The 1039666-nt window shown below is 42.1% G+C and overlaps 13 protein-coding genes, 3 long non-coding RNA genes, 1 other non-coding gene and 3 pseudogenes across 73 annotated transcripts; 11 read left to right on the top strand and 9 right to left on the bottom strand.

The window, feature by feature from the left end:
* Nucleotides 1–11746: 11746 nt before the first annotated feature.
* SPTB (spectrin beta, erythrocytic) lies at nt 11747–126180 on the top strand. Of its 6 annotated transcripts, none has more exons than XM_070593719.1 (37): nt 11801–12023; nt 61244–61438; nt 63956–64154; nt 76704–76855; nt 78051–78224; nt 79501–79592; nt 79988–80068; nt 80350–80465; nt 80883–80995; nt 81815–82002; nt 83641–83758; nt 84425–84583; nt 85510–85812; nt 86534–86684; nt 87274–88144; nt 89230–89367; nt 93236–93992; nt 94452–94654; nt 94765–94855; nt 96120–96266; nt 97517–97780; nt 98147–98353; nt 98810–98899; nt 102214–102492; nt 103032–103162; nt 104082–104286; nt 104556–104930; nt 106384–106628; nt 107774–107912; nt 108369–108453; nt 109245–109441; nt 109747–109796; nt 110280–110358; nt 119811–120106; nt 122627–122800; nt 123060–123102; nt 123247–126180. In XM_070593719.1, the coding sequence occupies exons 3-37, from the start codon at nt 64007–64009 to the stop codon at nt 123412–123414; spliced, it is 7029 nt and encodes a 2342-aa protein (XP_070449820.1). In that variant the 5' UTR covers nt 11801–12023; nt 61244–61438; nt 63956–64006; the 3' UTR covers nt 123415–126180. The 6 variants fall into 6 exon arrangements, with proteins under 6 accessions (XP_070449823.1, XP_070449819.1, XP_070449820.1 ...); XM_070593723.1 differs by lacking the exon at nt 61244–61438 and adding an exon at nt 26228–26317 and having other exon boundaries at nt 11908–12023; nt 119844–120106; XM_070593720.1 differs by lacking the exon at nt 61244–61438 and adding an exon at nt 26228–26317 and having other exon boundaries at nt 11908–12023.
* On the bottom strand, nt 72651–72772 carry LOC139079463 (U2 spliceosomal RNA; annotated as a pseudogene).
* Nucleotides 126181–127843: 1663 nt separating the features above from the next.
* PLEKHG3 (pleckstrin homology and RhoGEF domain containing G3) lies at nt 127844–190058 on the bottom strand. Of its 16 annotated transcripts, XM_070593724.1 has the most exons (21): nt 189611–190058; nt 185813–185967; nt 175406–175486; nt 175070–175216; nt 142599–142985; nt 141419–141516; nt 140164–140233; nt 139804–139850; nt 139549–139699; nt 139324–139455; nt 138875–139057; nt 138565–138657; nt 138214–138300; nt 137953–137986; nt 137521–137619; nt 134763–134801; nt 134293–134312; nt 133529–133795; nt 132829–132942; nt 129703–131080; nt 127844–129221 (listed from the first exon to the last, which is right to left on the bottom strand). In XM_070593724.1, exons 1-21 carry the CDS (start codon nt 189618–189620, stop codon nt 128485–128487), a joined length of 4329 nt encoding a protein of 1442 aa, XP_070449825.1. In that variant the 5' UTR covers nt 189621–190058; the 3' UTR covers nt 127844–128484. The 16 variants fall into 16 exon arrangements, with proteins under 16 accessions (XP_070449825.1, XP_070449827.1, XP_070449831.1 ...); XM_070593726.1 differs by lacking the exons at nt 185813–185967; nt 189611–190058 and adding an exon at nt 181601–181722; XM_070593730.1 differs by lacking the exons at nt 175406–175486; nt 185813–185967; nt 189611–190058 and adding an exon at nt 181601–181727 and having other exon boundaries at nt 133442–133795.
* LOC139079350 (uncharacterized) lies at nt 167377–170975 on the top strand. Of its 2 annotated transcripts, none has more exons than XR_011532922.1 (2): nt 167377–167822; nt 170068–170975. It is a non-coding gene; the product is annotated as an uncharacterized lncRNA (long non-coding RNA). The 2 variants fall into 2 exon arrangements; XR_011532921.1 differs by lacking the exon at nt 167377–167822 and adding an exon at nt 168786–169939 and having other exon boundaries at nt 170068–170377.
* Nucleotides 190059–206867: 16809 nt separating the features above from the next.
* Nucleotides 206868–207442, top strand: LOC103559588 (large ribosomal subunit protein uL23-like; annotated as a pseudogene).
* Nucleotides 207443–215733: 8291 nt separating this feature from the next.
* Nucleotides 215734–223530, bottom strand: LOC139079349 (uncharacterized). Its single transcript, XR_011532920.1, has 3 exons — nt 221811–223530; nt 218741–218873; nt 215734–216444 (listed from the first exon to the last, which is right to left on the bottom strand). It is a non-coding gene; the product is annotated as an uncharacterized lncRNA (long non-coding RNA).
* Nucleotides 223531–259155: 35625 nt separating this feature from the next.
* PPP1R36 (protein phosphatase 1 regulatory subunit 36) lies at nt 259156–297921 on the bottom strand. Of its 6 annotated transcripts, none has more exons than XM_070592974.1 (11): nt 297670–297921; nt 296745–296809; nt 284763–284846; nt 284144–284241; nt 283978–284044; nt 281943–282041; nt 277736–277870; nt 260833–260875; nt 260335–260513; nt 260057–260248; nt 259156–259515 (listed from the first exon to the last, which is right to left on the bottom strand). In XM_070592974.1, exons 1-11 carry the CDS (start codon nt 297736–297738, stop codon nt 259302–259304), a joined length of 1245 nt encoding a protein of 414 aa, XP_070449075.1. In that variant the 5' UTR covers nt 297739–297921; the 3' UTR covers nt 259156–259301. The 6 variants fall into 6 exon arrangements, with proteins under 6 accessions (XP_070449075.1, XP_070449071.1, XP_070449070.1 ...); XM_070592970.1 differs by lacking the exon at nt 297670–297921 and adding an exon at nt 297428–297660; XM_070592969.1 differs by lacking the exon at nt 297670–297921 and adding an exon at nt 297354–297645.
* LOC139079240 (uncharacterized) lies at nt 259416–265648 on the top strand. Its single transcript, XR_011532664.1, has 6 exons — nt 259416–259565; nt 260298–260819; nt 261669–261850; nt 262647–262823; nt 263216–263382; nt 264280–265648. It is a non-coding gene; the product is annotated as an uncharacterized lncRNA (long non-coding RNA).
* A 4891-nt stretch (nt 297922–302812) lies between the features above and the next one.
* Nucleotides 302813–309398, bottom strand: HSPA2 (heat shock protein family A (Hsp70) member 2). Its single transcript, XM_008533236.2, has one exon. It carries the CDS (start codon nt 305203–305205, stop codon nt 303295–303297), a length of 1911 nt encoding a protein of 636 aa, XP_008531458.2. The 5' UTR covers nt 305206–309398; the 3' UTR covers nt 302813–303294.
* Nucleotides 309222–309290, top strand: LOC139079488 (small nucleolar RNA SNORD2). Its single transcript, XR_011533182.1, has one exon. It is a non-coding gene; the product is annotated as a small nucleolar RNA SNORD2 (small nucleolar RNA).
* A 127-nt stretch (nt 309399–309525) lies between the features above and the next one.
* ZBTB1 (zinc finger and BTB domain containing 1) lies at nt 309526–334599 on the bottom strand. 4 transcript variants are annotated; one of them, XM_070592954.1, is made up of 3 exons: nt 334480–334584; nt 318448–320363; nt 309526–311418 (listed from the first exon to the last, which is right to left on the bottom strand). In XM_070592954.1, exons 2-3 carry the CDS (start codon nt 320343–320345, stop codon nt 311382–311384), a joined length of 1935 nt encoding a protein of 644 aa, XP_070449055.1. In that variant the 5' UTR covers nt 320346–320363; nt 334480–334584; the 3' UTR covers nt 309526–311381. The 4 variants fall into 4 exon arrangements, with proteins under 4 accessions (XP_070449055.1, XP_070449054.1, XP_070449053.1 ...); XM_070592953.1 differs by lacking the exon at nt 334480–334584 and adding an exon at nt 333838–333976; XM_070592952.1 differs by lacking the exon at nt 309526–311418 and having other exon boundaries at nt 317162–320363; nt 334480–334599.
* Nucleotides 334600–334982: 383 nt separating this feature from the next.
* ZBTB25 (zinc finger and BTB domain containing 25) lies at nt 334983–377571 on the top strand. Of its 12 annotated transcripts, none has more exons than XM_070592959.1 (5): nt 334983–335116; nt 345981–346160; nt 349510–350453; nt 355139–355171; nt 376793–377571. In XM_070592959.1, exons 2-4 carry the CDS (start codon nt 345988–345990, stop codon nt 355168–355170), a joined length of 1149 nt encoding a protein of 382 aa, XP_070449060.1. In that variant the 5' UTR covers nt 334983–335116; nt 345981–345987; the 3' UTR covers nt 355171; nt 376793–377571. The 12 variants fall into 12 exon arrangements, with proteins under 12 accessions (XP_070449060.1, XP_070449063.1, XP_070449061.1 ...); XM_070592962.1 differs by lacking the exon at nt 376793–377571 and adding an exon at nt 368779–368908; XM_070592960.1 differs by lacking the exon at nt 376793–377571 and adding an exon at nt 368241–368648.
* Nucleotides 360657–369749, bottom strand: AKAP5 (A-kinase anchoring protein 5). 4 transcript variants are annotated; one of them, XM_070592967.1, is made up of 3 exons: nt 369273–369675; nt 368502–368553; nt 360657–366713 (listed from the first exon to the last, which is right to left on the bottom strand). In XM_070592967.1, exon 3 carries the CDS (start codon nt 366453–366455, stop codon nt 365166–365168), a length of 1290 nt encoding a protein of 429 aa, XP_070449068.1. In that variant the 5' UTR covers nt 366456–366713; nt 368502–368553; nt 369273–369675; the 3' UTR covers nt 360657–365165. The 4 variants fall into 4 exon arrangements, with proteins under 4 accessions (XP_070449068.1, XP_008531462.1, XP_070449069.1 ...); XM_008533240.2 differs by lacking the exon at nt 368502–368553 and having other exon boundaries at nt 369273–369749; XM_070592968.1 differs by lacking the exon at nt 369273–369675 and having other exon boundaries at nt 368502–368996.
* On the bottom strand, nt 374254–435675 carry MTHFD1 (methylenetetrahydrofolate dehydrogenase, cyclohydrolase and formyltetrahydrofolate synthetase 1). Of its 2 annotated transcripts, XR_011532662.1 has the most exons (29): nt 435212–435533; nt 423727–423811; nt 416940–416999; nt 416483–416536; nt 415230–415366; nt 414985–415085; nt 406531–406667; nt 405529–405640; nt 401129–401256; nt 400547–400644; nt 399881–400054; nt 398915–399051; nt 397388–397434; nt 396374–396481; nt 396159–396233; nt 393494–393596; nt 391535–391611; nt 390774–390914; nt 389483–389551; nt 389079–389190; nt 388839–388978; nt 386387–386428; nt 383654–383754; nt 382628–382805; nt 380139–380246; nt 379456–379608; nt 376634–376727; nt 375601–375647; nt 374254–374584 (listed from the first exon to the last, which is right to left on the bottom strand). XR_011532662.1 is itself a non-coding variant. In XM_008533239.2 (28 exons), exons 1-27 carry the CDS (start codon nt 435250–435252, stop codon nt 376638–376640), a joined length of 2808 nt encoding a protein of 935 aa, XP_008531461.1. In that variant the 5' UTR covers nt 435253–435675; the 3' UTR covers nt 374254–374584; nt 376634–376637. The 2 variants fall into 2 exon arrangements, 1 of the variants encoding a protein (XP_008531461.1); XM_008533239.2 differs by lacking the exon at nt 375601–375647 and having other exon boundaries at nt 435212–435675.
* A 3105-nt stretch (nt 435676–438780) lies between these two features.
* On the top strand, nt 438781–479112 carry LOC103559586 (coiled-coil domain-containing protein 170-like). The gene is made up of 9 exons (XM_008533253.2): nt 438781–438897; nt 448516–448644; nt 457851–458107; nt 462945–463080; nt 464712–465026; nt 466001–466201; nt 474925–475149; nt 476515–476733; nt 478856–479112. Exons 1-9 carry the CDS (start codon nt 438895–438897, stop codon nt 479015–479017), a joined length of 1647 nt encoding a protein of 548 aa, XP_008531475.2. The 5' UTR covers nt 438781–438894; the 3' UTR covers nt 479018–479112.
* Nucleotides 479113–482606: 3494 nt separating this feature from the next.
* Nucleotides 482607–617956, top strand: ESR2 (estrogen receptor 2). 2 transcript variants are annotated; one of them, XM_070592948.1, is made up of 19 exons: nt 482607–484246; nt 500667–500797; nt 502412–502498; nt 503910–504062; nt 519651–520203; nt 520372–520530; nt 541280–541400; nt 542903–543122; nt 543852–544012; nt 551804–552047; nt 553333–553599; nt 564622–565080; nt 567120–567292; nt 575981–576097; nt 584418–584717; nt 587544–587682; nt 599247–599380; nt 615319–615499; nt 617230–617956. In XM_070592948.1, exons 12-19 carry the CDS (start codon nt 564659–564661, stop codon nt 617414–617416), a joined length of 1653 nt encoding a protein of 550 aa, XP_070449049.1. In that variant the 5' UTR covers nt 482607–484246; nt 500667–500797; nt 502412–502498; nt 503910–504062; nt 519651–520203; nt 520372–520530; nt 541280–541400; nt 542903–543122; nt 543852–544012; nt 551804–552047; nt 553333–553599; nt 564622–564658; the 3' UTR covers nt 617417–617956. The 2 variants fall into 2 exon arrangements, with proteins under 2 accessions (XP_070449049.1, XP_070449050.1); XM_070592949.1 differs by lacking the exon at nt 541280–541400 and having other exon boundaries at nt 503910–504112; nt 553281–553599.
* A 6175-nt stretch (nt 617957–624131) lies between these two features.
* On the bottom strand, nt 624132–920922 carry SYNE2 (spectrin repeat containing nuclear envelope protein 2). 11 transcript variants are annotated; one of them, XM_070592938.1, is made up of 116 exons: nt 920654–920922; nt 875110–875239; nt 851180–851241; nt 850150–850245; nt 849984–850061; nt 849803–849895; nt 844697–844878; nt 842494–842690; nt 836979–837079; nt 835134–835235; nt 832758–832895; nt 827249–827413; nt 826510–826622; nt 825483–825645; nt 823772–823850; nt 823330–823517; nt 821817–821981; nt 820784–820933; nt 819415–819588; nt 816879–817037; nt 816413–816586; nt 813768–813902; nt 812208–812366; nt 809264–809475; nt 809057–809147; nt 808098–808216; nt 807746–807872; nt 805794–805951; nt 804790–804937; nt 803510–804120; nt 800070–800249; nt 798278–798428; nt 791144–791302; nt 790336–790497; nt 788145–788246; nt 786990–787190; nt 786239–786410; nt 785602–785714; nt 784270–784472; nt 783696–783815; nt 783306–783597; nt 781915–782066; nt 780683–780992; nt 779253–779417; nt 776690–777031; nt 765016–765171; nt 763904–764169; nt 760944–763041; nt 758968–759290; nt 756375–756519; nt 755317–755535; nt 749161–749426; nt 747844–748012; nt 744731–744886; nt 742247–742387; nt 740497–740679; nt 739565–739702; nt 733707–733892; nt 731970–732092; nt 730548–730730; nt 727870–728001; nt 724185–724382; nt 723504–723578; nt 721886–721996; nt 718491–718607; nt 714943–715173; nt 711189–711371; nt 710023–710151; nt 709451–709572; nt 709160–709301; nt 707615–707746; nt 706109–706261; nt 705774–705983; nt 704503–704604; nt 703449–703568; nt 703093–703293; nt 701502–701675; nt 700064–700195; nt 697228–697424; nt 695879–696011; nt 694938–695120; nt 694376–694522; nt 692509–692685; nt 690784–690939; nt 689264–689416; nt 683302–683472; nt 682730–682860; nt 680539–680743; nt 679387–679566; nt 678557–678685; nt 676439–676593; nt 676185–676329; nt 675124–675218; nt 673650–673884; nt 670199–670393; nt 668144–668269; nt 662316–662471; nt 659791–659949; nt 658752–658918; nt 646403–646565; nt 641008–641195; nt 640346–640496; nt 639814–639996; nt 638271–638408; nt 636887–637081; nt 635259–635541; nt 634661–634729; nt 633610–633749; nt 631649–631763; nt 630731–630933; nt 629488–629688; nt 628433–628561; nt 627037–627228; nt 626104–626190; nt 625543–625592; nt 624132–625212 (listed from the first exon to the last, which is right to left on the bottom strand). In XM_070592938.1, exons 2-116 carry the CDS (start codon nt 875186–875188, stop codon nt 625005–625007), a joined length of 20748 nt encoding a protein of 6915 aa, XP_070449039.1. In that variant the 5' UTR covers nt 875189–875239; nt 920654–920922; the 3' UTR covers nt 624132–625004. The 11 variants fall into 11 exon arrangements, with proteins under 11 accessions (XP_070449039.1, XP_070449040.1, XP_070449041.1 ...); XM_070592939.1 differs by having other exon boundaries at nt 625543–625589; XM_070592940.1 differs by lacking the exon at nt 634661–634729.
* LOC139079239 (SLC35A4 upstream open reading frame protein-like) lies at nt 771072–773294 on the top strand. Its single transcript, XM_070592950.1, has one exon. It carries the CDS (start codon nt 772807–772809, stop codon nt 773116–773118), a length of 312 nt encoding a protein of 103 aa, XP_070449051.1. The 5' UTR covers nt 771072–772806; the 3' UTR covers nt 773119–773294.
* On the top strand, nt 773429–774501 carry LOC103554329 (probable UDP-sugar transporter protein SLC35A4; annotated as a pseudogene).
* A 74238-nt stretch (nt 920923–995160) lies between the features above and the next one.
* On the top strand, nt 995161–1039069 carry SGPP1 (sphingosine-1-phosphate phosphatase 1). 2 transcript variants are annotated; one of them, XM_008525341.2, is made up of 3 exons: nt 995161–996055; nt 1024701–1024790; nt 1036623–1039069. In XM_008525341.2, the coding sequence occupies exons 1-3, from the start codon at nt 995366–995368 to the stop codon at nt 1037172–1037174; spliced, it is 1332 nt and encodes a 443-aa protein (XP_008523563.2). In that variant the 5' UTR covers nt 995161–995365; the 3' UTR covers nt 1037175–1039069. The 2 variants fall into 2 exon arrangements, with proteins under 2 accessions (XP_008523563.2, XP_070449038.1); XM_070592937.1 differs by lacking the exon at nt 1024701–1024790 and having other exon boundaries at nt 995213–996055.
* The last annotated feature ends 597 nt before the right edge of the window (nt 1039070–1039666 follow it).

Raw genomic sequence — 1039666 nt, 5'->3', positions numbered from 1 at the left:
ATTTTTCAATATAGCAACTGCATGTCCTTTACATGGCTATAATGACATTATATGTTGGATTATAAGTAGCTAGAAGACAGGAACTTTGTATTATTTTACCTAGTGTCTATGTAATGCTCAATTTAAAGATTTGTGTACATAAGTTCTTAATAAATGTTTTATAATAATTTAAGGATAAATCCATTTGCAGAAGGTTATTTTATAAATCAAGGGTTCTGTTTTTTTTACTGAGGTATAATTGACATAACATTATATTAGTTTCAGGTGTACAGCATAATGATTCGATATTTGTATATATTGCAAATGATTTCCACAGTAGGGTCTAGTTAACATCCATCATCATACATAGTTAGAACACTTTTTTTCTTGTGATGAGAACTTTTAAGATCTACTCTCTTAGCAGCTTTCAAATATGCAATATAGTATTATTAACCATAGTCACCATGCTGTACACTACATCCCCATGAGTTATTTATTTTATAACTGGAAGTTTGTATGTTTTGATCCTCTGCACCCATTTCGTGCCCCTACCTCCCACCTCTGACAACCACCAATCTGTTCTCTGTATCTATGAGCTTGGCTTTGTTTTTCAGATTCCACATATAAGTGAGATCATATGGTATTTGTCTTTCTCTGTCTGACTTATTTTATTTAGCATAATGCCCTCAAGGGCATTGATTTCACCACATACTCACAGGGGTGTGTTACCCAGAAAAGAGTAAGAACGATTCTTATGAATCAATACATCTATGGAAATGTTTTTACTTTGTCTCCATTCATTTCTTGCAAAGGAATTTTAAGAAGTATCAGTAGTTGTTCCACAGACAATAGAGCCGGCACAGATAGAATCATTTAGAATAATTCCTGATGCTGCTTCCCAACCTCTACTCTGTCTCCCCTTATGCGAAGGACTGAAGAACTGAATAATGCAGTTCCAGAAGTGGCATGTAAGGACCTCACCATCTGTCACACACATCTTCCTCTCCATCTTTTTAGTATGAGTAGTCCTCTGCTATTCTCACAGGGATTTTTACCTTGATGCTCAATATCAGAATCCCCAAGTGACTCCTTCTTTCTTGTATTGTAAATGTATTGATTCATAAGAATCGTTCTTACTCTTTTCTGGGTAACAGACCCCTGTGAGTATGTGGTGAAATCAATGCCCTTGAGGGCATTATGCTAAATAAAATAAGTCAGACAGAGAAAGACAAATACCAAGACATATGCCAACACTTCTGGCTGATCCCACAGTTTTGGTTAAGAGTTTGTTTTAAGAAGAATAAAATCTCTTCTAACAGGGCCAGTCTCAGACACTAGATCCATTAGTTTTTCCTAGTGAACTTTAGAAAAAGGGAGTGGGAACTAAAGTTTTGGCTTATTATTAAAAACCTGCCTCTTGGTTAATTTCCTGCAAAAGCGTCTCTCTCTTGATGATTATTAATGATTTTTTTTGTATCTTTCTCCTTTCTCTCTTATTCCCTTTGGGATTCTCTTCCCCCCAGTGACTTAATTTAGTTAATGTTCTAATTAGTGCGACTTCTATTCCAGCAGATTTCCTGGGCTTTCACATCAGTGCTTTTCCATATAATAAACTTCATTAACAAGTCTCAGAACATTCAGGAAAAAGGAAGCAGTCATTTAATGCAATGGGCTCCACCTCATTTGCCCCCATCTTTTCTGGTCCAACTTTCTCTGCTATATTGGAGCTTGTTTAGCACATAATTCCAACAACAGAGAATTAGGGCTGAGCTGTGGCATCAAAGCTGATGGCTGAACAGACTCATTTCCTAGTAGGTATGTCTGTGTCATCACTATAAGTTAAAAAATATTTTTATGCCCAAGGAAGCACCATCCCTTAGAATGGTTTTTTTAAATGCCGTTTTCCCAGCAATGACGTAGATTTGTCCTGAGGCACTCATCTTTTCCCTCCAATCTCCAAGCCTTCTTCAGATATGTTAGGAGTATAGTATAATTTGGGCCGTGGAATCAAAAACTAAATAAACCACGACAGTCTATTTGATCTGACATTCTAAGCAGTGGTTCTCAACCTCTACCATACATTGGTAGCAACTAACGAGCTTTAAAAAAATTGACACTTGGGTCTCATCCCCAGAGATTCTGATTTAATTGGTCGGGGGTGTGGCATAGGTAGTGGGGATTTTTCAAAAGCTAGTATAGGTTTTATACTATAGTAGCATAGTATAGGTAAAGCAGGCAAGGTTGAAGACCAGCCTTCTACAGTAATCAACAAGACTATTAGAATCAGCTTCAGTCAATGAAGCCAAAAAGCAGTGTTCTCTTCATGATGTCATAATACTGTCATAAGACAGTAGAGGGCAGAGCTGACTTAAGTTTATATAAAGATAAGCTGTCTTAGGAAATAGCAAGTAGTTAATAATGTAATCTTTACTTTGTACTTTGTGGTTGTCTTTTGCCACAAAACTTTCATTTACTGCTAAAGCCAAAGACTTTTCGTAGATCGGAATTTACTGGGAAGTCTGATCGATAGGGTCATTATATAGTTTGTACATTTTTGAGAGTGCAAGGGAAGACTATTAATTCTACCAGGACAGCATGTGTAAACCAGGATTGTCTTAGGTAAACTGGGACATGTGGTCACCCTAAGGTCACCTGTCTTCTCTGGGATCTGGGAGAAGAGCTGGAATCTGTAACATGGCTTTATTGATTAAAGCAACAAGTAGTAACTAAGTGTTTATGCTGATTACCAAAGTCTTCAGTATTATTTTTATGTATGCCCACTTGTCATTGTTTACCATTATACCAGGTACCTTGGGCAATAGAAAAGAAACTGAAGACATGCTTTTAAGTATCAGGCATTATACAATCTAGTTGGGAAGGGAAGATTATTAATACATGAAGCTGATCTGGTAAATAAAATATAAGAACCTCCTCAAAAGTCCTTTCAGGTGACAGAATATGATAAAATAAATAATAAGTGCATTCATAAAAAAATACTACCCTTAGTTAAATATAGGCTGTCCTTGACTTAAAGTGATTCACTTGCAGTTTCCCACCGTAGTCCTTATGTACCTCCAGCACTTCCAGTAGGCAAAGACCAGTTGACTTCCTGAGCTGCTCTGGGTCTGAACCTTAGAAATTCTCTTCCTTGTGAGCATAGCTCCTCTCTCAGGTGCCCTCTCTAGCTCCTGGATAGTTAAACCTATATAGCCATTGACCCCCCAAATTGAATCAAGGAATTTAATTTTAGCATGGAAGGCATGATACGATTGGTGACAAGGAAATGATATGGATCTAATAATTGAAGTTGGCAACAGAAGGATCCCTTAAGTAGAGTGCCTCAGAAGCTTAGCTGGCTTGGAATCATAGATCTCCCACCTCACACTGAGATCCTCCCATTGGGTGTTGCAGCCACACCCCATGCTTTTTGATTGACATCGACTACAGTGTTGACCTGTATTTAGTTTATGATCTCCCTTGCAACTTTGTTTTCCTACCAATTTTCAACTTGGGTCAAAACTGTCATTCACATTTTGTATTTAGGAGGCTTATTTTTCCTCCTTTGCTGACTTATCATGTATGAATCCCTATTTGATTAATAATTAGTTCTACATCTTTTCAAATTTGTTTTGAGTGATAAGTGTACTTATCAAGATTGATTAGCAACCTTAGGAAACTCAAATAATTAAAGCTTGGTGGTAGAGAAAACAAAGTTCTGGGATTAATCCTGTCATAAAATGGCTAGCCTTGGATTGGATCCAGTGGGCAGTCTGATGGCATGACAAATCTTCCCATTGTTCATGGGATGGACTGGTGTGGAAGTAGGCACAGCTCAGGCAAATTCATCTCCCACACTGGTGATGGTACCCTGAGAAAAACAGATCAGCTGTGCCCAGTTTGTGTAACAAGAACAGTTCTTTACCTTCATGGCACATATTTATTTCATTTTCTGAGTTACTGATGAAAATATTTAGACATCGTTTTCCTTTAGTTCACTGCTGTTTTGTTCTTGCCCTGACCCTATTCTCTATCAAAACTTGCTCACAGGAAAGGATCTAATATTTGCTATTTATGTTTTACTATATTTTTCCCAAATTGAAAATCACTTTGTTGCTTACTATGAAAATATTCTATGCTTATAAAATACCCAAACATTATAGAAAAATAGAGAAGGAAATAAGAATTACTCTAAATCCCACCATCTAGAAATAGCAAGATTTTTATGAGTAGACTTCCTAATATAAAATATTTTATTTCCTCATCAAGTAGAAATTATTTGAAGCCTACTTTAAAAAAAGTCAACAGTGTGTCATGACATCTTTTCTTATCCATAGCTATAAAACTATAGAATGGCTACATAGAATTTGTATGTATATATATGTGTGTGTGTATACACACAGACTTGGTTTAACAAATTCCACTTTAATGGACATTGAAGTGATTTCCAGTTTTTCATTTTACTGCACATTATTTTTTTTTAAAGATTTTATTTTTTCCTTTTTCTCCCCAAAGGCCCCAGGTACATAGTTGTATATTTTTAGTTGTGGGTCCTTCTAGTTGTGGCATGTGGGACAGCACCTCAGCGTGGCTTGACGAGTGGTGCCATGTCTGCACCCAGCATCCAAACCGGCGAATTCCTGGGTGGCCCAAGCAGAGAGCGCAAATTTAACAACTCGGCCACGGGTTGACCACTTATTGCACATTGTTATAATGAACATCTGATATGTTCTTACTATTAGTGTAAAATATAGAAAGCTGGAGCTGAAAGAGTCCTTAGAAACTAACCGGCTCAATGCCATCATTTTGCAGAAGAAAAACTGAGGCATAGAGAGGTTAAGGGGAGTAGAATCCAGGTCTTTTGACTCTATGTCTACCAATCTTTCCAGTCCAGCCTGCTACCCTCTTTTTAAAAAATTGCTTGGCTATTAAAATGCCACTAAGCGGCACTGACTTTTTCTTACTCCTGTAGCCAAAAGGGTCTACCAAAAAAGCTAACTCCTCCCAGGGTCATTTGCATTTTAAGGTTTGTTTTAGTTGTAAGTTAGCAGATTCCTATATAATCTCCAGAATGGGGGCAGGGAATATCTCAAGTACTTTCAATGATATGGGGCAGTCTCCTACTTATCAATTTCTGGCACTAATTGGTAGAGGCGAGGGGTGGAAGATGAGAAATAGATTTAGGCGGTGACTGGGGTCAGAGATGGAATACTGATGCTCATCATAGCTTTGAAACTGTTCCAAAAGAAGGGTTTATAGCTTTCACTTGTTTCAGTTTCTGCTCTGGCAGGTCTAGAGCTGGATGCTTAAGTGTATTTTGATGATTGAGATGATGATAGACCAGAACAAGCAGCACAGAGTTGTTACCTTGCATATGCTCAGCATGATTTGGGCCTTAATTCTTGACTTAAAATATTAGGCTATAACATAGATTATCTACATTAAATATCATGGGAATCTGTTAATTAAAAAACCATGAGACACTGCTTCCGGGTTAAAAAAAACTAATAAACCAGGGATTTGGAGTTCTATGCGATTTTTGGAAAATTACTTGAACTCTTAGTTTCTTGGTTTCTTTATGTAGCAATAAGGATAATGATAGCAATTTACTTCAAGAAATTGAATAAAAATGATTATATGTCATTTGACAGAAAGAAAATGATAAATAATCTTTTAAAAATAGAATTTGCCATTTGCAAAGGAAAATGAGGAAAAATGATGTTTTTGATAAGAACTGGTTACTCTACAAAACAAATCATGTTTGAGTTGAATTACAGTTTCTTGTAGACTTTAAAGCATTGAAGAAATACTCAGAAGAAGTCGAGCAGCTGCAGAAATATCCCACAGAATAGAAAATGAGATGAATTTGCAGAGGTAATGGAGTCTTTTATTGCAGTATTTTCCTAAACTTTATTGAAAATTTCCCAAAGGTTTTGGTTAATATTATGAAAAAAAAATATTTGTGAATTTGCTAACTGCTCACTAACAAATAAAAGCAATTAACAAGACCATTTATGCTGGTAATAATTATCATGTAAACACAAAATTGTTTAATTGGTTGATTGTAATAACTCTAGCTGTCATTCCTTGTTAACAACTCGATTTTAAAACTATACTTTCTCCCCTTGATTTGAGTTCCTGGCTTGATAAATACTCATAAAGGAAGAGAACAAAGCTTTTAGGTTTAGGTACTCTCGATTGCCCAAATACAGATTATCCACTTTGTAGAGTACTCAAGATAGAGTGGTAATGTCAAAACAACATCCAGTCACTGCTTGTAATGCTTTTTGATCCACCTTCCTACCTTCTTAATCCTGTGTGCTCAAGGCTTTGGCACAGGGGAGCCTGGGGATTGGAGCAGGGCCACTGCCAAGGATGAGGTCTGAAAATGGCACTGCGAGGCAGAACAAATCGAGACAGAAGTCCACCTAGCTGAACCATTACTATTGTATTTGCTGTGCTTTGTTATGAATGAGACATTGGAAGATACTAGGCTCCTGCTCCCATTGGTGAACTTGGAAGTAGGTGTGAAGAAAAAAGCTCCTTAACTGACCCCATTTTTCACCCACAGACAGTAAGTTAAGTATGAATGTGCCAAGGTGGCTGAGGAGCTGGTGAAATTCAGGCACAAATACTGCCAATTGTGTCTCAGGGAATGTAAATTCGTTTAAATAACCTTACTCAAACATAAGTAGGAAGTGAATCTCCTGAGAGAAATCACAAATCTGTATTTTTAAGTCAAACAGAAATGACTTTGAATTATCTACTTCTTTGGTTGATCTCCAAAATTGTAACCCTCCTTTAGTTTATGTGATTTTTTGTTCATTAATTCATTTATTCACCCATTCAGTCATCAGGCCTTTATTAAGTATATCCTGTGTGTCAAGTACTGTGCTAAGTACTGGGAAACTTAACACTCTATCCTGAGAGCACTGGGGAGCCACTGGATGATTTAAAGTAGCAGAGTGACGTGATCAGATTTCCTTTTTAGAAAGCATGCTTTGGCTACTCTGTGGATGAACTGAAGGAGAGTGAACTGGAGAATGGGAGAGCAGGCAGAGGCTTACGGAAGCAACTCATGTGAGAAAAGATGAGGCCTGAGTTATGGGCGTAATTGCGTTCCCCCCAAATTCGTGTCAAAATCCTAACCCCAGTTCCTCAGAAAGGGACCGTATTTGGAGGTAGGGCCTTTGAAGAGGTAATTAATGTAAATGAGGTCATATGGATGGGCCTCATCCAATATGACTGGTGTCCTTATAAGAAGAGGAGATTAGAACACGGACACACAGAGGAAAGACCAGGTGAAGAGAGAGGGAGAAGATGGCCAGCTACAAGCCAGGGAGGGAGGCCTTAGAAGAAGCAACCCTGCCGACACCTTGACTTAGACTTCTAGCTTCTAGAATTGTGGGAAAATAAATTTCTGTCGTTTAAGCACCCCAGTCTGTGGTATTTGTTATGGGAGCCATAGCAAACTAATACAGGCGGAATGAGGCAACTGCAGAGCATGAGCACGTTGAGGCCCCAGTGCATTAGCACCCCAGTGTAAGCCTGCTCTTACACCCGCACAAGCTCCCTCCCATCCCAGAGAATCTAATCCTGAAAGGGGAGGAGAAGCTCAGGAACAGCCGTAGAAGGAGAGATGCTCATCCTTCCACAGGCTGGTTAGTGCTTCTGTGGACTAGTGGATGACAGGATGCAAGCCTTGCTCTTCTGCTCCTTTCCGTTGTTGGTGGAGGGACATTTGAAATTGGGGTCACCTCTCCTTCAGAGGGTGGTCAGTTTGGTAATTGCACACTTGCTGCAGGCTTTTAGATTCCTTCCCATGACCATTCTGTTTGAGGCATCCGAAGGGGAAGTCTGGTCCTTCGTTCTCAGCGCCTCTATACGGTAAACGGTGGGCTTTTCCAATTGGTCCTGCTGCTGCTCTGTCTTTGGGAGTTGTGTAAGCTGTGCTTCCCCTAGATGTTTTCAGAAATGGAATGGAAATTTCAGCTTAGCTTCATGAAATGTATCTCTTGGTGAAAGGGTAAAGAAGAAGGAAACTAACGTTTTTTGAGCTCTAGGCACTATTTTTTGAAGTTTTCTGTACATTACCATGAGTTCTTGTTTCCCCCATTGTTGTTAGCAGGGATTTGAGTTAATGGAACATCAAGTAGGCTCAGGTTTATTTGGTTTTGAATTTCTGTTTTTAAGTAGCTTCCTGATATATATGTTTATTTCTAATTCAAAGTCTTTTTAAAATTCATTTCAAACAAATAAATTTGATTCTGTGAGTCAGTAAAAATAATTTTTTAGGATTAATTTAATTCAGGGCACACCAAGTTAGTCTAGTTTATTATAGTTTTTGGTTTATGATTTGATTTTATTGAAGTTCTTGGATTTTATAAATAAAATTATGAACTTTAAACTTTATATGACACTGTAAACTATATTTAAAAATCTGCATTCTTCTCTAAAGTCTGCAGGATTTTATAATCTGAAAATTCATATTTTTCTTCAATTCTGAGACATTTATTCTACTTTCTCCTTATTAGGTCCTTCATTCTCTCTTTTCTTTCCTGTTGTAATTTTTATTAGATAGTGGACCTTGAGGGTCTCACCTCCATGGCCTTCAACCATTCTCACAAAATTTCCATCTCCCTGTCTTTTGCCCTGTGTTTAGGGAGAATATCCACCTCCACTAACCTACTCTTCAACATGGTCTGTTCCGCTTATCAGCTGATGAATTTTCAATTTCAGAAATTTGCTTTTTAATTATCTATGTTTTCTCTCTGATTATTTGTCATGGATGCATATCCTTTCAAATCTTGCTGAATAAAATTTAAATTCCTTTTAAATTTATCTTCTGTTTCCTTTATCAACTTAGTTTCCTCTGATATTACTTCTTTCTGTTAGTTGAGTTTGGTGCTTCTCTTTCATAGTATTGAACCTATTTTCATTTTCTCTGATTTTGTTTCTCTCTAAATCAGATCCTGCCTCTTTCTTCAGGATTTCCTGAAAGTTGATCAGCTTTTTTCTTATTTCTCCATGCTAGTAGATTCCTATTCTTTTAAGATATATCCTTTTATGAGATTTGGGATGCAAGAGAAGGTAAATATGTGTGCTCAATCCACCATCTTGATCCAATCTCTACCTAATGTTTTATTGTCTCTATTATTGTCAACTAATACCAGGTCAATGTGGAAAATTCTGAGAATACAGAAATAGATATAAAGTGAAAGTTCCTTCTTGTGTTAGCTTCCTCCAGTATCTCAACTTACCTCCTCTAGGCCTCACCTATGGATGTTGGCTGGAGGGCGAAAGACAGTTCTGTGAGGGCTTCTCCTCACTTCCTGGCTGACAGCATCTAGTCTCAAAGGCACACCTTGCCGTCTGGCCCCAGAACTCTTCCAAAGCTACAGATGGCCTGTGGGAAACTTGCCTGGCAGCTTGGAGGTGTAGGGTGTCAACATGGGTGGAGGGCTGGAGGGGGCAGCCCCTTGACCACCCAGGATGAGAGCCAATCTCCCATCCTTCAGACAGACAATTCTGGGAGGCATTCTATACACTTCTCAGGAATTCCCTGCAGAATTAATCCCTGCTGTCCACAGCAGTGACCTCAATTATGAACCCTTATATCAGCTCTTCCTTCTTCCCTGTTTCATTCTCCCACTCCCTGGGATCTGCTGGTGTTTTTTTTTTTCTCCTTATTTGACAATGCCCTTTTCCTCTGTACTTCTAAACTTCCACTCTCCCTCTGTTCTGATTTATCATTTCACTGTAACTCTATTAGCTGTGAAGCATTTGGGGATGCTGTCAGGATAACAGGCTCTGTAGCAAATGAGGTTGTATTGAATTATTTAGCTTTCAGCTAAAGCAGAGATAAGTAAAGCAGCTGAGCTGGTTTGTAAAATCCTGGGGTAATCTGTCCACTGATTTGGTGCTTTTATCATATTAATTTTTTCTTGTGGTTGAAAATTATAAATGTTGAGGCTACAAAGAAATATATGTGTGCAACTTTTCAGTTCAGCGGCACAAACCTGTAGCTAAGGAATTACCTGTTTCATGTAGTGTATAATTATGTAGCTGCAGAGCTGCAATTCTAGGGATCATGAATTTTTAAAATAAGTTTATTCACATAAGGCTTTAAAAAACATAAATAGATAATTTCTCCTCATTTTTTTTATTTCAAAAATAGATCAAGAATTTCTGCTTGAGATATATGATAGTCTCAGCTTTTGAAGTTGGCCTGTTTTTCTTGAGCTTTCCTTGCCAGAATTCGTTTCCTAAATAATTTTTCAAATGAAAAAGACATTTCTGTGTCTAACTCAGTAATAAACAAATGGATTCTTAAGTGTTATCAGAAAGCGGGGCGGATCATTGCTAGTCTAATGGATGACCACGAATACTCTTCCGTCATCTTCCCTATATTGCTAGTGTCTCTTGGGAAATTGAGCTTAATGAGGGCCCAGACAACGGAGGGGTGGGGTGGAGAGATCTGTGGCTTTGTAATATCTGTGGAGCTTGCCCCACTTAGCACATCTCAGTGTCTAAATGCCCACTCAAGAATGCGGCTGCAGCAGAAAGTGAAATATCTTTGCGTATGTTCAATACATAAACTAAGCACGCACATCTGGCAATTAAACACCCTTTTCGTGGTGAATCCTGGAAAACGGCATAATTATACTCCCAAGCAAATAACTCGGGAGTAAGACTGTTCCGTTGTTAAGAATACCAGGCAGCATCAAAGTTAAAACTCTTTTCCACATCTTTGCGCTTTTAATCTCCGCTGCCATCGTCATAATACCTGAGATTACCTACGCTGATAACTGGTGAGCAACCGTCTGCGGCACGGTTGGTGGGGAAAACAGATGACACTTACAGCTAGGGGTACCACCAAGCCTTATTGAACAATGACCTTGTATTGTAAGAAAGTCAAGAAAATGAACAGCCTTGCCAACTACGCATGTTCTTTTGTGAGTCTCCCTCCAGGTGCCTCGGAGATGCCTTGTCTGTCCTCTCTGGCACCATTGGTTCTAGTGTTTTCTCTGGCCTACTGAAGCCCACCCCACCCAGGCTTGCAGTGAGGAAGCCCCCCCGCTCGCCTGGAAAGCCGGGCCGGCCAGGAGGTGCCGGTGGGCAGGTGGGGCAGCTTGCCTGTTGATTACAATTACAATTACAGTCCCGGCAATGTGCAAGCGCCGCGGGACTGCGGACTGCGCCCTGCCAGCACTGCCGGTCCGCCCCGACCACGCCGGTTTGCAGACAGAAACAGACGCACCGAGCCCGCGGGCTCGGGGCGGGGGCCTCCGGCCGAGTGCCCACCCCTACTCTCCCAGCGTCTGCCGCTTCCGCCAGCAGGGAGAAGTCCGCCCCGGAGCGCGCTTTCTAACGCCAGCCCCCGGGAGCAATCTGTCCTTACCAAACTCGCTGCAGCGGGGGCGCACTGCCGGGACGCCCGCCTCGCCCACCCTAAGGCTTAAGCGTGTCTTTTAATATATTTTATAACCTGACGGTATACAGTGGGCATGCAGGGCGGGAAAGGCTGGAGGGCTCATTTTCAAGGCCAGGCTCGCAGCTCCGGGCGCATGAATTAGGCCCAAGCTGCAGTCAAACCCTTTTCCCGCTGCAGGGGGCTCAAGGCAGCGCGCGGTTAGGGGAGGTGAGCGACGATGGGGACGCAGCAGGCGGCTCAGGCTTCCGATGTCCCGGGCCCAGGCGGCGGCCGGGAGGCGGAGGCTGGGCAGGTGCCCCGGGGCGCGGAGGCTGATTGGCAGGTGCGGGAGTGGGTGGGGAAGGCTGGGGCTGGGCCTGGCGCTGCGGGAGGCTGCGGCCCCGCCTCCCCGCCCCCGCCGCGGGACTATCTGGTCCCGGCAGCAGCGATGTCCCCCGGCAGGAATGTCCCTCCTCAGATAATGTTATTTATATCTCTGGGCGGGTCTGCGGCTCGGCAGCACCAGGCGCCCGGCGGCCGCTGTGCCAGGAGCCCCGCGCTGCCCTCCTCCCCCTGCGCCGCCGCCACTGCGGCCCCCGGGCTCGGGGTGGCCGCCCTTACAGCCCCAGCGCAGGTGAGTCCCGGGAGGGTCCGGCAGCCTGAGGAGGCTGGGTGCGGGTGCGGATGCGCGAGGCTGAGGCGCGCGGCGCGAGGGCAGAGGAGGCGCTGGGCCCAGGGGGCGCGTGACGCGCGGGGCCCAGGGGACTGGGTGGGGGCCCAGCCCCGAGTGCCGGGCGTGGGGACCGGGAGGCCCTGGCGGCTGCGGCAGCGAACACCCCGGGGCGCGGGAATCCGCGTGGGCTTCGGAGGCGCTTGGCGAGCTGGGCGCTTGCTTTGGAGAGCCGGCTCCTGGAGCGTCGCCCGGGGGCGCTGGCAGGGCGGTGAGGGGGTGCGTGTTCTGGTTCGGGGCTGCCTCTTGCAGGACCCCGGCGTGGAGGCGGAGGGGGTTTTGCTTCTAGCCTGTCCGACCTCCGCGCCTCCCGGTTTCTCAGCCGTGGGGCTGCTCAGATTCTCTTCTGGGGAACTTGTCTGCGCGCTCCCCGGGCAGCCCAGCTCCCAGGCAGGGAGGACAGGGCAGGGCAGCCGAGGGCGCGGCCGCCGGGCGCCGGCGACGACGCGGACAGTGGCCGGGGGCGGATGCAAGGAGGAAAAGATCAGGGTGCCCCAAGCCGTACTCCGAGGACGCCACCCCTTTTCCCCTCCCGAAGAGTTCTGCTCCTCCAAGCCGCTGCGGTCCGCTCTCCTCTCCCCCGCCTCACCAGTTCCTCTTTTCCCAACAACTTGGCCCTGAGACAGAGCAGAAAGTGGGAGAAATAACCGGAGCTTTAAAACAATTCCCAACTCCCACCAACTCGCGCAGACTTTCCAGGCTGGGGAAGTAGTTGAGGACTTGAGTACTGTTTCCGTGACAACGAGCCCCAGGTAGGGCCTTGCTTTACAGCCTATTAATATCCAAACCACCGTTTTCACCGAGCAATTAGAGGCGCCAGGAGTTAATAATAACACGCTTAACTCACTGAAAGAAAATGCCAAGAAGCCACTTTTCTTTCTTTCTTTTCTTTTACTTTTTTTTTTTTTTACATTTTAGATGCATCAGATGGGGCAAGGGGCAAAATAGTGACAGTATTTTTGTACTGAGAGCTCCTGTGAGGAGTGGCTAGGCTGTCACCTCCAGGTAGGAGGCAGCCATGCAAAATCCACAGCCTTGAGGTAGTCACGCTGCACTCGGCGTCTAAGGAGAGTGATTCAGGTGGCTCCCGAGTGAAAAGAGTCTGCACTTCAGGAGTTTTAGGCACCTCTGTACTATCCATTAACCTCTCAGCCTCACAGATGGTTGTGACTTTTATTCTAGAATTCCCTCTTTGAGTACCCTCTGACCCTATGACCCAGGCAGGTCACTTCCTACTCCAGGGTTGGACTTTTACTCTTTTGCTGGGGTCCCTGCGTTCCAGAATATCTTTGAAAACTCTTTTCTGTAAGTGCAGAATCTTATGTGTACTGATTGCCCGGCACCCGACATTGCTAGGCTTGTACTTTCCCAGAGGCCGTGGGCTGGTTGGGAAAAGGAGTATTAGGCTCACATTGAGAAAGAGCCCACCAGTCTCGAAACCAGCTGGCTCCTCAGAGGTGGGTCATTTTTGCAGAACATGATCAAATCTAGAGTAAAGCACGGCTGAAAGATGTCAACCCAACTTTATGAAAACGTGGCCTATAGACCCCTTAGCTGTTGCTCTTAGCTTTATCAGTGGCCCAGTCACAATGATGGGGGATGAGCCAGTCCTGTTAATCCTGAGTTCTCAGAAGACTCAGAGTCCACTCGTGGAATTGAAAGCACCCGAAAACTCCCAGGCATCCTGGCGGGCCATGTAGCAAGGCAGATCAAGTTTTCCTGAGTGGCTTGCCCAGCTGAGAGCTGGGACACCATCTTTTGCTCCAGTCTTTGCTTCTCCTGAGAGTTCTGAAGGTGTCCCCTAGCAGATGACCTGCTTCATGATCAGCTTTGGGGTAGACAAAGGTATGGCGGGAGGCAGACTCCCACCTGGGGTCATATCTGACAAACTAAAAATGACTACTTTAGGCAAATTAAGTGTGAATGAAAATTTTGAATTAAAGTCAAAATCTGATGGTTCTGCCACTTCTGAAAACAGACTGTCTTTGATATATAAAAATAAGCATGGGGTCCCAGCCTGGTTGCCTAATGGTTAGGTTCATCCGCTCTGCTTTGGCAGCCCAGGATTCACAGGTTCAGATCCCGGGCATGGACCTGTGTACCACTCATCAAGCCATGCTGTGGTGGTGTCCTGCATACAAAATAGAGGGAGATTGGCACAGATGTTAGCTCAGGGACCATCTTCCTCAAGCAAAAAGAGGAAGATTGGCAGCAGACATTAGCTCAGGGCCAATCTTCCTCAAAAAAAAAAAGTCATTGGGGCTGGGCTGGTGGCACAGTGGTTAAGTTTGCTTGCTCCACTTAGGCAGCCTAGGGTTTGTGGGTTCAGATCCTGGGCACAGACCTACACACCACTCATCAAGCCATGCTGTGGCACTTCCCACATACAAAATAGAGGAAGACTGGCACGGTTGTTAGGTCAGGGACAATCTTCCTCAAGCAAAAAGAGGAAGATTGGCAACAGATGTTAGCTCAGGGCCAATCTTCCTCAGGAAAAAAAAAATTGTAGCTTTCCTTTTTTTTGGTCTTCTATGTACCAGTGCCTAGCTTGCTTCTTGGCTCGTCGTGGACACTCAGTTAATCTTTGTTGAATGAATGAGAGAGTGAGTAAATGAATACTCAGAGTTTTCTTTATATTGTGCTACTTAATTGTCACAGTAACTCTGCAAGATAGCTCATATTATCAGCCTTTTACAAGTGAGGAAAGAGGTTCAAGATTAAATAATTTGCCCCATGTCACACAGCTGTTGAGAAGTAGGGCCAGGATTCAAACTCAGCTGTTTGGTTCCACTCTTTTTAAGGTTAGACATTCAGTGGGGCATATAGAAGAACATGTTGAAAAGATTTAGTTATAGGATTGCTATTAGCTTCACAATCTTTCGCTCTCAAGACCTCGGGTAATATTTCTGCATATGTCAGAGAAGCTTTAAAAATCCTGCCTGAAGACGGTATTGGACACTTATTTGCCTGGAGGTGTTCAGCCTTGCTCTTGGTGTTCAGGTCATTGTTTCAAGGCCAGAACTGTAATTTTGGCAGTCGTCAAAGCATGGATTTTTTGAGAACAGATTTTCCTTTCAGTCCTGGAAGTGGCCAGGAGGGCTTGATGATGCATGGGGACAGTATGACAGGACAGAGGATGACTATAAAAAATTCATGAGGCGACCGCTCTCAGAGTGGGAAGGGACCTTAGAGGGCATTGAGTCCAGCCTTCTGTGGGTGCAGCTGCTTGCTTACAGGTGAGAGCTGTCTGCAGTGGACTCGGTCGTTTGTGAGCAGCTATGGGACGTGCCTGCCATGCTGCTCATCATTCTAGCCCGTTTCTGTCTGGTCTCTCTCTCAAGGCCAATATTGGGTTTATTTCCTGCAGTTCTGCCTAATCAAACCATTCAAGTTTTCTTTTCCTTGGAGGGAGATTTTGAGAGGATATATTTTAATATCCAATACTTTCATCTTAGTGAAATCTTAAAAGAAAAAGTATTGGAGATAGGTGGGAGAGAAGACACTAGCAAACATTAAGCTCTAAACTGTTCCATAATCTTCCCATTGCCTGTTAGGTGTACAGATATATACATTTTTACACAATAGGTGTGTGCATCACTATCTCAAGACAGTACAAATTTTAAGACAATTGCGTAGCCTTTCTTGGGCAGTGAGGAAGGAAAGGACTTTAGGGAATTATTGGGACTGTCAGATACCTATTTTAATCTAAACTCATCTAATCTAATCACCAAATTGCTCTTGAAGTGTGTTATTTCAAATTTCAAAATCAAAGGCGAAATTATACTCCATGTCCAAGATCTGAAAAGGTAGGAAACGTGACCAGCAGGAGGTTTAAAGTGATACAAAGTACATTTCTTCATTATCCATTGTGGCTTTTATAACCTCAGACCTGCAGGTTAACATTTGTCAATTGACCATGGGAGGATGAAGAATGAAAATTACTATGTGGGCTGATGAGAAATTTGATTTTATAATGAGGACTGGCAGGGAAGTTCGTGGATACTGGGTTCTGAAACTGTATAGATATTACTAGCTGAAAGTTACCGTGGAAAGCAGTATTTTATCTTAAAAGTAATTTGCATTGACTCTGTTGTTCTTTACGGACAGCCCTTTGGTTACTCCTTGACTTTAGATAGGAAGTCCGGGGAGGAAGAGTAAATGCCGTGGTCTGTGTGCCAGACTCATCACAGAGCACTTGCTGGGTTTATCACAGAGATGCTTCTTTCCTTTGACAACTCCAAGAGGTAAAGGTCGCCTGGTTTTGGAGATGGAGATGGTGATTGAGGAGGTGTAGGAGGCAGTCAGGAGAATTCACTGTCAGATCTGGCCCACTCACTGAATTGACAACTCCCCTTGGTAAATATTTAGAAAATGCCATAGCGTGTTTCCCTTTGTTACTGTGCTTGTTTCTTCATTCACAGCCGAGTGATCCAAGTTCTTCCTTTTCAGCCAGCCTTAGCTGAATATCAAACCGCGGGGGATCGCCAGCCTTACAGCTCGCACAGTCTCAGATGCCGTCATAGACAGACAGTGCGTCCTCAGTGGAGTGCTGGGTAGCTGATGACATTCCCAGACCCCATTCCATTTTTCTCTTTCCTTCTCCTGGTGGCAGGAAGTATTACAAAGCCATCACCTTCCTACCTCAGCAAGGCCTTTTCAGGCTGTGCCATAATGTTTAATTTCTACACGACACCTGTGCAGACCCAGCCAAGGGTATAATTACAAGGGTAATTAAAATCCAGACATATATCATATTATCAGTGGGAGCAAAAGAGGGGCTTCTTTTCTTCCTTTCATTTGAATACTATAAATTTAGCAAGTGAAAAGGCACAGGCCTAGAAAAAAATAGACTTTGCATTGCGCTGGGCTCAGATCATCCAGGATATTTATGAAAAGAATAACAGGGCACCTTGACAACTAAAGAACAATAATTGCTTTGAATTATAGTCAATTCAGGAGTTTCTACTATCATGAAAAGGAGCAGAAACTTGGATCATCCTGAAAATGAATAAGTTGAAAATCATTTCCATTTGCACCTGACTTAAGTATTGGTGCATCTCGTTTGAGAGTTCATAGCACTTCAAATAAAACAAAGCATATTTGAAAGACATCACTTACAAGGACTGGAAAGAGGTCCCTGACCTCGTTCTCTGCCTCTGCTCAGTGCCTGCCTGTTTCCTGAGGCTCCAGGAGTGGTCAGTCAGCTTCACCTTCCAGCGTATTCCCTCCGGTTGGGAAGTAAGAAAAGCCCTTTTATGTTTCTGACTCTAAGACATCAGTCATAGAGAGCTAGAGCTGGAAAGGCCTGAGAGAGCCATTTGAGAAATATTCAAAAAGAGCCAACATTGGGTACTAACTGTGCATTACACTCTTATGTGCTGGGGACACCAAAAGGGATCAGATGGAGACCTGCTGGTCGGATGGGGAAATGGACTTTTAAATAAGCGATTCAACAGGATACCTGAGAGGAAGGATGTTCTGAGAGAAAGCCCACAGGAGGAAGCCCTGGTTCAGATTAGGGGTGCATAGGATTTCCCTAGTAGAAGAAGGGAGGATGGCAGGGATGGGGGCCTAGGCATTTACCCTGGCACAAAGGTGCAGTAGAGCTTGATTAGATTAGGGAATGAGGAGTAGTTCTGTGTGGCTGTGTAGGGTACAGCCCAGGAATGGGCTGGAGATGTGACCTGAAAGATGGTTTGGGTTCAGTTTGTGAAGAACATGGAAGGTTCAAGTTGAAATCAGTGAAGCTTTTTGAGCAGGGGAGGGACCTGATCAGATCCTTGTTTAGACAAAGCTCCCTAGTGACAGTGACGGGAATGTGAACTGGAGATCATTTAGTCCAAGATGGCGATCACCCAGATGATGTATGGTGCACGCAGTTTTCAGGAGGCCATTTTGTATCTGCTTCATCTTATTTTATTTTACAATGACCACTTGAAGAAGCAGGGAAGATCTCACCATTTCTGCTTTACAGTCAAGAAAACAGGATTAGAAACATACAATGACTTGCCTAGGGTCCTTCTAATGGATTGTGGCAGAACCTGACTTTGACCCAGTTTCCTAGTTCCAAGGTCTTTTCCTCAGTGGAGTAATTGAATATTCTGGACCTTCTGGTTGAGACAGTAATCGCTTGCTTTCTTCAGCATAACTTTGCCTAAGTTCATTGGTTCTGGAGAGAGGAAGGAGGAAACTTGTTACAGTATTTACTCTTCAGCCACAAAACTTCAAGAACCACCTTTCAGAACGTACACAGATGATGTCGCAAAGCATGAGTTAATGTCGAGCGTGCATGTGGATTACTAGCATGCCATAGATAGATGATGTGTTTATATGCCTGTCAATCGATGTTTTGGCGTTTTCATTCCCTTACCCCAAATTTACTGGGCGTTCTTGTGTTTATGCCTCATTTTGTGCTTCAAAAACCTCTTTTTGTCCAGTGATCTTGAGTGCCTTGATTTGTACTTCAATCTTCAACAGATATTTATTGAGCTCTCATTTATTTGCCAGACATGTTGTAGGCCCACGGGATATAGCAGTGAACGTGGCATAAAAAAAGTCTGATGTCATGGAGCACACATTCTAGTTGGATTCTAGTTAACAACAAACAGACGAGTATGTATCGTGATTTCCGGTGATATAAAGAAGAAATAAAGCAGTGTGAAGGGAAAGAGAGGCGGATGTATTATCTGAGGTAGGGCGGTCAGGAAAGGCCTCTCTGATGAGTTTTCATTTGAGCAGAGACCTAAATAAAGCAAGGGAGGGAACGGGGATGTTTAGGGGGAGAGATTCAGGTTGAGTGTGGAGGCCCCAAGGTGGGGTCACTGCTGTGTCCAAGGAGTGGGCAGGAAACCAGGGGGACGGGAGTGGGGGGAGCAAGAGGAGAGTGTACGATGTGATGTTTGGGAGGAAATGGTGTCTGGATTATGAAGGCTTTGTGGCCATGCCAGGACTTTGGGTTTTAGCCATGTGACAGGAAGCCACTGGAAGTTGTGGGCAGGGGAGTGACTTGTTCAGATTTGTGCTTTAGGAGGCTCTTTGTGGCTGTCCTGTGGAAGATTGATTGTAGGAAATAGGAGTGGAATGAAAGCATCATGTCCAGGTTAGACGTGATGGACTAGGGTAAAGGTGGTGGGGTGGTGCAGTGCGGTTGGTTTCTTGATAGATTTTGAAGACAGAGTCAATGGGATTTGGATATAGACAATGAGAGAAAAAGAATAAGTCAAGAATGACTCAATTCGTTTTGGCCTGAGCAACTGGAAAAGTGAAAAAGCCATTTGCTGAGATGGGGATATATTTTGTCAAATGTACCGTGGACTATTATTTTTGACATTTTTTTCATTGAGGAGTTGATTTGGAATAGACGCAGGCAGACTTTTCACTTAAGTACACCAAAAAGGAGGTGTTTTATTATGAGTGACTCATGACATCTATTTGTTTTGAAGTAAAGGCTTAGGTGTGCAATTAGTTCTGTATACTTTGTATTATTACATTTAGATCGTTCTTACAACATCTCCACTGTGTGATACAGATTTAGATATGGTACAAACGAGATGAAATATATTTCACTTTATAATTAGAAATGTTTTGAATTTGCTGGTTAGAGCCCAAACATTTTTTATTACTTTCTGGTTGTCATATTAAAAACAAGTTTTTGGGGGGCCAGCCTGGTGGTGTAGTGGTTAAGTTCGTGTGCTCTGCTTTGGTGGCCCAGGGTTCAGTGGTTTGGATCCTGGGCACGGACCTAGCATCGTTCATCAAGCCACGTTGTGGCAGTGTCCCACATGCAAAATAGAGGAAGATGGCAACAGATGTTAGCTCAGGGCCAATCTCCCTCACCAAAAGAAAAATTTTTTAAAATTGTAAAGTGAATTAATACACATGGTTATAAGTGTGTCCACATTGTACAAGGGTATACCTGGAAAAGTAAAAGTCTTCCTCCCTACCTTTAGTCCTGTTCCTAGGAGTTACCAGTGTCAACAGTGTCCTGTGTATCCTTCAAGAAAAATTCACTGCATATATAAACATATGGCCTGACGTCTTTTAAAGTCATAGCTTTAACCGAGTAAAAGCACACATTTGTTTTCATTTTTGATAACTTAATAGCCCTCAGGTGTATACTTCAGTGGCCTTCAGAGTCCACCTTTCTATCACTTGAGGCTCTCTCTCTCCAAACCCCTCCCGCACTGAAACACTGTGTTCATCAGATAATACCTCGTCTCAAAAACCTCCACGGGTTCCCTTCTGGGTAGAGGTCGAAATCCAAATTCATAAAGTTGACTTTTATGAGCCGTTGTTGTCTGGCTCCAATCTCTTTTTCTACCCTTCTCTCTTACGTCTTCCCCTGGCAAACCATCTGCTTGAACCAGGTTTCTCTATCTCTACTTACTGAGTCCTGAACACTTCTCCCAGATTTGGAGTGGTTTCCACCAGTCATCCTGGAACACTCCAGCCTACGGTAATCTCTCCCGTGTCCAAATTTGTTGAAAGGCTAGTTTTATGCACTACTTAATTGAACATAGTCATAGAGTTCTTTTATTATTATTATTATTTAACTTTTCTTGTGTCCATCTATTATTTGTTCAACTACACAGGAAGCACTTAAGAACGAGAACTGATTTATGAATTAGAGTCGTCGGTTTTACATAAAAGCCCTGTCTAGTGCTTCTGCCCATAGAAGTTCAATTAGTAGTTTTTGGAACGTGCACTTTGATGATCATCCCCTAAAGGGGTGGTGCTGGTGCATGGGGATTATATTAATTAAGAATTATCAGATGATGATCACTAACAAAGCCACCTTCTTAGTGGGTTATGAAGGTGTCCATTCCCAGGGAATGGTAACTGCACGCTGCTCCTTTGGATAAAGAACTTTCTAATGTGCCTGATCTCATGCTCTCATCCTCTCTTCACATGACATTGCATCTAAATGTCAGAAACAAGGTGTTTTCATTTGCCCCTAAATGATGAAGAAGTTATTTAATGGGCATGGCAACCAAGCACTTTTTAAATTTATTTTTTAAAATTATGATAAATACATATAACACAAAATTTACCATTTTGACTATTTTTAAGTGTTCAGTGGCATAAGTACATGCACATTGTTGTGCAGCCACCATCACTATCCATCTCCAGAAGTTTTTTCGTCTTTCCAAACTCAAACTTTGTACCCATTAAACACTAGCTCTCCATTCCATCCCCCCACCCAACATCTGGCAACCACCACTCTATTTTTTATCTCTGTGCATTTGACTACTTTAGGTACCTCATATAAGTGGAATCATACCATATTTGTCCTTGTATGACTGGCATATTCCACTTAGCATAATGTTTTCAAGGTTCATCCATGTTGTAGTGTATGTGAGAATTTCCTTCCTTTTTAAAGGCTGAATAATATTCCATTGTATGGATTATCCACATTTGTTTATCTGTTGATGGACGCTTGGGTTGTTTTCACCCCTTGGCTATTGCCAATAACATGGGTATGAACATGGGTATACAAATGTCTCTTTGAGAGCCTGCTTTCACTTCTTTTGGGTATATACTCAGAAGTATATACTCCAGTATATTGCTGGATCATATGGTAATTCTATTTTTAATTTTTTGAGGAACCAAACTGTGTAGATTTAATATTTCCCCCTGGTATTCGATGTCTTCAAAGGGAAGGGCAAAATTTATTAACATCCTCACCTTTGGAACTAAGCTGAACTTGAGAAGTGTTTATTTGAGAACACTATCTTTGGGAGATCGTTTGTCATCAAAGGTCTTGAATTTGTTCATATATTAGCTTGCCTATTTTTAGATTGTAGACTTTTAGAGGACAGACAGGAGATGTTTAATTTGCCTTGTAGAGCATGTAGCCCAAACTCAGGTGGGGAAGGGTGTAAATATTATGTGATGATGTATTTCAGCCAAAATGTCTCCTTGAGGTGGATGACAAGAGTTTGGGTTGTTTCCAGCCACATTTCTCTTGCTGTGCCCTTGGGCAAAGAACTTCCTCTTTCTCTGACATTTTTTTCAAGGTTTTGTGTGTTGAGATGGTGCCTTAATATTTATTATTATCCTTAAAATTTTTCTTGTGGATTTCCTTGTAATGCCTAAGTGTTGCCTCATCTCCATAGCCTCGCCTGACAACCCCTCTCCCTCACCAGGTTCTGGGGCAGCACTGAGTGCTTCCTCCTTTGTATTTTTGCAACGTCTTTCTCATTCCTTTGGTACAGGACATCTCATCTTGTTTTGTAACTGTCAACCTGCCTTCTATACCATCAGACCATGCTTTCTATGATGGGGAATTGGGTCTTACTCTGTTTTTTTTGTTTGTTTGTTTAATTCTCAGCACCTAGAGCCATGCTTGGTACACAGAGGGGAGTGGCTCAAAAATATTTATTGGGCAAAAAATTAAAGAATGAATGTTTGCAATTATATATAACTGAGTTTATATATATCTTAACTTGGAAATGAAGCATTATTATAATGAGTCAACATTTATTATGTGCTAGGCACTATGCTGAGAGCTTTATGTGTATTTGTTATTTCTGTTGTTATCCTAATTTGGCAGATGAAAAAAATCAGGCTTAGAGAAGTTTACTTACCCAAGATTACACATTGAGAAGGTCAAAGCTGCACTTGAACCCAGGCGTATTTATTGTAGAGTGCTTGCTTGGAATCACTGTGCCTGCCGTATTTGGGGGGAGGGTAACCTTCTGTGGCTCTTAATTCTAAGAGCTTCTTTTATCCTGAATCTTTAATGGTCTGAAATTAGGGAGATAATTAGTTGTATACCTTCATATGTTGCTTGATATTTGTAATGATTTAACCTTAATACGCTTGAATTCCCTTATTCGCTTTTAATAAATAATTAATGTTCTGAATCCTACTTCTGACTTAGTTCTTTGACGTCTGAGGATGTAGCTGCTGATTAGTACTGCACAGTATACCCACTGTCGTAAGGCGGCTCTCCCTACCGCGGTGCTAAACCTGCTTTAGAAGAGTTCTGGTGTCGTCAAATGAGATGGCCTCCTCCCAGACCCGAGTCCCAACTTCTCTGCAATATTTGACTTTGTTAATCACTCTTCCTGTGGAACCAAGCCCTCCCTTGGCTTCTGGGACCCAGGCTCTCCTTTTTCTCCTCCTACCTTGCTTACCATCACTTCCTTCTTGTTTGTTTTTTTTTTTGTTTGTTTGTTTGTTATTGTTGTTCCTTCCTCTCTCCAGCTTTTAATTGTTGAAGTTACCAATGTGTCTAAATCCTTGTCTCTAGCCCCGACTTCCCCTGTCACCTCCAGATCTGCTTACAGCGGTCTGCTAGCTGTCTTCCTTTGGTTGTAGCAAGGTGTCTCAAACCCACCGTGTAGCAATAGGACGTCTCGTCTCTCTCCTTCACTCCTAAACCTGCTCTTCTGCCTGTTTTTGTAGTTCATTTTGTAGGTTTGTGTAGTCACTGCCACCCCAAGTAAGAACGTCAGCAACATTTTTGGTTTTTCTTCTTTTTACACTTCCACATCCAGTTGGCTGCCAATCCCTGTGCATTTTTACTCTAAAATTTTCAAATTAGTTCCTTTCTTTCAATTTCTACTGTCCCTATTCTTATCTTATTTTGAGTAATTGGCCTTCAGTCTCTGCCTTTCTAACTCATCTTACTCCCTGACCTCAGAATTATTTTTAAAAACATGAGTTTGACTGAGTCATTCAACTGCTTTAAAACCCTCAATTGTTCCCTGTTGCCCCCACATAAAGTTTAAACCGCCAGGCAGGGACTTTCACAATCTGTTCCAACCTCTCTGCCCAGCTTCATGCCCTCTCCATTTACCCCACATTGGATGCTTGCGACTATTTCAGCTCGAGGTGCATTTTCGTGCCTCCATGACTTTGCTTCTGCTCTGTTCTGTGCCTAGAATGTCTTTCTCCCTTTCCTCAGCTGTGACCTCTTACATACATATATCCCTTAAGGCCCCACTCACACATAACCCCTTCCATGCTTCCTCTCTTCCCTATCCCAGGAAGATACCACTCTCAACTCTGAGTTCTCAAGCTGTCACTTTTCACTTTGTACCTTGGTTGGTCCTGTACAGGTCTGACTCTCCTCTAGATCCTTCAAGAAAGGACTTGTCTGGTGTCCATGGGAGACTGGTGCCTAACTCAGTGTCTGGCTCACGTGCGGTACTCAAGGAATGCTGGTTGAATTGGGTGATAGGGGAAGTTTCAAGAACATTCAGCACTGTAGATAATCCCCCAAATTTTGATCGGTAGAAGATTATGAAGAGCGGTGATGGAAGACGCTCGCTATTGATGGGGTGGGAGAGGAATGCTTCAGACCTGAGCGGAGGCTATCGTCCCACCTCTGCATTCCCCAGTTGCTTTCCATTTATTGAAGGGAAAAGTGACAACTGATTTTTAACTTACATCATCAGAATATGTCTATTGCTAGAAAAATTTCGTTATTCACCCAGCATAGTCACTCCCACCTCATTTTTCAGTGAATGTTTGAGGCTAACCCTCAGAATGCAGCTATGAAAGGCTCTTTGAGTGGGTGTTTCAGACCAATATACACAAGTTTTCTTTTATAATTGTGAAGAGTTAAGAAAAATATTGCAGAAAAAAGACCAAAAATTCCTGTACAGAAGTTTTCTTTTTCTCTGGATACGTTTAACCTCTTTTGTTTGTTTGTCCTTAAGACATGTCAAAGTAGAAACGACCTTGTAAAATATTACAGTGTTTCTTAGTTGGTTTGTTCTGCCCTGGTTTTTGCCTGCCCCGGACAAAAAGTGAGTTTCACACGTGTCTGGACCCACCAAAATGCTGCTTGCTCAGGCCTCTGAGCGTGTTTTGTTTGTTTCAACAAAACTCTCTGTCGTGGACACACTCCTACTGCAGTCCAACCGCTCTCTTCCTTTGCTGCCTTCTGTACCTGGTGATCCATAGGAGCTGGTTTTTAGCTTCCAGAGGTGATGAGGCCTTTATAAATATGTGGAGGGTGTCTAAGATGAGCTGATAAGTGGAAAGCCCTCAAAAGGTCTTGGAAAGATGTACCCAGGGATAAAGAAGGGCAGAGGACAAAGTCAGGCCTTGTGCAGGGGACCTGGCAGTAGAGAGACAAGGAAGGGACTCAGCCAAGATGACTGAAGGCCCCAGTGAGTTCTAAGGGGCACAGTGAGGCCAGTGATAAGCAGACAACAGTCAGCAAACTTGATCCAGAGGTGACAGTGAAAGTGAGGTCAACCAGTAGCAGCTTCTAGAAGCTCTAGAATCCCATGGATGCCAGGGATCATTATCCTGTCTCAAGGATTACCAGGCACCATAGTAAAAGTTACCAGTAGGCTGACTGCTGGTTAGTGGCCTGGCTGCATGCTTTTTGAGTGAACAGTCCTTTTCATTTACAGGGATGGTTTGCTATATAGTGTTTTAGCCAGGCTCTGGGCTTAGTTTTTCTTATCTAGGCTCCTGCTTCTGAGGTTGGTGGAACAGGCTCTACTTTTTTCTGCAAGGTGGATATGTGCATTCTGTGTGCGCTTTCTGCAACTATTGGGAAATCTTGGTGCCAAGACATTCAACTTCGAGTCTGAAGCAGGAGGGTCCCTCACTGTGGGAAGTTTCCAGAAGAACAGAGGTGTTTACAGGCATAGAGAGTGAGATAACAATGGTAGAATCAGAGCCAATTGCTCTGAGTAGGAAGTACCCTTGGTGAGGCGAGACCCATACCTGTGAGGACAAACCAGGTTGTTTACATTCAAAGCCCTGTGAAGTCACTTTGCCCGGGAGACTAGAAAAATATTGGTGGGCTTTTCTCACCGCATGACTGGGTGAGCTGGGGAGTGTGTAATAGAGCTGTACCTCAGAACTGTGCCCTCAATGTAGCAACTCCAGCAGCAGCCTCGGTTTAAGTGCTCTCTCTGCTTCTGACCCAGAAAACACTCAGAAAATGACTGCAGCGAAACGCGTCTTCAAGGTGAAGCTTTCAGTCCAGGTGGGGGAGGGATGCGGCGTTGATCCCAAGGGTTCAATGCTTACTTCCTAAATGCGCTGGGAGGGAGCTCTGTTTATGCTCTGACCCAGAGGAAGTCACTTTACATCTCGCTGTTTCCACCAGTAAAGAGTGCCTTCTGCTTGTTTTGCAGAAGCCTTGTGTCATCTCTGCGGAAGAGGCGCGGAATGCACTGGGAGCTATAAGACTCCTGGTGTCATAATTCTTTGCAAACAGCAGTCTGGTGAGCAGTGTATTTGGTTGGCAAGTGATCATTACAGTCTATACTTGGTTTCTCTGTCTGTAAGATGGTGGCAGTGCTTTTTCATTGAAATGTGAAGGGAGTCGAAAGGAAATAGTGTACATATTTTCCTTTTTAAAAACCTGACTCTTAAAGCATCAAACCATCTCAAAGAGAGATAAAGTGTACTCAGAGCGCCTTGCAGCCGTCATCTGATAACCTAGAAATCATCCCGGAAGAGCAGAGGGGAGACTCACGGAGGGGAGGGGATTTGCCTGACGTCGCAAAGTTAGTTAGTTGCAGGACTCTAAGTGGAGCCCAGGGCTCTTGATCCGTGGCCTAGTCCTTCCTCCCTTCCCGTCTCCCCTCCTCCTTCTTCTTTTTCTCCTACAGCTTTTTAAAAAATTATAACATGAGCGTGTACCCATGGTACAAATAACGCAAGCATACAGAAGAGTATAAATGGCACTCCTAGACCCATTGCCAGAGGTAGCCGCTGTTAGCAATTTCCCCTCTGTCCCTCTAGGCACATACAGACATACACCCGTAGATACAGATACGTAAATGTTTGTGTAGGTAAGTGAATGTGCATGTGTGTATATGTACATACACATATACACACATATGTACATATGCACATTTATATGAGAGTATATGTTGTGGTAGTTTATTTTTCATACTGTACAGCAACTTGCCCTTTTCACTTACTGATGAAACACCTTGGACATCTTTCTCTATCAGGATATAGAGATTGATCTCTTTCATTCTTAACAGTTGCATAATAGGCTATGCTCCTTCTGTTTCTCCATAATGACTTTCAGAATTATAAGCAGCACCATGGAATTTGAGTCTGAATTGATGAGGCTGATGTAAGAGTCTCTATTTTATATGAGCATCCAGGCAGAGGAGTGACTTCTGACAAGGTCACATTGCTCACATGGTTTGAGAAATCTGAGACCCTGCTTCTATTTCCTGCTGCTACTTGCTTAGGGGCCCCTGTCATATGCCAGGTGTCATGCCAGGGACTTTAAATGCCTTAACTCACTTACTTCTCGCAGCAGTCCAGTGAGTTAGATAAAATTCCCATTTTGCTGATGAGGAGGCTGAGGTTAGTCAAGCTGTGTTTGCTTAAGGTCACACAGCCATTAAGTGCCAGACTCCAGAGTTGGACCCAGATCTACTTGACGCCAAAGCCTATGCTCTTTCTCACTGTCTGGAATCTAGGACACTAGGAAGAATGGTTATGGTGGGTTTGAAGCTAAGTGTTTTCCACAGCTTCCGAGTTGTGTTGGTTTAGATCTAACTAAGGGTCCACTACACACATGGCAGTGACGTGGAGGACCAAGTAGCAGTGGGGCATAGACACATTGGTGCGGGGAGGAGGGACAGGAGGTGGCTGCCCTTCAGGATGCATTATCGTCTGTTACATGCTAGGCTGTGTGGGAAACAGAGGTGATTGACTAAGACAAGCTCTCTGTTCTTGAGAGGCTATGGTTTCACAGTGGGGCAGACACAAGAGAGACTGAGTGTAACCCAAGGCGGAGGGAGGCAAGCGCCACTGTGGGGCTGCAAACTGCTCCAGGGTCTCTAGGAAGCCAAGAGTGGTTTGGGCTAGGGATCTTAGGAAGGCAGCCTTCACTGAGGAGCAGCCATCTGAACTGATCTTTGAACCAGTGCAAATTTTCTACTGGCCAAGTAGGGGAGAAGGTATTGGATGAGGTAAATAGGGGCATGTGGGACATGGCGAATCTGGTGTGGTGGCTGCAGCAGAGGGTGAGTGGGAGGATGGAGTGACAGAGGGACCCAAGACGTAGGTTGGGGCTAGACTGTAGCAGGTATTGAATGCCATATAAAGAGCTTGTAATTTCTATTTCAGGTCCTGGGTACACTATTGAAATTTTTGGACAGGGAAGTGATGTGCTGTCAGCTGTGTTTTAGGACACCCTGCAGAAATATAATGAAGGGCTCAAGAGGGTCTAAACCAGGGCGGTGGGAATGGAAGGGAGGAAGTGAATCTGAGATTCCAAGAAGTCAAAGTATCCAGACTGTGTGTGAGGTACGACCCATTGTTGATCTTTATGGGCCCCACCATATAAAGGACCAAACATATTAAAAATAATGTCAAAAATTATTTCAAGGGATTTTGGAATTCTTTTTTTTTTTTAAAGATTTTATTTTTCCTTTTTCTCCCCAAAGCCCACCAGTACATAGTTGTATATTTTTAGTTGTGGGTCCTTCTAGTTGTGCTATGTGGGGCGCAGCCCCAGCGTGGTCTGACGAGCGGTGCCATGTCCGCATCCAGGATCCAAACCTGGGAAACCCTGGGCTGCAGAAGCTGAGCACGTGAACTTAACCACTCCACCACAGGGCCGGCCCCTGGAATTATTCTTAATTTTGATTTTAAAGTCTTAATTTTACGCTTTGGTTCCAGTCACTTTTTTCCAAGTCTTAAAGCATTTTTACAGGTCCTTAAAATTTGCTTGTAGGTGCATTGTGCCTAATGGCACTGGGATGAGGGGGAGAGAGCTGTTTAATATGACTTAGAGCTCTCTAGCTCAGGTATCTTGGAGATTGGTGTTACTAACTCACTGAAATTTAAGTCTTAAAAGACGGAGCAGCTCTGGGAGTGGGGAGGGGGTCAGAGAGGTCAGCGTTGACCATGTTAAGTGGGAGGTACAGCAGCATGTGTCGGTGGAGCTACTGAGCAAATCTGGAGCCCAGGAGGGGCCGAGCCTGCAGGTGTCCGTCTCACAGTCCTCAGTCAACACAGAAAGGGGAGAGGATTCTGTGAGGGGAGAAAACAGATGTCTTCACTTTGGGTAATGCCTACAGTTCAGGGATGGGTCGGGGAAGAGGATTTAGAGAATGTGATTGCCGTGTCACAACGTACTGAGGATGAAGAACCAAGGGAATCCAAAGCCATGGAAATTCAGCTTCAAGAAAAGGATGGTTAATAGTGTCTAGCGCAGGAGAGGGACCACATGGGAAAGGGATGGGAGGAGGCCCTTAGCCTTGTAAGAGGCTCAAGTGACGCTCAAGAAAGCAGCTGTAGTGGAGGGTCAAAACTCAATTATCAGGAATTAGAGTGAAGCCATGGTGAGGAGGAAAATGCAGTGAATGCAGACTGCTTTTCTGAGAACTTGATGGGAAGAGGATGGTTTGAGACAGGTCAAGGAGGTTTTCTGTGATGGAGAACACAATTTGGGGCTGAGAGGGTACAGAGCATACATGGACAGTGTAAGCTCGTAAGCGGTTGTTGAGCCCTACCACATACAAGGCACCATGATAGGTGGACAGGTGGCCTCCCACACTTCTAGGAGGCTGTGAGGTGACGCTAGACCTCTGAAGGGTAGGGACTTTGTGTTTACTGTTTGTTTTCCATGCCTTCAGTCATGCCTGGCACAGAGGATGATGCGTCAGCGCATATTTGTCAACACACTGGCGGACTTACTACACCTGTCCTACGACGTCCTGAGGGAGGCTCCATCCCTCTCTTCTTTTTTACTGTTCTGTTTTGGGACATATGATGTGTGTGACATACGTGTCTGTTGGAAGCATAGTTATAAAGCAAACATTCTCACATTCACGCTTTTGTACCTACCTGCATGCCCCTCCCCTTTTCTCAGTCCCCTGCCACCTCAGGTCCTGTTTCTCTTGAAAATGTGCACAAGGAAGTTTTTACTGGGGCTCCTCCTGTGCCTCACAGTGCCAAATTCTGGGGCACCTGGACTTGCTGTCGAAGCAGGGAAAGAATATATGGTGATCCTTTAGGGGAAACAAAGGGGCTCATTCAATGAGTTGGTGAAAGATGAGTCTCCTTGTTGATGGTGATAAGAGGGGATCTTGTTTCCTGAAAGCTCTCTGGGTGTGAATGCACTTTCTTTGCTTGGTTCATGTCACTGGGGGATTTCCTTCATGCCCGATGAACAAGCTAGGAAGTCCAGCTCCTGCCATCCCAAACTCTATTTATAGGAAGGGCAGAAGCCCAAAGATCAGGCCATATTTGCTGTAATTCTGTTAGATTCTAGGAGTATGAAGTATTTTATTCAGTGGGAAGTATCAGACTTAAGCTTTGGCAAATTTACCTTTGGTCGTTGAGATGAGATGGAAGACTAACCTTTTTTACTCATGCTCTTTTCAGGGACACATATACTTTTTCTTCTTCTCTATTTACAAATGTAATATAAAGTTTTACTAATGTAAAATATTGCAGGAATACAGACAATAGACAATGCAAGTTCCTCATCATCCACCTTCCTTCTCCCCTAAATAATCATTTGCTATAGTTTGATGCATATTCCTCCAACATTTTTATACATATACTAATAAAATAGATGATGGCTATTTATTTTTACAGAAAAATATTTATATGATGTATATTGTTTAACAGTTTACATTGTTTTACTCATCAGTGCCCTGGGTCATCTTTCCACACATACATACCTATAGCTTTGCCTCTTTCAAAATGGTTGCATTGTGTAGAAGAACCATACTTTACTTAACCAATTTTTAAGTGATGCCAAATTAGTTTGCTTTTATTTTGTGTGTTTTTGTTTTGTTTTTGCTCTAACCAGTAGTATGGAGCTAGTTTTAAACTACTAGAGCTAGTGATCTGTTTAAGGTGAGGGGCTGATAAAATGAGGCCAGGTTTGTTGGAGAAGTGGAAGGCTGGTCTCCATGACTCCTTCCATTCCTTCCTAACAGACAGAATAGGGGTAGACTCTCCTGTAGGCCAGGGGAGTCACCTGCCCCTTCTCTCAGGCTGGGCCTAGGAGAAGCATACATAGACCAAATGATATTGCCATTTTGCTTTCCTTTTTCCCCTTTCCTTCCTTCCTTCCTCCCTCCCTCCCTCCCTCTTACTAACTTGGTGTCCCGTTGCACCTTGCCCTCTAGTTCTCTCTCTTCCAGTCTCCCTGAGTGTTGGGCTGCACACTTTCCTCTCCCTCAGCGGGGCCTCCCACTGCGCCTGACTTTGATCTCATTTTATCCCCTGCTCGTGTTTCCAGTTTCTCTAGATGGTGCCCTTGTTAGTATCTTCTGGTTTCCACTGTAGTCTCTTCTGCAAAGTATATTAAATCTACTGCTTCCCTAAGTCACTTGCCCTACCCTTCAAAGGATTTAAATATGAAGCAAGCTTAATACTGCGGCCCCTTTGCCTGCTGTCGCCCGGTACTGATCCTCAACCTCTGTTCCCTGTGCTGTGAATAGTAAATTTCCATTCCTTGCGAGGCGACTTCATTTCTGTTGGAAACTCCTGCCCTGCGGTGTGGCAGAGAGAGTACATGCTTTGGCTACCGTCTGACCTGGCTTTGAATCCAGATTCCAACACTTACTAGCTCTGTAGCCTCCGCAGGTAATTTAATCTTTTTGGTCTTCATTTTCCTCTTCAGGAAAATGGAGACTTAATGATACCTACCTTGCAGATAGGATTGTGCTACGGACTGGATAAAAATGTGTGTCAGATGGTAGGTGAGCAAAAATGATAGCTACTGTTGTCATTATAGTTTGGTTTCTCTTTAGCAAATCTGGTAATTTTCAGCTGATCTCATTAAGTGTTATAAGGGGTCAAAGAATCAATACATCCATTGTCCTATTAGAAATGGATCCTATGATGATGTAAAAGTTTGAACATAAATATTTTTGCCAACTAATGGTTTTCCTATTCCTGGCAATAGTAAATAAAATAATAAAACAAAAATTTAGGACAAGAATTTAGATGTCTCTTTGAAGTCTCTTGTGCTAGAAATAATTTGTATTTTCCAAAGAATAGCTGTTCCCATTTGCCCCAAATGGTTTCTAGAATCTGGATCCTTTTTCTGTCTGAGATCCAGAAACTGAGTTGAGGAATGCTTTTTGTAGTTTGATCATTGTCACAAATGTGCACCCAAAAAGTTTCTAGGCAAAGGCTTCCCCAGGTCGTTTGAGAGTTTGTCATAGGTTAAAATGGCGGTAGTTTTCTGATACCCTCACTATCAAATCTGCATACACTGGTTGCTTGCAGAAGCCGTGCTGTGTTTTTGGGTTTCGTACTCAGCATTCTGGAGTTACTTAGTTTGAGTCCAGTCTTTGTTTACTGGTTTCCGGTGCTAATCCCTCAAGGTGATGTATGGACCATATGGACAAATGATAAGGAAAGTCAAAGGTGGACCCAGGTTTTCTTCAAGTCCCCAAAGAAAGCTAAGAACTTTGTTTGCTGCACACAGAGGAGGTGAACTTGTCCAAGGTCCCAGAACGTGTCAACAATAGCTACAGCTTGCTTTTTATCTCTTGTGCCAGCGATCCTTGTGGCCTCTCAACAGCGGCTCCCCGACACTTGGGGCTGAGTTGTCCCTCCTCTGATGCCCACCAGGGAATGAGTTCTTGAGAGCTCCTGCCCTTCAGGCACAGCCCATCTCTTTTGAGGTGTTTTGAACACCTGTATGGTCAGGCATTCCGTAGACCCTGGGAATCTCATCATCCTGGATGGAGGGGTTAGAAAACTCAAGGCATTCTCTTTGTGAAGTTTGTTCCTGCTAATTCTTTTGGGGCAGGTTGGGTGGTATGATCTCTTCCTTTTCAAGTGGAAGAATGCTTCGTGAGTGAGAGAAATGACTTGTCTAGAGCATCCCAGAGTTATTAGCAGGAATGAATTTTCTCTTCAAAACCTGGCAACTCTTGCCCCCCTACTGAACTTGGCTAAGCCTCTTGAGGGGCATCATGCTGAGCTTGCTTAGCAGATGGCTCAGGGGCAGGTCAATGGTGCTAAGAAAGTTGGATGGTCTGATGCTGAGGGAAAAGAAGTTGGTGGTGGAGGCCCCTCCCTCCTGCCAGATATTCCCTCTCAGGTGGCAGCTGTGGAGATTCAGGGCTGGTGAGGAGGTTCAGGGAAGGCTCCTGGCCCGACCTTGTAACATGAGCTTCAGGAAGCTCCTCTCTCAGGAGGTGAGCTGCCTTGTAAAACAACAGCAGTCCTGTCTGCTCCTGAAGCAAGATGACTGGAGACACTGCCACCTGGCCTCTACTGCCTTTTGCCTGCTTGAGCCAGTGGGAGCCACAGACCCCAGCACTAGCACATTGCTTCCTTTTCTTCCCTCCCCTGAACGAGGCAAGGAGGCTGTGAGGCCAGCTGGACTGTGTGTGTCCTTGCCATCTGCCAAGCCTCACTCCTTGGGCCGGAGCCTGGGCTTCAGCCAGTGCTTCCACAGGTCTGCCCGGTGCCCCAGCCCTGCGAGCCTTTTGGTGGCACTGCACAGGTGTCCCACCAGGGTCCTGCTGCAGCCCTACACAGCAGTGTTGCTGAGAGAAGACAGGAAGGGGTGGGGCTCGAGCGAGTTCCCTCAGAGGCAGTCATGGTAGTGAAGGAGCCATTGCATTTCCTCCCAGGCTGGCACGCTCAGATACCCCAGTCCCCTGGTTCTTGCTTTGTTGTGCTTGTTTTTCATGAGTTTCGTGGACCCGGTGGCTGCAAGAGGAATTGTGTGGGAAATCTAACTTTGGAGGCCACTTACTAAGAAGAGTTCACATTTCTCTTCAGCCAATTACATTGTATTAGAAGACAAGAGGTGATGATATCTTGTGATAGAAATAGTCTGTCTAATACAATCTCTCCAAACAATAAAGAATAACTTTTTAGAGTGCTGTTTTCCTGTTTCATAAAGAATAGTGTCTAGAATGAGTTCCCCTCTGGTGATGGTCCAGGGTCTCTATGTTGGTGCACCCCTGTTCAACCACCCAGACTTTTCTTCTTATAGGCCCCTCATTGACTGTCTCTCTCATACGTTCTCTGCCTCTCTTTTTGCTTTTTCCAAGCTGTTGCTGCTGCTGCTTTTGTGTTTTATTTGTCTCTCCTCAAAGTGTTCTGCTGGTTGGGAAGCCCTTTGTCTGGTTAGTGGAGCATCAGAGCTGCCCTTCTTTTCCACTGAGCCAATGGTTCCAGGTGTCTCTGCTGTCATTTGACCACAGAGTGGTTGTGAGAGGTGCCTGCTTTCTGGCGAGTAGCTGTAAATTAAGGGCAAGGGCCCCAAGGATGATCTCATTCAGGCGCCACTTCCTGAAAGGGGTGCCCACGGAGCCAGGCCCATCTGAGGGGCATCAGCAGCCAGTGTCTCTCTTGCACAGAGAACTCATTTGTAGGAAAGTTTCTGGGGTGAGGTGGCACTATTATTTTGTTCACCAGGAAATAATACCAAGCTTCTCAGTTTTCCTCCTAATGAAGGGCAAGGCCTTGGCCTGGAGCAGGATTGAGTCTCCTAGCATCCTAGAGGATGGGATGGGGGGTAATTTGAGGAGGTTTCCTCTCACCCCTGGGGCTTTCTGGGCCTGGCCCAGCTAGTGGAAATTCTGCAAGACCAGCTGAGGCATCACTGATTTAGGGAGTCCAGAGTTGGACCCTCTGGTAGAGGGAGAAAGAGCCATACCCAGTCAAGGGTCTGAAAAGCTATTGAATGTTTTTTTTTACCCAATGGTAAGTGTTAAATTTTGTTAAACTCCCCCTGTGTGTGAGATCTCAAGCTCTTCTGAATCTTCAGTCCTTCCCTCTATCTTGCTATTTTCCTGTAGCCTATAGACAAGCTCAGGTTTCTCCCATTGGATACAGTTTACCTTTGGCCCTGCATCTCTGTCTACCTACCCTCAAAGCCCTATACCCTGTCCCACCAAACATTTTGAAGGAACGAGCTACACGTTATTTTGCTCTCATTTATTCCACTCCCCACTTCCATCAGTCTTCTGTCCCCATGACTTTACAGAAACTGTTCTCCTTGTGGTCACCACTTGTCAATAACTAAAGCTCTCTGGGGTGTGGCATGCTGTTGTTCACTCCCTGCTTCTGGTAACTTTCTCCTCCGAGGCTTCCAGGTGTGGCTTTTTCCGGACTCACCTTGTTCTTTGCTGGCTCCTCTTCCTCAGTATACTCCCAGACAAGCATTCCCCATGGTCGATCCTCAGCTTCCATTCTGGACACCCTGTACCCTCTTTTGGGATAATCTTGCCCACTTTCAGTACTTCTGCTGCCACCTGTTTTTTGCTGATGACTCTAAATATCTCCAAGACTTGCATGCCTCACCTCAGGCTAAGCATTTCCACCTTGATATCCCACAGGGTGTCTGGGACTCCTGTGCTGGCCTTACACATGCTCTTTCCCCATTTTGTGCCTAAGTCTTATTTGTCCTATAGGTATCAGTTTAAAGGATACTTCCTCAGGGAAGCCTTCCTGTCGCACCAGGCTAGGTTAGGCCGCCCTGTTAACATTTGCCTACTACTCTGTTCTTCTCCTCTGCAGCCCTCTGTAATTTATAAATTATAAATTATTTGTAATAATTCACTGGCTATTTGTCTTCCCCACTGGCTGAAAGCATTGTGAGAGCAGAGAGCCACTCTCTTTTTCTTCATTATCACTTACCCAACACCTGACACAACAGCCAGCACAGAGTATGGGCTTGGTGCATATTCCTGACCCACCCAAATTCCTTCCTTCTCCCAAACTTCCTCCTTCTCTTGTAATCGCCATCCTGGATGATAGAACCACCATCTGCATAGTCACCCAAGGTGGAGAAGTCGTTCTTGATTCTTCCCTTCCTTTAACTTGCCATTTCCACTGCCCACCAATATCCTAAATAGTTTTGTCACCTGATCTCTCCTCACCCTCTTGACTACCAAAACCCTAGTTCATGCCTACGTCATCTCTTGTCCCTGTACGCTTCTACGGTGCTCCCATAAAGCCCTGAGAATTCCTCTCTCTCCACATTGTATTAGGACCTAGCCTGTTTCTATGACTGTCTCTAGTACTCAATTGCCAGCTCCTGAGGGCAGGGACCAGGTTTTAATCATCTTTGTAACCCTCATGCCTGGCAAAGTGCCTGGCACATATGCTTTTTAAAGGAAAGAATGAATGAGCTCAAAACAATGGGATTGAGGGGCAGACTTATACTACTACTACTGATATTAATAGATAATTTTTGTACCCTTTCTAGGTGCTGGGTGTTCTAGGTGTTTTACATATACGAAGTTTTTAACCTTCACAGCCGCCTCATAAAGTAGAGACTATTAGAATCCTCTTTTTATAGATGAAGAAACCAGGGCACAGGGAGGTTGTTTTGTCCAAGGTTACACAGCTAATAAGTGGCAGAGCTGGGATTTGAACCGTAGCAGTCTGCTCCAGAGATCTGGTTCTTAGTCCCATCTACTGCCTTTCCACCAGCAGAGATAACATGCCTGGACTTCTAAAAACTATGCACCTAACTCCTTGGGCTGCTTGGTGAGTCTGATAGGGATCTCTGTCCTTGGAGGGGAAAAAAATCCAAAATTGGCCAACAGGGCAAGCAGTGTGTCTCTCTGGACATTTCTTTTTTCTTCCTTCCTTTCTTTTTTTTTTTGAGGAAGACTGGCCCTGAGCTAACATCCGTGCCCATATTCCTCTTCTTTATATATGGGATGTCTACCACAGCGTGGCTTGCCAAGCGGTGCCATGTCCGTACCTGAGATCCAAACCGGCAAACCCCAGGCCACCAAAACAGAACATGTGCACTTAACCACTGTGCCACCGGGCGGCCCCTGGGCATTTCTATGCGAAGTAGGTTATTATGGGAAATTGTGTCAGGTTCATGAAGAATATGACCTGTAGGTAGACAGAAAGATGACCAGATGGGGCCAGCTTAGTCCTGTGTTTAATTCCTCTTCTATCTCCAGTGTCTCAAAAGACCACATTTAATCCTCTGGTCCTCTGACTGTCACCCTGTTGAAAGAGGGTGGGAACACATTAAACTCTGGCCATCATTAATCCTCAGAACAGAATTTGATAGGAGGAAAGGAAAGAGAGAGAGAGCAGAAAGAACTATGGCGTCATTGGGAAAGGAGGCCCTTGAGAAGAAGGGAAGGCTGGGGTCCCCATACTTCACAGTTTTCACACAGACGAGTAACCCAAAGAAGGAGGAGAAAGTGTGAAGTGCTGGCGTTCCACCTGTTTGGCTTCACCCAATAATTGGAACCTTCATTTAAGGGAGGGGGCACGTCTATGGTGGCAGCTCATGTCTGGACTCTGAAAGCAGCCTGTTTTGTGAGTGGGTCCTGGGCGAGGGGCCTGAACCCTGAAGATGTTTGCTAACGTGTCTGAATTGATGTGATAGGGACAAAGGTACTGTAAGGCAAAGTGGGCTGTTTTTAAAACCAATCCGAGGTTGAATCAATTAGTTCTGAAATCCTGCTGGAGAGTTCCAAGGTGAGATTCTAAAGAAACCATCCACAGGTTTGTGTGGACGGGGTCTGGGGAGGCCCCTATCCTGCCACCGTAAGTGGTCAAGCACGGCGTCTCATGCTTAGTGGCATTCAAACATTTCTCTCTTCCCAGGTGAGAAAGCAGGAGTCGGTGAACTTTTCCTGTAAATATTTTTGACTTTGCGGGCCACATACAGTCTCTGTCACATATTCTTGTTTGTTTTACAGTCCTTTAAAAATGTAGAATCTACTCTTAGCTCATGGACTGTACAAAAACAGGCTGGGGGCTGTCGCTTGACTTCTCCTGGTCTACAGTAATAACCCAACCATAGCTTCAGGCTCTGTCCTGTGCAGTGAGTGCTCCAAAGACCCCAGCTTGTGCTAAACTCTCTTTGAGGAGCAGAGCCCTTGTGGCATGAGATGGTAAATACCGTAGACCTGGGGTCTGCAAACCATGGTGCCGCGGGTCAAACCTGGAACTCAGTTAGGGGCTTCCTGTTCCTGCTGAAGGTGGGAAGCCCCGCTCTCAGGCCTCCTGGTTACAATGGCAACAAAGGTGAGCTTTGGTTCACGAAAACAGCAAATGTCCTAATTCACTCTGAGGATGACTTCAGACTAGGAATGGCTCTAATCTTAGTGACCAAGATGGGAATCCCTGACGTTGGAGCTGGAGAAGGACCTGAAATGAATAAGATTCCATTTAGTAGGTGAAAATGCAAAGTTCTGCTCTTAGAGAGATGCCCAAATATTGCTTTGTCTGGATTATGTTAGGTTCAGGTATCCAAGTCTTAATAAAATTGGGCCAAAGTTTCCAATTGTGGCCATTGTCCCTGTCTTTTTTAAAGGAAGTAAGTTCATTTAAATATTTCTGTGACACTCATTTGTCACTTATAGAGTAGATTTTTAGAATTATTGAGAACGAAGGGCTAACCCACCTTGTGCCTAATCCCTCACTCAATGGATGAGGTAGCTTTGGCTTGTGTTGTTTCCTCTTTCATGTTAATTTTCGGGTCCATGGTCAACTTGTTTGAAGCCAGTAGGGGATGTGTGCTTGGAGTTTAGAATTTTTTAGATTTAGAAACATTGTACAGTGTTTGGGACAGCATCCTATAATCAAACATGTTATTTTTGCAGCAAAACATACTTACACAGAGGATAAATAAAGAATATAAATTGGCCTAACCTCAGTTCGGGCAGATTTTGCCACCAAATGAATTACAAATTCTTTCTGCTTTCAGAGCTTTCTGAATTTCAGAATTGTTGTAGATAAGGGATAATAATCCATATTATGTCTCTTACGTTAGACTGGAAGTGCTGTGAGTGTAGGGGATGTATCCTCCCAACGTCTAACATGGTGCATGTACGCAGTAGCTGCTCATTAAAAGTTATGATTTTTTTTATTAACGTAAATATGATGTAAGCCAAGAGTGTTATGTAGATATTAAACACCTAGCTGTTATTTATTTTTCCATTTTTCTAATTTCAAAATGTATTTTTGAAAATGGTGGAATTCCCTTATGAGCTATAATTACACCAAAAGCTGCCTTGATGCATCATAGATTGGAAAGTGCAAAATAAAATAAAAGCAGTTGGACTCTGTGTGTTGCTGGGTGAGTAGGTGAGGGACTGGCTAATTTGTGGAAGTGTCTTGTGGTTTCGTAATTGAGTGACTATAATATGCACAATAGTTCACTTATTAACAATATTGATGAAAACTGAATATCAGAGAAGCTTTATTGTGCCATAGTCTTAACTGTTTATTTAAACCATGAACCAAAATAACAGTGGTGTACGAACGATACTGAAAATGTTAGCAGCAGCAGGAGGGGAGTGATGAGGTCCTCCTCTCGGAGCGTCTGGACAGCTCTCCACATAGGGCCGAGTCTTGTTCGGGAGCCCCTAGACAGAAAGGAGGGAATTGGAAGGAGCTGTTAACGAGAGCAAAGAAAATAAATATGATCCACCATAAAAGGCTGAAGGGGTTTGGATTGATGTCTGAGAACAGGAGGAGTGAGAGGGACTTCTTCAAGTGCCTGTGATCAGATTGCTACCTTTGTATTGAAAGTTAAACAGAAGGAACCGTCATTTATTGTTATAAAAAAAAGTAGGTTTAAATGACAGTAAAAGAATGCAAGCAAAATAAAACTTGTGATGTTACGAGTCACCAGAAGAGATGATCAAAAAGAGTCTTGGATGCCTCTATTCTCTGAAGGTATTTGAGGTTGACGTTAAATATCTTATCTTGATATTGGCATAAATATGAGGACACGGATGAGAGGAACGCAAGCCCTTTAAAGGGGAAGGCTGCATGCGGTCACCGGGTCAGAGACTGGGGGGGGGAAGAGGAGGGGTGAGGTCGATGATGTGGGGGGGCCTCCCTTTGCCTCACCATGAGAGGGTTGCATCAACGGAAACAAGGCACACTTCTTTTCAAGAGCTGGTCTGTGCTGGCTGACGCCACAGCAAAGGGTGGGATGCCCCCTAGGCATGAACTCTGCATTGAGTTTCAAGTGGCTTATTTAGAATGTGGAAGGGAATATAACAGGTCGGCATTTCTCACCAGCTGGCTCGGTGTCTCAAGGAAGAAAATGCTCTCACGGCAGACTTTCTTGAGTCCTGCTTGCTTTTTTGACTTAGGAATTTGCTAGTTCCTCTCAGCCCCGGATTTCCACTTTTGAGTTAATGTTGTGATACAAAGCCAGTGTGGCCTGAAGGAGCAATAGACAACCTGGCAAGGTACCTGAAGGATAGATGAATAGGCTCTTCCCCACACATCCTCCCACACCCCCCACCCAAGGCCCACTGGACACAGCTTGGAAAAATCTCCCCTGGATGCCCATATTAGGGTCCTCGTAGCAAGGCTCTGTACTGTACTTGGGAGAGGGTAGTCTGCATCAGTGTCCTGCCATTCTTCTTTGTGTGGATGGAAGACACTTTCTCATGTGGCCAGGATTTGGGCCTTTGCCATTTTTTAGGAGAAGACTAGCCAAGTTGGGCTCTCTTCACAGGCTTGTTGGATCACTGTTTCCTAGTGAAATTCTGTTTTAATTTTCTGGGGCTTTGAGGACTGGATTCCTGTCCAAAAACTGGCTAGGCTTGAGGCTGCAAAGTTTGTAAAAATCACACATTCAGTGATTCTATGTATAGACAAGTGGCTTTTATGGCTGTTAGGAAATACAAGGATGGAGGTGCTACTGGTAGGTGATTGGTTCCTGATAGCTGAATGAGCTGGCTGCAGACCACCCTGAATCTTGATATCCATGCTTTTGGCGAGTGCTTCTACGCACATGTGCCCCCAGCTCCTCTACTCTGAGGCTGGGGCCAGAGCTCCAGATGTCCCCTTTCACCTTGTCAGCAAAACTCTAGAGCAGATTGGAATCTGATTTTATTTTTCTTAAAGATTGGCACCTGAGCTAACAACTGTTGCCAATCTTTTTTTTTTTTTTTTTCTCCTTCTTCTTCTTCTCCCCAAAGCCCCCCAGTACATAGTTGTGTATTCTAGCTGTGAGTGCCTCTGGTTGTGCTGTGTGGGACACCACCTCAGCATGGCCTGATGAGTGGTGCCATGTCTGCGGCCTGGATCTGAACCATCGAAGCAGAGCACGTGAACTTAACCACTCGGCCACAGGGCCGGCCCCTGGACTCTGATTGTTGAGTTGACTACTTTCTTGTGATCAGCATCCGAGAATGTGTAGGATCAGTGAGACAAAGACCATTTCTGACATATGTTTAGACCCAATTTAAATAAGCCATGCATGGTTATGGTTCCTACAGTACCTGAATATACTCAGTTATATCACCTTCCTGTTAATTGTCTTTTTGTCTGAGATCGTGAGTTCCTTGAAGGCAGAAGATACTGTCTTTCCCCACAATATGCTGCCATGAGCCCTGCGGGTGCTCAATAAATATTAATTGAATTAATCAGCTGCCACAACACAGGTGCACACATTTATCTGCCTTGTGCTTTCCTCCAGCTACAGATACAACCTGAGCATTCTACTGCCCTCGCAGGAGCGTGGTCCCCCCACCTCTGTACCTGCACAGGCTTTCTGCAGCTGTGCGTTCTCTAGCCCCATTTTGCCAAACATGCTCTGCAAGGTATGAGGCCGCACTAGCCCTTGTACACACAGCCTCTGTAACCCATACACCCAGCTTTGAGGGTCTTCACAACTTCCCCTTTCTCTTCCACCCCTAGTGTTTCCTGACCTTTCCAAAAGTTCAAGGAGAACGAGGTCTGCTCCCACTCCGTTTCTGGGGCCAAGTTTTTGATCACCTGTAGGCTTTGTTCTGTTGTTGATATCAGGGTTCTCTGTGTAGGGAGAAGGGAATCCCAGTCATCCTGATGCATTACAATCAAGTTACTTACCAGAGTCAGGAGTAACAGTTCTCTGCTTTCATTCTGATCACAGCAGGTGATACAGGAATGCAGCATCTCGAATTTCGCTGGGTGCCTTAGGTTGTGGTGGCAACATTGCTTTACGGTGGTGGTTTTCAATCTTCTAAGAACCATGGAGCCGTAAAATTTTATCTCGACTCTGTGGTCTATCTACTTTATGCATAAAATGTAGAGAGTATTTTTAAAAAATCAGTATTGGCCCCAAATGCCTGACCACAAAATATATTTAACAAATAACACACACGCATTAAAAACCAAAATGGTATACTTTAAAAAGAGTCAAAAATAATTTGACTCAAAAATGAAGAGAGTAGATGAGCCTGTTGCAGAGGCCATCATTTCACAACATTGGATACACACATGGGAAGCTCTGATCCCTAAAAAAATGATAATTTGATGCTGTCAAAGGCTGTTACATCTTGGCAAGTCTGCAAGATGGGTGGTTCTGCTGTCTCCTAATACTAGTGTCACAGAAGGACTAGAGGACAACTTTTTCCTTTTCATCTCGAGAATCCTATAGTTTGTAAAACTTTAAGAGCACAGCACAGCACGCACTCAGAAAATATTTGTGGAAGAAAGAAGTATTCACAGAGCAGTAGATTTTGTCCTCATTTTCTAGTTGACAGGAACGAGGGGAGTGGCAGGTATTTTAGTTGAAGGGCTAAGACCACAGCTTGTAAATAGGTTGGCAGTCCCCAAAGACACATGCCATTTGTGCTCTGCAGTCAGTGTCTGTTCTGTATTCGTGAGCCTCATGTATGTGTTCGTAATATAGGTACCAATCAGCATACACAGAGTTATCAACCTTTGGCGGGCTAAACAGCTACTTCTGTTCAAAGGCAGACATTTGTTAAGTGGATATTTTCTGATAAGGATGTCCACATGCAGTGGGTGTAACAAACTGTGTGGGGCACAAAGAGAGATAGATAAGAGGAGTAGGCCAGATCTGCCTTGCCCAGATAGTGGGTGGGGGCTTAGGAGGAGCTCTTTTCATTCAGGCAGTCCCAGGCTGGTATGGTTATGGATACTTTGGATCTTTTATTTCCCAGCATTTTGCTTGTTTTCCATGTTTGTCTGTCTGTCTGTCTCTTTAACAAGGGAGTAGTATATGTCGAGAGAGCAACAGCTCAAGGACTCTGGTTGTGTTAAGTGACGTGAAATGGAAATGCTAAGGCCTGGTAGCCGTGGTCACAAAGGGAACACAGAAGCCAGACAGCGTTCTAAACACCGAGGTCTTAGATTAGGTGGGATCCCTGGAATGTGGTTTGGATGTATTTTATGAAGTGTTTGGCTATTTTTGGTAGAAATTGGTTGGGGAGTGGGAGAGAAGAATAGTAAATCTGACTTTTGCAAGTGGGAGGTATTTATGGGGAACCTGAGCGTCGTCTTCATTCTTTTCAGTTGAAGCCCGGCTAAATGTTAATGTGAACTACTGGGCTGCTAACAAAGTTGAGATTTATCATTAGCAGCAATTTCATCCACAAGTCACGCTGTCAGACCAGTGTTGGGTGGGCGTCCGTCACTCTTCACCCCTTGCTTCTCATGGTTGCGTGATCCGGGGCCAGTTCCTTCCCTTCTGTAAGCTTCAATTTCTTCATTTATAAAGTGGAGAAAGTGAAAATCACTCAGAAGAGTGTATTGGTAATGAAACGAGCCATACATTCTGGGCATTTAGCATCGAGCCTCCCATGTACTAAGTCCTTGCTAAATGTGATTGCTACTGTTTTTGCTCTTGTTGTTTTCTGTGATGATGGTCTACAAACGTCTGTTGTTGGAGATACAAATTCCTGTTCTGTGTTGGGACCTGATCCCTTCACACATGAGTAGCCAGTGGTCCGACTGTCTAGAATCTGGGGAGAGGCTTTGGATGGGAATAGCTGTGGATAATTAACACTGAGGGCATTCATTCACTGGTAATCCAGAGTAACTGTAAAAATAAAGCACAGTTGGCCTTTCTAGCCCATCATTTTTACACTGAGACTTCCACTAAACAACTCTTGGCGAGCACAAATGTCACATATAGACATCAGGATTCTCTGCTCAGCTTGGATGCGCCATTTTGAGGATGAGTAGACTTTGATTTTCTAAAGGCCTAGCATACACCACTTTTATAATTAAAACAATTGAATAAAACGTATTAGGTTGGCTGAAAGGAAATACACCAAATTAATAGTGGTCCTGTCTGGGCTAAAGCACAGCTCTGTTCTGGGATGGGAGGCTGGTGGGGTGGTGGTGGAATGGTTCAGGTCAAGGCACATGAGCTAATGCTAAGAGAAGAAGGTGACTGTTGATATTCTCTGAGCCTGCTGACTGACCGTGAAGGGTAAGCTGTTGAGGAGAGCCAGGCAGCATTCCCGTCTCTGCAAACCCACTCTTCTCTCAGAGCCCGGCTCCTCAGGTTGGCTTGACAGCTGATGGCCTTTATCCAGAGAAGGCAGCCACTAGAGCCAGCCTGGAACCTGTACCGATTCTCCACAGAATGTCACTCCCATCCCTTTTTCTCTTGCGTGAGAAGCCAGGGGTTGTAATGGGGCTGTGACAAATAGAAATGAGAAAGTAAGGAAGTTACTGCCTTGTTTGTTGTGAAGAATGGTGGCAAACATTCGGATACTGATTTGTTTTTTCCTCCAGTGGAATACAGACGTCTTTTTCCCTTCACTGGAGAGAAAGAAGCAGGAGAGGTCACATGGCACATCTTGAGTGGCAGCAGTGTGCCTCCTCTGCCTCCTTCCCCTGAGCGTCTCTTCTAGAGATGTGTCTTGGACATCATGGGAGATGGCAGCTCCCTCCTGTCTGCTCCTGGCACCATGAACGCCTGGAGAAGCGCAAAAGTATAGATGGCTTGTTTCAATCAGAAATGTGTCGCCCAACATTTGGAGGATCTACACACATGCCCCAAAAGGGCTGGATGGCCAGTACCTGTGTAGATGCCATGTAAACACTGATGATTTCTGATGATTAAAAACCCTCAACTTCTACATATCCCCAGCTTTTAAGTGCCACAAGCAGAGGGAGGAATAGTTGCTGTTTTATTACTGAAGAAACTGAGGCACAAAGAGGAGCTGACAGCTCATTCTTGTGCGTTGTATAAGCCGCAACAGACCTGGCACAGTGTTAGTGGCCCACACGTCTTCAGGGCTGCACTCCGTGCCAGGTGCTCTGTGAAGGACTCGAAATACGTTCTCGCACTTGATCCAAACAGCAGTATTGTGAGGTGATGACTATTATTCACTCCACTTTATAGGTAAGGAAGCAGAGTCTTAAAGAGTTTAAGTAAGTGGCCTCAGGCCACACAGCTGGTGAGTAGCTAAGTTCAGAGTCCCTTCTACCTCCAGATTCCCCTAACCACCATGTAACACTGCCTGGTTCACTTCCCCAGATCAGAGTCACCTTAGTCTACTATTTCTGGCACTAAATCCTCTGTGTGCTGCCCTCTGTTTGTTTCTGGAAGTTGGCTCAAGCCCTTGCTGAATGGACGAGTACGTTGAGGTGTGGCAAGCTTTTTGGAGTTGCTTGCAGACTATTTTAGCAATGGCCACTCACTTCCCCGCACCTTTCAGATGACCTACCCTGGCTTGTGTGTCCACCGCCCTGGCCGTGCACACATGCCTCCCCAGGAGCGGCAGGCGCTCGGCCACTCCTGCCACCCCTTGCTCCAGCCAAACTCTGGGGTCAGGCCTCTTGAAGAGGGCAAAGTGGGAGCAGTTACTTCACAAGCAGCTCCGCCTGATTACAGGGTGAGGTGCTGCCTGCTATGGGGCTGGGAGCTTCTGGGTAGGCCATTGACAATGCTCAGAACTGGGGTACCCTTGCCCTGGGTGCTTTGAGATGATAACATTTGCCGCGCTCTGTAACAGTTACGAGGAGAGTGTTATCAAACTGCAGCACCTTGGAAAGCCTTCTGCAAGAAGCCCTCTTCTAGTTCCACACTTGGGGTTTCCCTTCTTCTATAAATAGGTAGATGTGTGCTGTGTTAAAGAGGGACCCTAAAAATAGAGTGGGACTAAAGAGGGAGCTGGGGATTAGACACAAATATTTCCCTTCTGACTCTGCCACTCGTTTGTCCTGGGAGAGATCCCCCTCTTGCTTTCCTGTCTTCTCTGTGTCCATGACAGTGTGGAGGAAAGATGCTTGGGGGTCGTCAGAGGAAATGTGGGTCCGATGCGGGCTGGATGTGTTTGTGCTCTGCAGTGGCAGGGTGTGGATTAACTGTGACCCTAGAGGGCCTCTCTGGCCTCCGATGTGGATCATCTTTCTTTCCTGTTGCCTATCTGGATGTTCTTGTTGCCTGGTGTGGAAGAATTTGTCTCAGATGATTTAAAGACTGTTTATTAGCAGCCTGCTCCTTTGATCTCCACATTCCTTCCTGCAGAGGGCTCGGGTCAGGCAGGCCTGTGATCACAGTGGTTAGGGCAGGGGTTCTGAGCTGGATGGCCTGGGTTTGAATCCTGGCTCCGGTGCTTACTGGTTGATGGACTGGGGCAAATCCCTGGCCCCTCTGAGCCTTAGTTTCCTCACCTATAATATGGGGAGTGGCTGCCTCACAGGGTGGTTCTGAGGATTCGACGTGATGGTGTTTGTAAAGTCCAGTGCCTGGCATTGGGTAAGCGCTCAATAAATATTTGATGATAGCACCTTAATAGCTGGAGAAATTCACTCCCTGTTATCCAGGTAAGAAAACTGGAGCACAGAAAGGAGAAAGCAGTTTCTCCAGTTGTTTAAATTACCTGCCTGACGGAAAGCTCCTCGAGGACAAGGACCATCTCATTATGAGCACATGTATAGTATCCATTTAGGAAATATTTGGTTAATTAAATTGATGTTCATAACAGCACTATTTCATTGTTTTTTAAGTTAGCAATGGGCAAAAAGGATGGAGATAGCAGAAAACATAGAGGCCACATATATCTCCCTGGTAACGTGTTTCTTCCCTAGAGAAAGGTGATTAAACCCAGTGGTTAGCACGTAGACAGACCCCAAAGCAAGAGCTCAGCAAGTGTGTGCCAGATGAACTCCCAGACGTGTGAAGGAATGACGGAGAAAGGGCTCTGTGGGTCACTGCTCGGCCAGGCGAGGTGTGTGAACAAGTGTTCTCCTTCAGGTCACAAGGAGGCTTCTTGGAATAGCCTCAGAGTTCTTTTGGGGAGCTGATCCCCTCTAAGACTGAGTGCAGCTTTCCTAATTTGCCCTACAAGATCCGAGGGTGCATCTTAAACAATGTCAGGGTTGTGTATATGAATGTGCATTTGAGGCAGTCAACATTATCCTTGTAACTCTCAAGGCTTTTGCTTTTTTAATGTTTATAAAAGATGCTTTGAGACCTTAATCTGTGAGTTTAAACAAATGCCACAAAAAAATTTCTGCTGGCTCTCATTCCATATGTGGGAAAGACTCAAGCCTGTTGTCCTTTTGGGGTCTTCTCAATGGCCAGAAATGCTAGAAGTAGCCCATTCTCTTGAAGAGATCCTAAGGTGGAAATGGGCCATCAACAGTCTCTCTCTGTCTTATGAGAAAGAAGAGCTTTTCTTCTGGATGGGTGTACCATGGAGCGGAGCATGGACCGAACTCTGAGACGAGAGTTCAAACTTTGGCTTTGCCGCCCACGTGTTGGGCAAGGAACTTGATTGCTAAATCTTAGTTTGTTTAACTGAAACTGAGCTTGATGTACCTCCCTCACCTGTCTCACAGGGTTGTTAGGAGGATCAACGAGAAGCTGCATGAGAAAAATCTCTGATAAACATCGTTTACATGGACAATGAAATCACCACTCCCTATCATCAGCACCCAACTCAAATGTCATCTCTTCCATGAAGACTTCTCTGGTTTCTCCAGCTTTCAGTATTCTCTCCTGCCTATGAAATCCCATGGCATTTTCTTTATGCCTCTCTTTTGACACTTACATAATTCTGTCTTGTTGTGTCATTACTTATATCCGTGTCTTAGGCAACCTGAGGGCAGAATCCATGTCTATACCATATTTATATCCTCCATTATAATACCTTGCTCCAGAAAACCCTCTCATTATTTTAAAATAAATTGTAATAATTCTACATCATTATTATCAGAGTAGTTCATAACAATGGCCCTGCCACATACTAAGTGCTCAATAAATATTTGGTTTTAGTCTTTTTGTTTATGTTCCTAGTTCTAATGTTTTGTTTTCAGATGTAGTGAGGTATAATTTACATACAGTAAGATTCACTCTTTTCAGTGTACATTTCTTTTTTTCCTTTTTTTTTTTTAAGATTTTATTTCTCCTTTTTCTTCCCAAAGTGCCCTGGTACATAGTTGTATATTTTTAGTTGTGGGTCCTTCTAGTTGTGGCATGTGGGATGCCTCCTCAGCATGGCCTGATGAGCAGTGCTATGTCCGCGCCCCGCATCTGAACTGGTGAAACCCTGGGCCGCTGCAGCGGAGCGCGCGAACTTAACCACTTGGCCACGGGGCTTGTCCTTCAGTATACATTTCTATAGGTTTTGACAAATGCATGTAGTGTATAACTACCACCACAGTCACCCCCAATGATTCCCTCAGGCCCCTTTGTTGTCAGCCTCTTTTCCCAGCCCTAACCCCTGGCAGCCACTGATTTGTTTTCTGTCCTTATAGTTTTGCCTTTTCCAGAATGTCGCATCAATTGAATCACGCAGTATAAGCCTTTTGAGCCCAACTTCTTTCACTTTGCCTAGTGTGTCTGTGACTCATTCGTGTTGAGTGTATAACAGTCCTTTCTTTTTTTTATCACTGAGTAGTATTCCATTGTGTGGATGTACCGTGGTTGGTTTATCTATTCACCAGCTGTTTCCAGTTTTGGGTCATTATGAATAACGCTGCTATAAACATTTGCACAGAGGTTTCTGTGTGAATCTAAGTTTCCGTTTCTCTAGGGTAAAAACACTTAGGAGTAGGATTACTGGGTCCTATGGTAAGTGTGCATTTAATTTTATGAGAAACTGCCAAACTTTTTTCCAAAGTGGCTGTGCTATTTTGGATTCCCACCAACAACGTTTGAGACTTCTGGTTGCTCTGCATCCTGACCAACACTTGTTATTTTCAGGTTTTCTAAAAAGCCATTCTAATAGGTGTGTAGTGGTATTTCATTGTGTTTTTAATTTGCATTTCTTTAATGACAAAAGAAATAGAGCATCTTTTCATGTGTTTATTTGCCATACATATGTCTTTTTTTTTGATGAAACGTCTGTACAAATCTTTTTTTTTTAAAGATTGGCACCTGAGCTAACAATTGTTCCCAGTCTTCTTTTTAATTTTTTTTCTGCATTTTCTCCCCAAAACCCCCTAGTACATAGTTGTATATTTTAGTTGTGGGTCTTTCTAGTTGTGGTATGTGGGACGCCACCTCAGCATGGCCTAACCAGTGGTGCCATGTCTGCACCCAGGATCTGAACCAGAGAAACCCTGGGTGGCCGAAGTGGAGCATGCGACCTTAACCACTCAGCCGTGGTGCCGGCCCGTGTACAAATCTTTTGCTCAGTTTTAATTGAGGTTTTGTTTTCTTGTTAATGAGTTTCGAGAGTTCTTTATGTATCCTGTATACAAGTCCTTTATCAGATAATGTGTTTTGCAAACATTTTCTTCCAGTCTGCGTCTTGTATTTTCATTCTCTTAATGTCTTTTGAAGAGCAGAAATTTTTACTCTTGGTGGTTAAATTTATAAAATTTTTCTCTTGTAATACCTGATCTTTTATGGATCATACTTTTGATGTTGTATCTAAAATATTTTGCTTAACCCAACTTCACAAAGATTTTCTCCTATTTTTTTCCTAGAAGTTTTACAGTTTCAGATTTTACCTTTAGGTCTATAATCCATTTCTAGTTGATTTCTGTATATGGTGTGAGGTATGGGTCAAGGTTCATTTTCTTTTTCATGTGACGTCCAGTTGTTCAGCACTGTTTGTTGAAGGGACTATTCTTTCTCAATCAAGTTGTTTTTGCAACTTTGTCGAAAATCAATTGACCATATATATATGTCAGTCTATTTCTGGACTTCATTCTGTTCTGTTGATAAATATGTCCAACCTTTTGCCATATGAGGCTATCTTGATGACTGTAACTTTATGGTAAATCTTGAAATCAGGTAATGTTAGTCCTTCATTTTGTTCTTCTTTTCCAAATAGTTTTGCTGTTCTATTTTCTCTGCCTTAACCATATAAATTTTAAAATCAGCTTGTTGATTTCTAAAAAAACATTCTGTGCGGATTTTGGTTGGCATTGCAGTAAGCTTATAGATCAGTTTGAGGAAAACTGACATCTTAACAATACTGAATCTTCCAATCCATGGGCATGGTATATCTTTCCATTTATTTAGATCTTTAATTTCTTTCATCAGTGTTTTGTAGTTTTTGGCCTGTGGTTTTTGCGCATATTTTATTCTACTTATACCTAAGTATTTCATGGATTTTTGGGGTGTTATTGTTCAATAAAAATTTGTTGAATTAATTAATTAACAGTGCCAACCTCCTTGTGAATACTTGTCTTGATTCTGTCATCAAATACAAGATGCTAGAACAGGGTTGGCAGATTCATCAAAGACCTTGGTTATGGCTAGGCCAGCAGTGAGGCTAAGAGGTCTGAGCATAACTCTAGAAGGCAGGAAATGTGGGCTTCATTCTGACACCCTTTTCACCATGTTCTTTAACCTTGGACAGCTCCTCCTCCCTGACCAGGTTGGCCTTCTAGCTCAAGTTGTATGTTAAGTCTACACTTTTCAGGGACTCTCTAGGCACAACTTGCTTTCTCTGTAGGTGAAAAGAGGTTGCCTCCCTTGCATGATTTTAACATGCCCGAGTAGCCTGTCTCACCAACCACTTCTCACCCGTTGGCCTGGTTTGGCTCCTAAACTGCCTCTTTCATATCCCTCCTTTGAGTAAGATATTATATTTCCATAAGGCCCTTATTAAGATTTGTTCCCTAGGAGAGAGACTCTGGCTCCTTGGGAAGGTAGGTGCATCGGTTTCATCCAATTAACATGTACCAATTGAGGACTTACCAGTGTGAGGACCTCCGAAGTGACAATGGCCTCCTTCCCTTTAAGGAGTTTACAGTCATAGGGAATTAGGTTGTTGAAGTCAATTTTGTTTGGAAGTAGGGCTGGCACGGTAGGTCTGAAGAAGGAGTGGTGCTTGGGTCATTCAGACCAACAGGGGAAGCTGGCATCAGGGGAGGTCGGGAGAGCGTGGCTGCCTGAGGCGGGGTGAAAGGGAAAGAGAGTTGCAGAGGGCAGTAGGGTAATGACAGGGGACTCCACCTACTGTACACTGTCGTTTTTACTGTGAGAACTTGCATATTGAGCAGAACCACGAACTTCATACTGAGAGATACTGTATATTATCTGTGAATAACAATATCTTGGGACTGTATGGTACTGTACAGTTTATACATCATTTTCGTATAACTTCATTTAGTCTGTACAACAGCTTTATGTGGTAAGTGGTGGGTATGTTAATTAGGGTACCTTAGCTGCTCTAATAAAGAAGTTGAAAATCTGATTTTATTTCTCGCTCACATCACAGATGAGTAAATGGGTGTAAATGGAGGGCGAGGCTTTGCTCCCCACACTTATCCAGGAAATCAGCTTCCTTCCATCTTGCGGCCTCGTCCTCTGGGTTATAGGAGTTTTAGGGGAAGGAATAAGAGAATTATGGGGAAGATTTTAATGACTAAGACCTTGAAGTGGTGCTCGTCACTTTTGCTCATTCAGTCACACAGCTACACCTGCCCACAGGGTGACTGGAAGTGTCTCCAAGCTCTGCGTGTAGAAAGAGTAGAATTCAGACACTGTTAAGCCCAAGCAGTCACTGCCATGGAAACACAGGGTGTTTCCCTTGTTTTACAGATGGGGAAACTGAGGTACAGAGTGGTTGAGTGACTTATAGAAGAACACAAGGCTATTAAGTACAGAAGTTAGGATTTCAACCCAGGTCTTCTGTTTTGACAGAATGGGAACAGTGATGATAATAACAACAGTAATAACAATAACATCTAACAGCTTATGAATGTGGTTTATGTATTAAATGGGGCAAGATACATAAAGGTCTTAGTAAATTCCAGGTTCCCTTCCTAGCCTTGGGTTTGGCCACACAGTCCTATAAAGAGCCAAGTATTTTTCCTGAGGACTCTGGGCAGCAGAGTGACTGCATGAGCCAGCAGCATTAGCGAAGCCCGGGGAAGGGGCTGAATAGACTCCAGCGGCTGAGAGGTGCTCTCTCTGCAGGCCTGGGAGGTTGTGCACGGCAGGAACTGGCTCTGCCAGGCCTGAAGAGGCTCTACTTGCTATTGTTGCGAGACTGGAGCTGCCCTTGCAGGCAACTTTGTGTCTGTCTCCAGAGGACGGCCCCATTGTGCCAGGCTTGTGCCCTGGCCCAGGATGGGAAAATCCTCCAGCCAGCACCTGTTCCCTCAGGAGTCATTATGGGCCCAAGCAACTTTTAAAAGATTAATTTTAATTTAATTATTTTAAAAGCTCTGACATGAATGAATAACTAAATTGGCACCCATAACTTATATATTATTTATAGGTTCAACTTTTAAAATAGCTCTTTTCGTTTGTGTGCAGAGATGTATGGAGAGAAACAATTCCATGACTGACATTTCTGTGACACAAGAAAGAAACTGTAAAAGACTTTTCAGCTGAGTGGGGTGGGACTTCCCTGTCTAGAAGAGTTCTGGGTGAGAAGCTGCTGCTTTCATCAGTGTTTTGGGTGAGGAAATTGAGGCATGGATTGAAACATAGCAACTCTGAGAAGTTTCGAGATTGTAGACATTCGTAGGAGCTTGGGCCCTGTTGTCACTGCCCATCCCTTATGCCACCACAGTCCAGCCAAAGAGGAAGAGGCGGCAGGAAAGTGTGGTTGAGACAGCAGGGGCAACAGTGATAATGTCAGGCACCAGTGCCCAGTCTGAACCCATGGCCCTACACACACCATGTTTCCAGCTCCCTCACTACCTTGACCTCCAAATTGGCCTCCAAATAGTGTGTCCCCTGCAGGAGCTGCTCTTATACTCTGAAGGAGCAGTGCTCTGCATTTCTCACTCTTCACCCATTTGTTCAACATTTTGTAGCCCCATTTCATGCACCTGGCATTTATGCTGGGCAAGTGGGACAAAAAGAATGAATAAGGATGTCCCTGGCTTCAAGCAGCTTATAGTTTATTGGGAAAGAGAGAGAAATCGATGATTATCCTATAATGTGGCTAAGTGCTTTGATGAAAATGAGCACTGCGTGTGACAGGAACCTGAAAGAAACCCTCTCACCTCCCACTGCTGCAGGGGATGGTGAGGAGATGGGGAGGTTTCTCGAAGGAAGTGAAGGCTAAGCTGAGTTCTGAAGGACAAGAAATTATTCTGAAAGAGAGGGAGGGTTCTCTGGGTGGAGGGAAGAACATGTGCAAAGATCATGTCCAGAGAGAGCCAGGGATCCGAATAGAGTTCATTATGACTGGAATGTGGCTTTGGGGAAGTAGGAAGGGTTGGATGGAAATGGTGTTCATCTAGGAGATAGAGTAGAAAGGGCTTTGATTAGGCTCTGTTTTGGGTTTCCACTTTTTTTCTGAGATAGAGAAGAGCTCTTCAAGTATGGAAGTGAGGGCCAGCCCCAAGGCCGAGTGGTTAAGTTTGCGCACTCCGCTTTGGCAGCCCAGGGTTTCACTGGTTCGGATCCTGGGCGTGGACATGGCGCCCCTCATCGGGCCACATTGAGGCAGCGTCCCACATGCCACAACTAAAGAAGGACCCATAACTGGAATATACAGCTGTATACTGGGGGGATGTGGGGAGAAAAAAGCAGAAAGAAAAAGATTGGCAACAGTCGTAAGCTCAGGTGCTAATCTTAAAAAAAAAAAAAGTATGGAAGTGACATTACCATATTTTTATTCTAAGATGACCTTTCTGGCTACGGTATAGAGATGGGTTGAGATGGTGGGCAAAGGACAAATAGGATACAAAGAAATCAGCAGGAAACCACTAGACTTGAGATAATGATGGCCAGAAGTGATGGGGAGCAGTGGAGACATAGAAAAATAGAGACTTGAGAGACACTGAGGGGACTGAACTGATGAAAGACTAGGAGAGGAGAGGGGTAGGGCACAACCCCAGATTTCGGTTGCGGCCATTGGGATATTGGTGGACAGGGAACATGACAAGAAGTACTGGGACAGGGAAGGTGATAGATTCACTTGGGGGTCATGTTGAATATGACGGGCCTGTGGGCCTTCCAGTAGATGTTCAGAAGGCAGTTGGGTGGGAGTTGAGGAGATAGATTTGGAAGCCATTAGCATGAGATGGTAATTCAAGTCATGGGAGTGAGGGAGATAGCCTAAGAAGAGTGTGTAGACAGAGGAGGAAGTGGAGGAGGCCCAGGAGAGAACTCTGGGGAACATCACTGTTCAAAGGACAGAGAAAGGGAGAGTAGCCCACAGAGCAGGCCAAGGAGGAAGGGCCAGAGAGTTGAGAGAGGAGCATGTCCTGGAAGACAGAGGAAGTGATTTCAGGAAATTTTGGAATGGCCAACAGAGCTTAATGCTGCCGAGAAGTCAAGATGAGACCTGAAAAACATCAGTTGTTTTAAGCAACAAGGAAAGGAGGTGTCAGTGACTTTTGACGAGAAGAGTTTCATGAAGTGATGGGCAAAGCCTGATTTCAGTGAATTGAGGAGTGAGTTGGGTATGGGATGAGGAAAGTCTCATCAATATAGATAAATATACTGTATCTTTTTGTCTTAGGAGCAGAGGGCTGAGGTCATCATACTTCTCAGTTCATTGTCATCATTTTCTAGACAAGGCCACTCTCCTGATTGGTTGGTTGATGGATTTCCTTTTGTCTCTATTTTCCTTTTCCATTCCCCTCGTTCCACCTAGAGGCAACCATTTTCATATGTTTAAGAGTTAAATTCCTTTTGTTTGTATATGTTCTTATGTATATTGTTTTATATGCAGATATTTAAAAATTGTGTCAGTGATGCATTATAGAGCTCATTCTATTTCTTAACTATTTTATCAAGCACTATGTTCTTAAGATCTTCCAGTGCTGCCATGTGTCCTCCATGTGTACATTCCCTACATTTTACTGTCCATCCCCAGGCATGGACACACAGGTTATCTCCACCTCCCACCACCACAGTCCATGCTGCACTGAACATCCTTGCATATGTCCCCTTTTAGACCTGTGTGAGAATTTCTTTGGTCTCTCTGCCCAGGAGTGGAGTTGCAGATACATAACCTGCCTGAGTACTGGGCAGGCTGCCCTCCAGAACAACTGGGCCAGTACGCACTCCCACCAGCAGAGCATGAGGTTCCTGCTTGCACATCGCTAACTACACCTTGCATTACTCAGCTTGATAATGTTGGCCTGTGGTGTCCCCTTGTTTTGATCTGCATTTCTTGGGTAACTAATGAGGCCGAGTATCTCTTCATAGGGTTTTAGCCTTTTCAGTTTCCTCTTCTGTAAATCACCTCTTCATATCCTTGGCAACTTTGTCAAGAAGTTTGGCTCTGAAAGGGAAGAGTGAAAGGATGACTAGGAGGAGTTTTATATTTAGGATAAGAAAGACTTGAGCATGTTAAAATGAAGATGGGAGGGAGAAAAAGCTGAAGAGTCATCTTCCTCCCAGGATTTGAGGGATGGGCATAAGGAAGGGCGGTGAGGATCTGGCCTCACCCGGCAAGGCAGCGAGACTGAGGGAAGGGAGTGGGGCTGAGAAGGGAGTCAGTGCACGGATCATCACCAGCCTTCCCTGAGCCCGTCTCACTGCCCTCCACTTGGGCATAGAGGTGGTAGAGGATCCATGAGGTTAGATAGGAGGGGAGAGCTGGCCTCGTTCAGATTCTAGGGAAATGTTATGTTTTGTGTTTTGTTTTGTTTTTTTTCTTTTGAAGAGAACGTTTAAGATTTACTCCATTACCAACTTTCAAATATACAGCACAGTATTATTAACTATAGTCACCAAGCTGTACATTACATTCCAGGACTTATTTATTTTATTTTATTTATTTATTTTTATTTTCTTTTTTGGGGGGTTTTATTATTTTCGGATAAACATCATATTTTGAATTCTGTGTACATTACATCATGTTCACCACCCGAAAACTAATTATAGTCCATCCCCTCACATGTGAGCCTAATCACCCCTTTTGCCCTCCCCCCTCCCCCTATGGTAACCACCAATCCAATCTCCAATGCTATATGTTTTTTTGTCGTTGTTTTTGTGTTTCTAAATGTTTAAAAATTGTATTAAATTGCAAGGAGAGAGGAAAGATGCCAAAATTTCAGTATATGGGATGTGGCAGAAATAAAGCTGTAGAGGTACATGACACAATGATGGGGGTGGGGGACGTGGACCCTCCTGGTTGGAGCAGAGTTAGCACATGACAGTATGAACTCAGCACTAAATGGTGTAGGGCTGGAGTGGACTGTGTGTGAGAGAGAGTTACTGAAAGCTCCCGCAGTAGAGGTGTGTCATTGTGAGGGGGCTGTGCAGGATGGATTGAAGAGGCCGAGCACGGACAGACCGACAGACCGTCACACACATCCAGGTGGGAAATGGTAAGGGCCTGAAGGGAAGCTTTAGCACATAAAAGAATGATGAATGACAGACACTTTACACAGGTATGTGACTGGCCTTGGTGATGAGTAAATACTGAATAGGCACTCGATACACATAAGTGGCATAACTGAGTGAGTAGTATGGGGATCAAGGAATATGGTGGGATCGACAGGTTTATAGAGGCTCCAGAGTTAGGCCTCTGAGAGGTGGATAATATTTATTGAGCACCTATATGTCCCAGGCACAGTAGTAGGCACTGGAATACAATTATGAATAAAACAGACATGGCTGCTGCCTGCAAGGAGCCCACGGTCTAAGCAGGGAGAGGCAAAAACAAAAGTAAACCAATAGATGTATGAATAATTAGAATTATAGTGAGTGCTATGAAGGGATCAAGTAGGGTGCCCCGAGTGAGGATGACAAAGGAGGGACCCATCTTAGATAGGGTGCTCAGGGAAAACTTTGAGCCCCGTGTATAGGAGAGTGATATCTCAGGAGACCTGAGGAATGAGAAGGAGGCAGACAGGCGAGATGCTCCAGGAAGTGTCCTGGGCAGAGGGCACAGCGTGCACAACAGTCTGAGCTGGGGAGGAAATGGCTAGTTGCAAAACTGGAAGGAGGCTCACAGATTACATGTAGCAAGTGTGGGGAGGCAGAAGCCAGAGCATGCCAAGCAGTAGGGCCATGGTAAGGGGTTGATTTCTATTCTGAGTTCTAGCTGTCCTCAGAGCATATGGCTATTTTTTATGAAATTGATAAAACTTAACTGTAATAACAAATTAGCATTTTTATTGTACAAATTTCAAACATATACAAAAAAATACGTAAAAAATATATTTAAAAATTTTCAAACATATGCAAAAGTAGACTAGTATCATGAGCCTCCCATGTGTGGATCACCCCAAGTCAACTGTTGTTAGGGGTTCCCCACTTGCTTCACTGCTCCCCACTTTGCTGAAGCAAATCCCAGATAACATGTCATGTCCCCCTACTACATTCTTCAGCATCTCTAAAAAATATGTTCATTTTCTTACATAACCACAATGTCATTAGCAGAGCTAACATAATTCACTATAATTCCTGGTTATCATCCAATATTGAGTCTATAACTCAGATATCCCTGGTTGTCTCAAAAATGTGTTTTGATAGTTGTTTGATTCAAGATCCAAACAGGGTACACTTTACATTTCAGTTATTACATCTCCTAAGTCTCTTTTGATCTACACCAGTCCCTAGTCTTTGCTCCTTTTTTTTGTCTGTTTGTGTTAATGCATTGACTTGTTAAAATGGAGTCAGTCATCTGCAGATTCCTCATATTGTCATTTAACTTGTTTCTCGATCTCCTATAATTTCTGTCAATAGGAAATTAGCCATAAAGACTTGATCAGATTGAGGTTCAGTTTTTTTGGCAAGAATGCCATTGGTCATGCTGTCCATCATTTTGCATCATGTTAGGTGAAACACAGTATCTGGTTGTCCTGTTCGTAGTGATGCTAAGATTCATCTCTGCATTCAGGTGTTGGGAAATTGATACCATTGTATAGTTCCCCATCTATGTTTTATTTAATGTTTTTATTTTTTTGATGATCTTTTCTGAATCAATTACTTCGTTAGAAATATCTCAACAATTATTTCAAATCAGTTATACCAACCTTTTCTTGACTACTTCCAATATTGAGACCTCACTTTCTCCCTGGGCAGTTTTCATCAGAGAAAAGAGAGGTCACTGTGGGTGTTCTGGAAAAGTCTTCATGGAACAAGAGAAATTGGGCATTCAACTTTTCAATTTAACTACCACATATTATTACTTATTCTGGGAGAGGAGACCAGTGGCTATCTTGGAAAAGGTGAGTTGGGAGAGGTAAGAAGTAGGACTGAGTTATAATACCTTTCTGGAAATGTAGATATTGAGCCCAAGAATCCCAATGGAGGATAATCTTCGAAAATTACATATATTAAGAGTATGATCCCTCCTGTCTCCTTTAATCATTCCTAGTGGACAGTTGCCTCTGTGTAGGACGATAGATGCTGGGAAGACAGAGGGCTAGTGGGGCAATCACTATGGCAGAGCTGAGCAGCACCTGTTCCCCAACCAAATCCCTGTAAGAGCTGTTGGGGCTGTGACCTCTCCCCCCATTCCAACAGCTGCAGCATAACTGGAGCCAGTTCTTAGTAGGAGATTTTTCCATGATGAGGGTGGACAAGTTGTGACATGTGGGCCTAAAGTCCCTGGCCGGTGACAAAAACTGGAGCAGAAGGATCTAGCTAAGGCCTCACCAAAAAGCAGTGGACTACAATGACTAGAATATTGCAAATGTGTGGGGATCCTTGATGGTGGCAACCATGGACAGGAATCTTGAGACTTTAAGAACCCCAAACCACACCCTGCCACTGATGGACTGGTGGCCAGGCCAGTTGAGATGGAAACTGCAGTGTGGGAAAGCAGAGTGTGCTCTGGGGAGGGGAAGCTACTTGGTCCAGGCACTGTGCTGCTGTCCATCTGCTGGAAAGGTCCCCCACAGGTGGTGTGCTTGCCTGGGCCTCACCGGTCACCCCATGGTCCTGAAACTCTCCTGTTCTCCTGCCCTGGGAGCCGTGTGCTCCATCTTAGTCATACTGAGACTGAACTGTACTTTCTAGGTGGAGATGTCTGGTAGACAAATGAAGGTGCCAGACTAGAGCTTGGAGGCGGGAAGGATGTTAGGACTGGAGATAGATTTAGAGTACTCTGCTCGGGGCGTCTCATTGGTTCTCGTGCTGTTTTAGTGTGTATGTGTGTTTCTGTATTTGACTGTTCTTTAAGGTGTCTGTGAATGTGCAATGAGATTATGATTGGAGGGAGTCGAAGGATATTCCCTTTTGGTAAATGCATTGGTGGAAAAGTTACCAGGGAAACTTTAGGATGTAATCTCCTGACTGGGTTGCCATAGTACCAAAATATGTTAAAAGCGGAGTGGGAGTAGCATAAGGGGGAAGCACAAAATAGAAAGCACCCTGTGGCACAGTGGTTAAAGTTTTGCATACTCCACTTCTCTGGCCTGGGTTCATGGCTTTGGATCCCAGGTGCGGACTTACTCTACTCATCAGCCATGCTGTGGTGGTGTCTCACATATAAAGGGAGGAAGATGGCACAGATGTTAGCTCAGGGCTAATCTTCCTCAAGCAAAAATAGAGGAAGATTGGCAATAGATGTTAGCTCAGGGTGAATTTTCCTCACCAAAAAAAAAAAAAAAAAGGATGAAAGCAGGCGAGGGGTCAAACCTCACAGCTAGAGAGAAAATAAAGGTAGAGTGGGTCTAAATTCCCTGTTTAAGGAAGCCCATATCTAAGCTGTTGTAACACTCACACCTGGGACCCTGTATTTCCCCATTTCCCCCTCCACAGTAGACCTTTGGGCTTTGTTGCTTCTCGCATTCCTGTGGCCCAGGGAAGAGGAGATGGGGTGGGGAGAAGAAGAAAAGAGCATCCATCCTCTTCTGCTCAGCACTACAGGGAGGGCTGGGGGTGGTTCTAGCCGGGGCTCCGGCAGCACCCTGCAGGCGAGAGAGGAGCTGTCACTGCAGCCACTTCTTGGGTTCCTAACTGCCCAGGGAGTAACTGGACATAGCACATGAGGCTGAGATTCCAGGGCCTACCACCTGGTCTCAGAAGCATGTGGGTTCCTTGGCACACGTGGGCAGGGTGGAACTGGGGGTTGTGTCAGTGATATTGTGAAATCCACTTACCAAGCAGGTGCTCCGTCTGCTCGTCTGTGCCCAGGGCGGTCAGATGAGCTCCCAGTACTGAGCTGTGGGCAGGTCTTCTAGGGACCCATCCTGCTCAGAGTATAACCTGGGGTCTGGGGGTGGCAGAAGCTCACCGGGTGAAGGTGAGCCTCTGGGCTGTGCATTTGAAGATGGGCCCGCTCAGCTGCTGGATAGGCAGGCAGATGGAGAGGGAAGGTGGGCTTTCCTGGACGTGGAGTTGCACACACCAGAGAAGAGCCACCCACACTTTGACAAGGGTCTTGGGGGTTACAAGAAGGACTTCTTGGGAGCTTGAGGGTGAATTGGGGAGTGGAGGCTCAAGGAACTATTTCTTACGCCTTTTTCCTGAGTTTGCTGGCAGGGGCGCAAGGTGCAGTTTAGGGTCTAACATTAGCCATGTGCTCGCTGTCTTCCATGCTCATGGAGGGCCACTCTGGATGCATAGATGACCTACATCCTTAAAAACGTGACTGGAGCACCTCCTCTCCAAGTTCCCCTCAGGTATCCACTTAAACGTCATTTCCGTGACTCCCCATTTGGTTAGGTGGCCCCACTGTAAGCCCTCAACAGATGATATTCTTTTCAGTCATGGTAGTTTCTTTATGGCCAGGCCTTCGAAGGGACGTTATGACCGTAGTGGAAATAGACACGGGTGACGTTGGGAAAGCACTGGGTTGAATTTAGTTTTAGGCTTTGTTGGGGTTTTTTGTTTTGTTTTCCTGGAGTAACCATCTGTAGCTTTCCTGTTTTCTTTTCTTCTCTGCTGCCTCTCATACCCAGTTCTCCAAGATTCTCCCCTTGCTGCTGAGCACACTGGCCCGCCCCCCACCCCTTGGCTCTGATGGAGCGCCATCTGGGCAGGCTGCTGGGGTGGGCACAGCTGGGGACAGGAGAAAGAGGGCCTTTCTTTAGTTTCTGAATCTTCTTTCCTTGGTGTTTGTCTTCAGGAACCTGACCCTTCTAAAAACAAACAAACAAACAAAAAACCCTAGAATTGTGTATTTAGACACACTTATGTGTTTTTTTCACGTTCCTGGCAGAGCCGCTGCCTGGCTGCTGCCTCCTCTGAGCTGCGGTCGCAGGAGACATGGTGTTTTTAAGCAGGATGAATTGCTGTCGAGTGGCTGCTCTTCTGCACCCGGAGCCATCAATCTTGTCTTGAACGCCGGGCCTGCTTGTCTGCCTGCTCAGGCTCATCTTTCTGGGGCAGACCTATTTACGGAGCCATGGCAAAGGTAATCTCACTCCCCCGGCCCCAGGCCTGGGCCTCTCTCGGCCACTCTTAAAAATAGCCCAAGTCAAGAAGGAGAGCCAGGGTCTGGTTACCTCCCGCACGCAGGATCTGATCTCACTTCGCCTCCTGCGTCTGGCAACGGCCTGCAGTCCAGCAGGAGGTGGTCAGCCTGGCAGTCCCTCTCCCGCTCAGAGCCCAGAGCCAGTGGTAGCCGCTTCAGGGAAGTGGGGAAAGGCCTGGGGAGTGGGGAGTCCTTCCCCAGCCAGTGAAGTGGGAGATCTCAGCCCTGGAAGCAGCGTGTCCATTTGTGAAAGGCGACAGGCTGTCCAAAGGGATGAGGGTGTTCTTGGGCACAGACTGGCAATCGTGGGGCGTTTGGGGTGATGACTGCCTTCCCCACCTTCACTTCCCTTCCCCTGAGTAGCAAACACCCTTGCCAGACCCTGGAGGCTGGGGAATGTGCTCCCTGTGCCATGTTCTCTCCCCACTGCTTCCCTAAAATCTGCCTGGTCAAGGGGGACAAACTGGGCTGCAGCCACGGCCGTAATTCCCTCCATGACCTTGGGAGGCCTGCCCGACAGTAGGTCTTGGTTTTCTCCCTTGAGACATCAGGGCGAATAATTCTGGCTCCTGTCTTACTTCAAAGGGATGTGGTGGGATTGATTCATAGACTGGGAAAAGAGTCTGAAGTGATTCTGTCTGAGAAATAAGGGCTAGAGCACTGCAGCTACGCTTGGATTGTGAGCTGCTTCATTTCTTCTTTAAGCGCTTGCCGCTTGGGTGGGCGAGTGTGCGTGTGTGTTAGGGTGTGTGTATGTATTGGATGTGTTGGAGTGTGTGTGTTTGTTGGATGTGAATGCACGTGTGTGTGAATGTGTGGGGGGTATGTGTGAATTGGCTGTGTGTATTGGAGCATGTCTGTGTTAGATGTGAGGGGGCGTGTGTGGCGTGTGTGTGCACACGCTCGTGGAGGGAGTGGTTTTCCTCACAGCTCATTAGTTGCCCTTGTCATTTGTCTGCCTCACAGCCTCCCCCCGCCTTTGCTCTCTTGGAGTGAAATTTATGGGCTCCCTTTTCCCTCTCACAGACTTGATCTTGGAGTCCCTTAAGCTCCCTGGGAGATGACTGAATGGCAGGTGCAGGTGAGGAAGTTAAGGCTGAAGGGAAGCTCATCTTTTTCCAGAGGTCCAGGACATTCAGGACCTAGCCCGGCGTCCCTAGCCTCCTGCCCCACTTTTCTCCCCAGCCCTGCCCTCACCCTCCAGTTACATCATAAGGTTCCTGAATCTTGCCACGTCCTTTCTCACCTTCAGAACTTTGTACCTGCTCTTTATTCCCTTTGTTTAGACTCGTCCCTTTCCATCTGTTCCTTCGCAGGATGTCTCCAAGCTTCCTTTAGGAATCAGCTTAACCTTCCCTCCCCCTGATACCCAGCCACTGCGGGGAGTCCCCCACCTTCCCCATTCCTTCCCAGTGGTGGCACACGTCACGCTGTATTGTAATTGCATATTTCATCATCTGTTCTGCTGCCAGAGTATAAGCTCCGTAAGGACAGGGACCTTCCTGCCTTACCCGTAATCGCCTAGCACCATGCCTGCCACCTTGCTGGTTCTTAGTACATACTTGGATTAATAGTGAATGGATGAATGAATGAATGAGCAAACATAATAAATGATGGGTGATTGAGGACCCAGTGCTTCTGATGCCCGTGTGCACTGCATCGGTGAACACACACAGCCCACCATCTGTGGGATCCCCTCACCAGCACCGCCCCACCGTCATGCTGACAGCCTTGATGGGCCAGCAGGCTTGTCTGGGCTCCTTGGTCTGTCCTGGGATTCAACAGGAGACCTTGTCCAAGCACCTGGTCACACTTCAAAGAAGGCAAAACCAACCAAGAGGGCAGCTTTCTGAACATTAGCTGCTGGGAAAGAACTCGGAGGGCTCCTGGGCAGCCTCTGGGAGGAGTGAACTTCCCTCCGTGCAGCGTCAAGGCACCAGTGGCATTTTGAAGCTCACATTCATCCCTCTCCCCACTGATTCGTGTTGAGTTGGACTCAGCCACCTCCAGCTTCTCCCCTCTCCTTCTGTATTCCCACCGCCTGCCCAGGTTGGGTCCTGGCCCCAGTCCACAGGGTGCGGCTGCTCCTCCCTGCCAGCTCGTCCCCGCCAGCCTCTGGCTCTCAGGAGAGCCGCCCCTCTTGGTGCTCCTGTGGTGGCAGCAGTTTGGAGGAAGCGGGCTTGCTGCGACTGACGTCTCCACCTGCTGGCCGTCCCGACCCTTGCTGCATGCAGCTCTCTGTCCCCGCCACCGCTGCCGCCGTTACTGTTGCTGCTGCTGCAATATTTTATAACCAACGACCCCAAGACCCCGGGTAGGAAGCATGGCCAGGCAGGTGGCACTGCGTGCTGCTCCCGCAAGGATCTACTCCTGTCGGATGCTCCGAATAAGTTTCCCCTGAGAAAAAGTCCAAGGGGGTGGGAGCTAACCCTCTGACTGTATTGCTGTCCCCCCTAGGGACCCTTCCATGAAGACTGAGGCAGGCGTAGCTGCTGAGAGCCTGCTGACATGACATCGGCCACGGAGGTTGAAAATTTGGGCAACCAGCCACCATACAGCCGGATCAATGCCCGCTGGGATGCCCCGGACGATGAGCTGGATAATGACAACAGCTCAGCCAGGCTCTTTGAGAGGTCCCGGATCAAGGCCTTGGCAGGTACCGTTTGGGGCTGTGGGGGTTAAGGGAGCTGTTCTCATAATCCTGAGGTCTACTCCCCTCCCCGCCTGTGGTGAGTGCTCTGTGTGTGTTGGCGTGAGCCCTGGCAAGGCGGCGATGGAGATTTGGCTGCATGGCTTAGGCTGGGCCCCTGGGGACAGAGTCCTGGCTCAGGTAGCCTCTGCTCTCACATGTCCCCCACTTCCTCCCAGGCAGGAGGTGGTGCCAGGTGGGCCCTGCCCTCTGCCTCTGTCCTGAGTGACCTGTGGCCAAAGTCAGAAGTTAGAGAAAGTCTGGGCAAAGGAGTGTCGAGGGGCTGGACGGCTGGGCAGAGGTGCGTGGGGCCTCATCACGTACCTCGGTCTCCTGCCTGGTCCTGGATAGAAGAATTGTTATCGTCCTGTTTGTGGCCCCAAAAGGAAAGAACGATTTGATAGGAAATAGAGAACAGATAACATCCTCCCCACACCACCTCAGAAAGGAGGATTTTCTGGACTAAACCTCTTATCCTTAAACTGGAGTTAGATTTTTACTTAGCAGGTTCATAATAGATTTCTGTGTGTGTGTGCATGAGAGAAAGAGAGAGAGAAGGAGATCATAAATCTCCAGTGGAAATGGCTTCTCCTCCCCCTGCTGGTTGAGATCTGATTCTTGGGATTTTCTTTTACCACCAACCCCTGTGATCATTGCCTCCCTGGAGCCTGGCCCAGGGTAGCTAGCTATGTTCTGACCCTAAGTCCTTGGCCAATAAAGAAAGTTGGAGTGTGGGTGGTATGCATGGAGGCAGGTGGGTCCCTTCACCTGCTCCACCAGTGATCGGCCCGAATCAGACTTAGCAGTGATTGTTGCCATCTTCTTCGTTGTAAGAAGGGCCCAGCATTTCCTGTGAGCCCTTTCTGGAGTGCTTCTCCCACCACCCGCATCGCTCGTGGGCCTGTCTGAAGTTCATGGCTGTACCCTCCACTTCCCTCCCTCCACTCTGCTCCCAGATGCCTTGGTCTCCAGCTTGAGGCATGAGCAGGGCCCTGGGTCTCTCTGAGACCACAGTGGCCTCTCACCACAACAGTGTCTGGGCTTCCATCCTTGTAAAAGGAATGCAGTGTCTCATTCCCTTGTCAACGGGGGGCATCCACTCAGGCCTCAGCCGTCACCCTTTGTGTCCGTGTTCTTTGCTGGAAATTCCCTTTCTTCTCCTTCATTTCCTCCTGGCTACCGCCTGCCCCACAAATCCTTCCCTGGTTTTCCTTGGGGATGTGTAATAGCACCAACCCCTTGCTTTTGCTTATGTAATTTTAACCTCTGTAAATCTCCAAACTTGAAACCTTTGTCTTTGCCAGTCTGGCTTTACCTTCTTTCTACCTTGTGCTGGCTGGATCCAGCCACGGTGACCCTGGTGATGCAGCTGGAGGGAGAAGGGAACCATACTCCATGAGCTTTCCCAAACGACAGTGTGAGAAGTGGGACTGTCTTTTATGCAGGGATCCTTGGATCTGTTCCACAGATACCCTGGTTTTTAAGACACCAAGGTAGTTTCCATTCTGACAGTTCTCTCTTATACCCCTACTATGTGTAAAGTTAAACCCCTGGCCAGACATGAAAGTGGAGGGGGAGCCGCAGAGATGAATTCAACGTAACACCTGTCTCTAAGGAGTTTATCATCTATTAGGGAAAATGAGTGATGTTCATAATTAATTAGCACGCATAGAACTGGAGAAGAACTGTAGGAAAGGCACATAGCTAAATAGTGACGAGAGAGCAGAGGAGGAGAGGCAGGGAGAATCAGGACTCGCTTGTGGAGGAGGAGGCCCTGGGCTGGAGATAGAAGGGTGTGTGTGATTCTGACGGGCCGCTGGGCCCAGAGTTTGTCCAGGTGGCGTATTTGTATGGTGGTCAAGTCTGATGAACAGCCTGGAAGCTTGTGGGAATGGGTTATCGGGTTCATCAGGAAAGAGCCTCTGCCAGCCTTGCCTGTTCCTCACTAAGAGTGTGCATCTTATCTACCAAAGAACCTGATTGCCCCCCGGGAGAGGGGAACACAGAGTGTGGAGTTGCATGACCAGATCTTAACGATTCAGAACATCTGGCTAACAAGTGAACATGGAAGTTTGGGGTCCATTCTGGATTTTTTTAAATAAACAAAAACCTAAGCAATTTACTGACTTTCCTCTTCTGAGAGTCTACTCTGAGTGACCTGTGGGAGAAGCTAAAGCTTTGAGAAGGTCCAAAGTGGAGTGGTGGCTGGACCCATGCTGGTGGGTAGGCAGAGAGGAGAAAAGGAGCGTCAGTCTTCCCCAGTTTAACTTCCTGACATTTTCCTCTTCAGCACGGTCTCTGGGGCTGCCTTGGCAGTCTAGGTGGGGGTCAGGCTTTCTGAAGATGCTTAGGAAGCAGAAGCTCCCTTTGGTCCCCGTTGTTTCAGCATGCTCCACAGCCACTCCCCAGCTCCTAAGAGTATTCAAGCAAGGAAGGCGTTCAGTCCTGTGTTTCTTACAAGGTGGTGGTAATCTGCTGTGTGGCTGTGTGGCAAGGTTGGAGAGATTGGCCGGGCATTTTCTTTCTGAAATTTAAGGTCCTGGAGTGAGGAGGAAAATGTCACAAGACCCAGATTTCAGTCCTGGTTCCACCTCGAATGCTGCTTCTGTGGAGGTCAAATCAATTTCCTGTTTTGTAAAATGGGGACTGTAGTACTTTCCCAAGGTTATTGTGAAGATCAAGTAAGATGAAGTTTATGAAAACTTTTTATTAATAATAAAATGCTAGGTAAATATTAGTATTTATAAGAGATTTTCTTGGTAATAGTAATATTTCTATCCTTTCTGTTCTCTCAGCCTGTTCTGGGCCCCGTTTCTTCCTTCTTAACCCCACCCTCCTTTGTCTTAAAAGGCCTAGGTTGGAAGAAAGAGCCAGGAACCAGGGAAACTTGGCTAATGCTTGTGCTTGGAGCTCTTGGCTTGGTCCGAGAGACCTAATGCCCCTGGGGATGAAGCCCTAGGCTGTGTAGATCTTTCTCCTTAAGGCCATCCAGCCAGGATCCCAGCTGTGTCTCTGCCATCCTGCTGGGTGACCTGGGAAACCAAAGAAACCAAAGGACCCTGAGGCCTTGTTAGATGCTCTTCCTGGTGTGGCAGCTCTTAGGGTCCTTCTTCAGTTAGTGACCCATGGTTAGAAGACGTGCATTTGGTTAACTGGACTCCATCTTTTCTGCCTCTTAAGTCAGCTTCCTCTCAGCTCCAGAGGAAGTATTCCCTGTTCTGCCTTTAAAACTGTTCCAGCTCTTTCTCCCTGGGCCGAAATAAACAAGCCATCTGGTTATTCTGCATGGAAACTGCCACGTTGGTATACAAATACGTGACCTCTCTCCAGAATGAATTACTTTGGATTTGAAACGGCAGATCAGCCTGTCTAAAGTGAAGGGGGAGGTGGATAAGAGAAGGCTACAGAAGGCTCCTGGAAGGGAGTGGATTTGACCTTGGCAATGCCACGGGGAGGGCTGGGGGCCCAGCAGGAATATTTGCCCAGTAGGTCCCTGGGCAGATGTTAGCTCTCAATGTCAGTCTCCAAAGCTGGCTGCGCTTCATGAGGTTAAGAAGCCTGAGGCTTCTTCCTGAACAAGGAGCCCTTCTCTGCTTTGATGACTGCCTCTGGCACTTTCCTACTTTGGGGATCTGCTTTGAAGGATTAGAGGACGGGGAGAAGCTGAAAAGCCCAAGTTCTTTCCCTTCAAGAGGTTCCAGCCTTTGTGTTTCAGTAAGAAGGCTCCCAGTGTCTCCTTAGAGCCACCTCGTTGTCGCTCACACCCCATTGCCTGTCCTTCCCCTTTTCGTACTGGGAACCATTGGGTAAACATTTGTGGCTGTCTGGATGAGGGATGAAGCCCTGCAGGCTGCAGGGAATGTACCAGCCAGAATGCCCGCCCTCTGTGCTCTTGCCCCTCCTCCCACAGGAGGCCTCTCGCTGCCTGTGCACCCCCTAGCACCAGGTTGTGTACCCCAGTGATTTGGGTGAGGGTGCTGCCTCAGGGCAGATGTGGCCCAGCTGGGAGAGAAGGGCAAGGATGAATGCAAGGGAGAGATGCCCTGAAAAGAGAACGCCTGTGCATTAGCTTCCTTCCCACCCCCTGCCTTACGCACGCACACAGCTCGGCATCCCAGCATCCCGAGTGCCGCCCGCTGCGTGATTTCCAGCTTCTTGCATCTGGCAGGTTTCAGTGCAGAGAGCAATCCAGGGCCTCCTGAGAAGGCCTGTGAGAAGGAGAGGGCCTGACATGTCCTTTATCTTCTTTGGCTTGTTGAATAATTGCTAAGGGATAGACTACACAGAGCTCCCTTTTAAAAACAAAGTGCACAAAATTGTGTAGCCCACTCTGGTTTTGGCTTTAAATCACAATCCAAGTGATGTTTCAAACTAGGGATGCACTTCCTTCCTGTGTTCTCGCTTTGTAGCCTTCTTACTGGAGGTGAGACGAGGCTGAGTGGTGAGGTTGGTTGAGGACAGTTCAGGGGACGCAACAGAGCAGGAGCTGCGCTGCGGGCTGCGTCCCTGTGCTCTGGAGCACTTCATTGCTGCCACTTTGAACCTTGAACGTCCTCCAGACCCTCTGTGCCCAGGCCCCAAGCTTGAGTTCTGTGACCGGCAGGTATTCCATCAGAGCCTTAGGACAGTGGCCCTCAGACGCCGCTGCCTGCCGTCCCCAACCTTGGCTCCCTGGGAACTCCCCAGAGAGGGTGGCCCGGGCACCTTCCTGACTTTGGTGGCAGGTGATGCTTGGCCTCTCCCTGGGCTTCTTTCCCCACCTGCACCACGATGACGCTGAGCCCAGGTGCCCCGGTTTCACCATGAGGGTGGGGTGAGGGTTAGCAGCTTCTCGGCAGCCTAAGTCCACAAATTCAGATGCAGCTGCTGGAGACCAAGGCGTCAGGTGTTGATGGTCTGAATGTCTTCTTAAGCTACTGTGAGAACAAAGATGGTGTCATTAGTGAGAGGTTTTTACAATGTTTTCTTCTCAGGTTTCAAAACATGAAATGAACTTCTATTTAAAGACTATATATTGGAAAGATGTACTATTCGTGAAAATATCTGTAATCATCAGTAATCATTTTAATGTACTGTCAGAAGAAAAAAAAAATTGGCTCAGCAGCTTTCTCTTGGATGTGAGCCATTGTGAGTTTCCCCGCCCTCCCCCAAGACAGGCCACAGCGCTGACAACTCTGCCGCTTACCTGTGGAGACAGACCTATGAGAGAGGCCAGCGTGCCACATGCACTGTGTGGTCCAGGGCACTTTCCCCTGACCAGGACACAACACCTTCTCCCATTGTCCCCTCTCCCCTCTTGATCAAAGCTGCTCTTCCTCCTTGAGAACACTTTGCAGAACCAAGGCTGTTCCCCTTCTCTGGTGACTGCTATCTATCATTGTGAAGATGCTTTATCAAATATTAATACATGGAGGTTAATAATAACCCTCCCCGTGCGGTGCAGTCTGAGTGAGCCATGTTAATAGTCTCCTCCATCTTTGGGACATTTCTGTGGGCTGTCAGCTTTGTTCCCAAGGGCAGGCTCTGACACCAGGCCTTGACCGTGCTTATGGCTCCTGGGAGCAGCAGCCACTCCGCCACCCTCCACTGCGCCCCCCTGTGTGCTGCTTGGCTGAAGAGGTGCCTAGGGTGTTGTTTTCAGAGCATCTGTAGCAGTTGTTCAGGTTCCCATTTTGTCATGTCACTGAGAGAGAATGACAGGGAGGCTGCTAGCAGCCCAGGCTCTGGGAGAAACTAGATCAACCAGGGAATCTCATTTTACAGTCTGGTGAGATGAGGTAGATAAAATAATCACACGTGTGTCTATATACATATAGACATGTGCATAATGACAGATTGCAGTAAATGCTATAAAGATTTACTGAGAACTGTAAGAGTTTATAACATAACCTGCAGCTTACATCTCATCCAAGGCTGAGTAGGCACTTGTCCTGTGAGAGCATGAGGGGAATGGTGGGTGGATATGCAGCTGCAGGCAGGAGCCGCATCACAGAGGGCCTTAGGCCATGGGTATCTTCAGGGGCCTGGCAGGAACCAGCAGGAAACTCAGAAGGGGTGGCTGAGGAGTTTAACGAGGGGATTAGTTGCAAGGGAGTGGCAGGGTTGAAGGTCAAAGGGTGGGAGCCTTTAGCAGGGAGAGCTGTAGGCTCTTAGGACTGGGAGTTGCAGCCTTCAGTAGAGGGCCAGAAGGATGGAGCCACTCCCAACCCATCGAGTGCTGTTCACAGGGAAGCGACATGGTTAGGTTTGGGTTTTTAAAGGTCACTCTGCCCTCACTGGGGAGAACAGGTTGTGGGGAGGCTGTGCAAAGTCCGGGAAGGAGAAGGTGGCAGCATGAGCCAGCTTGGTGGCCACAGGTGAGGGGAAAGTGGTCCACCCGGTGATACCATTCTTCTGTCCTGCTGCTATCAAGGGCTTTCCCTAGGTAGGTGACCTTGGCCAAGGCACTTTTCTGCTCCTCAGGTCCTCAGTTTCCTTACCTGTCAAACAAGGGCCTTGACCCAAATGATGCGCAAGGCCTTTCCAGCTCTGGCGACCTGGGAAGAAGCCCCTTGTGGAGCGGTGCTGACCGCGTGCCAGTTTACCCAGAACCCCGGAGCTGTGCTTCCTGGCTTGGGCAAAGGGAATTGATCCTTTTTAGCAAATCAGTGGATTCTCCAGAAATTCTCTCTGTTCATTGAAGTCTAGTCTGAGGCTGAGTCCTAGACCATCCTGACCTCTGGCCTCATGTTCTCAGCCAGCGTGCTCTCTCCATGCAGCCACCACCTGCATGAATGGTAACGGTGATTGGTGTCTGTGTGGCTGCTTAGTGTTCTGGGTGCTTTTTATCTAGATGATCTTGTTGACCCTTCAACCACTCTAAAGTAGGCAGGGGCTAGCTGTTACGATTCCCCTGTAGAGATGAGGAAGGTCACACCGCAGGAAGTGCCGAGACAGGACTAGAAGCCCAGGGTTTTAAAATCATCCCAGTGCTGTTTGGGCTACCGCACCTGGGCCCTCTTGAATGTCCTTCAGACCTGCATTATCTCCTCCTTCGCGCCTACCCGGGAAGCCCCTTCCCGTATTTCCTTCCACCGCCAGCCTCTTGAGCCTCTTTGATCAAACCCTCGAATTCATTTTTACTTTTGTCTTATAGCCTCTAAATACTATCACCTGCCAGGGCCAGCTGATCCTGGTCCTGCACTGTTGTCCAGATCAGATCCTGTCATGTCATTTCCATAGTTCACATGTCAGTGGTGTCATGCGGAGACTTCTGCAGCCACCTCAGAGCTGGTTTCCCTGGCTCTGGCCTCACACTTGTCCAATCCCATTTACATGGGGCAGTTAGAATCATTGTCCTCCAACAAATTTTTAATGACGTATTGCTTTACTTAAGAACCTCCAGGCTCTTCTTTACTAGAGTATAAAGTTCAGATTCCCTATACTGTCTTTCGACTTCTTGGCTCTGGGTGAGTTAACTGCTCCTCACCTTCAGCCCTCAGACACGCACACTGTATACACAGTCACACACACGCACACCTGCCGGTTTCCACCACAGGGGCTTTGAACAAGACCCGCCTGCCTTCTCTGCTGTTCTACAACTATTATGGTCTTCAAACTTCAGGTCAAAACTAACTTTCAAAAAAAATTAATTTTTTAAAATTTAATCTAGTCTGTGATAACTTGTTTTCTTTCCCTATAACATATAAAGACCCTATTTTATTTAAAAAAACAGTAGGATGATTGCTTTTATATCTTTAAGTATTTTTATTACACAAAAATATATATTTAGTCTTGATAAGATTAGAAAAGCAGAGAAAACTAGAGACATTGTTAGTGTCCCATACAGATATTTCAATGCCTATAAATATATGACTGTGTATATATATGTGTAAATTTTAAAATGTCTTTATTATTATAGTCCCAGAACCTTTTTCACTTACCATACATTTTGAATATTTTTTCATGATGTCAGTAAATGTGCAGATTATTATTTTAATGATTGTACAGTCTTCCTTTGTATTAATGTACCCCAATCTAGTTAACCAGCATCTTAGTGTTCAACTCCAGTCACTTTTAAAGTCAGTTTTATGTGCTTTATTCTTGCATTTGCAGGTCTATAATAAGCATCCTAAAGTTCTCTTTTAGAATCAGCCCTAGGTAGACTTTAAATCCTTAAGGGCAGGGGAACCGTTAAGTGCCTATATGTGCTGGGGACTATTTTTGTTCCATTAATGTCTGTCTATTCTTGTGCTCGTACCACACAGTTTCATTATTATAACTTTATACTGTGCTTTAATGTTTCAGAGAAAAAAACACCTGGAAAGCTTGGTCACCGTTTATTAATCTTCTTTTTTGTAATTTTCCTAGCTATTTTTGTTTATCTTTCCAATGAATTTTCTAATCATTTGTCTCATTCCCCCAATTAACTATGTAATTGTATATTTATCATATATATTATAGGCAATTATATAATTAAATCATGTAATTTAAATATATTTAAAATAATATTAAGTATATAGATTAATTCAGGGTACATGGACATCTTTATTAAACTGATAAGAACATATATTACACTTGATCTTAGCCAAAGGCTGAGAAGCGATAAAACTGGCATCTTCGTGGTGCTGTTTTCCTATTTGAGAACTGGGAGTGCCTTTCCATTGGTTCAGATCTTTGGTGTGTCTTGGACGCCTTTTAAACTTTCTTTATATAGATTTTGCACACTTCTGTTTACATTTAAGCTGAAACACACGGTTGTCGTCTTATCAGTGGGGGCCTTACAAGTTAGTATTTCAGGAAATGATCCTGCTACACCTTCCGTGCTTCCTTTTCCTCTAGAATTAAATCTAAGCTTCTTAGCCTTTCACTCGAGGCTTTCACATCCAGTTTAAAACCTCCTTCCACGCGTTTTCTTCCCACCTGTAGCTCCACAGCAGCCCCTCAGCAAGCTCGGTCCTCCGGCCTCTCTGCTGGGTGCCTCCAGTCTCCTGCCCTCCTCCTCTGCCACCCAAAGTGGTTTTCTTCACCAGGCCCCTTGACTACTCCAACTAGAAATGACCTCTGTCCTCTTTGACCCCTGGCCATTTATTGTGTGTGTCATTTATCTGGTAGTTAATCCAATCTGACCGTGTGACAGATTTTGCATTGTTAAAATGAGCTGCCCTTTCTCCCTTGTGCAGCTGCGAGTTAGCTGCTTGTAGGTTTGTGTCTTGTTTCCTCAGCTAGACTCTGAAGCCCTTGGGGACAGCGAGCCTGCCTGTGCTTCCCTGTGTGTTGTGGTGGTAGTCATAGTGACAGTAACAGTGATAGTAACATTTACGGCCAGCTTTCGGTGTGCCAGGTACTGTTTTAAGCACTTTCCACGTATGAACTCACTGATTAATGGATAAATATTTGAGAGTTTTGCTATTGTGGCTTTATTTGACCTCAAACTAAACCTTTGAAGGGGAATGTAAAAGAAAGGTCACCTGGCTACCTAGACAGTAATTCTCGGTAGTAGTTGTGGTCAGAAAGGAAGGTGAGTTTTCTGGGGGAAGCCCTAACATGTAGGGAGGAGTGAGGATGGCCACAGCATGGGAAGGAGGTGGAGAGGAACTGACAGGAATGGAGAGGCCCTGGGCTTGTTGGCGCAGAGGCACGGGTGTTTTCTGAGGTTCTGGAGGCTTTGAGTCAGGCCCTGCTGGTAGACTTGCCTCGTTTCCTGCACTGGACAGGCTAGGGCTCTGGAAATAAAGCCTGGCCCCTGGCAGGGCCTTGCTGAGGCCTCTTTTCCACAGGGGGTCCCTGCAGGATGGCCCAGGTCCTCTGGTGACAGCAGGACCAATGCACAGCCGCCTCCCCAGCCTGTCTGTGCACCCACCTCTGGGCCACCCACCTCTCCTGCACTTGGAAGACTCCTGATGGGCGACTGGGGCATGCTGGGAATGAATGTGCTGAGCGTGCCAATGTGGAGCAGCCGGAGTGAACAAGCTAATGGAGTTAGTCCCCACCCCCGGGCCTTTTCTGTCCTTAGGATCATTATTGGCCTCACGGTATCTTTCCCACCTCTTAACACTGCAGGTGTTTCAGGGTCCTGGGGATTCTGGGCAGTTTCACCCCAGCCTTCACGTAAAAGGAGGCTGCTCGCCTAGGCTCTGAACCTGCAGCTCTAACATTCTGAGGTCTCGGAGGCGGCCTTGGTGTGTTGAAAACTGGGGAGATCTAAGGGTGATTTATGTGCACTGGTACATGGGCCGGCCCAGCATCCTAGAATGAAATTCCACATCCCCAGCTAAAATCACCTCCTTACCCTTTGCCAATCACAAATAAATGGGTCTCAGCACCCATGCCCTGAAATTTGGGGATTCTTAAAGACAAGAAAATAAGAAAGGGCTTTACTTTTTTGAGACACTTACCTCTAAAGGGGCTCAAAATTTCAGCCACCGCCGATTGGAAGGGTGAGCCTCTTCAAGAACAGATCTGATGGGGCTGGCTCTGTGGAACCCAAACATGCCCCAGAATAAATGCGATCGCTTTCCATCCACTATATCATCAACACTTTAGTTACAATTTGCTGAAGCTGTCCTTGGAATCAGGAAAGTGGTTACATTTGCAGCTGACACCAGAGTAAGGGAGCTTCCCCTTGAAACTTTGCCCAGAGGCCCAGAATGAATGAATGCCTTCCTAATTTTATATTTACTTAAGATTTGTATAGTCAACAGTAGTATTTTTCCTCTTCCTTGGAAGTCTTATTTAGATGTCTGTCATAGAATTCTTTCTATGTGACGCCAGCACTCCTATTTATTATACAGTATGTCTGCCTCAAGGAGAGGCAATATGTCTGCCTATCCCCTCCTTGAATTCCCCGCCTCCACCCAGAGCCCAGCACCTAACGGTTATACAGTAAACATTTGCTGAATGAATGAATAAGTGAGTAAAGGCCCTAAGTTCCTAGCACTAAAATAGCCACGCAGTATGAGAGAATTGGATGCTGTGAGCCTGAGGAACCGCCAGCTTTATACCCTTGAGGCCGTACTGGCTGGGCAGCTCTTTTTGTTGTTGTTAAATTAGATATTTAATAATTTACGAAGCCAGCCCTTCCACAGTTTGGGCTCAGTTGAGCACACGTAGCCCGCTCCCACGGTGCAGACTCCTACTGGCTGGGCTGCTCTGAGTCTGCCCTGGCCCCGACAGACCCCCACGCTTGCTCCCCAGGGATCCTCCCTGGCCAGAGGCTCAGCTGACTCTCCCGGGTCAGCTCCTGCCTGGAATCCTCAAGCAAAGTGCCCTGAAGCCAGTTGCCACAGACTGTTCACTAAACCCACAGGACAGGGTCACTCCTCTTCCTTTCTTCTCCCCCTTCGTCTCTGTCTTTTCTGCCACTCTCTTTCTTTCTTTATTTTTCATGCCTCCCTCTTTATTTCTGTTATCCCAGCCATCTGTCCTCTCCCCAGCATGTTCAAGCTTCCCAGCCCTAACTGGACAGGTTACAGCCTTTATTTGCACAGAAGTGCTAAGCGGGACCCCACCTGAGCTGGTACAGAAGCCTGGTTTGGGCTGATGCCGATTTGGGGTGGGGGGTGTCATGTCATGTCAACTTCTCAGGTCTGAAGATGGAGAACCCTGCCTGTCATCCTGGGGGTGAGAAAGATAGCATAATCCATGGACAGCCCCCAGCCAAGCCTCCATGGTCCCTAACCCCGTGTGGGTCGTCCACTCCCATAGTCTCACTCTTTCCTTGCTCATCATCTCCTCTACCTACCAGGAGCTCCTTGAGGACAGGCAGTTTATCTTACTTCATGTATCATCAGGCTAGCACAGGCCTGCCACCAATAGGAGCCGAATAAATGTCTGTGCCGTCAGCTACACTACAGCTCTGGAGCACCTACTGTGTGCCAGGCTCCAGGCCTTGGGGATATAGAGTGAACAAGACAGACAGACTTCCCTGGGCTAAAGGAGCCCAGGCTTGCAGGAGAGACAGACAGACTTCCAAGTAATACGAGTGTGAAGTGAGACAGAAATGAGAAATGCAGACGGAGGGGTCTGGGCACACAGGGGAGACCTGACCCAGGCTAGGGGTCAGGAAAAGCTTTCTGGAGAAGCACTGTTTACACTGACTCCTAAGGGATGATGAGGAGTTGGGTGTAGGGAGTAGGGTGGGGTGGAGGGGCCAAGAGAAACCATTCTGGGCAGAGGGAGTATTGGGTGGATGGGTGAACCTGGCATTGGAATCTGAGCTCACTGGCACAGTGGTAAAGAGCATTCTGACGGGCACAGGGAAACAGATGGCTGAATTAGGGGTGTCTTGATACTGTGCATAGAATGTGGTTGTGGCATTACCTCTTCATTGCCCCACTCATGGCACGTGGACCCCATGTAGCCAGAAGGTAACACCCTGATCACAAACACTCCCAGGAAGGGGGTGGAATAGATCCATCAACCTCTCTGCCAGGGATGAGGGGACTTGGGATTAAGGTAAAACCCTTTGGCCCCATGTTATTGTACATTGACCTTGCCAACCTTGGGTACCTGACCCAGGACTCTTTCCCCCCACAGATGAGCGGGAAGTTGTTCAGAAGAAGACCTTCACGAAATGGGTGAACTCGCACCTGGCTCGTGTGCCCTGCCGCATCACGGACCTCTACAGGGACCTGCGGGATGGGCGGATGCTCATCAGGCTGCTGGAGGTGCTCTCTGGAGAGACGCTGGTAAAGCCCCTTTCTGTGCTGTGGCTCCTTTCCTGGGGTTCTGGACTGGTGCTATGTCCCCTCTTTAGGAAAGACATGGTCTGGGGGTATCTCCAGTTCTCACGGCCTTCCCAAGCTTTCTCTCTATTCTTCTGGAAGGTTTCAATACTTAATGAGGCAAGGTGTCCACTTGGCTGACTGGGTTCTTTGACCTCTTCTCAGAATTTCTTGCCTCCTCCTGGCCACTCCCACCCCTTCATGCTTCTCCCAAAAGCCGTGCTAAGCTCTTGACTTTCTCCACCTGGGGTCTGGGCATCTGTGGCTGCCCTGCAGTGGGCCCACCCTCAGCCTCCTCACACACACTAAGTTGGATTCCATTACCTAGCTGGAGAAATTTGCATGCTTGGAACCAAGAGGAAAGCATTAGAAGATATTTTCCTATATGTTCTATCACTCTTACAAGTGGAAATTTATTACAGGCCCCTCAGTTGTAACCTACCTGGCAGTAATGTTGCACCTGAGGAAGAACTAGATTAAGGTTCATGTTTTGCTCAGATATTTCTATTGTGACCTTGGGCCTATCACGCAGGACCTTCTTTGCCTCATTTCCCCCACGTGTAAAATGGGGGAAAAGATACCTGTAACTGATGAAGTACTCTAAGATCCTTGGTGTTTGAATGAAAGGTCCTACCTTTTTCTGTTGCATTTTCAACTCCAAACTGAAGTCCTGCCTCTTACCTTGCATTGAAAGCCCACTAGAGAGAGTGACCACTGGAACCCTTCAGATCATGTGATTACTCATCAATGGTGGTCCCCTTGAGTTTTGGCTGGGGTCATTTGGGGATGGAGAGAAAGGATTATGGTATGGACTTATTATCAATCACCAAACTAAAAGCCACTCTTATCACCAACTAGCAGTAAATAGTTCTTAGAACTGTGCCTGGCACACAGTACGTGCTCAGTTAACCATCTGTTGTGTCATTGTGTTTGAATGCCATCTGTCAGCCCTCAGAAGGCTTTGCTCAGGCCCGGGTGTGGTACCTATGTGGACTGGTTGCAGAAAGAATGGGGTTGAAAAGTGTCAAGGAATGAGCGTAGGAGTCAGGGTTTGGGCAGGAGGGTGGAAGGTGGATGCTGATGACAGGAGCTATGTCCAGCCTGTAACTACCTTTGGGGTGACCACTCCACACCCGCGGGGGCCAATGCTGTCTCTCAGCCAAGGCCCACAAAGGGGAAGATGCGCATCCACTGCCTGGAGAATGTGGACAAGGCCCTGCAGTTCCTCAAGGAGCAGCGTGTGCACCTGGAGAACATGGGCTCCCACGACATCGTGGATGGCAACCACCGCCTGGTCCTGGGCCTCATCTGGACCATCATCCTACGCTTCCAGGTGGGTTCTGGGGGTGAGGAGGCAGAGGGAGTGGAGGGAGCCTCTCTGGGCTGGACAAGGCTTGGGAATCTTACAAAATGCTGAAAAAGTGTGAGCATTTGTGCACGTTCTGGAAGGCTAGAAACCTGTCCAGTGGGACGATGCTTGTAGGAAGGAGTGACCATCTTCAGCATCGCGAATCACAGAAGCTCAGGGTGAGCCGTTCTATCAGTAGTGTAGTCTTTTGAGGGAGAGGATAGAAATTAGTGGCTGGGCTGAGATCTGCCTGAAAGATCTACTTTTTTTCTCTCTCTTTTTTTAAATTGAGGTCATAATAGTTTATAACATTGTGAAATTTCAGTTGTACATTATTATCTGTCAGTCACCTTATAAATGCGCCCCTTTACCCCTTATGTCCATCCCCCAGCTCCCTTCCCCTCTGGTGACCACTAATCTGTTCTCTTTGTCCGTGTGTTAGTTTCTTCGCCGTATGAGTGAAATCCTACGGTGTTTGTCTTTGTCTGGCTTATTTCGCTTAACCTAATACCCTCAAGGTCCATCCTTGTAACACAAGGTCCAGGCATAACTTTTTGGTTTTTGAAATAGTTTTATTGAGAAGGTGCAAAAACAGTGCAGAAGATCTGCTTTTACGTGTTTCAGTCAGAAACTTTTCTCTTCCCGCCCTGAAATTTAAGGTTCAGATTGTTGGTAAGGAAATTAGAAGGTGCGAGAGAAGGAGAGCAGGGTTTTCCACCTGCTGGTTCAGGGACAGAAAGAACCCAGTGGGAGGAGGGAAGGGCAGGGAGGAGGAGGAGAGCACACAATTTGCAGACTGAAGATCTCATCTAAGTGGTCTTGGGTGTCCAGTCTCACTCTGTGTGGATACATACAATTAAAGAGTAATAACAGCAGAATTGAGAAGAATGGAAAGGCGGGAGGTGCTACTAATCAAAATATAATACCTTCCAATGTCTGTGTTGTTCATGGCCTTGCGGGGCATCATATCTCCCGAGGAGGAATCAAGGTGTCTTGTCATTTATTCTCAGCACCCTGTTAGAGTTATCAAGGTAGAGCTGTCTCCTCTGGCAGAGGATGCTGTCCCTGTACCGTTGCAGCTGACTAAGGCAGGGAAAGAGGCCCTGGGAGGCAGGGCCTCAGGGTGTGGTGTTGCTGCAGGGCTGGCCATGCAGATGGGATGGCTGTGGAAGAGGAAAAGAGGGAGCCTTCCAGGGAGAGCAGCAAGGCACTGAGCCACATGCAAATCTAATTCCTCTCCCTCTTGTTCCTGCACCCCCAGATTCAGGACATTGTTGTCCAAACTCAAGAAGGTCGTGAGACGCGCTCAGCCAAGGATGCGTTGCTGTTATGGTGTCAGATGAAGACGGCAGAGTATGCCCTGGGAACCAGCCACTACCATGTCCCTCCCCCCTTGCTCCCTGCAAGCATTGTCGTCCCCAAGGGACATAGACATCATCACCCAGAACTATAGCAGCTTCCACGTAACTGATGCAGAGTCTATCCTGACCTGATTCTTTGAGGCCTGGAATACAGGATTCCTTTCCAGCATTGCCTGGGTCAGACGTAGGGTCTATTGGGTGTGAGTCTCTTGAGCCCACCTTATGGGGGAGCCTCTTTGTCTGGCTTAACTGCTGCCCTCATGTTGAAGCAGCTTGAGAAGGGATGGGTCCATTCCTTTCCTGGTATATTGGCCCCTCACTTCATATACTTGTTTGGGACCCCAAAAGAATTGATTTCTTAGGTCTTAATGTTTCTCTTGGCTGCAGCTATCCCCAAGTCAAGGTCACTGACTTCACCACCAGCTGGAAAGATGGCCTGGCCTTTAATGCCCTGATCCACAAACACCGGTAAGAGGGAGGAGGGGGCTGTGGGAGTGAGGCAGAATCCCTGGGGGTATTTCGACACGTTGCGCTCAACCTATAGATTACAGTTCAAGCTTCTAGTCATGCCCACTGTCCCCTCCCCACATGCTGACGCTCACAGCTGCCCCCTGCTCTGCTCCCATCTCCTCCTTCTACTTCTCCTGCCGAGCTGCCTGCATCTGCCAGTGTCTTTGCTTCATGCCAGGCTGCCCTGTTGGTGGGGGTGCTGTGGCCATTTTCTTCTAATAGTCTGGCTTCATCCCCAGGCCCGACCTGATTGACTTTGATAAGCTGAAGGACTCCAATGCCCGACACAACCTAGAGCATGCGTTTGACGTGGCTGAGCATCAGCTGGGCATCATCCCGCTCCTGGACCCTGAAGGTGAGCTGCCACCCATTCCTTTACTGTGACAGTGGGAGATGGTGCCCACTGTGCTAGAGGGAGTGCCAGACTGTCTAGGCCAAGTGCAAGGCGAGCTGTGGGCACAGCGAGGGGATGGTGGCAGGGCCTGGGCTCCACCCGAGGCCTGCTCTTCAGGTCTAAGTTGGTTCCTGACACTTTGCTTGGCCCAGGAAAAGTGTAGTAGTCTTTGGATCTTTCTTTTTTCTTCTTGTGGTCCTAATATGGATTTCATCCTCTCGCTAAAATCACAGACCCATTACTCTTCCATTCTTGCCCACTGGTTGTCACTTGTTGCCTATAGTTGAATTTCGTGCAGAGGAATGGGAGATAAACCGTCTGAGCTCTGCATTTCTGACTTCCATTTTGGTCCTGAGAGCACACCCTTTTCCCTTGCAGATGTCTTCACAGAAAACCCTGATGAGAAATCCATTATTACCTACGTGGTAGCATTTTACCACTACTTCTCCAAAATGAAGGTGCTGGCGGTGGAGGGCAAGCGCGTCGGCAAGGTACCCAGCTGTTCCGTAACCAGACTGTCACCTCTGTTCCCTGTTTGCCACACCCAGGCCCTGAGTGAGATGTTCCCTTTCCATCCTGAGAGCTTCATGTCTGGTCCCAGCTGTGGTGGGGTTTGTGGATCACCCCCGCCAACTTCCTCTGAAGCCGGGCATTGCCAAGTTCCTGTTTCCCAAGCTGAGTTCCAAAGCAAGTTGATGGTCTGTCCTAAAAGTTGTCATAGCCTGCAGCTCTGAGCCTGTTTTCCACCCTCAGACCCAAGTCTCATGAACATTTCCACAGGAACAAAATGGGCTTTTATCTTCTGATTTATGGTGGATTCAGGCCCCTTAGGTGCCCATGGTATACCAGGCATCCACCCCACTGGACAGGCCCTCAGGCCAGATTCCTTTCCCCTCTGGGTCCTTAGCTCCTTGAGCACAGGAACCATTTCTCATTCATCTTTGTGCACCTGGTGTTTAGCAAAGATGGTGCCTGGAAGCCCTTAATTTCTAATATGCATTTTAAAATAAGCAAGACCTTGGCCCCTCTAGGGGCTGATGTCCTAGCACAGTGATCTTACCAATCTCTTGCAGGGTTAAGGGAAGCGGGGAGCTGCTCCTGAGCTCCAAGCAGGACCAGCTCCCTGCTGATGTTGCCAGTGCATGAGGAGGACTTCACCCACTGCCAGTCCACTCCTTCCGCCTTAGCCACAGTCTTGGGCTCAGGGAACAAACCCAACATAGAATGCTCCAGGGCCTGAGAGAGGGAGCCCACCTTGATTGTGGTCCCCACTGTCCTTCTGATGACTGAGTAACAAGGTGATTTCCTAGGTAATTGACCATGCCATGGACACTGAGAAGATGATTGAAAAGTACAGCGGGCTGGCCTCAGACCTGCTCACCTGGATCGAGCAGACCATCACTGTCCTGAACAGCCGCAAGTTTGCCAACTCCCTGGCTGGCGTCCAGCAGCAGCTGCAGGCCTTCAGCACCTATCGTACCACAGAGAAGCCGCCCAAGTAAGGCCCTGGCACTCGGGAGGGTAGTCAACCGTGGCTGAGAAACCAACTGCCAAAAGGTAGAGCCAGGCTCTGGGCCTTGAGAAGTGTATCTGGGAGGCGTATCCTAGAGGTTAGGGAGCTTCACCTCTGTCGCCTAGTTCATCCCTTCCTTGCCCCCCTGCTCCTGAGCCGTCAGCCTATAGGAAATGGGCATCGATGAATAACCCCCAACTCATAGCCAAAGAAAGTCCTTTCCCAGATCCCTGAAGGGGAATAGGAGTGAAATCCCAGGCTTCCGAGTCTCTTAAAGAACCAGTGCTAGAAAGTTCCTCTCTTGTCTGTGCACTGAGCCACAGGTTTGTTTTCTGGTAATGACCTCTATTCTCAGCCCCAGAGCCCTCAGTGTGGGGGCTTTTTGATCATCAAGTACATGCTTGTTTTTCTCTCCCCTCTGTCACTGCTCATCAGTAGAGCACTTAGCTTGCCTCTTGGGAGGCTGCTTCACTCCAGTGTGTGCAGGGCCTGCACACGTGCACACACAATGCACATGTGCTCACACACACACACATACACATCAGGCATTCCAGCTCGCCTACTTTTAGCTTGTTCAGCTCTCCTGAAACCTATTTCTAGCTCCTCACTGGTACCTTCTGCCTTGTTCCTCCCCCGCTCATCTTCCACACTCTTCATTCATGACTCTCAAACAGGGAAAGGTGAGACACAGAGTCTAGAATGCACTATAAACAAGTAGCTGATTTCTGGTCTGACACTAACCCATTTTTAAAGTCCTAAATTCATGACAGATAACATCCTCTGTGCGTCTACTAGGCACTACACACAGGGGTGATATCTCTTGGCTATGTAGGTTGCACCCAGGGCCACAACTCTCTTGAAGTGCCTGTGAGCAGTCAGATCTATTAGGCTGGCCTCAGGGTGGGGACCCTGCTTACACCCGATCCTCACCTGCCATGTGGAGGATGTAGAAGTGGGTAAATACCTGCATTCATGCAGAAATGTGAAAGTGCCCAGTCACCTGGAGCTTGGACCCCAAGTTCCAGGCATCCATCCTGCTGCCAGTTCTCATCTCCTACACCTGAAGTCTTCCCGGAGCCCAGCCTTTCCGCCTCCCTGGGAAGGATTTGGCCTTCAGGGCTTGTCAGGAGAGCTGGCTCATTAGTACTCAGATGAAAGTTGCTTTCAGTGCAATATGTTCCTATGCGGATAACGCTGCTTTTAAGCTTTTACTGACTCACTCAATAAAAAACTGACAGAAGTGCATCAGAAGCCTTCATCATTTGCAGAACAGGGGAGAGTTTCTTTCTATCGACTGGTAAAACTTGATATCTACAGGAATTACCAGAATACTGCAGTTAGCCATTCCCCTGTGGAAGCAAATGATAAGCAAATGCTGTGGTGGCTGCTGTGTTTGCTCTGCTTTGTACTGTAAAGACTCACCCCCATTAGGTCTCTGTTGGCGCGGATGATAGATGCTTTAGAAGGGAAGTAGACCTATAGACCCCTTTACTTTTCTTGTTTTTAAGGGAAATACGCTTTGCTATCCAAGCTCCAAGATTCCAGGGTTCCATGCTGACTTTGGCAAAAAAATTAGCTCTTAGGATCTTGACACAAATCGCCTTTCCTCTGCTTTGTTGACAGGTTTCAGGAGAAGGGGAATCTGGAGGTCCTACTTTTTACCATCCAGTCCCGGATGAGAGCCAACAATCAGAAAGTGTACACGCCACATGATGGGAAACTAGTGTCTGACATCAACCGGGTATGGCAGCATTTTCCATTACATGTTCCAGTGGGTTGGCTGAGTTCCTGATAAGGGCAGAGGGAGTGGTCACTGGACAGGGTTAAACCAAGCCACTTTCTTTGGTGTTATTAATGGCACCTGCTGGCTATTTGAGGGCACTGTCTGAACCTAGTTCTGAGAAGTCCAACTCCACCACCATCCATCAATTCAGCCCCCTATTCAGATGCCCAGAATCCATGTTTTTAGAGCCAAGTGTATAGCCTATTCTCTATAGAACCTTGAGTATCTTGGAGTATGGAATATTAACTACCCATAACAGAAAGGAAATGCCTTATGCCATTTCAAAGGTGTGAAGGCTTAACACCCCACCTGGAAGTTCAAATAGAATAGAGATAGCCATTCAGTCAGTAAGAATGTACTGAGCACCCACAGAGGAAACTAACATTATATTAGGCCAAGAATCTGAGGCAGGTGTAGGGGAAGAGGGAACTGGGAGGTCATGACCAGTGCTCCTCGACCTTTGATCGTCCAGACATGAAGGGCAGAAGGCTGCTCTGAACTTGAATCTGCCACCACCTCTCCCGGGAGCATGATTTCTGAAATCACTCAGTGTCAGGCGAGAGGTGGAACCCCCAAACCCAGGTGTTCCTCTTGTGCCCCAGGAATTCTCTGTCCCTCCTGCAGGCCTGGGAAAGCCTGGAGGAAGCTGAATATCGGCGAGAGCTGGCCCTGAGAAATGAGCTCATTCGGCAGGAGAAGCTGGAGCAGCTGGCCCGGCGCTTTGACCGAAAGGCCGCGATGAGAGAGACGTGGCTCAATGAAAACCAGCGCCTTGTGGCTCAGGTGGAGGGGCGGGAGGTGGTCTGGGGATGGCAGGAGAGGGGAGGCTTTCCAGAGCCGCTAGCAGTCAGCTGGGCTGCAGTCCAGGCTGGCTCTCAGCAGCAGCAGGATAAGCCTCTCGCAGGCCTTGCAGCCCTGCTCCCCGTGACTGGGGGGGGACCAAGATTCACATCAGGGGAAGAACTCTCCAGGATTTACTAAGTCTCATTTTTAGGAACAAGCATCACAATCCAAAAATGACCCTGAGGTTGTCTTCTGTGAGCCAGGGGCATCAACTAAAGCCAGGGATCGAGTTGACATTGAACACTGGTCCTCAGGGGACATGATGAACACAGAGTGCGCCTCGTGTGTGTCAGACATGCCTTCTGGACTCTGACCTCTAGGACAGTGTCATATTTCACTAGCTAAAAATTGGCCCCAGGGCTGATTCTCCATGAGAGCACCTGTTCCTTCCCACTTGGAGCTTGGAATCAAATTAAATTCCATCTAGAAAGGGGAAAGCGAGTGTTCTGAGAGAATTGGAGGGTGTGCGTGCACCCTAGATAGCGTGGGGGCAGGCCATCTGTTTACAGCTGCGTGGAGTCCTGGGGAGAAGCCCCTTCCTGCCCAGAAGCAGGCAGGTCCACTCGAGGCAGGGTGGTGAGTGCCAGCGGGCCTCAAAAGGGCTCAGTTGGTAACAACACACAGCATTCCCACACGTGTGGCACAGTGAGCAAAATCTTGAGCTTCTTTTAAAGGTTCTTGTGAGACATTTAGTTTCCAGAACTTAGCTCTGATAAGATTGGCTGAAAAAGACGGCAGGACTAACTCCTTGGGAATGGGCTGGCTTTCCCAGGTAGCAGTTGTTCTGAAGGGACCTGCCGTGTCTCTGCAACTGGGATGAGCCAAGGGGAGCCTGTCTGAGCTGCCTGTTTTCTTCCTGTGGGCAGGACAACTTTGGGTATGACCTGGCAGCTGTGGAGGCCGCGAAGAAGAAGCACGAGGCCATCGAGACGGACACAGCCGCCTACGAGGAGCGAGTGAGGGCCCTGGAGGACCTGGCCCAGGAGCTGGAGAAGGAGAATTACCACGACCAGAAGCGCATCACGGCCCGCAAGGACAATATCCTGCGCCTGTGGAACTACCTGCAGGAGCTGCTGCAGTCCCGGCGCCAGAGACTCGAGACGACCCTGGCGCTGCAGAAGCTCTTCCAGGATATGCTGCACAGCATTGACTGGATGGATGACATCAAGGTGGGCCCTGGGACCCATCCCCCATGCCCCTGGTTCCCCTCTGGCCTCAATGCTGGCCCTGCACTTAGGGTATGCCTCCTTAGATGCCCCTCCAGCCAATCATGTCTGAGTCAGAATGGACAAACAGGCAGCACGGTGTCTGGCTGCATCTGCCTGTTGACTTCTTGGCTCACTGGGCTCCAGACAAGTCACCAGCCCAGGTCCCCTGTCTCCCCAGTGATCAAGAAATCTGGGGTTCGTAGTAGGACAGGTGCCAACCTGCAGGACCCAGAAGAGATAGACATTAATCAGGAGTGTGGAGACTCAGGCCCCGAGTAATCACAATTTGACTGGTTAGAATCCAGACCTCCCCCGATAGGGGCAGCCAGGAAGTCTGAATCTCCTCTCCCTCTACCACCGTGGCTCTTAACTGAGGACGCACATCAGAGTGACCATGGAACTTTCTAAAAATACACATGCCCAGGCCCAAACCTAGGGCAGATGCAGGAGATCAAGTATGGGGCCTGAGCTGTAAGAGGATCCATGAATGATTCTGATGGGCACCCCTAGTAGGAGCTCCTGCTCTGTAGCTTCTTCCATATTGAACAGCAGCCATTTTCCAGCTGCCTCTGACTCACCCTGGCCCTGAGACCATGGATACTCCATTTGGACGGGTCTCTTCTAGCGTGTAGGTCTCTTCACCTCTCCTCGATCCCTCTACCCTGTCTGTCCTCTTTGCCAGGCTCACCTCTTGTCTGCCGAGTTTGGGAAACACTTGTTGGAGGTCGAGGACTTGCTACAGAAGCACAAGTTGATGGAGGCTGACATCGCCATCCAAGGGGACAAAGTGAAGGCCATCATCGCGGCTACCCGGCAGTTCACTGAGGGGAACGGTGAGACCGCAATATCTCCCTGTTGAGGCCTCTAGCTCAGTGCTCCAGCACCCCGGCTTGGATAAATCTAGCTTTAGAATTCTGCTTCTTTCATCAACTAATGGTGCAAGAAAGAAGCTTGAGGGATAGCAAAACTCTCCAGCGAGCAGGCCACTGCTTTGGTGATCTATAATCAGAAGGTGTTAATAAGCACCAATAAGGCATTGTTCATCTTTCATTCTCTTTGCTGGTTCAAGTTCCAGCAGAGACAATATAGGTTTATAGCTTTGGGTCTTAAATAGGAGACCCTGCTGCCTCCTTGAAGAATCATCTTGAAATTTGTGTCTGGGCTTTTAAAAAAAGTAATTTCGCATTGTACATTTCTAGTGAGAGCTGACTCAACTTTTAACCTCCCTTATTCCTGAAGTTCTAGTGGGAATTAATTATAAAGAAGGTGGCCTGCCCTCTGAGCAGCTGGGAACCCCTGCCTCCAATCCTAAAGCCCCACTGAGAAGGCTGGTTGTGTGGTTCTAGCCTGACGGCTGGTCTGAAGCTTGCCCATCGATGAAACTCTTACCCCTTTTGTCCTCCCTGCTCCAATTCCTCCCAGGGTACCAGCCTTGTGACCCCCAGGTCATCCAGGACCGTGTCAGCCACCTGGAGCAGTGCTTTGCAGAGCTGAGCAACATGGCAGCGGGGCGGAAGGCCCAGCTGGAGCAGTCCAAGCGGCTCTGGAAGTTCTTCTGGGAAATGGATGAGGCTGAGAGCTGGATCAAGGAGAAGGAGCAGATTTACTCCTCCCTGGACTACGGCAAGGACCTGACCAGCGTGCTCAGCTTGCAACGCAAGCACAAGGCCTTTGAGGATGAGCTCCGTGGGCTGGACGCCCACCTGGGGCAGATCTTTCAGGAAGCTGAAGGCATGGTCACTCGCAAGCAGTTTGGGTACCCACAGATCGAGGCCCGAATCAAGGAGGTGGCCACCCAGTGGGACCAGCTGAAGGAGCTGGCTGCCTTTCGTAAGAAGAACCTCCAGGATGCTGAGAACTTCTTCCAGTTCCAGGGCGATGCGGATGAACTGAAGGCCTGGCTGCAGGATGCCCACCGGCTGCTCTCGGGCGAAGACGTGGGGCAGGATGAAGGGGCCACGCGGGCCCTGAGGAAAAAGCACAAGGACTTCCTGGAGGAGCTGGAGGAGAGCCATGAGGTGATGAAGCACCTGGAGCAGCAGGCCCAGGAGTTCCCACAAGAGTTTCGGGATTCCCCAGATGTGACCAATCGGCTGCAGGCCCTCCAGGAGCTCTACCAGCAGGTGGTGGCTCAGGCGGACCTACGTCAGCGGAGGCTGCAGGACGCCCTAGACCTGTATACAGTGTTTGGGGAGACAGATGCCTGTCAGCTGTGGATGGGTGAGAAGGAGAAGTGGCTGGACCAGATGGATATCCCAGACACGCTGGAGGACCTGGAGGTCGTGCAGCACAGGTCAGAGCTGACCCTTCTCTTCCTTGCCGCCGCGAACAACAGCTGCAGTCCCCCTCTCCCTAGCGTGGGAACAACCTCTGGGTCAACAAGGGTCTCTGAGAGGTCATAGGATGCCCAGGTACCAGGAGTCATGAGTTCTAATCTGACTCTGTGGCTTTGGGTACTTCATCCCCTGGGGCCTTCCTCAAAATAAAACCAAGGGGCTCTTTCCAGTCCAAGTATTTGACTACTTTCAGCTATAGCAGCCTTTGTTCAAATGAACTGTATCAAGAATTCTGACATATAACACAGAGGAAAGGGGAGCTGACCTGGTTAATGGGGAGGAGAGAGGCTGGAACCCCACAAGCTCTAGCTTTTTGTGGCAGCCACTAAGCCACAGAACCCTGAGGGCCGCAGACCGGTGTGCAAACCACCAGTCTTCAAGGCCATCCTCATTTCTGCTGTTTCGGTGCCATCCACACTCCAGCATGGGAAGGCATTCCCCCAGTTTGTGTGGCACTCTAGCATTCTAAGTACAGAATCCGGAGAGTCGAGGAGAAGAGCACATTCCTGGGAGCATGCTGAGGTGGTCTCACACTGATGCTGGATAGACCTGGGCTCCTATCCCAGAAGGGTCAGTTTTTATAACCACACAGTGCCCCTCCCCACAGCAGCTCTCCCTTCTCCTGCTCAGGGACAGAGCACCTGCCTGGGGAGGGTATCCTTCAGGTCAAGATGTCAGGGCAGTGGAATTAGGGTCTCAGAGCAGCAGCTGGTAGGCATGCCAGGTAGTCTCTGTGGCGATTAGCCCCCCACACACACCTCTTTGTTCCCCAACACCTCTCTCTTGAGCCAGTGGCCCATGTAGTAAGTAACCAGCTCTCTCCTAGCCTGATCCAGGAAATGCTAAACCATGAAACTGGACCCATGAACCAGAAAATAGGGTGTGTCAGCATATCTTTCTCCTCTCTTCTCCCTTACCTGGTCAAATTATTTAGGAGGTGGAGGGAGAAAGCAGGAGCTACATGTTCTGGAGACTGGGTGGCCACTGGCAATGAAGTGCCTGCTGCTGCCTCTCCAGTCCTCATTTTCTCTGTCCATATCAGGTTTGACATTCTGGACCAGGAGATGAAGTCGTTGATGGCTCAGATTGAAGGCGTGAACTCTGCTGCCAACAGCCTGGTAGAGAGTGGCCACCCACGCAGTGGGGAAGTGAAGAAGTACCAAGACAACCTGAACACCAGGTGGGGTGTCGGTAGGGTTAGGGGCTGGGGGCATCTCCTCTTGGCACATGACACACCCCCAGGGATGTGGCCTAGAAGTCAGGACGCATCCTATGCACTCCCAGGTTTGAGCCCTCAGAGCTCCTGTCTTTCTCAGCCACGGTCTCCTTCTGACGCTGGAGCTGCAGCAGCAAGGAGGAGGGACCTGGGTGGTGATTGTCCCAGGGAGGGAGAGAGAGATGTGTTCACAGAGCTGCAAATGCTATGCCTTTGGTGGGGGGTGGGTATCCTGTGTGAAAGAGGAGACATTCTGAGTGTGCCCGTAGAATCAGGCCATATGGTACTCATGCCACATTGCCCCGGACATTCTTAGGCAGGGAAAATTGCTTTCTGACAGCTCTTAAGTACTGTCCACAAAAGAAAGCTCCTGTCTGCGCCAAATTGCAGTCTCGATCATGAGGCTGGCTTGAGTGAAGAAGAGAATTAGCAGGAAGCCTTGAGCACGCTGTGTAGCCAGAACAAAAAACAGGCCCAGAGGAGCTCTCAGTACAGGGCCTAACTGCCCAGGGCTTCCTCGGGATCTCTGAGGACAGCACACGTGTGTTCCCTGGGGCCCCACACACACAATGCTGCATGGTCACCACCTCCCCATGGCCTGCCCCTTTCCCTACACTGTGCCCAAGCCCTGCTCGGCCTCAGGCAGTCTGAGATGGAGTGAGGGAAGAAAAGGGTCAGCATGGTGGAGACTCTGGAGGGGCCTACTGGGAGGCAGGGGGCGACTGGGACACTTCAGAGCCACTAGAACGAGGCCGACTGTCTCAGCCTCCAAAGATGGGAATGTAGGGGATGTAGTTCAGGGATTCCTTTGTAACTGTGAGGTTTCTGCAGAGGAGGAGAACGCCTCTTTGCTCTTTAGGTTTGGCGGTAACGGGGGTGCGTGTGCAAGAGTGTGCACATATGCGAGACACAGGAAGAAGTTGTCAGCTATACATCAGTTGCCTTAATGAGCTGTAGTCAGAGAATGTTGATCTTTAAAGACCCTAAGCCATGCACCTTCCTAAGTGAAATGCATAAGGAACTTGCCATCCTCAGGTGAGAGAGAACCTAAGGGATGGACTGGGAAGATGGCTTTCCGTTAAATCTGAGAGTTGAAAGGTGCCTGAGAAGTCATCTAGTCTAGCGACGTGCCCACACAGCCTGTGCCCCTGCACAGACATTTCCAGGGATGGGGAGCTCACCCCCTCACCATGCAACCAATCCAATTTGGGACAACTCCTTTCACTTAGAAAGTGTGATCTCAGATTGAAGTGAAATTTGTACTCACTGGTTCTGGCTCTGCCCTTTAGAGAGATCAAAACTTATTCTGATTCTTCTTTCATGCAATAGCTCTTCAGATATTTTTTAAACAACTATCGTTCTTCGCCTCCACTAGCAGTCTTGCCTCCATGCCCGCGCTGTGCTCTCTCCCAGAGTGTGTCCTCCTCCAACTACATACTTCCAGTCCTGTCCGTCCTTTAGGCCAGGCCACATTCCTCTCCTGCCCAGAGTCCCAGATGAAAATCTATCTTTCCCTCCTCTTACTGGCTTTGAGCTTCACATTCTGCTTTGTTTTATAATTACTTTGGTCCTGAAGAACTTTCCTACCAGACTACAAGCAAATGAAGAGCTATATCTTCGTGTATTGCGCACCAGGCACATTATTGTCTGAGGTTCTCTCTGTCTGCAATGTTCTTTTCCCAGATATCCACTTGGCTTACTCCCTTACTTTATTTAGATGGCAGCTCACATGTCAGCTTATTGGAGCAGTCCTCACTGACCACTCAATTGAAATATTAAATTCCTCCCTCCCTCTCAGCCCCTCTGCTTCTATCCTATTACCTTTATTTTTTCTTTGTACTTGTCAGCACCTGATGGGTTGTAGACTCATTGATTTGTCTCTGCCCTACTCCAATGAGAGCAAGCCCTTTACTTGGCTCATCGCTGTATCCCAGAGCTTAGAACAGTGCCTGGCACAAGGCACGTGATGGCTGCGTGATAAATGCTTAGTGAATGAGTGAACAGGACAAAACTGAAATATCTTCTGCCAAGCTTGGCACATATGAGTCATTCAAACACTTATTGAATGCATGATCACCTTCCACAGTACGCATTCCACTTGACCATTTTTGTAATAATCTTGGGCCCAGGACCAAACCTGGATTCCCAGCATGGCCTGGCCAGTGCTGACTCGAGCGGCTTTGTCAACTTCCTCCCTCTTGGAGATGGTGCAATAGAGGGTTTGGGAGGCAGACTAGACCCAAACCCCAAGGTGTCCCCTGTGTGGCCTCTGCTTGGCGGCTCCAGTGAGGTCACACCAGGAAAAGCCTGGGAAGTCACCATGGGGCCTCTTGCCTGGGGCACAGCCAGACCCTCTCCCGTGGCTTCTGGATGGGGCCAGGAGATCTCACAGCCCTGGAGCACCTCACTATCGCCTCCTGGTGGTTTCAGACCAACTTGGAGAAAATCTTCAGCTCCTTTCCTTTGACTTCCCAGCCTCAGCACCATCTGCATGCCAGGCACAGAATTCTTTACAGTGTAGGAGGGGAGCTGAGCAATCTTTGGGCTCTTGCTCCTCTCTCTCCTGATAGTCTCGATCCTTCCCAGCCTATCTCCCACTTCTCTTTGCAGACCTGTCTTTCAATCCGGACAGCAGCTGTTGTCACACCTTGGAAATGCCCACAGCGTACTCTATCCAGTCCCTCTGCCAAGTCCCTCCACCCCAAGCCCCTAGATCCTGGGGATGCAAAGATGAGAGAGGTACTCAGGGCCCCACCTTATTGATCACTCCAGTGGAGGCTCTAGAGATCTGGTCACTGAGATACAGCTCAGAAGACCATCACACAACCTGCCACCATCACCCCATTGCTCCTACAGCTCCCTTAGTCCCCTTTGCCTGGTATGTGCTGTGTACGTAGTACTGTACTTATTTTGTGAGCTTATTTTGAGAGCTCTTACTTTCTCTCTAAATTGTACAGTCCATAAGGCAAAGTCTGGCTATGTCTATATTATCCTAAAGGCTAACGTAATGGTTAAACCTTGGGGGTATTCAAGAGAGATGGGTTTGATTCGTGAATGGGCATTCAGCATACTCTCGTGTGCTTATGTGGTACAGTAATGTAGAATGAGTAAACCCAGGCCCAAGGCAGGTGTTCCTGGTGGTCTGGGCCCAGGCTGATGGGCAGCTCTTTAGAAGAGGCTTATTGTGGTCTGCAGACCAACCTCAGGCCCCTAGCACATCTGCCAGAACTTTGCACGTTTCCCAGTTTCATTCCAGCACTGCGCTTGAAGGTTAAGATCATGTCATCTATTTTAATTATAATCCCAGCTTCTCCCCTCCCTACTTCCTCTTCCTCCTCCTTTTCTTCATCAGGCCTCTTGTCTCTTAGAGCCAGGGTGACTTTTTCTGGCCCTGGGCATGTTGAACATGGTCTTAGGCATTTTCGTAGTTCCCCCAGGGCAGCTGGGACCCTTTGTCCTGAAGCGTTCTTGAAGTTCATAATGTGGGCTTTCTAATTATTTTCAGTATTTCACAAAATCTGGGGAGGTCATATATTTGCCTGAAATTTAACTACATTAAAGAGCCTACCTAAGCGTCATGTTCCTTTACTTATGGTTGGAATCACATCACTGCTCGCCTCCGGCTGATGGAAAGATCATATTGGTCATATATATCTTGGGTAAAACTGGATAAATGAATTTTACTCACCACAGTTTTTTGGGTAGATGATTTTTTTCGGCATGCGAGATCTGTGGGGAGAGACTCTGGTGGGAAATCTGGGAAGGGATGCCCTGTGGAAAGAGTTAAGGAAGATGGTGTCTCTATGTGCCCCCGCTGTGTCCCCCTTGGCAGGTGGCATGCATTCCAGGCCATGGTGGCAGAACGGCGGGGAAAAGTAGACTCAGCTCTCCGGGTGCACAACTACTGCGTGGATTGCGAGGAGACCAGCAAGTGGATCATGGACAAAACGAAGGTAGTGGAGTCCACAAAGGACCTCAGCCGAGACCTGGCAGGCGTCATTGCCATCCAGCGGAAGTTGTCAGGGCTGGAGCACGATGTGACTGCCATCAAGGCCCGCACGGGTGCCCTGGAGCGTGAGTCGCTGCAGCTGATGGAGTCACACCCTGAGCAGAGAGATGACATTGGCCAGCGGCAGAAGTATGTGGAGGAGCTGTGGCAGGGCCTGCAGCGAGCCCTGGAGGGCCAGGAGGCCTCACTGGGTGAAGCCAGCCAGCTACAGGCCTTCTTGCAGGATCTGGATAACTTCCAGTCCTGGCTGTCCGTGACCCAGAAGGCTGTGGCCTCCGAGGACACACCCGAGTCCCTCCCGGAGGCCGAGCAGCTCCTGCAGCAGCATGCGGCCATCAAGGACGACATTGACAGGCATCAAGAGAACTTCCATCACATCAAGGCCTCTGGAGAGAAGGTGATCCATGGCCAGACAGACCCAGAGTACCTGCTCCTGGGCCAGCGGCTGGAAGGCCTGTATAGTGGCTGGGATGCCCTGCATCGGATGTGGGATAGCCGCGGCCGCTCCCTTGCCCAGTGCCTCGGCTTCCAGGAGTTCCAGAAGGATGCCAAGCAGGCTGAAGCCATCCTCAGCAACCAGGTAGAGAGAGGCATTCAGGGCTGGGGGCAGAGAGGGGGGGCTGCCCTGGGTAATAGCACAGGTGAGTCTTCGAATGTGCTACAGGACTCAGGGACCAAATTATGCTTTTCTTGGACTCTCTAGCCACTAATTAGGGGGACAGTCCTCTTTGTTCCTTATCATGTGCCTTTTCCAGCCTTGTGTCCCAAACTGTGCCTTGTTTTTGGGTCAGTTAGAGGCTAGAGAAGCGACTTTTCGCTTGGGTAGTTACCCTTCCCTGTGGCTCTAGGCACACTGTTCATCAGGTGCCCTTGGGTGGGGGTGGGGTGACAAGGCCTGAAAGCTTCTTCCTTGTACAACTCCAGGGGGCGCCATTCACGCTGTAGCCTGTATGGCTGCACATGGACCTCCTGCCTGGCAGGTGCCCTCACCACCTCCTGAGCTTGTCTTCATGCCTTGTCTGGAAACTTGCTTCAACAGGAATATACTCTGGCTCACTTGGAGCCCCCAGACTCCCTAGAAGCTGCAGAGGCGGGGATCCGGAAGTTTGAGGATTTCTTGGCATCTATGGAGAACAACCGGGATAAGGTCTTGAGTCCTGTGGACTCTGGAAACATTCTGGTAGCTGAGGGAAACCTCTACTCAGACAAGATCAAGGAGAAGGTGCAGCTTATTGAGGACAGGTACTCTCCGCTCCCCGGGTCACAGGGCAGGAGCCAGGTAGGGCTGGGATGCTGTGCAAGGACCCCAGGCTCAGCACTGTTGTGACTACAGCTTCTGGCTTCCCTTCTAGGCACAAGAAGAACAATGAGAAGGCCCAGGAGGCCTCAGATCTTCTGAGAGACAACCTGGCGCTCCAGAACTTTCTCCAGAACTGCCAGGAGGTGAGGCTCCAGCAAGGCAGGCCCCTTTGCAGGAGATTCCTTTCAAGGAGCAAAGTGCCCTAGAGGTGGGAAGTCCGCAGGGATCCTTTCTAACTCAGGAGTCTGGGATCCCATGAGTGGAGAACTCTGGGTACTTGGCAGCTTAGGTCATCTTCTAGAATCTTAGGTTCTACAATTATTTTTTTCAAATCTTTAAAGGTATCTTTTAATTTGTCAAGTCTAGGACAAGGTTTCTCAAAGAGTGACCTGAGGACTATCTACGTTAGAGTCACCTAGAGCCCTAGTCAGAGCTGGCTTCAAGGACATGCGACCTGTGCATTCACACAGGGCCCAGTGCTTAGAAAGGCCCCATGTTTAGTTTAGTGCTCGGCTGTTGCCATCTTGAAATTCTTAATAATTTTGAACATTTCCATTTTGTACTGGGCCCTGGAAATTATGGAGCCAGTCCTGGCCCTAGTGAAATTGAGACTCCTGGGCCCCACATGGGCCCAGATGAATCAGAATCTTAATGAGTGAGAGAGAGAAAGCAGCATTTTCAACCAGCCTCCCAGTTGGAGAACGGCTGACTCAGAAGGTTCTTGTTCAGCCTGGGCTGAGCTACACAGGGTAGGGCTTTAACCTGTACTCCCAGTCCCTCTGTTGACAGTACTTCCACGTGGAATGGGGCTTTCCATGACCTCTTTCCTGCTCCCATCTTCATGCCCCTTTCCACTCAGCCCAAATGACTTTGTTTTTGTCTCCTTCTGCCCTTGGCACAAACCTGCCTTGGTATAGTGCCAGGACATCTTGGAAACATTGGATACTCATCACAGTCCATCCCTCATTGTTAATTATAGGATCTGCCCTTGGCTTCTTCCTCCACTAATATTTTCCCTGTGTTTATTGATGATTTCTCACCCTACTGCCAAAAGGTGGATTTATCTATCCATTCAGTAAACACACGTTGAGTTCCTGTAATGGGTCAGGCCTTGTCCTAGGTCCTGGAACTATGGAGAGAAGAATAAACATCCCTGGTGTCACAGCACACACTCTGGTGGGGGAGACCACCAGTGCACATCTTTTAGCCCTGAGACAATATGGGTTAAGTTGCCTGTGCTGGGAGTTAGGGATCCAAGTGGAGAGTAGTACCCTTACCCTGCTGTGTTCGTACTTCCTCCCCTCGGCCTTCTCTGTCTGCAGCCAGAGGTGGGCAGCAGGTCCTGCCCTGAGCCCCTGGCCAAAGAGGTGCATCAGGGACCCTTGGACTCACTCTTTCTACCCACAGCTGACTCTCTGGATCAATGACAAGCTGCTGACATCTCCGGATGTCTCCTATGATGAAGCGAGAAACCTTCATAACAAATGGCTGAAGCACCAGGCGTTTGCGGCAGAGCTGGCTTCCCACCAAGGGTGGCTGGAGAACATCGACGCAGTAAGTAAAGCGAGTGGTGGAGGCTCTCTGCTCAGCTAGACTTACTTGAATGGGCTTCACCCAGGGCATAGACACTGTCCTGAAGCTTGCTGGACAGTATAGGACTTAGAAGTAAAAAACCTCTCTGAATAGTAGTTAAACTTTCAGATCTCCTGATAGTGTAGTCCTGTTAAGCCTGGTCAGAATTGGTGCCTCCTCTGGGTGACCTGAGTCTGGGGACAGTCCTGGACACTGAGGACACCCTAGTTAGAGCTTCAGCTTCCCCAGTGCCAGGAAGGCATTTACCTCTGTTTGCCTTCCATCATCCTCACCAGGGCCCCACACTGTTCTGCCCAGGCACAGGGCAATATGTGAGATGAGCCAAGAGGTCCAGGGGGCCACTGACCTTCACCGTTTGGATGGGCACAACCCCCAGGGAGTGGTCATTCACCCCCGCTTGTAGATGGGGAACCAAGAGTCCACTTGGTAATGAGCTTGCCCAGGGGCCCAAGTCAAAATGCGCCTGGAGTCAGATCTGGGGATGAGGTACCCTTGCTTCTCCCTGCTGTGACTGTCTGGGAAGAATCAGGCCTGCGGTCCACATGAGGCCATTCCACGGTGGTACAGGGTGCAGGCTCTAAGCCAGGCACTCTGACTCCTCCACCTCCCTGTGCCTGAGAGTCTTCATCTGTCAAATGAAGATGCTAACAGACCTCCCCCAGGGGGTTGTGAGCATAAAGCACTTAGAATAGTGCTTGGCATCCTTAGGCACTCCGTAAGGATTGACTGTTATTAGCACTATGTATTCCTGGGCCCAAGTCAGAGCATACTGCACCCACCCAAAAGAGGTCCGTTTATGCAGGTGAAAAACAGATGGACAAACCCAGTAACTGAAAGATATCACCAAAGGTTAGTGCACAGCCTCTGGGAAGATGAGCTCGAGAGAGTGCAGTTCACACGGAGGTTTCCAGGCTGGTTGTGACTGCATGGATCTTGGATTTTTTTTTTTTTTAATCTAAAAAAATTTGAGTACCCGCTGACCCTTGTCTGCAGCTCCCCATACTGCAGTCTCCCAACCACATCTCCCCCTGTCCCACCTTCCACGGCAGATGACTCTGGGTATGCATAGTCTTTTAGCTGAGCCTTGCCTGAGTTCCAGGCAGATTCTGCCTCACTGACCTCCCCTCGGTTAGCCCCTTGCACCCACCTGGAGCAGGGCTGCTCCAAGGCTGCCCAGCTCAGAGGGTGAGCTCTCCTTCTTCCTCACACAGGAAGGGAAGGAGCTGATGGAGGAGAAGCCCCAGTTTGCAGCTCTGGTGTCCCAGAAGCTGGAAGCCTTGCACCAGCTCTGGGATGAGCTTCAGACCACCACGCAGGAGAAGGCCCAACACCTCTTAGCTGCCAGGAGCTCCGACCTGCGCTCGCAGACTCACGCAGACCTCAACAAGTGGATCAGCGCCATGGAGGACCAGCTGCGGTCGGATGACCCGGGCAAGGACCTGACCAGCGTCAACCGGATGTTGGCTAAGCTGAAGGCACGTAAGCACACTGGAATAGAGGGGATCTTGGGGAGCAAATCTGAAACCTGAAAGAGAGTACTCCATCCATTCCTCTTAGCTGGGTCTGCTTTATAGGGCAAAAATGTCTCCTGGTTCACAACCCATTTCCTACCCCTTGGCAATGGGTAAGACAGGGGTCCCAACAGGTTAATAAATGCACACGTGAGAAGAATGGGACAGACGCTCCGTGGAGGAGAAGATGAGGGGGTGTCCAGGGAGACTTCCTGGGGAGGCTGAGCTCAAACCAGGCCTGTGAGGATGGGTAGGATACAGATGACGAAGAGGAGGGAGGGGCTGCCCAGGGGCCGAGACTGGTGCTGACACCGTCCCCTTGCATCTCAGCGTGTGGAGGACCAAGTGAACGTGCGGAAGGAGGAGCTGGGGGAGCTGTTTGCCCAGGTGCCCTCACAAGGAGAGGAGGTGGGGGACATGGACTTGAGCATCGAGAAGCAGTTCCTGAACCTCCTGGAGCCCCTGGGGAGGAGGAAGAAGCAGCTGGAATCATCCAGAGCCAAGCTGCAGATCAGCCGGGATATAGAGGATGAGACGGTGCGTTGGCTGCAGCCCCCTCACCGCTGCCCCAAGCAGCTGAGCCGGCAGCTGCCGTCAGGATAACTGGCTGCCACCCAGGACGATCCTTGGCAGCAGATGTCTGGTCCTCTCACCCTCTTATCTCATAGGGTTGTTGTGATGATTACATTATACATAAAATTAAATCCAGTGCTTTTTGAACGGTAACTCACTCATTGACCTTAGGGCCAGACAGACTTGGGTTTGAGATCCAGCTACATTACCTGTCCCCTGTGTGACCAGGAGCAAGTGATCTGAAACCCCAATTCAAAATTTCGAAATGTCCCCATCTGTAAAATGGGAGCAAAACCTTATGGGGTGTTGGGAAGAACCAGGGAGACACAGCAGGCAGAACTCTGCCTGGCCCATGGTGAGTGGTTGGGAAGGAGTGGCCATGATTGTCATCGGCTGTCCCCTGCCTTCTGGTCTCCACAGCTCTGGGTGGAGGAGAGGCTGCCTCTGGCCCAGTCGGTTGACTATGGCACTAATCTGCAAACTGTGCAGCTGTTCATGAAGAAGAACCAGGTGAGTCTGCCTCACCTCGTCAGTCCCACCTGCCCCACCCCCACCCCGTCCCCGCCCAGGGAGGGAGAGCCAGCCCCGACCTGCAGAAGGCCAGTGACAGCAGATTACAGATTATTGTTCTTCTCGGTAGCTATGGGGTGCCCAGTCTGTATTTGTAGTCTTGTAGCAGAAAGAGCAGCTTCAGTGATGGCAGAGAGAATTCTGGGAGGACCACAGAGGAGGGAGGGTCCAGGTGCTTTGGGATTTGGGGCCATTCAGACCCATCAGGGCACAGGTGAGCACAGGACCTGGAGGCCTGGCTAGGGTTTAATGTGCTGTACAGCTTCTGTTTCCATGGCCTCCCTGAGAGGCCACATAGCTCCTGGTTTCTCTCCAATGCTGCCTTGCCTCTTCCAGGGCTGAGTTTGGCCTGTTGGGTGTCCTCGGGGTAAGCAGGCCCCATTTCTCTGGACACATGAGGATACTTGTGGAACTCAAACCCCACTAGGAAGTCACTAAACTTGGACTCTGAACCATTGGAGCTAACATCTGTCGGCTCTTCTGCTCTCACTTAGGCCTGATTGGGAACGTCTGGGGCCCTGGTCAGAATCCTAGAAGGGAGCACACACACTTCCTCTTGTATCAGTGTTGCAGGGGAAGCCTGCATCCTCCACAAAGGCCAGCTACCTAGGGTGGCAGTGCCTCTGTGCTTGGCCAGGAGCTGGCCTACTCTGGGGCAGAGAGTCCCTCCTGCCTGGTCTGCTGTCTGGGTCGGGTCAGGAAGTGGCAGCTGCAGCCACGAGCAAGGAGAGTCTGGAACTTATCCCAGAGAAGAGTGGTGTGTCCCCAAGTACCAGTCTGTATTGCAGCTCCTTGGGGAAGGAAGGTCATGTTAGACAGTACCTCCTTCCCCAGAATATCAGCTCACAGAACCCAGCAACTGTGCAAGGGCCTGAATGGTTTATGTCCAAAGAGGTTTCTTAAAAGCTCCTTCGGCCCTTTGCTTCCACTTGACGTGATCTGGTCACTAAGGTTCAGGCAGCCACACGCAGGGACCTCAGCTGGAAGGTGGTGGCGGGGGTCGGGGGTTCAGTTAACACCACAACCTCCAGATAAAGGAGGGAGGTGGTAGAAGACAGTATCCTCAGGGCCTCAGTTTCCTCAACTGTAAAATGAGCCAACTCTGGTCTTTCCCACACTGAAGATTTTGACTCTCTCTAGCTTCAATAAGTGTTATTGCCAAGCGATTTTGAGCTCCACTGGCTGAAGGTTGCTATTTCAGGAAAAGGGCAAGACAAATATGGATGGGATTCCCCTAATCAGGAAGGGGAATATAATTTCTTGGGAGAGCGTGGCTGCCCTAGCAAAGACTATGTTAGGCTAGCCCAGCTAAAGCCGAAATCCCGTTTCATCATTCCCTTTATTGCAGTGGTTCTCAAACTTTGGTGTGTCAGACTCACCCAGAGGGCTTGTTAAAGTGCAGTTGACCGGGCTCCACCCCAATCTACTGAATCAAATGCTGGGAGTAGAGCCTGGTAATTTGCATTTCTATCAAGATCCTCAGTGATCTTGATGCTGCTGGCCTGGGACCCCACTTTGAGAACCACTGCTCTAATGGCTGTTCATTGCGGCAAGAACAAATCCTGCAAGGTGCCACCCGAATGGTTCTCCATTCGGGCTGCATTTAGAATCACCAGGCCCCACCTTGGTTCAATTAATTAGGATCTCTGGGGCTGAGGGCCTGGCTGTGTCTGTATTCCCAGATTATTCAGTGTGCAACCAGGGTTAAGAACCACTGTCCTGTCTGATCCAGCCTCCGTCTGCCTCTAACTCCCCTCTCTTCTCACTTTTGCCTTCCTTCACAGTGTTCAGCTCTTCTGGCCCTCTCCTTGGCCTTCAGACAGTCCAGGCTTGCATCCACTCCAGGGAACCCATTATCTACGTTCATTCACTTATTTACACGCTTACTGTCTCTTTCCTCTAGTAGAGCGTAAACTTTATGAGGGCAAGGGTTTTGTTTATATTGTTTCTGTATTGTCCCTAGAATCTAGAACCGGGCCTGGTACCTAGAAAATAATTTAGTAAATACGTGTTGAATGAATGAAGTCAGGGAAGGAGACATCCTAAGTAAGCACACTGCACAGGAGCCTAGGCAGGAACCACTTACAAAGAGAGAGGGAAATGCCTTGAGAGGTCATAAGATCTCAGGGGAAGTAAAGAGGCAAGTGGGGCTGACACCATGGGCTGCTTGACTATAATTGCACAGACCATGGGAAATTGTTGGAATCGAGACTCTGGGCATAAAGTGTAAAAATGCATTTCAGGGGCCGGCTCCGTGGCTGAGTGGTTAAGTTCGCGTGCTCTGCTGCGGCGGCCCAGGGTTCAGATCCTGGGCGCGGACATGGCACCGCTCATCAGGCCACGTTGAGATGGCGTCCCACATCCCACAACTAGAAGGACATGCAACTAAGATATACAACTGTGTACAGGGGGGTTTGGGGAGATAAAGCAGGAAAAAAAAAAAAAGATTGGCAACAGTTGTTAGCCCAGGTGCCAATCTTTGAAAAAATAAAAATGCATTTCAGGAAGTTAGGGGACTTGTGGATGTTTCTATCTCTATATATTTTAAATGCTGATGTCACTGTACTGCCCATGTGTACTGCTCTTGGCCCCGCCCTCCAGATGGTTTCAAAGGCCGTGGGGAAATTCTAGAAAGGGAGGAGATGAGGGGTAAGGAGCCAAGAGCCCACATGCAAGAAGCAGCTAGCCTCGGCCTGTAGGACCCAGAAAGTGAGTAACGCGTGGGCCTCCTGAAGAAAAAAGTGACCCAGTCACCAGAGTGGGAGGAAAATGCCATTTTGGTGACCAGAGGCTCAAATGGGAAATAATACAAAGCTCACAAAAGATTTGAGAAATAGAAATGGAGAAAAACAAAGCAAAATCCTAGTCTGAACAGGGAGTAACTGTTGACTATTGTTTTATGTGGAATGAAAGCTGCTAAAATAAGGTATCAAAAGGCCATTTAAAAATTGTTTTCCTTTTGCCCACCTTGTACAACTGAGAAATCAAGCTCTGAAACAGAAAGAACAGGGACTGTCAATAGCAGGGGCTCTGGGATCCCGGACAGCCCGGCTCTGCCGCCCCTGCCTCCGCTGATTGGCAGCTCTGTGCCCGTTTCTGAGCTTGTCTCAGGAGACCCGGGAGGGTGAGGAGGACACGTGAAGGGCCAGGCCCAGGGGCAGTTTTGGCCACCGCTTGCTGGGCCCTAGCTCCCTGATCAGGAGGGCGAGGTACGCCCGGGGAGGCGGCCCCTGAGCCCTTGCTGTTGGCCGCAGACACTGCAGAACGAGATCCTGGGCCATGCGCCACGCGTCGAGGACGTGCTGCAGCGGGGGCAGCAGCTGGTGGAGGCGGCGGAGATCGACTGCCAGGACGTTGCCGAGCGCCTGCAGCAGCTGCAGGGCTCCTGGGAGACACTGCAGGAGGCGGCGGCCGGGCGGCTGCGGCGCCTACGGGAGGCCAGCGAGGCGCAGCAGTACTACCTGGACGCGGGTGAGGCCGAAGCCTGGATCAGCGAGCAGGAGCTCTACGTCCTATCCGAGGAGAGCCCCGAGGTGGGCTCAGCTGGGGTGCCAGGCAGGGGCCCGAGGCCAGAGCAGGAGCTGAGGCACAGTCACATCCCTTGTGGGAGCCTGGGGAGGGGGTCCGAGGAGCCCTCCTGCACGGGGACCCCCCCACCTCTTGAGAAGACCCTGCTGCAGCGAACCACAGCTGCCGCCCTGTGTGCCAGCTGAGATTTGCTCTAACCCAAGGGTCCTTCACCTTTTTTGTGCCATGGATTCTGTGTCAATGACCTACGGTGGGAGGGGGTGAGAGGTGAGGTGGGGGGGGGGTCTCTAAAAGCTGGAATGATATAGGAAGCTTTCAGGGGATAGAAGGTTGGAGCTGGGCCTGGAAGCGCAGATATCAGACCTGGGGAGTCGAGAGGAAGGCAGGTGCGGGCGTTGCCGGAAACGAGGGTAGCAGGAAGGCGTGGTGTGCGGTTCTCCTGTGGGTGTCCTGTGAGCATGGCTCCCCGCACCTTGGGCACCTCCAGGAGCTGGGCTGCACCCTGGGCCTGGCCGAGCTTGCACTGACAGTCGCTGCCTCCTAGGATGAAGAGGGTGCCATCGTGATGCTGAAGCGGCACCTGCGGCAGCAGCGGGCTGTGGAGGAGTACGGGAGGAACATCAAGCAGCTGGCCGGCCGGGCCCAGAGCCTACTGTCCGCAGGCCACCCCGAGGGGTGCGTGTGCCTCCCAGGGCATCAGGCCAGGGGCCCCACCAACAGGATCCCTTCAGGTCCAAGTGGGAAAACAGAAACAGTTTTCCCAAAAGCTATGGGTTTGAGAACTTCTTTCTAGACTGCTGACCCGTCCCGTTCCCTTTTATGTCGTGGTTTTTTTGTGAGTAACTTCAAACAGGGCTGACTAAGGCCTGGTTTGCAAAAAGATCAGAAAATGGAATAGCAAAACTACCCTCTTGGTGATCCGAGAGCTCCAATCTTTTGAAGAGTTAGACTCTGCTAAGAGACACTGAAGACTAACTTTGCGTTTGTTTTCATGGTCCAGAAGGTACTTCACGGTCTCACAGTGTCTCAGCAAAATCATCACATGGGAGTGAAGGTAGAAAGCCTGTATCCCTCTAGGCACATCAGTTGTGTGGGTTCTGCCTAAACGGGAGCCCATTGGGCCAGACACCTCAGGCTGCCCTCACATGTGGCCCTGTCCTCAGTTGCCTTTAGGGTGTCCACAGCTGTGGGTCCTCAGCAGCACCCTAGCATCTCCCAAGGAGCCCAAGGACTGAACCCCTGGTATGGCATGTCCCTGAGGAGCCGAGCAGGGCCTGCTACTACTGGAGCCCCGCTCAGACAGCGCTGCTCCATCAGCCTCCTTGGAAGAATAATGGAGAAGTTCCTCCTTTGTGTCGCTGGAACCACCTCCAGGGAGGACATGTTTCTGTCATCTCCTGAGGCTTCATGGGCTAAGAGATGGTTCCTTCTGTCTCCAGCTCTTCCCCGGTAGAAGTCGCTGCCATGTCTCCTGTGCTTCGCTTCCCCGCCTCTCCCTGCAGCCGGGCTGGGCAGGAGGAGGTTGGCTCCTCTGAGCTGGCTGCTCTGGGTCCTCTGTCACCGTCTCTGAGAGCTTTCTTGGTTTGAATTCCAGGGAACAGATCATCAGACTTCAGGGGCAAGTGGACAAGCAGTATGCGGGGCTGAAGGACTTGGCAGAGGAACGCAAGCGGAAGCTGGAGAACATGTACCACCTGTTCCAGCTAAAGAGGGAGGCAGATGGCCTGGAGCAGTGGATTACAGAAAAGGAGCTCGTGGCCTCTTCCTCCGAAATGGGGCAAGACTTTGACCACGTTACTGTGAGTACTCACAGCGATCGCTTGCTTTGTCTTCCCTGAATGCAGTAGACGCAGGAGCCGTCATTTCAGACACACACAATGTGGCTGCCGGTTGCCAAGCGCTGCATAGAGATGCAGACACACCCGTGTGAGCTCAGGCCGCCCTGGGGAGGGTGTGAGAGCACAGCTCCAGGTGTTTGTCATTGCTGCCCGGGTGGGTCTGCAGCTAGTGTGACGATAGCACCCTGCCTGTGAGCCCTGCTAACCACGTCTCTCTACCCCATGTCCAGCTGCTCCGGGACAAGTTCCGGGACTTTGCACGGGAGACTGGGGCGATTGGCCAGGAGCGGGTGGACAACATGAATGCCTTCATTGAGCGACTCATCGACGCGGGCCACAGCGAGGCAGCCACCATTGCTGAGTGGAAGGACGGGCTGAACGAGATGTGGGCGGACCTGCTGGAGCTCATCGACACACGCATGCAGCTGCTGGCCGCCTCCTACGACCTGCACCGCTACTTCTACACGGGCGCCGAGATCCTGGGCCTCATCGACGAGAAGCACCGTGAGCTGCCCGAGGACGTGGGGCTGGACGCCAGCACTGCCGAGTCCTTCCACCGCGTGCACACGGCCTTCGAGCGGGAGCTCCACTTGCTGGGCGTGCAGGTGCCTTCTGCCCCTCACGGCCCACCCACAGGTTCCAGAGACCTGCCTTCCACATCTTCCCCACGACCAACTTCCTGGGGGGCCTCCTGGCTTCCAGAGGAGAAACCTCTAGAACAAGCACCAGGAGATTTCGCCTCCTTAGAGAGGCAACAGCTCAGGGCAGGAGGGCAGGGAGCAGTGGCTTTCAGTCATTCTTTAGCTCCAAACTAGTTCTTTAAGCTGAGTCTTCACAAAACCCAAAGCATGAAATACTTTACAATGCAATTTCTCTGGTTATGCAACAGCATTATTAGCAGACGTGTGTGGTGCTCATGCAGCACCGGGTACTGTTCTGAGCAATATACGTAGTCACCTCACAGCTTCGCTCTGAGTAGGGTCCTCATATTATCTGCGTCTTTGAGAGGATGGAAGCAGAGCAGAGAGAGGGTAAAGACACTGCCCGGGAACTTGCAGATAAGCAGTGGAGCCAGATTCGGATCCTGCAGTCTGGCTGTAGCCTCCGTGCCCTCAGCCACCGGGCTGTTCAGCCTTTCTACATGGGAGCTGGAGGGGCCCCAAGATCCGCTTAGAACCCCTCCTCCTGTCACTGGGGTGCCCCGAGGCACCACTGCAGGGTTATAGGGTTCCACAGAGCTGCGTATGATAGAAAGGGTGAGGGCGAGGGGCCCCAGCTGCTGGGAGCTCATGGGGCTTCCAGTGGAGCAGGGAGAGGTGGGCTGGCTGTGCACCTGCACCAACCCAGCAGGCTCAGGGATGGAACACCGAGGAAGATTGGGCCCCTGCTTCAACCAGAAGGGGACCTCTGAGGGATTTGTCCTCCAGCTGGAGGTGGGGCCTGGCATGTGACTCTTGTGCCTTGGGGGTACCAGAGCCCCTGAGGCAGGGATAGCCCCACTGAGGTCTCAGGAAGGAGGTTTCATTGCCCTGCCCCCCAAACAGGGGGTCTGGGACAGCCCCCTCCTTGGAGAGGCAGCGTGCACAGTGATTGAGGACAGGCACTCAGTGCAGGGTTCCAGTCGCAGCTGCGCCCCTCTACTAGTGTGAGCGACCATGGCCAGTCACTGGGTCTCTTGTGCCTCAGTTTCCTCATCTCAAAAACAGGGGTAATAGTAGTACCTCTTTCGTGGAATTGTTGTAAAGAGGGAGAGAGCTAATAAATAGAAAGTGTTCACAACAGTGTCTGGTACGTAGCTACACTTAACTGTCATACTTCTGAGGAGATCAAAGAGCACAGAGTCCTTCTCACTCCCAAATCCACTTCAAGGCCCCAGGGGTGCCTTGGGTCAGCAGAGGTGCCAAAGCAAGGCACCTTGTCCCTCAGCACCACTGGGTGGGAGTCTGAAGATCCACTAGTGCCCTGGGTGGGAGAGGCCAGGAGGAGATAGACTCCTCACCCATCAGAGGCCCAAGACATGTCTGCCTGGGAACAACGTCCAGTTTTACCCCACCACAGGTACAGCAGTTCCAGGACGTGGCCACCCACCTGCAGACAGCCTATGCTGGGGAGAAGGCAGACGCCATCCAGTACAAGGAGCAGGAAGTGTCTGCCGCGTGGCAGGCACTGCTCGAGGCCTGTGCCGGGCGCCGCACCCAGCTGGTGGACACTGCGGACAAATTCCGCTTCTTCAGCATGGTCCGAGACCTCTTCTCCTGGATGGAGAGCATCATCCGGCAGATCGAGACCCAGGAGAGGCCCAGGTGAGGGGGACATCCTCAAGGCAGCAACATTCAGCCACATTGTCCCTGAGGCTGGCAGACCAGGGTGCTGCACTGGGGCTCCGCCCTGGAGGGACAGTCCTGGACTGTGGGTGCACAGGAATCCCTGGGGGGCACCAGAGGCTGGGTCCAGGCAGAAACTGAGTGGCTCAGCTTCTGATGGGAGGACCAACCATTTCAGAGTGAAGGGAGTCCTGAGCATGGCGAGAAAGACATCTGTCATTCAGATTCTACAGTGGGAGCAATGACCATGGTTGTCAGTGAAAATAAGCAGTTCACACATCCAGAACTGGGCAGGTCTGAGACTGATCACTCTTCCCCCAGCACTGGGATGTAGGGGGCATTCCCCCAAAACTCAAGAAGGAGCTCATTGTCCATGAGAGGTGGGGACAGCCTCGGCAAGAGCCAGAGCTCTCTACGCACTTTGCATCATCTTAGCAATTATTGCTGGCCCATCTCTGTCTCTCTGCCCTGAGGGTGCCTGTCCTGATGGCCAAGCTTTATATTCAACATCTTTATGGAAATATAATTCACAACCATACAAGTCAGCCGTTTAAAATGGACCATCCAGTGGGTTTTCGTATATTCAATTGTAGAGCCATTACCACAATCTAAGTTTAGAAGATTTTCATCAGCCTAGAAAGAAACCCTGTACCCCTTAGCTGTCATCATCCCCATCCCCGCCCCTCTCCCAGCCCCTGGCAACCACTAATCTGTTTTTCATCTCTCTAGATTTGCCTATTCTGGACTTTTCATTTGAATAGCATCATGTAATACGTGCTCTTTTGTGACTGGCTTCTTTCGCTTGGCATAATCTTTTCAGGGCTCATCCATGTTGTAGCATGGACCAGTACTTCCTTCCTTTGTATTGCCAAATAACATTCCCAGGCCTCTTTTGGAGTCCCTGCACCCCCTGTCCATGCCCTGGCCACTGACCAATGGAAGACACTGGGGCATCAGTGTTGTTGCTGGGTCAGGGCCGGCAGAGGACTCCCTGGCTGGCCAGAGAGGAGGGCATGGGGTCAGACTCCAGGCAGGTGGGGGTGGGCCCCTCTGATCAGGACGTGGCATCTAGCAGGCCAGAGTGACCCAGAGTTTCCTCCTTCCCCAAACTCCCTCCCCGCCAGGGACGTTTCCTCAGTGGAACTGCTCAAGAAGTACCATGAGGGCATCAAGGCAGAGATCGAAACCCGGAGCAAGAACTTCAGCGCCTGCCTGGAGCTCGGAGAGTCCCTGTTGCAGCGGCAGCACCAGGCCTCGGACGAGGTGAGGGGACGGCAGGACAGAGGCCAGCCTCCTCCAGGTGCTTGCCCCTCTGGCCAGGCCAGACGGCTTCCTGGAAGGGAGCTGTGGTTTCTCCGAGGGCGCTCACCTGTCCTTCGCTCGTGGACTGTGTGCAGGCCTGAGAATTAGAGCTCCACCAACGCCCCCCGCAAGGAGCTGCCCGCTTAGTGGGGAGAGCAGACTCATAGCCTGTCTAACGCCCACACGTGTGCGTGCTTTGGAGCTGGCCAAATCCACTTCCAGGTGAGGCACACGTGCCTCAGAGAGGTTAAATGATTTGCCTAAGGCTACACAGGTGGCAAGTGGCAGGGCCAAGCCTTGAAAGTTAGGTCTGTGTGACCGAGCCCAGCCTTTGCAGGACCCCCGTGCCCACCACCTCAGACGGCGGGGGGGGGGGGGGGGTACCAAAACCTGAGATTTCCCCCTTCCTCCCCGCAGATCAGAGAGAAGAGGCAGCAGGTGGTGTCCAGGAGGGAGGAGATGATGGAGAAGTGGAAGGCCCGCTGGGAGCGGCTCTGCCTGTGTGAGTGCAGCCTGGAAGCTGGGGAACCTGGGGGCAGGGCTGGACCCCTGCTGGGGGTGGGGTGATGTCCCAAGGTGGTGGATTTTCACCGCTGCCTGGAGAAGAGCCCCCGCGCACTGGTCAGCAGAGCTTGGGGGCCCAGGGCCTCAGGGTCCGCACACACACTGCTGAAAGCCCACCTCTAACCAGCCAGCGCACCTGCGCCCTGCCCGCCTTCCATCCTTCTGCTCCCCCCCGCCGATGAAGGGCTGGCATCCCTGTAGAGCTGCAGCCTGAGGAGGGGTCAGGGGCATCCCAGATGTTTGGTCTGAGGTGTGTCAGGTGGAAGGAGCTCTCTGCTCTGCAGCTGGAGGCCCAGGAGAGGTGGAGGAAATCCCACCACTCAGGTTGGAGCTCCGAGCCACGAAGGCAGGGGCTGGCGCCATGGCTGCTCACACACAATTATGAGAGATAGCCAAGGGCTGAGGAGAAAGCTCTCCTCAAAGGCGTACATCTAAACTGCATTTTGTTTTCAGAATAGCGTTTGTTCTAATTAGCATGTTTTTAAACTATATCTCTTGGAGAACATGAGGTAGGGCCCACTTGGTGATGGAGGGGCCTCAGGCAGCAGGTCACCACTGAGCAGGGTGTCCACATGATTCAGGGACACCTGTGCGGGCCTCTTCCCTAACCGCCAGCTCTGTGTCTGTCTGCTGAGTGGCCCCTGAGGTCCCAGCAGGAGCTGCTGTTAGCTCCGGGTGCTAACAGACCCCTGGGCCTTTGGGTGGGTCTGTGGCTTGTTCTCTTGGCAGTGCTGGAAGTGTGCCAGTTCTCGAGGGACGCCTCTGTGGCTGAAGCGTGGCTCATCGCCCAGGAGCCCTACCTGGCCAGCCGGGACTTTGGACACACGGTGGACAGTGTGGAGAAGCTCATCAGGAGGCATGAGGCTTTTGAGAAGTCCACAGCCAGCTGGGCGGAGCGCTTTGCGGCCCTGGAGAAGCCCACCACGGTGAGCTGGGGCTCAGGGCGGCGGCAGCCTCGCCTTGGGGGTCTCTCAAGTCCAGAACTCTCAGCCCATTATTTGGCACCTACGGATGGACGGGGTAAAAGGCTTGGCAAAGGGGGAGAGAGGGAAGGAAATAGGAGAGAGAGAAAGTACTGACCTTCAAATGCAAAAAGGAGACAAAAGGAGGTAATTCCAAAAGGAACAAACACCAGGGTACGTCAGGTGCTGGGAGCCATCTAGAGAAAGCTTGTCTGAGAGCAGGCTCCCCTCGTGGCCACTCTGAGCCCCTTGGCCTTTTCCTCCTCTAGCTTGAGCTAAAAGAACGCCAGACCCCACCGAGACCTGCGGAGGAGACTGGGTGAGTGTGGGAGTGCCAGGCGGTGGCTTCGCGGGAGCACTCTGCCAAGGCGGGGAGTGGGGGGCAGGCGGAGGAGGGTGCCCATACTCAGAAACAGGCCCCCTGATGTTTGAACAATACACAGGTGACCTCTCACACTGGGCCACTAGTCAGAGAAATCCAGTGTCTGGAGCTTGAGGGCGGAGAGGGGCTTCTATTTCCCACACATCCACTGCTGCAGAATCGTCTCCCGCTCTGGGCACCGCCTGAACACGTGCCCCAGAGGCCGTTCTGCATGGAGCCATGTCCCTTTCTGAAGCTTCTGCCTTAACTTCTCAGATTGAGGCAGATTAAGCGGCTCCTTGCTAAATTCCTGCCAGGCTGGCGGGAGGCCTGGGCAGGAGGTCCGTGCTCCCCTGGGGTGAGAGGGGGAAGCCGGGCCTTGGAGATGGGCACTGGCCTCGGGAGGTGCTTGTTTTTCTAAAGGCACCCTGTCTTCCATAGGCCTCAAGAGGAGGAAGGCGAGACAGCAGGGGAGGCTCCCCGAGGTCCCCATCATGCGGCCACTGAGAGAACGTCCCCGGTCAGTTTCATGTCCCATTTGTCTAGTTCCTTGGGTTCGCTGCTGCCAGAGTAGTCTCATCCCGACTAGGCTCAACCAGGGCGGAAGGCCAGGACGGACACGTGCCGTCCCGCCCCCCAGACTCCTTCCCATCCGTCTTCCTTTTTACTTAGGTTTTCCTAACTCCAAGAGTAATTCCTCTCCCCCTTCCACCCAGAAGAAACTAACAGGCCCGCCCAGTGACGTGACTCTCTTAGTTTGGTTTTATCTAGTCTAATAAGTTTTATTGTATAAAGACATCACCCTCCACGTCAGGGGAAGCAGTTTATATAGGGCTGATTCGTTGTATACACTGTCCCTTTTCCCACCTTCCCTCTCACTCCGTCCTTAACACAGTACCCCCTACACACACACTCGCACCCTCACAAATAGACCGTCCCCTCGCCTGCCCCCGCTTCAGGCGTTTAGGGCAGTGAAGTGGGGACAGCCCCCCTCCAGCAGATCCGTGCCTCCTGTGCAGAGCCCCTCCTCTTCGCCTCGTCCCGGCCTGATGCCTGTGGGGCAGTGAGTTTGGATATGCAGCTGGTGCTGAGGCAAGAACAGACTTGAAGTAGCCCCGCACGAGTCAGGGAGAGCCCAGGGCTTCTGTCACAGGGTCAGTCCCCCCAGCTTGTAGAAAAGGAGGGTGTGGCAGAGTCCTGGCTGAGGGGAGGGGAGGGAGGGACCCAACACAGACCAGCTGCCAGAGGCCTGGGGTCTATGGCTTCATGTGGTCCCTTAGTTAAAAGGACCCAGGGGGTCTGTGCAGGGGGCCTGGGAGGCTGTAACCCAGGTATTTGGGAAATGCCCAGGGGAGTTGCTGACTGAGAAGACAGCAAGAATTCAGCATGTGCCTTGCATGGCTTCATCCTGCATGTGCCTCACCTCTCCAGGGGCCCAGGCAAGCTCACCTGAACCTTTGGGTGTTTAGGGAGGTTGTATACACTAGGAGGAAATTTCTGGTACACCAACCACCCCAGAAAAATGTGCATACAGTGAGCATTTCCTGTGCAGAATCCCTGTCAGGTTCAGATTTCAGCCCTTCTGACACTTCTGAGAGTGACACGCATGCACACTCACACCACACTCCCACACACTCTGAGCCCTCTCTGCCACCTCGAGCCTGGCCAGAGCCTCCCTTTCTGAGCTGCACCAGCCCTTCATGTCCAGCAGAGGGCAGTCCTGGGCTCCACTGGACCATCTCTCCCAGAAGTTCCCTCTGAAGCTCTCATCGTCACATGTAGGGGTCTCTGGTGGACTTTGTCCCAGCCCCTTTTCCCCAGCAACAGCCCCCGCCGGAAGGAGAGACAGCTCTGGGGGCTGGCATGGACTGCGGACACTGGGGCTGGGACCATCCCTGCCTCCCGCCCCCACCTGTGCTTCGGCTGTGCATCCTGTGTGTCTGCGTGCAGTGGTGTCCCGGGTCTGCGGGCTCCTTTGTGACCACCTGAGCAATTCCATCCATTGTTTGTGTCATTGTCATGTATGTCTGTCAAATGTAATTACGTGTGCATCAGAGCCGCCTCCATCCAACACCTGAATGTCACTGGGTTTGGGGGGAATAAAATTTGATTGGACCTGAGTATCTGCCTGAAAGGAGGGAGTGAGCCCCGCTTTGAGACCCTTCCCAGGGAGCCAGCCACTCCACCAGATGGGAAAACTGGCCTGTGCCTGGTACCAGGAAGAAACCAGATGGCGAATCGGATGCCCACCAGGCCCATGGCCTCGTGGAAACAGGTTCCTGCTGCTGCTCCTTTCTGAGCCCTTTGTTGAGTTTTCATGAGGATCCACAAAACTCCAAGGGAGGGTATGATACCCGCTTGGTCTTTGATACGAATGGGTCCCATGCAGGCTGGGAAACCTTTACAGAAACCACAGGCCTCCCCCAGGAAGGGCCGGCTGGCTGCTGCGCCTCCTCCCGGGGTAGGGCTGGATTACTGACGGTGGCTCTCCTGCTGTCCCACGTGTGTGGTCTGGTGTCGGTGCCCCGTAGCATAGACCCATGCAGTGCTGCTTCCTGTGAAACCCATCACTACTGCATGCCGGCTTCCTGCTTGGGGAACAGACGGGAGTGGACCAGACACCCAGACCCCCGTCTAGACTGCACACCACTGGGGGCCACCCTGCAGGCCCTGCCCATCCTCCTGGCCCGGTGTGTGCATGCTCACGTGGGTACACGCAGGGACTGGAGCGCTGTTCCCTGCACTGGCCTTCTCCCCAAGCACATCATTGTGTAATTCGTTGCCTCCCTCACCTCTGACCTTTCCACATTAGAGCATGTTCTGGTAGAAACTAACCCATTCATGCAGGTAAGTGCCTGTGAGGCCAAGCAGAAGAAATGAGGTATTACAAAAGGCAGATGTGGGAGTCAGGACACTGAGTTCTAGTCCTTAATTCTGCCGGAACCTTCCTCCATGATTTTAGATAAACCACCTGATCCTCCTCAGTCTCCTTGTCCTTATAAAACCCTCTCTGCAGGATTACAGAAAGTCCAGAACGTTCCTGCATGTCAACAATCTCCCTGAATCAAGGGAGGGGTGGGAGGGGTGGTTATCCCTCTCATCTCATCCTGAGTCCTTAGCTCAAAGAAACCTGGCTCGTTTGTCAGGTGCCAGCTGCTGTGAGGCTGCAGATGGGGAAGAAGAGGCAGAGGGCTGGGTGTTCGTCCTGTTTGGGGAAGAGAGACAGGGGTGGGCCACGGCTCCTGCCAAGGTCAGGGCCCTGAAGGTGGCCCCCTGGTACTGGAAGGGGCCTGGCAGCAGGCGGAGCCATTCTCCTTCCTCTCAGTGCCTGGGGCATCCTTACCCCAACGTCCTCCGCCTTATGTGTCTCCCCTCTATCCTGGTGTGGCTCTGGGAAGGGCTTGGCGGTCCTGCCATGCGTCCCCATCTTCCAGGCTCTGGGTGCCTCAGAACCCCCAGTGTCGCATTTGTCATGAGATGTTGAGGTTGACTTCGCAGAGAAGAAACGTGTTGCAGAGGATGCAAGTCACCCCCGCCTTCAGGGTCCCCAGCGGGCAGACCTGGGCTGTCTTCTGTGCACTGTGTCTAGTTCCTGGCTTCCGGGTGGGAAGTGGGGCCAGCTCTAGGAATTCTCCCGGCAGGGCTGCTGTGACAACTAGAGTGACATTCTTGAAACGGATTGGTGCTCTTAGGGGCTATGACAACAAGAGTCTGTCTTCAGGGTTGGTGGTTGGGGGCAATCACGCCCTGTCTGCCTCCAGGCCTCAAGGCTAGATCCAGTCTGTGGTGCAGGGGGGACCCTGGGGTGCGAGGCCACTCCAGAAAGCAGCTGCCTGGGTGCCATTCATCATCAGATTGTCAGGGCAAACTCTTACCTAAGCCCCACGCTCAGACATCACTCTCACCGTGACCCCCCAAGACTGCCTGCACCTGGCTCCCCGGAGAGAGGACTGGATGCCTCACTGGGGATGCACATGAGGAGTCAAGACTCCCAGGTCCCTTGCCTCTCCGTTCTATAGTCTTAGAGGTTGCTGTGGCTTTGGGGAGGTAACCAGCACTGGCGAATGTAAGGGAGGGTGCCCCAGGGGCTAAGCGGGCCCTGAGCTTGCAGACAGCTGCTGTCATCTTCTTGGCAACCTGGGTAACTCCCGCCAGCAGCAGCCTTGCTGGCAGACGGGAGCTTTAATCAGCATCCAGCGGCAGGGCTCTGACGTCCCTGGATGGAAGGGATGTGGGTGTGGAGGCAGCAGCTGTGTTTCTTCTTGCCTGAGCAAGCTGGCCCCGTCCTTCCTCCCTCCTCCTGGGAGGCTGAGCTGGGCTGCTGTCTCAGGCGTTTTGCAGCAAATGCAAATCGTGTATTTGTTCGTAATGAGCAGACCTGGCCTGGAAAGAACGTCAGTTTTCCCCTTAACCTGGGCGTGTCCCTGTCTCTGCAGGATGCCTGAGTCAGCGCGGCAGGGGCGGGTCTGCCTGCAGTCTGGCCCCCGTGCCCTGGTACTGCAGGCTCTCCAGGGAAACGCGCTCTAGGCTCTTTGTGGACATCTGTCCACTGCTGGGTGTGCCCAGCTCTCTTTGCTGTGGTCAGATGTGGTCTTCCTGGCCCACTGCTCCAAAGGCTTCTCCTAAGTTCCTTCTTCCAAGCTGTGTTTCAGAGCATCCCAGTTACTGATGGAGTCAGGATGGGACTCAGTTAACATTGGAGGCATTGCGGAGCTGCCAACTTGACCATTTGGTAGTGGATCTGGATGGGCGAGTCAGTGTTTTCTAACTATTTTTAGTCCTTCTAATGATGAGTGGCTGGCTCAGGGTCAGCAAGGGATCCAGCAGCCACAAGCTCCTCCAGGACAGGGACCTGAAGAGCCCACACCAGTGGTGGGAATGGTGAAGATGGCTCCCAAGGAAGCCTCGTTCTCCTCTCCCCTGTGATGGCGGTGGACCAGATCTCCTCCTCCCTGTTGGAGGGGACCCCCCCCACACACTCCCCCTCATTCACCTTACCTGGTGGCCTTCTGCTCTGTGTCCCCTCCCATTGTGTTCACTGGTTCCCCAGTTGTCATCGCAGACAGCTGCCCCCTGGGGTACAGTGTTGAGCCACCGTGCTTCCCCATCTCACTTCTTGTGAGAGCCCCTCACCCTGCCTGCCACCAACCCTAGGGACCCCTCACTGCCTGCTCCAGACACAGCTCCTCCCATGCTCTTCCTCTTGTTGGGCAACAGCTGCTCCCTTCTCTCTTCAGGCATTTGTCTCTGCTCCCTCTAAGTTGCCATCTCTTCATCTCTTTGGCAACTCTCAGCTCAACAAACCATCTCTTTTTCTTCTCTTGCAAATACTTGTCTTCTGAACAGCCTTCCCAAGCCATCTGCTCACAGCCCCCTCACCTCTCACCCAGAGAACCAGAGCCCAGACATCAGATGCCAGGGGAGGGTAGATGTTCTTGGCTGCAAAAGTGGCCAGCTTCCCCCACCCGAGTCTCTCAGTGCTGTTTGGTTGCCTAAGGTGTCTAGCAGTAGATCTTGTCTGGCCCCAAGCCCCAATTCCAGCCCCTTCCGGTGTGGCTCTGACATAATCATGCTGCCTCAGCCAGTCGGCCATGTGTCTTACACAAGCCGGGCTCGTCTCAGACCATGAGCCCCATCGGATGGGTACCTTCCTCTGGAGCAATAGTACCCACCCACTGGCAGCATCCTCAACCTTCCACTCACTAGACTGTGGTAAGTTACTCATTCTCCCTGACACCCCGCTTCCCTCATCTGTAAAATAGGGGCAGTGATGATACCCACCTCACAGAGAGGGTGTGAGGACTGCAAGGGAGAATGGAGGTGGAACGTCTGGCACCTAGTAGGTGCTTACTTGTCTTCGTTTTCCCCTTCATTTCTCCATCCCTCACCGCAGTGCTTCATCTCTTAAAAGCAACATCCTCCGTATGGATTTTAACATCCGTGGCCAAAGTCTCCCAAACCAAGCTTCCTGCAGTGCCCCTCCCTGGAGATCCCTGCACACACACTCGGGCTCGCGCCTTGCTGTGAGATAGGTGGGCAAGACTACCACACAGCTAAGGTACAACAGTCTCTTTCTGGGACACATCCTCATGCCTTGGTTCTCACTTATGGACATTTCCTTTAGGGAGGAGCCCCTCGCTTGTGTTTCCTTGCTTGTTAATGTATCTGTGTTCACGGAGCATCTTCTAGAACCTCCAAAAGACCCTTTGGTCACCCGCCGGGTTATTTTTCTCTGGGAGCTGGAGAGTTAGCTCTGTGTTTCGTCCCCTCCACCACCTGCTGGTTGGGCCTGGAAGTACACCTTCAACACCAGAGAAGAAATGTATGGACCCCATCCCTTCCCTCCCCTTTTTGAACCTCCTCTGTGGAGGAGACCCTCAAACCCTCTGCCTTATTCTCCCGCCCAAGCCAGCTTCCTAGCAAGGCAGGACCCTGCAAAGACTCCAACGTGGCCATCCTCCGCTTCTGGAGCTGGGGCCTCTCCCTGTTTGACTGTAATTCTGGGAGGTCTTAAAGGCTCTCCTGTCTGTGCCCTTTCCTCCCAATGTCCCCCCAAAAAACCACCAGTGCTGCTTGTCCCCTGCCCTCCTCTGACATCATGATCCCAGCAGCCAGCGTACACAACCTCCTCTCAGACGCCCCCACCCACCCACCTGTTCCCCAAGCCAGGGAACCTGGCCCCACGCTGCAGGTGAGCCTCCCCTTACTCCAGCCCCCCAGGCTGGGCCATGCTCTCTCATCTCTCACTCCCACTTATGGATTAGACTCCCCAGCCACCCAGCCTGGCATCCATAATTTCCTCCAGGTAGCTTGACTGTCCCCTTCAGAGTGCTCCCAGCTCCTCTGAGTGATGACTCTAGGCTGGGTACCCCTAGCAGTGCAGGTGTAACCTGCGCCTCTTCCCAATGACCTGAGTGCTAAAGCAGCAGGCCCTCTGCCTTAGGCATGGAGGGTAGGAGGGGCTCGTAGATCATCTCATCCATCCAAGGCCTTTTGGCAGAACCTGCCTGCCCCCACAGCATCACGAGCAGCCGGTGCCTTCCTGGCCCTCTGCTGTCCACAAATCCCTCCACCTGTTGGCCACTCAGAATCTCCGTATCAGAGCACGGCACGGTTCCAGGGCGGAACCCAGCTCTAGCCCTCTCTTCCCCAGCTCTCCCTCAGAAGACAGCACAAAGCATATTTACCCCTGGGGCCTGGGAAAGGAGGGCCCTCCTGCCCAAAGCACGCCCCCATCTTCTCATCTGTGTCCCCTCCCCCAGCCCAGGGAGGAAGAGAAGTCCTGACCCCTGAGCCTGGGAAGGGGCAGCCGCCACCAAACTCCTCCACTCCCACCCCCATTCTTGACCCCTCCTCCTCAGGCCTTGGCCTTCAGGGTAGAGGGGACAGGGGGCATTTTAAATTGTCCCCCTGTGAACAATCAAGGGCACAGAAGAAATCTTTGCATACACTGGAAACCTCCCATTTTCCAAAGCCAACCCACGGTGTAGCCATATAACTTTCAGTCATGCTGGCCGTGGCCTTTGAATGGCCCTGCCAGGGAATGTGGGTCAGGTACCCATCAGGAGGAAGCCGATGAAAGGTGACGTTAAGTTGGGGGGCAATCCTGGCAGAACTCATCTTTATTTTCAGAGGACAGTTCTCGAAAGGAAGGAAAATGGAAGTGAAAGTATAGGAAGAAAATGTGGGCACCAGGTCTCTAGTAAAACCAGTCCCGCGAGGGTGGAGGCTGGGTGAAAGGAGCAGACATGGCTGTGAGGGTCTGCAGGGCTTCCCTGCCCCTGTCTGCCACTGCCCCTTCCCTGAGACCCCAGGGCAAGGCAGGGGCAGGGACTCTGGCCCATCAGCGGGAGAAGCAGCCAGCCGGCTGGGAGGTGGCGGGTGGGAAGAGGCTTCACTTTCTGCATTAACAATCCACCTCCATGACCTTTATCCCCAAGCCAGAGGGTTGGCCTGCTTGGGTCCACTGGCTCCCAGTCCCATTCCTGGCATGCCTGCCCTTCCTCCCTCCTAGAGGATAATCCAGGCAGGGTTTGGGGGCCTCTAGATCCTTGTGGCCAATGCTGGCTCATTGCAGACACTCAAAGATACAAACACTGCAAGAGGCATAAAGATGAGTGTGGCCCAGCCACAATCTCAAGGGGCTCTAGGCAGGAGAAGATCAGAACCCTAAAGATGTGATAAAAACTCAGCTCTGTCCAATTCTGGAATGCATGCTCTTAATTGCCTCCTATACCCATTGGCTGTGTGACCTTGGGTAAGTCACTTAACCTCTCTGAGTATCGGTTTTCTCAGAGATTGAAGGTGTTAGACTAGGGTAGTGGTTTTCAACTTTACCAGCTACATTATCCTTTCTTTTAATGAGATCTTACTGGAACCCCAACTTATAACCTATTTACTGAACAGTCCTAATTTGATGGGCTACAAATATGAGCATCTATCTTTCTTCCAACCCCTGTCTCCACTGAGCCTTGCTTCCCATTCCTTAATGCCATCTCGGGCAGACTGAAAGTCTACACAGTCTGTTTCAGTTGAAAGCGTTAATCTGATGTCCAGTATGGTACCTGCATCCTCCACGTCTCTACTTGAGGTCTGACCCGTGGTCTGAAGGACCCACAATGGCGAGCACATGGTCTCTTTTGACCCTCCCCGGCATTCTTCTGGGCCTCCATCTTCAGTTGTTGGGGCAGGGAGTAGGGAGTAGAAAAAGGGGCAGTGTCTCTTTACTGGCTGAGGTGGCTCTGGTCCTCCTGAGCTGTCGATGCCTTTGGTCCTTCAGGCATCCAGGTGTGACCTGCCTGGGGGTCTACAGGACCCCTCCCACTGATGCTGTAAGGTCCCCAGCAGTCAGGCCTTTGGGGCAGGGTTCTGGCCAGATGGTTATACACTTATCCCTTCCTGACCCACCTAGCGGTGGGAGGCTGGCTGCCTGGATCGGTCCTCTCTTTCTTCTGCTGCATTAGACACAAGGGCAGATCAGCATGGTGTCTGCATAGGAGGTGCCCAGCCGGGGAAGGGGAGGTCTGCTTCCTTTCTTGTGGGCTCCTGACATACCATGCATGGCTCGACTGTAGGCCCCTCACTTGCCTTGGGCGGGGCCAGGAGCACGTGCCCTCCACAGGAAGGTGCAGGGAGACAAAGCCACAGTCTTCCCCCGGGGTGCTGACTCCCTACGTGGGGAGTCTCCACCTCTGCCGCAGGTTAGGGGGCTTGAAAAGCTTGTTAAGAATATACCGGTGTGCTGACCCCACTCCAGGCCTGTTGATTCAGCATCTTGAGGGTGGGTCCTGGGCATATCTTGTTGAAGCTCCCGGGGTGACTGGAAAAGGCAGCGGGGGTGAGGAACCACTGCCCCACTCCCACAAATTCTCGTCAAGTGCGGGAGCAGGACCAGTCGGTCCCGCCCAGTGCCCTGGGAGGGTCTGGGTCTCCCTTTATAAGGTGGTGGGGCAGACTTAGGGCCTGGTCTCCTTAGCTTGCACAGCCCTAGCTTGAACAGGGGCTTTAAACACAATTGGAAGGTGACAGAAGAGTTCCCATTCAACACCCTAGCACAAGTGTGTTTTCAATCTGTCTTAGCAGCAGAACCTTTCTTCATATGAAAGCCTGCCAGAGCCCACGTGTAACTCAATTGGAGTTGGAGCATCTGGCTGAAGCAGAGCTGGGGCCTGGAGCCGTTCAGGGTTCTGCCAGGGCTCTGCCAGCAGCATTTGAACCTGCCACCCCAGGAGATCTCACTGGGGCCCCTTCAGCTCACTCTCAGAACCTTCTGTTGCTGTGTTAGATTGGAGGGGGAGGTGGGAATGGAGCAGAGATACGGGCAGAGTCCAGGGAAGCGGGCAAGTTGAGCAAGAGCCAGGGTGGGCCACGAGGCGCGTGGCAGAAGGGAACCAGGCTCTGGGCGGGGGGGGGGGGGTGGCCTGCTGACTTCCCAGTTCTGCTGAGCAGCCATCCCTGGGTCTGAACCCTCAGCAAGGTGTGCTCCTCCCATATGCCCCTGAGCAGGGGAAAGAAGAGAGGCAGTGGCCTCAGGACCTGCAGCCGCCACCCCCGCCAGGGCAGCAGGAGGAAGGGCAGGAGGAGAAATCCGGTGGGGATGAGAGGCCCGCCACTGAGCCCCTCTTTAAGGTCCTGGACACACCTCTGAGCGAGGGCGACGAACCTACGACGCTGCCAGCCCAACGGGACCACGGGCACAGCGTGCAGATGGAGGGCTACCTGGGCCGCAAGCATGACCTGGAGGGGCCCAACAAGAAGGCATCCAACAGGTGTGTGGGCGAGGGGCCCCAGTTGGGAGGGGTGGGCGGTCCTAGGGGCTTCTCCACCAACAGAGCCTAGGCAACATGGCTCTGTGCGGGGGAGGGTGCCCTCTGCCTCTGGTCTGGGCCAGCCCAGGGCTACTTGGCGTGATGGGAAAAGCCTAGCTTCACTTCTGGTCCTGAGTTCAAATCCCATGACCTGTACAAGTGACTCAGCCTAAGTTGGTTTCTCGATTTGTGAAATGGGGATGATAAGAGCCCCTTCAGTACAGACAGCATGCCCAGGGCGGAGCAGGAACTAGTGAAGTTGTTATTATCCAGGGCTGGGTAACAGACAGGTAGGTCTCAGCACTAACAACACATCCTTAATCAACTCTCACTTTGTAACCAACCTGGGCCTCAGGTTCCCCAGCTGTAAAATAGGAGAGGAGGGGCTCCTGTAGATGCCTTCTGGAAGCCCCTCCCAGAGCTGTCATAGGTGACTCTATGACCCTGAGGAATTCGTTCAGAAGCTGTGTCCTTCCCTGACCCTGAGACAGTCATGTCCTTGGGTTCAGTCCACCCAGGGATGCCTCAGGCAGCAGTCCAGGGTCCCAGGAAAACAGGGCAGCCATATTCCCAGGCCAACTGGCAGCACACAGAGCCTGTCCTGGGGGACACAACAAAGCTATCTGAAATTCCAAAAATGAATTCAGGGGCCCAACACCCCAAAGGGATTTATTACTTATAAGGAGACTCTACCAGGAAAGGGAAACCAGCATTTACTGAGCACCTGCTATAGGCCAGGCATTGTTAGGACTCATACAGTCTTCACAACCACCCCGTGATATTGAGGTTCCATTTTGCAGATGGGGAAATAGACTCTCAGAGAGGTTAAGTCATTTGTCCAAGGCAGGATTTTAACTCCAAGACCTGCTCCTTCTTAGCAACCACCTTACTTGAGCTCAAAGAAGGTGGTGAGGGCTGGAGGAAGGACCCCGAGCTGGGCTTTGTAAAATGGCTCTGCAGCTGGCTTTGTAGGGTCATGTTCTCTGTTGACCTTCCAGTCCTCCTCCCTGTGTGCCCTACTGGTTCTCAACCTGCCTGCCCTCAAAAGGGAGGGAGGGAGAAGGGAGACGGAGGAGGAAGAGAAGTTTAATGGTCCTCAGCGTTCATTACTGTGAAAGCGCAATGTGCTTCCCATTTGCCAGTGAAGGAGTCACGTCAGCGCACATCAGCTTATGAGCTTCTTGTTCTCCCCAAACGTAGCAGTTGAGATGAGCCGTGATTTGCACAAATGTGTTTCTTTAAAAAGTGCTAGTACAGGGGCCAGCTCTGTGGCCCAGTGGTGAAGTTCAAGAGCTCCACTTTGGCGGCCTGGGGTTTCACTGGTTCGGATCCTGGGCGCGGACATGGCACTGTTCATCAGGCCATGCTGAGGCAGTGTCCCACATGCCACCACTAGAAGGACCCACAACTAAAAATACACAACTATGTATCGGGGGTCTTTGGCAGGGAGAAGAAAAAAAAGAAAGATTGGCAACAGATGTTAGCTCAGGTGCCAATCTTTAAAAAAATAAATAAATAAATAAATAAAGTGCTAGTACAGTACACAGGGCATATAGCAGCAACAGAACAAAAAACAACCACCAAAACAAAACCCTGCTCCATTCACTTCACAGCTCTGTAGTGAGAATCTAATATGCTAATGCTGTGGAAATCTTTGACAAGTAAGTTTACACTGTTGGTCTTAGACTCAATAATTCTACTTCTAGAAATGGATCTCAAGGTAAGATCAGAATTATAGGCAAATTTATGCACAAGAATGTTTATCACATAGCTATTTAAATTGTGGGTAGGGGCTGGCCCCATGGCCGAGTGGTTAAGTTCATACGTTCCACTTCAGCGACCCAGGATTTTGCCAGTTTGGATCCTGGGTAATACGGACCTAGCACCATTCATCAAGCCTTGGAGTGGTGGCATCCCACATAGCAGAGCTAGAAGGACCTACAACTAGAATATACAACTACATACTGGGGGGCTTTGGGGAGAAGAAGGAAAAAAAAAAAACACACTGGCAACAGATGTTAGCTCAGGGCCAATCTTTCTTTAAAAAAAAAAATTGTGGATAAATTTTCCAGTATTATAAGGTCCACCAATAAAGGGAGTACGTATGTATATGATAGGATACCATATAGCTATTCAAAATTATTTTCAAGAAATATTTGAGGATATCAGGATACTCATGATATGGTATTGAGCTTAAAAGCAAGACAAAAATGGATTATATAGTGTAATCCAATTTTAGCTATAAATGTGAATATGTGAATAGAAAAGAGACTAGAAATACATAAAATGTTAATAATAGTTAACTTTTGGTAGTGAAATTACATGCAGATGATTTTAATTTCCAATTTTTTTTTACAGTAAAATGTGTTACTATTTATCAGGCAAAAATATTGGAATAGAAAAAATGGAAAAGCTATAGGAATTGATTACAGAGATGCTGTATCAGGACTGTGGGTGACCTGCCTGTCTGCATCTTCGCAGGTCCTGGAACAACCTGTACTGCGTGCTCAGGAACAGCGAACTGACCTTCTACAAGGATGCCAAGAACCTGGCCCTGGGGGTGCCCTACCATGGGGAGGAGCCCCTGGCCCTGAGACATGCCATCTGTGAGATTGCTGCCAACTACAAGAAGAAGAAGCACGTCTTCAAGCTGAGGTGAGGCCCCTCCTGTGCACCGCCCCTTCCCTGGGGGCTGGATTTGGCATTAGTGGCCCATTACAAAGAACCAGCTCCAGGCCTGGGTTTCCCCTCAGGGATTTTTCAAATCAAACAGGCCAATGGTCCAGATTTTTACCTTTCTCAGAAGGTGCTGGGCTTCTGGGGGCTTAGGAGGCTGTGGGATCAGAGCCAGCCCTGTGTTCAGGCAGAGGGCTCCAGAGGTGGCCACATGACAGGAGACCCTTTGTCCCCCTAGGCTGAGCAATGGCAGCGAGTGGCTCTTCCATGGCAAGGATGAGGTAAGTGTAAGAGTCCGAACCCAGACCCCACCAACAAAGGGGCCGGTGGAGGATACCCAAGCCACCTGATCTCAAGGCTCCCCCAGAACAGGCAGTCCCAGGGGTCCCCATCCTTTGAGGGGCCCTGACCTTCCCGCCCTGCAGGAGGAGATGCTGTCCTGGCTGCAGGGTGTGAGCACAGCCATCAACGAGTCGCAGAGCATCCGCGTCAAGGCACAGAGCCTGCCCCTGCCCTCCCTCGCCGGTCCTGACGCCAGCCTTGGCAAGAAGGACAAGGAGAAGAGATTCAGCTTCTTCCCCAAAAAGAAGTAGCTCCTCGCGGCGCCCACGGGGGGCGGGGCGCAGGCATGTGGAGGCAGCTCGGCTTCCTGTGCCCCTCCGCTCCCCACAGAGGCCAGGCCCAGGGACGGAGCAGGAAAGGTCTCGGGACACATGCCCTCCTCTCCCCCGCCCCACTTCCCGAGCCGAGGGCGTGCCAGTCCGAGACCCCCTAAAGGCTGGAGGAAAAGATGGGGTTCCTCAGACGCTGTCCACTCCCAAAGCGAGTCTTGCTTGGGGTCACCTTCCTCTTGGCCGCAGCCAGGGAAAGGGAAAGGGAAGAGGACACTGGAAATGCCTGACCTGCCGCTTAGGGGCATGAGGAAGGAGCCTTCAGGTGGGCCCACAGATACCTAGCTCTGGGCCAGGGGCTGCCGGGGACTGAGGGGACACAACAGGCCTCCTCTCCACTGGGCTTCCTTAGAACTGGGGCTCTCACCTCAGGGGCCACCACGTCCTTTCCTCCCTCCTCCACTCACCAAAAAAATGGGAGGGGAGGTGCACCGTCCACCATCAGTGGGTCCTAACTGCAAGGGGCCTCTGGCACCACTTTGCTCCCACCACAGGTGGTAGAAGGATCAGTAAGCTCTCAGCCACCTCTTTTAAAACTACCATCAGAGCTCAGGGCCCAGACCTGAAGGAGGTAGCAGGTCACACTGCCCAAGGCTCTGCCTCTCCACTCTGGGACCCTCCCCTACTCCCAAGAGCAGCCAAACCAGCAATAGCCGACTTGGACCCAGGACCCCTTAGGGAGACAGTGGATCCCTAGATGCGAGATGGATACCCCAGCACCTGGAGTAAAACCTCCCAAAGCCAAATGCCAAAGGCATCCTGTCTGCAGCTGGTACCATCTGAGGGTACTGGCTGGACAAATAGCAAAGTTTATGACCTGCCACCTTGGAGCGGCAAACGTGGCCACATCTAGCTATTGCCACCCATGTAACACAACTCCTGGACAGCTGGAACAATGCCGGGGCCAGAGCCATGAAGGTGTGGCACCCCTTGATCAGCTTCTCCTGAAGGTCTTGGCCTTGGGTATGGGGGAGGAGGGGTGCGGATCACATGGGTACAGAGGTCTTCAGACACGTACCACCCCCCAGCCCCAAGCACATCCAAAAGGGGCCCTGCAACCTCTATCCCCAGGGACAGGCTTCCCCATGCTACTGCAGCCAGAATTCTGGAGGGAAGCGACCATTTGTTCCACAAGGATCTTCCCCCACCACTCTGAATGCAATACAGCTCCAGCTCAGCATCTTAACTGGGGTTAGGTCCAAAAGGGGTCAAGTTGGGGTGGCAGACATTTTCCCCTGGGGAGACCATAAAGGTCCCTGAGGCGTGCAGTTGCTCTTCCCGTCACCTTCCCATGAGAGGGAGCCGTAGGCACACTGAGGTGATTCCTCGGGAAGTGGTGAGGCTCCAAAAGAAACCACAGCGGTAGGCATCCAGAGTTACTAGGCCTTCCAAGGAGCCCTTAGCGCAGGCTCAGCTCGGAGGTCAACCCACGTCAAGGTGAAGCCAACTCCTGGAGACGAGCACCATTTTTCTCCAATGGAGCCTGACATCCCCAGATCAGGTGGTCCCACCTCTGGAGCCAGGGTCTTCATTTAGCCTCTGCATCTAACCCTACGGCCCTCTTTGCACCTACAGGGAATGTAGTGTATACTATTCACCAGCCTCTTTCTAGACCTGGGGAAACCAAAGGGGCAGTGAGGTGACTGTCCTCACCAGGCAATAAAGAAGGCCTTTGGTGCATCCGAGGGCATGTCCTGCTCCAGGGTAGATAGCACGGTCCTCGCTGAAGAGCAAACGGTCGCAGGTGTCTCCCTCAACCGTTCCGCTGGGCCAGGCTTTAGGGAGCCAAGGGACAAGGGGCCACCCTCTCCCCTCCATGTGTGCCAAAGTTGCACCTGAAGTGAGGACTTTCCAGCAACTCCACAGACCCAAGAATGAAAGGGCCCAAAGGAAGAGTTAGGATTTCCCCAAGCCAGGGCCCTGGGCTGGGCAAGGGCAGCCAGCTGCATGTGACCCACTACCTGTTGCCAGCTCCCCATGCATCCCCCCGCCCCCCCATCACACAGGCCCCAAGACGCTCAACCAACCGGACTGAGACTGCAGGCGCCCAACGTGGGGAGACTCTGTGCCACACGGGGGCTAAGTGCTCTGCCAAAGTTTCTCTTTGTCCTCCTTACATTTTCTATTTTGCAGTCTTCAGCAGTATTCCCAAACAGGCCGACACAGCTCCAGTCCACACCAGCATACCAGACTTCCTCCCCAGGGCAGTTTAGAGGAAGCTCCTTCTGGGCATGGTCAGGCAGTCCTTCCCTCTCCCCTTCCCCTTTGTCCCCTGGCCTCAACTCACTCTGGCTGAGGTGGGTGTGGAGGGTCCATGGGCTTCCCACCGCCTCCAGCACCCATAACAGGCAGCCTGTGGAAGGCTCTGCTTCCCCACCCCGCCACTCCTCCTTCCTGCCTATTGGAGGGCAACTGGGGTCCCCGAGGCTGGTCCTGGCTCTCCCACCTCCCTTCAGTGGAGGGAGCAGAGATCCAGAGGACCACAGGGCTCAGTCCCTTGGACAAGCAAGCTCAGGGAGGATGCAAGGGAGGAGGTGGCTGCAGAGGACTGCAACTCTGTAGGGCACAGACCATGCAATCTGGGGCTGGCCCTGGGGCCGGCCGGGCCTGTCCTCCACCTGCTCAAATGTGCTTCCACCAACCAGAGGAAACCCAGTTACTAGTTTTTCTAATAAATCAATAACGCTACATATTTCTCTCAGTTTCTTATTCCACTAGCCTTGTTTCCCTTTGAACTAGGCCAAGGAAGGCTAGTTGAGCGAGCAAGGAGGGAATCTGTGCTCACAGGACCACCACAGAGACAGAAGGCCAGCCAGACTCTCTGGCTTGTCCCCAGGAGTCTCACAGGACCCGTCGGCCAGCACCCAGGCCCCACGTCTCAGCTGAGACCCTGGGAAAGCTTGCTCTTTCATGTAGTTAGCCATCTTGAAGGCCTGCCGCAGGCCTTTTCCCACGGAGCTCAGGACGGAGAGCTCGGGCCTCAGTGGACATCAGAATCCCCAGAATCCCCACGCCTGGGATTCATCTCCCGAGGGGCGATGTCAGTTGGTCGTGCTGGATAGAATCTAAGCATCGCCATTTTTTTGAAAGGTTCCCTTGAGGCCCTGATGATTCTTTCTAACGGGCAGTCAGTGAGAACCACTGAGCTGGTCCAAGGTTCTCAGACACACCTAGGTGGTTGTGTAAGGATCACCCAGGGGAGGTGTTCACTGCCACTTCCCAGGCCCCACCCCCCAAAGAGTCTGAGTCAAGCAGTTTGAGAAGCAGTGACTCATCCATCTCCTTCAATTTATAGATGAGGACAAAGCAAGCGTTTAGGTGACCCAGCTAGTTAATGGCAGGGCTAGGACCAGAAGCTGGGTCTCTGGACTCTCACTCCAGTGCGTTTGTGGTTCCTCAGTGTTGTAACTCGAGACGTGCCTGGGAGCCAGCTCTCTCCTCAGGGACTCTGGACATGGCCACAGAACATTCAGGGCAGCTGGCGGAACAGAGGCTGGCTCTGCTGTCTCCTTCTGCTCAGAAGAGGCCTCCACGTGCCTCCAATCCTCCCTTGACCTCACCAGACTCAGTGGACCTATCTTCAGGTTGAGTCCGTGCCCCCAGGTCAGAAGACTCGCATGGCCCTGACCCAGCAGACATGTGGGTCCACCTGTAGGACAGCTCTGCCACCTAGTCCCGCAGCTGCACTCCTCCAGGCCCCAGCCAGAAGAGACGGGGTGAAACAAGGCTGGTCCACCCAGGAGAAAGAGCAGAAAACCCAAACAAACAAAAAGAGAGGTATTCCTACCCCCTATGAATCAAAGACACTATTGAGAATGGGATGAAAACTGAGGATCCGTCCCAGAAAAAATGCACCTGTACTCCTCACTCAATATTGCAGCCACCTTAAGACATTTCTAGACTCCAAGTTTAGAATCCTTGCCTCCTGACGTCTCCTGGGAACTAGAGAGGGAGAGAAGAGTAAAAGGCACCAGACACTGGAGACTTCTGCCTATTAGAAAAATGTTCCATTCACCCTTCCCCCTTTTTTTCAGTCCAACTTTGGCCCTTGGGGAAAAGAGCTAAAGGCTGGCATGGAGCTCCCCCCACCCCATCCCAGACAGGACACCAGGCTGAGGGTAGAGAAGTCCCTGGGAGTAGAAATAGCAGAGAACAAGTTCCCTCCCACACCTCCTGATGCCCCAGCCTCCCCCACGAGCACCTGGGTGCCTTAGGCTTCGTGAGCACAGACGACAAATGAGTAAATGTGGAAGCAACAGCAGCCATGTCCTGCCTTCCCTAAGACATCCCTGGACACGGTCAACTCTCCCCAGCCCTGCCAGACCCCAGGAAGGAGGCCACACACAGGGCGGTTGGTCAGCAGTGGTTATTGCACCATTGGCAAGTAATGAAATGTGTGTACATTAGCGACAACCACAAGGTCAGCAAGACAACCCAAAAAAGTACCTAAACTGAGTCTATTACATTCTTCCCGGGAGGGGTATCAACAACAGAAGCACACATACGCACATGCGCACACTAACATACCACAGAATGGAAAGCAATAAATTATACGCCTCATTCCTCCTGGATCCGAAGAGGCACAGTCAGGGAGCAAAGCCTCCCCAGGCCCCCTCCTGCGTCCCCGCTGGGTGGGGACCTCGGTCTGGCAGTGGTCGGGAGACGCCGGAGGCCTGAGCAAGGCCTTCTCTCCCTGGGAAGAGGCGAGCTTAAATATTTGGCTTCTTACAAGAGAAAAACTATATACAGGGGAAGTGGCCACACTGGCCTCAGAGGAAGGGAGGGCTCGCCTGGGCCTGTGGAAAGTCGCCGGGAGCCCAGGGCGGTGCCCAGGCACTCACAGACAGCAGGGAAGACACGCCGAGCACACCGGCACATCCCTCCAAGGAGAGCAGGGCGAACAGCCTCCAAGGGCTGGTGGGCGCCCGGGTGGGAAGCATGCCAGGTCCTCCCTGTCCCCGGCACGGCTCCTCTGTCCCCCAGGACTCAGAGTCAACCTACGGAGTTCAAGGCCTGGAATTTCTCCCGCAGGTTTCTCACTCTCCCCTGCTGGCTGGGGTCCGCTGGGTCCCTGGGACCCTCTTCCTTTGGCCGATACTCTGCAGACTCCTGGAAATCCTGGCCCTGCCCCACCCTGGCCGCTGGCAGGCTTGGTCCGTGCCCACCGCCGTCCTCCAGCCCCACAGGGGGCTGGGGCAGGGGCCCCTTCTCCATGACAATCACCCGCCGGTTGTTGTCCAGGGTGAGGTCTGCGGTCACGTACAGGGCCCCCTCTGCGGCCGGCCCGCCTGGGGGCAGCGCCCCAGGAGGCTGCAGCTGGGCGGCCTCCAGGCCTGCGCGGGCCCTCTGGGAGCTCAGGCTGCTGCAGCGGCCCGCCCTGCCCGGCAGAGGCGGCTCCACTATGCTCTCGGGCACCGAGCGGCTGCGGTAGACGGGCGGGCCGCGGGGCCGGCTGCCCTCAGCCTGGAGTGACTCGTCGTAGGAGGCGTACTTGGAGCAGAGCTCCCGCACGTCAGGCCAGTGGAAGGTCTCAGTATTGAAGGGGCTGAGGGGGCTTCTCGAGGAGGGCCGGACACCAGAGGAGGGGGTCCTTGGGCTGGCAGCAGAGGGGCTGCAGGAGAAGCGCCGTGGCGACGTCTCCCCGGCAGAGCAGGGCTTGGGCGGGCTGGGCTCCTGGCCTGTCGTCGGCTGCTCGGGGTTGAGGAGGGACAGCACCGGCTTTCTCCTACCTGTGAGGAGAGAGAGCGGCCTGAATCACTGGGCGGGAGCGGGGCGGGCTCGACCGTCTCCGACTCACTTTCCAGGCAAGGTGGTGGGTGGGATTTGGGGTGTGACGGAAGAGAAATCTCATTGACCATCCACGGCCCCGTTTATCAAAAGGAAACAGGAAGAATGAAGAAAAGGCGGGGGACAAAGGGAGACAATGGGAGTCAAAGGAAGAGATGAGAGCTTCTGCTATCCTGGAAAAGAGGGGCACATGGCCACGCTTCCTCCGAGGCCTCTGCTCCACAAGAAGGGCTCAGCCAGGCTGCACGCTCGGCCTTGGGGCATTAGACCAGCTGCCAGGGCACACCCCCGCCCTCAGTGTGGGGTCCAGCCCTCTCTTTGGTTTCTTAGGGGTCACTTTCCCACAGGAGCCAACTGGCTCCTAAAAGGCTCTTCTGCCCCAGATTTGAGGGAAGGGCCCACCCCCTGCCCCCATCACTGTACCTGAGCCACCTGACGGTGCTCCAGCCTCCTCCTGCAGGCGGGGAACGGTGGCAGCCGCCTTCTCCCACTGCAGTGGCGGTCTGGCCGTCACTGACTTGCTCTTGATCCGGAGACTGTACTGGCGGGCCAGCTGGTAGACTTTGTTCTTGACTCGCTCGCTCACGCGGCTGTCCATCACGTGGGAGAGCTGCACAATGCGGGGGTGCAATGGGGCCACCAGCTCCCCCTGGGTGCCATTGCTCAGCTCCTTCACCAGCTCCTTCAGCTCCCGCGCCAGGTGGGCCGGGCTGGGCCGCTCAGTCGGGGAGACACTCTCCGGTGAGGCAGTGGCTGACTCCTCGGTGATGGCCCCCAGCTCATGCTCCTCCAGGATGAAGAGTGGCTCGTGCAGGTCAAAGCCATTGGCCTGGCCTTGGCCTGGCCCCTTCCGAGGGCTCCCCCCAGAAGACTCCATTCCCTCCCAGATCTTAACAATTTCTGAAGATGGGCGGAACTCAGCATCTGTGATAGGAGCTGGCTCCCCAGCGCCCGCCTCGCCTGGTCCTGGGAGGTCAAACAGGGCCCACGAAGCCGGCCGGGAGCCTGCCTGTCTCTTGTGGCCCAGCGGAGCCACTGGCTCCGGGTCCGGCTTGGGAAGGCTGTTGAACCTGGAGACAGAGTTTCTCACCAGCCCTTTGGGGATGTAGGAAAGGCTCTCCCGGCGCCGGATGCTAAAACCCGCATCATGATGCTCTGCGTTTTCGTAGTAGCTCTTGATTTTGTCCAGCAACAGCCGGTCTCGGGTGGAGAGCATAGATTCCTTCTTCTTGCAGGAAGACTTGTCTGGCTCCACTGGGCAGCCTGGGCTTGGGGGCTGTGTCCCATTGACAGAAGGGCCGCTCTCCATGGCCGCCCCCACAGTAGTGTCGACTTCCTGGGGGAGCTGAGAGCCGAGGGGGTCTGAGGTGCTACCACCTCGGGCCAGGCCCTTCTCGCTGCCCTCTAGGCTGAGCACACTGCTGCTCCGGCTGGTGAGTCTCGGGGTCCCGAAGCCACTTGACTTGCTGTCCTCCAGCGCCAGGCTGCTCCGCCGAGAGAAGCTGCTGACGAACCGCTCAGCAATGACACTGGCCTGGTCCAACACAGAGGGGGGCAGGAGGCTCTCGGGCTCCTCCTCCTCCTCCTCACTGCTCAGGGCCTTAAGGTCCTCAGTGCTCTCAGCCACCACGAAGTCCACTATGCCACCTGGGTGGTCCAGCCCCAGCAGCTCCTGATGGACGTCAAGCTGTGCATCCAGGACTTCTGGAGACTCTGAGTCTGAGGGCATCTCCTCGGTGCTGGGACCTTCCACAGTGGCAAACACCTCCTGCTCTGTCCCAGACTCAGGGTCTGGCTCAACCTGGGACAGCACAGACAGCTCATGAGCCAAAAACCTCCCTCATGATGGATGAGGGGATGAGGGGCAGCACAGCCTGCTCAAAGTCTAGTGAGAGGGCTGTGGTTTAGGACCGAATGCAACCAATGAGCTCAACTCAAGAGTGGGCAACAGGAGCTCAGGGAGAAGAGCGTGATGATGTCCCTGAGTCACCCTGCAGCTGGGGTGCTGGGCCCATGTCCTCAAACCCAAGGAAAATACTAGGATGGAGTAGAGTAGTGGCACCTGTCAATGGCAGCCTGGGAGCTATAGGGACAAGGTGGGAACATACACACCAGGCACAGGTGTGGCACCAGGACTCCCCTGCCTGATGGAGTGGCAGCTCCCTAAAGCCCTAGAGGCTTCCCACATGGGGGTTGTTCTGGGTTCAAACCCAGGCCTGAGCAACATGAGAGGCCACTCCAACTTCCTGGAGGGGCCAGGGCCTCCTGCGTGGATCAGGGTCCAGAGGGCGATGGGACCACATGCTAGAATCCTATCAGGGCAAAGTTGGGGATTTGGCTCCTACCAGCCAGCCTCCGGCCCTGTGCACGACTCTGCATGTGCCCAGGAGTTGGGCGAGGAAGGAAGCAAATCTGAGAACTCCCTCTTGACCACCTTGAAGGTCATTTAACCCATAAAACTGGCCAGTATAGGCAACTTTCCAGAGGGGTCTTTAGAGAGAAGACAAGAGCCAACCCTCCGTGCTCTGAGGAGTCAGAGCTGACTCTGAGTATTCTAGTCTAGAATGTGCAGAGCAGGACCCACGACCTCGGCCTGCACTGTCCAACACAGTAGCCACCACCACATGTGGCTTCCAAGCACCTGAAAAGTGGCTAGTCCAACTGAGAACAGTTGTAAGGGTAAAATGCACACCAGACTGCAAAAACCTCATTAGAAAAAAGTATAAAACATCTCATTAGTAGCTTTTTATATTGATCACATGTTGAAATGATAATAGTTTAGATATACTGGGTTAAATAATTTTTTAACATGGCTACTAGAAAATTCAAAGTTGCACATGTAGCTCACATTCTATTATCATTGGACGTCAGACTCTTATCCAATGTCATCAGGTTTCTCAGTCTTGTCCTGGCTGCGAGGCCCACCCTGTGGTCTAGGCCTCATGAACTTTCTCTTGTACCTTTGAGAAAGCAAAGGACTCTGTTCCACACGACCCACAGGCAGTGTCGGGTGGCAGGAAGAGGAAGGTGGGCGTCTGAGTCACAGACCCAAGTGTGAACTCAGCTCTGCCCCTCAGGAGCTGCCTGATGTCAGGCATATTCTCCCTGGTAAAGCCATTGCAGGGAATGGAAGGAAGAAATAAACCATCAGACATGTAGGAGGCGTCCAGTAGACATCACCACCCTGCCCCTTTGCTCAGGCGGGCACAGGCATGATCTGAAAGTCTGGCGTGCTGGCAGGGGCAGGGCCTTATGCCTCCACAAGGCAGCAAGGGGATCTAAAATCTGGCCACTGCCACTAACTGTGCCCCTTGGCAAGGGAGACTACGCAAAGGGAGGGGACCTTCTTCTAATCCACAGAAAGGGCCGTCTGCTCCGATGTGCCCATAGGCCAGACAGGCCTCCTGAAGGAACGAGAGTCCTTGGGAGCGGGGAATTCCTGTCCCCACAGGCCCAACGGGAGAGCTCATGCCTGAAAGCCCCACCTGCAGACCTGAAGATCTGCTCCCGGCACCTCTGCACCATCCCCTTCCACTGCTGGCCACTCACCTCTGGCAAGGAGGAGGCCGACTCAAAGCTCATGCGCTTCTCAGCACGGGTTGGAGAGCGACCGCTGGGGCTTCTGCAGCTCTTGGAGCCTTCAGACTCCCTGCGCCCCTTTGCCTGCAGCAAGCAGAAGGCAGTCGTCAGCTCCGGGGACGACTGGGAGCTGGTCCCTTCTGCATCCCACATGGGCAGCACCTCCTGAGCCCCAAGGGGGCTGGGCTGCACTAAGAGCTAGCCCTGGATGTGAGCCACTCCAGAGTCAACCTGAACTGCCAGGTGTGGGGACACAGAAATCCCTGCCAGGCATGCAGCCTTGGAAAAGTAAACTTGCTAGACCCTTCCAGCCCCTCTGTGTGCTGGCTTCCCACCTTCTCCACCACTCCCACTCCATTAGTCATGCTGATCGAGTAGTATACTGGTTAGAGTCCAGTACTGGAACAGCGCATGCCAGGGGCTCACCAGGGTGTGACAGTGAGCAACGGATTAAGAAGTGCTGGTTGTAGGAGTAAAGGAACAAGGACAGAGGAGAGGGGAGGGCAGCGGAGGGGACAATTGGATGGGCATGCACATGCCAGGGAACATGCAAGGAGGAGGGGAGATCAAAGAGACACCTCACCATAGCGCCCCGGGAGAAAAGTAAAGCGTTGGCCCGATAGTGCCAGCAGTGGAGGGCGGCCAGCAGGGAGCTGGCAAAGTCGGCTACCTGCTCCGCCACTGCCAGGCTCTCCTCCTCCTCCTCCTCCGAGCCTGGGGGCTCCGGCCTGGCCCCCTTCTCGCTGCCTTCATGCCCTGCCAGGTCCTCCAGAGAGACCTGAAAGGCCTGCTCCTCCTCCTCCTCCTCCTCCTCCTCCACCACCTCCTCCTCCTCTTCCTCCTGCTCCTCCTGGGCAGCCCCTTCAGCCTCCGGCTGCAGGCCCCGAGGATGGGCGGGCTGCCCAAAGTCCAGGAGAGTGCCGGCACTGCCCGCATGCTGTTCAGAGCACAAGATCCCCTCGTGACTGGCCTCTGGGCAACCCCCGTCTCCTCCTGCCAGCGGTTGGGGGTGGGAGGCTTCACAGAGAAAGCCACATCTAGACACCAACCCCTGGTCTCCACTGGGGCCCAGTGAGGACGGGGGTTCTCAAGGTGGGAAGCTGGGACCTGGGAAAGCCGGGACTGGTGCCTGGTCAGGAACCCAGACCCAGGGAGGCCTGCCTGCCCCAGAGAGCGGGAGAAATGAGGGAGGATCCAGGCCGGGCAGGCCACCACCATGGTGGTGTTCCGGGAAAAGGGTACAGAAGGGTCCCTGGGGCAAGGGCCACAGCTTATTCAACTCTGTGACCCTGATGACAGAATCCAGTACACAGTAGGCACTTGATAACTATTTGTTAAATGAATGAAAAGACAATGGGGGCTGAAGGGGCAGGGGTCTGACCAGGCAGTCCCACCCACCTTGTCCAGCCAATCCCCTCCATCCACTGGCCTTACCTTCATTCCCGCTGCTCTGGCTGCAGCCACCACCACCAGGTCCCAGCACATGGGCGAGAGGAAGGGGAAGAGAGATCAGTAAGCAGGAGGAGGAGCCTCTTTACAGACGCCTGAGGCCCAGAGCCCCCCGGAAAAGGCCTCACGGGGGCTCCTACTCCTAGAACCCTCACCCAGTCTCCCGGGCTTTTAAAGGAATGACTGACAGAACAGGGGCCGGGAAGCAGAACAGCACAGGCCTGTGCCTGTCACTCACTCCTGCTGTTAGCCAAGGACAGGGTGTGAGGCATGTGTGTTGGGGAGGGTTCAAGCCCCCTCCCCATTTAGCAAGGGGTGAGGCCCAGTTCCAGGGACGAATAGAGGCAGAGTCCCCTCTAAAGTGTCCTCGACACCTCCACCCGAGGGTTACTGTTTTCCCTTCCTGCCTGCACTCTAGAGCTCCCCGGGAACAGCTGTCCAGCCCTCCCACTCACCTTTCTCACTGAGTTGCCTGAGCAGGTGTCTGGTTGGCTCTGAGGGGGAAAAAGAGAATGGGCAGAGTCAGCGCAGGCCATTCCTGGCCCTGATCCCACGCTCAAAGCACCACCAGCCCATCACCAGCTCAAAGTCCACTCCGGCGTGGCCCCTGCAGCCCTAGGGCCTCAGTGAGGCTGCCCTAGCATCTACCCCACAGGGCCCAGGCCACTCCCGCCAGCCCCTGCCGGCCATCCCCCAGGAGCAGCACTGCCCGCCATCCCCGCATTAGCACACGGTACCCAGGGCCCTCGATTCTGCAGCCAGAGCCCCATGCTGCCCCCTTGAGACCAACTAGCCACGTCTCTGGTCTCTGGAGGTCCCTGGTGCCACCTCAAGCCCCACCCTCGCCACAAGAGCACATCAGCACATTAGCTACACCTAACACCAAGCCCCCTGACAGCACCGGGCTGGAAAGCAGAGGTCGCACCCGACTTTCTGCGGCCCTTAAGGCCTGGCACTACGAGGCCTCGCTGCCTGCTGGGGAGTGTTGCCCGGCTGTACGGGGGCTGATGAGGCTCTGGGGACAGGATACAAAACACATCCATTAGGCTGATGGTGTCACCAGCTTGTACCCCAGCCTTTCTGGGGACAGGCCTGAGACAGGGAGGCAAGGATACGAGGATATTGTCTCAAGAGCCCTCTCTACAGAGCCTGGGCCTTAGCCCATACTGCCCTTGACCAACTGGCATTAAGTGGGAGGCCCACTATAGACATGGAGCCAGAAAGAAAGTCTATTGAGGTCTCTTAGCTGTTCCCGGGCAGAGGAGCATAGTGAAGAACTATTTTCTACTAAGACGCGCGTGTACACGTACGCACGCGTGCGCACACACACACACACACACACACACACTCTCTCTCTCTATCTGCATCAGTATAAGTAAACATCCAATTGTTTTTAAAGTGAGAAATATAAAATGCTCTACTCCTTCATTTTAAAACTGGTAATCAAGAATATTTAGTCAGTGACAAATAACGACAGGAGCACTGACTTAGCCATTTAGCGCACTAGCGGCCCATCAGCTCTCTGGAAACAGAAGCAGGAAAGCCCAGAGGCAGAGTAGACGGCTGAGAGCGCACACTCACGCGCCTGTAGGGGGCTGCGTCCTCCCTCTCAGCAACTTCCTGGCCTGCTTTTACACACATTTCTCACAAGTTCAGTCAACTGATCTCTCACAGATAGAAGGGGGAAGAAAGGCGACCAGGCAAGCACGTCAAGACCAATGAGAACCAACACTCTTCAGGAAAGACAGACACAACACCTCAAAGGCAGCTGTCTCTATGGCAACCCCCACCCCCTCCTCCCCCAGGTCACACGGCACAGGGATGCGATGTACCGACGCTAGAAGAGGACAAGTTCAGCTGTGGTCAGCATCCTCTATTTTAAAAGGCTCAGGAGTATGAAGCACATTTTAGAAAGATGTCTGTTTCGTAATGGTTAAAACTAAAACATGAAAACAAAACCCAACTCTTCTAGTGTTTCCGTGCTAAAATCGTAGCCATGTGGAAACTTTAGCTCTAAGATGGCCCATTTCCCGAGCTCTCTGACAGCTGTGGCTGAGCTGCTGCTGTTAGCACAGGTGGTCCTGCTATTACCACTTCCACCACCGTCACTGACTGGATGCTTCCCCAGGCCAGGAGTTTCCAACTCAAAGCTATGGCAAATTAAGGGGGAATGTTAGAGAGAGAAGAGGAGAATTCGAGGAGAAGAAAGGAAACGAAGGGAAACAAAGAGGGCTGGAGACTTACCAAGTAACACCCCCAATCTGGGCCTTTTAACACATGGCACTGTAAAACTTGAGCGACCATGGCAAGTTGGCCTGGGGTTCAAGAGCAACACCAAACAAAACAAAACACAGACGCTTTCCAGAGACCGCTCTGCTCCATATTCCAGAAGACCAAAGCCCACAGGTCAATCCACACTGTCGTTTTGGGGACCCGTGGGTCAGGGCCAACCAAAGACCAACACACTGTGGAGACCCAAGCAAGGGCACTGTTCCCGGTCACTCTACAACCTTTCTCTCCAGGGGACTCTCAGGCAGTTCTCACCCCAACTCCCATCCCGCGAATTTGGCAGGTACCCAGCTGAAGCTAAATCTGTCCCTGGGCCTCAGACGAAGGGCAGAGTGAAAACACACACATTTGTCACCACGGGAGAGAAGAATAAAAGCAAGGTTTTCTCTTTTTCAATAGACGATTCATTCCAATAAATCCAAGTACGTGGTAGCAGGCCCAGGCATGGACAAAAACCCAGAAGAGGAAAATGGAACTCTTTCCTGAGACCCAAAGTAAATATTTCCCGTCTGGATTTGGTGCCACTTGACGTCTAACTCGTTTTCCCCATGTCCTGCCTCTTCTCTATTCCAGAACTGGGCTGGGGACCATCCACGATGTCTGAGCATCACTCCTGGCTGACTCCCAGTATTCCGAGTGGCTAAGGAGGAAGGTTTTGATCACAGGGGAGCCAAGAAGGGGTGCCAAGGCCTGAGCAAACAAGCACCCCTAGGGTCCCTGGTGGGCAATAAGGGCCAGAGGTGGCTGGTGGAGGCAGCAGGAGCACAGAGACAGGATGGCCCGCACACGCCCATCAATCTCCCTCCTGCCCTTTCCCAGGATTTCTGGAAAGGTGAGGGCAGCCCAGATGCTGGCTCTAGATGATCTCCTGCCTGGTCAAGAGTCCTGTGAAGAGACCTCCTGCCCACAGAGCCCTGCCCTTACCTGACTGCCGGCGGCCCTGCTGCATGTGGGTAGACACCTCATCCTGGGAGGACCAAGCCTTCTTCAGCCGCTCTGGGCTATGCCGGTACCGATTGGGATCTGCACCCAGAAGAGACAATCAGGCCTTTGGGGTAACCACCAGCCTTGGCCTAGACACTGCCCACTGCTGACCGCACCTCTCCCACAACCCCAGCTCCAGGGGCCAGAAGCCTCCAGAGCTCCCTCCTCTTCCATCAGAGCTTCAGGCACAGAGTCCCACTGTGCAGCATCATGCCCCTAGTCTTGCAGTAGACCCCCAGCCCTTGACAACAGGAGCCTCTCCATCCTCCCTGCTCCCCAGAATATAAGTATCAGGCAAAGCTTCCCCAGAAGGCAGCCTGATGCAGAGATGTGCACAATTATGGACAAAGCAGGCAGAAAGGCTCCACTTACAGTAGGAATCCATTTCCAGGATGGCTTCCTTGGCCTGGAAGGAAAGGAAACCCACCTAGTTACTATGGGACTCACTCTTGCTGCACTGGGACACCCCACAGAGCTGCACTGAGGCCCATGGCATCCTCTGAACTGACCCCTGCTGTCCAGTGGATCCAAGGTCCAGAAGGTGAGGCCCCAGTGGACCCCTGGAGCTGCCTCTGAGGGACACCGGCTCCCTGCACCCCATCAGGAGCCCGGCCGTGGCACCCTGGCACTCACCTTCTGGGGGATGGTGGTATGGTGATTCTCCAGGATGAGCCTCTTGATGTGGTGAGTCCAGCTCCGTTTCTCCTCCACTGTTTTGGCCTGGAAGGACCCAAGAGAGAGGGAGCCAGGGTTACAATCACAGGCCCGAAGCAATCCGGGGGGACCATGCTTCCGCCAAGATGGGCAGAGGGGGAAGGAGGGGCTGTGCTGGAGCCCTGTGAGGACACCTTGACTCCTTAGCACAAGCCTAAAGGGATGTCCATCAGGATCCCGACCTTCCAGAGAGAGACCTGAGGTTCACACAGCTAAGCAAGTGGAGGAGGAGGTTCTGTCCCCAGCCCAAGCATCCCACCTGCTCCTCACCTGGATGCTGTACTGCTGCTTGCTGTGCTTGTAGTGGGTGACGGTGAAGCACAGGGAATCTCTGGTGCTTTCAATCAGCATTAGGGAGGAGCACTGGGGCAGAGGGGGAGAGCAGTCAAGACTGGGCGGTACCCAGGGCAGGGGTTCCAGCCCTTGAGACCATCTGGGGTGGCAGGGAGAGTACTCTCGAAGGATGGAGCTGCATCCACATTGACCGGGGGCCGATGAAGAGGGCCAGGAGAGGGGCCTGGGCCACTGGGAGGGAGGGACAGAGGGAAGAGGGCAGAGGAGACGGCAGCAGCCTGGTTACCGGGATGTGACCCTTGTAGACAAAGTGATCGCCCCGCTTCTTGGTGATAAGCAGCGCTTTGTCAAAGAGGAAGAAGGTCCTCTCGTTGCGCACGCGGTGCACACGGAACGTGCCCTCCAGGACGAGCTCCCCATAGATGGTCAGGTCTGGCCCCTTCCAGTTGATAAGCAGCGACTGAATCTCCTGCAGCAGAGAAGTCCCGACCCCCAGGGTCAGGCTGCTCATGACCCTACAGGGACCGCATGGGGCCTCAGGAGGTTCCTGTAGACCCAGCCACCACCTAGGTCCCCCAGGGACATGCTGTCACAAGGGTCCCTCCAGAGAAGCCCACCCCACACAGCCACCACCCCTGAGCTCAACACAGCAAGGCAGCCACACTCCCTCTCCCAAGCCCCATGGCCCCTGCCGACCACCCCTGTGTGTCCCTCCAGCCACCAGCCCCGGAGCACCTGGAGCCGGACTGCATGCTCGTGCCTCCTCTTCATGTCGTTGATGTACCAGGCCACACAGGTCATGGTGTCAATGGCATCCTCTACCACCTCAAAGCCATCCTCTTCTTCATCAAAATGTTTTGCAATTTCCTGTGTGGGATACAGGCATAGGGAACCCAGGCTCAAGGGCCCTGAACACCCCCCCCCCAGCCACCTACATACTCGGGAGGCCCCCTGGGCTACCTGGAGCAGCAGGTGGTACTTGAGGATGCGCTGCACAGGCTTCAGCAGGTAGGAGCCCAAGGGCAGTGAGTGCTGCAGCAGCTCCTGCCGGTCCCGGAAGAACTTGGCCTGCTGCTTGTCCCGCATGCACTCCGTCAGGGCTGCCACCGAGCTGCGGGCGGAAGGGGCTGTCACTGACTAGGGAGGCCTGGATGGGGCGATGGGTTCTCCAGACTCACCAATGGCTCTGCCACCCCTCTCCACCCAATTACTCACTTGGGGTAGTTGTTGCAGTACTGGGTGTAGATATCAAACTCCTGGCTCTGAGAAGAGACCAAAAATAGTGACTTCAGTTGACTGGGTTGTACCAAAGACAGGCTCCTGGCCCCCGGAGCACACTCTGCCCCTCTCCCCCGAGTGTCTGCAGCTGCATCTTTGTGCCCACCTGTGTAGGACATCCCATCTCCCCAGCAGCCCCTGGCTCCACCCCAGAACGCCCTTCTCATTTGAAGCAGGGTGCTTGGCACTTCCCCTGGAAAGGGGTCCCCAGCACTCAGATGTCCTCTTAAGCTGGGAGTTTCTGTCCCTCTGAGCCAGCAAGGCAGGACAAGGGGGCAAGGACCCAGCCCTTCTTACCCTTTCCACAAAGCAGCTGGCCACAGCCACGGGGTCACTATTGCAGCTGTCCAGGTCTCTGAGTAGCTGGCTGGGTGAGGGGAGAGTGCTCATCAGACCCCAGATGACTCAGCCTCTATGGCCAGCAACACACCCCCTCCCCAAGCTCCTGGTGCCCAGACACACAGCCAGCCCTGGTGTCACGCCAAAGAGTGGGGCTTCCACCCTCAGGGTGAGCCCTGCCATGTCAGCAACCACATGCTGTGCTCAGCAAGGGGAGAGGGAGAGAAACACCAGTACCCACCTCGGGAGGGCACACAGCTCCTCTGCAGGCAGGAGTCAAACACACAAAAGCAGAGATTAAAGGGCGAAGAGGAGGGAGAGGGGATTCACAAAGGAACCAAAGCCCCAGTTCAGAAGGATGAGGGAAAGGGTGAGAGACAGGGTAAGTCCTGCACCCTTGTTCATAGACGGGGGCACTACAGAAACCCCTAGAAGTGGTGCTTCCCCCTGCCTCCTCTTTTCTCAACCCCCACCATCAGCCTAAGTCTCGCCTGGCCTGGCCTGCCCTCCCGGACTTCTCTGGCTCGCACAGCAGGAGGTTCCTCTGCCTTGTTGAAAGGCCTGGGGTAAGGTTCTTCCTATCAATGATATCCCCTCAAACTCTGTTCCTTCCAACCAGTGCCCTTTCCCTGGGGAGTCTGTGGGCCTAGGCAGCACACCCGGGCCCTGGAGGAGCCCCTCCACCCTGAGGCAGCCCCTCGCCAGGCCTTGCTCAGTCTCCCTCATTGCGTCTTGCCTGGTTTGTACTACCCCTAACGGGTCACATCATCTCCAAGGAGCCCTGACTTCCCATGGGGTCAGTGGAAAGGTGGAGAAGAAATTAAGAGAGATGCAAGTGGAGGATGAAGATGACAGGAACAAAGGGGCCACCCAGAGGGAAGTACATCACGTGCAAGGTCCAGCGGTCCCCTGAGAGGGTGCTGGCCCAGGCTGGACCCAACACACACATGGCCTCAAGCACATGGCCTCAAATTATCTCCCCCATCTGACAGGAAGCACATGTGCCCCAGGGCACGTGGACCCAACTGGTGCCCTCTCCTGCAAGTGCTAACTATACGGTTGTACAGGGAGGAACCGCCTCTCTGCACCCTCAGAGATCAGGCCCTGGGCCCACATGTCACAGCCTCTAAGACCAGGGACATTCAGGGCTCCCCCGGCCCCCAAGATGGACTTCACAGGCAGAACATGGCACATGTCAGGCCCACTTACACACCTGTTCAGTGCGTAGATGTTTTCTATGTTCCCAAAGAGGGCACTGACTTGTTCTGGCTTCAGCAGCCCGGGCGTGTCGATGATCTTCAAGAGGTAGTCCTGCACGGAGAGAGGTGGTCAGAGCCTGGCCCCACCTGGCGCCATCCTACGCCCCTGCCCACCTCCCTGACCACATCTCGTTTTGTACCGCATTTCACAGCTATGACATGATTTCACAGACATTATCTACTGTACTGGCTTAGATAGTACCCCCTCCGAAATTAACGTCCACTCAGAACCTCAGAATGTGACCTTATTTGCAAATAGGGTCCTTGCAGGTATAACTAGTTAAGGATATCGAGATGATATCCAATGTGACTGGTGTCTTTATAAGAGGAGAGGACACAGAGAAGACATGTGAAGGTGGAGGCAGAGATTGGGGTGATGCAGCTATAGACCAAGGAACACCAAAGACTGTGGGAAACCACCAGAAGCTGAGAGACGGGCATGGAACGCATTCTCCCTCAGAGCTTCCAGAAGGAACCAACCCTGTCAACACTTAACTTCAGACTTCTGGCCTCCTAAACTGAGAGAAGAAATTTGTGTGTCTTAAGCCATGCAGTTTTGTAATTTGTTAGGGCAGCCCTAGAAAAGGCAGGCATCTCCATTGCAGTGGGGCAGAGGGCTCCCTCAGTGCGTGCCCGTGTGCCCTGCACAGCGTGAAACACGTCACCCACCCCGCCCTGGGAGATAGGTGCATCACTTTACAGATGAGGATCCTGAGGCTCAGAGGCTTACCCACCTACCCGAGGCCCCACAGCCAAAAGCAACAGAGCAGGGATCTGGGCGCAGCCGGGCGGGGTCCAGTGTTCAGTCTGCGCTGAGCACAGTAGTCCCATCCCTTCCCTATCCAGGGCACCTACTCCCCGGCGATCTGCAGGAAGTTCTGCTGGCCCAAGCTGCAGATGTGACCCGAAGTCCTCAGGCCGTGTGAGCAGCCAGCAGTTCCCCAGGGCAGGAGACCTGAGACCTCCCCACTACTCCAGGGGAAGCAGACCTTCCGAGACAGACGTCTGGGAGAACTCTCCTCCAGGGTGGAAGTAGGTTTATGCGCGAGAGCTGGGCCACTTGACGCCAGCGACCAGCCCCTCGCAAGCTCAGCCCTGCAGCCCCGCAGTGGCAGTAGGGACAGCGGGCCTCACCTCAACGATGCTGCGCAGGTCCTGCACGTACATGCGCTCCGTTTCCACGATCTCCCGCACCACTCGGCCCAGGTAGCTGAGCTTGTGCGCAGGCGCTGCGGCCGCCCGGCTGTTGAACGGGGACAGGGGCCCCCTCCTGTTCAGCCAGCCGCTGGAGTTGTTGTTGCTGTTGGGGGGATGCCGGCCGCGTGGGGAGCCCGCCCCGTTCTCGGCTGCAGCCTCGGAGGCATTGGGCTCCTCCATGGCGCCGCGGCTGTCACGGGAGGAGCCCGACGAGGAGGTGCTGGAGCTCAGGCTCACCGGCCGCTCCTGGCTGCCATCCTGGCGGAGGGAGGCAGAGACGGGCATCCTGGCATCGCTGCCTGGCTCGGGCACCCCGGTGAGATTCTGGGCAGGAGAGAGAAGGGGTCAAACCTCACAGAAAGTAAAAGGGGGGGGTTGTCAGGGGCTGGGCAAGGAGGGAATTGGGAGTTACTGTTAAATAACACAGAGTTTGAGTTTTGCAGATAATTAAAATTCTGTGGATGGATACACAACGGCGAATGGACTTAATGCCACTGAACTGGACACTTAAAAATGGTTAAAATTTAAGTTGTATGTTATGTGTATTTCACCACAATTAAATAAAACAACTCTGAGATCCCTTCCCTGAGACGCTGTGAGCGTCAACAAGGATACCCAAGTAACACTCCTTCCTGACTTCCGCAGCTCCGCCTCCATCTTTCCCAGGGTGGAGGGAAGTAGATCACATCCTGAAATCATAAAGGGCTCAGAAACCCAAGACCCTAGAAGAGCCTAGAGGACAGCTCCGCCAGCCCGGGGTCAGGGGCGCCTTCTGATGCAATCCCAAGCCCAGCCTCCCTGCACCCGCGAAGAACAATGCCTCTCAGGGCCTCCGCTCCCCACCATCCACTGCAGGGCTGTGTCCTCCAGGAGGCAGCCACCTGCTGCAGGGACGGCTCTGAGCATAGTGCCTGCCACAGGGCAAGGGCTCCACGAACCATCAGAACAATGATGAGAATGGTAGCTGTCAAAAGCACTTCCCAAGTGCCCATCTGTCAGGACCTGTGCGGGAGTCACCAGACAAGGACAGGCAGACATCTGCCTCTTATGATCTTGAACAACACACATGCCAGAGACTAAGATTCTCCCCAGGAATTGCAAAATCTCTTGAGCATAAGTGGCTTCACCAGGAACCGGACACCTGGCTACTGACAGGGAAGGCAGAGGAGATGGTACAAAGGCTGAGCCGTATTAGCCCTGCCCCACCCCGGCATCTGGTACAGGCCCCTGACTCAGCCCGGCTCCTAGGGCACAGGAAATTCCCCAGGGCTGAGCCACCGGTGAGTGTCCCTAAGCTCCCCTCAGCACGACAAGCAGGAAACTGCTCCCAGGTGAGGCAAACACAGCCTCAGGTGGACTTTATTCCCTGAGCAGATGGTGCGGCTCACAGGTAGGGCCGCCTGGAGCAACAAGTCAGGGAAGGACAGGGACACTCCACCCCCACACAGAGGACCAGAACTCACCAACACCACTTTCCAGAATGTACATCTGATTGCTGTTTCCACAGGAAAAACAGTTCCAGAGCAACCCTCTCACCTCCACTGACCCAAAGCCTTCCCTCTAGTTCCAGAGCTCAGAAGCTACTGGACCACAGGCTAGAGCTATGAGAAAGATCTAGAAGGTGCCATCACTCCATAGCCTTGAATCTGCCCCCTGGTTTTCTGTGCCTCTGCCCCAACCTGGCACCAGTGCCCCTACCTGTGCCAGCACCCCTGGGCTCTGGCTTTGCAAATGTTTTCTCTGCCTGGATGTTGTTTCCTCCCCACTCACCCCATGCCATACCACCCCAACCTATGTCACTTTTGCCCAACTCTCGGGTCTTAGATTAGAACATACTCCTGTTCTAGAAACCTCCCTGAAAACTGTACCTAGGGGGTCCCTTCTATGTACACATAGCACCCCAGGGCTACCCCTGTTGTAGCACTCATTGTGTGAGACTGGCGAGTTTGAGAGCCCTTGCCCTAGACTGTAAGTTAGTCAAGGGTGATCTGGCAAATGGATACTGATGGTGACCAGCTGATGCTTCTACTGAGCTCCAAGTCAGAAGCAGAGAGCTATTTACCAATCCAAGCTAACCCAGCGAGGACTCTCTCAAGCACAGCTCTGTCACTGCGGGTCCCAGCTGGGGGGTCACCTCCACAGTGCTCTACATGAGCCTCTCAGTTTGCAGGTGAGGACACAGTGGCAGCACTGGGGCCAGTCCTGTGTTCTCCCTCCTTCCCTCCCTCCCAGGCAAAACACAAGGAGAATTAATTAACAGAATCATCGTGAAACTCTGAGCATCTGAGAGGAGAGCCCCTGGGAAGCACAGCACAGTTCTTCCTCCCTCCTGGGAATAGGCTTTACAATTAATCAGCTACGCCGTTCTACAGAACAGCCACCAGGAGGGCACCATGTCATTACAGCACGGGGAGAAACAAAGACCCAGACTAGACCCCAGCCCTCAACCCCCAGCCCTGGGGGACTCTGGTGTCCCTTAATGCACATGGTACAGTCAGGCACTCCTCCCCTGCCTACCCGTCCCCACTCCTTGCCTGTCAGCCCCAGCTGGAACAATGGGGCAGGGACTTACGGCCTTTCCCAGATCAGACCGGGGTTCAGTCAGCCCCTCTGGGGACGCTAAATGGAAAAGGCCCAAGTCCCAAATGGATTTCACAGCTGGCCAGGTCACAGCCTTGAAGTAAAGGATTAGTCACAGCCCCCCCCCCCACCCCCCCACCCCCCCTCAGGGAGATTTATCTCTAAAGGGTACCTCTGGTCACTCTTTGGGGACCCCATTGCCATAGGGTGGCAACATAAGCACACTTTGAGCCCAGAAATTAAAGCATCTTTTCTACCTGGAGAAATTTTCTCTAGTTGAACATAGCCATCTGCCCGCAAACCAAGCTCACATTTTCAAAGTAGTGCCCATGCCCAAATCCTCCTGGGGCTAAAACAAAGCGTAATAGCCAACAGCTAAAATCTCCTAAGTGCTATAGACAGAACAAGCCACTTCTATCTCAGAACAGCTCTATGAGGTGGGAACTACGACTATCCCCATTTCACAGGTGCAGAAACTGAGGCTACAGGAGCAGCACATGGTAGAGCCTGGATCTGAATTCAGGCACTGAGGCTCCAGTGTCCACGCTCCCCTGCCCTTGCCTCCCTAATGGATTTCACACCAGCCAGGGCCACAGGCAAAGGATTAGTCACGGCCCTGGATGCCATGGGTTTGCCTCAGCATAAGCCATAGGGGACATATTAAGACTTGAAAGATTAGAGCTTTTAGCATGACACTTCATTTACCCAACGAAGGCCAAAGGAGGAAAAGGACTGAGACTTAAGATTCCTTAACAGCTATTTCTAGACCTGCTACTATGTGACCTTTGACCATTTACCCTCCTGTTGGAACAAAATGGTAAAATGTAAATTCCAGGTCAAAAGATCACAGGTCAGAGAGAAGGAAAAGGCATGAAGTCACTGGTTTTGGACTGTCATTCCTCAGTGACCAGGAGAGCAGGATCACAAGGTTCTTTCTCCCAGGAAGGAGGACTCACCGGAAAAGAACGGAGAGACCCAGAAAAGGAAGGACAAAGAGCAAACAGACAGAGTACACATGGGTCTGTGAGCAGACACCATGTGACAGTGACGGAAAGGAGACACCACACCCACTCTGAGTGCATTCTGGTCCTAAAAGCCTGATCCCAACCATTGCTGTGTATGTAGTTCAGACTCTCACAGAGACAGCTCAAGTACCCGCCCACACACCCCTGGGTAGAGGCAACCTTTCCTTCCTCTCCACTGAGCCTCACCCCAAAGCCAAGGTAGAACTCAGGTCTTCAAACTCATCTTGGAAGACACCATCTGCTGGGGAAGTGGGAGCACAGAGAAGGAGGTTACACATAGGAAGGCCAACATCCTCAAGCCATGTCCACCCCATCCTACCACACCCCATCTCCAGCTCCCAAGTATCCCCCAGCCATGACCTCTTCCATCTTTGACCATGGATCAATCCAGTCAATCATCAATCAGTGAATCAGTCTTCTAGAAAACTCTATATCTCAAGTCCCACACCTATGAAGCCCTCTTTGACAAGGTCCCCCAAAAGACTCTTCTTTTTGAAGGGCCCAAGAAGCTGCTGAGACATACACCTTTAAGGGTCCAGGAGATAGAAGAAGAAGGGAAATCAATTTCTTTTTTAAAAAACTTTCTGCAAAGTTAAATATACTCCACACCTTTCCTCCAGCCACACCTCTCCAGGTCACCTGGCCCCACCTCCTAGGACCTTCCCCGAATATCCCCAGGTGGGAGGCAGGCAGGCTGCAGCAGGCCCCCTACATTCCCAGCTCAGCTCACTGGGGCCAAGGCCCATGTCCTTCTCCTGCCCACTAGGCCTCAGCACCATGCCCTCAATGTGACACGTACCCCTGCCTCCAAAAGAAAAAAATGACACCGCCCCAAATCCCCAGTAGCCCCCATGTTCTGTCCTCAGGCCTCTTGCCACTGAGGCAGTAGGACGCTGCTTCACCTCCCAGCCACAAATTCAGAAAGGATGGTGCCACAGGGGCACTCACCTGGAACCTTCTGCACAACCTCTGCTTCTCTGGTCCAGGGGGATCCCCAGGACTCAGCAACACTCCCTTCTGGCCCTCTCTCCCCAGCCAGTGGGCTGAGGAGGCACGAGAGGGCAAGGGGTCCCCTGGCCTGAGTTGGCGCCCTGGAGGCTCCCCAGAAGACATGTCAGCTCAGGGAGGCTGGGGGCAGGTACGGAGGTGGCTGATGTCATCTCCTCACCTCCGGCCCGAGAAGCGGAAGCCCAACACACTACACCTGCTCTGGGCCGGGCAGGAGAGGAGTGAGGGGCTTCACCACAGGCGCTGCTCCAAAGTCCACCAGCCCCAGCGGGGAGCGGACGGACTCGCCAGTGCCTGCCTGTGGCCAACCCCCTCCTCAGGGACAGCAGGCTGCATGGCCGTCCCTTCCCGGCCGGCTTTCACCCCTCAGCAACAAACACCTCCTAGACATTCCAAAAGCTCCCCAAACCAGGGCAGCCAAATGGCCTTTGACCTTCCTCAGAACGATCCCCAACTCCACTGTCAGCATCTCCTCAGAGAGGGTACCAGAAGGAAGCATAGAGAAAAGCCAGAACTTTTCTGCCTTTTCCAAGGCAGGAGCAACGTGAACTTCCAGAGACCTCAGGAGAGGTCCTGAGCCACCAGCTGGGCTCTAGCCTGCAGCTCAGCACTGCCCCACCCCATGTGGTCCCCAGCTCTGTCCCCAACAGAAGCCTGCTGTCCCTACTGCTCCACCTCAGGCCCTTCTCCCCGTGAGCACACCCTGGGCCAGCAGAGAACACCTTTCACCACAGCCCCAGAGGCTTTCCTGAGCACGGGAGGAGCCCTGAGAGGGTCTGGCTCTGGGCCCCTTTCCTGAGCGGTTTCCTCACTCTGATCCCTCCCATCTCTCCCCGGAGACACAGGGGCCTTAAGCACCCTAAGAAAGGACAAGGGAAGGCTCCCCGGGGAGTGACTGTGTTCAATGTGAGCAACGTGACTGTCACAGAGGCTGTGCGAACAGTGTGACCAGGGTTTCTGGGCCACCCAAGCCCAGGCCAGCTGGCTCAAGTTCATTTTCCCTCATGAATTCATTTTCCCTCATGAATTCATTTTTCTGCCACCCAAGAACAGCAGAGGGCCACCAAGTGTGGCTGAGTCTTTGAAACAGGACTTCAGCTGCTGGGAAGGAAAAGGCTTGTGCTGCCAAAGGAGACCTGCCACCTGAATTCCGGGAAAAAGTCTGGGCCTACAGACTGAAATCCAGAAAATTCCCGCAGCCTGGCCGTGAAGGGGAAGGAAAGCCCCTGGATCTTCTTTCAGTGGGAGGATCTCTCCGTCACACAAACCATTCCCATCACCTCACAACCCCAACATTTGCTCACATTGCTTCTCAAACCTGGAATGTGTCCAAGACATTCTCTCCCTACACAAATTTGGTCAAATCACCTCCTTCAAAAAGGCTTCCTCAATCATTTCCAACCCATCCAACACATACACTATTGTAGACTGAATAACGCCCCTCCTACCCGGCCCCAAGAATATCCACATCCTAATCTCTGGAAATAAGGAATCTATGAATGCTACCCTACATGGCGAAAGAGACTTTGCAGATGTGATCAAGTTGAGATTATCCTAGATTATCTGGGTAGGTCCAATGTAATCACAAGGGTCCTTATAAGAGGAAGGCAGCAGGAGTCAGAAGTTGATGTGACCACAAAAGCAGAGGGACCAGAGAAAGAGATTGGAAAGTGCAGGCTGCTGGCTTTGCAGATGGAGGAAAGAGACCACAAGTCAAAGGATCTAGGCAGCCTCAGGAAGCTAGAAAAGGACAAGGAAACAAATTCTCCCCTGGAACCTCCAGAAAAAAAACAGCCCTGCAGACCCAGATTGACTTCTGACCTCCAGAACTGTAAGATAATCACTGTGTGTTGTTTTCAGCCACTGAGTTTGCGGAGTTTGTTACAGCAGCCATCAGACACTGATACACACATGCTCCTTTGAACTATAATGATCCTGAATATTGCTTAAAGCGCTGGTCCTTGGGGGTTCATATGTGCAAGCTTGTCTTCTGGGCTAGACAATAAAACCCAGTGGGCTGGGCCCTCTTTCCCATACACTTCCTTTACCCCCAGAGGGCAACGCACACACTAGGTGCTCAATAAATGCCTGCTGGAAGGACTGCAGGATTGCGCCTAGAGCGACTCTCACCACTCCCACAGTCAGGTGAAAGATAAACAGTGGTCGAAGTCAAGACCTGAGCCGGTTCCTCCTAGACTAATGAGTTTCCACCTTAGTCACGGCCAGCAAGTTTCCCATTGGCCAAGAGGCACCCAGGAGTTGTGACTGCTCATTCACTCCAGCAGTCCTATCACACCTGGCCCCAAAGAAGGGACTAGAGCAGGGGGATAGCTGCCCGGCCATGCCACATGGTAAGTGACCAGCCACAAAAAACTGGGAGGAAGGCAAAAGTGGCCAAGGGACCACTTAGGAGTTTGGAGAAGGGACAGCAGTAAGGTCCACCTATAAATATCCTAGGAAAAGCAGTCCACCAGGAGGTTCCACATAAACACACACTAAAGGCAAACGAAAGCAATTCCTGTTCATTAGAAATTGCAATTGCTCATAGCCAGGGTAGGTCAATTTGGCTCCCAGAACAATTTGTCACTAAGCAGGGAAATGACACAATGTCCCCAGAAGATGGAGCAGCTAAAGATCGCGCTAGAAATCAGACAAACCCAATGTTCCCAGAGGCCCCACCTATCTCATCTCTAGGTCAAAGAGGCTCAAAGGACCACCGCTCCTTATCAGCAAAATTCAGGGACCCCGCCCTGAAAATTAACCATCTTGTTGCCCCCCCCATCCTCAGTGTAGGGACTGCTTGTTTTGAGCTAGGCTGGGGTTAGCAAGGGGAGAGAACAGGCACCACACCTTCCAGAGTTGCAGCATGTACTACTTCATCAGACTCAAAGGCAGTGGAGAATCTCAGCAGGAACCAAGTGGGAACAGAGGGGCCCCATTAGGTCTCTCTGAGTTCTCAGCAAAGGAGGAGAGAATACACAAGCAAGCAGGTGTGTACACGGGAGGCCACAGAGCAGAAGTTAAATGCACCAAATTGATCCACGGGCTTTGATATCAAGTCGACCTGGTTTGAACCCCAGCTCTTCCACTTTACTGGGGCAAGTCACTTGATGTCACCAAGCTTCAAGTTCCTTATCTGCAAAATGAGCACAACAGTACCAACCTCACTGGTCTCCAATATTGAGATGGTACAAGTAGAGCATTTGTACAACATCTGACACACAGGAAACCCATCATAAATGGTAGAAATGATGAAGATGGATAAATTATTATTTGTTCCACAAGCACCAGGACGAGAGATTTTTTTCTGATTTGTGTCTCAAATTCCGATCCATATCTCAAAATAAAGAAACATGTTAAACCTGGTGAACCAGTATGATCTAACCCACTCCCACCAACCATCCGTCATCTATGATCCCAACATGGATTTGGACCATGATCTGATAAGGGAAATATGAAGCAATTCAGCTGGAAAGGAAAAACAGTCTGACATCCATGCCCAACAGAAGGTCAAACTGGAAGATGAAGTATAAATGAGTCAGAGCCCTTTGCTATAGCAGGCAGGGCGCATTCCTCAGGGTTCCACAGAGGGAGGCGGCATAGGCTGCTAGGAGCTGGAGAGGAACAGCATGGGGGACAACAGGCCTGAGCAGGAACAGAATTTAAGGCAACGTGAGGCAGCAAAAACGCAAATAAGTGATTAATAAAACCCATTCTTGACACTGGTCCTTGGGTTTTAAAGAAAAAACAAAATCCAGCTTCAGGATGGACATGTGGGAGAGCCAAAACATAAGACAACGATGCGAGGAAAAGCCCTGGTGTTCACCCATGTCCTAGTCACAGGGAGCATCACAGAGGGGGAGCAGCAGAATGTGTCTGAATGAGCCCAGGGACTCCAGCCAGCACTGTTCCAAACCAGCCCTAGCTCTGCTCCCAACTCGCTAGAGGATAAGGAGCAAGGCAGTGACAAATTAGTGCCGCGTTGTCTACCTCTCATTTAGGGATAACGCTACTTGCCCTTCCTAAGCTGCGAGCTTCAGAATTCACTGGACAAACATTTCCAAGCACTCAGTTTGCACAAAGACGTGGTGGCCTTGTGGGAGATACAAAGATGCCCCACACACAGAGCCCGCTCCCAAGAGCTGATATTCTACCAGGAGAGACAAGTGCAACAGTAATAAGAGGAGGCGGAGAGCGGTGTGGTGAGCGGCATAGGAGTTCAAGATTGCCTCCAGTTTGGGAATTCGTTCAACACTTCTGAGGATGATGCTAGGCCCTGGGGATACTGAAATGAATAAGACATTGTCCCTGTCTTTGAGGAACTGAATTCTGGAAGGAAAAACAGCCATGTAAACAGATTATGCACAAAGCAACGCCTTGAGTGATGCTACAGAAGTAGGAATACATGAACTGTGCTAGCAGGAGAGGGTGTAGCTAGTGCTGCCAGGGGCACTGGGGCAGCTTTAAAGCAGGTGACATTGTAGCTGAGTCTTTAATGATGAGTAACGTTTTGCCAGGTGAAGAAGAGATCTGAGGGCATTTGATGCAAAGGCAGCAGCATGGGAAAGTTGAGTCCCGAAAGGGCCTGGACCACCCAAGGACCTGAGGCATCTGGCAGCATGAGGCCAGGCAGGAAGGCAAGCCAAGGACAGACTGAAGGAATGTGCAATGGGTTTGTTGGAAAGGGCACTCCCAAGCCAGGCCTGGAAGAACAACTCAAGAGACAGGTAGAGACAGGGCTCTATGAGATGAGGTATGAGAATGTGCCCTAAAAAGGTACAAACTGCTATGTGGGCTATGGCCACAGGTGTCCACATAGCCAAAGAGTGTTCAGGAAGAACCCAGAGGCCTAGTCAGGTGTAACTGTTCATAGAGAGCTTCAAGGAGGACAAAGAGAGACCTAGGGAGCATCTGCTAGAAAGAAGAATGAGACCTATTCCAACCACACGAAGGGGGAAGAAATAAGGCCCCAAATAAACATGAAGATACGAAGCCATGCATAAATTAAATGCTTCTAAAAGCAGGAAGAGAACATCTACTCTAGAAAACTGAGATGCCAGGGCTTATCGGGAAGGGACTCTCTCATTGGGATTCCAGAACAGTAGCTCCCAAAGGGGCTGGGGGAGGGGTCAGTGTACATCTTACCTCCCGAGGGTTTTTCCCTTCCCACAATTCCCACTTTCTGTCCCCAAGCAATTTGGAATCAGGGGGCAAGGCTGCCAGCAGGGTGGCTCCCCCAAACACAACTTCCTCTCCAATTCCACACATGAGCATCCAGACTCAGTAAAGTGTATAAATGCGAGCAGCTCCCTTTTGTGAACTGCTGCAATCAGTCCAACCAGCCCGGCCTTCCTCATCCCTCAGGCACTACAGCAAGAGAAGAGCTCCAACCAACACCCCCTCTTTGCCCTGGACGCTGACCTTGGGCCTGGCACCGGACCCAGAAAAGTTAGGAAAGTAGATTTTCCAAGGCAGACCTTACAGCCTCACACAAGGTCAATTCTCCAAGGCAGGCAGCCAGCCCTTCAGATAGCAGGGCCTCACGCACTTCCCCTCACGGATCCCTATCCCACAGCGCCTCGGGCGGGGGCAGGGGGAGGGGGGGCCTCTCCACCCCACGCACCTGCCCCCACCCCAGCCCCCACCCCAGCTCGCTGCCTTCCCTTCTGAGGAGCCTCAATCAGGGAGGCCCAAGAAACTCATCCAACCAGTTCCCACGTGGGAGGAGAGGAGCTTTCTCCCTCAGCTGAGAGCTTATATGGACCAGCATGCAGACAGGAGGGGCAGCTGTCACCAAACCCCAGATTCTGGGGTGAGGGGTGCACATGGCATAGAGTGGCACACCCCAGGCAGCAGAGTCCCACTCCTGGAAAAGCAAGGCCTTGATTCAAGGTTGAGAGACAGTCACGTCCGGGTGGCAGTCTGCCCTTGACCTGAGCCCAGAACTCTGAAGTGGTGGGCACTGCCCCTGCCTGGCTGCGTCCATCAGGCACAAGACAGGGTGGGGTCGACTTCCTTTCACATCATCCACCTGCCACTACCTGATTTTATCGAAAATAACCACCCTCTGTGAATTCGGGGAAAAGGAAACTTTAGGAAGAAGTGGGAGATTAGCCCTGCTTTTCCCAACATGTGTGCGCTGGGCCCCTTCTTGAACCACCCAACTCTGAATGCTCAGCGATCAGATGACCCCCCTAGCAGAACCATTTGTGGTCACTTCCAAAAGGAGCATAGGATTGTCTTGCTCTTACCGAGCCACGACAGACAAACCCACCAGAAGAAGCCAGCGCGGCATAAAAAGGACCAGCCCTCCTACACCTGCACCTGCGTGATTCTCAGTTTCTGAACCTCCAAGGGAAAAACCCACCTTTTGCCCCAAAGCCTGTGGCTGGCCTGGTTCAGAGGGGACTTTGGCAAGACTTGAGGCCTGGAGTTGAGGGTCCTGGGCACACCCCACTCTCATCCCCTGGCCTGGCCCCAGCCAGGTACCTACCACTTTCCTCAAGAGGGCTCCCATCCCAGCACCGAGAGGGCGGCGTGGGGCCGGGGAGCGGCATCCTCCCCAGCACGGCGCCGCCGGCAGCCTAGCAGTTAACAGGCCCAGCGAGCAGAGCAGCGGGCTGCCACCAACAGCTTCGGGAATTAAAGCGCCCGCCGCCTCCTGCAGAACCTCTTCAATAAACGTCCTATTCAGAACCAGTTCCGCGTGTGGGTCATACTTTCTGCATTGCTTTCATTCCTGAATTCTGCGGGGCCCCTAACAGAGGAAATGCAGCTTCCCACCCCGATTCAGCAGGTCCCCTTAGGTGAGGACCCAGGCCACAGCCCCACGGGTGACTGCCACACTGCCCAGGACATGCAAATATCTCCAGCAATTAAGCACAGGGGACACGAACTGCAGGAAGTCAAATACTGAAGACACGAACAAAGCCAGATCTTTCACCAGCACAACAATACTCCATTTATGCGCTCCTCCCCCAGCCCAGGCCCTCAACGCCTGAGGATATTAACCCTTCGGCCCTTACAACAGCCAGGGGCAGAGGGGAGGGACATGGGGGGACTCAGATATTATTATCCCTGTTTTTACACATCAGGAAGTGAGGTACAAGTGGCTCCCGAGATGCCAGACTGGAATAATAGAAACTCACATTTCATTAGGGAGCACCAGGCATTGTGCTAATCACATCTGTATGTGATCTCCTCACAACAACCCAAGGATCCAGAGCCACTGACCCACTTACCCAGGGCTGCACAGCAAGGTGAGAGGGAAAGCCAGGGCTTGCGGGAACCCACGCTGCCTGCGTTCATCACCACTCTCCAGGACCAGCTCCACGGGGCCCAGGAGATGGAGCCAAAGATGGAAGGGAAAGGTACCATCCCTCAGCCCACCTCGTGGGAATGCCCTCAGGCACTTTTTGCCCTTTTACAAGCAACACTTCACTCAGAACAAGTTCCTACACTGCAGCACAACCTCAGAAAGAGGCCAAAATAGAGTCACTTGGGAATTCCTAACTCGTCCGTAGATGCCTCCAGAAACCGCTTATGTGACCACAGAAGATGACCCAGGACCAGAACACAGGCTACCCCGCCTCACCCACAGGCTCTCACCGTGCAATGTAGTGGGTACTAGCCTGCATGGTGGCAGCTCAGAGTCACAAGTATGGGAAACTAAGCAGTAAGTATCCTAAACTGTTTTCTGTGAGTGCTTTGTCCTCTTAATTACAGCCTCCTAAAGGTAAGGCCCAGATCTTCCTGGGGTTTTGTGCTCTTTTTCCCCCCAGGTCTTCTGGCACTCAATTCCCTACTCCCGATTTGGCAGCTGTGGAGACACATGCCAGAAGAAGTCTAAACACACAGGATGGATGGTATTTTCTGGGTTTTTATGAAGGGAGAGAAAGGCGCCCCCTGTGGAGGCACAGGAAAAGGTTTGGGAATGGGAAGCCAATCTATCTATTCACCTCTTCTCTGCTGCCCAGTCAGACCCAGCCCAGCTGAAAGCTGCAAAATCAGGGCTCAGATGACTTCCTGTCTGAAAAGAGGACTACTCAAACTCCTATTTATTGGCAGTATAAACCATATGCCAGGTTCTGGGGACACAGGAATGAATAAGACAAATCCTTGCTCTCATAGAGCTTACATTCCAGTGGGGAAGAAGGCCATAAAGGCAGACATATAGCTAATATAGTCCTGGAAAGTGATTAAGTGTTATGAGAAAGACAAAGCAGGGAAAAGAAAGTGGGACTGGGGGAGGGGGGCCCCATTAGGTAGGGCGCCCTGGGAAGGCTCTGAGGAGACGTCTCTTGAGCAGAGACTTGTATAAGCAGCAGCAGCCAGACATGCAGAGCTCTGGGGGAGGAGCCTTCCAACAATCTTTTCCTCTACCCCACCTCAGCCACCCACCCACACATCCGATATGCCCTAGACCTCATCATCACCAATAAGGGCAGACTCCCAAAATATCTTGCTTTTAAGCACCCCACTCTCTGCAACCGCTAAAGAGGAGCTCAGTATAAAAATTACAAACCACACAAGGAAACAAGCCATCACAAGGGAGCCAGAAGATGGAACAAAGTGATACTCCAAGAGCTGGAAATAAAAGTCTGCAAAAGACTTTGAAAAAATACTAAATGGAAATGAAATATATGATATTGAAATTTAAAACTCAATAGGTAGGTCAAGCAGGAAATTTACCATCACTAAAGAGAGAATTAGTGAAATGGGGAAAAACAAACTGAGGAAATTGTCCTGAATTCAGGGCAAAGAGATAAGATAGAAAATAGGAACATTAAGAGACACAGAGCTCCACAGATTTCCAAAAAAGAAAAAAGAACGGGGGAGTGGCAATTTTCAAAGATAGAATGTACATGAATTTTCCAGACCTGAAGATAGACATTCATCCTCAGTTTGAAGACACACACCAAGTTAAATTTAAAACAGGTCAACATTTTGGGCCCAGCTCCATGGCTGAGTGGTTAAAGTACCACACACTCTGCTTCAGCGGCCTGGGTTCATGAGTTTGGATCCTGGGCACAGATCTATTCCACTCACCATCCATGCTGTGGTGGAATCCCACATACAAAATAGAGGTCAAGTGGCACTGATGTTAGCTCAGGGTTAGTCTTCCTCAAGTAAAAAAAAGAGGAGGATTGGAAGCAGATGTTAGCTCAGGGCAAATCTTCCTCAGTAAAATAAAATAAATAAATAAATAAAACAAAATAAGCCCACATTTAACCACATCATACATAGTATAAATGCAGAACACCAAAGACAAAAAAGAATATATTAAAGGATTATAAGGAAATACCATGAACTATATGCCAATGAATTAGATAACTGAGATGAAATAGACAAATTCCTAGAAGGACACAAACCAATGAATGACTCAGGAAGAAACAGAAAATCTGAAGAGACCTGTTAACAAGTAAAGAGACTGAATTAATCATTTTAAAACTTCCAGTAAAGAAAAGCCCAGGACTAAATGGCTTCACTGGTGAATTCTATCAAACATTTAAAGAAGAATTAACACCAATTCTTTAAACTCTTCCAAAAAAATGGAAGAGGAAGGAACACTTCCCGACTCATCCTATGAGGCCGCATTACCCCCATATCAAGACCAAACAAGACATCACAAGAAAACTACAGTCCAATACCCCTTATAAATATACATGCAAAAATTCTCAACAAAATGCTAACAAATTGAATCCAGCAACATATAAAAAGAAGTATACCCTATGACCATGGGTATTTATCCCATGATAAAATTTATCCCATCATGGGGATTTATCCCAGAAATACAAGATTGAGTTAACATGGGAAAATCAGTTAATATAATCCTAGATAGTAATAAAATACAAAAACCACGTGATCATCTCAGTAGATCCAGAAAAAAACATTTGACAAAATCTAACACCCTTCCATCATAAAAACACCACATAAACTAGGAATAGAAGGGAACATCCCCAACCTCATAAAGAACACCTACAAAAAAATCCACAGGTACTTCACACTTAATGGAGAAAGACTAGATGCTTTTTGCCTAAGGTTAGGAACAAGACAAGGATATGCCTTCTTGACACTTCTATTCAACATTGTACTAGAGTTCTAGCCAAGGCAATCAGGCAAGAAAAAGAAATAAAAGACATCCAGAATAAAAAGGAAGAAGCAAAACTATCTCTACTCATATACAGAAAAATCCTAGAGAATCCACTACAAAAGTATTAGAACTAATAAAAGAGTTCAGCAAGATGGAAGAATACACGAGGATCAGTTCTATTCTTGTACACTAGCAATGAACAATCCAAGAATGAAATTAAGAAACAAAACAATCTGATTTATAATAGTAGCAAAACGTATAAAACAGTTTGAAACATATTTAACAAAAGAAGTGCAAGACTTATATACGGAAAGCCACAAAATGCTGTTGAAAGAAATTAAAGACAACCTGAATAAATGGAAAGACATCTCACGTTCATGGATCAGAATACTTAACATTCTTAAGTTGGCAGTACTCACCAAATTGATCTATAGACTCAATCCAATCTCTATCAAAATTCCAGCTGGGATTTTTGTAGAAATTCACAGGCTGATTCTAAAATTCATACAGAAAATCAAAGAACTCAGAATAGCCAAAACTATCTTGAAAAAAAACAAAGTTGGAAGACTCACAGCTCCAAGTTCAAAACTGACTACAAAGCTATAATTATCAAGACTGTGCTGTACTAGTATAAAGATACACATATAGATTAACGGAATAGAATTGAGAGTACAGAAATAAAACCTCACATATACAGTCAACTGATTTCCACCAAGTGTACCAAGACAATTCCACAGGGAAAGAATAGTCTTTTCAACAAATGGTGCTAGGACAACTGGATAGTCACATGCAAAAGAATGAATTTGGACATCTAGTTCACACCAGACACAAAAATTAAGTCAAAATGAATCACAGACCTAAATGTAAGAGCTAAAACTACAAAACTCTTCGAAGAAAATATAAGAGTAAATCTTTATGAACTTCACTGAGCAACACAACACCAAAAGCACAAGCAACAATTGGACTTCATCAAAATTAAAAACTTCTGTTTCAAAGGATACTAACAAGAAAATGAAAAGACAAATCACAGAATGGGAGAAAATATTTGTAAATCAGACATTTGATAATGGACTTGTATCCAGAATATGTAAAGAATCATTACAACTCAACAGTAAAGAAACAAATAACCCTATTTAAAACTTGGCAAAAGAGAGGCCTGCCCAGTGGCGTAGTGGTTAAGTTTGCGCACTCCACTTTGGCAGCCCAGGGGTTGCCAGTTCGGATCCTGGGCACAGACCTAGCACCACTCATCAAGCCATGCTGTGGCAGGTGTCCCACATATAAAGTAGAGGAAGATGGGCACGGATGTTAGCTCAGGGCCAATCTTCCTCAGCAAAAGGAGGATTGGTGGCAGATGTTAGCTCAGGGCTAATATTCCTCAAAAAACCTAAATAAATAAATAAAATAATAAAATAAACATGGACAAAGATTTGAATAGACATTTCTCCAAAGAAGATATGCAAATGGCCAAGGAGCACATGAAAAGATGCTCAACATCATTAGTCATTAAGGAAATGCAAATCAAAACCATAATTGATACCAGTTCATACCCACTAGGATGGCTAAAATCAAAATAATGTTCAATAACAAGTGTTGGTAAGGATGTGGAAAAATTAGAACCCTGTGCACTGCTGGTAAAATGTATGTAAAATAGTACAGCCTATTTGGAAAATAATTTAGCAATTCCTCAAAAAGTTAAACAGAGTTACCATATGACTTCACAATTCTACTCCTGCTAAATTCCTATTAAGTGAACTGAAAACACATGTCCACACAAAAAACTGTACACAACTGTTCATAGCAGCATTATTCATAATAGTCAAAAAGTGGAAACAGCTCAAATGTCCTGCAACTGATGAATGGATAAACAAAACGTAGTATACCCATACAATGGAATATTATTTGGCAATAAAAAAAAGAATGAAGAACTAATAATGTGACACAACATGGATGATCCTTGAAAACACTATGCTAGGTGAAAGAAGCTAGTCATAACAGACTACATATTGTATAAACTCATTTATGTGAAATATCCAAAATAGTTAAATCCATAGAGATAGAAAATAGGTTAGTGGTTACCTGGGGATGGGGGATATGGGAAATGACTGCTAAGGGGTACAGGGTTTCTTTTGGTGGTGATAAAAATGTTTGAAGATTAGATAGTGATGGTGGTTGCACAACTCCGTGAATATACTAAACACCACTTTACATGGGTGAATTTTTTTTTTCCTTTTTCTCCCCAAAGCCCCCCAGTATATAAGTGTATATTCTTAGTTGTGGGTCCTTCTAGTTGTGGCATGTGGGACGCCACCTCAGCATGGCTCGATGAGCAGTGCCATGTCCGCGCCCAGGATTCGAACCAATGAAACACTGGGCCGCCTGCAGCGGAGCGTGCAAACTTAACCACTCGGCCACGGGGCCAGCCCCTACATGGGTGAATTTTAAGACATGTGAAATATATTTCAATAAAATTATCAATCATCAATCAACCAAATTTTAAAAGTAACAAGTCAGCAGGAAAACTATAGACTTCAATAACTAGTACAGGAAAAATTGGCTATTCTTCTGGAAAAAATAAAATCAGTTCCACCTTACACGGTTGAGTGGTTCTCAACCCTGGCTGGACATGAAAGTCACCTGGGGCATTTCATAACCATGCCTGAACCCCACCCCAAGAAACTGTAATTTTATTGGTCTGATCTGAGGTGAGGCTCAGACATCAGTCCCCATTTTTAAAGCTTCTCGTGAGGCTTTAATGTGTAGCCAGGGTTGAGAACTACTGTCATATAAAGAAGATGCATTCCAGGTAAACTTAAAACATAAGTGTGGGAAGCAAAACTTCAGTTTAAAAGAACATATATATTTACATAAAATCAGAGTAAGAAACATTTTCTTGAACACAGAAAGTACAACAAAAGATTGTAAATCTGACATTAAAATTAAAACTTCCAGGGCCAGCCCTGTGGCTGAGTGGTTAAGTTCTCATGCTCCGCTTCGGCAGCCCAGGGTTTCACTGGTTCGGATCCTGGGCGCGGACACGGCACCGCTCGTCAAGCCATGCTGAGGCGGCATCCCACATGCCACAACTAGAAGGACCCACAACTAAAAATGCACAACTATGTACCGGGGGGCTTTGGGAGAAAAAGGAAAAATAAAATCTTTAAAAAATAATCATTAAAACTTCCCTATGAAAAATGACATTATTAATAAAGTTAAGACAATCCAGAGCTATATGTAATGAATAGAACCTACAAAAGATTATTTAACATATTTTTTTAATTTCTAAAAATCAACAAGAAAAAGACAATGGCAATTAAAACTGAAAAAGTACACAAGAACCTCTAACACATGGCAGAGAGGCTGAGCTCGGGACAGAGGTGAGAGGCTTTTACTGTACTCCATTTCGGGGTTTGAATCAAGTGGATGGATTACCTAGTGAAAAAAACCCCTTTTTTAATGTAAAGGGCAGAGACTCACAGAATAATCAACATGACTGGCCAATAAACATGGAAAGTGCTCATCTCCACCTGTAATCAACGTGCTAATTTCAAAACCCAATTTATAAAATAATTTAAAAATACCATTTCATATCTACCAGATTGAAAGACACAATCCAACCATTGGTGAAATACGAGCTCCCGTATTTCTGGTAAGAATATAAAACTGGTTACAAATCATTTGAGGGATTTATTTGGCAGTATCTTGAAAAGCACAACTTACAAGAAGCTTGGCACGTGGATGTTCAATACAGTGTTATTTATAGTGGTGAGAAAATGGAATAACCTAAATGCCCATCAGTCAGGGTACTGTGATATAATTATACAATAGACACCATAAAACAGTTCAATGAATAAACTAGATTTGAACGTATCAACACAAATAAAACTAGACAACAATGTTGGATTAAAAATGCAAGTTCAAGAAGAACACATTCAACATGATATATGTCAATTAAAACAACATGATATTATAAATTACAGATTACAGTAAAAAATATAAAAATATGCACAGGAATGATAAACAACATACTCAGGAGAATGTTACTACTGGGGAGGGAGGGAAGAGAAAAGGATTAGGGAGAAAAACAAAGGAAGCTTCAGTTGTACCTCTAACATTCTGTCTCTATAATAAATGAGAAGTAGATATGATAAAATCATCACTTGCCAGATCTGGACAGTGGGAACACGGGGACTGGGGTTCCTATGCAGGGGCGGCCCCACCGCCCTGGAGACCGACTGGAACAACCAGCACCAAGACTGCACAGCACAGCATCTTCCAGCAGCATCCAGAACCAAAACAAAGGAACAAAGCTCCTGATGGAAACAGGCCTGGAATTTTTTTAACTGCAGCTCCTCCCTGTCATTTTCTGGCCTCAGAAAGTGCTGTGTGGCACCCAGGTAGGTGATTAAAACGTAAATATATCGAAAGCATTCTTGTTTCCACTGAAGCAAGTGCTCTGTGGGTAACTGGCAGTCTGCTTGGGTAGAGCTGAATTAAGTTTGGGCCCATCCTGGCTCTGCTGTAACACAGTAAAACCTTGACTAGCTGGACCCCCTGCCCAGAGAGCTGTCCAAAAAGTTACATTTTCGAGAGAAGTGCCGAGCTTCGAGTTTTTCCAAGCAGTCTGGGGTAGAGCTAAGAGCATGCACTCCGGAGTCGTTCAGAATTTCAAACCTCATTGCTGCCAAGTCTTCACCAAGTGATCCTGGACAAGTCACCAACCTAGTGCAGACTCAGTTTCCTTCTCTAAGGTGGAGATAACACCACTCATCTTGTCTTGTTGAGAGCATTAGTGATATTACCACCTAAGTATCAACACTTAAAAATTTGTTAATCTGATCGGGAATCTTTTAAAAACATGTTAAACACTTCCTTCTTGCCTTCCTAAACAGTCAAGGGAATATAACCTTTTCTTGATGACTCAGGGTCACAATTACCAGCAAAGCATCAATTATCAAAATGATGATCTCCACATGGGCCAAGGTGTGTCAGGCCATCCCCCGAAATAAATGACAGCCAGCTCTTACACCAATACCAGCTTTACACGATGTTTAGATCTCCACCCATCTGTCAACTCTCAGTGCACTGTGGTCATTTCTCCTCTCCATGCCAGTCTCTTTACACTCTTCCCTTTGCTGCTTCCTTTCGGTTGGGGGCTTGGAAATGGGATGACAAAGCTTATATATAAAAGCTAAACAGGGCCTGAGGAGGCTAGTGTGAAAAAAATGTAGGAACTTGAGTCCTGGCTAATGTGAGGCCTTCTTTGCTCCATAGAGAGAAGCAAGGCTGCGGGTGACCAAGTCCTGAATAGGGCAGGAGAGGTGTTATGGAATATTATGTGGGACACATTATGGGACGAACTATATTTGAGACTATAAGCACACCCTACTGTCCACTTTGGGCCCAACTTGCATGGTGGCAAACTCTGCAGTAGGCCTGGGAGCACTGGTCCCAAAGACCCCAGGCATCCTTTTGCTTTTCCAGGCTGCAGGAAGACAGGGCTGCCTAGCCCTCTGCCAGTGCAGCTGACCACAGGTTAACTTCTCAGTATCTTATAACCTAGACACTTTCAGGCAGGAATAGAACATTTGTGAAGAGGGTGAAAATTTCTTTAATTCCTAAGGTTTCATCACACAATAGGGCTTTACTCATGCAACAAACATTTTTTCGCATGCAGCAAGCACTGGAGATGTAGAAATGCAGAGGGCAGATAGAGGCTGCAAGAACACTGGTTCCCTTCTCCTTTCAATAAACATTTGCCACCTATTGCTCAAGAACCTCTGAGAGTGACACATACACACAGAGTCTTGCAGCCTGGGGAGTAAAGGATATGAGTTTTTAAGAGCTTCCAGTATGTATAGAACCCATCTCTCCTCTCAGGATCCTGTTGCCACAGTAAAACAGACTTCACTCCTCACTGCTCTTGCCTCCCTCCCTGCCTTCTCAACCAGACTCCCGCAGCAATCAAAGTGACTTCAAGGACCCTCAAACTGCGCTTCCCAAAGGCTGCACGGACAGCCACCACTGTACCCATTGGAACCTTGTTCTGGTCCTGTGTTCAGCCCTAGAGTCTGCTCACCATGAAACAGTTTGAATGCTTAACAATCTATTCTCTGAGCTTAAACAAGGCTGCCTCCCCAAAAGCCAGCCAAGAGAACTGTAAATAGCCCCACTCTCCCTTTGCTTGCATTGCCAGAGGGCAACAGCCCACCAGGGCTGGGCTTGCCCCCACCCCATGGCCTTCTTCCCCCTAACTCCATGGGACAAAAGCTGGAGCAGATGAGATCACCAGGCCCCAGTTATTCTCAGGATGGGACCCCAGTGCAAGCCCATCACGCCCAGTTGGTGACACTCTCTACTGTTCTGGATGCTATGTGGGAACAACGATGAGTCAAGCAGAGATCCTGCCTTCAGAGAGCTTCTGATCAAAATAAGAAGAGAGACCCAGTTAATAAGGCCAGCCTTTACCCCAGACAGCTAACACCAGAGGGGCTGCCAGTGTCTCTAAATGCACCTGCCTAGGATCACAGGTTAGTTGACCTGCCCAGTTTCTTTCTCCTCTGACTTGAGGTCGCCCCACATCACAAACATGCCCCAGCTCTTCAGAGCCCTATTTGCCACTTCCTCTGAGGCCAGATTATATCTAGCTTTACTGGGTCTCCAGGCACCAACAGGCAGGCCTGGAAAGTGCCTTCACCACAGGGCCTGCCTGGCTGTCCTGCATGTGCAGCGGGGCCCTCAGGGGGAGTGGTCTGGCTGATGACCACTTCCCTGGGCCTCACCCTCCACTGCCCATCCCTGCTTCCTGAGCCAGGGCAGGGTCCCCAGGAAACCACTCACCACAGCTTTTGACAGCAGTCTTTCAGATCAGGCCCCTCCCTTTGAGGTCTGTGGTTCCAGCTGAGAGGGGAAGAGACTCCTAGATTGGCTGGTGGAAGCAGCGCAGAGCTGAGCAGTCCAAGTCCAGCCAGACCCGGAGATCTCTTAGTGTCTGTGCATTCTACTACTCTAAATTCTGGTCCACTGCAGCTTCTTCCAGGGCTGCCTCTGAGCCTCCATCAGAATCCTCTCACCACCTCTGCAGGCCTCCTAGAACACCTCCACTCACCATCTGCCCAGCTCTCTCGAGCCCCTCCCTCATTTTCCCCACCTCTTCATCCCCCTTGGGAGCATAACTTCTCTACAGGACACTGGGGGAGGGGCGGAGAGCCTTCCAGCTGTGAGGCAGAGTGGAGAGGCCAGGGATGAAGGTGTGATTCATCAGGGCTGGTTAAGAAGCAGGGGGAATTCCAGAGCAAGGGAGGGTCAAGGCTGCCCCCAGCTCACCCTGTCCCCCCCAGGGGAAGCAGCACACACCTGGGCGCCCTGCATCCTCAACCATCAGAAATCTGGGGTAGGAGAGAAAGTCTTACTAACTAGAAAGTCTGCATGAACCAGAGTTTCTATTTTCATCTCCCTCTAATTCTCCACTCCTGCCTAATGAAATGAAAAGCTTTCATCTAGAGTCCTTAGCAAAGCCATTAAATATCTTGAGGCACCCCTGCAGAACTTGGTTAGAGAAACAATAAAAGAGGATCATTTATTGAACATCTCTGTGGGCTTTGCTAAGCACTTAATATATGTTATCTCATTGTTCATTCTCACAATACCATATGTGGTAGGTATGATGACTAACTCCATTTTACAGGTGAGAAACACAGGCTCAAAGGAGTTGAGCACCACAGGGTTAGCAAGCTGTCAGGCTGGGATCTGAACCCAGGTGCGTCCAACTGCAAACCCAGCTCCTCAAGGCCACAGTGTGTTGCTTGAACTGTGTTTCAAGAAAGGGATATCAGAGATGAAGGGAAATACCTCCTCCAGGCATGACCTCAATGGTCCTTTCCTGGAGACACTTCCCAGGCCACCCCATCTAAACGCCATCTCACCCCTTCTAAGACAATTCACATCCACCTTCCCCATCATATTTTTCTGCTTATGACTAACATGTTTTCTATTCCAATTATCCGTCTTGCTTATTGTCCACTTCCCCACTAGAAGTCAGCTCCATGAGGTCCATGATGGCTATATATTTTGCATATGCTGTGCCCCTGCATCTGGCCAGCTCTATTCATATACAGTAAGTGCCAAATAAATAACTGTTGAATGAATGAATGAATACTTTAAAATAGAACTAAGAGGCAAGTGTGTAGGAAGAAAACAAAGATGATCCATCCATTCAGGGGAAGCAAGAAGAGATAAGAAAAGTCAGTGAGAGAATCTGGCCGGGGCAAGTCGGGGGCCTCTGGAAATGAGGATCCTTCCTGCTGGCAGTAGTGATTTCCAGCTTCCAGGTCCCAGCTTGAGGGCTCCTGCCAGGGAAGCAGGGCGGGCTTACAGCCCTGGGACAAAGGCCTTTGGACACGCAGCTGGCCAGAGAGGCGGGACAGAGCCGGAGCAGCGGCCTGGGATGGGGGAGGGAGACAAATGAGGAGCTGAAGACAGTCCTCAGTGCAGCTGCAAAAGCAACACCCTCCCAACACCAGAGTGCCCTCAATCTCCAACACAACAGAGAATGGCTCTCGATAGCTTCACAATCAACTCTCCAAGGTCAGCGCCAGAGCTTTCACAAGGGTCTGAGAGGGCAGGTGGAGGTGAAGGGGCAAGCCACACATCTGGAACACAGTCCCTTCTCCCCTCAGCCCTGGTCATCCCTCACACCACGGCCTTTGGCCTCCCCCAGTGTAAACACAGTGACCCTGGGATAGCTGGGGATTTGGTAAGGCAAATGTTTACTCAGGAGCTGAGATATTACAGGCCAGGGGTGTAGACTTCCACCATTGGCTCCTGGTATCTATTATGTCCTTATGGCACACGTGGGACATATCCAGTAAATCGTAAAGCTCTTGAGAGCCACTCTCAGCCACAGTGAGCCCTTTATTTTGTCTAAGAGTTTATGGAGCACTTTCCCCACAGTCCTTAACCACAGCCTCTATGAGAAAGGGCAGGCAAGTACTCCACTTTACTTCGAGAGGAAACTGAATCAGAAAAGATCCGTGACTTGCCCAGGTGATTAGGGGAAAAGCATGGATTAGACAGAGCCAGGAAGTCTGAGTTCTGGTCCCTATTTGGCCTACGGGGACCAAGCTCAATCCCCTCACATCTCGGGCTCTGCTGCCTTCATGTGTAAAAGGAGTAGGCTAATCTCAGGTGCCTTCCAGCCCAGCGACTCTATCAACCTTTGAGGCCATGCAGCAGAGCCAGGACTAAAACCCAGGCAAAAATGCTGTGCTGGACTCCCAGACCAGTGCTCTTCCCACTCTCCCTGATGCCACTTCTAATAAAAGGCAGTAGAAAAGCCCCCCAAAACAGCTCTTAAACAATCCACTCTCTCTGCTTCTAGGACTTGGTTTACGCCATGCCAACTCCCTGCCCCTTCCCAGAGCAAGATGCCCAGGGAGCCGAGGAGTTGGAAGGGAGTGGGGGCAGCACGAGTGTGAACAGCAGGCACAGAAGGAGGAGTTGAGGCGTCCCCGGAGCCCAGGGAAGGGGCGAGTAACAAACAGAAGGGGTACACCTTTTTATTCTCACTCCCGAGGTTTTCTGCAGGGAATAGCTGGGGTGAAGTCATTCCCACCTAAATCACTCAGGATTCCACTCCCAGGCCAGGCAGGGGGGGCTGGAAAGGCATTTTCCTGAAGCGAGGCAGGTGACGTTCTCAGTGGGAGCCCGCTCCGGGCTGTCATTACTCTCCCAGCTTATTATTTCTCGAGCAAGGTGGGTGTGACTGGGCTGCATGCAGAGACAGGACAGGAGAGACTCTGACAAGCCCCAGTCCAGGGTTCCCTGTAGGGTGATGCAGTCTGGGTCCCTCCTGGGGGCCCCAGACCAGAGGACAGGTCCCTTCACCTGACAACAGCTTAGCGAGTGACCTCAAGGATGAAACTCTTCAGGCGGCCACTAACACCGCCCTCCGCCAGGCCACACCTCTCCAGCCTCCCACCATTACATTTCCCACTCCGTTCTTTCTTTTGTTTCCAAAAGCAGCTCCAAAGAATAAAAGTTGCTACCTAAAAACGTCTTGAAAATTTCAAGTTTACATGCCTTATCCTGGCTTTCCAAACCAAAGGGCTGAAGATGGGGAGCAAATTAACCAAACCGATTTCAGGAGTGGGCGAGGTCGAGGTGCACTGTGGCAGCCAGTGATCTCTGCGCTTTCGGCTCCCCGACACCCCATTTCCGGCACCCACTCTACTCCCTCCAGCACAGGAGCTGAGATTCCCAAGACCGAGCGCCGTGTGGCACCAACCCGGAACAGGCTGCGGGCTCCTCTTGGGCTCCCGGGACCAGAGGCTCGGGTCCTTCCCCAGAAGAGTCCACCCTGCCCAGGCCCACAGTCCGAGGCTGCGACCAGCCCGCGGGCAACCGAGCGCGCAGCGGGAGCGGGTGGGCGCACCTCGCGGCCTTCCCGGTTTCAAAGTGAGTCTCCCGGAGCCACCCGGCGCGCTGGCTCCTTTTGTTTCCGGGGTGGGGGCGAAAGGACAGAAAACTTCTCCTTCACAAGCCTCCCGCGCCCCAGCCCTCTGCGGGAAGGGTCGCCCTGGAGGAGCCCGCGCAGCCCTGGCCCGCCTCGGCCGCCCCGAGTCCTCACCCCGCAGAGGGCTGGGGCGGGTGCCCCGGGAGGGTGGGGGCCTCGGAGGGATCCGGGCACCCCCCACCTCGCCGGTTGCACTGGCGGAGGGAGAGGGGAGAACCGAGGGACACTCACCGAGCGGTCGCCGCCCTGGCGGGTCGGGCACGCAGAACGCGAGGCTGCCCAGGTGCCGCGGCGACGCGGGCGCGAGTTTGAAAGTCGCTCTCGGAAGGGGCTGAGGCTGCCGGCCGCGCCCGCCCACGGCCAGCCCCTCGGCGGCCAGGGACGCGGCCAGCTGCGCGCGCGGCCCCCGGGGACCCCAGCGCGGGGCAGGAAGGAGGAGCCAGGCCGGAGCCGGCGCGAGGGGAGGAGGGCGGGAGGGGCGGACCAGGAATTTTTCCAGTGGGTGGAGACTCGGGTCCGCGCTGGAATCCGGCGACTGGCTCCGCCGGGGCCCCGGGAAACTTCGCGGCGCTGCAGGCCCGAGCCCGGGGTGCGGCGGCGGCGGCGGTGGCTGCGGCGGCGGGGCCCGCGTGCGGCTGGTGATGCGCGCCCGCAGGTGGGGCGAGCGCGCGGCCCGCGCCGTGGGTCCTGCCCGACGCGCGCCGCTCCCGGGCAGCCCAGACGCTCTGAGATACAAAGACGCACGTGGTGGAGGTCACCTGGTGTGACAGACCTGATATCACCGCCTCCCGAGAGGGCACCCGACAACCAAAAGCTCCCCCATCGTAGAGACAGGAAAGGGGGCTTTCAAGTGAGTCATTAGATGGAGTTGCATCTGGGGATCCTGATCCTCCCAGAGCGGGTCACCTCTGCTCTTCTGAGCCAGAAGGGCACGTCTTGAATTCCTCAGCGAAACTCGGTCCCCGTGACCCTTTACGAATATAAATCCAAACCTCAAAGAAGCTGACAAGAGATTGAAGCCGATAACTTGAAGGGAGCTCCACCGAGAGACTGTTAGGTGGGAAAAAGCAAGATGGGAAACCTGTGTACTAGAAAACCACATTTTTGTAAAACGAAGACAGATAACCTCTTTGTTTTTATGTCTGTTTGTAATCATACGGGCGTGGAAAGGTACACACCTGGAAAGTAGGGGGGAGGGGACAGGGACGTTCATAAGGACAGGCTGGATTTTGAGCAAGAACATAATTTTTTAAACCAGAAATAATTCATCAATAAAGGCCATGAAAGAAAGATGCTGTCCCAGCACAAGGCAGGAGGAGAGCAGCCCAGGATGGGACCCAGAAAGAGGCTCCATTGGTCAGGCGTTATCGCCAGCTCCTAGGGAGAAGGAATGGGACAGTGGTATCAGAACCACTGGGTATATTTGATATCCGGGTGTAGACAAGTGTGTCTGGCAAACAGCTCACAGAGTTCTCCTTAAAAACAAAAAACAAAAAGACTGCTCCAGGCAAACGCAAGCTCCAGGTGATTTACTGGGAGTGGAGGGGAGGGGAGGGGCGGGGCGGGCGCGGGAGGAAATGGCTTTCAGGTGACTTTGAAACAGGATCCCAGCGGAGGGTGGGGTGAAGACAGCGGGTCTGCTCGCTCCAGACTGCGGGGGAAGAGGTAGGCGCTTGCCTGGCGGCCCAGGAAGCGGGACCCACATTCCTCAGCGGGGAGGGTCTGCTCCAGCCCTGCTCCCGCCGACAGGGAAGGTCCCAGCCGCGATTGCGGAAGGGGGTCGGAGGTGAACAGCCTCTGCGCTCCCAGGTACAGCCGGCCAGGCTGCGGACTGGAGGAAAAAGCGAGAAGCCCCAGTCCCTTCCTGCCGTCTCGAGGGCAGTCCATCCTCGGGCTTCCGCCTTTCTTTGATCCCGCCTCCTCTGATAGATCACTGCATCTATCAGTCCTTCCTGACTACCTCCAACTCCAGCTTCCAAAGGCGGCCGCTGACTTCACTAAGCCGTTGTGGAGCACACCCCTCAGTCCTCCGCCAGCGCTGGTAACGGTGCTCGTGACGGTAATTATACCTCCTTAGTGAACGCTGACTGTTTGCACGGCCTGTGCTATGCCATTTACAAATATTGTTTCCCTCCATTCTCACAGCCACCTTCTAAGCTAGTAAGTGTCCTTATCCCTATTTTACAGAAAGAATAACTGAGGATGGCACCGGCACCGATCTAGCAACTTAGCCAAGATTACATAACCAGCAAAAGCAGAGCCTGACAAGAGCCCAGATCCAGCCAACTGCTGAGTGCTTACTATGTGCCAGCCATTATTCTAAGCCCTTTATAGGAACGATTGCAGTCACAGAAGAAAGAAACTGAGGCACAGCTAGTGTGTGGTAGACCTGGGATTTGTAACGGGAACGCTGCTCTTCACCACCTATTCTGTTTTCTTTTTGACACTTGTTATATTTAGTTCAACACTTGATTATAATGTCTGGCGTTGTTTCTAATTGTTTTAATCTATATAGCTTATTTCCAATAAAGATCGCCATCTTTCCTTAGGGCAGAAGTCACAGGATGCACTCAGTAAAGCCATGGCGAATTCAGGTGAGATAACCCAAACAGTTTGTGAGAAATCACACCCTCTCACGTCTAAGACTCCACACCTCTGTCTGGGCCCAGGCGCTCTAGGACCCACAGCCTCTTCACAGCTCAGAGCCTCTTTTCTTCCTGCCCCTGTGGATTCTTGCTTTAGTGGCCTCACCTTCCCTGCTCTTAAATCATTTATTGTTATAATAATACCCTGTGCCCCGGTAATGCCTTTAATCCAAGATCTCAAAGTGTTCTAACCAATACAGATGAATTCATCCTCACAGTACCCGCACTGAGCTGGGGAGATGGAGGTATTCTCCCCCATTTTATGGGTGAGAAAACCGAGACAACACAGAGTCGGAATGACTCACCATGGAAATCAATGGCAGGGTTTCTTCTCCCAGTCCTTCCCCTCCTCCTTCCTAACTCTTCGCTGCCAACATTTGCATCAAAATTTCAAATCCCAGAGACAAAGGCCATTGAGTTTTCACAATAAAGGACATTTCCAAACTGTCATTTCAGCTGCTCTATTGTGGTAGACCTCAGGAAAGGGAGGAGATGTCAACACAGTGAAGGGCCCCCGGCCTCTATGCTTGCAGCCCGGAGAAGGAGCCAGGGCTGGCTGGGATGGGGAATGAAATCCCAAACTTGGAGGAAATCCCTGTCAAAGACGACCTACAAACTTTGTGGTCTCAAAGCTTCTAGAGTTTCAAGTGGCATTTTAGCAATGTTTCTCAAATTGTAAGCCACAAGCAACAAAAGAAAAAACAGATAAATTGTACATCATCAAAATTTAAAACTTTTATGCCTCAAAGGACATCAAGAAACTGAAAAGACAACCCAAAGAAGGGAAGAAAATTTTTGCGAATCACACATCTATAAGAGACTTGATCTAAAATATGTAAAGAACTCCTATAGCGCAATAATGAAAAGGTAAATAACCCAACTTAAAAACGGGCAAAGGCTCTAAGTAGATATTTCTCCAAAGAAGATATACAAATAGCCAACAAGCACATGAAAAGATACTCAACATCATTAGCCACCGTGGAAATGCAAATCAAAAAAAGTGAAATATATCTTCATACTCATTAGGATGGGTAAAATCATAAACATATAATACTAAGTGTTAACGAGGATGTGGAGAAATTAGAACTCTTGTACACTGCTGGTGAATGTAGAATGGTGCAACCACTTTGGAAAAAGTGGCAGGTCCTCAAAAGGTTAAACGTAGAGTTACCATGTGACCCAGCAATTCCACTCCTAGATATATACCCAAGAGGAATGAAAATGTCTGTCCACACAAAACCTTGTAGCTGAATGTTCACAGCAGCATTATTCATAATAGCCAAAAGGTATAAACAATCCAAATGTCCATCAGCTGATGAATGGATAGACAAAATGTATATTCATACCATGGAATATTGTTCAGTCATAAAAAGGGAATGAAGTACTGATTCACGCTACAACGTAGATGAACTTTGAAAAGATTGTGTTAAGTGAAAGAAGCCAGTCACGAAGGACCGCATATGTATAATTCCATTTGTGTGAACTGTCCAGAATAGGTAAATCTATATAAACAGAAAGTAGATTAGTGGTTGCCTTAGAGCTGGGGGACGAAGGGGTTTGGAGGAAATGGGGAGTGATTGCTAACAGGTTCAGGGTTTCTTTTAGGCGTGGTACAAATACTAAAAGTATTGAAATACTAAAAAAACCATTGACTTGTATACTTTAAATGGGTGAATTATGTGGTATGTGAAATATATCTCAATAATCTGTTATTTAAAAAAAAGTGTGAGCCACTTTCACCTGTTCTGGAGTTACGCAGGCTGCCTCTAATCAGAATCTTTCAGAATCCTGTTAGAATCTTTGGTGGGCAAGACCCAACTCTGCATTTCCCTGGAGCATGCTGAATGAAGCTCAGTGTAATACAATGCCTTACAAGACAGTGATTCAGAGCCTTGTGGCCCCCAGGCTTCCTGAAATGAGTAAAATGGAAGGTCTGTAACTAACTCTGAGAGGACAGTGGCCTGGGCAGGGGAAGGGGGGTCCCCCTTCTTTATCAGTAGCTTCTTTCCCCCAGTCCGGACTCCGCGTCAGAAAAGTCTGACATCAGAAAGAGGAAGAAGGTGTGGGGAAGGGAGAGGAAGACTTCCCCCTCCTTGCTCGGTCCAGGCTCGCAGCCACAGCTCTTGAAGGAAATGAGCTGTTTGTTTGAATTAGTGTCTACAGTAGAAACATTTGCCAATCACTTGTGGTTTTTCAAGAACCTGGGAGCTGTGTGTGAACCATTTCTGGAGATCACTTCTGTTCACCTTTGTTATCAGTAGATAAGGGGGCCCTAAGTCAGCATTTGCAACACCTGAGCCCAGGGAGTTAGAACCAAGACGTCAGCCTTTGGTGATCTAGAGGTTGGTTTATACACAAACATGCTCCTCCTTCTCTGACCTTCTGGCCCAAAAGGGCCAGACGTTTTTCTATTTGCATCACCACCTGTAGATGGATGAAGGGGAATGGTCAAGCTTTACCTAGGCTAAATGCTAAAGTGAAAGATTTTCTGGGATGGGTTTAGAAATGATTGGCTGAAATGGTGTTTTGAGTTGTCTGTGTACTTCCTTTATCAGTGTCTTTAAAATCCCTGAAGACTTTCTGCTTCTCCCTGAGATTTTCAGACCTGGGTGTTTGTAAGAATCACGTGGGAAGTTTCAGACTCAAGACTGAAGCAGACTCCAGGAATTTGCATTTTTATTTGTTTTTATTTTTTTGCTGGGAAAGTTCCATCCTGAGCTAAGGTCTGTTGCCAATCTTCCTCCCTTTTTTTTTCCTCCCCAAAGCCCCAGTACGTAGTTGTATATTCTAGTTGTAAGTCCTAATTCTTCTATGTGAGCCACCACCACAGCATGGCTACTGACAGATGAGTGGTATGGTTCCGCGACCAGGAACTGAACCTGGGCTGCTGAGGTGGAGTGCACCAAACTTTTAACTGCTAGGCCATCAGGGCTGGCCCAGGAATCTGCATTTTTAATAGGCACGTGATTCAGATGCAAGAGAGATCCATAGTCCACACTTTGAAAAACACTGGTCTGAATTCTGCCTTGTGTCTTTTCCCCTCCTGGTGCTTCCTCTTCCTTCCCTGTAACACAGGACTCAAAATGAAAACCCTGCAACCCCTCCCAGTGCTCCAAAGATAAAAGGGCATGGCTTTTAAGACCTCATGATGTTGGAATAAATCAGACTATTATATTTAATCAGATAGAAGAGTTCCACCTTGATTGATGTGAAATGCTTAATCTTCAACACCTTAGTGACAAGCAGGGTGGGGTGCACCTACCAAGTACTGTACTATCACCCTCAGAAAACAGATTAATGAGAGCTTAATTAGGAGGTAATTGCCCAGTTACTTGCAGATGGAGGCAGTTCTTCCCAACTGTAATTTTGGTTGTTGATGTTTTCTTCTTAGGGGCCTATGGGTTCCCAGCCCTGGTTTCTCCATCTTTCCCAGAGGACAGAGCAGCCATGCCAAGGAACCAGCGGGGCCCAGCTCTGCATACCCTTCCTTTGGTTTCTCTGCCAGACCATACGGGAAACATGGGTTGGTTATAACTAGATTACGGCAACGAGGACCTGGTCCATCCAGTTTCCTATGTCTCCAGCATCTCCTCCGGGGGAAAGGAGGAACTGACCCTCTGGTGGACGGGGTAACTTTTTTTCTCCACCTGAGGAGCAACCAGGCTCACGGAGCCCACACAGTCCTGTCCTATTTTTAGCCGCCAGGCACTCCCGTCAAAACCTCAAATCCTTCATAAGTGGTGCTTCGTGGAGGTCACTCTGGCCCGTCTTCTTTCTCACTCTCCTGCTACAGAGCTGCCTTCTTTTCAGTCAGAGGATTTCCAGGGTCTCTTTCAATCCTGAAAATCTTGGCTTTTACCACCTTAAGGAACCCTGACTGGATCTTTCAACTAGAACAAGCTCTTTCCTCTTCACTTCCACCCTTGTCTAGGGAGAAAAGCCTGGCTTCATAATCCCTGATTCTCTGATCCCAATACGCTTATCCTGGACGTGTGGTTGTCCTTGTCCTGCTGGGAAGATTATGGGGATAACCTTGTGCCTGGAGCAGTGCTAAGTGCTCCATAAGCATTCTCGTTCCATCCTCCCAGCAATCCTTTGAGGCAGGTAATGTTCTTTCCCATTTTACAGATGAGAACTTTGAGGCTCAGAGAGGTTAAGCCACATGTCCCTGGTCATGTGGCCCTTAATGGCAGACCTGGGACATGTACCCAGGCCCCCTTCGCAGCCTAAACTTATGCTCTTAACCACTCTTATCCTGCTACCGAAATACCCCACCAGAGCTCCCAAAGAGCCGCTAGACCTGAGCAGAGGAGGTGGGAACAACTTAAGCAAATTAAACCCAAGAAAAGAACCACCACCACCCTGTTCTGCCCAATCAAACCAGTGTGAACTGCCTTACAATTCACCAGAGAGCATTCTAGGCTCACGGGTGAGTAACAGACTTGTTCCAGGGGCTGATAAATTGAGTGATGGGAAGAAAAATAAGAATGTGTTCAGGGTTATAAAGCTGATGAGATGGGGGGAAAAGGCAAGTCTCTAAATACTTGCGACATCTCAAGCGAGACGGCGGTGAAAGGTAAGGCGAGGCCTTTGCCCCACAACCAGGCTTCAGCCCTAATCACGGCTCTGCTGCGCGTTCTGAGGGATGGTGCTGCTGCTGGAACTCGGAGAACATCCTGTCCTGCCTGCCCCTGGAAGAGACAGAGGGAGCGAAGCCGAGGTTTACCAAGTGCTGCTGAAGGGAATGGGAGTTAGAGACCCCTCTGGAATTGTTTCCAGAACACTCCTCAGCCCCAGCTGGCCTGCATGCCACCCGTCCTCGCAGTAAATCTCCCTGTTCCTATGACAATGCTCTCCCTCTCCCTCCCTCTCCAGCTCACCTGCACCCCTATGGCCCCGTGGAAAGGCACCTTCTCCAGCATCCAGACCATGGTAAAGGGCTTTGCAGTCCCTCTGGAAGCCTGGTGGTTAAAAGCACAGACTTGGAGTCAACAGAGCTGAATGCCAGCTCTGTTTCTTAGGCAAGCTACTTAACCTCTCTGTGCCTTCATTTCCTCATCTGAAAATGGAGTGTCTAGTAGTACCTATCTCATAGGGTGTTATTCAGGAATTAGTGAGAAAATATTTGTAAGGCACTTAGCACAGTTCTCAGTCCACAGAAGGAGGTGACCAATAATGCTGTTTTTATTTCTGCTTCTAGGTGTTAGGTTCTCAAGCCCCACCTCAATATCCTAGTTTCCCTAATGTCATATCACGTCAAAGAATCTTGTAACAGGAAGAGACCCTAGAAGTCACCTAATAAGAGAATTTTTTCCTCTATGTAATTCTCACACATGTATATCTCTAAGAATGAGATTATATCAGTAATGTACTTAGCACATGCCTGGGATATAGTAAATGCTTGGTAAATGTCAGGGTTTGTGGTGGTTAATTTTGTGTGTCAACTTGACTGGGCTAAGAGATGCCCAGATAGGTGGTAAAACATTATTTCTGGGTGTGTATGTGAGGATGTTTCCAGAAGAGATTAGCATTTGAATGGCAGACTGAGTAAAGTGGACTGCCCTCTCCAGTGTGGGTGGGCATCATTCAATCCATTGAGGGCCTGCATAGAATAAAAAGGTGGAGGAAGGTTGAATTTGCTCTCTGCCTGACTGTGAGCCAGGACATTGATCTCCTCCTGCCCTCAGCATTCCTGGTTCTCAGGCCTTCACACCCGGACTGGAATCTACGTTGGCTCTCTGGCTCTCGGGCCTTCAAACTATATCACCGACTTTCTTGGGTCTCCACCTTGCAGATAGCAGATCATGGGACTTCTCAGGCTCCATAATCAAATGAGCCAATTCCTTATGACAAATCTCTTCATATATATGTATATTTACATATTTATATTAACATATTTATGTATTTTATATTAATTATATTTATATGCTTATATTAAATAAATAAATATATTTATTATATTTATATATGGAGAGAGAGAGAGAACCCTGACTAGTACAAATTTTCTTGCTGTTGTTTGGGTAGGTATTTACCGAGTGTTTATTCATCCATCTATCCGTCCATCCAATCGTCACTCATTGAGTGTCCTGGTTGCTGGGAGACGTACTCTTAGTATAAGACATGGCATTGCCCCAGGAGGCAAATGCATAAGCAAATGAAAAAGAGAAGAGCCAGAAAACAATGAGAGAACAGGTGAGGGCCTAACTGTGTGGTATTTTCTGTGCTGTCCAATGTGATTAGCACACCTGGAGGGAGGAAAGAGATTCCCTTTTTATGAATGACTCAGAATGCACATTATTCAAATAGTGTCAGCTTTCAAAGAATCAGGGTATGTGCTTATGTCAAAGATCTTCTCATCACTCAAAAAGCCTTTAAATTATATGTTAACTTCAATATTGGCAAATCCTGGTCTTTAAAGGTTGGGGTAGGATGTTTGGGAAATAGCCAAATGTCATTTGGACCCATTGTCTGGTGGAAAATGTAATTTCCAGCTGCATTAAAATGGATGCAGAATGAGCAGTGGAGTGAGGACACTAGTTTCTCCTACGTGTCTCCTGAGCCAGCTCTGAAGGCGTTTCCACAGAGGAGCGGATTCAGACCTGTGCCTTTCCGTGCCACATGCCCACCCTCCTGGTCTGCACTCCTCCCCAGGGTTTCAGAGATGTCTGAGGCACAGAATCACTTCCCTTCTCCACTACACCAGTGACCTAGGAAGCTTCCCTGGAAGGTCTCAGCCATCAAGCAAGGATCTCCATTCTCACCTCTTCTCCATTCTCCTCCTCTGCTCCTCTGCCTCCTCCATCCTCACTCCCTGATGTGAAAGAGTCCTCTGGTGAGAGACCAGACAGCTTTCCTGGAGGATGTAACCCACTCACCCTGGACACTTACATGGATACAGACTGGACTCCTGTTGCTCTCACACTTGTTTCCCCAAGTTTCTTTCTTTTTTTTTTTTTTTTAAAGATTGGCACCTGAGCTAACATCTGTTGCCAATCTTCTTTTCCCCAAAACCCCCCAGTACAAGGTTGTATATTCTAGTTGTAAGTCCCTCTGGTTGTGCTATGTGAGACGCCACCTCAGCGTGGCCTGATAAGCGGTGCCATGTCTGCACCCAGGATCCGAACCTGCAAAACCCTGGTTGCCGAATCAGAGCATGAGAACTTAACCACTCAGTCACGGGGCTGGCCCCTCCACAAGTTTCTAATCCATAAACATTCACTGAGGATCTGATATGTGCCAGGCATTATGCTGGCTCCTGTCAGGGACACAAAAGCATCAGACCCCATCTCTGACTTTAACCAGGTGGAAGAAGGTGACAAACTCTAAACACGTAACAACAAAATCTTTAAAGACCCATTCTAGACAGTGAAAGCAGACATCGCTATAAGATAGTTCACAATTCTGTGGTAATTATAATTGGTACTAGCAGCCAGAGGATAGAGGCTGGATGCTCAGAGACGGCTTCTTGGAGCAGGTGGATTCTAACACGGTCTTGAGAGGTAGGGAGGATTTGGGGGAGCTGAAGGGGAGAGGAAATGTCAAGAGCAGAAGACGGTGCTGGGAAGGCAAAGCTACATCACGACTGGTCTGTGTGTGACCACCTCTGGATCATTTGTTATTTCAGTCCGGTCATTCCATGCAGGTATCTTGGCAAGGACCTGAAGTTGGTCTTCAAGCAGAGTCTTCTTCCTCCCAACTATTCAGACCTGATGACTCTGTAGTAGTTAGGATTCTTTGGTTGCAAGTGACAAAGACTGAATACAAACTAAAGCAGAAAAGGCTTTAATTGTCTCATAACTGGAAGGTCTGGGTCTGGAGGTCCATTAGCTTTCACAGTACTAAGGCACAGCGGCCTCTAATAAGACTGCAGGGCTCTGTTCTCTCTCCTTTTCCTGCTTCACTGAGATCCACATTACCTCCCTGCTCTCCTTGTGAGGCAAGGAAGCCAGCAGCTGACAACCCTAGATTCGTGTTCTCTGAGCTTACCAACCCCAGTGGAAAAAGAGGACGTTTCCCCCCTAGCTGTCTTCTTGGCCCCTTGTCGGGATCCCTGACAAAGTAGGTTTCTCTGATGCAGCCCCAAAGTTGGCTGTCGTGTGGGGAATACCTGGTGCTGTGCGGTGGACCCAAAAGACTAAAAGGGCAGCCTTGGACTGATCTAGGGAAGAAGGAAAGGCTGTGCTGCATTATTCTGGAAAACTTCATCCCGTATTACAGACTTCCCAGATAAATACATGTCCCCACCTCCTCCCAGCCCTAATGGCCAGACTCTTTTCACAGGGCAATAAATGTTTAATTGCTGAGAGAGCTTGCATAAGGACAACAGCTATCTAACACAGGACACTAAAGCAGGGTTAGCAACTGGATAAACACCCAAGGAGATGTGGCGTTTTAGGAAAGGGACCCAGACCAGAAGACTGGGTTAGGCCAGTGTATCCTCACACCCTGGAAAATTCATGAAATAGATTTGCTAGTGAACAGAACAGAATTCCTGTTGCAGGCCAGAACCCACTTAAGTGGCAGCTTCAGAGCTATAGGTGTCACTCTCAGGAAGAGCAAGATTTCAGAGCCTGAGGCTGCCGTGGACTCAGTATTGATGAGGACTGAAGGCCTTTCCGCCCTGCTTGAATTCTCAATAGGCAGCACACTCTGGGGGCCCCCGCCTAAAGGAGCAGCAACTTCCAATCACTCCAGATAGGAAGCATAGAGGAGAAAAGAGAGGAGGCTCAGAGCAGTGCTGTCCCACAGACCTTCCTGTGATGATGAAGGTGTTCGGTATCTGCAATGTCCCTTACGATAGCCAATGCACATGTGGCTATCGAGCACTTGCAATGTGGCCAGTGCAACTGACGAACTGAATTTTTAATTCTACCTAATAGAAATTTCAATAGCCACATGTGGTTAGTGGCTATGTATTAGACACTAAGCCTTAGAGGACATCCTTCCTCTACCCACCTGCAAGGCTTGGAAGGGAAAAGGCAGGATAAATTGGAACGGAACTTCCCAATCAACCATCTACGTCAGAAAAGGCAGATGGTGTAGAATGGGAAATGGGGAAGACCCTGGTGTCAACCTCCTTCCCAGATACGGACATCAGCTGCCTGAACTCTGGCAACTGTCACCTAGCCTCTCTCTCTGAGAGCCACCACCTCTGAAAAAGACCTCACAAAAGGTCATCTGAGGCTACCAGGTGGCCCCAAAGCCACAGTCCAGTGAGGAAGGAAATAACTTCATGCCTCCCGATAGCCCCATAGGGAACACCCTCCCCTGCCCCCCATGGTTTTGGAGACCCCACATCCCACACTCTTCTCCCACTGTGGAAAGTATCTCACGCTGTGCCTGAGGACCCAGCTCACACATCTGTTAATGGCCAGGTCTCTGCAGGATTTCAGTTCCACATGTGTTGACTGAGTGCTTCCCAGATCATCAGAGGAAAAGCTGAACTTAAATAATTTCCTGTCCAAGAACAATCTGTCACCTAACACAATGGGAAACCATCCAAGCTAGCCCGTAGGAGTGACACGGCTCCACCCACAGCCTCCAGCCTAGAAAGAGATCTGCTCTATCAGGACAGGCAGGGACTAGGTGAACAGGTCCTGATAACCCACGAGAGACCTAAACCAGCCCTGCAAATTAACACCGAGGCACAGGCCCAAGCCTAAAGGAAAAAAGTGAGCTTGTGAGAAAGTAAGATAGTCAAATGCCTTTGCACTCAGATCACAGCTGTTCCCTGGCACCAGATGCCAGACCAGGGCACTGGGTAGATATGGGCAGAGCTAGGAGAACACTGACAGTGGGAAATACGGTGGAGGAAGATGGATGGCAAAGAGGACCATGTGCCAGGCTGATGCCAACTTGGCTTCTTTCAGTGCACCTTCCACACTATTCCATGACTCCGTATCATGCTTCCTCCAGCTTCCAGACCATCCCAACAGGTTGGGCCTTGACAAACTCTCCAGCTGTCAGGAGATTGAAGGGAGGAGCCCAAGAGGTCATGCCCTGGGCTTGCTCTGGTCCAGAAGGGACTTAAGTTCTGGGCCTTCTCTGACCATAGTTTCTGCATCTATTTGGGGTCTTGTTTTTTAAAAACAAATTAAGCTTGCACACCCGTATTCACTGCAGCATTATTTGCAGTAGTCAAGAGGTGGAAGCGACTCAAGTGTCTATCCACAGATGAATGGGTAAAGAAAATGTGACATAGATATACAGTGGAATATTATTCAGCCTTAAAAAGGAAGGAAATCTTGTCACATACTACAACGTGGATGAAACTTGAGGATATTGTGCTAAGTGAAATAAGCCAAATATTATATGATTCCACTTCTATAAGGTATCTAAAGTAGTCAAATTTACAGAAACAGAAAGTAGAATAGTGGTTGCCAGGGGCTGGGGGAGGGGGAAATGGGAAGTTGTTCAATAATCACAGACTTTCAGTTTCACAAGATGAAAATTTGTAGAGATCCGTTGCACAACACTGTGAATGTAGTCAACCTTACTGAACTGGAAACTGAAAAATGGTTAGGATGGTAAACTTTGTCATATGTTTTTACCACAATTTAAAAATTTTTAATAAATAAATTAAGCTTTTCATGTCTCCTTTTATCATATATTATCACTATCCTATATGCCCATTATAGAGAATGTGGAAAACCGAGAAAGAATTTCTTGTAAGTTTTGTGAAAATATAACCCGTCCATAATTTAAATGTGATACAACAGGGATTACAGAGAAAAGCAACAGTGCCCTGCCTGACTCTGGCCCTCCTTTCCAGAGAACCAGCTCTACCCCTTTCTGCTTTTAGATGGTCATCACTGCAACACTAAGTAATTCACTGCTACGTGTTTATTTACCAGCTTCGGACATCTCTGACTCCTTCCTAAGAAACAAGGATTCAGCTCGCTAACCCAAGCCCCTTCTGCCTCCCCAATCCTCTCATTTTTAGTCATTACACTTTTCAGTTATTCTATTGGTTATCTTTGTCACTTTAAACAATGTCCTTAAAACTTGCTTGATCTGGTTAGGATCATTTTCAATAGCCTCCTTGCCCAGGAAAATGAGTTAATTAGGACCCTTACCTGTCTTTCCACCAAGATGTCCCCTTCTACCTCCAAATTTCTGTCAGTTTTACTTCTCCATTTATGTCATTCTGGTGGATAACATCTAATTTAATCTCTCCCTTTCACAATAGATTGATTCTAGAAGTTGAAAACCAACCCACCATGCTTACATAATGTGACTTTGTGGGTGTGGTTCCCTCAGTGTGGCAACACTGCGTTTCCTGCTCCGTGGTGCTTCATGATCACAACAGAGATGCCCTTTCAGAAGGCGTGTTTGGTGAATATGAGGGGCTTTCATGTTTAAGAAAACATTTCATTTCTACAGATTCCTCACAGTTAAAACAACAATAAAATCAGGGCAGAGATTATGGAGAACATCATCCTAACTGAGGTAAACTGTTGTCAATACCGGAAGGTCCCCTATGATCCTCCCAAATAAAATCTTCCCACCAGCAGGCCTGGTTGGCCTCTATAATTAGCAATTCACTCCTTTGCATTGAGCAAAGCCCTCAATGTGGTATCATCTAACATGCAAATAGTCCTGGGAGGGCCACCACATTAAGTGGCTGACACCAAGGAGGAACCCAGTTTTATCAGATCACTGGTTTCCTGTGTTTCAGGACGGGTGAGCCGGCTTTGGCCCTGATAAGCAGAGGCCCCAAGCAGCCACAGAGGCCTGGCCAGCCCTCCTGGGAAGGGGAGTGGGTGACAGCCAAGGTTTCTTCACTTTCTAGCTCCCACTCTCGCCAGTGACCAAAGCCGTTCTCCAAGGCCAGTGAGGCTGCTCCTGGGCAGCATTGGAGAGGCCTGAGGTGTCATGTGCTTCCAGCCTCAGGGACAACATCTACCCACCCAACCTAGCCCACAGCCCCTGCCTACTCAGAGCCCTGAGGGAAATGGTGTGACAGTTAGAAGGATAACCAGGGAAGAAGGCTGAGACTCTGGGAAGGCTCTAGGGAAAACCTGAAGGGGCTTCAGAAAAGAAGAGTCAAGGGGGGGCCCCTGCCTGTCTCTGAATTCTGGGGTTGACCTAAGCTGAGGAATGTTCTTTCCACTCCCTGCTTTTCCGTCATGTCTCATATCATCTGTGAATTATTTGCCTTGTGTTTGTCTCCACCATATGACTACAGGCTCCGTGACAGCAGAGCCTGCCCTGCCTTATCTCATCCCCAGCACAGTGAGTGGTGGGTTGCGTGTGTCCGGTGAAGATGTGCTGACTAAATGAAGCAATAGGCAAATGCAGGCGCTCTTGGCTCTTTGGCTTGCAAATACCCTTCTCAGCAGATCTATAACTTATTCCTTACTGTCCTCCCACATCCTGGTAGTGTTAGCTTGTTACACATGGAATGAATCCAACTGAAATACTAAGAGTCAAAAGGAAAGGGTTGTCTCTTCAGCCAAATCAAGGGTCTTTGGGGTTGGTTTATGGCACTGGGAAAACCCAGTGTCCTCCGGTGTGTGGAGTATTGCCCATCACACTTCTTGGTTGTAAAACTGAGTGCCGGTGAAAGAGGAGGCGGGACCCATGGGCCAGAAAAAGTGGCTTTTGGTGCCCATTTTACAATATTTACAGTATTTATTCACCTGTGGGTGAAATGATGTCTGTACAAGATTTTTCACTGCGGCTTTGTTTGAAATAGCAAAAGATTGGAAACAATCTAAATGTCCCATCCCCTGAGAATGGGTTAAATAAACGATGGTACTTCCATATAATGGAATTCAATGCAGCCATAAAATAGTGAGGAAGCCCTTTATGTTCTGATATGGAACATTCTCCTAGATATGCTGTTAAGCGAGGAAACTAAGGTGCAGACCAGTGGTCGTGGCTGTGGGCCGGAAGTATGTTGTTTGGGAGCAGCTTGGGGAGACTTTACTACGTGCCCTTTTCTGCCTTTTGAACCACGTGATGGTTACTTATTTTAAAATGTAACTACAATAGAATTTTGAAATAAATAATAACAAATGTCTCTTTTATGCCAAGCTATATCTTTCAAATTCATTTTTTGGTTTTGGCACAACTCTGTGAAATGAGTAACATTACCCCATTTTCCAAACAAGAAAATTGAGACTCGGAGAAATAAGGCAAGTGTCTCAGCTCACACATCCACAAAATGGTGGAGCTGGGACTTAAGTCTGCAGGCTTCTATGTTTGATCTGAGGGATGAACCCCTCTTTCTACCTGAGTTTTCTTTCTACCAGCAAGACCCATGGGTGCTTTATCCCAGGAGACTCATTTATAAACAGCCACTAAGGAGCCAACTCAAGGAAGCCCCTGCTCAGGCACAGACAAGCCCCAAGCAGGGAGGTCCTGGGAGCGTGTGTGAGGCTGTGTGTATGTGAGTGTGTGTGTTGTCAATGAAAATACTCCATAATCAATCTATACATGAAAATTTGGGGTGAGTTTATTCTGAGCCAGATGTGAGGATCATATAGCCCAGGGCCTTCCTTCCCCAAGGAAAGAAGGGCACCAAAGAAGTGGGGTGTATAGAGTGGTTGCATACCCTCAAAGAGCATGTTTCACACGTGATTGAAATGCCCTTTTTACAGCAGTCACAAGACTGCTCTGTCAGCCCAGCTATTCACACAGCAGGTAGCAGGTCTGCTGTCTTGGTGGACACAGCAGGAAGCAGGTCTGTTGTCTCCAGTGGGATGGTCACAGGTGAGCACAGCAGTCAGTTCCAGACTCGGGAGAAATGCTTATCCTTAAGGAAATGCCAATGTGGGGGAAGTTGCATCCTTATCCTAACGCCATTTGTTCTTGTCTTTGGGACATAGGAAATACTTAAAGCAGATATACAATGCGTGCTCAACTGCCACATCAGGCCCTTTTGGAAAAACAAAGTCAGGCCTAATTAGGTGTGCACCAAATGGCTTCCTCACATACTCCAATATATCCTATTGCTTGCCATTTATTTGTAAGTGTGAATGTGTATGAACATGTGCGTGAGAGAGTATGTACAGGTGTGTGTGAGTGTGTGGGCATATGTGAATGTATGCACATGTATGAGCGTGCAAGCCTGTGTGAGAGCAAGTGAGCAAGTGAGCATATGTGAGTGTGTGATTGTGTGTGACTGTGTGAACGTGTGTGAGCCTATGTGGCTATGTAATGTGTGTGTTGTATGTGAAAGTGTGTGTGAGCATTTGTGGGTGTGTGACTGTATGTGAATGTGTGTGAGCATGTGTGGGTGTGTGGCTATGTAAGTGTGTGTAGTTGTGTGTGAATGTGTGAATGTGTGTGTGAGCATGCGTGGATATGCAACTGTGAACATGTGTGAGCATGTGCAAGTGTGTGTGAGCATGTGTGTAATTATGTAAAGCATGTATGAGTGTGTGCACTAAGGCCTGGGAGGTCTGACATGGAGGAAACCAACCATGGAGTCTGGCGAGAGGCCAAGGAGACAGAAAGTTAACCAGGAGCCTCCACTGGAAGTGGGAGGAGGAAGTGGGTGGAGGCTGGGGCAGACCTGGGGTGGAGCTGAGGGGAGGAGCTGGGAGAGAAGGCCCAGTGGGCTGGAAGAGCACCACCGTGCCTGGGGTCCAAGAGACCTCACGGCCAGAACCCCTCATGCCAGGGGCCCAGGGAGCAACATTCTTACCCCCAGCTGAGGTCTCCCCTGGTCCCACCTACACCAGATGAGTAGGGGCTGGTTAATTGAGACCCAGCAGGAGTGGTAACTAACTAGGAGGGAAAATTTGGGTGTAGCTGGAGGTACAGATGGAAGAGTTCATGTCACAACTGGCAAGCTGCCTCCCTCTGCCCTCGATGCTCCGTAAATAATCACTCTTGCGCCAAATGCTAGTGCTGCAGAGACAGGCCCCCTGCCTCTGCCCGACTTGGAGGAGAGGGAGAGCTCGAGGCTAAGGGAAGGGGGAGATGAATCTGGGAGGGTAGAGGGATAGGAGAGGAAGTGGGGGATGTTTTTTGGGTTTTTTCCAATTATTTTATTGAGATCATAATGGTTTATAACACTTTATAATTTCAGCTGTACATTATTATTTACTAGTTTCTGTATAGACTGCACCGTGCCCACCACCAATAGTCTAGATTTTAGCCATCACCATACATATGTGCCCCTATACCCCTTTTGCCCACCCTCCATCCCCTTCCCCTCTGGTAACCACTAATCTATTCTCTTTGTCCATGTGTTTGTTTATCTTCCACATATGAGTGAAATCATGCAGTATTTGTCTTTCTCTGTCTAGCTTATTTTATGAGGCTTAACATCATACCTTCAGGGTCCATCCATGTGGTTGCAAATGAGACAGTTTCGTCTTTTTTATGGCTGAGTAGTATTCCATTGTATATATATACCACATCTTCTTTATCTCTCCATCCATAGAAGGGCACTTGGGTTGCTTCCATGTCTTGGCTATTGTGAATAATGCTGCAGTGAACACAGGGGTGCATAAATCTCTTTGGATTGTTGATGTCAAATTCTTTGGATAACTACCCAGCAGTGGGATAGCGGAATCGTATGATATTTCTGTTTTTAATTGTTTTGAGAAATCTCCACACTGTTTTCCATAGTGGATGCACCAGTTTGCATTCCCACCAGAAGTGTATGAGGGTTCAAAATGTGGGATATTTTAAGAACAGATCTGGTGTGGCCTCATACACACTGCCTGCTCTGGGGGCTGAGTGCCTGCACGGCTGGCTGTTTCCTATCCATCCCACTGGGGCACCTGGCACCCTCCATGCCTCGCCTTGGCCAGCTGTGCCACTATCTCCGTGGGGTCTAGATGTTGATGTGGCAATCCAGCCTCCGTCCTGACAATTGCCATCTCTGTGTGTGTGTGTGTGTATACACTGTGTAAGCAAGTGAAAGGGGTCCTGGAAGGAGGCTCACCTTGCCCTTGGACCTGAGGGAAGCATCACCTCCTCTTAATGCTCCTGAGAAAGCCTGGGTCACCAGGCTCCTGTGCCAGGAAGGGCGCTGTTACAGGTTGAATTGTGCCCTCCCCAAAAGATATTGAAATCCTAATCCCCAGTACCTGTGAATGTGCCTTTATTTGGAAATGAGGTCTTTGCGGATGATCAAATTAAAATGAGGTCATTAGGGCAGGCCCAAATCTAACACAGCTGGTGTCTTAACAGTAAGGGGAAATATGGACACAGAGACATGCACACAGGAAGGCCACCACATGAAGATGAAGGCAGACGTCGGGGTGATGCAGCTACAAGCCAAGTAGCACCAAAGATTGCCAGCAAACCATCAGAAGCTGGGAGAGAGGCATGGAACAGATTCTGCCTCACAGCCCTCGGAAGGAACCAACCCTATCGATGCCTTGATCTCAGACTTCCAGCCTCCAGAACCGTGAGACAATAAGTGCCTGTTCTAGGCCACCGAGTTTGTGGTACTTTATGACGGCAGCCCTGGGAAACTAACACAGATGCTATAACACAGGGGTCAAACACGTGAACTTGAACTCAGGAGTGAGTTTGACTCTCAGCTGTACCACTCATTGGCTCTGCCACCTCAGGCAAGCCCCTCAAGAGCTCCCAGCCTCTGGTTCTTACACTTCACGTGGGACTAGAATGAGCACAGCCCTCCCAAGGCCGTCGTGAGGAGACGGGCTTGGCCCGATGCCCAGCACATGCTGAGGATTCGGTAAACCGTGGCTGTTAGTGCTACTAAGAACACATTTGTTTTCAGGGTCTCGGTCAAAATTCCTGATGACAAAATTGTCCCCAATCTGCAAAGAGTCCAAATGTGAGAAGCCAGAGAAAGAAACCAGAAGAGAAAGTCACTTTGGGGAGGGCCTGTTGTGTCAGGCTCAGTGCTGTGTGCTTCCCGGAATAATTTAAATCAGAGCACTCAAGGCTCAGGAGTGTGTGCGCTGGGTCTGGGGGAGGACCCACAGGAGGCGGCGGATGGTGAGGGGGCAAGTCTGACGTGGGAGGTGGGAGGCATGGCAGGAGCCTCCAGAGGAAGGGACCCCCAGGCCTGAGCGCCCGCACCCCGTCCCCGCCGAGCTCTGGTCAGTCTGCTGGCCTGGGGAGGCCCCGAGTGGGGGATGTGCAGACTGCAAACATCACCCCAGCCGAGCCCGAGTCACCCGACTGACAGCAATAATGTGCCTTTCTGCCCTGGCAGACACAGAGGCCACTGTGAGTGCCGGCTGTGCCGTGAGACTGGAGGCACCGTGCGCCCCTCAGAAAGGCAGGATTGTCTTGGGCAACCTCCGTGGCGGGGGCTGCCACCCTGCACGTCACAACAAACCCGGAGGAGGCGAAGGGACAGCCACTCTCCCAGGACAGGGAGCCTTTGAGACTCCGGGCTTCGAGACCCAAAGAGCAGGGATAGAGAGGGGAAGCCGGAGCTTTCGGACAAACTGATCTTTCAGAGCTGAGGGATCCTTTCGAAGGCCCTGGGAGGAGCCTCACAAAACCAACGTCCCATCCAGAATGTCTGTCAGGACCCTCAGTGTTTAAGAGCAGGGGGTGTGGGGTCGGAGTGTCTGGGTTCAAATCCCAACTGCGACATTTCCTGGCTGAGTGACTTGGGGCAAAATTACAGATGGTCCACAGTTTCCCTCACCCCATAGACAGGGGGTTTGTGAGGATTAAATGAGCTGATGTCTGGTCCCTTGGTGGGCACTCAAGAACTATCAGTTATCATAATGATTGTTAATCTTATATTGTCCCAAATGAGATCAGAAATGCCAAACGCTTAGCACGGAGCCTGGTACCTCTAACTGCTTAATTAACGTCAGCCTGTGCTCTGCACCCCTGACTTCTGTCTGAAAAGCCCTAGTTTTCAGGGGCCTGCAGAGTGGCCTCTCTCTCTTAGAGACATCTTTTCTCCAGCAGCGAAATGTGTTCAGGGAACCTTCTTGGAATTGCTCTAGGCAAATGATCCTGTTCCATTTCCTCCTGGGGCTGGGCCCCAGGCAGCCTGCGGGGAGCTTCTGTTTGCAGGTGGGGCTGGCGGCCAGGTGCAGACAGGGGGCCTCCTTCGCCTGCCTCCGCTTGCTTTGCCTCCTTGTGAGTCCACATCTCGTGTTCTGCCTGAGCCCCGACCCGGCCCAGTTCTTGGGAGATTATCTTTCCTCTACCTCACGTCTGGAAGAGCCAACACCCTCACCACAGTCAGTGACCAAATGAGCTTCCAGAAGCTCCAGCCAGCCAGGCACGGCCCTCTCCGCCTCACGGCTCAGGACCCTGCAGGAATCGGGAGAGAATGTGCCTCCTGGGCCAGTGCCCAGTTCTGACTGAGGGCCCCTCCTCGTCCCTCCCCCACAGACACACAGGGCTTTATAGTCAGATTATGCCATGGAAACTATGCACACGGTCTGCCCTGTTCACATGGCCTCGGCAGAAAAAATAACAGAGCCTTCTCTTTCTGCCAAGACCCACAGTCCTCGCAGGCCGAACTACCAAGGCAGGCCCCTTATGTGAAACAGGTCCCCGCAAAAATCTCAGGAAGACTTGTCTGGGGGCACCCTGAAGTCACTCCCCCTCCTCCGGCCCACAGCCATCTGCCTCTCTCTCCTTGGAGATCTGGAGAGCTCAGCTGGCTGGGAATATGTGGCCTTATATGGTAGTTTCATTTTGGGAACAAATCTCATTTCCCTCTCCAGTATCTTTCTGAGACCTGGGAGCCCCACTCTGATCCTCCTCCAGTCGGTCCCTTCCCCATGGGATGAAGTCCACAGGACATGTCCATTCAGAGTCCCTCACCACCCCCACTTTCTAAACCTATGCTACCTAATATGATAGCCACTAGCCACATGTGACAATTTAAATTTACGTGATACTTAATTAAAATTTTTTAAATTAAAAATTCAGTTCCTCATGTGCACTAGCCACATTTCAAGTGCTCATTGCCACCTGTTGCTAGTGACTACCATATTGGACAGCGCGCATATGGAGCATTTCCAATCTCATGGAATATTCTGTTGTACAGCACTGCTCTTGACCATGCTCTGGGATTCCCTGGTCAAAAGGCCCCCAGCCCACTTGGCCTGTGATGGTGTCTTCCCTGGGTCCGGCCTCCCAAGGGCAGATCCCGCCACCAGTGTGCATACCTTTAGCCATAAGGGCAGCCAAGGGGAGGCTGTGGTTGGAACTGGAACGTGTGAGCTGAAGAGCCCACTGGCATGCTCCTGAGGCCTCTCAAGGTGCAGGTCAGAGCTGAGATGGGAAGACGGGGCAGGGGGAGGTGTGAGTGCCAGACCAGCTCTCCCTGCGCTGCCACATTCCCGTGCAGAACTCCAAGGACTCTGATGACTCCGACCTCAAACCTGGCCTTCTGGGTCCTTAGGAAGGAGTACTTTCAAGGTCAGAAGATGGACCTCTTCTGGCTTTGTTTTCAACTTCTGGGCAGCAGCAGGATTCAGGCTCCTCCTCTTCTCAGGTCAGGGTCTGGCCCCTGGCCCACCGGCCTCCCTCCACCTGCTCCAGGGCTGTGACTGGGGGCTGGGGCTGAGCGCTCCTCTCAGAGCCTGGGGCTGTGTCCGAATGGGGAAGGTGACTGGGTTGGCATGCAGAGTTGAGAGTCTAGCAAGTGAGCTGAGACTAATAAACCCAAGAAACAACAGGTCCAAACAGGCCTCAGGGAAGTTTCGGGAGCCAGGGCCCAGGCCACAGAACTGAACAAAGCACCTTGAGTCAACACAGACAGGAGACCACACTGCCCTGGACTGGGAGCAGGGGCCATGGCCCAGGACTGGGCTTGCTTTTATTATCCCTGACGTGCAGACATGGGGGTGCGGGAGAGCAGGCCCCTTATATGGGGTCAGCGGTGGGTCAACAGGTGGTGACTCCAGTGACCAGGAGAGTTTACTTGTCACTGGCTCAACAGAGAAAAGGGAGGGTTTCTCCAGATTTGTCGTGAGCTGTTACAGGGTGGGCTGAAGGGCATGAGCCAAGGTCCTGAGCATGACCAGATGGATGCACAGACTGGGCTCCCTCTGTGAGGAGGAAGAGAAAGGAACTCCCATGTATTGAGTGCCTGGCACCATGCTCAGTGTTTTTACTAGCTGGGCACTGTCCGAGTGCCACCCAGACACTAGCAGCCCTGTGAAGAGAGAAAACTGAGTCGCAGAGGGGATAAGTAGCGTGTCTGAAGTCACACACCTTACAAGGGGTGGAGCTAGAATTTGAACCCAGGCATTCTGGCACCAGGGCCAGGCTTTACCCACTCTGCTGGCTGCTTCTCTAGTGCCTTATTCTCATCCCCATGACAACGGCGGGGTATACTAGCGTGACCTCTATTTTTACAGATGTGAAAGCTGAGGCACGGAACCGTTAAGTGACTTGCCCTACGTCGTGCTGTAAGTAAGCCGCAGACCCAAGATTGAACCTGTGCCTGTGACCACAAATCCCATGCTCTTCCTATCACCCCACACTGAGTCTCCAGGAGGGAACAAAGTGAGGGCTTAGCCAGTATGGTTACTTTTTGAAAATCATAAAATATAAATTTTGTTCTTAAAGAAATAAAGCAATGACATCCCTGCAATGATGGTAGTGTAATTAGCCTAGATCAACTCTCTGGGCCTCAAACTCCCAGCAGTGGACAAGCGAGCTTGCTATTGAAACTTCTTCCACAGTATTGCTATTGTGACTTCAGGTGCCAGCTGCTCATGCTGACATTGTGTACATCACTCCATCTGCACAGGTGAGAGGGTTTTACAAAAACCCTTTGTGGGGTGGACCTATTTTCCTGCTTGAGAATAAGTTATACCAGGCCCTGAGCTATTTTTGCCTCTGGTGTCTTCTCACTGACCCCTACCCACAGCCTGGCCCCACCTCTAAGCCCCTCCCCTCAAGGTCTAGAGGCCTTGAGAGTAGTAGAAAGAGCTCTGTGCCACAGTTAAAGGACCAGGTCTAGTTATGAAATCAATTAGCTGTGTGCGGTCAACTCAGTGACTTAACTTCTCTGAGACTTATCTGGAAAATGCAAACATTGAACCCAGTGACCTTCAAGCTCTCTTCCCACTCCAGGGCTGATGCTCATCATTATTCACTCATTCAACTGGCTTGGGCTGGACACTGTGCTACATGGTGGGGAAACGGAGATTACTACAGCCCATCACTGGCCCCAAGGAGCCTAGCACTGCAATGCAATTCTGTGTGGCAAGTGTCTTAATAGAGGCAAGCTGGTATCATGATAACTCAAAGCATAGAGTTCCTGCTTGGAGCAACAAGAAAGGCTTCAAAGAGAAGAAAATCTCTGAGCTAAATGCTGCATGATAAGAAAGTGAGGAGGGACATTCTAGCCAGAGGGAACAGCATGTGCAAAGGCACAGAGGTGGGGTCCAGCCCAGCACAGCCAGTCCTATGATGTGGCTGGAGCTTGTTTGAGGAGATGAACCTTGAGAGATGGGCAGGGGCCATGTCATGGAGGCATGGGGACCCTATAGAAGAGTTTTTAGGAGAGGAATGACACAGTCTGATATGTGTTTGGAAAGATCATGCCAGCGGCAAGGATGAGTAGAGGAAAGTCAGTAACAAGTCTAGGGGTAGAAAGATGAGTCATAAAACCATTCCAACAACCCAGGTGAGACATACAAGGGCCTGAACTAGGGCTGCAGCAGTGGAGATGAGAGAGAGGACAGAGAAAAGAATTCTTCCAGTCTAAGGAAAGACTAAGGGCAGGCTGGACATAAAGAACTAGTCTAGGAGGCGTCTCAATTTCCTGCTTGGGTGCCTGGGTAGACTAGAAACACAGGAGGACCAGCTTGGGGGAAAAGATAATGAGATGACTTGGGGAAAGATGATGAAGTGTGTGTTGTGTATGCAAGTGGATGAGACTCCCACCATTTTTAGAAAACTTGTATCTTTTTTTTCCTGAGGAAGATTCACCCTGAGCTAACACCCATTGCCAATCTTCCTCTTTTTGCTTGAGAAAGAGTGGCCCTGAGCTAACATCTGCACTAGTCTTCCTCTATTTTGTATGTGGGTTGCTGCCATGGCATGGCCACCAACAGGTGGTGTAGGTCCGGACCCAGGAACCAAACCTGGCCTGCCAAAATGGAACATGCCGAATTTAACCATTTGGCCATGGGGCCAGCCCCAGAAAACTTGTATCATTTTAAAGCCAGTCCCTTAACATGCCAGCAAAAATACTCCCTTGGAAATGACTACCTCATTCCTAAAATCCTACAGTAATGGAGATACTGTTTTGGAAACACTTTCCAAGACATTTTCACTATCAGTGAGCTACATTCTCTTACTGAACCATGGGACTTATTGTCCTATGGAAGGAGAAAGGTGGATACCATCTAGAACAAAATTCACAGGGCAGGGAAGAAGGAAGATATGACTAAGGAAGTCTGTGAAAAACAGAAAGAGGAAGTACAAACCCTTCTGGTGTTGGAGGGAGAGAGGGAGTGGGTAGAAGGCCAGAAGCCAGTGCTCTCCCACCATGTTAAACCTGACCCCAGTGTGGAGAGTAGTAGAAAACCTCCGCAGAGGTTGAGAGCTCGCCAGAAACAAAAAGGATTGTGTCCCACTCCTTGATTGGAGCCCTGGAGCAGTCCCCATCACAGTGTGTCCCTTGTCTACCTGGGGCAGCTGCAGCAAAGTAGAGACGACTGCATGACATGTTCAGTACGGTGGGGGGGGACTTTAGATGTCCCTCCACCCCACCCTGCCGCACCCCAATTCCCTTTGGCTTGAATGTGGCCCAGGAGAAACCCAGAAGTTTCTAGAGCCACTAGGGAATACAGAAGGGCCTTGAGAGTTGAGAGCCTGTGGACCTGCCTTGGGAAATGGAAAACATGTGGAGACATGGAACAGGTGCAAGTTTGTACCTGAACCAGCACAGCTGAGACACGACCAATGAGCCAGGTGAGCCATCAGGCCACACCAGCCAGGACCTCAGCCATGGATGCCAGCAGGCCAGGTGGGTGAAGGACAGCTCTGCAGAGGCCACTGAGGACCAGAGGACAGCGCAGGGTTCAGCATCCAGACCACCCATCTTCCCCCATTGCCCCAGAGTTATACACAGGATGGGGGAGGGGGGAGGGGGGAGGAGGACACCCTGAGAGCAGCTAACAGTCCAGGCAGGGATTGGACTGACCATTCATCCCAAAGAAGCTGATCTACTTTAATAAAACTATTTTACAGTGGAACAGACTGGTTTTCCTTTAATTGGCAAGTTTAAATTCTCCCACCTAATATTAACGGGAATGAGAAGTGAAGAAGAAGCTTGGTTCTAAAAAATAAAGAGACTAAATTTTTCTCTTTTTCTCTGCAGCTGAGCTGTAGTATGTAATTCTCGACACCTCCTTCAGCTTGTTTTCCAGTCAGGTTCACCCTTTTAAAGTGTACATTTCAATGAGTTTTGACAAGTTGTGCGATCATCACCTCAATGAAGATACAGAACGGTTCTGTCACCCCAAAAAAGTTCCCTCGCACCCCTTTGCAGTCAGTCACTTCCCCCGACCCCTGGCCTCTGGCAACCACTGATCTGTTTTCTGTCTCAATGATTTTGCGTTTTCCAGAATGTTGTATAAATGAAATCATAGACTGTGTTGCCTTTTGTGCTAAACTTTCAAACATATCTCCTTAACTACCTCAGCTTTCTCCTCTTCTCCACTCCGCCTCCTCTGCAAATTGCTTTATATGGACAAATCTGGACAGGCAGCAGTCTCGCAGTCTCCTCACCCCTCGCCCCCCGCCCCCCCACAACCTTTGTGTGACAACGGCCCCCGTGCAGGCTTCCCCCACACCCCAGGGTCAGCAGGTCTGGATATTTAACATTCTAATCCTGTTGGTTCTCTGGAAAGTTCCCTTTTCTTTTGAATGTGTTTCTTTTACCTCTTGGGATACAGATCCCTCTCTTCGAATCCCTCCCTGCCTCCTGGCCCTCTGGGCACGCTGGCCTCACTCTCTTTGAGCTTCAAGCGCCCTCTTCTCCTCAAGCTTTCTCCTCTCCTTCTCCTCCTGTGTCCTTGGTCATCTTGGCTTCTGTGCCCAGATAACTTACCATCTTACTTGCCACAAAGGCACCCCTGCTGCCCAGCAACCTCCCAGCATCATTTGGTTGATTGGTTCGGGGTTTGTTGACAGGTGGGGTCTTTCTCTCAGTAAGGAAGAAGCAAGGGACCTCAACACTGCAATTTCCTTCTCACCTCACAGCCACGGCGACAGATTCTGAGTCTCCAGGGCAGGGACGGTGTCTTTACATGCCCTCTGGAGGGTTGCCTTCACAGGTGAAGAAATAGGGAGGTGAAAAGGTAAGACAAGAAGGAACAGCATTTGCGCTTAGGGCAGGGCCCAATTTGTCTGACAAGGGAGGACCTTTCTCTTCCTGCCTGTGCCAGAGATTTGCAAGCTGACTGCGCCTCAAAGGAGCTCCACACCCTTCAACTGTCTCCTGTGGCTCAAGCAGGGAGGGAACTTGCTGGGGAGAGGAGGGCTGCAGCATGTAGGAAAGAGAGTAAGTGCTGGAAGGGAGCATGGCTGTGGGGTGCTGGCTCTCTCCCTATGTGTCAACTCTTCCCTGATGTCGCTGACACCTTGACCTGACTCAGGGACTGGCCAGAATAAGCCCAGGCTGTAGTCAGACTTTTTGATGAAATGGGTGTTATCAAAGACCTTAGGCGTTATCAATGCTCCAAGGGAAAGGACGGGTGGGAAGGAAGCGTCCCTGTTTATTCTCCTAGCCAAGTGATCTGGAATTCAGTTCTGGAGTCAGATTGCCCAGTTCTGCTCCTAAACTCCTTCACTGACTACCCATGAGGCTTTGAGCAAGTTACCTAACCTCTCAGTGCCTCAGTTTCTCCACCTGTCAAATGAGGGTGGTCATAGGAACTACCCCACTGGATAGTAGCAGAGATGGAATGAGAACCCACACGCACTAGGCACATAAGAAGGGCTCAAAAAGTGGTAGCTGCTGTGGTGGTTATTATCATTATTTCCAGTTAAGAACTAAGGATCTTGACATCTCAAGCTATTCCAGGTGAAGCCAAAAAGAAGAGAATCCTCAAGTCTCAGGGTAAAGACACTCACTGACACCCTCCATAAAATCAAACCCAGGTCCTCCAACGTTGGCGGTGAAGACGAAATTCTCACGGGGGTAGGGATGGGGTGCAGCTGTCCTTACCCATGGCGGCACCGGTGAGGTTAGGGGGAGGTCTCCAGGGGAGGGTGAGTCTCGGGTGACAGAGCCAAGAGATCCAGCCACCCTGCTCATGTGGAGATCCCCCTGCAGCCGGCCGACGCTGGAGGACGCAGATTTGGTTTTATTAAGGAAGCCGACACATTTCCTTCTGTCCAGTGGGCCTCTGTGCTTCATATTATTGGTTTCCAGGATGTGAAATGTCATCCTAGGCCAGAGCCTGGAAAAGAATGGGCTGGATGCCTCTTTCAAGAGCTCTAGCCAACTATTGAAGAAAGTGGAGTCTACCTTCCCTCCAGACTTAACAGTCATGTTGTTTAGAGAGCGGCAGTAATAGCTGAGGTAAGAATAACAGTAAACATTTTTTTTCCCACAATTGCAATATAAGGATCACATTGATCTTGTCTACCTAGTATTATTATTCCCATTTTACAGAACAAGAAGCTGAGGCTTAATGAATTTAAATAGCCTGCTGGGGGGCCAGCCTGGTGGCATAGTGGTTGAGTTCACAAGATCCACTCTGGTGGCCTGTGGTTTGTGGGTTCAGATCCCTGGTGCAGACCTACACATGCTCGTCAAGCCATGCTGTGTCAGTGTCCCACATACAAAATAGAGGAAGACTGGCACAGATGTTAGCTCAGCAACAATCTTCCTCAAGCAAAAAGAGGAAGATTGGCAACAGATGTTGGTTCAGGGCCAATCTTCCTCACCAACAAAGTAAAAACTATAAAAATAAGAAAATAAATAAGTAGGCTGCTGGGGTCACAAAGACAGTAGATGACTGACTCTGGATGTAAACTTGGGTCTGTTTTCTTGTTTTATTTTTTTTCTAGCTTTATTGATATATAACTGACATTGAGATATAATTGACAAATAGCATTGTGGAATTTTAAGATGAACAACATGATGATTTAATATACATATATTTTGTGAAATGATAACCACAATAAGTTAATGCATCCGTCACCTCACATAGTTACCTTGTGCATGTGTGTGTGTGCATGTCTGTGTGTGTGTGGTGAGAACATTTAAGATAGACTCTCTCAGGAAATTTCAAGTATACAATATGGTGTTGTGAACTATAGTCACCATGCTGTAGATTAGATCCATAAACTTGGGTCTGTTTGAATTCAAGTTTCCTACCAATATTCTGTCTCTTAGAGGATTCTAGATCATATCTCAATCTAAGGAGAAAAGCATATGTAAGATCTACTTCCTTTCCAACCACCTTTGGCTATTTATTTTCTCATTGAAGTTCTGGGGAAGTCTGAAGGCTCAGCTCCAAAGAAGGAACAAGTGGCTCGTTTCTGCCCCCTAGAGGATGCAGCCTGCACCACTGAAATAAAGGCAGGAAGGCCACCAGTGAAAAAGTGTGCTCAAAATCCGGGCAAAATCCAGGCAGGTCCAGGCCTGCAAGAAATAGATCTAAAAAGAACACCTTTCAGTTCATGAAAAGTTGGTGATAACAAGTTGGGGATTTTCTGGACCAGGAGTGAGAACAGAATAGCAAGGGCAGCATCCATAGTCAGACTGGAGCTCTCATTTTAACACGTGCCCCCAGATGATTCTTATGCTCAGGCAAGCTTGGAAAACATGGATGCCTATGATTCATTCATCCTACAAGGGTTTGAAGAACACCTCCCATCCATGGCCTGCTGCTGCCTCAGCATGAGGCGGACCCCCAGGGAGTCGAGTCTAGGTCCCTGTCCATGGTCAGTTACATCACCTCTCAGGGCCTTGGCTTCCTAATTTAGAAAGTGGCCCATTTCTGACTGATGTGGGAGCCAGGAGACCTAGGTTATGCTTGCAGACAGGGTGTGCTTTACTCAATCTCCCAGACTCAGTTTCCCTGTCTGTAACACGAGAGGGTGAACTCCTTCCTGCTCCGAGATTCCCAAGTCTCTTTCTGTCTCTGTTGGACCCCAAGCCCCTGATGAGAGGCTACAGGGAATCGTTGGGTGACCTGTTTGGGAGGCTGGTCTCACAAGGGCTCAGACCTACCTCCTGCCACTCTGCTCTCTTGGTTCAGAGCTTTGCGCGTCCCCATGGTTTGCATACACAGCCACATTGTTGGAGCCTTCTTTTCACTGCTGTGTGGAATGTGAAGTGGACTTTCTGTTCACACAAGGGCCTTGGGGAAAGTAAAGTTGGGTTGGAAAAGGAAAGTTCTCTAGAAACCCAGAAATAGGGCTTCTGAGATCCTGAACTCTGGAATCAGATGGACCAGACTTCAAATCCTAGCTTTGCTAATCATTAGCTGTGTGATTTTGGGCAGGTACTTACACATTCTACACTTGGTTTCCTCATCTGTAAAATGGGCATAAGAATAGTAGCTCTCTCACTGGGTTGTGGTGAAGATGAAATGAGATGATGCCATGAAAAGTGCTTAGATTAATACCTGGTACATGATAGATGTTCTGGAATGTTCCCTGACTGCTACAATTGGGAGATGGCAAGGCAGTTCAAAATTGGTGTCCCACACAGAGACGTAGTATCCAAGGACTCCTTCAGGGAACTCCAGCTTGACCTCTGCAATGATCTGAAATGCCATGTGTCCCGTCACTCTTGTTTAAAAGTGTTCTAAAGAAGCCAAACCCTCCTTTCCCAGATTTCTCAAGGTCAGTCCTTAGTGGGTCCTCGGGCTCACAGTTCCACTACCAAGTCACCTGAGGGTGTGGCCATCTGGGTTTGAGGCTACGGGAAAAGAGATGCATGAGGGGCCCCGGGCAGGCCAAGGCCTCACAGACGCCCTTTCACAGGAGCCAGCCCAACCCGCAAGACTTCGGAAGGCTGAAGTGTGAGCCTGCTTGACACTTTGGTTGTTTGCAGCTGGGGAATGAATAATTACCGCCTTTTCTCTTTTAATGAGCTACTGCTTTTGACTAAAATTAAACAAAAACAAAATCCACAAAAACACCCAGGCATTTCAGGGCAGCAGCAAACAAGCATGTGGATTGGCCAGAAAGAGTGCTAAGGTCTTAAGAGCAAACTGCTTATTGACTGAAGAGAAAGGTCCCTATAAGAATTGGCATCAGCACAAAAACACGGCTTTGAGACTGCACCGTCTCGCCCCAACCCTGGGAACAGCAGCAGCTGCCTCGGCCTCTGGGGCCTATTTAGGGCTGAGGGTGGCGTAGACAGGGGCGCTGGGCTCTGGTCTCACAGTGCACAAAGGGCTCCACACTCTGTCTTTCGAGATTATCTCCAGATGCAGGATTGAAAGAAGGTGACGTTCAGGATAGAACTCAAAATTCGTGTTCCGTCACTGCCGATAGGGCACCGCATGTAATATATTTAAAGTACGTCCTGGGATTATGTTGTAAAAGCAGTTACTTTTACTGTATTTTTCTGTGGTAACAGTATTAACCTGTTAAATGTAAACATTTAAAATATGCCGCTGTTCTCAACAACTGTTTTTGGGGTTGGGGGAGCCATTTCTTCACATTTTAATATTCAGTACTAGGAGCCTTAAAACATGCACGTGACAGCGGGTCAGGCCTGACCTCCAGGAGGCCCTGGCCGGGACCCGGTGCAGCTCCAGGTGTGACTGTGTCTCTCCTGCAAAAGTGGTTTCACTCTTTTCCAAATTGTTTTTTCTCAGAATCTCTTTGCTTCTCAAGAGGAAGAGATAACCTGGTAAAGGATCAGCTTTCCCTGCTCGTTCAGAGGAGCCATATCTTCGAGGACAAACCTTGAAAATGCCCCTTGTTCAACCAAACTGACAAGGGCCCCTGAGAATATTCACGTGAGGAGGGTCCCCCGTCCCTACACATGTCCTGCTGGGGTCTGAACTACAGGCATGGCGCATCTCCTGGACTCATGGCAGCTCTAAGCCACGGCTCCAGATAGCTCCAACCGGTTTTCTTTCACCTCTTCTGTAAACTTCCAAAGCCTAGAATACAAGACATCAAAATTCTACCTTGAGTATTTGCCACCTGCCCCCGTCCCCATGTGATTGAGATGATGTACTTGGCCTCCATATCTAGGGCGTATTTGTGGATCTGACACACCTCGGGAAATCAGTTTTAAGAAAAAAGGGTGGAAGCCTCCCTTTCCTGTTTCCTCTCTTGAAGGTAATAAAACTGCTGGTGACGGACCATATCCAGCAGGAGTGCCGGCAGCCAGCCCACAGCCACGGATAAGGCACGGCCACATCTTTTCCACACAGAGTGCCAACATCTCACCCTGCAGGGGCCAACTATTCCTCCCAACCATAGCTAACAGGAAAATCCAGAAAGGCCTGGACTTGAGCCAGAGCCCCCAAATTTGCATCATTTTCAGTGATGAATTGTCCACTCAATCAATATATATATTTTATGGCGGTATTTTTTTTTTTACATTGGGATGTAATTCACGTAACATAAAATTCACTACTTTAAGGTTTACAAGTCAAGGTTTTTTAGTATATTTCCTATGTTATGCAACCATTGCTACTCTCTAATTCCAAAGCATTTCCATCACGACAAAAAGAAACCCCATCAGCAGTCGTTTCCTGTCACCTCCTCCTCCCCCCAGCCCCTAGCAACCACTAATCTACTTTCTATCCTTCTGGATTTGCTTATTTGGGACATTTCATATAAGTGAAATCACACAATACTTGACCTTTTGTGTCCAGCTTGTTTTCCTTAGCATAACGTTTCCAAGGTTCATGTGTGTTGTAGCACATATCAGAACTTCATTCCTCGTTATGACTGAATAATATTCCATTGCATGGATACAGCATAGCTGATTCACCCATGCATGAATTGATGGATGTTTGGCTTGTTTCCACTTTTTGTCTATTATGAATAATGCTGGTACAAACATTCACATACAAGTTTAGTGTGTGGACACATGTTTTCAATTCTCTTGGGTATATACCTCAGAGTGGAATTGCTGGGTCATATGGTAACCCGATGTTTAGCTTTTTGAGGATCTTCCAGACTATTTTTCCACTCAGTAGTTATTAACTGACACCTATGTTGCTGCTCTGCCGGGAACCACCTGCACGGTGGCGGACCAGACGGGCCTGGCACCTGCCCTCATGGAGCATACAGTTCAGCAGAAGAAGGCATGAAACAGAGCATTAAAAAACAGACTTTTAAGCACACTCATACAAACGCCAAAAAGGGAAGTTCAGGCAGCTATTCAACTGTAATGCAGGGAGCCCAACCTGGGGACTGAACCGGGCGACAGGACCAGAACACAGACGCTCTTGAGACATCAAATCCAGAGCCTGCGAGACCAAAAGAGCCTCCCAATAAACTAAAGTGAAGCAGTTCTCGTGATTCAGTTTCTGAAAGTCCTCACCATCTGGGTGCAGAGAAACTCCATACAGGGGTAGTGTCTGGAATGATTTATGGGGATGCTTAGACATGGAAATGTGGGCAGGGAACAGGTCATAACGTTTGAGGATGACAGTTCTTGACAACTCCCTTGACGTTGTCGAAGAAACTCTCACATTGGCTTCCTCCTCCTCAAGAGGGATTCGGGGCCATGCCTCTGTCAGGCCCAAGAGGATTCACTCCCTTCCTCACCTGCCCCCTGCCTTTGCAGCTTCCCTTCCCTGCAGCTGTTCCCAGCATTCGTTTAAACAAAATCAATGTCCTACTATTTAAAATGAAAGTTAACTCTTCAGCCTCTAGCAGGAAGAAGAAAAGCTCTGAAAATGTTGCCAATTAATTCCCAGTGATGTGAAAGTTTAGTTTGACCTCAGGATGTTAAAATCATCATATGTCAAGTGGTAGAATTTATAAAGTTTCATTCCTGTTGAATTAATCGAAAATACTTGTACTTTGATCAAAGCCCTGGGCTAGGTGCTGTGGGGAGGTACAAAGGAAAATAGGCATCAGTCTCTGTCCTTAAGAAAGCACCTAGTGAGAGAGAAGAGCCTAATAAAAGATAGATGCAGCACCTGAGGGTCCCATGAATGTTCCCGCCATAAGAGACAGAGTTATGTTGAGGAGGAAGAGAATTCTCTTGGCTGGGCTGAGAACTCCAGACTTCATGAAGGAAACCGGACTGAGGATGGACAGGCTCTACACAGGTTTTCAGTGGAAGAGATGGCATTCCAACAGGGCAGAGGATGGGTGCAAAGACCCAGGGGTAGGAATTTAAAAGACACAGAGAAGTTGCTGAATGAAGCTTTGTTTAAAAAGAAAACAGAGAGCCCCTCGAAGTTTCTAGTTCTTATCAAACAGTCCCAGTAAGGCCTAAGATTTGTCTTTCATCCTTAACCAAGGAAAGGCCCAAGTATTGGGGTGCAATGATCAAAAAGAACACAGTATGATCCTCCAGTTGCTCTTTCTCATGCTTCACCCTCAGTGTGGGAAACATCCTACAAGCTTAGGGTCCCTCCATGCAGATGACAGTGGACCTGTAGAAAAGGGCTCTCCTCTGGCTGATCCTGGCCGGTGCTGGTGCTGGAGGAGCAGCCTGGGGCCTCCCTCGGGTCTCTGGGGTGGACCAGACCCTCCAATCCCCCGTACATGTGGTGGTCCCACCTATCAGATGTGGCATGGGACTTTTTGCCTTCCATCTTCCATTTTGTCACTGGTTGGTTCATTTCTATACTCCCCAGACCTTCTCCCTGTTTTCTCCACAGGCATCTGCAGAATGTCTCTGTTCCCTTCCTTTACAGCGCTTGTTCTCAATGCGGGTGCTACTGCCCTCCAGGAGGTGTTTCAGAAATTTTGGGGGGCTTCTTTTTGGTTGTCTCAGTGCTGCGGAGGGCACTACTGGCTCTTAACAGGGAGAGGTCAGGCAGGCCAGGAGTCCTCCTGCAATGCACTGGAAAGTTCTGCAGGAATTGTCCTGTAGCTCATGCGATGTTTGAATGTCCCACGAGAATTTCTATGGAGAAAACAATCTATAGTGTTTTGAGCCTTGAAACCTAACTCCACTTTACACATAAACACAATGTGTTTTTTTCATAGTTTCATATGCCCAGATTTCCCACCCCACTCCCAGGAATGCAACTACCATGTAAACAGAGGGAGAATTGTACTTTGTCTTATGCCAAATTTTACAGTATTCACTATTTTGGAAAGTCACACCACCCACAGCAACTCCACTTGTGTTTTTTGAGTTTCCCACACAACACGCCTGTAGAGGCTGCACCTGCAGTGCTCACATTCAAAGCAATGCTGTGTACAGGTGCAGGACATCAGACTTCTCTGCTGGAACTTCTGGTGCAGCCACACCTGGGAAGTTATATTTTGAAAGATGTAATATTTTATTATAAATTGGTTCCCTTTTCCCTTATATTACAGTTGGGCATTTGTGACATTCTATTTTCCAAAGATGCCACACCAATAGATACCGCATTCCAGACACTCTTCTTATGACCTGACACTGACATTCTTCCACTGAGTTGGGGGGGTTCTATGTTCCTTTCCCTTGTACTTGGGTGGACCTTTGTAACTGCCTTGACCAATAGAATGTGGTAGAAGTAGTGCTGTGTGACTTCTGAAACTAGGTGTGACGGTTAATTTTAGGTGTCAACTTGGCTGGGCCACAGTGCCCAGATATTTGGTCAAACATTATTCTGGATGTTTCTGTGAGGGTGTTTTTGGAAGAGATTAACATTCAAGTCTGCAGACTTTGAGTAAAGGAGATTGCCCTCCATAATGTAGGTGGGCGTCATCCAATTAGTCGAAGGATTGAATAGAACAAAAGACTGACCTCCTGCAAGTGAGGGGGAATTCTGCAGCAGATGGCCTTTGGTCTTGAACTGCAGCATTGGCTCCTCTCTGGGTCTCCAGCCTGCTGGCCTGCTTTGCAGATTTTGGACTTGCAAGGCTTCATAATCACGTGAACCAATTCCTAAAAATAAATCACATATATACATATTCATCCTGTTGGTTCTATTTCTCTCAAGAACTCTGACTAATACACTAGGTCATAAAAGGCAATACAGCCTTCACCTTGCTCTCTTTTTCTCTGGGTACTTGCCTTTAGAAAGAAGCCACCATGTTGTGAGGAAGCACAGGCCACATGAAGAAGCCATGTGTGTATTTCCTGCCAGCAGCCCCAGTGAGGCCCCTGCTGGCAGCCAGCATCAATCACCAGACATGCGGGGGAGGCAGCCTTAGAATGACACCAGCCCCCAGCCTGCATCAACGCCTGCCATCTGAAGCTCCAGACAGCATGGAGCAGAGAATAGCCATCCTTACTGCGTTTGGTCTGAACTCCTAACCAACAGAGATCTTGAGATAACAAATGGTTAAATAATTTTGCTTCAAGACCTAGTTCAAAACTTTTTTATCTAGGTGATTCGATACTTGAAAGACCAAGTTGCATAGGTCTCTAAAGAGAGTGAAGATTAAAATTGCAATGAAAGCTTTGCTACCAAATCTGTGAAAATTGAGCACACCTTCCCTAATCTAGGGACACACTCTCCTTTGGGGACTTGCTAAACAGGTGCTTTAGACGATGAGGCAGAGGAGGCCCCAAACCACATGCTCTAATGTCTGGCCTGGAGAAAAGCCACTTCCCCTCCCAGCGGCTACACACCCGGACCCTCAGGGGTCTGGCCTCCCACATGCATCTCCAATCCAGCCTGCCTACATTTAAGGGAAACTGATGGCCAGCTTTGAGGCAGAAGCAACTGGCCAAGAGTAATTGACTGCTTTCCAGAGTTTCTGAAACGAGGAGATTTAGATGGACCACCTCCAGATCCAGAGTCACGCCCTCCAGAGGCCAAGAGGAAATTCAATCAAGCCCCAGGCTGTTCAGGAAGAGACAGAAGTGAGCCCCGGCATGCCGCCACAAGGAACAGGAAGCCAGACTGCGAAGCAGGGGCTCAGTGCTGGAGCTTTCCTTCAGACGTCAATGCTTGAACTTGGGAACTTGAATTCAGGCCAAAGAAAATAATTTTGACCAGTGGCTGGTCCCAAAGACAACAATGCCCATGATTACGGTGACACGTTCTCGAAGCACAGCCACTAAGCTGGAAAGCCAGTGTTTAGTACAATAAAAGTTGTTCATCCCGTTGAAACACGTGCAGGCAATAAAGACAGCTAGAGTTCGTGGAGGGCTTGGTATGTGCTAGGCACCAGGTTCAGCTCTTTACAAACAGTATCTCATCGAATTCTTAAAATACCCTCGGAAGTAGGTCTAGTGTGAGCTCCACTCTACAGGTGAGGGCACTGAGACGTGGCCTGCGATGCGAGTCAGGCGTGTTGGATTTCAAAGCGGGTAAGAGTCCTCTTACCCACTTCGCTGTCGTCCTGCATCCAAAGGCAGAGAGACTGTTTCCCACTTAACACTTGAGAGTGTATTTCCCAAGTACAAGGACATGCTCCTACAAAACCACCATTCAACCATGACAATCAGGAAATTGTCGCTGATTCAGTAATACCATCTAATCACAGGCCCCATTCAAGATTCGCTGACTGTCTCAGTCACATCACAAGAGGTCCAGCATCCACATCGGGATCATGTTGCATTCAGTTGTCATGTCCCTTTTGTCTCTTTCATTCTAAAACAGGCGCTCAGGCTTTCCTCATCTTTCGTGACCTTGAAATTTCTGAAGAGCACAGGCCAGTTGCATTACAGCATGCCCCTCAATTTGGGTTTGTCTGATGCTTCCTCATGATTTCAGTGTTTGGGGCAGAATACCACAAAAATGATGCTGTGCTCTTTTTAGGGCATCATATTAGGAGGTGCACGACATCAATTTGTCCATTCCTGGTAAACACAGAGGGACTTTTAACCAAAGACCTGGAGTAATATCCTGAGAAGGAAGATTACAAGAGCCTGGAATTCTGCCCCATTCGACAAACCCTTTGATACACTTTGACCAGTGGGCCAGCAGGGCAGAGGCCAGATCTGGTATACAAGGGACCAACAATATCCCTGGAAAAGTGTTAGGACACAACTGGTTGTGTCTGCCAGGATTCCTCCTAGGGAGAGAATGTGAGCGGTTGGAGGGAATTCTTCAACAAGCCATTTGGAGAGGAGGGTGAGACCCCACAAGGGCATTCTAGAATGTCTGGGAGAGCAGCACGCTGGACGCTGGGAAGAAAAAAATGAAGCTGATAGAGGAGAGGGGAGGAAAGCTTGAGGCAAGAAAAAGTGGGTGGGAGGAGACAGCATCAACCAGGGGCTCAAAGTATTTGCTTCATGTACCTTCATAGGTGTTTAAAAAATAAGTTTATTTTTTAAAGGTTTTATTTTTCCTTTTTCTCCCCAAAGCGCCCCGGTAAATAGTTGTGTATTTTTAGTTGTGAGTCCTTCTAGTTGTGGCATGTGGAGCACTGCCTTAGCATGGCCTGATGAGCGGTGCCACGTCCGCACCCAGGATCCGAACAGGCAAAACCCTGGGCCGCCAGAGCGGAGCGCACGAACTTAACCACTAGGCCACGGGGCCGGCCCCTTATTTTGATGTACTTCTTATTCAGTGGAGTTGGAGCCAAACAACCTGTGTTAATCCCGGGTCACTGGGCAAATTACTCAGTCTTGCTGAGACTCAGTTTTCTCCTCTGTAAAATGAGGAGAAAAATAGCTCACAGTGTTGCTCTGGGGGCTAAATGAGACAGCGGCTCGTCACATAGTCAGGCAAAGTTGATTGTGCGTCTGCCGCATGGCCCCATGGTTCCTTGTGCTGGGAAAACAGCAGAGGACAGACAGATAGGAATCCTTGGCCCCACAGAGCTGACATCTGGGGCGCAGCCTACCAGAGTGTTCTCCAAATTGTCGAGCACTGTGCACGTTTAAGGATTTACTGCTATTCAAAGGTAATAGTGAGTGTGACCTGTGTATTACGGACAGGGACCCCAAGTCACAGAGGTTGTGTAAGCAACGGTAGCTCTAAGAAGAGAGGGGAGGTCACCTCCCAATTCTGTTCAGAGTCTGTTATCTGTGGAAGAAATGTTCCCATTTGGAAACCTCCCATGGTGAAGAGGAGCAGAAAAGCTCTGGAAGGATGGCCACCAGACGTTCCTGGGAGGAGGATGAAGGACAGACTTTGACTCGGCCACAGCTGCTGAGTCAGGAGCAAGCTGGGCTCTGTGATTCTGGGATCTGGAGACAGCGATCCTGTCAGGGGAGGAGCTGCTCTGTGGTTCAGTCTTTGGCTCCCTCTTGCCTTTCTGACTTTCTCTGCCCTTTCTCAGATCCACGTCCTCCTCACATCCTCCCAAACCCACACAAACACATACACAGCCTGACGTTTCAGTCATCGCGATTTCCAGGCAGATTTCACAATGGAGCAGCTGCCTCCCCGTTCATTTCCTCTCCTTTCCCTTGCACTTTACAGAGACCCAATTGACACACACAAAAAAAGTTTTTAACAGAAGCACAAACAGCAGCTCATTTTAAAAAACTGTTTTTACGCTTTCACACGGATGGTGCTGCAAGCAAAGAAGGAAGCCCCTGCACCTCCCAAAGTGGAAGCCACAGCAAAGGCCTTGAAGGCCAAGAAAGCAGGGCTGAAAGGCACTCACAGCCACACAGAAAAGAGAATATCTGCACGTCACCCACCTTCCGACTGCCCAAGATTCTGAGCCTCCAAAGGCAGCCCGAATACCCCCGGAAGAGTGCCCCCAGGAGAACCAGCTTGACCACTACCTCATCATCATGTTCCCCCCCCCACCAAGTCAGCTGTGAAGAAGATAAAAGACAGCAACACACTGTGCTCACTGTAGATGTCAAGTCCCAGAAACGCTGATCGAACAGGCTGTGAAGACGCTCCATGACGTTGACGCGGCCAAGGTCCACACCCCAATCCGGCCGGACGGAGAGAAGGTATACGTGCCACTGGCCTGACTCTGATGCTCTGGATGTTGCCAACAGAGCTGGGATCCTCTGAACTGAGTCCAGCTGACCAATTCCAAATATAACTTTTTCACCATAAAAAACTATTTTTATTGTGGTAAAATATATATAACACAATATTTATCATTTTAACCCTTCATAAGTGTACAATTCAGTGGCATTAAACACATTCCCAAAGTTATGTAACCATCGTCACTATCTACACGCAAAACTTTTTCATCATCTCCAACAAAAACTCTCTGTCTGTTAAATGATAACCCCTTCTTCTCCCTTCCCCCAGCCCCTGGTAACCTCTATTCCACTTTCTGTCTCTATGAATTGGCCTATTCTTGGTACCTCCTATGAATGGAATCATACAATATTTCCCCTTCTGTGTCTGGCTTATTGCTGGCATAATGTTTTCAAGGTCCTTCCAAGTTTTAGCATGTTTCAAAATTTCATTCCTTTTTACGTCTGAATAGTATACTACAGTGTGTGTATCACATTTTGTTTATCATTCATCTGTTGATGGACGCTTGGGTTGTTTCCACATTTTGGCCATCGTGAATGATGCTGCTTTGAACATGGGTGTACCAAAATCTGTTCGAGTCTCTGCTTTCAATTCTTTGGCGTGTATGCCCAGAAGTGGCATCGCTAGGTCATATGGTAGTTCTATGGTAGTTTGAAGCAACTCACTTTTCAGGATTTTTTTAAAAATGAACACATTTATATCCTAACTTTATTCCATAAAAGGATTTGAGGTGTTTAGAAAAATATGCACAATAAAGAGAGAGAACGAGTTCAAGGAACTGGGGCAAAGGGAAAATTAGTTAGTGCTCCTTCAGGGCGGATCTGCCCTCAGAAACGAGCTCACGCCTTCCTTCCTCTTGGGACAACAGGCTGGGAGCACTTTCGAAGGCTGCTTCCTTTGCGGATGACTGCATTGCCCCCAGTTGTCAGAGCTGCTTCTCCAAACAGAACACTTCTCATGGGCTTCACTGTGCACACGAACCGTGTGGAAGCTGGCGCCACAACCTTAACCCGCACCACGTTTCTCCTGGCTTCAGACCTCTGGCTGGCCGGGTCCTTGAGGATTAGCCAGGGCAACCCTCTCAACTTCCAGGTGAGGAACGTAAGACTCATGTTAAGTGCCCTGTGGAAAGACATAGAGTGTGTAAGTAGCAGAACTGAAATTCAAACCTACGTGTCCCGACGCCAGCCCAGTTGCACCCTGGTGCACCACCGCCTCTCATTACCATAACTCTGCTTTCTTTTGCTTCAGCAGTGCAAACTCTTTTCTTTATATATTTGGGAAATCACTATATCCTCATTCTTTTTAAAATTCTCCAATAATTGTGCAGTTTCAAAATTCGGAAGGCTACAAGTATACTATTATGTGGTACGAAATGAGGTGGACATTAGCTGTGTAACATGGGAGAGAGCCACAAATCCCATTGCTGAAGCATAAGCTGTGTTACTTATTTTATAAAACTTTCCATTAGTTAGTTCCCCAAATAGGAGTGTTGCTTCCTGGTTTCCATGGTAATTTAAAAAATTTCACTGAGACATTAACAGCCAGATGAGACTGAACACGAATCCAACATACCAGAGTTTAGTGATGACCAGAGCTATAGAACTTGTGATGGGCCCAGCATCAGCTGAATGTTCACCCGGCTCTTGGTCACGCAGGCAAGGGGGACAGGTGGAAAGGCTCCTGCTCCAGCTGGGTTTCTGTTTTGACACTAATGTGAACACAGCTGCTTGGCTTTATTTGTGTTCATTGATTTTTTTTTCTGCTGATAATGTTTTTTTAACTTTATTTTTTTAGAGCAGTTTTAGATTCCACAGCAAAATTAAGAGGAAGGTACAGAGATTTCCCATAACCCCCTGCCCCCACACGTGCATAGCCTCCCTCATTATCAACATTCCTGCCCCAGAATGGTACATTTGTTACAAGTGATGAACCTACACTGACACACCATTATCACCCAAAGTCCACGGTTTGCTTAGGGTTCACTCTGGGCACGTACCTTCTATGGGTGTGGGCAAATGTATAAGGACATGTAACTACCATTATAGTATCATACAGAGTATTTTCACTGCCCTAAAAACCATCTGTGTGTTCACTGATTTTCCAGACATAGTTCATCCTTCTCGAAACCAACTGCCCTCAGGGGCATTGTGACTTCCTCCCTGCTCTCCATGAGTCACCTTAAGGCACACTGGCAGTTTCCAGGACTTCCTCAGTATTTTCCTAGATGTGTCCGGTGTAAATTTACAGGCTTTCCCTGGAAGAGGTCTGACAGATCCCCTCACTCAACTTTAATTCAATTCCACAAACCCTGGAGACTTGGTGGAGACAGTGGTTGCACACTCTAGAACGAGACTGCCCTGTTCCAAATCCCAGCTCTTGCTTTGTGCTCTCCAGCCAGTTACCCAACCCCTTTGTGCCTTATTTTCTCATCTGGCAAACAGACATGATAATAATATAACCCACTTCATTGGGTTACTATGAGAATTAAGTGAGTTAATATATGTATGGGCCCTGGAGAACACATTGTAAGGATTCAATAAATTACTGACAAAACTCTTGCCTACCCTAAGGCAGGCACTGCCAGGCTTTGAGGATATAATGATGAATAAAACACAGATCTGGGGCTGGCCCCGTGGCATAGTGGTTAAGTTTGCATGCTCCACTTTGGTGGCCCAGGGTTTGAGAGTTCAGATCCTGGATGCAGACCTACATACCATTCATCAAGTCACGCTGTGGTGGCGTCCCACATAAAATAGGGGAAGATTGGCATAGATGTTAGCTCACTGACAATCTTCCTCAGGCAAAAACAGGAAGATTGGCCACAGATGTTAGCTCAGGGCTGATCTTCCTCACCAAAAAAAGAACAAAAAAACAAAGAAACCACCACAGATCCTGCTTTCAAGAGGCTTATTCCGAGGACAACACAAAAACTACATACACAGAAAAGTAGCAACGTTACCTGTCCTTATCATGCACATTTTTAAACAAGATACTACCATGTCACGTTTGTGTTCCATTACCTTGTTGCTATGTATTATCAATGAATACCAGCATTTTCATTTTGAATTTCCTATTTGTTAAATGCTACTATCTATTAATTCACCAACACTTATTGAGTACCTACTAGATTCTAGGCTCTTAGGCCATAAATCTGATACAGGCACAAAATGTGAGCATACCATTCTTCCCAGCCTCCCCTCATTCCCACTCCCGGTGCCCTGCTCGAGCGTCTGTGGCTGCCTACCTGGTTCCTGGGGCGTCAAGGCAAAGAAGAGAGTTGAGAATCGAGAGAGGTTGACGATCTACATAACTGAGGTGGGGAGGGAGTGACAGGAGAGATGTGAAGATTTGAGTAAGTTTGGAAGAGAGATTTTGGAGAGCACTTGAGTGATGAGTGGGACTTGGGGAAATAGACGAGTGCAGAGGAACTTTAGAACTTTTGCTGGGCACGCTGCAATGTAATTGCTCCTTCTGGAGACTTCAGTACAGACTCTAGTTGCTTTTCAGTGCTTTTGGATGTGAAACAGGTGCTTCTTTTGAATATGGTACCATGCTGAGACTGGCTGTAGCAGTCCGCTTCCAAGAAGGCCACAACGAGCCTTGCCTCCTAGTGCCATCCCCCCACACTGCATAGCGATGAACTGTGTAACAGTGGAATATTGCAGAAAGGAAAGAGTGGAACATCTGAGGCTATATCCTAAAAGACACTGCAGCTTCCACCTTGCTCTGTTGGACGACTTGCTCTCAAGGAAGTCTGCGGCCGTGTTGTGAAGATACTTGAGCAGTCCTGTGGAGGAGTCCACGTGGGCAAGAACCAAGGCCCCCACCAACAGCCAACGTAATTTTCCAGCCATATGAGTGAGCTTTCTTAGAAGTGGATCCTCTGGCCCCAGTCAAGAAGTGGGTCCTACACAACCCTGGCCAACAGCTTGCTGCGACCTCACTGGTGATTCTCAACCCAGAACCACTCAGCTAAGCCACTCCCAAATTCCTGAGCTGTGTGAGATAATAAACATTTACTGTTATTTTAGAATCTCTGAGTCTTAGAGTAATTCGTTGTGCAGCAATAGATAACTCAAACAATGGCTATAAGGTGGCCCAGCTTTACTAAGGTCACCCAGATGTAACCTGAGTTTCCCAGGCCACCTCAGCCCATGAATACAAAAGGGGACACAGGGAGAGTAATATGTGCATTTCATTGCTCTTGCCATTCCTGCTGAAGCAAGACCTGGAATCTTCTGTAAATTAACCATTCCCTCCCCCATAGGAAAATAGAAGCATGTTTGTGAATTGGGAGAAGAGGAATAGGTCTCACGCAGGTATGACTCTCCCTGGGTGCTGTTTTGCTGTCTCTCCTTGGCTACTGCTAATGGTTTTCGAGATATCACTGTTTCCTGCCAGGCACCACTGTTGCCACCAGGGGTCAGTGCTCCTGGCCAAGCACCAAAGTCTCCCGCCGGGCGCTGGTATTGCCTCTGAAGAACTCACTGGACCAAAGCTGGGAGCTGCTCTGTGAAGAAGTGGCAAAAAGATGCTTCTCTCCTCTCCAGTGTGCTGCCCTCGCCTTCCAGTTTTACGGCGATTTTACTGAAATAATTCATTTTCACTCACAGCCTCTTTCTTTAGTTCTCATACTTGTGTCCATGGGTTGGGTGGGGACGGAACCGAGTGACCTTATGTTGTTATCAGGATTCACTATCCTTCGGCGATGAGACTGTTACTGAGCCAGGTTCAACATGGCTATAGGCAGCTCGTGGCTCACATCATGCCAGTCTGGCAACACTACAGAAGAGAACTTCCTGCTTTAGAAGACAGAACACCCAGGAAGGGCTCTGAGTGGCTGGGCCTGAGTTTCAGGCCCATCCCTTGGGCTGTAGTGAGAGGAAGGCAGGGGACTGTGATAGGTGCCTCACCAAGACCACATGGAGCTCCTCAAAGGAACGAGGCACAGCCTACCCTCAGAGCAGAGGGGCTGGGGGGTGGCGGGGGATGGTAGAGGATCAAAACAACAGCTTGCACTGCCGTCCAGTTTCCAGACCTGCCTAGGCATCCCAGTCTGACCTCCAGCAGGGGACCCAGACGTTCAAGGTCATGGTCCCTGCCTCTGAGCAAGGAGCTTTCTGTCTCCAGAGTGGGGTTCATCTGCACCACTTTCTCTGACTGTGTGCTCCTTCCTCAGAATTTGGTTCAAGGGTCAGTCTCGTGGCTTTTGCACCTTATTTGTCATCTTCCTTCTAACCTTCCCGGAACATTCCCCTTGTGTTGCCTGCCTCTCCCTGCATCCTGATGCCTGCCCTTACTCTCCCAAAGTCACTCCCACATAACTGACTAAGAAAGTACGCAAGGATTCACAACCTCAAGCCTCTTGCCCAGCTTTGTGGGTCTAGCTGTGAGAATTTTAGGACAAGACACTCTGGGGTCCGGGTGTTATAACTTTACATGATGCAGGTATGGCAGCCTCTCTCCTGCCTATCTCATCCCTTGTAACTTTGAGGTGAGCAATCAGAAAATTGCTCTTCTGGTATTCAGGAGAATCTTCTCTGCTGACAGCAGCCCCATGGGTCCATCTGCTGCTGCCCATAACCTCTGATGCCTGGGTCTGGGAACTAGCCCATCCTTGCGGGCTGTGGCTCTTCGCCAGTGTCCCGGCAGGACACCTGATGGTGTCACCTGCGTGCAAACCGCCTTGCTGTCTTCCTCGGGCTGCCAAGGAGATGTGCATCCATCTTCTGTGGATGGTCAGGTGGTTCTGAGAAGAACAGTACACCATGGGAGGAGCAGAGGTTCTAACTATACAATGTTGGCACCTTCTCAAACAACACAAGGGAAAAGTGTGGCGGCATCAGTTTCCCGGAGCTGTGAGAACAAAGCACCACCAACTGGGTGCCTTAGAACAACAGATATTTGTTGTGTCCCAGTGCTGGAGGCTGCAAGCCGAAGCCAAGGTGTCTGCAGGCCCAGCCCCTGAAGGCTGTAGGGAAGGCTGTCTTCCTGCTTCTTGGCCGCAGCAGCATAACTACAGCTGTCACGTGCTGTTCTTGTGTACGTGTCTCAAGCTTCCCCTTTTGATAAGACACCAGTCATATTGGATTAGGGCCCACTCTAATGACCTTACCTTATCTTGATTACCTCTGTAAAGGCCCCGTGTCCCAGTAAGGTCATATTCTGAGGTGCTAGGGGTTAGGACTCCAACATGTCTTTGAGTGGGGGCACAATTCGACCCATAACAGTTGCAGACCTAGGCCTTCAAAGGAAGGTCATCCTGTGGGGTGGCTTTCTCAACTTCTCTTTCTGTTCCCCGATTTCCCCTTTCCAGGCAGCTGCATTTTCCACATGCCCTGATCCAGGGCTCCTTATCCTCCCCTCAGGAAACTCTGCCACTGCCCATAGGAGGAGGCCTCTTCTGGGTTCTTGTCGCCTGCTAGTGAAGGCTGCTCAGCTAAGCCATTGTGACTCTAGAGGGACAGGTGGCCGCACAGTGGGGGATCCCACTTCACTTCAGTCTCCTCACCAGCCAGAGGTGTGACAGATCTGCTCACCACTTTTCCCAAAAAAACTACCAAATCACTCCAAAACAAGCATTGGCTTTTCTTGGCAACCATATAGCCTAGTCTCCTTTAAGGAGAAGACCCCCTCCCGGATGGTCTATTTGTTTGATGCAGAGTCGTCACTCCTCCTCTCCAGTTCCAGGCGACCCACCATCGAGGGTCAGTGCCCTACCTCCTCCCCTCCTGCTTGGCCTTTCCTCTTCCTCAAACGGCCTCTCCCTTCCCTGCCTCCTCCCCAAAGGCATTCCCTCAAGGGTTCGCTGTAGGTCCTTGAAGAGGCTTGGGTCCTTGTCCCATAGGTAGGGGTGTTTTGATTTGTTTTGTACTTTTAATTTTTATAAAGGGTGTGTCGCTGTCAATAGCATTGTTTCTTACTTTGATTACTCTACTGGCGTTCCTCACGTTAATACTATTTTATTCTAACCCTTGTGCAACATAAGTTCAGACATGGTTGAGTTAAGGAGCACTGGACCCTTCCTGGGGCTGGCTTACATTACGAGAGCCTTACAGGTAGCTGTAACCGACGCTCTCCTCGCCATCCTGGAGGGGCAATCCCGGGTCTGAATAGACTGATTTCTCATTCCGCATCTCTCCACACACCTCCCACGGAAAGGGCAATGGAGGTTCCCCATGTCACTGCACATAGCCGAGACACAAAAGTGCACTGGGGTCATGTTAAATGATGCAGTGAGGATGCAACCAGCCGCATCCAGACTGCGGTGATCCTATACAATGAATGATCTGGTTTCTTCAACAGACACATGTCACCAAAAGAAGGCAGTGAGGGGGAGGGAGGGAGGTAAGGGAGAAAAACAATGGATTAAGAGACACTTCAGAGACATATTAACCAAAGGCAATGTGTGAACCTGTTTAGATCATGATGTGAAAGAGACAACTGTAAAAAGACAGTTTTTTAAGTAATAGGGAAATTGTAAACACAGATTGGGTATTAGATGAGACTGAGGAGTTATTAATTTTGCTAGATATAATAATTCTATTATAGATATGGCTTTAATAAAGCTCTTATTGTTACCACACAAAATTGAGGTTCTCTGCCCGATGCACATAAACAAGCCAATTAATTATGGCATCAACCTTTGGGGGAGAAATCAGCTTTATTCTGCGAGATCAATCTGCAGGGAGACAGGGGGCGTGGGCCCTCAGATCTTTCTCCCCGATTCAGGACTTGGGGGGATATTTAAGAGGTTAGAGAGAACAGGCTGGCACAGGGAAACACTGGGGGGATAGGTTTTGATTGGTGGGCTTCAAGCATGTATGGTGAGGTTTTAAATATTTATGACAGTGTGGGGAAGGAACTTTAACACCAGATCTTCCTGAATGAGGGACCACTCACTTCTGAGAAGAGTCTGACTTTCAAGTTCCAGTCATATCCTGGTCCTTGGGTTCCATGGGAAGGAGGATCTTTGGTTCTGAAGTCGTTTCAGGTCACGATTTCTTCTTTTGCACGTGCCCTGGCTATGTGACTTTGCACACTTTCTGAAAGGCAGTTCTTAATCACTCTGGTGGTAAGAGACGAGGTCAGTTGCACTGGTCCTGGAGGCCCACAGTTACATTATCTGCTAGAGACTCATATTGAAACATTTATGAGTGAAATGGTATGATGCCCAGTATAAGCTTTTTCTCTAAAAGTTCACATAGAAATATTTTAGGCTTCCTGGGCTATACAATGTCTGTCCAACTACTCAGCCTTGCTGGTGTGATGTGAAAGCAGGTGTGGATAACACATAAAGGAATAGTTGCGGCTGTGTTCCAATAAAACTTTATTTACAAAAACAGGAGGCAAGCTGGATTTGGCCCAGTGAGTGCTAGTTTGCCAATTCCCAGTTCTAGAGCAAAAAAAAGGAGAGGAGCAGATAGGTAAAAAAGATTGACAAAATGTTGATAGTTGTTGAAGTTGGATGATGGGTACGTGGTGGTTCACTACACTATTTTCTCTATTTTTGTGTATGTTTGAATATTTCCATAATAAAAAAAATTCAAGTGCACCGAAGAAATCTTTATGCACCGAGAGAGAACTATTTGCCTGTGACCTCTCTCCTTATCTCCCTCACTCCCTTTACTTTTGCCTGCCTTTTTCTCAGATCTGTTTCACACACCCACTCACACACACTTACATGTAGCTATATTTTAATCAAAGTGAACTTCCTAGACAGTCTGTCCCGCTGAGGAATGCAGCAGAATTCTGCGGCAAATCCTTATGGCGGGGGCCCATGTTCTTTCCCAGAAGACTCACAGGCCCGCTTCCTTTCAGAGCTTTATACCCTTGTAAACACTTTCCCTAAAATGGAGATCCCAGGGCCCAGGGCTGAAGCAGACCACCCTTAGGGAAGCATTGTTGTTTTCTTATTTCTCAGCAGGAAACAGGAATGTCCCAGGCAGGATTAGAAAATTACCAGACAGCCCTCGAGAAGGGCTGGGAACGTCCAACTGGAAGTTGGAATTTGGTCAGAACATCTGGAAATTCAAAGAAAGAAATGTTAAGCTATTCATCAGGCTCCATAAATTCTCCTAAAAGTAGACAATTATGAAACAGAGAGAGGACAACAGAGCATGTTGTCAGAGGAAAGGAATTACATACATCTCACTTGAAACTGCCCTGAATGTGTAAGCTGAGCAGATCTGTCATTTCAAATTGTGGGTCACAGATCTACAGAGGAAAGAATAGTCATGGACCCTTCTTTTCCCAGATCCTTCAGCAGATGACAGGGGCACCTGCAGAAACTGGCCCCAACCTCTCTTCCACCTGCAGGAACGCCATGCTCTCCATTTGTCCTCCATCGGCATCAGGTCCCAAACCACTGCGTCTACCTGGAAGAATTTCTCCTGTAACTTATCCAAGCCCCATTCTCCATTTGACTTCCAGCTTTTGTATATGGGAAAAGGCCTTTCCTGACAACACCAGCTCCTGGTGGCCTCTCCTTCTTATGAGCTTCTCCAGCACATTCTGATGGTACCACCTGTTCTCACTTAACTATACATTGCCCTGTTTACCACTGAGGGTAAGAAATGGTGGCTGCTGAAACAGATTAACCCCAGATTTTGTGACTTAACACAAAAAGTCATTTTCACTGACGTCACAGCACAAAGGGGGTGTTCCTGGCCACATGATCATTCAGGGGCCCCCAAGCTCTATTTTGCTGCTCAACCCTCTTCTAGATCCTCGGAGTCCTTGTCATTTTAGTTGGCAGGTGAGGAAAGAGAGCATAGGGAAGGTACACACACTTGTTTCATACAATATTACATCTGTGAGATTCATCTATATTGTAGCTTGAAGCAGCAATTAATTCTCTTTCATTGCTGTATAAGACTCCATTGCATGAATATACCACAGTTTATCCATTCTACTGCTGGCAGGCATTTGGATTGTCTTCAGTTTGGACTATTATCAGTAAAGCTGTTATGAATGTGTCTTTTGCTGCACATATCTATAAATTTCTGTTGTGTATGTACCGAGCAGTAGAATTGCTGGGTCACAGAGCGTGCATACATAAAACTTTAGTAGATGTTGCCAAATAGTTTTCCAAAGTAGTTCTGCAAATTTACATGCCCAACTTTAGCATTGCATGAGGCTGCCAGTTGCTCCATATCCTTGCTAGCACTTGGTATTGTCTGTCTTTCTCATGTGGCCATTCTGGTGTGAGTGCTGTGGTATCTTATTGTGTTTTTAATTTGCATTTTCCTAATGACTCATGTTATTGAGCACCTTTTTAAAGCCTCGTTGGACACTTTAGTATTCTTTTTTGAGAATTTCCTGTTTAAATCTTTGGCTGATTTTTCTTTTAGATAGTCTCTCTTTTTCTTATTGATTTGAAGAAGTTCTTTATATATTCTGGATATGAATTCTTTGTCAATTATACGGATTGCAATTATATTTTCACACTCTGTGGCTTACCTTTTCACTCCCTTCATTTTTTTTAAATAAACAAAAGTTTTAAATTTTAATGAAATACTGGGTATCAATCTTTTCTTTTATGAGTAGTATGTTTTGCGTCCTTTTAAAGAAATCTTTGCCTATCCCAAGGTCATGAAGATGTTCTGTGTTTCCTCTGCTATCTTTTGAAAGCTTTGCTGTTTTCCTTTCACATTTTGGTCTATGATTTCTCTGTAATTTATTTATGTCTTTGGCATGATGTAGGGGTCAAGGTGTTTCCCATTTGAATATTCAATGGATCGGCACCATTTACTGAAAAGATCTTCCTTTCTCCGCTGTGTGGCACTGTACCTTTGCTGCAAATCAGGTTGATTATATATGTGTGGGTTGAGTTGGGGAACTCTATTTTACTGTTTTGGCCCATTTGTCTATCCTTTCACTGATACCACATAGTTTTAATTATAGTAGCTTGAAAATCAGTGATTTACATCCTCTACTTGGTTTTTCCTCAAGACTGTTTTCTGTTCTTGACACTTTGCATTTCACGATTTGCTTGTTGGTTTTTACACACAAAAACTCATGTGGGGATTTTGCTTGGGATTGAACTGAATCCCCTAAATAAAATTGGGGAGATTTATCAGATTTACAGTATTCTTTCAATGTATGAACAAGGTATGTAACTCCTTTTTTCCCCTGCTTCTTTAATTTCTCTTGGTAGTGTTTTATAGTTTTCTGATAGAGGTCTTGCACATCTTTTATTATATTTATTCCTGGGGGTTCGTTTTTGGTGTTATTGATAATGGAACTGTTTTTTGAAATTTCACTTTCAAATTATTTGTTGCTAGTGTAAAGAAATACAATTGATTTTTGTATACTGACCTTGTACCCAGTGATGTTGACTCGTTTCTAACTAGTGAGTGGCCTCTCCCACTCACACTTCATTGGCCAGAACTCAGTCGCACAGCCACCCCTAAATGCAGTCAAGGTGGGGAAACTGAGTCTTTCCGGGGGTCTGGGAAGAAAAGGAAAGGAGTTTTGGGGAACACAGCAGATTCTTCCACTCTGCATTGAGATATAACGTCTCTGGGGTTACTCTGTCACTGCACTATGCTGCAAGGAGCTCTAAAGCTCTCCAAGTCTTAGCAGTGTTTAGCTAATTTATAACTTGAGGAGTCCTTCAGAATGTTCTAGTTGGAAAAAGACTACATTAACAGTTACTCTCTGTTACTTTGGATAATCATATGGCCCCAAGGGGATCGTAGATCACATGCAAAATGTTGCCTTGAAATCGCATGGTGGAATCCTGCTCCACAGTTTTCCAAATTATGCTTATGTTTCTATGGTTTTAGATTGGCTTAGAAATCAAGCACATGCCACCCACCCCCTAATGAACTTGCAGACTGTACTCCCACCCACCCCTCATTTTTATTGTAACTACCCAAAGCTGAAGTTACACATCAGCAAGTTGCTCTATTTTTTTTTTTCCCTGAGGAAGATTCCCCCTGAGCTAACATCTGTTGACAATCTTCCTCTTTTTTTGCTTAAGGAAGATCAGCCCTGAGCTAACATCTGTGCCAGTCCTCCTTCACTTTACATGTGGGTCATCACCACAGCATGGCTGACGAGTGGTTTGGGTCCATGCCCAGGATCTGAACCCATGAACCTGGACCACTGAATTGGAGCACATTGAACTTAACCGCTACACCATGGGGCCAGCCCCAACAAGTTGCTTCATATTTTGAAGGACTGGTTCAAACTTTTTGCTCTCACAATGTTGTGATCTCACATTTTGTCTAATTGCTGTGACCAAACACAAATGACTTACTTTCTCAATTAATCTAATTTGCTCATGAACTGACACAGTGCCTAAGCCCACAATGCAGTCACTGAACTCTGACGGCCCATGTTGGGCACTGCTGAGTCCTGGCTGGCTGAATTTGAGGGTGGTCTTTAGTCTGTCAGCAATGAATACAAGACAGTTAACTGCTTTTGCAGGAATCAGAAGTGCCCTTGTTTTATATTTCCACAGAACACAATTTCATTGGTTCTGAGTACACATCTGATAATGTTTAGGTCAACGGATTCCAAAGCTGGGATGCTCCAAACATAATGTCTCCCCCGAGACCACAGCTGGAAAGCCAGGCACAAAACTACTGCATGTTTTGTGCAGATTATTCCTCTGCGAACAAAAGAGAAATGAGTGTGAATGGAGTGCTGCCTGTTCTCACACAGGCCAGGAGAGTGTTTGATGACGTCTGTCACGGTCTGAGGCTCAGGCATAGTCCTGCAAGGCTTTGAACCTCCAAAGAGCAATCATAGGCCTGAGTTTCCCTTCCAGAGGAGCTGCATCTGGTGACATTTCACGCCCCCACCCCAAGTCTAGCACAGAGAGGGAGGGTAGGAAGCGTGCGTGGAATGAAGAATGGGCTCACGAGGTCATCTCCCGGCTCTAGTGAACTTTATTTGCACTTCCTCTCCACTTCTCTCTCCCCACTCCTCTGTTTTCTCCCACTCCCTTAGCAAATGTTTAGCTGTTCCCTAAGGCAGCTGTCTCACCTCTCACGGCCCCTCCCCGGTGCTCCACCCCCACCTCCGGCACAGAGGCTTTTCCCTTAGATGGCCTTTTTGTTTTTTATTTTGTTTTGATTCAATGTATTTCTAAGATTTTTTTCCCCATGCGCTGCTGAATCATATATGGGCTTCAATCAGTGGCTTAGATTAAAATTCTAAGGCCAGAAATAGGTGATGGAGGTGCCAAAGGCAAAGTGGGCTCCAAAAGCCCGCCCAAAAATCCTCATAACCTTTCTCCTCCCCCATGGTGTCCACTGCAGCTCTTCTGGGCACATTCCGGTCAGAATTGTTGGTGTGCGTGTGTGTTGGGGAGTGTGTTTTGTTTTTTTCAGGAAAACCAAGATGGCGCAGTAGGGTGACCTCGGAACAGCAGAGGGTAGGGCTGGGACAGAAGATTCCTATGATCTACGTCTCACTTAGGACTGGACCCCAACAGAAGAGCACAAAGAGGGTTCTCTAAAAAACGTTCTTGGAAGAAGTATTGGGTTAATAATGGGTTAACATGTTACCACTTTTCCAAGCTTCATAGAATTTTAGAACCAAATTAAGCATAAGAGCCACCATTTATTGAGCATTTACTAAGTGCTAGATTTTTTAATCCTTATAACAACCCTATAGTGTAGATATGGAACAGAGGCTCCCCTCATGTGTCATAGGTGGTAAGGGGGAAGCTAGGCAAAAGGACAGTTTTGCTCATATAATCCAACGCTATTTTGTTTGTTTTCATTTTTATGGAGGTAATATAATTGTAGGACAAATTAAATCATTTCAGAAGGCAAGTATTAGAATTTTAATTTAATACACTTCTCTTAAAGGTTAAGAACAAGGTCGAATTGATTATCTCTATTTTCTGGTCGGTTGAGTAATTCCTCCCTGGGGCCACTGGGAAAGGCAGCCACAGCTCTTGGATGCTGTGCGCCTCTGCTTTGGTGGCCCAGTTTGCTGACACACAGGTTGCTGGGAAAGTGGGCCTCGGTTTGACTAGCAGGGTCTGCTGACAGTCTCCAAATGCCCAGCAGGTGGCAGTGTTTCCCACACGGGGAGAGCCCATCAGGGTCTGCCTGGAGACCCCTGGAGGAGACTTAAATTTGTAGGGGCAGAAAGACCATAACACCTTCCTGTATTAAACTTGTTAAAAAATTTTGCTTTTCCCACATTTTATTTTTGAAACATTTTAGTAAACATAAGCAAGGTAGGCTTTCGTGAAAATGGCAGAAGTGAGAGCAGCTGCCTCCCTTCTCCCCATGTCACCAGTTGCCCTTGACTCCCAAGCCCGTCGCTGTGATGCCCCCCACAGATCTGTCCTTCCACTAACACCGAGGGAAGATTCTTCCCAATCCTCGACTTCACGCACCTGTCCCACCACACCATCACCTACCTGCCAGTTTGCTGCCCCACTTCCTTGAAAGCAAGCTGTGTGCGAAGCTGGTGAGCCAGGTGCAACCGTCCAGCTGTCATTCTCAGCTGCGATTCTCCCGGGAGAGCCAAGCGCACTTTGGAGGAGATCGTGAAGGAGGCTGGCTGAGAAAAATCGTGGTCCCCAAGGAGTAACTAAAGGTGGCGGCTGTTTGCTGTGAGGAAGACACGTCAGGACTCATGGAGGCTTCGCCACGTTGTGCCTGCGTGTCCAACAGGCAGCAACACAAGTTCACCTACGGCAACAGTGAGCGTGTCTGCCCTCCCAGCCACAGCCTTCGTGTAAATATTTCTTTCTACCATCTGTCACACAGCCTGAGTCTCACTGTTGGAGGTACACTTCCTTTGAGTTTTAAAATGGCCAAGCTTTCAAGAGTTTCCTACTAAAAATGTGAATGTAGTGGGAGGGGCATCAAACTGGGGTATAAATAATACAGAAGTGAGGAGGGGCTGGTGCAGGGAAATTGGTGAGGTGACAGTACAGATAAACATGGTAGGAAACTCTGGTAATTTTCCTAATGACAATGTAAAATTTTTATATGCAGAAATTGAATTAATTGTAAAGTGAATTAGAAAGCTAAACAGTCCTAGAAATTTTGCTTTTAAATAACAGGCCACTTTATTTTTTATTTTATTTTTTTAATTTTTTCCTTTTTCTCCCCAAAGCCCCCCAGTACATAGTTGTATGTTCTTAGTTGTGGGTCCCTCTAGTTGTGGGTCCCTCTAGTTGTGGCATGTGGGACGCTGCCTCAATGTGGCTCGACGAGCAGTGCCATGTCCGCGCCCAGGATTCGCACCAACGAAACACTGGGCCGCCTGCAGCGGAGCATGCGAACTTAACCACTCAGCCACGGGCCGGCCCCAACAGACCACTTTAAATAATGCCTCCGAGTTTGGGTTGAAGGGACAGGCATCAGGCAGGCAGGAGATGCTAGGAAATTTGGGGGGGAGAACTTTTTTCTTTTTTGTAGTTAAAGATTGGCACCTGTGCTAACATCTGTTGCCAATCTTCTTTTTTTTTCCCATTCTTCTCCCCAAAGCCCCCCAGCACACAGTTGTAGATTCTAGTTGTGAGCCCCTCTGGTTGTGGCATGTGGGACGCCGCCTCAGCACGGGCTGACGAGCAGTGCTAGGTCTGCGCCCAGGATCGGAACCAGCCAAACCCTGGGCCGCTGAATCGGAGCGCGTGAACTTAACCACTCGGCCACGGGGTCAGCCCCCAGGGGAGAACTTTTAATAAGTCTAGGCTTTACCTGTATCAGCTAACTTTAGCAGGATTGTTAAATGCCTACTGTGTGCCATGTGGTGTCAGAAACACTTTGTAGACATTATTTCGTTTGGTATTGGGCATTCTATGGATAGGGAACCGAGGCAAAGGTAACTTGCCCAAGGTCACCATCTTATAAGCACTAGCCAGGAGTCAAACCGGAATCAAGCACGGATTCAAGCACTTCCTGCCCTTTCCACTTGACCACACCACAGTTATGCCAGAGTAAACCAACACCACGGACCTTGGTAAGTGATCAGCTACTGGAAATCTCCAGAAGTCCCCATAGTATTTGTCCCAGGTCTTTATTAAAATGCAGGGACAGATTCTTGTAACCCATTCCCCTGACTGCCGGGGTTCTCAAATGCTCCCATATGAGAAATGCTTTAGAAGGATTTTATGTTTCTGTCCTTATAATCAGGACTCATATTCTGACTTGGGGACTTCAGCACAATGTGATACACTATTCAAAAGGGGGATTGGGCAGCCTGTGGGACACACAGCCGTCGCAGCTAAGCCCTGATTCAGAGTCCACATCCTTTTTTATTCCCGGCACATGAATTTAGCATTCCCTGCCTTGTTCCATGCCCACCTCCTGGTGCCTCCCACCCCCTGACACATACGTGCAGGTTTGACACCCACATGCTTCTCTCCCCGATGGGCACCCTAGCTGTCCCGTCGCTCCAGGGAGGGGATGACAGCAACATTAACCAGTCAGTCTTCAAGTGATGACAAAGGAAATGTTGTGCAGGACAAAGAGGCAGCTTGTCTTGCTCTCAGGCCTTGGAGGTCAGGGCCAGCCCATGGCATGGTTCCCCTGTAATAGGGATGACACTGCTGAATATATATTAAACTGCTGTGTTTTTCTTTCTGCTTAAATCATCATGCTCTGTGGCTCTCCACCCATTTAATCAACAGGTTTCCATGCTTCGGGGAAAAGGAGATGCCAATGAGAACAGCGGGGTCATTGCTCAGCTATAACTGCCAAATTCTTTCTTTTTAATCCCTCGCAAGACAGCAGTAGTGAACAGTGGCATCCAAAGTGGGGTGTGCCCAAGACAATACACTGGGGTGCAGGAGGACAAGATTAGCAATATTAGCATTTCTATTTTCATTTTTATCTTGTCCTTTAATTTGTCTACTTTTGGTTGTATGTTTTATAAAGCACGTAACATATTGGTACAGTATTAAATTATATAATTCTAAGATGTATATATATGATGTATATATATATATCAAATGTATATATGAACGTATTCAAATTTTTTTGCTGCTAGGGATGCATGATCAAAAAATTGAGGCCACTAACTTTGAAAACCAGGATTTGTTTTAGGAGAGAATTTTTTTCCTAAATTCCAAAAGCTCCCTGTAACTATCAAAAGTATTGCTTAGAGTTCTCTACACTGACTTTTACTACCAGCCATGGGGAGAGATAACTTAAGCACCCACTCATTTAGGGAAAAAGTAGATAGCACCTCCAGTGTGGGAAAGTGGGGAAGGGAGGAGGAGAGGCAAATAGCGTGTGTCGGGGAGACATGTCCCACCCCCCACTTGGGCTAGAAACCCTATTGGGCAAGGTTAGGAGACTCCTAGAACGGTGAGCCTGTTCCTTCCTTCCTTTCCTTCCTCATCCAGTGTAGGAAAGGTCCACGTCCAACACGGGCCTCCCAGGCTGACAATGGTGAAGAGGTGGGTGGGCTGTAAGGTGGTCTCACAGAGCCCTGAGCACTGCAGTGGGAAGACAGTGGCAGCCAAGAGTCCTAGTCTCCCAAAGGGTTGACAGAACCAGTAGATTACAGAAAGTTGAGAGAGAATGAGAGGCCACAAAGTGTGAAAACCAAATGACTACGGACGCCGGGGTCAAAAGAGCCAGGTGAGACCAGCTTCACCTGAGCAAGCACTTGGCAGGTGTCGGATGTTCAGAAACCAGAGCAAACCAGCCACACTATAGTGGAGACCAAGAAGGACATGGAAGACAGCTCCCAGACCCTCCACCCTCAGGGGGACACGTGCATATCCCTTTCCACTCAGACACTTCTACAGACAAACTTCATTTGCTATGGGTTGAATTGTGTCCCCCCACCCCCGCCAAAATTCGTATGTTGAATTCCTAACCCCTAGTACCTTAGAATGTGACCTTATTTGGAAATAGGGTGGTTGCAGATATAATTAGTTAAGATGAGGTCATACTGGAATAGGGTTAGCCTCTAGTCCATATAACTTACATCCTAACAAAAACGGAAATTTGGAGAAGATGCATCCAGGGCGAACACCGTGAAAGAGACCCAGGGAGAGATGCCCTCTACCAGCCAAGGAGAAAGGCCTGGAACAGATTGTCCCCTCCCAGCCCTGGGAAGAAACCAGCCGTGCTGACGCTTTGACCTCAGACTTCCAGCCTCCACAACTGTGAGACGATAAATTTCTGTTGCTGAAGCCCCCAGTCTGTGGTAGTTTGTTCTGACAGCCCTCGCAGGCTGGTATACCATCCTTGCTAAAGGAGCGAGGTGCGAGGGGAGAAACCTGAGACTCAATCTTTATTCAAGAGGGGCGGAGAGACCTGGGAGAGGCTGTTCCAAGCTAGAAGAAAATGGTTTCCCTTAAGTTGCCTTTCACAGACAAGTGGGAGCCCTCTGCCCCCACCAGAGGAAATGGAGGCCTTAGAGAAGACAAGAACAGTCACAGACGAAGAACGCTGGCCTTTTCTTGCACATCTGGGTCTATAGAATATAAGTTCAGCCCAGCTCTACTCAAATCTCTCAGAGATTTGGGCCCGCCCTGGCCTGCTGTCTCAGGGTAACCAGAGCCCACCCTTCTGGATATTTTAGGTTTCCAGGCTGGTCATTTATGATATTATAGTCTTATAATAGATCCCCGCCTCCTCGCTACTTGCTTTAGGCCAGGTAGCCGGTTGCTAAATTGCACGAGGAGCAGGGGCATGCTGGAGCTGGTTTGTACTAGCTCATGAGAGCCGGCTGTTGAATTTGCAGGAATTTTGTGAGTCAGTCATTAGACACGGCCATTATTAAAAATTAAATTATAAAAGCTTACAGTCAAACCAATTATATAGTTTTACAGTAATAAATACTCAAAAGTCATCACTTCCTAATTATTTTACTGTTACTGTGCTTTTGAAGTTATTTCTATCTATTATGACTATATGGTGCAAATACTCATAATGAATTGCTACAGTGCATCTCTTCCTGATTCCATGCTCAGTGAAGTCACGTTGGTGGCACCAAATCGACCTTGGGGTGGGAGCATGTACACCATGGAAGTTGGCAAATGCCACCCCGACCCTGAGGGAAGCCAGTCGTTAAGCATTTACTAACACACCGTTAGTGCTGATATGGGCCTTGGGCTCTTTATTCCGATAAAGCAGTAGATCAACCACAAAAGCTGGAGCTACAATTAGTACCCGGTGTGCCCAGGTCTGGTTTGGGACTTAAACCATCAGAGAGCGATGAGAACAAACCCAGTCTCCCACAGTTCCATAGAGGGAGACCCCACATAAGGATGACACCAGAGAGACCACCCATGTGTCCCCAGATTTGGGGAAGGACACTAAACAAATAGCTACTGACCTCAAGACCTTTGTGCACTTTTGTCACGATTGAATAACAGTGAGCTGCCGTCTACCTAACCCTTCCTATTACTGAAAAATACCCTGGACTAACTCTTCTAATCCTGCTTTCCTGCAGCAAGAGAATGAGGGGACTCAAAAGGGCCCCAGGCTTCCAGGACTGACTCACAGAACTCTGCAATCCGCTCTGAAGACACCCTTCCTCCACTAGCTGACATGGTGTTTTAACCAGCCAACAGAGCGAGTCCTTGGAGAGCCTACTCTCTTTGCATAGCAACAGGGATAAAAATAGCAGGTGACCCCACTTCAGTGATAGGTGCCAGGCAAAAGTATTCTGGGACCAGAGCAGTCATAGCCAGGCTTGTCCCCAGCTCCCCCACTTATCAACTGTGTGGCCTTGAGCAAGCCAGGGTCTTTCCAAGCCTCTATTTTCTCATCTGTAAAGTAGGGAAACGAGAGATTGTCAAGAGTTGAATGAGGAAGAGACAGAGACTCAAGACTATATTTTTCAAAGTTACAACATTAACCAATATAATAGGGGGAAAAATAGTAATTTAACTATAAAGAAATAGAAGGGATGTCATGGGGTGGTGACGTAACCTAAATCCTTGTCTGTGAGAGTAGAACAGGGAAGTCAAGCCAATTATTTAGAGATGTGGAGGTAGCTCCCAGAAGCAGTAAAAAGAGAGCAAGTAAAAGTAGCTACCTTTAGGGTTTGGGACTCAAGGTGGGGAGAGATGCAGCTGTTGCTTTTCATTGCTGGACTTTCCAAATTTTTTACTTTTTAATCCTGTTCATTTATTACCTTGATTCAATTTTTTAAGAAGAAAATAGCTGTGGGGCTGGCCCCGTGGCCGAGTGGTTGGGTCTGTGCGCTCCGCTGCAGGCGGCCCAGTGTTTCGTTGGTTCGAATCCTGGGCGCGTACATGGCACTGCTCATCAATCCACGCTGAGGCAGCGTCCCGCATGCTACAGCTAGAAGGACCCACAACAAAGAATATACAACTATGTACTTGGGGGGCTTTGGGGAGAAAAAGGAAAAAATAAAATCTTAAAAAAAAAAAAAAAAAAAAAAAAAAAAAGAAAATAGCTGTGTGTTATGTTAGCTAGATTTGTCATCTTGAAAAGTCGATCTCATTTGTTCTTTTCTCTGGAGTTGAGTTTACATGCCTCGCTATGGGGACATTGGAAATTGTTTATTTTTATTGCTCCCGGGTCTCTGTAAGTTTCTGTAACTCCTTTAAGTCTGTTTTGTATGTCTCTTGATTTATAGTAGGTTGGTGAATCATTCCAAATAAAGCCTTCTTTTCTTGCAAAAATATGTAAAGAAACAGCAATGGATGATTCAGCGTTTGAAGGGAACGCTTTCATCTCCGAAGCACTAAGCTGGGCGGCCAGCCGTTGTGGCGGCCTGCGTGCAGAGCGCCCTCGCGCAGCTGAGCCTGGGTCTCAGAACCAGTCTGTCCCTGCTTGGTCCCGTCCAGCAGACCCTCCTCCTGCACCCACACTCCCTCTCCAGGCCAAACTGGAAATCTTAACCTCAAGTGCACAGGCCTGTAATGGGTCTATGGATAGGTTTCAGGGGACCACAAACCCCTAGAATTACACTTGCATTCGTGTGGTTTTCTGGGAAGAGTGTCCAGACAGTCTTCAGATTTTCAAAGTCTCCAGGCATAGAAGTGAAAGGGTTTAGCTGTATGTAGGTCTCCAGTACTCTCGACAAAGCTACATAACAGGTAAAGGCCACGGTTCTCTACCTGTTCTGTCGTTTCTAACGCAGAGTGGTGGCGAGAGCTCCAGCTCTGGACCAGACTGCCCGGGTTTGAAGCCTTATTAACCTCTCTGTGCCCCTGTCTTTTCAATTATAGAATGGGGCAAATAACAGCACCTACCTCGTTGGCTTGTTGTGAGGGTTATACGAATTAATGTGGGTAAAGGGCTTAGATCAGAGCCTGTCACCAAGGCACTCTTAGGTGGTCTTTAGCCCCACCTTCATGCAGACTGACAACTCACAAGTAGTCACCCCCAGTTAAACTGTTGGCCATCTTCTGTGTGCTTGGGGAGGTGGCAGAAGCACATCCTGGGGCTCAGCGCAGGGCCTTGGAGGGCCCTAAATGCAGAGACGACACTATAGAGATTCCCTGGAGAAGAGCAGAAGCTTCCAGTGCTTGTGCGTGTGTTGGGGGGCGGTGGGTGATGCTGGCAGCTCCTGCATTCAGCACTCCCTCCATGGCCTCCTGGGGCCCTGTCAGCTGCTGGGCCTAGACGGACTGCATAGCATTCTCATCATCATCATTCCATTACTATCCTCTGGTTACAGATAAGGAAATTTAGGTTTAGAGAAGCTTGTAAAACTTAATCTCTCTGAGGCCGTGACTCATGTTTTTATCCACTTCTCTAGACTCTCACTGATTCTGCCCAACGCCAGAGGCATTTTTTAGCTTGTAATTTGTTTAAAGTCACTTGTGACCGTCTAGAAGACAGAGATCATGTCTGAATCATTTCCGCATCTCATATATCTATCACTATGCCTAGCATACAGTAGATGCTCAATAAACGGATGGATGGATCTTGAACTCAGGCTCTCCCAAATTTCTGCCCTAGCTCTCCCCAGGTTGCAACCTTTTAAAAAGGCTTCCAGCCTCCATCAGTTGATTTTTAAATGCTTCATTCATTCATTCATTCAGTGAACAAGCATTTATTTAGCACCTCTGTGACAAGCACCAAGGATACAGCAATAAACAAAACAGCAAAACCTCTTGCCCTTGTAAAGCTTATGCTCTCTCTTCATTGAAGAAACCTTTGTGGGGACCCGCTCCTGGCAGTGCCATCGGACGCCTCCTGCTGGGAAGATAGTGGTGAAGAGCACAGGCCTGCCCTCTTAGAGTCACAATCCTGATGAACCAATGCTTGGATATCAGTCAAAAGCAACTCCCACACTCAAACCAAAATTCTGCCAGCTCCCAGGTAGGCTGACAGCCCCGGGGCTCCTAACTCAGGCCCAGGAGTCCCCCTGGCATCCTCCTCTGGGTTCACTGTTCTCACACGCCGGCTGCTGCCTTCTCCTCCTCCCTGGGCCTGACGCAGGGCAGAGCCTGGGCAGGCCCGGGAAGCGCCTGTCTTGCCTGGGCTGTTGTTAGCATGGGCATCAAGGAGAGAAAGTGCAGCCAGGGAGTGCTAGAGCGTGAGCTGGCTCTGGGTTGACAGCAACTGGGACACCCAAGGTGAAGTGCAGGGAAATACTGCAGAGGCTCTGAGGCTGACCAGGGAGCCAAGGTCACAGAGCCCACCACACATGTCCTCCCTGTTTTTTCCCTCCGTGAACAAATTGATTATGAAATCCCTTGTAGCTGTGGAAGGGAGGGAAAATTTTGTTATTGGATTACAAGGCTCCAGCAGACCCCAGCAGCTGGGTCAAAACTTTCCTTCCAGTTGCCTCTCTACCCACACCTACAAGGCAAACAGAGTTGTCTGTCTGTCTGATCTCCACACACCGCACAACACAGTCTGGGCATTGACCTTCGGCAGCTCTTTCTGGGGTCTCCCCAACTCTGCCATCTCCCACCCCGACTAGCCCTGAGCACCCAGCGGTGTCTCCCTCTGTCTGACCCCCTCCTCCCACACCACCTCAGCTTCGATCATGCACTATTTGTACTTCAGTGACTATATGTGTACCCCAGGCTACTTGGGGTGGGCGTAGGATTTAGGGGCTTCTTCACCTTCAGGGGTCCAGATCATCTCTTGATTTAAGGGCGGGCCTGCAGCCTCGGTTACACCTGGTGAAGGAAGTCTGGAAGAAGTTCAAAGTAAAGGAGGCGCCACAGCATGGGTCCCTGGAAACGCTGGGGTCACCCTCACTTTTATGAGGTGTGGAGCACCTTTATTTTCTTTCCTCCGTCTCCACCTAATCATTCTTCCTTGATTTTTAAGATTCAGTTCAAATAGCTCCTCTTCTAGGTCACCTCCCCGGAGCCCTCCAGTCCCCAGTGACCTCAAGCTGCTCAGCGTCTGCAGGGCTGTCACTGCACAGGCAACAAATTCACCCACATGTTGCCGTTGTGTCCTCTCCTGGGTTGAGAACTGGACCTGTTCGTTATCAGGCACGTGGGGCTGTGTGGAGAGTACGTTTGAGTGCAGTCTCCGTGGCGAACCCTTCGGGGCAGAGGGCATGCCTCGACCTCTGGGAAGCTCCCTCGCCCTGTGGCTTCCCAACAGCGCGTGGTAGGTGTGTACTTCCTTGCTGACGGATGGCTGATTAAGATGGAAACTTGCTCGGTTGCTTGATTTCACTTCTGATAAGCCAGGGAGGTAGCTGGCACTTTGGAGAGGGGCCCACACCTTGTCTATTCTTTGCCTCATGTGCTGTTTCAGCAAAAACTGAGGCCGAATAGAAATCTAAAGGAGTGGAAATTACAGGGAAGGCTGTGTTTGTCTAGGCCCATGTTCCAAAGTGATGATAAAACATCCAAGTACTCTTCCATTCCAAGCTCAGAAACCACAACAGATGGAAGCAAGTGTGGGCAGTAATTAGAGGCCAAGGTGAGGGAACAGAGTCATCCATCAGGCCCTGGAAAACCTCATCAAAGGAAGTCAGCACAGAGAATAAAGGCTTCCTGGGTTTGTTTTGGAAGAAAGGATGGGGGATTATGTCCTGGCTCCTACAAATACAAGAGACCTGGCACTGGCTTGGACCATGCAAATATTAAACCAGTAATTATGTGTTGTGGGCAGGGCCAGCCTGGTTTCTCAGTGCCACATCCATTTCCCGTGGTGGGTGGCAGGTCTATGAGGCACAGTGATGCCAAGTTTCCTCAGTTTTCTTCCCAGCGTGGAGAAGTTAGAAAAAGGCCAAAGAGCATGGTCTGGAAACACACAGTGAGCCACTGTGAGGATCCTTTGAGTAAGATGGGCCAGATTTCAACCAGAATGGCTAGTTCTTTAGGAACAGAAGCCAAACCATGGAGCATGTTCTGGTGGGGGAACCAGTCTGGTGGAAAATGGATCTCCTGGAGGAAGAGGCATCAATGGCAGGAATAGGGTGAGGAAGGGCTTCTCTGATCTGGGCCAACTTCATTATCTTTCCCAAGGACTGCACAGAAGCATCCCGGGATCTCTGAACCCTGTGAGAGGGTTAGGGTCATAGTCCCTTTTGGCCCTGGTGTTGGCACCCTCTGTTAAGGGAGATGGCTCCTCTCCCTTCACCCCACCAAATCAACTAAATAAAAATGACCTAATTTGGTAAAAAAACAGTCATTGAGTACCTTCACGTCTAGGAGCTACGGGAGTGGGAGGTACCCAAGAGGAAGAAATTGTGGTCCGCACCATTTTGGAGCTCAAAGAGGGAGATGGCCATCGGGGATGCCAGCTTTGAAGGGATCCTCCCAAAAAAGGAGTCCTTCCCAGTGTTATGCACCCCATGGAGCAACACTCCAGGGTGTCTGTCCCCTTATGTTTGTTTGACTGGGTGGCACATGCCCTGGGGTGAGGACAACCCACAGAGCCCCTTTGAGGTCAAGGTCCCCGAAGGACCAAGCCAAAAGTCCCATTGGCTCCACCTTCTTCAAGGTGGTGGAATAGGGCCTTGTCCACAGTGCGTGCTCAATGATCTCAGTAGGAGATTTGTGCAAAATCTGCTTACCTCACACAAACCTTCTCAGTTTCTCGGAGGCGCCAGCTACTGAGCTGTGTTGCTCAGCTTTGTGGGGTTACTTTCTCACATGTTCTGCTTGGCACGCAGTCCACTGCCTTGGTAAAGAGAGGCAGCCAGTGAGCTGGAGAACACCCTCCCGCTGCCTCATTTTTTACCTCTCTATGGACGTGTGTCACCAAAAAGTCCTTAATTTTTTTTGCAGCTTTATTGAGACATAATTGAATTTTTTTAAAGATGCAAAAAGATTTTTAGCAATTAATTTAACAAATAATAATTGAATTATTTTAAGGTTCTATTTGCTAATATTTATATTATGTTCATGGGAGAAAAATCTAGAAAAAACCAGAAAATTATTAAAATAACTTTTAATTTCTTGTAACCGCACAGAGTTAGCCACTGCTACCTTTCTGTAAATATGCTTCCAGTGTTCTTTCTCTGCCCCCCCTTTTTATTTTTAAAATTGAGATCCTATGGTATATGTACGTATATACATATATATATGTATATCTTTTATTTAGTCACATTGTAAATAGTGGTGACATATATTTCTGGAATCAATACCACAATCAAGATACAGAATATTTCCATTACCTCAAAAAGTTCTCTGTGACCTTTCCTAGTCAAGTCCCTCAATCTCCAGCTTGATGCGATTGCTGACCAGCTATCTGTCATCATAGATTAGATTTGTTTTTCTGGTGTTTCATATAAATGGAATCATACAGCATGTATTCTTTCGTGTCTGGCTTTTTTCACTCAGCATAGCGTTTTGGAGGTTCATCTACATTGTTTCAGGTAAGTGATTCGTCCCTCTTGATTACCAAGTAGTATTCCATCGCACAGAGACGCCATGGTCTATCTACTCACCTGTGGATCGACATGTGGATTGTTTCCAGTGGGGGCTACTATGAATAAAGGGACTGACTACCTACAGGTCTTTGTGTGGACATATGTCTTCATTTCTCTTGAATAAATATCTGGGAGTAGAGTTGCTGGATCATAAGTAGGTATCTGCTTAAATTTATATATTAAATTTATGTGTTGAAAAGAGTCAAAGTGTTTTTCAAAGTATTTGTACTATTTTATAGTCCCACCAGTTGTGTATGATGGTTCCAGTTCCTCCACCTCCTCACCAGTGCTGGGTATGGTCAATCTTTTCAACTTTACCCATTCTATTGGGTCTGTCATTATACATAGTGTTTTTATTTAACACTATATTGTGAGTGTTCCCCGTGATATTGAACATTCTTTGGAAACATCCTTTTTGTGGATGCATTACATATCGTTATACAGGTGAACCATACTTAGTTAAGTAACTCCCCATTGGTGAACATTTAGGTTGTTTGCAGTTTTCTCTGTAAATAATGCTGTTGAAACATCTTTGTCAGAGTAAGTGGTTGTTTTATTTGGAGAAATTACTCAAGTAATTCTTCCTTATGGTAGAAAAATTATAAAAATACAGATAAGCAAAAGGAAAAAATCATCTATAATTTTACCACTTTGAGAAGACCATCTTTAATGATTTGGGGTATATTCTTTCAACCAACTAGCTAACCAGCTAGCCATCTACGTGCTTAAGAGTCCATTTTCTTGTTCACTGTGCTAAATTGTATCTCAAAAGAAGGCCAATTTTAAAAGCTATCTCCAGGGCCGGCCCGGTGGTGCAGCGGTTAAGTGCACACGTTCCACTTCTGCGGCCCAGGGTTCGCCGGTTCGGATCCTGGGTGCGGACAAGGCACCACTTGTCAAGCCATGCTGTGGCAGGCGTCCCACATATAAAGTAGAGGAAAATGGGCACGGATGTTAGCTCAGGGCCCGTCTTCCTCAGCAAAAAGAGGAGGATTGGCAGCAGATTTTAGCTCAGGGCTAATCTTCCTCAAAAAAATAAAATAAATAAAAGCTATCTCCATTTAAAAACATAATAAAAGATCATAGAGCAGAATGAACTTTTCTAGGGCTCTTGGTACATATTGCCAAGAGCTCATTTCTGGCATTTTAGTGCAAGGAGAAGGGGGCATTTCAATCTGTCCAATGGGCAGCTTGTGATGCTTCCAACAGAAGGGACCCAAACCTTGAGAGTAATTCCCTACAGCTCTCATGGCAGACTCTAGAGATGCTCTCTCTAAAAATCTCACATGAAGCCCTAACCCCCTCTTGAAGAAGCTGAGTGTACAAACCAGGAAGCAAAAACACAAGCTCCTTCTTTCAAGCACCCTTGTCCTCTCTGCCAAACGTAGCTCTGCATCTTCTAGGAAGCATTTGGAGGGAATCCTCCCATTTCTGAACTCCGGAAATAACGCACTGCTAGACACACCCTCTCTGGACCCAGGGAGGAATCTCCTAAATGCTGGGTGTGTATGAAAAGCAAAGAAAGGCTCTGAGCTGGACTGTGGGGACAGGCCCTGGCAGGCAGATGTCTCAAAGCCCTAGGCTGGTGAGTACGTGGAGAAGACGCCAGGCAGAAACCACCGCTCTCAAGGGGGTAAAGAAGGGAAGAGAGAAACTTAGTTTCTTTTTTCATCAGAGTTTGTAGTTATAGGAGTGTGCACTCAAGCAATTATTTTCTGGGCAGACTCAAGAAACAACTCTTAGAAAACGTGTGCCATCGTTCCCTTTGCATTTCTATGGGCCAGCCACAAGATTAAGTGCCTTCTGTGCACTAGCCCTAATAGTTAATATTCACAGTGACTCCATGAGGTTGTTAGTATTATTATCCTAATTTTTTAGACAAGGAAATAGAGAGGTTATGTAACTTGCTCGAGGTCACACAGCTCATATGTGTGACCCACATAGCCCAGTAATTCCCAGTGCCTTCCCTCTCCCTCATACCAAGCAGATCTCAGAACTGTGTCCCAGCTATACCACCTCTGCTCTGTTCATTACATCCATCCTTGAATCTGCAGCTGCTCACACTGGTGCTTCGGAAAGGAAAATGATTCTCCTGAAGCACCAGGTGAGGAAGGCAGCATTGTGTGGAGCAAAGGGCACTGGCCTGGGGATTAGAAGGGCTGAGTCCTAGCTTGAGATCTGGCCTCACCAGCCTCATGACCATGGGTAAGTCATTTAACCTCTCTGGGTCTGTTAGTTCATCTGTGCAGGTAATGGCATGCCTCCAACATCCATTTCCCCATTTGATTATACGGCCTCCCTCAGGGGTCCTTGTGAGGACTAATTGAGACCATGTATTTCAGTATGGCTCTCGAGCCACCCAGTCGCCAGCCAGACTGCCTGGATGGGATCCCAGCTCTGTCACTTGCTGCTTGTGGGGCCCTAAGAATTTATTTAACTCACCATGGTTCCATCTCTCCTCTGCAAAATGGTCTTACCCCTTGGGTTACTGTGGGTTTACAGAGAGAGTAACTGGGACATAAGCAGTACATAAATGTTACGATTACTATTAAGAACATGTAATCTGGGGGCCGGCCCTGTGGCCGAGTGGTCAAGTTTGCATGCTCCGCTTCGGCAGCCTAGGGTTTCGCTGGTTTGGATCCTGGGCGCAGACATGGCACCGCTCATCAGGCCATGCTGAGGCGGCGTCCCACATAGCACAACCAGAGGCACTCACAACTAGAATATACAACTATGTGCTAGGGGGCTTTGGGGAGAAGAAGAAGAAGAAAAAAAAGAACTTGTAATCTATACATCCTCATAGCTAGCTTGGTCTTTCCTGTTGTCTAAGCCTTGTACTAGCTGTCTCACCCATGATGATGGAATGAATTTCACGCAGGCCTCTGGCTCTCTTCAGAAGTTTGCAACAGGGCAAGACACGTGGTTGGTGCTGTTATTAGAAGGTGTTTAAATCCAGAGCCAGTAAGACAGCTGACTCCTGCTCATTGAGGAGACAGCCTCCCGCCTCTTGGTTCCCTGCATGGTGGTTGTTATCGTGGGCAAGATGCTCTCCCAGAAATGCTCAACACTAGTTTGGCACCTGGAGTGAAATTTCCACTGTGTGTGTGTTCACTTGGGATCTGAACCTGGGGCAGAGCCAGGGATGCAGGAAGAAGGGGAGCAGGAGGGGAGGGCTCCCGCAGACTTTACCCATCTGCTCCTCATTTTGGAGACTGATGAGAGCACAGTGTCCTTGCTCCTGTATTTTAATAAAACTGCCCCGATGGCACAGTGCCTTATAACCTGCAGACAAACCACACTAATTCAGACCAGGTGGACTTTGTAAAATGTCAGCATTTTAGACTATTTCATCCAATTCAAAATATTTTCTAATTTCCCTTGTGATCTCTTCTTTAACCCATGAATATTTATAAGTGTGTTGTTTAATTTCCAAATATTAAGGGATTTTCTGGGTCTCTTTCTTTTATTGATTTCCAGTTTAATTTGCTGTGGTTAGCAAACATACTTTGATTTCAATTCTTTGAAATTTGCTAAAGTTTGTCTTGTGGCCCAGATTATAGTGGAGCATAATTCATGTGCTCTTGAAAAGAATGGGTATCTACTCTTGGGTGGAATGTCCAATGTCAATTAGGTAAACTTGGTTGATAGTGTTGTTGAGGTCCTCTCTGTCCTCACTGTTTTTCTGTCTGCTTTATCTACTTGTTCTTTCTTGTTACTGAAAGAAGAGTGTTGAACTCTCCAATGATAATTATGGATTTCTCTATTTCTTCTTTCATTTTTATCAGTTTTTATGTTAGATATTTTCAAACTCTTATCGTTACGTATACATTTAGAATTTTTATATCTTCTTCATAAAGTTATTCTTTTTTTTTTTTTGAAGATTTATTTTTTTCCTTTTTCTCCCCAAAGCCCCTCGGTACATAGTTGTATATTCTTCATTGTGGGTCCTTCTAGTTGTGGTATGTGGGACGCTGCCTCAGCATGGCTTGATGAGCAGTGCCATGTCTGCACCCAGGATTCGAACTGATGAAACACCGGCTGCCTGCAGCGGAGCACACGAACTCAACCACTCGGCCATGGGGCCAGCCCCCATAAAGTTATTCTTTTATCGTTATGTAATGTACCTCTCTATCCATGCTAACATTCCTTGTTTTCTTTTTTGTTTTTTTGAGGAAGATTAGCCTGGAGCTAACTGCTGCCCATCCTCCTCTTTTTGCTGAGGAAGACTGGCCCTGAGCTAACGTGCATGCCCATCTTCCTCTACTTTATATGTGGGATGCCTACCACAGCATGGCTTGCCAAGTAGTGCCATGTCGGCACCCAGGATCTGAACTGGTGGACCCCAGGGGGGGCCGCTGACGCGAAACATGCAAACTTAACCGCTGTGCCACTGGGCTGGCCCCACATTCCTTGTTTATGAGGTCCACTCTAGCATACTTTTGATTACTGTGGCCATGAGTTATCCATCTCTATCCTTTGACTTTCAATCTATTTGTGTCTTTATATTTAAAGTCTATTTCTTATCGGCGGTACATAGTTGGATCTAGCTTTTTTTATTCAATCTGATAATCTCCACCTTTTCCTAGAGGTGGTTTAGACTGCAGTCATGCATCACTTAATGATGGGGATACGTTCTAAGAAACGCGGCTTTAGGCAATTTCATCATTGTGTGGACATCAAGGAGTGTACTTATACAAACCTGGATGGTATAGCCTACTACACATCTGGGCTGTATGTACTAATCTTATGGGACTGCCATGGTGTATGCGATCCATCATTGACCAAAACTTTATGTGGCGCATGACTGTATTTACATTTAATGTAATTATTGACGTGTCGGACTTAAATCTGCCATCTTGCTAGTTGTTTTCCATTTGTTACATCTTTTCTTTGTTCCTTTTCTCTCTTTTCCTGTCCTCTTTTGAATCAATTTAATGTTTTTAAATTATTCCATTTTACCTCCACTCAAGCTATTTTAACTGAAAGTGTTCCCATACGTACTGCAATCTCGTAACGTACTGATTCTTTTAACGTATTGTCAACCAGCAGCCCTTTTTATTTTACTCAAGAGAGTGTGGACTTTGGAGTCAACCAAACCTGCATCTGAAACCTGGTTCTGCCACTAACTGGCTGTGTGGCCTCTGTCAGCTTGACCTCTATAGGAATCAATTTCTCCACTTGTAAAATTGGGATGATCATTATTACTTTTCAGGATACAATGAGAATCAAATGAAAAAAATTAATTATAGTATCTAGCATAGGCCTAGAACATAATAAATGCTTAATTTATGTTACTGGCTTTCTTTTTTTTGTTGTTTTCTACACCGCACTGTTTCTAAAAGAGATTTGAACACTATTAAGGAAGCAAATACCTGGCCTATTGGTGACCACTCCTGTATCTTCCTTCCTGAGCCTAGAGCAGACATTGCTAATCAATCACAGCACTGTTTTAAATCAACCCAGGTATAGTCTTTCTTTTCTTTCCTTCCTTCATTTTTTTTTAATGCATAGTCTTTCTCAACGTTGCGCCAGTCAGTTGGAGATGGGCCGAAACATAAAATCTATCTACCACCATCAACCCTACTTAAAGTCTTTTTAATACATTTATTATCTTTTTTTTTTAAGATCTTATTTTTTTTCCTTTTTTTCCCCAAAGCCCCCCAGTACATAGTTGTGTATTTTTAGTTGTGGGTCCTTCCAGCTGTGGCATGTGGGATGCCGCCTCAGCATGGCTTGACAAGCAGTGCCACGTCCTTGCCCAGGATTCGAACCAGTGAAACCCTGGGCCACCAAAGCGGAGTGCACGAACTTAACCACTCAGCCATGGGGACGGCCCCACATTTATTATCTTAATTGGGTTAAATCTCCTCTTCCTCTAACAACTTTTTACCTTTTTCGTTTATTTATCAAACCCTTCACTAATGGTATTCCAAAGGAAAACTTCAGTTTGTTCAGCTCCAATGATTCCAAATGCTGAATCAATGAGGTTTTTATTTGGCATCTGTGAAACCAGACACCAAAGAAGGGAAGAGGATGAAAGTAGAGTTGTTGGCCGGAGGTCAGGGGCAGGGACGCGGGCCTGGTTCATCAGGTCTCATTTTAGAGTCTGACACAAGCATGTGATGAGGGTGTGGCGTCTCGTGATGGGCACCAACTATTTCTCCTGGGGCCTCGGGTGTCACTTAGCTGCAGATGGACAAAGGACGATCTGTCGTTTGCTCTGAAAAAAGCCTTGACCTTGTACCATAGGAAAACACTGAATACTCCTTGTTCAGCTGCCTCTCTCCAGCCCAGCCCTGAAAATAAAGACTTCCTGTTACTGGTGCTGGGGCCGGTTGCCATGTCCAGAGACTAGCTGGTGCCCGGGAACATACATGCAGCTTTGTCCCCTCAGGATCCTGAGCCTGTGGGGCAGGGATTGGCGGGTCAGTGGCGCCATCACTGCCCTCTTTGTAACCCCAGGAGGGGCTGATTTATAACAGGTTTTGTGTCTTATTATTTAGGAAAACATCAGCAAGAGAACAACCCTGCTGCTTGAAGAGAGATTAGAAGAGATTCTCTAACCCCTCTCGGCCTGAGCCTGCAGAGACACCTGGGTCTCCTCCGCCAGCCTCCTCATTCTCTCTTCCTACCGTTTCTTCCTATCATTGCTGTAGTGGAAAATTCGTAATAACTTGCAGGGGTACGGAATTTCTTGAATTTTCCCACATTACTTGTAGAATGTCCTATACCGTCACCAATTTGGAACACAGGAATAACCTGGGCCGAGTGCCCACTTCTCACATTCTTCTGTGATTTGGGCTGATATTGCTAGAAGCCCTGGTAACAGGGTTCGAGGAAAGAGTTCCCTCTACTCCATTAACCACAGGCAGGACACAAGCTCTGGCATTTACTGCTTTCTATTTAGAAAACAGTCTTGGTCCAAATATTTGAGAATGGTTAACAATAAATAAGTAGGAAAAACCACACACACTCCCCAGGATTCTGACGGAGCTGCCAGTGGTGCTTTTGAAATGTTTCTGTAAGGGGGAGGTGCCTTTTTAACACATGGCCTCTGAGTTCTTGTTGTCTCAAATACTGCTTCATGTTTATCTAGAAATGTCATAGATCTATGCCAACACCACTTAAGCAAAATATTAGTGGTAACAGTAACAGAAATCCCTCAAGTGTCAGTGGAGCATCTGCTTTAAGCTGGCTGCGTTCAAATGCAGCCTCTCGTCTCATCCTTACCAGGGTCCTCTGAGCTGGGCTTATTGAGTCCTTGTTCAGAAGACTTGAGTGCCAACGAACAGCCTACGCAGAGTCACACAGCTAATAAGTGGCAGAAATGGAATTTGAACCCAGGCCTAGAACCTGACTCTAAATCCAGCGCTTGTCCAACTCTTCCTGATGTATAAAGAGGCACATTATCTCTCTTAGACCACAGTGATGAAATGTGGATTTTTTTTCTCCATTAGGGAGGTGGAGTCCCTATAACTTACAGGAGTTTCTTCCCAACACAGAGGGCAGGGGAGGAACTGGGAGATGACCTAGTGCATTCCCACGATTGCTTCCTGATGGACACCAAGGCAGAGTAGGGCTCTAACAGAGCCAGGAAGTGTCGCTCAATGCTATCAGCCCCTGGAACCAATGTCCCCTGTCCCCTCAGTGTGCTTCCTCTTCCCTGCACCAGCATGCCCCTCACTCCACCATAATGAATGCCAGTCCCTGGACCCAGCAGCAGCTGTCCCACCATAGACCTCTTCTTAGCTTCACCTTGAGAAATGCACTCCCCTCCCCACTTTCTTCAAGGTTCAGTTAAGTGTCTGGGCTTCTGTGAGCCTTTGGTGGTTCCCAGGCAAAAATCATCATCAGGGCTCTATGCTCATATGGAAATTTGCGACTGAAATGTGCCATCTATTACATGCTGTTAAATGGACTGCAGTTGGACCTCGGTACCCACGGGTTCCGCATGTGTGGATTCAACCAACCGACAGGGGCGGGAGGGGAATGGCATCAAAAGGCCTATGAAGGGACTTTTTTCTTGTAATTATTCCCTAAACAATACAACATAACAATTATTTACATAGCATTTACGTTGCGTTAGGTTTTATAAACAATTTAGAGATTATTTAAAGTATATGATGTGCGTACGTTATACGCAAACGCTAAGCCATTTTATATAAGGGACTTGAGCATCCTCAGGATTTTGGTACCTGCAGGGGTCCTGGAACCAAACCCCCTCGACAGGCGGGACGACTGTACTTTTGTTTCTTCCTTTTCTTATTAGACTGTGAGGTCTCTAAAGGCAAAGAACAAGAGTTTATTTGTCTTTCTCAGGGCCTAGCACAGGTCCTCAATAATGGTTAGCTCAACTGAATGGAATTAATTTGAAGTGAATTAAACTGACTCATTAACACAAAATTCAGGCATGAATATGTCCCATGGTATGCTATAAAGATTATTTGATGATTTCTCTGCAATATCAAAAGGCCAAGGAGCAAATATTTTCATGAGCCATGTCCAGGCTCGCAATCCATGTGACTGAATACGTCTTTTGCGTGCAGGCCAGCCACAGCTGGATACACAAGATTTATAGCTTTGTGATATACGAATGTGATAGAATGAGACAATTTTTGAAATTATGACTAAAATGTTGTGAGAGATGTTTAACGTAGACACGACGTGTTGTTCACAGAGTTGACTTGAATTAGAACTACAGATTTAACCACAGGTTTGAGACAGTCTTTTAAATGTCTAGGAATAGACTCAAGGATCCCCTCCAGGAGCCCATTCTAGAAGTTTTACATCCTTAGCGACCAGCCAATAGTCACACACTTCTCGGGGCTTTGAAGACATCGTCTCATACTATCCTCCCCACGACCTCATGAGGCAGACACTAGTGACCTCCCCACTTCTTATATGGGAAAACTGAGGCAGCTTGAGGGTAAGGAACCTACTCAGGGCCTGGCAGGGAGTAGGTGGCGGAGCTGGGATCTGAACCCAGGCAGGCAGTCTGGCTCCAGAGTCATGCTGTGTACACCTCAGGTCCTGTACACTAAGTTACCCAGTACACCAATCTGCCTCCAGCAATCGCATCCTTAGCTCCAGCTTAATCCAAATTATTATGTATTTACCTCTCGATTTCCAGTTGTATCGTCCGTGGAAGAGAGAAAAAGATAGTCAACACTCTCTTGATAATCATACCACGAACATTTGAAGACAGTTTTAAAGTTGTTTCTGAGTTTTCTTTCTGCAGTTTAAATAGTTCCACTTAGCCTAAATTTCTCCCAGAGACTCCTCCTCATCTCATAAGTCACCAACGATTTCAGGGCACACAGTTTCTTAGCTAGACTTCCCAAAGGATGAAGGTCCCAGCCGGATGGGAGTGCCCTTCAGGTAAGGCCTGACCAAGGCCACAGGTGGGACGAGTATTCAGTTCTGCTTCTCTCTTCCTCGCTAACATTCCCGCCTCAAGCTCTTTTGTTTTCCCAGTGGTTTTTCTATTGCTGACTAATTTTGTTCTTGTGACACAGTTGCTAACTATGAAAACATCATAACTTTTTTTTCACTATAGCTCTTGTGAGCCATTTCTCATCTCGTGTTTATGGTATGGATCCTTCTTTAAAAGTCCGTTAAGGCCAATCTAAAAAGGTCATATTGAGTTTGGTTCTCACTGTTTGGGTTGTGAGCAGCTCCACCTAATTTGGTATCATCCACCAAGGACAAGAAGCTTATTCTCAACTCTATCATGCGGGTCACTGAAGAAAGTATTTATACAAACCGCTTTCCCATAAATATACTTTTCTGGCTTCCAGAGAGCCTGGGAGTGGTGAACTGAGTTCACATTGTAATCCTTTCCAAGAACTGCAGTTGGTTATCTGAGCTTTAGGCTGACTTATGAAGAAACAATCAAGATTCATTTCCAAATCTGAAGAAATACTGCTGCTTGGCCACCGCTCAGTTCCTGGAGGACAACCAAAGTTGAATTTATTCTAAATACAGGACGGACAGCAATGTTCTTTGGAAGCCAAAGCTTGGCCTGGATATCTGGAACTTACTGAGAGGGCTCTGCCCCTCATCTTGCTTCTAGGCTGGCATTCCTATTAGTTATGGCTAAACAGAGAAAAATTACAATCTGGTAGCCAGCCAGGGCAACTATAAACTGAAGTATTGGAAGTCTTTAAATGCAAGTTTTTGTATTATTTATTTTATATCTTGTGTCCTAGAAAGGAGAAGACAAGCCTTTTTTAAAAAAGGAAGTTTAGTGGCTTCTTGTTTTCATATTTATAGGGCAAACTGATGCATTGCTTATGCCAATAAATCCCTGAGCTGGCTGATGATCAGAACCACCTGAGAGTCTGGAACATTTGTATGGTCAACTCCTCCCTGGACGTCCTGAATCTCCATCTTGTAGGTAGTTTTAAGATGTGGGTGCAGGGCATCTTTATTTTTATTTTCTATTTTTTCTTTCTGCTTTATCTTCCCAACCCTCCCCCGGCGCCCGCCCTCCCCCAACCCCGTACCTAGTTGTATATCTTAGTTGCAGGTCCTTCTAGTTGTGGGATGTGGGATGCCGCCTCAACGTGGCCTGACGAGCGGTGCCATGTCCGTGCCCAGGATCCGAACCCTGGGCCGCCACAGCAGAGCACATGAACTTAACCATTTGGCCACGGAGCCAGCCCCTATTTTTTAAAACCTCCCCAAATTGACTGAATCCTTTATGGTTAAATCCATGTAATGGAACACCAAAAAGCCATTTGAAAATGGAAGTGAATCTCCACGTGCTGATATGGAAAGATCTCACATTAGTCATACAGAATGTGTAGTAAGTTCCCATTTGAGATTAATTTGTGATGAATATATAGCCACTTATATATACTAACATACATGCACTTTTTAAAAACTTTTTTTATTGTTTTCTTTTTTTTTTTGAGGAAGATTAGCCCTGACCTAACATTTGCTCCCAATCTTCCTTTTTTTTTGCTGAGGAAGACTGGCCCTGAGCTAACATCTGCACCCAGCTTCCTCTATTTTATATGTGGGATGCTGCCACGGCATGGCTTGATAAGCAGTGCATACGTCCACACCCAGGATTCGAACCAGTGAACCCCCTGCCTCCAAAGCAGTGCATGCGAACTTACCCAGTATGCCACCGAGCCGGCCGCCATACATCCACTTATATATGTATTCTGTATACATTTAGATGCATCACCAGAGGCACCTGTCAATCAGAAAGAATGCCACCTGTAGTTCCAAAGCACTTGAGCCTGGTGTAACCCCTGGAGATGGTGGATTTTAGGGGAGAGGGTCTGAGGGGAGGGTCCAGGGAGGATGGGGTCTCAGGGGGCTAGGGGCAGTGTCTATTTACCAACTGATATGGAAGTATTTCAACATTTTCGTGACTGGGTGAGGCTAGTCCTGCATTTACATGCATAAAACAATGCTAGAAGGTTTCCTAAGAACCTGAAACTAGTGGCCTATCAATCAACACTGGCTGATTTAAGCAGAAAGAGAATTTACCGGGAGCATATTGGGCAGAATCACCAGGAAGGCTTGGGAAACAGACAAGAATAAAGGGAGAGTGGACAACAAGCCATAACCACAGACAAGGTCACACTGCCGAACCAGTCCAGTGAACCCCCTCCTGCCACCTGGAGGGTGCCACCCTGGAGGCCGCTGCTGGCACCACTGCCACTTGCAGACTGGAATAGCACTTAGCACACCGTCTCATGACGATTTAGACATTTATTTGCCTCTCCCACTGGACTGCGAGCCCCTCAAGCATAAGAACAGCATCTTATTAATCTCCCAGTTTCTGGCTCCCACCCCAGTCCCTGGCACTGAATGAGCAAAATGCTGAATGAAATAAATGAGCAAATAGAATTTAATTGCTAGATATTATACTAATTCAGCAGAGAGAGTGACAGCTGTATTTAGCTGTATGTGCCACTTTAGAACCTTGAAAACAAACAGGTGCACACGCTTTCTCATCCTCCATTCCTCGATTGGTGGTTTGTCAGATGTGGCTTCAACAGAAACATATGCCTTGGGTTTCATGGTGGATTCATTGTCTCTTTCTCTGAACTGAGCATTCTCTTGTAGCAGACATTTGTATAAAGCCATGCTTTCATGCAGTGATTATCTTAATTTCAAATGTTACATCCAGATGAAGTGGTCTAAGGGTCAACTGTACTTGCATCTCTATTAGGACTTTTGTTTTAATTGCCTACACACATGAAAGAACACCCAACCACATCTCTGAGGCTTTCCTAAGCAAGCAACTTGAAATCAAACACGGTTCATATAGACCAGGATTCTGGAGAGAAGAAGCAAAAACAAACTCTGTCTTAAGAATTGCAGTGGTTTCATAATAGCCACATAAAAGCCAGGAGTTGAGAACATATATCAGAATTCAGGCTCCACTGGACCCGCAAACAAACTATGTAACTCTTCCAAGTTTCATGTGCCTTTCTGCAAGCCACAAGAGGAGTTAGAGCCTGGGAGGCTTTGAAGAAGGATAATAGGGCGCTACTAACAATCACAGTGCAAAGAGAATCAATGGTCTTTATTTGTGATTGTATATGATCCACTCACAGAAGAAGACCTCAGACAATTCACTATAAAAGGTCACAGAAATGAAAACTTATGCTCACACAAAAACCTGTATATGAATGTTTGTATCAGCTTTATTGATAATAGCCTCAAATTGGAAACAACCCAAATGTCCTTCAAAGGGCGGATTAAACAAACTATGATATATCCACGTCATGGAATACTACTCTGCAATGAAAAGGAACAAATTATTGATATAGGCAACAACCTGGATGAATTTCCAGAAAATTATGTTGAGTGAAAGAAGCCAATGCCAAAAAGTTACATACTGTATGATTCTATGTATATAACATTCTTGAAAGACAAAATTATAGAAGTGGAAGACAGATTAGTAGTTGCCAGGGGTTTCAGTGTGTGGCTATAAAAGGGCAGTATGAGGGATTCTTGTGGTGATGGAATGTTCTGTATCTTGACTGGATCAATATCAGTATCCTGGTTGTGAAATTATGCTATAATTTTGCAAGATAGAATCATTGGGAGAAACTTAGGAATGGCTCTGCAGGATCTCTCCCTCTGCATTATTTCTTACAACTGTATGTGAATTTGCCATTATCTCAAAATAAAAAGTTTAATTGAAAAAGAAACAAACAAGAAAAGATATAAGCAACACAAAGTTGTAAAAACAGAAATCTGAGTGACGAAAACCCTAAGCTCTTATGATTAAGCATCAAATTTATTTCCCTGTTTCCTTGCAGCAAAAGAAAAAGAGGAAACTGTGATAGGTTGTATATTCTTGTTCTCTGATGAAGGTAAGCTGAGTAAATTTTTAGGAGAGAAATCTTTCCCCTGGCAGTGGCTCTAAAAGAGAAATGAACTCAGTCTTAAAATACAACCCACAGAGCACAAAATAAGATCAACAGAGGCTAAACAAGCTCAGAGCTCTGGTGTTAATTTGAATGCTTGATGATCCATGACTTGGTTAAGGGATGCTAGTGGAAGAAGTGATAAATTTTCACAGCTGGTCTTATACATAAGTGGAGTGGATAATCAACCAAAAACTGTGGCTTCAGGAAAACCAAAAAGACACTTCACAGTCCAGCTATGTCTTTCCTATGCGGTGTCTGAAGGTCCACCATTAGGGTTGTACTTCTCGGGCTAAGAATTTTTGCTATCTGGAATTCTTCTATTAAAAATTCAGAGACTGGGGCCGGCCCGGTGGTGCAGTGGTTAAGTTTGCACGTTCCGCTTCTCGGCGGCCCTGGGTTCGCCGGTTCAGATCCTGGTGTGGACAATGCACCGCTTGGCATGCCATGCTGTGGTAGGCAACCCACATATAAAGTAGAGGAAGATGGGCACGATGTTAGCTCAGGGCCAGGCTTCCTCAGCAAAAAGAGGAGGACTGGCAGTAGTTAGCTCAGGGCTAATCTTCCTCGAAAAAAAAAAAAATTCAGAGACTGAGGCCGGCCCGGTGGCATAGTGGTTAAGTTTGCACGCTCTACTTAGGTGGCCTGGGGTTCACAGGTTTGGATCCCACTTGCAGACCTACACACCGCTCACCAAGCCATGTTGTGGTGGTGCCCTACATACGAAATAGAGGAAGACTGGCACAGATGTTGGCTCAGGGCCAATCTTCCTCACCCAAAAAAAAAAAATTAAATAAATATTTTTAAAAAATATTCAGAGACTGGGCCTTGCTCACACAGACGGGGCCTCTGGGCATCTAAGAGACTCAGAAGAACTTGGAGAAAGTCACTGCAGGTATTTCTTCCTCCCCATCAAGGGCAACCCCCAACCTGTTCTTCCAGTCCCAGCTCTCAAGGTCTCAGCTCCTACGAGTATTCCCTCTCTCTGCTGAACTGGTTAGTTTTACCCTTCCATGAAATCATTTGTATCAGCATACAAACACGTTCTAGTATCTCCTATCTCTAAAAAGCTAAAAACCATAACAACCCCAAAATAAAACTACACTTCCTTGACCCTACCTCACCCCCTAGCTACTGCACCGTTTCTTTCCTCCCCTTGCATTGTCCATAGTCTCAGTCTCCACTTTGTCACTGACTTTCTCTACTCAGCCCATTTCAAGGGGGCTCCACACCTCCAAGTCTGCACAGTTGACCCCTATGCTCCCAGATCTGCTGGTCACCTCTGTTCTCATCTTACTCGTTCTCTCTGCAGCATTTCTACCCAGCCGCCCACTCCCTACTTGTGTCACACGTTTTTCTCTTGTCGTCCATGACTTCTCTCTCTCCTGGTTTTCCTCTTACCTTGCTGGCTGGTGGTTCTGAAGTTGAGTTGTTGGAGCTTGTAAGGGATTTGCTGCATTTTGCTTGCTCCTCCTCTGCCCCCTCTAACATCTAGAGTGTCCTACATCTGGTCCCGTGCCTTCCCTATCTTCACTCTCTCCTTAGGTAATCTTATCCCATCCCATAGCCAGTTACTTCTACATCTATATTTCCAGCTCTCATCTCTCCCCAGAACTCCGGATCTCTATATCCAAAGGCTGACTCATCCCTACTTGGGTGACTAGTTGGCATCCCTCAACCTTAACAGTCCAAAACAGAACTCAAGATTTTCTCTCTCAACCTGCTCCTCATCCACTCTCCCCTATGGAAACCCTGAACACCCAGTTGCTTAGGCCAAAAAGTTGAGAATGATCCTTGCTTTCTCTTTTCCCATCCCCAACAGCCAATCCGTCAGAAAATCCTGTCAACTCTACCTTGTCCAGAATCCATTCCTAGTCCAACTCACCATCTTCCCTCTCCTGGGCCACCTTTATAGCCTCTAACTGGTCTCCTAGCCTCCATTTTCCACTCCCGACTCCTGCCCCCAGCCCATTTTCCACACGCAGCCAGAGTAATCCTTTCAGACATAAATTGGATCATGTCACTCTTTTGACTAAAACCCTCTATTTGTTTCCCATCCCATTTAGATGAAATCCCAGCATCTTGCCACAACCTGGTCCCTGCTAACTCCCTTGCATTCCACCCTCTGCCAGGAGGGGCTCCAGGCATGTGGAAGGGCACAAACCATGTCTGACTTGTCTTGGGGGGTATTCTCAGGGCCTCGTGCAGTGGTGCATAATAAATGTTTGTTTGTGAATCACTAAACCAATGATTTACTAAGACAAATTTACAATTCTAGCCTGATGACAGCAGCTCTGTACCTCAGGGTCCTCATTTGAAAAGCCAGCAACTATAACCACCATTCTTCCTGGTTTGCTGTGAGAGCTAATGGAAAAATCTAGTTCTAAAAATCCACCCAATTGTTCTTTAATGGGTACATGCTACAGCTTGAGTCCTGTGATGACACTTAGAGCTCCGCCTCACTTTATTCTTTGTGTGCAATGACATAAGCCTCTTGAGTCCTCCAGCAGATGCTCCCTTCGTGCCTTTAGGTCTGCATCAGCGTGTGATTATCAGCGCGTGATGAGGGATGCGTGTGAAGGGAAAAGGGTGAGTGTGGGGGAGGAGGCAATTATTCTGACGGTAAGCAACAGTGTTTGGGAGGAACCAGCACATTTATCCATAGTCAGTGGGCTCAGAGTGCCTCACAAAAGAACACACTCCCCTGAAGTAGGAAATGAGCTATAAATCCGCTATGGACCCACATGAGGCCTGGCAGCCTGCTGCTGGCACAGCCTGAAGTCGATTCCAGTTGTCTGACATGCAGGGGATCTGCAATTTGTTATTGTTTTCTTTTTCTTGAGGGTATGTTTTGTCTGTTTCTCATTCATGCTTCGGTCTGCTTGCTGCAAAGGAAAAGACTGCAAGAGGCTGTGATACTCACCAGAAAACCTGCAACCACATCCGGGAGTTTCCAGCGAGTTGATAACTACTCATTTTTTCTCATCTTCCTTCCCGTTGCCTGACTTTTTTTTCATTCTGTAAATATTTAAGTTTGTGCCTCTAAAAAACCAGGGGTACTTACAAAAACACAATAAGATTAGTACGCCTAATAAATTTACCAGTAATTTCTTAATATTAAATATCCCCTTAGTGGTAAATTTCCCTGATTATATCATATACATCTATATATCTCTCCAGATAGATCTTAAAATAACTGGTTTGCTCAAATCAGGATCCTAGTAAGATCCCCGCATTGCATTTGACTGACGGTTTTCTAAGTTTCTTTTTTATTTTTATTTATTTAAATTTTTTAAAATTTAATTTTATTTATTTATGTTTTTTTGAGGAAGATCAGCCCTGAGCTAACATCTGCTGCCAGTCCTCCTCTTTTTGCTGAGGAAGACTGGCCCTGAGCTAACATCCATGCCCATCTTCCTCTACTTTATATGTGGGACACCTATTGCAGCACGGCGTGCCAAGCGGTGCCATGTCCGCACCCGGGATCCGAACCGGCGAACCCTGGGCCGCCGAAGCGGAACGTGTGCACCTAAGTTTCTTTTTTAATCTAAAGATTCCCCTTCCCTCTTTTCTTCCCCCTTGTTATTTGGTGAAGAATAGGGTAAGTTTTTCTGTAGAGTTCCCTCCATTTTGAATTTTTATGATGGAATCCCTGTAGTATTAACATGTTTCTCCTCCCCTGAACTTCCTATAATCATATGTTAGATTTAGAGGCTCAATCTGATTTGGGTTTTATTATTTGCCAGGAACACTTCCTAGGTGATGTTGTCTATTCTCATCTGGGGGCACATGATGAATAGATGTCTCTTGTGATGTTAGCTGCCACCAGTAATCATTGCCTAGACCCATTATCCCGTTAAGGTTTTGCAAGATGGTAATATACCAACTCTATCATTCCTTCTACGTTTATTACCTGGAATATTTCTACACAGAGAAATTTTCCCTCAACAACTATTTGAGTTGCCCTGAGGAACACTTTGAAAGAGAAATCACTGCATGGTGGGGAAAACAGGCAAGCTCAGAGGCACCAGCTCTGCTACTTGATAAGAGTTCCTGAGACACCAGTGCAGGAAGAGCATGGAGCGAACGGGGGAAATGCGGGGTGAGCTCCTCCCATGTGGGGCCCTCCTGACTTCTGCATGGGTGGTTCTGAGCTGGCTGATGGCTGCGCCCTTGGTCTCCACTTCACAATATAGTCTTACCTGCGTGCTCTAGCATTCTGCTGTGCTTTGTCCTGGCTCCGCAGTTCAGCTCTGAGGGCAGGAACTCCACCTTATACTTCTTCAGTCCCTCATAGACCTAGCATGGCACTGAGCACTGAGTAGGCTATCAATAAATGACTGATGACTGCTTGTAAATCCAAGATGATAAATTATTTATTTTATCACTATCATAATCATCCTCAAAAGCACTTCTGAAATGTCTATCTGGTCAGAGGGCTCGATGGAATGACAGAATCCACCCCTCAATAAGTCTTAAACCAATAATGAGCCACATGAAGGAGCCAGATATTTGAACCAGCCCTAAAGGAATACACAAAACACACAAATATGTTCAAAAGGTAATATATTACTGCCCAATTGCCTTCCAGAAGGTTCACACCAGAGCACACTCGGCCATCAGGGTGTAAGAATGCCACTTTCCACCCATTTGCCAACATTAGACATTATCATTTCTTGGAATCTTTGCCAATTCTATAGGTGAAAACGGAATCGTATGTTCTAATTTATACTTCCAACTAGTAGTGAGAATGAATTCCTCTTCAAATTGGCCATTTGTGTCTCTCCTTTGTGGCTAATTATCTATTCATATCTTTGCTCATGGGGATTGAGTCCCTGTGTCTTGCCTGATGGGGGCGGGTGCTACGTGTCACCACCATGCGAGAAATCAGGGACACTTTAAAATATACATATATTGTAAAAAAATAGAAAATACATGTGAGCCAAGAATGTTTAAAGAAAAATCATTCATAATCCTACTTCTCAGAGAAAATTGTTGTTAATAATTTAGTTATTTCCTTCCAGACTTTCTACACATATAAGTACATATGTTTTTTACACACATGGATCTTCCTATATTCGGCCTTTCTGTAACCTGTTTTCCTCATAGGAACCTTTGCAATTTCTTCAAAGAATGACAAATCAATAAAAGAATATAGAGTCCATTAATAGGAAAACAAGCAAAGGATATGAGCAAGTGACTATTCATGAAAGGAGAACACAGATGACCAACACAATGAGGTGTTATCCTTACCACTGATTGGAAGTAAAAATTAGAACAAACATATGATTCCATTTTTCACTACTATAGAATTGGCAAAGATTCAAAGAAATGATAATGCCCGGGTGAGGAGGGGAGCATTCTCATACATGGATGGAGACAGTGTGCTCTGGCGCTGGCCTTCTGGGAGGAAATTTGGCACTGACAAGGTCTTGAGAACGAGTGTGCTCTCTGAAGCTGCTATGTCACATGCAGGGCTTCATCCTAAGGAAATGACCAGCAGTTTGAGCGACAATGTGTGCGTAAAAGAAAGTAGGGGATTGAGCAAGGACACTGTGACGTATTCATACCATAGAACATCACAGGGCCGTTCAAACCACGTTTTAGTTGAGCAGTGGCTGACTAGGAGAATGCTCAGGATGCATTACCACGTGAAGGAGGGAGGTTGCGACAAGGGTGCATGGCATGACCCCATTTTTTTGGTATGTATATACACACAAATGCCTGAAGGGACATTCACAAACATTGACAATGATGAGTTATCCTGGGGGAGATTATGAGTGCTTCTTCTTTTCTTTGTGCTTTTCTAAGATTTTTGTGTTTCTCTGTGTTTTCTAAGGTTTTTTTTACACTGAATAGGATTACTTGTGTAAATTTGGGGAATGATTTCGTTAAAAATTATTTCTAAGAGAAGTATGGGTTGATAAGGGAGCAACCACAAACAGACTTAGGACTTCGAATCTATTTAGCTCCCACGTTCTGACACTGGCCAGCAGGGGAGGGAAAGGTGACTCCTGAGAAGGTCCCAGGTTTGGGTGGCCACTCTTGTGCCAGGTTTCGGTGTGGCCTGACTTCTCAACGTGAGGGCTGAGGCATTCTTCTTTTGCTCTGCTTCAGCCTCTGGGTTAGAGGTAGGAGAAGTAAAGAAAACGAGAACAAATCATTCTGTACAAGGAGGAGGGGGGCCAAGGTGCAGAGGAAGTAGTCTTGGACACCAAGCCGCTTGGCATCGCTCACCTAGACTGCCTCAGGCATCACCCCACAGAGAGAAAGCCACCAGCGTGCGCCCAGACTCAGAGACAGAGAACAAGCTTACGAACCCGCTGCCAGACACAGACTGCTCTGGAGACGTTGTGCAAATTCAACCAGAGGACAGTTCTCCTTGTGCTCTCAGTCCCGTGAAACTGCTTGCTTTCTGCAACCTGAAACATGTTCAGAGAGGAGGGCTGAATGGTAATGGGCCTGGGGGAGTCAAATTTATTTTTCTTTCTTGGTATAAAAATTAGCTGAGAGATCAGAATGCCATATGCCAAGTCAAAATAGGATGATTTGTCTCTCTGACGGAACTGAAGCTCAAAGCAGATGTAAAGATGGAAACGATGACATATTGGGCAGGCTGATGGTTCAAACGTTATAGGACCCTGGAAGGGGCAGCCTTAAAACAAAGACCAAATAAAAAAACACTTCTGCATCCGCCTGCAAAAGGTCAGGCAGGAAGACCCCATCTTTCCTGGCAAAGGAGAAGTCCTCGCTACTCCCATGACCACCCCAAGTCCAGCTCAACTGCACAAGGCCTCATCGCCACCCCGTTTTCAGGTCTGAACCCTGTGAGCACCCGGAGAAGCATTCCCTGGTACCCGCACTCCATCTCTGCCAATCCAGGCTCCTTCCATCTTCAAGAGCCATCTCTACACTCACCTCTCAAGCTCCCGACCTGATACGCTCTCTCCTGTAAGCCCTATTGCACTGTTTTTCTTGATTTCTGACTCCTAGCCTCTTTTTTTGAGCATGTTCATGTCTTATCTTTCCCTTTCTGCCCAGAGAGCAGCATGAATGAAGAACTGCGTGTTGTCCACCTCTATAGCCACGTGATCAGCTACTATACATAAGTAATAGCTGAACATTTTTTTAAAATCAAATTTTTATTTTAAAAGTTTTAGATTTAAAGAAAAATTGCAAGGATAGTATAGAGAATTCTTGTACACCTCACACCGAATTCCCCCTATTATGAACATCTTATATTCGTATTGTACATTTGCCACAATTAAGGAACCAATATTGATACGTTATTATTAATTACAACCATTCTTTATTGGGATTTCCTTAATTTCTTCCCAGTGTCCTTTTTCTGTTTCAGTATCCCATCCAGGATATTACACTATATTTAGTTATCATGTGGTGGTTTCTCAGACTTTCCTGTTTTTTAAATTTATAATTCCCTTATTGGAGTGAATTTAAAGTGTACCATTTAGAGATTGTGTATTCATGAAGTTCTGTAACCACTAGCACTATCTAATCCCAGGACATTTTCATCACCCCAAGAAGAAACCCTGTACCTCTTAGCAGTCACTCCCCATTCCCTCCTCCCCTCAGCCTCTGGCAACTACTAATCTACCTTGTCTTTATGGATTTCCCTACTCTGGACATTTCATATCATTGGAATCATAGAATATGGGGCCTTTTGTGTCTGGCTTCTTTCAGTTTGCATGATGTTTTAAAGCTTCATTCACATTGTAGCATGAATTAGTACTTCATTCCTTTATATGGCTGCATAATATTCCATTGCATGGATATACCAAATTTTATCCATTCATCAATTGTTGGACATTTGGGTTGTTCCACTTTTTGCCTATTAGGAATAATGCCTCTGTGACCATTTGTGTGCAAGTTGTTGTGTAAACATATGTCTTCAATTCTCTTGGGTATATAGCTAAGAGTGGAATTGCTAGGTCATATGGTAACTCTATGCTTAACATTTTGAGGAAGTGACAGTTTTCCAAAGTGGCTGCGTCATTTTACACTCCCACCAGCAATGCTGTGAAAGTTCTGATTTCTCCACATCCTCATCAACACTTGTTTTGTCTGTCTTTGCTCATAGCCATCTTAGTGGGTGTGAAATGGCATTTCATTGTGGTTTTGATTTGCGCTTCCCTAATTGAGTGTTGAGTATTTCTTCATGTGCTTCTTGGCCATTTGTATATCTTCTTTGTATTCAAATCCTTCACCCATTTTAAAATTGGCTTATTTTTTTTTATTGTGGAGTCTATTACTTATTCTGAATACTAGATCCTTATCACATATATGATTTGTAATATTTTCTCCCATTCTGTGGATTGTGTTTTCACTTTTTTCTTTATAACAGCTTTATTGAGATACAATTCACATGTCATACAATTTACCATTAAAATGTACAATTTTTTTAGTATAGTGAAAGAGTTATACAACCATCACCCTCATTTTTTTGATAGTGTCCTTTGAAACACAAAAGTTATTAATTTTGATGAAGTCCAATTTATCAGTTTTTTCTTTGGTTGCTTGTGTTTTGGTGTCATTCATATTTAAGAAACCATTGACTAACCCAAGATCATGAAGATTTACTCCTACGTTTTCTTCTAAGAGTTTTCTAGTTTTAACTCTTTTTTTTTTTTTTTAAAGATTTTTTTTATTTTTTCCTTTTTCTCCCCAAAGCCCCCCAGTACATAGTTGTGTATTCTTCGTTGTGGGTTCTTCTAGTTGTGGCATGTGGGACGCTGCCTCAGCGTGGTCTGATGAGCAGTGCCATGTCCGCGCCCAGGATTCGAACTAACGAAACACTGGGCCGCCTGCTGCGGAGCGCGCGAACTTAACCACTCGGCCACAGGGCCAGCCCCTCTAGTTTTAACTCTTACATTTAGATCTATGATCCATTTTTTTTTTTTTAAAGATTGGCACCTGAGCTAACATCTGTTGCCAATCCTTTTTTTTTCTTCTCCTCCCCATAGAACCCCCCTCCCCCAAATACATAGTTGTATATTCTAGTTGTGCTATGTGGGATGCCGCCTCAGCACGGCTTGATGAGCGGTGCCATGTCTGCACCCAGGATCTGAACCAGGAAAACCCTGGGCCACTGAAGCGGAGCATGTGAACATAACCACTCTGCCACAGGGACAGCCCCTGTGATCCATTTTGAGCTAACTTTTATATATGGTGTAAGGTAGGGATCCAACTTCATTCTTTTGCATGGGAATATCCAGTTGTCCCAGCACCATTTGTTGAAAAGACTATTCTTTCCCCATTTAATTGTCCCGGCACCCTTGTCAAAAATCAATTGACTATAAATGTATAGGTTTATTTCTGGATTCTTGATTCTATTCCATTGATCTAAATGTCTATTTTTATACCAGTAAGACACAGGGTTGATTTCTGTAGGTTTGTACTAAGTTTTGAAATCAGAACATGTTAGTCTTCCAACTTAGTTCTTTTTTTCCAAGATTGGTTTGGCTACCTGGGTCCCTTACATTTTCCTATGAATGTTAAGAAACTTAAAGAAACCTCCAAATTGTCTTCTACGGTGGCTGCACCATTTTGATTTCCACCAGCAATGAATAAGAGTCCTGTTGCTCTGCATCCTCATCAACATTTGGCATTGTCAGTTTTTTTGGATTTCAGCCATTCTGATAAGTGTGTAGTGGTATCTCATTGCTTTTTTACCTTGCATTCCCTAATGACAAATGGTGTCAAACATCTCTTCACATGCTTATTTGTCAAGTGCATCTTTCCTTTGGTAAGGTGTCTCTGTTCATATCTTTTGCCCACTTTTTCATTGGCTTGTTTTTTTTCTTCTTGTTGAGTTTTAAGACTGCTTTATATATTTTGCATACAAGTGCTCTCTCAGATATGTGTTTGCAAATTTTTCTCTGAGCCTGTGGCTTATCTTCTCATTCTCTTAATTGCTGAATATTTCATATAAAAAAACCCTCTGGGTAAGCTTTAACAATGCACCTGCTTAGAAACCATCAAAGATTCAAGGCTGCTTTTTTGTGAATTACAAAAAGGGATTCCCTCTGGAAAGATCCAGAACACAGTAAAGAAGTGTATTTGGATTTCAGCCCCCATCCACCCCATTCGCGAGTGCCTTTGTGCAAGCTGCACAGCTGCATTGCAAGAACCCACATTGATCTTAAGTGTATCCTTAATACACTCACAGAACCTTTCATGATAGGGCTTCTGCCTGTTCTCCAGCTACATATCTCATCCTTCTACCCTTCCTCTCTAGACCCACAAAAACCTTATTTCAGCAACTTCAAGAGCTTTGCTTCCAGCCTCAAGACTTTCATGTTTCCTCTGCCAGAGTGGCAGGCTGACTTTTAAGATGGTCCCCAATGATCCTCACCTCCTGGTATTCACGGCCTTGTGTGGTCCCCTCCCCTTGAGAGTGGGCTGGACCTTGTGACTTACTTTTAATTAATAGAATAGAGCAAAAGTGATGGAATATCAGTTCCAACATTAGCTTGTAAGAGACTGTAACTTCTGTCTTGCTTGCACTCTCTTACTCTCTTACTTGTTTACTCTGATGAAGCTGTTTATGGAGAGGCTCATGTGGTAAAGAATTAGGGAGGCATTGAGCCAACAGCTTACAAGGAGCTGAGTCCTCAGTCCAACAGCCTACAAGAGACAACCCTGCCAACAACCACTTGGGTCATATTGGGAGCAGATCAACCCCCAGTTGAACCTTTAGATGACTTCAGCCCTAGTTGATGCTTTGATTGAAATGTTTTGAGAGACTGAGAGTCAGAGGATTCAGTTAAACTGCACCCGCATGCCTGACCCACAGAAACTCTAAGAGAATAAATGTTACTGTTTTAAGCCACCAGGTTTTGCAGTAATTTGTTACACAGCAATAGATAGCTGATACACACAGGAATAGTCCCCTCCTTACTTCCCACCTCTCTAACTCCTATATGTCTTCAAGTCTCAGATTTAAATGTCACTTCCTTAGGGATGATTTCCCCTTCTCCTGTCTGTCTTCCCCGAGACTGTCAGTGCCAAGTCAGAGCAGACTATATTTTTTCCACACTGAATTCCCAGCATCATGTGGTGCCCAGCACAGGGTGGGAATACAGTAATGTACAGAATGAAAAAATGAATAAATAAATGAACAAATTAATAAATGAAGTACACCAAAGCTTCACAGTCCAGAGAAGAACAGAGCAAAGCCCAGCGCTCTAGCCAAGACAGTTGCAGAAGTCTGACAATTCCCAGGCTTTATTTTTTTAAATACCAAAAAACAAAAACAAAAATAAAAATAAAACCATGTCAACATATTCTAGATAAAAATTTGTAACAACAGAGTGGGTTATAACAAAATTTTCTACATAAATAAAAAGTCCAACAAAGGTTAGCTCTTAGTCCAGGATTTTCATAAAAACTTGGCAGCTATAACAGGAATTGACCTGGATACTAAAGAATGAGCGAATGAAGGCAGGGCATGTATCACAGAATTTGCTCCACATTATCACTCGGCTGGAGCTGGTGTTCCTCTGCTCTTGATATTAAATCTGGGAAAGTATCCAGTTTTTTCTGAAATGAATGAATTTTTAGCTAAATGCTAAAAGGAGGATTTTGAAGTTTGAGGATAAAACTGTGGCCACAGAAAGATAAATTCAGTCCAGTTGTTTTAATTGGCTAAACTCCTACAGGACTTTTTAAATAATAAACTTCTATGATCAGCACCTCAGTACAGTATTCCACCTGGTTTCATTAGTGATTCCTGATCTTCACTGCCTCCAGATAGCATCCAACACATGCCCTAGAGGGACATCCAGGGCTTAGCTGGCTTTTCCAGCTCGCTCTGCTAATGCACCCTATGGCACGCATGCACCCTGCTCTTACCATTTCTCAGTCACCAGGCACACTTTTTCATCTCTGTGCCTTTGCATGTGTTCTTGCTCTGACTCAAGTCCCCCTTCAGTGCCACCTTACCCCTGAGAAGCCACATTCAAGTCAGAACACTCCAGGGCCCCCTGGAAGTGACAGCTCTTCCGCCCTGTCCTCTCAGGGCCCTTGGTCTTTAGCTCACTTGTGGCCTCTCACATGTCAGCACTGTATTGTGAGCAGGTGTGTATTTGATTTGTCTTCTCTACCACCCAGACCTGGAGGATACGGTCTCTGTCTTGACGATCATTTTTCCCTTCATAACCCAGCACATAGCTTGAAGGGAGCAGGGGCTTAATATGCATTTGTTGTTAAATGAACAAATGAAAGAATGAATGAAGCATATATGCTAAAAAGGCTTTTAAATAAGTCAGATACACTTTATATCCCAGTGCCAACAATAATATAGCCATAGAAAGAGATTTAATGTTAAAAACATTCTAATTTGCCTCTTTATGAAATTTTGTTTTCAAATGTGGCAAAGATACTCTCTCATAAAGCAAAAATGAACTTAGAAATGAATAAACAGAATGTTTTTTCACTAGTGCACTAGAACATTGGCTAAAAGTTTTAATACATTACTGTAAATAGTCACAGAGAAGCCCAGGAAGTAAGTAAAGAGCAAAGCAAACTATTAAATACAGGAAAATGAGCTTTTCAAGAGATTTCTGGAATTCTTTAATAGTCTATTGTTGAACTTTTAGCAAAGTGATTTCAACAATTTTAAAAGTTTAATAACAACAAATATTAGTCCTACATAAAGTGATTAAGTCAAAGTAGTTTACTTCAAACACAGAGACTTAGTTCCAGAAATGGAATGTGCCAGATTGTTTCGGGAATGTTGTTTGAAAGGATAGTGCTCTCATGACTAAGTCCAGTGTATCCTGAATCTTCATGTTATTTCTTTCTACCAGGGAAGGATGTCTCCCAGATGGTTTCATGTTTTCTTCTGGTTCAAGGGGGAGAAGAGTATGGGGATTGAACAGACATCGAGGCTCCCCCAGGATGCCAACTCTGTGAAAAGAATTATCGGCAGAGCTGAAGCAGTGAGGCCAAAGACTAAGGTGAATGATTGTGTGTATGTGTGTGTGTGTGTGTACTAAAGCTAAGACTCACAAACACACACACACACCTATTTTTATTTTATTTCTTTGAACATTCCCCTGTTTCTACGAACGACCACTATGCTCTTAATTATGGGTTCAAAACCTCAGCCCATAGCAAGATTTTGTATTGCCCCTTCCCACATTTCCCAAAGATGATTCTTCTAATGGAAAAACATCAGCCTTATAAAGTCTGCTACTCACTCCTCCAAATTAGAACTATTTGAAGTCTAGCATAACTTTCTAGTAATTTTTTCTAGTCTAGATGGGTGCACCAAGAGCTGCCCTGGAAAGGAAACAGGTGGAGAGGAGCAGGGGGTGGGGAGAAAGGCTGTGCTTCCATCTGTGTGCACCCGTCTGGCAGAGGCGTGGAATGTGAGCCCCTGCCCCTCCCAGGCCCAACCTGGGCAGCGACGCTCAGGCTCCCCTTTCCCTCTCCTCGGGCCACTTACACTGGCATGGGCACAGAGTCCAGACTGTCCATGTGCTCCTGCATCTGGGCTGGGAGTTTGATGCTTCCTTGATGATACTTTTTCTCAAAGATACTCTGAGCTTTTTCTCTGAGAGATGGCAGCAGAGTTGACATGACTGGAGAGCGCATGTTAATGGCTTTTTTAATCGCTGGGCGCTTTGCCATCATTCTCCTGTGGGGAAAGAAAGGTGACATTTGGATCACATCATCTTGTTTTCTAGAAATGTCCTTGAGCTCCGGAAAGTCAAAAGATCATACCTGAATTGTACAAAGGTCATGCGTTTCTTTTCCCCTCCTGATTCTTCTTCCTCTCGCTTCCTTCGAGGGATGTTGAACATACTGGTACGAAAGAGCCTCCCTATTTCTTCCTCAATCTCTACGAAGTGCTGACGTCGGAAGACAATCCAAGCTACATATGTACAGAAAGTGAAAAAGGACTACAACAGAAAAGAGACAAGAATCACAACCCACAGCCAGATGAAAAGCTCCCACCTGTCTTTAGAACACTGCTAAGTAGACGTAAACCCAGAGGACCCAATTTCTCAAAGTTCCTGAAAAGCTGTGGAAAATTACACATGTACTCACCTTTGCAGGAGTAAAATCAGGCCAAAAATTTAAGGTGTGGCATGCAGCTTGTTAGCATCCTTTTTAGAAAGAATATTCACTAAAAATAAGTGCCTGACAAACAGCTATTGGTTATTGCTATACGTCATGTTTCACACCAAAGAGAGAAGCCCCCAAACGTAAGTGACTTACCTCAAAGAACTTCCAGTCTTTTTGCGTATCTGATATTTTCTCCCTGCAACACAACAAATCACAACCATTGGTTGAGAGGGAGGCACAATTTTTCAGGGATCCAGGTAATAAGCCCTTATCTTCAAAAGGCCAAGACTATTTAGCCACATAAATACGATCAAAAGTCATTGATGATGAGCCCCAATATCTTTTCCTTCAACTTCTTAGGTTACCCAGATCAAAACCCCTAGAGTGTTTGGTCAAAACTTAATCAATATAAATTCAAGATAAGCAAGCGAGGAAATGTATTTTTCCAAATGCTTCTGGTGATCTGAGTGTTGGGCAGGTGAGGGGAGTGGAAAGGTGGTGAAGTGGTAAGACGAGGTATGGAAGTAAAGAACTAGAGGGTAAGTCTAAAGTGAAGAAAAAGAAAAAATCTTGAATAATGGTTATGGCTATGGAGTGCAAAAAGAAACAGAAACAAAACGGACAAAGGTCTATGCCATGCAATTGACTGGGACAGTAGTGAGCTCTCCCTTCTGAATGAGGTATGTAGACTGAGCCTTGTCTCTTAAAGGCAGGCATTGGCCCAAGAGTTCTTGCAACACAAATTCAATGCTAAGGATACTGTACTGGCATGGGCATGCTTAGTGGCTCTGGCCTCCCCTCCCCAACACGGGCCATTCTGATTCTGATTCCCAGCCTTAGGAAAGCAGGCATGGCCTAGGGAGGACTTGAGAGTTGATGAGTTGATGGCGAGGGCTGTGCACCTGCAGTCACGGGATCAGTCTTGGGGACCAAGGTTGCACCCAGGGCACTCCAAGGTTGACCCTGGGTTTGCTTCTGCTTTTGCTTAGGCCTTCCTCAGAGTAACTGACTCCTAGAATTGGCCTCGGTATCAAACGCTCCAGAACTGCCCTGAACTCCCAGGGTCTGGGAAACACGACTCAAAATCCTCAGGACCTCCAGCCTTCTCACAGAGACTTCATGGTCCGTATGGGCCCAAACTATCCCTCTATTTGGGGGAACCATTGAAGAGGTGGGTCAGCTTTTACTGGAGTAGGTCCCTCCCTTCCTGCAGACTCTTCATTTACACACTCGTGTGCAAGTCAACAAAGAATTAAGGCAATAGTTATTACAGTGAGCATTTACTAAGTGTGGACTATGCGCCCAGTACTATGCTAAGCTCTTTGCATTGATTATGTTTAGTTCTCATAAGATCCCTATGATGTAGTCAGTATTGTTATTCCCACTTTACAGTTGAGGAAACTGAGGTTGAGACTGAAGTTCAAAGACATATTTAATTAGGTGCAGAGTCTGTACTAAAACTCGGGCCTGTCAGATCTCCACATTTATTTTCATAACCAGAACACTAGGGAAACAAGCTTTTCCTTTAGCATATTTTGCAGATAAAAACATTAAGCCACAGAGCCCATCAGAAACTTTTCAGGACAAGCCTGAGTCCTTCTGTGCCACCTGAAGCCTCAACCTGACAGGGTGCACATGTGGAATTTCCGCTCTTCCATGGCCTCTGCCAGCTGAAACCAGAGACCAGGCAGACCTGCCAAGCTGAAGCAGACACCACCAGACTCTGTTTTTGGAATACCAAGTCAGCTTGCATTCTGGGAGGTTCAGAGCAGCGCTTACATTGGCACAACCTAAAGCAACACCATCTTAGCAAGGTTTTGTGAAACGACAGAATGATTGCCCAGGAAACCCACACTTTCTCTCCTTCTCTTTTCTTTCGCTCTTTTTTTAAACATTAGAAGGTACCATGAACCTCCTCCCCTTTTCCTCAAGTTGCCATAAAACTAGGACTTCTTTCTCTCTTCCAGCCCAAAGCAAACCGGCACAGGCGCACTGCAGAAATGAAACACAGAGGGTGGCGGGTTTCTTCGTCCCACTCGGATTTGGCTCTGCATATGAAACGGAAATGAGGCCAGGAAACGGAGGCAGAGAATGAGGACATTTGGGGACCTCACAGTTTAAATCTGCAAATTCATATCTTGATGGTAGATTTTGAGCCATTTTTTTTTCTTCCTTCCTTTTTTTATCTTATAATTCTTATATTAAGTACACCATAATTATAAATCGATCATAAATTTAGAAGTTTACTGAGTATAAATAACAAATTTAAGCCCCCCAAATCCTCTACGAATTGAAACAGGATTTATAACAGCACAACAGCACAATAGAAATATAATGCAAGCCACAAATATAATTTAAAATTTTCTAGTAGCCACAGTAAAAAGAAACAGGTAAAATTAATTTTAATAATATATTTATTGTATCCAAACCCCCAAAATATTATCATTTCAATATGTAATCAACATTTTAAAATTATTAATGAGATATTTTATTCATTTTAAAACTTTTTTGTATAGTGTATATTTTACACTTACAGCACATTTCAGTATGGACCAGCACATTCCAAGTGCTCAATAGCCAACGTGGCAAACGGCTACCGTGCTGGTCAGCAGAGACGCTGTGCATTCCACCTGTGAGGGCAGAATCTGAAGGAAAGAGGGAAAAGCCAGCCTGGTGGTGAATCCAGAGATCTTCTGTGGCCTGGTATGATGCTTTCTTATTCCTTCTTACTACATAAGACACTTAGCTCTAAACCAAAATGAGGAAAGTATAGCACATTTTTAGTCTTTCCTGAAGGCATGCAAAGCCTAGGCCAAGCCCATGCGGTTCTGGGCTGGGGAGAAAAAAAGCTGTGCTCCCATTTGCTCCTTGCAGCTTTAAGTGAAATCAGGTTTAAATCAGAGTCAAAGCATGCTCTGCAGAGGGGAAGAGAAATTTCAAAGGAATGTGCTTGGGGGAGGGGAAAGAGGCCTTGGTGCCCGTGACTGGGGGTGAGGTGGGGAACGGGGTAAGGATGATTTACACACCTGAGCTTCAGAGACCCCTTTCCCCCCATCTTCACCCGCACCGCCAGCCTCTTTGGTCCGCCGTCAGGTGACAGCTACACTGACAGCGGAAGAGGAGGGTATGAGTCCTAAAGCAGAGGTGGGAGTGGAGCCAGAATTGGCCATAACCAAAGGCCAGATCTAACTCTAGGGCATGCACCATGAGGAGGTTTTCTTATCTATCCTGGAAACACAGAGAGCTTTCACCGAACATGTTCATCAAAATTTTGCCAAAGCTTTGTGATATCAGGGCGTCACAGATGTAGTCAGAAGAAAAAGGCACGTCCTCCTACTTCTCACGAAACATGAAAGCACGAAATGAACAGCCCCTAATTGCTGTTTCTACTGAATCCTTAATTTAACTCCAGAGTTAAATGGCATAAGGTGTTCTAGTCCAATTTTAAGTGTGCATGTATTAGAGAGAAAAGTCAGAAAATACACACGAAAATGTTCTCATGAGAATATTCACATTTCGAGGGAGGAAGTAAAATAATACTATGTTAAAATCAGTCAATAACTCATAACTGGCAAAAACATTGTCCTCATCTTCTCCTAGACAGAAACAACCAAAAGAACATTAAGAGCTCCATTCAAGAACATAATCAACACCCGTGGTCAGTTAAGAACTTTTACAGGAGAAACATGCTGTAGTCTGTTTTCCTCGATATCCTCTGTTCAGCTCTTTGACCTGCACGGAATTTGCTGTGTGAATGGTGGGTGGAGAGCTCCACACTGATTCTTTTCCACACTGCCATCCAACAGGCAGGTGGAAAGCAGGCGATGTTGCGTCCAATGGCCCAAAGACAACATCTCCTGGAAATGAGCTGGTGCGAAACTGAAGCAATCACTTACTTTCAAACACCATGAGTTCCTTTAAAATTTGCATAAAAATTACATTGTAATGAAAATGTACTGGTAAAAGTATAATAACTTAAGTGGAGGTTCTATACCCAGGGAACTAAAAGATACAATAATGTCTCTAATTATGATATAATTATTAATAGTTTGATCTTTTTATCCTAAAATTAGTTTGCAATATATATGTTTTTAAAGATTAAACGTTAAGGGGGTCAGCCTGGTGGTGTAGCAGTTAAGTTCGCACGCTCCACTTCAGCAGCCCAGGATTTGCAGTTCAGATCCCGGTCATGGACCTAGCTCTGCTCGTCAAGCCACGCTGTGGCGGCATCCCACATAAAATAGAGGAAGATTGGCACGGATGTTAGCTCAGTGACAATCTTCCTCACAAAAAAAAAGATTAAACATTAAGTATGGGCAATAAAATTTTTTTTTTGAGTAGTTGTTTTTTTAACCTTGTAATGGACCGAATGTCTGTGTCCTCTGACCCCAAATTCGTATGTGGAGGTCCTAACAACTCCCAGTGTGATGGTATTTGGAGGTGTGGCCTTTGGGAGGTCATTAGGTTTGATGAGATCATGAGGGTAGGGTCCTCATGATGGGATTTGTTCCTTTTAAGAAGAGGGAGAGAGGGGCCGGCCTGTGGCCAAGTGGTTAAGTTCACGTACTGGGCTTCAGTGGCCCATGGTTTCACTGGTTCGAATCCTGGGCGCGGACATGGCACCGCTCATTAGGCCATGCTGAGGTGGCATCCCACATGCTGCAATGAGAAGGACCTACAATTCGAATATACAACTATGTAGTGGGGGGCTTTGGGGAGAAAAAGCAATTTAAAAAAAAAAAGAAGATTGGCAAAAGTTGTTAGCTCAGGTGCCAATCTTTAAAAAAAAAAAGAAGAAGGAAGAGAGATTAGGGCTCTATCTCTACCACAGAGGCCCCAGCGAGAAGGCAGCTGTCTGCACGCCAGGAGGAGGGCCCTCCCCAGAACCTGACCATGTTGGTATCTTGATCTCCGACTTGCAGCCTTCAGCTGGGGAACTATGAGAAAATAAATTCCAGTGGTTTAAGCCATCTAGTCTGTGGTAATTTGTTACGGTAGCCCAAGCTGACAAATACAAACCTCAAATTCCAGTTTTCTCAATTTGAAGTGACACTTTGAAGACAAAAGAGATTAGAGTTAATGTTGAGAAAAGGTGATTTTACAAGTGATTGAATAGAAAATTGTGAAGCAGACTCTAATTTTCTTCTAATAGCTTTCTTGAAAATTTTGTCAAGAGAAAATATCCCTTTTCCTAAATAGCGGGGTCTGTAACAAGCTGACGTCCTACCAACAGCTCCAGGGACCTGCAAAGGCCTCCTATATTTGGACCACAGGAATTTTTTTTTTTTATTGAGGTTATGATAGTTTACAACCTTGTGAAATTTCAATTATACATTATTATAGGTGCACATATTATAGGTGCACAACTTCACCCTTTGTGCCTACCCCCTGACCCCCTTTCCCCTGGTAACCACTAATCTGTTCTCTTTGTCCACGTGTTTGTTTATCCTCCACATATGAGTGGAGTCATAGAGAGATTGTCTTTCTCTGTCTGGCTTATTTCCCTTAACATAATACCCTCAAGGTCCATCCATGTTGTTGCGAATGGGACCATTTTATCCTTTTTTATGGCTGACTAGTATTCCAGTGTATGTGTATATGTTATATATATATATAAAAATAATATATATATATACCATATCCTCTTTATCCAACCATCAGTCGATGGGCACTTAGGTTGCTTCCACGTCTTGGCTATTATGAATAATGCTGCCATGAAGACAGGGGTGCATGGGTCTCTTTGAATTGCTGATTTCAAGTTCTTTGGATACATACCCAGTAGTGGGATGGCTGGATCATATGGTATTTCTATTTTTAATTTTTTGAGAAATCTCCATACTGTTTTTCATAGTGGCTGCACCAGTTTGCATTCCTACCAGCAGTGGATGTGGGTTCCTTTTTCTCCACAACCTCTCCAGCATTTGTTACTTTTTGTTTTGGTTATTTTAGCCATTCTAACGGGGGTAAGGTGATATCTTAGTGTAATTTTGATTTGCATTTCCCTGATGATCAGTGATGATGAGCATCTTTTCATGTGCCTATTGGCCATCCATATATCTTCTTTGGAGAAATGTCTGTTCATGTCCCCTGCCCATTTTTTGATTGCGTTGTTTGATTTTTTTTGTTGTTGAGTTGTGTGAGTTCTTTATATATTATGGGATTAAGCCTTTGTTGGATATATGATTTGCAAATATTTTTTCCTAATTGGTGGGTTGCTTTTTGGTTCAATCCTGTTCTCCCTTGCCTTGAAGAAGCTCTTTAGTCTGATGAAGTTGCATCTGTTTATTCTTTCTACTGTTTCCCTTGTCTGAGAAGACATGGTATCTGAAAAGATCCTTTTGATACTGATGTCAAAGAGTGTACTACCTATATTTTCTTCTAGAAGTCTTATGGTTTCCGGTTTTACCTTTAAGTCTTTGGTCCATTTTGAGTTTATTTTTGCAAATGGTGAAAAAGAATGGTCAATTTTCATTCTTTTATATGTGGCTGCCCAGTTTTCCCAACACCATTTGTTGAAGAGACTTTCTTTTCATTATTGTATGTTCTCAGCTCCTTCATTGAAGATTAGCTGTCCATAGATGTGTGATTTTATTGCTGGGCTTTCAATTCTGTTCCATTGATCTGTGTGCCTATTTTTATACCAGTACCATGCTGTTTTGATTACTGTAGCTTTGTAGTATGTTTTGAAGTCAGGGATTGTGATGCCTCCAGCTTTGTTCTTTTTCCTCAGGATTGCTTTAGGCATTCGGGGTCTTTTGCTGACTCATATGAATTTTAGCATTCTTTGTTCTATTCCTGTGAAGAATGTCATTGGGATTCTGATTGGGATTGCATTGAATCTGTAGATTGCTTTAGGTAGTATGGACATTTTAACAATGTTTATTCTTCCAATCCATGCGCATGGAATGTCTTTCCATCTCTTTATGTCATCATCAATTTCTTTCAGGAAGGTCTTGTAGTTTTCATTGTATAGGTCTTTCACTTCCTTGGTTAAATTTACCCCAAGGTATTCGATTCTTTTTGTTGTGATTGTGAATGGGATTGTGTTCTTGAATTCTTTTTCTGTTAGTTTGTCATTAGAGTATAGAAATGCTACTGATTTATGTATGCTAATTTTATACCCTGCAACTTTGCTGTAGCTGTTGATTATTTCTAATAGTTTTCCTATGGATTCTTTGGGTTTTTCTATATATAAGATCATGTCGTCTGCAAACAGTGAGAGTTTCACTTCTTCATTGCCTATCTGGATTCCTTTTATTTCTTTTTCTCGCCTAATTGCTCTGGCCAAAACCTCCAGGACCATGTTGAATAAGAGCGGAGAGAGTGGACACCCTTGTCTCATTCCTGTTGTCAGAGGGATGGCTTTCAGTTTTTGCCTATTGAGTATGATGTTGGCTGTGGGTTTGTCATATATGGCCTTTATTATGTTGAGGTACTTTCCTTCTATATCCATATTATTGAGAGTTTTTATTATAAATGGATGTTGGATCTTGTCAAATGCTTTCTCTGTGTCTATTGAGATGATCACGTGGTTTTTGTTTCTCATTTTGTTAATGTGGTACATCGCATTGACTGACTTGCAGATGTTAAACTATCCCTGTGTTCCTGGTATAAATCCCACTTCATCATGGTGTATGATCTTTTTAATGTATTGCTGTATTCAGTTTGCCCAAATTTTGTTGAGGATTTTTGCATCTATGTTCATCAGTGACATTGGCCCGTAGTTCTCCTTCTTTGTGTAGTCCTTGTCTGGTTTTGGGATCAGGGTGATGTTGGGCTCATAGAAAGTGTTAGGAAGTGCTCCTTCTTCCTCAATTTTATGGAATAGTTTGAGAAGGATAGGTATTAAATCTTCTTTGAATGTTTGGTAGAATTCTCCAGAGAAGCCATCTGGTCCTGGACTTTTATCTTTTGGGAGGTTTCTGATTACTGTTTCAATCTCTTTACTTACGATTAGTCTATTTGGGTTCTCTATTTCTTCCTGATTCAGTTTTAGGAGGTTGTAAGAGTCTAAGAATTTATCCATTTCTTCTAGGTTGGCCAATTTGTTGGCATACAGTTTTTCATAGTATTGTCTTATAATCTTTGTATTTCTGTGGTATCCATTGTGATTTCTCCTCTTTCATTTCTGATTTTATTTATTTGAGTCTTCCCTCTTTTTTTTCTTAGTGAGCCTGGCTAAGGGTTTGTCAGTTTTGTTTATTTCTCAAAGAACCAGCTCTTTGTTTCACTGACCCTTTCTACTGTCTTTTTTGTTTCGATTTCATTTATTTCTGCTCTAATTTTTATTTCCCTCCTTCCACTGACTTTGGGCTTTGTTTGTTCTTCTTTTTCTAATTCTGTTAGGTGTAGTTTGAGATTGCCTATTTGAGATTTTTCTTGTTTATTGAGGTGAGCTTGTGTTGTGATGAATTTCCCTCTTACGATCACTTTTGCTGCATCCCAAATGAGTTGGTACGGTGTGTTTTCATTTTCATTTGTCTCCAGATTATATCTGATTTCTCCTTTAATTTCTTCAATGATCCATTTGTCCTTCAGTAGCATGTTGTTTAATCTCCACATCTTTGCCCCTTTCCCAGCTTTATTCTTGTAATTTATTTCCAGTTTCATAGCATACGGTCAGAAAAGATGCTTGATATTATTTCAATACTCTTAAATTTGTTGAGGCTTGCTTTGTTTCCCAACATATGGTCTATCCTTGAGAATGTTCCATGAGCACTTGAGAAGAATGTGTAACCTGCTGTTTTTGGATGGAGTGTTCTATATATATCTGTAAAGTCCATCTGGTCTAGTTTTTCATTTAATTCTACAATTTCCTTGTTGATTTTCTGTCTGGATGATCTATCCATTGGTGTTAGTGGGGTGTTGAGGTCCCCTACTATTATCATATTGTTGTTGATATCTCCTTTTAGTTTCATTAATAGCTCCTTTATGTACTTTGGTGCTCCTGTGTTGGGTGCATATATATTTATAAGTGTTACGTCTTCTTGATGGAGTGTCCCTTTTATCATTATAAGCTGCCCCTCTTTATCTCTCTTTACCTGTTTTGCCTTGAAGTCTACTTTGTCTGATATAAGTATGGCAACACTTGCTTTCTTGTGTTCACTATTCTTGTGTTCACACTTGGAGTATCATCTTCCATCCCTTCACTCTGAGTCTGTGTTTGTCTTTGGGACTGAGGTGTGTTTCCTGGAGGCAGCATATTGTTGGGTCTTCTTCTTTAATCCATCCTGCCACTCTGTGTCTTTTGATTGGAGAATTCAGCCCATTTACATTTAAAGTGATTATTGAAATGTGGGGGCCTAATGCTGCCATTTTATTGCTCATTTTCCAGTTCTCCTGCATTTCCTTTGTTTCTTGTCCCGTGAATTTCGGACTACCAATTCAGTTAGGTAGCTTTCTATGTTGGTGTTCTTCTTATTTGTAATTTGTGTCTCTGTTCTAATTATTTATTTAGTGGTTATGTATAAAACATCTCATAGATGAGACAGTCCATTTTCTGATGGCCTCTTCTTTCCCTAGACTAAGTTGGTTCTATCCCTGTCCTCTTTCCCTTCTAGGTTGTTATTGTCACGTCTTTTTTTCTTCTCGTGTTGTGAGTTAGTGGTTAAAATGACAAGATTATATTTATTCTTGGTGTTTCCCTTCCCTTTATCTTTAATGTTATACTTAAGCATTTGCTAACCTGTTCTGATGGAGAGCTGCAATGTTCTGATTTTGTCTTTCTACTTATCTCCTTTGTTCAGATTTTGCAACCCCTTTTCTTTCTTTCTTTCTTTTTTTTTCAGGTATGAGGGCCTTCCTGAGCATTTCTTGTAGGGGGGGAATCTTGTGGCAATGAACTCACAGGAATGTTTTTTGATGCTGAAATTTCAATCCTCAATTTTAAATATCTCTCTATTGCATCTACTGCTAGAGGTACTAAATGAAATAATTCCATAATGTTATACATATTCTTGCCCTTTGCAGAGAGACACGCTTGGCGCACTTAATGCCCATGAGCACCTGACTCTAGCTAAAGATTCTCCACAGATGCTCAGTGGTTCTAGATTTGAATTAACAATGCTATAAGAAGCAGAATTCCCCATTTTCCACTTTCACTGTCTAAAATAAAGGGAAAATTCAATAATATATACAAATGGTCCTCCAAATTAACACAGCTGCCTAAATTGAACTGTTGGCTGACAGGGAATGCCATTATCTCACAGCTTCAAAAGTTTAACCAAAAGCATTCTCATGAAAACATAAGGTGTAGAAAGGATGCTTTAAGGTAGTGGCTTCCAAACGTTTTTGACCGTAACACAGAACAAGAAACATATTTAACATTGACATCCCAGTACACACACACTGAAACAAAAGTCTCCTTAAACAATACTTAGCCTCACTTTATATGATGTGCTCTGATTTTTTTTTATTCTATTCTATTCTCTCCAGGACTTACTGAGTTAATTGCAAGATCTAATCAGGTGTTGTGACCTGTAGTTTGAAAAACACTGATTTAGGAGCATTATTATAAGAAGGAACAGGTTGTAGGAAGCTAAATGCATAAAAAGATGAGGATACACTATACTTTTAAAAGATACAAAATAAAATAATGACTGCAAAAAAATGCTACAATGTTGGATATGTTAGCTCAGGTTTTCTGAGAAGCAGATGCCAAGATGGGATTAGACATATAAGAGATGTATTGGAGAAAACAACTGTGACAGGAAATGAGGAGAGACTGGAGAAGGCAAGAAGAGCTGTCACACTGGGATGCAGGTCTGACTCTGGTGAAGGAAAGAGGAAAGGCGGGACAGATGGGGTAGGAAGAGTCTCAGACTGCAGTGCAGCACTAGGAAAGTTTTGACCAGGCCAAAGGGAAGTCCTCAGGCAAAAGGCATCCACCAGAGGAGTCCCATGTTTGGTAGAAATGGGCCTACTTTAGCATCCCTACTGCACTCAGACATTGGCTGGAGACAGTCCCCCGGAAGTGTGGCCTCCGTGCATGCCTGGTGGTAGATGGAGAGCGCAGCAACTGGGCAATTATGCCCCCCATCGTAGCAGAACTGAGTGGCACGTTTTTGTGGCTGCCATGCTGGAAGATAGTGCTAAACTTGTCAACTCCATAAAAGAGCTGCACACAGCAGCAAAATCTCTGAAGAGCAGAATTGATGTAAAATAAAGAACGAATGTTGCTGGAGATGCATTAAGAGGGCGTTCCCAAATCATGGGAAATCACACAAAGTGAATCAGAGACGACGGACGTGGGAAGTGGATCAAGTGTGTCTACCACCATGGACAAGAAGGGTGAAGGGAAGAGAAATGGCCAACAAGGCCAAAATATAACCAAAAAACAAATAAAATGAGGCTGAACTGAAAATATATCAATATAAATATCAATAAACATCAAGTCCCATTTGAGAGAAACCTCATATACATTTTTGTTTTTAAACTTTACAGACCAACGTAGGTCCTTACAAACAGCCAAGGAGAAATGAGAGAATATATGCCTGCCCCTTAGACCCTGGAGAAGCTTGGAGAAAATCTACTCCAACTAAAGAAGGAAGTTATTAACCCAATACTGTCTCTGTCCAACCTGACTTTTTTTTCGTAGGTAGCAGAAAAAGGATTCAAGACTCAGAAAAACTGAAGAAAACATTTTTAACTACATGCAATAGTTGTAGAATTCACGATGTGGAAGGGTAGAAATCCAAGCTCACATGAAAGACATCAAAAGGCAGATAAAGTAAAAGGTTTTGTAAGGGATAGGGTAAGGATAAAAAATAAAGTAAAAGAAACTGGAAAAATAGGATGAGAAAGCAAAGTATAAATACAGAATTCATTAAGGTTTTTAGGTTCTTAGATTGTAACAAAGAAATGGGGACAAATCAAAGAGCCTCAAGTGAGAACTAGAAAACAGTAAATATCATTTTCTATACCTCAAAAGATCCAATAACTTTTTGATAATGCAAGGCATTTTAAAAATCACTCATACTCCCTTCACTCTAACAAATTACCGGTTTTTCCATTTATTTTCTTGTCCATAGTAATACCTGTTCTTGGGGCCGGCCCGGTGGCACAGTGGTCAAATGCACACATTCCGCTTCAGCGGCCCGGGGTTTGCCGGCTGGGATCCCGAGTGCGGACATAGCACCACCTGGCAAGCCATGCTGTGGCAGGCATCCCACATATAAAAAGTAGAGGAAGGTGGGCACAGATGTTAGCTCAGGGCCAGTCTCCCTCAGCAAAAAGAGGAGGATTGGCAGCAGATGTTAGCTCAGGGCTAAATGTCCTCAAAAAAAAAAAAAAGCTTAAAGAAAAAAAAAAAAGTAATACCTGTTCTTGAATAAGACTTTTAAAATTTAAACATAATGTGTCATATTTAAACATGCATCCTCTTTGGCCCAGGAATTCTACTGTAAGGAATTTAGGACAATCTAGACAAGTACATAAAATACAGGTATAAGAAAGATCATAGTGTTGTTCATAATATTTAAAAAGGAAACATTTCAACTGTTCATCAATAAGTAAAATACTTTTGGAATACCAGAAGCCTTTAAAGAGGATGTTGTGGAGCTATATTTACTGTAGACAATTAGTAGTAATAACAATAAAAATGAAATAATAATAGCTAACATACACTGAGAGCATACTACATGCCAGGGAGGGTTCTAAGTGTTTTAGGTGTATTGTATGATTTAATTTTCAAAATCAGTCTATAAAGTAGGTATATTATTATATATATCTTATAGATGGAATGTTATAGAAGAATAAAATTCTATCTATGTAAAATTGTGTGTGAGTGTGTATACAGAGATTTCTGGAAAGATAATAAAGAAAATGTTGACAAGTTATTTTGGTGATGGTATTTCAACAGATTTACCTTTGCCTTTTTCTGTATTGTTTAATTTTTTCCATGACTACGGATCAATTTTATAAACAGAAAGAACAAAACTATATTTGAACATATAGGGGAACACTGAATTGTTTTCCTGACATGATAGTTCACTGTTTAAACAAAGGGTCAACATAATAAATAAATAGCATGTGCTATTCTCTTTTAAAACAGAAAAAGGTAAGGTTGACTTCAGTCACTTCTTTAATGGAATTAGTTACAAGAAATGCTACTACCTATGGCTAATTAAAAAATTAAAAATATGGCTCTAGGAAAAAAATTAAATCTAAAAACCACATTTATGGATGATATGATTATATAACTAGAAAATTCAAAGAAATAAACTCTAATTTTATATAGGTAAGAAATGTGTTTAACATATGTGTCACAGGTTATAATATAAATTGATAAAGCCAAATGCATTCTTATATATTTTTATCATCAAAAATATATTACCAAACATGAACCAACAGCGGAACTGATAATCAGTTAATTATAATAAATCCAAAATATCCATAATTTAAGAACCATTCCATTCTTGCAAAGAATCTGGTAGATCTATGTGTACGGATATTCAAAGATATCCAAAATTGGTAGGGGAAAAAACCACGTTTCAGAATGACACATACCGCCTTATCGTACTACACATATTAACAATAACAACGAGGAAAGTGCAACTGTATGACTGGATAGGAAGCCAGAAGGACACAGACCACACCAGAAGCAACAGTACTTCTGGGAGGGGAGTGAGAGGACGAGGGGGAGGGCGTCCGAGACTTTCATCTTTAACTCTGTCTACCAACTAACTATAAACCAACTAAATACAGGACTATTGTTTGAACTTTTTACCCTCGTGATATGCTCATGAAGAATTTGTCTAATTAAAAATAAATAAATAGGGGCCGCCCCGTGGTGGAGTGGTCAAGTTTGCACGCTTTGCTTCAGCCGCCCAGGGTTTCGCTGGTTTGAATCCTGGGCGCGGACATGGCACCGCTCATCAGGCCATGCTGAGGCGGCATCCCACATGCCACAACTAGAGGAACCCACAACTAAAAATACACAACTCTGTATTGGGGGGGCTTTGGGGAGAAAAAGGAAAAATAAAATCTTTAAAAATAATAATAATAAATAAATAAACCAAAACTCCACATAGGTATAAAAAATTAAATACGTGAGTGCTTATCTAACTTAGGACCACATAAACTTCTTCAAAGATTATTATGTAAAACTTTAATGGACAAAATAAAGAACGACACAAATAAATAGAGAATACACCTTACAGCTTTTTGAGAGGATTCAGCATAGTAAAGACGCCACTACTTCCTAAGCTAATGTACAGATTTTAATATAATATACAGGGAAAGGTTCTCGGCAGATATGACTAATAGTGAAATTTACCTCAAACAGGTAAGCTCACCAAATGCAAGGTCTCTGAAGGTAAGAGGAGTGAGGTCCTGGTTTCGGCTGTTGAAGCTCCTCCGTCGCAGCCCTGCTCACTGCCTGCGCTCCACAGAGAGTCTCCCTGGGGTTCACCGTGGGGGGGGGGGGGGGCGGCGGTGGGCGCCGTCTCTGTCTAAACCTCCATCGTGCCTGTGCCCAGTCACCTGACGACTCCACTAGACTGTAGCTCCTGGAGGGCAGAGAGTGCTTTCTCTGCACGCAGCACTCAGCACAACTACCAAGAGCAGGCATGCAATCATGTGTTGAATAAAGCAAAGCAAAATACTAACCATATAGTTCTGTGTTTAAAACCAAAAAACTGATCAATAAAACTCAATAAGAATTCCCCAAAGGGTTAAAATAGTAGAAAAATTCAACACTAATAAGCAAGAAATGTTACAGTAGAAAAAAAATCACCAGTAAATATTATTGGAAAGCTGGATATTAGCAAAGAAAAAATTTCTTAGATTCACTGCTCATCAGATCTGATAAACAAATTTCAAATGGATCAAAGACTTTAATATTTTTTAACCATCCTCTTTTTTTTTTGGTGAGGAAGATTGGCCCTGAGCTAACATCTGTTGCCAACCTTCCTCTTCTTTTTGCTTGAGGAAGATGTTCCCTGAGCCAACATCCATGCCAATCCTCCTCTACCCTGTATATGGGACACCCCATGAGCGGGGTGCAGGTCTGTGCCTGGGATTCAAACCAGCAAACCTGGGGCTGACAAAGCTGAGTGTGCAAAGTAAACCACTACACCACAGCACCGGCCCGTTTTAAAGCCTATTTTTAAAAACTAAGAAAGAAAGGCAAAGCGTTTAACCCAGGAGTGAACAGACTGAGCCCAGGAATTAGCTTGTATGACCATCAAATAGCATCAGAAACAAGATGGAAATGTTCAAATAAATAAAACACTTTCATAATGTGTAAAAACATAAATAGCAAAAGGAAAGCAACAAAGTAGAAAAACAAATGGCCAATGCCTGCTATATGAAACCTAAATTATGTATACAAATTCCAAGTTCCCACTTGATAAATGGTTAAAACTAAATGAGGACCAGGCAAATTATTTTACACAGAAAAACAGCACAGACTCCACAGTCCCGAATGATATGCAAAGTCAAATAAAATATCTTTAAGTTTTTTATATGCCTTTAAGTGATCAAAAATATTAAGGCACCGGCCCCGTGGCCGAGTGGTACGGTGGCCCAGGGTTTCTCTGGTTCCATCCTGGGCGTGGACATGGCACCGCTCATCAGGCCACGTTGAGGCGGCATCCCACATACTACAACTAGAAGGACTCACAACTGTTGGGGAGAAAAAGCAGAAAAAAAAAAAAAGAAGACTGGCAACAGTTGTTAGCTCAGGTGCCAATCTTTTTTTTAAAAAAAAAAAATTAAAGTTGGGGCTGACCTAGTGACATAGCAGCTAAGTCCGTGCATTCCTCTTTGGCAGCCCAGGTTCGCAGTTTCAGATCCTGGGCGTGCACCTAGCACTGCTCCTCAAGCCACGCTGTGGGGCAGCATCCCACACAAAGTGAAGGAAGATTGGCATAGATGTTAGTTCAGCAACAATCTTCCTCAAGAAAAAGAGGAGGATTGACAACAGATGTTAGCTCAGGGCCAATCTTCCTCACATACACACACAAAGAATTAAACTAATAAAACTAGGTATGCTTATTGCTGATGGTAATATGAAATATTTTAACCCTTTTGGAGAACAATTTGGCAATATGTAACAAGAGCTATAAAACTGTTCATGCGTTCTAGGTAGTACACTGGGTAATAAGCCATAAGGAAATAGCCCAAATGAACACAGTAATTTATATAAAGATATTCAATGCAGAAATATTATAAGGGGAAAAATTGAAACCACACAAAAGGAATGGTTAATCAAACTGGTATATTACACAACAGGATAACTGTAGTTGCTATTCAAAGTGGAAGGTGAAACTATGTAAGCAGAATAATAGAAGAAGATACATAGAAAACGTACAACATAAAAAAGCACATACAATATCTATGCTTTGAAAATGTAGGGAAGGTGGAGAAAGAGAAGTCACGTATTGGGTTCTTTTCCTCTAAAGTTAAAAACAAAAGTGCTGGCCCTGACCACCGTGTGGATCTTGAGCCTGTTGTGAAACTCAGAGAAGGAGATTTTGGGTTAAAGATCGGAGCTTTCACTACTGTGATCCCAAACTCTCCTGTGATGAGACAATTTTAAATTTTAATTCCAGTAGTGTATAAACTGTCATCCTAAGGTAAAAATGATCTTCCCACAAACGAAGTCATTTTATAACCCCTACCTTACAAGCCTGTACCCACAACTGTTGTTGCCAACAAAACAGGCAGAGAAAGGAGAGGGGACACACCCAACATGCCCGTCAACACCAGCTCATCACCAGGCCTCCCGCCCTAGGCAGCGGAGCGGCCCTTGCCTGGCAGCAGGAAGCCTTCCTGGCTGAGAGCAAGGTTCCACTGAGCTGCCGTCTCCTGAGAGAAAAGTTCCAACCCAGGCAGCGGAGGGTTGGTGAAGTATCAGCTGAGATTCCGGATTTCCCCATCCTCCCTGTCCCTCTCAAACGAGACATCCTATGTGTCCGGGACAGAGTCTCACCCAAGCCCAGTTATTCTGTACAATAAAAAAGGAAACTTTCTCACAGGCCCCCAGAGCCACATTTAAGGGTCTCAGGAGGTGGCTGTACAAAGAGAAGATCTGGTGAAACGGGGGCGCGCTTACTTCCCGCAGCACATGTGGTGCTTGTCCGGCATGCCCAGGCCCAGGACGAGGACGCAGTACTTCTCCGCCAAGTATTTCTGTGCTGCCTCCAACTTCCTTAGAACCAATTCCATCTCTTTTTTCTCCACAAGGCCCCTGAAAAGAAAAACGAGAATTTGGATTAATTTGGGCAAATGCCTCTATTAATTAGCAAAAAGTCAGAAGTATAAACTATTTTGAAAGAAATATGAGTCAACATATCTCACTTATCTTTTCATTATTTTATTCAAGCTGCGGCAGAGGGAGGTCCTCACAGGCCTTGGATGCTTATCATTGTAATCAGCATCTTTTGTATAGATTCTTTACAGTTTATGCTACGTATCCTTAATTTTATACACAGGCAGTCCTAATTTATACAGAACACCTTGACTAACAAATTCCCTACCCTGGTTTCTGAGGCAGCTTTCAGCCCCCTTTCCTGCTATTTTGCTAAAATAGCCATGGAGACTCTTTCCCACCTCAGCTCCCTGGGCTCCTGACGTTCCTACTAAGTTTGGGGGCTCGGTGTCTGCCTCAGCTCTGTGTTTGCTGAGGAGGCATCTGTGGACTACGACTCTGGGAACTTTGGCATCAATTATAACAACTTTGCTTCCCTGTGAAAACACAGCCCCAGTTCCAACTGAATTGCAAATGAACTTTCTGAAAGAAAATCTGTTCGTAGGCTACAGCATGTCCGAAGGCTAATTTTAGAAGTTTTTGCAGCGAACACGGCAGGAAACAATATTGCTGACAAGGCATTCCAATGATTGCTATTGAAAAGTGAAGTGTCACTAGGTTTTTTTCTGCCTTTTAATTTTCAGAAAGATTTAAACCAAATGAAATACACTCTAAACAACAGGGACAAATTACTGCTCCTTCGGATGTTAACCACTGGACTGGCCACATGAGCATTTGCTGTGGGGGAAGGGAGTGGGTTTAGGATAATATAGATACCTCCAAGCACAAAATGTCATCACATGATGACAAGGCTTGTGAGTCACTGGGATAAAATGAGTTTCTGGAATAGATAAAGTGGGTTCTAATTTAAATACCCAAATTTCATGTAACCCAACACCCCCCCACACCCCCCAGTGGCCATCACTGTGCCTGCCTCCCTGTTTCTTTGAGTGGCCCCGACCCCCACCCTTCACCCCTACTTTGCCAGAGCTGCCAGTACCAATGCTCTTCTTTTGCTGTAGAAAACAAACCAAACCAAACAACAACAATCAAGAAATGCCTTGAAACTTTTCAGCCAATGGTTCTCAAGTCATAACATATGTAAGAATTGACTGCGGTACTTGCTAAAAGTGCAGATTCCCAATGCCACTCTCTCCAGGATGCCCGGTCAGTAGCTCTGGGTAGAGACTGGCATTTAAAGCAAGCCCAGGTATAATCTTTTGGAAAAAAAATTGATAATAATTTCAAGTGTCATACAATTGGTCATAAACTTTGACCCAATCATCTCTCCTGGAAATTTATTCTTTTAAAAAAATTATTCAAAATTAGGGAAGAAATCTAATGCATGAAGATATTCAATGCAATTCTGGTTTATCTATTTCTCTGTCAGAAAAACTGAAACCTCCCAAAATATATAAAATAGAGGGATAAAAGGAGTAGTAATCCAGCCAGGTACTGTTTAAGGACTCGACATTTATTAACCTAACCCATGAGTCCCTGTGGGATTTAAGCCAGGCACCAAAGTCTGTACCCTTAACCACTACACTATACTGCCTCTTAATAGGTAAGTCAGTAAGTCGACAACATACACTGGCTTGATGGAAAGTTACGCCACCATTTAAAACTGTTATTATGAAGATTGTAAGAACCTGAAAAATACTTATGATATGATGTTTAAAACTACATGCATAATTGTGCCTTTGTTCAGCAGCTATACATCCTATTTACAAATGGATAAACTCTGGACAAGAGAGCACAGGTGATTGGCAGGGGGTGTGGGCACACTGCACGGTGGTTTAGGTACAGGCTTTGGACTTCTGGACAGACCTGGGTTCTAATCTCAGCTCCACCACTAACTAAGCATGTAATCTCCAACCAGCTATTTAACCTCTCTGAGCAGTAGCTTCCTCATCTGTGAAATGGGGTAGGGCTTCTTTTTTCTGGAATTAGGGCTTTTAGTCATCTAAGACCATCAAAGTGTATCTCTGATAAACTTCTACAACCCTTCTGCTCTCCTCTCACGGGCTGTAGGCTTTCCTCGCAAGTGCCAACCACCAGGCTGAGATAATATGCATTATGTCATCTAATCTGGATGATAACTCTGTAAAGGAGATACTATTATTATCTCTGGTATACCTCACTAGTTCGACTAAAATCAATTTTTTTCTTAAAGTTATGTATGTCCAGATATCTCAACACAATCCATATTTATTTCTAATATAATAGTTAAACTAACTGACTACTGGAAGCCTGAAAATGAAAAGTTATTATAATTTTTTTAGAAGCACACCACAGGACCAATAACGTTAAGGCTTGGATTTTTCTTTGTCATACTATAAGCAATTCCTTCAAAGAAAGTCTACCTTAGACCACTGTGTTCTAGGAAGTTTTAGCGTATTTTTAAAACAACTAAGAAATCTTCCTTACTTAGAAGCACCTGGGGTGGTACCTGGGATTGAGCAGGGGTGAGGCAGGGTCTAGAGGACTTCCCTGGGCCCCTAGTGAACCAGGATCCCTGGCTCAGAGAAAGCAATGCAATTTTTCCTTTTCAAACTCTGAACCCACTCCCTATAAAGTGGCTCATCGTTTTCTGAATCTGTTTGTAATTGTCACCCTTGTTTCCATATTAGACTTAAAACCCCATCTGTATTTCAGGGGGAAAAAAAAGAAACCTTTTTCCTCTGTTATCTATTCCTGTAAATTAAGAAATGAAATAAATGTCTCTGATAGATTAGCAATAACCCTCAGAATCAGAAGACATCATAGAAAATATAACCTAACATGCCACCAAAGTCGAATCAGTTTCTTTTGGGGGATAGTAAGACAACTCTAATCTTTTGAGCCCACAGCTGGCTGGAGCCCTTTTGCTTGCTACATAGAAACACTTCATGATCTCTGGCTGCTCTGCTGTGAAATGCAACCCTGAAATAACACGGATGTTGCATATTATGATGGCTTTATGGAGCAGGAGGGTTTGAATTATTTATTTGGTTCTTTACAAAACTGCTGTCCAAATACATTTATCTCTCCATAAAATGTTTCTCAAGCTGCTTGGTTGTACACAAGGATTTCGCATTTTGAAAACATGCTACAGCAACAAATTGCTGACTCTACCCGCATTCCTAACAGCTAAATCACTGGGTTGGTTCCGCATGTACTGGGCAGGGCAGCTGGGGCACTTGGAAAGTTCCATCTAGGGCTTGCAAAAGGTCACCCAGCCTGAGAGGCATTGTTCTGTTCTGGACTCTGAGTTCTCAGATTCTTGCCCTGTGTAACTCTGAGCCACCTCTGCCTACAGCAGTTACATTGTTCATTTGTCGCCTACAAGATCTTATTTTCTTCTGTGATATGGAATATCATTTTGATCATATTTGTTAATTTTTTAAATTCTTAGGTTTTTTATTAGATGCTTACAAATGCTTTGGCAAGAACTTTGTAAGTATAAAAATCATAGAAACAATATCTATATCTGCACTGTCCAATATGGTAGCCATGAGCTACACGTGGCTATTGAGCACTTACTGTGGCTAGTCTGAATTGAGTTATACTGTAAGCGTAAAATAGACACCGAATTTCAAAGACTTACTACCAAAAAAAGTAAACCATTTCATCAATAACTTCCTATTATTGACTACATGTTGCAATGAGAATATTTTTGAGTCATTGGGTTAAATAAAATATATTATTAAAATTAATTTCATCTGTATCTTTTTACATTTTTATAATATGGCTACTGGAAAATTTTAAATTACATATGTGGCTCTCATTTTATTTCTATTAGACAGCCAGCACTATTTATTTTCACTATCTATATTATTTGGAATATTTTGTTACCAAAATACCCATCTGAATTATTCAGTGAGCTTTAAAAATTGGTGGACTCCTCCCACATAAAATGTTTTAGTATACTCCAAAGATTTAAAATTTTCCATCATTTCTTTACTCTAGACAAAAGTTAGTTTTAATACTGGCAGTGATAAAACTTTAAGGTGCACTACAAAATCCTACTTACACCATATAACTTTTGGGTTTCTTTTCCAGTGAGTTTTTTTCCAAGTAATGAGATAAATAGTACAATAATGCCATGAGGAAATTGTCAAGATTCTTATTCCTATGGGGAGATTTTTTAAAAAGGAAATTAATGCTAACATATTTCAAACATAAACCTTCTCATAAAAAATATACAGGCAGACAACATAAGAATAAGTAGAAATACATGTTATCACACGACTAGTTTAACATTTAAAATTCTATCTACTATCCTCTTGAAGATGTAAGAAATCTGATTTTTGTAGACAAAACTTTTGGCGAGGTCACATACTAAATTATAGTTTTGCTTAAGAATTAGTTTCCACTTTTACAAAGTTTTTATTGTACAAGCAATATGTTTCCATCGTTTAACAAAATGTACACAAATGCAGCAAGTAAAAGTTCTCTCCTCTCATTTCTTTGTCACTATCCTACTCCCGAGTGGTAGCCACTGTGAAGAGTTTGGCATGAATCCTTTCTAAACTTTCTAAGGCATAGACAAGTATATATAATGTCCTCCCCCACCAACACACGTATATAAGCATGGATATATGCCTTAAATTACTTTTGGTAACAAATGGGATAATGCTGTATACACAAGTCTTTGCAACTTGCTTTTGTCACATCCCTGTGTAGCATGGACCTCTCCCCATGACAGTATGTATAGATTTTCCTCATTCTTTTAAACAGCTGAATAAGTATTCTATATTTCACAATTTAGTCCTCTATTGATAGATATTTAAGTCTTCTAAAAATATTATAGCCATTGTGCCATAATTATCCTTATAGCCATATCTTTGAGTAACTTGCTAGAAGTGAAATTGCTGGGATGCAGTATATATGCATATTAAATTGCATAAGAATTGCTCTCCCAAAAGATTGCACTGATTTACAAGCCTATCTCATTTGTTTTAAAACTAGAAGCCGTTGTTTTCTTTCTAAATATTCTTACAAGATTTTTGCTGCTTTCTTTCTAGCCCCAAATGGAAATTCTTTCTTTGGCATGCTTTCCTCACCTATACCGTGAGAGCAGGATGAAGGTGAGCATTGCAGATTTTTTTCATGATATTAACAACTACCTGTCCTAGGCTGGGTTCTCCCAGAAACAGACCCGGAGACAAAGACTTGAGAGTAAGCAGTTTGCTTGGGAAGTGATCTCAGGAAACATCAGCGGGGGAGCGGGGAAGTGAGACAGCAAAGAGAAGGAAGTCAACAAAGAGGGTGGTAACAAGTTTGTTATCACTGTCGACAAATGTCTTTCAGGCTGGGGGACTCTGGGAGACATCACAGAGACTTCTCAGAGTTATCCCGACAGATGGAAGCTGGGATATTTATCTATCAGCTCCCCCTTCGGCACAGCCCTGACTGAAGGCTGCTTTTGGGTGCTGACTCCCTGGTGCTCCTAGCTTGCTCTGTAGTCAGGCTGAGGGTGCTCCGGCCACGGAATGAAGATTCAGGCGGAGAAGGTGTTCACCATAAGCAGGCTTCACTGAATTCGGAGGGATGTGGCAGGGCTGCCAGTAGCCACAGGTACCCAGCTCTCACTGAGCACTCACAAGTGCAGGAGCCCTGTGAGGCACCCTCCCCACACAGCCATATGAAGTCACCATTAGGAGGCACCAATTTTATATCTGAGGAAACTGAGGCTTAGAAAGGTCAGAGGCTCACCTAGAGTCACACACCTAGTGCGTGTTGGGGCTGCCACACGTGACTAGTGGAGAAGACTGATCTCCCATAAATCGGTATATCTTTAATAGTCTATAAACACAGTGCAGTCTTTGTGGGACTCTGACAACCTGCTCTCCACACTCCTTGCCCTGGGATTTTATTTGGGGCTTCTGTGACTTCTGGCTTCCTCTCTTTGGTCTCAGTCTTTGAGACTGAGTCCTGAGAGGATGGCTTGCCTAGAGCCAGTCCCATGCCCTTTCTCCAAAAGTCAGATTTGTGATCATTTCTCAGAAGGAATTCCTTCAAAATAAAGGATAAAAGTTCTAAAGTGTCTCACAAGCATCCCATACCTCATAAACGTTGTAAAAGAACAGATCCTCTGCATCTCAGTATCTTGTAGCAAAAGCAAAGCAACAACTGAAAGGAGAGAAGATGGACAATTGAAAGAGGGACAGAGAGCTGCCTCAGAGGTTTGCACCACATCCCAGACATAAGGAAGAGGAAACACTTACTCACATTTAGCATCATGCAGTGTAACGTTGCCTTGCTGACCTCGTTTCTCTAAGGCTTTAGGTGATTTATCGTCTCTTGAAGCAAGCCTTTTATCTGTCAACCTGTTTTCGAATATGACAGTCTCTGGTAGTTCTTTGAAAGGTTTTAATTGTATTTACTCTATCTTGAGGTGTATGAAGCTTTTACTATAACCTAATGAGAGTCTGAGTGTCATGCATGTGTTTCTTTAATGTAGGATCATTTTGGAATTCACTTTATTAAACATTATATTTAGTGTGCTAGGGTAGGAGGAATACAGACTGCCTGACATAAAATGTAAATACCACCCATCCAAAATAGATCATTTAAATCAACTACTTATGCTGTATGTACCATTTTCAGATTTTAAAAAAAGTATAAAAAGCTGAAAATTTGCTAATAGCCAAATTATTAGAGGGATACATTTGTCGGGATTATTGTAACTCCCACCACAATTGTGAAATAGTGCATGTTCTTTCCTTGATAGGTATTTGCATTTCAACCTAGGATGACAGGATGGTATTTTCTCAGAATTTGTAAAGGCTTAGGCCATTCTGCTGAGAGGAGCTATGAGCAGCACCTCCCTGCTGGGAAGGTAAGCTACCTGTCTGAAGCTGGACCATCAATTTCAGCAAAGTGAACTGTTTTGCCTCTTCCTCTTTCCCTGAGATCTACTGCAGATGAAAAACTGTAAGAGAAATAAGAAAATTAGGAACTTAACCCTTTCCCAGAGGAAAACTAATCATGTCATGACTACAGCTCATGGAATCTTAGGATAAGCATATACTACGAGTGGAGCTTGAAGCGAATTTGAGGTACAGTGGTACTCAACTCACGCATTTACAGATAAAACAATCATCTAGAAAAAAGATTAACATTTCAGACTTTATATTCAGCCTCTATGTATCAGTAGCCTGCAGAATACTACCCCAGACAAAACAGTTCCAGCTGGTAAGGTTGCAGTAACTTCACAAGAAACAGAAAGCTCATGATCGGTTTGGAAGGATTTTTTTATTTACTGATTTTTTGATTACTTTTAAGCACCATCTCATTCGATCCTTACAGCAACTCTATGAGGAAAATATTACCATTATTGCAATTTTTGCATATAAGAAAAGTCAAAGCTTATAAAGAGATTAAGTAACTTGACCAAGATACTTAGCAAGTGCCAAAGCCAGGATTGGGGCCCAGCTTCTCCAGCCACAGAGCCATGTGCCTCCCCACCAGGCAATCCTGCCTCCAGAGCAGGCATCTCAGTTGTCACTGCTGTGAACTCTTCTAAAGGCCTTGACTATCTCTAGTCAAGTCATGGGGCAGAGACCTGGGATGGTAAGGAAGAAATCTATCTTCCACATCCGTATACCTCTGTATTATTTTTTTTAATAACAAGAATGTATCAATTTACTACCTGCATAACTAAAAAAGGAATTTGATAGAGAGATACAGGAAGAAATACTATGTTGTTCTATTCCATTCATAGCCCTTAACAAAATACTCAAACGTCCCAAAGAGTCAGACATTTTCTAATGGCTCTTTGAAGTTCATTCTGCTTGCTAGACGTCAGTGTGCAGACTAGTACCTCTTTCCTTAATATAATCATCCTAAACAAGATTACAAAGTTGTTTCCACGTTTTTCCTTGGATCATCACAGTGTTTTGGCCACTTACAAGCCATTGGCTAGAGAACTCTCACTTCACCAGCCCTCCCCAGGGTTTCTCTTCTCTAGAAGACAAGAGAAGACAGAAACACCCAATCTCAATTAACGTCAAACGAAATTGCCGTCTCCTACTCTTTTCCCAGTCCTAACCCTATAACTCAAAGTTCCTTGCCTAATTAGTTTGCTTGAAATGATTTCAGCTGAGAGAAACTTAAAATAAGAAATTTGAAAGGATATATTTGAGACTATCTTGTAGATCAGGTCTATGAACTAATTCAATGAACTTGGAATTATAAAATCATAAGATGATAGAATTTTGGGGTTAGAGAACACCTAAAAGATCATCTAGTACATGGCTGTCATTTTGCTGATGGAGAACTAAGGCTCAGAGAGTCTGATCCACACCCCAGTGTTTGAAACTTGTGGCAGGCAGTGCCTGCCCTTAGCCAATGGTCTGGCATTTACTGCTAAACCTCTAATCCTTATTCTCTGACCTTTGGTCATGCCTTCCCTACTCCACACTTGTCTGAGTGGCTTTTCACTTGACTGAAGTCATCCTCTAGCTCAATTTTTGAGATGGGTTCTCTTTCCCACTGACTTGCCATAGCTCTAAAGGCAGCCTACGCTCAAGTGCATTTGGAATCAGTAAGAAGCATCACTAGTAATAACTGAAAACTGTCCTTTGAATTACACCTGGGATCGGCTCCCAAACCACAGTCTGAGCTGGTCGTGTACCTTCCTGCAGTCTCCAGTCTCCCCCTCAATCTGGCAACCCACTTAGAATCTGGTCCTTTCACAGACCACATTTCGTTTATGTGCCTTCCTAATATCACAACATGATTATGTTGTTTCTCTTTGCCCTGAAATAAATAAGAAAAAAAAATCATATTTTCCCTCTAGAACCCGTCACTATAATGCAGAGGGCTGGACCACTTTGACTTCCACACAAGTCAGAGCTCTTCGGTGGTTATCAGAGTCTTCTCTTAGGCCATGATGAAAAACAAGAGAAGTTTGGGGCTTCTGGAGATGTAGCGTTTCCTCGGCTGTATGTTCTCAGGGGAGTCAATGGCCTTGGCAAAGATTTCTACAGGCTGCTGGTTCTCTCCCAGCTGGGAGTAGGGGCACTTGAAACAAGAAGGTATAGGACTTCTGACACTGTGTAAAGTGTAGAGTGGCATGCTTCATGGGCCAACCCAGATGTGGCCTGTGAACAAAGGTATTCTCTGACAGATAGAGAAACAAGCATGCATGCTGATGAATTATGCAACACCCTCATTTATTCCTCATGAGGCATTATTATTTCATTTTATTGGTAAGGGAACTGATAGTGAGGTTAAGTAACTTGACAAATGATGACCACCTAGTAAGTGGCAGAGCTAGGATTTGAACCCAGGTCTCCCTCCAAACCACTCTCCATTGTCTCTTCCTTAACTGCCTGTTAAGAAATAATGACCACCCCTTCCCCGCCAGTCGCTGTGTGTCCATATCTTGCATGGAGGTTGCAGGTGTCCTGCTGTATTCTGACACAGCTATCTTTCCCAGAGTATAATCTATACAACTAAGGTAAGACCTGCCTGTGAATAGGGAGCTAGGTCTTCTCTGAAGGGGAAGATTTCCAGTGTCATTCATCCACGAAAGATGCCAGGAACTGCAAGGCAGGGGAGAGGAAAGCAATTGTCTTCTCTCCACCTGAACTTGAGAATACCCAGAAGTCTGTGAACTCTGGTTGGCTAGTGGGTGTAAAAGGTGGCCTACCCTTTGTGGAGGGAGATCAGCACCCTGCAAGAGATTGCCAGGGTGTTAAATTGATGGGATAGACCTTGATCAGCCCTGAGGTCAAGCTGTTGCTTTGCAAAGCAGATTATCTGGATTCACGACACTCCAAACTCCCTTCCCCACCCCTCATCTGTAGCTGCTCTTTCTTAGTCTCCTTCAAAAGCTTCTTTTCCTGGGCATGCTCCTTAAATGAGGGCCTTTCTCAGGATTCCACCTGCTTACTCTTCTCACTTTCTCTGAGTAATTTCATCTACTTCACTAACACTGATAACTCATAAATTTATATTTAAGGTTCAGATCCTTCTGTAGCCTTATAAACGGATACATCTGCCTATTGGACACCTTCGCTTAGGCATCCTACAGACACCTGAAACTCAGTATGTCCCAAACTGAGCTCATTCCTCTTTAACCTGTATTTCCTACTCCTGTTTCCCCCATCTCAGCAAATGGGTACCAAGATCCACCAGGTGTCCAGGCCAGAAAATGGTGTCATCCTTGATTCCTCCATCACCCTCAGCCTTCTCTGCCCACTAATCACTTAATTCTTTAATATATCTTGAATTTGCCTACCTCTCTCTCTCCCATGCCACCATCCTAAATTTAGCCACCATCATTTGTCAACTGAATTTCTGCAATTGTTTCTTCCTTGATCTCCCTGCCTTCAGTCTTGCCTCCTTCCAAACTATTTATCATGCACGTGGTTCTAATCAATCTCTTAATACCCGCCTGTAACTCTATACCCAACCTATGGAACTGCCCGCAGTCTCAAATACATCCCATGCCCTCTCAGGTCTGGGCCTTTACACATGCTGTTCCTTCTGCCTAGAATGCTCTCTCCTCCTCCCCAACCTAATCTCCCTTTGCCTTCTCAACTCCTACTCCTCCTCAGGTCTTGGCTTGGATATCACGTCCCCTGGGAAGACTTCCCTGGCTCCCTTGTCCCCTGGGCTTCAGGAAATGGCCCAATTTGGGTACTGGGTCAGGGTACTTGGGTGAATGTGGTTTTCCTCAGCCCTGGCCCCAGCCCAGTGTGGCAGTGGTTGCAGTTACTGATGAGTGAACCCCAAGGACAGCAGCAGTCTCAGGGGAAAGAGTTAGGGTCAACAGCACTGCTACCAAAAGATTCTCCTCCCAGTAGCAGCCTGGAAGGGTCTGGCCTATTTTCAGTAAGGAGAGCAGCACAGCTTCCAATTCCCAAGCTTTCCCGTCTGTATTACTTCCTTCCCACCACAGTCAGTGGAAAAGCTGCTTCTATCTTTCCAAGCTAATCTGTGCTCTTGATCCCATTCCCATCCTCCTTCCTTCCAATCCATCTCTTTTTTCTCCCAAGACAAACAAACTTGAGATGTTCCTACCATTAAAACAAACCAGGGGTCGGCTCCGTGGCCAAGTGGTTAAGTTCGCGCTCTCCGCTTCAGCCGCCTGGGGTTTTGCCAGTTTGGATCCGGGGTGTGGACACGGCACTGCTCATCAGGCCATGTTGAGGCGGCGTCCCACATGCCACAACTAGAAGGACCCACAACTAAAAAAATATATACAACTGTGTACTGGGGAGCTTTGGGGAGGAAAAAAAAAATCCCCTTCCCTTGGCACCGGATCTCCTAAAGGCTACCCTCTCTCTTTCCTTCTTCACTGGTAAACTTCCTGATAAGAGTACCCTCTCTGCTAGTTTCTCCTATTTATCTCAGATTCACTCAAACTGCTATTATCTGATTTCCATCCTACTGCCCTCCTGAAACTGCTCCTCATCTAGGTCCCCTGCGATCCCTAACTTGTTAAATCAATCCAAGGCTTCTTCTCAGTATCTGCTCCACCCTGAGCTCTGACCACTCCCTACTCCAATCCCATTTCTTTTTCTTTTTTTCCTTTTTAAAGATTTTATTTCTCCTTCTTCTACCCAAAGCCCTCCAGTACATGGTTGTATATTTTAGTTTTGGGTCCTTCTAGTTGTGGCATGTGGGATGCCGCCTCAGCATGGCCTGATGAGCAGTGCTAAGTCGACGCCCAGGATCAGCACTGGTGAAACCCTGGGCCCGCCAAGCAGAGCACGTGAACTTAACCCCTCGGCCATGGGGCCAGCCCCTCCAATCCCATTTCTTAGAAAACGTTCTTTTGACTCGGAAGGCTTTGTGTCTCAGGGTTTTTCCAGGTTTTTCCTCTGACCTGTCTAATCACTCTTTCTCTTTGGGTAGCTCCTCTTTCTTTGCCTGTCCGCTATTCCTGAGAGCCATGTGAAGATACCTATCAAAACCTTAAGGGGCTGGCTGGTGGCGCAGCGGTTAAGTGCACACGTTCTGCTTTGGCAGCCCAGGGTTCGCCGGTTCGGATCCCCGGTGCAGACATGGTACCACTTGGCATACCATGCTGTCTGTGGTAGGCGTCCCACATATAAAGTAGAGGAAGATGGGCACAAATGTTAACTCAGGGCCAGTCTTCCTCAGCAAAAAAAAAAAAAAAAAAAAAAAGAGGAGGACTGGTAGCAGTTAGCCCAGGGCTAATCTTCCTCAAAAACAAACAAACAAACAAAAAACCTTAAGACATGCACACTGACTAAGAGACATATCAGACCAATTGTAATGTACGGAAATTACCTGTATCCTGATAGGAACAACTTAAAAAATATTAGACAATAGGAGATATCTGAATAAAACTGAATACGTGATGATGTTAAGAAACTATCATTTATATTTTTAGGTGTGTAAATAGTAATTTAGTTACATTTTTTAAGAGAGTATTTATTTTTTTGAGATACATACTGAAACATTTATAGATGAAATGATATGATTCCTGGGATTTGCTTCAAAATAATCAAGGGGAGGAATAGATGGGGGTACATGGTATGAAGCTGACCTTAATTTGGTGGTTGTTGATGCAGTTTTATGGGTACACTGGGGTTCATTATACCATTCTCCCTACTTTTGTCTATGTTTGAAATCTTCTAGTATAAAAAGTTTAGGGGGCCAGCCCCGTGGCTGAGTGGTTAAGTTCACGCGCTCTGCTTTGGCAGCCCAGGGCTTTGCTGGTTCAAATCCTGGACAGGGACATGGCACTGCTCATCAAGCCATGCTGAGGCGGGATCCTACATGCCGCAACTGGAAGGACCCACAACTGAAAATACACAACTATGTACCAGGGGGCTTTGGGAGAAAAACAAAATCTTTAAAAATAAATAAAAAGTTTAAAACGTTTATATTTATAAACATTTAAAAAATAATGCTGTAAGAAAAAAAAATGGCAACAAAATCAAACGTGCCGATTTCAGATATTGGAATTATTGGCCACAGGCTGTAAAATAAACGTAACCAGTACGGTGAACACAAAAAAATAAAAATAAGGTGGTAAGCCTTAACATTGGTGCACTGGTGGTCTTTGGGGGTAGAAGTGTGGTAGAATCTTCACTTTCTACTTTGCACATTTATGTATTTGTTTTTCAGTACATATGTACAAGTTTGTGATGAGAAAAAAGAAATGGAAATCCAGAATGTAGTAAATTTTAAAATGTGTGTGTAGGTATACACACATATAGAAGAAGATTTGGGAAGCTATTTAATAAGATGTTAACATACTAACAGTTACTCTTGCTGGGCAGGTATAAAGGAAAAACTCAGGATTTTTCCTTCCTTTTTTTTAGGAAGATTAGGCTTGAGCTAACTGCTGCTAGTCCTCCTCCTTTTTCCTGAGGGAGCCTGGCCCTGAGCTAACATCTGTGCCCATCTTCCTCTACTTCATATGTGGGACACCTACCACAGCATGGCTTGACAAGTGGTGTCATGTCTGCACCCGGGATCCGAACCTGCGAACCCCCGGCCACCGAGAAGCGGAACATTCGAACTTAACTGCTGCACCACCAGGCCGGCCCCAAATATTGATCATATGCTATTTTCTTTTCTTCCTTTTTTTTTTTTTGGAGGAAGATTAGCCCTGAGCTAACTACTACCAGTCCTCCTCTTTTTTTACTGAGGAAGACTGGCCCTGAGCTAACATCCGTGTCCACCTTCCTCTACCTTATATGTGGGACGCCTGCCACAGCACGGTGTGCCAAGCAGTGCCATGTCTGCACCTGGGGCCGACAAGAAGCGGAACGTGCGAACTTAACCGCTGTGTCACCAGGCCGGCCCCTTTTCCTTCCTGAGTAGGGGAAAAACCCAGTTCTCCCCTGGCTCTCTTCCCTGGGAGTCTCCTTTGCTGCTCACATAAAACACTTCATTTCTGACACTTCTGGTCACCAAATGTGCAGACAGTTTTCCCCACACCAACAAGCAATTCTTGGATACCAACATGTTGTTCGAGAACTCAACTAAATTCTGACATGATCTACCCAGAAAGAGCATCAGATTCCACAGGTTGAGAACTCAGTCCCACAAGACCACCTCCCCCCGCCAACCCACTTCAGATGCCAGTGGCAAGCCCAGTCTCAGCCTTGCTTCTGACGGCCCAGCTACAGATCAGAGATTCCAATGACCCCCTCTGGCTAGAGCTGCTCACAGCACTCAGGGAAACACATACTTATGTTTACCAGTTTATTAAAGGACATGATAAAGGACACAGATGAACAGCCAGATGAAGAGATACACAGGGCAAGGTCTGGGAGGGTCCCGAGTGCAGGAGCTTCTTTCCCTGTGGGGTCGGGGTGTGTCAACCTCCTGGTGTGGACGTGTTCCCCAACCTGGAAGCTCTCTGAACTCCTGTACTACTGGGGTTTTATGGCGGCTTCCTCACGGAGGCACGGTCAGTTATTACCTCCATTTCCAGCCCCTCTCCTGTCTCTGGAGGATGGGGGTAGGGCTGAAAATTCCAAGCTTCTCACCCTGGCTTGATCTTTCTGGGGACCAGCCCCCATCCAGAAGCCATCCAGGAGCCCACTAAGAGTCACCTCACCTAGAACAAGAAATGCTCCTACTGCTCCTATCACTTAGGAAATTGCAAGGGTTTTAGGAGCTCTGTGCCAGGAACAGGAGGTAGAGACCAACAGATATATTTTCTATTATCTCATTATAAAGTTTTCCTGTTTTTGCTTACTCATATTTTCTGATTTTTTAAATAATTTAAAAAATTTTTTTCATAATTCTTTAAAGTAGGTATTTCCTAAGCTCCTGGCCTCAATCATTTCACTTCCTACTCTAATTGTGCACCGGCCTCTCTCGTGAGGGCCAAACTCCTGCTTACTGAACTCTTGACCTGAGGGTCTCACAGGCAGGTACGTCAAATTCTCCAAGTCTAAAAATGTAAACATGTTACCTTTCACCCGCTCCACAAACGTACCAGCTCTCCCACCTTCCTTATCTCAATGGACAATATCATCATGCACTCTGACCCAGACATTCTTGCCTCCTCCCTTTGTCTTACAGTTGGTCTTACCAGCTACTTCCTCCTGCACATGAGGCCTTTTACCTCCAGCTGCCTCTAGAATGAGTCTTTGATTCTCCACCCTCCCGCCAGCCTTCACCTGGGTCCTAGTCACCCCTCCCTGGGATTGCTGCATAACGGTCTTGTCTCCCCAGTTCTAATCTTGCCCCTCCATGCCACCGTGGAAGGAGGTTTTCTGGAGCACAGACGCAATCCCATCATGTATGCTCAGTAAAGGTCTGTGGAGCGATTCCGAACAGAACTAGGTACAAGAGCAGTGACTCCACAGGCCTTCTGTCTCCGCAGCTCCCATCCCACCACTGTCTTCTCCCAACCTCCTCTGCCTCTGCGCTGTCTCATCACCATGAACGGGGGTGACATGAGTCTCTGCAGTACTGTCTCTAAAAAAAAGAACATGTTCCAGCCCACGAGTCCTCTCTGACTTCAAACCTGCATTTTAATTTGTGATAGGATATGCTTAGACTTTAAAGGGGAATCAGTACCAATATTTCCATCAAATGCAAACACTACGTCTGTCCTAAAACCTACAAAGGTCTGCTTTGCTCTTCCTGGCACTGTCCCAAGCAGCTGGACTCCCAAGGTGATCCTGGTACTCAGGGGTCTCCCACAGACTTGCTTAGACACAAAGCAGCTTCACCATAAAAAGCCTGCTCCCCGTCTATTCTTCATGGTATTCCTTTCCCCATCTCTCCTAACTGCCCGCAATTTGTGTACACTGTCTGGAGTTTGGGTTTGCTTTTCTTTTACTTTTTAAATTGAGGAATAACTTATGTGAAGTAAAGTGCATAAGTCTTAAGTGGACAGCTGGATGGATTTTTTACTATATATATACCCATGTAACCACCACCCAGATCAATACATAGGCCATTTCCAGCACCTGCGAAGGTTCTCTTGTGCCTTTTCCCATCCGCTGTGAGTTAATAACGCCCCAAAGGTAACCACTATTCTGACCTCTATCATCACAGTTCTGTTTTGCCTCTTATTTTAAATTTTTATATAAACGGAATCATATAGTATTTACAATTTTATATCTGGCTATTTTTGCTCAACAATGTCATACATTCTACCTTTTAAATCATACCATCTCACATATATTCTCCAAAATTAGTGGAAATAAAATCAAGCCATTTTTAAAAGAATAATTTGCTAACAAACCAAAAGAAATTTTAGTTTATGAATATGACTATTTTATGAATAAGAAAGTCAGTGTGAAACTACTTGTGAATTTATCAGTAGGCTCATACAGGAAATAGTGCCACGTGGGGTGGGTTATTATCAGATTAGCACTGAAAATTAGTTTGAAAAATACTACAAACTAACTTCATTTACAAATAAGGTCAATAAGTAAAAAGTGTGGTCCAATTTTCATGATATGAAGAGAGGATTGAGATGGCCTTTAAATACATACATGAAGACTGAGAAAAGAAAACGTTGGCACTTAAAATTTATAACTGCATTTTCTTGTGCTTTAACATGTACTTTGACTCCCATGATTATCTTTCTGTCTAATCCCAAAGCTATCTTGCTGTCCTTCTCCCTGTCTGTGTCACATTCAGCGAGTGTGATGTTTCAGGAGCTGCTCTGTGGCACATCTATCTGAGAGCAAAAACTGAAATCACTCCTCTGGAGAGGACAGATTATTCAGAAATACTGAAATAAATATTCTACGAAACACAAACTTTAGATTTTGACTCTAATATAACATTTAGACTTTATCTATGTTTAATTGATGTTAAATGTCATTATATTTATAATGGAACTATAAATTTCACGTGCTTAGCCAACTGCATTCCTGACCTCCAGCCCCATTTGTCCCACAGCCTGAAAGACGTATCCGTGTGAATCTGTCACAGCAACCTCAAACACATCACCAGTTTTGCCTCTTTTATTCTGTATACGAGTGAAGGGCAATCCCAGCCAAGCCAGACACTTGGGAGTCAACCTAAGCACCTACCTCTCCCTCCACCTTCACATCCAGGTACCACATCTTGTCAATTCCATCTCTTAACTATTTTTCAGTCCTGTACCCTTCTCTCTATTCCTACCAACGTGGACTTAGTTCTGACTCTCACAGTTTCTTACCTGCATAACTATCTCTAATCTTCCTACAACTAGCTAATTGGTCCCCTGCCTCTTGTCTTCCTCTGCTTGAATCTAGTTCTATTGAACAGGTTCAATAAACATCTGGTAAGTGCCTGCTTTGTGAAGTTCTGTAGATAGCTCCAGGGACATGCAGATGAGTAAGACGGTTCCTGCCACTGAGGGGCTTACAGTGTAGTCGAGGGAGACAGAGTATGTGGCAGAAAGGGCCTTGGTGTCAGACAAATCTTGGTTCAAAATGTCAGTTCTGCTACTTACTGGCTGTGTGACTTTGGCTCAATTGCTTAATCTCCCTGACCTTGTTTCTTCACCTATAAAATGGGGATATTAACACTCACCTTCCATGGCTGTTGCAAAAATCAGAAAAATATGCAAATATTCAGGTCATAATAGGTGTACAGTAGACAGTGTCTTGTATTGTTAGTTTAGCTATACACTTTTAATAGAGTCAGCATTTTCTCAATGGAGATTAAAATTAGTTTTTTCTAATCTAATAATTTTACCTTGTAAAATTTACCATCTATTGCAGCAGGTGTAATATGTTCCCATTAACGTAAAACTCTATTTCTATAACTCAAAAAGGCAATTTTATAAAGTGGTTAAGAATGTGGGCCTGGAGCCAAACAGTCCTAGATTTAAATCATCTTAAACACCTTTGAGCTGTGTGATTTGGCCAAGTCACTTAGTTTTCCTCAAACAGCTTAACACTTTGACATCAGTTTGTTCATCTGTAAAACTGGATTAACATGCAGGTGTTTCAAAGGGTTGGTAAACTGACTATCACAGTGTCTGGTACACAGGAAGTAGCTGATAAATGTTATTAGAAAGTGATAATCCGGAAAGCTGCTCAAAAAAAGGCAGGGGACCAATTAGCTGGTTGTAGGAGGATTACAGATAGTTATACAGGTAAGAAACTGTGAGAGTCAGAACTAAGTCTGTGTTGGTAAGAATAGAGAGAAGGGTGCAGGACTGAAAAATAATTAAGAGACGGAAGTGACAGGATGTTTGGATGGAATTGACAAGATGTGGTACCTGGATGTGAAGGTGGAGGGAGAGGTAGGTGCTTAGGTTGACTCCCAAGTGTCTGGCTTGGGTGGTTAACTGATGGCTGGGATTGCCCTTCACTCATATACAGGATAAAAGAGGCAAAACAGGTGATGTGTTTGAGGTTGCTGTGACAGATTCACACGGATACGTCTTTCAGGCTGTGGGACAAATGGGGCTGGAGGTCAGGAATGCAGTTGGCTAAGCACGTGAAATTTATAGTTCCATTATAAATATAATGACATTTAACATCAATTAAACATAGATAAAGTCTAAATGTTATATTAGAGTCAAAATCTAAAGTTTGTGTTTCGTAGAATATTTATTTCAGTATTTCTGAATAATCTGTCCTCTCCAGAGCAGTGATTTCAGTTTTTCCTCTCAGATAGATGTGCCACAGAGCAGCTCCTGAAACATCACACTCGCTGAATGTGACACAGACAGGGAGAACGCTTGTAACACCAAATGTTACCAGAAAGTGCTATCTGGAAAGCTGCTCGTCATCTAGTTATCTCCCGTGGTAGGATTTCAGCAGATATTTCTTTTATTCTCTATACTCTACTGTATTGCTTGAATTATTTTTTTTACCCCAAGCACATGTAAATTTTATAAACGCTATAATAAAGTTTTGTTAAAATTTACCTTCTGAATTCAAGACTTCTGGTTTCATCTTTCCAGTACCACATCCCTAATCGTAATCCCAATTGCTGTAAAATGAAATGATTGCAGCAAAAATAATTAAAAGTTCAATTTGGAATCCACATGTCACAATGAACTTTCAATAATAATTCCCACTAGTCGCCCTTTAACTCTATTCAATGAAGATGTAGGATCTTAAAGTGTTCTCTTTTCTTAATCTGAAGCTAGGATTTTATCCTTTTCTTAATTGCTTTTAGGTGTAGTTTCAGTAGAAAGGAATAATGGAAGGGAGAAAGAGAAGGAAGAAAACTTCACTTAGCCCGCACTAGCTCAGGGCTCATCATAGCAATTTAGCGATTAATTGGGACTCAGACCACAATAAACTGACGCCCAGAGCAGCCTCAACCTTCTAGAGGCGTCAGACACCCCCTAATAGGAGGAGCCTGTTTAACACGGAGCCCGCCCTTCAGAGGACGTCCGCAAAGAAAAAGTTTACCCTTTTCACCGAGCGGCGGCTACAACCCACCAGCATTCCCCCGCCCCGCCACCAGGGGATCCCACCCACAGCAGGACGGCGTCGTCCCCAGTAGGGCTATTTATATTGCAACCAACCAATTAGAGGTGGCGAGGTGGGACTTTCATAACTATCTAAATATCCGCGTAGGGAGCCAGAATTCAATTCTGACCGTTTCCCGGGTACACGTTCATAGTTCTGCTTTTGCAGGCAAATATGCCCGTAGCTCTTTGAGTACCGCTCGCCCCGGGGCTCAGGCGGCAACCCGCCCGTGGAGGAGGGCGGGGCCGCGGCGGAAGGAGTCCGGGCGGCCCGGCCCCGCCACCCAGCCGTCTCGGGCGCCGCGGGCCGGGAGGGGGCGGCGGGCCGGCCGTCACCGGCCGCCGGCGTGGGGGCGGCCGAGGCGGCACTTACATCCCGCCGCATCGCGGCCTGGCCGTCCAGCCGCTTCCTCCGCGAGTAAAACTCCGGCACCCGGTGCATGGCCTCGCCGGGGCCGCCTCCCGGCACTGCGGAGGCAACCGCCCGCGGGCGCCGGACCCCGCGGCCTGAGGGCGAACCGGGGCGGGGACGTGCTTCCGCCGCGGCGGGCGGGCGACCTGGAGCGGAGGCACCTTGGCGCCGGCGTGGCTCCGTCTGCGCTCTCGCCTCCTGTGCGGCGCTGGCTGATTGGCGTAGCCATAGCAAAGCTGCCCAGGTGATGCTTCTCAAAGGGTCAGCGCTGCATGGCCTTCCAACCGTGAAGTCAACCACTTTACTGTTTCCTTTTTAATTGGAGTAACTAGATTCAGTTCTATAGGGAAGATCCTTTTGTTCCAAACTTGGTTAGCACTAGATTAAGTTCAAATCCAGACTGGGACTAGGTTGATTGGGGGGGGGGGGGGAGGGTTGAGGGGAGGAAGCGTGGAAATAAGGTTTTCAGAACTTGGTTCTGCTGCATAACTAGATGTGGGACCAAGAGCAAGACAACACTGATTTTGCTTCTGAAGATACCCTAGTCAGGGGTTATGAGGATTTTTGAGGAATAAAGTGTGTAAAGCGCTACCCTTAATAAGTACGCAAAATTAGTGCTGCCCAACGTAAAGAAACTTGCTTTGTGTCAATGGACGTTCAACTGATATTTTTACATTTACGCTTTTCAAATCATGTGTCTTGTAACTGAGTTGATAGGCAGATTCTGATTATTTTTTTCCTTCCAACACTGATGTAAGCAATGCTGGATGGCACTACATGATTGGCAATGCTTAATATATTCTGCTTTTGTTTTATCCCCACAGCTTAATAAACGTTAAGAGATGCTCAGTAAATAGCTGGTGATTGTGTACTCCCATAAACTTCAAAAATATGGCAATAGACATTCCCCCACCCTGGCCCTCCCAGTCTCATGACTTGGCCACACACCAACACTGGTTATAGTGGTATAAAATTGTAATCACCTAGATTCACGTTCCACTCGCTTGAGTCCATTCCTGGCAGCTGATCCAGTTGGCTCGGATATATGGAAACCCACCTGTACACTGGCAGTGCTGCTTTGAGGCTATGGCCTCAAGGCTGGTTTTTTGAAGACGACTCACTTGAAGAGGAATAAGAACACGGAAGTCACGGAGAGTTTTTCACTAAGCACTGTATATAACCAGGGGTGGCGAGGACAGGGAGAAATAATGAGCTGAAACTCCAGAAAGGCCTGAGAAAGGCAGAGAGCTCTGGATGGAGTCCATTCACCCCACCACTATCAAGAAGACCACTCTTAAATTTCACAAGATTGTAACCTATCATTAACTCAATAAAAATTTTAAAAAGGCCACTCTTCAGTTAACCTCTTCAGTTTATCCAATGAGCGAAGAAATGCTAGTAGAAAACCAAAGATCTTTTATACTTCACCACAGTTTAACTTCAGGCTGTCTAAAGTACAAAACTAAGGTAAAACTCAGAGTTGAGAACCCAAAACATGACCTATATAAAAGTTACATGACAAGTTATTCCAAATGTGCTAGAGGGACATAGTATTTCAAAGAAACCTTTGATAACTCTGAAGGGACCATCTCATAATTCTGTATTACTAGACCCTAACAAAAGGGAATAAAAGATTATTTTTATGGCTCTAAATCATTATTTAAAAAGTGACCTACTCATTTCTTAGGTTAGATTTTTCACCAATTTTGTCTTTTTTTGAATGACATTAGAAGCTCACAACCTAAAATGGAAATACTATAATTTTCCCTTTAGAAACAAACCATCCATGATGTTATAAAGTAGGGATAAAGGTATCATCTAAATATTTAATAATTCCAAGTGTTCTGTGAGGGAAAGATTTTTTTTTTTTTTGCCTAAGAGAAACTTCTCAAGGTCATAAAACATAGAACTAAATTGCTAATTTCAGGTTTTAGGCCCAAGACATTAACTGAATATAATGCATGCTTATACTATGAAAAAGTCATAATGGACAAGTTTTCATAGTGTTATAGTTCTGCCTTTAAAAAATTAACACATCAGAAAAAACAAAATTAACATGTCAGAAAACAGCAATGCCAGTATTTGAAACAGCAACTCCATTTTTGGTTGCTTATTTCCCTGATCTTGAATTCACAAACAACCTAATCTATACTGAAAGGGGCAGAGGAAGGAGCCTATGGCTTCTTTATTTGATCTAAAGACATTTCAACATTAAGTATCACTGTATTAAAGTTCAGAAATGCATATACCCTAAAATATTTCCATTTCAAGAGCTATATCTAGAATAAATACCTGGCTTTTTTTCCGAAAGAGCCATACTTTTTCTTCAAGATATGAAATTCTGTATCTAATTTTAATGCTTAAGGATAGTCCTCCGAAACAGTCTTCTCATACCTATTTATAAATTAAATATACGGAAGCAATTGAACATTCCTGTTGTTCTTTAACCTAAACATATACAGTCCCTTAGCAATTGTCTTGTCAGGCATGGATTTCAGATTCTTTAAAACTTCAATTTAATTCCAGTGTTCAAAAGCAAGAGGAACATGCCTCACAACACAACTTTTATAAACTACATTCAATTTAAAATAGGTGAATGCCTCATCATGGGCCTAGTATTTGAGCTTCATAAAAAGAAATCTTTTGATTTGATCTAGATAGCAAGGTTGTATTCCTGTTTAAGATTACAGACAGGATAAAGAAATTCTCATTAAGTCTCCTTGACATATTGAATAGATGATTCATTAAATATCCTATTATGCATAAGTTCAAATATGTACATGGAATTAATGTCTCCTAATGTACAAGTCAAGTTTTAATTTCAATGATAAATATAAAATTAATACAACAAAAAATTTAGAGTGAGCTTGTTTTGAAATTTCACACGTCTCAAATACTGTAAACAACCTGTTGTGTCTTATTTCAGTAAGTGTCTAGTTTTATTACTTCAAAACAAGGACAATGCATTAATCAGAAACTCGGGTAAGAATTTAAGTGCCTGTACTGAGAAGCGTATTTTGGCAATCCCTTAGTATCCTATATGCATTGCATTTGCTTTAGTCATGACCACTAGTCCCTAGTATAAGTCATTACTTTCAAGTTCAAGTGATGCTAATTATTCCTTAAACTGTAATTTAGCCTCATCCTAACATCAAGTACTTTTTCCAATGTTATCTGACTATGGCTGATCTAACATCTTCTAAGGAGTTCCCAAGAGTTACCCAGTTTCAAGTGACCCCTGGAAACACGGCTGCTTTGGTGGCTTTATCTTAGTAATATTCATATTTAGGTAAATTTGAGAAGACAGAATTAAATTAAAAACCCTCCCAAAGGCTAGGGGTTTTACAAATTACTTTTCAAAATAACCAAAAATAAAGTATCTACATAAATATATATTAGTGTTATAACAAGTTACCAGAGGCCAGGCCACAGGATCAGAGAGACTACCACTGGTCACTGTTTTGATACTTTAGAAACGAATCCCTTCTAAAGTGAGGTCTAAAATGAGTCATATTAATACCATATTGCACTTACAGAAAGACCTCATTATATTTTGAGGCTAGAGCAAGGGATAAACACTTTCAACAAATAAAGGACTAATAAAAGGTTAATAGAATGGGTACTATCTTGGTAAAATTCACATTAAATGTCACTCTAAGGCTACTATTCACCTGATTCTGTTAGTACCAAGGTAGTTTGTCAAATATTTATGTGATGCTATCTGTAGTCAATGAAACACCCTTAATGCCTCCTGCTGAAAAGTTTCCAGCGTGGCATCAGCACTGAAAAACCTGAGTTATTTTCAGCTTTTCAGAGTGTTAACAGCAATTACCTTTAAAAATTGTTTTAAGCTTATTTTGAAGCAATTTCACAATTGCCTTATCTCCTCCCCCCCACCCAAGTGAGACTTCCCAAAAGAAGAAAACAACTTATATGTACGTAAGAGTCAGCTCTTGTGTGACGGGGTCATTACCAAAGTCCAATATTTTTAGGCTAATTTGTTCTCTAGTTGTTCTATTACTTCAAAAATTAATCTCTCTGCATGATATTTAAGAGTCCACTACTAAGTTAAAAATACAACTTCCATAATTCACTATCTTATGAACAACATGAAGCAAATCTACATCACCTGGAAAGAGATAGCAAAGTGTCTACATGAGGTGAAAACATTAGGTTAGATATGTATTTTTCAATCAGCTTTACTGAATTTATCCCAAGTTCCCCTTGAAGAAGAGGAAAAATCGAAACAAAGCAGAAAGGTCATTCCACTAAAAAATAAACAGGAACCCCCTTCTCCCACGGAAGTGGATTAAAGCTTAAGCCCAGGATAGTGGGTCCCAAAGGGGTACAATATTCCTATCTGTAACAATCTCAAGTCACATATATAGGAAAATGGACAAGCTGCATATTAACAAAATACAGGACTATGTTGCAGTTTGTCTTTTAAAAAAAGAAATGTATTCTAGCGATTTAAGGCAGGTATTGTAAAAGCATTATGATTCTAAAATCAGAAAATAAAATCTGTATTCTCTCTCCCTATCCCCCAAGAAATTTTAACTACTGGAAACATATCCTTATGGAATTTGTCATGAGCTCAGAAGTTGAGCTCTTTTGCTAGAAAATTAAAGTTAAAACAAGTTTGACTAAATTTGGTCACACTATTAAAGTTTGCCTGCTGTCTCTTGCTTCAGGCATCTATGTCACAGAAAGCAACTTGTTTCACACTACCTTGGGCTATTATGAGAAGGTAACTCCTGCCCCAGCTTTTGCTTGTTTAGAGAAAGAATCATTTTATACGTGACCCCAGAGTTTAGCTTGTATTTTGCTGGAATATTCAGGAGGATTTTCACTTGAACATTTAAGCCAAGCCTTGGGAATCTGGGTACACTGGAAGACACTAGTCTGGTTTCTGTATTAAAAAAGGGAAAAAAGTTTACCCAGATCTTCTCCCCTTAAATTGCTGGTAATTCAAAGCAGGAATCTCATCTGAGAATTGAACAAGATAAGGTTAGATAAATTTCACCTGGTACCAACAGCTTGCTTAGTTAAAGACCAACATAGATAAAACAGTAAGGAGGGAAAATTGAAAACTCCAAGACAGTAATTTTGAGATCAAGTTCAGCTTTACTTTAAATTTGTATTTATGCATGTATTTGCAAAAAGAATGCCTGTCCTTAACATTACTGCAATATTTTTAGTCTTAAAGTAGTACATAAAAATAAACAATTCAAGCTTCTATATATTTTATTGTTACCAAGCTCCCACAGAGCACGTGAGCAAACTTCAAGTTTCCCATCTCAAATAAATCTCTATGCACTAACTAAGCTAACCAAAAATGCTCAAGTCAGCAAACACGCAAAATGCATTAAAGAGAAACCTCGAATAATGTTTTTAAAAATCAAACTTTAGAATTAACCTTTTATAATTAAACTAAGTTGTTGCACCTTTCCTTTCGTATGCATACACCGGGCTAAAGACTTCCAACAACAGATCTCATACTTGGCACAAGGACTTTTCAAAGAACCAAAAACAAAAGAAAAAAAATAGAGAAAGGAAAAGAGGTTTTACGCTGACTCGAGTGCAAGCTTAGTCCACCTCCTCGATAGTCGGTCCCCCGGAGGCTCCAGAACCGCCGCCGCCGCCAGGGCCGCCTTGGTAAAGTTTGCTGATGATGGGGTTGCACACTCTTTCAAGCTCTTTCTGCTTGTGTTCATACTCATCTTTCTCTGCCATCTGGTTTCGGTCGAGCCAGTTGATCACCTCCTGACACTTGTCGAGGATCTTGTTTTTGTCCTGGTCGCTAATCTTGCCCCTCAGTTTCTCGTCTTCCACCGTCTGCTTGATGTTGTAGGTATAGGACTCCACGGCGTTTTTGGCCGCGACCCGGTCGCGATTGGCCTCATCTTCCGACTTGTACCGCTCCGCCTCCTGCACCATCCGGTCAATGTCGTCCTTGCTCAGACGACCCTTATCGTTGGTGATGGTGATTTTGTTTTCTTTACCGGTGCTCTTGTCGGCGGCGGTGACGTTGAGGATGCCGTTGGCGTCGATGTCGAAGGTGACCTCGATCTGGGGGACGCCGCGGGGCGCCGGGGGAATCCCGGTCAGGTCGAACTTGCCCAGCAGGTTATTGTCCTTGGTCATGGCCCGTTCGCCCTCGTACACCTGCACCAGCACGCTGCTCTGGTTGTCTGAGTAAGTGGTGAAGGTCTGCGTCTGCTTGGTGGGGATCGTGGTGTTCCTCTTGATGAGTGGGGTCATGACGCCGCCAGCCGTCTCGATGCCCAGGGACAACGGGGTCACGTCGAGTAGCAGCAGGTCCTGCACGTTCTCTGACTTGTCCCCGATGAGGATGGCTGCCTGTACCGCGGCTCCGTAGGCCACCGCCTCGTCGGGGTTGATGCTCTTGTTCAGCTCCTTGCCATTGAAGAAATCCTGCAGCAGCTTCTGAATCTTGGGGATGCGGGTAGAGCCGCCCACCAGCACGATCTCCTGGATCTGGCCCTTGTCCAGCTTGGCGTCGCGCAGCGCCTTCTCCACCGGCTCCAGGGTCCCGCGGAACAGGTCGGCGTTGAGCTCCTCGAAGCGGGCGCGGGTGATGGACGTGTAGAAGTCCACGCCCTCGTAGAGCGAGTCGATCTCGATGCTCGCCTGCGTGGACGAGCTCAGGGTGCGCTTAGCGCGCTCGCAGGCCGTGCGCAGCCGCCGCACCGCGCGCTTGTTGGGCGCGATGTCCTTCTTGTGCTTGCGCTTGAACTCCTCCGCCAGATGGCTCACCATGCGGTTGTCAAAGTCCTCGCCGCCCAGGTGGGTGTCGCCGGCCGTGGACTTCACCTCGAAGATGCCGTCCTCGATGGTCAGGATGGACACGTCGAAGGTGCCGCCGCCCAGGTCAAAGATGAGCACGTTCTTCTCGCCGCCCGTGCAGCCCTTCTTGTCCAGGCCGTAGGCGATGGCCGCCGCCGTGGGCTCGTTGATGATGCGCAGCACGTTGAGGCCGGTGATGGTGCCCGCGTCCTTGGTGGCCTGGCGCTGCGAGTCGTTGAAATAGGCCGGGACGGTGATGACCGCGCTCTGCACTTTGCCCCCCAGGTAGGCTTCGGCGATCTCCTTCATCTTAGTGAGGACCATGGAGGAGATCTCCTCCGGGAAGAAGGTCTTGATCTCTCCCTTGTACTCCACCTGCACTTTGGGCTTCCCGCCCTCGCTCACCACCCGGAACGGCCAGTGTTTCATGTCCGATTGCACCGTGGCGTCCTCGAACTTGCGTCCGATCAGTCTCTTGGCGTCAAAGATGGTGTTGGTGGGGTTCATGGCCACCTGGTTCTTGGCGGCGTCGCCGATGAGGCGCTCGGTGTCGGTGAAGGCCACGTAGCTGGGGGTGGTCCGGTTGCCCTGGTCGTTGGCGATGATCTCCACCTTGCCATGTTGGAAGACCCCCACGCACGAGTAGGTGGTGCCCAGGTCGATGCCGATGGCTGGGCCGCGGGCAGACATCCTGACGGAAAGACAGGCAAGCGACGTTAGGCGAGAGCACCCGGCAGAGAAAGTCCCCGGCGTCAACCAACGGTCGCTTCGCGCCACACGCCGCGAGCGCAATCAGCGTCTCCCGCTCCCTTCACTCGGCTCCTCGCTCTTATAGCCGCCTCCCTGCCGCCTTCTGGAAACGCCCGGAGCCAATCGGCTCCCAGGACCGCCCGCCCCAGGCTTGCCTGGGTCGGAGTGACCCGCCCCTGGCCCAACAGATTTCCAGTTGGGTGAGGGGCCGGACCCCGGTCCCCGCGGGTAGGCGAGGGGCGGCCGTTATGCAAATAAGGCCCCTCCCACGTCTCCCAGCAGCCCGGGCCGCCGGCAGCTTGGGGGCGTTAGGCTCGCGCTCCCCCCGGGCCAGGTGTAAGCTTTTTAGCGATCTTTGTCTTTCCTAGGGTGGGATTCGTCGACGTTCACAGGATTGGCAGGGAGCGCGGCCAATGAGCAGCGCGGACTCCCAATTGGGTGGGGAAGGAAAGATTGGGGCGTGGCCGGGGAGGTGCGAGAGGGGAGCTGCGTGGGCTGTTCGCTGGCTCCTAGGGTCCTAAGGCCGGTCGGGCCCGGTGTCCCGACTGCAGTAGGGTGCAGGGGCGGGCCAATTCGTTCGCACTTGGTGCGCTGAACAAATTGGGCCGAGCCGGCTCTTTCCCTCCGCGCGCGCCCTTTAAACTCAGGGGCCGGGGCGTTGGCGCGGCCTGGGCGTGAAGGCGGCTCCCCCGCGCGGGGACGAAAGGCTGACTCGGCCGAGCCCTGGCCGGCCGTCGGCCCCTGGAGCCTGCCGTCGCGTGCCCCGTGTCCAGAGGGGACAGTGTGTTGGCGAGGGCTTTCTGGAGGAGGTGACGTGCCTGAGCCAGGCTCTGGAGCTGGCCAGCTGAGAGGAGAGCAGAGGCGTTCTTCGTGTGGGTTGTAGCAGGGGCAGAGATGGGACAGTGCGCGGGGCAACTGCGAGTTCCACACAGCTTGGCGCCACGAGAGGGGAGCGACTCGAGAAACAAGGAGCCTCTTCAGGGGGGCGGGGCCTTCCGTGCCGGCCTTTTTCCTGAGGCTGTGGGAGGGGACACCGTCCTGGGAAGCAGGCTGGTAATATAGGGCCTGAATCAAAGTTGTGTGAAACTGGTGGAGAACGTTTCTGCCTGAGAAACACAAAAGTTACCTGTGACCAAAAAGTAATGTTGACAGAATCCCATAAAGTCAGTCAACGAACATTTAAGTTTCTTTTATCTAGTTCTATATGTAATTTACAATCTTTAAAAAACACATTTGCTATTAATTTTTTAATCTCATTGGTTAAATAGTACAATTGGTAGCTACGATTCCCATCTCTTTTTCCATGAAAGAAGTTAGGGAAATTTTGAACTACAAAACCTTTTAAAGAATGTATTAGGAAAACAAAGATAAAATGTTTCCATTGAAGCTACCTTGAATTATGAGTACATATCTCTTGATTTGCTTCTTGGCAATTCTTGTCTTTTATGTAGTTAAAAAAAAGAGAGGGACTTAGTGAGCTGGAGAGCAATCCAAGTTCTTTGCAGAACTGATGATATGAATGTGATTTAGAGACGGGGGCCCAGCTCCAACTGAAGGCAGAAGGAACTGGGAGAAACACAGCCTCTTCAGATCTGGCATTCAGACAGCCCTCACACACTTAGCTCGAGTAAAGCCAGACTGCAAAAAGGCAGACGTGCCAGTCCTCACACACAAACTAAAATGAGAGCTTCGCAAGGGACAGGTTCTTTTTCAAGGCAGCTATGTACTATCTCTATGCACAGTTATTGCAAGCAAATCTTGCAATCTAACCACCACGTTCATCTTTAACACAGTTTTCTGAAACCGCAGTAGCAATTTTATGTACATTTTCATTAGCTATATTTATTTTTTCTGCTGTATCTTTTCACCTAGTAAACTAATATTTCATAAGTTTCATACTTTAAATGGCATTCTGAGCTTTTCCCCCAAAAGACACAGGATTTGCATTTTGATTTTGTATGAAATTTTTGCATTCCAAGAACATGATCATATACTCACCACTCTTGGAATTTTTACATTGTTCCATATTTATATTGATTTTTAAAAAATCTTGATCTACTGTCTTTGATGAGTGTGGCTCAGAATTCATTAAAAACATAGCCTATTAAAAATGATCAAATTAGCAAATTTATGGTCAAATAATATTCATCAGTGCCAGCTATGGTGCAGCAAAACAGGTAAACCCTGCTGGTGGGAATGTCAATTAGTACAGTCTTTCTGGAGGGCAGTGTGACTATTTTTTCTTTACTTTAAAGATGATCATACCCTTCATTTAGCATTACTTGTTGTAGGATGCATCCTAAGGAAATAATAAAATAGGCAGGTAGTATTATTTATGATAACAGCATTCAAAAGGAAATGGCTTAAATATCTGACAATAAGAAAATGATTACATAAACTGTAGTACATCCATATGATGAATTATTATGTAGACATAAAAATTGCTTACAAGAATTGTAATGACACAGGAAAAAGTTGTTGATTTAAGTGGAAAAATAAGACACAAAGCTTTTGTGTCTTCTTTATCCTATGTACAGGATAATCATGTATATGAAAACTGCACCAAAATTGGTTATCTCTAGATGGTAGGATTATCAGTAATTTTTCTCAATTTCCTTATTATACTTTACAATTGATTTTTAAAACTTCACTATTAACATTTCATTGAAACAAAGTTCACTAATCCTACTACTTACTTAGAAATTATTACTGATTTTCAAAGAGTGAAATCTGTTTGGCAGATTATACATACTAGGGTGTTTCAAAGTATTTTTAAAATCCAATGACTGAGGTTCCACACAGTCTGGAAAAAAACAAGAGCTTTAACTTCTGTCAAACCCTCTCTAATTTATCCCCGGCACCCAGAAGAGTGCCTGGAACACAGTAGGGAGTCACTTGCTCAATGTTTGTTAAAAATGACCAAAGGTACATTATTTGACCAAAAAATGTGAAATAATAACTTCATTTTTTCTCTGTATAAGAAGAAGGTTCTCTGCCTACCTTGTATGTTTCTGTACTAAATAATACTGCAGAGATCAAAAGTTGAAACTAATTCCCATTGGAAAATATTTATACTAAAGATAGAGAGATGCCTGGGATGCGGTCTAAAAGTCTGCGTGGGTAGTCAGGCCTACCCTAGGGAGACTAACTGAGCAAGAATAAATTTTTCTGGAATTACTAGGAAAAAATATTTATGGATTTTCTGGAACCCTCTCAATCTCTACTCAGGCACAACCGTCAAAAAGTTTGTGAGGGGCTGGCCTGGTGGCCTTGTGGTTAAGTTCACACACTCTGCTTCACGGGCCAGGTTTACCGGTTCAGATCCTGGCGTGGTCTTACATTACGCACGGCTTACCAAGCCATGCTGTGGCAGCATCCCACATATAAAGCAGAGGAAGATGGGCACAGCTGTTAGCTCAGGGCTAATCTTCCTCAAAAAGAAGGTTCTGGGTTGTTTTGAGGAGGTAATGTTGGCCTGAAGAGAAGGTAGAGTGAGTAGCAGCTTATAATTTGAGGACCTATGAGCAAACTGAAGTCAAACTAGTTATTATATTTAAGATCTCTATAAATACTGCCATTTTATAATTCTTTGGAAGTACCTGTCCCAAAATATTTCTCCAGTCACCTGTCACTATAGGAAAAATTTCACCATTTGTTTCGAGTCTTGAAAAACTCAGTCTTTAAAAGTTACAATTAAATTGTAGATACAGAGTAGTGTTGGGTAGGACACTGCCAGGTCTGGCATGGAAGGCTGTGAGACCCAAACCTGGACGAGAGGCCATCCTAGAAGAGAGGTGAATCTGTGAGAAGTTGTACCTATTTCAGTTTTGTAGAGAATGCTAACTTCGAGGATAGACTCTCTTGGAACCTGAAACAATCTGAAAGAAGTGAGGCTGCTGTCTTACACAAGGAGAATCAGATTCAATATGCCATTATTGTCAATACTTATGAAATTCTTATGAAATTCTGGCAATCATCTTTCAAGACAGCCCTCAAATGAAGAGAATACTCATTGCTGATCACTTGGAGGAAAAAAACACAACTTAAACTCTTAAACTGAAAAAAAACAAGATGAATTATACTGGTAAGGAAGTTATTTCTCTGAATAAATTGTTTGTTAGCTGCTCAGGAACACTATAATTATATCTGTACTTTATTATTTTGGTATTAGAGAAGGGAGGGAGTTGAGGATAAATTCTCAAATAACTTTTTAATAGAGCCAGGTTGAAAAAGTACAGGGTAAATAAAATATACAGACAGTTTAACTTCTGAACATAGAGAAGGAAATTTTATTAGGTAAAAGCAATGGATTATAAAATGTAACAAAAATTCTCTATGTAACCCAATAACTCCATTTTTTGCTAATATACAGAAAATAATCACATTATAGAATGCATTTATATCACTCAATTATTGTAATTTATTACATTTGTAATTTAGTACAGTCAAAATTTAAGCCATATTTCTTTTGTAAATCGAATTCCACCACCAGTCAATCAAAAATTATGTGTTGAGTCTCTACTATATTATCTGGAACCTTTAATTATTGATAATATTCTTTTATCTTTTCTGTTTCCTATTTGTTAGAAGTCTGCAGTCCTATAGGCTTCCTCATGCTTCCAAAAGAAATTACCTATAGTTCTTTTTTAGAGTTTAACACTTCTCTAGGCTAGTTTTATTTCTCTTAAAGCAGTTGAATTCATATGAAGTCTTTAGTGGATTTCTCTTCTCCCTTCTCACCCCTATACCTACTATCACATTCTAATGAACTCTTTCTCTGATTTTTTTTGTTAGTCTAATTATTTGAATATTCAAGTTATCATCCTGCTTTATAGCTAAACTTTAAATGACTTAACTTCTGCATATACTATTATAAAGTATACTCTTAAGTTAGATCTCTTTGTGCAAATCCTTATTAAAACATTTGAAGAAATAGGCATAAAAACAAAATAAGCATTTCTGAAAATATATAACATCTTGATATTGCACAAGAAACAATAATAAGGAATTGGGTACACACTTAACCAAAAGTAAAACTACAAGTATATTCACAATAAGGAAATAATAAGGCTGTAAGGTCCATATGGTTAAGAATGTGTGTATGAGCATATATGTATGTATATATAAAAAAAAGTATTTGTAGCTAGGTTAAAAGCTCACCAAACATTCCATTTCCCCATGAAAGGTTTTAAAACATGTTAACCATTGTTTCATTCAATACTTAGTTGAATTTTATCTTGAAATTTGAAAGCTGAGAAGCATGGTATTTTACATTAATATCAAGAATAAATGTTTAGCGGAAACTCATTCTGCCTTAGTAGGTTATATTGCTAACTTAAGAAAATAATCTGTCTTAAGATACATTCTTTTTGGTTGCCTGTGATTTGTGAAAATGTACCACTATTAAAGTAATACCACTTCTGTTTTTCCTTCAAGTTAACAGACTTAAAAGCGATCTTCATTAATATTAATAATCAAGTTCGTGACTGGTATACACAGTGAAAAAGGAGGAAGGGCAAATGTTACATAACAGTGAGTAATAACTAGATTATCTTTTCTTGTTAAAATGTTAGTCTTGCATTTTTTTTCTCTGTACCCACATCTCTTATTTATACTCCTAAACTACAGATTTTGGGGTGTAATTTTTTAAATTGTCTAACTACATTTCATATATGTAAACTGTAATTCAGATTATTTTAAGTTTAGAATTATATGTGTTTACACAGATATGTGACTATCTCTCTTTAAATATATTTATAGTAGCCTAGCAAGCCCTTTTATTTTAGAAGGGACCCTTGACGATAATTAGGATATAAAGTTTCATTTTAGTGTAGCTTTAACCACTGATGTCGTATGAATATTCTAGTTACTTTTCTTTAGCAGATTTTCCACAAATACTAGGAGAGTCACCATGAATCAATTTTGTCACAAAGTGATTCCAAAGTGGTCTTTACTGAGTTTTCTTGGATCCTTGTAACTGGAACTTTTGGGGTTGATGAGGTTTGTCAGGAAGACAGAAAAGATGGTGTCACTTCAGATCTGATATTCCTGGGTCTGGACTTAAAGATTATCTGCTGAAGATTGATTCTTCCCCATGTCCTCTCCAAATTCAGATCTCACTTCTCCAGAAGTTTAGAAGGCCCTATTTCACCACTGCCACACAGAAAAAAACAAAACTCAAGAAAAATAATATTACAAGTTGACTGCTCTACAAGATACAACATAATTCTTAGGTCAGAATTTCATGGCTTTTGGCACCAGGCCAGCACACTGTTAACAGAACAAAGAATGGGAACAAAAGCATAGTTCCTAGAACTTAAATTTATTTAATTTCTTCTCCAGTGTAACTCATTGTACCCTTCAAATATAAGATGTCTTATTACTAATATAATTCTCCAGCTGTAGGGACACCTTTTTTTTTTTTCTTGCATGACCTAAGCTGGAATGAGTAGGGCACATAAATAAGTAACATAAAGACAATAGGTCAGCCAGGTAGAGGAAAATAAGAAGGAAGGAAGGAGTTAAGAAGTGTTTTCCTTGAAATAAAATAATTTTACACTGTACTTTAACTTGTTAATGGCAAATCTCTGATTGAAAAATAGTTCAAATTTAAAAGCTCATGTTCTTTTTTACTGAGTGACTTCAGTCATCAAGCTAACATTTTCTTCAAATATTAAGTGTTGTATTTTCTGCAAATGAAAATAAAGTTCACACATGCGTGCACACCCATACATGGAGGAGGAGTTTTCCTCGAATTCCTAAGTTCATAAGTCTCTTAACCTGCCCCAGTGATTCTGGGTAGAATTATATTTTTTGCAGCATTGCTTTGCCCTAATTTTTTAAAAGAGAGATTGCCTCCTCTAAAATATTTTTTCCCCACATCAGGGAACACATAAGCATTTGAAAGAAAAGATGACTTTCATAATCTGGATGCTTAGAATTATGTTTCTGTCGTCTAAAAATGAGCTCTGCTGAGTTCTAATTGGTATAAGCAGTTGGTTTAAGGAGGATAAAAACAACGCAGCAGCTTTTTAAACAAAGCTCAACTGGAGGCTTCATAGGCTGTCTACCTAATTCTCTTCCTTTCTCGAATAGGTAATACACAGTTATGCAAATTTTCACATAAAATTATTAATATTCCTGACTCTGAAATGAAATCATGTCTTTTACATCTTTGTCGTCCTTTGGCCCTAGAGTTTCCTGTGACCTGTACTTATTACAGTGGTGATTAGTACATTGATAATTCAATTCAGAGCCAAGTACTGAATTGTAATGTTCACACCATCTTTTTTGTCAGCAAATGAGTAAGATAATGAGAAATTATAATGAGTTCCTGCCCCCTAGTGATCTGCGGTGGTTTTGATAGAAAGGATGAACAATTCTGTCAAAACTAATGGACCTCAATGATTTTGTTCTCTTGAATATATTAAGGGAACAACATAATGGGATTTAAACTTCTTAGTACTAAAGTCAACTAAGCATGTGTATATAATTATGTAAGTAGTATTAACTTGGTTCAAAATTAGCATGAATTTACAAGCTGCTGTTGTCATTTAGTTAATATTTACATTTATCAATACTCACAGACACAAACATTCCAAATCTTTGCATTTTTGCCTCTTGCTAGGGTATACGTTTCTAAGTAGCTAAATTTCATCTGGTTTTAGTATGAGACTACCCATGTTACCAAATAATATGTCCTTGAGTTTGATAGAAGGCAATGGAAGTGGGCCACCCAAGTGATAATATAGACATTTTCCATGGAATCTCACCATCTTATTCTTCTATTCTCACTTAAAAAATAACATTTGCAGATGGCAGAGAGATCGTTAAAGTAGTAGATTTAACATAATTTTAGAAATCAGGCAATAGATGCATAAAGTTAAAATCAGATTAGATTGGGAGGAGAATTTTTTCACTTAAACCATTAAATGAAGTATTCATTTTTTTAAAGTTTGCTGTTAGGTTAGGGTGGATATACAGCTGTCATGTCCTGAAATTATCTTTCATTTCTTTTACAAGCAAGACTGTCTTTATAAGTTTACACTAGAAATCCATATATGTTTTTGGTAAATTGAATTATAGATGGCTAGAAGAACCAACTTTTGTTTTAGGCAGACTTAGATTGCTCTATAAACTTTAATTGAATCAATCACAATATGATAATTAGCGATTTTGTTTTGTTTGTTTAGCCAAAGAAAGGGAAAATTTCTTATCCACGTCATCTGTTAAGGCAAAAAGAGGAAACGGGCTATTCTGGGGTCCTGGATTTTCTTGGGACTATTTTCAAATGATCTAAGTTATTCAACTTATCAGTCTGATAACCAATAAAAGGAAATGGTGATTGGTGGGAGAGATTAAAACATAAAGGTCAGGAATAGGGAAAACAGATGGGGAAAAAGTCACAGAGGTAGAAATATGGAAGTTGAATTCAAATGAATTTTTAACTGAGCACCTATAAAGGGCCCCAAAAAGTGGCTGACGATACCACTAAATGTTTTAAGTTTAAACAAATGAAATTAAAACATCAGTATTTAGTATTTATTTCTAAAACATCATTCTGAATAACCCATTCAAATAAGTTTTGTTTTCGACTGATATATTTTCACATTATTCAACATGTTCATTAGGGACCCACTGTTACCAGCCACCTTACCAGGCACAGCAGATGACAGATGATGAACAAAGAGCACAGAGTCTCACAGGAACTTTATCACATGTGTTCCTGGGATGCAAAGGCCCTTCTTTGTACTTCTTGGTAGGTGAAGTATGTAGCTTAGTGGTTAAGTACAGAATGTAGAAACCAGGTAGGTCTAGGTTCAAATTCCAACTCTAGTATTTAGCTTCTGTATGTTCTTAGGTAAAATACTCAGTCTCTCTGAACCTCAGTCCCCCATCTGGAAAATTATAATGATACTTACCTCATAAGGCTGTGAGGATTAATTAAAACTACCTATGTACAGCACTTAGCAGAGCATAAAGAGTGCTAACTAAATGGATGCTGGGATTATTGAGAGTCCTAGATGTATGGATGATGGGTTTCCAAATCTGGGGTGCAGCTTCAAGGTCTTAACACCAAATATAACTCTATTTGCTTCAGCTCCTTGGCGTTCATCCTGTCACTCCCAGTCTACTGCATTTCAGGGATCAAGGAGATGGGAGACATTCCACAAGGATATGTTCCCAAAAGCTTTTTGGTACCCCAGAATCCTAGGCATTGTTAATGCTAGGGTTCCTGCAGAACACTGGCATTTATCACAAGAAGCATCTGTTACAGAGGTGGGGGTGGTGAGGAAAGAAGAGGAACTGATCAAAGTAGATTAATGGCAAAAAAATAAAAAAGAATTTTAACTCATGCAACCCGTTTAAAATTAAGAAATATGCCGAATTTCTTTATTCTCAACTATAAGTGTACATACACATTTGGGTTTTTTCTTTGGGTTGGTACTGATTTAGCTTTTTATTAACAATGGCAAGTTTTATGTTTAATTTAACTGTTACATTGATTCTTTGGGGAGTTTTCCAGAGATCTATTAAGTATGGAAGTTCCTTAACTAGTGATATAGAGGAACAAATATTATTTAACTGGGGGGAAAGTTGCCAACCACTACCAGACTCTCTTCCCACTTTTTTAGAATATAAAAGTTGGTATATTATCTCAAGTATTTAGGGATATCTTTGGCATGTTCTTAACAATTATTCATTAGGCATTCTATAGCTCTAATTGAATTATTTAAATCTATTCAAATTACTTCAATCTCTACTCCTCTCACCTAGAAAATTTCAAATTTTTTTTATTCAACTTTTATATCTTGTTCATATTTTTGTTCTCAACTACAGTACTTAAATATGATTTTTTATGTCAGTCTATTATTTTTCCTTTTAATTGGTCCTCTGACTCCCCCAGGAAACTCTGTCCTTATTTTAATTCTTTTCCTTTTATAACTAGCCCCTGGAGTCCTTATATTCTTTCTTCTAATTTTTGTTCTTACTCAAACTTCCCACATTAAACATTAGCCGTATACCATTTTACTCATATGAGTCATTTCTCTGAATATTTTTACTTTAAAAATATGGGAGAGATTAAGACAAACTTCTGAGTCCTAATCCACTGCCGCCTTGGTTGTGCTTTATTAATCTCTGAGATCCTTAGTCCTGTTTACTAAAGAAAAATAAACATTTGAGTTGCGTTGCACTGTAATTGGTGGCAAGCTTGTTAGGCACTGACTCCGTTCTTCTAGAATTTCTTGCTGGAGAAAAGGCCCTTTAAGCAAGACTGTTTGGGAGACAGAAAGAGAAACAAGATTCCACATATATCTATCTAGATTTTCCTTTCATTTTTAGATTTGGAGTCTAATCACATAAGTTATAAAGGCAGGAGGAGCAGGCAGCTTCCACAACCTTGATTCACTGCCTTCACAGCACTGGAGGGCATGAGGCAAGAATAAGGGCTTACAGCTCTGTAGCTGCACCCCAGCAGCGGGGGGTGGGGAGAGGGGAATGGGAGGATACTTGGCTGGAGAGAGGTGTTGCCTATTTTTCATTCCCCCTACTTCTAAAAATCAAGTAGCCTTTAAAAGAACTCTTTGCCTTAATAACGAAAATTGCACATTATACTTAAAGCCTGTGCTGCCCTGTAGCTAGTTCCAAAACAAAACAAAGGTGTGTGTCCTGTGTAACGTGAAACTGGGAGAAAACATCATCATGAGGTGTAGTTTGTGAAACTATAAACATCTCAGTTATGTAAAATTAGATTATGTTTAATGTTTATATATTTGCTTGCTAACTGTTGGCTGTTACTACGTGTCAAAACACTAAAGTAAACCCCCTTTCCTAACAGAATAGACAACCCTTTTTTGCAGAGTGGTAGTATTTAGAAAGAACCCTGTTCTTTACGGTGGGAAAGCCATTGGAATAGATTTTGATGAAACTCATGGAAAAAAGTGATCCCACAGAAAATTATGTCCACTAAGATACTATGTAAACAGTTTAGAAATCTGGTTTGAGTTTCTCGCTTTACACTACTCTCTGACAGTCTCTAGGCTTGTTACAGAACTTTTATCAGGTTCCTATCAGTAATGATATACCATGTTTCATTTTAAGTTGCATTTCAGATTTAATTACTTTATAAGCTATTGTATCCAAGACTAAGATGAATCATTTTCCCTGCTTTTTCTGCTATGTGGCTTTTAAAAAAATTCCTGATTTCTCATTTATCTTCTTGTGTATTTCCCCCATCTCTACTTCCCATTATTTTAATACTGCCTGACTTCCATACTATTCCTATTCTTACTTGACACCTCAATGTATCCCCACAAATCTCTGAGCTCATACCATGCTCTAATACTTCTCTTTCAACTAAGTCTGTGCTAGTCAATATGTCTCTCAATTCTCTTGGCAACCTGTTCTTTTATGCAAATTGTATACAAAAATATGACTTGCATATCTTAAAAATCTGATGTAAACAAAAAGAGCAATGCTGTTAAATTACTGTTCATATCACAAAATTATACTTTTAAATATAGGAGTTATTTAAAATCCCTTTCATTATGAGAAGGGTATTACAATGCAAGTAATTCACGTTAAAAGGCATTCTATTCAATAGACGTGTTTATTGGTGAGCCAGTTTTGCCAGTGTTTTAATTCACATGTAATTCATGTAGACCCTGTATCAGCAACAACTAATACTACTTTAACTAAAAAATGATAAATTATTTCCATTTATATCCTCTGTGATTATTTTATAGTCCTCAAATTTTGCAGTCCTTTACAGAAAAAAATAATAAAGCATGGTGATAAACTGCAATTTGCCATAACACATTTTCTCCAAATCTTAGATAGTATAAAACACAAAGACTTTTTTTTGCACACTCTGCTTTTATAGAACAACCAGATCTGTAATTGATTTCTTTATTTTATTAGATTTATCAATATACATGGCAGCTTTCTCAAATCTCAAGTTCCAAAAGTATGTAATTTTAAAGGTGAAAAATCATTTTCCTTTAGATGTCATATTCCTAGAGAGCTATTAAAGTCTATTTATAAACAAAAATAATTGATAAACTAACACACTTTAGAAATCAGAATATTTTAAATTATTTTAAATGAATACAAGATATGTCTTTTTAATTAACTATCATAGTTAAATTTAATATCACAAAACAAAATGACTTGTCCCCACTAACTTCTCAAGTGAGGTAAAGTCATTGGGTTTTACACTTAATATAAGTTTTAAATGTGATTATTAAATGATAATATTTTATCAATTATAGGAAATATTCATTTATAGGAATTTCCTTAGGTCCATCAATCTTTTTAGGCCAAGTTTGAGCCCATGTCAACCTTCAAGGTTAGATTCAGTACATCTAACCTACCTAATAAACTTGTCGATTGAAGAATATGAATTTCATTGATAAGAAGGGGGAATAAACAGTGTTTATTAAATCACTGTTCAATGTACAAAAAGAAAAAAAGCTGAAAGTGAATGGGATAGTTTCCAATAACTAACTACTTGATTTTTTTTTTTCAATTTAAACAGGAATGGCCAATGATGCTGGGTTTAAAATTTCACAGAATAACTTTAAAAAAAAAAAAACACATAGAAATAGTGACGTCATCACCTTATTGATAAAAAACTAAAGTTTAATAGTCATTGAAGGGGTAACAACCACTTATAGTCTACATTTAAAAGTAATTTTAATCATAGCTAAAACAAACTAAAAACAAAGAATTCTATTAAGAAATAACAAAAATGATAAACATTTAATAACACCTAAATTGTAGATACTTAAGATCCTAAACAAAAATATTAAAGATAAAAGGGCCTTGAAATTTTTTTCCAACAATTCATCTTATAAAATCAATTTCTAAATAGCTCATATCCTTTGCTTTGGTGTTTTGTCTGCTATCAACTAAACATTAGTACAGTAGAAAATCACTTAGGTTCTTTTCAAATGCTTGGCATTATAATGTGATCTCATATCTTTCCTCAAATTAAATTTTGCTCCACATATTCCACATGTATACAGATGAACATCCATGTGCTGTTCCAACTGTTCATTATTTGGGAATATCTGAAAGCAGACCTGGCATATAGTCTCACCAGCAGATAAATGAGAAATCATATGCCGTACATGGTCATGTTTTCTGAAGTTGCCTTGATCACAAATGGAACAGACATACCTGGCCATGCCTTTGTGCATATCATTGTGCAGTCGCAACTGACGTTCTCTTAAAAACTGCTTTCCGCATGTCTGACAAACAAACTGTTTTTCCTTAGTATGAACAGTATAGTGTTCTCTTAAGTGACACCGCTGATAAAATCCTTTTCCACACAGATTACAAAAATGCTTTCGTCTGTGATCTCTTTCATTTTCTTCCAAGATGGCACTCTTAAACATATCTTGGTCTAAGCAGCTAGACATGTGTTCAACCACTAGATTTTCAGTTTCAAAACGCTGGCCACAATTAGGACATCGAAAAGGACAGGCAGAATGTTTAAATAACTGCTTTTTTTGGATACTGTTTATCTGGAAATGACTGTCCCTAAAATCGTCCAACATTTCAACAAACATATCTCTTATTTCAGACTGCTCATCAGGATTCTCTTCCATGTCCATTTTCTCTTCAGTATTTCCTAAGCCATTCATCGTCAGATCTTGGGGTTCTCCACATCTCTGAGCATGTTCCTGAAGTTGTCTCCCCTTAACAAGTATTTGTCCACATTTACCACATGCACAGATATTTTCAATATGTTTGGCTAAGTAATGAGATGACAGGTCCTCCTCAGTTATTGTGAGTCCACACAGCTCACAAGATGCATTTTCAGTATCCTCTTGCACTGGACTGCTGTTGTTAGGGGGCCTCAGGTTTTCTAAACCACCTCTCTCATCAGCATTTATCGACATCCGAGGTTTTAGAGTTTTCCTACCACTTTTTTTAATACTGACATCTTCTTCAACATAGTATCTGTAAAACGGCTCTTCAGGCTCATCTTCTAACTCATCGTTGTCAGTGGAGTCATTGCAGTCTTTATCCGTAACTTTAATAATGTTGAAGTCTTTCAGCTCATCTGTAGGGATATCTTCTGGCTCCATCTTGATAATGATTCTCTTCCTCTCAGCAGCTCTGCTTTTTTCCTCACTGGCCAGCTCAGACTCCACCGTGCTACTTTTTCGGCTTCCAGTGGTAGAAGTTGAATCATCAGCAGCCTGGCTTGTGTCTCCTCTGTATTTGTCCGTCTGTGCAGAAAATGTTTTAGAAGAATCCTTTTCACCAAATTCAGCTTTGATATTACTGTCTTTTCCATCTCTAATATCTACTATTCTGTGATAGGACCTTGTGTTTTGGTATGAATGTCTGTTAGTACAGGTTAGCACATGCTCATCTAATAATTTTTCACAGCTAAAGCCAAATCCACAACTATCACAGGTAAAACTCCGTCCAAAGCGTCGTGATACACGTTCTTTTGGAGTAGACAATTTGGACACAGAACTTTTTTTACATACATCAAATAGTGGTTCAGGAAAATTACCTAATTGTAAAGACTCTTCATCAGGCTCTCTATTATGTGGTGTATTTACTGTTGAACTTGGTTCTGCACACCACCTATTAGCTTCATTACCATTTCTAGCCACAGTGTCTTCATACATTCTTACCCCAAATATCATTTTGCTGTTCTGTTTGCTAGAAGCAGAAGATGAACACTTCGAACTAGAACAGTCTGCATCCTGTATGTCCTCTAAGCAGTCGGGAACATTGTACAGCTGCAGGTAGTTCATTGCCACTTTAAACTGCTCAAAACTGGAGGGAGCTGTCATAATTTTTCCTAAATACATAAATTGCAAAATGAGATCAAAACACTCAGCACTAATTTTCATGTTGCTGAGATTCAGTTGTGCAGTACTGTGCTGATGGTTCATGAAAAACATTCTAAAATAGGAGCTACAAGCAGCTAAAACTGCTTTGTGTGCTTGAAAGTAAATGTCATCAATTGCAATACAACAGTCACAGAGAAAACCCCACTCCCTTTGGTTGTTTAGCTGCTGAAGGACGTAGCTGCTGTGGCTGGGCTTTGCCATCTTCTATTAATTAGAGACCTATGTAAAACAAAAATATTAAAGTCAGACAAGATATCAGAAAAGCACTTGAAAAAAAGAATAATTTTGATCATGATTTGTGACTATTGTGATTTTGCTATTACAATCAAGGTATGAGGAGCTTTTCATTCTAACGTAGCAAAACTCAGTAATATATACTTGAGTCATTTTTTAAATTTGAAGATGAAGACACCCAGCCATTTAAACTTCTCATTTGATTTTAAGAAATACAAGCAAAAACCATCATTTTGGTTTCATTACAACTCTAGGGGGAAAAATGTATACTAAATTTGAAAGAAAAAAAGACACTAGTTTAAAAGTGCAAGAAGGATACAAACAGTGAAAGTAAATAAAATAGCAACCTAAATTGAAAGTTAGTAACTAGATTGCAGAGTATTAAAAACTTCTTAGATGACTGATATAAAGGAATTTTTTTCATTTAAGTGTGCTGAAGGTATTTTGGTTGTGTTAAAAAAGAGTTCTTATTTTTAGATATACGTACTGACATATTTATAAGATGAAATGATATACCTAAGATATGCTTGAAAATAATCCAGTGTGATGGGTGTGGGAGCTATAGATTGGCCATGTGTTGATAGCTATTGAACCTGAGAGGCAGGTACAGTTCAATTTTTGAATATTTCCATAGAAAAAATTCTATTTAAAAACCTTATTAGATTATATGGAAATGGCACCAAGCAAATAGGTTTGATCAATGCTTTCTCTTTTCTTGATGATCGGAGCAGTAATTCTGTCGAGTCAGAATATCTGTCTTATGTCGCTCGGCATGCACTATGGGTGTAAAGGAGCAGCAGGTCTATTTGACAAGGAGGTATCTAGCCTTAGACTGCGAATTTTCCTTCATTTTTTGTTTAAGAAAAGTATACAAAATAACACATGCTCATTGCAAAAAATTCCAACATAAAAGTACACAGAATAAAAACACACCTTAGGTCACATACCTCTTCTGAGAGGTAACCTCTGCAAACAGTCGGGATTTTCTATCTTCAGATCTGTTTCTATGTATACATACAGAGTCAACAGATACTGAGTACCTGCTATGCGCCAGGCATGTAGTTTTGCTTTTGTTGTGTGTGTGTGTGTTTTTTTTTTTTTTTTTTTACCTAAATGGTATCATACTATATATACCTTTTTGCAACTAGTTGTCTTCACTTAACAACATATGGTAGACACCATAAGTATTTTTAAAGTAGGGAGTTGAGTTTGGATAAAGGAGAATGGAGAGGAAAATATTAAAAGCAGCAGAAGTCCTATCTATTATATTACGTAGCAAAACTACGATCCAATTTTTGCCTCAGTTTTTAATCTGTATACATAAAACTTCAGAATCTATCTTCTACTTAAAAACAAGCCCCTACACAATTTGAACATAAAAAGAACATTTAACAAGCTGTTCAGAGGAATAAAATGTTCACTCTTCAGTCCCCAAACCCTTCAATCCCTGTAGTAGTAATTAAGAGAGGATCTAAATTTATTTACTGCCACTTGTTTTTTCTCTCTTCACCACAAATCACGTGCGGATCACATACCCTTTTCCCCCACTACCTAAAGACCCATCCTGCCTCCTCTTCCTGCCTAACGACAAAGAGCTGCATAGCCAGGAGTGTGTGTCTGGTGAAATGAAGGTGGCTTATAATGAGACCTACTGCCTTCTTAAAATTGCAACCACTGTACCTTTTCTGTAAGCCAGATCAAGTACTTCAAGTAGGTACAATATGTCAACCTTTTGTAACTCAGATATCTGTTCCAAAACTGTGAGGAATCATGTTCAGTACGTACCTAAATACAAAAAGCAATGTATGCACCAAGATGCTCATGTGTTATTTATAGTTTGAAATGCCTGGTAATAAGGGAGTTGTAAGTAAACCAAGGTAAATCCACTCCCTAAAATTCACTGTCATGTGGCCTTTAAAAATTATACTTATGAATGAAGACTATAGAAGAAAATGAGAAAAGTTTCAGGATGGAAATCCGCAAACAGAAGATATAAAATTGTTACATTTACAATTATATAAAACAAATCCAAACAACAACAAAAGCGTATTCAAAGGGTTGAAAAAAGAAAAAAACACCCCAAACCCACACAAGCCCTTTTTATATAGGATGAGATTTCTAGGCCTATCATCATACTATAGGATTCAGAGAATAAAAAGAGGCAAAGGGATAGATATTATCTCAAACAATTTTTTCTAGCAATAAGAGTTGTTCAAAAGTGAAACAAACTCATTCAGAGGATAATGAACGCCCTGTATGGAGGCAGGGATGAAACGTTGTGAGTACAGCATAGCACAGGGAAAAGGGCGCAGGCTCTGGGTCAGGCGACCTGAGTTCCAATCTAGCTCTGCCACCTTCGGTAACTTGTTTATCCTCATTGACCCCAAGTTTCCTGAACTGTCAAAGTGTTCAAACATGAGGATTCACAGATGCAATGTGTAAAATGTATATAGGGCTTGGCATGTGACAATTAACGGAAGTAAAAGTGGCAGTTGCAGTGCTGGTGATGCTTTTTTTTTTTCTTTTTTTTTCTTTTTCTTTTTGAGGAAGATTAGCTCTGAGCTAACTGCTGCCAATACTCCTCTTTTCGCTGAGGAACACTGGCCCTGAGCTAACATCCATGCCCATCTTCCTCTACTTTCTATGTAGGACGCCTACCACAACATGGCTTGCCAAGTGGTGCCATGTCTGCACCCGGGATCCGAACCAGCGAACCCCGGGCCGCCTAAGCGGAAGGTGCACACTTAACCGCTGCGTCACCGGGCTGGCCCCTGGTGATGCTTATTTAAGCATCAGGAGGTAAGTTTGATTAGATAACCTTAAAGTTTCCTTCCAAATAGGAGCCCAACAGTATGAAAGCCAGCCGTTAATCTGTAAAAACATTCAGGTTTTAAATATCCTGTGCTTGAAATAATGACATAAAGAGACTAAAAGTTCCAAGGACCCTTCTAATCTAAATGAAAAGTAGTTTTATGGTCAGCAACCAAAATTAACGCAACTACACAGAAGACCCACATGATAAGCACCTCTGTAGCTATAGTCACAATTCAATTAAATTAGTGAAAACGTATACATTCTGTGTTAACACAAACAAAACACTAAAACAAATAAGAGCATCAATAGCATTTTAATGCACACTTATTAATTCAACAAATATTTATCAAGTATTTGGTGTACCAGGCATTGTATAAAGTACAGAGAATCAGCAACAGCACAGGTGTTCTGTGATCTCAAGGATATATGGTTGAGGAGAATTTTGACTTGTACTCTGTCTAAAATTAATGCTAACACTACAGCTTCCAGGCTGACCTAGATCTTTGGTTTCATCAGTATTATTATGCAAATGTCCGAGTTGTGAGTAAAACTGAATTTAGCCAGAGGAACTTTTAACAGCAATCATTCACACGTTAGAATCAGCAACTTTGTTCTTGTTACACCTCATTCAGAAAAGCTTTAAGAAGGCTTAAAAATACCAAAAGAAAAAGGGCAGAAAGTGGAGTCAGGGGTGAGGGCTCTAAATCCCTGTGAGATTTTTAGGTTGTTATCTCTTGAGAATAAATGTGTGTGTGTGTGTGTGTGTGTGTGTGTGTGTGTGTGTGTGTAGGATGGTTGGTCCTGAACTAACATCTGTTGCCAATCTTACTCTTTTTGCTGGAGGAAGGTTGTCGCTGAGCTAACATCTGTGACAATCTTCCTCTATTTGATGTGGGATGCCTCCACAGCATGGCTTGACTAGTGGTGCTAGGTCTGCTCCTGGGATCTGAACCTGCAAACCCCGGGGCCGCTGAAGTAGAGTGCACAAACTTAACCACTACACCACCAGGCCGGCCCGAGAATAATTTTTGCATTAAAATTTTTATAATTAATTTCATTTTTATTAAACAATAATTTCACCCAAATTCCAAAAGAAGTTTCCAATTTTTCAATATCCTTAATGTACTCAAAAAACTTAGTGAACTTTGTTATAGCAAAGCTTGTAAAGAATTTTACATAAAAGGATTGCTGTATTTCAACTGTCCTTGTTTTTATACCTGAAACCTGTGATTGCTCTTGTTGGTGTCACTAGATGCATCACTGGCAGAGCAAGTTTATTACAGCTGGAAGTCAAGGGTGGGGCTGAGAGCAGAAACTTCAAGTGTGAGCCAAAGCCCAGGGTTCTCCTGAGGCTGGAAGGACAGCCAGTGTGCATGTGGCTCTCTAGCAAGAACATGCAGTTAGGTGATGCAAAAAATTCTACACTGGATTTTTTAAATTTTAGTTTGAAAGTTTACCAGCTCATCTCAAATTCAAAAGCAGCCACCAAGCACCTTAAGCATATTAAGTAATTTAGATATTCATCAACTTTTAGAGCTTAGAGAGATCTAATCTAGTCCAACATTCTTATTTATAGAAGAAAGGCAAAGATCTAGGGCTGCTAACAACGTATCAAGGGTATAGTTAACTGTGGTAGAGTAGGTACTAAGACTCCTGACCACAGACAGGTATTAACAACTTGGTACTACACCGTGTGCCCTTCTACAAAGAACACTCAACAAGGACTGGGCCTGGGTCCTTAATATCGAAAGGGTTTCCTGGCAGGCACTCTCGCACAAGTGACCACTCCTACCTGCACTCTCTGTAATGTGCTTGTATCTGTATATGTGCATCTAGTCTTACTCAGTAGACATGCTCCCTAAATTGTGCTGTGTAAGCTATTTCAGTAAATTTCTCACTGACATAGTAAGATTTCAGAAATACTTCTCCTTCATTACGAAATCTCTTAAGTTGGAAAAAACAGTTTTGCTGGAAGTTTCTTTTGCCCTAGTCCCAGTCAAATGATAATTTAAGGGTCTATAAATAAGCATATAAAGTGAATGAAGAAGTAACTTAAAGGAATTTTCAAGTGACTTCTGTAAGGCAAATAACCACCCTCTAATTTTTGTCATAGACTTGCATTACCACCCAGGCCCCTGAGGACGATTTGCATGGTCTCAGTGAGTCTGCAGCAGAGCCTAGCATTACACTGTCAATTCAGCATCCCAATCTCTGAACTACTAACAATTACCTCTGGATCCCAAAGGACATATAAGTGTATATATATATTTATTTCCTCATACCTATTTCTATGTCTTTTATGATTGAATCGATGTATATGGATTTGAGGGTTATAAACTATCTCTTTTTTTTTTTGGTGAGGGAGATTGGCCCTGAGCTAACATCTGTGCCAATCTTCCTCTATTTCGTATGTGGGACACCAGCACAGCATGGCTTGATGAGTGGCGTGTAGGTCTGTGCCTGGGATCTGAACCCATGAACCCCAGGCTGCCAAAGTGGAACGTGTAAACTTAACTGCTATGCCACCGGGCCAGCCCCTAGACTATCTTTTTAAGAGCGTGAAATGTAAGGAAAAGATTCTCTCCTGTTTATAAATCAGAGTATCATAATGTATTGAATACCTACATGTTCCTGACACCACATCAAGTATTAAGGGAGGGTAGAGAAGGATGGTATACAGTAGAGCTAATTACATATGAGGGGTTAAATTTTAAGCCAAGAAACAATTTGAGAATAATTAAGTACTAAATTTTATTGAATAAAGTTCAGCAAGAGTTTAGAAAAAAGAAAAGCATGAATTGTACTAGAACTGTAGGCTTTAGGAAGGAGGTAGGATTTGAGTGAAGCATCGATGAATGAATAGGATAAAGAAAAAGCAAGGGGAAAGGCATTTCAGGTATCTGTATAGGTATGTGTGTAAACAATTGGGGAGGGGCACATAGCAGCATAAACAAAAGCTTGGGAAGGTAATGGGAGGAAAGGTAGATTTGCTTTACTGGGTTGGGAATGAAGGTAAGGCAAATGACAGCTGTAATATGAACAACAATGATATGAATAGCTACCATTTGTTAAGCCTTACTTTCAATGTGCCAGGCTCTAGTCTAATATCTCACATATGTATTATATATACACACACATATGTATACGTGTAAATATGTGTATCATTTTATCATTTAATCCTCATAGCAAGCCCTACAAAGTAGGTACTGGATGTTAAGTACCTTAACATTTAAAAGACCCATTTTCCAGATACTAAAACAGAGGCACAGGGTGTTGTATAAACTTCCTAAGGCCACAGAGGACTTGGTGGGATTAGAACACAAGCAATATGACTCCAGAGCCTGAGATCACGACCTTAATGATTTTGCCACCTATAAAAATAAGGTAACCTTGGCAACCTTCCTTCCTAGAATACTATTTCCCAGGGTATACGGTCCAATTTCTAAATTTAATTAAATTCTTTGGGTTTTCTCCTTGAAATTTCCAGAAAGAACCAGTTATAGAGGCTCCTAAAGATAAAAGTTTTTACTTCAAGGCACTTAATGACAGACATGATCAAGTTTAGAAAATTTTATTCACTTTTTAGAACAGGCATTCTGGCTAGTTATTAGACTGCAAATTCAGCACTTAGTACAGGAAGTTCTGAAATTATAATTAGGTTATGTTCCAAAACTTTATTTTTAAGTTAGTTATTTGGAACTTGAAACACATATTCCCATAGAAACAATGCTATAAATGGTGGCTCACACCCTAAAGTCTGTAAAAACCCTCTTGGAGCTGTACAAGGTCCTCACAGTGCTCTAGTATCACTTGTGTCATCAGCACTAACAGAGCTACTGTGCAGCAATGCCTGCTACACTGAACTCAAGGTCAGGGACGAGGCTTAATGGCCTTGGTGTTCCCTGTGCCTAGCACACTCTTCCCACGTAGTTGGCACTTAATGCATGCTTATTAAATCCAAGTGTTAAAGAGAAGACAGATCTGACTACCAGCTCTACCACTTATTTGGCTACTAGGAAACTTCCTTACCTCAGCCTGCCTTTCTCTTCTGCAAAATAGAGAAAATCATACTCCTCATAGGACTCTCATATAGAGATGATGAATGTTCCTCTGTCTTTTAATCTGAACACAACATTTCTTAAATATTGTCATCATTGTGAACATAATTCATAGAATTTTACTAAGTGGTCAAGTTCAACCTGATGATTTATAGACGAGAAAACAAACTGAGGCCCTGAGAAGTTAAGTGATATGCTCAAGGTCACATTTAGTTTTAGTGGCTGACAGTCTCCTCAATCCTGGTCCAGGGCTCCTGCCACTATTCTAACTGCAGCCCCCAGGGCTGGCTACTTTCTCCTCTGCATCAGTTGTTTTGCTGAAATATAGGAGCTGTTCATATTAGCAAGGGTTGTTTGCACCTACACAATATGGCCTGAGACTGTTAGGCTTCTGGAGATTGTGGTTTGTCAGTTGGTTAGTACTCTTCTGTCTCCTTGCTTGTCAGGCCAACAGCTGTCACTTCTGAAAGGTGTACTGATCTCCTGTTGCCCACCATTTCAATGTTACGGGTTATGAAATTAAACAACTCATCAAAACTGAATCTATATAAATAATTTCCTGTGAGGACCTAGGGATGTGTTCTATGAGTAGGGTAAGGTTTTAATTCTTGCACTGTTTCATTTATTTTAATTGTTTATAGGCAACAAATTGTCTTACTCTTTTGCGTTAGCCCAGGGCACTGGATAGCTGAGGTTGCCAACCAAATAACTTCTGAATAAGTGAGGTCGGTCTGTAGTTCAGTTGCATTATGGGTCTAGGAAACGAATTCATCCACACAGAAGGCAAAGGGAACATAGTGGCTTCTGAAATATTCCTCTGTCCCTCTGGGAGTAGAGGAGGAAAAGTATTTAATCCAACGTCTCTACATCTTGATGTGTTTCTCCTAGAGGCAACAATGGCATCTTCTGACCACCAGAGGGCACTGTGTGAACAGCAGGCTTATCGGCAAAACCCAGCTTCACCAGGAAGTCCCTTTTTGCACGTGGCATTCGCTTTCTTAGGGTTCATTTTGTGGAACTTCTATCTATTCCAAAGTACTCACTCTCTGACTTTGTCTGGGACCCACCTAAAGCTCTTCCTCCCCCTGTATTCTGGCACTGCCATTTGCTATCACCCAGGCTACTTGGGAGGCACCTGGGACTTCTCCCCCATAATTAACTATCAAGTCTTGTTAATTTTCTCACTGCATGTGTCTCAAATCTGTCTCTCTATTCCATCCCTACTTTTCCTGCCCCACCCCCTGGCCTCTATCATTCACTCCCGAGTTATTAAAACAGGCTCCTTGACTGGTCCCTCAAATCCATCCTTCATCCTCAGACAATTCATAAAGAACAAAAATCAGACCATGTCATTCTCCCACTTAAATCCTTCTGTGGTTCCGCTCACATATCCTCAGGCTAAAGGACAAACTCCTTAGCAAGGCATACAAAGCCCTCCGTGCCCACCCATCTAGTCTTATGTTTGGCTACTTCCTGCTTTAGACTTCACGTTCAAGAACGTAAAACTCCTCACTACTCCCTGCCCCGTTATACTTCATGTATTTCTTAGTCATGATGACTGGTTCTTCTGTCTGAACCTCTTACATATCATTTAAGAATCAGTTTATCACCTCCTCCAGAAAGCTTTCTGTAACACCTTCCTCTCCCGCTATTTTAGGTTTTGATATTACTCTATCATCTTATTTTGCACTTATTACACTATATTTTAATCATCAAGAACAGCAAGAGAGAGTAGGTGTTAAAGCACAGACTAAGCAGACCACCTGGGTTCAGATTCTGTCTCTGCCACTTATTAGACATGTGACCTTGATTAACCAGGTTGCTTACCCAATCTGTGCCTCAATTCTCTCATTTGAGAATGGGGATGGTAATCCTTCTGGCATTTAGGGTTATTGTAAGGCAGTGTCTGTCAGGAAGTAAGTGTTAAATAAGAATCAGCTACCACAGTTATCCACGTGTTGGTCTCCCCACTAGATTATGAGCAACTTGAAGACAAGGACTTTGGCTTGTTCGTTTCTCTGCAACATAATCAGTATTCAGGGGCCGACCCCGTGGCCGAGTGGTTAAGTTCACACGCTCCGCTGTGGCGGCCCAGGGTTTCACCAGTTCAGATCCTGGGCGCCGACATGGCACTGCTCATCAGGCCCATGCTAAGCACAACCAGAAGGACTACAATATACAACTATGTACTGGGGGGCTTTGGGAAGAAGGAAAAAAAAAAAAGATTGGCAACAGATGTTAGCTCAGGTGCCAATCTTTAAAAAAAATCAGTATTTAGTAAATGCTGCCGAATGAATAATTGGTGAGGCAGCTCTCTCTGATGATGGGAGGCACTACCCAGTTCCCTTCTTTCAGCAGATCCACACATATTTTAATTGTATTGTTTCCAATTTTGTAGCTCCAAGTTTTGATGTTTAATTCTAACCAAAATCCTGAAAACTTCACACTCTTATCTAATTAAGTCAATGAAACCAATAAAATGAGTATCATAAAAAGTGTGTTCATTCTAATAAGCTTAACTCCATTTTTAAGCCTTAAATCTATTTAACATTCTCCCTCATCCCAAAGCACCCAACCCAGCAAAAGCCTTCTTGCTTTCATATATGCTATTCCCTTCACTTAGAACCTCTTTGATGTCCAGCTCACTCTCCTCGGGGAGTTTTTTCTGATCCCAGGGTGAGGCAGATGCCTCTCTTCTGCACTTCCAAAACAGCCTATACCTACGACTCTCTGGTGACAAATAACATATGATGCAAACTGGGTTGCTCTCTCTCACGGCACTCTCGGCAGGGATTATAATTACGTGGCTCCCCTGCTCTGCTGTAAGCTCCGTGAGATCAGGGCATGGTCTTAGTCATCAGTGTATCCCCTGAGCCTCTAATAGTTCCTGACATTTAGTTGACATATGATCAGTTTTTGAATGAATAAATGTCAAGGTAGGTAAGTTTTATTTTGCTTATCAATTTTTTGCATTATTTCAATCATGGCAATTTTTATACACATAGTGGTAAAAAACTTACAAAGCAATTTCCCATACACATACAAATGATACCTTGAGGTAGGTATGTGTATTATCCTCATTTTGTGAATGAGGAAACAGGTTTAGTGGTTGACACTCCAATGCTCATCATGTAAGTAGAAGATGGGACTCACACGCTGACTCTTGATTCAGAACCCTGAGTTTCAGTTTTCAGACACCAGACAACACTCTTTCTGGCAATGACTATTAACTGAAGTGTCCCTTTGGGACATTCTAAGCCTCCCAGAGTCACCCCATTTTCATACAGGCCCACTTTGCAGGCAGAATGCCCCAGCCCCTTCCTCATCTCCTCTTCCACCTGCTGACACCGGCTGCCATCAGAGCAAGTCCGCCCCCAATACTAAAGATTTAAAGTGAGGATGGAGCTCTTCTGTTATCTCTAACAAGGATTATGTGCATCTCCCGTAGACAACGAACGGAAAATCTAGTTAGTGATTTAATTCTCCTTCATTTTCTAATTTTACTTCAAAAATGATTTTAAACTCATAGCAGAGGAGTATAAAAAACACCCATGTCCCAACACCCTCAAATCACCAATGTTGTGATTAAACTTCCATGTACTATTTTGGGGCTTTGTTTTCAGAACATCAACTACATCACAGCTCAGTATTCTCGAATATTCCAGCTAAAGAATAAGAGTTTCTCAACTTTGACTAAGATCTCTTGTAGTTACTATACAAATGACTACACATGCCACAATATACTTACAAATCTATCTTAAGTATGTACCATCGCCTTCTATGCCACATCTGAAAACTACAGTCATTAATCCCCTTCTTTCTTCTAATTTCCTTTCCTTGATGTTTGGCATGCTACCTCTGGACATGAATCAAGAGGAGCCCCTCATCCCATATCAGCACAGGGATATCGTGGCAGTGGTCTTCATGGCAAGCATATCGACTCCTTCCCAATTATAAATTATGAAACTTTTGTTTTAATGAGTTTGGTCAGTATAAATCAACCCATCAGAGGCTGGACTAATACATTAAAAAAGTGTGAGAACTGGCCCACCAAGCTACAGTAAGTACTTCATAAGGACAAATCGAGAACAGCAGCCCTGTTCAACTCTCCCGTCTGTTACTTAATCATAGAGTTTTCAATCAGCCCAGTGCAAAACATTCCCTTTCCCTCTGCCCTGTACCCATCCTCACCGACCAGAGCGGTGCACAGAGGCCACGGGCCGCGAATCACCGCAGGCCGTCCCCAGGCAGGGTGAGGCACACACAGCAGCACAGTTAGGATCAAATGTTGCCTTCTCGCGTTTTCAACAAGGAATTGACTGTTAACAGTGATTATCTCTGGGGAGTGGGAGTCAGAGTGACTTTCATTTTTGTACTTTATGTACTTCGGTATAGGGTGAACTTTTACAAAGAGCATGGGTTTCATAATAAAGTATTTCCATTGTGAGAAAAAACAGACATGAATCACTTTTAATTTGGTTTACATGAGAGTATAAAAATAAATAATTTCAGTATTTTATGGTAAGAGATACTATCACAAGAATAGGAGAAAACATCCTATAGAGACCAAAGTGACCTCAAGCCGCTGTTTTTCAAATATACCTTGATTTTTTTGGGAAGACGACACATTGCAGCTTAAAAATAAAAATCTATGGAAATTTTTCTGCATTTTTATCCCAAGTGGTTTCCTCCTCTTTGGGCCAGAAGGTTAACAGCAGAGAGTTAGCACCTTTCCTGGCTGGAGGAGGAGAGGCCTGAAAGCAGGCCCTTCTTTTCTCCTGCACATTAGAATGGGAAATGGTGCTACAAGGAACACAAAGACACCCTTAAACAGCTCGATGAACTGTACCTTCCCCAGAGCCTGGCAAAAGAGGAAAAGGAGAAAACAGTACAAAAATTTAGCAGTGTTAAAGCGAAATCAAAACACAAGGTCAAGAGTGAGGGGCCGAGGCTCTGCTCGTGCCCTGCTAAGGTCCTCGTTAAATATAGTTTCTCTTTTCTCTGACAATGATGCACCAGAAGTAGGCCATCAGAGTGGGATGGGAAGAACAGAAAGGCTTCAGGAAAGACTGCTCAATCTGAGTTATTCTACACCGTGAAAATTTCGTCATAATGGAGAAATCTGCTTTTAAAATGAATCTAAGAGGTTAACTGAAGGCTCTATTGCAGACGATCTTTATTAATCTTTGGAAAAGCATTTCACCTCCATTATGCTTCAGTTTTCTCTGTTTAAGATGAGGAAGCCCCCATGTAGCTCCCAATAACTCCCTAGTTATTATTGAGACTTTTAGATATCCATCAAGTAATTCAAAAGGAAAGTTTCGAAGTTCTGATGGTCAGCCATCATTCAAGTGTCATCTTTTTGTATCCTAATTCTCCCCACTTCTCCCCATCATATCCATTTGCACTGACAAAATTTTATAGACTCTAATTTCTCCGTTTCAAAGGAGAAGGTGGTGATTGCTTTGAAGTTATCACGAGAACTGCATCCTTCACCAAATCTACTCCAGACTGCCTTGAACTTCAGCTCAAGAAACTGATTCTAAGTCGCCTTCAAAATGCCTGGAACCACTCCTTGGGTTCGAATGTCTAGGGGAAAATTGTTCCTGAAATAGTTTTCCTGCCGTGATACGCACTGTATGGAAATACACTTAAGCCAACGGAGAATCTGCACGAACCTACCACGCTGAAGCTCGATTTAGGAATATTATACTTACACACATACAAATGCCCTACTGTCCCCAGAAAACATCAAGGACTTTGATCAACATTTCCCTGACGCTCCCAATTTGGAAAATGTCATGTCAACCTTTCAGATCAGGCAGACGCGTTGCTTAGGTAGAAAGGCAGACTTGGAGGGTGGCTGAGCTCAGAACCAAGCCTACATATTTTAGCGGTAATGACGCCCGATCTACGTCCAACACATTTATCGACCACTAACAGAACTCCTAGTAAGCGCCCACCGCTGGAAGCGAAAGCACTTTCTTCCCAGGAAACAGAAGATCTTTTCCACTGAAAATTCCCAAACCCGAGACCCACCACTTTTTAATGAACAAAAAGCGTGTGTGCCGGCAAGAGGGGGTGGGAAAGAGCGTGGCAAGAATTTGCACGGCTCTTACGCCTCCTCCCTCGGAGCGCGCCCAAGTCTGCGGCCTCGGGCTCCGGGACACTTCCCCTCCCACCCGCCCAGGAGCCGCAGCTGTAAGTTGAGAGAAGCGGGCTCTGGGCACGTCAATCAACCGGGTCCTCCCGCCTCCCGTCTACACCTCCCCTCCCCCCTCAAAAAAATAAAGGCAGAGAAAGAAAGGGAAAAGAAGGTAACTAATTTGGGAACTAGTCTCCGCCGGGGCTTCGCCTCCGACCCAGGGAGGCCGCACGTCCCGGACCAGGCGCGCCGGCGGGCGGTGGGGTCGAGCGGGCGGCCCGGCAGCTGCCCGCCGCCGGGTCCTCGCAGCGCGTCCGCCGCGCTCCGGCTCCCCGCACGGGTCGGCGCCGCTCCGGCTCCGCACTCCGCCAGGCCCGCGGTCCGGCGCCCTCCGGCCCGGGCCAAAGTTGCGCAAATAGCCCCACAACTGGCAAATACTCACCGGCCGCAGCAGGAACCGGGGCTGCGGAGATTTTAGGGAGTTTAAGGCAAATCAGCCGCGGGAAAGGCGGGCGGAGGCGAAGGGGCCGCGAACTGCAGTGGCGGCGGCGCGCGGCGCTCGGGCTGGGCTGCGCGGAGAGGTTCTGGCTCTGCCAGGGACTGTGCTGCAACAAAGGACTTCCGCTGCCGCACAGCCGCGCCTGCCGCACCGCACTGAGCCGGCCCCGCTTACGCGGCGACTCCGGGTCTGCCCACCAGTTCGCTGCGGCGTCCGCCAGCCTTCCCCTCCCTTTCGCCCGCCCACCCACTCCGCCGCTGGCTGCTAGGGGCACCCGCGGTCGCCTGTTTGTTGCAACAAGTTTCTGCGTCGGGCTCCGAGGAGGCTGGCGCAACCCGCACCGCGGGGGCCGGCGCGGCGGCGACCTGACCACCCCTCTCGCCCCTCTCCCAAGGGTAGGCTTGGGACCTCCTCCTCCTCCTGTTTGCACAGCTGGTTAGGACTGGGCTCCTCCCGACTCCCCAAGGGCAGGATGCTGCTTTCCCACTCCGTCCAGATGTCAGACCCCTGCCCCGTAGGACCCAGCAGCTGGGCCCTCCCTCGCAGTGTACGTCCCTGGCGTTCTGGGGGCACCGGCACCCTCACCCTGTCCCGTGCGCGGCCGGTTCGTCCACGGTTGCCCATTCCCCGCGCTCCCCCCACTCTGCCTTCCATGGGCCTGTCCGCCTCTGGCCTTGAGTCACTTCCCCCGCCATGCCCCACCCCACCCAGCCCGCCTCCCCTCCCAGACTCCCGCGGCTCAGCTTCCTTGGCCCCGCGCCCTCAGCCCTCTCCCCGCGAACACGCGGGCGCATCCTTCCCTGCCCCCACCCCCGAACTGAGGGGGTGCCCATGCTTCTGCACACCCTGGGGAAAGTCCCCAAGTCACGCGGTTGTGCGTGGGGAGCCTGTGACGCTCAGGCTTGTCTCCACGCTTCCGCCTACAGAGTCACGACTGGGGACCGCGACGGAGGCGCCTCGAGCGCACGCCAACCCCTGCCTGACCACTCGAGCGGGCGGGCAGGCGCGCACGTACGCACGCACGCACACTTCGGCCCCGCGCCCCTCGTTCTTCGGCTACCAGGCGCGCGATCACATGGGCCCATCGCGCGGCGGCCGGCGCGGGAAGCCGCGCGAGAGCGGGCAGCGGGGTGCGTGTGCCGGCGCCGCCGCGTGACGTACACGGCGCGGGAGCCGCCCCTCCCGCACGGAGGAGCCGGCTGGCCGCCGCGGCGGCGTCTGGGTAAGCGACGCGGCCCGGCCCCTGTGGGTTGCTCCGGGTTCAGTCCCTCCCGCCGCGAGCCGCCCAGGGCGGCGGCCTGCAGCTGCGCCGGTCGCGGGACAGATGCAAGTAGCTGGGGAGAGGGGTGTTTTTGGTCCATTTGAGATGTCAATCAGGGCAAAGGAGGAAAATAGCAACCGCGTGTGAGCGCTGGGCCGAGGATGCACGGAGTCGCCCTTCGCTGCCCGCGCGAGGCGCTGCCGGGGCCTGACTCAGGCCGGGACGGCGCGCGGGGCGCCGCAAAGGCATGGCGCCCTCTGCGCCGCGGGCCTGGGTGCGAGCCGGCGCGGGAAGCCCCGGCGGGCCCACGGCTTTCCCCTCGCGGCCGCGCCGGCCTCGCAAGTGGGCGGGTCTCCAGGTGCAGCCTGTGAGACGCTGCGGCCGCTGCCCTCCTTCTCCCTTCCCCACCCCCGTTTGTTTTTACCCGTTTGTAGAGCAGGAAGTCCCCCCTATAATTCATTACTATCCTTTTTCAGATTATATTAATCTCATTTTAAGCAAATCCAGTTTTTCTCTTTAAAGCTTCCCCCATTCATCACTGCCTTCCGTGGCACTCATTATTTGGAGAAATCAAGCTGCTTAGGCAGCGTCTAGCGCTGTACCTGGAACTTGACAGCAGCCAACGTGTTTCATAAATTAACGCTCGTTTTTCCCCAAGGTATTAAATTTGGCATTCATTCTCTGGAGACTTAAATCTTTTTGGTAAAGCTGTTGATTCTCATAGGATTCTGTCAAGTGTGTAAAGTACACTTTGGAATCACAAAGCTGAAAGGGGTCTTGTAGAAAATCCAGTTCATCCTTCTCATTTTACAGATGAGGACACCAGGCCTAAAGAGCGTGTAGCTTGATGAGGTCCCACACTTGGGTAACTGGCCTCCAGGGCTCCAGACGCCTTGGTCCTTGCACTCTCCACCACATCAGGAGTCCAGTGCTGGTTTAACCCACTCACAGAGGTGATTATAATTAGTTTGATTCAGGTTATGGAGAAATCAAGCTTGTCCAGTGTGTGATGGCTGTGGTATTTTAAGGAATGGGGTTGGCACTTTTTCTAGGTGCAGTAGACTGCCTGCGATGTACTCTGGAGCTCAAAGCTTGTCCCCCCACAAAACAACATTTGCAGCATTGGTTGCTTCCTTAAGTTAAGGCATCAAAGTCCTCTTTAGCAATCTGGATGCGTTTTAATTAAGGATAAACTGTTAATGCGTTATCAGATGTCAGCTCCTTAATAGGGAACAAAACACTGATGGGATAGTACATGGAATAGATTAGTTCTTAGGGCTCGGAGGTTATCAGGAAGCAGTGGAGCATCACAGGGGTGGTCAGCAAGAAAGAAGGGAGGACCTCACAGGACTTGCTGTACCTTTTTGCCCAGCCCTGCCCTGAATGTCTTATTTTGAGGTAGTGGAGATGGACTCTACTCAGGTTTGGTCGCTGTTTACTGAGTACCTGCAGTGGCTAGCTGCTCTCATAGATGAATTTCGATTACTTACCAAAAAGGAGGTAGCATTATCGCCATGTTACAAATGAGGAGACAGGTTCAGGGAGATTTACCTGGCTTCATTTGCAGTAGAATTCAAGCCTAGATCACTTATCTCCCCAGTCCAGTCAGTGCTCTTTTGCATTATGTCTTGCTACCACTTCAAGCCAGGAAGGGGATGAGAGAATCGCCTGTGGCTGATTTATTGGCGCCTGTGGTTGCCCAGAGAGGCCGAGCAGGACTTTCAGCTGCCCTTTCTGCCTTAGAAAGTGGAGCTGTGTGCTTCCACCCTATCTCCTGAGGGGAATGCGAAGGAGCCAGGCTGTCTAGCTGGGGAGGAGGGGCCCAAGTGCCGAGGCCGTAAAATATCCTGGCGAGGGCTATGCTGGGAAGTGTTGCGTAATGCCCTCCCCGCCGCTGAACCAAGTGATTTATTTACTATGGTTTGTAGGTGGTGCTTGACCATCTTGTTAAAGAAAAACATGTCCATTTTAGTAATAACAGGGCCAGAAAAGAGTTGGGGGTTTTATATTATTGCGGGCCTTTTTCTTGTCTTAAAAAAGCAGTGCAGGTGCTCTTATCTTGATCAATTATGAAGTACTTCTACACCACTTCCTGTGCCCCCTTTCTGCTTATTTATTCCAAATTGCATGTGAACTTCAGTCTTTTGAAAGAAGAATGCTAAGAGAAATACTGCTCCAGTTTATAGTTACCTGCACGGGTTATGGAGTCAGACCTAGCTTTTGAGCCCCACTTTATACTATTTGCTAGTTGCGTGTCCTAAGTGTAGGGGTTTTTTTTGTCTGTAAAATGGAAATAAAAATAGCACGTATAGGCACAGTGAGGATTAAAGGAAATAATGTACATAGAACATTTAGCACAAGGCCTTTTGTGTAGTATTTACTCATAATAGTAGCTATTGATAATAACTAGAACAGTATTATTCCCTCTAGGATAGGAAAGAATATTACTACTTGAGTTTGCTTCCGGTGAGTGGAGGAAGAGGAAAGAAAGTGTTTGAAGCAAACATCGGTTTTAGGATTATTGATTGAATTTATTAACGCTTCTCCTTTCCCTTTGCTAGCAGGATTTTTTTCTTTTTAACCTTATCTGGAGAAAAAGTGTTTATAGTGTTAAGTTGGTTATTTTTGAAATTTTTCTAATTCATTTCTTCCCTGGTTACAAATTAATTATGCAGTGACTTTTTGTTCCTCCTGAAAAACTCTAGGCACTTTAAGCAAAGGGTTTCATTAGCCCATGTGGATAACGTGTCAGTGGGATGTTCGGTGGCAGAGGAAGTCCTGGCACACCTACGTTCAGAAGTTACCGTCGTTCTTGTTTGTACTGTATTCTAGGTCTGTACTAGGGCTGTCATTTTCCAACTTTCTTCTGTCCTTTGAGTACCTTTTTTTTTTTCAGAAATGCAGTCTTTATTTTTTTAGTGGACTACGAAGAATCTTTTTCTTTACTTCACGGGATTCTGATTTTTTTAAGGTCCACTAGCAATTTGCACTCACTGGTGTTAGCGTTTTGTTTGCCTGGTGCTGCGGTTTTTATCAGGCATCCCACATGTTGGTTAGATGGGGCTAGAGATGTAGCAGGCTGGCTGTGTCTGCCAACAGGCAGGAGGCCCCAAACTAACGTCTCCCTGTTCCGTTAAAGGTTTTTAGAGCATAACTGCTCTTCCTGTGTCATCTACCACGTCTGCTGCTTACCCTCTCCTCTTATATTCTCACGGCTTTTCTTAAGCAGATGCCTAGAATTACCACAGATTGTACCTCAAACAATATTTTCAGATTTGGAATTTCCATATCACTTTTAGATGTTATGAAAATGGCTGTAATGGCCTTCGGGAGTAAATACCTCTTTTTCCTAAATACTTTTTAAAAAGAAGTCTGAAAATTGTGTGTTCCTCCTCTGCCTCCAAGGTGCATCCTACTAGTTTGGGAGCACTTTTGCTTCTTAATCTGGCTAATTTTTTAGTTTAAAATACAATTAGAATTACAATTGTTGATTTTTGTTCATTTAATGTAATTGGTATATTTCCCACATTTGAGCATTTCTTGTGAAAGTGCTTCTTTTTTCCTGTAATTTTAGAGTGTGAAATATTTTCTTGGGTTTCCTTAGTCACCTCTTCTAACGCAGTGGTTCTTAACTGAGGCATCATATTAGAATCACCTGAGGAGCTTTTTTGAAAAGACTGTGTGTCGGGCGGGTGAGGGGCCCCTGGTCCCATAGTGGTTAAGCTCACACACTCTGCTTTGGCAGCCCCGGGTTCACAGGTTCAGATCCCAGGCATGGACGTACACACTGCTCATTAAGCCATACTGTGGTGGCATCCCACATACAAAACAGAGGAAGATTGGCATAGATGTTAGCTCAGGGACACTCTTCCTCAAGCAAAAAGAGGAAGACTGCCACAGATGTTAGCCCAGGGCAAGTCTTCCTCGAGCAAAAGGAGGAAGATTGGCAACAGATGTTAGCTCAGGGCCAATCTTCCTCACCAGAAAAAAAAAAAAAGGCTCTGTACCTCACCCTCAGCAATTCTGTGTGGGTTAGCTTGGCATAGGACCCAGGCATCAGTGCCGCTCTACATGGGAGGTTTTACAGTACAGTCAGCAATAAGGGCCACTATTCAAGCATAACATGACTTCTGGGTTATAGAATGTTACACCTCCACAATCAGAAAGTACCACTAAAAGTTGAAATCAGTGTATAAACTCTTTTATCATGTGGCACTTTGAATATTTCTGCTTTTACCTTTGTGTTTATAGCCATGAGTAAATATCTCAAAAAAGCTGTACACATTCCTCTGCCAACTTTCCTGACTCCTTGTCTTAATGATCATTCATAAGAAAGTCACAATGGTAGTAACCACAGAGAAGATATCTGAGGCTGCTTGTTTTCTACAGAAACAGATGTCTTACTCGTTTTGTTCTTTTTTTTTATTAAAGATTCTTACAGCCTAAGAGAATGAAAAGCTGTGTATTCCAGGACATCGTTCTGGCTGCCATAGATCTGAGAGTCCAGTCTGACCAATACAATAGATTTTTTAAGTGAATAAAAATCAAAGATGTTGAATAGCAAGCTAACTTTGAATTGAACAAACATAGATACTGGTATAAAGCTGTTCTAGTTTATGTAGTTTAAGCAAATCCAGAGTCACTGCAATCTATTAAGTAAACAAGATTTTTGTAGTCTTTCTTAAATATCATTGCTAACCCCATTATAATGTAAATACAACTTCGATAACAGATAAAGCATTTTAAGATGTAGCACTCTTACATTTTGGCTCTAGTATTTGTAAATATAATACAATGATAATTATTTTTCTGCAACCTCTCTCACATCTTAACATTTTCACCAAAAATTCTCAAATGTAACTTCTAAGATCTTTCTGTAAGCATAGGAAACTTTGGCTGTTCCACATGTAAGAGAAAATAAAATTGATGGTCAAAGAAATGATGAGCAAAAGCTATATAAAAAGCCAGCTAATAATTTGCAAAGTAGAATGTGTTGGAAAATGTCCTTAACTTTGATGGATTGACTGTTTATATGGGGTAAAAATCTGTGTTGCCTTAAAACATCAAAGGTATATTATTATGCAAAGAAGTTTGAATGCACTTATTATATATTTAAGGCTTATTTTTTTTTTAACAGATCTGAATTTGTTTCATTTTATAAACTTGGAAAATTTACCCCCTTATTTGGTTCAATATAGTCACAAAATCTGCCATCAATATATATGTTGAAAGTTCTAGATTGGGGTTTTGAAGAAAGGGCACTGAGTTTAAAGTCCAACTTGAAGTACTACCAGTGCCATTTTATAGCTAGTTGTCTGACTTTGGGTACCTTTCCTGCCTTCTCTGAGCCAATGGTTCCTCAACTATAAAATGGAACTAATGTAGTACCTACTCTACTACCTTATAGGATCAAAAAAAAGATAGTGTAGGGCAGAGGTTCTCAAAGTGTGGACCAAGGACCCCCCTGGAAGTTCTGGAAACCCTTTCAGTGGGTCTACAAGAATCTCCCTTTTTTTTTTTTTTTTAAAAGATTTTATTTTTCCTTTTTCTCCCCAAAGCCCCCGGTACATAATTGTATATTTTTAGTCATGGGTCCTTCTAGTTGTGACATGTGGGATGCCACCTCAGCATGGCTTGATGAGCAGTGCCATGTCCATGCCCAGGATCCAAACCGGTGAAACCATGGGCCCCGGAAGCACGAGAACTTAACCACTCAGCCACGGGGCCGGCCCCCGTGAATCTCCCTTTTGTAGGGCCAAATTCTCTTAATATGTTTGAACCAGAACAACATGTGGCAACAGATTAAATGCAGAAGCAAATAAAAGAACTGGGTATATTTTTTAAAGCCAGGTATTAAAGAAGATAGCAAAATATAAAGCAATGCCATAACAATGCCTTTTTTTTAAGGAAAAAATGTATTATTTATGTTAATAAGTAATGAACTTGTTATTTTAAATAAATATTTAAGAGTTTCTCAGTTTTAAGTTCTACCATGGTACATATTGATAAATATAACCCACATAAACAACAGCTCTCTGTTGACCCTAATACTTTTCTTTAGAGTATAAATGGATCTTGAGACCAGAACTTTTTAAAACTGCTAATGAAGGGTCATGGCTGAGTAGTACCTTTGGGGGCAATTCTGCAGATAAAAACTGTAAACTTTAGGAGCTGGCCCAGTGGTGTAGTGGTTAAGTTCGCACACTCTACTTCAGCAGCCCAGGGTTCACTGGTTCAGATCCCCGGCACAGACCTATGCACCACTCATCAAGCCTTGCTGTGGCAGCATCCCACATAGAAAATGGAAGAGGATTGCCACAAATGTTAGCTCAACAACAACCTTCCTCAAGCAAAAAGAGGAAGATTGGTACAGATGTTAGCTCAGGGCCAATCTTCCTCACCAAAACAAAAAATTAAACTATAAACTTGAAAAAGTTTTAAAAACTACCAGATGGCATTCAAGAATGACAAAAAGCAGGCAGAAACTGGAATGAGGTCTACACTTGGAAGAAGGGACCAACAGTGCATACCTTTCCATTTTTATGGCTTTTAGCCTCAGAGAAGGCCCCAGTTGGTGACATGATGGGATGGCTAAAACTGGGATAACCTGTAATCTTACTTGCTTGAAGAAAAGAGGACAAAGTTCAGAGTGATCACACAGCTGGAAAGTAAGGAGCAAAATCCTAGAAAAGATGTCAGTGGTGGTGGGGGCGGGGGGGACGACCTTAAATACTGTGTATAAACTCAGCTTGAATCTCTTGCCAACCCCTAAACTTATACATGTGTTGAGCAGCCTCAAGACAGCACATCTAACACTAAGAAAACTGAACCATAGGGGAGTTAGAACTTGGAGTTTAAGTCCAGCCAAGTTAATTGTCTGCAAAACAAAACAAAAACATTAACTCCTAGGAAGAATATTACAGAATCTGGGGTCTTTACTATAGCAATCACAATGTCTAGGATATTATCCAAAGTGACCAGACATATGAGGAAACAGGAAACTATCACCCTGATTGGAGGATGACCCCAAGGTGAAACTTCTCTCTTACCAAGCCAGTTTCTGTGCCTCTTCTCCAGTGTTCTAGGACCCAGCCTTTTTATCAACACCTAGCACATGGCAGTTACTCTGCACATATGACCTGAAGAAGTGAATGAATTCTTCCAGTTATCCAAACTGGAATTCCGAGACTCACCTTTGGCTTGATCATTGTGGCTGACCACATCCAGTCTGCTGCCAAGGCAAATCTGGTGTGTCTTGTATTCCTTCCTTCATTTCCACTGCCTTTGGAGTTGGAGTAGGCTCTTTGCGCTTCTTTCTTTCTCCATGCCTTTCCCTTGCTAATCTTTTTTTTATATTGCTGCTAGAGCAGTCTTGACTCCTAGGCCTAATGATAGTGATAACTGGTGTTTATTGAACACTTACGATGGGCCTCACTATTTCTAAGTGCTCACATGCGTTATCTTACTAAATCTATATAACAACCTGTGAGGTAGATACTGCAGTTGTCCATATTTTATAAGTGAAACTGAAGCCCAGAGAGTTGAGTCTCCTGTCTAGATCACACAGGTAAATGGCAGAGCTAGGATTTTAATCCATACTTTTGGATTCTAGAGTCCAAGCTTTAACTACTCTGCCAGTTTCCCTCCCACAGAAAATGTCCTAACATAGTTCATTGCAAACACAGCTGGAGTACCTTTTAACTGTGTGCCCGCTGTGAGCTGACCCCATCTCTTGTTATTCACTTACTTTTGTTTGTTCTATGCCAAACTGAATTCTTCAGTTATCTATATATTTGTACCCCTCCCTGTCATTTTACTCATTCCATTTTTTCTGCCTGGAATGCTGTGTTCACCTTCTGCCTGTTTATCCAAATCCAGTTCCCATGGCTTATTTTCCATTGAGTCTCCTGTTATTTATCTCCCCCTCACACCATGTTCTCCAAACTGCTCTTATGGCATTTAACACTTTTACTTCATGTTGCAATTACTAGGTTTTGTGTTTTGTTTCCCCTGTTAGCCTGTAATCTTGATTGCAGCATCTATGTAATTTTTTTTCCATCCCCATGCTTTGTTCAATGGATGTTTTCAAATGTTTATTAAATTTCTCTTCAAAAAATATTTGTTCAATAACTGAAGAATGTAACTGTTATTCATAGATCATTAACCGCAACATTTTTCTATATTTGGTTTTTTAGCGTGCCATTTCTCATTTCCATATGTTTCAAGAGTTTATTATACTAATGTATAATATGTATATAGAAAAAAACTGGTAAAAATGTTTATGATCTGCTGAGGGAGGTTGAGACAATTTGTAAGGGTATTTTAAGGTACTTCAATTTGAACCATTTCATTGAATCTAAGACATGTTTTTCAAATACTAACATCTCCAACATAGAATTTTATTTTGGTTTTTTAATCTCGCTATAAACTGATGGTGCTTTAGAATCAAGGAAATGTGGTAAATACAATAAATAGTAACTTTTGACTAAATGCCCTTTTGGAACAATACCCACAATTTGGATCTTGTTAGAGGATAGGCTCGAGTCTGTAGGTTGTCTTATTATTTCTTGTTTCATTGCTGCTTAAAGGCTTTTAACATGAGATGGTAAAGGATATGAGTTTTTTTTTAGATTGGGGAAACTATTATGTTTGAATAAGTAGGGTTTTTAAAAGTAATGTGTGAATGTTGACTTAAAAGAAGCAAGTTGCAGGATCCCTAAAGTACAATTTTATTTATATAAAATTTTGAAACATGCAAAACACTACCTTGTTAAGTGATATATGCATTTGCAGTAAGAATGTGACGGCGTACAAGAGAGTCGTAAACACCAAGTGCAGGATGGTGGGTACTTTGTGGGGAGGGGGATAGAATGAGGGAGAGATGCCAGGGGTCTCTCACGGGGTTTACTTTCTGTGCTCAGGGGTTGGTGGGTGTTTGTTACATTCTTGTCTGGACCTACTTTTCTATCTGAAATATTTCATAATTTTAAAAAATGAGAGAAAAAGGAATATATTTAGTATGTATTTATGATACTAAACGTCAATAAAAGGTTTTTTTAAGTTCCAACAGTACAGTTCCCTCCACTCTTAACTCCTTGCTCCCTAGTTTCCCTCCTAGAAATGAACATGTTACTTGTTTCTTTGAAACTTTCCAGAGATGTGTACATAAACAAGAATATATTTATGTATAAGTTCCTCTGCCACCTATAAAAATAACCACCCCACCTCATAGTAGTGCTCTCTATACAGTTTTATACTTTGCTTTTTTTACGTACTGTATCTTGGAGGTTATTCCCTATCAGTACATTAAATATGTAGTTTTAATAAAAATAAGTTTAGCCTTTTATCAGTAATAATTACCTTTGCCTTTACCAGTTATAGTCTAGACTTTATCCACTAGAAAGAATAAATATTTGTGTTGCTATGTCACATTTGCATAAGCAGCAGGAAATCTGAGTTTCTCCCTGATTCCTCTTTCGATATATTCCTGAGGCTTCCCGAGGTGCCTTGATGTGTAACCAGACTGTTCCCGAGGCTCCTCCAGTCTATGTGCTCTCTGGGAGGTGGAGAGGGAGGACGTTTGGGCTCTGGAGCCCAGTGCCTGGGTTTGAGTCCCCTCTTCTGCCGCTGACTAGCGTGTGACCTTGGCTAAGTTAACTCTCTGTGCTGGTTCGGTTCTTCACTATAAGATGCATTGAGTATTCCCTTTGTCGTAGAGTTGTACTGAAAATTGAGTGAGTGGAAAGTGCCTGACTCATAGAACGCACTATAAAGTGTTAGCAATTTTTCCTATATTATCGGTCACTCCGCTGTCTGCTGCCCAAGCCACTGCCAATCTCCAGACAGCTAACCCCACACTCATCACTGACCTTAGACCTTGTTCTCTCTGGCTAGTGAGGAAACTTCATTCTCTTTGTAGGATCTGCTCTTTTAGAGGATGTTCTCCCAGCCCCCTGGTGACACACTTTATACCACAGCTGCCATCTCCCTAAAGCACTAGGGTGCTCTGCACAGTTGGGTGGAGAAGGTGGTGAAGCACAGCCTCCAACCTGCCCGGAACCACAGTGCCCTTGAATGTCCTTGCTGCTCACACTACTCTTCTCCGCCAGAATTCTTTTGCATGTTCTTCCTCATGCATGATTTTCACCGTGGGACTAGTGGTGCATTTTGCTTCCTTCGGGAACCTCCGTGTTTATATGTGTCTGAATCCAGTTTAGATCAGGGTTTAGGTTCCTTCCCATGGGGCTCCAGGGCCCCATGTAAATCGGGGGATGTGTCTTGACATCTATTTTAAGGGCTCCTGAACATACTGTGACTGATAAGCTTCACAAACATTGTATGATAGTTAGGAGGCCGGTGTCCCCTAAGTTCACAAAGGATCTGTAAGGAGCAGTGACAGCTGTAGCCCAGCCAGGACACACTTCTGTGTGAATAGCAGTTTCCATCAGAAGGTGCTTTTCACATAACTCCCTTCATTTAGCTCTGAGGTGGGGAGGGATCAGTATCTCATGCCCATTTTTCCAGTGAGGAAACAGGACTAGAAACATGTGGTCACATAGATAAAAAAGGATAGGCTTTCCTTTTGCTCCTGTGTCACTCATACCAAGCTACCTTCTTACCAGATGAAAAAAAGCCATATTTTACAGTTTCAGCAGCGTTGACATTGATTGTCATATGGGGAGATTTAATGTTAGCTAGGTTTGGGGTGAAAGGGACAGTATGGAGAGCTGTTGGATAATTTCATTTAAATTTAGTGCTCCTTGTACTCTGTAGGTCTGCATAAACTGTAGCCAGTTTCATAAGAAAAAATTGTCCTTTTTCTCAGAGCCACAATGGACACAGCCAGCCATAGCCTTGTCCTCCTGCAGCAGCTGAACATGCAACGAGAATTTGGTTTTCTGTGTGATTGCACTGTTGCTATTGGAGATGTTTACTTCAAAGCCCACAGAGCAGTGCTTGCTGCTTTTTCTAACTATTTCAAGATGATATTTATTCACCAAACAAGGTAAGGGTGTGCTTTTGTAAATCAGAAGAATTTTTAATATTGTGATATATCTAGGCCTTATTATAACATCATTTTGGGGGTTTTTGTTATGGGGTCACCTTAATAAAAAAAAATTTATAATAATTTTTTTCTACACATCAGTAATTAAACTCAGAGTATAGGATCCATGGTGGAAAATAAGAATGAAAACAGTAATAGCTAAAATTTATTGAAGGCTTATCCCATACCTAAGCACTAAGTATTTACCTAAGGTAAATTCTACTGTAACCCCTATTTTAAAGAAAAGGAAACTGAGACTGAGTTAAGTAACGTGTCCATTTATGATTATATAGTTAATACGTTAGACTCAGATGCAAATCTGTGCTCTTAAAGGTCTTTGCTCTAATCACAAAGTTGTTGATTTCTATTCCATAACACTTTCATAGCAAGGTTTCAGTGTCATAATTCTACTCACCGTATATTCCATATTACAATTCAAAGGTCATTTGTTTCAAAAACTTTTCAAAAAGTTTTCTTGAATTTAGGTTACCCCAACATGATAGGTATGTAGAGAGAGGGCTGGAAAGTGACATTCAGCTTCTGAGTTCTTTCTAAAGAATAGCTTTAATTCATCCTAGATTGAAAGTGATAGAACACTCTTTATGTTTTTTTAGTAGATGTTATATGAAATATTTAGGAGTCCAGCCTCAATTATACATTTTTTTTTTTTGAGGAAGATTAGCCCTGAGCTAACATCTGCTGCCAATCCTCCTCTTTTTTGCTGAGGAAGAGTGGGCCTGAGGTAACATCTGTGCCTATCTCCCTCCACTTTATATGTGGGATGCCTGCTACAACGTGGCTTGATAAGTGGTGCATAGGTCCACGCTCGGGATCTGAACCGGTGAACCCCAGGCCACTGAAGCAGGTTGTGTGAACTTAACTGCTATGCCACTGGGCTGGCCCCTCAATTATACATTTTTAATTGATCATTCATTCAACTATTTATTGAGTATTTACATGTAAGGCACTGTTCTAGACCCCAGTAACAGGTAAGTTACACTCCCTGCCCTCAAGAGATCTGTAGTCTCATAGGTAATGCATGTAAAGAAAATAACTGCAGTGTAATTTATCCCTCTGTGCCCTGGTTTCCTTCTCTGTGAAACACTAGACTAGTATACCTACCCCAGGCTGTTGAGAAAATTAAATGGATTAATAATATTAAAATATTTAGAACAGAGCTTAGCGCTGTTAGCTGCTATTATTAATACTTAATGTGATAAGTCTGTAATGGAAGTGTTGTACAAGGTAGAATGGAGTGTCAGCAGCCCTATTTTGAGAATGTTGGAACAGGTTGGAACAAGATCCTGAAGGATCTTGAAGGATCAGGAGGAGTTTTCAGATGTTGTAGAGGAATGCAAGAAGGTACATTGTAAGCAGAGGGAAAAAATGCATGAAAACACACAGATATGAGCCAGCCTAGCACACTCAGAAAACAGAGTAGATCAGAATGATCAGAATGTATGGCACAAAGAGGAGAGGAGCTTAGAGTGGGGGACAGGTTCTGGGTAGCCTTTTCTGCCACACCAAAGAGTTTCCTCTCTGACCTAAGCGGCAATGTAGAAACTAGATTAGAAACACTACCTTCACATCAGTCTCGTCTGAGAAGCTGTGAGTTGGTTCAGCCCTCAAAGCGGTCGTTGTGTACCAGGCATCAGGCTCCAGTAAATGCAGGAGATACTGAAGTGGCAGGCCTGCTGGTGGTGTCTCTGTGGAGCAGCTGACAATCCTCAGTTAACAGAGCTCTGTGCTGATGTGAAAAAAACCTTGCCACAGACCATGGCAGTGGGTGGGTCAGAGCCAAGAGTGAAACCCAAGAGGGAATCCTGAGAATCAGGACTGAAGAAATGGGTTGCCAGCATGCTGACACCCAGTGCTTTCTGGAGCATTGACACACGCTTCTGCTTCCGGGAAGGTGAGTTCAGTGACTGATCCCAATGTTCCTTGACGTCCAGCACTTCTCCCAGGTTGTCTTCACCATCCATTTTGCAGGGTGTTTCCTGATTTCTTCTTACACAGATATTTCCATCTATTATCTGAATTCTAGATTCCTATGTAAAAATTTGGCTTGGGGTTATTTTAAAGCTTTTCAAAGTCATGCCTGTATTCACTTGTGATTTAAAGAGTAGATATATTAATATAGTTGGGAAGCCAAAATAAGGCTAGTGTAATTTAAATTCTAAATATTACCGATTTTAATAGACCTTTTTAAGAATTTTGAATATTTTTTATTGTGGTAAAGTATGTATAACAAAATTTGTCATTTTAACTATTTTTAATTGTATAATTCAGTGGCATAAATTACAGTCACAATGTTGTGCACTGTTGTAGACCCCAGTGCAAGGTAAATTACACTCCCTGCCCTCAAGAAATTTATAATCTAATAGAGAGGTAATGCATGTAAAGAAAATAATTGCAGTGTAATTGATCTCTCTGTGCCTTGGTTTCCTTCTCTGTGAAACACTAGACTAGTATACCCACCCCAGGGTGTTAAGAAAATTAAATGGATTAATAATATTAAAATGCTTAAAACAGAGCTTCTCATCGTCACCACTATCTATTTCTGAAACTTTTCATCACCCCAAACATAAACTGTGCCCATTAACTCTCCCCCTCCAAGCTCCTGGTAACCTCTAATATACTTTCTGTCTCTATGAATTTTCCTATTCTAGGTATTTCCTATAAGTGGCATCATACAAAATTTGTCCTGTTCTGTCTGATTTCACTTAGCATAATGTTTTCAAGGTTCATCCTTGTTATAGCAAAATCAGAACTTCATTCCTTTTTATGGTTGAATAATATTCCATTGTATGTATATGACACATTTTGTTTATCCATTCATCTGTTGATGGACACTTGGGTTGTTTCCATCTCTTGGCTAATGTGAATAATGTAATAAACATCTGTGTAGAGGTATCTGTTTGAGTCCCTGTTTTCAGTTTTTTTTAGTTATATACTCAGTAGACTTTTAAGTTCCCTAAGAGGAGGGTAGCTATTTTATTCATCATTTTTATAACCCATGGCACCAGTATAGTGCATGTTACTTAGGAGCCACTAAGTTAATGTTGAATTACTCAGAATATCTGTCGTGTTTCCTAACTTTAGGAAATAAATTGAATACATGAAGATTTGTTGCTAGGCCATGAAACTGGTATACAATGAAAGTTTAAGCTTTTATTGCCGTCTTCCATCAAGGCAGATTGCTAAGTTTGAACTTCTTAAGAGGAACTTGCTTTAGGTTAAGACTGTATCCTGTTAACTAAAAGGCCAACTGGGTGTTTCATTGTGTGGGTCTGTTTTTCGTTTTTAACAGTGAATGCATAAAAATACAACCAACTGACATCCAGCCTGACATATTCAGCTATTTGTTGCACATCATGTACACGGGGAAAGGGCCAAAACAGATTGTGGATCACAGTCGTTTGGAGGAAGGGATTCGATTTCTTCATGCCGACTACCTTTCTCATATTGCGACCGAAATGAATCAAGTGTTCTCACCAGAGACTGTGCAGTCCTCAAATTTATATGGCATTCAGATCTCAACGACCCAAAAAACAGCTGTCAAACAAGGGCTGGAGGTCAAAGAAGCTCCTTCCAATAACAGTGGAAACAGAGCTGCTGTCCAGGGTGACCACCCCCAGTTGCAGCTCTCTCTTGCTATTGGGCTGGATGATGGCACTGCAGACCAGCAGAGGGCCCACCCTGCCGCCCAGGCCTTGGAGGAGCACCAGAAGCCCCCAGTGTCCATCAAGCAGGAGAGATGTGACCCAGAATCTGTGATTTCTCAGAGCCATCCCTCACCCTCGTCAGAGGTGACAGGCCCCACTTTCACAGAAAGCAGTATCAAAATACACTTATGCCATTACTGTGGTGAACGTTTTGATTCCCGTAGTAATCTAAGGCAACATCTCCACACCCATGTGTCTGGATCCCTCCCGTTTGGTGTCCCTGCTTCCATTCTGGAAAGTAATGACCTTGGTGAAGTGCATCCACTTAATGAAACTAGCGAGGCTCTTGAATGCCGCAGGCTCAGCTCCTTCATTGTCAAGGAGAACGAGCAGCAGCCTGACCACTCGAACCGGGGTACCACAGAGCCTTTGCAGATCAGTCAAGTGTCTTTGATCTCCAAAGACACAGAGCCAGTAGAATTAAACTGTAATTTTTCTTTTTCAAGGAAAAGAAAAATCACCTGTACCATCTGTGGTCATAAATTTCTCCGAAAGAGCCAATTGCTGGAACACATGTACACACACAAAGGTAAATCTTACAGATATAACCGATGCCAAAGATTTGGTAATGCATTAGCCCAGAGATTTCAGCTGTTCTGTGACAGCTGGTCTGATGTCCCCCTGAAAAGTTCTCGCTTGTCGCAAGAACCGTTAGACTCATCTTGTGCCTTAGAGTCAGAGCTCACACAAGAGAATGTGGACACTATCCTAGTTGAGTAGCAGTTTCTCCTTCAGAATTTTTATATCAATTTTGAAAAAAATTAACGTGGATTTTTTTATTCATGAATTATTTTCCTCCTAAAGTTCTATTGACTTTTTTTCTTTGCCATTTATCTATAGTTTTAAGGTTGTATATATTAGGTCTTCTTATTGTAAGATATATTAATACATGACTACTAAAATGTAACCTTCAATTAGGGCTGTGAACTTTTCATAAATCGCAGTTTAGAAATCAGTGTAGAAATATGGAACTTTAGAGTGAATATTTATAGAATTTCTAAGTTACTCTAGATTGTAGAATCAGTAAAAGCAAATTGAATATGAAGTAAGTGAAATCTTTTTAAAAGGATATTCTAGACTATCACTTTTGGCTAATGTTTTATATGAATTAAGCGCCTATGAGGATTATTTTAAAATATTTTCTGCCATATAGAAAGTTACTAGTTATTTTAACGCATAACTATATAACGTAAAAATTTGCTTTAAGGCATAGCTATACCAAATCATGAATAGTTTTAAAATTACTTTTTACTTACTAGCTCTGCAACATCTTACGTGGTTTTTATTTATTTTTTAACATTGAGCATATCTCATTTTCAATAAAAAATATTTTAGGTAAAAGAGAGGGAGAAGAGTGAGACGTCAAAAAAAGCTTAAAGAGAGAAACAGTCAGCTACATACACACAGATGAGTGTGGAAGCCCCAGAGTCAGAGACAGAGAAGAGATTCAGGTAGATCTGTGTTGACTAACACCCCAGTGTTGTCACCTGAACCTAGAGTGTTTTCTTAAAGACCCTAAGAGCAATTTGAGATTTTTATGACCAGGGGTTTACATGAGTTTAAAGAGGAAAATGATAAAATACAAATTATCTTTCTACCCTCAGTGTCAGGAGATTTTCTAGGCTGCCTGAGTTTATGTTAATTTTCTAACAATTGCTTGAAAAAGTAATTTTTCAGTGGCATGGTTTTCACTTTTTTCTGGTCTATAAAACTAGCAGAGTAGATAAAGTCAGTGTCCTGGAACTATGTTTAAAATCCACGATAGCTTTCCCTCTGTGAATAAACTTAACTCCCTTTTATAGTGGTGAAACTTACAAAGCTAAAACTCCAGAAAAATTAAGATTGATGGACTAATGATAGATTCTCCTGCTCTATGTAGCTGGGAAATAGCCGGTCAAACTTCACCACAAAAGATAGATCTAAATTGTTTCTGAAACGTTTAAATTTCAAATACTGTATAGTTAAGAACAATAAAAGAGAGAAGCTTCAAAACAGCCTCATCTTTTTTGTATGCTACCTGTTAAATTCTAAGCCTTTAGATTTTAATAATATCTAACCAATTTGGTTTGTGAAGCTTAGAATTCAACTGCGTACAAAAACTCTTTGAGCTCCTCCCTGACTGCACACTTTTGACGACATTTGCTGACAACATGAGAGTTCCTCAACAGAACGAGTTCAGTGAGGAGGGAGCTCAAAGGGAAATCCAGCTCATTCTGAGGGCACGAAGGTTTTCTGTGGGTAGACAGCAAGTTTAGGTGAATTATGAAATGATAAGTTTTTCTTAAGGCCTGAATAAAGAAAACCAATGGGCATTGTGTAAGGCAGTTGAGTTTCTGCTTTAGACAAGAGAATAAAATCTCCTGAGACTAAGATTCATATGTGTTGGGGGGCCGGCCCCGTGGCTGAGTGGTTAGGTTCCCGAGCTCTGCTTCAGCGGCCCAGGGTTTCGCCAGTTCGGATCCTGGGCGCGGACATGGCAACACTCATCAAGCCACGCTGAGGTGGTGTCCCACATGCCACAGCTAGAAAGACCCACAACTAAAAATACACCACTATGTACCGGGGGGCTTTGGGGAGAAAAAGGAGAAATATAATCTTCAAAAAAAAATAGATTCCTATGTGTTGAGAGCATAATCTAACTAGCTGTTGATAGAGGGTGAGTCGTATTGGGAGGAGTTAAACGCATTGTTCTTTGGGGTCAGACCTTCATCTAATCTTAAACCTAAATCGTTTAAGCAATTATTCAAACTCATAGTGCCCTCACAGATTTCACACAAATATTAACATTGATATCAGGTGTGTTAGGCTATTCAGGATATATTCCCTAGCCTTCTTCAAGGAAAATTCTTTTTTTTCTCCTTCAGGTAACAGTTTTACTGTTTTTTTCCCTTCTATATTCTTTCCTACTTGCTCAGTCATTAGTCCTTGACACAAGAATGGTTGTAGCTAAAGGGTGGGATTGGGGTGCCTAGGAGTTGTGGGGTAGGTAGCATTTCGGGGCCGAGTGAGAGTTTGCTGCGGCTGACTGGCTGTGGTAGACAACATTAATTTAAACCGGAAATATATCCACCTTTGTTGGGTGTTAAGAAAATAGTGGTTAATTGTATTCTTATTCCTATTCCTATAGTTCCTTTTAATATTAGGAATTCAAAGCAAATGTTCTTTCCTTAGTCTTCATAATATCCTCTCTGTTTTAGGGAGTGGAAAAACGTTAACTCCATTTTGAAGAAAAAAAATCCCAAAAACTGGGTTGCCGAGAGCCAGTGAATACTGTTGTGTGACTGGCCCCAGGTTTTTTTTTTTTTCATTCACTCAACAGGCATATTTTTAAAGTAACTGTTATATGATTAACACTGTGCTCTGGGTGTATTTTTTAAAGACATGATTCCTCACTAAGAAAAGCTACTTTGTATAGAAAAGTTCTTCCAGATAAACCTTTTAGTTTTGACTACATCATCTGCAAAATGGAGCTATAATCTTAGTCATATATTATGGCTTACATAATGATTACCAAGCTCTTAAAACTGCCAATGTTATACATACCTTAATCAATGTATCAGGCAAATACTAAACTGACATTTTCCCCTTGGATCAGCTTAGAATTTTCCCTTCTTTCTGGATCCTACATAGTTGTTTTCTGAAGAAAAACAGACTGTTTCAGTATTTGTCCTTATTAGCATATTGTCAGAACTCAGTATCTGATAAGTGAGGTCCACCTTGTAAGAAAACCAAGATTTCTTTGTATATATCTCTTGAGAGTATTATTTCTTGCTCTGATTTTCTGATTTCCCATCCGTAAAGTGGATATAAACAATCCCTACCTCACAGGGGTGTTGTGAGGATTCGTGTTAAAATTGTATTAAGTTCTCTCAGCATTATTGATAAAAACCAACAATATAAAGAAAACTACATTTATTCTGTAGCTAAACTTACTAACTTCACTATTCTAACCCATAAATTCTAGTACATCTGAGGAGCAGTCATATACTATTTAATGCTCAATAATTAATTGACAAAATTCTATTTTTATTTTTTACAAATACTGTAGAAACAGCAGTGTTGCTACAATTCCTCTTCCACCGTAGTTTAATCATCAGTGTTTCTCTTAGCGTTTAGCAAGGAGGATGTTTGTTCTTTGGCATTATTGGGAATAAAACCTTGCCAATTCCAGTTTACTGAAAGTTACCCCCAACGTGTTGTCTACACATAAGAAAAGGAACAAAAGCAATGGAGAGAATGACATTTTGTTTCTTTGATGCAGGTCATCCGAAAACTAGATGGGGACAAGAAATGGAGTGGGGTTAACATAGTAATTCATTATGTTCTATTCAGATAGTATTGGAAAAGGCCTCACTTAAACCTGAAGGAAATACATATTAATCATGGAAAAAGATAGTCTGGAAAATGTATAATTCCATTAACGTTTATTTGCATTGGCAAATTCTTGATGATATAACTCAGATCCTTGAGAAGTATGCTTTTTTTGTAGTAATTAACGTAAAATAGGCCATGTGAGGAGTTTTCATAATGTAAACTGTGTCTTTGTATGTTTTAAACTAAATATAGCTCTATGGTATTTTATTATAATTAATTTTTAAATTGCTAAGAGTGAAATCTGTACCTGATTATTCTCTGCTGTACTTCTGTGTTTGTATCGTTGGACTTTTTGAAAACTGGTGAGATTACACAGTCCCAAGCCTGAATGTCTTATATACCAGGAATCAGAAACTGTGACTTTTGTCTTCAAGACCTGGAAGAATCTTTGTGTTTCAGTCTGTATCTGTGCCACACTTGGTGACCTAGTAGCTTATTGCTCTGATGCAATTGACATTAACTGTCATCAGCTCTTCTGTTTTGTGCCAAATAGTCATTTAGTCAGATCAGATCAAATATCAACTTAAAATACTTTAAAAGAAACTTGGATTTTAAAAACTTCTACAATAAAAAAGGCCCACTGAAGAAATTTTCAAAATACAAGTTACACATAGAAAATACAGGAGCCTGAAATCAATGAGAGATTGCGTGGTTAGACTCTTCCACCTAAAGTACTGTGAGTTTGCTTCAGAAATACTCTTTTAGAAAGTTCTGTATCCTCTATATGGAATGAAAACAGTGGATTTCCTGTATTTTATCACGACAAATAAATTAATGTGACTTGGTCGTAAACAAAACCTTTTATTAGCTCAGCTTATAGAATGTGTTCTTGTTTTACAGCAGTGTCTCCCAAATGTGTCGTCCTAGTGTGAGGTAAGTGGTCTCTGCCAGGTAACATTTTGGAGGTATGATGCAGTGAGCCCAATTCTTGTCAACCCTGATCTGTGTTAGCAGAAAATTGGTGTCCTAGTCAAGTGCTTTCCAACTCCCATCCCTGGAGAGAAAGGTAATGTCTAGTCATTCCCCAGCCATGTCTTGCTTTGCTCCTTTCTTTCTTCCCTATTTACTCTCTACTATATCTCCTCCAGTACCATAATCTACAACAGTGGTTCTCAACCAGGATGTATTAGAGGAACAGAAGCAACAGGATGTGTGTGTATGTGTGTGTATGTGTGTGTATGTGTATACACAGTATGTGTGTTCATATACATAGTATATACAGAGAGACTGATTAGAAGGAGTTGGCTCACACAATTACAGAGGCTGAGAAGTCCCAAGATCTACAGTTGGCAGGCTGGAGACCCAGGAGACCCGATGGTATAGTTCCATTCCAAAAGCCAGCAGGTTCGAGACCCACAAAGGCAGGAAAACACCAGTTCCCAGCTCAATAGTCAGGTGGGAGAAGCTCCTCTTCCTCTCAGAAGGGTCAGCTCTTTTGTTCATTTGTAGCCCTTCAACTGATTGCCACATTAGGGAGGACAGTCTGCTCTCCTCAGTCTGCCGATTCAAATGTTCATCTCATCTGAAACACCCTCACAGACACACCCAGAACAACGTTTGAGCAAATATCTGGGCACCCTGTGGCTCAGTCAAGTTGACACATAAAGTTAACCAGCACACAGGGTGATCCCTGTCATCCTGGGGACATTTGGTTATGTGGAGCTGTTTTTGGTTGTCACACTGAGTGGCGTAAGGGGCAGGTTGCTACTGGCATCTAGTGAGTAGAGGCCAGGGATGCTGCTAAACATTTCACAATGCAGTTTATCTGGGCCAAATGTCCGCAGTGCTGAGGTTGACTAAAAGCTTAAAGTGAGTTTTGCAATGGTTGTCAATAGCTAAAGAATGCAAAGAAAGTTAAATTTGGGGATTTATGCCCTAGTTATCCTTGAAGTTAATAATGTTCTTATGGAGTATGAGATGTGTTAGCTCTGAATTAAGTTCTATTTTTATTATCCTTTATGGAAGCTTTTAAAAAATAAAAAGTGTGATTATTAAAAATCAGAGATGTATTAAGCAGCAAGACAGTTTTAAATCTATTAATATAATGTTTGAAATAATTGTGTGTCTAAGAAGGTCTCTTTGTGAAATTAAAATGTCATCGTAGGTTGTAATTTGTGTAAATTTTTAATCTTGCCAAAAGGTGGCAGCAGTATACCTTTTGAAAATCTATTCCACGTTAAGCTCAAATTTGGCGTCACTACTTAATTCACTATTTAGTAGTTAGCTACTGCCAGATCTTACTTTACTTTATAGAGTCATGACTAATGAGCATTTTTCTAGAATTCCATAATATGTTAGGTGCTGAAATATCTTGACATCCCTCTTTGATCAAGATATTTCTAATTTACATGTAAATCTATTATAGCAGCAGCAAACTTTTTAAAATATCACATTTACTGTGATTGTTATATTCAGCATTTCTGAGGATTCTTGTAAGTCTTTAACAGTAAGGCTTAGAATTTCAGTCCCAATCACATTTGCTCTTCTAATCAGGCATCAGACTCAGTTTTTGGTGTTCTGCCTGGTCAAGAGATAAATCAGAGACATTTGAGTAAACACTCCTTGTTTCTTGCCTCTTGTTTCTTTTCTTCACATCCACAACCTGTGAGGTTGGCCTGTATATTATTTCCTGGAATTAATTTTCTCTTTCAACTATGGTTCAACAACTGACTTTGTAACTTGGTGTTCTTTATTCCTTTCTCCCCTCACCTCCATTCTCTGAGCAAGTTGAGACCTTCTGAATCTTGAATAGAGTTCTTTCACCTTCAGCTCTTCTTGCCTTCCAATAGTGAATACAGTCTGCCCTCTTTTTTCTCCCATCATTTCTGCTTGCAACATTATTATTAATATTATCCTAGGACTTTGCAGCTCATCATCAAATGCTTGTCTTAAATTTATTTTACAGCTGATTAGCCAGCTTAAAGAATGAACCCACTTCCTCTAAAATAAATTCTCTTCCAGTGTCTATACAATGTTGAAACTTTTTTCATTGAAACAACATGGTGATACTGTATCAAAATAATGAAAATAAAGTATTTTCCCTTAAGCTGTTAGAAAACCATGGCGTCCTTTCTTGTCAGAAGTCTGCGGGAACAGCACTGTCCTGGGAGGGGTTCTCTGCACAACTGGACTGGTCCTGCTCTCCTAGGAACTGGGGGAGAAGCTTGTGCAGGAAGGAAGCTTGAGAAGGAGGCCCTTATCAGCTGTAGTTGTCACCCCTTGGTGGTCTATATGTTATACTCAATTTCAGGAAGTACAAGTGTACAAATGATTGAATTTCAGGAAGGTCCATGTTAGATTTTTGTGGACCAAACAGGCTTTTGAGGGGTGAGATCTTGTGAATTTACTGCTGCCACATTTTTCTGTAGTGGAAGGTATGTGGTGCTTAGTCCAAACCATATGTAGGTAAGTATCTAATTAGAAAATTTTTTTTGGTAACTGGTATTTGTAATAACTGCCTTGTAGGGAGGAAAATCTAAGAACCTGTGCTGGTTCTTTACAAAAAGGATATAACATTTGCAAATATAAGGGGAAAGGTTTTAAAATGCAGACCAAAGATTCCAGTGGAGTGAGTCTCAAAAGTTTTTTTGCTGGACCAGTTCTCATTTCCCAACATTGCCCTTCTTACACATATATGCAAAGTCTGGTGCTATGAGCTCAGAGGTTACTGTCCTCTTTCTAGCACAGTATTTTAAAGTGTGGGAGGGCAGGCGTATAAACAGAAGACTCCTCTTTTTATTTTAACCATCTCCTGTTTTGCAGATCTCTCAGACTGTAGGCTACATTCAGAGCCACCACGTATGACCGTGCAGATTGTGCACAATAAATGCTCGGGGGCGCCACTCACCAAATCAGTGCTGCTCCTGGAGAGGGGCTATGCACAGTTTGCACAGCTGTGCATGGCAGCCCTGACTTTCCCTACCCTGGCTTAAAGGTTGGGTGTAAGAAGCCCTGATTTTGAATTTCTGCAGCAAGTAGCAGTTTTCACTGATGCAGCCAGGAAATTATATTAAACTAAAATACACAGGTGATAAAAAGAACAATGAAATCAGAATAAGGGAAAAACAGTACTCCCGAGGTGACACAACTTTATATGTTTGTCAAAATTTGGAGGACTGAACTAAAAAGGGTGAATTTTACTGTATTTAAATTATACCTTCATGGAAAAAAAATATTAAAATCACCCAGATGAATATAGATAAGCCTTAGAGTTTAATGAACCATAATGATTGTCATTCAGTATTAACCCTTCACAGATCAGAAAAACATCAGCCAGACATTAAGGGTATGTAGGAAACTCATAAAACTAAAAAGGTAATTCTAAGCAAATTCAGTCTGAAATCAGTGAAATTACTGATAAGGCCGTTTGTGGCACATCTGGATAAAAGATCAGAAAATTAGGTTGACTTTTTTCACCTGAATTGAGTAGTGACCAGTTGTTTCAGCATTCAGTATATCTCAACTTTACACAGAGCACAAGGACGGTTCTAACTAGTTCCGATCAGGAGGATGGACACACTCTGGTGCTAGATGACCTGTTTAAAAAAGAGCAGTGATATTCTAAGGTTTTTTGCCACAAATGGCTGTTCCACATGGAACCTCTGCATTGTAGTTTATATATGAGGATATCTGATTGATTTGAGCATGCATGTCTCTAGCTGCGTTAGTTGTGACTGATTGATCACAGATGTGGTCCAGAGACCCACTGACCAGACCTTCTTATAAGTAGGAATTTGGGAATAAAAAGTTCGAGTACAAGTGTACAAATGATTACATCTGCTTTTGTGTCACCCTGTGTTCCCCATCTCCCAGGAGTGCAGGGGTGGGAGGCCTGGATTTACGGTCACAGGTATAGCTGTGAACAGTGTATGAAAGGCTTAATCACTTCCCCCTAATTGCACTGTCATAAAGATCAAGATAAGGCTAAGGTTCTATTCGAGTTTAGCTGCAAAGCACATGGTGGGCAAAGTGCATCAGTCTTGCTAATGTGCAGAAACTGCTGGACCCTGCTGCCACTGCTGTTATGGTAGGTTGGAATTTTCAGACAATTTTTAGTTTGGAAGTTTTCCAGGCTAGGGGGCGCTGCACCATCCTCCCCTCACCTAGATTCTCCTGAATTGTTCACGGTGCCTTTGCCCAGCTTTGCTGAGGATTTTCTGCAGATGTGTAGTATGTTCATGTACACACACACATATACTCACTCTCTTTCCTAAGCTCAGGAACTTAGCCCCTAGTGATCACAAGCTTTCAGGGAGAAAGGGAAAAGTAGTTACTCACATAGGGGTTGGGGACTCCAGACTTCAGCTTTAATGGGAGTTCTAAAAAGGGGTTAGCAGAATTGCAGGAGAGGACAAGTTTGCAAAAAGTAGTGTATCTTTCTTTTACATTAGAAAGATGTGATTTAATATAAATTTTAAAATTCTACAAATATGAAATATTAAGTACCTTATGTACAGTGTTTGTACGTTAATAAGACATTTTGCTTTGGAACAAGGTTTAGTTTTAGGACTTTTTTTTTTTTTTAAAGATTTTATTTTATTTTATTTTTTCTCCCCAAAGCCCCCAGTACATAGTTGTATATTCTTTGTTGTGGGTCCCTCTAGTTGTGGTATGTGGGACGCTGCCTCAGCGTGGTTTTGATGAGCAGTGCCATGTCCGCGCCCCAGGATTCGAACCAACGAAACACTGGGTCGCCTGCAGCGGAGCGCGCGAACTTAACCACTCGGCCACGGGGCCAGCCCCTAGTTTTAGGACTTTTAAGGCACTGTCAACTTTAAATTGGTCCCAAGATTGGAAAGTCCACTCTTTCGTCGAGCCCAGTGATTATCATTGGGTGGTGCTTCAGAGAAAACAGAGTTGACTGTCAACATTAGGGGAATAAAATCAGTGTTTTAGTAAACACAGAACTTTCAAAACACCCAGCTTTAACCAGGCACCATCTGAATCATTTACATTTTTCACATCAAGATTGTTTAGTTATTTGGAAAATCATAAAGATTATTAATTCATAGTTTAATGTAGAAAAGACAACTGAGTACAGCAAGAGATAGAACAAGTGCACTTCTGTCAGATTCATAGATGGCATCAAAATCAGAATTGCCCTTTAGATGGAGAGAGGTTAATGAAACAATTTGAGTTCTAGGTGTCTGTGCTTCTCTTTGCTGGAGGCAGCTCTTTAGGCATATGTCGTTGTGAAGTCTATCCCACACCCCATCAGCAGATAGCTACTAGAATGTTCGGTAGTGCTAACTCAGTAGTTCCATCAGTGTGATCTTTATATTTTTAGGAAATGAAGATCATATACCACGTTTCTCTTAAAAGATTTGGATAAATTAAATAAACATGAGCCAATACAACATTTATTCTGTATTAATAGTATATGTATTAATTCAGGTTGAAATCTTTTTTTTACAGAGTATTATTTCTTTAATATTAGCATCTGATCCACAATAATATAGTACTAATTTAAATGAGAAATACAAAATGGAACTTTTACTTTCATAATAGCTCATCCACTTAACATTTTTATAGACAAAGAACTACTATAAATATGTAACATTACGCAGGTCTTTTTTTGCACCTGTTCACAAGTCAGAATGAATACACTGTTTAACTACTGAGAGACTGAATGCTTTCAAACTGCTCCTGTATTTATATGACCACTTCCCCACATCAGACAGAGTTTATCCCTTTCTCTCTGTTCTCCCCTCTCTGGCACTCACGATGCTGCATTACCTGTGGCTCTTGGCCTCAGCCCGTCCCAGTTACACTGCTGCTGCTCCCTAGGTTGAGCTCTGAGAGGACAGGGAGCCTGTCCCCTTTATCAAACAGTGTTTGGCATGTGTTATACCCAACACATGTTGAATCAAGTTGAATTTAATCAGGACATCTAAGTTTTATGTAGCTTCCTTCTGTTAAATCTTTGTAACTAAATAAGGATCATTACAAAAAATTCTTTTCAAAAGTGTACCATAAAATGTACCATATATTGAAAATTTGAATTCTGTATAATAAGAAACTTCATGTTACACAATAAAACATCATAGGAATTTGAACCTAAAGAACTCTAAACCTTAAATGAAGATTTTTAAAAATGCAGAAATGGCAGGCAGAAAAGTCAACCCCTGAAATATTGAATATCAGGAATTAGAAAGTAGACTTTACATATTTAAGTAGAGAATCTTTTCAAACAATGGGATTCTAAAGCCTAACAATTATTTTAAAAATTGTGCTTTAAATCCCCCCAAAATTAATTCTTAACTATAAAAAATAAGGCAACTTGAAGTTAGAAATTTACTGGTGAAGTTAACTGGATTGCATGCGGCAGCCAGATTTGACTGGGACCCTCTCCTGACCCACGTCTCTCAAAGCCTCTAGCAGCAAGGCCATTCACACACACTAGTGAAATAACATAATCTCTCAGAAGTAAATCAGAGGGTTTCTAAGGCTCCACTCAATGGTAGATCAATTAAGATCATCACAGACTTCATGCTGTCAAATAGATTACCTTGAAAGAAAATTATGCAGACGGCTTTTCTGAACTCCATTTGTGCCACATGCTTCTTATTCTTTGAGGTGGAGGAGGTGGCAGAGAGCATAATTTCTGTTTGAAAGTTCTTTTGTTTTCTGCTACTTTTACTCAAATGTTATCGGCTACTATTTTTATATCCTACAAAGTACTTTAAGAAAATGTAAGTGAATAGTGCTCCATGAAATAGAGGAGGATTTTCATATTCACTGTGTTGTAAAGCACAGTGAATAATACTTGACTTTTAAAAGGGGGAAGATGATATGCTGAAAAAATTAAAAAGCATCTAATAAACCAACCAGCCTTGTAAAATTCTGAGTTCAAAGAGAAAGTGAATCCCAGCTAATTATTGTTCACTAAAAGCAGCATTTATAGCACAGCAAATTTAAATGAAAATTAATATAGTGTTATTAAATTGCCTTTTAAACAATCATTTACATATTGTCAAATAGATGTGAATTGAATAAGAATCTATTTCATTTAATGTCTTGCATATAAGGTCAAATTGCGTAAAATAAATGCCATTATAATAAAAAATATTTTATGGAAGACCTCCAAGTCATCTGATTCTTAATTATTTCTATAACAAAACAATTTGGGTCACTTTAGAATTCACTGTAGTAGCATTTGACCAGTTAGATTCCAGATTCCTTTTTCAAACTGGAATCCTTATTTAATTCACCAGATAGTCTCAATAGAAAAGATTGAGGAGAGAGGCCAGCCCAGTGGTGCAGCGGTTAAGTGGGCACGTTCTGATTTGGCGGCCCGGGGTTTGCCGGTTCGGATCCCGGGTGCGGACATGGCACCCCTCATCAAGCCATGCTGTGGCGGGCGTCCTACATATAAAGTAGAGGAAGATGGGCACGGATGTTAGCTCACGGCCAGTCTTCCTCAGCAAAAAGAGGAGGATTGGCAGATGTTAGCTCAGGGCTAATCTTCCCCGGGGGGCGGGGGGGAAAAGACTGAGGAGAAAACAACCATTTAAGAATGAATGCAAGTAGAGTACATATTTCATCACAAAAATCAGTCAGTTATAGTATATTCTAACCAAAAATATATATCAAACTACAATGAAAAAAAATAGAAACCTAGGTCTCGTTAGATAAAATGTTATTTCTTAACAAAAAAAATTCATTACATGTATTTACCTCGTTTCTCTTTTTAAAACTCCCAAATAAATTGCCTAAACTTTTCAAAATATTTTCAATAACTGATAAGAGCTGTACTTTTTGCTCAGGCATGAGAGATTACTAAAAACTTAAAATGCAAGTATATTGGCTTGAGCCATCCTTGCAGTAAATAAAGGCAGGATTCTTCAAAACACTGTAAAATGCACCAACTTTAATCAGGTTTTTAAAATTGTTCATTTTTAAATATGGTATGATATTTGCTGGTAGCTGTCCAAGTCTGTTAGCACCACATAGAGTGACTTAAAAAGAGTATTTTTAGGAAGGATGACTTAGCAGTCTTTTTTTAAAAAAAAGTTTAAAAGTTATATAATCAAAATTTCTTAAATGAATTTCTTGGGTCATGTGTTTTGAAAGATCCACTTTTCATCTTGCTAAATTGGAGGCGTTTAGTGGGCCCCCCTCCCCAAAGTTTATAAGCATGAAGGTAGGAAAAGCTGGGGGAATACTTTTGCGCTTCAGCAAAGAACCTTTCTCATAATATCCATTATTTGCTTCATTTCCAAATTCAGATAAGGTTCTTCTGCCAGAGGTCTCAATATGTACTTACAGAAAGAAACAAGATTCTATAGGACAAATTAGCACGTACTTTCCATATGCAATCCACAAATAATGCAGTAAGTCACCAGCTCATTTAAAATCATCTAAGGTACATTTTTTTCTCCAAGGATGTACAAATACTTTTTAACAAACACCTTATACCTCGAGTGAAAGCTTTCCATGACGTCATCTACTTTCCGAGTAACACTGTCACTCAGTTTAGACAGTGGGGGACTGCACAGCATGAACCCTAGTCTCTGAGGCAGGGAGCTTGTTGTAGTAGTGTGGTCATTTTACACAAGAAACAATTGAAATAGAGTGACTTTTTCAAAAAAAAGGCAATCATTGATGAGATTGATGATTTAAATAACTAAATAAAATGCAAATAAGCCCTTCTCATTGTTATATTAAGTTCACTATTTTGTAAGGGATTAGCTGGACTAAAATATGGATGAAAAAGTTAATTTTCAATCTCCATGTAAAATGTTTTTTACTGGTGTCTCAACAGACAGGCACAATGAAAGAATACTGACATTTAAAGTATAATGTGCTTTGGCAATAACTTTTCACTTTCTGTTCAACCGTGTACTTGGCTCATTCTAGGTCAAGAATGAATAACATTTTCACTAAATTATTGTGATTTCCTAGGAGTTTTACTGCCAGGCTGGCTTTGAATTCCCTTTCCCCTTCTCTTTGAGAGGCTGATGAGTATGGCTCTAGAGAAGTCATCCTGACAGATGAATCCTGTTATCTGCAATATTTGTTACTTGGGGAGTTTGCCTTCTCCTGGATGGAAAAGAATGTTCCACTCCTGTTGTTTTTCTTCTTGCTGTTGTTTTAGTTTTTGTTGCTAACTTTTCAGCAGATGATCCCATGCAGAAACGGATTTATACAGGTCTCTTTGAGGCAGAAGAAAGATGGAGAGGGAAAATGCACTCCCTGCTTCCACACCTTGGCACTTGGTAATTATTTGCCTGTTTGAAGCAATTTGTGAATGGCTTTTGTAAGGGACATGAGAAAGACCGGAAAACCACTCATGTTTAATTCAAATATGCATATTCTGCTGAAACTGGGAAAATGCAATATTTTTTTGAGGTGAGACTACTGCCTAGGAGTGTAACAACTCTGAATCACACATTCACAAAAATAGCTCACCTTATTCACTGTTTCAAACAACATAAAAGTGCACTGTAAAAAAAAGTTTTTGGAAAACTGAATGGGATGTTAACCAATACAGAGGGTTGAACTATCACAAGGAAACCAGGCTTTGTGACGTCAGAGGATATCAAAGAGCTTATGGCATACTGTAAGAGCTCCATAAATACATCTTCTTCCCAGCATCTCAATCACCACAGGTGATTTTAGCAGCTCCGTCTGTGTCTCCTTGCATCGTAGTCTGTACTGACTTCCTCCAACCCAGAAGTGACTGCATTTCAGTGTTAGGGAGAGTTTTATTAACTTGATTAATTCTTTAGCACTTCTGGGCTGGAATTATACCTTTAAATTCCACAGATGATAAATCTCTCATTTGTTACTGAGTAAGAAATGCCACAAACATGTAAAATAATTCATCATTAAGCTTTTTTTTCCCTCCCATGATCTGGAAATTAAGTCACTGTAGAAGGTTGTTTATTTTCTTGTCATCAGAGGCCATTTCATTGACGAGCTGTTCTATAGACAACTGGATAGCATTCTTGACAAGAGAAGAGGCTGTTTCTATTAAAAGTGTTTCATATTGTTCTGAAGTTCTACCTTCAAAACCACTGTCATTAGCAAAAACTCCTACTTGCTCATTTTCCATTGACATTAAGAATTGCTTAGGGACATTTTTAGATTTCTTAACATCAAATTCACTGATTTCAGTGTCTGTAATAATAATAGCAATTGGCTCCATTCTTTTGCTTTCTTCTGGTTTGGGTTTCTCTGCATTGATCTCATTTTCTTTAAAGCCTGATTCCTGGCTCAATTCAGTGTCTTTTGGCTTACTCTCTTCAGCTACAATCTCTCTACTTTCATAGTCTTTCCAATCTGGTCCACTTTCTAGGATACTGTTTCTGGCTTCTTCCACAATTTGTTGATCTGGGATTGCAGGTGAGGGCGAAACATCAGAAACCACTGGTAGCAGGTGTTCTGTTTCTGAAATTTCAAGTGGGCTTGCCTGCTGGGGTTGAACACTTTGCTTTTCCTCAGTCATCTCAATATCTTTTTCAAGAATTAGAGTTCCTGTTTGAATAGCAGAAGGCCCCATATCTAACCCAACTTCTACTGAAATCACTGTCTCTCCAGGAGAAATTATGCTGTTGCTCACATTGAATTCACAGACCTCATCAGTCCCTTTCTGAGAGACATCTTCACTTACATCCTGGGTGACCTTGGTCTTTGTGGCCTGGTCATCTGATTGGGTCAGAGTTTTTGTATCCAAACTTTCAGCTTCTCCCTGGACTCTGATGCTGCAGTCTGAGTCTTCAATAATTTTGGAATGATTACTTCTTTTCTCCCCTTTGGAGAATTTTATGCAGGGAATCTTAAGTCTGGATTTTGCCTTTTTCTTAGAAGGATCAGCATCTTCAGCATTGATTTCAGGTTGCACTTTAGCCTCAAAGAGCTTCTGCTGCTTTGAAGAATCTGACCTTTTCCTGCGTGTTACAAGACGTTTGATTGAGGCCCAGGCCCCCACTTGGGGTTGTGGCTGATCAGAAGCGCCTGCTTCTAGGGGACACTTCCTTGCCACACCAGCAGCGTCAGAGCCGACTCTGGGCTTCACCGCTTTGGCTGGTTTCTTTCTTCTCTTGAAGCAAAGCATCGATGCCTCTTCTTCCTGCCTCTTATCCTGAGGACTAACTTCTGCTGGTCTCTTCTCATCCTTGCTTTCTACTTGAATTTCAGAAACTGTGGTCTCCATTTTTACATTACACTCTCTTTCTCCAGAAAACTGTATTCCTTCTTCCTTAGCAGCCTTTTATGACAAAAAGGTGGGCAAAAACATCATACTAAGTAAAATTTCTTCCAGGTGTATCCACTCTTTTCGTCTTACTCCATATAGTTGTTAAGGAGGTTTCTCCAGTATACAAATGCCTAGTTTCTCTATTGTAATTTCTCTCTTTAATTTCTTCACGAAAGCCCTTTACTGGGTAGATTTTTGTTTTATTTAACGATCAACCTGATGAGAGAAAAGAGAGTGGTGTTTTATTTCACCATCAGCCTATTGTTTTCTACAGAAACTATTTCAGTTGAATGTATATGATTCTACTAGGCATGTTTCCCATATAATAACTTACTGAAATGAGTAGAGAATAAAAATTGAGATTTACTTTACCCCTATCAAAAAGATTTCAATGTGAATCTATTTTGCTCTGTTCTCTTTGTTAAAACTTCATTTTTGATTACTCTGAAAATCTGATATTATTTTATCAATTCTTTAGTTGGGCTGTCTTTATGAATTGTTTATGACTCTGAATTGCAAGTTAACAAACAAAAAAACCGGTGAAGGGCAGGATGATAAGCAAGCTAGTATAATTTTTACTACATGCAATAAAGAATTCTGAAGCTGCAAAGGATCTTAGAGATTACTCAAGATTATTCAGGTCCAGCCAGATGGAGAAACTGAGCTCCAGAGTGGGCAGTTGGCCTGCTGAAAGCCATACAGCTAGATAAGGTCATAGCCAGAGTTAGAACTGAAGACTTTGACTCCCCACTGTTCTTCCCATTATACCATAAGGCTTCTGTTCTAAAAATGTATGTTCCATCAAGGAGGTGCTACTTTTCATACATACTCTTGGGAAATTTAACATTACTGTCATTTTCTACTCTCAAATTTAGTTATATAATTTTGACATTTTTCCCCCCAAGTATCTGCTGTTCAGACATTTTCCATAATGAGCACACAGTTGAAGGTCAGTAAGAGTGAATGATAATAATAGCTGACATTTATTGAGCAACTCCTGTGTATCAGGAAGTGCTAAGCACTTTTACTTACATCTCTATTCCTCCCCACAACATCCCAAAGTCAGTGGGTGGTGGCATCACCATCTGCAGATGAAGAAATGGGGCTGGAGAGGTTAAGCAACTTGCCCGAGATTACGCAGGTAGTGGGTAACAGAGCTCAGGGTCACCCCAAAACTGCCTGTTTCTGAAGCCTATGCTCTGAAACGGCTTTAAGAATTTCATCAGAAAAGGGAATTGTTTGCAGAATCCCATCTGCTCTAGATTCACTAGTCAAAAATTTATGAAATGGTTTAATGGTCATTTAACCATAATGCAAGCCCATCAACTCATAATTAAACCAAGATTAGACTACATTCTTGCTATCTGAAAATCGAGCTTTTGAAATTCTTTATATTTTGTTTTCTTGGTTCTGGAACTAATTTGAAAGCCAAATATAAGTTGATAAGCTATGCAATTGGCAAACTGACTAGTTATATATAAATATAAAGGTATGTTTTAAAATTAATCCACAGAATGGTGTGATGGTACCGATGAACAGAGATGTGAGGTGATCATCTAACAACATTCCTAAGAATTTAGTTGATGGATGTCCTAAAATAAGCAAAGAGACTCCTTCCTTGTACTGTTTTTATGTAAATCCTTCATTGTTGAAAGTTTATTTCAGTAGCTCCTGATTTTGTGAACCACAAAAGGAACTAGAACTCTGAAAATCAGTTTATGATCTAAGTAAATATTCCCTTAGGTTGGGTGGTACATACTCCATGCCTCTGACAGAAAGACAGTCATCCTAAACAACACTGGAACGAAGATACGAACATTTTACTGCGTCTCTCCTCATATAATGCTTCCGTCAGCACTAGAACCACACAGCTGGTTATAGCTCTTTGTCTTCTCACCTCTTGTGAGTTCTCAGCGCCTGAGAGTTTTTGTTAACCAGAGGATGTATAACTAATAGAAATATTGACATTAGATCACGTTTAGGAATGTATCATTTGAAACTAACCTGGATTGCCCGAAGACAACTGTTTGAGAAGCTCACTTGAACATCTATCACACTGTAGAAATAAAACAAATACTCAAACAAAAACCTAACTGAAATCGGGAAAATGCAGTCTGTAGACAACAAAACTTTGCAGAATGTTAGATTGCAAACGATTCGTCTTTAACCTGCAAGGATAGTTTTATCGCCTCAGGAATCTTAAAGTCTCTATTCTCATTTCCCGATAGAATCATAAGTCCAATGCCACAGAAAATGCCCCTTCTCTTTTTCCCTTGAGCAGAGAAGCACGGAGGCGAAGGGCAGCGACTGCCTGAGAAAAGCAGCGACTCTCCCCCAGCGCCAGACGCGGACGAAGCTTCCTCCCGGAGGAAGGCGTCTCTCCTGGCTCGACGCGCTGTGGCAGGAGCTAGCGCGCAGCAGAAAGTACTCAAAAAGGAAAGTGCCGGGGGCGTGGAGCAGATAACCCAGCTTCAAGCTATCCGCAGAATTATAATGACCAGGAACCCCAAATCACATTTCCCCCAAAAAAGGAGAAAGAAGGAAAAAGCTAAAGGCAACTCATGCTTCTAGGACGGGCTGTCACGCGAAGAGGGTAGGTGGGCAGAACTGAGCAGGGTCGCGCTGGCTGAGACGCCTGGGACAAACGACCTTCCCGGTTCTCACCTCGGCCATCTCGGGGGCCCGGGTTCCCGGTGTCCAGCGGCACCTCTCGCCTACCCTGCCGCCCAGGCGGTCAGCGGACCGGACCCTGCAACCTCCTCGCCCTCCACTTACCGAAGACGCCGGGGTCCCTGTCCGACTCTGCTGCCGAGGTCGGGGGGCGCTCGCGGGGCCAGGCGCCCAGGCAGCCGGGAAGCCACGGTCGCACCTGGAGCAAGCAGCCCTCTGCAGAGGGACCGCAGCCCTGCGGCGCCCCCTCCCCAGAGCGCGGGGACCGACAGCCAGCGGCACCAATGCGTGCGGAGCGGGCGGGCGGGCGCGGGGCGGGGCCCGGGCGGCGGGCGCGGGGCGATTGGAGGTCACCTGCCAGCAGCGTGCCCCCCCGCGGGAGCAGCCCTTGGCGCCCCTAGCCCGGGCGCGAATCCCCGCAGCGCGACCTCATCCGGGCCACGGCAGCCACAGCGAGAGAGAGCCGGCAGATGGGGAGGGGACCAGGGTAGTGAGCCCCACATTTTCTGAGACGCGAAGTAGAAAATCTGGTTTTAAATAATAGGCACTCCCATTGGAACCCACCCCCTACAACGAATATTTGGACATAGCAGATACCACATTTTAAAAGTAGGATTCAAAACTGTGCCGTGTGAAGTCTCATTTGGAGAGAAAATTAAATATATGAATTGAAACAGAAAAAAGCAAAACTTTCCCAGGAGTGCGTTTGGGTGTAATGAGACCACGGTTCATTCCCAGACTCAAAGGCCCGAGACCAGACCCTTGTCTCCCTGGTCTCGGGGGCAGGTAGAGATGATGCAACCTATGCGCAGCCGAGGCCAGAAGGGCACAGGAACCCAGCTCCACCCATCTTCCATACCTTTTATATTTCCAAAAATAAGTTCAGGTAGATGCGGGTTACCCCTTCAGGATATTCCTGGATGTCTACTTAACCTTGTCCCTCTCACTTAAGCGGGGGTGGAAAGCGGGAGATGGCTTTCTTCACAATTCCAGTTCCAGTCAGAGCAAAGGCCACAGGCAACATCTACTCTCCTGCCTGACTGGCTAGCTTGTGTATTTTCATACATTTCTGAGACTTTATCTAAACAAGTTACTACCCATACTGAAAAGCATCACAAGCATTTATCTGTGCACATACGCATTAATGTATACCCAAGGTGTTGCTACGATTGCTTAGGGTGACTGTCTTTGGGTTTACCATTACCAACAAGGGCATTCCTTGGAGCTCCAGCTGTGAGGCCCTGCAAGATGCAGAATTCCTGCCTCCCCCTGGTGTCTGTACACCACCCAGATGAAGGTGGAGAGGACTACCGGAGAGCAGCTGTCTCCCTCCCCTTTCTTCAATAGGATCATCATCTTTGGGAGCGTAAATCTGTTATCCATTTTTGGATGTTTTTCCAGGAATACATTTTACCCTTGTAAGATCCTATAGCTTCCACTGAGATTTATTAAGGGAAGAACTATTAGCACACAATAGCAAAGCAGAATCTAAGTTGTCAAGATCTTAAATCTACTGATAAAAGTTAGAGACAAGAGCTGCAAAACAGGAAAATCTATAGGCATCTAGTTTAGTTGTATTAAGAATTCAATTTATCTTTGTTCATTCAGCAAACACCAGTCTGTGAAAATGTCCTTTATGTCCCCAGATAAGCTGCTAACCCCGCCTACTGTCAGTTTTCAACTTTAAAGAAGCCAAAAGAAATCCAAGAACTCACAATCAATTGAGATCCAAGTTTTCTCAAATCCAGCAGATCAGGGAGTTTGCAACAAGTTCAGACAAAAATAAAATGAGCTTATGTAGATGAAGACAGGGTAGAACGTGGTCTTATTAGGAAGTAGTTGGAAATGAAACAAGGGACGGTTAAAACAATAAGGGTCACCGTAATGACTTGTAGATCTTATTTCACTTGCTTTTCTTAAAAAAAAAAAAAAATAGTGAAAGGGAGCTGAAGGGCAGTTTGAGCTAAGAGGTGAATTGCTCTTGTATCTGAAAGGCAGGTTTCTTTAAGGTATATGACAACTCATCCCCAGCCTCCAGCGCGCGCACACACTCACGCAGAGTATAGTGCTATAAATAAAATACTGCACTGTGGTTTTTCTTTAGGACATGACTAGAACCTGATGCCATATCTGAGTTGAAAAAAATGTACCCAGTACCTCATGCATGAAAGAAATCTGTCATTCCTGAACTCACTTAAGTGACAGTGAGACTGTTTAAGCTATTACCCATATCATTGTCTGTGACTCCATTAGTAGCTTTTCATTATATAATGAGAAACAGGCTATAAATATATCTCTCCAATTAGATGAAAAATTATCCTACCTACTGCTTGTTAACATCACCAGATACCAATAAAATAGCTTGCATATGTATCTGAACGCATTTATCTGCTCTCTGTTGATCATACCGTTTCTCCCATCCTGGTCCTTATCTACCCATGCCTGGGCCTGTAGCTACCAAAAATGGTTGACAACTCCTTTGTAATGTTTCTTACATTTTAGAGACCTTCTGGGAATAAGCCCGCCATCCCCCTTCCCTGGTACACCATTAAATGAACCTGTGGCCCCAGTTCTCAGGAGGTTTGATCTGTTCCTGGGCACCATCAGGGCTGCAACAGCCAACAGAAACTCAACAGTAATTCTGTTAGAATCAGCTTTACTTGGCAGCACATAAATGCTGTCTCTTTCGTAAGAGTGTATCTACATCTTCAATGCACAGCAATAGCCTCTGAGGTGCAGCTCTGAGAAGGAGCAATCTTATTATCAGTGATATTACAAATATGGGGAGGGAAGGCATTAGCAGCCAGAGAAGGGTAAGGATGGGACAGGGAAGCCAGCGATCAGGAAGGACTCCTAGCCCCAAGGTAAAGGCACTGGACCGTCTCTGGCAACACATACTAATACATACCCCACACACTAATGCTTCTGTAGGTCTTGAATTCAGGACTTCAGTTAGCCTACAGTTATTGTTTGTGCTTCATGCCTTCTCTTTATCACACATCTTCTTTATCACAGATTGAAGAATCATTCCACAAAACCCATGCTCTCAATATTGCTCAGCAGCCTTCCTCACCTCTTTATCTCTTCCCTTTGCTCTCCACCTTTTATCATCCCTCCCTTCTGAAGGGATGTGAAATGGGCACGGCTTTCCACCTGTCACAAATGGGTGTCCATTTCTGTACAACCTGGCAGGGGCTGCCTTTAGGAGGAGCTCTGAAAGGCAGAATATAGTGAAGAGCAGAGGCTCTGGGGTCAGACAACCTAACAAGTTCATCTGGCAGGCAGTAGCAGTGCACTTTTCAAGTTTGCCTTTCTGTAAAATGGAGAGATAAACCTAACTTACAGATTTCTTCTGTTTATCTCTACTCATTTCCAGCCAAAGGTCAGCTCCCATTTTGAAGCTAGAGGTCACTCATTGGGCAATTCTATTGCTAGGAATTTATCCTGTAGATGGTTCTACACAAGTTGCAAAGACAGATATGACAGGGGGCCAGCCCGGTGGCATAGTGGCTAAGTTCCTGTGTTCTGCTTCGGCGGCCTGGAATTTGCAGGTATGGATCCTGGGCACAGACCTACGGACCTATCATCAAGCCATGCTGAGGCAGCATCCCACATAAAATAGAAGATTGGCCAATCATCTTCAGACACACACACACGAAAGGTAGATATGACATGGGACTATTCACTGCTAGATCAATGGCAAAAACCATGAAGCAATGGTAAGTGCCTATTGACAGAGGACTATTTAAATACTACACAGCCATAAGAAACAAGATGAATGTCAAAGTGCTGACATGGTAAGATCTCCAAGACATACTGCCAAGTGGAAACAGCAAGTTGTACCATCTGAATTTTTACTCAAGGCATATTTTACTTCTACTTAGGAAAATTCTTGCATTAGTGACCAGTCCATTCATTCCAAGCAACAGCTGATAAAAACAATTTGGGTTATTTATTATTAGGGTTTTGTTTACAATCTTTGGCTTATAAACCTCCACTCACCCTCTCCCCCCAATTGTGTTCATTATTTCTATCAATATTAGGGATTTAAACCATGTGGTGACATGAGAAAACCTAAATCCTTTAAGATGATCTTTAAGGCAGCACATCTGACAATAGACTGCTTTCTTCCCTTGTTTACAAACTGAAATCCCAGCCAGTCCCATTCCAGGTGAGGTTTTATAGGACATTAAAAAAAAATCAGGAACAGTGAACTCTGTGCAGACAGGGCTTGAATCATGCTCTGGAACGGACGCTGACAACATCACTGAGGGCGTACGCTGTGCCAGGCACAGCACAAAGCATGGTCAAGCTGGGCCTCTGCACTCAGGACCCCTTTGCGACACGCCCCCAAAGCACTGCCATCTTTTCTTTGGGCTGCAAAACTGACTGTATTACAACACTGATGTGAACCTGCGGGGTTAAAAATAATAAACCAAGGACACCAGGAAAACACTGCTCTGCCAACACGAGCACCGTTTCCCATTGTCACTAGGGGCATGCAACATCTTCCAGAAGGATCCAGTGCAGGGAAGACAAGGGGGAAAATGGAGGAAAAAGTGGGAGAGAAAGAACAGAGATAGAAGACAAAGAAGGGAAAACATTCTGTAGGGTGGAGTAGAGCCCACAAACAGTAGAAACTCAATAAATACTTGCATTTACCAATGGAACAGAAAGCTAACCTACAGTTAGTGCTATATGACCATCCTTCCGGAGGACGTTAAAAATAAATGGTGATAAAGCTGTGACAGAAATGGGAATTCCAAGGAAGTTCAGGACAAAAACCTGTATAAGCAATACTTTCTCAGGGTAAAAAAAAAAATGGAACCATATAGGAAGATATATGATAAAAAGGCCTGAACTCCATACCCTACTTCACCCCAATCCACTCAGGTCTCCTGATTATGTGTCCTCCCAGAAATACGAAGCGTGCACCGTCTTCCCCTTACACACCACAGTATCATAAAGTACATATTGCAACTTGCTTCTTCAGGCCTGGGGTCTGCCTGGCAAACAGGCTCACACAGGATGGCAGAGATACTGCAGCACGGTCTGTTAATGCTACAAATTATATTTAAACAACAGATAGCAAAATTATTCCCTTTTATTCTGTGGAACAGACATCACAATGAATTAGCCATCCCTAGACACATCCAGTTGAAAATTCAAAAACATCAAAGATGAAACCCCTTTCATCTCAGTAAAGTAAATAGACATGTGCATGATTTGTGTTAATTTATACGTGATGATGGGAATTAAGACTGAAGAAAGGCTGCTGGGGAAATGCCCACTATTTAGTTCAGAAGATCTTCGGGGCAGGGGCTGACTTCTCTCCATTTCCCCACACTTGCCAACTGACAGTAGGCCTGAATAGACACAGACCAAACTTTCAAAGTAGCTTCCTGAAGATGGACAATCTGGAAGGAAAAAGAAACAAGAAATAAATGTTTTCTCTAAACACTGAAATGTTTCCTCTTCCCTTCCACATGGCACCATTACCCTCTCGCTCTCTCAGAGCTGTTAACATTTACAACCTTTCCCACAACCACCTCTTCTGGGGTCTGTCCATAGACTTGAAAACAGTGCAGGCATTTGCAGATGGCTCTATGAATCCTGCTCGTGGCCAGCATTCCCAGTGCCCCACGTGCCCTCTGGAAGAGCAGTGCTCCCCTGCCATCAAGCGCACGGCCCCTCTTCTCAGCCACCATCCTCACAGTTGCTTAGATGACGACTATGGTCTGCTTCCACCTGAACCTTTACTTTCTGAAACACTGTGGGAGCTTTTGTTTTGCTTTATTACCCTTTGATATCCTTGTCTTTTCTAGTTCTTTCTAGTCTTTCTCAATTCCTCCCTCCTCCTGTTCCATGTTAGATCTGTAACTCTAGGTCACTTGCAGTTGTCAGGACTCCCCTTGATTACTGTCCAGATCAAGACTTGGTTTCCTGAAAACCATGTCTTCCTATCTCTCGGTTTATTCCTCATTTTGCTGGAGTACATTGCTAAATACCCTCCTAGGAAGAGACGTGGGGGTAGCAAACCTGCAATTGTCTGAAAATATCTGGATAGATTTGGCAGGACGTAAATACATGTGGAAAGTCATCTTTGCCTGTGAACATGGAGGGAATTCCTCCATTGTCAAAATCCTCTTATTGCTCATAAGAAGAAAAGTGTTCACTCTAATTCTCATTTTTCTGTAGGTAGGCCATTTTTCCTTCTCTAGAGAAGGATTTTTAAGATTTTCATCTTTGATCTTTTTGAAATTTCAACCGGACGTGTCTAGGGATTGCTCATTCCCTGTGATCGATACCTGGGGGCCTTTCACTTAAGTCCCCAAGAACTCCTGGACTGATCCTCTTCCTTCTCTTCTACTTTTGGGGACATTTACTCAAGTCTTGCCTGCTAACTATTCAGAGTATCGTAGTCCCCACTTACCCAGTTTCCACTTTCTGCGGTTTCAGTTACCCACAGTCAACTGTGGTCTGAAAATATTAAATGGGACACTCCAGAAATAAACAATTCAGGAGGTTTAAATTGCACACCATTCTGAGTAGCATGATGAAATCTCATGCTGTCCTGCTCCATCCCACCCAGGATCTGAATCATCCCAGTGTCCAGCGTATCCACGTTATATACACTTCCTGCCTATTAGTCACTTAGTAGCCATCTTGATTATCAGATACGCTGTCGCAGTATCACATGCTCGTATTCAGGTAACCCTTATTTTACTTAATAACGGCCCCAAAGTGCAACAGCACTGATGCTGGCAATTCTGATATGTCAAAGAGAAGCTGTAAAGTGCTTCCTTTAAGTGAAAAGGTGAAAGTTCTCAATAGGGAAGGAACAAAAATCATATGCTGAGGTTGCTAAGATCTACAGTAACTTTTATTACAGTATATTGTTACAATTGTTCTATTTTATTATTAGTTATTGTTAATTTCTTACTGTGCCTAATTTATAAATTAAACTTTATCATAAGTATGTACATATAGGAAAAAACAGTATATATAGGGTTCGGGACTATCTGTGATTTCAGGCATCCACTGGGGGCTCATGGAACGTATCATATCCCCAGTGAATAAGGGGGGACTAGTGTATACAGACCTTCAGCTGCTCCTGCCCTCCAATGTGCCATCCACTGAGAACGCAGAGCCTCCTGGGGCTCCAGCAGAGGAGGTCTAACCTCCATGGCAGTCCCTCCCTAGTGCATTAGATGGTGGCTTTATCCCCTACACTGCCAACCTGTGACAAGCTGTGCTCTTCTTCCAAAAATGTGTTAAAATATAAATATTTCATTCATTGGTTACTGCCAACTCTCATGACTGCCCCCTCTCCCCTTCAGTGATGTCTGGAAAGAACTGTTTTGAAAGCATTAGAATTTGCATTTTCATAGCTTTAGTTGGAGTCTTATAATTTATAAATATGCCGCATAAGGAAAAAACCAGAACTCTCACCAGTAGCAACTTACCTGTTTAGAACAGCCCATTGACCTGCTCAGTTTCAGGGTCCAGATCAATATCATAGAAACAGGGCCGGGTAGGGAGTCCAGGCATTGTGCTCATCTAGGAGACGTGAAATAGCATTAAAAATAAACTGAAAGTGATCTTTTTTTCCACTTTTTCCTCAGATAGAAAGCCCAACGCACAAAGACAGAATATTATTTTGGAGTTGTCAAGTGGCACTCTTCTTGTTATAATTAAAAATCAAGCCACTGATCCTGCTATGACCTCAAAGAGAAACCCTCAAGTCCTTCAGCAAACCAAATGCCAGGCTGCACTATCGTCTCCAGACTGATGGCCGCAACGAGACGCAGCAGGCGGCGCTTCCACCTTCATCCTGCAGGGCCGGTGCTGGGGAGGCTGAGGAGGCAGCGCCTTTCCTGCTCAGTTCTCACATCACAAGACCCAAAGGAGGAACACGGCTTGTCTGCTTTTTAATTTTGTTTTAACGTGTCTTTCATAGATGCCATATTATTTTTGCTTCAGCAACAATTATTACAACATCAGGAATTAAACTACATTAGGAATCAGTACCCTTTAACTTGGGCCAAGACATTTCTGTACATAATCTTGATGGTTTTATAATCACTGTTCTTACTGGTCCAATTTGGCCCTCTAAAACTGAACTTGTAATGCTTAGGGATTATAATTCCACTTGCTTCTTTTCTAAAGACTTGGCTTTGTCAAATATATCTACTTAGATGCAAATTGGTAAGTTTTATAAGTGAAAACTCAGTATATTTTTATCTGTAACAATGTCCTGTATAATGAATACACACATGTTCCAAATCAAATCCAGACAGGAAAAGAGTTTAAGCTGAATTTCTACAATTTAACTATAAAAAATGTCAGAGAATAGGATGAGTCACCTCTGTAATAAAAAACATCTATACTTTAGAAAACCTAATTCTGACATCTGAGTGCCAATCAATACTCCCCAGAACAAACTACAGGGATCTGATGTCGGTCTCTCTTCTCAAATTCTGTAAGAGAGAAGCAATTCCTGGGTGTGGGGAAAAGTAGGGAACGGGAAGGAACTGGTTCCCAAACCTAGCAGAAAAGCCTGAAGATGACACTATAAAGGACATGTGCCCATCGATGCAGACATGCATGTGCATGTCGGAAGAAAACTCGAACGATGATCCCCCAAACAGTGATTAATAGGATTTTCAACATTTTTACTCTTTCCCAGAGAAAACTTTCCCCCTAAACATTGGTCATGTTGACAATCAGAAAATTTTAAAAAATGAAAAGGTTATGTGTACATACACATAGGAACTTGGATATAAAACTCTGAAAGAAGCCACCATGCCTTGAATTAATACATAAAACACTCAAATCCTCTGAGCCCTGTTCAGACCTCAACAGCAATTAGAAGGCATTAAAAATAGTGATTGTTACACCGTCTCAATTAAGTATGGAAATGTCTTGGTCCAAGTTGGCTTCTGATGCAAGAGTTTGTTCTGGACAAGAAAGTCTTGGGCTGGGCAGGCTGTGTTTCCTTCAAGCTACAGGCACATTCTCATGGCCTGACCACTTTCAGCTTTGCTTCCATCTCCACGGTCAGCCCTCTGCACACACACAACAAAGGTGACGATACAGACTATAGCTACTGCCCTTCCAGCTGGCAGCTGCTGACAACTTCTCCAGAAAGAACAACACAAGTGTTTCTGCAGTAGTCAAGGTGCTGGTAAATGGCTTAACATTCCTATTAAAAGGGAATTTCTACAAATCCCAAGGACTGATGATCATAACAGGCTAAACCTCCTGCTCTCTGGAGGGGCTGAGGGGCACCGGTCTGCAGGCACCTGTCTGACCACCGTTGGTATGTGATGATACCGCCCCTCACTGAGGGCTGACAGGAACAGGGCTCGCATCTTCATAAGCTGCCCTAGGCCAACACCAGCAGGGATGAAAACTGGATTCGACATTCATCTTACGTACTCTTGACTCTATAATGCCACCTCCTACCACTTCCTACTGTACTAAAAGAATAACCTAGCTCCAAAAGCAGATCTATTGGTTCCCTTTCCACTGTGTACAGGCTGAGTTTAATATTTCAATCTTGGATTGCAGGTAAGTACAATCTGCAGCTGTGGGACAGTGGGCGGGCCTCAGGGGGAAGCTGGGCACAGGATCAATGTTAACCCTAGGACAAAACTGTCCAAACTGCGATTGTGGCCCAGAAGCACTGATCTACCTCCCTACTGCCAACTGTCCTCCTTTAATATGCACAAAATCTCTAAGATAAGAAAGTGTCTGATTATGAATTCATCCTGAAGTGTAAATAAGCAACCTCCCCCTTCGGATCTGCAGGGTTCATTTGCATTTTAAGGGGGAAGTCGTTCACTCAAAAACAATGAATTTCCTGAATTTCGAGCAAGAGCTCTGGGCCTGTCAAGATGAGGGAGGTGCAGAGCCTCCGTGCCGGCTCCCAGGGCTGCTGGGAGGACGAGCTCATCTGTGAAAGGTACCCCATAAACGTCCACTGTGGTTACACAGAAGCACCACCACAGCCTATCAACCCGTCACCACAGCCCATCCTGGATCCAGGCAAGGTCACAGTGCCCCTGGGAAACAGAATTGTTATTCTGTACAAGCAGTCATGGCATCATCCTTGAAGTGACACCAAGATGGTCCACAGCAGACGATTAATCATCCAGGCCTGACGCCAGCTTTCTCCTCAGCAATGAACTCTGCTCAGCTGGCACTTGCTGATGCCTTCAGTAATCAATTTAGGACGAGAAGCCCAGAGGAATAAATGCCCTCTCTGCCTGCTGCCCCCACTTACCGTTCCGACCAGGGGGTACAGAAAACCCGCCCCAACGCTGGCACGGATGTCGCGAATGGGCAGGACGAAGCCTGTAGGCACGCCTTTTTGCTCTGGATTGTGAGACAAGGACAAGTGTGTTTTGGCCATGCAGATGGGCAGATCCCCGAAGCCCTGGGGAGAGAAGGGAGCAGAAGTGGGACAGATGAAACGCTGGCAACATAACAAACAACATCTGGGCTTTCTGATGATCCTGCTTCTGCAAGGTGTTTGAAACATCTAACTCCCTTTATATCCAGCTTTACCTCACAGATCAATAATAATAACAATAACAATAATCTCTGTTGGGTGAGGGAGGGAAGTGCTCACAGCTGTATTCTACAAGTGACTATCTTATTTTCATCTATATAAGCAATTAAAAATGCCAGTTTGGAGCAGACATGAGGATACAACTGAAGGCAGGCTCTCAAGATTTTCTAAGACTCCATATTTGCTCATGGCTTTTCCTCACATCATACAGCATCTACCGGTAGATAAAGAACTTGGGACGGGACCACCTAATCCAAACTCAGTTTTTCAGGGGAGAAAAGGCTGACGCCAGAGAAGTGAAGCAGGGGGTGCCTGGCAGGGCTGAGAACTCAGGGACTCCGCCTCCAAGCCCTGCTTTATCAAGAGCTGAAAGAACAAACCAACCCAGCATCTACCTGCTTTGTGTAGACTTCAGCTTTGTGCTGAGCTTCAGGCAGCAATTCAATGTCGTCTGCCCCGTAGATCTTCTGCGCAATGATCCTGATCTTATCCTCAACTGGGAGCTAACAGACAGGGAAGAGAGGGGAGACCATGACTGGACACATGAGGATGCTTAACTGGGACCTGGCCACATTCCAGGTCAGAGTGCCCACGAGGGCCAGAAGATGTTTTTATACACATATACAGACATGCCAATAGCCCGAGTTTTATCAGGTTAGAAACATTTTCTTTTAATACAAAGCCCCAGATATTATAAGAGGAAAATGTCCCACAGAGGTAAAGTTACTGTGTATGTGTATATGTATGTGTGTCTGTGTGTGCGCGAGCACATGTGTGCACGAGCACGTGCATGTGCATTTAGGACCTCATGAGGTATATCACAAACAATATTGCTGACTACCCCACAATAATTACTTCTTCATAAATAAAAACTAATGCTCTAACACTGGAGATCAGTGTCCTATGAAACCAGACCTGGGATACTGTTTATGAAATAAGACAACCAATATCCATCCACACAATCCCTGGTTTGTATATGAGAGGCAGATGGCTATCTTTAACACAACATATTGATTGATAATTGCTGTTACTGAGAAATAGTAATAAAAGCAAAATCATCTACACATTAAAAAAACCACCCAGTGACTTATCTGATCAACATGCATTGATAATAGTGTTAAAGGACGTGCCTTCCATGGCACCTGGAGCAGAGGGTGGCGCATGGAGGCCAACAGTGTAGTGAGGGCTCCGCCCCACAGTGCTGTTTCCCCCAGGGCAAAGCTGTCAAATGGGGCCTGGCTTCCAAAATGCTGCTGCAGCCTAGTTTAGGGCACTAGGATTCAGCGGAAATAGGGAGAAACTGCCTAAAGGAAATGGGAAGGAAAGCTACTCACAGGTACCTTGGATGAGTAAATTACTGAAATTAGGTAATACATCTGACTCTGTATGCCCTAGCAACTAAGGCCAAGAGAACACACTGGGTGAGTTGTTTTTTGAAAGGAATAATCATCTATCTATAAAAATAAAAATTCCCCTCTGAACTAAAAAGTGATAATTTACGAAGGGGCTTTGTATAATGGATATGAATAAAGTGACTATTCAGTTATGGCTTCATAAAGATGCAACAGAGATTGCTTTCATATGCATCTTATAATTGGAGCTCTACAAATGCCAAGGCACATTGAGAACTTCTGCAGCAAAAGGACTTGTGTTGAGGGATGATTTAAGACCAACAGATGCTGAATAAGAGGAAAAGTGGCAGCCTCCTGTTAGTCAGAACAGAGGAAAGTTCCAAGTAGAAATGGGTTATCAAGTTCTCACTACGCTGCTTCTTCCAGGTTTCCTTCTCGTTCGCCGTTAAGTACTGGGCTTCCTAACTCAGGCACTGCGGATGGGCGGTCAGAGAAGGTGCCTATAAACACTGTGGATTTGTGTGCAAATTTTTGTTAATGGCATTTCCTAAAAAAGATGATTGGCTGAACAGATTTTTAAATAAGTAGATGAAATGAAAGTGCAACAGGAAAATGTGGATGTCAACAGAAGAATGTTAATTAACTGTCAGTGTATTATAGCTGCACGGGGCAAAGAAAATAAGAGTGTTAAAATTCAGGACTAACAGGGTTTCTTCCTTGTACCTTTTTATGGCTGTTTTTGAAAGTCTATGATTATCTTTTAAAAAACCAAGCCAAGAACCAGCCTAGAGAATATGAGCAGAATTAGCTACAACATCCATCGCATGTTCCTCACGAAGTTTCCAGCTGTTGGGGGCAGAGTAAAGTCCAATCACATCCTGAAGTGCACGGGGAGAGAACTGAAAACAAACACAGCCTCTAAGAACCACCTTTCTCGGCACTGACGTTATTGTATCACCGGACATTAGTGCTCTGCTTGGGCCGGACGAAATCTAAGTGACTCAGTGATGGGGAGAATGCCGACGCCTGCCAGGGTGCTTTGGTTTTGCACCTGAGGGCGTCTCTGAACTTGAGGCAGCCGTACCAGGCGGTGAGCTTAGGAGCACACTGCTTTCCCCTGTTCCCGGGAAGCAGCCAGAAAACGTTTCCGAGCATGATGTAGCCCCCTGCCAACCTGCCATAATGTGGCTGGTGCCCTGGGTTAAAGGCTGCAGTGAATTACACTCCTGGTTCCCTATGTAACCCTTTGTCCTGCCAGCAAAGTGACTGTATTGGGAGCCTTTTCAAAAGTTAGGATGTGAGCCAACCTCCTGGAGCATTCTGCCTGGACCCCCTACTCTGCCAAGTAGCAGCAACATGCGTTGATAAGAAAGATGTGTGGAGTTAAGAGTCTAGGCTGTGATCACGTGCCTCACCTTCGTGGGAATCAAACCCACAGGCGTGAAGCTGCTAAACACAGGCTCTAAACAGAGGCAGCCACACAGAAACCTCACTGTGCGTTTCGTTGTTTTTGCCTACAGCAAGTAACCCACCTTGAGGTCATAAAGAAGCTGGAAGCTGCTGGGTGCCTCAGCTGCTCTCTGGACGGCCTGAGCCAGGGCCAGGGCCCCCCTGCCCCCTTCTGCCCAGTGAGTGCACTTCACAGCGTCGAAAGCCCCATGCGCTTTGGCAAGGTGGCTGATGAGGTCCAGCTCGGCCTCCGTATCTGTCCTGTAAAGGCAGCGCTTCATGTTAAAGCATTGACGATGGCTGGAGAGGACAGAATCTTTCTTGTTTTTCCCATTAAAACCCATGCAAACTAACCACTGAAAAATGAACACTAACCAGGTAATACTGCCTGGGTTTGAGTCCCAGCTCCACAAGTCACTAGCTGGGTGACTTTCGGCCGCTTACTTAAGCTTTATGTGCCTTAATTTCCACGCAGGTAAATGGGAATAATCATAGCACTTATTTCATTAGGATATCACGAGGCTTAGATGGTAAATATATGCAAAGTACTTAGAACCTTCCAGGCACATCATAAGAATCAATAAAATACTAGCTTTTTAAAAATTGTGCTTCCCATTCTGCTGTGATCAGACCATTAGAACAAGACCAAAACCAGCATTACAATACCTAAACTACCCACACAAGTCCCCTCTTGCATGAACACTTCCAGCTCAAGACATTCAACTCTTCATCAAGATAACCTCCCACTGGACCTACGGAAATAATGCAACTCTGTAGGGCTGTGACTTTCTGTCAGCACAAAAGGCCTCTAGAGACCAAAAAAGAACCTTTAACCTCAGGCCTGTGTGTGATCCACTTCACCCAGTGGAGAAGAAGAGACCCACGGGAGATGTGACCCTGGGCCCTCAGTGGGTGAGGTGACGAGTTTGCTGTGCACTATGCCTGTCATGTCACAGCTCTCAACAATGGCTCCTAAGGCACAGGCTTAATGACCAACAGCAGTCACTGAAGAACAAAATAAAGTGAGCATCCGTGCTATAAAATCAGCTCCAGGAGATGTTTTCTGACATTTCCCACAGTCCCTCCTGACTCTCAGACTTTGTACTCACCTGAATGCATTCACGGCCACTACTACTGGAACTCCAAACATTCTGGCATTTTCAATTTGTTTCCTCAAGTTACTGAAGCCTTTTTCAACCAGCTCCAGGTTCTGTAAGAACAATAGTGAAAGGTCTGTGAAGTCAGACAGCAGAACTGAAGACAGCTGTAAGTTCTTCTTAAAAGGGAACCAGGCTCCTTGAGCCAGAAGCACTAACTGTCAGGACAAGCCAAGGAGAGGCCACTGACATGTGCTGTGGGACCTAAGACACTGTGCCGGGCTGTGACGCTGGAGCGGAGCTGTGCTCATTCTCTGGCTGTCCTGAAAACACGAGAGCTGGTGTATCTGCTGTCATCACACCATATCTTTTTGGGTTTTTTTTTTTTTAAGATTTTATTTTTCCTTTTTCTCCCCAAAGCCCCTCAGTACACAGTTGTATATATTTTTTTTAGTTGTGGGTCCTTCTAGTTGTGGCATGTGGGATGCCGCCTCAGCATGGCTTGATGAGCAGTGCCATGTCCATGCCCAGGACTGGAACCGGGGAAACCCTGGGCCACCGAAACGGAACATGCGAATTTAACCACCCAGCCACGGGGCCGGCCCCTCACACCATATCTTAACAGCTTCTTTGCTGTTTGAAGGGAATCAGTTGCCCTTAAGTAAGTTATATTGCAACTCTGTGTTTATAAATTTTATGTACTCATACAGCACAATGGTACACACAGACTTGACTCAGCATCACACAGACCCTTCCATCCCAAGAGAGCCCAGCACAGTGGCTGGAGTTCATTATATGGTTGCCATAAGTACTGTCAGAAAATAGGAGGTAATCAGTGATACTTTCAAAGGTTTTAAGGAACTCAACCATGAACCTGTACCAGGGACAACAGAAAAGAAGATGAATGCCATCTCTAAGAACCAAAAACTATGAAATTTAAAGGAAAGTAATTGACAAAACATACGTCTAAATATGTTCACTGCAGCACTGCTTGCAGCATTGGAAAACTGCACACAGCACAAACCTCCTTTGATAGGGGACTGGGCCAGTGAATTACGATATACACACTCAATAATATTTATCATGCAGATGTCATGAAAAGCAAGATAATTTGTGTTAATAGGGAACCTCACAGAGATGTACTAAAGTTGCAACACGATGGACAGCTTAACTGCATTTTTGGACAAATACAAAAATCATGTGTATATTCATTAAGTTTTTTTAAATGCTGAGAGATATGCACCAAACTAAGGGGACTCAAATCATATATATTATATTCTTGTATTGCTTAATTTTTTTTACAAGGGGTATGTTATTATTATAAGCTTAAAAATATATTAAATATTTAAAAAATAAAAATATAATAGTCATATAAAAACATATGCACTGGATCATGAGCAAACCCCAGCAGTAATAGCAAATTCCATAAAACAGCAAAGAAAGGGGTAAGTTAAAGGTAAAAAACAACTGAGATCGTCATACATACGACTTATGCTTTTTTCCCTTTAATAATTGAAAACAGAGATTAGGATTTAGTTGCTATTTTAAAGAGCACTGCTAATTCTTTACCTCTAGTCACATGAAAACGAATTAATATGAAAGACTGATTGAGAACAGCTTTAAATAAGTAGAATTTCTTAAATGAAGACACCAGCTGGGCCGGTTAGGGGCAGTGACTCTAATTAGACACAGGAAAGGCTGCGGGGACGCAGGAGGGCCAGAACTGTGAATTCCCCTCCCACGCGTGAATCAGACAAATGACCATAAAAGGCAAATGGTAACCCAGAAGACAGCAGACTCAAGGCACCAACAATTCTTTTCTAGCTGCTTCTGAAATACTTCATCTGCGGCCTGAGCAGTGACCCTGTATTGGCTGACAATTTAAAAGCCTCCTAAAAAGGCAGAAAAATGGAATTAACAGTGATAGCGGCTGACCTCACCAACTCATCTAAGAGCCTCTGTCTCATAGAACCACCCTAAACAGGCGCTAGAGATGCTTCTGTGATGGCAAATGATACAAATATAAAAAGGTTGGAGCTCACAATTCTTCTCTGAGCCCTTGCTTGATGCTATAAACCAAATCAACTCATGGAAGCTTTGCCTAGAAAAATAACCAGGATCCTGACCTGGTAAAGGACCATACTGGCCCTTTAATATGGATTTAAATCTGCAAAGGAAAAGGCTTTTCAAAAAAGGTCCCTACTTGCTTTTAATTGGAATGGCATTTGGGAATCAACCAGTCAACGCAGGAAAGACAATGGGAGGAAGCTTCTAGTGGGCTAGCGCAGGGTTTCTCAACCTCAGCACTACTGACATTTGGGGCCAAATAATTCTTTCTTGCAGGGGCTGTCCTGTGCACTGTAGGATGTTTAGCAGCATCCCTGGCCTCTACTCACTAGATGCCAGGAGCACTCTCCACCTTGAATCGCAGGCATCAAAAATGTCTCTAGACATTGCTAAACGTCCCCTGGGGGCAAAACTGCTTCCGGTTGCCGGGAGTCTAGGGCAGTGGTTGTACTGACATCACATGTGGGGAGTTCCGTCTAAAACAGTGGCCCTTCTTTCCTACTTCACTTAAGACAGTTCTTGAGCACAATGCAGGCCTTTCAGCACCCCTTGCTCCCAGGAACGATCCTGGGTCATGGGTCAGGAACGACCCTCACTCATTTCCAAATGGACCAGGTGAGAAACGCTGACTTGGGGTGGTACTTTCTAGGACAAGGAGTTAGCAATGATGGAAGTTACCTCCTCTATGTAAGCCTTGGGAAGAGGCAGCCCAGCAGTGACCTGGAAGGAAAGGAAGCAAAGTCAGAGGCATCTTCTATTCACAATTAGATTTTAGCTTAAAATGGTGCTTGCCACACGTTAAAGCCCAGAGGGTGTGCGCTCGGGGATGTCCACAGTATAATGTGCTTTCCTGCCTTAAGGACTTAGGGCATGTGACCCATCCTACAACACAGAACAAAAATGAGGCCTGGAGCGGGAATCACCCAGCTAAGCCACCCCCAAATTCCTGACTCACGAAAACAGATAATCAATGGCTACGGTCTTGAGCCACTAAAAGAAAAAAAAAAAAAAAATGATGCTTTGAGCAGAGCAGAAGACCTTTGTGGCCTGAGTTAAGGAGGTGGGACAGGATGGACCTGTGCAGGCGGGGGAGGGCTTTGTTCTGGGCAGGGGCAATAACCTCAATGAGTGAAGCACACAGCAGTCGGGTGGAAGTAAAGGTGAGTGGGGGGAGGAGGCAGCTGTCAGTCCTGCAAAGGCCACTTGAAATGTCCACCAAGGGAGGCTATGACGGGTCATGGGCGGGTCCCCAGAGCCAACCCACACCTTTCAGGAGCTGAACTGGGGTGCATGAGCAAGGGAAACAAGAGGGAAAAACCACACAGGATCATCTTCCTCTATCAGAGGATATTTAAAGGTGTCACAATACTTAAGCAGTGAGCTCGTTGTCCTGGAGGTGCCTGGTGGCTCCATCCAGCTGCATCCACAGGGATGAGTGCAGGGGTGGAGGTGCCAATTCCAAGGACCCCGCTGTGGGCAATGGACAATGATTAAAAAGCCCTCAGCTTTTCAGCTTGGTGCGCTCCTATTTCTCAGAGACACTACGGTGCTCCAACTCCAAAAGGGGGCATGGAAAAGCAGGGCAGGAAGCAGGGACCTGAGCTGCCATGTTCTGGGCCTTACACGTAGCTCCACAAGCAATGTGAGCAGTGGGCCTGGGCCCTTGACAGAGCTGTGCCTGTGAAGCCCCCGTCTCAGTGCTGCCCAGGTGAAGCGCCCAGCATTTTTCAGACCATGAGATCAGGAGGAGAGAAGGGAGGGAGGTACGATGGTGTGAGAGGGCGTAAGAGAGAGAAATGCTCATTACGATCGGGAAGCAAAGGGAGTCATCCTGCGCTGCTGGCAGAAGAGGGTTCTTGAGTTAGGACTACTTTTGCTAACTCGGGGACAAGCAAGACTGCAGAGGGTGCTGGGGTTGTGTTATGGCTTGATTCTCACAGCGTGGTCTGGGGACCTATCCTCCCACGGGGTCTATGCGGTCAAGACTATCCCCATAACAATACTAAGATACTGTGGCCCTTTTCGCTCTCATTCTCTCGCTCAATGTACCACAGACTTCCCCAAAGCCCATGTGACATGTGCTATGACAACAGCTCCAATGCAGAAGGTGGGGAGCCGGCAGTCTTTAATTAAGCCAGATCCTGAGGAGACCTGAGAAATGCACGATGCCTAAATTTTGTTCTGGAAAAGACAGTAACTTTTCATTTAAAAAAATGTTATTTATGTTAATATGTAACTCAGTTTAAATTCCTAATACAGTAAATACCAATAGCTATAGCCCACCTAAACAAAAGTTCTTTCAGGCCCCCAATGGTTAGAAGTTCTGAGACCAAAATGCTTGAGAACTGCTAGACTAGGAGAAACTCTGATCACTACACTACGAAACACTGATTTGATCCTGTAGGTGAGAGGGGTCTTACTTCTCAAGGTCCCAGACCAGCTCCTAGAGGAGAGCAATTTAACACTTCTGCCAAAATTTCTGAAAACTAGCACATCTTCACAAGTAGGTGCTGAAGAAAAAGTGTCAAAATAATAGGATAAAAAGTGTAATTTCTAACCAGTAGGAACTCAGGAAAACACAAAGTTCAGGGTAGAGGTGAAGATAAACCCCTCCTGACCTCTGTTTCTCTCTGGCACCCAGAGCCAGTCTGAGCACATCTACTGTTCTCGTTCCCCCTCTTGCTCCAGACTGCGGGTGGCCCCAGCAGCACGCACCTCTCAAGCAGGGGCTGACCTCTGTCTCAGCTAAATGGGTTGGTTGGCTGGCAGCCAGCGTCGCTGTTTAGAGGGAAAATGGGACTCAGATTTAAAAAGAACAGTCTGAACACAAAGGAGGTTTTTGTGGGCATAGCCAAGTGCCTGTCCTTGGAGGCTTTCGATATCATCGGGCTTTCCTCAGAAAGGTAGGCCATGATGCCAACTTTGGCCCAGTGAAAATGCCAAGAGCTGGTAGTGCCCACGAGTGAGAAGGCGGCCAGCACAGGAACTATCTGCACACCCCTTGCTTTCAGCCCCCTACTAATCATGAGGACAACAGCAGCTTAATGAAGAAACAGGTGCAAGCCACCCAGCTTCCCGTAGCCTTCAGAACATTCTTGAGAATCAGTCTCTTCCAACTCTCAGTCCTCACCGTGGGGCCGCCTCCGTGCATTTTAAGGGCCCTGACAGTGGCAACAAGCACCACCACGTGAGGACGGAGACCAGAATACCGGCACTTGATGTTAAAAAACTTTTCCATTCCGATGTCTGCTCCAAATCCTGCTTCAGTCACTGTAAGTTAGGAGAAAAGCAACTGTAAAAATGCCATCCCAACTCCTTTGATGTTAAAAGAAAAACACAGTCTATTCCCTGATTTTGCAAAAATACTCACCTACAAACCCTTCGGGGCCAACAAGCTTGAGTGCAATCCGGTCTGCAATGATGGAGGAATTCCCATGCGCGATGTTGGCAAACGGTCCCGCGTGAACAAACACTGGAGTGCCCTGTGGAAATCAAGACATCAGGAACGAAGCTGCCCGTCCTGCTTCAAAAGGAATTACACAGTCAACAGACGAAAGTGAGCTGGAGTCCAAAAGAAAACAACTTCCCAGAGGGGAAACACAAAGCCGCCTCTTTTATATTTTAGTAATGTCCTAGTCACAACTATGAGAAAGAATGGGAAGAAAGAGATGAGCAGCCAGAGAAGGTCTCTGGCTCTCCAAGCAAAGTGAGCTTCACATCCACTCCACTGCGAGCATGGAAACCAGCTCAGGAAGGCAAGAGTCCCAGGCTCACCTCCAGCGTCTGCATGAGATTGGGCTTGATTGCATCCTTCATGAGCACCGTCAGCGCGCCGCTCACTCCCTACAAAACAAAGGCACCAGCGTAGGTACGGCACAAAGGCCAGCCTCTTGAAACCAAAATTTAAAATTCTTAGGTCTCCCGTTTTTAGCCATCTTGGACCAATTAGTACTTTCACCTGAACGAGATGATCCATGTATGTCTTTCTTTCTTCTGGATATGCTATGAAGTTACCAGTTATTTTAAGCAGGGAGAACAGATAGAAGGAAAATGATATTCACATGTAATTTCTGGAAACAAGCATCTCAATCAAGCTCTGCTGCTGACTGATGAGAGGAAGCCATTTTAGACTAGTTTACTGCATGGAAATCTAGTTCTTAGAGTAATGAATTATTTGTACCTTTAGTATCTGGTCAGAAATGGCTATAAACCAACTTCACTGTGTTTCCCAAAGCTGAAACAGAAAATTTACCTAGGAGTTCAATACCAACTCTTAAATATCAGGTCCCTCTTGTAAGCCACTGTGGTTGCACAGCCGACCCAACTGATGACAAAGTAAGATAAAGCTATGGATCCTACTTATATTCAGTTTTAATGAGTTTCTAAGTTTCTGGTCTGGGCAGAAAAAATTTAAAACAATTTTCTTTCTTACACATATTAACTGTGAAAAGAGGAAATTAATGTTTGCCCCCTTTTCTGAATTCATCTGACTGTGATATCGCTAATCACAGGCCAACCATTTTGGGGTATGTCAACACAGGCTTTTAAAAAATTAATCTATGAGATTATCTCCTTTCAAACCTCATATACCATGCAGACAGTTCAGAATAACCCTGAAGTGGAGAACTAGCCTAAAAGGACCATCAGATGAACTGGATAATGAGTTGTTCCTAAGTGGTCACTGGCCTCTGTTCAGAGAGGCCTCCTGCGGGGAGGGGCCGGGGTGCCACTCCAAGCTCTGCTACCAGGGGCCTCACCTGGACTCTTGATGTTCATTCTCTGCAAGTTGAAGTCATACATTGGCTCTTGGAAATACTGACACGTTGAAGATGTTGCTTAAACCACCTGAAACCTGGGTCTATTACCGGAGCGTACCACCTATCATTCACTATGAAGTACTTTTTATAAATTTCATAATTATCTTGTAAGTAGCAAAATCATATTGAATTGATTTGTTAATTGCAGCATTTGAAGTAGAGCGTAATTTGTGTTATTGGTAACTGCTGAGAGAGCCCAGGACAAGGCCACAGGTGCACTACCAGGTCCCCAGCGCCTGGGTACTCACCAGATCTTCAGTAGTGATGGGTTCCCCTTTCTTACTGGATGCCACCACCATTTTGCTCAGTCTGTCTCTCATGTCTTCTAGAGAACTGGTGAGAGCCAAGACAGCCATGATTTCACTGGCCACAGAGATATCAAACTGGGCCTGTTGGCAGGGAAAAGACAGAACAGGGAAAACCGTGTGAAACCAGATGTGTGAACTACAAAAGCCATCCTTGTTTGCATCCGAGGCTTAAACGAATAGCTGAGAAGAATTAACAGAGTAGAACACAAAGAATTGAATGAAAATAATCCTCCAATAGCAAAAATTTGTAATTAATTATCCCAAGACCTTGAGTAGTCAATTTTTAAAAATAAATGTGCTAGCAGGACCAACGATCCGTGTGAAGGCAGCCTGTAATCATGTGGTCATGGTTCCCTAACACAAGGGAACAACACGGATGCTGTGAAACCGAAGAGACATACTGCAAAATGGCCACAAAAAAGAAGCAATTTTCAACAATTTATGTGCAAGGCTATTCGCTTGGGGCACTCCACCTCCAGGAAAAAATGCTGGGGGAAAAACACACAGGTGACACATGGGCTTTATTGCAAAAGCTGTCAGGAGCGCTCAATACCACACACCTACTCACTTCCATTTTAAAAGGGAGAAGGCAGAGCAACACCTGGCAGTATCAGTCGTAGGGGAGAGGATGGAGGAGGAGGGGGGAAGCAGCAAGAATCTAGTTCACATGAACCAATTTACTTAGAAAGGAACAGAGTTACCGTCCGTGTGTGCCCTTTCTCCGTTGAAGCCTGTCCAATTGTGATCTTCCTCAGGAACCTATCATTGGTATCCAACACTACAGTAGAAAGGAAGATACAGAACCATTTTTAGTAAATGGACCACAAAGTTAAAGGAATCTGCAGAGTTTAGAAGCAACAAGTCTAACTTAATGACTATTGATATTTGATTTCAAAATTGATGGCAAAGCTAGAATATGGGTTAAAGTTAAGAAATGATGTTCACATACCATAAATATACAGGAATTATTTTTAAAGAAAGGAATGTGGAGTGGCTTGGATTTGTTCTGTTTAGAGAATTCAACCTATTAACTAGGAATCTGGAATCTATTTTAAAGTATATTCCATATGACAAGAAAAACAGAGCAGACCACAGTTTTTCAAAAGGCTGAGGTTTGTGTTGCTGTTCTGTGGGATGACTCACTGACCTTACACCATCCTGAGAAACACAAGAGGCATCAACTCAGGGCCAGGGCAAATGCCTTTTGAAGCATGCTGGGTAACTGACCTCCTGCCTTTAGCACACATAGAAGAAATAATTTCTGTTCTGATGATACAATATCTATCCAACTGTATACACTTGGAAAACATGGCAAAGATCAACCAACTAACTAATCTTAATTCTACATCCCAGGACTAACTACCATTAACATTTTAGTGTACTCCCAATTTTGCTTTTTGTATAACATGCCAAATAATAACAACAAAACACAAAATGAACAACATACCAGTTCATACTCTAAATCGGTCAAAGAGGAAGGGTGTTTTTAAGGCACTTGATAACATGCCAAATTATTTTCCATAAAGACTAATAATTTAAACACCAAAAGCAGTGTCTTATACAGCACCCAGAGACACAGACACCCAGACACAGACATGCACCCCCCTCACTTGGTAAGAGGACATAATGTGTTGTTGGAGCCTATCCTTATTTTTCAAAAAATATACTGTCAAGTTCCTTGTATCTAACTTCTCTGTATAAAATAGCCAGTCAATAGGTATGACCTATGCTTTTCCTTGTCTGCTTCTACTTTCTTGGAAAGCATGAATTAGACATAAAATAAAGGAAAAGTGAATGAGATGTTACATTTTTAAGATGGATCTTTAGGTTATTCCTCATCAAACATTATACCATCTGTATAAAAATACTGAAGCAATGGAAGAGAAATATCAGTGTGGTTTTTTACACATTAAGAGAGTCATCTTAAAATGCCATTAGCTACCAACAGTTACTAAGCCAACGAAAATCACAAAAACAGTCAATAAATTTGCCATTAGCTGCATTCCGCACAACTGGATAAAAATTCCTTCTCTGCAGTGATACGGGATAGATGGATGCACCGTTGGTACAGAATAAAACTCTAAGCCGTGACAGCTGTCCATGGAGAAAAGCAGCACATGGCAGTGAAACCAGGCAACTCACTCACTGAATTGCCAAGTGTTTGAACCCTGAAGGCTACCTACTTTGTTACAAGAGAGTTTAATAAAATGAGGCAAAATGAGTAGGCAAGCTAGAGAACTACAAGAAAAATCAAGTCGTTTATGCCAGGCAAGAGTTCTGAGAATAAAGGGCAACGTGATTCAAGAAGTGATTAAACATAATTTCTCTACTTTATGACACTAAGACTTTTTGCATAAAATGAAACTCGCAAAATGTTATTTTTGGTTTATGCATGAACTTCCTTAAAACCACCCTCACTCCAATCAACACTGAATAGCTAACCAAATGTCCAACTACCCCAACAAAAGGAGGTTTGATTACAGCTAATAAAGCTACTGATGGAGGTGACCAGAAAAACGAGTAAGTCACCACCTCAGTCAAGCTTTAAGCATGAAAACACAGACACTCAAGCTTCTGCACCTCACATCTGAACAACGCTCATGGAGGGCATGGGGTTTGCAGTATACCCACAGCAAATGGGGTGCATCCCACTCTGGTACCTCTTTGCCAAGTTATCGTTTCTGGATCAATATCCAATCTTGCAAATCTGTTTATCTCTTCATCTGTCAGTGTGGTGGGGTCAGTCTTTTCAATGCCTAGTTTCTGAAGAGGCAGGAAAATTAAAACATAAAATAAGACAAAACAAACAGAAGCATAATAAAGGAAAAAAAAATTAATCTCTATCTCCAGACAGGGTCCCCTCTAGGAAATAGAAACCATGTTAAATTCAGAGGGAGAACTAGGAGCCCTTTGGCTACACCTTTTTTTCCTACTCCCACATGTACAAAGGTGGTACAACATGCTTGTCCCTGTAACTGAGCACCAGAGCATGCCCTAAATCTAGCCCTAAAGACGCTGAGTGACCAAGAAGCGCAGTACTAACTCAGCAAGCCCAAACATGGTGAAAGGAAAAAGCAATGGGTGAAGCTTTTTCAATCAGACAACGGGGAACCCCAATTCAAATGAAGTACCTGAAGGGCAAAATTAACTATCAATCAATAACAATCAACGTAAATCACTTTCACATGCTTTTCAGGTAGCACTGTACTTTCACCCCCTCCTTACTGGTCCAAAAGGCACAAAAAGTGTGCCTTTTCCTTCTTACAGCACTTGGAAGTTTTAGTTATTTACAACGTGTACCCGAGTCACATCCCGAAATGGAAAATGCATATAAAATGTTTCTCCTTTCTTCTAACTCCTGGTAGATCCGAGTGGGGGGCTCCAGCAAGCCCTCTCTTCCCACAGTTCCTTTCCTGTGCTAAGGGGCCTTGGTTTTAAAACCTCAGAGGTCTTTTCAGAGCAGGCGCTCACTGGCCTGTCAAAGAGCCTCACGAGCCCACAACATGACAGTTTACAGAAGGCAGCAAACCCCTCAGTTGCTGGAATGAGAACCTGCTGTTGACAGCCCCTTCTCAGTGGAGCACCCAGGGGGCAGACTGCGACAACACTGAGCAGCAGAGGACGCCCGGGGACCCAGGGAACAGAAGACCAAGCATCTAGTCCCAACCTGGCCGGGGAAGGGTGGCCTTGGACAAGTTCCTTGATTTTAAATCCCAGAGCTTTTTTAAAGGATCATTTAAACACCTAGTCCAGCCCTTGCCAACATCTGCAGAAAGTTCCATCAGCAGAGGTAGGGCTAGAAGTTGTCTGCTCTTTCCATGGTACTTTCATGCCTGGCAGAACAGAACTCATTTATAAAACAGGGCAATAGTTGACTCACCTTATGCTTATGATTGGTGGGGGGAGTGAAAACAAAATAAGCTAAGGAATATCAAACTGTAGAAAAGTCACTCTTCCTCAAGTTCAGGAAAAAATGCATATATATAAATCCTGACAGAATTGTAAAACAAGTAAACAAATGCAAACAGTTAATGCATCTGGGTAAAGGGGAGCTATTCTCACAGCATCAAAATACAAAGTTCAAAAAATTAAAAATAAAGTGAGTATAACTATTACTGATAATAAGCAGCATATACCATTTACTGAATGTGCACACGTGCCAGGCTGTCTGAAGAATACATATATACAATTTCTTTCCTGTGTAAAAGTAACATAGGAATATATTTTTGCATTTTAGTTTTAAAACTCTCTTGTGCTATCCCTTTATAGTCACATCCTCCCTTGCCCCCTAACCCCTGGCACCCATTGATCTGTTCTCCATCACTAGAGCTTTGCCTTTTTGAGAAAGTCACAGAAATGGAAACATACAGTATGCAACCTTTTGACACTGGCTTCTTCCCCCCAACATAATGCCTTGAAGACTCATCCAGGTTGTTGTGTTTATCAAGAGTTCATTTCTTTTTACTGCATGGCTGTACCGGTTTGGTTATCCCTTCATCCACTATAGGACATTTGGGTTGTTTCTAGATTTTGGAGATTATTAACGGAGCTGCCAAAAACATTCACGTTTTTGTATGAACACAAGTTTGCATTTCTCTTGGGTAATTACCTAGGAGTGGGCTTTCTGGGTCATACGGTACAGAGCATGTTTAATGACTATGTATTTGTTATAGAAATGCAAGTAAAATATAGAAGTAACCACTCTTGCTTAAGGTCCCAATGCTGAAAAGGCCAAGATTCAAACTCTAAAAGCTGCTATGCTGCCATGATGGCATCCTGATTCCCATCCACGCTGTACAGGAAATGTCACTCTTCTTCTAAGCTGAGGGCAGGCCATCAGTGCTCTATTTATTTCAAGACTAACCACTTATAATTTATAGATAAACAAGAAATAACATCTACCACCAATCTTTGCTATGTATATCATGACCTTGTGACTATGGTTATGGATGTAACTTGATCCAAAATAAGCTACTCTATGGAGATTTTTACCTCCTTATCAGTCACTCAATTTCACACAATATCAAAAATGAAGAAGGAAGGGGCCAGCCTGGTGGCGGAGTGGTTAAGTTCGCACATTCCGCTTCGGCGGCCCGGGGTTCACCAGTTCAGATCTCGGGTGCTGACCTACGCACTGCTTGTCAAGCCATGCTGTGGCAGGCGTCCCACATATAAAGTAGAGGAAGATGGGCAAAGATGTTAGCTCAGGGCCAGTCTTCCTCAGCAAGAGGAGGATTGGCAGGGAATGTTAGCTCAGGGCTAATCTTCCAAAAAAAAAAAAAAAATTTAAAAATAAAAAAATGAAGAAGGAAGAAGAAAGCTTACCTGTAACCTTCGGATTTGGATATCAGAGAACTTTTTCACTCCATTTACTGATGGTACCAAACGATTAAAGAGAGCCTTAAAAAAAAGAGGAAAAGGGCTTTTAAATGAGCAGAACCCCACTGCCTTGCTATTTGCATCATCAGCACCCAAGGGACCAACATTAATTCAGGTGCTTCAACCCTTTCAAAAGTGCCCATGGTGCCACAGCAGCCTACCTTGTCTGTCTGGGTCAGTTCATGGAACATCCGGGCATCGATGGCTGCGGCAACAAGGTTATTAGCTGCAGTGATGGCATGGATGTCACCAGTGAGGTGGAGATTAAACTACAAAAGAGCAGAAGCCACATTAGTCTTCCAACTTCTCTGCAAATTTCCAACATTCATTCTATTGCAACCAAATCATCCCTATGGTAAAGCCAATGGAAAACTTAACGGCAGCACAGCTAGTGGACGAACACCCAAGATAGGGCACTCTTGCAAACATCAATTCCTGACTGTCTTCAGAAGAAATGTGCTTTCCCCAAGTGACATGCTCAGTAACCACAAGTGCCACACCACCGGGATCAACAGCAACACCGGATTGCTGAGGACACACTCATGTCCTTTAAACAGTCAGCAAGAAGACTACACTGGAGCAGCCCAACTCTACGCCTATACATTGTTCCCATTTCTGTAGTTACTACCCTGAATTCACTTAGTGTTGGTTCTTCCCAATCTCATGCTTCATTTGATCACCTGCTTAAGGTTATTATTCCCCCTGAAAACCAGACTTTTAAGTCCTTGTCATGTCAAAAAACTAAGCTGTCTTATAAGTCTGCAAATTAAGATGTTTTTCCTTTAAGTGTTGCTTCTGCTGAGAAACAAGTGATTTGTCCACTAACAGCTCTACAATAAAGGTTAATCTCTAGAAGGAAAAAGCATAACAAGGAGTCTGATTCAACCAAATCCTGAGCAGCCCTGATGACCTTAGTGGTTAAAGTTCAGTGCACTCTGCTTCGGCGGCCCAAGTTCTGTTCCCGGGCAAGGAACCACACCATTCATTTGTCAGTATGCATCCCATGGCAGTGGCACACAAAGAAGAACTAGAAGGACCTACAGCTAGAATATACAACTATGTACCAGGGCTTTGGGGAGGAAAATAAAGAGAGGAAGATTGGCAACAGATGATAGCTCAGGGCAAATCTTTCCCAGCAAAAAAACCCAAAAAACCCAAGTCCCAGAATACTTTACCTCTTCCATTGGAATGACCTGTGAGTAGCCACCTCCTGCAGCGCCACCTGGAGGATAGGTCAAGGGTGAGGACTCATGTTAAGCCTGCTTCTCCATAATGTGGAAATCAAATAAAAGCAAAGAGGTTTTGGTAACTGGTACGCATATTATTTATTTACTTTTTACAACCATTTGGACAGATTTGATCAAGTGTTTTCTAATTTTATTAAGCTAAAATATCTGATCTTGTTCATGCTGAATAGTCTCTCAGTTGAAATCTGAGTCTAAATGACAAAATCATGAACATGTACATCCCTACTCATTATCTTTAGAAAGAGCTTTCCCATGATTCCTAACATTTGTTAAAAGACCCAGCCTACGGTTACATAAAGGCAAATCTGTTCAATTTCCTACTCTCATAAACATTACTCTGGCATTTTAAAAAGGGAATATTTAAAATGCACCAAACTCAGAGACTGCAATTCTTCCTAAATAGGACACATATGTTATAAAACAGCTTAACTGCTAGATTTTTGCTGCCTGTTTGGATTATTAATGAAAGGTCAGTCAAAAATGTCCAGGTTATCAGTGAGATAAATGTCAATCTAAGGTACAGATTTTGTGTTTTTTTGTGAGGCAGAGACCACACAATGAAAATGGGGCAATTCATAACAAAAGGAAAAGAATATTGGGGTCAATAAGCAGAACAAGAGAAAGGCTCATTCTGGAGTTGAAAGGAGGCTGATAAGCTCAAAAGCAGAACTAGGTCAGCACATCTATAAAATACATCAACACAACAGGCAGACGGGCCAAGGCGGACCCTATCTCACACTGCAGTCATCGTGAGAACAAGCAGAGTATGTGATACTCATCACCAGGCAAATGAGAAAGCTACCTCTAAGAACTTATTACAATTAACAAAAATAATTTTAATTAAAAGAGCATGTTTGCAGTACTGCAGCTGTCAAAAACTGAAGGTGAAGTATGATTACTAAAGGTTATGTTTTCATCCAATCAGAAGAAACACTCTTGTTGATGGTATCGTTTCAGGTCTACTCCGGTACCCAACAACAGCACCTTTGACCAAGTTATCTCTGAAGTCCCAGCGTGGCTATTGTAAAATGGTGATAATACTACGTTATATTAGAACATAAAATAATACACACAAACTGCTTAGCACAAAACCACGCACAAAGCACATACTCAGTAACGGTAGTCTTTTCTTATTCCATATGGGTGGGACATCTGTAGGGCTTCTCCTTGTCTCCCAGAAGTCAGCATGGTGATCAGTGGCCATGACTACCTTTACTGTTACTGTGACAGTTGACTATTAGTCATATAAAGCACCCCTGCCTACAGATTACTCACCCAGGGAAGCCCTGTGCAGTCTCAAATAGTGACAGCAGGGGTTGGGGTAATGCGATGAAAGCCTTTCCCAAAAGGACCATGATTCAGGGTGAGGAGGACATTCCTGGTGTCTAAGCCCTTAAGGGTCGAGCAGGCCAGGGAGGACCGAAGGAGAGGCAGCCAAGGTCTAGCCCCCCATACCTTTTATTCCAAAGGTGGGGCCCTGAGAAGGCTGCCGCACACACGCAAAGACGTTCTGATGAAGGTGGGCGCCAAGGGCTTGCACCAGCCCGATTGTGGTTGTGCTTTTCCCTTCTCCCAGGGGCGTTGGAGTTATTCTTCAAGATGAAAGCAAAAGAGGAAAATTAAGTTTATGTGAATCACTAAGCCAGACCTAACAGACCACAGAGAATGACTCTTAATTTGAATAGTAAGACAAAGAACTGAAGAAATCTCTTCCAAGAGTCTTAGTTATAATTTCCCCTAATTTTAAATTACTTTTTTTGGTGAGGAAGACTGGCCCTGAGCTAACATATCTGTGTCAATCTTCCTCTATTTTGTATGTGGTATGCCTGCCACAGCACAGCTTGATGAATGCTATGTGGGTTCACCCGGGATCCAAACCTGCAAACCCTGGGCCGCCGCAGTGGAGTGCGCAAACTTAACCACTACGCCACCAGGCCGGCCCCCCACCCCCGCCCAATTTTGAATTAAAAAAAGACTACTGCATGTTAGCTGTTCTCACTGTAAGGGACAAACATACTTTGGAGAGACACTGCTATAATGTAATTTCTCAATTTAGTCTCAAAAACTAGCTTTTATATGTAACTTAATGAGCAATAAAAATTAATGCTCCATACATCTACTGAATTGATGAATTGGGGGTTAAAAAAAAGGTGATTCCATCTGAAGGCTAGGTTTTAAGACCTAACTCTTCGCCCTACTGGATGGATAACCTTGACAAATTTTCTCATCTCTGAAGGGTGGTAATCTACTCTTACCTCACAGGGTTGCCGTAAGAAACAAATGACACAAAATACATGTGAAAAATGCTAAAACAAAATTAAAGGAACCTCCACATATATATGCTAAGTGCAAATGCAACCCCTGGGAATAATAATCAGGATTAATATTAAGAATCAACTGGCAAATGAATAAAAACCATACCCAGTCACCACCACATATTTTCCATCAGGCTGGTGCTTCAGGCGTTCCAGTGTAGACAGCAGAATTTTGGCCTTTGTTTCACCGTACAATTCCACCTCTTCAGACAGCAGACCAATTTCTCGAGCCAGGTTACCAATGGGCTTTGGCTTGCAAGATCGTGATACTTGAATGTCACTTAAAAGAAATACAGAAAATATATATCAATCTTTATTCACTGGGATTAATTAATCCCATCCCAGTAATGACCCAACCCAACCACTGATGGTGCTTTCAGAGAGGGCATACACGTAGCTATGGTATCCATCAGCTAAAAACTGATGATCCATAGTTTTAGACTAGTAAAAATTTTTTTTAAAGGACTCTAAACCTATTAGGGTTTTTTTCCCTAAGATTGGCCCTGAGCTAACATCTGTTGCCAATCTTCCTCTTTTTTTATTTTTCTTCTTCTTCTTCCCAAAGGCCCCCAGCACATATTTATATATTCTAGTTGTAGGTCCTTCTGGTTGTGTTCTGTGGGACGTCACCTCGTCGTGGCCTGATGAGCAGTGCCATGTCCGTGCCCAGGATCCGAACCAGGAAAACCCTGGGCTGCCAAAGTGGAGCTCACAAGCTTAACCACTCGGCCATGGGGCCGGCCCCCCTAAACTAGTAAAATTTTATTTTTACCTCGGAACAGGCGTCTTGAGGTCAAGGTTGTTATACGCAATCATCCACTTTCCTGGCTTAAATTTCTCCAGGAAACGCTTTGCGCTCTCTACTGTGCTCTAAACAAAATGTCATAAATGGAACTTAGAAGAGATAATTGTTTTACCCCCCACATCAATTCCAAATCCTGGGTCATTCCTGTTCACAAACAGCTTCTTGATCCACCTATTAACACGCTTCAATTCTAAGCCAGAGTCTACAGGGACCTAAAATGCCCTTGGCTCCTTGCCTCTCTTCACATCAGTTGGTGTGTGTTAAGACGGGCAAGCAAGCCAAAATACACCTAGCAAAGTCAGTGTGTTTGCACTTTCCTTTTTCTGGAGTTACACTCCAAAGTAAGTTAAACTGTGCCGTCTCTACTTTACTCTACAAATATGACTGGTTCTATTTCTCTGTTCTTCCATTCCTTTCTCTCTGCAACAGATTCACATCCTTACTTAGCTTCTGAGTAGGTTTTATGACATTTCTACTTGGGGAGAAAGGCTGTAACTTGAATTCTATCAGTTTCTTAGAACTATTACAGGAACTTTTGTTCATACACACCTGCATCAGCATTGCCACCGTCATGGGCCCAACACCCCCAGGAACAGGAGTGATGAAGCCCGCCCTCTCTTTGGCCTCGCTGTATGCCACATCACCCACAACTTTTCTCCCATTTGGTTTTGTGTCATCTGGTCAAGGGGGAAAAAAATCAAAGTCTCAGAATTGCAATCCTGGTGTTTATTTCTAAGTTAAGTGCTCAATTATGACAGCTTGTTCCAAAAACTAAGTCAAGTTTAGAGTGTGTAGTCCCCTCTGGCACCAGTGCCCACTTTACTTAAAAGCTACAGGATGACAGGTGTTTGCTATTTCCTAGGGAGAAACCTATTTTACCTGCAAAAATTCACAAGATGTTTGAGTGGTTTTTCAGAACCAGGAGAATCCTTTCGTTGTCTGTCAGGTGGCAAATAAAATACCAACTGTTTTTTAATTCTTAAAGCCAACTACCCAGCATGTAATGAGCACCTTTTAAAATGACAATTTGCCAAGGCCTACAAAGGAATTTTTTGGGTGCACAAAGCTCCAACTATGTCACAGCTGCCAGATACCGTTTCTACAGCAACTGTCAGCATTCTGTAAGCTCCACGCGTGAGCTGGAGGAACAATTCAACATCCAATTCCAAAGACGAGCAGCTACTTAAATGTATGCAAAAGGCAGAGAATAGAATTACGCTTCCCTTAAAGGAAACAAGAACAAATACAAATCTTACCAGCAAAGAATAGCTATTGGAGAGAACAAAGCCCAATGATGCATCGCTGCTCACTCACACAAGGTGCTTCCTACACTCGGTGGCGGTGCACTCTCAGGAGGGGGTGGGGTCAGCCAGACCCGGCAGCTCTAAGGCTCCCGAGGCAGCGTCTGGTGGGATCTTAGCCATTTCACTACTTCTCTTTGAAGTAGTTTCAGAGAGGGCATACACGTAGTCATGGTATCCATCAGCCAAAAAGTGATAATCCACAAAGTTTTAGACTGGTAAAATTTTTTTTAAAGGACTCTAAACCTATCAGGTTCTTTTCCCCTAAGATTGGCCCTGAGCTGACATCTGTCTCTGTCACCAATCTTCCTCTTTTTATTTTTCTTCTTCTCCCCAAAGCTCCCCAAGTACATAGTTGTATATTCTAGTTGTGCCATGTGGGACGCCGCCTCAGCATGGCTTGATGAGCAGTGCTAGGTCTGTGCCCAGGATCTGAACTGGTGAAACCCTGGGCTTGTCACAACCGAGAGACAGGAAGCTTCAGGGTCAGCCAAAATGCCAGAATTAAGAGACGTGGGCTCTAGGATAAGCTCTTCTGCTAACTGCTAGTCCTCAGCCCCTGTGTGCTCCTTACTGATCAGCAGCCCAAAGATGCAAAGAAGGATTAGCACTGCCCACGTCACAAGCTTGCTGAGAATCAAGTGAGAAATTGTGCACGTTCTTGAAATTGAAAAGCAATCTCCAAACATAAGGGTTTCTCTTCCCTTCCTAGATACATGAGATATTTTCTATATGCACACAACTGGTGAACACAACTCCTTGGGATATTTCAGATTTCTAGATGATTATAAAGCAGCAAGCTACGGCAGAACATTTCCTCTCACAACCACTAAAAGCGTTTCAAAATGCCAAGAAATACAGTTAAGCATTTGCCCTGTGCACAGGTTTCAAGAGTCCAACACTGAAGTCAGTTTCAACTATTTTCAAATACCCCGCCCCTCTTTCTATTTGTTAATGGTAACCACTTTCGCCCTATGTTTCTCCATATATAGGAGATATATTAATTCCTGGACAACTAAATGCTGCAGTGGATGAGCTGTTTTGCTCCTTAACCAAACACTATCAGGTTGACCCGAGTGCCCGCTGATGCACAGTGTTTCATGGAAAGTACGATGCGGTCAGTGGAAAAAGTGACCATTTCTCAGTCTAAGCGTATGGCTTCAGTAACCAACAAAGGTTCTGGTTATCTATCTCAGCCCTAGAATATCTCTTTCACTGGGAATTATATGTACAAAATTCAGCTTACAATCCAGCTGAGCCTTGACTCCTTCGCATTTAATGTGGGGATGCCCAAGAAGAGAGTCCAGTATGGAAGTCACTACACTGGATAAGTTGAGACTGGATTGGGTCACAGTGGGGAATCTGTTCCCTCTTTTTATAAATCTTGCAAATAAAACACTTACCACTAATCCAGCCCTTCTCAAATTATCTTTAGTAACCCCAGTGGGAAGAATACTTTTATGTGTTTCTCTGGCCAATAGTTTCTGCTCTGCAATTGAATCTTAAAAAATATTCCCTTTTTGGAAAAAAAAGAGTATATACCTTAATTCATTCTTAATTTGGCAAGTGATTTATGATGTTATCTCTGACAGGACCATGCAAATGACTTACATAAGCAAAATACGAATCAACAAATGGCCCAGTCGTAGAACACGGGGCTTCAAAAATGAACACTGCAAAGAACAGTCTTTAGGACCTCCAGCCCACCCACTGGTCTGTAACTCAGCAATTCTGCTGTGCTTGCAGAACAATAAAATCCAGCCTCACAGATACTTATTCAACTATGTACCCAGGATCAGTAAAAACAGGTGACCAGGAGGGAAGGTACTGCTTTGATCTTATCCACATTTTACCATCTACGTGAGGAATACACGTGAACAGGATGGTAAGTTTCATGTTTAAGTCAACCTTTCATACCTATCAGCAAGACTCCAGATCCCCACCCAGGTGTTTCTTCTGTCTCTCAAATCTAATCGAAAAAAATGCCCAAAGCAGAAATATGATAGAGAAGATGCAAGGTTTTAAACAGACTGAGCTTGAATGTCACATTGCAAGTACTCAAAGTGAGGAGTTGTAGGAGAGCAATTTCTTTATCACTCATTAGATAATTACACTACAAGACAATGAGTGATCAATTATGAGCTACTGTCTTAAAAGCATGGTAGGGAGAGTGGGAGGGAGGTTAAAAACAGTGAAGGCTTGACAGTGACTAATGTTCCTGGCAGCTTTGTGTCTGTATTTCAAACTTGAGATGGAAAAAGAGAAAGAATACTCTTGCTATAACTCCCGTCAACAGATATGAGTTAGAAGCTGTCAGAAGGCATAAAGCTGGACCTGGCACCACACAGACCACTGCCCTGAGGAGCTGACTATCTAATGGAGGAGAGCACAGGACATCAAGTCCTACGAGAGGGGAGGAGGGAAAGAAGGATTTTCAAAAGAAGGAGAGATCACCCCTTGCTGCAGGGGAATCAGACAAGGATTGGAAGGAAGCACGGCCATCTCAGAGGGCAGGTGGGGAGGAAGTGGTTGAAAGTGAGGCTCACGGCTGAGCTTTACTCAGTTATGTAGCCCAAGGCCTGGGGGCGGGGCTGCCTGTGCACAGAAACAGCCATTCGATTAAAGATTGTTCCTTTCTTGAATCTACGAGGTATATACCCAAGTAGTCACTTTATTGTCCTTTCAAATTTTACGTCTGGAAACTTCATGATGAAAGAACACCCTGCTGCACTAGAGATACAGCCACATAGCTGCACAGGACAAAAAGACAGGTGCAGGGGGGGCACTCGGTCTATCTTACAACTGTTTAAGACAGGCATTCACAAGCGTGTGTGAGAAAAATGGCCGCTGAAACCATGGGGGTGGCTAAAACCAGTATGCGGCTAAGGAGTCTGACAAGTGATGCGGGAGGAAAGGGCTTATGGTCCACGTCAAGACCGTGCATACGGCAGGAGCACACAGATGGATGAGAGGGAGTCAGCTGGCGGTGGGAGACCAGGGAGAAAGTCACAGCAGTGCATCCAGCTGAGAGGGTGACACTCAGTAGTGACACAGAACAGAGAAGACAGGAAAAAAATTCCTAACACTTAAAAACGGATCTGTATATGGAATGATTGGGAGGGAAACTAAAAGATTTCAGACTCGTGAGAAGGAAGAATGGTGATGTCATTAACCAAACAGGGGAGCGAGGAGTAAGTTAGGGCTGAGGATGCCAAGTACAGTTATGGACATAAGTATAAGGCTGGCTTTATCCTCTCTGCCTCGAGACGGCCCAGGTCCAATGCCTTCTACGTAAAGCCCTCCTAGAGGACTCTTGGCAGACTGAATCCCTCTCCTGGAGTCTCACAGCACTCTGCAAAGATTACCCTGTCTTTTAAATCCATCCATCCTGGACGTTGTCATCTCCCAAACCACAAAGCCCAATGGCTGAAACCACGGGCTCTGCCATCAGGCAAACCTGCTAGCCAGGGACGACTCTGCCATCTACTAAATGTGCACCCGTGGGCAGGCCAATCGCTCTGAGCCCTGGCACTTCAAGCCTAAAAAAACAGGACAAGGGTTCTCACTTAGGCTTCATACGATGACCCGGACATCCTCCTCTGCCCAGCCCTCCAGCAGAAACCACCTTCCCCCTCCAGTAACACTCACCTGGGATGTAATTGATCCCACAGTCGATGACTACTGCCCCAGGTTTGATCCACTCCCCTTTCACCATTTCAGGCTGACCAGCTGCAACCACGAGGATGTCACCTTTATTTACCTAGGGAAAGACGGTTCTGACTTCAGGAATTAAACAGTGAAACACAAAAAAATCCAGAAGTGGAAAAAGACATCCCTAAACTTTGTATCAACTTCCTCATTGCCATCAGCTATACTATGCAGGCCACACACCGTCTCTGACAGCTCCCCATACGCCATGCTTATTCCTACACACACCACGAAGCTCCCCTTTCACTCAGTAGTTCATTGAACGGGGAACTTGATGAGAACCTGCAAGGCAGGGAAGAGCACAGACTGGGAGCCAGAGGCCTAGGACAATGTCCCTGATTATATACTATCCAGAGACTGTTCCCTGTCCTATGGAACGTGGGGACCACCACCTTATGCACAGCATTGCTTGGGGAGGATTAAAAGAGAAGGTGCTGGGCCTTTCTCCTGCTCTCTCCCCACATCTAAGAGATTCAACAGGGATGTGTACATGTGAGAATTCTTGTGCTCACAAATCAGAGGCAGGGGTCAAGAACAACCTGCAACAGATGTCACAGGACCACTGTCCACACCCCTCTCTGGAGCACTTCCACCTCTGAGGCCACCACTTTTACAAATCTGGGATCTGGCTGCCAAGGGTCAATTCCAGCTCCTACACTGCAAATCCCCATCTACGACGAGGTGGACTGGTGTAGACAGAACAAAATCTGTATAAACTTGGGCAAGTTTTTAATTTGAATTTGTTTCCTCTTCTTGTAAAATGAAACAAGAATCAGAGAATTGTTATAGGGGTTAAATGAGATAATGAGGTAAAGTACATGGCAGTTTCTGACACTCAAATGTTACCTATTCCCGTAATGTGAGAACACCCCACCGCACACCTGTCCACGCACACACACACGCACATACACGCACCCACACAGAACATGTTCTACCCCCTACCTCCTCGTCTAGCTTGGCAGTCTTGGAGTGGCAGGTGGTCACTGTGGCATGGTTCCACAGAAGCAAGTCATGCATCGGGGCACCAACTATTTTGCTGCGCCCAACCACCACCGCATGCCTTCCAGCAATCTGCACCCCTGAAAGAAAAGCCAATGTGCATCGGAGAATTGGGGGAAGCTGCCTTCCTTCACATGCCGCCTAACTGGGAAAATTCAGAACAACTGCACAAAACAGGTTCTTAGCATCAAAAAGAAATCTTCCTAAAAACATTCCTTCTTCGGTAGTATATATTCTCAGCTCTAGGGTTTTAGCTACAAAGTGGCACTTGTACATGTGTCCTTCTTGCTGTGGGTTTTTAAGAGCAGCTTAAGCAAAGATCCATTCATTGACTCATAGGAGAGTGGGAAGAAAACCTACACTCAAATGAAAAAGAAACCCAGACATACAGCTAACCAGCCATATGGAAAAGACATCAGATTAAACACATGGGAAAAGCAGGTATAACAAATAGGGTGCATGAAACGGGGTGGAGGGAAACAAAGTAAATTAGATTAGTACCAGCAATTCTTTCCAACTTTTGTAAGTTTACTTATGCAGTTCCTCATCCAGATTTCTCTTCTGGCTTAGGGTCTGAGCCATAGGGTTATTTGCAGGGAAGTAATAAAGGGGAACTTTGCAGTAGAAAGCTTTCTTTTTGCTTCCTCAGCATACTCTCTGACACTATTCTAACGTCCTTTTCAGGACAGACATACTCTACTCACTAGAGACGGTTTGGGTGAGCACCCCATAGTGGACAAGTGACAACACTTCATGCCCTGGACAATGAGATCAAATCCCGTGACTGTCAGGCACAAGGACAGAACAAGGCTAGAGCCAGCTGGGGCCACCCAGAAGAAACCAGAGATAAGGTCTTGAGGACTCTGCCTGGGCCCCTCTGCCCAGTCAAGCTGAAGGAGATTCATGCTTAAGGCAGTCGGTATTTAAATTCTGCTTCTTGCATGAGATTAATTTTATCCAAAAAAGATAAGCCTTGATATAATGCAAACATCATAAACATCTAGTGAAGCCCTCAGAGTCTGAAGTGTTTAAAAGGTAACTAACTACACTTTTTTTAGGATTTAGCAAAGGACCTGAAGCTATATTAGGGCAAATGGTAGCTTCAGTATCAGTAAGTGGAGGTGGGAAGCCTACAGCTGCTGTGGCTCATAGGATTTGTTTTTTATCAAGTTGTAACTCACTATTTACTAAATATGCCGTAGAATATAAACTTAGTTGTAGGACTGAACAGTAATAGCTGTCCCCAGGCTTATAGCTTGACCTTTTCTAGCCAACCACAGAAAATTTTTTTACATTGGCCAATACTTTCCACTTGAAACTTCTGATCCACTTCCCTTAAACAGGGCATACTTCCTTGTAAAAAAATAACTTCTGTTGAGGATGACGTCAGCATCATGGTGGAGAAAGCTCACCTCTTCGACTCTCTCCTCTAAGATACAATGACAAGGACATTCATATACCAACAGAGGACATTCACACAACACAAAAGACGTGTGAGAGACCCACACAGCCATATATCTGAAGATGGAGGTGCTGGAACCCCCAGAGGAAGTGGAAGGAAGTAAGGGGAATCCTCTCTTCCTCCCAAAAGGCAGCAACCCCGGGACTGCACAAAGCTGTAAGAGGAGAGGGGGGAGGGGCAGTCCTCTACAGGAACACCATCACTCTCCAATTTCCCTCACAGCTCGTAAGAAAGCCCCACACAGAGGTGAATAAGCCATAGCAGGGGTATCTTCATCAAGCTAGCATCCCAGGAGATCATACAGTGAGGGCGGAATGAGAATGCTCCCGGGATCAGGCAGGGGAAAGAAAGTACCCCTCCCCCTGCCTGGCGCTCCAGCTCAGCCAGTTGGCCAGAGCACCACACAGACAGAAAAGCAGCCAGTGGCTAGAGCGAGTGAGCAGCAGATCACAGTGGGCTCAGAAAATACAGGTCTTGACCCCCACCCAGTGGCAACAGGTGGAAGCTGCGACCAGATACTATCACTATGCAGAGGCAGAAATCCACACTATCAAGCAGTATGAAAGAATATATTAAATCTGCAGACCAGAAGGAAAATGATGAGTACCGAGAAATCAATCCTGAAGGCACAGAAACTTATAATCTAAACGACAGAGAATTCAAAATAGCTATCATAAAAAAAACTCAACAAGTTACAAGAAAATACAGATAGACAGCTCAATGAAATCAGGAACTTCTTCACAAAAGAGACTGAAACTATAAGAAGACCCAAGCAGAAATGTTGGAGATGAAAAACACAATGGATGAGATAAAGAAAACTCTGGACTCCCTGAACAACAGGGCTGATATTATGGAGGGACAAATCAGCAATTTTTAGGATAGAAATACAGAAATGCTCAGATGGAGGAGGAGAGAGAACTAAGACAAAAGAGAAATGAAGAAATTCTCCAAGAAATATCTGACTCAATTAGGAAACGCAACCTAAGGATTATAGGTATTCCAGTCGCGAAGAGGAGAATGGAGTAGACAGCTTCTTCAAAGAAATAATAGCTGACAACTTCACAAACCTGAGGAAGGAGCTGGAAATACAAGTGAAATAGGCCAATAGATCTCCTAACTATTTCAATGTAAAAAGACCTTCTCCAAAGCATATTGTAGTAAAGCTGGCAAAAGTCAAAAACAAAAAAAAATATTAAGGGCAGAAAGGCAGAAGACAATAACTTACAAAGGAACCCCAATCTGGTTTCAGTGGCTTTATCAGCAGTAACCCCTTATAGGCTAGGAGAGAGTAGAATGATATATTCAAAATTCTGAAAGACAAAAACTTTCAGCCAAGAAAACTCTATCCAGGGGCCAGCTCCGTGGCCAAGTGGTTAAGTTTGCGTGCTCCACTTCAGTGGCCCAGGGATTCAGTGGTTTGGATCCTGGGTGCAGACATGGCACCACTCATCAGGCCACGTTGAGGCAGCGTCCCACATGCCACAACTAGAAGGACCCACAACTAAAAATATACAACTATGTGCTGGGGGGATTTGGGGAAATAAGCAGGAAAAAAAGAAGAAAAAGAATACCCTATCCAGTGAAAATATCCTTCAGATATGATGGAGAAATAAAAACATTCCGAGGTAAACAAAAGCTAAGGGAGTTCATTGCCACAGGACCCCCCCCCCTTACAAGAAATCCTAAAGAAGCCCCTCACACCTCAAAAGAAAAAAGAAATGGATTACAAAGTCATGAGCAAGGAGATAAATAGGTAGGCAAAATCAGAAAATTGCAGCTCTCTATAAGAACAGATTAGCAAACAATTATAACATCAAAGTTAAATGGAAGGATAACACCTAAAATAAATATAATCTTATCATTTTAACCACAAACTCACAACACAAGATGGAATAAGATGTGACAAAAAATTACTTAGGAGAAAAGGAAAGGGATGGCATCAGCTTAGTCTAAGGAAATGAGAGGATGAGAGGCTATCAGAAAATGAACTATCTCATCTACAAGATCTTTTTTATACAAACCTAATGGTAACCACTGAACAAATAATTAGAACAGAAACACAAATAATAAATAAGGAGAAAATTAAGAAAACTATCATAGAAAACTACCTAACTGAACTGGTAGTCCAAAATACACAGGACAAGAAACAAAGGAAATGCAGAAGAACTGGAAAAGGAGCAATAAAATGGCAGCATTAAGCCCTCATATATCAATAATCACTCTAAATGTAAATGGATTGACTTCTCTAATCAAAAGACAAAGAGTGGCTGGATGGATTAAAGAACAAGATCTAACAATGTGCTGCCTCCAGGAAACACATCTCAGCTCCAAAGACAAACACAGGCTCAGAGTGAAGGAATGGAAGGTGATACTCCAAGCCAATGGCAAACAAAAGAAACCAGATGTTGCCATACTTATATCAGACAAAGCAGATTTCAAGCTAAAAGAGGTAAAGAGAGACAAAGAGAGGTAGTATATAATGATAAAAGGGACACTCCAACCAAGAAGACATAACACATAAATATTTATGCATCCAATACAGGAGCACCAAAGTACATAAAGCAACTATTAATAAGCCTAAAAGGAGATAGTAACAACAACACAATAGTAGCAGGGGACCTCAACACCCCACTTACATCAATGGATAGATCATCCAGACAGAAAGTCAAGAAAGAAACAGTGGAATTAAACAAACCAATAGACCAGATGGACTTTATAGATATATATAGAACACTCCATCCAACAATAGCAGAATCCATATTCTTCTCAAGTACACATGGAACATTCTCAAGGATAGACCATATGCTGGGAAACAAGGCAAGCCTCAATAAATTTAGGAAGATCCACATCATATCAAGCATCTTCTCTGATGATAATGCTATGAAACTAGAAATCAACTACAAGAAAAAAGCTGGGAAAAAGACAAAGATGTGGAAGCTAAACAACATGCTACTGAACAACCAATGGATCATTGAAGAAATTAAAGGAGAAATAAAAAAATATCTGGAAACAAACGAAAATGAAAACATGCCATTCCAACTCATATGGATGCAACAAAAGCAGTCCAAAGAGGGAAATTCATATGCAGTACAAGCCCACTTTAACAAACAAGAGAAGTCTCAAATAAGCAATCTTAAACTACACCTAACAGAATTAGAAAAAGAATGAACAAAGCCCAAAGTCAGCACAAGAAGGAAAATAATAAAAACTAGAGCAGAAATAAATGAAATTCAAACAAAAAAGACACTAGAAAGGATCAATGAAACTAAGAGCTGGTTCTTCGAGAAGATAAACAAAATTGACAAACACTTAGCCAGACTAAGGACAAAAACAGAGAAGGCTCAAATGAATAAAATTAGAAATGAAAGAGGAGAAATTACAATGGATGCCACAGAAATACAAGGATTATAAGAGAATGCTATGAAAAACTATATGCCAACAAATTGGACAATTTAGAAGAAATGGATAAATTCTTAGACTCTTACAACCTCCCAAAACTGAGCAAAGAAAGAGAGAATCTGAATAGACCAATCACAAGTAAAGAGAGAGAAACAGTAATCAAAACCTCCCAAAAAATAAAAGTCCAGGACCAGATTGCTTCTCTGCAGAATTCTACCAAACATTCAACAATTTATAACCTATCCTTCTCAAACTATTCCAAAAAACTGAGGAAGATGGAACACTTCCTAAACCATTCTATGAGGCCAGAGGCCAAGATCACCCTGACACCAAAGCCTGACAAGGACAACACAAAGAAGGAAAATTACAGGCCAATATCGCTGATGAACATAGATGCAAACATCCTCAAAAAAATACTGGCAATCCAAATACAGCAATACATTAAAAAAAATCATATACCATGATCAAGTGGGATTTATACTGGGGACACTGGGATGGTTCAACATCTGCAAATCAATCAATGTGATACACTATATTAACAAAAATGAGGAATGAAAACCACATGATCATCTCAATAGACACAGAGAAAGCATTTGACAAGATCCAATATCCATTTATGATAAAAACTCAATAAAATGGGTACAGAAGGAAAGTACCTCAACATAATAAAGGCCATATATGGCAAACCCACAGCCAACATCAAACCCCATGGGGAAAAACAGAAAGCCATCCCTCTGAGAATAGGAACAAGACAAGGGTGCCCAATCTCACCACTCTTATTCAACATAGTACTGGAGGTTTTGGCCAGAGCAATTTCTCAAGAAAAAGACATAAGAAGAATCCAAATAGGCAATGAAGTGAAACTCTTGCTGTTTGCAGACGATATGATTGTATATATAGAAAACCCTAAAGAATCCATCAGAAAACTATTAGAAATAATCAACAATTACAGCAAAGTTGCAGGGTACAAAATCAACTTACAAAAATCAGATGCATTTCTATACTCTAATAACAAACTAACAGACAGAGAACTCAATAATACAATCCATTTACACTCACAACAAAAAGAAAAAAAAATCTAGGAATTAATTTAACCAAGGAGGTGAAAGACCTATACAATGAAAACTATAAGACATTACTGAAAGAAATAGATGATGCCATAAAGAAATGGAAGGGTAGACATTCCATGCACATGGAGAGGAAGAATAAACATAGTTAAAACGTCCATACAACCTAAAGCAATCTACAGATTCAATGCAATGTCAATCAGAATTCCAGTGACATTCTTCACCGAAATGGAACAAAGAATTCTAAAATTCATATGTGGCAACAAAAGATTTCAAATAACTAAAGCAATCCTGAGAAAAAAGAACAAAGCTGGAGGCATCACAATCCCTGACTTGAAAAGATACTACAAAGCTACAGTAATCAAAACAGCATGGTACTGGTACAAAAACAGGCACACAGATCAATGGAACAGAATTGAAAGCCTAGAAATAAAACCACACATCTACCAACAGCTAATCTTCAACAAAGGAGCTAAGAACATACATTGGAGAAAGGAAAGTCTCTTCAATAAATGATGTTAGGAAAACTGGACAGACACATGCAAAAGAATGAAAGTAGACCGTTATCTTTCACCATACACAAAAATTAACTCAAAATAGATCAAAGACTTGAAGATAAGACCTGTAACTAGAAAACTTCTAGAAAAAAATATAGGCAGTACTCTCTTTGACATCAGTCTTAAAAGGATCTTTTCAAATACCATGTCTAGTCGGACAAAGGAAACAAAAGAGAAAATAAACAAGTGGGACTTCATCAGACTAAAGAGCTTCTGCAAGGCAAAGGAAATCAGGAACAAAACAAAAAGACAACCCACCAACTGGGAGAAAATATTTGCAAATCATATATCCAAGAAGTGGTTAATCTCCATAATATATAAAGAACTCACACAATTGAGCAACAAAAAACAAAACAAACAACTCAATCAAAAAATGGGCAGAGGACATGAAGAGACATTTTTCCAAAGAAGATATATAGATGGCCAATAGGCACATGAAAAGATGTTCAACATCACTAATCATCAGGGAAATGCAAATCAAAACTACATTTAGATATCACCTAACACCCATTGGAATGGCCATATCACCAAGACAAAAAACAACAAGTGTTGGAGAGGATGTGGAGAAAAGGAAAGCCTCATACAATGCTGGTGGGAATGCAAACTGGTGCAGCCACTATGGAAAACAGTATGGAGATTCCTCAAAAACTTAAAAATAGAAATAACATATGACCCAGCCATCCCCCAACTGGGTATTTATCCAAAGAACTTGAAATCTACAAATCACAATGCACCCCTTTGTTCACTGCAGCATTATTCACAATTGACAAGACGTAGAAGCAACCCAAGTGCCCATCAAGCAATGATCAGATAAAGAAGATGTGGCATATATAAACAATGGAATACTATTCAGCCATTAAAAAAAAAAGACAAAATCGCCCCATTTGCAACAACATGGATGGACTTTGAGGGTATTATGTTAAGCAAAATAAGCCAGACAGAGAAAGACAAACAGTATATGATTTCACTCATATGTAGAAGATAAACAAACACAAGGACGAAGACAATAGTTTAGCGGTTACTAGGGGGAAGGGGTTTGGGGGTGGGCACAAAGGGTGAAGGGGTACATTTATATAGTTACTGGCAAATAATAACGTACAAGTGAAATTTCAGAATGTTATAACCTATCATGACCTTAAAATATAATATAAAAAATAACCTGTGTTAAAAGTATTCATAACAAGGAGCCAGCCCAGTGACATAGCAGTTAAGTTCGCACCCTCTGCTTTGGTGGCCCAGGGTAGGCCCATTCAGATCCCGGGCGCGGACCTATGCACCACTTATCAAGCCATGCTGTGGCAGGTGTCCCATATATAAAGTGGAGGAAGATGGGCACGGATGTTAGTTAAGGGCCAGTCTTCCTCAGCAAAAACAGGAGGATTGGTGGCAGATGTTAGCTCATAGCTAATCTTCCTCAAAAACAAAAAGTATTCATAATGAAATTAAAATCCCAAGCTGCTGACTAGCTAACAGGGTAATACAGCCAACTGTTCAAGAGATCTGCTTCCAGCCATCCTCTAGTCTTAGAACCACTATGGAGACTCAGTGCCCATTTTGGGGGTGGGTGCTCTGCACTTTTACCCTTACAAACTCTCTGAATTCTTATTACTGTATAAGTTACTTTTTCACAAAAAATAACTTGCTTTGAACCCAAATAAGCCTGAGTTCAAATCTTGGTTCTGCTACCTCTTGGACAAGTTACTCAATTTCTCTGAGCCTCTTTTCTCAGCTGTTGAACAGTAACAGTCCCTACTTCATAGGGTTGTTGCAAAAATTGTGAATTTAGTTAAAGCCCCTAACAGACAGGTCCCTGTGCCAATCAGGTCCCTTTACTTAGGGCCCACAGTGGACCTCCTCTAGTCTTCCACATGGCTCCAAGAAATGTGCTTTATTTTTGCTTGTTTGTTTTTACCTGTCTCTTTGATGAGTTCCAAGCATCCTTTAGGTGTACAAGGGATGAAACAGTCATTCAAGTCCCCTCTAGCAAGTTTTCCAGCATTGATGCTAGTCAATCTACAACAATGAAAGTGATAAAGGGGCACATAAAGGTAATTAAGCGTCATACTCTTCAGAAACAAATATGGTGTATTTCCCAAACAGAAATACGTAACTGTAATTGGAATCATGCAATGCCAAATAGAAGGCCAAGCCACTCACCCATCCACGTCCTTTTCGGGTGCAATAGCATTGACCACTGCTTCAGTGTTAATGGGATTCTCTGAATCTAAAGGCAGCTGCACTATGAACCCATGGACAGTGGAGTCTTCATTCAAAGATGTAACGTACTTCAACACCTGAAAGTAATATAGCACATAATTTGTATACCACATGGAAATCAAAATGGTGGAGAAACACTTTCCCAGTCAAAAGTCAGGTTGGGGCCAGCCCAGTGGCATGGTGGCTAAGCTTGCAGGCTTTGCTTCAGCAGCCTGGCATTCACAGGTTCTGATCCTGGGTGCAGACCTAGCATCACTCATCAAGCCATGCTGTGGTCGCATCCCACATAAAATAGAGGAAGATTGACACAGATGTTGGCTCAGCAACAATCTTCCTCAAGCAAAAAGAGGAAGATTGGCAAAAGATGTTGGCCCTGAGCTCTCATTATCCAAAAAAAAAAAAAAAAACAAGTCAGGTTGTCCCATTTCCCCCCAAGAGTTTAACTGCGTTCCTCTCAGAAGTACTTCCCCTTGAATGCTGGGGGCAACTCTACTTTAACACAGGAAGTAATCTTCAGGTGTGTGGTAAGAAACCCATCAAATAAAAGAGCTCAGAACTTTAATGACTTATTACTGCAACAGTACTCTCCACGCTACCATCAACCAAATCAAGATTTCTCTGATGACAGGAATGTTCTCTAATTTGTAGCTGACATACAATAGTGGCCACTGAATACTTGAAATGTGGCTAGTACAAATTTTTTTATTTATTTCATTTTAATTAAATGGCCACAAGGGGCTAGAGTCCCCTATCAGACAGTGCAGATGTATAACATTCCCATGACCTCAGAAAGTTCTTGTTAATCCCCCTACCTACAGGCAACCACAGTTCTAACTTTAGTGAGCAATGATTTGTTCTGCTTATTGTTGAACATCATATAAACGGAACACACATTTTGTTCTTAAAATGCAGATAACTACAGCCAACGATCAGTGTGTAATGAACATCGCAGGTGATCTGGAAGCAAATGATGCTGCAGTCATACTCTGAGTACCACACATTCATACCCTAGGACTGCACCATTTACTCTTTGGGTATTTTTCCAAGATTGTCAGGAGGCAGAGTCTGTGAAGAAACAACTACCTGCAGGTCTTTCATAAGCTGAGTCTATCAGGCCCTAAAGTTGCACGAAACCAGAAACCAGAGGAAAGCACTTCAGCTGCCCTCTTAACAATCAGTTCACAACAGCTCACCTCAGATTCTGTGGCCGTTCTCGGTAACTTAATGTGAGTGGCTTTGATCCCAATCTGCAAAAATGAACATTTAAAACAGGTGTATGGCAAGAGAACTTGAGACATGGACTCATTTCTTTTACTGATATGACTAAAACCAGGTGGTGTTAGTCATCATTTCACCCTCCTATGTTCTGAGGAATTAGTCTCCCATTTTGACCCCCTCATCATTGACTTGTTCATTGTCACCACTGCACTTTAGCAATTCCTGCTCTTTGGGAAGCAAGCAGATCACTGATTAGAAAACATTCAAGGGCAAAATAGAGGCTGCAGATCTAAGTCAGCCATATCTGACTTGCAAAATAGATAAACTGAAGTCTGCGGTGGGCAATAAAAGTTTTTATGGGGAGGCACCAAGTGCAAGGGGTAACTGACAGGACTGGGGGTGGGGTGAGGGCACCCCTGTGCGGGGCTTTACCTCTTCAGCAGCCTTCAGCTTCACGTTTATATAAAGATTAGAATCATCTCTGTTGCCAACCTAGAATAATAAATACATGCAAATCAGATGGTTAGCAAAAGGCAAAGCATACAGAAAAGCTTCTAGAATTTTAGTTTTGATAAAAGGAATGTTTACTCATGAGACTCTTGTTGCAGAGCACTTTAACAGGAGAATCAGGAGAACAGAAGTGCAGGATAGAGATGTGAACACAGGTAGTAGTCCCGAGCCCTCCTCAAACAAGGCCCACAGGAAGGAAAGGAAAGAAAAATGAGGGGACTTCTGCATCTGCCTTGAAAACTAAGCCAGGGTGCTACAGGCCTGCCTGAACCATGTGGAATTTCGGCTTGTCATGGAGCTGACACACCAGAACAACAGGGCACGGAGCACTGAGGAACTGTCATCAGGCAAGAAAAACACCACAGCTCTAAGAGGCCAGGAACACACAGAGGACACATTCTACACCCTCTACCCGCCAGGGGCATGGAAAGCTCTCACACCCAGCCACACGGCTAGGGTGGACCTAATTCCAGCCTACACAGAACACACACCTGTGCAAGGCAAAGGGCAGTCCACTGGCCTCAAGACAGAGAGGAAAGTGTGGTGCAGAAGCCAAATCCTTTGAACCACCACACCAGGTCGCCGATTCTTTAACCACAAACATATTTACAGTTTTTCATTGTAACCATTTCTCTGTAAAATTTTATTTTACTAATATTTTTCCATGTTCCAGTGGTTGACATTTGTCCTTTTCATGGTTGAAATAGTTTCTCAGGGTGATATGCCACAATAAACTTGATTTCTCCTAAATCTGCAGAGGGAAAAATGGTAAAGTCCCTTGATACTAAAGATAACTGATGCGTGGCTCCTTTTAACAGGACAACCGCAGAGAAAGAAGCTGGCCTTAACAGAGTATTTCCAGTCCTTGTCACGTTGATGCTGTTACTGGAAGCTCCCCTCAGGCTCCCGGAACTGAACTCGGCCTTACTCTTAGCTTCAGCAGTCCTTTACAGAGTTCTCAGTTTTGCTAGTGTTAATTTGAATTTCAAGACAGCCAGATGAGTCCTTTGAGGGGAAATTGATTTTTCTATGGGTTATTTGCACCTGAGTGCATTAGTTGCTTCCTGTAGGGGCCTCCCTAGAATTTTAGTGCCTCTCACGCTCCTTCTTTGGTTATTTTCTATATATGTTCTTTGCCCCATCATCCAACTCTCATTGATTCAGTTACCAGATTTAACACACTCTGGGATTTTTAGATCGACGTAGGAAAGGAAGTGGTTCTAAATACAAGAATATTGTTTCTTACATTTTCATTAATATTTATACCTGCAATTAGTTGTTTAGACTGAGATTAAATGATCTTATCACTCACCGCCAGTCCGTTTTAAACTACAGCTTCTCTGTTCTACGGGTTTATCTTCATTCGTCTCTCAGGTAGCTGAAATGCAACTGCCAGTCACTTTTCCAGGAAAGCTATGTGGGCATTTTTCTGAGTCTACGTGTATCGGAAAATATTTTCCGCTATCTTTGCATATGAAGGACTCAGCTGCACATGGAGACACGATATTTTCGTTCAGAGATGTTGTCTTCAGCATCTAGAGTCACAGAAGTCTAAGTCTTTCTTTGTTCCGTTATAGGGAACTGTTTTCATCTGAGTGTTTCTGAAGGAATTTTTCTAAAACTCCAACGCTGCCACCAGTTTTACAATGAAAGCTTAATAGTCATGGTTACGAGCATACTTCAAAGTTTTACTGTAATCCTAACGCAAAGGAAAAGACCTCTTAGGAGCCAATTGAAAGACTCACTCTCAGTCTAGGCATTTTACAGGGAAAATGGTTACACAATCATCGATAGCCTGGAGGCAAAAAGAATGTTCAGTTAAGAACAGCAGACTCTTGACTGACAGTCAAACGGGTGGGTGGACGACTGGCTTCCCAGAACAAATCTTAATCCCACTACAGTTTATCAAGAAAATCACTTAAGCATTTTATCAGCAATGCTAATTTCTTTCTTGAAGGAGGTGAATTAGACCATCCAAAAACGATCCTATCCCAGAACAAGTTAGGGATAATTTTTTTTTTTCACATGAGGCATCTGCAAACTGTTTCTGTAAGGAGCCAGACAGTATATATTTTAGGTTTCTTAGACCACATACTATGTCACATAGTCTCTTTTTTAACCCTTTACATCTTGGGCAGCATTTGGACAGGGGCCACAGTTTACCGATCCCTGTCTTATACCGTAAAATATCTTGGATGTTGGTCTACTCATTAATTTTTTTTCCTGCTTCAAGAGGCTTTTGTAGATATTCAGGCCAGTTGAGTTTATTAATTTTATCGTTTTGTCCATCTCTTTTGTGAGGACTGAATGAGTTACTCTATGTAAAGTGCTTTCAATAGTTCCTGGTAAAAAGCAAGTATTAGTTATTATATTATTAACAAAGTATTTTATGTACTAAGGCAATGGAAATACAGCCTAATGTATATCTCTCATAATGAAAAGTCAAGTCTTAATTTCCTTTAAATATTGTTATTTTGAAAGTTACCAGTCCACTGTTTTAAAAAAATTCCAACTTTTAGGTAGATATACCTGGGCCATATCGTGAATATCCTTAAATGCAATGCTAAGGAATTAGAAAAACAGAAGGGAAAAGCAAATGGGTTTGGGAGATAGACAGACCTGGTTCATATCCCAGACTCAGTCCCTTTGTGATTGTAGCTTTGGGGAGACTACCCAAGATCTCTGAGCATCAGTTATTGTGAGTAGAAGGAGGCAACCACCACCTTGTAGGGGCAGAATAAAAATTAGAACAACTAGAAATATATACAAATCATTTGAACTATATTAGACACTCTACATAAGCAGTACTGCCATTCCTTCTGTAAAGGATGTAGAGTGGGTACAGCTGGATTGATTGTGATCCAATTTGCATTTTGACAAGGGCTGCAATTGCAGTTAAAAGGATAGACTGGAAGTGTCCAGATCAGAAGCCTAAAGTCTGTGCACAGAAGACTGTGATGGCACCAGGGGGTGGGAGCAGTCGAAATTGAAATGAAAAGGAGGGAAGATGGGGCTGGTCTGGTGGTGCAGCAGTTAAGTGCACATGCCCCACTTTGGCAGCCCGGGGTTCACCCAGTTTGGATCCTGGGTGCAGACATGGCACTGCTTGGCAAGCCATGCTGTGGTAGGCATCCCACATATAAAGTAGAGGAAGATGGGCATGGATGTTAGCTCAGGGCCAGTCTTCCTCAGCAAAAAGAGGAGGATTGGCAGCAGTTAGCTCAGGGATAATCTTCCTCAAAAAAAAAACACAAAAAAAGGAGGGAACAGATCCCAGGAGCTTATGAGAGGCAGAATCAATAGCACGATAGTCCCTAAAGGGACGTGGAGAGTGAGGGAGAGAGATCCTGAAGAGATGATCTCAGGTTCCTGGCTTGAGTATGTGGGAAGATGGTGCTGCCAGACACCAGGAAGGAAAAAACAAGAGGTCGGAGGTAGCAGAAATGTGATTACAACATAATATGTAAGCCTTGCATCACAGAAAGATGTTGACTCTCGTGCTAAAGTGTAAGATTAAAATATTCTACCACTGTTTTTTTGGCAAGAACATAGAAGACAAGCTGCAGTACAGTGTTTATATAACAAAGACATTTGCAATCAATAAATTTAGAATACAAGTTTGGAAGTCAATCTTAAAAATACGAAGAAAAAGATCCCAATATTGCTAAGGAAAGATTTACAGAAACAGATTTCTTGCCTATGACATTTACTTTTTCTACAACAAACAATTCACAAAAATAAGCCAAGAAATAAGTGGTCCCTCAAATGTACCAAGTGTACACCCACAACATATACCTTTGATTCTTAGTAATTTGCAAAAAAAGGAAAACCCACCACAGCAGAGAACACACCAGGCAGAACAACAGGCCTTCTGTGCTTTTCTTCTCAGCTAAGGCCTCTTAGATAATGAACAGCAGTGGGGGAAACATTTAAGTACTATTCATTCTGCAGTCCTTGAGGAACATGGGACATGATCAAGGCTGCCCCAGGGAGAGAAGGCCTAGGGGTCCTGGCCTACATGCCGATCTGTATCATCCTCCAGGAAATACAGGATGACCTGACCTGATCCGACCTGATTCATATCCAAAGTTATAGGACCACCTGATAACCAGACCCCACCTGCACTGATACCATTTTAATGACTTTTTTACATAATCTTTCCTTTGTCTTGTAAACAAATAACTCACATACCTATGCCTTATAAATTTAGCCCTACCCTCAATCCATGTTAGCAGCTCTTTACTGCCCATGGGTCCTTTCCCCACGCTACTCCATGCTATTCTCTGAATAAAGGAGCACTACTACCAGACCGTGAGAGTCCCAGAAAGCTTTCTTTCAACTCCTTGGCTCAGCAAGCCCGCACCAGGACAGAAAGTTAGCAAAGGATTAAATGATGCATGTGGAGACATATATACAGAGAGAAAAGCGAGGTGAGGAAGCAGGTGTTTCTGAAGGGAATTTCTAATGAAAGCTATCAGTTGCTTGTCATCCAAATCAACACTTCAAACATTCATCTGTACATCTGTCCACGTGACAGTTATTTATTGAATGCCTCCTACCAATTTATTGAAGGCTTCCTACTGGATGAATCTGGAGCTCAGAGAAGAAACCCTGGACAGAGGCCTAAAGGAGGAGGGAGAATACCTCCTCCAGTTATGGGACTGCGTGAGCTCACTCAGGGAAAGAATAAGGTGGAAGAGGGCTTGAGGCCTTAGACCTGAGGCATTCAAACAGTTTAGGTGTCAAGAAAAGGAACAAGCAGAGGAGATTAGAGAAGGAAGGGAAATGAATGGTGTCCTAGAAACAAAGAATGTGGAACTCAGAAGAGATTCAGGTTTAGAAGTTGCTGACCTCCAGCTGATTCGTGGGGCCAGAAGAAATTGCCTAGGGCAATGCTTCTCAAAGCGTGGGTCACACACTCCCCTTTCAGAAGATCTGTGAATGCCAAGCTACTTTTCTAATAATACTAGGATGTCGTTTGCCTCTTCACTGTCTTGATATCTGTATGGAGGCTGCAAAACTAATGGTGGGTAAGACCACTGGTGACTTAGCACAAATCAAGACAATGGCACCAAACTATACTAGTCATGAGGACATCCTTCACTGCCACATACCCTCAGTAAAAACAGATGCCAACTTTACTTAGAAGTGCTCTTGATGAAGCGGTAAAAATTATTAATTTCATTAACCTTGACCCTTGAGGACAGGTCTTTTTAACATCTGTGTAAGGAACTGGGAAGCCTTCCGAAAGCACTTCTGCCGTGTGCCGAAGGCGTGTCACCAGGGAAAGCACTTGTGCTGTTGCCTTGCAAGCTGAACTAGCTGCACTTTTAATGGAATACCATCTTTACTTGAAAGAACTGACAAATAATGATTATTCAGGCTTTAGTACTGGCAAACATTTTCTCAAAATTGGACAAAGTGAGCTTGCTACTTCAAGGAAAATAACTAATAGTATTTGTTGCCAGTGATAAAATTCAAGGTTTCAAGAGAATATTAGATTTTTTTAACCACTCTTGTGAGCTTGACAACTTCTCAAGATTTAAAGACTTTTCTGATGAGTTTGTAGGCAATACTAACGATTGTGATTTTTTTTATATTGCATAATGGAATGTGTTAACATTTGGAAGATCTGCATAATTCAGTGAACCGTTATTTTCCAAATGAGGAATAAGCGACGTAAGAAAACCACACATGGGTAAATATCGACTCAAACAGCAACATAAAACAGTAGATTTAGGGGCCAGCCCCATGGCATAGTGGTTAAGCTCAGCATGCTCTGCTTCCATGGCCCAGGTTCACAGATTCCAATCCCAGGCACAGACCTAAACCACTCATCAGCCATGCTGTGGCAGCAACCCACATACAAAGTGGAGGAAGACTGGCACAGAAGTTAGCTCAGGGCTAAACTTCCTCAAGCAAAAAGAAAAAAAGTGGATTTTGACGTAACGAAGCTTGAAAGTTCACTGATACAGTTTCAGATGCCACATTGCAACTAACCTTTAAAAACTCTACTTATTGAGTCCTGGCATAGTATCAAAGAAAAATGTCCACAATTATCTGGGAAGATTATTTTTAAAGTTCTTCCCTTTTACAACTGTATGTGTGTATGCAGCCAGATTTTCTCTACATATTGAATCAAACTAGCATATAGCAAGAGATTGGATGCAGAAGTGGATGAGAATCCATCTGTCTTCTATTAAGCCAGACAATAAAGGGTTTTACAAAAACATAAAATAATGCCCCTCTTCTCACTAACTTTTGTTTTCTAAAAGTTATTTTTTCATTAAAATGTTATTTATGCTAATATATAATGAGCTTACTACTGGCATTTTTAAATGTATAAATATCTTTAAACTTGTTAGTTTTAATTTCTAACACAGTAATTATCAATGGATAAATCCATATAAACAAAAGCTCCGTAAGGTCTTAGATTCTTAAGAGTGTAAAGGGGTCTTGAAACCAAAGTCCAAGACACAGTGGACTAGGGAAAGAAAGGGTCCCTCCCCACAGAGGACAGCAGACGGCCAGGATACACCGACAGCTAGAAGTTGAGCTGAAGAGGTGGAGCCTGCAAAGAGAAACTGAAAAGGTATGAGGTTTCACAGAAGCAAAAAGGAGGAGGGAGGGGTCTGAAGTGTGTGTTGTCTTAAGTGCTATTGAGAGATTGAGAAAGGAAGATATGAGCGGAAATCCACTATCACAATACCTGTAAAATTGCCAGGCACGGTGTGAAACCCGGTACTTGTTCCTTCATCTGAGTGACCTGGTTCTTCAGTCTCTGCTTAATTTGCCTAGAGAAAAAGGGAAGGTTGGAGTTAACACAATGTTTCAAGCACAAATAAGTGATGTGGATTATTAGATGTATTTCTCTTTTAAATTAAAAACACCTTCACTGAAAAGACATCATCTGGTATAATATGTACCATAAACTTCTCATCAATTTTCCAGGCCTCAAGTAGACTTGAATCTTTTCTAACTCCTACTGACACTGGCTGGGCCATGGGCTATGAGGACAGTTAGTTTAAAACATATCAGTTGAGAGGCCAGCCCCGTGGCCAAGTGGTTAAGTTCACATGCTCTGCTTTGGTGGCCCAGGGTTTCACCAGTTCGGATCTCGGGCATGGGCATGGCACTGCTCATCAGGCCATGCTGAGGTGGTGTCCCACATAGCACAGCCAGAAGGACCTACAACTAGAATACACAACTATGTACTGGGAGGCTTTGGGGAGAAAAAGAAAAAAAAAGAAGACTGGCATCAGATGTTAGCTCAGGTGCCAATCTTTTAAAAAAAAGATTAGCTGATGGCATTCGAAATCCTACAGAGAACAAAAAACTTGGACCAACACTTCTGGAAGGCTGCTAATCCTCATCTTTTCAGCATTTCCACTGTCCAGGTGCTCTACAAAAAAGTTTTGCAGAAAAAGAACTCGAGCTTACACCTTCTGCTCAACCTACCCTAGTAAGATGATCACAGGGTATCCACATAAGGCTGGATGATAATCAACAAATCCCACTCCAAATTCAATGTGAATTTATAAATTATATTCTAATTCACAAAAGAATTTTCCTTACACAAGAATTCAACAAAAGGTTAAAAGTATAGCCTCTTGTGAAACAAAGATAAACTAATTTACCAATAGATAACTTCTCAGTGATACAACAGGGCATCAAGTACATAAAACCACATCCATAAATAAATATTCAAGATAGTCCAACTTCGCCCAGTTATGATACAGTCATGAACTTCAACAGGATCTCTCTCTCTTGAAAGGCCAGTTTTGTCATTTGCCTTTCTTCATCTTAACCACACTTGACATACAAATATACATGGACATTAGCAAGCATCTCTTCTCTCATTCTAATTTGGTTACTCCCAGCTCCAATTCTCCACACTTTATAAGTAACTGACAAACAGGCACAGGAGTCACAAGAAATAGATTATTTGGATTAGCCTAGTAAACGGCAAGAATGTTGAATCATACAAGAAGTCATGCCTAAGACTTCAAGATTTTATTTCTAGCTAGTGACCTTGTTTTTCCAAATCAATATTCTACACAGTAATATAGTTCAAAAGAAGAACAGACTGTTGAGATTTCTTTTACTGTAATTTGACCTGAACAGAGGCCACAGTTCTGCTCTGAGGCAAGAGAATTAGGCAACAGTGGAGCTGCCAAGTTTTCACTAGGCTGCTGCTCAGACCTCCCCCTGCCCCCCAGCAATTACAGCCTCAGCTGCTTCCCCTGCAGGACAATCAGACGTGGCTCCTGGGTAGCCCCACAAGGCACCTCCCAGGGACCAAGTTTCCAGACTCCGCTCTGCCTTTCCCCTCCCTTCCTTCCAACCATTATATTAACACAAAGGGCTAGGCAAAGATTTTTACTGGTTCTCCTTAACTCTTCCAAGACCCAAACAAATCTTATGGGGAACAAAGAAACACAAAACAACCATTCCTAGCACAATATAAGACAATGACAAAACCAACAGGGAAAACAGATGAACACATCTGAGGCTCTCAATAACCTTGTGAGGTAAGCAAGGGAGGAGAACCTTTCTTATTTCCATTCACAGATGAAGACACAGGTTCCCAGCAGTCATGTGGCCTCCTGAGGGCCAAGGAGCAGAAGGAACAAGTACAAAGGCCCTGAGGTCCAAGGAGAAGCAGTCACCAGATCAGGTGGACTGTCTTTTACTCTGAATGTGATGGGAAGCCAACAGGGCTGACATGATGGGACTTAACATTTTTAAAGGATTATTCTAGCTGCTGAATTGGGAAGAGATTGAAGGGGGAAAGGTGAGAATCAGGAGCACCAGCAAGAAGTTATTACAATTGCAAAAATCCACCAGGCCAGGGAGATGGTGGCTTGGATTACAGTATCAGTGGTCGGCTGGCAAGAAGTGGTTGGATTCTAGATACATTAACATGAAACACAGAGAAAATGTCAGGGCTACAGATGACTTTGAGGGTTTTGGCGTTGTGAAATGGAGCTGAAAAGACTGACAACTACAAATATTTTAAGGCACAGAGCGGATTTCAACTGACACATTGAATTTATTTACCAAATCCTATAAGAATTCTAGAATAAGTGTGCATCTGAGTCTTGATGAACAGAGCCTAGGGACAAATAAAAATAATACTTATACCCAGCAGGTAGCAAGCAACGGGAACCCAGTGCGAAAAGGAGGTGGAAAATGTTTCAGCCCAGTCGGTTAAGAGCAAAGAACAAAATGTTCTGTATTTTCTATGCTACAATTTAAATGGGTCTAAGTTTGCAATTTTTTTCTAAAAAAAGATTATAGCTTGAGATCAGTTCCACTAACTCCGTTAAACTTTCCTAAGAAGCAGAATTGTTTTTGAAGTTGCATTAGCAGGGATATTGTCTAACTAGAAAGATTTGTTTAAAAGCTAGCATTTAGGCCTCTTTATGAGGCATAACCAAAACAGCAATTTTAAACATTTTAAAATGCACATGAACCACAATCAGCAAGAACTGGAAAGCCCAGAACACCAACACAACAGGTGGAAAGTTTTCTGCTCTGGTAAGAAAAAAAATCAAGACGGTTGTAATGAGGTCTCCATAAGTCTGTTAAAAATTTCTCCCTGCCTTAGTTTCCTGAGTTGGCCACTACCTGAACAACCCTAAAATCAAAAGTGGAATAACTAAAGCCAAGTGTCAGGTATGCCTGAAGTTAAACTGTGGAGAAAAAAGTCAACACCCCCTCTCTGTCTTTATTTTAGGGCCGTGAAGCTGTGATGAATTAAATGGTGGGAAGCCCTTTAATTTTTATAGCTCAGTATTTCCAGAAAGTTGAAATGCTGTAATAGAACACCTTCTGAATCACTGAAACCATCTAAATCAACAGAAACTTCCTTGAGTTGCAGATGCCTCACATTTCTAACCATGCTCATGAGTTATACCAATGTGGTAAAGATTCCAGGGCAACTATATAGGCACCTCGAGAAGCACCCCTGACCCCTGAGTAGTAGATCTACATATGCCAGTCTCACCGTGCTGCATCAACATTCTCTAAAACCTGAGGGAAGACCTATCTCCATCTCACTGGGAGAAATCAGTACTAGTGTGCCAGTGAATACAGTAAGACAAGCTAGCAGTAAATCATCAAAGTCTCTCTGGTCCTGATGGATAGATACTAGTAAAATCAACAGAGCCAATTAGATATGAACAGACACAGATATAGTTTTAACTAACTTGCTACTGGCATCTAGTGGGTAGAGGCCAGCAATGCAACTAAATATGCTACAATGCATAGGACAGCCCCTCACAATAAAGAATCATCCAGCCCAAATGTGAACAGTGCACAAGGTTGAGAAACTGCTATTGCCCAATAAAATGCAACGTTTGAGGCTATCTTCCCTTTATACGCGTCAAAAATCAAGGTGGAAATTATTTACGTCTCAACCCATCTAAATCTGTTTGAACCTGTAGGACAAGAGTCACTTGCATTACTGTTAGTTTTCTCTAAGTTAACCTCTCCCACATACAGTTGTAAAGGAGTCTAGTCAACAGAAGTCAAAGGTGCACATCCCCACAGAATCGTACTAGCCCTGGTGAGTCCTAGTCAGAGCCTCGTACCCCTACACAGCCACCCAGATCTCTTTTGCCCAAAGTTTTGTACAATTATTCCTGGAAAAGGCCATTACAAATTCCAACTCATTCTGTTTAACATGATGGCTCATTTTCAAATTCTGGGCATTTTATGACAGAGATAAAAGCTTTGCCACAATACAACCTAAAAAGGACATTTCAGCAGAAGCTATAGGTAGGAAAAAGAGGCAGTAAAGGATGTTTAGCTACATGGCTAAGAAATCTACATGATGAAAATAAAGCTATCTGAATCAACACACTGAAATGTAGCACAAGCTTAGAGTAATTCTCAAAAGATCCACAGAATATGCTTTGAGTAACTGATCAGAGAAGAAGCAAGAACATCTGTCTTCAACATGTAGTGCATTTCTAAACAAGGACATAAATTTCTCTTTTTTTGCCCCCCAAGGAGTAGACCATTTGTTGTAAGATTTGAACAATGCAATACAATACAAATATTTTATTTCATTTGTTTTATTTTCATTTTGTTCATTTGTTCAATAAGACTTTTATACTGCTTAAAAATACTTCAAGGGGCTGACCCCATGGCCAAGTGGTTGAAGTTCTGCATGCTCCACTTCAGCAGCCCAGGTTCAGCGGTTTGGACCACAGGCGTGGACCTACTCCACTCATCAGCCATGCTATGGCAGCCACCCACATACAAAATAGAGGAAGACTGGCACAGATGTCAGCTCAGGACTTATCTTCCTCAAGCCAAAAAAAAAAAAAGGGGAAGACTGGCAACAGATGTTAGCTCAGGGCAAATCTTCCTCACCAAAAAGAAAAAACAAAACTTCAAATTTTTTGTAAAACTTAACATGCAGTTCCTTGTAAAAACTATTGTGATTGTGAGGCCACCTACTGTTCCAAGAAATAGATACATTTCAAATTCCTAGTTTGTTAAGTCAAATTAAAAGACTAAATTACCTTCTTGTTGAAAATGATCATTTTCACTGATACTAGCAAAAACGACATTATATCAGTATATAGAACAATCAACTAATATCAGCATTTGCCTTTATTATGTTTAAGAATAAAATATTTAAAATAAGAATTATTATAATTTAATGAAATCTTTACTAAACTTGACAGGTACCTCAAATATATATTTGAAAGCTTAATGTGAATCTATTTTATGCTCCAATGAAAATTCATAATGTAAAATTATTACATCCAATTCTCTCAAACTCTCTCCAAGACCTAGGAAGGGAAAGGTAAATTGCCTGACATTTATGACACGACAATAGCTAAATGGTGGAAAATTCTAACGAACCCTCTAACTCCCAGTGAGTGCAAAGGCCATCATTAATCCATATACACGATGATACAAAAACTGTTTATTTTACGTTTCTAGATCGGGGTTTATCAATCTCAACACCACTGACATTTGGGCCAAGAACCCATGGCTGTGGGGCCGTCCTGTGCTCTGGAGGATGCAGGCAGCAGCCCTGGCTTCCACTTCTAGATGCCAGCGGCACACAGCCACACCCCATCTGACATCCAAAAATGTCTCCAAAGCCATGTCCAAAAGAGCCTGGGGTGGAGGAAGGGCAAAACTGCCCCACTTGAGAACCGCTGATCTAGAGGGAAAAAACGGATCTGGAAAACTAGGTTGAATTGGTTGAGAAAGGCTTTATAAAAAGCAGGATTTTAAAGGTGGATTAAAAGTGCATTTGAGAAAAGTCATAGCGAAAAGGACGTCAGAGTCCAGGTGCAACAAACAGATGTGGCAGGATTCCTGAACCATGCGGTCCCACCCCCTCCCTCCTCACATAGGGGTGGGAGCAGCCTCCACTCAGATCCAACGAATCAGAATCAGTGACATTACGAACAGAGAGCACAGTCCTGCTAAGCTTTCCACTTCCTTTCAAGAAGTCAGGCATCTGGATTTTTATGTGTAATTACACACATATATGTGTTGGGAAGTAATCCAATCTTTAAAAATAACTGTAAGCCCAACAAAATATATTAACTACGTTTGGCCTCCAAGTCACCATTCTGCAACCTTCAGCCAGTAGCAAAAGTTATATGAGACATGACAGAGTGGCCCCAAGTCTGAGGATCTGTAAGCGAGCACCCGACACCCAAAGTTGGTCTCACTACGTCAGGACTCTCTGATCTGCCGTCAGAGCTGATTCTGGCCCCGAGTCCCAAGCAGGCCTCTGGACCGTCATCCGAGGGGCATGTGGAAGACTGGGAAAGGAAGAGCAGGCCGAGAGCTCCTATCTGAGCAAAGCCTCACAAAGCCCTGGCCTTTCTGCTTTTAGAGAAGACTAAAGGAAAGTCTCAGGTAGAAAGGGCTTAGATCTAAAAATCTGCTTGCTAAATGAGCAGGGACTAGAACTGAGGCACCAAAATCAAACGGAAGATCCTTTATCATGTTAAGTCACACAAGTCACTGAAAATAAATTCCTGACAGGCTCTGGCAAAATCTTTTACGGAAATAATCCTTATTTCCTGATATTCATCAAGCACCAGCACACAAAGCCGCATTTCACCTACCCAGGTTTCAGGGGAAGAACTTTTCATCAAGGGAAAAAAAACACTTAGCTAACAAAGCAAGGTGTGACTTGTCTCCACCCAGTCAAAACTGGACCGTAACCTTGAAAATGACTTTCTGGGGGCTGGCCCGGTGGCTGAGTGGTTGAGTTCACACGCTCCGCTTCAGCAGCCCGGGGTTTCACTGGTTCGGATCCTTGGTGTGGACATGGCACCACTCATCAGGCCATGCTGAGGCGGCGTCCCACATGCCACAACCAGAGGAACCTACAACTAGAATCTACAACTAGGTACTGGGAGGGTTTTGGAGAGAAGAATAAAAAAAAGAAGAAGAAGAAGATTGGCAACAGTTGTTAGCTCAGGTGCCACTGTTTAAAAAAAAAAGAAAGAAAATGACTTTCTGAAGAGACTCAGTTTGGGTACCTCCCCAGAAGATTAACTGGTTCATAGGAGATCCTAACAGGGAGAGCCAAATCCAATGGATAGCAGTTTGCAGTTCCTTTAGCAAGCAAGTGACAAGCCCTTGGTAAGGGAGGAAAATACAGTCTCTGCCAGTAGCCTTGTAATTCTTGGTCAAGTCAGTCACATCTGGCTAAAGTTTCATAAACCATAAAATAGAGGGCAGGGTGGCCTGCGTGGCTGAGGAACGCTTGCTCAGGCACGTTAGCTACCTACTCCTTCAAGGTCAAAGACTCACCTGGTGCCAGGCATCACCTTACGGGAAATTATCAAGGGGAGCAAACTGCACAGTACAAGGCTGCTAGGGCCTTTCTGCACTATGGATGGGATTTCAGAGGACACAGTCGTAACCACAGTAGCACACAGGCTTGTTCTGAGAGCCTTACACACTCTTTTCACCTTCTCGGCAACCTCAGGAGGTAAACACTATCATCCATCCCCAATGTACTGTACAGAAGAGGAAGTTCTCTGCCCAGGGCCACACAAGGCCTTAACCTCTACCCTAACCGGCCTCTCCCAGAGCCAAGTGGAGGAGAGGACAGCCTTTTTTTTCTGTCACCTCCAGGGACCTGCCTCCACGCTGGGCCAGGCTGATATCCCTTCTTCCAGAGGATTCTTCTGCATATGGGGATAGGGGACCACACAGCCCTACTCAAAGCCCCACTGTCCCAATCCCAAACTGCCTGATCCCAACCCTCCTGACAGACAAGGACAGACACTATTCTCAGACCGCAGCCCCAGTCAGGATTTTCGCTGGTGCCATGGCCAGAGTAGTTGGCTGCTAGCTCCAGACCCTGCCACAGTCCAGCTCCCACACTCCCGGCTGCCTGCTGAGTGGTCTATTTAAGACCTAGCAGAGGGAACTCTCGGGAATTCCCACTTGCTCTCCTGCCCAGCCTCCCAGTCGAGCCAGCTTTGACATTCAAGGTTCCATGTACCGCACTTTGGAGCTCATTACAGGCAAATCTTTCTTTCTTTTTTTTGAGGAAGATTAGCCCTGAGCTAACTACTGCCAATCCTCCTCTTTTTGCTGAGGAAGACTGGCCCTGAGCTAACATCCATACCCATCTTTCTCTACTTTTTATACGTGGGACACCTGCCACAGCATGGCTTTTGCCAAGTGGTGCCATGTCCAAACCCGGGATCCGGACTAGGGAACCCTGGGCCACCGAGAAGCAGAACATGCGAACTTAACCTCTGCGCCACTAGGCCGACCCCTACAGACAAATCTTTCTAAGCACAAAAGTGCCTAGAGGTATTTTATCCACAGGACAAAAACAAAAAGCTTATCAACTTCACTGTGGTGAGCAAATTCTTTTTACAGAAATAATTCTTCCAGCCCTGTAGCTAAAAGTATAGCCATGGTTCCATTTTCATCTTTGATCAGTAGGATAAATTCTAATTTCAAGGCTTAAGATTATAAGCCAGCTACCAAAGATATAGTTTGGATAAACACAAACACGACTTGTTTATTCAACAGGTACCTTCTGAGCACCAATTTTTAAAACTTACTATATGCCAGGGACGACTCTAAATGCTTTACAAGTAATGACTCATTTAATTTTAACAACATTGTGAATTAGGTGCCATTACTACCCCAACATACAGATGCGGAAACTAAGGTACAAAGAGGTAAACAAGTTACCCAGTGATCACAGAGGAGGGAGCAGCACTGTCTGGCTCTTGGGACACCATCCACAGGGAGCCTACAAATATATCCAACTGCTCTGGGCAACCCATAAAAGCTGGGAGTACCTTCTCTCAGTGGCCGGAGTGGCGCACTGTCTGTTTCTTCACAACCAGTCTTTCTAGAAAAAACACTTGATCAAGAAAAATGCCACCAATGGAGGGAGCGGCTAAAGTATAGCAACGAGGAGGGAAGGTCACATAAATTGTACAAAATTTAGGGGACCCCACTTTGAAAAGCACAGATGTAAGAACTGTGGTTTCTAGTCTAGAAACCAAATGAGAGTGGTTTATCCCCCACTGTCTAATTTCCACGCGGTTGTACAATCTCTTTGAGGACCCCTCCCATAAGCCAGGGTGGGCTCTCACCACCAGTGCCAGTGCACTTCACTCAGCTCCTCCACCCACAGTCAGCCTCTCTGGGGCCACCACTGTTGACCCCAAGGCCGTCATTTAGTAACTGGCAAGGTCAAAGGTCCATGGCACAGGCTGTGTTTCTGGTCAGGAGCCTTCTCCCCATAACATTGGCAGGCTCACGGCCCCACCTCCTTCAAACCTTTGCCCATAAGTCACTTTTACAATCAGTATGGGCTTAACGCCCATATTCAAAATTGCAATCTCTGCCCTTCCTCCCTGTTCTGGTTCTCTCTTTGGCACTTCTCACCACCTCACATTCTGTTTTACCTATTTCATCATCTCTCTCTACGCATCAGGACGCAAACTCCACCAGGGTAGGGATTTGGGCTGTTTAGTTCATGGTTATAGTCTCGTGACCCTGAAAAGTACCTGGCATAGAGGAAGTACATAAATATTGGCTGAATAAGTGAATAAATATCAAAGAAGATACACAGTTGTTCTCTAACCCTCAGATCAACCCCAACCAAATTCAGGCTGCAACCTTGGAACACCCCTTAAGGGAGAAATGGGGGTGTTCCTTTCAAAGGGAGATAATTTGGCAATAAGACCCAGATTTCCCACAGGGTAGCACAGGCAGAGAAGGAATCTGGAATGATGAACTTGGCCCAGTCCTGGCTACCAGGAACGTATAAAGGTAGAATACTAAAGATAAACAAAGGCAGAGTGGGAAGCACGGCATGAGAGGGAGAAAAAAGATTCGTTTATGAAATTCCTTTTAGCAAAGTAGTAAGCGCCTGACAGAGTGGAAAACACCATGCTCTAGGTGAAGATCGTGGTGCCAGCTGAGCCTCTGCCATTAACGGGCCTAGTGAACTTTGGCCAAGTCATATTACTTTTCTTGCCTCAACTATTTCCTCACCTGCAGGAAGGACGTAGGGAGTGGACTAGATTTTGGAAAAATTCTGACTGTGAACTCATTACCTGCCCTACCCTTTCTTCCCCCAAGGAAGAGATTTTACAATTCAAACACCCCTTCAGGGAAGAAACCACCCAGGACATTTGAAGGCTTGCAAATTCATCTCCAGAGAGACCCAACAGTTGGTGGTAATCAAGGAAGCTGACCTGCAAACTTGAGGAGTGAGGGATCCTTTCCCCAGACTCCAGGATCCCTGGCTGCAACGTAGGAAGTTCTCTTACCTTTCCTCTCAAGAGTGCCCTTGGCCTAGCAACAGAGGAAAGGTGGGGACACCCTCCCCAGAGCCATCACCTACAGCCCAACCTGCTCAAGCTCTAAGAACCACTTCTCAGCAGCCGGCCAAGATGCAAACCTAAATAATTTGTTCACAACCAGTCTTTCTAAAAGGAAGATTTTACCAAGCAAAAGCCACTGGTAGAGGGAGTAGGTTTGAATACATACAAGAAAACAAAAAACAAAGGTTAAACAGAAACAATACAGTTTACTAAACCACAGTTGAAAAGCACTCAGATGTAAGTGTTGTGACTTCCAGTCTAAAAGTCCGGGGTTCCTTCTCAGCAAGGTGAAAGATTCATCACAATCTAATTTACATCTCACTTCTTTGTCCACCATCTCTACCTTCCAGGAAACAATCATTTTGCCCCAAGGTGGGTTTCACCACCAAGGACTCTATAATTCACTCAAAAACCTCTACTCACAAAATTAGGGGTTCACAGGACAGTTACTGTTGCCAGCTGCAGCAATTACTAAATAACTGGTGAGGTCCAAGGTCCCAAGAGCAACCTCCAGCATCACACAAAAAATATGCTTCCCTCTTCTACTCTCATCTTTCCCCACTAGTCACCTCCTAGACAAAAAGCAGTGGGGCATTACTTCCCCGGAGTAAGTCTGGCAATCACATCCACTGGTTAAGCGTTCAGATTTCCTGTAGGGCTAGAAAACGCAGAGGTCAAATGGAATACGGAACACTGTCAGGACTCAAGAGCCAAACCGGAAAGTAACTCCAGGGCCAGGACGCGGACATGGCTGTTAGAGGAGCATGAAACTGAAGGGAAAAGAAAAGTTTATTAGGTTCCGCTTAGCAAATAATGACTGTAGTGAGGTGGGAAAAGCTATGAGCTGGAAGAAGACCCTCTGGCACTAATCAGCCTTGTAACCTTGCCAGGTCTTGTCTCCTCACTAATCTCAGTTTCCAAGCCTCCAAATTATAGGGGAAGGGGGTAAACTGGATTTCTGAGTTCTGACTGTGGTGCTGCAGGTAGAACAAACTACTCTCTCTTCTGGCAGAAAGTTGTCAGCAGCTGCACTTTCGGGAGCATAGTCTGGCCGAGTAAGGGTACCTGTCCCAGCAGCACAGGAGCCAGCGGCCACAGCCATTAGGCAGCCCATCTGCAAACCCAGGCTATGCCCTGGGCTCCTTTCTTCGGCTGCAGGGAACCGGCCTTGAAGAGTGAAGGGCTCAAAACAACGTCCTCCCTCCCCACCCGGCTGGCCTGACTCTTGAGCTATAAATCTCCCTCCCGCAAAAAATGGGTCCATGGGGACCTGCACACTCCGCTCAGAGCCCTCGCCTGCAGCCCAACAGGTCCTAACAAACGACAGGTGCTTACGCGGAGACCACCTTCCCGTTCAGGATTTCCGCCGGCGCCATGACCCTTATTAGTCCGCTGCCCACGATGGACGCCGCCAAAACCAAGGTACGACACCCTCCACTGCGGCGTGGGCCAGCCCAACCCACGTGCTCAGCGACCGCTCAGGGAGATTACGCAACTGCGCCTGCGTACCACCCTCTCTCCACCCCCCCCCCCACCCCGCCCCGGGACGCGGATGCGCGTGCGCAGTCTGGAAGGACGCAGGCCCCTTAAACCGCGGGTGGCGGAGGGGTAGCGGGTCTGAAATGCCGCGGGAAGATGAAGGAACTCGGTGACGACTGGAGGGCGAAAATGATTGGCTGGTGGAAGGGGCGAGCCGGATAGCGTCTGCTTGTGGGGCGGGGCACCCGTGAGGAGGCGTCGGGCCGCGACTGCAGGCCCTCGCTGGCGGGGCAGGGGGCGGGGCCGAGAGGGGCGGTCTCGCGGGAACAGTTTCGCGGGCGCGGGAGACAGGCGTGTCTCTGGGACCCGCCCGGTGGAGGGCGCGCGTCGCCGGGGCTGAGGGCGCGGCGCTCCCGCGAGCAGTTCAGGCCTGACTCCCGCGCGGGGACTTGGTGGCCGCCGGGCCGGCCCACGGAGGTTAAACCTGCAGCGCGTGGGGCGGCTTCCGGCATTCTCGACCGGCGCCGTCAGGCTGGTGTCGGGGACCCCACCCCGATTCCGAGCTGGAGGGTCTGAGTGGCGCCCGTAACTGGTTTTAAAACCTCAGGTGACCCTGAAGCTCGGCCAGGGTTGAAGCCCAGCCCGCCGAGGTGGGGCGCCGCGTGTCTCCCCCAGAGCCCGGGGTCACCCCGGGGTCGGCCAGTGCGGGCAGGGAAGGGTCGTCGGCCCTGCAAGTCGTTGTGGGGTCCCGCACGCAGATGTGGGGTTGGAGAGCGGACGCGGACCTGACATGCACGAGATGCCAGGTGTCCGACGAGGGCGGACACTGCTCCCCTGGGCGTCCGCTCTGGAGGAGAAGTGAGACGGGGCGTCTGCTGGGGGGGCAGGACCGGAGGATGGAGGCCGCTGGGACGCTTGTGAGAAGTGGTCCTGCCGGTTTCCGAGTCGGATGAGTTAGGTTACAGTCATCCAATATAGTTCTGGAGATAAATTGTTCAGGTCACTTTATTTTTTCCCCAGCTTTATTGAGATATTGTTGACGTGTAACATATGTGAGTTTAAGATGTACAACGTGGTGATTCGATACATGTCTATATTTCGAAATGATTACCACCATAAGGTTAATTAACACTTCCATCCCCTCACATAATTACCTTTTTTGTGTGTGTGGTGATAATATTTAAGATGTACTGTAACTTTCAAGTATATAATACAGCATTATTAATTATGTCACCAGCTGTACATTAGATCCCCAGAATTTATTCATCTTATGGCTGGAAGTTTGTACCCTTTGACTAACATCTCCCCATTTCCCCACCTCCTAGCCCCTGGCAACCACAGTGCTCCTCTATGAGTTCGGTATTTTCAGATTCCACGTATAAGTAATATCTTACAATAGTTGTCCTTCTCCAACTTCACTTAGCATAATGTCCTCAAGGTCCATCCATGTTGTCCTAAAAGGCAGGACTTCCTTCTTTATGGCTGAATAATATGTGTCTGTGTGTGTGTGTATGTATGGTGCGTGTCACATTTCTTTGTCCATTCATCCATGGATGGACGCTTAAGTTGTTTCCATGGCTCGGCTATTGTGAATAACGCTGCAGTGACCCTGGGGGTGCAAATATCTCTTTGAGAGAGTAATTTTGTTCAGGTCACTTTGGACATGACCAAACATCTGGGTTTCTTTTTCTTTTTTTCTTTGTTTTTTTGAGAAAGATTAGCCCTGAGCTAACTGCTGCCAATCCTCCTCTTTTTGCTGAGGAAAACTGGCCCTGAGCTAACATCCATGCCCATCTTCCTCTACTTTTTATATGTGGGACGCCTACCACAGCATGGCTTGCCAAGTGGTGCCATGTCTGCACCTGGGATCCAAACTGGTGAACCCCGGGCCGCCAAAGTGGAATGTGTGAACTTAACCGCTGCGCCACCTGGCCGGCCCCTGGCTTTCTTTTATAAACCATTTCTTAGGATGGTGTGTTGGAAGTAAGGGCAGAGCTCATCTATTGAACTGGATTCATTTTTTAAATATGTGGGCTTTTGGTAAGTGGCTTTTGCCTTATTCCTAAATTCTAAGAATATTTTACAGTAGCCCCATATATGAAATTAGTCTTTTTTGTTTTATTAGCAATTTTATTGAGGTATAATTTACATAATATAAAATTCAACCAGCTTAAGTGTACCAGTCAATGATATTTAGTATGGTTACAGAGTTGTGCAACCATCACCATAATAGAGAATCTTTGGTGAGTTTTTTTCTTTTACTTGCTTTTACTTTACTAATCTTAAAGTTTCCACAAGTGGACACATTAGAGATACAACTTAGTAACATATAGTAACTTGATAATATAAGGACCTCTGAATACATAACTTCACATTATGTTATCCCTGAACAAGTGACATTAAGAGGAAAATTGAAGCAAATGTTCCTGGTAAATTGTGATTGTGAAACTTTTGTGGCTTATAATACCAAATAGATATTGACTACTTCACCTGTCTTGTATTTTGTGAGGAAGATTTGTCCTAAGCTAACGTCCATTGCCCATCCTCCTCTTTTTTTTTTTTCTCTCTTTTGCTTGAGGCAGATTAGCCCTGAGCTAACATCTGCGCCAGTCTTCCTCTATTTTGTATGTGGGAGGGCTCCACAGCACGGCTGATGAGTGGTGCTGGGTCCACGCCAGGGATCCGAACCTGTAAACCTGGGCTGCCGAAGTGGAGCATGCGGAACTTTAACCACTCAGCCATGGGGCCGGCCCCCTCCCTGTCTCATTTTTATCATATATAATTGGAGATAGTGGGACAGTGATTCTTAACCATAAAGTCACATTAGAATTACCTGTGCAGCTTTTAAAAATTATTTATGCCTAAGCTCCACCGTTGACCAGTTAGGTCAGAACTTGGGGTAGGGTCACGGTATCAATATTTTTTGAAGTTTTCTTTAAGATCTAATGTGCAGGCAAGGTTGAGAACCACTGGATTAGACGATATTTGAAGTATAATCCTAGTGCTTCTGGTATCAGGGATACACAATAGGGACATACTTCCTCTGGTGTAAAAGTATTTCCTTAGAATAACAGTTTTTCAGATAAATCATCTTTTGCTTTAGGAATGGTAGATGGAATCATTATTTTTTTCCTCTTCTCAAAGTACTTCTTCCTTGATGAGGCGTAGGTATTGGAGTACAAAAATTTGACCTAATCCAAGAATTTCACAAAAGAAAGACCCAAAATATGAGTTTCACGTTTGCTGGAGTGTTTACTTTTGATGGGATCACTTTCTTAAGATTTCTTAAGTTCACTAATGCTTGATGCAACCACTTTGTTTTCACTTCATCAATTAGGGAAAGACCCGCAGGTCTTGCTGTATCACCTTAGGAGGTCCCTTTCCCTTCCTTGGGCCTCTGTGATGCGCTCACCTAGCAACAGCTCCTTTCATGCGCAGACATTCTACTGGCAAACTGTGCAGGGCAGCCACTCATACTGGTTGATTCAGATTTCTTCTGGGAATTGACCTTGGTTTGGGAATTTTCTCTTGTGCCCGATATGGTAAAAATTTATGGTTTTTACTTTCTACTAAATGAAGCATGGCATACTGTATCTAATTTGAAGCATTGATAAATCTTATGAGTGTGTTAAAAATAGAATAGTCATGTACAAACCTAAAATCAAAGAATAGTTGTGTCATATTGCTGTATTTGTTTATTTTTACTTTAGACTCCTAATACATTTTTATTGTATCTTTTAAAGGTTAGTTTGGGAGAACAGTCCTATCATCTATATAAGTTAACTTTGTATGAACAGTTTGTTCATTTTGGGTTTTTTTTTCCTTTTGGGTTCTTTAGTTGTTCAATCTGTATTTTTTGTGCCTAGTATGGGATGATAGAGATAAACCAGGAATAGATCCTGCTCTTAGGTAGCTTTAATGTAGTAGAAGAGAGAAGATTTTTACATAATATAATATTGAGTGAGATAACAATCAAAAGAAAATAGAGATCATATACTTTCAGAGTTAGGAGGAGAGAGAGTGTCCTCACCTTGCAGGGAGCAGGAAGGAGGTGCAACTTGAGCTGATACTGCAGGATTTGTATCTTCATGCTTCTGGGGATGTACTTTGGCCCATGCCACAGCTTGTTTCTTAGAGGCAATATGAGTGAAATTCATTAAGTTTTTGATAGAGCACAAGATTCATAAAATGGTAAGGAAATTAAAATAAAAGGAAAGGAAAGGATTCTTAAGAAGAGCTTTGTCCCCGGTATCATTTTTGTTCCAGGACTGAGGAGCAGTTTATCTTCCCTTTTCATTCAGCAAAACTTAAGTTGTTCTTTGCGTATCTTCTTTGGTTCTTAGAAAAGGAACTGATATAGAAATTATTTTAGGTATCAAACAATGAAAATGAGGAAGAGACTAAAGTCTCATTAGAGATGTTTTTAATAATTGCCTTCAATATCAATAAATCAAAAATGAATTAATTGAGGAATTTCAAAATGGATTTCAGGGTTAGCAAAGAAAACTAGGCCTCCATGCTTTCTCTTCCATGTTCTTCAAATGACACTATCCTGGTGGGGTTTTTTCCCCCTCCTCTTATGAAAATCCTTCTCATTCTGGGACTGTTCCATCTTCTGGGAGATACTACCCAGCAAAGGAAACACATACCCCACTTACATGCAGCCCCTCTGGTGCACAGTTTCTAAATACTGCTTTTTCTCTCCCCAGAATATATTCCCTGATCTTAAAAGAGAAATCTTCATCTTATGGCTTGATAAAACATATGGGCATTAATTGGGAAGAGTCTTTCCTCTATTTCTTTTATTTTCACTTTAGAAAAGAAAGATTACACATAGAATTGAACAGGGCAGGGAAATGGATTTAAGGCAGTACTGAAGTTCTTGGGAAATTGAATTTATAAAAATTATAATGTGAGGTTACATTTTATGTTCCTCTGGGGCAGAAAAAGCACTATGGAGCACACGCTACATTATTAACTCATGTTAGACTTTTTATCTTTTGGCTGAATCTTGAGGGATACAGTAAACATTTCTGATAGACTTTGAAATTGACAATGAAGAAAATTTGCAGCTCAGGTGTCTAAAGATATAATTCACAAGTAGCATTTAAGTATGATACTGAGTGCATATATGTATATTGCAGGCTGTTTCAACCAGTTACAATTTAAAAGGTGTTTTGATACTATCTTTAGAAACTAGATCTGCCTTGTCTCCAAGCAACAGGTTCAGCAGGCAGCTCCTTCTGAGGTCTGGCTCAACTGTGAGAATCTGAAGTGGAACCTCCCGAAGACATTGCTGTTGATGCTAGGCACCATCATCCTCTCTTCCTGACTGCTCTATGCAAACTCCCCTTGGAAGCACCTTGGTTCACCATTACTAGATCTGCTTCATGCATTTTTTATCTCCAGCATGGCGGGTCCTCTCCAGTTTTTAATGGATTCCACTCAGATCCAGGAAGGCTTGCTACTGGCCAAAGCAAAGGGTGCCAGAAGGCTAAGCCATTAGAAGTCAGGCATCTATCAGTTCATACATCTCAAAAAAATACCCTAGTGGTGAGTTGTACTCTGGCATTTATTTTTCTCCATTCTCAGAAGGTAGAGGTAAAACCACCTCCTGCACAGTTAAGAGTTGGAAGAAAGGAAAGTCCAGTTGTTGGCCCACTTGCCTGTGCTAGCACTGAATGTCTTTGCTAGTGAATGGTGCAAGACGACGTCAAATCCTCTCCCACTTCTTTTGATTCCTGGATTGACTCTAGAACAAGGAGCAGTGAAACATCTAAATCTAATGGAACCTCAAAGTGGATTTTACTTATTTTTATCTTTTTGGTGGTTCTGACATTTCACTGAGGCCCACAATCCCAAAACAAATAAAAATAGACTCTAAAGGGCCTCTGAGTTAATTTGATCCAACCCCACAGTTAGCTTGAGAGAAAAGAGAAAAAGATTTTCTTAAACCTGAAAAAAACGAAACACTAAAAAATAAGCAATATTTCAAATGAAAATTTATAAAAATTATAGTCATCATCAGTTCATTTAATTTTATGTAACTAACTCTTGATCTTTTTTGTTAGACTGGCACCTGAGCTAACAACTGTTGCCAATCTTTTTTTTTTTTTTCCTGCTTTTTTTCTCCCTAAATCCCCCCAGTCCGTAGTTGTATATTTTAGTTGTGAGGCCTTCTAGTTTTGGCATGTGGGACACCACCACAGCACGGCCTAATGAGTGGTGCTATGTCTGCACCCAGGATCCAAACTGGCAAAACCCTGGGACACTGAAGCAGAGCGTGAGAACCACTTGGCCATGGGGCCGGCCCCAACTCTTGATCTTCTGTTGGCGGTTTTATGAGGCCATCAGTTTTTCAGTTACAGTTCTGTAATTTCTTACCCACTTTAGTTTCATAATCTAAAAGTTTATCAAAAATCTGTACTCTAGAGTAAGTGTCAGAGTCCTTTTCATGAATTTTTCTAAAGATGAAACACATCTGCAAAAACATTAGAGTAAGACAATAATTGTCTGTAAATAACAAAACATTTAAAATGGCAATTAACAAAGACACTTGACCATTTTTGTGATGTATAACACTTTGAGATAACCAGAATTATGACTGATAACCAAGACAGATCAGAATTTTAGGAATGTTATATAATTTTTAAAACATTTATATTAATAACATTTACCCATATAATACCACCCAAGAAGGTTTATTATCACTTATTTGATAATGTTTTCCATGTAACTTAACGTACCAAATGAATCTAATAAGTTTAGTATCTTCCTCCTTATAGGAAGAGAGACCAAACCTCTCTGAGAAGTCTCAAGGGCCCTCTGAAAATCCCCAGAGAAACTTTGTTGCCTCTTCCAGGTCAAAAGAAAACCTTTATTCAGGATTTGAATATTTTTAGGGGGGAGGAAGCTTGTCAAAAATATCAAAAGGTTTTAAAACACTTGGTCAAATAGGAAACAACGTTCACTTATCCGTTCAAAGTGACAGCAAAAACAGTCAAGGGCAAACAGTTAAAATAGTCCATGGGGCCAGCCTGGTGGCACAGCAGTTAAGTGTGCACGTTCCACTTTGGTGGCTCAGCGTTTGCTGGTTTGGATCCCATGGACATGGCACTACTTGGCATGCCATGCTGTGGTAGGTGTCCCACATATAAAGTAGAGGAAGATGGTCATGATGTTAGCTCAGGGCCAGTTTTCCTCAGCAAAAAGAGGAGGATTGGCAGCAGTTAGCTCAGGGCTAATGTTCCTCAAAAATTAAAAAATATAATAGTCCAAAAAAAAAACCTTAAGAGAGAGACCTGAGTCTTTTTGAACATAGGAAATTACTTCAATAAAATATAGATCTTCTGTTTAGCTAAACTTATTTAAAGATTTAAAAAAAAAGACCTTTTATAACCTCTTTATTAAGAACAGACTAAAATTTCAGGAAAATTATCCTTTTAAGAGAGAGAGAAACAAATTTTAACTTTTACACCAGCTTATTTTGACATTAAAACTCCTCTACTTAATTGAATTTATGTAGATTTCAGCCAACTTGACTATGTACACAATTCCTCAGTGTTTTACTTCCACAAATCTTCTGTCACTTTTACATTCAGAATCTGTCCCATGTCTTATTCCTTTTTTTCCTAGTACTTTAGGGTAAATTTATCTTTTTTAACAAAACAAACAAAAATCTTTCCATTTTTTATACCTTTTTTCATTGAAAACATACATTTTACTTTCCTTGTATATAAACTTTTAGAAATATGTGCATTCTCATAGAAAATTTCTCAGCCTGGATAAAACGTGTATCAATAAACTTAAGTATCTTTCCATTTCTTTGAGATAAGAAACCAAAGGCAGATAAACTTATGCCCAGTAATCAATTTTTAGTATTTTATCTTATGTGGAAATGACCTAGGTACTCAGTAAATTTCTATCATTTAACTTAATTTAGTAAAATTCTAAAGTTTTAAGTTACCAAAAAAGATTTTGGAAGCTGTTTTTCAAGCGTATATGCCATAAAACATAATTATTGCACACAAAAACTCTTATCCACTTTCATCTAAATCATTTGTTCCCAACAATCATGTTTAAATTACTCTCAAAAACTTCACGTGACATTAAAACAGTTAGCCACCATCTTAAGTTGTTTTAAGTACATACACCATAACACATAATTTATTGTTAAAAAGTTTCTCCAGGGGCCAGTCTTGTGGCCAAGTGGTTGAGTTAGTGTGTTCCGCTTCGGCAGCCCAGGGTTTTGCCCGTTTGGATCCTGGGCATGTACATGGCGCTGCTCATCAGGCCATGCTGAGGCAGCATCCCACATAGCACAACCAGAAGGACCTACAAATAGAATATACAACTATGTGCTGAGGGGGTGGTTTGGAGAGAAGAAGAGGAAAAAAAAGATTGGCAACAGATGTTAGCTCAGGTGCCAATTTTTTTTTTAAAGTTTCTCCAAGAACTTTTATCCTTTTTTAATATCTATTTAGTTTACTTGTCCTTAACAATTATATTTAGGTCATCTTACAAAAACCTCATGAGACATCAAAAAAAATAAGCTATTATTTTAAGTTGTTACTTTTGCTGACAAATTTTGTAACAAAGATAACATGTCTGCATCATAACCAGTGTTGATAACTCTGAAAACATATTTATTTTAATCAAACCAACAAATTTAAACAGGCTTTCACTTACCAAAGATTATTTTATATCATGTTAAATAACTTTGTCTTTTAGAAGTTTCTGTATATTAATCAAAGACTGTATTACATTATGAGAGATTTTGAATCCTCTCTTTTAAGAGTGACACTTAATGTGGACTCATCTGAAACAGAGGTTCCCCGAAGGGCCATTTGTTTTTTTTGTCATTGGCTTATAACTATAGGTCAACCAATCAGCCAAAGTTTTTCCCAAGGGGCTCTTAGGTGGAATAGATGTGGCACCTCCCATGTTGGCACTTTTTTCTTTAAAAAAGAAAAATGAACAAACACCAACCAAACATCAAACAAGCATGCTTTCCCCAAAACCCTCAGCCAGCAAATGGAAGCCAGAACAAAGAAACCAAAACCAGAAATGCTTCTAGTCCCACTTAGTCCATGTCCTACGCTCAGTGGCACCCAACAAATGAAGATATGCCTCACAGATCTTCCCAAATGAGCAAGGACAAAGGGACCTTGGTGAGCACACTGGGGAACTTACCCAGTCTGGCTGGGGTGTCATGACTTATACACAGAGGTGGACAGACACACAGATCCAGACACATAAAAACCAGACACCAGTGAACCAGTTCCCAGATTTAGGGTAGAAAGTTCTACAATTGTTCCCATTCCAAATGCATGCCCAGATGGCCGCTCCACAAACAGAGAGGGACCCCAGACAGCCCTGCCATAAATGGAAGGACCCCAGATGGAGGGGAAGGGAATTCATGGGCATCCCTGAGGCAGCTTACCCTATTCCAGATTGAGTTCATCAACTCACCAGAAGCAAAAACAAACAAACAAATAAATCTAGAACCTGTTTCCTTGCCATAAGAAAATGTGCTTAGGGCCAGCAGTGCTGGGTCAGACAGAAAGTACTGGGGGCAGTCCCTAGGGCAAATCCCCCAGGCAGCTGCTGGACAGCTTCCCAGGAAATCCCAGTCAGCCTAGGGTTGCGGAGCCACAGGCAAGAGCCTCCTGGCTGGCTCGCCAAATTGTTACTGGCTTCAAACATAGGTTCTTTACCCATCACACAAGAGGGGCCAAATAAAAACTGGAATGCCAGGCATATGGCAAGGAAAGTGTTTTTATTTCAGGTGACATCAGCTGGGAAATGAGAGTGAGCCCTAAAATTCATCTCATCTCCCTGAAAGATGGGAGGCAAGGGGTTTTAAAGGTTGTGAGGAATGTGGCTGCTTGTAGGGAGGGTGAGCCTATGGCCTTGCTAGTTGGTGCTTTCCCACCAGTCTGCCTTTGGCCTTATGAGGCTACTTGCAGGGAGGGGGATGGCAAGATAAGGGAATCTGCAGGTGGATGCCCTTGGTTGTCTGTCTCCATGGTGGATGGTGGTTTCTGGTGCCAGAACCTGAGGAGTAAGCAGGAAAAGGGGATGGGTGCTTTTGGTTTTAACCCCACATATGCTGGATTTAATGTAGGGGAACTGATACCGGCAGGGCCAGTATCACCACCACCCAGTTTCATAGAATGTTACCAGTACCTTAGAAGCTTCCTGTGTGCTCCTTCCTGATGGAATCCCTTTCCTCCCACTTAAACTTTAAAATAGTAGATATTTTAAATTTCGTATCAATCATTTCCTTGCTTCTCTTCCTAGTTTTATCATGTATATATTTATCCCTAATCAGTATTAATTTTATCTTTTAAAAGTTTATATGAATGAAATTATACTGTTTTTATTATTTTGTGATCTGCTTCTTTTGCTTAGTGAGATTTATGTTGATGTACGTGCAATTATTCAGTAATTTCCATCATTTTGTAGTACTCTATTGTATGAATGTACCATAAGTTATTTATCCATTAAACTCTTATTTGACATATGGGCTGTTTTCAGTTTTTTGCTTTTTTGAATAATATTCATAATCTTTGCTTTTAACTGGAAAGTTTAGTACATTTACATTTACTGATATTACTGATTATTTGCATATATTTCTACCATCTTATTATGTTTATTCTATTTGTCTCATTTTTTTTTCTGTTTTCTTTTACCCTCTTCTATTATGCCAAAAACTGATATGTTTTTGTTTTGTTGTGTTGTATTTGTTTTCTTTTTTCTCATTCCATTTTTTCCTTTCCTATTAATTCTGAAGTTATATGCTACATGGCTATTGTTTTAGTGGTTATAGTAGGTATTTTAACATATGTACTTAACAAAGTTAACTGAAATCTTTATGTTACTCCTGAGAAACCTGAAGATTTTATAGTGCTTTAAGCTATTTTTCTGTTTTCTTTTTTCTTTTTTTTTTTTGAGGAATATTAGCCCTGAGCTAATTGCTGCCAAACCTCCTCTTTTTGCTGAGGAAGACTGGCCCTGAGCTAACATCCATGCCCATCTTCCTCTACTTTCTATGTGGGACGCCTACCACAGCATGGCTTGCCAAGCGGTGCCATGTCTGCACCCCAGATCCAAACTGGTGAACCCCGGGCCACTGAAGCAGAGTGTGTGCACTTAACCGCTGCACCACTGGGCCGTCCCCTAAACTATTTTTCTGTTCTCAGTGTATATGCATTTTTTTGTCCTGTGTTGGTTCTCTCCTTTATTTTCAACCCCATAAATCAGATTTTTAAAATTAATTAATGCTTAAATAATAATGCTTACTTAAATATACCCACTTATTTACTACTTTTTAAATTCTATATTCTTTCTTGCACCTCAGATTTTGTAAGTGCATTTTCTTTCTATGTGAAATGCATCCTTTAGAATTTTAAGTGTAAGCCTATTGGTGGTAAATTTCATTTTTGTTTGTCTAAAGTGTCTTGATTCTACTCTTAATATTAAAACATCATTTCATTCAGTATAAAATTCCAGATAGCAGTTACCGTATTTCCTTGATTTGAAGAAATGCTACTATTTTATTCACCATTATGAAATTTAAAAGTATGTTTCCAGCTAAACTGTCCACCAAGTGAAGTGGCATCAACTTTAAGTTGCACTCCAACTGCAGAAATGTGAAAATTTGTGCCCCTTAGAATCAATGAAGGATGTTTTCGTTATACATTACAGACATCATTCTGCTGTTTTCTAGCTTCTGTGTTACTGTTGGGAAGTCACACAGTGTAATTGCTATTTCTTTGTAATTATCTGTCTTTTCCATTCGCTGCTTTTTAGATCTCTTTCTTTGATTTCTGCAGCTTCATTATGAGTGTGTAGGTAAAGATTCTTTTTATTGACTCTTCTTGGGATTTGCTAGACCACTTAGGATCTTTCAATAATTCTGTAAAATTCTCAGACATTATTCCTTCAAATAATGCTTCTTCCCCATTCTACCTTTGAAGAAATTCCTCATTCCCCTTTATACCCTTCTTGGACTCCAATTAGACATATTATCGATAGACCTTCTCATTTTTTCCTCTCTGTCTTTAAACTCTTTTTCACATTTACCGTTTATTTTTTCCTATATGCTGTCTTCTTGATAATTCATTCATATTTATATTTAAGTTCACTCATTCTTCAACTAGGTCTAATCTGCTTTTTAGTGTGTCCATTCAATTTTAAAATTAAAATTATTATAGTTTTCATTTCTAGAAGTCTTATTTGGTTGTTTTCCCGATATGATTATTCTTTGTAGTCTCTTGCAACATCCATATTTTGAAAGTTCTCTATTTCCTTAAACATTATACATAGCTATTTTGTATTTTCTTGTGCATCTTTGCTCTTAGTATCTTGGTAAGTATAAAATTTTTAAACTTCATAACTTTAGAAAAATATATATTTAGTTCTTTTAGTACATTAAGCTGCATGTGATACATTTATATACTTTTTAGAGATTTAGTTTAATAGATTTTTCTTGATTTTATTTGAATCATATAAACTTTGTTCTTATTGAAAGTTTATACTGATTACAATTTAGAACATCACACAACCTTTTGACGATAGGAGGAGTTATTGTAATACAGGTAAATACTCCCTAATTTTTGCCGTCAATATAGGTGTGGAAGAAATACAAAGTTGATGTTGATTTTTTGAAATCAGATTTTTAAAAAAATCAGTTTGTGTGAGGAATTGATTTGTAACCAAAAATAAAACAAACACTGGTAAATCCTTCATTGATGACCTTCTGTTAATAGTTCAAGTTTTTATAAAGATTTTATTAAATTTCTTCAGACATTTACGAATTAAAATTTCCCCAGACATTTTCTATCTGTTTTTTTGATTCCTGTACACTCAGTAATAATATCTATTTAGATGTACTTCATTTACTTATGGCTGGTGTTATAAATAAGTTGTCAGGTAAGAACTCATAGAAAAATGTAAAGTAGCCTTTTAGATCAACACATAACTTGCTATTTTCCTGAGATCTCTTGTATTTGTTAGAGTAGCACCTCAAAATGGATATTGTAAAGTTGTATTCTATTTAGAGCTACTTATTTTAGTTTGTATGGGCCAGAGAACACTGTGGATTTTCACAGATAGGGTACATATTTGATTAATTAATTTGCAATTTCTCTTTGTAGGCTTGTTTTGATCCACCTCTTGAAGTGGTTCCCACCAAGAACCCAATCATGCACAACAAGAAGGCAGGTGACCCAGTCCGGCCTGACCTTGCTAGTTTGTTGGTGAAAAACAAGAATCTTTTGGCTGAGGTATATGGATTATCTGAAAATAAAATACTACAGGAAATTATATCCTCTGTAAAAGTATGGAGAGAAAGATTCTGATAAAGGGCTCAAAAGTGTTATCTTAACTCAGTTTTGCTTTTTTCTCAATGCTGAATTCTCTCATCACTGAGGAGCACTAGTTTAGACCCAAATCTGTCTTTGCCAGAGAAATCCCCTTGAAGATGGTACATAGTTAAGAGCTTTTGAGTTGACTATTGAATGCTGTAGTGTTAGAACATTGCTTAAGAACTGCCATGCTCAAAATTTATGTAATCATAAAAATAGTTACATGGATTAAACTTTTTTTTTTCTGCTTTTTCTCCCCACGTCCCCCCAGTCCATAGTTGTATATTTTAGTTGTGGGTCTTCTGGTTGTGGCATGTGGGACACCGCCTCAGCGTGGCCTCACAAGCGGTGCCATGTCCGTGTCCAGGATCCGAACCAGTGAAACCCTGGGCTGCCAAAGCGGAGGGAGCGAACTTAACCACTAGGCCACAGGGCCGGCCCCAGATTAAGCATTTTTTAACGGAAAGGATGAGTTCCATTTTCAATATAACACCAAGTGGCAAATATCCACTAATCTTATTTAAGACTTGAAACATCTGAATAACAAAACAGATGAAAAGAAAGAAACCCAGTTTGTAGGAAATGCCTGACTTTTACTGCCTGTGATGAACTAGATGTTACCGAACCTGAAGTGAGTTCGCTCACCCGTTGCGCTGCAAGCCAATCTCTGACACGGGGTGTGGTGGAAGAAAGCAGGAATTTTATTTTTGCACAGCGCTGAGCAAGAAGAGAGGGCAGCTAGAGCTGAAATCCCAAACTCCCTGAAAAGCTAAAAGGAAGGGTTTTTATTTGGGGTTTTAGGTAGGGGAGGGGGAGCATATGGCCTTGCTGGTCGGAGCTTTCCCACCAGCCTGTCTTTGGCCTTGAGAAACTTGCAGAGAGGAGGGAGCTCATGACCTTGCTGGTCAGCAGCTTTCCCACCAGCCTGTATCTCTATGCGGGAGGAGATAGTCCAGGTGCTTGTCCTTGACGGTGTCTGTCTCCATGGAGGATAGTGGATTTGGGAGCCAGGAAGCCAGAGAGTAAGCAGGGAACGAGTGTTTTGGTTTTAACCCCATATATGCTGGGTTTAATGTGGGGAAACTGATATCAGGGTTGATATCATAGAGAGTACTTGTAGGAATGCCTTAGTTGAACCCAAGTACCCTCAGTATATTTGCTGCAAGAGATGGTCTTATAGGTAACCTTGGCTGGAAGCCCAAAGGCCATTGTCATTGTTAATGGTACTATGATGTGGCTGTTTGTGTCTGTACTACTTCTATGGTTACCTTTAGGTAAAATGCTCTGAATGCTTATATTCTGGGACACTGACCAGCCCTCTGAATAAGTAACTATCTGTGGTGTCTATATCAGTTTGTGTTATTTTGCTGGGGCCGCTGTAACAAAATACCACAGACTGGATGGCCTAAACAACAGAAATTTATCTTCTCAGGGGCTGGCCCCGTGGCCGAGTGGTTAAGTTCGGGCACTCCGCTTTGGCAGCCCAGATTTTCACCAGTTCAGATCCTGGGGACAGATCTAACACCACTCATCAAGCCATGCTGAGGCAATGTCCCACATGCCACAACTAGAAGGATCCACAACCAAAATATACAACTATCTACTAGGAGGCTTTGCGGGGAAGGAAAAATAAAAAATAAAATAAATAAAATCTTTAAAAGTGAAAAAAAAAAAAAAAAGAAATTTATCTTCTCACAGTTCTGGAGGCTAGAAGTCCAGGACGAGGTATTGTGTCAGCAGGGTTAGTTTCTTCTGCTTTTGTTTTAAAAAATTTTTTTCCTGCTTTATTGCCACATAATTGATATATTGTGTAAGCGTATGGTGTACAATTTGATATACATATATATTGTGAAATGATTAGCACAGTAAGGTTAATTAATACCTCATCCCCTTACGTAATTACCTTTTTGCGTGTGTGGTGAGAAGGTTGGTTTCTTCTGAGGCCTCTCTCCTTGTTTGTAGATGGCCGTCTGTTGTCTGTGTTTTTCACATGGTCTTCCCTCTAACTGTCTGTGTCCAGATTTCCTCCTCTTATAAGAACATCAGCCATATTGGGTTATGGTCCATCCTAAAGATCTCGTTTTAACTTAATTCCCTCTTTAAAGACCCTATCCTCAAATACAGTCACATTCTGAGGTCTTGGGGGTTAGGAATTCAACACAGGAAGTGTGAGGGGACACAACTAGAGTTGCCTTATTCCTTGGGGCCTCTTTTCTGCCCAGTGCCTCATTAAAGTTCTTTTCTGCTATTTCATCTATCAATAGCCCGATTACAGTTTTCATTTAACATGTATAAATATAGTTATAGATATGTAGATAAATATATATATTTCTGGAAATTTTATTTATGCTAATATTTTTTCTCTTTTAGCATAGAGAGGTAAATAGAGGTTAAATTTAAATGACGTTTACGTAGATACAATAAATCTTATGACACTTTGGAGAGATTTCTTAATTTGTCTTTCCTTTCAAAAAAAATGTGATGCCAATCCCTGAAAACTGTACAACTTTACTATGGATAGTAAAGTTCTTCTCCACAGCAAAATTTACTACTAATACTTCCAAAGTTTGGAATTTTTGGTAAATCAGATTTGGATTAGATTAAGGTTTATGTCTATGCCTAATTCATAAAAAACCTTTTAAACCAAATTGTCAAAAAAGATAGCTTTTAAATCTTGTTTAAAGAAAATACGTAAGCTATTTTAAAGAATTTCAAAGTGCTTTTTAAAAGCAATTCTCTACATGTCCATAGATCTTTTGGTAACTGTAAATATTTTTAATCTACTTGTCAAACCAGATATCTGAAAGGCTCTGCAAGGTCTCATTTTGACTTGGTTTTAGATGCTCTATGTATTAAAAGTATGCCATGGCTCATATTGGCATTCTCTGAATTTATAACACTTAGTGACTGTTACTGCATGGTTTCCCTGGGTTGAAGTTACTTTTTAAAAAAAGTCTAGCGATTTCAACAGAATACCTTCAGCATGAGTCATCTTTCACTTTTCCAGTAACCTATTATCTAATCCCACACAAGCACAATTGTCTTGATAAGATGGTCTTTCTCTTCACTGCATGCATTTAAAATTTTTTGTTATAATTAACTTTATCTCTTTGTGGGACATACAGAAATAATTATCATGTGTTTCTGCCCAATAATGGAGAAACAGGTGCAGGAGAGCTATATTTAGGAAAAGCCAGATATAGAAAGGATAAATATTAAAGTATTCAGTTGGTGATTGTGTTGTCTAGTTTAGGCAATATGATATTGAACTAAAACTCTTGCATAGTGCTAAGATGGGTTACTATAGAAATAAACATGAGTTAAACAACTTGTAAAAAACTGTTACTGATAATATGTATAATAAGGCCTGGTGTCTTAAATTTAAGATAAATTTAACATGTCTTGCCAGTACTGTTTGATTTGTTATTTGTGAGGGCAATATGACTGTTTTTGCCGATAAGATGTTTTTCTTCCCTTAGCATAGTAATAAGGCAAATAGTAGAAACCTGGTAGCTGCAGCCAGCTCTGGAGGGGGCGAATAGAGGCAATATAAATTTTGCAGCTAAAGAAAAATATATCAGAACCAATTATTATTAATTTAATTGAAATTTTCATTGAGATAATTGCAGATTCACTTTCACTTTTAAGAAATAACAGAGAGATCCATCATACACTTTGCCCAGTTTCTCCCAAAAGTCAAGTTTTGCAAAACTATGGTGTAACGTAACAGCCTAAATATTGATATTGATACAATACAATCCACCAATTTTATTCAGATTTCCCCAGTTTTACTTGTACTCATTTGTGTGTTTGTGTGTACTAAGTTCTAAACAATTAGTCAAGATACTGAACAGTTAGTTTCAATACCACAAAGATCCTTTCTGTTGCCATTTCGTATCCACACCCACTTCCTTCCCACCCTCAACCCCTGGTGACCACTAATCTCTCCTCCATTTCTAAAATGCTATCATATCAAAAATTTTATATACTCAAAAAGCTAAACATAAGACTTACCATATGACCCAGCAATCCCACTTCTGTGTAGATATACAAGAGAATTGAAAATATATATTCAATAAAAACTTGTAAATGAAGATTCATAGCAGCCTTATTCATAAAGCCAAAAAGTAGACACAACCCACATGTCCATCAGCTGATGAGTGGATAGGCAAAATGTGGTAATCCATACAGTAGAATATTATTCAGCCATAAAAAGGAATGTAGTACTGATTCATGCTACAACATTGATGAACCTTGAAAACATGCTCAGTGAAAAGAAACCAGTCCACAAGAGGCAACATACTGTATGATTCCATTCATATGAAATGTCTAGAATTGGTTAATCTATAGAAACAGAGAGTAGATTAGTGGTTATCAGGGGCTGAGAGAGGAGGGGAGAATGTGGAGTGACTGCTAATTGTTATAGGGTTATTTTAGGGGATAATGAAAATGTTCTGGAATTAGATCATGGTGATGATCAAAATTTGGGTTTCTTTGCCATAAAAAATAATGCAGGAGTATTTTAAAATATTAGAGTTTGCATATCACTGTTCAAATGGAGGAATTAAAAAGCTGGAACTGGCAAGTCCTCTGGAAGACTAATGGACAAAGTTTGGTCATTAAGAGGAAAATTAAACTAGATATAGAAATCAATATTGTGTGAGTCTGAGATGTATGCTACCTTAGGTATTTTTCAAGAAACATTATCTTAACAATATCCTAACAATAGGGTAACTAAAACTGAGATCTTAAAACATAGTTCTTATATCAGAGTACGGGGCAATGGCGCCACTGCCTCACACAGCTCCAGGGGATATTTGTTATTTTTATGGGATCTTAGGTGAATGGTAACCACTGCAGTCCAGAGAACGCCTCGGCTTACTGGTTAAAATAATGAAGGACTTTTTAAAATTATTGCGATTTTCAGAAGTTGGGATCCTTTGGATAGAATGGAGTTTCAATTCAACATTTGTTGAGGTTCTGCCATGTGAAAAGTACTGAAATAAGGTACTTGGGAGGTGAGGACAGAAAAATAAATGAACCGTGATTCTCATCCACAAGAAAATTAGAAAGTGGGGAAAGAGAGACATAAACAATGAAGGGAAATACCAGGTAAGCTCCATGAGCATGGGCTTCTTGGAGATAGTGGCAGCTACGGGGAAACTCGAAGGACATAAAGGATTTTACAGAGGTTGAAAATAGGGGTGTAGAATTGCACACATGGGTTGGAGTCAATGAAAGAAGCTCCAATAACATGAATAACATGCTTTATAAGTTTGAGATCAATGGGGATTTGATGAGGAGTGATATTACATGATGTGAAATGACAACTGAGAGCAAAGTAGTTATCCTTTGCTTCTGTCCTTGGAAGAATTTGTCCATACCACTATTATTGTACCTGTTAAGGTATATTCTAATTCATTTGTTTTCAAATTGGTCTCCCTTGTGAGCTGAGAACATTTTGAGAGCTTTTCATCTTCTTAGGATCCCCAGAGCAATGCCTGGAACATAGAAGACACTAAAGTCTTGCTGATCAAATGAATAGTGGCTCAGAGAGGGGCTAGTCTCTGATCGGAGGCAAGACCACCAAGTAGGAGGTCTTGTAACAAAAAGTGCGTGAGATGGACAATGAGGCCCTGAGACAAGACAGAGGCAGCAGGCATAGGGAGAAAGGGGTAGATATGAGAGACATATTAGCGGAAAAATTAACAGATTTAGTGACTTGAGGGGGAGGATAAAAAAAAGGTGAATCAAAAAATGACTCTGACCTAATTAACATGTTTTTACAAAAATATAAATGAATTTTAAAGTTTCCAGTTTTAAAACATTTGATCTTGTTATTAAAATGTATTTTCTAAATGGATCTTTCATAGAATATTTAACCCATTATTTTAAGTAAATTAATTTATGGTTAAATTACTAGGTCTGAAATAGGATCTGATTTGCAATACGCAGACTGAGGGATGAAGCAAATCACATATTTTGATAATAAGTAGAAATCCACAATGAATGTCTGGAGGGGAGGAGTGGACATGCTCACAAAATGCTATGACAGAATAGCACCTTTACAACTGCTAACACAAGGAGTCAAAGTTTCACTTGTGTGAAAAGTAAGAAGGGGGAAAATGTCTGACTGACCCTAGAGTTTAGCACAAGTTTAAAAAATTGAAAGCATTTTATTATCAACTAGTGACAGTGAGTCCTCTTAACTTATCACGCCTTTTCTCTAGGGAGAATTTGTTAAATTTATTATATCACTAATGGTTGTATTCCATTCTTAGAAGTTTTAGGTTAATGATGCCGTAATTGTTTTTTTTAAGGATTCCATCCTCACTACTTCAGACTGCAAAACTGATTCTCTTAAGAATTTTGTCAGAATGTTCTAAAAAGCCCAACTTCAGACTATAAGCCATTTACCATTTCCATTTCCTCTATAGTAGGAAGGCTGTAATTATCCTATTAGAATTGCTTGAGGGTCAAGACTATAGAGCAGCTTTTAATATGCATATTTTGGGGGAAATGGAGCAATTTTTTAAAAAGAAGATTGGTCTGTGCTGGAAATGGAATAAAAAGCACTCTAAATGATGAAGTCACTGCAACCCTGCAGACTTATGGGGCTGGCCAAGAAGTGTTCACTGAATTCTGAAGACTCTTCTTCACCCTGGGAAGTTTCATCTGGCTTCCAAACTGTAAGATACATTGTTTTTCAAAACCACATTTACATCTGTTATGGTCATTTAAAGAAAAAACCCTCACAATATAGGATTTGTCATATCTAGTTTAGCTCTGTTCCTTAATACCGGCACTGGGAAAGCCACCACGCAAGAGAAAAAGAATCTTAGTGGAAGACTGGAAAGAAGTAATCAGGAATGGAGAGAAAAAGGAGACTCAGTTCCATGAAAGCCAAGGAGGGAAAGTTGTGAAGGAGTGGATCAGTCCTGGAGTCACTGCAGAAGGCAGAAACCACTCTAAGTATTTCAAACAGAAGAGAATTAAGTATATACAAAATGATTGGGAGGTCTGGGTGTGGGGGTCGGGGCCAGCATTGGATGAATGAGTTCAAGGGCACCATTTAGATGAGATCCTAAGGTCAGGAAGTTGCTGCTACTGGCCTTGAGCCTTTATTGCACAGCCAAGGCTGCCTCTCAACCTCCATAAAGCTGGTAACCAGGTAATGATATGTTTTTTCTGGCCCCCTCTTTGACCTTGCTTACTAGCAGAAATAGCAGTGGGAAGATGGCTTCTTCTCTAGTCTAAATTTCATGGGAATGCATCTCTTTGATGCCCCCCAATTTGCATATAGCCTGGCTCTCAAAGTGTAGCTCCCCAGACCAGCAATATGAACATCACCTGGAAACTTGGTAGAAATACAGATTCTCAGGCCCCACGTCAAACTACAAACTCTGGGGGTCGATCCAGCAATCTGTTTTGTTGTTTTGTGTGTGTGAGGAAGATTGGGCCTGAGCTAACATCTGTCGCCAATCTTCCTTTTTGCCTGAGGAAGATTGTCGCTGAAGTAACATCTGTGCCAATCTTCCTCTATTTTGTATGTGGGATGTCACCACAGCATGGCTGGATGAGCAGTGCTAGGTCCAATCCTGGGATCCGAACCTGCGAACCCAGGGTGCCAAAGCAGAGCTTGCAAACTTAAGCATTACACCACCAGGCCAGCCCCCAACAATCTGTTTTTTTAACAAGCCCCCCGGTGATTCTCATGCATTCTACCGTTTAAGAAACCCTGGCCTAGAGAATTCCAGCCTACAAAAAGGGAGTCTGGAAAATAAGTTTTATTTCTAGTTCTGCGGAACAAGAAGACATCACAGGGGTAGGAATGGATACCAAGTGCCAATGATCGTATCTGGCAAAAGGTATGCCATTTGCCTATGACTAGATGAGCAGTGTATAGGTCTGTGCCTAGGATCTAAACCTGTGGACTCCAGGCTGCCAAAGCGGAGCACATGAACTTAACCACTATGCCACCTGGAGACCCCGGAGTGTGTGTTTTTAATAGCAAGGTAATAAAAAAAAATACATAAAGGTATATGTTGAGAACAGGTAAAATTCATTTCATTGTTTTAATTTCACAGAATTTTTTAGACATAGGAAAAAAACACCTTATACACATACTGGCCTAGAAATTTAGTTTAAAATGCTTGGTCTTCATAGTGCCTTTGCTGCTAGGAATTACAGCATTTCTAAGTAATGCAAATTTTTTCAACAGCAAAATATTCCTGACCTTTTTCTGGTTAAAAGCTAATGATCTTTTATAATGTCAAATCAAATTTGCCCTTTTTTCCCTACTCTCTTACTAGATCATCAGGCTCATAAACAGCCTGTTAAGAAATTTGAACAAATTAGACTAAAAGTTAAAAGTTAATTGACTCCTGAATGTTAGCAATACCTCAATTTTATTCATCTAGTGAACTTTCTTCACTTATCAGGCAGAAGAGAAGAGATTTTTTTAAATGCTACCCAAAGATAAATAAATCACTCACCTCATGGCAGCTGTGCCCCTTGTCTCTCCAATCCTTTTGTCTTTTCCTCCAACAGCAGCCTGCTGGCTCTCTTGTGTGGCTCCCCTCTCACAAGCCATCACTCTTGCTTCTCTTCATAACTTTATGATCTCTTCTTTCCTTTATTTGCCTTAAAAATATTTATAATCAGTTTAAGCCTCACTCTTTCTCCTGACTCTCCTCTCCACCGATTTCTCTAACTAGCACAGATAAGCACAGGAACCACCAGGTGGCATAAACATAGGCCGCTCTTTAGAAGAGAGGCCTGTGAACACACTCCCCTCAACAACACATCGTAAAGCAAAACATCTATGGCCAAAGCATCAAGCACTTCTTTTCTAGAATACATTATTGATATAATTTACTCCGGTAACAAGATTTAAACCATTTTAATGTTGATGAGAATAAATCACTTATTCCAAACTCTGCGTGTCAATTTGATATGATTTTTAAAATGTATTTAACATTGGAATATACTGTTAGGTGAGTGGAAAGGCTGCATTTTATTGTGTAATAATGTATAACTTAATTACCTATAATCACTTAGAATCATGAATTTTCTAAAACCAAAATTATAAATGATTTTAAGTAACACTTTCCCTTTCTCATTAGCTAAGAAATCTTCAAAACAAACTTTTCATAAAAGAAACTTCATTGCAAGAGTTGAAGAGTGAACTAGAAAGTTATAAAGAAAATAATGTGCAACAGTCATTCCAGATAATGTCCCTGAAAGATGATATCAAGGACCTACATGAACTTATTGCTTCTCTAACCAGAATTAAATCTTTGAAAAACACCAATATTCAGAATCTTGAAAGAGGCAACTGGGATCTAATTGAAAGAATTTTAGAACTAGAAAACCATCTAAGGTGGGAAATTTTCTAGTTTTTTTAAATGTGTCGTTTGTCATAGGCTTGCAAATAGTACATGAACTCCATATGCCTGATTGATCACAGAATTTACATCTAGTAGAATTTCACATAATACCTGACTCAAAATTATTATATTTTTTAAAAACACTTTTATTGAGATATAATTCACATACCATTAAAATTCACCCCAGTAAAGTGTACAATTTTGTAGTTTTTAGTGTATTCACAAAGTTGTGCAGTCATCACCACTATCTAATTCCAGGACATTTTCATCATCCCCTAAAGAAACCACGTGCCCATTAGCAGTTACTCCCTATTCCACTCTCTCCAGTCTCTGATAATCACCAATCCACTCTTCTTTCACTACAGACTTGCCTTTTCTGGACATTTCATATGAATGCAATCAAACAATACATGGCCTCTGTGTCTGACTTTTTTCATTTAGCACAATATTTTCAAGATTCATCCATGTTGTAGCATGAATTGGTACTTCATTCTTTTTTATGGCTGAATAATATTCCATTATATGCACTTACCACATTTTGTTTATCAATTGATGGACTTTGGGTTGTTTCCTTTTTTGGAGGGGGGTCTTTAGGAATAATGTTGCTATCAACATTCTTGTATGAGCTTTTATATGACTGTATGTTTCACTTCTCTTAGGTATATGCCTTAGGAGTAGAATTGCTGGGTCATAAAGTAACTCTGTGTTTAACCTTTTGAGATTACTTTTGAGGAATTTCTAGGCTGTTTTCCAAGGCAGTTGTACCATTTTACATTCCCACCAGCACTGTATGAGAATTCCAATTTCTCCACATCCTCACCAACACTTGTTGTTGTTCATCTTTTTTATTTTAGCCATTCTAGTGGATATGAAATGGTACCTCACTGTGATTTTAATTTGCTTTTCCATAACGACTAAAGATGTTGAGCATCTTTTCATGTGCTCAGTGGCCATTTGTATATCTTTGTAGAAATATCTATTCAAATCTGTTGTCTGTTTTTAAATTGGGTTTTTTTATTTTTTATTGATTTTTTAATTATTATTTAAGTGTTCTTTATATATTCTGGATACTAGACCCTTATCAGATATGATTTGCCAATATTTTCTCCCATCTGTGGGGTTGTCTTTTCACTTTCTTAATGGTGTCCTTTGAAGCACAAAATTTTTAAACTTTGATGAAGTTTTTGTCTTTTTTGTCATGTGTCTTTGGTGTTATATTTAAGAAACCTTTGCCTAATCCAAGGTCACAATGATTTACATGCATTTTTTAAAAAAGAGTTACAGTTTTAGCACCTAAGTTTATGTCTTTGATTCATTTTAACTACTTTTTGTATATGTTGTGAGTTAGGGGTCCAAATTCATTCTTTTTCATATGAAGACTCACTAGTCATCCCAGCACCTCTTGCTGAAAAGACAATTCTTTCTCCCATTGAGTTGTCTTGGCAATCTTGCAAAAAAAATCAATTGACCATAAATGTATAGGTTTAATTCCGGACTCTCAATTCTATTCCATGGGTCAGTATGTCTGTCCTTAGGCCAGTACCACACCATCTTGATTATTGAAGCTTTATAGTCAGCTTTGAAGTGTGAGTCCTCCAACTTTTTCTTCTTTTTCAAGATTGTTTTAGCTATTCTGGGTCCCTTGCCTTTCCATATAAATTTTAAGATCAGCTTATCAATTTCTGTAAAAAAAGGCAGCTGGGATTTTGATAGGGATTGTGTTGAGTTTGTAGATCAGTTTGGGGAGTATTGCCACCTTATATTAAATCTTCCAATTCATGAACATGGCATGTCTTTCCACTCATTTAGGTCATCTTTGATTTCTTTCAACAATATTTAGTTTTCAGTATACAAGTACTACATTTCTTTTGTTAAATTTATTTCTAAGTATTTTTTTAGTGCATTGGAAATGGAACTGTTACCTTAATTTCACTTTGGATTGTTCATTTTTAGGGAATAAAAATATGATTGATCTTTGTATATCGATCTTGCATCCTGCAGACTTGCTGAACTTGTTTATTAGCTCTAATAGTTCTTTGTGGAGTCCTAAGGATTTTCTCTATAGAAGACCATGTCATCTGAGAAGAGATTTACTTTTCCTTTCTAATCTGGAAGCTTTTAATTTATTTTTCTTGCCTAATTGCCTTGGTTCAAACCTCCAGTACAATGCTGAATGGAAGTGGTAAGAAACCAACATCCTTGTTTCGTTCTTGATCTTAGGGAGAAAGCTTTCAGTCTTTCATCATTAAGTATGATGTTAGCTATGGGTTTTTTGTAGAAGCCCTTTATCAGTTGAGGAAATTCCCTTCTATTCCTAGTTTGTCAAGTGTTTTTATCACGAAGGTGTATTGAATTTTGTCAAATACCTTTTCCCGCACCTATTGGGGTGATGATGTGGTTTTGTCCTTTCTACAATTTGTTATTCTTAGATTTGTGGTTACTTAGTTGTTATGCAGAGAGAGGAGATATTTGATCATGTGGCCTTGGTTGAGAGGAGGAGAAACAAAGTCATTTAATTTTCCCTCTTATAATATTAATATTTAAGAAAGTCACACAATATGAAAAGCTATTGTATTCAGAGTTGAATATTGGTGTAGCCTGTTTCTATTCTATAGTGGTTAGTGTATATCATCTCAGTTGATAGGTTGAAATTTCTTCTGGGGCTTGTGTTTCCCAAATCGCTTTTAAAAAGAAAACATATAGGAGCTTGAAACTAAGTAATAAAGCAAAGCTCTAGTCAGATTCAGAAATTAGTTAAAACAAAAGACCAGCAAGAGGGAGAGTAGGATTTCTTTTTTTTCTGGTTGTGCAGTGTCTGAAGAAAGAAGACTGACCAAGTTCAAGTGAAGCACTGATTAAAAGCAATTCATCATCCAAATAAATATCTTCTCTGGGATAAGCTGCCTCCTGAAGTTGGTCTATAGTTTGACCCGTAACAGCTGACCGTGCATTGCAGACTCCTCAACACAGTTTTGAATACAGCTGCAGAGTGAGCCACTATGGACTTTTCGCTTTTGTTTTGTCTTTGGTGCCAATGAGAAAGGTGCTTAAATGGCATGCCATGCATTTTTTTTCGTCTTTCTGTTAGTGTTGAAGGGGGAGAGAAGGACTGGAAGCAGCTCCTATGGAGCAGGCTCTGGAGGAGACGCTGGACAAGGATTGTTCTTGGGCAATATCTGGACCCCGGCCCCCTTTAGCTGCCTTCTCTTTGCGGTCAGTGCAGTTGGGAATAAAGTTTCAGGCCCAGCACTTTTTCCTTTTGTTCTGTTGGTTACTGAAAGAGGCTTTTTTAAATCTCTAATTAAGATTGCGGATTTGTGTTTCTCACTTTTAGTTCAGCTGTTGCTTTAAATATTGTGGAACTATTTGCATTCTAATTTAGCATTTTTATACTTTCTGTTGAATTGTCACTTTTATTATTATGAAATGCCCCTCTTATTTTAAGATTTTATTTTTCCTTTTTCTCCCTAAAGCCTCCCAGTACATAGTTGTGTATGTTTAGTTCTGAGTCCTTCTAGTTCTAGTTGTGGCATGTGGGATGCCATCTCAGCATGGCTTGATAAGCAGTGCCATGTCCGTGCCCAGGATTTGAAACAGCAAAACCCTGGGCCGCCGAAGCAGAGTGCATGAACTTAACCTCTCGGCCAATGGGCCAGCCCTGAAATGTCCCTCTTTATATACTTGTTTCTTTAATGTCTACTTTGATTTTAACATAGCTACACCGTTAACATTTTTTTCACTCATGATGTATCTTTTCTGTTAGTTTACGTTTCTGTGTCCTTATGTTTAAAGTATATCTCTTGCAAAATGCTTAGTATTAGCTTTTATTTTTTTAAATCCAATCTGATAGTCTTCTCTTTTAATTGAAAGATTTAGACCATGTATCTCTAATTACTGAAACTGTTGGATTTAAGTCTACCATATTGTTACTTATAATCTGATTATGATGTGTCTTGGTGTGGCTTTCTTTGTATCTATCCTGCTTAGGATTTGCAGAAATTATCGAGTCTATCAACTGATGTCTTTTATCAGGTTTGGATAATTCTTGGGAATTAGTTTGTCAAATATTGCTTCTATCCCATTCTGTCTCTACTCTCATTCTACGGTTACAATTACAGGTATCTATGAGCTTTGGATTGTGTCCTACATGCCTCAAATATAATTTTTTGAATTAAATTTTCTCTTTAGATGATTCAGATAATTTCTTTTGACTTGACTCAAATTCACTAATTCTGTAGATGCAATTCTTAGACAGAAAAGAACATAAAACACTTGGCAGATGGACTGAAACTTTAACCTAGCTTCAAGGTAGAAAATATTACCAATACCTAGCAATTGGTAATCAAAACAAGAACCAAATAACTAGCTGTTTGTATATTTGATAATAAAACAAGTTTTTACATATGCTATTCTCTGTGACTGTATCATTATTTCTAATTCCTTTTCCCTTCATTGACTCCCAGTTGAAGAGCCCAGTCAAGTGGGAGTGCTGGTATCCATGTGGAACCTCCTGATCATCACAATAATACCACAGTGGCAAACAGATAGTCATACTCAAATTTCCCCTTGGAAAGGATGGTTTCAAAATTGACCTTCCTCAGGGGAACTACTACAGGACTTCACACTGGATTATTTTTCTCTCCATTTATCTGCCAGTTCTAGTCTCTCCCTAAAAATAGTTGGGTAACTGCACAGCTCTTTTCAAAAGAAATGCATTTTTATTTGATAAACATATTTAGTATATTTTAAATGCGGGATGCTTCTTTTCGTCTTTTAATTGAAGTTTGAAAATTGATTCATGATATTGTTACCTACTGATATTTTACACAGAGTACATCTGGTTGAAAGAGAAAAGGCAGAGCGAAAAGCAGACCTTTTGGAGAAAAAGTTAGCAAATGCTAACAGATTCACCCCTTGTATGAACATAAAAGGACAAGGAAATTCCTTGGATAGTTTCACGATGAAGGTGAGAATAAATTTTGATTGATTTTTGAAGAAACGAGATTTTTATTAGCTTGTGTTACTCCAGGAGATAACTGGCAAATGTGGTTTGTTGGCCCTCTTCTTATGGAGGATCAAAGGAAGGAGCACAGCGTGGTTGGCTGGAAACCTTTCTGACGTGTGGAGAGAAAGTGCAAGGAGGATCTGAAGGTCTCTGTCATACTGAAGAAAATGTTAGAGGGAAATGGAGCTGTAAGAGAGGCAGGAGGAGAGGTGATGGTGAGAGAGTGAAATCTGGGAGTTTTGAATTTCTGGTGTGGGTTAGTTCCTGCCGCTGACAAAATCTGGGTTTTGGATCTGCGTGTAAGGATTGAAGTGGGGAGTAGATGAAAGTCAGTGAAACTGAAGCACAGGAATCGCAAAGCTAAATTGATGGATCATCTACATTGGACATTGAAATCTAGAATTATGGCATGAGTTGGGTTTAGAAGGAAGAGGTGAGCCTGGTCCCTAGTAGGTAGCAATTCACAGAATGAGTAGAGGTTTTATAGAGGAATATTGGAGGAGGATAGGAGACAGACCATTATCAAGGACATGGTGAAAGTTTAGTTTGAAATCCTTAGACTATAGCTGTTCATTATATAATCTGAATGTAAAACAAGGTCCATCATGATCCAATTAATGTGAGGGGTTCCATTTTTTAAAATCCAGCAAGTACTTTCAAAGTCGTTTAAAGTAATTCCAATTGTTAATTGCCTCTCTCAAGTAATTCACAGTAACATTTCCACTTTTTTTCACTTCTCTCACCAATCTGTCACATCTCTGAAAAACTCTCTCACACCAGAGTCCATGCAGCTCTGACATTTTCTTCCATTGCTCTCTTATTCTGCCTCTTCTTTCTAGGCTTTTAGTGATGCAGACCCATAGATCCCCTTCTATTTCCCAGTTTCACACAACATAAAGCCTAGAAACTGAATTTTCTACTCAGCTCCCAGAGTTGAAGGTGGCAAGAAGAGGGAAAGAAGGCAAATCTTCCTGTGGGAGGCGGGGGGAAGGGGAAGTACAAGCATTATCTTTTATTTTTTTCCTGTTTACAATGGAAGCAGGATGATTACAGGAACACAAGGGAAAGACATGTGACTTCTTTCATTATACTTTTACATTATCTAAGTTGTTGTTAGTAAATGATGTTCTATAACCATAATTAAGCCTTTATGAAAATATCCGTTTTCCTGCCAACTTTTCACTTGCCTTAGCATTTAGTGATGATCCTTGCCTGATCAGTTATTTCACTAGGAGATGCAAAATGCTGATTTTTAAATTTCTATGATTCCTCTCACATTTATTAGTTCAAAATTTTCTGTAGAGTTCCTCCATAAACTGGGGTGGTCTGGTTAGCTGCTTCTCTAAGCTAAATTTCCTATCTTCTCAAAACAGTTTCTCCATACCATCATTTAAATACCACTTGATATTCTAGTATGCTCTTTTGAGTATGTCTTTGTCTGTCTTATGACTCTATAACTCTTAATTTCTATTGAAAGCCTTTTCTCTTAAAGTTTTGTATTATGACTATATTTATATTTCAAAAGATGGGCAGTAGATGTCTCAATATTAAATTCCAAAAGGGAAGTTTAACACATGTGTTGGCATATTTAGGATAAGGGTGAAGCTATCCTGGCCAAGAATTTTGAGAGAGACAACATTTCTCACTCTGAAGGACCAAAAGATGGACAGAAAAATTGGGATAAATGTGAACATGATTTGATCCATAAGGAAAAACAAAAGTATGAGTTAGACCGACATCCATATTTATTCAGCTGGGAAAGTAAAACTGTGCAATCCCACTATCAGAAATTCCTCAGTCAGCTCGCTACTCTTCTGAGCAACAGTGTCGTCCCCATACCAGCCGCGGAGGAAGCTGTGAAACAGAGGATTCAGGAAATTGGTGCCAATGAGCAATCTTGGAAGTCTGTAAGTGTGTTTACAGAAAAGTTATTCTTTCAAATTTGCTTCTTTTAAGATGTGGATTTTGATATTAGTCGATTTAGTAAACTGTGGCTCTGAATTTTCATTTTGATTTTATTTTTATTACCGCAGTGATAAAAGGGAAGAGGATGTCCATTATTACAGCAGAGGTAGTATAGTGTGTTTGTTCAGAGCAGAGAGCCCCGGCATGAATCCCAGCTCTGCCATTGCCAGCTGTGTGGTCTTGGGCAGGTTACTTATCCTCTCTGTGCCTCGGTTTCATTTGTAAAATTTGGCAGGAGTCAGGGCAAGGTGGGGGTTGGGGAGGCATAGTTCCTATCGCACAGACTAGTTGTAAAGATTAAGTGGATTAATACGTGATAAATGCTTAGTGCAGTTCAGTGTACACTCAATGAATGCTAGCTTAAAAATAGTGGTATGGTAAAGATGATGTTTCCGTCTGAGCAAACACTACTCAGTTCAGTCAGTGCAGGAAAATAAATTGTCGAATCAGTTATTTGTTTGAATTTACTGGTCAAGTCTATCAAAACATTGAACCAGCAAGTTTAAGTGGATATATCTTCTCGTGTCCAAACCATTTTAGTAAAATTTTATGACTCTTCACCCTAAAATTCAAATGAAGATACATATCGCTTAAATTCAATATATTAGTAAGTCCTGCTACACAGTGGTTTGTTTCTTGTAGAGTTCCATTTTTTTTACACTTTGCTCTCTTAAAAGTCATTATACAGATTTATTTCTCAGTGCTTACTAACAATGTCTTATTTTTGTATATCAAATCTATTTCTTTTTTTTAAAACCAGCTTAAACATGTCAAATCTTCTCTAAAAACTTCCCTATTCATCTATGTAGTAATTTAATGTCACTACAATGTCAGTGTAAGTAGAACTTGCTCATAGTTTTGAAAGGAAATAGAAATCATCACAAGCAGGACGTTTTATCTATTTTTTTCCCTACAGAGAACTGAGGGCCTTCAGCAGGAAATTCAGATGCTCACTAAGTGGCTGGAGCACCTGCATCAGCATGGTAAAGCCGCTGCCCAAGAATCCCCCCACACTGAGGAAAAGCGTAGGGAACAAAAAAGACCCTTGAAATGCCTGGAAGGAAAAATTGATCTTAATGACTTTTTTCAAGGGAGATTTGACTTGGACAGGAATAAAGTAAGAATATCCTGAAGTATGAGGCATTTCTTTGACAATGAAAATAATCATATTTTATTGTAGTATCTAATGTTTAAAGCTGTTAATACTATTTATACTTTTCTTAATATTAGAAAAGGGAGGAAAATGTGCTACAAACCTTTAAACCTGATTTTATCAAAAAGCCTCTCCTTGGGGCTGGTCCCGTGGCCGATTGGTTAAGTTCGCACGCTCCGCTGCAGGCGGCCCAGTGTTTCGTTGGTTCGAATCCTGGGAGCGGACATGGCACTGCTCATCAAACCACGCTGAGGCAGCATCCCACATGCCACAACTAGAAGGACCCACAACTAAAATATACAACTATGTACCGGGGGGCTTTGGGGAGAAAAAGGAAAAAATATAATCTTTTAAAAAAAAAAAAAGCCTCTCCTTACTTCGTATCTCCCATTTCTCTATTGTACACATATTTGGTATTTATTGTGAAGGCATTTGTTAACATATTTCTTAGTGTACTGTAAAAAGAAGATTGGAAGAAAAGGAGCTCAAGGAGTGACTCTCTAAAGGTAGAATTTCAGACACTGTCAGCCAGATATGATGGGTGTTGGGAAGGGGCCATTGATGATGTTCCTCAATGATTACTATACAATATACCATTACCTTCTCTACTTTCTGCCTCTCTCAATCAGTAAGGAAAAAGTCAATCCTAAGAGTGGGATGGAAGTAGGTAGGATGCAATATAATTTATTTTCAGGAGATTTTGATTCTGTTTTACTACCTCTTCATAGAATTGCTTGTCACACTCAAACCTATGTTATACTATTTGTATAATTGCTATGGCCCAAAGCATAATCTCACTCACTTGCTCACCACTCACTCATTTAGTGTCTCCTTCCATTCATTCACTCATCCACTATGTATTGAGCGCTCAGTTTTAAAAAGTTCCAGCACTTAGTGAAATGGTATCGATGATGTCCTCTACAGAGTCCAAAGACGAATCCAGCTTCTACCTCTGCTCTTGAATATGTGATTGATGATGATCATTTCCATGCAAAATTTTTAAAAATGCTATATTAAAATTTAAGAATATACAAATAACACATGCTTTCCACAATACCTGAAACCATGTTAAAAGGTTTGAAGAAAACAATAATAATCTTTTCCAACCCTCTTTCTGCCTTTTTCACCTCAGTAACCAATGTGTATATATCTTCTACAAGTATTGCCATGGTTATGGAAATATGCAAGCACATATATGTGGGTGGTGGTATTTTTATAAAACTGGGACTATACTAGTCAAGATATTCTTCTTACTTTAAGAAGGAAGTACCTCATGGTCTTAGGTCAAAAGATTTAGATTTAACTCATTCCTTTAATAGCTGCATAGTATTCCATAGTGTGTATATAACTTATTTATTTGACCAGTTCCCTGTTGATGGCTTATCAGATTATTTCCATGTTTTATGCCACTGCAAGTAATGCTGCAATACGTATGTTTATACATATTTCTTTCCACACTGGTGCTGTCTTCCCCTTGGGATTGAGTTTTAAATGTGGAATTACAGCATCACAGTATATGAGCATTTAAAATTTTCATAACCATTGCCAGAATACTACCTTCCAAAAGGCAGAAGGAGTTCACTTTCCAGCTAATAATATATAAGAATGCCTGTTTCCTTTTCAGACCCTAGCCAGCAGTGGATACTGTCATTCTTTTAGAGTGTGTGTGTGTGTGTGTCTGTCTGTGTCTGTGTAAGTTGGGTTAAAATAGTACATTTCTTATATTTACTTGACTACTAGTAAAGTTGACCATCTTTTTTTTTAAATGCTGTTGACCACTTGGATCCCCTTACCTTCCTACTCCTCACAATTTGGACCTCAGATGCAGAAGGCTGAGTTAATCAAACTCCATGGTTCATAACATTATCTTGGGCCATGGAAGGTCCCTCTCTTATTTATTTATTCCTTTTTAGCTCCTTTTCCCATTCCGTCCCCCAAAGGAAATCAATCTAACATGTTTAATGTGTATCTTTTTGTTTACAGATGTTCTTTTAAAATGCAATTTTTGTGCATATATATATATTTGTTTTTTTCTTTTTGCTTGAGGAAGATTGGCCCTGAGCTAACATCTCTGCCAGTCTTCCTCTATTTTGTATGTGGGATGCTGCCACAGCATGGCTTGATGAGCGGTGTGTAGGTGCACACTTGGGATTTGAACCTGTGAACCCTGGGCTGCCAAAGCAGAGCACACGAACTTAACTATTCTGCCACCAGGCTGGCCCCTGTGCATATATTTTAAATTTGCATAAATGGATTGTATTAAAAATCTCATTCTATTAATCAGCATTATATTTTTAAGATGCACTTCATATTGCTATTTGTTCATCTAGTTGATTGCTTCTGTCTACGGCATGGAGTTCTACAGTGTACATATCTGCCATGCTTTGCCTGTCCACTCCTCTAGTGATGAATACTCCAGTTACCTCTGTCTTTCTGCCACCACAAACAACATTGCTACGAGCATCTTCATACAAGTCCCCTTAAGGACCCATGAGTGAATTTCTTAGGGATGTTTACTCAGGATTGGAATTGATGGCTTATAGGATATGCATACACTTAATTTGACTAAATACTGCTAGACAGTTCTCATAGAACAATCGTCCCACCACAGATACACGAGGGTTCTTGAATCTCCACATTCTTGACATTAACCAGCTTCCTAACTTTTGTCATTCTGTTAGGTATAAAGTGATTGCTAATTTAATTTGCCTTTTTCTAATAATGCGTTGGTGCATTTCCTTTGTTTTTTAGTCTTTTGGCTTTTTAGTCTTTGCTGGTTTCCTTTACCCATTTTGCTGTTTGGGTTCCTGTCTTGTTCTTGTTGATTTCCAGAAGTGTGTGCACGTCTTCCTGGCCCGTTCAGGCTCTAACACTCCATGACAGGTCACCTCTCCACATGGGCTCTTGCCTCACCCTGCTCAGGCTCCGAGTCCCTCTGTAGGGCCCCCTCTGCGGACACTTGTCTTCCTGGTTGGGCCCCGTAGGCCTGCTCTGGGCCACGGCATTTCCCTTCTCATTCTGGGGAGGATGCCTACCTTGTTCTGCCCCCTAATTCGAGCTTTTGGACTAAATTGTTCAGAAAGGAAAAGAAGAAGAATAGGAAGAGGAAGAGGAAGAGCAACTGGTTTACAGTTACCCTTTCAAGCATCCTGATAAATGCACTTATTTAAACTATGATTTTTCTGTCAAGAACTACTTTAGCTTTGTTCCACAAATACACAGGTACTGTTTTCCTTATCTTTAATTTTAAATATAGGAATACATTTTTAAGTTTCCAAACATATGGCATTTTTTTAAAATTAGTATTTTATTGCAACATTGTAGAAGTATGCTAGGATCCTTGAGAATTTATTGAGGCTTCCTACATAGGGTAATACTTGGTCTATTTTAGTCACTGTTCCATCTGTGCTTATAAAGAATGTGTTCTCTGCTTGTTGGGTGTAAAGTTCCATAGATAGCTAATGCTCAAGCATATTATTCATATGGTTCAGATTGTCAGTATTTCTGATTATTTTTGTTTGCTTGATTCTGAAAAAGGTATGCTAAATTCTCCAAGTATAATTTTTGATTCATCCATTTGTCCTTGCAGTTCTGTCAGTTTTTGCTTTATAGATTACTGGAGCATATGCACTTACGATGATTTTTGCTGTCTTGCTCTTTTAAGCACTATAAAACATTCTTTTTCTGTCCTTTATAAAATTTTGCCTTAAATTCTCATTTTTAGAAATTACAGTTACTAAAACAATTTTCTTTTGGCTCATGTTTGCCTGATATATCTCTTATCTGTTTTCTTTTACTGGATGCTAATTTTTTTTAGACAATCACTAAACTTGACCAAAATATTTGATGACCCTTAGTTGCATATCTCTTGAAGCATGCTCCTGGGTTTTTCTCCTTGTTTGAGTATTCCTACAAGAGAATTTTCAAAAACTGGATCTTCGTGGAGCCCGCCCAGTAGCATAGTGGTTAAGTTTGCGTGCTCCACTTCGGCAGCCTATGCTTCACAGGTTCAGATCTTGGGCACAGACCTACGCACTGCTCATCAAGCCATGCTGTGACGGCATCCCACATATAAAATAGAGGAAGATTGGCATAGATGTTAGCTCAGGGACAATCTTCCTCAAACAAAAAGAGGAAGACTGGCAACAGATGATAGCTTAGGGCTAGTCTTCCTCACCAAAAAGAATAAAAATAAAAAAATTAGATCTTTGTGTGGCAAACTTTCTGACACCACATGTGAGTGATAGCATTTTTATTATGCCCTCACATTTGAATGACAATTTGGCTGGATATAAACTTCTAGGTTCAAAGTGCCTTCATTAACTTCTTTAAAAATATCTCCTTGCATCCCTTGTTACTGTTGAGAAGTCTGATATCAATGTGATTGTTATTTCTTTGTAGGTGATCTGCTCTTTCTCTCAAGAAGCTTTTAGAATTTTCTCATTTGCTTTGATGTTCTTAAATTTCACTATAAGGGGCTTAGATGTATTGTTTTTCTTTACCTCTCTTGTTTGGCATTTTATGAACTTTTCAATCTAAATCTTTTATCTGTCAGTTTATCCTTATTATTTCAACGTTTTCCCCTCTCCATTTATTTTCTTTTGATTTCTTTTTTCTTTTCTTTTCTTTTTTTCTTTTTTCTTTTTTTTGCTCTTCTCTTCTTTTTCTACTCTCTCCTTCTATGACTCATCTGAAGGCTGGAAATTTTATTTGTCAACTTGGCTAGGCTACAGTGATATTTGGTTAAACATTAGTCCAGATGTTGCATTTTAGATGTGATTAGTACTTAAATCAGAAGACTTTGAGTAAAGCAGATGACCCTCCATAATGTGGGTGGGCCTCATCCAATCAGTTGAAGGCCTTAAGAGGAAAGACGGAGGTCCTCTGAGGAAGAGGGAATTCTGCCTCCAGACTGCCTTTGGACTCAGCTGCAACATCAACTCTTCCCTGGGTCTTCAGCCTGCTGGGCTGCCCTCAAATTTCAAAATTGCTAGTGCCAACAACTGTGTTACCCAAATCTCTTTCTCTCTTTACACACACACACACACACACCCTATTGGTACTGTGTCTCTGGAGAACCCTAATACACTTTGCTTTTTTTCCCCAATAGTTTATATCTTATCCTTCGCTGCTGCCTTCTTGGAAAGTTTCTCAATCTGATTTTCCTACTTACTCAATTTGTTCTGCAGCTTTTCCCTGCTATTTATCTCATCTATTGTGTTGTTCATTTCAACTATTATATTTTCATATCGAATATTTCTACTTGGTTGTTTTTACTTTATCATTTCTTGACCTGCTAATGTCATCCCTTGTCTCTTGAGTAGCCATAACTTTGAGTAAAGCTGAGGTTATAATTTTTACATTAAACTGAAAGTGATCAGGGAAGTCCTAAATTTAATTTAGTGGCAAATGAAGAATTAGTCCCACAGGATACATTTAAAGGAACAACAGAGAATTTTATGTCAAAGTAGCAGCTGGTAAATACTGTTTAAAATTTACTCAGTCAGCTTTGTAATAATATCATTCTTGACAAATTAAAAATTTTTTGAATTCTCAGTATTTCCAAATGTGTGTTTAAAATGAGATTATTGACATACAAATATCCCACTTTTCAGATATCTATAATTTAAGTATTTATAATTTTAGTGATTGATAATTTCTGATAACCTGGCACATGTCCTCTTTCCCTTTAGCAGATCTTCTTTATGTATTCCAATAGGATTTTATAATGTTCTTCAGATAAATCCTCTACATCTTTCATATAAGTCTTTCTTGTAAAATGTATTCCTAGGTCTTTTATAGATTTCCTGCGCATTGTGAATAATATATTTTCCCCATTTCTATTTGAAATGGTTATCATTAATATAGACAAAAGCCTTTTATATTTTTATTAATTATCTACCACCTTATTGAATTCACTTATTAAGTCCAGCAGTTTGCTTTACTAGAGTTCTTTGGTTTTCTGGACACAATTGTATACAGCTGTGTTTTTCAAGAAATAATGTATTTCCTTTTAGATGGTCAACTTATTGTCACTGAGTTACAAAATAGTCTTTTACACTTATTTTAATCTTTTCTATATCTATGTATTCTGTATGTTTCTCCTTCCTAACATTGTGTGTTTTTACTTTCTCTCTTTCCTCTTTAACCAGGCTTGCCTGGGACATCTATTTTATCTTTCCAAAGAACCAGTGGTTCTTTCTTTATATACATTTTAGTAATTTATTTTTGATGTACATATAATGAAAATATATGGTATCTTTATTAAATGTATACCCCTACTTTCTCTTTTCCGATATGTTAGTATGCCTTTTTTTTGTTCTTTGTTTTAAATCAGAAAAGCAGTAGAGCTATAAATATTCCTCTGTAGCTTGTCCACTATATTTTAATGTGAAGTTTTCTTTCACTATGTTTTATATATGTTTATAATTTTACTGTTGACTTCCATTTCTTCTTTAAGCTGAAGTTATTTTTATTTATTTATTTATTTTTTGAGGAAGATTAGCCCTGAGCTAACTGCTGCCAATTCTCCTCTTTTTGCTGAGGAAGGCTGGCCCTGAGCTAACATCCGTGCCCATCTTCCTCTACTTTATATGTGGGAAGCCTACCACAGCATGGCCTGCCAAGCGGTGCCATGTCCGCACCAGGAATCTGAACCGCAAACCCCGGGCCACCGAAGTGGAACAAGCGAACTTAACCACTGCGCCACCGGCCGGCCCCCATAAGCTGAAGTTATTTAAGAGAACTCTTTTTACCTTTTACATTTATATATATAATATATGTGTACGTTTTTAAAAATTAAATATACCAAGACTCTTCCACTGAAAAGCAGCAGCCCACTTCTGTACCTCTATATGCTATTTCCCAGAGGTAACTACTTCCAATGCTTTTAGCTGTTGCTTCTGGTAGTAAATTCCATTTCCCTCAGCAATTTGCTTATATTGCTATATCATGAGTTATTTATTTTAGACGTTATCTGCTGACTTCCTGTTATATGATAGATGAAAGTTTGTCTTATACCACTTTCCTACCTCCGCTTCCATCTTCTCAATATAGGTATATCAGTATTTTTAGCTAAATCCCTAATCAGCATTTACTTCATTATGACACTAAATAATGTTTACAAAATGCCAGGTACTATACTCTTGGTACATTCCCTTTCTTGTATTGCATTTTATTTTTCCTAGAGTTAATACTTTTCTTGTGTTTTCATATGTATAATTTTCAACATTCATTTATTAATTTTTTCCACAATACTACATCAGATGATCTTCTAATCTATAAAAATCTCCCATTCTTTCTCACCCAAAGTCCTTTATTGTCTTGCTTCTGTCCGGATTGTTTGTTCTGTGGGCCTGGGCACAGCTATGATCTTGTGACGTTTTTTTCCTCCCATCTTCTAGTTAGATTGCACTGTTTCCAGAATGTCATGTCTTCCTCTTTTTTGGTTTACTTTCTTATTTTGCTGGAGTACCGCCTCTAATAAATTCCTAAGAAATGGTGTCTTGGAAAGAGACATTTTTTTTTGAATCCTTGCATGAATGACAAAGTCTTTTTTTTTTTTTTTTTTTACCCCTTTCACTCAGTTGATAGCTGGGTCTAAACTTTATTTTCACACAGAGATTTGAAGGCATTACTCCATTGTCTTCTAATTTCCAATGTTATTGAGAAAAATGTTGCCATTCTGATTCTTGTTCCTTAATATATGACTTATTTTATTTCTTTTAATGGATTAGAACATTTGTAACAACATTTCAAATAACTGTTTTTTTCTCATAATAAAATTAATTTACGTACATTAGTTCTATACATTTCTCCTTCCTAATATTGTGTATTTTCACTTTTTCTTTCCTCTTTAACCAGGTTTGCCTGGGGCATCTATTTTATTTTTCCAAAGAACCAGTGGTTCTTTTTTTATATACATTTTACTAGTTTTTAGTTTATATGTAATGAAAATAGATGGTATCTAAATCTTCACCCCTTCTTTCTCTCTCTCTTTTGTTTTTCTGGTAGCAACTTTATAAGGTACAGAATAGTAGAAAGAATACAATTAAAATCATCAGTAATTCTACCACTTTGAGATAGCCAGTATTAACATATAGGTATATTTCCTTCTGATTATTTTCCATGAATATTTTAACATAACGGAGATAGGCATAGTTTTTCTTCATCCTGCTTCTTTCATTTAATTATCTCATTAGTATTTTCTCTTGGTAAATATTTTTGAAAACTTGATTTCTAGGGAACATATAACCAATCACATGTAATTTATGTAATTATTCTCTTTTTTGACATTTGCATTGTTTTTATTTTCTCATGTTATGAATAATGTTGTAAGGAATATCTTTGTGCTTCAATCCTTATCCAAATATTTGATTATTTCCTTATAATACATTCCTAGAAAAGTTGAACTAATCTGTGCTACCACCAGCATTTATAAAAGTATCTACTTAACTGTAACCTTGTTAGCATTAAATCGTCACTTTTATTGTTATATTTTATTTTCTGGATTATTTTAATGATGCATATTTATGGTGAAAAAATATTTTACTTATGTCAGTATTATGAAGTCTACAATTTATCGGTCTAGAGTGCTAGTATGTCTAGTATGCTACTCTAGTATGCTAGTGTGGAATGCCATCTTAAAGCGTAACTTCCTTATTTCGATATTGTTGATTTCTGCAAAGGAAAACTCCAGGAACAAGTATTCCCAGACAGATGAACATGGCAAGATGGTCAAAGAGCTAGAGAAAGACAAGCAACAAACATTACTGAATATTCAGCAGAATTTGCAGATTGCTACAACTCAAAGATTAGAGGAGAAAATTCAGAAACTTCAGAAACAGCTCAGTGATTTGAAGTTGTCAAATAAAAATATGAAAACTCAACTGACAAGAGTAAATGTCTTTAAGGTAGGTAAATTAAATGAGACTTTCAAAAATTCACTTAAGCATTGGTCTGTTACTATTTTAGCTGCATGTTTCTCATTGAACTTAAAAGAAAAATTAGCATTAAGGTTATTTTACATACATACAAAAGAAAATATATAATATTAAAGCATGTAGAATAATAAAATCGGATGCCTGCAAATCTGCCTTTTTCATCTTAAGAAACAGAGTATTGTCGACACAAATAAACCATAATCAACCTATAAATCAAAATTGGGGTGAGTTTATTATGAGCCGGGTCTTAGGACTATAGCCCAGGGCCTTCCTTCCTCAAGGAAGGAAGGTCACCAAAGAAGTAGGGTGTACAGACTGGTTATATACTGTCTTGGAACAAAGAGTACACATCACATATGACAGGAATATCTCTTTTACTACTGTCATGAGATGCTTAGCTGACCCAGCAGATTGGTGGTCAACAGGTCAGTGGTCACAAGGTGAGCACAGCAGGTCAGTGGTTAATCCTTAGTTTCCAGAAAGAGATGATTATCCTTAAGGAAATGCCAGTATGGGGGGAAGCTACATCCCTCTCTTCAAGGGCATCATTCTTGGCTTTGGGACATAGTAAATGTTTAAAGCAGATGTACAACACATGTTCAACAGACCGCATCAGGCCCTTTTGGAAAAGCAAGGTCAGACCGAATTAGTTTTAAATCAAATGGCGTCGTCATGTAGTCCAATATATCCTATTGCTTTTCATTTATTTATCAGTATCATCAATTCCCCTGAAGCCCCCTTGTATTCTCCTACCTGATCCTCTCAGGCAACTAGTACGCTAAATGTTGGGATTCTGGATCTCTTGCTTTTTGTTTTAGTTTTGTTTTTCTTATTGGGGTAATAGTTAAAAGTTTTAGTCATTGTTTGGGCTCCTCTTTGGACCTTCTCCATATCAAGCTTCAGTTGTAGTATTTCAAACATACATTTTATGCCTTAAGCCAAAGATGCACTAAATACTTATTGATCAACTTTTTTTTTCTTTTTTTGCCATTTTATCAGCAATATTTCTCTGGAGAAACAGTTATTTTCTCTATTTGATTAGCACAGACTGTAAGATTTTGAGGACATGGAACATGTGTTAAACCTCTTTAAATCCTAGGTGCCTGGTTTATAAAACTGCTCAGTGAATGCTGGTTATTGATGAATATGATGGTGGAGAAACGTCCTCTTAATTCATAAATTGTGAAACTTTCTTTCTTTTCCATGTATCTAGTTCTAAAAAAAAAAAGAGTAGGAAAAGAAGCAGGCATTATCATGCATCAGGCCTGTCTGTTATTTAGACGAGATCTAACCACAGCCATTGCCTCCCCTTCCCCCAACCCTATACTCTCACAGGACAAAACAATTGAAAAGCTCAGGCAATCTTTAACAAAAGTTGAAGCAATGAAAGGGAAGGCAGTTAGGAAAACAGACAACTTGAAAACGACATCAGACTCTGCTGAGCAAGAGGCAAGATGGGACAAGGAGCGGGCCCATCAGATGTTAGATTCTGCCCCTCCTGAAGTCTGCACGGCGAAGAGCACACTTGAAGAAGTATCAGGACAGCAACAAGAGGTTAGGTTTGTAATTACCATATTAAGATTCTTTTAAGTTGAAGTGATAAACACCCACCTCAACTGAGCCTCTACCTAACTTAGATAAAAGGGAATTTATTGGCTTATGGAATCCAAGCTAAGTGAAACAACCAGAACTCTGGGAGGGCAGAGATGCACCTGGGCCCCTGGATCAGCAGTGGAACCTCTAAGGCTTTTCTCATCATCTCTTCTTGGCGTCTCTCTGTGAGTCAGCTTGTCTGTCTGACTGACAGCCATGGAGTTTTATGTGTAGAGTTTCCATGACAAGAGAGGGAATCCAAGAAAGGGTCTTATAAGCCCAGCTTAGGTCAAATGCCTATTCCTGGTGAACCCACAGTGGTGAGGGATGGGACATATGATTATCTTAGCTTAGGTTTGTGTACAATCCCCTGACTAACCAATGACAAGGAGGCTAGGGATGCGAGAGAATGGAAGTTCAGGGGAAACCGTGTGTTTGGGGCTGAGTCACTTTCTAGGACAAGATGGTACTGCTTCTAAAGTTGCTTAGGTTTTCACTATATTTATAAAGCAGATATTTTAAGAGAATTTTTAAAAGGTTAACTGATAATTTGGGGCCATTAGGGAATTATATACCACACCTCCTATTAGCTGCTTAACAAATATATAACTTTAACCAATTACCTTAAGAGAGTCTTGAAACATAAAGTCATGGCATTATTACTTTTTTCTCTTTTTTAAACTTACGCATATTCATATTCTTGATTGTTTTTATTCTTCTCCTCAGTGTCCCTTCTTCTATTTTCAGTCAGATCTCCTGTCCTTTGGGCTCTCTGTAGCTGACTCTTCATTTCTGACATGATTTTGTCTTTTTCTTTTCTGAGCTCGATCATCACATCTTCCTTATCCATGAGGCATCTTGGACATCTTTTTTGTCCATTGCTATTCTGAATTATTACATCTTTGACTCAAAAGAAAGTTTTTTGTTCCCCCATGTCTGCCAGTCCTTGCTGAATTGATATTTAACTCATATCAGGTGTTGTGTCAAACCCATTTCCTTTGACTTCACAGCTGTCTTCTCGGGAGGAGCCTGACAGTTTGGATGATATTCCCTTTCTATTTTCTTCTTAAAGTAACTTTGTATGCGCATTATTTCCCATTTATCCAGTCACTTTAAAATTCCGTGAATTGCCCTGCCCTCTCAGTTTCAGGTGTTTCTACTTTAGGGTTGTTATGGGGTGGCGTTTACTTACTAGGTTTCTTAACTCAACACCACCCTCTTCTGTTGGCACAGCGAGTGCAGTTTCTAAAGTTCACTACATCAAACCTTTTATGTCGGAGTGGGGTTTATGTGATGTCTGAGTCTGCAATACTCTTATTTATAGAAGTCCCTTATTTTCCACCATTTGCTTTTTTCTTTTCCTCTATCACCAAGCCTCCAAGGAACACCTCACCCTTCCAAGTACCTCCCCTCCCTCAGAAACCCTGCCCTCTGGAACTGCCATTCTTGTCTCATGTGCTTCTGAGCCCCTTTCCTTTCCTTCCTCACTTGCCCGTGTTCTGATACACCAGGTCTCAGCCTTGTTCTTACTATTTTCCCATCTATGCACTGTCCTGTCTCTGGGACACCAGTGGAAACCAGCTGCATCCTCCAGTGTGGGCTCTGAGGCTGCCTCTACTGGTTTAGGATATTGATTTCCCCACCTAGATGCATACCGAAGTCTGTGGTATTCTCTACTTATGCTTTAGGCATGATTTACGGGTGATGTTATCTGCTTTCCTTGTTGATCACTATGGTTTTTGGAAGACGTGTAGAGAGATATATATTTTAGGGGACTACTATTACCATACAGCAAATCAGAACTCCAAAAAGGAATTACCCTATGGATGAAAAACTATCAGCAATAAAATTAGGTTTAATCTATAAAAGTGTAAAAATAAGAAAAAATCTTAAAAGGAAATTTTTAAAAGTTCTTGTAATAGAAGAGACCATTTTTCTAGCTTTAAAAACCTATTTGAATGTAGAATGTTATATTTCATAAATGTTTGATAAGACTAAATTTCTGACACCAATTTCATTGCACACAGTAAGCAGGCGACCAAAACTAATGACGTGTCTTGGTTTTTGGGGTGGTTCTTTGTAGTTTGTTGACTTTCGAGAAACTATTATGAAGATGTTGGGATTTAACATGAAAACATCAGACAAGACAATCATCAATCACCTAAGGCTTATTGTACAAGTTTACGAAGCATCTAACAAATCAAAGCCTGCTTCTAATTGTGAGACTGGACAGGATAATGAATAAAAAAGTTCTGCCTTTTCATTGCTGCCGAGAAGATACGGACATTTCCTCCAGCATCTTGAATATGGCTATGCTATGAATAAAATGCATTCAAAGAATTTCATTTGAATCTGTTCTCCTTTGATGTTTGGCATTTAACTTTTCTTTGTCATCATCTTGTTCTTGTATTTATTTATGGTCTAGTCTGGATTATTACTTATATACTATTATCTAATTATATTTATTGTTAACCATATTTTAAGCAGGATATTAACCAGATCATGTGTTCTTAGCTGGACTATTTATAGTTAGCCTGTTTCTAGAATGAACAATTTATTGGGTATACTCTCCTTACGAATCCAGGTAAAGTTGTATTCTATAATTTGAATCTAATCTATTCAATTAACTGAGAGTGTGAAAATCAGATATGAAATGTTGAAAGGGTAAGAAAGGCATTAGAATTCTTACAAATGTGCAATACACTGTATTTTGTAGTTTTAATTTTTTTAGTATTTAATTTTTTTAGTATTTAGTATACTATTAAGTGTCTGCCAGTGTTTTCCTTATGGTAGGCCAATCTTTAAGTTAACAGGCTACTTTTTAAACAGTATAATTTCTTATGTATTTCATTTAAAATAGGAAACTGCTCTTCTTCCAAGTTAATTTTAGATTTATCCAAGCCTATGGAGACTCAATACCTACTGTGGTCATTTAAACAGATCTCCTGTGGGGCTGTTACAGAGGGATTTGCAGAGTGGAAGGAGTCAGGTTACACAGGACCCTACTGAAGTAGCACTTGGAAGAAAATGATTATCTCGAATACTCATTCAAGGCAAAAAATGAGAATCACTCATTTTCTAAATGGTCACAGCCATGCTTCTCAAACTGCATGCCAAGGCACTCAGGTGCATGGCAGGGATCTCAGCATGCCGCAGATTATTTCAAATTTTAAAGAGAAATAGTGATACTTGACATTTGTCAAGGAAATACTTAAATTATTAGCTCCAAGTAGTTTATAGTTTCAACACTGGATAGCTCTTCCTTTTATTTTTATTTTTTTGCTGGAGGAAGATTGTCCCTGAGCTAACATCTGTGCCAATCTTCTCTACTTTTCTATGTGGGTTGCCACCACAGTGTGGCTGATTAGTGGTGCAGGTCCATGCCCAGGATCTGAACACTCGAACTCAGGCCACCAAAGTGGAATGCACCGAACTTAACCACTACACCAGGCGGCCAGACCTAGGTCTTCAATCCTTTTGATGACATATCTTTGTGATGGAAACTGCCCAGGGCTTCTTAAGACTTGTAAATTTGTTGTCAAGTGGGGCCCAGCAGTTGCTGGTACCACTACCAAGGAAGTTAACTCCAGGAACCCTGGCTGCAATATAAGAAACTCACTTACCTTTCCTCTTAACACTATCCTTGGCCTAGCAACAGAGGAAAGGTAGGAACACCCTGCCCAGAACCTCCAACCTGCTCAAAGTGTAACTCTTCAACCTTCTTGTTCAGGATTCCCCCAGGGCCACGGCCAAAGGTCAACTGGCTTCTGCAGCCTCAGCACAAGGAGCTGGGGGACTGCACTACCCCACAAGCCAGGCAGGCTGTCCCCCTTTCCAGAGCTGCTCTCCATGAAGGTCAAGGTGCCAAGGTGTGGCAGTCTCTGAAAGAGCGACTTTATAAGCATCTTAAAGAAAAATCTTCTGTAAGTACAATAAGGCCTTAGTCTTAATGCTCCTTCATGAATTGTGTTCGTAGGAACTGATTGTTCAACCACGGAGCACTGCAAAAGGTTAGCCATGTTAGCTCTGAGCAGATAAGGGAGAAGGACCCTTCCAATACCTGGAACAACAGTCTTTTCTGGAACTGCTTTCAATCCTGTGGCCAAATCACTGCCACATTGTTTTTCAATGATGAGAACTGGGATTTAGAGTTAAAGGTTTCGGATAAGTAGTTCTTAACCTTTAAGATGCATTAGAATTACTTAATTAAGACCTTTTTTTCTGGAGCTACCCGGAGATTCCCGTTCAGCTAGTGTGGTATGATGCTTAAGTATGGATCTTTTTTCAAATTTCCCTAAGTGTTTGAATTGATAAAATTACTTTGAAAAACTGTTTGGCAGTATATTAGTTTCTTGTTGCCGCTGTAATAAATTATCACAAACTTTGTGGCTGAAACACATATTTATTATCTTACATTTTTGGAGGTCTCAGCGGTGTTGGCAGCGCTATGTTCCTTCTGGAGAGGGGAGAATCCATTTCCTTGCCTTTTCCAATGTCTAGAAGATGCCGATATTCTTGGCTCACAGCCTCCTTCTTCCATCTTTGAAGCCAGGGTCATGAGGTCTGCCCAGTCTCACTTGGGTTATCATTTCTCTTGTTCTCTTCCTCCTGCCTTCCTCTGCTACTTTTAAAGAACCTTGTGATTACACCAGGCCCACCTGGATGATCCAGAATAATCTCCCTATTTTAAGGTCAGCTGATTAGCAATCTTAATTCTCTTTTGCCCTGAAGCCTAATATACATACAGGTTCCATCAGGGCATGGACATCTTGGGGGAGCCATTATTCTGCCTATCTGCCTACCACAGTTCATAGCTACTAAATTTGAACACATGCATGACTTATGAACTGGCAATTCCATTCCCTACAATATATACCTACCAGAATGTATATACATATTCTACCTAAGGACACAAAATTACTTATCACAGCATTGTTCATAACTGCCCCAAACTGGAAACTACTCAAATGGCCAAAAGTAGATTAAGTATGACAACCAGATCCACTAGTTAAGCAATCGTATCTCCTTCAGGTGTGGGACAAGGAGAGTAAACTGGAACGCTGAATTTTCTCAGGGGCCAAACTAGAAAGTGACTCTAGGTCCAAGACTGGGGAGACGGCAATTAGAGAAGAGCATGAGTTTGAGTAAAAATGGCAAATTTATGGGGCTCAACTTAGCACGTGGTAAGACAACACAGTGGGAAAAAGCAATGCCTATAAGGAGACTTTAGTTCTTGTTGAATATCTGTCACTAACCAGCCGTGTAACCCTTGGTGAAGTCCTGGGTTGAATTCAAATTTTCTTTATCTCAAAATTACAGAGGAAATGTGGCCTGGACTTCTGCCTTCTGACTCTGGGGTTCCAGGCAGCCCCAGCTACCCTGACAGAAACGTTTTTGGGTCAGATTAATGGAGCCTGTAGCCACAGGACAGGAGTCAGCAGGCGCAGCCACTAGGCACTTTCTGCCAGGGGATCATTTTCTCAGCTGCAAAGCGCCTGTCCCTAGGCGCGAAAGGATGAGATCAATCTCCTCCCTCCCCACCTAACAGACTCTGCCCTTCCCCCACGCGCGTCCCTTCCGCAAAGAGGGACGATTAGGACCTGCACACCCTCCTCTGACGCCTCGCCTGCGGTCTAAAACACCCTAGAGACACATGGAGCTGCTTCTACGGAGACCGCCTTCCTGTGTGGGACTCCTAGTCAGGACTTCACTGCGCACGCAGCTAATACTGAGAAGAGACTCCCTCCACCGAAGTGCGCGCAGGACAGACCAGAACCCCTGCTCACCGACAGCTCAGCGGGGCCGCGTTTCTGCGCCTGCGCACCGCCTAACGTGGCTGCGCGTGCGCGGCCCTGCGGGAAAGAGACCCGGAGACTCTCAACTGCGGGGGCGGGGGCGCTGTGCGTCGCTGCAGGCGGAAGCTGGCGAAGAAAACGCCGAGGAACTGGGTTTGGATGGCTGGCGGAGCTGATTGGCTGGTGGAACAGTCCAGATCGCGCCTTCCTGTGGGGTGGGGCACCCGTGAGGAGGCGTCGAGCAGCTACTGCAGGCCCTCGCTGGCGGGGCAGGGGGCGGGGCCGGAAGGGGCGGTCTCGCGGGAACGGTTTCGCGGGCGCGGGAGGCAGGCGCGTCTCTGGGACCCGCCCGGTGGAGGGCGCGCGTCGCCGGGGCTGAGGGCGCGGCGCTCCCGCGCGCAGTTCAGGCCTGACTCCCGCGCGGGGACTTGGTGGGCGCCGGGCGGCCTGCAGAGGTTAAACCTGCAGCGCGTGGGGCGGCTTCCGGCATTCTCGACCGGCGCCGTCAGGCTGGTGTCGGGGACCCCACCCCGATTCCGAGCCGGAGGGTCTGAGTGGCGCCCGTAACTGGTTTCAAAACCTCAGGTGACCCTGATGCTCGGCCAGGGTTGAAGCCTAGCCCGCCGAGGTGGGGCGCCGCGTGGCTCCCCCAGAGCCCGGGGTCACCCCGGGGTCGGCCAGTGCGGGCAGGGAAGGGTCGTCGGCCCTGCAAGTCGTTGTGGGGTCCCGCACGCAGATGTGGGGTTGGAGAGCGGACGCGGGCCTGACATGCACGAGATGCCAGGTGTCCGACGAGGGCGGACAGTGCTCCCCTGGGCGTCCGCTCTGGAGGAGAAGTGAGACGGGGGGCATTTGCTGGGGGGGCAGGACCGGAGGATGGAGGCTGCTGGGACGCTTGTGAGAAGTGGTCCTGCCGGTTTCCGAGTCGGATGAGTTTGCTTTCTCTTCTGAGAACCTAGCTGGTTCTTAACACGCACGGATTACGCTACTGTTCTGAAAATAAGTTGTTCAGGTCACTTTGGACTTGACCAAACATCTGGGTTCTTTTGTAAACGGTTTTTTAGGATGGTCTTATTGATGGCAGAGCTCATGTATTGAACTTGATTCATTTTTTATTTTTGGGTTTTGGGAGATGGCTTTTACCTTATTTCTAAATTCTGGTGATATTTTACAGGAGCCTCATATATGGAATTAGAGACTTTTTTATTAATAGTTTTACTGAGATGTAATTTATATACCACAGAATTTACCTGTTTTAAGTGTACAATTCAGTGATTTTTAGCTCATTGACAGAGTTGTGCAAACATCACCTTAATGGAATTGAGATTCTTTGGTGACTTCTTTTTCCTGGTAATAGCCTTTATTCTCAAGTTTTGCACAAGTGGACATTTTAGAGATGCAATGTAACATAAGGGCCTTTGAAAATGTACACCCAAATTGTGTTATACATGAGCAGGTGAAGTTAAGAGAGTTGAAGCAGATGTTCCTCGAAGTTTCAGGTAGTGAGACTTTTGTGTATTGCAATACCAAATAGATATTGATCATTTCAACTGTCTTGTTTGCCGAGGAGTATGGCATAAACTCCATTTTCCAGATGAGGAAATCGACTTTGAAGGATAAATTGCCTAAAAGCTTCATGGCTGTGCCTAGGCTGGGCCCCAACCCTGGATGCTTTGTCTGTAAGTTTATTGCCTTTCCCGCCTCCTCAGCCTGGTTTTCAATGATCTGTGTATAACCTGTACAACTCATTCATTTATTGAGCAAATAACTATTGAGTGGCTACTAAGCCAACAGCAACAATTAACACTACTCTAGATGCTAGAGATACTACCGTGAAGCAGCTAAGTTCCCACCCCAGTCAATGTTCTGGTGGGAGGACAATGATCAATTAAAGAACTGTATACTGTAATTTTTTTTTTAAGGCAAAGTAAGAGTATAGGGAATGGTGGTAGGAGATAGACTCTGACGAGCAGAAATCTGAAGAGAGGAAGTTGGATTGTAAGAAAAAAAGCAAAGATTTGTTTTGAGCAACTGGGAAGATGGAGTTGCCATTGACTTAGTTGAAATAAGGTAACACTGTGGAAGGACCAGGTTTTGAATTTTAATTCAGCCGTAGATGCTTTTAGATGCCTCTTAGACCTCCAAGTGGACATACGGTATTTAAATCCATGAAGTTGAATGTGATCTGGCCAAGGGAATGGGTGTAGGCAGGGAGAGGACCAGGGACTGATCTGTAAGACACTTCATGTTTAGACTTCAAGGAGATGAGGAGGAACCAGGAAGGAAGATTGACAAGGAGAGTCCAGTGTGTGATGAGGAAAACCACAAAAGCCTGCAGCTTTCGAACAATAGTGAGGAAAATGTTTTATAGAAGGAGGGTTAATTAACTGTGTTAAATATTACAGATCGAATAAAATGAAGACTGAGAATGGCCTATTTATAAGAGACTAGAAATACATAAAATCTTTGGATACAAATGTTTGTACTGGCAATTACTACAGAAGCAGTGTTTCTTCCTTTTTGAGGAGATGTACATTTTTAAAACCTTTTCAAAGGGCAGTTTGATATTATCTAAAGTTTAAATGTATGCCTACTTTGACCAAGTAATTTCACTTGTAGGAGTTTATCCTACAGAAATATTTATACATGTACACAAAGATATATATGTAAAGGTGTTTGTCACAGCATTGTTTACAACTGTAAGAAAATACAGTTTTGCATCAAGATGGATGTAGCTTTATTTTTTTTAGCAGCCAACCAATATATATGTATATTTTTAAAGATTGGCATCTGAGCTAACATCTGTTGCCAATCTTCTTTTTTTTTTTCTTTTTCTCTTCCCCAAAGCCCCCAAGTCCATAGTTGTATATTCTAGTTGTGAGTGCCTCTTGTGCTATGTGGGATGCCACCTCAGCATGGCCTGATGAGCAGTGCCATGTCTGCACCAAGGATCCGAACTGGCAAAACTCTGGGCCGCTGAAGCGGAGCGTGAACTTAATCACTCAGCCACAGGGCCAGCCCCTAGATGTAGTTCTTATTATTTTTTTTTTTTTAAAGATTTTATTTTTTCCTTTTTCTCCCCAAAGCCCCCCGGTACATAGTTGTGTATTCTTCGTTGTGGGTTCCTCTAGTTGTGGCATGTGGGACGCTGCCTCAGCATGGTCTGACGAGCAGTGCCATGTCCGCGCCCAGGATTCGAACCGACGAAACACTGGGCCGCCTGCAGCGGAGCGCGCGAACTTAACCACTCGGCCACGGGGCCAGCCCCTCTTATTTTTTTTTTTTTAAGGTTTTTTTTGTTTTTCCTTTTTCTTCCCAAAGCCCCCTGGTACATAGTTGAATATCTTAGTTGTGGGTCCTTCCAGTTGGGGCATGTGGGATGCTGCCTCAACATGGCCTGATGAACGGTGCCCTGTGTGTGCCCAGGATCGGAACCAGCGAAACCCTGGGCCACCGCAGCAGAGTGCGCAAACTTAACCACTCGGCCACGGGCCGGCCCCTGGATGCAGTTTTAAAGGAAAGATGTAAATGTATTGACATGAAAGATAGCTGCTATAGACTGGATTTTGTCCCCGCTAAGTTCACGTGTTGAAGCCCTAACCCTCAATGTGATGGTGTTTGAAGGTGGAGCCTTTGGGAGGTAATTAGGTTCAGGTTAGGTCATCAACAGGGGGCCTCCATGATGGGATTAGTTTTCTTGTAAGAAGAAGAAGAAAGACCTTGTGAGAACACTACAAGCCGGGAAGTGGGTGTTCACAGGAAGTGGGGACTGAACTGGCTGGCACCTTGCTCTTAGACTTCCCAACCTCCAGAACTGTGGGAAATAAATGTCTTGTTTAAGCCACCCAGTCTACGGTATTGTGTTACAGCAACCCTGGTTAAGACCGGTAGCTTTGTCAAATGATGAAGTTAGGTTATTAATAGAATGTATAGTGTGGTCTTGTTTATCTTGATATGTCCATAGGAGGCCTATCTAATCACACTATCAAAAATTACACCCTCACTTACCTTCCCTGATCACTGTTACGTTACCTTTTTCTGTCTACAGCACTTATCACTATCTGACAGTATTTTATTTTTCTATTTACTGTCTTTCTTGTCATAGTAGAAGGTAAGGTAATAAGATTTTTGCCTCAGTTACTTACCTTTCTATCCCCACTGCTGGGGTATATAATATTTATGAACACTGTTTTAGGGAAAAAGCCGAAACAGACAGTATTCCTGTGGCAGTTTTAAAGTAAGACCACAGGAACTGGCTGTGTGGTGTAGTGGTTAAGTTCACACACTCTGCTTAGGTGGCCCAGGGTTCACGGGTTCTGATCCCGGGTGTGGACTTACACACTGCTCATCAAGCTATGCTGTGGTGGCATCCCACATACAAAATAGAGGAAGACTGGCACAGATGTTCCCTCAGGGACAATCTTCCTCACCAAAAAAAGAAAAAAATAAAACCACAAATTCTTTGATACTCTTTCCTTCAAAGAGTGGTGGCTAATTCCCCTCCTCTTGAGTCTAGGCTGGACTTAGTAACTAGCTTTTAGTGAGTAGAATATGGTAGAAGTGGTGGTATGTCAGTAGGTCATAAAAGGCATCATGACTTCCTCCTTGCTCCTTCTCTTGGATCATTCATTTGAGCAAACCAGCTTCCCTGTCATGAGGACATATCAGGCAGTGCTATGGAGAGGCCCATGTGGCAAGAAATGAGGCTGACTCCAAACAGCCAGGGGGAACAGGACGAACAGGCCTGCCAACAGTCGTGTGAGTGAGCCACCTTAGAACAGTTCCTTTCAGCCCCAGTCAAACCTTCAGATGACTGCAACTCCAGGTGACACTTGACAGCAATGTCACGCAAGACCCTGAGCCAGATCACTCACGTAAGCCACTGGAAATCATGTTAGATAATACATGTTTGCTGTTTTAAGTTGCTGTGTTTTGGGGGTAATATCATAAGCAGCAAGAAATGATACAAGTATTTGTAAGTATTACATTCTGTTGTTTTAGTTAATAATTATTAGTCTCATTCTTGAGAAAATCACTTAATTTCTCCCTGTCTTAGTTTTATCATATATAAAATAGTTGGACAGTGCTTGTCAACTCCATCTTCATGTTAGAATTATGTGGGCAGCTTTTTAAAAAATGTATGCCTAGTGCCTACACTAGATCAGTTAAAATCGATCAGAACTCAGGGTAGGGTCCAGGCATGTGTATTTTTTAAACTCTGAGATTCTAATATGCAGGCTGGGTTGAGAACTTCTAGATGACCTGTGAACTTTCTTCCTAGTGATTCTGTCATGACCGATACATAATTGGGACATATTTTCACTGCTGTAAAAGCATTTCCCTGGAATTAGTATCCCAGTTTTCAAGATAACTAATCTTTGCTTTAGGACTAGACAATGGAATTCTTATTTGTACTTCTTCTCTGAAGGGGTAAGTATATATTGAAGAACAAAAATTTGACCTATTTTAGGAATTTCACAGCAGAATTAACCAAAATATGATGTTCACATTTGCTGGGGGTTTTGCTTTCGGTGGGATCATTTTCTTAATGTTTTTCTTGTACTTGAGGAAATCTGCTGTGTTGTTTTCATTTTATTAATCAGGAAAGTAAACAGCTGCAGTTCTTATTGGATCATTTTAAAAGTCCTCACACCCTCTTTTTGAACCTTTATGATGTGTTCACCTAGCATCAGTTGCTGCTTCTCCGTCCTCTTTTTTCTTTTTCTTTTTTGCAACAGCTTCTTTGATGTGCAAGCAGTCTGCCACTCAGTGCAGACATTCATTTTATAGACACCGTGTTTCTCCTGGGATTTATCTTGGATTTGGGATTTTGTCCTGTACCTGATATGGTAAAACGTTGTGGATTTTGCTTTCTACGAGGTGAAGCATAACATATTATATCCTTTTTTTTTTTTTTAAATATTGGCACCTGAGCTAACATCTGTTACAAATCTTTTTTTTTTCCCTTCTCCCCAAAGCCCCCCCAGCACATAGTTGTATATTCTTCTGGTTGTGCTATGTGGGATGCTGCCTCTGCATGGCCTGATGAGTGGTGCTGTGTCCATGCCCAGGATCCAAACTGATGAAACGCTGGGCCACCAAAGCAGAGTGCATGAACTTAACCACTCAGCCATGGGGCAAGCTGCTACTATATCCTTCTGATTTAAAGTTTTGATAATTCCTATGGGTGTATAGAAGTGGGAGTAGGAGTCACATATGAACCTAAAACCACAGTAGAATAATTGAATTACACTACTGTTTTTCCATTTTACTTCAAGGTGCCAAATAATTTTCATTTTATTTTTATCAAGTTTGTTTGGGAGAAGAGTGCTATCATCATCTATATAAATGACAAGCTGATTCATATACAAATGCAAAGGACCTAGAACAGCCAAAACATCTTTGAAAAAGAGTAGCAAAGTTGAAGGATTAATACTACCTGATTTTAAGATTTGTTTAAGGCTATAATAATCAATATGTGTGATACTGGCATAAAGATAAATAAAAGGATCAATGAAATGGAATAGAAAATCCAGAGATGTCCACATATATATAGACATCTGAGTTTTTAAATGTAAAGGTAGAAGGACAATTCAGTGGAGAAAGGGTAGTTTTTCCAACAGATGATTCTGGAGCAGTTGGACCCATATGCCCCGCCCACCCAAAAAAAGAGAGAGAGCACTTTGATCCACATCTTGTATGATATAAAAAAGTGAACTAAAAATGAATCATAGACTTAAATATAAGAGCTGAAACTACAAAAGTTAACTATAGAGAAAATATTTGTGATCTTGGGTTAAAGACTTCTTAGATGTGACACCAGAAGCATGATCCTTAAAAGGGAAAACTTGATCAATTGCACTTCATCAAATTAAAAACATTTGTCCCACACATTTATGGACAGCTAATTCTCGACAAGGGAGCCAAGAACATACAATGGAGAAAGGAAAGTCTCTTTAATAAATGGTGTTGGAAAAACTGCACAGCCACATGCAAAAGAATAAAAGTAGACCATTATCTTAAACCATACACAAAAGTTAACTCAAAATGGATTAAAGACTTGAATGTAAGACCTGGAATGATGAAATTTCTAGAAGAGCACATAGGCGGTATGCTCTTTGATATTGGTCTTAGCAGCATATTTTCAAGTACCATGTCTGATGGTACAAGGAAAACAATAGAAAAAATAAACAAATGGGACTACATCAAACTAAAAAGCTTCTGCACAGCAAAGGAAACCAAGTGAAACCAATCAGTAAAATGAGAAGACAGCCTAACAATTGGGAGAAGATATTTGCAAACCATATATCTGATAAGGGATTAATATCCAAAGTATACAAAGAACTCATACATCTCAACAACAGAAAAACTACAACTCAATTACAAAATTGGTAAAAGATCTGAACAAACATTTCTCCAAAGAAGATATACAGATGGCCAACAGGCACATGAAAAGATGTTCAACATCATTAACTATCAGGGAAATGCAAATCAGAACTACAATGAGATATCACCTCACTCCCATCAGAAAGGCTGTAATTAACAAGACAGGAAACGATAAGTGTTGGAGAGGATGTGGAGAGAAAGGAACCCTCATACAGTGTTGGTGGGAGTGCAAACTGGTACAGCCACTATGGAAAACAGTATGGAGATTCCTCAAAAATTTAAGAGTGGAACTCCCAATGATTCAACTGTTCCACTGCTGGGTATTTATCCAAAGAATATGAAAACATGAATGTGTAATGTTACATGCACCCCTATGTTCATTGAAGCATTATTCACAATAGCCAAGACTTGGAAGCAACCTAGGTACCCATCAAGGGATGAATGGATAAAGAAGATATAGTATATATACACAATGGAATACTACTCAGCCATAAGGAAACTGTGAAATCCAGCCATTTGTGACAACATAGATGGACCTTGAGGGTATTATGCTAAGTGAAATAAGTCAGAGGGAGAAAGTCAAATACCATATTATCTCAGTCATAAGTAGAAGATAAAAACAACAACAAATAAACACATAGAAACAGAGATTGGATTGGTGGTTACCAGAGGGGAAGAGGGGAGGCAGGAGGGCAAAAGGGGTGATGAGGCACATGTGTGTGGTGATGGATTGTAATTAGTCTTTGGGTGGTGAACGTGATGTAATCTACACAGAAGTAGAAATATAATGATATACACCTGAAATTTATATAATGTTATAAACCAATGTTACCACAATAACAAATAAATTAATTAAAAAAATAAAAAACAAAGAGCAAAGAGATCTGCTCTTTGAAAAACAACTTTAAGAAAATGAAAAGACAAGCCACAGACTGAGAGAAAGTATTTGTAAATCACATCTGATAAAGGACTAGTATATAGAACATGTAAAGAACTCTCAAAACTCATAGCATGGAAACAAACAAGTCAACTAAAAAGTGGGAAAAAGATATGAATTGACATCTTTCCAAGGAAGTTATACAAATGCCAAATAAACACATGAAAAGATGCTCAACATCATTAGCCATTAGGGAAATGCAAATTAAAACCACAATGAGATATCATTACACACCTATTAGAATGGCTAAAATTAAAAAGAGCACACTAAATGTTGGCATGGATGTGGAAGAACTGGAACTCTTATCCTGCTGGCAGAAATGTAAAATTGGTACGTCCACCTTGGGAAATGGTATGGCAGTTTCTTAAAATGTTAAACACACCTGCCATGTAATCCAGCCACTCCACTCCTAGATTTTACTGAAGAGAAATGAAAGCATATGCCCACTCAAGAATTTGTACATGAATGTTCAAACAACTTTATTTGTAGTAGCCAAAACCAAGAAACAACCCAAATAACTCATAAATGGATGAATCGAACAAATTGTGGTATATCCACAATGAAATACTACTCAGCAATAAAAGGAAATGAATTATTGATATGTGCAATATTGTAGATGAGCCTCAAAATAACTATTGGATTTGTTATTTTGTATACATATTGTATCATTCCTTTTATATAAAATTCTAGAAAAATGCAAATTAATATATGGTGACAGAAAGCAGATCAGTTATTGACTGGACATGGGGTGAGGTGGGGTGGGGGGCAAACAACAAGAGAGAGGGACTACACTACAAAGGGGCATGAGGAAACTTGGGGATGAGATGATCCTGATTGTGGTGGTGGTTTCATGGGTGTATATGTCAGAACTTATCAAATTGTATACTATTATATATGCAGTTTATAGTATGCCAATTATACTTCAATATAGCTATTTTTTAAAACTACATTGAGACATTTATCCTGTTTGCGATCATTGTCATTTGCCTGTATGCAGAAGGGTCCTATTTAATCTTCTCATTTCTGTACACTTAGTTGCAAAGAAATAAACTTTCTGAATATTAGCTATTTACTGATGCTGCTTTGCTGGTGACTTTTCAGTGTCAATGGTGGTGAAATTGTTTACTAACTTTTGAAAGAGTCCCAAATTAAACTTGCCTGAGAAAATTTTGGAACACTAGAGAAAGAAAAATATTACAAGTAAAGAAGTCTAACCGTTCTTAGGGATTCAGAATATGGACTGAAAAAAGAAATGGTTCTTGCCCTCAATAAACTGTGTGGAAGAGACAGACTAATATAGTCTTACTAATTATACTACAATATGCAAAGTGCTTTACTAGTAAGATTAACTAGCTGAAAAAGCTCTGAGCAAGTTATTGAACCTCTTGGTGTTTCATCTAAAGTGAGGATAATACCACCTAGAATTGTTGGGAGGACTAACTGAAGTAGGGTATATAAATGCTTAACACATCGTCTCACATGTAGCAATTTCTCAGTAAATGTTAGCTATTATTTTATTGATAATATTTCTCATTGGGGAGAAGTAACTCCCAACATTGTGGAAGCTAGATTAGAGGGGAATGAGGTTAGGGACTGAGACATAAACTAGGAGAGAATTGTAATCGTTTTGGTGAGAGAGGGTGAGGGTTTAAATTGTAGCTGTAGCAGTGTGCATAATGATAAGAAGGCTGAACTGTGGAGATGCAGTTCACTAGAGGTGAAGGGAGCTGGTAACCAACTGGATGTGGTGGGTGACAGAGAAGACTCCAGATCTTCTTAAAAGTAGTTCCTTTTGGAGGCTCTGCTTTTAATTTTACGATGCTTCTGTTGCGCAAAATATTTTTGGAACGCTTTTCTTTAAGAACCTGAGGTACAATTTTGTGAACATCCTTAATCATGATATATTAAATAGTTTAGGATTGGTTGTGGTTGAGAGAAAACCCCAAATAACAATGGCTTAATAAAGATAGAAGTTTATTTTTCTCCTACATATGAGTTTGAGTAGGCTTGTCAAGAGCCAGTAGAGCTCTCCATGGTGGCAGGGAACTAGGTATTTGGACTTCGTGGTCCAAGAGGGATCCTAGGCAACAGAATGAAGTGGGAGATAAAGGAGAGAGAAAGTGCATCTCCTAGCTCCATTTCTTAAGGAAGAGTACTGGAAGCTGCCACATAACACTTCTGCCTACATCCTATTTGCCAGTAAGACTAAGACAGGATGGGGAAATTTAATTGTCATCCTGAGTGCCTATGTTACCATAAAAATTCTAATACTGTGGATGAAGGGAAGAAGAGGCGTTGTTTTACAGTCTCTTTCTCATACACAGGCTGCATATCTTTATATATTATGGATGGTTCTGAATTTTAGAAACAACTGAAAGCTATCTAGAGTAAATCTGATTTTAAAAAGTAGGTTGTTAAACTTTGACAAATTCTGTTTTGATTGTTCCATGACAGGTTACAGTTCATACTAGCTAATATACCTGCATAAAATAGTATTTTTCATTTCTTATTCCATTGTACTCAACAGTTGTTTCATTATTTAGGTGTATAAAGTAGATGGGAGCCAGACAATGGAGGAGCTGGAATAATGTGCTATCTGAGTTCCTACTCAATGGGGAATCATCACAGATTTTTAAGGAGGCATGATGTAAAAAGATCTGAGACAACAACTGAAGGCATAATAGATATCCTTTGCTTGTGTTCTTGGAGCGTTCTGTTCATACTACTATCATTGTACTTGTTATGGTGCAATTATTTGTTTGTCTAATTATTAGTTTTCAAATTGATCTCCTGGGTGAGCTAGGAAAATCTTGTGAGTTCTCAATCTTCTTTGGCTCTCCAGAGCCTAGCACATGCTTAGAACATAGACGGCACTAAAGGCTTGTTTGTGGAATGAATGAAAAGGTGGCTCAGAGAGATGCCAGCTTGGAGGCAGGGAGATCAGGGAGGAGGTTGTGGAGCAGTGCATGAGACAGGCAGTGGGAGCCTGAAGCGGCACAGAGGCGGCAGGGATGGATATGAGAGAGCAGAGATGAAATTAACAGACTCAGTGACTTCAAGGGGAGCACAACAAAAATGACTGATTTAATTAATATTTTAAAATTAAAAATATAAATAAATTGTAAACTTTACATTTATAAAACATTTGATCTAGTTTTTAAAAAAGGTATTTTTAAATAAATCTTTAATAAAATATTTAAATTATTATTTTAAGTTAATAAGCAGGTCTTAGGATCTCATTTGTAATACATGGCGTTAGGAATGAAGCAAATCACATTTTTGATAATAGAAACTGACAAATGAATGCCTGAAGGAAAGAATTAGAATTGCTCAAGAAGTGCTTCTTTTTTTTTTTTTATTGAGTTATTGATAGGTTACAATCTTGTGAAATTTCAATTGTATATTAATGTTTGTCAGTCATGTTGTAGGTGCACCACTTCACCCTTTGTGCCCACCCCCCACCCCACCTTTCCCCTGGTATCCACTAAACTGTTCTTGGTCCATAGTTTTAAATTCTTCATATGAGTGGAGTCATACACAGATTATCTTTCTCTTGCTGGCTTATTTCACTTAACATAATTCTCTCAAGGTCCATCCATGTTATTGCAAATGGAATGATTTTGTTCTGTTTTGCAGCTGAGTAGTATTCCATTGTATATAGGTACCACATCTTCTTTATCCATTTGTCTGTTGATGGGCACTTAGGTTGCTTCCATGTCTTGGCTATTGTAAACAGTGCTGCAATAAACATTGGGGTGCACAGGACTTTTGGGATTGCTGACTTCAGGCTCTTTGGATAAATACCCAGTAGTGGGATGGCTGGATCGTATGGTAGTTCCATTTTTAGTTTTTTGAGGAATCTCCATCCTGTTTTCCATAGTGGCTGCACCAGTTTGCATTCCCACCAGCAGTGTATGAGGGTTCCTTTTTCTCCGCAACCTCTCCAACATTTGTTGCTATTAGTTTTAGATATTTTTGTCATTCTAACGGGTGTAAGGTGATATCTTAGTGTAGTTTTGATTTGCATTTCCCTGATGATCAGCGATGATGAGCATCTTTTCATGTGCCTATTGGCCATCAGTATATCTTCTTTGGAGAAATGTCTGTTCATGTCTCCAGCCCATTTTTTGATTGGGTTGTTTGATGTTTTGTGATTGAGTTGCGAGAGTTCTTTATATATTAAGGATATTCAGCCTTTGTCAGATATATGACTTGCAAATATTTTTTCCCAGATAGTGGGTTGTTTTTTTGTTTCAATCCTGTTTTCACTTGCCTTGAAAAAGCTCTTTAATCTGATGAAGTCCCATTTGTTTATTCTTTCTATTGTTTCCCTTCTCTGAGAAGGCATGGTGTCCGAAAAGATCCTTTTAATACTGATGTCAAAGAGTGTACTTCCTACGTTTTCTTCCAGAAGCCTTATGGTTTCAGGTCTCACCTTTAGGTCTTTGATCCATTTTGAGTTTATTTTGGTGAATGGTGAAAAGGAATGGTCAATTTTCATTCTTTTACATGTGGCTTTCCAGTTTTCCCAGCACCATTTGTTGAAAAGACTTTCTTTTCTCCATTGTATGCCCTCAGCTCCTTTGTCAAAGATAAGCTGTCCATAGATGTGTGGTTTTATTTCTGGGCTTTCAATTCTGTTCCATTGATCTGTGCACCTGTTTTTGTACCAGTACCATGCTGTTTTGATTACTGTAGCTTTGTAGTATGTTTTGAAGGCAGGGATTGTGATGCCTCCCGTTTTGTTCTTTTTTCTCAGGATTGCTTTAGAAATTTGGGGCCTTACAAGGCCTTTCTGAGAGAATTGGATGACGACATAAGGAGATGGAAAGACATTCCATGTACATGGATTGGAAGAATAAACATAGTTAAAATGTCCATTCTACCTAAAGCAATCTACAGGTTCAACGCCATCCCAATCAGAATCCCAATGACATTCTTTACAGAATTAGAACAAAGAATCCTAAAATTCATATGGGGCAACAAAAGACCCCGAATTGCTAAAGAAGTGCTTCTTTTTTTTAAAAAAACTACTCCTTTAGAATTTCTAAGTGAAAAGTTTCTTTCATGTAAGGAAGTAGGAAGAGGAGAGAATCTAATCCTGGAGTGTAGCACAAAATAAAACATTTCAAATCATTTCATTATCAACTGATGAGTTCTTTTAACTAGTTACTTCACTGCTTTTCTTTAGAGAGAATTCGCTAATTAATATTACAACTAAATAGCTGTAGTTGATTCTAAGCAGTTTTAGTTTAATAATGCTGCAATTTTTTTAAGGACCTCTCTCCACACTACTCAGACTGAGCAACTGATTTCTCTTTAGAGTTTTTTGGAACTGCCTCAACAAACCCAGTGTCAGACTGCCCGGTATTTAGCAATTCCTGTCCTCCACGGTGGGAAGATGGCAATCATCCTATTAGAATTGTTTAGGTTGAAAATTATGTAACAACTTTAGCAAGCGTGTTTTTTTGGGAAATGGAACAATATTTTAAAGAATAGAGTGTTCACGTGTAGGAAATGCACATCCTCTACTGAGTTCTCTTGCAGAGTCAGCAACAGGGGGAAAATGCATCATATAAAATTTCTGGATTTCTGGAAAATCCTTTTACCCATCTTTTCTTCAAAGTCTTCAAACTACCTCACAGTAGTTGCACATACCCCTCCCCTACCCCCACTCTCATTTTTCGTCTTTTCCCTAAATCCCGGCCTGTGCTGGCTCTCCTGTGTTGCTTACCCCTTCCAAAAGTCATCCCTCTTGCCCTCCTATCTCTTCTTTGCTTTATTTGCCATTAGAAAAAAATAATCAGTTTAAGCCTTGTTCTTTCTGCTGACTTTCCTCTCTACCCATTTTTCTGATCAGCACAAGTAAGGCCAGGAACCAAGGAATAAACCCAGTCTCCTCTCTAGATGAGACGACTGAACACACTCCCTTATAGGACACATTGTAAAGCAAAATGCGTGTGGCCCAAAGCAAGCAGATATTAATGTTCTTTTCTGCTAGGAATTATAGAGTTCATTCGTGGTACTATTATTCTTTTTAAAAAGTTAAATGATTTTAATGTTGAGAATAAAATCACATATTCCAAGCCATCTGTGCTAATTTGATTTTGTTTTTAAGATGTATTGAACACTGGAATACACAGATTTCAAAGGGTTGACTTTAATATATAATTATATATAAATACCCATCATGATTTTAAATCATGAATTTTTAAAAATCCATAATTATAAATGATTTTAAAAACACTTTCCCTTTCTCTTTAGATGAGGAATCTTCAAAACAAACTTCTCATAAAAATAATTGCATCGTAAGAGTTGAAGTCTTACCTAGAAAGCTGCAAAGAAAAGTATGCCCAATAGTCATCTCTGATAATGTCCCTGAAATATGATATCAAGGACCCAGAGGAACATATTGCGTCTCTAACCAGAATTGTCTTTAAAAACACCAGTCAACATTCAAAGTCTTGAAAAAGGCAAATAGGATTTAATGGCATGAATTATAGAACCCAGGGAATTTTCTAATTTCAAACATGTCTCTTGTCATAGACTTGCAAATAACATGTGAACTCCATACTCTTGAATGATTCACAGAGTTTAAATCTTACAGAATTTCAATTACTGCTTAATCTAACATTGCTACAATTTTTCATTCTAAGACTTGTCATTATTTTGTCAGTGTATATAGGGAGGAGATGTTTGATCATATGCTTTTGTTGACAGCAGGGGAAAACATACTCATTAATTTTCCCTTTTATAATAAAGGTAATATTTAAGAAGGTCACAAAATAGGAAAAGCTTTTCTATTGGGATTTAAGTTCTGGTGTAGAACATTTCTATTCTGTGGTCTGTATGTTTACTATACGTTAGTCCAACCGATAGCTTTCATTTTCTTCTGGGGTTTGCGTTTCCTAAGTCACTTTCAAAAAGAAAACATATAGGGACCTGAAACTGAAGCAGGAGACAAAGTTTTACGAAACTACATGTTTAAACTCAATGGCTGGCAACAAGAGATCAATGTGTGTGTGTGTGTGTGTGTGTATTTGTTTTCCAGTTGTGCAGACACTATCTGACTTAAGATGGCTGAAAAGTTCAAGTGAAGAAGTAATTAAAAGCAATTCATTAACCATCGCCACAGCTGCTTGTATAACAGCTGACGAGGCACAGCAAACTCTTCAGCACAATTCTGATTAAGGCTACAGAGTGAGGCACTAGGGACCTGTGGTTTTTGTCCTTAGAGCTAAAGAGATGGGTGGCTGTGTAGTACACCATTATTTTTTTTCCTCACTATTTCATCATTCTACCAGTGTTGAAAGAGATGAGAGAAAGACTGGAAGGAGGTCCTGTGGAGTGGACTTGAGGAGACTCTGTACAAAGATTCTTTTGAGGCCGTGTGTGGCTTCCAGCCCCTTTAGCTGTCCTCTCCTTGCAGTGAGGGCTAATTTGACTGAGATTCTTAGGCCCAAGACTTCTTGTTCTGTAAGTTACTGAAAAAAGTGTGTTAAAATCCCCACTTACATTTATGGATTTTTCGATGTGTTTATTTGGTTCTGTCAACGTTTACTTTTTAATTTTGAAGCAATTTGCATACAAAATTAGGATTTTTTCTATTGAATTGCCCCCCTTATCATTATGAAATCTCACCCTTTATTTCATGTAATACTTCTTGCCTTACAGTTTACTTTGTCTGATATTAACATAGCTAAACCATATTTCTTTCAGTTGGTGTTTGCATGGTATATCTTTTTCCATTCATTATTTTCAACCTTTCTGTGTCATTATAGTTAAGCATACCTTTTATAAATAGCATATAGTTGAGTTTTTTTAATCCAATCTTACAATATTTGTCTTTTAATTGGAGTATTTAGGCTATTTACATTTAAAGTGAATTCTGATATAGTTGGATATAAGTCTACTAGACTGCTATTTGTTGTCTATTTTTCCCATTTTGTTCCTGTGATGGTTAATTTTATGGGTTAACTTAGCTGGGCGACAGTGCCCAAATATTTAGTCAAACATTATTCTGGATGTTTCTGTGAGGGTGTTTTTGGATGAGATTAACATTGATGAACTCTGAGTAAAGCAGACTGCCCTCCATAGTATAGGTGGGCCTTATCCAATCAGTTTAAGGCCTGAGTAGAACAAAAAACTGACCTCCCTTGAGGAAGATGGAATTCTACCAGACACCCTTTGGACTTGAACTGCAACACTGGTTCTTCCCTGGATCTCCAGCCTGCTGGTCCACCCTGCAGATTTTAGACTTGCCAGTTTCCATAATCAAGAGCCAATTTCTTAAAATAAATCTCTTTCTACATATATTCACACTTCGTATTGATTCTCTTTCTCTGGAGAACTCTAATCAAGTTCCTTAATTTTTCCCTTATCACTTTCTTTGAATTAATATTTTCGTTATTGTAATTTTCTTCTTCTGTATATTTTAATAATATACGTTTATTATCTTTAATGATTACCCTAGATCTAGAGTTAAAGAAATGCATGCTTGATTTATGATTGTTTACTTAAAATTAATGCTTTTATAGTTTCTCCCCCAAATTAAGAATCTTATGATAGTTTAACTCCATTTAACTACTCCACACTCACTGTACTATTTTTCTCATGTACTTACTTTTATGTATGTTATAAATCCCACCAGTCTTTATTATTATAGTAGTTATTAACTGATGGTACTTATTTCTGTTTCCCCATACACTTGCCTATTCCTATTCTGGTGCTTTTTATTCCTACCATTCTGTGCTTCTAAATGGGATCATTTTCCATCAACCTCAAGAATTTCAGAGCATTAAAGATGTCATTCTGTTATTTTCTGACTGTTTTAGTTTCTGTTGAAAAGTCAGCCATCAGTCTTATTGTTGTTTCTTTGAAGGTAATGTGTCTTTTTTTTCCTGTGGCTGCTTATAACTTTTCTCTTTCTTTAATTATAAACAATTTGACTATGATGTGCCTTGATATGGCTTTGTTTATACTTATCATGCTTGAGATTTGCAGAGTTTATTTAATCTGTGGATTGATGTCTGTCATCAGATTTGGCAAATTTTTAGTCATCATTTCATCAATTTTGTTGTCTTTCTCTTCTTAGTCTTGGTCTCTAATTACAAATATGTTAGATCTTTTGAGTGTGTACCACTTATCTCTAATGCAGTTTTTCAAATTCTTTTTTTGTGTCTGTGCTTCAGCTTGGGTTATTTATTTTGACTTGACTTCAAGTTAACTAGTCTTGGTGGCTGTAATTCTAAGGCAGAGGAGGCCATAGAAAACATGGAAATAGGGCTACAACTGTAAACTAACTTTAGAATAAAGAGATATTACCATTCTCTAGAAATTGGTATTCAAAGCAATATTCAAACATATAATTAGCTATTTGTGTATCTAAGCTGTTTGTATATATGATGACAAAACAAGTTTTCACATATTCTTTATCGCTATATAATTATTTCCAATCCCTTTTTCCTTCCTCAAATCCCAATTAAAGAATCCCATTCAGAAATTGTTGTCATAGAAGTACTTCAGTCCATGTGTAATGCCTTGATCATCACAATATCATCCTGGTACCCAGGCAGATATTTCTATCCAAATATCTGTTGAGAGGGTGGTTTCTGAAATGACATCCTTCATGGGACTATTTAGCTGACTGAACACCTGTTTTCATTAGAAATCCATTTTTACTATGTGTGTGTCTGTATTTTTTCAAGGGGCTATTTCTTTTTATTATTTTAACTGACATTTGAAAGTTGTTTTAATTCTTTTGTATGTTGATACAGGATACATCTAGTTGAAAGAGAAAAGGCAGAACAAAAAGAAATATTTCTAGACCTGTTGGCAGATGCCAACAGGTTCACCCTCTATATGAACTGAAAGAAAAAGAAGATGCTGTGAACATTTTCAGATGAAGGTGAGAACAAATTTTGATCAATTTTTGAAGAAACAAGATTTTTGTAACCTTGTGTTACTTCACGAGATAATTGGTAAATGTTAAGTAGTTTGTTGGTCCTCTTCTTAATGGAAGCAGTACAGCACAGTTGCTGGAAGCCTTTCTGCCTTTCCAGAGTACAGAGAGAACATGCAAATAGAGCCTGAAGGTCTCTGTGATACTGAAGAGAAGGTATAGGGGTATAGGGCTGTGAGAGAGCTGAGAGTTGAGGTGATGGTTAGAGAATGACATACTGGAGTTTTAAATTTCTGGGGTGGAGCAATTCCTGCTGATGACAAAATCTAAGGTTGTTTCTGAATCTGAGTATGAGTGGTCAAAGTAGGGTAGAAGCAATCATGTGCTGGTAAACTGGTCCTCAAAAAAAGTGCCCCAATTTGTAGCATTTGTTGATTTTTGTGGTATAAATACTCCTACCATGGATGACTTCAAGCTACCAACATAATGTCATAGTGTGTGGAATTGGAAAGAGGTATGAACAATCAGCTCTCAGGAGCTGGAAAGAACTGGCTTCAATAACACATCACTGAATATAGGTGAAGCTCATTGGAATTAAATAGGCGAGTGAATCACAAAGATACTTTGGCTGTTGAAATCTAGGATTATGGCATGTGTCAAGTACAGAAGAAGAACGTGAGCCATGTCCCCAGATTTTCATTGGGTGAAGAAGAGTTGGGGAGTGGTCAGTAGATTCATAAGAATTCATAAGAAGAGTAGGTTTTAGAGAAGCCTATTGGTAGGGAGGAATATTGTCAGGGAAGTAATAGAAATGTTCCTCAAATGTTTTCAACTATAATAGCTTGTTTATGTAATCTCTATGTAAATCTACATGATCCAATGTATGTGTGGGGTTCTGTTTATAAAGGAATAATTCAGTACTCAAAAGTACTTGATAGTAATTCCAATCTTAGTTTGCCCCTTTCAAGCAACAAAGAGATCCAATATCCATAATTCACAGTAATACCTTCCATTTTCTTCACTTTTCTTACTATATCTCTCACATTCTAAAACCTTTTTCTCTCCTGTTAAAAGAAATTTTTCCACAGACATTTTATTCATCTAGTAGACTTTTATTCAGCCATTCACTAATCAGACAGCAGCCAGTCCAGCAGATATAAAGGAGCTCTGAGGAGCTGTACAAAATGAAAGACTTTTATAAGCAGAGGGAGCATGAACAGGGAAGATGTGCCAGGAAAAAGTGGATTGGTTATTGCAAAGTTACTTTCTCTATATGGAGCAAATGGAAGTCTTGAGCTGGGTCAGGTAACTTGTACTGAGCAGGCAAGTACTGATTAGTTGACCTAGACTTTTCTTTTCTGGGTGAGCCTAACATAGAAATTTAGTTAAGTTTTGGGTTGTGGACATTGGGTTTAGCATAAGTGACTCCATCTTGGGCCTAATCTGGTTACTTTAACACTCTTTCACCTTACTCTCAAGTCTCTTCAGAAACTCCCAGATCCAGAGCCTATACAGCCCAGAGCATTTCTTCCTCTTCTCTTTTTTTCTGCCTCTTTTCTCTAGATTCTTTATGATGCAAATTTCTTTTCTTTAATAATTTTCTCTCCTCTTATTTCACAGTTTTACTTGACTGAAGTCCAGAAACTGAACTTGCTTACTCAGAACCCAGAGTTTAATAAAAGGACAAGAGATCTTGGATGATGTGAGGTGGGAACAGAAGATACTGTTTTCTTTTGTTAAGTAACTGAGGATTTCATAGGTGGTTAAAAGTGATTTGTCAAGAGTAGACAAAGAATCAGAATTCTCATACATGGCTAGTAAGAGGTTAAATTGGTACAACTAGTTTGAAAATGTATTTGGCAGTGTTTTCTAAAACCAAATAGACACATACCTTATGACTGAGTGATTCCAATCCATTAAGAGTAGCATGGATAGATTATGGCATATTCATTCAATGGGACACTGTCAGCAATGAGAATGAATGAACTATTGCTACACATACAACACAGATGAGTCTTACATATATAGTATTTGACACAAGAAGCAAGTTTCAAAAAGTTGCAATTTCATTTATGAAGCTGAAAAACTAGCAAAACTCAACTACAGTTTTGAAGTTAGGAGAATGATTTCCTTTGGGGGAGGTAGTGAAAGTGGTAAAGAGAAGAACTTCTTGGGTGCTGGTACTTGTTCTGGGTACTAGTTACATGAGTATATATACCCTGTGAAAATCCATCCAGCTGTAGAGTTATGATTTGTGTACTTTTCTTTATGTATGATATAATTCAATACAAAGTTTTTAAAAAGTGGACTTCATGTTTATAGTAATGGAAATCTAGATTATTGCACAAGCTCTTTTGCTAAAAAGATCTACATAGAAAAAGATAGATAAAATGGTAAAAGTCTCTTCTTAAAAGCATCAACGAAATGACAAAGCAGTAAGGAATTACCAGGTCAAAAATGAGGAGAAAATCTAGACAGGCTTTCTAGCTGAAAGCCATTTTTAAGCTCCTTTGCCTAGAAAGAATTTGCCTAGCCTAGACAAAAAGACGCTTAATTGACTTATGGGATAAAAGTGGCAAAAAAGAAGGCTCAGAACCTGTATAAGATGGAGTTTTTACCAAAAGACTTTCCCCAAATTCAGCTTGGTTGACCCAGAAGTAGATCAATGCTTATCTAGGATGCAATGTCAGCCCAGGTTCTAATGAAGAGTGCAGGATCATGTGCAGGGGTTTCTACTCCTAAGTGCAGGGCAGAGGTGGGAGATAGGGCTCCACCCACGGTGGGAAGTGAGAGGGGAGTCACTTTTTTGAGATGTTTGTCTTGAGTAGGGAAGCTTTGGTAAAAATACTTCTGTTCTTTTGAGATGCTTTTCCCCCCAGTCTTTTGGCTGAAGAAAGTGAGCTTTCCTTGGAGCTTTTTGGTCTGTGCCCATTGGTGTTTCCAGATTGAGTGACTCTCCTGTGCCCAGGTCCAGATATACTAGAGGCAAACAAAACCCCAGGAAACTCACCGCCCAAGGTTACTAACCAGTCTACCTTCTTTTCTTCATCTTTAGGGCTTCTGTGAGTTGCCTTATAAATTTCGTCCAGATTTGTTTGTTTGTTTGTCTTATAATTAGCAGGAAGAATGAAGTGGAGAGTGATGTCAGCATCATGGTGGAGTGAGCTGTTCCCTTGGTCTCTCCCTGCTAAGATACAACAAAAAGGACATTCATTAACCAACAGAGGATACCCACACAGAGCAATAGGATGTCTGAGAGATCCATGCAGCCGTAAGTCTGAAGTTTGGGGGTACTGCATCGATGGGAAGCAGTGGAAGGAGGTGAGCAGATATCCTCCCCCTCCCCAGTGGCAGCAATCTAGGTTGTGAGTCCATGTGCAGTGGCCAGTGTGTGACCCTTAAGTGGCGGCAGCAGGGCAGGGGACAGGCAGGCCTTCACATGAATGCTTTCACTTTATGACCTGCATCCCAGCATGTGGGGAACACTCCACACCAAGGTGGCTCAGCCACCACGTGGGCACCCCTACAAAGCCCAGCAGCTCAGGTGAGCCACCAGTGAGTGTGGAGCAGTCTTGCACATGTGAAAGAAAGCACTCCCACCTGCCTGGTGCACCAACTTGGCCAGTTGGCTGGGGCAGTGGATCCACACCAGAGTGCCTGAGCCTGTGTGTGTGACCCACCAGGCAGGGGCAGCCAGCAGTCAGATGCAGATGAGCCCTATCAGCACAGCTTCCAGTGGATGGGCACAACTTGCAGTGGACACAGCAGGTTGAGAACAGACAGCTCCTGCCCCTACCCCCCAAGTGTTGGCAGGTGGAATCTGTGACCAGAAACTACCATTATGTGCTGGCAAAGGTCCACTACATCAAACACCATGAAGAAATACATTAATACTCCAGATCAGAAGGAAAATGACAATCTCCAGAAACCAAGCCTAAAGTCACAGAAATTTACAATCTAAATGACAGAGAATTCAAAAGAGTTATAAAGAAACTCAATGAGTTACAAGAAAATTCAGAAAGACAATTCAGTGAACTCAGGAATAAAATTAATAAGCAGAAAGAATTCTCCACAAAAGAGATCAAAACTCTAAAAAAACCCAAACAGAAATGCCAGAGATGAAGAACACAATGAATGAGATGCAATACAATACAATCTAGAAACCTTCAAAAACAGAACTGACATTATAGAGGACAAAATTAGTACTTTGGAGGACAGAAATATAGAAAGGCTTCAGGTGGAGGAGGAGAGAGAACTAAGACTTAAAAAAAATGAAAAAATTATCTGAGAAATATCTGACTCAATTAGGAAATGCAACATAAGGATTATAGGTATTCAAGAGGGAGAAGAAAGGGAGAAAGGAGCAGAGAACTTGTTCAAAGAAATAATAGCTGAGAACTTCCCAAATCTATGGAAGGGACTGGAATTACAGTAAACAAAGCCAGTATAACTCCTAATTAAATCAATGCACAAAGACCTTCTCCAAGGCATATAGTAGTAAAACTGGAAAACGTAAATGACAAAGCAAACATATTAAGGGCAGCAAGGCAGAAGAGAATAATCTACAAAGGAACCCCTATGAGGCTTTCAGCAGGTTTCTCAGTGGAAACCTTATAGGTTAGGAGAGAGTGGAATGATATATTCAAAATACTGAAAGACAAAAACTTTCAGCCAAGAATACTCTATCCAGTGAAACTATCCTTCAGATATGATGGAGAAATAAAGACTTTCCCAGATAAACAGAAGCTGAGGGAGTTCATCACCACAAGACCCCCCACCCCTATAAGAAATGATCAAGAATGCCCTCACACCTGAAATGAAAAGGAAACGGTTTACAAAGCCTTGAGCAAGGAGATAGACAGACAAAATCAGAAAATTGCAGCTCTATCAGAACAGGTTAGCAAACACTTAATTGTAACATTAAAGACAAAGGGAAGGAAAGCATCAAAAATAACTATAAACACTTCATTTTAACCACAGACTCACAACACAAAATGTAATAATTTGTGACAAAAATATCTTAGATGGGGAAGAGGAAAGAGGTGGAACTTGCTTAGGCTAATGGAGATAAGAGACTATCAGAAAATGGACTGTCTCATCTATGAGAGCTTTTATACAAAACCCATGGTAAACGCTAAAGAAAAAATCAGAACAGAGACACAAATGGTAAATAAGGAGAAAACTGAAAACCATCACAGAAAACCACCAAACTGAAATGGCAGTCAGAAATACATGGGAGGAGAAACAAAGGAAATGTGGAACAACTGGAAAACAAAAGATAAAGTGGCAATATTAAGCCCTCATATGTCAATAAGCACTCTAAATGTAAATGGATTGAATTCTCCAATCAAAAGACATAGAGTGGTGGGATGGATTAAGAAACAAGACCCAACAATATGCTGCCTCCAGGAGACACATCTCAGTTCTAAAGACAAACACAGGCTTAGGGTGAATGGATGGAAGACAATACTACAAGCAAATGGCACACAAAAGAAAGAAGGTGTTGCCATACTTATATCAGACAAACCAGACTTCAAGATAAAAAAAGACAATGAGAGACAAAGGGGCAGTATATAATGATAAAAGGGACTTTCCACCAGGAGGACATAGCACTTATGAATACATATGCACCTAAAACAGGAGCACCAAATACATAAAGCAACTATTAGCAGACCAAAAAGGAGATCTTAACAGCAACACAATAATAGTAGGAGACCTCAATAACCCACTTACATCAATGGATAGATCACCCAACAAAAAGTCAACAAGGAAACAGTGGAATTAAATGAAAAACTAGAGCAGATGGACTTAATAGATAGATAAAAAGAACACTCCATCAAAAAACAGCAGAACACAGGAGGGGGCGGAGCAAAATGGTGGGGTGAGCTGACCTGGGATTCTCTCCCCTCCAAAATACAACAAAAGATTGGAAGAACTGAATTTCAGAGAATAAACATAATGCCAGCTTGTTAGAGACCTACAATACCAAGAAGGCAGAGATCATAAACCTAGCTTTACACCTTCGGAGGCACTGGAACGGTAGGAGAGAACATTGCTCCCTCCCCTAGAGTCTGCGATCGCTGCGGCGCCGGTCAGGAAGGAGCGGGGGAGGGGCCGCGCAACGGGGGGATCATCCAGGACTCCTGCTGCTGATTCAGTGGAGACCTGCTGACGGGGGGGGGGGGGGGGGGCGGGGGGGGGCGGGGAGAAGCTTCCGTCCTCAGGGACCCCATAAATCAAGGGCCTTGGGAGACCAGAGAACAGAACTGATCTGAACCCAGACCGCTGCGTGTGAGTAACAGCCCCTCCCCCCCAGCAAAGCCAGGGGGCGCCGCCATCTTGCCCCAAGGCGGAGAGCTCATAACACGTGGCTCTTTACCCCCATCTAGTGGCGACAGGCTGTAACTGCAACTGAATTCTGCCACCATGAGGAAAAAACACTCCTCTACCAACCAGCAATTTATGAAAGCCCCAGACCAGAGGGAAAACAATAAAAACACAGAATTAAGTCCTGAGGACTTGGAATTAGGTAAACTAAGTGATAATGAATTCAGAGCAGCTATAATCAAAAAACTCAATGAGACAGAGAGAAAGATAGAGAAACAAGCTGAGTTCTGGAGTTACTTCACAAAAGAGATTGAAATCATAAAGAAGAATCAAACAGAATTACTTGAGATGAAAAACACAATGGACCGGATAAAACAGAATACGGATTCCCTGAATGCCCGTGTAGACAACATAGAGGAGAAAATTAGCATAATCGAAGATAGACAGGCTGAATGGTGCCAGACAGAGAAAGAAAGAGAACTAAGAATTTTAAAAAATGAGGAAAATCTCCGAGAGATAATGGATTCAATGAGGAGTAAGAACATAAGGATCATAGGAATTCCCGAGAATATGGAAAAGGAAAATGGAGCAGAAAGTGTGCTTAACGAAATTATTGAAGAGAACTTCCCAAATCTAGGGATCAACGGAGAAATGTGTGTAGAGGAGGGTTTTAGATCTCCTAGATTTGTCAGTGTAAAAAGACCTACTGCAAGGCACATAGTAGTAAAGTTGGCAAATAGGAAAGATAAGGAGAGAATACTCAGGGAAGTAAGGAAAAAAAAGAGAATAACCTATAAAGGAGCCCCAATCAGACTGTCAGCGGATTTCTCTACAGAAACCCTACAAGCTAGGAGAGAATGGAGTGATATATTCAAAGCTTTAAAGGATAAAAATCTTCAGCCAAGAATACTCTATCCAGCAAGAATTTCCTTCAGATATGAGGAGAAATTAAATCTTTTCCAGACAAACAAAAGTTAAGGGAATTTGTAACTAAAAGCCCTCCATTACAAGAAATCCTCAAGAACGCTCTCATACCTGAAAAAAGAAAAAAGGGAGAAAGGGGACACAATCCACAGACTAGGGAGACCGATGGATAGAACCAGAACAGGATAGCAAATATTCAATTATAGCATTAGGGTAAAGGTAAGGAAACTACCAAAACAAGGACGATCTTAGCACTCTAACTACAAATTAATAAGACAAGTTGGAATAAAAAATGAAAATAATTATTTAGGAGGGAAAGAGCAAAGCGTCTAAATCAGTATTGGTCAAGTAGGTAAGAGACCACCAGAGAATAGACTATATTATACACAAGATTCTAAATACAAACTTCAAGGTAGACACTAAAATAAAGTACAGAACAGAGTCACAAATCATAAATAAGGAAAAATCTAAGAAACCCAGCATAAGAAATTGCAGTATTAAATGGGTAGTCTAAAGCAAACAGGAAAAGAAACACAGGAAAACAAGATAATGAGCTACAGATTAACAGCATTAAGTCCACATGCATCAATAATCACTCTCAATGTGAATGGATTGAACTCTCCAATAAAAAGACACAGAGTGGCAAAATGGATTAAAGAACATGATCCAACAATTTCTTGCCTCCAGGAAACACACCTCAGCCCCAAGGACAAACACAGACTCAGGGTGAAGGGGTGGAGGACAATACTTCAAGCAAATAGCAAGGAAAAAAAGGCAGGTGTTGCAATTCTCATATCAGACCAAGTGGATTTCAAAATAAGACAGGTAAAGAGAGACACAGAGGGACAATATATAATGATGAAAGGGATACTTCATCAAGAAGAAATAACGCTTATAAATATCTATGCACCCAACACAGGAGCACCAAGATTCATAAAGCAACTATTAACAGACCTAAAGGAAGATGTTAAAAACAACACAATAATAGTAGGGAACCTCAACACCCCACTCACATCAATGGACAGATCATCCAGACAGAAAATCAACAAGGAAATAGTGGAGCTAAATGAAAAACTAAAACAATTGGACTTAATAGACATATATAGATCACTCCACCCTGAAAGAGCTGAATACACATTCTTCTCAAGTGCACATGGAACATTCTCTAGGATAGACCATATGTTGGGAAACAAGGCAAACCTCTACAAATTTAAAAAAATTGAAACAATAACAAGCATCTTCTCAGATCATAGTGCTATAAGGCTAGAAATTAATTACAAGAAAAAAGCTGAGAAAGGCACAAAGATGTGGAGACTAAACAACACACTACTGAACAAGCAATGGATCATTGAAGAAATTAAAGAAGAAATAAAAAAATACCTGGAAACAAATGAAAATGATAGCATGCCATACCAACTCATATGGGATACAGCAAAAGCTGTATTAAGAGGAAAATTCATCGCAATACAGGCACATCTTAACAAACAAGAAAAATCCCAAATAAGCAACCTTAAAGCACACCTAACTGAACTAGAGAAAAAAGAACAAATGAAGCCCAAAGTCAGCAGGAGAGAAATAATAAAAATCAGAGCAGAAATAAATACTGTTGAAACGAAAAAGGCAGTAGAAAGGATCAATGAGACAAAGAGCTGGTTTTTTGAGAAGATAAATAAAATTGACAAACCACTAGCCGGACTTAGAAAGAAAAAAAGGGAGAAAGCTCAAATAAACAAAATCAGAAATGAGCGAGGAGAAATAACCACAGACTCTGAAGAAATACAACAGATTATAAGAGAATACTACAAAAAACTATATGCCAACAGAATGGATAACCTAGAGGAAATGGATAAATTCTTGGACTCCTACAATCTCCCAAAGCTCACTCAAGAAGAGGCAGACAATTTGAACAGACCAATCACAAGGAAAGAGATTGAAACAGCAATTGAAAACATCCCAAAGAATAAAACCCCAGGACCAGATGGCTTTCCTGGGGAATTCTACCAAACTTTCAGAGAGGATTTAATACCTATCCTTTTCAAGCTATTCCAAAAAATTAGGGAAGATGGAACACTTCCTAACACATTCTATGAGGCCAACATCACGCTGATACCAAAACCTGACAAGGACACCACGAAAAAAGAGAACTACAGGCCAATATCACTGATGAACATAGATGCAAAAATTCTAAACAAAATTTTGGCAACCAGAATTCAGCAATTCATCATACATCATGATCAGGTGGGATTCATACCAGGGACACAGGGATGGTTCGACATCCACAAATCAATCAACGTGATACACCACATCAACAAACTGAGGAATAAAAACCACATGATCATCTCAATAGATGCAGAGAAGGCATTTGACAAGATCCAACAGCCATTTACGATAAAAACTCTGAACAAAATGGGCATAGAAGGAAACTACCTAAACATAATAAAGGCCATAGATGACAAACTCATAGCCAACATCAGACTCAATGGGCAAAAACTGAACGCCATCCCCCTGAAAACAGGAACAAGATAAGGATGCCCTCTATCACCACTCTTATTTAACATAGTACTGGAGGTCCTGGCCAGAGCAATCAGGCAAGAAAAAGGAATAGAAGGAACCCAAATAGGGAGGGAAGAAGTGAAACTCTCGCTGTTTGCAGACGACATGATCTTATATATAGAAAACCCCAAAGAATCCATTGGAAAACTGTTAGAAGTAATCAACAACTACAGCAAAGTTGCAGGGTATAAAATCAATTTGCATAAATCAGTAGCATTTGTATACTCCAGTAATGAACCAACAGAAAAAGAACTCAAGAATACAATACCATTCACAATTGCAACAAAAAGAATAAAATACCTTGGGGTAAATTTAACTAAGGAAGTGAAGGACCTATATAATGAAAATTACAAGGCCTTTCTGAGAGAATTGGATGACAACATAAGGAGATGGAAAGACATTCCATGTACATGGATTGGAAGAGTAAACATAGTTAAAATGTCCGTTCTACCTAAAGCAATCTACAGATTCAATGCCATCCCAATCAGAATCCCAATGACATTCTTTACAGAATTAGAACAAAGAATCCTAAAATTCATATGGGGCAACAAAAGACCCCAAATTTCTAAAGCAATCCTGAGAAAAAAGAACAAAACCGGGAGGCATCACAATCCCTGCCTTCAAAACATACTACAAAGCTACAGTAATCAAAACAGCATGGTACAGGTACAAAAACAGGTGCACAGATCAATGGAACAGAATTGAAAGCCCAGAAATAAAACCACACATCTATGGACAGCTAATCTTTGACAAAGGAGCTGAGGGCATACAATGGAGAAAAGAAAGTCTTTTCAACAAATGGTGCTGGGAAAACTGGAAAGCCACATGTAAAAGAATGAAAATTGACCATTCCTTTTCACCATTCACCAAAATAAACTCAAAATGGATCAAAGACCTAAAGGTGAGACCTGAAACCATAAGGCTTCTGGAAGAAAACGTAGGCAGTACACTCTTTGACATCAGTATTAAAAGGATCTTTTCGGACACCATGCCTTCTCAGAGAAGGGAAACAATAGAAAGAACAAACAAATGGGACTTCATCAGATTAAAGAGCTTCTTCAAGGCAAGTGAAAACAGGATTGAAACAAAAAAACAACCCACTATCTGGGAAAAAATATTTGCAAGTCATATATCTGACAAAGGCTGAATATCCTTAATATATAAAGAACTCTCACAACTCAACCACAAAACATCAAACAACCCAATCAAAAAATGGGCTGGAGACATGAACAGACATTTCTCCAAAGAAGATATACTGATGGCCAATAGGCACATGAAAAGATGCTCATCATCACTGATCATCAGGGGAATGCAAATCAAAACTACACTAAGATATCACCTTACACCCGTTAGAATGACAAAAATATCTAAAACTAATAGCAACAAATGTTGGAGAGGTTGCAGAGAAAAAGGAACCCTCACACACTGCTGGTGGGAATGCAAACTGGTGCAGCCACTATGGAAAACAGGATGGAGATTCCTCAAAAAATTAAAAATAGAACTACCATACGATCCAGCCATCCCACTACTGGGTATTTATCCAAAGAGCTTGAAGTCAGCAATCCCAAAAGTCCTGTGCACCCCAATGTTTATTGCAGCACTGTTTACAATAGCCAAGACGTGGAAGCAACCTAAGTGTCCAGCAACAGACAAATGGATAAAGAAGATGTGGTACCTATATACAATGGAATACTACTCAGCTGCAAAACAGAACAAAATCATTCCATTTGCAATAACATGGATGGACCTTGAGAGAATTATGTTAAGTGAAATAAGCCAGCGAGAGAAGGATAATTTGTGTATGACTCCACTCATATGAGGAATTTAAAATTATGGACTAAGAACAGTTTAGTGGATACCAGGGGAAAGGTGGGGTGGGGGGTGGGCACAAAGGGTGAAGTGATGCACCTGCAACATGACTGACAAACATTAATGTACAACTGAAATTTCACAAGATTGTAACCTATCAATAACTCAATAAAAAAAAAGGAAAAAAACCCCCAGCAGAATATGCATTATTCTCAAATGCACATGGAAAATTCTCAAAGATAGACCATATTGTGGGAAAGAAGGCAAATCTCAATAAATTTAAGAAGATTGAAATAATATCAAGCATCTTTTCTGACAATAATGGTATGAAACTAGGAATCAACTGTAAGGAAAAAGCTGGGAAAGTCACAAATATATGGACAAACAACATGCTACTGAACAACCATTGGATCAGTGAAGAAATCAAAAGAAATAAAAAAAAATCTGGAGACAAATGAAAATGAAAATACTTCATATCTTGGGGCCGGCCTGGTGGTGCAGCAGTTAAGTGTGCACATTCCGCTTTGGGGGCCCGGGGTTCACCGGTTCAGATCCTGGGTGTGGACATGGCACTGCTTGGCAAAAAGCCATGCTGTGGTAGGCATCCCACGTATAAAGTAGAAGAAGATGGGCATGGATGTTAGCTCTCGGCCAGTCTTCCTCAGCAAGAAGAGGAGGATTGGCAGCAGATGTTAGCTCAGGACTAATCTTCCTAAAAAAAAAATACATCATATCAACTCCCATGAGATACAGCAAAAGCAATTCTAAGAGGGAAATTCATAGCAATACAGGCCCGCCTCAACAAACAAGAAAAATCTCAAATAAGTAATCTTAAACTACACCCAACAAAACTAGAAAAAGAAGAACAAAGCCCAAAGTTAGCAGACTGAAGGAAATAACAAAAATTAGAAGAGAAATAAATGAAATAGAAACCAAAAAGACAGTAGAAAGGATCAATGAAAGTAAGAGCTGAGTCTTTGAAAAGATAAACAAAATTGACAAACCCTTAGCCAGGCTAAGAAAAAAAGAGTTAAGTTTCAAATAAATAAACTAAGAAATAAAAGGGGAGAAATTACAATGGATACCACAGAAATAGAAAGGATTATAGGAGAATACTATGAAAAACTATATGCCAACAAATTGGATAACCTAGATGAAATGGATAAATTCTTAGACGCATACAACCTCCCAAAACTGCATCAAGAAGAAATAGAGAACCTGAATAGACCAAGCACAAGTAAAGAGATTGAAACAGTAATCAAAAACCTCCCCAAAAATAAAATTCCAGAGCTAAATGGCTTCTCTGGAGAATTCTACCAAACATTCAAAGAAGATTTAATACCTATCCTTCTCAAACTATTCCAAAAATTGAAGAAGGCGGGACACTTCCCAACTCATTCTATGAGGTCAACATCACCTGATCCCAATACCGGACAAGGACAACACAAAGAAGGAAAATTACAGGCCAATATCACTGATGAACATAGATGCAAAAGTCCTCAACAAAATATTGGCAAACCGAATACAGCAATACATTAAAAAGATCATACACCATGATCAAGTGGGATTTACACCAGGGACACAGGGATGGTTCAACATCTGCAAATCAATCAACATGAGTCACCACGTTAAAAAAATGGGGAATAAAAATCACATGATCATACAATATGCAGAGAAAGCATTTGACAAGATCCAATATCCATTTATGATAAAAACTCTCAGTAAAGTGGGTTAAAAGGAAAGTATCTCAACATAATAAAGGCCATATATGATAAACCCACAGCCAACATCATACTCAATGGGGAAAAACTGAAAGTCATCCCTCTGAGAACATGAACGAGACAAGGGTGCCCACTCTCACCACTCTTATTCAACATAGTACTGGCAGTTTTGGCCAGAGCAATTAGGCAAGAAAAAGAAATAAAAGGTATCCAAATTGGAAAGGAAGAAGTGAAACTCTTACTGTTTGCAGATGACATGATTCTATATATAGAAAACCCTAAAGAATCCATCAGAAAACTACTAGAAACAATCAACAACTACAGCAAAGTTGCAGGGTACAAAATCAACTTGCAAAAGTCAGTTGCATTTCTATACTCTAGTAATGAACTAGCAAAAAGAGAACTCAAGAACACAATCCCATTTACAATTGCAAAAAAAGAATAAAATATCTAAGAATAAATTTAACCAAGGAGGTGAAAGACCTATACAATGAAGACTATAAGACGTTATTGAAAGAAATCAAAGATGACATAAAGAAATGGAAAGATATTCCATGCACATGGATTAGAAGAATAAACGTAGTTAAATGTCCATATTACCTAAAGAAATCTATAGATTCAATGCAATTCCAATCAGAATCCCAATGACATTCTTAACAGCAATAGAACAAAGAATCCTAAAATTTATAGGGAACAACAAAAGACCTCGAGTAGCTAATGAAATCTTGAGAAAAAGAACAAAACTGGAGGCATCACAATCCCTGACTTCAAAATATACTACAAAGCTATAGTAATCAAAACAGCATGGAACTGGCATGAAAACAGACACACAGATCAATGGAATAGAATCGAAAACCCAGAAATAAAACCACACTTCTATGGACAGTTGATCTTCAACAAAGGAGCTAAGAACATATGATGGAGAATGGAAAGTCTCTTCAATAAATGGTATTGGGAAAACTGGACAGCCACAGGCAAAAGAGTGAAAATAGAACATTTTCTTGCACCATACACAAAAGTAACTCAAGATGGATTAAAGACTTACATGGAAGACCTGAAACCATAAAACTTCTAAAAGAAAATATAGGCAATACACTCTTTGACATCGGTTTCAGCATCTTTTTGAATACCATGTCTACTCAGGCAAGGGACACAAAAGAAAAAAATTAACAAATGGGACTACATCAGAGTAAAAACCTTCTGCAAGGCAAAGGAAACCATGAACAAAATGAAAATACAACCCACCAACTGGGAGAAAATATTTGCAAATCATATGTGCAACAAAGTGTTAATTTCCAAAATATATAAAGAGATCATACAGCTCAACAACAAGAAAACAATGCAATCAAAAAATGGGCACAGGATATGTACAGATGTTTTTCCGAAGAAGATATACAGATGACCGACAGACACATGAAAAGATGTTCAACATCACTAATTGTTAGGGAAATGCAAATCAAAACTACATTGCATATCACCTTACACCTGTCATAGTGGCTAAAATTACCAAGACAAAAAGTAAATGTTGGAGAGGATGTGGCGAAAGGGATGCACTGCTGGTGGGAATGCAAACTGGTTCAGCTGTTATGGAAAGCAGTATGGAGATTCCTCAAACAATTAAAAATAGAAATACCACACAACCCAGCTGTCTCACTACTAGGTATTTATCCGAAGAACTTGAAATCAACAATTCAAAGAGACTTATGCACCCTTGTGTTCATTGCAGCATTATTCATAATAGCCAAGACCTGGAAACAACCCAAGTGCCCATCCACTGATGAATGGATAAAGAAGATGTGGTATATATATACAATGGAATACTACTCAGCCAGAAAAACATAAAATCATCCCATTTGCAACAACATACACAGAACCTGAGGGTGTTATGTTAAGCAAAATAAGCCAGACAGAGAAAGACAAACAGTATATGATTTCACTCATATGTGGAAGATAAGCAAACACAATGACAAAGAGAACAGATTAGTGGTTACCAGAGGAGAAGGGGGTTGGGTGGTGGGTGAAAGTGGTAAAGGGGTGCATATGTATGGTGACGGATAAAAATTGGACAATTGGTGGTTAGCATGATGCAGTCTATACAGAAAATGGTAAATAATATACACCTGAAATCACACAATGTTTATGTTTAATGGTTTATAACCATTATAACCTCAATAAAATAATTTTTTAAAAAAGAATAGGGTGGAATATTCTTATTTCATCTTGTCTGAACTACAAACAATTCAATAAATTTTATATTGATTCCATATTCCAATTTTATCAGTTTATAACATTATTTTGTTTCTGGTACAGGATCCGGTCCAGGATCATGAATTGCATTTAGTTTCCATGTCTCTGTAGTCTTCTTCCATTTGTAATAATTTCTCTGCTTTTCCTTTGTCTTTAAAGATATTGAAACTTTTGAAAAGTAAAGGCTAATTGATTTTTAGAGTGTCCTTTGAGTTTATCTGATATTGTTTCCTCATGATTAGATTCAGGTTATGCATTTTTGACTAGAATACTACATGACCAATAGTTTGTCTTTCTCAGGCTATCATATCTAGAGGCACATAATATCTGTTTGCCCTTTATTGCTCATGCTAACTTTGATGACTTGCTTAGGGTGTTGTTACTTTTCTCCAGTGTATAGTTATTGTTTTTCCTTTTGTGATTAATGAGTAAATTGTGGAGAGAAACTAATATTGAGTAAAATTCTGTCTCTCATCAAACTTTCCCCCTATGTATTTAGCATCCATTGATGATTCTTGCCTGAATCAAATTTTATTATGATGGGTGAAAAATGGGGATTTCCTAACTCCATCGTTACTTCTATATTATTGGCATTCTGTCACAAGGAAGAGCTTTCCCCTTTCTGAATTCAGCTTGAGAAATTAACTCCTGACTTCCAGCTATGGCAGAAGATGTAGATAACTCATACTAGTTCTTCATCTCTTTTCCCCCACCTTCCTAGTACAATTATATGATTTTTAGTGCCTCCAATGGTTATCTTTGTGACTTAATATCTGACATTTTTTTCTTATTCTCTCAACTATGACATCTCTTGATCTTTTGTTTAGTAAAATGATGATTTTGTTGTCCTTGCCCTTTCCTTTAGTTCTCTACTGTATTCTACTTACAGACTTCTGTCATTTAAACTTCTACTTTTACATTATTGAGGTTGTTATTTACGCAATCTTTTATAGCCATTATTAAGTCACTATGAGATTATCCAGTTTGCCATCAATTTTCCACTTAATGGCTTTAGCATTCATTGATGATCCTTGCCTGAATTAACTATTTCATTAGGAGTGGCAAAATGCTGGTATTTGAAATTGTAGTATTTGTTCTGCATTTATTAGCTGCCGGGCTCTATTATTCCAATTATCCTAATTGTTGTGAAGTACAGCTTCCATGTTTTCACTCACACTTTTTATGGCTTCCCACTGCCCCACAAATTAAGTTTCAATGCTTCAGTGTTATATCTAGGCCTTTCTTGTTATGTTTCCCACCCTATTCATCTCCCTCACTCCTCTAGATCCTCTGTGATCCTGGAAAGTGTTCTTGTGCTCCTCATAATTTCCCCACTCACCCCTGCTTCTCCATCAGAAGTTCCCCACCCACCTTTGCTTTTCCATCGGTGTTCTTCCTTTTGCCTCTATGTAGACTTCTACCACTCCTGTGGAAATTTTAATCCAAAGGACTCCAATTTCCTTACAATGGCCTTGGAGTGGCCTACACGGTTTCACACGTTAAGGTTCCTGTCTCCTCGGACCTCGTCTACTGTCCTTTCTCTCTCATTCTCATCATACCCTTCTTCAGAGACACCTTTCACACCTCCGTGTCATGCCTTGCATTTGCTATTCCTCTTCCTACAGCTCTCCCTCCAGACATCTGCACGATGCAGTCCTCACCAGCTCCTTCCAGTGTTTGCTCAAATGTCACTTTCTTGCTGAGGCCTTCTCTTACCACTCTCTTTGAAATTACACTTCCCTCACCCTCCCTACACTCACTGTCCCCCTTTCCTATTTTATTTTTCTCCAAAGTTCTTATCTCTGTTGAATATATACTATATGACATCAATTTAATTTATTTTCTCTCCCAACCTAACCCCTGCTAGATATAAGTTCCATGAGGACAGAGATTTCTATCTATTTTGTTCACTGCTGAATACTTACAGCTAGAACAATGTTTGAAATTTAGCAGACATTGAATAAATATGTCTAAAATATTTAAATAAATTTGTGGAATGAATGACCAAACCGACATTGAGGTAAATTTGTTGATTGTTGAATGAATGAATCCATTTTTCAAGAACCATTTCAAATACATCTCTTTTTGGAAACTTTTTTCTGGTCCCTTAGGTCATCTCTATCCCAGATGACCTCTTTATTCTCCAATTCTCATGGAAAATGTTTATATTTGTTGTGGCACATATTTTATCTTATGATTATACTTATTAATGTTGTGAGTAGACAATATCTAATTTGTATTCTCAGGAATATTAGCACTACATTATATATACAGAGTGTACGAAATAAATACATATTGAATTGAAATAAAATGATAAACTCATTTCTTTGTTTTGTTAATTCTTATTCTTTGGACTTTTCCTCTCCTTTTTTTTTTTTGTTAGGTAGTGTTTTTTTAATGAGAAGAAAATATGTCTCCATTCCTTAGCAAATGACAAACCTGAATCTGGTTAATATGGTCTACTCAATCGTTACCTTTTTTTTTTATTGCAGTAACACTGGATTATAACATTATATAGCTTTCAGATGTACATCATAATATATTTCAAATTCTGTGTAGATTACATCATGTTCACCACCCAAAAGCTAAGTATAGTCCATCACCACAACTGTGAGCCTAATCATCCCTTTTGCTCTCCCCCCTCTCCCGTTCCCCTCTGGTAACCACCAGTCCAGTCTCTGTTGCTATGTGTTTGTTTGTTGTTGTTGTTATCTTCTACTTATGAGTAAGATCATATGGTATCTGACTTTCTCCCTCTGACTTACTTCATTTAGCATGGACTTTTCCTTTTCTACCCTGTTCTTGCCTTTGAAAATGTTTATTCTCCTCTCACTTATTCACTTAACATAGGACTCAAAGACTCTTTTGCTTCTTTGGCATACTTTTTCTAAACTACACAACGTTCATCTAACTCTGATTCAGAGCATTATGTTGGGATTTAGAAGTCTCGTATTCTAATTCTCAACTCTATCATGAACTCTGATTGTGACCCTGAACTTGTATTTTTTTCATCTGTAACATAGAAATATAAAATCTTAGGAGTGGGTGCAGTATTAAAGTTCATATACCAATTTCTCAGTCAACATTCTTTACAGGTATTTATCTACTTCTATTGAAATGTTTCCAATGACAAGGAACTTACTACCCTCCCTCCTAAAAAAAGCCATTATATTTTCAAACAGCTCTAATTATAAAAAAGTTCTTATTTTTATTGAGCTAAAACCTACTGTTTTCTAACTTTTATCTTATTAACCTCCTTTAAAATTTTCCTTCTCCAGGCTCAGTTACTGAATTCTGGAAAAGACTTCCAAGTACCATCATTTCAACACCTGCTACCAATACAGTTTGCTCTTTTGGAGTATGCCCTGGTGCCAGTTGTATGACTCAATAACTCTTTCTTTTCACATGGGGTTTTCTGTCCTGAGGCTTCATGCTATGACTATATTTATATTTCAAAAGAAGGGAAATAGATGTTTCATATTAAATTCCAAATGGGAAGTTTAATGTGTGCGTTGGCATATTTAGGATAAGGATGAAGCTATCCTGGCCAAAAAATTTGAGAAAGACAACACTTTTCACTCTGAAGGACCAAAAGATGGGTAGAAAATTTGGGATAAATGTGAACAAGATTTGATCCATAAGGAAAAACAAATAGTTAGACCTCCATATTCATTCAGCTGGGAAACTAAAACTGTGCAATCCCACTATCAGAAATTCCTCAGTCAGCTCGCTACTCTTCTGAGCAACAGTGTCATCCCCATACCAACCGCAGAGAAAGCTGTGAAAGAGAGAATTCAGGAAACCGGTGCAAATGAGCAATCTTGGAAGTCTGTAAGTGTACTGACAGAAAAGTTATTCTTGCAAATTTGTTTCTTTTTTAAGATGTAGATTTTAATATTAGCCAATTGGGTAAACTCAGTGGCTTTGAATTTTAATTTTGATTTTGTCACCATAAACATAACTGATAACTATCAAGAAGTTTTTTTTCTGTTACTATAGAGAATGGAAAGTCTTCAGTGGGAAATTCAGATGCTTACTCAGCAAATGGAGCAGCTGTACCATCCTTATGAAGAAAATGTTTGTGAATCATCCCAAGATGAAGAAACTATAGGGAACAAAGAAGACTCTTGAAATATCCGGAAGGAAAAATTGCTTTCAGTGAGTTTTTTCAAGAAATATTTGACTTAGATAGAAAAAAAGACTTTCCTGAATTATGGATGTTAATTTGGGCAATGAAAATGATCATATATTATTGTAATATTAGTAAATTTAATTTTACATATTGTAGAAAGCTGATTAAACTATTTCTATTTCACTTAAGATTGGAAAAGTGAGGGAAAACAGTTGTAAATATTTAAAGTAATGCTTCTACTTTTAGCAAAAAGCCTTTCCTTTTTTATATCTCTCACTTTTTCATTGTACACATATTTGGTATTTTTTGTGAGAGCATTTTTATGAAATTTTTAACATATTTATAAAGAGGATTATAGGAAAAGGGACTCAAAGGAATGGCCCTCTAATAGTGGAATTTCAAGCATTGTGGGACCTAGGTATGATGGGTCTTGGGAGGGGCCATTAATAATGACTATGTAGATCGTTGTCTTTCTATTTTTTCTTTCCTTGCATTTGTCAAGACAAAGTCATTGCTAAAACAGGATGCAAAGTAAGATATGGTATTATTTATTTTCAGGAGATCCTGATACTCTTTCACTACCTCCTTAGAAAACTGCATGTCTTACCCTGATCTATGTTCTATTGTTTTGATGATTGCTGTGCTGTCTTATTTCACATTCACTCACTCATTTGCTCTCTATATTATCTATTGCTGCATAACAAATTATCCCCAAACCTAGTAGTGTAAAACAACAAACATTTATTATCTCATACAATTTCTAGGGTCAGGAATTCAGGAGCAGCTTAGTTGAGCTGGATGCTTCTGTCTGAGATTTTCTTGTGAGGTTGCAGTCAAGATGTTGGCTGGGGCTGTAGTCATCTGAAGCCTTGACTGGCTGGAGAACCTACCTTTAAGCTCACTCACCCGGCTGTTGTGAGGAGGCCTCAGTTCCTCATCACATAGGCCTCTCCATAGGGCTGCTCCCACCATGACAGATCAAGCAATCAGCAAAAGATAGCTAAATAGTAGGTAGATAGCACCATCAACATAATATGGAAACTCTATTGTCTTTTAGATCTAATCTTTAATTTATATGCTATCACTTCTGCCACATTCTATTAGTCACACCAACCAACTTGGTATAATGTAGGAGGAAACTACATAAAGGTACCAGGAGGTGCAGATCATTGGTGGCCATCTTGAAGGCTGTTTACCACACCCATTTGTTTTACTCACTCACTGACTGATCTAGCCATTCATTCACTCATTCATATTTATTGAGCAACCACAATTTTAAAAAATTTATGGCACTTTCCTTGTGAAAGACAAGGATGTCCACTTTCGCCACTTCTATTCAACATAATACCAGAAGTTCTTCTAGCCAGACCAATTAGGCAAGAGAAAGATATTTTAAAAATAAATAAAAGGCATCCAAATTTTAAAGAAGTAAAATTATCTATGTTCACAGATGATATGATTGTATATGTAGAAAACCCTAAAGATTCTCCCCAAAAACCTATTAGAACTAATGAATTCAGCAAAGTAGCAGAATATAAAGTCAGCTTCCAAAAATCAGTTGCATTTCTATACACTAACAACAAACAATCTGAAAAGGAAATTATGAAAACAATTCCATTTACAAAGCATCAAAAAAGAATAATATACTTGGGAATTAACCAAAGAAACAAAAGACTTGTACAATTAACACTACAAAATGTTGCTGAAAGAAATTAGAGAAGACATAACAAATGGAAACACATACCAAGCTCATGGATTGGAAGACAATATTGTTAAGATATCAGTACTACCCAAAGTGATCTCTAGATTCAATGCAATTCCTATCAAAATGCCAGTGATATTTTTTTTGCAGAAATAGAAAAATAAATCCTAAAATTCATATGGAATCTCAAGAATCCCTGAATAGCTAAAACCATCTTGAAAAAGAACAAAACTGAAGGACTCACACTTGCTGATTTCAAAACTTACTACAAAGCTACAGTAATCAAAACAGTGTGGTACTGACATACAGACAGACATATAGACCAATTGAAGAGAATAGAGAGCCCAGAAATAAACTCTCAAATATATGGTCAAATTATTTTTGACAAGGATAACAAGACCTTTCAATGGGGTCTTTTTGTTTGTTTGTTTGCTGAGGAAGATTTGCACTGAGCTAACATCTGTGCCAGTCTTCCTCTATTTTATACGTGGGTCACTGCCACACCATGGCTGCTGAGAAGCGGTATAGGTCCACACCTGGGCCACTGAAGTGGGGCATACTGAACTTAACCACTAGGCCATGGGGCCAGCCCCTAAAAGGACAGTCTTTTTAACAAATGATGTTGGCAAAACTGGATATCCACATGCAAGAAAATAAAGTTGGACTCTTACCTAACACCACATATAAACATTAACTCAACATAGATCAAAGACCTAAATGTAAGACCTAAAACTATAAAACTCTTGGAAGAAAACGTAGGGCATGACAATGATTTCTTGGATATAACACCAAAGGCACAGGAAACAAAAGAATAATAGACAAATTGGACATCATGAAAATTGTTAAATTTTGTGTATCAGGCATTATGCTAAGTGAAATAGGTCAGATGGGGAAAGCCAAATACTGTACGATTTCATTCATCTGTGGAAGATAAACAACAACAAGCACAGATATAGAGAATAGATTAGTGGTTATCAGGGGAAGGAGGGAGTGGGGAGAGTGAAGGGCACATGTGTATGGTGATAGGTGATGAGTAGACTTTAGATGGTGAGCACGATATAGTCTACACAGAAATATAAACAATGATGTACACCTGAAATTTACATAATGCTCTGTAAACCAATGTTACCTCAATTAAAAAAGTTGTGTTTTGAAGAGTATCCACAGAGTAAGGAGGCAACCCACAGAAAGGGAGAAAATATTTACAAATCTTCTATCTGACAAGGGATTAATATCCAGAACATATATAGAACTCTTAAAACTCAACAACAAAAAACAAACAGCCTGATTCAAAACTTGGCAAAAGACTTGAATAGACATTCCTCCCAAGAAGATATACAAATGGCCAGCAGGCACAAGAAAATATGCTCCACATCACTAATCCTTAGGGAAATGCAAATCAAAACTACAATGAGATATCCATTAAGCTGGCTATTATCAAGAAAACAGAAATAACAAGTGGTGGTGAGGATGTGGAGAAATTGGAATCCTTGTGCATGACTGGTGGTAATGTAAAATGGTACAGCTCCTGTGGGAAACAGCATATACCCAAAAGATGAAGGCAGGGTCTCAAAGAGATATTTGTACACCCGTATTCGTAGCAGCACTATTCACAATAGCTAAAACTGGGAAGCAGCCCAAGTGTCCATCAACAGATGAGTGGATAAGCAAGGTGTGGTATATACATACCGTGGAATATTATTCAGTCTTAAAAGACAAGGAAATTCTGACATGTGCTACAACATGGATGAGCCTTGAGGACATTGTGCCAAGTGAAATAAGCCAGTCACAAAAACACAAATACTGTATGATTCCACTTATATGAGGTACGTAAAGTAGTCAAAATCACAGAGACAGAAAGTAGTCAAAATCACAGAGACAGTTGTGGTTGCCAGGGAGGGGGAAATGAGTATAGAGTTTCAGTTTCACAAGATGAAAAGAGTTATGGAGATGGATAGTGGTAATCATTGTACAACATTGTGAATGTATTTAATACCACTGACCTGTTTATTTTTAAATGGTTGAGATGGTAAATTTTATGTTATGTGTATTTTACCACAATAAAGAAATGAGAAAAAAATTAACAGCAGTTAATTGAGGTCAACAATATATCCTGTGGAGTTGAAAGATTTATGCAGTCTCATCCAGTCTCTACCTCTGCGCTAGTATATGTGTATGGAAATGATGCACTGAATGGTTTGTCCGTGCAAATAAAAAACATCCTTTATTAAGCTTTCTTAAGAATGTGCAAAAGTAACAGATTACCACCATCCTTAAAATTATGCTAAAGGGGTGAAGAAAACAGTAATAATCTTCCCCAACACTCTCTCTGCCTATCTCAACTCAGTAACCAATGTTACCATCGCCATGGTTATGGGAATGTTCAAGCACAGATATACAGGTAGAGTTTTTAAAAATTTTTTTAGAATGGCGCCTGAGCTAATATAACTGTTATATTGTTAATATAACTGTTAATATAACAATAACTGTTGCCAATCTTCTTCTTCTTCTTTTTTTTTTTGCCTTCTTCTTCTCCTCCCCACAGTCCCCCAGGTCATAGTTCTATATTCTAGTTATGAGTGCCTCTGGCTGTGTCATGTGGGATGCCACCTCAGCATGGCCTGATGAGCGGTGCCATGTCCACACCCAGGATCCTAACTGGGGAAACCCCAGGCTGCTGAAGCAGAGCACTCAAACTTAACCACTCAGCCATGGAGCCGGCCCCAGTAGTAGTGTTTTTACAAAACTAGGATCATTCTAGTAAAAATACTCCACAACTTCCTCTTTTTACTTAATAATGTCTCATGGTTATACCTATGTAAAGGATATAGATATAATATTCTTTTAATAACTACGTAACTGTTCTATGGTATGTATGTATCTTAACTTGTTCAATCATTCCCCTACTGATGTACAATAGAACTCTTTCTTTTATTTTTGTCACTACAAATAATGTCAAAATAAATATCATTCTACATATATCCTACCACAGTGGTGCTTTTGTTTCTGCAGGATTAAAAATGTGAGATGATAGGGTCACAGTGTATGAGTATTTAAAATTTTAGTAGCCATTGCCAGGTTACTACCTTCAAGAAGGTGGAAGCTGATCATTTGAGAGTGACTCACTCCCTTTCTCATCCTAGCCAGAACTGAATCCTGTCACTCTTTTGGTTTTTGTTAATTGCATTAAAAGTTGTTACTTTCAGGGCCGGCTCCGTGGCCGAGTGGTTAAGTTGGTGCTCCGCTGCGGTGGCCCAGGGTTCAGATCCTGGGCGCGGACATGGCACCGCTCGTCAGGCCACTTTGAGGCGGCGTCCCACATCCCACAACTAGAAGGATCTGCAACTAAGATATACAACTGTGTACAGGGGGGATTTGGGGAGATAAAGCCGAAAACAAAAAAAAGATTGGCAACAGTTGTTAGCCCAGGTGCTAATCTTTAAAAAAAAAAAGTTGTTACTTTCATCTACAGTTTCCTGACTACTAGTGAGAGTAAACATCTTTTTATATGCGTTTTCACCACTTGGTTTCCTCTTCTGTGGATTGCCTCCTTGCTTTCCATAATTTGGAACTTAGGTGCAGAAGTTTGAGTTAAACTCTTTAGTTCATGTCTCATCATTTGGGGCCACGAAAGGCCCATCTCTTATTTCATTTGTTTACTCTTTTTTGGCCTCATTCTCCACACCCATAGGTAACCAGCTGAATGTGTTTAATGGCTAACCTTTTGTTTATATATAAATTTTTTTAAATAGCTCTACTGAGATATAATTTACATCCCATAATATTCACTCATTTAAAAATGCACAATTCAATGCTTTTTAGCAATTTGTGGAGTTGTGCAAATACCACAATCTACTTCTACATTTCCAACATCCAGAAAGGTCCCTTTTACCGATATGCATTCAGCGTCCCCTCCCACCACTAGTGCCAGGCAGCCACCAGTCTGCTTTCTGTCTGTATACATTTGCCTTTTCCAGACATTTCATAGAAACAAATGACTGCAATGCCTTTTGCATCTGGTTTCTTTTACTTAGGGTTATGTTTTTGAAGTTCATCCGTGTTGTAGCATGCATTAGTATTTTGTTCTTTTTGTTACTTAATAGTATTCCATTGTATGGATATACCACATTTAAAAAAAATTAATAGACTTTATTTTCGGAGCAGTTTTCGGTTTATAGAAAGATTGACTATAAAGTACAGTGAGTTTCCATATACTCTTCCCCCCACCCCCACAGTGTCCCTCATTATTAACCTCTTGCTTTAGTGTGGTATATATGTTACAACTGATGAGTCAGTTTTGATTCATTAGTAATTAACGAAAATTCATAGTTTGTTTTCTTATTGCAGTAACATTGGTTTGTAACATTATATAATTTTCAAGTGTACATCATTATATTTTGATTTCTGTGTAGATTACATTGTGTTCACCACCCAAAGACTAATTACAATCCATGACCACACACATGTGCCTAATCACTGCTTTCACCCTTCTCCCTGCCCCCCTTCCCCTCTGGTAACCACCAATCCAATCTCAGTCTCTATGTGTTTGTTTGTTGTTGTTTTTATCTTCTACTTATGAATGAGATCATATAGTATTTGACTTTCTCCCTCTGACTTATTTCACTTAGCCTAATACCCTCAAGGTCCATCCGTGTTGTCACAAATGGCAAGATTTCATCTTTTTTATGGCTGAGTAGTATTCCATTGTGTATCTATACCACATCTTCTTTATCCATTCATCACTTGATGGGCACCTAGGTTGCTTCCAAGTCTTGGCTATTGTGAATAATGCTGCAATGAACATAGAAGTGCATATATCTTTACGCATTCATGTTTTCATGTTCTTTGGATAAATACCCAGCAGTGGGTTTTTTTTGTGGAATGTCCATTCTGTTTTCCATAGCGGCTGCACCAGTTTGCAACTCCCACCGGCTGTGTATGAGCATTCCCATTTCCCCATATCCTCTCAAAAGTTTATAGTTTACATTAAGGTTCATTCTTTGTGTTATACATTTATGGGTTTTGACAAATGTATAATGACATGTAGCCACCATTACAGTATCATACAGAATAGTTTTACTGCCCTAAAAAATGGTCTGTGTTCCATCTGTTTGTTCTTCCCTACCTCCTAAACCTCTGGCAACCAGTGATCTTTTCACCATCTCCGTAATTTTGCCTTTTACAGAATGTCATATATTTGGAATCATTTAGCATGTTGCTTTTTCACACTTGTTTCGTTTACTGAGCAATATGCATTTAAAGTTACCCTGTGTCTTTTTGTAGCTTGATAGCTCTTTGCTTTTCGTCACTGAGTAAGCTATTGTATCGATGTGCTGTTTGGTTATCCATTCACCCATTGGTGAATCTTGGTTGCTTTTAATTTTTGGCAATTATGAATAAGCTGCTATAAACATTTATGTGCAGGTTTTTGTGTGGATATAAATTTTCAGCTCATTTTGGTAAATACCAAGGAGTGCAATTGCTAGATCATATGATAAGGATATTTTTAGTTTTGTATGAAACTGCCAAAATGTTTTCCAAAGTGATTTTGTATTCCCACCAGCAATGATGGAGAGTTCCGATTTCTCCACATCCTTGCCAGCATTTGGTTCTCAGTGTTTTGGATTTTAGCCATTCTAATAGGTGTGTAGTGGTATCTCATTGTTTTAATTGCAATTCTCTAATGACATATGATGTTGAGCATCTTATACGCTCGTTTGCAATCTGTATATGTTTTCTGGTCAGGTATCTGTTCAGAACTTTTGCCCATTTTTAACTTGAGTTTGACTATTCTGGGTCTTTTGCCTTTCAATATAACCTTCTGAATCAGTTTGCTGATATCCACAAAAATAACTTGCTGGAATTTTGATTGGGATTGTGTTGAAACCATAGATCAAATTGGGGAGAATTGACATCTTAACAATATTGAATGAGTCTTCCTATCCATGAACGTTGAGTATCTCTCCATTTATTTAGACCTTCCTTTCTTTCTTTTTTTTTCTTTTTAAATTTTTTTTAGAGTGGCACCTGAGCTAAAATTTGTTGCCAATCTTTTTCTTCTTCTTCGCCCCAAAACCTCCCAGTACATAGTTGTGTATTCTAATCATAGGTCCTTCTGGTTGTGCTATGTGGGACACTGCCTCAGCATGGCCTGATGAGCGGTGCTAGGTCTGCACCCAGGATCTGAACTGGCAAAAACCTGGGCTGCTGAAGGAGCATGCAACCTTAACCACTGGGCCACAGGGCCAGCCCCCTTCCTTGATTTCATTCATCCATGGTTTTCAGTTTTCAGTACAAGATATAGATTTGTACATATTTTGATAGATTTATATCTAAGTATTTCACTTTGGTGCTGATTTAAAGGGTATTATGCTTCTAATTTCAATTTCCAATTGTTCATTACTGGTGTATAGAAAAGCAATTGATTTTTATATATTAACGTTGCATCCTGCAACCCTGCTATAATTGCTTATTAATTCCAGGAGTTTTTTTTTTTTTATTGATTCTTTGGGATTCTCGGTATAGACAATTATGTCATCTGTGAACAAAAACAGTTTTATTTCTTCCTTTCCAATTTGTATTCATTTTATTTCCTTTTCTTGCTTTATTGCACTGGCTGGATCTTTCAGCACTATGTTGAATAAGAATGATGAGCACAGACTTCCTTCTTCCAATCTTAGAAGGAAAGTATTCAGTGTTTCACCATTAAATATAATATTAGATGTAGATTTTTGGTAGATACTTTTTATCTGCTTTTTATCTTTCTCTATTGAGGAAGTTCTATATTACTATTTTTCTGAGTTTTTATCACAAGTGGGTATTGATTTTGTCAAGTGCTTTTTCTGTGTCTATTGATACGATTTTTCTTTTTTAGCCTGTTAATACAGTGAGTTACACTGATTTTTGAACGTTGAACCAGGCTTGCATCCCTGGAATTAACCCCACTTAGTCATGGTATATAATTCTTTTATGTGTTGCTAAATTTGATTGGCTAATATTTTGTTAAGGATTTTTGTGTATATTTAGAAGGCATATTGGTCTTTAGTTTTCTTTTTTTATGTTGTTTTGTCTAGTTTTGGTATCAGGATAATACTAGCTTCATGCAATGAATTGGGTTAAATCATTTGTTGTACTCCTAAAACAATGGCACATGTCAATTATATCTCAATTTTTTTAAAATATTGAAAAATACTAAAAAAATGAATTATGAAGTGTTTCCTCCTTTTCTGTTTTTTGTAAGATATTGTTTGGAATTGGTGTTAACTCTTCTTTAAACCTTTGGTAAAATTGTCCAGTGAAGTCATCTGGAGCTGGAGATTTTTTATTGTGTGTGGGGCGGGGGGGAGTTTTTAAGTTATAAATTCAATTTCCTTAATAGTTATAGGGCAATTAAGATTATCTATTTAATATTAGAGGAGTTGTGGTAGTTTCTGTTTTTCAAAGAATTGGTCCATTTCATCTAAGCTGTCAAGTTTATGTATGTGGAGTTGCTCATAATTGCTATAGTCTGAATGTTTGCATTCCCCACAAAATCATATGTTGAAACCCTAATGCTCAATGGGATGCTGTTCAGGGAGGTGGGGCCTTTGGAGGTGATTAGGTCATGAGGGAAGAGTCCTCATGAATGGGATTATTGCCCTTATAAAAGAGGCTCCAGAGAGATACCTCACCCCCTTCTACCACGTGAGAACATAGCCTGGATTTCCCAGTCTCCAGAACTCTGAGAAATAAATTTATGTTGCTACCCAGAATGTGGTATTTTGTTGTAGTAACCCTAATGGGTTAAGACAGTAATATTTTCTTCTTATATTTTAGACATGGATGTTTCTGGGCACCTGACTTCTGTTCCAAGTCTGGGATATATGAGGCATAAAAGAAAACCCAGGCAACTAACCACCATGGTGTTCCTCAGAGCCCAAGGTCACTGGCTGGCCTGCTTTCTTCTCTCTGCCTTTCAGAGTCTTATGTTTGTTTTAGATACAATGTCCAGGGTTTTAAGTTGTACTTAAGTAGCAGTAGGAATAGGGAAAAGTATATCTACTCTATGTTCCCAGAGCACAAGTCCCATCTTCAGTTATTGATGTTACTGTGTTGTTTATGTCTTGCTAAGGTATTGTGGCCAAATCATTTTCAACAAGATAAAGTGTTGCTATTATTGTAAGACCATTGTTGTACATTTGGCAAATCTTAATCACATTCAGTGGCCTGAGATGCTTGGTGAATACAACTTTTTAATATGTGGAAATATTTTAGGTATTGGCTTAGAACAGACTACTTCTATAATAGCAAAAGATTTGTCTTAATTTCACTTGTGAGTAGATATTTGTACATAACAGTTTAGTTGACAAATAAAATATGGTAGTTTAATTCTTCAAAGGCAGTTTACAGACTTGCTCTTGATTAATTACAAATATTTCAACCCTGTATTTGATTTAACAGACAAATGAATAGGTGGAAGAGAAACATTGCAAACAAGGAGTATAAATGTGTATTCAAATAACAACTTTAATAATTAAATTATGCCTTCCATTTTTTCTGACAAGAATGTCACATCTATCCCTCACAGATAAACTGATTGTTCTAGTAATCTGAAATAAATGGTCTGAGATTGTGAGTTACATTTTGAAGTCCTTTCAGTTTAGTCAGAAGGAGTGACTGTATCATACACCCACTTCTAAGGAATAAATATGGCTATTCTGCCCAGGAAAAAGTCTATGTTCTAGTTTTTCCTAATAATTTTCCCCTCTTGTTCACATAGCTTTATAGCAGTGTTTTCATAAACAATGCATTGTTCTACGCCTAGAATTGCTATATGTTCACAGCACAGGGGTGAGACTTCTTGAAGTCTCCAATGTTCATCATCATTGACTATATCACTGAGCAATAGCCAGTAGAGAATGTAGCTTGGAAAAAATGTAGGCTTTTAAAATGCAAAGCAAAATCATTCTACTAGCTGGGAAACAAACAGCAGGTTTTGAAATCTCAAGAGGCCCAAATATGAATTTAAGTTAGAGTTTTAGAAGGTAACGTAAGTTCTCCTCTTAATGCTTCTTAATATAATTTTCTTTGGTATTCCTTAACACTCTCTAAGCCAATAGTGCTCCACAATTATTTTAAAATCAATCCCTAAGTCAATATCCTTTCTCTGTAATTTTAGCATCTTCTAGTCTCCTAAGCACAGCTGCAAGTTGAAACGATTTTGAACTGTGGGCAAAAATCTAATACAAAAAAAAAGTGGCTTCATTTTGCAGGGAAGAGAGTACTAGGTAATTGACAGAGAATGACCAGGAACATGAACATAGGAGTAGGTCAGACAGATTGAATTGTTAAGTATTTTGAATGCACCATAAATGAGATTTTGAACTCAATATGCCATTTTTGTTGCATCTAATAAGGATTTTTAAGGATAGAGGCAAGATGGAAAAATGTACCACTGCTTTGCTTAGCCCTGCTAAAGCAAATGGAAGTGCTCTGTGTGAAAATTCCCAAGAATCTTTTGCAAAAGACAAACTACACTCATGTAATTTTGCTTTTAGAACAGGGTGTTTATAATTGTATTTGAAATAATTGTATATTAAATACTATTGCAATACATGTGATGCTAATTTTCGCCTTGGAACATCTTACTGTCTTTTTATTGTTGTTTCGGGATTTCAGTGAGTTTTCCACGAAAGCTCTTGTCTGGACACAAACTTACTGAGGTTACTCCCTCCTTTATTATACTGCATTCAAATACAGGAATTCTAAGCAGCCCTAGTTAGATCTCAAGGAATTGGTATCCTAAGTGTAGCAGATACTTTTGGTTCCTTACCCAACAGCCATTTCCTTTTTCTTTGCTGCTGGGGCCCCATATTCGTAAGGTTCCACTCTTTCTTTGCAGTCCTGTGCTCAGAGAAGAGAGAAATCCTGGTAGGTACAAGGTAGTCAAAGTGGGCCTTTCCCTTAGTTATTGACTAGTTTAGAGGTGTGAGTATCAACCAGTTGGGCCAAAGAGACATGAGAAATATGCTGAAGAACTTCTGGGAAAGTTTTCCTTGCTCTCAAAAAAAAAAATCATCTCGGAGAGGAGATAAGCCTCTTTTCTACTGAATATCATTCCTGAATGTAACCTCTGAACTGCTACCACTGTCTAGAATCATGGATGAGCTGACTTGAGGACAACAGGGCAGAAGATGGAAAGAACAGACTGGATGACAATGTTCCAGCTTCTGAATTTGGAATGCAATTTGAAGCTGCCCTACACCCAGACTTGTTAAGTGAGACATTGTATTTCCCTCTGTCTGGGCCACTTGAGTCAAGATTCTCTATTACTTGCAACTGAAAAAGTCCTGTTATAATAATATTATACCACAGTACCCTTGGCTTATGTAGCATCTTCCACTCAGATAGCATACTCTTTTAAGCAGCAATGGATATCAATCATGGGGGCTCTCTTTGCATTCTTTAGGGATTCTAGAAAGGCCAGATAATTCCACTTTTACACCATTGTGGTGATAGAAAGAAGAATTTGGCTATAATAGTTACCATTTACTGAACACCTACTGTATGTCGAGCACTGTGCCAAATGCTTTAGGTATATTATCTCACTGAATTCTCACAAAATGCCTAGGTACTATTTCCCCTGGTTTTCGTTTTTGTTTTTGTTTTACAAATAAGGAGACTAAGGCTCAAAAAGTTTAAACCGCTTGCCCAATATGAAAAACTTGTAGGAGGTAGAAAAGGACTGAACAGAACTCTCTTATAAGAAAACTTGAGCTCCTAACTTTACTTTTATCGAGTATGACATGCTAGTCATTAAGGATAAGTAGAGATAAAGTCAAAATTGCTTCGTAGCTTTGGAGAATCCTCCGGACTTTCCACCCAGGAGAAAAAGTCCACACCGAAGGACTGTAGAAATCAGGCTTCCAAAGATGTGGTTGCTGTTGTCCTCAAATGATGTCTGATGGTGAGAAGGAGAGGTGACCATGATGGGAGAAGTCACACAGGATGATGGTTAAAGAGCCCAAGCTCTGGGCCAGCCTGCCCGGGTTTGCATCGCTAAGTGCTTTTACAATGTGTAATGGCCCATATATTGGAGAACCAGGAGTCCAAGGTATCATGCTCTTGCTGTGGGTGAACTTTTTAAGGATAAAAAGTAAGTTAGCAGAGAATCATATAGAGAAGACTTCTAAATTGAATTTTCTCAAAATAAAGCAAAACTTTACCCAGGGTGGTGGGGTAAGACAGAGGTATATAATTTAGTGTAATATTCTGGTTTTAGATGAAATTGAACCCATGACAGGCTTTATGGCAGTATATGTTTAGGCCCTAGGGACCATCTAGCCAACACTTCCATTGAGGAATCTTTCTAAGAGTGAAATAGACTCCCTCAGACTATGAATTCCACAAAGTAGACTCATTAATTCTCTCTTCAGTGTCTCTCTGGATGACCATGTCAAGCACCCTAATTCCTTTCAGGTTTCTGAACCAAATACTGGACCATGATATACAAGAAATAGCTGAACATTAATGTATGTTTCATAATGTTGCCGTTTTCCATCTTTATCTCTGAAAAATATACCAGCCATGGAATTAGACTTGGAGATTCTAGCAATAGTGCCAAAAGGCCAGAAGGATCAGAAACAGATCGGAAAAGAGCTGAAAGTGAAGTAAACTGACCAGGGAGAAAAGTGGCCCTCATGGTCCCTACTATCTTCCCCAAGAAGTGGTCAGAAGTAGCTTGTTCCACTATTAGTTTGACATTTTTTCTTATCAAGTGAGGATACAGTATAACCTCTGTGAGTGTGTGTGTGTGTGTGTGTGTGTGCATTGATGTTAAGCAGGAGATTATTCTAGATCATCTTGGTGGGCCTGATCCAATCATTTGAAAGGTTTTAAGAGCAGAGCTGAGGCTTCCTGGAAAAAGATTAAATTCCACCTGTGGACAGCTGCTTCAGCTTGTGCCTGAGTTCCAGTGCTCTTCCTGATGGCCTGCCCTGTGGATTTCAGACTTGCCTAGCCAGCCCCCACAATTGCATAAGCCAATTCCTTGCAATAAATAAATCTCTTAATCTATAACTCCTACTGGTTCAGATTCTCTGCTTGAACCTTGATTGATACATAGTGATAAAGAGAGACTTTTTTTTTCTCTAAAGATTGGCACGTGGGCTAACAACTGTTGCCAATCTTTTTTTTTTTTTTTCCTGCTTTATCTCCCCAAACCCCCGCTGTACACAGTTGTATATCTTAGTTGCAGGTCTTTCTAGTTGTGGGTTGTTGTGGGAGCTGCCTCAACGTGGCCTGACGAGTGGTGCCATGTCTGCTCCCAGGATCCGAACCCTGGGCCTCCGCAGCGGAGCGCGCGAACTTAACCACTTGGCCATGGAGCCGACCCCCAAAGAGAGACTCTTGAAAGCAGCCAGAAAAGAAAAAAACATTATGCACAGAGAAATCAAGAATGACAGCAGATTTCTCATTAAACATGCAAGTGAGAAGATAATGGAGCAATATCTTTAAGGTACCAAACAAAATCTGTCAACCTAGAAATTATATAACCAGTACAAATATCTTTCAAAAATGAAGGCAAACCAAATATTTTCCAGACAAACAAAAGCCGAAAGAGTTAAGCAGCAGCACATCTTCACTATAAGAAATATAAGTGAGTTTTTTTTAACAGATTTCAATTTTTAGAGTAGTTTTAGGTTTGCAGAAAATACAGAGAGGTCCCTTTTACCTTCTCCCCTACCCTACAGTTTCTCCTATTATTGACATCTTGCATCAGTGTGGTATATTCATTATAATTGATCAACCTCGCTATTTTTTTTAAATGAGATAACATTGGTTTATAACATTATATAAATTTCAGGTGTGTATCATTGTATTTTGATTTCTATGTAGACTACATCATGTTTACCACCAAAGTCTAATTACCGTCTGTTACCATACACATGTGCCCTATCACCCCTTTCGCCCTCCTCCGTCCCCCATTCCCTTCTGATAACCACCAATCGAATATCTGTATCTATGTGTTTGTTTGTTTGTTGTTGTTGTTTTTATCTTCCACTTATGAGTGACATCATATGGTGTTTGACCTTCTCCATCTGACTTATTTTGCTCAGCAAAATACCCTCAAGGTCCATCCATGTTATTGTGAATGGCAAGATTTCATCTTTTTATGGCTGAGTAGTATTCCATTGTGTATATATACCACATCTTCGTTATCCATTCATCCATTGATGGGCACTTAGGTTGTTTCCAAGCCTTGGCTATTGTGAATAATGCTGCAATGAACATAGGGGTGCAAATATCTTTTTGCATTTGTGTTTTCAGTTTGTTTGGATAAATATCCAAAAGTGGAATAGCTGGATCATATGGTAGTTCTATTCTTAATTTTTTGAGGCATCTCCGTCTCCATACTGTTTTCCATAGTGGCTACACTGGTTACGTTTCCAGTAGTGGTGTATGAGAGTTCCCTTTTCTCCATATCCTCTCTAACACTTATTATTTCCTGTCTTGTTAATTGTAGCCATCCTGACAGGCGTGAGGTGATATCTTATTGTAGTTTTGATTTGCATATCCCAAATAATTACTGATGTTGAACATCTTTTCAAGTGCCTGTTGGCCATCTGTATATCTTCTTTGGAGAAATGTCTGTTCAGATCCTTTCTCATTTTTCAATTGGGTTGTTTTTTTGTTGTTGAGTTGTATGAGTTCTTTATATTTTTTGGATATTAACCCTTTATCAGATATATGATTTGCAAATATCTTCTCCCAGTTGGTAGGTTGTCTTTTTGTTTTGATGGTTTCCTTTGCTGTGCAGAAGGTTTTTAGTTTGTTGTAGTCCCATTTGTTTATTTTTCTTTTGTTTCCCTTGCCTGGTGAGATGCGGTATTCAAAGAGATTCTATTAAGATTAATGTCAAAGAGCATACTACCCGTTTTCTTATAGAAGTTTTATGATTTCAGGTCTTACATTCTAGTCTTTAATCCATTTTGAGTTAATTTTTGTGTATAGTATAAGATCATAGTCTACTTTCATTTTTTTGCTTGTGGCTGTCCAGTCTTCCCAACACCATTTATTGAAGAGACTTTCCCTTCTCCGTTGTATATTCTTGGCTCTCTTGTTAAAAATTAGCCATCCGTAGATGTGTGGGTTTATTTCTGGGCTCTTGATTCTGTTCTGTTCAACTGTATGTCTGTTTTTGTGCCAGTACCATGCTGTTTTGGTTACTATAACTTTGTGGTATATTTTGAAATCAGGGAGTGTGATACCTCTAGCTTTGTTCTTTTTTCTCAGGATTCCTTTGACCATTCAGGGTCTTTTGTTCTTCCATATAAGTTTTAAGATTCTTTGTTCTATTTCCATGAAAAATGTCTTTGGAACTTTGATAGAGATTGCATTGAATCTGTAGATTGTTTTAGGAAACATGGACATTTTAACTATGTTAATTCTTTCAATCCATGAGCACAGAATATCTTTCCATTTCTTTGTGTCGTCTTCAATTTCTTTCAGCAATGTTTTATAGTTTTCAGTGTACAAGTCTTTCACTTCTTAGGTTAAATACATTCCTGGGTATTTTATTCCTTTTTTTTTTGAGGAATATTAGCCCTGAGCTAACTACTGCCAGTCCTCCTCTTTTTTCTGAGGAAGCCTGGCCCTGAGCTAACATCCGTGCCCACCTTCCTCTACTTTATATGTGGGACACCTGCCACAGCATGGCATGCCAGGCAGTGCCATGTCCACACCCAGGACCGAACCAGCGAACCCCGGGCCGCCAAGAAGCAGAACTTGCGAATTTAACCGCTGCACCACCGGGCCGGCCCCTATTTTACTCTTTTTGCTGAGATTATAAATGGGATTGTAGTCTTAGTTTCTCTTTCTGCTGTTTTGTTGTTAGTATATAGAAATGCAACTGATTTTTGTATGTTGATATTGTACCCTACAGCTTTACTGTATTCATTTATTATTTCCAAAAGTTTTTTGGTGGATCCTTTAGGCTTTTCTTTATATAAAATCATGTCATCTGCAAATAGTGACAGTTGTACTTCCTCCTTTCCAATTTGGATCCCTTTTATTTCTTTTTCTTGCCTGATTTGTCTGGCGAGGACTTCCAATACCATGTTAAATAAGAGTGGTGAAGTGGGCATCCTTATCTTGTTCCTGTTCTCAGAGGGATGACTTTCAGTTTTTCACCATCAAGTATGATGTTAGGTGTGGATTTGTCACATTTGGCCTTTATTATATTGAGGTACTTTCCTTCTATACTCACTTTATTCAAAGTTTTCATCATGGATAAATGGATGGATGGATGTTGCATCTTGTTGAATGCTTTCTCTGCATCTGTTAAGATGGTCATATGGGGGCCGGCCCCGTGGCTGAGTGGTTAAGTTCGAGCACTCCGCTTTGGCGGCCCAGGGTTTTGCCGGTTTGGATCCTGGGCGCAGACATGGCACCGCTCATCAAGCCATGCTGAGGTGGCATCCCACATGCCACAACTAGAAGGATCTAGAACTAAAAGTACACAGCTAGGTACCGGGGAGCTTTGGAGACAAAAAGGAAAAATAAAATCTTTAAAAAAAAAAAAAGATGATCATGTGATTTTTAGTCTTCATTTTGTTAATGTGGTGTATCATGTTGATTGATCTGTAGATGTAGAACCATCCCTGCATCCCCGGATACATCCCACTTGATCATGGTATGTGATCTTTTTAATGTATCATATTCAATTTGCTAGTATTTTGTTGAGGATTTTTGCATCTATGTTCGTCTGTGATTTTGGCCTGTAATTTTCTTTTTTTGTGTTGTCCTTGTCTGATTTTGGTATCAGGGTAATGCTAGCCTTGTAGAATGAGTTAGGAAACATCCTCTCCTCTTCAATTTTTTGGAAGAGTTTAAGAATTGATAAGTGTTAAGGTTTCTTTGAATATTTGGTAGAATTCACTGAGGGAGCCATCTGGGCCTGGACTTTTGTTTTTTGAGTGATTTTTTTATTACTGTTTCGGTCTCCTTACTAGTGATTGGTCTATTCAGAATCTCCATTTCTTCTTGATTCAGTTTTGGGAGGTTGTATGTTTCTAAGAATTTATCTATTTCTTCTAGATTATCCAATTTGTTGGTGTGTAGCTTTTCATAGTATTCTCTTATAATCTTTTGTATTTCTGTGGTGTCCATTGTAATTTCTCCCTTTTATTTCTGATTTTCTTTATTTGAACCTTCTCTCCTTTTTTCTTGGTGAGTCTGGTAAAGCTATATTGATACACTATTTACTAAAGTCCATAGTTTACACTAGAGGTTACTCTTTGTGTTGTACAGTTCTATGGGTTGTAACAAAAGCATAGCCATGTATCCACTATTATAGAATAGTTTCACTGCTCTAAAAATGCTCTGTGCTCCCCTACCTCTCCTTGAACCCTGGCCACTATTGATCTTTTTACTTTCTCCACAGTTTTGCCTTTTCCAGAATGTTGTATAGTTGGAAATGTACAGTATGTGGAGTTTTCACAGACTGGTTTCTTTTACTTAGAAATATACATTTAACATTCCTCCATGTCTTTTGGGGGCTTGATAGCTCATTTCTTTGAAATGTAAGTTTTTCAGGCAGAAGTAAAATGATACCAGCTGGAAATCTTTATTTACACAAAGGAATCTATATCTATAACAGAAATCATAACAATGTGAATAAATATATAAGATTTTAAAATTTAAGTATCTTCAAAAGATAATTGACCTTAAACACAAACAAACAAACAAGCAAACAAAGTGTGGTATGGATTTCATAACATAAAATAATAAAAATAATCCTAAAGAACACAAAAGAAAAGGGAAAAAAATCCCAAAGAACTCGTAGGGCAAATGGAAAACAAAGAGCAAGTTAGTAGATTAAATTTAACCATATTAATGATCACATTTAATGCAAATTGTTTAAACACCATAATTTAAAACAGAGATTGTCAGATTGTGTAAAAACATTGCCTGTAAGAAACCCGCTTTAAATATAAACACATAAATAGATTAAAGTAAAAGAATGGAAAATGACATATTAGGAATGATCAAAAGAAAGCTAGTGTATATACATTGATATCAGACAAAGTAAATTTCATTGCAGAGAATATTACCAGGGTTAAATAAGGCTATTCCATATTGATTAACTGAATCAGTTTGTCAGAAGTATATCACAATCTTTAACGATTACGTACCCGAAAACAGAGTTTTGAAATCCATAAACAAGAACTGATAGTACTGTAAGGATAAATAAGAAATTTATTACAATACTTGGGGATTTCAATACCTCTCTCTCAATAATGGGTAGAACATGTGGAAAATATCAGTAAGGACTCAGAAGACGTTAATAACATTTTCAACTAACGTCTTCTAATTGACATTTATAGAACACTCTACCCAACAACAGCAGAATATACATTTTTAATGTATACACAGAGCATTTATCAAAATAGACAGTATTTTTCTCAATAAATTTAAAATTATTCAAGTCATATAAAATATGTTTTCTGACCACAATGGAATTAAATTAGAAACCAATAAAAAAAAGGTATCTGGAAAATCCAAATGTTTCCTAAAGCTTCTAAATTACCCATTGGTCAAAAAAAAAAAAAAAAAAACAAAGAGAAATTAGAAAGTATTTTGAACTATTTGAAAATACTTTTCAGACAACAAGGTAAAAAAACTTGTGGGATGCCACTAACACAGTACCTAGAGGGAGGTTTATAGTGTGAAATGCCTGGATTATGAAAGAAGGAAGGTTTCAAATGAGTGACCTCAGCTTCCACCTTAAGAAATTAGAAAAGGAAGAGCAAGTTAAACACAGAATAAAGAAAATAAATAATAAAAGATTAGAGCAGAAATATATGAAATGGCAAACAGAAAAATAATAGAGAAAATCAGTGAAACCCAAAGTTGGTTCTTTGAGAAGGTCAATAAAATTGGTAAACCTCTAGCCAGACTGATCAGAGAAATAAAAAAAAGGAGAGGGAGAAGACATAAATTACAAATATCAGGAATGAGAGAGGTGATGTCACTATAGATTCCACAGATATTAAAAGAATAATAAGGAATATTATGAATAGCTTTATACCAAAAAACTCTACAATGTAGATGAAATGGACAAATTCTTTGAAAACCACAAATGACCAAAAGTTGTGCAAGAAGAAAGAGATGACCTGAATATTACTGTTTCCATTAAAGAAATTGAATTTGCAGTTTAAAACTTTCCCACAAGGAAAACCCCAGGTCTTGGAGACGGCTTTGGTGGTAAATTCTGCCGAATGTTTAAGGAGAAATAGCATCGGTTCTACACAATCTCTTTCAGAAAACTCAAGAGTGGGGAATTCTTCCCACCTCATTCTAGGATGACACCAAAATCTGACAAAGACATTCCAGGAAAAGAAAACTATAGATCAAATTTTTCAGGAACACAGATGCAAAAATTCGCAAGAAAAATTTAGCAAATCAAATCTGACAATACATAAAAATAATAGTACATTATAATCAGCTAGGGTTTATCACAGGAATATAAGACTTCTTTTTAAAAATGAGGCTTATATAATCAATATAATTTACCACGTTAACAAATAAGAAATAAGAACAATTTGATTATCTCAACAGATGCTGTTTTAGTCTATTCAGGCTGCTATAACAAAATGCCACAGACTAGGTGGCTTATAAACAATAGAAATTTATTTCTCACAGTTCTGAAGTCTGAGAAGTTCAAGATCAAGGTATCAGCAGATTCGCTGTGGTGGCTGGTAAGGGCCCATTTCCTGGTTGATAGCCAATACTTTCTTGCTGTGCCCTCATTTGGAGGAAGGGACTAAGGATCTCTCTGGAGTCCCTGTTATAAGGGCACTAGTCCCATTCATAAGGGCTCCACCCTCATGACCTAATTAACTCCCAAAGGCCCTACCTCCTAATATCATCACCTTTGGGGGTTAAGATTTCCACATATGAACTATGGGGGGACGCAAACATTCAGACCATAGCAGATACACAAAGAGCATTTGACAAAATCCAGTGTCCACTCCTGATAAAAACTCTCAAAAAACTAGGAACAGAAGGGCCTTTTATGTGTCTTTTTCTAGGCCTTGAATCCTTGAAACAGATCCAGCTGTGTCCAAATGCCGTGAAGATTTGCATTGCTGCCAATGGCAGAGGATGGACATTGCTTTGAAGGACAGGCCAGAGTTGAGCAGAAGCACCTAGGTAAGAAGACTAGTGAGCCTAATTCTCCTCAAAGAGCCAAAAAGCAATTGTTTCTTGCTTAATGAAGTATCATTTTTCTGTAGTCCCATTTTCTTCTCTTCATGTTCTAATGCATGGTTCTGGAGCTATGCAGGAATTAGCACAGTATTTGCAACAGCTGTACAGCAGCTGAGGGTCATTCTGCAAATTAAACACTTCATATGAACTCTTAAATTTGTATCTAGGTCGGTCTACACATAATATGCATGCTTCTTTACTGCATCAACCAGATAGATATTAAATGCTAGAGTACTAATTTTGTTTTTATAAAATATTTCATATAATCAATTTTTTAAAAAATTAAAGTTTAAATAATTTTTATTTAAAATCTTGATATTTTTTAATTGACTTGTATTTTGCCTATTAATTTTCATAAGTAGCTTTTAATATTTCGGAAGAAAATAGCTCTTTTGAAAACATTAAAAGGCAATTTTACCTTGTTTTTTTAAATACTTTAATTTGGATTTTTTGGTAAATATATATCCATATTTGTTCACTTTGAAATTACAATCTGAAAAGCAATTACATTTTATTTTTTATTCTTTAGATAATAGAACATAAATTATATAAAAATTCAATTATAACAGATCAATTGGTGAATTTCTAAAACAAGGCAAGAGATATAACTGCTATGGTCTGAATGTTTGTGTCTCCACAAAATTCGTATGTTGAAACCTAATCCCCAAGGTGATGGTGTTAGGAGGCGGGGCCTTTGGGAGGTGATTAGGTCATGAGGGTGGAGCCCTTATGAATGGGATTAGTGCCCTTCTAAAAGGGACTCCAGAGAGCTTGCTCACCCCTTCCACCATGTGAAGACATAGTAAGAAGTCAGCAGTCTGCAAAGAGAAGAGAGCTTTCACCAGAACCAGGCCATGCTGGCACCCTGATCTTGGATTTCCAGCCTCTAGAACTGTGAGAATAAATTTCTGTTATTTTTAAGCTACCCAGTCTGTAGTATTTTGCTATAGCAGCCAGAATAGACTAAAACAATAACTTTTAGGCAATAATTGTGAGTTATGCATGTTTTTCACGTTATGTCTCATTCAAATGTTATTATTTATCCAAACATTGTTGTCCTATCCACAAAACCCACACATGCACAATAATAATTAAATTCAGCCATCTTTGATATTTTCCCAGCTTTCAGTCCTAGCAAACCATAGCTTTACATACACTTTTCAATTTTGTCATTTCAAAGGTATATTTGAAAAATATGTTTGTACAATAAAATATATTTTAACAATTTGTTAGCTTATTTATCATGTTTAAAAATTTAAACACACGGCATGTGAGTCTTCATTTGTACCCCTGCCTGAGGCCCCAGAAATCTTCAGGACAGCCTGAAGGCGGGACTCTCAGGTCTTGAGGCTGCTCTGGTAGTCTGGTGTGGAAACTCGCGTGATCATGAGCCATCCCTGGCTGATTTCCTCTCCTTCATTTCCTCTGTCATGTTTTTGTTGTAGAAAACTGAGCATGGGGGACAAAGAATCTCCTGGAGATCAGCTTATACACTTTCCCTTTCCGAGAAAGACTCAAAGGGGTAGAGGAACCTCTGGAGTGGCCAAAGTGCCTGAGACCTTCCTGTATGCATGGCCCTGCAAGGGGACTGGCTGACTTCCCAGCCCCGACCCAGTTCTCCTCAATGCTGCAGGATGCCCGACATTCCACCCTTAGAACTTTATCGTAAGATTTCAATACTTCTCTATCTATGTGTTGGTACTTCCTGAGAATAGATTTGATTTTGGGAAAAGAGCAGGGAAGACCTGAGTCTCCAGTGCAACAGGGAGGAAGAACCATGAATCATTGGGGAACTGAGACAGAGATGAGGGGAGCTGGGATGGAGATGAGGGGAGCTGGGATGGAAATGAGGGGAGCTGAAATAGAGATGAGGGGAGCTGGGATGGAGATGAGGGGAGCTGGATGGAGATGAGGGGAGCTGAGATAGAGAATGTGGGAGCTGGGATGGAGATGAGGGGAACTGGGATGGAGATGGGGTGGTGATGGAATGGAGATGAGAGGAGCTGGGATGGAGATGAGGGGAGCTGAGATAGAGATGAAGAAAGCTGGGATGAAGATGAAGGGAGCTGGGATGGAGATGATGGGAACTGGGATTGAGATGAGGGGAACTGGGATAGAGTTGAGGAGAGCTGGGATGGAGATGATGGGAACTGGGACTGAGATGAGATGAGCTGTGACAGAGTTGGGAGAGGTGATAAGAAGGAGAAAGTTCAACTGCCCTTTCTACTGTTTGTCTAGGGCTGGTTGGAAGGAAGAAGATTTTATTTCATTTCATTTTATTTTTTTTAAAGATTGGCACCTGGGCTAACAACTGTTGCCAATCCTTTTTTTTTTTTTCTGCTTTATTTCCCAAAGCCCCTCCCCGCAACCCCGGTACATAGTTGTATACCTTAGTTGCAGGTCCTTCTAGTTGTGGGATGCGGGACGCCGCCTCAACGTGGCCTGACGAGTGGTGCCATGTCCGCGCCCAGGATCCGAACCCTGTGCCGCCGCAGCGGAGTGCCTGAACTTAACCACTCGGCCACAGAGCCGGCCCAGGAAGAAGATTTTAGAAGGTAGGTTTGGCAATGAGAGGAAGGTAGGCTTTCTGTTAAACAGCTTACAGGGGGACACAGTGTGTGCTGATCCTTGAAAACATGCACTTTGGATTCAGACAGATGGGCTCAAATCCATCTGACAGTTTAGTGCTCTCTGACCCTCAATAAGTTGATTAATCTACTTGAATCTCAGTCTTCTCATCTGTAAAATTTAGCAGAATAATAGGACCTATTTTACAGGATTATTGTGAGGACTAATGAGGTGTCATTGGATAAGTACTTCCTAGTATGCCTAGCATACTGTAAGTAAATTACAGTTCTTGGATAATTTCCTCTCCACACCAAGAACAAATCATCTGAATAAAGACTCCATACATAGTCTTTAACCTAAACTCAACCAAGCCTGTTTCTGTTCTTACCCTGAGGCATTCTGACTCTAGATAACAGGACTTTGAGGCAGGAAAATTTCTGAAAAGGGGTCTGACTCTACCTTGCTCTAGTCTAGACCTTCTTGAATCTTCCCCCTCCACTGCCTCCAGAATGACCCTTTACAAGGTGAATTTGTTTCTTACTTTCTACTTGTTGCCTACAGAATAAAGCAAAAGCTCTTTAGCTTGGCATAGAAGGTCCTCCTTGTCCCGGCCTCTGATGACCTTTCCTGCTTCTATGCCCTCTCCCCACCCGGCTGGCTGGGTGCCTCTTCCCAGCGCTCGCTAGCACACTGTGCTTACTTCTAATTCAGTACTGATCATACGGTATTGTATGTGTATGTGAATTTCCTCCTGTGTAGCTGAATGTAGGACCTGCCTCATTCATTTCTGCTGTATTACTTTTCAGTGTTTGTTTATTTTTTGTTAGTAAATATCTTCACATGGTTTGCAATTGAAAAAATATAAAAGGAATAGTGAAAATTCTCTCCTACCTCTATTTCCCAAATATTCTGTTCCCATTCTAGAAGGAAACCAACTAATGTTAATAGTTTGGGGGGTGGGGGGATTTGTATCTTTCCAGAGATATTTTATGTGAATGTGTGTGTGTGTGTGTTCTTTCTTCCTCCTTTATAAACAAATGGTAGCATATTATTCATACCATCCTATACTGGTTTTTTTCCCTTAATAAGTCTTGGCAATCTTTCCATCTCAGTACATAGCAAGTTTTCTCATTCTTTTTTGCCATTGCATGGTGTTATTCATATCTTTATACCTCAACATCTGACACATAGTTAAATAAATGAATGAATGAAAACAAAAGGACGCTTTTGTGCTGCTCTTGGAAATTAGCTGAATAAGCGACTATATATTGTTCCCTCACATGTTACACATAATGTAGATAAATCATACAAAGCCCTCTGACTTCACAACAAAAAGAAATCTGACTTGTCTTATTCTTTCCCATCCATTAGAGGGAGACATGAACCTGTTGTGTAAAGCCAACACTTAGATTCTCTCACTAGAAAATCTGAACCAACTCTATAGCTGGTGGTCCTTTGTAGGATTTGGGCCCTTAATAAATATACCCAGGCCTGCAGGTTTGAGGGATGATAAGGGAAGGTAACTGCAGGAGGAGAAAGCACCTAGACTAGGAATGAGGGCACAGGTGAACTCTGCTCAGTTACTAACAGCAAGACAAATTAATTACCTTTGCTCAGTGGTATGCTAGTAAGCCAGCTCTTTAAAAAAAAAGGAGTCCTACCATAGAGAAGTTGAAATATAATGATGTCCACCTGAAATTTATATGATGTTATAAACCAGGGTTACCTCAATAAAAAAAAAAAAAAAGTCCTGCTTTGTAGGTAGTGTTTATGGATTCCCTAGAGAAGAAGATAATATACAGAGTGAGCTATGCCACAAACCAGAGAGCAGCCGAGAGATGGTCACGTCAGTCAATGCCCTGTGTCTGAAGGAAGCCGACCTGAGCACCCCTGAGCTCCCCTCTGGCCAGGAGAAATCTGTAGTGTAACTACTCACATGGCCAATTCAAAGCTACCATTGTTTTAACGACTGAATTGTAAATTCCTTGGATATTTGACAACCAGCTCTCCTGAGCCAGTGTGAGCAGGCTCCTGCACACTGCTGAGCCTTGCTGGGCCTTACTTATCTTTCCTGTAAAATGGGGAAGAAAAGTCACCCATTGTGCAGCTTCCATTACATAGTGGACACATAAGCAGTTTGAACAGTTTAAAGCAATGTTTCCCAAACTTCCCTGATGGTAAAATCACCCAGTGGCTTGCAGAAAATGCACATTTCCAGGACCTGCCCCAGAGCTACTGGTTCAGAGCCTGCTGGGGAGAAGAGGCCTGGGAATCTGTATTTTAAACAAGTGCCTCAGGTGACTCTGATGCTCCAGGAGTGTGGGGAGACACTCAGGCTTACAAATGGGTCATATGTCAGAGAGTCTTTCTCTAACTCCCTCCACATTGGGCCTGCCTCAGGAGATGCACGCAGTTCTAGGACCAACTCCAGGCAAGGCGTTTACTTTCTCTACTACCTCCTCCACCCTCAAAGCCCAGACAGCCCCAGTCAGGAAACCTGCCCCTTGCCCTCTCCCAGGCAAGTCTTCCCTGCATCCACGAAGCCCTTTGTTCCAAGGACTGCTGGGTTGTTTGAAAGCTATCATTTATTGAGAATTTACCAGGTGTCAGGCAAATTACCACTCATCCTCACAGCGATCCTAAGAAGTAGACGCTTGTGCTCTTGCCATTTTACAAAGGAAGATCAAAGAGGTCAGGAAAGTGTTCAAGGGCATACAACAGCTAAATGCTTGGGCTGACAACCCAACCCAGGCCCCACTGACTCCAAGCCTGGGCTCCATCTGGGCTCCTCTGGCCTGCCTGCACCAGTGCCTTTGTGCTCTCTTCCTGTCTGCAGAAGTCTGTATACCCCTATTGCAGCTTCCAGAGGCAGAGTGGAGAATGAGGGATTCCAAAGGAGGGATGCAGTGCTGGGCCTGGGTACCTGTAGAACTCAGAGGAGAGCCCGAGGAGATCAGAATCCTCATGTCTGAAATTCGGTCAGCTCAGGTAAAGAGCTCGAGCTTGGGGGTTAATATAAATTGCTCTCTAAGGGGAACCCAAACATGCAGGGAAACGACTTCTCATCCTCTGAATGTCCACAAAACTCCTGATCTCCACCATTCCTTAATCACTTATCGTTTGTAACAGGTATTGTAGGTCATTTCTTAGGCATTTGTCTGCTCTGCTCAACCAGAGTATAGAGCCTTAGGGAGGTCAGTGGTTCAGAGAGAACGGGTGTTAGAGTGGAACAGGTCTGGTTGGAACCCTGTGCTCTTACTAGCTGTGTGATACTGGGCAAGTTACTTAAACTTTTTCTAAGCCTTAGTCTTCTCATTTGTTACATGGGAACATACATAGTACCTACCTGGCAAGAATGTTTTGAGGATTAAGTAAAATAGTGCAGATAAAGAGTTTACAAGCAATAGCTGAATGAACGGCGCTCATCTCCACCTCCTCCTCATCAACTGAGAACAGACACCTTCACCTTCTCTTGTGTCTCAGGTAGGTACTTACAGCATTATTGTTTTTCAGCACTAAGGGGGCATTCTTACAGAGATAAATGCATGAGGGCAAGAAGCATTCTCAAAAAGAGTGTTTTATGAGAGAATAATGTAATGTCGAGTGTCAGAATAATTTTAAGGTGAAAATAGCTAAAGAAGCTGTCAATAATTTTCTCCCTTGAGTGGTATTTCAGACTGAGATAGGGTGGGAAAGGTGGAGGGAAGGGATGGGGCCAGCTGACTCAAGCCCGTGGATACTAGCAGTAGCAGTGGCGGACATTAGGAGACCCCAGTGCTGGGAACACAGGAAATGAATGTCCCTCAGGAAGGCAGGTATGGATCTACATAATGAGTCAGATGACCTGGGTTCCTGTAGGTGTAAATCTGGAGAACTCACTTAAATTTCCTTATCTGCAAAATAGGGATAAAATCAATGTCACAGAGTTGATGTGAAAATGAAGCATGGCATGGCCATGTGCGTGCTTGGTTAACTGTAAAAGCCAATGTCATCCTCGGGTGGCAGTTCTCTTAGTAAGTTGTGGCTGGCGGCTGGGAGATTATGTGGGAACAGACTGAGGAAGCATCTGGCCTGAAGTTGGGCAGAACCATGAAGGAGAGATTAGTGAGCAAAACTGCCTGGACTGATAGAGAAAAAATATGTGAAGATGTAAAAAGAAGAGGCAAAAGGGGAGAATGCAGAGATCCTAGGACGTTGGACAACCCCGGTGATCTCTCCGAAGCTGTGAGCTACTTGGAGAAGTCCATTTTCTGGCTGTAGTTCCCGGCAAAGGAGGGGATTGCATAGTGGGGAAGACGGTTCCTTTCTCTGGTTAGGCTCATCAGATCAAGCAATAACGTGTGAAAGAAGCACCTTCTCTCTGTGCACAAAAAGATGGGGTCCGTATTTTTATAAAAGCCATTAATGCAATGTGCATCACTGGAGTGTTAATTGATATGGGTCTAAAGGAAAATATGAGACATTTCTAGTAATTTTCCATGATATGAATGAAGAACTTGAAATCATCAAATACGTTTGGAGGGGTTTTTTGAATTCTAAACTCTATGGAATCAGACAGTCTTATTAGAATCTGTGGCCTCTTAAGCCGTGTCTGTCTATACCCTATCTCCTTGCTGACCTTATTTCTGGGAATAGTCCACTGTCTGACCTGTTAGTAATATTATCTTATTCTGTGATAGAAGAGGTAAGGAAGCTGCATTTCCAGAATTGCATCTGAGTCATTTGTGAAATTGCATATTACAATTTGCCACCATTTCTAACAGTTCTTTAACATTTTCTTTCTCAACTGGGTGTTCACACTCATGCAGTGACCTCCAGGGGCTAGTTTCTTTTCTAGCTCAAGAGAGAATTGCTTCAATCAGAGTTGGGACTGAGGATAGGAATATATATTCTTCATGTTGTTTGATTTCAGATGAATGGAAAATTAGAAACTCAAAGTATGCAAGAGGTTTGTGTAGAATTTAAGTACCTTCGAGGAGCGGTAGACAGGACAAAAGTTATTTTACCTGTATGTTTGCAAATGTCAGAGACCAAGACTGAGACAAACAAGGATGACTTATAAGGAGTTGGCTGCACAAGCTGCCTGCCCGGGTGGTTCATTTGCATGGCAGGTCAGAGTAACCTTGTCCTGTGGTCTGAGCACCCTAGTATCAGGTTAAGTCTACCTTACTGCTTATGTCCTTGGTCACCTTACTAACGGCTCAAATCAAACACACGTCAGTAAAGAACAAAGTTATGTAAATATGCACACAGGTGGTCATGCCTAGACAAGAACTTGGCAAAATTTCATTCAGCAATATCCGGGCTCTACAGGACAAATATGCCTCAGTTTACACAGCAAACAAGAAAAGCATCACAGGGTAACAGTGGAGAAAGCCGGGGACTAGCAGGTAGGTAGACAACATTGGGTTGGAACTTTCACTCTGCCACATGCACACGAGTGACCTTACAAAAGAAACGTCATCTCTCTGAGCCTCAGTTTCCCCATCTAGAAAGCAGGGACAGCCACAGGGGAGTTATGAGGATTAAATGAAATAAAAATGAGCCAACCTGTGCAAGCCTGCCTACTGTGGCACCCGGACTGGAAAGATGCATACAAGTTAGGTTCATTTTTTATTTCCACGAAAGACATGGCCCTAAAGAGCTCTACCCAAATTCAACTTTCAAATATCAAGTTCTGGTTTACGAACCCTAGTTTATGAGCAGCTGAGATAACCTCTGACCTATCGCCTTAGTAATCCCGCCTGTCCAATTCGGCACCACCAAATAAAGGTTTTATTGAAGGAGCAACAAGTCTTTCCTTCTCTTTTACTAATTCTGTAAGTTTAGGGCTTCATCTCTCAGATCCTCTTAAAACAGACCAATTTATACCCACATAATATGAAGAACGAGCCTGATGCTGTTACACACCAGAGCAGGTGAGAGCACCCCAGGACCTCAATACTCCACATGGCCTCAGGCTCAGAAGAGAAATAATGACAATCCAAAGCCATCCTGTAGCATGACACTCTTCTAGTCATTGTAGGATCCTCCCTCCTCTCCACTTTTCAGCATCGGCTTTTGCTTTCTTGCCTTCTACAGGGTTTTATTTGCTTCTTCTGCCTCTTGGTAGTTTCTTTGCTACAGAAAATCCTCCCCTTGCCCTCTGATCTTCCCAAGTTGAAGCCTCCAGCAGGTACCTGTTGAACGCCTGGGTTGTACGAGGTGGATGCGATGGGTACTACGCTACCGTAGGGGATGCTTGAGATACAAGACGGGCACTGCACAATCCCAGCGCAGGCAGTGTGGACAGGTAGGATGAGGGCTGTGCGGGAGGCAGTGTGTACGTTCCGCTGGGCTGTCACGGTGTTCACTTTACTCAGGCTTATGACTTTGGAAGGGGTAAGACTTCACTAGACAGAGAAGGGGCAGGATGAGAGGATGAGGAGGGTGCACCCTGATGGAGAGGCCTGCCTTCCTCCTACAGCACAATGTACCTGTCCGACACCGACTTCCTTTGCTTTCCCAGGTGACATTTAGCTCATCTTGCAAGCTCATCTTATTAATGTAATCATAAATGCTAGTAAATTAATTAATATTACCCATCATATATAACATCATTGAATTGTAACAATCCAATGCTTTAACCCCAAAGGATGACTGAGTGGCGAGGACTTCAGGCCCTGTTGCAGGGTATTTTGGGGGAAGGAAGGCCTTTTGATGTCACACCATGTGGGTGCTTCCTTAAGCAGGTCATGAGTGAGGTGGAAACGAGACTGGGACCCTGCTGAGCAGAGGCACGGCCCTCAGCACTAGATTTCAGGGTGCTTTTTGGTCTAGCCATGGTATTACCCGTCTCAAGAATCCCTTCTTAGTTTTGAGTATGGTTCAGGTAGAGCTGGAGTAATCCCCCTCCCCACTCACTGCATTAAACGGGGTGAAGGTTCTATCCCTAAGGTACCGTTATCTTTCCCCATCCACAGGGTGAGTCAGAAGGAAATGGACTCACTCCCGTTCATTCTCTTTGCTTACTATTTCCTGCATTGAGGTTTCCTTGTGTAACAAACAGCCTCTGTGGGTGTCTGAGGGTCTTTAAAAAGAGAACATGGTGAGAACACGACGTGAGTGGAACGTCTTCTGAAGGAAGCTTCGTGGCAAACGCGCCACTCTGGTTCCGGCCGAGCGCAGCTTTCCTCACGGGCAACAGGAGGCTTTGAGGGGAGCTCATCTGTAGGGGATGGAGGGGCCTGACATTTAAGCCCTCTTCACTTCCAATCGATTGCAGTCATGGTATGGAAGAAAGCAGAGTCTTGGGCTCTGGCCTGGGTTCAAGTCGTTCTCAGCCACTGCCTGGCCATTTTCTCAACCATAAAATGGGGATAATTAATCACAGAATTTTTCTCATAGGCGTGTGTATAAAATGAGATAATATGTAGAAAGTGGAGCATGGCTAAGTGCCCAGTGAGTGGTAGCTGTTTACAAAGCCATTTTTGCTATTGGGTTTCTGTCTTACTATGTGTGGCTTCTGGTAACTGATACAAGTTCTGTGAGCCTCAGTTTCCTCATCTGAAAAGTAGGGTCAATCTTCCCTGTGCGAGCCTTAGCACGCTCTCTGGAACGATGTGGATACTTGATAGACGTCAGTTTCCTTCACCCTCACATCATCTTTGTCTGCCTGTTGGCTGATGACTGTAATTCCTTCATTATAATTTCCTTGCCAGAGCTATCTTGTTAACAAGTAAGTACCACCAAATGGAACTGATTTTTTTTTAACCATCATTTAAAATGTTCTCCTTCAGGTGGAAAGAAGGAAGGAGTACGTGAGTACTGGCTACCTGGAGAGACACCCAGGAGAGGGAACAGGCAATCTGAGACTGTCAAAGATAAACATCTTGTCCTCCACAGTGCTTCACTGGGTGGATCTGGTCAGCTACACACCCTCCTGTCCAAACTCACTTCTCTGCCTCAAGGATCACGAAACTCTCCCTTACAACTTGAGAGAATCTAGGAGTCTCAGCTTTAATGAAAAATCGGGAGGAGGGAGTAAGTATTTTTGATAACCATTGTTTGTAAAGTTGAGCCTGTCTCCAGCACCTGTGGACCTTGCTCTTATAAACCCACAGCACACTAGAGTCCCTCTAGGCTATTTTTGGCTAAACCCCAACACCTGAGGCTGGCATTGTAAAAGTTTCCCTCTAAATGCCCCTTTGGTCTTCCTCTACCAGAGACCTAGAGTCACAACCAGGTCAAGAACCATGTCCCTTATGCCATGTGTATGGATAGTTTAATGATTGATTAGGCACAAACGTGGCACTGGGGTCTCACAATGGCTTATGGGACATCTGCTACTTTCCTTTTGATTTTCACCATCATTGGCTGCCCTAAAGCCCACTGCTTCTTAGCGACTGTCATATGGTCCTAACTCACACTGTGGGCTTTTGCGGCGGGTGGGGGGCCGGGGAGATGAGAGCTTGGGGACCCTGCAGAGCCGGATGAACTGCAGCTGCCACCAGGGGGCGCTCGCCAGTGGCGTGAGCTCGACCAAGCGCCCGAGGCGGGCGGGCGAGGGGAGAACCGCCACAGCAGAGGCACAGATTTTCCCCCGGGTGCTTCCTGGCCGTAGGTGAGTTTGAGGAGGTCCCTGGCATCTTTGCTCTAACACGAAAGGCCTTCCTAGTCAGCTCCTGAGAGCTGAGAACACACGCCCTCCACCTCGAGCCAGGGCAGTGTGGCTTTGCCTCTCTAGGAGACGAGGTTGTGCTCACTGCTGGTGATTGGGCGAATCCAGAGTCTCTAGTTTCACCACTAGATTCTTAAAAGTCAGACTTCTATATTTAATGACGCCGAAGCATCCAGCCCCTCTCAGACCCACGTGGGTCAGGGTCTAGGGACGCGATCCTCAAAGTGTGGTCCCGAGCCCGGCAGCATCAGTTTCAGCATCACTCCGGACCTGGTTAGAAATGCACATTCTCAGGCCCCGCACCAAACCTAAATGCGAGACGGGGTCGGGGGCGAGGAGGCGGGTAAAGGGCGCCGTCTGTGCTGTGCTACCCCTGAGGGTGACTGTGAGGGGCTCGAGGGTGACAGCCCTACCCTGGGGCTTCCCCCTTCGCCCAGGTGCGTGTGGATCACGAGGCAGGGAGTCCAGGTCCTCCGAGATCTCCGTGCCGCTGGCTCGGTGGTCACGTGTGCTCTTGGATGTTTTCCCCCCACCCCCCTCCTGGGTCTTTAAAAGGAAGAAGAGGCTCTTCCTTAAGTCGTTTGTGATCTTCGCAGTGTCTCCAGAGACTGGCCGTTTTGACAACCACTCCCTCGCTTCTGCTGCTAGGCCGCTGGAAGCGCCGAGGCTTCGAGAACCGCCTGTGGAAATTTGCAGGGTGGAGAGGAGGCGCAGGAGCCCGGCCAGAGGGGGGCCATCCTGGGCTGCGACTGGCATCTCATGCTGCGGGTGAGGGCCGGCGATCCGGGTCCGGGCTGCGCGAGGCGCGCTCTCTCTCCGTGGCTGGTGGCCGCGGGCCGGGTGAGGGGAACAGAACTACCCCAGGAAAAGCACGTGTGCCTTTTAGAGATTGCTAGGCCAGTGTTTACCTGCAAGGTAAGTGACCCTTCGCTCAAGGTGTGATTTAATTCTCTGATTTTCTGTTTGAAATCTCTGGGATGATTGTGCTAACATACATGTCTTTTTAAAAGGAAAAACTCCTCTGGGTTTTCTCTCTGGATTTCCTGACAGTGGGGGAAATGTGACAGTGGGAAAGTTGGACGAGGCCCTTCATTCTTGAGTTTTGTAGGCCTGGGAAGATGTATCAGGCAGGTGACCAGTGCTTTAAAATGCATTAACTGGCATTCCTAAGTCATATCAAAAAGTACAGCTACTTCTTTCCTGGGCAGACTGAGCAAAATTAAGATCTGGTCTGGGTTTTTTGCTGAAGAGGAAGCCACCTGCTGCTCTCTTAACCCTTCGTGTTATCTTTCATGCCAGTTCATATTGAAAGTATAGAATTGAGTTATGGGAATAGTATTTTTGTGAAAAACAAAACTTTGGATGAGTGGATTTCTTAGGTAAGGTTGACTCAATTTTACTAGCTTTTCAAAAGCAACTTGGTGCTTCAGTGTGGTACACAACACTTCAGAGGAAAGCGTTTGCCTTATTTTGTTAGATTTCTAGTATTTACATGAACATTCCATTACGAATTTTTACTTTTGTTGTAAGTTTCGAAACTCACAGTGGCTATTTTCCTTTAGGTCTGGGGAAAGATGTTTGTTATTTAAAAAGTGAACATATGTACTCGCTTCAGCAGCCCATATGCTAAAATTGGAACAATACAGAGAAGATTAGCATGGTACAACTAGGATATACAGCTATATACTGGGGCTGTGGGGATAAAAAAAAAGTGAAACGAAACGTTTGTGCCACGAGTATTGTAAGAAGTAAATACGCCATGACTATGAAAAAAAATGACTCTCTGACTCCTGTGTTTTCTGCAGAAAATCTGTATGTTTCTGCATACGTTCGAGAAGAAGGAAAGTGTAAGACTCTGTTCATCAATAGGTGTTAAAGCGTAAACCTTAGGGTTCCATTTTACATTCAAGCCTTGTTTTTTCAGTTGACTTACTGAAACATTCTTATTTCAAAAACAGCCAGTCTCCTGTAACACTTAAGACCTGTAAGTCTCTGCAATCAATTAAAAACACATTTAGTACACATTTCATAGTGGTTCTGAGGGACTTGAATGAATCTAATCACTTTTTACATTTCTCAATTCATTTATAATATGGAACAGGTAAAAGTAGTAAATTCAATGCTTAAAAATCCAATTAGCACTTAATAGATATTGATATGTCCATTTTTAAGAATGACTGCAATTTTCTATGGGTATCCAACAGGTAATGATTCAAAATACATCTTGTAATAATTTTAGTTCATATTTTGAGTCATTTTATATAATATCTATAAATAATAAAATAGTTATATAAAAGACTGAAGGCTTGAGTCATTTACTGACAAGTTTTTTGATAATTACATTTAAAACCCTTGAGACATGTATACTTGATGTTAGGCTGCATAATTCAGTGCCTAGCATTAATTTTAGACATCATGCTGTTAGTTTTAGACATAATAGCATTTTTGAAAAGTCAAACTTATTGCAGTATAAAATCTAGCCTCTTCAGGTGAGGCACTCTGTGAATTCTGACAGTTGCACACAGTTGAGTAATCCCTTCAGTCGTCAAGATATAGAGCAGTTCCACCACTCCCAATAGCCCCTCTGTGCCTTTGGAGTCAACCCTCTCGGCCCATCCCCAAACCCTGGAAATCACTGATCTCTTCACTGATTTTATAGGTTTGCTCTTCAGTATGTTTTTACCTAGAAATAATTATCTTGCTTTGCTTTTCTCAAAAGAAGACCCCAGTTCCCCCTTTTTGTTGGAGTGAGTCAGGTTGTGGTATTTTTGTTTTAAGCCTATATACTTTGGGATAAATTGAGGCAAGAGAAAGCTATTTTGCAAGTGGGAAACTAGAGACTTAGACTGTGTTAAATTCATATTGGGCTAATAGTTTTCATTCCTAGCAAATTTGTATCCCATTCTTGTTTAAGCCTTTGGTTATGGTGTGCATCATGAGTTATCCCAAACTGAAATACAAGGTTGTTTAAAAAATATTTATTTATATTGTATTAACAGAATGTATTGTTCCTTTATAATCTTGGCATTTAAAAAATACTTTTATTATACTTGAGATTAAGAAACTTCCCTGAAAATTACATATTATCCAATAGTGAAGAACAAAAGAATGATTGAAAATGACAATTTCAAGACATTTCCAGTAAAATATAGAGTGATTGTAACTGCTTAAGTTAAAATACTCTCCTTAATAGGAACTAAGGTCTATGCCCAATTTATTTGTAGATGTCAGGGTTTTTTCATTTCTGTGCTTTGAAATCTAGATTTTCTTGTGGGACACAGATTCACCATCTTTCGTAAACTAATATTCTTTACTGTTTGATATATTGTTCAATTTAGTAAACGGGAGCTTGTTATTGTTAGGCACTCCTAATAAAGATATGTCAGATGATGTCTTTTTTCCTTTGTGCTATGAAAAACAAGAACCTGTATTTTAAATACTCAGTTTACCTTTCAGAGATCTATGTGGCAGTTACTAGGCTGTGCAGAGTGGCAAGTTTATGAGGCACAAGCAAACCAGATGCTTGGTGTTCCCAGCTGGAGCTGTTATGGCTCTTTGTAATTAAGGGCTTTTAGCGGGGAATCTTTGTGTGGGTGTAGAGTGAGGGTCACCTGGAAAGAAAGATTACTGGACTTGTGTATGTTTCCTCAAAGCAGGACTGCAACCTTTTGTTGGTAAATGTTTTGTGTTCAACTGTCAAACCCAGGACTGGCGGGGAGTTGAGCATATTCAGTTTAACTTCTGCACTGGTCAGATCCTCTTGAATCTCTTCACCCACCGCTCTCCCCAACGCTGCCCCAAATGCATCTTTGAATATGGTTCCATTTCCTAAGAGTGGAGCGTTGTCTCTGACTGTTGGTGTCAGGAAGGAGCAGAGACTGGCTGGTATAACAGAAGATTCCCGCCTTAGCATGTGAGACCCCTGGGGCTGATGCTCTGTCCCCTTCTATTCAAGCCCTTAGAATTCTGCTTCCTATCCAGCTCAGTGAGCGCCAGTGGGCTACCAGGGGAACTAGGGTTTTCTCATTTCAGAAGATAGCTGTAACATGTTCTTAAGAGTTGCATGTGAATCAATTATTAATGATCAGTTCTATGGTGATTTTGGAGTGTTTTTTCCTTATTCCTAATAAATATTAAGTTGACTGAAAGCATTAATATTTTGTTTTAGAAAAGGTACATTTAAGGCCAATGATTGGCAAACAGGCATTTATACACCTCAAGGATGCTTGATACTTAAGAAATATTTATCTTTTCCACAAAATTCCTTCTAGTGTCTGCTTTGTGTGCGTGATGGACTTCTGTGGGACACATAAATGTGGGGTGTTGAACTGAATGCTTGGGGAAGTGTGATGGGCAGGCTTGAGAATACAGAATAAGGAGAATGTGGCATTTTGTGCTCCATACAGTGCTAACAGGCTACCAGCAGCCCAACTATTTGGACTGGTGGTGAGGGACTGTCAAATGGAAGTTAAGAAAGTAAAATTAAGAGGCAAAAGTCTTCAGGGTGGCCATAAAGATATTTCAACTTAAATTGTCTAGAAATTTTGCCCAACACTAAAGGTGTGTTCATCAGCATGCCAATAGACTGACTTCATCCTCTTGGATATGAAATAATACCTTACAAGATGCATTCACATACATCATTTCACTTCATCCTCCAAGCATGTGAAAGACTGCGGCTCATGTTAGGTACTGTCTCTACTGAGGAAGATGTGGAGGCTCGGGGGTTTACGTGATTTGTCTAAGATCACCTGGCTTCAGGCAGAGCTGGGACTAGGACTCCATGTCCTGCTCTGTCCACTGGGCCAGAATATACTGAAAGCAGGCCTGCCAGGGACTGCCCTCCTAGTCTTTAACTGGACGTGATCGGTACTTTGATAAAATCAGTCTACTCTTTCTAGAATGTATTTTTGCCATTTCTAGAGCTGCCTTCTTCTTCTTCAAGGAATCACTGTCAATATTTGCAGTTTTATAAACCATTTTTTCTAAGAGCCATAATGTGTTCCCCAGCCAATCTGTTAGAACACTGTGTATAATCAATGTGTACAAAAAGCTTTCCCGCTGAACACAGACGTGACTGGACAGGGTTCAACACAGCTGTGTGTGCTGGGGGTGGGAAAGGAGAGAAGTCTCTGGACAGAGACAAGGGCAATTCATCACGAAGGATATGGGCCAACTATTGTAGGCTACGGTGACTAATTAAAGAAAATTGACATGCAGAGAAATGATTAATTCTCAGAATCAGGATGTCCGGGTGCATGTTGTTTTGTTGGCCAGGTGCAATTCCATGCCTGCCAGGCCCAACAATTAAACTGTGTGGAGACTCCGTTTCCTTGTTGTACCAGATATTGTGGTCACTGATGCTTGGGTGTTCAAATGAATGTGTTGAGAAAATCTTGTCCTACTATGTTGAAGAAGTTTGCTCTTTTGGGGATTCTTTCCTTCAACCAGTTTATATTCCTGTTTTAGAGGAGGACTACTCAAGTAACCAGAACAGGTCCGTTTTTCACTTTTATAGACCTCCAGTGGAGAAGACCTCCCCTTTACTACCTGCTCACCCGTCTCCCATGTCTACTGTGATGATTTAAGTTCATCACCCCTTGTTGCGTCTTTGCTTAAGAAGAAAAACCCTTTCCATCGGCTACAAGTTACCAATTATCTAAGATGCCACTGAGAAATAGTTGTCACATAAATCTGGATACATCTAAAGGATATCCAACCAAAAAGCAGCATAGCCTTTGAATCACTGTCCAGCCACTAGTTCTCCCACATTAATTGTTACTGTACTGGGGATGTACTGTGGAAATTCTAGAGACGTTGATTGGTGTATATCTGCAAAAATCCGTATTTTCTAAGCAAAGTCACTGTGGCACCTGACTGTTGCCTGGATGAATCCTGGCGTTTGCCATTTGGTGGTGTGTGTCTGACAGGTCATTTCAGCATTTCTGGGCTGAGAATGAGCATTTCAGTTGCAGGTGAAAATGAGTGAAGGAGTTGATTCTCTGCTCCTGAGAGAGATGTCATATCCATTTTAAATTGTGGGTTCCTTTTCCAGTTGGATAAGTCGGAAGCACTGTCTCAAGTTCATGAATTTCCATGCTACGTTCATCACTTTGTTCCAGTAGGACGCTTTATGTCTTCAAGAGGGCTAATGAAGGGAAAAGACAGCAGTGACTTCTGATAGTTTGGTGTATTGGCTTTGCTGAGCTACTTATGCTAACATGCTAAATACGTTTCTTTTGGGCAATGTAAATTCGGAAGAACATGAAATTCAGTAAAGTCTTGATTGACCAAAATGTTCAGAGAATGATTTTTTGTTTAAACATTTTATTTGATTTTTCCATTAATTGGGTATTAGATTGAAGCCTCTTGTTCAAATTCCTATTCTAATATTCACTGCTTTCCTGCTTCCTAATTTCCTGAATATAATTTAATCTTCATTTGATGGCTGAGAGTGTTGAATTTATCCTGATTTAAGTTTACTTTGAACAGTACTCTGCATAAGAAAGTTGGTGTCCTCACCACAGTGACCACACTCACCTTTGGATATGCTTTTTATGTATTAAGTTGGGTAAACCATCTAGTTGCCTTATGCTTTTTTTTTTAAGTTCAAGAAATGTAAAATGTAATTATTACCTCCAGGTTACATTTTGTTATGCATAAATATAGCTCCTTATGCGTGTTAGGGTAAGAATTTTACTTTCAGTTGTTATAATGTATACTGTTTGAGTTATGCTGTTAAAGTACTTTAAAGGTCTTTTGATGACACATTTGTCTACATAAGATAGGCTCAGATCATATAGTAAAACAATGCACTAAAATACAGTTGCCAAGGTACAATATTGAAGACACAAACACAGTGAGCAGGTGTATGTATAGGTGGATTGAACAGGAGAGATGGTTTCAGGACAACTTGAGGGATAAATGCTTCCTAACAATACTCAGTCCTGGAGCTGCCATCTAAAGGTTACTGATGACCTAATTACCAACTCCTGTGATCTCTCCTACATTCAACCACTCGCTCTAACCTGGGTCATTTCCATGGTTCTGTAAATGTTTTCAAGCAACTCTGTTTAAAACCTTTCCTTGATAGACAAAATGTGGTGTATAGATACGATGTAATATTATTCAGTCTTAAAAAGGAAGGAAATTCTGACATAAGCGACAATGTGGATGAACCTTGAGGATATTATGGTAAATGAAATAAGCCAGTCATGAGAAGACAGATACTGTATGATTCCACTCATATGAGGTACTGAGTATCAAATCCATAAAGACCGGAGAATGGTGGTTGCTAGGGGTTGGGGTTGGGGGAGCTGTTGTTAACAGGTATAGAGTTTTAGCTTTGCATGATAAACATAATTCTGAAGATGGGTTGCAGAACAGTGTGAATGTACTTAACACTACTGCCTGTACACTTAGAAATGGTTAAGATGGTAAATTTTATGCTATGTGTATTTTACCACAATTAAAAAGTTTGGAAATTGCTATTTTTGACAATAGTTAACACTATATGCTTTATACTGCATATTTTCTATTAGGAGTCAGCAGTTGTATATATTGATTGGGAATCTAAGTAATTGAAATATGAAATTCTGTACTCATGATTAATAAGAGTGCATAGATATTTTTTAAAAACCCAAACTTCCTTGATCCTATATTCTCCTCCAGCTGCCATTCTCTCTCCTGTTCCTTGTGGTCAATCCATGTTCATTAGAAGTGGTAGCAACTCTGTATTAGTTCCTTATTCTACCCGCTCCATCCTGCCTCCCTGACCAGGCACAGGAGCCACACTTTTCCTCATATTCTCTCCTTACAGCAAATATTTATTGAGTTGTAGTGGAAGGTGAATAAAATATAATGTGTCTTCAAGGAGCTTAAAATCTAATTGTACTTACTTCTTCCTTGACCACCCCACCTCAACCATTTCCAAGAAGGATTCAATGTAGTTCTAATCTAAGAAAAAGGAGTAAGTTTATATGTAAGTAACTACAGGGGTGCCAAGAGTGAAAAAAGTGCTGAGGCGTACAATGCCCTCCACTTCACAGCGCACTTTCCATGTTTCTTAGGGATGCGGCAGGTTTTCTGTGGGAAAATAGCAGGAGATTAGAGTGGAGTGATGGGTTGGGGCAGCGGAGTGGAATGGGGCAGCATCGAATGCTAGAAGAGCATGGCTTATTACAGAGGCTAGTGGGAAGCAGAGGACTGATCAGAACTGAGTTTTAAGATGTTCGTCTGGCAGCTCTATGGATCTGGAGAAGGAGCTCACTAGGGACGAGGAGCAGTAAGCAGCCTGTTACAGATGAACAACTGAGAAGTAATGAGAGCTTGCTCAGGTGATGGCAAAAGACAGAACAAAGGAAAGGCACTGTGGAGAAAACAACAGTGTACCTTGGTGATTAAAGGTAACTAGATGAAGGGGAGAAGTCACAGCTAACTGTAATGGGCTTTGTTATTAACACAAATAAGGAATAAGGAGTGGTTTGGGGGAGGAAAATGATGAATCTTACCTTGGATATTGTGTTAATTATATATTGCTGTGTAACAAATTATCATAGAATTTAGCTGTTTAAAGCAGCAAGCATATATTATCTCATACAGTTTCTGAGAGTCAGGAATCCAGGAGCAGCTTAGCTGGAAGGTTTCAGTTTCAGTCTTCTCATGAGGTTGCAGTCAAGATGTTGGCCAGGGCTACAGTCATCTGAAGGCTTGACTGGGCCTGGAAGAATCTGGTTCCAAAATATCTCACTCACATAGTTTGGCTGGAGGCTGTAGGTCTTTGCTGGCCATTGGCAGGAGGCCTCCAATAAGGCTGCTTGAGTGTCCTCACAATATGGCAGCTACTTTCCCTAGAGTGAGTGATCCAAGAGAGCAAGCCAGGATGAGGCTGCACTGACTTTTATGGCCTACCATCCCTTCTGCCATAATTTATTCATTAGACGTGAGTCACTAAATCTAGCCCATACGCAAGGGGGAGGTTAGGCTCCACCCTTTGAATGGAGGGGTGTTGAAGAATTTGTGGAGATATTTGTAAACCACCACAGATATATCATGTTTTGAGGATGAACAGACTGAACATTCCAATGAAAATGTCAGGAGGAAGGAATTGGGGGCTTTAGAGAGCCAAGTTGCTACATATGGAAGTAGGTGACAGCTGGAGCTGAAAATACTGAAGATGGCAGGTTTCTTTACCTAATGATCTCAGTCAACCAGTCTCATTATTAATGGTCATTGTTCTCTTTTCCAGATTATATTATCCCAGTTATGCTAACCTTTTTTTTTTTTAAAGGTTTACATTTTTAATTTCTTGTCTTATTTTGTGTTTTTTCTCCAAAGCTTCTTATCATGAAAAAATTCAAACTTACAGAAGAGTTGAAAGAGTGGTATAGTGAATGTCCATATGTGCACCATCTAGATTCAGTAAATGTTAACATTTGGACTTATTTGCTCTATCTTTTTAGCTATCTATGTATCTATCTAATCCATCCAATTTTTTTTCCTGAACTATTTATTAGGTGGCATTCTTTTGTAAAGAAGGGTTTCCCCTCGACCTTGGGACAAACTACAGATCCTCTTAAAAAGGCAGGGTACAGGTTTAATTCTTTTGCCTTAATTACTAATTTTCAGAACAAGGAACTGATGTAACAATCACTTACAATGGTACTAAATGATTCTCTTTTTCTTTTTCTCCTTTTCTCTATCACTATGGACTCATAGTCCAAAGGGTAAAAGCATATGTCATTTTGCTATACATTGCTGAATATCCATAGAGGTTGTGCCATTCTGCTCTCCCACCAGCAGTGTAGGAAAGAGTCCCTGTTTTTCCACAGTCTCACCAACAGAGTCAAATATTTGAATTTTTTCCAAACATGATAAGTGATAAATGGTATCTTGGTGTAGTTTTAATTTGTATCTCTATTGTGAACGAGATTGAACATCTTTTTAAGTGTTTTAAGAGCCATTTGCTTTCCTTTTTCTGTCTGTCTGTGTCTTTTGCCAATTTTTCCCATGAAGTTTTGGTCTTTTTAAATCTTAATTTATGAGTTCTCTCTATATACTAGGGAGATTAGCCTCTTATTTCTAATATAAATTCAGATTATTTTTTTTCCAATTTGTCATTAGTCTTTTGACTTTGCTTATGGTATTTTTATGATATGCAAAGATTTATGTACTGAATTTACTGGTCATCTTTTTATTGAGCCATAGTTAAGAAGGTTTTCCCCACACTCATGTTACAAAGAGATTTGCCTGTGTTTCCTTCTAGTACCTGTGCAGTCCCCTCCCTCCCCCACCCCTCCCTGTGCCTTTTCTCTCCCTCTCCTACCCTGCCTCCCCTCTCCCTCCCTCTCCCTCCTCCTTCCATTTCTCCTTTAACATTTGGATCTGTGAACCATGTGGTGTTTATTCTGGTGTATGTTCCTTTTCCACTGGCAATTCTGTTGTCCAACGTTTTCCCACTGATTTGAGATACTACCCTTATCATGTACCACATTTCCAAAAACTTTTGAATTTGCTGTTTTGGGATTTTCTATTCTGTTATGTAGAGTCTAGGTCCAGTCAGGAGACAGAACTACACAGTAGGTTAAACAGGGCAAGTTATTTTTTGTTTTTTAAAGATTTTACTTTTCCAGTACATAGTTGTATATTTTTCTTTTTAGTTGTGGGTCCTTCTAGTTGTGGCATGTGGGACGCTGCCTCAGCATAGCTTGATGAGTGGTGTCCATGTCCACGCCCAGGATCCGAACCAGTGAAACCCTGCACCGCTGAAGCAGAGCGCATGAACTTAACCACTCGGCCACGGGGCCAGCCCCAGGGCAAGTTTAATATAAAGCACTACTAACTATGATAAGAGATTAAGTATAGACTATAAGGAAACTATATGGCACCCTAGAGCTGAGAGAGTGTGCCCAAGGAAGGACAAATTGGAAGGAGTTCAGAGGTCATTGGAGAAGGTGGTTTGGCCCCAACTAACAGAGATGTTTGCTGGTTTAGTCGGGCCGGGGCTGGTCTGGAGTTGCAGTGGGGAGCGGGCAATCAGCAACTGGTGGTGTGGGCATGCCCTCAGAATACAGATGCCTGCGGGGGCAGAAGGCCTTTATAGCTGCAGGAGGCTTGCACAAGGGACAACTTCTCTGCGACTCCTCAGGCCACAGTCTGGACAGGTGGCTGCAGAAAGGTTCTCGCTGAGTCAAGGTTGCAAGGCTGCAGTCGGACTTCATTCTGGACTCGTGGCTGGGGCAGGTGCCACTGGATGTTCTCCACCCACAGGGCCAACCCCTGCTGGCACCGGAAATCACGGCAACCTCTTCCTCCTGCACGGTCCTTGCAGCGCCCTGTACTGAGAAAAAGCTCAGCATTGTGCTCACTTTAAAAGCTTCAAGGAATTCTGTTATCATAGGGCATATATTAAAGGACTTATTTGAAGCTGAGAGGCAATCTGTGGTAATTGACACAGTTACATTGGCTTGTTTATTCCTTGTTTTTTATTCTTGGCAATTCATAGTCTATTTGAATATCTGTTAAGGCTAGCCCTGCTCATTGATCTACTCTTTCAGATTTTTCCAGGTTATTCTGGCTTACTTTTTCAGTAAGAACTTTAAAGTAAACCTATCTTGTCCCAGAGAAAGAAAGTTGACGTTTTTATTTAATCTTGTGTTTTTTAATTTTAAAAAGCATTTTGTAATAAATTCTCATGGTAAAAAATATTCCTGTGGTTAACAACAACACTGAAAGCAATAAAGAAGTGAATGATGTAGGAAATGAGAGTTCATGCCTCACATCCTCCCCAACCCCTGAGGTTAATATTTTCATGCATATCTTTCAGGATCTATTTCTAAGCTCATACAAGTGTGTGTGTGTTTAATAAAAATGTTTGAACAGTTTTAACAGTTATGGCTGTAGCTCTAACTTAGAAATGTCTTTTGTTTTTCTTTATAGCCATTATACCTGCCCATGAGACTTTGAGAACATTATAATGTCCCTTTGTGCCTCTTCTCACAAGGAGTTTTCTCAACTTGTCTTACCTAGTCAAGACATGGATATCAAAAACTCACCATCTAGCCTTAACTCTCCTGCCTCCTACAACTGCAGTCAGTCCATCCTACCCCTGGAGCACCGCCCCATCTGTATACCTTCTTCCTATGTAGAGAGCCACCATGAATATTCGGCTATGACATTCTACAGCCCTGCTGTGATGAATTACAGTATTCCCAGCAGTGCCAATAGCTCCGAAGGTGGGCCTGGTCAACAGACCACAAGCCCAAATGTGTTGTGGCCAACTCCTGGACACCTCTCTCCTGTGGCGATCCGTCACCCATCGTCACTTCTGTATACAGAAACTCAGAAGAGTCCTTGGTGTGAAGCAAGATCGCTAGAACATGCCTTATCTGTAAACAGGTAAATCCAGCCTTCATTATGAATTGTAGTTCATGAGCATTATTCAAATCACGTTATGATTTAGTGAGAAGAAAGATATGCATAATCCAAGGTCTTTATTAGTCATTGATTACTTGGAGCACCTAAAACATGATATTCTGAATTCCAGAATATCTATTCTGATATTCAAGTCCTCATTAAAAAGGTTGAGCTTATAGAGCTGTGTTGTGGGGAGAATTCACTCTCATGACTACTATCTTCAGACAATAAAGATTGAGCTTAAATCGCTTTTCTCTTGATGAAGTGATTTGGGTTTGAAAAAGAAATGTTTACCTTCAAATGAGATCCTTCTTATCTTGTAGTGAAATCACAGTTTAGTGTTCACGACAAATGGTGTCCAGGATGAGAGTAACTGGCAGTATTACAACTTAAATGAAATACTAGACATGTGAAGCCTGAAAAGACAGCAATTGGTAGAAGCTTTTTAACAATGAACTAAAATAATAACATTTTATAAAGATCGATGGGAACCTATTTAAATGTAGACTTAGCTGAAATTTATTGAAGTTAAAAAGAATATCTGTACTCTTTAAGTGCAAAGTAACATGATGGATTATTTCCATTCAATTTGTAATGTTTTTAATGATAATTATGGCTTTGGAGGGCAGAGGTGGTGTACGGAGAAGGGGGTGGGGGAGATAAATTTCTAAAACAACCAAAGTACTAAGTTACAGCATATTGGATATTGAAATTCATTACTTTCAAATGCTATCATAAAACTTTGGGAAAGCCATATTATACAGTAATTTTATTTTTCTTTTTAAAAAATGTTTGTTGGTCAAGGAGAATATAAAAATTATGGATAATTTTTTTAAAGTAATGTTTTTTGTTCAGCCCTCAAGAAAGAAATATTTTGGTTTTGAGCATCAGCTCTGATCTGAGTTCCACTAGTATTTGTGTAATGAAACCATAGTATAATTACCTTCATTTATAAACCAGTCATGCATCTACCATCTCTTTCTGAGAAAAACATGCCCTAGCAAAATAGGGAACCAGCCAGATGTGTTTTGGTGTCTTCCAGCGCTCCCTTGATGGGCTCTCCTTTCCTCCCTGAGGCCCTTGCCGGTCAGCCCAGCCTTGAGTGCCTGCTTCCTTCAGCCTGCTCTAAGGACAGACATGTGTTCTCTCTCCTCCCCCTTCTGTCTGCTCCTTTCTTTCTCCCCTTTTCTTCTCCTTTCCATACCGCTCCCTTCCTTTGCCACCCCTACCATCCCTTCTACCTTTTCCCTCCCCTTCCCTTCTCTTACTCCCCCTCTCCTTCCCTTCCCTACACTTCCCTTCTCTTTTCTTCACTACCCTTCCCTACCCTTCCCTTCCTATCCCTTTCCTTTCCCTCCCTTCTCTTTCTCTCCCTCCCTTTTCCTCCCTTTCTCTACCCTACCTTCCCTCTCCTTCCCTTCCCTTCCATACCCTTCCCTTCTGTTTCCTTCCCTCTAAAGCCAGAATATAGTATTCACCTTAATATAACTTAAAGTCCACTTGTTACTCCTCTTAAAGTTGTTTTCATTCTAGACCTTTATCTTAAATTGCAGAATGAAAGATTTTGTCCGCCATTTAAATGGGGACTCTGAAGGGCTATTTAGCGACACTGTTTGGAATGACTGATACTTGGAAATGGTTGGGCGAGTTTAGGCCCATCCGCGCAGTGTTGATGAACTCCAGTAACTATGGTAGGTCACTGCACACCTGCTTGTGGTTCAGACCTGTGGGTAAGTCTCCATCTGGTCACTTACTACACTCAGAGATATGCGCCCCGATGGCTACACCAGCCACTTTCCTAACCACTTTCAAACCTCCGTCATTCCCAACAGTGTGACTCTTCATAGATCTGTTATCAGCAACAAAGGTTTTGCTTGATTACAGTTCCTGGGATATGTTTATCATGAACCTGGGAGGGCAAAGACATAAATTAGGCAATGTTCATGCTGGCTTTTTTTCTAGAAAGTCCTTCTTTCCCCCCCTTAATGCTCTTTTACAGTGAATGTTTTCTTTGCCCCCAGAGAGTCCCTGAAAAGGAAGGTTAGTGGGAGCAGTTGTGCCAGCCCTGTTACTAGTCCAACTTCAAAGAGGGATGCCCACTTCTGTGCTGTCTGCAGTGATTACGCATCGGGATATCACTATGGAGTCTGGTCATGCGAAGGATGTAAGGCCTTTTTTAAAAGAAGCATTCAAGGTACAAGAGTATTATTAGTTGCTTCTTTAGTTTTCCGCTTTTGCTTTCAAATAATTTTGCAGCTGGCCTGGCAGAAATTCACCATTGGCCTGTTTGGAACACAAAGTACTTGATGAGCAGTTTGGAGGGTCATGTGTGTTTGGGGGTGGGGTGGATTGTTTCAAGTGTAGAGAACTTTATCTTTAATTGCAGATCTCTAGCCCCAAACTCCAGAACTTGAATGGGTCTTGCCCCACCATCACCCATCACCGTCTTCTTGTGAGAAGATGTCAAGTTACAACCCTTATGAAAATAAAGCTTGAAAAAATGTGCACTCCTTAGGAATTGTAAAGATCATTTCTTCCTTTGACTTATGTTTAATATCTGGTATGCGTAACAGTCATGATAGTGAGCTGGCTCCTGTTAGAATCCAGAGGGCAGTGAGGCGTAGAACGTTGGTAGATAAAGAGTCACCTTCCAGTGGATCCCCTGAAATTCACCCCATATTGATGACTATCTATTTGTCCTGGACCCTCCACTTAGTCACTCTCTAACTTTCCTCCCGGCTCATTTCCTCCTTTGTGAAATGGAGATACTCACAGAGTTGTTTGAAAAATGCAGTGAGGTTTATTCATTTGGGTAGTTTCCAGTTTTGTGCTATTTTGAATAAAAACTGTGAACATTCATGCATCTCTTTCTCTGTAGACGTGTTTTTTTTTTCTCTTGGGTAAATACCTAGGAGTAAAATTGCTGGTTGAAGATAGATGCAGAGAAAGCATTTGACAAGATCCAACACCCATTTATGATAAAAACCCTCAATAAAATGGGTATAGAAGGAAAGTACCTCAACATAATAAAGGCCATATATGACAGACCCACAGCCAACATCATACTCAATGGACAAAAACTGAAAGCCATCCCTCTGAGGACAGGAACAAGACAAGGGTGCCCACTTTCACCACTCCTATTCAACATAGTACTGGAGGTGTTGGCCAGAGCAATTCGGCAGGAAAAAGAAATAAAAGGAATCCACATAGGTAATGAAGAAGTAAAACTCTCGCTGTTTGCAGACGACATGATCTTATATATAGAAAACCCCAAAGAATCCATAGAAAAACTATTAGAAATAATCAACAACTACAGCAAAGTAGCAGGGTATAAAATCAACATACATAAATCAGTAGCATTTCTATACACTAACAATGAACTAACAGAAAAAGAACTCAAGAACTCAATCCCATTCACAATCGCAACGAAAAGAATAAAATACCTTGGGATAAACTTAACCAAGGAAGTGAAGGATCTATACAATGAAAACTACAAGACTTTCTTGAAAGAAATTGATGATGACATAAAGAGATGGAAAGACATTCCTTGCACATGGATTGGAAGAATAAACATAGTTAAAATGTCCATACTACCTAAAGCAATCTACAGATTCAATGCTATCCCAATCAGAATCCCAAGAACATTCTTCACAGAAATTGAACAAAGAATCCTAAAATTCATATGGGGCAACAAAAGACCGCGAATTGCTAAAGCAATCCTGAGCAAGAAAAACAAAGCCGGCGGAATCACAATCCCCGATTTCAAAACATACTACAAAGCTACAGTGATCAAAACAGCATGGTACTGGTACAAAAACAGGTCCACAGATCAATGGAACAGAATTGAAAGCCCGGAGATAAAACCACACATCTATGGACAGCTGATCTTCGACAAAGGAGCAGAGGGCCTACAATGGAGAAAAGAAACTCTCTTCAACAAATGGTGCTGGGAAAACTGGACAGCCGCATGCAAAAGATTGAAAATTGACCATTCTTTTTCACCACACACCAAAATAAACTCAAAGTGGATCAAAGACCTAAAGATTAGGCCTGAAACAATAAGTCTTCTGGAAGAGAATATAGGCAGTACACTCTTTGACATCAGTTTCAAAAGAATCTTTTCAGACACTATAACTCCTCAGTTGAGGGAAACAATAGAAAGAATAAACAAATGGGACTTCATCAGACTAAAGAGCTTCTTTAAGGCAAGGGAAAACAGGATTGAAACAAAAAAACAGCTCACTAATTGGGAAAAAATATTTACAAGCCACTTATCCGACAAAGGGTTAATCTCCATAATATACAAAGAACTCACACGGCTTAACAACAAAAAAACAAACAACCCGATCAAAAAATGGGCAGAGGACATGAACAGACATTTCTCAAAAGAAGATATGAATATGGCCAATAGACACATGAAAAGATGTTCATCATCGCTAATCATCAGGGAAATGCAAATCAAAACTACACTAAGATATCACCTTACACCCATTAGATTGGCAAAAACATCCAAAACCAAGAGCGACAAATGTTGGAGAGGTTGTGGAGAAAAAGGAACCCTCATACACTGTTGCTGGGAATGCAAACTGGTACAGCCACTATGGAAAACAGTATGGAGATTTCTCAAAAAGTTAAAAATAGAAGTACCCTATGACCCAGCCATCCCATTACTGGGTATCTATCCTAAGAACCTGAAATCAGAAATCCCAAGAGTCCCTTGCACCCCTATGTTCATTGCAGCATTATTTACAATAGCCAAGACGTGGAACCAACCTACATGCCCAGAAACTGATGATTGGATAAAGAAGATATGGTATATATACACAATGGAATACTACTCAGCCATAAAAAAAGACAAAATTGGCCCATTCACAGCAACGTGGATGGACCTCGAGGGTATTATGTTAAGCGAAATAAGCCAGTCAGAGAAAGACGAACTCTATACGACTCCACTCATAGGTGGAAGTTAGTATATTGACAAGGAGATCTGATGGGTGGTTACCAGGGAAAAGGGGGGGTGGGGGGAGGGCACAAAGGGGGAAGTGGTGTACCCACAACATGACTAACAAAAATGTACAACTGAAATCTCACAAGGTTGTAATCTATCATAACATTAATAAAAAAAAAAATTGCTGGTTGAAGAATAAGCGTATGTTTAACTTTCTAAGAAACTGACAAACTATTTTCCAAACTGGTTGAACAATTGTGCATTCTCAACAGCAATGTGTGAGAGTTCCAGTTACTCTATATCCTTGTCAAAACTTGATATTGCCAGTTTTTAAAATTTTAGCCGTTCTATTGGGTATATAGCTGTATCTCGTTATGGTTTTAATTTGCGTTTCCCTGAATACTGATGATTTTGAGCATCTTTTCATGTGTTCATTGATTTTTTTCTCTCTCTAGATGATATGTTAAATTCTTATATATACTAGTGTTTTATTCTGACTGTTCTCTTGATCTGTCTCTTAATTCTTGTATAAGTACCCCATTATTTTAGCTGTTATAATTTTATAATGCATCTTAATGCATGCCAGTGTAAATACCTCCTATTTTAAAAATATCCTGCCTATTTTCTCTTGTTTATTTGTCCATAGGAACATTAGAATAATTTTATTAAGTGGCCTCCCATCTTTAATGTTAAGAAAAGTGAACGTTTTGTTAAACCTAAGAATTATTTTAGAAGGAATCTTTGTAATAGTCTTCATATCAAGAAACATGTTATGTCTGCATTTATTTAGGTCTTTTATATCTCTTATAATATTTTGTTAGTTTTTTTAATATGTATCTGGCACATTTCTCGATGGTATTTCCACAAATTTCATTCCTTTGGCTATTTATTTTATATCCATATAAAATAGCAATTATTATTTTGTATTCTACTATTCACTTTCATTTTGGTATTCATTATAATCTTTTTTCATTGTCCTTTGAAAGTTAAAATCTATATGCTGCTCATGAATCTTCAGCTCTTCATTTCTTAAGACTTTAGAGGCTGAGCTGTAAGTGGGAAGTTCCAACAGCCCATAGGTCACATAAAACATTCTTACCTGGAAGGCATACATTCCGTTACCTGCATGTCTTATTTGGTCTTGAACTCAGGAAGCGTGTCCTGAGGGAACAAAACACAAAGTGGAGGCCTGCTCTTGAGGATAAGTGCCAGGGAGGATGTGGATGATAAATGTTGCTCTACTTTTAAAATAAGAAAACTGGAGGCCAGCCTGATGGCCCAGTGGTTAACTTCGCACGTTCTGCTTTGGTGGCCCGGGGTTCGCCAATTCGGATCCCGGGTGCAGACATGGCACTGCTTGGCAAGCCATGCTGTGGTAGGCGTCCCACGTGTAAAGTAGAGGAAGATGGGCATGGATGTTAGCTCAGGGCCAGTCTTCCTCAGCAAAAAAAGAGGACAGTGGCAGATGTTAGCTCAGGGCTAATCTTCCTCAAAAGAAATAAAATAAAATAAAAATGAAAAAAAACCCCAGAAAACTGGAAGTCTGAGCTGACATTAAACTTAGATGTGATTCCAAGTCCAATACTGTCTCTTCCCTCCATTCAGTTGCATATGAATGATAATAGGTATTCAGACACGCTCAATAATTTTGCAGAGAGACCAAAGATATTCTATGTCTTATATTATAAAAAGTATATTTTCCTATAATGTTGTACATTTTAACCAAAAGAATTAGCAGCTTATTTGTTTTGGACTTTTCTTTCAGTTCTGTTAGTACAGAGTAGCATGCTTCTCAGATTGTTGCACGGAACAAGAAAACCATTTTAATACATGAGGTAGTTGGTGCAGTTTGAGGAGGATTTTTTTCTTTTTGCCAGAAGTGGAGTGAATTACCATGACCTTCTTGCATAAGACATTTTCTGGGCTATTGAGTGTGTTCATATTATTGTGCTTTCTGATCCTTTTTTAAAAATAAAATGATCTTTTTAAAATAAACTCTGAGAAAAAAATGAAAGTAAATCTCTAGTTGTTCCTTAAGTGCTTATGCGATAAACCTCTTTATGAAACTAATAAGGATGCCATCATGTGTAGTTCCTAGAATTTTTAGAAAGTACTTAGAAGATTCCCACTGCTATGGAAAGTCCTGTGGGATTACATTTATCTTCTAACTATAAAGCATGATGTTCTGAAGTACAATAGAAATTTCCAATTATAAATATATTTTGGCTTTTACAAATATAATTTATTTTTGAATATTATCAATGAGGATAAAAGCAATTACAAGATAATTATCTGTTCCTTAAAATGTATATATAACATACTTTATGTTACCCCTTTCTCCTGAGTGTGTGAGGAACCTGTAAATAGGATGAGAGAGTCGCTTCCTTTGTTAGATTACAATATATATCAAATGGTGATGGGTTAGTCTCTCATGACTATGCTATGATTATGTAAGACTCCATCACACAAGACTGGAGAGAGACTGGAAGTCAGAGAGATGCGCTCCTCCTGGCCTGGAAGAAAGCAAACATTGTTTTGTGAACTGCCTCTGGCAAGGAACTACAGGCACTTCTAGGGACTGAGAGTAATGTCCAGCCGATAGCCAGCAAGAAGATGGGAACCTCAGTCCTACAACTGCAAGGAAATGATTCTGTCAACAACTTGAATAAGCTTGGGAGAGGACCCTGGGCTTCAGATGAGACCACAGCCCAGCCAACACCTTGATTGCGGTTTTGTGAGACCCTGAGCAGAGCGTCCAGCTAAGCTGTGTCCGGACTGTTGACTCGTGGAAACTATGAGATAATAAATCTGTTTGGTTTTAAGCTTAAAATTCGGTAGAAATTTATTACACAGCATAGAAAACTAAAACAATAACCTTCAGGAGATTATTAAACTGAGCTTAAGTTTTTTCATTTGTAAAATGGGGATCATAGCTCTTTATAGAGAAATTATAGGATTAAATGAAATGTTGATGAAACGTACCTGGAAATCAGTAGGTAGGCAGAAGTGTTGGAGTGTCAAGCTGGGTAGGCATTGCTTGCTGTGCGTGACCACTGTGGAGGTCACCTGAGAGTGGTTTTTGCATCTCTGGAGGGAGGTGTCTTACTAGCCCAGAACTGTGTAGTCTACACCTTTGGGGATACCCCAGACCAACTCGGCATGGTGGTAAAACCACAAACAACTGAATTTCAGTTTGTGTTTTGTTGAAAAAATCCTATTGGAATTTATCTAAAGTGGAAGAGAATTATAAATTTTGATTATGATCCAGTCGTGGAACCATGTCTTTTTGGGACTATTCTTTAAAATATAGTGAGTTGGAAAAAGGAAAGTTAATTTCAGGACTTTAAACGATAACATTTGAGATATAGATTAATTTCAATTTTTCTGTATTTGAGTATTTGTCTATATCTATATTTGTGTGAAATAATAGTTTATTGTTTGAGAAGCTAATGGAAGCATTTCTTTTATTAAGTCTCAAACTTACAGAAAATGTGCATATATAATATAAAGAACCTTTTTCCTGGAATATGAGTTGCCAAGATTATGCCCCATCACCCCCAGATACTTTAACATGCGTGTCCTGTATAGTCACAACACATTAGTCAAAACCGGGAAATTAGCATAGATACATTACTCCCATCTAATCCTCAGGCTCATTAAAGTTTTGCCGGTTGTCCCAACAGTGGCCTCTACAGCAAAGACGCCAGTTCAGGATCACACTGCATTTAGGTCTTATGTCTTTTGCCCTCCCTCTGTCTGTCCAGCACAGTTCCTCAGTCTTTCCTTGGTTTTCATGATTAGATTCTCGTTGGCTCCTTTCATGTGGGGCCTGATTTCAGCTTGTCCCATTACTGGTGATGTGCACTTTGATTATTTGGTTAAAGTGAAGTCTGCCAGGTTTCTACTCTTTCTTTTTTCCTTTGTAATTAATGAATATTTTTTGTTGAGAGATTCTTTGAGACTATGTAAATATCCCATTCCTCCTTAAAACTTCAATTAATTTATGTCAGTGCAACTTATGGTTTCCTATTTTCTACAATTGGTTACTGTCCATTGCTATCGCTATTTATCTGGATGTCCAAATTATCCCAGATTTGGCCGGTAGGATCCCCTTAAACTACCTTCTGTGTCTTTTTCGACATATACTCATAATTCTTTGGGTCCTTCTTTACTTCCTGGCACAACAAGATGTTTCAGGCTCAACTTAAACTTTCTCTGCCCCCGTCCTGGCATAAGCTGTTTCTCTAAAGAACCCTGATTCCTTTTGATTTCTAGACTAAGATCTGGGTGCTAGATTGCTCATTGCTCTTGGTTTGTCCCTGTTCCCAGGCTCTCTCCGACATATATATATATGTATAATTTAAAGAATAATTTTAAGGTTTGAAATGATTTAAAGAGTAATTTATAAAGATTAATTATGAAGCAAACCCCTGTGTAACTAGTGCTCAGGCCGTGAACTAGGATGTCTCCAGAGCCCTAGCATCCCTCTGAGAGGTGCTTCGGGTCACAGAGGTGACACAGTCCTGACTTCTGCCTTCCTTGCCGTGGTTTCACCCCTGGAGCATGCATCCCTAAACAAGTCTGTTTTCTCTACTTTTGAACTTTACACAAATGAAATCTTCTCCTTTATATTCTTTTATGAGTTGCTCACATACTTTATCGTTAAGATTCATCCATTTGCCACCTTGAAATTCTGACCCATTATAGACTTAATGTAAGAAATTCAGGCCATATTATTTATGAGAAAGACACAATTAATAGAAACAAAGGCACCAAAGTCCCCTATTCACTTTCACTTTTCATCCGTTTTATTATAATTTCTCTTTCCTGAATCTCTGAGATCCATGGAGCTCTCTTCATCCTCCATACTGTTAGCCGATCCTGACAGCCTCATCTCTGGTTTGCATGACTACTGCAGGTTCCTACCTGGTCTCCTGGCCTCCATTCTCCATAAAGCATCTGAAATAATTTTTGAAATGGAAATTTTCTCATCTCTTCCTTACATAAAAGAATTAAAAGAGGTACCACTGTCTTAGAGATTGCTAGAGAGCTAGTGTCTTACTACAATGGGCATTAATTTTCTTGGTTATGGGTCCACGCATTGGTTAAGGTGGCTCTACTTCACGAGGCTGGCGCTGGGCCTTGGGTTGAGTTCAGATCTGCTCCACGTGGCTCCACATTCTCTTTGGAACAGCAACTGCATGAGGCATCTTCTCACGGGTTTTCAAGAGGCCAAACCAAACTGTTGGAGTATTATGTCTACTAACACATCATTGGCTAAAGCAAGTCCCGTGGCCAACCCCAACATCAGTTGGTGGGGAGTATGCTCTGCCCACTTTACGATACTTCCAAGGTCACAAGACTGAGGGACGGAGTGAAGAATTGAGGACAATAATCGAATCACCACCACCATTGTCAAGTAGCAGTTCTTTCTGTTCTTGCTTAGTTTGCTAATTTCTTTATTTGTTCTCTTATTGACTAGTTTAGTTCTCTTACTTGACTATGATTTCCCATAAAAACATCACATTAAATCCCCAAAAAAGATATATGTAAAAGAATATAAGTAGTCAAATTTGGTGACCTGATACACAAATACTACTCTTGAGAAGTTCTGTGAATTGGAGCAAATCAATTTTCAGGTGACTGTCTCATTTTTCATGTTCAAAGGAGAATATTTCTAAATGTATCTCTTGAGAATTCTAAGAGCATGCAGAGAATGTTATTAGTCAAAAAATAGGATATTGAAATATTCCTAAGTTTCCTTTACTCACCAACTAGGCACTGATAAGGCTGAACTTTGGCCCTTGCACCATGACCTGTTGGTAAGAAGACATCCCTATCTCTCAGCAGGGTAGCATTATCAGTGCTGTTGACCAGGAAGATATTTAGCCAAAATATTGTAACAGTGAACTTCCTTTTTTTGCTCTGCTGTAGGACATAATGATTATATTTGTCCAGCCACAAATCAGTGCACAATAGATAAGCACCGGCGCAAAAGCTGCCAGGCCTGCCGGCTTCGGAAGTGCCATGAAGTCGGAATGGTCAAGTGTGGTGAGTGTTCGCTTCCCCTTTTATTGGATGTGGGACATGCTGAAAGCTTTTCAACTGAGGCCCATTCGAGGAACTGGGGACACATAGTCTGGATGAGTGGAGATTTAGGACTTGGTAGTTATCTTCAAGTACTTGTATGCTGTCACATTGGAGGAGACATTGACCTATTCCCCCTAGCTGCAGAGGACAGAGCTGGGGTGAATGGGAGCAAGTTACAGGAGGCAGATTCTGGCCCAATATAGGGAAGAACTTTCTATAATACAAGTGGTCTGACAGCAGAATAGGCTGCTGCATGAATCAGGGAACTGTAGCCACTGGAGTGTTCAAACCAGCTGGATGACCATCTGCCTGAGGCCTTGAAAAGTCTAAGGATGACGTTCTGGTAAATGTTCACAGTTAAAGCTATGATAAGAAAGTAGAATATTTTGGGAGTTCCTTGGGTGGCTATGGGGAAGACTCATGCCTCTCCCTCCATTAGCTTTCTAGAAGTAGAAAAAATGCATATAGGAGTCAGAAACATGAGAGAACTATGGAAAGCACGAGGAGCATAGATTTTGTTCTATGACAATAGGCATGTGTGCATATATGTGTATAAATATATATGTGTGCACACACATGAAAAAATAAAGGACAATGAGCATGTTAGTACAACAACTGACAACGATGCCTCCACCCTGCTCTCTCAACCTGAGGATTTTTGATTCACTTGTCTATATGCACTTGCTTGTTTATGTACGCTCATATCAGCTCTGCCTGTACTTTTCTTATTCTTCTGCTCGCTGATATTTTGCCTGTGGTTAGTTGTAATTTCTCTCTTTGTAACTATTTGAAAAATTTAAATAGAATTACAGCAGAATTTCTCTGAATTTGATCACAGTTCTCTGGCTTCCTAGCATCACTGATGTTCTCCATTTCCTCTGTGAAACATTCTGCTGTGCCCAGGACCTCCCAATGTGTGTTGGTTACTCTCCAACACACTTGGACATTTCTGCTCCCACCACTTCAGTAATGCGGTGGGAAAAATCCACCACATTTGGGGGAAAAATCATAAACCTAGAAAGATTCTGAATTCAATTGCTTTATGAGTGCCTAAGTTCTTTCTCTTTTTAAAAAGCTGAAACTGAAAATCCAGAGACAATGTATCATGGGTGTGTTTTATGCAGGAAAGTAACTTGTGGTTTAGTGGCAGAGTTACTTAAAGAGAAAGACTTGGCCCTCTGACAAAGGATTGCAAATAAATGTCTCATGTTTTAATTTAAACAATATTTTTAGGTGAGTGTGTATTTTTTTAAAAAACGATTTTCAATTTAGTCTTAGGTTAGGAATGCTTTCATTGAACGTACTAGGATGTTGGACAGCTGTAGCGCTCGTGGTTCAGGACAAGGGCAGCTGCAGATGTACGCTCTGCCTGTAGGGGGCAGTGTATGCGGCGGGAAGAACGAGGGCAAGACTCCCATAGACAGAAGCTCATGTTTTGTCTCATCACTTCATGCTAACTGTGACTATGCTCAAACAACACAACCTTTCTGGCACTCGGTTTTCTTTCCTCCAAAATGGAGATATCTGCTTCATTGAGTTTTGTGAGCAATACGTATGAAAATATATAAAGACCTAGCACAGTGTCTGGCACTAAATTTTAATTTTCCTTACTTTCTCTCCCCCTTATTGAAAATCTCATATAAGTTACGAGTTTTGATACAATACAGACTCATGAGGTAGAGTACAGAGATGTAGTTAAAAAAATCTTTCATGGGGGCTGGCCCCGTGGCCGAGTGGTTGAGTTCGCGCGCTCCGCTGCAGGCGGCCCAGTGTTTCGTTGGTTCGAGTCCTGGGCGCGGACATGGCACTGCTCATCGGACCACGCTGGGGCGGCGTCCCACATGCCACAACTAGAAGAACCCACAACGAAGAATACACAGCTATGTACCGGGGGGCTTTGGGGAGAAAAAGGAAAAAATAAAATCTTTAAAAAAAAAATCTTCCATGGAAAAGGGAATGAGAGAAAAGGTAATTGAATTTGGTCAAAAAGTTACTGGGTAGGGCTAAGAAAAAACATTTTATCATCTTTGGAGATTACAGAAGAAATGAGATAGGTTGATGTGCAAACAGTTGGATGTTTAGCCCTTTGCTGACCACGGAGAAAGACCATTAGAAGTGAATTTTCTTAACCATGCCACCCTCCTTGCCCAGCACTCTTCTCATCTGCCCTCCCCAAACTCTCCCCACACTCTTCCTTCTGTCCAGTCTCGGAGGATTATGGGTTCTACCTGCATTCTGGATCTTCCTGCACCATTTAACTTCCACCTTTTATTCAGAAATCATGGTTCTTTGGTTATCACCTTTTTCTTCAGCATTTCCGATCATGTCTTTTCTACTGAGGTATTAATATGATTATTTAAATGGTAGGAAAATACCCACCCAGACTAACTTCAGGGATACAGCTTCATCATAAGGATACACTGAAATGTAAATAACCAGGAAAACAATCTGCATAGCCATATAGTTGGTCATATCCCTGTCTCTCAGATGCCATCTCTTTATTCACCTGCTGTGTATACACATGAAAGGGAATTGATAGGGAGGTGATATAAAAGCTCCAGCTCTGGATGCAGACTACTGATGGGGTTTAGATCTGCTTCTGTTATTTGCTAGCTTTTCTGTCTTGGGCAAGTTATTAGCTCTCTCGTGCTGGGTTCGTCATCTGTACCTTGGAAATAGTAATAGTACCTGTCCTCTGGGGCTTTTGTCAGAATGGGATAATCTATGTACAATACACAATGTCTGACACATAGAAGCTTCTGGAAGATGTTAGCTGCCATTATTATCAGTTACCATTATCGTTGTTGTCATCGTCATCATCTTTTTGCTGGGACTCTTTCTAATATGGAGCACTCCTGTTTGGTAGAGTCCCATTAAGCTCGCTCAGAGGCACACTGAGTGACTTACGACTCAGCCTGGATCACAGTGCCAAAGCCAGGACGCTAGAAATGTCCTTAGTAGAAAAATGTGAGTTCCTTGTCAAGGGTTTTATTTTATTGATCCTAGAATCCCCAGAACTCAGTGCAGGGCCTAACACAAGACTTTGTCAGTGAAAGTTGGTTAAATAAATTTGAATGTGATTCAAAACTTTTCACTTTGTATATAAACCTATTTTGTAGACTCCTTATCTTCATACACTCTACAAAAGAGAAATGTATGATCAGAAAGGTTCTTTCTTAAACCATACATTTTTTTCCATTTTATTTTGGGGGCATAATCGATCTTATATAGCATCTATAACACTCTGATTACTAATAAAATGAATTATATTGTAGGCTTTTACTTCTTTTAGTAAAAATTTTGATTCAGTTATCCCTGGATGGATAGAAACCTTCCTTCTACAGCAATTAGCCAAGGATAAGGTGAGATTGAGATAAATTTTCTAGGGAGCAAATAATTTAAATTTGCTCATTCCTCCTAACTAATGTTTCCTTTTAAAAATGCTGACAATTGAATTTTTGTGTGTGTGTGGTAACATTGGTTTATAACATTATATAAATTTCAGGTGTACATCATTATATTTTGATTTCTGTGTAGATTACATCATGCTCACCACCCAAAGACTTATTACAATTCATCACCACACACATGTGCCCTATCACTCCTTTCACCTTCCTTCCTCCATCCTTCCCCTCTGGTAACCACCAATCCAATCTCTGTCTCTATGTGTTTGTTATTGTTTTTATCTTCTATTTATGAGTGAGATCATATGGTATTTTACTTTCTCCCTCTGACTTATATGCTCTCATAATGCTCTCATAGGTCCATTCATGTTGTCACAAATGGCCAGATTTCATCCTTTTTTATGGCTGAGTAGTATTCCATTGTGTATATATACCGCATCTTCTTTCTCCATTTGTCCCTAATAAGCACGTGGGTTGCTTGCTAGTCTTGGCTATTATAAATAATGCTGCAGTGAACATAGGGGTGCATATATCTTTACACATTTGTGTTTTCATGTTCTTTGGATAAATACCCAGCAATGAAATAACTGGATCGTATGGTAGTTCTATTCTTAATTTTTTGAGAAATCTCCATCTGTTTTCCATAGTGGCTGCACCAGTTTGCACTCCCACCAGCAGTGTAAGAGAGTTCCCTTCTCTCCACATCCTCTCTGACACTTGTTATTTCCTGGCTTATTAATTATAGCCATTCTGGCTGGAGTGAGGTGATATTTCATTGTAGTTTTGATTTGCATTTCTCTGGATAATTAGTGACATTGAACATCTTTTCATGTGCCTGTTGGCCATCTGTATATCTTCTTTGGTGAAATATCTGTTCGGATCTTTTGCCCATTCTTTAACTGGGTTGTTAGTTTTTTGTTGTTGAGACGTATGAGTTCTTTATATACTTTGGATATTAACCCCTTATCAGATATATGGTTTGCAAATATCCTCTCCCAATTGTTAGGTTGTCTTTTCATTTTGTTGATGGTTTCCTTGGCTGTGCAGAAGCTTTTGAGTTTGATGTAGTCTCATTTGTTTATTTTTTCTATTGTTTCCCTTGCCCGGTCAGACATGGGACTTGAAAATATGCTGCTAAGACCGATGTTGAAGAGCGTACTGCCTATGTTTTTCTTCTAGAAGTTTCATAGTTTCAGGTCTTACATTCAAGTCTTTAATCCATTTTGAGCAGACAATTGAATTTAGTGAACAAACATAATGGTGGGAGTATCGAAACTAGGCATTTTGCTGATTTTAACTTTTAGAGAAAATTAATATAAAAGTTATACCCATGCTAATGACATCCTGACTTACAACATGTCTTTCTTAATTTCCATTTTACATCTTTGTCTTTAACCAATGGATATTTAGAAGTATTTTTGTGCTCAAATTTATAGGGGTTTGGGTGTTTTATATATATATATATATATATATATATATATATATTTTTTTTTTTTTTTTTTTCTGTGAGGAAGATTGGCCCTGAGCTAACAACTGTTGCCAATCCTCCTCTTTTTGCTTGAGGAAGATTCTCACTGAGCTAACATCTGTGCCCATCTTCCTGTACTTTATGTGGGATGCTGCCACATCATGGCTTGACAAGCGGTGCTAGGACCACGCCCAGGATTGGAACCTGAGAACCCCAGGCCACTGAATGCAAACTTAACCACTGCATCACTAGGCCGGCCCCTGGAAGTTATATTTTCATTATTGATGTATTTTTTATTTTATTGTGGTCAGAAAATATTATCTATACAATATCAGCTTTAGTTAAAATTTTATTCAATACCTAGTGTATGATCATGTTTTCAAATTTTATGAGTTTTTATAGCACAAGCTTGTTAATTGTGTAGTTCAAATGTTCTGTATTCTGACTTTTCCCGCACCTGTTTGCTCTCTGAGTTGCTGAGAGAGATACGTTAAAATATCCTCTTATGATAGTATATTTGTCAGTAGCCCTTTTTCTTTCAATCACTTTTTGGTGTTATTTGTATACTGTGTTTTCTTGTTGTTTTGCTGTTTTGATGTATATGAGTTTAGAATTATTTATCTTCCATTTATAATCTATTGATGAGGCCTTAATAATGATTTTTGCCTTAAAGTTTATATTGTTTGATATTGATAGAGTAATTCCAATTTATTTTGTTAATTTTTGGCTGTTATATCTTTTCCTATCCCATTACTTTCAGTTTTTCTGTATGTTAGATGTATCTCTGACAACCAGTCTATGTCTAGATTTAAAAATATGTGTGATCTCAGAGTTGCTCTTAATTGATGAATTTAGTCTGTGTTTATTGTGATCTCTGACATTTGGATTCATTTCTATTATCTTATTTTGTGCTTTTAAAAAATATGTGTATTTTCTATGTTTTTCATTTTTGGAGTTGATCACCAGAAAGTTTTCATTTTCCTCTTCTGCTAGTTTGGAAGTCATACATTCTGTTTCAATTCTTTTAGACAACATTTCTATTTTTAGCATGCATTCGTGGATTAATTTGAGAATTCAAGCCCCTCTCTCTAATAGATATCTCTCTTCCCTAACAAAGAATCTTAGAAAGCTCTAGACAAAATTATTCTTCTTTCATCTTATATGTTATTGTCTGGTATTTTGTTTCCACCTTGTTTCTGTACCGCCAAAAATTAATTATTATTATTTTATTCATTCAATGCTTTTCGGATTTACTCACGTATTTACCAGTTTATTTTCTTACCATTACTTCTTGACGTTCATTGTTTCTTCAGGCTTATTCTTCTCCATCCCAAAGAACACAGTAGTATTTCAAAGGGGCTATGAATGATATATCTTCTCAATCTTTGTTTAACTGAAAATGTCTTTAATTTCCTCACTCTTGAATGATAGTTTGGGAATATAAATCTAAATTGAAACTTTCTCCCCCGACTCCCATCTTAAAGACATTATCCCATTGTGTTGTGGTCCATAAACCTACAGTAACCGAAACATTTTGGTACCAGCGCAGGAATAGAAAAATAGATGTATGAAACAGAGTAGAAAATCTGAAAGAAGTTACTTTTATATAAATTCTTTATTAAATGACAAGGCATTTTATATTATATAATATATAGTATATATTTTTTTATATATAGTATATACATAAATATATATTTATATTATATATTTTTTCCAATGGGAAAGGCTTATTCAGTAAATGGTATTGGGAAAACTGTACATCCATTTGGAAAAACATAACATGAAATATCCTTATGACATGATACAAACATAAAATTCCAAATAGATTTGAACCACAAAAGTGCTTCAAAAAGTGAAGATATAGGAGAATATTGTGTAATCTTGATGTGAAGCAAAAGACAGATTTTTTTTTTCTTTTTGCTTTTTCTGTCCAAATCCCCCCATACATAGTTGTATATTTTAGTTGTGGGTCCTTCTAGTTGTGGCATGTGGGACGCCGCCTCAGTGTGGCCTGACGAGTGGTGCCATGTCTGTGCCCAGGACCCGAACCAGTGAAACCCTGGGCCGCCGCAGCAGAGTGCCGAACTTAACCCCTCGGCAATGGGGCCAACCCCAAAAGACAGATTTGACTATGTATTAAAATCTTCTTATGAGAAAAGACACCGTGAACAAAGTTAAGAGATATATAACAAACAAGACAAATATTGCATATAACAAAAGTTATATATTGTTACTATATAAAGAGATTTTATAGGGTATTGGGGGGAAATGGGGTGAAAGAAACAAACAGGCAATATAAAAGAAAAAGAAATACAAAGGGAAAACATATTAGTCAACCTTGCTAGTAATTAAAAAAATACGAAGATTGTTTAGTCACCTGTCAGATTAGCAAAGATTAAAAATGATTTTTGATGCCCCTGGTGTTATGAGAAAATAGCCCTTAAAGTATTGTTTAGAGTATACATTTTAAAATACTTTTGGAGGCTGATCTATTACTATGTATCAAAATTTTAAATGTGTATATGCCTTGGTTCAGGATTGGATGTCTGAATTTGTTGTAAGGAAGTGATTAGATACATGTACAAAGATGCATTTCATTGTAATATGTATACTAGCAAAGAAATTAGAACCAACTTAGATTTCCAACCACTGGGGACACTTTAAATAAGTGAGGCTATACTCATGAACAGAATGCTATAAAAATTTTAAAATTGTTGTAAAATGACATATTTTTAATAAAAAGGCAGGTTATAAAATAGTATATACACTATAATCCTAATTTTGTATATAATATTAGGAAAAATATAAAAGCATTAAAAAACCTGAAAGAATTTATACCAAAATTTGTGCTCTTCTGTATTTTCCAGATATTTTCAATTAATTTATTATTTGAAACATACTTATTTGTGTAAGTATATAAAAAGAATATATTATGTAATACATATGCATGCATGTAAACATTTTAAGAATGCATTATAAAAGTGTATTATTTGATGACTATTTGGAAATATCAATGTTCACTTCCTAACTTTCCTCTATCTTCTGCCTGAAGAAAATTCCAAATTACATGGTTTGGAAACTGAGGTATGTCAGCACTCTTAAAAAGAGAAATGGATTTTGTATCCATAGGTGACCTGAAATGGAGACCTTCAGATAATTTGGGCTATTGTCCCTAGCAAGTCATGTTACTGGTTTTGCCATATACAGTTACAACTGTAATAGTCATTGGTATATGCCCCCAGGGTCCAGAAGATAAAAGTCAGGCTTCTGTTCTAAGACATTCTGAAACTAGACTCAGGTCTTATAATGATAGCATTGCTTCATTTTTACCCTGGCGACTCGGGGAACTTGAATGCTGGGTCGGGGAAGGATGGGAAAGCCCTGTGTTATCATCTGCTCTCCGCCTTAGGCTCCCGGAGAGAAAGGTGTGGGTACCGCGTAGTGCGGAGGCAGAGAAATTCCAGTGAGCAGCTGCACTGCCTGAGCAAAGCCAAGAAAAGCTGTGGACACGTGAGCCGAGTGAAGGAGCTGCTGCTGAGCACCCTGAGCCCCGAGCAGCTGGTGCTCACGCTCCTCGAGGCGGAGCCGCCCAACGTGCTCGTGAGCCGCCCCAGCACGCCCTTCACCGAGTCCTCCATGATGATGTCCCTGACCAAGCTGGCCGACATGGAGCTGGTGCACATGATCGGCTGGGCCAAGAAAATTCCGGGTAGGGCTTTCTGGGTCTTAGCTTTGCATTGGTTTGTAGAAAGGCCTGTCCCTAACAGTTACGGGGCAAGAGTGCAAAATGGAGGTCCATAAACCATGTCTCCATATTTAACGGTTTGGCAGCTTGACTTATAACCTTTACATGAACTATATTCTTTCTTCCTATCTTGACGCACTATATACCTGCAGCATGTCCTGGAAGGCCAGGTTCCATTTTAGAATTCTTGGACTCCTCTGAGTTCTGTGCCAGACATGGCAGTACAAGAAGAGTTGTGCATGGCTGCGCCCCTTCTGTTCCCAGCTCTCTTCTTTTCCCACCCACACATCCATCTCACACAACCTTGCACATGCTCCATCCTACATGTCACACCTCCTACAGGCAATAGCCTTTGGTCACTTCTCATGTCTGGTCTGGGAGGATGGACCGGGGAAGAGACACACCCAGGCTCTGGAAATGGGCTTGGGGCATTTGGGCAGGAAATTCTAGGGCCCTGGGACCTGAAACATGGTCTAAAAGGAAGGGATCTAGACTTCACATTGACCTGTTTCCTGGCTGTGGACTCCTTACCTCGAAAGAAGGGGTATAGTGAGGTGAAGGTGGGGTGGAGTGCAATATAACCAGTATGGAAGTGGAAGGTTTGTCAGATGCTCAATATGAATTTGTAAAATATTGTTCCAATAGAGAAAGAACCAGTAGTAGGTACATAAATGAATGTATCTGGACAAGTAGAGAAAATTAGCAGCTGAAGTGACATCAATCATCAATAAACCTAGAATGCCACCAAGTTGAAAATAGGTTTGATTATTCAAGATGGTTATTTGGAACCAGCATTTTCCGTCCTATGACGTGGTGACTTCCCCAGGCCAGTTTGTAATATAAACATGAAGTATTGCATTGTGCTGAAATTACCATCTAATTACCATCTAAATTGGTGTTTCTGTGAAAGAGGGAATCTAGGATTCTAACAGAGAATGGCAGCACCCGTCCTCCCCCTGGAAGGGCTTCTCCATGCACGTCTTTCCCAGCATCTAAGAAGTGAGGTCTCTCTCCAGATTCTAAGCTGCTAGGGACGATTCCCAAGGCCTGGGGGCAGCAACTGCATTAGGGAAACTGTGAAGATGGGGAGAGCTGAGAAGCCGGGTGAAGAGCAGTTGGGAATAAAGAGCAGTGGGAATCAAGACCGAGGGTCATAGGATCTCTTGGGGTCATTTGTTGGCTTCTGAGCTTCCTCAGGATTTTCTAGTTTCCAGTTCTGTTTTGATAATCTAGCATCTCCACCTTTTCCAGGACTATATTGTTTTATCTTCTCTGCTCTTTCCCAGAGGAGACGATACTGATGCACTTCCCTCTGGCTTTCACTCTCCAAGTATTCCAAACACTACTTTTCAGAACCCCACCTGGAGAGTGGTGGTGAAATTGATTACTGCTGAGATCTGCACAGCTTCTCTGTGCCGTAACAAAACTGAACACTAAAGCTGCATTAGTCCCTCTTTAAGCTTGGTATTTTAAAAATTTTTCAGAAAACTTAGGCATAATCTGGAGGGGTGATTTTTTTCCCCTATGTCAGCTGATATAGTCATTGTCCAAACCAAAAAATTATTAAAATATCACCTAGACTTGATCTTGTTGAATATCTACAAGTGTAAAATGCTTGCTCTCCCTTGGGTCAGCTTATTGTCTACAACTATGGGTGAGATTGGAACATGTGCACATTTTAGGAACCTGAACTGAGCGTAGGATGTGGCTTTGGAAAGGATTTATCTATCCTTCCATTCATTGCTCCATTAAATTCTCCTTTGTGCAGATTTGCATTTTAATTGTTCAAAGATTTGAACCACGTGCGTCTCTGTGCCATAGTTTCCTCATATGTAAAATGAGGATGATGAGAGATCCTACCTGTAGGAAATTCTCAGAGGTAGGCGTTATTACCCCTATTTTTCTATAAGAACACAAAGACTTAAAAGGAGATTAGTAACTAACTAGGAAGAGGCTGAGCTGGGATTTTACCCAGAGTCCATTGCACTCTGAAGCTGTGCATTTGGCAACTGTTTTTGTATTACGCTGCCTCCTGCTTTTCTCGTGGCTTGTGCAGGAAGCACCAGTGATCTCTGCTTTGCTTTTGAAGCACTCACCTCCCTAGAGACTACCTGTTTCCTCCCAGTTCCTTGACCAATGCATGCTATTCAGCTATCAGGCTCTGGGAACCGGCTTCAGTTGTCAGATTTGCTTTTCCCGTTAGAAGAGCCTGGAGATAGCGCTCCTGCTCAGAAGAGTGACTCTAACACTGGATGGGAAATTTTAGGCAATTGGAGAAGTCCTTTCGGTTGAAGCCTTGACTTTCTACAGGGGCTGGCCCTGCTCTCTCTGCATGCCCTCCACTCCCCACCCCACCTACCACATCCGCTCACTCCTCCCCGCCCCAATCATGCACTGGGCCAGTCAAGGCACCCCCTCTGGCCAGCAGTAGAGCGTTATCTTCCTCAGCAGTGCGAGGAGTGATTAGGATCTAACGAACAAAGATCTGTCCCAGCTTTCTGTTCTTCCCTAGCATCTGTCTGGGGAGCTGTACCAGCCCAGGTAACAGGTCCTTTATAAATTCTAAATGAAGTATTTGTCCTAGAAGGAGTCCAAGACTGGAAATAGTGAGATGCACACCTTAAGTTCAAAATTTTCTTCCTTAGGTCAGGATTTAACCACATCTTTGTAATATTGTTTCCCCGTGTTGTTTGTGTTTCCTTAGCTTTTTAAAACTTGCTGTTCTGTCTCTACAGAAACAGGGAGCTGAGGAAAGGGCGGGGGTGTCTCACGGCCTCTTGCTTTCCCCAGGCTTTGTGGAGCTCAGCCTGTTCGACCAAGTGCGGCTCTTGGAGAGCTGCTGGCTGGAGGTGCTGATGGTGGGTCTGATATGGCGCTCAATCGACCACCCCGGCAAGCTCATCTTTGCTCCAGACCTCGTTCTGGACAGGTAAGAAAAAGGGCTTTGTGTTTCTTCTCCGAGTTGTTTGAGTGAGGCGCTGAGTGAGTGGGAACACGGTCCTGGGTGCTGCAGTTAAAATCTCGCACCTGAAGGGGCAATTAGAGGATGATAAGGTCATGAGCTCCTTCGCTGGCTTAGGAACCTGAGAAGGGGAACACAGGGACCAGGATTCAGTGTCCTGTGACTCCTCTTACTGCAGTGGGGCAGCATTCACAGGCCAGGCCATTATAGGGGTCTGTGTCCTGCAGGGTATGTGGCCACCAGGTGTATCAACTTAGATTTTTCTGCTTAAAAATTCCATTTTTGGGTTAAGTTGTCCTGCTGTTCTTTCCACCTATAGGGACCAATTACATCGCCAGCTATCTGGACAGGTAATAAAATTGTTACAAATCTGCTAAGTTTATTTTGACATACTTTAACTCACTCTAATTGCATGTACCATATAGCATTTTTGGCAATAGTGGTGGAAGGAGTGATTATTAAAATCAGACGAAAGTTAATGGGAATTGGGGAATGTTAGTGATGATGCCATAACCTGGTTGCATGTAGTTTTCTTTTAACGAGGGCACAGAAAAGGAACCAATTTTTAATTGACTTAGGTGAACTGTTTATGGAGGGAAAGCTGGAATACACAGCACTCAAGCTTTTTAGTAGGAAAAATCGAACACTTTCTTGGTTTAGATTTAAGGAGTTTGAAACTCTCCATGGAAATTGATTTCCACATACCTTATTTTGAAAAAGTTCTGGTGTGGAACGCTCAGTCGCGTTTGATTCTGTGCACAGAGAAGGGTGCCTAGTGCTATGAGCGGAAAGCATCTGCCTCCAGCTCTTGGTATAACCTCTTCAGAGCATCCGAATCTCCCTATGCACATGTTACAGACATGAAAACCCCCAAAGGATTAGCACTCGTTCTGCCTGTTGTCATGGATGCTAACATGGACAAGGAGCTCTGTTCTGTAATGGAGGTGTTTTGGTGGAGAGCAGAGCCCTTGGGAAGAGCTGGAGCATGGGATGTGGCTCCAGCAGAAACAAACGTAGGTGGTAAACCACAGAGGGAGGTTCTGGAAGCCTAGGACAGGTAGAACCCTTCAGTAACGATCAAAATAGCTAACTTATTGGCATGTATGTACCAGGCACCATCTTCAGCACTTGATGTGTGTTAACTCACTTCATCTTCACAACAGCCCTTTATGGGTAAGCACCATTATTATCCCTGTCCTTCAGATATGGGAACGGGAAGTTAGGTAACTTGCCTATAGTTAGAGTAGTAAGTGGTGGACATGGACTTAGGGGGCTGGCTGTGAAGTCCACACTCTTTACTACAACAGTACATGCCTCTCAGCAGGATACAGAACTGGAAGGGGGAATAGGAAGAGGCTAAAAGGCAAACTTTCTACTTTATTCTTTTGTCTTGGAACAACTCTATTCTACCTTCTGCCCACTTCAGAAGCCTACTCCTGCTGTCAGCTCATGCTACCATGTTTCAAGGCGGCCTGAAAGACTGAGCACCCAGTCAAGCCATCGCTCTCATTCATTCATTCATTCATTCACTCATTGAATTTGACGTGGTGTTTCAATAAAGCCACATATGTACCTCCTCTCTCTCACATGCACACACACACACACACACACATACATAAATATACACATATAATTCTCCTAGAAGTTAGTGCTAGGAAGAAGTTCCATCCCTTGATGAACCAATAAATTTGCAGACATTCGGATTGCGTTATTTTACTTTTTGTCTTAATTTCTAACTTAATGCCATATTTAGTGTTTATTTTCAGTGACTATTTCATTCCTAGTTTTTGGTACAATTAAAGGATTCTTTAACTCCTGTAAGTATGTGTATAAGTTACTATAAATTGACACAAATCCCAGGTAAATTTTAGGCCTACCTTTTGGTTAAGTAACAGAAGAAGAAAAAAAGAAAGAAGTCATTTTTTTTACAAACTATTTTTAATAGACTCACATTACTCTTTATAAATATTTGAAAGCACTATATTTTACAACATGTAAATCTAGTTTATATGGTTGAGCATGGAAGAGGAGTTCTTGGGAATTGTAAATGCATTCACATTGAGCAGGCATTTTTTTGGAGTGCTTATTGGTGGATATTTTTTGTTGCAGTTGCTACTATTGTTTTTAACACATGAACTCTGTGACATCTAGAATTTCAAGTCCAAGATAGTTCAGTTTCTTAGTGTATCTATTATACAAGTAAATACACTTTCATGTAATGAGTATGTTTCTGGAGGAGTTGCTTATTAAAAAATGTTTAAAATATTACTTATTCAAAAAGTCAGGGATCGTACACCATAAAGAAGTTCTATTTTGAATCTTTTTGCAGTGTAAATAAATAATTTTCACACTACTTGAAAATAACTGTCTTTTGGTGGATCATCCTATCAGAGTTCCTTCAAGTGCTGGTATGACCATATGAGCAACGAATACAACTAAATTAGCCCATTTGTGGAGACTGAGACTATGATTTCTGTTTCCCTTTATTCTTTTTTTTCTTTATGGATCAAGATTTTTTAAATTATTTTTTAATTGCAGTAATATTGGATTATAACAATATATAGCTTTCAGATGTACATCGTAATATATGTCGAATTCTGTGTGGATTACATCATGTTCACCATCCAAAAACTAATTATAGTCCATCCCCTCACATGTGAGCTTAATGACCCCTTTTGCCCTCTCCCCCACTTCTCCTCTGGTAACCACCAATCCTAAATCTCCGTTGCTATGTGTTTGTTTGTCGTTGTTTTTATCTTCTGCTTATGAGTGAGATCATATGATATTTAACTTTCTCCCTCTGAGTTATTTTACTTGGCACAATACCCTCAAGGACCATCCATGTTGTCACAAATGACCAGATTTCATCATTTCTCATGGCTGAGTAGTATTCCATTGTGTATATATATCACATCTTCTTTATCCATTTGTCCCTTGATGGGCACCTAGGTTGCTTCCAAGTTTTGGCTATTGTGTATAATGCTACAATGAACATAGGGGTGTAAGTATCTTTATACCTTTACATTTTCAAGTTCTTTGGATAAATACCCAGCAGTGGGATTGCTGGATCATATGGTAGATCTATCCTTAATTTTCTGAGGATACTCCATACTGCTTTCCATAGTGGCTGTACCAGTGTGCACTCCCACCAGCAGTGTGTGAGGGTTCCCTTCTCTCCACATCCTCTCCAACACTTATTTCCCGTCTTGTTAATTATAGCCAAATGACCGGAGTGAGGTGATTGTAGTTTTGATTTGCATTTCCCTGATAGCTAATGATGTTGAGCATCTTTTCATATGCCTATTAGCCATCCACATATCTTCTTTGGAGAAATCTCTGTTCAGATCTTTTGCCTATTTTTCAATTGTGTTGTTGGTTTTCTTGTTGTTGAGATGTATGAGGTCTTTGTATATTTTGGATATTAACCCCTTATCTGATATATGGTTTACAAATATCTTCTCCCAATTGTTAGGTTATCTTTTCGTTTTGTTGATGGTTTCCTTTGCTGTACAGATGCTCTTTAGTTTGATGTAGTCCCATTTATTCATTTTTTCTTTTCTTTCCCTTGCTCGGTCAGACATGGTACTTGAAAATATGCTGCTAAGACCAATGTCATAGAGCGCACTGCCTATGTTTTCTTCTAGAAGTTTCATGATTTTGGGTCTTACACTCAAGTCTTTAATCCATTTTGAGTTAATTTTTGTGTATGGTGTAAGAAAATGGTCAACTTTCATTCTTTTGCATCTGGCTGTCCAGTTCTCCCAACGCCATTTATTGAAGAGACTCTCCTTTCTCCGTTGTATGCTCTTGGCTCCCTTGTCGAATATTAGCTGTCCATAAATGTGTGGGTTTGTTTCTGGGTTCTCAATTCTGTTCCATTGATCTGTGTGTCTGTTTTTGTGCCAGTACCATGCTGTTTTGGTTATTATGGCTTTGTAGTATATTTTGAAATCAGGGAGTATGATACCTCAGGCTTTGTTCTTTTTTCTCAGGAATCCTTTGGCTATTCGGGGTCTTTTGTTGTTCCATATAAATTTTAGGATTCTTTGTTCTATTTCTGTGAAAAATGTTGTTGGAATTTTGATAGGTATTGTGTTGAATCTATAGATTGCTTTGGAAGTATGGACATTTTAACGATGTTAATTCTTCCACTCCAAGAGCACGGAATATCTTTCCATTTCTTTGCATCATCTTCAATTTCTTTCAACAATGTTTTATAGTTTTCAGTGTACAGATCTTTCACCTCTTTGGTTAAGTTTATTCCTGGGTATTTTATTCTTTTTGTTGCAATTGTAAATGGGATTGTATTCTTAATTTCTCTTTCTGCTACTTTGCTGTTAGTGTATGCAGTTTGCAACTGATTTTTGTATGTTGATTTTGTATCCCGTGACTTGACTGTATTCATTTATTGTTTCTAAAAGTTTTTTAGTGGATTCTTTAGGGTTTTCTATATATAAAATCATGTCGTCTGCAAAGAGTGACAGTTTCACTTCTTCTTTTCCAACATGGATCCCTTTTATTTCTCATTCTTGCCTGATTTCTCTGGCTAGGACTTGCAATACTATGTTAAATGAGTGGTGACAGTGGGCATCCTTGTCTGGTTCCTATTCTTAGAGGGATAGCTTTCAGGTTTTCTCCATTGAGAATGATATTTGCTGTGGGTTTGTCATATATGGCCTTTATTATGTTGAGGTATTTTCCTTCTATACCCCTTTTATTTAGAGTTTTTATCATAAATGGATGCTGTATCTTGTCAAATGCTTTCTCTGCATCTATTGAGATGATCATGTGATTTTTATCCTTCATTTTGTTAATGTGGTGTATCACGTTGATAGATTTGCAGGTGTTGAACCATCCCTGCATCCCCGGAATGAAACCCACTTGATCATGATGTATGATCTTTTTAATGTATTGTTGTATTTGATTTGCTAGTATTTTGTTGAGGATTTTTGCATCGATGTTCATCAGTGCTATTGGCCTGTAATTTTCTTTTTTTGTGTTGTCCTTGTCTGGTTTTGGTGTCGGGATAATGTTGGCTTCATAGAAGGAGTTAGGAAGCCTCCCCTCCTCTTCAATTTTTTGGAAGAGTTTGAGAAGGATAGGTATTAAGTCTTTGAATGTTTGGTAGAATTCACCAGGGAAGCCATCTGGTCCTGGACTTTTATTTTTTGGGAGGTTTTTGATTGCTGTTTCGATCTCCTTACTGGTGATTCGTCTATTCAAATTCTCTACTTCTTGGTCCGGTTTTGCAAGGTTGTATGTTTCTAAGAATTTATCCATTTCTTTTAGATTATCCAATTTGTTGGCGTATAGCTTTTCATAGTATTCTCTTATTATCTTTTGTATTTCTAAGGTGTCTGTCGTAATCTCTCCTTTTTCATTTCTGATTTTATTTATTTGACCCTTCTCTCCTTTTTTCTTGGTGAGTCTAACTAAGGGTTTGTCAATTTTGTTTATCTTTTCAAAGAACCAGCTCTTGGTTTCATTAATTTTTTCTACTATTTTTTTAGTCTCTATTTCGTTTATCTCTGCTCTGATTTTTATTATTTCCTTCCTTCTGCTGATTTTGGGCTTTGTTTGTTCTTCTTTTTCCAGTACCTTTAGATGCACTTTTAGATTGTTTATTTGGGATTTTTCTTCTTTGTTGAGGTAGGCCTGAATTGCTATAAACTTCCCTCTTAGAAGTGCTTTTGCTGTATCCCACAGATTTTGGCATGTCATATTTTCATTTTCATTTGTCTCCAGGAATTTTTTAATTTCTCCTTTGGTTTCTTTGTTAACCCAATCGTTGTTCAGTAGCATTTTGTTTAATCTCAACATTTTTGTGGTTTTCTGGTTTTCTTCCTGTAGTTGATTTCTAGTTTCATACCTTTGTGGTCAGAAAAGATGCATGGTATTATTTTGATCTTCTTAAATTTACTGAGACTTGTTTTGTGGCCTAATATGTGGTCAATCCTGGAGAATGTTCCATGTGCATTTGAAAAGAATGTGTATTCTGTGGTTTTTGGATGGAATCTTCTATATATACCTACTAAGTCCATCTGGTCTAATGTGTCCTTTGAGGCCAGTGTTTCCTTATTGATCTTCTGTTTGGATGATCTATCCATTGGTGTAAGTGTCCCTTTATTCTTGTTGAGGCTTCTGCAGAGAGGAAACTTGAACCTACGGAGGAGGAGAGGAAAGTCCAGCTATCTCAGCTGATTTCTAACAAGGTGGTTCTTCCCTTAGTAACCACGAGATTCACAAGTCCACATGAAGCTCTACCACAGAATCTGAGCTTCTGCTTCTTGAAAAATCATATCTCCTAAGACATTTTGTGTCCTTAGCATCAGCAGGAAACTGTCTAATGTTAAATGTTAATTAAAAGGCAGAGAACTTTAGATCTGGGCTTGGACCTGTTGTGGATGTTTGTGGAATTCCATGGAATCATATAATTGTGAATGTATGAGTTTGCATTCACATTAGTTATTTCTTTTTTTTTTTTTTTTTAAAGATTTTATTTTTTCCTTTTTCTCCCCAAAGCCCCCCGGTACATAGTTGTGTATTCTTCGTTGTGGGTTCTTCTAGTTGTGGCATGTGGGACGCTGCCTCAGCGTGGTCTGATGAGCAGTGCCATGTCCACGCCCAGGATTCGAACTAACGAAACACTGGGCCGCCTGCAGCGGAGCGCGCGAACTTAACCACTCGGCCACGGGGCCAGCCCCAGTTATTTCTTTTTTTTAAAGATTGGCACCTGAGCTAACAATTGTTGCCAATCTTTTTTTTTTTTTTTTTTGTATGCTTTATCTCCCCAAATCCCCTCTGGTACATAGATGTATACCTTAGTTGCAGGTCCTTCTAGTTGTGGCATGTGGGACGCTGCCTCAATGTCGCCTGACGAGCGGTGCCATGTCCATGCCCAGGATCCAAACCAGCGAAACCCTGTGCCATCACAGCGGAGCACGCGAACTTAACCACTTGGCCATGGGGCTGGCCCCCACATTAGTTATTTCTATATCGAATTTTCTTCAAGATATCCACAGAATTTTCACTTATAAATTTTCATTTCCCTTTTGTATTCAGATAATTTTCACCTGAGTTCAATATTTAAGTCCTTTTCATGTGCTAAGTCTTGAGCCCTCCCCCCGACGGCCGCCCACACAGAGGTAAACTGTGGTCTGTAGCCACATGTCTGTGCCAGCAGATACTTACGCAGGTGCAAAATAATGTACCCTAAAGCAAGGCCCACTCATTCAACACTTTGCCCTTGGTATCAAACAGAATATTTTCCTTTTATGAAGGAGTGATTATCAAATAATAAGATATTCCACATGTAACGACTAATTTTATTTTTACTTAGCACTAGTTTATGGACAAATGGTGTGCAAAAGTGAATTTCCATGAGTAGCTTGGTTTGACTGATATATTGTTTCAATATTTTAACATTCAAATCATATACCTTCTAGATTTAATTTAAATCTGTTAATCCAGTCCTAATTCCTTCCTCGGAATTCAGTGTCAATCTATAGATACAAAATAAATGAAATACATCTCATTAATTTGTCATTTTAAAGTCTTTTCTTATTCTGTTCGGTATAACTCATTTTAAAGCATAGCTTTATTAGGGTGTCATTTATGGAGTATTGTACCTTTTTTTTTAAATTTTTATTTTTTTCGGATGTACATCATATTTCAAATTCTGGATACCTTACATCATGTTCACCACCCGAACACTAATTATAGTGCATCCCCTCACATGTGGCCCTAATCACCCCTTCTGCCCTCCCCCCTCCCCCCTTCCCCACCAGTCCAATCTCCAATGCTATGTGTTTTTTTTTTTTTTTGTCGTTTTTATCTTCTACTTATGAGTGAGATCATATGGTATTTGACTTTCTCCCTCTGACTTATTTCACTCAGCATAATACCCTAGGTCCATTCATGTTGTCACAAATGGCTGGATTTCATCATTTCTTATGGCTGAGTAGTAGTCCATCATGTATAAATACCACATCTTCTTTATCCATTCGTCCCTTGATGGGCACCTAGGTTGCTTCCAAGTCTTGGCTATTGTGTATAATGCCGCAATGAACATAAGGGTGTAAGTATCTTTATGCCTTTGTGTTTTCAAGTTCTTTGGATAAATACCCAGCAGTGGAATAGCTGGATCATATGGTAGATCTATCCTTAATCTTCTGAGGATACTCCAAACTGCTTTCCATAGTGGCTGCACCAGTTTGCACTGCCCCCAGCAGTGAACAAGGGTTCCCTTCTCTCCACACCCTCTCCAACATTTGTTGTTTCCTGTCTTGTTAATTATAGCCATTCTGACTGGAGTGAGGTGATACCTCATTGTAGTTTTGATTTGCATTTCCCTGATAGCTAATGATGTTGAGCATCTTTTCATATGCCTATTGGCCATCTGTATTTCTTCTTTGGAGAAATCTCTGTTCAGAGCTTTTGCCCATTTTCTAATTGGATTGTTGGTTTTTTTGTTGTTGAGCTGTATGAGTTCTTTGTATATTTTGGATATTAACCCCTTATCTGATATGTGGTTTGCAAATATCTTCTCCCAATTGTTAGGTTGTCTTTTCATTTTGTTGAAGGTTTCCTTTGCTGTGCAGAAACTTTTTAGTTTGATGTAGTCCCATTTGTTCACTTTTTCTTTTGTTTCCCTTGCCCGGTCAGACATGGGACTTGAAAATATGCTGCTCAGACCAATGTCATAGAGCGCACTGCCTATGTTTTCTTCTAGAAGTCTCATGGTTTCGGGTCTTACATTCAAGTCTTTAATCCATTTTGAGCTGATTTTTGTGCATGGTGTAAGGGAATGGTCTACTTTCATTCTTTTGCATGTGGCTTTCCAGTTTTCCCAACACCATTTATTGAAGAGACTCTCCTTTCTCCATCGTATGCTCTTGGCTTCCTTGTCGAATATTAGCTGTCCATAAACGTGTGGGTTTACTTCTGGGCTCTCAATTTTGTTCCATTGATCTGTGTGCCTGTTTTTGTGCCAGTACCATGCTGTTTTGGTTACTATGGCTTTGTAGTATAATTTGAAATCGGGGAGTGTGATCCCTCCGGCTTTGTTCTTTTTTCTCAGGAGTCCTTTGGCTATTCGGGGTCTTTTGTTGTTCCATTGGAGTGTTGCACCTTATTGTTCCTATATTTCCCACTTATTTTCTAGAAATGTACAGTCATGCGTTGCTTAACAACAGGGCTATGTTCTGAGAAATGCGTCGTTAGGTGATTTCATTGTTGTGCAAACATCATAGAGTGCCCTTGCACAAACCTAGATAGTATAGCCTACTATACACGTAGCCTATATGGCACTAATCTTATGGGACCAGTATTGTATATGCAGTCCATTGTTGACCAAAATGTCGTTATGCGACATGTGACAGTATTTGGTTTCTACAGCCTGTGAAGCGAATAAAAATGTTCTAACTTTGCGATCTCTTGAATGAAAATGATTGGCTCTCACATCTGGTAGAGCAAGCAATCAGACCTAGTTCTATAGACGTTGTTTAGAAATTCATTTTTTGCACGAGGTATGCATGTTCTGATTACTGTGAGTTACATCATTTATTAGGGCTTAAGATGCCCTAGAATGAAAACTCTCTCTCCACTTTTGAAATATGATTTTGCATTAAAAATGGCATGTATGTAAATGAGGAAATGGCACTAATTTCAATATTTAGGGAACTGTACTTTGGCACAGGTGGCAACTTCTGCAAAATAGAATTGATTTCAGATGAGTCCCCTTATCATACTACTTGGGAGGGGTGTGTGTGTGTGTGTGTGCATATGCATGTGTGCACGTGTGCACCCAGTGTACATGATCCCCCCTCTGACTGAGCCTCTCAGAAGAGTAAATGGCCAAACTATTAAACCAGCAATGAAGGACCTGGTGGATTTTTTGTTTTTACCCCCAGAGATACTTTAACACTAGTTTTTCTCGGTATCAAGTGTCCTCAAGCCCAACAATTACAACTTCCGGTAATTAATTGTCCCCAGGCAGAGGGATTTGATGATGTGGCATGAGGGGCACTCAGTGAACAAATACATCTTGTGCATCTGCTACGTGCAGGGCAGGTGTCATCCTTGCTGGGAAAGCCAGAGCAGGGGAGGTGGGAGGATGGGGCATGGGGACGGTTGTAGGTTTCTGACAGGTTTTGGCATCTTTTGCCCAGACCTCGGAGTCTCCAAGGTGGCCTTTCTCTAAGAGTGACTTCTGGGGGGCACTGGTGTTTTATCTCTTAACGTGTGCACTTTCAGCAAGCCTCAGCTGGTTGCAGAAGTTATGGGTTTGCATGCTTGTAGCTTTGTGTAGGTGAGTTTGCAGGGGTGCAAATGCAGTGGCATGCAGGATCCTGGTGAGTGACCATCCTTGCACAGCACAGAATGGGGAAGGCTTCACCGCGATTGGCGGTGCCTCTGGGGTCAGTTCATTTGAAATCTACAGAGGCCTTCCCACCAACCACCACCATCACTGGAAATGTCCTGGCTCTGGGTTGGGGGAGAGAGGAGGGGAGCAGCCAGTTCTTGGAAGATCTCAGGTCCCCTCCAGGCTGCTACAGAGACTCAAAAAGAATCCTTCTGCCACCACAGCTGCCCTTCACTGTGCGCTGCGGCTTTTAGAAAGTTTCATGGCAAAATCGTCTAACTCCTTGTCAAGGGCTTTCAATAACTCTCTGACTGATGATAAGAGAAGTTTTTTGGGAGCAGTGAGGTGAAAGAATGTGTGTCTGACCGGAGTCAATAGAAGCTGGTATTTTCTAGATACAGTTCAAGTAACTTACTTCAAATGTATACTTAAAAATTAATTGCTATAAGGAGTTCTCAAAAGAATTTTGATTATATGGTTGAAAGTTTGTCTAAACCATTTGCTTAAAAATAGTCTTTGTTAAGTCAAAAATCTCCACGTCTGCATTTCTACCTTCCTTTCCTGATTCTAATCTATCTTCTCTAATTGTGATTTCTTTGTATGTCATATTAGCTTTTTTCAAATTGCATTTAAATGTCTCTCAGTTGCCTCACTAGTTTCTAAATGACCACTAGGAAGTGAGAGTTAAGCCCTGCGTGTGAAAGATTATTTCTTCGTGGGATATTTGCTTCTGTAACATTGTCTTCCTCATGAACGCTTCAGGTTTCTTCCGAGGGGAACATGGCATATCCCCTTTTAGTAATATGTGTCATATCTAGAGCTGGTTGGCTAAAATGGTTTAGATTTAAAATAATCAACAGAAATGGCGTTCCTTTAAGAAAACATTTGGTGAACCGTTAGAAGGAAAATGTAGTTCCAGTGCACACTTTTGCTTAAATAGTGTTTATTCAAATGCTTGCTTTAGAGATTTATAGGAAATGCCCTGTCCTCTTTATATGAAGATAATTCTATCTTCATATAAAGATCATATCGTTGGGTCTGGTCTCATGACCACATAGTTAAAGGATGTACAAGATGAAATTTGAGATTAAAAGGAAAATACTCCTTATTGCTTTTGATGGTTGCCTGGAGCTGTATGTTCCTTAAATTTCCAAATGAACTTTTGTAGGGAAGAGGGAAAATGCGTAGAAGGAATTCTGGAAATCTTTGACATGCTCCTGGCAACGACTTCAAGGTTTCGAGAGTTAAAACTCCAACACAAAGAGTATCTCTGTGTCAAGGCCATGATCCTCCTCAACTCCAGTAAGTAACCACACAGCTGGGCCGTGTTCTGTAGGGGGAGAGACGCTGCTTCTAGACCTGGCATGGCTAAGGAGTACTGAACTTGTTTTATTTGAAAATGGGAAAACAGCTGTCTTTTTCACTTCTCTGTTTCATTTTATAGGGATTTAAACTGTAGTTAACTTTGATAATTTTTATATAAATTATTCATGAGGTGAATTACTAGTAGTAATTTAAAAAGTAGCTGAAGACACTTTGCTGGAAAAGAAAAAAATGAACTTTAAAATGTTTACTGTTTACCTTTTTATCTTTTTTTTACATTTTAATTTATTTGTTTTATTGAAATATAACTGACATATAACATTATATTCGTTTCAGATGTAGCATATAATGATTTAATATTTACGTATATTAAGAAATGATCACCACAGTAAGTTTAGTCAACATCTATCCCCATGCATAGTTACAAAATTCTTTTTCTTGTGATGAGAAATTTTAAGATCTACTATCTTAGCAACTTTCGAATATACTGTAAGTATTAACTACAGTCACCACGCTGTATATTATCACATCCCTATGACTTACTTATTTTATAATTGTACTTTCAACTTGTTTTCAATGCTTATAGAGACCTTTTACGTGGTTGACATGCATTTATATTTATTGTTTTGGGTTTGCTTTTACAGATTCATTTAATCATTCATCTCATTCATTCATTGGGTAAAGACATTGAGGATACCATACTCCCCTCAAATAGCTCATAGTGTAGGGAGGGAGAGAGAGAAAAATTCATTAAAAAGAATGATCTCAGTGCTGTAACAAAGGATGTACAGGGTGCTTTGGGAAAACAGAAGAAGAGACGAGGGAGTGGTTGCAGAAGGGAATGAAGTTTGAATATCGAATGAGTAGCTGGGCAAATGGAAGGACAGACATGGAAGAATGAAAGAACATGGGTGAGCCAGGAGCTGCAAGTCAGGCAGTGGAAGAGCAGAGGGAGACGGGCAAGGTTGTAAAATGTAGCACTGAAGACTACAGCGTACAGTGCGGGTTGAGAGCTGCTCCCGGGGGCACTGAGTGGCCCTAGGAGAGGCTCCGGCAGGGGAGTGTCATGGACAGGTAGGCATTCTTTTGTTTTTTCCTTAACATTGGCCCTGAGCTAACATCTGTTGCCAACCTTTTTTTCTCTTCTTCTCCCCAAAGCCCCCCAGTACGTAGTCGTATATTCTAGTTGTGGTCCTTCTAGTTCTGCTTTGTGGGATGCCGCCTCAGCGTGGCTTGATGAGCGGTGCTAGGTCCGCTCCCAGGATCTGAACTGGCGAACCCCGGGCTACCAAAGTGGAGTGTGCGAACTTAACCTCTCGACCACGGGCCAGCCCCTGGATAGGCATTCTTGAAAGGTCACTCTGGCTTCCATGTGGAGAACTGACTGGAGAGGGGAGAGACCAAGGCAGGGGACCCAATAGGGGTTGTTAGGGACAACGAGAGCCTGAACTGGCTTGATGTGGAGGGGCCAGGGAGGAAGGGACCTGACTTGAGGGAAATAGAGTGGTTAGAGTTGGGAAGATGAGGAAGGTGTCTAAGATATGTGTTTGTCGTAGCTTTGCTGTTTTTTCTTATTATGTAAATAATACCTGGTTATTGTAAACATTCTAAAAAAAGAAAAACATAGAAGGAAGAAAATGAAAATCACTAGGAATCCTGACTCCCTCCCCTAAGATAACCACCGTAACTTTGGTGCCCATTGTTTGACAGCTCTCTCTTTAGCTAGGTAGGTAGACAGACAGATATAGACATACAGATATGTAAATATATCTATAGAGAGAAATATACATTCACATGTATGCTGGCATATATAATTTTACGTAAACAGCATAGCATCTTATAGTATAAGTTACAGATCCTTTGAAAGAGGCTTGCTTTGATCCTTCCACCCCACACCAAGTAGCTAATCTTAACACCCAGAAGGTAGGCTTTATACCTTCTTCCATCCTCTAATAATCGTTTAAAGTAATACCTCACCTCCAACATGCCCACAGATAGGCTTTTTCCTCCCATTTTAAAAAAATTGGGACACTGTATACAAACACTTCTCTGCATCTTGCTTTTTTACTTTTCAAAATGCTGTGAAATCCCTCCAGGTCAACTAGGAGAGATCTAACTAATCTTTGAAGCTGGGGCATTGCTAAATTGTTCAGCCATTTCTCTGTTGATGGGCCTTTACTTAGTATGCAGTTCCCTTTTCTTCTTTACCATTATAAACATTGCTGCAATAAATAGAGTGTATTATTTTGTACACGTTTTCTAAGTTTCCGTGTAGTTTTCATAGTGTTCAGTTTATTATCTACCCGGGTATTTGATCCAGCTGCTATACCAGGTATTCATTGCTTTGCTTAGGTATTTACTCTGGTTGGGCCTTTAGGTTATTATTATTTTTTCTTTCTCAAATAATAGGTATGTCCAGGTTTTAATCCTCAACAGACAATTTACAGGTACCTTCATCTGGTCATCATTTAGGGCTTTATTACATAGATTTTATCCAATCTCAGACCTTAATGTTTGAAACAACAGGAGTCTGTGAGATCATATTATGCTACTTTATTTTAAATCAGCCCAAGCAGCAGTTCCTGAAGCCAAAACTCAGTGCAGAACCTGTGGCTGCCTGGGTGCTAGGCGCCTCCTGACCTGGGCCAGCTGACCTCTCCCTCTCCAGCAAACGCTCATCTCCTCCCTAACACCCCCGCATACTCCACATTGGCCCTAGTTTCGATGAAGGGGGGAAACATACCAGAGCAATGTTTCTCAAACTCGCTGTGGTGAAGGACCTTCCTTTTCTTTTTAAGTTTCCGAATTGTTATAGACAGTTACTTTTGTAAAATATAATAAAAATAAATTGCTAGAAAAATGAAAGGAAAGTGCAAAATCCAAGCCCTAGTTTTTTTGTTATTGTGTTCAACTGCTTTAAAATTCCTCTGTCAATTGCCATGAGTTTCCAAATGCTTACCCTCATTTTCTACTTATCTCTTTGTGGACTGGTAACAGACCACACCTTAAGTACCCTTGGTATAGCGCATAGGGTGCTGCCCAGGAAATGATGGATTGAGGGGGGTGGTTAGGTCCTGAAGGAGGGAGGAGAGGGGGAACAGAGAAGGAATCTGAAGGTCACGTGCGGTGCAGAGACCCTGAAGAAACCTTTGGGTACTTCCAAGTTGGGTCTCGATCTGGCCCTACTTGCCCTACAGGACATTTCCCCTGTACCCAAAACACTCCTTACCCCAGTTCTGAAAAGCAAACAGTTTGTGAGTAGAAATGGTAAATTGTTAGACAAATGAAAATTGTAGGAAAAGCCAAGAAAACTCTTAAATACTTTGGGGCTTCTGGTACCTTCTTGGCATTTATTGTTACCATTTACCTTTTACAACATACTATGAGGACCCAGCTTATATCAGCAATTAAGTTGATGTGCATTTAGGAAATATCCAGCTGGGACATTTGAAATTGATCATGGAAGAAAATCAACTCTTCCGATCTTCTCTTTGAACCCCCCTACAGACATTACCTCACATACGTGCTGCCATTTCTGTCTTTGTTACTGGGAAGATTTGCTTGAAAAGTATATCCCGACCTTGGCACAGGAGGATCATCCAATGCTAGATCATGGGGCTTCTCTAACTTGCAGAAATAACTTAGGACTCTTCTCTGTGCAGCAAAGTGCTTCTTGGAAAGCGGTTTGCTTCTTGTTACGACACTTTGCATTATAAAGCCTTCTGTTTGGCAAGGCTCCTTACAATCATTTTAGCCTCCAAGACATCATATTGTGTTGTTGTAAAAGCTGGAAGCATCATCTGTGCAAATGGGAAAGACTAAGGCTAGGGTGTTCCTCCTGCAGCATTTGACAGAACTGCCGTATTAAGAGAAGTACAGAGAGTGAGGCAGCCGTGTGATGTAATTACCCCTTGTGATGGGGTAGAGGAGTAGAATTAGTTTACAGTTAAATCTGAATTTAAGAAATCTTCCTTTAAGAAAGTTTCTTTCTTGCTTGGTAATCATAACAGTTGTCAATCAATTTATTCTGTTCAGCATTGCTGTTAAGAAAATGCGATTCTATTTCTACTGGAAAATTTCCACTATCAGGAGAGCTGGGTCTTTTCTATGCTAGATTTTAAGCATTTAAAGGTACTAGGTTTTTTTCTTCTGGATTATTCGTAGCATTAAATTAAAAGCAAAATCAAGGACAGAATCTACTTTCCCACCTTAAATTTTAAAAACTCTGGCAGAATATATAAAACGGACATTGGACATTGGACAATAGGCCACACAGGCCGCACAGGAAAGTGATCCCCAAGAGCAGGGACACAAACAAAGTGAGCCCTTTGATTACCCAGTTTACTGCCTGAAGCTGGTTCCCAGGTTGCAACGTAGGGAGAGGTAACCCTAGTAGACACCAGTGTCTCCTGGAACTGAGGAGACAGAGTTGTGAATTTGGGGAGGCTGAGGCAGCTAGGATTTGCAGGGGAGAGTACTGGAGAGCAGAGAACTGCACACAGAGGCTTTAGAAATCTGCAAAGCGTCCCCTTCAAGTCTTCAGCTGAGCACTAATTTGCTCATGCTTGTGAGGATACTAACCATGGACAGGGAAAGAACCCCCAGAAAGGAGTAGGCAGAGCAATCCCTGGAGTTCACACAGGGCCAGGAGTAGTTTATGTTGTCACCAGCCAGAGGGGAAAACCTTGTGTATGTTGGACATTGGGTGTAGTGCTCAGAAAGGTATTGCCTCAGCAGTGGAGTGAATTAGCCCTAGACTAAAGGCTGCTCTGGTCCTACCAGACAGAACGTAAAAGGAAGCCTGAAGGATCAAGCCAAATAACTCAACTGCATCCCAGAACAAAGCTCAAGAATATTTAAAGGAATACAAGAACATCCAACACCCAGCTAGGTAAAACTCACCAGGTCTGGTAACCAATCAAAAGTTAGCAAGCATGCAAATAAGCAGAAAATATGACCTATAGTGAGAAGAAAACCAGTCAATTGGAAAAGACCCCAAAATGACACAGACGATGGAATTAGTAGACAAGGACTACTAATTAAAACACAGTTACTGTAACTGTATTCAATATATCCAAGAAGTAGAGGAAAACGTGAACAGGTTAAGTAGAAACATGGAAAATATGACAGACATGCAAATTGAACTCCTAAATGTGAAAACTGTGTCTATGTGGGATTTACATCTGATTAGGCATACAGAAGAAAAAAGTAGTGGATATGAAGTCATAGTGATAGAAACTATCAAAAACAAACGGAAAGAAAAAAAGAGTTAAAAAAATGGACATAGGGGCCAGCCCCGTGGCCGAGAGATTAAGTTCGTGCGCTCCACTTCAGCAGCCCAGGGTTTTGCTGGTTCGGATGCTGGGCGTGGACATGGCACCACTCCTCAGGCCACACTGAGGCGGCATCCCACATGCCACAACTAGAAGGACCCACAACTAAAATATACAGCTGTGAACTGGGGGGATTTGGGGAGAGAAAGCAGGAAAAGAAAAGAAGATTGGCAACAGTTGTTAGCTCACGTGCCAATCTTTAAAAAAAAAATCAACAGAGTATTAGGGAGGTATGGGACAACTATAGTTGTTAAATACCTGAATTTGGAGTCTCAGAAAGGGGGGTAGAAAAATACTTGAAGAAACAATGGCTGAAAATTTTCCGAATTTAGTGAAAACTATAAACACAAAGATCCAAGAAGCTCAATGAATCCCAAGCACAAAAAACCATGAAAAAAACCACACCAACATACATCATAATTGAGTTGCTTAAGACCAATGATTAAGAAAAAAATCTTAAAAGCAGTCAGAGAATAAAGATATTTATAGACAAAGGAACAAAGACAAGGATGACAACAATTTCTATTCTGATGCAAGCCAAGGAGACAAAGGAACAGAATCTTTAAAGTACTTTAAGAAAAACGTGTTAATGAAGAATTCCTTACACCATGAAAATATCTTTCAAAAATGAAGCCCCCCAAAAAATTTTCAGACTTAAAAATGGAAAGAATTCATCGCTTCCAGACCTACACAATAAGAAATGTTAATGGAAGTCTTTCAAGCACAAGGAAAGTGATGTCAGATGGAAACATGGATCCACACAAACGAGTAAAGAGGACCTGCAAATGGTAACAACGTGGGTAAATATAATGTTTTTTTCTTATTTAAAACTCTTTATTTATCTTTAAAAGATAATCTAGTGTTTAAAGAAAAAATAATAGCAATATATTGTGGGTTTATGTAGAAGTAAAATATGACAAGAGCACAAAGGCTGAGAAAGGACAAATGGAAGTATACAGTTCTTATTTTGTATGAAAGTTTACTTGAAGTATTACTTGAAGATAAACTGCAATAAATTAAATACATATATCATAAACCCAAATGCATCTACTAAAATAACTCAAGACATTTAGAGCTAATATACCAACAAAGGAGATGATAGGAGATAAAATGGAACCATAAAAAATAGTCAATCCAAAAGAAGGCAAAAAAAAAAAAAAAAGCAAACAAAGTATAGACAGGACAAATAGAAAACAGCAACTTGAGCTAATTGACATTTATAGAACCCTCCACCCAACAACAGCAGAATATACATTCTTTTCAAGTGTTCATGGAATATGTACCAGGATAGACCATATTCTGGTCATAAAGTAAGTCTCAATACATTTAAAAGGATTTAAGTTATACAAAGTATTTTCTTTGACACAGTGAAACTAAATTAGAAACCAATAATAAAAAGATCTTGGAGGGGCCGGCCTGGTGGCGCAGTGGTTAAGTGCACATGTTCTGCTTCAGTGGCCCGGGGTTCGCTGGTTCGAATCCTGGGGTGCGGACGTTGCACCACTTGGCAAGCTGTGCTGTAGCAGGTGTCCCACATATGAAATAGAGGAAGATGGGTGAGAATGTTAGCTCAGGGCCAGTCTTCCTCAGCAAAAAGAGGAGGATTGGCAGCAGATGTTAGCTCAGGGCTAATCTTCCTCAAAAAAAAAAAAGATCTTGGAAAATTCAAAACATTTGGAAACCAAATAACATACATCTAAATAACCTATGTATCACAGAAAAAACAAAGTAAAATTAGACAATATTTTGAACTCACTTAAAATGAGAGTACAACATAGCAAAATTTGTGGGTTGCAGCTAAAGTAATAGTTTGAGGGAAATTTATAGCACTTAAGGCCTTATTAGAATACAGGAAAGGTTTCAAATTAATTTGAGAAGATCAATAAAATTGATAAGCCTCTAAGTAGACTGATTGGGATAAAGGAAAGAAGACACAATATCACGAGTGAGAGAGGTGACACTGCTATTCTGCGGATATTAAAAAGAATAATGAGGTAATAGTATGAACAACTTTATGCCAATACATTTCAATACATAGATGAAATGGACAAATTCCTTGAAGGACACAAATTACTGAAAGACACATCAAGAAGAAATGTAAAAATCTTGAATAGCCGTATATCTATTAAAGAAATTGAATTTGTAGTTAAAAACTTTCCCACAAAGAAAACTCCAGGCCCAGATGACTTTTCTGGTAGAATTCTACTGAACATTTAAGGAATAAATAATACCAAGTTTACACACATTCTTGCAGAAAATTGAGGAGCAGGGAATACTTTCCAACTCATTCTATGAGGCCAACATAACTCTGATAGGAAACCCAGACCAACATATTGGAAGAAAAGAAGACAACAGGCCAGTATCTCTCATGCACATGGATGCTAACATTTTTTTTTTTTTTAAAGATTTTATTTTTTCCTTTTTCTCCCCAAAGCCCCCCGGTACATAGTTGTGTATTCTTCGTTGTGGGTTCCTCTAGTTGTGGCATGTGGGACGCTGCCTCAGCGTGGTCTGACGAGCAGTGCCATGTCCGCGCCCAGGATTCGAACCGACGAAACAGTGGGCCACCTGCAGCGGAGCTCGCGAACTTAACCACTCGGCCACGGGGCCAGCCCCTGGATGCTAACATTTTTTATAGAATTTTTGCATCTCTAAAAAATTTTAGTGAACAGAATCCAATAGTATATTATGAACTAGTGGAATTTCCCCAGGAATATAAGATTTCTTTAACATTTGAGAATCAATCAACATAATTCACTGTATTAACAGAATAATAATGAAAAAACCATACAATTATCTCAATAGATGCAGAGAAAACATGTGACAATATCTAATACCCATTCCCGCTAAAAAAACCTCTCAACAAACTATGAATAGAAGGAAACTTCCTCAACCTAATAAAGGGCATTTATGAAAAACCTACATTAGGTTTTATACTTAGTATTATACTTAATCATGATCAGGAACAAGGTAAGTATGTCCACTCTCATTAATTCTATTCAAGATTTTACTAGAAGTTCTAGCCAGTGTAGTAAGGCAAGAGAAGAGATAAAAGGCATCCAGATTGGAAAGGTAGAAGTGAAATTCTTTATTTGAAAACATGATAATATGTAAAAAATCCCAAGGAATCTACAAGAAGCTGAGTTTGGTAAGGTTATAGGATATAAAGATAATATATAAAAATCAATTTTATTTCTTTATAGTAGTGATGAACAATTGGTGATTGAAATTAAAAGTCCATACCATTTATAATAGCATGAAAAATTATGAAAACTTTGGGATAAATTTGATAAAAGATATGAAACTACCTACTGAAATCTCAAAACATTGCTGAAAAAATTAAAGTAATCCTAAATAAATGGACAGATGTGTTATGTTAATGAGTTAGAGGATTCAGTATTGTTAAGAAGTCAGTCCTCCCCAAATAATCTATAGATTCAACGTGATCTCAACAAAAAGCTCAGCAGGCTTTTTTGGTAGAAATTGACAAACAGATTTGTAAATTCATATGAAAATGCAATGGACCTACAATAGCCAAAACAACTTTGAAAAAGAACTAAGTTGGAGGACTTATACTACCGGACTTCACAATTTATTATAAAGCCACAGTAATCAAAACAATATGTGTTGACATCAAGATCAACAAATAGATCAATGGAACAGAATAGAGAGTTCAGAAATAGACCTAATCAACAATTGATTTTCAACAAAGATGTCAAGGTAATGGGGAAAGAACGAAAGAATTGATAATGGATAGATACAGGCAAAAACTGAACCTTGAGCAGATCTCATTCTATATTACAAAAATTAACTCAAAATGGATCATAGACCTAAATGTAAAGACTAAAATTATAAAACCATTAAAATGTAGGAAAAAATCTTGTTCACCTTGGGTTTGGCAAAGATTTCTCTAATAGGACTCAAATAATGCAAACTTTTAAAAAATTCATAAATTGGGCTTCATTATAATTAAAACCTTTTGCTTTTCGAAAGGTGCTCTTGTGAAAATGAAAAGGTAAGCCACAGACCAGGAGAAAAGCTTTGCAAAACATGTATTCAACCAATGACTTATATCTAAATGTGTAAAGAACTGCTTCAACTCAATAGTAATAAGAAAAACAGTCCACTTAAAAAATAGCCAAATGTTTGAACAGACACTTCATCAAAGAAGATATACTGATGTCAAAAAATTACATGAAATGATGCTAAAATTATTGATTAGAGAAATGCAAATTAAAATCAGAATAAGGAACTACTACATACCCAATAGGATGACTAAAGTTAAAAACACTGAACATATCAAGTGTTTGTGAGGATGTGGAATAATGCGAACTCTCATACTCTGCTGGTGGGAATGTAAATTGGTACAACCACTTTGAAAACCTGTTCAGCCTTTTCTTAAAAAGTTAAGCGTGTACCTACCAGGTAACCCAGTCATTCCACTCCGTAGTATTTACTGAAGAGAGATGGAAGCATATGCTCATGCAAAAACTTGTACACAAATGTTCATAGCAACTGTATTTGTAATAGCCAAAAACTAGTAACAACCCAAATGCCCACCACTAGGTGAAAGGATGAGCAAACTATGGTATATCCACGCAGTAGAATGCTACTCAGCATTAAAAAGGATTGGACTACTGACAGATACATGCAGCATTATGAATATCAAAATAATGGAACTGAAAGAAGACAGACACAAAGGCATACATACTGTAAGACCTCGTTTATATAAGATTTCAGAAAATGCAAGCTAATCTATACAACAGATCCGTAGTTGCCAGGGGATGGATGGGGGTTGGGAGAGAGGGAGGGAAAAACAGAAAATAAAACAAAACAAAAAAGATGAGAGCAAAGACTGCAGCCTGAGTGGAAAAGACACAGCCAAGCAGGGAACTGAATCCAGTACTAGGTGGAGGCCGGGAAGGATGAGGGTCAGGAGAGGAGAAATGGAGTACGTTTCTTAAAGTCAAAAGACTGTGGATACTCTCTGTCCCATATTAGAACAGCAGAGTCTCCAAGGGCTGCTGCTTGGCTGCTGCTTGGCTGCTGCTAGCTTGCCTTGTCGTGTTAGGTAAGCCTTGGGCTCTCTGGAGATGGTCTTCTGTATAAGTTGGCCTCCTGTTTCCCTGCATATATGACAAGCTCAAAGTGGGATTATGTCACTCAATCAGGTCCGCACTGGTATCAGCATGCTAGGTGGCCGGGTCAGGATTTGTCAGTAGTTGTGTATGTGTATGTGTGTGTATGTGTGTGTGTGTGTGTTTACAGCCAAGACAGTGTTTTTATTTTTAGCAGAACTAGGAGGTATAATTAACATACAATAAACTGCACATGTTTAAAGCACACAATTTTATGCCTTTGGGCATTTATATATGCCTCTGAAAGTATCACCGCGATCAAGATAATTAACATATCCATCACACTCAAAAGTTTCCTTGTGCCCCTTCATAATTCCTCTCTCCCTCATTCCCTCCCCCCTCCAGTCCCAGGCAACTGCTGATGTAATTCCTGTCACTATAGATTAGTCGGCATTTTATAAAATTTTAGTTAGACGTAATTTAGGGTGACCAACCATTCAGATTTGCCTGGGACTGAGGAGTTTCCCAGGAGGCAGGATTCTCAGTCATGCTAACAGGTGTGTAATGGTATATTATTGTGGTTTATTTGGCATTTTCCTAATGACTAATGATGGCTATTTTTTCATATGGTTGTTTGTGATCTGTATATCTTCTTTGGTGAAGTATCTGTTGAAATAGCCCATTTTTAATGAGATGTTTGTTTTCTTTCTTTTTCAATTGAGGTATAATTGACATACTGTATTATATTAGTTTCTAGTGTAAGTAGTTATGTTTTAAATAGCTGCATACTTCTGGGTTATTTATCTCTTCTAAGAATGGATATAGTATGGAATGAAAATTAACCTTATTATCCAATTAAATTTCAATTCAGTAAATATTTATTGAGTTCCTGGTATGTGTCAATGACTTCTAAATACTAAAAATGTCAAAATGAACTAGATACAGTGCTTTGGGTCTGGAATAGGGATGTACACTCAAACAGTTGATCAGGGGTCTGAGCCTTGCTGGGCTTGAGAAGTGCATCTTCCTCTCTATGGGGAGAGATGGGAAAAGGATGCCACCATTCTAGCTTCTCTCTCAGCAAACCCTCCTCTGCCAAACATAGATGGGATGTGGGGGTACCTGGAATTACTGTATTATACTCAGCCTTCCATGTGGCTCCTGAAACTCAGAGACAACAGAAAATGTTGCCTTTAACAACCTGTTGCAATGTTTGTTAGAAAGTCAAAGGTGTTATGCAAGTGTGGTAGTTAACATAATGACATATCTAAGGTAAGAGTGGTGGGACCAGCCATCTTGTCACCCAGACACCTGAAGACTAGATAAGTCTTTCCTTGGATAGAATTAGAGGCTACAGATTCTAGGAAATAGAGCAGAATCAATCTGCAAATAATTAGTCTTTAAAAATATTTAAAATTAGGAATAGGTCTATTTATCTAAATGATTTTAAGATTTAAAAAGGATGAAATTTTTCATTAAATGAAAGAAATAGAGAGTTAGAACCCAGTGATCATATTTTACATTAAGAAAATTATCAAGCCGTCACCTCCAGGCCCCGGTTCCCTGTGAGTTTAGGGGATTTTTCCCATGAAGGGGTGAGTGGAGGAGGCAAAGGCACAGAAGGAGGCTGAAGAGGCAGACAGGTCCTTTCCTGCTCATCAAGAATGTGGGTGCAAAGCACTGTGGACATCAGCCTGCTGGTTTCACATCAAAGGCACCTTTTGAACACCGGTCGGTTCTCCTGGTGCTGGGATAGGAGGTGGTGACAAAGGAGATGGTCGCAGCTAGAGCTCCCTTTCCTCAAAGCAAACAGGCAAACAGACACACACCACTACACCTTCCAAAAGCCAGAACATTTTCCTTTGGTTAGTATTCTGGGATTTTTATTACATTTGAGATCTTCTGATTTATTTGCCTTCAGTCAAGGAAAGCTTGTGTCTTCATCCTTTGAACGCTTAGGATGTGGCAAATCTTGGGGGGATTGCCATCTCCCCCATGTCCTCATGGAATGTCATCAGGTGGGCTAGTGAGAGGAACACACAGCTGTTCCCAGGCAATAAAGAGGAGAGAAGATTATGTCCTTTATTTTATTTTATTTTCTTTGGTATCTGTGGGGCATGGTGCCAAGATCTTGCTTTTTTTACTGTATTCCTTTAGTTTCATGGAAAGTAATTTAATTTGATTCCAAAATGAATCCTAATCGATGTTTTTACTTTTGGAGTTGGAGGGAGTCAATTTTTGTTGTTTCCTATGTCTTGGCAATGAGGGACCTGCGGGTGGGGGCTTTGGGTCTTGTCGCTTGCCCCCTCTCAGAGCCTGCCACTTAGCAATTACCCTGTACAACATGTTCGGTGAGCAGAGGGCGCGTGGATGCTCAAGTGCAGGCGCGGCACTGCTGACTGAAGGGAGAGGCAGGCAGCCTCCTGTTCCTCCTGATGTTCTTCAGCCCGCTTCATTCCCAGGATGATGTTATGTAGGTTCATCTTTTTGCATATAAAATCTTTTGGCATATATAAAATTAATATAGCATATGCCTTTCCAAAACTGCAGTGACTGCCATCCACAAGCACCTTGTCAATGATTGACGATGATGGTCCTGCTGGAGCTGGCTGCCCCCATAGCCTATAGAAGACCCTTGCCCTTGGCAGTGACTATTCATTTATGAAGAGGGTGACCCACCAGCCAACACACATTATCTGAGGGGGGCCTCGATCAGACAGAGGGACACCCCCAGGGGCTTTTATGTTACTGTAATTTTGGTTATGAGGATTTATTTTATTAGGTTTTAATGACAGCCTTATTGTGATGTAATTCATATACCAAACAATTCACCCATTTAAAGTATGCAATCCAGTGGCTTTTAGTATATTCATAGACTTATGCAACCATCATTGCAACCAATTTTAGAACATTTTCATCACCCCAAAAGAAGCCCTGAACTCCTTAGCGATCACTCCCCAGTCTGTCCCACCCTCACTCCTAGGCAACCACTAATCCACTTTCTCTCTGGATAGATTTGCCTGTTCTTGACAGTTCGTATAAATGGAATCATACAAAATGTGGTCCTTTGTGCTTGGGTTCTCTCACTTAGCGTAATGTTTTCAAGGTTCATCCATGTTGTAGCATGAATCAGTACTTCATTCCTTTTTATGGCTGAATAATATTCCATTGTGTGGCTATACCACATTTTATTTCTTAGTTGATGGGAATTTGGTTTGTTTCTACTTCTAGGCTGTTATAAGTAATGTTACCATGAACATTTGTATACTAACTGAGGATTTATTTTTATATTTTCAATCTTTGTCATTTTGAACTGACACATGTACAAGGATACAATTTTGACTCCTTTTAGAATCCAAAGACATAAGATTTGTTTACAGCAGTGGAAATCCATGGAGCACGTGTCATGTAGCAGAACAGACTAAAGGGTAGTTAAAAGAAGGCGCTTGTTAATGCAGTTGGGATTTTAGGGAAAGTAAGAGTAAAATAATTTTCTCCATACTTTCATTTGACTGATAATTTTCTGTGTGTACCTAAAATATGCACTAATGTGCATATTTATCATTTCACTTATGATGGTGTGATTGGCTAAAAAAATGCAAAAATCTGAACCTCTGTGAATTCAGTCTAATTCTTCCATTTGTGAATATTTACTCCATGCTGGTCAGTGTACTAGGTGATATGGATAGAACGACAAACAGGCAGGGTCTGTGCTCTCAAAGCACTTATGTCCAGTTTCTCTGGGGGTGTCCATGAGGCATGTACGAGGACATCCAGGATGTGGGACAACATGGTGCCCTCTGCTGGGGGCGCACAGGGCACTGTTAGAGCTTCAAAGGAGAACTCAAACCAGACTTAAGGTGGGATGGTAGGGAGGTCAGGGAAGCTTCCAGAAGGAAGTTCATAACCAGGCTGGGATCTAAAGGAGGAATGGATATAGATAAGCAAGGGAAGGGAGGGTGGAGAGGAGGAGAGGGAGAAGGAGTGTGAGAGTGAGTTCCTAAGCAGAAAGGGCAGCGTGTTCGGTGCATCTCCTGTTCAAGGAATTGACAGTAGAGTTCAAGGTGGGGTGTGGCGGGAACTGAGGATGAAAGAACAGAGAGTGGCCTGGTACTGTTGAGAGCTGCGCCAGGTGGTTTGGACTCTGCCCCGAGAGCTGGGAAGTCATTAAAGAGAGCCACATGCGCAGATCTGCATTTTGGCCACTCAAAGCGGGCACGTTGGGTCCAGGGTGAGGGCTTGTTGCCTCTCTCGTAGGAGGGCAGGTCATCAGCTGGGGGTTCAGTGGGAGGTTTGAGGACGATGATTCAGGGGATTCAGGAAGAGTCACTGTGGAGAGTGAGGTGAGCAGGTGTGTTAGAGGCAGTTCTAGGCTATTGTAAAAGATGAATATTTTAAATCTGCTTCATCAGACCTCATGGAGGGTCGTGCCCCCAGGGACGTGGCAAAGCACCACACTTGCATAATTGTGGTTTAATCTGACCCTTGCCTTAATTGAACTGTTGAACTTAGTTGAACTGAAAATGCCAATAAAAATAGAGAACAAAAATTGCCAAAACAAATTCTGTGGATGATGGAGTGCCAGCCATTCTTCATTCTCATTAGAGTCAAAAGTTGGCAGCTCCTCTGTTGATTTCACATATTTGCTATTTATTCTTATTTTGCAATCAAAAGCCTGGAAGAGAAGCTAATTATTTCCCTGCTTCCAGGAATCAAGGAATCGGGGTTGGTGATGGGGGATGGGGGCAAGGAGATTTACCTGAGCTGTTGTTTTGCAACCATTGGGGGCCACAGTATCTCAGAGCCTAGAGTCAGAGGGGAATTAAGCACAGGGCAGGGCAGGATGGGGGAAGCAACCCACCTCATGGCGGGTCGTGAGGACCTCAGGAGACGTGTGCCTGTCAGCTCAGCTCAATGAGGAGTGCAGGCTGGAGGAGCTGGGTACCTGGTCTGGAATCTGAGAGCTAGAGATGCTGGATATCAAGTAGGTCTGTCTGACTCCAAAGTGGTGGTCTACCTGCCTCAGCAGGTGCCACCAGAGGTGGGATGCTGAGGGCCTGGACAGAGGTGGCAGTGGGCCTACGCTGACTGTCTGCACCTGGCACACACGAGGGGGTGGGCAGGGGAGAGGCTGCATGGCAATGGTCATTAGGTTATGTGTATTAAATTCCCCTTAGATGAGCAGCCCTCCTAGAAGTGAAGAGTAGAATTCATCTCACTTTCTCACCATCTCTAGATGTGTATTTGTTGCTGTAGCTGAGACATCATGTAATCATTTCAGGCAACTAGATACATTTACTGCTATGGCAAGCCCACAGTTCTGGGCCAGGTGGCACTTTGAGAGGCCATTTAGTCTGCCCACATTCAGCTACGCTTTCTCTTCCAGCTCAGCGATGGGGCTGGCTCTTGGGAGGGGTGGGGTTGGGAAGGACACCACGGGCAGGTGAAGCCCTGCTTTTAAGATTGTCCCACACACGTAGACTCGTGGCTTCTCTTCTTTGTCCAGGTATGTACCCTGTAGCTGCAGCCCCTCAGGAGGCCGAGAGCAGCCGGAAGCTGACTCACATCCTGAATGCTGTGACCGACGCTCTGGTCTGGGTGATCTCCAGGAGCGGCATCCCCCCCCAGCAGCAGTCCATGCGCCTGGCCAACCTCCTGATGCTCCTTTCTCACGTCAGGCACGCCAGGTACCATTCCTGCGGGCCCGCACCACCCAGTGTGTGTGTGTGTGTGTGGGGTGGGGGACATGCTCAGACGAGGGTGAAGAGCTTTGGGGAAAAGGCTTGCAAGTTTGAGACAGATAAGGTCGAATTGTCACCTTTAGAGAAAAATGAACCTCTGAAAGAGAATGGGGGGCTTCATCAGTGCACACACCTGTAACCAAGATGGGCACATAGGGGGCACCAAATGGATGTCACGTGGCACCTTATTGGATATTGATGGCATCCCTTATCTGTTTTCTAGTTGCTGCAGATTTTAGCTTGTTTATGGAATTGTAAAATGGGCAATTTCTCCCCTAAAGTGAACTGCCACCCCTCCTTGCACCACCTTCAGCTGGGGCCCTGAGGTCATTTCCTTGAAGAGGCTAAACCCACCCTCTCTAGATCAACTTGTGAGGCTGGTGATTTGGGGAACTACACACAGCTTTCCCCAAAAGTTATTCTTTTCTTGCAATAGCATCAGGATATTAAGAATGAATGAGACCTAAGGGAATGGGTGAGCCCAACAGGTTTAGGAGGGCAGGGCTGCGGGGAGTGTACTCAGGAAGTGTAAATGGATGTGCTGATGAAGGGGGACGTGTCCACAATGCTGCTCAGTGCTTGGTGGCACCCAGGATGAGGGGAGCCCTGCCCTGGGGCTGGAAGAAGGAAGCCATGGATGGAAGGTAATTGCTCACTTGAGGAGGAGGACAGTCTTGGGGCTGTGCGGAAGGACAACATACACCCGAAGGATTTTAACAAGGGGAGGAAATGAAAACGACCTCTGCCTCCGTTTCCTCTTCAATGATTATTCACACAACCATTTGCAGAACAGACACAGTCAATCCTTATTATTCGCAGGGTCCATATTTGCAAATTTACCTATTTGCTAAAATTTATTTGTAACTAAAAACCAATACTCATGGCTTTTTTGCGGTCATTTGAGGATGTGCACAGAGTGCTAAAATATTTGAGTCGCCCACGCTTACATTCCCAGCTGGGGTCAAACAAGGTGACACTCGCCCTCTTGTTTCAGCTCTTACTGTAAACAGATGTCCTTTACGTGGTCTCTGAAGTGCCATGTTTTTGCATTTTTGTTTTGTTGGAAATTTCACTGTCTGAAAACGGTCCCCAGGCACAGTGCTGGAGCGCTGTCCAGTGCTCCTCCACGCAGGAAGGCTGCGAGGTGCCTGTGGGGAAAAGATGCGTGTTAGAGAAGCTTGTTCAGGCATGAACGGTAGTGCTGTAGGCCCTGAGTCCAATGTGAATGAATCAACAATTTATGTTAAATAAAGTGTCTTTACACAAAAGCACAGATAAAACAACGTTATGTGTTAATCAGCTGAGGAAAATGTCGAGACCAGAGGCTTTCCAGAACCTAACCCTCTTTCCCCCAGGAGCGGTGGGTCGGTATCCACTAATTCAGGGTTTCTGGTGACTGTGTAGAACATAGCTACTGTGAACAATGAGAATCCACTGCAGAGAGCCAGGCGCTATCAGGTCATTGTGGGTGGGCAGTGGGACACTAAGGTCCACAGGACACTGTCCTTGTCCTTAAGTGCAGATGTGGAAGGAGCCAGATGCAAGAACCATAGGACGAAGGGCTGGGGGACGTGCTGGGGAGGGGACGGACTCCTCTGATGGGGAAAGTTGGGGAGATTTCAGAGTTCCTATGGCGGCCTCACAGGAGGAATCTCAGCACCTTTCTGTCCCCATAGTAACAAGGGCATGGAACACCTGCTCAACATGAAGTGCAAAAATGTGGTCCCAGTCTACGACCTGCTGCTGGAGATGCTGAATGCCCACACGCTTCACGGGTTCAAGTCCTCAGTCAGAGGATTGGAGTGCAGCCTAGCAGAGGAGAGTGAGAGCAAAGACGGCTCCCAGAACCCGCAGTCCCAGTGAAGCCCAGCTCTGAGAGGACAGGCCGCAGAGGTCAGAGGCTGAAGCATGAACTCCAGCACAAATCGTGAGCCCCATCGGGAGTGGGCAGGCTTCATCGTCTTTCTACTGTGTGGTCCCTCATTTGCTCATGGCAAGCTTGTCTTGTACCATCCTTTCCCCAACCTCCCCACTTCCCGGGCATCAGGGTGAGAAAACCACAGTTTTGCTTGTTATCAGGGGGTACATTTGAATGCAGAGTTTACATCTTGCTCAGCCTTATGGGATCTCAACGTGGTCCCATTCTTACTTTCCATCTCCCTTCCATCCCTTTGGAAGACATCTTAAAGGTTGTGGAATGAGTGGTGGAAATCTGACTTGGAAGGGCTATAAAATAGGAAGGGGAGAGAATGTGGTACCCTGACAGGAAGTGGACTAACCTTTGGTGTGCAACCCGAGCTGTCCTTAGATTGGAACTTTGTATGCTCTCTTCTGGACCACTCGATTGTAGGATTGCAAACTGTGATGACAATCAATTAACTAGTTTCACATACCTACCTCGAGGGCCTGTGAGGACTGAAGTCACGTATTGCTATTACTCTGTTGAAGGCCAGAGGGAATGTGATCTAGGGAGCCAGTGGTCAAGCTAGGGTGCAAGCCATGTTCTTCCCCCAAGACCTTGCTGCCATCTTCACACAGATCCATCACTCGATTTGCATCCACAGAGCCTGCGAATTATTTGGGGGGCAGGGGGTGGCGTGTATGATCACGGTCATGGAGGAGTGTGATTTAACTCTCCTGCCCGCCCCCCCCCACCTTAGAACTCTGTTGTCCCAAGGGGCCTGGCGCGTGCTTGAGAAATGTCCAGTGTTTATGGGAATGGGGCTGTTTCCTGTGGGACGGAGGTCACAGCCACAACACTTCCCTGGGGCAGCCACAACTGCCACATCAGTCATCCAGAGGAGACAGGGACACTTCAGGCTGTGTGTGTGCGCAAGGCACACTGTTCCCTGGAAGGGTGAAGGGCTATACACGTGCCAGCGGGTCAGGTTCAGGGCTAAACTGTGTAGATTTGATGAGCACATCACTCGAACAAGACCTGGTTTGTGAATTCTACTTAAAAAAGAGAAATATTGAGGGTAATTATTTATAGTAAGAAAGAATTCTTTATACCCTAGAGGTCTTTTAAAATATTTTCTTATCAGAATATTTATGTGGTGGGTTGGGTGAGATAGAAACTTAGTAGGAGATTCTTATTCCAGATGGAACATAAATAGGACATGATGATAAAGCACCTCTGAAATTACAATTTTAACCTTTTAAAAATTGAAATTTTTGTACAAATTTTCAGGAACATAGTGAATGCATAAGATGAGTTACATCTATCTTTGGGAAATGAGCAACTAAATAAGCATGTTCCATTTTTTTGATCATGTTTTAAAAAATTACCTTGTAATAGGCGATTAAAACACATTTTCTGTTTGAAAATAGGTTTACTTTGGTTAGCGCATTCTGTATCTACTAAGTCATTAGGAAGATTACATTCAATGAGATAAAGCTTGGTTTCTGCTAGTGAGACCTTGTATAATTCTTAATTTTGATATTGGTGCAGTGTTACTAAAAGTTGAACAAAGCTGTTTCAGAAACACTTGGACGTAAACCTAGAGAACACACCATTGTCTGTGTTCTGAGGTGGTTTGAAATTATTCTTAGTGACTCAGTGTTTCAGCCTTGGTGAGATTCAGTACAGAAAACATGAGCTTGATTTTATAGGCATCGGGGAACCGTGTTATCCAGAAGGTCAATTTTCTTTCTTTCGGGCCAGCTTAGAATCCCCCACGACAAACAGAAGGAATGCGAGGCTAGAGAGTGGGAAGTGGGAGGCAGAGAAGGCAGCCTTCAACAATTATTTGCTGATGAAATTCTATTAATTGTATTTATTAAGAAGAATACTAGGTTGAGAAAAAACAAAAATAAAAAAACAAAGAACAAAAAAACCCAGAATGAGGTCCAAGCCACTGCCACATTAGTATGTAGTAGAGTGAAGTTTAGGTTCACTAAACTCGATTTTGGATTTTGATGCCCAAAGTAGGCACCAGATTGGATGCAGGCGTCCAGGCACCCTTTTGTGCCAAATCCTGTGTGTGCTCTTATGAAAGCACTAGTGCCCATTACTCCTTTTTCACAGATTTTCCTGCCTGCTTCTTGAGGCTGCTTGTGTTACTGCTTGTGAATTTAGCCCATGAGGAGGATGTTACCCTTTTGGTAATTTCTTCCTGGCTCAGGTCTCACCTGCCTGTGTGCTTGGGGATGCAGGTTAATTAGGTCAACCCCAGAGGCCTCTTTGGTGCAGGGCTGTTTCTTAGACTGGGGTCTGGGCCAAGGAGTAGTTGAGACAACATGGTTTATAGTTTAAAGGTCTTCTCTTGTTTTGAATATTCTTAGGTACTTTCCCCCTTTCAGGTGAAGTGTTTTGAATCTCTCTGCCCCCCTGCTCCAACCATGTCCTCCAAGGATGACACCAGTGTGCAAAGTCAGGCTGCCATTTTTATGTGTTTTCCTTAAACCCTCAATGTCCATTTTAAAGATTAGCCGTTTCTCTTTAATAGTGCTTTCTTTTAAATGTCTTCTTTTGGGAGGGTATCCACCCCGCAAAGTGGTCCATGGGCAACTTTAAATTCTCCTGTAGCTAGGCAAGATTTCAGTGTTTTCAAGTTCAGTTTTGAAAAGGAATTAACTAGGGGGAATAGGACCTGACAACTCTAAACAGAAATTAAACTGAGTATTGAAAAAAGAAAAACCTACCCAACTGCATTGCATGTATTATGGAACGCGATCCTCAGCTTTGCCTCAGCCTCCTTTCCTACATTTTGATTTGTAAGTGATCATTTGATAAGAGAAATCTGTTTGTGGGAGAGGAGTGAGATTTGGGCTTAATTCCAAACACGTGAGTGTCTAATATGGGGTCATATAGACAAATTTTAATTAAAAAATTAACATGGAATATTCTTAATACAGAGAACACGAGAACAGAGTGTTCCCTCAGGTTCTTGGGAGACAACTGTCAGTTCCTAGAAGGACCTGTGAGGGCGACGTGGGGGAGGCAGCACAGGGCGTTTCCACACGTCGTTCTAACTCCCGCTGCCCTCACGTGCCCCCCGTCTGGCCTCAGGTCTGTCACATGCCCACTGTCCACCAGGACTAACTACAGAAGATTCAACCCTAAAATAATTCTGGATTTTTCTGGAAAAATTGAGGTGGAAACAGAAGATTAAGTTCTCAGCCTAATAACAAACCTGGAGGGTCTTAACTGTAATGAAAGAAAAACAAGGCAAAATCAACAAAAGCTCCACAGTGAGCGTTTTTATCTGGCTACTCCGCCTGCTAACTCAGCTGGAAGGGCAATTATTTTAGATTTCAGGAAAAAAAAATAATCAGTTACCAATTCTTGGCAGAGCTACGTTGTATATTCATATATATATAAACTAAGTTGAAGCAATTCTAGAATTTTCTAGCATGTGAAAACAGAGAGTTTGATTGTTATTTAAATCTGCTAAGGGGCTTGCATATATTGATACCTTTTCAAATTCAAGGTGAACCTTCAGTTTCTAGGTCTATTTTGAAATAAAACATTTTTATTTAATAAGATTTGACACATTTCTTTAAGCTGCTAAAAATCTTAAAAAAACCAATAAAGGTTATGTGAAGGAAATGATAAAAATACATTGTTTAGTACCTAAAAATAATATTGTGGAACACTTACTACATGCCAGCCATGGTTCTCAGTGCCTCATATATTCACATGTAATCCTCATAATAATTACTGTCAGCCTGTTTTTCTGGCTGTGGAAATCAGAATAAGCAACTCGTCCCAGCTTTCTCAGGGAGTAAGTGACAGACACTGGTAGTCCAAGTCCAGGGCTAGAGGCAATCATGCAGTTTAGTTAAAAAAAAACAAAAGAATATTTTTTAGACCACAGAATCCATTCATCAAATGTAATCTGACACGTATGGCTGCTGTGGTCTAGCCGGGGCCCGCTGTGGCACTCTCACCCTCTCAAGTTCCAGAACACCCCTGTAGACAGAGAAGTTTAGTCCCATCTTTTAACATGTGTACAATAAAGCCCAGAGGGGCAAACTGACCACTCAAGGTCATAAAACTACTTACGGCAAAGCTTGGACCAGAATTCAAGTCTTCTGCCTACGTAGCCAGCACTGTTCCTGCCGCAGGCCTTGCTTCTGTCAGTCTGCTGCTGGAGCCGAATCTCTGCGTGACGGAGATGGTTATGGTCGCCCTACGCTACCTGTAGCTCCTTCCTTCTCAGCTTAGATGGCATCTGCATGAACCTTCACAGAACAGCGGCAATGACAGATGGAAAAAATAGGATGAATTATTTTATTCCTGCCTTCCCGTCCTGGGCTCATAGCTGGTGGGTAGTATTGCTGTCACCTCCTTACTACTGTTGCTTCCCCAGAGGCAGTGCCGTGCAGTACGCTCCTTGGAAATTTACCAGTGTAAAATGCTCACACCTTTTAGGCACTGATGCTTCCCTGTGGACTCTGGTATACTGTAGTGTGAAACACGTGCCATTTATTCTGTACAGCTCTCAGAGTTGCTGGAACCTTGGCTCCAGTGGGCAGCTCTAAGACGTGCCCTGTCTCGGCCATGTACGATCCTCTTATAACTCTTTTTGTTGCTTTGGAGTCAAGGATCCTTTTTTTTTGAATTCCAAGGGTCCTCTTCACTTGTGGGGCTGGTCACTGTTACGTGATGGTGGGTTTCCTTTACAGGAAGGGCAGAGGTTTGACGATACCAGCCCAGACCAGCTCCCGTTGATTGCATAAGCTATGCTGCTGCATTTGCTTTTCTGTGTTGGGTGTCTAAATGCTGTGACTGTTGGTCAGAGAACTTCAGTGGTCTGGTGTACCTCAGTGCCTGCTGGCTGGCTATCGTGTCATTTTTTTAGATGAATGCCTTGTACCATTAAGCAGACTTTTAAATTTGGGCCTTTTTACAAATGAATGTTTGCTGTTGTGGGAAAGCAAATTGTGAGATCTGCTTTCCATTCCTCCAGGTACTACTTTTCCTTTGCCGTGTCTTTTAATGTCTGTGGAACTGTTGCAAAAAGAAGTTTAATGTGACATAAGCTAAATAAAGTGTTTTTGTAATTTTGGTGTTAAAAATGAATTTGTTGGGAGTTGAGTAAAAGAACTTTCAGTAATCAGGCTAAGTAGTCAGTGTTCCCCTTCTATTCTGAATTCTATTATATTTTAGGTTTGCCTTTAAGAATTTGATGAAAACCATGGACAATCTTCCTGGAAAAAGGTACATAAATGCAAATGCTTGCATACAATTTCCAGAGAGTTAAAAATCTCTGACTTAAAGTTGTGGAAGACTCTAAACATTAGCAGCAATTTAATCTAGAGTCAGCTAATCTCACACTTGTGGTTTATGACCACAGGCACTGTGTGCTCAAGGACAATGCAATCCACCAATATACAAGTCCTGGTATCAGTGCATCAATTATTTGGGTAGATTTTCTGTAAGTACCCCATCTGAGTCAAATAGTATTATACCCTTCTAGGGATGGGGAGAGAAGTCATTCATTCATACCTAAGCTATCTTAATGCCAAGAGTCATTTGAAAATTTCCCTTGCACAAGGGGAATGAAAGATGCAAAACCTCCTGAAGGTGTAAAACACTATCTCATAACATGCATTTGGGAATACCCTGAGCTGTGAGTGACAGAAGGACTCCTGGGGGCAAGGGAAGGGGGGAGAAGCCTAGAGTACACACTCAAGACTCAAGGGCCTTTATCCTGAGGATTGACATTCATAATTACGCTTTAAAATGCAATCAACACTTTCCCTTCACCACAACTCTGACTTGTCCCTGAGTCCCTCTTAAGGGCAGAAATGGTCTCTAGGACGTTACTCCTTTGGACTGGAAGGGAGAGAACCTACCTTTGCCTTTTGTGAAACTGGAGCAGACACCCTTCTAACCAACTCTGTGGCTTACACAAAAAGTCTGGATACCATTTTCGCTTAAATTTCCCTCTGGGATTATTGTAATCCATGAAAAAAGATGAATTATTTTAAAGAGTTAAAACACTTTGAAGCTTTGTGGTAAAAAGTACCTTTCTCTCCACATCACCTCCAACAGTGTGGAGACAATGTCCTTGGCTTCCCCCAAGGTTTGTGCTTTGCATAGAAGGAGAGAGGGGACTGAGATTGCTGTGAAGTCAGTGGTGTCTCCCAAGTGTCAAGAGATGCGGGTCAGGAGCAGTTGACCAAGGGACTAGTTCAGTAGCATCTAATCACCCTCTCTGTTTAGGTGGGACACAGACAGTGGGAATTGTGTGGAAAGCAGGTGGCTTTGCCTGTAACATTTGTTACACATTATCTGTTAATTCGCTCTGGAGAGAGCTGGGAATAGAAAAATCTGGGTGAAATGATCCTTTCCCTTGTGTCCAGCTTCCATGCCATGCTGCCCACATTGCTCCTTACAGCACTGGAAGGTCACACGCTGGGCAGTTTCCACATGTACAGGCTGTAGATTTCTAGATCTCGTAAGTGACTGTGTACAAAGTTAAATAAGCAGAATATAAAGCATAGCTTAGAATTAAAACCAAGAACCGCCCCCCCCGCATGATACTTTAAAAATAATTTTTGTTCTATGGCAAATTACAAATACCATTTGACTGCTTTGTAATATAATCCAGAACAACAAAAGTATGGCTATTTTTTTGTTTTGTTTTAATGAGAAACATCTAAGTTGTACATACCACAAACAGCTTCAAGTTTCTGTACCAACCCCCCATGGCCCAGCAGTTAAACAAAACCCGAAGCATCACTTTAAATGTGAAAAGTCTTATAAAATTAACTTACAAAAAGGTCCCTACAAAGTCTGTAGTTTGGCATTTACTGTACATTAGTCAAAAGCTCAAGCTAAAATCTGATTTTTAAAAAAAATCAATGTTTACATTATTCATACAGATTCAGCATTGTTAAAAAATATGCACAAATAACCACATCCATGCAATATAATTTCTTTAAAAATTTAAAGCAATATAAAAGAGCAGACCTAAGTACTGAACAGAAAGTTTTGGTTTATAACTTGTAGCTCAAGATGGCTAGCTGACTGGAGTAAAATTAACTCTGAACATTTTAAATATGATTGTTCCAATCAATCAGCCAAGGGTGCATGGGAATTTCTGAACCATTGCTAAGGCGGAATCTGCTTGCTTATTTCTAGAATATATATTATGTGGTGAACACTACTGTTCATTGACCATATTAGCTACAGTTTAAAAATGTTGTTTTACAAATAAATCAGAATTCACAAAGTGCTTGGCTCTTCAGGAAATTGCAGTTTCCAGAGATCCTGAAACCAATCAATTAGCATTGCCAAACTGCCCAGGGCAGCTGCTGCCCAGGTTCCCTGCCCTGGGTCCCGAGAGAGCCCTCTCTGGCCAAGTCCAGAAGGAGGTGTCCACAGCAGGTCCCTGGACTGTGCCAACGCTCAGAGTCACTCACAGGCTGGTCTGCGGCCGTGAGTTGGGCGCCTGAGTAAACAGGCTGGTGGTGGGGCGCTGCAGGCCGGCTGAGCCCTCTAGGTGGGGGGTGGCCCGTTGGTGTACCTCAGCATGGGGTAGAAGGACCTCGCAAAGTTGTTGGCCTGTGTGCAGCTGTAGTCCTCCTCGGAGGAGGGCAGCAGGCAGGTCAGGAGCAGGAGAAGCAGGAGCAGCAGCTGCAGGGGCAGCGCCGCCCTGAGCACGCGGCAGAGGAAGGAGCGCTGAGGCCGCGAGCCACGGGGCACCCTGTCAAGAGAGGCGGTGGAGAGCTGATCAGGAGGTTCCAGGAGCAAAACCCGCTCATGTTACCCGACCCCCTGCTTACGTAAGACATCCAGGACCTGAGATTAAAATGGGGCTAACCGCTGGGGTTCCGTTTTGTAAGAGAAGCCCAGCCCTTTCCAGATGAAAGAAAATGAGAAAATCAGGTTTCTACAAAGACCTTGATGGCGGCATTGGCAAGACTGGTGTGGTGGGAGTGTGGAACTGGGGAGGGGGGGGCGGGGGGAGGGGGGCGCTACAGACACGAACAGGACGGGACAACGACTCATTGCTGTGACTGCAGAGCCCCGTTACCTGCTGTCTGTCTTGTTCTTGACTTTTGTAGTTCTCTCTGCTCCGAACTGCTGGATAAAAATAATCCAGTTAATGAGCTGAAGATAGTTTAGTCCTGTCCCTGATAAAACATCCTTCATTCTTAAATCACACACCTTCCTTAGGTCAGCTTCCTGACCAGCTTTTGAGCCTAGGGTAATACATTTGCGATTACACTCTAGGAGGAGAAATGATTGGGTTTGTTAAATGATCGAGATTTTCGTGTTCCAGTTTGTTGACCTGTTGTTAATGGAGAGATCAGGAAGCCCCTTCAACACCGCTAGAAGGGCTCTCAGCTTTCACAACCTACTAGAATCCCAGTGAAGAGCAGGGACTAGAAGACAGCTTTTGAGTTAGGTCTTTAAAAAGGGTACTGCAATTTTTTTTTAATCTTTGGAGTAAAGCTCCCTTCTGCCCAGCAGAGGCTGAAGCAGATCTGTGCTATCGTGAAATGTTGAGTGAGGCCTCGGAGTCCCAAGTTCCTGTCATCTCAGTAACTTAAAAATAACCAGTGTGGTTCTCACAGGAGAAAGGGGCTCTCACCTTTGCTTGGAGAGCTGGCACGGACGCTGCTGGAGGCTGGTCTCCAGAGTCTGCCTCGTCCAAGCCAGGCAGAGACGAGTCTGGGTTCTGGAATCCACATGCCAAGTGTTCAGTTCAGGGAAACAGAAGCTTCTAAACAGTCTCAAGGCCCCAAAATGTGCTTCCCGCAGACTCTCCTTTGCACTGCTCACCACTGCCCCCCAGCTCAAATCTTTCCTGAAGAGGGGGCTCTTCCTCTGCTCTCACCACTCCCACCCTCCACCCACTTTAACAGGGACTTTTTTCAGACAAAAGGGAATGTAAACACCACAAGGCCAACCATTTGCATGGAAACCCAGAGCACACACTGGGCGAGATGAGTTTAGCAGCAGCAAGAAAGAGAGACAGTTTCAGTTGACAGTGAGCTCACAGCAAGTGTCGACGTGATCACGTGGCCATCAAGACACTATAGTCTTGGCTGCACAGGAGGAACTACATACTCTAGAATGGAGGGGACAGGCCTGCCCGAAGTCTGGTGAGGCCACGGTTTGAGTATTCCCTTTGTTCTGAGTTGGATCACATTTTAAAGAGAAAAAAGTAGACAGATGAGAGGATGGTCAGAAGACAGTGACCAGGACAATGAAAAGGACTTGAAACTGTCACGTGAGGAGAGTGAAGGCTGGAGTCTGTTGGGCATGAAGGCAAGGGAGAAATGCTAGAGGGATCAGACTTGTTTTTCATAGCCCAGCCATGCTAATAGGTACTCTTGTTATCGCCCTTCTACAAAGGACAGACAGCTTCAAAGAGCTTATGTGACTTTTTGAGGCCACGCAGCCAGAGGGGGCACGACTCAAGGCTCCACTCAGACCACTCCACTTGCTCACGGCCTCCCTCTGCTTTCCTGTTTGCATCGAATGTGACATCTTTATAGTTAAACACCACAAGTGGACTCACCTGGTGTCCCTGCAAGGACATTAAGTCTTGGGACACTTGCTCGAGTAACTGTTTGAGTTTCTTCTCAATAACATGCACCTTCTCTTCAGCCTCAATATAGTCTTCTCCATGCCCCTTAATAAGAAGGCTGTTCGAGATCTCTTGTAAGGAGTTTACTTGAGGTTGACGTTCCACTAGCTCCTTTTCTAGTTGCTAAAAATAAAAAAGCGTGTGAAACAGTTGCTTACCCAAAGGGAAGCTAGTGTGGCCGCATGAGGCTTTCTCAGCACCAGGAAGGTCCCAGGATGAATGATGGGTGGCATTCCACTTCAGAACCTTCTACTTCTCGTATCTGCCTGTCTCTGTCCTTAAGCCTAACGTCATTTAGGGAGCAACTTGGTGACACCCTACTCCTATTTTTTATTCCTTCTCATTCTGGAGACCGCTGTGATGCTGGAGGAGTTAGAGGAAAAGTGAGGGGGTGGTGTGAGAGACCAGGCCCTCACCCACCATGGCAGGACATCAAAGTCAGGGCAGATCTAAAGTGGATAAACTGGAACAGCAGCCTGAGCATACTATTCAGAAATACAGAGGTATCTGGTGAATCTGCTCGTATTGTCGAGGGTGGTTATCCTGCTCATTGTCCAATACAGTAGCCACCAGACAACACTGGCTGTTTAAATAAATTAAAAGAAAAAGCTCCGTTTCAGTTACAATAGCCACATTTCAGTGCTCAGTAGCTACCTGCGGCCAGCAGCTATATGGACAGCACAGACACAGAACATTTCCACCACTGCAGAAAGGTCTACTGAACAGTGCTGCTCCAGAGAGTGGGGCTTTACAAAGATTTTAGCATACAAACATATGTTTTAAGAACAACGACCAGCACTTTAAATTTAAAATACTTAAAATCGAGCCACATACAAATTTATGGATAAATATGTCATCTTGAGTTGATGTGAGAAGATATAGGCCTCATCTTGGCTTCCTAGTGAAATAAATATAGGGAAAACCAACTACCCTCCAAGAAGTCAGACTGTTCCATAGTGGATATGGAAAACTCATACAACTCATCATGGCCACGGAGCAATGAGCACCGTATTTTCCTCCAACTGAGCCGCATTCAAAGGGAAAAAACATTTCAAATGGACGTAAGTTTCTCCGGATACTGCTAAACACTTTTGTCTCGAATTCCTGGGAGCCTTGAGGACTTTCTGCTCTTGGCCATGGCTCTTCATCCCTGGAAATCATTCTGCTTCAAAACTACAAAGGGATGCTCAGTAGACACCAACTGGAACAGGAGGGCAGAACAGCACACTGGCATTGTTGTTCCCAGAAACACCAGGTGAGGCTACCTGAGTACTGACTTCCTGGCAGGGGCCAGCGGTAGTGCAGAACTCCTTAGGAGGAAACTTACCATCAGTTGTTCCTGACACTCCAGGACAGCCTGGGGGTCTGCCTTTGGATCAGTGACATGAGCCTTCTGCCTCTGGCTTTCGGCACTCGCTAACCACAGTAGCAGATTTTGACTCAACTGGTGGAAGTCCTTAAAAAACAACACACATCACAGCATTGCCCTTTCTCCGAACTAAGAAGGAAGGTGTGCTGGGAAGGAGCTTGCTATTTCTAGTCCATCATAGCCACTTGCTCTTCTAGTCTTACCCAGTGAATAAAAGGGCCAGATTTAAACTAAATGCCAGGGCCCCAAAAACAGGGAAAGGGGAAGGAGAGCGCATTTGGCACAGCCCCAGGAGGCATGCTGAATTTAGCCAAGGGAAAAGTGCTGGCAGAAAGGTGGGGCTTCAGAAGGCCCCACCGATATTTCACAGGGAGACCACACAAATTACTCGACAAATCTGTCCGATTCAATGGTTCGGGAGACAGCCCAACAGGACAGGCTGTGGCCTGGGGACAGGGCTGCATGTGGCCTCGCAGCTGGGCTCAGAGGCAGACAGTGGTGTGGAGCTCACGTGTGCTGGGCATTTATTTTGTGTCAGGTGCTGGCCTGAGATCACACGCGCGTAGTCCTACAAAGAACCCTGTGAGGTAGGTAGGCACTCAAATGATTCCCACTTTTCCCATGAAGAAACTGAGGTCTGGAAGGTTCAATGATTTGCCCAAGTCACACAGTTAAGCTGTAGAGCTGGGTTAAAGTGCTCTTTGTTCCAGGGCCACGTCTCTTAATCACTCTGCTGTACAGCCTCCCTGGCAAAAGGACCGAGATGGGGTACGGTTGGGGTGGCGTCCCTGACCTACTGGAATGTTTGCTGGAACCCTTATACTAGGAGTGGGCCTGGGCGACCGTCAGGGCTCTGAGACAGCAGGCGGGCCTCTTTGGAAACAAATGGTAAAGCCCACATTTCCTAACACAAGCCATATTTGGCTGTGCCAAAGCAGCCTGAGGATGATAAAAATATCTGCTTCTCCCACCCACGTGGGCCTGGGCCTCGGGCACCAGCTGCGGCGGCGTACCTGGCACTGCATGAGCGACTGCCGTAAGCTGTCTCTCCAGCTCTCCACCGCGCCCTGTGCCGCGTCCCACTGCAGCCTCAGCTGGCCGACTCTCCCCTGGAGCTCTTTGGATTCGGTGCTCTCGGTTTGCAGAAATTCCTTGCTGTTCACATTGACAGACACCACTAAAGCCTTGCAGGTCTCAAAGGCTTTTAATATCTCCTACCGCAGAGGAAGAGACTGGGTTAGGCATTCTGAAAACAGAGATGTGGGGCTCATTTTGAACCTCGGGGGGAAATGGATCTTCCAGACACTTCTCCGAGCTGTGGCCACAGAAACAAGAGCAACGTCGCCTGTGACTGGCTGAGAAGCATCAAGTGAGGGAGCTGCCTGCCTTACAAGGTCAGTAAACTTGGCCAGCTGGCCAACCAGGCCTGAGAGCAAAGGCCTGTCTCCTGGCTGGCCACCTCAACCGGAGGCATGAATAGACCCTGCTGACCTCTGCTTGGCTTAATAACATTTCTGGACCAAATTAAAGCCTTCTAGATAAAGTATAGGTAGTTATCTGGCATTTGCCCCTAGACATCACAGAAGTGTTACTCCTTAAGATGAATGGTAACTCCTTATATATGAGTGCACACAGTAAAATGACAATAGAAAGATGAAGAGAGCCTGGATACCCCGAAACCCCTGCCCTGGGTCCTCTCGGGAGCTCAGGCTCATGCTTAGGGCACCCCCAAAGTGCAGGGCTCAAACTGCCCCTCCCCTGCTCCCTGGACCATTCCAGTGGGGCAAGGGCTGATTGTGTGGGTGACAATTCCTCACTGTGTAGGGGGTGACCAGATCAGACCACCGAGTTCATCACTGGGTGACCTGGTCCTCCCCACCCCCAACACTCCAGCACCAGTCTTGGCTGAGACTGTGGCACACAGTTTGGAAAGGTGGTTTCAAGCTGCCTGATAGTGGCCACTAACACCCTCATAAGAGTCCAGAGGTGCCTCAGAAGCCAGGTCTTTCCAGTGCTGGGGATCTGAGCCACAACTCCCCAGTGCTGCTCTGGGCTTTGGGATCATTTGTAGGTAGTCTTCTGTAGGATAACAAAAATCTGAATCTGGGTCCTTGCCAGTGACAGAAGTGAAATGGAAGAGACTGACCTCTACCACACACAGTCTGCAAAGTTGCCACCAACACCACTAACAGATGTGACCCACTTGATTTGTATGCACGTTCTGAATTCCTCTTGCCCTCCACGCCTCCAGCTCACCTTCAGTTTCTTCACTCTGGGCTCCATTTCCTGCATATCCTTGGGAGGCTTTGCCATCTTTAATGTTTCTAGCTCTGCTTCAGTTTTTTTCAGACAAATGGAGATGTTACTGATATCAGAGTTAAGCTGCTGCAAGTTTTGTTTTATTCTGAGTTTATTGTGAAGTTCTTGTGCTTGAATCAGCTCCCATCGGTCAAAAGCACCTGGAATCAAAAGCCACCAATAAAAAGAAGCGACAATGCAAACAGACTTCTCTGCCTCCAGCTGGTTCAGTGTCGGGCTGATAAGCCCTGTAGGCAATGCCCCTTGCGAGAGGCTCAGGGTGTGGGCGTTATCATCTTCCCTGGGCTGTGGAATAGCTCATCTCCCCTGCTCTGGTTCAAGGCCCGTGCCACTCCACTCCCACAACGGCTGGAATGAGGTGGGGCAGGGTAGGAGACCCAGCATGTTGCCAGCATGTGCTGTGGTCCCAGTTCAGCCTTTCAGTTCTTGCTGTTATCAGGGCGCTTTCTCCTTTGGTCTATGAATGATGAGCTTGACTTTAGACTCAGCTGAGTAACTACTTTTATAATCATGGAACTGGCCTAATGGGGAGACACTTGACACAACTTTTTGATCACCATCCTCATGTCTGATACTTATATACAAGTGAAGTCATTAAAACACATACTTCAGCATATGAGGCTCATTTTGTCAATAGGATTTAAAAGTGAAAGTTTTGAAAGTAAACAGCCTCAGAATCTGTTTATAAACACAAGTCAGCTGATTCTGAGATCACACTGGCTGCCGTAGGGTCAGTGCAGCAGTCTGGGTCAATCCCTAATTAGTGTCCCCTCCAGCAATGACTTACAGTAAATGCCTAATCACCCCCAGTACCAGACTCCAGCTCCCTCCCCAACCGCCTAATTTTAAGCCTACCTGACTGCTGCCCGGGTCGACCAGCCAGTCCCTCGTCTTCCTGCTGGGGGCTGCCATTCAAGGCTTGTGGGCCTTCTTTGTCACCATCAGTGCCTGGAGATAAGAGCAGCTTTACCTAGAATGAGCCAATTTTTACGTTACCATCTAGAAATTTTAAAGGCTGTCTGCAGAGTATGTTGGTTCATATTAACAGGTCAGAATGAAGACACGGGGCCCTTTCTTTCGAGGAGTAACTTGCTCATGACACAGGGGGGCCTTAGTGTATTGGTTGCATTATAAGCAAGCAGAGTTAACAGAAATAACACCTCAGCAGAGGCCCAGGGAGGGGAAAGCAGGGGGGCGTCAATATTGGGAATAAAACGGCCTGACTGAATTTGCAGGCTTCCCAATGCTCCTCAAACAACCGCGTAAAGAGTTAAAAACAGTTGTTGGGCTTACTAGACTGTTATTGTGTTAGCTCCTTCCAATTGGCACATTTGTGTTTTACAAAATTTTAGTCATCCCCCCCAGTCACTCCGTGGTGCTGGTGGCATTATCACTAGGAATCGGAAACACAGAGGACGAATCCGCCTCCCAGGGTCATTCGTACCAAGTGTTTATCTCTCACTGCACATATTGACTCTTCTGTTATCGCTGAGCTGATTGGGCTATTATCTCAGGCCCTTCTAAAAATAAATGTATCGTTTCTAGAAAAGCCATGCTGTCTTTGGAGTGTGTCCATATGGCCTATTTGTGTGGAATGAAAAAAATAAAAAACGCTTTGGATCTGTGGTGACATGCCTGGTTTCAGACACAAAAAAAAGGGTTGAGCTTTTGAAACCAGCCAGGTGAGGGACACAAGCATAGTCACTGAGGAGGCCAAACCACACGACCCTGGAGGTATGGCAAAGGTGGCGTGCTGGGGTCCGCCCACCCATATTGTCAAGTCTTATTCCAGATCACAGAGGGACAGATTAAAGATGACAACTGCTTGCTGAGCAAGAGGAAGAGAGTCTGAATTGGGCATGGACAACCTATTATCAAATGACTCGGGTCTGACCATGAACAGGCAGAATCTTCTCTAATTATCTGGCAATAGTCACTCCTAGACACATGGCGCACTTTGAGGAGTAATCCATGATGCTTACACTGCTTCTGGTTTCTCTAAAAGATGACACTAAAATTGCTTGAGACATTGTAATTTCAACTTGCTCGTCACTAATTCTCTGTACTGAGAATGATCTGTGGCCAACATTTAATCCTAGGTTGGCTTGCCCCCCAACAGCTGCATAGTCAGAGTATGCCAAGGACTCATGTTGCCTGAGGAAAACGTAACTAAGAAGGAAGAGTCACTGTTACAAACAACAACAACACGCCGTATCCAGCAGTGATAATAATAATGACGATCACCACTTCTGAGGGCCTTCTTTATACCCATTAAGTCCTAAGAACAATTATGTGAGGTAGGTTCCTCAGCTGAAGAAGGCTTACAGAGGCAAGGCGAAGTTTCTGTGGCCCCAGACCAGTTTACAGTAGGGCTAGGAATCAAACGCACATCTCCCACAGCACACTGTCAGATCATTCTGAAGATGAAGTCAGACTTTTCTGAATAGGATGTGTGGTCGAAAGGTAAACAGAACAAAGGTTTAGGGAGCTCAGGGGCAGCTCAGGAAAGCCAGCACTTCACTGCTCCACCGTTTGCACGGATGACTGACTCACCAGTAGTAACCACTGTCACATCACGTCAATACACACAAAGATGGTTTTTGGCCCCAAACTTATCTTTAACTCTAGTCAGTTTTGCCAGGGTTCTAATGAAGTAGGGACAGCTCGGCAAAGATATTGTCACTGTGGGAAAACCAACTCAAAATGTGACCGAGGAGTGAGCACATGCAATATACACCAAAATCTCTCTCTCTTGAAAACTTCTGATTATGACGGACACACTTGGGTTATATACTCCCAGTGGGGTCAAGACTTACATAGGCTGGTTTGTAAGGAGTGCTGGAATCGGAGGGGGTGGGTTGTACATTCCTATCACCTCCCATTTGTTTGTAGTGATGCTTGGGACAGGATGGACTGTCAGGAACATGCCATGAGTGGCCCTCAGAAATGGATTTACCTGAAACAAAAAATAGCAAGTGACAGTCCATTCTCTCCAACCAAAGGATTCATAGTCAGTTACACAAAAAAGGTCATGGGTAACATGGCGTCAGGTTATAGTATAACATGAGTTCTGCAGCTTTCCTTGCAAAGCATGCACATTTGCAAAATGTCAGTATGTCCCCGAAGGGAATGAAATGAGAGTCATGCAACTGAGCAGCACTGGGCCTTCACTAGATGGGTTCACGATGGAGCACAACAAACATATGATTTGCTGCGGGATGAATGACATTTTGGAACTAGGGTCTCTAGTGGTGGGGACACTGGCAGCAAGGCTGGGTCTGGGGGCCAAGAGGACTGAAGGCCTGTCAGGAGTGAGGGGAAGTGTGAACATCAGGATGGACTTGGGGACCAAAGGGCCACTCGTGGTTCTACCCACCACTGCAGATGGGGACGGGCAGGGAGTAAAGATTAGAGCTGCGAGTCAAGGAAAGGAAGGTTTCTTCTCCTACAGCAAATGCAACAGCACCTCTACCCCCACCCACCCCTCCTCTTCCCAGGAAATCACCGTAAGCAAGGAAGTAGTTCCAAACCAAGCCACCATGAAGAAAGCTTGGCCCATGCCAAAGGACTCGAGTTAGATGGAGCGGGAATAAAACTAAAAAAAGGCACCATGAACAATTCCCTTCTGCACAGGCCTGAGGGGGAGGCGAGGGTTGGCGTCGAGACTGCTCTGGTCTGGGCGGGGCTTGGTAAGGAGCACGCGGGTATGTGTGAGTACGGCAGTGTAAATACACCATGACACGAGGACCAAGGCGCATGGTGTCCACAGAAGGCAGAGGTCAGACATGACATGGGAGCGAGGTTTAGGATGCAGTGTGCGCCACAGGGTGCTGCCATGTTGAGACACATGCACGGGCAAGGGCCTACCAGAAGACGCTTTCAAAGTTTTTGTGGTCATTTTAAGATATGCCTCAGGATTTTCAGGGATTTCTACATCTGAAAAAGAATAATGTCATTTTCCTCACTGCAGGCGTCTGGAGATGAATGGCCAAGTATTAAGTTAAAACAGTAGAAACATTGTCAGCTGGAAGGAGAAAAGTACCCTTTATCTGTTTTATTAAAAAGCTTTAAAAAACCAGATGGATTTTTTCAGCCAACTCCTCACTGTCGGAAGCAGTGGTGGGGAAGGGGAGGTGCACAGAGAGAACCAAGACACTCCATTTACTGATGCTCTGAAAACTCAACCGAAAGCCCACTGAGGAGCCTTCCAAACAGCCACAGCATCAGGCAATAGCCTTAACGTCCCAATGGGACTTTCGTTTCTTTTTCCTTTCATTCTGCCTGTAATAGGAGTGAGTCAACTCTCAGGAGTCAAAAGTGGGCAAGACAGCACACAGGAGGCCACAGGAAGTCTGGGTCAGCCGCAAGTTGGACTTATGACCAGTGAGAGTTGGCCAGGTTGCTAAGGTGCTAAAAATACAGCCAAATGGGTCAATTTCAAGGGCTCTGGAAACCCGGCCGTTACCTGACAGCGCACTGTAGTATGGACCCTCCTCGTCTTCTTCGTGAGAGGACGAGCCCCCTACGTCGCCTGTGTGATCCCACTCCAGAGGGATGGAGTCCACACTGACAGGGGTCTCACAGCCAGACCGCTCAGGCCCTGGTGCTGGGGGCACCAGATGACAAAGAGACTGAGGAGAGGAGGGCTCCTCGCTCACTCCCCTTTTACGCCAAGAGTCAGTCTGGATCTCTCTGGGGTCTTCCATGTCCGTTTCATTCTCAGAGGCCTCCTTTTCGTCTTCCAGGCCCTAAAGCGGGAGGATCCAGTTTTCAGAATTAACCAAATCCCAGGCTATTGCAGTTACTAGCAGCGTGAGAAGGCGGCCCGTCCAGCAGTTCCTGAAATGGCCACTGTCAGCATTTCTGAGGCAGCTTTAAGCAGAATCAGCTCCCCAGGCCTGTCTGTGTTATTCCAGTTTACACTATCTAGCGTGGGGCCTAGAATCTGTATTTCCCAAAATTTCCACCTTCTTTCTTAGAAAAGATCTGAAATTTGATAATCTAAGTTACACCTTAGAAGATAAGGAAATGGAGGCCAAAGTTTCATTGATGGTTAATGGTAGCTTCCTCCAAGATTCAGGAGATTAAAATTAAAAAAAATTTTTTAAGGCCATTAGAGTATTCTGGATAAGATTCACAACTTCAAGGGCCACATGTACCAGGTTCTTTCTTTCTTATCCCCCAATCTTATTGTTCAGAATACAGAATCTCACTCACCCTGTGTTATAATGATTCTAACAAAAATGACTAAACTGCTCTATTAAAAATGAGAGAATTGTAAGGTAATTTTTGAGGTTATGTCTGATAAAGAATTATGTTTGAAGTTGGCCAGTTGGAGACACAAAAGAAGAAAAGGTGGCCAGTTGTGTTGGTCAATGGTCATCATTAAAGCTTCTGTCACAAAGGCAGTAAGTGACTTTGAATAATGGCCTTAACTCCACCTGAACATCCCAAAAGATCCCTCTGCCAAGGGAAACATTTTGGCATGTCAACAGTGAGACCAAAGCACCAGAAAGGCACAAATATTAAAAGCTTGCAGACACTGAGGCAAAGGCCAGTAGAGTCCCAAGTTGCTACTGTTAGCAAACTGGAACAGTTATCCTCACAGGGAAAACAGGTAAGAGAAGCAAGAACTTTCAGAAGTGCCACGCTTTCCACTGGGAAATGGGAGCTTGTAAGTAATTGTGGCTCTATATTAAAAGGAGTGGAAATAAAATTTTTCAACATAGTTTTTTTTTTTTTTTTGAGGAAGATTAGCCCTGAGCCAGCATCTGCCACCAATCCTCCACTTTTGGCTGAGGAAGACTGGCCCTGAGCTAACATCTGTGACCATCTTCCTCTACTTTATATGTGGGACGCCTGCCACAGCATGGCTTGACAAGCAGTGCGTAGGTCCACATCAGGATGTGAACCAGTGAACCCCGTGTGAACTTAACTGCTGCGCCACTGGGCGAGCCCATCAACGTAGCTTTTTTACCATAAAATAAAATCATGGTTAGCCATTACACAATAAGTTTCCCAATTCCTTAAAAATTTGCCCAGACGTCAGCTTTGAGTGGCCCAGAAGCCCTCTGTTGGGGGCAGTGCCCTTACCGGAGCGTGGGAGGTCAGCCGCCGGTGGAAGCGGGAGACTCGGCCGAACACCTCCTGACAGTACCGGTGGAGCTCCTCCACCTCGTCTTCGATCAGCACGGCGTCCAGGGGCTCACTCTTCTGAATGAGCTGCTCCCCAAAAACAATGAGCTGATCAATCTTGTTGGTATTCAACGTGATTTCCTGTTGGAAACCCTATTTAGAATATGAGAAAGAAAAGATTTCAAAGAAAGAAAAATTCTGCGAGGACCCAGTGTCTGTCTCTTTGAACAGGGCCACAGAAAAAGCATCAGAACGTCATTACTGTTTTGTTCCTTCACTGAGTACTCCAGCTTCATCAATTTTTAACAAAGTGACAATAAAGATTTAATAATTTAAAACAAGTGTACCTATTTTTTCCTCCCCCTTTGAGGCACTGACTTTTCCAATTAAATTAATTCTAAAAGTTTGACATGGATGGACCTTTACTGTTACTGGGTCTGAGGGAGAGACCTTGTCTTACTGACGCTTGGTGGAAACAGAAAATCGCCCATAAGTCACCAACGGGCATTTGCTTCTGCTGACGCAATAATAGTGTGCATTGGTGCCATTCTATTAGGGAAGGCGCATTTCTATTTTTCAACATCTTGTAAGACCTAGCCAAGGAGGGGAACAATAGTGAGACTAACGTGTAATACGGGCAGACCTCGCTTGATCGCACTCCACAGATGCTAGGTTTTTTACAAGACCCTCCACCAGCAAAACGATTATGATTCGCTGGCCGCTCAGATGATGGTTAGCATTTTTTAGCAATAAAGTAGTTTTCAATTAAGGTATGTACATTGTTTTTTAGACATATGCTATTGCACCCTTAACAGACTACAGTATAGTGTAAAGGTTAAGTTTTATAGATACTAGGAAACCGAAAAATTCATGTGACTCGCTTTATCGCTACATTCGCTTTATTGCAGTGGTCTGGAACCGAACCCACAATATCTCTGAGGTATGCCTGCACAGATAGTTGTAACAGTGGGAGAGCAGAAGATATCTGTTCTTGGGCCCACTCTTGATACAGGTTCTCCTCCTGTTACACCCCACATGTTGCACTCAGACTCAAGTGCTGGAGAAGCAGCATCTTTGGAAGTTCTGTATGGAACCCAAAGGGCGTTCTCCCCGTAGATGATTATAAATGACAAAGAGAATAAAGGGCCTCATTCCAATGACCCCTGGCCATAAGGAAGAGTATCCTGGCTTGTGATAACTCAGCAGTACTCAGGTGGATGCAGTCTGGCTGCTGTAACAATTCTGGAACCTGCTCTCAAGGTATCAGGTGACATTTGTACTTGGCCAGCTCTCCTCTGCAAAGGTGCACTCTTTTAAGAGCAGCTAAGGAAGCAGGCCTCACGTTCAGCTGGCGCATCTTGTCGTCGGCGTCGCTCTCCGAGAAGTGCTCCACGTTGGTCAGCTGCAGGTCCATCTCCGTGAGCCACACCAGAATGCTCTCCCTGGTCCCCTCGAATTCTTCCCTTTGGTTGGTGAAATGCTGTGACAGGAGAAGAACATCACATGTTTGTGTTGATGGCAGAATGAGAGTTCACTTAGGCAGCAAGGAAAGGGTGCCGGGTGTACTCAGAGAAACCTGCCTCTGGGTACCCGGGGGGCCCACAAGGCCTTCAGGGGGCCAGTGTGGGGTCAGGAGCCTGGGTCTGGTCCTGGCTGTGCGATATCAAACGAGCCCCCCACCTTCTCCCAGCCTCAGCACCTTCACTGGCAAATGAGGGTGTGGGAATGTTGACTACGATCAGCATTTGCAATTTCATAATTCTCTAAGCTTGTGATTTTCCCCAACCTATCCTTTGAGGAGCCCCTCCAAGTCCAGGCCAGGCACCTTGCCTGTTTTTACCTGTCAGCCTCTGGGGGTTGACAGAAGGATTTACAAGCCTCATGCTGGAAAAGTACTGCTCTGAGGGCTGAGCCTGGACTCATGCCCCATTAGCCTTCACTGACGTAACCCTGAGTGTGTCTCCTCAGAGAAAGAAGACCCAGATTTACCACCTCCAACTAAGGATGCCTCTCGGGTTACCGCCTCATAGATGGGCAGCCGATGCTCACACAGAGCCTTCAGTGCCCAATGATGGCTTAGACTGGTCAGAGTCACATCAGCGGGAGATAAAGAAGTCAGTGCAAGAGGGGTGTCTGAAAAGTTAGCCAATTTCTTCCCGAGAGGGTTAAAAAAAAAGTCTAGATTCTCATCTTCTTAGAATGGTTTCAAGAGCATTCTGCTCTGAGAACAGAAACAGGGATTAAAATTACTTCCTGCAGCCACAGCCCACACCGGTCTCGTCAGTTACACCTGGACTCACAAAGGATGACATACCACGCCTTCTGAATTACAGAAATTTAAGGGGAATGTTTACATTCAAAAATTGAATCTAACTTTTGAGGTTAGTCAGCGTGCCCCGAAATTCAGAGGATAATCACTCTCCCCAACCCCCACAATGCAGAGGGGGCTCTGTCCGCATCCCTCAGAGTGTAAGAACCCATGGGACACACAGAAGCGGGCAGATGGGCGAAGCGGGCCTCTCTCCAGGCTGAGAGGGGCCTTCGCCAGACCCATGGATGGCAGCGCCCCAGACTCTGGGGACAGTCTGTGAGCCAGCGTGCACACTGTCAGGGGTTACAGGAGCGGAAAGAAGAGGCGTGTTGGATAACACAAATCACATAAACAGGCTCTGCCTAAGAAGCCTGTTCTTCAGCAAATAACCTCTTTAAGGAAGTGAACGCTGGCAGCTTTGGGCTTAAACAAGGGGAGACTGTGTTGGAAGGATGTTAAAACAGCTTAGGCCTTAAACGAAATCTTCTGCCTGTTGCTTTGTTACAAGCCTGATGTGGCAGATCGCTTCCCCCTGAAAATCTACAAACAACCCGAGTGCCGTGGAGAAGGTTACTCTGAGTCTCCGCAGCACAGCCGTGACCCGCTTCTGGAGGTTGTCCCAGCGCTGGTTGCCCTCATGGACCATCTGCTTCAGTTTGCTGGCCGTGTCGGTGCGGTTCTCCCGGGCCAGCCGCCGGTACTGCTTGTTGATGAGCTCCAGCTGAGTGAGCCGCTCGTGGATCTGCCGCTGGAAGGCCTGTGTCACAGAGGAGCCCATCCGTGCCAAAGCACAGAAAGTGCCGGGACACCCCGCTCCAGACCCCAGATGACCTGACTCATAGTGGTTAATCCCCAAACTGAAAAGGCATCAGAGGGCATACTTCACTGTTCTGATGCTAAAGCTAAAGGCTTCCAAGTTCAGTGCATGGCAGCTGCATAATCGGCAATGTCTTGCAAAGCTGCCCAAGTAGCTGATGGTGGGTTATGGATTGGGTGGCCCAGGCCAGTAAGGGGGGAAGCCCGCCACTTAGAGGAGTCATTTTAGCCGCTCCTGACCCCGCCGCGGGCTTGGTTATCAGGAGCCCTGGGCTGGAGGGGGTCATTACCTCAAACCTCTTCAGCTCTTCTTTGGCATTTGTGTACAGCACCTCTGAGGAATTCGGGTAGGCCGCTGTCCTCTCGGCCGGCTTGAGCCAGTCCTCAAAGCGGGAGTAATCATCTAAAAACTTCTGCCACAGGCGCCACGTCTCCTCAATTCTGACAGGAGGAAAGCAACGAAATACAAGCCACCCGTTTCCACCATGAGCTTTCACACCTCCTTTCTCACTTAACCGGTCCTGTTCCCAACTCCCCTTGCACCGTCCCTGTTCGAGGTCAGAGACTCCACTAGACTTCGAGCAAATAACCAGCAACGTCACTTCTTGCTCAGGACACCTTCTGTCTGGGAGCGCCAGCGCCTCAGAGCTCCTGCCTCACAGAGACAAACAGGAGACAGGGCTTCCTCTGTGACTTTACAGCTGGGGACAGAGTACAGTCGCCAGCCATGGTTACAGCCCAAGACACAGGCGAGCTGAGGAAAGACATGACCCAGTTAGATTGTTCTGGAATCATTCACTTAATAAGCACCAGTCACACTTACTGAGCCTTCCCTGCTAAGACCCGGCACATTTCAAAGTGAAGGGAACAGAACACAGTTACTGTACTTTCGGTCAGAAGGGTGCACTGAGTTGGCCACATTTAAAATGTTTAGGGGCAGCTCAGTTCTTACTTCATTCGCCGCTCCATTGACATGGCGCAAATGTTCCTCCAGCGTCTGTCCAGGCTTCTGGTAGTCTGCTGGATGGAGTCACACTCGGTCTCGTTGGCACAGGCATCGGAGTCGTGCAGTAGGACATCACAGATGTTAAACACGGACTCCACCCCCGCACTGTGTTGCTCAATGTCTCGCTGCAGGTCCTACAACAGAGTAGGAAGCACCTTAAGATAGTGGTCAAAGGATCTCTACCCACACCCTCATCTTCCAGCCCAGGGGGCACAGTCCTGGGTGGATTTCCACCTTGGAAGCAGAAACACAAACCGGTTCCCTCTCATCTTTGTGCAGCCATTGCACTGGAGCAGCTGACACAAAGCCTAACAAGTCAGGCAACAGCTGGGATTTCTTTGTCACACTGACTATGTGAGGAGTGGGAGTAGTGGGGGATACCCTCCCCTGAGATCCCACCGCCCCACAGATGGAGGGGAGGCATCGGATCCACTCCACACCACTCGACCCCAAGGGCCTCCAATTTAGACTTGGCTTTGGGGAGGTCTTCCGTGGAAAACTGACTGAGTCTCTTCAGTAGGACCGAAGACTTCAGCAGCAGCAGATTTCACCTTTTATGGGTCATAGAATTCTTAAATCTACTAAGACTTTTGTGCTACCTTTACCGCCCCCCCCGCCCCAAATAATGCGTGCGGCTGTATGCTCCACAGCCTCCCCGTGAGCCCATCCTGGGGCTCAACAGGCCCAAGGGGAGAATTTGGGGGTAGAGACTCTGCTCCCCCCATCTGATGGGGTCCAGCCAAGGCTTAGCTCTGAGAGGGGAACCTTGTTCTCTGATGGCGACAGTGATGCAGTTCCCTGATTCAGGAGGAAGAACATTCATGAAGAGAAAATGCATGGAGAATAACCATGGCACTGCCCGTTATCACCCAGATCCTTCTGCCCACCACGCGTGGGCCGGGAGGGAGAGGCGAGGAGGCTGCATGGCACTGCGGACGAGCTAGGCTTCTCCTGATATCTGAATTCTGAGGAAGGTGACATGAGACTGCCTCCACTAATCTTAGCATCCGAGTTACTTTGTGAGATAGCAAAGACGAAGCCCAGTTCTAAGTTAAATACGGCACTGTTAACTATATTAAAGTTCCCTGGCTTTCACAAAGTTCAGTTTATAGGAGGGACAATTTTATACACAGTCCCTGCCGCTGTCTACAGGAAGGCAGCATGAAGTTCATCACGGGTCACCTCAATATTTAATAATTTTGGACATTACTATTGTATTACTAGATAAGACTAATATTTTCTTTCTCTTCTCCTGATGAATGCACGGTCCGGATCATTCTGTGTCCGAGTGGATATGAAAGAATAAAATGCTAACACTCCAACTGAATTTTAAATCAGGCAGTTCTTAACATAGATCCTAACTGATAAAAAAGAGCACCTCAAAGTTATATTCAGAAGAAAGGTGTTTCCCACTTGCCACCTTGTGTGCCCTGTGAAAAGAGATGTGCAGGGTGACTTTGTAAGCTCTTCAGTTGAGGACAAATGCCTGAAATGCTGCCGTGGGGGACGCCTCCCTAGGGTTAATGTGAGGACTAGCTTTACAATTATTAGGTTTAAATAGAATTCCAGTTTTAAAAATTCTTAATGGTTCACAGAATTGCCATGGGCTTTCCTAAAACTTACTGGCATTGATAAATATCCCTTTTAACTTTGTTAACAAATAAGGAATTCTAACACTGGTGCTAAATGAGTAACACTGACCATTTTCACTGATAAATGGTACCTGCCCCTGACCTCACACGGTGGGGTTGGGTGGGATCTGGTTGAAAAGCACGGAGGAAGTCTTGTCTATGGATAAACATGAATGCCATGCATTTTAACAGACTCTCTGCAGTCACTTTACATTATTGATTCAGCTTATAGTGAGTGAAACGGCTACAGAAAACTGATTAATACGCAGGGTGAATGGTGGCAGCGAATGAGCTCCATGATAGTTTATAAGAGACGACCGACATCTTGGGAAAAAAGAAGTCCCAACATTTTCACAATTTCCAAAACAAATTTCTAAAGCACCACAGAATGGCCTACTGATATTGTAGTGTGAACCAGTTAGTTACCTTGTAAAATATCAAATAAAGTGGTAGACCTACTCGAAAATGCAAACCATTTAAATGCTAGACAGGTGACACTTTGCAAACTGAAATAATCCTGCCACAGGTCTCCACTGAGGCCCGAGTTTGTACAATAATTAGATTTCAAGAACTGTCCAAATGCAGAGAAGAACTAGACTTAAGAAACAACATAGAACAATGTGGAGACGTCTGCCGACAGCTCTGGAAATGGGCTCCTGTCCGTTTCATTTTTCTGGTCCTGCATGGGGGACACAGAGCACTGAAGCTGAGTAAGAGCTGGGGTGGGGAGCGAGAGGAGACGGGGGTGACATGAAACTAGAGCTAAGAAGGCAGCCAGGAGGAATGACAATACAGAACGAGCTAGAAGAATAAGGTAAAGGGGGGAAGGAGAAAACCAGGCAGAGGGCAGAAAATTGCACGTGGTGGGGCGCCGGTGGTGGCTCCAGAATGTCTCTGTGGGAGGGGTTGGGGGTGACAAGTCTGGGTGGTCTTGGGGAGTGATTTAGGGGGGCTGGCATGAAGCTGAGTTGGGCCACTGGGGAGGGGACTATTGGTAATTACAGAACCACCTCCCCACACCACCACCTGGCACCCCACAGGGAACCAGGAAACCAAAGAAAACAGGAGCAAGGTGCTGAAGACTCACGGAAAGTGGTTCACAGTGTAAAATGTCACAAAGGTTGCTACCACTTCCTTTGCATTTTGAAGATGATATATTCTCCAGAAATCACAATACACCCTTATCATCTAAGGAGTTTCACATAAAAGAGAAACAAAAAAGGAGTCTTCTAAGGTCTGACCTCTGCCCCACGGCCCCAGGGACATCACAGTGAGGATCCAGGCACATTGCGGCTCTTTACCCCTCTTGGGGGCTGAGGGCTTTTGCAGGAAGCAATACTAGCCCAAGCTTTCAGGTCTTATTTCCAGAAGTAATCACGTAATTTACTATATTTAACTAGTGATAGAAACACGGGTAAGGTTTTTTGAAATGGCCCATACATAATTCTCTTTTGTGACACATTCCTGTTTTTGATGGAGCATTTAAGGTCTAGGCCTAGTATGATTTTTTAAAACAAAATGCTAAAAGTTTCCTTTTAGTGTATCTGTGGTAGACAGAATATTGGCCCCTCCAAAGATCTCCATGTCCTTATTCCCAAAACCTGTGAATACATTAGGTTACACGGCAAAGGAGAATTAGGATTGCTAACCAGCTGACCTGAAAACAGGAAGATTATCCTGGACCATCTGAGCGAGCCCAATGTAATCCCAAGGGTCCTTAAAAGTGGAAGAGGGGTGGGACCAGCCCGGTGGCACAGCAGTTAAGTGTGCATGTTCTGCTTCGGCAGCCCGAGGTTCGCCGGTTCGGATCCCGGGTGTGGACATGGCACCACTTGGCAGGCCATGCTGTGGTAGGCGTCCCACATATAAAGTGGAGGAAGATGGGCATGGATGTGAGCTCAGGGCCAGTCTTCCTCAGCAAAAAGAGGAGGATTGGCAGCAGATGTTAGTTCAGGGCTAATCTTCCTCAAAAAAAAAAACAAAAAACAAAGAATTCCATGATGGTGATTCTGAATTCTATAAAGAGGGAAGCTGCAAATGAACCAGACTGAAATGCTGCACCATTTCAGTACAGGAAGAAACAAGGCCAAGGGGATGGCAGCTGCTCCAAATTGTACACTTTTGAGAATAAACTGTCTACAATTTAATGATGTTTTGTCACCCTTCAGGTTTATAAAATGTTAATACACATTATTATCCCCTGCCAAATTGAGCCAGTTATTCTTTAAGAAGAAAAATATTGTCAGCTTCTGTATTATTTACCTGAAAAAACTCACCACTCAGGGTAAATGGTTATTTGCAAGGCCTTGTCTATAAAGAGACTATTCAAGAAATTCACCCTAGTGGATCAAACTTGTAAATAAAGCTGATAATGTTCAGTAGCTGTGAGTCCACTGAGAAGGGCATTACAATCTCTGCAGTGTCCATTAACATGGTACTTATATCGATATTCATTTCTCCACAAAGCAAAGACAGAATTTAGATGACCTCAATGAAAAAGACATACTTAAATTTCTGAGGCTAAGTGGAAAAACCAGTATTTTTACCTAACAGCATTGCTAAATCATACCAATTTGAAAATAAGAGAATAGGCATCGTTTAAACAGTAATTGTAATAGATTGAATAAAGATCTAAGTCAAGAGTACTATCAGCTACTTAGCTCTATTTCATGGTAGCATGCAATGTCACTTGTTACCATTAAAGGGAATGACCTGAACTCAAGAGAATTTATCATCAAGGGGTGGCCTTGATGATAATCTCATGGAAAAGGTTCAGCCCCGGATTCTGTCTCCAAGCAGCTGTGATACGTGGGCAAATCTCTGCAGTGTGTCAACAGACAGCAAACACCAAGGCTTTGGAGGAAATGCGAAGAAAACAGACACAAGTCTAAGAACCTGATGGCAACAGTATTGCTTAAATGGTCAAAACAGAATCTGCTCACAGGTCTGAGGAAAACAGAGGTGATGGAAAGCTCCTGAAAGAGTAACATAAACATAATATTTTAGAAATAAAGACAAGTTTAGGCACTGCATTTGAGAATGAGCACGTGAATGTGAGCCCACAGAGGGCAGGAAAGTGGATTTGGTAAGTCAGTGATATCAAAGAGCATGCCCACGTCAGTGCAGTGATAAACACTGGCGGGACTCAGTGGTCTGCAAATGGCGGAATTCCCAGGTTGGCTCAGAGGGTGCATAACCGGTGACAGAAATGCCCAGAGCATTGCAGGAGAAACTTCCTAAGCTATCAGTCCAAGCACGCTCCTATTATACCTTGTTTTAATTTTTTTAAAGCTCTATCAGACACACCGAGTATTGTCCCATGAAAACCTTCCTTGGTTAGAAAAACTATTTTTCTTTCAATTTATTGCCTTCTAAAACTCTATCAACAAAAACAACAAAACAAAGATCCAAGTTAAAAAAATAACAAATAAGAAAACCTCATTTAACACTAAGATTAAGGTCTGCATCTTAACCATTGTTCAAGGTATTTCACAAAGAGCTATGTGAATGGTGGCGGAGGTGGGTACTCAAAAGACGGAGACCTCACACACGCAAGAACACGGACCGGTGATCAGCTTTCTCTGGAAAAAACAAGCCCGTATTATGAAATGTGAGCACACTTAAATTCACAGCCAATACAGGGAAGGTTCGACTTAGCAGGTATTGTAGACACCTACACCCTTACAAAAGCTCATCGCCCATTCCCCCACCTGCTGCTCGGCGAGCCTCTTCTGGATCTCTTGATCATCACAGACGTCATAAACCACGGGCTTAGAGAGCTCAGACTCAATCCGAGCCAACCAGGTGCGAAGGTTGCTCATGTTTTTGTCTAACTGCTGAATAAAAGCAAAGGTCTCCTTCAGCTTCTTCACCCTAAACATATTTGTAGGAAAAAAAGAGGTGGAAAACAAAAGCACAATGTTTAGTGGGGAGAAGAATGCACGGACGAGGGTGTCGGAGGGTGAAAAGGAATCCACATCGGTTATTGATTTTACAGCAGAACAACACTCACATTACCAGATAGTTTTCACAGAATTATGTGACACTTTCCAAAACTGCTGTTCCAGCTGATTTTCAAATCGACTGAGTTAACCCACCCATGCAAATATGAAGTCCTACTATTCCCAGAGTGAGACCCCTGAGACCCAGTCCATCTTACTGGGGCTGCAGAGGAGACGGGAGGTGCTTTCTCTCTTTCTAGGTTAACTTCCGTCCATCTTCTGTCTTGGGGATGCCCAATGATCAAAGCAGCCAGGACCTTCCCTGACGGGTTAAGATCACACACCTGCTTCACTTGGTGGTATCTGGCCCATGCTGCCTCTCATGGGACCCTCCTCTTGAGCAAGCAGAGAATGTGTGTCAAACCCACCCCGTCCAGTCCGAGGGGTTGAGGGTGCCGCACGCAGAGAACCAGCCCATTACGGGGCAGCTGTGTCAGCCAAAAAGGGAGGGGGCTCAGAGAGAGGCTGCAAGCACAGTTCTGACTCCACCTCCCTCACCGACCGGCCAGACTCGGCGGGAGTCACTGTATTTCGTGAGCTGGCTGGCACGTCCACGTAGTTGAGGGGAAATGACGCAGCTGCTGAGGGAAAACGATCTTCTGATAGATCCTGAAGTAAAATGCTTTCATAAACTGCTTCCACAAAAGTCCTAAAGTAGAGCTTGTTCCAGTGATCTGTGGGACTTTTAGTGAATCCCAGAGATATGAAGTGATGGCTACAATGGAAAGTTCCCATTTATCAAAACTCATGTTGCAAGGTGCCGTCAGAACTGCATCCCACGGCGCTAGCAAGAGAAATCAGGGCACTGACCCTAACTCGGAGGATGCGCACTCCTCGCCACCGTCATCTCTTCCGTGACTGCCTGTGAACAGCTTCCTACCGTCGGCCATGCCCTCCTGTCTGCCTTTGGTTCTATAGCCAAAGCGTACATTCCAGGCGGCAAGACTGATCCACGTTCAAACCCTTCCACAGTCCTCACTCCGCCCTGACGTACTGGTTTAACCTCTGACCTTACAGGTCCTCAAGAGGACAGTGGCCTCTCCGCCTCCACCCCTGCACTCTGCAAAGTAGCTCCTCCTCCCTTTTCCTGGGGCTTCTTCCACTGCTCACTGAGGCACCAGGGGCCCCTTGCCCACGTGCTCCTGTGGCACCCAGGCCAACCCCTCATTCACTGTGCATCTATCACGACAGAGCCCACACTGGCCAGGCTGCACAGGGCTGCTCCCTCTGTACGTACGGCACCTCCCACACTGCCTGGGGGGCAGGAGGTATCAACAAACATTGGTTGAATGAATAAATGTGTATAAGACTTCCACTACAAGCTATTATTTAAGTAGACCACAGAGTTGTGTGTGCTTTTTTTACTTTTTAAATTTCTTTTTGCATCCTACAGTAGATCAAATCAACTCTGGGGACTGACTTCTAGTTTTAGCTCTATTACCAGCTAGTTTTATGATTTAGGGAAAGTCCTTTTCCCTTAGCCCCCTCATCTCTAGTAGGCCTCTGAGGTCCCTCAAGCTTCAGGGGCGTGGTAGCATCTGGGCGACATTCAGGTCAGAGCTCTGGATGCAGGCAGACTGCGTCTAAGCCCCATTGCACCATCCCCTCAAGGAACCTAACCTTCCTACGTCCCTGTTTCCTCATTATCTGCCAAATTATTATCCACCTTGCAGGTGGCCGTGAGACTGAAACAAGAGGATGCATGTAAGACCTTTGTCAGATAGTAAGTGCTCAATATAATCCTAGGTCTTATGACTGCTGACTGGGACTACACGAGGCCGCAACGACGCCTCATTTATACGGCACTGGACCTCAGGAAGTCCTTTTACAAATATTGTATTCTCAACAGCGCCATGAGGTAGGCAAGCCTGGAGGGAGGCTGTGGAGGCTGGCGGTGGAGAGCACCGACTCTGCGGTCAGGGCCTGGGTCTGAATCCCAGCTCTGTCGAATCTCAGCTGTAAAACGCTATCAGAAGCAGTCTCTTCCTTCACCTGGTGGCTGAGAGGATCCGGTGAGATATAAACCCATCAAAGGCCTTCAGCACAGTGCCTGATAGAGATAAATCCCCAGAAACTGTGGTCAGGATGACTTTCAAGGTGTGTTTTCCATATTGCATTCTTATTGCAAACATCATAAGGAAAAGCTCCCTTCAAAGCTACAGGATGATTTATTAAACAGGAAGTAACAGAATCCGAGGCCAGGCCTGGATGCAGTTGTAACCTAGATCCCTCCTTTGTTCCTGTGGCTTTGAGGTACACTCTCCTCACCCCAATGTCTTGTCACCCTGATTGCCCAGGGACCAGACAGAATACTCCAGACAACGCCAGAGCAGCCAGGAACCCCAGGCCCCATGGGACAAGGAGTCTTTCATGCAGTTTGCAAGGGGCTACCCTCCTGTAAGGCTGTGGCTGGAGAAGCAGCCTGGGCCTGAGAGCTGCCATAGATGGGGAGAGGAGCTCAGGCCCAGCAGCCTCTGCACAGCTCTCGTGCCTCCCCCTCCTCCCAGGACCTCAGCCCCCACTGTCTTATCCAGCACCTGGATGCAGAGACGCTGTGATCTTGAATCATGTTAATCCCAGGGCGAGGTGTGCAGTGAACACATGGGGGAGTATGGAGAAGGCGGAGGAATGATTTAGTTTTCTTCCCCAGGACTATGGTACTCCAGGCCAGTGGTGGCCGAAACGGGGTGCTCAAGACTCAAGACAAACCACTGGGGTGTGGGAATAATATATTAGACTTGCTATTATTAACCCACTTAAAAAAATTTCTACATTGGATATGCCTTATAATTCACAAGCTTTATTACTGAAATGGAACATCCACAGAGCATGCTGACATCTGCACGTGCCAAGCCTGTTGTGTTTTACGTGTCAGCAACTCACTTAATCGTCACAACAATGCTATGTGATCGGTACTGTTAGTATCCCCACTGGACAGATGAGGTAACTGAGGCACAGAGATGAAATAACTCGCTCTAGTGACACGGTCATTAAATGGCAGAGGCAGGATTCCAATCTGGGCAGTCTGGCCTGGAGCCGCTGTTCTTAAGCATCTCTTACAAACCTGCCTATGCTAATGTGCACTTACTGGAGGTACGAGATGTTTTTCTTGCTGTCAGGGAACGTGATCAGAAGTCTAGACTCATGGGGTCAAGGATACACGGGTGGGGGCGGGGCAGGGGTAAGTGCATTTTGGGTGCCCGTCTTTGACCCTCCACGATTTCCTTTCTATAAACATTTAACCATTTTTGTCTTAGGTCCTACACAGATCCTGAGGACTCAAAGATAACTGAAACATCGGTCTTATTCCTAAAGAGCTAGTGGTCTAATTTAGACATTTATAATATAACATCGGAGGCAGTCAATAAATTTCTTCTGAATGAGTAAATGATGTTCACTCATACCTTCGAATGTGTCTTTTTCGTAAGAGGTGGCCATGTTATATTTTAAAGAAAAGATGTAAAGATCAGAGTACCTCTGAGCCATCTTTCCACAAAACAATTTCCTGCCACTATGAGCCACGCATGCTCCTAAAACTTGGTTCCACATTAGGCACGTGAAGCACTGAGAAACACACACGTAAATCACATGCATACTTAGGGCAAATTAATGGGGAAGGCAAGGTGGGAGGGAAAGAAAAGAAGGAAGTTGTCAAGAAGCTACAAAATATCCATCCAGTCAGGATTTAACCTGCTCTATGTCCCAACCTCTGACCAAAGGCATGATAACCCAGAATGCGCGGTGATATAAATCAATACTGTTCCTCAGATAATCATGTTACAACTTACTCTAGACACTATCCAACATCCTGTTGAGTTTGCATGGTTCCGTTCTGTACAGACTGCATCTAATGATCACCTTTTCCAGGTCAGGAAGTACGTGTCATTTGCCAACCCAGACAACCGATCTCCACGTTAGGCCTTGTTAATATCGCTCTTAGAAAAATTTAAATCTCGAGTTAATATTGGGAAACAAGGAAACTCATTCAGAGACCAGACCGCTGGCACAGGGAAGCAGCCCCAATACTACATTACATCAACCGCCAAGGTGTTCTGTTCTCTGCACTGGCCTGTTTCACCCAGGTGCACTCGACTAACGCTGCTCTCACATACATTTCCAGAAATCATATTTCTCCAGAAAAAACAGCATGATTTCCTGAGTTGAATTCTAATTCTGAGGATTGGGAAAACAATTTTTAGGTGCAAAAGGAAAGTTTTTCACCTGTGTAGATTATTGGAAGCCTTGAATAAAACTAAAATATTTTTATATGAAATCAAACAAAATCAGAATTTTGCCTAAGAAGAACTACAAATTAGAAGATCTTTTGCAGGGATTATGGGTAGAAATGCAGAAAATCATAAAGTGAATAAAGTTTTTCTTTTATTTTAATAGTGATGGATCAGAATATAACATTTATGAACCCTGCTCTCCCTCCAAACCAAACAAAATCTAGGCAGGTTAGTATCATCCTATGTATCAAGCCCAAGTCTGACAATGTGTGATGGAGGCTTCAGATATCAAATTCATGTGGAGGGAATAATACACATTTCAGTCCTATTCTCTATATGCTAAAGGGTCTACAGTTAAATTACAAAGGCCCTAGATCAGCGTAAGTTAAAAAAATTCCTATGCCAATGTGGACAGCATAACAAAAAATAATAACGAAAACTGAGATGGTCAAAGTATCTGAATTTGCACTAAAACAGACAGAAGCTCAGACCTGTGGACAGCTGTCAGTTGCTAAAATTGTACAAATTCTGTACAACTGCATCTTTTTGAGTGAGTAAACATCTTTATAGCAATACAATCAATTACCTTGAGATCCTGAAGACCTGATTTAGGGGCACAGACGTTACAATGCATTTGAGCTCATCGCCTCTTTGAAGCATTTATGTTGCTGGAGGACTTCCATTTTCCACCCAGCACAATCACTTCTCTCCCCGGCTCGTCAGAGGCTGACTGCAGACACCACACGCACGCTGACACTGAGAAAGAACCCATCCCCCGATGGCTGAGCACACAGACTCCGCGGCCACCATCTCATCAGTAATTTCTATTGTAACCAAAACGAGAGAGTGAGAGAGCAAGATACACAGAGACAGCAACCACCCCTCGGCCATATGCAGAGCTAATGACTGAAATGGCACTTACTGTTGACGAGAAAAAAATCATTCCTTATGTTGATTGAAAGCTCCAAGTTCCGAGCTGCCCCTGCATCTCCACCTCCGGAGGACGAGGCAGCCCCTCCCCCGCCTGGTGGGCCTCTCCATTCACTGGTTCAGCATCTTCCCCAGGCCGCCCTCCCGCAGGCTCCCGTGGGCACGGCTTGCTCGCTGCCACAAAGCGATGCCCGCAGGAAAGGCAGAGAGCTGCTTCTCGGCTAACTGCAATTTTTAATCTCAGTTTTCTCCTTTCCAATAAACAAATATCTCCAGCTCTTTTCTCTCTCTTTCACACACACACACACACACACACACACACACACACGCGCGCGCGCACACACACATACAAACACACAGTCTTTGTTCTGACGTTCAGGATTGCAATACTGGGGGAAGAAAGTCACAGTGTTATCTTGGCTATGGGTTATTTATGAAGTGTTATAAACCAAGAGAAGAAACATTTAGATTTAGGGCACAGAAAAGAGGACTTCTGTTCTCGTCAAATTAAATCTTCTCTGATTAGGTTTAAAAGAAATGGTGAAATCTGAAGCCCCTGAGTCCGACAGGAGTGCCTCCCTCCTGTCCCCCTAAAGAAGAAACTTCCCCAGGGGGTTCTGCCCTGCCTTTTTAAGTCCTGTGTATCCTGGCTCAGGAGGGGCAGAGAGTTCAGTTAGTCCATTCCTCTACTTTTTGCAGAAAAAAAAAAATCTATCTCACAGCACAAATGGAGTTCAAGACTCTGCAGAGGAGGAAATTGTGCAGTTCTTGTCGCTAGCTCCTCCTAGGGTTTACCATAATGTGAGTATCTGAAAATTCCTCTGCACGCCAACCACAGTTCTCGATGCAAGCCGAAGCGGCTCTGCTTACGGAGCACCCTTGCTTTGCGTCCAGCCCCTTCGAGGCTCAGCCCCAGCCTTATTTTGAGACTTGACAATATGAATCATTTCTCATGGGTCCCTCCAGCCCAACATTTAGTCATTATTACATCCCCACCTTGAAACACCGCAAGCACATTCTAGATCAGTCAGATTACGAGTGTGGATTTGGAAACAGTTCTCCCCAAATGCTGCATTTGACTAGCTTGTGCTCACATTCTTGGCTGTCCTTGGGACCTGCTACATATGACCCCCCAAGGCTCATACACTGGACCTGCCTGATGCTGGACACCAGGCTACTGATTGCTCATTGACCCAATGATGGCTGCTGTCCCTTGGGGAAGCTCCCCAACTCTCAAGAAGCCATTTCTGCAGGGCTTGGGAGCAGCAGTCACCTGCTCCAGAGGAGGAATGATGGGGCTGAGGGGAAGGAAAAATGAAAGGGGAGAGGTCGACCTCACATCTGGCTCTCCCTGTGCTAAATTTCTAAATCCTTCCAAGCCCACTGGACGAGGCAACTTGTTAAGACCAGAGCAAGTCAACTGTATGACTAGCAGCATTGTTTGGTCTTCCAAAAGAACCTTGAGACAACACAGATAAAAAGAGAGCAATGAAAAACTTTATCAGTTTAAAAAGGCACATAACTCCCTGCTCATTCTGCAAGGGATGGAAAAACAATCTCAACACACAGTTGCCATGGCAGTAACTGCTGAGTTTAAATGACAACATTTTAATTGCTACTATTATAAAGTAGGGGGGTTTTTCATGTTGGTAGGTGAAATGTGAAAATTATGCTTAAAGTTTTTTCATGGACTTGATCCTTCTGATGGCGAGAGAGAGCTATCTAGTCTAAACAGGAATGGACCATATGGTAGTATGTCTGAGTAAGTTCCCCCTTCATAACATTGGCTTAAGGATGCCAAGTCTATTAATGATGCTACCATCAAAGAGAAATTAGGAGAAAGCTAACAATATTCCTGACATTTAAGGTCCCCATGTTCCTTTTCCATAATAAACATTTGGAAAATACAGATAAGCAAAATTCTTTTGGAAAACTAAAATCACCAATGATGCCAACGCCAACAGATAAGCAACGTGAACGTATGTCTTTCTGCTTAGCTGTCTTGTCTGTCTCCTGCATTGAAAGCTTTCACCAGATCCTTCTCACGTGCTGCTAGAAAGAGTCTTTAAAAAGAGCCACCCTTCCACCCATGTTTCTGAATAGGCTCTGCCAATACAAACGACCAGCAGGGTGACTCCCTAAGGACACACGGCTTGTGCTTTATAGGACACAGCTGAGGCTCTGACTAATGAAATGGGGAAGGGGTTGTGGGAAACAAAAGTAGATGGATTTTTAAAGAGTTCAACTACTAGAATTTTGAAATCAAGGGTAGCAAAGGTGAGATTATGTGTGGAGCTGAGTCTTTCTCTGGCATGAGTCCCACTGAAGGGAGGATGGCCGGGGACCCTCTTTTCAGAGCTTTGGTCTGTGCTGGCTGAAGCAAGTCAGCTTTGCATCTTTTTGTCCATCACTCAACATCCTGTGCCTAAGCTGTTCTTATTAACAGGTAGCCTAGCTTCCTCCAAAACAGAGGATCGCACATATTGGTAGTTCTGAAAAACAACTTCTCTAATTTACTCCTCTCTCCTCCATTCAGGTTTTGCTGGGTCACTTTTTAAAGATGTCTGAGAAAACATGAGGAAGAGGAGGAGCTAATAGCTACAATTAAAAAAAAATTCACTCTTCATTTAATCTGTCAAATGAGCATAGTAGGATATAATTAATATTTCTTGTCATCAAATCAGACTGGGTTCTAGAATAATCATACCATTCACTAAAAAATATATAGTGCTTCCAATGGCCTTTCTGTTGATAAAATTAATAATGTGTTTTATAAGAGTATAGATGTCACAAATGTAGGAAGCTGCCCAGGGGCCCACGAGGACTGCTTAAATCTCCTGCAGCAACTCTGAAGGAGAGCCAGTTCCCTGGATTTTAATGCCCACCTCAGGGCCTCTGTGACCTTATGTGAGGTCTTTACAAGCAGAGGAAAAGCAGTGGTTTGGGCCTAAGCCCCCTCCCCTTGCTCCTCTATGCGGCCACACTGAGCTGCACCAGAGGCTAGCAGTGAGTGCGTATGGACGGACCTAAGGGTCCCGGGTTCTTGTGCCGAGTTTATCAACAAGGAAACAGGCTCACAGAGGCCACAAGACGTGTTCAGAGAAAGTGGCGAATCCAGAATTTCTGCCTCTTGGTGCAGCACATGTCACGTCATCCTGCTGCTGGCTCTAGCTGTGTTCCCCAGACCAGCACCACTAGCAACACCTGGGCACTTGTTAGAAATGCACATTCTCAGCCCCACCCACACCTACAGAGTCAGAAGCCCTGGGGGTGGGGGTCCAGCAACCCACGTTTTCATGAGCCCGCCAGCGATTCTGACCCACGTTAATTTAAGTCTGAGAACACTGCTCTAGAGTAAACAGTAAATTCTACACCGAGTTCTAGGTTTTAGAAAAATTCTGATAAACTACCTTTAAAAGTCAAGGTCTCAAAGGAGCCAAGTGCTCTTCCAACATATGGTGCAGGCAGACGGACAGATCCCGGGTCCGCCCCTGCCCTGTGCAGAAACGCTTCTGCTCGGGGCCAGTTATTCGCCCTCTCGGAGCTGCAGCGTCCCTCTCTGGAGGGACAACCGACCTTGCGGGTTGTTGCAAGAATGAAATGAAATAACATATTTGAGGAGCCTGGTGCTTAAAAAATTAACAATGGTTTCTTCCCCTATCCAGCCCATAATGGAGCCTACTACTTGAAATGATCAGACATTTTACATGCATTTAAGTAACCCTGTCTTTCATTTTTAGCAATTCTTTTGAAATTTACATTTTGCTGAGAATGAACCCAAAACAACAGACCTCTTTTGGGTGAATTAAACCTGATTTGTTGAGGTCTTGAACTTCTGAACACCCTTCCAAACTTTGAAGTTAAAGGCTTATAGTTAAAATCTTGAAGACCTGAGGCTGGGTACCTGTGTAGGATCTCCCTTCCAAATCTTACCTAACATTTTTAAGAAGAGATGTTGCCCCCTGCCCCAGGAGTGAAGCAGCAGAACACTGAGCAGGACAGAAAAGGTTAACCAGTGGCCAGAATTCTTTGGGCAAATGAGGCCACAAGTGTACCCTGCAGGGCTGCAGGTTCTGGTGGGCAGTGTTCAAACCTAAATTCTGCAGCCTGTGCCCCGCCCTTCCTTGATAGTGTGATACGATCAGCGTCAGAGATCAGACAAGGAGCTGATTCTATGTGAGGTCTATTTATGGCAGGTCCAAGCTTGCTGCCTCAACCCACAGATTCCCCTGAAGGGTAAACGCCAACTAAGACTTTCCTAGACTCTCAGCCATCTGTCTCAGCTCAGCACTTGCTTTAAGGTAAGATAAATTATTCCCTCCCTAGTCCCTCAACTTTGAGGGGATTAGGTTCTCAATACAGTCTACTCATTTCAGCGTAACAAACTAGAAGGGTCTGGGGCAGAGGAGAAGCAACACAACTGCTTGAGTTGAAATCCTGATTGCCTCACGTGTTGGTGATGTCATTGTGCACAAATGACTTAACTTCAGTGCCTCAGTTTCTTCATCTGTAAAATGGGATAACAGTATCTACCTTTCAGGATACAATGAAGATTAAGTGAAAATATACCTAAAAAGCACATTTTTAAGAATATAGCTGGCAGCCAATATATTTGCTACTACTTCAACTCCTTATTTTGCCAATTGCTCCTTCCAAAAACACCCCACTGCAATTTCACCTGCTGTTTTTTCCCTTTCCCACGAAGGAATTGGCTAAAGACAGGCAACCAGAGAGGAGAGAGGAAAATAGCCTATTAAACTCTGAAGTGCTATAACCAAAGCATGAATGACTCCAAATGGACTGTCAGTCTAGTCTTCACGAAGCATAATCTAGATCTCACTCCTGAATGATCTGTGAACAAGCACAATGTCATAATACCCTTGATTAATGCCAGGCCCAAGAAGACTGGGGATATATAGACAATGGTGACAAAGACATGCTAGCCACAATTTACCTAATAGAAATGATCTTATTCTTAGGTACTATGACATTCATTCATTTCAACAAATATCTGAAGCACTGTTTCAGGTGCTGGAAAGAAGTCAAAGAGATTGGTCTCATGGAGGAAAGACCTCTCACCATTAGACATAATGGAGGGAATCCTCTTCTACTCAACAAACATGCCACTTAGTCTTGGAGTCTTAAGGAAAAACAATGATAATAACCACCCATAGACGCTGGCTCCCATGTGCTGGTCCTGTGCCAAATGCCAGGCACATGTCATTCATCCCCACAGAGGCCTCTGATGTGAGCGGTGCTGTTAGACACATTTTGCAGATTTGGAAACTAAGGCTTAGGAAGGTGAAATCACTACTCAAGTTTCCAAGGTGAGTAAGTGTTAAAGTCAGGCCTGGCTCAAAATCTCTGCTCTTAATCCTCACTTGGGTCACCGCCATGGATTTCTATTGATTTTTTTTTCAACTGGCAGTAGAGAGAAGTTGAATTCAGCCCAGCTTATACTGCTAGCCAAATCACCCTAATATTTGTCTTTAGCAGACGCTGTTAAAAACCATGAATGACCCAAACTTTATTTAGAAGGCCAAGTCTTTTGTTGAGATTTAAGACTTGGCCCCAACCTACCTTTCTAGCTTCATCTCCCACACTGGAGCCAGCGGAGCTTCTTGTCATTTCCTAAACAGCTTCTACACTGCTCTACCCTGCACCTTTTGTCCCCAAAATGTGTTTCTCCTTCCCTGCCACCAGTAACACTTCAGAATCCTAACCCCTTATTCAGGACCATCTGGGAACACCACTCTTCTGTAAGGCTCTTCCTAATCCCCACTCCCGGTCCACGAAGATGAGAACTGAGCTCTCACACCATTTTGCTCTACAGCGGCTCTGACGTCTGCTCCCATTAATGTAATGGGCTCATCTTAACGTCCCGCCTGTCACTCTCACAGCACTTAGCCTGGTGCCTTGGCTGAGTGAATCAGGTTCGCTTACGGTTTACAATAAACAAAGAGATAATGGAAATACCATATTATTATGAGTATCTTATTTTCAGTACTCCCCAATTCTTCATTAACCTTACAGGTTTCTCCTGTATATTGCACATTATATATGTGTTCAAAACGTCTGAGCGCACTGTTGTGTAAAAGACTCGCTCAGCCAGTGGAAGCACGAAGCTGCATGAGTGGTCCCAAAGCCGAGCGATTGTTTTTGTACGTCATGTTGCAACTGAAAAACACTTTGGCTGGGGTGTCTTTGGAGAGAGACTTTGAAGACAGAAGACATTTAAAAGCTTTGAGAGGCATCATCCTCGTTATTTGCGGGGGGGGAGATAAAATGATCAGTCTTGTTTCTGATGAGGTTGCGCTGGAGAACACAGCTTTGATGTATAGTCACAGCCTCGCCTCCCAGGTCCGCACCTTCGGACCAGATGTGCACTGGGGACCTGGTGTGTGCATGCCCAGCACACACTTCCAAAGGGTCCCTGCCTTGCGTGTGCTGAACCCCTGTGGCGGGGGCAGTCAGGGACCTCCAGAAGCAGCATCTAGAAACCCGTGCCCTGACTGACTTGCATCTGCCACGCACGAGAGGGACAGGCAGGAATGATTTCATCCAGGGGACAGCAATCCTAAAGCAGAGTTAGAATTTCGAAATAACACCTCCCCAAGGATCTCTTTTCAAATTCAGTTTCCAACTCTCATTTAAACCTAATCTAACTCATGTAAAATTTTAAGCTAAATAAAAAAATACATTAAAGTGGCATATACTAAAATATAACCTTCCTATAATGCTGAAATAAGAATTTCCACTCATTTTTACCGAACTTTACATTTCTCTTTAAGTTTACAGATCTGCCGGATTACCTGAGAGGAGGACTGGGCTCAGTTTCTAGATCTGTGAAGTGACCCCTGTACCTCGGGAGTAGGAATCATTTTTAGGCAGTTTCTTACCTTGATCCAATGACATCAAAAAGATGTTGCCAGCGGTCATTAATTTTGCTAAGCTTGTCATCGATCTCAGCTGCTCTCGTCTGGTTGCTGGCCTTGATCAACTGGTCACCCATTTGCTTTAACTGTAACTTGTTTTCACTAAACAAGTTTATTTCTTCCATGCAGTCCTGGCAGGAAAACAAACCCTGAAGTACTACCAAAAAGTCATTTCTTCGCCAGCCATAAATACAGTTTGCCTTTTGAAATTTTTTTTTCCACAATTTTCACCATCTTTATTCATTAATTTTTGTCAGATGGTTTAGTGGAGCATGTGGGAGAGAGATGGGCAGGAGCCGCCCCCCGACCCCCAAAATTGTTTAAAAAGTAAAAAACTTCTCACATCTGTTAATTCTTCAGTATTAGCTAAAAAAGTCAAAGGACCCACTCAGCACATGTATAATATATAAGGCAGTAGTTCCTTTCTTAATTCAATAGGCCTGGTTTCCCCTCACAGCTTTCTTCTAAGCCAACCTACCTGGGAGCTGAGGACAAGTGAATACAACCAAACTAGCCTAATATATCAATAAGAGTTTTGCTGAGGTTTAACTGAGTGGCATTTTGGGTGACTGCAGCAAAAACGCTCTTTCTCCCTTTTCGTGGGAATTAGTGACCATCTCAGACTTATGAGCCCCATGGCTGTCAGCCTCTTCCCTTTGGCAAGGGGAGCTCCTTAACGATAACCAGAGAAGCCATAACTTCCTTAGGGTGTGAAGCGATGCTTAAGGAGATGAGAGTGCCTTCTCTGGCCAGGCCCCCTAACCGAGGGAAAGCAACCCCCCTCAGTACATACCATCATGCCCACCCAGAACAGTCCCACATTTCCCATCTCTCTGGAATCCTCACTCACCAGTTCTTCTCTGAGAAGAAACAGAAAGTCCCTTCAAATTTCTAAAATGTTATTGGAAACATACCTACAACATTATACGGCTCTGAGGTGGGGAGTGGAGGGCAGAGGATACAGCAGTATCCTAGCTGCACCCACCTGGGGACTCCTGCTCACCTTCTGTAACTTTTCAATCATCTCTTCAATGCTAATATCTGCTGTCTGGAGAACTTTGTTTTCCATCTGTACCAGCCATGCACATAACTCTTTATTTTTTTCATTGAACACAATCCATGAATTGAGTCTGTCTTCAATCTCCTGTTTTCGTATAGCCACCTGGAAATGAAAACGCATTTGGCAGCTGAATATAGGCAGGAAGGAAAGTGTTTTTCTTCCCTTCCTCCCACCAAAAGGACTATGAATTTCATTCATTTTAATCAGTGGCCCTCTAGATTTAAATCATTATGTTTTTGCCTCTTAAACACTTAGGGTTCAACATCAACAAAAGTTTTATACTTTTGATAAATACCATAAAAGGCATCTAAAAGATTAAAGTGTAACTGACCGAGAGGATTCAGTTTTATCCAATACAAATGTATTATCAGGTTATATTAAAAATTAGAAACAGGAAAGGTTAGACGAATGCATTAAGCATCACCCAAATTTCTTCTGTTCCTCATTCTTTCAATATACATTTATTGACTGCTTGCTACACGCTAATTTATAACTCTATGACACCAATCGTTTTGTCTTTTTAAAAATGACAACTCCCGGGGCCGGCCCTGAGGCCGAGTGGTTAAGTTCTCATGCTCCACTTCGGTGGCCCAGGGTTTCACCAATTCAGATCCTGGGTGCGGACTTGGCACCACTCCTCAGGCCATGCTGAGGTGGTGTCCCACATGCCACAACTAGAAGGACCCACAACTAAAAATATACAACTATGTACCAGGGGCTTTGGGGAGAAGAAGAAGAAAAACAGATTGGCAACAGATGTTAGCTTAGGTGCCAATCTTAGAAAAAATAAAAATAAAATGAAAAGAAGATCAATTCTTTATTCCTACTTAAGGCCAATGCCCTGCCTTTAAATCTAGATCACAATATAAATCTAACATTTGTAATGCAAAAGGAGCACAAAAATTAAAGTCATTTCCATGTTTTAATGATATATTTCAAAAACAAAGCAAAATAAAATAAAAAACAATGCACACCACTCATTCAATCCACCTTCCCGTTATACACTATGGCTTTGGATGGAAACCATGAAAATGGAACCAAATACTGGTCTGCAGTAAACAGGCTGACCCCAAAACACCCAATGCTCGATTACGCATGAGCAACACGTAAGCTGAAATCAGCAAAGGGTCTTCCTCCTCACAGGGTTCAAATTTATTACTTAAACAAACACAGATTTAAAGAATGCAAATCAGCCTTTCTAAATGTACAAAAGTATTCCCAGGTCTTAAAAGTCTTTAGAATCTCAGAGTTGAAAGGCATAGCTAAAAGTTCTTTTGGTCAAGTTTTAACATCCCACTTTAAAGATGGGGAAACTGAGGTTGAACTCCCAGAAATTTTCCTGCTATGCACAAAAAAACCTCTGCTCTTTTCAGAATGAGGCAAAATAACTGATGCTTGTACATCCACCCGGTGAAATGTATTAAGAAGGCTCAAAAAACTATCCCTAAAAAAACAAGTTTTGTGTTTCCATTCCTCAGGGCATCTATTTATTTAGCTTTTTAAAATCCTGGCACTTTGTACAGCATCACTTTGATTGGTTTCATAATGGTAACAATTAGGAACATCTGGGCCCCAGTCTGTGCTTCTTAACTTTTAGGATAATTTTCATGTATTCTAAATATTTCCTTTTATATAAAATGTGAAAAAAATTCTAAAAGGACATTTAAAATTAGGATACACTGTGACTATCAGAGAAAAACATTTTACTTTATTAAAATACATTCAAAAGGGCCTGAATTTCAACTTTTAAATACCTCTCCTTAATTCACAAAAATGAGATTAAGGAATTTATTTTTCTTAGAATTATGTGTTCTTAAAACAAAACCCTATTTGAACACCCTTTAATGCCATCCTGATCCTGTCACAAGTACATACTGTATAACATCCTAACCGCAACCCGATTCTTTCTATGTAGAAGTGAACTGCTGAGATACTAGTGTAGCAGCTGATCATTTCATTAGCTTCAAAAACCAGCTGCTTGAAATAAGCATCGGACTTCATGTGAAGGCAGACTCTTAGATAACAAGCCCCTGTGCCGGGCACTAAGTATGACTCCTGCTGTTCGCTGGGCCCAGAGAAGAGCTACTGCAGCGATGCTGACCGCTCCAAGACCACCCGGGACCTTGCTGAAGTCCTGATTCGAATACACTGATTGGTACCTGTCATTGGTACAGGACAGAGAGCAGTGTGTGCACGGCGGCCCAAAATTACAACTTTCTCCCTGACTTAAGGTGATTCTTAAAGAAGCTCATTAAAAGCATGCAAAGTTCCAGCACTGAGGGCTGGAGAAACAAAGGGTCAAATCTGTTAAACCGTGTTGCTGCCTTCTAAAGAACAGCGTCTGGCCCAGGCTCCAACTGAAAAGGGTCTCGGGCTCAATGAAATTAAGCTCCTTTCTACTCGGTCAGGCCTTCGGAGACATTTCAATAAACGCCAGAAGAGCCGTGCCCTGCAGTTAACTGACTTACCCTTAAGCAGAGGTCCTCCCATTGTCTGTGCAAATGCTCTATTTGCTCCTTCAAAACCATCACGTCCTCCACAAGAATGTGCTGGGTTAAGTCAGTCTTCATAGTGGGAAGTTCTTTCAAGTTCTGAGTCCAGTTAGCCAAAGACTTCTCTAGTTCCTGCATTTAAACACAAGAAGGAAAGAAAAAAAGAAAAAAAAAAACCCTTCAACTCAAGCTGCTGTTGTTTCCAAACCTGTAGGCTAATCCTTTGATTGGACTCTGGGGGAGGGGAGAACAGGGGAGGGGGCGGGACCTACAGAATGAGAAACAGCCCCGGGCGAGCGTCTGCAGTTGTGGTTGGCCAATTCCTCACCATCTATTTTCTCAAAGGAAACTCGTTTCTACCTTTGTTTTCATTTCTTCAGGTAGTTCAGACTTTTATATAATTAATTCTATTTTAAAGTCGTGTAAGTCTTTACCTTTACTCAAAGGAAAGTATTTTTGGAGTCTAGCAACAATCTCTCTTTCTCACACACACACTTTTAATCCTGAAACTATTACAGAAATGTTGTATAAAGTGTGATGTCCCATTTTTTAAAACATGTAAGAAATGCATTGTTGCTGCTGTGGCAATCACATAACAGCTTTGGTTCAAAGGGAATTATTTTGGTTAACTTTTGAAAAGAATGAGTATAACTGAAGAAAAAATAAATCATTCCCTAATTATTGGCAGATTGGTTAGCAGAAAATTTCCTCTGGCTCTGCAGACATTTACTTCTTAAAATGAAGTGTGTGTCAAAAGAAAACTTTTGTATGCTAGTACTTAATCAAGAAAATTGCTTTCACAACAGGGGCGGTACAAGGAAACAGCCCACCGGTGAGTCCTCCAGATTTTTCCTGTGCTTAGAATTCTTCCTACTTAGGCATATTTTAATGGTCTCCATTCATACCTGTCTATTGGAATCTGAAAGAAAAGACTACTTCATTTACATCAGAAATAAGTCTGAGGAGTGGCAACAATACAAATGTGTTAACTCTGATTGATTTTCAGAGTTCTAAAAGCTACACTGGCATGATTTCGCAACTTGCCAAGAAGAATTTACGTTTAATAAAATGGTCCAGAGAATTCTTTTCATTTATTTATTTTTGTGAGGAAGATTCACCCTGAGCTAACATCTGTTGCCAATCCTCCTCTTTTTTTTTGCTTGAGGAAGATTGTCCCTGAGCTCACATCTGCACCAGTCTTCCTCTACTTTGTACGTGGGATGCAGCCACAGCATGGCTGATGAGTGGAGTAGGTCCACACCGGGATCTGAACCTGTGAACCTGAGGCTGCAGAAGCCAGAGTTCACGGAACTTTAACTACTTGACGGCAGGGGCCACCCCCAGAGAATTCTTTTTAAAGGTTGCATGGAGATCAAGAACTAACATCTTTATGAGAAGACAAATCATTCTTTTAAATTTTTGTTACCCAGTTTTACCCTCACGGTTCTACTAGGGGGGATGAGAGCAGATCCCGCGGTGGAACACTTCTACTAGCCATACAGCATGAAGGGGCGACTCGAAAGGGGAGGGGTACCATTCACTGACTCATACTCAAAGGCAGCTCAGATGCTTGCACACGGGGCAGTTATCCACAGCCACGTTTAAATCAATTTGGCTTAGATACTTGGTTTCCTCCTACAATTTGAAAGGATAATTAATAGATGTAGAACTTTTGAATAAGGACATTTTATAGTTCTTAAATGCTGCCAAATTGTGTCCTCAAAGAAATGACTTTCTCCACATACTTTGTGGTGGCAAGTTCTATGTATTTTTTTGGCAAATTGAATATGTGTAATGATTCCTAGTTATTGTTTAAATTTGTATTTCTTAAATTACTAGCCTGAAATGCTATCCACTCCTTCACTCTGATGCTTCCACAGACATATTTAGTTAATTCCTGACATTTTCAGATCTCAGACACAAAGGTCATTGCTCACAGGAGCCTTCTCTGGGTCACTGGACAAGGTTGGGACCCCTGTTTTATGCTCTTTTAGCCCCCTGTCCTTTTCCCCTCTGATACTCACCATGCTGACAATTATTCACACACACGTACGTATGTATATAGGGGACTCTGGTTAACATGTGCGTCTCCAGCAGTCCAGACTATCAGCTCCCTGCTGGCTGGGGCCATGACAACAGTGCTCGCCGATGCATGGCCCACTCAGCCCGTACCACATGCCTGGTGTAGAGTAAGTCCTCACACATCAAAATGTATGCTTGAAAGGAAAGCAATGTGGCAGGATGTCTCAAGAGCTTTAACATGTTCATAAGTCTTAAGTGAAAAAAGCAAGGAATCAAACAAGCTATAGAGTGAGGACTACTGTGGAAGTTTATTACGGCTGATGCTCACTGTTTGCATAAACATTTCAAAAATCATGCGTCCGGGGCTTGCCTGTGGCTGAGTGCTTAAGTTTGCGTGATCTGCGTTGGCCACCCAGGGTTTCACGGGCGCAGACCTAGCACCACTCATCAAGCCATGCTGAGGTGGCGTCCCATGTAGCAGAGCCAGAAGGACCTACAACTAGAATACATAACTATGTACTGAGGGGCTTTGGGGAAAAGAAGGGGAAAAAAAAAAGATTGGCAATGGATGTTAGCTCAGGGCCAATCTTTTTTCCAAAAAAAAAGTTTCTGCCTTAAAATACTCCAGATTTGTCACCAAACTAATTGCCAAAGAGAACACGTCAGTCAGATAAGTTTCTCTATTTTAATTTAACCAGATAAATTGTCTGTATTGCAAAAACTACCTATAAAATTCCAATTGCCCATATAACACGTGATGTAAAACTTGAAGTTGTTTGACCATGTAAAGTGGTGTGTCGCATAGGCCTTGGCTGGACTCTCTAATGTCCCTAGGCACAACAGCATTTAAGCCTTTGTCCGTGAACTCAGTTACTGTTGGGATTGTCAAGTCCCATTTCTCTACACTACCATTTGGGTAAAAAGAGGAGCAAAAAATAAATGTGCATCTCTATAAATATTGGCCTGTGTATGCACAGAATATCTTTGGAAGAATGCACAACAAATCTCTAACACTGACTGCTTCTGTGGAGAGGGAGTGAAGGGAGAAAAAATTTTCATGCATATCTTTTGTACCTTCTGAATTTTGAACCGTGTGACTATATTACTTATTCAGTAAATATTTTAAAGTTCAAACTGTCCTAAGATTCAATTGACAAGTTTTATGAACACAGATGTCTACTATAGCAATTGTCATAATAGTGAAAAGTTAGTATATAAAATATAAAGAAATTACATATATGTATATTACATATATTACACACCCCCACACACATATAAACATGTAAAGCAATTTTTCCATACATCAACTTGGCTGTAATGGGAATGCAATTTTTCAAGGAGGAGAGTAAAGCTCAGACTGGTCAAGAGGCTAGCATATCTCCCCAAGCGACTCAGGGATGATAAACATTGTCCTAGACAGGCTTCAGATTACTGGGGATCTTTCTGGAATATGATCATAGGTTGAATGAATTCAATGCTCTTGGCCTCTCTCCCTGATTCTTCCCACTGAGAAATAGAATGCTGAGGCCAAGGAAGCTGAAAGGATCCTACTGGAAATTGAGGAGTGTGATACTTGGGAAAAGCATGCCTATGCGTGGGTTTATGGTTTGTATTCTGCACAAGTGTCTAGACTTTATGGAAGTAAACTCTATGTATCAACTAAGGGAGTGACTCCAGATTCTTTCATTTGTTACTAAAGTCTAGATCTAAACCTAAAGATGTAAAGATGGTAAAAATTTTGAAGATTAGGGATAGATAGGAACCTTCTCAACCTAAGAAACTCATCTACTAACACATCGCCAGCAAATATCATACCAACAGTGAAATCTTAGACTCATTTTCTTTAAAATCAGGAATGACACATAGGAGCCAGTAAGCAATACTTCTACTCAACATTGTTCTGGAGGTACTGACCAGTGCAGAAAGAACAGGAAAAAAAGTATAAGAATTATAAGGAAGAAACAAAAAAGTCATTATTCACAGATAGTGATTGTCTACATAGACACTCAATAGAATAGATAGACAAATTATTGGAATTAACAAAGAGTTTAGCAAGATGGTTGAATGTAACATCAATATACAAAAAGTAGTTAAATTTCTAGGCACCAGTGATACATAGTTAGAAAATATAATTAGAAAAACGCAGTATTTTCAATGGCTTCAAAAATAACACACCAAAAAATAAATCTAACAAAAGATATGCAACATAAAGAAATTATAAAACATTACTGAACATGGCTAAAAGGAGAAATAGGCCATATTCAGCAACGAGAGTACTCAATGTCAAAAAGATGTTAATTTTTCCCAAATTAATCCATAAATTCAATACAATTTCATTAAAACTCTTATCAGGACTTTTCACAGTTTGACAAACTGCTTCTAAAATTTGTGGAAGGTCAAAGAACCAAGGACATCCACACTAATGTGGGAGAACAAGGTATGGGTACACATTCCACCTGAAATGAAGATTTGTCATAATAAACACAGTACGCCAGATAATTTGATATAAAAGCTGATATAAGCAGACCAAAGAAATAGAGAACCAAGAGACAAATCATACATATAGGAAAACTTGATATTTGACAGTGGACTATTCAATAAAAGGGCATCAGGACAATGGTCATTGTCCATAAGAATAAAATAAAAATTTGATCTTTACCTCAAAACATATGCAAAAATCAATTCTTCAATGAATAAAGATGTAAATATAAAAAGCAAAATTTGAAAACTTCAGTAGGAAACGTAGGAGCGTATCTTTATGACTTTAGCGTGGAGTGATGGTACTGCTTATATAGAGTTTAAAAACAAAAGTAATACCTCTATACTTCATTGAGAGCTACATATATATGTGGTATAACTATAAAGAAATGCAGAAGGATGATAAAACACCAAATTCAGCGCTGCGGCTCCCACTGGAGACCATGCGGGCACGTGCACTGCATGTATAATGTTTCATTTTTCTGCCGAGTGGTGGTTTTATGACAGTTTGCCACACCATTTAATGTGTTAGAAACTTTTTGCATGTTAGAAATTTTCACAGTGAAGAAAAAAGACACAGGGAGGAGACACTAATGTCCAGCACAGCTCAAAGTAAGAAACTACTCATTTCTTTCTAATTTTTTCAATTTGATCCCTGAAGTCAAGGAACGAAGAAAAAATTTAAAAAACATTCCATTAGGCCCTTGATGTCTTTTAAACATCAAACCTGCAGATAGGGAAGAGACACAGGAGATCCTGCCCTGGGAATTTTACTGGTGCAAATCCCTATCCATAAGTTTGCCTTGTTGTCTGTAAAGGCCTAAAATATCCAGGAATTTTTGCTAGTGTGGTATCAACTAGGCAGAATATAGTTTGGAAGGTTTTATAAAAATGTTGTATTTGAGCAAAAACCCCAACCCATGGGCTTCTTTAAAATGAATTCTTTAGTTATACTTCACTCTTATTACAAAGTCATTTGCTAAGGGAACAGCTTTCAATGTGATCTCAGAGACCACATCTTCTATTACACAGGAGAAACAGAGAGAAAGAGGACCTGAAGGAGAAAACCCCAAATGCTAAGAAGAATTTCTGCAAAAGTCTTTCTCATCTTCACACATGGATCTCAAAAGGCATCGACTCTAACTGCTTTAGAGACCAGGGTGTGATGTTAGAGCAGACAGGAAAAATGTTTTCCGACTGGACACGGACACAATTTCACACAGAAAGTGAAAGGCAAGCAAACACTTCAACTTCTCAGCAAACAGCTCCGTGATGATCTTCAACAAGCCTTCAGATTTCAATACCTTAATCAGCTCCTTTTCTTTAAGGAGGTCCTCGTGAAGTTCTGGAAGAGGATCTTTGCTTTGTGCCTTTAAAACTTGCAGCCTGCTTTCCAACTTCTTGATTTTCTTTTCGCACTGGTCCCAGGTCTATTTGAAAACAGTGTTAAAATTGGTAAGTACTTTGCTATTTAAGGAGGAATTGTAGAAATAGAATAGCTCATTTAATCCCTGTACTCACTCTATCAAATGTGACTTTTTAAATCACACAGAAACACCATTTCCTTGTCTTGAGCAGACGGTGGTCCACGAGGGCAGATGGGAGCCCCGTGTGGTTCGATGCCTCTTTGTGGCTTTACGTGTGGCTCATCTCAACCATCGGGTTGGCTTTGCTTTGAGATACTTCTTCCTCCCTCTTCATATCCCTGATCTATCTAACTTATTTCCATTTTAATTTTGGAAAAGTTCACATCTAAAGGCTACTCCAAGAACTAATATTTACCCTTTACAGTGTTGGGCCTACGCTATCACAGCACTGTAAAGCAGAATGCTCACCCGCTTTGCTTGTCTTCTTTTCTACTTTCAACCCTCTGCTTTCTCTTCCCCTTTCTAGAAATAGCTTGTCTTTAGGGACCCTTTCACAGTCAAGCTTCACTCTCCATTTCTCACCCCTGCTCTGACTGCTGTCTTCTGCTTAAAGCACGTTATAGTTTGCAAAGCATTTTCAACTTCATTTATCTCACTGCAATCATAATAACCTTAGGAGACAGACAGGGCAAGTGTTATTATCACATTTAAAATGGGAAAACTGAGGCTCAGCAAAAAACCGACTGGCCCAAGCATATGCGGCTGAAAGCAGCCTAGTCAAGAATGGAGCTAAGGCTGCAGTTTCCCCTGCCAATGCCATTCTTTTGAAGCATCTCTTTTCCTTAAACCTGACATTACTAAGCAAATAGTTGCCTGTATTTTCAAGATCAGGATGTTCACAACTGATTCATTAGGATAAATTTCTACTCCTGAGGTTACTAAAATCAGGCAAACAGAGTCAAACACTATTCTATTCCTCTACCTAAATATACTTGGGTTGGCCCATTTCTGTGGTAACACCTCACTAAAGGAGAGGCCACTTGTCTAGCAACATCAACTCTCTGGAACACAACCAAGAAGAAAGTGAAGAGAGAAACAAAACCATGAGTCCTAACTCTTCCACCAAACTGTTAAATTGCATTTACCATCATGCTTTGCAAACACGGCAGGTGTTCAACAAATATTTGCTGGTTCATGTATTTCACATAGTCTGTATACCAAATAAAATTCAGATACTTTGTTCACAGGAGAGATGTTCAGGCCCTAACTCACATATATTTACTCTTTATTCAGAAAAACATCTCTGACAAGCTTGGTTATCTGGTTTTGGTACACACACAACAGATCTGAGAGGAGAATGGGCCCCAAGAAGTAGGTGTGCTCAGAGAAATAAAGTAAAAATAGACAGCTAACATTAACTAGACAGAAACAAAAACCAGAAAAACCACATAAGAGCACAGAAGTGCAAGGCCTAAGTTCAAAGCAGCTCAGAGTCCTTGAGAGCAACTTGGTATATTTTGGCATAATAAAATGTTAATGATTTTCCTCATAATGACTCAAAATAAAACATCTTGGTTCTTAAAGGTATAATCATTAATTATCTGGGAAATTCACTTTTATGGAAAAGTGCATTCTTTGATGATAATAGGAAGATGAAGTATCACTGTGTTTATTTTCATATACTACGCCCCCAAATAGACCCTATTTGGAACATTAGCTCTATGTATATTGAATACGAATAAATTTCCTGTTTCATAAAAGTAAATATAAAATAAACCTCAAGTATTTGTACTTAACATTGACTTTTTCAATGCTATATTATTATTTTACATTAAGTAACTGTCATGATTCATGGATTAGTAGGACTCAAGTTCCCATAGAAAAATCACAATATTGTGATTTTCTAAAATCATTTCCATCTTCACACAGTAAACAAAAATTCTATGCACTGCATTTCAGCATCATGAATGGAAGAGTAGAAGGCGAGTTTACCTCTGCAATGCTCTGGAACTGTTTAATCATCTCTCCTACTTGGAGCTTTGTGTCCTTCCAGTTGTCCTGAAGTTGACTGATTCTCTTGTCAATTGACTCTTTGGTTTCCAGGTTAGTTATGTTCAGTAACTTTTCCCCAGCTTCCAAGGTTAGTGCATAGGTAGGCTGCCATCTCTGAAAATGAATTTCTCTGTTCTAAAAGAAGAAAGAAAAGGGATTTGCTTAAGCCTCTGATGCAACCAAAATGTGACTCGTTGTGTATGTTTGTGTATATTTCCTTCAGAGATTTTCCTCTATGTTAAATTAGATATAAACTAGACAAATCTGGTTAGAAGGTACACACACACACACTCACTCACTCATTCACATCAAAGGCTAACGTTTTTACATTGAGTAGACAGCATACTACCAAATGATGTGTTCTTAAAATAATTTCCAAGGGCTGGTAAGAGATAAGATTCTTAGTGTAATGATTAGAAGTATAGAGAAATGAAAAATATACTTCACAGAATAAAAGCCTACAAGATAAATCGATGTAAGAACATTAAGAAAATGATTAGAGTATTAGACCTGAAACTAAGAGCAAATACCCATTAGCATCAGGGTCCCAGAGTCAGCTTACTCCTAACCCACAAGAGTTGAATGTGCACATTATGCTAAACAAATTTAAAAGACGGAGAGAACAAATAAAAAAGGTAAAATACAAAAGTATGCACTCAAGCTTATTATGGGCACATAACTATGTACATCAATATTACATATGTACAACATATACTTAAAGATGTACAGCAATAAGGGATTAAAAAATTCTATTTGAATATGATGTAGGCTTTTCTTCAAAGGGGACTGAAATGAGCGATTTACAACACAAAAATTAAGTAAAAACTTTTTTTTTAAATTTTTTTTTTAAGATTTTATTTTTTTCCTTTTTCTCCCCAAAGCCCCCCGGTACATAGTTGTATATTCTTTGTTGTGGGTCCTTCTAGTTGTGGCATGTGGGACGCTGCCTCAGCGTGGTTTGATGAGCAGTGCCATGTCCGCGCCCAGGATTCGAACCAACGAAACACTGGGCCGCCTGCAGCGGAGTGCGCGAACTTAACCACTCGGCCACGGGGCAAGCCCCTAAGTAAAAAACTTTTTAATTCATAATTCCAAAAGCATTGGTTTTCAGAAGAAAAAAATTAGTTCTAATTTTTGTTGTAAATATGATTTCCTTCATTTTCAAATTTCTCAAGGGAGACATAATGTAGGCATTTTCCAAAATGGCAGCTGATATAAAAAAAAAAATCAACAGAGCATTGATTTACAAAGGTATATCTGAGAGTACTTAAAACAACCCAGTGCAAAGGAGGAAAGCAAACAATACTCTCAGAAGCAGACATAAGAAAGAAAAACTGCAACTCAAATGAGTATACTGCCACTCCACACTCACCTCTCCAATATGCAGCACTGCTCGACACAGCCACTATGCTAGACGCCTAGCAGCCATTTCAAACTTAACTTATTAAAAGATCTGCTCCCCCTCCTGTCTTCCCTGACTTGGTCAACAGCACACTATTAACCAAGATGCTCAACCCAAAAACCTAGAATCATCTTGATTTAGATTTGTATTTACCTGCCGCATCCAAACCATAAAGAAGTCCTGTAAACTCTACCCACAGACATATCCTTATTTATCTTCACTGTCATCACCCTTGTCTTAATCATCTTAACTATCCAAGACTATTGAAATAGACTAACTGGTGACGGAAGACTGTATTTTTCACAAAATGGCCACAGCAATATTACCAGTCCTGCACGCTCTTCCAGAACCTTGCCACTCCCCATCAAGTGGTGCTGCCTCTGTCCCCTCCTCTTGAACCTGTGTGGGCATGTATGATGGCCCTGACTAATGGAGAATGCTGCAAGTGAGTGACTTCCAAGGCCAGGTCTAAAAAGGCAATACAGCCTCCCCCTGGATCTCTCTTTCTTGGGACGCGCACCTTTGAAGGCATGAGCCGTCCTGTAAGAAGTCTGGCTACTGGAAGCCTCCAGGTGGAGGGAGCACAGGGAATGATGCCCAAGGAGCCCCAGCTGGTCCAGTTCCTAGCTATCTGAGTCTTTCCAGCTTAAGTGCTAGACACGAGAGTGAGGAACCCTTTGGATGAGTCCTGACCCAGTCACCATCTGACTGAAACTGCCTAAGAGACCCTAAGCAAGAGCCACCTGACTGAGCCCTGTCAACCTCCAGAACTGTGAGAGATAATACTAAACGTTTGCTGCTATGCAGCAATGAGATTCCTGCTTCTCCTCTGGCTCCCCAACAATCTATCCTTCTCAGAGCAGCCAGATGATCTTTAAAAATACAGACTGTATTGTATCATGCTGCCCCCTCTTCCAACTGAAACTCTTCAAAGGCTTCCCATAACATCGAGACTGTAAACCAGGGACCACATCTCACCTACAAAATGCTCCTCCCTCACTGCGTCTAAATGCGTTTTCTATCACTGCTGTCTCACTGGCTGTACTCCAGTCAGTCGTACTATTTGATCTCATCTTGGGGACTTTGGGAAAGCTGCTCCCTCTGTCTGAAAGGCTCTTTCCCCAGATCTTTGCATGGCTCGCTCCTTCTTGCCATTTAAGTTCCAGTTTAAACGTCACATTCCCAGAGATTACCCAAAAGTTCCTAAAGTATCACCCAGGCCCCCCATTACTGGCCCTGTTTTAATTATCTACATATGCCTTGTTGCAATCAGATATTATTTATTATTTTGTCTGATTCCCCTCACCAGTCAGACAAATTAGTATTTTCTTGTCTGTTTATTAATTTGTCTGATTCCCCCTACAAGAGCAGAGGCTTTCTCTTAGTCCACACCATACGCCCAGCACTTAGAATAGAGACCAGATAAGAGCAGGTACTCAATATTTGATGACTAGATAACTGAATGAGGAAAGCACAGGATTTCAGAGCGGTACCTCTAGAGAGAAAAGTGGTTCTACCGCTCAATGGAACATGCCCTGGGAACTGCCAACTCATTACTCTAGTCCTGTGCTCAGCAAGCAACTTTCTGATTAAGAACTTTGTTGCCTAAATGAATCTGCCCTTCAAGAGTAAGCAGGAGTCCCACTGGAAGTTACCACACTGGTCGTCATTTCTGCATTTGTCAGTGCCTAATCAGCTAGGGTGAGTCTGTCACCCTAAACTTCCCCCCCTCTGCCCACCCATCTCCAGTCCACGCCTACTGCCACAGCCCAAGAGAGCCTCACCATTTCTGGGTGAATGGGGAAGACTGGGTTTCTGACCCCACAAGGCTAGGGACAAGGCTTGGTAGGGTCCCCATGACCCTACCCAGCTGGCCTCCCCATTGCAAAGAACCATGACATCACAGAAAACGTAAAACCTGAGGCGAATGAACACCTTCCAAAGAGTGGCCACTCTGTAGTTCTCACACTGCTCCTGTGCACACAGTACCTTCAGCTCATGGATCAGGCTTCGAGTTTGGTAGAGGCTGTAGCAATCCTGGCTCTTCACTGCAGACAGCAGGTGGGTGGTGTCAGTGAGGAAGCGGAGCAGGTCCTCCTCGGAGGTGGTGAAGGACTGCCACTGCCTCACCAGCCCACTGATGTCACTCTTCCTCTGCCGAACGCTCTGGACAGCACTCTGCCACCGGTCTCTCAGCCTCGTGAAGTTTAAAACAAATTCAGGTCTTGGGAAAAATAGATCGTTAGAGAATTCTGACATCAACATGTAGGAAAAATAACTATAAATACATAACAGGAACTCGGATTTGCTATTTATATGCACAATTTAGATGGGAAAAAACTCTTAACACCTGAGCACCATTCAACTTAAAGATGATGGGGAACTTGGGGCTGGGGCGTGTGTTTTGATGAAAGGCATTTAGCAGAAGGTGTCTGCACATGACCTGGTTTTTTGCCAGCATGCATGACAACCATTCCCTTAAACAAACTGAAGCTGTTTTAACATACATTATGCCAAATGCTGTATGGAAAACTAAACATTGGGTCAACGGGAAACGGATGAACCGGTAGGTACCATGTAATGTTCTTTATTACTTGAGGGTTGCACTTTAAGTAATTTCAGCAATAAAGAACAAGCTTTCTGCAACTACTCAACTAGTTATTTCCCAGATCAATTACACTCTTCACATGATTGATAAGGCCTTTTATTTATTATGGGAAAAGTCATGCTTTGCTATACTGATCAAATCAAAACCAGTTTATCATTTTGGAATTGGCTTGAATTTATTTCTTCAGAGCCAGGAAGAAATGGGCATTATATTTCTTAGTTATGCTGAACGATGATTCAGAGGTATATGGGTGGTGATGGGGGGCGGGGTGGAAATAATACCTATCAGGAGATTTAGAGAAGTCTTTAAGAGGCCAGGCCGCCTCCAGACTGTCTGCATGTGGACCAGCTGTGCGGGCAGGTTCAGTCACTGTCACCGGGCTGGCCTCAGGCGCTCTGCTCAGCCCAACTGGCACTGCCCAGGGACCTCAACCCCATGTACAGCAGAGAGAGAAATCCCTTCTTTCACACATGTGACAGAGCTACCTGCTGGGAACAGCAGCACTTTAAAATTTATTTTTTACAGAGCAAAACATCATGAAGCTGAAGGTAGAGAGGAAAAGAGACTACAGAAGAATCTCTGGGGTAAAAACTTAGTTAACCGTATTTGGTGAGTGGGTATTTGCAAAGCGTCTGGTCTGCCAACTCCACCCACCCATCATAGGAAAGAGTGCCACCAAAGTTTTTACGGCTAGATTTCATCCTAATATACAGGCAAAAGACTGGCCCCGTGGTGGTCTATCAACTGACACGGCCACAGGGGACTGACACAGTCAAGATCCATGTGGTGGAAGGGTGGCCCCAAATGCACCACCTTCCCCGCACCCACAGCCATCACAAGCCCCAGACAGCTTACTTCTTCTCCACTTCTGTTGTGTCCAGGAGTTGTAAGGACTGGGTGATGTAGGAATCAGCAATTGTCTGGTTTATAGAAACTTCAGCTTCTAACATCTATATATGAGTTAAAATATAAAATAGCAGCTAGTAGAATTCATTTTATGAATCTGGAACTCATAGTGCCTATTAAAACCAAAGCTCAGAGGGGATATGTGAGATGATTCATTTGCAAATCATCTGAGCCTAACTACAAAAAATGCTCAACCATCACATCAACATCACCTGTGGATATAATCCTAGAAGCAAATACATCTAATAATAACTATATCTAATGCCCATTTATTGGGCGTTTACTATTTGCTAGGCACTGTATAAAACATACATTGTCTCACTTATTCCTCAACCTTAGGACTTAAGTAATATTATTAGATCCATCTGAGAGGAGGAAACTAAGAGGGAAGGAAGTTCAGTAACTGATTCAAGGTCACCCAGCTTTTTGGCTGGACAGATTTCATTTTCATTGGATGATCTTGATGTAACGATGCAGACGTAAATCAGTTACATTAAAAAGTTACAATGAACTCATCATGCACACTTTTGAAATGCAGGGTCTGGCTATAACCACCAGCAGAATTTTCAAATAAACATCAACACAAGCCTGGGGAAACTCCTCTGTGAAATTATTAATGCTACAATTATGATTATACCAAGTGCTTCAATATTTTAGAGAATTACTTAGTGAAAATGCAAAGACGAATTGAAGTACTTTTACATATTCTTGGTAAATTAGTTGTATAATGTTTGCATTCTGTGAAAGCAAAGTTTGCGCTAGAAGCTTCCACCTACTGCAGAAAATCTAGGAGTTCTGTCATTAATAAAACAGAGCAGTAAAACAAAACGTTGAATTTTATGAAATGTGTGAGGATTTTACAAATGATCAACTGACAACGGAGTTTGCTTAAAGACTTACATTCCGTGTTTAGAGAGTGATGGGTACTCTCTGTATTTTCTTTAAATCTGTCTTTCCCAGATGCCTGCCCCACGGTCAGGGGTACTAGGTGGCAGAGAACACATGTTTACCTCATATGTTTTCTGCTGTTCCAGGAGAGCTGGAAGGCTGTCAGTGATATTTGCTTTGAGTGTCTCCTCTATCTTCTCCAAAAGCTGGACCCATTTTTCACAGCAAGAAAGAAACTTTTCACTCAATCCAGTTCCCTGAAGCTCACTACAAAGGTTAAAAACAAACATAACAGAGCCATGTAACAGTGACATTCCTGAGCTCAAGCCGTTAATTTTACCCTAATGGAAAATGGTAAGAGATGGGCTCTGCTGACCTGCAGCGCTCCAGCCCTGTCGCCGTGGCCCGAATCCACCGCCGGTTCAAGTTCTGTAATGTCTTTACAGCTATGTCACTCAGCGGGAGCCTGAGGCTGACTTCATTCAAACGTTCAACCTCAGGTGACTGGGCTGTCAGTGCCAGCACGTGATTCTACGAAAACAATTAAATTCCTGATTTTTTGGATGCCAATGATATATCTAGAGGATGCAAAGGCCTCAGAAATCCTGTCGACCATCCTTAGTTCAAAGATAAGGGAAAAATAGGTAAATGACCTGCCCACAGTCAAACAGCTAGCTAGTGTTGGAACTGGACCTGAACCCAGACCTCTCAATCCTGTGGCTTTTCTAGGACAACAAGCTGCACACACGGCCAGAACCTAACCAGCCCAGGAAGTAGAAAGTCATCTCAGATTTTGTCTTTGAGGAATATTGAACTGAGCTTTCTTTTTTAAAAGACCCATTCTGGACCTTCAAGTACCTTTTAGTCTGCCAACAACTTGACTTTCAATAGATCATGCAGTTTACCTACAAATCAAATGAAAATTCGATCCTTAAAACAACCCTAGCAAAGCACAGGACTTCAACATCCATATTTTGGTAGAATATGAAATCACAAGAAAGCAAACTCATCAAAATTTTATTTTTAAGATGATATTCCAGGGACAGCCTCTTGGTCAACAATATGTTAAGCAAACATCCTTCGCAATATCCATGTTGCCACTATGGAACTCTGCTGTGATGTTCTGGGTCAGGGTCAGCAAATTTTTTCTGTAAAGGGTTCGGTCATGAACATTTCAGACTTTTATGGGTCATATTGATGAGGATTATTTTAGGCTGGTTACTTTTAAAACTGCAGATGAGAAGGGGGCTGGTTACTTTTAATAAAAGCAACTCTGAGGAGTAGAGTTTGCTTGCCCTTTGTTGGGAAACATTTCCATTTGTAAGGAAAATCTCCACCTGTAAAGATGCCCTCCTCTCTATGCCAGGAAGAAGGGGGATGAACTTATCTCTAGAAACTCTTTAATCAGTGCCAAAGGCAAGAACTTAAATTGTTTACTGTCTGGCAACCTCATGTAACTGACCCCCCCCAACATCCTCCTTTGTCTTTAGCTGAAGATAATATTTAAGGGGTGACTTCTGCCATTTACTCAATCCAGTTTGATTCTTATCTAAAAGTTATAGGACCACCCAATAACCAGAACCCTACGGGCACTGACACCATTTTAACCACTCTTTTTACACATTCTTTCCTTTGTCTTGTAAAGAGATAACTCACATACCTATGCCTTAAGTTTAGCCTTACTCTCCACCCATGTTTGCAGCAGCAGCAGTGGCAGCAGCAGTGGCAGCAGCAGTGGCAGCAGCAGCTCCTCCTGCCTGTGGGTCCTGTCCCCATGCTATTCCACACTATTCTATAAATAAAAGAGCACTACTGCCAGATCTTGAGAGTCCAAGAAATCTTTCTCTCGACTCCTTGGCTCACTGACCCCACATCAATATGATCTCTGTTGCAACGATTCAACTCTGCCGTTGTAGCATGAAAACTCCCATAAACAATATCTAAATAGAAGGGAATGACTTTGTGACAATAACACTTAATTTACAAAAACAAGTGGTGGACTGGATTTGGACAGTGTGCCACAGCTTGCTGACTCCTGATCTAGGTTATGAATATTGGTCCTTCAGAGTTTGCACGATCCAGAATCCTTTAATTTTTCCATTCACTCATGTTAACTATACTAAACTCACTAAGGTAATAAAGAAGGAAAAAATATATAAATAATTTTACACGATATTTTACTTTTGATCTCGATTAACCAGAAAAATTCAATTAATCACAACAGCCAATTCCTAGATTATTCTAGTTCACGGAAGCTAATTAGTAAAGATAGCAAAATTTAAAAATCTACTAAAATTACTGTGGCACATTACTAAAACAGATCCCTATGTTGTCACACTTTTCCACACCTTAGGGAAAACAGGGCAAGAACGAATGGTGCATAACTGACTGTTCTGAAGAGTTTAGACACAGATTCTATAAGACGACAGTAACCAGCTTATTTTTCATCCTGTGGTGAATTTAAGCCCTTAGGAAGGACAAATATTGGCAATACCAGGAATAAGTCAGGATTTTCTTCTTTTTCTTGCTGGTAGAGTTTATCTAAGTTTTCCTCTTCATGCATAATAAGACCTTTTAAAGATTCCAACTGGTCCCCAAAATCCTTGAACTGTGAGAGAACCACCTAGAATGAGAGAAATTTCTGTTAGAAACAATTTTCACGTGTGTGTATAACAGAATTAAGCATAGCCTCCGGGGGCTGATAAAAGTTCAAGTTGTTTTCAACCCCTAGCAGCTCATTATTATCTTGAATATTCAGAAGGTGTCTGATTTTCACTCTGTGCCTTTGGCAAAGCACTGAGCCTTCAGGAAGCGCCTGCCTCAGAGGGGCACGCAGAGGAGGGTTAGTGAGTATTCTGCTCCCTCAGTCCTGCTGGTTAAATGTTTTTTTCCTGATGGTACTGAGGTGTGACCATGGTCTTCCTTGCAGCTTTTTGACAGCTCATGCACTAAGGGCTTTTCAAAAAGTGAATGAAGAATATAACAAATGGCCATGCTTTGAGCAGCTACTTCTATGACTCCATCACCCTACTTAGAGATCCAAATAACTATGAGATCTGAACAGTGTACGAAATCCAGCACTTCTTTAACATGTTCAATAAAGAAGAAACAATTGCTGAGATCTGCCCATTGCCCGTGGGATTGGAGAATCACCTGACTGAAGAATCATGTCAAATGGCGGATGTGTTTGGCGTAGCTTTATTTTGCAGCTGCCCTAAGGAGTAGTCTGCAAAGCTCTAACAACTATGACTTCATAGGATACGAGGAGTTGAGGAGAGTGTGCGAATGCCAAGACTACAACTTAAATGGAAAAACAAGATGAACCTCAAATCCGTTTGCTTTCACAAGCAGCATCTTTTCCAAGTAAGAGGCCCTCTGGAGGAGGTGCAGCTGACCAGAGAGGAGCACGTTGGTACTGGACTCTGTGGGCTGTGGGAGTCGATCCAGGAGAGTGGAATTTTGGAGAAAGTCTTCTTTTGTCTTCTGTACATCATGCTGCAGCTCCTGGAGAAGAAAAAGTGGTCACAAAACATTTCCTTCTTCTTTCACAACAGAAATCCCCATCCCCTGCCACTCCATTAACATCTAGGAGAATTCCTGCCCGGAAATTGTGGGCATGTTTTTCTGTTATGGTTTATTTTAACAAGTTAAAAAAGCTAAACATTCTTTATATGATGCACAACTCTAGTGCTGTTCTAAAATTTGTCAGTTCAGAGCTAAACCTGACCACTGATCAATAGATTTGGGGCTTCTAGTGTTCAGAAACTGAAGACCACTTGAGTAGAGTCCTGTGTTTTATATTTCTAATCATCAAACACTCTAGGGATCTGTCTTAATGCCATTGTAAGAATCAACACAGCCCTGTTTTCTGCCTGAGACTTTTTGACATAAGTGGATTGATTTGCAGAGAATGTAGAATCCCCTTAGAAGATACAAAATGCATCTAGTCACCCACTTTAAAACTAGAATGTATTCACTTTCTGAGCATTCATCAACATGATAGGATAATTCACTCGGTGTGATCATCTAAGAATAGTACACGTTGAATCTCTTGCTTTAGAAATACTCTGAAATATAGTAGTCTAAAAAGCGTTATACCCACAAGATTATTTCTAAAGCAAGAGATTCAACCTGTACTATTCTTAGATGATCACAATGAGTTAAGAGACTTGTGCTTTCATTTGAGACTTTGTATGAGGCTTCTGCTTTAGATTTACCTGCTGGAGTGAAAGAGGAGACTTGGAAAAGGTGGTGTCAGGTGCCCCTGTCCCAGCTACCTGCTGCCTAGACCTCCCCCTGGGCCGCCACCTGTCGCTCCCAACCACACACCTCCCGGCCTTGCCCAGGTCCTACACAGCGTGCTCATGTACCTGCTCTGATGCCCTCTCTGTCCCTGTGGTCTGCCCAGTCCCTGAGTCACGGCCCCGTCTGCTGGGCTATCGTGACCTTGGTTTTCCCAGTGGGCTCTGCACTCACCTTTAAGTCCCGCAGGGCCGGCGTCAGGATCTCTGCCAGGTTGTTTCCAGACATGTTGATGTTTGCGAGCTGTCGGTACTTTGCTTCCTGCTGCTCCAGCCTTGCTGCAGCTTCAGTGTGAGCGCTGTTATAGGCCTTCCAGAGCTGGAGCAGACTCTGGGCCTTCTGCAGCTGGTCTGCGATGTCTTGATTGACCTGGGTCCACCTGTCAGCGCAACATGAACAACAGGACCCTCATTCCATCCTTTCTCTTGCAGCAAAAGCACAATGCACACCTTCTACCAGTAAGTTAATAGCAGATGGATTGTTAAGAAGAGACTGTTAAATGCCTTTTCTATTAATGGCATCACCATTACATAAACAGAAGTCCAAATTAGGATATTTAATTGACTTTATAATTCTCAACAAAAACTGCAAAATTTGTGATTGGCAAGAAATATCTATTATATTATGAATGTCTCTTAGGCAAAGGTGAAGAAAACACTGAACTGTGTTCCTGATGAAACTTTCTCCACATGGGAAGGACTCCTATTTTATGGGGGGGAGGGGGTGTCTTTAAATAGGCCTCATTTAAATTGTGTTTATATAAAATTATCTTCCAATTACAAAAGCAACGTATTCCTTGTATAAAAGTGCAAATAAAGGAAATTATTCTTATTCCATATATAAACTGTAGTATCTTGCCTTTCTTTCCCATTTAACTTTTTACAAAATATTTTCCCCATGTTATTAATAAAAAATTTTAAGCCTAATTTTAAAGGGCTGTATGTAATGATCTGCAAATCGCCTGTTTTTGGTTTAGTTACAATAACCAAATTCCTGTTTAGTATGGATATTGAAGTATTTTTTCAATTTTTGCTTTCCTTTATAATGCTCAGATACAACTTTGTTCAAAAGTTTTTCTCTATACTCCAAGATATTAGTCTTAGACTAGATTTCTGAGAAAATTAGTGGGTCAAAGAATATACATATGTAAATATTTTTAAGATTATGGGTATATATGATCAAACTGTTTTCTGAAAGCATTGTAATATCTACATTCTCACCTGAAGCACATGAGAATAAGTGTTTCACAACATCCTCAACCTGGCTAAACGTGTGAAAAATGGCACAATTGCTATACTTTTATGTATTTCAAAAATCTTAACAGAATAATGTGTTTTTACAAGACTTTCCCCAATTATAAATACAACATATGTTCTTTGTAAAATAAAAAGACAACAAAACCCACAAAACATGTATGTTTATGTCTATCTTTATCTCTAAATCTAAATTACCTACCTATCTACCTATCTATGAAAGAGAAAGTAAAAAATCCCCTGACATCTCATTAATCTAGTGATAGGTACTATTAGCATTGTGGTGATATTTTCTTTTGTCTTTTTCAACATGCCTTCCAAGATATTCTTGTGCCAACATCTGAACATGTAGGTGCAGTGGTGACAACTGAATCCCTTTAATAGCAAACTACACCACCATACATTTTGAGGGTGGCCCCCGATACCGTATGTAGAGTCAGATGCATTTCTGTGTTCCTCCTTGCCCTCCCACCCTCCCCTCTTCCAATAAGGAATGGATCAAGAGCTGACCACACTACTGCAGGGTATGTAAATTTGGTGTCCTTTGTTCAAAGTTGATTTACAGGAGAGGCTGAATCTACATGGAGGAAGGGTGGAGATGGACACTGAGGGTAGCTTAACCTCTTCAATACTGTCTGGAGCAAATGATCTTTAGGCCAACTTTCATAGCCCATTCAACAGAGCGGGTCATCAAAGAATTCCTTCCAACCCCAAATATCACCTCCCTGAGAGGTATCCTAACATCCCCTTTCCTCCATCTTAGAATGTTTCCAGTGACACAGATTGTCCATCTGACACCCCTTAGTCTGTTTCTGCCTGTGATTTTGGTGTCCCTGAGGATCACACTGGGCATTTAGTCTATGCCCTCTGAAAGTGGCTACCCTGGGGCTGTAATTAGGGTGTTTCTAGACTGATTATACCCAATACTTGTACAAAGCAGGTAATAGCCTTCACAACATCAAATCTTACATGAACTAGATCCTTTAAAGCAGAAGAGAGCAGAATCCAGTCACCTCAGATGATTTAAGAAGACTCAAATGGCACTTCATTTGCCTCATGTCATTATGATGACGATATCTGATCTATTATTCAAACTGTATCTTAATACGTACCTTGTGTGAGTATCTTGGCATTTCTCTTCAATTATTTCAGCAACTGAGGGGCAGTAATCTTTGAGTTTTCCAGTAACCTCCTGGAGTTTCTTCCAACTCCCTTCACTACTCTCAGCTTCATCTTGAAGAGACTAAGAGAACAGAGCAGGGAGGTTAGTTCCAGAATGGCCTGGCTACTTCCAAAGAAGGCAGCAGCTTTTCAGCACTTGTTGCTATTTCCCAACAATAACAACACTCAAACCTTAACAGGACTGGGATAAATGATTAGAAAGGTGAAGAAGAGAACAACTGAGAAGGCATTCTTTCATTTGAGACTAAAACTTTAAAAAGCATACACACACAAAAAAGCCCACCCAAACCCTTTAAGTTGAGAAATAATATGGACAGGAAAAATGAAGAAAAATTCAATGTATACTTTTACAAAGTTTTGCTCATTTGGCTCATGTGAGTCATTTTGGAATTTCAAGTTATACTTATGATGCTGCTGTTTAAAATGTTTTGTGGGGAGTGCAAAAGCAAACACTGGAGATTTTCTGCCAATAATGCACTGTACAAAAATCTGGTTAATTTACCTGAAGGTTCTGCACCTGGCATGTCAAGGCCTCCAATGATAAAACCACAGGCTTGCTGTGTTCCATGCAGTACCAGAATCGGATTGTCATCGTACTCACTTCATCATAGAGTTTATCATAAATCTTCCACTCCTGTAAAACGGACTGCATGGAGGTTTTGAGCTCATTGACCTATATGAAAAGAGAAAACATATTTAGAAAATGAGTGAGAAGAGGCTCTCTCATCATTTTTTTTTCCCTAAGGACTCTACCATTGCATCCACCTTAGGCATTTCAAGTTGAGAGTACTGATGGAGCTTTAGTGATTAATTGAAGGTGGGAAGGGAAGGTCAATGAACAAAAAATATCAGAGAAGGCTAAGTTCTAGAACAGGTAATGGAAAAGAGCCCTGAGACCAGAAGGATCTGCAGGGAGAGAGTTTGGCCAAGAGAGTGACAGCCAGTGAAAGAACACTAAGAGAGGAATCAGAATTTGTGAGTGCACGTTCCAGGGACACCCTATTAGCTTTCTGACCTTGGGGAACTTATTTAACCTTGAGTCTGTTTCCTCATCATCAACAAAGAGATAATAGACAAAAACATAAATAGTGTCTATGAAAATGCTCTGAAAACTGAAAAGCATTATAAATGTAAAATGTTACCTGTGCTACCTGGCACTTGAGTCTGATTACTACTAGCAAGCAAGCATAAATTGAAACAAAACATACCTGGCCAAAACAATGGGCAAGTGCAAACTAGGAAGAAATGCAACAGTGAGCATATTTTATCTGTTAGTATGCTTCAATAATCATGAAAGGATGGAAGCTGAAGCACTTAAAGGATATCAGATACAACTGAGAATATATAAATATATATTTATATATATATTATATAAAGAACACTTATAACTCAAGAAAAAAAGGAAAAATAACCAAACTAAAAAGTGGACAAAGGATTGAATAGACATCTCTCTAAATATATACAAATGGGCAACTATACACTTAAAAAGATGCTCAATATTCACAGTCATTAAAGAAATGTAAACCAAGACCACAATGAGACATGATTTCATATCCACTAGGATGGCTATAAGCAAAGCGGATAATAACAAGTGTTGGCAAGAGAGTGGAAAAACTGGACCCCTCATACTTTGCTGGTGGGAATGTAAAATGGTGCAGCCACTAAAGAAAACAGTTTGGCAGTTCCTCAAAAAGTTAAATATAGTTACCATGCAACCCACCAATTCTATTCTTAGGTATATACCTAAGAGAATTAAAAGCATATGTTCACACAAAAACCTGTATACAAACGTTCACAGCAGCATGACTCATAATAGCCTAAAAGGGGAAACAACTCAAATGTCTATCAACAGATAACCTAAATGTGGTATATCCACACAATGGAATATTGTTCATCCATAAAAAGAAATGAAGTTCTGATACATGCTGTAATATTGATAATCTTGAAAACATGCTAAGTGAAAGAAGACAGACAGAAAAGACTACTTATTGTATGATTCCATTTATAGTTATGCATCGCTTAATGACAGAGCTAAGTTCTGAGAAATGCATCATTAGGCGATTTCATCATTGTACAAACATCATAGTGTCCTTAAACAAACCTGGATGGTATAGCCTACTACACACCTAGGCTATATGGTACTAATCTTATGGGACCACTGTTTTATATGTGGTCAGTTGTTGACCAAAACATTGCTATGTGGCGCATGACTGTATATGAAATGTCCAGAATAGGCAAATTCATAGATAGAAAGTAGATGAGTGGTTTCCAGGGACTAAGGGAAGGGAGAAATGGGGAGTGATTGCTAATGGGTATGGGGGTTTCTTTGTGAGGTGATGAGAATGTTCTGGAATTGGATAGTAGTGATGGTTGTTTATCTCTGTGAATATACTAAAAACCACTGAATTGTACACTCAAAAGGTGAGTTTTATGGTATGTGAATTATATCTCAATTTAAAATGAAGATCTGAGTAGAAATGGAGTGTGCTCACTACGTTGGCCAAACTGGACATCTTAGTTTGTAGGGTGATGTCGAGTTTTGGATGTAATTACACAGGCCTGCATTCAGGCCCTCTGTTCTCTGCTTAACAACTACAGAGGGCACTGCACATCCACCGTGATAGGGAGGCTTCCCCAAACCCCGCCCGAAACAGGGACAGAGGAAAAACAACCTGGGAGGCTAAAACGCTAGTCTCACATTGGCAATTATGGGGGCCAAATGTCTTTATAAGGACTGGATGGCTCAGAAAAAGAGCCAGAGTCATTAAGAAAGAATAAAAGAAAGGAAGGAAAAAAGGGAGGCAGGAAGGGCACTCCTCACAGATGTACCTCTCAGAAGCTTGGACCTATCTGGGTGGCAGGGATGATTCTGGTACAAAAGGGCCTACAGGCACACTGCTACACAAGGCATTGCCACGGTTCAGGCCGTATGGGCCTTCGTGGCTTCCACATATAAAGTTGGTGCAACTCCCGGTGCTCTTAAGGGTAGCCCCTTAGAATATTATAGCTCCACGAAAAGAAATGGGACATGTGGTTTGAGGGAGAGGATAAGAAACCCATTAAGTAAAATTCACAATGCTAGCGACAAGAAGAAAGAACATTCTCAAAATGTTAGAAATGGGATCCGCCAGTAGGGGAGCATTCACTGAGTGCAGTATATGCACTGCCACCAAGGTAGAAAGGAATGAGTAGGTATCACCATGCCTATTTTATAGATCAGGAAATTGAGGCTTAGAGAGGTTAAGTACCTGCCATGGGACAAAGTTAGAAAATGGTACTGTCAGGACCTTTATCTAGGTAGAGACTCAAAGCCCTTGTTCTTAAACACTAGGCTATGTTGACTTTGGAGAGCTTATGGATGCATGATCTAGGTCGTATCCCTCTGCATTAAAAAAAAAAAACAAAAAAAGCTTTATTGAGATATAATTCACATTCCACACATCTCACCTATTTAAAGTGTACAATCATTATAATCAGTTTTAGACCATTTTCATCACTCCAAAAAGAAAGCCCATACTGATTAGCCACCACTCCTCATTCTTCCCCAGTCATTAATCTACTTTTTGTCTCTAGAGATTTGCCTATTCTGGACATTTCACATAAATGGAACCATACAATATATGGTCTTTTGTGACTGGCTTCTTTGACTTAGCATAATGTTTTCAAGGCCATCAATGTTGTAGCATCTATGGGCACTTCATTCCTTTTTATGCCTGACTAATATCCCATTATATGGATATGCCAGTTTTATTTATCCCTTTGTAAATTGATGGACATTTGGGTTGTTTTTACTTTTTGGCTATTATGAATCATGCTGCTATGAACATTCATGTTCAAGGTTTTAATGTAGACATATGTTTTCATTCCTCTTGGGTAGACACCTAGGAGTAGAATTGCTGAGTTATATGGCAACTCTGTTTAACCATTCAAGGACCCGTCAGACTGTTTTCCAAAGAAGCTGCACCATTTTTCATTCACCAGTGGTGTGTGAGGGTTTCAATGTCTCCATATCCTTGCTAACACTACTGTCTATCCTTTTATTACAGCTATCATAATGAGTGTGAAGTGGTATGTCATTATGATTAATGATATCGAGCATCTTTTCATGTGCTCATTGGCCATTGTTTATCTTCTTGAGAAATGTCTGTTCAGATCATTTGCTCATTTTTTCTTTGGTTATTTGTTCTTTTATTACTGAGTTGTAGAAATTCTTTATCTATTCTACACGCAAGTCCCTTAAATATGCAAATATTTTCTTCCATTCTGTGGTTTATCATTTCACTTTTTTGTGTCCTTTGAAACAAAGTGTTTAATTTTGATGAAGTCCAATTTATCTATTTTTTCTTTGGTTGCTTGTGCTTTTGGCGTCACATCTAGGAAACCATTACCTAATCCAAAGTCATGAAGATTTACGCCTATGTTTTCTTCTAAGACGTTTGTAGTTTTAGCTCTTTATATCTTTGATCTATTTTGAGTTAATTTTTGTATATGGTGTGAATGTAGAGGTCTAACTTCATTCTTTTGAATGTGGATATCCAGTTGTTCCAATACCATTTTTGAAAAAGACTATCCCCCCACCAGCCCCGATTGAATTGTCTTGGTATCCTTGTCAAAAATCAATTGACCATAATGTGAGGATTTATTTCTGGACTCTCAATTCTATTCCATTTATCTATATGTCTATCTTTATGCTAGTGCAGATCTTCTTGACTTATGATGGTGTTATATCCCAATAAACCTGTCATAAGTTGAAAATATCACTGTCAAAAATACAGTTAGGGGGCCAGCCCAGTGGCGCAGTGGTTAAGTTCACACACTGTGCTTTGGCAGCCCGGGGTTTGCTGGTTTGGATCCCAGGTGTGGACCTTTGCACTGCTTATCAAGCCATGCTGTGGCAGGTGTCCCACATATAAAGTAGAGGAAGATGGGCAGAGACATTAGCTCAGGGCTAATCTTCCTCAAAAAAAAAAAAAAATGCAGTTAATAAACCTAACCCACCAAAGATTATAGCTTAGCCTAGCCTACTTTAAATGTGCTCAGAACACTTACATTAGCCTACAGTTGGGCAAAATCATCAAACACAAAGCCTACTTTATAATAGTGTTGAATATCTCATGTAATTATTGACTACTGTACTGAAAGTGAGAAACAGAATGGCTGTATAGGTGCAGAATGGTGGTAAGTCTAACGGGTGTTCACCCTCATGACTGCATGGCTGCTTGGGAGCTGCGACTTGCTGCGGCTGCCCAGCATCATAAGAGAGAAACCTACGGCATATCGTTAGCCTGGGAAAAGATCACAATTCAAAATTTGAAGTTCAGTTTCTACTGAATGCATATTGCTTTTTCACCATCGTAAAGTAAAAAAATTATAAGTCGAATCATTGTAAGTCAGGGATGGTCTCTACTGTCTGCATATTTTTTACATGCATTATCTCATTTAATCCTTTTTCCCCTCTACGTTTTTATTATATTGTAATTAATTGTGTTGCAATGATCTGTTCAAGTGTCTTTCCTTCAGTAGCCTGTGAACTCTTTGAGGGTAGGACTCATTTACTGTCTTGTTGATCTATGTACCCTCAGCAGTGGGCATGGTGTCTCACAAAAGATATGTTTAACAAACGACTCAGACAAGATACATTAAGCTTATCTCTATTTTCCTGCCTGAGTTCTGGGGGAAGAATGAGGCTGAGGGTCGCCTATGGATTTCATTCACCGAGGTTATTCTCAATTCCCTCTTGGAACAAACGGTTGAAAGTAGATTTTACTAGATGACAAATAATCCACAGTAAGGACTCTCTAGGAAACATGGAGACACCTATAATTGGTTAGTATTTACAGTTTTCTCTCTTCCTTTGTGGGGAAACATCAAGATTGCAACGTCTACAGATGCCTGTTCTTTCTCTTTTGATGCTCTCCTCCTGGAAGGGGTAAACGCAGACTTCGACATGCCTTTCATAAAATCATCCACACTCTTCCTCTGTACTTTCTCCTGGCCACATGCTATGTTTCTCCCCATCTCTGGACTTCTCCCTACGCTGACTATGCTTCCAGCTTAACAGAGGCTACAGGAGGCAGGATCACTCCGTCCCTGAGGGCCCTCTCTGCATGGGGGGAGTTGAGCCGTTTCTCTGTAGCTGCTCCTGTACATGTGGCCAGGACACCATGCCAGATACTCTGCTGGGTTTGGTAGGTGGAGACATTTTTGTCTGTATGAGTACATTAGACAAAACAAAGATAACCAAGTGGATTTCTAGCCCGCCAATGATGCTGAACCCGGGCTTTGCCTCTGATTATCCAGTGCAGAAAACCAAGATTTGAAATGCTTTTCTCTACTTCACTTCAGGATTCTTCTTAGCAACTGTTCAGTTTTTGGTCTGGAGTGAGTCTCCATGATTAAATAACAAATAAGATAAACAAAGGATACGTGAAGAGAAATAGTACAGTTCAGATGAATTCTAGTACCTGGTTGATAACACTGCTCCTCTTTTGAAATAATCCATCAATTCTGGATGCTGTATCTGCCAACAATGGCATTGTCCCACTCTCTGAAGTCAGGCAACTTTGTCTCAGCTCAGCCAGTGCTTTAGATTTAATTGCAAGTTGATTTTCTATATCCTGAAAGGGCAAGAGCCAAAGGTTTTCATATGCACAATATTATAAAACAATTAATAAGTTGTAAGAAACAAGAGTTAGCTCTTTTCAAGTAAAAATGCCATTAAGTATAAAATTAAATAAAACTATACTGAAGATATTTTAATAGTAAACTCAATTCCATTTTGACAATGATTTATTACAATGACTTTACAATATTAGAATATGAATTTTTACAATAATTCCAATTATTACATGGCTCTAGATTTTAGAAGAATCTAGGTAACAAGTCCTTATCACACACTACAGTAGAAAGAGTCCCAGAGACTTAGTCCCCATTCCACGTCCACCCTTTACAGGCGGTTTGACCAGGGATTAAGTCATCAAACCCCCAAGTTTGCCTTTTCTCCTCTGGAAAACAGTGACGATATCCTACGACATGCATGACTTAGCACTCAAGGGAAACCAGGGTGGCCTGCTGGGGGTGGTGTGGTACTGAGCTATGCAATATAGGCTTCCAGTCAGGAGGTATGCTGAATCCAAGGCGGCTGTGAGAATTCTTGAGTGGAAACGGCTAGTAGGTAGTTAGAATATGACCATTGGAAAAGATCTCTTATGGTGATGCTGCTGCTCACATATTATGCCCAGTATTATTCTGTGGCCTTCTAAGCAGAATTGGGGTCTGAGCTGACTTTCCACCCCCGACAATGAGTAGTGCCATGCCTTCTGGAGTAGGTGCAAAAGCAGCACAACCTGTGCCATCTGCAGCTACGGGGACAACTGAAATGTTTTCAATAGGGAGCGACATAATCAGGGCAGGGCTTAAGGGGGATTAATCTACATTTGGGTGAGGGCACCTCAAAGACTAAGTGACCTCACAAGTGACAACTGAACAAAAAAAGGGCACGGTCAACAGCCTCAAGCCAAAATGTGACTTAGACAATGGTGCCAAGGGACAGGTGGCCCTCTTAGAACACATCACAAAGTAGGTAAAAGAAAATCATTTTCTTCTGAAGAAACAGAATGAAAGACTAAAAATAATGAAAACTTAGAGTAATTTTGTAAATATTGGGTAAATTAATGAAAAACACAAAAGTTGGAAAACATCTAAATCAAAATTCCCTTGGAATATTTTTTTCTCAGGAGTAACACTCAAGTCTCTTAAGAACAACAATAAGCATGAAAAGACCTTCTGTTTATCATAAAAAACAGCGTTTTGCAATTTTGTAAAGCCCATGGATGATTGTCTGTTTTACATAAGAAAGTAAGTACATAGGGGTTTGGAGGAGAACCCAAAGAAACTACAGCAGCTTGCCCCATTCCTTGGGGCACGAGTGGTGACTAAGCAGCATGATCAAGCCGCGTGGGACAGGTGCTGTGTGCCTTCTCACCTGACAGTCCAGGAGCATCTTCTGCACTGAGATCACATTTTCAGGTTTTTGTAAAGTTTTCAGTCTCTCCTCTTGTACCTCCAGCCAGTTGTTCAAAATCTGTATTTTATTTTCATTCTCTGTGATACTCTCCAAAAGTTGTTCTAAATGTTGCAGCTACAAGTTGTAAATAAGAAAATAAAATTCTTACTTTAAACCACATGCTTTAAAATGTAAACGTCATGATGTGTCATTTTTAATAGGATAATTTTGTTTCATCTCAGATTTCTAATATTTTGCATAACATTTCCCAATAACTTTGGGAATAAACAGTCATAAATCAGGAAATAGAATTAAAATCCCCTTTAAAAAAATCTAACATTTGATATAACAGTTAGCATGCTAAGAAAGCTGGCTGTTTTGGAGTTCCATAATATCTGTACAAAATAAAATCATGTTGCTAACATTCAATATTTTTTCATTGCATTACCTATTGATCTATGTGAAGCTTAAGAAAATTTTCTTTCCCCAGACTCTCTTTATTAGAGTCACTTTAAAATTAAGTCAATATCAAAAATCACAAAAACGTCATCAATTTAATAATTATTGCTTGTAATGTCTGATTCTTCTCATTTCTAATGCTTACAATTTTTATCAGGTTACAATCATAGCATACATAAAGTTTTACACTCTTTTCCCAATGTCATAGGCACTTGCTGTGTCATGACATATGCCTTATATTAATTTAAAAGGCTGCCCAATATTTCATCAAATGGACACAGTATAATTTGATTAACTATTCCTATGTAGTTGGAAATTAAGGCATTCTACATTTTTCACCAGTATAAAAATGCTGAATTGAACGGTTTATGTGCAAATCTTTTCCTTTTTGGAGGACCATCTACAAAGATAAAGGTGTAAGAGGTGGAGCGCTGGCTTAAGAGATAAGGTGATTATCATGGTTCTGGAAATTTTCCCAATGTTTCCCAAAAGGGTATGTAGCCATTATCTGTAACGTATGAATGCGATGGCTTTAGGTTTTATGTTTATCTTACTGAATGAGAAAAATTTAATAAGGACAATGTTACATTAATGTTTATTTCAAACGTTTGATAACTGAAGTTGTAATCTTTCCATGTTTACTGGTTAACGATAATTCTCTCCTTTGTGAATTATCTGTTCATGTTCTCTGTCCATTCACGTACTTGAATCTCAATTGTATAACCCATTTGGATGCATCCTCTACACAGCAGAAATCAACCTATTGTCATTACCAATAATATATAAATATTAAATATTTTTCCAAGAATGAGTTTTCTTAATCTTTTCAGAGTCATGGAATGAAAAATCTACCACAAGGCCACATCTATTTTTCTTCCTTTTTATAATCTTTTCAAAGCTGAAATAGCTTTGCTGCCTTTGAACATCTACTTTCACAGAAAATGTCAAAATCTCTGGTCATTTCGTAGCCTCTCAGAATACTTGACATCTTAAATAAAATTTCTCCTCTTCACTTGCCTAACTCAATTTCCCACTAAGAAATCTCAAAAAAATATAAGAACTATTTTCATACTCTCTTATACGTACCAATAGGAATGCTGAAACATAGGACTTAGAAAAGGTCTCTAACTGAGACGATTATTAGGCATAACTGGAAATTAACTATATGAATGTCTTTTCAAACTTTTCAGAAAGTTGTATTTTGCAAAAACCAATCATACATCAAACCATCACACATGAGCACACCTTTCTGTTTAGTGTTCCGTGTACCCGGTGCCATTGACGGTTCATCTCTCCCAGGTGCTCTGCAAACTCTGTTCTCTCATAGCGCTTACTTTCTACATCGCAGGTGCTTAACTGAAGTAATGACTGGTTAACAAAGTCAACTATCCATTGTTTAAAGTCCATTTCCATTCTAAACTCCTAAAACAAACAAACAAAACAAAATCAACCAACCAAAGCCTGGACTGAAGTAGGTTAGATGATCTGGAGTGCCTTTGGTGCACTCTAGGGGGCGCCAAGCCCCCATACATCAATCAAGGGGCACCTGTCTGTGCTGTGTTAACTCTACCCCGCAATCCTACCAGGTGTGTGCGCTATTTGAGTGGAGTGTCTTTTTGGGAATTCCACATGCTGGGGAACAGAGAGACTTACTGCTTTCAGACCGAAGTCGACGGCAGCACCATGTATGGTATAATAGCTGCATCAGCTGAAACAAAATAAGGACCAGAGACTGACAGAGGGTTCCCATGAGAGGCTCAGAGAGCTACTGGAACTGAGAGCCATCCTGCAGGCTCATGGAAACGAAAGGAGGCGAAATCTGAAGTTAAGACTCTCCCAGAAAACCCAGGACACCTTTAAGGAACTTTGCCAGTTCAGGCAGCTTCTGTTCCTCTGGGGACAGTGTAGGCCTCCCAGTTTGGAGGACTTTAAGTTCTACAGCAATTCTAAACCCCTCAGGGCCAACACGTTTCTGTCAAGCCTCTCAAACCTTGTTGGGTTTCTCCTGGTGAGTTTTAGCAGCTCCTTTGGAGACATCTGGGGGGAAAACCCCGGGGTATGTCTAGGTTACTAGAGCCTGCAAGAATACGTACATGTGGACCCTCTAAAGATTCTACTACTCACTGAAGCTAGGATGTGATAGTATATAAAAATGAAATTCTCGCTAACGTGCTTTGTGATGAAGCCATTCATCTTCTGCCTACCAGAGGTTAGATCCATCAGCCCGTGAGATCTTTGAAAACAATGACCCGGGTCTTCATTCATCTCTGTGTTCCTAGTGGTGAACACATTGCTTGGCACACAATCAATGTTTGTGTGTGAGTTGTTAAACGTTAATTAAAACTGCTTGAAATCAAATATGATGGAGCAGGCCACATTCATATCTGTTTGTAGGATGTCGATTTATCCGTATGCACTCTCTTACTCAAAGAACATTTACTTAACACCTATTGGATGCCAGGTATCAGGCTAGATGTGCTGTTTCAGGGAGGTGAAGGATAGCCCGTGTTCTCAAGAAGCTAAATCAAGGTGAAGAGACAGGCAAGCAAGCAAATAATTATAATACCGTGTGACAGGACCTATTGATGGCACCCTGGAGACACCGAATCCCAAAAGTAAACTGGTCTAGCTGGGAGGGTCAGGGGTAGATTTTCAAATGAGGACATACTTGAGCTGATGCTTGAAGGATGACCAAGAGGATTTCTACGACTAAAGCGGGGCACTGGAATTCCAGGCCGAAGGTGCAGCATGTACAAAACCATGAGCGGGGAGAGCAGCAGAGGCGGCTGAAGGACTGCAAATCATTTGGTTCTGGCAGAGACCACAGTTTACATGGGGGAATGAAAATACGGGGCTAGAGAGGTAAAGAGGGGCGAGAGCCAATTAAAATCTTGGATTCTGTCCTGTGGTGACGGGAATCACCGAAGGAATCTAGGCAGAATATGAGCAAGTATACTAACTGCTCTCTCTAGAATCATCCATCACCCCATCCCTCACCCCTAGGATTAGTTTTTCAAAATTATATCCTACATGTCTCTGTTTAGTATTCCCCCTCTTACTGACTTGCCTTCTTATTTAATGAAAAGGTTTCCGGCTCTTTTTCTATGATTACCTTGTACTTCCGAAGAAGACTCTTAACTTGAGATGCAGAACTCAGTGAGTGCTCAGCATCTTCATCTGCAGTCTGACGTTCCACATTGTTCATCCAGCTAATCATTTCCGTGATTGCTTTACGAGACGGCAATTTCTCCATCTGAAGCTGCAAGGACAAAATGATTTCCATTTAATTACCTGCAGTTAACAAAACGATTCAGGGCATCATTAAAGATGATGCCTGATTTGATAAAAGGTCTTGCTACATAATTACGTAGGTTACTTACAAAAACAAACCCAGTACTCGAGCTTAGAATAAGTGACCCCAAAACAATGACAATGACCTTCACATAAACTAACACAGTGGTGCAGATAAATTGAGAAATAAAGTAATTAAGCCTGATTTCTCTCTTAAGAAAGATCCCATTGGAGGAGAGTCCAGTAATTAAGACCTATATTCAGTCACGCCAGAGAAAAATAGGTAGTGTCAATGAAAATTACTGAGTCAGAGAAATAATTTTAAAGGAGTTGTGAGCTAACAAGTGAATGCTAATTCAAACGCTGGATCTTTAAATACTGACCTGGTGAAGTTTTTCCTGAATGTCTGGAAGTTGAGTTATGAGCATTGTCCATTTTTGTTCAAACTGTGCTAAGGAAGCTCTCAGTGTAGCCGTGTCAGCTTCTTTCAGGTGAAGAAGTTGGTTCCCAGTACTTACAACTGCAGTCTTCAAGGAGGACTTCTCATCAAGTTCCTTTGAAAACTCCTAAAGGAAACAGTTTTAAAATTAAGCAACTTTCAAAATTTAAATCTAGCCAGAGTAACTAAGAGTCAGAATAACTGGTTAGAGTCTAAACTAAATAACTGAAGTCAACTCAAATAATAAATATTTGTATGTGTATTTGTAAATGTGCTCTTGCACATGTGTGCACACACACACACATTTTTCCTACTAAGTGTCAGGCACTGTTCCAGGCATCATATCTATGTATGGTGGGGAACAAGAGATGGAATTCCTACCCCTTGAGCAGTCTATAATCTAGTGAGTTAATATTTAAAAAAATAGACAAATCATCATTTCAACTTTAAAAAGAAACTAAAAAACACAAAGTTCACATTAAATGAACTAAATGCAACAAATTTTTAACGAAAATATCTAAATCTTTCCCGTGTACTTAGAGGTTTTTTCCAAGTATATTTTTAACTTTAACCTTTATGAATTAATAATCCTGTGAGGCTTTTGGGGTGGGCAACGGAGTTATTTTCTGCATTTGTGAAACATGCCCCATGTCATATCAAGTTTTAAATTTATATATATTTTATAGGGTCAATTAAAAATATACTTTATCATCATTATAAGTGTATAAACGAAGAGAATAAACAAATAGTTTTACACTTCAAGAACACAGCTGTTGTTAGCCTAAGTCTTATCCCTTATTCACAAATGATTATGGAAACTATCACACCAACCCTGATATTTATTTCTGACTGGTGATTACAGGAGTGTATTCTGTTGCAACTTACCAAAAAATCGTTTATGTTGCTTCTGATTGTACCCAAGTCCTGAGACACACTGAGGGACTGCTCCTTCCAGTACTGCAGAGTTTGCTGAGAAGATTCCAGCCACTTGGTTAACTGACCGGAATCTCTGTTATAACTAATAGGAGCAAAGTGAGAGGAAGGAAATTAGAAACGCACTCCATTGATGATGCGCGTCATTGGCATAGTTTCTGCTTACTTTACTGCGTGTTCTCCTGTGTTGAGCAGCCCTATTACTCAGAGAATCATGATGTTTTTAAGGATTATACTGTTTTATCCCATGCCCCAAATCTGATGCTCCTGGTATTTTCTATGACTCTAGTATGACTAATCAAGAATAAAGAGACATTTTAAAGCCTAAAACATCTTTTTTAAAATTTCCTATTACTCCACATAAAAGTAAACCCATGGGCAAAGACAGAGATTATTTCTATTCAGCAAATGTCCTCTACAGATTTATTTATAGTAAAAATATCACCAGCATTTATATAAGTTGTATAATAGCAAACTGCTATTGGCTGGATGCCAACATATCTATCTGATATGATGAAAATATCCAAGCAAAATGCTGTCCCTCTTGTAACTTTAAACTTCTAGGTTAAGACAGCCCCGAGAGGCGAGGATGAAAACAAGGTTTAAACATTCTGTTTTCTACCTTCCTCAAGGGGTTCATGATTAGATCAACTGAACAAAAATAATCCTCTGAAGAACTCCAGAGCCTTTTTCAAACTATTCTGTTAGCTAAAATTATTTAACTTTTTTAAATTTTAAAACTTTTGGGGACCGGCCCCCTGGCCGAGTGGCTCAAGTTCCCTGCACTCCACTTCAGTGGCCCAAGGTTTAGGGGTTCGGATCCCAGGCACAGGCCTGCTCCACTCATCAGCCATGCTGTGGAGGCATCCCACATCAAAAATAGAGGAAGATCGGCACAGATGTTAGCTCAGGGCTAATCTTCCCCAAGTGAAAAAAGAGGAGGATTAGCCACGGATATTAGCTCAGGGCAAATCTTCCTCACCAAAAAAAACAAAAAACAAAAAACACACTTTTGGAAGAGGGTAGGAAAGAGCAACATCATGGTATAAAGGTTACATGCACAATTTTATAACATAATTCCTAGTTTCCATAGAACTGACTATATATTATCCTGAGTCTAGCAAACCAACATCAGAGACTCCAGACCCCATTTAGCCCAGAAGAGGGACCTAACTGCTTCAGATCGTCCAAGAAGAACCATATAGACGGGGACGACATGTAAAATCGGGTGAGTGCAGAGTCCCTCTGTGGTCTTTCTCCACAACAAAATCTGACACCGATCAATCTCTGAGAAAACACACCTGAGCAGATGCTTGAGAAGCGTTTGTAGTCTGTGCAGTTCATGGTCAATTTTTTTGTTCAGGGACAACCACTGCTCTTCTAGCTTTGCCATCTGGCCCTCCAGCTCAGGACAGTTCACAGACGCCACCAGCTGTTTGCCTTCATTCAGAGTCTGATAAAGCCGAGCCTGCTTTTCATCGATGTTTCTTTTTATTTGCTAATAAAAGTCAAGTCATAGAATGAATTATTAAAAATGAAACCAGCCAATCCACTCCCAAATACTTCATTAACGAGCTACAGTAGAGGCTACTGAAGAAACGTGAACAGCTTCCTAATGCTCAAGACTCCACGGTCTCGCTGGACAAACAGGATGAACAGTTGACTGATCACCTCTCATGATGAGAGCATCTGACTAATGCATTTCCACGGCACAGATTCAGTGCTACAGACTTACATACGCCAACAAAACCCCAAAATTCACAGATTTAGATCTGATAGTTAATTCCTCCATCTAAAAACAAAAACCAAATTGGCAGTTTATGGGGCGCATTCAGCTTGCAGACAGGTTTCACGTGACCTGAAGATTATTCTGAAAACCAGGAAATTTTACACAGAAAGCAGCATTTCCTGTGACTCTGGGTAGAGTAGAAGAGCCAGCAACCTGGGTCAGCATTCTCACGTGGCAAAGACGTGAAGCAAGGAGCAGTGGCCTCCTTTAGAAGGGCCTGCTCTCTCTCCTCCTCCTCCTCCTCCACCGCAGTCCCTGCCACCCCTCCGACTGGAGACCCAGGCATTTCCACTCTCCTGCCCGGCCCCTGCAAGCATTTTATGTTGTGACCTAGGTATGAAGGGGATAAACAGGCAAATATTTCTTTATGATATTTTAGACCCAAATAGTAGGGGAAAAACTCATTTCTAGAGTCTTCTGAACGTAAGGATTCAGCAGGGGGAAAGGAAGAGGACTTTAGAAGAATAGATGAAAACAGCACATCACTAATCCAACTTTGTGAAAAGAAAAATAAAATTCTTCAAAACTGTGAATACAATGACCCCCTATAGAGAATTCTGCCTAAAGGCAGTTGTCTTCCATTTGGGTTCGACTAATGACACTTACCCTGACAGCTATTTAAATTTCATCTCAAAAAATAAATTATGATCCAAATAGAACTTTTGCTATTTTCCAATTAACTTAAGCTTTTTAAAGAACTACTAAAAAATTCTATTTCCAATGCCCTTTCCACCACGCCAATTTGTAACCCCTACTCCTGCCCGAGCCTGCAGGCTAAGCTAGAATAAAATGTTCAACATTAGTTAAAAAAAAAAAAAGGTTCTAATTTTCTAAGCCTTCAGTGTGAGACACTTCGCCTTTACAGTGTCTCTGAGAAGTTTTAATTTCCCCATTTTATATACAGGAGTCAGACTACATTGGTCACTCAGCCCACGAGGTGACAAGCCAGCATTTAAACAGGGTTTGTTCAACTCCAGAGGCCACATGACCAAGGCCTAAGGTCCTCAGAAGTCCCCGCTCAAGATACACACTAACTTCTCTGTGGCACGGGAGGCTGAGAACGACCTGAAGGGGTCTGTACACGAGATGGGCTTTACAAGATATTTGTCTTCTTTTAGTCAAATGGCAAATTTATTTCAAAGTCTTAGAATAATTATTTCATTTTTTAAAATATTTCAAATTTAACAGAATCACAGGTCACATTTTAAGTATGGATACGGTCACTTTTGGGGAAATAATCAGGCTTATATCAGATTGGCTAACATGAACTGTTTCTTAATATAATGAGATTTAAAATGCTATGTTTTCAACTGCGTTCTTTCAGCCATTCAGATGGTACCTTCCGCATCTGTAGGCTAACAAAGAATTTAATAGCAGCTTCCCGCCCCCAGAGGATTCAGATTTATCTTCGAGTTAGGCTCAACATAATAAGAGGGCAGAGGTCAACTGCAGCTGTCCAGGCATCTAGAGAGCATCGCCTCAGCATTCCAGCCTCTGGAAATGTTCCTTGTAGCTCAAATGCCTCTGGAGTGGCGTGGCCCTGGCAAGTATTTCACGCTTTCAATTTCTACCCAGTCTGTTCAGGCAACATACTTTTGAAGTTTTAAAGTTGGTGTTGGATGACTACCTCTAGCTGAGCAGCTCAGATTCTGACCACATATTTTCTAAAGTGAAAACTAAGTATTTTAAGTTTCTGTTGAGAAGATTTAAAACTTGCTTTTGTCTTGCTGGTCATGTTCTCAATGTCATCGAAAATCATTTTAAGGTTTTATCTTTTCTATAGCCCAAAATTTGAGACACAGAGACTTTGATTATAACAGTACTAAATGTTACACAAGAAAAATTTTAACGTTTGAAGTCTTTTTATAAAGCTGGTGACGGGTAACAGATTATTGCCTGTCTCATAGGCTATGTCGAATCAGGCCTTCGCTGTAATAATAAAACTAAACATATGTTAGAGGCCCATGGTTTACAAGGTTCTTTCCATACTTCAGCTCATTTCCATACACACTGACATCCACCTCCTGAGACGGGCAGAACTCTCTGGATTCTAGACATTCTCTAGATAAAGAAACGGAGGCTTAGGGACAGAAAGGTAACAAAGTGATAAGTGAGAGCCAGGACTCAAGCCAAGGACCTCGACCCCATGCCAGACATGGGGTTATGCTGAGGAGCTCACAGCCAATCTGCAGTTTCCCTGAATATACGTAACAGTGAGTTATGTGACGAACAATATTTCATTTCAATTCAAATCATTCACCTTCAGAGTCAAGCAATTTGATTGGAAAGAAAAACCACATAAAGTTCTACAGATCACGCCTTTGATGTCTTAAAGGGAGGCAAAATACCTGGTAAAATGAAATCCTTTCTGCTAATCTTTCCTCTGTCTCCTCCACCAAACTCACAGAGGGCAACGTAGATACAAGCATTTCCAGGTCCTTTTCAAGAGATGCATAGTTTTCATCAAATTCTTCCCATTTCTAGAGAATCAAGAACATAAAATCACTGGGGCCCCTTTTCTAGATTAGTTCCAGACCATGACAAAATTAATCAGAAACAGAAATGAGCTCTGAGACCACACAAAATGGAAGTGCAGATTTCTAGGGCTTCTGTGAGGTACAACCCCGCCTGGTAACAGCTCAGTGTCTAATGGGAAACAATTCCATTGCCATTGTGGAGAAGGTTTTAAGAAACCCACTGGGCATTAGTGTTTTATGCTTGCCTCGTCATATCGAGTAGGGACTAACAGGATCAAGTTAAAGTGATACGCTTAGCATGCACCTCTGTGGAGGCCTCAGAGCCGTAGGAGAGCCCTTCTCTCATCCGGAAAGGAAGGGCCAACTCTTAAAGCCTTTCTCAACAGAAGCACCTGTCAGGCTGCTTCCGCCCTCCCTACCCCAATGCCCCGTCCACTGAAAATCACTCTACCAGGCTGCACGCACACGATTCCACTGTTTGAGGAGTGTGGGCTCACACTTCATCGGGGGAGTGCTGCTGCCTTGGCCTGAGCCTTGCCTCATCCTAGCTCTCCGTTTCCACAGAAGCCCATGGCGAGGGTCTCAGCACAGGACAGAGCTGACTTGCGGACACAGAAATACTACGGCGGGAAAATAACCACCTTACTGATTCTCATAACTACTGAAATAGTGGGTCACCTGGCTATTAGGGGCACTCACCGGGCTCAAGGAGTCTTTTTTTATTTCAATACCATGAAATAGTACTATAAATATCAATTTGACACACTAACTAGGAAATTAATTTTATTAGCTAAAAAAACCCATTTCATATTATCACATTATAAAGTTGAATATTTCCTTCACGGGCTAACATTCGCTGTGATAAAAAGTTAAAGGGGGAAACCTTAACACTGAGAAAGAGCTTTACACAAATTTAATGTTTTTTCTTTGAACTGGGACAAGACTGTCATGAATCTACTTCAACATCATCATGTGGACCTGTCTCCTTTGGGAAGTACCATTTCTGAACCACTATTTTATCCAAGCGATCTCATTCAAGGTCTCAAAGTGCTTTCCATTTTGTTTATTTGTACACAAACCCAGAAAGTAGAAAGATGCTGTGCCATCCGTAATTTTCATAGAAGTCTCAGCTGCTACTTCATTCAGGGAATAGCAGTCAGAACTAGAACAGGGTTCCACATTCTGCTCATTGTTAGCTCCTTGTGCCTACTGCTTAACGATAACTAGATACTTCTTTTTGACACCTGGAGGTGGTGGCTGAAAATTTGGAATTCCCAGCTTAAGTACAAAGTTTGTACTAGCCAAATACCTGTAACAAACTCTGCAGCTTTATCCCATATTGGTGTGACTTTTCTTCTAGCAATTTAACTTCTTTTACTTGTTCTGCCCAAGATGTCTCTTTCTTTTGCAATAAAGAAGGAAGCATTTTGTTGGAGTATGTCTGGATCAACAGCATGTCAGCAACAAGCTTCCGGAAAAAAAGCTGTAAAATGGAGAAGGTTTTAATATTTATTTTTACATTGTGAAAATCTTAAAAACCAACTTACTTCAACGTTTTATACTGTTATATCTGTTTTTTTATCCAAAATCCAAAAGCACAGCCATGTATAGTCAAATATATGAGAAAACAAAAATTTCCAGTGAGATCTCCCTAAATCAGTTATTCTGAGTTTTAAGAAACTTTACAAAAAGGTAGATACTGACGTGGCCGAGGAATTTCAAGACACTAAGTTGGGTGGATAGATGTGTGAGCCAAGAAGCCACGCATCCAGTAGCTGGGGGTTCCTAAACCCTGGCTCTAACTTCTACTCAATACAAAGGCTAAATAAAGGGAATTTATTGACGAGGTCTATTGGGATCCTGGTACGTAAAAACTCCCAGAATAGCACTTTAAGAACCTTTAAAGAGGAAGGCTTTCCTTCATACATTCTTCTCCATTTAGAGTCAGCTGCCCCCAGTAGTTATCTGGAGGAACTTCTTATGTGAGTCTCTTCTCCTATTCCTTGAAAAGGATAGAAGGGTTTATAGAAGCATTTAGCATAGGGCTTGACACACTGTAAGTTTCAATTAATATATTTTATCCTCTTCTCCATTCTTTATACAGTATTTACGTTTGAATTTCTTAGGAGAAGGTCCACTTATCAAAGGCCTAGACTTAGCTTGTTGAAGGTAGGAACTCTGTCTTATACAGTTTTTATCATCAGCACTTAAATTACTGCATATCTTTAGTTGATGATCATGAGGTTTTTGTTTAATGAAATAATGGGAAACTAAAGGATTTACTGAGGCATTACACTAGATATACATTTATATATTTAAATAGGTATTTCCTTTGATTTCCATTCTCAGGAAAGCCTTTCCCAACTTACTGAATTCAATTTCCTCTATTAAATGCTCTGAAAGCATGTATCTTAATTTTAATTTTAAATTTGTTTAAATGACTCCTTGATAAATATGTCTTCTCTATCGGCTGAAAGCTCCATAAATGTAAGGAACTGTGTCTGTTTTCACTCACAATCATATTCTTAGATTTAGCATAGTTCCTTGTACACAGTGAGCACTCTGAGAGATGTTTGCTAAAAGATGAACAAATGAGGGACTAGCCCTGTGGTTAAGTTTTGCATGTTCCACTTTGGCGGACTGGGTTCGGTTCCTGGGAACGGACCTACACCACTTGTCAGCCTCCATGCTGTGATAGCAACCCATATACAAAATAGAGGAAGAGTGGCATGGATGTTAGTTCAGGGCAAACCTTCCTCAGCGAAAAAAACAAAAAAAGAAAAGAAAAAGAAAAAAATAAGAACGAATGATGTATATTTCACCAAGGAAGAAAGTGGATGCTCTGTTCACACACAGGAAAATTTAGTCTATGAAAAGGTGACCTGACCCATGTGTCTTACCTTGTGGTTTTGTATTTGAGCCTGTAAGGCAACTTTACTTTTGGTTTGTTGTAAGTGGCCATGAGCAAGCTTTTCCTTTCCGATATTCACTAGTTCCACCATGCCTTGCAACAAAGCATCTTGCTGGCTCTCAGTGACGAAAGGGCTGCTGAGTTCCGTGTACCTGGTTCTCAGGATTCCCCACATACTGTCAAGTACATCCTGAAAGGAAAGAGTAAGTGTGTGCAAAAATGTTCATCCAACCATGAAAATAACCCAAATGAAGAACAAATCTAAACTCCCTTGGGGGAAGAAAAAAGTCTTACTCCTTATAATCATAGTAATTCACTGATTGAATGCTTTCTGCTCAGACATACCTCTAATTTGTAAACCTCTTGAAGTAAAACATAAGGTAAATGAAGGCTCTCCCCTTCGTCTCTTAGTTTTGCAACTCGGCTCTCGGAGTTCTGCAGCTCCACTGTATACGCATCTGCTTTCTAAGGTGAGAGACAATACAAAAGAGTAAAACCTTTTAATAAATTAGAGAAGGGTATATATTCATGTAAAATGACTTAAACAGTACAAGAAAGAATTAAGGGAAAAATGCAAGTCCAGCTTTCCCCACCCCAACCCCGCCCCGCCCACCTCCAGCTCCTCCCAGAGATGCACAGTCAACAGCATGTCCATAATGCCTCTCAGGCATGTACCAGGAGATCCAGGCACATCCTTACACTCATTGCCTTGCACACATCATTCTGTTCCGCAGTTTGCACTCCTCACTTATCAGCCCCTCAGCATCTCTTCAAATCAGTACAAACATATATGGCTCCTTTTAAACAGGCACATAGCATGCCATTGTATGTCTGCACACTGCTTTAGTAACAGTCGGCTCTCAATGGACTTTGGGGCTATTAAACAGTTTTTAATTCAAGCAGTGCTGCCAGGTCCATCCTTGAATATTTATATGATTATTTATCTTTATGCACTTGTCTTACTCCCTTAGGATAAGTGCATATCCAGCACCTAGACCAGCATCTGAACATAGTAGGTCCTCAATTAATACTTAAATAAATGAAGTGAAAATGCTGCTGGATGGAAGAGTATTTATGCTTAAAATTATAATCTATAGCCAAGTGGTCCCTGAAGCTGACCAGAGGTGAGGGTCTCCTTTCCCAACACCCTTACCAACACTGCACAAGCTCAAATTCTTGCCTAGTTGATATGCAACAATGGTCTTTTTTGTTTTAATTTACACTTCATCAGGTACCACTCAAGAGATATTTTTAAAGGTCAACATAAATAGTTTTCATTCTTATTTATTTACTTAAGCCTTGCCACTGCTCACAGAGGGAAATGGTTCAGAAACACAGCTTATATACACGACTCTTTGGTCCAAGGGCCGGCCAGTTGGAATTATTTTCATTTGATTACCTGAAGCTGCTCATCAATACTCTGGCCACTGATCTCATTCAAAGACTGTTGTAAAGATGCTTTATTCTTAATAAGTTGATCATATAATCGCTTTATTTCATTCTGTACAAAAAGATAAACGCAGGAAGCAGGAAACTGAGAATCTCATTTAGGCCTTCAATACCTTTTTGAAAATTAATTATCCTTTCATTTTTGTGCTATCAGAAATTTCAAACATATACAAAAATAGAGGAATCCCTGCATTACCATCACGCAGCTTTAACAATGATTGATTTGTGGCTGGTTGTCTCTGTACCCTCTCCTGAGCTTTCTTGACTGTACCTAACCTCCCTTCCCTCAGATTATTTTGAAGCAAATCCCAGATATCATATTATTTTATCAGTATGTTTCAGTATGTATCTCTAAAAGACAAAGATTTCTCTTTAAAAATTCTACAAATCAATAATAATTCCTTAGTATTATTAACTGTCCAGACAGAGTTCACATTTCTCTAATTGCCTATAATTTTCCTTTTTGGTTTATTTGAATTGGGATCTAAATGAGGTCCAATAGGTTGCAATGGATTAATATGTGTCTTCAGTCTCTTATAATCTGCAGGCTCCCCGACCCCCTCTCTTTTTCATTTCTTGGATTTTTTTAGGGGGAGGGGAAACGAGTTCTTTATTCTCTACAGCTTCCCACTGTTTGTACTTGGCTGACTGCACTCCCACGGAGCTGCTTAACAGGTCCTTCTTCCCTGGTGCCTATTGTACTTGGATTCTAGAGGCTGGATCAAATTCAGGTTTGATTTGATGGGCAAGACTCCTTCATAAGTGGTGTCGTGTTTCATTTCTTTTTCATGAGATAATTTTAGTAGCTTCCTGACTAGTCCACCTGCTCAGGTCTCTCTTCCAATCCCCATAGACAACTGCCAATGACTCTACCTGAGACACACACAGACTGCCATTCCTTTGCTGAAAAACTTTATTGGCTCCCTCTCATCTAGAAATCCTCCCCTATGACACTCATTAAGTGGCTGAGTGTAATACAGAAATATTACTTTAGCTCATCCTAACAAATTCATACCCAAGACTTTGGAAAGGGCATTGCTTTCAAATGGTCTCCAACCATGAGCAGGAGAACTAACTTCAAGACTTTCACAGAAAGAATCTCACCACTTTCCTTAGCAATTCCTATTCACGAATGCAGTCAAGAACAGGAATTAATGCAAATTAGGGGTCCTTTCTGTAACCTAACACAGTGCCAAAGTAGGCTGAGTGCCCTGCCCGTACCTGATAACTGCGGTTATAGTCGAGGCCGGCTTTCAGGGACTTGCTTCTAGAGGCAGCTGCAGCCTGGGTGTGCTCCAGGTAGACCTGGAGGTTATCAAAACATTCAAGGAGCAAGCTGGTGTTCTTGCCAGGCCAAGTCATGGCTTTTAAAAGATCATCCTTCTTGTCACTCAAAGCTAAGTAAAGTTTTTTCAACTCAAGAGCCAGCGTCTGCAAAGTAGAGAGGAAGGAAGACACAGTGAATGAGCTCTGACCTTAAGAGGCTTCAGCTCTGGCTTGAGTAGTGGGCTGCCTGTGGTAATGACCAACATATGGCCTTGGTGGAAGTTTCCTACCTCATAGTGCACCTGCTGAGCACAAGCATCCTCTCTGAAGAGCCCAGGTGTCTGCAGCATCTCCTCCACACTGCCAAGGCACTGACTGAGGGTCAGAAATAGTTCAAATAATTTTTTATCCACATTTATGAATGTTTCTTCAGTCATGTTTCCCTGAATCAAGAGGAAAAAGAAAACATAAAAATCATTAAGCCTCCTAGCTTTCCCAAGCCTACATTTTCCCTGGTTTCCATTATAGTTTACAATTTATGGTATACTTTTTTATAATTAGTTGTTTCAAATACTATGTGAACTACGTAGCAGAATAAATAAATAAAATTAAGATGTTAACTCTGGGAAAAACAAGTTTACGAAACTCAGTGTTAGGTAGTGAGTTGACTATTGAATAGAATTAAAAGGTAAGTGAAAGGTGAAGGACTTCCTGAGCAGGGTCATCCAGGGGTAAGCGTGGCCCCAGATCAATCATACCATCTCTCTTCCCGCTGCTCCCTGCCTCCCACATCTTAACGTAGGAGAAAGTGGGTTAACGAAATCAAGTATGGCTTGGAGAAGGAAAAGAAGTCAAGAAGGGGTTGATTAGAAAGAGGTATAGTATCTGAAAGATAGGGATGGTACAGCATGGTGACTATAGTTAACAATACTGTATTGTATATATGCAAGTTGCTAAGACAGTAGATCTTAAAAGTTCTCATTACAAGAGAAACAATTTGTAACTATGTATGATTGACGGACGTCCACTAGACTCATTGTGGTGAGCATTTTGCAATATATACAAATATCGAATCATTATATTGCACACCTGAAACTAAAATAACGTTATATGTCAATTATATCTCAATTAAAAAAAGAGAAGAATGGGCTGTGGAGCAGGGAGGAATTAGGAGTGTCACTTATGGGCTGATTGTGAGAATTAAGGCCACTCTTACATGTACAGCTCCAAGAGGTGCCCCGGGGTTGTGCAATTGTGTCCTGGTGAGTTTGGGAGCCACAGGTCTGTTTTAGCCTAAGCTGTTGGAACCACCCCTTTTTCTTTACCCACAATCACCTTGAATTCCTAACCAGTTACAAGTAATTTAGGAGCATCCCAAGGCTAGTAATCACCCCAATTTGGGCTGTCTCATACTGTCTTCTCTGATGAATACCTAACATTACCTAGCACACCGTCTCAGTGTTAAGCCTACTCAAGATTGGAAACCTTACCTATTCTGCCCTCCTTCACCCTTCCAACCCCAGAGCACTACTGCAGACAGGACTAATCAACCAAGTCCTTGTTCCTACTAACCCTGCACTCAGGTTCAGGAGCCTTTGCACATGGTGCTCTAGGCAGCCACTACCAAATTTATCAGAGCTGGCAAGAGGGATCAATTCTATGTGCAATTCTAGGACCCATTCCATTAGGCGTTCTATTATTTGTTCAGTAAAGAAAACTATGACCAATCCACAATATCACATCTCCCTTCTCTTTTGTTATTGCAACGAGGAAAATATATAACGTGCAGCTGCTACCTGTGTCTGCAGATTATTTGCTTCTTGACGCAGGTCTTCAAGTTGGGTAGTATAAGTTTTCAGTTCTTCAGTTGCTGGGTATCTAAAGTTATACACGCTCACACTGGGTAGAATACTCATATTTGTGGCAACCTATTTGAAAAAGGGAAACTCTATTACAGACTGAGATCCTGCTGATGTTAATGTCAAACAGCAAAAACACCTTAGCACGCCATCTTCAGAGTTACCCTCTGGATAAGTGTTTTTGTCTACCCTGTCATTTACAAGAAAAAATAATCAAATTAAATTTTAAATATTTTGGACAATCTGAAAAGTCATGACCAGTTAGTCATGGCCTTACTTAGACACTTCAGGGCCCATTTAGATATCAAAATGAGAGAAAAAAAAACATAATTTGAAAAATAGAGTAAAATTTCTAATCTTTCAATTTAGTAGCAATGCTATCCATGTTACAGTTAGCTGTTTCTCTTCCCATTACTGTAGACTCCTGTATACAGCCAACTCTTAGAATAGAATTCAGTCACCTCCAGGGACAGATATGGATCTTGATTTGTTATTGAAAAGCTTAAAAAGTATTGAAAATGAGCTGAGACTTCAGAAGGGAGAACGATTCAAAGTTAATTTCTTTCTCCAATTGGAAAACTAACATGAAAAGTAACAGGATGGGGTGGTAGATGACTCTGCTTAGGGAGAAAACTATTGATGGTGTTTTACTCTCTTGGAAAGAGAAAGATATACATGTTACAGTGCGTATAACAAGGAGAAACCAAGACTAAAGCTCTAACAATGAGTCTGACTCAACCTTAATTGGTCAAATAAGGTTTTTGGCAGAATAGAAGGGAACTAAAAAGTTCCCACAAGACTGGGGAATTGGGAAATCGTTGGTAACCTTTGTCCAGGCAGTTTGAGGGCAAAGTTGAAGGCAGAAGCTTGATTGCTATGACAACAGTGCTGTTCTGCTCATGGCCTCCCTGTTTAGCGAGAAATCCAACAGTATCTGGCACAGTATGAATAAACCTATAATGGCAATGATCAGGTGTGTTGGTGGGAATATAGACTGGTGCCATTGGCACAGGGGCCGGCACACTGAAGATTCCAAATAATCTTTTGATGAATCAATGATGCTCATATAGCACTGTATCATTTTTTAACAGTTTTATATATATATTATTTATTCCACATATAGTAACTGAGATTCTATGATGCTCTAGGTACTGTGCCAGGCACTCAAATGTGAACCAGGCAGACATGGTCTTTCTTCTCACACCAGCTAGTGGGGAATACACACAAATGACCAGGTGCACGGTATGGTGAGAGCTCTGATGAGGGAAGCCCAGGGTGCTAGAGAAGCACAAAGGCGGGGCACTTAAGGCAGATTCCCAGGAGGGTAAAAAGGGGCCAGCCAAGTGAGGAACCTACTTGGCATCTTTGCTTTCTGAAAATAAACTGCCACTAATGCAGAACATACATGTGTGTTTAATGAACACTTGTTGGATTTTCAAAGATAAACATGCTACTTTACACTGTGTGCAGACACACACTGACCTGAGGCTGCACACGTTGAGGCAGAGGTAGTCTTACTTTTGATGAGAGTTCATGATGTAAATATTGCCACTTATCTCCACTGCGGCCCTGGGGTGACAAGACCGAGTCTGAAGCATCATTTTCAGGGCTAGATGCCTTATCGCTTTTAAGGGAAAACAAAAGGTGAAAATAATAAACATACAAAAATTTTATTACATTCAGATAATACTTTATTAAATGACTTTAAAAGAAACACTTTAATTCTCCCAACCATACAACTACCGAATATCCAACTCTTTAAAAATGTTTTACCTCACAGATGATTTGTGAGTTGTGTCTTTATCATGTTGGCAATACTGGGGCCACATTTCCTTAGCATTCATTTCTATGAATTTGATGAAATCTTTCTGTTCCATTGGAGATAACTCCAGAACCTATATTGAGTAAGATTCAAATGGTCCAGTCAATCAATGTTTCCAATTAGTACCCAGGGGTTTCTTCTGTTGAGATAAGCTGATTTTGAACCACTTCCTAAATCATTAGTTACTATTTCTTTCTTGTTTGCTTGTTCCTGTTAACTTTTATTTCTCAAAAACCTATTTAAAATATTCACACAATGACCAAGGGTTATTTAATATATATTACACACATGGAAAACCACCAAAAATATCCTACAACATTTTGAAACAATAGGGGAAAGGGTGTTGCAGTTACAGAGGTAAGTTCACGCCCAGAGTTGCTGCACGCACAGGAACTCACGCACCACACTGCCCACTCAGCCACATACGAAAACACTCCAGTGGCAGCTCAGGATGTAGTTCAAAGGGAAATTCCACATAGCAAGCTTTATTCTTATCCTTATAACTGTTAGGGGCTGAAATTACCTGTTGCTGCTGGAAATCTTTTTGCTTGCTGAATTGTGGCCTTTCAGTGACAACAGATTCAAATTCAGAAAGGTTATCTGGTTGGAGAACTTTTTGATGCTCTGAAGGTTTCTTTAGAAGAGTAGAATGCTGCAAAAAATTTTATGATGGTAGACTTATTTTATTTAAAAAGATGACCCACTTTATTTCAATTCTAATAATGAGACGACATAATGGAAAAGTTTCATATTGAGTAAATGACTGTATTTTATTATTTATTATAATTATATACTACGATTTAAATGTACTCATTTCATAACAACTTCAAAAACCACTATATTTGATGAAGTTGTCATCATATTTCCTCAACTGAATTCAGTCAATGAATTACTAAAATCCAGGAAATCTATTGCCTTTTTTTTCTTAAGAACAGAGTAAAAAAAATATCAAAAAGAGAAATAGTATTATGCATACGAATTCAAATATCCCCTATGTCTAAAACATAAGTCGATTTTTTTTTAAAAGAAAGAACACATTAGGATGAAAGGGAACCAAATGCCCTGTGTATCTGCAGCCCATCTCATTTCTGTGAATCTAAGTCCTCTAGCAGGAACTAGCATCTCCTGAGTATGGATGCAAATCTTATATAGTAAGATCCTACTCAGAGGACGCACATTCGCACTTCTAAACACAGAACGCTTTTAAAAGTCACAGGAACACTTCAGCTGTATGATACTTTAATCTCTCTATATAAATATTTATAAATAAATAACAAAAGTACCCTAGAAACAGGTTTTGTGTTTCTGAGGTCGAATTTTAGCCATACCTATAAAGGCTTCGTTTTCCAGTCAATTGGAGTCACAAAATTCCTTTAAAATACATCTTTCTTTTATGAAGAAGGCTTACACCAGACCTATTACCAGCAAGAACAATCAACCCAACCAAACCCAACCCAACCCAAACCAAAACCATCACTAACAACAACCTAGACTGGAAAACTGCACAGCAAAAGGAAACCAGTAACAAGAGCAAGCACAACCATCCCTCACAGTTTTAAGAGGTGTAATTTTTACTTAGTATAATTCCTCTGTAGTTGTTTCATCACCTCCACCCAGAGTTCCTTCCTGGCGGGTTTATCACATACATATATCTGCATACATGTTTGTTCATACATAGCCGTATTTTACCTGGTCCTCACTGTACTTCTCCTGAAGCATCACCTGGACTTTTTCCAAATTGCACTTCACAGTTTTTAGTTTCAAGGAAAGTGCTTCAGCCTCCTGTTGAGTGGCTCCACTATCTCCCAGGCCCTGATCTTTGCAATTCTCTAACAGAGACGCAACCTTGTGCTCAATCTCTGTTAGCATAGCCTAGGAAATAAAATCATTTAATTATTCCTACTTTTGGTCTTGAACAAGTGTTATGCCTCAAAATAAGTTAGATTCCCTCTCTCTATTTAAGTACATACAAGATGTTCCAGAAACACAGGTTGGAAGGGATCTTGGGAAAACAGAAAAACAACTTCCACATAATTCCTGTGCTTTTCCACAGGGGTGTCATGAAACCAACCCCAAATTGCCGATGTCACTCTCTAATACAAGTGATTCTATAATGACTTTAGAAAACACAGCTGAATGTATCCAGCATGGCATAGTGGTTAAGAACACAGACGCTGGAACTCGACTACCTGCGTTCAGTCTCTAGGGAAACTTGGGCACCTTCCTTCATGTGAGTGTGCCTCTAGTCACCTGTAAAGTGGGGATAATAACGGAACTTACCTCCTACGGTCCCTTTGAGGAATTACAGTTAAATCCATGTATTTTGACCAGTGCTTGATACATACCCTGTGCTTAAAATGTGTTAACTATTACTTTCCCCCCACTTTCCCAAAACTTTCTGTTGCAAAGTGTTGAGTACTAATAACCAAAGAATTCTACAGAACTCTTTGAAAATTCTTTCCCTTGCTCTTTTCCTTCTCTTTCTCAAGCCAAATAAGCTTCCAAAATATCAGAAGAAGACCACAGAAGAAATAATTTGGAACCTAAAACACTTAGTCATTGATACAACTGGCCAACTTACACCCTGGCCTAAAAATAAATCAGCGGGATGAAGTAAGCTTCTCAGTAGGTCTCTGTCATGGTATTCCTCCTCAGCAGATCAAGTTTGCCCTCTCCTGGGCTCAGGACCCCGAACAGCCATGCCAACTGGCTGGGCACAGAAGCGGCATTCAGACTCCCGTTCCAGCACCTGGATCATTTGTGCTAAAACTCGGTATGGGACTATGAGCAGGTTCAGCCCTCTGAGAGAAACGTAAGGAAAAACTCTAGCCTTAAAACAAATTTTCAAATAATATATGGTCTAATTCCTCCATCCATGAAAACTACTTGTATCCTTTAACATACAGACTCTTCTAAGCTTAAACAGTACGTCCTCACAGATTTTAAAGGGGCTGTAAAAAAAGGGTATGATAGGGGCTGGCCCCGTGGCCTAGTGGTTAAGTTCGCACGCTCCGCTGCAGGCGGCCCAGTGTTTCGTCGGTTCGAATCCTGGGCGCGGACATGGCACTGCTCGTCAGACCACGCTGAGGCAGCGTCCCACATGCCACAACTAGAGGAACCCACAACGAAGAATACACAACTATGTACCAGGGGGCTTTGGGGAGAAAAAGGAAAAAATAAAATCTTTAAAAAAAAAAAAAAGGGTATGATAATTTTGTGCTTTTTTTGCACTTAGCTATTTTATGCTCTCTACTTTTTCATGTGTCTACATACACATGTTCAGGATTCCCATTTTGATAGTCGCAAGTTGATATTCCATGGTTCACATAACTTCCCTATTAAGCCTGTAAGCTGTTTCCAATTCTTTATTTTTGTAATAAATGCTGGCATAAATATTTTTCTCCTTTCTGGGTTATTCTCAGAGGGTAAATTTAAAGTAATGGTATTATTAGGCCAAAGAAGATGGACATTTTATCTCCTCACGGCTGACCTCCCAAAACGTGGAACCAATCTGACAGAACTATCAGACGTTAGTGGATCCATTTCTCCAGAGTTTTCCAGGATGATATAATTTTTGCCAGTGTACCGTAGGAAGAAAACAACAGCTGTTTGGATTCACATGTCTTTCACAATCAAGGCTGAAGATTTCTTCTCAAATATTAAATTACCGGATATAATTTTTTCTTCACTGTTTGCTCTTGTGTCTTTGGACACTTTCCCGCTGGAAACTTAGTGTTTTTACAGACCAGTGTAAGACTTTTTATAAATTTCAATATTAAATTGTATGTGTCACGGCATTAGATAAATGAGCCAAAGATGGCCCCTGTATATTGGTCCCTATGATGTTTATGTCTTCACAGCAGGCCAGGACCAATAGCTCAATCCCACTGGCACAAAACTCAAAACTGGACCCCACATCTGCTAGTCACGGTTAAGACAAACTCTGGTGAACTGGAAGACCCCAGCCTCTGCTGCCCTTTGGAGCTCTCTGATATCACCTAGACACACAAGCCCCTCTGGACTCCTGACCCCCCAAGAGTTCCCTTGTCCTCTTCCCACCCCCATCCCATGCCAAAGCCTCTGGAAGGTCTCCTGCTGTGAGGGACTTCCCAGTCCCTCAGGATCCTGCCAAAATGCTGCCCAAATAAAGCTCTTGTATGCTATTGCCACCTCGTGGTCTGTCTTTTCCTTGAGCAGTCCCAAAATCTTTGAACTCACTACAAGTGGCTGGAAGATGGGATTCTGGTGATGATCAAGGAATTGGCATGGGGTCTACCCAGTGAGCAGGACAATCAAATGGCAAATCGATCCTGGACGGTCTTCAGGGCCTGGGACTCAACACCTGGCACGCTGTGGGCTCAGTTTAGAGTAGCATCGCTCTGTGCTGAGTTACACTCTTTTTTCCAGACTCCCCTGTGCCTCATCAGCCAGGCCATGCGACAGTGCCAGTGTGTGAGTGAACCCACCTCTCAGAGCTGACTTTTGGGATCAGAGGCGCTGAGCTGCTCAGGGAAGGAGGCCAGCCTGCCCACCTGAGTCCCCCACTAGTTGGATGTTCTAAGACTGCGGGCCTGACGTAAGACGGTGAGGAGTGTCCGCCCTGGATGGAGGGTGGGCTACTCCCGACCCCATAACACTATAGTGGGAGGAGCTCTCTGTGGCAGGGCTGGTGATATGGGGCACTCTGAGAGGATGTCTTCATCACTGGGGACTGCTGCAGGAGACAACAAGCCAATCAGGCAGAGACTGGTCTAAGCACCGTTGGGGGAGGAGCCTCAATTGTTGTGACACTCAAATTATGCTGCCGCCATGTCGTCATTCTAGCCCCTCCCTGGAGGGACACAGAAATCCCAACATTTGGGCTGAGCGAGCAAATGGTACTCAAAGTGGCTAAAGGCAAGGAAGTTTACATTCCTGCCCCTCCCAAGCAAGAGGAGCATTTGTAGAAAAACGGCAGCGAGGTCCTTTTATGCTGTATCTGCCATCTTGCAAATCAGGATACTCAGTTTCATTTCCGGTGAATGAAAATTCAAAAAACTTATTATTATGAATAAAAATAACAGCATTTATTGAGCACTTTTTATACACTTTATACACCAGACACTGGTTTATAGACCTTATCCCATTTAATCCTAAATCCCATGAGATAACCTTCTATATGAGGAAAATGAGGTGAGAAGTTAACTTCCTCAAGTTCATAGTTAACGTGATGGAGCTGAATTTGGACTCTAGATTCTGAGCTCTTACTCACTACTGTCTCCCCAAAATACTCTGATTACATAAATTGTTTCAAAAAATTACCGTGAGAACAAAAGTTGAGGCCAAGATAAACGTAAGGGTCAGAGTAACAGGAAGAAACCCACTGTTGCTTTAAGAGAAAGTCACCTAGTCTTGGAAGGGGATTGGCGAAGAGGTAAGCCATGAACTCCGACCCCAGCCTTACCTGGCACCCTACCAGCTGCTGTTCCACCGCCTGCTGCATGTCTGCGTCTAATGTTTCCGGCTCGAATGCCACGTTGGCTTGGCGCAGCCACAGCTCCAGCTCGGCCACCTGGGTCTTGCAGACATGGAGGACTTCTGTGGGCTCGAGCCTAGGTTTCTCCACCTTGGCCTCAAAGGCTCCTTGCTCGTCAGAAAAGCCCAGAGCTGCAGCCTCGATAGGAGGTGTGGCACCCTAAGATAAATCCAAAGGTAACCCAGCAGTGAAAAGCCAGGAGTCCAAAGTTTTCAGATTTGGACTTGCAAGGACCTGTGAACCTGCATTTCCCCAGTTAAAAGAAAAAAAATAAGGGCAGAAGAAGAAAGAAAAGAAAAGAAAAATGCACCTCCACACGCATAGCAACAATCATGTGACCTGCCACCCCGGGTTTCCAAGCAGCCGATCTGCATGTACACAGGTACAGTATTCCCAGGCACAGAGGACGCAAACGGGCTCGCGGTTCATTAAACGGCAGGCCCCAGGAGACAGGTGAGTGTGAGGGAGAGGGTGTGCATGTGGGTGTGTGTCTGAAACATTTCAGCGAATTGCCCAGTGTTTAAAGTTGCGTGACACATGATTAAGCAATGCTTACATTGCTGTGCGCTCTATTCAAACAGAAAAAAAAGATCTTTACACACTGGCAGGGATACAAGGAAATATACCACTTTTAACTTAACAGCTTTTCAAGTAGTTAGATTATAAAATATTTTAGCTTTTTTTCCCCCTAACATACATGCTATTGCTCATCTAAACATCTCCCTATTAAAAATAGCTTAAGTCAAGCAATGAGTTTCCGTGGGGTATTCTGGAAACTTTTCTCCTGTTCTTCAGAGAGAATCCCTAAGACTACTTTTCACCTTCTAGAGACTCAAATATTAGTGAATTAAGGACTAGATGCTTATAGTATAAATTGTGGTGTGTTTCTTTTTATACTGAAATAACTGGGTTGCCTATTGATCCAGTAGAAAAAGTTCTCCCAGATACCAAATTATTCTGCCAATTTTATAATAATATTTTTAATTTTGAGGTAAAAGATTATTTGATACAGAGATATATATTTGCCTCTCATTGTGTAATTTACCCTTTCCTAGAATACTGAAAGCATGTATCAGACCCTTCTAGAGAAATTCCTTCAGGAATAAGGATTTGTGTTTGGATCCACAAAATTATTGTTCTCAATAAATATTTTGTGGATTATGAATATGATGAAAATACAATGTTTTCTACATAAGACTTCACAAACTACATGTTAGCATCTAATAAGACACAATTTTGGCCAAGGGACAAACTTCTAATGAAAGTTGCTCACAAATGTAAACCCTACCTCAACTCAAACGCACATTTCCCAATGTTTGTAGAATTTAGTTTAAACATAGAAATTTCAGGACAGCAGAAGTGCACAGAATTGGCAAGTGGTAACAAAACCATGCAGGGTATGAAAATACCATTCACTTTCACACACACTGATGAGGATCCTGAAAGCTGGTCTGGCAGAAGTGTTTGTGGGATGTACTTGTTCTTCTTGACCATCTATTAACTTCATGTGTTTGCTCTTTTCCACCCAAACACTCTCTCTCCTGCCTTCATCAGTATTTTCTGCAAGAATCATCTTTCTAAGGTCACTTTCCCTTATCTTGTCAGGGCTATACGTTGATTCACCTGTTTCAATTTTCTTTTTAATCCTGATTTTTAAAAAAGCAACAGCTGTGTGACTTTACTGCCAGATACCAATTTCTAGTCATCTGATTAACTGTTTTTAGATATCACTCTACCTTAGTGCCAAAAATTTTGGGATCCTCTGTTTTGTCACCTGAGAATCTGTTAACATTAATTAATTAATCTGTAATAACAGATTTACCATCTGTCTTCTTTATTCAAAACATTACTTGAGCACCTATCATATGCCACACACATTTTTTTAAATGACAATATTGAGTTTCTTTGCTTTCTTACTAACTTACTGAATTACTGAGGAAACAAGGAAGCTGGATAACTAATCTGGGCTTTATTTGCTAGTTATTTGAACCTGAGAAGAATCCAAAGGTGAATGGAAGGAAAAAGGAATATTTGCAACCACAGAATTTCAACAGCTGAAGGTGGCCTGAGGAACCTGCCAGCAGTCTGTTCAGCCACCTCTCTTTATAGTCACAGAAACCCACGGGCATTTAACATTTATCAGTCCACACACCTCCCATTTCACCACAGTGCATCTGAGAAGCTCAGGCCTCAACACAAGTTGCTTGCCTCAGGTCACGCAGCTCCGTGATCTTTTAATTCTGAGTCCCCAGTTTTTCCCACAATAGCACCTCTGCTCAATATCTTCTACAAATGATCGCCCCAAATTCTAAAAGCAGACATTGTTTAAATGAATGTTTTATGATTGTACACTTTGGGGGGCTAAAAAGTATTATCACAAGTATTTCTTGTGACAGAGAATTATGTCAGGCCGGTGTGGTAAATGTGATACACAGACCATCTCATTGTTTCCACCACAAGCCCTTATTACTCCCAGTGTACAGAGGAGGAAACTGAGGCTCAGAGAGGTTATTCAAAAAGCCTATGGTCTCACAACTAGTAAGGTGAAGCAGGACTCAGTCCCTGGTTATCACGCCATGGAGTCCACGAGTCCACATTCTTGACGTGATTTTGCCAACGCTCTGTCTCCAGGTTAGTCTCTCAGTTAGTGAAGGTCATACTCTGACTTCTGCATCCACACATCACTGATCCAAGGAACAGGATGCAGTTAAAATGCCAACTAATTTTCTAGTTGGAGCTATATATATTTGATGCAAAAATATCAACCCTTTAAATTTACTCCTTAATATTTTACAGTCAATTCTACAGACATCTGCACATCTCCCCTACTTTTTATAAATGCAATCTTGCTTGGCTACAGAGTAATACCTAACTGCATTCGCACAAATACCAGACATGCCTCTAGGATGGTAAGGTGCTGGTTTATTTTGTGAGGCCAAACCTACCTTGGCTTCATATCTTTCAGTACTAAATATTCAAATTAGGGAGGCAGACTGAAATATTCTGAGTTTGACTCCTAACTCCTGCATTTACCAGCTGTATTTTTACTTCCTGAATTTAGATTTTCTCATTTGTAAATTTATGGTAGGTGTTAACCTAACTTACTTAATCTAAGGATTAAACTGCCAAAATAAATGCCTCTTAAGTAATAGTTAATCAATATTAACTCTCCTCCACTTTCATCACCCCCATAGTTTTATCTACAGAAGAAAGAAGTAGTTGTTAATGGAAAAACTAGTTCATCCTGACAAATGGTGAGGGAGTGAAAAATCTTCAGTTGCTCTGGGTCATGCTTACTTTCTATGTAAACATCTGATGGCAAATCTTCCAGTTCTCCAGCTTGACAGCACAGGTGAAGATGTTCACACAGAACTCTTGGCTTGATGGACAAAGTATTGCAGAACACAGAAAGCTTGGCATCTCTGAGTGCTGGTCCAGGTATCTGAGCAGTTAGCTTATTACCAACAGGGACTTACCTCTTCTGTTTGGTTGGGACTCAGGGAAAATTCTGGGCCTTGCTCAGGGCCTAGTGAGTCTGGTGCAAGAATCTGTGCCATGGAACTAGCACATGTGCTTATTCTCCCAGCTGCCTCCTGTAAAGAAAAGAATTAGAGGTCCAAAAAAGTTCCTGCCCTGCTGCCACCCAAGTGACCCTTCCTGCACCTGCTCATTTCACAGATCGCCTGCTTGCTAAAACGTCCAGAGAGGTTAGGTACATTTAGAGAAAAACTTTGTTCATTAGGGAAAAAGTCAATTTCCTTAGGTTTGTCTTTATTTGAAAGACTTAAATTCTCCAACACTCTTCTAGATAATGAGGAGCACATAAGGAATCTAGAGAATTATGTATTTAGGTGGATTATTATGACAAAATTCAATTACACGATAAAGGCAACATTTCAAATAATAGGGGAAAAGATGAAGTTATTAAATTTGGGAAGAACTACCCAGGCATTTCATGAAAAATAGAACTAAATCCTTGTCTCACTCCTAACAATGAATTCTACTTGTGTCTAATATTTAAATATTAATATTTGAAGAATATTTGAAGATTCTTGAAGAAAATATGAGTGAATATTTTTCTAATCTAGGTTCAGGGGAGGACTTTTAAAGCATGACAATAAAGGAAAAGAATGTTAGTATTAACAACATAAAAATAAAATAATGTGCACCAAAAAGAACACTATAATCTAAGTTAAAAGAAAAACAACAAAACGGGGTAATTACTTACAAAGTGTTAATATCTTAACATAGTAATTGCTCTTATAAATCAATAAGGAAAACATCAACCCCTAGGTAGAAAAACAGTCAAATGGGATAAACCAGCAATTTATAAAAGAAGAATACAAAAGCCAATGAACACCAAAAGAGATATTCAACATTCTTAGAATATAAATGCAATTTCAACTACTGTCTAAGATTGAAAATATCCCATATCAGCTTGGAATCAGGAAAGAGGCACTTCCATGTATTCCTGCCTGAAATAAAATTGATATAGTCTTTCTAGAGGGCAGTTTGATAACATGTGTCACATTTTAAATGGATGTACATTTTGATCCAGCACTCCCACTTACTAGTTTAACCATGGCCAAACAATGGGAAAACAACATTTACACAAATAATTAACATAGCATGGTGGGAAAAGTATGGATGTTGGAATTAACCAATCTTGACTCTCTGAGCCTCACTTCCTTCATCTTTGAAACTGGATTATAACCCACCTCACTCATGCTTGTGATTATTAAAGAGGATGATGTATATACAGCATCTAGCAGTTCCTAACAAAATGTTAGTTCATTTTCAGCTCCTTGTACTGCAAACAATAACTGCTATTAGAAAGGTAGGAAGCAAGTAATGATGAAGATTAGATAAAACTGGAAAGGCAGGTCAAGATCATGAAAAGTCTGGGATGCATTTTATTCAGCAGATAATCAGAATCCATGAAAGATTGCAGTTTAGCATTAATGGTGTTTGGAAAAGTCATCAGTTGGTTTTGTATAAGATGTATTAGGAAAAATAACTGAGGCTAGAAACCCAATTAGAAGGCTATTCCAAAAGTACAGGGAAGAAGTAACAATTGCCTGGAATAGGATGCTGGCAAAAATAACGAGAGGAGAAGAAAGATGTAAAGATTGAGTGGACAACACTTGACCACTGACTGGATATGAAAGGTAAGAGAAATGAGGTACCCAGGATGACTCTCAAGTTTGTCTTAGACTCAGAAAATAATGGGGCCATTAACAGACATTGAGAAATTAGGAGGAAGCTTTGAAGGAAGGTTGGAAAAATGGGTATGAGATGAAGAAAACACAGCCAAAAAGAGAAATCTATCAGGAAGGTAGATGTGGAACAGATTTAAGGGAAAAGCCAAGACTAGAGATGTGATTTGGGAATCACTGGCATAGAGGTCACTACAAACCTATGGGAGGAGATGAAGTTGCCAAGGGAGAAAACAAAGAAGAAAGAGGAGGGAACAATGAGGAGTCCTCCTAGCACAGAGATGGGGCAAGAGAAGGAGATGGAGGAGGGGCTGCAGGAAGATGAGACAAGAAAGTGCAGAATTAAAAGTCAAAGGAACGTTGCATTTCAAGAATCAAGAGGTGGTAGATGTGTCTAATGCTAGAGAGATCAATAAAGATTAGGACTAATAAAAGGGCACTAAATTGATGTTCCAGAAGTCAACGGCAGTTCAAGTATAGCCGGGGGCAAAAACTTGATTGCAATAGGGGCCAAGGGTGAGGAGCAGCAAGTACAGACATTTAGCCAGAAGTGAGAGGAGGCTCAGTAATTGACCTGGGGAAGCAGGATCAAGAAATTCAATGTATTAAAGTAGAACATTGAGCCCAGTACAGGCATAAAAATGTAGAAAAGTTCTTGCCATTCATGAAACTGTCAGGTGTATGAATGAAAATGTGATAAATCATAACTGAAGTTAAGCACGCTATCAGAAGACAAAGGGAAAGAGACAGGAAGTTTCTTGGAGGAGCTGGAAGTTGAGATGGGCCTTTGTGGATGGGGAGGAAGTATCCAGGCAGATGTGGAAAGAGGGGTAACCCAGGGAGGCAGAGCAGTTTCTGAAGAAGAGTCTGGGCTCTGGGATACTCAGTTGGTTAGGAGGGGCGGGGCCCTGAGGGAGGGGACTGGTTAGGGAGGAGAAAAGTGAATACTTCTGAAGGAGATGGGAAGGAGCCCGTCAGGAGGCAGAGACTGGAGATGCAGGCACAAGCAGAGCCAGGTGCCAATGGTTAATGAAAGGCCTGGCCTGGGGTCTGTGGTGGGGCTCAGCCCCGGACAGGAGGCAGGAGCAGGGAGGTATGTGGATCAGAACGATCAGGGATGTTTCAGGAGCCAGGGAAAACATAGTTTTCACGTCAGCTAATAATGATTTTCTAAGTGAGGGTATTTGCCCTCTATTTTGAGAGATTGGAGATTTAGAAGGTCATAAGGAGCAAAAAGACGTTTTTCATTAATTTATCGTATACGTTACTTTGTTAAAAAAAAAAAAAAAAGGATTATGAGGAGACTTCTCCCCAGAACTACTCCCAAAAGAAAGGCGCATTCAGTACTTGTTAACACCGTGCCGAAGCTTTAGGTGTTCCTTTGAGTTATCTGTCTGTCAGTTTGGATTTTCACAAATGGAGTTTTTCTCAGAAAAATGCTCTCCTAGTATCACTGAAGGCACAATAGAAATGCAAATAATAGGCAAGTACTTAGCTGTCTTTGCATTTGTGCAGAGGTAACGGTGAGAAACTTAAAAATTTCAGCCCAAGCAGTTTCCCTCCCAAAGAATTGTTTCAAACAAGAAATTCTTTTCTTTGACCTACTATCCCTTACCATCCCCGCCCCCCAACGGAGGTGTTATGCCCACTCTTACCTGAATGATCGTTCCAGAGGACGAGGATGCTCTATCTTCCTCTATGTCCTTGTCATGCTTCCCGAGTAAAGACCAGGGCCCGGAAGATGGCTCTGCTTCCTTATCTCCATTCTAACACAGTAATCAATGGATGAGCAGAGGGAAATGATTTCCTACCATTCTAACCAGCAGCCTACCCATCTCTTTTACACAAAACTCAGCTTACCAGGCGGTATAATTATAGACCTTAATTTGTCTCTCCCCAGATTTTTCATCTATTTCTTTGGCTAATTAAATCATATGTCTCCGAATGTGGTTGCTTTTCCTGAAGCCTAAAAAATACATATATGTTTTTAAAGATTGGCACCTGAGCTAACAACTGTTGCCAATCTTTTTTTTATCAATTGCTTTTTCTCCCCAAATCCCCCCAGTACATAGTTGTATATTTTAGTTGTGGGTCCTTCTAGTTGTGGCATGTGGGATGCCGCCTCAACATGGCCTGATGAGCAGTGCCATGTGCTTGCCCAGGATCCGAACTGGCGAAACCCTGGGCCGCCGAAGCGGAGCGCGCGAACGTAACCACTCGGCCACGGGGCCAGCCCCTAAAAAATATTCTTAAAAGTTGGGAGTCAGCTCACATCACACAAAGGGGATGTTTTTGATCTGCTTTCATAAACGTAACCTTAAATACCATCTTTAAAATAACACCCGGATGAACATGTATTTTGTATTGTTGACAAAGACAAACACTGAGTATTAGAAACATATCAGCTCAGATGCAAATACAGGTCTCAAATTATAATCATACTGAAGTACACTCTTTTGGTCCCCGGTACCTCCTTCATTCTCACAATTCTCTCTGCCATGAAGGGCAAGATGAGATTACGAAGTTGTCTGATGAGCAGAGTGTAGTAAACCTGCACTCTTCCTTGTCCCATGTCTCAGTCCCACTGTGTCCTAGTGACACACTCTAGGACAACAGGTTGTTCTGTGTGACAGTGGAGCTATTTAACAATCCATAAGACAAGCAGAAAAAACGTCTGGGGATTACGTGTGAGACCATATACAAACTATAAATTGCTGCAATTTTCTTCCTTCCGGCACAAGACCCATTATAACTTTAGTTTTTAAAGTATGAAATGGAAATTGCTGTCAGGAAAGACAACTGTAAATATCTCATTCAACCAGTTCTAATGAAGTAGTAAGCATTTGTGGTAGTTTTAGCTGCTAACACATCTCTTCGTGTCCTTGCCAATGCTGTTTTAGACTAAAGAAGTAATTCAAACGCTGTTAAGAAAAATAAAGTTCTAAAAAGCACACCAGAAGTGCCAAACAAACAGCATACTCTCAAAACTTCAGAGAAAGTGCTCAGAAGTCAGGATACAACAAAGAACTCCATCTTCTCCCTTATGCCAACAAGTGTGTCTGAATTACATTTATCCCACTCTGGCCTGAAGTAGGTTTCAATGCACTTAAACAACGTTAATAACATCAGAGAACGACTTCAATCCCCCTTATAAAATATCGGCATTAATGTAAAAAATCCTTATGTTTTCATTCATTTTAAGATCTTCTCAATGACCTTCTTCTAGAGATTTCAGTTGTAACCAACTTTAACGAGAAAAATCATGTTCCTTACTTCACTCTTTAGGGAGCTCTCTTCCGCCTCTTCCTCAACTGCTGGCAGGAAGGACATGGCGCCTGTTCTGTCCAGCTGAAATGCACAGCACAAAGCCTCCTGCAGCCGGGCTGCCATTCAATACCACCAGCATCCCAGCCTGGCCGCGTTTTTATGCAGCTAATTTTTCACTCACTTTATCTGAGATGCCCACCCACACAAGCAGCCTCTGGGTCCAGCACCTTTCAGCTCTTCCAGCCAAATATCATGACTCGGACAAATCTTGGGTCACTTTTAATTGCATTGCCCTCTGTGGCCCCTCATCAAACAATTCAAGAACGTGACTCATTGATGTGGATTCAGAACGCACTTAGACGGGTGCTGGGCCCATTCTGGAGCCTCCAATGGGCTGTTTAGTAGGAAGATACTTCAAAGGTTGGCTCCCACCCACGTGCCCATGGAATTTCATAAGCACCTCCTTAAGTAACTCACGCGTAAGAATTCTGGGTTGAGTCCAGAACAGACACACCCCAAGGATTTGTATTCACTAGTGAACAATCTCAGGTAGGGTATTTCCACTTTTGAAAATGCCTTTACTGTAGGCCATAGACATAGATGCCACAGGTTTTTCTGGTGAGAAATACTACCAATTTAACACTCTTGTGGAATGTGGGGCCGGCATTAACCTAAAGTCATACCCACCTTCCACTGAGAAACGTCCCTCTCAGCTACTCCGTCCTCTTCTGAGGCTCCGGCTGACAGCATTTCTTTTTCTGAGTCTCGCTGTTCTTGCTGTAAACGCTGGTGAAGGTTTAGTACAGTGGCTTTCAGGTCCACTAACAGGTCTTCTTTTTTCTGGTTCAAACTCAGAATCTGCTTTTCCACAGCTTCAATTTCTCCCTGTGCAGAAAGAGCATTTGCACGGCTTCATCTGAGGCCTCTGTATGCCCACAGGAGCCTGCTTCCTTTGGTACAAGAGATGAAGCCTTTTCTATGCTGTTTGGTTTACAGAGCCAGGAGTTACAGAACAGTACAGTTCCTCTCTATCCTGGCTGCACTTCCAAATGACTTGGGGAGGGTTTATACGCTCCCTTATAGGATGCCGTAGCCTCACCTGAGACCTTGTCAATCAATCTCTGGGGGTAGGGCTGAGGTACAGAAATTTGTAAAAGCTCCGAGGGTGACTGGCATCCAGGGTCGGGAACCACTGCGCGAGTGGCCACAGGACTGACTGACTAGAATCCAGAGGGTCAGGGCCTGAGCACTTGCACTTGAACAAGCTCCCTAGGAGATTCGTAAGCAGACTAACATTTGGGAACCACTGAGAGAAAAAAAGGTTAGAAATCTCACACTTATATTGCCTTTGAAGACTTCTTTGGTATTACTGAACTCCTTTACTTTTTCTCACAGTCAAAGCTTCCTGCCAAATGGGAATAAATAAACAAATATGGGTACTGTGAAGTGTAACTTTCTATGGGACTGATGGACAGATGATTCCAAGCTGTACGTTACATTAAAAATTTGTATGATTTATGTGTGGGAATGAAATTCCTCATACACGGTAGAAATGCAGGTGTCCACTGCGTGTCTACGAGGATCATGGAATTAGGAATCCTACATTTGGAAAAAATAGCAGGGGCCGTCTAGTCTGGCCTCCTCCTATCCAGCACCCCTAAAGGCATCACTCCACCTCTGCCTGGGCTTTGCAGTGAGCGCTGCATCAAAGGACAGTACACTCCTTTCTGGTAAACCTACATGTGTTGGAATTGTGTTCCTAGTACATTCCTTAAATCACTGTTTGTTTGTTCGTTCGTTCCTTCCTTCTCATCCATCTATCCATCCATCCTACAGATATTCATAGAATCATAAATTGTTTTACAGACAGAGAAACTTAACATGTATCCACCCATAAGTGAGAGTTCTGACGTCCAGAGAAAGCAGGTGATTCTTCCATGGCTGCAGCTAGCTAGTGACAGAGCCCAGACCGGGACGTCCTGAGAGCCAGTGCCCACAGCTCTTCTGCTCCTGCACACGTTCCTATGCCAATACCCCTATTCTGACTGAACGTAAACTTCCTGTGACTGCTTTGGGAAATGATAATTGAATTAAATCTGAGCTGGCTGTGGTTTGTGTTCCGTTTTCAAAAAGCACTAAACTTCAGAGGTATAGTGCCTCCCAACAGACGTAATACTGCAGCCACTGAACAACACTTAAAGAAACAGAGCAGTCTGGAGGCGCCAGCAGGATGGAGGCACGGAAGGGCAGCGAGCAGCCATTCTCAAAGTGGTATCCGGACACCCCTGCCGTCTGCACTCCCTGAGGTCAAGATCATTTTCATAAAACACTAAAATGTTATTTGCCTTTTTCACTGTGTTGACATTTTTCACTGTGTGATAATGCAAAAGCAACGGTAAGTAAAACTACTAGCACCTCATATGAATCAAGACAGGGACACCAACTATATGAGTAGTTACTGGATTCTTCACTATCACGTACTTACAGTTAAAAAAAAAAAGGCAGTTTCACTTAAGAATATCCTTGATAAAGAACATGTATTTTTAACATTCTGCGACATAAAGCACTTCTGATGCATACCAAAGTATGATGGTTGAGGAAAAGCACTCGTGATTATTTGAGTTTCGAGCTGAACTACCCATTTTTTTCATAGAATGTTATTTTTACTTGAAAAAAACAGCTGGTAAACTACTTATATATGTAAATACTATACTTAAAGATTTTTCTGAAGAGATAGATGTTAATAAATGTGAATGTTTTAATATCAATTATGGAAATGTGTCAACAGTGGAGGATCTACATAACTAGTGAAACAATATTAACCAAATGCCTGACGTCATAAAATCATGCATGCTTAGAAGATCCACTCAAAGTATAAAACAGCCCGATGGATTTTAATCTAAGAGTATAAAAAGTTCATTGACATGACTTCAGAGTCCACTGAACAACAAAACTGTGAGTAACTTCTACCTGTTGGAGTTGAGTGTAGTTTCAAAGAACATCCAAATTATTCAAAATTCTCCCTCTCTTTTCCATGCGCATGTCTTTAAAACTTCAAACAAAGCTACATACCTCAACAGATGCAATGCAGAGGCAAATGAGAACCTTGCTGTCTTCTAGTAAGTCAGACATTAAAGAGATTTGCAAAAATGTAGAACAGTGTCACTCTTCTCACTACATTTTCTTTGGGAAATTATAATTTCTTCCATAAAAATATGTTAGTTCTATTAACATGTAATGGGCTTATTGTGATTTTAAAATAAATCAAATATTTTTACATTTCTGAGTTTTAATTTCTATATCTGTAGATATAACTCATAAACAAAAGCTCTTTGAGGTACTCGCATTTTTAAGTGTAAGGAGAAATTTGACTTTTTTTTTTTTTTTTTTTGCTGAGGAAGATTAGCCCTGAGCTAACATCTGTTGCCAATCTTGCTCTTTTTTTGCTTGAGGAAGGTTAGCCCTGAGCTAACATCTATGCCAATCTTCCTTCACTTTATATGCGGATCACCACCACAGCATGGCTGACAAGTGGTGTACGTCTGCGCCTGGAATCTGAACCTGCAAACCCAGGCAGCCTAAGTGGAGTGTGCAAACTTAACCACTACGCCATGAGGCCAGCCCCAAATTTGACATTTTTACAATATTGAATGTTCCTTATTGATTCTACCACTTAAGAGCAGTGTCACATTAGATTCCCTCTGTACTTCACCTTAGACATTATGTAATTTGTCCTAGGTCTCACAGTTAGCAAGTGGTGAAACCTGGCTTTGAATACCACAAATTGCCTGCCTATATCACCTTGATGGCAGGAAAAAAGAAGCTCTCTACAATCCTTGGCATACAATCAGGTTTTTTTAAATTATGAAAGTACTGATTCAAAGACAAAGACTGAAAAAGCCCCTCACAGTAGAGGGTTAACATGTAAACCACCGTAACTAGGTCCACAGGACATCGTTAATTATGGCATATGGAAACCCTGCTTAGAATATGGAACTCTTCATCATAACAGTATTCAGAGACCTGAAGTCTAGAGCCCAGCCTGCCCACATTGCCTGGCCCCTCTCCCAGAAAGCTAGCTGGAAAGTCAGACTGTCCAAATATGCTGTGTTACATCAGCTTCTTCGGTACCAAAGCAAATTCAGACCAAAATGCACCAAGTTGAGGCTAAGGACACTTGAAGGGTCTTCCATTATGATAATTATATAATCACTTATTTTATGAAATAAGAATGGAAAGTAAATATACACATAAAATACCTTCAATTGGAAGAGAGAAGTAGGAAATACGCTGTACCGTCACAAAGGCTTCTGGACACCAATGGCTTTAAGTGATCACTGAATGAACTGCTGGATGAATGAATGACACATACCTGTATTTGTGGCAGGCTGGCAGCTTGGCCTGGTGATATATGTTCAGGGGAGAACTCAGCTGAATAATTATTTAAGAACTGCTTCAAATTTTCTATTTCCTCATCGCATTCATTTGTCTGTTTTATGACTATCTACAAAATAACCACGTCAAAAGAAGAATCTTTGTCAGAATCTAAGAACTAGATCAATGGACTACTTCCAACGTCTATCCCCATCACGTTTCAATCAATTACAGAAATACACACCCAAATAGATTGCAATAGGATATGGTAGACTAAATATAGAGAACAACATTTGCAAAGCTGGCACCTGACCTCCTTGGTCTACGAGATGCCAGAGCACCTTGTGCAGTGCTTGGAGTACAAGTCTAATTAGACACACCTTTGCTCTTAAGTATCTCCAGTCCAGTGGGCTTATTCTGGGAAGGGTTTTATGGCATGATAACATAAAGTTGCTAAATTTTATGAAATGACTGATATGTCACATACGCCATTTTAATACACATTCCATGTGGTGCTTTCCACATAGGAAGGCGGGATTACTGATTCAGAATGGAAAAAGCATGTGACTTGAGAGACGACAAATTTTCATGTTGCAGCCACATCCTCACCTGGTACTCCTTGGGATCAGTGATGTACATTTTAGGGTAAGAGGTTGAAGGTTTGAGAGCAGTTTGAGTTTGCAGAATAAAGCAAAACTAACCAGAACAATACCTGGAATCTAGTGTTAAGGGAGTAACAGAGCTGGAACCTATTTGTGCTAAATGATACGATCAAAGCATGATGAAATAAAGAAACGGACTTCAAAAGAAAGTCTAGATATTTCCTCAGCATGCTTCGCAATGAAGCAAAATCCCTTTTAAAACTACAAAGTTTCTGGCCAACACAGAATTCTTCCTTGTATTTTCTTTAATATTTAACCATAATTTTAGCTGCAGGCTGGAAATGAATAACTGCACACACCTGTTCCCCAGCTCTCTATAATGAGCTACGTCCCATTGCTCCTCCCCAAAGTAATTTGTCTTGTTTTCCACAATGAAAGCACTTACAACATCTAAAGTAGGACTTAAAAGAAATGTACCATATTCTAATGATTGTCATTACCACTGGCTTCCTTAGCTTTGAAATCTTTGAGGACTCTGATTTCCACTAACACAACGAGATGGAAAATTTTAGTAGCACAGTTTGATACCTAACTTGGCACAAAACACAATTTCCTCTTCTATTCCCCCCTTTCATCTTGTGAAGAAGCCACTTTAAAGCATAATCAAGACGGTTATTTTCTTTTGCTGACCAGGAGACCAATAAAGCACAAAACGATTAAAAATAATAGATCAAATTTTATATCTTTCTTGTTTCTTTCTCTTCACATTATTAAAAAATAGTACATTGAGTGCCAGATCTTTTATCTCCCTGTAGGTGTTAGGAAATGACGTCAGCTGATCAGGAGTCAGACCAGAGAGACCATACGAGCTAAGACTCAAACCAGAGCTGACAGCGTGCTCAGATCTCAGGAGGACACGGACTGGCCACCTACATGCGAAGGAGACTTAAGAGGGAGAAAGAGACAGCATTTTTCTTCCCATAATGAAGTGGTGGGTGGGAAGGAGGGAAAACAAGCTTTTCTCCTACCCTGACCCTCTAATCAGGAAAAGCAGGCAAGAGAGGGATCTATCAAGAGGGTTGAAAAGTCTGTGGAATTTAGGGCTCTTTCAGGAAACTTTCTTTTCTTGTGGGAGTGGTTGTTGATCCAGGAATACAAACCAAAGTAAAATGTACTTTTTTTTTCCTGGGGAAGATTCGACCTGAGCTAACGTATATTGCTAAGCTTCCTCATTTTTGGCATGTGAGCTGCTGCCACAGCATGGCCACTGATGGACAAGTGGTGTAGGTCCGTGCCCAGAAAGAACCTGGGCTGCCAAAGCAGAGTGTGCCAAAGCAGAGGACCAGGGCTGGCCCCAAATGTAATTTTTACCTAATAATGATTCTTGACTTTAGCTTGGAGATCAAACAAAACATAAGAAAAGAAACCCTCTGGGGAGAGGCTGAAAGAAGTCATCAGTTAGAAGGAAGAGACTGATTCAGAGAATTGCACCAGATTCTTGTCCCATCTGTGCACAAATGAATCTCAACACAATTTAACTCAGAGGTTAGCAAGTCGCCCAACCTTCTCAGACTAGTCTCCTTATATGTAAAAATAAAGATGGCCAAGTGCCTACTTCCCTGGATCACATGTTTGAGAATAAAATGGGGTGATTAATAGGAGAGCGACTGAGATGTATAAAGAGATTATTATGGTGATGATTACAGTATGATCTGTCGGCCTCCCGAGATTGCAAACACACAGGTTTGAACTTCTTCCCACAGCATTGCACCATGCGGGTCTTCAATAACTGGAGAATGGAATTAAATAGACCACAACTGTGCTTCAATTCTTCAACCAGAACGAGGGTAAGAACTGAGAAAAATAACCTTAGCCCCATTTGAGCAAGAAGATACACTCTTATATTCAAATGCCACCTCTGGGATAAGAGCGTTGGAAAAGGTGAAAAAGAATCAACAGACAGCATATTACTGTCATGGGAATTTGATCTACTCAAACATGAAAACTGAAAACAAAACCAGCTTTTGCTGAACATTTTCATCCAATAAGTTGGCTGTCATCATAAACTACTCACCTTTAATAACTCATTTTGTTCCTGAGTCACATTTTCCAACAGTTTTATATCTTGTAAAAGCTGGTGTGTCCGCTGAAACACAGGCAACGGCTTCATTCCTGCCTGGGGTAACCTCAGCTCCACTTGGTAAGACACTATTTCAGCAATGGTTTTCTTCATAGGACGGATATTTTCAAGTATGACCTTAATTATATCAGATAAGTATGGCACACAAATGAATAAAAGGGGCCACTGCTAGATCTAATTAGTCAAAATTAAAATACTGCATAATTTAGTCTTTGGTCTATTGTTTTGATTTTTACAATGTTTCCTTAGCTTAGATTGAAAAGAACTATTTTATCACCTGTGACCTGGTAGTTGAAGGTCTCAGGAAAGAACGCCTGGGGGCAGGAGAAACCCCAGCGCTACACGATGGCTTTGGACAACCCTTTCCTTCCTCCTCTCCCTCCCCTCACTCTCTGTAGAACTATGGTTTGCTTTGTGTATTGTCACCAGACAGTGAGCTGTGCAAGGGCAGGCACTACACCCCACACTTTCGTGGCAACTGCACTTAGCACAGGGCTTCCCACATAGTAGGCCCTCAAGAAATGCATATTGAATTGAACTGAATTATCCCGCCAAATTTCCTAAGTCCCAAGAGTACAATTATATTTTGCTTTAATGACATCTGATCCAGAGAAATCTGGGTTTACATAATCAATAAATGAGAAGAGATTATTCACTGTACTAAGTACTGCATACACATCACTTCATTTAACCCTCGCAGCTACTCTGGGAGGTAGGTGTCAGAACTTCCACGTCATAGGTAAAGAAATTGGGTTCCCAGAAGTTAGAAGACCCAGGCGAGGTCAGACTGTAAGAGGCAGGGCTAGGATTAGAACCCAGGCCCGCCTGATCCCAAAGCACGTGCTCCTAACCACCAGGCTGAGGGGGAATCAAGGTCTGTGTAGTTTCGTATGTTCCAGTTCCTGTGCTAGCAGCTCAATATACATTATAATTGTCCAACATAATCACTGCAACAGCAATGTGCAGATATGGAAGAGAACCCAAGAAACGTTAACTAACTGCTCAAAATCACACAGCCAGTAAGCAGCATCACTGCGCTGGAACCCGGTTCTCCTGACTTACAGGCTCAAACTCTTGGACTATTAAACACCAGGATTTGACTCGAAGGCAAAACTCCCAAACTCTGAAGTTTTGGGGATAAAGTAAATGACAAAATAACCTATAGGAAAATTATCTTCATATAGACAGTACTATACAATTTAAAATACGGTATTTATAGTCATTCATATCTATTTTCCAACTTTTTCCTGTTATTACTCTAGCAAAAGTAGTTTTATCACATCATATTACTACATATTTAAAAATAAACATAATAAGTATTACAAGAAAATATTTTTAATAATGATCCACGCTTACCTCCCCATGCTTAAGATGTTCTTCTGGTGAAAAATCAAATATTTCTTTTGATAATAGGATAGTTTTGATTTTTGAAACTCTTTTCTCCATTGGTTTTACTTCAGTTTCAATAGCAACTACATCCTAGAATTCCATAAACAAAAAAATACACTCATGCAGTATATGCTATACATTAATATCTATAAAACACAACTTATTGCCATTCATTCTGTTCTCATATTTAACCAAAATGTGTTTGCCACTTATAACTCTTAAAAACTAATCAAGTGCTACACAGATAATGTTGATTGTTTTCAATAAAAATGTTCTTCTATTAATAGCATACACCACATTACAAAGCATTGCTGACATCTTGTTGAGTTAAAGATCCTCACAGGGCCAATTTTCAATTATTTATACTATGAGATCAAAAATAGTATGTATCCAAAACGTTTTTTAAGTAAATTCTCAATTATCTACAAATTCTTTAGATTTATCTTTGGAATGTGTTTAAACACTTGAACACAAGTGGGTCTAACATTTAAAAAATTCCCACCACTTTAAGTAAAATGATAAAGTCACCCTTGGGAAAGAAACACACGAGGAGCTAGAAAATTGACAGGATTTTCTTGCCAATCCCCTAATGAACCGTTGCCATGCAGAGAGTCACTAAATTGCTTTATAACTTACTCAGATTAATTTAAACAATAGACCATTTGTCCAGTGGTTATTCTCTCATCAGTGTCAACCTTTAGAACCTGGCCAAGAAGCTTAAAGTGAAAATGCCACAGTATGTGCTATAAAAACGCCATATTCAAGTCGACTCACACCGTAAGAGAGCCTTCAGACCTACAGAGCTCAATGCAGATACACCGTGGCAATAAAAAGGTACAGCTAATGATGAATGGGGTAGAAAAAACTACACAGAAATAGACTGAAGGTTTAAAACTTTAGCAGTTTGGAGCCATTCAATACAGGAGAAATATAACTTTATAAGCAAATGAAGCAATGAGTAACTTTATAGTGATAGCTTCAGATTATGAGGAAAAGTTAAATCATATTGAAATTATTTTCTGCACTTTATATTTAAAAAGGTATATAACAGTATACAAAGTATTTTAGAGTGATTTCCATCAAAAATTGTAGAAGCATTTAAAAACTTTGGAAGAAGATTCAATAACCAAAAATATTTAACAACTATTATTCCCTGAAGTTACATAAATGTGGTATAGGGAATATCACTGAGAAACACAAGGTCAATAATTAAGACTAACTGCACGTGCCTTTGTTATGACACTCTACCCTTAAATAAATGCCTTGCACATTTTAAGCTAAAATAAATAAAATTATTTGAAAATCCCATGGCTGGCATACAGCAGCTCTTCAATAAATATTTGCTATTGGTGAATGAAGGCTTGGGAGGTCATTGTTTTAATTCCCTCTTTGCTCATCTGTGCTTTTAAATCAAACAACAGCTCCTCTCTGACGAAGAGAAAACACTGAGCTTATTTGATCAGGACTCTTCCCTTTAAATAGACCACTTCTGGACTGAGAATGGGGATACGATCTTTCGCTGTAGTTGCACCACAGGCAGCAAAGTAAAGTGAAATACAATTCAAGGAATAAGGACATAAGTGAAAAACATTGCAGATCAATGTGTCTTCATAGAATTAGGAGTTGATTAGTGGTATAACTCTACTTTACTAAATGAAATATAAATTACAAACAAGAAATCGCATCTTTCTAGTGCCAACTTACGTCAGCCATTTGCTGAATCTGTGGAAGGCTTTCCATGATTTTTTGTTGTAAAGCCGTTACCTGACGCCTTAACTCATGTACGGATTGTGCAAAATCATCTGTTTCAAAAATTACTGACAAGTCTTCCAGGTCTGTGAAGACTGAATGTAAAAGATTGTGCTTCTGTTCTGAATCTTCCAAAGCCATCTAGATATGGGAAATAAGGGGAAAAAAGATAAAGAAACATCAAGATACTGAAACAAGTTGATTAAAAATTAAATCAGAGGGGCCGGCCCCATGGCACAGTGGTTAAGTGTGCACGGTCTGCTTCGGCGGCCCAGGGTTTGCCGATTCAGATCCCGGGTGCAGACATGGCACCTCTTGGCAAGCCATGCTGTGGTAGGCGTCCCACATATAAAGTAGAGGAAGATGGGCACGGAAGTTAGCTCAGGACCAGTCTTCCTCAGCAAAAAGAGGAGGATTGGCAGCTGTTAGCTCATGGCTAAACTTCCTCAAAAAAAAAAAAAAATTAAATCAGAGAAAATTCTGTAACTGTGTATGGTGATGGACATTAACTAGACTTATTGTGGTGATCATTTGGCAAAATTTACAAATATCGAATCATTATGTTGTACACTTGAAACTAAAAAAAATGTATGTCAATTATATCAATAAAAAAACTTGAATCAGAGAAAATTTAAATTTGTCTCAATATTTCAAACTCCTGTACATTTCCAGTTACATCATAAAACATTGACTATTCTCTACTGTCAGTGGCCCCAGATGACTTTAGAGCGTCTACCCCATTCTGGTGGGCTCACAGCAGCTATCTTATATCACATAGCCCTATTCTTCCAGGCGTCATTAATAGAACAAGGAACACCTGGCCTGTAGTCCGTCCCTCTGAAATTTGGAATTGGGGCCAAGAAAGCCATTCAGGCCCTCTCTAATTAGCTGGACTTGTAATCTTCAGAACGTGTGTTTGAGAGAAATAGATAAGTGGGGATGAGAAATGAAGAGGAGGGCCTGTGGCTTGCCAGTCCTGGTGCCAGTCTCCTTCTTAGGCCTTACTACATGGTACCAATGACCTTCATGAGACATCCCTATAGCCCGAGTTGACTTGAATAACTTGATAGCAAAAGAGCTTTATCTGATGAAATCAAACGAAAGTGAAAAATATGCATTTCTAGAACTTCTTAGACATTCCTTCTTATAATTTCTCTTTTTTCTTTTAATAATTATAATTTATTTGCTTTCAAACTTAAGAGTTCAAAAGATCTCAGCTACCTATTGGAAATGTTCAACCTGCTAATGTAGTCTTTAGGTAATTCCATAAAAAATAAATGATATGAAAAAGAACATTTACTTATGCAACTAGAATTGTAATCATCAGTCTGTAAACTTAATCAGGTTATTCAGAATTTTATATTGGCCTTATTCAAAATCCTAGAAGGAGAAAACTTTAAGGAAAACAAAACCAAACCAATGCTTTTAACCAATAATACTTACAATAGCATCAAAAAACATAAAATACTTAGGGATAAATTTAACAATTTACATGCAAGACCCGTACACTGAAGAGTAAGAAACAGAGGTGAGAGAAATTAAAGAAGACCAAAATAAATCAAGAGATATATCATATTCCTAGAAAGGAACAGTCAAAATGGTTAAGATATCAATTTTCATTACATTGATCTACAGATTTAATGCAATCACACTCAAAATGCCAACAAACCTCTGTATAGATATCGACAAGATGATTCTAAGACCTATATGGAAATGCAAATACCCTGATTAGCCAAAACAAATTTGAAAAAAAAAAAACTAAGTTGTAGAATTTATGCTATCTGATTTCAAGACTTACTCTAAAGCTATAATAATCAAGATTGTAGTAATGGTGAAAGAACAGGCACGTGGCTCAATACAACAGAAGAAAGAATCCAGAAATAAACCTACATGTATGAGGTCAATTGATTTTCAACAAGGCACCAAGTAATTCAACAGTGAGTTTTTTCAATAAATGATTCTAGAATAATTGGATATCCCCACTGAAAAAATGAACCTTGATCCTTGCTTCACACCTATACAAAAATTAACTTGAAATGGATCATAGACCCAAAAGTAAGAGTTAAAACTATAAAATTTCTAGAAGATAGGAGGAAATCCTCGTGACTTGGGGTTATACAAAGATTTCTTAGATACAACACAAAAGAATATATAAAAGAAAAATATTGATAAGTTGACTTCACCAAATTAATAAATTTGCTCTCTGAGAGAATGAAAAGAGAAGCCACAGACTCAGAAAAAATATTTGTAAATCACATATCTGATAAAGGACTGGTTTTTAGAATATTTTATAAATAACTCTTACAATTCAACAATGAAAAGACAAAAAACCCAAACAAAACATGGGCCCCCCCCAAAAATGAATGAACGCCTCACAAAGGAAGTATACAAATGACACAAAGCATATGAATAAATGCTCAAATAAACACCGAACAAATGCTCAAATAAATCATTTGTCATTAGAGAAATGTCATTTAAACCACAATGAGATATTACTACATGTCACCAGAATGGCTAAAATTTAAAAGACAGATAATATCAAGTGCTGACAAGAATATGGAGCAATTAGAACTCATATTGCCAGTAGGAATGAAAAATGGTACAGCCATTTTGGAAAACAATTTGGTAGCTTCTTATCTAGCTAAATACTTACCATAAAAGCCAGCAACTGTACTCCTGGGTAATTACCAAATGAAATGACATGAAAACACATCCACACAAAGATTTGTATATGAATATTCATAGCAGCTTGGTTCCTAATAGCCTATGGCAAGCAGCCCATAAGTTGGCCCCCAAAGATCCCCGCCTCCTGGTATTCATGTCCTTATAATCAGCTCCCTTGAATGTAGGCTGGGCTTACTCATTTACTCCTAATGAAATATGGCAGAAGTGATGAGATGTCATTTCCATGATGAGATTATATAAAAAGACTGTTCTGTCTTGGGAGCTCTCTCTCACTCTCTTTTAGATTTTGTTTATGGTGAGCAAAGCCAGCTACCACACCATGAGAAAGCCCTGTGGTGAGGCCTCCACATCTGTATGGACGTGGATCTTTTGAGGCCCTGCCAAGGGCCACGTGAGTGAGCACAGAAGTGCATCCTGTCTCTTCCCTCACCCAAACTGAGCCTTCAGATGAGACCACAGCCCTGGGCGACACTGTCTGCATTCACATGCGTGACTTGAGCCAGAGGCACTCGGCTAAGCCAGGCCTGGATTCTTGACCCACAGAAACTGTGAGATGATAAATATTTGTTATTTTAAGCTTCTAACTTTTGAAGCAATGTGTTACACAGCAATAGATATCAAATACACAGCCCAAAGCTTGAAACAACCCAATGTGCATCAACTGCTGAAGGGGTAAACATACTGCATATTTCCATAAATGGAATACTATTCAGCAATCAAAAGAATGAATTACTTATAAATGTAACAACCTGGATGAATCTCAAAAACATTATGCTAACAAAACGTCAGGAACAAAAGACTACATACTGTATGATTCTATTTATAGGATATTGTAGAAAAGGCAAAACTATACTAACAGAAAGCAATGAGTGAGTGATTACCGAGGGCTGAAGAGAAGTGAAAGGGGACTGATCACAAAGGGGCATGAGGAAACTTTCTGGGGTGATGGAAATGTCCTCTATGTTGACGATGGTGGTGGTGGTGGTTACACAGTTGTATACCTTTATCAAAACTCATCTAGCTGTAAACTTTAAATAGGTGTATTTTACCATATGTAAATTATACGTACCTTAACGAAGTTGATTAAAAAACAAATTGTTTTCCTATTTTTACAATGACAATTTATGTTTCAATGATTCTTAATTACAAAGCAGTCTTTGTAGAAGCATTGTTAGGTTATAAAAACCTATTTTAACAAATATAATCCAGGTGGAAGGTTATAGTGCAATTAAAACAGACTTTTAAAGCTTAGTTGAGAATTTTGATGCTTCTTTAAGAGTCATTTTAAAAATCAATGCCTGGTAATGCTAGAAAAATGGAAAAGAGTATCTTAAAAGAAGGACAACTATTTTCAAAACAGGGACAAAATGAGGTATTCACATATGACTAGTTATTGAGACAGAGTTCCAATTGCGGGATTTAGTAGGATACACTCTACGGGAAATCAGCCTGCATCTCCTTTGTCTCTACTTCCTCTAGCCCATAAACTACATTGCTAGCCAGCTTTAGCTCATAAACAAAGGCAAACAAATTAGGGAGTCCTCAACAGTTTGAGAGACACTTTCACACTTTCACATGTGTCAGTAGAAGGAAGCAAAATTCCAGCTGCTTTTGCCTGAGTTCACTCTTGCATAGTTTTTTTTTAACTCATAACAAGCATTTGAGGATAAAAGCCTCATTCCTCTCTTGTGCCTTTGCAAACTCCCTGAAAATGGTGAAAAGCACAAGCAATTTAAAATAAAAAGATGACATGCTGTGGGGACGTGGAAAGTTAACCCAAGAGGTGGAGGCAGAAATCACAGGCGAGGGGACGAAAAGAAACAAGTGGGTGAAATGAAGCATCTTTACAACCATTACCACAGGAAAAAAACGTGCCAACGAATCTCAAACATCAGGGAGGTATGGAGTCAGCTGTTCACTTAGGAACACACTGTGCTATTCTACAGATATAAAAAGGAGTTGGATCAACTTTGAGGTCTGATTACTCTAAAAATTGTTAAAGAATAAACTTTTTCCTCAGAAACTCTTTCCCATGGCTGAATAATATGAGAGAAGGGAAATACACCTTCGCAATAAAACTTAAGCCAATACTTAGTATCTGGAAGATCTCTCACAGCCATGGCCCGAGGAGGAAGACACTTGCATTTGTTTTGTCTTGGTAAGCTAGCACAGAGACATAGGGCACCTGTGGGGTACCAGGAAGGACAGCAAATTTGGAATCACGACATGCTAGAACCGGAAGGAACTACAAATCAGTTTTCTAATGCTGTGTAACTAATTACCACAAACTTAGCTGCTTAAAATAAAACCAGTTCATTATCTCGTAGTTTCCATGGCTCAGGAGTCCAGGCATAGCTTGGGTGGGTCTTCTGCTTGGGATGTCACAAGGCTGGAATCAAGGTGTCATCTGGTGTGCAGTTTCTCTTCCAAGTTCATTCAGGTTGTTGGCAGAATTTGGTTGTAGGACTGAGATGCCAATTTTCTTGCTGACTATTGACTGGGGGTCACACTCAAGCTTCCAGAAGCTGCTCTGGAGTCCTAGCCCCTTGGCCCTCGCATAATATGGCAGCTTACTTCTTCAAGCCAGCAGGAAAATCTCTCTCCAGTCTGCTACCAGGGAGTCTTATAATCATATAACCATGATTAATCACGTATTCCCGGGAGTGACTATCCCATCACCTTAGCCATATAACAGAACCTAATCAATGGAGGGACTGTCTATCACATTCTCATATTCCTGCCCACACTCAAGGCGAGGGGATTAGACAGGTTGTGTACATCAGGGGACAGGAATAGGAGGAGCCATCTTAGAATTCTGCCAACTAAAACCATCAACACCATTCAGCGCAACATTCTTACTTCACAGATGAGGGAAACTGAGGCCCAGGAAGGATGCAGTAAATTATCCAGAAAGTCATGTAGTAGTTATGAGGACAAAAGAACTAGATCCTGGTCTCCAAATTCCCTGTCCAGAGCCTGCCACTCTCCCAAGCTTCCTTCTGCCATTTGGCTTGAAGACAAGGTTGTTTTTCAGGAAAGAAGGGCAAAAGAGGACCATGATGGTCAGCTAAGGCACTGATCAGTATGTAGATTCCATGACACGCAGGAAACACTGAAATGACACTTACCTGAAGGGTGCTGGCACGGTGACTCAGCACGTTTGAAGAGTCATAGTCAGCAGGATTAGCCAGCAAACGACTGGTTCTTTCTATCCACGCCTCAGTACTCTTCAAAAGGTCATGATATTCCTCCATCTTAATTGTGGCCTGTGAAAGACAGGCGGTACCCAGCTTAATCTGACGCCTTCCACTTCAGTTCAATGATTCTTGAATGAAGAATTCTTTGCTCTGAGTCAGAGTGTGTCAGGCGGTGCAGGGCTCTGTTCCCCATGGCTGGGCCACTTGCCCACTCCTCCAGCCCCCTTCAGGCTTTCATCCTTCCAACTTTTAAGACTAATCCTGACCATAGGTGGAAAGGTCTTATGAAGTTCTACGTCAATGCTACGGGCTCAGCAAAGGTTCCAAGTTAGCCTTACAACTAGTTGGGTTCCCATCTGATGCTTCATTTTGAAAACTGGATTTGTCTTTTGTCCTCCTGTACAGGGCCTTGTCCTAGAACATCCCAGTTCTTGTGAGCCTAGGATCCTGCCTTGTTCTTGCTAGATCACATGTACGACTCACCTACCATGCCGGCTACTTGGAAGGGAGGGGGAGGGTCTCTCCACAATGACACTGTTTCTCTTTGTTGGCTCCCTCCTGGGACTCTCGAGATTGACTGCTGGAAATGTCCATCACCTATTGGGAAGCTCAACACCTGGACTCCTGCCATGGCCTGACATTTGGAAACTTGCTTCCTGCCTGCCCAAGCAGACTTCCTGCCTGTGTCAGCAGTGAAATCTCTCCCCTTAGCCCACCTGAACCTATCATGTGGTTAGTGTCAGGTCCTAAAACTGACAATTCAAGGGAAACTGGCTGCCTCTGAATTTACATTTTTGTCCTGTTTTAAACTCTTTGCCATACCACCACATGCGAGGCATAGTAATCACATGTTTCTGTCGCACCTTATTTAACTGTGAGGTTCTGGATTCTGCTCTCTGTGAGACTTGCTGGTACTGCTGGAAAGGAACCATCAGCTTATCCATCCATTCTTGAGCCTGTCCTGGATCCTGTTCAACAATGTCTTGAACTTCAGAATCCAGCTCATTTAGCTTGGAATGCCAGAGATCTAGCTCATCCCACATTTTCTGGAAAAGGAAATCATAAGCCAATATGAATGCAGATGTCATGGTTTATTGTGTTAATTCCTAGTTTGCACACAGTATTTGCACTTATAAATGCTACCAAAACAACATCACAGGAAGTTATTCACTTACGCCCAGCAACCACTTGTAACCTAAACCAAAAAACACGTTTTATGAGGTCTCTTAATGCTAACTGTATTCATTTCAGTATGAATTAGCTGTATAGGAGCAGAAAGACCTGGACATTTCCAGAGATGAATGACACCAAACAGGGTCACTATAACCCTAATCTTTCAAGAGTGATGAGGTAATATCATGTTTAAAAAGGGCTTCAGTTAATGCCTGAACCTATTTAGACCAGAATATACATGTGCTTAATCTATAAGACTTTTTGTTGTTGTTGTTGTTATTTTGCTGAGGAAGATTTGCCCTGAGCTAACACCTCTGACAATCTTCACCTATTTTGTATGTGGGTCACTGTAACACCATGGCCACCGATGAGCGGTGTAGGTCCATGCCTGGGAACCAAACCCAGGCTGCCAAAGCAGAGTGCGCCAAACTTAACCACTAGGCCACCGGGCCAACCCTAGAAGACAATTTTTATTAAGTGCAAAAATAAAGCTAATAAAAAGAGAATAGCTGCTCTGACTCAGGATTAATGCAGTGGTAGAAAATTCTAGCCACATATATTAGTAGCAACTGCTTTTGACTCAAGAAACCAATAGGCTGGATTCAAACCTGGACTTGCCTGGGGCACAGGAAGTCTCAAACGTGAAATATTTAATTCTTACTGAATATTTGCTTAAGAACATAATTTCTTGAAATGGGAAAATCTGACCCATTTGTTAAATTAGGCTCCTCTATTTATTAAGAGTCCAAGATTTTGTCCAAAGGTGAGCCACATTCTGTCCCATTTTTAAAAGTCTCCATTCATATTAGAATATTTCCTTAAAATGTAGATTAGAATAAGAATGCTTCCCGTATGCAGGAGTTTACTTGGGAGTTAAGAGGTAGCATATTACATTTATGTACATTTCTACCTAAGACTTTATTTCCTAAGACATTTTACAAGAGAAATAAATTCATAATTTCTATTTTCCTCTTTCCCCTTGCAGTCTAAAGAAAAGCTGTTAATCTATTCCAATCTATTGAAATATTTTTTTAATCAAATACACTTCATAAATCTTCCATGTTATATTCCCCAACATTAATTCACCTTAGAAAACCAAAAACCCTAAGAACTGCTCCAACAGAGACATGTTAGCTTTGCTTTTTCTATTTACATATTTATAATATTTTTTATATCATTCTCCCCAAGATAAGATCCTTGATTTCCTTTACTTGTGAAAAGGCTGGTTCACAACCATAGGCTCTCGGGGGGGTGGGGTGGGGGGGGGGTGGTGGGCATATTCCCTCCATGGAAAAAGTGAGAACATGCAACCTTCTCCAGCGAGCCTCTGCAGGTGACACTCTCCGTCAGGGTGGTCCCAAGGATCTGAGTTAGATCTCTGTGACAACTGATGAGCCGAGGGAATACCAAATGCCGAAGGAAGTTAAAGGAGAATGTTACCTTTTGAATTTCTTGAGCTTTCTCAATATTTTCGCTTTTCTGTTGCAACATCTTTTCAACATTATAAAGCCCATTGTTAATTTCATCTATTTTGCTACTCATTGCATATGATGGTGAACTTTTCAAGACTTCATTGCTAATCTGTTACAATGGGAGAAAGACACATTTGGTTTAGAGATGTTTTCTGCACTCTAGTCACAGGTTCAAATGATAAAAGGGGTAGTCACACTGTTACATGATTTTACTTATAAAAATCTTTTAAGGGCTAGGGAGAAATACCAAACCATACCGGCTAGTGTGTTAATGAGAGGGTAGATTAGCAGAATAAGAAACAGCAGCTGTGCTGACTTGAACTTTTAAATCCAATCTATAAAAAGAAAAGGAAACCAACAAGCAAAAATTTGTTGAATGTAATCCACAGTATGTACTACAGATATGTGCTATGTTGGGCAAAACTACCGAGTGGACAACTTAAAACACTCCCATGGAGCAAATGATATGAAAAAGTTCCTGTGAGACAAATTATTTATTACACAATCTCTCCATTTTATGAGGAAATATTCTGCACAGAACTCTTTTCAATACAACCTAACTTATCCTCAAACTGACTTAAATAAATGTAATTCCCATCTTAATATTCATTTGGGTGAAAAAATTTTCTGAAACTAGCTATTTCTTGAAGATGCACAAAGCTTAGTTTTTCTCTGTGTGAATGTTTCTAGTGTACGTTTTCACAACAATCAGAAATCTAGCTGCTAAACAGTGTAATTTTTTATCTGAGTGATTTTCTTAAGAAAATAACTTGGGCTAGGAAAGACGATAAATGAATGCTGACTGTGTCATTTTTCAAACACTTGATTAGTTTGTATTACTGTTTTTTTAAAGTTATGTTGATAAGGCTTTCTCCAAACTGCCATTAAATAATGAAATAATACTTTACGCTTTTGTATAATCCTTTAACTCCTTTAAACACCAATCTATCTGTATAGCCATTGTGACTGGAACCTTCCAGTGCAGACAGTATACAGACGTAGAAGCTAAACAAAGGCTGAACGACTTGCTTAAGGTTACATATCATGGTAGTGGTTGAACTCCTACAAGGAGCCTCAAATCCCCAGACTGGATTCTCAGGCTCTTTTCACAACATCAGGCTGTTGACACTTTTATAGAATGTTTTTATTCCACAGACCATACCACAGTCAAAATTAAAAAAAAAAAAAAATTAATCCTGTATTAGTTTTTTTTTATTGCTATGTAGCAAATTACCACAAAATGAAGTTTTCTGGTATTTTGGGCAGTTATTCTCCCGGCAGAAATGTATATCGTTTAGGTACATTAGGAGACATCATGATTTAGGAAAAGTAAGCGGACACCTGAATTATACAGAATGGTACTGTGTCTGTTGCCTGTACCCTTTAGAAACATCACACAATAAACACCAGTTGCTGTTTGTTACAAATATACAAGTTACAGTTGAAATTTGCAACCCTACTTTTAAAGGGCAGATCTTGATTATTAGTTCACTGTGTTAGGGATTCCATGAAGCATTCAGGAGAACGAATTTTCTTTCTCTCAAAGCATTTAGTATTCTCTTAAAATAAAATCAATGTATGCAATCCTTGAGGAAGTATCTCATAACAGATTTTCTTGTGTGTTAAATCAACAAGATTTGTTATAAATATATACATTAGGAGTTACATGTTTTTTAAATGGGTTAGATTTTCCTAAGAAATCTGTCATAGAAGTGAACTAAGTCTGAAATCTGATTTTTTGTGTGTATTTCATATCTACTTTATTTAATAAGTTAGAGGTATTCTAGGCTTAAAAACAGCAATACAAAAATCTTTCTGTGGATGCTGGACCAAAGAGAATTTTGTTCTGCTGGATTTGGGCTGCCTTTTTACAAACCAATAAAAGTGTCTTGCTAAACTCCTAAGACTCCAGGACTACGAACCATTTCTCACTCTTTCTTCCAACCTGGACTTTCAGGTATAAAGATTTGCCCAGGCATGTTTCGCAAGAGTGGTGTTACCATCGTCATTAGAAAGACACTGTATTAAGTGCTATTCCTAGTGAGTTGCGAAATTTGTGTTCTTATAGCCCTGGGTTGCAATTTCAAAATGTTGACAGAGAATATGTTTTAAAGCAAAGTATTCTTCATGCTCCAAATTTTAAAGTGTTTCTCTAGTTAAAAAAAAAAAAAAAGCCAAGTAAAAGATAATATATAACTCTACTTTTAAATGCGAAAGAAAAACTAAGCATCTTGACGACTAAAAGTAAACAGATCATCTAATTCTGTTATCTATGTCACTTATTTAGAGCAATATCTCGGTATTCAATACACAAAATTATCATTAGCTAAACTCTATAAAAATAGTCATAGCTGAAATCTGGGCAAATGAAAATGTGACATTAAATGCTATTTCCTTCTTTATATTCATTCAACTCCATAAATAATAACACTAGTACAAACATTATTATTACCTTCTCCTCTATGTCTTCTAAAGCTTTTCTGCATTCTTCCACCTGGGATTCAATCTCTGCAGGGACTATGGTGTACATTTCAGAATACTTGATTCTCAGTTTTTCCATAATATTCTCAAAAGTTAGCTTCCCTTTTGTAAGAACGCTTTGAAGCTCCTAAAAACATCGAGAGAGTTTCAAATACTCACAGGACAGGGAAAAAGTTTAACTCTAAAAATGAAAGCAGGTTTCCAGCACATCCTTAGGATTTAAATGGACAAACTTTGCATGACAAAACCTCACTATTGATACAAGCTGTTTAAGCCTGAGAGATACTCAGTGTGGTCAGAGGATGCTTTCCAATTTGGAAGAATTAAACTTGATATCTCTTCCTAGTGTCAAACCATTGTCCTGAAAAGACGTTACAACATCTCCTGCTTCTAAAGTACCTCTAAGATTCAGTGTATCTCAGTAGCAGTTTTGAACTAAAAAGCTGCAAGGAGCAAAAAGTTTCAAAGAAGTTTTTTTTTGTTATTAACTTGTTGCCATTTCTGCTTCTTGCTACATTATCATCACAATGATTCAAGGCCACTAAAAGCCCTGTGCTTGAAGCCGAAGTGTCTGCTTTCATGTAATTAGACAGCCCAGCAGAGCTCAACTTCTTTGAAAAGGGCGGGTTCCAGTTCCACGCAAAGAATGTGGGTTTGGGGAGATAAAAGAGACCTGAACAAATGGTCTATTGGTTGTGGCCTAGAAACAAAATCTGATCTACGTTCTCCTGCACTAATTATAAAGGAGAAACTCATTTGTTTGGGAACGTTTCCCAAAGATCAAGTAGAAAAATACTTCTTGACTTAACTGTGGCTTTTTGGGGTTTTTTCTTTTTTTTTACAGTAGCTGTTCAGTAGCATTATTTGTGTTAATGGATTGAGTCACCGCACTGAAGAATGATTACGATTTTGAATGACTATGATGCGTGACTGTTTTCCTTTTAACCCTCAGCAGAGGACAACTCTAGAAAGGGAAAGTGAAAGAACAATGCTATTCAGGCAGTCTGAGGGATAGCGTCACCCTGTTTAATCTAGACCTAGGCGGGGTACAGGTCTTCATTCAGAGCTTCACGTACATGGCGGCCCCACAAAGACTGCTTCTGTGAGGGACAGTGAGTTTCCTTTTTCAACTCTGATCACCAAAAGCTCTGATTAACAACAGCATGCAACTTTTCAACAAACTTCCAAATGTCATTTTTGCCCGTTACCATTGGATCTGAACGAGAAGAGATTTTTCTGAAAAAATGAGTCCCCAAATGACACAGGGGCATGTACACAGTCCCTATGGGACATCATGTTGTGATATAATAAAAAATGTGGTCTTCATCCTGGGTTCCTGGCACAGCTTCTAAAACCCTTGGTATTTCCTGGATAGAGGTGAGAGGGGCGTCTTTTGTTATTTATCACAAGCCTTTTTCAAGCATACCTGAGTTTATGCTGACAAATAAAAATGGCAAGCAATAGGATATATTGGAGTATATGAGGAAGCCATTTGGTGTAAACCTAATTCGGCCTGACCTTGTCTTTCCAAAAGGGCCTGACCGAGGCTGTTGAGCATGCATTGTATATCTGCTTTAGAGATTCCCTATGGCAAGAACAAAGGCGCAACTTGAGATAAAGGTGCAACTTCCCTCCCTCTCCCAACATTGGCATTTCCTTAAGGATTCAGCATCTTTCCTTAGGCTAGGAACTGATTGCTGCGCTCACCTGTGACCACTCAGCTCGAGACAATAGACTTGCCTCCTGCTACACCCTCCGAGATAGCAGACCCACTACCTGCTGTGTCCATCAAGCGCTGTGCCGACAGGGCAATCTTGTGACTATTGTGGGAGGGACATTTCAATCATATGTGAAATATACTGTATGGGGCTATATAACCACTCTGTATGCCTCACTTCTTCGGTGCCTTTTCTTCCTTCGGGAAGAAAGGCCCCGGGCCATGGTCCTCAGATTTTGGCTCAGAATAAACTCATCCCAAATTTTCCTTTATAGATTGGTTATGGATTATTTTCGTCGACAATGCTAATGAGATGACTCTTGGGGGGCCCCTAGAAAGCTTCAGGAGCCCCCTCCTGAAGGGGGGGCTGGTTGCCAGAGGAATCAACCATGTGATTAGAGGTTTCAGACCCACTCCCCAACCTCCAGAGAGGAGAGAGGGGCTGGAGGTTGAGTTAATCACCAACAGCTAACGATTTAACCAATCATGCCCATATAATGGAGCCTCCATAGAAACCCCTAAATGACAAGGTGCGCAGAACTTTGGAGTTGGTGAACACATCAAGGTGCTGGGAGAATGGCACACCCAGAGAGGGCATGGGGGCTCTGTGCTCCCACGCCTAAACATTGCCCTACGCGTCTCTTCCATTTGGGCTACTCTTGAGTTGTATCCTTTATAATAAACCAGTAATAGTAAGTAAAATGCTTTCCTGACTTCTGTGAGACATTCCAGCAAATTATTGAACCTGAGGAGCAAGTCCCGGGAAGGTGTGATTTATAGCCTGTCAGTCAGAAGGACGGAGGCCTAGGACTTGCCACTGGTGTCTGAAGTCGGGGTGGTCTTGAAGGAATTAGCTCTTAACCTGTGAGGTCTGTGCTAACTCCTTCCCGGTAGTTAGTGTTAGAATTGAATTGAATTGTAGGACACCCAACTGGTTTCCACAGAGAAGAAGAATAGGTTGGTGTGGGGGCAAAAACCCCACACATTTGGTGTCACAGTGTTGTAAGTAAAAACAGTTCCATTCTATCAGAGATGAGACATTACACCCTAGCGAAAGGAGTAGTCTGACATGCTACTCAAGAGTCTAAGGCCCCTGTCCACTAAACACACTTGAAATGTGGCTGAAAAAGGGCTGCTTGGTCCTGACTGGCTTACTTCTGAACCTGGTCTCAACTCCACTCTCTGCACTTCAACTGCACTGATCTCCTGTCACTCGCCCATTCCATGCCACAGGGCTTTTGCACATCCTTCTTTTCTCCTGGACCACTCCCTCCACTCTAGTCACTAAGTTACCTCTGCCCCAAGGACTTCAGATTCAAGACTGTGGACCTTGTATCAGCCACATTCACTGTTCATTCCTCACTTACCTCAAACTCTTCTGCCTTTTCTGGGTCCTCTTGTAATGCCATATTTTGGAAAGAAGTTGTGGTTTGTTGAAATAAATTCTTCAAACTAATTATTTCTTTTGTGAAAGAATGTCTTTCTTGGATTTCCTTCTGCATCATTTCCTTATTTTTTTTAGCTTTCTGCAAAAGCCTAAAACACAGCATCAAAATAAAGTGTTTCTCTATCTGCTTTTCTGTGAAATAGTTTCATTTCAACAATTAATACAATGTCTGCAGAGCTCACAAAAGAAGTTTTCCTGAGAGAAAAGCAACAGTTTTCAATGATTCATATACTACATATACAAATATATATCAACTCTATCACTCAGTCAAAAACCTCTCTAAATCTTTCATCCCCAAATACCCTCTTTTCAGGTTTTACATTCCAATTACCATTTCTATGCCCTTTTTCTCATTGTAATCAAGAAATTACAACTGAGTTCAAATGAACATGGGTGAAGTTCTTGGGGACAGACAACTCCACTAGCCTTTTTTTCTCAGCTGACCCCATTTGCTGTGGATGTAGCCACCATATTAGTAGGGGAATTTAAGTGAGGAAAATCTTTCCTGAAAGCTATTTCCTAAGTATCTCTAGCCATATATTTATTATACCCTTTGATCCAATGGTTCTACTTCTCAGCATCTTTCTCAATGAATTAATCACAAATGCAGATAGAGATTCTAGCATAAGAATAGTCACCACAGTGTTTATAAAGGTAAAAAAAAATTACCTAGAATTTCAAGGTCCAACATGAGGGGCTTGGTTAAATAAATTATGGCATATGCACATGGTGAAATATTGTACAGCTATGTTTTAAAGATCATTTAATGGCACAGGAAAATAAACATGATATGTTGATAAATGATTGAGCAGAATAAAAAACAGTATAAGTACTATGACCACAATTTGTTTAAAAATATTGTAATTGTAATTGTAAAAAAGCGATTGGCAGTGGTTGTTGCAGAGTGCTGAGATTAAAGGTGGGTTTTATATTAATCTTTATAATTGTCCACATTCTCTAAACCTCCTATAAATTAGAAAAACAGTAAACATTAAAAAAAAATGGAAGGATATTCACCCTCAGTAATACCAGGATGGAGACGAGGTGCTTGTTTTAATTATGGCTGTTAATCTTTTGCATCCCCTTTTATACCTATCAGCGTTGACTCAATTCTGTTGTATCATTTTGTCATTATTCCATACATTTCTATAATCTATAATCTCAAAATTCAATATTTTCTAAATTTTAAGCCTGAGTTGTCAAGTATGTTTTCTTAATAGTTTTTCTTAAATCTTACTTGTTGCATCGTTCTTGCATAGACGTAATCTCTTGAAATGCTGGAACAGCTTCCACAGCCTCTAAGCTTTCAGGAGCATTCTGGATGCTTTTTATGCGCCAAAGAAGCAGGGTCAGTAACAGCTGCTGCTTCTCCACATTCTCTTCGTATTGGCATAAACAGTCCAGTAGCTCAGAGAGCTCCTCTGTGGTGGCTGCCTCTTTTGTTTTGGAAATTTCAGGGAGTTCTTCTTGAAGATTATCTAAAATAATTGCTTCTCGTTCAATCTAATTCAGTAAACAAAAAAAGAGAGCTAAAATAAATAAAACATACTTTGACCATTTCAGGATCTCAAACATACCTTGCAACCATCATTTTTGTATACCGGCTCTTCAAAGGGTTCCTAATGCTACATCCTAGTTCAAGGCAGTATTTGTCTTCCCGTAGCTGGGAAAATTATTCCTCCACTATCAGTAGCCCATGACTGCCAGCTACTGAGCATGTAGATGTGTGATTAAAAGGAAGTACTGCTGTTATAAGAGCTAAAGGAAACACTGTTGAATATTTTCATAAATAATTTCTTTCCTCTTCATATTTCAGTTGCATAAGGCAATTATTTCTCCTGATATATCCATAAGGTAGTTAGAATGCGCTCCACCAAGTTGCATCTACCAATTATAAGAGGTTGGGCAACTACTGGATAATTTTTACAGATCTCTTTTCTTTCATATCTGATTCCAATATGCTCACATAAGTAAGTCCAGTCGGTCCTCATTACCCTGACACCCACACCAAAGGGAAAGTAGCCCAGATTATTGAATTAATCACGTATTTATTAACCACTGCTATGTGCAGACCCCAGAAATACATCGTATATCTAGAAATTGGAGTTCTACCAACATCACACATTTGTCACATTCTGCCCTGCGTTGTTAACTCTCCTGCTCTATGTTCAAACAGAGTCAGGCATGACGTTCTTGACGTTACAGAACATCACACAGTCCACTACATTTATGATATCGTGGTAACTGAAATGATGGAGGAGGACCTGGGTGCCCTGTAAGACATACCAGAGGGTAGGAAAACTCAGAAGCCCCAGCATCAATTAAGTTTCCAGGGGCGCAATGGTCTGGGGCATGCCAGGACTTCTATAAGGTAAAGATCATGTTGTCTGATCTTGTACTTCTATCGCTAAAAAAGCAGCACAGCACTGGATACGTCTATTGGGATTTTGGAGGCAGTACATGCTCGACTTGCAAATATTGCTCAGTTCCAATGTTGAGGGGAGCCTGGAAAAAAAGAGGCACTGACTGCTGGAGAGTTTGGGCTGAGGTATAAGCTGCCCTGCCACTTGGACCACAGGATCTAGCTGGGTCCCCCGTCACTAGAATACATGGGTGCAGGTGTAGACTGGCCCCTCTCCAAGAGACCCAGTTATGGAATTTGTGCTTTCCATCACCTCAAACCTAAACTCAGTTGGGTTGGAAGTCCTCGTTCTCGGGCAGGCAGCTACACTTCCACCAGGGAACGAGATAAAGCCTCCGCCGGGTCATTTTGTGTCCCCCCCCCCGTTGGAGAACCAGCATCCAAAGAAAGGAATTGCTATATTGACAGAGGAAATTGTAGATCTGGGGTCTCCAATATACAGTAGGGGTGGAAAAACTATGTCTGTAAACCAGGACTTCATGGAGCATCTCTTGGGGCTTCTGTCCCTGGTGATAACCATAAATGGGCAACTGCACCAATGGGACCCAGTAAGAGTAAAGCAACTAAGGGCTCCGACCTTTCCTGCTTCAGTTCTCCAATCCCTACTCCTGTTCCCTGGGATCACTTTCCAAAATCAACCACTTGCCTACAAGCCGCGGCTCAAGCCCTGCTGTCTGCTACAGTGGGTCAGTGATAAGGTGGAGAACACAAAGAGGAAAAATGATTTTTATTAGGACAATAATTTTACTCAAAATCAAGGCAATTCTGCAACTTGTGAGTGGATAAACAAACTGTTATACATCCACCAATGGAATATTACTCAGGCATAAAAAGAAACAAACTCTGCTACAAGCAGTAACAGGAATGAAGCTCACATGCATAATGCTTAGTGAAAAGAAGCCAAGTCAAAAGGCCACCAAGTATCCGAGTGCATTTGCTTGACATTCTGGAAACAGCAGAACAGATCAATGGTTGCTAGGCGCTGGCGGTGATGGAAGGGGCTGACTACAAAGGGACACAAGGGAACTTTTTTGGGGGATGGAAATGTTGTAAATCTTGATTTTCTTGGTGGTCATGTGACTGTATGCAGTTGTCAAAACTCAACAAACTACACTCAAAAGGGTGAAGACAGCCTCCAATCAGTAAAATAGTTGCCACGAGGATAACCATTGACTCTTGCACCTAGAAGAGGCTCTGCAGCCCCCGGATGATTTTCCTTGGACACAGAATTCTAATAAAATTAGTTATAAAACTTTTAGGTTCACAGTCAATTCTAAAGTGGAATCTAAAAAGGGAGAAGGAACCACAGTTGCACCAAAAGTAAACATAGCGAAGGGGACGGAAAAACCTGCAACTAGCAGAAACAGGAACTAACACAGAAGTGACTTTTGAACTTTTGCTACACAGGGAAGAAGCCAGCCTTCCACTTCTAATTATCTTTGCAGATATGACTTTATTCTAGCATATTATGATCATCAAAGAATAACATGATGATTCTGAATAACCAGAAATGAATAACTAAATCAAGCAGATTGTGTTTAGAAAACAGGGAGGTTAAGATTTTGGGAGCAAAAAATAGTAAATTTAAACTTACTTTTTTAATTTGTAAGTTTAAACAGAGTTTAAACATTTTTCAAAAATTGACTTCTGGGCTGGCTCAGTGGCGTAGTGGTTAAGTTCGCACGTTCTGCTTCTCGGCGGCCCAGGGTTTGCCAGTTTGGATCCTGGGTGTGGACATGGCACTGCTTGGCAAAAGCCATGCTGTGGTAGGCGTCCCACGTATAAAGTAGAGGAAGATGGGCATGGATGTTAGCTCAGGGCCAGTCTTCCTCAGCAAAAAGAGGAAGATTGGCAGTAGTTAGCTCAGGGCAAATCTTCCTCAAAAAAAAAAAAGAAAAATCGACTTCTACAAATCCTTTAGTCCAGGAAGACACTGGATGATTGTATTACTATAGATATTTTAAAAACAGAAATTCACCTTGTCACATTTAAAGCACCAACCATGCTAACAGAATCTTGCATGTAAAGGTCTTTAGATGATGTAGTTTTTATTGAATGGATAAAAGCTATTTTAAAATCTTACACGGATTTGATCTATGTAAATATCATTTAAGATGATAGTTTAGTGGTTAAACTCTGGAGTGTAAGTTTGAACGCTTTTCTACCGCTCACTTGTGAATTTGGGCAAATCACGTGATCTCACTGGGTCTCACTTTCCTATGGAACAAGGATAATAAAAATATCTCCCTCATAGGATTCTTTTGAGGACAAATAAGATGATACACATAAAGAGCTTAGAACGACGCCTGACACACAGGAAGCGCTCCATAAGTATCAGCAGCAGTTGTTGTTAGTGTTATTACATGAGGACATACTGTTTGTGCTACTCTTTGAAAAACACACTTTGTTAGCAGATACTGCCAAATGTCCGTATGAATAATTACAAAGTTCTAAATGAATGGGGTCTGAATTAATAAAATATAATTGCAAATGAGTATATACCAGTAGAGAGACAATGTAATAAAATAAAAAGAACAAAAATTTAGCATTAACCTAGACCTGGGTTTGAATAAGAGTGGTCTCTCAACAAATACTTACTATGAGCCCGGTAAGCGCAAGGCTGTGTTGGATTCTAAAGTTATAGCAGTGAGCAAAACAGACACGGCTCCAGCCCACAGCCCCAGCTCACTCACTAGCTGGGAGATTTGGTGCCAACTTAATTCTCTCAGTGCCTCAGTTTCCCCCTCAATAAAATGCTAATCATAGTTAACTCCTAAGGGCGATGCAAGGATTCAGTGGCATCGTGTGTGAACTGCCCACTGGGCACAGCACACAGCCTCCTGGAGGAACCCAATACACGGTGCTTCCATGGATGGGAAAGAACTGGAAGCCTGCAGCCCTGCTGAAAGGACAATTTGCAAAATTTCTTAGAGCTTTAACATTCAAGAGACTATTTACTAATCAAACCCCACCAGCACCACCAAAATGATATTCACTTTCAAGAATATTGAGTTTTAAGCAGGAAAATACAATAGTGATAAATATTTAAATCCCAAAGCATGTGACCTACATCCAATCGACTATTGATTCACTATATTTCTCACTTCAGTAAATTCAGCAGGAAATTTGACATGAATAAGAGAGAAGGATTTTCATTTAATGTTCTGATTTGTACCTCATTTATACCTGGTCCTTTGGAAAGATTAAAGAATACCCTAAGATAATTTCATACTATTTTAAATTTTCTTTCTAAATATATGTGATACTTAAGTCCTGAAGCATGGTGAAATTAACGTCTGTGATTGATATATATTATGGAGGTTTTCTTTGAGACAGTTTTCAGAAAGAATATCTCACATATTTTTAGGTCAACACTTAACAATTGTAGTTAATTTCCATAGTTAACAATTATGGTTAATTTCAAAATTAGCTGGTGTGAGATAATAGACGATATATATTATTGGTATTTGCCCCAGTTCTTGGCACAGAGCTCCTAAAACCCTTGTAATTTCCTAGGTAATAAGAACACAAGAGCGGGGGCTGGCCCGGTGGCGCAGGGGTTAAGTGCACACGTTCTGCTTCGGCGGGCCGGGGTTCACCGGTTCGGATCCCGGGTGCGGACGTGGCACCACTTGGCACGCCATGCTGTGGTAGGCGTCCCACATATAAAGTAGAGGAAGATGGGCACAGATGTTAGTTCAGGGCTTCCTCAGCAAAAAGAGAAGGATTGGCAGCAGTTAGCTCAGGGCTAATCTTCCTCAAAAAAAAAAACAACACAGGAGCATCTCTTGTTCTAATATTGGTCTTTCATCTCAGATCCTGACACAGGGCTCCTTAAATCCTTATAATTTCCTGAGTGACAGGACTGTCTTTTGTTCTAATGAGGTGACTCTGGTTGGGTTCCTGGATGGCTCCCGGATGAGGACTAGTCACTGGAAAAATGAAGCCATGCTTAGAAGCTTGAAATTTTCAGCCCCGCCTCCATTCTCTTGAGATGGAAGAAGAGCTGAAAATGGAATTAATGATCGATCATGCCTACATGATGAAGCCTCCATAAAATCTCAAAAGTACCAGGTTTGGAGAGCTTCCAGGCTGACAAACACATGGAGGAGCCAGGAGAATGGAGCACCAGGAAAGGGCATGGAAGCTCTGCACCCCGGCCCTCACACCTTGCCCTACACATCTCTTCCATCTGGCTGTTCGTCTGCATCCTTTATCACATCCTTGAATAAACTAGTAAATCTAAGTGTTTCCCTGAGTTCTGTGAGCTGCTGTAGCAAATTAATAGAATCTGAGGAGGAGGTGGTTGGAACCTCTGATCCACAGTCAGTTGGTTAGAAGCACAGGTGATAACCTGGACTTGCGACTGGCAACTGAAGTGAGGGGCGGGGGGGAACTACAGGGAGATAGTGTCAGAACTGAGGTAAACTGTAGGACACTCAGCTGGTGTCCGAGACTTGCTCGTTGGTGTGGGGAAAAACCTCCACACATTTGGTGACCAGAAGTGTCAGAAGTGAAGTGCTCCCTGTGAAGGTAAAAGACATGACCAGGGAAGAAACACACAGGAGAGAAGAACTGGATTTTCTCCACACAGGAAGGAAAAGACTGGAGGTTTTCCATTTACAGTTGTCTATTATGATTATCACCTAATTCTAACCTTTAGTGCGATGTAGAGACCACTTTTTTAAAGAGGGGTGTAACTTACCTGACGGTATCGAATGAGCAAGTAGTCAGTTATTTATAAGAATGATCTGATACCAGAAAGAAAAATGCCATTATTCTGAAAGAATTTGAATCATTTCTTGGAGATTATCTTACTAGGACCTGACCTCTGTAAGCATTTATGTGTTACGTATATGTGATGTTGAGGAGGCGTTTTAAATAATAAAAACAAAATTAAAGTAACAGAACAGTTTAAATGACATTTGTTAGGAAACTGTATAGTTTGACTGTTGAAACTGAAGCACTTACTTCTTCGCTGACAAATTTCCACTCCTGCTTAAGCTCTTCACACCACATCTCCCACTCTTTAGCAGCTTCCAGCAAACTCAGCCATTTCTCCCACAGAGCCGACGCGGTTCTGAACAGACATACGCCATCGCTGTCTGTGCATGCAGGCCTCAAGTGTCTGAGGACCTGTCGTAGTTTCATTAACTCTTCTTTGGTTGATATGAGATTTGATACCAAGGCCTTAAGAAAGAAAAGAAAAGGAATAGGAAGGATATAATGTCTATTAATTTTCCTGGTACTTATAAACTATTTTAAATCTTGAACATGTAATAATTTTAAATCATCCATAAATATTACATGATCCATTTTTTAGGCCCTTTGGAAGCCAGTTTGAGACAGATGAGAATTATCTATGTACTATTGTAGTGTACATGAATTTGGAACTATGGGGACAAATAATGTCCCATAAACCAATTTTTCCAAGTAAGAATGTGTTTCAAAGGCAAATATCCTACCAGTTCATTTTATTTTAATGTAAGTCTCCTGTATTACTAGGTATTAATTTGTACAATACTTAGTGTATCAACCACCATTATTTAGGTTTTTTGTTCTTGTGTTTGTTTGTTTTGGGGTGAATGTTAAGCACAAATGATTTAGAATGTTCTCACCCAAATCCTAATAACATAATACCATAAATTCTAACACACGAAAATAAGCAAAAATTAAAATTGCTTTGTAACAGGGTATAAGAAGTAACCAGAATCTAGCACTCATGACAGCTGCATTAAGTTCTCTGTCATTGATCCAGCAACGTCCAAGAAAATAACACGAGAGGTAAAGGTTTAGAAAGAGCAATCAATAAGGACAGTACACTACTGGGGAGAGAACTGTCCTGTGAACCCAACTGATTCATTTTCTCAGAACCGTTGTTCTTTTGGTTTGAGGAATTCTCTGGAGTGTACCACTCAGGTTAAAGATTTCTCTGGGTCACAACAGAGGCAAATTCCCTGCTGCCTCCACCTGCTCTTTCTGCCAAGTTTTTGTGCACAGTCTTACTGGAGATTTGCAAATACTGGTACCTTGCTCTGTTCCAAGTGCTCCAAAGCTTCTTTGTAAGACACGGGCAACGGGGACATGGCCTGCCCGAGAACCGTCTCCATTTGGTTGAGATTAGTGTAAATTTTCTCTTTAATTTTTCTATAGCATTTGTAATTCTCGAGACACCTAGTGAGGCACAGTTAGAAAAAAGGTGATATTACATTTTATTTAGTGCAATAAACTCTGAACTTTCCAGAATGAATTCTGAACACAATAAAAAACAGACTGTAATTTCTTGTTGCTATTCAACCTATTTCAAAAATTTTTATTGACTCCCTCCTCCTCCTCATGGGCACTTGCACGAGACTTTAATGCGAACTTTAACAGGCAGATAAGACTGTTCTCAAAACACCCACCTTGGAAAACTGCATTCTTGAACACTGCTAATGAGGTGTTAAATTGGTACAGTTCTTGTAGAAAACCAGTTAGCATTAAACATGCTCATATCTTTTGACCCATTAATTCAACTTCTGCAATTTATCTTAAGGAATTAATCCTAATATAAGGAATTTATCCTAAACCTGAAAAAGAACCTTTTGCACAGTAAGACCTTCTTACTTATTAGAGTATTAATTAAAATGGCAAAAATTGGAATACACTTTATGTGTAACAAAAGGCATAGTTAAGTAAATTACAAGAATCCATTTTATAAAATATTATACAGCAATTACAATTACTTTTATGAAGTTTGTGTCACTACAAGGAAAAGAGCTCATGCTCAAAGTAAAGGAAAAGCAGCATATTTCTTATATGGCATAATTTTGTGATATATTAAAAAACTCTATGAGGGCCAGCCCTGATGGTATAGTGGTTAAAGTTCAACGTGCTCTGCTTCAGCAGCCCAGGTTTGGTTCCCAGGCGTGAATCTATGCCACTCATGTGTCAGTAGCCATGCTGTGGTGGGGACCCACAAAGAAGAACTAGAAGGACCTACAACCAGACTATACAACCATGCACTGGGGCTTAGAGGAGGGGAAAAGAAAAGAGAAAGGAAGATTGGCAACAGATGTTAGCTCAGGACAAGTTTTTCCCAGAAGAAAAAACAAAGCAGCACTATGAATAAAATTATGTTTACAAAATAGATATAGCGTAAATCCTACACTGAAAACAATTTAAAAATCAACATCAAATATATATTTTTTCAAATTATTAAAACCCAATAATAAACCAGCAAGTAATTAAGGAATATTCAGAGGTCTCAAACTATGTAAAAGTGGAAATACAGAGAAATAAGCTGAGCTCTAGGGCCACTTTTTCACTTTGAGGGGATTTGCTGAGTTTCAGTTTTGTTGACCTTCTCCTGGAATGGGGACAGAGGAGAAAGCCTGGAGCTCATCTCAAGATGGGTGTTTCATAGGAGACCCTCTCTGTAAAGATATCTATAACACATGTACCACAAAGGACCAGACTCCAAAATATAGAATAAATCGCTCAGATCAATAAGAAAAAGATGAACAACCCAATAGAAACTGGGTAAAGGCTTAAATAGGCATTTTTCAGAAGAGGAAATATGAATGACAGAGAAATATTCAAAAAGGAGGTTCAAATTCATTAGCAGTAATAGCGATGCAAATTAAAGCCACAAGGAAATATCACTTCTCACCCATCAGACTGGTAAAAATTAAATCTCATGATATCAAGTGGTGGCAAGGACACAGGGCAACTGGAACACTGATATGCTGCTGATTTGAGTAGAAAGGGGTAAAATCATTTGAAATGAAAAATTTAAGGTGTGCATACACTTTGACCTGGCAATCACAATCCTAGGTACATATATACACAAGGGAAGCTCTTGCATTTAAAAATGTTCTTAGTAGCACTGTTTGTGAATGCAAAAACTGGAAGCAACTCAAATGTCTACCAATAATTGGGTGACTGAATTCTACCACAGCCAAGAATGTGAGGGGTCAGCCCCATGGCTCAGTGGTTGAGTTCGTGTGCTCTGCTTCGGTAGCCCAGGGTTTTGCCGGTTTGGATCCTGGGTGCAGATATGGTATCACTCATCAGGCCATGCTGAGGTGGCATCCCACATGCCACAACTTGAAGGACCCACAACTAAAAAAACATACAACTATGTACCAGGGGCCGTTGGGGAGAAAAAAGAAAAATAAAATCTTAAAAAAAAAAAAAGAATATGAATAAACTTCAGGATCATAATGATGAGTTTGAAAAAAATGAAGTCGCAGAAGAATACACATACAAGAAAACAGAACACAAACACATAGTAAAGATATTTTTAAAAGCAAGGAAATTATCAATAAAAAACTTAGGATAATAGTTACTTCTGAGTAGAGAGGGAAGGGGCCCACAAGAGAATTCAAAAGTCATGATGTTTATCTTTGAACCTTTGGGTACAAAGCTGTTTGTTTTATCATATGCAGACTTTTTTAAACATTCTGTTGTACGTACTCAATATTAAATAAGAAATAAATATAATAAAGTATTTGCCATGGTTTTCTTTACAGAGTGATTTTTGGGGTACTTTTCCAAAGGATTTCTAATGTGTACATTAGTTATATTTAAAAAAATCTGTACTTTGGTCTTAAAGCATTACCTTTAGAAAGAAGAACCTACCTTTCTATTTCGGCCTCCTTTACTTTGCCCGCCTCTCTCACGGCTGCGTTCTTAGAAACTAATTCCTGTAAAGTACACTGAAGTTGTTGTTTGGCTTCAGGGCTGGATACAGCCTCCAGTTTCTCGGTGAGGTCCTGAATGTCTGCTATTGTGGATTCCAATTCCTCTTGTTTCTGGCGAGGCCGCCCTAGTGCTTCTTGTGGGTTATCAAGGTCTACTCTATGGGATGCAAAGATGGCTTCAAAGGCAGCGATGATCCTCATCGCCCTGGTGACTGCTTCATTATAGTGTGTCATATTTTCATGAGCATCATTCAAGACATTCTGGTGAAACAGGAGATTAAATGCTGTGACAAAATTGTCAAACGTTTGGGATTTTTGTCATTCATGAATTTTTGTGGTGCATTCGTAACATGTCTCTGGGTCTTCTAAGAGTTAGCATCCTAACTCTTTTATTTTTAGTTTGACCATAGCATACTGGTATTTAAAAATGAAGAACTTTAATTGCATAAAGAAAAATTGTTTCCAGATTTAATAAGAAATCTAATCTAAATTCAAAACTACATCTCATGAATGTCTAATGATATATGTTTCTGCTCTAGAACTCATATTAGACTATGAATTAAAGAAAACAATTAAATATATTTAATGTATATAACCTTAGTCAATATTTGTGGGGGAAAAAAATGAAAACAAACAAAAACCCACAGACCTCTTGTGTTTTAAAATTAATGGCTCTGCCACTAACTTTAGTTTTGAACACAACACTTAATGTCTCCAGAGCCCAGTCTTCTCATTGAAATAACAAACAGTTGAACTAAATGGCTTTAAAGGGCCCTTCCATTCCAGCTCTAATCATATTATTTTGGGGATTTATGTACATTGTTTCTTGAAACTGCATTAAAAACAATAAAAAAGTACTCAATTTACTCCATATTTGTAAAGTACCAATTTAAAGAACATATTAGAGTTCACAATCTTAGTTTATATTTTGATAGCATTTATACTTTTCAAAATATTTCAAATATATTATCTAATAACTCTGAATTAAAGAAGAGAGTTAATTTTCCCATTCTATAAATTCAACACGACAATTCAGAAAACAGTGAAAGGCATTGTATGAAGCACTGTGTTCCAATGATGTCTAAGACATCTACCCTACTATTGCAGGAAAGGAGGGAGTATGTTGGAGTTGCTCTGCAACAGAGGTCAGCATATTTTTCCTGTAAAGGGTCTGACTAAATATTTTAGGCTCTGCAGGCCATCTGGACTACCATAATGACTCAATCCTGTTGTTGTAGCATGAAAGCAGCTGTAGACAATCCACTAAGGAATGGGCATGGCTGTGTTCCAATAAAACTTTATTTATAAAATCAGGCACTGTGGGCAATTTGGCCCACGGGCCTTAATTTGATGACCCTGCACTAGAATCAGACAGATCTCAACTTGAATCCTGGTTCTGTTAGTGTTACAAGACCCTGAGAAAATGAATGTTTCTGAACTTCAATTTCCTTATTTTAAAATGAGGCTAATAATAGCACCCACCTCCCAGAGTTGCTGTGACAATTAAAGGTAAAGCGTTCAGCACAGTGCCTAGACATTGTAAATCCTAAGTAAATGTGGAGTTATTATTCTGTGTTTCTCTACACCATATTTCTTCCACCATGCCCTACTCTTTCTAAAAAACAAACAAAAAAACCCAAACTTTGTCCTGAGCTCAACAGATGCTACAAGGAATATAGAAATAAAGGTGTCAAACTCATCTTCTTCTAAACTATAAGACAAAGAATTTAGATGTAGAATGAGTCGGGATTATAAACCAGCCCATTGCAATTCTTTAAATGGCTATTCTCCTGTAGAGAATTTTCCTGTGGAACCTGTAACTTCTTGAGAAGTGCAGACATTAACTAGATTAAAACATAAAATCATGACATAAAGATAAATGAATTAACCACTGAATTAAAAAAAAAAACTTACTGTGCGCAAATCAAGACTTGCACTAAGCTGCATGTGAAGATCTTCAATGTCACGTAGTTTTGACTCCGTATCACTGGCTTCAAAAGAGTTTTCTTCTCTTTGCTTCTCAGCAACAGTCACAGCTCTAACGCTACATATTTCTGCCTGAACTTGTTCTTGAAACGCTTCACAATGATCCTTTTCACTTTGAATATGTTCGGTTTTCAAACTTATAAGTAAAGGCTGCTGTAACTGAGATTTTATCTGATTTAAAACATGTAAGGAATGTTCCAGTTTGTCCTGAAAATTCTCTTCATCCATTTCTTTCGGTTGGAATTCTAGTGCTATGTTTTGGAGAACTGTGCGCAATGTACCATGTTCTTCTACATACAGCTTTATTTGTAGTATTTCTTTCTCTTTGAATGAGTCATCGAAGGCTTTATTTTCACTTAATTTCTCTATTATCTCATGAGACAAGCATATGGCTTTCTCTATTTTCTGATTCAAAATCTGAGCATTGAGCAGACTGCTTTCTGATGAAGTATTAGGCGTTTTTAGTACTGCTTCAGCCCTTTTCTTAATTTGCAAATCCACAGCCCTCAATTCACTTAGGGATGCTTGATATTTGCCATATTCTTCCACAAATGTGTCCAATTGCTTAATTTTTTCTTCAAGTTCCTTTTCTTTTTGAAATACTAGAGTTTGCAACTGGTCAAGTTGTGAACAATCCCAGTTTAGTCCTGCACAGTCAAACACTTCTTTAAGTTTCAATACTCGTAAGATACTAGATTGAATACCAGCGAGTCGGTCTTTAAGATGATAGGAGTGCTCTTTAACATCTTGATTTACTTCTTGATTTAGCAGCGGTTCATTGTGCTGTATATTATCAACCTCCTTCTGAAGTGCAGATGTTTTTTCATGGAATTCTCTGTAAAAATTTAGCTTGTGTTCTACTTGATTATGTTTAGTCTGAATGAATCTTTGAGTTCTGTTGGCTCTAGTCTTAAGATTTTTCAACTGATCATCCAGAAATAATTTTTCAAACACACTTAGATCCTTATAGATGTCTGTTAGTTCCTCAAGACATGCTGAGAGTACACTCTCAATTTCTCGCAATTCCTTCTGAGAAGTTGTCAAAGTGACACGCTGATGTTCCAGTTCAGTTTCTGTGGAAGTTGTTTCCATTTGGGGGATTATTAGTGTTTCATTTCCTTGAAGTGAAAGCTGAACCTTCTCTATTGATGCAACAAATTTGCTTCTTTCTTCCAATTTAAATTCTAATTGCTGTGATCTTTGAGTTGATTTTAAAACTAGCATTTGGTATTGATTTTGTAAGTCCTGTAGGAGGTTATTTAAATCATCGCTCTCATGTGCTGTAAAGTTAGGAATGTTATCTTTGACCTCTTTGACCAATGACTCCACAGCCTGCTGCTTATCCAGAATGCCCTCATGTGTCACCTTGCATTTTCTGATCTGTAAAAGAATGTTGTCTGGGAAAAGGGAAATGGTAGGAATGAGTTCACCTAACAGATTCTTGACCCACAAGATAGTCTCCTTCATCTCGTTCCTTACATCACAATTCTTGATCTGATTTTCCACTTCTATGTTTAATGGCTCCAATGCTTCCAATTGCCTCTGCAAATTATTTATCGCATCTTCCAAAATCTTCTTTTCTTTTTCTCCCCAAATCCTCTTCATCTGAAGTTCAGTTTGCCCCTTCAAAACAGAAAATCTATGCTTGATAGTGTGGAGTTCAGTGGCCAAGGCAACTATGCTTTGCTTCTCTTCCTGTTCTGGAGAGTTCAGCCTTAACAGTAAACACTGCTGCTGCTGCTGCAGACGAGTCTCCAGGTCTTGAATCCTACTCATGAGAAATGTAAATTCATCGTGTTCCACTACTTGTTGAGTATACTTCTTTTGGACCAGTTGTTCCACTTGTTCCCAACTATGTTCGAGTTGCTTGATCTGGCTTTCCAACAACTTCTTATCCATGTCAGTCAGACAGTTTGATAAATTTTCCCATTCTATTTTCACCTTGCTTAAAGAGCCTTTCTCTTTTTCTATTGATGCCAGGAATTTTTTAATTTTGTCCAGATAGGTTGCACTGTCTAGTGATCCCCTAGAAAAAGAAGAAAAATGGAGCTTGTTAATATCTATTATATATCCACATACAGTTAGAGGTCATTAAAAGAAATTAATTCTACTTTGAATTCACAGAAGATTAGATTGTCTATAAGAGTACTCTGTCCTTAAAATAAAAATCAGAACCTCGCACAAAGGTTAGTCTAGGACTAAGAGAAATTACTACTACATCTAATCCATTTGTTACCATTTTTCCAACAATAATGATAAAAATGCTGACCAAGAAGGTGTAAGCATCAGGCTAATCTTTTTAATATAAAACTGTTTCCTCAAGGGATATCACTGGAAGTAAACCTCATTTAGGCATAAGTATAAAATAAAATAAACATTTTTAATAACAAGAAAGTGTTTATACATTAAAACTATATCTACAACCATTTGCCATCATTTTCAAAGCCAAAAGAAATGCATATATTTTTAAAGAAGTCATTACAATACATACATATTCACTATGTTCCAAATGATTTAAACAAATTATGCTGATACTAAACAATTGTATATATGTTTCTCTCCACCCCTGAAGTTTAGAATACATTCTTGACAAAAAGAATACTGAACTCCATAGAACTTAAACCTATTTTGCAGATATTTATACTGTGAATTAATTGTTTAACAGATTAATTTGTAAAATTCATTTAATTAAAAAAATTAATAAACATTTTTTGCATGAAACCAACCGATTTTCTTAAATGGCTTCCATATGGAATTAATTTCCATATTGTAGTATGAAAATCATAATATCTTTTCATGGTATAAACTCATAAAACTCTGGGCCTGTCCTAGGTAGTGGAGGCTGTGTTTGAGTAAAATGAATGAAGTCCTAAATTCTTAACACTTACACTTTTAGACTTTCCTTTTCTGTCAACAAGGCTCTCATCAAGGATTCAATTGCAGCAAGGCGTTCCTGAAAATCTTTAAGGCAGCAATATTGGCTTTCTTTATTTTTCTTCAAAGTAGCAAGTGCCTGAAGCAGACTGTCCAAGCGGTGCACTGAATGCCTTGCCCTGGGCAGAACCGAGGCACCTGCTTCTGTTTCGCTGAGGGATTCAGTTTCTTCCAGTGGTTCAATGGCTGCTTTCTTTGCTTCCAAGTGGGTATACAGTTCCTATAAATAAGTCAAGAAAATCAGTAAATACACACTCATTCACTCATTCATTCATTCACTCATTTTCTTTCCCTTCCTCCTTCCTTCCAACACACATTCTGGCCCAAGAAGACGTTTTAAATGTTTCATTTGCACACACAGAAACCCTGACATTTAAAAGACTTCTCACTAAAATCTGGGTAAAATCTAGAGTAAAACTCACCATTGGGCTAGCATTTAATAGCAGTTAGATCACCCTACCATGTTAAAGGGTTCTGTAATGCCCAAAGGAAGATTTATCTTATTTTTATTATTTACAGGCATCACCTCTTTTTCCTGTTTTAGATACAGGTTTACAGTTATGTAAGCTTAGTTAAAATTGTAGGGGTAATCTTTAAAAACACAGCCATGTATTGGCCTTTCAGATTACTTTGCATAGCTATAAGTACATAAACACACAATTACATCTATGTAAACACAGTTGTAAAAACAAAGAAGGAGTACCCCCAAATGCTGATAATTCGGAGAAATAAAAGGAATTTGTCAGAATCAGAAGAATACATACGACTGAGAAAAGGAAAGATGACAAGTCAGAATCTCCAAATTTTGTTACTGAGTAAGTAAGCTTTTAGGCACTTTGTGAAAGAGAAAGAAGACTAATGTTCATTAAACTCTTCCACGTTTTAAACGGAAAGATTTATACAACTTACTGATTAGTACATAATTAGAGTGACCAAATTGATCATCAGGCGAAGGTTAAATAAGACTTTTCACTCTGCCCAAGCAAGTTTTTGGTAATTAAAATATATTGTATTGCACTGGATAAATGATGCAATCATGTTGTCAGTGTTTTTCTTGCTTCCATACCTCTATCTCTTTTAATTGTTCATTTCTTAACATAACATCTAATTCTAAAGGTTGATTTTGCAGCTCATTGACTTTCTGCTCATCTTCAGTGTTTTTCATGATTTCTTGAACATTGAGAGAAACTTGTCTTGACAAAACCATTTTCACGGCTGAATTCTGAAAACATAAAAAGATTAATTGCTGAATAGCCTATCATCCAAATAAATAATTTTTCTTGATGAAAATATTTCAGTTTCTTCTTTTTACTCAGATTGAAGACTGTTAAAAAGGACACATGGGCACTACCAAAGATGATTTTTCCATATAATATTTAATGCCAATGTTGGTATCCCAAGAAAAATGAACCTCCTTTCACAAGATAATATAGGATCTAGCTTTGCTCATTAAGATACCAAGGCATCATCTATTGTCTTAAAGAAAGGAAACAGCTATAGGGAAAAGCTAAAGTTCCAAAGTTTGTACTTAGTATTCACCATGATGCAGAGGACAGGGCAAATAATAGGCATTCAGTATTACCTATTGGTAGTTTAAAATAAGTTGAGAGATGGAGGAAACCCCAAGATTCCACAATATTAAGAATGAATTAGGCCTTAAACCATCAACAGCAAGAATTCCAACCTAGGTAAGGCAGAACAGCTTATGTATGGAGTAATTTGATCTTCTGTGAAAGCTATAAGAACTTGAGGTTCTCAATAGGGTACACAGAGATGGCTTCTGCATTCATTTATTCAGTCTTTCAACAAATATTTGTTGAGCACTTACATGTAGCACGCACCAACCATGCCAGTAATTTTCAAACATTTCCATTATTTTGCTAAGGTATAATTTTTTATTTTCTAGTTACTTTATAAATAAAATACCATTTAATTTTGCCATATGCTTTCATGTCAGTAAAATCTTTGAGGTCTCAAGTCTGTGAGTAAAATGTGTCCACATCCCTAAACAAGGGAGAAATTAAAATACCGCCTAGATAGTAATGTAAGATGTTAACAACAGGGGAAACTAGGTAAGGGATACAGGAGAACTTTCTGTCCTGTATTTGCAACTTTCTGCAAATGTAGAATGATTCTAAAATTAAAAGTTTATATAAATAAAACAGCTACTGTCTAGAGCTTCACCAATACTAACTGGTAAGAAAATTCAGCTGACCAGTGTTGCTGGTTTTGAAGTACTTAATTGGCACTTAGTCACTTCTTTAAAAAGGCTGCAAATGATTGAAATGATTTTGCAAATTTCCTCCAGTTCCAACAATTTATTCATGAGAACTACGGTTAAAATCTACATTGACAACAGCATCTCAAGTGGAAAGATTGAGGAAAGCTGTGAGAGGAATAAATAGAAGTGCCACAACACAGGCTTCATGGACGCATGAGTGCTCTTTGCCATGAGCCACGGTCATATGAGGTGGATGCCTGCCTCCTTTCCACTCGTGGTTACTGTTACTGAGAGGAACCCCACAAATCCACCTGCAGAACAAGAGCACCTGAGCTGAAGGCCTAGCCCCAGGAAAACCTTACTTGTTATTAATCATCTACTCAGAATTCAGAGCCCTTGGTCTCTCTTACCTGATGGACTAGTGACTTGAGGACCAGCAACATTTGTAATGTGCCATTTGTAATCTACCTTGAGTCATCAGAGAGAGCATTCTGAAAAACCTGAAATCACCCCAAACACTACTTGTTTACCAACTCCAAAAGCCACGTTTCTACCTTGGCGGAGAACCCAACAGAATCCCTCAAACGAACATTTGAAATTTGAAACATAACATTCCTTTGCTCCTGACAGAGAGGTTGGAACTCAAGGTCCTGATTGGCTCCTGGAAAGATTCTTTCGTAACCAGTCATCCTGTGGGCATCACCCTTGGCTGTATTTTATTCTGATTTTGCATGATCATTTGAAATATTTTATTTTAAATTATAAAGTATTCAAACATACTTAAAAGAACAAAATATAAGGGATATTCATTATCCATAAGACAAACATGTGACAATTTTCCATATTAAAAATTGAAAGCCCAGTCTTGATCTCTTTTTCATTTCTTCCTCCCCAGAACTAACCACTAAAGTCCCCACATTCACGTTTTTACACTTTTACCACACATATTAGTATTCATACAGTATTGTTTGATGTATTCTTAATTCTTATAAAATTGGATTCATGTGTGTGTCACTTTATAACTTGTTTTTCTCCACTCAGCAGCATGTTTGCAGATACCCATGGTGACAGACGTAAATGCAGTGCAGTCATTCTGCTGTCTGCAGGAACATGATTTATTTATCTGACACGCTACTATGGACAATGCCATTGTCTCCAATTTTTCCTATTATAGACATTGCTGTGATAAACACCCATGTGTAAGTATTCTTGCACATATGCGTGAGTTTCATTGGAATGTTTTCCTAGAACTGAAATTACTCCTTTTGATTCTCAATAGATAGTTATGAGTTGTTCTCCAAACTGAATAACAGTTTTTACTCCCACTGGCACGGTAAAAGAATTTGTATTTTCCCTAATCCTCTCCGATATTTGGTGCTAACAGACTTTAATTTCTGCCAATATAGTGGGTATAAATTTGATATAATTATTGTTTTAATGGTACTTCCCTGACGGCTAATAAGACTGAGCAACTCTCATATGCTCATTGGCCGTAAGAGTCATACTTTCTGTGAATTACTTTTGCATCTCCATTTTCTATTTTTTATTGGGTTGTTTGTAACTTTTGGTGTTTTTTCATATTCTGGATACTAATCTAACAGTTTCATGCATTGCAATTGCCATCTTCCACTAGATTGTCTTTAAACTTTGTATGTGGTGTCTTTTGCTGAACAAGAGTTTAAAACTTTAACGTAGTAGAATTTATCAATCTTTTTATTTTGGCTTCTCCTTTTAGGGCCTATTTAAGAAAGTCTTTTACACCCTGAGATCACAAAAATATTCTTTATATTTTCTTGCAAAGGTTTTAAAGTTTTTCTCTCCACATTTATGTTTTTCTGTAACATACTTTTGTGTGAGGTTTGTGATAGGTAAATTCAGTCTTTGTCTGAATGTAGGTATTTTGCCTCACTGGAGAATGATAGTTCAGCCGGATATCAACATGTAGGTTGATAACTATTTTTCTCCCAGCCCCATGAAGATGCTATTACATTGCCCTCTGACTTTCAGTGTTGAGAAATCTGTTGTGAACATAATTGTTCTTTTTTCTCTGGCTCCCTTTGAGATTCTTCTTCTTGGCTTTGGTGATTTACTATGTAACTATGATGTATTTATGTAATAATTTATTTTTATTTAGGCTGTTCAAGGCTCTTTGTACTTCCTGAAACTGAGGATTCATATATTTCCTCATCTGGAAAATGCCCAGCCTTGCTTTTCCTCCATTCTCTCTATTCTCTCCTCCTAGAACTTCTATCAGAATTGTGTTAGACCATCTCAGTACAGCCTCTGGGTCTCTTAAATCTCTTTCTTATTTTCCGTATCTTTACAGCTGTGTTGGGTTATGGGTAATTTTCTCAGTTGTATAGTCCAGTTAACTAACTCTCTCTTCAAGTTATGTCAAGTTTGCTGTTTGACATGGCCAGAGCAATCTTAATTTCAATGACTTTTTTTAAATTTATTAAAGTTCCATATTGTTCTTTTTCAATTCTTCCCTTTTTTCTCAAAGCATTTTATTCTTTCCTTATGACTTCAAATCCTTCTTTTACATCACTAATCATTTTACACACGGTATCGTATAACACCTTTCAGACCGCTGCATTACCTCCCTTTCTGAGTGTATTAATTCCTCTCATTTGTGGTGAGGAGGATCTTCCCTGTGGTGGAGTGTTCCTTTGTCTTACTGATCGACTGATTCTAACTCGCCATTATCAGACTTTTTTTTAGTCTGCTGTGGGAATCCCTTAGGTCTGACTGGTAGAAATGACCCCTTTATGTAGATTTGTGCTTGCTTCTTCCAGGTACCCCAAGGCAATACAGAGATGGAGAGAGATGATGATAGATAGATAAATAGATAAGTATAGAGACTGATTTTATGTCAATTTCTTGATTTGAACTGCTCCACAATGCAAGTAGTATAGATTTGGACTCTAAACCTATTTGAGATACAGGTTTGGTTTAGATTTCTCACAGCAGATGTTTTCTTCCCACCTGCAGTTAGAACAAGCCAGTCCTGGTTCTTTCTCTGGGTTAGAGACTTGCTCGTCTACCTTTCTCCCAGGGTACAAGCTTTTCAAGGGGCCATGTCTTTCCGGAGTATCTACTCCAGTGCTGGCCTCTCACAAGCCCTTGTGGACTCTAAGCCCTTGGACATCTGACTCTTTCCCTTCCCCACTGCTCTTAGAATTTCTCCTTAAAAATAAAATCTATGATTGGCATAAACTTAAGACAAAGCATAACTTTTAAACAGTGTACACTTTGAGTCTCTAAGCATAAATGGAATTTTCAAAGTTAACAATAAATTTAAGGTGGAAAATTACCATTCTATCAAAAGCCTGGTTGAGTTATATTGCCACTTCTGTTTACTTTAAAAAAAAAATGTTACTTCTTTTCAACCACATATCTTTCCTTAGAGTTTGGTCTGTTTGGAAAAGAATAGGAAGCGAAAGAAAGAGATATATGATCAACTCTCCTTAAGCACAGGACCATGACATTTTCATCTTTATGTCCCTTAATTCACGAAGTAAACATCTTACTCTAACATTTAAAACATCGAGCTTTAAATAATTGAGCATTGTCTCTGGCTTAAGAATTAAGTCAACAACAGCCTCACTATCCCTTTTCCCATTCAGGAGCAATTGCCCCATCGCTATGACAATTCTATGACAATGAGAAGCTCAAATCCATCACTCATACCCTGCCAACAGTAGGACACTGTCACACAAGCTCTAGAGGATACATTTCTTTCTTAAGAATTCCAAATGAAGCAGTGAAAAACAATTCTAAGCATAAGTATATATCATCACCATTAGAGACAAAACAGAAAGGCAGATCAACATAGTCCCAGAGGCTGCCTCTCTCTCTTAGCATAATGTCTAAAATGTTGACCTGGGGGCTGGCCCCGCGGCCGAGTGGTTAAGTTCGCGCTGCGCTGCAGGCAGCCCAGTGTTTCCTTGGTTCGAATCCTGGGCGTGGACATGGCACTGCTCATCAAACCACGCTGAGGCAGCGTCCCGCATGCCACAACTAGAAGGACCCACAATGAAGAGTGTACAACTATGTACCGGGGGGCTTTGGGGAGAAAAAGGAAAAAAAATTAAAATAAAATAAAATAAAATAAAATAAAAAATCTTTAAAATGTTGACCTGACCTGTAAGGCACTCTTGATTGAGTCAGCCACACCTACCTCTCAGGCCTCATCTCTGTCGCTCTCCTCTGTCCTCCACCCTCTAGGCAGTGGCCTTATTTCAGTTTCTGAAACTCCTCGTGCTTTCTCCCACCACAAGAGGAAATTCTATATCCTCTGTCAAGAACGCTCCCAACACCCAGCCCTGAGCTCTGTTAACTCCAACACTTCCAGGCTCAGTTCAAATGCTGCTTCTTTAGGGACGCTCTCTTCTGACGACAGTTCAGGTCAGACTCCTTTATTGTAGACTATCAGGGAAGTGTGCCCCTTCCCTTAGTTCCTGGAATTTGACTCTCCTTAGTCAATTAGTTGATGAATGTGTGTCTCCTCCAGACTAGAAGCTCTCTGAGAATAGAGACCATGTCTATTTTGCTCACACTGAACCCTTATTGCCTGGTCAATAAATTCTTACTGAATGGATGTACAAATGAATTCATATTGGAGAAAAAAATAAGAGAATTTTACTTAGTCTTCAATTGTCAAAATTTACAATTTGTGGCTTATAGAGTCGAGTTGCAAGAAACTGAGGACCTGTCAATCTAGCCATTGTTGACCAGACACTTTGGCTAGAAATGACAGGAACAGGATTTCATGAGAGTAGAGAAGATTTGAAACACCCACAAGAACTAATAAAGGGTCCACTGAGGTCAGACAGTACATTATCATATTAAACCTCAAATAACGACCCAGGTGTAACACATTTGGTAGAATGGTGGGCTAAATCCCGAGCATCAGACTGGGCAGAAGACACCTGGGTTATAGTCTCGGCTCTGCTACAATGAAATCTTGGACAATTAACATCTCTGACTTGAATTCCCTCACCTAAAACACAAAGGTTAGGTAAGAAATTTACTACGGTCCCTCAGCCTATGTCAGGACTTTGGAGAATGTTCTCAAATGCATGCTGCTCACAGATGTTAATACTATGTACACTATGTAAGTCACCTGTCCTTTCAAGGAATAAATCTTAGATTGTGAAAAGTACCTCTAGAGTATTTGCATGATTTGCATGCTGGCCAGAAAGAGCAAAGTACACTTTGAAGACAGAGTCAACATGGCTCAACCATTACAACTGTTTTCTACTGAGTTACCAGGATAAACAGCACCAGAATAGACATCATTCACCCCAGGACTGAAAACTCTTTCTCCAGTAAGTGGTTTTCCTTCTCGTTCTAGTACTGACTCCACCGTGTTCTGGTCACTCACCCACAGCTAGACATCTTGCACGTTTTGCCTGTATTTGTGATCATTCACTTTCCAGGATTTCTCTATGGATGCCTCCTTAAACACTGAAATTATAAATGCTCAGAAATTTTTGAAAAGAACAAAAAACGATTCAGATGTATAACAGTTATACCTAATGACAAGGAAATTAAAGAACTATAGATAATTTTTTTAAAGCAATTATGTCATATAGGTTGACATTTGGGGAGGATGAAGTAAGAAAGATCATTCAATATCAGTTAAGCTGTAATGTTGCTTCATGAGTTTTTAAAAAAATAATAAATTAAGAATGTATTAGTTTCCCTGTGTTTCCTCTTTATCATTTCCCTTTATGGACACAAAATCTTAAGAGATGAATCAGTCCTCACTTTTTATCATATCCTAATTTGTTACTTGCCAGCCCTGGTGGTCTAGTGGTTAACATTCAGTGCTTTCGCCACTGCAGCCCAGGTTCATCTCCTGGTCAGGGAACCACATGGCCCATCTGTCAGGTGTCACATCATGTTGGTTGTGTGTTGCTGTGATGCTGAAAGCTATGCCACGGGTATTTCAAATACCAGCAGGGTCACCGGTGGTGGAAAGGTTTCAGTGGGGCTTCCAGACTAAGACAGACTGGGAAAAGGACCTGGCCACTCACTTCTGAAAAATTGGCCATGAAAACCCTATGAATAGCAGCAGAGCATTGTCTGATACAGTGCAGGAAGGAGAGAGGATGGCGCAAAAAGATGGAGCAGGGTTCCTCTCTGCTGTACACAGGGTCACCAGGAGATGGAATAGACTCAATGACACTAAAAAATTTATTTGACTTAACTTACATAAAAATTTTTTTAACAGTAATAAAAATTTAAAAATAATTTTAATGAGCACGTTTCCGTGCGTGAGTCCGGGCGAGACGAACCGCCGCCAGCGCACCGGCTGACATCACGCCGCAACCGTGAGCACACCAAGCCGCGGAAGACTGGCCAAGCGAACGTGCGTCGCCCGCACACGCGCACGGGTGAGATCAATGCACACAAGTTGTATGCGCGTGCGCACACACAGCCCGGGATGCGACGGGACGGGTCACGTGGTAGTATCTGCCAGAAGGAGACCTCCAAAGCTTGGCCATCAGGGAAGCGCCTCCACCCTTTCCAAAAATGCCCCGGAAGTGCCTCCGTCCTCAGTAAAGATGGCCGTAACCCTTGACAGGAGGGAGGCGGGGCTGCGCCTGCGCAACAAGTTCAGCGGGGAAAATGGCGGATGACAAGGATTCTCTGCCCAAGCTTAAGGACTTGGCGTTTCTCAAGGACCAGCTGGAGAGCCTGCAGCGGCGTGTGGAAGATGAAGTCAACAGTGGTGTGGGCCAGGACGGCTCGCTGTTGTCCTCCCCATTCCTCAAGGGCTTCCTGGCTAGCTATGTGGTGGTGAAACTGAGGGCATCAGCAGTATTGGGCTTTGCCGTGGGCACCTGCACTGCCATCTACGCAGCTCAGGCATATGCTGTGTCCATTGTGGAGAAGACATTAAGGGACTATCTGCGGTCACTGTGCAAGGGACCTGACTAGCTCTGGATGCCATGGGGGAGGCAGGATGAGCACCTGGGGCCTGCAGGTGGAGGTCTTTCAAGCACAGACACCATTTCTGGCTTCCTCGGCTGTCACCTGTTTGCTGTCTCCAACTTTCCTGCCACCTTCATCCTTGCTTCCCTTCCTTAAGAGGGTGGACAGTGGCTCTTCAGCCAGCACCCTGGACTCCTTCCCTCCCTAATCCCATGGGACTGGGCCAAAGACTGCAGCTTCTAGGGCCGGCAGCCCCTTTTCCAGCCCTGATTGTGGAGTTTGCAGCTGACTCTGATCCTCAGTATTCTCTCTGGTGATGTACCATGGCTCCTCCCTCCTGGGAGCTGGCTCCATAACTTCATTTTCCCCAAATGTGTCACAATCCCCACTGCCTCTTGCCATTTACACAGGCCACCCAGGGTCTGGTGTGGGCATGAGTGTAGAGGATGGGGGTATGCCAGGCCTGGGCCATCCCAGGCAGGCCCGCTGGACCCTGATGCTACTCCTGTCCACTGCTATGTATGCTCCCATGCCCCATTGTTGGCACTGTGCCGTGTGGACGGCCCGAGTGCCCTTCCCGCCCTCCTCAGCTGTGCTGCTGACTGAGCTGACCAAGCTGCTCTTGTGTACTTTTCCTTTCCTGGTGGGCTGGCAGGCATGGCCCCGGGGGGCCCCACCCTGGCGCCAGGCTGTCCCCTTTGCACTATCAGCCCTGCTCTACGGGCCTAACAACAACCTGGTGATCTATCTTCAACGTTACATGGACCCCAGCACCTACCAAGTACTGAGCAATCTCAAGATTGGAAGCATGGCCCTGTTCTACTGCCTCTGCCTCCAACACCGCCTCCCTGCACGCCAGGGCTTAGCACTGCTGCTGCCCATGGCAGCAGGGGTCTGCTATGCAGCTGGTGGCCTCCAGAACCCTGGGAACCTCCCTTCTGGGCCCCCTCCAGCAGCTGCTGCCAGCCCCATGCCCCTGCATATCACTCCACTAGGACTGCTGCTCCTCGTCGTGTACTGCCTCATCTCAGGCTTGTCATCCGTGTACACAGAACTGCTCATGAAGCGGCAACAGCTACCCTTAGCCCTTCAGAACCTCTTCCTCTACACCTTTGGTGTGCTCCTGAACCTAGGTCTGCATGCAGGTGGCGGCCCCGGCCCAGGCCTCCTGGAGGGTTTCTCAGGATGGGCAGCACTCGTGGTGCTGAGCCAGGCACTAAATGGATGCTGCATGGCAGCAGCATCACATGGCTCTTTGTTGTGTCCTGCTCACTAGTGGTCAACGCCATGCTCTCAGCAGCCCTGCTGCGGCTACAGCTCACAGCTGCCTTCTTCCTGGCCACGCTGCTCATTGGCCTGGCTGTGCGCATGTACTATGGCAGCCGCTAGTCCCTGACCACCTCTACCCTGACTCCTGACCCTGTAGATTGGACGCCACCCTCAGAGTCACCTCCCAGCCCTCCCCACCTCTCACCTCAGCAGCCCTGTAACAAGTGCCTTGTGAGAAAAGCTGGGGAAGTGAGAGCAGCTGGGTTAGTCTCTAGAGGTGGGTGGATGAAGGCATACCCCTGGGAGACTTGAATAGTGGGTTTGGTTAAGTAAACGCTTAACCCCCCCAAGTTCTTCCAGACTAAGGAATTGGAGGAGCGTCAATACCTAGACCTGAGAAATGACCCCATCCCTGATGGAGAAGATTCCCTGCCTCATCCTGCATGAATGCAATTGCTTAAAGTGGGGCAGAGCCAACAGTTGGCTTTCCTTGCCTACTGTGGTCACCCTAGGAAACCCACTGCCCCCAGGCTTGGTGATGGCTGCCATGGCCCAGCTATGGTGCATGACTCCCCTATAGGGATACTCACCTCCCACTGTCATGCAGGATAGCCCAGTTGCCACAGATTACACACCATCACCCAGGCCGCTCTGCCTAGCTGCCATAGCTCCAGGAGCACCTGGAGACAATGCCTCCTGCTCCCTCCCACAGTGCTGCTCTCCACAGCCAGCCTTTGTTCTGGAAACCCCAGAGAGGGCTGGGGCTTGACTCATCTCAGGGAATGTTGCCCCTGGGCCCTGGCTTAAGTCTACACTCCTGACCCCTCTGCTCATCCCAAGGGCCCTCTTGAAGCCCACTGTCCCCTCTGTGGCTCCTAGGAGGTACCATCCTTCCCCCCTGGGTCCTGCCCCAGACTAGCAGTGTCCCAGCCCCCAACAGCCTAGGGAAGCTCTACACAGAGTGACCTGGGACCAGGCACAGGGAAACTTGTATAGCTCAATCACTGTCTCTAACTGCGTAAGCAATAAGATATTAATAAAGTGTTCTGGGGTGTAGATGGTACCTACAATTGACCATGATAAAAAAAATAATAATTTTAATGATCACAAATGATCAATAACTCATCATTCAAGATTAAGTAAAAACAATAAATTTAAAAAAATTCATATTCTTGGCTTATGATCTTTATATAGTTTTCAATTTACTCTATTGAATTTGGAGGGTCACAGCCAAAATGAGTCTGAGAAGCTAATTTTAAAGTTATTCTTTAATTACTGTTTAAAAAGTTTCCTTTACACATACAACCTCACGAGTCTCACCCACAGGGCCCTCAATCCTGTAAGACATATTTCCTTAGTGGTATCTAACACTGTGGGATTTATAAAAAGTCTTTCCTCATGGCCAGTGAGATGCTCTGTCGGCATTTAACATTGTTTTACACATTCCTAGAAAATCCTGTCTGGTTCCTCTAATCATTCACACAGTTCTGTTCCAGGAAGACAACAGAAATGCATGTTCTCTTCACTCCTGTTGATTATGTATTCCACACAAAGATGATGAGAATTCACACTGGAATGGTCTAACCTTCGCTATTATCCCACTGGACCCCGGACTGTGAGAGGCTGCCTAACAGGGAGACCCTTTCAAATATAGTTTCCTGGATGGCTCTTTGTCTGTGACTTTTCCATTTCAATCTGTAAACTATGAGAAAGCACTGTAACAAGCCCCAGGAAAATGTACCCATTTGGTTGTTTAGAATGAAAACAAAACAACATTCTTCTTTCTTCCCCCCAGGGAAAACTAGGAGGCTGAATGTTGATATTCTCACACCGAGTGATCTGACAACATTGAAAAACACATTTGCAGTATGGGGTTAACACAAGAAGAAAAAGAAAGGAAGCTATCCTTTCAAACATCTCTGATTTCATTATAAAATCAACCAAAAAAAAAAAAATACGGTTCTTGGATTTTTTCTGAGAAAATGGGTAAAGCACATTTACTTTTCTTTTGCCTTTTCTAATTTGCCTTTGTGCTCTTGACCCAAGAAACTGAATCTGATTACATATCAGAGAGAATAATAAACCTAAATTGATGACTGACATTTTAACAGATGAACAGTAATATTTCACCACTGAAATCGTGGACAGTTTTCTAAGGGCTCTTTTTACAAGTGGGCGTCATAAATAGGCAGCATATTGAGGGTTTAATTATGAAATCAGAAGGCTTGATTCACGACCCTCTTTTCAGAGCCCAGCACCTCTTCATTCTCAGATGCGATGTCTTAGAGTTGCAATCACAGGCACTTACCTTGTTTATTTCCCCGTCTTCCTCCAACTCTCCCACCACAGCTGAGTTCTGAGTGGACTCCTGCACGGCAGACGTGACCTGCCTCTCGCTGCCTGCCAGAGACACCTTTTCTTTCTTTTCTGTTGAGCGTTTTGATTTGAGAATGCTGTGGAGACAATTTTCTGTCTCCTGCTTAGCAGATTCAAGTCTGTTTTCCAAATCTTTTTGTTTACACTTAAGAGATTTTATATCATCTTTAATAATCTTCTGTCCCGCTGAAGATGTATTTTGCTTGATGGATTTTGCTAAAGCTACAATGGTTTCTAACGCGCCATCTTGTAAACTGAGTCTATCCTCTAGTTCCTGTGAGTGGAGGAAAGATCGTCACAAAAAGTATTTCTGTTCAGTGATCACTAGAGTTAATTCACTTTTGTAAATCACAGCACATTCTGCTTCACTCGTGGAAAGTATAAAAACTTATCAACTTCTATCACAAAGAAGAAACTTTGGGCAAAACTTAAACCAATGTAGCATCACAGATCAAATTCTCCAACAGATTTTAGAAGATATTAGAAGTTTATAAGAAGTAATTAAGACAATCTTCACAAAGCATTGAAAAGAATGAATTATTTAGAATGTGCCCATATGGCTCTAGTGTTAATATTTAAAATTCGGACCAAAGCTGAAATCAATCTTTCTAGTGCAATATCTTAAATATAGCAGGGACTTGATACTTACTAAATGCATGAATAAATGAAGCTAATTTGAAAACTCAAGACTCAAAAGGAATTTGAGGCACGATAGCAGCTACGGATGTTACTGTTGAAACAGAGTAAGTCTTAAAATTACTAGGTGAACTATGTAGTATTTAATTGCCACTATCCTAATGGACAACACAATGAATATTCATTCATTCAACTAACAGCAAGTAGTACGATAGATTTTGAAGTTACATAGATGAGTAAAATACAGTGCCTTCAAGTTCCTATAGTCTATCAAGAGAAACACAGAAGTAAACAGACACGTGTAATGGAATGTGAAAAGATCTATGCTGACAAATACGCACAGGTCATTGAAACATCTTAAGCTGGAAGAAGGGAGTTCTAGATTGCATTTTAGAAAGATCCTCGGCAGCCATTGGGAAGTTGCACCAGAAAGGGTGACACCCCAAGCAGGGAGCCCATTTGGAAGTCTAATCTGTGAGATGAAGGCCTGTTCTACAGCAGCCATAATGGGGTAATGGGGGAGGGACAAATGGTAGAGATATTTCAGAGGTGAAAGAGACAGCACGTGGTGTCTGACTAGACTGGGGAGTCTGGGAAAGGATACCCAGGTTTCCACCTTGGAAGCCTGGAGAGATGGTGGAGAGACTCATAGAGTCAGAGGATACAGGAGAAAAAGAAGGCTCACTGGTAGGGAGCTGGGAGATGGAGAAAGGCAAGAGGATGATGAACTATTTTCTAGACATGCTGAATTACAAATAACTGAGAGACATCCAGGTAGAGATGTCTAGTGGGGTCAGAAGACCTGAACTGTGGCCCCTCTCTGTCATTTAACTTGCGTGACCTTGTAATTCCTCACCTCTCCAGAACTCAGCTTGTTCCTGTATAAAATGAGAGTCTGAATCGATATGGCCTCTGAGATTCCTTCCAGCTACAGCACAAGGCTATATTTTAATTTTTCAACAGGAGCCTGTGCTCCTCAGAGTGATGCTCATGTCTTATACTTTCCTCAGTGTCCGTGGCATGCAAACAGCACCTTGGACAGGATGAGCCCTCAACATTGGTCAAATTATCACTGTTAGAAAGGGAGACAGCCCTGTCACACTGTCGGGCCATTCTGGAGGAGAAGTTTTGCCTGATTCCTTGGTCTCTAAAAGGAAGAGATGGGAAATTCCCAAGCTCATGCCAGCAGTGCTGTCCTGAGACTCACCCCGTGAAATCTCCAGTCAAGAAACTGTGAAAGAAGTAGTTAAGAAAATGCTTTACTTTGTTTTCTTCTGGAAGACACCACTCTACCTGTTTATTGGTTGTGCAAACAGAGAGAATCCCGGGAATGTGTTCTGAGGATGTGGGTAAAGGGTGTAATCCTCAATGTATACAGCTGGATGTTGGAGTGAGGATGAGAATTTGGAAGCTCTACATCTTGAGAGAGCTCTACCGTAGGACATGAGTATGAAAATTACTGAGGTAAAAGTTATACAACTCCCACCCACCCACAAAGAAGAATGCAAAGCTGAAACACTTCCCCCAGGTCTCGTTGCATTCGATGCGTCCTTTGACTACCTAGTATCTCCCAGAATCACTGTGCCGTGTCTAAAACAAAGGTCTCCAGGAGCTACAGATTGGTCATGGGTGGAATTGTCTCTGAGGATCCAGAGTACAGGGTACTGTTCAACTCAAATTATAAATGGATTTGGTCACTAAAGAAGAACATTCCCATTTTTTATGACTGCTCAGAACTTTAATTACCTAATAGTCATCTGAATAGCACTTGAATTTCTGACCAAAGACACTGATTTGTCAAGTTGTAATTGATATTGATTTTTTTTTAACGCGTATCATGTCTGGACACTGTTTAATACCTGCAGTTTCTGCAGTTTTTCCTCAACTGCTTCTTGATCCACAGGCTTATCAGAAAAACCAACAAATTCCTCAGAGATATTGTCCAATGCTGTCTTCAGGTCTGTAACGCAAACCTGGTATGAGTGGTGTTCTTGAACATGACCTTCCAATTTCTGCACAGAGTCCTAAAAATAAAACCATTGACAATTTACAAATTATGTCTCTGAATTTTCTCACTCAAAAAATAATTAAATTGTTCCTAAACACTTGTTTTATGAAGTTTCATCTTGAAACAGAAATACGGCCATAAATCGTCCAGAGTTCTTAAGTGAAGTTTTTTAGTGTTTGAGATATTTCACTGTAAAGTCTCCCTTCTCCCTCCTCAAAATGACTCTTATTGAAACCACGTTTGTTTCCCCCCATGCTGCTCTGCCTTCATTTCATTCCTGAAGACAATCTGTCAAGAGGTTTGCAAAACAAAATGGCTTGAAATTATATCATCAAGTCACAAACATCCATAATAAAGCAGCTCCCTTAATTATTCTTCTTACTAAAACCAAGTACCCATATGTGAAAATGAGACAAATGAGATCAACCTAACCCCTGATTCCTTTCCTCACAAACAAACTCCAAAATTGTGTGTTAAGAAAAAGTAATCCTAACTCAAGAGCAAAACCATCTTCTTGAAATAAGAAAATAAGATGACCACACCTGATCAGAAAAGTAACAACTATTAAACTAAACAACTTACAGCCAAGCAGGTGTATCTTCACCCCTGCACATCGCCTGCCATCTGTATAAACATGCTTTCTTACCAGGTAATCCTTACATTGAATCCGGCTTTCAGTGTGCAATTATAAACAATTTCCTTAGGAGAATACACTCACTCCCCCATGACAAGCTGACATTTTACCTCTTAATTCTCTTTCTGCAGAACATATGGAAATACTCAAGGGAGGGACATTGAAAAGGTTTATACAGAAAAATGGATGTAAACTATTACAATAGATAGATGATGGATAGATAGATGGATGGATGGATGGATGGATAGATGGATGGAAAAATGGACTGATGGATGGTTGAATGAATAGATGGATGGATGGAGAGATGGGTGGATAGATGGATGGATGGATGGTGCATGGATAACTTTGACACAGTCAAAGTTCATAGAGGTACCTAAAAAATCTTAACCCTTCCTACCTGTGAAGAGGGGAACTTCAATGAGAGGAAACAACACCAGATTACATAATACCCACAGGATTCCTCTAGCAAAACTGACTGGGTTGATTCCTCCATCCTTCAGGAGTTAGTATTTGTATCGAAAACTGATAAATTAAATTTTAAAAGGTTTTGATTTACCAAAAGAACAAAAAAATGACTCTCTATACAAATATTACATAATTATGCATAATTACAACAATCATTTAAAATTTTCCTTTGCCCATTTCACCTGTAGTTGTTGAAGAAGACTTTCATGTAGCTGCTTTATTTCCAGCCAAGGCTCTTCACTGAAGTTGGGATTTTTAGTGCACTCTAGGAGGTAATTTCCTTGAGATTTTAACTCCTTTAGCAAGGATGTCAAATCTTGTGCTTTCTGGAGAAATTTCTTATAAATTTTTAACTGAGCTTTCTTCTCCTGCAATCCATGTTGCAGAGCAAAGCCCACTTCTTGTTTCTTTTTCAGTTCTGTGAGCATTAATCTCAGATCCTCCTTACTTTGCAAATACTTCTCTCCTTCTAGTAGAAGCTTTTCTTGATGGCTAAATTTAACAAAATATTATACAAATGAAGTGACACTCAGCAAAATGAAATGGCATTTTGCACTTTATAATGCAACATACATTATAATAAAAGCATTAAAATAACACTAATATTCATTATTCCCAGAGACTCTTTTGGAATTACAACATTCTAAATAGCACTAAGTTTAGGTCAGAAGTCAAGATAGAAACTATTTGTAGATTACTAAAAAATTACTGTTTTTTGTTACATACTTTGACCTGAGAACAAATATTTAATAATTTAGATTTCAAACTATTCCAGTTTTTATTATGTTACATATAATTATATTATCCTATGATTTTCTTTTTCATATAAGTAAAATAAGCATTCCGTATATTGGCCAACTAACTAGTTCATGCTTTCTATAGCTTAAATTTAGTTTTGATCTGAATGTCTCCTTAGAAAAATACAAAGTTTACATTTCTACCAAACACTAAATGCATCATTTAAGATGTGGTATGAATTAAGACTTTTCACCAGAATTATGTCCACTGAATTCAGACATTTTTCAATGTTTAGACATTCAAAAATCTCTTTGAATATATATTTAAAAGCATGAATTATCCTACAGAAATACCACGCAGATACAGAGGTTCTGTAGGGGAAGGGGTTTTTAGTGCTGAAGATAGAATGACAGACAATGTTAATCTGTTGCCAAGAACCGGACAGGTTGATGCACCAGCCAAAGCAAACACTGCCACAGAGTGACGACAGTGTGTTTTGGATCTGATCCAGAGAACTGTTCCTCTGTTTCTGCCTTTGACATTGTCGATGCCCCTGACATTACTGACTTTCTCAATAGATATATTATATCCAAATCTAGGAGGCAGACAAAACATACTTGTTATGGCTTCACTGTGCAATGGAAAACCACAAAAGTGGTGAAGGCATGCCCTTTACCTTAGATACGTTTTGGCTAAATGGAGCGTGTTGTCCCACTGGTTCTTGATATCAGTAAGGGTCTGTGGAACCAAGGGAGCTTCGCTGCTCTCGGCCTGACTCATGATTCTCTGTATTCTAGCGTCCCCTTCAGGCTTCAGTAAAATGATTTCCTGAATTAAATAAAAAAGAGCTTATCATCTCATTCGTACTGCTTAGGGATATTACATATGATATCTCTTTATTTATAAACATTATACAGAGATTCTAACTTCAGAGTAGATTTCAAAATTACTCTTTCATTTTTATTTATGCCTCAAAGACAAAGAGATCTCCTTCATGTTATACAGAACTGGTTCTCAGTAAACATTTGTTGGGTTGATCTCAGTGCACTCCTGCTCTCCTCTTGCTTTTCAAATAAATTGTATGCCAAAAAACCAAAAAAAACAAAAAACCTGGCAAGTCCTCCTTCCTATCTACTCCATTATTTATAAATGGAGAGTTAGGGTAACAACCTGAACAAAACACTTTTATACACCCACAATTGGACTTTCGGCTTCCCAAAGGGAAATGCAGCGTCCCTCATGTCAACTCCGGTCTCTCTATCACAACCTAATTAATTCCCATTCTCTGTTCTTCACTTTCCCTCCTTTGCTCTGAACAATCAAGTTCTTCCCTTCTTGGAAACACTACTCAAGATTCACCCTGTCCAGAAAATCTTTCAAATATAATCTCAACCGATTCCGATTACTTCAGTAAATCCCACCCACCCTTAAAGCTCCCTACTCTTGACCATTTCTTCCTCTAACAATGCTTCGATTAACGAGATTTCGATTCTCTCCAGTTCCCTTTAAGCACACATGCTTCTGTCCCCTGTATTTTTAACTAGTGAAGTTTATTCACCCTCCCCTTAAAAAGTAAGAAAAGAAAGAGATAAAAAGTCAGCTCAAGGGAGCTTGAGATCTTCTTGGCCTCCACAATCCACTCAGTGTCTAATAAGCTTTATGACCATACTTATCCTCTCTGAAGAAGAGTTCCTCTCCAGCCCTGCCGGTGACATGGCCGATGCCTCTGCAGTACTGACCTGTATTCTTTTCATAACCTAGCAAGCTCCCATCTGCTGCAGCTCTGGTTTATTGTCTTTATTTCAATTCTTCTATACTCAGTAAAGATGGACAATAACTGGGCATTGCCCTCACAGAGAGGAAATACTTTCTCTCCTTCCCATGCATTAAAATAACTTTAGATCCCTCACAGCCCTTCTCTTTTGCAAGCTCAGTCATTTGAATTTCTTCAACCATTCCACACTGATCCTATTTTCCATTAAGAAACAAATCTTTGCGGTTTTCCTCTAAATCTTTTCAAAATTAGAGTTCACTCTGACCTCTGAAATTTAGTTTCCACAGTTATACCTTTATTTTTTGGATTCTCTCCTCAAGTGTCATTTTGCCTTCAGATGAATTCAGAACCATAAGGGACTCCTTAATCCCTGTTATCCAACAAATTACATCATGTGCAAGATCTTTAAAGCTCTGGTCCTCAGCAGGAAGTAACTTATTGTCTTCATCAATTTCACACAACTGTCTCAATAATGTCTGGTATCTATCAGTCAAATGTGTGGATTCCATTATTATTTCTTCTTCTTCAGTAAGCCCATATTCCTTCAAAGAGTTGTTCAACTGGGCCATAGATTCAAACTGTTCCCTGTAAATTCCAAATATCATTGAAAGTTTACAGGAGCCATGACACCAGGGAAGAAATCATATACCCAGGAAATATATTTCATATGAGATTAGCTATACCTCTTTCTGGCTAGAGCTTGGCCAAATAGCTCAGTTTTCTCTCCTGATTCTTCCATTTCTTTCCATTTCTCTTCTTGATTAGTCAACCACTTACTCAAGTTTCTATGGTCATCCTGGAGTCTAAAAGAACATTCCACATGTTAGAAGATAAAAGAAGCAAAAAGTATTTATCTGAAGAGAAGGCTGGCATTAATCTTGTGAGCCAATTGGGTTTTTACTATATATTTTTGTTATTCTTTAGAGAAAATGTAATTTGTAACATTAAAATCTGAATAATAGCCTGTATTATAGTGGGATTCTATAAAACAATAAGCTACACAAATGCATCATAAAGAACAGGAAACAAACAAACAGAAAACATTTTTGGACTCTCCCCTGAACCTCTGCCATATTGGATAATTTGAAGAACTCTCCAAACTTCTATATTCCTAGAGCCAAACTTGGATTTTAAAGTATGCTTTCTATTTGTGAAATTTGCGTATATTTGTATCCTAATGCTAGCTGTACTGAGGCAGAGGACATATAAAGATATCACTGGAAAATATATTATTTCGATATCACCTTTATTTCCTACCTCAGTAGCCGCTGCAAATAATAATCAAGCTCCTTTGCTCGCACCTGGCATATGGACTCCATTTTTTCTAAATCAGTTTCTTGACTTACAATCCAACTGTTAAGCTCCTTAATATGTGCTTTGGGCAGATGCTTCTTCACATGATTTAACACAGATGCCACCTGCTGTATTTTACTGCCTCTTCCTTCAAGAGCCAAGAAATCCTTAAGAAAGACAAAAAGTCAATTATGTCCTACTGGCAAGCATAAGTATGGTCTCTGCCACTCCTACGACACTTGTCCGAGCTAGTACATAGACATGCCATCTTCTTAACATCCTGTACAAAAGAAGGGCTATGGAGATATGGTTACCTCCAAAGCAAATGAACAAAAGATGACTTACATTAGCTCTAGAATGTGTGTGTACATATGCATTTGCATCTGACTTTCTGAGAACTACATTAAGCAACATAACACAGTGCCACCATGAAGGTCAGTAGAAGTAGGACCAGGAACGCTGCATTTTTCTTTCCCGGCTCCGTTCACCTTCTCCTAAATACTTGCTCCCTCTGGTAACCAACACATAAAACTAAATGGACTGTTCTCTATTTAACTTTGTCCAAATCAGAAATTTATTTCAATGTTTGTGTTTCAAAGTTTGAGTATCAAGTGCCGAGGCTCATGCAGTAGGCGAAGTTAAAGGCAAAAAAGAAAAGAATCGGGACTATAAAAAAGAGAAGAAAGGCAATTTTGTCAATAAAGAAAGGCATCATAAAAGCAAGAAATCAAACAGAGAGCATTTAATGCCGTCAATAAGCTTGAGAGCACGTCTTGTCATCAAAACGAAAGTACTAGATAATCTACCCCAAAGTGATCAAGCTTTAAGGGTGCAATATGCATTTTACATGCCCCTGCACTTTGCCTTTTATCTCAGGCCACTACACTCCGAGCAGCAGTGCATTAAAGTTCAAGAACAATTTTTTGAAGAAATATGGCTGCCAAAAGACAAAAAGTCAAGAGACCTCTTTCAAGAAAGTAAAGGGATTTCAAAGTCCAAATTAAGTACTCTTTATTTTTTATCAAACATGATTTTAACACAACTGAATTCACCAGCAAACACTAAGTTAAACAGCATCTTAGAATAGGTGTGAAAATAAAACTTGTGTAAGTCACTTGAACCCTTACCCAGTAAACAGTTTCAAAATATTTGGAAAGAAGTCAGGTTATTTGGAAATATTCTATGCAGGGAAATCAGTAAATCAAAGTAATTATTATCTTATCTACTTAAATACAGGTCTACGCCTCCAGTATTCTAGTCTTGATAAATTTTTTTTGAAATTTATATATGTCTTACAGAAAGTTTTTGTAGCTTTTGTTCCACACTCTTTTTTGTTTCTGATGATTCAAAACAGTCCTTAAGGTTCATTTTAACGTTGCTGAACCACTCATTAAAGTTCTTGCACTGATCTAGAGGAAAAACAAAACAAAAGCTGTATTCATTCAAGGGAGACCTCACACACCTTCTTAAAGCAAGAGATCTGGAAACTTGTTTCCCAAGCCATGGGTACAAGTCATTATGTAAAGCAGTAATAAGCTGAAACCCACATTTGAGGGCTAACAGAGCCGAGAAGGTAATCACGGTGTACTTTCCACACTAAGCCTCCTTTCCAAGCACAGAGGACACCCAGAGACACTTGCTCACAGGCACGTCCCAAGACTCACCGACCACAGAAAGCGGGTCAAACACTAGGACCCTGGTGACTTTCCTTCATGAAGTAACGATTTGTCATGTGAAAGAAATAGATGTATTGATGAAAGGCGTAGATCAGTGAGTGTTCCCCCAGCTAAAAAAATGGTATGAATATTGTTTCCTTGAATAAAATCTGTGCAACCATCTGTAAGTGAAGCTTAGATTAATTAGCCTTGTGTTCACAGTCCTTATTCACACTTTAAGAGTCCCAGAAACACAGCAAGAGATACACTGCACTCACCATTCAGTAACTTCGAAAAGTGATCTTGCAAAACACTTTTTTTGGTATTAAATAAATCACTGACGCTTTCATATTGCTTTTTTAATTCAGAGAGTTCAGGAGTCAGACAACCTATTTGATTCTCAAGTAATATCATACTGTGCTTTTGCTGTAAAATCTGCTGTTGTATCTCCTAAATATATAAACAAACAAACAAAAAAATATTAAGTCTTTAAAAAGACTCAATTGGCACAAAGCATAATACATCTCCATTATTTTTGTAAAAATCTAGATGATTATCTATCGGATGGATTCACTTTCTCTTAGCCAGTAAATGTATAACGCAATGTTATTTAATTTCTTTTCTTTCTTTCTTTCTTTCTTTTTTTTTTTTTTTGCTGAGGAAGGTCTACCCTGAGCTAACATAACATCTGGGCCACTCTTCCTCTATTTTATATGGGGTGCCACCACAGCATGGCCGATGAGTGGTATAGGTCTGCGCCTGGGATCTAAACTTGTGAACCCAGGCCACCAAAGTAGAGTGCACGGAACTCAACCACTATGCCACGGGGCTGGCCCCTGCAACACAATTTAATATCAAATGATTACTGTCCACAAAGCAATTCAAATACATACACAAAGTGTTTTTCTGAGTTTTTTCCCAAGCTTTCATTTTTTTATAATGATTTTTATTAAACTCAAGAGGCCAAGACCACCAGAAATAAGTGTGAAACTAAATCTGAACCACAGAAAAGAAGCAAGTGGGCAGGACCTCTAGTTTGGTAAAGATCTCCAAGCTGTCGGAAGGAGACAGGGCCTTTAAGAGGGACTCTGTCATTCCAATCTGGGTCTTGGCTTGGTCCAGATCCTCCCTTAGCTCAGCTGGGCTGCCACTGAGGGCACAGTAGTTGGGTTCTCCTGTTAAACGCATTTTTACATGCTCTATTTTGTTCAAAATAGAGGACTCCATGACCTGAAATCATGAAACACAAGAAGGATTGTAACAAACTTTATTTAACCACATTTTAGGATAAATGCACATTGCTAGAGAATGAGTTAAGACTTTGCTTCACTTCAATGTGAAACAAACTCTTCTCTACTTCCAATTCTACATCACTGATATAACAACTCGAATGTTGCCTGTAAAGAAAAAGAGTAACATGAAAAAACTTAGATTGACATCCCGACTTTTTTCTAAGAGCAATCTGAATCCTTCTCTCTAAAACAAGTCTTATCTAGCACACCGACTGAGATGCTATCTCATGGGGCTCATTAGAAAATATATTGAAACACACAGAAAAATTAAATAGCCAGCATTTACTGAGTGTTTACTATGTATGCAGCATCATGGTAAGCACTTCATATACAAAATGTAGGCTTCAGAAGGTTAAGTAACTTGCCCAAGATCACAAAGCTAGTAGGTAGCAGAGTCACGACCTCACCCAGAGAGTATGACTCCAGAGCTCATATTCAGCCACCTTACACTTTAATCTAAATAAAATTGTCACAGATCTCTTCACACAACGGAAAGTCACATTTGAAAGTCACAATCTCCCTGTTTCTCCATCTAGGGATTAAGAAACCTAGAATCATTGAGCCATATTCTCCTTCCTCTGCCCAAGATGCTCAGGAGGAAACCCTGGTTACTTCACACGCAAGTACAGCAACCTCTCCCCCTCCATACAAGAGGTCTGTGAAGTAAGTGAAATGAGAATACAAGGCAAAAAGTAGTATTATTCATCTTAAAAGTGGAACAAATATAATAAACTATGCTATTAAAAATTTGGTTGGACTTAATATAGGAATCTAATATAGGTGAATTAAGTAATGATCCTAATTTTATTTTAGGTTTAAGACTTAGAATTCTGGTTTATGAATGTTACTTTAGAGTACTTCAATCACAACCTTGAAATAAAAATTTTCTTACCTGCAATTCAAGAGGTATGTCACTACTTTGAAGCAAAGACTGTATTTTAGCCACTCTTTTAGAAAATTCTGAAGATTTTTGTTCATGGACTTGCAACTCTTCCTAAAACACACAATTTTAATGGAAAATATCTTTTTATTTTGTACTTTATTTTCTGGTACACACAATTGCTATTGTTAATATACAGAAATTAAGAGAGCCTTGAATTTCCCTAATCACTTGTTTTTTAACAGAGTCCTGGGAGTTACAAGCCCAAGTGCCTTCACGGGTCAGGCAAATGTTACAAGTGAGTGAAGCATTCTAGCTACAAGACAATAGAGAGGGGCTGGTCTGGTGCCACACCGGAAGGCAGCGCCTGCCTAAAGGCATCACATTTCATAGATGTGTACATATAAGCTGTGCCAACACACACACACACATGCACACACATTGTTGGCAGAATTTGGCCCACAGGCTGGCAGTTTCTAATACTTAATTTCAAATTTTTAAACAACTCGTACTTCAAGACAAATTTAAGTGACTCAGTGATAATTCATTTATACTTAGAAAGTCATAGTTTTACTTCACGACTATCATCATATACCTAGAAAACTCATAAATCTCCACACATTTTGAAAATCTTTTCCAAATGTAAAAAAACGGATATGTGAATTTAAAAGTGAATAAAATGACAAAATGAGAGAAAAAAATGAGATCTGAAGCATTAGAGTTAGCATACTGTAAAGTCATTATGCACACATACATAGATTTTAATATTACATTGAACCACACATAACTGCCAATACTGATGTTTTCTGACCTACCCACATAGTGATTTTATATAGTCCAGACTAATAATACATAAACAAACAAGCAATTATAAAGAACTCTTCCTAGAGTTAAAAGAGACAATTTTAATTTGTTCCAAATGGCAAAACCTGAGATTACTATTTGGAAACTAGTCTTTTTTGAAACTCTACACAAATGTTGATACTCAGCCTTATGTTTTTTCTAATCTTTTTTTTTTTATTTGATTTGATTTTTTCCTTTTTCTCCCCAAACCCCCCGGTACATAGTTGTATATTCTTCATTGTGGGTCCTTCTAGTTGTGGCATGTGGGATGCTGCGTCAGCGTGGTTTGATGAGCAGTGCCATGTCCGCGCCCAGGATTCGAACCAACGAAACACTGGGCCGCCTGCAGCGGAGAGTGCGAACTTAACCACTCGGCCACGGGGCCAGCCCCTCTAATCTTTTTTGAAGAACTGCTTAATTCAAATTATGACAGCTGGGGTTAATGGTCTTAGGGCAGGGAGTCTGTTTTTATAAAAAAAGTTTTATTGGAGCCCAGCTACTTTCAAGCATCTATGTATTGTCTATAAGTGACTGCTTTCATGCTACAACAGTAGGGTTGAGCAGTTGTGACAGTGACCAAATTATCTACAAGTCTAAAATAGTTACAATTTGGCCCTCTAAGAAAAAGTTTGCCAACCCTTTGGGTCTAGACTCACCACCTGGGAACAATTATGCATTTTGATGGGGCTTCTGCCAAGAGTTCTTAACCTTTTTATACTGTAAACCCCTCTGGTGGTCTGGTGAATCCTATGGACCCTTTGCATAATATTTTTAAAACAAAACATAAAATAAATTATGTAGGATGACAAAGGAAAACAATTACATTGGGTTACTGTTACCAAAACATTAAAAATAATTTATAATATAGTAACATATAGGCCTCTTTAATAATACCTTAAATAACAAGATCTAGCAGTGGACCTACTAAATACCATAATTTCAAAGTAGTGATAAGGGGAATAGTTGCAACTACCAGATAACGATTTAAAAGTATCTGTGATTTTTTTGATAACAAAGTCATGCATAATGCTCATCCTATTATGTTTGTTGACTATGTTCATAATTGAAACAAATACTACCTTTTAGTCAGACATTCATGAAAATAAAGATGTGACTGTCCCTATGTAAGATGATTTTATCAATGAACCTCTTGTGTGTGTGTGAACCCGAGATTAATAATACCTGCTAACATCTTCCTGGATATTATAAAGGAAAAGATAGAGTTCAGGTCGTACTCAAGGGATAATGAAAGAAATAAAAGATTTCTTTGTGATTTCTCTACTCCACTTCAAGAAAGCAAACAATATTAAAATGTCAACTGTATACAAAAAGACCACATATTTTATCTCTGTTCAATTACCCTCAGCTTTTCTCTTTCTTCTTCAGTCAGTTGATGTAATCCCATTTCTTGAAGGACCTTTTCAGTCCACTCATCAATGACATTTTTTAAGTTAAAAAGTTTGTCCCATAAAGCAAGAGCTCGACCAAGATTTTCATAGTAGTCTTCTGTCTTCTCATTTATCTACCACAATTAAAAAATAGAAATAACACAGTCAATGGTGAAAAGTATGAGAACCATTGTTTTAGTTGAACACTATTTTTAAGTAGAATTTTAGTTTATCTTTACTGGATATTTTGCTTTATTCATCAACAAAAAAAATTTGCTTTAACATATCACATAGTTCTTTCTTCTACAAAAAAACTTGTTTGATATGCTGCAGCTTATACACAACTGAAAGCAACAGTCTCCCTAATTTCTAAACCACAATAAATAAAAAGAGCTTTTTTAAAACCCACATACAAGAAAGTACGACAGATAAATTCTTAATTTGTAGCTCCTAAAAATGTCATTACCACTCACCAAAAATGTATTAAAAATATATATAGTTGAACATCAATATCCTGCACAGATGAGTAATATATTAACTAGTTTATTTTAAATAAGTTGAGCATGCACTTTTATATCTGAAAGATTACAGACCCATTTGTTAGCAGTGCCTAACTCTGGCGTGAAGACAATTCCTAAGTTATGAATTATATATGATGTGAACATTTCTACAGTGAGCACTTTTGAATTCTGTAAATAGATAAAAATACTAAGGATACAATAGAAAAGATGAACTTAATGTTATAAAATGGAATTTCTAGTCAATTAAATTATCACTTACATCAAGCCATCTATCCACAATAATATTAGCCTCTTTCTCAAAAGGAGGCTCTTCAAAGGTTCTCATTTTATTTAGATGGAATTGTAGATTTTTGCAGATCTGGTTAATCTTGTCTACAACTTCTAAATGTTCATTAAATTCTTCTTTGACAATTTCAATCTGTAAAAAAGATGCGAAACGTTTTGATATACTGACATAGACAAACTGGTAAGAATCACAATTCTATTACTGGCTTTTATTGTGCCACTTTCTCAATGAAAACATTTTAGACTATTAGCCATCTGGTTTATCAATAATCCTATATCCAAATTTCTTCCCATTCTGCATGATGAAATATTTATAACGGTCTAAAACCATGTTTTTTGTCCATGCAAAACAATATTCTACCCAAAAAGGCACCTCCATTCAATGGCATAAAAAATGATAGTTCCTAGATTCCTGTGAAAGGAATCAGCATTGTAACATTGAAGAACCTAAGTGCTCATCTGAATAGAAGAGACAGAACTCTAAAACATCTGTAATATGACTTCTGGTTTAATCTTCCATGATTCTAACTCCAATATCATTTCTCACATGGAAGGTGAAACACTACATTATCAAAAGGCCAATGTTCTTAGACTCCAAAATAAAATTTGATTGTTGACTAACATAATCCTAATGTTTCACTCAATTTATTAATCTTACATGAGCATTTTAACAATTATATAAAATTTGAAAACTGTGACTTCTCATTAGCAAAAAACTAAAAATTATACACCTTAGGAGGATTTCCATTTCTGAGAATATGGAGTAGACAAACTTTTCCCTATCTTTCCCACTACGTACAACTGAAAACCCTGGGCATCACATACAAAACAAACTTAAGAAGACTGAAAAGTGGGGAGCTCAAGAAGGGGGAATAGCTGTGGCATCAGCTCCTGAAGACAACCTGGCGATGAGTTCCCTGAATCCTCAGATCTCCCAGACTGTGCTGGAGAAGCCAACACCTGGTAATATCAATGGACACAGACAAAAAAAGGCCCCAAGGAAAGCCCGCTCTCTTCAGCCAAAGAATGAAGAATTAGTCAACTTAGCAAGACAGAAAACTTTCAGAAAATAATTGCTTACCAGAGCCAAAAACCACAGAAAAAACTGTGGCCCAACCCCCACCCAGCCAGCAAAGGTCAAGTGCAAAGCCTAGACTTCCACCGTCACCAGGCTGTAACAGGAGCCCCACCCACACCCAACTAGGATAGTGTCAGGGAAGGCCAGGTAGAGAGCTGAGACTTTCATTCTAGCCGGGCAGTAACAAAGCACTCCCCACTGGGATGTCCATGGAGGTCATGCAGGCTGCTGCAAGGAGGAACCAGGAAGCTGTCAATGGAGGGTAGGGAGCCAGAACTCCCACCCACAACCAGCAATAACAAGGAGCCCCCATCTTAAGTGTCAAGAAATTGTCCTTATTTGCAGATGATGTGATCATCTATGTAGGAGATCTCAAGTAATCTACAAAAATACTCCTAGAACTGATATGTGGGTTCAGAGAGGTCACAGGATACAAGATAAACATATCAAAATCAATTGCACTTCTCTATACTAGCAATGAATACATGGACACTGAAATTAAAATATAACACCATTTACAATTACTCAGAAAATCAAACACTTAAGTGTAAATCTAACAAAACAAGAATAGGACTTATTTGCTGAGAACTACAAAATGCCGATGAAAGAAATCAAAGATCTAAATAAATGCAGAGAATACCAAGTTCATGGATCAAAAGACTCAACATAGTAAAGATGTCAATTCTCCTGAAACTGATATACAGTTTTAATGCAGTTATTTTCAAATCCCAGCAATATTATTTTATAAATATAGAAAAGATTACTTAAAATTTATATGGACTGGTAAAGGAACTACAGCTAAAACATGTGAAAAAGAAGAATAAAGTCGGAAGAATCAGTCTATTTGATTTTAAAACCTATCATATAGGTAAAAGTAATAAAGATTACGTGGTACTGGCAGACAGATAGACACATAGATCAATGGCAAAGAATAGTGAACCCAGAAATGGACCCACACAAATACACCCAACTGATTTTTGACAAAGGTACAAAGGCAATTCAATGGAGGAAAGAGAGCCTCTTCAACATATGGTGCTGGAGCAACTGGATATCTACAGACAAAAGCATGAACTTTGACCTAAGTCCACACATTGTACAAAAACTAAATCTAAATGGATGGATGATGGACCTAAATGTCAACCATAACACTATACAACTTTTAGGAAAAAAATAGGAGAAAATCTTCAGGATCTTGAGGTAGGCAAAGAATTCTTAGACTTTCACACCAAAAGCGCAATCCATGAAAGGAAAAATTGATAAATTAGTCTTTACCAAATTAAAAACTTTTGGTCGCAAAAGACCCTGTTAAGAGAACGAAAAGACAAGCTACAGTTTGGGAGAAAATATTTGCAAACCACAAATCTGACAAATGACTATTATCTAGAATATATAAAGAACTCTCAAAACTCAACAGTAAAAATAATCAATCTAACTAGAAAATGGGCAAAAGACATTTCACCAGAGATGACGTACAGATGGCAAACAAGCACAAGAAAAGACGATCAATATCCTTAGCAATTACGGAAATGTAAATTAAAACCACAATGTGATACCACTACATACCTATCAGAACGAGTAAAAGAACAAATAGGGACAATATGTAATGCTGGCAAGGATGTGGAGAAACTGGATCACTCATAAATTGTTGACGGGAATGTAAAATGGAACAGCCACTCTAGAAAACAGTCTGGCAGTTTCTTCAAAAACTAAATACACAATTAACATACAACTCAGCAACTGTACGCCAGGGCATTTATCCCTGAGAAGTAGAAATTTATGTTCACACAAAACCCCCTACAGGAATGTTTATAGCAGCTTTATTTATAATAACCAAAAACTAGAAACAACCCAGATGTCCTTCAGTGGATGAAAAGTTAAACTGTGGTGCATCCATACCATGGAATATTACTTAGCAAGGAAAAGGAAAACAAACTATTGATACATGCAAGAACCTGAATGAATCTCCAGAGAAATATGCTATGTGAAAATAGCCAATCCCAAAAGGTTACCTACTGTCTGACTTGATTCATATAAGATTTTTGAAGTGACAAGTTATAGAAAGGGAGAACATATTAGTACTTGTGAGGAGGTGGGGGCAAGAGGGAAGTGGGTACAGCTATAAAATGAGAACACGAGAGATCCCTGTGGTGATGGAAACGTTCTTTATCTTGAACCTATCAATGTCAGTATCCTGATTGCAACATTGTACTATAGTTTTATTAAGATTTTACCACTGGGGAAACTTAGTAAAGGGTACACAGGATCTTTCTGTATTATTTCTTACAACTGCATGTGAATCCACAATTATCTTAAAATTAAAAGTTTAATTTAAAAAATTAAAATTACACAAAATTTTTTTAAATGGAAAAAACATAACTAGGGATGTTTCTGCCTCCTGACTGGATGCTGACGGATACACAGAGAGAGCTGAGATGCAAACTCAGGTGTTTTTTCTCCTGGTTCAGGACTCTTTGCATTGGAGCATAACAAATGCTTCTTCAATTAAATGAAAAAAATACATATACGTATCCTAATTTTTACTACATTCAAAGGACCTTGTCGTTACATTGACACAGCTACCACTGGGAGAGGAGAAAAGAAAGAGCCGGAGAGGGCACTTTCAGCATGGATAGGAATTGTGGGCTTTGTTCTACAATGAATGGAAGGGGTAAAAAGAAAACCAGGCTCCCTCTGACATCTCCCAAACTGTATAGTCCCCTGACATCCTAGGCTTCTAGTCTTACTTTCGCACTTCTCTCTTTCATTAAAGAGAGTGGAAACCTGGCACCATGTCCCAGGTTTGGTTTTAAAGGACAAAAATCCTCAGTGGTATCCTATTTCAGCCATGGGTGCAAAGTATCGTGACAATACACACCACAGAAACTGATTGTTCCTGAAGACAGTACCCAAGTCATCACAAAACTAACTGAAAGTTACGTTAACAAGCAGCACTAAAGTTTGCTTTTGTCAGACAGTTATAAAAGCGCCTGAGAAAAGAATTAAACACTAGTGTGCTAGAACTTCTATATCTTCCATACAAAATAATCCATTATTTCAGCAAATACATGAAGCGCCCCTATGTTAGATACCACACTAGAAACAAGGATTCTTAACAAAATAAGAAAAGCCTGGACTTGTATACATTTCTCAAAGGTAATTACAGCTATTTTAATAATTTTTAAAACGCCTTTGTGGTCAAACCTTTACAGTTGAGAAAGGGGTACAGACAAAGCACAGTTAACCAATTTTTACTTCTGCCATTTACATATTCCAAACGCGTTTTCAGGGAAAGCAATATTATGATGATTGAAACATGACTTTGTAGTCAGATAGATATGGGTTTAAATAGTGATTCTGCCATTTATTAGCCATATAATCTTGGCAAAGTTACTTAATGTCTAGCCCCACTTTTTTTCCTTTTCTACAGAAAAAGTTGCCAAGCTGTCCAAACGCCAAGACACCAACTGGACCATATTTACTAGTGAGCAGGATCAGTGTGCCTGAAAAATCAACACACAGATAGGGCTCTTTTTTCTGCTTCGTGTTGCTTCCTTACTGTTGAACAGCTGAGAGTTGCAGCTCCTTGAGACCAGCACTATGCACCCCCCTTCACATGAGCTGAAGAACTCAGGTCACCGCCTCAGTATCTGAGCTACTCCGGGCAGCCAAGAAAAGGGTGATAAGATTCCAAGATTTGGATTTAGATCCGGACAAAACAAAGGCCTTGTGGACACTGCATGCTCGAACCCATTTTTTACTAGACAATTTGTTGAGGCCTGGCCATTTGTGCAGATAATAATAAAGCAGTACCATTTGGTCTCATTTTTTTACTATATATCTCCCTTGACAATCCCACAGGAAATCAGGAAAACTGGCAGCACAGAGTTGGGAATTCTTTGCTCTTTGTTCATAACAATATCTTAATAACATTAAAACCCCTACAGAAAGAAGAAAAAAAATTGGGGCCGGCCCCGTGGCCGAGTGGTTAAGTTCACACGCTCCACTGTGGTGGCCCAGGGTTTTGCCAGTTCAGATCCTGGGCGCAGACATGGCACCACTCATTAGGCCGTGCTGAGGCAGCGTCCCACATGCCACAACTAGAAGGGCCCACAACTAAAAATATTCAACTATGTACCAGGGGGATTTGGGGAGAAAAAGCAGAAAAAAAAAACCTGGGGCCAGCCCAGTGGCGCAGCAGTTAAGTGTGCACATTCCGCTTCGGTGGCCCAGGGTTCGCCAGTTTGGATCCTGGGTGCAGACATGGCATCGCCTGGCAGGCCATGCTGTGGTAGGCGTCCCACGTATAAAGCAGAGGAAGATGGGCACAGATATTAGCTCAGGGCCAGTCTTCCTCAGCAAAAAGAGGAGGATTGGCAGCAGATGTTAGCTCAGGGCTGATCTTCCTCAAAAAATAAATAAATATATAAACCCTACAGTTACTTCCAAAATTCTCTAAGCCATGGTTTTCTCACCAGCATAACAGGGATAAAAATACTTACATTACACAGTTATTGTGAGAATGAAATGATATAATAATATGCAAAGCACTTGGCACACAATGAAAAAGCCATCAATGATAGAAGTGACCATTAGCATCATCGTTACTATCATTGTTATTATTAGTAATAGTAGTATTACTTAAAACCTCAAGCCCACATGATAATCTTATCTGGAAATAAAACCAATTTTGCTGGCTTCAGGGTTTTTCAGCTTCTGGGGCAAATCATTTATTGGAGTAGATGGGGCATGGTTTGGCCAGTGAAGAAAGAAGGAAATTAGTAAATTTATAAAGTGCTGCAATGAATATCTTTGGTATTAAGAATTTTTCCATATTTAAGATTACATCCTTAGGATATATTCCTAGAAGTAAAATATTTGGACAAATGGTGGAAAGATTTTGAAATATCTTGAATAACATTGTCAAAGTATTTTCCAAAATGGTAGTACTAACATACTCTTTCACCAGCAATATAAAGAGTGCTTATTTCATTGACTATCAAAAAGGTAAACAAAGGTATTTTCAAGTAATTTTGGTTTCCTTTGATTACCTGTGAGGTTGAACTATGTCTCTTTTTTTTTTTTTTTTTGACAATTGTCCATTTATTTCCAAAGTACAAATATCCATTTGGATCTCAGTGATTTTCTCACTAATTTTTATGAGTTCTCTACACATTATTGTAAACCTTCCCCGTCATATTTATTGAAAATACTTTTCTACTTTAAAGCGTTACTTTTAAGTAAAAAATTGAAGCTTCCCTTGATGTTGTTAAAAGAACTTACTGGAAGTTTAATAAAATAAAAAATTCCCAGCAACTGGGAAGTTTAATAAAATTACTTGCTAACAACCAGGTGTATCAAGTAGACTAGATTTCATACAGACTTTTGACACTTTGTCATAAAACCAACAGGAAAAGCCACTTTCTGAAATATGGTAATATACTGTAATATAGTGTATTCTTCTCTAACTATTCCATTCTTCTGCCACTCTGGTTGATGCCCACATAAAACTGTAGGAAATAATGACACCTAGTGTCCAAAAACATTGTTCTTATTAGAATACAAAGTTGTGATTGGCGAGGCTATGAACACAGATGGAGCAACTTGGAGATGAACTCACATGCTTTTACAAAAGCTAATAAATTGAAAAGTAATTTTTCCTTTGTCCATTAACAACAGAGAGGATTTTCCTACTCTCTTCATGCTCGCAAGGCTGCAGTGAAGTCTCAGGTTCCTTTTAGGTAGAAGGCCAGCACAAAGACCGTTACAACCCTAGGGGGCAATCCTCGACTCCAACAGAACCACACGGCTGGTGTCAGAAGGCAAAGCGAAGCAACCCAGCATCAACCTGGGGACTGATTCTTTCCAAGCCATGATGAGAAAGTCAATAAATTCTTAAATATCTGGTAAGATAGAGTCCCTAGTAACTTCTTTGAAGCCAAGTTTTGAAAATGACTCTATTTATAATATCCTCTTTGTTGTCGGGCTTTTAAGTGAGGCCACTGTGTAGCTTCCTTTGGAATTTGGACTCACCTCTGCTATCCTTTTCTTCAGATTCTCCTTTCCCATGTATGAAGCCTGAAGGGAGATGACATTCTCTTCTTTTTGAATCAAAGTTGTCAGGACACTTTTAAAACTCTGATATTGTTTTAAGAGCTCCAAAACTCTCTCACATTGGTCAAGGCTATGAAGAGAAAAAAACGTAAAACAGCTAAACGTCTGAAGAAAACAAAACCACTCTCTCTCTTTGTAAGTATTCTACAATAATGGCTAATAAGTTATACAAGGATTTTTCATCTTGACATGGTTTAACATTGTTTTACCAATTTATTTTAAGAATGATGGCACATTCATTTATCTGGCAAATGGATGGTATAAATAATCACTGGATTAGTATTTTCACCAGATTGATGACTGGACACTAATTAGTCACGTGACCTTAGATAAGGCACTTTAGCCCTCTGTGGACCTCAGTTCTTCCCTCTGTAAAACTGAAGGTAGACTAGACCAAATACCACAGGCAGGCTTCATCTTGACCACTGTACACTCAGGTTCCGGCAGAAAACAGGAGGTATACTCAGATGGAGTTCTGTGGTGAAAGGACCACGGAGAGCAGAGTTAAGGGAAATCGTCAGAGCTTAGGTACCCAGGGACTAGGCAACGTCACAACAGGCATGCCACTTGGCCCAAGGGGAAAGGGAGAAAGTGTCCTGAGCCAAAGAGGAGGGCATAGCAAGAGTTGCCAGAACCACTTGTTGAAAAGGGAAGGAGTTAAGACAACACTGACCTCTTTCTCTTCTTGTCTTCTCATCTGTTAGTACCTCCTACTTCCTAACCGAACTGGAACCCTTGGCCTGAGTGGTACAGTCTGTAGGGATCAGGCCTCCTGACCACTGCCACCCGCAGGCAGAGAATAAAGGAGAGAAGGTATGGATGGAGAATAGTCAGCAGAATGGCCAGCTGGGACTCATAGGTAGTGGCTGTCACACAGTTAAAAAAACTTTTGAGCCTTGACCAGGCTCCGTAGGAAAGACCGTGGTAATTGACAGGCAACATCTGCCATTCAAGGAAGGTGGTGTGGTAGAATAACGTCCCCACCCCCAAGGATGTCCACATCCTAATCCTGCTTCTTGTGAATATGTTACCTTACATGGCAAAAGGGACTTTGCAGATGTGATTAAGTTAAGGATCTTAAAATGGGACATTATCCTGAATTATCCAAGTGGGTGAAATATAATTAGAAGAGTCCTTACAGGCAGGAGACAAGAAGATCAGAGTCAGAGAAGGAAATGTGGTGAGAGAAGCAGAGGGGAGAGAGGGAGAAAGCGAGAGAGAGTTTGAGATTAGAAGATGCTCCGCCGCTGGCTTTATTTAAAGATGGAAGAAGGGGACACAAGCCAAGGAATGTAGTAGGAGGCTCCAGAAGATGGAAAAGGCAAGGAAACAAATTCTCTCCCAGGGCCTCCAGAAAGGAACGCAGCTTGATTTTAAGATTTCCAGCCTCCAGACTGCCGGAAAGGTTAGTTGTTTTTAAACCACTAAATTTGTGGTAATTTGTTCCTGCGGCAATAGAAAACTAATACAGGTGGAGGTGATAATTATAAATATACTAGCTATTTATTATCCCTCCTAGAGAACCTCTTCAATTCATTTATCTGAGGTTCCAGGTCTTGCTCCAGACACTAGACCAGTGAGCTCCCTGCGTGAAACTCTTAAGTCTGCCCCACCTTTAGGCCCATGGGAGTGTGTTTTCAACATTAAAGTTTCAAAAAGTTAATTGTGCAACGGACAGTTTTCGGATTTGGGAGGGATTTTTTTCCCTTACCATTCAGTGACCGAAGCTTTTGCATTCTCCCACAAGAGGGCTGTCTCTTGGCACTGTTGACTCAGAGCTTTTTCCCTGCCATCTTTGAACTGTGGAAGAGAATTTGCCACTTGTTGCAGGTGTTTCTTTTCTTCTTCATATTCATCCAGATCCTTATCCAGTCTGATTAATGATTTTTTCCTTGATTATGAAAGAGAAAAATTTGATAGCTAATTATTACCCAATTTGATTCGGCACAAATATGGGTAATTCGGGGGAACACGCTAACCTTAATTTGTTCTCATGAGGGTTAAGCCAAAATTACACAATCTTCTTACAGGGTTCCAGAGGCTCTTTGTATTTCCAGAATACTAATTTGGTGTTTTAAATATAACAAATATACAAAACCACAAGGAGTAACATTTCTCTCTGATGAACACATTTGTAAAGCATGTGTAAATGCATTGAGAGAAAAGACAGACAGAGTATGAGTGTGTATATGAGTGGGGAAGACAACATGGTATGGAGAGAAGAAAAGAGACGGATGATAGAGCACTGCAAGCCACTAAGGAAGGGTGGAGGGAGCCAAGGAGGAAGGAAAGAGAAAGGGAAATCTTGCATTTCCACCTCGTGTACAACAGGCTCTCCCAGACCAAAAAGAGTCATTTGAACTAAGGGTTTTAACTTGCAAACTAATCCTGGCAGGATTAACCCCATTGACATAAATCTAAACTGCTTTTATCAGATACTCGTTGCCTTTACTTTCTTTGTTCCAGTTCTCTCTTGAATCCACTCCCATAAGGCTTTCTCTCTCTACTGCTCCTGCAAAACTGCTCCTCAAAATCTCCAGTAACCTCCACAGTGCTAAATCCATGTTCCATCCTCAGTCTTTGCTTCCTTCACTAGTCAGCAGCATTTGTAAGAACTGATCACTTCCTCCTCGTTGAAAGACCTTCTCACTTGACTCCAGGACTCTCTTGATTTTTCTCGTACTACATTGCCTACTCCTCAGTATCTGGCTGGTTCCTCCTCATCTCTCTGATCTCTTAACACGAAGTGCCCCAGAGTATACAATGTGGACCTCTTCTCTTGTCTATCTAAACTCATTCTGCTAGCAATCTTAACCATTTCATGGCTTTAAATAGCATATTAAAATGCTAATGACTCTCAAATATATACCTCTAGCCTAGACCTCTCTCCTGACTCCTGATGCCATCTTTTTTGCGGACAGCAATAACAAAATGGAATAAGATATGTATAGGCTTCTAAAATGGAGCTGGGAGGCCATTAAGGAAGTGGGGCTTATGCAGCACATACACTACATCCACCACCAGATGTTAAGTGAACTTTTGAGCTTTATCTGACACCAGAGGTCACGTCTTGAAGCACTTCCTCATTCCAAAAATGGACAGTCTGCCTAGATACAACCCAAGGACATGTTGGCAAGTCAGCTCACCCCATGAGCTGTTCAATACAAACCTTTATGGGTCTGTGTCTTTTGCCTTTATAAACTCCTGCTTCCCTTGTCTTTCTCGGAGCACATTTTGAGTTTCTACCTGAATCTGTGTCTCCTTAATTGCAATTCTAATTGCCAAAAAAATCTGCTGTTTGAGTTATAGTGGATTTTTTCTCTGGTCAACAATTTTTAAGAGTCTTGTTGATATTGCTACTTGAATGTGAAATAAGTATTTTGAACCTACCATTTCTAAAACTGAGCACACCTGATCTTTCATTCAATACCTGACAAACTTCAGTCTTTCTCATCTCAGTTAATGGTAACTCCATTCCTCTAGTTGCTCAGGTCAAACCTTGGAATCAGTCTTGACTCTAATCTTTCTTTTGCACCCCATGTACAATGTATTAACAAATCTTGTAGCCTCTATCTTCAAAATATACACAGAATCTTAACACGTTTCACCACCTCACCACTGGTCCATGTCACCATCCCTCATCTGGATTACCGCATAAATTAACCTAGACTTCCTCTGTCTTCCCCTGACTCCTACAGTTTATTTTCAACATATCAGCCAAGACAGAACCTGTTACAATGAAAACCAAATCATTTCCCTCTGCTCAGAACCCTCCAAAGACTTCCCATGTTACTCAGTGAAAAAGCCAAAGTCAACACATGGCCGCAAGTCCCTACATGAGCTGAGCCCCATCACATCCATTAACTCTCTGACCCCCTTTCACACCTCTTCCCTCACTGCTGACCTTCCCACCTCCTACCTTCTCCTCTAACACACCACGCCCTGTCCCACATTTGGCCTTTGTACCTTCTGCTCCCTCAGCCTGGAAGTCTCTTCCTCTAGATAGTCACTTACTTGTCCTCTCATCCCATCTTCCTCAAAGGTCACCTTCTCAGTAAAACTGTCCCTAACGACCCTATCTGAATTGCAACTCCCTCCTTCCTTCCTTAATTTTTCTCCATAGCTTTTATCACCATCAAGCATACTGAATATCTTACTCCTCCCACTAGATAATAAGCTCTATAAGGTGCAAGAATTTTTGTCTGTTTTGTTAACTGCTGAATCCCTGGTCCCTAAGAAAGTGCCTGGCAAACAATACATATTTGTTCTACAAACAATTCAATTAAAAATTAAAGCAATTTGTTACTTACAAATGCATTTTTTCATTTATAAATTAATATTTAATTATTACTTATTTATAAATATATAATAAAAATTTATTAACAATTAAATTATCAACCTAATTAGTTATTAGTTCAACACCTCATTAAGAATTAGGGCACTATAGGAATGAAAGTCTCATTGAGACTTAGGTCACAGGGAAATTTCAGGGGGAAGAGCTTGGTCAGCTGAAAAGCCACAGAGAACACTGAGCCTGAGAGACTAGAGGTGGAGGAGGAGACTGAAGGTAGGAGTGATTTAGAAAAGAGATTCTTGCAACATTTTCATTTTTAGGACCCGGAGGCCATACTCTGAAGGCCAAAATTAAAATAGCAGCACTCATATAGAAGGCTGCCAGCCTCAGTTTACTGCTCAGTCTTCAGAATCAACACTAACCTTAGCTTACCTCTTAAATTCAGCCCCATGTCCTCCCACTCATTCCCACTCTCATCCTGCTGGGAAGAGAGGAGGAGACCAAACAATGAAAGAAGCAGCATGGACAAGATGTGGCATGTGCATCTTCCACCACTTGTTTCTTTATTGACACATGTGTGGAATTTTCCAGGTCTTCCCCCATCATGAGAACTCCAAAATAAATACAAGGCAGTAAAGAGACTTTGAAGTAACTCATGAATCTAATACATATCTTATTTCACTACTCCTTTGTCCATGACCATGTACACTTGTTGAAAAGTCAACAGAAAAGAATGCTGAACACTGAATAGAGTGGATGGAATAGAAAGACATAGAAAGTATTTGGTTCACCTAACAGATATTTGAAAATACAGAGAAGTGTCATCCTGCACGGATATAGGCAGAAACCATACTTACCTTTGTTTCACAGCTGGAACGGTTGGATCCTTCAGACCAATTTTACTGATTTGATCGTGCACGTCTTGGATATTTTTCCGGAGTTCATTATTTTTGAAAATACAAGTCTCTAGTAACTTGTCTTCTTCAGTGAGTTCCTCCTGTGTGCCATAGCCACCTTTTTCAAATACGTTTTTGGACAAAGCATCAAGAAGTTTTTCACAAGAGCTGTCTTCACCCTGTTCAGCATCTTTAAAGCTTATATTAAGCATCTTCAAACATTCATCCAAATGTCTGGCCTTGTCTTTCATCACCTGGATTTCTCCCTCTTTCTTTCCTACTGTCAAAGTACTTTCTGGTTCCACCTGTGTCTCTGAGGCTGAAAGGTCTGTAACAAGCTCAGGAGAGAGTTCAGCTGTTCTCAGAGAAGCCAAAAAGTCTTCCAGCACTTTGAGGGCATCTTGACTCCTCTGCACCTTGTGGTTCATTTCTTCAAGTTGTGTTCTGTGTTCCAATATAATATTCTGTGTTACATGTAGATCAAGAGGGTGTAATTCCTTTAATGCAGAGTTGCACGACTGTTCCAAATTGTTACATATTTCAATCTGTTTTGCTATGGAATCTTGGATAGTCTAAAATAAAGGTAAGGAAAGCTGAAAAGACTGAGGCAAAAAAAGACAGTGAACGTCAGAAACTAACCTCAAATTATGTGACTACATTTGATCTAGAAACCTGCTTCTCAGTGTAACCAGGGCTCATAGTTTCTACAGAAGGAAACATTTTAATTATAAACGGTCAGATGGCCCAGCTGTTTCATTATCTCATCCTCTTCCTGATGTTTCAATCCCCAAAAGCAAACAGGTATATAAATATATTCCTTCGAGGAGAATAATTAGAGATTGAACTGTTGAGACATCTGTTTATAATCTGAAAAATAAAACTTAAGTGTTTTTTATTTAAGATGGGATATGGAATGAGTAAACTGCAGAATATGCTAATTTAAGCATATGGGTCTAGTACGATATTTAAGATTTTAGTCATTAGAGAAGGCATTCATAAGCCAGCCTTCATTTTGAATTCAAAGAAAATACCTCATTATTTACCCAGCATACCTACTTCCAAATTTGCAAGGAATTAAAGAGTTGAGAAATAAATACCAAGTCTAAATTAGTGAAGATCTTTCTCTCATGGCTTATATTCTAAACATATACTATTGATGTATAATTAACAATCCATAAACATGGGTAAATCTCTGAAGAATTGATTTATTCTATAAATATACTGTGATAACTTATATTTACCCCCAGGTGTTGATAAACGCCATCAGCATCACTGAGATGAAATTCTTGAATGGCCATTTCACGGAGGAGCAGGTCTGAGCCACAGAGAAGGAGCGATTCCTTCTCCACAGGTACCACAATCTGCAGTGCAGTCTCCAAAGACTCCATTCTGGGTGAAAAATAAACCAGGCATGAGGGAAAACACAGCAGAAAGATATCCTATAAAATATAGTAATGCTGTTAGTTAACCAAGAACAAAAAATAATTACCCAATAAAAATGCATACAATGATATATACAGATCATCACATTAAAACTCAAACCCAGCGATCCAAACTGCCGAAGAATGAGTTGTTTCCTATATTCAGATGTTCTTCATAGTTTAATAGATACCACACTGAATGGAAATGTTTTGTAAAACATACAAGGCTTTTCCTTCTTTTTTGAAATACAAAATACTGAATGTAATATAACTTTGCCTTGAAGACAAAGAAATCTCATTATGAATACTAGTTATTTTATTAGTAAAAATATAATAGAGTTCAAAGAATAGGCTCTACTGATAATAAGTTGAAAGGTGTGACTCTGGATTAATAACGTACAGACTCTGAGTCTCAGCTTCCTCCTACGTAAATGGGGATATGGACAGAGGACACACTTCCTGCATATAGGTGATGAAACAGTGCTCTCATTGTAGAAATGAGGAATCAAGGTCTAGAGGAATTATGGGACATGGCCAAATTCACGCCCAAGGGGGCACAGCGGGAAGAGCGTGGCCTTTGGAATTCAATAGACTACGTTCCACTGAAGGCTCTGGCCAGTGGTGTGGCTTGGTTGTCTCATTTAGCCTCCCTGAGCATCAGTTTCCTCATCAGTAAAATGCAGTTATAATGGTAGCCCATCTTACGGTTGTTGTGACAACTAAATTAAATAACATACTTGGTATAGTACTAGCCTAGCTTAAAATGGCATTTAAAAATTTTCTAAATTTAGTAAATTCATGGTTAATAGATCTCAGTATTATACCTGGTATTAAGACTCATCTGAAGCTCTCTTTCTTTTTCCTTTAAACTGTCTCTTGTCTTAATTATAAAAGGCTTCTGTACGTCACTCTCAAGTTCTTCTAACTTCAGTGAAGTGATTTCAAACTCTTTCCAGCAAGCATCAGTTTCATTTTTTAAGACCTAGGTGAAATGCATAAATTAATTTATCACCTAATGGGCTAACAGGCACAATTATTCTGTTCTTACAAAATGAGATGTTCACAAACTATGGACACAAACACACAGCTTCAGGTGAAAATACATTAGAAAAATATTTTCCAACCATCTACAAGTGAAGTATCTTTCAGGGAACAATGATATTAACTGTGCTCTCAGAAGACCCATTCTGTGAAGTCAAGGGAGTCAACATTACGACTGTCAAAGGAATCCAAACTCCCCCCTAAGTTAGGTGCACAGAATACAATTCAGAAAGATACATACAGATGTAAGAACAAATACTCTGTTTCCTGTAGATAATACATCTTTGTTTCTCCCTAAACCAAAAGAAAATGGAAGTGAACCAAAACAGCTTCTATCAGTTGAGAAGTGAACGAAATTAATTTATTATTTATAATTAAACATCTAAAAACTCTGTACTATTCCAGTTCCTTATCTTGGTTCTTAAAAAAAAAAAAGGCACTGCTACAGAATTTTACTGAGTGTTCATCTGTATAATTTGTTCTTCACTTTCCCCAAGGATTAGTACAGCTTTGCTAACCAGCTATTCAGTCACTGGGGTAAGGTCCCCAGACAGTTTTGTAATTATGATGAAAACGTGCTAAATCCATGACTTGAAGAACAGAGATTTTAATATATGAATTTTGCTTATTTAGATGGAAAATTGAGAGAAGCCAGATGGTAGAGGATGACTCAGGAAGTGGCATCATGAAAGGAAGATAAGTAGAAAATACAGGAGGCATTGGAAGAACCACCCAGGGCCCTTTTCTCCACCTGAGGGGTTTTCTGTGAGAGTTCCCTGTAATGCATTTCCAAGCATACAGCAAGAATGTTGCACTGCGATGCTCAGATCACCTTCAAACCAAGAAAGATATTTATCTGTAGAGCTTCCAATTGCTGTGCCCACCACCAGATAGAGTTTTTTTCTGTAGCTCCTGAGTCAAATGGAAGACTCTCTCTGATGGGTCTCCAGAAGATCATCCATCACTTAGAGTGAAAACTCCCTCCACTGTCTGCCCCTTTCTTATTGCCCAACATCAGAGAGACAATGTGACAACTTAGTCAAGATGAAGAATGATTAAAACATGAGACCGGCCTCGTGCCCAAGTGGTTAAGTTTGTGCGCTCCGCTTCGGCAGCCCAGGGTTTCACTGGTGCGGATCCTGGGCGTGGACATAGTACTGCTCATCAGGCCATGCTGAGGCAGCATGGCACATAGCTCAACCAGAAGGATCTACAACTAGAATACACAACTATGTGCTGGTGGGCTTTGGGGAAAAGAAGGGAAAAAAAAAAATGATTGGCAACAGATGTTAGCTCAGGTGCCAATCTAACAAAAAAAAGAATGATTAAAACAAATATTCAGAGTCACTGGTTTTTCATGTATTGTTAATTTTGGAGCAAAAGAAGCAGCATTTGTTGAAATTGCCTTCAAACATATTGTTTTGACCAATTCATTTGAAGCCCTCATCCTCATCCCAAGCACAATCCAAAACCCTGCAGGCCACAAGATCGAGAGTACCAAAGCAGAGCATGAGCAATAACTTAGGATCCTGAACCAAAGTCTCTCCTGGGTTTGGTACTTGAATGCAAATCACTTTCTGGAATCAGGCGACATTAGAAATGCAATCCGACAAAGAGAGCACTTTGGAAACACCTCACATATGTGACCTCAACAAAAATGGTAAAGTCCATACTTACGGTGATATTATTTTCTAATAAAAGAGATAACTAGAGGAAAAATATTTCCAGTAATTACCTGTAGATCTGTCAGTTTTTCCTGCAGACAAGTGCTACTCCTGTCCCTGTCACTCGAGAAATCAGAAGTAATCCTGAATTTGCTGTTTTGCAGGTGTAGTTCAAGAGTTTCTCTGTGAGTTTCATACCTGAGAAAAAAATTAAATGCGATGTTACTTAATTTTAAAAATAAGACAAAAATTTTTTAAATTACTACCAATTGTGCACGAAGAAATCCCAGGGGATTTCTATCAAAGTTATTGGACCACATGCAAAAATTATGACTGAAGGATGATAAAAACTTATTAAAATATAACATATTTGCATTGATGAAAGATTTTTGATGGATTGTCCAGTTGTTTAAAAGAGTTTACCTCTGTAGTAAACTATTTGTGGACGCACTGTGATCCTTTCCATGCTTCTCCATAATGCTTTCTTCCTGTGGAGGATTCAACTCAGATTCCGGGGTAAAGTTCTTAACCGAGTCCATTGCCTAGGCAAATATGCAAAGTAGTAAACCAAATAGCTTCAATATACTTAATAGTCTGGAAGAGATAAACACTTTATGATACAAAGGGATATCATTGATTCTTTCTACCCCAAACCAGGAGATAATACGATGAGGTTTCTCAGCTCAGAGAAAGGCCTTCCCAGAGAACAGAGGAGATTTGTTAGACTGAGTCTCACCATCTAATCGGTAAGTCAGCAGGGGAAAGGAGGTCTCCCAACCCCCAAATTTTTTTTCTTCCTGCGACCACATAGCTGTAGTCAAAAGCAGACAGAAGCCCAGCAGGCAGAAGCAAACCTTGAAAACAAACACATCTCATTCCTTCCCCACGCCTTCTGACTAGCAGTCTGGCCTGGGGTATACAGTAAAGGCCCTCTTACCTAGAATTCAAGAATTTACAAAATTCAATTCCCAAGGATGAAAGACAGTATAATGAGGAAAAGTTTAATGAGAAAAAGACACATGACAAATGAACTAGATCGTCTCAGCGAAGCTGAGGTATCTGTACGGATTAGACCCAACCTCTTGTACCCTCAATAGCAGCACGCACAGACAACGTGTACTCATAACGGCTCAAAATGGGCTCTTTTTCAAAGAACTCTTTGTTCCTCAGAGCAAGATTAAGTTATGTTTATTACAGCTCTCGTTCATTGTATTCTAATTCTTAGAAAAGCCGTCTTCCTTGAATTATTTAAGTGGGAATTCTCAGCTGATGGAAACAATCAGATAATTAAAACCAACACTTAATTAATGAGAAGTGGATTGCTGTACACTTGGCCTTTTTCATTGGGTTTACTTCTGAAATACATTATCCACATTTAACACCTTTTCAGTTGATGGCTGATCATCTGATTCTGCAGATGGCACCTCACTGTGGGCATTCCTTCCTCCATTCTCAGATGTGTTCGTGGTCCCCCTAGGAAGGAATCAAAACCGCATATTAAAATGGAGAAAAACGAAGCCTAAAAGAAAATGAATACTACTCCATGTCATTTGATTTTGCAAGAGACTTTATGTCGTTTAAGCACTAACTTGTTCTTCGATGTGCCTCCCACCGTAGGTTGCAGTGTCATATGAATCTCAGAAGCGCATTTCCGAAGTCTTTCTATCTTTTGTTCATAATCTTTAAGCACTCTCCTCATTTCTTGTTGACTCTTCTGCGAAGTCAGCTCTTCACACAGCTCCCGCAGGACATTCATGTGGTGATCAAGCTGGTACAGACTGCCTTCCTCAGAAAAGCAGGCCTGACAGAGGAGAAGAGCAGGAAATGTGTTTCAAATGAGTTTACATAATTAGTCCATGAGGATTAGAAACTAACAGATGTGTGTGACTTGAACAACACATTCTTATTCAGGCCTGTCCACTGTGTGCCTGGGGTAGCAACTGGCACCAGAGAAACAAAGATGAAGAAGTCAGCCCTAAAGGGGTTTGCCCAGCCCGGTAACACAGTGAAGGAAACCAGAATACAGTAGGTCCCCTTATCTGTGGTTTTGCTTTCCACCATTTCAATTACCCACGGTCAACCACAGTCTGAAAATATTAAACGGAAAATTCCAGAAATAAACAATTTATAAGTTTAAATTATGCACCATTCTGAGTAGCACGATGAAATCTTATGCTAGCCTGCACCAAGACATGACTCATCCCTTTGTCCAGCGTACCCACCCTGTATACACGGCCCACCCAGTTACCAAATTGACTGTGGGGGTATCGATTGCAGTGCCTGTGTTCAAGTAACACTTGAGTTACTTAAAAATGGCCCCAAAGCACAAGAGTAGTGATGCTGGCAATTCGGATATGCCAAAGAGAAGCCATAGAGTGCTTCCTTTAAGTGAAAAGCTGAAAATTCTTCACTTAATAAGGAAAGAAAAACAATGGTACACTAAGATCTACGTTAACTTTTACTACAATATATTGTTATAATCGTCCCATTTTATTATTTGTTATTGTTGTTAATCTTTTACTGTGCCTAACATAAATTAAACTTTGTCATAGGTATGCATATATAGGAAAAAATAGTACCCATAGGGTTCAGTCTGTCAGTGGTTTCAGGGTCTTGGAACATATCCCGTATGGATCTGGGGGGACTACTGCATGTCACTCCAAAATATGCCTCTTTGACATGAAAATTATTTTGAGCTGAAGGCAATTAACAAGCAGTAAATACAGAAAAACTCCCCGTTTTCTGCCCTAAAGCAGGAAATAAAGCCTCATTTTACTGGAGACAAACTCTTAGCAGCCCAGAGACAGCACCAGAGGAAGCTGCACACAAATCTTGTTAAACTCACCCTCATCTTCCTACTGACTTCCTCCCCATTCACCAACCCCAGCCCAAACCCTTTGTCTCATCAAATCTTGACAAACTGACTGTTTCTTTGCCTGAGAGGTATAAAAGCTTCCAGCTCTAGTCACTTCTTTGAGTCTTGTGGAGGCTCCCATGCACATGCCAAAATTAAATAAAATGTGTATGCTTTTCTCCTGTTAATCTGCCTTTGTCAGTTTAATTTTCAGACCCAGCCAGTGACCCTAAGAGGATGGAGGAAGACTTTTTCCTCTCCTACAGCAGATACACAAATAATTAACATATAGTGTGACAAGTGCTATGACAGAGCCACTACCTGCCTGAAGGAATCACACAGAGCCTACTTCACATGAGGGAACCTCCTGAGCTAGACACAGAAAGTACAAGTCCGAGTCCTCCCAGGATAAGGGGAGAAGGTCACCCCTGCAGAAGCAGCAGCCACGAGAGGAAAAGTTCCAGATGTTCTGAAAGGACAAATAGGCTAGCGTGGAGGGCATGGCACAGGAGAAGTGACAAGGAAGGCGTGTCCTGGGGCCAGACTGTGAAGGGTCTGCATGGCCTTCTAAGGAGATGTCCTGGGAGTAATAATGGTCAGCCAATGACATAAGATCTGTGGTTCAAAGGGATCACTCTGGTGATGAGTCTGGAAGATGGTGAACCATCATCATACTGAGAAAACAAACCAGGTTAGGGAAGTGACCACATGGATGGAAAGGAAGGAAAAGCAGCAGCTGTTCTGAAGAGTAAAGGCTGGACCTGGCAACTGAGCCATTAAGGCTGAGTGGGAAGGAGAGGAAGGCAGTTCTGAGACGGCAGTGCCTTTCATAGCAGGACAGATAAGAGGAAGGAAAGTCTGAGAGGAGATATTCTTGGTTGGTTTTGGACATGCTGAATGTGAGGTCTCTGAAGAACACCAGTGATATCTACTACTGAGAAACAGAACCTGGAGCTCAGGGGACAGGACAGAGCTGGAGACAAAGATTTACGCACCATCATTGTAGAGAGGGCAGTCAAAACCCCAAAGTGCACAAAATTGCCTAGAACAAGCATGAAATTAGCCAAAAATGGAGACCTCCCCCCAAACTAAAACATTAAGATAACACAAGAAAAAAAGAGAAATTTGTGAAGGATGCTCAAAAGAAGCTCCCTCCGCCTCTCCCAGCCCCCGAAAAATAAGGAAAAGCAAGAGGATTGATATTGGGAGAGTCACAGTAGTAGACAGTTTAAAAGAAATGAAAAGAGGGGTCACTACTGTCACATATGTAGAAGCAATCAAATCGGATGGAACCGAAAAGAGATCATTAGACTGGCCCCTGCTGGTTTACATCCTGATTTGCTATCTTTCACAAAAGCTGAGCTTCTGAGGACACCATGTCCTCACCTGTGGCTACTTCAGCAGCAGGTGACACCCAACTAGAGTGTCAAAAACAAGGGTCACTGAGACATATCAAGGGAAGTCATGAAATATTAACTCAATGCTGAATTTTTTCACTTCTAAAAAGCAAGACGCACAGGCTCTAGTTAGAACTTGAACCACATAAGGGATAATCCCCAAGGGATGAGAGAGCCGAAGTAATTTTCAGAGCAGAGTTAATCCCAGGCCAAGGACACACACAACTATTTAGGATAAACCCCAAAACGATGGCAAAACGTAAATGAAATCAGGTTGTTTACCTCATGCTCCTTGATGAGACCCTTTGTCCTTCCTCTGCGAATTAGTTTCTTTTCTTTAGTTATTTGTTTTTCAAGTTTCGAAATATTGTCACTAAGTTTTCCTTTTTCAATGTCTATTTTTAGTTGTTGAATATACAAAGCCATTTCATGATGAAGAGACTGCAAAAAAGCCAAAGGTACATATTAACCATGGGAACAGAAAATATTGAAAAGATTTTCATTAGAAACACAGAAATACTTGTTGTAACAAAGGACAGAAACAGAGTGTAAAAGAAATTCTGACTCATCCTTGTATCTTTGGGGAGGATGTTTTAAAATATACCAGACCCATAAACATATATATTTTTTCTTTCTAACAACTAAAAATGTGTTTTAGCTGTGAGAGACACTGTTAAGAGAATTAAAAGACAAGCTGCAGAATGGGAGAAAATAGATACACAACATATCTCTGAGCCTATGGAGAATTAGTAAATAACTACAACATCTATCCTGTATGGGATTCTGGAACAGATGAAAAACGACATTACAGGAAAACTGAAACTGTGCAAATATGAATAAAGTATAAACCTTAGCTAATAATGTATCAATATTAGTCCATTAATTGTAACAAAGGTACTATATGAATATAAGATGTTTGTAATAGGGGAAACTGGGTGTGGGGTATGCTAGTATTCTCTGTGCTGTCTTTGTAATAATTCTGTAAATCTAAAATTGTTCTAAAATAAAGAAGTTTATTTTTAAATGTGTTTTAAGAGGAACTTTAACAGTAGATATTCAGTTACCATAGTCTCTCTCTTTGTGTGTGTGTATACATATTATGTATACACACACACAATCACCTTTAACACTAAATACCATTTACTGAGCACACACTTTGTGGCAGGTGCTTTATATAAATCCTTGTGACAATCCTGCCAAGGAGGTGGGGTCATTCCCATCCTACCTGTGAGGCTCCCAGAAGTAAAGTAACCTGACCAGCTGCAGCCAGCTCTGTCTGCCACCACAGCCTACACCTGTTTTGCTGTGAAACTCTGTATGTGTGCACGTGTCAACATGTTGTCTCAGTCGGGACCCAACTAGCAAACCAGGAAACACTAAATCTTTAACGCAGAGGGAATTAAATGCAGGGACTTGATTACACAACAGATGAAAGCCAGAGGGGTCAGTAAGGCAATCCAGAGATTAGCACTGGCAGAAAGCTGCGCCCATCCTTGGGCTGGAGGCTTCAGTGGTGCATAGGCAGAAGAGCCATCCACCAGAAGCTGGAAGCCTGGAACCGGCAGCCGGGGAGATGCAGCTGCCAGAGACACTGCCCACGAGAGGGAGGGAAACAAAGTCTTTGCGTGCTCCCTTTCTCCCCTCCAGTCCCCCTCTAATCGCCAAACAGAGTTGTCATTGGCTGAACACAGTCAGAAGGTAGCTGACGTGGGGCCTGGGAACCACAGACTGCAGGACCAGCTCCTCTGCCATACAGAGCAGGCAGGGGGACAGCCCTGATGACAAACAGGCCCAGGGTCAGCTCTACAAGCACAAGTCCCAGATGCATACACAAGTTCTTACCTCCCACTTGGCACAGACATCTCCACTCTTTTCTTCCAAAGACAGCTTTACATCCTCGGTTACATTAGTTTTCAGTTCTTCAACAGCTTTCAAATACTTGGCCAGGCTTTTAGTGTTAAAAATTATTAGCGCTTCCTAAAAAAAGAAATGCAAACAGCAACATGGAAGCCTCATTAAACTGCCAAATCCTCAAAGCTCATTTTGGTAGGTCTTTAACAGGTAGAACCAGGATGGGACTCTCTGAAGACTATTTAAAGTTAGGCAAGGCTTTTGTTTGTAAATTAAGTCTGATATTCCTTTTGCATCTCTTGAATTATCTTGAAAAGAACTGCAAAATATTTATTATTCAAATGCAGTTGCACATTTGAGGCTCAAAGACTTCTTTAAGATATTTAAAATGATTTTTGTTACCTCTTTGATAAATAATCAAAAGGCTTATTATGATGCAGAATAATGAGCCACTGGTAATGGTTCCTCTAAAGTTCTTAAGCATTGAGCAGATGACCATACTTCATAAGCAATACAACATTAAGAGTATACCCTCATGTATTAGCGATCAGTGTTGCAATAAGACACAATTTACAGTAGGGCTAATATGGGAAATATTTAATATAGTGCATAAGCACTTTTATGCTGCAAGGAGGCAGCATGACCTTATCACGGGCTTCAAAGTTTTGCCCAGGAGCAACCACACTGGCAGTCCTGTCCCAGGGAAGGAGCAGCAGTGGGCAGGGATGGGACTGCCTTGCCAGGAATGTGTCTGCTCCTTACTTCACACTTACCTGCTCTTATAGAGTATTACCGGGCAATACTCTGTAAGAGCAGAAACCTGCCTTAGGTAATTAGTGAATGACAGAACAAAGAACAGGTTAGGGCCTATGAAAGAAGCAGAAAACCTATAGGAGACAAGAAGACGAAAGTAATTCTCGGGGAGAAGGCATTTAAGCAGGGTGGGAATTCATTCATACACTCACTGCACCTTTATTAGGGGCCTACAGCAGAAAAGATACAAGGCCAAGCCCAAGGGACCTTCTCCAAGGCCAGATTTAAGACCTAGGGAGCCACTCTTACCCTCTAGGCTGGCAGAGAGCTCCTACAACCCAAGTCCCTGGAGTCGCAGGGGTCTCGGAGCAGTACCTGGCAGGGCAGGGGTCTTGCTTCTGCTGTGGAAATGGATCTACTTCACTAAATGCAAGAGGCCAAAAGGGGAATCCCTGACCTCAGACTCCAAAGGAAGATGGTCCGGGAGAGGAAAATGCTGCGAGAACTGACACCTCTAACTCTTCTGCCTGGTAGCGGAGGGGCCTGGAGCCTCTGTGTACCTTTTCCTTCTCCTTTTCCTGAGCTGACCATATCTACCCTCTTGAAATCCAGCCTAGTGATTATTTAAAAGAACCTTTGACCCTGTAAGATTAATTCAGCACTCTCAGCAACCTGAGAGTAAAACTGGGGAAACAACAGCGGAATTGGTCAAAGTTGGTGGCTAGCAAAGAGCAAATAGCATAGATCAAGCAGGTGAGGGCTTTGAGGCTGTGGGAAAAGCAATGTTGAAATGGCTGATCATAGGGTCTAGTATGGTTAACAACGAAAAAGGCCAAAATAGGGTTGAGGCCCAGGAAAGAGAAGGGGGCCACAATGAGAAGGAAGAGAGGCTCCTGTGGGAGGTCCTTTTCCTAAAAAGAATGGGAGCAGCAGCGCTGGGAATATCGCTTTACTCCATCTTTATCTCCCCCAAAAGCTTGCTCATTTTAAATGTTGAGCGAGTATGTTAAATGTTGGATGAATGAATGAACGGAAACACACACATTACTCACGGGGAGAGACCTCGCTTTACTTGTACTTCTTATCCCCCCACGCTCCTCCCCCCGGGTTAATCAACAGTGAGTCTCTGCTTTAGATACATCTTAAGCCATGAAAAAGCAGCCTAAAACTGTTCCCATACAAAACATTATTGGATGTTTACCCATAAGCATATGTCCATAAATAACTTTTATCAAATCATTTTAATAATAAAAGCATTATTTTACATTTGGAGAATTTTAACTACTCCAAGTATGTTCATATCCCTTATTTTCATTTAAAGACACAACAATTTGGGCAGCTGGATGGCACTAGAATTATTATGCTCATTTTATTGACTAAAAAAGCCAGAGAAATTAAATTCTCGTTCAAGGTCATAGTCACTGTGTCTTTACACTTTTCCTGAGTCCACTGGTGGATCTACAATAAAATTTGAATTAAAAAAATTCTTCATTTGGTTGTTTATTTTTAAGAGTCTCTGAGGAACAATGCATAAAACTGGGAAATTTTGAAGAGTTACAAAGCCAGGCAAACTTTAATCGCTGAGGGCCTAGTGGTTACAGTTCAGTGAGCTCCACTTCGGCGGCCTGGGTTCAGTTCCCGAGCACAGAACCACTCCGCTCGTCTATCAGTAGCCATGCTGTGGTGACGGCTCACACAGAGGACTAGAAGGACTTACCACTAGAAAATATGACTATGGACTAGGGCTTTGGGGAGGGGGAAAAAACCCCACTAAAAGTTACAGTAACTTTGAATATAATTACAGTGATGGAAACATCTTGATTTCAAATGAGATAGGTAGCTAACAATAAATATCCCACATTTGATGGTTGAAAGAGCCCCACCTTGTATTTTGAAATTAGTCCACTCCGGCTCTCTCTTTGGGCAAGTAACTGCTCAGCCCTCGTAATGTATGATTCAAGTTCCTTCTGTAATTCTTCCATCTTCAGCCTGACATCCAGCTCTGGTGAAACATCAGTTGAGTTCTTCAACACTGCAACTAATTTTACCATATTAATCTGTGAAGACACAATATTGTCAACTTAACGCTTGGTTCAACTCCTTAGAAAATTCATAAGTTAAATATTTTTTTGGAGTAGCAACTCCTATTTTCCCACTAGACATAAAAATATCCTATTTGTTATATTGATATTTTTCAATAGGCTCTAACTTATAAAGAAATAAATATAATGCAAAAGCTATATTTAACAAAACATTTCCAAACTACAGGGCAATCCCTCCTTCCCTGTCTTCCCACTGACCATCCAGTTTTAAAGACTAAATTCACCAAATAGAGAATATTAAAGAGACCTGGACTTTCTCCTTAGCTTCTTGAATCTTTGCCTGAAGCCCAGCCGTGAGAACATGTTGGAAAGATTCCTGGCTTGAAACATTTTGCACATCCATTTGTAATGTATCTTCAGTTCTAGACACAAGCTCTTCGTACATAGAGCCTTTGGCAATAAGATGCTATTAAAGCAAATTAAAGTGAGATCACAATAAATATTCTGATTATATGTTAAAGATTAACCTTAAAAAATCTCATCAGGTAATCATAAAAAGTTAATTATTAATCCAAAATGAGGCAAATTTATATTCTAAAAAATGTTGTTCTAAAAATCCATTTGGAAATTTTATATTAATACTGATTCTGAGTAACATAGTCTTTTATAGATTATTCTTTATGTACTAAGCACTTTAATAAAATAAAAACTAGAAGTAATACAATGCAAATGGAGAGAAAATAAGTTGAGAGAGAAGTAATAAATCTTAAAATGCAGTTGTTCTAAGTCAAATCAATCCTTAGAAAACTGAATAAATGTTAGTGGAGAAAACGGCTATTGGAAAATAATCTTTATAGAACCATGCTTTGTAGTACATACCAAAAATACAAAGTTCAAATGGATCAGAAAGTTATATATAAAATATGAAACTACAAAAAGAAGAAATTATCCATGAAAATTGATCTGCTCTCTGGATGTGGAGGGCCTTTTCAGCACAAGAGTAGAGATAGAAACGACTACAGCAATATAAAAATTTTCTATGTGAAATAAAATAAACAACTTAAAAGTCAACAACTTAGTAAAAATATCTGGCACACAAATGAAAATGGTTCAGGTTTCAAAGAGCTCATAAATTCAATGCAATAAATTCAATAAGAAAAGTACTAAGATCCCAAGGAAAATTCAGAAAATACAAAAACAGGTAATTTACAGAAACAAAAGGCTAATGAATAGTTCACTCTCACATGTAATCAAAAATGTACAAATTAAAATAACAACGAAGTACCATTTTTCAGCTGTCAAATTGGCAAAAAAATGTTTTAATTACAACTCAAGGGTGGCATGTGTGGGATATAACAGAAATTATATTGTGTGATATCAACTATGTAAGCGTTGATCTTATTTATGGTAGGGTAGTGGAATTACGGTGATTTTAATTTTCTTCTTTATACTTACACGCATTATTTAAATGTTCAGAAATTAGCATATTCATTTATAATTTCAATTTTTTTGTCTTTCTAATTATAAAACGAACAAAAGGTAGTGTGAAAAACTCGAACAAGAATAGAAAGGTACAGCATGCAAAGAAAAAGTTCATCTTCTTTCCCATCCCTCCCTTAGCTGTCATTTAATTGATCATTCACACATTCATTTAAAAAATACCTATTTTATATTTACTATGTATCAGGAAACACACTAGGTGCTCAGCATAATGCAGGATCAAGACAGAGTTAGTTATCTGTATCTCCTTACAGGCATTTTTCTATGGATATAAAAGCATAAAAAAACAACTATTTTAAAAAGCACAAAAAGGATTGCATCACCCATACTGTTCAATGACCTGCATTTCTTACTTTACAATATATCATCTTGATCCAACAGAGATCTACTTAATTCCTTCTTAACAGAAGTATATTCTAGCACGAATGTATTTTCACTGTTTATAAGAGGGATCATTGTTATTTGGAAATATTTTTTAAAGATTTCAATTCTCATTTCTCACTCATTTCTTTTGCCAAAATAAATTTCAGATACAGCAAATAAATAAATATAAAAATAAAATTAGAAAAGCATAAGCAGATAGCACAGGTAAGTTTATATAATATTTTCAAAGCAATAAAAAGTATCATCCTTATAAACAGTGAAGATGCAAAATGCTACATATACATCTTTCAGAAATGCAGATTTAGAAGAATTATACAAATGTTCCCTTATTTCAAGAACTTTCCATCTTGTTGTAATTTATGACAGGCTCTGGTAACTTTTATAGCTGAGCTGGAATTCAGTAAAAACCTCAACTGTAGCTTCTTTCCCAGGAGAACTGAGCAATATTAAGACGCAATCTTGCCTCATTGCTTTTCAATGAGTCACCTGCCTGAGAATAAAGGCAGAATGGAGATTTAACATCCCTCGCCCTCCGGCATCAAGTAAGGAAGGGAAAGTGGCTTGACCAGTGGGTGAGCTTTCAAAGCACAGACTGTGTAATCTCTTATATTCACATTGCACTGAGCCACGTGAGACTGAACTCACTCACTCATCTCCTCATTGCCCACTAATACAAGAGAATATTTCAACATTTTAATCTCCATTCTGTAGCTGGGAAAATTAATTCAAGAATTTAGACTCATAAGGACTTATTAGTGGTCTTCTAACCCATCCTGTGTCTTCAAGCAAAATCACAGCAAATGATCGGCAAGGGATGAGAATCCATTTTTAAAAGTCCCAACAAAGAAAATTCAAACAATAGGCTTATTACTACTTACTTTAAAACTTTTAATTTATCTTAATACCTAAGTCCACAACCATGAAAGCTTTTCATACTTTTAATACCTCTACATTCATACCTGCAAAGATTCTTCCATTGAGGTGTCCACATCATCTTGGTGTCTCAGAAGATCCAAAACAGATTTGGTCTCTGCCTCCCAGACCTCCACTTGTCCGATGAGTTTTTCAACCTCTTCAGCCACTTTCAGTTGTTCCGTGAATCCTTCATTCTCTTTTTCAGATTCTTCCTCAGCCTACAACATTCAAGATTATCACAAAGAAAATGAGAACATCTACATTATAAAATAATTTTCAATTTTAAAAAGTTAAACCTCTTTTTTTTCCTGAAGAGTGCTAATTCAACATGTTTTAATGATTTAAGACCTAGGCTTTGGACAATAATAATAAAACTTCATGAAAGTATATATCACTTTAAAAATTAAAAGGTTTGTTCACATACATTTTCTTAATTATAGTATTCCTATCAGACACTATTATCTCCATTTTACAGATAAGATTAAAGCTTAGAAAATTAGAGTATTAACTCTATAAACACATTTTAAAATTTGTATACAATTTAATTAAATACAGCTATTAGCAACAGTTGTTGTGAAACATCGTCAAGGAGACTCAGAGTCAAATTTCAACAACCTTAGCCCTTTTCTCATTGATAATCTCTCAATATTCTATAGGTTGACATGCTATAGCTTTACATGATAGATACATTCTTAAAGTCGTTTTTAATCATATCATATTTTAAAGGCATCAGGAGAATACAGAATTCTATATTCTTCTATTCTAAAAGCATACTGTACAAATTCAGATCTTTCAAGATATTCTCTGATCAGGTCTTCTTTTGGTGGAAAAACACTGGCACTCCATCGTGGCAACTGGCCATAGCCGGTTAAAAATTACTTTCTTAAGCAAAGCTGTGTAAGGTATTATTCTGAAGGAAGTACATTTCCAGAACCAAAGGTATTTTATCTTTCAGGTGTATGATGTTTACTTTTGGTCCTTTTCCATATTCTTATCTATAACCTAAAGGCATCTTCCAAATTACCCAACAAACCAAGCAAGAAAGATTACTTTTTCTCCCATTTTACAGAAAGGAAGCAAGATACAGGCCAGGGGTTAGCCTAAACCTAGATAATTTCTGCACAGTAGTCAAAAGTAACCTGAAGAAAATATCAACTCCACTTCCACAGCTCAGAAGTCATGACTGCCTCTGGGTGGAACTCCTCACCCAGTGAGGGGCACAGGACTTTAACACTAGAGACTACTTCACGAAGGGAGCCACCTAAGCAGTTTAATGGAAAATGATCATACTTTAAATGGTATCTCACAATCACACTTACCATTGTTTCAAGAATATAATTTTTTCAAAAGAAAAGCAGCAAAGTGAAATTATTTCTATATACAAATAAAATACATAAAGTATGACTATTTTACCTTCATATTCTGATTATGATTTTCCGGAAGTTCTATTGATATATCTGCTGAAAAATCAACTGTTGGTTTTTCTTCTTTAGGTAGCTGAATATTTCCAGAATTGTCAAGAATGGGCTGATCTTGTTTTTTTATAAGTGGCAGGTTCATTTCCTATAAAAAATTAATGTAACGAAATTTAATGCTCATTTTTTTATGCTAAGATATATTATTACCAACAATAAATGGACATAAGATATTCAATATATTTTTAGGATTTATCTATTAGTAACAATGTTAGAAAATATGAGCATTTCTCATTAAGACACTTCAATCTCAAATTGTTAAGCATAAAAAATAGAATACTTTAATAATTTAAGTTCAAAAATTATTTATTCAAGATATGCTTTAATAAGGCACCTTGCTAAATATAAAGATAAATAAAGCAGTTTATATTCTCAAGGAGTTTGAAATATAGTAGGCAAAAATGCTTGTTGTTCTTTAATGGTAAATGAATTTCAACTAGAAAAGTGTATATGTCCACACAAAAATTTGTCCATGAATGTTCATGGCAACACTATTCATAACAGCCAAAAAAGTGGAAAGAACCCAAATGTGCATCAACTGATCAGTGAAGAGATAAAATGTGGTATATCCATACAATAGACTATTATTTGCCAATAAAAAGGAACAAAGTACTTATACATGCTGCAACGTGGATGAACCTTGAAAACATTACGCTAAGTGAAAAAAGCCAGAAACAAAAGACCACATATTACATGATTCCATTTATGTGAAATATCCAGGACAGGCAAATCTATAGAGACACAAAGTAGATTAGTGGTTGCCTAGGGCTGGAGAGGTTAGGAGAAAAATGGGGAGTGACTGCTAATGGGTAGAGAGTTTCTGTATGAGGTGATGAAAATGTTCTAAATTGATTATGGTGGTGGCTGCACAACTCTGTGAATATACCAAAGACCACTCAGTTACACTTTAAATGAGTGAATTGCATTGTATGTGAATTATATCTCAATGAAACGTTATCAAAAAAACTTACAAGCTGAGTTTTTGTAATAAACTTTCTCCATCTTTTATTCAGCCTCCTTAGTTCTTTAGAAATAGATGATCCAACTTCATCATAGCTGACTTGAATTAAGAAATTTCCCACTTCATTTAAAGTAGTATGTTCCAGATTCCATTGGGATAGTGTCTCAAAGGGAACCTACACAACATATAAGCAACATAATATTTTAATGACATAATATTTATCTTTCTATTTTCTATAATAGATCTTTACCAAGGTTGATTCTAAGCAAAAGTAAGTGTGAGGTTTTTGCAGAGACTCTGACCCTCCCTTAGGGGACTCCCCCATCTCTATTGGTCCATCTCTTCATCCCTAATCACTAATTGGCAGGCACCAGCTGTCTGTCATCACTCCCGGTCCTGGCCCTCTAGGAAGCATCTGATCTTCTATCTTTCTACTACGTGGCTGATGAGCTTAGAGCAAAGGTTCTCAAACGTTTCCAGTTCTTGGCACCCTTAATGTCTCAGTAATTTTTAATGGATTCCTTAAGCCAGAAGAATTACCTAACAGTCTCATTTTTAAGTAGTCAGGTCCAAAAAACTTAGTAGTAATTTGCATGGTGTCCAACAGACAGATGTTGCTGTAACTCCCTCGAAATTTAAATTATCTTGAGAGTTCTCTTTGGCGGCTCAGGGCACCTCAGCACAGAGTTTGGGAATTGCAAGGCTTAACTTGTTGTTTTTCTCAGAGTTACGTGAATTTTAATAAAAGACCTTTAAAGACAGAGCTGTTGAAAGCCAAAGGTTTGAATTTCTAATCTCAATATAGGCAACAAGGAAAAGGAATGACTTCCTAACTCCTCACTCACACTTACCACAAATTTTACTTTCATATAAACAGCCTATTTTTTCCTGAGTAATTTTAGTTTCTATTTGGAAAATATTTAATCTGAGAGCCTACCTATATCCATTTGCAATAGAGGAAAACAAATGAAAGAAAGAAAAACTACCTCAGGGAATAATCATAAAATAGACTATTACACAAATAAATGAAAAAAAAAAAATAACATGGAAATTTCTTCCACACTTCTCCACATAAGTCTAAGGTATTTCATTTTTCCTTATCCAGAAACCCAAGAAGGTTTTAGAGCTGAAAAGTATTCACCCAAATGGAAAAATAAAACTTTTTAAAACATCAACTTATTTTAAATGTGTCTATAAGCTGTAGTCTTGTATTTCCTTTCCAAAGAACTTAGCAATATATCTTCCAAAAGCTATACTGTGTGTGAAAAGTACACCCCAGTAAAGCTCTGCATGCGTGTGTGTGTGTGTGTGTAAGTCAAACCTATAATGAGGAGAAAACTTCCTTTTGAAAATTATATTAGGAAGAAACTAAACTCTCTCCAAGACCTCAGAGAATTTTTCCAACAGTCAGGCTTATTCTTTTCTGGCCTCTCATTTTTGGATTGAAAATGAGGGTCTGCAAACAAAATGGAAAAAAAGAAAAAAACATGTACAGTTGAGCAGGTGCCTGAGCCTGCAAATACCTCTGTAACTTGTTCCTTCTTTGTCTCCACAAAACAAGCCTTTAGGGAGCGAAGCTTCTCCGCATAAGCAGCCCAGGACGCCAGGACTTCTTGTAGAGTAGACTTCACATCGTATATATTTTTTCTAGACATACAGACATTAGATTCCACCATCGCATATTCTTCACTAATATTCTGATATTCTCCAGCTATAATGTTAACAAAACAAGAAAGTAATCTTAGGAAAGTTTTTATTAATAAAATAATACTCACAAAAATATTTGCATATTAACAGTAGCAGAATAAATATACTCTGATATTAAATGTGATTGCAAGAATTTTCCAAAGAAAACACATAAGTAAAACCAATTTCTAAAACATTAAAGTATAAAGAAAATGAAACAGACAAAATGCTATTTTTAAGTGATATTCATGCCATCAAAAAGTAACTGTATAGCTTTACCCAAATTCTTATGAATTTCTCCACATTTCTGAAAAGAAGTTTCAAGTTGAGCTAGGAACTCTTTTTCTTCAATAAATTTCTGGAAGAAAAAGGAAAAAATGCATATTGATAGATTTTACTTTTAAAAATGTGCCAAGAAATCCAGATAGAGACATATAAACATTGAAGAAGCACTTAGGTGGCAAAATTTCTTTAAGGCTTTAATACTACAATTTGGGTAAGAAAAGAAGAGCAGGTCATGAAGAAAGATAAGCTCTAGGAGACATAAGTATGAGTATGAACACTGCATAGGTAAGAGACCTGACGAAGTTTATCCAAATGTGGTGATATGGTTCTGTAACGGTTTTCCTCTCACAGGAAAAGGCAAGTTAAGTATCACAGCAATTTCAAAATCTCCCACTTCACATATTTATTAATATTGCATAAGTTGTATCAGTTTCTCTTATTTCACATTTTATTAATATTGAATGATTTTTTATTAGATATATTAGAGTACGTTATAAATAGATGCCAGCTATCACACGAAAACATCTGAGAAACTACCATTAACCAAACTTTTACGCGCCCTCTGCAAGTAAATTCTGCTATGGAAAAAACACTGAGCTAATTAGAAATTCATATTTATCGTACACTTATTACGCACAAGAGTATGATTATTTAAATGGAAAAATGAAAAATCAAAGAAAGCAAATAAATAAAAATATTCAAAATCTAGTCTAGTTTACAATGATGCTTCCTTTTCAGAGATGTACAGTGTTTAAATCATATATTGTAAATAAATCTCTCTTCATCATTTCATGTACTGAAAATTACAATCTTGGATTTTTCTCTTTTTCCCTCATTCTAAAAGGAAGGAAACAGAAAGAAGGATAATAAGGTCTAATTGTAGAAACGACATTTTTATGATGCTTTAGTTTTAATTTAGAAGTGAACACATATTTAAACAAATTTGTAACATTATTTACTACAAATTACATAGATTTATATGTGATGTATAATATATAAATAGATTATTCATATCCTCCCCCCAAAAACCTCAAGAAAAAAGGTACCATTTTTTCCACTCTTAAAACTTAAGAAGCTAAGGGGCTGGCCCCATGGCCAAGCGGTTGAGTTCACACACTCCGCTTCAGCAGCCCAGGGTTTCACCGGTTCAGGTCCTGGGTGCAGACATGGCAGCGCTCATGAGGCCATGCTGAGGCGGCGTCTCACATGCCACAACTAGAAGAACCCACAGCTAAAAATATACAACTATGTACCAGGGGGCTTTGGGGAGAAAAAGGAAAACTAAAAAATATCTTTAAAAAAAAAAACTTAAGCTAAGATTAAAATGTTCTAAGAAAAATTTAATTTTTGAATTAAACTAGGAATCTGAGTGGGAAAAAGGATTAAACAAGATGTCCAGTAAGTGAAAGTAGGAATTGCCAATGGAAATAACATTGAAACTTTCTCTATGTAGTTAATTAGCTCGGTTAACTCAATCTCCCCCGGGCTGATAAACAATGCTGTTTTTTCTTTCTTACTTTTCCTAACGTCTGCTATTTGACTACCCGTAATTCTTTCCCCTAGGCAATATTTGAGCTAATGAAAGCTACCAAAAAAAATCCATCTCAATACCTAGAGGTAAAGGGAAATTGCGCCAATAAAAAATGCAAACCCAGCACCCAGACACGCAGAATAGTTGTGTAAGACACGACACAGAACAGCTTACGCGCCAGTCTTCCAGAAGAAATTCCACAGATTCTTTGCTCCCGTATTTGCTGTTCCAAACATCCAGTTTTGATTTCACTTCATCTAGCAAACCAAGAACTGAGCACTTATAGTAATGAAATTCTAGAAGTGGAATAAATTTTTTCCCGGAAATGTTGTTGATTCTGGAAAATAGCGCAGGTTTTAGAATCTTACTTAATAGTATTGGCCAAATGTGAGCTATCTGTTTGGCATTTTAAAAAAACATTGGGTCTTTAACTTTTCCTTTAAACACATGGAACTCAGATGTACTTTCAAATATTTTTTTTTTAAACAAAGCAAAACAAACATTTTGGGTAGATATAAAACAACTATTTCTAAGGTGAAAACATCTAACAGAACAGTTTTCTGAAGGAATTATTTCACTATTGAGAAATCCTACAATAAAATGCTGACCTCCAAAATATTTTACTTAATTTGAAAACTTCTGTATAACTTAATGCCACTATAATTTAAACGTTTATGTATTAAAACAGCTTTCATTGTTAGGCTAACACTCTTTTATTATCATTCTAATAAGTTGCTTATCATTAATGAAAAAAGAGAAGACATGGACAACCATCAATTAAATAATCTCTATATTTGTATTCTAGAGTTGATAAAGCGTCCTCATATACTTCCTCCCATTTCACTCAGCATCCTTGTGAGACATGAACAGGGTGATTACCATTATCCTAAATTTACAAATGAGGAAATATGCTCAGAAAAACAGAGGAACGTGGCCAAATCCAAGACACGGAGCTCAGTTTCTGACTCTAAGTCCAGAACTTACTCCACCACTGCATTCTACTATCCAATGAAAAAGGAAATACGTTAGCATGATATGTTACTATTACATAAAACATGAAGATATTATTACCAAGATTGAAAAGAGAATACTTGTCAGAAATTACTTAAAAATCTGTACTTTGCAGTGCACGGTCCCTATAGGCCCGTGTTAGTGCTCAAACACGAATGGTAGGAGCAATCGTGAAATGGCAGTTACACACCGTCTTTTCATTTCCTCCAGTTTGTTAGGCGGTACCAATGGTAAATGTTTTTCATCTCTATTTTCAAATGCCAGGAGAGTATTCGAATGACAGTCAGATTTATCCATCAGACTCTGAAAGGAAATTTAGCATGACATGAACTAGATTTACTGCCAAACATTGTAATTGAGGGTTTCTTAATCCCATTGGCTCTGTGCATACATTGTATCCTTTTTCAAAAAAATCATAAAGCCTCTTTAGTTTTTTTAAACTAAGATTTTGTGAATAAATATTTTTATCATAAATGTTTTAAACTTTTACAAAACTTAAACATTTTACAAAGAGGCAGATGGCAGTTTCTTTGGTAAAAGCATTATCAAAATCGTTTGTTTCCTAATGTATTTTCCATTTTTTTGTGGGCTCAAATGCTATAAATCTCACATATCAAATTCTTTCATGCCATTTTAGTGAGAACTCAATCTCCCACATTTTAAACCCATCTCCCCCCTCTTTTGTTAGACTTTACAGCTGCTTTAGAACTTACTGGACTCTCTTCTTATTGTTTCAACCTTAAACTAGCACAATGCTCACGAAGAATGTGAAGCTGTCTTCCGGATCCCAAAAATCCCTGGGAGAATCAGTCTAAACCAACTTCAAATACCCACTATATTTCCTTCCCTTCTTTCTAGGAAAAAGTCTTCCTCAAGAACAGCTCCCAACAAAGTGAAGATTTTTTCCATATTTCTTTTTCTTTGCCAACCTTGAATAAAGTAATTTTCTCTTGTATTAGAGCCATGGCTTCAGAATAATCCTGGAAGGCTGGCAAATCTTCATCTATAAGCTCCTCCACCTCATGGAGCCAAGCTTCGATTTGATGGAGGGGCAACGGCAGGTCATCATTCAGCTTCATTTTCCACACATTAATCTGAAAAAACGGAAGACATCCTTCAGTAGAACTCTTCTGGTTTATTGCTTCACACACAGCATGTTTAATTCTTTAAAGTTTCTCTGACCCATTAGTCAGGGAAATCTTTATCAATGGGTAAACTTCTTAGTTCTAAGTATCATTTAGCTACCTGCTGATCGAGAGGATAATTTGTTTAAAAGCTATAGGAGAAGCAGGCACAAAGGTAAAAACAAATGTTTTGATAAATCTGTAATCAGCTATGAGCGGAAAATTAGAAATATTTAAAGCACCCCTCCGAGCAGAGGTACACTATCGTACTGAATGACCACCGTTTGAAATGCTGTGTGCCCTTGTGTTCTCTGACATTACAATTACACCTCTCACACAGATTTATAGATTATTTTCCTCACTAGCCCCAGTTGTATATTCATATTAGGTATCTCTACCATATCTCCTGAATATCTGTCCTAGACCAAAGCCCCCCACAATCCAGGCAACTTCCTCCTTCCTCAGCCTTCCCACCACTCCCTACGCGCACACACGAGTCTCACACATGCCGACTACTTATTTCCCCAAACACTGACTGCACTCCCAGGTCTTTGCTCTTGCTGTCCCTTCTTCTTGGATTATCCCCCTGCTAAGCACCATTAAAACTCACTCACTCACACATTCATTCATTCAATCATTCATTCATTGAGCAAACATTTACAAATAACCTATTGTGCTAAGAGTTGGGCATAAAGAAATAGAAGGCTTCCGGAGTGGAGAGGGGACACGTGGTGGTCACACACCACAGAGTACCAGAGTACCATGCAGCAGTTAGACACAAATTAGATGTACATACACGGCAACATGGAGGCACCTTAAATATATGTGCTCAAAAATGAAAGTAAGAAAGAGAGTAACATATAACATCAATTTAACAAATTAAAAACGCATGGATACATAAGTACAATACGTATTTTGTAAGAACACAAAAAACAAAAATGTCCACGTTAAGCACATCACAATGGCGGCCAAAAGAGAAAGAGGAATGGAAGGAGGGTATGGGTAATAAAGGAGATAAATACACAATTAAACAAGTGAGTAAAAATAAGAGCAGGGTCTTGCCCAGACCCATGTGCCATGAAGGGAATAGTAAGTTTAACAAAACCCTCTACATCTGAGGGTCAACCAGATAAATAAAAGCCACAAGTCTTGCCTAAACGACCTAGTGGTGGAAGCAGACAAGTACACGGTTACAGCAAAGTGTGGTCAGCAGAACAGAGTCAGGCAGAGGGGCCGGAGAAGGACCCCAGAAAAACACCAAACTCCACATTGATGACCGCAATTCTTCAGCACAATAAAAACCCAGCTCCAAGTCCTCCTTTCCTGACAACTCCATTAGGAATGTGGCATTTTATTTGAACTCACATGGCTCTTTTATGTTCCAACGACACTCCTATGGAGATCAAGCACAAATCAAAATCTGGTTTTGTTTCTGTTTTTGTTTTTTAAAGATTTTATTTTTTTTCCTTTTTCTCCCCAAAGCCCCCCAGTACGTAGTTGTGTATTGTTAGTTGTGTACATTGTGGTGATATGATAGATGTTACTTTGTGAAAGGACTCTCACCATCTAGTTAACATATCATCACTTAACATAATATTTATCTTTTTTTTGTGAGAAAATTTAAGTTCTACTGTCTTACCAAATTTCAATGATATAGTATCATAAACTATAGTCACCATGTTTTACATTAGAGCCTCAGACCTTACTCATCTTATAGCTGAAAGTTTGTACCCTTTTACCAACCTCTCCCTATTTCCGACACCCTCCAGCCCCAGCCACCACTTCAGTACTCTGTCTCTACGAATTTGGCTTTTTTTTTTAGATTCTACATATAAGTGATACCATGCAGTATTTTGTTTTGCTTTAATTGCCTTGCAAGTTTATTTTCTGAAAAGTCATGGCAAAAGACAACTCTACAGTCTTAAATCATTAATTATATACCGTTAAGCCCCCAGTTGGAAAAGAATGGAAAAAATATTTTCATTATTATGAATTTTTTTGTAAAGATTGGCACCTGAGCTAACAGCTGTTGCTAATCTTCTGTTTATTTATTTATTTATTTTCTTCTTCTCCCCAAAGCTCCCCAGTACATAGTTGTATATTCTAGTTGGGAGTGCCTCTGGTTGTGCTATGTGGGACGCCACCTCAGCATGGCTTGGGTGTCATGTCCGCACCCAGGTTATGAACCGGTGAAACCCTGGGCTACCAAGGCAGAGTGTGCAAACTTAGCCACTTGGCCACGGGGCTGCACCTATGAATTTTTAATATAAACAAGTTACTTGTGCTTTTATTATATCTGAATTACTTGTGCATCTGCCAAAAAACAAAAAATAAATCAGAAAATTGATAAATGACTAATAAAAGAGGCTAAGAATGATAGCTTTTTCCACAGCTGAAAGAAAGCTATGGACATTTTAAATGAAACCAAAAGTATGCTTTCTGACTCAGGCTGTACTCTGTGTAGCAGACAGCAGAAGAAAGACATGATGTTTACCTTTCATTCCTCTCCTTTCTCTCTTAACATAGAAAACTGGTTCCACACTTTCTTTCTTAGTGTTGGAAATTACTTTTGGATTTGACTGAAAATTCATATAAGATCTTGTCAGGTCAAAATAACATAATGTTGTTATTTTCTATAGTAGGCTTAAAACAAAACCATTTACTACTGGGGGCCAGCGCCATGGCCGAGTGGTTAAGTTCTCATGCTCCGCCAGGGTTCCGCCGGTTTGGATCCTGGGTGCAGACATGGCACGGCTCATCAGGCCACGCTGAAGCAGTGTCCCACATGCCACAACTAGAAGGACCCACAACTAGAATATACAACTATGTAATTGGGGGATTTGGGGACAAAAAGCAGAAAAAGAGAAAAAGAAAAAAGAACATTGGCAACAGTTGTTAGCTCAGGTGCCAATCTTTAAAAAAAAAAAAAACATTTACTACAATGCTGTGAGATATCTGTGTTCTCAAACAACTGAACCAGAAACGGTCTAGATGGTATGGACTTTTATATACCTGATAACTTTAAAATTAATGTCTCCTTTTGTCACACCAAGAACATGAGGTTCCCTCTACCTAAGGAGTGGATTTTCAAGCTACTATCAATTTGCAGCACTTAATCTTGCAAAATAGTTGTTTTTATGGTTTTTCTCATTATTTTGGGTAATTTTTCCAAGTCACGTTCAGCAAAATTAGGCCAGGTCACTGTGGCCTGGAAAAGCCTGAACTATACAGACACAATCTTCTTCCTCTCCTTCCATTTTGTCCAGGATTTGTAACAGAGATCTCCCGCCTTTCCCGGGGGCCAGTTTCAAAGCTGTGATGAGAACAGAGCTGAGAAGGCAGTGAGCACGGCGAGCGGATGGAAGGCATCTGCAGTGCACTAGTTCTCCCAAACTGGGTTCTCTCAAAGGGTGGCTCTTTCAAGCCACTACACCACCATTTAACACACTTCTTAAATGGTGTGAAAAATGTATTGTGAAAACAGACTGTCGCTCCTGACAGCCAACAGACTTGAGCAGAGATCTGCAAACTTTTCCAACACCAGAGAGTATTTTTGACTGGCAGATCATGCAACCTTTGTTGCGACTCTGTAAATTCACTTAAAATCATTTAACTATGCACTTAAAATGAATGAATTTTATGATATGTAAATTATACCTCAATAAAGATGCTAAAAAAATGAAGGCAAAATAGACATTTAGAGATCAAAGAAAACTAACAGAATTTATCACCCACAGACCTGCATTATAAAATAGGTTAAAGGAAGTTTTTCAGGCTGAAGGGAAATCAGTTCAGAGGGAAACTCAAATCTCAAGGAAGGAAAGAAGAATCTTGGAAATGGTAAATACTTAGATAAATATAAAAAGCCAATTTTTTCTCTTAATTTCTTTAAAATATACGACTGTTTTAGGCAAAACTTATAACATGGTCTTGAGGATTCTAAAACATATTTCTGTTATATAAATATTTATATATAAAGCAACTATAGCATAAAAAATGAGAGCTAAACTAATCAATTTGACTGCAAGATTTCTACATGTTATAAGAAGTTGTATAATAACTAAGTTGTATAGCTCTAAGTAGGCTGTAAAAGTTTTAGAATGTGTATTGTAATCCCATTAAAAATATGATAAAGAGGTTGAGCCAAAAAGTCAACGGATAAATTAAAATGGGATTCTAAAACAATTAACATAATCTAAAACAAGGCAGGAAAAGAAAGAAGAGAGATAAAAAAGACTGAATATACAGGGGAAAAAAGCATGAAATGGTATACTTAAAGTGAACCATATCAATAATTACATTAAATATTAACTGACTAAGCACTGCAATTACAGGGCAGAGATTGTCAGAGTGGATAAGAAAGCAAGATCCAACTGTATGCTGTCTATAAGAGACGCACTTCAAATATAAAGACTCAAATAGGTTAAAAGTAAAGGAAGGAAAAAGATGTACCATATAAACAGTCAGCATAAGAAGACTGGAGTGACTGCATTGATATCAGATTAAGCAGATATCAAGAAAAAACAATACCAGAGATAAATAAGAATATTTCCTAATAGTAAAAGCGTCAGTTCATCAGGAAGACACAACAATCATAAAGGTACACACCTAATAACAAAGTTTTAAAATGCATGAAGAAAAATTTAACAGAATTATATAGAAAGGATTCTACAGATTTTAATAGCTTTCTCTCAGCAATTGACAGAACAACTGGACTAAACGTCAGTCAAGATATAGATAATCTGAACATTATCAACCACCTCATCTTAACTGATATTTATCGAATACTATATCCACTAAGTCTAGAATACATGTTCTTTTCAAGTGTAAATGGTATGTACACCAATAGACACCATATCCTGGGCCATAGCACAAGTTTCAATAAATTTAAAATGACTGAAATCACATGGATGTATTCAGACACACATAAACACATTCATCCTTACACAGTTTCTCTGGGTTTGTCTCTACCCCCTTCCATCTATTGATACTGATACATGACACTGGGCCATGGTAGAGAGGAGGCTGCTGTCAATCAGAATACAGATAATCTACTGTGGCAAACCAAGAATTGATGGCAAATATGAAAACTTTGGATAAGGCTACAATTTCTCTAAGCAGAATGTTATACATTCCTGTTTAGATATCAACCACTACCCAAATGAGACCATGGAGAAAATACAAGAACACTCTCCCCAACTTTCTGATGAAGCATCTACTCCATCTTTTACAGAATTTCTCGTCGAAGGCTAAAGTTCTCATCCAACAAAGCTGCCCCATGAAAATGTTCTTCTAATCAGTACAACACAGTAACCTGGTGGTTGAGGCCATCCCAGGCTTCTTTCATCTGTAACTGATCTTCATTCAGCTCATCCGGATTCCTTTTTACGGACAGGATGTCCAAAAAGGGTTTTTTTTCTTCATTGAATGACTCCAGAAAGGACAGCAAGCTCTACAATTAGAAGAGTATTTAAAGACTGAAATGTTTAAATTAGTTTATAAAATGTAATCTGCTGTTTTAACGTCTATAGCTGTAGGTTCTATTTAAATTTTAAATAAATATAAAATTCCCTGAATTCAGGATTTCTTTCTTCAGTGCACCCTGACAATTTGGGTGCCGTCACAGTGACATATATCCAGCTCGTATCTTGTACTGTTCAATTTCTACTAAAACGAAGCGGCAAGGTCACGCAGCTCTAGAGAACAAATCATGATGCCACATGGAAAATGTGAGTTTGTCTGTCCTCCCCAAATATGTGTTCACAACAAAATAAGAATGCGAAAGTGAGAATTATAGGACAGGAGTCATCATGTATAAATGGTTTTTGAAGCGTCTATGATTAACTGAGCTTGAGCCAATTCTCCCCAAGTCACTTTATACAGACTTTAGAAAATACTTTGTATCTGCCCTCAAAAATTTAATAAATAAAGGGGCTGGCTCCATGGCCTAAAGGTTCAGTTCGGCACGCTCTGCTTTTGCAGCCTGGGTTCAGTTCCTGGGCACAGACCTACACCACTTGTTGGCAGCCAGGTTGTGGTGGGTGTCCCACATACAAAGTAGAGGAAGATTAGCACACACGTTAGCTCAGGGCAAATCTTCCTCAAGCAAAAAGAGGAAGATTGGCAACAGATGTTTGCTTAGGGCAAATCTTCCTCAGCAAAAAAATTAAATAAATAAAGCTTTTCTTGGTTCACACTAGTGTGAAATATTTGTGTTTAAGAGTCATCAATTCCATAAATATTATTTAAAACACTATCCATAACTATTAGCAGTATTGTTAATTAAATTTTGTGAACAAACTGAGGGATCATTAATTTATTTTAATTCTTTCTGATAATTAATAACTTCATAAAGCCTTTTATTTAAGAACTCTGAATCTGTGGTACTTTACTAAATCTAAGACATATGAGAGCAAGGTACTTCCAGTAGACACTGAGCATCTTGTCAGTGAAAAGAAATCTCAGGCCAGAGCTAAGAAGGAAGAAGCACAAGGAGCCTATGCAGTTCAGATGGAAGGAAGATGAGAATGTCTGATCCCTTCCTTGCCTGATGGCTCCAAACCAAAAAGGATGGTGTGGACAGCAAGTCACACATCCGCTGAATGTTAGTGTTGGAAAGGCTGGATTCATCCACCTCTCACTTAACAGAGGAATGGAGGCCTAGAGGTGCTAATTGCCGTGTAGGCACATGACAGCATCTCCACTTCACTCAGGACAGAGAACTCGTGGGAGCACAAAGCTGCACAGACAGTGGGCTCTACAAAAAGGACTGTGGCGCCTTCACTTTGGCTCCTGTTAGTCTCTTCCAAGATGGTACAGGGAATAAATGCTTGCCCTAGAGAAGCATCAGGATGTAAAGAGAGCTAGGCTGCTATTCAAATTCCACCTCTTCTCAGTAACTACACAACCTTAGATAAATCACTTAGTCCCTCGAAGTCTTGTTGTCTTCATCTGTAAAACTGGAGTATCAATACCATACTCAGCAAGACACGGTAACATGTAAAATGCTTGTCAGCAAGGTGCCTGGTAGACAGCAAGTGTTCAATATGTGGCAACAATAACAGTTGTCACTATTCCCCAAAGGACCCCTTGGTTGAGGCCCTGTACTATAATTCTGGGATGGTTCCATTTCTGATTTCTTGACCTTTCTTTCATTCAATATTCATTCTGAAAAGTATGTTCTGCTCTAGACCAGGTGTTGAAAAACTTTAGCCTTAAGAGGCAAGATAGTAAATATCTTCGGCTTTGTGGGCCACATGGTCTCTGTCGCAACTATTCAGCTCTGGAGTTGTAATGTGAAAGCGGCCACAACAATCCTTTAATGGGCATGGCTCTATTCCAGTAACACTGGACTTACAAAAACTGGTGGTGGGGCCCGCAGAGCACAGTTTGCCAATCCCCGCTCTAAAACCTTCCCACTCTAAGGACCAGCAGAATCAGCACCACCGGGAGTTTGGTGGAAATGCAGAATCTCAGGCCCTACCCCAGAACGACTGAGTCAGAATCTGCATTTTAACAAGCTTCCCCAGGTTGATTACAATTTGAGCAGCACTGTCCTAGAACTCAGCTGCTGAAACTTGGAGTTAATTTAGTATTTAAACAGGTAACTCTGAAAGATTTTTTTCTAAAAACATCCTATTCTTCCCTAAGCGTAAACTACTAATAAATTGCTGTTTAAAGTCATACTTACTTCATACTTTTTAAAGAAGGTCTCCTTTTCTGAATCCTTTAGCGTTTTCTGTAGTTTTTTCTCTTGCAGAGTTAACCAGACCATAGCATCTTTCATCTTTCCCTGTAAATCACACATACATATATTTAAATTCTATCCTAAATAGACTTGGTGACTTTTTTAACAATAATTAACAACTTCAAACATCAGTGAAATAATGCACCCATTACACACTGATGACTCCTTGGGCCAAGAAGAAATTTTGCTTGTTAACATAACACCTTAAATTTTAAAATGGATTGAAACTAGCATCTGAACATAATGTGCTAAAGAAACAGGGCAAGCAGGCCCTTATTTTTTTGGCTTATCCATTTCCATTATTCAATTTTAGACAACATTATTCTAAATTACTTATATATAGTAGGCTTTTCAGAATATTGCTTTCCAATACATCTAAATATGGGTTAATTCAAGAGATGTTCACACCCACCAAATACACTGACATCAAAAATATCTTGAACTTTTTAAGGACCCTAAAAAATAACACCCCCAAAAGTTTCAGTTATGTTACCATATGCAAGTGAAGAATAATTATTTTTTCCTTTTTCTATTATTATTTTTAGATTCTTGCTTAGGTGGCAAGCTTGCCCACATTTGGAAGGAAATTTTACTGCAGGAGGATAAAGCAAAAGAAGTTACATCTTATCTCCATTCTCCTTTAACCTTCATTTACTTTTTTTCTTTCTATTAAGTAAGAGTGTTTTCTGTATATTTTTGCATCCAATTTCACAGACAGTTGAATTTTTAATTTTATTTTTTAATACAAAAATTAATTAGAGAAGAGTAGCTCCTCAGCAGGTCAGAAATAAGTGAACTGAACTGTAAGCGTGAGTCTCAGCTTGAGCTTCTATTCCAGAGTCAGCAACAGCCTAGCTCGGGGCCTCACACAGAATAGTTGGAAAAACATAGGCCTAAATTTGTCAAACAAAATGCGGTAATATGACTGCATGTAAACAAGTCCGAGAAAGTAGATTAAATAAAATTTAAAATAATATTCAAAAACACTTTACTAAATTCACAGCACTCATTTATCTTCATAGAAGCAGAATAAGTGTTTATTTTCAGCTTAGCGATTTCCAAGAAATTTCCACACACAATATTTTGTGTAACCGACTGCAAGTCAAAGGAAAAAATTGAATAATCAAATGGCAATCTGACGGTAACTCAAGAGTGTCTCAAAGAAGGATGAAGAGTAGAACGCAATGCTTGCATCTCTAGGAATTATATGACTCCATTTATCGGAAGCTAAAGAGCAGGTAAAATGGAAATATGCTAAAACTAGCTCGTGGTAATGGTTGCACAACTATGTAAATATATCAAAAACCACTGAGTTGCAAATTTTAAATGGTTGAATTTTATGGTATGTGAACTGTGTCTGAACAAAGCTGTTAAAAATTACAATAGACAAAAATTTGATATCTCTAGAATTTTTAAAAGCCTGCTAAACTTAATTTATTCTATATGGTGCCTATCTAAACGTTGTTTTAGATAATTCAGCAAAATTTAATAAATTACCACTTTTTACTTAAAAAAAGAGAATAGGCAAAACTGGTCTACAGAAAGAAATTAGAATACTGGTTGTCTAGGGTGGGGAGTACAGACAGGATAGAGACACAATAAAACATTCTGGGTAATAAAAATGTTTTATATCATGATTGGAGTACGGTTTACATGAGTGTATGCATTTGTTAAAGCTCATAGAATTGTACATTAACTTCTGCATGCAAATTATACCTCAATTTTAAAAATTAAAGCATTAGTGGGGTACAACAAAAATGAGCTTGATTTGTACTGATAAAGACATACCTGAGCTTTATCTCCAGTCCCAGGTGCCTTCTTTGAATACTGCAGAAACTGTGCCACATAGGTCATGATTGACTTTTCATCAGGATTCACAACATCCACATCTGCAAGATACGCCCCATTATCAATTAGCTGTAGATGTGATGTACTGTGATTCATACTCGAGAACAGGCTAAGCCACATGACAGCCTTGAAATGAACAAAAGCAGCCGACCAGCCATGCAATCTCTGGTCACATGCCCTTGCCCCAAGACTGTAGAGTGGTTAAGAGCTTAGATCTGGAGTCAGACAGCGCTGGGTTGACTCCCAGCAGTGGTACATGCACAGCCTCAGTTTCCTACAAATAAAAGGTCACTACGCATGTTGCATGTATGAGGGCATAAGTAGTCAGGGAGGGTGGAAAGGAGAAAACAAAGCCTTGCTCTTTCCAGAGACACAGTGCAGAAACTCCTCCAGGAGTGTAGGAACATAGAGCAAGTGAAATCCATTCCTGACACACTGGTCTCAGCATTTTGTGCAGTAAAACATTTCCAAAAGCATCTATTGTATGGAAGACTTTTTCAAGACATCCACAAGATTTTATTTGTTCATACACAGAACAAATATATTTACTGAGAGCCTTATATGGGGCAAATTTTGTGTTGTATTAACAGAGTCCATGGTGAAATTAATTTGGAAAATGCTGAATTAAACAAAGTTAAAAATATTAGAAATTCCTTAAGTGCAGAAGTTTTCCAGATGTATAATAAATTAGGTAGACCCAAAAATGACAACGAAGGGATTGCAACATGTCACAGACAAAATGAACACATAATATTGGGATGTCTCTGGGTATGTTGCCAAAATAACCAACGACGATCATTGAAAAGGAAATCTTCTATGTTTATTTATTAATTCAGTTAAACTCAATTCAGCAAATATTTATAGAACGCCAACAATGCAGTCACAAGCAGAGGTTACAAGCATATGTAAGACTCAGTCCTTGTTCTTAGGGGCCTATCTTTTATCCCTTTACTCATTCAACAAGTAGATGCTAGACACTTGAGTAGATACTAGATGCCTTAAGATATTATCTGCCCCTCAAGGAGCTTGCAGTCGGGAGAAAAACAAGCAACATACAAGTACAACACACTATGCATGCTTTAGCCAATGTGCTTACTGGGCCCAGTGTGTGCTCTAAGCCGGCTGGGGAAACGGGAATCTAATCTATATCCAAATAATAAAATTCAAGACAGTAAGCACATAAAAGGTATCAATAGAAAGCCAGGAGTGGGGTTTCAATAAAGGAAGGATCCCCAAGAGTTGAGTTATTCTATCTTTTACTGAAAAGAGTATAAATATCAAGAAATACATAAAACGATACTGGCTTAACTAGATATTTGTTTTTAAAAACTTCTCATTATATATGAAGCTTTGCCTAATGATTAAATGTTTAACGAAATTGTGTCAAAGATAGTTCCCTTATTCAAATATGACCGTGGTATTTGTTTTGGGGTATTTGTTAAATAATCATGACGTATTTCACATTTTTGAGCTATTAGTTAAGCTATTTTAAATGAATTATGAGCATTCATGTAGTGTCAATTTGGTTTTATTATATTGTCTCTGCGATTAGTTGCCTAATTATTTTCACATATTAAAATAGAGAAAATATTTTACATTAATAAAGATTTGGAGAATGAAAATATGAAAGAAGTATTTATAAAAACAGTAATCAGGGGCCAGCCTGGTGGCATAGTGGTTAAGTTCGCACACTCTGCTTCAGTGCACCAGGGTTCGCAGGTTCAGATCCCAGGTGTGGACCTATACATCACTTATCAAGCCATGCTGTGGCAGGTGCCCCACATATAAAGTAGAGGAAGATGGGCATAGATGTTAGATCAGGGCCAATCTTCCTTAGCAAAAAGAGAAGGATTGGTGGCTGATGTTAGCTCAGAGCTAATCTTCCTCACCAAAAACAAAAAAAACAAAACAGTAATCACAAACAGGGAATAAGGCAGAGCATGGAGAAAAATAAAGAAAAGGAAAAAGATAATGAAAAGCCAAAAGGGAGAGAAAAAAGACAAAGAACAGGAAAAAAGAAGAAAGAAGAAAAAAGGAGGGAAGAAAAAACCAGGAAATGGAGGGAAGTTAATGAGAAGAATTAATAACAAGCAACATGAAACCAAACTAATGACAAACCTATATACAGAAATAGGGAATCATGAGGCTAAATGTGAACTTAGAAATATCATCTAATTCAACTGAGGTCCAAAAAGGCTAAGTACCAGTAGCAATGAGCACACCTACACACACATCTTGGTTTCAAATACCATCTCCAATAAAAGGAACCAGGGCTCCTCGGAGGAATGGCCGATCCCAGGACTGGGCCAGGAAATATACAAGATGAGCCTTCATATAATGCCAGAAATTAAGAACGTGCTCAAAAGCAAACAAGGAAATCCTGCGTTGATGTGGATATGTGAAAGGCGCACAGGAGCCAACTGAAAGAGTGCCAATGGCCAAAACTTTGAGCTTTAAAAAAATGTTGCTTTTTTTTTTTAAAGATTTAATTTTTTTCCTTTTTCTCCCCAAAGCCTCCCGGTACACAGTTGTATATTCTTCGTTGTGGATCCTTCTAGTTGTGGCATGTGGGACGCTGCCTCAGCGTGGTTTGATGAGCAGTGCCATGTCCGCGCCCAGGATTCGAACACTGGGCCGCCTGCAGTGGAGTGCGTGAACTTAACCACTCAGCCATGGGGCCAGCCCCTAAAAAAATGTTTTTTTAATTTGAGTAATAAATAAAGTAGTATTGGATTACAACACAAAGTATAAAATAAACTGTCCATGAGTCCGTCTTGATATAAATAGATGTCTGGTTAAATGAAGAAACGGGGGAGAATAGACAAATCGCCTGTGCAGAATTCCAAATAATTTCTGCAGATAACTTGTCCTCAAGGAGGGTGAGCACAACTCTCCTATGCGTGGGTTGTAGAAAGTAACTTCTCCTAAGAATGCAGCACGGAAAGAGGGAAACAAAGAATGATTTTACAGAGGAGAAACCTGACAAACACCATCTCAGCCAGGGGACCAAGGTCAACACCAACAGTGATGTCACGTTGTCAGTATGTTCCTGTGATATGATGTAATGACAATGGCACTTTACCTCTGTGGTCTTCCTCCCAAGAACTCACAACCCCAGTCTAATATGAGAAAAACATAACACAAACTCCAGTAAAGGGGACCCTACAAAATACCTGACCAGTAATCCAAACTGCCAAGGTCATCGAAACAGAAAGGTCTTAGAAACTGTTACATCAAGTAGCCCAAGGAGACAAGAAAACTATATGTAATTTAGTGACCTGGATGGAATTATGAAGAGGAAAAGGGCACTGGGGGAAAACTAAGGAAATGAGAATAAAGCATAATAATTTATCAATATTGGTTCACTAGTTGTAAGAAATGTACCATACTAACATAAGATGTCAACATAGGGGAAACTGGATGTGGGAACTTACCGTAGTATCTTCCCAATTTTTCTGTAAATGTAAAACTATTGTAAAAAATAAAGTCTATTTAAAGAAAAAAATAAAATGAGGTATTGATAAATGTTGCAACGTAGACGAGCTTCAAAAACATTATAAGTTAAAGAGACCAGTCACAAAAGACCACATATTGTACGATACCATTTATGTGAAACGTCCAGAGCTGGCAAATCTATAGAGACAGAAAGTAAATTAGTGGTTGCTAGGCCTGTTGTGTGTGTGTGTGTGTGTGTGTGATTTGGGGTGCGGAGGAGTTAAGGGGAAAATGGGGAGGGACTATTAATGGGCATAGGGCTTATCTTTGGGGTGAAGAAAATGTCCTAAAATTGATTGTGATGGTGGTTGCAAAATTTTGTGAATATACTAAAAACCATTGAATCATACACTTAAATGGGTAAATTGTATGCTTAGAACTGTATCTCAATAAAGCTGTTTTAAACCAGAAAGTTTCTAAGTGAGAAAGCCACAGTTTACACCAGCTTGAGAGAGCTGTTAAATTTTCAGCAGTTATATCAGCTCGTTGTCAAACATAGCCCACATTCAAAACTCAATTATGTAAATACGTAATTAAATAAATTATATTAAAACAAAGGTAAGAAAATACTCAAAACCCATCACTTCCCAACTATTTTACTACTACCCAGGCTCTTGAGATTATTTGTGTCTGTTGTATCTGTATGCTAGAAAAAATAATATATAATGATGAGCTACTGTATGTCTTTTTCCACCTGTGTTCAGTGACTTCACGCTGGTAGCTTGAAATCAGCCACAGTGGTAGTATTTATACCACAAAAAAAAATCAGCAAAGGAGGGCTTGTTGTTTTGTTGACTGCTATGAAAGGGATGGAGAAAGTGTAAATAATGCAGATTAATCTTAAAAGTATGTCCTGTCTACAGCTGTTAAATTGCAAATAGCACAAAAAATTGAGGAAATATTCTTCCAGTATTTAATTCAGCAAAAAAGTCATTTACGTCATTGAAGAAAAGTTAAGTTCTGATATACCTCATTGCTGTTCCACTTACTCATTAACATAAAAGAAATTATCCACCAACATTCAAGAACTATGCTTGTTCAGCAACTGCAACCATAAATTGGCTACAGGTGGACACAAGAGTTTGGCAAAAATCAACCAAAGCATTTCTGAGCTTTGGGAAATTTATAATAAAGTGTATGATATATTTTATTATTATTTGTAGAGTGTTTGCTGCACAGCCTTTATATTAGCAATATTTATAGTAGACATATGTATATAGACATATACACACACACACACTGTTTTGGAGAGCCAGTTGTTAAACATTTACCTACACACCCCTGGTTACAGAGCTAAGACTAGAACTTGTATCTCTTGACCCCTTAGCTCCTTATAAATGTCACTAATCCTACATGCCTCTTTTATGATCCTAGTGGGGTTTTTCTAATAAGCTTTGGGTACATTATGAAACAATATAATCCAAAGTGCTTTTCCAAAATAATTAAATTACTTTAATCATCACATGAAGTTAAAGTATAATTTGATAATTGTCTCTTTGAATATAACCAATATTTAGGATTCTGCTGTTGTCATTAACAATTCAACACAATAGCAATCAACAGCAAACTGGGCAAGCCATGGAGGGAAACAGAAAAGCAGTCTCTCCTCACAGGGGTTCAGCTTTACTAGGGGAAGGGGGTGGGAAAGGGGTGAACAACTCAAACATCACACTCAAGAGATTTCAGAACAGATAATAGAATCAAGGGAACACAATAGAAGAAAACTAAGACAAAGGCTCATATTATTCCCAATAACAGCATGGTTTGCTTTCAGCTGTGGTGTCATCCTGGCAATTACTGAGGTTAACTAATTGGGAGGAATTCTTAATTTCATGAAATTTAATAGAGTCAAGTTAAATCCTCCAGGACTAAAATATAACAGTTATGCTTGCTTACACATGGATACCGTTTTCAAATCAGCATCACATTGGACACTTTTAAAAAGAAAGAAGATGTTTACCTTCTGGTTCCAGCAGTTTGGGGATCTTCAGTTCTTGTTCTGCGATTCTAAAGGCCTCCTTCAGATTGTCTTTGTTGGATCTATGCTTCACACTCTTCATGTCAATCAGGTTTGGTCGCAAGGCGTGAATGATGGCCAAAAAAGCCATCCCATTTCTCCAGCTTGACTTAAAATCTGTCACACTGACAGACTCATACCTTTCACAAAAGGACGAAAACATAATAAAGACTATTTAAGAGAATATTTCAAAGCGCCTCCGCTACAGTCAACAGTAACTAAAGCAAATTTCAGTGAATCAAATATACAAACCATTCGAGGAAAATATTTTATTTTAATCTGGTGGTCAAATCAAAGTGAAATGACAAGTTTGGTGAGGCTCACAATCCCTTAAACATCGATTCCTCCATGCTCCTTCCAGGTTGGTCCCCACCCTGCTCCCCACGCGCCTCAGAAACGCAACCACTGCTCTAATTCTCACCATAGATTAGTTTTGCCCGTTCTAGAACATCCTATAAACCGGATCATAGAGCATGTGTTCTTTTATGTTTGGCTTCTATGGCTGAGCATTACATTTCTTGTAATCCATCCACGTTGCTCTAAGTATCAGCAGTTTGTTCCTCCATTCATTTTTATTGCTGGTTAGTATTCCACTGTATTGTATTCCAATCTTTTTGATATTTATATGTTCATTGTCATTTTATTTATTTTACTTTTATTAAATACTTTTTTTTCATTTTATTATTTTTTATTGAGGTCAGATTGGTTTATGCTCATTTAGAAGTCACAAATGGGGGACTGATTCATCTTTGGAAATAAGAAAATACAACATAGTCTTACATCTGAGTCCTAGATCATCACAGAATACTGAAATAAAAGTTACCTAATAATACCACCAATTAAGGCCAAAACTAGGATAAACTCCTGATGAATTACTTAAGAGTTACGAACTACATCCTAATAAGTTTAGCATAAACTCTATGGTTGAAAAAAAGGAAGGACATGGAGAAGAGATAAACTATGGTAAAATATATGGACTTTGAGAGGGTTTGAAGCTTAGTTACGCATAAATGAAATAAATCTGAATATGATGCAGTAATGCTCTTCACACATGCTATGCTTTAGATTTTAACAATTTAGGAAACTGAAGTAAAACTTTCTCTGCATGATTCAAGAAAAAGTTCATCTAATAAACTTAAAACTTACAAGATATGTATGTTTGTGTCCGTCACAGAATACAGAGGATGAATGACAACTAAAGAAGCATAAGCCTGAAGGCAGCAATTCACATCTTAGCCTTTCCTTAGCACGGAGTCACTCAGAAGCCCACATGTGACAGGGCTTAACGACGTATTTATGACGTTATTTACCCAGACAATGCTATGATGTGACAAGGAATGCCTTTTGAACTCTACAGCTCTTCCTGTGGGGAGCTCTCCTGCGTCCTACTTTCTTCTCCTAAACTCCATCCCAGCGACTGGTTAAACTGAAAAAGTAAACGTCTCCCAAGAGCAGAAGACATTTTTCAATTTAAAAAAGAAACTATGAGCACTGACTTCCCTCCGTCATCCCCACTTTTTAAAAACACATAGTCTCTTGTCTCTTTGTTTCCTGAGCTGTGAGTTGCTGCACAATGGGGACCATGGCCTTTTAACATAGTCATACACAGCTCGAGGAGAAAATGTTATGAGTTGGTTACTGATCACTCATTTGTTCATTCATTCATTCAAAACACTTTATGGAGCACCTACCATGAACTCTTATTACGCTAAGCTCTGGGGATACACAGTCAATTAAGACATGGTCCTGGCCTTTAAAGAGCTCCTACTGTGCTAAAACTTTTTGAATCTAAATCTACGTTCCAGATGCATAAGGGGATTGTGCCTGAAGAAACAGATATTTAAAGGCCACCTTATTTCCACAGTAATAGGCCACCTGAACATAGGGGTGGAGGTGAGCCTGGTTACCTAGATGATACCTCCTTCCAGCCTTCAAAATCAAGAGTGGTTGAGCTCATTGACCTTCATATTTGGAAGACTCACTATGAGAGGAAGAGGGATAGTGAGCATTTTCTTTTCATGAGATGGGAGTGTTCAGGTGGTTGCTATACTCAGTTGGCCTGATTGCCAGACCTGGAAGTGCGTAAGATTGTGTTGGTGGGTACAGCTGCCCCGAGTGTCTCCTCTGGTCATAGCTAACTACTTACGTGGCACATTGCTCCTGAGCCCACAAGAGAAGAGCGTTCTTTGCAGACATCTGCCATCTTTCTTGGGCTTTGGAGCATTTCTTAGCTGGAGGACTTGAGGTAGGAGATGAGTCAACCACACTCATGCTGTCGGGGGAAGGTTGATCATAATTGCAAGGCAGAGTCTGGGCAAGCTCCTCAATCTAAGGAAGACAATACTAAGAGTTAACATATACAGAATCATCAGTTAGCAGCACTGAGGCAAAACCTTCAGTCAAGACCTAAAAAGTATCATATAACAGTGACAGTTTACTTATGGTAAAATGAGCACCAGACAAATCCTTGAACAACAGCATTTGTCCTCTGGGGCCATAGTTAGGCTTTCTTTCAGTGGACCTGGGTCACTCCTTGCCCTCACTCAGGCATGGTGTTCCCCTTGAGGGCTGGCATCTATTCACCCCCTACCGTGCTTACAGAGCACTTTACTGGTGCTCAACAACTGTCAATCTAAATTGAACTGAACTGAATTGAGCTCCTAGTCTAGAGATCTTCAGAGACACTGGGTCAATTAAAAGGCATCCTCGATTACAAACCATTAAGAAACAAATATACAAACAGAAAAAAAAATAGTCAAACACATGGAAGGATAAGTCACAAGAAAGAAAAAAAATTGCTATTAAGTATATGAAAAATAACCTCATTAGTCATTTAAGAAATCTAAATGTATACAGCAAAAGGACAGTTTTTTCATACATAACACATACATAGCACAAAAAATTTTAAAAGATAACATCCAGTGATGGTGAGAGTATGAGAAAGTGGATATTCATGTATTGCTGGTAAATATACAAATTGGTTCAGTTTTTTGGAGGGCAATATGATAATACCTACAGAAAACTTTAAAAGATAAATCCACAAACAGAGCAGAAGTATTACTGAGAGAGCCAGCTCTGATGGCCTAGCGGTTAAAGTTTGGCACGCTCAGCTTCAGCAGCCTGGGTTCAGTTCCCAGACACAGAAGCAAACCACTCATCTGTCAGTAGCCATGCTGTGGCAGTGGCTCACATAGAAGAACCAGAAGGACTTACAACTAGAATATACAACTGTGTACTGGTGCTTTGGGGAGGTAAAAACAAAAAGAGAGGAAGACTGGCAACAGATGTTAGCTCAAAGCAAATATCCCTAGCAAAAAAACAAAAAAAATATATATATATATATATTAAAAAAAAGGAGCATTGGTGAGAGAAGTACACTTTAGATAGATTCACCAGATAATCAATAATAGCCCATTTGACCAACATAATTAACAAACTTGATCTGATTGGTTTATACCATTGTACCTAAAATGGTAGAATCAACATTCTTTTCAAGCGCATATAAAATATTTACCAAAATTGACCATGCTGAGCCATAGAGCAAGCCTCAGCAATTTTGAAGGACTTTTCGAAATCATTAAGATTATATTCTCTGACCACACTGAAATTAAGCTAGAAATCAGTAATGAAGATATAACAAACAAAATCCGCAAGTATTTGGAAATTCAGCAATATACTGTTATAGAATCCATGGGTCAAATGAAAAATCATAATGAAAATTACAAAATATTTTGATCTGAGCAATAATGAAAATACTATATTCATGGACTAGAAGATGCAATATTTTAAAAACGTCAACTGTTTCCAAATTGTTCTATACATTCAATGGAATTCTCATTAAAATTCCAGGAGATTATGTATGTAAAGTAATAAGTTATTTATAAAATTTATATGCATAGTAAATCAACATGTTATATACCTTAAACTTACACAATGGTATATGTCAACTATATCTCCATTAAAAAATATTTACATAGACATGCAAACAGCAAAGAATAGCCAAGATCATCTTGAAGAACAAGTTAGACAACCACACCATCGGATGTCAAGACTTACTATATAGCTACGGAAATTAACATAACACTGCACTGGTGCGAGGATAAATAATGGAATAGAGCAGACAATCTGAAAATGGAGCCACACATATATGGTTACTTGATTTATGAAGGTGACACTACAGTACAGTAGGAAAATGATGGTCTTTTCAATAAACAGTGTTGGGTCATCTGGATATTTTCCATATGGATAGCCATATGGAAAAAATAAGTCTTGCCTGCTTCAACACAACGTACTCAAAAAAAATCAGCTCATTCTTGAAAGACTGCAGATCTAAATGTAAAAGTGAAACAAGCTTTTAGAACTGTGCTGTCCAATACGATAGCCACTAGCCACGTGGGGCTATTTAAATTTAAATTAATTCAACAAAATTTAAAATTTAGTTCCTCAGTCATACTAGCCACATTCCAAGTGTTCAATAGACACAAGGGGCTAGTGGCTACTGTTCTGTACAGTGAAGCTATAGAACATTCCTGTCAATGCAGAAAGCCCCATCGAACAGAACTACTCCAAAAAATAGCAGGAGAATATCTCCATGATGTTGGTAAAGGGGAAGATTTTTTTAAAGGACATAAAAAGTACCAGACACACACAAAAAGAAGTTGATAAAGTTGAACTATATTAAAACTACGAATGTCTGTTTATTAAAAGATTGAAAAGGGAAACCAGAGTCAGAAAAGATATTTGCAATTATATATACACAACTAAGGATTTGTATCTAGAATATATTTTATTTATTTTATTTTTTTCAGAATATATTTTAAAGATTCTATAAACCATTACACACAACAGCACGGCTAAAATAAAAATTTTTTAATGCCAAGTATTAGCAAGGATTGGTGCAAGGAACTCTCATACTCTGGTAACAGTGTAAATCAGAACAAGTTTGAAAAGCTATTTGGCAGGTGTTTACTAGAGCTGAAGATCACATGGCCTATGGCCCCACAGTTCCATTCCTAGATACACCTGCAACAGAAAGGAGGGCTTGTAGCACGAAAGGGCATATACAGGAATGCTCCTAGCAGCTTTATTCAAAACAGCTAAAAACTGGCAACAAAACATCCATCCATCGAGAGTAGAATGGTAAGTAAGTTCTGGAATATTCATGTAATGGTACATTCGTGCACAAGAATGAAAAAGAAAGACCGATCGATACATGCTTCAACGGGATGAATCTCACAGACACGATGTTAAGGGAAATAGGGCAGACACAAAGGAGTATACGGTGTGTGCAAGAGAATTCAGTCATAACTCACTTTATGTGAAGTTAAAGACGCTAAACTAATCAATGATAAAGATCCAAACAGTGGTTATCTTTAAGGAAGGAGTGCAGTGACTGGGAAAAGGACCTGGGGATTCTGGGATGCCACCACCAATGTTCCATATTTTTATCTCCGGTTAAACAGTGTTCATGTGGATGTGTTAATTTATGAAAATTCACCAAGCTCTACACTTAAGATTTGTGCATTTTCTCTATGTGTGTTATACTTTTTTTTTTTTTTTTTGCTGAGGAAGATTTGCCCTGAGCTAACACCTGTGCCAATCCTCCTCTTATTTTTTTGTTTGTGGGATGCCTCCACAGCGTGGCTGGTAAGTGGAATAGGTCTGCACCCAAGAACCTGGGCCACTGAAGCAGAGCATGCAGAACTTTAACCATTCAGCAACAGGGCCAGGCCCCTGCGCTATACTTCAACATATAAACTTTTGTTGAAGTGTGTGCTATACTTCAACAAAAGTTTATTTACAATATTAAAACAAAACCAAAAACAGTTTTAATTTTGCGAATCTTACAGCCCAAAAATTTCATTTCTAGAAATTTGGTTCCTGGAAATAATTAAGATTGTATGCAGAAATTTTATCTGAAGGGCAGTCTTTCTGGAATTGCTTATAGTCGTAAAAGATCGTGAGCATTCTAACTGTCCATTAACAAAATATAATATTTTACAAAAGACACCATGCTTCCATTAAAATATATATAATTTCAGAAAGATGTTAATTAGAACAGGTTGAAAACAGTATGGAGAGCATGACCCTATTTTAAGATATATGTATATGACTATATATATTAATTCCTGCTGCATATATATGAAAACTATCAAATTATTTAAAGTGATTATCTGTGAATGGTAGAATTATTGATGACTTTATCTTCTTTTTGTTATCTATATTGAAAATTTTAATTATATTTCAAATACCCTGGAAAGTATAGAGAAAAAACATAATAAATGCCTATGAATTATCAAATTTTAACATTTTACCACATTTGGTTCATATTTTTTTAAAGAAATTAAACACAGATACAGTTTAAGCCTCTGCCTTTCCTTCTCCAATTCCATTTCCCTCCTTTCCCAGAGGGGAAAAAACCACAATCTTAAATTTAGTTTTCATCATCCTCATGCATATTATTCTAGTATAACTACAAATGTAGGTATCCAAAAATAATACATAGTCTGGTTTTGCATGTATTAAATTTGATATAAATTAGTTATGTAACATTCTAGTTTTTCTAAAATAGGCATTTTTTTCCCACATAATTTTTAAAGTTATTTTTAAAGTAATTATGGAGATACAGAACATGTAAGTTTTCAGGTAGCTGTAGAAAATCTGCACTAATTCAGAATCCAAGACCTGAGAGAATATGCTTATCAATCATAAATGCCATAAAGTCAGGACTATAACTATCTCATTCATTGTTATTTTCTTGGTGTCCTAAAACAGAAGCTAGCACACAGTAGGTGCTCAGAAATATTTGCGGAATGAAATCAATCTATGAGTCATTCATGGATGCTGTAGGATTATTAGATTGGACAAGTGTCCTCAAAAACACGGAGATTTTACAAAGTTTAATGGGTTAGTTTTCAAGAATTTACTCCAAAAGCTTCCTACTCTCTCTTCTGAGAAAGTAAATAAACAATAATAAGCAAAAATTTACCACAGTAGGTTCTACACAGACTGGTGCTGTTATCATGGATAATTCAGGATATAATGATAATTCAGCATTCAATTTTCAATTGAAAAATAACATAAATGGCAAAAAGGTCTGCTATATATTTTCTACCTGTCAAGATTTCCAGAGTGTCCTATTTCTGGAAGAAGCTGAGGACTGATTCTGGCATCAAGTCACACATTGCATTACACTTATTTCATACTTTGGTAATTGGAATAGAAAAAATTTTCAGATCATCAGACTACTTACATGAAAGTGCAGTATAATTGTCCAAATTAGGCCAAGAATAATGGATGGTTTTCCATCTATAATGTCAGTAATATGAATGTTTATTAGCTTGATCTGAAAAAGAAAAAATGCAGGTTAAAAGGAGAAAACATTTCACAGCATTTCTGTCTCTTATGAGTTTTCAAGTGAAATTCACACTCACGGATCGGCTTTGCAGGAACGTCAGGGCATGCTCTATGTTGATCCTACACTGGAATGGATTGGATCCTTTATCTCGAGGCTAGGAAATTTAAGCAAAACATATTGCTCAGAAATAGGAAAATTTTTTTACATCAAAAAATTTCCTTAATGTCATTTTAAAAGCTTACCAATTGTTGTCCTGAGAGGACTTCCAGCAGGTCCAGGAGGACATGCCCCTTTCTAATGTCTGTGAAGAGGTCTGATATAACCGAGGGGGGGGTGTGCTGCAAAACGTCACCAGAAAAATCATCATCCAAATTTTGGCCCCAAAACACAATACCTTTAAGAATCTCATAAATGTGCTTTGTATCTTCACAAAAGCTAAGACTGGGTAGTGATTTTCTTCATAACTAAGGGAATGATAGTTCCATATCAAAACACAATAAGAAAAATGGTGAACTTTATTTATCTCATGGCAAATTTCCAGTAACAAAACACTCTTTCAGCTTTCACTGAGAGCTAAAAGCTGTGCGTTGAAATAGTATTAAAGATATTCAAAATCAGCCAGTGGTGACCCATTTGGGGAGCAGATTACATTTCTAGAGTAACCTGTTTATGAATTTACCCTTTTCAGAATTACGACCACTGTGCTAGGATGAGTAGCCTGCGAGAAGAGGCTCATTCATTTTGTATCTAGGTTATTCCAGGCACTTGGCATCGCTGAGAGGCAGGACGGCACAGTGATTAAGATCAAGGCCTTTGGGTCCAGACTGCTGGGGTCTGTATCCCAGCGCTATCATTTACAAGCTCTGAGACCTACGGGCAAGACATATAACTTCTCTGTACTTTAGTTTCCTTATTCTTTAAACAGAAATACTACTACCTGGGGAGAGGTTTTGAAGTCATTTAAATGTAACGAGTAGTCATTACATTTAAAGAGCTTGGGACAGTGTCTAACACAGAACACTCAATATACATGAATCATTACTATAATTTCATTTGCTGCTTTACATATTTTTATAGCACTCTCTCCCATATCCTTAACAAAACTGCCCTTTGTGTTGGGAAAGAATAACAAATACATCAAAACATGATCAAGGTGACATTCAGCACGTTGTTTTAACCTTTGACATGTCACCAGTGCCAAGTTGGGGACTCAAACTGAGGGAGCAGGAGTAACATATATATTTCCAGCTTAATTTGCTCTTTTTTCCTCACCTTTGCCAACTGTGAGTTTATCCAGCAGGTGAAGGTTTTCTTCTGAGTGTCTTCCTGTTTAGCTATTAAAAAAGGACAACAGCAGTTACTGAATGAGAAGCCTCAGAAACATCTTGAACATATCAAACCTTCAAAGTTTTGTCACTCTGAGTCTGTGCTTGTGTTTCACAATCTTACAAACTTTCTAGGAATTAGTCAATTTCAGATGTTCATCAAGAAGTGTTTTGGAAATAGCATGCTGATATAAGATATTTTTTAAAGCCACAGGTTAGCTGATGAGAGACAATGGTTTTTAAGACTTTTTCCTGACGAAACAATGAAGTCCTTACGTGGCCTTGACAGTGCTGTGCTAGGAACCGTGGTGACAGAGAAGACTTCCTAACAAGAGGACCTGCAGCCTAAGCCAAAGCCAGGCCGTATTTAAAGATAAATTCCAGAACATCGGATGACGTTTTAAACGGCTCATCAAGTCATGGCAGGATAGTCTTGACCTTTATCATGCAGAATCTACTGCCACTGAATTAACTGTAAATGAGCTGCAATTAGAGTCAGAGAGACCTGGGTTCAAATCCTGCCTCTGTTACGGAGGAGTTGGTGACCTTGAGCAGTTTCCTCACGGAGTAAGGTAAGAAGCACTCACCTCTAGAAGCTGTTATGAGAATTTAATGATTCACTAGAAGTGGATAGTCTCTGGCACATAGTAAACACATAAGAAGTACTAGCTTTTACTCTTATTAACCAGGCAGAAGTCAAAGGAAAACCCTAAACACTCAGAGTGTACATTCCCTTCCTCCCCAGGGCAGGAGTGGGCCCCACACCGACTCCATGCTTCCCCCAGCCTCCTACCCCCTCAGCTTCAACTCTGAGGCCGAGCGTTAGCCCTGCACACGAGGACTGACTGGCCTTGTCCCCAGAGCTCCTTATTCCCCTGGACAGGGAGAAGCATAAGCCCAGACACCACTGCTCTCTGCACGCAAAGCTCACAGCCTGTCACCACCGTCTACCTCGAGTTCATGAGGTCTCATCTCACTATGCCTTTAACCTGGCCGCGTCTCCCAACACACCCCCCCACACACACACACCCCTCCCCAGACTCTCACACGCCCTCTGTTCTCTCACTCTAATTTCCATGTGACTCTGCATATCTCCCAATTTTTCTCCTTAACTCCTGAAACCCTTCCACTGATGATGAAATCCATAATACACCCTCAGCAAAATCCCCCACGCACCCACTACCCTCTCTGGGCGGGCTTGGCCTTTCTGCTCTAATTGAAACCTGGCCCTCCTCTGAGCACTCCGCTTTCTCTGCAGCCCTTTCAGGCAGTGGCTTTGCTTTCTCTTGTAAGCAGCCCTTGGACCACACTGGTTCCTTGTTCCTCACTGCTCCTTTCAGATCACTCTCCACTCTTTGTCTCTGAATGCTCCAGCTTTGACTCTCATGTCATCAGACTGTCCCCACTGTTACAGTCATATCCTTATCTCTGTCACTCCTCATCATTTCTCAAAGGTTTTAGCTCCTTCCCCACTGTCACCCTCTCCAATACAACTCCTGTCTGATTCTTGGCAATTTCAATATACATAGAGATGAACCTTCCAACCTCCTGGCCTCTCCGTTTCTTCTGCAATAAAGTTGCCTTCTGACCTGCCTCAACCACTCACTGTCATGGTCATACACCAGACCCTGCATTACTAATAACTACAACTCCTCATAATGTCGATTTCATGCATTATCATCTCTGAACATCACCTCTTATCTTCACTTCATTCCCTCCAGCGCTCCAACTTTAACAATCCTTGGGATCCATTAACAACTCCATGCCATTGATTCTGCCCATTTTCACTGCCCTTCACCTTCTTGATATCCTTCCTTTCACCCTTACCCATTTTAAACTCCATGATCAGTCACTACACACACTCTCTTGTGCCTCTCATTTTGTTGTGTGTGCTTGGTACGTGACCACTACCCTCGGCTCACTCATGCCATTCATACACGTGCTGCCGAATGTGGCTGGAGGAAAACCCATAACTGTGTTGACTGGTCTCACCGTGACCCCGAGTGGGTCCTAAATGCTGCCCGGCAGTCATACTATGGCCCTCTACCACTGCCCTGGACAGTAATTTCACAGCCTCTCCTTCTTTCACAAACTTTCAACAGGCTCTCCCATCCTTACTCTCAGCTGAGAACTTGCTTCCCAGGACACTTAAGCAAGCAATCACCCACTCTCCCTCATCTAACACCTACCAAAATGTTCTGCCTCCAGGAGGTAGGACAGAGCAGCAATTAAGTGTATAACCTCTCAAGTAGACTGCCTGGGGTTTGAATTCTGAGCATGCCATTTAGTATTGGCTATATTAGGAGGTTATCAAAACTGGGGTCATAATAGTACCTTGAGGATATTAAATAAGTTATGTATTTAAATGATACAATGTCTGGCAGATAATAAGCATTAAGCAAATGTTAGTAAATATTATTTAAAAATATTCTGCCTCTAACCTGTTAGCATGGATGAACGAGTCTTGCTCAGACCTAAAGCTGATCCCTTCACTGGTTCAGGAGATCCCATCCCTTTGCACCTATTCGAGAACATTTTGCTCCTTTCCCTCCTGTACCCTCCTCTTGTTCTGCCCTCTCTCTGGGACCCTTCCCATCAGTATAGACCCATGCTGTTAATTCACCCATCTGTAAACAAAAACAGAAACAAACTCCTCTTGACCACAGTTCCCCACCAGCTACTCCTTCACTTGTCTGCTCCCTGTTGTGGCAAGGCTCCTCAAATACAGTTGTCTCTGTTCACTGTCCCCAGGTCCTATCAACATTCTCTCTTAACTGAACCCATGCCAATCAGGCCCTCGCATTCCACCGAAACTGCTCTCTCATCAAGGTCACCATGAATCAAGGTCGTCAGTGACCCCCTCTCACTAAAACCAATGGTCGATTCTCAGCCTTCATCTTTCTGGACCACCAGCAGCATCCGATACAGATGATCACTCTCTCCTCCTGCCTTCAGGACCCTACACTCTTGGTTTTCCTCCTACATCACATGTTGGCTTCTCTCTCTCTCTCTCACACTTCACATCCAGTGCCTCAGGAAATCCCCTTAGGTTCACTTTCAAAATATATTCAGGATACGACCACTTCTCACCACTCCACTCAACCACCCTGGTCCAAGTCACCTCCACCTCCCCCTCCACCTGGATTACCGCGATAGATTCCTAACGGGTCTCCCTCCTCCAGCCTTGTCCTCTAAATACTATTCTCAACACAGCAGCGAGAGTGATATTGATGAAACGTTAACTCAGATCAGAAAACCCCTTTGCTCAAAACCCTCCGAGGACTCCTCACATCACTGCTTATGATGGCCTCATGGCCGAAACCATCTGCCGCCACCACCACCACCACTTCCTCCTGGCTCAATCCACTCCGGCCACTCTGCTGCCCTGCCTGTTTGTCTCAAACTCTGGAGACACATTCCCACCTCAGGGCTTTTGCACTAGCTGTCCTTTCCTCCAGGAATGCTCTTACTACAGATAGCCCCCGAGCCGAACTCCCTCTTCTCTTTCAGATCTTGGTTCAAATGGTACTATATCCATACCATCTGTCCTGACCATCCTATTTAAAACTGTAACACCCCAACTCCTGCTCCCCGTTGTTTGCTCTATTTTTTTCTACAGGACTTACCACCTTTTAGCATTCTGTGTAAGTTATATATATAGTATGTTTATCATTTAATATCTTGCTCTTCTCCCAATAGAACCTAAGCACCACATATGCAAAGATGTTTTATCTGTGATATATTCCAAGTGCCTAGAGGAGACTGGCCCAGATTAGGCTCTAAATAAATATTTGCTGAGAGAATAATAATATTGATTTTACTAAGCATTATTATTGTTACATGTTGTTTACGAAACTGAGCAGGTCAATCTACCTTTATGCACTTACATTCCTTTTTTTAAAGTTGTCTGTTCTACCTTCTGATACATTGTTTGCCTTTGACCCTTCCCACTCTGCCTCATTAATCTCTATCTAACAGCTGTAATGGGCTGAAATTGTTCACAAGACATCTAATTTGAGTTCTTGACAATTTTTGAATCTGATAAGAGTTTAGGCTGAAGCATTGAAGAGAATCTGAATAAATGGAATTTTAGTGTGTTTACAAACGTGATTAGAGAGTAAAGATGCACTTGGCCTCGCTGGGTTTTTTCCCTTATCTTTTTTAATCCATTTCATTTTTTTCTGTATTATCAGCTTAAATTAGTTATAGCCCAGTGACTTACACATTATAGAGTGCTCAATAATTGTTAGCTGAACTGAATTAAGTTCTGACAAGCCAACTGAATAGCTGAGGCTTTCAAGGGTCATTTCTGTTTTATATAAATTTCACTTAGTGGAAGAATTACAAAGAAACACAATTTAGTCCCATAAATCAAATGGTACTAAATCGTCTAGAATCTTTGAGATGCGTTTTCACTGTTTTTCCCCCTAATATCAGTAGATGGTAAGACAATAATTTTTAAGCATATACTGACACCAAAAAGTATACTGAGGGCTAATTTTGTTCCTCAATAGAAAAAACTAGAGAACAAGTTTTTATGATTCCGGGATCAAGTTACATGCGCACAATGTACATCAATCAAGCCCACATGTAAGAGCAGGGAGGGCCCTAGCCATTACTATAACAATAAAGCAGAAATTCAAATCAAAAACAAAACAAATAAAAAAAACTAAAGATGACTCTCTTCAGATCCTTATGGAACTGAGAGAGATTTCTCTTTCTAGGTGATCAAGTGTGAAAAAGAAATTTATTGGCAATACGACCAGGTCCAAAGCCAGAGTCTGCACTAACTTTAGGGGAGTCATGGGGGAGGCTGCAGGGGGGTACCTTTAAATCACCAGGGAGGGGAGAAGCACTGGCAGAGAACTGAGCCTTACGTCCCTAAGGAGTCTAGTGTTCCACGTCCACCTGGAAATCTCAGCCATTTTTTGACTATTTCCAAGTAAGATGAGGGATCATTTCATTTCCATGCGAGGCTAGACAAAAGGGGTCTTGGTACGAGTGAACTGAGGACCATGAACTTTCTCAGGTTGAGAAAAGCCCAGCAAAACCAGGGCTCTGACTGGATTATTCAAATTGGAGCACCTAATCTCATATGAGGTGGCACTGATGAAAACCCCTGACAGGGACACAAACTTGAATTTTAAATAATCAAAAAATTTCCAATGAAAACATTGCTATTCCTGTCCTAATTTGAGTAAAACCTAACAGAAACAAAGGAAAAAACAATAAGAGGAGCAGTCAGAACAAAGCCCCACTAGTACTCTCCAGGGAGCAAAGGAAACAGCACAAATGAAACCCTCAGAAAAGGATTTAGAAAGAAAACCTCCCGGCTTTTAACTAATTCACTGTCCAAACTTAGAGAACACGTCTTCATCCTGGAAATCAAACCTTTCAGCTGCAACAGGACCTTTTGCATAACAGCAAACAAAGATGTCCCCAGTGCAATTAAAACACCTTCGTAGCAGCTCAATTAAATGGTCTGGTAAGTGCCAGTTCATTTATCCCTTGACACATTTCGCTCGCATTTTCATACTGCCTTATCCCTGAAAAGCAGTATTAGTTCAATAGGAACCAGAGCCAAACAGCTCACCCTATGGCAGGATAAGTAACCTTTTGTTCTTTTCAAAGCCTGACCCATTGGGAAAAAAATAATTGAGAGCCACATGCTTTTAAAGCAACTTAATTTGAGTGGGTGAGATTTTTTTTTAACTGTTGGGTTTTATTTTTCAATTTCCGGGGTAACTTTCTAATAAAATAATAAAACTCTTCTCAAAATGGCACATAGAGAATAAGACCTTTTAATCAGCAGATGTTAGGGATAAAAAAGGCAAAGAAAGAAAGAGAACAATAAAATCAATTATAATGATGAATTTCTGTAAAATGTCAAGTAACAGAGAAGGAGAAATTCTCTATCTTGATTTTTAAGACAAACAAGAAATATACATAACGTAGGAAAATGTGGTCAGTGAATTTTATTCAGGCCAGTATAGGTATCCTTGATTATCATTCTTGGAAAATATTGGACTGAATTTCAGAAAGAAGGCATAGAAGGCAAAGATTTTCGCTAGGAGTCATTACCATAAAAATACATTTAATCCCTGAGGGTATTCTTATTCAATCTGCGCTTTGTGAGCTGGCAACTCATATCCTTAGCCTGAAGGGAATTTAAATGAAAACAAACTGAGTTAAGCTCAATGAAAACGTATGGACTTTAAGTTCATTATAAAGCTCATTATAAAACTCCCATGGCTACTGGTTCTCAGCAAGGTCCAGTTTCCCAAAAGTTCATCCAAAATGCTGAGTCCAGGAGTTCGCCCCAGTAGTAAGAGTTGAAAAGCCATTCCCCAGCCATGAGAATCACTAGTTTACATGATTTACTTAATACAGAGCTATGCAGTATTACAATCTGGCTTTTCCAAGAGTGTTCTCTACTGCACGAGGTCAATGAGGAAGCTTTGCAACCCTCCTCTACCCAGGAATTTCTCTTCTTCCCTATTATTGGGTTATTGATAATCGGTTTACTGCACATGGCCCCAGACTCATTACTTTGAGTTTTAACTCTCCTCATTAAAATCTTTTGATCGTCCCTAATTCCTTAATGACTCAATTATAAATTCTTAGCCTAACATTCTAGGTCATTCATAATGTGATTCCAATCTACTTTTTCCTGACTCCTCTCCCATGACTTCTCCATTCACATCCTATTTCTCTAGCCCACCTAGAATATCTACAATCCCCATGTAAGTTTCACTCTTTTCTGCATTGCCATGCTATGTACCCTCTGGAATGGCCAATCTTCCCGTCTCCCTCTGCATTCACAGAGACCCCAGCACCCAGCACAATGCACATAGTGGGCATTCGATTGACATTTATTAAAACAAGTCATATCCTTTCCTAAACTGAAATAGAAATACTCTCTTCTGCCTCTGTCTCTCCTATAATACTTTTTTCTTTTCATTTTTTTTTTTTTTGAGGAAGATTAGCCCTGAGCTAACATCTGCTGCCAATCCTCCTCTTTTTGCTGAGGAAGACTGGCCCTGAGCTAACATCCATGCCTATCTTCCTCTACTTTATAAGTGGAACGCCTGCCACAGCATGGCTAGACAGGCAGTGCATAGGTCTGCACCGGGGGTCCGCATGGGGGATCCGAACCAGCAAACCCCGGGCCGCCAATGTGGAATGTGCAAACTTAGCCACTGCGCCACCGGGCCAGCCCCCCTCCCATAATACTTTATTGGATCTTTTCTTATTATTAGAAAGTAATATATAATACTTATAAAAAACATTTTTTCAAACAACAATAGAAGATAAAAGTTAATCTTAACCTTCCTCAAACCTCCCATTTTCCTTTCCCAGATACAACACTAATTAACAGTTTCCTGTGCATCCTTCTAGATGAAGTTGTAAAGAACATAAATTCTAAGGGGAAGGGTATGGTTTTGTTGGTCACTAGGTCCCTAGCTCCTACAATAATGCCTTGCAAGTAGGAGGCACTCAGTCAATATTTGTTGAATGAATGAATGTATGTATATGGAAATTAAATGAATATATATGATATAGCTTCATATGTTTACGTTGATAATTCAAAAAGCAGAAATTTAGGTACACTACTTAAAGTTAAAAAGCATCTGCTATGGGGCTGGACCCATGGCCGAGTGGTTAAGTTCGTGCGCTCCGCTGCAGGTGGCCCAGTGTTTTGTTGGTTCGAATCCTGGGCGCGGACATGGCACTGCTCATCAAACCACGCTGAGGCAGCATCCCACATGCCACAACTAGAAGGACCCACAACGAAGAATATACAACTATGTACTGCGGGGCTTTGGGGAGAAAAAGGAAAAAAATAAAACCTTTAAAAAAAAAAAGCATCTGCTAAACTATAAGAAATTTTTTAAAAGGAGATCATAACTCTTCCAAATTACCAGAAAATAAGAAAAATATATCCGGCGAATAAAAAGAACACAGTAGATATACATGAGCTGATGTGGATATATTCTTAAGTGAAAAAGAGCATGTTATAAAATAGCATGTTTATTATTACTCCATCTGTATTTGTTTTTTTAAAGATTGGCACCTGAGCTAACATTTGTTGCCATCTTCTTTTTTATTTTTCCTTCTTCTCCCCAAGTCCCCCCAGTACATAGTTGTATATTTTACTTGTGGGTCCTTCTAGTTGTGCTATGTGGGACACCGCCTCAGTGTGGCCTGACGAGCGGTGCCATGTCCGCGCCCAGGATCCGAATCAGCAAAACCCTGGGGCCACAGAAGCTGAGCGCGCGAACTTAATCACTCGGCCACGGGGTCAGCCCCCTATCTGTATTTTTATTAGTATCGTTATACGTATAACCCAACAGTTTGTTTCTATCCTGTGGTCATTACCGCCTGCTGCTCATGTACTGTGGTCATGTCCCTGCCTGTGGTTTCTCTCCTACTCAATGTATGAACCTTCAAGTTCAAACTTCATGCTTTTGTGTTTTTGCTACCCCTAGCACAATGCCGTGTAGACAAGACATAATAAATATTTGCTGACTGAAAGACTTAGTAAATATTACAAGAATTGAGGATCAAACAGACTTATTGTATGGAGAAGAATTTAATTTACTGGCAACAGTTAGTAGGCCTATGTCTTATCCCAATCCTTGTTTTAATAACCCCCAGGCAATTTCTTTCTTCTACTAATAAAATGTCTGGAACAAAAGGGCATGTACTAAGGAGACCCTGTTGCCATTCCCTAAAACAACCCTGCCAACTCACTGTGAGCAGGACAGACGCAGAAGGAGAACTAAATTCGGATGATAAGGCAACACATTTTTGCCATGTGTTCCAACAGCCGTCCCAAAGAATCTTAATCAAGCTATTATCCAATAGAAAGGGAGCTAAAAATAATAAGGCCACCTCTTCTATTGTTTATCATGGAGATTATAAACAGAAATACATGAAGAAACAAATCAAGGGAATAAAAACACACAGGCACACACAATCAAAACAAGAACAGCCTAAAATATTTGAAGAATAAACAGGAAAAGGCCTGTTATTTAACTACCAAAAGGGAGACTACTGACAGACAGAGAAAGCAGGGGGACAATTTACAACACATTTTCTTGCAACCAATCACAAGCAAGCAAGCAAGAAAAATAAATAGTACCAAGACTGGGATCTCGCTAATTGAACCAGAAAAGTGAGTTGAGAAGTTAACTCCCAGCTAACATATGTCCCAAGTACAGTGTGCAACCATCTCTCAATCTCCAAATTCTTTTATTTCACATAGTTCCCCCCTGGAGAATCCATGTTGTCACTATAGCAAAAACAGCACTTGCCTGTCAAACTCAGTATTCCAGGACTAAAACCACACTCCACCTCCCCACTTCCCAAACCTGTCCTTATGCCTGTTTCTATCTCATGGATTTGACACCATCATCCTTTATCATCCCCAGGTACAGTCTACCACCAAAGCCTGACAATTTGCCTCCACATAGCTCTGGCGTCCATTCCCTTCTCTACATCTCTCGGTTCCCCTAACCCTCCTGCCCCAATCTACCATCAGCTCTGGCCTGGACTACTTCCATGGCCAACCAGGCCTGCTCCACTCCCTTCAATCTGTTCTCCACTTCAACCAGTAAATCTGAGGGTATTACCCTCTCCACCTTTGCTGGTTTCTCTCTACTCTCAGCATCAAGAGCAAAACCCATAACAGCCTAGGAGGTCCTGTGTGGTCCACCCCAGAGCAACTCTCCAGCCTGGCACACAGCACTCTCCCCCACCCAGGGCTCCAGCCCCTCCCTGCTTCTTTCAGGGCCTTTACAAGCTCTGTTGCCTCCTGCCACTCTGCCCCATCATCCTCTTCACCTAGCTAACTTCTACTTATGCTTAGGTCTCAGCTCAACTGTTGCATCCTGAAGGAAACCTAAATCAATGTGTCGTTTGCTATTTGCTTTCATAGATCCAATCAGGTTTCCCTCTCTATTTGGCACTTGCCTCAACTTGTAATTATCGACAAGATTAAGGGCACTGGCTCTACAGCCAGACTACCTGGGGTTGATCCATATCTGCCATTTATTAGCTGTGTCCCTTCTCATCTTCTTATCTATAAAATGGGGATAATAATACCTACTTCATAAATTGTTAGGGGGATTAAGTACTTACATTGACATAGATTAGAGGTCAACAAACTATAACCCGAAAGGCCAAATCTGGTCTGCGCCTATTTTTGTAAATAAAGTTTTATTGAAACACAGACATGCTCATTTGTATGCACACTTTGTGTAGTTACTTTCACGCTAAAATGGCAAAGTTGAGTAGTTGTGACAGACCATACGACCTCAAAGACTAAAATATTTACTACCTGCCCCTTTACAGAAAAAGTTTGCCCCTCCCTGGCATAGACCATAATTAGTCTACACAAATAAATATTAGCTCTAACATGGATGAACCTTGGAAACGTTATGCTAAATGCAAGAAGCCAGTTACAAAGTAACATATATGATTCCATTTGTATGAAATGTCCAGAATAGGAAAATCTCCAGACACAGAAAGTAGATCAGTGGTTGCCTAGGGCCAGAGGGGTGGATGATTTGTGAATGATAGCTAAAAAGTATGGGGTTTCTTTTTGGGGTAATGAAAATGTTCTAAAATTAAATGTGATGGTTGCACAAGTCTGTGAATATTAAAAAAAACTATGGAATTGTACACTTTAAGAGTTGTATGGTATGTGAATTACATCTCCAATCATATCTCAATAAAGCTGTTCCAAAAAAAATGAGTTAATATCTGTGAGATAGATTGATTATTATCCGTCTCCTCTTTAGCCTATGGGCTGCATGAGAACATGGGCCAAGACTGATTTTGCTCCTAACTTTGCCTGCAGCACCTACCACCATGCGTTTCATGTCGCACGAATGTAGAAAATAATTTGCTGAATGAGTGGTTAAACAGCTGGGGGAGGAGGGGGCAGGGCTTTGTTGTTGATTTTCCCCCGTCAATGTAGAGATGTAAGTATTTAGTTTGTTGGGAAAATACATGACATACAACAAATGATTTCTGTTCTATTCTGGACCTCAGCATGTGGAATCCAGCAACTTCGTGTTGCCACAGGAGTGAACCACACCCTTGCGCAAACACCTGAGATTTTCACAGTGAGGCTTTTGTTTGCAGCCTCACTGGAACAGAGCTCCTGGCTCTCTGAGTAAGCAAATCTTGTATTTCTAGCACATGAGAATGAGCCCACAATACAGATAAAATGCCTCGAATCTGTGGTGCAGTTCGGCTCTCCTCTTTCTCACCTTCTTCCGACTCATCTGAGTTCCTCAATAAATATCTGTGATGTGAAGAAATCAAAGAAACTACTACATCTCTTTTAACACATATCTCTCACTCCTCACTCCCTTTTATCTAGCACATGAAACTGTGAGTGCTTTTCTTTGGAAAATTCAGATGTGTGAGGCTGTACTTTCCCCAGGGAAGTAGTCCCAGCCCATGTGACTTCTGAGCGCAAAAGAACCAGCCTGCACTGAAGAGATCTGTGCTGCGACTACAAATCTCGGATCCCTACGCTTCTGAATGGCGGCGAAGTACGCAGGCTTATTGTTTAAGCGCAGGTTTCTGGGTCCCAACTCCCAGAGATTCTGATTCAGGGAGTCCACAGAGCTCACTCTGAGAAACACCTCTCTACAGTAAGTGGACTGATGTACATGTGGGACGTACTCTTGAGACAACACAAGGGAACAGGCGGGGCCCGGCAAAAATGGTGATGAAATAATAAACTCTGAGAGGGTAATACATTGTAGCTCAGTGTAAATCTATTATAACATAACACCCTAAGATGCACTTGGCTCAGGCCTGCTGAAGCAAGCCGGGTCCGGGAATAAGTGGGAACTCAAGGGTAAGGAACAAGGACACTATTTCACTAAAGCCTTTTAATGAAGCAGTCAGGTAGGCATTTTTATAAATGAGAAAGCTGTAGCTCCTAGAAGATGAATGAGTTTTATTCGCTCGTTCAATAAACATTTATTGAAAGTCTACTGTGTCCTGAATACTGTGCTCTGGATGGAGGAGAAATCAAAATCCAGATGTGTCTGATACCGAAATCCATGTTCTTTTCATTATAATTCAAAATTGGATGAAATGTCAAATCCATGTCCCCTCCAGCTACCACCCTATCTCTCTCTTCCCCTTTAAACCCAAACTTCTTGAAAGAACTGTTTACACTGGCTGTCTTCACTTTCTTACCTACCACTCAATTCTCAAGCCACTAAAAGCTGACTTCTGCCCCAACCACTTCACTTAATTCTCAGCTAGGCCACCCATAATATTCCCATTGCTAAACCCCACGGATACTTCTCAGTATTTACTGGTTATCTTGAAACTTCTGACACTGTTTACTAACTTCTCCTTCTTGAAATACTCTCCTATGGATTCCATGATACCACACTCTCCTGGTTTCTTCCTACTTCTCTGGACACCTCTTCTCAGACTGTTATGGGCTTGTTTTGCTTTTATTTTTATAATGTTTCCACCTAGGCCCTTCTCTTCTTCTAGATATTTTCATCTACTCCAAGGCAACATATCTTTACCTTCAGCCCAGGTGTCTGTTTCTCCTGAGCTTCATGTCTCTATATCCTATTATCTTCTGGGTATCTCCACTTATGGTTCCATAGACACTTCAAACCCAACATTTCCTAAATGAGTCATCATCTCTAACCAACTCCCTCCCCCACCAAAGTTGTTCTCCTGCATTTTTTTTCAGTGAATGCTTCCATCATCCACTCATCTGCCCAAGAATATACCTGAGTCATCTTTGATACTGCTCTCTCCTTCACTTTCCCATACCCAGTCAATCAAAAAGCCCTGATAATTACCTCAATAAAGCTCAAAATAAAATAAGGTAAAAACTGTGTAAAGTCTTGAAAATTATACCTATTAGATAACTCTCCACACCCATTTCTCTCCATCCCCACTGGTACCTCCTAGAACAGGAGACCATGATCTCCCAGCTGGACCCTAATATCAGACTTAAACTGGTCTGTCTCCACACTCACTCCCATAAGACCATGCCCCACACTGCGGCCCGGGTGATTTCTAAAACCAGTTCTGCATATGTCTCTATCCAGAATCCTTCAACTGCTTCTTCCTGATCTTAGGAAAAATTCCAAACCCCTGTATGTTACATGACCCTTTAAAGCCTCATCTCTTTACATTCTCCTTCAAACTCTAAACCTCAGTCTCACTGAGCATCCCTTGCCTTGAATGCGTGTGATCAGCCTCATCCTCTGGTCTTTCACATGCTGTGACCACTGCCTGGAGCACTCTTCCCACCTTCACCCTGCTCATCTGCTAACATATTTTAGGACTAAGCTTAGAAATCACTTCCTCTGGGAAGCCCTCCCTGACCTCCAAGATGGGGTTAAGTACCCCTACTCTGTGCTTCTACAGTACCACATCTTCCTTCTCTTGCAGCACAGATCCCATTACGCTGCACTAATCTATGTGCTTATCTTTACCCCTGTGATCAGAGCATGCATTTCAGGACAGCACATGCCATGTGCCATCCCATGTGTGCAGCATAGTGCCTTGTACACAGCAGGTGTTCAACAACACTTGTTGAATAATGAACAAATAAATGAATGGAGCTTTAAGAATAAATTAACCTATAATTTTAAAAAGCATACCAAGTAGTGGAGTAGTATGTCTTATCTTAAAAATCCTGCATTTTTCTCCAGCAAGTGACTGATACCTCTGTTCCCCTTCAGAGCAAAATTTCATGAAAGCAGTTGATTGAGTCACTGTCTCCACTTGCTCACCTCTCAATCTCTCCCCAACCCATTCCAGTCAGGCTTCCATCTCCACCACGTGAGTGTGGCTAACTTGTCATGGCCACCAACTAAGTCTATGAGCCCAACCCGGTGGCCACTTCTCTATTCCACATGGTTGCCCACATCCCCTTCTTGAAACACTTTCATCTAGGGGTTCCCATGCCATCACACTCGCCTGGTTTTCCTCCTTTGTCCCTGGCTCCTCCTTAATGTCCTTTGCTTGCTCCGCCTCTTCTGCTTGACCTCTAAACATTGAAAGATCCAAAAGGTCTGTGCTAGCTGCACAGTCCACAGGTGACCCCACCCAGTCCACGGCTTTAAATGTAAATATACAGCCATATGCTGAGGGCTCCCAAATCTCTCTAGAACTCTGGATCCTTACATCTAACTGTCTACTTGACATCCCCATTTGGATTATCAAATAAGCATCTCACATCAATCATGGCAAAAATAAACTCATGATTTCCCCCAAACTTATTCATCTACCAGTCTTCTTCACTGGATCAACTACTGAGTTGCTCAAGGCAAAAATTTAGAAATTATTCTTAATTTGTGAACATCCCCAGCATTCACAGATATCCTAAAAAATCCAGGGTTCTTCATCTCATTGCTACCACACTGGTCCAAACTACCACGATATCTCACTTGGACTGAGATAAAATCATCCTAACTAGCTTTCCTGCTTCCCCTCCTGCTCCCAGATAATTCGTTCATCACCCAGCAGCCAGCGTGATCTTTTGGAAAATATAAATCAGATCACATTATTCTCCTGATTAAAACCTGCCAATGGTTCCCATCCACACACCTTACCTTACAGCTGACAAATGCCCCCGGTCCAGCCTGCCTCGACTGGCTCTGCAATACTAGCTCAAACCACCCCTTGCCCACACCATCCAGTCACACCGGGCTTCCTTCACTCCGTGAGTCCCCCAAGTTTGTTTCTGTCTTTGAGCTTTCCCTTCACACTGGAATGCTCTTCCCTTGTTCTTTGCACAGCAGCTCTTTTGAATTACTCAATCGCTCCTTAAATGTCTCTTCCTCAGAAAGACCTGCTCTGACCATCTGATCTAAAGAAGACACCCAGGAACTATCACATAAACCCATTTTTTTGTTGTTGTTTAAAGATTGGCACCTGAGCTAACAACTGTTGCCAATCTTCCCTTTTTTTTTTCTGCTTTATCTCCCCAAGTCGCCCCAGTATATAGTTGTATATTTTAGTTGTGGGTCCTTTTAGTTATGGAACGTGGGACGCGCCTCAATGTAGCCTGACGAGAGGCGCCACGTCCGCGCCCAGGATCTGAACCGCTGAAACCCTGGGCCACCGCAGCGGAATGCGGGAACTTAACCACTCCGCCACAGAGTGGCCCCACATAAATCCATTTTTAATCCTCTGCAGAGCACTTACCATGTGCTGATATTTTTTCCTTGATTATTTATTCTCTGTCTTAACTTAAATACAAGCACCACGGGCATATGAAGCTTGCTGGAGTTGGTTGCCTCAGTATTCTCTTAACCTAAAACAGCACTTGATACCAGGTAGGGTCTCAGGAAGCACACATGGCATCAATGAATCAATGAACAGATTTACCTGTATTCACAAAAATCGTAATTATGTGATGATGCAGTAAGTGTGAATTCACCTGAACTTTGGAAACATTTTGTTTTGAAGACATAAAAACCTTCCGGAGAGGCTGGCCCAGTGGTGTAGTAGTTAAGTTCACACACTCTGCTTCAGGGCCCAGGGTTTGTGGGTTCAGATCCCAGGCACAGACCTACACATCGCTCATTAAGCCATGCTATGGTAGCGTCCCACATACAAAATAGAGGAAGATTGACACGGACGTTAGCTCAGGGACAACGTTCCTCAAGCAAAAAGAGGAAGATTGGCAACAGATGTTCGCTCGGGGCCAATCTTCCTCACCCAAAAAAAAAAGTCTGGAAGTTATGCCAAGAAAACATTCAGAGAGGCAGACAGAGATACACAGCAGAACTAGTTCCCACTATTCATCATCCTACTTAACTGAAGACAAGGCCAACAATTCCAATGTTTTGGGAAGATCTTAAATGTTTCTCACATTTGAGAAGAGCTGTTTGTGTGGTGTATTTTTGAGCCAGGTGCCCTGCATCTTCTAGTATCTCTCCGCTGATGTGACTGGTAGTCCCTTGTGCAGTAAAGACTGAAAAGACCAAGGTATGACCAGTGAGTGCTGCTCCATCCCAGAGGCACACAGCAATTGTGTGTGGCTACTCTTCCACCATTTTCTTCCTATACCCATTGAACGGGCATCACTGCACAGACAGTCAAGGACCAGGAGAGATTATTCACCCAGAATCTCATGTCTTTCCTCCAACCATATACACATTTAGAACTTTGAACATCCCATCTCTCTGATAAATCATTCATATCCTTTTATCTACCATTTTTAAATGACTCTAAAAATACCTGGTAGTAGTAAACCTCAGTTCCCTACACATTGAGAACCACAAACAAGTTACCTGTTACCAAAATTTCCCAAATGTTTTAGAAAAATAGAGCCATTCAGAGAAACTGTAAACAGCAACACTGAAATCAGAAGAGGAAAGAAATCTCTTGAAGAGGCACATTTAGAATCACCTCCAGTTTTTAGCGTGTAGAACCACACACTAAACCCACCAATAGGTATACATTAATCTCTTATAGTGACTTCTTACTTTCCTGTTTTCAAGGAAAAATAATTTGAAATTTTATTTTTTCCTTATATACTACTTTAAACTCTGAATAATTACACCCCCTCCAGACACACACACACACATACACAAAGCCCAGAAAATCTTGTATCTCTCATGGGGCTAATTAAAATGGATTTCGATTTCTATAAGGAATGAATGAGATCTTTGTTAACCTACTTTAACAGGACTCTAAATGACCCTGGATTTATCTTGCCCTAGTTTTCAAAATGTAACTGACCCAGAATAAAGTAAGCTTATCCCCAAACTCCTGGCAAAGACAGAACCAAAGTTCCCAGAAGCAAAAACTGTATATACAACCTAAGGGAAAAAAATTGTTTTTCCCTAAAAAACACTGTACACTGCAAACACTACTGTTTGTAGAGCTTATTGCATTTTTTGTTTAATTGGGATATTTTTAGGCTCATAAAGGTTTACAATATCAAGGCAAAGAATCTCCCGAGAAAGCACAGCAAAAGACATTGACAGCTACTATGATATCAGGAACTTTCTGGAAGCTTTTGTGTTGGAACAGTACGGCACTGACAGCCAGAGAAGGACAATAACTTGATTATTTCCTCTGAGTGTAATAATCACCTAATTAGCCAAAAAAGTAAAAATCACCTAATCACTCAGAGATGATTTGCTTTTATTCCTAACAAGCAAGCAGTCTGAATTGGTTAGAGTAGCAAAAATACTGCCTCCTGGGACATGTCATTTTCTTACTCTTCATTCATCATTTCCATCAAAATTCCACACTGAGGATGTGGCTGCAACAGGATGGAAATTCCACCCAGGAGGTCTTTCATTAATCCTGTTCCTCTTTCTCAGACTTCACACGGTTTTGTTCACTCCCTGTCATAAGGCAGAACAGAATTTCTCTCAGAAACAGGACACGAAAGCACTGCTGAGCCTCCAAGAGCCCTCGACACACCGCACTGCCTCACGTCTAAAGACAGCCATGTCTCCATCCTATCGGCTGACTTTCCTGTACACTGAACAGTTCTTCTAATTCAGGGGACTTTATAGATTTGTAATATTGGAATGGCCACTCATTTATTCGTTACACAGTTTACTGAAAGCCTAAAATAGGTCAGAAACTTCATCGGCAATAAAGACACAGGAGTATCTTAGGCAGGGCAACTGACACACACTTGGAGGAACTCAGAAGGCTGATTAAAGCAAGTGGGGTCCAAAAACGATACGAAACTCAAGGATAAGGCACAATTACAGGGGGGTCAGCAAGAAGACAATCTCCAGGGAGGTTCTTACTAAAATGTTCGATGTTTACAGCAACAGGAATATATAACCTTGCAAACAATATGTAGAGTATATTTTTCTTCACTTCCTAGAACTGAAATACGAAAAGATATTCCAGACAATATTTTCAGTCATATTTTGATGGAATTTGTATGCTGGATACCAAAGTTAGGAACATGACCCTGTGTACTTAAGGATTTCACCTCGTCTCCTAAGAATGATGAGATCTGCATCCCAGGTCTTTCTCATGACATCGAAAGCACACCTGGACCACACACGTCCTAATGGTGTGCAATCTATTCACCTTTATACCCTTAACACCCAGCCCCCTGCATGTGGTTGGCATTCCAATATAAATACACAAATGTATTTACTGAACAACTGAATAAAATTAAGCATTACAGCAAATTATTATGCTTTAATGTAACACATTGAACGTGAGTAATTTCTCATGTTACTAAAAATAATACATAAATCAAAAGCCTCCCTTCAGGTGGACACTCAGTAAATAACAAATAAATTTCAGCAGAGGAAAAACCTAACTACAGGGACTCACATTTCACCACTGAACCCCACCAAGTAATGGTACCTACCCAGAAGACGCACGGAGTTTTTTAATCTTTTAAAATATGTCATCTAGATGATAACAGCACTAAATAAAATATACGAGCACTGTTTGAAATGGCACAGTAACTAGACTGCACGTGGTTTTATCCAGGTTCATGTAGACAGCACCATTCACCCAAATTGTGGCAGGACTGCATGAAAGTTAACTCTTCATGTGACGGCAAAGATATCAGAACACACGCTCCTTCCTAGTTCTGTGTCTAATTAATGACAACACTCAGTATTCGAATGCTGCTTTTCTAAAGCATTAGTGGACTTCATTTTTGAACAAAATAATGTGTTTCTGTTATGTAAATTTCTGATTGTGTCCCTTTACGGCCAACAACCTGTTAAAAAGAAATAACTTAAATCTGAAATATATAGAGAAAGAATCCAAAACAATTCAAATTTGCCACAGCTATCATTTAAAATATCACAAGATGAGTCAGCCTGGTCAGTCAATTCCATCCATTATTAATTTGACTTTCAAATGGGTCCTGTGCCTGCATCACGCTTTCAATCTTTCCATCACATAAGAAATCCCCAAGAAAGACTTTCTTTGTAAACACTGTATTTTATCTACAATTCATTTGAAGCACATTCATATAAAATAATATTTATTATTTTTAATATCATTTATAATTGTTTAATTTGATAGTACTAAAATAGTGAAAACACACTAAATAAAAAGAAAATTAATAATTTGCGCATTATAGCTGTTGCCACTATTATCCTAAGCAGCTCAGCTTCTAACCCTTGAAGCCTCCCTACTTTGCTATCCATATTCAATAGCTGCAAAGTCCTCCTGAGCCTTCCCGGCTCACGGTTTTCACATCTGTCCCATACTTTCATCCTCACTGCTGTAACTCCAATCCGGGCAAACATTCCCCAACACCCAGTTGTTTGCAAAGCCTACACATTGGTTTCTCCACTTCCACTTTCTCACCCCTGTCAAGTCTTCTCATACCTCAAAGCCGCGTCATTCTCCTAAGGCCCAACTCTGACCTCTGACCAGGCACCCTCATCCTCAAGACCCAATAGCTACCCGCTGCCTAACAGCAAAATTCCGAAACTTCTTGGGTTTGAATTCAGCTCCCTCAAGGATCTTAATCACAGAAATACGTCTGAAGGGATTCCTACTTCGGTCTCACATTAAACTGAATGACAAAGAAAATCCCCTCCAACTTGAAAATTCTCTGATCCTTATCCAACTCTACTCCTTACTGTTTCCATAATCGTATGTATCTGATACTCGAAAGAATTGTTCCCTAAACATACCTTTCCCACCCGCAGAGCTTAGCAGGGATTCACTTCAGGCAAAATACACAGCTACCATTTTCTTAGGATAAAAGAGAAGGAAGCATCTATTATTTTGCCAAGTAACAAATCTAATGGAGGGGCCGGCCCCATGGCCGAGTGGTTAAGGTTGCGCGCTCCATTCGGCGGCCCAGGGTGTCGCTGGTTTGGATCCCGGGTGCAGACGTGGCTGAACCACCTGGCGAGCATGCCGGAAACACCTGCTCGACTCGCAGGACCCACGACTCGTCAGGTCACGCTGAGGCAGCGTCCCACATGCCACAACTAGAAGGATCCACAACTAAAATATACAACTATGTACTGGGGGGATTTGGGGAGAAAAAGCAGAAAAAAAAAAAAAGAAGATCAGCAACAGTTGTTAGCTCAGGTGCCAATCTTTAAAAAAAAAAAAAAGAGGGGCTGGCCCCATGGCCGAGTGGTTGGGTTCACGCGCTCCGCTGCAGGCGGCCCAGTGTTTCGTTGGTTCGAATCCTGGGCGCGGACATGGCACTGCTCATCAAACCACGCTGAGGCAGCGTCCCACATACCACAACTAGAAGGACCCACAACGAAGAATATACAACTATGTACTGGGGGGCTTTGGGGAGAAAAAGGAAAAAAAGAAAATCTTTAAAAAAAAAAAAAGAAATCCAATGAAAAGATTTAAAGAATACTATAGTGGACACCTTAGTAAAGCAAATAATTTTTTTAAACAGCCATTTATTCATCATTTTAATCACCTGATTTTTCATGGATCGAATTTATTTAGAATGTGGACCATCCATAGGAGTAAAAAAGGCACTAAACCAAAATAAATTCCATTTTTACATTAATCTGCTCAAATTCACAAGTGCCATTTCTTTCTCCTCCTAACAATCCAACCTTTTCAATGCATCCTCCTCACTAGACTCAGAGGATATAAATACCTCTCTACAAAAGGGCCCTCAAAATCCCTTCAAAAAGACATTTCCTCAAAGATCACAAAAAAGCTGAAAAGCTGAACAGAAAGAAAGACGAAGTCACCTGTTCACTGTCCTGCTCTATGAATTTCGGCCGAGCACTGCCTGGCTCCCGGCAGGCCCTGCACACATGACCTGTCTGTTTTCGTAGCATATCAATGATGAATCACCGCCTTTCAGTTCAGACACCTTAACCTTTTCTTGAGCCTATTATTCTGCGTCAGGGGATGGGCACCACCCGTCTCAGCTTAGGTAAGTTTTGGCTAAAATAAAGTCGGCATTGCAAGTTAAACAGGCCGTGCTGCTGCCTCTCCCTGCCTCTAAAAGATCCTGAAATGAAGAGACAAAAACACCTTCTTCCGAGCAGTGACCCTGAGCCTCTCATATCACATAAAATCTCTTTTCTCATATGACTCCAAGGATCATTAAGCACATGTGGATTTTGTGAAGTACGAGTCTGCTTACACAGCGTACGAAGCCAAATGCTTTTAAGATCATCGCCAACAGCCTGCAGTTCGGTAATAGCTAATGCACATAATATTATCTATCAATTTCTTTGTCCAAATAACTAATAATCCTGCCACGAAACCAAAAGTACTGTCAGAAATATGGACAAGTTCCTTCCGTCCTCCTCTCTCTCAGTTTTCTTCTCTCTTTCTTTCAACAACTTAGCCTGAAAGAATCATGATAAATCTGTTGATAACAATATAGAATTTAACCGGGGACTCTCGAATCTCATTTCACAGTTAAGCCTTCGTTCCACAATCATGGGAAGTTCTTGGCTGACACTCCTGAGGGTACCTGGCTGATGTGAGCAGCCTCTACCAGTGTCAAACCGACTACATCATAGTCCTGCCTTTCTACCTCTCCCCCTAGAGCAAGGCACACAGCACCACGTTCTTCTAAATACCTCACAGAGGAAACTCACTCCCACTGGTAGTACGTGTGACCTTTCCACACCAAACGCCCATACTCGTCTCCTATTGTAAAGCAGATTGCATAACCTAGTATAATTCAAAACATGCTATAAGAAACCACTCAGGTCTCAGTAATTTGCTAATTATTTTGAACTACTTATGACCTTGAGATCATGAACGTTACTTGAAGATGCCAGTCCATATCGTGATGTAAGTTTCCTATGGATTAAGTAGGATAAGGCTAAGACTGAAGCAGATTTTCCAGAGAAAGCTGTTAGGGAAATTCCCTCTTTCAAACTATTGGAATGTGTCAGAGGGGGTGTGGTGCAGTGGAAAGAAAACTATCCTCCAGCTCAAAACCCAGCTCCGCTGCTCATGAGCTGTGTGACTCTGGGACAGTGACTCCATCTTCCTGAGCCATGGCTCCCTTCCAGGTGCTTGAAGATAAACTATCTACCTCACAATGTGGCTGTGAGGATCACATGAGACAATGGATAAAAGAGTGCCGTGTAAGCCAGAGCATGCTACATAAAAGTCTTGGAGCACACTCTGGAGTGGGGAAGAAAACATTGTTAAATATGATAACTACAAAACTATAAGTGCTAAAACAGTTACTATGGGAGGACCGAGGAGGGAACATGAATCTCAGCCAAAGGGAAAGCAGGGCTCAGGGAGGAGGCTGAGGCTGGCAGAGTTTCGGATGGGCACGGATGGACCAGGATAGTGAGCTGGAAGGGAGGCAGGAGGAACAACCTGAACAAAAACACACAAACAGGGGGGGATGGCCCCTTGGGAGCCATGGGGTTGGAGCACCGGGTGCTCATGGGATACGAGTGGAGAGAAGGGAGCGCCAGCCAGGAAGAGCCTGTGAGCCACACCAAGAAGTCGAGACTATCCCACATGTGATGGGAAGCCATTGAATAGAATTGTCAAGAAAAAAAACAGACTTTTAGTTTACATTTTTTTTGTATCCACCACGCAGTTTCCGCTCTAGCTGTAGCTCCCAAGAGAAATATTTTGACTGTAAATATATAAGAGGAAATTACGATGCATTTATTGAACTCCTACTCTGTCAGGCACTGTGCTAAGCCCTTGGCAAGCATTGTTGTTCATCTTCAAAACACAGGTGCAATACAGGCATTATCATCCATATTTTAAACGTGAGGAAACTGCAACTCAAAAAAGATTAAGTCTCTTGTCCAAATTCAAAGAACTAGTAAGTGGCAGAGCCAGCATGAGAAATCAGACTTACCCGACTATTGATTGATGCACTGGCTCCCTGACAGGGTTTAGGTTACGTGAGTTGCTACTCACACGCAACCAAAACTTCAGAGAAAAACAAGAATATTGAGTTTTTTCAGTTAAATGAAAATTTGATTCCAACTACCTATGAATATTGTATGACACTATAAAAAATGTACTTTCAGGGAATTTTTAAAATTCCTACCTCCAGTACTGCCTTCTCAACATATTACGTTTCTGAGTCTATACAAATCGCATGACATTTATTTTTAAAAGCCTGATACACATAGGTATAGTCTACTGCAATAACTATTGATCCCAAAGTCAAGAAGCGAATCATTCAAAATAGATTTTTAATTAAAAAGAAAATATCAAAAAAGAAAGTCATTTCAAGATCTTTATCATAAATAACTTAAAATCTATGGCTTCTAAGTAACATTCTAAGAATGATACATAATACTGTCCATAATATTAAAATTACTTTAAAATAGTTACATAAATATTTTCAAAGACTTGCCATAGCCTTATTTCTTCTACACTAGAGAAGCTTTACTCAGCTCCAAGACGTGCTTTATCAACAAAGGTGGAAAGCCTAGGGGCTAAGGAATTTTCAAAGTACAAAACAAATATTGCCAACTCCACAAGAAGCCTAAAACTTACTCTGCATAAATGCACATGATTCATATAATTGAAAGGTCACTCATAATACTACCACTTTTCCTTTCTATTAGGGCAAAATAAGGATGTACATTAAAAGAGGCTATGCAAAAAGATGGAAACTAAGTGCCAACAATGCAAATTATGGTTAACTATTTAAGTTTCACTGCAAATAAAATACATACACTCAGATGCCAAATTCCTTCCAGGTATTCCTTACTTTCCTAGAGAGCTGAGATAGCAATAAAGACATTTAAGTCTATTGAAAGGTTCTACAACTGGAAAAATACAGGTAGTTAGACACACGGACAAATAGATAGATAGACATTTCACCATAAGAGAGACAGAAAGCAACACGATTTGTGAATAGATGAGGGTCAGGTTTCCACACTTGCTCTAGGTGTCAGCCCACCCAATCTGAATTACCTTGCAGTGAAATATGGAGATCATCGATGCCCAAGGAAACCTGCTCATCTTCAGCGGGAAGCACAGGGGTAGACGCCATCCTTTGACTCAGTGGAGATTATATCATGTCCGTATCAGTTAAAGAAGTGAACTAAAAGTAAAAGGGAGAAATGCTCATTAGGAACTTTGCAGCTCCGTATTTCTAGCAAACACCCATTGCCAGAAAACAACAGCAACCAAAAACTGCCCTCCAAAAGCAGCAATTTTCTAGTGAGTGTTTGCGTGGTTCATGAGGAACAGAGTGACTACGCCTTCTTTTTTGAATAATAATCAAGATTTTGCCCTGTGACCTAAGCATGCTCTTTGGAGTTGCTGGCAGAACTCCAAAAGGGCGAGCATTGTGGTTCTGCACTAGTGATGAAAAGGAAAGCTATGCAATTAGACCCCATAACTTCTCTAGAGGAAGTAAAGTTGACGCAAACTGATATCTTGCACGTTTGTGTGTATTTTACTGTTAACTTTCAACCTACAAGGATTTTCTTTAAAACTTTTTATTTAACTTAATTCTTTTTCTGCTCCATAAATGTTGCCATTTACTGGAAACAATAAGAGCTGAGTTGCATAGCTTGCAAAGCGAAACTAAAAAAATTGTATCAAAAAGAATGTTTGGAGGGATTACCTATTAGTTAAATTATCTTCCCAAGTATTTCTTTTTCCACCTACACATTTCTTTCTCTGTCCCCACTGTGACCCTAAAAGAATCCTTCCAGTAGGAGGAATTCTTACTTTGCAACTCTTAAAAAGCATTGCTTCATGTATGTATATATGCCACTGTTAGTATCCTGGGGGCTGAGAATAAAACATCAGCTTCTCCCAGATGAGGACTTTCATATCAAAATAGACCTAACCAAACATATAAAAACATAACATGTCTTAGAGGATAGAGGGATAGATAAATGTACAGATACGTGGTCAAGCAAGTATAGCAAAACATTAATGGTAGCATCTACATGTTGAGCAAATGGGTGTTCACTGTAAAATCTTTTAACTTTTCCATACGTTAGAAATTCCTCATAATAAAATGTTGGGGGGGGGACTAGAAAGTAAATAAACCTAAGGCCAAGAGCTAGATGCAATCATATTAGATATCCAATAGACCACTTTTTAAAAATGCAAAGATGAAAATCATTAAACAGTTAATGCTAGAGCCAGTCTTCAAATATCTTTCAATCCAGTTTTCCCCACTCTGTTATCATCTCAAACTCTTTTTATTATCTCCCCCATGGGTCACTCTTTGTAAACATTTTACCTACCAAATAAACTATGTTTATTAATTAATAATTAGTTTTAGCCTCTGAATTAAGATGAATCAGAGCCTGCCTGAGGTAACAGTTTACCGCACTGAATTGATAGAATTCTAACCAAAACAAAAAGCTGTTTGTTGGTTCAAGTGAGTCTGTGCAGCCGGATGATTGACAGAGGTACAAATGTCCTCAGCTTTTGATGTGTTGAGGACCTCCACTACCCCTTCCCATCCCCGGGGCTCCTGAATCCAAAATGAAGACAAAGCACTTCATGATGCCAGGAAGAAACACCGAATTCCAGAATGAAGGCAACCACTATTCCAGGCCAGGGTTACTTAACTAATGATAATAATAAGAATAGCAGCAAACACCTACAGAGCACTGACTATATACAAGCACTGGTCTGAGCACTTTGCATATATCACCTCATTTAATTTTTATAACTGTGTGAGATAGGTACTATAATTATCTCCATAGTTTAAAAGACAAAAGTGAGACACTCGAATGTCATATACAGTGGTCTAAGGACACATAGCTAATAAATGATGGAGCTAAGATTTGAATCCAAGTGCTTTTGGCTTCAGAGTCCATGCTCTTAACCAACACACGTTGGTACCTCATAGAGCTAGCCAAAACTTTGCCAGAATTCATTTATTCTTTCTTCCATTCATTTACTCAACAAGCATTTCTATGTGCTAAACCTTGCTCTCAAGGAATTCAATCTTCCGAGAATGACAGGTGAACACAATATTGAGTGAAATCTAAGAAGTGTATGTAGAAGGTGCTATGGAAGCAAAGGAGACAGTGTACCCTATCACTTGAAGCTGGAAATAGATGTGACTATCAGGAGTGTACTTATTATAAAAGAGTATTTCACTCCAAATAGTTCCATTAGCATTATTCAGATAATACTTTGAATTTAATGCAAATATCTCTGAAAACCATTCATTGCCATTCGATATTAATCAAATATAAGGTATCAGATGTAGAGGAAAGAATTTAGCTTTGCCTTTTTTATACTAACAATAAAAACAAAACAATAGACAATAAATGATAACCAGAGAAGCTAGAAATACTCCTGTTCTAGCCTGGTATGTGGGATTCACTATATTGTATATCAAAGCTGTTGGAAAAAAATTAGTATTAGTAAAAAAACACTAGAACTGAAGATAACTATTTGCCTGAGAGGTTTCTATTTTTAACAGTTAAAATTTATTAGCAAACAAATCAATAAAATATAATTTTTTATTTACTAAAGAATTTCCTAGCACTTCTAAAAAATGTCCATCAAAAGTAAAACTCAACTTTGAAGACTGAACCAATTGGAAGCGTTAGACTATCGAGCCAAATACTGTCTGGTTACAATTATTTATCAAAACATGCTACAGAGGTCATGAGGATCTGACTGAAGACAATTTATGACGACATTTCCAACACAAGAGTTCTTGGTGAGTAATCTCCAGAGAGGAATTTACTTGCCAAATAGGGCCCGTGAAAAACTGGAACAGAGTGGAGAGCCTTGAGAGATTTCTCAGGATCTGAATTGAGAAGCTAGAAACAGTATGAAAAACGAAGGCAGAAAGAGGAATGAGGGCTTGACCAAAACCTAAAACCACACTCTATCAACCAAAATCCCTGAGGGGCATCCTGTCACTTGTGTCCCAACTCCCCTGTGGGGAGCTCAAGAGCTGCCTCCTCAGGTAGAATTGCAGAGAAGAGCCATTCTCAGGCGCTCCTCACAGCTGTACTTTTCCGCTTCAAATAAAAGTGACACACGATTACGCAACAAACCCCAATTACTCTAGAATGAAACTAAATGAGACTATTCTTAAAAGTGAATAATGGACTCTCTTCAGGCATATAACCAAAGACTGGGCAAAGAATTAATGTAGTGGCATTAAAGAATCTAAGATCAGTGGAATCACATGGAATTGTGTTTTTAAAACTCACGCAAATTAAGATACATGCTTGTATAAATGGCATAAGGTATCTTGAAACGACTCTGGCTGGCTTATGCAAGATATCTTAATATGCTTTTGGTATCCCTAAAACCTCAAAACACTAAAGAATTTCCCCTTTTTCAAGTAACCTCAGCATTTACTTTGGATTAATATGATTAGAATTTTTTCAATTCAAAAATGAAATTTGAATAGAGATTATTTCTAATGAATGAAATTATGGGTGATTTTTATTTTCTCTCTTTTGCTTATCTGCATTTTTAAAATTTCAGTTGAATTTCTGCATATGCAGCATATTTCTGCTGCAATAAGAAAAATGTTTTTGCTTTTATTTTAACAAAATGTCAACAAAATGGGGAATGAAATATTATTTAGTTCAGGGTCAGTTCTCCAATTCACATTCTATGGAACCTGGATATCTGTATTTTCACTAGGAGAAAAATACTCTCTTGACACAAATAAAAATATTAGAAAAATTCTCTGAGTTTGCCAGAAATGTCTAGAGAAGACTCCTAAAAGCCTTTTTGGTAGCTCGAGTCTCTTATTTTCCCATTATTAGATAGCTTGCTAACAAGCCCTGTCAGTCTAGCCCTGGACACAGCACTGGAAAAATCACACGTCAATAGGGAGAAAGGGGCTTCAGTCTTATCTTCAAAGTTGATCAGAAGGTGTGGCATAGCGGATGTGGTAGCATTCAGAGAGTCTTTAACAGAGTAATTTCAAAGTCAGCATTTTCCCTGGGGTGCCTCTCTTGTTCTTTTTTCTGTTCTTCAGCTGCACCACGTTATTTATGGTCGGTCTACCGAGGAATTCTGAAGGATCTCTCTTCTGTCAGTTATCTTACAGAGCTGTTCCTAGCAAATGACAGTTATTAACTTTGATCTGCTTACAAGCTCACAGAAGAAAGTTGGGGACACATTTGCAACAAATTTCTTCATCTTTTTCCCATTAATTTTTCCTAACTCTATTATTACTTATCTTTTCATCATTTGTCCAGAAGCAGCTGGTACAAATTCCCAAACCAGGTGATGTTTTTGTTTTTGTTTTTGAGGAAGATTAGCCCTGAGCAAACATCCGTGTCCACCTTCCTCTACTTTATATGTGGGACGCCTGCCACAGCATGGCTTGATGAGCAGTGCTAGGTCCGTGCCCGGGACCCTGAGCAGCAAACCCCGGGCCGCTGAAGCAAGCACAGGAACTTAGCTGCTCCGCCACTCGGCTGGACCCCGAAACCAGCTGATTTTTAAGTTCCACTCTACTATCTCCTTTCAGGTACGTTATTTTTCTAATGACCACCACAAAATGCCAGAGCGATCAATCCCATCTGTTCACTACACTTTTGGAAAACAAACATGTAGCAATTGTCTGGATATGATACCGCTGCGCTTGCTACCTCACAGCGAAGCAGTGTCACTCACCAGACAATGCCAACTGAGCCTCTGAGCCACCCACTTCACCCTCCCCGACAGCGGCATTCTGAACGAAAGTAGCCACTTCCCCAGAAGAGGCTTCCGTTGGCCTTGACCCAGTCCCAAATGCTCTGAACTGCAGCGTCCACTGCTACAGAATGGGAGTGACAATACTAACAGGCAGTTGTGGAAATTCCAAGAAGAAGCACATGAAACTAAAAAACTACAGTAACAACTAAAATTTATTGAGTGCTTACTATATGGGAGGTGTACTATAGTAAATAAACTGTATTTACTATAATCTGTAAAATGAATTTTTCAGGATTATCCATTTCTTAATCAGCCAGTAAAAATTAAAAGCTAGTCACAATACTAAAATGAAGAGTACAAAAACTTAAGGATGAAAACTTCCAACACTACAAAATCTGATGTGTTGATCAGCACACATCTAGAAAGCATGCATTCAGGAGGTACTTATTTTTAATTGCCATCAGGGTATTGTAAGCTAGAAAGTCTGCCTTGCACCCCACACCCAAATTTTCTGAAGTTCATAATTCCCCCAGCAAAAATTCCCTGCCTTAGTTACCGCCATGTCATCAATCTCCCAAAAGGCCTGGAGAGATCTTTAAGTTATAAGTCCTGACAATGGTTTTATCCCCCCACATATATCCCTTCATTCTTTTTGTCATCCTCTCTCCCCATGACCCACTGTTTTGTTCTTAAATCGCTACCAAAGATTCCTGGCTTTCCTGTTAACTCCAGCTCCCCCCACCCCCATCTCTGAAGAATCCCTAAGAGGTTTGGGACATGGAGGCAAAAGATACTGCAGGAGCTGAGGATGAGACATATGTCTGAAAAAGAATGGAACTGAGTGTGTTGAAGATCAGAGCTGATAGCAAGATTTTAGATAAGTCTGCACAGCAACATTAGGACCCCAGCCCTCACCCACCCCACCTACTCCAACAGCACTGGTGGCCAGATTTCAGAGGATCCTTTTCTGGAGAAAGTAAAAGCCCCAAGAAGAGACAGCCAGATACTCATATTTGGGGCTCCTCAAGAGAAAGAGAGTTCCCTGCCAATTCACCCTACTGTGAAATTCCACTAATTGGCTTTTTCATTTTTTGCTCTAAAATATGAGTGGACAGCCAAAGATTACCAGACATTTAAGGAGAGCCTCCAAGAATGAAAGAAAAAGATCAAAACAAACACAAAAGAGGAATCTGGAAGATCTGGCAAATGAAGGAAAGAAAAGAAAACTCAAAAATAAAAATAAAAAGTGAAATTGATAGCACCAGACAGAAAGTTTCATCTATTCATTCAACAAATATTTATTCAGCATCACTGTTCAAGGTACTTGGGATAAACAGAAACCAAAACAGACAAAGTTTCCAGTGCTGGTGGAGCTTAAATTCTTATATTTTATCACAGGGATGGGAGGAGGTAGGAAGAAGACAGACAATAAACAGAATGAATGAATGAATTAATAAACATTAGAAGGTAACAGGCAAAAAAAAAAAAGAAAAAGTAGAGCAGGGCAAAGGGTTGAGAGTTTGTATGGAGGGCCAGGTTACAAATTTAAGTAGGGTATCAAGATAAGCCACATTGAGAGATGATTTTGGACAAAGATTCAGAAAGTAAAGCAGACAGCACTGGGAAAATCTGGAGGAAGAACATTCCAGGCAGAGGGCAAAGGCTGGAAAAACAAGGAGACCAGCATGGAGCAGAAAGAGCACAAGCAAGGTATTGGGAACTCAGGCAGGTGGAAAGACTGAGTGAAACGGATCGTCATTTCAGGGTTTTGAGCAGAGGGGAGATATAATTTGACTTATGCTTCAAAATAATCACCCGGAGTGATGTGTTGGGAACAAAACACAGGTAAGGAACGAAGCAAGGAGCCTAGTTAAAAGGTTATTACAGACAGAATGGCTGGACAGATGGATAATCAATAAATGAGAAAGCAAGCATGGGAAATTGTTAAGGTTGGAATCTAGATGTTGAGAATATAAGTATTTGTGTAAAATTCTTTCAATTTCATTGTATATTTGAGACTTTTCATAATAAAACTTTGGGACTGGGGGGTTATTACAGTAATCCAGGCAAGAGATGACGATGTCTGGGACCAGGGCTGCAGGCACAGAAGTAGTGATCAGAGCTCAGATTCTGAGTACATTCTGAAGACAGCACCAACAAGGTTTTCTGACTGATTAAAATGATGTCATATGTGAGAGAAAAAAAATAAAAAATGACTCCAAAATTTTTGGCCTAAGCACCAGGAATGATGGAGCAGCCATGAGCTGAGGCAGAGAAGGCTGAAGGCAGAGCAGTTTGGGGGCAAAGTAGGAATTTAGTTTTGAAATGCTAAGTTTCAGATGCACATCAGACATTCAGTCCTGAGGGACAAAACAGAACAGGTTACTTGGGAATACTCCAACTTTTTTTTTCAAAGTAAATGCTTCAAGCCCCAAGGGAAACTAAGCCAAGAGCATCAAGTCAGAAGCAAGAAGATGAGGCCGGGCAAGGCAACAAAATAGGAATAGGGTAGCTGTTGAAAAAATGAAAAAAATTTTAAGTGCTCGATTTAAAAAGATCAATAAAAGGGTTAGAACATAAGATAAGGATGTCTCCCACAGGCAAAAGGGAGAAAAATAGAAAAGAAATATAAAGTTTAAAGGACCAATCTAGTGGGTCTAGCATCCAAAGGAGAAAACAGAAGAAGGAAATTATCAAAGAAGTAATATAAGATTTTCCAGAGCTGAGGACAAGCATTTCCATATTATAAGAGCACAATGAGTGCCCAGCAAAATAATTCTTTTAAAAAGACCCTCAGCAAAACACATTATTGTAAAATTTCAGAATAGCAGGAATAAAGAATCTCCCAGAGAGAGAAAAACCAAGACTACACACCAAGGAACAAGAATCAGGACAGCATCAGCCTTCTGTACAGCCATGTTGGACAACAGAAGACAGTGGGGAATATCTTAAAAGTTCTAAGAAAACCTAAACATAAGAGCTAAAATTATAGAAGTCTTAGAAGAAAAGATAGGGCAAAAGCTTCACAACATTCAATTTGGTAATGATTTTTTGGGTATGATACCAAAACACAAGCAACAAAAGAAAAAATAAATTGAACTGCATTAAAATTAAAAACATCTGTGCATCAAAGGGCACAATCAACATAATGAAAAGGCAACACAAAGAATGGGAGAAAATGTTTGCATATCATATATCTGACAGGGGGTTATCCAGAATATATAAAGAACTCCCACAACTCAACAATTAAAAAAATAAACAACCCAATTAAAAATGGACAAAGGACTTGAATAGACATTTCTCCAAAGAAGATACACAAATGGCAAATAAGCACATGAAAAAATGCTCAACATTAAAGATACACAAATGGCAAATAAGCACATGAAAAAATGCTCAACATTATTAATCAGAAAGGAAATGCAAAGCAAAACCACAATAAGATACTTTCTCAAACCATTAGGATGGCTACTATCAAAAAAGCAGAAAATACCAAGTGTTAGAGAGAATGTAGAGAAATTGGAACCCTTGTGCCTTGTTGGTGGGAATGTAAATGGTACAGCCATTAGCAAAAACAGCATGGCAGTTCCTCAGAAAATTAAACAGAGAATTACCATATGATCCAGCAATGCCACTTCTGGGTATATACACAAAAGAACTGAAAGTAGGGTCTCAAAGAGATATTTGTACGCCCATATTCATAGCAGCTTATTCATAATAATCAAAAAGTGGAAGCAACCCAAGTGTTCATCCACGGATGAATGGATAAACAAAATGTGGCATGTACACACAATGGAATATTATTCAGCCTTAAGAAGGAAGGAAATTCTGACACATACTACAACATGGCTGCAACTTGAGGACATTATGCTAAGTGAAATGAGCCAGTCACAAAAAGACAAATACTGTATGATTCCACTTATACAAGGCACCTACAGTAATCAAATTCATAGATACAGAAAGCAGAATGGTGGTTGCCAGGGGACAGGGGGAGGGGGGAAATGGAAAGTTAATTGTTTTAATTAACTTTCAATTAACATTTTGCAAGATGAAAAGAGTTCTGGAGATGGATGGTAGTGATGGTCACACAACAATGTGAATGTACCCCATACCACTGAACTGCACACTTAAAAATGGTTAAATTGGTAAATTTTATGTTATGTGTATTCTACTACAATTTTAAAAAGATTCTGAGAGAAAATTATTTTCAACCCATAATCTATACTCAGCCAAAGTGTTGATCAAGTGTTAGGGTAGAAAAAAGACATTTTCTGACATTCCAGACTCCAAAAACCTTATCTCCTATGCACTTGCTCTTAGAAAGCTACTGGAAAAGTTATTTCAACAAAATAAGAAAGTAACACAAGAAAGAGGAAAGGGAGTATTCCCACAAAATAGAAAACTAAACTGAAAATGAGAAAAACAGAGACTAGATATGGAACACAGGAGAAATAACAGAAAGTTCCCAGGACACAGCTATGCAGCAGATCGGTGCAGGAAAAGGTAGAGATCTGGGAGAGAGGTCTGGGTTGGAGCTGGGGGAGGAGGAAATGGAAAGAGGGCTGTGAAGACAGGAAGCGGGGGACAGACAGAATGAAGGAGCACACTGCCCGACGTCTCAGGAAGTTGGAGAACCAGTACGGGGAGAGCACTTCAGGAACTAAGCTAGAGGAGCTGGAGGCTGGGGTCAGAGAGTACTTGAATTTGTGATTTTGAGGATGGTGCAGCTCCTACTAAGACAAGGTTCCAGTGCAGGGTCTGAGAAACTTTTAAAAAAATGGACGCCTCCATTCATTCCATAAAGAATTTGTGGTTTGCAAAACATGTTCACGGTTCTTCTGGATGGAAATGCTGAGAAGTTTGAAAGGAGGGATAATGGGAGCTCTCATCAGGTCACCTCCTTTTTCTCAGGAAAATAAAAAGTGAGGTCATCTCTTGGGAGCGGGGGGAGCAAAGGTACGGTAGGGTCCTTGAGAAATGAGTGGTGCTTGGAACAGGCCACAGTTGAGAACCTTAAGAGACCAACCAGAGAAACACAGAAAGAGCTGGAGAGCAACAAAGGTGCAACGAGGCCGGATCAGCACTGGCTACCGATGGACCCAAACGGCATTTGGGGTGCAAGGTTCTCCCAGGAGGACTTGGCATCTGCCTATGCTGAGAGATAGGAGCAGCAACTGCTGGCAACTTAATAAATTTCTACCAACTAAAGAATGCTCTAAAACTGCACATAGACACAAGGAGACATGTTCAAGAATGTTCACTGCAGAATTGTTTGTAACAGAAAAAGTGAAGATAACCGAATTCCATCAGTAGGAGAGTGCATAGACTGTGGTTGATTCCTACAAGGAACAACCATGCCACAGCTAAAGTGAACAACCAGTAGCAGCATGGTTAGATATCAAAACTATAATTGGGGAACAAGGGGAGCAAGCGCAAAAGGACTGACATACCATGAAGTCATTCATGTACCACAGGTAAATTTTAAACACACACATATATATGTGGTAAAAGAACAGAAACCCGCTTAGGAATGATATCCACCACATTCAGTGGAGAGGAAAGGAACAGAAGGATGGCACATCAGCTCTATGGTTAATGTCTTCTTCCTTCTAAAAATTTAACATCTGAGTGGAGAGCATATTATGGATGTTTAAAATATTCATTCTTAGCATTTTTAAATTGTAATAGAATTCTACTTAAGTTAGGGAAGAGAGATGAAACAGTTGAAAGAGTCCTAGACGTAGAATCAGAAGAATTTGGCTCTAGTCCCAGCTCTGCCACTGACCGCACGGCCTTGGATAACCATCAGCTTCTCCGAGGGCCCGATTCTTCATCTGTGAAGTGAAGATAATGATTTTGTCTGAGCCAACTCATAGACTTTCAGGTTCTTGCCAAAGAATCTAACCCAGAGTTCTCTGCTGCACATTTAAAAACACTAGATTACAAGAAATAATATTCCTGGAGAAATGCCCGAAAGACTCAGAGTCCACCCATTCCTGGATGTTGTCTTTGGATGCTGTCCAGCCATCAGGGAGCTGTACACCCGAACTGCATTGTTTTATCCTCTCAGAGGACTGCTTTTATTAAAACGTATTCTGGTATAATCCCATAAGCCTTACCGAGCAGGATATTATAGGAAACAGCTAAGAGAAGCCCACTGTTGTCCTCACCCAGGACAGTCCGTAAGCCACACGGTGTGCCTTTTATGAGAACACCCTGCGGAACACTCTCTCAGGTCTCAGGACCATGGAAAACTGTGATCCTGAGCATTTCGTCTTTTAATCTAATGACCGTGTTATTTTTATAAACAAAGTTTCCCTCTCTTTTTGGCTGGTATAGCCCAGCTGTAGCAATGACAAATGACTTCATGGAAAATAAGTTGTTTTCCCACTGGCTTTCTTCATCTACCCTTATTTTTCCTTCAGTGCGATATCCTCAAGTATTCTTTTATTCTACTGAATTTTATGTTTCTCTGTAAACTACTTCAAACTTTCTCCGGAATAAAGGAGGGTACAAACAAGTGAGTTAAAATAACTCACAGACTTCCTGTTAAGAACAAGATGAGACAAAATACGTAGTATGTTGAAAATTACAAAATGAGATACAAAGGGAGATTGTTCTTCATTGGCGAGAAAGAAAAATTTACTAGTGGAAAATGCAAGTTTATGCGCTTTCAGTAAATGAGATTTTTAAAATATTTCTCGATGCCAAGTCACTTGAAGACATCTAGATTCCAGTTCTAAGCTCTAAGAAGAGCTTTGTAGACAACATGGTGAAGCGTCCCTACACTGCAAGCATCCTGGCGTCCATCGATCTAGAGGCTGCAGGTCTTGAACGTCAACTTGAAATGGCAGCTAACAAGGAGAAGCCCATTCCTTAGACGCTCCACCGCTGAGCCTCCCGGTCCTTTGGAGGGCATCTCTTGGCCTTGGATCTTCTTCAGATTCCAGGCAGTGAGCTGAGAAGGGAATACATCTCGTCCACTGTCACATCTCCATCATCTAGCACAGCACAGGTACACAAGAAACGTTTGACGAAAGAGTAAAAGAGGGAACAAATGACTGAACACACTGGAGCAACGTTGTTGAGGACACTGTTTCTACAATTCTCAGCTCCCTACTGTAGGAAGCACTCTATAAAATTTTTCTTTTTTTTAAGAATTTAGTGGGGCCAGCCCTGTGGCCGAGTGGTTAAGTTCGCGCACTCTGCTGCGGTGGTCCAGGGTTTCACCGGTTCGGATCCTGGGCACGGACATGACACCGCTCATCAGGCCATGTAGAGGCAGTATCCCACATGCCACAACTACAAGGACCTGCAACTAAGATATACAACTATGTACCAGGGGGATTTGGGGAGATAAAGCAGAAAAAAAAAAAAAAGATTGGCAACAGTTGTTAGCTCAGGTGCCAATCTAAAAAAACAAAAAGAATTTAGTGCCAGGAAAAGCTTCATTTCCTTGAAAGAAATGGTTGAGTTGTTGTTTTTGTATTGTTTTTGCTGTTGTTTCCCTTTCTGAAAATAAGAGCCATATAATCAATATTCCTTTTTCACCTTGGCTGTCCAAAAACACAGAGCTAACTTTGAGGTCAAATTGTAGCTATTACATAGGTCCTCCTTATGTCTGTTTTTCCCTGGCCTTTGTCTTGTTTTTTGTTTTTACTTTTTACTGACATACTATACCTTATTTTATACATATTTGTTGTGGTCATCTTAAACCCTTTGTGAATAAGGTAGGGAATAAATAAATTTAAAAACTTAATGAAAAAATAAGCAAGCAAACCACAACTCAGAAAGTATACTTTAAGGGATATTTTTTATATACATAAAATAAAAATAATTTTGAAATTCAGGTCTTCTCGAGTCACAGGATAAAATTTTTCTTTAAAAGTTACAATTTTCTCCTTCGATATCCCCACTTGAATTACTCCCCTTCCTTCCATTTTTGACAAGATTTTTTTCTTCCCCAAATGGCCAGAGAATTCTTGGCTATAGGAAACTGAATTGCCTTCAAATGTCTTCCTGGATGTATTCTAAAGTAAAATGCCTATTTCTACTAGTAATGATTTTTTTCCTTGGGATTTAAAGGTTTAGGAGGAACTTTGGTTCCAAACTACTCCGGGGAAAAGAAGGAGTTGAGGCGACAGAGGAATTCTGTTAAATTTACAAAGCTGAACCAGTCCTAATGAGTTGTGGTTAAAATGGTCACGTGAACACCGGCAAAATTCTGAGAACAGAAATGACTGAAATGTTTGGGAAAATATGTACAAGATCTCACTGTGAATACAGCAGTATTTTTGTCAAGTGTTTCAAGTAACAAAGCTGTACCTGCATTTTTACACGTGTTTTTGTTGGGTAACATTTCTCCACTGATGAAGGATTTGTTGACTTTAAAATTCTAGTCTCTCCAAGATATTTAAAAGAAATATTTCTATATTCGAAATGTTTGCCAGCAAACACAACAGTCAAAAGTATGTTGGCTGTTAAAATGAGAAGTTTGTTTCTGAAATGTACTATTTCATTAGAAAAATATCTGCCAATTTTAGTGGCAGCTGCAGAAATGCTTTCACACTCAAATTTATTTACTATTAGAAATGGGCAAAGGCACAGTGATTTGCTTTTTCCTTTGGCCTGTACTATCCAACCCAAATTACACACGGCTTTATCAACAGATGTACCAGCTGCCGCTTGGCCAGGTACCCATTCTCTCTCTTGAACTGTGTTCACTTACAGGGGGAATTAACAAAATCAACCTTTCTCAGATAAAGGTCCAATTTGTCTTGTAATGACCAAGTTCCACTGCAGCCCTCAATCACACATAGGTGATTGCTAAGTTTCTTGCTTAATTTAGAAGCTTTCTGACCCAATTTTATTATAGCCCTCAGGCTTAAGATAAATATTATAAAAACATGCACCAAACTCATGAAGAGTTGAGAGTTCCAGATGAGAGCATATTAATTCATTCATTTAACAAATGTCAGTTGAGTGATTACTATTTGCCAGGCACTGTATCAGGCACTGAGGATGCAAAGATGAGTAAACGGAAAAGGTTTTCCAGAGACAAGAATAGAGTGCTCGGGGAGCTTACACGACAGCAGTAACTAACTGCCTGGGAGAATCGGAGAAAGCAAGGCCTGTCATAACAGGCTTAAATGGAACAGGAGCAATTTCTTACTTCCTGCCCTCAGGATTTCCCTGCTAAACTAGATAGGACCGAGCAAACGTAGACTGGTGGAGGAGAAGGCTGGTCAGGACAAGTGAATCTACTCAAATTATAAATCATTAAAAATTGCAAAACTAAGTTTGTTCCTCCAATCCACCACCACAACAGAGCCAAGGGTTAAGAAATGAATCCAGTGGGGCCAGCCCGGTGGTGCAGCGGTTAAGCGCACACGTTCCGCTTCTCGGCGGCCCGGGATTTGCCGGCCCGGATCCCGGGTGCGGACATGGCACCGCTTGGCACACCATGCTGTGATAGGCGTCCCACGTATAAAGTAGAGGAAGATGGGCGCGATGTTAGCTCAGGGCCAGTCTTCCTCAGCAAAAAGAGGAGGACTGGCAGTAGTTAGCTCAGGGCTAATCTTCCTCAAAAAAAAACCCAAACAAACAAAAAAATGAAATTAATCCAGTTATTTTTACAGAGTGAAAAAATCCTTTAAATCTAAATTTCATATACTCTAAGGGTAAAAAGTCAAACCACACTTCAAATTTATTTTCTACAAAATGGAATATACATTTTTTTTACTTTTAAGAGGACTTTTGTGCTGTAAAGTAATATATGTGTATTAATTTTAATGCTACAGAAAACTAAAAAAGTGAATAAAATCTATCCATAGCCCCACCATCCAAATACCACCACTCCTAACACATTGGTGAATTTTTAGACTATTTTATTTCTAATATAGGTTTTTATTTTGTTTTTACAGAGTTGCAATTATAGCACATTTTTTAAAAATTCTGTTAAATATTAAGCATCAGCATTTCCATGCTATTAGTCTCTGTAAACATCATTTTAATGCCTGCATTGTACCTTGATGGTACATGAAAATTTAAATTCGAAAATAGCAAGGGTTAGTCTCCTAAAACTTCTCGAGAAGACAAGAAAAAAAAGTTCTGCTATTATTCAGCCTTCATTTATTTATTATTAGCCCGTAATTTATCCCCAAAATATTAATGCACAGCTTGTTATGTTTCAGGCACTATGCTGAGTGGTCAGCAAGATAATCAATCCTTGGAAAAATGGTCTCCAAGACAGGAGGGATACATATTCCCCCGCCTTATTTGATTCCTGGCCATTGTTACCACTGTGCTTCAGCTCTGTTCTGTGCAGATGCAATCAAATAATTAAATGAGTTATCCTACGAGACTAATTTCCAGTAGGGCAGGAATGATGAAGGGGCGGCAGTAACAAGGACTCAGGTTCATCTGAGCTAGAACACAACCAACCAAGTCTTGCCCCGAGACCCCACCCATGGTGAGAGAAGCAAGGACCAGCACACATCAGCAGCCGGCTGGATCAAGTGAAGGACAGGGCTTCCCATTCGGACTTGGGATACATGAGCCGCACTGTCTATCTGGGAAGTTGAGTGGTTTAGTAAGGAGGCAACGCCATGTTGCAAAATTATTCCTGGACTAGTAGTTTAGCAGACCTGACTTCTAGTCTTCATTTTGGCCCGAGGATAGAGAATGCATTTCACAAATCTGAACCCTAATTTTCTCATCCATAACATGAGGGTGGAGCTACACATTCTCTACGAGCTCTTCCAGCTAAAGAAATCTGATTTTATGAGGCTATAAAAAGCAGGGCTCACAGTCTGCAAAAGTACCAAATCCAACGATCTCACCACTTTTTAAGCATTATTTCAAACACCAGGAATGAAGAAAAAACAGTTCCCTACTGCTCCAGCAATTATACATCTTCCAGTTCAGTTACTGAGCTATTCTGAGTTGTGATCCATCCTCAGTTTGGCTGGCAATGCCGATGAGGCCAGGGTAGGGATTTGAGCCTCTGGGTCCTCCTGAAGGACAATCAGTGGTGTTCTCTTCTACGGCAACAATCTGAGCGCCCTCCCCACGGACCCACAGAGAGTGATCAGTTCAAATCTGCTTTTCCGATGGAAAAGTTCAAAGTCTCACCTTAAACGACTGAAGGTCACACCCTCGTTCTCTGACATTCTCTGACAGTATGAAAAGTGGAAGACAAATTCTCTTTATCATTGAAAAATTGTTTTCATTTTTTTCTCAAAATGATCATTTCCATGCTGTTAGAGTTTTCTTTATAAATTCTTGAATAATTTGAGAATAGCCCATGCCATTTAAAAAACACAAAATTATAAGGCTACTACCCCAATAAGTACAAAATATTCTGTCAAACAATTTACACACCCACTTACAAAATATAAAATTGATATACATTAGATACGCACCAATAATCACACAATGTATTCATAAGATGACCTCAATTCTACCTATCTCTTGAAATCAAAGTCCATCATTTAAAAGAAAAAAAAAGGAAGAAAATTCCATATAATAAACAAGCAGACAACAGAGCATGCATTCCACCTCACCTTCCAGGAATTATAGTCGATTATTCTTACAAAACAATCATTACTTGTCTGTAGATCATAAAGCCAAAAAGAAAAAAAAGTACCATCAGCTCTCAACTGCCCGGCACACACTTAAGTACATTAGTCAGAGTCCCCTCCCTCGGCCAAGGACATGAAACAGGTAGTAAGCCTGTGTGTCTGCTGGTATGTGTGCCTTTGTAGGTAATAAGCCCACTCAGCCGTGCATTTGGAATCCTGTCTGAGTGGTGAGTGACAAGGCTACCTCCATCCTGTGAAATGGCATCATTATCTGTCTGCGATAGACAACTCAGGTGCTTACAGGGCTCCTCAGTTAACAATAAAGCAACAAGATCCCAGGTTGGCACGAGAGGGCAGGTGTGGGGGGAATGGCCAGGTACAATTAAGTAAATCGGCATCCTTTCAGGTTGCTTATTCTCAGAACATCGTCCCTCAGCTTCAATCGTGTTCAGTAAGTGTAAGCTGCATACTGAACAACTCTGAGTTAACATACTCAAGATAGAACAGCTGACTTCACGTCTGACCATGAAGTAGTTACAGGGTCCAGAAATAACCTTCTTCTGTAAACAACTAGAAAATTGGAAAAAATATGGGAAACAATTTAAGACTCCAACAGGCAAGCAAGGGTGTCATCCTTCCGAGAGGGGACCAGTGAGGCAAGCCCCCGACTGGCTGTGCTTCCTACAGGAGACAATGGGCACACCTCCAGCTTCAAGGGGAACACCCTGAAGTGTTCGAAGGAGCACTTCACCAGAGCACCAGTGAAGGAGCCTGGCCACCTCCCCGAGATCAGAATTCAGAAAGGCCGAGGTGGCAAGAGCGGAGGAGGAAGCAGAGTTGGGCAGAGGAAGAAGCTGAGCTGCAAAGCAGGCTCCAGAACAGCCTCTTCCAACCCCACAGTGAGCTCCGGAGGTTAAACGGCCCTTCAGAGTTGTCCTAGTTGGGCCAAGATGGCCCGGCCCTCAGACTCCTACCTCATCAGTCACTGGATGTGGGACCTTCCATCCCCTCCCCACCCCTAGGAAGGGGCATAAGCTCCATTGAGGTGCTTCACTGCGGCTGAGGCAATCCCCAAAGGGCCGAAAGCACTCCCGAAGGTTGGACGATCCTTCATTAAAGGGAGATCAGGACAGCGCATCAGTGTCCACTACAGTGAGCCCTTGCAATCATCAGTCTGGCCATTTTACTTCCCTGCTTAAAACACCGCAAAGGCCCCCATCAACTGCACAGCATTCAAGTCTCTTCCAGACCTGGCACCTTCCTACTTCTTCATCCCTGTCTCCCGACACTCTTCGCATAGGCCCAAGGCTACAAACATGGCAAGTGAATCAAAGCTTCTCTCTCACTTCTGTCTTTGCACCTGTGGTTTCTCCTACCTGAGCCCAGGTGGAGTGAAGCGATCTACCTTCGTACTCCCCACATGCCCATACCTCAGACTCAGCACAGATATCACAACTGTCAGCTCTACGCATCTGGGACCCCAACTGGACTGTGAGCTCCCTGAGAGTACCACTTTCTTCCCTGTAGCCACAGTACCAGACACCAAGTCTGATGCAAAGCAGGTGCTAACCAAATGTGCAAGGAATTAATGGAGGGAGGGATGGAATCATTAAGCATTCTCGCCAGGTACCCCCGACCTCCCACCTGTGCTGAGAGTCACTTCTCCCCTGCCCACACAAGGCTGCTGACCCTCCTGCTCTCTAATCCTAGAAATTTCACCTTCACTGTGGTCTATGAAAGGCCTGTTCTCTCCATTTAATTTACCCTCAATATTCTGTTTTGTCTAATACGGTCTAGGAGCAGAAGATGCTCACACTGCTCCTCCAGCCCTGACATCCTGGCTGTGGCTCTTCTCCAAACTTTGATCTGAGTGGCTGTTTTTCATCTTCTGGGTCAGACTACGGGGACCCGTCCCTCAGCTCTCCACTGGGTCATCCACCACCACCCAAGGGCCCGTCGTAAAATTCTCTTCCTGATACCACAATGTATTTTTCCCATTTCAAAACAATTCACTAGATTCTGTATTTTAAGCAATAGAAACAGTGCCCCATGTATATTTCATCACAGAAAACATCAGACTCTGGTCTAAGACAACTTTCCCCAAATTCAAAGTCCCCCTGTAGGGAAGGGACATTTATCGTCTAATATAAACTCTTTTTTTTCTTTTTTGAATTTTCAGCCTTTAATAAGTGACACTTCTTCATATCTAGAGTACAATGTAGCTTGTACTTATAATAATATAAAAAGACTCTGAAGCTTTGCAATGTCCCAAGAGATAATGAACCTTAAAGAAAAATTCAGTTTGTTTGATTATGTTTATAATATTAATAGTCTAAGTCTCTGAAAATTAGCAAGTAAGTATGCTGGGTATAGTTACTCTCCATTAAATAGAATATGAGGCTATATAGGTCATTTTATTCCTCAGTTATGGCAGAAGACAGGTAGAGAAAGTTGAAGATAGTGATCTAAATCCAAGAAGAACCACTTTAGACAAACTATATTAGCGCAAGTTTCATCTATGTTGGTGAGTGCCATATACATCCTAGAACAGGAGCAAACTGTCGCTGATGCTGCCACATCTAACACCAACAGTGTCCAACTGTGAAAAGACGTCTCTCCCATCTCATTCCCCAGAAAGTACAAGTGAAGAATAAAACAGACAAAGGCAATAGATTGAAGGAACAAACAAGAATATAAATATATACAAAAACTGGGTAGCCAGTCCCTGAATAATCTAAAACTAATTATAATCTCTCTTATATCACACATGCTCAAATACATTTTGCCCTCTTCTGTGTGTATTGAAACTGAATTTGGTTATCTACAGATCATTATTATAAAATGTAATAAAATATCCACAAAAAACAAACCTCATTTCAAATATCAAAGGCCAAAAAGTGCTCACAAAGATGCATGTACAAAAGGAACTCACGGAGTGCAGGTGGTTCCTGAGGACACGATCACAATGCATATCCACCCACAGTCAACACAGAGTGTGTCCAACCAAAATGACATTTACTCACTCACAGGACAGAGTGAAAAAGTAGAAGGCTTTACAAAATAAGTTATAATGAATGGTGATTGTGCTAAGAAATCAATTGTTATTTCTAATCTTTATGCTATAATAAAAATCAGAGTGAAGAAGCACATGCTTGACAGTGAATTTTAAAATATAAAGGAATAAAGAAAAACTGAAGCATATTTACCAATAAGTAACACCTAAATCATGATAATGTAGAGTGCTCACCGTGCCCTAGGCATTCTATACACATATGTCATTTAAGCCTCAGGAAACACCTCTGACACGGATACTAATAACGTCACCAGTGTACAGATGAAACCAACGCTCGGGGAGTGAATTGCCTCAACCGAGAGGCTCAGCCAGTGAGCTGGGTCTCAGACCTCTATCTGTCTCACCCCTGAGGCTACATTCTCAACCTCCATCTCACATAATCCCAAAATAAGACTGTCAGGATAAGTCAACTTTTCAAGTAAATATATTATTTACTCTTTTAATAACATCCACATTTGTTTTTAATCAGTAGTGATAGAAATTGCTTGACTCACAAATGCACTATCTGGAATATGATTTTACTTTTTTTGGCGACTTAAAATCATCATCATTAATAATAATTACTGTACTCATCTCTAACTAAAACCATGTATGAACTTCCTCCAGCGCCTCACTAAGTTAATCCTAAGGAGTATATTATTCACACTGACACTTTCAGGATGCGCACAGAACCAAGTGCTTCTTGTGGTGGCTCTGCCATGTACCCACGCCATGACCGTGCACAGGCCCCTGACACTCCCTGAGCTTCCGCTTCCTCTGCTGTAACACAGGGACCTACGGCGCCACCTGCCTCACAGAACTTGCTAGAAGGCTCAAATGAGACAACGAATACAAACATGATCAAGAAACTGTAAACTGCAACAGGATTGCAGGCTTTATTATTTCCCTTCAATGAAATGGTTGGATTTTAAACTCTTCCTCTCAGATACTATTTTAAAGAGAATGAAATTCGCATACGGCTAACAATCTCCACAGTTCAATAGCAATTTGTCTGGCTTGCCAGTCAGAAGTGTTACAGTTTCGAATGATGAATGTCAGTAACCATGCCTTCTGTTCTAATGGTTTTTACAAGGCCACAGCACTAAAGCTACGAGAAGTCTGTGTTTCCTTGAGTGGTGTGAATAAGTAGTACCTTAACCACTGGACATTTGCACAAAATGCAGCAACTGGCTCCCTGGTGTGGTAGATTAAATTCACTGAGAGAGGAATTAATTCAGACTTTTTCCATTTCTTTAGAGAAAGCAATCTGTGTTATGTCTCTGACGCAAAGGATCAAATTCTTCTATAGCAGTATCCCACAAAGTAACCGAAGATGAGAAACAATCATGTGAACAGCTTCAGAGGTAAATAAAAGAAAAAGTTTCTTCTAAAAAACAAGCCAAGTTCTGAAACACAGGAACAACTAATTCACCTAAGAGGAAATAGAAATACTAAGTAAACACATGCAAAAATGTTCGCCTTCCCTAGTAGATGGAGAAACTGATAAACCTCTACACTACACAGACAACCACCATTCTGGAAATCAATACGGTGATATGTAGCTTGAATCATAAAAATGCTCATACAGTCTGATTCAGTAATCCCACTCCTGGGAATTTATCCTACGAGGTCATTAATTAGAAACAAAAAGCTATATATACGAATACAAATCCTCAACAACATTGGAATGCTTTGCAAAATTTGGTACATCAATGTAAAAAAAAATGTTTTTAATCAAAACAAAACCAATCATAAAGTATATGAAAAATATTAAATAAGAAACTACTTAAAATCTTTTAAAAAAAAAAGGGGGGGGCTGGCCCCGTGGCCGAGCGGTTAAGTTCACGCGCTCCGCTGCAGGTGGCCCAGTGTTTCCTTGGTTCGAATCCTGGGCGCGGACATAGCACTGCTCATCAAACCACGCTGAGGCAGCGTCCCACATGCCACAACTAGAAGGACCCACAACAAAGAATATACAACTATGTACTGAGGCGCTTTGGGGAGAAAAAGGAAAAAATAAAATCTTTAAAAAAAAAAAGGAATCTACTAAGTCAGATAAACAGAATACGAACGTTTATGTTCCATAGGAATGTAACCATATAAATACATATACATGTGGACAAAGACTGAAAGGTAAAGTGCGAAAATAAAAATTGCTGTGTTACAGTGATGTAACTTATGGAATTCTCATCCCAAATCTTTAAGCATTATTGCCACCTCATCTTCTAAATGAAAACTATGTAACACCATTTTTTCAAAACCATTTAGAGTCAACCTTTGTCACATCCCTTCCATCAATTGAAATAGAATACAGAAAATTTAGAAAGCTGTTATCAATAAAATAAGAAATAACCAGAAAAGAAAATATTCCCTTAAGAATGTGATTTGTAGGGGTCAGCCCCGTGGCCGAGTGGTTAAGTTCGTGCTCTCCGCTTCAGCGGCCCAGGGTTTCGCTGGTTTGGATCCTGGGCACGGACATGGCACCACTCATCAAGCCATGCTGAGGAGGCGCCCCACAGACCACAACTAGAAGGACCCATAAGTAAAAATATACAACTATGTACTGGGGGACTTTGAGGAGTAAAAGGAAAAATAAAATCTTTTAAAAAATTAAAAAAAAAAAAAAGAATGTGATTTGTGGTTAATAAAAATACTAATAACAACCCTAAGTCCTTTCAGTGCCCCTGCGGTGTCCATCACCGGGTGGTACTATAAACCTAAGAATTCCCACGATAACCTTTGCTACACTGTTGAAATCTCCTGCGCTGCTTTTTCGGACTAACCGAAGAATTTAATCTTGTGGTATTTGTAAAATATGTTATCTGTGGAGTACTAAAAGGAAAACAAATATTTTTGTCTTATTTGTTTGAATACATTTAATTTTCCTCCCGTGTCTCAGACCTTGGACGAGGAAGCCCCTTCCTTTCTCAGTGCAGTTACACGTTATCACTCTCCCTTTTCTCGGTGCACACAATTAACAGGCTAGGTCAAACTGGCTTTTCCACCCTCCCAGCTTCCTTCCTAGGAGAGACCAGCCCCCTGGGGAGCCTTTTGTGGAAGAAAGGAAAGTCCACAGACTATTTCCGGCAACTGTCAGAATTCAGGGGATGCAGAGCCTCTGCGGGCTCTGCCAGCTCCTCACCAGGATCGGTGGCCTGGGGCTCAGGGGCTCTGCCTGTCTCCTTCCTCCACCCACAGCTCAGCATTCACCGAGGCTGACTCGGGCAGGCGGCCTCTCAAGGCAGAAGTTACGTTTTAGAGGTGTTGGGCCCCTTCCCCTGCCTAACAGGGGAGACATATTGGCAATGAGAAAAAGATTTTTAAATTAATCTTCTGATAAAACTTACAAGAAGGGAGGTTTCCTAACACCTTTTATTGGTGAGACAAATTAACTCTAACTCAGTTTTTCCCATTATAGTCTTCTCAGTTTATGAGGCAATATGACTCTTCAAACTCCTTAGCGTCTTTCAGGACAGAACAGACTTTTCTTATGTATATTCCTCCCCTTCATGGAGGTCATTCTCCGATTTTATTACCCTACATAAACAAAGACTGAAGGTTCTCTTAGAAGCCTCTCAAACTCCCCAGTCTGCAGTCAGGGACTTCCTTTACTCCCGGATGTAACAGAAACCTCCATACCCTATGACCCTTAGCTGTAGACAAAAGGCCTTTTATTCTTAGGTTTATCATCCCAAAATGCAAAGGTTCAGTTATTATCTATCTGCATATTATCATCTTCACATCCATCATTTCCTTCTGTCCCTAACGTAAAAGAAGATTCCTCAAAGATTTGGTTCTTTTATACTGTTAAAAAGAACCAACAACGTGTACTGAGCAAATGAAACAGACTGCATTATTTAATGGGTTAGGCCAGATATTTAAGGATTATGCCTAAATTTTCTTGATTGCTGCTTTAAGAGGGGGCTTCCGCAGCAGAAACTAAAATGCCAGAAATCCAGGGAGAATGGACGTCAGCAAATCATTATCTTGATTCCTACGCAGCCCCAAATATAAGAGATACTAACCAACTTATCTAGACAACGAGCCAATCCTCCCCACCCCCATCCCTCCACCCCTCCACCCGGCTGCCCCACCCCTCCTGTTAGGGTGTGCACCGTCCCCACAGCAGGCCTGTTACCAGGGTTGCAGGCCCTATGGGGTGGTGTGGGTGTATCAGGTGCGGACCAATGAGATCTAGACATGCCAGCCCCGCAGGGCAGAGAGTCACACTCACGTTCCCACATGTGCCATTTCACATTCACCCACCCGCTCTCCGTCCAAAGACCACATGTGCCAACTCAAATGACCAGGCCTGTAAAACACAGAAAGCCACACCTTGAGACAGACAGTCACAAAGTGGCATGGTCCAAGAAACACAGGAAAAAAGACATAAACACAGACAATAAAGTAAGCAAAGGACTCATACACAGGAAAACACAGACACATTCATTACAAAAAACAATATATGCCTCTTTGATCTCAAACACCATTGGTAAACACCAAGCTCCACTGACTGACTTGAACAAAACCGTGAAAGCCCAGAAAATCAGAGCTGTGATACTTTACACCAGAATAGAGCTCCCGAACATTCTGTAATTCTATTTCCATCACAATATTAAAATGTGGAGACAGGGGCCAGCCCCGTGGCCGAATGGTTAAGTTTGTGCGCTCTGCTTTGGCAGCCCAGAGTTTCGCAGGTTTGGATCCTGGGCGCGGACATAGCACCGCTCATCAGGCCGAGCTGAGGCAGCGGCCCACATGCCACAACTAGATGGACCCACAACTGGAATATACAACTTTGTACTGGGGAGCTATGGGGAGAAAAAGAAAAATAAAATCTTTAAAAAAAAAAATGTGGAGACAGTTCTTTCCACTTCCATGGTTTCCTTAATCTCTATCAAGGCAAAGTAGGAATGTAGGTAACCAAACCACCTCCACTCAGCCGGAAAAATGGAAACTCAGAGACCTCCTGTTTGTATAAACCACTCCCCCAAATCCTCCTGCCAAACTTTTGACCTCCTGTTTCTAAACTCACCAATTCTTGGCAGTGAGTAGTAATAAACCTAAAAAGTGAAGTTTTGGTCATGAATCATAGTTCCCATGTTGACTAAAATTCTAAGCTGTTCTTCCCACTTTTTTCTTCAAGTCACATGGGCCTGCTATTTTTACGTATGAAAACAGTCACGATGCACCTTTTTTTCTCTCCCTGAGGGCTTCCCATAATCTATTTATAGGACTGGAAGTTTTCCAAATCTAAACATAATTTACTGTGCCATTTTTGATGACGGACAATTTTGGTTTTGTTTTTCTCTTATCCTGAGGGAAAATCAATTGCCCAGCAAATTAATGTATCCCTCATCCTTTCATTGTTAGAGACCAATGATCAAAACTGATTTGGGTCTCAATTGGTCTATGTCTGGCTCTGAGTGGATGTTAATCCTCACTAACAGGTTTGTTGGACTAAGTAACAGACTGAGCACCCAGGGACAGTAGTTCTGATCCTTGTTATTCTTTCACTAGTGACTCACTTGGAAGCTTTGAACAAGTCACTGTAGTAGTCTCTTTTTTTTTTAGGAAGATTAGCCCTGAGCTAAGTGCTTCCAATCCTCCTCTTTTTGCTGAGGAAGACTGGCCCTGAGTTAACATCCATGCCCACCCTCCTCCACTTTATACGTGGGACGCCTACCACAGCAAGGCGTGCCAAGCGGTGCCATGTCCGCACCAAGATCAGAACGGGCGAACCCCGGCCGCCAAAGCGGAACGTGCGCACTTAACTGCTGCGCCACCGGGCCGGCCTCTGTAGTAGTCTCTTTGACCATAAAAGATGATTACCAAAGCAGTCAAAAGGGAATATGTTGTTATTGTTTTTAATTAAGAAATATAATGGTATCCATTATTGCAATTATATAAGCTTTGCCACCAACTCAATTCATAGCCACCCAATCCATACCTGTACCTTCATAAAACACAGCCTGGCACACAGCAGAACTAGGAAGCAAGAAAAGAATACACTGCAGTTCAACCAGTAATGAGATGTGCTCCCCTGAAGCCCTGGAGTCAGCATACAAGCACAGGCCGCTGCTTCCTCCTGAGCACCTACAGCGCTGGGGCTTTGGGAGCTCTCACTACCCAGGGTCCCCGCAGGAACTCACATGACCAGCTTCCCATGGGGTCTGCAGGACTCTAGGAAGACGCCAGTGCATCCAGACTGCAGGAACCACCCGAGATTTGAGTGAGGTCAGGCCTCAGTCTCCTTCAAGTCCTAAGGGGCTCAAGGTCCACCCAAGAGGCACTCACAGTGGGAGAATTTGGAGAGTCAGGCCTCTATGTGTGAACTCCCTTACGAAATCCTATTGGAGAAAAGGAAGAAGGCACACTCAAAAAATGATACATTTTACATTTCCAAGGTCAACCCATAGCAAATTCTCGGGATCGGCTTAGGGAAAATGTGGGACCCTCAGGTCCAACATAGTTTAATCACTGGGAGGATCCCGGTCCATAGACCTCCCCAGAGCACAGCAAAGTCAAACAGAGGGATCTTCTAAGATACATCCCTCGCAACAGGCACTTCGCCCAGAGATCCTGGTCTGTCCTGAGGTTTCTGGCAAGGTCTGGGAGCTCTGGGACCCTGGAGAGGGCATCAGCTGGCTCTTCCACCTCAGCAGCCAAGCATCACCTTGGTGACACTGCCACTCCCTCAAATACATCTGCTTAAGGATTCAAGCCAAAGAACAGAGAAAACAATTTACTGTAAATATTAACATTTTGAAAGTCGTATTTGTTATTGCCTACGATGTGAGGAGGCTTCTTCCCCCCAGGTTCTGGCTGTTCTACTGATGAGTATTTCTTAACTCACTCCATTTTTTTCTATTCTGTTTAGTCTGAATCGAAGTACTTTCACTTCACCGATCCCATTGTGCAACGTCCCATAAAGGTCTGTGATTCCACAAACGCAAGGACAGCTTGAGTGCGCTGGTCCAGTAACACCACTGCACCTCCTCCAGCCCAAGCTCAACTTCCCAGTAGAAGAAGGAAGTGACAGTGTTGGAAGACAGCCCTCAAATGTCATTGTTATTGTCACCCTTTAAATAGACCTCTGTATCTGTAAAGGGTTCTGGGTTCTGCTCTCAAAGATCCTGTGGGAAGGTCTGTGCTGCGAACTCTGGTCTTTGATTTGTATCTACGTCACATGCTACGTTATTACTAGAAACTGGGACTCATGTAGTGAAAACAGCCCTCAAAAATGAAATCAGCATTCTTTAAAAATCAAAGACTTGGAAGGGTTCTTTTTAGTCACATGGTTACCAAGATAAAAATTAATTTGGAGGACACCATCTCTGAGAACTCTGCTTGTCTGCTAGCTTTAACACCATGCCCTTTGCACTAACAACAAAATTTCTTTAAACATTTTTCCCCTTTGACGGTTTTCAATCTTCTATATCACTAAATGAATTTTATATGGCAATCCACACAAGGAAAAGGAGAATTTCAGAACAATTGTGGTAATATTAACTTTGACTAAGCAAATACAGAAAGCTAAAAAATGCAACTTGTTTTCAAAATGTTTATATATATTGCTAATTCTTTCAGCAAGATTTTTGTTTTCGCTTGGGATTACCCACTTAAAGTCCGTAGTTTTGGCTTCTTAAAAAAGCAGTTACGCCAAATGGGTTCAAAATACTTTCTGCCTCTAAAAATAAACGTCTTTGTTTTGAACAACATTAACTCTAAAGTTCTGGCTATTCCCAAGACAGAAGAGACTAGTTAATCAGCAATTTTTAAGAAAAGGGAGCTCAGGCAGGTTACAGAAATTCTTCCGGGAACCCCTGGGCCTGGCCTTCACCGCAACATCCAGCAAATTACAGTACTTTGTTAGCTCCCAACAACAAAAGAGGCCCGCAGAGCAGGGAGGGTGGGAGTGAGGCAGCGGAGGGCGGGGTTGCTGGGGGATCTCTTCTACTAATAAAAGGAGGCGGGGAGGCGATGCTCCAGGAAAAGGCAACCTTCAGTACTAAAAGTATTTTTAAATGTTTACGTCCTTTCGGACAACAAAAAGAAGGTTAAAAAAATTTAAATGAACAAAATGTTGGATGCTCTGCAGGATGGCTATCTAAGAGATGCATGTGATTTGTAAGTAAAAAGAAACAAAGAAGAGAGAGAAGCAACGTAAACCAGGAAAGCAAAATGAATAGGAAGATTACCCTTTCCAAGCCAACGAAAGGTTTATCTGGCCTAATCCCCGTGCTTAAGATCCTTGAAAACAATAACGGTCTGGAGAGCAGATACAAGCAGCCAACAAAGAACTAACAGCCCAACATGTATCTCTGTCAAGTCAGGTCACCTTTCCCTGAGGAAAAAAGGGGAGAGAACCGCAATCGTGAACAACTCAGAGAGTTTAAAGAAAGAAAGTTCTGGAAAGAACCTCCTAAGCTATGGCCTCAATCCTCCCACTCACTTTGTAGTTTCCTTGATATTCTGTGGCCCAACCACAGCTCACTGAGGAAGCAAGTGACCCATTATCCTATTTTATTTAGTGGAGGGGAAAAAATGAGAATTTTATAATTTCCCATGAAGGCTTTCTTCCCATATTTTAGAGTACCGTGAAGTCAACACCTTCAACCTGAAAGGCCATGTAAATATGAGAAAACTAAATCAATCTTTGCAGTCAGAACGTTAAGACTATGTCAAATCCGTTCTAAATAAAGGAATATGTTCATATCTACAGTGACAGGCATATTAACACTCAGACAATTCCACTGATGTACTTGACGTCAGTCTATTAGGGGATATTGAAAGACCCTTTTCAAGTGTGAACAGTTGTATGTAGCTCCAATAATGTTGGAAAGGCAAAGCTATGATAGGTTTTATGTGGCTTCTAAAGCACAGATGTTAATGAGTATTTGTTTATTAAACAATAATTTCCCCCCAAAATACAAATGTAATATACCCACAATTCAATAAGGAAAAGATAAAAAACCTGAGAGGAAAATAAGCAAAAGACATGAACAGGTAAGTCCCAAAAGAGGATATAAAAAAATTAGATATCCATAAATAAGTGAATGGATAAATAAACTGTGCCATATTCATACAACAGAATGTTAAACAATGAAAATGAGTGAATGAGAGTCATACATATCAGTATGGATGCATCTCACAAATATAAAGTTGAGAAGAAAAAGCAACTTGCAGAAGAATGCATATAGAATAATACCAACTATATACAATCTTAAAAAAATTGCATAGGGGTCCATGATGGGCCTGATATTCAGTCAGTACACCTTGGCATGGCTGGATTTGTTGCTTACGGCCAGCATCCATTATGAGTGGCAGTGCCCACACAGTATCAGTTGTTAAATACTTTGAAAACCAGCCTTAACATCCATATGCAACAAAATTGTAACGAAATACATGAGAATGATAAACACCAAATTCAGGAGAGTAGCTACCTCTGAGGAGGAAGAAGGGGTCACAACCACGTCAGCAATATTTTGTTTCTTAAGTAGGATGCTAAAGCACTTAAGTCTGATGATTTCTACCTTATCATAGGTCTTAACTAATACAGAACAATTTAACTATGTATACACACATACATAGACAGCAAGAGCTTTGAGCCAGGAATCTGGAAATAGCAGTTTGACTCCTTGTTCTGCCAATTTCCTGTGGGACATTGCTGTCCCTGAATCTTGGTTCCTCAACTGGGAAATAAGAGGATTCAGGTGTCATTCAGTTCTGAAATTCCGAATTGAATTCGACATGCTGGACTCTAATAACAACTGATCACTACTGTCACTGGGCGTTGGGTATAAATCCTACAGACGAGATGAGACTAATGGACTCGCTGTGGACGGTAGACGCATTCTATGGGAATGGCCTTAACCCCCCCCACACTCTCGCCTTTGCTGGCCTTTATAACGATGGCAGACCTTTGAGAGCCAGCTGGCTAGGTTTAGGAGATCAGACCAATGAGTATCAGTAAAAACAGGAGCAGTTTAATAGATCCAAGACAAAACAGGTTACTTTATATAATCATGATATTCCTGAGGTGGGAAAACTGAGACCATTAATATCAGTAATCTATTCAAGAGCATAAAACTGTCTGGGACAAACCCAAGATTAGAATTCATAATTGGTATCTTAGAAATGATATTGTTCTTACTCAATCTCTGCTCTCTTCTTTTACAGACCATTACTTCTCACCCCTCAAGACTTGTCTGAGAGAAGAGAGATCCCCTCTATTCCCTATGATCCAACTTTACTTAATAATTTACCAAGACTTGCACAGGGCACAAAGCAAATAAACGAGCAAGCGCTTAGATCACTCATTAAGTCACTGTAGATTTTAATATGCAGATCACAGATTCTGGTACATAAAATTAGTATAAGAAAGTGATTTGACAAGAAAAAATGACATTTCTGCTAACCACTTTAGATTATGGTTTTCATACTACAATTTTAAGAAAATTGATATAAGGGAACTTTTTAAAAATTAGAGCTCCTTTCTATTCTTTTTGAGTTCTATTTCTCTTTAATTCTTTACTTCCAAAGAACCCTCCACTATGTGCAACGTACTGATAAATGAGGAGTTCTCACTAAATACGTGACACCTGTCTTACCTCACCATTCAATCTCAGCATTCTGACCGGTTAGTGGGAAAGAAGATGAGAAAAAAACAGCTGAAAAACTAACTGGTGTGATTTAGAAACTGTTTTTCCAAGGTACCAGCCAGCAGTGTAACTCCTGAACAGGTATTCATTTGTTAAAAAGCTGTTGACTCAAGCAACTCTGGAAATAGAGAGCGTCTCTGAAAAACAGATTTGATTTCCAAAATAGCAGAACTTCAAGCTGTGAAAGCATCCCTTCGCCTTGCTTCCCTTGTGACTGGCTAGAGAGCTTGCAAACTAGTTTCCATTTCATTTCTAAACATGACAGAAGTTTCTGACCTGAAGAGAAACAACCAGAATTCTTTGTTTCTGAGTTTTCCCTAAAGATACATATTTGCCAATGCTGTGGGCACCATTTTAAGGTCTGATAATGAGGTCACATCATCTCAGGGAAAGAACAGAATGCACTTCTGTGTATACTAAATTATCTGTGTTGTTACTTACAACATGTGCAGTGACTCCATTAGAAATTTGTCTGGGGGCTGGCCCTGTGGCCGAGTGGTTAAGTTCACAGGCTCCACTTTGGTGGCCCCAGGCTCACAGGTTAGGATCCCGGGTGCAGACCTACACACTGCTCATCAAGCCATGCTGCGGCAGCATCCCGCATAGAAGAACTAGAAGGACTTACAACTAGGATATACAGCTATGTACTGGGAATTTGGGGAGAAGGAAAAAAAGAGGAAATTTGTCTGGCTTTCAAAAAAACCCTATTTCTGTCTACTTCTGAGATTACTTTTTCTTTAGTATATCTTCTAGTTCATTAAAATGTTCAGAAATTATGTAACTTCCTGTGCAGATAAACTTCCTAAAATATAAATAATCCTTCTGACCCCTATTTCCAATAACTCAGATTACAAAATTCCTAAATTTCTTTCCATAGAATTTCAGACTACAGTTATGAGGTTTCTAAGAAATATTTTTCCCTCCCCATAGAAATATTCCTGACCCATCCCCAGTCCTCAACACACATGTAAGAAAAAACCCTCAAAAAGAAACACCACCTAAGTTGATTTCTCCCCCATCAGTGAACAATTAGAACACTCACCCAAAAATGTCTTATGCATTCTACAATATTTCCCTGAGTAGAACTAAAACTGGAACCATTGAACAATCTTGAGAAGCAGGACCACTCAGACAAAACAGTCCCTGTATAATCCTTTGGTTGAAGCTCCTCCAACTTAGTTAAGAAGCTGACCAACTAAGAGAGGTACTGAGATTTGTAACTGTTTAAAAAGCGTATCTCAATATTTGCACATTCCTTCTGACAATTTGTAGCGCAATCAAAGTGAAATATCAGTGACGTCTCGTTTGTTATAGCTTGAAAGTAAGAACAGGTCATTTCTCCTTACAGAGGTGACCAAAATTGTAAGTTCTCTATTTGATGATAATGATTAAACAGTAATAAGAATAGTTGATATTTATTTAGCACTTAATTTGTGCTGGACATTTTACATACACAATCTCTTTAATCCTCAGAAGTCCATAAGGTAGACCTCATTTAGGGAAACAGAGAGGTTAAGTAACTTGCCCAAGACCATTCAGCAAGTTACTGGCAAGACTTGCTTGAACACAAGTATGGAGGCTCCAAACTCCATGTCCTTACAAGAAACTTCCTAACGGGAAAATAGATCTAATCTACTCACTTATCCCATGATTCTGTAGAGAAATTTATCAGATCGCATGTCGTCTGAGCACTCAACATACAAAGGAATCAACAGATTAACACAGTGACCAAACTAAAAGGGACCTTTGTTAGTTTAAAACCTTGGTTCTCTGCCCTTTCTCCTCTTTAAAACAAATAAATAAGATGACACATGTTTTTTGCCCACTGTTGCAGTTAACTGGCAAACTTGTGTAATAAATTAACAGAACTGGTTGTGCAACAAATGAGGAGCTCAGGGTCTCTAAATTCTAACCCTAGGTATGTCGCTGATTTGAAAGGTGATTCAGGAGCATTTAACTTCAGCTAAATTTGATGTTTAGAGAGCTTTCAGAACACACCATAAATGAAGAATCCATATTTATGAAACCTCAATAATAAACCAATACCAAATATCTAGGTGAAAAGGAAAAAGCACAATTTCGAGCTACTTTGCCCAATTACTGCCAAGGTTCCAAGTGTTCGTAAACATTCACACAGGATAAACATACAATTGTCCACAGTGATTATCTCTAGGGACAGAGAATGTAGGAATGGAAAGTGAAAATAATATGAGGAAGGGCTTTTACTTTTTACTATGTGTGCATGTTGTGTGTGTGTTTTGGGACTTTTGTAACAACGCAAAAATGTTTTAAAGAAATGCTCAGGCTTAATTTTGATCTGAATCCACGAGCTTGACCTCAGGATTACACATTTCACCCTCTAATGAAGGGGATAACATTAAGGAAACCAACATCCTTCTCTCTGCCTCTCTCCATTCAAATAAAACAAGGTTCCTTTTATAAAGTTTTTACCCACTCCTACCCAAATGTGTCCATTTCATCACAAGCAAGAGAAAAAGTCTTGAAGGACTTCAACCTTCAAGCAGCTCTAAAAGGAAAAGAATACTGGAATCTGGGAAATAAGATTGGGAATGAAACTCCCCTGGACATTCTTCAGGTACCAAAGAGAAACCACCCAGTTAGAGAGAGTTGTTCGGTCCTCGTGGTAAAGAATATGTCATGGGAGCCTGAGTGTGGAAGTGAGGGACGGTGCCACAGAGAGCAGCCTGCTGCCTTCACTACTCACTCCTTCTTCCGAGCCCTGGCTCTCCTCTTGCTCCAAAGAGCTTGAAGAGAATGATAAAAGTGAGAAGTGCTGGGGCCAGCCTGGTGGCACAGGAGTTAAGCACGCACATTTCGCTTCCGCGGCTCGGGGTTCGCCCGTTCAGATCCCGGGTGTGGACATGGCACCGCTTGGCAAGCCATGCTGTGGTAGGCGTCCCACGTATAAAGCAGAGGAAGATGGGCACAGATGTTAGCTCAGGGCCAGTCTTCCTCAGCAAAAAGAGGAGGATTGGCAGCAGATGTTAGCTCAGGGCTAATCTTCCGCAAATAAATAAATAATAAAAATTTTAAAACTTAAAAAAAAAATACAGTTCAAACACTTCAGCGTGCAAAACTCCCCAAGACCTAACCACAGAGCATGAGTCCAAACCTCTCGTGCCACATCCTGCCGTGAGCCCTCATGCTTTAGTCTGTGCTGTTCTTGAGCCTGCAATCGACTCTCCTCCATTCCCCACCCACGAAAGCCCTGCTCCACATTTTAGACCCAGCTGTACAGCCAGCTCAAATGTCAACGTTTTACAAAACTAGCCCTACCTTCCCCAAGGCTGGTATTAATTACCACTTACTTTATGCCCCCACAGCACGTTGCCTGCACTTCAGTTGGCACTTTTTTCATTCTGGATCATACTAGAGTGATTTGTGTACAAGCCTATCTCCTCCCATTCCTGAAGAAAGGGGTCACGTCTGATCCATTTCTGATTGCCCCCTAAACACCTATCACTTCGCCCCTTGTTCACTGCACGCTTGAACGGAATGTAATAACTAGCCCTTATTACTATGTGCTCTATAGGGTTCCACTATAGGTACTGTAGTGTCTGCTATGTGTATTATCTCAGTAATATTCATAACACTCCTTTAAGGTAGGTCATGTTTTGGCCTCTGCTTTACAGATGAGGAAACTCTCCTCAGAGCAGTTATGGAATTTACCCAAAGCGATACAGCTAGTACATGGCAAAGCCAGGATTTGAACCGAGGTCAGTCTGACTTCAGAAGCTGTGCTCTTAACCAGTGCACTACACCACAGACATTTCTCAAACTCACTTGTTCCTTTAGTCCTTACGGACATGGGAGTATTACTCAAGATCGAGACCCCAGTACATTAGATTTTATCCTATCAGCACACGGAGGCCATTTTGGTTCTGCTCTAGTCCAGGGTCACAAACAAACAGATCCACAGTCTCCCACTTATTTTTCTCCTTCCCTACCCTACCCTTAACCCCCTGAAAAACGGATCAGAAAAAAAAATGATTTGGAAGGTAGGCATAAGAAGAGAACTAAATCTTTCCTTCTCTATGAAACACACATTAATGGTAAGTATATAAGGTTCAACAGGCATATATAACCTGAAAGAATGTGTTGGGTCATTTCAAAACATACTTTCCCTGGTCAAACCGGAAAGCAGCAGCAGTTGCTAAGAAAACACACAGCCATGTGAGACAACACGATGACTCACAAAAGGAGCAAGCTTACCTTCCAGTTCTCAGACACCAGCGCCAACAGTCTTCTAACCAAATCATCGACCTGTGGTTACAAACCGCATTCGGGAGTTTCTTTTCATCCAGCTCAGAAGGAAATAGAATCAGTTCTGGACTAAACACTATTTATAAAATTAATTATTACCCACTTGAGTTGAAGCTGCCTATAATGAAAAAAGTACGCAGACTACAAAGGTAACAGGCTTTCATTTGAATGAAGGTCTATTGACAGATGACAAATTCTTACTCATCGGCATCAAATGAGTGACTACAAAGGATATTCACACAAGAGAACACTAGTAATCTATTTTCTTTGTCAACATACAAGTGTGAAGAATAAAACACACCTTTAACTCTCTTATAAACAGAATTTATAACAGGCATTCCTTTTTTTATTTTATTCTTTCTGAATCACTAACTCAAATTTTTGTACTAAAATTCTATCAACCAATCCCATCATGCATTGGCTCTAACCTGCCATAGTACTAAGAGCTCAGATGCATTTGAGTTGTTGGGGTTTTGTTTCTGTTTTTGTTTTGGAGGCTGGGGGAACAGTCTTGAAAAACTTTATTTATTTTGTTGCAATTTACACTTAAGAAAAAATTACTTCTGAGTAATTAGCATTTTTTTTTTTGAGGAGGAGGATTAGCCCTGAGCTAACATCTGCCGCCAATCCTCCTCATTTTGCTGAGGAAGACTGGCCCTGAGCTAACATCCATGCCCATCTTCCTCTACTTTATATGTGGGACACCTGCCACAGCATGGCTTGCCAAGCGGTGCCATGTCCACACCCGGGATCCGAACTGGCGAACCCCGAGCCGCCAAATCTGAATGTGCGCACTTAACCACTGTGCAACCCGGCCAGCCCAATTAGCATTTTTAAATGAAAACTAGCTAACTCCTATGGTATGACCCACTAATTAATGTATCACACAGAAGCAGCCAAACAGGAAGATCTTAGTCCTAATGCAACTGGCTTTTCCTCAAGATATCACAACTTGTACTCCAAAGCCAAAGTGGGAGAAAACAGCAGTGCGTCTGTGGATTAATCCTGCCCCCTCTCCAAACACAAACTATCTCAGCCTGAGCTCTACAGAGGTTGTCACTAAGTCTGATGAAATGACTGTGTGCGGCACATCAAACGAGACAATTTTTTAAAAAACATATATTGTTCATTCTTAATTTTTTTCTGGGCCATCTGTAGTTTAAAAACAGATCAAAGCAACCTGGGAGGAAGTTCAATTAAATTAACTGGTGGAATTCCAGACAGCATTCCATCCTTTGAGCCAAGGACCTTCTCCATCCCCAAAACCAAATCACAGAAGCCTGTGGTCTGTCAAGGCCACTGGAAATGGGTGAGGGTCCATCCCTAAATTTGAATACCTTTTCTTTCCAAAGGAGACAACATAACTGCTGAAATGAGTAAGGAAAATTTTTAACTTAAATATATTAAAAATTTGCCTAGAAATTGGCAAAACCTTCTTATAATACCTCCAGTCCCAAAAACCTGCCTTTCAAATTGAAATTTCCCCTTCAAGTATAATATTTCAACTTTGGCAGCACATGAGCATATATTCTTTCTTCCTATTCTGGAATATTAAATATAAGTAAATTGCATATATTGTTATCATGATGATGAGGGTACATAAAATATTTTGATAAAATGTATAAGCTCTTGTAACCAGTATATTTAATTTTAATGAATTTTATGTTGATAGGAATATATGTACATGTGTCTACACTACTGTTTTGCTTCACTTATCTTTTTTCTTTCTTTTTCTTTCTTTCTTTCTTTTTTTTTTTTTTTTTGGTGAGGAAGATTGGCCCTGAGCTAATATCCGTGGCAATCTTCCCCTATTTTGCATGTGGGACACTGCCACAGCACGGCATGATGTGTAGGTCTATGCCTAGGATCCAAACCTGTGAACCCTAGCCTGCCGAAGTGGAGCATGCAAACCCAACCACTATGCCGCCAGGCCAACCCCCTCATTCATTTTTTTGTATAACTGAATTCTAGATAAACTTTATCTATAATTTAATGTGTAACCATGAAATGACTATATGTGATTCAGTTTCAAATTCATCTCTAGCATCTTAATAGCTCAAATAATTTCAAATTTATTTATGGGTGAAATGATATGTGTGGAATGTGCTCCAAAATAATCCAGCATGGGGGGATAGGTGAGGGTAAGGTAAAACCAGATTGGCAGGATTTGATAATTATTGACACTGGGTCATGTTTATACAGGGGTTCATTTTACTATTATCTTTCCTTTTGAATACATTTGAAATTTTTCATAACAAAGTTTTTTAAAACCTAATTTACACTTGCTCTAGTGTCTAGCATAACTTGACTATTTTGAATTTCTGTTTTACCCACAGCGCAATTAATGTTTTATGTGACACTTCATTAGTGCCAACACCGCCCTTAAAGTCAACAGGATAAAAATCAGATTTCTAAACCATCCTCATAGAATTTAGGAGCTGGAAGAAAAATCTCAGAGATCACCTACTCCTCTACAGCCAGTAGTTCACAATCTTGAGCATGTCAGGATCACCTGCAAGGCTTGTTGAACAGATGCTGGGCCCCACCCTCAAGGTCTCTGATTCAGTAGGTCTGATGCTGCTGGTGCCTGGACCACACTTGCAGAAGCACTGCTCTAAGCTTCCTCTGTGTTGCCCTGTTCATGTCTCACTGTAATGATCATCAATTACCACACTGGAGTGCATGCTCCTCTGCCTGTGGGCCTTTCTCCTATTAGACAGTTGGCTCTCACAGGGCAACGGACATAAATTTTCACCAACATGCCAGAGTCCAGATTCAGCAAATGTTTACAAAATAAATTCATGTGTTGAATGAATTGAATTTTTCCACTCATTTATAGTTGAGTATTTGTCAATGTATTAACATTCAGAATAGGAGTGGATTTACACACCCAGATGGTGAGGAGGGAGCTGCTCGCTGATGACAAACTGCGAACACTGGCCGTACCTACAGGAAGACTAAAAGGCAGCTGGAACCAGAGCAACAAGTGGATGTCCAATTCTAGAGAGATCCAAGAACTGTGTCTCAGACTGGAGTTTTCGATCAAATATGGGCATCGACAAGCAGAAGCTGGAGGCTCACTTTTGTCAGATGTGTCACTTTGACCTGAGGAGCTAGAACAGAGTATTTTCATCTCACACATCATCAAAAGAAAGAAATGCATTCAAACTCATCTCTCAAAGTTTCTCAGAGCCTGGTAAATGCCAACACGGGCAGACCGATTCCTTTGCCCCATCCACCTCCTCCTCCTAATGCCTCCCAAGGGCAAGAAAAGCAGCACATCACACTCAGCAGCATCTGTCTGCAGAGTTCTCCAAGTCCAGGAGTTCTGGACGTTGTAATGCCCACAGCATCCTGACGAATCTTTCTATCACAGCAAGGATCTGCTCAATGACAAGTCAGTGGATTTAGTTTAAGAAAATGAACTATGCTCTGATTTCTGAATTTCACTACTTCTTTAAGTTTTACTCTAACTTGTGAAGTTAGAATATATATTTATACATGTGAATCCAATAACCTCAGTATGTATGATTTCTTTATTTTCATTTAACAATAGTAAAATAAAGAATATAACAAGTGTAACTGCATGGGTAAATATATACTTTTTCACATTACTTAGATCCTTTTAAAAAATAATTAACTCCTCAAGCAAAAATAATAATGCAGTGTGGTGTTTATAACAAAAGAAAGTAAAATGTCTCACAATAAAACAAAGGTCAAGAGGAAAGAAATGGAAATACACAATTACAAAGTTTGCATACCATCCATGAAACGGTACAATATTAAACTTGAACGTAAACTGTGCGAAGTTAAAGATGTATACCATAAACCCTAAAGCAACCACTAAAATAACAAAATAAAGAACAAGAGCTGGGGCCAGCCCAGTGGCGCAGTGGTTAAGTTCGCACATTCCACTGCTCGGCAGCCTGGGGTTCGCTGGTTCGGTCCTGGGTGTGGACATGGCACTGCTTGGCACGCCATGCTGTGGTAGGTGTCCCACATATAAAGTAGAGGAAGGTGGGCATGGATGTGAGCTCAGGGCCAGTCTTCCTCAGCGAAAAGAGGAGGATTGGCAGCAGTTAGCTCAGGGCTAATCTTCCGTGGAAATAAATAAATAAATAATAAAAATGAAAAATAAAAAATAAATAAAGTAAAAGAAAAATACACAACTGTGTACTGGGAGGCTTTGGAGAGAAAAAGGAAAAATAAAATCTTTAAAAAAAAAATTGGGGGCGAGCCTGGTGGCACAGCAGTTAAGTTTGCACGTTCCGCTTCAGCAGCCCGGGATTCGCAGGTTCAGATCCCGGGTGTAGACACGGCAACGCTTGGCAATCCATGCTGTGGCAGGTGTCCCACGTATAAAGTAGAGGAAGATGGGCATGGATGTGAGCTCAGGGCCAGTCTTCCTCAGCAAAAAGAGGAGGATTGGCTGCAGATGTTAGCTCAGGGCTAATCTCCCTCAAAAACAAGCAAACGAACAAAATTCAATTAATCCAAATGCAGGCAGGAAAAGAGGAAAAAGGAAACAAAGAACAGATGAGAAAAAACAGAAAACAAATAGCAAGATTATAGATGTAAACCTAACCAAATCAATAATCACTTTAAATATAAATGGTCTAAACACCCCAATTGAAAGGCAAAGACTGTCACATTGTATAAAAAAGCAATATCCTTCAAGGAGGTGGAGCATAACTCTCCATTCCTTAAGTGTGAGCTGCACATAGAGACTTCCTTCCCCAAAAGTACAGTACAGAAGGAAAAGAGCAACTTTACAGAGAAGAAGCCTGACAAACTCTACCTCAGCCAGGTGATCAAGGTTAACATGCATAGTGATGTCATGTTGATGGTATGTTCCTTTGACACGGTGTAATGAGAATACGCAATCTTTTCAAATGCACAGAACACATTCACCAAAATAAATTATATTCTGAGCCATAAAATAACTCTCAGTAAATGTAAAAGGATTCAAGTCATACAAAGTTGCTCTTTGGCAACAACGGAATTAAACTAGAAACCAAAAACAGAAAGATCTCTGGAAAGTCCACAAATATCTGCAAACTAAATAATGTACTTCTAGGTAACCCAGGGTCAAAGAATAAATCAAAAGGAAAATTAAAAAGTATCTTGGGGCCAGCCCGGTGGCATAGTGGTTAAGTTCACATGCTCTGTTTGGCAGCCCAGGGTTCACAGGTTCGGATCCCAGGTGTGGCCCTACACACCACTCATCAAGCCATGCTGTGATGGCATCTCACATAAAATAAAGGAAGACTGGCACAGATGTTAGTTCAGCAAGCATCTTCCTCAAACAAAAAGAGGAAGATTGGAAACAGATGTTAGCTCAGGGCCAATCTTCCTCACCAAAAAAAAAAAAAAAAAAGGATCTTGAACTGAATAAAAATGAAATCACATCATATCAAAATTCGTAACATGTCACTAAAGCAAAACTTAAGAGGAAATTTACAGGACAAAACACCTATATCAGAAAAGAAAAAGGTTACAAATCAATGACCTAAAGGAACTAGAATAAGAAAAGCAAATTAAGGGGCCAGCCCCGTGGCCTAGTGGTTAAGTTCAACACACTCCACTTTGGTGGCCTGAATTCAGTTCCTGGGCACAGACTTATACCACTCATCAGTGGCCATGCTGCAGCAGCAACCCACATACAAAAGAGGAAGATTGGCACAGATGCTAGCTCAGGGTGAATCTTCCTCAGCAAAAAAAAAGAAAAAGAAAAAGAAAAGCAAATTAAACCCAAAGGAAGTAGAAGAAAGAAAATAATAATAAGGATCAGAGTGAAAATCAGTTAAAAAGAAAATAGAAAAACAAGAGAGAATATCAATGAAACAAATAGCTGGTTCATTGAGAAGGTCAATAAAATTGATAAACCTCTAGCCTAGGGTTTCTCAACCTTGGCACAACTGACATTTTGTGTGAAAAATTCTTTGTTGAGAGGATCTCTCCTGTTCATTGTAGGATCTTTAGCAGCATTCTTGGCCTTGACCCACTAGATGCCAATGCCCCCCACCCAAGACACATTGTTTCCAGGTATTATCTCATCTCCAGAAATTGCCAAGTGTTCCCAGTGGCAGTAGGATGAACTTCAACCCATACTTCACACCATAAACAAAACGTAACTCAAAGTAGATGGACCTAAATGTAAAATAAAAAAACTTTATTGTTTTACACTCTATTATAGAGGTTTCCTACAGTGTTATAACCCTTAGGGAAAATATCTTTGTGACCTTGAGTTAGGCAAAGACGTCTTGGGTTCAACACCAAAATATACTCCATGAAAAAATAAATTGATAAATTGAACATCATTAAAATTTAAAACTTCTGATCTTCAAAGATACTGTTAAGAGAATGTAAGACAAGCAACAGATCGAAAGTAAATATGTGCAAATCATGTATCTGATACAGGATTTGTATGCAGAATATATAAAGAACTCTCAAAACTCAATAAGGGGAGCTGGCCGGGTTACACAGTGGTTAGGTTCACACGCTCTGCTTTAGCAGCCCAGGGTTTGCCAGTGCAGATCCCAAGTGCAGACCTATCCACCGCTTATCAAGCCATGCTGTGGCAGGCATCCCACATATAAAGTAAAGGAAGATGGGCACAGATGTTAGCTCAGGGCCAGTCTTCCTCAGCAAAAAGAGGAGGACTGGCAGTGGATGTTAGCCCAGGACTAATCTTCCTCAAAAAAAAAAAACCCTCAATAATAAGGAAGCAGCCAACCCAATAAAAAATGTAAAAAGAAATTTCAACAAAGAAGATATGTGAATGGTAAATAAGCACATCATTAGTCATCAGGGAAATGCAAATTAAAACCACAATGAGATACCACTACACATCTAGTAGAATGGCTATGAAAAGCTTGACCATACCAAGTGTTGGCAAGGATGCAGAGCAACTGGAACTCTCATACACTAGTTTGGAAATATAAAATGATATAAACACTCTAGCAAAGTATGGTAGTTTCTTAAAAAACTAAACACATACCTACCATAAGATCTAGCCATTCTACTCCTAGACATTTATCCAGGGGAAACGAAAGCAGACGTCTAAGCAAAGACTGTACATAGTGTTCAAAGCAGCTTTATTTTTAATAGCTAAAATCCGGAAAAAACCCAAATGTCTACCAATAGGTGAATGGATAAATGAACTGGGGTATATCCATACAATGGAACACCACTCAGCAAGAAAAAGGAATTGACTGCTGATACACACAACATGGATGGATCTCAAAATAATTATACTAAGTGAAAGAAGCCAAACAAACAAGAGAACATACTGTATTATTCCATTTATCTAAAGTTCTAAAAACACAAACTAATCCACAGGGTCAGAGCCATCACTGGTTGTCTGGAGGAGGAGGATGCAGGGTGGAGGGAGGGGCCAGAGAGCGACGGTTTCACAGGTCTATACACAAGCCAAAAACTTAGCAAACTTTACACTCTAAATATGTACAGCTTACTATGTGTGAATTACTCAATAGAGTTGTTTTAAAGATTATCACACAAAACCAGAAAGTATGGACAATTTAAGATAACAACAATCAAAAAAGAAGAATAGAACCTGTGATTTCTCGAAGAATTACAGGCTTTAAACATAAGCGATTTTACATTATTCAGACACAATCCTGTATTTGGTGAAAGTAGGAAAGGAGGCATATGACACAGGTCATTGGTAGATGTGAAAGCAAGAAAAAAAAGCTAACAGTGAAGCCCTCAAGGTTACTGCATTTAATATTAACATTATTTCTTAATTAAGATATAGCTAATCTGAAATCTTTCATAATAATAAAAAAAAGGAAAAACGATTTAGTTCTTTCCAGAGTGGTCTGCCCCATTCCCAGGCAGAATTAGGGCCCCCTCCCCCCATACCCCCCCAGGGATGGATCTTTTCTGGCACTGCCACAGCAATGGCGTGTCTTCCCAGGACACAAACAGCTCCATCAGCACAGGGACTGTCTTTCGATGTTGGCATGGTGGTCAAATATCAGTGTTTTGGACTCTGAGAGCCTGGCTTCCCATCCTAGGCTGTGCCATTCACCTACTGCGTAACCTCAGAAAGTTACTTAATCTCCCTGATGCCCAGTTTTATAAACTATAAAACAGGGCTAACAGGTATACATGAGGATTCAGTGTGAATCTATCCACACCATGGCCTGCATGCTCTGACACCTGATTACCACTCTATCTTCATTTACTTCTCTCCCTCGAGCTGACAGTGCTCAGCCACAACGACCTTCTCTGAGTTCCAGTGAACCCACACACCACCAGCTCTTTCCTGGCTCAAGGCCTTTGCGCATGCTGTCTCCTCTGCTGATTTTCTACGCCTCTCTCTTCTCCACAACCTCCTACCCCACAACAACAGGGCTGGCTCCTTCCTATCAAAGCCTCAGCTTACATGTCCCCTGGATCCAGAGAGAAGCCTTCTTATATTCACACAGGGCCCCTGGTTATTCTATGTCTCAGCATCCTGTTGTTCCCCTCTCCATCCAACAACATTCACTCAACAAACTTCGTGAGGACCTGCTGTATGCCAGGCACCGTTCCAGATTCTGAGGACACAACAGTGAATACAACAGCTCCGATGGAGTGTACATTCGAGTCGGGGAAGACAGACCACAAATGCGTAAAATGTAGAACGTGTTAGTCAGATGGTCATAAGTGCTACGGAGAAAAAAAAATACATTGTGAAAGGGGGAATGGGAGTTGCAAGGGTGGTTGTGAGCTTAAATCTGCGGTTTCGTGAAGGCTCACTCAGAATTAACACTGAGCAAAGACGTGAAGGCGGTCAGGGAGAGAACCTTACAGATATGGGGGCTGGGCGAGGGGCACTCCAGGCAGAGGAAACAGCAAGTCCAAAGGCCCTCACACAGCAAGGAAGCTAGTTTGGCTGTAGAAGTCTGAGTAAGAAGAGCGGCAGGTAATGAAAAAGGTGACAGGATTGGGAGTGAGGAGGACCACGGGGCTAAGTCCTGGGGACCACTGTCAGCTCTTCGCCTTTCACCCAGAGGGAGATGGGAAGCCATCGGAGGGTTTGGAACAGAGTGAGGTGATCTGATTCCAAAACCTGTGATGCGTTTGGTAATGTTTTTTACGCTCTGCCTATCTTCCCCACCAGACAAGGGCGGGAACCCTAGCTGTCCTGTGCACAGTTATGTGACAACTCCAGCACCTAGCACAACACGTTGCAGGCACTCACTAAGTACTTACTAGATGAATGTAGTAATCCGTGTAAAGTATTTACTGATACAAAATAAGCATTCTATGCATGGTAACTACTATTATTTGGAACCCCAGAGTCCAGCACAGTGGCTGGCATAAGGTAAGAGCTTGTGTGAGTAAACTAAGGAATGAATAATTTTGTGAAATTATTGTAAACCTATATTTAAAACATATGATGCATAACAAGTGAATCCATTGCTTTTCACCCTTTCCCTTACTTATTAAGACCTGACTGATTCTGTTTTTAAGCTTTACATTAAACTCTCAGGTTACACTACTGAGAACCCCACTACCTAGAATAACCTCATTGTGACTCAGTTCTCTAAACGTCCTGCGATACCCTGCAAACACAGTTAGCGCTAATGCACTGAAATGCTTGTAAAATTTCTACCCGGGGAAATTCATTCACGTGATATGTTTTTAAAATATTTTTAATGTACAAGGCTGAGCTGAATCCAAACTGGTTTGATTTTGATTTTTGCTGAACTCACATAAAACTCATTAACTTAAACATGTGGACAAAGAACTAAGAACTCCCACTTTTTACTTTTGACATCTCCAGAGTCTTCACCAAGAAAAAACTTGAAGATTATACCTGTTCCCTTCTCCCTAGGGGTGCTTGGGGGAGGGCGGGGCGGGAGGCGTAATGGCGAGGCTAAGGCAGTTCAATGATTATTTCAGGAAGAGCCCTTGGGAGTCTCAAGAGAGTTTTCCAGAAAGAAAACTAAAGAAAGAGTCATGCATCCAAGTATAAAAACACACCAAATGTCCCATCTCATAAAAGGTGAACACTCTCCCTTGATGTTTACAATGTCTCAGGGGCAGGGCCCCGGGCGGTGAGAGGGCCAGGTGTGGTTCAGGCGTTTCACTGCAAACCCCACCCCTAAAAGTGGTCGCAGCCATCCTAGCACGGTCACATTCTATCTGCAAAGGAGGACTTCGGAGCTGTGGGAACTTCTAGAAAAGCAGACAAAGTTGCTTGAAATCAAACTTTAAAAAAAGAAAAAAAAACTGATGCAAAAGCATTGAGCGGCTAGAAAGAACCTCCAGTTCGGCTCAGACTTGCCGGTGCTTGTACACAATCGTGCCCGCCGGCATCTGGCTCAGACGCTCCCTTCCACTAGGGGAGGGGAAATAATAACTTTCGGAAATAACAGGCGCCCACAAAGGCAAATGTTACAGAGGACTTCTCAACCTCCATCGAATAAGGTGGCTAATGTTGTTTTGAGCAGCACTGATTCCACACAAGTGCCCCAGTCCCCGCTTTATTTTAATAGAAGAAAAATCACCTAAGAAGGAGAAGGTGCTACCGTCAGACCCTCAAGGCAATTTCAGACAACAAAGACCCCAAGCAATCAAAATGGAATTATAATCCGAGCGTCCGAGCGGCCCCACCGCGGAGGCGCTTGGCTGCCGCGCCCGCCGCGGTTCCCCGAGTGCCCGGGCCGGTGGGTCCCCGCGCCCTCTCCAGCCCCGGTGCGCCCCGGCCCGCGGGGTCTCGGGGACCCGGGGCGAGCCCCGCGCCGCCCACGACTCGGTGATCTCCGCGCCACGGCTCTCCGCCTTCTGTCTCACGCGGCGTTCAAAATCTTTCCCGCCCAGGCGTGACGCGAGGACAGAAAACAATCAGCAGACCCCGAGCGCCGGGGCCTGGGCCCGCGGGGGCGGCGGGGGGATCAGGGCCGAGCCCCCGCGCAGCCCCTTTCCCAGCCCGGCGAACCAGCAGGCTGGGGCCCGGAGGTGACACAAAGAAGCCGGAGAGACAAACGCCACCCGCTGGCGCTCGCTCCAATCCCCGGAGCGCCCCGCCCGCTGACAAGTTTGTGGCGCCCTCCACGCACCCCGCTCTCCCCACCCGGGCAAAGTTTCCCGTGGCCGGGCTCGGACCCCAGCCTCAGGTCGGTCCCCTTCTCCCGCCGCCCCCGCCCCGGCTCGGGGACCTTTCCCTCCCTCGCCCTCGCCCCCGTCCCTCTCTCCCGCCCCCACCTCCCCGCCCCAGCCCGCTCTCTCCGGGGCGCACTGGGGTGCTGGGGCCCCGCGGCCGCGCTCACCCGCGGCCAGCCCGGCGAGGGGCGAGGGCGCAGGCCGGGGCCGGCCCAGGTCGGCGCCCGGCTTGCCTTGCTCCCGCGATCGCGCCCTCTGCTCGTTCTCCCGCTCGCTTTTTCGGTCCAGCCGAAGGCACAGGGCGCAGCAGAGCGCGCTCCGCTCCTTGGCGCTCGGAAAGCTGCAAACCACGCCCCGCGCCTTCCCCGCCCGCCGCCCGCCGCCGAGTCCCGCGCTCGCCGCTCGGCGGCCACTGTCGAGCCCGCCCGCGAGCGCCGGGGGCGGAGCAGCCCGCCTCCCCACGCAGGCCCCGCGGCAGCCCAGGGCGGGCAACTTTCCTTCGGTGCTTTGGAACCTCTGAGATGGTCTGAGGAAGATGCTAACTAGAATGCAGGTAAACGACCGGGGGCGGGGGATGGAGGAAATGTCACACACTCCCTCAAAAAAGCTTTTCTGGCAGATTTCAGGGAGAAATTTCTCTAACATTCTTGGACTCCTGGGTGTTGGAAGTCGGGGTAAAACAGCGTGTCTGCAAATTAGCTACGAGATCTTGATCCAGTCATTGAACCTTTGTGGACTCTTTGTAAAAAGGAATTCGGATTGGATGGCCTTAAGATCTGGATCAGGATTTCTAATAGCGTGGTCCGGACCTCAGGGTCACCTAGAGGGAAGAGGAGGTGCTTGTTAACAATGCCCATTACTGGGTCCCTCCCTCCCCTTGGACGCAGGGGATGGAGAAGGGCCTCAATCTCATGACACGATGTACATCTTCCAGGTCTGAAACTCAGTGGAAACTGGATTCTTGGGAATGCGTCCTGCAGGTGCCAGTTTGATTTTCCAACAAATTACTCAGTGCTTTTGGACTCAGGATGATGTCAGTTGGCTCCCACTTACCTCCTGGGCTGCTATTACATTATTACTAAAGCACTCGAGGTCCTAGATGAAAGGTATTGTATCAGCTCATTATTATTACATAAAGAAGCAGTGACTTTAAAGTGTTTCTCTATTGAGTTTGTATGGCAATCAAATTTAACTTCTTAAAAGTTCAAGTTCATATATATTGTGTGGCTACAGACTCTTTCCTGGATTACTTAGTTAAGTTCGGTGCTTATGACCCAGACTAAAGGGTAAGGAGCAGAGATTATTAGAGGTTTGATAATGCATTCAGATAATATACATTAAAGGAAAAAATTGGTTGTAAATTGTACCCACAATTTGGAACAGTTATTTCAAAAACTTGTACGTCTGTGCCAGAATGTTTCAGACGAGTTGTTTGAAATGCACATTTTACTGACAGTCAATAACTCAACTCTTCACAAAACAGCACATTACCTATGTACACCTCTTTTTTTCTTTTTTTTTTTTTTTTGCTTTTTGTCCCCAAATCCCCCCAGTACATAGCTGTGTATTTTTAGTTGTGGGTCCTTTCTAGTTGTGGCATGTGGGACGCCGCCTCAACGTGGCCTGATGAGCCGTGCCGTGTCCACACCCAGGATCCGAACCGGGGAAACCCTGGGCCACTGAGAAGGAGCACACGAACTTAACCACTCGGCCACGGGCAGCCCCTACCCATCATTTCTTGTGTTCCAAGGTAATTGTTCCAGTAATATCTCTTCTCTTCTTGGTCTACCTAGGTTCGTGTTATTTATTATTAATGGTTTGGAAACAACAAAGGTCTATAAAGCAAGAAGATCCTTCTGGTCCTGGTGTGTCTTTTCACAGCACTGTTTTGCCTGATACAATACATGGAAATCACAGAGCCTGTTTTGGGGAGAGCTTGGGCTCCAGGGTTCTCAGAGCTGTCTCCAAAGCGTTGTCTGCTATTTTCCTTCTTTGTTCTATTCATTCTATTCATTTCCATTTTACCTTGGTTGCTTCCTTTACAGTAAATGCTGCAAAATCATCATGGCAACAGTCGCTGGAGAAAATGTTATAAATAATTTTTTAATTATTGTTCCCTTGTAGGCATCTATGCTACAAGTCTTCAAAGTTAAAGGACTGTTGTTTCATGTTGTGTCTAGTGCACCTAAGAGAGTCTGGAATAAAATGTCTCAAAATGTTTTCAAATGTCCCCAGTTAGAGCCTTCTAATTACCTGTAGTGTTTCCTAGCCATGTCAGTTTGGACATGAAATTAATACCTACTTTTAAATCAGCAAATCTGACTAATGGGAAGAGCACAGGAACAGATCCTCTTCACTTTGAAATGAAAATAAAATGTAATACTAAGCCAAACAGAGACACACCTGATTCTTTTGAAACACGACCCTGGGCATGTAAATGGATGGCTGCTATGCTTGCATCTCTGACTACGGGGTAAGGGTTGCCATGAAGCCAGCTGTGCCCACATTCTCTCATGCACGAAAACACAGCCATAGTCCAGTAAGATCGCATGAAGTCATGTTATGCCTCTTCGCTATTATTTACATCAGGGCTCTATATTTATAGCAAAGTATCCATTCACCTCGACAGCCCACCTGAGAGACTTAGCCAGCTCCAATTGTGGTAAACACAAGTTTTGCAAATTGATCAAACTGAAAGCACATCTGTGACTTGGTACACAAGCGTGCTGTGGCATATGGTGAGAGCCACTGAAGCAGACATTCAATACATACTGGCATGTTGTTCTGAGCAGGACAAAAAACATGGTCTGAGGCACTCAAGCGAGTTGGACATCCTCATGCCTCTGAAGGAACTAAACTCAGCACTCTTGAACATAGGCTGCAACTCCTCTCTGTCACAGCTTGGATTTCTCTGAACTAGAGTTGTTTACATTCCTGTATCCCACACTAGACTGTGAGTTCCTTGTCTTTGCATGCAGAGTACCTAAATAAGAATGGCAAGGAATTTTATCCTGGGAGTAAATTCTAGTCTTGTGCTCGGGTGCCATGTTGAGAAGATTGTGGGGCTGCATCTGGGTTTGGCAAAGTTGACTATTAAGTGAGTCTCTGCTGAGGGCACAGAAGCGGGGGTGGGGGGGCAGGAGGGAAGGAGTACTCACCCTAGTATCATCTTTTATCAACCGTGAGAGTAAAGGAGATAATAGTGTTAAATGATTGCCCAGATGGATAAGTAAACTTAAGAACAACACAAAGTATCTTTAGCCAAAGAGGCAGGTATAATATTAATTAATTTGAGGCAGCATGAGACCATCTATCTTACCACTAGCCTCTATTTTATTGACAACGTTACTACTAAAGACAAAAGGAGATTGGCTTAGAGCTAAACACTCCTTGTTAGGATGCTAACTCTGCCAATCTCAAGGAACAGTGTTTTGCCACAATATTTGTACCACATTGGGAGCACTTGTGTGAGCCTGGGATGAAAATAGCTGGCCAGGAAAACAGCTTTGTTCCTCTCTGTCTAAGAGCTCAATCACACCCATCACTGTACAGGCCTGAGCTCCTTATCTCATTCTGGTCTTATTTCCTGCCAAACCTGGAAACTAACAGAAATAAATGTTGGCTAATCGCTCCCTTGACCGATGTGATCTTTCTGACCATTGTCCCGATTCAAGTAGAAAGTTGTGTCCAAAAGTATGCAAGTGTACACTGCCAATTTATGCAGTATATGGTCTCCAAAAATACTGAGCCAATCGATCGAGTTTCTGCCAATTGAATCAGAGAGTCCAACATTCTAGAGGTTGAAAAAAATTAAAACGAATATGCCGTGATTCGATGAAATCATATATGTAAAGCGGTAAGGGTGGAGCTTAGCATGCAGTAAGCACTCAACAAATGATAGTTGTTATTGCAATTATTTTCATCAGTAATATTGGGGCTTAGAAGGACATTATTTCAAAAGCACTTTTATTGAATTGGTAAATAGAGTATTGGATTAAAAAATATTCCCTAACTCACCTCATTTTACACAGGAGAAGATTGAGGCCTTAGGGTAAAATATTTGCCGAATGGCATAAAATTAGTAGTGGCAGTCCCTGGATTAGAACCTAGGAAAGTTTTTAGCAGAAATAAATGTATCATTTAGAGGAATCCTGTTGTATATCTTGTTATTTGTTTGACTCACAAATGGAAAGCATTGAATTAATCATACTGCTCAGCTCACAATAAAAAAAACAATAAAAGTAAGAGACCTTAACATATCTCTCTCAGGCCAAGTCAGGTCTAGTGGATCAAATTAAGTAGAGATATAGAAAATCTAAACAACATAATAAATAAAGTAGATCTCATGGATATATTGATATATTTTACACCTTAAAAATAGAGAATATAAAGGCCGGCCCTGTGGCCTAGTAGTTAAGTTGGTGTGCTCCACTTTGGCAGCCTGGGTCTGGTTCCCAGGTGTGGACCTACAGCACTCATTGGTGGCCATGCTGTGGCAGAAACCCACATACAAAACAGAGGAAGATTGGCACAGATGTTAGCTCAGGGTGAATCTTCCTCAGCAAAAAAAAGAGAGAGAGAGAGAATAGACTTTCTTCTCAGACACTTATGGACTCAGTCCTAAAAACTGACTTTATATGTCACAAAGAACTCCTCAATAGAATAATAAAGTAGAAAAAATGCAAATAATATTTTAATTAAACAATAATAGTATTTAATACTATAATAAAATGAAAATTGATAACAAAATCAGAAAACAAACAGTGCTTTCCACCTGGAAATTTTAAAGTGTGCTATTAAAGAAGTGTTGGATGAAATGGAAAATATTTACAAATTGAACTCAATTTCTAAAGAAATAATGATAATGGAAAATACATATCAGAATCTCTTAAAAATAAACCAACAATTACAGAAAAGCTTATAGCTTTCAAATATCTATATAATGAAAATAAAAGAATGACTATAAACAAATTACATTTCTTTTCCTTCCTCCTCTTTTTGCTGAGGAAGACTGACCCTGAGCTAACATCTATGCCCATCTTCCTCTACGTTATATGTGGGATGCTTGCCACAGCATGGCTTGACAAGCGGTGTGTATGTCCGCACCTGGGATTGCAACCAGTGAACCCCAGGCCACCAAAGCAGAATATGCAAACTTATCCGCTGTGCCACCAGGCCGGCCCCAACAAATTACATTTCTAACTCAAAAACATAAACCAAAGAAAAGCAGAAGATGGGGTTGACCCAGTGGTATAACAGTTAGGTTGACGTGCTCTGCTTTGGCAGCCTGGGGTTCACTGGTTTGGATCCTGGACACAGACCTGTGTGCCACTTATCAAGCCATGCTGTGGCAGGCATCCCACATATATAGTAGGGGAATATAGGTACAGACGTTAGTTCAGGGCCAATCTTCCTTAAAAAAAAAAAAAAAAGAGGGAAGAAAATAAAGATAAAAGCAGAAATCAGTGAAGCTGAAGACAGAGAACCAATAGGATCAATAAGTAAATCAACATGCTGATTATTTGAGGGGAAAAAAAGATTTTCATAGCAGACCACTAATAAACCTAATCCAGAAAAAGAGGAAGAAAACATAAACATTCAAAATAAGAACTGATAAAAGGGGGTATAGCTGTTAAAACAGAAAATTGTGTAGTATTATGTCATTATTTTCATGGTATCATGGTAATACATTTGACCTAGATTTACCGGAAATCACAATATTCCAATATTAATCCCAGTAAAGATAGAAAGTCTAGACAAACCAATTTTATTAGAAGAAATAAAGATATCAAAGAAGTACCCACACAAAAAAGTACCAGGTCCAGATGGGTTCACAAGGAAATTCTTCTAAATCTCCAAGATCTAAGACTTAGATGCTATCCACATTGTTTGAGAGCATCTTAAAAGAAGAAAACCTTCCAAATTGTTTGTACAAAGCTAGTATAGCATCAACTTCAAAATATGACAGAACTGCACCACTCTCACTTATGAATATGGGTGTAAAAAATTCTAAGTCAGATATTAGCAACAGAATCCAAAAGCACATTTAAAAGAATAGTTTATGCAATCCCACTCCTGAGATTTACCCAAATGAGTTGAAAACTTATGTCCACACAAGGATGTTTATAACAGCTTTATTCATAATTGCCAAAATGTGGAAGCAACTATGTCCTTCAGCACATGAATGGATAAATAGTCTGCAGTATATCCACTGGAATATTATTCAGCACTAAAAAGCACTATTAAGCCATGAAAAGACACAGAGGAATCTTAAATGCATATTACTAAGTGAAAGGAGCTAATGTAAAAGGCTACATACTATATGACTCCAAATATATGACATTGTGGAAAAGGCAAAACTATGGAGACAGTAAAAAGATCAGTGGTTTCCAGGAGATGGGGTGAAGGAGGAGTAAATAGGCAGCGCCCAGAGGATTTTGAGGGCCATGACACTGTTCTGTATGATACTATAATGGGTGATGCATGTCATTACACATTTGTCCAAACTCATAAAATGTACAACACCAAGAGTGAGCCCTAATGTAATGACTTTGGGTGACAATGATGTGTCCATATAGGTTCATTGACTGTAACAAATGTACCACTCTGGTGTGGGATGTTGATAGTGGCAGGGACTTTGTGTGTAGGGGTCAACAGGTGTATGGAAACTCTCTGTACCTTTCTCTCAATTTTGGTGTGAACGTAAAACTGCTCTAAAAAATAAAGGCTATTAAAACTAAACGAACAAACAAAAAAAAGACTTCATGACCAAGATGGATTTATTCTAAGAATGTAAGGATAGTTCAATATTAAGACGATCTTTAGGGGCCAGCCCCAGTGCCTAGTGGTTAAGTTCAGCGTGCTCCACTTTGGTGGCCCGGGGTTCGGTTCCCGGGCATGGACCTACATCACTCATGTGTTAGTGGCAATGCTGTGCTGGCAGCTCACATACAAAAAGAGGAAGATTGGCAGGAGATGTTAGCTCAGGGCAGTCTTCCTCAGCAAAAACAAAAGAAACAAACAAAAAAGAAGATCTTTAATATAATTTATCATATTAACAGATAGAAGGAGAAAAATAAGATTATTTCCGCAGGTGCTAAAAAGGCCTTTGATACAATTCAGTATCTATTTCTGTTTAAAAAAAAAAATACACTCAGTGAAATAGGAATTGATGGATATGTAGAAGAGAAAGACAAATCCTCTACCCTCTGGGTCCTTCTGGCTGGGCTACGAATTGAATTGACATGAGATATAATAACAGGAGGAAATCAAACAAAGCTTTATAGTGTGTACACATGGGAGAGACTCAGGAAAACTGAGCAACTTGCCAAAATGGTGGAGGCTGTTCCCTTAAATACTCTCTTCAGCTAAAGACAAAGGAGGATGTTGAGATGGGTGTGTCAGTTATGGGAGATCACCAGAAAAGGACAATAAACAAGAGTAAGGTTATTATGCAGATTTAAGTCCTTGCCTTGATAAGAGATACGGCAAGGTTTCTAGGAGGTTTAGAAGAAGGTTTCTAGAGATAAGGTCATCTCCCTTTCTTCCTGTTACAGAGAGGGAAGTACTTTTACAGATGGAGATTTCCCTCACGAATATAAATGTCTCTTACAGAGGGTTAAATTCTACTTTTCAGAGCTTCTCCCCATCTGCAGTTTCTTAAAAGTAACCAGCTCAAAATAATCCTCATGCCAAAGAGACACATTTTGGGGTGGCCAATGCTGATCCCCCACAGATACTTCCTAATATCATAAAATATATCTCAGCCTCTTACTGGGGAAACATTAGAGGCATTCTTACTACAGTCGGGAACAAAGCAAGGATGCTCACCATCCCACTATAACTTACTATTTTAATGGAGATTAGCCAATGTAATAAGACAAAACAATTCAATTAAAGCATAAAATCTAGAAAAGAAGTGAAATTACGTTTGCTGATGTTATGTGTTCTCGGTTTCGGCAGCCCGGGGTTTGCTGGTTCAGATCCCGGTGCAGACACGGAATCCAAGAAATCCAAGAAATCAATATTAAAACTCACACGAACATTAAAGAATTCAGACATGTTGCTAGATTTAAAATTAACATGCAGAAAAAATACCCTTCATACATACCAAACAATAAAGTAGAAGACAATGTAAGAGTAACCCTGTTTACAAAAGCAACAAAAATATAAAATACTTGAGTAAACTTAAAAAATATGCAAACTCATATGAGAAAAATCTTAAAACACTCTTAAAAGACACAGTAGTAACCTTGAACAAATGAAAAAGTGCCCTTGTTCTTGGATAAGGCAAATAAAATCATAAAGATGTCAATTTTCCTCAAAATTAATATATAAATGTGAGTCGATTCCATAATGGTCCTAATGTGACTTTTTTTTTTGGAGTTAAATTGAATGACAAACTCAAGGGATATATTACTACTTATATGACGAGGAAAGGGCTGATTGTCCTAATGTATGTTTTTTTTAAATTTTTTTATTTTTTTGAGGAAGATTAGCCCTGAGCTAACATCTGCTGCCAATCCTCCTCTTTGTGCTGAGGAAGACTGGCCCTGAGCTAACATCCGTGCCCATCTTCCTCTACTTTATATGTGGGATGCCTACCACAGCATGGCTTGCCAAGCGGTGCCGTGTCTGCACCGGGATCTGAACCAGCGAACCCCGGGCTGCCGAAACCGAGCATACGAACTTCTGCTGTGCCACTGGGTTGGCCCCTAATGTATGTTTTAAAATGAGTAAAATCATCAAAATACAACAGAAAAAAATGGGCAGAAGACATGAACAGACAATTTAAAGAAAAGATACATAAATGTATCTCAAACATATGAGATAATGTTCAACTTCTAGGAGAAACCAAAATTAAAACTATACTGAAATATCATTTAGTATCTATTAGCTTGGTAAAAATTTCAGTTTGACAATGCTCTCTGTTCATGTGGCTCTAGAAAAACACTGTCATATGTTGTTGCTAAGGGTGTAAAATGGCTCAACTTCATATGGAGGAAAATGTGGCAATATCCAGTAAAGCTACATATAATCCCTTGAAGAATTTACCCTGAGGAGATGTCTCCACAAGAACAAAACAACGTATGCCCAAGGTTTTCCACTGCAGCATTATCTGTTCTACTGCCAGATGATTTCTCTCGCGTTTTGCCAATGGAGAAGGAGACAGGAAGGCGGGAGAAGGGGATTTGCCTGCTGTTTCCAGTTCCAGTCAGATCTCCCCAGCAGCACGAGGGCAGCTATCCTCCAGGCTTCTGATTCCTTTGGCACTCACAGCTTCAGTGCTTGGCCCGTTCCTCCCGGAAGTTCCCACACCAATCTCAGAACCTCCTCCAGACATCTGAGCACTACCTGTGGGGCAGTGAGAACCAGCCCCATGGCGCCCCCCAGAGGTCCCAGCTGTGGACTCTCTCCTCCCGAGGTCTGAGCACAGTCTGTGGGAGCCCCTCCTCCAAGTCCCTAGGTTCTTTTCAGGCTAACTCTTCCCGTTTGTTCCCTGGCCCTAGGAGTAATGTCTGCTTCCTACAGCTATTAATTAAAGGAGACCTAAGTAAGTGAAGGCATGTATCTTGCCGTGTAATGGCAATGAGCAAAGCACCCTTGGCAGAGACAGCATCAAACTTGGGGGTCCTGGAACACCCCATAAAGAAAAAACAATCTCTAAGCTAAAATGCTTACATTGGAGCTGTTACTTGAAAGAGAAAAAAGTCTATATTCTTTAATTCCTCTGTTTTGGGTTATCTTTTCTACAAGCTTAGCCTTACTCACACTAAAACATTGGATTAAAGATTTACATATGAAAAACAAAAATGTTGAAACTTTCAGAAGAAAATAAAAAGCTTCTTTATAACTTCAGGGTATGGAATAATTTCTTAGAGAAGACATAAAAAGCACTAACCATAAAGAAAAAAAAAACATTAAAACTAAGAACTTCTTTTCATCAAAGGACACCATTAAAGGAGTGAAAAGACAAGTCACAGAATGAAGATATTTTCAACAAATATAATGGACAAAGATCTAGAATCCAGAATATATGTAGAACTATAAAATCAATGAGAAAAAGAAAATCAATGAGAATAGAATAGCTGAACTGCAACTTTAGAGAGGAGAAAAACCAAATGGTCAGTAGGTGGAAAAAAATGTTCCATCCTGTTGGCAGCGAGAAAAATTTAAAATGAGACCGTAGTAACATTTTTACCCACTAGATTGACAAAATTAAGAAATTGGGAAATATCAAGTGCTGAGGAGGGTGTTCATCAGCAGGAACTCTCAGGCACTGCTAACAGAAGTGGAAACTGGTAAGACTATTTTGAAGATCAATATCACATTATCTTTTTTTTTTATGCTGGGAAAGATTTGCAGCTAACGTCTATTGCCAATCTTCCTCTCTTCTCCATCTCCCCAAAGCCCCAGTACGCAGTTCTATATTCTATTTGTAAGTCCTTCTAGTTCTTCTATATGAGCCACTGCCACAGCAGGGATACTGACAGACAAGTGGCATGGTTCTGTGACCAGGAACTGTACCCGGCCACCAAAGCGCAGAGTGCCAAACTTTAACCACTAGGCCATCAGGTCTGGCTGTCACATTATCTTGTAAAACTGAAAATTTACGAACTCTCAGACAAAGGATTTCCACTTCTAGATAGACACCATGCATATCTAGGACATGAACAAAATGTACATGTATGTCACGTGTACAAAAATGTATGTGTACAAAATGACTCATGTATACATTACTAGTACCATTGTTTTTTTTTAAATAAACTTTATTGAGGAATAATTTACTCATAATAAAATGCACAGATTTAAGTGTACAGTTCAGGGAGTTTTAACAAATGTATGTACTTGAGCTACCACCTCCACAGTCAAAATATAGAGCCTTTACATAGCCGCAGGAAATTCTCCTGTACCCCTTTGTAGTCCATCTTTTCCTGCGAACAATCATTGATCTGATTTCTATCAGCGTAGATTAGTTTCATCTGCTCTCGAATTCATACAAATGAAATAATGCAGCATGCTTTCTTTAGTATTGGCTTCCTCAACATGTTTTTGAGGTTCATTCTTATTTTTGCACGTATCAGTAATATGTTCAGTTTTATTGCTAATTTTCTTTTTTAGTTTTTAAAGATTGGCACCTGAGCTAACAACTGTTGCCAATCTTTTTTTTTTTCTGCTTTTTCTCCCCAAATCCCCCCAGTACATAGTTGCATATTTCAGTTGTGGGTCCTACTAGCTGTGGCATGTGGGACACCGCCTCAGCATGGCCTGACGAGCCGTGTACCATGTCCGCACCCAGGATTCAAACCGGTGAAATCCTGAGCCGCTGAAGCAAAGCGTGTGAACTTAACCACTTGGCCACGGGCCAGCCCCAAACTACTTTTCCAGTGTATGAGTGTATCACACTTGATGATGGTCATTACGTTGTTTTTTATTATAGGTAAACCTGCTGTAAATATTCTGTACAAGTCCTTTTCTGGACATATGTTTTCATTTCTCTTGGATAGGTACCTAGGAATGCAATTGCTGGGACACTGAGTAGATATATGCTTGATTTTATTAAAAACTGTGGGGCCGGCCCGGTGGCCGAGTGGTTAAGTTCATGTGATCCACTTCGGCAGCCCAGGGTTTCTCTGGTTGGAATCCTGGGTGCCGACATGGCACCACTCATGAGGCCATGCTGAGGCGGCATCCCACATGCCACAACTAGAAGGACCCACAACTGAAAATACATGACTATGTACCGGGGGGCTTTGGGAAGAAAAAGGAAAAACAAAATCTTTAAAAAAAAATTGTGAAATTATTTTCAAAGCAATTGTGCCATTTTACACTTCCACAAGCAATGTACAAAATTTCCCATTACCACACTTAGTATCATCAGTCTTTTTACGATTTTTTTTCTTTTGAGGAAGATTAGCCCTGAGCCAACATCTGCCACCAATCCTCCCCTTTTTGCTGAGGAATACTAGCCCTGAGCTAACGTCCATGCCCATCTTCCTCTGCTTTATATGTGGGACGCCTACCACAGCATGGCTTGCCAAGCAGTGCCATGTCTGCACCCGGGATCTGAACTGGTGAACCCCGGGCCACTGAAGCAGAACGTGCTAACTTAACTGCTGTGCCACTGGGCCGGCCCCCGTCAGTCTTTTTAATGTTAATGATTCTCATGGATGTGAAGATGTAGTTTTCTTCTTTTCATGGATGTCAATGTAGTTTTCTTCTTTTAAAGATTGGCACATAAGCTAACATCTGTTGCCAATCTTCTGTTTCTCAATCTTCTGGTTTTTTTCTCCTTCTTCTCCTCCAAAGCCCCCAGTACATAGTTGTATATTCTAGTTGTAGGTCCTTCTGCTTGTGCTATGTGGGATGCTGCCTTAGCATGGCTTGATGAGTGGTGCTAAGTCCTCGCCCAGGATCCGAACCAGCAAAACTGGGCCACTGAAGCAGAGCATGTGAACTTAGCAACTCAGCCACGGGGCTGGCCCCTCAATGTGATTTTAATATGTATTTCCTTGATTATTAGTGATGTTGAGCATCTTTTCATTTCACACAACGTGTGTGTGTATCTTCTTTTATGAAGTGTCCGTTCATATCTTTTGTCCATTTTTAACTGCATTGCTTGTCTTTGTATTGAGAGTTCTTTATATAGCGCATTATCAGATTTATGTACTATCTTGCAACTATTTTCTCCCAGTCTGTGACATAACTTTTCAATTTCTAATAGTATCTTTGGAAAGTGAAAGATTTAGTTTTGGTTGTTATTGTTTGAATTTGAAGATATAAATTATCAACAAACAGGTACCATTCTTACTTTATAAATGAGGAAAACAATGTTTATAATGGGTCATTTGCCAGGCCGCTCATTAGAGTAAGTCTGGAAATGTGGGTTATAAGGTAACTTTATGTTTAAAATTTTTTGAAGAACTGCCAAATTGTTTTTAAAAGTGACGACCATTTTGCAATCCCATCAGCAGTGCATGAAGATTCCAATTTCTCCGTATTCTCACCAACACTCATTATTGTCTGTCTTTTTTATTTTAGCTATGCTATTGTGTGGGAAGTGGTATCTCATTGTGGTTTTGATTTGCGTCTTGAGCATCTTTTATGTGCTTACTGGCTATTTGCATATCTTCTTTGGAGAAATGTCTATTCAGATACTTTGCTTATTTTTTCAGTTGAGTTGTTTGTGTTTTTATTATTGAGTTGTAACAATTCTTTAATCATGCTTAATACAAGTCCCTTACTTGACATGTGATTTGCAAATTCTCTCCCATTCTGTGTGTTATCTTTTCATTTTCTTGATGATTTCCTTTAAAGCACAAAAGGTTTTAACTTTGATAAAGTCCAATTTGTCTATTTTTTTTCTTTTGTCACTCTGCTTTTGGGGTCATATTATGAAACCATCCCCTAACCTAAAGCCATAAAGATTTATACCTAGGTTTTCATCTACGAGTTTTACAGTTTCAGCTTTTACGTATAAGTCAATGATCCATTTTGAGTTAATTTTTTATATGGTATGATGTCGGGGGTCCACCTTCTTTCTTTTGCATGTAAATATCCAATTGTTCCAACATCATTTATTGAAAAACTAGTTTTTTCCTATCGAGTTTCCTTGGCACCCATGTCGAAAATCAATGACCGTAAGTGTACAAGTTATACGTCCCTTCCTGTACTTCTGAATTTACATCTTACATCATTTCCTTCATCCTTAAGAATTTTCCTTAGCATTTCTTATTGTGGCAGCATTATTTATAATAGCAAAACTAATGAAAGAGCCCCACATTTCCATAGATGAAAGAATGGATTAATAAAATGAGTTATTTCCTTACAATAGAATATCATCTAATAGTGAAAATGAAGCTACTATAACTACATACGAAAACATAAACAACTCAGAAATAGAATATTAAGCACTCTGGCTTTTATTCTGTGGAGATGATAATTCATTTTAGTTTTTTTTTTTCTTTTTTTTTTTTTTTTTCTGCTTTATCTCCCCAAACCCACCCTGTACACAGTTGTATATCTTACTTGCAGGTCCTTCTAGTTGTGGGCATTTTAGTTTTTGAACAGAGGAATTATATTATCCGGCTTCCGTTTTAACGGGATTCTTCTGAGTGCAGTGTTGAAGATGGACTGACTGGGAAGAGGGGCAAAGATGGAAGCTGGCAGATGGAATGGCGCTATTGCAATCATTCAGGCAACAGACGATGGTGTCTTGGACCAAGATGGTGGTAATGGGAATGATGAGAACTGGTAAAACTCTGGATGTATTTTAAAGGCACAACCTACAAAATTTGCGGGGTGTTGGTGAGGGAAAGGAGTCAAAGAGGTATTAGAAAGATAGGAAAATGAGTCAACTTTAAAGTATTTTTTTAAATAATAGCATAGTTGGTATAATGATACTGCAAAAATTGTGAAGCATAGTAAGTGAGAGGAGTCAGTGACCCCAATGTTTTTAGTCTGACCAAATGAAAGAATAAAGTCTAATATTGTTGTCTGCACTTTTCTATAGGTTTCAGATATTTTATAATACACAAATGCTGAGAAAAAGAACTTCTAAAAATAAGAATTACAAATATGAATTAAAATATTAATTGAAATATTTGGAGATTTTCAAAATTAGAATAATATTTAAGGAATGAGATACTAGAAATCGCTGGTGGGAGTATCTCAAAGATAAATATGTACTTTAAAACTTTCCCATAAAATTTTGTATTACGCTAATTATCATGTATGCATGATAACAGAGGTTTTATCTATTTAAAAAATTCATTTTATTGATACCTCTTCAGCCCCTAGAAAAAGAGCAGGCACATAATATGACTCAAGAGACATAAATTGTTGGATAAATGAACACAAAGAGAGCCTTATTGATTCTCCAGGTCCAGCTCCCTCTTTTACTTATTATTTAAGTTCCGCAAATGCTGTATTTGATGTACACTGTTCTGCATAAGAATTAGGACACAGCAATATATTTGTGTCATTAGTATCAGAGTAAACTTCAGTTATTATTAAATCAGTCTGAAGAACATTAAACAAAGAAAAACCCAGGGGCCGGCCCCGTCGCTGAGTGGTTAAGTTCGCGCTCTGCTTCCGGGCGGGGCCCAGGGTTTCACCGGTTCAGATGCTGGGCACGGACATGGCACTTCTCATCAAACCACGCTGAGGCAGCATCCCACATGTCACAACTAGAAGGACCCATAACTAAAATATACAACTATGTACTGGGGGGCTTTGGGGAGAAAAAGGAAAAATAAAATCTTTAAAAAAAAAAAAAGAAAAAGAAAAACCCAGAGATGAATTTTCTAAAAGGAATATTTTAATCTGAGAAATATATGAGCAAGTTAAATTAAGAAATTCAGAAGAGTTCTTTAAATATTCTTTGTTATACGTATCTTGGAATGTGTTTACTTGAAAGAGATTACAAAAAATAAGACTACCTTTTGAGATGGGAGATAGAGCAGCTTATGTTCTGGAGGGTAGGATTCTACGTCTGTACATTTATCATTCTTGTGAGATAGCAAAGCTGACTCGATTAACACAGGGGTTGCTCAAGTGTGGTTAGCATGCCACTGGGGGGGTCACAGGGTTATTTTAGTTGATGATACACAGACACACCTTTTTCAAGAAACAAATCTGCGATTCCGTGGATATTAATCCTTAGGACTAGGTTAAAATAGGTTTTACAATGAAAGGAATATGAGTCAATTTACGATTATTTAAAAAATAATAGCACGGATGGTATGATAATACTGCAAAAATTGTGAAAGACTGAAGTTTTAGAAACATTGGGTTAAAGGAATAAGGGAAGATGGAAAGCACATTGTGTGCCGTTAGCGAGGAGTGATTGATTTGATGAAATTTGAAAGGGAATTGGGAATCTGGACAGATACTACTTGTAAATGATCTGTGGACCATGATTCAAGGACAAAGGATAGACAGATGAGAGTAAAGAAAAGGTGCTAGTACTTAGCTGTGACTTTTATACACAAAGATAGGTAGTTCTTGTGTCAGTCACTGGTCAGCTCATTGAGTGTCTGTTGGTCTGTTATATGTCTGTCTTCACATACATTATCTATTTGAGAAAGAAAAGTGCAAGAAGATTAGGACGATATCTGTGTATTCTACCTGCTCTAGCATTGGTAGAGCAGAACGTATATGTGGATATTTAGTAAATATTTTAATACTAATGAAAGAACAGTATATAACGTATGATTTGGTTCAGAAATAACTTTTTCTTGAAGAATAATATACATATAGAAAAAACGTATGTCATAACTACACAGTTTAATGAATTTTCACAAACCAAGGGAACCCATAAAACATGACTTACCCTTAGTTTTGAAGTTGTCTGCATTGCCTCAACTTGTTTGTTCACTTTTACCTGAATGAGAGAGAATGCTTAACTACTCATCAGGATTTCGTGCCGTGTCATAGCCTAGAACTTCATAACTGTTGGTGCTTTTAATTTTTAACAACCACATGTGAAATAACTGAGCTTTTTGTGTTATTTTTCCCTCTGCCTCAATATGGGGCGTTGCAGGCAGGGCAATGACCGTTAGTGCATCATCTCTGGAGTGCCATGTGGAATTCTATTTATTTCAAACACCTTGAATTCCAACAGCAATGGGCTTTATTACCTTTGCTTTTCCTGGGCAACCCCCTCTCCTTTTGTTCAGTTAAGTCCAAATAGATACAATTTATACATGATTATTAATCAATAAAATTGTCTGATTTGGTATATTTTAAGTAAGTTGCTAATTCTAGTATATTAACAATTATGGCTTTCTGCTGGCCATTTCTCTTCTAGGACATTGTAAAACAGATGGAGAATCCACCAAATCTAACCCTCCTCCTGCAATAATCATGTTCTGGGCTCCTTAGCAGTAACCTGAAATAAGAATTTTTCCTTGGTGGATTATTATGATTTTATAATTCAGAAAAGAACTTCTCAAACTTCAAGGGTTAGAGGAATTACAAAGTTAGAAATATTGGCTAGATTTTAATTAAGATTTTAAGTGGCTTCGATAGTGAGCAATTATTTGTTTTGAATTTTGCTGCATAATATAGTGAAAACAAATTTTTGTACTAACACTTTAAAAACTACTGTTAATCTTTCTGTGACCATTTTCTTTTTTCTCTTGCTTATTTTTGTTTGTTTGTTTCTTTTCTTTTTTTGTTCTTCTTTGGGAATCTATTTTTCTCCTGCATTGAATCCCTTATTACTCAAAATCTTCCTCCTCCCCTTCCTTGGTGTGTGTGTCTATGTGTCTCCTCTGCTCTGAATCTCTATTCATTTGTCTATTTAGTTCGTCCACTAATTTTCACGTTCATTGTCTCTTTGTCTCTGTCTTTCTTTCTGTCTGGCTTCTTCCTTTCCATCCTCCCTGCCCCCCTCCCACGCCCCCATTTATACTCCCCTTTCTCTAGATTGATAACCAAACAAATTTATCTTGAGAACTCAGAGCAAAGTATACCTGATTAATTTGAAAATTGTAATATGGTAGCTTAATTTTCTTTTTAATCCTTTCTGTTTTTGTTTTTTTTAAGATTGGCACCTGAGCTAACAACTCTTGCCAATCTTCTTCTTTTTTTTTTCTTTTCTGCTTTTTCTACCTAAATCCCCCCAGTACCTAGTTGTATGTTTTAGTTCTGGGTCCTTCTAGTTGTGGCACATGGGATGCTACCTCAGCATGGCCTGATGAGCGGTGCCATGTCCACGCCTAGGGTCTGAACCAGCGAAACCCTGGGCCGCCAAAGCGGAGCACGTGAACTTAACCACTTGGCCACAGGGCTGGCCCCCTTAATCCTGTATGTTTATTTTGAAGATTTATCCATAAATCTCTTTGCCATTGACAGGCTGTTACAAAACAAAATAATTATAATCTTTGTGAGGTACAAGAATAAATTTTATGAAAAATGTGAACATGGTTCTCACAAAAATATGGTTTCTTGAGTCTTGAAATTTTCCAAAAGATCTATTTTCTAGTTAGTTTAAAAAATAATATATATTGATGACTTCGATAATCACTAAGATTCTTAGAAAAATGACATATTCTAACATTCTCTACTTTCAGAAGTTAATGGGAAGTATGTGTTTTAAGAAAAACATTAATGAAAATAGACCAATACTTAGACATATGCTGGAGAAAATTTTGAACTTCAAGAGAAAAGAATAAAAGAATCATTCAAGCATAACAGGCTAAAAGAAAAATCAAGAACAAATGCCAACAACAACAACAAAAAGAATCAAACCATGCTCAGACTTTTTCTTCTATGACATTACATACTAGAAAGCAACAAAATAATGTCCTTGTACCTAGAAAGAGATTGAGTCCCAAGACTTCTATACTTAGTCAAGATGTCACTTCATATGTGAAGACAACAGATAGAGTCAGACATGCAAGAGGTCTGAAAATACATACTACCTATAACCCTTCCTGAAAAAATACTCAAATGAAGATTCTAGCCAACCAAGAAAGTAGTCAAAATAGAGATTCAAGGGGCCGGCCCCGTGGCCGAGTGGTTAAGTTCACGTGCCCCGCTTCGGCGGCCCAGGGTTTCACTGGTTCGGATCCTGGGTGTGAACATGGCACTGCTCATCAGGCCACATTGAGGCAGCGTCCCACGTGCCACAATTAGAAGGACCCACAACTAAAAAATATACAACTATGTACTGGGTTTGTTGGTTTTCTATATACATTTTTTTCTCTATCTCATTCGTTCCCACTCTAATCTTTTTATTTCCTTCCTTCTGCTTGCTCTAGGTTTAGATTGCTTTTCTTTTTTAGTTTCCCATAGTAGAAGGTTAGCTTATTTATTTAAGACCTTTCTTCTTCTTTTTTTTTTTTTTTTAAAGATTTTATTATTTCCTTTTTCTCCCCAAAGCCCCCCGGTACATAGTTGTATATTCTTCGTTGTGGGTTCTTCTAGTTGTGGCATGTGGGACGCTGCCTCAGCGTGGTCTGATGAGCAGTGCCGTGTCCGCGCCCAGGATTCGAACCAACGAAACACTGGGCCGCCTGCAGCGGAGCGCGCGAACTTAACCACTCGGCCACGGAGCCAGCCCCAGGACCTTTCTTCTTTTTTAAAAAGGTGTCTAGAGTTATAAATTTTTGTTAAACGCTTCTCTGTCTATGTGTCAGAGTATGTTTTCAATGCCCTGGCAGGTAGTTTACAGCTGTGTCTGAGCCTTCTCTTCCGGCTTGTGCAGAGCCTCAAGATCGGTCAGAGGTGAGAAATTACGGCCTTCTCAGGTCTTTCCCAAGCATGAGTAGAGCACTGCACCTGCTCATGGCTTTTTATGTTCCCAGGAATATGTTGAAGCTTTGCAAAGCCTCACATAGACATCTCATTCCATATTTTTTCCTTTTAATTTTTTTAGTCAGGCTCTTATTAGCTCCAACTGGTATCACTGCCTCATGCACCTGCATTGTTAAGTAATTGCCACTTCTTGTTTTTGACAAATGTCCTAAGGATAAGGCTATTCACACAGCTCTGAGTCCAGGCAAATAAAGACTCACCTTGATAATGGACCTTTTCAAGGAGCTGAAAGAGCTTAACTAGTGACAATTCTCTGGGGATAGAAAGGTTGGGGAGTTTCAAATCCACTCCTTCTGTTTCCACCAGTGGCTGCTAAGCTTCTGGTTTTTACACCTATCATAGTTGCTAGGCTGTTGGTTTTTAATTCTACCCTGGAACTGAGGATTATGATACAGTTTTTTCTTTTTTAGTTTATTAATAAGATAAATTACATTGGTTTATTACCTTGTTTATAATTCAAAGGACATCTCAATTCTACTTCAATTGTAGCTTCATTTTAGGTGCTCAGTATTCCCATGTGGATACTGACTGTTGTGTGAGGCAGTGAGGCTCTCTATGTTCTTAGCCACTCTGCTATACTACTGTCTACAGCAACTACCCAAAAAAAGCACCTCGGCTAGACGCCTTCCACTCAGAGTGTAGAAAATATGCAATTTGAAACTTAACAACCTTGTGAATTAGATATCATTCCTTCTAGGTGACAGATTATAAAACTGAGATCTTAAAAGAATGGTGTCACACATGTGCCTGTGAAAGAAAAAGAGAGAAAGAGAACCCAGGGTGCATGTTCTTTTAAATTACATAATCTACTATTCATTAGTTTTAGGAGAAAAACAAAAACCAGGGAATAGATTCTTCATTATAGACCAAGACCTGAGGAAACAGTAAGTAACCTAGCAGGACACAGAAACTCTTAAGAAGGCAGAGTCAAGCAGAATCAAAGTGTCCACAATCCCTTCTCAGGCAAAATGTAGGCCTGGAGCTTTAGCCTGGGTCAGGATCTTGTGAGATGAGATTGGAAAGAGGAGTGAGGTTGGGAGTGATGACCTGTATCTCAGAGAAACAAGGGTCAAATCCGGGGCAGAAAGAAAGAACAGGGTATGAAGGAAACGATCATGAAAGATAGTTAGACCACTTAAGCAAAATGGTTTATGATGTAGTAAGTTGGATTTTTTTAATCAAATAATTTGTCCTTTTGATATAAATTGTCACATTTTATTGACATACAGTTATTTATATTTTATTATCCTTTTAATGTCTATAGAACCAATAGTAATGTCTACTTTTTATTTTAGCTATTGATAATTTTTGCTTTTCTCATTTTTGTTATTGGTCTTCCTAGGGGGTTATCGGTTTTATTAATCTTTCCAAAGAATCAACTTGTGGTTTTAATTTTCTCAATTGCATGTCCGTTTTCTAATTTGGTGATATCTGCTCTTAACTTTATTTCTTTTCCTCTACTTTTCTGGCTTTAATTTGCTGTTTCTTAAGTAGGTTATTGATATGGAGACTTAAATAATCGACTTTCAATCTGTTTAATTTTAATATTGCACTTAAAGCTAAATTTTCTCTCTCAACTCCCTTTTACCTATGTCCTACAAATTTTGTTATATTTAACTTAAAATTTTAAAAAATTCCCACTGCGTTTCTTTCTTTCATCTTTTTTTGGAAGTATTTTACTCAATTTCCAAAAATTTAGGGATTTTAAAATCGTCTTTCTGTTATTGATTTTTAGTTTAATTTCATTGTGGTCAGAGAAAGTATCTTGGATTACAAAGTCAGTCCTTTACAGTTTGTGAAGACTTGTTTTGTGGCCCTGCATATAGTCTATTTTGGTAAATGTTCTATGTGTATTTGAAAAGAATATGTATTCTGCAGTAGTTGGAGGATGGCGTTCCGTATGTATTGAATAGGTCAAGTTGATCAATTATGCTGTACAAATTTTCTATATACTAATTTTTTGTCTGCATCTTTTATCTGTTACTCAGAGATATGGGTTGGAATCTCCAACTATCTTTGTGGATTTATCCAGATCTCTTTATGGTTCTGTCAGTTTTTGCTTCATGTAGGTTTTGAAGCTCTGTTAAATAATGTGCCTAAGATAACACAGCTAGTGAGTGATAAAGCTGAGACTTAAACTCAGATCTGACTGTAAAGTATTCATTATAGTACTTTGTAGTACTCATCTAACAATACTGACTTTCAGTTATATCATTCAGTTAAAATAATGTAAAAATTATAGAATTTTTTGAAACAAAAACTTATTTCAAAAAATGTCGATTTAATTCCTTAATTTGAATCATTCTTAGGGTAGGAAGAAATTGGCAAATGAAGGACCAGTTACAGAGAATGTCTTTCTAAACTTTTCTACCTCCTCCATCTTCTCCAGCTGAGGAATCATTTTGACTAAAATTCTAAAGTCGCTTTCCCATTTCTCTTCATTTACACTGAAATCTCACAATTGGAAGTAAAAAGGTTCTTAAACTAAAAGACTGTTAAAGTGACATTTATCTAGAGAGTGGGTCCTTGTCCAGGAGCTTAACTTTCTCCTCAGAACAGTTTCCTGAGCCACGTGGTACAAGTCAGCAGTATCAAGAATCTCACTAGTCCCTTCTTTCCTTCCTTTCCCTCTTCCTTCCTCCCTCCCTTCCTTCTCGCCTTCCTTCCGTTTGTTTTGGAAAGCATTAATAGCCTCTGACTGTCCTCTCTGTGTACCATGTGTGTCGTACCCTACTGTGCTTCCATCTGTTCTATTTCAATATAACTTCAGGCATAGGGAAACATTCAAGGGCTCACCAACAATATGCTGGTGGGATTTTAGTTTCTATTTTGTTAATAAATACAACAGAGAAAGAAAAATGAAGAAAAATTCTGACTTATTTTTGTAATTCCCTGAAGAGAGAAATGTTTAGTGCTATAATTTTAAAGTTGAAATATGACTGCACTTTACGTTTTGAGGACTTGGATCACGAAAGGGGTTGGGATGTGAAAGAGAGAAGGAATATTGGAGAGGCGTTCTCACTACCTTCCATCCTCAGAAGAAAGCTGGTCTGGATTGGAAACAGGACACAGGTCATGAAAAGTTAAAGGACTCATCAAAAGAGCCTCTTGTCCCCAAAAGGACAGGCTAACAGGAAAATTAAGAGTTCTTTACTAGGCTGTCGTTCCTCAGCAGGCTTTGGCTGCTTCTGGACCTTCTGGCCAAATCCTAAATTCTGTACAACCAATTCCTTCCTCATTTCCCTTTGAAGGAAATTATCTTGAGATAAGATCAGTCTGGGTCCTCTGTGATATCTTCTTCTCTTAGAGAAAAAGAAAGAAATATGCCACTCGAAGACTAAAGTATTTTTCATCTTGTAAAAGTGGGAGACCGTGTTTCTTTTTTAAGTGCAACAGTGACATCTAGTGGACAAAATACTTCAACAATTTACCAAATACATGAACTAAACATTTTCTACCTCTGTCATTAGGAAAAAATATGCTTTTTAAACATTTGTCCCTTAATAAATGTTTTTCCCCCCAAATACAAGTCCTTGGCCACTGATAGAAAACTTCTTGCACACTTAATCTAAAAAGGCTGCCAGTGACTTGTGTGGCCAGGGCTTGGGCCCCACGGAGAGTTGTTCAGCAGGCTATTGGATGATATTGAGCATCCACGGGGCTCATCTGGGCCAGGGAACAAGACCTGTTGCTGGCCGCCTTTCTTCCCTCCACTAGAACTCTGATGAGGCGCTCAGACAGTAGCCACAGCTTGGGAGAGGCTCTGATCAGACCCCTTAGAGGTACGCGGAGATAACAGTGAAACAATATCTCTTAGAGAACAGAGTTGGAATCTGGTTGGTGTCCAGGATGGGAGAAGAGCATTAAAGGAAGATTTCTTTTTTTTTTTTTAAGATTTTGTTTTTTTCCTTTTTCTCCCCAAAGCCCCCTGGTACATAGTTGTATATTCTTAGTGGTGGGTCCTTCTAGGTGTGGCATGTGGGGTGCCGCCTCAGCGTGACTTGATGAACGGTGCCATGTCCACGCCCAGGATTCTAACCGACAAACACTGGGCCAAAACACTCCACCTGCAGCGGAGCCTGTGAACTTAACCACTCAGCCACAGGACCAGCCCCGTAAAGGAAGATTTCTAAGTAAGATGTGTGCACGAGGAAGTGGAGTTTCTTAATTATATATTTTAATATACTAACCTAAAGCAAATATAGCTAACTAAATAAAGCCATCGATAAATTCTAAGTTGTTCTTTGTTCTCTTTCAAGTTTGCTAGGAAGTCCTAGATTGTTCTGGCTGCTCTGGAAGGCATGGCTGGCTGTAATGTGTAAAAGGACACCTGATCCTGACGAGTAAAGAAAGCTCCCACTTGTTCAGTGTCTACTATGAGCAAGGCTTTGTATTAAACTTTGTGTCCATTAACTCATATCATATTTAATACACACAATCCTCATGTGTAGACATTATAAAATCTTTCTTTATAGATAAGAAAAATGTGGCTCCAAACAGGTTACATAACTTGAGTAGCAGAATCAGAGATCAAATCTCAGGTATTTCAATTCTAAATATATATATATTGCCTCTCACTAAACAAGTGGAAGAAAAAGAAAATGAAAGCGATTCTTCTTCATTACTGTCCAGAAGACTGACGAAGCACTTTTACTATTATCCTAAAATTGAAAAATAACGTATTCCCTCCCCTGCTCTGTACTACCAAATTTGGTATATTGTATATTTTTCAGCTTCAGGAGAGACTCGCAATTTTGCTGCTTCATTAGAACTTTGAAACATCATCAAGATTTGATTTATATTAGCAGAGAGGTGAGAATGTGGCTACTGGAACCAATTGTTTAGGTTTGAACACTGGCTCGCTTACGTATTTGCTGCACAAACTTGGGCAAGTTACTTAACTTCTCTGGGCCTCAGTGTCCTCATTTATAAATAGAATAATAATGTCTGTTTCCTAGGTTGCTGGGGGGATTGAGTAAAGAGCTTAGAACAGTGCCTGGTACATTGCAAGGGCTCAATATCATCATTGTTGGTGTTATTTCTATTAATATATTAAAAAGTGAAAGTTATTGAATTTATTTTTTAACAACTTTATTGAGGTATAATTTACATAAAATAAAATTCACCCATTTTAATGGTACGATTTAATGATTTTTAGTAAATGCAATGAATTGTGCAATAAGCACCACAATTCAAGTTTTATTTTTATTTTAAGGATTGGCACCTGAGCTAACATCTGTTGCCAATCTTTTATTATTATTATTATTATTATTATTATTATTATTATTATTATTTTCTTCTCCCCAAAGCCACCCCCCCTTCCCCGTACATAGTTGCATATTCTAGTTGTGGGTCCTTCTAGTTGTGCCATGTGGGATGCCACCTCAGCATGGCTTGATGAGCGGTGTCAGGTCCATGCCCAGGATCCGAACCAATGAAACCTGGGGCCCCCGAAGCAGAGCCCGCAAACTTAACCACTCGGCCGTGGGGCCAGACCCTGTTTTTAGAACATTTCTGTTTTAGAACATTTCCATCACCCTAAAGTTCCCTTGTGCCCATTTATAGTTAATCCCTGCCCCTATCCTCAGCCTGAAACAACCATGGATCTCAGCATGGCCTGACAAACGATGCCATGTCCACGCCCAGGATCCGAACCAGTGAAACCCTGGGCCGCCGCAGTGGAGCATGCAAACTTAACTACTCGGCTGTGGGGCTGGCCCCTGTGTGTGATACTTTTATTTCTGTAGTGTCAGTGGTAATATTCCATCTTTCGTTACTGGTTTTGGTAATCTGCATCATCTCTCTTTTTTTCCCTTGGTCAGTCTAGCTAAAGGTTTGTCAATTTTGTTGATTTTCTCAAAGAACCAAATTTTAGTTTTATTGACTTTCTCTATTGGTTTTTTTGGTTTGCTTTCTATCTCATTTATTTCTTAGAGAAGAAATATTATGTCCTCCCTTCTGCTTGCTTTGAGTTCAATTTACTGTTATATTTCTAGATTTTTAGGGAAGAAACTTAGGTTGTTGATTTTGAGGTTGCTCTTCTAATATAAATAAAATGTATAAATTTTCCTCTGCTTTAGCTGCATCCCATAAATTGTGATATGTTGTTTGTTGTTTGCATTTTAATTCAGTTCAAAATACATTCTAGGGGGCTGGCCTAGTGGCGCAGTGGTTAAGTTCACATGTTCCACTTCTCGGCAGCCCAGGGTTTGCCGGTTCAGATCCCGGATGTGGACATGGCACCCCTTGGCAAAAGCCATGCTGTGGTAGATGTCCCACGTATAAAGTAGAGGAAGATGAGCATGGATGTTAGCTCAAGTCCAGTCTTCCTCAGCAAAAAGTGGGGGATTGACAGTAGATAGCTCAGGGCTAAACTTCCTCAAAAAAAAGAAACAACAAAACATTCTAGTTCTCGAGAGTAGGGTATTAAGGTCTCCAGCTATTATTGTTGAGCTGTATTTCTCCCTTCAGTTTTCTCAGTTTTTGCTTCATATATTTGGAGCTCCATTGTTAGATGCATATATGATTATAATTGTTTATCTTCCTGATGAACTGATCATTTTATCATTATAAAATGACCCTTTTCTCCTATAGTAACGATTTTTTTGGTCTTAACGTCTACCTTGTCTGATATAGGCACTCCAGCTCTTTTATTGTTACTTTTTGCATCGTTTTACTTTCAACCTATTAGTACCTATGAATTCTAAGTGTGTCTCTTTATAGACAGCATGTGGTTGGATTCTATTTATTTATCTCACATCTCTGACTTTTGACTGGAATGCTTAATATATTTACTTTTTTTAAAGATTTTATCTTTCCTTTTCCTTCCCAAAGCCCCTTGGTACATAGTTGTGTATTCTTAGTTGTGGGTGCTTCCAGCCGTGGCATGTGGGACCCCACCTCAGCATGGCTTGATGAGCGGTGCCGTGTCCGTGTGCAGGACTCAAACTGGCGAAACCCTGGGCCGCCAAAGCAGAGCGAGAACCTAACCACTTGGCCACGGGGCTGGCACCTATTTACGTTAAATATAATTACCTGTATGGTTAGATTTATTCCTGCCATTTTTCTATTTGTTTTCTCTATGTCTCATGTCATTTTGTTCCTCTGTTCCAACTTTACTACCTTCTTTTATATCAAACAAGTATTCCTCAGTGTACCATTTAAATTGCTTTGTTTATTTTTGAGCTATTTTTTGAGGGGTTTTTTACTGGTTGCTCTAGGGATTACGGTACATATCTTTAATTTATCACAATCTACTTCAGGTTTATACTGACCAATTCCAGTAAAATATGGCAAACTTGCTCTGATATACCTCCATTTTCTCCCACCTCCTGTAATGAAAGGACAGATCAAGATAGATGATCTCAAAGTTCCCAGATATTTTAAGGAGATAAAAAAGGTAAAAAATGGAAAGAAATGCTATATTCCAGGAAAGGGATACACCTGAGCAAAGGCAGGAATTAAGAAAAGACCTGTTTATTGGCATAAAAATGCAGTAGGGAGATGAGAGAAGAGATAACGAGGGCCAGATCATGAAGGACCTTGTACACAATGCTAAGTCAGTTGGGGAGGGGCTTATTGGGGCATAAATTATTTTAAAATATAGAGAGACACATTTGCATATCAGTTGGGGCACTCCGACAGCAGTGTAGAGGATCAGTTTCAGGGAGGCATGACCGGACCAATCAGAGCTCTCCCATTGATCCTCCCTCAGAGCTTTTCTTGATTTCCCAATAGAGTTCCTGTGAATCCTCAGGTGGGAACAGGAGTCAGACCCTTAAGCCCTTATATGTTCTATCTTTAGTTTGTAAACCTCCAAGGTGATGGACTCCAACTGCTGGGGACTCACCGTGTGCAAAGTCATGCAAGTCAATGCTCAATTATTCAGAGGTCATCTATCGATTTTGCATACAATTAGACCCATGGTATCTCTGTCTCGTTCCTTCTTCTTGCCTCAATCTCATTTCTTGGTTTATTAGTTCCCTCATATTATGGATGAAGAAAAGAGAAAAAACTAGGGTGCATATGCTTTCCTCTTTTTCATAGTTTGAGTAAATCATGGTGGAGTAAGAGTTTTAAACTGAGTCCAAATGAAATTGGTGCCTCTCAGTGTATTTTTACTAACCTCACCTTAGCTTCTAGAGTAGATTATAAATATCCCCTCTTTTCAATGTTTGTTAACTTTCTTGTCACTAGAACAGTCACTCTCAAAAACTATTAATAATTTTTAATTAATAAGGTGCTTAATCTTAATTAACAAGGCACTTAACTTACTTTTCTTTTGTTTTAATAGATTTATTTTAGATGAGACTGTTTGAGGCTCCTCAAAATCCCCACCTGAGGGGTAATTTTGCATAAAATTCATACAGGCAGGAAATCGTAAATAATTGATAGTAACACTACCCAAAAGGGCCAGTTGAACTGTTATATCTTGAAGGTAAATACCCAAGATATTCTCTCTTTGAGTGATTTTGACACCTGTCTGTCAAACTTGGAAATGACATGAAACTGGAAGGGATGCTAACATACTGGATGACAGTCTAGGGACCCAAACAGATTAAGAAAGCTAAAATAATAAGGCAAATAAGAGAGCTGAAATTTAACAGATATGAACAAGGTGCCAGTTAGGAATGAGTTTGGCTATGTTTAATAAAAAGCCTAAATTTATAATAGCTTAACCAAATATGCAATATTCATAAGAAAGATGTGTGATGGTACTCCAAGCTCATCAGACGGTGCCTGGAGGGTGGTGTTCCCACTGTAGGATTCACGAATGGAGTCATGCTCTTCAAAGGCCATTAGGATGGTGAGGGGACTGAAAACCAGGTCTATGAAAAATATTGAAGAAACTGAGGTGTTTATTTTGGAGAAAAGAAAATGTTTAAAGTACCCTCTTGGGAAAGGAGAATCAGAGTTTCTCAGTGTTACTTTAGAGGGCAAAAATAGGACCAATTGGTAGATGCAACAGAGAGGCAGATTTCAGCTCAAATTGGGAAGATTTTGTTTGGTTGGTTTTTTGCTGAGGACGATTTGCCCTGAGCTAACATCCATTGCCAATCTTCCTTTTTTTTTTTTTTTTGCTTGAAGAAGATTAGCCCTGAGCTAACGTCTGTGACAATCTTCCTCTGCTTTGTATGTGGGTTGCTGCCACAGCAGGGCAGATGAGTGGTGTAGGTACACACCCAGGGTCCAAACCCGCGAACCCGGGCTGCCAAAGCAGAGTGCACTGAACTAACCACTACACCATAGGGCCAGCCCCAGGAAGTTTTTAATGTTAGAATACTCCAGAAATAAAATAAGCTGTTCAAGGGGATAACAAATTTTCTAGTAATAATTAAAATAATGACTATGACTTTCTGAGGATTTACAGTGTGCCAGGCTCTATTCTAAGTCCTTTGCATGAATTAATTCATTTTATCCTCAAAATTACCCTAGAAGGAACTACCGTTATTCCTCATTTCACAGATAAGGAACTGAATTTATTTGCCCAAGACCAGACAACTAGAAAATGGCAGATGTGAATCCACAGAGTCTGACTCCAAAGCTGGAATTCTGGCTGCTCTGTGTTCAGGCAGAGACTTGTTGACTAATGGAGGTGGGGGGGGGGGGGCGGCGGTGAAGGGTGTCAGAGGTGGATCAAAGCCTGGCTACATGAGGTAACTTACATGAGATTTACAGGCTACATTTATTGAATGCTTGCTGTGTGTTAGGCACTGGACTAAAATGTCACATACATTAAAAAACTTAATCCGGTGGCCGGCCTGGTGGTGCAGCGGTTAAGTGCACACGTTCCACTTCAGCGGCCTGGGGTTCGTCGGTTTGGATCCCGTGTGTGGACATGGCACTGCTTTGCAAGCCATGCTGTGGCAGGCGTCCCACGTATAAAGTAGAGGAAGATGGGCATGGTTGTGAGCTCAGGGCCAGTATTCCTCAGCAAAAAGAGGAGGATTGGCAGCAGTTAGCTCAGGGCTGGTCTTCCTCAAAAAAAAAATTTTAACCCAAGGAAGCACTCAGCAAAGCATTGAGTATATCCTAAATATTCAATTACTATTAGCTGTCACGATCACGTTTAATCCTCTCAGCAGCTATATTAGATGAGTATTATTGAATTAACTTTGCTAATGGAGAGACTGAAGGCTTGAGAGACGAAGTAAATTACCCAAGGTCAGATCGTAGTAAGTGCTAAAGCCAGCGTGTGAACTCAGGTCTGCCCGGTGCCACAGCCCCATCCTTTCCACTAGGCCGTGCTTCCACTGCACCACCCACCCTTCCAACCTGGAAGTTTTGTGGTTCTGTGAAACCAGTAAGCATATGATAAGTTTAAGCTAAAAAAAAGGCTATGCAAACTCAGATAAATCTTACAAATTAGTAGATCGTTAGCTATTTGAAGTGAAATCTTAAATAGTATAATAAGTATGTATCAGAAGTGCAATGAAATGAGATTGGTTTTGTTTTTTTAATTTTTTTTTTAAAGATTTTATTTTTTCCTTTTTCTCCCCAAATCCCCCCAGTACATAGTTGTATATTCTTCGTTGTGGGTCCTTCTAGTTGTGGCATGTGGGACGCTGCCTCAGCGTGGTTTCATGAGCAGTGCCATGTCCGCGCCCGGGATTCGAACCAACGAAACACTGGGCTGCCTGCAGCGGAGCGCGCGAACTTAACCACTCGGCCACGGGGCCAGCCCCTGTTTTTTCAATTTTTAAAGCCACTTTTTTACCAGCTAAAAATAATTTTCCTGGCTCTTCTCTTTGCAAATTCCACCCAGAAATTCCCAGGCGCCAATGAATGAAGGGAAACCTCAAGCTAGAATAGTAATCATGAGCTAAAGCCAAATGGCCCTCAAAGATCAGAACCGAATATTAGCATAAGGGGTTAGGGTCTAAAAGCCCTTGAGGAAGCACGGCTTCAGACCACCACAGACACACCCTCCTGCACAGGGTGGAACTGTCAATGAGCTCTCTGCAGAAAGCTGGCAGCCGGGAAAAGCTGTTCTGCCTGCAGAACAGGGAGGAGAAAGACTCCACCTCCTGGTGGGTGTAGAGACATGCATGCAAACAGGCTAACAGGTGAGTCACCCAGAGAAATCTGAACCCAGAGCCTCTGCGGCAAGTGGCTGTGGGTACAAATCTGTACTGTCTTCAAGGTGACAAAATCCGAATCCCCAAAATAAAAACTCATAGTACCAGTGAAACCCATGGGGCCCTGGCAGAACCATATCAGAAACGACCCGACAAGGACATCTTCATAACCTAGAACACATAGAACCTGCACAATAAACAACTGAGGATGAACTCACAGTGAACAACGAGGAAGAAAACAACACAGGAGAATCAGTAGATCCAACAAACAATAAATACAACAAAAAGCCAGACGCCAAGGTGACCGATCAATATGAATGCCTGGTTATAATCTTCACAGAGGAAACAACTGAAACTCTAAGGGGAACAAAAGACATTATGAAAAAGAGAGAGGAAACAAGAGATGTGGAAAAAAAAAATCATCCAGAATGTGACACAGAGGAAAAAAAGAAACAATATAAGAAAGAAAATTGAAGAAACACGAAAAACAGAATGAGAAGCTCCAGCATGTGCCTCCTAAAATCTTCAGGAGGAGAAAGTAGAGAGAATGGGAGAGAAGCAATATTCAAAAAGACGCTGGTGGAGAATTTTCCTAGACATGAATCCTAAGATCGAAAAACTCCAGTGAGTCTTAATCAGGATAAATAGAAGCAAATCAACACTGAGATACACTGAAGTTTCACTGTAGAAATCAAAGATGATGAGAAAGTCTACAAACCAGGATAAGGGGTGGGAGGGTAGGAGTGGGGGAGCAGGTTACTGAAAAAAAGAATAATCATCAGACTGACATAGACTTCTCATCAGCAGGCTTTTTATTAGCAATTATGAGATCAAGAAAAAATAGAGTGTTAAGGAAACAAAGCTCACCAAAGTTGGATGAATATCTTCTCAGTAGCTACAGCTCTCAGACCTCAGACCCGGGGACGGCTGTCAGAGCGCCTGCTCTGTATCATCTCCAGACAGTAGAGTTTGAAGAGGCCCCAGTGAGAATGAAGATTCCATTAGGAGGAAAACAAGTGGCAAAATAAAGTTATTATATCCTTGTGTTGCTCTTTGCAATATTGTGGCAGTTCTTTCTGCACAGGGCCAAACACCTCTGCAAAGTGTCCAATTGTGTCCAATAGAACCGGCCAGGTCCTGACCTTCCGTGTATCAGACAGCCTCTCTCTTATGTACCACCACTCTCTCTCCTTGCCCTTGATTAGAAACATCATTATTTACCTTAGGAAGGCTCCTCTACCATATTGCCTTTAGTTTTGCCACAAAATGGAAACATCTATATCAATTTTTCTGATTATAAAAGCAAAAGATGCTGGTCGTGGGAAAAAAAGTAAAAGAAATTAGAAATGTACATGGAGGGGTCAACTTTGAACACATCACACACTCAGATGTACAAAAATACAGCATTCCTTGTTTTCTGTGCCTGACTTAACTTCCTCTAGAGTTCTCCTTCCACAGGTGGAGGGTGGAAGTGGAGTAGGCGTGTAAACGTGCCAATGTAAGGTCTTTCAGTTTCTTCCTGCTTCAGCAACTCATTTCAGGTATGTGTATTTGGGCAACCCTCCGGAATTCACTCCTGAGCATTCAGACTTTAATTCTCCTACAGGTTTTCCACGTCTACATTCGTTTGTTCTATTCCCAATCTTACTGTCTTTGGTGAGGGTCCTGCCCCTGGCAAATCATGTATGGGGGAATAAGGATTTTTAGACTTGCAAAGACTCAAAAAGAAAAGAAACAAAATAAAACAAAACTTCTTTGCATCTTTCTTAGGAAGTTACTGGAGAATGCGCTTCTCTAAAACAAAAGTATAACCAAAAATGAAAATAACGACAGCACAGGAACAGGAGATCTATGATAAGCAAGAGGTAAAAGGTGTCACCAGGATGATAGTGAAGGGAGACTCCAGATGACAGTTGTCACCAGGCACAGGGCAAACCAATTCAGATTGGAGTACATCACAGGCACCATGACATACTTTTTTGGAAGGTGAAACCAATAGAATATTTGATGAGTCAGAACCTCTTTTTTTTTCTTTTTTTCATTATTTTTGCTGAGGAAGATTCTCCTGAGCTAACATCCGTTGCCAATCTTCCTCTTTTTGTACGTGGGCCGCTGCTACAGCATGGCCACTGATGGACAAGTGGTGTAGGTCTGCCCTGGGGAACTGAACCTGGGCCACCGAAACAGAGCGCACAGAACTTAACCACTAGGCCACTGGAGCTCTCCCCAGAACCTCTTGAAAGGAGATTCAGTCAAAGACTTTAGGGCTGAATTAGTGATAAGTACATAGAAAATGAAACCAATTATTAACTCCAGAGAAAATAAAGACATGTTCAGGATAAGAAGATAATCATAGTATGCTATTTGTCTCAGCTGTAAATAGTGTTTGCATAGTCATAATTATATAAACCCTTAATATTGATCTAAGCAAAATTTTGATAAAACAAGTTTTGGAGGATGGGGGACAGGGGAGAATGGAAGGAAGGGAAGGGTGAGCGGTGTGGTGGGTGCAGGGAGAGCAAAGAGGGTTGGGTCCCCATCTTCCGTAGTAAGAAACCAGTAGATTATAAAACTGAAAAATCAAGAAGTAATTCAGCATGTTAGGGACATGGCAGTAAACATCAAAATAATCAGCTGTAAAAGATGAAAGTGGTTGTCTCTGAAGGGCGGGTAACGGGTAGAAGGAGGGGAGGGTATTGCCGTGTTTTTAACAAAACTTGTTGGATTACTTGACTCTAAACAAAGTGCATGTATAATGTTGATAATGATAAAAAACAAAAAAGTTTCATTAAAGCTTCGTATTTGTTTGGTTTTATAAACCATCTCCACCTATTGATCTTGTAGATTTTTGTGGACAGATTTTTCACACTAGACACACATTGTCCATTTCTGGATTATGCTAATTCCTTCACGTAATCCATCCCTGGAAGCAGGTCAATAAAGACATAATTGCTTCATGAACAGGTTTGAAGTTGTGAGTGTAAGAATTCACATTGCCAGGCAGAGTTGATCCTGAGCAGATCCTGGACATGAGATTTGCTGGTTTTGATTTAAGGGTGGAAATAAAGTGGGGTATCTTTTCCCAATTTCTCTTATTTCCAAAACAAACAAACAAAAATTCGAGGAATACAGAATGGTGGGACTTACCAGTATAGAGGGTTTGTTCTTCTTAAGAATAAGAAACAGCATTTTAAGTTTAAAACTAAGAGCTCGTGTTTTTCCTACACTTACAAATATAACAGCCGCCATTGAATTTAGCAGATACACCCACATACACACTCACACGTAGGTACACTTATACAAACATACGCTGGTAGTGTGAACAACTTTTTAAATGTTTAATTTTGATGTAATTACAAATTTACCAAAAAAGTTGCAAGAATAGTATAAGGAACTCCCATACACCCACCAGACTCACAAATTATTTATATTTTTGCACCATTTATTATTCTCTCTCTCTCTGACATATATTTGTTTGTTTGTGCGTAAGCATGCATGCATATATATGTATGTATATTCTTTCTGAACCATTTAAAATTTTGTTACCAGGTATATGAGCCAAATGTGCACTTTACCCATAAATGATTTTGTGTGTGTTTTCTAAGAACAATGACATTCTCTTACATAACCAGTACAATGACCGAAATCAGTAAGTTTAACATTGATACTGTACTATTATCTAATCTGAAGTCCATATTCAAATTTCATCAATTGTACAAATAGTGTTCTTTATAGCTATTTCTTTTTTCTTGTCCAAGATCCAACCCAGGATTCCAAATTGTATTTACTTGTGATGACTCATTGATCTCATTTCATCTGGAACAGATCCTCAGTGTTGAGAATATAGACCAGATATTTTGTAGAATGTCATTCAATTTGACTTTGTCTGATGTTCATCATAAATAGATTCAGGATATGCATTTTTGGCAAGAATAACACAGAAGTGATGCTGTATTCCTCTTTGAGCATCATATTAGGAGACACATGATGTCAGATTGTCCCAACATTGCTAATGTTAACTTCAATCACTGGGGTAAGGTAGTGGCCACCAGATTTCTCTGTTGTAAAGTTAATAATTTTCCCTGTGTAAATATTAAGTAATTTGTGGGGAAGTACTTTGATACTATGTAAATATTCTGTCTGTTATACTTATTTTCACCTACTAGTTTTAACAACCACTAACGATGTCCAACTTCATCATTTCTTCTGCAGTTTTTAGTTAGCATTCTGTTGTAAGTAAAAGCTTTCCTTTCTTTCTTATTTATTTATTCATTCATATCAGTGTGGATTCATGGAGTCTTATTTTATTCAATGGATTGTACTCTATTTCTATCATTTATTTTGATGCTCAAATTGTCCTAAATTCAGGTAGTGAGAGAACCTTCAAGTTAGATCTTTTGTAACTTTTGACACATTCTGATCTTTCTCTAAGCACTTCTCTAATTTCGGGCACAAGATATGTTGTGCTCATCTCATTCTTTCCCTCCTTCATAAGGAAAATAAGGGAACCAAATCTGGGTGCTAGGTGTGCCCTCTGCTATCGGTGTGTCGTTGCTTCTAGGCCCTCTTGGCAGACGAAGCTAGAAGAAATGTATATGCACATACATTAATATATGTATATGTATGTGTGTGTATATCTATATAAAACTACCTACCTGTCTATCTTAAAATTGGTTAATCACCTTGATCCCTCCAATCCCAAACCAACATCTCCAGGGTTCGTGCTAGCTCTCCCCCTTGCCATATTTCTCCAACAGTGAGAAAACTGGCTTCCAGTATCTTCAAAATATTATTTACTTGCACAAGTCTAGAATACAAAGGATGTGCTTTTAGGATTTCTAACCCATACTACTATGAAAAGCAAACCTAGTAAGCAAAGATGAGTATTTATTTGTTTTTGTTTTTTAGGTGAAATATACATACAGTGAAATACACAAATCTTAAGATGTCAAAGAATTTTGACAACTGCATATACTCATTTAACCTACTCCTAAGAACAATTCCAGCATCCCAGAAATTTCTCTCATGCTCCTTCTCATCAATCCCCATCCCAATAGGATCTAGGGGTAACCTCTGTCCTGATTTTTTGCTTGTTCTAGAGTCATATGTAAATGGATAAAACATTATATACTATTTTTGGTCTGGCTTCTTTCACTCAGTGTAGTGTTTTTGAGATTCAGGCAAGTTAATGCATGCATTGGCAGTTTGTTCCTTTTTATTGAGTAGTAGTCCATTGTCTAAATAGACCACAATTTATTTTGTGGTGTTCAGGTAGAGGTCATGCACAGCTTTTGTTAAATTTATCCCTAAGTATTGTTATGCTATTGTAAATGGAATTGTCGTCATTTCATTTTCCAATTGTATTTCCAAGGCGTTTTATTTGCAAATTTTGACTGTGTATCCTATGATCCTCAGAGTATTAGATCTAGGAGTTGTTTGACAGATTCTCAGATTTCCAACGTCAACATTCATAAACAGTGAAGACTGACGGATTTACTGCTTCCTTTGCTAGCCGTGTTCCTTCTCTTTTTCTCGCATTGAAGATCTTCAACACAATGTTGAATTATAATATTGAAAGAGGGCACCTTTGCCTTGTTCCTGATCTTAGGAAAAAAATAATTTAATATTTCACTATTAGTGTAACATTAGCTCTAAGTTTTTTGTAGATGCTCTTCTTTTTCTAGCTTGTTAAAGTAGAAATTTAGATCACTGATTTTATTTAAGATTTTATTTTTACAATTTCCAGAAGTACAGAAAAGTTGAAAGAATAATACAATGGTTACCCAAATGCCCACCATCTAGAATCTACATGAACATTTTAGTCTACCTGCATTATCACATATTGATCTATATATCTGTCCCTCTATCTAACCATTAACCCATTTTATTTTGTTGGTGTATTTCGAAGTATGCTGGAGACATTACTTCACTTACCCCAGAAACTTCTACTTGCATCATTAACTAGATTCAATATTTGTTCATGGTTCCCTTTTTAGAGTTTAAGATAAAGTTTATATACAATGAAATATACATATCTTAAGTGTACCATTTGATGAGTTTTAACAAGCATATCCCTCTACTAAGATAAACAACACTGCCACCTCCTCAGGTAGTTCCTTGTGTCACTTCTTAGTAAATCCCTGCTCCCATCTGTCAGAGGCAATCATTTTTACAAGTTTTTTCCTCATTACGTTAGTTTTTCCTATTCTAGGACTTTATATAAATAGAATCAGACACTAGGTTCTCTTTTCTGTATTGCTTCTTTCAGTCAGCACAATGTTTTTGATCTTCATGTCTTTTTAAAACTTTTGTCTTGCCTTATGGCAATGGCTAGTTCCCCTAGTACAGTGTTGAACAGCAGTGGTGACAGTGGGCATCCTTTCAATCTTAGGGAGAAATTATTCAATAATTCATCATTAAGTACGATATAGCTGTAAATTTTTCACAGATGCTTAGATTGCTAAAAGTTGTTTTGGTTTTGTTTTATTTTAATCTAATCTAATTTAATTTTTTTTGAGGAAGGTTAGCCCAGAGCTAACATCTGCTGCCAATCCTCCTCTTTTTGCTGTGGAAGACTGGCCCTGAACTAACATCTGTGCCCATCTTCCTCTACTTTACATGTGGGGTGCCTGCCACAGCATGGCTTGACAAGCAGTGCGTAGGTCTGCATCCGGGATCCAAACCGGCAAACCCTGGGCCACCGGAGGAGAACATGTGAATTTAACCACTGCACCACTGGACAGGCCCCTGCTGAAAAGTTTGAATCGTGAATAGGTGCTGAATTTGTCAAATGCTTTATCAAATGCTGTCTACTTCTGTTGGAATGATCATGTGGTTTTTATTCTTTATTCTGTTAATGCAAACTACATTGAGTAACTTCAATGTCAGTCCAACATTACTTTCTTGAGATAAGTACTATTTGATAATATTGTATTGCCCTTTTTGTATACTACTGAATTTGATTTGCTAACATTTTAAAGATTTTATTTTTCCTTTTTCTCCCTAAAGCCCCCTGGTACATAGTTGTGTATTTTTAGTTGTGGGTCCTTCTAGTTGTGGCATGTGGGATGCCGCCTCAGCATGGCCTGATGAGCAGTGCCATGTCCGTGCACAGGATCCGAACCCGCAAAACCCTGGGCTGCCAAAACAGAGCACATGAACTTAACCACTTGGCCACAGGGCCGGCCCCTGATTTGCTAACATTTTATTAAGGATTTTTTCCTCTGTGTTAATGAAAAATATTGGTATGTAGTTTTTCCTTCCTCCCTTTCTTCCTTTCTTTCTTTCCTTTTTTTTTTTTTTCTTGTAATGTCTTTTGCAGGTGTTGGTCTTAGGGTTATGCTGGCTCATGAAAGGAGTTGGGAAGTATTCCCTACCCTATGATTTTCTGTAAGAATTCATGAAAGATTGGTGTTATTTCTTCCTTAAAGATTTGATAGATTTCTCCAATGAAACCATTGGGTCTGGAGTTTTCTTTAAGTTTTTATTAATGAGTTAAATTTCTATAATAGATTCAGAGCCATTAGTTTCCTTTCATATTGGGCTAGTTTTCATAAGTTGTATTTTGCAGGGAATTTTTCCATTTCCTCTAAATTATCAAATTTTGGAGGTATAAAGTTGTATATAATATCCTCTTATTGTCCCATCAACGTTGGTAGGATCTGTAGTGATAACCTCTCTTTCCTTCTTGATATGGGTAATTTGTGTTCTCTCTATTTCTTGATCAGTCTACCTAGGTGCTATCAATTTTTCTGGGCTTTTCAAATAACTGACTTTTGACTTTGTTAATTTTTTTTCTACTGGTCTTTTTTGTTTTTCACTTATATTGCTCTTCTCTTTATTATTTCCTTCCTTCTCCTTAATTTTGATTAACTTTGATCTTTCTTTCTTTTTTTAGCTTCTTCAGGTTCAATCTTCGGTTATTGTTTTAGACCTTTCTTCTTTTCTAATATGAACATTTAAAGCTATAATTGCTCTCTAAACACTGCTTTAGCTGTCTGTACAATTTTTTATGTGTTATGTTTTCAGTATCATTTAGTTAAATATTTTCCAATTTCTCTTATAATTTCTTCTTGGACTCAAGAGTTATTTATAAGTTTGTTGTTTAATTTCTAAATATTTAAGAATTTTCCAGATGCCTTTTTTATACTGATTTCTAATTTAATTCCATTATAGTCAGGGGCTATGCTCAATATCATTTCAATACTTAAAAACTTGTTGAAACTTGTTTTTTGGTCCAGTATATGGTGTAACTTGGTGAATATTCCATGTGCACTTGAAAAGATATGTATGCTGCCATTTTTGAGTGCTGTGTTCTATAAATGTTAATTAGTGCAATTTGGTTGATTGATAATGTTGTTCAAGTCATTTATATCCTTACCACTGTTCTTTCTACTTGTTCTATAAATTATGGAGAAAGACGTGCTGAATTGCCAACTATAATTGTAGATTTATCTGTTTCTACTTTCTGTTCTGTCCGTTTTTCCTTCAAGTATTTTAAAGCTTTGTTATTAAGTGTATACACATTTAGCGCTTTTAATGCCTCCATGATGAATTGACTCATCTCTCATTATCAAATGTCCCTTTTATCTCTGGTAATATTCCTCATCTTGAAGTCTGATTTATCTTACATTAATTGCTAATCCAACTTTTCAACAATTGACTTTTTCATGGTATAATTTTTCCATTTAAAAAATTTTAGGGGCCAGCTTGGTGGTGTAGCAATTAAATTCTCTCCACTTCAGCAGCCAAGGGTTCGCTGGTTCAGATCCCGGGCGTGGACGTACACGCCACTTGTCAAGCCACACTGTGGCAGACATCCCACATATAAAGTAGAGGAAAATGGGCACAGATGTTAGCTCAGGGCCAATCTTCCTCACCTAGAAGAGGAGGATTGACAGTGGATGTTAGCTCAGGGCTAATCTTCCTCAAAAGAAAAAAATTTTTTAACCTATGTCTTTCATTTTAAGTGAATTTCTAATAGCATATAGTTGGGTCTAATAATCTTTGCCTTTTAATTGGAGTGGTTAGTCCATTTACATTTAATGGAATAATTTATATGGTTGAGTTTAAGTCTATCATTTTGGTATTTCCTTTCTGTTTGTCTCATCTGTTCTTTGTTCTTTTGTTTCCTCTTTTCCTGTCTTCTTTTTTTTCCTTCTCTTCCCCAAAGCCCCCCAGTGCATAGTTGTGTATTCTAGTTGTAGGTCCTTTTAATTCTGCTATGTGGGACGCCATCTCAGCATAGCTTGATGAGTGGTGCATAGGTCCACGCCCCGGATCTGAACCTGTGAAACCCTGAGCTGCCCGAAGCATAGCGTGCAAACTTAACCACTCGGCCACAGGGCCAGCCCCTTTTCCTATCTTCTTTTCGATTGAGTTTTTTTATTATTCCATTTTGTCTTTTCTATTGGATTTTAGTGGTACCTCTCTGTTTTATTTTTAGCAGCTGCTCTTAGTTTGGCATTTTTAACTTGTCCCATCTACCTTCAAATAATATTATACCACTTCCCACATAATGTAATAACCTTACAAAGGTATGCTTCCACTTCCCCTTTTCTGTCTTTGTGCACTATTGTCATACTTTTTACTTTTTATTTCTACATATTTTATAAACCCTACAATACATTGTTATTTTTGTCTTTTATTTAAACAATCCATTACCTTTTAGAAATTAAATTAAATGAGAAAGAAATTTTTTATATATACCTACAGATTTACCTTTTCTGGCCCTCTCCATCCCTATGTGAAGATCCAGATTTCTACCCTATTTTATATTCCTTCAAAGCTGCTGGTGATATATTCTCTCAGCCTTTGTTTTCTTGAAAATGTCTTTATTATGTCAGCAAATTTTGAATAACTTTGCCAAATATGGATGCTACAGTGTAGAGACTCTGGAGGGTGTTGAGTATTATTCTATCATGCAGTTAACTCAACTCAAATTTCAAACTCTAGGAGCCAGCCCAGTGGCATAGTGGTTAAGTTTTCACCCTCCTCTTTTGTGCCCCAGGGCTTGCAGCTTCAGATCCTGGGCACGGACCTATACACTGCTCATCAAGCCATGCTGTGGTTGCATCCCACATATAAAATAGAGGAAGGGTGGCATAGATGTTAGCTCAGTGACAATCTTCTTCCAGCAAAAAGAGGAAGATTGGCAACAGATGTTAGCTCAGGGCCAATCTTCCTCATCAAAAAAATTTTTTTCAAACTCTGTCTCCCCCATGGTTGGCAACAACAGTAATCTTTGCTTAGATCTTCTTTTAGCCTGCTTCTTTTAGCTTGCTTTTGGCTGTGCTGCTTGGACTCTTCCTCATGAATGTGCAGAATAAAAGTTAAAGATTTGGGCAAAATTTATATGCAGAATTCACTACTCTCCTTTTGTGGTTGTCTCCTTTCCAGGATTTCCCCCTTCACTTTTCAGCCATTCTGACCCCCAAAGACTAGCTTTTTTGCTTCAGTTCTAGCTGCTGCACTCAGCATGGACTGGGGAGTGCCCACAGGAGAGAAGGCATAAAAATTGCAGATAGGGCTGGTCCGGTGGCGCCGCGGTTAAGTTCACACGTTCCACTTCTCAGCAGCCCGGGGTTTGCCAGTTCAGATCCCAGGTGCAGACAAGGTGCCGCTTGGCAAAAGCCATGCTGTGGTAGGTGTCCCACGTATAAAGTAGAGGAAGATGGGCATGGATGTTAGCTCAGGGCCAGTCTTCCTCAGTAAAAAGAGGAGGATTGGCAGTAGTTAGCTCAGGGCTAATCTTCCTTAAAAAAAGAAAAAATTGCAGATAAATTCTAGTGACTTTCCCTTTCTTTTAAGGGTCAATTTCTCTCTATTTCTAGCAGCTTTTGGCCACTCTCCAGTGCCTTCAAGAATTAATTATATTTTATCTAGGATTGAAGACTGTTATCGTGAGAGGATTGGTCCAGTGCATACTACTCCATTACCAGAACAGTAATATGAATAATTAAAAATTATAATTATTTTCTTTGAGTCTTTCAAATTTGAGGTCCTGAGACTACATATACCAATTTGTGTGACTACTGTAAGTAGAAGATATTAACCATACTGGGACATGTTCTATTAGCAATAATTTGCTTTCTGGGAATGTAATAGGAAATATGGGTTCTCATGGTTCTTGTTCTGAATTGCAAGACTGTCCTCTGTTCTGACAAAGTCCTCCGTCAAAGCAGTCAAGTGCAAATTCTTTCAGCTGTGAGTCATCTTGCTCATCAAAAGCCTCATGCTGTAGCTTACTTATTTTCTACATTTGTTAGGTAAAGGAGAATTTCTTGCTCACTTCCAGAACAGCTCTGTTTTGTTAGTTTTATATATCAGGCTACATACAGAATTTTGTTTAAAGGAAGTGTGCCATTGTTAAAAAAAAAAAGGGGGGGGGACTTGTAAATCCTAGTCTAGATCATCTCTAACAGTCTCCAAAATTCAATAACTTAATATATTTTAGTTTGCTTGTCTATGGAAAAGTCGTGTGTGTATATAAATATATAAAAATAATCTTTGGCGTGGAAATTCCTACGCCTAGGTGATCTTCAAAGGGCTGCCTACTTGATAGCAGGTGGAATCATTTATCAACAAAACGCTCCTCTGATTTCTTTCTCTTTGAACTCGTCCAAGGATCCATAATGCAAAACTCTCTTTATTACTAATTATTTTGCCATCAATATTACCAGTCTGTACTACCTGACATTTTCATAGCAGTACTCAAACTAAATGACAAAGAGAAGATTTATGCTGAGAAATGTGTACTCTTCACAGCAAAAGTTACTTCAATTCAAAGGCACATGTGCCGCTGTCCATTGAACTAAGACCGTCCTGATAGTTCAGAGCTGTACCTGGGCTAACCTAGAAGCAGACGCATTTACAAATGATTGTCATTGCCTAAGGGTTTGTGCAGTCATTTCTCTGACTTGTTGCAAGTTTCAGAGTTGATAACATCTGGACATTCCTGTTTATCAGGACAGTGGTAATTTTCATTTTAGTTGTGATATGGAACTCATTAATCACCTGCTATCATCTTAATTGAGAGGAATAAGCATTGTAATAAACATTTACTTAAAACTTCCAGTGAACTAAGATGCTATTTAAATAAAAAACAAGACGCTGATCTGGTTCAGCGCGTTCCCTCCTCCTTGGTGTGCTTACCAGTTTGCTCAGTACTTTTAATGGTAAAGGAAAAGTGCTAGATACTCTTTTTAGTGTGTTAACTGAGAACACAATGTCTAGTCTTAGGTCCACATACAACAGCTATTATAGTACCTGATCTGAAATACTGATTCCCCCTCCTACCTGGTAAGCTTCTTGGAGACACCAACCATGTCATATTATTAATCTTTGTAATTCTGTCAGTGCCTAACGTGTTGCCTTGCATGTTGGCTGGTGGTCAGCAAATGTTTTTGAATAAATCCATCTTTATTTAGCAAACTTTTCCACAAATAACAGGTAACAGGAGAGACTCAGGACCTGATAGTCTTTTATGTTCAGGATATTATTATTTTTGCCATTTTTATTTCTACTACAAAGGCAACAACTTAAACCTACCTACCAAATTATGCTATTTTTTTAAAATATTTTATTTTTCCTTTTTCTGGCAAAGCCCCCCGGTACATAGTTGTGTATTTTTTGTAGGTCCTTTTAGGTGTAGCATGTGGGACGCCACCTCAGCATGGCTTGATGAGTGGTGCCACGTCTGCACCCAGGATTCGAACCGGTGAAACCCTGGGCCGTGGAAGCAAAGGGTGTGAACTTAACCACTCGGCCACAGGGCCGGCCCCTATGCTATTTTATTGATTAAAACCTTTTCTCTTGTCATGAGTTTCCTAAACTGTAAAATGAGGGAAACATCTTCTAGTGATACTTGATAATCACCTGAATGGCTGTTACCCACAGCATGTCATCCAAATACAAAGCATTAAGAATTTTGTTGTAGTTCTAAGAGTTCTGTGAGTGGTCACGATCTCTAATTGTATAATCATATTGCAAAAACAAGATGCGCTAGCTCAAACAAAAGCTTCTTCTGTCAAAAGGATAATCACAGTTAATCACAGGCAAATGCATTGGTGTCTGCACTTTTCATTGAAAACTGAAGTCTGTTGCTTTAGACATGACAATCTTGCTTTTTATAACATGCAAAATAGCTATTGCTGACAGGTAGCTTGATGATGATAAGAAGTGCAGTTTTTAGAATTAAAACTGACAAGGAGTAAGAATGGCAGAAGCAAAGACAAGAAGTGAGGAAACTCATAGTGTGTTTGGGTGTGAGCGAGTGAATCGATGTGGCTACCGCAAATGCCGTGGTAGAAAACTAGACGAGAAGGGCCAGCTGGAGTCAGACGGGGGAGGGCCCTGAATCCTCTTACCCGGAGTGATTGCACTTCATGCTGTGGTGAACAGGAAGCCTTGATGCTCTCTGAGCAGGGATCCGCTTGTTCTGTAAACTGTTTGGAAGGCTAGTCTCGTAATGATGTGAAGCAGAGCCCAGGAGCAAGGGAGTAGTGCCTATGCTCACAGAATATAGAACTGGATGGGTACTTTCTGTTTTACTTGATTACTGTAAAATATATCGTAAATGCAAGAGTGAAATACAAGTATGTATAGGTTAAAGAACAATTCACATCAGTTTTTTAACTTTTTAAATATTTTTGTTGCCTATGGGTGTCTTCCTGTGTTATATATTTTTCGTTTTGCCTGTCCTTGACCTTTATAGAATGGAATCATACTCCAAGTATTTTTCTGGGATAGCTTTTTTCCCCACTCAGTTTTTTTGAGATTCTCATCCATATTCATGCCTGTAGCTGTAACCCATCCTTTTCCACTGCTGTATAGTATTCCATTGTTTGCATACACCACAGTTCTATTATTTGATGATGATGTTTCCAGCTTTTTGCTATTATGAACAGTGCAGCTGAGAAACCCCTGCGTGTTACTACTGGTGTATGTAAAAATGTTTCCCTATGGTAAATATCTAGGAGTGGAATTGCTGGATCATTAGAAATGATATTTTCTAATGAAATGGTATAAGACAATACTAAATTGTTATCCAAAGTCATTATCAAATGTACAGTCCCTCAGGAGCATATGAGGGTTTCTGTCTCCACTTCCACACTAACGTCAGTAATTGACAAATTTTTAATAGGTGTGGCATTCTATGTCACTGGCTTTAGCTTGTATTTCTCTGATGACTAATGAGGTTAAAAATCTTTCCATATGTTTATTGGCCCTGCAGGCTCCCCCTTCTGTGAAATATCTAATCATATCATTTGCCCACTTTCCATTTGGTTTGTATTTCTTTATTGATCTGCCAGGCCACCTCTGTCTTATATCAGGTTTCCATTTATCTGTGGTTCTGTTTCTAGCACCTGTTTTCTGGTGAATTCATTTTTCACTTGTTTGAATATTTAACACTGGTCAGCTAAAAAAAACCTACATATTTTCAATGAAAACTTCAATGGAGAAATTTACAAGAATTTTTTTTTTTTTAATTTGCAAGGGATTCTTGAAAATACTCAGTAATTACTGAGGATTAGTGTGCCACCACAGGAAGCCCATGAATGTATAGCACAGCATTCAAGCATACATGGTGTAGGGGAGTCTAGCTTTACTGAGCACTTTATGAGTATTTTTCACTAATACTTACATCAAGATCTTGGGGTTTTAAAGCATTTTTGCAGAATGTCTCGTCTTCCCTCTACTATTTTATTATGTTTATTTCATTTTCTCATATCACTATGGCAGAGTAAGACACATCATGAGATGAAGTAACTAGTTCAGTATTACCCCTAGGATTTTTTTTTTTAAAGACTGACACCTGAGCTATCAACTGTTGCCAATCTTCTTCTTCTTCTTCTTTTTTTGCTTTTTCTCCCCAAATCCCCTCAGTACATAGTTGTATGTTTTAGTTGTGGGCCCTTCTAGTTGTGGCATGTGGGACACTGCCTCAGCATGGCCTGATGAGTGGTTCCATGTCCGAGCTCAGGATCCGAACCGGCAAAACCCTGGGCCTCGAAGCGGAGCACGCGAACTTAACCACTCAGCCACGGGGTGGCCCCACCCCTAGGATTTTTAATGGCCCATCTGATTCCCTATTCTTAGAGTGTTGTCCAGCCTCTGCAGTCTTGACCCTTCCCTAGACTCTGAGGCCAATGCTGAAAGTGGGAAGTTTACTTCATTAGCTCAAGTCATTTCCTACAAGTTACGCTTGTCCTGTTCTAATCTTATTGGCCAGGCCTAGTAATGGGATTCTGCCACCTCGTAAACCCTCATTGCAATTAGCAAGATTTGTATTGTGTTCTTTATCAGCTAGGTTCCCATCTGAAAATCAGTTCCTCTGTGACTATGTTCTAGGAGACCAAAGTCCTGTCCTGAAACCCAGGCAGTGATGTGGACCCTGTGCTCTGCTCCTCAAGACACTCACACTTGGGGATCCAGAGTGACTGTCTTAGCCAGAGTGTTTCTTTGTTTCTTCCACACTGCTTTCTGGGATGGAGGCTAATGCTAGAATGTAGACAGGCCACAAGCCAAGAACCTTGGCTGCTTCTCTCTTGGTCCTGGTTGCTAGGAATCTGAAAAGTAATTTTATGTTTGATTACCATAGCTTTGCTCTAGCAGCAATTGAGCAAAAAGTTTCCTGATATGTTTTTGTCTATTTGTTAAACCAATGAACCTCTTTGCTACCCACTTTAGAATATGGCATATGAAAGATTGACAGAATCCATGCCATCAGGAGCTTGTGGTCTGGCAAGAGTGCAAGGCATCAAACAAGTGGTGTCTGGGTATGTGCTACAAAAGGGAAAAACTCACAGTCAGCGTCCAGCGTGAGGACTTAACTGCAGCTGGCTACATTTGTTACTGGACATTTGCCTTTTATTTTAGGGGTTTTTATTATTTTGGTCTTACAGCCTAATTTTATTTCAAGTTAATGCACACTCTTCTAGTTGTAGGCAAAGCTGTGTTTGTGCATCATCTCACAATCACTGTCATCTATCCCTCCTTTCACAAAGGATTCGAAGTGATGCATCAGGGGAGTATTTACTCGAATTCCTGGGCTGAGGTTTCACTGATTCAACTACTGACTTAACAGGTGGACTCTAAGCGTTACAGAAGCTGATTCAATATGAAAGGATAGAGTATGAGCACGATAGCTGGTGCAAATCCATAACCAGTATAGAATGAAGAGAAGAGAGAAGAGAGGATTATTTGCTTACAGAGGCCAGGCAAGTGACGTATATGACTGAGCCAGGGACAGCTGAGACGCAGAGAACCGCAAAGGGCCTGCTCCAGTGAACGTTGCCGTTCAGGAGTGAGGGCCCAGTGTGGCCAAAGCATCCCAATTTATAACAGAAGCTGGAATTTATATTTTTTATGAAATTCTCCATTTTTAATGTCAAATAACAAATTTTTTTTTTTTTTGAGGAAGATTAGCCCTGAGCTAACATCTGCCACCAATTCTCTTCTTTTTGCTGAGGAAGACTGGCCCTGAGCTAACATCCATGCCCATCTTCCTCTGCTTTATATGTGGTACGCCTGCCACAGCATGGCTTGATGAGCGATCCTGTGTCCGCACCTGGGATCCGAACCGGGAAACCCTAAACCCCTGAAGCAGGACATGCACACTTAACCATTGCGCCACCAGGCTGGCCCCCATAACTTAAAATTTTTTTTTAAAAATTGTTCAAGCTGAATAAAACGTCTCTGCTTTTCTGTGATCTTTAATTTAGACTCTGCATTTCATGATGACTTTCTAAGCAAGGACGCATCACTTACAGCCAACTAGATCTTGTTGTCTCTCCCATTTTATTGACCTCTCCCTCCATTCTACCACCAACCTTCAAACGCGTCCCCATTCACTTGCTTCTAGTATCATAAGGTGATCTAGCTGAGAAAGAAGGAGGTCAAAGGGCATTTTTGTCCCTCTCTCCCCAGAGTTTTCTTTACAGAGGGAAGTGGAGGCACGTAGGATAGGTAAAATGCAAGAATTTTTATTTCCCTTTTCTTCCCCTGAAGTGGTCTACAGATTGAAAAGTTTAAAGAACATTGTCCTAGAATTTCTTCCCTATCTAGAGAATGGTCCGTCTAGAAGACAGTAAGTAATGGAGCTCTTCACCACTGCTAAATCTATGCTTCTGTAATATTGCACGTCTCCTTGCCAGGGGATAACTGAGTATAGTGTGATACTTAACCAGACAATAGCAAAGAAACTGCTCCCCAGTTTACACCAGCTGTCCCAACAGCTGTTTCCATCTCACAGGGGTGATGTGCTACCCTCAGGCAACTAGGTCTTCTCTAGCCATTTGCTCTCAGATCCGTTCCTTGTCCTTTCCCTATTTTTTATTACAAGAAATTTCTTTTTCCTGAATCCCCTTGCCCTCTGACTTCCCCAGAGGTTTGTTTATTGAGAGGCACTGGTGAAGGTTAGAGGAGGGGAGGAAGGGAGAAGGCAGGGATCCCCCCGCCCCCCATGGCAGTGGCTGTCTGCTCTTAGCTCCAAGCTCCCACGGAACCTCCCTCCCTCCAGGGCTCCTGCTCCTACCTGACAGCCTGCCCCAACCTGACTCTAGCTCCCCTGGACAGCTCCGGCTTCTGGGCTCCGAGGACACCATCTCCTCCCCTGTCCCATAGCCCTAGAGGTGGGAGCAGCCTCCTGCTGTGCCGGCTCTGAGTTGCTTCGCTGGCCCTTTGGCTTCTTAGCATAAGCTGTTCAATCAACTGTGTAACCAATTCCCTGCATTAAATTCTCTCTTCCAAACAGTGGTTTCTATTTTTCTGACTAGACTCTCCTGGATACAAACACAGAGGAGCTCCTTGTAAAATAGCCTTCCAAGCTTTCAGGTATATGTCATTAATCCAATCTGTAGACTAACATGTCAGTTTTATCTGTGACCAGACATGCCCGGATTTTGTCATATTTTCTACCTATAACAGCCGTCTCCTCAATTTTCATTATCCTGGTTGATGCCAGAGAATCTCACTTGGCAAATCTGTTTTGAGCTACCTATATTGCCCTCCTTTTAAACTTTTTTGGGCAGACAGAAGCTTAGCATTCAGTCATAAACCTGTATTTCAGCCAAATTAAAATATGATTCAAGAGTTAAAATAGGTTTTATTTAGCCTCTAAAAGCCATGGGTATTGCTTCTTTACAAAAGGCTTCAAGGGGAAAAACGCTTTTGTAGGCTGCAAAAACCTTTTTGTTTACATCATTTTCCTCCAGCTTTTAATTTCAAATCTACTCAGAAAGGGAAATAATAGTATAGTAAATCTACATATAATCTTTACCTGGATTCACTACTTGTTAGCATTTTACTAGTTTGCTTTTCTCTCTCTCTCTTTCTGAACCATTTGAAAGTAAGTTGCAGGCATCATGACATTTCACTGCTAAATAGTTCCACATGTATTCCATGTAACACAATACCATATTTATGCCCAAGAATTTAACAGTATAGTCCATTCTAGTGTCCTGAGTTGTCCAAAAAATGTTGTTGATAGCTTTTTTCCCCCCAATAAATCTTTAAAAAAAGGAGTATTATGCTAATATAGCCAACTAGAGGACATAAAAGAATGATGAACAAATGCGGGGATTAGTCAGGTGTTGCTTATTTCATTATTTATTTGTATATGCAATGAGCGGACAGCTAAAAATGAAATCAGCTAATTTTGCTTCTCTTAAATAATGTTGACTAAAAGTCTAAAAGTGAAGGTGTAGTTGATTACTCACTTAACTTTGATTTGGAGATAATCTACCCATTTGTTCACGCTACAAACCTGAACTAAACACTTTCAAAATAAAAACCAAAAAAAGGATTGCTTTTCTTTCAGTTTATTACCTCCCTGATCCTTTCGGTTTAGGGTATTGACCTAACACGAGCGGTTTATTAAATATAAATTTGCTAGTTGATAAACCTTACTTCTTAATATTTTCTTGTGTCAGTGAACAAGGTTTCTTTTCATCAGGGACATTAGATTTTCTCCCCACTGTACACGGCTCAACATTAATTTCCCATCCTCCTATCTATATGTCTGCTGAAAAATGGAGGCTACAGAGATTGGAAATATCTTCTGAGCTCCTGCTTGAATTCCTTGAACCATGGAAGAAAGTCCTGGAAGGCTGCAGCAGCCGCCAAAAGCTCCTCTAACTCAAACCAGTAGTGTCTGGCAGCTCTCTAGACTGTGTTAGGGTCTGAGACGTGGCCGGTCCTTGCTCTGCCCCCATCTTCCAGTCTGTGGGCTGTGCCTGACAGTTTCATTGATACTTCCAGCCTTTCCTATAAAATTCTATGAAACGTGATTTAAGCAGCGAATGCCACATTTTGATCCTGAAGAGTAAACACAATCCTCAAAAAAATGAATTCAAAATCTAGCATCAAAGGCGTGCAAAATCTAGTTCTCATTTTCTTTCTACTATTTACTCTCAAATCTTTTTTTAAAAAACATAATGGAAAGGAACACAGCATATACATAAATATAAAGCCCTAAGTTATTTGACTTTTTTATTTTTCCAAGGCAATGATCTCCAAAGTCTGCTGTCTGTCCTTCAGGGCTGCACAAGACAATCCACTGGGATATGGGAAGAAACGATGAAATAAACATCTATTTATATTTTTATTTCATCCTTAAAAATGTCTACATACTGCATAATGTACATGAAATATTGGGCCAGTAATGCACACACATAATGTAGAAATAAATAAAGTGCAAAAATGTTTGGAGACCACTCTTTTTAAAGTTGGTACACTTTGATTTAGTACATTTTGTTCACATTTTGAGAAACCTGTGGGATAAACTTTCTTTTTCAAAAGGAATAAACTGAAATGCACAGCTAGATATAAAACGTTAGATTATTGTATTTGGACTGCTAACCTTTACAATAGTCATTATACACTAAAAATCACCATATAGTTCTATGAATACACTAAAATAATGTCATTTAATTTTTGCAAGTTGTAAAGATAATTATAGAGAATTTGAAAATGGAACATGAAAATAAAGTGAAGGAAAAATACCACAGAAGCAGGGCCTGCCCGGTGGCTCAGCGGTTAAGTATGCGTGCTCTGCTTTGGTAGCCCAGGGTTTGCCGGTTCGGATCCCAGGTGCAGACGTGACACCACTTGGCAAGCCATGCTATGGTAGGCATCCCACATATAAAAGTAGAGGAAGATGGGCATGGATGTTAGCTCAGGGCCAGTCTTCCTCAGCAAAAAGAGGGGGATTGGCAGCAGTTAGCTCAGGGCTAATCTTCCTCAAAAAAAAAAAAAAAAACCCACAGAAGCAACCATTTTTATCATTTTATGTATTTTCTTCTAATCTGACCTAACATCTGTTGCCAATCTTCCTCTTTTTTGTTGTTTTTTCTTGGCAAAGCCCCAGCACATAGCTGCCTATCCTGGCTGTAGGTCACCCCAGCTCTTCCATGTGGGATGCCACCACAGCACAGCTTGATGAGTGGTGTATAGGTCAGCGCCCAGGATCCAAACCAGGGAATCCTGGGCCACTGAAGCAGAGTGCACGAACCTAACCACATGGCCATGGGGCTGGCCCCTTCTAATCTTTTTTTACATAGATGAAATCATATGTATAGATAAATCCCCTGCATTTTTCACTTATTACAAAATATATAAATTCCTAAATATATAAAAATATTTTAATATATAAGATTCATAAATCATAAATATAAGTTTTCATGATTATATAACAGACCATTTTGACATTTGACACGTTCAATCATAAACATTGAAATGAAACTGATGTGCAGGAAGAATTGTGGTGCTGATGACATTTCTAGTAAATTCATCCCAGATCGTTTTATGAGACAAGACTTTCTTTAACCTGTGATTTAAATTGACATGATATTCTATAGTAGGAGGCTAACATTAATTAGATGTGTGTGCTTTTGCTGTGTGAAGATCTTATTTTACATCTATATTTCTGCTTCTATGATATATATTTTTGTATATGGCATATGTATATGTAAATATATAAAGAGAGATGGAGGGGCTGGGCCGGTGGCGCAGCAGTTAAGTGTGCATGTTCTGCTTCGGCGGCCCAGGCTTCGCTGGTTCAGATCCCGGGTGTGGACATGGCACTGCTTGGCAAGCCATGCTATGGTAGGTATCCCACATATAAAGTGGAGGAAGATGGGCACAGATGTTAGCCAAGGGCCAGTCTTCCTCAGCAAAAAGAGGAGGATTGGCAGGAGTTAGCTCAGGACTAATCTTCCTCAAAAAAAAAGAGAGACACACACACACGCATACACATGCCAAAGAGAGATTCTTTAGGGTCTATTAGACCAGAGACATTTACCAAAGGAATCTCTTTCCAGGAGGTCTGAAGGCACAATGAATGTAACCATGGAGTCATTGCAACTATATTTCTCCCGCCAGTGCCCACAAGTTGTTGGCTAGATTTTCTATTAAAAAAACAAAGTAGCCTTCCTATGTGAGCAACATAAAGGAGAATGCATCAAAATTCAGGTAGGGGTGCAGGGTGAGGAAAGGCCAAAGTTATAGAAGAAATTAAGCCAACAAAGCCAGTGAAAGAAAATAAAGGCAGATATCTGAAACAAAGAGGTGCTATCAACAGCAGTCATTGAAAAAATATGTCAAACAAAATAAGCAGCTTAAATTATAAAGAATAAAAGAGACTGAAAGCGCTCTTTGAAACATGAAACAACTATTTCCACCACTCTAATCCTTATTTAAGCCATGTATCTCTTTCTTTGGTCATTTGTCCTAAATTATTGAAAACAAATACTTGGCAAGAGACAGATGAAGTGAATTAATCTCTTAGCTTTCGGCTAATCCGAGATGAGGCTAGCTAGTTTATCAGCATTTAATGGATAAATCTTTGAATAGGTATGAGATTCAGTTAATATCTCAGCCCAGTTATTTTTAATACGCACGGCGACATAATCTTACTCTAATAAACATTAGGTTCTTTGAACAAGCATGACTTTACGAAAGTGTTTCTTAGGCAAAGACCATATGATTTCACCTGTATGTGGAAGGTAAACACACGGATAAGAAGAACAGATTAGTGGTTACCAGGAGGGAGGAGGGTAAGGGGAGGGCAAAAGGGGTAAAGGGCCACAAATGCACGTTGATGGATAAAAACTAGACTATTGGTAGTGAATACGATGCCCTCTATACAGAAACTGATATGTAACAATGTACACCTGAAATTACACAATGTTATAAATCAATATGACCTCAATGAAATAATTTAAAAAATAAAAATTAAGAAGTGTTTGTTTTCAATCCACTAGGAGCAAAACCATTGATGAGAGATATGACTAAAATTTTCATCCTTTACAATTTCTAACATATGTTTGGATATTGTAATAATATCCAAAAAATTCCAATTTGTGATACTCAACAAATGTGAAATACTAATAGGAAATCTTTAATTATGATTAACTCTCACAAGAATGTGACCGTAAATAGCAAAAAGGGTAAAAATAAAAAGAAGCCTTCACTTGCCGTGTTCTTTTGTTAATGGCATCAGCAATGTTTTCTAAAACTCTTTTAATAATAGATTCAGGATAATAAGAATATTGCAGTAATATGTGGACCTTTAGCTGAATATCTCTTTAAATTTATTGGCAAAAAAAGTATAAACATGGTATAATATAGACTTGCAGCAGTTTTTCTCAACTTAAAAGCACTTATCTAATCAATTCAATACAGAAAGTTCATTACACAGGCACCACACCCTTGCTCAACTCCAATTAAAAACATTATTCACTTATTAGTGTGGCAATAAAATATTCAAAATTTTTGTTTCCTTTATTTTTATAATATCCCTTTGTTCACCCTTTTTCCTTTTCATGAAAATGTCATGAGACACAGAGCAACAGTGATAAGGGAATCTGACCTAGGGTTCCTCTGGGCTGTAAGTTTCTAATCGTCCATGTATTTTATAGACAATAAAATTTAAGTTGTCTCTTTGTGTATCATGTACTTCATAACTGCCAATTTTAAATACTAACTTTAAACAAAACTGACTCAACAAGTTCATTTTACTCTCTAAACCAGTTTTTCTTCGGGTGAAGTGTTGAGTTCTTTTAAGGTCTTTCCTGTCCAAATAAATTTTATTTCTTCGACCAAAAGATAGGAAACTAGCATAAGGGATGTGAGGAAATCAAAAACTTAAAAGCCACAATGACTACTTCAAAGAAAAAAAAAGAATTAGCAATTTTAGCACGTGGTAAAGGGAAGAGGATTAACAGTAACAACTACAATTTATTAAATGTTTCCTATATGCCAGGCACTATGTTAAGCTTTTTATATAAATAACCTCATTTATTCTTCACAAAATCCCTATGAGGTAAGCATTGTTACCTATTCCAAGATCATATAGCCAGCAGGTCACAGAGCTAGAAATTGAACCTACCTCTATTTGTCTCTAAAGCTTATCTCCCAACCACCATACACACTGCCTTCAACAACAACATGTATTGGAGATCAAATTCTGTAAACACAATCAAATGGCTCTGAGTGACATGGGAGGTAGAGGATAAGAGTTTAATAGGTTATAAGTCAAAATGGAAACTGAGAAGAAAATTGAGGAGGTGATGGACAAAACTGTCTCTAAATGAGCTCTGAAATCTAGTCAGAAATTCTTAGCACCTGTCTGGTATTGTGTGCAAAAATATCTGCTATAGAGAAAGTAAAGTAATTAGTGTATCAGCAAGCAATAAAGCCAAGAAAAAAGCTAGTGGTGTTGAAGTTGTGAAGCCATTATCAGGAAAATTTGTGAATCATTTTGCATAAACCGTAAAATGTTACATTATGTATTGTTGCAATACATGACTTTCTTGAGAAATTCTATTAATAGAGCTGATCTGTGAACTACAATTAGTTATAGTTATAATACAACTATATATTGTTGAGTACTTGCTAGACCCATGTACTGAAATGTTTCATATATCATAAGAAGGCTAGTAATTTCTGGGAGATGATTCCAAAGGTTAAGAATTTGAAACGTGAGTGCATATTGAGGATCTGAAGTTATTTTTGTGAGCAACAAATGCAAGATGCTGGACATGACAGGCCACTTTAGCACTGGTAGTGAACTGTGATACTTATAGGATTTTTCTACTCAGTAGACATTTCCTCCTCATTTTCTTGTGAGGACTCCATTTTTTGTGGTTCAGATAGGGCTAGTTCCATATCCTTTCTCTACCAGGCATACACTTCCACATGCATCACCACCACCACCATCACCTGGGAGTAAACAGGTGGTGCAGACCTACCTAGGTACTGCACCCCTGTAGCAGCAGGAACTGGACATGAGGAGGGACCAAGCAGGGGTAATCAGTCCTCTTCGGGACATTTGCCAACAATGTTGAAGCAAAAGCACCCTTTTGTTGCTGGGATCTTCAGCCACAAGGAAAATACAAGCCTAGAGCTGCAGATGGCCATCTTTGCCACCATTTGGAGAAAGCCTGTAAGAGAATAAAGCCAAAAACAACGAGAAGAAAATGCTGAGAGTGGGCGTGTGACAGCATTCCAATGACATTGTTTGAGACTCTGAATCCAGCTGTGGTTGAAGCTGGAAGCAATCTTGCATTTCCCAGTTACATAGACAATAGAAGTCCTTTCATGTTAAAAACAGTTTGAGTTGGGTTTCGGCCACTTGCAGATAAAAGAGAACTTTGACCATAGGTACACTATAAATGTATGCTGTAAATACATTAATATGCAGGTAATACTATAATCTCAGGTGCCTGCATATCAGGAGTCCATAAACTCTGGGAAAAAGTGCCAGAGCCTTGGCTTAGGCATAATGAAGCACAACTCCATCATGATGGCCCTAATTTTTTAAATTTTGTTTTGATTTCTTTTATTTTGAAATGTATTATGCATACAAAAGGCTACAAAATGTATCTGCTCAATTTAGAAAATACTAATAAAGGGAACATCTATATACTCACCCCCAGATTAAGAAGTAGAAAATCTCTGGCACTTTGGAAGCCCACTTTTTGCCCCTCTCCCATCGCCTGAGAGGCAACCACTATATACTATTCTGGTTTGCATTTCTTTGGTCCCTATACAAATGAAATCATACCGTGTTTTTCTTCTGTGACCTGAATTTTTCCCTCAATATTTTGTTTTTGAGAATCATCTATGTTGATATGTAAAGTAGAAGTTAATTCATTTTCAGTGCTGCATAGACTATTCCATTGTGGGAACATTACAGCAATTTGTCTGTTTTACTGTTGAAGGACATTTGCATTTCCCATTTTTTGCTATCACAAACAATGCTTCCATGAACATTCTTGGATGAGCTCCTAGGACACATGTGCAAGAGATTCCCTGAGGTGTACCTAAGAGTAGAAATAGTGGGTTGTTGGGTATGCTTGTGTTCTTTTTTCCTAGAAAATACCAATTTATTTTCCGAAGTGGTTGTACCCACTTAGACTCCTACCAGCAATGTATCAGAGTTCTGATTGCTGCACATATCTCTGGCCAGCACCTGCTATTAACCAACTTTAAATTTTTGCCAGTTTGTTTGTTTTGAAATCCTATCTCTGTTAAATTTCCATTTCCATGATTACTAAAGAAGTTGAGCATATTTTTATTATGGTTATGAGCCATTTGGTTTCTTCTTTCATGAAATGCTTATTTGTGTCTTGCATCTATTTTTTGTATTAGTTTGTCTTATTCTTATTAATTCACAGTCTAATATTTATTCTGGATACTAATCTTTTGTGGGTTTTATGTGTCACAAATATCTTCTCAGCTTATTATTCTTTTTGGTATCTTTTTTTTTTTTCCTGAGGAAGATTCGCCCTGAGCTAACATCTGTTGCCAATCTTCCTCTTTTTGTTTGTGAGCTGCCACCATAGCATGGCCACTGACAGACGAGTGATGTAGGTCTGCATCTGGGAACCGAACCTAGGCCACGGAAGCAGAGCGCGCCAAACTTAACCACTTGGCTACTGGGGCTGGCCCCTTTTTAGTGTCTTTTGAGAAACAAAAGTTCTTAATTTAAGTCTATTGAATGCATCCGTATTTTCTTCTATGGTTTGTGCTTTTTTTGTACTCAATTTAAGAAATCTTTCTTTACCTCTAATATTATAAAGATATTTTCCTACATATCATTTAAGAAGTTTGATAGTTTTGCCTTTCACATTTAGGTCTCAATCTCCCTGGAATTTTCTTTTGTTTATGGTATGAGGTAGTGATCCATTGCTTTCCCATAGAGATTAATAATGGCCTCAGCATTATGTATTGAATGCCCATTCTTTCCTCCATCGTTATGCTTGAGGGTTGTTCCGTTTGTTTGTTTGGTCCTTGTTCTGCTTCACTGGTCTTGGTGTACAAGCACGAGTCCATGCCAATTGTACTTGGCCTTACTTATAATAATTCTAGAAGAAGACTTGTCATCTGGTAGGTCAAGTTGTCTGACTCTATGCTCATTCTTCAGGAGTGACTTGGCTATTCTTGGTCCTTTTTCTTGCATACAAATTTGTAATTAGTTATCAGGTTCCACTAAAAAAAACTATCTAGTTTTAAATTTTAATTGAATTGAATCTCCACATAAATTTGAGGAGAACTAAAACTATCAAATAGAGTCTTATCTAATAACATGACGCATTTATTTATTTAGGGCTATAATGTCTTTCATAACATTTTATAATTTTCTTCGTAAAGGGATTGTATATATTTTATTAAATTTATTCCTGGGTACTTTTGTTTTTTTCTGTTGCCAGTGAAAATAGCATCTTTAAAAAAATTGCATATTCCAGGGGCTGGCCCCGTGGCTGAGTGGTTAAGTTCTCGTGCTCCACTGCAGGCGGCCCAAGTTTTCATCAGTTCAAATCCTGGGTGCAGACATGGCACCGCTCATCGAGCCACGCTGAGGTGGCGTCCCACATACCACAACTAGAAGGACCCACAACTAAGAATACACAACTATGTACCTGGGGGCTTTGGGGAGAAAAAGGAAAAAATAAAATCTTAAAAAAAAATTACATATTCTGATGTTTGGTGTTGAATTGCAATTGACTTTTGTATATTTATTTTTATAAAATCTTGACAATTTCTGTTATTAATTTTAATAATTTATTTCTAGATTTTTTTAAATGTACACAATTTTATCATCTACAAATAGTGACAGTTTTGTTTCTTCCATCCCCATCTTTTTCTTACTGAAGCAACTAGGATTTCCAATGTAAAGTTGAAGAGAAGTAGTAAAATGGAGATTTTTAACTTGTTCCTGATCGTAAAGGAAATGTCCAGTATTTCACTATTAAGTAAAATGTTTGGTATAGGTTTTTGGCAGATAACTTTTATCAGATTAAGGAAGTTCCATTGTATTCTTTTTTTTTTTTTAAGATTGGCACCTGAGCTAACAACTGTCGCCAATCTTTTTTTTTTTTCTGCTTTTTCTCCCCAAATCCCCCCAGTACATAGTTGTACACTTTAGTTGTGGGTCCTTGTTGTTGTAGCATGTAGCATGCCACCTCAGCGTGACCTGACGAGCTGTGCCATGTCTGCGCCAGGATCCAAACCAGAGAAACCCTGGGCCGCCAAAGCAGAGCATGTGAACTTAACTATTTGGCCATGGGGCCAACCCCGTATTCTTAATTTTTATGAAGATTTTTTTGTGAGTGGATGTTGAATTTTATTGAATGTTTATCCTTCATCTACTGAGATGATCATATGTTTTTCTCCTTAGAATCAATCATTAATGTGGTAAATTACATTAATCAATTGTCTACTATTAAATCACCTTTGTGCTCCTGGGATAAATCCAATGTGCTAGCAATTTTAACACACTATTGGATTTGATTTGCTCATGTTTTGTTTAAAATATCCACATCTCATTTCATGAGTGCAAGTAGCCAATAATTTTCCTTTCTTATACTGTCCTTTTCTGATTTTGGTTATCAAGGCCTTGTTAGTCTGAAATATTATTTCACAGAATGGTACATCTAGAAACTATATCAGCTCTGGAGTTCCTGAAATAATAAATAGTAAATTAAGTTATGGTGTATAGCCCCAAACATTCATTCAATCCATTTCTGTTAATATACTTAGAAACTCTTCAGGAGTGCCATTTATCTAGATGACAAGAGAGTTTCACATATTGGGGTATATAGGGTAACTCTTCTGATTCAAAACTGATTTGACTTGACTAAAAAAAGCCTGATTTGTTGCCTAACATGCATCTGGTTTAACCATGAAAATAAGAATGAATACTGCCCCCTTACAAAGCCCCAGTGAAACACCCTATCGGAAATGCCCATATTAGTACTCCTAAAATAAGTTCCCTTTCCCAATTTCGGGGTCATGCTGACCTGCTAATTTGCAACTGAATACTTCTTTGAAACTTTGATGAATACGAATCCTGGGTGTGTTTAACGTATATTCTTTGTTCTAAAAAACTATAAGACTGTGCTGAAAACCCTGCTTCTCTGAATGCTTTCTTCCTTTCTGGGAAAGGCCTTCCCGGGTTATAATCCTCACTCTGGCTCAAGTAAAACTCACCTATCTCTCTTATCTATGGAACAGTTATTGGTTATTTTGCACTGACAAGAGGAATGTATACATTTGTAGATACAAATATTATTCCTCTGTAAATGGAGATATCTGAATTATGTAGAAGATGAACCAGTTAAAGAATGTAGGCAAGGCAGATATATTCAAAGTAGATGTTTTCACCTACACTACCATTCTTTACATTGTTATCTACTTGGAGTCCTACACAGAATATTTTCCTGGCTATGTACTATGTAGGGCAGTGCAGTAGAAGGAAAACAGTACTCCACCAATATCCAGCAGACTTAATTCTCATTCCAGCTCTGCTGCTTTCTAAATTGCCTCAACTACAAAATGGTGATAATAATTCATCACAGTACCATTTTAAGGGTCAAATGAAATGATATATATATGAAAATCAGTTTTATAGAAATGTACTATGTAAACTAGGAAGTAACATTATTTTTTTGATATTCTGGTATTCTTGATAACTCAGTATAAGAGTATTTCATTTAACTTCTTTTTCAATTAAATATATTTTTGGATGAAAATGCTCCTACTTTTGAAAATCTGAAGTGGCTGAAATTAGTTGTGATGGGTGATGCAGGGTCGGTGAGCCGAGGAGTCGAAAGAAAGATTTCTTAGACTCTCAAGATCTGGCAGTAGTGCTCTTTTATTTAGAGAATAGTGTGGAATAGCATGGGGACAGGACCCATGGGCAGTCAGAGCTTCTGCTGCCGCCAATTCTGCTGCCCCCGCTGGTATGGGGACAGGGCCCATGGGCAGGCAGAGCAGCTGCTGCTGCCCCCGCTGGCATGGGGACAGGACCCATGGGCAGGCAGAGCTGGTGCGTGGGGACAGGACCCACGGGCAGTCAGAGCTCCTGCTGCTGCCCTGAGTTGAGGGTTAGGGCTAATTTTATAAGGCATGGGTACGTGACTTATTTTTACTGGAGAAAAGAAAAGATGATGTAAAAAGTCATTAAATGATTTCAGTGCAGATGGGGTCTGGTTATTGTGCGGTCATATAACTTTAGATACGAATCTGGCCATATAGATCGGCATGTAGGTGAGGATGCCCTGGGCTTCTCTCCCTGGGGCGGTCCTAATTCATACCATAAAAAAGTCCACTGGGTCGTATAGTTTGGCATGTAGGCCAGGTCACCTTGGGCTTCTCTAGATGGGGCAGCCTTAATCCACATCAATGGGGAGGAAGACATTTCCTCTATCCAATGTGGGTTCGTCTGGCCGGAGAATGAATTAAATTCACACGAGACAGAATAGCAAGAGAAAGTTAAACAAAGCTTTATGAGGAACCATGGCCAGGGGCCTTTCTTCCCGAAGGAAGAAAGGGCACCGAAGAAGTGGGGTGCACAGAGTGGTTATATACCCCCAAACAGGGTGTTTCACATGTGATTGAAATGTCCCTCCCACAATAGTCACAAGATTGCCCTATCGGCACAGCGCTTGATGGACACAGCAGGTAGTGGTCTGCTATCTCGGAGGGCGCAGCAGGAGACAAGTCTATTGTCTTGAGCTGGGTGGTCACAGGTGAGTGCAGCAATCAGTTCCTAGCCTAAGGAAAGATGCTTAAGCCTTAAAGAAATGCCAACGTTGGGAGAGGGAGGGAAGTCAGTTACAGGAGGTTACCAGACTAGCACAATAAAATGCAGATTTAAGTCCTTGCCTTTGGCATTGATTAAGAGTTTCTAGAGAGAAGGTCATCTCCTTTCTTCTTCCTGGTACAGAGAGGGAGGCACCTTTTACAGATAGAGATTTACCTTACAAATGTAAATGTGTCCTAACAAAGGGCAAGTTCCATTCCTCAGAGCCTCCTTCCCTGTCCCAGTTTATCAAAAGCAATCAGCCTCAAATAATCATGCCAAAGAGACATATGTTGGCGTGGCCAATTCCAGACCCCTACAGTTGCAAAATTAATGTAAAAAGATAGAAAAAATAGAAATCATGAAGTCAAAAGATTGTTCTGTTCTCCTCGGGTACTAAGTAGCAACGGTATGGATTTATAGCACTCATAATTTATACATGAAACTAAATAATTTTATTCATCAATCAGTCAAAACAATATGAACAAGAAAAAGAAAAAAGCAATAGAGACCTGCTTTTGAAGTGATATCCCACTTCAAGATATTTACATGAACTTCTTTGTGGTGTTCAAGAAAAAATGTTCATGACACTTGTTAAAGACAGCAAGGAAGATTTCATTCAAGAGAGACCACTGCAGTTTCATTCAAGAGGGTTTTGAAGTAGGAGACAGAGAGTGGGCTCAACTCTGAATACAACAAGGACTAGTGGGGATTTATAGCCAAGGAGCAGGGTAGAAGTCTTTGCATGGAAAATTGCTAAGAGGAAATGTCAGAGGTAAGGGGGATTCTTACTAGATTGATTCAACAGATTCTTGCTGAAAGCAGGCCAGAGTGATAAGATATCAAGGATGCAGGATGAGGAGTTTGATCTGATATCGAGGGTAATCAGATCCCAAGGGTGGGGCTTTTCACAAAACTGACTCAGCAGGAATCTATCATAACATTAATAAAAAAAATATATTAAAAAAAAAAAAAACTGACTCAGCAGGATTCTTGCTAAAACTGGACTAAGCAGCCCAGGACAGAGCCCAAGGTCAGGGCCTAGTTGAGAAGAGGGCTCAGGGAGCCTGATTTAGGCTTGCTCAAGGCGAGAATCTTTGTCAGTGGCTGTGGTATCTGTCTCTTGACTCCATGGTTAAAATATCAGCTTTTCCTAGCCTCACATTGAAAAAATCTAAGGTTGCTTCATGCCAACTCTCCTTGCTATTCTGACCTAGCAACATTAAAACTACAGTGTTCCGCCTACAGCTTCAAAGCCTACGATCTTCCAGTTGCAGTTGAGCTTTCAGAAACAATTTTAACATCTGGAAACCACTTCTATTCCTAGTGACTAGCCCAGGGCATTAAACTGTAATAAGAAGAGCTTGGGAAACAATGGAATGACTATGCTCCAAATAAATTTTAAAATACTGTAGGCTTTGTTCTGATACAGGATTTGGGTGTGTCAGTGGATGACTATGCCTAAGTGTTGGGATTAAATAGGTTTGGGCTTGACATCCAAAGAATACTAATACTTTTACTTCTCAGTTGGAATCTGAGTATAAAGTAATGGCTCCTTATTTTATTTGACAATGTTGAACTTTATCGAAGGTTAAGAAATCCCCTCACCCTTTTGTGAAGATAGCTTAGTTTTGTGAAAATAACCAGCCTTCCCCCATGACAAGAGATTTTTCATATTGAGGTATATGGGGTAACTATTCAGGTTCAAAACTGATTTGGCTTAAACTAAAGAAGCCTGACTTATGGCCTATCAAACATACATTGTACATCCGCTTTAATCATTAAAGAATGTACTCTCTTAAGATAACAACGGATCCTTCCCCTCCCATGCCCTATTGGTAATGACCTATTGGTAACATCTGTATTAGTCCCTTTCCTGACATCAGGGTCACGTTCACCTGCTAATTTGCAACTAAATACCTTTGAAACTTTGAAAATGTATCCTGGGTGTGTTTGATGTATATTCTTTGTTCTAAAAAGATATGAGTGTACTGAAAACCATACTTCTCAGGAACGCTTTCTTCCGTTCTGGAAAAGCCCTTCCCAGGTTTACTCTGGCTCAAGTAAAACTCACCTTATTTCTCTTATCTATAGAATAGTTATTGGGGGGGCTGGCCCTGTGGCCGAGTGGTTAAGTTCGCGTGCTCCACTGCGGGGGCCCAGGGTTTCGCCTGTTCGAATCCTGGGCATGGACATGGCACCGCTCATCAAGCCATGCTGAGGGAGCGTCCCACATGCCACAACTAGAAGGACCCACAACTAAAAATACACAACTATGTACCGGGGGTCTTTGGGGAGAAAAAGGAAAAAAATAAAATCTTAAAAAAAAAAAAGAATAGTTATTGGTTATTTCGTGACAACACCCATATAACTTAGGTAAGAGCCTGCCTTGTTGACCTTTGACAGTGCCAGATATGGACCCTCCAAATTCCCGTTCCTTGTCACATAAATGACTAGCTGAACTATTTTGTCCCTACTGATTAATAGGAACAAACTATTAACCAAACTTTGGTTAAGCTTCTTTCCTTCCCCCAGGACCCTGAACTTTGGCCCACCCTGAGTCTGAGCCAGCATGCAGCCCTCCGAAGGGCAGCTCCCTGAGAAGAGGCTGGCCTCAGGGTAAGACATTTCTGATTTATTCTTCCATCACACCACCCTTTTATCCCACATTGCCTCACCTGGTTCTTTCTAGCCTTGTTCACTCCTCTCTGTAAAAGAAAACCTCTTTGCCCAACTCTTAAGATGCTTGCAGGTCTTGTGGTCACAGGGAGCTCCCTATTGCAACAGTCCCCCCTTCCCCTGAATTGTCCTTTCAAATTTCTTAAGCATAGTCTATCTTTGAATATGACATTTATTAAACTGATTTCACATAATTTCATCGTAGAGAGGCTTTCTGAATATCTTACGTCAGCCACCATGTTTCTTTCCATTGCCACTGCTCTTGTTCAGGTCCTTATTAACCTCATCCTTGTCCATCACTAACTGATCTCCTCAGCCTCCAATTTTATTTAATTTTTCATGTTGCTAGCAAATTAATGTTCCTGAAGATGACTACTTCAATCTCAGCATTCTTTTACGCTCTTTTTGCTCTTTTTTGCCTAAAAATAAAGTCCAAATTCCTTAGCATAACGTTGAAGTCTTTCCACACCAAGGTCTAACCTCATCTTTCTTCCCCCTTGAACTCTTTCAGCTGTTTCTAACACCTGCCTTGCCTTTCCCAGTCCCATTGTGTTTGCCCATTTTCTTTTCTTGTGCCTTGAATGTTTTTCTTCCCAAATTCCCCCCTCTGCATTTCCACCCAACAAATACGTTATTCCTTCCTTGTTTGGGAATTAATCTCTTCCATTATTATTCCCCTGACACTGTGTCTGTACCGCCACTAAAGCATTTAACACAGTTGTCTTTTATTACAGTAACTTGTCTACATTTTTTAGTCTCTCCTTCTAGATTATAAGCTTCTTGAGGGCAAGACTGTGTCTATTCCTCTGTGTATCTTCTCTAGCCCTTAGCCTAATGCCTTGCATTTGATAAGCACTCAATATTTGTTCTTTTAATTTAAATGAATGGAAAACTATTCCACTTCCTTTGTGGCTCCCTGTAACATTTTGTGTAATGTATGTTTATTATATCTTAATGACCAACTAAATATAATGTGACAGTTCAGGACTCAGGAATCAATTGAATGTTGTTTACCGTAAGGCAGAAGATGGAATTTCCTAAATAATGATGGTAATAAGAAAAGAGCAAAGATTGAATCAGTAGTTTTAAGACTTTGGGGAGGCAATATAGCATAATGTCTTTTTTTTTTTTTAAAGATTTTTATTTTTTCCTTTTTCTCCCCAAAGGCCCCCAGTACATAGTTGTATATTTCTCGTTGTGGGTTCTTCTAGTTGTGGTATGTGGGACGCCGCCCCAGCGTGGTCTGACCGAGCAGTGCCATGTCCGCGCCCAGGATTCGAACCAACGAAACACTGGGACGCCTGCAGCGGAGCACGCGAACTTAACCACTCGGCCACAGGGCCAGCCCCTATAGCATAATGTCTTAAGAGTGTAGATTCTGGTTTCAGCTCTACTTACTAGCTCTGTGACCCTGAGCGTATTCTTTAATGTTTCTATGTCTCAATTTTTCGTATGTAGAATGCAGCTAGAAAGAAGATCTACATTAGAGGGTGTGAGGATTAAGTTAGTTACCATCTGTAAAGCACATCAAATAGTACACATTGCATATAAGATCCAGTAAATGTTACCTTTATTATCAAAACTGGCTATCCGAAAAGGAAAAGATTCACTTTCTTGTGGCCTCTTAGTGATCATTTAAGTCAAATAATTCCAAAGAATTCATTACCAAATGGCTACTGGACACACTGGTTTGACTAGAACTTGTGGCATCTCTAAGGATCATCAGGTCTCAAAGATCTGTATGAGGACCAGACAGGGAATGACCTTTTATAACCCACGGCTGCGCAGGGAATGAGCCAAAGTCAAATCATCAAGTCCGTATACGTTTTAACGATCTCTACGCTTCAGTGTCTTTCCAGGGGAGTTCTGTAGGAATGGATTTCTAAAGCTCATTCATTCATATTTATTTATTCAGTTATTCAGTAAGCACCCAGGTGCTCGGGATATAGAAATCAAGGATACTGTTCCTGTCTTCAGCTAACACAGTCTACAGGAGGAGACAGTCTAGAAGGACTCAGCCAGGGGGAAAATGGAAGGAAGTGAGTTCAAGACAAGAGAAATAATATGAACCGACACGACACAGAGGTACGAAGGAACATGAAAGATTCAGGGAACTTCACTTCAGAATGATTGAACAGAGAGTGAGGGTATCAGGGCAGGGGTAAGCGTGGGAGGCAGGGACAGGAAGAGGAAGGCCTTGTACGTGAGGCTTGAATAGCACCTGGCCCCCCTCACTGCCTGTTGAAGTCCCCTCAGCTTGCAGGTGTGGGGACCTGAAATTGGCCACCCCAAGATATGTCTCTTTGGCATCAGGATTATTTGAGGCTCATTGCTTTTGATAAACTGGGACAGGGAAGGAGGCTCTGAGGAATGGAACTTGCCCTTTGTTAGGACACATTTACATTTGTAAGGTAAATCTCTATCTGTAAAAGGTGCCTCCCTCTCTGTACCAGGAAGAAGAAAGGCGATGACCTACTCTCCAAAAACTCTTAATCAATACCAAAGGCAAGGACTTAAAATCTGCATTTTATTGTGCTAGTCTGGTAACCTCCTGTAACTGACTTCCCTCCCCCTCCCAACGTTGGCATCTCCTTAAAGATTAAGCATCTTTCTTTAGGCTGGGAACCGATTGCGGTGCTCATCTGTGACCCCCCAGCCCGAGGCAACACACCTGCCACCCTGCGGCCGCTCACTGAGACAGCAGACCTATCTGCCGTTTCCATCAAGCGCTGTGCTGACAGAGCAGCCTCGTGACTATTGTAAAAGGGACTTTTCAATCACATGTGAAACACCCCGTTTGGGGGCTATATAACCACTTTGTGCACCCCACTTCTTTGGTGCCCTTTCTTCCTTCGGGAAGAAAGGCCCCGGGCCATGGTTCCTCATAAAGCTTTGTTTAATTTTCTCTTGCTATTCTGTCTCATGTGAATTTAATTCGTTCTCCGGCCAGACGAACCCCCATTTGGGGAGAGGAAATGTCCTCCTCCCCTACACAGGCCTCATGGGGAGAGGGGAGAAGAAAACAAAAAGCCACTGTGGTAGCCAAGCAGCCTCCGTGAAATCACAGTTCTGCGTAAACTAGACCTCAATCACCTGTTTTTCTTCCTATGTCCCGAGAGACCTAAATTTAGTCCTTCGTGAATGGAAAGTAAAATTTTATCGGGAAGGCAATGGGGAAACACTGGAGGATTTTAAGCAGGGGGGAGTTGTGATCAAGTTTGCCTTCCAAAAAGCGGCGTGGAGAAGAGATTCGAGGGTGTGGCAAATGAAAGCAGAGGTACAAAGAGGACAATGCATTCTACTGAATACATTGAGTTTGAGATGATGGATATTTGAATGGTGATGTTAAGATGATAGTAAGGGCCAGCCCCAGTGGCACAGTGGCTAAGTTCAGTGTGTTCTGTTTCGGCAGCCTGAGGCCCAGTTCCTGGGCACAGACCTATACCACTCTTCTGTCAGTGGCCATGCTGTGGTGACAGCCCACATACGAAAAGAGGAAAATTGGCAGATGTTAGCTTAGGGCAAATCTTCCTCAGCAAAAAAAAAAAAAAAAAAAAAGGTGATAGGAAGATATCAGATTCAGGTCTTTAAATAAAATTTCCAAGGTATATTCTGACCTGAGCACACTCTCAGACCAATTTCATTTAGCTACGGCAATTATATGTTTGTGATTGTTAATTTACTTTATAGTTTAAAATTTTCTTATCTATATAATGTTATTTTAGCCGTTCCATAATCCTATAAGGTAGATGGGACTCTTATTCTTCCCATTTTGCAGTGGGGAGTTCTACCCCTGAAACTGTAAGTGATTTATTTGCCTAAGAGCATAGAGGAAGTCAGCAGCAGATCCAGGCCCCAAATCTAGCTCTTCTGAATCAAGATAGTGTTCTCTCCATAACAGTGAACTGCACGCATTTATAGTAACCTATCGACCCTTTATTCAGTGACTGTTTTGCTCTCAGCACGATGGCAGTGGAAATAAAGAACTGGTAGGTCAGCACGGGTCCCTGCTTCTGAGGGACAGCAGCACTGTCTGCGCGCAAAGCTGTAGATCAGCAACCAGACTTGGCTTATGGTTCTAATTCTGCCTCTAACGACCTGCATGATTATATTTTATTTGAAAATAATAGAAACCCACCTCAAATAAACTTACATAGAAAGAGGAATTTGTTGGCTCGTGTTGGTTCAGGAAGGATTGAACAGTCAAGCGTCAAGAAAGGCAGGGCTGCAGAGGTGGCCCTTAGGAACAACTGGAACGAGGGGCTCAGACCTTGTTAATGAGTCTTCGAAATCTTCTGTTTCTGCTGCTGTCTGTATGGCAGTTTCACTTTCTCTCACTGCTAACTAGCTTTCTGTGAAGGAGGAAATATGTCTACTATGTTTTCGAGTTTAGAAGTTAAAGCTTTAGCCATTGGAGAGAGATCACCGCAATCTCTCACTGCCCCAAAGTACAAAAATCTCAGGGAACTACTCCCTTGGCGCAGCAGAAGGTGGGTGCTCAACCTATGGTCACCAGAGAAGTCAATTCCACAGAGAGCCAGCAGGATTATCTCAGGTGGTCATTCTTGGGTACTGTAGGAAAGCCATGGACCTCGAACATGGAGCATGATGTGGTTAGCTAGAAGGAAGGAAAACCAGTGCTCCAGGCAGAGGAAGAAGGCTTTGAGTTAGTGATGTAGGTGGTCCAGGAATGAAAGACAAGCCTGACTGGAGTGGGGGTTGCATCCTTGTTCCCACTGGAAATCCCACTGGATTGCTTAGGTAGGAAGTGATTGTGATGGACTTAAAAGGTAAACATAGAATTTGTTTTAGTTGAAGCAGCCATTATAGGTTTCTTGTATAGATTCAACTGTGACTCAGAAACTCTGCTTTATAACAAGCAAATCCTCAACCACTTCATAGAATGCTCCTTCCTTGTCAACTGAACTTGGCTTAGGGTTGTGACATTGGGAAGAAGAATGAGTGAGAGAATTCAGAGAAGGAAAACTCAAAAGACAACATCCAGTCATCTAATCTCCGAGCCTAGAAGAAGGATGATGGGACTTGATTGTGCTCTCAGTGACTATTTGAACATAAACATCTCGAAGGCAGGAGATGTGTCTTAATAACATTGCATCGCCAGGAATCTAGCACAGCTGGTGCTTAATTTACCAGATTCTTTTTTTTTTAAAGATTGGCACCTGAGCTAACATCTGTTGCCAATCTCCCTCTTTTTTTCTTCTTCTCCCCAGAGGCCCCCAGTACATAGTTGTATATTCTAGTTGTAGGTCTTTCTAGTTGTGCTATGTGGGACACCACCTCAACATGGCCTGATGAGTGGTTCCATGTCCATGCCCAGGATCCGAACCAGTGAAACCCTGGGCTGCTGAAGCGGAGTACGCGAACTTAATCACTTGGCCAAGGGGCCGGTCCCATTTACCAGATTGATAAATGGAATGACTCTCATAAAATGAAGAAATTGATAAGATGGCTTCTAAACCCCTTCCAGGTCTACAATTCTATGAGTCCATTTCTAATCCTGATCTTAAAAGTCTTCAAAGTCCTCAAATATCCACACATAAAAAAAGATAGGTTTGTAAAAAGTTTAAGATGGTAAATTTCATGTTATCTATTTTTAAAGATTTTATTTTTCCTCTTTCTTTCCAAAGCCCCCTGGTACATATGTGTATATTTTTAGTTGTGGGTCCTTCTAGTTGTGGCATGTGGGACGCCACCTCAGCATAACTTGATGAGCAGTGCCATGTCCGTGCCCAGGATTTGAACAGGTGAAACCCTGGGCCCCCAAATTGGAGCATGGGAACTTAACCACTCGGCCACGGGGCTGGCCCCCAATCATGTTAAGTATTTTTGACTGCAATTTTAAAAATGAAAAAAAAGAGAGCGAGAGATGGGTTGTTTATTCTACAGTACTTTCGAAAATATTCATTCAAAAATATACCAAACACATTTTTATTTGATTTATTTATTTGTTTATTTTTGAGGAAGATTAGCCCTGAGCTAACATCTGCCACCAATCCTCCCCTCTTTGCTGAGGAAGACTGGCCCTGAGCTAACATCCATGCCCATCTTCCTCTACTTTATATGCAGGGCGCCTACCACAGCATGGCTTTCCAAGCGGTGCCGTGTCCACACCCAGGATCTGGGCTGGCGAACACCAGGCCGCTGAATTGGGACGTGTGCACTTAACCACTGTGCCACCAGGCCAGCCCCTAAACACATTTTAAAAATATTTTTACCAAGGGCTAAAGCTTATAAAAAGCTTATGTTCTTTAGAAAATTAAATTAACCATCCTGATTAAGGAGAATTTATGCTAGCATGTTACAAACATCAAAATATCAGGGGCAAATCAGCACCTACCAAAATGTCTGGAATGGTGAATGGGCAGATGTGGTTGGAGATTTCAAGTCCTGAACCTGAAAAAACAATCTTCTGAGTTGGGTATACACCTGTATTTCCAACCATTTCTGGAAAGGAAGAGTCACGAATCAGATGTTAAGAATAAGAAAAGTGGAGTTGGAAAGAGAAATGTTAACAAAGGGGAAAACTTTTAGGAAGAAAAAAGTGGTTAAAAAAAAGTACTACAGAGTTGGGGTAAAATAAAACTGTGTTTGAATGGTCTGTGTGGGAAGGAAAGAATTCCCCATCTCAGCCTTCGTGGGCTGGAAATAAAGTGGGTGAGAGGCCGTGTAGTTTGTTGCCAAGGATACTCTCAGACCCTTTTTCTGGCAGGTTTTTTTCCTTAGGACTCTTACTTTGGGAGAAGGTGATTGAAAGGTCGGGGCATAGAAAATGTAGAGGATAGAACACATTATCCATTAATTATAAAATTTTATGTATAATTATCACACATCTCATTTACATTTGTGCTATGATAGGCATCTTTTTGAGAATTCAGAGGAAATCCTATTTTTGAGAAATATAATAAAACTAATCAAAGATGCAGGATAAAATCATTAGGTGTATATGTAAAGAATTTAATAAACATAGATTTACTCTTTCAAAAATAACATTATAATGACAATTTATTGAGGCCCAAGTGCTATGTACTGACATCTACATGTCAAAAATATTCTAGTAATGGTAATAATTTATAGTAAATGGTTTGCAATATAGAAATTTTGTAGTTTAACAAGAAATTAAGTTGGATTCTAGGTAGGCAAAAGAAAATAAATTGATGATAATTAATACTCAGTTTAAAATGAATGTTATCATTTCATATTAAGTAACATAGTGCCCCCCTCATTTTATTGAGATATAATTGACATAGAACATTGTATTAGTTTAAGGTGTACAACATAATGATTTTCTATATGTATATATTACAAAATGATTACCAAATTTTAGTTAACATCTATCACCTCACATAGTTACAATATTTTTCCTGTGATGAGAACTTTTAAGATCTACTCTCTTAGCAACATTCAAATATACAAGACAGTATACATAGTTTTGAACATAAATTAATTAGAAGGTGTACTTCTAAAGATAAATTTCTTTGACCTCACTGTAAAGGTAGCTGAATCAATGATTTACTCAACCCAACATGATAAAGTATAAACATAATTTAAATTACTTTTCAAAGGTAAAATGACCAACGCTAAGACTATATATTGTGTTTTATTAAAGTCCCATTAGAAATGGTGGCAATATTTCGCCTTTACAGAACATGTATCTCAAAAAGTTTTCAATATTACATAAAGTTAAACTGAAGTACAGAGAAGGACATAAAATTTATTTAACACGTTAATTATAGAACAGGGATTAAGACATTTGGCTTTGCAGGCAAGACTCTGAATGACACCCACATAGTCATAGCCTTACTTGGCAGCAGTATTTTTTCTTTCAAAAAAATGTTTATGCTTTGTTATAAAAATGCTTGCCACAGAATGTTTGTATTTGAATCTTTTTTTTTTTTAAAGATTTTATTTTTCCTTTTTCTCCCCAAAGCCCCCCGGTAGATAGTTGTGCATTTTTAGTTGTGGGGCCTTCTAGTTGTGGTATGTGGGATGCCGCCTCAGCATGGCCTGGTGAGCTGTGCCACATCCGCGCCCAGGACTCGAAATGGTGAAACTCTGGGCCGCCGAAGCGGAGCATTTGAACTTAACCACTCAGCCATGGGGCTGACCCCTGAATCTTTTGATATGGTTAAATTTCTATTAAGTTTTAAGATATTCTGTTATGCAAAATTCAGAGCGAATGTAAATAGAATCCACCAGAAGTCCTATTCTGTTCATCACAGTGCTCTGATTTACAGCTAAGACCTTGTCTTCATCATTAACAGATTTATTGCACCAGCAGGACAGTGTCAGCGCCTTCAAGTTTTGTCAACTCACATTGTTTTTCCTGTTGGCGCAGTCATAGGCCAAACTCCCATCTCCCCATCATCCTTGTCTCTGTTACCTTTAAAGAGAATATTGCATTGTGACAAAATACCCCAGTGCTGAAGGAGTCATAATTTGGCTGTGGGACATAAAGATCTCCTTCTACTTTGTTTTACATATTTTCCTTTCTCTGCTATCCTTAGGCTACATAGTCCCCAGAATCTGAAATTCCTTGGCTGAATCTGAATAATTCCCTTATAAACAAATTATTTTGACAGAAAAGCATGTGTAAACTGCCTCACTGAGGCTGTTCCCACCTTCCTCTCCATAAACCAACTTGCTCCTTGTTTTCAAATGCCAGCTAATCATCTCTTTCACAGAACTATTCAGAGAGAACCCGGTGCAACCCCCTGCTTCCTCCACGGAGTGATTGCTCATGTCTCACTTCCTAGAGCTGTTTAGTATGCCTGGCTGTACATCTTTGAATATACTTGCATGTTTTCTCATGATTTGTCTCCCTCACCAGATTATAAATGCCTCAGTATTAGACACAATGTGTCCCAATCAGGGATGGACTAGTATTTGCCTGCAGACCTATGAATTCAAATGAAATGTTTTAACTTTTTCCTAGTTCCAAAATCCTGTTCAAATCTATCCCCTTCCTTTCAATTTTCAGAACCACAGTCCCGGTTCAGGCCCTCATTCTCTCCCACCTGATTACTGCAATCATCTTCTAATTATTTATCTGGTCTCTGGTCTCTGACCTCTGGCAATTCATCTTTGATTCTGTCAACTTAAAAAAGCAAATTTGCCTGTTACTTTACTCTCGAAATGAGGGTTTTTTAAAAAAAATTTTTTTTTGAGGAAGATTAGCCCTGAGATAACTGCTGCCAATTCTCTTTTCGCTGAGGAAGACTGGCCCTGAGCTAACATCCGTGCCCATCTTCCTCTACTTTATCTCTACTTTGTATGTGGGATGCCTGCCACAGCATGGTGTGCCAAGCGGTGCCATGTCCACACCTGGGATCTGAACCGGTGAACCCCGGGCCACCAAAGCAGAACGTGCACACTTAACTACTGCGCCACCGGGCTGGCCCCCTCAAAGTGAGTTTATTTGGGAATAGTCAAAAGAATTGCAATTCAGGACGTGCATGCCATGCGAAAGCATGTGCAAATCTCCAGGACAAAAGAGGGGAACTTGCTTTTATAGAGAAAAATGGGGAGTAGGAAGGGGCTGTTCTAAACAAAAATCCATGCAGGGAAAGTAACAGTTCAGGGCAGCAGCAATTTCTCATTGGCTGAGCTGCAGTGTTAGTGTTTCTCATTGGCTGGGCTGTTGCTGGGTGAGGAGAGAAATCTTCCTTCAGTAGTAAAGCAGCTGTCCTTCCTGTGGGAGATGCAAGAGTTAGTCTCTTCCTGTTTGGAGTAATTGACCATGTATGTTGGTGTATGAGACCTGCTACAGGTCTTCCCTGCTCCAGTTTAGTTGAGGTTTCCCTTATTCATTTCACAGTTTCCTTCCTAGCTATCTCTAAAGCACAGTTCTGATGCTGTCACTCCCTAGCTTATAAAAGCCTTCCATGTCTCCCCACTGCCTACAAAATAAAAGAGCCAGCTTGACATTCAAGGCCTTTACAATCTGGTGCTATCTTCCCTTTCCAGCCTCATTCCAATCACTTACCCTTTCTACAGTGTATTCTATGAGCTATTCATTGACGTTCCCATCCCCTGTCTTTATTCATTTTCTCTCTTCCTAAGAGGGGCTTCCTCACCTATTAATATCTTCTTTTTAATTACAATCCAGCTAAACAGGATCACCTCTTAACACCTTTCCTGCTGTCCCTGGTCAACTTGTTTCTTCTCCTTTCCAGAGCATCTTCCGTCTCTATTTTAGCACTTATCATCTGCTCTGTACTCTAGCTGTACCTAGAGTGGACCTATCTCTGTTTACCAGCTATACTGTGAGCAACTTGAGGGCAGGGATGATGGTTTATCCATCTTTCTATGGCTACAGCCTAGGTAGTGGACTGAGAGGAGGAGAATAACGCTCCCTGGGAAATGAAGAAAATATTTCTAATGACATAAGGGAGGGGAATTTTCCAGCTTGTTTCTTGGAAGAAGTGCAAATTATTTCATTATAGACATTCACCTTACCTGAAATAACTTCCTGGAATTGGAGTTCAAAGACTTTCTACTAGAAACTATTCTTTCTAGCAGTCAAGTTTGTAATTTGAGACACGGAAGTTAAATCTCGGAACCAGCCTTATCAAACTCAAAAATCTACACAGTGCATTCGGCCACCAATTACATTTTTTGTGTGCAAGCCTGTTAGCATTTATTAAAAGGAAATTCCACCTGTAAGTCAAGACTCGCCGGGGCTGGCTGTGGTGTAGTGGTTAAGTTCCAGCGCTCCTTCCAGCAGCCCGCGTTTTGGAGCTTTGGATCCAAGGCTCGGACCTACACACTGCTCATCAGGCCATGCTATGGCAGCATCCCACATAACATAGAGGAAGATGGGCACAGATGTTAGCTCAGCAACAGTCTTCCTCAGGCAAAAAAAGGAAGGTTGGCAACAGATGTTAGCTGAGGCCTAATCTTTCTCACACACACACACACACACACACAAGAATAACTGTGATCTCTTAACTTACACCAAAATATTTGATCAATGACACAGTATTGTCCTCAGATCTACATCTGGTGTTGCCACCACTGGTGAATTGGCACCTGCCTTTCAGGACATCAACCGTCGGAGACGGCTCTTTCATTACTTGTGATTATTTGAGGGGAAAGATTGGGGCGCACGGTGGTGACTTCGCCTGCCTTCACCATTCACCATTTGAATCTAGGCCAGGAAGACGGGCGGGTGCTGGGCCGCTGGCACCGCGGAAGCTGGCCCCAGGACCGTGGCCTCTCCGAGGCAACGGTCGGCAGACGGGAGCCGGCAACATCAGCCTGCAGGGAACGAGGGCTGAAGCTGGGGAGCCCGGGCGCGCACCGTCCCGCCCGCGGGCCCGCGACGCCTGCTGCGCACGCAGACAGGCGAGCCCCCGGCAGCCGCCCGCCGAGCCCGCGCGCCCGGCCCCGCCGGAGGGCAGGCGCGGGGCGGGCCCCTCCCGGGCGGCCGTGGGGGCGGGGCGCGGGGCGCGCCGGCGCGTGGAGGCTGCGGGCGGCGTGCGCGCGCGGCGAGGGAGGGGCGCCGGGCGGGGGCTCGTGGCGGCCTGTGGCGCCGTCACCCCGCGGAGCCGAGCGCGTCGAGGAGGCGCCACTGCTGCCGCTGCTGCTGCTGCTGCTGCTGCTGCTGCCGGCCGGGCGCGCGGGGCCGGTTCGAAGCCGGCCCGCCCTCCCGCCGCCGTCGTCCGGTCCGCGGGCCGCGCGGTCCCGTTATCATGTCGCTGAGGCAGCGCCTGGCCCAGCTGGCCGGCTGTCTGCAGGAACCGCAGAAAGTGGCCCGTTTCCAGCGGCTGTGCGGGGTCGAAGCGCCGCCGAGCCGCCCCGCCGCCGGCCCGAGCGCTGCTGAGGAGGAGGCGGAGGCGCCCCTCGCCGGAGACGCCCGGCGTCGGGAACGGCAGCCGGGGGCGCCCGGAGGCCCCCAGCCGCCCGGGAGCGACCGCAATCAGTGCCCCGCCAAGCCGGGCGACAGCGGCGCCCCCAACGGCGTGCGGAACGCGCTGGCGAGCGAGCTGGGCCCGGCCCCGGCGCGGCGCGCGGCCGGCCTGCGCCGCAACTCGCTGACGGGCGAGGAGGGCGAGCTGGCCCACGTGAGCAACTGGCCGCTCTACTACCTGTTCTGCCTGGGCACCGAGCTGGGCAACGAACTCTTTTACATCCTCTTCTTCCCCTTCTGGATCTGGAACCTCGACGCCCTGGTGGGCCGGAGGCTCGTGGTCATCTGGGTGCTGGTCATGTACCTGGGCCAGTGCACCAAGGACATCATCCGCTGGCCGCGGCCCGCCTCCCCGCCCGTGGTCAAGTTGGAGGTCTTCTACAACTCCGAGTACAGCATGCCGTCCACCCACGCCATGTCGGGCACCGCCATCCCCATCGCCATGGTCCTGCTCACCTACGGCCGCTGGCAGGTGAGGTGCCCTCCCTCGGCCGGCTCAGCCCGGCGCAGTCCGCGGACTCGCGCTTCACAGTTGTTTGAATTTGGCCGTTCCCCTCCCGAACCTCCCTTTCCGGAGGCTTTCACGATGCCTGCCAGCAGGCCCGCTCTAGGTTTTTAAAAAATTAAAAAAAAAAAAAAAGATCGGAAAAACCTAGAGAGTTTGCCCTCACACTATATTTTAGTAGTGCTGCCTTCCTTAGAACCCGAAGGAAACACTCTTCTTGGAGGAATACGTGATCTTGGGGCTTCGGTTGAGTTTTTCAACAGTTTTCATTCTTGTGATGCACAGAATATAATTGTGACTAATTACAGGGTCTTTATGATCATTGTCCGGAACTAAGACCCATTTTGACCTTACCCCCCAGACATTCTGTTTCAGGAGTAGGTGCAGTCATTAGCTTTACTCTGAGACACTGTTGATCAAAGTGTAGTGTGGTTCCAGAACGAACGTAATCGTTCCAGGCAATGAAGTAATGAATTTTACAGGAAAGCCACCCTTGATAGAAGTTAATGGAGCACAGCCTGAGTTGTTTTTAAGGGATGTGGTTGCTAATTTGCTGATAGACACAGTTATCTTCTGGATCACTGATCTGTAGTATCAGTTGTTGAGCTCTACAGCATTATTCTTGCATTAGCTTTAAAAATGCATGGTTTTAAAATTATTCTTAAAATTAGGGTTCTTGGTCAGACTACTGGGTTTGTAAAAATGGTAAGTATGACAGCAGAATGACCCTGACACTCAGGAGTGAGATTTTAGTGGTAAACGTCTTATATTTTGCCTACTTCTTTTGGCCTCCCCTTTTTCGATGTTTCATGGTCCGTAAGTGTCACCTGGGTTTACAAACTAATTCTCTTTCATATGGAAGCAAAATTTATTCTTAGACTGCTGTCTTTTAAGTTATGGGGAGATTTGTTCATCCTGCAAATCAGTCCCTTAATTTAAGAATAAAGGTAATAATTATGGAGAATCTAAGAAATCAGACTTGCTCAGGTTTTTTTCTGGTACAGCACAAAATCGTCTTACATTGAGAAATGCACATTCTGTGTAAAACTCCGTTATGATGAGCTTACTTATCACAGATTTAATTTCAGTATGGATGAACTCTTGTCCCCACAGACACTTCTGTGCAGTGCATCTCTCTTAGGAGTAACATGGAAAATATGTAATGTGCACAGTAAGAAGGGCAGAATTACGAGGGAAGAGTACTGCGGACAGTTTTTTTTTTTCCTGTAACCAAAGGAATATACAGCGATATTCAGATTGTAAAGTAGTGCTGCCTGTTTTGCATAATGGATAAATGTCTCAAATTTTATTTAATCTAAATAGTTCAGAATTTGAGGTTGTCACTGACTTATGTTTGGCATGATATTTACTGGTTAGCTAATGATGTTTCTCTGATTTTCGTGAGACCTTCAGGATTCTGTGATGGTAGGCCCTTTTGTAACTCCTCCTCAGTGAGTGGCTATGTTTGCTGTTAATATTAGCAGTCCAAGTGGGAGAAAATAGTTATTTTTTGCTCATCATTCATTCAGAACACATGCTAACAGGAAGTCAGAATAGCACTGCTGGACTCTTATAGGGGATGCAGCTATCAGTATTCTAACGTTTCAGGGTTATTTGAATTATCAGAATAAGCTTAACTATAGTTTCTGAACAACTCAGTTTATTTCATTCAAGGTTTGTGGAATTTTGTATATCATAGAATTTTAGAATTTGAGCTAGACAGGACTTTAGAAATCACCTAATCTCAAACTGTCATTTTACAGATATGGAAACTGACCATTTACATTAGAATTAATGTTGTAAAATTAGATTAAATTTATTTTATGTTTTTTCACTCCAAATTTGAATAAACTTCTAAATTTGAATAATTACTTACCTTTTAGTTAGCTGTTTTGAAAGAAGGGCTCCCTTATATGAAAGTTCTTTGTTTATAAATGTTTGACTATAATAACCCAGTACGAAAAACCAAAATGACTTTTTTACCTTTTTACTTTTTTTAATTCTTGTTATGAGTGGAAAACAGAAGAAGTACCTTTTGCTCGAGTTGTTTTGGTCCTCTTCTCTGTCCATTAGCATTGTAGTACTTTGGAGGCTATGTTTCCAGTGTGGGTAATGAAAAAATATGTATACTGGAAACTGGGATAAGAATTACACAATGAAAGTGTGATGTTTTTCTAATTACTAACAGTTTTAGTTAACTGTGCTGTCCATCTGCTATGCTCCTACTGTTTAATCAGGACAGGTGCGGTCACTTCTACATGCCTAGGGTGCTGAAACATGTCTGAAAACTGAGTTATCTCACATACCATTCCTTTGGTTTGTAATAGCTGCTTCATCCCTCTGCCACTTAATGTACCTACTTGAAATCCGCTCAAGATGCACCTCCTACAGGGTGAAACAGAAGTTAATCCTTTCCGTTTCATTTTTCCTCACTTGTTCTTAAAATGACAGTAGAAAACAAATTACTTGCGGGCTTGTTAAAGTGCAGATTTCTCCACCTTACTCCCAGAGGTTGTGATCCATTAGATAAGTGAGGGGCATTGCATTTTACTAAGTTCCCCAAAGATTTTTGAGGAAAAAAATATACTTTCTTCAACCTCTTCCAGTAAAGTTAACTTTTGATCCTCAGTATATGTTTTATCTTTCTCCAGCATTGCTATCTCAGCTCTTTTGCATTTCCAGTCTTCGAATCTTTTTAAGGCATATTATAATACAAAATTGGAGATTGAAACAGTATGGCTTCAAGTAGTTATTTGATACTGGGAGAATTTTTTAATTTTATTTTATGGTAATACAAGAAAGAAAGTGTTATGGCATTTCTCCAGGTATTAAATAACTTAAGACTCCATTGGCCAGGATAATGATTATTGCTCTCATATTATTCGTTGGAGTTTTTTGTAGCCTGAATTGGGGAAAAATAAGAAATAAGGAGCATCAGATACTAAGAACATAGTCCTCTGAAGAATAAGATAAAAACGAAAGCACTTCTTTTGTATTTATGTTTGCATGTTCTTTCCAGAAATAAAAATTCTTAATTTTTAAATATTAAGACATTTAAAAAAAGTCTATTACTGCATTTAGTCTACACTTATAATATCCTAATGTTTGGTCCTGCTATTAATACAAGTTTACAGATTAGGGAACTGAGATAGAGGGGGAAGTAATTTACTCAAAGCGACACAGCCAGTAAGTGGCAGAGGCTGGATTTAAACAGACTCCAGAGCTTACACAGAAAAGTCTTTTCAAATCACACTTTCTGATTTTTAAAGAATCTTTGTAGTAATAGATATTTTTGAAATAGATATGATTGTGTTCTTAAAATACAAAAATAACTTTTATGCATTATCCACAAATATTTGTTTTAAACCTATATGAAGTTGTTGACTGAAATCAAATGCCGATTTGATCACCCTTCCTTTTCCTGTCCTCCTAATATAAATAAAAACCTCAATAAACGTACTAAGAGCTTTGGAAAAGAGGGGCTGGCCCCGTGGCCGAGTGGTTAAGTTCGCGCGCTCTGCTGCAGGCGGCCCAGTGTTTCGTTGGTTCGAATCCTGGGCGCGGACATGGCACTGCTCATCAAACCACGCTGAGGCAGCGTCCCACATGCCACAACTAGGACCCACAACGAAGAATATACAACTATGTACTGGGGGGCTTTGGGGAGAAAAAGGAAAAATAAAATCTTTAAAAAAAAAAAAAAAGAGCTTTGGAAAAGAAAAGCATATAAGATATTCTATGAAAATATAGTTTGTTGTAGATAATAAAGGAAGGTGTCTGTGAGATTATGAAAAATTAAAAGGAAGAAAGGCAAGAAGTCAGTTATAAAAGTAGGTCGCAGATGATGAAGACTAGAAAAGGCTTCAGGAGCCAAGGGAAACTGATCGCTGTGGTAATTCTGGGAAGAAACACAGTTTATTAGAAAATTAAATTGGTTTGCTAGTTGATCTCTTTTTATCTAGCATGATACTTGTGTTTGAAATGCACTTTTTCCTGATTTTATAAGTGCTTATTATTCTTGATTTAAAGTTAATTTTATTTATTTATTTGAATAGGTAATACATTGTAGAAAATTCAGTATTTACAGAAAAATACGAAGAGGAGAGTACATTTCTCTTCTTTTTCTGTTCCACAGCTACCAGGGTCTCTTTTCACAGAAGGCTTTATTGTTAGACGTTTCTTGTTTAGGTTTCTAGAGATAATCTTTACTTTTGTAGATATATATTTATATAGTTTACTTTTCACACAAATGGTAAGGCGTTATACTGTCTGAACTTTGTGTTTTTCACTTAGAAATATATTGTGAAGATTGTCCTTTTCTTTTACCCAACAATTAATGAATACTAATTTTGTGTTTGAGATAGTTTTAAATGCCTTACATGACTTAACTCTTTTTTGTTTTGTTTTACTAAATAATACATCCACATGGTTCAAAATTCAGAGGTACAAAAAGGGATATAGTAAAGTTTCGCTCCCATCCCTGTCCACCAGTTACCCAGGGGACATTTTGCGCGTACATGTGTGTGTCCAAGTCCTGCTCTCAAAATGCAGTCTGGATCAGAAGCATCACCATGCGCTGGGAGTTAGAAACGCAGGGCTGGCATCAGGATCTACATTTTAACACATTTCCAGGGGATTCAAATACACATTAAAGTGTGAGAACCTCTGCTTCCAGAGACATTTTATGCAAATACAAACCTCAGCAAATACTTTATCTCTACATAGTCTCTTTTTATCTTAAAAAAAAAACAAATATCTTCTCCCAATTGTTAGGTTGTCTTTTCATTTTGTTGATGGTTTCCTTGCTGTGCAGAAGCTTTTTAGTTTGATGAACTGTTTGTTTATTTTTTCTTTTGTTTCCTTGCCTGGGGAGATATGATATTCAAAAAGATACTGCTAAGACCTATGTGGATGAACTTACTGCTTATGTTTTCTTCTAGGAGTTTCATGGTTTCAGGTGCAAATCATATGTCTGATAAAGGGTTAATATCCAAATATATAAAGAACTCACATAAGTCAACAACAAAAAAGCCGAACTCAATTAAAAAGAGGGCAAAGCGGAGTTTGCAGGTTCGGATCCCGGGCACAGACCTAGCACCATTATTCAAGCTATGCTGTGGCAGTATCCCACATAAAATAGAGGAAGACTGGCACAGATGTTAGCTCAGCAACAATCTTCCCCAAGTGAAAAAAAAAGAGGAAGATTGGCACAGATGTTAGCTCAGGGCCAATCTTTGTTTAAAAAAAAAAAAAAGTGGGCAAAGGATCTGAACAGACATTTTTCCAAAGAAGATATACAGATGGCAAACAGGCACATGGAAAGACATTTTCAGGATCACTAATTATTAGGGAAATGAACATCAAAACTACAATGAGATATCACCTCATGCCTATCAGAATGACTGTTATTAAAAAGACAAGAAATAGGGCCAGCCCTGGTGGCCTGATGGTCAAGTTTGGCGTGCTCTGCTTTGGCAGCCCCAGTTTGGTTCCCAGGCATGGACCTATACCACTCATCAGTGGCTATGCTGTGGTGGTGGCCCACATACAAAAAATAGAGGAAGATTGGCAACAGATGTTAGCTCAGGGTGAATCTTCCTCAGCAAAAAAAAAAAAAAAAGAAAAAGACAAGAAATAACAAGTGTTGGAGAGGATATGGAGAAAAGGGAACCCTCATACGCTGCTGCTGGGGATGTAAACTGTTACAGACACTATGGAAAATAGTATGGAGAGTCCTCAAAAAAGTAAGAATAGAACTACCGTATGATCCAACTATTTCACTTCTGGGTATTTATCCAAAGAACACGAAAACACACTAATTGAAAAAGATTTGCACTCCTATGTTCATTACAGCATTATTCTCAGTAGCCAAGACTTGGAAGCAATCCAAGTGTTCATTAACAGATGAATGGATACAGAAGATGTGGTATATATACACAATGGAATACTATTCGGCCATAAAAAAGATGAAATCTTGCCACTTGTGACAACGTAGATGGACCATGAGAGCATTATGCTAAGCAAAGTAAGTCAGATGGAGAAAGCCAAGCCAAATACTGTATGATTTCACTCATCTCTGGAAGATAAAAAACAACAACAGGGCCCTAGTCCTGTGGCGTAGTGGTTAAAAGTTCACTGCACACCACTGTGGCTGCCCAGGTTTGCAGGTTTGGATCCTGGGCGCGTACCTAGACCATGTGCCAACCATGCTGTGGCAGCGATTGACATGTAAAGTAGAGGAAGATTGGCACAGATGTTAGCTCAGGGCTAATCTTCCTCAACAAAAAGCAACAACAGCAACTACAACAACAAACAAGCACATAGATACAGAGATTAGATTGGTGGTTACCAGAGAGGAAGCGGGGAGAGAGGTGGGCAGAAGGGGTGATAGGGCACATGTGACAGATCGTAATTAATCTTTGGGTGGTGAACGTGATGTAGTCTACACAGAAATCAAAATATAGTGATATACATCTGAAATTTATATAGTGTTATAAACCACTGTTGCCTCAATTAAAACAAGGCAAAACAGGGGCTGGCCCCTTGGCCGAGTGGTTAAGTTTGTGCACTCTGCTGCAGGCGGCCCAGTGTTTCGTTGGTTCAGATCCTGGGCGCGGGCAAGGCACTGCTCATCAAACCATGCTGAGGCAGCGTCCCACATACCACAACTAGAAGGACCCACAACGAAGAATATACAACTAGGTAAGGACCCACACTAAGAATATACAACTATGTACCGGGGGGCTTAGGGGAGAAAAAGGAAAAAAATAAAATCTTTAAAAAAAAAGGCAAAACAGAACAAGTGGCAGCATGTTATGCACACAGTTCTGCACCTTGCTTTTTTCACCTAACAGTATATTCTGGAGATCTTTCTGTATCAGTGCCTTAAAGAGCCTCCCATTCTTTTTACCATTGTGCGAATGTACCATAATTTAACCAGTGTCTTTTTGTTATTGAGCTAACATTGGTTTATAACATTACATAAATTTCATGTGTACATTATAATTTGACTTCTGTATACACTACAGTGTGTGCATCACCAAAATCTAGTTTCCATCCATCACCATACAGTTGACCCCCTTTACCTATTTCACCCTCCCAACCTTCCCCTCTGGTAACCACCAATCTGTTCTCTGTATCTATGTGCGTGTTTTTGTTTTGTTTGTTCATTTATTTTGGGTTTTTTTATATTCCATATAGGAGTGAAATCACATAGTATTTTTCTTTGTCTGATTTGTTTCACTGAGCATAATACCCTCAAGGTCCATCTGTGTTGTTGCAAATGGCAGGATTTCATCTTTTTTGTGGCTGAGTAGTAATCTTTTGTGTATATATACTACATCTTCTTTATCCATTCACCCATCGATGGGCACTTGGGTTGTTTCCATATCTTGGCTGTTGTGAATAATACTGCAGTGAACATAGTGGTGCCTGTATCTTTTCCAATTAGTGTTTTCATATTCTGTGGATAAGTAAGTGGAATAGCTGGATCATATGGTAGTTCTGTTTGCAATTTTTGAGAAATCTCCATACTATTTTCCATATTTACATTCCCACCAACAGGATATGAGTGTTCGCTTTTCTCTATATCCTCTCCACCACTTGTTATTTCTTGTCTTTATGATAATAGCCATTCTGGCATGAAGTGTCTCATTGTGGTTTTGATTTGCATTTCACTAATAATTAGTGATGTTGAAGATCTTTTCACGTGCCTATGGGCCATCTGTATGTCTCCTTTGGAAAAATATCTGTGCAGATCCTCTACTAATTTTTAAAGGGATTTTTTTAAATTAAGATTGGCACCTGAGCTAACAACTGTTTCCAGTCTTTTTTTTTTTTTTTTTTTGCTTTTTCTTCCCCAATACCCCCAGTACATAGTTGTATATTTTTTAGTTGTGGGTCCTTCTAGTTGTGGCATGTGGGATGCCGCCTCAACATGGCCTGATGAGTGGCGCCATGTCCACGCCCAGGATCCAAACTGGCGAAACCCTGGGCCGCTGAAGCGGAGCTCGGGAACTTAACCACTCGGGCTTGTGGCCAGCCACAGGATTGTTTGGTTTTTTGTTGTTGTTACATTGTATGAGTACTTTATGTATTTTGGATAGTAACCCCTTATCTGCTATATGACTTGCAAATATCTTCTCTCATTTGGTAGATTGCTCTTCATTTTGTTGATGGTTTTCTTTGCTGTGCAGAAGCTTTTTAGTTTGATGTAGTCTCATTTGTTTCCCTTGCCTGAGGGGAGACATCCAAAAAGATGTTGCTAAGATCAGTGTCAAAGATCCTGGGCGCGTACCTAGACCATGTGCCAACCATGCTGTGGCAGCGATTGACATGTAAAGTAGTGTTTTCTTCTAGGAGTTTTATGGTTTCAGGTCTTACATTCAAATCTTTAATCCATTTTGAGTTAATTTTTGTATGTGGTATAAGATAGTAGTCTAGTTTCATTCTTTTGCACGTGGCTGTCCAGTTTTCCCAATACCATTTATTGAAGAGACTCTCTCCATTGTATGTTCTTGGCTCCTTTGTATGACTTAACTCTTTTAATCCCCATAAAATCCTATAAATATTAACACTGGTTTGCATAAGAATAAACTGAGGCAGAGAGAGGTTAAGAAACTTGCCCAAGATGACTCAGCAGGTACGTAACAGCCTAGTTTCAAACCCAAGCAGTTTGGCTGCAAAATGACATTACTGTATACTACTGTTTTATATTGCCTCTCCATATTAGCACTTCCATATTATATGTAGAGAGAGCTATCTAAGTTTTTCATATCTGCATGATGTTCCCATATATTAGTATAGCATAGTTTATTTAATAAGTTGGTCATTCCAGTACTGCCTATTCAAAGCCTGTCTCTATTTTTTTCTGTTATATTTGGAGTATTTTACTTACTAATTTTTTTTTAACTGTAACTGTTTTGGTTTTGTTTTTATTGAAGCTTTTCTCTTTTTGTGTGTGTGAGGAAGATTTGCTCTAAGCTAACATCTTTTACCCATCTTCCTCTCTTTTTGCCTGATGAAGGTTAGCCCTGAGCTAACATCTGTGTCAGCCTTCCTCTATTTTGTGTACGGGTTGCTGCCACAGCATGGCTACCATGAGTGGTGTATGGCCACACATGGCATCCAAACCTGTGAACCCAGGCCGCCAAAGCAGAGCACACCAGACTTAAGCACTACACCACTGGGCCAGCCCCTTGTTTTGTTTCCTAGTAATTGCTCTACCTTCAAATGTTATACCACTTCAGGTATAACATAAGACCCTTGCAACAGTATACTTCCATTTTTCCCTCTCCCCTCTTTTGTATTATTGTTGTCATACATTTTAGATGTACATATGTGATAAAACTCACAACACATTCTTATTATTTTTATATAATGTTCCAGCCTTATTTCTAGAAGTATTTTTCCCCCTCTTCTCCCACACCCTCTCTTTCTGGAACTTCAATCTCCTGTGTTGGAATTAGACTGTTTAATCTTGGTCACTCACAGATCACTGATACTCTGATGGTGATGATGATGATGTTGATGATGATGGCAGTGTTTTTGCTCTCTGTGCTTCAATTTGGATAGTTTCTGTTGCTATGACTTCAAGTTTACTGATCTTTTCTTCTGCAATGTCTAATTTTTGGGTAAACTCATCAAGTAGGATGGAATATAATTTCATATACTGTGTGTTTTATAGCTACAAGTTCTAATTGGGTCTCTTTTTAATCTAATATTTCTCCACTCGTTATATTTCTGTTTTACTTTACATCCTTGAATATGTTTATAAGATTTTAATAGCTATTTCAAGGTCCTTATTCCCATCATCTCTGTTGTCTTTGTGTGATTCTAATATTTCTCCTGATTATGGATCGTATTCTCCTGCTTCTTTCCTTGGTAATTTTTATGGAGTTTTAGATTTTGTTGTATTCCTTTAAGTACTGTTGGACTTTGTTCTGGTGTATGGTTAAATTGCTTGTCAGTTTAGTCTTTTTAGGCTTAGGATGGGTCCAGAATAACCATAGTCTGGAGCTAACAGCCTCACTACTAAGGTGGTAACCTTCTAAAGACTCTAGCCAATGCCCTCAGCACTCTGCTTGTGGAAAAACGATTCCAGGCCTACGTGAGCTTGGAGAATGGTTTGGCCTACTACTTTTTGGTTGTTTTTCCCCAGCCTGGTGGACTTTCGCCCCATGCATGCACAGATTTGGACTCAGCCAAAGATTTGCAGAGACCCCTCTGCAGACCTCCAGGGCTCATTCTCTTTGCAGATTGCTCTCTCCAGTACTCTGTCCCACAACTGAGAGCTGCTTTGGCCTCTGGGAGCTTCATTCTCTCTCGCCTTAACTTAGTGAGACTGCTGGACTTTGTTTTGGTTTCTCCTCCCATGCTGCAGCCTGGAAACTGCCTCCAGCAGCAAGCTAGGGCTTATCTCATTTGTTTCCCTCTTCTCATGAATCACAACCCTGTGCTGCTTGTTTTCCGGTGTCTGAAGACAGTTGTTCATGTAGTTTGTCTAGTTTTCTGGTTGTTTACAGTAGAATGGCTATTCTTAAAACAGTTAATCCTTTATGAGCCGATGCAGAAATCTTCTCACCTCCACTTATGTTTTTTGTTTTTTAATATATAACAGCTATTGAGATGTAATTCATATACCATACAATTCATCCATTTAAAATATACAATTCAGTGGCTTTCAGTATATTCATAGAATTGTGCAGCCATCACCACAGTCAACTTTAGAACATTTTCCTCACCCCCACAAGAAATCCCATACCTATAGTAATCACTTTGCATCCCCCCTCAATCCCTAGGTAAGAAATCCAGTTTGTATCTCTATAGATTTGCCTACTGTGGACTTTTCATATAAATGGAAGCATACAATATGTAGTCTGTTGTAACTGGCTTCTTTCACTTAGCATTATGTTTCACAGTTCCTCCATATTATAGCATGTGTCAATACCTCATTCTTTTTTATTGCTGAGTAATATTTCCTTGGAAGGATATACTGCATTTTCTTTATTCTTTCATCTGCTGATGGATATTTGGGTTCACTTTTTGGTTATTTTGAATAATGTTGCTATGGATATTTTCATATAAGTGTATGGACATGTATGTTTTTGTTTCTCTTGAGCAATTTATTGGTTTTTGAAGCACTTTATATTGTGGTATAATTAGCCTTTTGTCTGTGGTGTGATTTGGAAATATATTTTCCTAAATTGTTACCTTTCTTCTGACTTTGTGGGTTTTTTCCAAGCAGAAGTTTTTCCTTTTTATGTATCAATCTCTTATTTCATGGTTTTTGGGTTTTGTGAAATATTTAGAATCACCTTCTACCATGGTTTCTTTTAGTACTTTATGATTTATTTTTTATGCTTAAATTTTTGAACCATCTCTTGCTTTGAGGAAGGAATACAACTTCATATTTCCCAACGGTGTCTTTATGGAATAATCCTTTTTTCCCTACTGACTTGAACTGTCACTTTTATCATATACTAAGTATATATCCATATTTTTTATTTAAAATTGATATATGTGATATTTGTGTGCCAGTTCTCTACTATTATATTTATTGTAGCTTTACAAATGCAATATTTTTTCAGAATTATTCTTGCTGTTTTTACATGTTTATTTTTCTATATGTACTTTAGATTTTTAGTTCTAAAAGAAAAATTCTTTTGCTATTTTTTTTATTGGAAAGATAAATGTACTTGCAAATTAAAGTCTTTAATCCACCTTCAGTTGGTTTTGTATATGTTGTGAAGTATGGATCTGATGTAATTTTTTTGAAATAGATAATTAATTGACCTAGTACCGTTTTTGAATAGTTTATCCTTTTTTTTCCAGTTATCTGTAATGCCACTTATCATTATAATATTATCAATATAATATCAATATAATAAGATAATATCATTATCTTAATTGCTTTAGAGTAAGTCTTGATATCTGTTTATGAAAGTTCTCTACAATATTCAAGATTGTCTTGGCTGTTTTTGACTATTTGCTTCCTTTTTTTTTTTTTTTAGAGTGGCACCTGAGCTAACATCTGTTGCCAATCTTTTTTTTTCCTCCTTTTCTCCCCAAAGCCCCCCAGTACGTAGTTGTATATTCTAGTTGTGAGTGTCCCTAGTTGTGCTGTGTGGGATGCCCCCTCACCATGGCCTGATGAGTGGTGCCATGTCCACACCCAGGATCTTAACCAGCAATACTCTGGGCCGCTGAAGAGGAGCATGCGAACCCAACCACTCTGCCACTGAGCTGGCCCCGTGACTGTTTGCTTTCAATATACATTTTAGAATCAGCTCTTTAAATGCCATAAAAAACCCTATCTGCGCTTTTACTGAAATTGCAGTGAATATATAATGTAGAGAGAATTGATAGCCTTACAATATTGAATCATTTTATCTGTGGATATGGTGAATCTTATTTATTTTGGTTTTCCTAAATGTATTTCAATGAAGTTTTATAATTTTTTCCATAGAAGTCAACCATATCTTTTGTTAGATTTATTTGTTCTAGATTTACTTTATATTTTTTGTTACTGCTGTAAATGATATCTTGTTAAAATTCAAATATTCTGATTTTTTGTGGCTGGAATATAAAAGTGCACTTGATTTTTTTTTTTTTGAGGAAGATTAGCCCTGAGCTAACATCTGCTGCCAATCCTCCTCTTTTTGCTAAGGAAGACTGGCCCTGAGCTAACATCCCTGCCTGTCTTCCTGTACTTTATATGTGGGACACCTGCCACAGCATGGCTTGATGAGTAGTGCCGTGTCCAGACCCGGGATCCCAACTGGTGAACCCTGGGCCGCCGAAGTGGAACACACGAACTTAACCTCTGCACCACTGGGCTGTCCCCTAGAAGTGCTCTTGATTTTTATGCATTAATTACATATATAACACTCTTGCTCAACTCTCCATTAATTCAATAATTTGGATATATATTCTCATCTGTTCTCTATAGAGAAAATCACATCAACTAAGAATAATAGATATATTTCTTTTGTTGCAATTATACATTTTTTATTGTTGGCTAAAAAGCTTTAATCAAGGTAATGACGTTCAGTCCCACAAATATAATCTTTTCATTTCTAATAAATATTAGGCAATACCATAAGCGCTACAAATATCAGGGTGAATAAAACAAAACGATTTATTTCCTTGAGGAAATTAGATTGATGTTTTAGGAAGACTCTTGTGTCTATAGTATGGCAAACGCGCTAGAGAGAAGCACGATTGGAAGCAGGGAGAGATGATGGGGACCCAGATCGGGAGACTGCAAACAATGGCCTGCCGCCTGATTTTATTTGACCTCTGAACCTTGAATGGTTTTTACATTTTTAAATTATTTTATTTTATTTATTATTTTTTTAAAATTTTTTTTCGTTTTTCATTTTTCTCCCCAAAGGCCCCCGGTACATAGTTGTATATTCTTAGTTGTGGGTCCTTCTAGTTGTGGCATGTGGGATGCTGCCTCAGCGTGGCCTGATGAGCAGTGCCATGTCGGCACCCGGGATCCGAACTGGTGAAACCCTGGGCCGCCGAAGCGGAGCATGCAAACTTAACCACTCGGCCACGGGACCGGCCCTAAATAATTTTAAAAAGTCAAGAGAAGAATGATATTTTATGATATGTGTAAATTATTTGAAACTCAAAAGTTTAGTGGCTGTACATAAAGCTTTGTTGGAGCCCAGCCACGTTCATTCATTTATATATTGTCTGTGGTGCTTTTGTGCTGCAGCAGGAGAGTTGAGTAATTGTGACCTTGATGATCTAGTCCACATAGCCCAAGATGGTTACTGTTTGGCTCTTTACAGAAAAACTTGCTGGCCCTTAACCTAGATAGTGTTAGTGGCAAGAGAGAGAAATGGATAAATTTGAGAGATAGTAAGAGGTAGAATTTAGATGACGTGGTGATTAATTGGGTATGGCAGTAAAGAGGAAAAACAGGAGTAAAAGATTATTCCCAGATTTTGTATTTGGAAAGCTGAGAAATAGTAGTTTAATTTGTAGAGACAGAAAATATTGAAAGCAGGTCAGATTTGGGGAAAGAAGCAGGAGAGCAGGAACACTGAGGAGATGAATTCTGTAGGTATGTTGAGTTTGAGGTGTCTGTAAGACAGCCATCTGGAACTATCTGGGAGGCAGTTCTAGACATAAAAGACCTGGACAGGTTTGGTGACATGAGTATATACATACAGAATGCAGTGATAAGAGTGGATGATATTGCCTTGGGAGAGTACACACAGTGAGAAGAACAGAGGAGCTAGGAAAAACCTTTAAAGACATCAATATTTAAGGAATTGATAGAGTACAAAGAACCTGAAACAGAATCTGACAAGTAGCAATTTGAGAGGTAAGAGGCTATCTCAGGGATTGTCTGACTAAGGCTGTGTCGAGGGGGGGCCAGGGTTGGGGGGAGTTCTAGTAGCCCATTTGAACTAGCTTAAGCCAAAAAAAAAAAAAAAAAGGAAATTTATTTGAAAACTAGAGCAGGTATCTCATGGAAGTCAAGGACAAGAGAGAGCTGTGAGGCCTCCTGAGGGAGTGGAGACAGGCTCTGGAAGGCTCTCAGAACTAAAGGCACGTTGTCCATCTTTGTTTCTTTGAGGTTGCATGGACTCTCATTTCTGCTGCTTCTCTCTCTCTACTGTGGCTTGTGTGTCTCTGCCTTGCCCCTAGTTCTATATCGTTTCCAAATTCAAGCATACCACAGAGACTGACTGACTGACTTTCTTTCAAATTACTATCGGAAAAAGGAATCTAACTGGTTAAAAGCCCAGCCAATAGATTTGCTTCCCCAGGGCCAAGTGTCCACGCCTGCTCCAGTAGCTGTGGTCAGAGAGCAGGATCACAAGTATGAGCCTGTCTCCAGGGCCACACTGCTGGGTCTAGCTATGGATGCGTGCAGAAGAGAGGGGTATAGATTGGAGAATATCATAAAAAGAATATACTATAAAGGGAAACTAGAAGTGAAAGAGAGAGGGTGTTTCTAGAAAAGGAAAATAGTTAATACTGTTAAATGCTGCTAAGAGGACAAGCAAGATAAGTACTGAAACTTATAGAAGACTTAGAAATTAAAAAGAATAGAAAAAGCTAGTGTTAACTTTTTTTTTGTATTTCCTTACAATTTGAAAATAATTGGGACCATATTGTACATGGAGTTTCTTTTTTTTATTTAATATTATGTGTTATTTTAAATTTAAATTTATGTTTATTTTAAATTTAAAATTGTGGTTAATTTTGTGTGTCAACTTGGCTAGGCCATGGTACCCAGATTTTTGGTCAGATAGTATTCTAGACGTTTCTTTAGAGGTATTTTTTAGATGACATCAACATTTAAATGAGGAGACTTTGAGTTAAGTAGGTTACCTTCCATAATGTGGGTGGAGCTTTATCTGATCAGTTGAAGGCCTTAAGAGAAAAAAAGTAGTCCTCCGCCAAGGAAGAAGGTATTCTTCTGGCAGACTGCATTTGGACTGGAGCTTCAACATCAACTCTTCCAACAGGGTCTCCAGCCTGCGGGTCTACATGCAGATATTGGGCTTGTCAGCCTCAACGTCCTTAAAATAAATCCAATAATAAAACCAGTTCCTTACAATGAATCTCTCTCTCTCTTTTTTTTTTTTTTTGGAGGAAGATTAGCCCTGAGCTAACATCTGCTGCCAATCCTCCTCTTTTTGCTGAGGAAGACTGGCCTTGAGCTAACATCCCTGCCCATTTTCCTCTACTTTATATGTGGGACGCCTACCACAGCATGGCTTGCCAAGTGGTGCGTAGGTCCACACCAGGATCTAAACCAGCAAACCCCAGGCTGCCGAAGCAGAACGTGCAAGCTTAACTGCTGTGCCACTGGGCCAGCCCCTGAACCTCTCTTTATATGTACATATATACATCTCTTGGTTGTGTTTCCCTGGAGAACTCTAATACATTGTGTCATAAATTTTCCTAGAAGTAAAAATTCCTAGAAAAAGTTCTTAATGAGTGAAATATTTTCATATTCATGCAAAATAGTTTTTATACTACAGGGTTCTCCTTACTGTAGATATTATTAGCTCCATTTATAGATGAGGACACTGCGATGCAAAGAGATTAAAACTAGCCCATGGCCCCACACCTGAGGAAGTGGGCCCCTTTATGGGAAGTCTGCTAGCCGCAACCCTCTAAAAGCTCCCTCGCCTTAGGCAGCCGCATTTTCTCTACATGATCTTGTCCATCAGGAATTGAAAACAGGTACTGGGTTTGGGCAGGTTTCCTCAATGAAGAAGTAAATTCAGAAACTTTCATCTACCGTGTGGACTGAAGAGCAGAGAAGCTGGTCTCCAGAAAAAGAATGAAGCAGATATGTAAAGTGAAGAGATGGTCCTGTGACTGTTGAGTTTATAGTCCAGTTTCTTCTTTAAGCTCAGCCTCTTTCTGCCTTAGGGTTCTGTGAGATACTCTGTATCCTTATAATACATCTCTTTTTTTTAATCTCAAATTTTAGTTGATTTCTGTTATTCACCTTTTTAGAGTCCTAATAAATATATGTAGTGTAAATGGCTAGAGCCAGGTCTGTGTAGCTCCAAAAATCCAAATATAATCAATAAATATTGATTTATTCGTTGTTTTGTGGTGTATGTATATATGTATGTGTGTGTGTATATATATATATACACACATATATGCATTTTTTTCCGATGAGGAAGATTGTCCCTGAGCTAACATCTTGCCCATCTTCCTCCTTTTTTTGCTTGAAGAAGATTGTTGCTGAGCTAACATCTATGACAGTCTTTCTCTACTTTGTATGTGGGACCCTGCCACAGCATGGCTTGATGAGCACTGTGTAGATGCACACCTGGGATCCAAACCCATGAACCTTGGGCCACTGAAGTGGAGTGTGTGAACTTAACCACTACACCAACAGACCAGCCCCCATGTGGTATATATAATTTTATGATAGGCATTTTTATTTATGAGTCCTTGCCCACATTTCTATGTTGTTACTATAAAATTCTAGGGGAGAGATTATTGGGTCAATGTAAATGACATTTAGAGCTCTTTTATGTTTTGACAGAATACTTTCCAGAAAAGGTGCATCAGTTTTCATTCCACTAGCAGTATGTGAGAACAAAGCAGATATATCGTTAATGTGTTATCTTTGTCATTTGTTGTTTACACTGTTCCTTGAATTCAAAATACAGTTTTTTTCTAGTGCCTGCATTTTTCCCGTATTTAAGTCACTCTGAAAATTTTAGATTCTATAAAGAGTTTTTGTAGTTGCTTTAATTGCAAATCATTCTATTGACTTCTTTTACTTACTTCAATGAATGTGAACAGAAAATGCCATAATATAAAAAATAATTCTGATTATGTGTGATAAAGAGTTAAGGAAAGCATATCAGTAAGAAAAAAACCGTTTGGTAGAATAACTGAAGGAAATGTTTAAATAAGTGTTCCTGTAATAGGATGTGCAATGAATAGATTAGATAGTGGTATGAAATTAAAAGCATCTAGGACGTCTTGTGATCTGTTTTGAGTTTGGTAAATTTTTACTAATTTGAAAATAATGTGAAAGACTTGTAAATTTTTCTTTCATCTTTTTTAAGATCTAAAGATTTAAGTAAAAACCTTCTTATTAGTGGAAATACATAAATTCAAATAAAGCTCAACATTCTCTAGGAAAAAGAAAATAGAAACTAGGAACTGCTAGCAAACTTAAAATTATTACCTATTTTTGTAGTGATAGCAGTGTAAAGTAACAAGCATGGTAAATTGGAAGAGGCATCAGAATAGGTTACTAGAAGATACTGCTAAGCGTTTGATGTTTTTTTTTAAGTTAAGATTGACATCTGAGCTAACATCTGTTGCCAATCTTTTTTTGTGTGTGTGTGTGTTTTTCTTCCCCCCAAAGCCCCCCAGTACATAGTTGCATATGCTAGTTGCAGGCCCTTCTGGTTGTGCTATGTGGGATGCCACCTCAGCATGGCTTGATGAGCAGTGTGTAGGTCTGCGCCCAGGATCTGAACTGGTGAAACCCTGGAACACCTGAGCGGAGCTTGCGAACTTAACCACTCGGCGGTGGGCTGGCCCCCTACTAAGTGTTATTTAGCATCCTTGGGTCTATTTCTTTATCTGTGAAGAGAGGGGAGTGGAATTAGTATCTTTAAGATCCCTTCTACCTCTAAGTAAGTGAAATTTATACCTAACCTCCATTCTAAGGAAAACCTAAATAAAAAATATCTGAGTGATAATTTGCTTGATCTAGGGATATAAGAAATTAATTAACACACTTTATATATGGACAGCAGCTTAGTATAGTGGTTAAAAGCTCAGACTCAGACTTCCAATATTTAATTCTCAGCTCTGAAACTTAATACCTGTTTGATCTTAGGCCTCTCTGTGCCTCAGTTTCATTTAAATTAGAATACCTACCCCATAGGGTTGTTCTGATGATTAAACGAGTTAATATTTGTAAAGCTCTTAGAATAGTGCCTGGTACGTAGTAAATTGTGTGTTAAATAAGATTATTGAATCTATTAACAGTTCAGTAAAGAACAGATCCATGTTCATTTCTTCTAACATCGCCTAGAATTGAATTTTGGCTTTAAAAAATCCACCCAGTTTGTTGGTCAGACATAAAGGAATGGCTTTGCTAGGAATAGAGGTAGACAGTGAGAGTACAGTGGAGGACGGCACATAGGACAGATATGTGTCGCTGAGAGAAGGGTCACTTACGTTGCTAGGGCAGAGGAAAGGGGGAAGAGGTAGCCCTTCCTAGTCCTCCTAATTCTGACTTTTTCAAAAGTAGAAAGTAGAGCTCTTACAAAATTGCTCAATTTGCCAATGTAGAAAAGATAGAAATTGAATTTTCTATTATAATGCCTTTTGCATTTTGAAAATTTCCGTACTTAATTAACCCTACTCCACTTACTCTCCCAAGTGCTGAGGCAGCTCCAGAAGTGCTCTTGTCACCCCAGACTAGATTTGCTCCCAACACTGGAGATTTGAGTAGGGATTTTTAAAAAACAAATCTCCACAGAATCCACACTAGACGCTGGAGAGGTTTTCTGAGGCCTTGTAGCAAGTAGGGCTAGATTATCCAAGAAACAATATAATTGTGATAAAAGGTTCTTTGAAAGGTTGGAATTGGGATGAATTAATGAATTGGAAATTGCCCGGAAGACTGGATTTACTGTTTCTATTGTTTCTAGTGTGGTTTCTGCAGAGGGAATCAGAAATTTCTTGTTCATCTTAACTATCTGGAAAGCTGTGGTCTGTCTGCAGCTCTAAAATGATACAAGCTATAATATGTAGCCCTTCTCTTTCCTCACAAATCCCTTCCCTATTATAGGAATTGGGAAGTAGATCCCAATTAACATAAGGCTACATCACCTAGTCTGGTAATCTTTCCTTATTGTGGTTTGTAATGTAAAATATATTTAAAATTATAATTAATATTTACATGATGAGTTCTGTTACCAAATTGATACTCTGTGATGTAAGAGTTCAAAAGAGAAACAGTAACTGACAGCAGATGTGAATACGTCAAAACAATAGACTGGGTTGAAAATGTTTTAATTTACATTTTTATCATTAATGTACACATTGACTGTGTATGGGTTAGTTTTTGTTTTACGTATTTAAACCCATGAATTATTCTGTGTTACTGTGGAAAGTACCATGAAGGAAAACATATTATTGTGATTAAGTTTTTTGGTTTGTTTGTTTTTGCTTTTAGTATAGAAAATATAGTTTATCATGTGCTATTTTATAACATTTTTTTTTAATTTGTATGCAACTTGGGTTACTTTGTTTTAGAAAATGTAAATTAGTTTCAAAAAGCTACAGAATCTTTACCTAATAATGTTTATTCTAAAACAAGCATTGGAAATTCTCTTTCCTAAGTTTACTCAAAATGATATTCAGATTGCATTTTATGGTGGATTCCAGAGATGCTCTTAGAACTAAAGGTTAATACAGCCTGGGTTTGAGGCCAGGAACTGAAAGATGCTTATGGCTTTTAACCTCACATTATCATAATGTGATACTGTAAGACTAATATCCTTAGTGGCTGAAGGCTTATGTTTACTTCATTCAACAAGTATTTATTGACTGCCTACTATGTGCAGACACTGTTGTAGTCACTGGTAATACAGCAGTGAACAGAAGAGACTGAGGTTCCTGCCCCCATAGAACTTACATTCTTGAGGAAGAGATAGATAATAAAAATAAACAATATTATTTTAAGTATATGTAATATATATGTACATATAGAATATATATAAAATATGTCATATTACATAAATATATTCTATGTAAAAGATAAGGGTCTTTAATTTCTTTCAGTAATATTTTGTAGTTTTAAGTGTACCAGTCTTTTACTTACTTGGCTAAATTTATTCCTAGGTATTTTATTCTTTTGGATGCTATTGTAAATTGAATTGTTTTCTTTATTTCAGATTGTTCATTTCTGGTGTATAGAAACACAACTGTTTTTTTATCTTTATTTGTACCCTGTAACTTCGCTGAATTCATTTGTTAACTCTAGTAGGTTTCTGTGGATTCTTTGAGATTTTCTGTTTTTAAGATCATGTCATCTGTGAATAGAGATAGTTTTACTTCTTCTTTTCCAATTTAGATGTCTTTTATTTCTTTTTATTGCCTAATTGCTCTGGCTAGATCTTAGAATATAATGTTAGATAGCAGTGGTCAGAGGTGGACATCCTTGTGTTGTTCCTCATCTTGGGAGGAAGTCTTTCAGTCTTTCACCATTGATTAGAATATTATCTGTAGATATTTCATAAATGCCCTTTATCATGTTAAGGAAGTTTCCTTCTATTCCTAGTTTTTCGAGTGCTTTTATTATGAAGGAGTGTTGCATTTTGTCAAATGCTTTCTCTGCATCAATTGAGATAATTGTGTATTTTTTTTTACTTTATTCTATTAATGTGGGGTATTAAATTGATTGATTTTCCTTTGTTGAACTACTCTTGCATTTCTGGGATAAATCCCTCTTGGTCGTGGGGATTTTTTGTGTGTGTGTGTGTATGTGAGGAAGATTGGCCCTGAGCTAACATCTGTGCCAGTCTTCCTCTATTTTGTATGTGGGATGCCACCACAGCATGGCTCGAGGAGTGGTGTGTATGTCCATGCCCAGGATCCAAACCCATGAACCCCGAGCTGCTGAAGTGGAGTGCAGGAACTTAACCACTATGCCACGGGCTGGCCCCAAGATGTATAATACATTTAATGTACTGTTTGATTTGCTTTGCTAATACTTTGTAGAAGATTCTTGTATCAGTATTCACAGGGGATATTGGTCTACAGTTTTCTTGTCTGGTGGTGTCTTTGTCTGGTTTTGCTATCAGGGTAGTAATGGCCTCATAGAATGAGTCAGGAAGTGTTCCCTCCGCTTCTGTTTTTTTGGAAGAGCTGGAGAAAGATTGATATTAAATCTTCTTTAAATATTTGATGGAATTCACCAGTGAAACCATCTGGCCCTGAGCTTTTCTTTGTTTGGAGGTTTTTGATTACTGATTCAATTTCTTTGCTTGTTATAAATCTATTTTTTTATTTTTATATTTTTTAGTATAAAACCGTTTGCATCTTTTTATTCAAAATGAAGTCAGGTCCAGTTAGTGCAGATGGCCCAAGCCAATGTTGATGAAACCACAGTTCTTGGTTTGGTCCCACTCAGGCATTAGACTTCTCTCTCTCTTTTGTTTTTTTTTATTGAAGTAACATTTGTTTATAACATTATATAAATTTCAAGTGTACATTTCTCTGTAGCCTACATCATGTTCACCACCCAAAGACTAATTACTACCTATCACCGTGCACATGTGCCCTGTCACCCCTTTTGCCCTTGTATAAGTCTGTTTAGACTTTATATTTCTTTTTCAAAGATTGGCACCTGAACTAACAACTGTTGCCAAACTTCTTTTTTTTTTTCCCTGCTTTTTTTTTTTCTCCCCAAATCCCCCCAGTACATAGTTGTATATGTTAGCAGTGGGTCCTTCTAGTTGTGGCATGTGGGACACTGCCTCAACTTGGCCTAACGAGTGGTGCCGTGTCCATGGCCAGGATCCGAACTCTGGGCCACTGAAGCAGAGCGTGAGAACTTAACCACTCAGCCCTGGGACCAGCCCTATACTTCTTCTTGAGTCAGTTTTGGTAATTTGTGTGTTTCTAGGAATTTGCCCATTTCATCTAGGTTATCTAATTTGTTAGGATACAGTTGTTCTTAGCTTTCTCTTATAATCTTTTTAATTTCTGTAAGATCACTAGTAGTATTCACTTTCATTTCTGATTTTAGTTATTTGAATCTTCCAAGCTTGCTTTGTTTGCTTTGTCAGCAAGGCTAAAGGTTTGTCAATTTCATTGATCTTTTCAAAGAAACGATTTTTGGTTTTGTTGATTCTCTTTATTGTTTTTCTATTCTCTATTTCATTTTTCTCCACTTTAATTATTTTATTATTTCCCTGCTGCTGCTAGCTTTGCATTTAGTTTGCTCCTCTTTTTCTAGTCCTTAAGTGTGGAGTTGTGGTTGATTCGTTTCTTCTTTCTAATGTAGGCCTCTATTGCTGTATATTTCCCTCTGAGTGCTGCTTTCACTGCATTACGTAATTGTTAGTATGTTGTGTTTTTGTTTTTATTTGTTCATAAGTATTTTATAATTTCTCTTGTGATTTCTTCTTTGGCCCATGGTTATTTAAGAGTAGTTTAATTTCTACATACAGTTGATCGTTATTATTCATGGAAGTCATATTTGTAACTTTACCTACTCACTAGAATTTATTTATAACCCAACAATCAGTACATTCACAGACATGTGAAGAGTGGCTAAAAATTTGAGCCAGCTGGTGTACATATTCCCAGCTGAGGTTAGACCAGACGATGCTCTGCTTTCTTGTTTCAGCTGTTATACTGTAAACAAGAATCCTTTTTGAGTCTATTTAGTGCTATTTTTTCACATTTTTGTGCTTTCTCTTGGTTGTTGCACTGTTTAAAATGGTCCCATGCACAGTGCAGCGGTGATGTCTGGTGTTCCTAAGCATGAGAGGACTGTGATATGCTTTACAAAGAAAATATACATGTGTTAGGTAAGATTCATTGAGGCATCAGTTATAGTTCTGTTGGCCATTAGTTCAATGTTAATGAATTAACAATACAGCACATCCAAAAAAAGGAAGAGGAAATAAATTCACCCATTTGTATGTAAGACCACCCTAGAAAGTGCCTAAGTAGTATCTGTAGTTGTGATGAACTATGGAAAAGTGGCTGAATTTGTGGATTCATGAGAGGACAACCAATTTTAAAAAAAGAAAGCATAGTGGACAGCATTGTTGTGAGGCTGAAAGCCAAGGAAATTTAAAGTCATGTTACCCGGAGTAAGGAAAGTGTTAAACTTGTCTTGGGTAGTGCTGGCTGGCTTGTACTTTTCAAAGGCAATGCAGCATGAAAAATGTTCAACTTGCAGGAAACTTGAGGCACAATCAAGAAGCTGCAGGAGAACTTTTTAAATGTCTGCGAAGTGTTATATAGGGAAAGGGCTGTGTGGAAGAGCAGGTTTTCAATGTTGATGAGACTGTCTTGTAGAACTATTTCTCTCTTCAATTATGTCAAGGTTTGCTTCATTTGTTTTGAGGCTTTATTGTTTGGTGCATGTATGTTTATAATTGTTATATCATCTTAATGAATAAACCCTTTTATCAATATATACTGTCCTTCTTTGTCTTTTGTAACTGTTTTTAGCTTAAAGTCTATTTTGTCTGATATTTGTGTAGCCATCTAGCTCTTTTTTGGTTACTATTTGCATGGAATATGTTTTCTCATTTGTTCACTTTCAACTTATTTGTGTCTCTAGATCTAAAGTGAATCTCTTTAGGCAGCATATAGTTGAGTCATGTATTCTTATCCTTTCTGCAAATCTCTGCCTTTTGATTGGGGAATTTAAACCATTGCCATTTAAAGTAATTACTAATAAGAAATGACTGACTTCTGCCATTTTGCTATTTGTTTTCTGTACGTCTTGCATCTTTTTTGTTTCTCATGTCTTACATTACTACTTTCTTTTGAGTTTGATTTTTTTGTAGTATACTATTTTGATTCCCTTCTCATTTCTTTTTGTGCATATTTTTTAGATACTTTCTTTGGGATTACATGGGGATTACAGTTAAAAACTAGATATATTTTTAAAGTATACCTGATACTGTAAATAGATTGGGTGATAGATATGAATGAGAAAGTCAAGGATAACAAGTTGTTTGGCCTGAGGAATGGAACAATGGAAAAGCCATTTTCCAGGAAGGAGATAACTACAGGAATAGCTGGTCAGATGGGAAAGGGAAGAGAAATCAGGAGTTTAGGTTTGGTCATGTTACATTAGATGTTGACGTGGAGATATCAAGCAGCCAGTTAGATATACAAGTGTAGGATTCAGGAGTGAGGTCCCAGCTAGAAACGGAAATTTGAGTCATGAACATATGGATTATGTATAAATCCCTGAGACTAGATGAGATCATTAAGGAAGTGAGTATAGACTGGGAAATGAAGTACCTTTAGAATTAAGCCCTGGAGCCCACTTTACTAAGGAGTTGTGAAGAAAAGGGGAACTAACAAAGGTGACTGAAAAGTAGTCTGTATATATTTTATATATTTGTAATAGATTCTATCATTTCCTGGGAAAGAATAATTCTGCATAAATCTGTTTTCCTTCTAGTCACATCTAAATGAGGACAGTGGTTCTAAATGTGTTTTTAGAGACAGTTTAACATAAAATTAAAGGTAAATGTAATCTGGATATTCTTAGATATACAATAAATGTGCCAGGTGAATTGGTTATTAAGCATAATTCTTCCTCCCTCCACAGGATCCCACTTGAGAAATAGTAGTTTTATTTAGTCTATCTAGATTGCTTTAGCCATTAAGGTCTGTGGTCTCTTTTATCTGTTTAATGTTAACTCATGAAAGACTTCTTTGATACTTTGTGATTCAGAATTCTATTATTCATTGGGGAGTAAATGTGAAAGTCATATCGTTGGAACTAGATCTGGTGGTCTCCAAAATATTTCTTTCCAGAAAAATACCTAGAGAAAATATTCTGAAGGTAGAGACTAATGGCTGAAAAAAAATCAACCAATCAATAAAACTAAAAATGACTTATTCTTTTCCCAACTATTCACTTTACTCCGGTGAGGTATAAAGGTGCTCTGGAATAGGGGAAAAGGAAAATAAAAAGGCTTGTAGTTTCTTTCTTAGCCTCTGCATCTAGCTTACTTGTATTTCTAACTTTCCCATTTAAACACCTTGAACATAACTCAATCCATATTTATTCAGGTTTATTAAGTTCAATTTCATCGTTCCTACTCAAAAACTCTCCTTTTCTCCTACCTTCTGCCCTAGCTTTTGAGACTCTACAAATGAATTTTTCTTCAATCTGTTGTGTACAAAGATTTCCCATCAATAACTTTGTCTATTTTTACTTCCTTATGGAGTCTAAGTGAAAAAAAAGAAAGAAGAGGGAAGCATAGGAAAGTTTCTCAGTAGTTGTTGACTTCTGTTTGACTCTCCTTTGCTATTCACAGTCTTCAAAAAATTCACAGAAAAATTAAAAGGCCTGAGTGCCTGCTACAGAGGCAGAAGCCAGTGTTATCTCTCACCTGGATTGTGCCAACAATCTCCTGACTGGTCTCTTTCCATCCTTGATCCCTTATTGTCTAATCTCAACATAGCAGCTATCATGGCGCTGCTCTGCTCAAAACTCGGCAGTGGCTCCCCATTTAACTCACACTAAAAGTCAAGTTTCTTACAGTGGCTTCTTGGGTTCTGCTTGATTTGGCCCCCATTACCTCTCTCTGCTCCAGCCACACTAGCCTCCTTGCCAGTCACATTTCCTCATTAGAGACTTTTCTCTGCCTGACCTCCTTGCCTGATATGTGTTCTTCCCTCAGATATCTGCTCAGCGAATTCTCTCACCTCCATCCAGTCTTGCCTCAAGTTTCAGCTTCTCAGTAATGCCTGCACTGACTGTCTTGTATTTAATACTTTAACCTGCCCCACTCACACTCCCAAACTCCTGATCCTAATTCTATTACTGTTTTAGTTACAATAGGCTTGGTTATGCTGTGGCAATGACTTAACCCCCAAATCTCAGCTTAACAACAAAAGTTTATTTCTCATTTGTGTTACATATTCATTATGAATTAGCAAACTTAGGACCTCAGGAACCCAGGCTGATGGAAGTTTACCCTTCTTTTCATCTCAACTTGTGACTTCCAACATCACATCTGGAGGGAAGAGAGAGTTCATAGAATGATTGAAAGTAGCATAAGTTACTGTTTTCCAACTCATTGGCCAAAACTAGTCACATGGTCCCAATCTAACTGCAAGTGAATCTGAAAATATAGAGGAGCACAAGGACTGTTTGATGAACATTACTGTTTCTTCAACCACCTGTTCTCTTTTTATTTCTACATAGTACTTCTCACGTTTTCTTATACAATTTATATGAATTTACATATCATATAATTCACATATTTTTATGCTTACTATTTAGTACCTCCCCCCAGCAAGAATGAAAGCTTATTCTCCTAGAAAACCACGCTACTTACAGTGTCTTTCACACAAACCTTTGCTTATGGTGTTTCTGCTGTTTGTAACACCCTCTTATCTTTTTTGCCCTCTGCTCACTCTTTTTCTCTAAAGACTAAATCCTACTCATCTTTCAGGATAACTTGGATCTTACTTAATCTGGGAGACTTTGTTAACATCCTTAAACTATGTTAATTGCCCATTCCTTAGACTCCCTCTGGGCTTAGTGTATACTCCTGTCATAGCACTTACCTCATGTATGGTTACGTCTGTCTGCCCCATTAACCAAGTTTCTCATGCATATGGAAGAAGGGCTGGAGAAATAGGTAGAGCTTAGAAAAGAAATTATGAGGATCTGAACAAGGGCACCGTAAGTAGGATGGAGAAGAGATGACAGAATCAAGGAATATTAGAAGGTAAAATCAGCAAGACTTGATTATTGGTGAAATATGAGGGATACGGAAGGAATCAAGGATAATTCATGTTTCTCCTTTAGATTATTGTGTGTATTATGATGTTTCCTTATGAAATAGGGAATCTGAGAGGAGCAACAAGTTTGGATAGGAGGATGATGAGTTTGGTTTGAGGTACAGTGGGTTTAACTCCATAGGGACCTGAGGGTGGAGGTATGTCCAGGAGTTGACTGTATGGTTCTCAAACTCAGGGAAATGGATAAGTCTTCAGCATGCTAAGTAGAGGTTACAAAATAAGAAAAGGTGAGACTGCCAATAACTATTAAGGGCAGAATCCTTATATAACCGCTGTTTAAGGAACAAGAAGAGGAGGATATGCTCTTGTGTGGGAGATACAGAAAAAAAAAACAAATAGTGAAAGGGGAGCCAGGAAAGTGTGATGCTCTGGAAATCAAGGATATTTAGAGTTTCCAGAAGAAAGCGATGGGCCACGTTAAATGCAGTAGAGAAGTCAAATCAAAACAACTGTGTAGGGGCCGGCTCCGTGGCCGAGTGGTTAAGTTTGTGCGCTCCGCTGCGGCGGCCTAGAGTTCGGATCCTGGGCACGGACATGGCACCGCTCTTCAGGCCATGGTGAGACGGCGTCCCACATCCCACAACTAGAAGGACATGCAACTAAGATATACAACTGTGTACGGGGGGGGGGGGGGGGTTGGGAAGATAAAGCAGGGAAAAAAAACAAAAAACAACTGTGTACTAAATTCTTACCCTTCTTCTTAAAACCATATTTAATTCCCTTCTTGCAACCCCACTTCTTATTGAACCACCTTGGATTCTTACTGATTTGAACCACCTTGGCTTCAGTTTCTTCAGAAATTTGAAGTCATCAGGCATAAAATGCCTCAAATGTGCTCCTCCCTTTCCCTTACACACTTACCCCTATGCCCATCCATCCTTTCCTCCTTCCCTCTAATCTCAGGAGATTCAAAGCCAACTCTTAAACTAGTGCCACTGAGACCAAGAGTTGTCTACCTTTTGGGTTTTTTTCCTTACTGTGGCTGTCTGCTCCCAGTATCCCACCAAAATTTTTCTCGGTAAGCTTACCATTTGAAATTTTAGTAGGGGGGACAAAGTGGAAAACAAATTACAAAGTGTTGCATATTGAATACGAGATGGGGAAGTGCCAATGGAAATTGCAGATAGCAGTCACTAATGGAAGTGAGAGAGAGATCACGCCCAGTCCTTCTCCCCAGGGAAGTGAAGGCCCTTCGTGGACCAGATCCAGGCACTATTCCAGAAGTGCTTTCATTTTGGAGCCGTATTAAAAGTATGTCTCCTACCTGTTTTTCTTCTGTAGCAAGCCAGTGATTGAATCTTTACTGTAGAAGCAAAGATGAGCCAGCTCCCACAATGAAGAGTGTAGAAACATCAGATTTTATTCATTTGTTCATTTGTGCAAAAGTATTTCTTGAATGTCTGCTGTTGGCTATGCCTAGGGTTACGTGCTGGGAATAAAATGGGGAGTAAAAACATATAGTTCTTGTTTCCATGGAGTTTTATAGTATAGTGATTTGTTTTTTATTTGCTTGTTTATATTTAACCTAATTTATTTAACTAATTTTACTTTTTTTCCCCTTTAGTATCCTCTTATATATGGACTGATTCTTGTTCCCTGCTGGTGTTCTCTAGTTTGCCTAAGTAGAATTTACATGGGAATGCACTCCATTCTGGTAAGGAAAATATTGTGTTCATAGAGTTTTATTTTTTTCTGAAATTGATAGGCAATTTTATACTTTTTAACCATTTGAAAACTTATATGAAAACTAAATCAGAAAATATAGTTATTGTAAATCTTTCGTGTTTTGCAAAAATATTAACATGATGCTGTCTGAAGTTTTAATATCATAATGATGTCTTGCATAGAAACAGTTCCTAACCACCACAATAACCAAGGAGTATACTCAGGATAACCCTTCTCCCTCCTTCCAGTCTCAGTTGTATTTTCCTTCTCATTCTCTTCTGTGCTGAGTCAAAACCAACCATCCGAATACAGAAACCAAGAAGAGCCCTGCTTGTTCATGAGGACCCAGTGACTAGTGACTAAATGAATTTAAACGATCCTGGTGCCACTTAGATTCACATATTAAACTCTAGTTTTTTCCTCTTTCTGAGGAGTATTTTAGGGCTAACATCAGATATTTTATTTTCAAAAGCAGCAGCACAGGGACCCTGCACTCCTTTCAGCCACATCTATCCCCTTCTTCCTCCTCCATCCCTGTTCACGCTCCCTGAGTCCTGGCCTGCTTCATCTCTAAACCAGGTTACTCCAGCAGCTTCTTAATGAACAGCCTTCCTTCCAGTCTGACACTGCTCCCTGCAGTCTTCAGTCTCCTGTTACAGTGTTCTTCCCAAACACAAATATGATGCCATACCGAATGACTTACGTTTCCTCAAATGTAAAGGGTTTTTCTTACCTCCATGCCCCAGGAATGCTGTAACCTCCACTTGGAATGCCCTTTTTTCTCTCTTAGCCTAGCTAACTATCCTATCCATTCTTTAAGAATCACAAAAATGTTCTTATCTCCTAAAAGCCTCCTTATATTCCCTGTCTTTCCTTTCTCAAGACTGGTTAGGTGACTCTTCTCCCAGAACACCCTGAGCATAATTCTGGCATAGCACTTGTCCTAAACTGCCATTCATTTTTTGGTTATCTATTGCTCCCACTAGGTAATAAGGAACATGAGAAAAGTAAGTGTATGTTTTCTCTCTCTATCCTTTGCATATAGTGCTGTGTTTCTTAAGACCTCTATGAATGTATTATATATTATCTTGTAGATAAAGGATCAGAAAAAAGGTGGAGAAATATGAATTAATTCCTGGAATCCAAAATTTTCTAAAGGGTTATATCGAATTTTTCTTATCCTTAACAACTTTCACTTTTAGAATTTTCTACTCATAAAAATACCTCATTAGCTTTTGTCATACTGTAGAAATATTGGGTTTCTATTTCCAACTTAGATTGTTTGCCTCCAGCAGCTACCCCTTCACTAGTAAATTTCCAGAAGTCTCAAATACTATGTTAATAAGCAAGTTATTTGTTTGACTTTTTATAGTTATTTATATTAATATAAATTGTGAATTTATGTACAAATCTTTCTAACTAATCTCTACCAATTTTATAATGAGACTAACTATCAGTTTTATATCAAATCTAATATTTGTCACGAGACAATGTTGTCCATCATTGTGCCTTAATCCTTTCCACTCCTAAAAGTTAATTTCTAAAAAACTACCAAATGGTTATGCATCTCTGAATGATAAAAAATGAATCCTCATATTTCTTAAAGGAAAAAATATTAAATAATATTATCCTTAGATCCATTATCCTCTTTGATGGATATATAATCTTTGAATATATAATCTTGAAGATGCTCTTCTTTAAAAAAAGAAATGTTTAGTGGATTGGTCAAATATTCAAGCTGAGTTCAGTTCATTTTTTATATCCTGGAAAATGTCTATTCTTGAATCAGCTGGACTAAAAACAATATTGATGTATTCAAATCATGAGTCTGATAACTCTAGTCCTTTATTCAAAAACCATCTTGTTGCATAGAACGTTTTATCAGTGTTATTCAGACTAGCTACTGAATTTTATGTATAACATTACAAATTTTTGTTTTTCTTTTCAAAGTAAAACCACAGATGACTTGCAAGCATGGTTATGATTCTGTGTTATAACAACCGTTTGTAATGAATAATATATCATCACTTGATAATTGATATATGAAATTGTACCCATAAGAAACCCATGTGTTTTTTGTTTTATTTTATTTATTTATTTTTTGAGGAATATTAGCCCTGAGCTAACATCTGTGCCCATCTTCCTCTATTTTATATGTGGGATGCCTGCCACAGCATGGCTTGCCAACCGGTGCCATGTCTGCACCCAGGATCCGAACCGGCGAACCCCAGGCTGCTGAAGTGGAATGTGGGAACTTAACTGCTGCGCCACCAGGCTGGCCCCATACCCATGTTTTTTACATTATGGGTCTAATATATTCCCACAATTTTCACTTTTTCCTATATTTTAATGTTTCACTAATTACCTGCATTTTGAACTATTTTCTTTTTTTCTTTTTAAAGATTTTATTTTTCCTTTTTCTCCCCAAAGCCCCCCGGCACATAGTTGTATATTTTTAGTTGTGGGTCCTTCTCGTTGTGGCATGTGAGATGCTGCCTCAGCATGGCTTGATGAGCAGTGCCATGTCCACGCCCAGCATCCAAACCAGCGAAACCCTGGGCCACAGAAGCGGGGCGTGCAAACCCAACCACTTGGCCACGGGGCTGGCCCCCTTGAACTATTTTCTTAATCATAATTTATATCTTCACTGTGTATTGTGAGGTTAGTGTGCAACTATAGGCAGAATGTGCCCTAGAAGTTGCTAAGAGGTGCTTGGATACCATATTATCCAAGCTGATTTCTTCATTAACATCAAGAAGAGAGTTCCAGTAATGTGTTCTAAATAATTTATAATGAACACTTCATTAGGTATTTGCCATATGCTTTGTTTTTATTGTTACAACACAAAGAGCCACAGCTTAGTTTATTTTTAACATCTAACTACTTTCCTAAATTGATTTTCTTAATTCCTAGAAAAGTAGGGAAGAGTTACTATATCCATCTTTTAAAACATTTATTATCACACCTACCTCTCAAATTTAATTTCTTAAAACACAACTGATTTTTAAGTTACTATGTTGAGCACTTGTCAAGTTACTGTTTTGTTTCTACATTAGTAAAATTATGAATGTTGTAATTATATTTACCCAAAATTGCACTAAAAGTTTATATGTCTATATATGGAAAGTCTTTTTAGAAAGGTATTGTGAGAGGGCTGTCGCCATGGCACAGTGGTTCGCCAGTTCGGATCCCGGGTGTGGACATGGAACTGCTTGGCAAAAGCCATGCTGTGGTAGGTGTCCCACGTATAAAGTAGAGGAAGATGGGCATGGATGTTAGCTCGGGGCCAGTCTTCATCAGCAAAAAGGGGAGGATTGGCAGTAGTTAGCTCAGGGCTAATCTTCCTCAAAAAAAAAAAAAGGTATTATGAGATTATGAAGTAGTATGTACCTCTCAAACCCACTTTTATAATAAGAAATAAAAAACCAACTAAATAAACTAAAAAACCCCAAAAACATGTTAAAGAGAAACATCTAGAATAGTATACAGTAAGAGTTTTAGTAGTGGTTATTCCTGGGTAATAACTGCTTGTTATTTTTTATTTTTATTTTTTGAGAAAAATTAGCCCTGAGCTGACTGCTGCCAATCCTCCTCTTTTTGCTGAGGAAGACTAGCCCTGAGCTGACATCTTCTTCTAATTTATATGTGGGACGCCTACCACAGCATGGCTTGCTAAGCAGTGCCATGTCCACACCCGGGATCTGAACCAGCGAACCCCAGGCCGCCGAAGTGGAATGTGTGAACTTAACTGCTGCACCACTGGGCCGGCCCATGCTTGTTATCGTTTATCTGTATTTCCTAGTTTTTCTATAGTGAGCAGGTATTAAATTTGATTTTTTTTTTTTTTTTTTTGGTGAGGAAGATTGTCCCTGAGCTAACATCTGTGCCAATCTTCATTTATTTGTTGTATGTGGGACACCACCACACCATAGCTCGATGAGTTGTGTGTAGGTCTGTGCCCAGCACCTGAACCTGTGAACCCTGGGCTGCCAAAGTGGAGCACATGAACTTAACTGCTACACCAGGGAGCCTGCCCCATAAATTTGAACTTTAATTAAAGAAGATAAAAATTTCAAAATCCATCCTTAATAATGCCTTTTTTGTCAAAAGCAATGCATTTCAAAAATATATTTTTTGTTAGAAACTCTGTTGGCATCAGTGGCATATTGAAATTACAAGCAGGACACCTGAAATGTGTTATAATTTTAAAAAAAAAAACAACCCACTAGGAGATGACAGGAGTCCTGAATTCTAGTCCCAGCAAATTACTAGCCTCTCTAGTTCTATTTCCTCATCAGGAGAAAAGAAAAGGAGAAAATTCCATATTTAATACATAATAAATATTTATTGAATCTATGATATTTGATATCTTCTACCATAAATTTGATGATAACCTGATTATAGCATTCAAGTGTGTAATTATTAACTTTTAGAGCATATAAGTTATTTATAATTAATAAGTATCTAAAATTATTTGCTAAGTTTCTTTTTGGAAAATTTGCTACTTTGAGTTCTTTTTGTTACTTTTAACATTAATTTTTCTTTATTGCATACTTTGTGCTATAATGCTTAAAACCACTTAGTTGTACATTTTAATGTTATACATTAAATTGATATCACAATAGCCACTATGTTTATGTCCTGAACTCCGTCATTCCTTTGTTCTGGTTCTGTTGCATGGAAGTTCAATATACCTTTACTATCCAGGGTGATATCATACATAATTAATAACTCAATCAGAAAAGGAGGCAGATTTGTATAGAGTCTTGTAGCAATCTGAGTTTAATGTTCATGGAGCTATACATAAAAAGTACAGGACAAGAAATACTGGATGTTTTATGTCACACTGAAACATACTTCCAAAAATGTAATTGATATGCGTTGTCATTTTAAAGAATTCTTAATGTTAACGTGATCAAACATTAAAAAGTCCTAAAAGTGATTTAATTGATTAATTTTTTCATTTTTCAGGTACTGTAAAAAGCTTTTTACAGGAATGATGTACTTATATCTATAATATGAAAGAAGTTTTTTTTTAAAAAAAGAAGTAACTGCAGAGCTATTAACTTTTTACTTAACCTTAGAGTAAATATATTATGTATGGTTTTATATAAATACCTCATTAATTGTCATTTATTTAAAACATCTAACTTGGTACCCATTCTGTATGAGAATTACAAGGCTCAGAATACTTCTACATTAGCATGTAATTTAAAATTTTGAGTCAGTCATGAAATTTAAATGAAAAATAAAGTAATAGCTTTTGTCCTGGTAGCCAGAATGCTATGGTTACTTTCCGAAACCTGTGCCTTTAATCATAAGGTCAGGAAGAAAGGATGAGATAGCACAAAGGGAACCTCACCTCATGAAGTGAAATTATTTGGCACTTATGGGTCTGAACTCTGAAGAATCGACGTGTGGCAGTCACAGAATTTGAGATCTCTATGCAGAAGTATGATCGGAGTTAGGATTGCCTGTGGAATCTTTGAGTGATTGCAGTAAAATTCAGTTAACCAGAACTCTTAGGTAACTTTTAGTACGTATCATTGAGTTTTCACGAAAGACCTCATGTTCAAAAAAAGTGGGAAATTTAGTTTTCCTTCACTCCCAATATTTAATTCTGAGATTATTCATTTTTTTCAACAGATGTATTGAGCACCTTCAGTCTATGAGATTAAATGTCTAGTTATATGAGCTTAGTCCAATTTTCTTTATTTAAAAACTGGTTAATTGAGGTATCCATAAACTTTCATCAAATTTGGACACTTTTGAAAGGGAAAAAAGCCACTTTTAATATTTATTCTGGAGACTAAAGAGCAAAATGAGATTGTCCCAAGCCTTATCAGGGTGGTTGTGAGGATGAAATGTAAATAAATGTAAAGTATTAGAATACTGTTTTTGGTACAGAAAGTAGTAGTATTCCCTGAAGATGTCTTTAGCCTAAATTCAAGAATTATGTTTCATCTGTTTCTTGTACAGAGTTCTTGTCAGGCAAGATTATATAGTCAGTGTGATGAGTCTAAAAAATTACTTTAACTATCTTAATTTAACTAACTAAATACTTATTGCCTGCTTAGTGTGTGCCAGGCACTGGGTATATGTGTATAAATAAGATAAACTCTCTGCCTTTGAGAAATCACAGTCTAAATGTAATATAAATATGTAATGCAGTAATTTTCAACCAGTGCTGAACAACAGAATCACTAGAAAGCTTTTTAAAAAAAATACTGATGCGCCACTCCCACTTTAATTCAATTAAATCAGAATGTCTGAAGATTGGCCCAGGCATGAGTATGTTTGTAAAGTTCCCCAGGTGATTTTAATAGGCAACAAGGGTTGTAAACCTTTGGTTTTCTGGGAGAAATAGACAAGCAAGGAAATGGAAAACAGTGTGGTAATTGTAGCAGGTATGTAGAGGATGCTATGGAAGCCAAAAGGAGGACATTCTTTATTTTATTTATTTATTTTTTTTTATTAATGTTACGATAGATTACAAGCTTGTGAGATTTCAGTTGTACATTTTTGTTAGTCATGTTGTGGGTACACCACTTCCCCCTCCGTACCCTCCCCCCACCCCCCCTTTTCCCTGGTAACCACCGATCAGATCTCCTTCTCAATATACTAATTTCCACCTATGAGTGGAGTCATATAGAGATCGTCTTTCTCTGACTGACTTATTTCGCTTAACATAATGCCCTCGAGGTCCATCCACGTTGTTGTGAATGGGCCAATTTCGTCTTTTTTTATGGCTGAGTAGTATTCCATTGTGTATATATACCACATCTTCTTTATCCAGTCATCAGTTTCTGGGCATGTAGGCTGGTTCCACGTCTTGGCTATTGTAAATAATGCTGCGATGAACATAGGGGTGCAACGGACTCTTGAGATATCTGTTATCAGGTTCTTAGGATAGATACCCAGTAATGGGATGGCTGGGTCATAGGGTATTTCTATTTTTAACTTTTTGAGAAATCTCCATACTGTTTTCCATAGTGGCTGTACCAGTTTGCATTCCCACCAACAGTGTATGAGGGTTCCTCTTTCTCCACAACCTCTCCAACATTTGTCGTTCTTGGTTTTGGATGTTTTTGCCAATCTAACGGGGGTAAGGTGATATCTTAGTGTAGTTTTGATTTGCATTTCCCTGATGATTAGCGATGATGAACATCTTTTCATGTGTCTATTGGCCATATTCATATCTTCTTTTGAGAAATGTCTGTTCATGTCCTCTGCCCATTTTTTGATCGGGTTGTTTGTTTTTTTGTTGTTAAGCAGTGTGAGTTCTTTGTATATTATGGAGATTAACCCTTTGTCGGATAAGTGGCTTGTAAATATTTTTTCCCAATTAGTGAGCTGTTTTTTTGTTTCAATTCTGTTTTCCCTTGCCTTGAAGAAGCTCTTTAGTCTGATGAAGTCCCATTTGTTTATTCTTTCTATTGTTTCCCTCAACTGAGGAGTTACAGTGTCCGAAAAGATTCTTTTGAAACTGATGTCAAAGAGTGTACTGCCTATATTCTCTTCCAAAAGACTTATTGTCTCAGGCCTAATCTTTAGGTCTTTGATCCATTTTGAGTTTATTTTGGAGTGTGGTGAAAAAGAATGGTCAATTTTCAATCTTTTGCATGTGGCTGTCCAGTTTTCCCAGCACCATTTGTTGAAGAGACTTTCTTTTCTCCATTGTAGGCCCTCTGCTCCTTTGTCGAAGATTAGCTGTCCATAGATGTGTGGTTTTATCTCTGGGCTTTCAATTCTGTTCCATTGATCTGTGGACCTGTTTTTGTACCAGTACCATGCTGTTTTGATCACTGTAGCTTTGTAGTATGTTTTGAAATCGGGGATTGTGATTCCGCCGGCTTTGTTTTTCTTGCTCAGGATTGCTTTAGCAATTCGCGGTCTTTTGTTCCCCCATATGAATTTTAGGATTGTTTGTTCAATTTCTGTGAAGAATGTTCTTGGGATTCTGATTGGGATAGCATTGAATCTGTATATTGCTTTAGGTAGTATGGACATTTTAACTATGTTTATTCTTCCAATCCATGTACAAGGAATGTTTTTCCATCTCTTTATGTCATCGCCTATTTCTTTCAAGAAAGTCTTGTAGTTTTCATTGTATAGATCCTTCACTTCCTTGGTTAAGTTTATCCCAAGGTATTTTATTCTTTTCATTGCGATTGTGAATGGGATAGAGTTCTTGAGTTCTTTTTCTGTTAGTTTATTGTTAGTGTATAGAAATGCTACTGATTTATGCACGTTAATTTTATACCCTGCTACTTTGCTGTAGTTGTTGATTATTTCTAATAGTTTTTCTGTGGATTCTTTGGGGTTTTCTATGTATAAGATCATGTCGTCTGCAAACAACGAGAGTTTTACTTCTTCGTTCCCTATTTGGATTCCTTTTATTTCTTTTTCCTGCCAAATTGCTCTGGCCAGCACCTCCAGTACTATGTTGAATAGGAGTGGTGAAAGTGGGCACCCTTGTCTTGTTCCTGTCCTCAGAGGGATGGCTTTCAGCTTTTGTCCATTGAGTATGATGTTGGCTGTGGGTCTATCATATATGGCCTTTATTATGTTGAGGTACTTTCCTTCTATACCCATTTTACTGAGGGTTCTTATCATAAATGGGTGTTGGATCTTGTCGAATGCTTTCTCTGCATCTATTGAGATGATCATGTGGTTTTTGTTTTTCATTTTGTTGATGTAGTGTATCACGTTGATTGACTTGCGGATGTTGAACCATCCCTGTGTCCCTGGTATAAATCCCACTTGATCATGGTGTATAATCTTTTTGATGTATTGCTGTAATCGGTTTGCCAAAATTTTGTTGAGGATTTTTGCATCTATGTTCATCAGTGATATCGGCCTGTAGTTCTCCTTCTTTGTGTTGTCCTTGTCAGGTTTGGGGATCAGAGTGATGTTGGCTTCATAGAATGTGTTAGGGAGTTCTCCATCTTTCTCAATTTTCTGGAACAGTTTGAGGAGAATAGGTATTAAGTCTTCTTTGAATGTTTGGTAGAATTCTCCAGAGAAGCCGTCTGGTCCTGGACTCTTGTTTTTGGGGAGGTTTTTGATTACCGTTTCTATTTCCTTACTTGTGATTGGTCTATTCAGATTCTCCATTTCTTCCTGATTCAGTCTGGGGAGATTGTAGGAGTCTAGGAATTTGTCCATTTCTTCCAGGTTGTTCAATTTGTTGGCATATAGTTTTTCATAGTATTCTCTTATGATCTCTTGTATTTCATTGGTATCTGTTGTGATTTCTCCTCTGTCATTCCTGATTTTATTAATTTGCGATTTCTCTCTTCTTTTCTTGGTGAGTCTGGCTAGGGGTTTGTCAATTTTGTTAATTCTTTCGAAGAACCAACTCTTTGTTTCATTGATCCTTTCTATTGTCTTTTTTGTTTCAATATCGTTTATTTCTGCTCTTATTTTTATTATTTCCCTCCTTCTACTGACTCTGGGCTTTGTTTGTTCTTCTTTTTCTAGTTCTGTTAGGTGTCGTTTGAGGTTGCTTACGTGAGCTTTTTCTTGTTTAGTGAGGTGAGCCTGTATTGCGATGAATTTCCCTCTTAGGACTGCTTTTGCTGCATCCCAAATGATTTGGTATGTCATGTTCTCATTTTCATTTGTCTCCAGATAATATTTGATTTCTTCTTTAATTTCTTCAATGATCCATTGTTTGTTGAGAAGCGTGTTGTTTAGTCTCCACATTTTTGCACCTTTCTCTGCTTTTTTCTTGTAGTTGATTTCTAGTTTAATAGCATTATGATCAGAAAAGATGCTTGATATTATTTCAACTCTCTTGTATTTATTGATGTTTGTTTTGGTTCCCAAAATATGGTCAATCCTTGAGAATGTTCCATGTGCACTTGAGAAGAATGTGTAACCTGCTGTTTTTGGATGAGGAGGACATTCTTTATTATAGAGTAGGAGGAGAAAGTTTATGGAGGAGATAGACGCCTGAGCAGAATCTCAGAGGGTGTGTGATAATTTGCCTAAAATATAGGTGGGAAAGGTAATTCCAAGATAAGGGAAAATGGAGTCTATAAATTCATTATGGGATCCGGCTTTGAGGCTTAATGATAGGCAGAAGGCAAACATGGGAAGTGAGGAAGTGGAGGCAGTGAATATGAGCAACTCTTTTTATATATTTTTCAGTGATAGAGAGTAGATCCCAGGATTTTGTTTTGTTTGTTTTAAGGTGGAAATTCTGGAACATTTTTGTTCATGTCAGGAATGATTCGGAAAGGAAAGTTCTCTAAATGATAGCTTTTATTTCCTCCAGTAAACCATCTTCTGTCTACGCAATTGTTCATGCCTAAAACTAGCTTCATCTTTGATCCCTTTCTTTTCTGCTTCTCTACCTCATTCAGTCCATCACCAAGTTGAAGTTGTCAACTCTAATTTTAAAATATTTTACTAAATCCATCCATGTACTTCTCTTCATGTGGATACGGACCATGTCTAGAGTGAACCACTGCAGTAGCGCCCCACAAGTGTCTCCAGTGGTCTCCCATCATCCATACTTTCCCCCGTAATCCATTCTCTACACAGCAGATGGAGTGTCCCTTTACGAATATCAATCAGATTATGTTACACTCCTACTTTGGAATCCTTCAGTGGTGCCCTATCACTTTTATTATTTATTTATTTTTCTGCTTTTTCTCCCCAAATCCCCCTAGTCCATAGTTGTATATTTTAGTTGTGGGCCCTTCCAGTTGTGGCATGTGGGACGCCGCCTCAACGTGGCCTGATGAGCGGTGCCATGTCTGCGCCCAGGATCCAAACTAGCGAAACCCCGGGCCGCCGAACCAGAGCGCACCAACTTAACCACTCTGGGGCCAGCCCCTCCCTATCACTTTTGAAATAAAATCTAAACTCTTACCCAGCCTACCCAGGCCCTACATGATTTGGTCTCTGCCTCTCTCTCTGTCCTCATGTCACATGCCTCTTCCCTTTGCTCACTATTTGAGCCATCTGGATTTCTCTCAGTTCCTGGAACTCACTAGGTTCTTTTCTGCCTCTAGGCTTTGGCACTTGGTATTCCATCCACCTGGAACACTTTTCCTTACATCTAAAGACAGGGCGGACTCCTTTTTGAAATCTGGTCTCTGCTCAAGTGTCACCTCCTCAAACGGGTTTCCATAATCACTCTAATAAAGTTTTTCATCATACTATCCCATTGTCCTATTTTAGTTTCTTCATAACATTTATTGTAACTATCTGAAATTGTAATATTCATCTACTTTTTTACTTACATGGTTATTTTCAGTCATCCCCACTAAAATATAAGCTCTGTCACAGCAGGAATCTTGTCATTTTTTTAAGCAATACATCCTCAGCACCAAAATACTGCCGGCACATGTAGGTACTCACTAAGTGTTTGTTCGGTGAGTGAATGAATGAATAGGAAAAGGAAGCTACCCAGGCTTTGTATCCTCTTTGATCATGGAAATATATTTAAATGCATGAAAATGAAGATGGTTTCTTTGAAAAATAAATATATTCTTTATCCCAGAAATCAAAACTACATAATTTGAGCATAGTTTATTCAGGATTTGAATATAAATTTGTCTGTAGTGTATGTGTAGTTAATTTATAGAAGGATAGAACTTTGAAAACACAATTCTTTTATCATCAATAAGTCCTTTTATTATCATTAAAACAGTTTTTAGTACCTATTATGTGGTCAATTAGTACAGTTTACTTTGAGAATGTGACATATTTTAAAAGTTTCTATCAACATTTGAAGTGTGAAATATATGTTTTTTTTAATGTCAAAGATAGTATTATACTAAACAGCTCTACTTTTCTTTTTTCCCAGGATATTATTGCTGGATTTCTATATACCATTTTAATCTTAGTTGTCTTCTATCCATTCGTCGACCTGATTGACAACTTCAACCAGACTCACAGATATGCTCCGTTATTCATCATCGGGCTTCATTTAGCCTTGGGGATCTTTTCTTTCACTCTGGACACCTGGAGTACATCCCGAGGAGACACTGCTGAGATTCTAGGAAGTGGTGCTGGAATTGCATGTGGATCTCATGTCACCTATAACATGGGTCTGATGTTAGATCCTTCTCTGGATATGTTACCTCTAGCTACACCCCCTATTACTGTGACTCTGTTTGGAAAAGCCATATTGCGGATCCTCATAGGGATGGTGTTTGTACTAATAGTCAGAGATATAATGAAAAGGATCACCATTCCTTTAGCCTGTAAAGTCTTCAGTATACCATGTGATGATGTTCGAAACGCTAGACAGCACATGGAAGTTGAACTTCCTTATCGATATATTACCTATGGAATGGTTGGTTTCTCTATCACGTTTTTGATCCCTTACATATTTTCCTTTATTGGTATCTCTTGATGGAGAAATATTGTTTATGATAAGAAAGGAGGGTATCAGTTACTGATATCTAAAAATGTATTCTAGTTAAAAGCCAAATCAGAGTTAGGCTTTTGCAGGAATTAAACTTAAATAATTATTTAAGTAAATTCATAAGAGTCAGTGCATTTTATCATTGCACATCCAGATATTGTTTTAGGTGAGCTGAGCTTTTTCGACACTGAGAAAATGGTAAGTGCCCATTTAGAGTGTTCATGTAATATTTGGAGAGTTGTGTGCTGTTATGGATTCAAGTTATATATAATATATATTAAGGTACATAATATACAATTATGTATCTAATATATGTTATGTATAAAATAATGTACCTAAGTTTTTTAAACTGGGGGGTGTATTATAAAATCAAAAATAATATGCAAACAGTTGGTGCCTGTGTATTTGGACTTAATACAGGTATGTTGTTATTAACAGATATATTTAACATTTATTTACTATGGGAGCCGTTTCCTAATTGAATTGCATAATTACTAGACCAGAATTCATATGCTACCGCATATTGTTTTATTGCCTGTTTTTACACTGCCATCACCTTTCATGTTACTCATGATGTTGAACATGGGAGGTATTTTTAATGGACCAAATTTTCAGAAAAGTTAGTGTTTGGATTCCTTTTATTTTCTCCAGTTCTGTACACTTTGTTGAATGTATTTCATTTGCAGTTCTTATGTACATCAGTTTAATAATTCAGGTACTGAATTTTAGTGCTTGCTAATTGTGCCTTTCTGTTGCTGAATTAAGAAATGCCATGTACTGTGATATAAAAATGAGATGTTGACTATTTAAGTTACTCATAATCAGGCAAATATTTTTAAAATATATGTCAAGCTAACAGGGCTAGAAGCAAACCCCCCTCAGTCTTTAGCCGTTGTCTAGATAGAATGTGGAATGGGCTAAACTTTGTCACAAATTTATTGGGAAGCTAAATGGATAAATATTTCCATTTTTGTAGGTATTTTTCTGTGCATTGTCAGTTATAGGAACAAGATATATTTTTTTGTACATTGTCTTGATTGTTTATACTGCAGGTAGATATTTCCAGTGAATGAAAATGTAATTGAAATTTGTAGATGGGACAATGCACATGCTTCATATGTAAACAAACCATTTTTCTAAATTATTTGGAAAGGATTGGATTTAGCAGTGTTACCTTTTAATACCCATTTATTAGCTACTTAAGATAAATTATAAAATCTAAAAGTATCAGTATTTTAGATCCTATTATTTTTTCAACTTTTTATTATTTTCACAGTGGAAACTTTGGGTATAGTATTAAACAATTCTTGATTCTGTCTGTGCCTTTATATTTTGAAGTGTGATTGTAATTAGGTTAACATTAAGTTTATTTGTAGTAAGTTTTTCATAAAGAAGAGAATTAACTTTCCATATAAATGAGCATTAGGTATGGAATTACTGACTTTTGTGCAATATCTGTCTGATTATCCAGAAGTAATCACTTAAGATGTTTCTATTTTGGGCAGCATAACTATTTGAGCTCATATTTTTATAATTCTGATTGAGAACTTAGGGACATGGTAATTTTTACCAATACTGAATTCAATAATTTTAAGTAAAGCAACTAAATTTAGGACCTTTACCTATTAGTTAAAAGGAAACCAAGGCACTTAGGAACATATCGGTACGTTGGAAACTGTGCAAAGAACTTTTCTTTCAAAATGTGTTTAATGAATCAAATTTTAGAGTCTATTTCCCATAATTTGGGTCTATGCTATGTTATTAATTTTTATGTCTAGCTTAAAAGGTATTTGAAGATATTCCATTTCTTTGTGTTTTATTTTCTGTCCTATGATAGTTCATGCTAAATGTATTTTAAAATAAAAACCAAATTCAAGATTGAAGGATGTCTTGTCTTGTTTGCTTTCTGTGCATTTGTCTCTGTATTATCTGGTGGAGATTATACAATATATCTAGGATTTTCATTCTAGCAGGCTTTTCCTCTGAAGCATTTTATTCAAAATCAGTACTGTTTTCAGTAACAGAAGACATTGAAGAAATCCTTTAAGGTTCATGCTGACTTTGGGCTCCATTTATGATCATTCTGATATTGTGCTTTTAGTGAAAAGTTTCATAATATTTATTTTTAAAAATTATGCATAAAACATGTTTCAGTAAAATTTGTGGCTAATAGTATTGTAGGTAGTTGACTGCTAATCCATTAATTAAGGAATTATAATACTAGGAACAGGTACCTTTTCAGGCAGAATAAACATAGGGACATTTCATTTTGTAATTTTAAAATGCCATGACATATGAATTGTAAAAACTAGGTCTGCCAGAAATACATTATAAGACCTAATATAAAGCAATGCTGCTACAGTAGATTTACATAATTATTTTTACTTTATTTACCAGTTTTCTTTAGAAGTAATATGTATTAAATGTGTCTTTCAAAGACAACATAAAAATTAATTCAGTGATATGAATATAACTTAAAG

The sequence above is a fragment of the Equus przewalskii genome, chromosome 25 (genome assembly GCF_037783145.1).
Source record: "Equus przewalskii isolate Varuska chromosome 25, EquPr2, whole genome shotgun sequence".
Taxonomy (NCBI): domain Eukaryota; kingdom Metazoa; phylum Chordata; class Mammalia; order Perissodactyla; family Equidae; genus Equus; species Equus przewalskii.
The sequence above is the reverse complement of the archived record's forward strand: the minus strand, read 5'-3'. Positions and strand labels throughout refer to the sequence as shown.

Coding starts and splice junctions, on each gene's coding strand:
- SGPP1 (XM_008525341.2), top strand. CDS start 995,366: ATGTCGCTGAGGCAGCGCCTGGCCCAGCTGGCCGGCTGTCTGCAGGAA. Junction 996,056..1,024,700: donor TCACCTACGGCCGCTGGCAG/GTGAGGTGCCCT, acceptor TTTCCCCTTTAG/TATCCTCTTATATATGGACT. Junction 1,024,791..1,036,622: donor TGGGAATGCACTCCATTCTG/GTAAGGAAAATA, acceptor CTTTTTTCCCAG/GATATTATTGCTGGATTTCT.
- AKAP5 (XM_008533240.2), bottom strand. CDS start 366,455: ATGGAGACCACAGTTTCTGAAATTCAAGTAGAAAGCAAGGATGAGAAG.
- PLEKHG3 (XM_070593724.1), bottom strand. Junction 138,301..138,564: donor AGCAGCAGTACAGCATCCAG/GTGAGGAGCAGG, acceptor GGGTCCTTCCAG/GCCAAAACAGTGGAGGAGAA. Junction 137,620..137,952: donor CCTGGAAATGGATTCCTACT/GTAAGTGGAGCC, acceptor TTCTGGGTGCAG/ATCCCAATCGGTACCGGCAT.
- ZBTB25 (XM_070592955.1), top strand. CDS start 345,988: ATGGACACAGCCAGCCATAGCCTTGTCCTCCTGCAGCAGCTGAACATG. Junction 346,161..349,509: donor ATATTTATTCACCAAACAAG/GTAAGGGTGTGC, acceptor CGTTTTTAACAG/TGAATGCATAAAAATACAAC.
- HSPA2 (XM_008533236.2), bottom strand. CDS start 305,205: ATGTCTGCCCGCGGCCCAGCCATCGGCATCGACCTGGGCACCACCTAC.
- SPTB (XM_070593718.1), top strand. CDS start 64,007: ATGACATCGGCCACGGAGGTTGAAAATTTGGGCAACCAGCCACCATAC. Junction 84,584..85,509: donor ACCAGCGCCTTGTGGCTCAG/GTGGAGGGGCGG, acceptor TCCTGTGGGCAG/GACAACTTTGGGTATGACCT. Junction 108,454..109,244: donor CTGGGAGCGGCTCTGCCTGT/GTGAGTGCAGCC, acceptor TTCTCTTGGCAG/TGCTGGAAGTGTGCCAGTTC.
- ESR2 (XM_070592948.1), top strand. CDS start 564,659: ATGTCCCTTTGTGCCTCTTCTCACAAGGAGTTTTCTCAACTTGTCTTA. Junction 599,381..615,318: donor CATGATCCTCCTCAACTCCA/GTAAGTAACCAC, acceptor TTCTTTGTCCAG/GTATGTACCCTGTAGCTGCA. Junction 615,500..617,229: donor TCTCACGTCAGGCACGCCAG/GTACCATTCCTG, acceptor CTGTCCCCATAG/TAACAAGGGCATGGAACACC.
- SYNE2 (XM_070592938.1), bottom strand. CDS start 875,188: ATGGCGTCTACCCCTGTGCTTCCCGCTGAAGATGAGCAGGTTTCCTTG. Junction 808,217..809,056: donor ATCAGCCATCAACTGAAAAG/GTGTTAAATGTG, acceptor ATATTTGCCTAG/GCAATGGACTCGGTTAAGAA. Junction 634,730..635,258: donor ATACTACAGTGCGCTGTCAG/GTAACGGCCGGG, acceptor ATTCTTTTTCAG/ATGTAGAAATCCCTGAAAAT.
- PPP1R36 (XM_070592974.1), bottom strand. CDS start 297,738: ATGCACCGGGTGCCGGAGTTTTACTCGCGGAGGAAGCGGCTGGACGGC. Junction 277,871..281,942: donor AAACCCAAAAGTTATATGGT/GTAAGTAGGATT, acceptor TTTTCTTTTCAG/GGGCCTTGTGGAGAAAAAAG. Junction 260,876..277,735: donor CACCACATGTGCTGCGGGAA/GTAAGCGCGCCC, acceptor GTTGTGTTGCAG/GGAGAAAATATCAGATACGC.
- ZBTB1 (XM_070592952.1), bottom strand. CDS start 320,345: ATGGCAAAGCCCAGCCACAGCAGCTACGTCCTTCAGCAGCTAAACAAC.
- LOC103559586 (XM_008533253.2), top strand. Junction 458,108..462,944: donor GAACTAGAAAACCATCTAAG/GTGGGAAATTTT, acceptor TATTTTACACAG/AGTACATCTGGTTGAAAGAG. Junction 466,202..474,924: donor TTGACTTGGACAGGAATAAA/GTAAGAATATCC, acceptor ATTTCTGCAAAG/GAAAACTCCAGGAACAAGTA.
- LOC139079239 (XM_070592950.1), top strand. CDS start 772,807: ATGGCGGATGACAAGGATTCTCTGCCCAAGCTTAAGGACTTGGCGTTT.
- MTHFD1 (XM_008533239.2), bottom strand. CDS start 435,252: ATGGCGCCGGCGGAAATCCTGAACGGGAAGGTGGTCTCCGC. Junction 417,000..423,726: donor CGTGCCTGGCAATTTTACAG/GTATTGTGATAG, acceptor TTATTATTCTAG/GTTGGCAACAGAGATGATTC. Junction 400,055..400,546: donor CTCAAGACGCCTGTTCCGAG/GTAAAAATAAAA, acceptor ATTTCTTTTAAG/TGACATTCAAGTATCACGAT.